This window comes from Armigeres subalbatus, chromosome 3 (assembly GCF_024139115.2).
Source record: "Armigeres subalbatus isolate Guangzhou_Male chromosome 3, GZ_Asu_2, whole genome shotgun sequence".
Classification (NCBI taxonomy): domain Eukaryota; kingdom Metazoa; phylum Arthropoda; class Insecta; order Diptera; family Culicidae; genus Armigeres; species Armigeres subalbatus.
Genome location: NC_085141.1, coordinates 207,979,895 through 209,060,565, shown reverse-complemented (window position 1 = coordinate 209,060,565; position 1,080,671 = coordinate 207,979,895). Strand labels below are relative to the sequence as shown.

General features: G+C 40.8%; 3 protein-coding genes and 4 long non-coding RNA genes across 10 annotated transcripts; 5 read left to right on the top strand and 2 right to left on the bottom strand.

Moving 5' to 3' along the window:
- Positions 1 to 106,162: 106,162 nt before the first annotated feature.
- Positions 106,163 to 812,163, bottom strand: LOC134227861 (zwei Ig domain protein zig-8-like). Of its 4 annotated transcripts, none has more exons than XM_062709548.1 (11): positions 811,827 to 812,163; positions 810,895 to 811,178; positions 635,651 to 636,754; positions 546,361 to 546,587; positions 222,510 to 222,655; positions 214,355 to 214,425; positions 175,892 to 176,055; positions 148,652 to 148,863; positions 130,376 to 130,481; positions 129,781 to 129,831; positions 106,163 to 107,575 (listed from the first exon to the last, which is right to left on the bottom strand). In XM_062709548.1, the coding sequence occupies exons 4-11, from the start codon at positions 546,431 to 546,433 to the stop codon at positions 107,463 to 107,465; spliced, it is 936 nt and encodes a 311-aa protein (XP_062565532.1). In that variant the 5' UTR covers positions 546,434 to 546,587; positions 635,651 to 636,754; positions 810,895 to 811,178; positions 811,827 to 812,163; the 3' UTR covers positions 106,163 to 107,462. The 4 variants fall into 4 exon arrangements, with proteins under 4 accessions (XP_062565532.1, XP_062565533.1, XP_062565531.1 ...); XM_062709549.1 differs by lacking the exon at positions 811,827 to 812,163 and having other exon boundaries at positions 810,895 to 811,017; positions 811,080 to 811,134; XM_062709547.1 differs by having other exon boundaries at positions 810,895 to 812,163.
- On the bottom strand, positions 598,700 to 599,092 carry LOC134223762 (uncharacterized). Its single transcript, XR_009982713.1, has 3 exons — positions 598,957 to 599,092; positions 598,828 to 598,892; positions 598,700 to 598,765 (listed from the first exon to the last, which is right to left on the bottom strand). It is a non-coding gene; the product is annotated as an uncharacterized LOC134223762 (long non-coding RNA).
- On the top strand, positions 651,542 to 654,469 carry LOC134222264 (uncharacterized). The gene has a single exon (XM_062701407.1). It carries the CDS (start codon positions 651,542 to 651,544, stop codon positions 654,467 to 654,469), a length of 2,928 nt encoding a protein of 975 aa, XP_062557391.1.
- LOC134225467 (uncharacterized) lies at positions 654,570 to 655,445 on the top strand. The gene is made up of 2 exons (XR_009983250.1): positions 654,570 to 655,054; positions 655,113 to 655,445. It is a non-coding gene; the product is annotated as an uncharacterized LOC134225467 (long non-coding RNA).
- Positions 812,164 to 887,314: 75,151 nt separating the features above from the next.
- On the top strand, positions 887,315 to 890,104 carry LOC134222263 (uncharacterized). Its single transcript, XM_062701406.1, has one exon. It carries the CDS (start codon positions 887,315 to 887,317, stop codon positions 890,102 to 890,104), a length of 2,790 nt encoding a protein of 929 aa, XP_062557390.1.
- Positions 890,105 to 975,096: 84,992 nt separating this feature from the next.
- Positions 975,097 to 976,431, top strand: LOC134227327 (uncharacterized). The gene is made up of 3 exons (XR_009983654.1): positions 975,097 to 975,281; positions 975,408 to 975,900; positions 976,322 to 976,431. It is a non-coding gene; the product is annotated as an uncharacterized LOC134227327 (long non-coding RNA).
- Positions 976,432 to 1,078,648: 102,217 nt separating this feature from the next.
- LOC134224540 (uncharacterized) lies at positions 1,078,649 to 1,079,096 on the top strand. The gene is made up of 3 exons (XR_009982972.1): positions 1,078,649 to 1,078,760; positions 1,078,827 to 1,078,897; positions 1,079,006 to 1,079,096. It is a non-coding gene; the product is annotated as an uncharacterized LOC134224540 (long non-coding RNA).
- Positions 1,079,097 to 1,080,671: the final 1,575 nt, after the last annotated feature.

Here is a 1,080,671-nt window from a genome sequence, read left to right as displayed (position 1 = left end):
GTAGTTACGTATTGCTAGTAGAAGAAAATATCTCAATAATCAAATGTTGATAAGAATAGTTCAGATATGGATGATTGATATAAGAGAAAAGATCGACGACAATATCAAATTTTGCACAAAATATCATGAGGAGATGAGTTATGCTATTTGCACAAGGATCAATATCATACATTGATTTGTTCTTATCTCATAACATATCTTGATATTTAAATGATATTTGAAAATTTTGATATTCGTTCGTTCTTTATCTCTTATATAAATCAAGTATCATGTTTGTTATTCTGTTCATGGCTTCTCCTGGATACAGCTGACATTCTTTTTGGTATTTCACTAAATAATTTGATTCAGTCGACTGGGAAAGTGGTGTCCAGATATTACGAATAAACGATGCAATAGTTGAGCGGATGTCATTGGAGCTTTTGAATCTCGGCTGATATGCGGTCGACCCTGGGGCTTTATTCTGATTTCATGCTTTGATGGCTGTTTGAATTCTAGCAGTGATGGAGCTTTGGTATTGAGCGGGTTATACGTCGGATCTAGGTAGATCATGCCGAGGTGGTGATGGTACTGGTACTTCAGTTGTTGTTAAGTGCTCGAATCAGCGTTTCAGATGATCAGTTCAGTCGGTCTAATAACTGATCATTCGCGCTCTTCAAATCGTTGCATTCCATCTTCGCCCCTGTTTAAGGCGTCAAGATATCGTAGAGGAGGCGAATTTCACCGGTTGCTGCGGCTCTCTCTCCTTCGTCGGCCAGAGAGTCTGCCACGCTCGCTTGTCCCGTCGACATGAGCGTTTTACTTCCATCTCAAGAGCCGAGTTTCAATGACCGGCTAAGGCTTCGGCTCCTCTGGTTTTTATCGCTCTATCGCGGTTATTGGGCTTCTTCGCTCACTCTATCTTTCTCCAGGTCTCATCGGATCCATTGTTTCTCTGTGCGCAGTTCGCCCAGATGAAGGCATTCCTAATGACGGTCCAGTAGTCTTCCAGCGCCACCTTCCGGAATATCTTCAGCCTCGTCTCCAGTTCTTCGAAAGGACCGTCCTATCGTGGCATCTTCCAGTTGACGTGTTGATCGTCGTTCAACCTCTCCTCTGCAACGAATCCGCGCAATCGCAGGCGTATTTCGCCGATGATGGTGATGACTGACGATATCAGCACTAAGGTTATTCCGACATCAAGAAGGCTTGCTCATTCCGGCTGATGCAGATGTGGTCGATTGATTTTCCGTAAAGCCGTCACGGAGACCCACGGACCTGTGAACCGGTCGATGAGGGAAGAGCGATCCCCCGATCACCATGTCGTTATTACCACAAAGTTCTGCGAACATTTTCGCTCATTTCTCCGAGACCATGGAACCCCATAATGCGCTCATGGTTCGAATTGTCGGATCCGATATTCGCATTTGAGTCGCCCAAACAGATCTTGATATCATTTTCGGGATTCTACTACGACGGCATTGAGTTGATGAAGTTCTTTGTCTTCCAGACATGCAGCATCGGTGGCAGTACAACATTATATAGAATGTTTGGACCGTGTTCAAAATCTGGCAACGATTATTCTTTACTTATAGGTTCGCATAAGCGCATAAGTATAAGCGCAGACTGTGTTTGAGCGCTCGGTAGAAGCCAACCCGCAGATGCGGGAGCGTGTTCACCTCGAAAGCCGGGGTATAGCAGAACTTGTCTCGACGGCTTCTGTGTTCTCCAAAGTTTGGCCAACGGACTTCATCCAGTCCCAGGATTCAAGCTTCATGCGGCGTGCCTCATTGGCAAGTTGTGCAATTTACCCGCATGGACTAGGGTTAAACGTTTCTATGTTCCTATTCGTGTCCATTTCGGCTATGAGTAAAATCAGTCCTATTCTTTCATTGTGGAGTCTCGAACAAATTGAAGAAGCTATGATTTGTTGCTCCCACCATCACCATTTTCTGATAAGCACTATCCAATTTTTCTCAACATGGACTCTAATGGTTCGTAGTGATTTCACGATTGTAAAAATTCTGTCTGAAGCTGAAAGTAACTTTGATGCCTCTAGCAGACCTGGCCAATACACTTCCTGACACGCCAACCGACAAATCGAGTGAAAACCAACAACACTGCGCGTCAGCATTATAATGCTGTCAGTAAAATGGTTAATTGAAAATGGGTTGATTTATGTAGAAAAATTTTCCAAACGAAATTTTATTTATGGCTCGAATTGCGAGTACAAACAAAAATTCCATGAATTTTCATATTCACCCGCGCGAAGCCAAGAGATGACAGAAATGCAAAAACACCAGACAAAGCTAACCAACGCAACAGCGACACAAGCCCACGCGAATGCCGAAATGAACAACGAAAGCGTATCGACGACGGACGTGGTGAAAGTGCGTACAGCTCCACGCTATAAGAGTGTTCAGGGCAGGAAAAAAATCGACCGACAGGAAAAAAGTACAAGTGAAATAATTTTCATGCTTCATTTTCGTCGAAAAACGCGTAAGTTGAAACTAGCTATACTCAGCCTAGTAAAGGGTCATTGAAAATTCTGTGTCTTGTTTTGATAATGAATTTCACAACTAGTACAAAGCTTCAAACTGTCATAATACTTTTAGATATTTTTCTCCAGCTTGATTGTAATGATGCAATTATATAATAATATTATACTTTTACAATTTATCATTCATGTTCTCTTTCCGATGTGGGTTCCAGCTTCATTGAAGCAAAATACAGTCATTGTCATTCAATCACGAGTAAAAGGAGCGCAAAAAATGATGCATCACATATATAGAGAGAGAAGACAGTGCGACACGAGTGGTATCCATGATGAATATGCAGCATTCAACTACATGCTTGTTTCAGATAATGGAGAGGGTCTGTAACATTTTCTGATAAAATTATTAGCTTTCCTTCACACAACTCTTCCATTCATAAAAAAAATGTGCATAGCAGCATATATGAAATATGTTCCTATCTGATACTTAGGCTAGAGTGGGTAGTTATGGAAAAACTCAAACTTCGTCCGATCAAGGAGACTGGTTTTTCTGAATGTTTTGGGACCCTAACCACTGTGCAAAATATGGGCTCGATTGGTTGTAACCTCGCATGCGCATCGCGTTTTAAATTTACATGGAGATTAGTATGGAAACATACTTTTTTACATTTTGCTATTAGTCTAATTTATCATCAATCACGTGACTCAACATGTTAGTATATAGTCCAGATGCTAAAGACTTTGCTGAGAAGGTACGTAGCTGAAGGTCTACAAAATGTTATTACGTTTTGAAAATTATTGTTCAAACCATATGCAAGAAATCAATGTTTCAGCACTACCGGACGACTATGGATACGAAGGAAAACCCATCTCCTTCTTATCGGATTTTTTCTTTGTGAAATGATTCTAGGTTCATTAGCTCTAAAGTTCTATAAGATCTTATTTTGAAATAACACTCAGTTAAATTATTGGTCATGTAGTTCGCAGTGCTGGCAATGTCGATATTTTTGCATATGGTTTGAGCACTCAACTTCGAAGCGTTATAACTTTTCGTGGACGTTCACAACTGCCTTCTTCAGCGTGTTTTCGGCATCCTTTGTATACTTTAACGCAATGCCACTTGGTTTACGATGAACTGAAACCTCTAGTAGTAAAATGCAAAACATACTTCTCCCATACTAATTTCCATATCAAACTTAAACGCGATGGAAAGGAGGAAAAACCAATCGGTCCCAAATTCTGCACAGTTGTTCAGGACCAGAATGGTCGAAAACATTGATTTGAAAAAATGGCGCCCCACTTAATGAAATACATTTTTACTATTTCAGATCAATTATGGTTAAACAGCTCGTGTTTGATTGATAAACGGCCCTACTTTTCCATAACCTTAGCAATGGGGATATGCAGAGTGTAAAATAATCAAAATTTTGGTGAAGTCTACCACTTCGTCAATCTTGTCAGTTCACTTCAGACAATTCATAGTCGGTTCTGGACAGTCAATATTCAGTTGAATATTAGTCACGAATATTTATGCACATTTTACAATTGATAAATATCTGAAATCTAAACACGTTTCACATGAGTAAAGTGATTATGACACAGGACTGAATCCGATTTTCATTCAGGCACTTTCGACGGTAAACATCAACATAAACAATGTAATTATGTTTTTTTTCTACATAGTAAACACATTCAGTGACAGTGAATGAATGAGTTCATGAGAGTCTGACTAAGGTCATGCTCATGTTTTGAATATTCATGCTGATGTTTTATCAAATTGACTAGTTGTTTCATGAAGATGAATATTGTAGGCTCTGGTGAATGCACATAGTTCTAGTAACACCATTTGGATGCTATAATGAAATCCGACAATGGAATATCATCTATTTCATTCATTTGGCCTATAGTTGAGTGATCGAAGTACTGTTCATACGTCGATTAAGTAACATATAGTATTCTGGTTACATTTAAAGGCTAAACGCTATAACATGGTTCAGTTGAGCTTGCAATCTGGCACAATCTTGAAACTATTACCAGTTCTATTGATCTTGATACAGTTTATTTTTGCCTTTCTAAGTAAAGTACACTTTCCGCGAACTGATGTATTGTCTGTATATATGTAAGAATGTTGTACGAAACGGTTGAAAACCATCATTGCTCTCGCATCTGCGGATACTCGGAGACGGAGACGAAACAGCCCATTCGGATTGACCCAGGATAAGAAATTTAACGTGATTATAGAATGAGCCCGTGGTGAATTTCAAATTCACCACATTTATCTACATACATTTCAAAACCCCAAATCTGGCGTAATAGTTTCGACAGTGCGAAAACTCAAATTATGATTGTTCAAGCATACTACAAATGATCTCCATTATTTCAGCCTCCCCATACGCGTTATGGTTCTTTCATCTCGTGCTCTTGAAAAAATATTGAAAAGTACGTTTAAAATGGCTGATTTCTGGTTCATTCTATAATCACCTTAACATCGCACCACATCAGCACTGGCGGACATCGATCTCATCGGCGATCGATCCTGAGAAGCGCCAAGTCTTGCGCATCGTCATCGTTTAGGTTGCGTAATTTTGTAGTAAAGGGAAAATACTTGGCGAAATGGGACCGGCACTAACTGGGATTAACCTATCGGGCAGTTACATTGACCGAAAAGGTGGAGTGAACAGTACCGTAAGATAGATAGAAGTCCTTCGCTGCTTCTTCGAAATTTCTTCTCAGAGCAGATTAGTGTCTAATGTCCAGTATAGGGTAGTGCCCAACATGGACCCCCACCAATAGTCGACCCTTCAGCCATTTTGCATTATTACTGCACAATGTCAACATTTTCCTATGAAATAAACTCTATCGGGAGGACCTACCTTACAGTCCTATGATTTGATGATACTATTGAAATGCATGAAGTAAAATTGATGATTTTCACCATTCCATAAAAAATAAACACGAGAGTGTCCATTATAGGAATATTTTGGAGGGTCCATTAGGAAGAAGAACGCCCTGAACGGGACATGAAAATCAAATGAAGTGTCGACTATCCAGCTTCCACGTGCACCATAATGGCGGTGCTCAATACAAATCTGACAGTAACTGCTTCGATGAATCGTTCCGACGCATCCGACGTCGTATCTTAAACTATTTTCACATTGTTTATTTATTGTTACGTGAGCTGATGAAACTGGAGGACATTCAATTCGCAACATGCATGCATAATTGAACTATATTTCATTTCTTTCTATTCTAGGTGGAGAAGTAGAATTTGGCATTCAAATGTAAGAATTGGTATACCATCAATTATAGAAAGTACTTGTCTAGCTTGCAAAAAAATAAGCTTCATTAAGTTCTAGCACTAAGATTCAAGTATTTCCGATGGTATCCAATGGAAGAGACGGCTAATGCACCCAACTTAATATTCTAGCTTCTTCGAAAGAAATTTTCTAGCAATCCAACCTCTATGCAACCTTACCAAATACCTTTATCAAGCTGGAGAAATTAGAATATTCAGTTAAGCGCGCTTGTTTGCTGGATAAATTGAATCTTGAGAAGAACTGGCAATCGAGTAGAAACTGAAATAAAGAATTTCGGCATTCGTGAGCTGCGTATAACGGAATGAGTTATACATGGAAATATATCAATTCAAGAAAATATTATACGCAATAAAATTGCGCACATTTTTATCATCTGCAAAGATAACTGCCAACAGCGTTCCACAGGTCAATAATTGAATTATACTGTGTGCAGGATTGTTAGAAAAGATATTATCTGCGACGAAGGGCAAGGTAACAGTAATTTTCTATTTAAATATCTTTCAATTTGTTTGATTTAGTTCATTTCGATTCTTTTGGCTGGTTAAGTTTGGAACCATATAAAATTAGGAAATAAATGAATACTATCAGCTCAATTTCAATACATTATAAAATAAAATTAAAATTAACGTGAAAAAGCTTTGATTGTTTAGAATTTATTTATCTATTTTGAGTTTTATTCTTGCTTGACCAAATAAAATAGGTTTATACTGTGAATTAGATGACGAAATATGATCAAATATCCATAGCCCAAGACTGATCGCTCAACTGCATGTTTTGGCTTCTCTGAGTACGAGTAGTATAAAAATAACTTCGTTTTAATTTTAACTCAGTGCCAAGAAGCTGCAGGAGAAGAGATTGTCCGGAATTTGCTTCGAAGAAGTAGTTCTCCTCCTTCCATCGGATCCCCGGAAGTTCTTGAATCCTGAGTGAAATACAACAAACTGGTTTGTCTCAGACTAGACAAGAAGAATGGTACTTTGATAATTAATAATATGCCACGGTGTATCAATTGAATTCAAATTGTCCTTCTTCTACCTAAAACATAAAAATGATGAATATATATTTGTTAAAATAATTATTATTTTCTAATTATTCCAAGCATTTTACGACAATGGATTCCTCCAGTTTTTCAAGTGGTGCCTGCTCACGTAACAAAAAAAACAATGTGAAACATTGCTAAGATACGACCACCGTCGAAGCGTCGGAATAAGTTCAGCGTCGAGCTAGTTATTGTTATATAGCAGCCGCCATTATGGGAAAATGAAAGCTGGATAGGGAAGCATTTATTATGGATCTCAGGGGTCTACTATAGGGCGAATTCGTTGACTTTTAAATGTTAATTTTAACGAATAACGTCGTGTATTTGGGTGTTTTTGTATGTGTCAAAGAGGAGATGAGAGCTTGTTTTTAGATATCAAGAGACTTAATATGTTGAAAATTTCTATATTTAGTGACAGTGCCAAAATTCGCTACTAGGGGTCCACTATTGCATTTACATTCTATTTACGACAACGATAAAACAAGTTGTGTTGTTTGGGAATAGACATAAATGTGTGCGCTGCATCTAAAGTGACACACAATTAAATTTTGGTTGTTCTCAAATTGTCTGTGAAAATGAAAACAACGTTCTTTTTCTCTTGACGAGTATATTTGAACACTATGAAGCTTTATGATTACTTTCTACTTTTAGTAGCAAGCAATTTAGCCTTTCAAAATCTGCAGTCCGCGGCCCAAATAACATCGCATTGATCAGGTGTTGTATAAGTGTTTCTTACATCCACTAGCTCAATCTGACGACAAGTCGACTATTTTTTTCAAATCGCTAATCGTTTTTCGCAATGTTACGACAGTCGGAATGCTCTTTTATATATCAACACTAGGCAGAAGCATTCCTCAGTTAGAAGGTGGGCGGTTTCACGACTGTCTCTGTGCTCTGTCGTTGACAGTTTCATTTGTTCCGATTTCATCCGCTCTCCAGAAATTGCCGAAGCGGCTCTGATTGTGATTGGACTGTCCTGTGGGAAATTTGTTGCATCGAGCTCGCCTGCCGTATGTATACGTATGTTATCGCATCATGTGGTACTGTGCGAATATAAAGATTGTTCGTGGAAGCAAAGGAGCGACGCGCGTACGTGCTGCTGACAGATGGGCGAAAGTTTTGAATCAATCGAAAAAAAATTCGATGGATGGTTAGAAGAATTGCGAATACATCTATAGATAGGTATGTTCTATTCAAGAAGTTGATTAGTTTTGCAACACCGCTTGTCGACTAGCGAAATTTTCAATCATACTTACGAATTTATCAATAAGCAAAAGGAATCTTTTGATTAAATTTTGATCTTCACAGCATTTTGAATCGAATAATCATTGAATATGTTTCATTTATCGATAATAACTTTCCCAGCACCCGAGCTTCTAAAAAATTCTAAATTATCTGATGAATAAAATTGCGTCAACCTGACAACTTCTTCTTCTTCATTGGCATTACATCCCCACTGACATTGCTGCCCTCGCAGCTTAGTGTTCATTTAGACTTCCACAGTTATTAATGCGAGGTTTCTAAGCCAAGTTACTATTTGCATTCGTCCATCATGAGGTAACACGATGATACTTTTATGCCCAAGTCGGACATTTCCAATCCGAAATTGTCTCAGACCGGCACCGGGAATCGAACCCAGCCACCCTCTCAGATGGTCTTTGCTTTGTAGCCGTCTACCGCACGGCTAAGGAGGGCCCAAGATGTAAGAAATTTTGAGCTTTTAGTGAATGTATTCTACTTGTCATAAGACGAGTTTGTACAATTCCATTTAATCACCACTAATTGTCCTTGACGATACGTATTTCTGACCTCAAAGAAAGTCGTCTTCCGTGTCTCGTACTTGACTCGAGTCTGAAAATAAGGAAGGATTCCGTCGAATGCAACCTGTGCGCAAATAGAAGGCTAAACAAAAAGTGTGTCTCACATTTTTTGTACACTCACACATACATACATACATTACATACAGACATCACCATCAATTCGTCGAGCTGAGTCGATTGGTATATAACACTATGGGTCCTCGAGTTTCGATCAAAAGTCTGTTGGAGTGATCCTATAGCCTTTGCGTATACTTAGTATACACCGATTCTTTTTTACACGGTTGGGTTTTACCTGATTATGACCATCAGCATTGATGAAAACTATTAGTTCACCCCACGAAAAATTCACAAAAATCAAAGAAAATTCAGGTGGTATTCCAAAAGCGTAAAAGTTTAGGTTAACCGACAAATTAATAAAAACAACCGTAAAAAATATTGAGTGTACGCGAAAGGCAAAACATTCTTCATGCGCCGTATCCTCAACGGAACTATCAATTCTATACTTTCGCCTCTAATTCTATCATGAACATGTACGTCAAAGTTTGAAGATGACATTAGCATTTCCATATCCGTAAATTTAGGGTTACTCAGACGAATGGAGTTTGCTGCGAAATACCCAAATATCGACTACATGAATAGTACATCTGTTTGTTTGTTGAGTAGTTTGTTGCCACTGGTGTCAAAATATTTCCTTCGCAATACTCACATTCACGCAATGGTTTTGCGAAATTCAATTGGCCGGCGCCAAGATCAAACGACGAAAACTTCCCTCATCGCCTCGACCTGCCACGGTGACGTCACTATCACCACAGAGAACAGACATGGATGCTCGAACAAAATTTCGTTCAAAACGTGTGTAAAGATTTGAATCGCACCTCAGCGCCGCCAACGCAGGCTGCCCGACATAAAAACTCAATCTCACTAAGCGATGGCGTTGGCATACACTACATAAACAATGTAGTGCTGCCACCTAGGAGCGAGCATAGGAGCAATTCGGAATAAACACTAGCGCTAAAAAGCAAAACACGGCAAATTTTAAACATAAAGCCTGTCCACGTTAAATTTCGGACACTGAGACAATGTCCAACTGATTTGTAGCCATTTTATCTCTTTGGACAAGAAGGAAAACCCGCTGAAAGAATAACATAAAGCGGAGAGATTCAACTGTCGTGTAAATTGATCTCCTCAGTGCTTTGTGAAAATTTTAAAAAATCGCATGGAATGATGGGTGGCCGAAATTTAACGTGGACAGCAGCCTTGGTCGACAACTAAGAAGCTTTGCCCAAATCCAAAAATTTCTATTGGTCTCTTTAGGCTATATGTGTGCATGTGAGCGTGTATGTGTGTACAAAAAATACTGTGCCGGACGGCCGAGCACCTTTACCTTTACCTGCTACCGCCCACATGGGTCTCAATTATGCACTGTTGGTTACTATAAACTTCCCTCAAAGCGAACATTTTGCGCTCTCGCAGGTGCGGATTCACACATGGGTCTCAATTATGCACTGTTGGTTACTATCAACTCCCCTCAAAGCCAAAAAATCGATTTAGCTCCACAGTGCTCATCTGATTCTTTACCAAGTTCTGATTGTCCTCTGAAAATTTGAGCGCAATTGGATTGAAACTGATTTAGCACAAGCCGTTTCAAGTTTGCATGCAAATTAGTATGGGGAAATTTATTTTTTCATTGTAAGGTACACTGGGGGAAGTGGAAAAGGAAAAATCGATAGTGCATGTTTGAATTAGTGTAAAGCCAGTTTAAATGATCTAAATGCGTTCAATCAAAATGGACTATCAAAACAATTTTGCATCAACTGTGCGGTAATTCATACCATTTTGGTCGCTTGAAGTTTATGGAAATAGATTTTAAAATTAGGAGTTGTTTTTCCACTTTCCCTAGTTGGATGGGGTAAGTGGAAAACCCATGTTACCTTGACCTTCACTAGTGATGAGATGTTACATATAACTAAAATCAATACGATAATTGCTCTGAGTATCTTTGCTGGAATAATTTCATTACTTTAACGGAATAGATCCTCAAGGAATTCTCGTAATAGCTAGGGGAGGGCTGGTTTTGCCTTTTCGAACACTAAGTGTACGTAAAATCTATATGTTCGCCCCAAAGATGAACTTTTTAAAGGAAAAATGGGACTTACATGGTTATAGACTAATCAACTTGGTTTAACGAATTGAGATGATGTCTGTATGTGCGTATTTGTATGTATGTGTGTGCGCAAAGCACGTAGAAAATTATCAGTTATTCTTAAGCACTTGTCCTTAACCAATTTGTTCGCAAAAAAAATTCATTCAACGGCGAAACTTGTTATGAATTAAAATTAATGTGAATTATAGAATATATTTACCTATCAGTGCTATTTTTAACTTTCTTATACATTTTTTTCATATGTAAAACATTTGAAAGGCATCAATACCGATAGGTGGATTTATCAGGCTTTTTCTCATTTATATTAGTCCAATTACCACTGGAATCACAATGATATCAAAGAAGAAACATATTATGATTCACAGCTATCGAAATAAACCCTGGAGGGAAGAAAAAATTCCGTAATTAGAACATTATCCACTTCCCCCGCAGTGTTTGATACCTGGGGTAAGTGTAAAATCTTTTAATTATTTGCTTTCTTGGTACAAACCACTACCAATTGAATGGGGTTAGTGTAATTGTATTATAAGGGTCACCTGTGAAATAAATTCACTGGAAAAAGGGACAATTGGTGCAAATAGGAATTGATTTTATGAATGCAAAAATCAACTTTTCGCGAAACCTAAAATTACAGTTCAAGCGTTAACCGTGTTAGTGTATGTATTATACAAATTTCAACATAGTATTAGTGTGAGCATCAAAGTTTATTCTTGCATAATGTTATGATGTTGTAAAAACTGTAAAGTATGTACAATTCCAATTTTTCTAGTCGATTTTTACACTTACCCCCTTTTTCCACTTCCCCCAGTGTACCTGGTAATGACGCTTCCCCATTAGGCGCAAGTTAAAAGAAAACCTACATAGCTAAACGGAATACTCAACAGCTTTCACCCAACGAAAACCGCATGTACCTCCACATGCTCCGTTACCGACCTGGCTAATTGTTTCACCCCCAGGTCATTCACCCTTCGGCACGGGTCGCCTGACACCTTATAATTCGGGGTTAGGGAGGCCATATTGTCAGATTCAGTGTTGTACTGAGCCTGGCGATATATCCCAACGTAACGGGGAACCTCTTGCAAACGCAAGGCCTTGTAGTGGATAAACGCTTGCTGGCCATATTTCGACATTTCGTTTGATCAGCATATGAGCCGACCAGATACCGAGTGGAATCCCATAGAACTCGAACCTATCACCCCACGTTAATTCGCGGAGCGCAGATTACTTCCCCGAACGCACTGAGGAACTCGACGATCTTCTCTTCGGAAACGTTTTCCGGCACATCGTGCTTCACTTCAACACTTCCATCTTCCATCGTTATTCGCAACTTGTGATTTTCCCCGCAATTTCCACTTCATGTTTTTCATCGTGAGCGTCCACGAGTTTTTGTGCGAGCGTTAGATCAATGACGAAAGCACATTGTTCACCGCGGTGGAACTGGAGTCTCACAACATCTTTCTTCTTGAGCCCCAGAACTGTGCGGCAAAAGCAATGCATTTTTTCCGACGATAGCTATTTGGAGAGGATTGAACTCAAGGTTTCCGGATGGATATGACTTCCGCTGACTTCCAGGTCAACGGTAAGTAGCTAAGACCAGGCTTGTCAAAAACTCCTCGCCGAGTAAAAAATAAGCAAGAGCAAGAGTTTTTTTGAGGAGCAGAAATTAGCAGCAAAACTCACAACATTGTGCATCATTAAACCTGAGCTTGTGCGTCGCAAAACAAGAGCGTACGTCACTCTCTCACACTCAAAACAGCCTCAAATATTTTTTTCACATACAAAGCGTCGCTCCGGAGGCTCGATGAGTGCTCTTTTGCCCGACACCTAACTCATATGTGTTTTTATTTTGCTTTTCCTCACTCTGTTTTTTTTTTGTACCTTTGCTTTTTTACGCTTCCACTCAATTGTGAGGAAGCGAAGGCAGCATTTTGTCAAGCCTGGCTAAGACAGAGACACTTATTAAAGATACTCGTTTATTATTTATTGTTTATTGTTTATTGTTTATTGTTTATTGTTTATTGTTTATTGTTTATTGTTTATTGTTTATTGTTTATTGTTTATTGTTTATTGTTTATTGTTTATTGTTTATTGTTTATTGTTTATTGTCTATTGTTTATTGTTTATTGTTTATTGTTTATTGTTTATTGTTTATTGTTTATTGTTTATTGTTTATTGTTTATTGTTTATTGTTTATTGTTTATTGTTTATTGTTTATTGTTTATTGTTTATTGTTTATTGTTTATTGTTTATTGTTTATTGTTTATTGTTTATTGTTTATTGTTTATTGTTTATTGTTTATTGTTTATTGTTTATTGTTTATTGTTTTTTGTTTATTGTTTATTGTTTATTGTTTATTGTTTATTGTTTATTGTTTATTGTTTATTGTTTATTGTTTATTGTTTATTGTTTATTGTTTATTGTTTATTGTTTATTGTTTATTGTTTATTGTTTATTGTTTATTGTTTATTGTTTATTGTTTTATTGTTTATTGTTTTTTGTTTTTTGTTTTTTGTTTATTGTTTATTGTTTATTGTTTATTGTTTATTGTTTATTGTTTATTGTTTTATTGTTTATTGTTTATTGTTTATTGTTTATTGTTTTATTGTTTATTGTTTATTGTTTATTGTTTATTGTTTATTGTTTATTGTTTTATTGTTTATTGTTTATTATTTATTGTTTATTGTTTATTGTTTATTGTTTATTGTTTATTGTTTATTGTTTATTGTTTATTGTTTATTGTTTATTGTTTATTGTTTTATTGTTTATTGTTTATTGTTTATTGTTTGTATTTATTGTTTATTGTTTTATTGTTTATTGTTTATTGTTTATTGTTTATTGTTTATTGTTTATTGTTTATTGTTTATAGTTTTATTGTTTTATTGTTTTATTGTTTTATTGTTTTATTGCTTATTGTTTATTGTTTATTGTTTATTGTTTATTGTTTATTGTTTATTGTTTATTATTTATTGTTTATTGTTTATTGTTTATTGTTTATTGTTTATTGTTTATTGTTTATTGTTTTATTGTTTATTGTTTATTGTTTATTGTTTATTGTTTATTGTTTATTGTTTATTGTTTATTGTTTATTGTTTATTATTTTATTGTTTATTGTTTATTGTTTATTGTTTATTGTTTATTGTTTATTGTTTATTGTTTATTGTTTATTGTTTATTGTTTATTGTTTATTGTTTATTGTTTATTGTTTATTGTTTATTGTTTATTGTTTATTGTTTATTGTTTATTGTTTATTGTTTATTGAAACCCAGTCACTAAACATTAGTCAAATAGCATAGCCGAAGTCAATTGCTGCATTTTTTTTTAAATATTGCGTTCATTCGACAAGCTCAGGCTTGTATAACACTTAACGGAGCCGAGACTTTATGATATTTACAATCGATATAATCTTATCATTAAGGGAAAGAGGACATAGACCAAGATACTCGTGGCGACTCAAGGTTAGATTGCGTAATTTCAGGACGGAAGAGATTGGGATTTAGGTTTTAGGTATTACAGCTGCTCATCCGGGTATTTGACGTCATTAACGGTATGGCGTAGCGTCGTGCTCGAGTTGTGGTTCGTCAGGGAGCATCTTCTGGATGGTCATAGATTCGTGTTACACGGAACAATAAGATAAGAACAAGAAGAAAAAACTGAGAATTGCTGCATGTTTATGAGAAAACGAAATGTTCCGTAAAGAACGGTAAGTTTTTTTCCGTTGTCTATTGAACAGTCGTTTTTGTCCATAATCGTTTGTATGGAAGTGCTTAGATTTTTCATTAATTTAAGCGAGCGAGAAATGTTTTGGCGCCACCTGCCCTCTGTCAACACAAAAGGAAAACGTTGCTCCAGCAAACTCCACAACATTCAGCTGAAAGCACAACCCTTGCATGCTGTCTGCTAGTAAATAATGAGATCCATTCTTATCCGCTTACACCAGTTGGGTGTTGGGAATTATGATACTGAGAATGCGAGTTTCAGCCTCCATTCAGATGAAAATGCGGTAGGTACAGCGGCACACAAACAGCCTTGTGTCATTAGTCTAATGAAATGTGGCAACCCTTTGGGATCTTTGTGTATGCGTGTGTGGTAACGAATCTAAATTGTTGTAACACTTGTTTTAAATGCCATTTCTGATGTCTGTTTTCCACTTTGCAGCTTAATAAAACTAATGCTCTCAAGTTGCGTGAACAACCGAGGCCCACGAGGAATGACAATTCCGTCTAGCTACCAAGTTGACCTTTCACGCAGTTTGTTCCAAAGTGTCGGGACTTGGAAAATAACTTTTGACCGCCCGGAGCACTTTCTTCCTTGTTTCCTAATCGATTCGTTTCTCTATAATCCCACGTGCTGGATGGGGTTCGCACAAAGAAAAGTGTTTCCTCATGCTTTGGCAGTGACTTTTGCTGCTGTTGTTCGGCGGTGGTGGTTGCCTTCTGGCTCTGCTCGGCATGGCTGAGTGCTTTGCAGCAAGAAAGGATATATCGGAGGCAAGTAGCAAAAGGACAAGTGTTTGCTCTATTAAAAAGGCATTATGCGATTTATTTCTTTTCTTGCGCATAAAACCAAACACTGTGTGCTTCACAGTTTTCTCATGCATTCGCTTGGAACCTTGAGCACAATATGGAAAAAAGTAAGCAAAAGCTGGGGCGCGAGTTATTTCCTTTTAGGGTCAGATCAATGTTAACGAGAGCGGAATCCAAGGGTTCCAACGTTTCATCGTTAAATTGTGGTACAATGAAATCGGCTTTCTGGGTCCATTTTACAATGCGATTTACAAGGATTTTAGTTTTTTTGTCTTAAAAATTTCGCACTTTTGATAGAAGGGCATAAGGGCCACTAAGGTCTGTTGTGACTGATTTGTAGGCCAAACTATGGATGAAAAATTGGCAACTTCAGATGATTTACCATATAACAGTCGTAGTTACAGTATAAAAATCGTGAAAAGTAACGAGGGAGAAATAGGATTAAGGCAGGCATTTTCGTCTTTTCTTCATTTTGAAAAAAAAAGCTTATTCTAACAAATCCGTATACCAAAGAAGAAGCGATTCAATGATAAAAGGATACAATCAAAGAACGAGGTCAAGCGTGACAAACCTTTCAGTGAAAAGTGTAATAAATTTCTTGGATATTTTTCATTTCGATTTTTACTGGACTTTGTTTTAGATCAGTCATCTGTCTATGACATGACCATTTGTTCATTTTCGCGAAGACTTGGACGTCCCACGATAGTGCTCTCACAACCGAATAGATATGGCTTGGTTATGAGAAGAATGGATGAAAATGTTTTCAATGCTGACAACAACTACGCGTAGTTCGATGTAGTCCATGCTGCCGGATGGAATTATTTCACTTTGTTCTGTTAAATGAAATTGCACATAATACATTTAAATAGCGATATTGTATCCACATTCCGCCTGTAAAATATTCTTCCACTATCAAAGAGAAAAAAAACAAATTAGAAAGTAAATTAGTGACCATTCAAATAAACTTCACTCGTCCATATTTAAGAAACTTTCGTCCACATCTGGGTGCATTTTAATGAACTCGAAGCCGGATCCAACTGCAGCGGGTTGCTCGAACGCTGCACTACTGTTCGGTGCGGCGGGCAGTCCCCGGAAAATGCATTTGATGAGACAACCAGAAGCACAGTTTTCGGTCGGTTCCGGGGCGGTAGTAGTCGAAGCAAAATTAGCAAACTTTTATTTCGCATTGTACAATGTTGTGGGGATGATGCTGGTATGCCGGGGTCCATCTGTCTATCGCTCGGTCGGGTCGGTTCGTGAAGAGGACGTGAGTTTACAGCACGGGAAAACAATATTATCTTCGTTCTACCACTATCTAAAACCGACCAGTGAGTGACTGTTCCCAACGTTCATATATTTTTCGAGTTTTCTAGGAATCGAATTCGTTTTAAGTACAAATAATTATTTTATTCAAATGGCAAGAAAAACCAAAAAAAAAAACTCGAGACATTGGCTGTACTTTTCTTGTATTTTTGTGGAAAGGCAATAAAATGTATTATGGCAAAATGCCATTTTCCGCGTACTTATTAAAAGAACAGACGAAAACAGGCGATGGCATCCGTCTCTGCGATACAAAATGGAAGAAACATCAAACATCCGAAATGCTGGCGAATTATAATTTTGCTATTCTGTCAGTGCAATTGATACCGAAAAAGTCAACAGTTAGTCGCGTTTGTTGAAAGACGAATTCATCCACTATTCACGTTGTGGGGAGAATATTATATGTTGTACGACAGATCATTTTGAGGAGGTCATTGCCTTCTTGAAGGAGAAGAGCCTCGAGTGTTGCTCCCTTGTTACGATACCCCGGGTAACAAAAATCTAAAGGTAACTGATGCTAACCAAGCTTTTGTCGTTACAGTCCACATCTTGTGAAATGAACATCGAGAATTTCAAGCAACTTAGATCCAGCACAGAGTGAAGTTATACCTCTGTAGTTATTCACGTTACGTTTATCTCCTTTTCTGAATACAGGAAACATATAGGACTCCTTCCATTTTGTCGGAAATTTCGATTCAACGATTGACCTGTTACATATGATGGTGAGTGGAGTACAAAGTGCCATCGCGCATTTTTTCAACACTATTGATGGTATACCGTCAGGACCATCGCTATGCTTCTATGGATCTGCGTAGTTTCAAATTGCGCAGATGGCTATTCGACCATGGTGACTTCCTTCGAGGCAGAGGATTGGGAACATGAGAGTAAAACAACTGATTCAGCGTACCAGTGAAGAAATTCACTGTGCTGTCGACGTCAGGTGCAGCCGATAATAATGTCCAATCCATTAGTGCGATAGAGTTATTCAGCGATTCAAAATTAGTCCTACGGAAGTCAAATTCATTATGACTTTTGACCTCTTCGAGTTGGACAAGGAGGTTGCAGGTGAGCGACATAACGAGGACTGGGTGAAACGGATCTAGTTCCAGAAGAGGATCTAGTGCAGAAACGACCGAGCAATTCGATACTATCTCCGAATTCACGAAGACTAGGTCCAACATTCGGTTGCAATGGTTCATTACGTTGTTCATCTGTTTCATGTTTAGAAAGGCGAAGCAGTCCAGAAGACAACAGCTTGCTTGGTTCAATATTGAACTTGATGGATCAGCATAATAGTAGCCAGACGAAGAGTGTACCCAGTGGATGGTTAAAGTCTTAAAGTTAAAGACCTGGTTAAAGTCTGCTAGGAGAATATGGCTATCAGCAGACTTCAGGCAGTTAGATATGCTCGTGGCAGATTCGACATGTTTCTCAATGGAGGATACGTCGTTAGAAATCTCTGGTGATAAGTAGGCGACACCGATTGATTTCACATTACCGCCGATGAAAATATTCACCCATAAATGCTCAAGGGAATTGTCGATTTGTACTGAGGGTAAAGCTGAACTCAGCCGATTATTAACGGCGATCAAAACACCACCACCCCTTTTTCTAATCGAAGTTGCAGGGCTTCGATCACGACGGTAGACGGTAAAACGATCGCCAAAAAGCTGTGTCGAGTAAATCTGGTCATTGAGCCACGTTACAGTGATAACGATAACGTTATAATTAGATTCCGAAGCAGGCAGAAAAAAATTATCAACCTGACTGCGTAGTCCTCTGATGTTTTGATAGTAAACAGTAATTAGGTTGTCTTCTGAAGTCATCAGTTCAGGCTGGGGCTCAGGAAGTTGTTCAGACGCAGGCTGAATCACCCCACATGGTTCTTGTGTGCGTGTTTGAAATGTTTCATATCCACTTAGGGCAGATGCGGTATCTGATATTGCTTCGGAAGGACATATACTATTCAAAGCAATACCTGGACCCACCAGTTCGTTTGGTAGGCTGACAGAAGACAAATCCAACGCTGGCTCAGCTTCCACGCTCGGTTCGTGTGTGCTAGTCAGTTCAATCGGCCGGCAGACGAAAGAGTTATCTGGACCAGTCAGTCGGTTGAGCTGGTGTTCTAAATCCAGTAGGTTTGGAGAGTCCGGTGAGGTGAAGTGTCCTTCGTCGGAAAGCGTGGGCAGGCGAAGCGGAGCCGAAGATGTGTCGGAAACAGTTGTTTCGAGCAGCGAAGAGTCATTTTGGAACGTGTTTACTCGATTGAGGGCAGATGCAGTAGCTTCGGGCGGACATATACTACAGTGAGCTTCACCTGGACCAGTCAGTCGGTTGAGCTGGTATTCAAAGACCGTTGGTTGCTACTTTGAGTAGTCGACGAAAATTCTACGCTTCACCAGTTGTCTCTGGTATACCGGGCATGCTTCGCTCCATGCAGCATGGTTTGTCTCGATTCGTAGTTTTCACTCCTATAGTATGGTACAGTGTTCCTATAGTTGTGGTATTTTTTATTTTGTGTTTGTGTCCTATAGTGGCGAATCCCATTGTTTTCATATGGGACTCACAAGTAGAGGAACACTACCGGAACTATTGGTACAAAGCAGAGAAAGAGATATGGTATTTTAGTGATACTTTACTGATTTTGATGCAAATCTCGACCTGTTTTCTTTTATTTCGTGTAATGACAGGTTAGCAAATTGATAGACTAAATGGGTTGCTGCGTTGAATACATAGATTGTGTAAAAACAACACTACCGCAACTATAGGAACACCCACGACTATCGGAACCCCATATTGCTCTTCAAAGTGCGTGCAAATATGTAGTTCCTCAAACAAGGGAAAAAAATCATATAATCTGGATCATTTTTTTTCTTATTTTTTTTCGTTTGGACATTCAAACAGATATTGTAGTTTCCCGTGCACCATTTAGAAGTGTCAAGGTTAGCACTACATACTGTTCTTCTATTAAAACACACCACATGTGAATGCCCAGCCCCTTAGCATTCCTTCGGCAAATAGGGTAAATTACTACTTGGGCCTATCGACCCGGTTCCCGGCTCACTGCACAGAAAACTAATGATTTATACTGTTTGGAAGCGATTGATAATTTTTAAAAAGTCTCCCATTTATTTTTCACAATACTCAATATTTTTCAATAACTTGTTTTACTCCTAATTGACCCAATTGTAGGAAATAAAAATGTAGATTTCAATATTTCGCTCTCCGATGCCACACCACTGAGCCGGAGTGATTCTTTCCATTTTTACAAAACGGTATCATCGAATAAACTCCCACCTGAAAATCGTCACAGTGCTCGATACGACCATTGCTAGTAGCTGTTAATCATCACACCATAATTCTTCACTTCGCTTCAATTATTCTTATTTGTTCGTTTCACTAGAACTTATTTAAACATATTAAAATACATTTTAAAATGTATTCTCAAACCGAACAAAAATTCACCTCGGTCCAAGAACTTCTGGCCGCACCGTGCTGCCAAAAGGCCAGGATTATGAATATGATTCTACATCGATAATAGGAAAATTGTCTTATACGTTGATGCTATCATGTAATTTATAATTCTCTCGATTTCAAAAGGTGAAAAAATATTGTTTTTAAGTATTTGGAAGAAATTTGCATGAGTAAATATATCTTCTCAACCAAATAGAAATGATTATGAATTGTACCATCTGGCATCTTGTCGTCGTGGAACGTGCATATTTTTGTTTACGTCGCATTTTCTACCGTCCCGAGAGAGAATGAGAGTAAAATGTTGAGAGATTGAGTGAGATTTTGCTTAGGCCGGGAACTGATTTTTTGTATGCCGGAATGGGAATCGCTATGACTGAAATGAGTGCTGTTTTGAACGATATTTAGCACGAATAGCTATTTTTTAAGCAGAAGTGAACCCAAAGGCAGTATTATACAGCCCACAAAATCCAGGAAAAGTTGCTTCCTGTTATAAATATCAATTAAATAATGCAGTAGTACGCATGTTAGGCCAGGAATGGGATAAGAAACTCTACACAGGGCGCTGGTAAGAAAACCGAGTTCCCCGATGAATTTGATACTCAATCATGGCTCATTTCATCTGGATTACCACTCGCCGATCCAAGCTTCTATACTCCCGGGGATATAGACATCTTAATAGGTATTTGAGGTTATGGCTGAAAGTCTTCTCATGCTCAAAAACGGTTTTTATGTTTACATCCGACGTTTCGGTTACATATGTTTTACCTTTATCAAGGAGTTAACTAAGCCCCGTTTCTTGTAACATTTGTTCTTAGCATAGAACGTTTTGAAGTCCGCAGACACCAACCGAGCACTAGACGCTCATCTTGTACATAAAGTTGTTACAAAACGTTCTACGCTAAGAACAGATGTAATAGGAAAACGTTAAGCTCAAAACTTCCGATGACCCTCCCATTCTCCAGGAAACTCACCTGTAGGTTATCGCTGGTTCTGTTGATGACGAAACCCCATCCAATAAAAAACAAAATGAAATATCTCAAACCCCAATCCTGTCCGTCCTTGAAAATTGTAAAATCTCTCCTCTAGTCACCACAAGTAGGTTGGTCGATGTCCCTTTCTTCTTACTAATTGTGAATAATAATGATATCGGTTGTGAATATCATAGAGATTATCGGGTGCACTAAGTGTTATACACGCCTGAGACTGTCAAATAAATTCAACAGTGTTGTCCTTGAAGCATTAGTCGAATCAATGTGCCCAATGTGCTTTGGTCTCTAGACACTGTTGTGTAGCACTCCAGTGCTAACTAACGAAGAGCAGCGGTGTGAACTCCTCTTCTTTTACATTACAGCGATAAACACCAGATGAATGAACTTGACGCCATTTCAGACGAGAAATTCCCAGAATGGAAATCGGCTTTGATCGCAACACCCGTTGTTTTTCCAGATACAGGTTTACCTCGATTATATGGACCCTCGATTATATGGACTTTTCGGTCGGGAAAAAATCGAGTTCGGTGGACACAATGTGGACTGTATAACTTCGAGACTTCTGAGCACGGTTCTTTGCGGGTGCACATTTATTAGAAATCACGGAATAATTAGAAATCACGGTCGAAATTGAATTTAATAAACTATTTTATTCTCAGCGCATTGAAAAACACTAAACTTGGGGCGCGATGTTGCTTCGTCGGTAGTCGGACTGAGAGTGATGCATAAAATGGAGGCAAACACGATTCAAATTTTTCTTCTCCTTCCGTTGCGCGCGCTTTCTTGCCGTTTTTAATGTCGAATTCGTTTTTAAAAAGTTCCAACCTAGGTTGGAACCAGTTCCAACCTAAGTGCTGTCAAAGTGTTTTTTTATTCGCTCAGGTTGGAACTAGGTTCGCACTAGTTCCAACCCCAAAGCTGTCGGGTTCGCACTGTGTTGTTTCACGGTTTCGCACCGGGTTCACCAATACAACTGTCAGAACCACGCAGGTGGGTGGGACTGGGCGGAATAAACAAGCAGAAGGGAGAAACGAAACTGTCTGTTTATTAAAATAAAATGCGCGTTGAAAATCTTTTTTTCCGGGAATTTTGTGATATTTGTTATTGTAGTTTAAAATGAAATTAATCCGGTAATGTTGTGTAGATTCAGTTTTAAAAATAATTGTTAGGGAATTTATGTATTCATAAGTTCATTCAGGTTTTCCTCACAGATAGTGTCCTAAATTAGGCCGGTTGATGGAATTATGTAGTTTGGGAATTCCCCTTGAAACCCGCTCACAAAATCCGCTAAGAATTGTCAGAAAATATATTTGAGGAATACCGAATAGAATTATTCTTTTGAAATTCTTCCAAAAACTCTTTCGTGCGTTTCAGATTTTTCTTCGGGAATTCTGCTAGAAATTACTTCAGAAATTCTTTCAGTAATTCTTTCTTGAATTTTTGGCGATATCTTTCAGGCATTCCTCCATATTTTTTTCCAAGGGATCGTTTCGAGATGAATTCCTTTGGAAATTCTTCTAGGCATATCTTTGAATACTGTTCCAGGATTTTCTTTGGAAGTTGCTCCAGGAATTAATTTGGAAATTCCTACAATATAATTCCTTCAAGAAATCCTTCTAGAATACAGGAACTTACTCGAAGTATCCTTCAGGAATTGCTCCGCAAGTTTCGTACATAAATTCCCCCGGAAGTACCTTGAATTCCTCCGGGAGATTCTTGAAAATTGAAAATGCACGGGGCCCAAAATCCGGCGGAAAATTTTTCCGAGGTTTGAGGCTACCTTTATCAGGAGAGGTAGCGAGGTAAAAAAATAAGCGAATCCTGAAGAATTTTTATTACATGCTTCTGAGTGTTCTCCGAAAAAAAACTTTTACAGAAATAGATGATTTTTTGTAGAATAGAAAATCTCTTTTATTTGAATTCTATACGGAATTCTTGATATAAAAATGTGCACGGGATTATTGAATATAATTAAACAGGGAAACTGTTCCGATCTCCATCTCACTGAACATAAATTCATCTCATCGGGAAACAAAGAAATGCAGCACCAATTTCGTCGCCTCTTTTTGTTAACATGCGTGCTCACTGCTGAGAAAAAATTACAAAAATAATAAACAATCCAAATTCCTTTCCATTGCTTTGTTTTTGATGGGATGATATCGGAGCCATGAGATGAATTCCAGGAGCAGTTTCCCTGTTTATATCCACCCAAAAGTAAATTCCACCATCCGCAAAAATCAGTTCACGCACTTTAACATATTTATTTATCATGATCTGATTAGTCAACGCCAACGCACTGCCAGTGAACTGGATGTCCTGGATCATACACGGTTAGAAAAAAGTACCTAATATGAGGTACTTTTAATTCAAATCGGAGGTTCAGTGTGGGAACCCAAAATTAAGTAATTTTTTCTCGAAATTAAGTAAAATTCGCTTAATACTAAGTAAAATATACTTAATTTTAAATAAAAACTAACCAAAAGTTAGGTAAATTTCACTCAACTTTTGAAAACATGAACATACCCACACTTAATGCCCTTGTTGAGAAGTTTTGCTCTTCATTTTATGACAACAAAGGGAAGAGAGAGGGAGATGCAAGAGAAAAAAAAGTACCAAAAATTAGGTACCTTTTTCTAACCGTGTATGTTTCGAATCAAAACAAACACGATGCTACGCACACCAACATATCCAATGACAGATGGAACTGAAAATGTTTTTTATGCAGGGTTCGGGTTGGCACTGACCCAGGTTTAAAAACGAATTCGACATAAATTTCCTCTTTCGTCCTTCTCGCTTCCTGTTGAAACGCATATACATAGCGCTTGCGTTTGCTGATTTAACTGTGGCGTACACGGTAAAGTAATTCCGTACGGAACATGGACTTTTTACCTCGATTATATGGACATTTTTTTTAGCTCAATTTTTTTTGTGTTTTGGGGTTTTAAAAAGATGTTGAATATTGTAAGTCATATTTTACATTGGGGCAAATAAAGGCTCGTAAGGCATGTTGTGATGTTATATATGGAGATGCACTCTGAGTCATATGTGCGATTGACTTGATTGATTTACCATTTTCGCGTTGGAAAATTTCATTGTATATAATGATAAATATACAATTCTTTGATCTGCAACAGCCACGGCCTCGTCCTTACAAATAGGTGGTGAAAAATAATGCGTATTTTTGGTGATCTCTGCCATACGAAAACGTGAAGTGAATTGTCAGACTGACAGTATGCGGAGCAAGTGATAAGATGAGATTGTCATATTTAGCTGTTAGATCTTTGCTTCCAACCTTTTTCTGCTTTTGGTGCATAGAATTAAGTATAGAAGGACGGATGATGCATTAACATCCAGCAAATCGGACCCACTGAGACTGATTTTTTAGGTATATCCACGAAAGTGGAAGAGTTTATTTCAATATGTGATACATAAAGTTCCAAATGGTTTTCAAACCTGGCATTATTTCTTCTGGACGAACTTGATAATTATTTGAATGTAAAAAACTGAAAACTCTTCGAGCAGTCTTCATGTTTAAATAAATGTTGTCGAATATCCTGGTATTCACATTTGTTCAGCACAAGGCTTAAGGATTATACTGACGCTCAACGGTAGGAAAAGAAATTGAATATCTTTAGAATGTTCTTGTTAGCAGTTCTTAAATCAATTGCTGCTAAACCGTTCAGCAAAGCGTGATCTTGAAACGCTCATGCAAACTCGTTCATGCTGTGTAATGTGAGCGATGAGTTTTTCGTAAGTGTTGTACAAAATACAACAGCGCGCGGTGGTGAAATTTTGAATGCAATCTCAAGTTTTGTCCGGGATTTTTATGAGGGCCCGTCGTTTTGAATTTTAAAACCCGTTGCAAAATACAGCCCTGCTTTAATATACAAACATAGTCCAAAATAGCAATAACAATTTATCCTTTAATATTCCACTTAGCAGGTGTAGGTGCACTGTGCAATTGACCTTTCCCGTCAACAATTTTTATCCGCTCAATCGATTCTTCAATTTTTTTAGGACAACTTTCCCAATGAATCCATACTTTTTGACGAATAGTGCTGGTTTCCAAGCTTGGCCTAACATTCGCCCGATTTTGAATTAAAATAAGGCCAATTCCAATTCTTCAAACGTGCGGCACTTTTCCAATTTTTTTTTGATTCTAAAATATGAGTTCTGTGAAAAAGTTGAACTTAAATAAGTCAAAGAATTGACTGAAACAATAAAACGAGATACATTTTTTGGCGGGAAATGTCAATTGGTTCTTGTAAAAATGACACTGATACGTGGATAGAGCCTCTTATTTACATTGATTTAAATTCTTTTTAAGAATATCAATCAAACGCAACTTGTTGCAAGGAGATCTTTTAAAGATAAGTGTCAGAAAAATGAGACTGTTTCTACGCGATTTTTGCATAAACAAATGCATTTTGACCATATCTTTTGAGCCCATAGTCCAATCCGGCCAATTTTCAATAGGAGACAATTGGAAAAAATTTCCGTCGGTTTCAATTTGTTGCGATCAAATCAAAAGGACAAGTGTCAGTCCTTCTATATAAAGCCATTTACACATAAATCAAATTATTGCTTATTCGTGACCACACATAAAGTTTATTTATATATTTATATTTTATAAGTGGTTTACGTGAAGAATGGTTATGTGTGCGCTGTTATACATAATAACTTAAATCTATGGATTTTTGCCAATAAAAATGTGTGGATTTTTGGTAGTAATGAAGGGCTATGAAACGTCTTTGGTTAAGGTGGGGCGTATTGCCCAGGCACATTTTGAAATCCGTTTTTCACGACTTTAAAAAAAAGCTTTATTACGTTTTATCTGTAATATTTTTATATGACTACTCACGGGCAATGCATTTGCGACTTCCTGGACTACCAAATAACATAAAATTTGTATTAATTGCGTTGAAAAGTAAAAAGTTATCAAGGATTTGCCTAAGGAGGGCATATTTTACCGTCTTACCCTATCTTGAAATTAAAATTTAATCGACTGTAAACAATAGGACCAGTTTTTGACATGGAGTAGACCATTGTAGCTTGTGTCACGAACACCACACTATCGCTGAAGGTTGACCGTATGCGCATCACTTCGACACTCTTAGGGACCGGCCAGAGTAGACGCGAAGTGCGAAGCGAAGCTCCTTGTTATTGACTGTTTTTCCTTTGCGTGCAGTTTTCGCGTGGCGTCGCGTAGATACGTCTACTCTGGCAGGCGTACACACGCTCAACACGTTGACTCCACTTCCAAGAAAATGCTTCTGTTGCTGCTTTATTTGACCGTGTGTGAACTTGTTCGAACAACCATTTGACAGTTGGTTCGCCGAACATGTTTGAGCGTTTGTAGTGAAATTGCACAAACCCCCATATATTTTATTGGTGGTTGGTGTTCAAGTTTGCTCGTCGGTCTTTCGTGTCTATTGTTGGTCGAGTGGATTGAGTGGTCGTGTCGCGGTTTATAGGACATGCTCGATGTTTGACTAAACGAGGGGTGGATTCAATGTTTGTCAAACTGCTTTACCGTGTGTGCGCTGCATTAGGGACCTAATAGGTCAAAAAAGACCTTGCAATATGAATTTCTCCTTGCTTTATCGTGTGTTCTCTTCGATGTTCTCGGTAGGAAAGGTATCAGATCCTAGTCTCCGTTTAAATATCTTTTAGCCTATCAATTCTTGCCATGTAGTTTTTTAACACCGCTTTTCGTCAAAAATTGCTCAACTCGCGACAACATTTCGACTGATACCCAAGCAGCAATTTTATGCGTGTTTTAATTTTATTCACACAGCTGTACGTACAATATAATATAGGTACATACATTCAATACTCTGTACAACAAAGCCACAAGCGTTATCAGATAGGTTACCTGGCGACCACTTGGATTACTTTTCATGATGGTTCGCTTAAATTGTGCGGTTGCAAATTCGATGTTGGTTTCGTCATAAATGCACATTAATGAACGATCTGTCACTCATAAAATCTTTGATGGAATAAAGTTGGGGCATGGTGAAAAGTAGAATCTCAAATCTAGACCATGCAGTTTGAACAAGACCTTTTTTCATTCTATTCTTTAGTAGAGATTGCAGCTAGGTTGCATGCATGAATAAAAAAGGGAGGGATGGGAAACTATTACATTATTATAATGTGGGCTTTTTATAAATTTATGTACAGGTTAGACGGGAAGGTTAAGATATAAAAATATTGACGAAATTCAAATCAGCATAATTTTGGTTAATTAAAAAAAACCGAGGCCATCGGACGCCGAAACTATAAAACCAAAATATATGTACCAAGATAGACTCAAAATACACGACGTTGTTAAGGCGCTTATATTGATTTATTTATTTAAGATATATATGTATGATAAAGATATATGAAAATCGGATCTGGAAACTAAGTGGCTTTCCATAAGCCATTATTCCGGGAAAATTTTCAAATTAAATTAAGTTTATACATCAAGTTTTTATGACTATAAGTGGTTTCCGAGCCTTTTGAGAGGAGGCTTTCAAAGGACGCTTCAGAGCCTTTTGAAGGGAAGCTTCCGAGCCTCTCCAAAGGAGCCTTCCGGGCCTCTTGAAAAGAAGCTCCGGGTCTCTTGAAAGAAGTTTTTTTAAAGGAAATTTTATATTTATTCATTGTTTCTACTGTGATTTTCTTTATTGACAATTTTCTGCCAATTACAGTTATGGAGATTGAATACTATAATTTTATATACTACACAGACCAAAGAATCCCATATTCCCGTCGTGTATTGTAGATAGGGAGTTGGAACTGTTCTATATTGGCTACAGAAATACCTTCCTGTAGGATAGAATACATTCTGTTCCTTCTCTACTGTTATTTCTTCGTTGTAGTTCTGTTTCAGACACTGCTGCTGGGAAAAGTTGTTTTGTTTCATCTATAAGAAGGAGTAGACTTGACGAGTCTCCCACACTAAATAGACTTCCAACCTGCCAATACGTAATTACCAATCATTAACTAACGTGTTCGATTGCATTCCCTTTTCAAAAGAAAAAAATACTGCAAATTGATTCGGATCGTTATCACATTAAAATGGAATGAACAGTTGCTCGCTTTATATTTAGAAGCATGAAAACACACTCAAGAGCAGCAAGTGATGTCGCCGAAACGGAGCTATATTTCATCTCGTTGGTGTTGTTACACAACAGATTGAACGGAAGGGATTTCCTGTACAATGCCATTTGATCATATTTACGGTTTTATTGTTCATCCTTATTTCCACCATCCGGCAGGCTGATACAGCTTCCATCTCCATTCTCGGATCCTTGTCTCATTTCGGATCCGGTAAACAAACAGCATGATGACCCATTTGTTTGTTCCTATCCAATAGAATTCCTGCTGACAATGCTGAGACAATTTACCCACACCTGGTGCCATCCGAGCAGGAGGTACCCCCATTGAATCGAAATGAAATTTGAAGGTTTGATTTCTTCCATCCTCCGCCCGAATGTTCGATAATATAAATAAAACATCGGTACGGAACAGCATCGTCGCATGCGATGGCGACCGGATGCAGAGTGACATTTATATGTCCTAGTCAAGGGAACTGTTCCGTGTGTGTAAGAACCAAACGAGCAGCATGTTCGGATCACGTAAGTGACGTAAACTGCAGTTTTTGGTTCAATAACGGTTGACATTTTGGAGACACGAAGCAAGATGTACGTTGCCAAAATTATTGCAAAACAACAAAATACTTAATCATAATGAATTAAATTTGTATGCTATTTGTAGTGTTAAATATTTATTGTACTTTCAATAATCGTTGATAACACCTAACACTCACTAAAAATCCTTATGTGAATTTCATAAGACTTCGCGAATCTAGCATAGAAACATAATGCGTCTCCATTGTTTTAAGCACTTTGGTGACGGAAGTCCGAGAGTATTTGCAAGTGATAGGAGATTGGCCGCATAAGGCTAGTTGAATGAGTCCTTTGTGATTGGAAGTGACAAATGATTGCATCATCATCATTGATTTATTGACATTTATCGCTTTATCGCAACATCTATTGCTTAAAGTAGATACGGAGCACAGCGCTTCGTCTTGACGAAGCCGCGATGCTACTACAGGCTTAAAGTGATTAATGCAATTTTTATGTCGAATTCGTTTTTAAAAAGTTCCAACCTAGGTTGGAACCAGTTCTAGTTCCAACCCCAAAGCTGTCGGGTTCGCACTGTGTTGTTTCACGGTTTCGCACCGGTTTCACCAATACAACTTGTAACACTTTGTGATAGAAAAAGATGCTGGCAGCAAAACTCACAGCATCATCGAAAAATATAAAGCCAGGAGTTACGCGTGTTACTCTGTGGCTCATCTGGTACGAATCTTGGCTAAATACCAGATTCGCGCAACGTTTGTTTATTTTTGATTCTAATTAGAAACTCTCATCACCTCATTACCATAAAGTCAACTGATTCGCCTTATCAGTGACTGACAATAGGCCACAAAAGGCCGCCTTCTCGACAGAAGGTTTCTTAAAAAGTAAAGATAGAAAGACCAAGCCATTTGCAAGTTAGTTGTTGAACAGTTTTGATAGAAAACCTTTTGTACAAGAAAAAGCGTTGTGCCAAATAGAAGAATCTGCCGTAGAGTATCTACGCCGTCACTCAGCCGCCGACGAGGTTTCAGCCTCAGGATACGCCAGCCGGCAAAAGCCGGTAAGATTTTTTAGTGCTAAAACCCGTCACCAGCACCATGTTAAAAGATTATTTTGCCAGGTCTTACCGTCGGGGCGCAGCAGATTCGGGTTCGCCGGTCATCGTAAAGCCAAGTGAAGCGTGTGTTAGCCATCGGTCAAGTGAAGTGCCCGGTAATCGTCGGCAACGACATTTCCGCCAACAATCGGCCACCGCCGAGAGACGACCACGCCTGCCAGTCGTCGGCAACCGCCGAGAAACCGCCAAGCACAGTCACGCCCGCCAGTCGTCGGCAACCGCCGAAATACCGCTTAACACGTGCCACGCCCGCCAGTCGTCGGCAAACGCCGAGATACCGTTAACACGTTCCACGCTCGCCAGTCGTCGGCAACCGCCGAAATAGTGCTTAACACGTGTCTGCCCGCCAGTCGTTGGCAATCGCCGAGATACCATTAATCACGTGTAGTGCCAGCCAATCGTCGGCAATCGTCGATACACCGCCAAGTAGTGTTAGTGTCCGCCGGCCGTTGCCTATCGCCGAGACCTGCGAAACCGTGGCGGCGTAGCCAGTTACTGCTATCGTCTGCTTTCCGTCCACCATCGGCACCAGCCGATCCGTCTGCCAACTCAAGCAAGAAGCGCCGGTCCGCAAGTAATCGGTATCCGCCGAGTTCAAGCCGAGCACAACCACGTCGGCGTTGGTCAGACCCGTGAAACGGTCCGCAGTTTCCGTCACCAGGGGCGCAGTCCGTCAGCCCAGTACCACCGCATCAGGAGTACTCCGGCATCGACGATCCAGCGAGCTACAGCGAACGCATCAGCCAGCCAGCAGTAAGGTGACCTAGGTCGCCATCAAGGTTAGAGATCTCGTATTATATCATTCACTAGTACTAGTAGAGAAGTGTGCGCACACGAGTAGTTCCTAAAAATAGCAAAAAGTAGAAAGTTCCCAACAAACATTCACTAGTTGAACTAACATCAGTGTGATGATTTAATTCAGCGCTATGTTGAATAATGTCTGTACTATTTCTTATCACAACTTCTGTTCAAGCTTTGTTCACACAATTTTGGCGAAGTTATACAACTACAACATCTCATTTTGGAAAACAACTTTATTAACTAATTCGTTAAACCTTTAATAAGCATTTTACTAAGCCTCAATTCAGCTACATGTGAATTCTTCGAAAATAATAACGCATAGAAGGTAACATCAGTAAGATCTCCATTGAACGTATTTTGAAGCAATTGCTATTTTCATATATGTAATCATTTTAAAATTTTCCTAAATCGGGTCTCGAACTGCTGTCATTTGATCATCCGCCGGTAACGTTGTCATCCGCGCCATCCTTGATTTGTTAGATATGGCTCACTCAGTGCATAACATAAATAATCTTATTGCTGAATATGAATCATAATTGGACTCTTATTCAATAAGTCGATCTGTCAAACTAAAGTTTGTTAATACCTGTACAAGATTTTTATTTCAACCATTGTTCAGCCAGTCATAACCATCGCACACTAGGAAAAATACGTAAAAATAATATCGATAAACGATAAAATAAAATCCGTCCCTAATGCTATTTATGGATTTATGAAAATAAAATCAATGTATATTCGGCCTTCCTCAGAATCTCTTGATAATTGGTTGCGATATGATTGTCAAATGCTAAGATTATTCCAATTTCGCAGCAATAAAGATCAAAATCCATGCGATAATATTGGGATTCCACACATCAAAGATTCAATAATTTTTCGATGTTATTCAACGGCGTTATGTCCGGCTTTTAGTAAATTTAGTTTCGCATGAATGCATGATTTTTTTTTATTGCTCCAGCAGTTTCGTTCGTTATAATCTCCGATAGTTTAATAAATCACGAAAATAAAAAGCATGTCTTGAAAATAAATCATTATTTTTCTATAAATTAAAAGATCTAGAATCCAGATTTTCTCTCAAACTGAAAAAGCATTATTCCCAAGCGTTCCAGTGAAGGATGCTCTGAACCTTTTGGAGGATTGGCTAATAGAACAACGGACGGATACAGCATGGCGAAGAAAAGTAAAGATGTATCTCAAGCTTGCAAGATTATGCATGAATGAGAACTACTTTACATTCCGTGGAAGCTTCTACAAACAAACGAAGGGTGCACCTATGGGAAATCCGCTATCACCGTTTTTGTGCGAATTATTCATGGCAAATTTGGAGGACAACCTAGAGGAACAAGGAGTACTACCCGAGAAATGGTGGAGATACGTGGACGACATTTTCAGCATTATCAACCGGAAAGATCTACCCAGGATTTTGGAAGCGATAAACAACGTGCATAAAGACATCAAATTCACCCACGAGGAGGAAAAGGAAGGTAAATTACCTTTCTTGGATCTACTGGTTATCAAGGGAACAAATGCAACATTAGACTTCGAAATCTACAGGAAGCCCACCAACACCATGAGAGTCATCCCATACACATCAAATCATTCGTATCAGCAAAAAATGGCAGCTTTTTCATCACATGATCCACAGGATGCAGACGATTCCCCTGAGCGAAGAAGGAAAAACGAAGGAGCTACAACACATCTTGGAAACAGCGAGGATCAACGGATACAAGGGAAGAACAATACAAGCAATCATCAACAAGAAGCAGAGGAACCTACGAAGAAACGAGCTGATAACACCGATCGATGACCCGCTGAAGAGGGTATCGGTCCCATATGATCAACACATCACCCACCAGCTACGCCATCGACTAAGAAAATTCAGCATCGATTTAGTATTCACCAGCAGAAGCAATCAACTGAAGACGTTGTTGGGCTCCACAAAGGATAGAGTAGAAATGTTAAATAAGGCAGGGGTTTATCAAATTAATTATTCACAGTGTGATAAAGTATATGTAGGTGAAACAAAAAGATCGTTAGATATAAGGTTCAAAGAACATATTGCAGAAGTAAGTAAGGCTAAGAGGAAAACTGATAAGGGGTTAAATTATGAGTTTAGGTCTAAGGTAGCTGAACATGTATATCAGGAAAATCATTCAATTACGACATCAAACATTAAAATTTTAAGAAATGTCTCTTCTCCGTGGAAACTTGATGTTGCTGAGAGCTTGGAAATCTACCGACAGGTACAAACGCGGTTGTTGAATAAAGATCAAGGAAATGGTAGCTCCTGGCTCTTCAAGTTTATACCTAAGCATTAAGCGAAACAAGCGAGTAGAAGTAAACACCGTAGTAAATGTAACTAGATAAGTACCTAGATAAATTATTATACCTACGCATAGTATAAATAGTGTAAGCTGCGATCATTTTTGCGATTTTTTTCTTCGAGTCAAGTACGAGACACTGAAGACGGCCTTACATTTGAGGTCGAAATACGTATCTGTCAAGATACAATTAAGTGGTGGAATTCAATGGGATTGTACTAACTCGTCTTATGACAAGTGAAGACATTCCACTAAAAAGCTCAAAATAATTTTCTTATGAAAAAGCATGTTTTTTCCCACTGTGCGATAGATCAGATAAATGTGAAATCCAATGGTTAAGAAGGACAAAGGTAAAGAAGGATGTCTAATGCCTGCTTATTAACTTACTATTCAAACTCAATTCGACCACCCTTTCAGAGCATCACATCATAGTCGAACAGAGAACTTTAAAAATCATTAGTTCAGTACATTGTTAAACTTCCCCAATGTGCTGAAATGTGATTAAACGAAAACGTAAGTTCGACTTCAAATAAAGGTAGTAAACAAATAAATAGGCCATGTCGAATATTAGTTAGATTAAATACTGAAATGAAATCTGTCTAGCAAATTATTCAGCATCCATTTTATTCAGCTACAAAGATCACAAATAAACAATAATTCAACCTAGATGCTTGTTTGAAGCTTGTCGTTGTTTGTTGGGTTGTTAGTACCATGCTCGAGATTAAATCCCACTGTAAAGCAATTTGCCTGGTTTAGTCTTTCTGATTCTCATTCGAAGTTCCTAGTAGAGTCCTTGGTAGAGTTCTTGAGAGTGAATCGCGTTCGTCAGACCTGCCCTGAGCGAGCTAACCGGGAAGGCTTCAACAGACATTTTCGCATCACACTTTACAGTGTGTTGGCGCTTAAGCGAATTTGTTATTTATTTACCATTCAGTTTAGGGTTCTGGTCGAAGCCGATTCGCAACGGAAGAAAAGCAGGTAAGCCGTACAGTCTGGTTGAGTACGCTTTGGTCTGGTGTGGGTGATTACCTGCCTTCCTCTGTTGCAATACCGTAACAAGTTTGACCCCGGATATTTCAGTTTGGACGTTATTGTTCCGCTCTAGCTGAAGGATTGCAGTTGGTAAAGGTTTCAGTATCTTTTATCGTATCGTACCGTTCCGTTATTGAGAACTGGGCTATCCGAGGCCAAAATACCGTTACAAACTGTACTTCAACTGTCAAAACCATATGAGTGGGTGGGACTGGGCGGAATAAACAAGCAGAAGGGAAAACGAAACTGTCTGTTATTCAAATAAAATGCGCGTTGAAATTTTTTTTTCAGGAATTTCGTTATATTTGTTATTGTAGTTTTAAATTAAATTAATCCGGTACTGTTGTCTAGATTCAGTTTTAAAAATAATTGTTAGGGAAGTTATTCTTTCGTTCATTCAGAGTTTTCCTCACAGATTGTGTCCTAAATTAGGTCGGTGGATGGAATTAGTTTGGGAATTCCCCTTGAAACCCGTTCACAAAATCCGCTAAGAATTGTCCGACAAATATATTTGAGGAATATAATAAAATTCTTTCTTAAATAATATGCAGAATTTCTTTTGAAATTATTCCAAAAACTCTTTCGTGCGTTTCAGAATTTAATTCCAGTAATTCTTTCTTGAATTCTTGTATGCATTCATTGGCGATATCTTTCAGGCATTCCTCCATATTTTTTCCAAGAGATCGCTTCGAGATGAATTCCTTTGAAAATCTTCTAGGAATATCTTTGAATACTGTTCCAGGATTTTCTTTGAAAGTTGCTCCAGGAATTAATTTGGAGGAATTCCTCTGAAAGTTCTTTGAGGAATTCCTCCGGAAGTTTCTTGAAGGATTCCTCAGGAAGATCCTTTAGGAACTCCTCTGGAAGTTTATTGAGGAATTCCTCCGGAAGGTCTTTAAGGAATTTCTCTGGAAGTTCCTTGAAGAATTCCTCCGGAAGTTCATTGAGGAATTCCTCCGGAAGTTCCTTGAGGAATTCCTCTGGAAGGGAATGTTGCTCTTCTGGAAGTTCTTGGAGGAGTTCTGTCGGAAGTTCTTCCAAGAAATCTTCCGCAAAATCCTCCAGGAATTCCCCCGGAAGTCCTTCACGAGTTTCACCGGAAGCTAAAACAGAACTTCTTACGGAAGCTCCTCCAGGAAGCAGGAAGTTTTTCGAAAAAAATCTGGGGGAATTCCTGAAGGAACTTCCGGAGCAAAACATTGTTATGTTTTCTATGTTGGACTATTAAAAGATAAGGGATTTCAGAAGGAAATCCTAGCATTAAGGTAGCTTCACACCTCGGGAATTCGGTCCACGGATTTTCCCCCTGTATTTTTACATATGTTTTCAGGATTTAGGCACGGAAAATCAAAATCCCTGCCCCATTGAAAATTCGGCGGAAAATATTCCCGAGGTGTGAGGATACCTTTATCAGGAGAGGTGGCATGGAAAAAAAAAATATTGTGTCCTGTAGAATTTTTATTACATGCTTCTGAGTGTTTAAAAAAAAACTGTTGCAGAAATAGTGATTGTAATATCAATATGATTTATTAGATGAATTTTTGTAGAATAGAAAATCTCTTTACATGAATTCTATTCGGATTTTTTTGTATAAAAATGTGCACGGCATTATAGAATATAAATAATTAAATACATATATTCGCCGCCCAAAAGTAAATTCCATTATCCGCAAAAACAGTTCACGCACTTGAACATTTTTATTTATCATGATCTGATTAGTCAAGGCCAACGCACTGCTAGTGCACTGGATGTCCTGGATCATATGTTTCAAATCAAAACAAACACGATGCTACGCACACCAACATATCCAATGACAGATGGACCTGAAAATGTTTTTTTATTCAGGGTTCGGGTTGGCACTGACCCAGGTTTAAAAACGAATTCGACATTAGTTCCATTCACACAAAACGGGGCTCTTCTGCAACAAACGCATATGATGAGTAACTGCCATGTTACTCATTTTAGATGAGTTCATTTCACACAGTGAGCGAGGAGTCGGAAATCAAACCCAGCCTCAATTGTATGTTTTCAAGTTGATGTTGCAGGAGGCCAACTTTTCAATACTTATTCGGAGGCTTCTGCAATTGTTTCGATGAACAAATTTGTTAATTTGTATTCGCGATGTTCATGTGTTGCTTTTGCTCTCGACCTCTTAAGTTGACTGGTTACTGCCTTTTTTGATTTGATTGGGAAAATTCTGAGATTATTTGGTCACAACGTAAAAGGTAGGTACATCGCTTTAACGGCGTTGAAACCACTTGCATACTAAGTTATTACGATAATCTAAGTTATTAAGACTGTTTTCAGGCAAAAATGAGCCTCCCATGAATACTGCGGTCAATATGCGGTCAAATGATCAGCTGGAGTACGGATACTGTCTATTAGAATGTAGAGAATTTTGATTTTCCAAATTCAATATGAGTAAAATTTATCAATTCAGATGACCAGCTGGTCCATGCAAGCGCCTAAAACTAGACCTGTGTGCCAAAGTATTTGTGAACGACGGTGGCGTAAAGCCATTTTCAACACCGGTAAAGAATTTTGAGGTGAGAGAAAAAAATCACGCAGCGAAGCATATCATGCTTTTTATGAATTTTAGGGTTTTTGGTACAATTGCTAGCTACAGTCAGACTGATGGGGTGAACATCCTGGTCGTTCAAAAATGATGTCACAGGTTTCAGGGGGGAGGGGTCTAAGATTTTGTGACAGTGCATATACTATGTATACAAAAAAACGTGACATAGGGGGGGAGTATACAAATTTCAAAAAGTAGTGGACGTCATATTTGAATCGCCCCTAATAGCTGTAGGTTATATCTCCACAGCAAAAGTTTACATTACATCCTCCACTAGGACATTGCCGCATCACAGCACACAAGTTCATAGGAAAACCAGAAATCGTTTGGAAATTCTTCAAGATATTTCTCAGAAAATTCGAAAAAGGAATTTTATGATTTAATTTAGAATTTCCCTAATGATTTCCTCAGAACTTCCTCCAAGAATCTCCTTGGAAATTACTTTAGGGATTACTTCGGAAATTCCTTTACGGAGTGTTTTTGGAATTTCTTCAGAAATTCATTCGAAAGCTTTTCTAGGAATTCCTTTGAAAATCCTTTAAGAATTCCTTGGAAAATACCCATGGAAAATCCTTCAAAAATTTCTACAGGAATACCTACGGACACTATTTTAGGTATACATTCGGAAATCCCTTTAATGGAAATATTTCGGGATTTGATCTAGGATTTTTTTTAGAAATTCCTTATCGTAATTATATATCGTGTAATTTCATTCAATTTTTTTAAACCGTTGTTTAAGCGTTTTATTTAATTCAAAATAAGTTTAGCACTCTAATACTTTTGAAAATTTCTTCGAAAATTCTTGGTCAAGACTCTAAGATTTTTCTTCAGGTTTTCCTTTAGAACTTCCTCCTGGACTTCCTTCGGAAATTATTTCAAGAAAACCAAGAAATTTCTTTGAGAATTGTATATTAAAATAAATTTAAATCAGTTTTTTTAGAACGAGTTAAGTGCAAGGAGGAGTGAAGGAAATGTTCACTTTGGTGGGTTACGTGCCCTATCGTGCTACAGGCAGCTCCAGAAGCCAAGTTACCATTTCTGTAATTGCTTATCACGAGGTTATCACAATGATACTCCATACCCAGGGAGGTTAAAAAAAATCCTACAGACTGGGAATCCAAATCCAATATTTATTATAGGGTTGACTTGTAGTCGCGTATATAAGCACTAGACCAACTAAGATATGTAACATTCAAACCTTTAAAAATACGATGAACCAATCAATGCGACCAGAATAAGGATATTCCACATGAAGTTACATAATATATATAAGTTACATATATATTATGAGATTAGAAGTTGATCGCTACGCTTGTTGATTTGTAGAGCTGTAGTCAAGAAGTTCTTAGATAACTTTACATTGAACAGTCCAATGCGGGTAAAAATGAAAAAGATAAAACAAAAAAACAAATCTGGTATAATAGCTAGGGTAACAGTTCCGATAGTCGTGGGTGTTCCTATAGTTGCGGTAGTACGGTTTGCAGGGAATTTAAAAATTTAACGCAGTAACCCACATCACCGATCAATTAGTCGACCTGTCATAACACGATGGAAACAAAAATAACATTGAAATTTCATTTGAACTGGTAAGGTTTCTTTAAATTACTTTTTTTTTTCCCTTGCACCAATAGTTGCGGTAGTGTTCCAATAGTAGCGAATCCCGTATAAATCCTATGGGATTCGCAACTATAGGAACAAGAATAACAAAATACCGCAACTATTGGAACACTGTACCAATAATTGGACGATTGATTTTAGGTAACAATAAAGGATTTTGATGACATTATGGAACGCTGCAGATAAAATAGAGAGAATGAGCTTTCGGATGCACTCTCAAGGTAAGGAAAATGAAGTATGGATTAGGTGTTATAGATAAATTAGTGTTGGAACGTGCTTAGTTCCTCCACTATTGGATCTTTTGCCCTATTTAGTTAATGCCTGATAGGTTGCTTTGGTTCGGCAGATGCAAACGCACTACAAAATGTGTTTTTTTTTTGTTTTGGCCTATCATCGGCATGAAATACAAAATTCGGCAGCGTGGAGCTAACCGGCGTACCGTGTTGGCAGCAGCGCACAGTGGTGCAAAGCCGGACAAAACCTCAAACAATTTTTCGTGATTTTCGTGAAGCCCATATTTTTTTAATTTAACATATATATTGAATGAGCTAGTTTTTGATTGTAGCTTGTAAATTTAATTTTTGGTGTCTTGTTGAAGTTCATTCCGTAAAGTGTCTCCCGAACAAATATGTATGGGAAAATGAAATTTGGCTAAAAAAAAAGATTCGAAAATATCTGGTATTATGTATTAAAATCTATTTTTTTGTCTACTTTCCGGTGGTTAGTGTGGTGAGAGTAGTGAGGAAGCTGTCTTTGTTCTAAATCCTAGGGCTTGGGCTTGCGGAAGCCCTTGGATGACATAAAGTATGTCGGATAACCATTTTAACCTCAAAATGAATTCAACGTTCCAAAATTATTCTGTGGTGAAGTTTTGAACGCAATCTCAGGTTTTGTCCGGGATTTGTATGAGGGCCCGCCACTGTGCGTCGGCAAGGCACGGCGGCGCACAGGTGTGTGTGTGTACAAACTAACCCCCACTGTCTGGCAGTGATGTTATGGAAGAAAGCTGTCTGTTAAAACAGTCAGATTTAATCCGGGAGTTAGAAAGTGCTAGCTCTACTGCAGCTCCAGCGACGCATTTCAGAATGCCTGGTATTTCATGTCCACTCCGAGGTCACTATCACTAACAGTAAGCCCCGCCTGGTTATGCCACCGTTAATCAAATGGATAAAAGTGTCATAATCAAACTTCCGGATTCAAAATAAATTATCTTGAATCTGGCACGCATATAGTTCATTGCATTATATTTTTTGTTGAATAGATGTTTCTTACCGTTTTCATGTTCCTCACTTTTTTAATTTTAAATCTTCATGCTTCATCTTATCCATCGTTCCGGTTTTTTTTTCACCCACTGGTAAATTTTCACTGAAATAGTTTTCTTTAAAATATTATTTCATACAGTCAAAGCTATCGATAATCTTTTTATCTTTGATTAAGTTTGTTGAAAAAGCAGGAAATAATAAAACGGAGTATTGGTTTACTCTAAAAAGAGCTATAAATCACAATAAATTCATCGCTATTTGAGAATTTTTTGGAAAACGAGAGTCTATTAGTTTTGGCGTGTCCGGTTCTAGTCACAACACAAACCAAATGCATTGCAAAAGCGTTTTATTGAGCTCCTTTAAAAAAGCTGTCATCAAGGCACGGCGGCGCACAGGTCTACCAAAAACCCTTGTGTAATATGGGCAGTAGAGTGATTCAAATTTTGACTTTTTCGCTCCCCTATGCTTAAACGTTGACATTTGCTGTTTTATTAATCCTCCTAAATTTTTTGTTAATTTGGATGTAACTAGATTGAGCACGCGCAGTTTGAAGTTTGTATGAAAATTACTATAAAAATCGCCACTTAAGTTAAAGACCGTTCCGTATTGCGACCCATTAACTATTCAAATGTAATCGACCCGATGATTTCAAAGAATACTTCCTAAGCTAGAGAACAGTTTGTTATTGTCGCGAAGTGATCTTACTTTTGTAAGCAGAGTTACGAAGAAAACAAAAATGCTCATTATTGATATTGATGTTATTCTTTTACGTGTTGAATTGAATGTACCCCGATTCAGTATTTCCCTAATAACTTATCTTACAAGCATAAAATCGTTTCGCAACAATGACGACCTGTTTTATTGCAACATTTTCTATGTGGCCAACGTAGTCTTATATTTTTAGAGCTTAATGAGCAACGTTGCGAAACGGTTTTCCACAAAAGTGACTGTTTTCATTGTAATTTTCATACAAACTTCAAACTGCTCATGCTCAGTCTAGTTACATCCAAATCAGCTAAAATTTGGGAGGATTAATAAAACAGCAAATGTCATCGTTTAAGCATGAGGAGTGAAAAAGAATCAACCAACATGTCTGTACCATTCCCTAGAGCTTTGGCAAGATATATATGCACTTCAAATTAGATATTCAGATATTCTGTTCTGCAATTCAGATGAATTAGTCTACCAGACCATCTCCACCTGGTATCAAACCAAAACCACCCAACGTGTTCATACAAAACCCTAGTGCCCTTGCGTGTTATGTGCAGTCCAAATTAGTTTATACGGATGCTCTAATTTCTCCAAATTGATTTGAAATTAAAATCAATTGGTCTACAAAGTCAACTACGCCTGATATCGATTCGTAGGCAACCCATCATGTTCATACAAGTCTTTATAACCTTTGCCTAATATATGCAAATCAAATTAGTTTAATTCAGGTGTTCTAGATTCTCAAAATTGTTCTGATTCAATTGTTTTCTGTTCTTGTTCTGAGATCAATTGGTCTACTAGCTCAACTAAGCCTGGTTTGAAATCAAAATCAAACCCCTCTTATCAAACCCAAAATCAGCGCTGCACGTGATCTGGAGAAATAAAGTTCATGCAAATGCTGTGTGCATGAACGGCGCGAGACTCTCATGCTGCAACAAACAAACAGTTTGCGGATGAAGCAAAATTGTGGCACAATGCACGATGGGCCACGCCGGGAAATTAGGAGGAAACAATATATTTTAACCTTGAATATGATATTTTAGGAACAAAGTGTCTTCTGCAAAGTCAAAGATAATGTACGCCTAAAGTGTACGCCTCCTGATTACTGTAGGAGATTGCGACTGGTAGAATGGATATTTTGACGTTGGCTTTCTCAAGTCTAATTTTAATTTTAAGACGGCTAGTTTGGCATAGCCGACGTTTCGGTCCCCAAGTGTATTGGACCTTTTTCAAGGGATAATCTAGAAGTCCATTTAACATTTTATAACATGGAAACGCATTAACATGAACATTTGTTTAACAAACGCCGCTGTCGAAGCCGAGCTCTCGTTACATACGGAATGAATGTCTTAACTGGGTAGTTGGAGCTTCTTGTAGTAGCCTAATATTACAGCCCAAAGATCGATTTCTTCACTCTATAACTGGTGTGCAAATCAGCGTTTCCCATATTTGGCCTACCTACGACTTTAAACGTAGATGCGCCTATGGGCCAAACGAATCACTTCATTAAACGGATCAGATCCGGTTCATTCACTCTAATGAATCGGATCTTTCAACCAGATCGGATCTTTTCAACTGAACGTTAGGATAATGATAAATGGTGAAACAGCTTGCATCAGGGTTCACACTTTTGACCCGACCATATAATAATTTAATCCTCGCTTGTTCACAAATATTTAGAGCATATAGGGGAACTGTTCCGTTTTCCATCTCACTGAACATATATTCATCTAATCGCTAAACAAAGAAATACAGCATCAATCTAGTAGCTTCTTTTTGCTAACACGCGTGCTCACTGGTGAAAAAATCACAAAAATAAGAAACAAACCAAATTCTTTTTATTGCTTTGTTTTTGATGGAATGGAAATAGGAACTATGGAATGAAGTGCCAAACCGTTCCGCTATAATATGTACTTACAATTAACATTTAATTTTGTCGTTTCCTCAAAACTGTCTGATAATTCGCTGTACTGAATCCTGCAAAAATGAGCAACTGATCATTCACTCACATAAACGATCCTGATCCTTATAACGGTTTCGGATCTGAACGCTCATCTCTTTTATATACCAATGCTCGATGAATATTGAGGATGATAATAATAATACTGAGTAAGTATTAATCTAAAACTGTTTTTATGCTTAACGTAATATAGTTTACGATTTTTTTCTACGATAGTTCTCTACCCATAAAATTTGGTTGCTGATAAAGAGGGGCCCTCCTAGCCTGTGCGGAAAACACGCGGATACAAAGCAAGACCATGCTGAGGTGGCTGGGTTCGATTCGCCGGTTCAGGAAATTTTCGGATTGGAAAATGACTCGACTTCCTGGGTATAAAAGTAAAAGATATTTTAGTTACTAGATAAAGATTTCTGTTGTCCGTGTCCGGAACATCTTTTGCTGGCGAGGATAGGGGAGCTAAATGTCAAAGAAGGAAAATCCAACGATTTGACAGCTTTCAAATGTTCCGGACAAGAACAAAGGAACCGAAGGACAATCTTTATTGTAACTAAATCTTTTTAAAATACTATCGTGTTAGCCTCTGATATACGAAACAAAATTAACCAAAATTAAAAATGGCTTAGAAACCTCGCAGTTAATAATCGTAAGGCTTAATGAACACTCGTGAGGCGGCCTTTCTAGGGGGAAAGCCAATAAGAAGAGATAAAAGAGGAATTGAGGATACTTGATACACTTTTCTTCTTTCATTAATGTGTTTTTAATCTACAGATTAGCAAGATTAAGTTCAAACCGTAATACAAATTTATTAATTACAGAATAATGCTATTTGATTTACTGTTCAGCTTAGCATAAAATGTTTAATTGAAATAAGCAAATAATAGTATTCAAATAATCAGCAGAATAATCATGTTCACTTTTTTAGTTATCAGTTTGTAGAATCGATTCCACTTCAGATCGTATTTCTCGATTGGCTTCCGCCTTAAACTCATAACTTATATAGTTCAACCTCTGATATACAACTTCCCAGCATCCAACATCGTCAACGCTGAAGAAAAGGTTGAGGATCTCTCCGTCTCCGCATTCCGAAACCGACTGGAAGACTTTTATTTGTGCATTATTTATCTTAGTATCATTATTTAGAGCGTGAAGACAGTACATCGAACGAAATCAAACCGAATATTTTGGGAAAGTGCGCTGCGCTGATGGAGAAACTGCGGTTGCTTTCACTGTTTTCATTTTTAATCTGTTCGGAACAGTTTTTCGCTGGCGAATATTCACAAACTTATACAATGAGATCAACATTCATTCTGGAAAGGAAACAACCGCATAAAGTGGCAAAGAGTGGGATGGGTACTAACTCGTCATCCAATGTCTCCGTCAATCGCTGTATGACAGGATATGGAAAAGGATATCTCTCCCTAAAGAAAATCCTTTGGGTCTGTTTCTTTCCTTTTTTTTCGCGCCATACTGCCAAGGAAAAAGTTTTCTATTATTAATAATAAGGGGCACTTTGAATTTTGCACAATGTGAATGCCGCAAGTAATACACTAAACAGTGGAGTGTGGATGTGACGACAACAAGTACAGCTTATTGTCTCAATAGCGTAAATGCGTCGAATGCTAATCAGTTTCGAAGACTTGATGGATGCGATTGTTGACATATGACGAAAAAACCCTCTTATTACGACAGATTCATCATAGGCTCGCGATTCTCATTATTTTCCACGAGTTGATCCATTTCAAATGAGCCTGAGCGACATTGACATTGCAGCAAGTTGTTAACCTATGACAGTTGTTTCTTTGACTTCAGTAAAGTTTATAGCAGCCCTAGAAGGGGAAGAAGGCCAGACAGAGAAGATTCAAATCTTTAAACATAGAGGAGAGGCCATGAACAAACCTTAACTCAGTATCCTTCTATATATTTAAAAGCTCAGTCTTTCTCGATGGATTTTCAATTTCTTTTGAGCAGTCGTTGGCAATATTATATATTGGGATATTGATTGTTAATTATAATATTTTGATAAGAACATTATTTTAAGCTTTTAGTGGAATGTATTATATTACTTGTCATGGAGAAATGTATAATTCCATTTATTCCATAAGTACTGATCGATATTGAGTGACTCAACAGTAAGACCTGCTTAGTGCCTCGCACTCTGACTTCGATCTTCTTGACTCAGATACACACTGAAGACGATCTTACTGTTGAGGTCGAAATGATACTCTGTCAAAGGTACAAAGTAGTTGAATAAGAATTAAAAACTCGTTTTATGACAAGTAAGGAGGGGCATTTCGTCTCTTCGTCATAGTCTCGAAAACGAATGAAAGATACACTTTTTTGCCAAACTCATCGGTATCAAATCGTATGCTTAGGTGAAACGTTCGACTATAGTGTAGTGTAATGCAAATGAACGTTGCTTTAGTTGCTTGTAGCCTCTACGACGATGGACGGAAATACCTGCCGTGTCTCTATTCAATATCGCCTACCGTAAAACATTCATTGGGGACGGAAAAATAAGGTAAAAATTTTCTCATTGATTGAACTTTGGACAATTTTAAATACGACAAAAATCGTAGCAATCCAGCAACAAATTGAATATGTTATTATTACATGTTTTTGTCCAAGAACTCCTGGAGTTTGAGCTTTCAGGCCTCCACGCACAAATAACATCTATAAGTGCTTTTGATATGGTACTAACAACAACATTCCAAGCGATTGGACATGATATCAACTTGTGTTTCATTCCAGACCATCCAAAAATTTCAAGAACTGGAGTACAGGCCTGAATCTCAAAACGCGTAACCAAAGATCTGTTTGTCTTTCAGAAAAAAAGCTCTTAGTAACAGAACCAATTAACTGTGAAATTGTCAATGAGTCCTGTATTAGGTGATAAAACTCATCTAGCTAGTTGAGCTGTTTTTTTAAATTCATTACAGATGATTGAGGAATCAGTACTTGGAAGAAAGAGGCGAAATAAGACGTTATAATTATATGAATTCTGGAATTTAAAATATTGATCTATTCAAAAAAATATGAAAATTTGCGGATTTAACTCGACAGTTTGAATAGAAACGCAACATTCTATCAATTTCTCCATCCACTCCAAAAAGTAGCCAGATCGAGAACACCCATCTTTGTTTCCACATCGAACGACAAAGGTTAATGCTTATGTGAATGTATGAGAAAGTCAGTAATGTATGGAAGTTTCGAACCGAACAACTAGATCTTTTTCCAATGCTGAACTGATGGTGGAACGTTCGAACTTTTCGTCGACTTTCTGACGAAGGCGTACGAAAAGAAGTGTATTAGCTCATTCTTTTCATGAATTATTTGGGATGAAGGTACATACTTTATTGTCTCTATGTGATAATGTGGGCGTAAAATATGCATGTTTTATACGATAAATGCAACTGAAGTTGTTCGGATTCGATGCTTGCCCCATGAATTGTCTTATTTGACCGCAAAGAAGATAGACAGGATTAAGCTGATAGCTATGAGGTTGAGTTTATCATTCGACACATCTACCAGAAATGAGAAATTATTACTTTGTTATACTTTGAATCGATTATCGAATCAACTTCTATATGCTGTTTTACTCCGGAGGCGGAAAATATTGATGATGCATGATGATATCTAATTGTACAGAAGAAAAGTTTGATATAAATATAGGTACTGATATTTCCTAATGTTAGGTATATTGTGTCTGACGTTTGCAAGTTTTTCGCTGATGTTGTGGAGTTTTGTATATTGGCCAAAAACAACATATGTTATGTTTAAAATTCTGCAAGTCAAAGACTGAATTCGAAATAAAGAAACTGACTTCCACTTTGGGTGTTGAGCCTCAATTAAATCTGGTTTTGATACCTAGATAAACTCTGTGGATTTTTTTCAACTGTATTTAATACTGACCAATTTTCAAGCTGTTCTCATGAAAAAATCTTAAGAGCGCTACTTTTGTGGCAATATACGAAACCATAAAATTCAAGTTGATTTTTCATGGCTTATTTGCAGAACAATTTCATTCTAGCAGTTTCTAAGTGAGGATCTCCAATGACTACATGTTAAATTTCTTTGATTGATCTTTAAATTTCACTAATATATAAAAAAAACAAGAGATCTTCTACAACCTGCTCTAATGATACATTTTTTTAAATGTAAGTTAAAGTCTTCGAAGCACTATACAACCCGATGGTGAATAATCATGTGATTCCAAGAATAGATAGGTCCAGTAGTTTATTAGGTTTAAAAAATCAAAATGATTTTTTTGACCACCCTGGATGAAATTAGATTGTCGGACAAAATAAACATGTAATTTTACTTATTTTCGAAATGATGTTTCACGAATATTGCAAAATCAGAAATATAGTATATGTGTTTCCAGAAGGATAGCACAAAAATTAATATGATTATCAAACAAAAGTGGAAATGAAATATCATGAATTTCAAGGCCTGAATGTACTTTCAGAATAAGATTGAAATTTCTTTTTATATTATATAGCTATATATGTGACAAAATACGAAACAAATTTTGGCTGATCCAGGGTTCTGATCTACATTGCATCATCTTTCGCAGATGCTCAGTTATGAATACCAAGCTTTTGTTCGTGTGTTCGTCAGCGTGAGAACACGATACTCAATGAACCAAACCAACATTTGGCTTCCTTTTCATCCGTGCTTTTGCCAATCACTGAGTTACCAGCAGGGTTGCCATTATGCCAGATATATCTGGCACTGCCAGACTTTTGGCAGGAGAAGAGAGCCAACAAAATGCCAGACTTTTCAAATTTCAGACAGATTTAAAGACCTGCATGAACAAACATGTTCAAACATTCCTAATGGGTCTTCTTCTTTTTCTTCTTCTTCTTATTGGCATTTCTAATGAGTGATTCAGTTATTATTTTCATATTCATTCAATAACTGAAATCTGACCACAGAACTCATTTTTGAATCACTTAAAAAACACCTAAATAAAGATTAAAAACCCAGATTAATCCACCTAGCAGTGATGATGCCTTTCTCGTGCATTATAAAACATATTAAAAAATCACATTAGAAAGGTCAAAAAGCTTAGGAGAATAGATCAATTTTTCGATAATTTGTATGTCATTAGTTAAATGATTGCCACCAGCTGTTAAAGAAAAGGGATATTTCATGGATGAAGTAGTGAAAGTAGGTCGAGGCTGTTTTCTGATAAAATTAGATTGATGTTAGACATTTTCCGGAAGAACGAAATAACAAAACGGCAGAATTACTTCCGAGAGAGGATTACATCCATCAATGACTTATTCCGCCATAAGTCTTTTTAAAGTAGGGATCGCTTCAATCGAGATGCGCCGTAAGACCGGATCAAATCCACCATTGCCTTAATGCAGGTAAGCGCCTAACTTTAAAAACTAAGGAACACACTTGTCGTAGACGAGTTATAAACCAATCAAGTCATAATGAATGACAAATCAAATCTGAAATGCTTTCGGGAAGAGATCACATCCAACATTGATTTATTCTGACAAGCGCCTACTTATAAAGAAGGAGTCCACCATTATTGCCATAATCGGCAGGGCCTACTTTTTAGAAGGGATCACATCCTCCATTGCATTGCCACAATTCAGGCCACAACCACTTTGAAAGAAGGATTACATCCACCATTGCCAATCCGGAAGCGCCTTTTTTAAAGAACAAATCAAACCTCCATTGCCATAATCCGTGCAACGCCTATTTTTAAAGAAGGATCATCCATCATTGCTCTCATCCGCGCTACTTTTAAAGAAGGATCACTTCCACCATTGCCCTCATGGGGTCTTTAAAGAAGGAATCACATCCAACATTGTCATAATCCGCAAGCGCTCACCTCAACGGCGATTGTTAGATTTTCTAACAATTTGATAGAATCCCAAAATCTGTAAAGAACTGGGCGATATTGTTAGATTTTATGAAAGCTTTCAAACAAATATTGTTAGAAAAGCTTACAAAATTGTAGATGCTTATACAAACTTGTATAAGAATCTAACATTTTCAATGCCCTGTTCTATAAAGATTTTGGTAGATTCTTATACAGAATTGTTAATCTAAAGCTGCTTTGTGTACTTTTAAAAAGGATCACTTCAACATTGCATCAATCCCAAACGTCTCTTAAAGAAGGCATCACATCCACCATTTCCATAATCCAGACAAACACCCACTTTTAAGAAGGGACACATCATCCATGCTCATAATTCATGCAAGTTACCTAAAGAAGGGATCGCATCCACCATGACCTTAATTCGGGCAATCGCCAGTTTTAAAGAAGAGATCATATCTTCCATTGCCATAACCTGGGCAAGCACCTACTTTTAAGAGGACACATCCTTCCTGCATAATCCGCAACACGCCTTCTTTTAAAGAGGGGATTAATCCACCACTGCTCTAATCCGGGCATGTACTTTTTATTGCATTGCAAATGCATTCTTTCCACGAGAGGACAATGCTCTTAATATTAATGATTTAAGGTGTTATATTTACTATTCCGGGTTTCTGCAATTAGTCACATTTAGCGAACGCAAAAATTCAAAATGTCCGTTATGCAAAAGACCCTCACTTTTGACGTGTTGGTAATAGCCAAATGTCCGTTATGCCAAATGGCCTTTATGCCAAATGACCTTATGCCGTTTATGCTAAATGGCCTGCTCCGCCTTTCGGTACAACTTTGTTGTGAGAAAGGCAAAATGATAAAGACGGCTTTCTTCGCAGATTTTGCCAGATTTTTAATTTGTAGTGCCAGACTTTTCCAAAAGTAGGCAACCTGCTTACCAGATCGAATTAGCCGGCACTCACCAGTTATCGTATCTGCAAGATTCTTTTTGCGATAAGGTTCTTCGATTCCTGTTGATTGCATCACGGGCGATGGATCGCCAAAAGCATCGCGAGTGATGATGAAGATGATTGGAAGTTGGGAGCATTACACTTTCTATGGATATAAACCCAGAGGTTCTGCTTTAGCCTTTCGGAACATTTAGCGCGAGCCCACGAGCTTTTGTATAGCTAAACTTAAAAGATAGACGCCTAGTCTTCATTGTTATTTGGGAGATCTAGGGCTTTAGTTGAAGATGAGTTCAGGGATGATCGCTTGAGCGATAGGTATGCGACGACGTAATGGGGTCGAAACTTATACAATTTTACTTGAAAGGCAGACGAATCTACAATAAATTAAAACAACAATAAGAGCAATGTTAGGTATTAACCCTATGGCAAAAAACAACATGGATGGTTAGGTACCGTGTTCCACTAAATTGATATTCTCAACTTAACAATTTTCAACCGATTTAATTGACAGTTTGGAAACCATATACTTTTTTGCCCATTGTCAAGGTTTCAGCTTATGCCTGTTATCAAGAAATTTTAGAGGCATTAAGAGTTCACACGCGAACAAAGGCCATTCAACAGCTTTCAAATATGCTACAAGCTCTTTGCGCTTCTTAGAATTGAAGGTGTTCGTAGTATGCTTCGTAATGCAAAAATCCTGAAATGAGGTCTTAGTCATCGAGAAATCTTCTGATAGCCTAAAGATCTCAGTAACCAAAGGCCTATTATGCAAATTCAAACAGGTACATGCTCTTTGTGGTATGGCATAGAATGCGTTCTGTATATGTTCCGAGTCATCCAAAAATCTCTGGAGTAAGTCCTTATACTACACTATAACCATGGGTCTATGGACTTGTCTCAAAAGTGGTACACGCTTTTTGCGCATCTTGAAATCAAATGACTACATATGTTTTGCCATCTGAAGAAATCTCTCGGATAAGTCCTCTGACGTCTTGCTATATGTTCATGGTCGTCTCAAGAAAACCCTGAAAAGGCCATCAGGTCTAGCGACCAGAGATCTTTTAGATTTCAAAACTGGTACATGCCCTTTGTGGTAATAGAATAGAACGCCTCTATTGTGTAGTTCATGGTCCTCCAAGAAAACCCTGGAAAAGACCTTAAGATCTACACGCAAACAAAGATCTATCGATTTTTTCAAAAGTGTTATATGCCTGTGGTATAGAATAGATTGCATCATTGCATAGGTTCATGGTCATCCAAGAAAACCCTGAATAGGCTCTTAAATCTGCATGGGTACCCAGAGATCTTTTGGCTTGTTTCAAAAGTGGTACATACCCTTTGTGGTATAGAATAGAATACGTCCATTGCATATGTTTATATTCTTCCAAGAAAATGTTAGAATAGGCTTCAGGATCTTCACATAACCAGATACCTTTCGGATTGTTTCAAAAGTGGCATATGCCCTTTGTGGCTATAGAATATACCGTTTCATTGCACTTGAACAATCCTCAGGAACTTCACGCGTAACCAGAGCTCTTCGGCCTATTTGAATAGTTATACATGCCTTTTATGGTACGTAGAATAGAATGCACCCATTTCAAATGTTCATGGTCATCCAAGAAAACCCTGGAGTAAGGATTAGGATCTACCAGAGCCTGTTTTAAATTTGGCATGCCTTTGGGTTCAGATAAAGTTCAGGCAGCAATGCATCCTAGGAATTATGGAGTAGACTCTTGGCTTACAGAATATCTAGAGGGTCTTTAAAGTCTCCTCACGGAATCCAAGTTTCAAAGTGCCTGCGTTTTCGGGAAGACCTGATATGGAGGTACGCAAACCGTCATTTTATTATTTCACGCATGCTGCGAAGCAGCAAAGCTAAATCAACAAAATGACAGTTGTGCGCCGCCCGTATCGTATTGGTTCAGAGGTGAGTTATTGAAGGCATTCGATAACGTGAAACATTTTGTTATCACGAACTACTGTACTAGGAATGCGTACATTCACTCAGATGAGGTTGACCTGATTTTGTCACTCCCAGATTTTGTCTACCCTGATTTTGCCTAAACCTTCACTGCCTGTAGCTATTATGAATCATTTATAAGTCTGTTAATTAGTTTGTAAGTCTTTTCGACAAAAAATACTGATTCCATTCACGTATTTTGCCTGTCTACGGAGCCCACGACAATGAAAATAACTACTTAAAATTCAAACATATACCAAGAAGGGTCTCACAACTTGTTTATTTTCAAATAACTGCCTCCATTAAGGAGGTTGATCCATCGACCTTGATTCTATTTCATAGACTATCTAGAGCTCAAGACAACAACAAGAATACTTGGAATACAAACATATACCAAGAGGGGTCACAAAACTTGTTTATTCTTCGATAACTGCCTCCATTACGGAGATTGATTTACAGGACTTGGTGGGGTTTGATCCCACGAAACCAGTATGTAGACAGTGTTCCTACGAAGCTACGAAGGACCTCCGTCGTCCTCACAGCTTAGCGGGTACTGATGAAACCAAATTCACAGCACCGGGCATGTAGCCGAACTCTCTGCAATACATTCTCAGAACTAACTCTAATATATGTTTTTGTACAATGCCAACCAAGTAGGAAGATTTAGATTATCTGGCTCCTATTCTGTTCATCACCAACGGCGCTTGATGAAGTAGGGTTGGTGATTAGCTGCGTTCGATACCAACCGACCACATAAGCGAGAGGATCTTCGAGTTCAGTACATTACAGTTAATGCTCATGTTCCGGGTATTGAGCCACCCGAGTGGAAATTATACTATGTCTGAAACTCGATTATGCATATGTACAACATGTGATAGATTAAGTTCGGAAAAGGTATTGAGGAAAACCACCTCCGTCCGTCCTTCTCAATTGTTCTTCAATAACTGCATCCGTTACGGAGGTTGATACACCGACCTTGACTCTATGGAGTTCGTAGACTTCCTGGAACCCACGATAACAACAAGAACTACTTGGAATACAAACATATACCAAGAAAGGGTAAGCCACTTGTTTCTTCGATAATCTCCATTACGGAGATTGATCCGAAGATCTTGATCGTAGGAGTTCGTAGACTACCTGGAGCCCACGACAACAAGAACTGCACAAACATATACCAAGAAGGGGTCACAAAACTTGTTTATTCTCTTAAAACTGCCTCCATTACGAAGATTGATCCACAGACCTTGACTCATGAAGTCGTAGACTTTCTGGAATCAATAATAACAAGAATCCAGAATACAAACAAATACCATGAAGGCGTCAAAACCTGTTTATTCTTCTTTAACTGCCTCCGTTAAGAGGTCGATCCCCGCCTTGACTCTATGGAGTTCTGTAGACTACCTGAGTCCTCGAAACAACAAGAACTACTTGGAATACAAACATATACCAAGAAGGGCCGCCTTGTTTATTATTCGATAACCTCCATTACAGATAGATCCGAAGATCTTGACCATATGGAGTTCGTAGACTACCTGGAACTCACGACAACAACAAGAACTACATGAAATACAAACATATACCAAGAAGGGTCCCACAATTGTTTATTCTTCCATAACTGCCTCCATTACGAAGATTGATCCACAGACCTTGACTCTATGGAGCTTCAGACTACCTGGAGTCCTCGAAACAACAAGAACTACTTGGAATACAAACACACCAAGAAGGGTCACGCTACTTGTTTATTATTCGATAACTGCCTCCATTACGGAGATAGATCTCAGATCTTGACTATATGGAGTTCGAGACTACCTGGAACCTACGACAACAACAAGAACCATGAAATACAAACATATCCAAGAAGGGTCACACAACTTGTTTATTCTTCAATAACTGCCTCGATTACGGAGATTGATCCACGACCTTGACTCTATGGAGTTCGTAGACTACCTGGAGCCAACGACAACAACAAGAACTACTGAAATACAAACATATATCAAGAAGGGTCCAAAACTTGTTTATCTTCAAACGTTCTGTTCGAGGTCGTCCGCCTTGACTCTATGGAGTTCGTAGACTACCTGGAGTCCTCGAAACAACAAGAACTACTTGGAATACAATACATACCAAGAAGGGTCACGCAACTTGTTTATTCTTCGATAAGCCTCCATTACGGAGATTGATCCGAAGATCTTAATTGATGGAGTTGTAGACAACCTGAACCCACGAAACAACAATAACTACAAGAAACACAAACATATACCAAGAAGGGTAAGCAACTTGTTTTTGATAAACGCCTCCAGTACGGAGATTTTTCCGAAGACCTTGACATGGAGTTCGTAGACTACCTGGAACACAAAAACAAAAGGTCATTGGATGATTCGGAACATATACTGTGAAAGCATTATATGCTAAGCACCAAGAATGTACCGTTTTTAATTTGCTCGATAGACCTTTGTAACGATAGCAGACCATGAATCTTCATTCCAGGGACTTTTTGGATGACTGAGGTCTCACTCCAGGGTTTTGGAGAACCAGAATATATACTGTGAACACCGACTATTCTAAGAAGCGCAATGAGCATGTAATATATTTGAAACTGGTTGATAGTCCTTCGGTTACGTGTGTAGACTCTTAAGCCTTTACTTCAAAGATTTCTTGGATAACCATGGACAAAACTGTAAACCTTGACAATGGGCAAAAAGTATATGAGTTTCTGTTTCTAAAACTGTCAAAATTATCAAAATCGGTTGAAAATTGTTAAAGTTATGAAAATATCAATTTAGTGGAACACGGGTACCCTGTCGGCCATCCACGTGGTAAAAAAATCAGATGCCTCCCACGTCCCTCCTCACTGTATCAACGTGATTTTCTCACAGATGCTACATTTATGGAGTTCTTAGATGTCACCGAGTTTCAACTTTCAGCTATAAAATTCATTGAAATATCACCACTTGAATTTGAAAAAGGAACACGGGTACCCGTCGGCCGCATAAGGGTTAAACTCGAATGAATGTTATGAATGTTATACATTATACAGTTCAGAAACATTTGAAAATGTGTGGCAATATATTTGCCACTGCCTTGCAAGCGCAATTTCAGCAACAACAAAAATAAATAAAATATAACAAAATAAACAAAATTATTGTGCAGTTACTTGGTTGTTAAACATTTCTCGCTCTTAGAATTTCGCTTTCCATGCAGCATGAAAGCGCACAAATGCGCTAGACTCCACAAGACTTAACGGTTGTTTACATACATTCTTGCTCCATTTAGCTGCTGAATCTCGTGAAATTTCGTAACGAGTGCTTTTAGTTGCCTTCCTACTAATTTTCCACTCGAAATATAATGTGAAAATATTTGTCACAAAGAATACAAAACTAAAAAAAAACGCAATTTCGTCGAAAATCCAAAAATTAAATATATGTACAAGAAAAGCAACGCATTTTTCACGCTAAACACTTTATAATCTAACACAGGAGATACAAAATAATTATTACCAATGGGAAAAAGTATATCTTTGTCGTTTTTTTTAACGAATTACAACTGAAAACCCTTATTTCACTCGAATCTTACGACCTAATTGTAAAAAAAAATGATATTGACATTTCAATTTTATGGCTTAAATTCATCTGGAGTGTTACTAGGTATGAAATATAGCTACTAGATTTTATTTATTCTTTATTCAAGTGATTTTTAAGTAATTATAAAGTTCATCACTGATAGTACACGTGTGAATTTTTGTTCCGAATTTCATATTTGTGATTTTTTATTTTTAAACTTACTCACTCGACTCCGAGGATAAGCATCATGGAAAAATTGGGTTGTGCATACCGTCGTTGGGGTGACAATGGGTCTGGGGTGAGAATGAGCCAGCGTCCTCGCCGACAGTCTGGAGGTCGGAAAAAACCGTTCAAAAAGGTCTCTTATAATTCAGTTTTCTTGTTCTCAGATACACTAAATCTAATCTTCAATTTCATGTAGCTGAAACAGTGACCCATTCTCATCTCCATTTGAACCACTGTTTCCCTCGAAGACAGTACCTTATAACAAAGAGAACAGACATGGAGGCTCGAACAAAATTTCTGGATTGCTAATGATACTATTGATTGATTGTACATCATTTGCTCTATACATCATTCACCCCATTTACCCTATACACATTGGCGGAGCCAGAGTTCTGGTAATGGTAATAGTGGGGCACCAGTAACTTCAAAACACATCAAGTCTCACTGGCGTATAAAAACACAGATTTCACTTTAGATTCGGAAATATTTGAAATTTAGTGCGTTGTCTAATCTGATTGGATCTTTATATGTTCCGTAAACTCGCTATAAACTATGTTCCGTAAAAAAGCCCTAGCCTTCTTGATCCGTGCTCTTATGTCATGCTTAGTTCCGCCGTCCGAAACTAAGTGGCTGCCAAATATTGAATGTATTCGACGAAGGATTTCTCGACATTTTTAATTTTCTCCAAGAATTCTATAAAAACTCCTACAGGGAAAGCCCTCCGTGATGTCTACGATAACTTTGGAAATTCCGGAATTTACTTTAGAAATTTCTTTACGAATTTCTTTGGAACTTCTTTTGGGAATTTCTTTGAAAAATCCTTCAAAAAATTCTGAAATATCTTTGTAAAATATTGCAATTCGATAATAAATTCCTATGAAATTAATATACTTCCCCCATTCGCGTATATGCCATATATTGTCGCATACAGATATAATAGCCATTGATGTTTCAAATCGCATGTTTCATATAAAGTTTCAAAAAATCTAATAATGATGTTTTACATTTGATGTCATTAAAATTTTGCTGAGTAGTTCATCATTCGATATATTACCGTGAAACAATTTAATTAGGGTTAAACAGTGTTTGGTTCTGTGCAGTCAGGTTGTGCAAATTCTTAATGGAACTATTATGCGAGTACTTTCAATATTGAACGCACATGACTTTGTATTTTTGGACATACAAGATCATCCATTCCCGAGTAGACGATAATAGTTTAATAATATCAAATGTTGATAGGATAGCACAAAAAGATATGGACATGATTGATATAAGAGATAAAAGATCAGACGATAATATCAATATTTTGCACTAAAATATCATGAGAAGACCAAGTTATGCTATTTGTAATAAGTGATCAATATCATGTGCCATTAGTTCTTCTAGGTTCTTATTCATAGCATATCTTGATATTTTAATGATATTTCGGTGTATTTTTTTTATATATTTGCCTGTTCTTTTATCTCTTCATTGGCGTAAATAAGGGGGGGGCAGTGAGTCCTGACCCCCTCCAGACCTACTTGTGGCCCTTCCCAGAAATTTTTGAAAAGTAATTCCAACTTAGTCAGTTTTTATTTCATTTACATATTTCCTACATATTTCTTAATTTTGATTATGAATTCTATAAACATATTTTTTGTTGCGTTATCACATCTATGACCATTTGTTCAGCAAAGCATCGAAATATTTAAGTTGGACCCCCGGGAATATTTTCTCGATTTTTAAGCTAAAATCAATGCCGCTTCTAATTCAGTTGCTAGCAGTGGTGGAAATACTCGCTTCACGAGTAAGAAAATAGTGTAATTGGGCCTACAAAAAAATGCCACACTCGCGCGAACCTACTGCCTGCATTTTTCTGGTGCTTGCTTTGTTCGCGAGTACGGGCAGAGCAAAGTAATCAAGCAGGGCAGTACCTTGTTCGGGAGTAAAAGTCACGGTTGCGGGTCTTTGTGGTTATTTCGAATACAATGGGTAAATTTCACTTCTGATAAACACAATAACTATAAACAAAGGTATTCTTGCTCGAACACCTCGAACATCCGTGATAAACATGTTCCGAAGTTGTTTTATGACATTTTGCAAATTAACCCGAATGACTCGCGAAGCTTCACGAACATTTTACGGGGTTCGTTTTTCTGTTTTCTCTGCGAGCAGTAGGTAGGCAAGAAAAAGGCAAAACAAGTGTTCGCGAGTATTTTGCATTGCCTACTTCTCTTTTTGTGAGCAATGTTCACAGATTTCCACCACTGGTTGCTAGCTTAAAATAATAAAATTTGTTCTGCATTTATTTGAATAGTATCCTGGTCGCAGAAACGTAAAAACATAATTTAATTAAGATATAAATATTTCTGTTCTATTAAACTACCATCCGCTTCAAAAAAGACTGAAAAACTACAGACTGAAAGACTGAAAGACTACATCAAAATGAGCACATGTACACAAAACCGGTCAATGAAATTTCCAACGACCCTTTCGAAAATCTTCGAGTTAATCGCAAGGTATGCCGCAAAACAGTTGAACAAATTCCTATGGAGCTTTTTGCTCTCGCTTACTTAACTTAAAGATTACTAAACTTAAGAATCTTTGTTATAATGACAGAAAAATCAACAACGCATTCCATTGAAAGTATTAGGACAAAACTTAGGCAACCTTCGCACTCACAACAGAGATTGCATTAAAGAAATATTTTTATTATTCTCAAAAGATCTTGTTCCATTTAATTTTTTGGCGATTTCATATGGATCATCGGAAAACTCTTTTGTGCCTGCTTTAGTTAGAATTTGTTTTTTAGGATAAAAAAAATTAGATTTAGAAACCAGTTCGTATCAGAAAACATTTCTTTTGCAGCACAATTCAGATCGATTTGGTTGCTTCTCAAGTCTCTTTGATTTTTGCAGAGAAATCTCTCACCTATTCAGAAAACCATAATAAAGCCTCTTCCTAACGTCAGTAACTACAAAAACCCTATGTTATTCTGTAATTTGATTTTTGACTCATAATTTTATGACTCATGTAATTTATGACTCATAAAAACACTTTAGGATTCCAAATTTGTGTTCATCGGAACTTAACTATTTCAGCACATAGCATACATTTTGGAATTGCATGAATACTTATATTGATTACGACAAAATTTCGTGGAATTTATTCCACATCTAAAGAGTTTCAAAAAATTCAAGTTTCAAAAAAATCTAGATCTTTATGCATTAAGTAATCATGGAAATGCTTGAAAACTTTCAGAAATATACTCATATCGAATTTCATTTATAGATAATTCGAAGAAGATTCTTGAATCTTAGATTACACACTTATCCACATTTAGTAACATGGAGAAGACAAGTTGAGACAGACACAGCGTTTTGAAGCAATCACAGCATCATTGGAAATCAATAATTGTATTATTCGCGATTTTTTTATGTTAGTTCTAGGACGAATGAGCGATAAACTTAGTCAAACAATTTCTATTGCAATCCATGCGCACAGTGCTTTAAATAGCCTTTGAAAATTACATCCCACCAGCTGGTGCCATGGCCCCCCCTAGACCGAGACTCTAGTTACGCCTATGCTCTTATATCAATTAAGTCCACATCATGTTTTATTATTCTGTTCATGGCTTCTGCCCGGGTTGGGTTAACTCAAAAGTGATGAAAAGTGAAATTTTACTATTATGTGAGTGGGGCAGTATAGGAGTTTCGATGAAAATGTATTTAGGAATCCTTTCTGAAATTTCTTTATAAATGCTTTTTGGATTCTTTCAATTAATTTATTATTTGTATTTGGTGAAACTCAAGAAAACTTCTTGATGATTTGTTTTAGAAATTTCTTGGAAATTACAAGAATTTCTTCAGAAAATAATTTGGAGATTTTTTTTATAAATTTTTTAAGACATTCCTTCGGAAATATAATCAAAATTGGCGTATACACAGGATTTTGTTTTTACACGTTTTTTTTTTCGCTCGTATTTTTGATCGTGTGACTTCAATTTGCCACCAAACTCTTCGCAACATCTCTCAAAAAATCCAGAATAAATCAAAGAAAAATCACATGATAATTAGTATACATTAAACATTTGGGATGAGTGAAAAATTGAGAAAATGTAAATCGTGTAAAAACAGAATCCAGTGTATAATCAAATTTCAGAATAAACATTCAATTTGGTGGGTCACGTGCCCCATCACGCCCTAGCTCCATCAGTGCCTATACACTAGCGCCGTTAAATTATTGAATTGCAGACTAAACATACTTCCATAAATAATAATGGTTTTTATCTGTTCTTACAAACCGAATAGATTTTTGGTTTTGTGAAGGCTGCCTCAAAAAATGAGCGGAAATCATTTTGTTAAATGCAGGTTAAGTTATTTGAGGAAGACATGTTGGTTCGCTACCGATATTTGACTTGAGTAAAAAAGTCTTTGAGGTCTTTGAATGTCTCATAAGACTGTCACTATAGAACGTCGTCAGTTGCATTCTAGTAAAAATTCTGGTGAGGCCAAGGGTGAGGCCTACTACACATGATGGTATAACTGCAAATATACATTACCAGGTGACAGATGGTGTTATGTTGTTGCGTATTTGTATCAATGTGGTTCAGCTTCAGCATAAACACTAGCTGTATCTGCTGTTCAATATAGTAGATTTTCTATGTTCCTTCCACACACACGAGGTGGAGAACAGCCTTGAAGAAATTTAAAGTAAATAACTAGAGTTTAGTATGGAGACATAATGAAAGCTCTTTTATTGTTTTGAACTGAAACCTATTAAATATTCCAAGCATTTTTTATCCGTATTTTATATCGATGAGATGCGTAGTTGGTGAGAACTACGCATGGTGAGAATGGGTGATTTGTCCAAACAAGGAAATTAATTATACTTTAAATGTTGTGGCGCCATCTCTTTCAAACAGCACCACCGTTTTAGTACAGGTTCCCTGAAGACAAATTGGAAGAAGCACTACGCGCCCTATTTTAGAAATCTAAGACTTCCGTTTGATGCCAACATATCCAAAATCTATTGGAAAATGAATTTTTGCTATCACGTTGAAATCTTGGGTAATGTTTTACCCCAATTCATAACTTCTTCAATGCATTATAATGAATAAATTCTTTGAACAGTGCTAATCACATAAACCAATGTGGTAGGATGATGCATAGCACACTCTGTTTTTGTTTTTAATAAGAAATGCTAAGCCATGTTTACCAGTACTAAATATATCCGCATAACAATATCAATAGAAACTTACATAAACACGTAGACATATAGCAATAATTAAATAATGCTCAATTTGTCATGCTATCAGTAATCTATGGTAAACTACGACGAGCAGCGATATCATTTGAACCTCGCTTCATACCTCCCATACCTAGGTAGGTATATTATTCTCCACCGGTATCGCTTGCTGTCCGTTGCAATGTTTGCCGGCGGACTGCGATGATTCAATTTTTCTATCATCATCACCACTCATCGCCATTCATCATCGCATCCGATCGCAAATCTCCAAATTCTGCTGGAGATAAATCGAGGCCGATGCAAAAGCAGTACGAACAGTACAACACTTTTGCACACACCGGAGTCACTCACCACATGGTGATGAATCAAACCCGAAGCTAATGCAGTACGAATAAATACGAAACATATTCATGCAGGATTCACTCGTCAGCTTTGGGAAGATATATTTTGTGCGGTTCATTCGGGATGCATCATTTATCGTTCTTTTCCAATTCCGTTCGCAAAGTATGAGTAAATGCGAGATACTTGATGCGATTTCCAGTAACCCTGGCTGTTACGCCCTTTTCAAATGTTGGTCTAAATTTGTTACTAGCTGCAGTAGAATGCTCAGAAAAATATCACTTATTGATGAAAAAATGCTTATAATATGCTTGGAAATGAAGTTATCAACCATCTTATGTAACCAAAAGATGCGCGATACAAAGACCGTGAAGCGATGCTAAGAGAGTTTTTGAAAATATTTTGAATTGATGAAAGTGTGAGGTAAAAACTACTTTTTTCGGGACCACCCTATCTAAATTTAGTAATTTTGTCATAAAACATTACCTATATGAGATAAAATAAATGTTCATTGAGCAAAAATGCTTAGAATTATTTTTTTTACAACTTCGTAGAATAATATGAGCTCCTAATTTAAAAGATTCAAAATATAAATTTTCTAAAACATTTCACAAAGGGGCCACCCTAATGGCAGCTTACACCAAAAATAGATCTTTTTTTGTAGATCATTTCTTTCGAAGACGTCAAAACTCTAGCACTGATAGTTTCCGAGTTACAGATTTATGTCGTGAAATTTGACGAATCCGACCATTGTGCAATGGTACGCTATATCCAGCATTTGCCTGCCAAAAATAAGCAATGATTTGCAATAAATTCAAGAATTTTGTAGAAGAACGGTTTTTAAGGGAAACAGTGTTTTTATGCACTTAAAAGCTTGAAAATCAATTTAACGTGGTCAAAACGTGAACGGAACGAATCGCAATGTTCACAATACTTGTAGAGCACACCAAAAGCTTTCGTTTAGAGGTTGTTACGATAATTTTTGGCGTTTATAGCTCTTGTTAGGTATTTTTCCAAATTGAAAATAGCTGAAAACACTAAATCGACTTGAGCCACCTCGGAATTTTATCCGAAATAGCCTAAAATTTGATAATTGGCTTATTTCAGCATAAAAATTGTGATTCTGTTCTTTTCATTATGTAGCGTCATATTGCAGTGGACTGTAACTGTGGTTGGGTGCTCCGGGGTGGAGCGTGAATCCATAGCTGCCTTCATGCAGCGTATCCGCCAACGAGTGCTGGTTCCCCAATGGAACCAGCCTGATGGGAACTGCCTTACTGCAGCGACCGGCGGACCAGCGACGAATGCCAAACAATTGCCTCGAAAATTACCATTAACTCTTCTTGGCCCTGAGAAGGACCGAAAATTAACTCTTTGCGGCAGCTGGTGGACCGAGGGAGCTCCTGGCAAGAATCCAAAACACACACACGAGAACTTTTCTAGAACATTCTTTTACTCTTCTTCTTCTTATTTAAAAAATACACATTTCTTCAGCCTGCTGCGGCTCCACGCTGATGCCGGCCGGCTTCGGCTAGGCTCTGATGCTGTTGCCGGTGTCGGTTCGACTCTGCTGCGGCTGACTCGGCTAGGCTGCTTCTCGTTCTTCTTCTCCTTCTGCTGCTGTTGGTCGTTGCGAAAAAACTGATCAATGGTGCTAGGTGGCACCATGGTTTTATTCAAAAACTGTTCTGCGTTGAGCGCAGACGATGGCGATGGTTGCGCAAGGAGGCGTGGCTTGTTTCTTCAGTTCGCTGGGTTACGGACTGAACACATTATTTCATTGCATTTTCTGTTGAAAAATTGAGCAAAATAAATTACGTTAGGTAAATAAATAAATAGAAACAGGAAACAAAATAATAAAATGATCATTTTTTACTTTATCTTGCAACTTGAGTAGCCCGAACAATTGTACCGTCTCATCTCAAGCGATGAAGGAAAGAAATGGAACGTGAACAGCTGTATTTATACCGAGGTCCGAGATACTCAGCTTGAGAACTATAAATAAAAGTTCGTTTCTCTCTTCCACGAGATATGATCATCACAATCACTAAATTTTTAGTCACCAGCAGCTTTCGATGTTTCATTTTACTTTTTCGACGCTCATGATATGGTTATTTTTTTCCCGAAGCATTCCAATTAACCGCTAACGGAATAAAAGCACGAGATCCTGACGATGGACTTCTGCGTATTGAAAATCCGAGTTTTCCCACAAAGTTGGATTCCACCTGCAGGCGTTCTTCGGTTGTTTAGTATGTTCGGCTATCCCCTATAGCTTTTCGGCGGACTTGAATCCGGCTCTTGTCTATTAATTAATCAAACGCTGCACCTATTATTTAATCGTTCATCACCATTGTTTATATCAAAACCACTTACCAATTCAGCATAAAACATCGCCAATCGCCAGAGCAATTCGAGCAAAAAACATCACCATCGAAATTATAGCTGTCACTTGTCATAAGACGAGTTAATACAATCCCATTGAATTCCACCACTTAATTGTATCTTGACAGATACAATGGGTGGAATTCAATGGGATTGTATTAACTCGTCTTATGACAAGTGAAGACATTCCACTAAAAAGCTCAAAATAATTTTCTTATCATTATAGCTGTCGCCATTTTGTCACATTGTGGCCTCTTTGATTTGATGAACAAATCAGTTGGTGGATAAATTCTTGGAAAAACCTTCGAGGACATTTATTCCAAGCCATGGTCAAATACAATACGTTGTCGAAAAAATAATGATCATGACCATGAGAATCACATAGAATTGATATTTCAGAAAAGCTTGAGTATACTTGCACTTATTGGAATGTAGACTTGACATTCTCGAAATTTGAACTCGAAATTTTTCTAAATTCTGTAAATTCACGATTTTCACAATTGTGAACCGGCGTTGAGAATTATAGGTCAGATGCGTGCCAGATTTTATCAGTGGCGCGCCGATGCATAAATGTCGGCGATGGTGGTGCACACTTCTAGGAGGAGTTGAATTCAACAGTAATTAAATTAATTGGGTTTTAGATTTGATTTCAGGATATAGGGACAGAGGATTAAATTTGATTTCGTTTCAATTTGATTTTTGTTTTGTTGGATTTTGCTCAGTGTGATTTTGTTAAGTTTGAAATTCGAATTTGGTTGAAATGTTTACATGGAAATGTAAATTGAATAGCTGAATTGCTTAAAACGTGGTTGATTTCCATATTATTCCAATCACATGTGATGTGATCGTTCAGAGCGAAAGATGTTCCTACTATTAGGGGGTGCACAGTATCGATTTAACAAAAACTCTCTAATTGTCCAAATTATGTTTACTTTTATACCATATACACAAACTATGATCATTGATGATTTATACAATGTATATTTGATCATTTGAACTCGTTTTTCGACGTTGTATTTTGGTGATGAATTTTGGTGAAAATTGTCATGGTTCAGAAAAGTGTCCCTGACTTCGGTGCAGGATAAACTACGGTTGGTTATCGGATTTGCATCGGACATCTGATTAGTAGGTAACTTTTGGTAATTCCTCAAGAGAAGAGTAACAGTCAGTCACAGCTATATTAAAAAAAATATTAAGGCATTTGCTGTACGCTGCTATTGTTGATCTGCTGCAGAAGATTTGTAATACAACCTGAAGCTACTCTATTTTCAATAACGTATGTGATAAATGTGATTCATTTAATATAATCAGCATTATATTAACCATATCCTTGCGCAATCAAGAAATAGGGATTGTCAATCTGGAGATAATCAGTTTGATTATCAGTGTCCACGATGTTTAGTTTAACAAAGATCAAATATAATATATATTTTAATTGTTATTTGTAAATAAAAACAACTTCACTTACTTACATATGATTTTAAGGAATAAATTATTAGAATAAATATAATCAACGTGTTGGACCATCTTTCTGCATGTTGAAAATGAAATAAAATTAGTATAAAGATCTATCCATTTGGAGAATTTCGAGTAAGAAAGATTCAATTTTAAAATGAATATGATATATTGTATAAAATACATATAGAAAATAATGAAAAATTTAATTTTCCGCGCTTAGGATTAAAGGGGATGTACCTGCATTAATCGATCCCTTTTCAACGATGGTTTCTTCTCATCAATTGCAGCTTACACCACAAGCAGCGATCATGATTGTAACTTTTAATTCAGTTGAGTTAACGAAAGAAAAAATCGGTGAAGAGAAATCGACCAACCATTCACGCCCCCATGATCCTAAGCGCGACTTTTGATCTTAAAATACATAAAAAATCATAATAAAAAGATGAATACAATGAATCTCTATAATAAAGACAGAAAACTTTTCTATGTGTGTTCTATGTGTTAGTGCCAACCAACCAGTGCCAACCAACCACGTATTTGCTCTAATGTTTACCCATATTTATTCTTGCAAATTGATTTTAATTGTACTGTTTATAATTGAGAAATTTTAGTAGTGTAGTGTTATATATCATACTGAAGGTAAAAAAACGTCTAAAGAACAGAAATGTGATTGCAATTATGATAAAATTTGAGATGTGCAAACTTGGAATAAAATTCTAGTTACAAACAGTGTTTCACGGTGCCCCGAAAGACTGTTATTATAAAAAAAATGTCCATTAAAACTAAATACAGGGCTCGATTTTTGTGCTAATTCTGCACCTTTGGACCAATTTTTAACAAAATCCCTAGGAAGAATTTCGAGAAATCTTGATTTGAAGTTTTTAGGTAAGAAATTCAAAAATAATCTATATTTGAATTAAACAATATCACTAGGGTACGTTTTTTATGGTTTATTAATTCTAATTTAGTTCTAATTCTATGTGTAATGGAATAAAAGGTAGAAATGAATTTCATTTCAGTGTTTATGGTAAACGAGTAAAACGAGAGTGAATGTAACATAATAGGAATTGGAAGCTAAAACATGTGATTGCTGTTATAGTCGATCACAGCACTTAATAACCGATCATTGTAAATGTGGGATGATTTTGGTGCTTTGTACCGCTGCCAAATCACATCGAAATCCGAATGAACGGACTCGGAAGCTTGTTCGTTATGTAAGCCAAAACCTTTACCGGTTTCGCTGCAGCAATCTGGAACATGATACTTCAAAATATGGTTCTTCCACGTGAATGGAAGCTGCAGCTTTTCCCAGCTATTGGCGAAACCACCAATTGCTTCTTCAAAACCATGCTCGAGTTTGAAAGAAAAGCATTTAGCGTACACGTTTTTGAAATCATTCAGAACCTGATAATTGTTATATTCATTAGAAATTTGTTACAGTTTAAGTAGAATTACTTACCGTGACATAATCCATAAGATCGGGATTGTCTGCCAAACATTTGGCAGTGTCCAACAGCGCGTGACAGGCTCTTCCAGTGAACCCGTAAGCTCTTTGTTGATGCCTCACCTGTGCTTGATTTACCCATAAGTCAACCCAATCTGGCGCCTTCTTCTCCAGGAACTTGAAAATTGTATTGACGATCCCAAGTGTGATGTGCAGTCGCGGGCAAAGGTTTAAAATTTTGTTTTCGTCGTTACCGGAAACCAGAGGGGCATGCACACAGCTTGCGAAATTCTTCCCCTTTTTTGTACAATTTTGCTTGATGTTACCTTTGGTTCTCGATACACCATTCGATATGCCGAGCTCACACTTGTAGGCTCCGCAATATGGACAAGGGTTCTTCGAGGAGTGCGCCATTATGCCAATTATAATGTTTTTAATTTTAAGGTCCCCGGCGACCATGTATTCGAGGTCGTGCAATTTAAGTAGCACTGTCCAAATTGGAGAAATATTTTCGTACTTTTCCGCAAGGTTTGGTGAAAGTGTTATGATAAAGAGTTTTTTTACACCGCCATCCTTGAGCTCATTGCTCACCCGATTTCCAATTTGCGAGTCAATCACCGATAAAGTGATCTTGAAAAAGCTCCTACCTCCATCAATTCCAATTTTCAAAAGGAAATCATTTCCATCTGTTGGTCTTGAACACTTTATTTTGCGTATGAGCTCAGGTACATCAGAGCAATATACAACAACCTCATCCGATGAAGATCCAACCTTTCCTGTGATGCTGGACAACTTTACTACTTCAAATAAATCCTTAAGCTGTCGGTTCCTTTCCACCAATTTCTCCCGCACTCCTGGTTCGATCTTTACTCCCGATGCTCGAATACTTTTTATCACACCTAAATATTGAATAAATTACATAACACACAATTTGTTTCAAATGAAATACTAATTACCCAAGGTTTTCCTCATGCTCAGGTTATTCTCGCCTTTAACCTTAAACAAAGAATCTGCATGAAGATTCTTGAAAGTTTCTGGAAGAGAGGTGTCCTTCTTGAAGACAGACGGTTTCCCACGAAGATTTCGAAGAATGACTTTGCCATCTTGATGGATGAGATATCAATTCTTAAATGTTAGGTGATAATTAAAAAAAAAAAACAAAACAAAAATTACCGGGCGTATCCGACTTTGAACGCATATAGTCAGCTACTGCCGCATCCGCAGAACTCGACGAGGATTCTTCGACATATTTTTTCAAAATTTGACGTTCGGGTGAATTGTGTGCAACGGTGCCTTTTTCCTCTTCCGTATTCGCTGTAACATTGCACATACCCTGTGATCGTGTGACGATTGAATTTGTAAGATTGTAACTGTGAACCTTCGGAACCTTTGTGCCTCCCTTGCTGTATTCCACACACGCCACGCGACATGTTCCACAGATGACCGACGGATACAAGTTTTCTTTGATTTCAAAATCTTGCAGAAATGCTCGAACAACAACCCTTCCTTGTACTGTTACTTATTGGTCGAAGCGACGATCCCTTCGATAGACAGAGTATGCAAACGAGATTTCTGTTTTTTTCGTGAAGATTCATTTTTAAAGCAACAATCCGCACACAATATTCTCACAGAAAAAAACAGATGATTGAATCTGCACAAGCAATTTTTTCACTTCTCTACCTTCTTTTCATTTTGAAAGCCTACTTTGATGCTCGTCTGTGAGGATTAAAAGAATGAATTAATGAAATTCCAAAAAACCTTGATTATTTATAATTAATAAAAATCATATAGTATGTATGCCATACAAAAAAAAACATACTTAAGTCAGTTTGCCGGTCAAATCAATTGTAAACACAATTGTAATAATGGCAACAAATACAAGCTGGTTGATAATGATTTGTAGAACTTGTTGGACGATTTTCTAAAGTTATTTTGATGATACAGGCATACCTCGATAGTACGTACACCTCCGTAATTTTAGTGTACGTACTATCGAAGCAAAAAAAAAATACCGAACAAAAAAAATTTTTTTTTTGTCTTTCTATTTATTTGGGAGTGGTGTAATGTTTATAAAACCGTTCGGAAGCCAACATTTTGATAGAAGGCTCTGTATTCTAAGCAAATTTATATTTGATATAGTACACAACGGACCAGCATGACTCAGATTTTTCTTGAAATGGTGCCTACATATAGCATTGCGCAAACTTATCGTCCTTGTAAATGTAAGGCTATTGTTTTTATGAAATATTGTATGTTAATCAGTGTTGGGAAAAACTCAAAATCTCAAAACTCATAGACTGTTTCGGATTGGAACGAAGAAACCCGTTCTTACAGCAGTAATGACAGCTTCAAGCTAGAAGTATATTGTTTAGAATCCCGTACTGACAAATGTATTTATAAATGCTTACATATTCGTGTCCTTCTGTATCGTCTACCCGAAACAAACCTCCTCAGCGAATTTAATTGGAAACACTCTATTTGCAAATGATCATCGTTAGTTCATTAATTTAGCAAAGCATTGAATTACTTACTTCGGTATTTATCTACTAAATTTTAAGTGTTTTTCTTTAAGGCTCAGTTCCGTACTATTAGTAATAAGTGTAAATCTATAATTAAATATAAGTATTGCATGAATTCAACGTAATAGATAATATTAGCTAACAATTTACTTATTCAAGAGTTCGTAACTTTCACTTTGCAGCACAATACTATGGCAATTCAAAGATGTACAAAGCATACCAGATCATCATTCCTATCGTGATTTGCAATTCTCCTTGTTCTGCTTCGTCGTCGTTCGCTGACGTTTATCGTTCAATGTCATGTAGACAGCAGCGGGTGATACGGAACTCACATGAGCCTAACTGCCCTGTTGTTCCTTTACATTCCCCCACCCGTGTAGTTCCGAAAACCGTTCATACTATTCTACTTTCGCTGGAAGAATATCCAACAGTGCAAGCTTGACAGCAGGTCTAGTCAATACTCCGTCACTAGTCCGTACGATTGCACTTCTCACCTGCCCATCCTTTCCTGGGAACACTTCCTCAATACGTCCCCGCAGCCATCCGTTTCGTTTATTTGTTTCAATAATGAAGACTAAGTCCCCTGGTTCCAAGGCTTTAGTTGGCTGAAACCACTTCGTGCGTCTAGTCAATGTTGGCAAATATTCATGTACCCACCTTCTCCAGAATTGATCCGTTAAGAACTGAGTAAGTTTCCAGCTGTCGCGTAACGCTGATCCCTCCACCACAAACGCCATTCTTGGTTGAACAATTCCCTGTGTGCCATGAAGAAGAAAGTGGTTCGGTGTGAGAGCTTCTTGCTCTGCGTTGTGTATTGGGATGTACGTCAGAGGACGTGAATTGACCACCGCTTCCGCTTCTAACACTATGGTCTCCAAGGCTTCATCATTTGGATGTCGTGGGTGTTCGGCTATTACCGCTATTGCTGCTTTGACCGAACGGACCATTCGCTCCCAGCACCCTCCCATGTGTGGAGCAGATGGTGGGTTGAAATGCCAAGTCGTTCTTGCATTTGTGAACGTTACTGCACAATTTTCATGAATATCCTGAATCTGCGCAGTCAAGATATTGTTGGCACCCTTGAATTTATTTTTTATTTATAATCAGACTAAGGCCGGAGTGGCCTGTGCTGCACATAAAAGACTTCTCCATTCAGCTCGGTCCATGGCTGCACTTCGCCAGCCACGCAGTCTGCGGAGGGTCCGCAAGTCGTCCTCCACCTGATCGATCCACCTTGCCCGCTGTGCACCTCGCCTTCTTGTTCCCGTCGGATCGTTGTCGAGAACCATTTTCACCGGATTACTGTCCGACATTCTGGCTACGTGCCCGGCCCACCGCAGTCTTCCGATTTTCGCGGTGTGAACGATGGATGGTTCTCCCAACAGCTGATGCAACTCGTGGTTCATTCGCCTCCTCCACGTACCGTCCGCCATCTGCACCCCACCATAGATGGTACGCAACACTTTCCTTTCGAAAACTCCCAGTGCGCGTTGGTCCTCCACGAGCATCGTCCAGGTCTCGTGTCCGTAGAGAACTACCGGTCTTATAAGCGTTTTGTAGATAGTCAGTTTGGTACGGCGGCGAACTCTATTCGATCGGAGCGTCTTGCGGAGTCCAAAGTACGTACGATTTCCAGCCACTATGCGTCTCCGAATTTCTCTGCTGGTATCGTTATCGGCGGTCACCAGTGAGCCCAAGTACACGAATTCTTCAACCACCTCGATTTCGTCACCACCGATAGAAACTCGTGGTGGGTGGCTCATTGACCTCTCTTGAGCCTCTTCCTATCATGTACTTCGTCTTCGACGTGTTGATGACTAGTCCAATCCGTTTAGCTTCGCTTTTCAGTCTGATGTAGGCTTCCTCCATCCTCTCAAAGTTACGTGCCATGATATCAATGTCGTCGGCGAAACCAAATAACTGGACGGACTTCGTGAAAATCGTACCACTCGTGTCAATCCCTGCCCTTCGTATTACTCCTCCAAAGCGATGTTGAATAGCAGACACGAAAGACCATCACCTTGCCGTAACCCTCTACGGGTTTCGAAGGGACTCGAGAATGCCCCTGAAACTCGAACTACGCACATCACCCGATCCATCGTCGCCTTGATCAACCGTATCAGTTTATCCGGAAATCCGTTTTCGTGCATTAGCTGCCATAGCTGGTCCCGATCGATTGTATCATATGCGGCTTTGAAGTCGATAAATAGATGATGTGTGGGCACGTTGTATTCGCGGCATTTCTGCAATACCTGACGTATGGCGAACACCTGGTCTGTGGTAGAGCGTTCACTCATAAATCCCGCCTGGTACTGCCCCACGAACTCTCTTGCAATTGGTGTTAGTCGACGGCATAAAATTTGGGAGAGTACCTTGTAGGCGGCGTTCAGCAATGTGATTGCGCGGTAGTTGCTACAATCCAGCTTATCGCCCTTTTGTAGATGGGACACACGACACCTTCCATCCACTCCTGCGGCAGAACCTCATCCTCCCAAACCTTGGTAATCACCCAGTGCAGCGCTCTAGCCAGTGCTTCACCACCGTGTTTAAACAGCTCTCCTGGTAGTTGGTCAACTCCAGGGCTTTGTTGTTTTCAGCCGGCCGATCTCCTCCTGGATTTCCTGGAGATTCGGAGCCGGAAGTCGCATGTCCTGCGCGCGTGCTCCTGGGTTCATTACCATACCGCCACCGTCGTCTGCCATATCGCCATTCAGGTGCTCTTCGTAGTGCTGCCGCCACCTTTGGATCACCTCACGCTCGTTCGTAAGAAGGTTCCCGTTTATGTCCTTACACATATCGGGCTGTGGCACGTGGCCCTTACGTGAACGGTTCAACTTCTCATAGAACTTTCGTGCGTTATTAGCGCGGTACAGTTCCTCCGTCTCTTCACGGTCTCGATCTTCCTGCTGGCGCTTTTTCCTCCGGAAAATCGAGTTTTGTCTGTTCCGCGCCCGTTTGTATCGTGCCTCGTTCGCCCTCGTGCGGTGTTGCAGCAATCTCGCCCATGCTGCATTCTTCTCCTCAACTAACTGCTCACATTCGCCGTCATACCAGTCGTTTCTCTGATCCGGAGCCACCGTGCCTAGTGCAGCGGTTGCGGTGCTTCCAATGGCGGATCGAATATCTCTCCAGCCATCTTCAAGAGATGCTGCGCCTAGCTGCTCTTCCGTTGGGAGTGCCACTTCCAGCTGCTGCGCGTAGTCTTGGGCTAGTCTACTGTCTTGCAGCCGCCCAATGTTTAGCCGCGGCGGACGACTCCGACGCGTGTTGATCACCGTCGAGTTTTGAGCGCAGACATACTGCGACGAGGTAGTGGTCGGATTCAATATTCGCACTGCGGTAAGTGCGTACGTTCATGATGTCGGAGAAGAATTTACCGTCGATTAAAACGTGGTCGATTTGGTTTTCCGTTACTTGATTAGGTGATTTCCATGTGGCCTTGTGGATATTCTTGCGGGGAAGAAAGTGCTTCGGACTACCATTCCGCGGGAGGCTGCAAAGTTTATGCATCGTTGGCCGTTGTCGTTCGATACGGTATGCAGACTATCCGGTCCGATGACCGGTCTATACATTTCCTCCCTTCCTACCTGAGCGTTCATGTCACCGATGACGATTTTGACGTCTCGCAGTGGGCATCCATCGTATGTCTGCTCCAGCTGCGCATAGAACGCTTCTTTCTCGTCGTCGGATCTCCCTTCGTGTGGGCAGTGCACGTTGATGACGCTATAGTTGAAGAAACGGCCTTTTATCCTCAGCTTGCACATCCTTGCGTTGATTGGCTGCCACCCAATCACGCGTTGGCGCATCTTTCCCAGCACTATGAAGCCGGTTCCCAGCTCGTTGGTGGTGCCACAGCTTTGGTAGAAGGTAGCCGCTCGATGCCCGCTTTTCCACACTTTCTGTCCTGTCCAGCAGATTTCCTGCAGCGCTACGACATCGAAGTTGCGGGGATGTAATTCATCGTAGATTATCCTGTCGCAACCTGCGAAGCCTAGCGACTTGCAGTTCCATGTTCCAAGCTTCCAATCGTGATCCTTTATTCGTCGCCTAGGTCGTTGCCGATTGTATCGAGTCGTATTATCTTCTATGTTGTTCGTAATGCTTGCTTTAAAAGGCGACTTATTGGGCCTGCGCAAACCTCCTGTCTCGTCGAAGGCCGTCGTGTCAGGGCTGTTTAGCGTCCCACCTAACACCAGGACTTGTGCGCTTTGAGCGGCACACGGTCGCTTTGGCGGAGCCTACTTGCGGATACATGCAGCTTTTTATAGAAGTTTAACAGGGCCCACTGTCAAACCCCACCACATCCTAGGCAGGCGCCACAACTCGCAGATGGCCTGGGGAGGGATCGTCAAGCCCTTGGACATAGTCCCTGCTGCCCCAAGGCACCCTTGAAACAGGTTCCATTATCGGAATAAAACGCAGCGGGAGATCCTCTACGATTTACAAATCTTCGAATCGCCATAACGCAAGAGTGTGTCGAGAGGCTGTGGACGATCTCCAGATGCACTGCTCTTATGGTGAGGCATGTGAATAGCGCCACCCAGCGCTTCACCAAGCTCCGACCTTGTTTCACCATGATTGGTCCAAAATAATCTAATCCGGTGTAGTTAAATGGACGAATGTGTGGTGTGAGGCGGACCGCCGGAAGAGGCGCCATCATTGGCAAATGTGGAACGGCTTTCTTAATTTTACAACGTTGACAATCTTTGGAGATTCGCTTGATGACTTGACGCAATTGCGGAATTCTGAAGCGTTGACGAATTTCGTTGAAAACTGTGTCGTTGTACATGTGTAGGAACCGTCTGTGGTAGCTGTCCACAACGAGGCGTGTCAGGAGGTGCTCTTTCGGTAGAATTACTGGGTATTTGGTTTCAAATGGAATGGAAGGTGCTAGAGAAATTCTGCTATTCATCCTTATTACTCCAGCATCATCCATGAAAGGTAACTCCTGAATTATCTTACTGGTCTTTTCCAGGAGCTCTGGCGTTTTATTTGGGTGTGTCAAGTTACACTTCAAAACATTATATTCATCTGGGTATGTGTCAGATTGTGCTTGACTCCACAAGCTGTGTTTAGCTTGCAGAAGCTCGTCGATAAATGTCCGATGATCCTACGGCCACGAACGATGAACAAACGCTGCCGTGCGTAATAGACGATTCAAGTGAGAGAATCTAGTCACATTGAAGATTGGTTATGGTAAACTTCGATGAAGGTGGAAAGCGGCTCGTAATTCTTCTTTCGTATTCCATTGTTGTTTGATCTGCTTCGGCCATTTGGATTGTGGTTGGTATAGGAAGGGCTCTCCAGTATACCAACGCACACTGGGGATTTTCAAAAGCAAAAGGCTCGAAATTCAATTACTCCAGCTGACGCTGCAAAATTTCCAGAAAGTACATGTTTCCTGAAGGGAAAAAGTGCGATGAATCGATTGCGCGGGGTTTCGTGCTGGGCAGACTACTTTAAAGTGCCCATTTTGCCCAAATTCCCCTAAAAATCACAATATTTCTACTATGCCTCAGGCTGACGCTGATGTTTGTTCAATAAATATATGTTTCCTGAAGGGAAAAAGTGCGATGAATCGTTTGCGCGTTGTTTCGTGCTGGTCAGACCACTTTGAAGTGCTCATTTTGCCCCAATTCTCCTCATATTATAATATTTCTGTAATGCCTCGAGCTTACGCTGATATTTCTTCAATAAATATATGTTTCCTGAAGGGAAAAAGTGCGATGAATCGTTTGCGTGGGGTTTCGTGATGGACAGACCCCTTTCAAGTGACCATTTTGCCCCAATTCACCTGAAATCATATTTTTTTTGCTATGCCTCGAGCTGACGCTGATATTTCTTCAATAATTATAAGTTTCCTGAAGAGAAAAATTGCGATGAATCGATTGCGTGGGGTTTCGTGCTGGGCAGACTACTTTAAAGTGCCCATTTTGCCCCAATTCCCCTAAAAATCACAATATTTCTACTATGCCTCAGGCTGACGCTGATGTTTGTTCAATAAATATATGTTTCCTGAAGGGAAAAAGTGCGATGAATCGTTTGCGTAGGGTTGCGTGATGGGCAGACCCTTTTAAAGTGACCATTCTGCCCCAATTGCCTTGAAACAACAAAATTTTTGCTACGCCTCGAGCTGACGCTGATATTTCTTCAATTATTAAAGGTTACATGAAGATAAAAGTGCGATGAATCGATTGCGCGTGGTTTCGTGCTGGTCAGACCACTTTGAAGTGCTCATTTTGCCCCAATTCCCCTGATATCACAATATTTCTGTAATGCCTCGAGCTTACGCTGATATTTCTTCAATAATTATAAGTTTCCTGAAAGGAAAAAGTGCGACGAATCGATTGCGCGGGGTTTCGTGCTGGGCAGTCTACTTTAAAGTTACCATTTTGCCCCAATTCCCCTAAAATCACAATATTTCTGTAATGCCTCGAGTTGACGCTGATATTTCTTCAATTAAAATATGTTTTCCGAAGGAAAAAAGTGCGATGAATCGTTTGCGTGGGGTTTCGTGATGAACAGACCCTTTTAAAATGACCATTTTGCCCCAATTCCTCTGAAATCACAAATTTTTTGCTATGCCTCGAGCTGACGCTGATATTTCTTCAATAATTATAAGTTTCCTGAAGGGAAAAAGTGCGACGAATCGATTCCGCGGGGTTTCGTGCTGGACAGACTACTTTAAAGTTACCATTTTGACCCAATTCCCCTTAAATTACAATATTTCTGTAATGCCTCGAGCTGACGCTGATATTTCTTCAATAATTTGAAGTTTGCTGAAAGGAAAAAGTACGATTAATCGATTGCGCGGGGTTTCATGCTGGGCAGATCACTTCAAAGTTACCATTTTGCCTCAATTCCCCTAAAATCACAATATTTCTGTAATGCCTCGAGTTGACGCTGATATTTCTTCAATTAAAATATGTTTGCCGAAAGAAAAAAGTGCGATGAATCGTTTGCGTGGGGTTTCGTGCTGGGCAGACCATTTTGAAATGACCATTTTGCCCCGATTCCCCTTAAATCACAATATTTCTGTAATGCTTCGAGCTGACGCTGATATTTCTTCAATAAATATATGTTTCCTGAAAGGAAAAAGTGCGATGAATCGTTTGCGTGGGATGTCGTGCTGGATAGACCACTTTAAAGTGCCCATTTTGCCCCAATTTCCCAAAAAATCACAATATTTCTACTACTACTACTACTCGAGGTGACGCTGATATTTCATTAATAAATATATAAATATATAAATGCATGTTTCATATCCTACCTTACCGTCATGACGCATCAGCCGGGCAAATGCATTCTTTGGAAGAAGAGATCATATCTCCTCTTGTCTTAAATCGAGAAAATGTGAATTGAAAAAAATAATCATATCCTCTTTTGCCTTCCCCTAGGTAAATGCATCTCTCAAAGAAGGGATCATATATTCCCTTGGCTTAAACCGAGCGAATGACTAAATTGAATAAAAAAATCATATCCTCTCTTGTCTTCTGCCGGGCAAAGGCATTCCTTGAAAAAAGGAATCATATCTTCCCTTGTCATAAACCAAGAAAATTTATCAATTGAAAGAAGGAATCAAAGTGATTAACTTTAATTCTAGTTTAAAATAAATACTTTAATGAAGTGTTTGATAAAAAGGGATTCATATCTTCCTTTTCCATATCGCACTTTTTCCCTTCAGGAAACATATATTTATTGAAGGAATATCAGCGTCAGTTCGAGGTTTAGCAGAAATATTGTGAATTGGGGCAAAATGAGCACTCTAAAGTGGTCTGCACAGCACGAAACCCCGCGCAATCGGTTCATCACCATTTTTCCCTTCAGGAAACATATACTTATTGAAGAAAAATCAGCGTCAGCTCGAGGCATTACAGAAATATTGTGATTTAAGGGGAATTGGGGCGAAATGGTCACTTTAAAGTGGTCTGCCCAGCATGAATTCCCGCGCAATCGATTAATCGTACTTTTTCCTTTCAGCAAGCATATATTTATTGAAGAAATATCAGCGTCAACTCGAGGCATTACAGAAATATTGTGATTTTAGGGGAATTGGGGCAAAATGGTAACTTTAAGGCCCGATGCCGACGTAGCGCATTTTCAACGCTGCGTGCACACGGCGTTAAAAGGACGCATGTGTGCATCGGGAAAAAGCGGTAACGCAGCGTCGCCGCACCGATGCACACCTGCGTTTTTTCAACGCCACGTGCACTCAGCGTTGAAAATACGCTACGTGGGCATCGGCCCTAAAGTAGACTGCCCAGCACGAAACCCCGCGCAATCGATTCGTCGCACTTTTTCCTTTCAGGAAACTTATAATAATTGAAGAAATATCAGCGTCAGCTCAAGGCATAGCAAAAATTTTGTGATATCAGAGGAATTGAGGCAAAATGGTCATTTTAAAAGGGTCTGTCATCACGAAACTCCACGCAAACGATTCATCGCACTTTTTTCTTTCGGCAAACATATTTTAATTGAAGAAATATCAGCGTCAACTCGAGGCATTACAGAAATATTGTGATTTTAGGGGAATTGGGGCAAAATGGTAACTTTAAAGTAGACTGCCCAGCACGAAACCCCGCGCAATCGATTCGTCGCACTTTTTCCTTTCAGGAAACTTATAATTATTGAAGAAATATCAGCGTCAGCTCGAGGCATAGCAAAAAATTTGTGATTTCAGGGGAATTGGGGCAAAATGGTCACTTTAAAAGGGTCTGCTCATAACGAAACCCCACGCAAACGATTCATCGCACTTTTCCCCTTCAGGAAATATATATTTATTGAAGAAATATCAGCGTAAGCTCGAGGCATTACAGAAATATTGTGATATGAGGGGAATTGGGGCAAAATGAACACTTCAAAGTGGTCTGACCAGCACGAAACCACGCGCAATCGATTCATCGCACTTTTATCTTCATGTAACCTATAATTATTGAAGAAATATCAGCGTCAGCTCGAGGCATAGCAAAAAACTTGTGATTTCAGGGGAATTGGGGCAAAATGGGCACTTTAAAGTAGTCTGCCCAGCACGAAACCCCGCGCAATCGATTCATCGCACTTTTTTCCTTCAGGAAACATGTACTTTCTGGAAATTTTGCAGCGTCAGCTGGAGTAATTGAATTTCGAGCCTTTTGCTTTTGAAAATCCCCAGTGTGCAGCGATTGGTTGGGGTGAATTCAATTCCATTTCTCCACTTTATGGCCTCATCAGCTACATTCTGCTTTGACGGAACATAATACCATTCGTCCACGTTGGAAGTATTAAGGATTTCGCCTACCCGGAACGCTGCATAGGGATGGTACCTTCTTCTATCGGACTTGATCCAGGTTAGAACGGTTGTTGCGTCTGTCCAAAAGTATCGTGCCTCTACAGTTAGATTAAGAGCCGAGCAAATTGTTTCTATCAAGCGGCATCCAATAATACTAGCTGGAAGTTCGAGCCGTGGAATAGCTAGCGGTTTCAATGGAGCCACCCTTGATTTGGCCGCAACAAGTACACATCGCACTTCTCCAGCTTGCACAATTCGAGAGTAGACTGCGCACGCGTACGCTAGTTCACTTGCGTCAACAAATATGTGCAGCTGGATGGAGGTGGTGGGCATTTCTCTGCTTGCAACGCCCGAGAGACAACGTGGAACTTCAACTTCTTGCAAGTGCACCAACAGCCGTGTCCAGTCACATCCTATACAGCTTCGTCATCGCAATCTGTACCAGACCTCCAAATATGCTGCATCAGAATTTTAGCGTGGACAAGAAAATGAGCTATGAAACCATACGGATCGAACAGCGACATCACCAGTCTCAGCACTTGTCGCTTAGTTGGTACAGCTTGCTGTGTCAAGAGTTTCTTCATATCATCTTTCACATTTACTTCGAAGATAAACACATCTTTGTAGGGTTTCCACATCATTCCTAGGACACGCTCGAAGTCAGCTGAACTTTCTAGATCGAGCGATTTATCTTGGGAACTCTCTGTTTCTCCCAGCTGTAGTAGAACATCGGGAACGTTCGACGTGAAGTTCCGAATTTCGAAGCCACCCAAGGCGTGAACGTGCTTGACTTCATTTACCAGCTGTACTGCTTCATCCACTGTGTCCACGCTATCAAGGTAGTCATCCACGTAGTGCGCATTGATAATTGCTTCTGCTGCTTTCGGAAACAGTGACTCGAACTCTCGGGCATTTTTATTCTTGATGAATTGAGCGATGCTAGGGGAGCATGTCGCACCAAAAGTTGCTACGTCCATTACGTAGATTTGTACTGGTTCTTCTTGACGTTCGCGGAATAAAAATCGTTGCGACTGCCTATCTTCCGAAGCAATACGAATCTGGTGGAACATTTCGCGGATGTCTCCACATATCGCGACCGATCTCTGCCGGAACCTCAGCAGAACAGCAAATAATGACGTCAACATATCTGGTCCTTTAAGAAGCAGGTCATTGAGAGACAACCCATTTACCCTTGCAGCAGCGTCCCAAATAAGGCGGACTTTTGAAGGTTTCTTTGGGTTTCTTACAACTCCTAGTGGTAAATACCACACCCTGTTCGAATCCGCCAATAACTCGTATTCTGTAATTTTGTGCGCATATCCTTTTGTTTCGTACTCTCGAATTAGTTGTATTACCCTCGCTTTCAGCTCTTGGTCTTTTTCCAGCCGTTTCTCCAATGATTCCAGCCTACGCATGGCGAGTGGATAGCTATCAGGGAGAATTGGTTGATCATATTTCCAAAGCAACCCACTTTCGAACCCACATTGTGTCCTACGTGTTGTTTTCTCCATGATGCTACGTGCTCTGCTGTCATCTACGGACTCAATTGGGTTTGCTACCGCTGCTTCCTCAACTGCGAAGTATTGCCTCATCAAGTCATGTAACTCTCGGTTCCCCATTTTCTCCTCCACCATATGCACATAGAGCTGTTTGATCGGAACGGACTCCCCAGCCTGCTTGCCATAGACGCACCAGCCTAATCGTGTCTTCACTGCCACTGGCTCATTAGCCCTTCCTTCACGAACTTTGAGTGGAGTTAACAGTTGCGCATGTTCGATACCTATGATGATCCTTGGAGTCGCATTAGTATAACTTATCAGTGGAAGACCTCGCATATGACTATATATTTTTTGCAGCTCTTCATACTGCAACGTCTGTCCTTGCAACTGCAGCTCTTCCACGGTGCGCACATTATTGACTTGAAACTTTGTCTTCATACCACGGCCGGATATGTTTACCGTTATTCGTTGTGATCCTCTTTCTTCACGTGAGATGTTGCCCGTCCAACCGAGCAAGAGAGGTTGTACTGGACCCGAGATGTTCAAATCCGCTGCTAGCCCTGCTTCCATCAATGTCGTTTGGCAGCCATCGTCCAAGAAGGCATATGTTTCAATCCTTTTCCCCTTCGCCTCGAGTGTTACCGGCAAATAACGAAATAGACAGTAGCTCATTGTAGAATGGTGATTCTGTTGTACAACATGTTCATCAATGGATATTCTCCTCGTGTCTATCCTAGATTGATTTGCGATAGCCTCTGTAGCAGCCCGCGAATGTAGTAACGCATGATGGCGTAGTCGACAACCATCAATTGCACACGCCTTTTCGGAACGACATGGCCATTTTCGATGCGGAATTAAACACGTTCTGCACAGACCTCTGGTTCGAATTGCCTTCCACCGTCCATCTATGTCCAGAGCTTTGAATTGTGCGCATTCCACAATTTCATGGTTTTCGTCGGAGCAGTAGCAACAGCGTCTTCTTCCATCGGTTTTTGTTGGAGCTACATCGTTGATTCCTGTCTCGGAGTGTACATAAAGTCTTTGTTTCTCTTTTCCTAAATGTCCTGGTCTAGATGATTGACCCGAAGCGTCCATTGGGAGGGTCACGTCTGAAGCAGTATCTACCAACTCGGCCATGAATTCACCAAATGTTGACAAGTTGACATCGCCTTTCGCTCGCTTATACCAAGACCACTGCATCTTTATTTGTGACGGAAGTTTTTCCACCAACTCATGAAGCAACATTGGATTGCGGAGATGATCTGTCAGTTGTGCCACGAACATATGGTCAACCAAATTTTGCACGGCCATGCCGAATGTGATCACCGACTGTAGATTGTCGGTTTTTGGTGAAGGAACATTTCGCAGTCCGCGTAGGAGGGTATGGATCAGTACTTCCGGTCTTCCATACAGCTTCCTAAGAGTTTCCATTACATGCGGTACAGAATCGGGCATTAACAGGCGACTTTTTACTGACTCCAGGGCGTGACCTTTTAGACACCGTTGAAGCCGTGCCAGATTCTCAGCATTTGTATAACCACAGGCCGTAGTAGTATTGTAAAACGAGCTTGAAAATAACGGCCAATCTTGTGGATCTCCAGCGAAGCTTGGTAGTTCGCGAGGCATAACCTGTCTTGCCGCCAATTGAGCTCCGCTAGGTGCTAACTGATGCAATCCTCCTAATTGCGGTATGCTTCCAAACGACTGTCTATCACTACACTGTTGTACATTCTGTTGTGGTACCATTCCACTCATATACGGATACTGCGCTGCAACTCTTATTGATGATCCTCGCGGATTGTCAGCTAGACGTGTACTAGTTAGGGAGGGTAACGAAGCCGATACCCCCGCGAATGGTACAGTGTTTGAAGACGGTGGTGCCAAAGCAGCTTGCCCGGCTACCATACTATCGAACGGTTGATCAAACATAACCGATCGTTTGATTGGTACAGCCTGTGACATATGGCCCGAGAATGTTACTCGCGTCTCCGCGATTGACGATGTGTTATTATTTTCGAATCTTGCACTTTCTGGGATAATATTGGATGACGGATATTGCAGTTTTCCCAGCCACGTATATGCGGGACCAGACGGTGGTTCGGTGCTCATTGATAGGTTTTTTATCGTAGTATTTACTACGGAAGAAGTAGCACCTTGTTGATGAGATGGACTAGCGCGAGGTTCGTTAGTCTGTCCGATCTTCGCCGCTGTTCCCGTCTGTGGTGTCGCCGGCGAGGTCGGAGCTCCTTTGGGTAACCCACCAGCTGGAGGCGCTGGGCTCTGCTTTTGAGCAGCTTGTGATGGATTGGCCTGGATAGACTGCTGAGACGATTCTTGATGCAGATTGACCCCTGAGCTACATAAGATCGGCGTAACTGTTTGGACAACTTGATCGCTGCTGAGCCAGGCCGCAACTTTCTCTCTACTTGCCTGACCACTCAGTTTACTTTTTATACTTGCGTTGTCATCTGCCAGGATAATATCCATTTTTTGCATAAGGAAGGCCTCGTCCTCCTCGGCTCTCTTTTTGCGGATTTCGTCTTCTTCCGCCCGTTGTTTGAGTTTGAGCATCCGTTGTTCCTCTAGCTGTTGTAAAAGCAATTCCTTTCGCGTTCTGCTACTCACCGAACTTTGCTTGGATTTATCGGTCCGTTGACTGGTAACGTCATTGGTATCATCCACAGCACAATGGTTGCATTTCCAAGTCCCATCAGGATTGAGACTCGTCTCGGTGACCCCAACGCATCCCGGGTGGAACCAGGTATCACACATGTCACAGCCAACCATATGATCTGTTTGGCCGCCGTCCGAACATTTACCACATACTTTTGTGGATTGCATGGCTTACTACACCAAGTAATGCTGTTCACTAAACAGCTAACTGGGAATATCTTGAAGATTTTGTTTCGGATTGGAACGAAGAAACCCGTTCTTACAGCAGTAATGACAGCTTCAAGCTAGAAGTATATTGTTTAGAATCCCGTACTGACAAATGTATTTATAAATGCTTACATATTCGTGTCCTTCTGTATCGTCTACCCGAAACAAACCTCCTCAGCGAATTTAATTGGAAACACTCTATGTGCAAATGATCATCGTTAGTTCATTAATTTAGCAAAGCATTGAATTACTTACTTCGGTATTTATCTACTAAATTTTAAGTGTTTTTCTTTAAGGCTCAGTTCCGTACTATTAGTAATAAGTGTAAATCTATAATTAAATATAAGTATTGCATGAATTCAACGTAATAGATAATATTAGCTAACAATTTACTTATTCAAGAGTTCGTAACTTTCACTTTGCAGCACAATATTATGGCAATTCAAAGATGTACAAAGCATACCAGATCATCATTCCTATCGTGATTTGCAATTCTCCTTGTTCTGCTTCGTCGTCGTTCGCTGACGTTTATCGTTCAATGTCATGTAGACAGCAGCGGGTGATACGGAACTCACATGAGCCTAACTGCCCTGTTGTTCCTTTACATAGACGATTCAAATCACTCATGAGTTGAAACGCACCCAACTCAGCACCTAAAAAATCATGGCTGAGTTGAATCATCCATTTGAATTATCGTAGTAGACCTGTGCGCCGAAGTATTTTTGAGCGGCGGCGGCGTAAGGCCTTTTTTTCACCGGCGGCGGCGGCGTCGGCGGCGTCACGCCGTAAGCAATGTTCGGCGGCGGCGGCGGCGGCGTGAATCGGCGTGAAGAATTTAAAGCTGAGAAAAAAAATCTTGCTTTTTATGAATTTTAGGGGTTTTTGTACAATTGCTTTTTCCTTTATTTATGGAAATGACGGGTTTGGCAGGTTTTGTTCTATTATTGTCAGGGGATTTTTGTTGATCAAATTGTATGAAATTTGGCCACAATATTCTTTGATATGCAAAGAATGTTTAGTCCAAATTTGAGCATTACTGCCGCTAACCGCAAGTCAGACTTATCTGGATATGGTGTCCATATACAGATAAGTCTGACTTACTGATTAGCGGCAGATTACTAGTTATAGAAACCCCTGACAATAATAGAACAAAACTGCCAAAGCCGTCATTTCTATGTGAATTTCTAAATCTTTAGTTCTTCACTCTTCGAGAGTACCAAGGTCCCTCAGGTCCAACCGTAAGATCTTCCAATGGCAAATTTTAAATCAAATAAACTTAATAATCACATTTTTAAACTAAATACTAACACTTTAAAATTTGAGTAGAAGTGGTTAATGACTAAAAAGTGATCGATAAGAGGAAACTATGCCGTAACATAACAGACATTAAAGTTAAAATAATACAACTACAGGAAAGGAAGTACGGAGAATCCAGGTAAATCTTGGTAGTAATAAAAAAAGGGTCCAGGTGACGTTGCTCTCCGGAGATAATTTAAATGGCTTCAGGCAGGAGATCGCCCCTAATGTCGCGGTCAAGCTTCGTATTCCCTCGTAATGGAATTGAGGGAGTGCGATGCCCCCCAGCTGACCTTGTTGAAATCGGAGGTTAACGTTGCGAGGGACTCAGAACCCGGGTTGGGGTTCTCGGGCTGCCCGGTCACTGGAGGGTCGGGGACTTATAGCCTTGGGGTAACCATGGAATGACCGAAAGTCTCGAATTGTGGGAACTTGCTCCCAAGATTGATCTCGGGGTCCCAGTGAAGCCGTTAAATTAGATTGTATAGGCCCCCATCTTTTAAGAAAGAGATGAGAGCGGCGGTGCTAGCAGCGTTGTCGGATAGTGCATCCCTGATGCAGATATCCGACAACGATGCACCCTGATGCAGATATCCGATTTTTATGTTTGTAAAATAATTATATTGTAATATTTTTTCTTTTCTTTTTTTTTCTTACAAACATGCAAAATAGATAATTATCACATTCAACAAATTAAGATAACTAACGTTCTCTCTGTGCCCCGAGAGAAACGTCCAATGTGTTGTCCATTGCGAGATATGACGAGGTTTCCTTATAAGATTTTGGTTCATCAGTCAAATCCCGCAAATGTGCTTTTATTGCGTTTTTGCATTTTATCTACAACAGCCAAGTAGTTGTACACATAGCTCTATTTGGTGTAGGATTCAGATCCTATTTGGGCACCCTCAATTAATTTGTGCCATGTGGCACCAGCAATATAAAGTCTGTGTCTGGGAATTTCACTATTTATTATTTGTATTGCATATCTTCAGGCCCAAACACAGAACATTAAGAAATGGTACGAACAGAATTCCATTCAAACATTTGTCACTTACTGGTAAGATAAAATAAACCGTAACAACAGCTTTCCTTATTCAGGTTTTTACGTCACCAAACGGGACGGATGACCTAAAACGCTGGCCCTGATATCCGTCTCCGGCAAGGAGATCTGCCGTGATGTTTCCAGGCACTCCGCAGTGCCCCGGAACCCAAGCGAGGGTCGTGTTCGGGAGCATGGTCGCCAAGATACTTTGGATCCAGTGGTACTTATGCTCGTCGTTCTGGAGTGCGGAAATGACGCTGGCAGAGACGTACAGGACGATAGGATTGCTACCTACAGTCAGACTTATGGGGGCAACATCCTAATAGCTAAAGCTTGTATCTCCACGGCAAAAGTGTACATTACATCATCCACTAGGACATTTCCGCATCACAGCACATGAGTTCATTGGAAAGTACTTCGGATATAAATCCAGAAATTCGTGTGGAAATTCCTCAAGATATTCCTCAGAAAATTCGAGAAAAGAATTCTAAGAATCAATTTAGAATTTCCTTAATGAATTCTTTCAGAATTTCCACTAAGAATTGCCTTGAAAATTCTTTCCGAAATTTCTTCAAAAGTTCCTTCATGAATTTCCTTCTACTTTAGGGATTGCTTCGGAAATTCCTTCACGGACTCTTTTGGGAAGTAATTCATTCGAAACTATTTTTAAGGATTCTTTTGAAAATTCCTTTAATAATTCCTTAGAAAATCCTTCAAGAAGTTCTATAAGAACACCTACGGACACTGTTTTAGGAATACATTCGGAGCTCCATTAAGGAGAAATCCCTCGGAATTTGATTTAGGATTTTTTTAGAAATTTCTTCAGGAATTTTTAATAGAAAATCTTCCAGTAATTTGAGGAATTCTTCGGAAACTCTAGGAAGATATTTTTGGTATTCTTTCGAAATTTCACTTTAGAATTTATTTAGAACTTTCTTCAGGACTTCTTTCCGAATTTCTTATAGAAATCCCTTCGGACATTCCTCCGGATATTCCTTTAGCAACTCTTCCAGAAATTCCTGTAGACCTTCGAAAATTTCCTTATTTATTACTTTAAGTATTCTTTCGGGAATCTCTTCAGAAATTCTTTTGGAAAATTTTCGAAAACTTTGTTTGTGAATTCCTTCATTTTTTAACCGTTGTTCAAGTGTTTTTTCAATTCAAAATAAGCTTAATATACTCAAATACCTTTAGACATTCCTTCAAAAATTACATTAGAAATTTCTCCAAATTCGAATTCTTTCCGGAATAGTTTCGGTAAGTAGTAATTTTGTATGGTTTACTGAAGGAATTTTCTGAAGACTCCCTGGAGGAAGTTCCAGAAGAATTTCTAAAAATATTACAAATCATTACCTTTTCGGAGAAATTTCTGAAGAAATTCCTGGATGAATGTCCAAATTAATTCCTGGTGGCTTTTCTGAAGTGATTTTCGAAGAAATTCTTTGAGGAATTGCCGACTCATGTTGAAGGAAAAACCGAAAAAAAAAACTGAATAGATTTTCGTACAGCAAAAGAGTTTCTGAAGGAATATTCGAAAGAATTCTTAAAGTAATTTACGAAGGAATTTTGGATTGGATGGATTTTCCAAACAGCGTTTGGAATTTACATAGAAATTTTTATTTTCTCCAGGAATTTCTTTGAAAAAATCCGGACAGTAGTAAAACAAACTCAGTTTTGACTCTAGAAGCAAAACTACATGCCAAGAAAAACTCCCAAAATATCGTGATTGCGGATATTCGAATATTTTGAAGCATTCCTTGGGAACTTACTGCCGGAGTTCCTTCGAAAATTTCTACAGATTTTTTTTTTGTAAATACCCTCAATAATTCTTTAGGAAATACATTCAGGAATTTATTCGGTAAGTCATCAAGAAACTCATTCTAGTATACCTTTAAAAATTCCGTCAGGAATTCGATCGAATTTTTCCAGGAATTCGACTAAAAAACCTCCACAAATGAAACCAATTTTTTGTAGATTCTTCAAAAACTCTCCTAATATTAATTCTGACTATTTCATCACAAATTCCTTCAGAAATTCTTTTTGGAATATTTTTAAAAATTTCTACCTTTATAGATGGGTACACTTTCCTACAGTTGTAATGGAATTGACGCGCCCTTCCTAAAAAGCCTCTTGAAAAGCTCAAAAAAGATTGCGAATCTATTTATTGATCTGTTGGATTACACTGTTGAAAGGAGATTCTCTCTATTCCGCGGGCTTCCCGCAAGTGGCTCTGCTTACGGGCCCACCACTTCCGTTTTTTACCCTTCACACAGCAGTGCATTGAAAGCAGATTGGTAAATAAATTCGACTGTAATATTGGATGGAGCCGTATGTAGAGCAAGACTCAAGTCAGGATGGTGGATAAATACATGCATACATACATACCAACTTAGAATTTTTCCAGGTAGGACATTCCATTCCCTCGGAAATTCATCTAGTAGTTCTTTAGGAATTCCCTCCGCCATTTCCTTCCAAAATTCTAGGACGAATTTTCAAATATCTCCGTACGAATTCCTAGAGAGATTCTCAAAAGAACTCCTAAAGAATTATCTATATGCTTAAATTTCTTAAAGAATTTCTTTGCACTTTTCTCTAAGAAATCCTTCGGAATTTTCTCCATGAATTCCTTCAGAAAATTTTCCAGACGGAGTTAAATTCAGATTCCTCGAGATTCTAAGAATTTTCTTTAGGTATCAGAACTTCCTCAAGGACTTCCTTCGGATATTATTTCAGGAAAACCAAGAAATTTCTTTGGGAACCATTATTTTTGGAACAATTCTAGGCCAACATTTGAAAAGGGCGTAACAGCCAAAATTTATTCCTTCTGATTCTTTGTCCACATACAAAGCTATATATGTGGGCTAAGAATCAGAAGGAATAAATTTCGGCTGTTACGCCCTTTTCAAATGTTGGTCTAGAATTTTGCATATATTAAGTACAAGGAGAGTGAAGAAAATGTCCAAATTGGTTGGTCACGTACCCCATCGTGCTCCAGCTTCAGAAGCCAAGTTACCATTATTGCATTCTGTAGCCAAGAAGATCTTGGATGATCTAACATTTAACACGCCAATGCGGGTAAAAGTGACAGAAATAAAAGCAAACAAATCTGCTAAAGGTATACCGTGGGGCATCAAAATCCGTACACTTAAGCACCTTAGTATATGAAAAGTCATTAGAAAATAGGAATCGAATGTAAATAAAACGTTTGTCATTGACACAGGCGCATGAAGGCTTCTACTTTTGAAGTGTTTCACATTTACTCATTAAAAACTACGAAAAACATGATGAAATTATGAATCAAATCAACTACTCCTAACTCGAAATCCGTTCACCGTGGACGGATTTCGAATCAAAGAATCAAAATCCGTACAGCTATTTCTTAACTAAATATTTTAATTGAAATAGTCTGATTGACTAAACTACCACTGTAAATAGTTCGATACGCACCTAGAGAAGCGATCCCTTCGATTTGTATTCCGCTTATCTTATGTAATGATATGTAATTAGAAATTAAAACACAGTTACTTTTGGTGCAATTATACTATACCCGAAAACAAAATGGCGGCACAAACTCCGCGTTTGGTGGGTGGAGATTTGTTTTTGATTTTTGTTGTTTTAATTAAAAAGCCTTCTTTTCAATTCTATGCCCTAAAAGCTTACTGTCAAGTATCTGAACAGGATAAGATTAATTATTCTTACATAAATTACCTTTAACCTCCTTTAATTTGTTGATATCTCATGAGGTGGACGGAATTCGGTCCAGCACAATAGCAATTTAATTGATGCCTGATGCCTTGGTTCGGCAGATGCAAACGCATTGCATACTTTGATTTTTGTGTTGGCCAATCATCGGCGTGAAGTACGAAGTTCGGCGGCGTGGAGCCACCCGGCGTATGGCGCGCCGCCGACACCTTGACCGGCGTCGGCGTACGTCAATAAGTGTCGGCGGCGGCGGCGTGGCGCGGCGGCGCACAGGTCTATATCGTAGGTTTTCTTTTGTTCTCCTCCGTAAAATAACAGTGAATTGACGTTCAACACAAAGAACAATGGATACTCTTGCGTGTGTGAACAATAAATTGCCCCTAAATTGATTATAAACACTTTTAAGAGCAAAATGATTTTTTGGGAAATGAGTGAAATGATCCGTTTTAGCATGAAAAACTCAGACGTGATGCATTATTTTAAAATCGCAAACGAGTAAGTTCGCGAGGGAACGCTCAATGATTGAATTTTATGAATGATTTTACCAACACTGATGTTAATGCTTCGGAACATCCATAAATTACGTGATATTCGTGACGTTTTAAAGATATGTTACACATCATGCATAATTATGCATGTTACTACAAAAAGTAGTCGATCACAACATTTTTACGTGACGTATTTTATGGATTCCACCTATAGATTTTATGTAAATGAAAAGGTTTAAGGTTGTCCTGCGCTGTCACTGTCATTGCGATTTTATTGGCTCTATTGACGTTTCCTTACCAAAGCGACAAACTGTCAGCTATAGCAACAAACGCATCGCGTTGATTTGAAGGAACCTGCATTATGAATTCGTAATTATATACACAGAATTTTTTTCGTGTTTTAGTTTGAAATTATTTCAAAATTTTATTTGAAATTTGTTTTGACATTCATACATATTTTCCTCTGAAAATTCCTTAGGGAATTCATTCAAAAACTTCTTATTTTCAAATTTCTCCTAGATTTGTTTCCGATATTCTTCTAGGTTTTTTTTCGAGAATATCTCCAGGAAATCCATAGGTGAATCCATCAAGATTTTTCGAAACTCAAACTCAAACCAAGAAATACATCGCGATTTTTTTTTTCAAAAATTACTTTAAGAAATTCTTTAGGAAATCTTTTCGGATACTCCTATTCATTCTGAAAAAGGAACTTCCCGGAGCAGTTATTAAAGGAATTTTCTGCAGAATAATTTGAGAAAATTTTGTGGTAATTCCGAAACGAATTCCCGGATAATTTTTGAAGAACTTTTCGGGGGAACTTTAAAATCGATTTCTGAAGAAGTTCTTGAAGTAATTTCCGGGTAAATTATTGACGGATTTTTGGTAGAATACATGGGGGAATTTCTGGAATAAAAAGTGGGAAAGTTTCTCGAAGAATTTTCGGGGTTATTGTTTTAAGATATTGCTGCAAATTCTCGAACATAATCTCGGAAAATACTGAAGGGCATTTTGGAAGATTTTTTTAAGAAATTTTAAGCGAAGTACCGTAGAAATTTCGAGAATGACTGCAGGATCTTCCGGGAGAATCCCTTAAATAATTGCCAGAGGAATTTCAAGGGAAATTTTCGTAGGTAATTCCGAAAGAGTTTTGACCAGTGGTGGATATCTGTGAACCTTGTTCACAAAACCCATGCCATGCAAAATACTCGCGAACACTTGTTTTGCCTTTTCTTGCCTACCTACTACTCGCAGAGAAAACAGAAAAGCGAACCCCGAAAAATGTTCGTGGAGCTTAGCGGGTCATTCGGGTTAATTTACAAAATGTCATAAACCAACATCGGAACATAATTCTCATGGATGTTCGAGCAAGAACACATTTCTCGCTTAACTTTTCAAAAGGACGTAAGTAACATTTTTTGCATGAATTAATTTAAATACAGCAATCAATAGCTTTCGTGTTGTTCTGTTGATTGCGCTATTCAAATTAATTCATGAAAAAAATGTTACTTAGGTCCTTTTGAAAAGTTAAGCGAGATTTGTTCATTGTTACTGTGTTTATGTTAACTGAATTTTGTTTGAAGTAACCACAAATACTCGCGATCGTGATTTTTACTCGCGAAAAAAATACTGCCCTGCTTTTTGTCTTTGCTCTGCCCGTACTCGCAAACAAAGCAAGCAATGTAGGCAGTAGGTTCGAGCGAGTGTGGCATTTCTGGTAGGCCCAATTACACTCTTTTCTTACTCATGAAGCGAATATTTCCATATTTCCGAATATCCGGAAAGACCTCGAAGTAATTGATGGAGAGATCTTGATGGAATCTCTGGAGTAACTCCAGAGAGAATTCCCGGAGGAGTTTACATGGGAATTTCTGAATGATTTTCTGGTGGAAGTTCTGGGAAAGGGGATATGGAATTTCTAAGAGAATTCCTAAATGAATCGCTGAAGAAATTACCGCGAAAATAATGGAGGGTATATTTGGAAGGATTAACGGAGAAATATTTGGCTATAATTCAAGATGGATGTCGGAAGGAATTTCGTAAAAATTTGCGGAGAAATTCCTAGAGGAACTTCCGGAGGAATTCCTGTAGGAACTTTCAGGAGAAACTTCCGGAGGAATTCCTGGAGGAACATCCAAATAAATTCCGGAAAACTTGTAATACACGAAATTGATTCACGCTGACTCAGGCCAATCACCACTACGCCACTAGCACTGGCTAAAAATGATCCATCACACCTCACGGTCGATAAATTTTCAATCGGCGCGCAGGTCTAGGTAGAATATCAAGTTAAATCATGTATGGAATTTTCGACCAAACTACCAAGGTATCCCAGGGAGAACCCTAGGGAGCAACTACTGTTCCATGATAAACTTCTTCGGAATTCTAAGTAAGACGTCTCAGAGGAAATTTTCCTCATTTTAGTAACGCTGCTAATTTGTTTCTCAAGAAAAAAAAATGTTACTGACAAGTGGATAGAATGGAACTAAACTTAATTAAACAGTAAAATATCTTGCCGAAAATTCTATTTTATAAATCACCATTCCCATGATGAAATTAATTTACTCTTCGGGGAAATATTTTCTGGTCTATCAGGTGAACTAATGCATGGGGAAGGGTTCTAGAACTGAAACTAATTTCCTTGATAGATAAAATAATTCATAAACTTAATAATTGTTCAATTAAGTGGATAGCTAATCTGCTTTCTAAGACAATCATACCCATAAAATTTCATTTATTGCTGCTAACACTCTTATGCCGATGACATACTCACACGAGTGCGTGTGCGAACGCGTCCAAGACAAAAGAATTCCTCTTGCTGATATTCTGCTTTATGAGGGCTTGGACGCGCTCCGCATCGCTCAGCTGTTTCAGATGTTCCTTCAATTGTTTAAAATGATAGTATAATATGTGTTACGTAAGACTGGCAAACATTTATGACACGCTGCTTTTTCAAAGTTTTGCTACACCACGATGGTGTTTAAATCAGTTGTGAAATTATTACGTAACATATGAAGGACCCCCGTATGTGCTATGATCAAAACATATTCAAATTTTTACTAAAATCGTAAAGAAAATTGAACGAAAAAAAAAATTTTTTTTTGTGTACGTACTATCGAGGTAAAATGTACGTACAATCGAGGGTACGTACTATCGAGGGTACGCACTATCGAGGGTACGTACTATCGAGGTATGCCTGTATTAATCAATTCAAATATGGATTATTCCGGAATTTCCTACCTAAAAACTTAAAATTAAGATTTTTCGAAATTCCTCCTAGGGATTTTTTTAAAAATTGGCCGAGAGGTGCAGAATTAGTACAAGAATCGAGCCCTGTATTTGGTTTTGATGGACAATTTTTTTTTTATAATAACGGTCTTTCGGGGCACCGTGTGTTTATTATTAGATTACCATTAAAGACTTCCAATCGACTGGCAAAAAAAATAATGAAAATCAATTGAATAACGGTAATTTTAAAATCTATAACGTTCCGTGACGCATTAATTCATCTATTTTTTAATGAAATGTATCCCCGTGTCTGTGTCAAAATCAAAGACACAAGTTACAAATAAATTATTCTAGTTGACATATAACCGAAGACCGAATTGAATTATAAATCACTCGCGATTACCAAATGAATCGTATGTGTTGTCATAGAAGTACCGATCATAAGGTCATAAGCATAAGGTCATTGGGTTGATCTCACCAGAAAATTCCTAGACTAGCCATTCATCTTCCTGAGGTCCGTGTTCCGAAAAACTATCATAGCCGTCATCAGATGCAACATAATCAGTCCGTAGCTGTACAAGTTAGGCCATCCGTCCAGAAGATTCACTTCACAAACACTTAATTTCTTCGATCTTCGATTACAACAATAGCTTCCAATTTGCAAGCACCAAGAATTAAAGTTTTATTTTTGATCAGCCGAAACAGGATAAAACTACAAATACGACGGGAACTGCACCGTTGGAAAAACAGTCGCATCCGCTCTTCAGCGCGCCATACTTCGATCCTTCTCACACTGACTGACTGTTTTCATTCTGAAGCCACCAACGCTAGATGAGGTGAGAAAAACTGAAGAACGGCAAGGCCGCTGGGAAAGGCGGAATCTCGGCCTAGCTTCTAAAAGTTGGGAGTGGCCCGCTGAACAAAAAACCCAGATTAATCCACCTAGCAGTGATGATGCCTTTCTCGAGTATTATCTGTTTTTCCACTTAGCATACGCAATGCTAGATTAAGTTTTGTTATATTCCATTTAAATACAAAAAAGGTGAAGCTTTATTGAAACATCTTTCGGATATCTTTCGTATCTTTGGATGTCTTGTGTCATCTTACATCTAATATGCTTTAAAAAAACCATAACTAAACTGTGTATAATGTTTAAAACTTACAAAGAAGAATTACTTCATTGCATAATATGATTAATAATAGCAATATTTTGTATTATTAAAAGCAGTTCAGTCATATTTAGTGGTTGTTGTAACTTAATGAAGTTCTTTCAAGTAAAATAAAACCCGCGGAGCTTAACTTTTATTAAAAAAAATATGTTTGTTTTATTCAACTAAAAGTTAAAATATAAAAATATGTACAATATAATTTTCATGAATTACCTAACTAATATATTACTACACTAGTCATTTTGTCCATATCTTTTCCATTACCAATTATTACTTATTTTTTATTTTTTTTTTCTGTGTACGAGTTTGATTCACGACCAGTTTAATAACTTCCGTTTTTATGGTATCATTAAAATTGAATTTGCTTGGTTTCTTCTGTCATGGTTGTTTTTTTTTTATTTATGTTGTGTTTGAGTTGTATAACAGTATTCATCGATATTTCGCACCCACTCGCATACCTCGTTCACACAGATTTTTTCCCCCCATCTCGACTTTGCATCAGTTTCAATCGTCAAGTGCTATTCTGGTCTATTTCACATCCATCGTGCACTCTGGTATTATTCGCGGGCATACAAACACTCCCCACCCTACTAGAGAATATGTTTTTTTTTTCGCTCGCTCAGTATTTAATCCTCCAATTTATTACTTGCTCTATTTGTTTTACTCTCCAGCTCTGCTTGCATTGTTGCGTATGGAAATCGTTTTCATTGTATATCATTCGTACTGTGGCCAGTTCACTGAAATTGCGTTTTTTTATTTCATGTACTCATACGTTTTCCAGGTTCTCATTTTGTTTCAAAATGAAGTGGACGTACACTTTGCTCTGTATCGGTATTGTGTTTTATGTCGCGGTACTTTGACATTGCTTGTGTAGGTTTTTTGCCTCTTGCCTTTTGGATATTTTTTTGTTATTCAAATAATTACGGACAAGCATTTTTACTGTTCAATAAATTACAAACGCGTTGAGCGGCTTTTCTCGCTCGCTTTCAAGGGAATACAAACAGAAAGAAATCGGCGTATAACTTTTCACCAGTATATTTTTCACTTTTTTTCTACTGAAGGCGTTTATGTGTTTTTGATTGGAAACCCCAGAGGACCCGGGCATGAATGACATTGGCTTTCACTTTCCGGTGCTGTTTTGTGATGATACATTTTTTTGAATGTTGGATGTTTGGCTTCATTTGTGCGCAAACAAAGTAATCTCCTGCTGGGAGTGGCGTGTTTTGTCGTGGCATTCCAAGTATTGTGTTGCTTTTGAGTTGGTTTATTTGTTAGGTTCCAACGATAACTGCCAGGAACGATGTGGGCCATCATGATCATAAATTTACGTTGCCTGATCTGGTGTGAACTTAATGTGCAATCCATTTAGCTACGTGATTTAGAAAACTAATTGCTTGGAACAGAGTTTGAATTAAATCAAATAGCAAATTGTATGAAGTCCGTGTGGATTAAGAAGGTTATAAAAAACCATCAGAATTAGAAACAAACTGACAGATGAACGAAGTCAGTCTTCAGTTTTGGCAAGAAGAGAAAGCCGGAGAGCTACTCCCACAACCCGGTCGTGGAAGGTCGCCCACTTCGACGGTGGCACCTTCAGTGAAGCTATGTGTCTGGAAGAAAACACGGGAAGTTTAAGCGGCGACGAACTGGTTGCGGTCCTGTCTCGAGCTTGTGACGCGACCATGCCGAGGAAGGTGCGACCACGGAACTGCAGGCCACAGGTATACTGGTGGAGCGATGAAATTGCAGCCCTTCGAGCAGCCTGTCTCCGGGCTAGAAGAAAAACGCAAAGGACACGCTTGGCGGAAGTGAGGGAGGAACGCATCGAGCAATTCAAAGCAGCGAGACTGGCTCTAAACAAGGCCATCAAAGAAAGCAAGAAAGCCTGCTTCGACAGACTGTGCCAGAGCGCCAACTCGAACCCATGGGGAGACGCCTATCGGGTGGTGATGGCCAAAACAAGAGGAGCACTGGCTCCTCCCGAGCGATGTCCAACGAGGCTGAAGACTATAATCGAGGCACTATTCCCGCACCACGGCCCAACCCACTGGCCGCCAGCAGCGAGGGTAGCAAATGATGAAGCGGTGGAGAGGGTGACGGTAGAAGAGATATTGACGGTGGCAAAGTTCCTCGACCCGAGTAAAGCACCTGTCCATACAGGATCCCGAATATGGCGCTAAAGGCAGCCATGACGACTAACCCGAACATGTTTAGGTTGGCCATGCAGAAGTGTCTGGACGAGAGGACATTCCCGTATATATGGAAGAGACAGCGTTTGGTCCTGTTACCGAAACCTGGCAAGCCACCAGGAGACCCCTCAGCGTACAGACCAATCTGTCTTATAGACACGGTAGGGAAGCTACTGGAGAAGTTGATCCTGAACAGACTGTCGCCGTACGTCGAAGAGGTAGAAGGATTATCGAGCGAGCAATTCGGCTTTCGAAGAAGGTCTACTCTGGGTGCCATCGAATCGGTGGTTGACACTGCAGAGGTCACCATTGAATGCAAGCGACGCGGTTACGTTACTGTGCAATAATAACACTCGACGGGCGGAATACATTCAACAGTGCGTGCTGGTTGGAGATCGCGAACTCGTTGCTTCGGCTGGGAGTACCGGTAGGGCTGTATAAGATTCTGGGAAGCTACTTTCAGAATCGATTATTGATCTACGAGACAGACGAAGGCTTGGCTACCGCCCCCATCACGGCTGGTGTCCCACAGGGATCAATTTTGGGTCCATTGCTGTGGAACGTGATGTACGATGGCGTGCTGCGGTTGAAGCTCCCGCCAGGAGTCAAGTTAGTGGGATTCGCCGATGACGTAACCATGACCGTGTACGGAGAATCCGTCGAAGAGGTCGAATTGACTGCAGCCTATTCGATCAGCCTAGTGGAGGAATGGTTGCGCAGCAAGAAGCTACAGTTGGCGCATCATAAAACGGAGATGATAGTCGTTAACAATCGGAAATCGGTTCAGGAGGCGACAATTAGAGTCGGCGGCTGCGACATCACCTCCAAGAGATCTCTGAAACAATTGGGGTGATGCTCGACGATAAGTTGAGCTTTAAAAGTCATGTCGACTACGCCTGCCAGCGCGCGTCGACGGCGATAGCGGCACTATCGAGGATGATGGCGAACAACTCTAGGGTGTGCTCCAGCAAGCGCAAGCTGCTGGCAAGCGTGGCGGTTTCAATACTACGATACGGAGGACCAGCTTGGGTGTCAGCGTTGAGCGTAAACTGCAACGCGCGAAAGCTGGAGAGTACTCATAGGCTAATGTGCCTGAGAGTTATCAGCGCATATCGCACCGTATCTCGCGAAGCGGCATGTGTACTCGCGGGCATGATGCCTATCAAACTGGTGGTAGAGGAAGACGAGGAGTGCTACGCCCTCAGGGGCACCGATAACGCTCGAAGGAATATAAAGGCAGCAACGGTAGCCAAATGGCAGAGAGTGGGACAACTCGCCTAAGGGAAGGTGGACCCATCGCTTAGTCCCAAGTGTGTCGGCATGGATTAGCAGACCTCATGGGGAGCTAAACTTTGGCTTGACCCAGTTCTTAACAGGCCATGGATGCTTCAAGTGGTACCTACACAGGTTTGGTCACGCGGCTTCTCCCACCTGTCCGCAATGCCCAGACGTGACAGAAACGGCTGAACACATCCTGTTCACATGTCCTCGGTTCGAAACGGAGAGGAGTGCGATGTTGGGGGCATGCGGAACGGACACCAACACCGATAACATCGTCATAAAATGTGCCAGAACCCAGAACAGTGGAGAGCGGTTGCAAGAGCGACGTCCAGGATAGCCGACATCCTGCAACGAAGTTGGCGCATAGAGCAGCAGCAGGCAGCCGTTACGGATAGCGGACCATGAGTCGTGGAAGTCGTGAATATATATGTCGATAATGGATGGGAACGACAGCGTCGCAACTGTATTCAGCTTGCGGCGAGCGCGTAGCCGCAGAACGTGGCGAAACGGCCGGGTTCGGAGGAGCTCCCGCTTTCGGGGAACTTCTCGTCGGAGTAGGTTAGATCCGCCGTCGGGGACTATCCGAGTCGTTCGCGATCGCGACCGAGGCGGGAGCTAAATGGCTCAATGAATAAGGTGAGAGCTGAATGGCTCAAGGCAAATGAAACTCGGTTATCGGAGTAGGCTAGGTCCACCGCCGGGGATCAGCTGAGTAGACCGTGGCGTGCGAATGTACCGGCTTCGGGTCGTCAGGGCACCATTGAACTGGAAGTTATCTCCGCCCGGAATCTGTTGATTGACCTCGGCACCCGCCCGGTCACCCGTTGAGACAGGTCGGCGGTTACGGGGGAGCTTCCGACGTCGGGGAACTCCCTGTCGGAGTAGGATTGATCCACCGCCGGGGACTATCCGAGTAGTCCGCGACCAAGGTGAGAGCTGAATGGCTCATCGGTTAAGCAAGAAGCTGAAAGGCGCAGTTCATGGGAAATCGGTTAATCGGAGTAGGCTAGGTCCACCGCCGGGGACCAGTTGAGTAGATCGTGCCGCGTGAATGCACCTGCTTCGGGTCGTCGGGGCACCACTGAACCGGAAGCTATCTCCACCCGGAATCTTTGGCCTGACCTCGGCACTCGTCCGGTCACCCGTTGAAGTGAGAATGTGCGTAGGACTTGAGCGGATCTATGAACATGCATACCAGGTGAATGTGTAGTGTTGGTAATGTAACAGCCATCCACGAATGCGGGTCGTCGGTATCAGGGAGCTTCCGCCTCCAGGGGACTCCCCGTCGGAGTAAGGGTAGATCCGCCGCCGGGGGACTATCTGAGTAGCTTGCGAGCACGTTGAGAGCTAAATGGCTCTAAAAATAAAAAGGAAAGTAGATGCGTTGCTGAATGGCACAAGGAAAAAAAAAGTAAAGGGCTTAAGGGCCCACGCTTTTGTTTGCTTGCTGGCACCAATAAGGGAGCCAAAGGGCTCAGACGTATGACAAAACATCGAAGAGAGGCACTGTGAAAGGTGTTGTTTTGGGAGGAGTACTTTTAGTACTGCTTTTCCCCACAGAAGTAATACTGAAAGGTAGTCCCGGGGGGAATTGTGCATTAGAAGAGAGGGTAACTCAAGTAACCTTCTGTTGCTTGGGTGGGTTTAGTGGGTCCGGCGGTCTTCAGTTTTGAGAAGTATTATGTAGGTAGGTAGAAATTGAGCTGCCGAGCTGTTGTGGATCAATCAGCATTAGGATACGGTCGATTCGAGTTAAACCATCTCCTCCGGACACGATAGGGTTTTCATTGCTTATCAATATAATGCATGGCTGTGAAGCAAAGGATTTGAATTCCTATGCTGTAAATCTAGCATGGCCAATCTAAACATGAAATCTTTGTTAGTGTAGCTTAATTAAAGCTTTATAAAAATATTGAACAAATGATTTTTTGCTCGCATATTTATAAATTTAATATTAATTTGTCCAAATAAAGGCATGAGGGGCTTTCCTTAGCGTGTGCTATTTGTACTGCGGACAACTTTTACACAACTCAACTTTGCAATACCGATCGACGTAATTTTTTTTTCTATATTGATAATTGTTCTCTTTGTTCGTTTGCCAGAAGCAAGGTGTAGCAAAGCCTTGCATACAAGTTGTTCGCCAGCACTTTTCATATCGCTTTGAAGCATGAGCGCACAGATTTCCGTCATTGCCTACTGGGCAGTATTTTGATCATCTCGGGCATCGAAAATTCAAACCAAACATAGATTACCAAATGTCAAATCCCCGACTTTTGCCGTACCGTCATCCATCACCAGATCGCGTTTCCGATTTGTTCCGCCGGCAGCACCATTAGGCAACACACATTCCGATTTCATCCACCCGTAAAATCGTTCATAACTCAAACCTTTGACTTTTTTTTTGTTCCACTTCAACCGACTCCGGCTCACTTGGTCGATATGTTTCTATCGCTTGCTCTCGTACAACACACACGCCACATATCGATACAAGTGGGTACCGCCACCGCGCGCCGTCCGACCGGTGTGGTACCGTACCGAACTAAACGATGCATTCAATTGATGGCCAACATTTTCCACGCTTGGATAGTACGATCACAGTTTTTTTTTCGCTGAATTTCTCGAGTCACTATCTCAGATTGGATAGCGCCGGTTCCTACGTTCCTACACGGAGATTCATTTCATGTGCGTTTCGGTTTTGGGATGCTCTCGGGTTCTCTGGGACGATGTACGAAATTTGGGGACTAGCTGAAATGTGGAACCGATAGGAACAAAAAAAATAAACCATCGTCATAGTTGGTGTGTTATAGGCCGCTGGTACTTTTGATGGGAAAAGATAGAGGGACACACGATTTCCTCTATCCAAAAACCGTAGAAGCAAGACTTACAATTTATTGTCCACGACGTAAAATTCAGTGTTGGTAATAATCGATAAATATTCCAGTATACGCATTTTTTATTGGGATTGCCACGCTTTGCTGGATCACTGCACAGTGGGTTGGAAATTTGGCTACAAAAAGGTACTAAATGTGCTGCAGCTTGACTGAGCTTGTTATTCTTTTTAAATTGTGGGAGAACATGTTGCGAATTAAACGAACAAGCTACGAACACGTTTTCCATCATATAACCGGTGTCCCTGTTTTGAATCTTGATAGATATGCATACACTGGATTCTGTTTTTACACGATTTATATTCTCTCAATTTTGCACTCATCCTAAATGTTTAATCCATATTAATTACCTACCATGTGATTTTTCTTCGATTTTTGGATTTTTTGAAATATGTTGCGAAGATTTTGGTGGCAAAATGAAGTCACACGATCAAAATTACGAGCGAAAAAAATCGTGTAGAAACAGAATCCTGTGTATACTGTTATCGACTCAAGACAATCTTATATTTGAAGTCAAACTTCGCTTCCCTATCGTAGTAATGAAACTAAAAGGAATATGATGAGTTCCTCTTCTAGACCCTTAGAAACATTTTATTGGACAAGATCAGAAAAGATTTCATCAAAAGTAAAATGGAATCTACTTTGCTTCGATCAAATCAACGACTATACAACTGTATTATTCTGCAGTAGTCACTATCCACCTAACCAAGCCTTGGGGTGGGCGACTTTAATCAATCCTACATAAGCGTCTGTTCCCCATGTCAGAGATGCCCCAAAACAGCGTCTGACCCGCAGCGGGTGGCTGGACAAGAAATGCGGTGTCACGTCAGCAATTCCTAAGATGGCAGTCCCATCACGTGGCAACAAACAACCCCGAAAATGTAATCGAAAACACAGGATTGAAGAATCGGCAAAGTACACTGCAATGTGAAACGGAAACTGATTGGAAGCTCGGTACTTGGGACCCTGTTGGAACCTGCACGAGTTGCCATCCCTGCTTGAGAGCTGCAAGACGTGAAGGTGGAGTTTGCAACACTTCAGGAGGTCCGATTGCGAGGAACAAGAGAACGTGAATTCTGCGCAGTTGACCCGATTGCGGGTACTTCATTCAAATGTCATATTTACTACAGTAGCGGCAAGAAGTTGGAGCATTTTGTTTCGTAGTTCTTGATAAGCAGCAGTGTCGAACCATTAGATGAAGGCCCTAAATGATCGTATGTGCGTGTTATGAATTAAGGGCAAGTTCTTAAACCACAGCTTGATCAATGCGTACGCACTAACCAACGACTAACCCGATGATGTGAAGTACGAGTTCTATGGACGTCTAGACCTTCGGAGAATGCCCAAAACACGACGTGAAATTCATCATCGGTGACGCAAACGCATAGGTCAGAAGGGAAGAGTTCTTTCGCCCAGTCATTGGAAAGGAGAGCCTCCACGCAACTACCAATGACAACGGCCTGAGGCTAGTCAATTTCGCCGCAGCCAGGGGAATGATTATTTGTAACACCTATTTTACACACAAGAATATTCGAAAACACACTTGACGACACCCAAATGGCGATACGTCTTCTCAAATCGACCTATCTGGTAGTATGTAAGATTCGCGCAAGACTGTCCAGCATCACCGGTTCAAGGAGTGAGAGAACCAAGCAGCTATACATACAGCGACTCTCGGGCGAGGGCGTTGCGGAGCAATTCGCTCATAAGCTCGACGAACGAATCGAAGGACACCAAACAGGAAAAATTTGATCGCATTGTGGCAACAAGATGGTACCACACAAGGAAACCATCGAAAAGGCTGGTTTGATGTGGAGTGCCAAAGACTGACAGATTAGAAAACCCTGGCTAGTGGCGACTACATGCCAAAAATAGAGAACGATATAAAGAACTAAGGACAACTGAGAAAAAACACCACCGGCATAAGAAACGGGGGTACGACGAAAAAATACTCTCGAGGGCAGAGGAAGCTTTGCCAGAAACGACGCACTGAAGTTCTACAAAACGCTCAATCACATGCATAAGAAAAACGCACCGGTGCCACTCATGATCAATGACAGCTCCGGAAATCTGTTGACCGTCCGGGCAGGGGTGGCTGCTAAATGGAATCTGACAGAGATGGCACAAATAGAATCAGGATTGAAGGACAAGCAGTGGAGCCACCAACGCTAGACGAAGTGAGAAAAGCTGTTCCAGATCTGAAGAAGGACGGAATCCCGGCCGAGTTTCTGAAAGTTGGTAGTGACCAGCTGAACGATCTCATCCTTTTCAATGAACCCCTTCGAACTTTTGCATTAATTGAGGAACCCCCTATGTTTTTCTGTAAATGAAAATATGCGTAACTGAAAATGGACCTGAAAACTAACGGAGGCTTCCGAGCCCCTTGAAATGAGGTTTCCGAGCCTCTTAAAAGGAACCTCCCGAGCCTCTTGAAAGAAAGCGGGTAGGCCACTTAAAACCAGGCTTTCGCGCCTCTTGAAAAACAGATTTCCGGGCTTCTGAAAGGAGGCTTCCATGCCACTTGAAGAAGGCTTCCGAACCTCTTGAAGGGAGGGTTCCAAGTCCTTGAAGAAAGCCTTCCGTAGGCTTCTTCCGAGTCTCTTGAAAGGCGGCTTCCAAGCTTCTTGATAGGAGGCTTCCAAGCCTCTTGATAGAAGGCGTCCGGGCCTCTTAATACGAGGCTTCCGGGCCTCTTGAAAGTAGGCTTTAAAGCCTCTTAAAAATAGGTTTTTGGGCCCCCTGAAAGGAGGTTTCCGGGCCTCTTGAAAGGAGACTTCCGGGCCTCTTGAAAGGACGATTCCGGGCCTCTTGAAAGGAGGCTTCCGGGCCTCTTGAAAGGAAGCTTCCGGGCCTCTTGAAAGGAGGCTTCCCGGCCTCTTGAAAGGAGGCTTCCGGGCCTCTTGAAAGGGGGCTACTTGGCCTCTTAATATGAGGCTTCTGGGCCTCTTGAAAGAGTGCTTCTGGGCCTCTTGAAAGAAGGCTTCGAAGCCTCTTGAAAGGAGGCTTCCGGGCCTCTTGAAAGGAGACTTCCGGGCCTCTTGAAAGGAGGCTTCCGGGCCTCTTGAAAGGAGGCTTCCGGGCCTCTTGAAAGGAGGCTTCCGGGCCTCTTGAAAGGAGGCTTCCGGGCCTCTTGAAAGGAGGCTTCCGGGCCTCTTGAAAGGAGGCTTCCAGGCCTCTTGAAAGGAGGCTTCCGGGCCTCTTGAAAGGAGGCTTCCAGGCCTCTTGAAAGGAGGCTTCCGGGCCTCTTGAAAGGAGGCTTCCGGGCCTCTTAAAGGAGGCTTTCGGGCCTCTTGAAAGGAGGCTTCCGGGCCTCTTGAAAGGAGGCTTCCGGGCCTCTTGAAAGGAGGCTTCCGGGCCTCTTGAAAGGAGGCTTCCGGGCCTCTTGAAAGGAGGCTTCCGGGCCTCTTGAAAGGAGGCTTCCGGGCCTCTTGAAAGGAGGCTTCCGGGCCTCTTGAAAGGAGGCTTCCGGGCCTCTTGAAAGGAGGCTTCCGGGCTTCTCGAAAGGAGTCGTCCAAGCCTCTTGAAAGGCGACCTTCGAGCAGCTTGGAAGAACGCTTCCGAGAAGCGTAGAAATATGCCCCTTGCAACGAAATAACCGAGCTTTTCGAAAAACTTCAAAACCCTTCAAACGAAGGCTTCCAAACCTTTAAACCTCGTCCGTTTGCGGATACCTTTGTCGGTGAATATCAAAGCGTTTCACGAAAGGCCGATCAACAACAGACCAGATGTTCACTCTACAATAAATCATTGATATATTTCGGGAATACAACTTGCGGTCGCATCATATGTTTGTAGATTTCAAGGCAGCGTACGACTCAGTGAAACGGAACGAACTGTGTCTCACAGCTTTCAGACATGGACAAAACTAAGGCTTGTTCGCGACAAAATCTGGACACACAACATTGAGAATAAAAAAAAAACGATATAGTCAATTTATTCGGCACAGTTTTCACTTCAAATGACTTCATTCCTTGTCGATGCTTCGATGATTGCACTAAAGTTGGTGGCATTTTATTTCCCGAGAAACAGTTTTTGTCGAAAGATTTATCCTCCTCTGTAGTACTTGTTTCACCTGCACATCCTTCTGGTGATTCCTAAATCCGTTCTTGTTCCACTACTTGGCATTCTCGTTGTTATCAAAGAAGCCGAAGAAGATTTCGATTCGGAAGACCTAGATTTTAATGGCGACTGCACACATTTGATATTTGAACCTGCTCTTCCTTCGACACCATTATCCATTATGTACTTCTAATACTTATTAATTTAATAATTTCTGATAGTACAGATGAACGTTCATCACACTACGAAATATTTCACTCGTTGATGAGGTATTTCAAAAGTTTCACGTGTTTCGGGGTGTCCAGATTTTGCGCGAACAAGCCTTAGGTATGCACTCATCGTTGATTCGTTCAGACGCCCTGTTTGGCCATGAACATGAACGTTAAAAGATGCAGACTATCGAATTCTCGAAGTGGTTGAGCGGAAAATACTGCGCTCAATACTTGGCAGCGTGAGGGAAGATGGTGAATGGCGCAGACGCATGAATCACGAGTTGTACCAAGTGTACATATATGCAGACATTATTGGTAGGCTGATAAAATACAGCAGATTACAGTGGGCTGGACATATAGTGCGTATGCTGGAAGAGAGACCATCAACATTCATGTTTAGCAGAGAACCTGGAAGAAGACTTCGATTCTGAGGTTTTCCAAGGACCAAAGTTTCTAACAGTAAAGTTACGCAAAGAGGATCTGCTTACACTAATTCTTCCCAAATTAGGCGCATTTATTATCCCGTAACCATTTATGATATGCCACCAGCCGAGCTGGTTTAGTACTTTGTATGGGACACATTGAAATCAGCAGAAATGGGGGCACTATTACCCTTACCAAACAAACCCCCGTTTCACCCGGAACATTTTGATGATCTAATTCGTGATATATTGGTTTTTTATATGACATTTATCAAAAGTAAAACCATCTTGGCAAAACTCTAACGATTGAACTCTTGAAATACAGTACAAAGCGAACCTTTCGTCAGGGAAATCCATTTTCACTATGCAAAGCAAAATTTTCAATCTTTGAACATTTACAACTTCGAGCTGGAAATCTTGCTAATTTCCATATCTCCGTCATGGAAAACCTCAAGCGTCGTCTTTCTAGACATTTCCAAAGCTATTCAACAGGTATTGCGGCAACTCACCGACTGGGGTATCTTTGTAAGACCCATCTCTTTCGTACGGGATTTCCTTAGCCTCGAATCTTCATGGTGCTCATTGGCCACATCGCATTATAGACGTTTGGAGAGGACGCTGGCGTTCTCCAGGATTTAGTAACAGTATTGATGCTGCTCCTCGTGGCTTCGAACGACGTGTTTCAAGTGATATTTGTTTGGTACTTATTGGGAATACTCCAAGTAGAACGAATATCCGTCTACAGGTGGTACATAGATAAATCTCCGTAGTCCAGTCTTGCGATAACTAGCCCGAGCCTCTTCCCAGTGACTAATCTGCACTGCGTCAAAGGTAAGCCGAGGTAGCAGGAAACGATAAAACTGTACTACCGTAACTCAGACGATGTGATAATTTGATGGCATTGCGAGCCTTGACTCTTGACCTGCTGAGAATGCGCTTTATCGGATAGGTCACTTTACATGAGAGACGTATAGGAGGGTGTTTCTCGACCAGGAGAAAATACCTTGATAACAAGAGTTGGTATCGACACATTAGTACAGGGTCAGGACATTGAACAGCTACATCACTTCAACAGTCATTATTACGTATCACATGAAACTGTACTTGACGACCCTTCGTCGCTTTGATCACAATATGTGTTACTTTTATAATCAAGTATTATCAGAAAAATAAATTTTGGTAGCCTTCTTCCGAGCTGGAAAATTATCTGTCTGATTTACGTTTGATCAGAAGCTTTGTACACATTACAGATGAAATATAACTGAATACCGGAAGTACCCAAAAACAGTATGGTGTTAATAGCAAGGTACTGTATTGCCTTGGTGAAGCTCGTCAAGAGGCACCTGAAAGAAATATTCGACAAGATGCGAAAGGTTAATGATCTTCCGGTGAGGCATAACAAGAACAATTAAAGACGTTGCTGAAGAAAGCCGTAGACGGAAGGTTGGAAGAATGTCGTCGAACCGTCATTTTAATTACAGGGATTGAGTTTTCCAACGGGACTCGTCGCAGGCTCACGAAGCGAAGAAATTCAACTCTGAATTGCAGAACCACGAACTTTGCTGTCTGGAGTATGTTGGAAACCGCAGTCTACTTCAAAAAATATGAACATGTGCTTGTCCATGTCCGAGCCTGCGGGCCTCGTACGATGCGTTCCTCGAGTGGTTAAACTCTAGTGCGAACAAGTTGAGCTTGACTAGTGAATTTTAAAAAAGTTTCAAAAAGACTGAATGAATGTGTGGAATATTATGATTGATGAATGGGAAGTAGGAGGTGAGACGTCTCACTTTTCACTCCTCGTTTTTTCACTGTGAAAAGTGCGGAAGTAAGACGTCTCACTTCTCACTTCCTACAGTGGAAAGTGAGAAGTGTGATGTGAGGAGAAATGAGAAAATACAAATGAAGAATGAGAAGAAAGAAGTGAGGCATCATATTTGCCAAATCTTATTAATTACTTCATACTTCTCACTCCTCATTTCTCACTTCTAATTGTTCCTCACTTGTCACTTGTCTTGACGTAACTACATTCACTTCGACCAAACGACATTTTCGGTTAAACGGCCAAACGACCTATTCGGCCACATTACATTTTCGGCCGTATTTCCATTTCGGCCAAGAGACTTTCAGCCAAACGACTTTTGGTCAGTTGGATTTCAGGCTGATAGTTTGTTCATCCAAATGGCATATTTGACCAAACAACTTTCGGATGAGATGATTGCTCCAGCTCAGGTTCCGGCCTATTCAGATAAGTTACGTTTGGCGCACGCAAACTAATGTTCGCTTCATCAAAAGTAAAGCCCGCTGTCCACTGCTCGTCATAATAACAAATATTTGTCAAGTTTATCCAGATATCTATCAGATTGATTAGAAATCGACAAGGATATCAGGCTGACTTTTGACTTTTTTCATTATGACAAATAGTGCAATGATAGCTTTAATAGACTTCTGTTTTTTTTGGCTCATAACGATAACCTCAAAATTGTAGAGGAATAAAAGTTCCCCCGAACACACGCAACGCTATAATCGCAACACGATTCTATCGCTTGGCGACTGCGATTCTGTCGCCGTTGGTATGGAAGCGTAAATGGAACATTGCCTGTGGCGACCCAACGATATAACCGCGGCGATGAAATCGCTTAGGTCCGGGGGAGCCTTAAAAATGTATATGAAAATTTACTCATTTGCACCCCAGCTTCGTGGAGTTTCCCCGCCAACGTGTATTTGTTTTCCTTTTATCGGTCACTCACACATTCGGATGTGAGAATCTCCATTATACAATCTTCCAATCATGCGGAGTCTTACACCGGAGTTTTTGTTTTGTTTTTGACGTTGGACAACTTCTCACCCATAGGTACTAAGTGCCAAATCAGAATCTAAAATTAGAGGCTGCCAAGAAAATATGCAAGATTTTTAACGTTAATAGAGCCTTTTCTTTTCATGGATTTTTGAGATTTTTATATCAATCCGCCCGGAAACTCTCCACCAATTTCCCAATTTCGTTGACAGTTTTAATTATTTACGATAAACTATTAATAATATCTAATCTTGCCAAACTCAGTTAAAATTTCAGAACCAACCAATCTCAATTTTTCTATCGCAGCAATGGCGATGGCAGCAGAAGGCGATGGTGGGTGCTGCGAAAATTTTTCGAAAAACGAAAAATTCGAAAAACGAAATGCGACGAATGCATTTTTGACACCATTCCTATTTGGAGACACTCTTGAAGTCTCTACACACTCTTGAGGGATAGTTTCCAACATCTCTGCTGTTTACCTTTTTGTACCTTTACCTACCCACTGTGCACTGCGATCCTGTAATAGAAGCAGGCTAACGCATGCAGCTGGAAGCGTTGCCACCGGGCCTACTTCGATAACATGAATTACCAGCTGGCTTGCGTCGTTTGATTTCGTTTTTTTTTACATTTTTTCTAGAATTTGGGATGCATCTAAACTCTAGGTGTGTTTCATTTTTTTTACATATCGGCATGTTTCTTACTCAAATGTGATTCATTTGTTCTGTTTTTCGCTGCCAAAAAACCGCGATGGATGATGACGATGCGCGAAGGGAACAGTTTTTTTTTCTCACGCTTCATTCGTTTTTTTTTCTACAGTAGTTTGAAATATCTCAGTCGATGTACGTTTGTGAGCAAATGTCCAGGTTCGTACCGAATCTCACCTCTGTACACGTGCCGGGTGGTGGCTGAACGCGTGTCTCGTCCCGTGTCTGCGACTCTTTTGCTGCTTGGTATGTTGTTGTATATGATTTTCAAATTTATTAACTTAGATAAATTCTCTTAACTAGTACATGCGACAGCTTAGCTGAGCGTAGATAACCAAAACGAGTAACATAACAAATGACCTATGCTGCAGTAAAATATGGATATTCCTCTGCTTAACCATTGATATACTGTCTGAAAGTAAAGGGACAAAGAGCAATACACGGAGGGAGAAAAAGAGAAAAAAGAGTATAAAAGTGTAGTTTAGTAGTGATGGCAACACATTCATTTCGGGAAGCAAAATGTGCACATAAATTTGTGCACCCGGAGCATCGGAGCATCAAGCAAGTCCAAATCGCACTATCTCGCAGAACCCAATCCCGTCGTAGATGAACCGTTTATGGAACCACAATGAAGGAGGAAGCGAGCGTGCACAGAAGTTGTCAGTGTTCTGAATTCTCCCGGGTGGTCACGTTTCAGGAAAAGTTCGATACATAGTCAGGTTATTGTCGATACATTGTCGATTGGTCGCTCCAAGTATCACAGAAGCATGACTTGATAAAAGTCACAGTTGCACAATTCTCTTGCTAATATGAAATGGCGGAGAGCGCGGTCGCCTTGTACCGCATTTGGCCAAACCGCTATCGAATTGAACCATGTACACGTCATTTATTTTAGCTCTACTCAAACGATGGACGTCTGATTTGCTGGCAAACTATTGCGTACAAGAAATAACAAATTGCTACCGTTTTGACACGGAGGAGGAAGTGATAACTTCGGTGGTTTGTGCTTTTATTATTGACAAAATGTTCAGCGTTCAATTTGGACATCAGCGTCGTTAGTTACCGTAGTTCAAATGCCATTTTCAGACTCTTTTGGTATTTTATACATATTCAGTCGTATTAGGCAATTAAATCCGACGCTATCCTCAAAATACATGGTCAAGCTTTATTAGAAAATTATTTTGAATCAGCAGATAAAAGTTAAAATAAATATATCGTTATTTTTTTATTAATAGTTTTACTTCAAATAATATACCAACTTACATCCAGTCTTCCCTCACTTGACCTTTTTCGGAGCAAGTTTTTTCTTCTTTATAGCCAGGATATCCGCTGTCAAACTTTGATTGAACAAAGGTATAAGGTCAAACCAGCAAGACAATCCTAAGTTCGAAGAAAATCAACTATAAATGGTTGGGTTTTTTCCCTCAGATAGCTTTTGCAGTCTTTCCCGACTCACCTCTCAATAAAACAGACGGCCTCCAAAAAATGAACTAGTTTGAAGTTCGCTGACTACTCGTTTTCTTTTTCTTCTTCTATGGCTCTACATTCCAACTGGAACTTGACCTGCTTTTCAACTTGTTATGAATGGGAGTTCATTTTTAAATGTAACTTGTTTTTGTAAATTTTGCATCCACACGCTGAAATGGATCGGTATTAGGGTGTCCCAAAAAAATCGATGTTCGAAAAGTCATGGTGCTCAACCCTGAAATGAAAGATATACCTGTCTGGATAATTTTTGTAGAACAAACCGAATTTCTAAAAAATCGTTTAGAGGTCGCGCCAGATCGATTTTTGAAAAATGAGCTTTTTTTAGGTTCAAAATCAAATATTGGGTCCTTTCACAATTTTTTTTCAGAGTCACCCATTCGTTTTATATTTTTTTATTTTTCCGTGGATCTTTGCCCATATTCTCCATAAATTAGTTTTTGGTATTATACGTGTTTACAGTCTGCAGAACTGTTTAAATATCGAAATAAGCATATTTTTTTGACTAACTTTCGAAGTTATTTCATCCTCAAACAAAAAATATTTTTTTCTCGTTCAGAAAAACTTACATACTAAAAAGAGCTATTTATAGGGAGTATTTTCATAAAATAAGATCCAAGAAATGTTGTTCTGGGGCTGAGATATTGCAGTTTTAGTAAATAGTCAAAAAGTGTCCAAATTCGGTTCTTTTTCTTTGCATGTTATAATTTCATCAAGTTGCACAAATAATTTAATTTAAATTAACAACAATTCAAAAGCAAATAAATGGGAATATTTTCCAGGTAACATAGCTTTTATTTCCGATGGAGTTGGTTACCTGAATTACAGGATTTGGTCGGAGTATATGGATGGAGCCAGTTATAAAATGATATCACATCCAACAGTTAATATATAGCAATAAACAACTAATCAGGTTTACTATGATCTCTTTATTAGTTTTGATTTAATCATAGGATGCTTTTCACGGTATACAAAAAACAAAGCAGGCTCAGCACGTATGTAAACATTCAGTTTGAATGTAAACATGTGTACTATCTTCGCACAAGCTGAACTGAGACGATGCTCTACGGTCTCAGCATGCTTACTTTTGTACTCTAACATGTGGCGTTAAAATATGCGTCACTCTTGACGTGTCACTTTTCTTACGAGCCTACCTTGTTGTCTGTATACCTGTTTTTGATATGTCATATGAGTTTCAAACAATTTTTTTCGTCGTATCAGTTCGACAGCTTTTCAGTTCACTTGAGATATTGGAAAAGTAAAAACGGAATAAACGTAAAGTAAAAACGGAAAAATTACACTTCAAGTGAGACGCATATTTTAACGCCACATGTTAGAGTACAAAAGTAAGCATGCTGAGACCGTAGAGCATCGTCTCAGTTCAGCTTGTGCGAAGATAGTACACATGTTTACATTCAAACTGAATGTTTACATACGTGCTGAGCCTGCTTTGTTTTTTGTATACCGTGAAAAGCATCCTATGATTAAATCAAAACTAATAAAGAGATCTTCGTTGACAGCCGCTCGACAACGGACCAGATCTTTACTGTACGGCAAATCCTTCAAAAATGCCGTGAATACCAGGTCCCAACGCACCATCTGTTCGTTGATTTCAAGGCGGCATACGACAGTATAGACCGCGTAGAGCTATGTAAAATTATGGACGAGAACAGCTTCCCTGGGAAGCTTACCAGACTGATCAAAGCAACGGTGGATGGTGTGCAAAACTGTGTGAAGATTTCGGGCGAACACTCCAGTTCGTTCGAATCGCGCCGGGGACTAAGACAAGGTGACGGACTTTCGTGTCTGTTGTTCAACATTGCGCTAGAAGGTGTCATGCGGAGAGCCGGGTGTAACAGCCGGGGTACGATTTTCAACAGATCCAGTCAATTTATTTGCTTCGCGGATGACATGGACATTGTCGGCCGAACATTTGCAAAGGTGGCAGAACTGTACACCCGCCTGAAACGTGAAGCAACAAAAGTTGGACTGGTGGTGAATGCGTCAAAGACAAAGTACATGCTTGTGGGCGGAACCGAGCGCGACAGGGCCCGCCTGGGAAGCAGTGTTACGATAGACGGGGATACCTTCGAGGTGGTCGAGGAATTCGTCTACCTCGGATCCTTGCTAACGGCTGACAACAACGTTAGTCGTGAAATACGAAGGCGCATCATCTGTGGAAGTCGGGCCTACTACGGGCTCCAGAAGAAACTGCGGTCGAAAAAGATTCGCCACCGCACCAAATGTGTCATGTACAAGACGTTAATAAGACCGGTAGTCCTCTACGGACATGAAACATGGACAATGCTCGAGGAGGACTTGCAAGCACTCGGAGTATTCGAGAGACGGGTGCTTAGGACCATCTTTGGCGGTGTGCAAGAAGACGGTGTGTGGCGGCGAAGAATGAACCATGAGCTCGCCCAACTCTACGGCGAACCCAGTATCCAGAAGGTAGCTAAAGCCGGAAGGGTACGATGGGCAGGACATGTTGCAAGAATGCTGGACAGCAACCCTGCAAAGATGGTGTTCGCTTCCGATCCGGCAGGTACGAGACGGCGTGGAGCGCAGCGAGCGAGATGGGCAGACCAGGTGCAGAACGACTTGGCGAGCGTGGGGCGTATCCGAGGATGGAGAGATGCGGCCTCGAACCGTGTATTGTGGCGTCAAATTGTTGATTCAGTGTTATCTGTTTAGATGTTAACTAAATAAATGAAATGAATAATAAAGAGATCATAGTAAACCTGATTAGTTGTTTATTGCTATATATTAACTGTTGGATGTGATATCATTTTATAACTGGCTCCATCCATATACTCCGACCAAATCCTGTAATTCAGGTAACCCACTCCATCGGAAATAAAAGCTATGTTACCTGGAAAATATTCCCATTAATTTGCTTTTGAATTGTTTTTAATTTAAATTAAATTATTGGTGCAACTTGATTAAATTATAACATGTAAAGAAAAAGTACCGAATTTGTACACTTTTTGACTATTTACTAAAACTGCAATATCTCAGCCCCAGAACAACATTTCTTGGATCTTATTTTATGAAAATACTCTCTATAAATAGCTCTTCGTAGCATGTAAGTTTTTCTGAACGAGAAAAAAATATTTTTTGTTTGAGGATGAACCTTAACTTCGAAAATTAGTCAAAAAAATGTGCTTTTTTCGATTTTTAAACAGTTCTGCAGATTGTAAACACGTATAATACCAAAAACTAATTCATGGAGAATATGAGCAAAGATCCACAGAAAAATAAAAAAATATAAAACGAATGGGTGATCCTGAAAAAAAATTGTGAAAGGACCCAATATTTGATTTTGGACCTAAAAAAAGCTCCTTTTTCAAAAATCGATCTGGCGCGACCTCTAAACGATTTTTTAGAAATTCAGTTTGTTCTACAAAAATTATCCAGACAGGTATATCTTTCATTTCAGGGTTGAGCACCATGACTTTTCGAACATCGATTTTTTTGAGACACCCTAATCGGTATTCTTGTTCATATTGGTAAAAACATCGAAAAAGCTTAAGGAGTGCATTTTGGATTTTTCTCCCCTACATCGTTCGTCACTAGCCAAATGAAGAAAGGTTACCAAGTTGATGTTATCTACACCGACATGTCTGTAGCTTTCGACAAAATGAACCACGATATTGCACTCGCTAAATTTAAAAAAAAACTAGGTTCAAGATCCATTTTACTCAACTGGCTTCGATTTTATTTTACCGATCGCAACATGGCTGTCAAAATCGGGAATCATGTTTCGTCGCCGTTGACAGTTAGCTCAGACGTCCCACAAAGTAGCCATCATGGACCGTTTTGCCTTTCTCGTATTTATTTGTACTTCATATGAACGATGTTAATTTTATTCTAATTAATCGTGCGCTGACGACTTAAAACATTTCATGTCATAAGACAACCGAGTGATGCTACGTTTTTACAGCGGCAACTCGAGATTTTTGCAGTATGGTGTCAGCTTAATCGGAGATTATTCATCAGAATCGAAGCGTCTTTGTTTTTTGAAAATAGAAGTTCAATTTAAGGGAAACAAATAAAACAGACATGTCTTTTGTCGACTGGCTGCAGAAAATGATGATATCATCATTGTCATCATGGGGTCTATTTTGTTTTAACGTTTCTACATATAGTAAATGGTAGTAAACTGTAGTAAAGGCTAAGTTCGAATGTAGCATTTGCCATAAGTACGATTTTTTAATTCATATCAAGCATGTAGTTTTCTCTGTGGACTTTATTTTTGAGTAGATGTTACAAGCAGGGTTGTAAATATTCGGCAGCACTGGATGAAGGTGATGTTTTTTTTATATCATTTTTTTATTTTCTTCCTGCTTTGAAATCAACCTCACATTCCCGGAGAGGCAGAAAAGTAAACAACAGAACTCACATCACTCACAGCGCCGCGAAGATGAAATTTACCACAGCAAAATGTACACATTCACCCAGCAAATTGAAAAAATTCACCACGCGTTTAAATGGGCCACTCATGGAACGTACACACGGTCAAGCAGTTCGACCAACATTGACTCCACCTCTCGTTTATTCAAACATCCATAAAGTTTTATCAACAGCGGCACGAACAATCAATTTATTCGACCAACAATATCACACACGAACGACCGATGCGCCAACTTGAGCACCAACCATCAAAAATATATGGAGTTTGTGCAACTTCACTACAAATGCTCAAACGTGTTCGGCGAACCTTGACTCCACCCCGACAACTCAAACCAAAATCAAACCATTTTAATTTTTTCCAACCGAGCCGCCAACTGTCAAATGGTTGTTCGAACAACTTCACACACGTTCAAACAAAGCAGCAACTTAAGCGTTTTCTTGGGGGCGGAGTCAATGTTCGTCAAACTGCTTGACTGGTGTGTACGTTGCATCACAGTCATACGGTATGGCGCGAACTGAGCAGCTTGTCAGAGCGCCTTGTGAGTGGCTGAATGCGAAACTGAATGGTCGGTGGTGGAACTGATTTTTCGGCTGCACCCAGTCGCACTCACCACGGCGGCGATGAAGGCGACAGCAGATTTTACTGAGATCCATGTTTTTCACTGCATGATCCATGTTTTGATCCATGTTTTTGACTGTGAAATATTTCCACCCTGGTTACAAGCGTTAAGTTTTGCTACTTTTTATTAATCAAATTTGCTCTCCGATTCTTCAATTGGCGAGATTCCTATAATTGGATATGAGAGCCGATACGAAATGTTGGAAAAGTCTGTTTTATTAGATATTTGCTTCAAGGCCATATTGATTGTTCTGATTTGCTAGAAAATATTGAAGTAAACACACGCAATCGTAGTCTTCGCTCGCAATCATTTTTGTATATTCGTGCTTCTAGAACTAACTACGGTATCGATGAGTCCATCAAAAGCATGTGTCGCGTGTTTAATAGGTGTTACGATGTGTTTGATTTTCATGTTCCTCGTATAAATAAATAATAAGAAAGGATTCAAGAGTATTGTGTGTTAGATATGGTGCATTCTTTTTTTTTTTTTTTGTATACCGTATTGTATGTCATATGGATACGTATGTTACACCTGTCAACAGTGAAAAATTAATAAACTGGCACGAATTCTAAACCATTTGTGTTTTGTTTCGCGTTTGCTGTAGAGTGATTCAAATGTTGACTTTTTTGACCCCCGATGCTTAAACGATTGCATTAGCTATTTTAATATTCCTTCTAAATTTTAACCTAATTTGGATCCGATTTGAGTGAGCACGCGTTGTTTGAACCCGGGTGGACGATAGTAGCTCATTAACAATAAAAACCCTGAATAATCCGGTTATCGGTTTTGGTGGCTCTTCCGTGAAAAAAATACTGAAAAATATGAGTGATTGTTTTTTAGCATGTTTTGCGCATAAAAAATAGTATTTTGACCATAAATTGTGGTCCCATAGTTCAATCTGGCTAATTTTCAATAGCAAACAATGGGACAGGATTCTCAGTCGAATGGAACTTGTTGCGAGTAATTCAGCCAATGCTAAGTTCCAAAAAGTGTGTCTACAAAATTTTGTGCACATACACAAATACACACACATACATACATACATACACACAAACAGACATCAGACATTGACACAAACAGACACAAACAGACATTGGGGGCAGCAGGGACTTTGTCCAAGGGCTTGACGACCCCTCCCCATGGCCACTGCGAGTTAGACCGGGACCATCGTCCCTAACCCCTAATCCCAAGGCGTCAAGCGACCCGTGCCGAGGGGATGCATGGCCAGGGGGTGAAATAATAAGCTAGGCCTTTAACGGAGCCTGTGGGGTACCTGGGCACCCCTCCACAGTAATTGTCCCTTACCGCGTCATGCTGGGCTCTGGCGTGTTGAACCTCTATTCCCGAGCAACTCGTCCGACCAACATGGAAAACCAAGTCAATTCTTCAATTAGTGGTAGTAGTGTAGGCGACAACTCCTTCGCAAGAGGTGGGTTGTTCAGGGCTCCGCCTAGGAGGCCAGAGGCAATAGTCGGCAGCTCAGTGCGCAGCGCCAGCATGGGTCACTCAACCTTCCTCTCGGCTAGAAAAACGCCGGTAGGGGTTATTGACGGCTCATGGCTTGTGGAGGCGATGAACCGCAAACGCGATGGGCTTTCGGCCTTCGAGGTGGCGACGGAACAGCTGGACGCCATCATCGACTTTGCGTCATCGAAGCATAATATCAGCAAGGACCTCAAGAGGAGCTTGCAGAAACTTCGAAAGTCGATGTTGGACGCCAAGCTGGAGAGGGCGGTCGGGACGGCCAAGTGTAAACCCGTGAAATCGGCGGAGTCGAGGTCTACCCAGACTGAGGCCCAAGGATTCGCGGACTCGGGCAAGGTCGAATCGACCGAAGGCGTGCCAGCGAAGACGGTGGTGCCAAAGTCTACCCAGACTGAGGCTCAAGTATTTGCGGGTACGTCGGGGGTGACTGCTCCAACGGAGCAGACACAAAAAGCGGGGGAGACAGTCTCCAGGGGATGAGCTCCCTGGGAGCCGCTCCAAAACGCGGAGGGTTACTACCCCGAACAAGGGTAGTGGGGCTGGGAAGCTGAACCCCGGTCAGGTACCTCCAAAACCGGGGGAGGAAGGACCTGGAAAGGTCCGTCCACTCAGGAAAGACGGTGGTAAGGGGTTACGGCAGGCTGAAAGTTCTCAGCCGCACCAGACCAGGGAAATAGAGGGGGATGACGCCTCCTGGACCCTGGTCAAGAACAAGAGGAAACCGAAGACGTCAAGGGCCGAAAAGAAGGCCCAGGCGAATGAGGGTAGCAAGAAGTCTAGGGTAGGCGCCAATCGCTCCAGGGGCGATGCCCTAGTCATCACGGCGGACGAGGCTAAGTACTCGGATGTTTTGAAGGCGATGAGGAGTGACGTCAAGCTCGTTGAACTCGGCGCCGACGTACGTCGAATAAGACGTACCCGGATGGGCGAGATGATACTCGAGCTGAAGCGGGGCGTCTCGCAAAAGGGCGCCGCCTACAAGAAGTTGGCGGAGGAGGTCCTAGGCAAGATGGTCAACTCACGACGGAGCTGAATCTAAGGGTTAAAGACCTGGACGAGATCACCGAAGTCGAAGAGCTCGTCACGGCACTGCGGCGACAGTGTGAAGTGGAGACGCCCACCGCAGCCGTTCGGCTACGGATAGGTCCGGCAGGGACGCAGGTAGCATTGGTTCGGCTATCTGCAGCGGACGCCTCCAAGGTAGTCAAGTTAGGGAGCGTCAAAGTGGGATGGTCGGTATGCCCTGTGCGCATATACGAGCAACCCGAAGTTTGCTTCAAGTGCCTGGAACCGGGGCACAAGCAATGGGACTGCAGAGGCCCTGACAGAAGCAATCTCTGCCGACGCTGCGGATTGGAGGGACATAAGGCACAATGCTGCACGAACCCTCCCAATTGTTTGATTTGTTCCAGCAAAGCTGTGAAAAGCAGGCACCCCATGGGGGATTCGATGTGCCCGGCGTTTAAGCGTGCTGCAAAATCAAAGTGCAGGTAACGCAGCTGGCTTGCTCGGCCTCGCCCGAGTGTTTGGTGTGCGCAGGTTTAGAGGAAACGGCGGAACACGTGTTGTTCGTGTGCTCACGTTTTCGCGCAATGCGTGACCACATGCTTGCCACATGTGGTCTGGACACTACCCCGGACAACCTAGTTTGGAGGATGTGTAAAGGATGTGTTGGCTGGAACGCCGTTTTATCGGCTATCGCCCAAATCGTCTCGGAGCTACACAGAAGGTGGCGCGTGGACTCAAGGATGGCTAGTTCAGGCGCAAATAAGAGGTGGTCCAAGGGATCGGAGTCGGCTTCATGGGTCATACCGGTGGTCATGCTTTGTGGTTGAACTCGATCCTTTTATCGAACAAGTGGCCGCGCGAAGAACAACATGGTATCGTCGCTTTCGCGGCGTCGATCAACCGGGCGGGTTCCGAGCCCGAGGACGGAAAGGGGTCCTCGTCAAGGCTGGGGCAGGCGTAGGCCTCGCGTCGGCAAGTCCCTTTGTGTGCTGGCGAATAGGCCCTATCGCAGAAAGGTCAAATTGGGGTGCACGCGGCATCATCATTCTTGATACTTGTCGTTCAGAGGGAAGCAGGCGCGAAGTCGACCCTTCCCACCTTCCGAGGACATAGGGCATGGTAAGGCCACCTGGAAAGCCGGCAACGCGCTGGCACGATACCATGGTATTCTTCTAAAAAAGCGAGTTACGATGTTCAGTGCTGCAAGGACACGCAGCTAACCTCGAGGGTGCGTTGTGCACTGGCCCCCCTTTGAAGCATTACTTTCTGGTTGTACCGAAGGGATTATGGGCTTGGCGGCAATGGAAACGGTTTAGCGGGTCGGGGATGTAGTCCTGCCTCCCTCGGTGATCCCTAACCCCGCACTTCCTGGTCAACCCAGGATGTCTGTTGAGCAGATTCCCCCTCCATTGTTTAGGAAGAAAAAAAAACACAAACAGACATCACCTCAATTCGTCGAGCTGAGTCGATTGGTATATAACACTATGGGTCTCCAAGCCTTCTATCAAAAGTTTGGTTTTGGAGTGATCATAGAGCCTTTACGTATACTTAGTATACGAGAAAGGCAAAACGTGATATTTAAAAGGTCTTGCCATTAACAAGAAGTTATCAATATCTTGAGCTATTAGTTTGTTCTTGTTAATAGCAAAACCTGATATTCTTATGATATTTTGGTGCAAATGTTTGTTATTTTCGCTTGTTATTTTTACTCTTATTTCAAACAAGTTCATATCATGTTCTGCTATCAATACCACGGCTTCTACCCGGGAAGTTTATATGAAAATTACCATGAAAACAGTAACTTTGATACAAAACCGTTCCCCAACGCTTCCCATCAAGTTCTAAATAGTTCATGGGCTAGCCCACGGAACGGTATTTCACATAAGGGTCGATTGTCACAGTAATTTCCATCTTCTTCTTTTTCTTATTGGCATTACATCCCCACACTGGGATAGAGCCGCCTCGCAGCTTAGTGTTCATTAAGCACTTCCACAGTTATTAAGTGCGAGGTTTCTAAGCCAAGTTACCATTTTTGCATTCGTATATACTGAGGCTAACACGATGATACTTTTATGCCCAAGGAAGTCGAGACAATTTCCAATCCGAAAATTGCCTAGACTGGCACCGGGAATCGAACCCAGCCACCCTCAGCATGGTCTTGCTTTGTAGCCGCGCGTCTTACCGCACGGCTAAGGAGGGCCCCACCACAGTAATTTCCATACAAACTTTAAATGTGCAGGCGGGATTTATGGGTGAACGCTCTACCACAGACCAGGTGTTCGCCATACGTCAGGTATTGCAGAAATGCCGCGAATACAACGTGCCCACACATCATCTATTTATCGACTTCAAAGCCGCATATGATACAATCGATCGGGACCAGCTATGGCAGCTAATGCACGAAAACGGATTTCCGGATAAACTGATACGGTTGATCAAGGCGACGATGGATCGGGTGATGTGCGTAGTTCGAGTTTCAGGGGCATTCTCGAGTCCCTTCGAAACGCATAGAGGGTTACGGCAAGGTGATGGTCTTTCGTGTCTGCTATTCAACATCGCTTTGGATTGAATAATACGAAGGACAGGGATTGACACGAGTGGTACGATTTTCACGAAGTCCGTCCAGTTATTTGGTTTCGCCGACGACATTGATATCATGGCACGTAACTTTGAGAGGATGGAGGAAGCCTACATCAGACTGAAAAGCGAAGCTAAACAGATTGGACTAGTCATCAATACGTCGAAGACGAAGTACATGATAGGAAGAGGCTCAAGAGAGGTCAATGTAAGCCACCCACCACGAGTTTCTATCGGTGGTGACGAAATCGAGGTGGTAGAAGAATTTGTGTACTTGGGCTCACTGGTGACTGCCGAAAATGATACCAGCAGAGAAATTCGGAGACGCATAGTGGCTGGAAATAGTACGTACATTGGACTCCGCAAAACGCTTGGATCGAATAGAGTTCGCCGCCGTTCCAAACTGACAATCTACAAAACGCTCATTAGACCGGTAGTCCTCTACGGACACGAGACCTGGACGATGCTCGTGGAGGATCAACGTGCACTTGGAGTTTTCGAAAGGAAAGTGTTGCGTACCATGTATGGTGGGGTGCAGATGGCGGACGGTACGTGGGGGAGGCGAATTAACCACAAGTTGCATCAGCTGCTGGGAGAACCATCCATCGTTCGCACCCCGAAAATCGGACGACTGCGGTGGGCCGGGTACGTAGCCAGAATGTCGGACAGTAATCCGGTGAAAATGGTTCTCGACAACGATCCGACGGGAACAAGAAGGCGAGGTGCGCAGCGGGCAAGGTGGATCGATCAGGTGCACAGGCCACTCCGGCCTTAGTCTGATAATAAATAATTAAATTAAATGTGCACAATCAAATTACATTCAAATTTGTTAAAAATTTAGGAGGATTATTAAAATGCCAAATGCAAACGTTTGTGCATCGGGGGTCAAAAAAGTCAAAATTTGAATTAGCGAGTGAGGTTACCCGAGTAGACGAAAATAGCTCAATAATATCAAATGTTGATAACATAGCAAAATGAGATATGGACATGATTGATATGAGAGATAAAAGATCAGACGATACTTTTTGCACTAAAATATCATTAGAAGATCAAGTTTTGCTATTTGTAATAAGTGATCAATATCATGTGCCATTAGTTTGTTCTTATCCATAGCATATCTTGATATTTAAATGTTCTTTTCCTGTTCTTTTATCTCTTATATCAATCAAGTCCATATCATGTTTTGTTATTCTGTTCATGGCTTCTGCACGGGTAGCGGTGCAGGTTGTTATGCTTTTCCTTTTGCTGATTGATGTCAACGCAATGCATTTTTGCTGCTTCATTGATGCTAGAATACAACGGGAAGGTTTGCACAACCTAGCCCCACTTCCGTTGCAATCAGCCTTTGCTTAGAGCGACGATGAAGCTCGGTGTTTGACATCTAGTTATAAGGTTATACATAAATTATGTACCGCAGGCATCTGTCGATGACCTCCAGCAGCCTTTATGCAGCACAGATTTCACTATTGAATTGAAAATTTGTTTTACGGTGTATTTACTTATCTGTCGGTTTCTACAGATATTTGATAAATTCGTAAAGGCGACTTTTTCCTTCCTGATCAGCGCATCTATGTCGATCTTTTAACCACCGTCAGGCGCTATTTGGCTATAAAAATATTGGCAGCTTTCAATATTCTGCTCTCATTCCTCAGCTAATGTGAAGCTAAAAGGAGTCGCCGTGTTCACTTCTACGATTTGGGTTTGTTGAAGCTGATGACTAGCTACTCTGCATAATAGAGCGCTGTTAAGCTATCAGATCCATTCCAGCCCGCGTTTTAGTTCACGATCAATCGCACCTATCAAATTTAATTGTTTATTTACTCAGACTAAAGCTTCAGTGACCTTCACAGTACCGTCGTTGGGTGGGAAAATGCTTCAAATGGGGGTGAGAATGGGTCACTGTTTCAACTACCTGGAACGCTTGTAGAATAGATTGAATGTATCTGAACGATTTTGTTGTCCGACCTCCAGACTGTCGCTGAGAGCGATGACCCATTCCCTAGACCCATTGTCACCCCGATCTCAGCTCGATTCAAGACTGCACGTCGCCAATAACGCAGTCTACGAAGGATCTGCAAATTGTCTTCCTCCTGATCGATCCACCTTGCTCGCTGCGCACCTCGCCTTCTTGTGACCGTCGGATCGTCCAATGAGCGTTTTATAGATAGTCACCTTGATACGGCGACGAACTCTATTCGATCAGATCGTCCAATCGTCAGGAGTCCAAAGTATGTACGCTTTTTGGCCACGATGCGTCTCTGTTATTCTCTGCAGGTGTCGTTTTCACAATCACCAGTGAGCCCAAGTGCACTTATTCTTCAACCACTCCGATTTGGTCACCACACAGATGCAAACTCCTGGTGGATGGTTTACTTTGTCTTCTCTTGGGCCTCTTCCTAACATGTACTTCTTCTTCGACGTGCTGATGACTAGTCCGATACGCTTAGCTTCCCATTTCAGTCTGATATAGGCTTCCTCCATCGCTGTCGTCACTGAAACCGAAACCAAACAGGAACTTCGTGAAAATCGCACCACACGTGTCAATCCTTGCCCATCGTATCGGAAGACCATTACATTGACGTGTCCTGCTCCCGGATCGTTACCATACCGTTATCTGTAACAACGGCGTCCAGATGCTCTTTGTTGTGCCACTGCTACACCTCTGCCGTTGTGCTATAGATCACCGGGATCGTCCCTTACATGAACAGTAGAGTGATTCAAATTTTGACTCCCCCCCCCCGATGCTTAAACGATTACATTTGCCTTTTATTAACTCACCCAAATTTTTAGCTAATGTGGATGTAAATTGAGTGAGCACACGCGGTTTGTAAGAAAATTACTATGAAAACAGTAACTTTCATGGAAAACCGTTCCCCAACGCTTCCCTTTAAGCTCTAAAAATATATGAGTATATCGGCAACATAAGAAATTTTACAAGGAAAGAGGCCGTCTTTGTTGCGAAACGATTTGATGCTCGCAATAAAAGTTATTGAGGAAATACTGAATCGTGGGAAATTTAATTTAACACGTAAAAGAATAACATCAATATCAATAATGAACGTTTTTGTTTTCTTCATAACTTTGCTTCCAAACGAGAAATCGCTTCGCAACAACAACTGCCTTTCAGCTTGAGAAGTATTCTGTGTAGGCAATGTGTTGATTATATTTAAATAGTTCATGGGCCACCACACGGAACGGCCTTCCACATAAGGGTCAGTTTTCACAGTAATTTCCATACAAACTTCAAATGACGTGTGCACAGTCAAATTACATCCAAAATTGCTCAAAATTTAGGGGGATTATTGAAATGGCAAATGCAATCGCTTAAGCATCGGGGGCCAAAAAAGTCAAAATTTGAATCACTCTGAACAGTTCAACTTCTCGTAGAACTTTCGTATGCTATAAGTGCGGTACAGCTGCTTCGTCTCTTAACGGTCTCAATCTTTCACGTGCCTCGATAATCCACGTGCGATGTTGCAGCAATCTCGCCCATGCTTAATTATTACTCTCCACTAATCATGGCAATGAATCATGTCGATTACAATGAATCAGTGGTGTTAGAATACATCTCTGTCTTGAGAAGGTTATCCTCTATTGACAGACGTACTATTTCCGATCCACCTGAAAAAGCCTGTGGCCAAGGGATATAAGCAAATAACTACTACCAGGTTCAGATAGACGATCGCTCTTTAGACTGTAACAACCTCCTTTGACGTCCGTACGCCTGCGGAGTGGACGTCCTTACGTCTCCCTCACTAGCTCTCTTTGCTCTCAATTTCTCAGGGTCGGCACGACACCTGTTTGGGGGAACACACGACACATAAATCTTGCAGAAGCGGACTCGACAAGAAAGTCAACGGACTGGCATGCTATCTAGGGCTGAGTGGTTAATATAAAAGATTTTTTTTTTAAACATTTTACTTTGTTTATTGTAGGTTTATTTTGTTAGGGTTAGTTTTGGGGAGGATTAGAATTCGGTGCGGCCGTTTACTGAAGTTGGGTACCTGATGGTGTATTCATGCGACTAAGGAGATGCGCTGATGACATACCATGTGTGGCGTTCCACGGGTTTATACGCCCGGAACGATGGAATGGGTTCGATCGACGGGTTCGTTGGCCCGTTCCTCGAAGTGGGGTTTGGACTCCAAGATTTTCGTTGGACTTGTTTGGCGTCCGACGGGTTCGCTGGCCCGTTTCCCGGAGCGGGAGGGGGGGGCGGTTGTGACAACTTATACGTAGCTTGGAGGACGGGTTCGTAGGCCCGTTTCTCGAAGAAAAGGTTGAACACGCAGATGAAAGGTGACTTGCTTGGCGTCCTACGTTCGGCCCGTTTCTCTAAGGAAAGGTTGGACACTCAGTCGTATGGTGGCTTGATTGGCGTCCGACGGGTTCGCTGGCCCGTTTCCCGGAGCGGATGTTGGACTCGCAGACTTGGTATAGGCTTGGTTGTCGTCCGACGGGTTTGCAAGCACGTTTCACCACGGAGCTGAGGTTGGATATCGAGAACTTACACGTTTACAACCGCTCGCGTCAACTCTCTGACACTGACTCCTCGATCAAACCTTTTTTCCGTCTTTCTTCGCTGCCCCTTTCGTTCAGTTCTCGGGTTGTCGCTTTTTCGCTCCAAAAAATGTGGGTTGCCCGATTTTATTTCGCCGGTTGTGGAAAATGTCCAGGGGTGTGTTTTTTTTTGGATGGGATGGGTTTTTTGTTTGGATTGAATCAGTATGGTTGACTATATTGTTACCTCATTCGGTAAAAAGACGTAAGACCGGTCTCCCCAAACCGTCGTCTGCGCTAAAAGTAAGAAGACGACGAAAGATTCGGTTTCCGGTAACATGCATTCCGTCCAAGATACAACATCCGTCCAGCCTAGAGTATGTCCTCTTAAAACGCCTTTGACCAGGAGAAACCTTGTCTCCTTGGACATTTTGATGACGTTGGGGCTCCTCCGGAAATATTCTAGCCTTAATGTGTAATTTTCTCTATCGCCGGTTCTTTCGAGTATTAATCGACAATTCAGTGTCCAGTACGTATCAGGAAGGGACTGGCGTCCCACAGGTGTTCATTCCGGCAGTAAACCTGTTCTTCGTCACCAGGAATGAAGTTTTTCGTGAGCTCCCCAAGAACATCTTCATCTTCGTCTACGTGAATGCTATTCTGTTTACAATTGTCGGAAACAATTCGGCCTCATTGGTGAGGCTTACAACGTCACCAAGGAAAAGTGCCCACTTTTGTAAAGGACGTCACCGCCTTTCGAGTCACATCCTGAACTAAACGACCAGCCGGAAGCTTATAAAGTTTCTTGGGGTCTCCGTTGACAGAGGGTTAGCTTTCTTCACCATTTTAGAGCGGCTAAAGCTAGCAGCAGCTATAAGAACATTGTTTATTAAAATTTACTCCGGTGAACAGCAAAGCCCACGTTCCCTTCATCAAATTAGTCGTGCGCAGCATTTATGTTATCAATATGGTATCTGTGGGATATCAAAAAAATCTAGGGATAGCATCTGAAAAAATCAAACATTCACCTCCCCCATCCTAATCCTTCTTGCAGTAGCCCAATGTTTGGTCACAGCGTTGAATACCGTCGAGAGCCCAATAATGTAATGGTCGGATTCATTGATTTTCGAATTAATTTCCTCTTTCTTGGTTATGGGTTGTATGGATTACCATCCTTCAGTGGATATACACTCTAACTTTCACTTACTCAGAGACTGAGTAAAATTGTATTGCTATCTCTTTTTTCTCATGGAAATTTTACTCAGTTTCCGTCAGAAGCGGGACTACTCATAGCTATGAGTTGATTAATAATATTGCAGAATATTGCAGAAAATCTCCCATACGAATTGAAGCGTCCGAAGTTTGAGTATGTCCGAATTTTGATTATCCACGGTATTGGATGCTTTACATAAAAATAATATAAGAAATCATGAACTAAATTCATGAAATTACGAAATAAGTTCATGGTGTGTTTTCATACCATGAAAATGTTCCGGATTCCTGAAATCATTAACTATGTTCCCATTTCTGGGAACAGATTTTTACCCACGTATACAACAAATGCAAATCAAAATTTGTTGAAACTCACGTTCAATTTATAATACGTAATAAATTCAAATATACAACCCCTACCTCCGTTCCAAGTACTGAATCAGCGTATAATCCAATAATTTTGAGGTGATATGCCATTTTACGCATATTTACACAATTAACTTGAATAACGTGAACTTGGTAATAAAAAAATAATCCCTCGATAATGAGACCGCATCGTGCTTTCGTGCTGTGCGGTTCTTTCTCTCTTTGCGGAAGGAAGTTTTTAATACTACCCGAAGCTATTTTAATTTCAACGGTGCTTCTTAGCGCTATTTGTACCCACTGATCCCGTTACGATCTTTGCAAGGACCCGTGCCTTCGTTTTACGTTGGACCCGTTTGCGGAAGTAAAATTCCGACAAGCGGTGGTAATCCTGCAGGGACACCGTTCTGGGAAAAAACCTCTTAGAAGGTCACGTCTCCACGCTCAGCAATGAGTATTAACAAAAACAAGAGGAAGAGGGAGTCTCTGAATTCTCCACTTCCTTCAAAGAAACAAGGTTTCAAGACCGTCCTGCCCAAGCGCGAAAAAAAATAGAAGGAAGCTGGAGAATTCAGATATTCTTTCTAACTCTAATATCGGAAATAATTCTTCTCCAATCGAACTGAGCAATCAGTTCGATTTGATTAATGATGAAATTGAGCAAATCGAATCTACCTCTAGCCCAGGTGATTCGATTCATGCGAAAAAGCAAAGGATTCCGCGAATCGGGGTGTCTGTTGCCGAGTTTTCTGGCTTCCGGAATGAGATTTTGAGTAACCTTCAGGGGATCAAGGTTTCATTTCAGATTGCTAGGAAGGGTGACTGCCGCGTTTTGCCGGGATCCTTTGACGATCGCAAACGTCTTCTTCACTATTTAACTGAAAAGCGCCATAAATTCTTCACATACGACGACAAAACTGAGCGATTGTTCAAAGTCGTCTTGAAAGGTCTCCCCAGTGATGACAAATCACTGGATGAGATTAAATGTGAATTTTCTCTATTATTTGGATTTTCACCAGTCCAAGTAATTAAGATATAAAAGAAATCCCATTCTGGAACTTCCCAGAGGGCATTTCTCAAGAATTTTATTTAGTTCATTTTAACAAAAGTGAACTAAATAATATGAAAAGTTTGGAAAAGGCCTGTATTATGTCTCATGTCCGTGTTACATGGGAACATTTCCGCAGGCCTGGGGAAACTTCCAAAACCCTACCCAGTGCCGTAAGTGCCAAAAGTGGGGTCATGGAACCAAACATTGTCACATGGATGCTAAATGCATGATTTGTGGTGGAACCTCTCACGCCAAGGACGCATGTCCTGTGAGAGAAGATTCCAATAAATTTAAGTGCGCAAACTGTGGGGGCAATCATAAATCCAATTTCTGGGAATGCCCTTCACGCAAAAAAGTTTTGAATTCCCGCGCAAAATTGATGACGGGAAATTCCAATCGGATCCCAGATTCGACGGGTAGAAATTTTTCAAACGCTCAAATTTCGAAACCGGTTACCGGTCGAGCAATTCGTACCCACCACAATTCACAAACAAATTTTGCCGCTCGTCAACGGGTAGCAAGCACTTCAGTAAATTCCAATTTTTCCAATGTACCTACGTATGCAAACATCGCTGCTGGTAGACAAAATTTCTCTTTTCAAAATGAGGTTTATACCCATGTCCCAACGGAAAATAACGGTCATGTTGCCGATTCAGGTAGCATGACTGCTTCCGATTTTGATTTTTTAACTGAACAATTGCATCACATGATTGATGCAATGTTCAAAGCAAATACCATTCCTGAAGCTGTTCAGGTTGGTATAAAGTACACACACAAAATTGTTATCGGACTCCGTTTCAATGGATCCAAATAATTGTGTGAAAGTTCTAAATTGGAATGCCCGCTCTCTAAAGGGTAAGGAAGATGAATTATTCAACTTCCTTTCAGTTCGTAATGTGCATATTGCCATTATAACTGAAACGTATTTAAAACCAGGACTCTCCATTAAAAGAGATCCAAACTATTTTATCTACAGAAATGATCGTCTTGACAGCGCCTGTGGTGGGGTCGCCATTGTCATTAATAGACGTATCAAACATAAATTATTTTCTTCGTTTGAAACCAAAGTTTTGAAACCTTGGGAGTTTCTGTTGAAACAAATTTTGGACAATTTTCCTTCATTGCAGCCTACTTGCCTTTTCAATGCAATGGGCAGCAAAAGAATTTGTTGAAAGCTGATCTTCAAATTCTGACTCGCAACAAATCAAAATTCTTCGTAATTGGTGACTTCAATGCCAAACACCGTTCATGGAATAATGCTCAAAGCAATTCCAATGGTAAAATTTTATTTGAAGATTGTTCTGCGGGATATTATACTATTCAATATCCCAATGGACCAACTTGTTTTTCTTCCAGTCGAAATCCTTCTACAATTGATTTAGTTTTAACGGATTCAAGTCAGCTGTGTGGCCAATTGGTAACTCATGCTGACTTTGACTCTGATCACCTTCCTGTGACATTTGAAATCTCACAAGAAGCCATTTATAATCCAATCAGCTCTACTTTTAATTATCATAGAGCTGATTGGGATTTATATAAAACGTATATCGATAGGAATTTTGATGTTGATATTCCTCTCGATACCAAAAGTGATATTGATAATGCTCTCGTATCTTTGACAAATTTAATTGTCGAAGCCAGAGGCATTGCAATTCCTAAATGTGAAATTAAATTCAACTCCATTATTATTGACGACGATCTTCAGCTACTGATCCGTCTTAAAAATGTGAGAAGAAGGCAATACCAAAGAACTCGCGATCCCGCGTTGAAAGTTATTTGGCGAGATTTGCAAAACGAAATTAAAAAACGTTTCGCTATTCTGAGAAATACCAACTTTGAGAATAATGTCTCGAAGTTGGATCCCAGTTCGAAACCCTTTTGGAAATTAACAAAAATTCTTAAAAACCTCAAAAGCCAATTCCAGCGCTTAAAGAGGGAAATAAAATTTTATTAACAAATGGCGAAAAGGCTCAAAACTTGCTCAGCAGTTCGAGAGTGCCCATAATTTTAGTCTAGGTCTCACTAGTCCAATTGAGGATCAGGTTACACGGAGCTTCGAAGACATTCTCAATCAAGAGAATGTTTTTGACCCTTCGTTGGGAACCAATTTGGATGAAGTGAGATCTATCACTAGAAAATTTGAAAATATGAAAGCCCCGGGTGACGATGGTATTTTTTACATACTTATCAAAAAAAAAAACTTCCTGAGAGCTCTTTATCCTTTTGGTTAATTTATTTAACAAATGTTTTCAATTGGCATACTTTCCAGATAAATGGAAAAACGCCAAAGTTGTTCCAATTTTGAAGCCGGGCAAAAATCCAACTGTGACTTCTAGTTATCGCTTAATCAGTTTGCTTTCTTCAATAAGCAAACTGTTTGAAAAGATTATTTTAAATAGAATGATGGTTCATATTAATGACAATTCTATTTTTGCTGATGAGCAATTTGGTTTCCGCCATGGGCACTCAACCACTCATCAGTTATTAAGAGTTACGAACTTAATTCGGCTCAACAAATCTGAAGGATATTCGACTGGAGTTGCTCTTCTTGATATAGAGAAAGCATTTGACAGTGTTTGGCATGAAGGTTTGATTGTAAAATTGATGAATTTTAATTTTCCTCTGTACATCATTAAACTGATCCAAAATTATTTATCAGATCGCTCGCTACAGGTAAACTATCAGAATACTAAATCTGATAGATTACCTGTAAGGGCTGGTGTTCCCAAGGCAGCATACTGGGGCCCATATTGTATAACATTTTTACTTCTGACTTACCTGATTTACCACCAGGGTGTCAAAAATCTTTGTTTGCAGATGACACGGGCCTTTCCGCCAAAGGGCGAAGCCTTCGTGTCATTTGTAGTAGATTGCAAAAAAGTTTGGATATTTTCTCCACTTACTTGCGAAAATGGAAAATTTCCCCGAATGCTTCCAAAACTCAGCTTATAATTTTCCCACATAAGCCGAGAGCTTCTTATTTGAAACCTTCTTGCAGACATATTGTCACTATGAATGGGGTTCCAATTAATTGGTCTAGCGAAGCTAAATATTTAGGACTTCTGCTAGATCAAAAATTAACTTTTAAAAATCACATTGAAGGCCTTCAAGCCAAATGTAACAAATATATTAAGTGCCTATATCCACTTATAAACAGAAAATCAAAACTTTGTCTTAAGAACAAACTTTTGATTTACAAACAAATTTCTAGACCTGCCATGTTGTATGCTGTGCCAATATGGGCTAGTTGCTGCAATACCAGAAAGAAGGCACTCCAGAGGATTCAAAATAAAATTTTGAAAATGATTCTGAAGTTGCCTCCGTGGTATAGTACCAACGAACTTCATAGAATTTCTAATATTGAGACATTGCAACAAATGTCCAACAAAATAATTTCCAATTTTAGACAAAAATCGTTGCAATCTTCTATTGCAACGATTAACTCCTTGTACCCTTAGTATAAAATAGGTTAAGTTTAGTTTAAGTTGAAAACATTGTAATTCCTACATGGTTCAATTCAACCAGAGGAAAAATTCTAACTGCCAGAAGCAATTGAAATGTATTAATAATAACTAAAAGCGTAACATAGCAAATAAGGATGATAGTGTTAAGAAAACACGGAACACCTAGTCTAAGAGATGAATGCATGTATTAGATAATTAGCAAATAAAATTAGTTAAAAAAAAAAAAAAAAATCCCTCGATAATAATGCTCGAAAGTTCAGCTTTACAAAACAATATACAAAAACAAACAAATTTTAAAGGATCAGCTAAATAATTAAAACACAGTAGTTACCTCGTCTTTACTTTCCACAACCCACACTGACAACCACTTGATGCTCCAATGCGCCATGAAATATCGATTTCACCCAAATAGTAGTTAGTTAATTATACTCATACTCACCATCGAACAGCGATCCGGCCGACGACGTTACTGCAGATGCGGAGGATTCACCTGTTAATTACAGACAAAATGGTTAGTGGGATATTCGGATTACAAATTCGTGGAAAATCATTACAACAGTGCGGGGTATTTCATAATAATTTCAATTAAAGTTTGATTAACGTGCATTATCTAATGGAAAGTCATGAAAATATAAGCTACAGTTGCTGGCAAAAGTCAGTTGTAATCAATTTTTTTTTGTCAGAAAATTTTAAATAAATCTGTAGAAGTTCAAATTTCAAACAAAAAAGCTGCACTTCCGCAAGTTATGAATTACCGTAATCTGGCAAAGTGATATATGCGCCAAATTACAACACACATGTTTTTCATTTTTCTGTTAAAGACCTCTTTGAATACTACTCGTTAACACCATTTTTGGAAAATGGCGTATACGTCCCTTTTTCACATTTAGGATTTTTCATAACTAATATGCAGCATTTCTACAGGATTATCTCAATGCTTACAAAACAAGACCATCATAAAACATGCATCGTAAAACGAACAACATGGCAAACTGAACACCAATTTTCCATCGCTTCCAATAACTCCGACTTACCATTGATGACATGCAGCGAAACGGTGATCGGTGGACTGTTCGACGGGCTGCACGAGTAGTTTCCGGAATCTTTTTTCCTTGTCGACTCGATGATCAATGAGCCAATCTGTGGAATTGCGAGAAGAGAAAAAAAGGCGAAATGAATCGGACCGGCAAGGAGATAAGAGCGCAGAAATCATAAATTGACAAACAGAATGAAACAAATTTGCATAAATTGTGCTCGAAGCGTACAAGTGTGAGCCGTCAGTTGTTCTCAACTTTGATGTATCGTGTTTAATCTTTCTGCGAATACAGATTCACAAATTTAAATTAATATTGATGAGTAAACAGTCATATTAAATACAACAATTACACTGACATATGGGTCACTTTGTAGCAATATTTAGTCACTCCATTTTGTATGTTGGTCAAATGGAAATTACTCTTATCAGTGCGTGACCCATAATTGTAGGGTCACTGAACTTGCGTTTCCGCTTGAATTCTAGTAGTGGATGATTACCTAATATTAGCAAATAATGTGTATTGGAAACTAGAGAGTAAGCTATTTATGTAACATATTTTTTATGCAATATTTTGGATCACATTCAATTTTTTAATCGAAAATTATTTGCAGCTTTTTAGTGGAATGTCTTCACTTGTCATTACCTGTTATTAATATGCCGTTTAATTCCACCAGTTGGTTGAACCTTTATAGATACTTATTTCGAGCTCAACAATAAGGCAGTCTTCGGCCAACAGTGGGCCGTAAATTTTCGCTTTACTTTTCAAAAGGACCTTAGTAAATTTTTGGTCATGAATTAATTTGAATAGCGCAATCAACAGAACAACATGGAATATTGATTGCAGTATTCAAATTAATTCATGAAAAAAATGTTACTTAGGTTCTTTTGAAAAGTTAAGCGAGAATTCTTTTAATTCTTTTTGTTTTCATGACTATAGTGAGCTATAGTATTACTAGTAGACCCAGCAGACGTTGTCCTGAACAGTAGGCGAAAATGCGTGTCATGAACTGCCCATGCATTCATAAGATTCTTAATGTTCGTTTTTCATGATTTACTCAACCTTACTCGTGATTTTTCTATAAGGAAATATCATATAAACCCGTCGGAAACAAAAACGGACATCTTCAAAAGAAAAAAATCCGTCGAGTAGTTTTCGAGTTATGCAGATACGAACACAGACCATTTCATTTTTATAGAGCAGATTAAGTTTGTGTAATCTTTATAATAAGTTCTTTAAATGCCGGTTGGAAATGTCTGCAATGCACTCGATAACAACTTGCTTGTCGTAAGGTACGTTATATTGTTAGGTGGGTCACGTTCGACAGTCATGGCAAAATGCCAATGGATTTGAATATTGTTTCTTCGCTGAATTAGATGAGTTTAGCTCAGAAGTAAAATGGTTTCCATTTCCATGCCCTATATTTTACAATGCATATGCATCAATGGTTTAAAGGAAGGCGAGTAAACCGCTGTCTAACCGAGCACAAAGTGGTTCTATTTTAGCTAAGAGCCCTAGCCTAAGACAATAGTTCATTATAATTCAGCTAATTTCCTGGATTGGGAGCCGTAGTGATTTACAGGGCAGTTCGTGTGTTTAAAATGGGAAGAGACAGCCCGCGATTAGGGTCTCATGATTCGTAGACTGACGAATGTGTCGTTCTCTGTTAAAATGCATGTTGTGCATACCAAGTGTAAGCGTACGCTTTAACTGATGGCCGTGGCATAAAGGGAGTTGGTTTTTATTAGCAAGGAGTAGTCGATCCAACCTCTCACTACCTGAATGGAACCACCTTTGCCAAAAAACACCTCTTTATTATGATATTGAAATGCTAATATCATCTTCCAAATCATAGTAAATCGTTTAACTTCACGTAGAAGTAAGACACTCAAATCATGAATTAGTGTACTACCTCTTTATTGTTTGGTTTTCCCGTAGCCATCTGTACTGATGCTGCACATTAGGGCTGGTTAAATTCCAAAAAAGTTTTAAAATTCCATTGCCCAATTTTAACAGAATTTTAGGCAAATGGGTGGCTATTTAGGGTGGCGCAAAGGCAATCTATAATTATCTGGAAATTTGTATGAGAAAACATGTTTGAGTTTGAGTCCTCCTAGAACCAGTCCTGTAGTAGTGTGGGGTCGGTTAGTTAACGGCTAACAAGCTTTTCCGGGATGATTTTCTTGTTCAAGACACTACATTTTTACAAACATACTTTTCTATTTATTTCCCTTGAAGAGAAGAAAAGAAAAGAAGGGAAGAATATGCTGAGTCCACCTTCGTGCCCTTAGACGAGGGCTCAATCTACGATGAACGCCTCAGATTAGCCATATTGTTTTTGTTTTTGATACTGCGTCCGTACTCGTCTGAGGCCACGGAGTGCTCAATCTGCTATGAACGCATTAGATTAGCCATATTGTATTTAATTTGCTACTTTCTCCGCCTTCATAATCACAGGCGAGCGTTCAACGCACTTCTCACACCTTTAAACCAAAAAACTTCCGGAGGAATTCCCCCTGGAGGAACTTCCGGAGCGATTTTCCAGAAAGCTTCTTGGAGGAATGTTTTGGAAAATACCTTGGGGGATTTCCGGATTACCTTTAGATAAAATTCATGGATTACTCACCCAACCAGCGGATGGCAGATTTTAATACAGTTCTGCATAAGAACCTTACAGAAACTGTATAATAATTGGGCATATACAATTTCGGAAGATTTTAATACAATTATTGTATTGAAATAATACAGATTTGTATTATTTTAATACAATATTTGTATAAAAAGCTTACAGAATTGTATATGCCCAGATTTTATACAATAATTGTCAGATTTGTTTTTTGGATGTACAATTTTCTGGAGGAATTCGCAATTGAATTGTAAAAGAAATGTAGAAGAAATCCTGGAAATATTTCTGGAAGAAACTCCGAGGGTAGGGTAAAAATTTTATGTGAGGTTTGAAAGGAGTTCAGTGAAAATTTCTGAAGAGTTTTCGAAGTCATTTCTAGAGGGATTCGCGGAAAAATTCCATAATAACTCCTACGGAATTTCTGGACTCCAGAGAAATTTTCAAAGGGAATTTGGAGGAAATGCTTCAGGAACTTCGGAAAGAATTCATGTAGGAATCTCCGGAAGAACTATCTGAGGGAGTCCGAACGCACTCCCTGAGGAGCTTTGAAAGGAATTTCTGAATCAACTTCCCAAAAAAATATTGAAAATATTTCCTAAGGAATTCCTGGAAGAAATTTGATGGAACTTTTGAAGGAATTCCGGGAAGAATTCTTTAAGGACCTTTCCGAAGAATTTCTGGAGAAGCTTCCTGAAGAATCATCCCAACTAATTTCTGGTGGAACCTTCGGGAAAAAACTTGTGGAAGAACTTCCGGTGGACTTCCTGGAGCACCTTCTAAAGGAAATGATGGCGGAATTTCCGGATGATTTTATGGAGGAACTTCGGGAGGATTCTGAGATTTTTTTTTATTTCTTTATTTATAAAAAAAGGGGTTTCTTGGAGGAAATTCAGAAGAAATTCCTGGAGGAACGTCAATAGGAATTCTTGAAGGAATTCCTGGAGATGCGTCCGGAGCAATTCCTGACAGAAATTTCGGAGGAATTCCTGGGAGAACTTCCAAAGGGATTTATAGTGAAGCTTCCGAAGAAATAGTTTTAGAAACGTCCTGAATAATTCCTGAAGGAATTTTGATAGAACATTTGTAGGAACTCCCGGAAAAAATCTTGGATGAACCTGGTGAAAATCATCAACAATTATCTGTCGGCAAGGACATTCCGGGTCTCAGTCAGCGGAACGAGTTTCAATGCCCACAACATCGTCGAAGGCGTCCCCCAGGGCAGTATCCTCGGGCCCCTGCTTTTCAATTTGTTCACCTCCGACATGCCAGAACCTCTATAAGGCGGCATTCTGTCTCTGTTCGCAGATGACACCTCCATCGTCTACAACGGTAGAGTGATCAGAGCGCTAGTGGCACAACTCAAACGAGGCCTGGATGCCCTGACAGAGTACCTCACCAGCTGGAAGATCTGTATCAACGCGGCGAAGACCCAGGTCATCATTTTCCCCCACTCCAAATCCCCTAAACATGTTCCGCCTGGGGACTGTAAAATCATCCTCAATGGCACGACTGTGGAATGGGCCAATGAGGCCGACTACCTTGGCTTGACCCTCGACAGCAAGCTTATTTTCAGGCAACAGGTTGACAAAACGGTGACAAAGTGTAACGTTTTGTTGAAACTTCTGTACCCTTTGATCAACCGCCGGTCGTCATTGTCCCTGAAAAATAAGCTTGCTGTCTACAAGCAAATCATCCTCCCTGTGATCGAATATGGCATGCCGGTCTGGGAGAGCTGCGCAAAAACTCATCATCTGAAACTCCAACGAGCTCAAAACAAGTTCCTGAGGATGATCATGAACACCCCTCCCAGGACACGAACTTCTGAGGTTCACCGTCTGGCCGGCATTAAAACTCTACACGAGCGCTTTGGTGAGTGTAAGGAAAGGTTAAGGATCCGTTGCTTACTATCGGACCAGGCGACCATTAGGGCGCTAGTTCCAATTTAGGTTATCAAAGTATTATTGTAAATATTATTGTACATAGTAGTTAGGTTATCAAATTTTATAAAATAATCAATGCCTCCTTAAGGCTATGCTAATACATTAGATAAACTTTATTTATTTTTTTAAATCCTTACCATTGCTATTGAACGGAATCAAAGATGAACGGCCAAATGGCCAAACACTTGTAATGTCAAAAATAATGTAAGAAGCAAAACTCAAAATAAATGAATTTAAGTAAAAAACCCTGATCAATCCACCTAGCGTTGGTGGTGTCTTTCTCGCGCATTAAAAAAATAAGAAAAACACATAAGAAAGGTCGAAATAGCACTTTAGGGGGATAGATTTTACTTTTTCCATCAATTCATATGCATTTGAATGCATTGCTGCAATCTTCGTAAAAAAATTTTTTTGGCAGAAAAACAATCACCTGTCATAAGACGAGTTTATACCATCCCATTGAATTCCACCACTTAATTGTATCTTGACAGATACGTATTTCGACCTCAACAGTAAGGCCGTCTTCAGTGCCTCGTACTTGACTCGACTTACGAGTCGAGTCAAGTACGAGACACTGAAGACGGCCTTACTGTTGAGGTCGAAATACGTATCTGTCAAGATACAATTAAGTGGTGGAATTCAATGGGATTGTATAAACTCGTCTTATGACAGGTGAAAACATTCCACTAAAAAGCTCAAAATAATTTTCTTATAGAAAAACAATGTTTTTTCAATAACTGGAACGCAATGACCGATCGGGCCAATTTTCAATAGGAAACAACTAGACCGCAATCCGCGTCGACTGCAACTTGTTGCGAGCAATAATGCTAAGTACCAAAAAGTGTATCTCACATTTTTGTACACACACATACAGACATCACCTCAATTCGTCGAACTGGATTGATTGGTATATTACACTATGGGTCCCGAGCCTTCTATCATAAGTTCGGTTTTGGAGTGATCCTATAGCCTTTACGTATACTTTGTATACGAGAAAGGCAAAAAGGGGAACATTCATAAAAATGTAAATAATACGCAGATAGATTTTTAGAGGAATTCACGAAACAATTCCGTAATAATTCCTATGGAATTTCTGGACACCAGTGAAAATTTTCAAAGGGAATTTGTAGGAAATGCTTCAGAAACCTCGGAAAGAATTCCTGCAGGAATCTCCGGAAGAATTATCTGAGGGAGTCCGAATGCACTCCCTCAGGAGCTTCAAATGGAATTTCTGAAGAAACTTAAACAAAATATTGAAGATATTTCATGAGGGATTCCTGGAAGAAATTTGATGAAACTTTTGAATGAATCCCGGGAAGAATTTTTCAAGAACCTTTCCGAAGGATTCCTGGAGAAGCTTCCTGAAAAACTTTCAGAGAGATTTCTGGTGAAACTTCCAGACAAATTGTTCAAGAAACGTCCTGAAGAATCCCTGAAATAGTTTTGATAGAATTTTTGTAGGAACTCCCGGAAAAATTCTTGGATGAACTTTTCGAATTCCTGGAAGAACTTCACAGTTAACTCCTGATGGAAATTTGGAGGAATTCGTGGAGAAAATTCCGGTGGATTTTCTGGAGGAACTTCCGGAGGAATTCCTGGAGAAAGTTCCGGAGGAGCATAACGCAGCATTCGCCTTCTTACTAAGGAGAAGTAGTTGGCGGTGAGTAAAATGGCAAAATTCAGCAAAGCAGCCGAATTAAATATTAATCTGCTCACTAAACATACACAACTAGCAGAAAATCAGACTGCAGAGCTCCATAAATGCATGGCTGACACAATCCATAAGCATAGTAAAGTCGGGCTGGTGGCTAACTAGTGCCAAAACGGTACCTTCGAAAAGGAAGGCCACTGAAATATGCCGAGAGATGGTCGAGCAGATTGCCGACACCAAAGAACGGCGAAAACCAGTGTTTTCGTCATAAAGGATTGCTGCAGTTTGACGGGATGAAGCCTGCCTTGGGTGGAGGTCGTGAAATCCACAGAGTGCACCTTTCAAGGCCGAGGCAGAAAAGACAGAGGCGAAGCGATTATCGCCAAGACTGAAGGTTATGAGGGGTGATGAAATTCTGGCCTGGGACCGGATGTCAGCTGTATCCGTAGAATGCAAAAGGGCGGGATGATCCTCGTCTGGAACCGGGATGCTACGCTGACGAGTTCTATAAAAAGTTGACTGAAGAGAGGATGAGGTTATACCCAGTGGAAGTAGTTCAGCACTGATAGATAAGTGTGGCGTAGAAATCCAGGATACCGCCAATCGGTTAAGAAAGGGATACGTGGGAAAGCAGGTTGCTTCATTCCAGGTAACCCCGGTTGATACCAAGAAGGTGCTTGATAAAACCAAGCAGAATGTGGGTTGGTCAGTGTTTTCAGTGAGCATAAACCAACAACCTTAGGCCTGTTTGAAAAGCTTCGAATTCGGATGACTGTAAAGGTCCCGATCAAAGTAAGCTATGCCGGATGTGTGAAACAGAAGGACACAAAGCTCACACCTGCCGAGCCGCACGAGGTATTTGATCTGCGCTCCTGACGTAGACAACAAACACCCATCTGGTTTGCAGGCCTATCTGGCCTCCAGACAAGTTCGAGTCCCAGACAGGCCAAGTACGAGTCCTATCACCGGTATTCGGCTCCCGGGAAAGCAGTTAAATGCTGATGTAGAAGGGACAAGCGAGCGTGTGTGGACTCCCTGGCTGACAAAGGGGAGAAACCAGCAACAACTAGCGATATTCGCCTCCTCTTTACATTCAATATCGTGTAGCCAGTTTGCGTCGAAAGGCTGAAGCAAGATCACATAGGAGGGCGTATCAAGAAGTTTACGCAAATTCACGGAAATATGAAGAGCCAATCAGATTAGTCAACGCACCAAATTTTGAATATTTAACTCTAACGTGAAATCTGTGTTGTTATACGCCAGTTAGACTTGGTGTGTATCACGCCGAAACTGCAAGTATTCATCAACCGATGTCGAATGTTGAGCTCCAACAATGAAGCCTTCAACACATTACGAAAGATCCTCGGATAGCCCTGGACAATCTCACTCAGAGGATGTGGATATTTGGATATTTGGAATGCGGTGAACACAGTAGCTCAACCGATTATATCGAAGCTCCAGTGATGGTGACGTCTCGAGCAACGGCTGCAGTATCTACAGACTACTGCGATTCTGTGAACATTATGTTCACTCAGGAACAAACACGTCCCGGCCGTGCTGCCTGTGGGGTATGTTTTCAAAGAGGTCATTACGGTTTATGTGTTATATTATAAACGCATTAGTAAATAAGAAGGAACGTCACAGCCTAAAATGATTTATTTCAATAAATGATTGTTATGTGCATGCATGTTCACTGAAAAGCCACCACTTTTATATTCAGCTCCACACAAGTGAAGTGGGTGTATAATTATTTCCAATTAAAACGTGCCTTTTTAATAAACATACATACAAATTAATCTTTAATTGGAAATTTAGGCCATTTTAGGCTGGCAAAATATGTCATTGATCAAATCGTTAGAAATCGAGTTATTGATAGATGGTAATCAAGGAAATGTCCGTCGGGACAATCTTCCTAAAGTGAATGATCCTTAGAACAATTTTATGGTAGTTCATGGAATATAAAAAATATTAAAAATCACGTTTCATAAAATGTGCGTGAATAATATTTTGTTATTTGAAGCCGTTACCCACGCCCCTCTTAAAATACAAATTGGTTGGATTTATTAGCCATGCCAAATTCTTGTCATAGCGAATGAAAACGGAAGGTTGGAAAAATGTAACTCCCTTAAGCAAGATTAAAGCTGTGAGGATGCGATTCGATCCGGAGCTGCTTCAGATAGTGGGCTCAAAGACTATTGCCACCACTCACTGACACAAGAAACTGTTTACTATCTGTTGACGCTGCTGCGACCACCCTGCTGGGATTTGGCTCATCCTGAAAAACGAAAGAAAAAACTACTGGCAGGCAAATGTAAAAGCATCCAAACGGTCCTCCAAAGAACGGAAGAAAATGGATAAAAATTTATTTCGCACAAAAGAAGGACGGATGGCGAAGACATGCTTGTCGTTCGTCGTCGGTGGGATAAAATAAATCTTCGATGCTTTATAACGGGACAGCTGAGGAAAACTGCTCTGATTGAGTTTGAGAAATGCTCTACCGGGGAGAAAAGATCTATTTCTTTTGGTTGCAATTTTTATGGTTGCTGGACTGGTGCAAAACTAGTCCAAGAACTTGAGAAGTCTATTTTAACAAGCAACAAAATGTGCGCTTGTTTTTAATTGGATCTTTTTGAAGATTTACTGTCGAATAAACTACCACTAATAAATCTATAGAATGATATTACTTTCATTTTGCAGTGCAAGCGTGAAAGTCTATTGTTATTCAATTATATTTGTAATTTACCAATAAGTGCAGTGTGCACTAATGTAATGGTTTCTACATAAGTATTCTGTGAATTTAAATTTCCCATCATCATCATCTCTAAATTGGGGTAAAGCTCGCAGGTGGTGCTTGAGAAGTAATTTCAACAATCCAGTGTCAATTTATTACTCGTTTTTGATAAATATTTCACGATCACACGGGCGTAGCTGCATTGATCAATTTCTCTTCGTCGATGCTTTCTTCTTATCAATCCATCGAAACTCGGAACTTTTCCATAGATTTTATGTTTGGGGGTCAAAGGATGGTTGAATCTGCAATCATCAATCATGGTTGTAACTTTCTACCCAGTTAAGTTATTAACAAAAGAAAAAATCGATTACGAGAAGTCGATCAATACAGTTACGCCCTTATGATCCTCAGCACGAGATACGTCTGTTTCTAAGTTTTCATGTTGTTTGAACATGTGTCATGATAAGAAAAGTTTGTATTCACAACCAAAAAAGGTGCTGAGAGGATTTTGTCTTAGCTCCCTTAAGCCTTTGATCTTGCATCCAATAAACAAATCTCACAATTATTGTACAACATCTTGGCATATACAGGGGTTAGACAAAAATGTTTAGATAGGTAAAATTATGTCGAAATTCAAATCAGCATTACTTTGTGTAGAATAATCCGATAAAACCAGGACCATCAGAAGCGGACACTCTTCTAGTATACTGTCCCCTTGCAAAAGATGGGATTGGTTCTTGGTCATCGGAGATGTTCCGGGTTTTTCGAGGGTATGTTCAAAATGCATTTTTCTACTGCAGTTCAACAGTTCCGGGAACATGGGGGAATTACATTTATTTATTTATTTATTTCGTCAACCGACTTAGACTAGTACAACTATAGACTAGATAACAGATAGGAATAATGCAAATATGAGTATCTAAATATCTTCATGGTTTTGCGAGACGATGATTACAGAAACATTTCCAGAATGATAATCCACTGCCACCCTTGTAGCAGGTTCCAAGCGCAGGTTGTAGCAGGTTGTAGCGCCTTCCAGGAGGGGCCGGTTCTGGCGCCATCTGGAACCATGCTTCATGTTTTTTCAAGACAATGAATATAGGATCTTTCTGGCCAATTTGTAATAGGTTTCGGGTGTTCTGCGAAAGTGACATTTGTTCAGCGTGTATGGCCGTACCGTTTTCACGAAAAACGAATTTTCGTTCTGCAGCCATTGGTCAGCATATTAGTTTTACTTTTTGCGGAAAGCAAGAAACATGATGGCAGTAAACGTCACATAAAATGACAAGCAGAAGAAAAAAAATGCATTTTTACCATACCCTCGATAAACCCGAAATATTTCCGATGATCAAGAGATAATCTAAGTTTTTTTAGGGACTGTATACTGGAAGAGCTTCCGCGTCCGATGGTTCCGACGGATCATTCTATGCAAAGTTATGCTGATTCGAACTTCGACAAAATTTTGCCTATCTCAACATTTTTGTTCAAACCCATGTACACATCTGCAAGATTTTAATACAAGAAATGTAATCTTTTTATACAGATACTGTAACAAAATAATACACAATTGACAGATTTCTTACAATGCACAATGGTCGGATTCGTCAAATTTCACGACATAAATCGATAACTCAAAAACCATCAGTGCTAGAGTTTTGACATCTTCAGAAGAAATGATCTACAAGAAGAGATCTATTTTTGGTGTATGTTGTCATTAGGGTGGCCCTTCGGTGAAATTTTTTTGTAAATGTATTTTTTACCCTTTTGAGTTAGGAGTTTATATAATTCTACAAAGTTGTAGAGAATTTAATTCTGAGCATTTTTGCTAAATAAACATTTATTTTATCTCATATGGGTGATGTTTTATGACAAAATTACTAAATTTAGATAGGGTGGTCCCGAAAAAAATAGTTCTTAGCTTCCACTTTCATCAATTCATAATATTTTCAAAAACTGTCTTAGCATCGCTTCACGGTCTTTGGATGGCGCATCTTTTGGTTACATAAGATGATTGATAGCTTCATTTTCAAGCACATTATAAGCGTTTTTTCATGAAAAAGTGATATTTTTCTGAGCCTTCTACTGCAGCTAGTAGCAAATATTAGCAAAAATTTCAATCGTTATCTTAAAGTATACATGCAGGCCCATCAAATCCATGGAATTTTATTTGTCCATGTTTGTCCACTTTTGTTTGATAATCATATTAGTTTTTGTATGAAAAATCAGCTATTCGATGGGAAACACATATATCATATCTCTGATTTTTGCAATATTTGGTAGAATCATTCTTTTTCGAAAATAAATAAACTCACTTTTTAATTTTGTCCGATTTCGATCCAGGGTGGTCGAAAAAATCAACTTTTTGAAAAAATATTTTTTTAAAACATAATTTTTGAACTACTGGACCAAATATTAATGTTCATGGAATCTCATGTAGTCATTGGCGACCCTCACTTAGAAACTGTGAAAATGAAATTATTCTGCGAATTAGCCATGAAAAACCAACTAGAATTTTATGATTTTGTATTTCGCCACAAAAATAGCGCTCTTAAGCATTTATTTCATGAGAACACCTTGAAAATCGTGCCAGTAGTTTTTTTTAATGTCAAAATGATTTTTTCTACTTCCTTTCCACACGAGTTGATTTAAATATTTTAGATAAAGAAAGATTCATTGTGGGCTGTGTGGCCGTGCGGTTAGCGACATCAATAGTCAAGAAGCATGGACTATGGAGCGTGGGCTCGATTTCCGCCTCGGTAAGAAGGAAACTTTTCGTGATCGAAAAATTCTCCACCGGTCCACTGGGTATTATGTGTCCTGTCAGTTGTCTAGGTGTAAGGTGTTCAGTCTGTACGACCCCTGGTCGAAGACGGTATGCCTGTCTTTTATTCTACCAAATATTGCGAAAATCCAAAAGATGATATATGTGTTTCACCCTAATTTTTCGTACAAAAATAATACTATCATCAAACAAAAGTGGACAAAGATGGACAAATGAAATACCATGGATTTGATGGTCCTGCTTGTATATTTTCAGACAACGATTGAAATTTTTGCTAATATTTGCTACTAGCTGCAGTAGAATGCTCAGAAAAATATCACTTTTTCATGAGAAAACGCTTATAATATGCTTGAAAATAAAGCTATCAACCATCTTATGTAACCAAAAGATGCGCCATCCAAAGACCGTGAAGCGATGCTAAGACAGTTTTTGAAAATATTCTGAATTGATGAAAGTGGACGCTAAAAACTATTTTTTCGGGACCACCCTATCTAAATTTAGCAATTTTGTCATGAAACATTACCTATATGAGATAAAATAAATTTTTATTAAACAAAAATGCTTAGAATTAAATTCTCTATAACTTTGTAGAACTATATGAACTCCTAACTCAAAAGGGTAAAAAAATACATTTCCAAAAAAAAATACTGGAGAGCCACCCTAATGACAACTTACACCAAAAAGAGATATCTTGTTGTAGATCATTTCTTCTGAAGACGTCAAAACGCTAACACTGATGGTTTTCGAGTTATTGATTTATGTCGTGAAATTTGACGAATCCGACCATTGTGCAATGGTTGTATTAAAATCTTCCGAAATTGAAAATGCCAAAATTTTCTACAGTTTCTGTAAGGTTCTTATGCAGAACTGTATTGCGATTTGCAACGAAAATTATCATTACAGACAACCTGCAAGCAACTTGCACCTTAGCTGTCAAAATGCTTGCTGATGTGTCTATTTTAGGCGTGCTATTCATTGTTAGTTTTGGTTTGATGGGCACTGCCCCGCAGTAGTGCTAAAATATTAAACTTATTTTTAGAGAAGTTATGTCAAATATTGCCACTTGGTTTATTAGTTTCATCATGATTCTCTTCAAACAAAATGAACTTTTTATACCAATATCCTAAATACCGAGTAAGAGCTCGTTGTGTTTTGCTGAAAAACATGACAAATTATTACAACTTCGATTACAACATAATTTCCTTGAAAGATAAAATAACTAGCAACAGTGTATGCAAGATCCTTCCATTTTCTTCCAGCGTTTTGCGAAATCATCGCAAACTGCAATAATCTGCTGGTTTGGTAATAATGTATATGCAAAAAATAAGAACTGATGTTTTCCTTCGGAAGTTGACCTTATAATACTGCATTTTTGTCAAATAGAGAGACCTTCTGGGTATCATTTATTGGTATTGATGATGCAGTACTAGACATATAGAACAATAACCTTTGAGAACCAGAGAACTGCCAGAGTTTATTATATCCTAGAAGCGCAACCCGAACCGTTTTGATTGCAGCAACTCAAATGTGACTAAATGTATACAATACAAATGTGACTCTGTTGTATAAGGGTCACATACAATTTTTCTGCAACATGTGTGCTACTCGGGTATATAGATGCGCAAAGAGGGAAGCCAAATCTACTCAACTGTCAAATTGACTACCTATTGAGCAAAGTGAACAAATGCTTGTGAGTAGTGCGGAACTATTGTTTTCGTCTGATCACTGGATGACAAAATCAGAAATAAAGTTTGTATTCGCGATGCTCATGTGTTACGTTTGTAGTTCTCGGATGGCTACTGGCGTATGTTGTTTGATTGGGAAATTTCGGATTGGGAATTGTCTCGACTTCCCTGGGCATAAAAGTATCATCGTGTTAGCCTCATGATATACTTGCAACAATGGTAACGTGGCTTAGAAACCTCGCAGTTAATAACTGTGGAAGTGCTTAATGAACACTAAGCTGCGAGGCGGCTCTGTCCCTGTGTAGGGATGTAATGCCAATAAGAAGAGGAAGACTCGATCCATCTCAAGTAGACGAAGCCCTCCGAGATACTCCGTCGGATCGTTTCGATTTTGGAATTTTTGAAATTTTTGAAGAACAAGTACTACAGGCACTCCGGAAGCTCAAGTACTCCACAACACCCGGACCGGATGGCATTCCATCGTCTCTGCTTAAAAAGTGATCTGCTGCTTTACTGGTACCATTGGCGAAAATATTCAACCGTTCCTTGCAGAGGGCGACCTTTCTCATCACGTGGAAAACGTCATTTCTATCTCTAATCGACAAGAAGGGAAACAGATGTGACATTGCGAACTACACAGGTATAACATCGTTAAGCGCATGTTCGAAAGTTTTCGAAATAATCATGAACAAAGCTCTCTTCGATACCTGCAAGGCTTACATCTCTACTGCTCAACATGGGTTCTTTCCAAAACGGTTAGTGACTACTAACCTTGTCGTCTTTGTGCATCCGCTCAATGGATGCAGGTAAAAAAATTGACTTGGTATATACAGACTTTAAGTCAGCGTTTGATCGCGTGAATTATTGCATTCTCCTTCCTAAACTTGGAAAACTCGAAGTGTCGCCTGGACTTGTGTGCTGGTTTAAATCATACCTATCAGACCGGTGTATGAAAGTGCGAATTGGTTCGGAGTATTCAGATTCCTTTCGTATTGCTTCAGGAGTGCCACAGGGGAGTAATTTAGGACCATTGCTTTTTTCGTTATTCATCAACGATGCATCGTTTGTATTGTCTCGCGGTATGCGAGTGTTTTTTTGCGGATAATGTTAAAATGTACATGGTTGTTATAAGCAAAGATGATTGTCTGGAATTGCAGGCTACCTTGAATTCTTTAGAGAGCTGGAGCAAACGTAATAGTTTGAAGCTCTGCGTGGGAAAATGCAACACCATTACTTTCTGTAAAATGCGGCGCCCGATTATATTCGACTACTCTCTGTCTGGCGAAGTACTTCAGCGTAAAACCTAAGGTAAAGATCTCGGTGTAATAATGGATAAGGAGCTGACATTTCGGTCTCACTATGAAGATGTTATTTCGAGGGCGCACAAGCAGCTTGGTTTTATCTAGAGCCCTTGCGTTCAATATGCAATCCAAATAAGTTTGATGATGACACAAAAAAAATTCTCCAAATTAATTCAGCATATCCATACAAATCCCTAGAGTCCTTGCATATTATGTGGAGTCCAAATTAGTTTGATACAGATGTTCTAGGTTCTCCAACTTGTTCTGGAATTCAGATCATTTGGTGTGCAAGTCAACTAACTAAATTAAACAACATATAATATGCAAGGGCTCTAGGAATTTATATGGATATGCTGAATTAATTTCCAAAGTTAGCTTAACAGGCGAACCATTTGATAAGAATTCCAGTACAATTAGGAGAACCTATAGCTTCTGCATGAATCTAATTTAGTTTGCATATAATTGGCAAGGGCTGTAGGGACTTATATGGCCATACTGGTTTGATTTTGATTGGATATCAGTCGTAGTTGACCGACTAGACCAATTGATCTGAACTCCAGATCAATTTGGAGAGGCTAGAACATCTATTTGGACTAGACATAATACGCAAGAACTCGAGGGGATTGTATGGACATGCTGGGTTGATATCGGTTTGATACCAGGAGTAGTGGACCTTGTAGACCAATTAAGCTGAATTCTAGTACAATTTGGATAACTTAGAACATTTGCATCAAACTAATTTCAACTGTATATAATAGGCAACGTCTCTAGGGACTCAGATGGACATGCTGGGTTGATATAGCAGGCGTAGTTGACTTGCTGGACCTGGACGCCAGAACAATTTGGAAAACCTTTAACATCCGGATCAAAGTTATTTGAACTGCACATTGAACGCAAGGTTTCTAGGACTTGTGTGGACATGTTGGGTTGATTTTGATTGGATACCAGGCGTAGTTGACATTGTGGACCAATTTATCTGAGCTCCAGGACAATTTTAAGAACCTAGAACATCTGCATCAAACTAATTTGGACTACACATATTACACAAGGGCTATATGGACTTGTATGGACATGCTTCATTGTTTCCGATTGGATACCAGGCGTAGAGCAAACGATCTGGACTCCTGAACAATTTAGAGAACCTAGAACATCCGCATCAAACCAATATAATACGCAAGGGCTTTAGCGGCTTGCAGGGACAAGCTGGGTTGATTTTCGTTTTGAAGTTCTTCGTAATCGGTAAATTTTACTCATATTGAATTTGGTAAATCGAAGTTTTCTACATTCTAAATGACAGCATCTGTACTCCAGCTGATCTCGTGTAAGAAAATCTAGATCCCTAGAAACGTAACAAACATATATAACAGCAATATACAGGAAGCTACATGAGGTGGATAAGAGAACCGTAAAAGAGTGGTGAAAATCGCTTAGAAGACGCCCAGGAATCCGCTGTTTGAAAAAAATGCGATTGTTATGATCTCTTGATCGCAGTATTCGACGTGTTAATCAAGAACATGTACTTCCCAACATGCAATTAGGTTCAGGTTTCCCATAATACAACTTCCATGCGAATGCTTGCACACTTGTTCATTTATTTAATAAAACGGAGGAGATGAAGTTTGCCTAAAAAGTTTAGTCATAAGAAGAATCATCACCCAAATGTACCATGCGTCTCCATATGCTTTTATGCTTATATGCTGCTGAACAGTTTTCACAATCCGTACCTATCATTTCCTCTGGGATGCCCATTTTTGCCTGAAAACACTCTTGGGGGCATTCAGATATATTAATACCGCCATCGGGGGTGACAATGGGTCTTGGGGTGAGAATGGGTCATCGCTCTCACCGGCAGCCTGGAGGTCGGATAGCAAAATCGTTCAAAAAGGTCTCTTATATTTTAGTCTTCTTGCCCTCAGATATATTCAATCTATTCTACAAGCATTACAAGTACTTGAAACAGTGACCCGTTCTCACCCCCATTTGACCCATTGTCACCCCCGACGACGGTAACTTAGATTATCTTAATTACTTAGTATTTTAACTGAACTGAACATGCAAGTAACTTCAACGCCATTAAAGCGATGATACCCTTCCTTCTTTGTGATTAAATAATCTCGGAATATTTCTAATCAAACAGCAAACGCCAGTAGCCAGTCAATTTTAGAGATCGAGAGCTACAAATGCAACACATGAGCATCGCGAATACAAATTTACTGTAGATAGTTATTATGGCAAATAAAAACACAAGAACTAAATTGTATGAGCTAAGAAAAAAAAATCAATACACCTCCCAATAAACTAGCAAGACGAGACTTATTTGAGGGAGTTTGAAGCAGAGGAGTGTAAGTGATATTTTGTTCAAAATTGAGTTGCCTACAGCAAAAAATGCTTTGGTTCTAGAGCTTTGCGGCAATGTATTGATATAGTTTATACGATGTTTACAAAAAATCGCAAAAGTCACAGAAAAATAGTGATTTTTTTAAACTTAAAAATTGTATGAATCGGAAAAAATATTGAAAAACTTTGCACCCATTATTCTCAAAACCAATTTTTGTTGATCAAAAATGAAAGTTGTTAGAATAACAACATGAACATCGTTCAGAATCAATGTTAGCAGATCCTCTTTGGGCAAATTTAGTACCAAAAACTTTGTTCTTTGCTATTGTCAACAACTTACATGAGTACATCATCCAAAATTTACCGATACTAACAATGTACAGGAAGCTAAGTTATTCGGTTGAGCATTGCGTGTAGGAAACAAAAAAAAAGGATGCTTCCTAAATAATAGTTCATCCTTATTTTATATTCATATTTCGAACAATACGTTGTGCAAAATAACGTTGATTGTATATAACTTCTATTCGAATTCGGGTAAAAACTGTCTTGAGTATAAGGTTAGTACAGATTGAACTGTTTTGGCATCATACATCTAGTGTTTTGGGCAAACACTAAAATCTAAATTGACGTTTATTTGCCAAAAACGTCCAAATTAGCACATCTAACGCTGATGCGGTGGTGGCTTCCTGACAATTTCCACACCTTAACCTGACGTGTGTACCAATGTCATGGAAGGAATGAACATTCGTTTCGCAGAACAACCAACAGAACGGTGTAAATACATAAAGCCTCGTAAATTCCTCTCTCCCGCAGTCTCCCAGGTTGCAAGCCATAATTCGCAATGCTTGACACACAATGCATCGGACTGGTTAGTGCTGCCGTGCCTGTAATGCAGTGGCAGTACGCTCCACTTAAATCCAGCGGTGATGGCAGTGAAGCTTTTTGAATATTTATAGGTTTTTGCTATTCATCTCTTTTCAATTCAGCTTTTACATGCGAACCGATTCTACTGTGAGTGCCTCGGCTCGGCGGATCGGAAGAAATAAAATCGAACAAGGGAGAGGAAAAAAAAGTAGCGCCCGCGTCGAATTCTGTGTGCAATAAAGCGTGGCTTATAAACTTTTTAAAGGGATTTCGACGTTGAACGGAGAATTTCGCCTAAGAAGTAAAGTCGAGAACGATGATGGCAATAACTCTAGAAGAATAGAAGGGCTCTCTCTTACAGTGCTGTGAATGTCACCATCGAGGTCCGGTGCACCACGCTCCAGCTGCGTTTTCCAGCCTCGTCTGTTTTCGGTGAAAATCTGCTGGGTGCCGTGATACCAAATAATGTAGGATGGCGGCTCCAGGGCACCGCGGACGACGCAGCGCAATATGACGGCACTCCCTGCCTTCACGTACCGGTCGGAATCTCCAATAAGCTCGGTTCTTGGCACTGCGGAAGAGAAAAAACGCAAGGAGAAGAGCAGACAGGAAGCAAAAAATGTAGTGTCAGATGGGAAATGAAAGAATGGCAAGAATTTCCTACAACCAAGGCAACCAACGAACCGGTGCTCCCGAGGCATGATCGGAGTTGGTTTAATAGTCGGGAGCTTACCAGGTTCGGTGTTAGTGTGGGACTTTGTTACAATTGATGTTTTGAATTGAAGGTGTTTGCTGTGATATTTCTAAATAAAACAAAACATTCATATAATGAAATTGATAAAGAGTCTACGGATAACAATATTCGTTTTTAATATTTGTCAGGATATAAAAAGATTATAAAAATTGTATGGATACACTGCCGTTATCTGAAAAAGTAACGTAATAGCCAAATGATAACGACAAGTTTTCCATTTTCGAGCTCGATTAGGCAGTACAGAGGTAGAATACTTGAAGAATATCTTCAATTGCTAAGTTTAGAAGATCTGATGCGGTTTGCAATTAAGGAGCACTGCTACTGCATAGACTTAAAAAATAGGATATTTTTTCAATAGACTCAAGGTTAAATAGGTTTAGCAAAACTCCTATCAAATGTGTTTTTGCTCTTGGTCTGTTCTTATGTTTTGACGGAAAGCACAAATAAGTTAATTTGTACATTATTTTAAACGCCGTTATTTGTTTTGATATTTGTTAAATCTGTTGAATCTATGGACAGTTGAAATGCAATAACTATACGTAGGCTGACCACAGCTGTGGAAATTTCAGAATGTATGGGCCTAATTTTCATTTACCGTGAAAAAATTAGAAACAATTTGAGAGTGAATCACTCACCACCATAACCATCTATTGTATTAAGTTAGTTGATGAAAGATACTTAACTAGAAATATTTCACTCTTTAAAGGGACGCGGACAAAAACACGAAGGAACAGAAACTCAGATATTGTTGGTATTAAGTATGGCAAGTAATTTGGTTCTCGAGTAGAGTAACAGTGACACATATAATGCCTGCTTTATCAAGTTAAAATGCTAACCATGTTCACTCTATTGAAAGTGTTGGCACGGCAGAAAACGTAGGGAAAACACGTCACGGTCTCAATAGCAATTCCGTTTATTGGCAATAGCTTTTAAGCTAAAATATTGTTTAAGTTCAATTAGTTTAAGTTTGTTTACAAATATTTAGCTTCAGATCAGAACGTCGGCTCAGGAGGCACGTTCCCCTCAATTTGGGAGATTTGTGCCATTAAAATATTTAGCTTACTTACAAGTCTGTGACTCTTAGTTTCTGGTCACTACGTATGTCTAACCGTCCTGTGATAGCTCTTCTAGTCACTCTACCTGTGTTAACATATTAACTAATCTTAGTCATTAAGTCCTTTAGTATAGTTCAGGTTTACTTACAGTCCGTACTAGATAGTTTAGGATAGTTTTAGGATTCTAATTCATTCATTCGAGCTCTGCATGAAAAATAACCTATGTTGTATAATATCATAATTAATTTCAGTTAATCGTAACAAACGCTAGTATAACTCACTTAAATTTATAGCGCGTTAATTAGAATTCACGCTGAGTCTTATTGACGTTTTATTATTTAGTTTTACCCACACCATCGAACCCATCGCCACTTGACGGATCTGTCATACCAGATGCACCATCCCTATGGAGTATTTCGTTGAGAGCGTCAACGCTTGTAACGCCTGCCGCTACATTCCTCTCTCCGTAATGCTGCTCTAGTCCAGCACGATTACCTGTAGGAATTATGTTGAGAGCTGCAAGTTTGGCCACAGGACGTCGTAGAACCCCAGTAACGGTTCGAGCATCCACTTGTCGTATTCGCCCATCTTTCCCGGGGATAACCTTTAGGACCTTCCCACGAGGCCATTGATTCCGTTTCTGCTCCCCTAATACGAAGACTAAATCTCCTTCTTGAATTGGCTGGGTTTCGTCGTGCCATTTCGTGCTTCCGTCAGCACCGGAAGGTATTCTCGGATACATTTGTACCAAAACTGATCCAGAACATAACGACACAAATTCCAACCATTCCGCAGCGCATCTTCTTCTGTAGTTGGAACTTTCTCTGGCTGTTTGACCCCATTCGAACTTAGAAGAATGAAATGATTAGGAGTCAATGCCTCCTGATCCGATGTCTCCAAGGCAGTGTTGTAAAATGTCATTTGCATTCGTTTGTATAATTTTCCCAGAACTTTTTCCAGTAGTTAGCTATCAACTACCTAATATGACGAACTTATAGTGCTTGAATGTGGCTACAACTTTGTTTAATAAGACATTGCTGTAAATATGTAATCTGGGGCGTGGGAGGCAAAATGTCATTCAAATAACATTATGTCAAATGAACGAAATTTGGCTTCTGAAGAAAGTTATGAACAAATTAGTCAAATGACATGCAGATGACATTTTACAAGACTGCTCCAAGGGCACGTACACCAACGGTCGCGAGTTGACCATTGACTCCGCATCACATAAAATCGTGTGAAAAACTTCTTCAGATGGCGCGCGAGAATGATTGACCGAATCCATTGCAATTTTTACCGCACTGACCATCTTTTCCCTCGCACCACCCATGTGCGGAGAGGACGGCGGAATAAAGTTCCATCTCGTATTTGCATCCGTGAAGGAATCCGCCAGTTCACGATTCATTGCCGCTGTTTGTTGTGTCAGCTCTCGACTTGCACCGACGAAATTTGTTCCATGATCAGTGTAGATTTGTGTTGGGGCACCTCGACGAGAAATGAATCGACGCAACACCAGTTTACACGATTCTGTAGATAGGAAAGCTGTTGCTACCAAATGCACCGCCCTTATGACCAAGCAAGTGAAGAGTGCCACCCAGCGCTCCACTTGACTTCGGCCAATCTTGATCATATATAGCCCGAAGTAGTTGATACCGACCAACGAAAATGGACGAATAAACGGAGTTACTCGCACTTCGGGTAATGGAGCCATGCTGGGTACGACAGGTTGAGCTTTATATGCTGTGCACCACTGACACTTTTTTGTCACTTTGCGTACTAGCGTCCGGAGAGTAGAAATGTGGTACCGCCGACGTACTTCATTGACCACAGTTTCACTGTTATGATGCCCGAGCCGCCGGTGGTAATAGTCCACAATGAGCTCAGACACGCGATAGTTTTTCGGCAGGATAACGGTGTATTTCGCGTCGTATGTGGATAGTGGAGATGCTTCTGTGCGGCCTTCCATGCGAACCACCCCGTACTCATCTAGAAATGGTGATAGCTGTCGAATAGGACTATCTCGGTTCAATTCCTTCGCATTCTCTTTGTTGGTTGTATTTGTTTTTCTTAGAATTAGTATTTCTTCGGCATATTCATCCGCTTGTGCAATCCGCCACAACGCCCTCTCCACTCGAACAAAATCTTCTGACTTTAACTGGTGCCCTGCCTGCATGGCTCCTCTTTTGCCGAGTCCGCATTTTTGAATCATTTGTGTGTATGTGTGTATCTTCAATCTAACCCCCACTGTCCGGCAGTGGTATTATGGAAGAAAGCTGTCTTTAATAAAGTCAGCTTTAGCCCGGGAGTTAGAAGGTGTTAGCTCTACTGCAGCTCCAGTAACCCATTTCAGACTGCCTGGTAACTCACGTCCAGTCCGAGGTTACTTTCAATTGCAATAACCCCGCCTGTTTATGCTACCATTGTCAATTAGATAATGGATCCATAAACAAACTTCCGGATTTTTAAATCCAGCGCGTATTTAGTTTTGGAATCATATAAAAACAAATTGAAACAATCTCACCAAATTGATCAAATTCCGTGTAAATGAACTGAGGAAGAAAAAACCACAACTAGTCTCCACGAAAAAATCACTACTCTTCCAGCGCTAATCCGAGCAATTCGTTAATGATCCATATTTTCCTGGTATTATTACACATTCAAACATATTTTCACCAAACACATCCGCGTATACAAACTACACAAACGATTTCGCGCGCTCTAATAAGAATACACTTGAGTAAATGTCACCAAACTCGTAAATCTCTAACTTCAGATAACTTAAACTTTTTTCTTCTAGTACATATGCAAAAAATATGCATCAGCCGAATCTATTTCTTGCGGAAACGAACAAAAACGTGACAGCAAATTTAACAGCAACCATCCGCGCGCATGGCTTGCTGCGATCTTTGAGTCATGCTCGTCCGCATTTTTGAATCATTTGGCATCAAAAACAAAAATTCGATTTTCGACTTTTCCTTTGGTCCCCCCTTGGGAAAATTTTCATGGGTACAAATTTCATATTTTGGGGTAATGAAACTTGTGAGCAATGTCGTTTTTTGAAATTCGATGTCAAATTTTTTTCCCATACATTCCATTGGCACCCTAATCAACAACTTGTTGATCTGGTACAGCGATAATGGCATGCGCGTGAACAACAATAAGTGCAAGATCGATTGTACGACAATTCCCCGAAAACCAATTCCCCGAATGCAATTTTCCCGAATGAAATTTCCCCGAATAACAATTCCCCGAACGTAACATTTCCCCGAATGTAACAATTCCCCGAATGCAACATTTCCCCGAATTGTTTCCATAGTGCAGATAAAACTAAAACTGAAAAAGAAATCTGCGTCGTTTTACATAAAGTCGCATAATTGGCTTTTTACATAATTTTGAGCTGCAACAAAAGTGAGGATCGCGGGACAATTTGCTTAAAAATTAAGATTGTTGGTCATTAGGCCGAATGAGAAGTAAGAAGTGAGAAATGAATAGTGAGTAGTGAAAAGTGAGAAGTGAGAAGAACGTAATGAAAAGTGAGAAATGAGAAGTGAGTAATGAGAAGTGAGAAATGAGAAGTGAAATGTGAAATGTGAGATGTGAGAAGTGAGAAGTGAGAAGTGAAAAGCGAGAAGTGAGAAGTGAGAAGTGAGCAGTGAGTTGTGAGTAATGAGTAGTTGGAAGTGAGAAGTTAGACATGAGAAGTGATAAGTGAAAAGTAAGAAATGAGACGGAAGTACATAGTAAGAAGTGAAAAGTGTGGAGTAAGAAGTTAGAAGTGAAAAATATGATGCGAGAAGTGTGAGTGAGGAGCGAGAGAGAACGAAATACGAAGTGAGATGTAGGAAGAGAGAATGGAAAAATGAGGAAGAAGGATAGAGATAAAGGAAGAAAATTAATGCGTTTTCCGGTATAAGGGGAAGGAAAGGGATAATGTTTTTTATATTGATAATCGCTTCGCTCGGTTTTAGGGGAAGACGAGTTATAATGCCTTCTTAAAATGAACACGTTTGCCCGATATGAGACAATGAGGGTAGATGGAACCTTCTTCAATTGAACACGTCTGCCTGGAGTAAAGCGAAGAAAGGAGATAATGCCTTTCTTAAAGGATCGCGTCTACGCAGTATAAGGACAATGGAGGGGATATTGCCTTCTTTAAATGAACACGTCGATTAATTCGATATTTTTTCCGGTTTATATAATAGATATTTATTGCTAGATGCGATCTCATATATCATATCTATTCCAGCCAAACTCGTCTACATCAAAAGAAGAGACTACGTTTACCATTACCGTATTGCAGGCAAATTCCTTCTTCTGGAAAAGTAATTTCATTCTATTTTGGCTTATTTCAAGCTAACGCCCAACTCTAATGAATAGATCACAACTACCGTTTCCTTATACCAGGTAGATACAAGTTTTCAAAGAAGGAATAACATTCACTTCTTCATTATTCTTGGGAAACACCTACTTCCAAAGTAGAGATCAAATTAATCCATTGCGTTATTCCGAGTAGATGCATTATTTTTAAAGAAGGGATCACATTTACCATTGCCTTATTCCGGGCATACGCATTATTATTTTTTAAGGATTTATATCCACGATTACACGCAGTATTTATATCCACGATTACTGTTAGGGGCCATACACTTATTACGTAAGCAATTTTTCTGGGTTTTTCGACACCCCCTCCCCCCATGTAAGATTTTTTCCATGCAAAAGATTTTTTATTTATATGGCCCCCCTCTCCCCATAAGTGCTTCCGTTATATGTGTACGGCCCCTTACTGCAGTTACTCAAGAAGGGATGGACCTTACATATGACAGGAGTTTTATTTCACAAATTTTCACCATGATGCTTTCGATCGGAATTTCTGTTCGCGATTCTACTCCATCAAAGAAATTCAGCCTTTGTTCGACTATTCTAGAAAAAAAAATAGGAAAACACTTTATTCTAATGTCTTTATAATTTAACAATAAGGAAGATCAAGGGCATACAAACTATCGAAAGATTTGATCATGTTCGGTATTTCCAAAGAGACACTCTACACTGAGGAAATTGGACGTATGATTTTCAATCAAACGCCTTATGAAAATTTGCCACAAGGAATCAGTATGATTTTCAATATGTCGCCTTATGAATGATGATTTTAATTTAAAAAAAGAAAAGTGCGGCAGACTGGGTTTGAACCATGGACGTCGGGGTTGAGAGGCCGGTAAGTAGACCACACACTCATCGACGCTTGTATACTCAGGAAGGTAACTGCGTATAAGAAGCACGGTTGGTGGAATAATCGGTCTAATATACATATTAAGGCGCCAGTTATGAATTTCGCTATTCCAGTTCTCTGAGTGAGAACAAATCTGTGAACGCTGCTCTGTTCGGGCGCTTATAGTCGATGACAATTATGTGTTTGCAAAAAATACTTTATTTTCGGGGATTTGTTACATTCGGGGAAATTGCATTCGGGGAATTGTTACATTCGGGGAAATTGCATTCGGGAAAATTGTATTCGGGGAATTGTCGTACAATCGCAAGATCATATCGATCACTCGTTCTAACAACCCAAAACAACATACAGGGGGCCCTCCTTAGCCGTGCGGTAAGACGCGCGGCTACAAAGCAAGACCATGCTGAGGGTGGCTGGGTTCGATTCCCGGCGCCGGTCTAGGCAATTTTCGGATTGGAAATTGTCTCGACTTCCCTGGGCATAAAAGTATCATCGTGCTAGCCTCATGATATACGAATGCAAAAATGGTAACTTGGCTTAGAAACCTCGCAGTTAATAACTATGGAAGTGCTTAATGAACACTAAACTGCGAGGCGGCTCTGTCCCAGTGTGGGGATGTAATGCCAATAAGAAGAAGAAGAAGGGTGTTCAATAAGCTCAAATTCAAATGTTTGATAATTGTGTTTGTAAGCCCAATGTACATATTCTGTATTAGTATTGGTGTCAGGTTTAGCGGTATATATACGCTATCGGTTGTGTGTGGTGTTGACATTCTGTCACTTGTTGTTTGTTTATTAAGCTTGTTGAAAATGGATTGGGGCATCATAAATAGCCGTTTTTGAAGGTCAAAATCATTGCGGCGTACTACAAAACTGAGATTTTGGGGACGATTGATGCCCCCAGTGGCCCGGTGCTAAGACGGAGATGAGCCCTACGTGTTCCAATAGGACGATAACCCTTTATACACGGAAATTGCGATTTTAGCCTAATATGGGGACAATTTCATCGACTTTTTGGACAAAACTTTGCGACCTCCCAGCTTCCCGGATTTGAACCCTCTTAACTTTTTTGTTCTGTCCTTTATTATGTTAAAGTTGTACGAATACAAGGTCAGTAACTTGGACCAGTTCAAGACGTAATTCTCAAAATCTGGAACAAAATGCCCATGCAGATCGTGCGTGCCGCTTGCGATGGGTTTTAGAAACGTTTAAAGCTCGTGAAGAAGTACAAAATAGAGGTCATTCCAAAAGAAATGTTACAAGCGTTCCTTATAAACAATACTTCCAATGAAATGCAACTGGGAAAAGAAATAATTTAAACTAAATTTTTAAACATTTTTTGAAAGTGTATTCGAACTTATTGAACACCCTGTACATAGTTACATCTATTTGCGATACTGGAGTCATCAACGACAGTAAGCTTCAATTCAAGTACCATGCGGGATAAACGACTGCCAGAGCTTTGTCAACTTTAGGGTTCATTTGCTGTCACGCCTCCGAATTCACTGACGTATACGCACGGAAAACGCTTTTTTGAACGTAGGAAGCTAGCGTTCTAGAGTACGCTGCTCCAGCGTGGACTCCGTACCATATCAAACGCATGCTTGCCATCGAACGCGTCAAGTTGCGTCGAATAGATAACTTCTCACGAACTCATTCACTATTGGTGACAGACGGCCGAAGATAATGTGGGATATCATTTCGTAGACGGCATTTAGGATAGTAAACGCTCGAAAGTTTTCACACTCCAGGTTGTCATCTTTCTTGTAGATGGGGCATATGAACTCCTTTTGCCACTTCTCTGGTAGCTGCTTTGTTTCTCAGATTGTTACTATCAGCTTGTGCAGACAATTGGCCTGCTTCTCTGGGCCCATCTTGATTGGTTCATTCTTGAGCTGTTGGATGATATCCTTAATTTCTCCTTGAGAGGGGCCAGTTTGGTTTCTATCGCTCGCTAAACTGGTGTAGTCGTCTCCCCCGCTGCTTTGACCTTCACTGCCTGTGCTCTCAGCGCCATTTAGATGTTCCTCGAAGTGTCCAGAAAGTCCTTCTGAAATTCATTTGAAAATTCCTACAGGGTTTTTCTTCGAAAATTGTTCTGCAAAATCCTGCCGAAATTAGTTCTAATTTGAAAAGTTCCAATAGAAATACCCTTGGACAATCCTCCAGGGATTCCTTTCGAAAATCCATCGGAAATTCCTTTGTAAATTTCCCCAGAAATTCACTCTGGAAGTTCCACCAAGGGATCCTTCGAAAATGTAGTAAATCCATTCAAAATTCATAACGAATTCTTCTTGAAATTGAAAGAATTATTTCATAAATTGTTTTGAAACGATTCTTCAGAAAATTTCAGAATGGAATTTTCAGATGCGTTTTAACTCTCGAAGGAAATCCCAAAGGAATTTCCAAATTAAATTCCTGAAGTCTTATGAGTATTTCCGAATGCTTTCTAAAAGAATTACTGAATGAATTTCTGAAGAGACTCCTGAAAGATTTCAGAAATGAATTTTCTGTACAAATTTCAAAGTAATTTCCAAAGGAAGAGTTGCTGAAGAAATTTCCGAAGAAATGTTCGATGAATTCAAGAGATTTTCTGTAGGAATATTTGAAAGTTAAAATGTTAAATGGATATGATAGTTAGAATGTTAAAAGAAATTTGTGGACGAAGTTCTGAAGAAGTTCCTTTACAAATTCGTTCGAAATTTCCAAAAACATTTTCTGAAATTTTGTCCTAGAATATTGGAAGGAATGGAGAAAATTCTAGGGGAATAAAATGCAAAATTTCCGAAGAAATGGAATTTTTAATGAAATACCTGGAGGAGTCATGTTATATTTTCCGAATGAATTCCTGCCTGAAATTCTGAAAGAATGCTTAAAAGAATTCCTTTAGTAATTTCCTAAGATTTTACGAAAGAACTCACGCAGTAAGTTCCTAAGAAATAGCTCAGGGAATTTTAGAATGGACCCATAGAGAAATTTTCGATGCTATTCCTGAAGGAATTTCTTTATGATTTACCGAATTAATTTCTGGAGGTATTTCCTAAGTTGTTATATAGGATATTAATGAATTTTATTAAAAGTGTTTCCGAAAATATTACTAGATTTTTTTTTACGAAATAACACCTGGATGAGTATTCTAAGAAATTTCTGAATTCCTGGAAACATCTGAATAAGTATGATGGATCGACTGCATTCCGGATATTCTGGGTTTTTTCTTGGCGTGCAGTCTTAATTTCAGAATCAAAACTGGATTTTGTTTCACTACTGCCCTGGACAGTAGTAAAATCCTAATTTGTATCCGCAATTAGAACAGCATGACAAGATAACCTCCCAAGGTATCGATAATACTGTCGATTCATTATCATACCTCTTTGTATATCCTCAGGAATACTAGGAATTGGGAGTTTCAAATAATTCCTGGAGGCTTTTTCAATAAATTATTATACTATTTCCGGACGATGAAATAAAATTATAATTTTGACGTCGAATTATCAAGGACCAATTACGCCATAATTGCTGATGCATTACCAAAACTGTGGTCCATGCAGTACCGACAATATTATCGCTCAAAGCACAACCCGTTGCGCTTCATGTAGGTTTTCTAAGTACTTGGTAAACATGACTATTCATGAAAAAGAACATAGTTCATGTTTTCTAGCCGGAACAAGGAATCGTACCTGACCATCTTCAGCATGGTGTTGCTTTGTAGCATCACTTACTGTGTTCAATTTACACTTAAACATTTCAGAAATATTCAAAAATTCCAACTTCCATACTCATGTGCATGTTTTTTTTATGATTTATATATTAGGGTGGTTCAAAAAATCATACATATATATTGTGAGTAGTGAAAAGTGAGTAATGAAAAGTGAGTAGTAAGAATTACATTTTGCACATCTCATAAGAAATAAGACGTGAGAAATAAGTAGTGAGTAGAGACTTAAAAGTGAGAAGTGATAAGTGAGACCTGAGAAGTGAAAAGTGAGAAGTAAAAAGTGGGAAGTAAGAAGTGAGGAGTGAGAAGTAAGAACTGAGAAGTGAAAGTCAGAAGAGAGAATTTAGAGAAATGAGATCTGTGACGTGAGAAGTGAGAAGTAGAAAGAGAAAAATGAGAAGTGAAAAGTAAGAAATGAGAAGTAAGAAGTGAGAAGTAACAAGTGTGAAATGAGGAGTGAGAAATTCGAAGTGAATAGTGCGAAGTGCAAAGTGAAAAGTGGGAAGTAAAAAGTGAAAAGTAAAAAGTGCAAAGTAAATTGTTAGAAGTGAGAAGTCAGAATTGAAAAAAGTAATGAAGAGCGAGAGGTGAGAAGTTAAAAGTGAAAGATTTGAGAAGTGATAAGTTAGAAATGAAAAGTGAATAGTGAATAGTGAAAGGTAAAAAGTGAGAAGTATGAAGCGAGAAGTGAAAAGTATTTAACGAGGAATTTAAAATGAGAAGTGAAGAGTGAGATGTGAGTAGCGAAAAGTGAGAAGGTTTAAGTAAGGAATGAAAAGTCAGAAGTGAGGACCAAGGAATGAGAAGAGAAGAGTGAAGTGGAAATTGAAATTTTTAAGACTTATATTCAAATCTTCCTACTTCCTTTTCCCCTTCTTTCTTCTGTATACTTCCTTCTTCTTATTTGTTTCATCCTTATTTTTTCTCTTCCTTTCTTCCTTCATCATTGTTCTTCCCTTCCTTCTTCTTACTTCATGCTTGGGAGTTATGTTTAAGCCCAATATTTAATCCTTCCAACTTCCTTCTTCCTTTTATCCCTTCTTTCTTCTATTTTCCTTCTTTCTTCTTCTTATTTCTTTCATGATTATTTTTTCTCTCCCTTCCTTCCTTCATCATTGTTCTTCTCTTCCTTCTTCTCCATTTTTCGCCTTTCTTCGTAATTTCTTCTTTTTTCTTATTCTTTCTCTTTTCTTTTCCTTTTTTCTTATTCTTTCTCTTCCATTCTTTTTCAATTTTTCCTCTTTCTTCTTCCTTATTTTGTTTTTTTTTCTTCTGTCTTATATCTCACTATTCATTTCTCACTTCTTAACATCTTACTTCTCACCACTAACTTGTCACTACACATTTCATATTCCCACTACTCACTACTGACTATTCAATACTCACTTCGAACATCTCATTTCTCACTTCTTACTACTCTGTAATCAATCCAAACATCCCATTCCTCACTTTTCATTTTGAACATCTCACTCTTCACTACACTTAATAAGGAAACTAATTTTAACTATTTGGTAAAACGGCGTTCGACCAAATTACTTTTTCGTTCAAATAGCATTCTGCCAAATGAACTTAAATCATATTTCTACATGTTTTGAAAAGTTTTCAATATTTTGAAATAAAAATATAAATGTGTTCTTTATTTTCTATCTTCCTTAACTCGATGGTCCCTTCAACATCAAGTAAGGGAGGGTTCACTGTAGTTGCATTGAGTGTGTTTAAAATACCATAATTTATTGAAATAGTTGAAGAAAGAAAACGTAATATGTCAGCGATAAGTATACAAAGTGAAATTATAGACACTTCCATGCAAGTTTGGTACGGAATATCAACACCACGCTCAAAAGATTATGCATCACTTCGTTTAATTATGGCGATGGACAGTCAGCGTTTACATGACGCAGCGCTAAACGGACATGTGCATTAGGCAAAAGTAGCAACTAACTAAGACATTTGTGGAGCTTTATGATTAACAAAACATGAATTTAGCAAATCTGCTTCAATAAGCTAAATTTGGTTTTTGTTATGCATCAAGTTGATTTCAATAATTTGTTTTTTCCCCAGCATCGGGTTGTATCTTGTATTTCCATTTATTATTTTTACCAACACCGATATGTCAACTTGAAAAATAAATGTTCTGCACGCTCGATTTTATTAAATTTGATTCGGTCTTCAACCATCGCTTAAGGCACATGTTGTTTTTGAAAGACAATTGGGATACGCTTATATAATATCTTAACTTAACATAGCTTTTCTTTTCTACTCTTGAAGGAAAATAACCAGAAAAGTATTTTTTGTAAAAATGTAAAGTTTTGAAAAATAAAGTCATTCCGAGACAGCTTGTTAGTCAACGACTAACTGCGACCCCCCACGACCACAGGACTGTCCCGATTGTATGTTTGTTTCGGAAAATAGACCGCGGTCCCAGTAATTATATCTGAGGAATGGTTTTTAGGAAGTTTCATTATATCGAAAAAAATAACGCGCGAGTTTTTGTGATTGCACCTCAAGCTTAAGGGCGTTTTGGCTCCAATATATGTTAGAGCTAGTTCCGTTCCGAACGTAGCAAACACAATATAAAACCATCTCCGGAATACGCTACTGGCTTCTTGTTCTGTTCCAAAGTTCCAAAAATGAATGCGCTTCGTTTTAATTCGCTTATGCATATTCCACACTATATTCGTTCGGTCTTTTTTTATTTCGTTATCTGCTTTTGATGGCATATTTTATTATCTCAAGCCCGTGCTCGAGTCTTGGTCCGAAATTTAAATTAAAACATCTTGGTTAAATAGGACAGAAAATGAAATGTAAATTTTGCGGCTAGCACAAAAACGGAAATCATTAGCTGCAATCTTAAACCCACCCTGCTAGTGGAGAAAAAAGATAACTTTCCGGTTGACTGTGCGGTCGTGGTTTTTCTCGGTTCGCCATGAAGGCACATTAATGAAGTGGACCCGGCGCAAGAAGTTGCAAAACTTATTTCTCGGTGGATGAATGAGTGGATGTTTACTAATTAATGGTCATTATACTGAAGTGCGGCGAACATTATCCATTTCGCACATCGACATATCTAGCGAAACTATACATACATTTCTGTTATTCTAATGCATTACTAAACGATTGTATAAAACAGTTGAAGTGCCCATAGTATATATTTTTTATGGTTTTATACAGAATATGAAGCCGAATGTCATCTCATTTATAATACAGTTCTAAGCATTTGATTTTTACATTTTGCTATTAACAGTAACGAGAGTCTCTCGGTAGGTATACCCGAGCAAAGTCTGATATCATAAAAAGAGCAAATTGAAAACATATTTTTAAGTCAACATCAAATTGAAATCATGATTTGTTTTCAAATTCTAATGAACGACCAAAATGATGTCAACCTGAGTTATTAAAATTAGGCGATTTCACAACAACAAAATTGATTATCGATTTTTTCTCAAGCTTTGCTCGGGTAGTTAGTGTCGTTAGTGCCTACAAGACATTCAAAACATATGATGTGAAAGATTTGATTTGTCCATACCTTCCTTACCTGTTGTTGCAATACATTCATCTAACCTGTGTGATTTTTTATCTAATTATGTCACAGCTGCTTTAAGCATTACTAGCTTGCAAATTCAAATTTAGTACTAATCTGCTCTGAGCTGAAATATTTCTATCAATTATTTAGAAATTGAAAGTGAGTTTTATAAATTAAATTTGTTCTTCGGACATACCAATATTCCCAACAGTCCTAACAAAAAAACATAAATTTTCCAATACCTATTTTTGCCGAAGATTATAATAATAAAATTATGAAGAGAGAAACAATATTGAGATGCAATTTTGAATAACAAAACCCTATCGTTACACTCCAAACGCCTTTATTAGTTCCATAATATTATCATATTTCAGAACCCCAATTGAAAGCAGCTGTTCACCAGTTGAATCGTCGCCCAAATCCATTCATTTCACCCTTCATGTGCTGTTGAATTTTCTCAAAAATATCCTCATAAATATCGCCTAATTCTGCTCCTCCAGTAGATTTATTTAAGCAGATTACACATGGTACACAAAATCACACCGTTCCCGTCGTCGTGGCCCACAGACACGCTCACTCAACATCGCATCCTTCGCCGGCCTCTGCCGGGACCGAACGAGGTTGGGGAAGCTCGACTTATCCTAGACCGAGAGAGCGTAGAACACGGTGAAAGGACGCTACTTCAATAAATAAACGCAAAAACGGGCTGCGGATTAGCTGCCATTTTAGAGCTGTTTTCAGAGGGAAGATTAGGCTTCAAGGTAATAGTCCTCCTTTTGAAGCTATTTTGCAGCATTTTCCAGTAAATTTGAACGCGCAAATACCGCCACATATCTTCTCTCGGAAGCATTCGGTAACGCATCGTTGGCCAATGGTGATGGCTCTTCACTTTCAAAAGAATATAAACTCTGGTAAGTAGCTTGTTAAACCGCTTCGTTCAACTTTTTTTCCCGCTTTTCTCCGTTCCAACCATGTGTGTGAGAGAAAATGTTTGAGCAAACTGAAAATGTACGCTACGGAATGTATGGCACAGTGCTCTGGATCCGTAGATCCTGTGTAACTGAGGAATGATTCAACAGAAGTGATAATATGTGGCTTCCTTTCAATCCATATAAATACATTTAAAGCTTTTGATTGTGACTAATAAGATGAAATTGTTCAATTCTTGGAATCATGATATTTTATCACATCGGTAGCAGAACTCTCACTGGATTCCAAGATTTTATTTGCGTTAATCAAGGTATGAGTTGTTGCTTCATTTGAGCAAATGTTATACAGAAAACGCAAATTATTCATGAAGGCTGCCAAAAAGATGATACGTTCGAAATAATAATTGAATAGAAGTATATGCGACATCACTGTCAAATGATACTTTGCATCTCTCACTTTGCTATACATAAGTAAAAATTGATAAGTTTTCCGGGTTGCGTTTTATTAAAAATTTCCGCGTTTTTAACAAGTCTCCCAATAATTGAGTTTCCAGGATCTGATGGTTCCATTGGCTTTGTACCACGTTCAACCAAATCAAATGCTACAAAACCCAGCAACTACCGTTCCATAATTAATAAGCGTGTTCCTATACTTGTATTCTCAAGCTCTCTTCCCGCTTCGTCGATTTATGAGCCACCGGTTCAATGCAGTCACCTTGTCGCGTATAACAATAACAATTTTCATTAAGCTTGATCCCAGCTGATACCACATTACCAGTACGCATAACTCTTCTGCCCATATTAATCCCCGACTATGTTAATGATGATGGTAATCGCCATTAAGGAAGATTAATTTCGCGCAACATCAACCGATTCTGCAACTACGGAATACCTTCACATAATAGAAATAACCATGAACAGTAACTATGATGAGCACATGAGCGCCCCTGCCGTATGTTTCGTCGACTTCCGACGAAACTCTATCGGAATCGCTGGTGTTTGTGCTTTGTGCAAAAGTATTTCGTGAAGGAAATCACTGTGTATGTGTGCTGTCGGGAGGTGGCATCACCGCAGGATACTGAGAGGAAACGCCAACCAGAAACATAGACAGGCTCTCGTTTTCCCATGGGAAATAAGAAGACAGAGCGTCATTGCTGCAGGAGCAGCGGAGTCTGAGATGCGAAACTGCTAATGAGAAGTGAATAATGAAAGACAATGTTAATTAAGCCGTATTTATAATCTTCTCCTTGCGGTGTGTTGAATCCACTGCGAGCGAAAAAGTGAATTTAGCGTTTTTTTTTTCGTTTTATCCAGCGTACTGATGGTAAACGATAACAGCGGCAGCCAGCCATGTAATGGAAAGCAGTAACGCGGAATAAATTCTACAAAACAAGCTTGTTTGAAGCTCAATAGAATTTCAAAGAAAAACTGTGCGGTTTCCCGTGTGTAAAAGGTGGATGTTGCTTTTAAGAACAGCATTCTTATTGATTTGGAGAAAAAAAAACATTCACATAAATAATTTTACATATTTTCGGTATTTTGACAGTGTTGAATAATAAAAAATCTCACACATCTGGGAAATGAGCTGAAGAAGCATGAAAGCTACTGTCGACGGCCACGCCAGACGTTGAAGTAACCATGCTGAGAATTTCATAACTCTTCCCTTATGGGCAATGATTCTTTGGATTGCACAGTGGCTAAAATCGCGTTTTTAGCACGTTTATTCAATAGCACCTTTATTATGCAATGTAGCATGCTTTTTCAGCTCACTGATCAATACCCCTAAAAGTGAGACGAAAATTTTATTTTTTCCACTTCACAACAAGATTTTATTCTTCATAAAAGTTATAGCAAAAATTCTCCTGAAAAGCTTTGTCGAAGACACCAAGTTCGTAATTTATTTATTTATCAGTACACCATGTCACAGATTGCTTCCTTAATAGCTAAATTATTCTAATTCTCTAATCCTAGCACTAAACACATTTTTGTTACAAATCGAACTTGTTACAAACATCGTTAAAAGAACGCAAACAGAAATAAAAACAATTATTGTAGCCAAAGTTTGTTCTGTGAAAAGGGATCACAAATAAAAACGAGAACATTCCAACTAGGGTAGTCGATATTGGCCATTTTTTTTTAATAATACCGGTATTCGGTATTTGATGGAATCAATACCGGTAATATTGGTAGAATACCGGTTTTTTGAAAATTTTAGGTATTAATAGAAAAACTTTTGATTTGGACTTTTGAAATCATTGCTTGTTTAGCTGGACAAAGCGAAACTTAAGTAAACATAACATACTGAGCGACTCATACCCCAATCCAAATTGAACTACTAAGTATGCCCTCTCTGGTTCAACCTAGTTGGACGAATGGTTTCAAGACCGCCGAAAATCAGTGACAAGTACTTGCTCTTAATCCCTTCAGTTTCACAGTATGAGAATTCCAAGTGTTTTGCGCTGCTACAGTCTCTTCACAAGTTGATCTTTAACCGATAAACCAGAAAAATAATACATAAAGGCATCTCCTTCGTAACGATCGTCAGGTATGGTCGTTGTCTCAGTTTCAACGATTGCATCAGGAATCACATCCGCTTGCTTAATAAAAGTAGCACTAGGTGTCTTGAAGAAAATGCGAAAATCGTTTCTGATCAATTACTTTAAGGCAGAACTATTCAAAAAAGCAAACAGATCGGCGCATTCCGGCTGTCTCTCTTGGGTTGGGGTTTTTTCCTCAAAATAATCGAATAAGTTGGCGGAAGTTTCTGTCGATTGATTTGAAAATTGTTCGACGTCGGCTTTAGAGTGCAGAACTCACGGCAGAGTAGTTTCACAGCAGCTTGAACAGGTTAGAGGGCTTGAATTATTTCACCAACCGTCAAACAATCATCACTAAAGTTGCATTTGGATTAAAGCTTCTACTCATAGATTCGCTTGAGCATTAATTACATGCTATTCCAGCGTGCCTTGGTATCAGCCACTAATTCAGAACAAACATATTTTTGCAGAAAAATTCATATACACGTATACTATATATAATAGCCTTGTTTGTCTGTCCGGTGACTAGCAATCCAGACGAAGCACGCGGGAAAATTCTAACAAAAAATAAAATATTTGACACTTTAATTCTTTTTTACTGATGTGATGCAGAAAAGATGCAGAAAACAAAACCAGTGGCAACCTTAGACAATCAGACACAGCATTTGATGAAAAAATTTGATTTTTTTTATTGCATGGATCAATGAACCTTTTATATAAAGGAAAAAAACACTTGCCACGGGCGCTACTGCGTCCACAAATAAACTAGTGATTGATAACGATGATGCTCAATTTTTGTGCAAAGTTACTCATACGCGTATTCAATTGTTGTATCTTTTGCACGATGAGTCTTACTGCTTTTTACCGAATATTTGGGACAGATATGCGATTATAGACAGTTCAGCTGATATATGTTGGTGAAATCTATTCGAGATTATCCATACTGACATACTGAAATACCGGTATTCTCCGTCCCTAATACCGGTAATCTCGGTACCCTAAATTGGCCGCTAATACCGGTATTACCGGTCTCGGAACTACCGATTAAACCACCCTAATTCCAACGTACGAGCTCCAATAGCTCGGGACAATCCAGATTACCAGTTAGGAGGTCGAAGATAAACAATCTCTGCATTTTTAGGCGCCTAATGGAAAGCGTTTTCAAGTCGATCAGCTTGCAACGACTTGGATAGCACGCAATGCTGGGTATAGACCCCAATAGACCCCATCTCCTGGTCCTTAGCCTCTTACCCAGCAACTCCAATTCCTACCTCCCCGTGGTGCTGGCCGGGATACGAGCAACCTTAGGGAAGATCGGGTAACCAACCCCGGTGGGAACTATGGTCGTATGCTGATAGGGAGGGGGGCGAGGTGGGTGGTTGCTCCTCTCTGGAGGTGCAAATTTTACTGAGCGTCTGTTCTCCATGTCAGGATCGGCTCACAACAGCGTCTGTTCTCCATGTTAGGGGCGGCTGATCATCGTCCGAGTGCCAGCGAGGGACTCTAAGTGAAACTGTGCACCATGATCCACCGGGAATAAGGAGGAATGGTCCTCCGGAAATTTGAGGGGTTTGGTGTTAGGCCCTGCAAGCCAGCCTTTAAAAAACATAAGCAACGAACAATCAACAAGAGAGTACGGACCGGAACCATCGGCGAAGACCACTGCGACGAAAAGGGACTAGCGATTGGAAACTCGGTTCGTGAAACTGCAAATCTCTCAACTTCAACGGGAGCACACGCATACTCGCCGATGTGCTCAAGGACCGTGGATTCGGCATCGTATCATTGTAGGAGGTTTGTTGGAAGGGATCGATAGTGCGAACATTTAGAGGTAATCATATCATCTACCAGAGCTGCGGCAACACACACGAGCTGGGAACAGCTTTCGTAGTGATGGGCGATATGCAAAGTCGCGTGATCGTGTGGAGGCCGATCAAAGAAATAATGTGCAGGGTGAGGATCAAAGACCGGTTCTTCAACTTCAGCATAATAAACTTCCATAGCCCACACTCCGGAAGCACTGATGATGATAAGGACGCATTCTACGCGCAGCTGGAACGTAAGTACGACAGCTGCCCAAGCCACGACGTTAGTATCATCATAGGAGATTTGAACGCTCAGGTTGGCCAAGAGGAAGAGCTTAGACCGACTATTGGGAAGCTCAGCGCTCACCAGCTGACGAACGAAAACGGCCTGCGACTAATTGAGTTTGCCGCCTCCAAGAGTATGACGATTTGCAGCACTTACTTCTGTCGGACACAGCTTTCCGTACCGGTACACCTGGAGATTACCACTGCAGACAAAATCACAAATCAACCACGTTCTGATTGATGGACGGCACTTCTCTGACATAATCGGCGTCAGGACATATCGTGGCGCTAACATCGACTCTGACCACTATCTGGTGATGGTTAAACTCCGCCCAAAACTACCCGTCCTCAACAATGTTCGGTAACGACGACCGCCGTGTTACGACCTAGAGCGACTGAAGCAACTTGATGTCGCCACTGCATACGCGCAGTCTCTCGAGGCATCGTTGCCGGGAGAGGGTGAGCTCGATGGGGCCCCTCTTGAGGACTGCTGGAATACAGTCAAAGCAGCCAACAACGTCGGGTATATGAGATGAAGTTGACGGAACGATTGGTTCGACGAAGAGTGCAGACAGATTCTGGAGGAGAAAGGACGCAGCGCGGGCGGTCGCGCTGCAGCAAGGTACCCGGCAGAAAGTAGAACGTTATAAACGGAAGCGGAAACAGCAGACCCGTCTTTTTCAGGAGAAGAAATGCCACCTGGAAGAAGCGGAGTGCGAGAAGATGGAACAGCTGTGCCGTTCTCAAGAAACACGCAAGTTCTATCAGAAGCTCAACGCATCCCGCAAAGGCTTCGTGCCGCGAGCCGAAATGTACCAGGATAAGGATGGAAGCATCTTGACGGACGAACGTGTGGTGATCAAAAGGTGGAAGCAGCACTACGAGGAACATTTGAATGGCGCTGAGAGTACAGGCAGTGAAAGTCAAGGCAGTGGAGGAGATGACTACGCCAGTTCAGTGGACGATGGAAGCCAACCAGCCCCATCTTGAGGGAAGTTAAGGATGCCATCCAAAAGCTGAAGACCAATAAAGCAGCTGGTAAGGATGGTATCGGAGATGAGCTCATCAGAATGGGCCCGGAAAAGCTAGTCACTTGCCTGCACAAACTGATAGTCAGAATCTGGGAAACTGAACAGCTACCGGAGGAGTGGAAGGAAAAGGTTATATGCCCCATCTACAAGAAAGGCGACAAGCTGGAGTGTGAGAACTTTCGAGCGATCACCATCCTTAATGCCGCCTACAAAGTGATATCCCAGATCATCTTCCGTCGTCTGTCACCATTAGTGGATGAGTTCGTGGGAAGTTATCAAGCCGGCTTCGTTGACGGCCGCTCGACAACGGACCAGATCTTTACTGTACGACAAATCTTTCAAAAATGCCGTGAATACCACGTCCAGCTTCCCTGGGAAGCTTACCAGACTGATCAAAGCAACGGTGGATGGTGTGCAAAACTTTGTGAAGATTTCGGGGGAACACTCCAGTTCGTTCCATTCGCGCCGGGGACTAAGACAAGGTGATGGACTTTCGTGCCTGTTGTTCAACATTGCGCTAGAAGGTGTCATGCGGAGAGCCGGGTGTAACAGCCGGGGTACGATTTTCAACAGATCCACACACTCAGTTTTTATTTCTGCAGCTCGGCAAAAATCCGCACAGCCGTGTGCCAGCAAAATAAATAACTGATACTCCGGAAAAAAATAGCGTTTGTTAGCGTTCGGCAAATTATTTGCTGATTATCAGCAATTTTGACAGAAATCTAGGCAAAAAACATGTTTGCTGGGGCACGGCTGTGTGATTCTCGGTAAAAGTTCAATATTTTGCTGAGATCCCGGCAAAAAAAAAATAAGTGTGCAGTCAATTTATTTGTTTCGCGGATGAGATGGGCATTGTCGGCCGAACATTTACAAAGGTGGCAGAACTGTACACCCGCCTGAAGCAACAAAAGTTGGACTGGTGGTGAATGCTTGTGGGCGGAACCGAGCGCGGCAGGGCCCGCCTAGGAAGCAATGTTACGATAGACGGGGATACCTTCGAGGTGGTCGAGGAATTCGTCTACTTCGGATCCTTGCTAACGGCTGATAACAATGTTAGTCGTGAAATACAAAGGCGCATCATTTGTGGAAGTCGGGCCTACTACGGTCTCCAGAAGAATCTGCGGTCAAAAAAGATTCGCCACCGCACCAAATTCGTCTTGTACAAGAAGCTAATAAGACCGGTAGTCCTCTTCGGACATGAAACATGGACAATGCTCCAGAAGGACTTACAAGCACTCGGAGTATTCAAGAGACGGGTGCTTAGGACCATCTTTGGCGGTGTGCAAGAAGATTGTGTGTGGCGGCGAAGAATGAACCATGAGCTCGCCCAACTCTACGGCGAACCCAGTATCCAAAAGGTAGCTAAAGCTGGAAGGGTACGATGGGCAGGACATGTTGCAAGAATGCCTTACAGCAACCCTGCAAAGATGGTGTTCGCCTCCGATCTGGCAGGTACGAGACGGCGTGGAGCGCAGCGAGGTGGGCAGACCAGGTGCAAAACGACTTGGCGAGCGTGGGACGTATTCGTAAATGAATGAAAAATGAATGACTTGGATAGATCGGGAGGTTGAATGAGTCGTTCCAAGGTAGCTGTCTTGAAGCAAACCTAATGAAAAATTTCCTGAATTCTTTCGAGTGCCAGCGTATGGACCAGGTAACATGGAGACCAGACTGTTGAAGTGTATTCTAAAATGCTCCTGACCAATGTGCAGAACAGTGTTTTTATACAGTAAACATCGCTGAAGTCGGAAGCATGACGACGGATAAAACTCAGCACCGTGTATGCCTTAGATGATATGATGTTGATGTGTTCGTTAAATCTCAACTTCGCATCGATGGTAACTCCTAGGTCGCAAATAGAGCTGACGCGTTCCAAGCCACCCGGTCCAATGGAATAATGCTGCAGAATAGCGTTGGCGGTTAACGCGCATGCCGTTGTTGCCACATCAAACAAGCAAACGATTAATGTCGTCCTGAAGATCATCACAATCAGCACAAGATGCAATATCGCGGAAAAACTTCAGGTCGTCAGCATATGAAATCTTGCTTGATGAAATCACTAAACCAAGGACGTTAACGTAGATGACAAATATTAAAGGAGATAAGGCTTTTGCAAAATCGACATATATGGAATCAACTTGTTGCTTGGCTTCAAGCTCTCGAGATATGGTTGACACGTTACACATCAAATTTATTGTTGTTGAGCGGCTTTTCTTAAACTATGCTGGCAGCTCGAGATAATCGGTGCAGCGGCTCTATACAATCGTGCGTGGATCAGCTTTTCGAAAACCTTGCTTAAACAGCAGAGGATGGATATTCCCCGATAGTTGGTGACGTAATTTCGGATTTATGGACCGGTACTATGGACGCGGTTTTCCAAGCAAATGGAAACACTCTGTCTTGGAGCGAGCGGTTGAACACTGCAGCAAATCTTAAAAAATGTAGGAGGACGATGGTCTGTTCCTGGGCCTTTGGATGTGTCAAGATCATCCAGAGCTGTTCGAATCTCATCAGGAGAAAACTGAAACTATGGCAAGCTGATATTGTAGGAAGGTATTTGACCAAAACAATTCTGGCGACGGACAGAAGATGCTCTACGGAAAGCACTTTCGAAGTAGGTAGCAAAAAGGTTAGCTGCTTCATTGCTTGTTCTTGAAGTAGTTCCATTAAATTTCACCAAACTGGGGATGCCGTTGTCATTTTTCCTCTTTTTGATTTGATATCCGCTCGTAGCCACGTTTCCGTGAAAACGAGCACGTCATAGGCACAGCTGGATAACGCCAAACGAAGCTGATTATTTTTTGTGCGCAACCCTCTCACGTTCTGGTAGTAATCAGATATCATGTGGTTTGAGAAATGCCGAGCGCTGGTAGGCGTAACTGACAGAGGCGGTGAATCATGGTTTGGTGGCCTGCTGGCTGAGACAGATATAAGGAGCGGCCTTAAGTTCACCAATCACACTGCGGCTGGAATCACGTGAGATGTCAGGTTCTTCTTCTTCTTCTTGGCATTACATCCCCACACTGGGACAGAGCCGCCTCGCAGCTTAGTGTTCAAAGCACTTCCACAGTTATTAACCGCGAGGTTTCTAAGCCAGGTTACCATTTTTGCATTCGTATATCATGAGGCTAGCACGATGATACTTTTATGCCCAGGGAAGTCGAGACAATTTCCAATCCGAAAATTGCCTAGACCGGCACCGGGAATCGAACCCAGCCACCCTCAGCATGGTCTTGCTTTGTAGCCGCGCGTCTTACCGCACGGCTAAGGAGGGCCCGAGAGATGTCAGGTAGTGAGCCGATCCTACTAGAAGTGTACTTGCCTGAAGATGGTTGCCGGAAGACCCTCTCTCCTGATTAATACACAGGACCGGGACGACTGTTGAATGTAGACTGGAATGGGTCGACTGTGATGAGCGGATAAGGGTCTTCCTCACGGCCAGCGGCAAGTATGCGTTCCGGTGTCCGATTGCGGGCAGATATGCATCTCGGTGATATGTTTGTCAGTTCGTGATCGGTGTAATGCGTGGCGAAGTCAGACGTCAAGTTAACAGTTTCAACTGATTGCTATGTTGAAAAATCTATGCGTTGGCGAGCGGATTTGAGGCGCTTGACAAAGATGGGGCAGGCGATACTCCAGGAAGAGTGACACACGTCGATTAGTTCATCGTATAGTGAGGTGTGACTAGTTTTCAGCAGATGACAATTGATACATTTTACGAAATCAGAATCACATTTACTAACTTGATGAGCCTCTGCACATTTCGGACAGCATGCGGCTTTCTTGAACAGCTTTGTGTCCGTACTCGGAACAACTGAAGCAACGCGTGACATCAGTTGCTTCGATCACTCTACAGCGTTCCCAACCAATTTTCACTCGTTGTCTGTTGATGAGATCTTCAAATCCACGGGCATCGGTCTCCAATGTAGCTGACATGGTTATCCATTCCGTGGTTTTGTTATTTAAGTTTCTGGATTAGCTCGTCCGCATTCATATCCTTACAAAAACCGGTTAACCTGATTCTTGGTCTTAACGGCTTTTGAATTTCAACGTCATTCTTTGTCTTGAAAACTACAGAGGCAGTGCTGGCTAGCTTCAACGGATGTTCCCACGACTCACACCTCACAGAAATTTCACCATGATCCCTCCAACGTACGTCCTTCACTGAATGTTCCACTGGATCGAGTTTCGAGCAGATATCAGCCTTTGTAGATACTGCGGGCTGTTCTTTTTTTGGCTTGAAAATAACCATTTGTTCTATTTTCATGACTGTGTTAGACTTGCGTTGCGGTATGACAGCAGCCGGAGGTTCAGCAGGCGACCGCAGGTCCACTGGAATCCTGTCTGGATTTTTTTCAATTTTGCGTCGCTTACCTGAACGAAGCAGACCGCCCAGATCTAAAGTGACTGAATCATGATTGAAACACTACCCGAATTATCTTGCGCTTTGCGTTTGCTTCTAATCTGCAAAACCTTAGCTGAACGAACCACACTTGCAGATGTTGGGGTATTTACACAGAGTGATTCACAGGACTTACTATTATTACTGTCAACTAACTCGGTAGACACTACTTCCCGCAATATTTTTTCAAAGTGTGTTTGCCATTTCTGAAATATCCGTGAGACTTTCTAATTTATTGGAAATTTCGCCCAATCGTTTTTTACTGTGCCCATCGTTTCGATCCTTGATTGGCAAAGCACGGCCGGAAACAGAAGCAATCACCGCTCATTTCTCCATCCATTCCCGCGGGCATCATGCCCAAGCAAGAGCAGCTAATGCACAACAAAAACAGAGGCGAATGATGATTGAAACAAACAAAAATTCTTCTGAACTGCGCTACGGAATCACTCCATTTTTATTGTGTTAAACGCGGATAACGTTCACATGACACTAAAACGGGGTTTGGTGAAAACACGAACTGATGTACACACGTTAAACATTAAATTTATAAAATTGATTAAATTTATGCGAAGTAATGGAGTTATAACCTAATCACACACCATCAACACAACCGAAAAAAAAAATTTTTAGTAATTTCTTAACTTTTGGAGATATTTTACGTTTTGTGCTGACAATCTCTTAAAAATATTTTTTCAACGTATCTTTTTATTTTCATTCCTACATTTTTTGCATGTTTTACAAAGTTTTAGATAATATAAAAATGCGCTGTTTGGTGGCTATTGCGTCAAAAAAAAAAACTTGAAAAAAAAGGAAAGACAGTTTTATTGGACGGGCAAATTGTGGCAGTTAATCTCATACGCATAACAAAATACAAGTAATGAACTTTAAATTAACACCTGAAATGTAGAGTTGTTAGCGAATGAAAAGAATGTTTTATCAAAAACCATTTCCTACTATGCAATGCAGAAATCAATCTCCCATCACAAGTAAATGAACCAATGTACCATGCGTCTCCATATGCTTGCATGCTAATTACAATAGATTTAAGCGTCGTTGCTCGCTAGATTTTTTATGTTACAGGTTATTCGACTTCTTCAATAGATGGGAATAGCAAGTGCGGGGGGAACATTAAGTTTCAGTGCAAAACGTAAACAAACGAGCATAAATTCCATACAAAAATGCAAGATGGCTAAGTTGGGGATATTGACAAGTCAGAACACCCCCCAATAAATGCATCCTGGTTGCTCCCTCTCTGGAACGAGAAAGAAAGAAAAATAGCCTTCCTCATATTATGCTTTTCAAATAAAATGTGGGTCCATTGGTAAAAACATCCACGCGAATCTATGCTCTTCGCCGATCGTCGAGCCCAACACGAAACTATCGGGCCACATCACTAATTGTTTCACAACTTCCAGTCTGAGCAGTCTTTCCTAGTAGGGAGAACTACACCAGCCAAAATAAGAAAAAATCGGCATCAGGAGTCGTTTAATGTTTAAGACAAATTATTCGGCTTCATTATAATTTCACACGCGAAAATAGAAGAAAGATGGAAGCTGGAAAAGAGCATTTTTCCAATTTCAGCAAAAACTGCACAAAAACCGCCAAATGGTCCGAACGAAGGAAAACATCACGGGAGCAAACATTTAAACGACATTAATCGCGTGCGGCACACTGCTCGATCCTCGACGAGATGAATTCGTTACAGTGGGATTGTAAAATGGAGCAGTTCCCATGTACAATACACATACTGTTACTGATCCTTTAAGCTCGTTATTAAAACAACACTGGAGTTTCATTCCAGTGACAAATTCCGGCGAAATCGAGATTACAACTTATCCATGTAGATTGATGTGTATCGAGTTCACCCCGATCCTAGCGTAAAATTTCAAAATTGCTTCTGGGTTATAATCAACATCAATACCGAACTTCCCTATCAGTTTTGGATAAACAATCGAAACATAATTTCCAACTTTAATGAGAATTCCAAACACTATTCAGAGTGTCGTGCGAGTAGTTTCGGTTCACCATCATCGTTCGCTCATGGATCCATCGGATCGTCCTGGTTTGAGCTGAACAGCAGGAGCCCAATGACGGTGGCTTGGATATCGGTTGTTTGCTTTTGTTTGCACGTTGCATACTCACACATTTAGCTCCAAGAGAAGCACAGTAGAACGGAGTGGACAATTTGCTCCGCATACCCTAGAAAATCAGGAATTCACCAGAATACTTATATTTGCCAGTTGTCCTTGGTTGTATGAAATTCAGTTTTGTTCAATGGACCTACCGGTTTGCCCCACTGTTTGGAGTGGTCAGCAGCAAAAGCAGCACAATACTTACCAACAACGTGCAGATGTACTCTGGCACTTATTTTTGGCTCTGTCGACACCTGGCACTCGTATATTCCGGCATCACGTGCCTGAACGTACTTGATCTGCAGCGTCCAAACGCCGCTGTTCTCCACGTAGAATGATTGAAAACGTTCGTCGGCTATAAATGTCATTCTGCATAAATCAGCGTTCGGTCCAACGCAGAGAGGCACAGGTGAGAGGTTTCAGATTTCAAGCCCAACGTCCGAGTTCGGATATTTTGCACATCGGCAACGGTCACACGACACCACGCGGATGACGGCAAATGTGTAGTGAGCACGCCATATGCAGACACCAAGAGGTCATTTGGGAATAAAAAGAGTATAGAGGCAGAGGTTGATTTCGCATTAATAATAATCGATTGCCATCATCCGTCCATCCGTCGGTCCATCCATTCGGTTAGGTTGTCATTTGTTGACCGTACGGTTTCATCGGTGAATGAGGGGGATAAACCAGACCGGTCCCGTTGACGTCAACATCAAGAGCGGCACCGTTCGAATCACAGTAACCCATTCCGGCGTTCGTTCGGTTGTCCAGCGACGTCAACGTCAGATGGAAAAACATCGCAGCAGCCCGCGCGCAGTCGAAGGTGCGAATCAGCATCGTCCCACGGCGCCATATTGAATGACAAAAAAAAAAGAGGAAGAGACAGAAAAAAACGAAAAGTGTGAAATATTAATAAGAGATTGATAGCAGCAGCACCAGTACAATAAATGAAATATGGCGAAAATTCAGCAGATTAAGAGTCACGAGCTATTAAATCTCCGTCGAAAATTGAATCGGGCAGAATCAAGTTGCCGCCACTTGCTTCGATAGGCGACAATAAATCTCAGAACGATTCTGGGTTCATTCAGCAGATTTAATGACAAATATTTATTGACTTGTTGGATGATGCTCGGCGCTTCGTGTGAAAGCAAACGTTTATCAGTGGCACTTAATTTTATCGAAATATATTGTGATAGAGCCAGCTATACAAAAATAGTTTTGCCATTCTTATTTGTAAATAGCAGTCTCAATTTACAATGAGTTTACCATAGGATAATCCCACAAAAACTGAACAAAAGTAAGATGATTGAGGTAGAGGCTTCCCTTAGAGGAAACGTTTTTGAACTGGACCTAACATTATTAACATATTTTTTCGATACAGATCAAAAATTTTAGGCAAAACTCAACGCTCTGGGGCACTTTCATTCCGGAAATTCAATACGGACATAAATACTCTTCAAAGTGCATGTACATTTGTTCGAACATCGGAAACATCCATAAATTACGTAACGCTTAGAGGGTTACCTGAAGTGTTACTATTCATACAAAATATTCAGATGATCCATACAAGAAGTGTGATATAGAAGGGATATTTTATGCGTTACGTAATTAATGGATCTTCCCTAGCTTCTTAAAACAAAAGAAAAAAAAACACTAATTCCGAAGAAAAAACTTTTTCAAGGATTCTTTTTTGAATAAGTATTTTTGAACGAGGATTCATAATATATAAAAATCTCGTTTTGGACAAAAATGCCATATTTTAATTAATGTTACATAATGTTTAATTATTAATTTTTATAAAATTTTCAAAACGTTCAATGATTTTACGAGCGCCCTGGGTTGAACTTTTGTGGTATAGAGTAGAGTGGGGCAAGAGTACGCACTTAGTTTTCAATCGATCATGTGGCCCTTATGAAGCAAGCTTCTGCATATCAAATCAGTGTCGATGATTCATATACTCTTCCTTTATGTTACCCAGTGGAGAAAATATTGAAATTATTGAGATTCGTTTTAGTAGAACTCTTATTGCAAGACAAGTGAAAAACGCACTCTTACCTTACCGGTGGGGTAAAAGTGCGCATCGGGTGGGGTAAGAGTACGCATTTATCCTATCATGTGCTTTAAGTATATATTAACACAAATAAGAGTTAATAACATTTAATTGATGTTTAAGGAGAATGTTTAAAGATTACGTAACTCTTAAAGGGGGACGGGGTCCTAAAAATGTGCACTTTCATACGAAAAACCATTGTTTTTTATATATACAAAAAACTACAGAGGTATAAATATATATCAGGCTTAGCGTGGAATATACAAAGGCATTTTCCTTAAAGAAAGTCCACCAATCACGTAACATAAAATTTGGCTATTTCATCACCCCTCCCCCCCTATCTTACACTATTTGTATGAATCCTCTAAAAATGATATGGATCGTCACACAACTCACAACCCCTACCAGCTAAAAGTTGCGTAATTTATGAATGTTTCTTTTGATTAAATGAAATTATCATTTAGATGAAATTGTGTTTCGTACTATGTTTAGGTGTACAACAAGTCCTAGTACTGTTTCATTATTTTGCTTCAGTGCTTTGTTCGCTAATGCCTTTCTAACACCGAATTACTTCAACTTATCCTAAAAACTTGTGATAATTTCGAATTCTGTCCCTTTTTTCTTAGTTGTGGATCTTTACGCTTTGGAAGAAGTCTTATTTCGGCCGGAGATACGGGTTTGACATCATAACTTGAAGATTCATATGCGTACTCTTGCCCCACGGGATCCTGCGTACTTTTACCCCACAGTCCTAAAAATTATTCAAGTAATGGTTTTGACTTCTTGGAAAACCAACCGGATTGGTGTTCTGTACCATAAAGTACTCTATACAAAAGGTTATCGAAATGGTATAATGTTCACCTGATTGAACGTATATATGGTAATGAAATACTAGTTGCGGAAACCCAATTATTTTTAGCAAAATGACCAAAAAGTTATCTAACTCCATATCTCCCTTGTTGTTTATTCAAATCGTTTACAATTACACATGATAATAGTTGGCCAGAATACCTGTCAAACTGATGCTGTGCTGCTAGTTTACCTTTTTTTATTATTTGAAAAAATCAAAAACGTACTCTTACCCCACGCGCACTCTTGCCCCACTCTAGTCTACCCCTGATTACTATTAACTACAGGGTGCGGCAGAAAATAATGCGAAAATGATTATATCTAAATATTGGGTTAATTCGAGTAGCTAGTGACTAATTTCTGTTGAAAGTACACACTTAGTTTTCATTTCTGCAGCTCAGCAAAAATCCGCTCAGCCGTGCGCCAGCTAAGTAAAAAACTGATATTCCAGCAGACGTTTGTTAGCTTATTTTCGGCAAAATATTTGCTGATTTTCAGCAATTTTGACAGAAATTTCGGCAAAAAACATGTTTGCTGGGGCACGGCTGTGCGAATCTCGGTTAAAGTTCAAGATTTTGCTGAGATCCCGGTAAAAAAAAATTAAGTGTGTATATTTGTTTATGTTTACACCCGATTCTTTTTTACACGGGGGATGCGTTCCGTGTAAAAAAAGTTTTCTGTTCAAAATTCGAAAATCCGTGTAAAAACAAAATCGGATGTACTTTCAAATGTTGCATCGAGATATTGTAATTGTTTTACTGCAAATTTCTAAAAATGTGCGCAAAAGAAGTGGCTACTAGTTTGTTGCTCACCCAGAAGACGCCGAATTAGATTGCTATGGTGGTAGGATGTCTTTTGGCCACAGTTTATCGCCGTAAAACGTCTCTGCAGGATGGGTCTAAGCAGCGGAAGCCGGGAAGTGGACGTCCATGCTTTGCACGTGTGCCAAACGTGATCAAATCGGCTCATGGAAAGATTGCTCGCAACCTGGTGTGTTCCATCAAAAAACTGGCCAAGGAAGTCCAAATTTCTGAGAAATCCATGCGAGAATCATCAAAGAAGACTTGCATGTACCTTCCAGCGCTTGAAAGAAAAGCCATTTGATTACGGACCGGGTGTAGGAACTACGAGTGACTCGTTCAAAAAGATTGCTTTCTTTGTTGAAGAAGGAAAAACATATGGTCCTGTTCTCCGACGCGAGAATCTTTTCAGCATCGATGCTGACGCCAACGGCCGCACGGACTGGCTCATTTCACCGAAGAAAATTGTGGATGTTCTGCAGAAAATGAAGCTTAAATTCCAAACCAATCCGGCTGATGTCATGATGTTTGGCTTGGTGGCGTTTGAAACTGCCGCTTGTTTTCATTTATCTCGGGTTTAAAACCAATACCGAAGAATTTATCGGTATTTTAAAGGACTAAGTGCTTCCCTTGGTGAAGGCCAAATTCTCCCATAATCGTAACGTTGTCGTACAGTATGATGGAGCGCCGTTTCACACGTCCAATCGACCCAAAAATGACTAAAGGTCAACATGAAATTTTGCTCGAAAGATTTGTGCCCCCTTAGCACTCCGAATCTTAATCCGTTGGATTATACGATTGGGGCATATGTTGAAGCACGAGCCTGCAAACCATCGCGCCCTTGTGTGAAGACCCTAACATGTACATGGCAGTCGATGTCGGAGGACTGGGTTCGGAAGGCGTGTTGTAGCTCCAGCGTCGGTTTGAGGATATTATTAATAAAAATAGAGCACACAATCAGTAAATTTGTTTGAAAGGACTTTATAATGATAACTGAACTCGAAAATGTTGATATTATTGCTTTGAGTAGTTCAAATGGGATTTGAAAGAAATGGAAACAATTTTCGCATTATTTTCTGCCGCACCCTGTATGTGTTCGCATCTTGTAGGTTGATCACCATTTGTCAAATAAACAACCCAAAACGCGTAATTTCCCAGTCCGGTATAATTGAGGTCATAAAACCCACTACCTTTCCAGGATTTGCAGTCCGAATATCTCCTGGTTGCATAAAGCCACTATTTAGAAATTTAGATCTACCCTTGTACAATGCATTACAACTGCAAAGCAGATGTTCCGAGGTTTTACGTTCCATGTTACAGAAACGACAGATATCATTCTGAATCTGGCCAATATCTTCAAGTGATATCATCTGCTCGGGCAGTGTCCGGTTATTAGGCCAGTAAAGGTGCAAAGAGTTCTCTTGCTGAGCTCCAACAGCTTTTCGGTTACTCTAACGTTAGGAATTAAAAATCTCTTTGATTGAGCACACTTTTCGGCAACTAACCAGTTGGTCATCAACCTTTGTGCTTCCCAGGATTTCAATTCCATTTTTATGGTACAGTATGATATACCGCAGAAAGGTGCTGGGCCAATAAACTGTGTGTTTGAACCTCGTTTCGCGAGCTCGTCTGCCTTCTCATTACCTCCAATGCCACAGTGTCCTGGAACCCAGTACAGATTTACGGAGTTCTTTTGGCACACCTTTCGCAATGAAAGAATGCAGTCCCAGACAAGTTTTGAAGTACATTTAAGCTACTCAATGCTTTGAGTGCCGCTTGACTGAAAATACAAATATTTGCATATCTATATTTCCTCTCTACACAGATATCAGCACATTTCATTATAGCAAAAATCTCCGCTTGGAACACCGTTGGATAGTTTCCCATTGCCACTGAGTTTGCTATCCCAGGGCCGAAGATTCCTGCTCCCGTTTTTCTTCCTATTTTTGAGCCAGCTGTGTAGAATTTTATAGAACCGTCCCGAACAGTGGGACCTCCGACATCCCAAACCATACGTGATGGTTCATATATGTTGTAAGGAATGTCAAAGTTCTCCACAGGTTTCATCCAGTCTCCATTCATATTCATTTATTGTATAGTATTTGAAATAATGTTAAAATTCAAAATTAAATTCAGTGCGCAATAACGAGAAAACAAGCCTTCGTCGTGGTTTAATTCTCGACTAAATGTTTGAGTACTATGACGACAGCCATACTCAATATGGCAACAATATTTTGTGGTGTTCTATATAGTAAAGTTAGCTTGATGTCTCCGAAGGCGCGAACTCTATATCGCCATTCGAAAGTTAAATTGGTGCAACTGCTAAATGATGTTTAAATATAAATAAATGTTGGTTTCGCGCTGGGCGTCCAGGGCGCTTTTATTGGTGCGGCTGGAATTTTTTTAGTCGACCGGAGTCGAGGAAAACGGTTTTGCGCCGCGTGAGTATAGTGAAGCGAAAAGTGAAACCGTCTATCGACCATAAATCGACGGTACGTCTTAAACCCTACGGATCATCTGAAGAGAACTCGGCGCGTTGAGTACATTCTCAATAGCGTACCTCAGAGCCGGATTGGAACCGAAGAAAAATGATCATTCCATCACGGGCGGTCATAGCCGTAGTTGGCGAAACCACACGGTTGGCCCTTGTCCTTGTCCCTTCCGTCCAGCTTCCAACCACTTCACAATTTTAGTTCGGACATAATTGCACGGGCTCGTCAGCTGCGCACCGTCCTGCAGCTAGGCGATTCTTCAGTCTCCGCCATCGTTACTGTACAGCTTCACCGCCTTTGGCCCCGAACCGGTTCGTCGCCTTCGCGCCGGCGAAAACCAGCAAGTCGAAGAAAGAGAAAACCTGCGCAGGCATGTGTGTAGACATATGTTCTGAAAACATTTCCATTGCCGTACCAACCCAAAACTGTGTTCAACCCGAAGCAAATAAATCTAATAGAATGATGGGAAAGAATATCGAGTAGGGGGAAAGACGGCTTTGGCAGGTTTTGTTCTATTATTGGCAGGGGGATTTTTGTCGACCAAATTTTATGAAATTTGGACACAATATTCTTTGGCATGCAAAGAACGTTTAAGCCAAATTTGAGCCTAGTCAGTCATAAAAAACCCTGCCAAAACCGTCATCCCCCTACCTAGATCCGTAAAATTATTTTTTAGTTGGAGCAATCGCTGTTTGCCTTTTTGTTTCGTTCCGTTTCGTCGTTCATTCGCTTCGCAGAGTTTCTGCCGAGATTTGTAAGCGGATTGAAAGCGTTTGAGAGTTCAAAGGGAAGTGAAATCAACCGGGGGTTGGCCAAGATGGTGACTTTTTTCAAATGCGTAAAATGCAAAAAATACCCAAGAAAATTGTTATAGCCAGAACGTATCACCCCCTTTCCCCTGTTTGTAAAATGTTAATGTTCATACTGGTTAAAACAATTCAACTGCGTAAAAGCATCTTTGATGTGATCTAAAAACGATTTAATTATGACATGATTATAGATCTTACTTTGTCGTAAGACAAAGGATACAGGATGCAGGATATGTTTTTGCTTTTGTTACATTTGTCTTTACAACAAATTTGCCATGAATACAGACCTCATACAAATTACATACAGTATAAAGATCTCAACTTCGGATCATATGACAATGTATGAACTTGGCAGACCTTGTATACTATACACTTGAAGACAAATTAAAATAAACATCAAACACAAATATTAAAAAGGAGACGAGCCAGCCTCGGGCTGAAAGTCTCCTTAATAAAGACACAAAAAAAAATATATATATATTAAAAACTACGTAAATAATTCTTGGAAGTCGCGAATGTCGGAATGTTAGCATTAGCATTCGCATTGAGCAGCTCGCACCAATTCGTAGGTGGTACAAGCCTGGACTATTGTATGAGAGTAGCGTCACTTTCATCCGTTACCACAGATATTGATTCGGGTCTAATCACTATCTCTTAGATGGAAACAATGCACTTTCCAATAGTCGAGAATTGTCCTGAGCACGTCCTTGCGAATGCTGAGGAAGGGGAAGGATGGTTAGTTGGACACCTACTTAAGAAAGATGCAGACAACTCTACGACCTCTCATAGGTGTCACGGGAGGTTATGGAATTCTTAGTGTAGGATGTATCGATATTGAATCCGACCACTACCTCGTTGCAGTATGCTTGCGCTCAAAACTCTCGACGGTGTCTCGAAGGCTTAACATTGGGCGGCTACAAGACGGTAGACTAGCCCAAGAATACGCGCAGCAGCTGGAAGTGGCACTCCCAACGGAAGAGCAGCTAGGGGCAGCATGTCTTGAAGATGGATGGAGAGATATTCGATCCGCCATTGGTAGCACCGCAACCGCTGAACTTGGCACGGTGCCCCCAGATCAGAGAAACGACTGGTATGACGGCGAATGCGAGCAGGCAGTTAGTAGAAGAGAAGAATGCAGCATTGGCGAGATTGCTGCAACATCGCACGAGGGCGAACAAGGCACGATACAGACGGGCGCGGAACAGATAAGACTCGATTTGCCGGAGGAAAAAGCGTCAGCAGGAAGATCGAGACCGTGAAGAGACGGAACAACTGTACCGCGCTAATAATACACGAAAGTTCTATGAGAAGTTAAACCGTTCACGTAAGGACCACGTGCCACAGCTTGATATGTGAAAGGACATAAACGGGAACCTTCTTACGAACGAGCGTGAGATAATCCAAAGGTGGCGGCAGCACTACGAAGAACACCTGAATGGCGATGTGGCAGACGAAGATGGCGGTATGGTGATGGACCTGGGAGAACGCGCGCAGGACATAATTCTACCGGTTCCGGATCTCCAGGAAATCCAGGAGGAGATTGGCCGGCTGAAGAACAACAAAGCCCCTGGGGTTGACCAACTACCAGGAGAGCTATTTAAACACGGTGGTGAGGCACTGGCTAAAGCGCTGCACTGGGTCATTACCAAGATGTGGGAGGAGGAAGTTTTGCCGCAGGAGTGGATGGAAGGTGTCGTGTGTCACATCTACAAAACTCAAAGGTGCAGCCCAATCGGGTTGTACGCAAAGGTGACGTTGAACTACGTAGCTGTATGTAATGTACAGGTTTTCGACTATTCTTTGCGATGTGACCAAACCAAGCGTTTTTCAATCTGCTTTTGTTGTTTACCCTTTGCTCCTGAGGTTGAGTGAGCATTACGGAAACTGGCGATGTATATAATTTTTGGACCAACATTTGAAAAGGAAGATAAAAATAAAATTTTCAAATAATCGAGGATGAACAACACGTTCACGATGAAACCGTTCACATATTCAAATTATCAATTGATAAGAACTCGTTAGAGAGTAAGAATCGTTCGATAATTGTATCTCGATTCGAAGCACTGGTAAATGCTACTTTTGAACTTATTTTCCTACATAACACCAAAACACAATGCCAAACATCCGAACTTCATTGTTGACATTAAATTGGTATTACATTTGGTTTAAAATTTGAAAAGCACAACACTGGCTGATAGTGTACAGTTGCAACTTTCGCCGACGCAAATTGGAACAGAGACTAAGCACCCGTCACTAAGTCTGTCTAAGCCCCTGGTGGCTCATTACAAAAAAAGCCCTTCGCGAAAGCTGGGCTGTCAACGGCGTTTGGTGGTCATTCTATGCAGGAAGTCGGAGTAGACGCGACAAAGAAGTTTGACAGTTTATTGATAATAATTATTATTCCTTCACGTGAGTTGCGTCGGACTTAGCGTTTATTACTCCGGCAGAAACCTACGAATCAGCAAAAGAAAGTTTACCAGAACGCATTCACTGCAGCAGCGAAGAAGATTCTGGTCCGCGACGTTAGGTATAATGGACGTTAGGCATAATGTATGTTAAGCCTAACGTTCATCATGCCTAACATACTTATGCCTGACGTATTTATTCCTAACGTACTTATGCCTAACGGGGTATATCCGAAGATATCCGAGCTCCTCTATTGGCATCAATAGACGTAAGCAAGAAGCTGGCGTCAAACGCCCCAAGCTTTCGAGAGAAAACGCACGTTTAAGTTAGCAGAAACGAACTGCACCAGCTAAAAGCCCTGCAATGGCGGACATAAGAAGCTTTCAGTTAATAACTAAAGAAATGCTAATAGATTGCTAATAGAATAGTTGAAAAGCAGGCCAAGTTCCAGTTGGAATGTAGTGCTATGGAAGAAGAAGTTTGCGATGCACTTACGAGATTGACTGATTCACCGAAACCGAGTGCTAAACTGTTAGCAAGTTTTTAATAGTAAACATTATCATATATAGATATTATAACACACTAGAGTCAGTTTTTACGCGGAGAAAATGGGCCGCGTAAATTAAAACAACGTAAAAGAACGCGTAAATCCCAAAATATGTCTGAATGAACCGCGGAAATCCAGAAATTCGAATGAAAAAAATCGCATAAAAAGCGATGCCTGTAAAAATAACCGCGTAAAAAACGACTTCAGTGTGCATCGGGTATGAAGCGTTGACTCATCCTTGATCGAATGGTCGAAGAAAATTGAAAATCCATGGAGAAACGGCTGAGATATTAACGATCAAAGTCTATCATATTTTCGTGACGTTTTTCAATTTTTTGCAATCGTAAAGTGTACCCCAATATTGAAAAGACAGACGTAGTTCTACGTCAAAAGGGCGATAAGCTGGATTGTAGCAACTACCGCGCAATCACATTGCTGAACGTCGCCTACAAGGTACTCTCCCAAATTTTATGCCGTCGACTAGCACCAACTGCAAGGGAGTTCGTGGGGCAGTACCAGGCGGGTTTTATGGGCGAACGCTCCACCACGGACCAGGTGTTCGCCATTCGCCAAGTACTGCAGAAATGCCGCGAATACAACGTGCCCACACATCATCTATTCATCGACTTCAAAGCCGCATATGATACAATCGATCGGGACCAGCTATGGCAGCTAATGCACGAACACGGTTTTCCGGATAAACTGACACGGTTGATCAAAGCGACGATGGATCGGGTGATGTGCGTAGTTCGAGTTTCAGGGGCATTCTCGAGTCCCTTCGAAACCCGCAGAGGGTTACGGCAAGGTGATGGTCTTTCAGTGTTTGCTATTCAACATCGCTTTGGAAGGGGTAATAAGAAGATTAACACGAGTGGTACAATTTTCAATAAGTCCGTCCAGCTATTTGGTTTCGCCGACGACATAGATATTATGGCACGTAACTTTGAGAAGATGGAGGAAGCCTACATCAGACTGAAGAGGGAAGCTAAGCGGATCGGACTAGTCATCAACACGTCGAAGACGAAGTACATGATAGGAAGAGGTTCAAGAGAAGACAATGTGAGCCACCCACCGCGAGTTTGCATCGGTGGTGACGAAATCGAGGTGGTAGAAGAATTTGTGTACTTGGGCTCACTGGTGACTGCCGAAAATGACACCAGCAGAGAAATTCGGAGACGCATAGTGGCTGGAAATCGTACGTACTTTGGACTCCGCAAGACGCTCCGATCGAATAGAGTTCGCCGCCGTACCAAACTGACAATCTACAAAACGCTAATTAGACCGGTAGTCCTCTACGGACACGAGACCTGGACGATGCTCGTGGAGGACCAACGCGCACTTGGAGTTTTCGAAAGGAAAGTGCTGCGTACCATCTATGGTGGGGTGCAGATGGCGGACGGTACGTGGAGGAGGCGAATGAACCACGAATTGCATCAGCTACTGGGAAAACCATTCTTCGATCATACTGCAAAAATCAGACGACAGCGGTGCGATGGGCCGGCCATGTAACCAAAATGTTGGACAGTAACCCCATGAAATGGTTCTTGACAATGATCCGTCAGGCACAATAAGGCGAGGTGCGCAGTGAGCAAGGTAGATCGCTTGAGTGGCAATTTACGGACACTCCGTAGACTGCGTGGTTGGCGACATGCAGTCATGGACCGAGCCGAATGGAGAAGACTCTTATATACCGCACAGGCCACTTCGGCCTTAGTCTGATTAAATAATAATAATAATAATTGGAAGGGGTAATACGAAGAGCAGGGATTAACACGAGTGGAACAATTTTCAATAAGTCCGTCCAGCTATTTGGCTTTGCCGACGACATAGATATTATGGCACGTAACTTTGAGAAGATGGAGGAAGCCTACATCAGACTGAAGAGGGAAGCCAAGCGGATCGGACTAGTCATTAACACGTCGAAGACGAAGTACATGATAAGAAGAGGCAAGGATGTTAACGATCATTCAGTAATTTGCGTTCGGTCATTTAGTGGTTTGACAATAACTCATTCCAAAAGCTGAAATTCAAAATCTGTTGTACAGTGGACTTCTAGTGGGAAGGTTTTTCTATAACTCTGCCTAATGATTCGTTGTTAGAATGCAACTAGTAACGGAGTTATGGCTATAGTTTCAGTAACTTAGACCGAATGATAACAAAATTCCAATAATTTAGTTTTAATTACTGCAACTAGCGCTTTAACTCCGTTATTAGTTGAATTCTAACAACGATTCATCAGGCAGAGTTGAAGAAAAACCTTTGCACTAGAAGTCCACCATACAACATGATTTGAAATTCAGCTTCTGGAATGTGTTATTGACAAACTACTAAATGATCGAACGCAAATTACTGAATGATCGTTAACATCCTTGGGAAGAGGTTTAAGAGAAGACAATGTGAGCCACCTACCGCGAGTTTGCATCGGTGGTGACGAAATCGAGGTGGTAGAAGAATTTGTGTACTTGGGCTCACTGGTGACTGCCGAAAATGATACCAGCAGAGAAATTCGGAGACGCATAGTGGCTGGAAATTGTACGTACTTTGGACTCCGCACGCCGATCCTATCGAATAGAGTTCGCCGCCGTATTAAACTGACTATCTACAGAACGCTTATTTGACCGGTAGTTCTCAACGGACACGAGACTTGGGCGATGCTCATGGAGGACCAACGAAAGTTTTCGAAAGGAAAATACTGCGTACCATCTATGGTGGGGTGCAGATTGCGGACGATACGTGGAGGAGGCGAATGAACCACGAGTTGCATCAGCTATTGGGAGAACCATCCATCCTTCACACCGCGAAAATCGGAAGACTGCGGTGGGCCATGCACGTACCTAGAATGTCGGACAGTAATCCGGTGAAAATGGTTCTGGACAACGATCCGACGGGCACAAGAAGGCGAGGTCCGCAGCGGGCAGGGTGGATTCATCAGGTGGAAGATGACTTGCGGACCCTCCGTAGACTGCGTGGTTGGCGACGTGTTGCCATGGACCGAGCCGAATGGAAAATACTCTTATATACCGCACAGGCCACTTCTGCCTTAGTATGAATAAATAATAAATATTAACAGCAAGCTGATCAACCAAGACTTCCGAGCATTTTTTATGAATAATCCGAGTGCTAAGTCCCATCACTGCACAGTGGCTAAAATTGTGTTTTGAGCGCGTTTATTTAATAGTACCTTTATTATGAAATTTAGCGTAATGGTGTCTTCGAGACATTTAATCAGTAAGGTAATGCGCTTTTTTGGAGGTATTTAGCTTACTGATCAATCCCCCTAAAAGTGAGACAAAAAAATATTTTTTCCACTTCACAAAAATAAGGTTTGATTCTTCATAAAAGTTCCAGCAGAAGCTCTCCTGAAAAACTTCGTGGAAGACACCAAGTTCGTAATTCCGTTACTTTTGGAGATTTTTACGTTTTATGCTGACAACCCCTTAAAAATGGGTTTTTCATCGTATTTTTTTCATTTTCATTTCTACATTTTTTGCATGTTTAAGAAAGTTTTAGATAATATTGAAATACGTCGTTGTGTGGAATAAAAACTTAAAAAATAAAAAAAATATAACAGTGTTATTTGATTTTTTAGTGATATTTGATTTAACTGCTACTTAACACCGGGCAAATTGTGGCAGTTAATCTCATTCACATAACAAAGTACAAGTAATGAACTTAAATTTAATACCTGAATTGTAGAGTTGTAAGCGAATGTAAGTAATGTTTTATCAAACATCATTTTCTACTTTGAAGGTAGAAATCAATCGCCCACCCCAAGGAGTTGATAAACAAATGCACCATGCGTCACCATATGATTGTATGCTTATACATCGAACATGTTCAAAACTTGTTGGCATAAAATGCAATAAATCTCCGAAAGTAATGAAATTACGAACTTGGTGTCTTCGACAAAGTTTTTCAGGAGAACTTTTGCTACAACTCTCGCGAAGACATATATCATCCATGTCGTAAAGTGAAAAAAGAAATTCATCTCACTTTTAGGGGAATTGATCATAAGGCTGAATACCTTCAAAGAAGCGCGTCGACTTACTAGTCTAAGTGGTCACGGCTGCTTTCAGCCCTTTCCCCCGTCAACTAGCAATGAGCTTTCCATAACAAAATATTGAATAATTGAATTAATTTTCCCAAATAACAAAGGCATGAATGTAATAAATGCAGGAGCTCCATCTCTTCGGATAGATCTAAACATGATAAAACCGTTTTTCCCAAAAGAAAAAAACAATTTCAAAAATAATGATTAGAGCGGGGTAGGTCATTTAGCACAATTAGAAAATAAAGATTCTTCTTTGTCTTTTTATTTATCAGCTTACCATTTCTCTTTTTGAAACATTTTTTCCTTGTAAGACGCATAGCAGTGTTAAGGTGACACGGGAAGCACGAACATTCATCAAATCGTCATCATTTTCATCATTGAATGCTTAATTTTTTTTCTACAACAAATATGATTTTGAAAATGTATCACCGGCGCGTGCTTACTCGTGATCTACAAGCTGATACATTTACAGTTACATCAAACAACTGAAAACCGAAATACGCCGCCCCAAAGTTACGAGGTGAAAATGCTAGAAAGAGACAAAAGATAGGAAAAATAACACGGTGTTTAGTGCCTCCCCTTGTCACCTTAATGAAGTACAAAAAAGTGATTTTGCTTATGCAAAGATAGTGTTTGTGATACATTCTTTATCATTTTCGGTTTATTTTCAGGCGTTTGCTCTATTCAGGAATTTATTATCCATTACGGTTCATTGGAAATGCTTCAATTAAATGAGTTTCCGGCAAGCATGGATTAATTTAGCAATTTCAAGAACCATGTACTCAACATGGGTTATTTTTCTCGACAAAATTAAATCAAATCTGGCTCCGTCACCCATGTTTGTTCAAAGCTCTCCATGCAAAAACACCTTGCGGCTTAGTATGAATTTAATATTCATTCCACAGTCGAATAAATAACGTCGGCGGTTTTGTGTGAATGTTGGCATTTATAATAGGAGGGCATATTAGGAAACGTATCTGATGAACGGGATGTTCGTTTTCTGTCATTCGTTGTTTGTCGTTCGTCTGTTCCCAACAGCACCACCGCCTTTGCGAGCAGCGTGGTTGGTTGTTTGACTGTTTTTAAAAGAGAAAGAACTTTCTTCCACTCCGTTAGGTTTCCACGGTAAAACCCCAAATGCAGCTAGGATCATTTCCACGGGTAAAAGGTACGTCTTCCTTACAACTCTGTTAGATACCCCTCTACCGTATCTCTACTTCCCTGTCATGTACGAGAGGGCACGGCATCCCCATCACACATAAAGACAGAACCATACACTCCCACAATAATGTCTTGGCGTTGTTGGAGCCGGCAGAAATTCCCTTCCGAATTAAACCGCTGAGCTCTGGTGTTGGGTATGAAAATAGGTGGTTTAAGACTGCAACTGCAACATATTTCATCTCGATGCTGAACGGTTTCTGTAGTTGCGAACATTCCTTTGCACCTTGGGATATCACATGGGCGTGAACAGATTTTTGGTTGCATTTTCAATGTGGATCCACAAATGCCATGCGTTAAAGCCTTTTACGTTCAGTTCAGAAATCGAGAGAACTGGATTTACGCAACTGGTTGGGCACATATCTGTTCTAACAGGTTTCGATTGTTCAAGGTTTCGGTCAACAAATTCAGAAATATTCAATATTTTTATGGTCGAAAGGAAGAAAAGAATTTAAACTGTACAAAACATGAATGTGCCGTTAGACGCCTTTGCCGATGTTCAACTTTATGCATAAAGCAATCTTTGCAGCTTTCCAGTTCCAGTTTCAGAGGAAAAATTTAACTTAATAAGTAACAAAGCTTATTCCAAGTGAAATGATTCTTATTTGGAAGAGATTAGTGTTTCCCGCGTGTACAGCATTGTTTATAGAGCATAGAACCTAGAAATTATGTAGACTCCCCCTTCCACCAGATCAATTTACGTAGGAACTCTCATACAAAGGGAGAAAGAACTTCTGGTGCCAGTGCTTCTTCTGACAAAGAAGATTTATGTGCATCGTTTGCTTCTATCTCAGACCACTAAGAATGAACCGAAATGAAGAGCGCACCGCACAGTGCACATTCTCGGCATCGAACGTCGTTCAACATATTTCTCGAATTAAATCGAAAGAAAGAAGCAAATACTACTTTGTATCGCATGATCCGTTTATAACTCCTCTAACGACATTCTGCAGCAATCAAAAAGAATGAGCGCCTCCCCGGCACTCGGGCAAACTAAATTTGATAAATGATTGCTCAGTGTTCGGCTCTAAATTATATTGTTTTCAAGTCCTGGTCCATCCCGGCTCGCATGGAAAGTTATCTTAGACCAGAATGTGTACACAATTTAGGATCGCCCGGGGAGATGCGGAATTTAATGCTGTTCGACATAGTTGTTGGTTGGACATGGTTGGCCAAGATGTGCACTTTGTAACAAGAAATGAACGAATGCGAGCGGAAGCTTGGGCTTATCTTCCTGCAGTTTGAGCAATGTGCTCAGCATAGCTGCCGCCACGCGGAATGATTCAAATTTTCGCTAGAGTGCACAAAGAAAGAAAGCACTTGTACAAGAAGTGGTTGTCGGATTTTCTTGTCACAGTCGCAACTGGTTCCTAAACGGGTAGTCTTCATTCACAGTTTTCTCCTCTTTTTCCGCTAGACTAGTCTGACGGAACCCATCAATTCCGTTCGTTCATGGTGCCGAATATTGGATAAGGAGCTTGGTTGTTACATTCCATACTTTTTTTGAAGTGAGACACATTTGGAGAATGTTTAACGTTCAAGATACAATTTAAAGCTTGCAGGAACAACACTTTTAAAATTATTTTTGATTCTCTTTTGATTCCAGGCATGTATGTGACTTGGTAATTAACATTTTTGCGCGAATTTTGTGTGCAGAATGAAAAGAGGGTGAAGATGCTTCATTACGCTTTCAGTTGTTCATTTTTGTGCATATTTTTACCCCAAACCACAGTAATCCGATACAATTTCGAAATTGCAAAAATCTTAGTTAAATTTTCAATGATGGTTACTGCTCCTTTGTATTCATATCATGCACCTTTATCAATAACGATCGATAGCAAAGAAAGGCAAGGTAAATTGTTTTGTTTCTCATTTGTTTTTATATCTAGTTAGTCGGCTTGAAATCAATAAAAAAAATCGGAAGCGTTGTGACCCGACCGCCCGACGTAAACTACGCAAATTGTATTTCTAGCATCATGAAAATATTAGGTTTTAAACGTTTAAACATCCATGCGAATACATTTAATGCATCGTCTCCCTCCGACGCACGCTTGTGATTCCGTTACTGACGCCAATTTTCTAACGTCGCCAAGTGTTTTGTTTTGTTATTTGACAAAAGAAAAACGTCTCGGATCAACTTTCTCCTGCATAAAATTGTGGTCCTGAAAATCACCATGCGAGTAAATTTATTGTAGCGTTTCGCTCCGACGCGCGCCAAGTGATTATGGTTTGCACTTTGAAAAAGTTCGCTCGGATTAAGAAAAGGTTCGAATTATTCTCAAACCACATTTTAAATCGCTAACAACACCAACCAAACTCAGAATCATGCGAGAAAATTTGACTGGCCGTTAAGGCCGATACCAATAATAAAAAACAATTTTGACTCCCTCTCTCGGGTTTTTTGCCCAAAAATAATATTTTGAGGGGCCAACGGAAAAATGTGGGCAATTTTGAGGATTTTCAAAACATTCTTAAACTAATCCAAGGAGTTTTATTATGTTTTTTATCATTTTAATTTTTATTTTGATTATTATCCCTCCTCCCTGACCTTTCGAAGACCAGTAGGACATAAATTCAATTTAATATTTTTAACGGCCTAATCTGCCACAGGCTATCTCTCGACTAATTTTTCACTTTTGCCCGCATATTATAGACGAGTTTGTACAATCCCATGTAATTCCACCACTTAATTGTGCCTTGACAGATACGTATTTCGACCTCAACAGTAAGGTCGTCTTCAGTGTCTCGTACAAAGTCGAGTCAAGTACGAGACACTGAAAACGACCTTACTGTTCAGGTCGAAATACGTATCTGTCAAGGTAAAATTAAGTGGTGGAATTATATGAGATTGTACAAACTCGTCTATAATGTGCGGGCAGCAGGGACTATGTCCAAGGGCTTGACGATCGCTCCCCAGGCCATCTGCGAGTTGTGGTGCCTGCCTGGGATGTCGTGGGGTTTGACAGTGGGCCCTCACAGATAAAAATATGTTGTGATTTTAAATGTATTTTCATGCACATATTTGAAGCATGCAAATAAACGTAACATTCAATCGATCTCACTACTCTTTTAACTTGAAATAAGTTTAAACTGTGCTGGCTTGTAAAATTCAGTCAAATTTAATTGAATATCGAATGTCAATCCATTTGATGGGATGAGCTGCAATTTTACACGTCGTTGAATTTTCAAAATTATTTGCTGTGCTGTTAAACTTCTACAAAAAGCTGCATGTATCAGCAAGAAGGCTCCGCCAAAGCGACAGTGTGCCGCTCAAAGCGCGCAAGCCCAAGTCCTGGTGTTAAGTGGGACGCTAAATAGCCTTGACACGCAGCCCTCCGACTAGACAGGAGGTTCACGCAGGCCCAATAAGCCGCCTTAAAAATCAACCATTACGAACGACATAGAAGATAATACGTTTCGATACAACCGGCAACGACCTAGGCGACGAATAAAGGATCACGATTGGAAGCTTGGAACATGGAACCGCAAGTCGATGGACGTCATCGGTGACATGAACGCTCAAGTAGGAAGGGAGGAAATGTATAGACCGGTCTTCGGACCGGATAATCTGCATACCGTATCGAACGACAACGGCCAACGATGCATAAAGTTTGCAGCCTCCCGCAGAATGGTAGTCTAAAGCACTTTCTTCCCCTGCAAGAATATCCACAAATCACCTAATCAAGTAATGGAATACCAAATCGACCACGTTCTAATCGACGGTAAATTCTTTTCCGACATCACGAACGTACGCACTTACCGCAGTGCGAATATTGAATCTGACCACTACCTCGTTGCACTATGTCTGCGCTCAAATCTCTCGACGGTGTACAGCACGCGTCGGAGTCGTCCGCCGCGGCTATACATTGGGCGCCTACAAGACGGTAGACTAGCCCAAGACTACGCTCAGCAGCTGCAAGTGGCAACCCCAATGAAAGAGCAAGCTCTTGAAGATGGCTGGAGAGATATTCGATCCGTCATTGGAAGCAACGCAACTGCTGCACTTGGCACGGTGCCCCCGGATCAGAGAAACGACTGGTATGATGGTGAATGTGAGCAGTTAGTTGAGGAGAAGAATGGCATGGGCGAGATTGCTGCAACACCGCACGAGAGCAAACGAGACACGATACAAACGGACGCGGAACAGACAAAACTGAAAAATCGAGAAAAAGCGCCAGAAGGAAGATCGAGACCGTGAAGAGACGGAGAAAGTGTACCGCGCTAAAAACGCACGAAAGTTCTATAAGAAGTTAAACCGTTCACGTAAGGGCCACGTGCCACAGTCCGATATGTGTAAGGACATAAACGGGAACCTTCTTACAAACGAGCGTGAGGTGAACCAGGAGGCGACAGCACTACGAAGAGCACCTGAATGGCGATGTGGCAGACAACGGTGGCGGTATGGTAATGAACCTAGGAGCACGCGCAGGACATTCAACTTCCGGCTCCGAATCTACAGGAAATCCAGGAGGAGATTGGCCGGCTGCAGAGGAATAACAAAGCCCCTGGGTTTGAACAACCAGGAGAGCTATTTAAACACGGTGGTGTGGCACTGGCTATAGCGCTGTACTGGGTGATTAGCAAGGATTGGGAGGATGAGGTTCTGCCGCAGGAGTCGATGTAAGGTGTCGTGTGTCCCATCTACAAAAAGGGCGATAAGCTGGATTGTAGCAACTACCGCACAATCACATTGCTGAACGCCGCCTACAAGGTACTCTCCCAAATCTTATGCCGTCGACTAGCACCAACTGCAATAGAGTTCGTGGGGCAGTTCCAGGCGGGATTTATGGGTGTACGCTCTACCACAGACCAGGTCGCCGTACGTCAGGTATTGCAGAAATGACGCGAATTCAACGCGCCTACACATCATCTATTTATCGACTTCAAAGCCGCATATGATACAATCGATCGGGACCAGCTATGGCAGCTAATACACGAAAACGGATTTCCAGATAAACTGATACGGTTTGAACAACCGACAACGGATCTGGTGATGTGCGTAGTTCGAGTTTCAGGGGCTTTCTCGAGTCCCTTTGAAACGCGCAGAGGGTTACTGCAAGGTGATGGCCGTTCGTGTCTGCTATTCAACATCGCTTTGGAGGGAGTAATACGAAGGGCAGGGATTGACACGAGTGGTACGATCTTCACGAAGTCCTTCCAGTTATTTGGTTTCGCCAACGACATCGAAATCATGGCATGTAACTTTGAGAAGATGGAGGAAGCCTACATCAGACTGGAAATCGAAGCTAAACGCATTGGACTAGTCATCAACACGTCGAAGACGAAGTACATGATAGGAAGAGGCTCAATGTAAGCCACCCACCACAAGTTTACATCGGTGTTGACGAAATCGAAGTGGTTGAAGAATTCGTGTACTTGGGCTCACTGATGACCGCTGATAACGATACCAGTAGAGAAATTCGGAGACGCATCATGGCAGGAAATCGTACGTACTTTGGACTCCGCAAAACGCTTCGATCGAATAGAGTTCGCCGCCGCTATACCAAACTGACTATCTACAAAACGTTCATTAGACCGGTAGTTCTTTACGGATACGAGACCTGGACGATGCTCGTGGAGGACCAACGCGCACTGGGAGTTTTTGAAAGGAAAGTGCTGCGTGCCATCTATGGTGGGGTGCAGATGGCGGACGTTACGTGGAGGAGGCGAATGAACCACGAGTTGCATCAGCTGTTGGGAGAACCATCCATCGTTCACACCGCGAAAATCGGAAGACTGCGGTGGTCCGGGCACGTAGTCAGAATGTCGGACAATAATCCTGTGAAAATGGTTCTCGACAACGAAACGTCGGGAACAAGAAGGCGAAGTGCACAGCGGGCAAGGTGAATCAAACCGGTTGTGGACGATTTGCGGGCCCTCCGCAGACTGTATGGTTGGCGAAGTGCATCCATGGACCGAGCTGAATGGAGAAGACTTTTATGTATTGCACAGGCCACTCCGGCCTTAGTCTGGTAATGAATAAAAAACAAACTCGTCTTATGACAAGTGAGGGAAAACATGTTTCCGGAACAATTCCAAGAATTTTTATACCCATATTGCCAGTGTTTCTTCTAAATGATTTTGTGGCTACTATAGGGCCCACGGGAACCTATTCCGGGATGTCCGTTCCGGGTGCAAATGATCAGGTGGTCATTTTACGTTCTGAAGTCATAATCCTCGAATTTTCTACGAAACTGATAACTCGGGATACAAGACATCATCATTTGGTTTATATAAAATCAGCATATCCATTTATAAGACATGGTCTCCAAATCTGGAATTCCGGTAACTAAGTTATCCGAATCGGTCCTATGTGACATGGATCGGATAGAGGACGAATTTCTGAATCCATGGCTAACGGAATCGTCCAAATCGGTTGAAAACTGACGAAGTTATGGTCATACCAAGAATGTGGGTACCCGAGTACCCTGTCGGTAAGTCACGGGGTAAAAATATTCAGAAGCAACTCCCCAAGCCCCCCGTACTGGATTTTCACTTTGATATCACGCAAACCTAAATTTTGTCGAGTTTGAAGATTTCACGGAGTTTCAAGTTCCTGCGATGCGGCTAAAAGATTTCACTTGAAAACGAAAAAGGTACCCGGGTACCCTGTCGGTAACATAAGGGTTAATCACTATCATCAACTTTTCAAAAGTCTGAATCTAGCGAGAAAAATTTGACTCAAGAGCTATTTACATTAAGGAGTACTAGTACGACCACCATCTGATGATTCGCCGCTCTACCATCGATGACTGCTAGTAATGTCGCTGTTACCTGTTACGGATAGAGTCGCTACCGAACGCCGTCGACTTATCTCCTTGAAATCTCGAACGAAAAAGACGCGCGTGCGAAACAAGTCTCTTTTTGTGCACAAAGGAATCAAAATGTGCACCCATATCGTTTTCCAAAGGGGCGGAGCTAATGGTGTTACTTGATGGAATACAAGAAAGCTACTATCTCGCACGCGCACGCCATTTTGTCATTGGTTTCATCTGAGAACGCTCTTGCATTCTTACTGTTCAACGGTAAATCATCGAGAGGTTGGCTAGCAGCATCAAAAGAGATTTTCTGGCCGGCGCAGTTGCTACAGAAATTCCGGCTTGGCAATGGCGTCAGTAGCGGCATCAATGGCAATCATTGATGATGGAGCTGCGAATCATCAGCGGTCGGGCAGGTATCAGCAATCTTGAATTTTATCGATTTTTGGTTTAAAATGCGCAGTATTGAGATGAATAATAGCGTTGGGGAGTATTGGTAACGTGTTTGACCATAAGAGCGGTTCATTTAGAAATCGCATATTCATTAACTGCGGATTCATGCATCATGGCGTTACGAAACTTCATGGCAAGACGAGGAGTACCAATACAAATTGTCAGCGATAGAGGAACAAACTTCACCGCCGCCAACAAGGAACTAGCAAAAGCGCTCCAGGAGGTGGATCAGGATAAGATCATACGAACAATTATTAGCCAGGACACAGAGTGGAAATTCCTTCCTCCAGCTTTCCCACACATGGGAGGAGCCTGGGAGAGGCTTGTGCAGACGGTTAAGCGCAATCTGCAGCAGATGAAGCCAGGACGTTATCCAACTGAAGAAGTATTGCGGAATTGTTTGGTGGAAATAGAAAACGTTATAAATTCACGACCATTGACGCATGTTCCGGTGGATGATCCAGGGGCCCCTGTTCTGACTCCAAATCATTTCATCCTCGGGTCTTCAAGCGGTTTGAAACCTGCAACTTGTCTAAGTGATAGTGGAGTTGTTTTGCGACGATCTTGGCGAGCTTCACAAGTAGAGGCGAATATATTCTGGCAACGCTGGGTACGAGATTATTTGCCCGAATTAACGAGACGGACCAAATGGTTTAGCGATGTGAAAGGTATTCAAGAAGATGACATCGTGGTGATAGTGGATCCAGCACTTCCGCGAAATTGTTGGCCCAAGGGCCGGGTCATTGGAGTCAACCGAGGGAAAGACAACCAGGTGCGATCAGCAACCATCCAGACATCTACAGGCATCTACGAGCGTCCAGCAACGAAGATCGCTGTGTTGGATGTTCGTAACGAAGGACCTGTACACCAGAACCTTGGCGTACCCGGGGGGGAGTGTTGCGACCCCCTGGTCGACGCAACTCACCAAGACGACCTTCGTTAGAAGCTGTATGGATCAATTTCGTTTTCTTGTTTGTCTCAAACGGCTGACAGATGACAGTAATTAATTTGTGCATCATCAAATGAACTAATTTAATAGAATTGGTACTACCTACATTAAATTATATTCCTATTGAATTTGATACCCTTAATCGTCGGACCTGCAATGATTCGGCAAAACCGCTGTCTGAAAAGTGAGTAATTTTAAAGTCATGAAACAGTAAAAAACATTACATAATACTTGTTACACTAGGCATTAAAACATGAATTGCTAATTAATAAAACGCGGACGATATCAAAGAGATACAACAAAAACTAAACGTAAGTGCCTATGCAAAATTGTAATAGAAACTAAAAAGAACTAATGCAAACGAATAACTTGTAGGTATTTTTAACTGAACCATTAAACGCTGTTAAAAAATTGGAAATTTGTTGTAGTTCACTCCTTTGCTGACTGGTCAACAAAACGGGTGACAGAAATTCATTAGTCATAGTCTTCATCGATTTGGTTGTCGTCAGCAAAAAATAACATTATCTTTCAAGATTTTAACTTTGGTTTCATTGCTCAGGGCCATGGTTTGTTAAAGAGAAAGTTGATCTGAGACGAATATGCATCACAATACAAAACACAATCGCTTGGCGACGCTAGACAGTTCGTTGGATGCTAAAATAAATTTATTCTTTACTATGGTAGCGCATTCATCGGTTAAAACTGGAATTTTTCTCGCATGTTTCTGAGTTTGGTTTTGTTACGATTAGTGATTGAAAATGAGCGTTATTGAAAATAAATCGATTTTTCAGGAGCACCATTTGTTAATCTGAGTCAATATTTCAAAGCACAATCGCTTGACGACAGTTCGATCGTAGCGATACCGTCGGTAGCGGAAACATAAGCGTGTCGGAGAGAAGCGCTGCAAAAAGTTCATTCGCATGGTGACTGATCAAATATTGGATGTCGTCTGAAAACAGCTGCAGCCGGCCACAAATACTGTCGTCATCAAGTTTGCTTAAATCACCGTACGAATAAATTCATTTAAGCGTCTCTCTCCCGCACGTACTTGAGATTCTTTTATCGACGGAAACATTCTGCCAGGCAATTATGTTTTGTACTTTGAAGAAAATAATCTCGGATCAACTTTCTCTTATGAATACATTTTCGGCGGCATTCTTCATAGTGAACACATTTTCGAGGGCAAACACCCGACGACAGCCGTCGGCAATGCAGCAACTGCTTTTCTTTATTTTTATTTTTTTTGGGAAAACATTTTCACGAAGGAATTCGTCTGTGTTTTCTATATTGGGGTACACTTTGCGATTGCGGAAATCAGAGATCGTCACAAAAATATGATAGACCTCGAACGTTAATAGCTCAGCCGTTTCTCGATGGATTTTCAAATTTATTTTAGACCATTCGATCGAGGAAGAGTCAATGCTTCATTGTATTGTTAAAAAAAACTCAGGTTTTCAGCTATTTAGTATTAAAAATTGGCAAACAATTTAGAAAAGAAAACAACCAATCCCGTACACGCAACGCAAGCACAGACTTCAAAATCAACATCAATGGTACCGTGCGGGACCGAAATCCGTACAGCACCGAAATCCGTCCACCTAATGAGATATCAATAAATTAAAGGGGGTTAGAGGTAATTAATGTAGAAATAATTTATCTTGTCCTGTTCAGATACTTGGCAGTAAGCTTTTAGGGCATTGAAATGGAAAGAAGGCTTTGAAATTAAAACAACAAAAATCAGAAACAAATCGCCACCCACCAAACGCGGAGTTTTGGCCGCCATTTTGTTTTCGGGTAGAGCATTATTGCACCAAAAGTAACTGTGTTTCTTTGCTAATTGCGAATCATTACATAAGATAAGCAGAATACAAATCGAAGGGATCGCTTCTCAAGGTGCGTATCGAACTATTAACAGTGGTAGTTTAGTCAATCAGACTGTTTCAATTTAAATATTTAGTTAAAAAATAGCTGTACGGATTTTGATCCTTTGATTCGAAATCCGTTCACGGTGGACGGATTGCGAGTCAGGAGTAGTTGATTTTATTCATTATTTTATTATGTTTTTTTGTAGTTTTTAATGAGTAAATGTGAAATACTTCAAAAGTAGAAACCTTTATGCTCCTGTGTCAATGAAAAACGTTTTATTCACATTCGATTCCTATTTTCTAATGACTTTTTCATATACTAAGGTGCTTAAGTGTACGGAATTCGATGTCCCACGGTAGTCGTCGATATGGTTGCTGCAGATCATCCAGCCTCAACGATGGCAGCTATAGCTTTCTGGTGAGCTGCGTCGTGGTCGACCAGCAGCAGTGGCTAGTATCCGTCGCCGAGCAGCACTTATCTTTCGCAACAATGACGCCGGTAAATCACCGAGTGGCCAACAGCAGCAAATCAAATTTATATGTTGTTAAATCAATGCAGAATTCTAACAAACGTTTGCTGTTAGTGCTGTGAAACAAAGACCGGACCAGCATTCACCTATATGTGAAGAAAGGGTGGATTACAAAAAATTACGCCTGTTGCGGTCTCACTCCTCCAGTGGCGATGCTTAAAATCTATTTTAAATGGAGGCATTACTTATTCATAAAACGCATTTGGTGAACAAAATTGCACATTGAATAAAATTCCTCTCGCACTAAAACTCACTTATCAGTCCGGACCTGCAAAGAAAATGTCACGAGTTGACGACGGTTTACAGACGCTATCAAATTTTCAGTACTTCATGTGGATTGTCTCTTGCACATTTTGATAATTCCTTCACAAAACAAATTGTGATCCCGAAAACGACAAATCTTTTATTTTATTCATTTATTTATTTATTAGATTTATAATATTCGTCATCTGACACCTATTGTCTCAATGACTATAAGGTTAAAAATTATCGTTGAATCTTTTTGCGATCATCGGTTTTTCGATCTATCGTTTTTACTAGGCGGCGAGGCGGCTCTGTCCCAGTGTGGGGATGTAATGCCAAGAAGAAGAAGAAGAAGAAGAAGAAGAAGAAGAAGAAGAAGAAGAAGAAGGAGAAGAAGAAGAAGTATAAATACGTACGATTCATAACATTTGGCAAAGGACAGCTGTTTTATTCATTCAACTGATAAGCTTTTATGAGCTTTAAAATAAATTGCAATCTAAATCATTTTGGCGCAAAGCAATATTGTTTTATGAGTGTAGAACAAGATTGCTTTTTCGTCTTTCACATTGCACTTTCGCAATAGTGATTGATCGATGATCTTCAAAACATTTATGTATTTGTCCATTACGGTTTAATACTCAAGAGCAGAATATAAATAAGTTTAGTGTAGTACGTTATCGGGCAAGTTTTGTGTCATATCATCATAATTACTTCCATAATTTGCATGTATCAAAATTGGTTGATAATGCCTCAATTTTCTTAGCATGAAAATCTAACTAATATACTACAGCAAACTGAAAAAATAATAAATAAACAAAAATAGTAACATCTAATTGAAAAATCCGCCTTTTAAATAAACATTCTGTGCACCATCGTGAATTCGAAATTAGTTCATTTTACAATTATTTTCCCAATGTAGGCAAAATACATAGAAGCAGCCATGTCTAATGAAAAGCATTCATATTACCACCCAGATCAAGTTCCAAACCACCATTACAAAGCGTTCGTTGGACTCTACGGATGGATCCCACTTCACGCTCACATTGGACCGATTATTGGTCGCAAACTTTGTTAATTTGAAACGCGCTCTAAATTGAATCTGAACGAGTGCTTATCCCGTTTTTTCGGCTGCCTTGGCCGTACTTTTACGATCGATAATTAATTTCAAATCTGCCATTAATCACTGGCTGTAAATTTTCGATGGGTCTCCCGTTTCGCAGCAGCAGCACCATTTCATTAGCTGACAACGTTTTCCCGTTTTCCCGAACGAATGAAGGTGTCGTATTCCTCCCTGTGCTTCATATCCCACAGAGCGGATCGCATTTTGGAGTGTGGGTCATTAGAGTGGGTTTGTGCTTTGAAATTTTTCCTTCATGGCCGATTCTTATTTTAGGAAAAAATCGGCTGCTTGAAACAAATATTGTCCTTGAGTTGTCCAACCTCAATGCATACTTCGAGGTACTTAAAGAAAAATCTAAATACAAAGTGGAATAATTCTGTTTTTTATTGTTATCATTATTGAGAGTTATGCGACCGTTTCGGTGTTGGTATTGATTTGGGATAAATCTCGGGTGCAATGAAATTCGAAAAGTTTCAGTACTCTTCCGATTTGAGTTATGCGCCCACAGCAAATATCTTCAGGGTTTATAGTCTTCTTCCTTGTTGCCCAACAGTTTGATACGATGGTAAGCAACAGTGAAAACTGATTCACTGGTAAATTCCGCTGTCTCGCACTCGCTGTCAGAACTCGTTTCCAGGGCCAAATGAATCCTCCTCAGCCTGTCGTTGCTGCTGGCGCGCTTGTTTCCATGGGAAACTTTTGATCACAAGCCGTGCCAGCGAATGTGATTTTTCAGTTGGATTCCAAGGCACGCCATTTCAGGGGAGCGTGATAAGTTGAATTGCGGAATTAGGGCCTCCAAGATGCTCGGGCGTCGAACATTTACGGAAAAAGCACTTTCATTATTAGTTTTCCGCAAGCAGTTCCCAAGGCAGACTACACTTTTCCATGGACGGTCGACGCGGCTCGTTTCAAATTGCCTTCAACTTAGACAGGCAAAGCAAAATTGAATAATACCACATAAAAAAATAAATCTATTTAATTAATAGCTTCCCACTCGCTCGGCGAGCTCGATGAAGACGTTGCAGGGCTGATGTGAAGCTGAATTTACATTGCGGGAAATTTACCGTAAAATATTGACTAATTTTGGAGCGACACAGTTTTGAAGGTGAGTGCTTTGTCTTGCGGTTTACATTCTCTTGCTTGGCTGGAGGCAATATTCAAATTTTGCGAAACAGGCATTCAAAAGTATGACAACAATGTCAATTATCATCTAAGCTATGAAAAATGGCTCTTGTTCAAGTTAAGACATTGTTGAAATACCATATTTTGCATTATTTTGTAGTAGCAAGCAGAGGATTGTTTGCTCTAGAAATTTAAGACTGAAAATAAAAGATACCTTGACAAAAGAATATAAGGAAAGTTGAATTAGGGCTTCAGAGAGATGGATCTAATTAGCGTAAGACGGTATAATATGCCCCTCCTAAGACAATACTCGAATAACTTATTACTTATCAACGCAATTTATGCAAACCTTGTGTTATTTGGTAGTCCAGAAAGTCATAAATGCATTGCCTGTTTTCATTTGAAAATATTACAGAGAACACGTTATAAAGATTTTTTTGAAAGTCATGAAAAAATGGGTTTCAACAAGTTGTAACTCTTCGTGACGTCCACACGTCTGTAGAGTGGACGTCCAAACGTCCCTTACTAGCTCACCAGGACATCTCACGCAGGGTCGACAACAACCTGCTTAAAGGAACACACGAAACCAAAAATTGGAAGGGGACGGTACAAGAACCAACGTACGGACATGCAAGGAATTATATAGCTAATTAAAGAAGCATTGAAAGGTTAATTCATTTTAGCTTTATGTTTATTTTTTTATTTGTTCAGGGTTGGATACGTTGCAGCCGATTGAGGAGTTGGAGCCCATATGGGTGGCATGCTTACAAAACCTAGTTTCGCACTTGTCACGGGGTTGTTCTGGAAGGTTCTGCAGACGGGTGGCGTGGCTGTGGCCACCGTATCGGGCCGGATTCGGTCGGGTTCTTGAGAAGGGCGTTGAATGGTATGCTGGCTTGACCTGAAGTCGATTACTGGCTGGTACCGACGGGACGTCAGCGATGGCAGAGGCCAGCAGGGATCCTGAGATGGTCGTCGCGTGGGGTTCAGTATCGACCTGATGTCAGTCACCGGCAGGTACCGACGGGACGCCGGCGACGGCAGAGGCTTGCAGGGTTCTTGAAATGGTGCAAGCGTGAAATGGTGCAAGCGGCAAGCGTGCGAGGTCGTTGCAGATGGTCAGACGGAAGGCCGGCTTGACTTGATGCTGAACCGGCTTGTATCGACTCCGAGCGCTTGTTTCTTCGTGTTTCTCAGATGATCGCAACCTAGACACAACCTTCTAAGAGCGTGGACTTTGGCCAAACCTGGCGGTAAAGATGACGACTTTTTGCACTTGATTGTCGGAGTTGTCACCCTCTCATCCTTCTTCTTTTTTTTCGATTTCGCCTTCGCTGTTGGGGTTACCCGAGACAACTTCGCTCGGATTTGGGGTTCCACAGTAGTAATTACACTATTAAAGGAGGAATAGTCATTTTACTAATTAATTAGATGCCTATTCCCACTTGTTGGCACTACATGCGGAGTTTCACATCTTTTTGGTAGTTTTTATATTTGTTATTTTTGGATGAAAGTACGTTAATTCTCAACGAAAGTATTGTTACCGTTTTTGGTAACGAAGTGCCTAGGAAAAACGCCTCACCTTAAAGTGTACCCCTACAAAGACGTTTTATACCCCTTCATAAAAACTTTATCTATCGTATAATAAAAAGGTTACAAGCCCCTATGTGCTTGTCATTGAAAAACCAGCATAAGTCCGTTTAAAGTTTAAACAGGTTTGAATTACATTTCGATAGTTTCTATATCACTTGGAAGCAACTGCTGCTGGGTATGCCGCGCTTGTGTCTAGTAGTTAAGAGCATAACAGCTACATTGGTGCAATTTACCAGTGAAATAAATTCAAAATAAAACCCGATTAATCCACCAAGCGGTGATGGTGTTTTCCTCGTGCAAATAAAAAAGTCAGGATAAATGCCTTTGAGTGTCACTTTTTTAATCGATTTTTTTTATAAAAAAGCCCATAGTCCGATGTGGCCAATTTTCAAAAGGAAACAGGATGGGACAGGATTCTGCAAGCTTGCAAGCCAGTCGTTTAAGAATAAGTGCCTGAAAATGACGGTCTTCCAACATGTACTCAAAAACGGTAAATATAAAGAAATTCCAAAAAGGCGCTTTGCCTCTGTGGTTTAGAAGACAGGGAGGGGGAGGTGTTCTGGTGCCTCTTTCCCTACAATATTTTGTTCCTCATTTCTATGTTATCGATTGTAATTAATATCGGTACACGACCTTAAACCCAGAAGCAAAATCCCTTACTTAAGTTTTCTCATCTTATTAGTTAGCTTGTCCCTCTCTCCTTTCCACTACATCTATATTCCACTGGTGTTGTATAACTCTATCACTGTCGATCGATTAACCTCAGAAATATGTCCCTATGTGGAAATGTTGAAAAATCGCCCGAAACCAATTTTGTTCCCGCTCCCTGGACTATGGGGCTTTGATGAATTCGAGTTGTCCTACATTAGGTAGGACAAACTTCAAATAGGAACTTTTCTTTCACCACGTGCTCAGTGAATGGAGAGTCTTTTTCACTCTTCTGTTCGAGCGAAAAAAAAGTTGTAGGGGAAAGCAAGCCGAAATTCGCCTGCCCGGAAAAGCTTTGTATTTTGAAAGTATTTATTTATTTTACTTCCCAAGAAGACACTATTTCTCCAAGGATAATAATCTTTTATTCGTATGGGAATCCTAAAGCATATTTGATCAACAATTAGTCGTATTTTCTAGCAAATTTCCTTCCAAACCAGAGTGGCTCGTTTCACCAGACTGGTGCATTTCGAACCGATTGCTCCTACTTCGGTGTGGAATGAAAACAGTAGACCACATGGCAGTAGGGTCGATTTAGTGGAAAGAAACAACAAAGACGGATGAATGCCCAGGCAATCGCTCTCATGCATGGCGATATTTATCGGTTTCCTCTTCAGAATTGGCTACCAGCATAAGGAAAATCGAACAGATCCTACTTCTAGGAACACTCCACCATCGGTGCAGCAAATTGACTGATATGGCACGAAGATCCGCTTCTGTGGCTTTTTTCTCGTGTAAGAGTGGAAATGGTATGGGAGTAGCGTCTCCGACAGCCTATGGACAATCTGGTGCCCTCCATCTTTTTGATCACAGACGGCGTGCAGTGGCCGAGGGCCAGGAAATATTTTTCCAACTAAGCATTCCACTGACGTCACATGGTTACAGGTGGGTGCTCGAAGTTTTTCTTAAAAATCATTGATCTGAAACCATGGACTAAGAAATTTAATTATCTCACATTTGATTTGTTAAATCTGATTGGAGTGTTCCATGCAAGGCTCGATGGGTTGTAGATTGGCGAAGGTATAGCCATCGTTCGTGTCATTAAATGAGAGGAGATGCTTTTCAACATAGCATGAAGCTGAGAAGTCTTTTTCATAGCTTTATTAGTTGGCTTATCTCTTAAAGCTGGAATGTAGATATTCATTGTTAGAGAGTATGACCATGAACAAACTAATCAAACATACTCATTGGTTTGATAAATAACATTTTCAATTTGAAAATTCATAAATTTTATAAATTAAAAAAAAAAACTTCAAAATTTCGTTAAATCTGTAAAAATGTAAAAAATGTCGTTAAAAAATAATCGACTACTACCCTTGGCCGTTGTGAGTAAAGGGGCCTAGGACGTGGTGGGGTTTGATAGTGGGCTCTGATAAATCAACAAAAAATTGCATGTATCCGTAAGCAAGCCCTATCAAAGCGGCCGTGTGCCGATCAAGCCCAGCAGGAGTGTCATATTAGGATCAATACCAGTGAGATTCCGATTATGGTATACTGGTGAAACATGCTAATGGTTTGACTGCCTCCATCCCGGTGAACAGCCTTGCAAGCCTCCAGTAAAACTCAAAACCTGTCATCTATTCCGTTGGATAGTAGGTTCGAATCCTGGTAATAATAATTAAAAAAAAATATTAACATTCGGCATTTGATGGATGAACAAGAACATACCAGTATTGGTAGAATCATGCTCAAATCTCACTCACCGAAGCCTCATGCGCAAGCTGACTAGCTTGCAATTCTGCTGGGAGATCATCGTGCATGAGTTTTTTCACGCAGAATTTTGTCGCAAATAAATATAGGGGAACTGTTCCATTTTCCATCTCACTGAACATATATTCATCTCATCGCAAAACAGAGAAATACAGCACCAATCTTGTCGCTTCTTTTTGTTAACACGCGTGCTCACCGGTGAAAAAAAAATCACAAAAATAAGAAACCAACCAAATTCCTTTTCATTGCTTTGTTCTGGATGCGAAGGAAATAGGAGCTATGGGATAAAGTGCCGAACCGCTCCCCTATGTGGTAATGAATGAAAGTGATGCTACTCTCATACAATACTGCCGCTAACCGCAAAACGAACACATCTGTATATGGGCGTCCATATACAGATGTGCTCGACTTGCGGTTAGCGGCAGAATAGTCTTGGCTTGTACCACCTACGAATTTGTGCGAATTGCTAAATGATAATGCAAATGCTAAAACAGTTTTTTTTTTCAATCTTTATTAAGGAGTCTTTCAGCCCTAGGCTGGCTCGTCTCCGGATACTAAAAAATGTCAAAACCTAATCGAAGCGTATTTTATGATAACGTATGGATTTATTATCCATTGTTTTTAGTAAAGAAAGTTATTCCTATGAATTTAACGAAGAAGAACACGCAAAAGTCATGCAATGATGCAAATCGTGGGTCGAATCATGGACGATTCTCTGGGTCATGAGTCGGGTGGGGTTTGCCTCGCGCTTGATTTGAATCGTGGATGAGATTTGAGAATTTGGAGTTTTTTTTTTTACCAACACTGGGTATCATACCGGCATTTATAAACTTTTGATTTGGACTTTTGGGTGAAAAATAATATTTATGTTTTAACAAATTTCAAATGTTAAAATCATTGATTGTTGAGCTGAGCAAAGTGAAACTTATGGACAAGGCTCCCGGAATCCAAAACTAAATGACTTGCGTTTTCAAGTGTACCGCATTCAATACGGGAGCAACGCACAACTGTCATTTTTATTATTCCAGCGTTGCTGCGTCGTAGCATGTGTGGAAAAATAAAAATGATAGTTGTGCGTTGCTTCCGTATTGAGTGCGGTGCCCTTGAAAACGCGAGTCAATTTAGTTTTGGATCACGGGAGCCTTGTCCTTAAGTAGACATAACAAATTGAGCGAATCGTCTCCAAATTCGCATCGGATTGTTCTGGCAATGTTGCTAGCTGCTGAGAATGCCCTCTTTGGTTCAACCGAAGTTAAACTAATGCAGTCAATGCTGCAGTCTCTTTACGAGTTGTTCTTTAACTGATAAACCAGAAAAATCATCCATTAGAAGCATCTCTTCGTACTGATAGTAAGGTGTGGTCGTTGTCTCAACTTCAGGGTCGCTCGCTTCTCGCTTTAACTTCCATAACACGAGAACTCGCATGTTGTAAAAAAAAACAGTCTGACAATCTGAAATCCCTTTATATTGAAACCAATTAAAATGATATCAACGTGATTTTTTCGGTAAATAAGTAAAGGGGAAATAATAAAATAATAATAATAATAATAAATAATAAAATATACTATTACTCTCATTGAGAACAATAAGCAATAAACATCGCGTTTCTTATCAGATTTTTAAAAATCGTAGCATAGTGAAAAAAAATTCTTAATCCATCTATGATCCCATTCGGCCCTATGAGTCAAGACAAACATTGATTTGGAATTCTTCCACTTGATGGTGCTAGCCACCAGTTTGGTTGGATATCTCGGGATCTATGGAATTTAGGAAGTTGCCGTCTTTCACAAAAATCTTCGGGAGCTGGAAACCAATATGTTGAAAAACTTTTTTGTTTAAAGTTCATCCGAAAGGCAGCGCTAGTGTATTGAAAGATTGGTTTGATTCGATATCTCCGTATCTGTTGTTTTAGTGTTGAACTTAATTTTAAAATTAAAAAAAACACTTTAATAAAGAATTAAAAAAAAAAAAAAAAATCCGTGTCTGTTGGATAGTTTCTGTCTTCTACAAAGTTGTTCGAGAATTGGAAACCAATATGTTGAGAAACTGTTATGCTCAGAATTCATCCGCAAGGCGACACAACAGTACATGAGAGATCAATTTGGTTCGATATTTGGGGGTCTGTGGGATTTAATAAGTTACAATCATTTACAGTTCTTTGGAAATTGAAAACCAATGTGTTGAGGAAAGTGAGCTTGGTGGTCATATGGCTATCGTTTCAGCCCTTTACACAGGAGGCCGTGGGTTCAATTTCAGGCCTGTTACATTCTCCTACTTTGTAACGTTCTCTATATTTCTCATGTTCTAGCAATCGCTAGAACAGGAAATGGACTTCCATGCCATTTCCATTTCTATCATGTATCCTCAACTTGACTATTCTAGCAGTAACTATTAGAAAAATTCGTTTCCTACATCAGAAAATCCGTCTTTTGCTTTCATATCACATTGGCCATTCATTATTATTATCGAAATAAGCATCAAGAAACTGTTCATAGTAGCCATGATTCACATCGAGTTTCAGTACATCTAGTAAAGCGAAGCTCACTGTTAGAAGTGAAAAGTGCTAAGTGAGAAATAAGAAGTCAGAAGTGAAGTATAAGAAGTTATAGGTGAGAAGTGAGAAGGGAAAAAATTAAAAATGAGAAGTAAGAAGTAAGAAGTGAGAAGGAAGATGTGCGAAGTGAGAAGTGATAAATGAATAATGAGAAGTGAGAATCGCGAAAGTAAGAACTGCGTAATGGGAAGAAGGAAGTGCGAAAAAAGAAGTAAGAAGTAAAAAGTGAGAAGTGAGAAATGAGGAGTGAGAAGTGAGTTGTGAGAAGGGAGTAGTAAGAAGTGAGAAGTGAGGACCACGGAACGAGAAGTAAGAAACGAACTGACTTCCTTCTTTTTTCTGTCTTTTATCTCTCCACTCACTTCTCACTACTCAACATCTCACCTCTTACTTCCCTCTCTTCCCACTTCTTGCTTATGTTTTCTCACTACTAACATCTTACTTCTCCCTTCGCAAATATCACATCTCACTTTTCACATCTCTTTTGTCACTTCTTATTTCTCACTTTCCACTACTCACATGCTACTGTATACATCTACACTACTCAAAACTCACTGCCGTTTTATAGTTCTCTCTTTTTACTGATCTGTACTCATTTCAAACATCCCATTTCTCACTTCTCAATTCTCGCTGTTCACTATTTATTTTGAACATCTCATTTCTCACTTCACTTAAAAGGAAACAAATTTTACCTATTCGATCAAGTATTAATGTTTTCCCCCGGGATACGTCCCTAATTCTATGGTCCCTTCAATATCGAGTAAGGGAAAGTTCCGTGCAGTACATCATCCGTGCATACATCAGTATATTCTTGGGTTATTATTATATCTACGGTGACCACTCCACTCAAATATTGTATGGTAAAAAGCATTAACCAACTACTATCCCTAGTAACATATTGGTTATATGATTGTTCCATAACACTCTTGAAGAGCAAATTATGGTCTTCAACAGCGTTATAAAACTTAAAATGTTACTTGGGAGGTCATTATCAGGAATGGTTTAGAAAAAAAATGCTGGTTTTTGTCGAACTGTACAGAATGACCATTTATACAGGTGTTCCGGATTCTCGGAAAGGCTGTCTGGTGGCTACTCACGGTCATAGAATTAAAATATGTCTATTAACTCGAAGATCACCGTCAGAAGCGGTTTAGAAAATAAATGCGCTTCTCCATCTTTCCGCAATGACCATTTTTATGGACGTTTTGGATTATCCGGAAGGCCATCTCTGCCGTAATCTGAAAAAGTGACGTATACGCCATTTTCCAAAAATGGTGTTAACGAGTACTACTCATCGAGCTCTTTAACACAATTTACACGAAAAATGGAAAACATGCATGTTGTAAAATGGCTGTTACGTCACTTTTCCAGGTTACGGCAGATCTGATGGCCACCTACGGTCATAGAGGAGTGAGAACTGCGAATTAACTGCGAGGTCAATTTATTTAGTTATATTTACTCAAGCCATTTATCCGTCTATTGAATCGCAATCGATATTTTCTCAATTGATAAAGAATTAATTATGTGAGAAATACATGGTGGTTTGGGCCAATTCGGTCAGTCAGTTGACCTCACTCAATTTTACTCAATGTGTTGTACTTTTTACAACAGTGCAAGTCCCGCAAGTTTAATCAAAGAAGCTATGAATGTCCTGAAGAAAATGCCAAAATCGTTTCTGATCGATTGCTTTTCGGCAAGATTAGTCAAAAAAGCAAGATTATCAACGTATTCTGATCGTCTCTCTAAGATTCGTTGTTTGAGAGTATCGAATAAGTTGGCGGCAATTTCTGTGATTTGATTTGATAATTGCTCCAACTTAAATTGGAGCACCACGTCGGCTTTACATAGATTACAGAACTCACGGCAGAGTTGTTCCATAGTAGCTTGAATAGGTTCGGCGGGCTTGAATTATTTCACCTACCTTAAAAAAAATCACCATCATGACTTAAGTTAAATTTGGATTGGAGCTTCAAATAGATCAGTTTTTTTAACGGAACTCTTCAACTCTCCAAAACTCCAATTGCAACGCTTCAAGAAAAATTGGCAAAAGTCTTAAACAATGCAGATTTCTTCAACACTTTGAAAGGTTCAATAAAAAGTTTGAAAAAATATAAAAAACGATGCAAAATTTTACAATATCGTTCCAAATTTCAAAATTTTATTTGAATCATTCTAAAAATTCCGACGAAATTTAAAAAAAAATCACAAAAAAAATTAAGAAATGTCGTCGCAAAATGTTCGTTGGACATTTTGAAAGGTTTTTTGTTTAACATATTCAAAAATTCAAAGGAATGTTCCTTTTACAGTACTATCCATCCAACACTTAGTTGGGTCCACTGTTTGTCCATGGTTCTGGCACTGTACCGTAGTAATGTCATAATAGTGAACAAACTCTACAGATTTGCCGTCATTGCCTTCGTCGGCGCACATCAAATGAAGTAGAAAATCGATGTCAAAGTTGTTTTTATTGTTCCCATTCGGAGGGTGAAAATGCGCTTTGTGGTGCGCTGGCTATTTGATAATTAATCACTATCACAAGAATCACCAAAATCGTGGGGATGAATGACTCCATGGAATGCTATTGTGATGGGGATTTCATAGATTGATGACTTTTTGCAAAGTTATCAGCTGGCTGTACCGAGTGGACTGTAATTAGCCGGAAATGATTAGTGAACGCCTTTAACGATTTTCTGTAAACAAAACTTCAATTTGTTTCGCTAAAACTTTAGTTTAGTAGAAGCTTTATATTTGAGTAAAATTAATGATTGCGCTTTATTAGAAACTAAAAACAAATCTTTGCATAGTCAGAGCGTGCAAAACAGCTTCATTCAGCTTTTATTTCTTTCTTAATCCCTAACAAAAGTAAGTTCGATGTTACAAGATTACGAGAATAACCTACACCCGAAACAAGCCCCTGCATTTTCTTTCAGATACGTTTACAATATCACACACGGAAAACCGATTTACCAATCTGAGCTCATATTTGGAAGTTTATGCAACTTCTCTCAAAGCTCAAGTATGTTTGGCCAACATTGGACCCGCTTCCGTTAGCTCAAACTTAGATCAGACTGATTTGCTTGGTTCCATTCAAAAGCGGCCATCAACCGAAGCATTTTCTTGGGATGGAATCAATATAGTTTCCACGTGTTTGAATGGCTGTCCACCATATTCAATACAAATGTGTTTGTTGACGAAGCGAAGAGACTAAACACTAGTTTTGAAAAAAAAAAACAAAAAGATCGTTGCATAATCGTAATTTATCCTAGACTGTCAAACTTTGACTTCATTAGCAATGAAAAATAATTTAAAAGAAACCAACATCAGTTTTCGATAAAAAAAAGGTTACACGACATCATCTCATTTCGCCGCACAGATTTCAGCACGGAAACAACCCCAATCATGCCCCCCGTGCTTCGTAGATATTTTCATAGGTAGGTATTTATCTGGTTTGCCTCAATCCAACTGCGAAATGGCCCACGGATTGGCCATTTCCCTTCCAATGCCGCACGTTTTTTCGATGGCCATTACAATGCAATCAACCTAAACTGTGATGGACTAAAAGCGCTCTCGATATCATAGCGGCAGTGAACCCCACAGGCATCCAACGAATCGGTCGACCACCGCACCGGACCGATGAAGGGCAGGGGGATGCCACCGCAGTTGGAGTGAGCAACAGAGCATTGGCAAGTGCCAGTGATCTCAATTAGGGCGGCTTTTCGACGGAGAATTAGGCTGAATTGAAAGCGCCCCGGTGACGATGGAGGATGGAAAAATAGCTAATGACAGTGTGGTATTATGGAATTTGCAGAATTACAACAGCGCTAGGGAAATTGCGTACCTGTCTACGGTTAGGATGTGGTCGTCTCTCACTCGTACCCATGATACCGACTTGTTCCCCAGCTGTTTCACCTGTGGAAATAGAATATGGTGAGAAAATCAGAGCAGGTGTCGAGCAAAAAAGATGCCGGGTGGTGCACCGTGTTCCGGGGTAACCGGATTTTCGGCCATGCGCAGTCGGGCTCTCATCTCGGATTGGCGACAACGTCACCAAGAAGAGGCGCGTTCCAAGTGAAAACGACAACGTGACTTACCAGACTCATTGTAATACAACTAAAGTTACAGCATTGCGTAAAATGTGGAAATTTTAGACAGTTTGATCATTATTTATTTTGGGATTAGATGAAAAACGATTTAATTATAAGAATCGAGTTTATAGATGCCCTTGAATTGAAAGCGTTGTGCAGTAAACTTAATATGTTTGAAAGAATAAAAAGCAGATTGGATGTCTCACTTTTAGGGTGGAAAATGTATTAATACGCAATACGAAAATGTAGATGATATTAGTAATGGAATGAATCACTTTGAATTCTTTCCTCCCCTAAGGCCCCTCCCCTAAATTCCTCCCTTAGCATCAACAACCGTGATCTTCAATACACTTTTTTAAATACCGGGGGTTTTAAATGTCGGGGGTGACAGTGAGTCAAATGGAGTGAGAATGGGTCACTATTCAATGTACTTTTAGAATGCTTGTAGAATAGCCGGAATGTATCTGAGCGCAAGAAAACTAAATTACAAGAGACCTTTTTGAACGATCTCAAGACTGTCGGCGAGAGCGATGACCAATTTTCAGCCAGGGAGGGATCTGACGATTTGGTCTTACTGACGATGATGGTGATACCCGTTGCGTTGAAGAGGAATAAACGTTCGGTCAAACGATCCTTTCGGCCAAATGACCCATTCGGCCTAATGGTCTGTTCGGCCAAATGATATATTCGGCCAAACAACTTTCGGCCTAGTGGCATTCGACCAAATGGCTTTCGGCTTTATGGGTTTCAGCCAAATGACCCTTCCCCCTCAGCGACACTCGCGCTAGTAGATAAACATCATCAGCTAAATTGAAGGCATTGAGGTGCTTCTGACCAGGCTTGTAAAATGTCATCTGCATGTCATTTGACTAATTTGTTCATAACTTTCTTTAGAAACCAAATTTCATCCATAATTTTAGATGTACTCATAACGATTGAGTAGGGCCATATTTTTGTCCAAGGGTACATTGCTCTAAATATAACTTCTGAGGCTGGAGAGTGAAAACTCTCCAAAATGTCACGTGTCATTTGACATAATGTCATTTGAATGACATTTTGCCTCCCACGCCCCAGATAACATATTTACAGCAATGTCTTGTTAGACAAAGTTGTAGGCACATTTAAGCGCTATAAGTTCGTCATGTATCATGAATTGATAGTTACCTTCTGGAAAAAGTTCTGGGAAAATTATACAAACGAATGCAAATGACATTTTACAACACTGCTTCTGACTAATCAGGTGCCAGAGCCGCTCACGGTTTCGTACACATTGAACAATCGCATACACCATATGATATCGTCGATTACGACAAGGAACAGTAGCGGAATAGAATTCATCCTTGCCTCATTCCAGCCACTACCGTGATGGGACCAGGCAATAATCCGTTATGCATGACTCTACGAATAAAAGCTTTGTACTGCGGTGTCCCATATATTGCGGGATAGTTGATGCAATATTTACGTAACTCGGGATAAGCTGGTGTTCCGAATCGGACGATTTGTATTCCGCGTACAACTGATGCCCCTACTTCACAGAGAAGTTGTTCCAACGAAACGGCAGCTCCTCCAAGTGGCCATGAGCATTTTTGATCCACTTGGTCTGGTATCGCTGGTCGTGGTTCACGGAAAAATCCTCGTTCAGAAGACGTGGCGAGCTAAAATCGGGTAGGACGGCAAAATCAAAGAAGATCTGCTTAAAATATGCCGGCGGCGGATTAATCTATTAGGACAGCTTGACACAATTCGCATACCACGGTGCTACTTCCCAGAATATCTACCGGAAAGCCACGAATCTTTGCAGCTACACGTTTTTGTAGATGCGGGCGAAGATGCGTACGTAGCAACCGCCTTCTTTAGGATCGTAGACCACTAAAATTACTGTCAGTTCCCTGTCTTGAGCTTCAGGCTGCGTTGCTCGGAGCCAGATGAGCGAAGTCTGTAGCGGAAAACCACACACTGCAAATGAAACAACAATTCTTCTGGGGTGATTCCTCCACTGTTCATGGATACGCTCGGACCACCGGAGATATCACCAGTTTGTGGCGTACCGCGTATCTGAGATCTTGAACACTTCAAAGGTCGACGAATGGCACTACGTTCCCTCGCATCTGAATGTGGCGGATGACGCCACGAAGTGGAAAGAATGGCTCCAGATCAGCAACAGTCATCGCTGGTTCTGTGGACCAGACTTCCTGTACAATCCTCCAAACCTGTGGCCAAAACAGGACGCGCCATCTACTCCAACTACGGAGGAACTACGAAGGAAACCACGTACATCAAGAACTCCGAAAAGAACTAGTGGTGCAGTTCTGCCGCTTTTCGCTGTCTGTGTGCCGTTGCCTATGTTTACCGATTCATCGATCAGGTGAGGTGATCACGATGCAGAACAACCAGTCTCTAGGACTAGCGTCAGCGACTCGAAAGTGAAAGCAAGCTGTACAAATGTCTCCTTTCTTGGACAATGGAGGTGTAGTTAGAATGGAGGGACGGATCGACGGTTTTGCGGATGCGCCCTACGACTTCAAGTATCCTTCTGTGCTACCGAAGAACCATTAAGTTACCCAGCTCATCGTCGATTCGTACCATCGGGGCGGTACAAGCATTCCAACGGAAAGACAGCTGTGAATGAAATGCGGCAAAAATATCACCTGTCGGAGATGAGAGTTTTAGTCATTACCATAGCACATAGCGGGACAGTTATGCGAAAAAAAAACACCAAGAAAATATTGTATATCTCGACAGAACAGTCCCGCTAAACTAAAATATGAATAGCCATATGGTCGCAACATCTATTTCCGTTTTTACTAGCTGCATACTTAATATCCTTGGTTTGTGCCGTTCATTTTCTAACATTGTTCTTCTGCTACTTTTTGTTACGAGGGGAAGAGAGGGTTCAAAAACTTGGATTTTTGCGTTACGTAATTTGTGAACAGACCCTTGAGGTCGTTGGTTCATTATATTATTCCGAATAGCTACTCTGTCATTCTGTGGGTTCTGTCAAGCGCTAAGACGTTCGGTATCGCGGTATGGTTGCAACTTTTGTGAAGTGCTAGCAGTGAAATAGTGAGCAAAATGATGATACCCGATTTGAGAAACCTAACGAAGAAGGAGAGGCAGTTGCGAGACATGGTGGAGTCCATTGGAGAGTTTGTACAAGGGTACAATGAAGCACGCGATAAAGGTTCCGTATCTGCAAGGCTATTAAGTTGGATGAAGTGTATGACTCTTTTTGTGATGTTCGGGCTGAAATTGAAATAAGTTTCGAGCAGTACGACGAACAAGAAGAGGATTCGAAGGAGCTTTCCGAAGAAGCCCGCAAGCAGAAAGCGGCCAAAGAGAAGGAGCAAGGTGAACAAAACTCCAAAGTTCTGAAGGCATTCATCAACCAGTACTTCAGTTTGAAACAGTCGTTAGAAGCATTCATGCAAGGTCCTGGTTCAAGTATTCAGCAGTTTCCTGTGCAGCACGTCAACGGCCAGACTCCAATGCCAGCCATGCGTGTCAAGCTACCCCGACGTTTCGAGGATCGCTGATGGAGTGGGTCACTTTCAGGGACACTTTCAAAAACCTGATTGTCGACAATCCACACTTGAACGATATCGAACTAAATCGCTTCGATTGACATCACTGCGGCCAACTACTCCGTAGCGTGGAGACCACTTGGATCACGTTACGAAAACAAAAAGTTGCTGGTCAAATCCCACCTCGACGCTTTGTTCGCGATCAATCCAATGAAGAAGGAGTCGTTCGAACTTCGAAGCGCTAAACCATGTTATCGGTGAATTTCAAAAACATCTTCAAATGCTGGAGAAACTCGGGGAGCCCACCAAAGACTGGAGCACACTTTTGGCTCATATGCTCACATAAGCAAACTCTATTTAATCCTCAGAAATCCACCAACCAGTCTTCCAAATCCCCCATTCCTATTGCCAATCCAAGCATGCGATGTTAATCGTCACCCTCACAAGACACTCCCAATATTGAACTATCCCTTTAAGATTCCGTCTTCAGTTCTTCTCGCAACTACGATCGTGATCCTTGAAGATCAGTTTGGAGACACCATGCAAGCTAGAGCACTACTTGACAGCGGCTCTCAGCTCTGCTTTATATCGGAACGAGCATCACAGTGTCTGAAATTCAAGAGATCTCATGAGGCACTTTCAGTTGGTAGTATCGGTCAAGGCGCTAAGAAGTGTATTCAGTCAATATTCGCTCTCGTCTTTCGCCGTTCACTGGGAAAAAGAATTTCTACGTTCTACCTCAAGTTACACTGAATCTTCCCATCCAGAGGATTGATTCCACCAAATTACAGCTTCCGGTAGATATCGCCCTCGCTGATCCGATGTTTACGGAGCCTGGCTGCGTGGATGTGATCATTGGAGCAAGCCTGTTCTTCGACCTGCTTCACAAGGAGAAGATCAGATTAGGATATGACGGGCCTATCGTACAAAATACATCACTCGGCTGGATTGTATGCGGTAACCTTCCTACCGAGACAGAAGTGTGCAGATCGCACATTGTCAACACGTGTACGGAGAAGCTCGGCGATCTACTTACACGATTCTGGGAGCTGGAGTCGTATAAAACGAACAGTGTGCTATCGCTAGAGAAATTCTCCTATGAGAAGCTGTTCGATCGCACAACAGTTCGTGGTGCAAGTGACCGTTTCATTGTCACGCTTCCGAAGAAGAATCCATCAATCCATCAGCTCGGAGATTCACGATCTACGGTGATGTGACGATTCCTCTCCCTGAAGCGTCGTCTGGATACAAATCCTGAAGCTGCAAGTGAATTTATTCACGAATACCTCCACATGGCTGAAACAAGAAAGGGTATACTGGCCAGAAACCCAAGAAGTTGTATTGTAAGAACTGGATCGATCGCAGCTCGAGGAAAGTTCTGCTGTAGTAGAACTTCAAGACGTTCGTACGTCGTTTGAGATTGATGACTCAAGTGCTATCACCAAAATTCTTGGGCTGATTTGGGAGCCTAGGATCGACGTTTTTCGCTTCAAGGTGCCGGAGTGGAACTCATCGGTCATCTGCAAGCGATCAGGTATCTCCGATTTTGCTCGTTTTTTTATCCTCTCGGGCTAATTGGAACTGTGACCGTTTCTGCCAAAATATTCGTCCAAAGTCTCTGTAAACCGAAGGTCTCTTGGGACGAACCCCTGCAAAACAAACTTCGGGAGCAATGGAGTTTAGAATGAGTCTGTCCATGCTTGAATTACTGGAAATCCCAAGGTGGATCGCTTATAGGAAAATCTGTCTTTCTGTGGAGCTTGATGGTTTATGTGATGCTTCGACGAAGGCCTACGGGGCGTGCATATATATTCGGTGTACGCATTCAGATGGGACAATCACCACTAATCTGCTGGTAGCAAAGTCACGAGTCTCCCCGCTAGCAGAGCTGGGAAAGAAAAGGGAGCAGCTCACAATTCCTCGGCTAGAGTTGTCCTCCGCTGTGCTGTTAGCTTATCTCTACGAGAAAACAGTTGCAAGCATTCCAGTTTCCGCCCAGTCATATTTCCACACCGACTCCATGATTGTGCGTTACTGGATCTCATCAAATCCATCACGGTACTAAATGTTCGTGGCGAACAGGATCTCGGAAGTGCAAAACCTTAAAAAATGGTACTTGGGGACACGTAGCAGGAACGGAGAATCCAGTGGATGCACTTTCGCACGGCATTACACCCGGAAATTATAAACAATTTGCTGTAGTGGTAAGGTCCACCCTGGTTGAAACAAGAAAGAGAATACTTGCCAGAAACCTAAGAAGTTGTATTGGAAGAACTGGATCGATCGCACCTCGAAAAAAGTTCTGCTGTAGTATCCGTAGCTACAATCTCACCACCAAGTGACATCTTCAGCCTACGTTCCACGTTGCACCGGCTGGAAAAACTTGTTGCACTACTGCTGCGTTTTAAATACAACACTCTCCATGCACGCGGGTCAATCTCCAAAAGGCTCGGTGCGGCTACACTCTCGGTTCTGAAGGACGCGATACTGAAACTAGGGAAAATTGTCCCAGCATGAATGTTTCTCCCAAGAAATCGTCGACCTTGAAAGAAAGGGGGAAGTTCGCCCAACGTCTCGAATCAGGACATTACACCCACGATTGATTGAAGGTGTACTCCGAGTCGGCGGCCGGCTGGAAAATGCCGCAATCTCCATGAATCGGAAGCATCCCATACTGTTTGACAAAAATCATCCGCTGACATTCATGACCTCAACTGTTGGTAGCCAGTGTACGCGAACAATATTGGCCTCTCAGCGCTCGTAGTCTTGCTCGTACGATTGTGCACAGATGTCTCACCTGTTTCCGTAATAAGTCAGTCGTGCAGGATCAATTGATGGCCGATCTCCCAGTGGAACGTCACTCCAGTCACTCCAGCTCCACCATTGCTCCGGGTTGGCGTTGATTATTGTGGTCTTTTCCTGATATGCTACCCCAACAGAAGGCGAACTACAGTGAAGCATTACGCTGCAATCTTCGTATGCCTGGTCACCAAAGCGGTTCATATTGAGATGGTTGCAGATTTAACGATTTCAGGATTCCTGGTCGCTCTGAAGAGGTTCGTAGCCAGGTGGGAGAAACCGGTTCTCATAATGTGCGACAACGGGTCCAACTTTGTTGGAGCAAGGCGGCAGCTAGACGAATTAGCTACACTTTTCAAGGATCAGTAGTCCCAGTGTTCAATCGCAGCTAGCCCTGTGAACATAGGGATGAATTTAAATTCATTCCAGCCAAATCCACAAACTTCGGCGGTTTGTGGGAGGCGGCAGTCAAGTCAATGAAGCAGTATTTGAAGAAGACGATTGGCCTCAGAACGGTTACTCCCGAGAGCTCAACACGGTCTTGACACAAATCGAAGCGTGTCTGAACTCCAGGCCGCTCACGCAAATCAGCAACGATCCTAACGGCTTGAGCTTACTGACACCCGGCCATTTTCTTGTGCAGCGACCGCTGACTGCAGTGGCAGGGCCGTGGCTGATATTCCAGAGGGTCAACTCTCCAGGTGGAAACAGGCGGAAAACATTGTCCAGTGAGTGTGGTCCAGTTGGTCCACGCAATACTTGTCCGACCTGCATAACTGGACCAAGTGGTCCTGGCAGAAGAAGAATTTTTGTTCCAGTACAGATCTTCAAAGTTCATCTGTGTTATCATCTCTTTTGAACCGGGCGGCAAGTGATCAACCTGATTTTAACATCCTGGCCTAAGCAACTATCGTACTCACGTTCGAGTTACGCGTAGAGTGTGTTGAAGAACCAGCCATTGATCTTCAACCTGCAGATTTTCTCACTGGCCACCACCCAATCATGTGCCTTTGCATATCGCCCATCATCGCCTGTTCTCAGCTTGTGTTCTCAGCAGTTCTAAAGCACATCAGCGAGTATGCGTATGCTCCCGATGAAGTTGAGAGATTTGCAGCTCTACGATCCGAGCTTCCCTTCGCTAATCTTTTCTCGTCCCTGTGTTCTTCGCCGAATGTCTCGTGTTCTCTTGTTGATTGGTTGTTGCCTAGATTTTTAGCTAGAAAAATGTATTGGAAGAAAACCATTTTCTTCGGTGGGCTTTGATCCCATGAAACCAGTACGCTAGACAGGCGCTTCCCTGCTAAGCTACGAAGGAAGTTATTTCCCGAAAATCAGCTAATAAACGACATTTTTGCCAGGATATCAGTTTTTGTTTTGCTGAGTACAAGTCTGTGCGAATTTCGCTGAGCTGCAGAAATACAAAATGAGTCCCCGCTGTCCCCTTTCAAATCGAATGTATGTATTATTATCATATCTATCCTAAAAGGTCGTCTCCGGGAAATGTTGTTATTGGTTTCACTTGGAACGCCCGTCATACAAGAAATGAGATAAGTAAAAACGAAACATGCATTTGACACGATTTGCCTACCTTGCACGGCAGATATGCATGTGTTCCTATCTGTGTGGTCACGTTACTGACTCCGCTCCCGTCCAGGTATGGTCCGGCGAAAAACGTTCCACCGGAGTTGAGCTTGTTTAACGCTAAGGACGTACTGATGTCTCCTGTGACGTAATCTGCAATTAAACAAGGAACAGGGAAATCGATTCAGTAAAAAAAGATAAAAGAAACATTACAGATTTTGTTAATGAGTTCCTGGAAAGTTTAATGACTTTATTTAAGCTCGTGGAAAACAGTGTTGGAATGTTGTTTTTGCATGAAGACGGTCGAATTTTATTCCATTTCAGAATCGAACAATACCTACATAAGATTTAAAAATTTATCTAAGCTAGCAATAAATTATGTTGCTGAGACTACGCCACTACAATGCATGAGGAATTTAGTTTAGTCGCCTGCTTCCAACAACGGGCCAGCACTTCCGGTAAAGTGGAGACAGCCAGGCAATAAATGTTGTGAAAATTTCACTGCAATTGCGGGAGATTACTTGCTTGCTTCCTTTCGCCGGCGCTCCTAAGCTTTAATGCGGAGTAAACATCTCGAGGAAATAATGGAGTCAATAAAACAGATTTACGACCTTTGATAATAGGATGCGCTGTTGGAGTAGTGAAATCTAAACACTTGGTTATTGTGTTTCGCAACATACTGAGCATGTTTTGAGATTAGTATCAGTAGAATTCAATATCTTAATTCAGAGGTTTGAAGTGTTGAGGGGAATTGTTTAGTATTCGAGGCTGTGTTATTATTGTTTCTCTTTCAATAATAAATTATCAAAATAGCTTAGAATAAGTCGAATAATGATGGGGGGGTCCCGTAGCGTAGTTGGCTACACGTTCGCCGTACAAGCGAATGGTCATGGGTTCGATTCCCAGCCCCTCCACCAAAACCCTCGTCAGTCGTCGGATGCGCAGCCTATGCGGTGGCGTATTAGGGTGCGAGCCTTACCGACACGGCTGCCTGATGACGACTGACAACTTGTTCTTCTCGGAGGCATTCCTCCAACGTTACCCAGATAAATGGCAACCGAACAAGGCAACGATCATTGGATACACGACATGGACAAAACGGACACAATGGATTCACGATGAGATGGACCAGCAACGATAACAACAATGAATAATGGAAAAATCTAAAAATAGATTCTGTGTGGATTCTGGCTGCAGAATACCACAGTAGATCTCGGCACAGTAGCGGTTAACTAACACAGAGTGCCTACCAAATAAAGAAATGAATAAAAAAAAAAAAGTCGAATAATGGAGGATTTTTTTTAATGGTCAACCAAGATTATTGCCATTGTGGTTACTCTTAGGTTTTGTATGGCGATAGCACTTAGATGCAGAGAAGCCGAGCTCAACTGGGCAGAGCGTTACGATCGATAATCATTATCAATGGCAGTAAAAAAAATTGCGTGACAATCGGTGTTGCTAAAATTCTTCTCAAATATCAATCTTTGTTATCTGCTTTTCTACGGAAAATGTGACTAATTCCCCAAAAATTTTAAACCTTGAGTTCTGTGAAATCCTAAACCGATTTTTAGTTAGTTAGATAAGATGCAATGCCACGTGCCACAAAGTACTGGGGTAGGGAGGATAGGACGTTGATTGGTGACAATCGATGGTCTAGTAAATGGAGAAAGGGGTCGTACACTAATTACGTAAGCACTTAAGGGGGAGGGGGGTTCTGCATAAGAACCTTACATAAACTGTTTAAAATTTTGGCATATACAATTTTGGAAGACCATTGTGTTGAAATCTTACAATTTTGTATTATATTAGTACATGTGTATGCCAAGGTTTTATATAATGATTGTAAGATTGGTTTTTTTGGGTGCACTGCACACCCAACAAACATTAAAGTCTGATAAAGCGCCTTTATAGCCAAAAATAGGCTCTTTCTGCCAACAGCTAGTGACGATCCCCGGAACCGATTCAGTATAACCGACAAACAAACAAATTGCATCCTTCTCTGCCCTCCGAGTGCCAAAGTAGGTGATGTTGTAAGTAATTTTTAATTCCAAAGTGACTAGGCCGTCACGTATGTAGTTTGAAATTTCCAAAGAGATCATGAAAGCTGTTGACTTTTGGCATCCTCACCTCTCTCATGCCAATACAACGCCAAAATAAGCGCCTCGGGGGTTTCATCGAAAATTGAATGCCACATGTCGCCACATTTCAAAGACTAGTTGTTTGGTCTGCCCGTTATAAGCTCTGTCAATTATGCTTATCAACTTGATAAACTATATTCTTTGGTAATCCTCTTTTCAATCTTGCTGACAGTCGCATCGCATACCATCAAGGTTGGTACCGGAGCCTCACGGCACGGCTCAGTCGTTGCGACGAGGGAGAAAGGGAGAACACGAGATCCTCGAGAACATGCCAGGTCTTCACTTTTGACTATCTGATGATATGATATAAGCTCGGTGAAACTCCTTGAGGCAATAAAATCATCCGACATGAGCCGGAATGCTTCCACACGGAGCCGGGTTGAAATATTCCTCCCAGCGCGTTCGAAAAGTTTACCTTAGTAAGGGGAGGTGATTTTCATGGGGTTTTATTCGTCAATTTCATATCGGCCAATAGGATGGGAAGTTGATGGAGTGGAACATCATGACACGGCGTAAAGATACAATACGAGCTGGTGTGGCAAGCGCAACTGGTTTATGTTTGAAGATTGATGACTTTGTAAATCAGTTGTTTTCGAGGCCGTTCACAAAACGATATTATTGATGTATTCATGATTGATAACATTTATGAATATTTTCGAAATTACATAAGTTTTGTGGTTTTTAATGCTGCATGATATTGAAGGTTGCGTTAGAATTTGCATGTGAAACTTGACGAACTAGGGTAAATGATAGGGATCATGTGTCTGTTTAGCATCTTTCGGAATCATATTTCTAATTACATTTATGTAACAAAATAACCAAAATAAAGCCAAAAGTCCAAAATATATTCAGATGTCCAAAACACCATTACCTAGATTTTTTTACAATTCTCTAAAACGACTGTACCTTACAGCCAGTTAAACAATATAGCTAGCTGATGCCATTTAGAAATTGTAGAAAATCCTAATCATATTGATAATATTCGCATTTCAAAAAAGTGGTTATATTTCGTTGTCGGAAAACTCATGAGGCAAAACGCCTTCAAGCTGGCAGCTCTTTGGGAACAACGCATTCTAGTATGGATAGTGCGTGGAGACGCGTAGTACCGTCTCATCGAAAAATTAGATGTTTCATCAAAATGTGGAAAATTTCGGTTTTTCCAACTTTCTTATCTTTTATTATGACACTTTTTTTGCCTAACCTACATCACTTTAGGTTTAGTTTCGTTACGGCCGTACCAAATAAGGTAAATATGATGGAATACCCAAAAGGCGCTTTGCCCCGGGGGCATGTGAGTAGTGGGATGTGAGAATTTAAAAGTGAATATTGAGAAGTGAGAGGTGAGAAGTGAGAAATTAGTGAAAAAAGTGAAAAGTGCGAAATAGTAAGTGAGAAGTAGTATCACCGACGAGCCGACGTGTCACTGGCGCTCTCTGATTGTCCCACAGTTTTTAACGGTCATTCGCTTTTCCGGGCGATCGCTCCTGTCAAATAAGCCAAGACACAACTCCGGTGCAATGTTAATAAACGTAGGTAGGTGGTTATGCTATGAAAACTTCGCGAGCCTAGTAGTAGTAAGTGTAGTAAGTAACTGTAGTAAGAAGTAGTGTAGTAAAAAGTGAAAATTGAGAAGGGAGAAGTGATAAGTGAGAACTAAGAACTTAGAACTAAGAATTAAGAAGTTAACAGTGAGAAATAAGAACTGAGAAAGGAATGTGAAGAGAAGTGAGTTGTAAAATAAAGTATGCTAACAATGAGAAATGAGTATTGAGAAATGAGAAATTATTATTTTTACCATCTTTCTTCGTGTATCTTATTGTTCATTCCTCCTCTTCTTTCTTTCTTCATGTCCCTTCTTCTTTATTCCTTCGTTCCTCTCACTCTTCCCTTCTTCCTACTTCCACCTTCCTTTTTTATTTCTTTCTCTTTCTTCCTTGTTCTTTGTTCCGTTTACCACTTTATTTCCTTCTTCTTCCTTTATATATCTTCCTTCTTTCTTCTTCCTCTTCCTTTTTCCTGCTTTGTTCTTCATTTCTTCTTCCTTCTTTCTTTGTCCTCCGTTCATTTTTCTACCTCCTTTTCCTTCTATTTTCTTCTTCTGTCTTTCATCTTTCTTCTTGGTTCTTCTTTCTTCCTTCTTCCTTTCTCCTCTTTTCAAACCTCCTACTAATTTCTTCCTCTTGTTTCCATCTTTTTTATTGCTTCTTCCTTCTTCCTTTTTGCTTATTCTCTCCAGCCTTTTCCTTCTTTTTTATTTTATTTTTCTATCTTTATTCTTCCTTCTTCCTTTTTCCTGCTTTTTCCATCTTATGTCGTTTTTATTTCTCCTGTTCCCATCCTTCATATTCCTTCTTCCATTTATGGAGTTCGTTTTTGGAGAGAAATGATAGTTTTTCGGTTTACTCGTGTAAATCCCTGTCCTTCATATTACCCTCAAAGCTTCAAAGGGTTTTGAAAATGCTCCTGGCTTCTTTTTCTTATTCTTATTCAATGGCTGTACATTCTAACTAGATCTTGGCCTGCTTTTCAAATTTAAATCTTTTCTATGGCCGCCATTGCATGAGTATGTATCTTGTGTGGCAAGTACAATGGATACACTATGCCCAGGGTTTCGGGAAAGTGTCCAACCCGAAAACATCCTAGACCAGACCGAGAATCGAACTCGCCATCTCCGGAATAGCAATCCTAAACCTTTGTTGGTAGGGCTACTGTAGATCCTTTAGTGGCGTTAATGGCTGCTTCAACTGTATTCCAGCAGTCGTCAAGAGGGGCCCATCGAGCTCATTCTCTTTCGGCAACGGGGTCTTCCTTAGCCGTGCGGTAAGATGCGCGGCTACAAAGCAAAGCCATGCTAAAGGTGACTGGGTTCGATTTCCAGTCCCTGGGCATTAACGTATCATCGTGTTAGCCTCATGATATACATATGCAAAAATGGTAGCTTGGCAAAGAAACTTCGCAGTTAGCACCTGTGGAAGTGTCTAATAACCACTAAGCTGCGAAGCGGCAATGTTCCAGTGGAGGATGTGATGCCAATAAGAAGAAGAACGCTACATTGAGATTCTTCGCGTATACAGTGGCGACATCAGATTGCTTTAGTCGCTTCAGATCATACCGCTGCGTTCGTCGGTACCGACCATTGTTCATGACTGGCGCAGTTTAACCATCACCAGATACCCGAGCAACCAAAGAACATCTACGTCTCCTATACGCGGACGACACCCTGAATGTTGTGACTGTGTTGTGAAAATTGTGACTAAATCGGGTCACACATAAGCTACTGTGATCTATGTACAACATGTGTGCTGCTCGGGTTCCGGCACGAACGCGTATCCGAACCAAAGCAGCGGTTAGTGCAGTCCATCGGCATGTATGCAACGGGCAACATCATCTCTCCGGCTCCAGTCTCAAGATTAATGGGCAGCCGATCCCACACCGGAAACTCGTCAAGGTCCTCGGACTTTCCATCGACTGAGAACTGTCTTTTGTCCCTCGTTTCCAACCAGCCAAAACCGGCTGCAAATCGACGATTATCCTTGTTAAAACCTTATCAAAACCGCATAGGACAAACAACAGGGCCTCTCGGTATCGTATCGGACAATCGTTGATTTACAGCAGCACGTCGGGAGCTTGTCAGCATATTCTTCTCAATTTTCAATCATTGCCTCCGGACTTCCTCCCCCTACACCTGCTGAGGCTGCCTGTGCCGAAGCGGGTGTCCTCCCATTTCGCTACCATGTGCAAGCGGCTATTTGCCAAAAAGCTGCAGCATACGACTCCGCCACATCCGGAGCCCACAGGGTTCCTTTATAGTTCAAGGGGATCGATGGCCAGCGTCAGCCTCTCCCTAGTGGCTAGACATGGGCAGTTCCCTTTCGAGACAAGGAGACGGCTTAGGCGTTACTGTTAACAACCTGACGGCGTCGGATAGCCTTCCTGAACCGCTACTCTGTTTATGACCGTTACCTTTCCCTCCGACAAACCGGTCCTAGTCCTGACTGATTCGGCCAGAGCCATCGCTGCGCTGCAAAGTGACCATCCGAAACGCCTGGATCCCGGACCACTGTGGGGTGCCAGGGAGCGTAACTGCGGACACTCTTGCTGGAGTCGGGCATCAATGCCGGTGTTTCATGACATCGGTTCCCCATGCTGACGTTAAAGCCTGGATCAAACAGATCGTTAGCCGGGATTGGAAGAACTAATGGGCAGCTTCCAGGACCTCGCAGCTTCGGAAGTTCAAAGGATCCACGGCATCATCATCTCCCGCCATAGTTTTGGTGGAAGGCCCTTTGGTATTGTTTGTGAAATCTGCGAAATAGAAAACTCAGTAGGTTCACATGTGATTTGCCGTTGTTCAAAGTTTGACATTCCTCGATCCAGCTACGGAATATCGACGAATATACGAGATGCCTTGGCTGACAATAGCGCAAGCCCATCAGCCCTAATCTGCTTCCTCAAAGATGTAGGGCTGTAGTACCAGATCTAGATTAAGCTTGAGCCTACCGGGCACTCCCTAAGACCCACCCACAGAGGTATGCGGGCCTCCCTGGTTATTCCAGGGTGTAAGTCCCTCCCACCAGTGACCAGGCTACATGAGTCCTCCGCTCCTAAATTATTATATCATTCCAGTTCGAGACAGCAGCTCGATCGGTCGTCCTTTCCGCTCGCGCATTTTTTCCAAGTGTTTTTTGCGAAGAAACGCATTTCGACCAGGACTTCAGTCTTGGCATGTTCATCATTGAAAATGGCTGCTAGTGTGGAACTCGTCAACTGGAACGCTTGCTCGCTCAAAAGCAAAACAATCGAACTGACGTATTTCCTCCAAGAGAGAGAGATCGACGTGGCGTTCATCACCAAGACGCACTTAAAACTGGAGGTGAACTTCTACATCCCGGGATTTCGTATCGTGCGACTCGACCGGCCCACCAGGAGAGGTGGTGTGGCCATCGCTCTTCGCTACAACGTCAATTGTCGCCTGCTGCCAAGCTTCCGACTGAACATCATCGATGCCATCGCTGTCGAAGTGACCACTTCCGTCGGCACAATCACGCTCATCGCGGCGTACTGCCCAACTCAAGTTGAAGCCGGCGATGGTTCATAGGCCGCCGTTCGGAGGGACATCGTCAAGTTAACGCGGAGACAAGTCCAGTTTATCATTGCCAGCGACCTGAATTCCAAGCACCAAGCCTGGGGCAACGGTCGCGGCATCCAAAACGGTACCATCTGGAGCAACGACATAGAGGAAGGCCACTACACGATCCTGAGCCCAGATGACGCCACTCGACTGAGTCGATCGACAATCGACTTGTACATCACCAACATAAACGACCACGTCTCGCAGCCGGTCTTCTACCAGGAGCTCAGTTCGGTGGTGGCGGAAGTGGGCTCCTCGGTCAATCGGCATGAGCAGTTCCGGCGAAACTACTTCAAGTCGACTAGGGCCGGTTCCAAAGGTGCGTGGACTACGAGGCCAAGTCTCGGCCCATTCCACCTTTGATCCCACTAGACAATAATGGCTCTAAGGATCGCTCGATAACTCCTGCAGAGAAAGTCGCTGAAATAGATCGTCACTTCGTCAGCTCACACAATCTTGGGCAGAACATCGTCAGTCCACACGAAGCTTGACGGCTGCTTCGTGCATGTTAACAACATCCATTTGATTCCCAACAACTTTTCGGAGGAGTTGGAGATCTCAGCTGGCGAATTGACGACCTTTATCAAATCATCGAAGAACATCCTTCATATGCAGGCTTCGACAGCATCCTGAATCTCGAGCTCGAGCAAACACATGAGAGCTCCGTTTTTTGAGCACCTCTCCGGCTCAGAAACATCCCATAGTCCTTAAAGTTAGCGAAAGTCATACCATCCGGAAGCCTGGGAAGGATCCTTCCTCACCCGAAAGTTATCGTCCCATCAGCCTTCTCTCAGGATTATCCAAGCTATTCGAAAAAGCTATTCATCACCGGTTACTTGAGTCTGCCGAAAATCTCAACATCTTGCTCGAGGAACAGTTTGGTTTCCGTCGCGATCGGTCAACCGTACACCAATTGACTCGAGTTACCAACGTCCTCAGACTGAACAAGTTTGTCTCAAAAACATCCGCCATGGGCTTACTCGATGTTGAGAAGGCATTCGACAATGTATGGCATGATGGGATGGTATACAAACTACAACGCTACATTCTTCCAAACTATCTGGTCAACAATTACCTGTCGGCAAGGACATTTCGGGTCTCAATCAGCGGAGCGAGTTTCAATGCGCACAACATCGTCGCAGGCATCCCCCAGGGCAGTATCCTCGGGTCCCTGCTGGTTAACCTGGTCTCCTCCGACATGCCAGAACCTCCAGAAGGCAGCATTCTGCCTCTATTCGCAGATGACACCTCCATTGTCTGCAATGGTAGAGTGATCAGAGCACTAGTGGCAAAACTCCCACTAGTGAAAAGTACGGGGGGGGATAAAAAAAAGGAAACGAAAAAAAGCTCAAAATGCAAATAATCCATTGAAAATTTAAAATTTTAATGGAAAATAATAGCAAAGAATCTTTAGAGAAAGCAAAGGATATGAATATTTGTAGCATATTTATCCAGTAGTGAATTTAGCATAAACTTTATAAAATAAAAAAAAAAATACTGGAACTTATTTCTGTAGAAATTTTTCTTTTTCTTTTTGGAAAAGTGCCGAGCAAAAACTTTTAAAGTACTTTTAGAATTAGAGGGTTTTGTTTTTAAAATTTGTAATTTAAAAATCAAGTCTGAAACTCAAACTGGTTGAATCAATAAGGGCAATGGTCAGATGTACTTTTGAAATCACAGATGTGTTGTCTGAACCTGGCTGTTTTATAAACTTCTTGCATATGTTTGGAATTGCAGGATTCCCAGACTATACGGAATACATGTGAAGTCTGAAGCAGAATCGGTGGAGCACGTCATATCAGCCCATGTTCCTCAAATTATTGGAATGCCATGCTACTTGTTGGTGGCATAGATACAACCTCGGGTCAACCCGTAAAGAGGATGCAATGGACGCTAAACTCACCCATGCAAGAGTCGTAAGGAAGTCATTTCGGCTCATGCACAGCGGTTGCTGCCTGGGCGCTTCCAAACCCCCGCATGATCTGCGATGTCTTCTCAGGTATCCAGTTGCAGCTTTTCGTTTACCTTACTCCATGCAAAGGTACGAAACACTGAAAACAACCTAGATTTTTGAGAGCTACAGTTCCACTTGTTTTATAAAAAATAAAACATTCTTCCAAACAAGTTCTAAAATAAATCTCCATACTTTGTACAAATGGCAAATCAAATACACAATACATTGGCTATACGCCACTTAGATTGGTTTTCTTCTCAGTAGTCAGCACCCATGTACATGTGGCATTCATCAAGTGGGATCCAATTTTCACACACTCACTGAGCTTTAGGCCCAATGCCCTAAGATACCCAGCATCAAATGTAGTCGTGCACACGACACACGTATATGTGTGCATTACTCTATTTGATACTGGGTACCTTGCGTGGACGCGGTGTGCACGCAGCCTAAAAAACCGGCCCTTAGGGGTACATAGGGCCAACGTACGTAGATCTCCATACTTGACTTGAGCCCAAGTCTGATTTCTATCTACTGCGTTCATTTTTCTGTCAGGGGTTCAGAGCAAGGAGATCCTTGCTCTGCCTCTTCTGCGATGGCCTGCCGAATTCCTGTGTAGCGCTTGCTTGGAGATCTCGTCACCGTTGTTATGTGGTGCGTGGCCGGCCTACGTTCGTTCATACTGTGGAGTTGATGTTGATATCGAGTTCGGTGGCATGGGCTCAGCATTCGGGATCCAGTAGTAAGGCCACCAGGTCCGAACTGTAAAACGTAGACATCGGTTGATGAATACTTGCAAATCTATGTGATCTCTGCTAATACGCACAAAGTCTCACTGGTCTATAACATCACAGATTTCACGTATTCGAGGTTTGGGGCACTGCCTGGACCGATTGGATCTCCATGTTCTATGTTGATCTTGTGCCGCCACCCGACGTTGGCTGGCTTTGGTTTTCGACCTTCTTTCCACTGTTTGCCCGTCTACCGTGGAGTTGGAGTTGTTCACATCCAATGATTTGGTCTTATTGACGTTGATGAGTGGGAGCGTACGACCAGGTCATTTTACTCTACATGGTAGAGCGATGTTGCACTGGTAGAGCATTATCATCATCTAGGCCGAAGTCATTCTATTATTCTATGGCGGTGGGCTGGTAGAGTGGCCAATGATTTCCTCGATTACGATGGGCAATAGCAACATAGATATAATTCATCCATCCTTGCCTTACGCTAGCGATTCCATTGTGCAGGAGTCTGGATTTTGTCTAGACCTCCCTTGCTTCTAGGGACGTCCTGCAGTTTTTTTGTGATTTAGATGATTGAAGGCTTGTCCATGGTCAATCAGTAACAAATAGAGGGACTCGTGAAATCCATTGTCCTGCTCCAGGATGACGCAAAGCTTGGCAGTATGGTTCTCACATGGTCACCCGGAATCCTGCCTGCTGTCGTCGGAGACTTGTCAACCTTTCCCTATATCCGAATTAGAATAAAAAAAAAGAGTCGTCAAAACATGAAGAATTTGTGCTAAGGTCGAGCAACGTATCAGCTGATCAGTTAGATCGGTGAGTGACTAACATGTCGCGCCTTTCCCTGGCATCCACGGACTTGTCCTTGTTCCAATCAGGCGTCGTGAAATATCGAACAGTAGGCGATGATTGCCGGTTGTTTCGACTTTCTTCCCATCGTCGGCCGGGGCGTTCGTCTGCAGCCAACAACTTACTTTTTTAGAACCGCTTCTAGTTGACATCGCGTTTGACTATCATCGTCTAATTCGTGAGATCCGGCAACGCATTGCTCGATTTCAGCGGTGGGAGGAGATTGTCGGGTAACGAATCAACATAGACCAACTATGTTATGAAAACTCATATGTGAATATGTACATACGTTATGTGGAAGATATTGATTTGGAAAATGTATTGGAGGTAACCACTTTCCCATCGAAGGGAATAAAATACTACGAGTGCTGAAAAAAACGAGTTTTGCAACGAGCCGCACACGCTATTTTTTGCAATGACGAAAAATGGACTTTAATTTGATAAATCTGTAGGGGAAGTGCACCGGTTTTGGCCAACTTAGTGCCTATTTTGGCCAACCCTGAAAACACATATTTTTCCAAAATAATCGATCAGTTGAAAGCAGCGTTGAAGCGTGAGGGATATATCTCTTGTTGGAACTAATAAAACCCTTGCGAATTGCTTTATTTTTGGAGTTATTTGCAAAATTTGCCAAATTAGGAACATGGCCAAAACCGGTACAGTTCCCCTACCAAAATTGTACAGTCTAATTTACTGCACATGATCATTCTTGCCAATAAATCATGTTGTTGCAATAGATGAAGCGTGAAGCGATAGATGTACTTGCCTTTGAAAATTTTGATTTCATGTTCACCAAACTATTTCATTTTTTACGCGTTACAGAGAATTCACTATTTGAACACTTAACCAAACTTATTCAGCAAAATGTAGTCATGTAACTACTGTTCTGATGTTGGTTTTTCATTATAGCACCCAAATGAGTGTTATAATGAATATTATGCAACCCATTTGAGTTACATAATGTTCATTAAAGCACCCATTTCGTTGGTATGGAAAAGTAGGCCGTTTTATCACTCAAAGACGAACTGTAAACCAGATATTATGATCAGGAATCGCAAAAAAAAAAAAAATTCCACAAAAAAAAATTTTTTTTTCCGCCCCCTCAACTGGAAAACTGAAGAGGGGGGGTGACATAAAATAAATTTAATATTTGTATCGGCCTAAATATGTGAAGAAATCGGTGTCTCACCAAAATTGGCACACTTGAACAAAAATAAGTTTTCATCGTGAACTTTTAATCAAGTTCTTCAAGCTTATATCAAAAACAAAATAGTTAATAATTCAACGGGCCATTACACAGTTCGGTTTTATTCACCATTTTCATTCGTTTTGCAATATTAAGATTTGCGTAATATTAAGATTTTCGACACTTCACGCCACGATGTTGATGCGTTTGCATCAACAAAATAACGACAGTAGGGCTTGAAATGTTTTTAAGTACAACCTGAAAGTTGTTTCCTCTCTTCGTTTTATGATAATCGAGGACACACTACCTGGGTTCGCCATCCCAGGTGCCTGGTTGCAGATTTCCTTCACCTTCGTTAAAAAAGACTGTGGACAGTGCGTGGAGGCGCGTAGTACATTGTAGTTAGTCCCAACAAGGTGTTTTGCCTCACCAAAATGTTAGCTTTCTATTCATTATTTTACCACTTCTTTCATCTAATCTACACAGTTTAAAGCAAGGACGGAAATCTTCGTTTTACTATCAGTTGCATCGATGCTCAGTAGGCAGCTTCGTCATAGATTCGTGTTTGTTTTGATCAGACGCTCGGCGATGCAGGCACGAACATCTCGCAGCATGCTGTCAAACTTCCATACCAAATTTACCGCCCGATCTTCAATAGCCGATTGATAATCGAGCGCAAAAAATGAATATCTACCGGGGCTGAAATGAATATTTTGAATTGTGGTTAATTTGCACCGATAAATGATGATTATTTTACTTTATATACTAAACAAATGCATATATTTTAAGAATCTGACTTCAAAATTTTGAATCCATGCCCCGCAGTATGAAATGATATTCATATTTTGAGATTTCAAATTGAATATCAATGTTCCAAACTGAAGATTCATTTTGACACCGCACAAAACAACGCTGACACCGAGAGTCGACGCTTGCTGCCAGGGACGGGAACGGTTGACATTTCTTTTTATCATTCGTTCTGCCACGCAGTCAAAGAAAAACAAAACCACGGCAGCCGCAGCAGCAGCCACGACCAAGCAGACGAGAGTCAGCACAGGATTTTATTATTTTCTCTCCCCACAATTAATGTTTCTGTACGCTCATTTCACGACGTATGACCGTTTTTGGTGGTAAGTGATTATTTTATTACTCCTTGCTCATTTTAGAGGCTAGAACTGATGAATTAGTACTATCGGCTAGCATTCTTTCTAGGCTTTGCGCCACAGGCAATTTGACTCGATTCTGTTCTGTTTGCGCTGCGCACGAACCGAAACAAGAAATCTCATGCAAATGCTGACCGCACCGACGGCTCGACTTTCACGCAGCAGCAGGCAGCAGCAAACAAACAGTTTGCCTCATCAACAAAAAAATGTCACAATGAGGCGTACATTTTTTTTTAAAACTGTTTCGGTTTGTGCGGTGCGTGAAATTTGACCGGATAAAATGTAAACATTCGCATAATCACAGTGTTTTACTGTAAATTTCCCAACACTGCTTGCTGCTGTTCGTGCACATGCCGTCCTATTCATTCGCACATTCAAATTCGGGAAGGACTAGCAACTTGATTGTGTGTTGGATGTCAGCTGTTTGAGTGTAGTTGAACTGACTTTTTCTGTCCCTGGTTTAAAGTTCACTTTTGTTATGCCTATTTTAACCATTTTGATTACTGCTCTTAGATGATGTATCAAAGGTCACCTTTATTTTCATCATGAGCAAACCGGTGCAGCGTGGTGAGGCTGTAAATGCAAAGGCAGCGCGACACGAGTCATCACGTTCCGCCTTACCAACGATGAAAACGAAATTTCAAGTATGTCGCAACATGGCATAGATAAAACAAATGCTTATTTCGTCGTCTGTTTCTGAATTAATGGGATTTAAACTTCTGAAATCGTGAGGTCGAAATTAAATAACGACGCGTTTCAGTTGTCAAGCGCGGCATTGGTCTGCAAAAGGACGATTGTTTAGAATTGAGTAGGATCACATTATTCTGTAAGTCTATCATGTTCCTTCGACATTTTAATCGACGGTTTTATTTTATTGTCCCAGATAAAGTGCAAATCAAACATAGAGAAAGAAAACGGGAATTTTTCTGAAAACTTACAGCTTCATGGGAAGCCAATTACATCCAGTACCTATCGTTAGTTGGTCGAAAATATATCGCCGTTCGAGTATTTTCAACGATGCTTGCCTTACTGCTCCATCCTCGGAACGATTTAGCTATGGAAATTTATTCTCCTGCATCCATGAATAGAAACAGTCGCTTTCGGCACTTCAACCACAAATTTGTATATTTTTTAACCCCCCTCCACAATCAGTGAAACCCGTTGAAAATTTGAACCCGAACCAGCAAAAGATTCCTCATGCATGGCGGAGCAACGCAGTAGGAGAGCAAGAGGCCCACTCTCAATCGGTTTTCGTACATCATCCTTGGTCCTTCCATGAACTGTCGTAACTTCCGTCATTTATCGTTGTTGGTTCGATGAATGGAAGATTACCCCGTTCGCTCCCAATGACTTGGGCAAATGCTGCCTTAACGAACGAGTTGCTTGCTCGTAGGAAGGGATTTCCGCGTTGTTGGTTCATTGCTGTTGTGCCATATTTCGTCGGTACAAGCCAAGCCTGGTTGAGTGGAGTTTTCGTTTGAACCACAACCCTGGGAGAATCAGCGTCGGTTTAGTCAGTTACCCTGTACAACCTTTTGTGTGTGTATGGTGACTTTGGGGTGGGGTTCGTGTGCATCTACGAAATATGCGGTACAAAATCTTCGAAAGCGGATTGCGATTTCGATTGTGCATATCGTGTATGGAGGCTTGCAAACGATTCGTATTTCTAAAAGCACATAAACGAAAATAAATTGCAGAAACTTAAACCATAGTCGGGATGTGAAGTTTTTTTTAACGCTAAAGGCGGTGGTGTAGATGAGAGTAGACGTTCTAAATCTCAGGGGTTCTTTTCATTCATCATCATTGATACATTTGAATCCTCTTTCGGACTTGATGAAGTGGGTTATTAGAGACGATCAGAAGTTCATTTCTCTCGGGATCTTCAGAGTTAAGCATTTGTTTTTTTTTCGTTTTTTCTGCATCGAAAAGCAACGAAAAATCTAAATGCTTTTTTGTTCAACTAGATAACAGAAAAAGCTATAAATATCTTACTGCTAGCGATACCACATCGGTGTCAGCGAAATGGAAATGTTTGAATAAAACTAATTTCGATGAGTTGATCTCATACGTTCGAACCAGATTGGAGGTACTTTAATCACCACTCAAGACGATAACCAACGATAAAAATAGTCGGCTCAATCGACGGAAAACTGGTCAGCGTACCACCTGGGCAGAACTGTTGTGCAACATTAATGATATTAGGGCTAATACTTCCCTATTGGGATAGTAATCTGACAACAAAGAGCGCTATGCCGTTGCAAAAAAAAAGAGAATCCGTTTATTTCTTTCGGTTATTCGAGCCTGCCCAAGGCGATTACGTCCATTATTACTATCCACCAACAGTAGGAGTAGATCCTCTAATCGGATGCATTGGAAGTGACAAATGAGTTTCCTGTTGTTTCCCATTTTCTCCCATAGCCAGCTGGATAGCAGTAGGCTCCATACTGGGAACGAATCAACGTTCAGAACCGTAGCAATAAGTGCGGAAATTAGATAAGTGCCTAAGGTTCACACCTCTGACACACCAATCACCTTTATGTGAGAATACAAACGATCTACTTGCTTTCGTGCTGCTGCTACTTCTTCCGTTGCACCCGTCACTACAATATCGGTTGATGGCTGTCAAGCGACCCCAAGCTCTTCCTCGTCTATTCATCGTCGCCGTTATGTCGAATCAAGAACCATTCGAGGTGGTAATGTGTGTAGTTTGTGCGAGGGTTATCTACATCGAACGTCCACACAATAGCAGGGAGCTTGGGCGAACGGAGACAGACTCACTTCAAACGTCCCACAGGAGAAGCACGCAACCATTCCGACACGTTGGCAGACACGATTTTTATTATCGCAGTTGGAAATGTTGATGACAGCGTTTTTTTTATTATGAAATTCATTTCATTTTTTACGCTACCATCCTATCTCTCAATGCTTCCATACTAATTCTCCTATTATTCTATCGTTCTAAATTTCACCTATCTTTCGGTTGAACTACGAACTTTTTCACCAAATGATCACATCGCAACAAGAAGGAGAGGAAAAGATAGTTTTTCTTCCAGGAATGTTTTTTTACGGAACAAGTATCACTCAAAACACTCCACTACAAAAGCATGGGGAAATGCAAAAAAAAGCTTTCCCCACTCTTTTTCTTCGCCGACCGCCATACATTCGACGAGTGCTCCACCCGAGATCGGGGTGGACCCTCGGTGTGGTTTATGAATTTGGCTTCCAAACATGTATTTATCCTTCGTTCCAGTTTGTGAGTACCGAACGAACGAACGAACGAACAAGGTGTTTAATTTAGCTCTCTGGAAATTGGTTTTCCTTTGAAGATGTCGTGAACGCTATCAGTACAATATCAGTGAATGTTGTCACCAGCAGCACACAGCCAGAGGTGCTGAAGTGAAGTGAAAAGTTGAAAATGAGGTGACGTCGCAGTTTAGGTGTCGGTCGGTGACTCGTTCTCTTGCTACAAAGGTGGGCTTCTTACGGCGGACCTGTCAAGTTTGGTTTGCCATCGTGTGGGAAGAAGAGAAAATTAGTTACTCGGTGTAGATGGAGTTATTTCCCTGGTGGTTAAACCTTGATGTTTAATACGTTTTCGTGTTAATAATAGCCCAGAGTAGGCATTAGCAAGTTAATTGAAATAGTACGTGTGTGTGCTTTGTACTTTCAATGTCTACAAATGAAATGAAATTTTTCATTCCTAGCCATGTGGAAAAATGTCATTTACAATAATATGCTTGGGAAACTTTTTCAATAAAACTCTTTTTTTGAAACGGGATCTATTATTTAAATATGAATTATGTTTTCCATAGCTTTCATTGAGTATTTATCCCCTCCCTCTTAACCCTCTTAAGTGGAGAACGGCCGCATGAAACAAAGGCAAAAAATGTAAAGAGGAGGTTCTTATATTTGAAACTAATCACTATAAAGTTTAACCAACCGGGAGCTACCAAAGTTTTCAATCAAGTTCATCTATGGCAAAATCATAGCATAATTTTATATAATAAATCAGCAAAGGTTTATTACTCACTTTTAGGGTGAGAGCTTAAATCTAGGTGCAATGAGCTGTATGTTGGAGAACTGGACGTCCGAAGGGAAGGGGGTTTATTCAACAAACAACCCTCAGCCACAACAAAACCTCAATTCTTCAGCTGGAAGCACCAAAAACTGTCACAAAATAATGACATTATCCATCATCGGTTTTAGTGTTAATTGAAAGGTCTGAATATAGGAGAAATTTAAAGGGTACATACGCCACAGTCCAAATGGACTCTTTCAGGACTTGTTTTTAATCAACATGCATATAAAACTGTTCGATCTCAGTTGCTTTCGCATGCGATGATCCAGGAAACCATCATTGGAAAAGATAATCAATTTAAAAATGATTTGCATGTACGCAATTACCGTACGACTTGTATTCAATCTGCTGCTGCCAATCAAACTGGTTTCTATAGCCACAAAATGAACCTTTCATGAGGAATTAGAAATTTTCTACAAAACATTGAGAAAATGCAATTAAAGAAATCTAGGTGGAAGCAAATATTGAATACAAGATTTCTATAATAAGGCCGATACACATATTTAAAAAAAATTCTCCCACTCTCGGACTTTTACCATTACCTTTGAGAAATTCGCACAAATTCGTATGTTGTATGAGAGTAGCATCATTTTCATCCGTCACCACAGATATTGATTTGGGACTAATTGCTATAATACTTGGATGGGAAACAATGCGCTTTGCAAAGGCGATATCTGTCGTGGCCACGTCTTTGTGAATGCTGTGGAAGGGGAAGGATGGCTAGTGGCACACCTACTTGAGAAAGATGCAGATATGTGATCACAACATGTGTTCTGCGCTATTCAAGAAATCTCTCGGCTAAGGCCTCAGTCAAACAAGAAATCCCTGGAGAAAGGCCAAAGGGTCTATACGCGTAACCAAAGGTGTATCGACTAGTTTCAAAAGTGTCACATGCTCTTTGTGGTCCTTACAATAAAATGTGATCGGGTCTGGGTCATTTAGCATAAAGTCATTTGACATAAGGTCATTTGGCATAACGGACATTTGGCATAATTTTGAGCTACAACAAAAAAGTGGGTCATTTGGCATAACGGACATTTGGCATAATTCAGAACTGTTAAAGGGAAAGGGTTATTTGATGTGTTTTTTCACATAGTTAGAGTAGATCGAGGATATGTTCTGATAGATTTAGACTGACGATACACATTTTTCGGGAGAACGGACAAACGAAGCGGCAGAACTACTTCCGAGGAAGGGATCACATCCGTCATTGTTTAAATCCCGGAAGACGCCTACACTAAAAAAAAGAATCTTGATTCCCTTTGCTTGATTCCGGACAAACGCCTAGGCCTATATTTGAAGAATGGATCAAATCCAAGATTGTCTAAATCCAATCAAACTCCTACTTTCAAAGAAGGGATCACATCCTCCATTGTCTTACCCCGGGTCAACGCCCACCATCTTATCACCAGGAAAACGCCTGTGGGGTTTGAATAAGTCACGATCAGCGTGCGATTATACATTAACACCGCAGAGTGCCGATCAGTGCGCAGCAAGCCATGACTTGGCCTCTTCTGGTCAGATCTCCGTGGCGTACACACGCACCCACGGAGAGCTGCTGTCATAACAGTTCGCTCCGGCCATTTGGGGCCACACATTTTGGCGATCCTGCCAGGTTATTTGTTGGATCCTGACGCTTATTTCAAAAGGTGAGTTGAATTCAATTTGTTTATGTGCTAATGTGCTAAAACATTTGATGATTAAAAAAAAAAACAAAATGCAATGCTACAATGCGCGTCTGGAAGGGCGCTGCAAAATGGATTGTGGTTTGGAAAATCACAAAGCGCGTTTAGAAGACCGCTGAAAAATGGATTGTGGTTTGGAAAATCACAAAGCGTGTCTGGAACAGTGTTGGTAAAAACTCAAAATCTCAAAACTCATGGATGATTCAAATCAAGCGTGAGTTGAAACGCACCCAACTCAGCACCTAAAAACTCATGTATGAGTTGAATCATCCATTTGAATCATCGTAGGTTTTCTTTTGTTCTCCTTCGTTAAAAACAGTGGATTGACGTTTGTCGTATATAATATTAGACACTCTTTTATGTATAAGCAATAAATTGCCCCCAAATCAATTTCAAATGCGCTTTTAAACCAAAATGATTTTTTAGCAAATGAGTGAAATGATGCGTTCTAGCATGAAAAATTCATGCGTGATGCATTCCTTTAAAATCGCAGACGATTTCGTTCGCACGGGAGCGCTCGTTGATTGAGATTTATGAGTGATTTTACCAACACTGGTCTGGAAGACCACTGGAAAATGAATTGTGGTTTGGAAAATCACAAAGCGCGTCTGGAAGACCGCTGAAAAATGGATTGTGGTTTACAAAATCACAAAGCGTGTCTGGTTGACCGCAGGAAAATGGATTGTGGTTTGGAAAATCACAAAGCGCGTTTAGAAGACCGCTGAAATCACAAAGCGCGGGAGATCACTGGAAAATGGTTTGTGGTTTGCAATACCACAAGGCGCGTCTAGGAGACTGCCGAGAAAAGGGTTGAAAATCTAGAAAATCCCAAGGTGGGTCATGGAAGCATTGATTTTGTTTGAAATGTACAACTTGGCGACTTTAGTGTACATGAGACTACCAGTTAAGCTAGTTCTAACGAAATCGGAGAGATATGGAGATCTATCGTATGCTACAAAGTTGTTTGGAAGGGTTAATATATTATCTCGAAGTTTATTTTGGAGTTTACTGGCTTAGTAGTCGTAGCGGGATTACCCGTTGGATGAGATATCCAACATTCACGAAGCTCAAAAACGTTGCCAGCATTCACAAAATCATAAGTTTGGAGTGGCTAATAGTACGTTAGCATAAGTCTAAATTTAAGGTATATACAGGAGTTGGACAGAATGATCGGGACAGGCAAAATTTTATTGAAGTTCAAATGACGATATCTCTGCGAAAAATCAACCGATTTCTTTGGTTCTTGCAGTGTTCGACTGTATATAAATAAGAATGAGTTGCGGTTTCTGTTGTCTCGATTTAGCTAGCGAAAGGATTCTCCAAATAGCAAGTTTTTTTTATTGTTTAATTCTTCCAGGGATCAGAAAACGTTTCACTGCGAAAGACAAGGTTGTGGTATTGTTTGAATAAAACCTAGCACCGAAATCGATTTGCAGTGTGGCACTGCTAGCAACCTAATGATTGACAGTTTGTGAGAAAACCTTACCTGAGCAAGGCCGGGAACGATTGCCTAATATTTATATATTTATTTGATTGGTCACAACTGAAAAAAAGTATTCAATAAAAGGACGATGCACTGTATTTATCCACATAGATTGCCGATTCGCTATTTTCAATTAAATTTCGTCCTCTTTTTTGTTATGTTGACTGGTTAACAACCAAGATAATAACAACTCTAGTTATCAATATAACTGGATAATAAAGTTTGTGATTAATAAGTTATTCTACTTTCCTCTCTGTCCAGCCGACTGTTATTTACATAAAATGGTCATGGCATCATGATTTAACTAAAAATAGTCTTCAGTAAAAGCAAGATTGTAGAAAGCGTTTTGCTCTTCTCTTCTACTCCTCAAGAAAGTGCAATTGGATGAGTGTCTAGGGACGACGCCGTACAATCACTCGATTCGAGTTCGAATCCCCGTGCACGTCAACATTTTTTGCAATGCGTAATGATGTCGGCAAAGAAGATTTAACTATTTTGGTCGATAAAACAGTGATAGCTGATAACTAAATGGTAACTAAATTAGTTATTTGAGTTAATAATATGTATAACAAAATGTGTTATCAACTTGGTATCAGTGATAACTTAATTTGTTATCATTTAGTTATTGCAGGAACAAAATTCTGGTATCATTTTTGTTATGTTGGCTGTAAATTCAGCCAAAATGATAACAAATTCAGTTATCACAATGTTAGATAACCGAATAATAGAATTTGTTATCAATTAGTTATTCATCTTTGCTCGGGATGTCAGTCTTAAAGCTCGGTGCCTCATCACAGAAAAGCCCATCGTAAAAGCTGGGCTGTCAACGGCGTTTGTTGGTCAGGTCATCCTATGGAGGAAGTCAGAGTTGACGCGATGCAACATGACGCGACAAAAAAAGTTTGACAGTTTATTGATAACAATTATAATAATTATTATTCCTTCAAGTGAGTTGCGTCGGACTTTGCGTTTACTCCGGCAGACACCCAGGAATCAGCAAAAACGAGCCGAAGAAAGTTTACCAGAACTGGCAACAATAGACGTAAGCGAGAAGCTGTCGTTAAACGCCCCCAAGCTTTCGAGAGAAAACGCGCGTGTAACTTAGCAGAAATGAACTGCATCAGCTAAAAGCCCTCTAAGTTGCAATAACTTGACGTCTATGCTGGCTAGAGGTTTCCAGTCAGCCTTACGAACAATGGCGCAGAATACAGAGATGACGAGATCGATTCTTGATCCGATCTAGGATGTTTTCGGGTGGGAAACATTCTCGACACAAGATGGTAAAGATGCAAAGGCAGGCATAGAAAGCTTTCAATTAATATCTAAAGAAATGCTAATAGATTGTTAAGTTGAAAAGCAGGCCAAGTTTCAGTTGGAATGTAGTGCTATGGAAGAAGAAGCTTGCGATTCGCTTTCGATATTGACTGATTCGCCGGAGCCGATTGCTAAACTGTTAGCATGTTCAAAAGTAAAGAATCATACATGTAAATATTATAACACTGGAGTTGGTGTTCACGCGGAGGATATAAGCCGCGTAAATTAAAACAACGTAAAAAAAACTGCGTAAATCCCAAAACTCAAGTGAAACAAAATAGCATAAAAAAGGGATTCGTGTATAAAAAACCGCGTAAAAACGACTTCAGTGTACATCGGGTATGAAGCGTTGACTCTTCCTTGATCGAATGGTCCAAGAAAATTGAAAATCCATCGGAAAAGGCTAAGATATTAACGATCAAAGTCTATCATATTTTCATGACGTTTTTCGAGTTTTTACAATCGTAAAGAGTACCACAATATAGAAAAGTCAGACGTAGCTCTACGTCAAAAAAAAAATCATTGCGTTCTATGCTAGAGGATTTTTTTTTTAATGAGAGAAGAAGGGAAATGTGGGGTTTGAGTAAGTCACGATCAGCGTGCGATTATACATTAACACCGCAGAGTGCCGATCAGTGCGCAGCAAGCCATGACTTGGCCTCTTCTGGTCAGATCTCCGTGGCGTACACACGCACCCACGGAGAACTGCTGTCATAACAGTTCGCTCCGGCCATTTGGGGCCACACAACGCCTACATCCAAAAGACGAATCACATCTACCATTGTAGACAAACTTCTATTTCCTTAAAGGGAATCACTTTTACTTTTGAAGAAAGGATCAAATCCACCATTGCCTTATTGCGGGCAAACGCCTACTGTCAAAAAAGGGATCACATCCACCATCGCCTTATGCCAGGCAAACGCCTTCTTTTGAAGAAAAGATCACATCCACCATAGCCTTAATTCGAGCAAGCGCCTACTTAAAAAAAGATTGCATCCACTATTTCCTTAATCCTGCCAAGCGCTTATTTTAAAGAAGAAATCCCTTCTAAAGAAGGGATCACATCCATCATCGCCTTATGCCGAGCAAAAGTCTTCATTTTAAGAAGAGATCACATCCACAATTGTCGTATATGGCTACTTTTAAAGAAGGGATCACATCCATCATCGCCTTAATCCGGTCAAACGTCTACTTTTAGAAGGTTCATATACACCGTTGCCCTAATCCGGACAAGCGTCTACTTTTGAATAAGTGATCACATCCATCATTGCCCTAAGCCGGACGAGTACCTACTTGGGGTACCTTTTTTCAAAAGGTTCGGAGGCTTGGAAACCTTCTTTCAAGATGCCTGGAAGCCTCCTTCCAAGAGGCTTGGAAGCCTCCTTCCAAGAGGCTTGGAAGCCTCCTTCAGAGAGGCTTGGAAGCCTCCTTCCAAGAGGCTCGGAAGCCTCCTTTCAAGAGGCTCGGAAGCCTCCTTTCAAGAGGCTCGGAAGCCTCCTTTCAAGAGGCTCGGAAGCCTCCTTTCAAGAGGCTTGGAAGCAGGCTTGTAAAATGTCATCTGCATGTCATTTGACTAATTTATTTATAACTTTCTTTAGAAGCCAAATTTATTCCATAATTTTAGATGTACTCATAACGCTTGAGTAGGGCTATATTTTTGTCCAAGGGTACATTGCTCTAAAAATAACATCTGAGGCTGGAGAGTGAAAACTCTCCAAAATGTCACGTGTCATTTGACATAATGTCATTTGAATGACATTTTGTCTCCCGCGTCCAAGTTTACATATTTACACCAATGTCTTGTTTGATAAAGTTGTAGGCACATTTAAGCGCTATAAGTTCGTCATACATCATGAATTGACCATCTGGAAAAAGTTCTGGTAAAATTATACAAACGAATGCAAATGACATTTTACAACACTGCTTGGAAGCCACAAGAGGCTTGGAAGCCTCCTTTCAAGAGGCTTAGAAGCCTCCTTTCAAGAGGCTTAGAAGCCTCCTTTCAAGAGGCTTAGAAGCCTCCTTTCAAGAGGCTTAGAAGCCTCCTTTCAAGAGGCTTGGAAGCCTCCTTTCAAGAGGCTTGGAAGCCTCCTTTCAAGAGGCTTGGAAGCCTCCTTTCAAGAGGCTTGGAAGCCTCCTTTCAAGAGGCTTGGAAGCCTCCTTTCAAGAGGCTTGGAAGCCTCCTTTCAAGATGCTTGGAAGCCTTCTTTCAAGAGGCTTGGAAGCCTCCTTTCAAGAGGCTTGGAAGTCTCCTTTCAAGAGGCCTGGAAGCCTCCTTTCAAGAGGCCTGGAAGCCTCCTTTCAAGAGGCTTGGAAGTCTCCTTTCAAGAGGCTTGGAAGTCTCCTTTCAAGAGGCTTGGAAGTCTCCTTTCAAGAGGCTTGGAAGTCTCCTTTCAAGAGGCTTGGAAGTCTCCTTTCAAGAGGCTTGGAAGTCTCCTTTCAAGAGGCTTGGAAGTCTCCTTTCAAGAGGCCTGGAAGCCTCCTTTCAAGAGGCCTGGAAGCCTCCTTTCAAGAGGCTTGGAAGTCTCCTTTCAAGAGGCTTGGAAGTCTCCTTTCAAGAGGCTTGGGAGCCTCCTTTCAAGAGGCTTGGGAGCCTCCTTTCAAGAGGCTTGGGAGCCTCCTTTCAAGAGGCTTGGGAGCCTCCTTTCAAGAGGCTTGGGAGCCTCCTTTCAAGAGGCTTGGGAGCCTCCTTTCAAGAGGCTTGGGAGCCTCCTTTCAAGAGGCTTGGGAACCTCCTTTCAAGAGGCTTGGGAGCCTCCTTTCAAGAGGCTTGGGAGCCTCCTTTCAAGAGGCTTGGGAGCCTCCTTTCAAGAGGCTTGGAAACCTCCTTTCAAGAGGCTTGGAAGCCTCCTTTCAAGAGGCTTGGAAGCCTCCTTTCAAGAGGCTTGGAAGCCTCCTTTCAAGAGGCTTGGAAGCCTCCTTTCAAGAGGCTTGGAAGCCTCCTTTCAAGGGGCATGGAAGCCTCCTTTCAAGGGGCTTGGAAGCCTCCTTTCAAGAGGCCTGGAAGCCTCCTTTCAAGCGGCTTGGAAGCCTCCTTTCAAGAGGCTTGGAAGTTTCCTTTCAAGAGGCTTGGAAGTCTCCTTTCAAGAGGCTTGGAAGTCTCCTTTCAAGAGGCTTGGAAGCCTCCTTTCAAGAGGCTTGGAAGCCTCCTTTCAAGAGGCTTGGAAGCCTCCTTTCAAGAGGCTTGGAAGCCTCCTTTCAAGAGGCTTGGGTGCCTCCTTTCAAGAGGCTTGGGTGCCTCCTTTCAAGAGGCTTGGGAGCCTCCTTTCAAGAGGCTTGGGAGCCTCCTTTCAAGAGGCTTGGGAGCCTCCTTTCAAGAGGCTTGGGAGCCTCCTTTCAAGAGGCTTGGGAGCCTCCTTTCAAGAGGCTTGGGAGCCTCCTTTCAAGAGGCTTGGGAGCCTCCTTTCAAGAGGCTTGGGAGCCTCCTTTCAAGAGGGGAGCCTCCTTTCAAGAGGCTTGGGAGCCTCCTTTCAAGAGGCTTGGGAGCCTCCTTTCAAGAGGCTTGGGAGCCTCCTTTCAAGAGGCTTGAGAGCCTCCTTTCAAGAGGCTTGGGAGCCTCCTTTCAAGAGGCTTGGAAGCCTCCTTTCAAGAGGCTTGGAAGCCTCCTTTCAAGAGGCTTGAAGCCTCCTTTCAAGAGGCTTGGAAGCCTCCTTTCAAGAGGCTTGGAAGCCTCCTTTCAAGAGGCTTGGAAGCCTCCTTTCAAGAGGCTTGGAAGCCTCCTTTCAAGAGGCTTGGAAGCCTCCTTTCAAGAGGCTTGGAAGCCTCCTTTCAAGAGGCTTGGGAGCCTCCTTTCAAGAGGCTTGGGAGCCTCCTTTCAAGAGGCTTGGGAGCCTCCTTTCAAGAGGCTTGGGAGCCTCCTTTCAAGAGGCTTGGAAGCCTCCTTTCAAGAGGCTTGGAAGCCTCCTTTCAAGAGGCTTGGAAGCCTCCTTTCAAGAGGCTTGGAAGTCTCCTTTCAAGAGGCTTGGAAGCCTCCTTTCAAGAGGCCTGGAAGCCTCCTTTTAAGAGTGTAGGAAGCTTCTGTACAAGAGGTTCTGAAGCCTTTTATCAAGACGTTCGCCTCCTTTAAAGAGGCCGGAAGCCTACACCCAGGTTTTTTTTTACACGGTTTGGTTTTAGTCGTTTAAGACCTTCAGCATCAATGAAACAATGAGTTAACCCCACGAAAAAATTCACAAAAAATCAAAGAAAATTCAGGGGGTATTTAGAAAGCTGTGAAAAATCAAGTTACCCGAGAAATTAATGAATTCCAACCGTGTAAAAAAAAAACCTGGGTGTACTTTCAGGAGACAGGGACGCCTACTTTTAAGAGGATCGGAAGCCTCCTTTCAAAAAACTCGGAAGACTCCTTTCAAGCGGCTCGAAATGTTCCTTTCAAAAGGCTCGGAAAGCTCTTTTCAAGAGGATCGAAATTCTACCTTCAAGAGACTCGGAAGCGTACTTTCAAGAGGCTTTGAAGTGTCCTTTCAATATGCAAAGCCTCTCAACAAGATGCGTGGAAGCCTACTTTCAAGAAATTCAGAAGGTCCTTACAAGAGGCTCGGAAGTCTACCTTCAAATGGCTCGGAATTATTTCAAGAGGCTTGAAAGCCCATTTTCAAGAGGGGGTACCTCAATTAATGCAAAAGTTCGAAGGATACCTCTCATTAAAAAGGTTGAGAACAGCTAGACTAGTGTATTGTCCATAAGAATTCTTGGGAAATTCCATTGGCTGAAAGCAAAATACGGCCGAACTGGTAATTTGACCAAAAAGGTCGTTTTCCCTAACAGGTCGTTTGGTCGAAATGGTAATTTGACCGAATAGGTCATCACCCCGAAATACCTTTTCGCCGAAATGGTCGTTTGACAGGATGAGTAAATAAGCCAAAAATATTGTTTGGCCCAACGAGTCATATGGCCAAATGTCAATCACTGAACGGATAATATGTTCAAAAATGTCCACCCATTTGGCCAAATGACATTTACGGCGAAATGGCGTTATTGTCAAAAGATCATTGAACAAAATTTTTCGGCCGAACGACATTTTTAGTCGAATGCTCCTTTCAGCTGTATGTTGCTTTCGGCCAAACTACATTTTCGGTCAAACAATTTCCGACCTGATATAAGTTTAGATAAACCGATAAACGTTCAGTTCGGCTTGGCTAAATGGAAATTGGTTAGAAGACTTTTGGCTTAACGGCCAGTATCGACTTAAAAAATAGAAAGGTTACGGAATTGTGTTCAATTGTCATTTGACAATTTCACCAAACGAGTGGCCATTCTTTTACCATATCTAGTAACTTTTCCAAATGGACTAAATTGATTCTGACCTTGATTTTCGGAATAATGATCAAACTATTTTGGTCAACTTATGCACCCAACAGAAAGAATAAATTGCGACCTATCTGGTAGTAACGTCAGTTGAACGAAATATGCTGCATGGAGAAAGTATGAATCGTTTCAAATTTCAAGGTCAAGTACAGTTACGCCTATTTGAAAAAATATCCTAGATGTTATCCATTCAGTAATTGACATTATGCCAAATGCCGTATGCCAAATAACATTTTCGGCCAAAAGACCAAAAGGCATTTTTGTCTAATGACTTCTGTGACCAAACGATCATTTCGGTTAGACGACTTGTTAGGGCAAACTGCTTCTTCAGGCAAATTACCAGTTCGTCCGTTTATTGCTTTCGGCCAATCGAAATTCCCAAAAATTTCTTATGAACAATGCAAAGATTTTTTTGTAGAAGTCCAGAGAAAATCCTTAAACAAGTTCGAGCAATTTTTCGTTGAGTTTCTTAACGTTTTTTTTAAATTTTCATTTTGAATAGTCTTCCGCGGAAGCTTTGAAGAATTTTTGAAAATTCCGGGTAGTCTCCCGCGGATATTCCGAAAAAAAATTCTGTTTTAACGTTGGCTATGCCAAACTAATCATCTAAATTAATCTAGATTGAGAAAATCAACGTTGAAGCATCTTCCAATCACAAGATTGTACAATTATGAAGGGTATTCTGTATAAATTTTGAAAAGTACTCAATAGAAACTTTCCGCGGATATTCGGAATAATTTTCTTTAGAAATTTGCAACAACTTCTGATGACTTCAACAACAATATTCTGATGAGATTCCTTTGTAAAATCAGAAGAATTTTGTGCTGAAATTTCAAACAATTTCCGTTGAGAAATCCAAAGAGCTCCACTTGGTAATTCCAAAGAATTTTCAGAACATCAAAAAAAATCCCGAAACTATACGCGAGTTTTTTTAGTTTTTACGGAGAGTTTTTAGAAATTTTATTAAAAAATTGTATTAAACTTTCAAAATTATCATTGGTATTTTTACGAAAAATTCTCTGGTGTTTCAATGAGAAATTTTACGGACTTCTTCAAATTTGAATCGGCGTGGAAAATTATAGATTAGCGGCGTGACAAATTTCAAACGGCGGCGCGCCGGTGCAAAAATGTCGGCGGCGACGGCGTGCCAAAAACTGTCCGCGGCGGCGGCGTGGCGTGGCGGCGCACACCTCTAGTCATATCCACCATCGCCTTTTGCCGGGTAAGCGCCTTCTTTTGAAGGAAAAATCACATCCACCATTGCCTTAATACGAGCAAGCGCCTACTTTATAAAAAGAGGTGGCATCCACCATTTCCTTATTCCGGGTAAGTGCTTATTTTTAAAGAAGGGATCACATCCACCAGTGCCTTAATTCGAACAATCGCCTACTTTTAAAGAAGGGATTATATCCTCCATTGCATTAACCGGGCAATCGCTTACTAAAAAAAGGGATCACATCCACCATTGCCTTAACCCGGGAAAATGCATCCCGATAATCATTGCTTCATACTTGGCTAATACATGCTTTCTTCGAAAAGATTATGTCTTTATAATATTATTATCAAGCTGTGTTATATTCACCATTCCAGGTTTTTTCAGCACCCTATAGTCTAGTAACTAATTTTATGAAAACAAAAAAAAATTATGCCATATGTCCGTTATGCCAAATGACCCTCACTTTTGTCGCTGTTCTCAATTATGCCAAATGTCCGTTATGCCAAATGGTCTTTATGCCAAATGACCTTATCCAAGTAATACCTGGAGTGAAGCCTCAAGGTCTGCATGCGTAACCAAGGGGAAGGGTAATTTTGCCGAAACTCATTCGGCCGAGAGTCATTTGATCGAATGCCACTAGGATGAATTCCATCTGGCTAAACGAGTTATCTGGTCGAATTGGTCATATGGCCGTATAGGTCATTTCGCCGAAGAGGACGTTTGGCCAAATAGGACATTTGGCCGAATATGACGTTTGGCCGAAAAGGACATTTGGCCGAACAGGACATTTGACTGAATAGGACATTTGGCCGAACAGATCATTTACTATTACTTTCGACTGTAATTTAATGCTTTACAGGTGGCTTTTCAGTCTTGACAAAATCAAAACACTGTTATTTAATCTTGTACGACGTTCCGGTCCGTTTGGAACCTTCCTCAGGGACTAATTTCTTACAGGTTTATCCCCAAGCAATAGTGATCGATCTTGTTCCAGGTAATAAATTCGAAGCAACGATAAGCGGAAAGGGTTTCTCGTTTATATGGAAAAATACTATCCTCGTGACAATCGATGGTTCAGCAGAACCACAGTTGAGAATAAACCTGTAAGAATTGACTCCCAAAACGGACCGAAATGTCAGACAAGATCAAATAAGTGTTTTGATTTTGTCAAAACTGAAAAGCCATCTGTAAAGAACAAATAATTTGGCTGAATAGATAATTTGACCGGATAGATCATTTGGCTGAACAGGTTAAGTAGCCGAATAGGTCATTTGGGCGAATTGGTCATTGGGCCGAAGCGGTGTTGAACTTAATCTGTAGATTAAAAAACACTTAAATAAAGTAAAAAAAAGTCATTGGGCCGAACAGGTATGAAAAGTAGGCGTCTCACTTCTCACTACTTGTTTCTCATTTCTCACTGTAAAAAGTAAGTAATGCGAAGTGAGACGTTTCACTACTCACTTCTCACTGATCACTTTTCACAGTGAGAAGTGAGAAATGAAAAGTTAGTAGTGAGACTCACTTCTTACTTCTATTTTCTCGTTTTTCACTGTAAAAAGTGAGAAGTATGAAATGAGGGGTGAGAAGTAAGAAGTCTCATTACTCTCTTCCCTTTTCTCACTTTAAGTGAGTAGTGAGACGTCTGACTTCACACTACCCACTTTTTACAGTGAGAAGTGAGACGCCTCACTTAACAGTCCTCATTTCTCACTTCTCACTATGAAAAGTGAGTAGTGCGAAGTGGGTGTTGGGTCGTCTCACTACTCATTTCGCGCTTTTCACTTTTTACTGACCTATGACCTATTCGGCTAAATGACCTATTCAGCCAAATGACTTATTCGCCAAAAGAACTATTCGTCCTAATAGCTGCTCGGCCATATGACCTTTTCGGCCAAATGACTTTTTCGGCCAAATGACTTTTTCGCCAAATGACTTTTTCGACCAAAGGACTTTTTCGGCAAAATGGCTTTTCGCTCAAATGTCCTTTTCGACCAAATGGCCTATTCGGCCAAATGACTTATTCGGTGAAAAGGCCTATTCATCCAAATCGCCGATTCGCATATATGACCATTTCGGCTAAATTCTTTTCGGCCTAATGGTCTGTTCAGCCAAATGGTATAGTCTGCCAAACAACTTTCGGCCTAGTGGCCAGCGGCCAAATGGAATTCGGCCGAACGGTATTCGGCCAATCGACCCATCCCCGTTCTGCAACATGCACGAAATCTCTCAAGTGAGACCTTAGAATCCACTCACGTTAGAACAGAATGTGATATTGCCATTTCTTGGATGAATTAGAAAATATTCTCTAAGCACATTCTATTCCAAGTACAACAAGAAACATGTGCCATATAAGTTACGAGTGTAAATATCAAAGTCGTACTCCAGGGTTTTTTTAACAGTCTTGAACATAGGAAGAGAACAGGTTCTATTTTAACCCAAGCAGCATGCACAACATCTTTTAAATAGCAGCTTGTTTCTAATTGAATACTTTGAAAGTAGCATTGCATAGCATATGGGATTGTACAAATCGTGGATGGCTATACAATGCCTAATTAGGGAATCTACTATATATTGTCGTAAATTGATACTTGGGTTTTGTTCCATTTTCTATACAGAGGTTCAAGAAAAGACAATGTGAACCAATCAAGAATATGTGTACTTGGGCTCACTGGTGACTGCCGAAAATGATACCAGCAGAGAAATTCGGAGACGCATCGTGGCTGGAAATCGTACGTCCTTAGGACTCCGCAAAACGCTCCGATCGAATAGAGTTCGCCGCCGTACTAAACTGACTATCTACAAAACGCTCGTTAGACTGGTAGTTCTCTACGGACACGCGACCTGGACGATGCTCGTGGAGGACCAGCGCGCACTAGTTTTCGAAAGGAAAGTGCTGCGTACTATCTATGGTGGGGTGCAAATGGCGGACGAGGAGAAATGAAGTGTTTCACACGGCAATCGAATACTCTTTGTTTTTACACGATGTTTCCCCACCTAATGACTATCAAATTGAGGAAGTTCTGGATTATCAAGCAGCTAATTACGAGAACATTAGAAATAAATTAAACATTATTGATTGGCAAACAACTTTGAGGAATCAAGATAATATCGAAAATGCTGCTAATTTATTCTACAGTAAATTGTTCAAAATAATAAAAGAAGAAGTTCCAGTTAAAAGACGTAGACGCTCTTTTTCTACAAAAGAACCAATTTGGTTCAATAGGCAAATAAAGAACTTGAAAAATCAAAAGCAAAAAGCGCATATAAATCACAAAAATTTAATAATTCAAGTAGTATGGAAAATTATTTGAACATTTGCGATCAACTTAATACGGCTATGCACACAGCATTTGATGAGTATAATGCAAAAACTGAAGCGGAAATTAAATCTTGTCCCAAAATATTTTTCCAATATGTAAACACCAAACTAAAGACTGACAATTTTCCCTCAATAATGTACATAGACAGCAAAGTGGGTACTAATTCTGATGAGATTTGCAATTTGTTTGCTGAGTATTTCCGTGAAATTTACTCTGAACACTCAGAGGAGGACCGTGATCGCGCGTTTTTTGATTTCTATCCTGAGTTCTCAAACGATATAAGCGTCGACCAAATTAATGTTCTTGACATCTTGGACGCGTTAAAACAATTGGACGTAACCAAGAGTACCGGTCCAGATGGTGTTCCCCTGTATTTTTGAAAACTATGGCAGCTGAGCTCACTGCTCCTTTGTTTTGGCTTTTCAATATGTCACTAAAATCTGGAGAATTTCCTAAACCGTGGAAAACTTCCTTTCTGGTGCCGATTTTCAAGTCTGGCAAAATCCGACATCCGCAATTACCGCGGAATCGCTCTTCTCTCCACCATTCCAAAATTACTCGAAGCAATTGTCAATGAGAAAATATTCAACCAAATAAAAAATAGGATCACTACAAGCCAGCACGGATTCTTTAAAGGTCGGTCGACAGCTACGAACTTACTGGAATTTGTGAATTATTCTCTTGAAACCATGGACAGAGGAAATCACGTTGAAGTTTTATATACGGATTTTAGTAAAGCGTTCGATAGAGTTGATATACCAATGCTCCTCTTTAAACTGCAAAAATGGGAATCCAGCCTGGACTCCTTAAATGGCTTGAAGCATATCTGACCAGTCGCAATCAAATAGTTAGGTTCAAAGGAAAGCAATCTGTAGCTATTCATTCCACATCAGGAGTCCCGCAAGGCTCTCATTTAGGTCCGCTATTGTTTATTTTGTTTGTAAACGACTTGTCCTTCATTCTAAAGCATCTAAAAGTATTGATTTACGCTGACGATATGAAACTTTTATTGAGATCAAAGACGCTGAAGACATGAACACATTCAAACACGAGATCCAGATATTTCATAACTGGTGTATAAAAAGTTTGTTACAGCTCAATATAAAGAAATGCAACTTAATTACTATAAGCAGAAAACGAAGTATTCCAAATATGACAATCACTTTAGGTAGCCAAAAGGTGACAAGATGTGATAGAGTTAGGGATCTTGGCATAATTATAGACTCTAAGCTTACGTTCATTGACCATTATAATACTATTATAAACAAAGCTAATAATATGTTAGGATTCATAAAAAGGTTTGGCTACAACTTCCACGATCCATACACTATAAAAACATTATATATTGCTTATGTCAGATCGATACTTGAATATTGCAGCATAGTTTGGTCACCTTACACAGTCACGCATGACACAAGAATTGAGTCGGTACAAAAGCAATTTTATTATATGCACTACGCAAGTTGGGGTGGACTCAACTTCCACTCCCGTCTTATAAAGCACGATGCATGCTTATTAGTATACAAACATTGAAGGAACGACGGGAATATGCGATGCTATCTTTCATTAATGATGTTATCTCGAACAAGGTCGACTCAGAGGCAATATTATCTAAATTAAATTTTTATATCCCACAAAGACCTTTGCGAAATCGAACTTTATTTGCCTGTAGTAGTCATCGTACAAACTATGCGAAATTCGGACCCATAAATCAAATGATGGCTGCTTATAATAAACATTGGAATGCTATTGATTTCAATACATCTAAGACTAAATTGAAACAATACTTGCGTACTCAGTAAATGCTTGGTGTGTATAATTTTCATATCGGATAAAAGTGTTTAGTAATTTTAAGTAACGGAGAACTATATTATAAGACTAAATCTGTATCAAACGGTCTACAAACATGATTGACGACAATAAATAAATAAATAGATACGTGGAGGAGGTGAATGAACCACGAATTGCATGAGCTGCTGGGAGAACCATCCGTCATTCGCACCGCGAAAATCGGACGATTGCGGTGGGCCGGGCACGTAGCCAGAATGTCGGACAGTAACCCCAGTGAAAATGGTTCTCGACAACGATCCGGATGGGGACAAGAAGGCTTAGCAGTTGTATACCTGGCCATGTCCCTACAATCACGGAAGGAAGAAAATAATGTAATTTCAACATCTACTAGTGAAGATGCAGGGAACCCATACTACCTTCATAGATGTCACGGGAAGGAAACTTTGTGGTAGTGGGTAAAGTGAATAAAAGGAAGTTTTATTCGACAATAAAGAGCGTTTGTTTATTATAGTATATGCTAAAAAATTATTAAAATATATTCATTAATTTACTTACGAACCGTCCAACGCAGAACAAAGTAACCCGGATCTTGTAAATGTTTCGCGTCATATACGAAACACGTTTATTCGCACACTTATTCACCGACTGCTAGACCGACAGAACCACAAACTTGGATTTCGCGAATGTTCTGTTTCTGTGTCCTACCTAAAACACGTCCGAGCGCGCACCAATTAATTTACTAACTCGACCGCACGAACCAAGATGAATACACAGCTAGGTGTTTCAATGTGCTCAATTTATGGACGAGAAGAAGGCGGGGGTGAAAAATTCATTTTCTGTGCAAAACAAACAAACCGGCTGGCTCTCCCATACTAAAATCCAAGATGGCTGAATCGTGAATTTGGCAGATTGGAACACCTAGTGGTATATTCATCTTGGCGCGAACTACGAGGACGTGCATCGGATGAACACAATGATCTTTGAGCGGTGCGCTGTTTACTAAAAATGAACACTCTTTCATACATTGAGTTCATTCAAAATTAATTTCGGCATCGCTCAAATGTCAAATAATAAACCTATACACTGCCCCATCTGCGATTTGGCTCGATTCCCAGTTGGTTTTTGTGCTTTCATTTTCATTGCAGACGTAAGATGTTGCAAATAGACTCCACCTCTTGTGCTTTTTGTGTTACAAAACTGTTCCACATATGACGCAATGTGCCAAAATTAGACTTGTAGTTAGACACACCACAGTTTCTGTGATTTACTGAGAAACAAGTGGTGTGGCTTGGGAAGTACTACAACATGCCGATAGCATTTTGGCTATGCATATGGACTATCACGCTGTACTCCATAGATTACTTGGATACTGCAGTGCATACGTTGTGATCACTTTCTATTTCAAGGACCAAATGAGTTAGTTAGGCCTTTCTCCGAGGATTTGTTGTATGACTAAAACCCTTTTTGGATAACGCAGAACATATATGTACCTAGTTAATATGTAGACCAACATTTGAAAAGGGCGTAACAGCCAACATTTATTCATTCTGATTCTTCATCTACATATAAACACGCAAAAAAACTACATTAAAAATAAACATATTCTAGGTAAATCCAAACATAAATTCAGTTTGTTCTGGCATCAAAAATAAATATGTTTGGATCAAACATATTGTTGCATTTGAAGCGAACGAAAACTTTTTTTGAATCAAATGTGCATTTCAAGTTGTTTCAACCAGCTAAATGTTTGAAGCAAACATGAATATTATTGTTTTGGTTTGACCATTCATGATATTTTCTTATCAATTCTACCAATTTTCATACTCTGGTAGCATTTGACTACCAGATTTAACAATTCCAAACGTTCATATTTCATTTACTTACCTTCCTGTACCTGAAAAACATCCTTATCATCAATTTGGAAGCAAGAAAACATATGCTTCTATTCTTGCTCCTGCTCCTCTGCTGACTTACGATCGGATCCGATCCGAACTCGAGGTTTTGTTTACTTTTGCAAGAGCGAGCGAGGGGCTGCCCACTAGTGTATGGATAAAACAAACAGGGATTTAATTTGGTTTTAAAAATAAATATGTTTGATTCTAACATATTACCATTTTTGAAATAAACATGTATATTTTTGAAGCAAATGGATGAAATTTCTATCCGTGAAGCACTATATGTGGACGAAGAATCATAAAGAATAAATTTTGGCTGTTACGCCCTTTTCAAATGTTGTTCTAGATATATTCTATTTTAAGGACCACAAAAAGCATGTGTCACTTTTGAAACTAGTCGATACACTTTTGGTTACGCGTGTAGACCCATAGGCCTTACTTCTTAGACTTCTTGGATAACACATAAGAGCATCATATAAGAGCACCATAACATAGCTATTTTTCTAGCCGACAAGGGGGTTATCCAATTGACATACCAGAACTCCAATGATTCGCATTCCCTCTCAACACTCTGCATAGTGTTACCATGCGATATTTCCACGAAAATTCAATCAATCATAATATGCCTATGATCATGAAATCGAAATAACTCTAAATCTGTTCTCAAGCACGTGCTACACTTAGGCTTTTGATACCAAAGTACAAATCAATGCTTTCCCCTCTGGGATAATGCCCACACTTCATCAAACATCATTCTAATTGAGTTATCGGCACAATTTCCTCTCACTTCAAAGCGAATCAAAAGTGTCTACCTTTGTCACATCGTACACTTTCGAAGCAGTCATCTGACAAGAGTCAAGAGTTGCAACTTGAAGTCCACTGCTGCACCACCAGTTGCCTTTTAGTTGGTCGAAACCTTATTTGAGCGCTCTCCATTATCTGTCCTATCGACATTCTTTCGTGGCTTCTCCGGTTTTCGCACAACGGTCGGAATCCCCATAAAAGAGCGATAAAACTCATACAGGCTGGCAAGTGAAATTGTTTTGGTCGGATTTTGTTATTTCCTATCCTTTGTGCTAGGGTCGCATTTGGGTCCAGCTATTTCTAACACAGAGTGCGCTTATCGGCGGATGCAGGATAGCTTGAGGCCGCAATTGGACAAGGTACGAGAAGCACCTGCATCGCCGAGGAGCATAATAAAATTATTAGAGGAAATTCGATACTGGGAGTTGGCCAATAGAATTACCACAGACGATCGTTTGCAACGTTGCTCGTGGTAGAGGCTCAAGCATTCATGGTGAAATACCTACTTCGAAGGCATTGTATCGCAGCACTGTAGCTGGATTCATGTACCTATGTGGATTCTACAAACGCGAGGGCTAGTAGTAGAAAAGCATTATTATGACGTTTAAATAGATTAGAGAGAAATTAGGTTTCTGCTAATAAGTGTGAGCCCAAGACAGTCGTTTAGAATATAATGAATTTTTATTCTGCTTCTACTATATCAACCTTAATAATATCACATGTGTATGTATGTCCATTGCAACCGTCTGTAATGATTCCCAATGCATAAAAAAATCTATTAAAAATGTGGTTCCACCGTCAAATAAACGCTCATTCCTTGTGAATGCATTCGAATCTCATTAAAAGCGATACACTTTTTGTTGCATTTCACTAACCGTCAAGATCCGTGACCATGCGGTACTAAATCAAGCACCATAAACCGCAACGGGAAATGTGGCCAAAGGTCAAACAGAAGGAGAGTGGGGAGAAGATATTCATTTGCATAGAAAAGGAATGTCTGGAATTGCTTTCACGTAGCGATGTATAGAAAATAATTTATGGAATTTCTTCGGCATCCGTAATGACTATGCGCCTTACTATCGGAGCCATATAGGGAGGTTAGATTTGTTCGTAAAGGTATGACTGCAGACGACAGATTCGAACGACACTGACTGGAGGGAGGAAGAATTTCCGCTTTTGGACAGTGTAAGTCGGAATCGGAATGCAATGCACTAGCACCATGATACGACGGCACTAATGATATCTCCTGTGATGGCCATCTGAGGAATTTGCATTGACCGACGGTAGGAAGCGATATGAAAGAGGAAAATGCTGCAATTGATTTTTGTTCCTGATTCCATCATGCATGCAGCAAGGTATTGAGTTTTATTCTACAAAAAATAAATTACTTTTTCTTGAATTTCAAACGATAATTTCCATCATGTCATAGGATTTGTTCATGTACGTACAGTCAGTATTGAACAGTCAGTTGAGAAGTCATAATCTTCTGTATACATAAAAATGAATTTCTGTCTGTCTGAACCTTATAGACTTGGAAACTACTGAACCGATCGGCATAAAAATTTGTATGCAGAGGTTTTCGGGGCCGAGGAAGGTTATTGAGATAGTTCGAGACCCCTCCCCTCTTTGGAAAGGGGGAATTTCATACAAATGAAGCATAAAATTCTGCATAACTCGAGAACTAATCAGAGAATAAATCAATTTGAGGCGAAACAAAGTTCGTCGGGTCTGCTAGTGATTAATAACCGAAGAAGATTAAGAATAACCGAAGCATTTGAGTATATGTATGCATTCTGCAGATTTTTCCCGATTCCCGATTTAGACCAAGTACGTCGTACAAAAGGGCCCTCCTTAGCCGTGCGGTAGGTGCCGGTCTAGGAATTTTTCGGATTGGAAATTGTCTCGACTTCCTTGGGCATAAAAGTATCATCGTGTTAGCCTCATGATATACGAATGCAAAAATGGTAACTTGGCTTAGAAACCTCGTAGTAAATAGATGTGGATGTGCTTAAAGAACACTAAGCTGCGAGGCGGCTCTATCCCAGTGTGGGGATGTAATGCCAATAAGAAGTAAGACGTCGTACAAAGGTACAAAAACCTCAAGAACTATTTGCCAGGTAGCTAAGCTGCCTGTTCTGGACATTTTGGAAGACGGCAAGCAGACGGATGTTGTAGATCCTGGTTGTAGATCACTGGGTACAGTGTTTTGAGCAATCGCTGGATGCGGGGTGTGGTTAGTAGAGGGGAAAGTAAAAAACAAAGCTGGCGAATTGATTATAGGGGAGATATGTATAAAATGCGCCGGTTGGGTAAAATGCGCCACCACCTTTTCTTGGTTTATAACCCAAATTTTGTCTCAAAATCGTAAGCAGCTGAAGCCAAAAAACATTTGTATGCCGTCAAACGAAAAAACTCAGTCAAAAACTCTGTATTAAAAATTTTAAAAATAAAATATTATTTTGACTCATTCCAACGTAATTTCGGCGTTAACGCCTGAGACATTAACTAACTTAAAGGATAGAATTGACACAATTCTTGTGCAAACATTTTGGTGAAAAATATTGGAATATTTTGATTATCATTTTCGGGTGGCGCATATTGTCCAGCATCGTTCATTTTGGATTGAAATACTCAATTTTAGAATAAAATAGTTTTGTTGCAATATTGCTGGCATTACATGGACATTTTTGTACCATATAATGACTGATATGTTGAATTATTGATAAACACTTCGAAAATACATGTTTTCGTAGGAAATCACCATTAAATTATATGATTAGCTTAGAGGGCGCATATTGACCGCATCTCCCCTAACCCGTTTGGCATAATGGTCGTTTGGTATAGTAGTCATTTGACATAATTGTTATTAGAGCTGTGCGATTGATAAATAAAATTTCTCAAGGCATTTCGCATCATGACAATCTTTGTTTACCTGGACTAAGTCATCCCTCTTCTTGCAGTGTACGCTCAGTGGCGACTCCCCATTCATCTATCCAGGGAACAGTGAAAGCTCCGCTAATCGTTTATTATCAGAACGCCAGTGGAGTAAAATGATATCAAGATCTGTTTGGGCGACTTCAATGCGAAGATCGGACCCAACTACAATTCGAATCATGAGCGCATTATGGGACACCATGGTCTCGGAGAAATGAGCGAAAACGGAGAGCTGTTCGCAGAATTTTGTGGTAATAACGACATGGTGATCAGGGGATCGCTCTTCCCTCATCGACCGGTTCACAAGGTCATGTGGGTCTCCCGTGACGGCTTTACAGAAAATCAAATTGACCACATCTGCATCAGCCGAAAATGGAAACGGAGCCTTCTTGATGTACGGAATAAACGTAGTGCCGATATCGCGTCTGATTATCACCTCCTCATCGGCGAAATACGCCTGCGCATTGCGCGGATTCATCGGCAGGAGGAAACAGTTGGACGACGATTCAACACACACCGACTGGAAGATGCCACGGTGAAACGGTCCTTCATTGAAGAACTGGAGACGCGTGCTGCAGATATTCCGGAAGGTGGCAGCGTGGAAGATCACTGGACCGCCATCAAGAATGCCTTCATCGCCACCAGCGGGAACAATCTGGGCGAACTGCGTACCCAGAGAACAAAATGGTTCACCGATGAGACCTGGAGGAAGATAGAGGAGCGAAGAGAAGCCAAAGCCGCGATAGAGCGATCAAAACCAAAGGAGCCAAAGTCTTAGCCCGTCAAAGATACGCGGCTCTTGAGAAGGAAGTAAAACGCTCATTTCGACGGGACAAGCAAGTGTGGGCAGACTCTCTGGCCGACGAAGGAGAGAGAGCCGCCGCAACCGGGGACATTCGCCTCCTCTACGATATCTCACGACGCTTAAGCGGGGCGAAGATGAATGCAACGATGCTTGTGAAAGATGCGAATGATCAGTTATTGACCGACCCAACTGACCAGCTGAAACGCTGGTTCGAGCACTTCGAACAACTTTTTCAAGTGCCATCACCATCTCGGCATGATCTGCCTAGGATCCGACGTATAATACGCGTCAATACCGAAGCTCCATCACTGCTAGAGATTCAAACAGTCATCCAAAGCATGAAATCGAATAAAGCCCCAGGGGTCGATCGCATATCAGCTGAGATGCTCAAAGCTGACCCCATGACATCCGCTCAACTGCTGCATCGCTTATTTCGTAATATCTGGGACACCGCAACTTTCCCGGTCGACTGGATGCAAGGTATCTTAGTGAAGGTGCCCAAAAAGGGTGACCTGACTGTATGCGATAACTGGCGAGGCATTATGTTGCTGTGTACCGTTCTAGCCCGTATTCAGGAGAAGTTCGATGCGACTCTCCGGTGGCAGCAGGCCAGATTCCGTGTCGGTAGATCCTGTGTGGATCATATTGTCACGCTCCGCATCATACTGGAGCAGGTCAACGAATTCCAAAAGTCCCAAAAGTATTCATTGACTACGAAAAAGCTTTCGACCGTCTCAATCACGAGAATATGTGGGACGCCCTGAGACGCAAGGGGGTTCCTGAGAAAATCATCGACCTCATCGAAGCACAGTACGAGGCCTTTTCGTGTAGAGTGCTGCACAATGAGGTCCTGTCCGACCCTACCCGGGTCGTAGCTGGTGTGAGGCAAGGATGTTTTTTATCGCCGTTATTGTTCCTCATCGTAATCGATGAGATTCTGGTAGATGCGATTAACCGTGAACCAAACCGCGGGCTGTTATGGCAGCCTATAATCATGGAGCATCTAAACGAGTTCGAATTGGCTGATGACGTTGCACTCCTAGCTCAACGGCGCTCTGATATGCAGAGTAAGCTCAACGACCTTGCCGAGCGCTCCTCTTCGGCAGGTTTAGTCATCAACGTCAACAAAACCAAATCGTTGGATGTAAACACGGTGACTCCTTCCAGTTTCACAGTAGCTGGGCAACAAGTGGAGAATGTTGAAAGCTTCCAATATCTTGATAGCCAAATGGCGTCAGACGGCGGTACCAAGATCGACATAGGCGCACGGATCAAGAAAGCAAGGGCTGCCTTTGCAAGTTTAAGAAATATCTGGAAAAACAGGCAGATAAGTGAACGCACCAAAATACGAATTTTCAACTCTCACGTGAAATCTGTGCTGTTATACGCTAGCGAAACGTGGTGTGTATCAGTGGAGAACACTCAACGGCTGCAGGTGTTCATTAACAGATGCTTGCGGTATATAACTCGGGCCTGGTGGCCTACAACGAACTCCATCGTCGTTGTCACCAGAGGCCGATAGCAACAGAAATTCGGGATCGGAAGTGGGGCTGGATCGGCTACACTCAACGTAGGGGCGGAAACGAAATCTGTAAACAAGCATTAGACTGAAACCCAGCGGGTCATCGCAGCAGAGGCAGACCTCAATAAAGAAATAAAAGAAGTCGATCAAAATCCAACCTGGCAACAGGTTAAAGCGATAGCCGGGCAACGCTCGGGATGGAGATCTTTCAAGTCGGCCCTTTGCACAACCGGAGGTGTACAGGATCCATAAGTAAGTAAGTAAACGTGGAATAAGATCCAAGACTAATCAGTTTTTCCTAGCGACCGCTTCTAGTGACTACGATGTAATCGTCTTTACTGAAACGTGACTTCGAGATGACGTCAGCAATACAGAATTATCGTCAAACTATGATATTTATCGTTGCGACCGTAGCAGAACCACTGGTCAATTCCAGACAGGTGGTGGCACACTAATTGCCGTTAAAAATTCAATTTCCAGCGCTTCCGTTGAGCTTGATAGATGCGATTCGCTTGAACAAGTTGTCGTCTCGAAACGTCTACATTTGTTGAATTTATTAGCGTCCCAGCAGTGAGCCTGATAAATACATCGCCCACTCCAACTGCGTTCAACAAATCATGAACATGACAGTCAACATCGGCTCCGTCATGGATGTCGGTGTCTATAATCTACCCAAGCTACTATGGTCATACGATGTAGATACTGATTCTTACCTGCCAACTAACGCATCCACCGAGCAAGATTCACTGAAACATGATTGCCAGCGGACTGCATCAAATTTGTGACGTTCGTGATTCCAACATCAGAGCTATTGACTTGGCTTTTGTGAGCAATAGTAACAAAAGTGAGCTGATCGAAGCCCCAGTTACGATCTTACCGTCTGACCGACACCACAAACCGTTCATTCTACGTTCTACGTTACTAAGTGCCTCGCGGAGCCCGGAGTCGATCACAGAAAACCAGGATCTTGACTTCAAACGCTGCAACTACTACTGCTTGATAAACTGGGAGGAGCTTTCCGCGATGCTGATACCAATATCGCCGTATCCTTATTCTACGATGTACTCTTCGGCATAATTGGTAGACACACTCCACTCCGAAGAAACTGTCCTCGTAATTCGTACAACTATCCACAGTGGAACGCTGAGCTTCAACACCGGTGTAACGTTCTTCGTAAAGTTCGCCGACGTTTTCTACGACACCGTTCTGATGAAAACAAAACAGTTCTACGAATGCTTGAAGCAAAATATGTCGATTGTTTGTCCTCCTCTTTTCGTGTTGAAGATGCGGTCAAATCAGATCCTTCTTGTTTTTGGCGTCACATCCATAGTAGACAAAAACCAAACAACATATGCCGTTGGATACGTCTTTCGGTCGACTCTGCCTAACTCTTCGTAAAATTCTTCAAGACTGTCTACAACACTGACTCTCCGGGGGACGGGAACGGTTGACATTTCTTTTTATCATTCAATCTGCCACGAAGTAAAAGAAAAACAAAAACACGGCAGCCGCAGCAGCAGCCACGACCAAGCAGACGACAGTCAGCACATGATTTTATTATTTTCTCTCCCCACAATTAATGTTTCTGTACGCTAATTTCACGACGTATGACTGTTTTTGGTGTTAAATGATTATTTCTTTACTTCTTGCTCATTCTAGAGACTAGAACTAATGAATTAGTACCAACGGCTAGCATTCTTTCTAGGCTTTGCGCCACAGGCAATCAAACTCGATTCTGTTCTGTTTGCGCTGCGCACGAACCGAAACAAGAAATCTGCTGACCGCACCGACGCACAGTGATGCCAAGGCGGTAAAAAGTGAAAAAATTGAGTTGAACGTACAGCAGTTACGAAAGTATTTTTATAATTTTTCATAATGTTTGAAATGTCTTTCCTCAAAATTTCACGAAGATTGGATAAAAATTGCACGGGGTGCATCATGTCGATACAATGGCAAATCAAAGATCAGAAAAATATATTAAGCTCGTTTAGTGGAATGTATTAAACCGTCTAAGACGAATTAAGTACTGTCCATTTAATTCCACCAGTTAATTTTCGTTATCTTTGCAGATACGTATTTCGACCACAACTGTGTGGTCGTCTTCAGTGTCTTGTACTTGACTCGACTGAAGACGACCACACAGTTGTGGTCGAAATACGTATCTGCAAAGATAACGAAAATTAACTGGTGGAATTAAATGGACAGTACTTAATTCGTCTTAGACGAAATCAAAGATGTTTTTTTAATTTGCTTGTAACATGTATGGCGAAGACTTGATGTTGTTCAACCTGATTTTCAACTATGAGCACGCAATCGCACGCATGCCGAATCGGGCTTATTTCAAAGCTTTTTTATTCAGCTTTTTGGGGATATGATGATTGTTTTGCGCAAATCTGCGCAAATAGATTTTGAGTCAACTGAGCTCGGTACAAATCTGACAGCAATAAGATGTCCATACAAGTCAGTAGAGCCCATGCATACGTTTTTTTTAACTCAGTTATACTTATCAGATGTTCGAAGTATTCCATACTGCTCTGGAGTCTATCAAGTCAACTGCGTTCAATATAACTTTGACATCAATCACTCATGTCCATACAAGTTCGTAGAGCCTATATGTGTGATTTGCAACTCAATTATATCCAAACCAGATGTTATGAATTACCCAAAATGTTCTGGAATCAAACGGTCTACACGGTCAACTTCGCTCGATACAAACATGGTATCAATCATTTATGTTAATACATGTCCGTAGACATCACGCTTATAAATTTCGTTTCAGTTATACCCAAACCAGATGTTCTAGGTTGTCCAAACTATTGTGAAGTTTGGAACAATTGGTTTAACAGATCAACTACGCTCGATAAAAATCTGTAATACACGTCCGTAGAGCTCGCGTATATGATTCGCACCTCATCTAAACCAGAAGTTCAAAAATTTCCAAACTGTGTTGGAGTTCGTATCAATTGGTCTACCAGGAATTCCTAGAGGAACTTCCAGAGGGATTCCTGGAAGAACTTCGGATTTTCCGATGCAACTTCCGCAGGAATTCCGAAAAAAAAACTTCCGGAGGAGTTCTAGAAAGAACTTTCGGAGGAGTTTCAAAAGGAACTTCCGGGAAAATTCCAGAAGGAACTTTCAAAAATATTTCAGAAGTAATTTGCAAAGGTATTCAAAAAGGAGCTTCCGGAGGAATTTCAGAAGGAACTTCCGCAGGAATTTCAAAAGAAACTCTCGGATGCATTCCCGAAATGTACTTCCGCAAGAATTTCAAAATAAACTTCCGGAGAAATTCTGGAAAAAAATTCCAGCGGAATTACAAAAGGAACTTCCGGAGAAATTCCAGAAGGAACTTCCGGAGGAATTCCAGAAGGAACTTCCGGAGAAATTCCAGAAGGAAATTCAGAAGGAATCTCCGGAAGAACTCCGGAAGGAACCTGGAGAATTCCTGGAGGAACTCCCGGAGGAATTCCTGGAAGAGTTTTCGGAGGAATTCCTGGAGGAATTCCTTCGAATATTCTTTCAAGAATTCCTTCAGATATTCCTCTAAGAATTTTTCCGGATATTCCTCCAAACCTTCCTCCGGTGTTCTTCCAGAACTCCTACAGGAACTCCTCCGGATATTCCTCCAGGAATTCCTCTGGATATTCCTCCAGGAATTCCTCCGGATATTCCTCCAGGAATTCCTCCGGATATTCCTCCAAGAATTCCTTCGGATATTCATCAAGGAATTCCTCCGGATATTCCTCAAGGAATTCCTCCGGATATTCCTCCAGGAATTCCTCCAGATATTCCTCCAGGAATTACTGCGGATATTCCTCCAGAAGTTCCTCCGGATATTCCTTCGAAAACTCCTCCAGGACTTCTTGCAGAAGTTCCTCCAGGCTGTTCTCTGGAAATTCCTTCAGAAATTCCTCCGGAAGTTCCTCCAGGAAATTCTCCGGAAGTTCCTCCAGGAATTCCTCCAGAAGTTCCTCCAGGAATTCCTCCGGAAGTTCCTCCAGCAATTTCTCCGGAAGTTCCTCCAAAAATTCTCCCGAAATTTCCTCTAGAAATTACTCCGGAAGTTCCCCCGGAAATTCCTCGAAAAGTTCCTCCAGGAATTCCTCCAGAAGTTCCTCCAGCAATTCCTCCGAAAGTTTCTCCAGGAATTCCTCCGGAAGTTCCTCCGGATATTCCTCCAGGAATTTCTCCGGAAGTTCCTCCAAAAATTCTACCGAAATTTACTCTAGAAATTAATCCGGAAGTTCTCCCGGAAATTCCTCGGAAAGTTCCACCAGGAGGAACTTTCGGAAGAATTCCTGAAGGAACTTTCGTAAGAATTCCTGGAGGAATTTCCGGAGAAATTCCTGGAGGAACTTCCGGAGGAATTTTTGGAGGAACACCCGGAGCGATTCCTGGAGGAACTTCCGGAGGAATTCCTGGGGTAACTTCCGGAAGATTTCCTGGATGAACTTTCGGAGTAATTCCTGGAGGAATATCCGGTGTAATTCCTGGAGGAATATCCGGAGGAATTCCTGGAGGAATATCCGGAGGAATTCCTGGAGGAATATTCGGAGGAATAATTGGAGGAATGGAGCAGTTCCTGGGGAATTATTGGAAGGAATTTCTTGAGGAATATCCGGAGAAATTTCTTTAGAAATTTCCGGAGAAATCCGAGGAACAATAATCAAAGCAATTCCTGGAGCAATATCCGGAGATATTTCTGGAGTACTATTCGGAGGAATTTCCGGAGGATTATCCGGAGAAGTTTCTCAAGAGTTTCAGAGGAGTTCCTGTAGAAATATTCAAAAGAGTGCATGGAGGAATATTCGAAGGAATTCCTGGAGGAATATCCGGAGGATTTCCTGTAGGAGTTCCGGAAGAATCCTTTGAGGAAGATTTGTAGGAATATCCGGAAAAATTCCTAGAGGAATATCCGGAGGGATTCTTGGAGGAATAGCCTGAGGAATTCCTGTAGAAATACTCGGATGAATTCTGGCGGAGTTTTTGGTGTTATATTTGGAGAAATTGTTTTATTTGTCTCATTTGTGTTATTTGTCTTGTTTGTCATTTATCTTATTTGTCAAATACGACAATTTGTCTTATTAGTCATATATGTGTTATTTGTCTTATTTGTCTTATTTATCTTATTTGTCTTATTTGTGTTATTCCATTTATTTATCTTGTTTTTGTCTTCCACATATTTGTTCTATTTTTTTATAGTGTCACGCTACATTCAAAAATTCACCGCTCTCTGTGCTCATTTCTTGCTGTTCGCAAGGGACAATATGCTGTTAGCCGCTCTCCCAAAGTCCCAAAATGGTAATTTTTGTATGGAATTTGGAAAACTTGATTGAAGTAATAAGACATTCCTGTAAAATTTCATGCGGTTACATATACTTATTATTACATCAAAATGATCGTTGAAAAATTTAGAAACTTTTGTCAGTTGGGTTTTGCAAAATTCGGTTCTTTTATATTTGAAATCAATCATTGGAGAGAGTTGTTGAGAAGCAGTTGTACAATAGTTCAGTCAGTATTGAGACATTCTTTCAAATTTGGGAATAAGTAGGTCCGAAATTCAGCTGGGAAACGCGAAATCCCTGCCCAATTCCAAGTTATACACATTTTAGTTCGAAAAAAGCGCTCTACCACGAGGGAGCTTATCTCAGTTATATATCACTGTCTTAAAAAAGCTACGTAGCCATCTCAAGCACAAAACCTCTAATTAATCCACCTATCGGTGATGGTGCCTTTCTCGTTCGTTCAAAAGGGTTAAGAAATATGTCAGAAAAGTTTAAAATAATACAAATATGTGAATAGGTCTCATTTTTCATTTTTTTTTACATGCATTACACAGTTTCTCGCCGAACCCAGCTTATTGCAAGCAACTCGGATGGACATAAGTGACAAAAAAATGATTTTGTATTGTAATAATGAAATTAGTATTTTGGCCATAACTTCTGATCCCATTGTCCGATCTGACCAATTTTCAATAAGAAACAATGGAACAGGATTCTGCTTCGAATGCAGTTTGTTGCGAGCGAGTCGGTTGAGGATAAGTGCCAAAAAATGAGTGATGGGTTTTTACGCGTTTTTTGTATGAAAAAAATGTATTTTGGCCATAGCTTCTGAGCCCATAGTCCTATCCGGCCAATTTTCAATAGGAAGCAATGGGACAATATTCCGCATCGAATGCAACCTGTTGCGAGAAAATCGGTTGACAAAAAGTGATTGAAAAGACTTTTTTCCGAGTTTTGTATGGAGTGGCATCACTGTGCGACGACTTGACTCTCACGCAGCAGCAGGTAGGAGCATACAAACAGTTTGCCTCATCGGTAAAAAAAATGTCACAATGAGGCGTACACTTTTTTTGGAAAACTGTTTCGGTTTGTGCGGTGCGTGAAATTTGACCGGATAAAATGTAAACATTCGCATAATCACAGTGTTTTACTGTACATTTCCCAACACTGCTCTCCACGAGTATCAAGTATCAAGAAAGGATGAGCTTCTGTATGGCGCTCTGCATACTTTTGAATCTATGACAAAAGGTCGAAAGACAAAAGGTCTAAAGGACAAAAATTCGAAAGACAAAACGTTGGAAGGGACAGAGAGTCGAAAGGACAAAAGCTCGAAAGGGACAAAAGGTCGAAAAGGACAAACGGTCGAAAAGAACATAAAGTAGAACGAGGCAAAAGGTCCATCAAGAAAAAGTTGATAACAAGATCACTTTGAAACAATATTATGAATACGGTCGTCGGGGTGACAATGTGTCAAATGGGGGTGAGATTGGGTTACTGTTTCAACTACTTAAAATGCTTGAAGTATTGATTTAATGTATTTGAGGGCAAGAAGACTAAAATATAAGAGACCTTTTTGAACTATTTTGCTCTATGACCTCAAGACTGCCGGTGAGAGCGATGACCCATTTTCACCCCCCCAGACCCAGACACCATCGGGGGGATGGCGGTATCTAGATAGTTCTGTTAGAGATAAAAGATGGTTGATTAAGGAAATGAATTAAACTTGTATTGTGCGAGATTGATTCTCTCCGTTTCAGTTTCTTGTCTATTTCGACCTTTTGTTCCTTTCGACTTTTTTTCTTTTGGATCTTTTATCTATTTCGACCTTTTGTCCCGTTCAACGTTTTGTCCTTCCGACCTTTTGTCTTTTTCGACCATTTGTCCCTTCGACCTTTTGTCTTTCGACCATTTGTATTTTCGACCTTTTGTCCCTAACCCCATACTTTCAGCTCTAATTCCTACTTGTTGCTTGCTTGCGATTATTTTTTTCTTCATTTCTTTCGATTACTCCCTTGAAAAATTCAAACTAGATCTACAGAAAAGTTGTAAATTTAATAACTTTAGTTGAAATAATTAATACTAAATTTTGTTTGATTAGTTTAGTTCTATTATATAGTCTGGGTTTAGTCAAACCGCACCAAGCGGGTTCCTGACTGACTTGTGGTTCGTAAAAGTAAAACAGAAAATAATTCATATCTATTAATGCAACATTTGCTGTAGGATATCCTCAGTTATAAGGCTAAGGAATATCCGATACGATTTGTGATTAATTGAATCTGCTTCATGTAAACTTGGGCAAAAAAAATGGTTAATTTTTCAATAGCGTTTGGTGCGATGTGGCAGAACCCCGGCCATACATGATCCATAGCTTCTGTTTCAATTGGCATGCAACCTAAGGCGGAAAACCTAGAAATACTGGAAATGTTGTTTTTGTAAATTGTTATTTCTTTTTCGATACTGATCTGGATCCGGATTCCTGACTATCAGAAAAATGTTACTCATTAGCAGAAGTTCCTGGGACACGTTACACTTCGATTCGAACCCAATCGATGCTCAGAACAACATGACTGGTTATGGACAAGTTCCAGTGATGGAAGAATAATATGTTGCACCGGTAGAAAATTTAGAGGTAACAATCGATGTGTTCTTTCTCCTGAGACATGAGACACATGAGATTAGGTAGCTACTAATTATATTAAAAAAAATTTCAATGACACACGTAATATTACTCGTCATGTGTGTCTCAAATATTTTATTTCATTCCAACAAATATCAGCGGACATGTATGCGTGCTTGCTGACAAGGTATTTACTTTTTGATCTCGAAATTTATTTCAACGAACTTACATGCTTCAGGAATCTCTTACCTGTAATGAAAAAAGAAAACAAGAGTTAGTTAGCATCGAAAAAGTTAGAATTTTGCTTGCAATCGACATATACATTATCAAGCTTGTTTTCCAATAGAATGTGGGGAAACAGGTACCCCATATCAGTAACAAAAACTCTGAAGATTATTTATGCTTCTTAGAACCAGTCATTATATGTATTGAATTAAAACCCATTGCTTCATTCTGATTCTTATCAGCTGGTCTCACAGCTTTAATTCCTACGTTCAAACTCCGGTTTCATGGCAGCGGAAATGCAGGGAAATAAATTCATATTTATGTGCCTTCTGCCGGAACTTGAAACACTCAGCATTTTTTTTTTGCATTTCCTTGTTCAGCCTGCACCCACTACGGGCACCACCACGCCACGGTCGGACGGAGTACGGTTTTTCTTTCCTTCTGGCCGTCATCATCATCATCATCAACAACGCCGCTTCCAAGTAGCCGTTCGCTCTCAAGTGGTTTATAACAACCTGGAGAGCTGAGAAAGGGAGTGGTCATTGCGTACACACCAACGGCAAACGGATCTTCGCAATATCTGGCCGCCCAGACCATGTTCCTTTTCCGCCTCGTCAAGTGGGGGTTTATCAAATAGAGCGATCCAGCTGGACATTATTCATTGGAGCTGAAAATTCACACACGAATATTTGAAAATGGATTCAATATCACATGGCGAAAAAAAAAAATGTAAAGGTGAAATCAAATCAATACCAAATTTCAAAATCTGCTTTTGTAAACCAACATCATCAATACGTGAAGGCTTCTGCTACTTTTTGATGGCATTGGATCACGTGAAAGTGCTGTATGATTCATCAAATCGACGCACGATCAAATCTTTGTTCACAAAAACAGATAAGACGTTTTGCAACGACGTTTTGTTGATGTTTTTTTTTGGTAAGATAATTCACGCACTCGAAGCCACCAGTTTCTTTTTTCGGGTTAATTATTTTTGGTTCGTGAGAAAAAATTTTCGCATTCTGATCGGAACCGACAACAAACCTCAATGGCGCATCTTCTAATACTCGCCCCCGACTTTGTTTGGATGGATGAACAATGCGTTGCCTTCGGAGCCGACGGGAATTTTCTCTGCGTTGTTTCTTGCTCGAAGCTGGCTGGCTGGTTGTTTTCAACAAAAGATTTGTAATTAATGCATTCCTGGCATTCATAGCAGAACATTTTCAAAGCATCGAACAAACAACTGGGAAAATGTTTGACGTAGTCAGTTAGCAACTCAAAACAAAACCCATCCTATAGTGATCTGAATTGAAAACTTGTCTTTACAATTGAAGCACAAAACGGTTGAATGCTTCGGCCCTTTGACAAGGCTTTGTGTGTCATTTCTCAATTTTACCAGGATACCATATTTCGCATATTTTGGAAAAAGTCAAGTGTTCATATTTGGGAATATTAGGCCCGGTGGAACCAGTTCGGTCTTCCATTAGCCTTGGCATGTGATTTCCAATCCCGAGATGGCGAGTTTGAATCTTGGTCCGGCCTAACAACGGGTTAAAAACTTTCTCAACTATCTGTGCAGAGTGCACCCAGTGGGTTAGTCACTCAAAAAAACAGATTTATTATTCATACAATGGAAAGCATATAGAAGCTTTCAATAAACCCTGTTTAAACCACCTAGCGGTGTTGGAACCTTTCTCGTGCTATAGAAAATGTGAAATGCATAAAAGAAAAGTATCCACTTTTAGTTATAATAATTTTAATCCCCGCCGAACGCAACTTGTTGCGCAGAAATAAAATGAATAGAATTTTTGTCGGATCGAATAATGGGTTCAAAAGTTATTGCCAAAATACTAACTTTGAAATGGGTTAAAAGTTAGTATTTTGGCCATACATTTTGAATCCATTGTTCGATATGACTAAAGTTTAATTGGATATAACCCCTCATGACATTGCACATCACTATAATATGGCTAGAAATATGTGTTGAAAGTGTCAAACTGTGAGAATTTTTTTTGATCTTCGGGAAAAAGTATAAGTAATGTTTCTATGAATTTTTGGGTTATAATCGCACTAAGAAGCAATCTGTCAGTGTTTTTAGTTAGGAAAACTACTGTATTGGAAACATATTCTCCAACAATTCTGGTTTAATCACTCTGGATATTCTTCAAAGAGATTCTCCACGATAAGAAACCTTATAGTGTTACTGGGACTGGATAACTGATTCGCCTTGTCAATTCAGCGAATCGTGAATGAAAAACGCCTATATCTGGTCCCCGGGCAATATTAGTTTCCGTTGAAATTATTTCATCCATATCGACTTCCAATTTTGGCATGTTTCCACCGGCCTGTTCTGGATGTTCGATACCTACCGTAAGCTTGTTCTCAGGCACACGACTATTGGATTTGCCACTTTTTCCTGTCACACTATCCTTCTGGGAGAGATATTTATATCACCCAAAAGCACAGTACGGAGAGAGAAATGCCGTGCTTAGCACTTCGTGTGACGACGAGCCAAGCCAGCGCTGTAATGGCTAGACGTGCCGGGAACTCCGGACTTCTGGTTCGGTTTCCGCAGCACTTTGCTTACACCGATATATCGGAGGAGAAACAGATTCACGGCGTTGAATAAAACATTTTAATATATCTTCCACTGCCACTGGGAAAAAGATATTTCACTTTTTCCCTTTTTTTCCGACGGTGCCGGCGGTGGTGCTTGGCTGGACCAGATACATTTTATTGCTATTCGATAAAATTGCCAGACCCCCGAAGGTGGGCGGTGCCAACGTCGTCGAGTGGATAGTGGATCCGCCGATATCCGGTATGAGAGCGCGCCGGGAAACTGTTCCTGCTGCGATAGGGCTCTGTCTATGAATGAATGATGGAGGTCAGTTCCGAAATGGATGAGGATACAGATTCGATTGAACTGTTTGTAATTCTGGGAGCGATTTAGGTGAAGCAGAAGAAAAATCAATTTCACTATTTTGACAGAATGAAACGAACTTGCACGTTTGAAGAATGTCTTTTTATCCGAACACTGATGACAGTAAGCAAGGTCATTGCGAAGACCAATATGTTTTTGTGCTTCTGAAGGACATACCAATTAGGGCTAAATATTGTAAATTAACAGAAATACTACACATGATACAGATAAGATTTTGTTTATCACGTTAACATGTGAGGATGTTGTATATTGGCTTGTGGAGGATGTTGTATATTGGCTTAGGATGTGGGATTTGACAAAAAACGTATTTATTTGATCCAGGGTTTTCTTACTACTGTAGCTAAAATTAAACTCAAAAAGTCATAATTCAAAACCAAGATTTACTTGCACAGCTAGGATATTTAACAAAAAAATGGTTTTCGGACGAGTTGCCGAATAATATGCAATTAATTGTAATCAAGTGTCGGTCTTCCACCGTCATTAGTCGTCTGAGTACACGCGACCGCATGCGTAGGGCAATCAAACTCATCAAATGCTTTAGCCAAGCAAGCCTTTGGCACAGCAGAGTGTGATTGATTCGCACTTTATACAAAATCGCCCAGTCCGTTGTTGGGGGCATAGAGTGTGATCCTCTCGTTTAATAAACAATGTGCACTCGCTTGGCTGTGGATATACAACAGTAAAGCACATGTGAAGATTGGACAAATCAAGCATCCGAAAGATATTCAATTTGCAAAAAAGAGCTAACCGCGGTGGAGGTTGGTACTCGGATTCTGATGGCTGATACAGTTGATTCTCTACATCACGATTATTTTTATCTCGATATCTTTCCCTATGTCGATGTTTTTTCAGTTCCTTCAATCAAGACCATATTTGAACAACAACAGGCACATTAAAAACATGGGATGACATTTGTTTTGTTGTCGTTTTTCATATCAAAGAGCTTCTCTTGATCTAGTAGTATCCAAAGTGGATTTATTTATTTATTTATTTATTTATTGTTGCTACATAAGCAGACTAATTTGTCCCAAACAACAAAACTAAAAGTAATACATTTAAAACAATTTACAAAAACATATCAGTCTTCACTTAGTCTACTGTGCTGAAAATAACTGGTAGAAACGGCGGCGCAGCGTCTGTCGGGGAATGTTAAAGTCGAACAAGGCTGAGACACGAAATGTATCAACTGACATCGCGATTCATAGCTTGGAAGACGTTGTGGATGCCTCCATGGAAGTTTACGTAGTGCGAAACGTCGGAATCGGTGTTGCACCGACTCGATTCTGTCGGAACCGTTGTTGTACTTCGGGTTCCAAACTGCGGAGCCGTATTCCAGTATAGAACGTACCAGTGAGGAGTACAAGAACTTCAGACAATAAATATCGGAAAAGTCCTTTGTAGTGCGAAAGATAAATCCTAACGCTCTGGAAGCCTTGTCCACGACATATGAGATGTGCAGCTTGTACGTAAGTTGGGAGTCGAGGATCCCCAAATCTTTAACCTGCGTCCTCCGTTCGATCGTGGAGTCAAGTAGCTTATAATCTAAATTATTTGGTTCTTTTTTCCGGGAGAACGTTATCACAGAGCATTTTATCGGGTTGACCACCATTCGGTTGATTAGTAGTTGATTCTGCAAAAAGCAATAATCGTTTATCGAGTTGATCCGGAACATCTTCAAATCATCAGCGTATGAAAGCCTTGGACATTTAATTATGAAGCCGGGAAATCGTCGGATGTGCATTCGCCAACGGACAGTCAGCGTCCAGTCATGTATGTACGGAGCCATTCTATAGCGATAGAGTGGTTCAGCTTGTCGAAGGCGGCGGATAAGTCGGTATATATTACGTCTGTTTGCGCCCTGTCATTCATGCATTCCGTAATATATGAAGTGAGGCACAACAAGTGAGAGGTGGTGGGTTAAATGAAAGCTTGAGTCGTGAAGCTGCAGTCGAGATCATTTCGGCGTCGATGTCGATATTGCTCAGTGCTTGGCCGAACAGTTGAACGTTATTCGCTGCGAGAGTAACTTCGGCGTCGGACAGCTGCTCGTCGATGAAAACGTCAGAGAACTTTAACGAAAAAAGACGGCAAATGTCCTTAGGAGTTGAAGCGGCCTCACCGTGTAACGTCATTGTCCAAGGAAGACCAGAATCATTCCGTTGTTTTAATTGGTCGGGGGTCAACGAAACCGCACCAAGCGCTTTCTTGACTGCCTTGTGATCAGGCAATGCAAACCATCCCATCATTCGATCTTTTGAGCAAAGATGCTGATGAAATAATGGGATTTCGATCTTAGCTATCTATCCGCTCAGTAAACAAAGTTCAATTTTCGTCATGGAGAAACATTTTTTTACAGCTTTTTTACAGCTTCGCAACGCGAACAAACCCCGAACTGCGCTGGCTATCCGGATCATCATCGAACGCTCAAATGATAATATCTTTCCAGAGCGCTCTTTGATTAGAGATAATATCTTTGCACAAGCAAAGATAATATCCTGTGCTCAGATGATATTGCAATGCCTGCATGTGATATTTTGCCCATAGAATAAAGACGAAAATAAATTCATATCAATTCATTCATACATTTGCTGTTGAATATCCTCAGGTATAGGGTGGAAAGATATCCAATAAGATATGTGATCGGTTAGATTTGTTACACGAAAACTGCAAGAAAATAAGTAATTTTTGATTGATGCTTGATGTGATGTGGCAGAACCCCGACCATTTATCCTTCCGTTCCTCGATCTCTATCTCGAAGACCTATGTCGACAAATACCAAAGCGGTTTTGAAAAAGACGATCAACCACGGACCAGGTGTTTACTCTGCTAAAAACCTTTGATAAATTCCTGGAATACATTTTGCGGATTCATCATCTGTTTATGGACTTCAGGGTAGCGTACGACTCAGTGAAACGTAACGAACTGTGGCAGATAATGCTAGTAGATGGCTTTCCGCAAAACTTATTAGACTGATTCGAGCAACGCTGGATGGGTCCAAATCCAGCGTCAGAATATCTGGTGAGATATCCGATTCGTTCGTGATACCGTGGCACCCGCGGTAATTTGACCGATTTTCAAAATGAACACTTTTTAATTTGAAACTTTTTGGTTTGAACATCGTTTATATTAAAAATTGTTTAAAAATGTCATTTGGTACGTAGTTTGAAGAAAAGAAAAGTGAAGGACCGTGAAATGGAACGCAGAATCAAAACACAACAGCAAAGAGAGCAACCAGAAACCAGTTTTCTGATGCTAATAGAGTAACCAAAAGTTCAAATGAAAAATAAACTCCGTCAATATGAATAAGGTATCGCTCAAATTATCGAAGGTCCACGATATTAATAGATGGATTAAAGCAGGGCGAAGAGCTCCCTTATATACTCTTCAACAAAGCTCTGGAATGTGCTTTTCGAAGATTTGACGCTCAAAGAATCAGAACCATGATCAACCAAGTTTACATGCTGTTTGGTTTTGAGGAATATATGCATCATTATTACGATAATGCATCATTAGTGTAGGTCGCAGAACAGTGGATGAGACCTTCATACCTTTCAAGCGGGAGACTCAAAGATTAAAACTGATCAAACGCTCTGTTAAAACTAAGTATCTGGTGGATGGTAGAGAACGGGGCAGTCCGTTCTCTGGCAGAGAACGGGACAGTCCGTTCTCTCGCAGAGAACGTTGGCGATCCCGAGGTGATGAATGAAATGCGATTTTTAATAATTGTAGGCCGCGAGGTGAAAAGCCATGTTGTGGTTTACTATTACAAAGATATCCCTAGTAATGAAAATAGCGAGCAATATCATTAGTGTGGAAGCATTCTATTAAGAGAAAGTAAGAAACCTAAATTGCGAGATATTTTTTTTTATGAAAATGTTTTATTGTAATAAATATATGTATATCTGTATATCTGTATCAACAGATATTTAATACAAAATAATAATAAATCTGACGTCTAAGGTTTACACACCATGCTTTAAACTTTGTACAATATGGAATGTGGAACATCTACATTGTCACAATCCATTATAACAAAGCATAAATGCTTTGCATCCAGCTTCAGAACAACACTTTCATTAAAAACATAATTCATCATGACTCACATTAGTGCACAACAGGAATATAAATTCATAAAAGGAAAATCAGTCCCTCGAGTGCATAAACTGCAAGCATCTGGCCACTACCGACCGCTGCCCAGAATGCATCACCATAATCCTTGCATAGCAAAACACAGGAGAGCTCCGTTTGCACTTAGGTTCCGAACAGCCTTATTTATATCCCGTTTCACAACAACGTGCCGGCGAATGAACAGACTCAAGACTAGCCCCTGCCCGGAGCGGGAAACAGTGCGGTGGGTATATGCTTTTAAAATCGTATTCTGCTGAAACAATCAATCATCCCCGATGATGGTACATTTCCTCAATCAATCAAAATGAATACTACTTCCCTCTCAACATCGTAAACATCCGTCTGGTGGAACGTGGGGGTAAAAAACGACCAGCTCAGGCACGAGAGGCAAGGAAGAAAAAATACGATAAGACCAGGAAGTGGCCTGTTATACTTTTTCGCCATTTTCTACCTTGCCGAGCATCCGTCTTGGACACCGTTGATCAGAAGTATCGGCTTGTTTACGGTCGGCATCCGAACGGTTCAGCGTTGCTGTTTTAAATCAGGATGTTCCCTTTTTGTTGTTTCACAAAATGAACTTGCTTACGGAATAAACATAATTTACTGCGTATTTTTTAGAGAGCCAGGTGGTAAAATGAGGCTCAATAAATAATAAAATAGATTCAGAAATGTTACAGTTGCGCAGCTGAGAGAAACATAATGGTTTCCATGCGTAGCGTTATTTTTCTTAAATGTTGAACCTTTGCCTCTTATACTAATGACACACTGCACTGGTGGTATTCGTACCATGGTAGAAGTTGAACAACAGGTGGGCCATCTTGAACCATACCATACAACGTAGAAAACCACGATACAATATATACCACGGTCCTTGTACCACAAGTGTGTCTTTAGTGTCAAATTATCTATCTATTATCTACTACCATCAAGTTTATTAGTGGTATGAAGCAAAAATTTCATCGGAAATTACTCTTCTTAAATTTTTATTCGATTTAGTGTTTGGTTTACTTGAAGCCAGATGTAAATTCCGAAGAATTGTGTACAGTAAAAGCTGCGTTGTTCCGGATAAATGCGTGCTTGAAAGGAGTAATATTTCATTGTTATTGCCAAACTACCAAATGTCCTACCACTGTCGAGTTCATTGATAATTGAAAAGGATAATAATTTCAATGGAACCTTTCTTTAACCGTAATACCTTTTATTCACAAAATCGGAAAAGTCGTATTGGGAATCTGTCATTGAACTATGGATTCACATGTTCCTTCATGAAGCCAACCAGTAGGGGAAGGGGGGGCAAAATGCCCTAGCTAAGCAAACACTGATTTATTGTCTTATTTGTAACGCTATTCATGGGTATTTTTACATTATGCAACAGTTAAACAAGATAGCTAGTTGATGTAATTCAAAAATTGTCAAAAATCTCAATCATATTGATAATATTCACATTTCAAAAAAGTGGTGATATTCTGTTGCCGGAAAACTCATGAGGCAAAACGCCTTTTAGCTGGCAACTACTAGGGAACAAAGTACCATGGGTCGGCGAATCAGCATTCTGGTATGGATAGTGCGTGGAGACGCAAGTACATTGTAGGTTAGCGCCACTAGGGCGTTTTGCCTCGCCAAAATGTTAGATGTTTCTTCAAAATGTGGAAATTTTCGGTTTTTCCGACCTTCCCATCCACTATTTTGAAACTTTCTGTAGGACATTAATTTTAGATCTAGTTTTGTTACGGCCATCTTAATGACGGTAAATATGACGGAAACCACAAAAGGCGTTTTGCATCGGGGGGGCGTTTTGGGGCCTCTTCCCCTACGACGGATTAATACTCAACATTTTCGTATCGAAATCGGAATGGTTTGTTAATTAATGCAAGATCATGGAAAAACCAACCACAAATGACACATAAATACCTGTCCAATTGGTCATACTCAAATTTCAATGAAGCGAAAATATATGGCTGTAAATCGCTTTACCCCGTTTATCAGCTGAGCAATTTGCACGTCATGTCATCCGTAAACCGCATCCGTATTCGTAATAAAAAAAGCTCCAAATTCCCGGTAACAAATATGGCGAAAATGGTTGGGAAGGTACACGAAGCAATTAACAACTTTTCGCATATGTATTTATTAAAAGTTTATTTTTCCACATCGTTGTGCTTTCCGAAATTCGAATGAGAGCGAATAGGGCACTAAAATGCATGCGGGACCAAGCAAATACGAGAACCGCATCATGCAACAACGAGTGCTATGCATGCCGGAGATGAAAATCGATTTCCAGTTTCCCTCAACTATTTAAGTTCCAGCATATTTGCTTGCCTCCTTCCACCCGAACCGGGAGTCTCGGAGATTCGTTCTCGTTTGCTTGCGGTTGTGAGCAGCCAATCCTTTTCGCTGGGTTTGGTTTTTTTTCACACATCCTTTCGAATTTTGTTTTCCACGCAGCAGACAACTTCACACTAACCAGCACAAATACATGCCAACTGGCTGCTGATGCTATTCCCTCGAGTGCTTTTATAGACTCGGATCCTGAGAATAAGTTCCAATCCAGTTAATGCAGTTCAGCGGTGGCTTACATTAAATTGCTATTTATTCAGTTGAGGGTTGAAATAAAACTGGGATCCAACATTGCTTTCGCCACGAGTATCTATTACAAGAGTCATAGAATGTAGCGAAAAAAAAAAATATTGTCCGGGAATCCAAGCTGCACCATTCATGTCATCGGGGTTGGAATTGGCAGTGGTGGTTATTTTTTCGATCCTATCCGGAGACAGCTCCACCGGAAGAGTCATGTGGACGGCGCGAAGGAAACAGCGAATGCCACCAGGGCAACCTCACCGCAGAATGGTGGAAATGAGAATGTATGAATTTCTATCCGCAACTGTGGGATCGTGTTCCTTTTGACTTTGTTCCAGGCCGGACGTTCGATGGCAGAGTTCTGGGGATTTTCACTTGAATTGGAAGCCCACCGCATTGCAATGTCAGATGGCCAGATGTTTCTGATTGCGGTGGCTGGAAAACGGAGCACTGTGCGGTTGTATGCAAACGAGATGACTCATTAGTGTTTATCAATTATCAAGGTTGTTGCTACAGATTTTTTTTATATATGATACGATAACACAACTGTGGCTAGTTTGTAGATAACTATTATTCAATAATTCTATTGATAATAATTTTTTGATTTTTGTTTTCACATTCATATCTTATATACTTTCAAGGACTCATCTGAAGTTCCGAAACAAGAACAAAGTTTGAGAAAATTATTTTTAAAGGTGAGAGCTGCTTTTCGTTATTGGCAGTATTGTGCTGATAGAATAATGAAATTTATTGAATAGTTTTTTTTCAGGGACAATTTTAAAATAACAACAAAATGAAAAAAACAAAAGCACTACTCCATTCAGTAAGTTCTAAAAGCGACCGCCACATCAAACGCGCTAGGGTTGGTACACCTTGTGCTGAAGAAAAAAACTTGGTTTGAGATGAGAGACCAGCATCATCAAAAAGGCGGAGCTTGGAATTCAAAGTATTGGCAATGCGTGATTGATCCTGTTCGTCTGCAAGCTGATTTCATATCCAAAAACTGGGAACGTTTCTACCATTGAAACAACATGAATGAAAAGTTTCAACTTCTGTCATACAAATTTCAATCACTTCTTGAACAACATGCTCCCGAAGAAGTAATTAATGTCAGAGACAAGTGAACACCGCCGAAATCGAAGAAGAAATTGAGGTGAGGAATCTTTCATATTTTCTATACTTACGCAACCCCTATAGACGCACAGGCGGGTCCAGTGGATTACATATAGCAGGCAACGCAAGGGAGCATCCATAAATTACGTAACGCTTAGAGATGGGGATGGACCCCTTGCTTGAAGTGTGACGATCCATACAAAAAAATTAAATGATTCATACAAAAGTGTGACATGAAGAGGAGGTCGGGTTGAAAATTGCCAATTTTTGCGTTACGTTATTAATGGATCTTCCCCAATAGGGTGAAACCTCTAGCCTTTTTAGTCAAGAAACATTACACTGAAAGGAATTTACATGTGAACTCCCTGCCAAACAGCTGTGAAGCAACTTGAAATAAGGAAGAATTCATAATCTGATCAACAGCATAATCGACACAGAACCATTCTCCTCATGTTAAAAAAACGATTTTGACCCCTATTCCAAAATAAGAAAATCTAATTGAACATAAGGATTGCCGGCCAATCAGCGTGCACTTCGCAGTATCTGTGCTGAAAAGTGCTAAAAAATATTTTCCTATCGCAAATCTCCAGCTATCTTGAATAATCTAATCCAGCTCTCCTTGCTAAACATCCAGTCTGCATGCAGGAAGAAACATGGCACGAAAAATTTACAGGTTGTGCAATGGGGTCCATTTCGACCCAAGATTTCATAACGATGCCAATTCCAATCTTAAGAGGTGAGCCAGCTAAGGGCTGAAAAATTCTCAAATAAAAAAAAAAAAAAAATTCCAATCAATTTTCAATTTCTTAGAACCAAACGAAAGCTGTTGGTTTCAAGAATGAGACCATTTGATGATTTATCGAAATGGCCCTCCCTATTCCCTAGGAACCTGTACAAAAAAGATACTGTACGAGATTCTCAATTAAGCACCTAAATTTGGATTTTCGTTCTATGGAATATAAAATTACTTACGAATGTGTGCTCTAATGATTCCAGTTCTATTTGCTATCATCTATTGAGTCATCAACGGCCATCGGAAATCTTCTGGAAGATCCGGAACATCCGTGAAAGTGGTCAATTTCAAAAATCTATCCTAGAGCTTCGTGTTTTTTTTCGTAAACATACAAACCGGCGTAATGTATGTGCAAGCAATAGTAAGATTATTCTGTGATCCCTAAATGCTCCTGAAACGGTCCTCTGAGGGAAGGGTCGTTTGACCGAAACCCATTCGCATGAAAACCATTTGGCCGAATGCCATTAGGCCGAAAGTTGTTTGGCCGAACAGACCATTAGGCCGAAAGTCATTTGGCCGTAAGGGTCATTTGGCCGAAAGGGTCATCTGGCCGAAAAGATCATTTGACCGAAAAGGTCATTTGACCGAAAGGGTCGTTTGACTCACTTCTCACTTTTGACAGCGAGAAGTGACCCTTTCGGCCAACGACTATTTTGCCCAAATGGCCCTTTCAGCCAAATGACCCTTCTGGCCTAATGATCCTTTCGGCCTAATGACCCTTTCGGCCAAATGACTCTTGAATCGCAACTTACACTATTTATACTACGCTAGGTACCTAATCTAATCTTATATGCCTACTTTATTTACCTATACCTTCTGTCTGTGCTCAAAAAAACTTACGTTGTCTGTGCTCTGGGATCAAATTGACCACAAATTGAAACTGTTATAACTTCTTTATTTTTTTGCCGATTTTGAATTTTTGGGGCTGTTTCGAAAGATAATTCAATCATCTTTCAGGTCGTTACCAAAGATTGACTATTGGTGGGCGGGTACATCGGCGGGGAGGTGTACAAGGGTGCACAAACAGTAATTTTTCATGAATATTTTAGTTATATCCGAAAATCCTACCCATTTTGAACAGCACCTTTTTAAAAAAAGGTTATGCAGGAAGGCGTGTGCTTTGGCATGAGGCGTTGATAAGTTTAGAACTTGGCCGCCAGGTGGTGGTATATTTGAATTCATTATTTTAGACTACTCAAGTAATTCCGATATATAGAATTCTCCTCAGTGCAAATATTCTTATCGCACAAATTTAAAATTTGTTAAAATGGCGTCTTGATCAAAGGTCGTCTAGTGGGAATGTGACGGAAGTTATAATTGAGAATTTTACTAATAGGCGGAAAATTGGCTGATCTTTGGTTACGCATGTAGACCCAAAGGCCTTAATTCCAGGGTTTTCTTGGATGACCTAAAACATATTCTGTGAACACATTTTATTATTTGCAGCACCGCTGGAGCAGGTTGAATACAAAGAAAACTTTTGATTAACTGTACCACAACATTCATGTTTGTCAAAAATGCTACAAACCAAAATACATCAGATCTCACATGGAACAATATACTCAAATATAACAGGTCACTAGCGCCGCATCTTGGAAGAAGTGCTCATTATATTGAACACCACTTGGTAGTCCTGGATATCCTGAACAATGTTGCCGAATACAACTTGGGTGTAGGTATGAGGTATCTCAAGCTAAAGCAATATTTCAAACATTGCAAGTACACTAGCGCCGCCCATTTGTAAATTTCCTAATTATTTATTCTGTCCCATGACAGTCTATTCCTATCAGACGAACTTTTTTAAAGACGTCATCTTTAAAAATTTCAAAATTGTGCGATAAGAATATTTACAATGAGGAAAATTCCATATATCGGAATTACTTGAGTAGTCTAAAATAATGAATTCAAATATACCACCACCTAGCGATCAAGCTCTAAACTAATCAATGCCTCATGTCAAAGCACACGCCTTCCTGCATAACCTTTTTGAAAAGGTGCAGTTCAAAATGGGTAGGATATTCAGATATAAGTAAAATAAGCATGAAAAATCACTGTTTTTGTACCCTTTTTTACGAAAACCCCTCCCCGCGATGTACCCGCCCACCTATAGTCAATCTTTGGTAACGACCTGAAAGATGATTAAATTATCTTTCGAAACAGCCCCAAAAATTCAAAGTTGGCCAAACATTAAGAAAGTTATAGCAATTTTAATTTGGGGTCAATTTGATCCCAGAGCACAGACAACGTAAGTTTTTTGAAAAAAGTACACTGTAGTGCATATTTTCAAAATTTTTCAAGCGAATTTGCACCTAGGAGACAGATCTCGGCGAGTTTTATCAAACTACCAAAGATTAGGAGAATCGGTTGAAAACTAAAAAAATGGCAGCCACTCAAAGTGGCCTGGGGTCATATTGACCCCAGAGCACAGACAAAATGTTAATTACCTTATTGCTTAGTTCAGTGGTGCTCAGCACTTTGGGCGTTTTTTTCCTCAATTTGGTTCTCACACAACACACATATATATATATATGAGGGTAATAAAACGAATATTGGTGTTGAATTCACTCCATACGAAACGATTAAGGCAAATCAAAGGTGCGGCCCGCGGGCCACAGTGTAATTTAACTTCGATCAAGCCCTTCAATACCTTCAGCTGTAAGATATATTTGAAAGCTTTGGACCAAGTGCCAACTTAATAGAAGAAAGATCTTTTTTCATTGTGTGACAAGCAAATCAATGGGAAAAACGCCCAAAATGCTGAGCACCACTGGCTTAGGTAGAAACTTGAAGAGCCAGCTACATCAAGTTTCCATGGGGAAGAGACATTTATTTTTTCCATGGGAGGTTTCCATGGAGAAGATTTTAATATTTTATGCCGTAATTGGGTGATTTTCCTTATACACGTGCTCTGCTACCTTAGATCTAAATTTGCAATGTAATCCCTTATCTTTTTCTCTTTTCGCCTTACTCACTTCCGCCAAATGTTCCTTGCACCTTATATTTAATGATCTTTTTGTTTGGCCTACATAGATTTTTTCACATTGGGAACAACTTATTTTATAAACGCCTGACTTATTTAACATGTCTACTTTATCCTTCGTTGAACCCAATAGAGACTTGAGTTGGTTGCTTCTACTGGAGAATACTAGATCGATGCCGAATTTCTTTAGTCGAAGGCGTAGCTGGTTGGTGATGTGTTTATCATATGGGACCGAAACTCTTTTTAGCGGCTCATCGATCGGTGTCATCGTGTTACGGTTGGTTTTATATTGTTCGAATACTTGTAAGTATTCGATTGAGTCTGTGTCATTTTTGTTAGATTTCGTCGGTTTTGTTAGTTGAGTCAGTGTCTGGACTGAAGAGGAAAGCCTGAAAGTAGGCAATAAAATATTTAGTTGTGATTTGTCCCTAGTTTGTTCCAGACACAGACATCGAATCGTTGATGCCAAATGGCATTAATTGATTCGAGGTGCCCAAATAGGATAAAAATCCTACACAAAGGCTCAGCTATGAATACAGCAAACTAATTGCTGTAGACAAAAAGCGCGATGCGCATTAAAAATATATCTGCGGGATTTGGCTGATGGACCAAAATCTCATATGAAACCTCGTCATTTCCCGTAGTGGGCACCACCTAGCCGTCTCTCTCAGGGCACCAGGAGAGAACGTGCATTATTTTAATTTGTTAATTGTTACATGTTGATAGTTAATCTTTATGTTGTTATAAAATAATTGTAACGTAGGGCCTGTTACAAGCGTTTTAAGTCCATTTCGTCGTAGGGTCCTTTCCTACTTGTTGATGATCGCTCGTATAGTCCTCTCCTGGTATCCGTTGATCAACGCTGTTTCCAAGATGTATTATAGTTCCTTCGTTTTTTCTTCTTCGCTCAGAAGTATCGTCTGCATCCTGCGGATCATGTTATGAAATGCTGCCATTTTATGTTGGTACGAATGGTTCGATGTATATGGGATGACTCTCATTGTGTTCGTGGGCTTCCTGTAGATTTCGAGGCTCAATGTTGTATTTGCTTCCCTGATGACCAGTAGATCCAAGAAAGGTAGTTTACCTTATTTTTCCTCCTCGAAGGTGAATTTGATGTCCTTATGCACGTTGTTTATCGCTTCCAAAATCCTGGGTAAATCCTTTCGGTTGATGATGCTGAAAATGTTGTCAACGTATCTCCACCACTTCTCGGGTAGTATTCATTGTTCTTGTAGGTTGTTCTCCAGATTTGCCATGAACAGTTCGCAAAAAAACGGTGATAGGGGATTTCCCATCGGTGCTCCTTTCGTTTGTTTGTAGTAGTTGCCACGAAATGTGAACTAGTTCTCGTCATGCATAGCCTTGCCAGATTTAGACACATTTTCACCATTCCTCGCCATGTTGCTTCCGTCCTTTGTGTTAGCAGTCAATCCTCTAGAAGATTCAGAGCATCTTTCACTGGAACGCTAGGGAACAATGCCGCTACGTCGAATGATACCATTATGTCCTCTTCTTCGATGTGTCATGATTCCAACAGCATCTGGGCGAACTCCTGGGTGTTGATGACAGACCTGCTGGGGAATGCTTTCGGCATACTTTGAAACTCCTTTACCAACCATTTATTTCTATTTTTTATTTTTTATTTTGGGAGGAGGGAAAAGCCCTTTTGAGTTGAGCATACAAGAACTCTCTCTCAAATGGGCGCAAAACCTTCTCATCTTTTCTATCAACAGATTAGAGTTTCCTAATGACAGAACTTTCTTAAAACTATGTATACAATTGAATTTTTTTTAAGCAACAAACCTACACTAATTAACTAATCACAATTCCGCGACAATAAACATAAAAAATATGTCTTAATACTAGCTCTGGTCAAATTAAAATCAAAAACACTGTAGAAACACTAACACCGATTAAAAACGCGACACATACTATTAATAGGTGAGTTAAATCCGTAGTTTGTTCTCATGATAGGTAAGCGAAGGAATTCAGCATTTCTCGTAATTCGCCTTCTAATATTGATGCTAAGCTGTCCTAGTATAGCAGCACAGTCGATTCGATGCGTCAGGAGATCAGCGATGAAAGTTGCTTTCGAAGCGTTTCGACGCACATGAAGAACATCTAAATTTATTAATTTGCATCGATCTTCATATCGAGGGAGGTTTCCTGGATCGCTCCACGGCAAAAATCTAAGCGCAAACCTAATAAACTTTTTCTGCACTGTTTCAACTCTTTGAATGGCATTCTGGTGGAATGGAGACCACACAATCTAAGCAACAGTACAGAGCTTTCAGGCAATATACGTATCTAAACCCTTTAGTCACACGGAAGATAAAGCCTAGTTGAGCCGATGCTTTCGATGTTACGTATGAAATGTGGTCCTTGAACGTTAATTTCGAATCCAATAGAATACCCAAGTCTTTAATAACGGACTCTCGCTTCAATATTGAACCTTTCAGATGATAGTCGTAAAGAACAGGTTGATGCTTTCGATGTTAAAGTGATTACCGAACATATTGAAAGATTGAGCACCATTCTGTTCGTTTCGCACCAGCCAACAAAAATGTTTAGTTGGTCTTGTAGGTACATTGCATCGGCATTTTATGGTAAAATACAATTTAAAATCATCTGCGAATGACAGCTTGCAACAGCTTAGAAGAAAATTTACGTCGTTGAGGTACAGTATGAATATAAACGGCCCAAAATGACTTCCTTGTGGAACCCCTGATGTGACTTCAAATGTAGACGAGCAGTGATTACCGATTTTTACAGACATACAGCGTTTGGTCAAATATGATTCAATCCACTTGAGAAAATCTCCCTCAAAACCAAGACGTGCCAGCTTTGCTACTACAATCTGGTGATTGATTTTATCAAAAGCTGCAGAGAAATCAGTATAGATGGCATCTGTTTGATAACCGTTTTCCATCTCGCGAACAATCGAGGAAGTATAATATATCAGGTTCGTAACCGTTGATCTGTTGGAAGTAAAACCATGTTGATGCTCAGAAATGTAGCTACTGCAATTGAATGTCATGTAAACCAGAATTAACTTCTCAAATAATTTCGATGCCGCGCTTAAAGCTGCGATTCCACGGTAGTTTGAAACTACTCTTCTGTTCCCTTTCTTGAAGATTGGAAAAACATAGGATTCCTTCCAGATGTCAGGGAAAATACCATTGCGAAGTGATAGGTTAAATATTGCTACAAGTGGTAATGAAACGGAGGATATACAGTTGCGAAGTACGATTGAAGGAATTCCATCGGGGCCAGGATTCGTTGAGATTTTTAAGTTTCTGCCAGTCGATTCAACCTCCTGAATTGTAACCGTTGTTAACCTTCCGAATGCTGGATACTGAAAAATGTTGGAAGCTGCTTCAAGAATGTCATACTGGATAGGCGTTCATCAGTGAAGTGAAGACACTACAAAAGTGCGAGCGGAATAATTCTGCCATAGCTTCAACCGTAGAAGCATTCGAAACACTATTGGTCATAGTTGATGGAAGTCCCTTCTCGTTTCGCTGTTCGTTCACATGCCGTCAGAAGTGCTTCGGATTAGACTTCAGCTTATTCTGGATATCTGTTTGGTACGCACAGTAAAGCCGTTTATTTAGTCGTTTGTATCTGTTGTTGGCTACAGTATAACGTCGTTTGTTGTTGACATTTCTATGCTTAGAAAATACCCGCAGTGCCCGTCGTTTTCTCGATTTTAGTCTTTTCAGCAACGTGTTCGACCATGCAGGATTTGGTTCATTCACTCTTTTTGGCTATGTTCAGTTTTGGTTCATTCACTATTGGTCAAGCAAGGGTTAACACGAGAGAGCGCAGAGGCAGAAATCTATTGATCCCTGTCTATCACGCGGTGTCAGTTAGCCTGTTTCGTTTTAAGATGCACATAGCAGGAGATAAGAGATAAGGGCAATTTGAGTTTTATCTGATATCTCAGTAGACAGCTGATCCCAATAAATAAATTGTAGTTAATTACAACCAGACCGCTGGGAAATACACGTCGCTCGTATCCGAATAAAATTTTAAGTTTTTGCACGGAATAAAGTGTCGCGATTCAGTTAAGCGAGTGTTTAATTACAGTTTTTAGAAGTGTCCGAAACCGTATCCGTTTCCCGCGCGCCAACAACTATTTTTGACTATATTTTGGGTAGGGGAACTCACTGATGAAACTGTCTCTCGTATCTCCTTGCCGGGTTTAGGCATTTTTGGTAGTCCTTTAATCCTAGGTAAAACCGGGTTTACTGTCTTCACTCGAGCTTCTCCAATGATCGCCTTACACTCCTTTATTGTTTTGTCCGTGAGTCTTATTAATCCTGGTAGTGGATCCACTTTCAAATGTCTATAAGGTCATCCGTTGATATTCGTCGTCATCTGTTCGTCGTAGTCCTCTTTATCATTACCACTACTGCATTTCCCTTATCGGCTTTTACGTAGTATACTGGTATTTCCTTAAGCTCCTTTAGAATCTTCTTCTCGTCATGGTTCGTTGTCCCGCGCCGTCCTTCTTTGATGGCGTCTGCCACGATGTTCCTCGCTGTATTTTGATCCTGTTGCTCGATGATTTGGGAAATCGCTGTCTCCATGACCACGATGATCTGTTCCACGTCTGATTTCTTTGTGATCGCATACCCCAGTCCCTTGTTGAGGTGGGCTAGTTGTTCCTCCGTAAACTGCTGTGTCGAACGGTTCACGACGAATCCTTCGATGATCCGTACGGTGGGTTTGTCAGTATGGACTTCCTCTGCTGATTTCGCTCGCAAGTTGTTCAGTTTTTCCTGTGCAGTCTCCTTTTCCGGTCTGATTCACATTCTTCTGTCCTCTTTACCTTCTTCAAGATCATCGTGGTACATGGAGACAGCGATTTCCCGTCACGGCTGCCTGATGACGACAGACAACTTGTTCTTATCGGAGGCATTCCTCCAACGTTACCCGGATTAGATGGATATCTAAAATTAGATTCTGTGTGGATTCTGTACAGCAGAATACCACAGTAGATCACGTCACAGTAGAGGTAAAGAACACAGAGTGCCTACCAAATAAATATATGGATAAAATAGGAACACAAAGCGGAAGAACCCTCGCGTTAACGGATGTTAGCACGGTAAGCCGGTTGGATCTTCCAATTCAGTCTCTACGGTATGCAGAGTTGTCATCACAGTTTCCATATTTGACTGGACTACCGATCGAAAGTTACGCAGAAGCGATTCCACGAATCCTGATTGGTCTAGACAACATTAAATTGTCCTTGCCTCTCGAGACACGGGAAGGAGGATCGGATGGACCTGTTGCAGCGAAAACGAGATTGGGATGGTCATTGTTCGGTAATACCGGTGAATCGAAGCTGGGTAAAATGTTTCCAATTTTGCACATCTGCAAAATCGCTGAGGAAAACGACATACACGACCTTGTGAAAAGATATTTCGCGATGGAGAACCTTGGAGTTTGCCAAAGAATCATCGTCTGAATGAACTTTTGATAAACTGGTACCACAGGCGGTTTGGGTACATTAACAGCGAAACAGTGGTCAACGAAATTCGTCAGCGTTTTCGCATCTCTCGCGCGTCGTGGTGCACCTACACAGATTTACACTGACAACGGTACAAATTTTGTTGGTGCTAGCCGAGGGATGTCCGCACAACTAGCGGCATCGAATAAAGAACTAGCAGAGACATTCACGAACACCAATATATAATGGTTCTTCATCCCACCATCCTCCCCGCACATGGGCGGAACATGGGAAAGGATGGTCAGGGCAGTGAAAGCAGCTGTGGAGTCGTTAAACCAATGCTGTGTCCCATCAGAAGAAGTGTTCCATACGGTTTTATACGACGCAGCGTCAATGGTCAATTCCAGACTGTTGACATACGTGCCTCTGGAAACGTCAGATCAAGAAGCGTTGACGCCAAATCATTTCAGTCTGCTCAGTACAAACGGAGTCAAACAGCCAGAGAAGATACCGGTTAACGATGGTCAAGCCCTACGAAATGGATGGAATCTGTGTCGCTATGTACTTGATCAATTTTGGAAACGGTGGATGCAAGAATATCTACCGGAATTAACGTACTAAGTGGCAGGACGAGGTAAAGCCCATTCAAGTCGGAGATATCGTGTTCATCTCAGGTGATGCCACTCGGAACCGATGGCCCAGGGGTAAGGTCGTGCATGCTATCCCAGGACGAGGTGGTCGCATTCGACAGGTAGACGCTCAGACAACTGCGGGAATTGTACGCCGTCCAGTGGCAAAACTTGCCATACTTGATCTTCTTCCAGCTAGTAATCCTGCTGGACTGTCGCAGCATTACGTGGAGGGGAATGTTGCGGGAGGCGTTACGAACGTCAGTGCTGCATCCGAAAACTTCCACGGGGATGCTGAGCAGATCTGACAGAGCGCTTGTCATCCGACAGCTCTGACGGTGTCATCGAAATCAACAATTACATCAACGAAACCTATTCTAAACATAAGTTAGCAGTGTAAATCTACAACTATTATTTTAGGTTACTTACATGAAGAAATTTTCCTAATCTATATTGAGTTCACTTTAGTTGACTAGATTAGAATCTGTCTTATACGAATATGAAATCGTAAGTAAAACTATGAACTAATAATTGTCTTGAAGACTAAGACCTTAAAATTAATTCAAAAATAGAAAAACTGACTGGAGTGATTGCTGGACGGTAGCTAGGACGTGGAAACTATAGACTAGAGTCACTAAATTGTGAAGAACTATGAACTTTATAACATTCAAGCGAATTCATTTTAGCTTTGAAGCATCTTGCCAATAAATCGGGAAATTGCTACGAAGACATTGACTTCTCTTTTTTCTGCGTCGCGTGCCGCGCCAATAAGATACTGAAAGCCATTAATTATTTTTTTGTAGGTACTTGATTTTTCAAATCATTCTCCTGCAAAAAAAAAAAAAATCTTTGGTGAGTAGAACGAGTTGACAGAACTTCCAAACGCTTAGTCACTGCTACCATCATTCAGCCGAAAAAACGATATCATTTTTTTCCATGATCGTTAAAAGACTAAATTTTGTTCTGTGTGATATTCTTGTTATGCAGAAATTTTGTTTTCTTTTTTATATTGAGAAGGGAGTTCAAACACTGAGTGTAAGCTAAATGGTGTTCAAATTATCAGCTAATTAAAGTACAATCGTCTGGCACGGCGGTCTTCTGCTCGAGTTTCAATGTTTAACACTTCCAGTTTTATCGGTAAGCATCATCACAACTATCTGTCAGCTAGGACATCCCATTTATTACTCAGTATATCGATGTCTTATACGCACGCATACGACTCCTTTGGTTACTAACACGTAAATCTGTTCACCTCTGATATCCAGGGTGTGGCAGAAAACAATGCGAAAATTGGTTTTATTTCTTTCAAATCCCATTTGAACTGCTCCAAGGAATACTATCAACATTTTCTAGTCCTTTCAAACAAATTCACTGAATGTGTGCTCTATTTTTTTTTAATTATATCTTCAAGGCGACGCCGGAGCTAAAACGCATTTCGCACCTAGCAGGACTTCAAATGGCTGCCAATCTGTACTTTCTTACAGCTAAAAATATCGGGACTTCCGCACAAGGAGACTTGGATGTCCTTATTCCCCCCAGCTACAAGCTGGCTGACTTTTTGTTTGACTTTAGTTAGAAAGTTTATTTTCAAACAGTAGGATAACACAACGGTCACCAAATGTAACGCACTTTGAACAATCTTTTACATCTTAGGGGAAAACGAGTCAAAACAATATAATTCTTTAAACAATTCCGGTCGTCCATAAAAAAAGAAGATTCAGGTATGCCTTTTCAATGATAAACTTGTCCTATCAATCATAAAAAAACTGCAGTCGTCCTAAAATTCACTTCAAACACAAAACATAGAAGAAACGTGGATAAAGCATTTTTTTTCTTATTTGCAATTGGAATTCTGATTATTATTTATTGCAGGTGAATCTGATTCATCTTCCAGCATTGATTGAACATTCGAAACCATTTTTTCTCCTGGCTCGTTCGGGGTGCGAAGTGCCACTGGTATCCATACCATCGTCTCATACCATAGCGATGGCAAAGTGCCACCGTTCATCAGCTTTTACAAGAGACTTCCTGTGCAATACCAAATAGGTTCCAAGGGATGTGTGAACGTTCTTGTTCCGTGCCCTACGCCCCTTCTTGTTAATTGGATGCTTTCTATGCCTGCCACATATGATTTCGAGATTGTTACACAATGGAGAAGATCCTACACCGGACCAGAATAAATCTCAGAATTGGCGACGCCTCTGTTTGTGATGCTAACTGGAGGCCGACCCATATGCATGTCTGCTACATTTATAAAAACCCAGATTGATCCACCTAGCAGTGATTATGCCTTTCTCGTGCATTATTTTACAACCCAATCAAACAATCAAATGCATTATCGGGAAATTCGTTGAAATGCTAAATAATTTGTGATAATAATTTTAAAATCACTATATAAAGTATTATTAGCGTGCGCGTCTTATGCGAGCTTTTTTATTACACCAGAAAGCTGCATAAACGTTATGGCGTTATTTGTAGATTTGTAGAATTGTTATACTAAAGTCGTGTACTAAACCGCACGTGCACCCTCAATAAGCATGTGCAGGATGAGCTGCATGTAGGGAATTCGCTTCGTTTCTTGACCCACATATATGGGTCGAATAAAAAGAATAACCACAACAGATACCCTGCGTTAGTTTGTTTTTAGAGACTAAAATTTGTTGGAGATGCTGAGGTGAGCCAGCCTGGGGTTAAAAAAAAAGCAATAATAAAGAAAATAAAAAAATATAAGGGAGATGCTATTGGTTAACCCCGAAAGAAAAAAAATAGGATTTGGCATTACACATTTTACTATCTTGTAAAAGACGTATGTCGCTGACATGTTTCCAATTTCATCTCGTAGAGTCCAATAGTTTAGCCACACTTATTCCTTCGGGCCGTATCTTCATGTACGAGGAAGATAAAAACTATGTCACTATCGTTTTTTGACAAAAAAAAAACACGTCAACCCATATGATGACATATTTTCGCTCATGAAATTTATATTCAACTGCCACATGCATAATGTACCAACATATTAAGAAACTCTCTGGTTGTTGCACAATAGTCTCACTCGCTGCTACGATCAAAATACGTCAACATATATTTTCTCGTTTCGCATTCCCCAATGTTAATTTTCCATACCAATCATTGATGTGGCGCAATTATGTGACAGTGCTTTCGCTTCTTCGAACCCGTCGATCCGAAATTCTTAATCACAATGATTAATATCTGACAAGGCAGACGAAGTTGCTGAGCAATGAAAGGAGCCTCCTTTTCGGTCCGTGGGAAAACCACCCTGCCATGGCACGGCACGTACTCTGGGGGGAAATCCTCTGCGTGCCAGTCAATGCCGAGCCGTTCCCGCGGCTGACTTTTATTATTCCGCACATGTGTGATACGAACGAAGCCAACCAATCTTCGCTTTCTGCTTCGGTGGGCATGATCTGGGGAATTCGGCGGTAGAGGTGCTGGAGGCAAAGCAACTTATTGAGATTTATTCACTTCTCGCCATGTATGTAGGTATCGAGCATATCCATCGCAGCTGTACGGAAGCAGGTTGATGATCTCCTCCTACTCTTGCTACGGGGCCCCTTGGGTTTCCGAACGGGGCCGAGGAAGGGCCCGGAACAACTTGTACCACGTCTTGTAGCTGATGTTTTTGTGCAAATCATTCATATCAACTTCCATTCTATGCCGGTGGGTGCGACTATGGAGGTCGGCCTGGTGTTTAGATGGAAGGAGTGGCGCGCACGACCGACGACGAGGGCAAGATGAATAGATGGAAAAATCTCTCGACAACAAGCAATTCTTTTGTTGGAGAAAATTGTACACAAGGTATTCCTGCGCTATCATATTTCAATGAGGCTCTGGAATTGAAGCACACATCATTGACAAACGTGTTCCGTTTGGGTATATGTGTGGCGCTGTATAGTGATTCATATTACAAATTGAATTCCATTTGACACTCATCATGAGGACACGACAGGCAAAGGCTCGTTAGGCAATAAACGAGAAACCTATTTTCATGCAAAACTTTGTTTAATAGCTAAGGGCTTGGAAGTGCTACAACCATCAACATAAATAAAAAAAGAAGAACACAACCTGGGCAGAAGCCATGATCAGAATAACAAAACATGATATGGATTTGATTGATATAAGAGATAAAATAACAGACAATAAAATTAAAAATTTGCACCAAAATATCATTTAAATATCAAGATATGCTATGGATAAGAACAAACTAATGGCACATGATATTGATCACTTCTTACAAATAGCATAACTTGATCTCCTCATGATATTTCAGTGCAAAATATTGATATCGTCGTCTGATATTTTATCTCTTATATCAATCAAGTCCATATCACATTTTGCTATTTAATCAACATTTGATATTATTGAGCTATTTTCGTCTACTCGGGAAGTGAAGTCAACACAATCTGTTAATCTTGAATGACAGAAAAAAAAAACAATTCAAATTTTCGGTCTGGTGTCGGCACCCGACATAACTTTTGACAGAAAATTAATATGAACATTTTGACATATAGCTCCTGGACTTCATCTCATAGCTCCGATATTCATCCCACGAAAACAAAGCAATAAAAAAATATTTGATTGGTTTCTTATTTTTGTGATTTTTTTTAGCATTGAGCACGCATGTTAGCAAAAAGAAGCGACGAAATTGGTGCCGTATTTCTTTGTTTCGCAATTAAAAGATGAATATATGTTTTGTGAGATGGAAAACGGAGCAGTTCCCCTAGTTATGATACAATATGCACATCCAGAGGCGTATCCACGTTCCGACTCGTGGGTAGGACAAATAGAGTATATGCCGATTTGGACAACAGTTGTGGTGTTGAGTAATCGATGCACATTCTACCTATACTGCCACTCCAAGCATAACCGTTCCATACTTATATGAAACCCATATCAATATGCGACAGTTGTACTTGCGGTGGCAATATAATCAATTCTAAAAATAATCAGGACTTGGAAAAATCTTTGCGGACAGAATCCACACATAATTCAAGAAATTTTCATCGATTTTCAGGAACGAAAAAATTGTTGAAAATACTCAGAGATGGCATTTCACCACAGTGTTTGCACTGTAGCGCATGAGAAATGCAAAAAAATGAGCCTACAAACAATACTCACCACACTTTATGCGACCCACTCTTTCTTTCGCTGGTGAGTTTACCGAACGCGCGCCGGTGAGTGTAGGGGCCTGCATGCTACAGTGCATGTGTACCAAACTTGTGCTTAAAAAAACGCTCGCACGCGCTCGGCTGCGTATTCACTGCCGTGTACACGCCAGTGAGCGCTCTTTCAGGATCGCAGCAGTAAATTGGTGCGATGTGGTAGAGATCGAATGATTTATTTTAACCGTTAAGACGTTCTCGATCCTGAAACGCTCATGCAGGCTCGCTCTTGCTGTGTACCACGAGCGATGATTTTTTCATAAATGTTGTACAAAATACAACATCACGCGTGCTCGAGTGTTAATTTCATTATAATGAATATTTAAGCTTTACTCCATAGATGGTCAGACGCTGGATGAATAGGAGAATAATGTTAAAATTGATACACTCAGTAAAACTATCGTTTTCATCAAATAAATGTAGCTGTTACTTATCTTATTCTTATTCAATGGTTCTACATTTCAACCAGAACTTGGTATGCTTTTCAACTTAGTGTTTTATTAGCATTTCCACAGTTATTAATTAAATGCTTTTCTTTGCCCGCCAACTGCATAAATATTGTGTGGCAAGTACAATGGAAACACTGTGCCCAAGGAGCCGAGAATGTTTCACGCTATCCAGTGACGAGTCAGCCTGAAAACATCCTAGGCCGGACCGAGAATCGGCCTTGTCATTTCAAGATTGGCAATTCTACGCCTTTTCTCGCAAAGCTAACTGGATACCCCAAAAAATGAAATGTAGATATTATTCAATTCATCAGAGATTACAAGTTAATTGAACCAATGCATTATAAAGATAAGAACACTCTCCATCATCATGCGGATACAGTGGACAACGTTAACTTTACTATTGGTTATCCTCTTATGGCATGTTCAATGCATACACTAGGCCCAGGGAGTCGTGAATGTTTCCCACCCGAAAACATCCTAGACCGGACCGAGAATCGAGCTCGTTATCTCTGGATTGGCAATCCTATGCCTTTGCTCGCGGCTAACCCTCACTCCATTCCTATTGACAAGAAATGAAGCACTCCTTTTATGCAGATACAGTAATATCCCGATTTTATCACCCCCCTGGTGAATTTTGGGGTGATAAAACAGGGTATGTGACAAAATTGGAAAAAAATATTTTCATTCTTTTTAATTCATTCCACAAATATGAATCATTTTATGCCTTGGAAAGGCCAAATGTGTGAACGGTACCCGTTATTTGTCGTCGAAATTGCTTACAGAATATTTCCCAGGTACTCAGAAGTCGTTCGTAATAAACTACAGGCGGTGGAAGTTATTTCATGAAAATCAATGTTATTTTTGGTATTATTTACGAAAATAAAAAGAATGACAAATTTTTTTGGGGTGACAAAATCGGGTTGAAAACGTGACAAAATCGGGACGTGATAAAATCGGGTCGAAAACGTGATAAAATCGGGGGTAGACAAAATCGGGGAGTGACAAAATCGGGTCAACACTGTACATATTTCTTATATTCGAGGCTACTTTAGATTAAAGTTTCGCTATGTATATTCCTGGTTTACGCCATCTCCCAAAGGCACACGCCTTTTATTCAGTATCGGCTTCAATAAAATTTCTCGGGTTACAGCAATTCCTACAACTTTTTAATACCACCTAATTTTTCTTCGAATTGTGTATTGTTTCGTGTGGTCAACAAAAAGTATTATTAAATACAAAGTGTTCGTAATTTTTATTACCTGAGAGATTATCAGGAACCTTCTTCTTCTTCTTCTTCTTCAATGGCTCTTCATTCCAACTGGAACTTGGCCTACTTTTCAAATTAGTATTTTATTAGCATTTCCTCAGTTATTAATTGAAAGCTTTCTATGCCCGCCATTGCATGAGTATGTATCTTGTGTGGTAAGTATAAGGATACACTATGCCCAGGGTGTCCAACCTGAAAACATCCTAGACCGGACCGAGAATCGAACTTGTCATCTCCGGATTGCCAATCCTACGCCTTTGCTCGGAATGCTACTGGAGACCCTGAACCCTAGAAAATTACTGTTATACCAAGAAGTAGCGAAAAGCCAATATCATCTTCTTCTTATTGGCATTAGGGCCGTACACTTATTACATAAGCACTTAAAGGGGAGGGGGATCTGTCATTTTCTTACGCTCCGTATGAACGAAAAATAGTTTAAGTGTGAAAAATCTTATATGTAACAAGTGGTGTGTCTGTCGTTTCGAGGTGTGTGAGATTTTCGCGTTTTTATTCCGTGTAATAAATATATGTATTGACAAACCAAGAACATGTTTGAATATGCGCTAAGCATCACAACCACCCATCACCCACCGGAAAGGATGCAGCCACACCACACACAGTTCCGCTATTCACCACTAGTTGAACGATCACGGAAAAATGGGCGGCCATTGGGGGTGGCGTAGAAGACGCCATGATGGGCGAAAAGCTTGGAGGGGAAATGAGCTAGGTCGAGGGTATGAAAAGGAGATGCGCCATTGGTAGGGATCATTATCCAAACGATAGCCTGGTTCTACAGACGTGAGCGATAAAGCAATAAAGTAAAAAAAAACAAATTGAAAATTATAAGCAAAGTTTGTGAGACAGTGGAAGCGACAAAGTGGAAAAACCATCCAGGTAAAAAAACCCTCGATCAGAACTCAAACCCCTCCCTAATTGAAACGGTGCTTATTACCATCCTTCCCCAATGTGCTCGCAGGACCCCTCTTTTACTTTGTGGTAATTCTTACCGTGGATAATACCTGTGATCTCCTTCCGATCGGGTCAGAACTGACAGTGATCACGTTTCCGGCCAGAAGTGCGAGGATTCGGAAGCAACGCTCGAGCCATCATTTCCGATCGAGTAGATCCACAGAAGCCTTGTTCGTGGGAGCCGCCATTTTGGCCATCAGTTTCGGGACGCTGTTAAACCTGTCCGCGATCAGCTCGAGCGTGATAGAGCCGTGACGGCACGAGGAGGAGTCGAGAACACCACAAAAGTGTCCATGAAAGTGTTCGCGGCAATAACGGGGAGAAAGCAGGCGAAGAAACGGAACGGAGAAGGGGCCCCTTATGGTGCAACGCGAAAAGTGTGGAGGTAGGAGATAGACGGTTAAGGAAGTGGGAGAAGTGAAGGTACCTGTGTGCTTAATAAAGTGGGAAGGTTGCTAAATAGTATTCAGGCGTTTTCTTGGTCGCGAGAGAATCAAGCGCGTATGCCGACCCTGAGGTTTTGAGGAGGGAGTCTCATGTGTGCCGAAGTGAGGGCTGCCCCACTAGTTACATATATGAAGGGAGGAGGGGTTCGAAAAACCCAGAAAAAATGTTTATGTAATTGGTCAGCATGGTCTTGCTTTGTACCCGCGCATCTCAGTGCACGGCTAAGGAAGCCCTGAAAAACCAATACAGACCCCATTCGATTTTGGCAACAACCATTCGATTTTGGCAAGACAATTTTTATTTTTTTTATTTTCGATATTGCTTATAAACCACGTAAATATCGTAACCCTCTTAAAACAAAATGGTTAGACCCAAAAACCGACGTAAAAAAAGGCGAAAAAACGCTTAAGTTTTTTTAAGATAATCGCCTAAATGTCGAAAATTTCGTAGAAGAAATTGATTTGGCCCCGAAACCGACAAAAAACAATTTAAGAAAAAAAAACGTGAATTTTTTTTTGTTTAAACGTTAAGATTTCTAAATTAGCGTTAAGAAGGGTCACAATGTGTGTAGCGTCACAAAAAGTGAAGAAATGTTGAAGTATCATGAGAAAACAAAAATCATTCGATTTTGGCAACATAAATTTTCCGAACGTGTTGCCAAAATCGAATGGGGTCTGTTTATTCAATCCAAATACAGACTATGGGTTCAAAAGCTATGGCCGAAATACTATTATTATAATATACGAGAAAGACACCATTACCCCTAGGTGGATTTTTCAGGGTTTTAAATTTAATTTCACCCATTTGTTTTTGGAATAAAAACGCAGTCGGTACTTAAATGGTCGGGATTGGTGGTCATATGGCTACCACTTAGCCATTTTCTTACGTTCCATATAAATAAAAAAAATATTTGTGTGGGAAAAATCTTACATGGGGAGAGGGGGTTGAAAAACCCAGAAAAATGCTTACGTAATTTGTGTACGGCCCCCTCTGTGCGTAAATGGAACCTTACCTTAAAAATGCCTTTAAAAATATCACTAGAAGTAATGAATCCTATGTTGTGATTATCAAACACAATTCCACCCTGTAGGTATTCGAGGCCACTGTACTTAGACTGGCCCAGGAAACAAAAAGTTGTTTAATTCCACGGGGCACCCCCCAGGATTGTGTCTTTGGGTGAGAAAATCAATCTCTGAAAATTTCAGCTCAATCGCTTGTTGCATAAGCTGGCGCATTTGATTTGAAGTTTGTATGGGGATTTCAGCAAAAATGTATAGGAAAATACACCTCTGTCACTCATTCGATCTGGAAATTGGTTCTGATTGCTCGATTGACCTCAGAATTGCAAAAACGGCAGTTGGTATGCTACAGAACAATTTCACAGAACATTGTATGATGATTAAATGAACTTTTATATGGATTTCGGCTGATGCGATTCGATCAAAAAACCCAAAAATACACAAATCAGCTCCTAATAATTCAGCCGAAAATTAAATAAAAGTTCATTTAATCATCATGCAATGTTCTGTGAAATTGTTCTGTAGCATACCAACTGCCGTTTTTGCAATTCTGAGGTCAATCGAGCAATCAGAACCAATTTCCAGATCGAATGAGTGACGGAGGTGTATTTTCCTATACATTTTTGCTGAAATCCCCATACAAACTTCAAATCAAATGCGCCAGCTTATGCAACAAGCGATTGAGCTGAAATTTTCAGAGATTGTTTTTCTCACCCAAAGACGCAATTCTGGGGGGTGCCCCGTGGAATTCGACAACATTTTTTTCTCCCCATAGTAATCTGGGCCAGTCTACTGTACATATATGGAATTTCCGTAGGCTTCGAAGAGATTTGATAAAAATTATGGGATTGCGGGTGGTATTCCCGGCACCGGCTGAAAAACTAAAACTAGCAACATTTTTTTGCCAAAATTCCTCTGTAGTCTGTACTCCTTCGTTGTGCCCACTCGAGAATTTATGTTACAGTTACTTGCATTGGAACTTAAATATGTAGCGCAATACCATGTTGGGAATACCGGCTGATACCCTACATTGCCATTTTTGGCTTTTTTATTGGGTGACTTGATGTGATTTCTCAAGCGAGTTTTTAGTTTCCAAATTTAATATCATAAATTACAGAAGGATTGTTATTCAAATGCAGTGAAGTTTGTTGCATACATAATTTAACATGGACAATGATTTTTTTTGGAAGTATTCCAAAATTAAAATAATTTACCCAAAATGTAACACCTAACCAATTTACCCCATATTTATTAGCTAAATTCGAGAAAACTTGGTCGTGATACGAAAGGCACTATGACCCTTGCTCAGATGCTTTGGATTCAACAAAAATGTTGTGCGTGGTCTGAAAACTGTAAAAATCGAGTATGGAGTCGCAGTATGTCAGTCGAAAGAATCGTAAAATAGAATAATTTTCTATGTGGTTGGTGATACTAGTGAAATTTACGTGAATTTTACTATTCATTGTAATTTCCAAATTCTTAATATGTATGTGGGAAAATGATTAATATTCTCGGCAGGCCTTTGCGCTTTAGTACACTCCTCTAAGGTTTGATGTCCACTAATTGTCCAGTCAACATAGCGTGCATGCTCTCTGCAGTACCCTGCATCGAAGGGGATCATGAATACATTTGTTTAAACTCGGTTTTTATTCCACGAAGCTCCGCGATGCTTTTCGTTCAAGTGAGTTGAATGGAGGTGTTTAGACGTTTAATTCGAGTTCAATTCAAGCGTCTTGCCCAACCCACTTGCCTTGCATTATACGGCAGTTATAGAATTTGTAAATTTTCAGTAAAATTAGATTTTTCGTATGACCGAAAAAGTGCCGTGTGAGAAAATAATTCATTAGGGCAATCATAATGCTTTACATGCAAATGGATGAAGCTGAAAAACATAAGACTTAAGAACATTCAATATTTGTTCCTAAAAAAATTCGCTACGAACTGCTCGGTTAATTCCATTAGCTCGGCAGTAATATTCACGCAGAAAAGCCACCGGCGCGTATACACGGCCGTGCGCGCGGCTGCGTATTTATCAGCGCTCACTGCAGTGCGTTTTAGAGCCCTTTTTCCACACTGCACTTTTCTGTTGTTGATTGTGCGCTCGGTTCATTTTGTTCGATCTTCTTTTATCACACACTTCTCCAAAGCTGTGGTGAATTCAAACGTAAGAGGCGCGCTCCCGTTCAAATGCAACGGTGCGTGTGAGTGTATTAAAATTTCTTTTCACCACACTGAGGAGATGGACATCTCTGGAAAATTGAACTGTTGAAAATTACGTTAGATCCTATTTTTACGACCTCGTGGTCGTGCAATTACCCGGCGCCGTCTGAGCGTATTTTGAATCTGTGTAGGTTAGGATTGATTCCGGCTCAGATATTTTTGATTCCGTATAACATACAAATCCTCTAAATTCCCGCACTATCCCTGCAGGTTTTTAAATGCTTCAGATTTTTCAGATATCTGCGTTGTCCATACTCAATTTTTGAGGATCCTTCTAAACGTTCAAATTTTGTAATACCTATGTAAATGGTCTAGATTCTCAAAATCATTCAAATCTTCATTCTCATTCGAGGTTAATAGACTCTCTAGAGTACCCAAGACCTTCTTCTGCTTATTCGAATTTCTTTCCCATTTCCTACGGATTCCATAGATTCACCAGACTTTCCAGATTCATCATGAAATGTGGGATGTTTTTCGGGAGGCCTGTGATTGCGGGACAAGAAGGCTGTATCCGGTACTGTCTCCCGTACAATCCGGGACGTCTGGTCACTTTGGATTGGAACTAATGAATCAGCAACTGAGGCTAGCACACTTGTGTGCCTCAGGTAATTAAACTCGATTTTGCTCTGTTTGCGTTGCGCGCAAGCCGTAAAAAGAAAATTATTGCAAATGATGTGTGGTCGGACGGCACCAGACTATCACGCAGCAGCACACAAATAGTCTGCCGGTGAAGTAAAAACGTCAAAACGTCGCCGACCATTTTTTTGGTAAAGTGTTGTGGATTGTTTGGTACACGAAATTTGACCGGATAAAATGTAAATATTCACGGAATCACAATGTTTTTTGGTGCTCTCACCACAATTATGGGTAGGACAATACTTTGACTGTCCTACCCAGGGACATTCATTTACTTGTGCCACCACTTCCGGCGCCATTGTGCACATCAACAGTAATAACACCGAGAGAGCCCTGCCAAAAGTGAAGCAGAACCTCTAGACTTCGAAACCAACCAGCCGTTGTCACCTAGTAGTTAATCATGCACCATCAGCAGAATACCCGATTGGTTGATCACTGATGTACGAAATAGGCAGGCAGAGGAAGTTAGCGCAAGCATGTACAAGCTAAGGATATAAGGCCGTTTCTTCATAGCATCATCAACGTACACTGCCCAATGCCCACACGAAAGACAATCCGACGACGAGAAAGAAGCGTGCACAGCTTGAGCAGACATATTATGGATGCCCATAGCGGAACGTAAAAATCGTCATCGGCGACATGAACGCTCAGGTAGGAAGGGAAGAAATGTACAGACCAGTGATCGGACCGGACAATCTGCATACAGTGTCGAATGACAACGGCCGACGTGGCATAAACTTTGCAGCTTCCCGAGGCATGGTGGTCCGAAGCACTATCTGCCCCCGCAAAAATATCCACAAGACCACATGGGTGATCACCTTAACAAGAAACGGAAAACCAAATCGACCACACTCTAATCAACGGTAAATTCTTCTCCGACATCACGAACGTCCGCACCTATCACCGTAGTGAAAATATTGCACCCGACCACTACCTCGTTGCAGTATGCCTGCACTCAAAACACTCGACGATATAAACACGCGTCGAAGTTGAACGCCGCGGCTTAACATTGGGCGACTACGAGACGGTAGACTTGCCCAAGACTACGCGCAGCAGCTGAAAGTGGCACTCCGAACGGAAGAGCAGCTATGTGCAGTTTATTTTAAAGATGGCTAGAGAGATATTCTATCCGTCATCCGCCTATCCGCCCGGATCAGAGAAACGACTGGTTGCTGCAACACCGTACGAGAGTGAATGAGACACGATACAAACGGGCGCGGATCAGGCAAAACTCAATTTTCTGAAGGAAAAAGCGCCAGCAGGAAGATCAAGACCGTGAAGAAACCGAGCAACTGTACCACCCTAGTAACACATAGAGAAGTTAAACCGTCCACGTAAGGGCGACGTACCGCAGCCTTACATATGCAAGGATATAAACGAAAATCTTCTTACGGACGAACGTGAGGTGATCCAAAGTTGGCGGCAGCACTACGAAGAGCACAGGGAGGAAACGAGGGCGGCATGCTGGTGAACTTGAGAACACGCGCGTAAGACATACGTTTTACGGCTCCAGATCTCCAGGAAATCCAAGAGGCGATTGGACGACTGAAAAACAACAATGCCCCTGACCAACTATCAGGAGAGCTATTTCAACGCGGTGGTGAGACATTGGGTTGGGCCCTCCTTAGCCTAGCGGTAAGACGCGCGGCTACGAAACAAGATCATGCTGAGGGCAGGGGTGCGAATTCTCAATCTCAGTGACTGAAATTTGTTGGATATTGATACCATTCCCTCTTCACACTCACTTCCTAGCAGTGAAAACTGAAAATGGTTAGCAACAACAATCAAAGATAAAGTAAACAAAAGACCTCTCTTCTCATTGCACACGCAGCCCGCACTGACAGTCTATTCAGATCACTCGCTGCTGTGTGAATGCGACGACCCTATATAAGTGCATGGGTGAATACTATCACTTGAAAGACAATGACAGGAAATTTGTGCCGAATGATCATCAGCTTCAGCCCGCTGTTGGCAAACCGAGTTTGCTAAGCTACTCCTGCTTTGTCGTTCTGACTGAAAGGCACCGTCATAGGCAAAGAGGAGCAGAGAAAAATACAAAACAAAAGAATCACACTCAGCAGACATTGTTGATAAATTGCACCACTGGCTGAGGGTGGCTGGGTTCGATTCCCGGTGCCGGTCTAGACAATTTTCGGATTGGAAGTTGGCTCAATTTCCCTGGACATAAAAGTATCATCGTGTTAGCCTCATGATATACGAATGCAAAAATGGTAAGTTGGCTTAGAAACCTGGCAGTTAATAACTGTGGAATTGCTGAATGAACACTGCTGCGAGGCGGCTATGTCCCGGTGGAGGATGTAATGCCAATAAGAAAATGAATAAAGTGAAATATCGGCTAGAGCTTTGCACTGGGTAATTACCAATGTTTTTGAGGATGAGGCTCTGCCACAGTAGTGGGTGGAAGATGTCGTATGCCCCATTTACAAAAAGGGCGATAAGCTGGATTGCAGCAGCTACCACCAGTTGCAAGAGAGTTCGTGGGGCAGGCGGGATTCATGAGTGAACGCTATACCACAAACCAGATGCTCGCTATACGCCAGATATTGCAATGCCGCGAATACAATGAGCCCACATATCATTCATTCTTCGAGACCAGCTATGGCAGCTAATGCACGAACACGAGTTTCCAGATAAACTAATACGGTTGATCAAGGCAACGATGGGTCGGGTGATGTGTGTGGTTCGAGTTTCAGAAGCATTCTCGAATCCATTCAAAAAACGCAAAGGTTTACGGCAAGGCGATGGTATTTCGTGTCTGCTATTCAACGTCGCTTTGGAGGGGGTGATATGATGGTCAGGGATCGACACGAATGGTACGATTTTTACGAAGCCTGTTCAGTTATTTGATTTCACCGACTACATTGATATTATGGCACGTAACTTTGAGAAGATGGAGGAAGCCTACATCAGACTGAAAAAGGAAGCTAAACGGATTGTACTAGTCATCAATACGTCGAAGACGAAGTACATGATGGGAAGAGGCTCAAGAGTGGACAAAGTAAGCTAAAGTAAGCAAGCCACGAGTTTGTATCGGTGGTGACGAAGTCGAGGTGGTTGAAGAATTCGTGTACTTGGTGACTGCTGAAAATGATACCAGCAGAGAAATTCAGAAACGACAACGAATAGAGTTCGCCACCGTACCAAACTGACTATCTACAAAACACTCATTAGACCGGTAGTTCACTTAGAGATTTCGAAGTGGAAAGTGCTCTGTACCATCTCACACCGCAAAAATCGGACGACTGCGGTGGGCTGGGCACGTAGCCTAAATGTCGGACAGTGACCCGGTTAAAACGACGATCCAACGGGAACAAGAAGGCAAGGCGGGCAAGGTGGATCGATCAGATGGACGACGATTTGCGAACCCTCCGTAGACATCGTGGTTGGCGACGTTCAGCCATGGACCGAGCTAAATGGAGCAGACTGTTATGTACTGCACAGGTGACTTCGTCCTTAGTCTGAGAAAATAAATAATAAGTTGCATCCAACGCTATATCAGAAAATGGGCTCGGAAGCTATGGTCAATACATTATTTTTTATATGCACGAGAAAGGCACCATTACCGCTTGGTGAATTATTCGTGTTGTTTTTCACCTGATATTAATAACTATCATCTTACCATCCAAAAAATCCCATTATTATTGAAAGCATTTTTTTTTTTTGATATTTAGATGTTTTAATGATAATAATTACCATTGGTGGGGAATGATCCATTAGGAAAATTATTAACATTATATGAAATAGCAATCAAGTGCCAATAAGTTTCCATTTTATCAAGTTTTACAATCATTACACGTTGACAAAAATCTAGTTATTACAAATATTTGTGTCCATAAACTTTTCCTTTCGTTATTCCAATGTGCGACGCGACACACAACAGCGGATATAAAATTGTCAGACTGTTTAATGGTCTTGTTGAGTTTCTTCTTTCACGGGATCAACAACGACCGGATGCAATCTATTTGTCCGCCGTTAGTGCAGTTCCTTATTACGAAGTCATGGGACGCAAGCGATAATGGAAACAAATGGCGAGGAAAATAGTATAGTAAGTCATCAATTAAAGCAATAAATGCGACTGCGGGGCCAAGTGAAATGGAGTGAAAATGTGCTTCCGGAAACCTTCGAGGTACACACACGCACCCTCTTCGACAAATGGCCGGATTCGGTAAAGTTTCACCACCATCAGTAGTATGACTAGTGGAAGCCGTACACCTTGACCGTCATTTGGCTTCCGATGTGCAGACCCACGAGCAATCGCCAGCAACACAAGAAAATGCTTTTGCTGATGAAGGATGTGTCACACGTCAAGGTGGCGGCGGGTCTTCTTGCGGGTGACGATGTGAGGGGACCTGGCCATAAACCTCACCGGTTCCCCGAAGCCGGGTACATAAAACACAGGGCGAACAATCATTTCGATGTCAACTGTGACGTACGGAAGCGGCAATAAAGAGTGGGCGAATGGGTGCTGCCGGTGGAACGAATGTGTCGGATGATGATACGCAAGTACATATGTTGGGGAGTCTATCAACCTTGGGGAGCAATGCCGAGCTTACCTATTGTGATGTTTAGATTTCCCCAGTGCCCAACGGACAGGGACCTTGTCAGGAAGATGTTGGAAAACTTCACAGCGACGCAACATGTAGTGTGGGGATCCGTTCACATTTATTAACAATGTTTGTTTCTTCTTCGTGTTGTGGCTCTGGTGAAAGTTATTTATATTGTATCTATTACCGTGAATGTCAGTTTTTTTTATTACGGAAAATCAGCTACATGTTAGCATTAGTATTATTGCATACAAATGCCACCATTTAGTATGCAAAACTGAAACTCCAAGCTCTATCTGGTAAAAGGGCGAATGTCCCAAAAGAGTACTCTCTTCGTCGACTTTCCCTCTTTTTAATAAAAAGTGACAAGCAGGGGATTTCTTCTTGGTTTATCACATCAGAATGCTGTTTACATTGCATTCTTTCGTTCTGAGGAATGAATCGTGAAGAAAACATCTGCTTGTCACTTTTATTCAAAAGAGGGAAAGTCGGCGAAACTCTCTTTGCGACATTTACCCTTATTCCAGATAGAGCTTGACTTTAGCTTTTTTGGTCTCTTTGGTATGAACAGGCATTATGAACAATATTGGAAGTATATAAACTGTTATGCTACATTACATTGAAGATATTTCTTTTGTCAAAATTCATATGAATGAGTTATTGAATTTTTAGTAAGAAATTATTTTGTTGAATACACAATTCTTATAGTGAAGATCTATTTTTTTTAAAATTTCTTCGATGTACGAGACGAATCAGCCTAGGGCTGAAAATCTCGGTTATAAATAAATTTAAAAAAAAGTACGATATGAGCATCACTCAGTCTTGAAATATATTTTTGTGGAGGTTTAAATATAAAAGACGTTCCGTTGCTAAGCTCTGGTTATGTTGTACTAAGAATTAGCAAACAGACGTTTTTATTGATAAAGCTCTGTTTTGAAAGTGAATTTCACTGCATTTCCGTATTTTGCCGAGCTCAAAAAAGGAAAACTTAGTCTCCGAAGTTAACGTACGAACATCAAAGTGCAAAGTGGATATGATGCTTTTATTAAGAAAAACTGTTAGCTGAGTATCTGCTTTTCAAATGTGTAGGGTAACCGTGCCCTTAGTGGAGGTAGCATCAATAGTGGAGGTAGTGGGGTTTTAATGAGATTTATCATATTTATACATTTGACGATGGTTTCAGTTCATGCGCCGTGCTTTAAATAACCTGTTAAATGCAACTTATCTTAAGATTGCGCTTGAAAAACTATTGAAAACAACGATTTTCCATAATAAAATTGGGTCACTGGGCTAATGAGCGATCTGTTGATGGATAACACTTACAGGAGGAGAAACTTCAGCTCCGGATAATTAAACATTTTCTGATAGAGACGGAATCACGTCTTACGATATCTCGACCATCATGACTTCACAACAAAAGTTTTTAAGAATGTGTACTAAGGATATTCAGTCCATCTGATTACGACGTTTCATATTTTATAATTTTGCAAACCAACATATTCATATTGGAATGTGTTCTTAAAGAATATGGTTCAACTAATCACATTCATAAACATCCTGAATTCAAGTTCTTTGGGAGAATGTGGTTGCTATCTAACCAAGCCGGAAATATGGCTGAACCTTCATGATTATGCAAAAAAAAAACATTGGAATGTTCTGCGCGAACTTGGTTAATCCATTCCGAAACATCCCAGAATGCTGGCCTTCACACTTTTGTGTAGCTCCGCTAACTTTTGACGTAAACTACGACTAAGAGCACCTCCACCGGAGTCCTCAGCGCTATTCTTATTGTATGTAGCACCAGTGGGAACCATTTATAGGAAAGCTAATTATGTAGACTCACACGCATTCAGCTAGGGACTAAAGAGAGGTGTCACGAAAACACAGAGGACGTAACAATGGACGAACGTCAAAGACGAAACACAGAGTGCACTGTGAAAAACGCATAATGCGAATCCATATAGGTGGCAATTTGTTGAAAACTAAGTAAAACACATATTCATAACCCCACTCTTATTTAACCTTACGTTGAGATTGAACAAGATTAGCCGAAGCCAAACGTCAAGGACGAGACACAGAGTACACTGTGAAAAGAACGCATAATGCGAATCCATATAGGTAACATACACAAAGCACATTGTAAAGACGCATAATGCGAAACCATATAGGTGACAATTTGTTGAAAACTAATTAAAACACATATTCATAACCCTACTCATATTTAACCTCACGATGAGGTTGAATAAGAGTAGCCGATTATCTCGGATAAGTAAAAAGTCAACTACGCCAGAGCTCCAGTTAGCGCAGCGAGGGTTAAATACTGTGAAAGGGGCCCTGGTGCTTCACAGGCTCCATTTGCGGTAAGGTTCTTATTAGACCCCCCCCCCTAACCATTCATTCGTAGGCACGGTAAGCATAAAGCCGCATCACACCGAAAATTAGGGGTCACCTGTATGGGGGACTTTTACCACTGGAACATGCAATCCGTAATGTTATTCTTAGCCAGAAAACCAGCTGCCGACACCACACCGCTATCTAGGCTGTTCGTGGAGAGAAGTTGACATTGACTTTACGTTAACTCTCAATGTGGCTGAACAGCCGAAAATGTCCAAAACCACCCTCGTGTAGCACCCCTTCTCTAATGCTATTTAAGGTGAAGGTTGGTTGAGTACCCAAAACAAAACTTCGAAAGTATTGGTGGAATAAAAACCTTCATATGCTGTTGTAGTATTAGTGTTGTATTTATTACAAGAAAGATTATTAGTAGGCTGGTCCGAAAATCGACCCTGCTCCATCACCCCCATTCGATTTGTCTCATGCTCCGATGATCTTCTGAAAATCTGAGCCAATTTGCACAAAAAATGACTAAGCACAAGCCGTTTTACGTTTGTATGGAAGCTTGTACGAAAAAATAAACCTTCCATTAAACTTACAACAGCGCCTCCCCATCAAGCGCCAACGAAAATAGAGCCCATATAGTTAAAAGCAACACTCCTGAGCCCCTCAACAAAAATGCACCGATTCTTGCCGATCTTTTTACCTAAGTATTAGGTACTTAGTATTAGGTACCTAAGTAACAATTACAAAAAAAAACAGAGTTTTATACTGCAATTAACAACTTTCATAATGATCTGTTAATTGTAGTACATAACTCGATTAAAAAAAAAACATTTGTTAGTTAGTTGAAAAGTTAAAGTGAGAATTATTCTCTTTTTTACTCAATATAGTGTTGACCCGATTGTGTCACTCCCCGGTTCTGTCTATCCCCGATTTTATCACGTTTTCGATTCGATTTTGTCACCCAAAAAAAAATTAAAGTTTTTTTCGTTCTTTTTATTTTTGTAAATAATACCACAAGCAACAATGATTTTTATGAAACAACTTTCAGCACCCGCAGCTTATAATGAATCATCTCTGAGTGCCTGTCAAGGATTTTGTAAACCTTTTTGGTAAGCAATAACGGGTAACGGTCATGAAATGAAGTAAGGCCGTTACAAATATTTAATTGACTTTTTGTCCTACTAGTCTCCGAAAGGTCAAGGGGGGGGATAATGAAAAATAAATATTAAAATGAAAAAAATAAAAAAACTCCTCGGATTTGTTAAAGAATGTTTTGAAAATTCTCAAAATTATCCGAATTTCATTTTGTTGCCCCCTCAAAATATCATTTTTTGGCAAAAAAAAATCCGAGGGGGGGGGAGACAAAATGGATTTTAAATATTTGTATCGGCCTAATGAATTGAAAATATTTTTTTCCGATTTTATCACTCTCAATTTGACTCCAATCTATGCCGTAGTTTTGAAATGCCGTAGTAACTACTCAACATGCAACTACAGTCAACATGTCTGTGATGCAACATAGCTGCTCTGAGTGCGAAAAATTGCCAGGCTACTATGTTGCATTGCACTTTTTAGTGATGCCTCCCTCCTGAGAAGTTCATTAATCATGCCCAAAAATTCGCAATCTAAATTAAAATCGATTGCCATCTATTGAAACAACCAGTAATGTGTTTTGAGTGAAAACTCTTGATTTCTCTATGCCATATGGGCTCTCTCTTCGTATTTAGTATCTAAATGTATCCATTCCCATTGGGGCAACAGTGCAACACAATGATAAATGATGAATTCAACTTCAATAAAACATTTCTTAAACAAACTTGAAACGTCAGCCCCGATACAAACCAACCTTCAGAGGACACCCTATACCTGAGACTTCTATGAACCCAATACCTGAATCTACTGAACGTGACGTTGGAAACTTTTCTGAACCACCCTATATGCATAAATCGAGTTTCAGACATAGTAATTAATTTCCACTCTGGGTGGCTTAATACTCGGAACATAGCCAATTAACTTTGAATGAACCCTACCCTAATAGTTTGACACCACCAAAGTGCGCCGGTGTTTGCATTCGCATCACGATAATTTTTTAGTCTTTTTGTCGGGCAAAGACCGTGATTAATATTGAGTTTCTGTTTCAAACAAGTGATTAATTCGAAAAAGCGAAGTTTCAAAACTCGCCTTTAGCTGTGTCGTGAAAAGAAGTGTAGTGCAATGACCAACCCACCAAATCGTGAAGGGTTATTAAATTAACACTGAACTGCTGTTATATACCAAAATTTGAGCAGAAGTACTTGGGAATCCATGAAGAAATATGTTCATTATCACGGGAATTAATTTCATGTGCTATCAACATGCTATTAGTGAGTTGAATATTTAACTTTTGTTCGACGCTATTCGTAGCTTTTAAATGCTGGTGGAGGAGGGGTGACGGAGGAGTGTGGCTCTGTAGCGAACGGTTGCCATTTTTAACTGCCATCGTTGTTTTTCCCCCAACTATGTCCTTAAGGATAGCGTCTTATCTTTTCACTGGTGGTTTCTAGTTTAGGTATAGCGACTGCATATACATATTGAGCTTTCATCGGTCATTGCTAAAAGTAGCCTTCTTCTTCTTCTTTAATGACTCTACATTCATACTGGAACTTTGCCTGCGTTCCAACTTTTTAAAATTTTCTATTAGCATTTCCTCAGTAAATAATTGAAAACTTGTTTATGGCCGCTATTGCATGAGAATGCATTTTATGCGGCAAGTACAATGGATACACTATGTCCAGGGAGTAAAGATCGCGAAAAGAACTCGGATGGCAATCCCACGCTTTTGCTCGCAAGGCTGGAGGCCCAAAGTAGAACTAAAATATATTTCAATAAACATTCCTAGATATATAGTTATTCATTCTAAAATTCCTTTCTGTTAGGATTTTTTCTCGATGATTTCTTTTTTTGCAAACGAAACAAAAAATCCTCCTAAAATTCCCACCAACTTTCCTGCAGGAATCCTTTAACAAATTCATTCTGAAGCGTCTTTCGGAAACATTTTTGTAAGAATATAAAGAATCTAAAAAAACTGTTTTCCGCGAAATTTGGTCAATACCAAAGCGACGTTTCACAGAAAGAAAACCAATGTTGAAATTTGGAGGGGCACTAAATTTGGAAACTCGCGACTACTTCTAATTTACGTTCATATTTTGCATTCCCGTTTGGATACCAACGATGTAAAAGTGGGTCCCTATATAGGGCCCGGAAATAACGATAGGGACCCAGATGGGAGCTCCTGTAGAGGTGCTCTAAAATGAAAATTTCAAAATTGGGATCCGTTACGAAATTATGTAAGATTTTGAACGTTAGTAGCACCTTAATATTTCGATGAATTTTCGAGAATTATATAACAATTATAAAACAATTAGGGGGTCTCCAGTAGCCTTGCGAACAAAGGCGTAGGATTACCAATCCGGAGATGGCGAGTTCGGTTCTCGGTCCGATCTAGGATGTTTTCGGGTTGGATACATTCTCGACGTCCTGGGCCTAGTGTACCCATAGTGTATGGCAAGTAGCCAAACAAAATACATACACATGCAATGGTGGGCATAGAAAAGCTTTCAAACAATGACTGAGGAAATGGTAATAGAATACTAAGTTGAAAAGCAGTTCTAGTTGGAATGTAGAGCCATCGGGGAAGAAGAAGAAGATATAAAAATCGGCACAGAAACTCTCTACTAATTTGCCACCAATTTTTATTGAGACATTCGATTATCAACGATAAACTACGGAAATTTCAACTCCTTTCCAACCCACTGGGGTGAGAGTTAATTTTCCTTCTGTCTTTTAATTGACGATTTGGCGTTGCAAAAAAAAAAATTTTGAAAAAATAGCACGATAAAGGAAATGAAGAAAATTTTAAAACACTTCTCAAAATTTCTTGACGTAATTGACCGAAACACGTGGTTGAACTTTTGTTGTACTGTGTGATAATAATATAATTTAGATTTTAAAAATTTATTTATGATATAATGCTTTTTTTAAAATACCGTCAACTGGGGGGAAGATGATCATTTTTAAGACAAAACATGCAATAACAATGTGTGTTTACATTTTAAATCGAAACAAATATTTTCAAAACATGTACTGCTATACGTTGCAATAATCAACAACTTTAGTTTTCTGAAATGCATTTGCATTTATTAAAATAAATTAAATTATCACACATTTTTTGAGTTATCTGGTTTGGGGTGAAGTTGATCAAGACAGCTCTACTAAAATCTTTATGACCTAGTAGTCAAAATACACTATGTTATTTGTATGAATGTTGAATTTACTACGTAAAGAAGTCTACGAAGTCAATATTTGAAACGAAAATAGCGTCATTTATGACTATCTCTCTCTTTCTTCCACAAAATACATTTTCATGATTATAATCGAAAAACTCGGATTTCTACCTAGCGGTAACATTACTTGAACGGAGAATATTGCTGACTACCGTTTCATAAAAAAATTTGGCACTTTTGACTGACTTATCAAATGATCATCTTCACCTCAATGATCATCTTCCCCCCAGTTGACGGTACTAAAAAAATCCGAATCCGTGCTGAAACCCGTTTTTATTTAGAATCTTTGAGTAGCGCTTTATAATTATCTTCCTTTTCCCGTGCTATATTTTCGAATGAGCTTCATTCTGTTTCTTCTTTTTCTTGCCAACAAATCCAACAAATCAATTGTTCAAACTCAGTAATAAGTTGTATTTAGTGTATGTGGGGCCCTCCTTAGCCGTGCGGTAAGATGCGCGGCTACAAAGCAAGACCATGCTGAGGGTGGCGGGAAATTGTCTCGACTTCCCTGGGCATAAAAGTATCATCGTGTTAGCAGTGATCCTGCAGCTACGTGGGAATTGGTATGGCTACGGTCAAAGAAATAAGAGTGCAGACTTTTGAAATGGTGCTATTTTTTGTAACTGCGCGTAAGTTATGAAGAACATTAGGTAAGTCGAAATTCCCGCTTAAGCCGTTTTTTTCCTGAAGATTTAATGAAGATTTAAGTATGAGTGAGATTGTGTAATTTGTTTTTGAATTTAGATTGATTTTCTATTGATAAAGTTTTTAGGACATCTGAATATTATTGGACTATTATTTGTTTATTTTGTTGAAATTCATTAAAATAATGATTGTGAAAAATTACAAATACCTACCAAAACACTGCAAAGTATGGTTTTGTTTTCATTTCTTTCTTTGAGACGATGATTTACTCATCGTTTCCATATCGACAATTCAAGTTCAGACATGTTTCATTTAAGATATCACATTCACATTCACATATAAGATATCTTCTTCTCAAATTGCATTGCTTGAAAAGGAAAATTACCCATCAAACATTTAGATCTTTGTTTTGATAATTAATCACACCTGAGAATGACCCAGCTACACTTTTATTGCCCAATCATGTATCAATTACACACAAATAATACAAGCTTCATCGGTTTCTCGAACTCAAGTAATCCGCCCACGGGCATATGTCAGATACACGTGCTTCAAATGTGTTACTTCGACAACAAAACACCACTAAGCCTCCGATCGGCATCGACAGTATTCCTATCGTTTGCGTCGAGCTGCACTAATTATGTAGATTGCAGGAGCCAATCGATGAGCCATCCCCAGGATCATACTCGTGTGCTCAACTCTGCCGTTTAGCCATCCGGTGGCGAGGCCCGAGATATAGATACCTTTGTTGCCAATTTCACCTTCAATCCTGCCTCGGACCCGGGATAACAACGTCATTGGAGCCAGCACAGAGAGAAACCACACCATTCATCATGAAATTAATTAGACAATCGGTTAGGCCGTGGTTTTCATCTCATCACTGTGGGGGGAAGGAAAATCCTCGCTATATTCTGGGCGGTGGTTGCGCTGCGTTCGTCCTTTGTGCCTTCATATAAATAGACACATACACGCACATAAGTACATGTGTTCGCATATGGGCCTTGTGGCAGCAAACCGAGATGTCTCGTGCCGGTGAAGGATGTGGTTTAATCCTACGAACTGAGTGACGGATTCTCAGACTGATGCTCAGTGGAAGCTTTGTTTACCACGTATCAGCCACACACGTGGTGGGTCGCACAGTGAGAAATGCTTGATGTTTCGTCTCTGGGATTGTTGGATGTGGTTGGTATTTTTATTCATATACGGCATTCCTGAGGTCGTAGTGGATGATAAGAATTAGCTCAACAGTGAAATTAAACAGCGATTATATGGATCGTTGCCAGAAATGTAGACTGATAACATGCGATTAAAATGGTTTTTATTATTTCGTCATATGGTCGTACAACCTTTAAGCTAGTAGCACGCGCATTACTTATATTATGGTGCTGGTCGTTATAAAACAACTGGTTTTAAAAACAGTTTAGTTTAGCCTAAACAAATAAAAGTCAAAGAAACATGTCCAAATTATCATCGTAATCCTAATCTATCTGTAGGACATCGTCCAAACGCATTGGCATCGGATAAAAATTTAATAGGTCTTGAAGCTTGTTCGCCAATTCAGTTTTAATTGCACCACTGCAATAGCTTATCGTAGCAGAAATGCAGGCTTCTGTTTCAGCTTGGTTAGTTTTACATCGTAAAACATGTTACATGTAAAGTAAGCTGATGATATTTGTGCAATATATAGAAACAGTTAGCCGCAATCGATTCCAAGTTGTAGCTGCTATAGAAGAAAAATATTCCAAAACAATCAGACTCCGCCATTTCTCACGAACGAAAATTGTGATTAGTTATTTATCGTGGATATGGCCCTTCGGGAAGAGTATTATTTTAGCGTAACATTAAGCCGCAATACTTCCAAACGGCCATTCAAAGCATGATATCGACAAAGCGATTGCATATCAGCCAAGATGCTCTAAACTGAAGGGGAAGGGTCGTTTGGTCGAATTCCATCTGGCCGAAAGGGTCGTTTGGCCGAAAGGGTCATTTGGCCGAAATGGTCATTAGGTCGAAATGGTCATTTGGCCGAAAGGGTCGTTTGGCCGAAAGGGCCATTTGGCCGAATAGAACATTTGACCGAAGAGGTCATTTGAAAAGTGAGAAATTAGGAGTGAAAAGAGAGACGTCTCAACTCTCATTCCTCATTTCTCACTTCTCCTTGTAAAAAGTGAGAAGCACGAAGTGAGTAGTGAAACGTCTCACTACCCACTTCGCACTACTCACTGTTCACAACGGACGGATTCTTGGCGGCGCTTTATCAGATTACACCAGTCAAATAATTGAAAATTGATATTAAATGTGCCCGGTCAAGATTCTTATAAAAAATCCCAATAAATCTCTTACTCCCAACATTTCCTAACACTTGACGATTGGTGTCAGAGACTTCTTTCGCAAAAATCATTTTTAACTGAATCTCTAGACACATTTTGCGTCAACTCGAACAAATGTTAACAGCACCCTCTCAGGCCCCTTAAATCCAGTTTTGTGCCAATAACCACAAAAACACTAGAGTTGCGACGGATCGAAAGATACTGGCCCAGAATGATAACACGAGCTTTCAAAGCATCCCAAATTCGTCAATACGGCCGGGATACGAGCAACTTTAGGGAAGATCGGGAAACCAACCCCGGCGGGAATTATGGTCGTATGCTGACAGGGAAGGGGAATTTGCTCCTCTCCGGAAGTGCAAATCTGATCGAGCGTCTGTTCTCCATGTTAGGAGTGGCTCACAACAGAGTCTGTTTCCCATGTCAGGGGCGACTGTTCATCGTCCGAGTGCCAGCGAGGGACTCTAAACTAAACTGTGCACATCATGCTGCATCGTGTCAGCATCGAGAAGGCAGCGATGTAGGTAGCGCAACCCTGGTAAGGTAGCCTACCGAAGATTCTACAATTACCAAGAAAGGCAAAAGTAGAGCAAACGGATTGATTCAACGGCAACAGACCCGGCAACGATTAAAGGACAAGTCGGATCTTGGAACGTGAGAACTTTGAATGAACCGCACGTGTTGGGCTCCGGGCTCGTTAGCTGCAGAACGTCGGCGTGTAAGTGGCAACAATCCAGGAAATACGGTGGTTCAGAACTGGAGAACGTGAATTCCGGGCGGTGGATCCCATAGCGAACACTTCATTCAAGAACCACATCTACTATAGCGGCGGTTACAGAGCAGAACGAGGAGTTGGCTTCATGGTGATCGGGAAGCAGATGAAGCGTGTTATCCAGTGGAAGCCGATAAGCGACCAAATTTGCGTGTTGAGAATGAAGGGCAAATTCTTCAACTATAACCTGATCTGCATCTATGCCTCAACGAACGATAAGCATGATGACGTGAAGGATGAGTTCTATGAGAGTTCTATGAGCCTACGGAGAGTGCCCAACACACGATGTAGAGATTGTCATCGGGGATGCAAATGCGTAGATCGGAAGAGAAAGTTTCTTTTGCCCTGTCATTGGTACGGAAAGCCTTCATTCCCCTACTAACGATACTGGTCTGCGACTTGTAACCTTTGCTGCTGCTAGAGGGATGGCACACCTGCAACATCCGAGTGGAGACACTTGTTCACAGACAAACCACGTGCTTGTCGACGGACGACATTTCTCGGATGTTATAGATGTAAGGTCCTTCAGGGGTCCGAATATCGACTAGGATCCAGCTATGGGAAAATTCACTCACTCACACGAACCACACCGATTTAAAATACCAATTCATCAGCGAACACACAATGGAAAAAGAAAATTACCCAGCCCAACAGCGAACCAACGAACGATTCATACCTACTGAGTGCCCCCCAGCTGGAATAGGCTAAACCACAGAAAGAGCGAAAAGAAATCGAGAAATGAGAATGAACCTATGCGTATTGTGTGCAGCAGAAAACACTGAGTTGGACTCAGAAGATTGATTCAATTTAGACTCAATGATTCGTTTTGCGGCCTGATTCTTTCTGCCGAATGCTCACTCACCACTCAATTGCAATTTCATTCGCACGCGAACCGAATGTAAACAAATATTCGGCTATGCATCATTTGCTATCTTTAGGAAAGATTCGGTGATGAATTTTGTCTGTTTGTTTTTGGCATGATTCGTTACTAACTGAAGCCAAACGACGGACAATCGAAATTGAAAATATTGGAAGGACTCGTGTACAGTTGCATAATTCAAGCTCTATCTGGAATAAGGCCGAATGTCGCAAGAGAGGATTCACTTCGTCGACTTCCCCTCTTTTTAATAAAAGTGACAAGCAGCTGATTTCTTTGTGGTTTATCACCTCAGCACGATAGAAAACAATGCGAACTTGCATTCTGAGGTGATAAACTGCAAAGAAAACCTCTGCTTGTCGCTTGTATTTAAAAGAGGGGAAGTCGACGAAGAGAATTCTCTCTTGCGACATTCGCCCTTCTACCAGATAGAGCTGGAATTTGTGATTGTATGTAGAGGGAAGAGAAAGAATAGCGCTAATCGAACGGATTTTTTTCCATACCTGCTCGGATCACTATCTTGTAGTTGCAAAAAATCGGTCACGAATTCACGAAACAACAGAACAATGCGTTTCAATATCCAACGCTTGTCAGTTGAAGGAGTTGCTGAACAGTACCACAAGAAGCGATAGGAGATGCCAATGGATCTGACGGCGTCAACAGATTGTGGGAAAATATCCACGAAGCTGTGACTACAACAGCGCAGGAAGTGTTAGGCACTGCTGAGCGACGCTAACAAAATGGTTGGTTTGATTAGGAGTGCCAGCGAGTGACGGACGAGAAAAATGTTGCTAGGGGCCGGATGCTAGTGGCTCGTTCCCGTTCCAACAGAGAGCGGTGCAGTGTAGCAAGGGCAGAAGAGAAGCGAATTCACCGCAGAAAAAAAGGCAACACGCAGAGAGTGTGATAGCTTAAGCGCAGTAGAACATGGATAGAAACGATATGTGAAGGATTTACGCAACTATCAATGGTGCGCGGCATAAGACTGCGCCAGTGCCCGCCATGTGCAATGACCGAGAGGGGAATTTGCAGACAGACAAGACTATGGTGACAGCCAGGTGAAAGGAGCACTTCGAAGATTTGTTGAACGGTGAAAATGAAGGTGTATTAAGGAGCAGGATGGACATAGTCGGCGACGGCCAAGCTGCGCAACCACCAACGCTGGACGAGGTTAAGAAGGCTCTAAACGAGCTGAAAAACAGTAAAGCTGCTGGGAAGGACGAGATCCCAGTCGAGCTTCTCAAACAAGGAAGTGAGCAGCTGCATCAATCAATCTATCATATTACCCAGAAAATATGGGAGGATGATGAACTGCCTACCGGCTGGTGCCAATTACAGAGGAATCACCCTTCTGAACTCGGCGTACAAAATCCTGTCGCGTATCCTGTTTAACAGAATGAGACCACTTGAGGAGTCCTTCGTCGGCGAATACCAGGCAGGTTTTCGTAAGGGCTGATCAACGACGAATCAGATGTTTAGCCTGCGGATGATCTTTGATAAATTCCGGGAGTACAACTTGCAGACCATCTGTTCATTGATTTCAAAGCAGCGCACGATTCAGTGAAAAGAAATGAGCTGTGGCAGATAATGTCCGAACTTGGTTTTCCGGCGAAACTGATAAGACTGATACGTGCACCCAACAAACAACGACAAGCTACAAATAAGCATCTAGGTTGAATTATTGTTTATTTGTGATCTTCGTAGCTGAATAAAATGGATGCTGAATAATTCGCTAGACAGATTTCATTTCAGCATTTAATCTAACTAATATTCGACATGGCCTATTTATTTGTTTACTACCTTTATTTGAAGTCGAACTAACGTTTTCGTTTTATCACATTTCAGCATATTGGGGAAGTTTAACAATATGCTGAACTAATGATTTTTAAAGTTCTCTGTTCGACTATGATGTGATGCTCTGAAAGGGTGGTCGAATTGAGTTTGAATAGTAAGTTAATAAGCAAGCATTAGACATCCTTCTTAACCGTTGTCCTTCTTAACCATTGGATTTCACATTTATCTGATCTATCGCACAGTGGTAAAAAACATTATGCTTTTCAGTTTGAAAGAAAATCTGGATTCTAGATCTGGAAAATATGATTTATAGGAAAATAATGAATTATTTTCAAGACATGCTTTTTATATTCGTGATTTATTAAGCTGTCGGAACGAACAAAACTGCTGGAGCAATGAAAAAACCATGCATTCATGCGCAACTAAATTTACTAAAAGCCGGACATAACGCCGTTGAATAACGTCGAAAAATTATTGAATCTTTGATGTGTGGAATCCCAATATTATCGCATGGATGTTGATGAAATTGGAATAATCTTAGCATTTGACAATCATATCGCAACCGTTTTTCAAGAGGTTCTGAGGAAGGGCGAATATACATTGATTTTATTTTCATAAATTCATAAATCGCATTGGGGACGGATTTTATTTTATCGTTTATCGACATTATTTTTACGTATTTTTCCTAGTGTGCGATGGTTATGACTGGCTGAACAATGGTTGAAATAAAATCTTGTACAGTTATTAACAAACTGTAGTTTGACAGATAGACTTATTGAATAAGAGTCCAATTATGATTCATATTCAGCAATAAGTTTATTCATGTTATGCATTGAGTGAGCCATATCTAACAAATCAAGGATGGCGCGGATGACAACGTTACCGGCAGATGATCAAATGACAGCAGTTCGATACCCGATTTAGGAAAATTTTAAAATGATCATATGAAAATAGCAATTACTTTAAAATACGTTCATTGGAGATCTTAATGATGTTACCTTCTATGTGTTATTATTTTCGAAGAATTCACATGTAGCTGAATTGAGGCTTAGTAAAATGCTTATTAAAGGTTTAACGAATCAGTTAATAAAGTTGTTTTTCAAAATGAGATATTGTAGTTGTATAACTTCGCCAAAATTGTGTGAACAAAGCTTGAACAGAAGTTGTGATAAGAAATAGTACAGACATAATTCAACACAGCGCTGAATTAAATCATCACACTGATGTTAGTTCAACTAGTGAATGTTTGTTGGGCAACGCTGGATGGCTCGAAATCAAGTATTCGGATTGCAGACGAAGTGTTAACCTCGTTTGTGACCTTAGACGGATTGAAGCAGGGTGATGAGCTTTCGAATTTATTGTTCAACATTGCACTCGAAGGCGCCATTAGAAGATTTGGCGTGCAGAGGAACGCACTATCATAACACGGTCGCATATGCTCCTGGGCTTTGCGGACGACATGGACCTTATTGGAGTCGATCGCAGAGCAGTAGTGGAGGCTTTTGTCCCACTGAAGAGGGAGACTTAATAGAGGATAGGCTTAACCATTAACTCTATCAAGACAAAGTACATGGTGACAGGTAGTGATAGAGGAAGACCTAGTGGTGGTGCTGAGGTAGTGCGTGATGGGGATGTGTTTGAAGTTGTTGAAGAATTTGTTTACCTTGGAAGGCTTGTGACATGTGACAATAACGTTTCCCGTGAAGTGAAGCGAATAGGGCCTTTTACGGATTAAGTAACCAGCTTTATTTATTTATCATCAGACTAAGGCCGGAGTGGCCTGTGCTGCACATAAAAGACTTCTCCATTCAGCTCGGTTCATGGCTGCACTTCGCCAACCACGCAGTCTGCGGAGGGTCCGCAAGTCGTCCTCCACCTGATCGATCCACCTTGCCCGCTGTGCACCTCGCCTTCTTGTTCCCGTCGGATCGTTGTCGAGAACCATTTTCACTGGATTACTGTCCGACATTCTGGCTACGTGCCCGGCCCACCGCAGTCTTCCGATTTTCGCGGTGTGAACGATGGATGGTTCTCCCAACAGCTGATGCAACTCGTGGTTCATTCGCCTCCTCCACGTACCGTCCGCCATCTGCAACCCACCATAGATGGTACGCAACACTTTCCTTTCGAAAACTCCAAGTGCGCGTTGGTCCTCCACGAGCATCGTCCAGGTCTCGTGTCCGTAGAGAACTACCGGTCTTATAAGCGTTTTGTAGATAGTCAGTTTGGTACGGCGGCGAACTCTATTCGATCGGAGCGTCTTGCGGAGTCCAAAGTACGTACGATTTCCAGCCACTATGCGTCTCCGAATTTCTCTGCTGGTATCGTTATCGGCGGTCACCAGTGAGCCCAAGTACACGAATTCTTCAACCACCTCGATTTCGTCACCACCGATAGAAACTCGTGGTGAGTGGCTCACATTGACCTCTCTTGAGCCTCTTCCTATCATGTACTTCGTCTTCGACGTGTTGATGACTAGTCCAATCCGTTTAGCTTCGCTTTTCAGTCTGATGTAGGCTTCCTCCATCCTCTCAAAGTTACGTGCCATGATATCAATGTCGTCGGCGAAACCAAATAACTGGACGGACTTCGTGAAAATCGTACCACTCGTGTCAATCCCTGCCCTTCGTATTACTCCCTCCAAAGCGATGTTGAATAGCAGACACGAAAGACCATCACCTTGCCGTAATCCTCTACGCGTTTCGATGGAACTCGAGAATGCCCCTGAAACTCGAGCTATGCACATCACCCGCTCCATCATCGCCTTGATCAGCCGTATCAATCCGTTTTCGTGCATTAGCTGCCATAGCTGGTCCCGATCGATTGTATCATATGCGGCTTTGAAGTCAATAAATAGATGATGTGTGGGCACGTTGTATTCGCGGCATTTCTGCAATACCTGACGTATGGCGAACACCTGGTCTGTGGTAGAGCGTTCACCCATAAATCCCGCCTGGTACTGCCCCACGAACTCTCTTGCAATTGGTGTTAGTCGACGTAACCAGCTTAGGTCCCGCAAAACCAAAACCCTGATTCAACCAGTGGCCCTTTATGGACATGAAGCATTGACGTCAAAAGAGGCGGACCGGAGAGCTTTCGGGGTTTTCGAGCGAAAAGTGCTGGGTACAATACTCGGAGAGAAACTAGAAAATGGTGTGTGGCGCAGACGCATGAATCATGAGCTGTATTAAGAATACAAAGAATAAAATATTGTGAATCGTATAAAATACGGCAGACTTCAGTGGGCTGGTCACTTAGTGCGAATGTCGGAAGAAAGAATAGCGAAAACAATATTCAACAGAGAACCAGATAGAGGCCGGTGACTTCGTGGAAGGCCACGAACACGCTGGCTGCACGCGGTGGAATCAGACATGGGGACCCTGAACGTTCGGGGAAACTGGAGGAACATCGCCCAAGACCGACGATTATGAAGCTCTACAATACGCCAGGCAAATGTGTACCGACGCTGTAGCTAACCAGGTATCCATGTAGGTACTTCAATTGAGTTAAATAATCGACTAAGACATGAATCGACTGATTTTTTTATTGGGCAAGGGAAAGCAGAAAACGCTGGTTCAGTTGTTGTACAAAATCTTATGAGTTCATTTATGGAAAAGTTCGGAATTCGAGAGTGCTCAAGAATTAAAGAGAACTAGTTATATAGTACCTGTGATAGTCCCTGAAAATTTTATGACATTCGGTTTAGAGAATTATTTTTGGTAAGTAATTGTGGACAGCCTTTACTAGCCTAGACTAATATCACTTCCATATGTTGCCAAAGGAAAGTGCTGCGTACCATCTATGGTGGGGTGCAGATGGCGGACTGTACGTGGAGGAGGCGAATGAACCACGAATTGCATCAGCTGTTGGGAGAACCATCCATCGTTCACACCGCGAAAATCGGACGACTGCGATGGGCCGGGCACGTAGCCAGAATGTCGGACAGTAACCCGGTGAAAATGGTTCTCGACAACGATCCGACGAGCACAAGAAGGCGAGGTGCGCAGCGGGCAAGGTGGATCGATCAGGTGGAAGATGGCTTGTGGACCCTCCGTAGACTGCGTGGTTGGCGACGTGTACCCGGGCAGAAGCCATGAACAGAATAACAAAACATGATATGGACTTGATTGATATAAGAGATAAAAGAACAGGCAACAATATCAAAAATTTGCACCGAAATATCATTTAAATATCAAGATATGCTATGGATAAGAACAAACTAATGGCACATGATATTGATTACTTCTTACAAATAGCATAACTTGATCTTCTTATGATATTTTAGTGCAAAATATTGATATTATCGTCTGATCTTTTATCTCTTATATCAATCATATCAATATCTCATTTTGCTATCTTTTCAACATTTGATATTATTGAGCTATTTCCGACTACTCGGGTAGCCATGGGCCGAGCCGAATGGAGAAGACTCTTATATACCGCACAGGCCACATCGGCCTTAGTCTGAAAAAAAAATGTTGCCACAGCTATTGTTTTGGGACTACACGCTGTCTTTCAATAGTCGAGATCTACATGAATGGTATGAAATTTCATCTGACAAAGACCCAGGTCAAAATTAGTAATCAATAGAAAATAATTCCAATTTTAAATTAAAAACATTGTGACTGAAAGTTTTCAGATTTATGTCAGTATTGCACGAAACAATCGATATAGTCTTTTAGTTCTACCTAATGAAAAATAAGAATAATATTTGTACTACTTTGTACGCATTGTCCCTCGATATGATGATGACTAGCTACCGATCTCGGGCGAAAACAATCAAATGCACATCACTTATGGCACAAGCACACATCCTCAAACATCACGAGGCAACGAACAACAGCAATGCCCACAAGCAATTTAGGGCTAGCGTGCGCTTTACCATGTCAAGAATGAAGCTTACGGATAATGCCGTCTGATTCCGAGCCAATTATTATTAAATTCGCCCGTGCTGGAAGGGGATCTCCATGGGCACCGGGCGGGCAGAGCGAACGGAACGACAGGAACTACGGCGCACACTCCGGGAAGTAACTTAATTGAATTAACTAATCCATTGTTTCCGGCTGTCTGTGGTTCGCATTTGCTGATTGGAGAGCGGTCCTTTGATTCGGGATATTTCCAGCAGCTTTGCTGATAAATTGTGGTAACTCCAATTAACAGTGTTCGCACACTGGGCTCCAACGCATCTTCGCATCGATGTTCGGTAGGCTTTAATCCTTCGACATAAATAGAAGCTTAGCGGCGTTCAATTGGTTGCTCGTGATTGTGTGATTTTGGGGGATATAAATATTTGATCTCGCACACATGGTTTATGCCGAAACTGAGTCGATTTTCTCCTACATTTGGTAGTTAGTAGTTAGTAACAGGGTAGGTGCTATGAAATAGGAACAAAACAATAAAAGGATGCGTTAGGGGGAAAATATGTATGAGGAATTATTTTATACCGCTTTGTAGCGCGGCGTGCAATTATTTTACCTTTATGTCAGGGGTTCAAAAATAGTCATGATGTTGTCCCACCCTAGTGCATACAACTTATCTCATAAATTGTACACATAGTATATAGATTCCGTCGAACAAAGTAATTAAGACTTTTTATGCACCACGTGCTTTCATAATCTATTGATAACGAACGAAGTAATACACTTTTATTTTTTTTTGTGCACCGGTGATGAAAATGTAAAAGTTGCATCCCAAATTTTCATTCGGGAACCTTCGAATTCAGTCCAACATTCCATGTAATGCAGAGAAATTTGATTATATTGACTCACTAACTGCGGTCTGAAGTCTGATTGACACCGAGAATGTTTGAGTATTTCGGGGCCTGCTGTACTGGGGGGAAATATCGAACTATCGCTTAAAATATAATTTAGAAGTATTATTCTGATTGGATTTGGAATTTAACTAAATGTTGATGAAAACTGTTTAAAGTAATGTGGTCTCTACCAAAATCGCCATAAGTTATTATATAGATATTAAATGGCGGTTCTATTCTCGTTGTGAAGCCATTCGAAACGTTTTGAAATGGCGAGTCATTATGAGGACTAGTTTGTTTGAAACACTTCAAGACAAAGCAGCATTAATTTGCAAGTGAAAACAAAGCTCATATCGAGACTAACGTAAGAACAGGATTACATATAGTGTGGTTTGAAGGTTTGTAACTTGGCTTCTGTAACTTTTGCGTCATAGTTTTCCAAAGCACGCTTCCAAATTCGGGGAAATTGGAGGTTGTTCTTCTTTTGCGAGTATACGAGCAAACATGAACTGAACATTCATTGCCACTTACGCTTCAAACAATTTCCCATCGTAATGGTAATCTCTGCAGGAAACTTTTGTCAGCAAATGCTGTTCAGATATTGCGACACACAAGTGTATCCATATTTATAATTTTGAAAGGGTTTCATTATGTTCTGGGAAAGACAAAATTTGTGTTATTTTATGGCTTCTTGGAGTTGGTGGCTTAACATCCCAGCTGTGTCAGTGCCTGTTCACTACATTGGTATTCTTATTACCTTTGAATCATCTACTGACCAGAAGGTGGCACGAAAAAAAGAAAATCAACAGTCTGAAACTCAACTGGACCAACCGAGTCTTAACCAGCAGCATTAAATTCCATCACCGACTTTGCCATTAGAGGCCTTCCATGAGTGGGTGCTTATTATATGAAAAGCGCGATTGTGTTTCGACGAGTTGCTCCCGCACGGGATCGGAACACAACTCCCCGCGCGTTAAGCCAGCAGGAAAAAGCATTATCTCCTAACGAGCAGGTTGCGGACCGATTGCTGCCCAACTGGCTGCTGGTGGTGGAAGTTCAGGGAGAAAAGGTGAAAGCAATTACGTTAAGTAGAATTAGCATTCAGGAGTGCACGTAAGGCCGCAAATTGGAGTCGTTCACCATACGCTCTCGAACGGTTTATTACTGGTGTTACTGCTGCTGCCGCCCCTCTGACACTCGTAGGTTATTGTTTGATGCAGATAGGATTTTTTCGCGCCAATAATTACGCCATGTTTATATTTATATGTCGAGGTCAGAAAAAAAGCTGATGCGGATAAACTGCTTTTTCGCGTACTTTTCCAATGTGTTGACCTGTTGGAGTTCGTTCGGCAAAAGATGTAAGAGCCGGGCAGCAAAATTTAATTGTGTCAGCAAGTGAATATAAATTTAAATTTTAGTTCATTTTTAACTAAATTTGATATTCCAGTACGTTTTGTTATCTCTACAGATACATATTTCGACCTCAACTGTGAGTCCGTCTTCAGTGTCTTGTACCTGACTCGACTTCGAGACTTTAGCGTCACTTTTCGTATTCGGAAGGCCACCGGTCGAGTTCCAGTTGTCCTGCATCAAGCAGGCCCTATCAAAGCGACCGTGTGCCGCTTAACCCTTTCAGGCCCACGGGGTCATATATAATAGAAAAATGGATGTATAAAATCGCACGATGGATAAAAGTGAACACTCTCTTTAGCTAAATTGCTTGAAATTAACTACCCAATCAGGGAAAATATCAGGCATGGGAGATCAAGGCCCCACGACAACCTAGAACGTCATGAACACGGTGAAGTTATGAAAGAGTAAATTTTAGGTGTATTGGCAGCGGATTGTATTGTTTCAAAAAAACATTTTTATTCAAACGTATCCGTAGAGCTACTGTGATGTACAAAAAAATATTTTTTAAGTTCCTTGGACGTCATAGGGCATCCAAACATTCCTTGAGTTTAGGACTTGAAATCTACAGCTGCAAGAATATCGTTTTTCAGTACTGAAAGTTTCAATATGCATTCAATTATATTCGTTACACCTCCCGGGGGGCAACGGATATGGTGAGATAGTTACGAGATATTCTGGGCAATCCAAATTGTCCTTGACTGACAAATTGTTCGGGACATAAGATCTACAGCTGCTTTGAAGCTCTCTTTTCGGTACTCACAGCTTCAATATCCGTTCAATTATATCCATTACACCTCTCGGGAGGTCAACGGATACGATAAGATAGTTTTGAGATTTTCTGGGCATTCCGAACGAGTATGGTAAGATAGTCATGAGATATTCTGGGCAATCCAAACTGTCATTGAATTCGGGACTTGAGTTCTACAGCTGCTTGGAAGCTCTTTTCGATACTCAAAGCTTCAATATTCGTTCAATTATACCCATTACACCTCCCGGGAGGTCTGCGCATATGGTAAGATAGTTTTGAGATATTCTGGGCAATCCAAACTGTTCTTGAGTTCGTGACTTGAGATCTACAGCTGTTTAAAAGTTTTTTGCGTTATTCAAAGCTACAATATGAATTCCATTATATCCATTACACTTCCCGGGAGGTCAACCGATATCGTAAAATAGTTTTGAGATATTATGGACAATCCAAACTGTCTTTTAGATCGGGATTTGAGATCAACAGCTGCAGAAAAATCTTTTGAAATGTTGTTGCTGATATATTCAACTGTAATAATCGCATACATATAGTAACTTTGAGAAAATTTTAAATGTTGATGGCGATATACTGGAGCTTTGAGTGGCGAAGACCCAGAGTAACCATTAGCACTATATTTTGCGTTTTCGGCAATATAAAGATTTATATGGCAGGCTCTATAAGCCAGTATGAAGCAGGTTTGCGCTGTGACAGCGTTATAGTCACACTTACGGATTTTTGAAATGCTGGCTGCAAAATGTACTGCTGTGCCTGTAGATCGCATGTTCTGAACTCAAAGACGGTTCTGATGTCCCAGGATATCCCAAAATCATCTAAGCATGTCCCTTGATTTTCAGGAATGTAGGCTGTAGATCGCATGTTCTGAATTCAAAAACGGTTCGGATAACCCAGCATGTCCCAAAACCAACTTACTATGCTTCCTGGTTTCCTGGAATATGTTATGGACATGCTTTAATATATATATATATATATATATATATATATATATATATATATATATATATATATATATATATATATATATATATATATATATATATATATATATATATATATATATATATCCCAATTTCTAGTGACGAGGAAAGCTAGTGACGTAGCTGTAGATCGCAAATTTGGAACTCAAGGACAGTTTGGATGACCCAGAATATCCCAAAACCATCTAAACATGTCTCCTGATCTTCATGAATATATTATGAATGATTTTTTCCATACTGGTTATGGCAAACGTTATCGGACGAGCATTGGTTTATGGATAGGATAAAGCGTCTATGGGCTGACAGTCGAGCTATTCTGTTTCCTGAGTAAAATAGGATGACATCTTCTTGGAATGGCAAACAGACTTATGGTTCGACAGCCTCCGTCACGGTACACAACCTGGCAGGCCTCCGGTTACGCTCAAACACGGCTCTGAACACGGTGCCATAAGGCATCGGAGTCTACCCTAGCATAGACCTGACTTTTTGAAAAGGCACCCATAAAATCACTAGAAGGGCCCTCCTTAGCCGTGCGGTAAGATGCTCGGCTACAAAGCAAGACCATGCTGAGAGTGGCTGCGTTCGATTCCGGTCTAGACAATTTTTGGATTGGAAATTGTCTCAACTTCCTTGGGCATAAAAGTATCATCATGTTAGCCTCATGATATACGAATGCAGAAACCTCGCAGTTAATAACTGTAGAAGTGCTAATTGAACACTAAGCTGCGAGGCGGCAATGTCCCAATGGGAGTTGTAATGCCAATGAAGAAGAAGAAGAAAAAGATCACTAGAAGCGAGTCTCTACAACAGGTAGAGATAACGACCCGGAGGGGGACCTTTTTAACACGTAAGCAAATTTTACAAACAACGAAGGATGTTTTCGCAAAAAATGGGAAGCTGTAGCGACCACCAGTGATGTCGCAGGCAGCAGTAGCGAGTACCTGCAGTATGGCCAAGACTTCTGAGAACCAGGCAGGTCAACAGGAGCTAAGATCCGAGAACAGGGTATCCAAACCAAAATTGGAAAGTAGTTCTACTCAAGAGGCGCTACAACTTGTGACGTGCCACCTGATGAAGGTAGACCTGTGCGCCGGTCATATCATCGGCGGCGGCGGCGTGGTGGTCACTTTTGCCCCGGCGGCGGCGGCGTCACGGCGGCGCGCCGTTGACTTTTATCGGCGGCGGCGGCGGCGGCGTGAACCGGCGTGGATGAAAAAATCAATGGCTGAAAAAATCAATTTTACCGTGGATTTTTGGATTAACGCAGTTTGATTCACACGGTAGGAATCGCCCGTATAAAAACCGACTTCAGTGGATTAAAATTGCAATATTCTGCTTTTGCCGATCATCAAACAGCACATTCAAAATAGTCGGCGATACTAATCAATACCTGATTTCAAAATGGTATTTGAATTACCCCTATTTTGTTACTCTTTGATTTTGATTAATCAAATTTTAACAATAAATCCTGCTTCATTTTTTCGTGCCCCAAAGTGTTAAGATTTAGATTTCGGTGTCATAGAACAAATTGGTAATAACTTTTTCAAAAGTTATTTCCAATTTAGGATTTAGATACATTTCAGTTGCTTTGATCTCAAAATAACTAAGTTTCAGAAAAATCTAAAATTTTCCTGAAGTTTACCTAAATATGCCAACCTCTTGGTGAAGTTTCTGAAAGAATTTCTGGAGGAACCTATGATTTTTTTAATTCCTACAGGCATTTCTCAGTAAATTTCATTGGGAATTCCTTCGTAAAATCCTATGATAATGTCTGCAGATTTTTCTATTTCAGAAAGAATAATCCATTCAGGTTCTTTTTGGGAAATTCCTTTAGTAAAACATAAAATATTCCTGCAGGAATTCATTCGGAAATTTATTAAAGAATGAACTATTTTCTGATGGAATTCTCAAGAGAATTTTCTAAAGGACTTTTCGAGAACCTTTTAAGAAAATTTTGAGCAAATCCCCACAGACATTTCGAAGGAATTCCTAACAGTATTTCCAAAATGCATCAGCGGCTGCTTCCGCATCTTCCTCGATTGCACACCCCAGAGCCAACGTCCTGTTCCAGGTTCTCTGCAAGTTTTTTTGCTGGTCTTTCTTCTTGCATGCGCACTACATGTCCCCACTGTCTGCCTTATTTTATGAACCTGCCTATGTCTGCATTTTTGTATACTTGGTTTAACTCGTGGTTCATTCATTCGTCTGCTCCATTTACCATTTTCCACCACGCTGCCAAGTATTGAGCACAGTATTTTCAACTCAAACACTTTGAGAATTTGATAATCTGCATCTTTTAACATCCATGATTCATGGCCGTACAGGTCGACTGGACGAATCAACGATGTGTACAGAGCTAGTTTTGTCAGTGTCTGTAAGTAGCGTCATGAAGCTACAAAATAATTTTCTGGAGGAATTTTCAAAGGATTACCCTGAGAAATTCTATATTAAATTGCTTTAGGAAGAGCTGGAAGAATTCAGGAACAATTATTTCAGGAACAATTATTGTCAAGGAACTTGCTAAGGAACTCCTAGAGGAATTACAAAAAAAAAATTCCGAAGGAATATCAAATTGATTTTCAAACAAATTCCAAAGCAAAATTCCGAAGCTGACAATAAATTTCCGAAGTAATCCGTTAATAAATTTCTGAAGGAGTTTTGAGAGATTTGGAATAACTTTCTCCGAACTAATTCCTGAGAGAAATTTCCGAATATGGCTGAGAGAATTTTCGAAAGACTTTCTGGAATTCGTTTCCGGAGGAGTTTTTGTGGAAAAATCCTGGAGAATTTTAGGAATGACTTCAGAAATACCAGGAGGCATTTCCTCTGAAATTCTATTATAAATTTCTTCATAAATTCCTTTCAGAATTCCTCCAGAAATTCCTTCAGAAATTCCTTTAGGGGTTGTCCATAAACCACGTAGACTCTTGAAGAAGAGGGGGTTCGAAAAAGTCCACGTCAGTCTACGAAGGGGGCGGGGGTATACGAAAAGTCTACGTAGACTTTTTTTATTTTATTTTTTTTACGGAAAACATTTCATACAGCAGCTTTGTGCGAAGTTCACCTGTTTGATTTTTTTTTCGATTTTTCCGTTTTTTTTGCAAGACTTTACCGAAATAATCTCTCGAATCTCTTATGGATTTCACTGAAGTAATAGTCTGAACTACGGCTTAAAAATATCATGATTTTAACAGCAAATTCTCCAAAGTATTCTATAAAAAATTTCGAAAAAAAAATCAAAATTTCCACTTGGAAAACCTACATTGATTACATTGTAGATTCTACTAAAATATCTTTTGATTTTCGGCAGGAACTTCTTTAGAAACTACAAGTGATTCTTTAGAATTTCCACGGGGAATTATATCGTACTTCGACGAAATTATTTTGAATTTACAAAGGAAGCATCTTGGAATATCCAAGAAGAAGTCTTTGGAATTTCCAAAAGACATTCTTTGGAAATTTTAAGGGGAATTCTCCAGAATTTCCACTGAAGATTTTCTGGGAAGTCCCCGGTAAATTTTTATTAATTTCTGAAATTCTTGGAATTAGCGCTAGGAATTGTTTGGACATACATATAAGCGAAATTCTTCGAAATTTAACGGAAATTTCTTCGGCAGTTCTAATGAAAATTCTTTGGAATTATCGATGGAAAAATAAATTTTTGGAAACTTTCACGAGAAATTATTTAATTTCCCACAAAAAAATATTGCAATTTTTGTAAGAAAGCATTAGTAATTTTCATGAAAATTTATTCTATTTTTTTACGATAAATTCACCACAAATTCAACTGAAATCCTCCATAATTTTCACCGAAAATTATCTGGAAAACTCTTTGGAATGTCCATAGGATTTTTTTAAATTTCTTCAGGAAATCGCTTCTACTTTTCAAAATTTTTGACGGGAAAACTTTTGGAATTTAGAAAAAAATCTTGAGATTTCAACGAACGAGAATTTCACGAAGAGTTCTTTGGAGTATTACCTGGAAACTTTGAAGGTTATCAATCGGGAAATTCTACGGAATTTCTACGACAAACTTTTTGGAATGTAGACTTGACGTTCTCGGAATTTCAACTCAAAATCCTGAAAATTCTTGGGTTTTCTACAAATTAGAACCGGCATGAAGAGTTCAGTGCGAGTTGGCTCTTGTTTCGGACGGTAGAACGATCGCGCGATTTGCCGAAATTTTGTGTTCTGTTTTGTTTTTCCTTAGGACGGTTCGTAAGTTAATTGATGAATATATTTTATTATTTTTACAGCATATACTGTTATTGACAAACGCTCTATATTGTCGAATAGAGCTCCCTATTATTCACCTTTCCCACTAACACAAATTTTCCTTCCCGAGACATCTATGAAAGTAGTATGGGTTCCCTGCATCTTCACTAGTAGATGTTGAACTAACATTCCTTCCCTTCCTTCCGTGATTGTAAGGACGTGGCCAGGTATACAACTGCTACTGTATAGGAAAAGGTACTAATCCCAAGTACCAATTTGCGACAATATACAGTAGATTGCTCAATTGAGCATTGTATAGCCACCCACGATTTGTACAATCACATATGCTATGCTATGCTTTCTACAAATTTGAACCGGCATGAAGAATTATAATTCAGATGCGTGACAGATTTAAAGCAGTGCCTATGCAAGTGCTGGTGGCGGTGGCGCACAATGCCTTCGGAAATATATTTAGAAATTCCTGCACAAAACTCTCCAGGAATTTCTTCAAAAACTTCTCCAAAAATTCATTTAAGAGCTCCTCAAAAAAAATTCCTTGAATAATCTAAAAAAACTCCACCAAGAATTCTTTTGGATATTTCACCAGGGGTTTCTTTGAAAATTTCTTCGAAAAGCCTCCCGGATTCCTTCTTAGATTTCTTCCAGGAAATCCATTGAAAATTAAATAGATAATGAAATAGTTTTCGGTGGAGTTGCTAATTGAATTTTTGAAAAAATAAAACAGATAAATTAAACAACTAACACTGAAAAAATCCGACGGTATTACTGAAAGAATTTCGTAAAGAACCCATGGAGGCATTTTCGATGGAAATCCTGCAGGAAGTTCTGGAAGAATTCTCGAAGAATGTTTTAAAGGAATTGCTGGAAGAAGCTCTGAAGGAATTCATTAGGAAAATTTGGAAGTAATCCCTTATGCAATCTCTGTAAGAATTTATTTGAAGAATTCGTAGAATAATTGCGGAAGAAATTCATGGGGAGGTATTCCTTAAAAAAATTGAAGAGTTGCTAAACTGTTTTTGAAGAAACTTCAAATGGAATTTCTTGAGAAATTTATTAAGAAATATCCGGAGGAATCGCTAAAGAAACTTCCGAAGGAATTCCTCAACGATTCTCCTAAGGAATTCTTAACAGCATTTTCGTAGAAATTACTGAAACAGTTTTTTTGTATGCATTCCATAAGGAATTTCCTGAAGAAATTCTTGAAGGATTTTTTGAAGAAATCCGTAATGGAATTTCTGAAAGAAATTTCGGAGAAATTTTGTAAGACATTTCCGGAAGAATACATGAAGTAATTTTCCAAGGTTTTTTATTGAAACTTTTCGGAGGAATATCTGGAGGAATTTACTAGGAAATATACCAAGTGGTTTGGCGCTTTGGGGATGTATTCAAACCTTCACAAAAGCTTATGTCCCACAGCAAACATAATTTGCGAGTCACCTAAAGGCAGTGTTGTCTTACACTCTGTGCAAGAAATTCTGCTCTTTGATTTTACTACATCTAAACGATGGACATTTAGAAAATTCAAATAGCCTTCTATTAGTTGCACTTACTTAGTTAAGATTGTAAAATCGTTTGGATGGAGTAAACTCATAGAGCAGATTTTTTGCACAGAGTGTAGTACAACACTGCCTACAGATTTAGGTACCCGACTGAATGAGGTTTTGGCTTGGACGAATTCCAAAGACCATTTCAACATTTTTTGTATTATTCTACTTAATAGATTAAATCTACTAGATACAGCCTAATTCAAATTCACAAACTAATCAACCAACCAATTCATTAACCATAACCATAACCAATGTTTGTCACCGCACAGTCTTAGAGGCACCATCACTTGAGGTAGATATGAAATTGAATTCTGACGAGTTCCACCTCAACAACATTCTAACAACTAACTAACAACAACAATCATCACACGAGTTTAGTACTATTCCAATCAATTCCACCACGTTGTATTGTCTTACAAATACGTATTTCGTCTCTGTAAGGCCATCTTCAGTGCCTCTTATTTTACTCGACTCGACTCAAGTTAATTGATTTTTTTATTGCGATTAGTCATCGGCGTGGCAAAATTATGATCGGCGGCGCGCCGACCCAAAATCGCCGGCGGCGGCGGCGTGAGTAAAACCACCGGCGGCGGCGGCGCGGCGGCGCACAGGTCTAGATGAAGGTGCGCGGATGTGAGTCAACGAGCTTTATAACTTCGTGAAGGACAAGCACAATGCCAATACTAAGATCAAGCTTCTAGTGACAAGCATCGAATCCTCCGTTAAAGCTGCCGAGCACGAACAGAACGTGCACAAAAGAAGAGCGGAAGCAGCTAAAAAGCACTGAAAGATGCGGCGAAGCATACAGCTTTCGACGCACTACAGACATCAACGAACCACCAAAATACTCGCACGGAGAAGCAAAGCAGGGACTCGCCAGGAGACCAGAAAGTCCTGAAGAAGCAACGAAACGTGCCGGATTGTGCTAGCGTACTGAAGGAGGGCGTCAAGAACGGTGATTGGCAAACCGTGGAAATCCAACGGGAAAAGAGAAAGGAGCAGATGGAGAACGTGAAAAAGAAGAAGGGGCAGAAGAAGAAAGAAAAACGTCGCTCTTCTCGTGAGAGGGTCAAGGAGGACGCTTTGACAATCGAAGTGATCAGTTGACGTACGCAGCAATCTTACGGTAGGTGAGAGATTACCCGGAGCTCAAGGACTTGGGTGGAAAAGTGGTGAGAACTAGGCGTACCCAGAAGAGTTTAACACAGGTGGCAGTGGTCGAGTGTAGAAATCTGGACGAGATCACGGCGGTAGACGAACTGAGGGATGCAGTCAAATCTCAATCATTGCGACACCACAAAGCCACTGTTGTGGTAGTCGACAACCGAAGCAATGTGTGATGCGGAAATTATTGCTGAGCCGTATCGGATCCGTTCTGACAACGGCAACTGGGTGGCGGATGCTACGGGGATTACGGCTATTCAAGTGATGGGTAGAATCCCTATCCAAGAGGTGGTAGACAGTTCAAGCAAGGGTTTCGTAATCGCCAAAATTAACGCGATCTTTGTGTGTAGCTGTGACGCACCTTCTAGGCGGACTCTGGAGCAGTATAACCGGATGCTGAACTCACTCACGGAGAAGGTGATCCACCGAAAATAGGTGACCATCAGAGGCGATTTCAATGCTTAAGCAGTGGATTGGGGAAGCAGACTTACTAACGCCAGAGGTTACAGTTTGCTGGAGGCTCTGGCAAAGCTGGAAAGGCACCGTCAGTACATTCCGCAGATATGTCAAGAAGTTAATAATCGTTGCCACGTTTTGCAGTCCGTCGCTGGCGAGGAACATAAACTAGAAAGTTTGTGAAGATTATGCCCATAGCGATCACCAGGCGATCTGGTATAGTGTTGGAACATGAACGCCGACGGTACGATGAAAGACAAGGGCTGATGGGTGAAAATGTAAAATGAAGGACTTCAATAAGGTTTATTTTTTATCGAAGCGAGGGCTTGCGATGCGACGATGCCGAGGAAATTAGAGCCAGCGAACAAGCGGCGGCCAAATTACTGGTGGAACGAAACTCTTGCCAACCTTCGCGCTGTCTGTCTTAGAGCCAGGAGACACTTTCAGAGGGCAGGGTTTGAAATGGTAGGAGAGGACCGAAAGTTAGTTTTCCGTGAAGCTAAAGCGGCTTTTAAACGGGAGATCGAAACCAGCAAGTCCAACTGCTCCAATGAGTTGTGTCTAGAAGCTGACGCTGATCCTTGACGTTGGGGCAACGCTAATCGGGTCGTAACAGCGATATTTAGGGGTCAAGTGACGCCAGCGGAAATTTTTCCGGTTAAGCTGAAGATCATCGTGGAGCGTCTTTTCCCGAAACTTGGTTCTACGACGGGGCCGCATATCTTATATATAAAAATGAAATGGTCTGTGTTCGTATCCGCATAACTCGAAAACGGCTGGATGGATTTTTTTCATTTCTTCAGCAGAAACATTCGTTATAGCTTCCGACGGGTTTATATGATATTTCCTAATGCGAAAATTACGAGTAAAGTTGTGAAAATCGTGAAAAACTAAAATTGTGATTTTTATGCGAACTTTGCATGGGCAGTTTCCGAACGCACATTCTCGCCTACTATGCAGGACAACGTCTGCCGGGTCGACTAGTACCGTACGAAGATGAAGACCGATTTACCACTGCAGGTATGCAAGTCTCCAATGACGAGCTGTCATCAGGTATGTCGAAAGGTTTGAAGATAAAGAAAGCTCCGGGTCCGGATGGAATTCCAAATGTGACTTTTAAAACCGCAATTTTGGCGTTTCCGGACTTGTTCAGGTTGGTGCTGCAGAAGTGTTTATTGGATAGGTGGAAGATCCAGATATTGGTACTGCTGCCGAATCCAGGGAAACCGTCTTGGAATCCAGCGTAGTATAAGCCCATGTGCCTGCTGGACACACTGGGGAAGCTTCTGCAAAAGATTATCCTTAATCGGCTGACACAGTTCATGGAGGGCGAGACTGGCTTATAGGAAGAGCAGTTCGGATTCCGAAAAGGCAGATGGACGGTGGATGCAATCAGGACGGTCATTGAAGTTGCAGAGAGAGCGTCCAAGAAAAAGAGGTGCGGCAATCGATTCTGCGCTGTAGTAACGATTGACGTCAAAAACGCCTTTAACAATGCCAGCTGGGAGGCCATCACCACAGCGCTGCATGGAATGCGGATCCCCATCTTCCTGTGTAAGATCTTTAGGAGCTACTTCCAGGACCGGATTCTGGTCTACGATACGAATTCGGGGCAGAAGTCGATCAGGGTTACGGCGGGCGTTCCACATAGGTCCATACTAGGCCTAACGCTGTTGAACGTTATCTACAACGGGGTGCCAACGCTGAAGTTGCCCAATGACATGAAGATTTTCGGATTCATGGATGACGTCGTCCTAACGATAATCCGTCAGTCGCTGGAAGAGGTGGAAATGCTGGTGACGGAAACAACCGAAGCAGTTGAAAGCTGGATGAATGGAGTCAAGTTGCAGCTCGCTCACCACAAAACGGAAGTGGCGATGGCCAGCAACTGCAGCGGATGCAGATTACCATCGGAGGGTACAACATACCATCGGTGTTGACTCGGCGAAATCTATGAGTGATGATTGATGATTGGTTGAATTTCAACATCCATGTCGACTATTTCTGTTAATAGACGGTGCTAGCAAAATCATGCCGAACGTCGACGGTCCGAAAGGCAGCAGTTATAGGCGTCTTCTGGAGGCAGTATCATCCTCGACACTAAGGTACGGAGTTCCAGCCTCGGGAGCTGCGCTAAAGGAGAAGCGTAACCATGAGAAGTTAAATAGCGTTTTTCGTCTAATGGCCATCCGAGTCACGAGTGCGTACCGAAACATTTCGTCGGAAGCAGTTTGGGTTATCACCAGAATGATTCCAATCTGCAGAATCCTAGCTGAGGATATTGAGTGCTACCAAGCGAGAAATGTGAGGAAGGTGGTGAGACTGGACTCTATGGTGAAGTGACAGCAGGAGTGGGACAATGCGGATAATGGAAAGTAGACCCATCGGCTTATCCGCAATGTGTCGACGTGGATTTGTAAATTGTCCGTATCCTACGATACTAATGCTAAGTTCAGATAAGGCAAGTGAATTGAACAAGTCGCTTCAATTGAACGCGAATTGAACGTCTAAGCGCCTTCATTCAGTTGTTAAATTCACTTGCCCTGTCAAAACGTAGCATAATGGTGTCGGGGTGAGTAATCGTCTTCGTCCTTGCTATGAAGCGTTCACTGTGCGAGCTTTATACATTTTCATATGAAGGTATTTTTAACACAGTAGTGATAGAAAGCCTCTAATTAGACACTGTGGAAATGATAATCATAAAGATAAAAATTTCTGATGCTCACCAGTTCAAGTATAGAATATTTTTGGACGGAGAAGAAGAAGTAAACAACGCACAATTCGAGCCAAGTTTGTCAGCATATTTCAAACTGGATTATGCCAAAACCGCGGAGAAAACAGCGGCATCGAAACTTCCAAAACCGCAAAATGGCACCCAAGGGACGCACCCGGCTTGGCAACGATGGCGTTAAATCTTGCAGGAAAACCGCACAAGATCTGCCGCCTTCTGTTCGCACTTTTCCTCTGGAAATCAACCCGCGATTTCATCCTTCCTTCTATTCAGGAGCGGCAGTCATTTTTCCGACACCTCTCACACACAAGCAACGAACGAGCGCAAGAGTGTTGAGCAAATTTATTATCGTCACGGTTTTTTGGATTAATTTGCTGGTTTTATCCCAGGATGCAGTTTTACACTAGGCAAACGATTTCTATGGGGAGATATTCTGCGCACCTTCATTTGATGGTACATTTAACTTATTGCGAACTTTTTTTTTTCAAATCTTGGAATTCATTAATTTAGAATGTTTCTTTCATTTGAGTTTAAATTATCTCGTGTTTGTCTTATAATGACGTTGAAGATATCATAAACTCAACAGTCAGTAGTCTAAAATTAAGACAAGCCTTGATTGCTTTATTCAATCAACCAAATCATTTAGATTGCATTCGTTTAAGTGATGTGCAACAAATTATTCCCAATAACTTCCGAAAAAGTAACAAATTGCGCTAAAAAGAGAACCAAACCACATAACAAAATTTGGTGATTGCAACTCTAATGAGAAAACTTTTTCCGAAAACGAGACATAATTAACTACAAACGGATCAAACGAGCAGCAACAAACTCACGTTCGTTTTGTGCAGCAGCAAACGAAGGAACAAAAACCGATCGACACTGGAGCGGAGCTGCCGTTGATGACGACTGGAACAACAGTGACAACAAACAATCGAAACTATTCACTCCACCGTGGAAAGCGACGGGAATTGTCAGGATTAATCATCCTAGAGACGGGATGGCACTTTTCTTGTTCCCAAACCAATGTAGTTGAGGGAACTAATCCACGTTTAATTCAAATTCTCCCAGGAATTCTTTTTAGGAATCCCAAGTAAATTCTTATCAGACTTCTCAAAAATTCATAAAAAATTACCCCACAGACCTAAGAATTCATTCAAATTCTCTATTCTTATGATTACTTAATATAGATATAGATTTGCATCTGAGCTTCAGCGACATTTTCCCAGAATTTCTCCCGGGGAAAATAAATACTTCGGTTACCAGTGGGATTTCAACCAGATTCTATAAAGATTCTAATTCCAGCAAAACCCCACTGAAACATACGCATATTTCAAAAAAGTTAAATATTTATGCAGCAGGGTTGCAAAATTATGCTTACTGTTCCAACAATGTGTTATGTAAGCAGCAGAACTGCATAAAATATTGATTGATAAGGATGCTATATGCAGGAACATTCAAACTTTTACATTGTTAATTACCTGAATACGTCGAATAGTTTCGATTGTCATGTTGAACGAACTTCCTGAAAATTGCACCGCGGAGCAATTCTACAGCCTTTCAGTACAATCCAATTGAACGATAAGAACAAAAATGAGATATTGCACCGGATGAACCTCAGAGACGGGTTGAGCAAGCTGAAGATAAAACAAGGACTGAACCTTGGACTGAACCGAGAAAGAGAATGCAACTCGAACAAAAAGTTTATTCTCGGAAGCCAACAGCTATTTCGTTTTGACGTGACAATTAAAAACTTTCGTTTAGTTTTTACGTGACAAAACGGCAATAATGTTTCCCGCTGGGTGGAGCGAATTGCACATACGTAGATCCTGTGTTTCTGTGTACGATGCACCGGAGACTGGCACACAATTCCGAGTACATACGTGAATTATGGTGGATCAAATGGAACGAATTGCAACAACTGTTTGGGTTGGGCAAAAACCGCTGACCCATTCGAACAACCGTTCTCGGAAAGTTTTGTTCTTCAAATGTGACAGCGTGGCCACCCTGCGGTTACCCGTCATTATTTTTTTCAGTTTTCACCTTTTAGTTTCAATGAACAGTGAATTCCAATTATTTTGTTCATATAATGTAACGGGAAAATAATGTAATTTGGAATTTGCCTTGTTTTGAAAATTTTCTCGTTTCCTACCGTTTTGAAAATTTCGTCGTTTCCTATCATCGAATTTTACGGTACCTATATCGTCACGCTCATTGAGTTCTCATGTTTGCACAATCATCAATATTTTAATTGAGACAATTCCATCATTACGCACAGTATGGTCACAAACAAACAGACGTAACAGCTCGAATAATTTCCATAAAACTCAGTCGATCAGTTACTTTATCACCACCACGTGCATGTCGCACAAAATAAAGTTGAGTACAACAATTTCAACAGAATGCGCTAGTGTGAGATGTCAAATAAGAAGATACACGAAGTCCGCGCTTCAGTTGAATTTTAAAAAATCGTGGAGTTCTTGGACCATAGAAATATTATCAGTATTACGTATTTTTGTCTGTGGTATAGGTTTGCAAAATCTATTAATAATCACCTGCTGACGAACGAAAAAGTCCTACGATTGATGGATTCCACCCCTTTTATAATATGGTCATTCGCAGCAGCTCCCTAAGACACAGCTTTCCGGGAGATCGCCCCTGCATACAGAAACACAAAACGATCACGCTATGCTTGATGGACAGCACGGCAATAACATCGATACTGACCACTATCTGGCGATGGTTAAACTGCGTCCAAAACCAACCGTCACCAACAATGTTCCGGCGGTCGCCGCGGTACGACCTAAAGCAATCGAAGCAACCTGATTCAGCCAATGCATACGCGCAGCATTCCGAGGCCGCGTTGTTGGAAGATGGGGTACAGTTAAATCAGAAAAGCATGTCTGAGGAAGTCGGGTATGTGGGACTAAGTCGACGGTACGATTGGTTCAACGAAGAGTGCAGACGGATTCTGTAGGAGAAGGTCGCAGCGCAGGCGGTCGTGCTGAAGCAAGGGACCCGTCAGAACGTAGAACGCCATAGACCAAAACGGGACAACATACTCGCCTTTTTCAGAAGAAGAAATGCCGCCTGGAAGAGGCAAAGTGCGAGGAGATGAAACAGCTGGCACGTTCTCAAGAAACAAGCATGTTCCATCAGAAGCTCTATGTCGCGAGCCGAGATGTGCAGGAATAAGGATGAGAGCATCTTAACGGACGAACGTGTTGTGGTCGCAATATTTTTATGGCTTTATGATTGGGAATTTGATTTCACTACCAGCTCCTCACTCGTTAGGAAAGCAGTTATCCAGAGGGGCTCTAGCGAAAAGATAGGGGGCCAAACTAACCCCAGGTTCAACCAACAAAAAAATAGAACTTATCTTATGTACTGTTGAGCTTAAATAACGATTATTAATCAAATCGGAACCTTAGAAAAAAAAACGCTATAAAAATTGCAATTTTATTCGGGAATTATAAAATGCTAGCGGGACAGCTTGTAGTGATGAAACTATTGACTCTGGATCTGACGACCATTCGTGCGCTGTTGTCCGGAGGCGGAGTTGAATCAGGACAAATTGTCCTATCACTAGAGGAGTGGGTATTAAAACTTCTGGTGGAGATCAGAGGATGAATGTTCACCTCCGGGGGGTGGGACACACACACTCGAGTTGGAGTGACCAGGAAACTCGTGATGGTGACTAAATTTGGTGACACAGTCCTAGGTCGTTAAGTAAGCAGCCGAGATATGCGAGGCCGGGCGACTTAGAAGCTGGAAGAAATTCCACAGTCTGATCAAGCTACATCGTATTTCGGACAGCGTTAGATCACGTGTTCAATGGACTTTAAAGCCCTGTAGATTTCACAAATGATCCAGAATGGATAACTACCGAAATACGATACGGAAACGGAGAATGATCTGTTGATTGCTGTGATTGGGCACTGCAGGAAGACGGACGCTGGCCACCGTGCGCAAGATCCGGACTGCTTCAAAAAGGAGAGGGATCCTGTATCCTCTGGATGTGGTTGTGGCAAAAGTGTCTCGGCAAAAAAAGACTCGGCTGAAGTGGACGGAAGGAGACCGGGGGCGATCAATCGTAGCTATTGAAACTTGGTAACAGAACGTTGACTACGTTACGGCAAGCAAGACTGGTACGCTCAAGATCGTATAGTAACCTTCTGTCGATGATTGCTTGGCTGACATGAATACGGAGACCCCTGTTGCTAGTTCTGTGAGGCTTTGAGGGTGTCTGGATTAGTTTGACTCTGGTACGACTCTTTGTTTTCACCGACTGGAAGTTCTGGTCCCTGTCTCTTTCGATTGGAAGAGAGAAGTCAAATAGTTCAAAATTATGACTCTACAACTGATGCCTGCCTCTAAAGACGCGACCACGAGCACACTCAATGGTTCCCATCGTAAGCTCAATTGACGTGAGCTACGCCAGAGAACCTCTCAGAACAAATGCGCTTTCTCAATCTCCTTTCGTCTCAATTTCCAAATTCCGACGAGTGTCAGCATCCACCGAAAGCAACAGAGGCAGTTCACCGAAAGACGGTCTCGCAGACGCACCAAATCGCTCTCCATCACTGACACCATCTAGCTCTTCAGTTATTAGGACTCCGGGGCGTGCTCTTATCACAAGCTTCATGGAAGACTCTATCCATCTCGACTCAGTCGTGCCCATCCCGCCAACGTTCATCAGCCGTCCTGGCCCTGAGGTTCAAACGTACCTTCGAACAGTTTTTTTTTTTTTTTCTTCCTAAACAATGGAGGGGGAATCTGCTCAACAGACATCCTGGGTTGACCAGGAAGTGCGGGGTTAGGGATCACCGAGGGAGGCAGGACTACATCCCCGACCCGCTAAACCGCTTCCATTGCCGCCAAGCCCATAGTCCCTTCGGTACAACCAGAAAGTAATGCTTCAAAGGGGGGCCAGTGCACAACGCACCCTCGAGGTTAGCTGCGTGTCCTTGCAGCACCGAACATCGTAACTCGCTTTTTTAGAAGAGCACCATGGTATCGTGCCAGCGCGTTGCCGGCTTTCCAGGTGGTCTTACCACGCCCTATGTCCTCGGAAGGTGGGAAGGGTCGACTTCGCGCCTGCTTCCCTCTGCACGACTGGTATCAAGAATGATGATGCCGCGTGCACCCCAAATTGACCTTTCTGCGATAGGGCCTATTCTCCAGCACACAGAGGGACTTGCCGACGCGAGGCCTACGCCTGCCCCAGCCTTGACGAGGACCCCTTTCCGTCCTCGGGCTCGGAACCCGCCCCGTTGACCGACGCCGCGAAAGCGACGATACCATGTTGTTCTTCGCGCGGCCACTTGTTCGATAAAAGGATCGAGTTCGACCACAGAGCATGACCACCGGTATGACCCCTGAAGCCGACTCCGATCCCTTGGACCACCTCTTATTTGCGCCTGAACTAGCCATCCTTGAGTCCACGCGCCACCTTCTGTGTAGCTCCGAGACGATTTGGGCGATAGCCGATAAACGCCGTTGGGCGATAGCCGATAAACCAGCCAACTTCATCTTTACACATCCTCCGAACTAGGTTGTCCGGGGTAGTCTCCAGATCACATGTGGCAAGCATGTGGTCATGCATTGCGCGAAAACGTGAGCACACGAACAACACGTGTTCCGCCGTTTCCTCTAAACCTGCGCAAACCAAACACTCGGGCGAGGCCGAGCAAGCCAGCTGCGTTACCTGCACTTTGATTTTGCAGCACGCTTAAACGCCGGGCACATCGAACTCCCCAGGGGGTGCTTGCTGTTCACAGCTTTGCTGGAACAAATCAAACAATTGGGAGGGTTCGTGCAGCATTGTGCCTTATGTCCCTCCAATCCGCAGCGTCGACAGAGATTGCTTCTGTCTATCTGGGCCTTTGCAGTCCCATTGATTGTGCCTCGGTTCCAGGCACTTGAAGCAAACTTCGGGTTGCTCGAATATGCGCACAGGGCATACCGACTACCCCACCTTGACGCTCCCTAACTTGACTACCTTGGAGGCGTCCGCTGCAGATAGCCGAACCAATGCTACCTGCGTCCCTGCCGGACCTTTCCGTAGCCGAACGGCTGCGGTGGGCGTCTCCACTTCACACTGTCGCCGCAGTGCCGTGACGAGCTCTTCGACTTCAGTGATCTCGTCCAGGTCTTTAACCCTTAGATTCACCTCCGTCGTGAGTGCCCTCACCTTGACCGTCTCGCCTAGAACTTCCTCCGCCAACTTCTTGTAGGCGGCGCCCTTTTGCGAGACGCCCCGCTTCAGCTCGAGTATCATCTCGCCCATCCGGATACGTCTTATTTGACGTACGTTGGCGCCGAGTTCACCGAGCTTGACGGCACTCCTCATCGCCTTCAAAACATCCGAGTACTTAGCCTCGTCCGCCGTGATGACTAGGGCATCGCCCCTGGAGCGATTGGCGCCTACCCTAGACTTCTTGCTACCCTCATTCGCCTGGGCCTTCTTTTCGGCCCTTGACGTCTTCGGTTTCTTCTTGTTCTTGACATGGGTCAAGGAGGCGTTATCCCCCTCTATTTTCCTGGTCTGGTGCGGCTGAGAACTTTCAGCCTGCCGTAACCCCTTACCACCGTCTTTCCTGAGTGGATGGACCTTTCCAGGTCCTTCCTCCCCCGGTTTTGGAGGTACCTGACCGGGGTTCAGCTTCCCAGCCCTACTACCCTTGTTCGGGGTAGTAACCCTCCGCATTTTGGAGCGGCCCCCAGGGAGCTCATCCCCTGGAGCCTGTCTCCCCCGTTTTTGTGTCTGCTCCGTTGAAGCAGTCACCCCCGACGTACCCGCAAATACTTGAGCCTCAGTCTGGGTAGACTTTGGCACCACCGTCTTCGCTGGCACGCCTTCGGTCGATTCGACCTTGCCCGAGTCCGCGAATCCTTGGGGCTCAGTCTGGGTAGACCTCGACTCCACCGATTTCACGGGTTTACACTTGGCCGTCCCGACCGCCCTCTCCAGCTTGGCGTCCAGCATCGACTTTCGAAGTTTCTGCAAGCTCCTCTTGAGGTCCTTGCTGATATTATTCTTCGATGACGCAAAGTCGATGATGGCGTCCAGCTGTTCCGTCGCCACCTCGAAGGCCGAAAGCCCATCGCGTTTGCGGTTCATCGCCTCCACAAGCCATGGGCCGTCAATAACCCCTACCGGCGTTTTTCTAGCCGAGATGAAGGTTGAGTGACCCACGCTGGCGCTGCGCACTGAGCTGCCGACTATTGCCTCTGGCCTCCTAGGCGGAGACCTGAACAACCCACCTCTTGCGAAGGGGTTGTCGCCTACACTACTACCACTAGTTGAAGAATTGACTTGGTTTTCCATTTTGGTCCCACGAGTTGCTCGGGAAAAGAGGTCCACCACGCCAGAGCCCAGCATGACGCGGTAATGGACAATTACTGTGGAGGGTGCCCAGGTACCCCACAGGCTCCGTTAAAGGCCTAGCTTATTATTTCACCCCCTGGCCATGCATCCCCTCGGCACGGGTCGCTTGACGCCTTGGGATTAGGGGTTAGGGACGATGGTCCCGGTCTAACTCGCAGTGGCCATGGGGAGGGGTCGTCAAGCCCTTGGACAAAGTCCCTGCTGCCCCACCTTCGAACAGTTCGATTCCTCAATCAAACGCCCTTTCCAGTGCATTGTTCAATGGCTCTCAGTCATCGGTCTGCGTGAACAGGATCGTCGCAGCAGAGGACGCCGCTGCAAGTGATTCCCGCTACCTGAGCGTCTACTACCAAAACGTCAGGGGTCTGCGTACTAAGACAACCGTTTTGAAGTTACGACTCTCATCCTGCGATTACGATGTTGTTGTGCTATCAGAAACTTGGCTCAAATCCGATATTTGTAATTCGGAGCTTTCATCGGACTACTCCATTTTTCGTTGCGACCGTAGCGAGTTTACCAGTGGTCTTTCTAGAGGCGGTGGCGTATTGGTTGCAGTCAAACGTGAATTGCAATGTACCGAAGTGTCCCTATCTGATTGCTGTGCGCTTGAACAAGTCGCAGTCACATTGAAACTCCCTCATAACTCTCTGCATATTTTCGGTATCTATCTTCGCCCAAATTCCGATTGCGAGCTTTATGCTACCCACTGTACCACTGTACGGCAGTGCAAAGCTTAATTGATAAATCATCCGTTAATGACGTTTTCCTGCTGCTTGGGGATTATAATCTCCCTCATCTTCAATGGATCTTCGATGACGACATCAACGGTTATCTGGCAACAAACGCATTTAGCGAGCAAGAAATTTCCCTTAGCGAAGCCATCTCGACATGTAGTTTGGTGCAAATCAACCCCTTCGTGAACCGTAACAATAGGCTGCTCGACTTGGTTTTCACAAATGCTTCAACATTGACATCTCTCAGTCCGTTCTGCCGCTCATACCAATCGACGAGCACCATCCACCGGTAGTGTTACATATCGACACCTGCTGCCTCATACCACGTTATTCTAACCAGGAACCGGATCCCATGGATTACGTCTTTCGGCGGTGCGATTTTAGTTCACTTAATACATAGATTTCTGCGGTTGACTGGAGTCATCATTTCCATGGGCACTCAGTAGATGCTAACGTACTGCTGTTTCACGACAAGCTGTATGAAATATTGCAATTAATAGCTCCTCGCCGTCGTCGCATTAATCGAGGTGTTAATAACAAGCCTTGGTGGAATGCTCAACTAAGAAACCTGCGTAACAGATTGAGGAAGCTACGCAAACAGTACATCGCTAATAAAACTGACGGGAACAGAGTTTCTCTCCATCAGGTAGAAACCTCTTATAACGACCTCCTCGATGCCAGTTACCGAAGATATATGAACCTCTAATCAAATCTTAAAAATAATCCGTCCAGGTTTTGGAGATTTATCAAATCGCAAAAGACGGCTAATCAAGTTCCGAACAATTTTGTTTATGGCGACACTACAGCTACCACATCTGATGAAGCTGCGAACCTCTACAAATTGATATTGACGTACTCCGCCGTTGGTGCGATGAAAACGGAATGAGCGTGAATGTGGCGAAATGTAAAGTCATCACCTTCTGCCGAATCATATCCCCAATAATGTATAGCTATACTTTTGCCGATGCTGCACTAGAGCGTGTTTCGTCGATTCGTGACTTGGGCGTTACAATGGACTCGAAATTGCGGTTCAACGAACATATTTCTACAATAACGGCGAAGGCATTCGCATTTTTTGGATTTATTCGTAGGAATGCAGCTCATTTCACCGATGTTTACACCTTGAACTGGATTGGATACATACTGACGAAGAGGACATTGCAAAAGTCATGATTGATCTGGTAGATACTTTGAACTGAACTCGAGAACGTTTTGTAGTACCATGAACACCTCGTATCTTGTCTTGTCTTGTCCTAGCACATGCACAGCCAGTATGTAGTACCATGAACACCTCGTATTCAAGAAAATGGGATTTACAATATGCGCATAAGCCAGTTGGACCGGATTGGATATATGCTGAAGATAAGAACATTGCAAAAGCCTTGACTGATCTGGTAGATACTTTGAGCTGAACTTAAGAATGTGTAGGAGTACCTTGAACATCTCGTTTTCAATAAAAATGGGTTTGTATGATGGGTATGTGCCTATTGGACCGGATTGGGTACACATCGACGATGAAAACATTGCAAAAGCCTTGGTTGATCTACTTTGGGTTGAACTTGAAAACGTTTTGGCGTACCTTAAACATCTCGTATTCAAGAAAATTGGGTTTGCATGATGGGCATATGCCTAGTGGACCGAATTGGTTATGTGCCGACGAGGAGAACATTGCAAAAGCCTTGGTTGGTCTGTTAGATAACTTGGGTTGAACTCGAGAACGTTTTGGAGTGATCTAAACATCTTGTTTTCAAAAAAAAATTGGGTTTGCGTGCTGTGCATATGCGTATGGAATCAGTTTGGGTACATATCAATGTTGAGGACATAGTAAAAAGTTTTGGTTGATCCGGTAGATACTTTGGGTTGAGCTTGAGAACGTTTTGGAGGACTTTGAACATCTCGTTTTCAAGAAAATTGGGTTTACATGATGCGCATGGTCCTATTGAACCAGATTTGGTATATGCCAATGATGAGAACATTGCAAAATGCCTTGGTTGATCCGGTAGATACCGCGGGGTGAACTCGAGAACGTTTTGGGAAGCCATAAGCATCTCGTATTCCGGAAAATTGATAACTGTCCTGTCTCAACGATCAAGATGACCAAACTTGATTTAGTGTATATAATTATCAAACATTGTGGTACAGGATTCAAACATTTCAGATTTATTTGCATGCTCTTAGAAGCGATCCCAAGGTTTTGGATATCTGGGAGGAGTCAAAGTTGTACAACATGTCGGAGCGTGTATGGGGCCCCTTAGAAACAAAACAGATATGTTTCACAAATAGTAATATTTCTTTCCATTCCTGACGCCATAATGTTTCTCATGTGTTGCAAAACACTTTGTGCCTAGCTGAGCAGCATTTTATTTTTAACAGTCCCCTGCATGTTCCTTAAAAGGTACATGAAAGTTCCAATTGATTTTTTTTTGTTATTGTAGAACACTTGTAGGCTGAAGCTTCAAAAAGAATTGACGGCGTGATGGTTGTAGTAGAAGGTTGCAAATCTCCATAGGTTTTCATTGAAGTCGCAAGATGTTCCAAAAAGACTCCACCTTTTTGTGTTTACACCACAGTTGTTGTTACTCACTGTGAAACGAGTGCTGTTGCTTGCGGACTCCGTGACGACCAAGAAAAGTGTGACCACAAAGATAGCCCCTTGGGGTAAGCCTATTTCTTCTTGAAAGGACCTTGAGATATCATTACCGATGAGAAGTCCGTAGGAACGTCCTGTGAGGAAATTGCAAATAAAAGCGAGGGTATTACCTAAAAACCCATTCGGATAGTTGATTGAGTCTAGGTGCGATTGAACGCCTTCATGATGTCTAGGGATACCAGCTCGGTATCCTTACCCTGCTTTAAATCGAACATATCAAGGTGTCCAAGGTAAGCTTTCTGGTGTGGATGACTGCAACTTCGGGAGCCGTTCGGACCTGTTCCGTTTTCCATCTCAATGAACATAGGGTAAATGATGTATCTTGGACAAGCGCAGGACATTCATTAGAAAATACATCGAGATTGAATAGTATAAAACAATTGAAAACCACTAGGTTCATCCAAATACATAACCTATGATTAGTCTTGTGTCTCCATTGCCCAATTTTTGAGTAAATTACGTTTACTAGGTGTAAACTGTGATATACTGCGAGCTGAAATATTTTCTTTTTGGACATCAAATATATAATTTCGACATGGAAAATGCATATATTTTGGACAGAGTCATTTTCTCCTAATTTAAAAATGGCCACCTACAGATATCAATGGTATAACTTACCTACACGTATCCACATTCATTTAAGTGCATTTATTTGCTTAACTGACATAGATTAAACCAGAAATAACCATTATTTCGCAATCTTATCGATATCATTGAAAACAGCCTGAAAGTTGGCAATTAATGGTTCATCCGTGTACTGTACATGGGGTGACCAATAAATGTCTGATGCATAAAAACATAACTTCATTTTGGTCACTCCTTTTTCACCCGTCTCAAGTTCATGTTAAGCGATTGGAATATGTTAGTATCTCAATTACTATCAAACTTTGGCCGCAGGACCTCAAGATTGCCGTTTGAACCAATTTAAACGTGTTTCAGGTGCATGTTACGAAGAGTCCTATAATGCATGTTCTCCTGCATACTGGCGTCCAGCAGGAACTTTGGTAGAAAGCTTTAATTTTTAGATAATATTAAAGATAAATAATAGTTGCTTTGTGAATTCTCATCAGGAGCCGTTAGAGTTGAGGTAAAAGTATGCAATGATCATACTTTCGATAAAAATGTTCCTACACATTATCTAAAATTAATCGAAGAAGCTCAGGCTTGTCCAAAATATGTACATGTCCAAAATATATCATTTACCCTAGTTTCATCTCATCGCAAAATAAAGAAATACAGCACCAATCTCATTGGTGAAAAAAATCATAAAAATAATAAACAAACAATTTCTTTTAATTGATTTGTTTTTGATGGAATAAAAATAGGAGCTATGGGATGAAGTGCCGAACCGTTACCCTAATTGAAATGTATGTAGTCCACTTGCACTTGCAAGTCACAGCAAGTCCACTTGCGATCGAAATGGTAATGCTTTGAAAGCTCTTTCAATTCAATTCAATAGGTGTACATTTTCACTATACTTTTGATCAGAAATAGTGCTACTCTATGCTTATTATATTATCAATTTGGATGCTGGATTCTCCAATTTCAAACGTTTAATACGGTACGCCTATGTGTAACGAAACAAAAAAGCTCACTGGAATAACAAACAGTGGGTACAACAAGCCTTGCCTTGTTTTAACGAGCAAGAAATAATCCCAACGCATAGGCATTCAAACGGAAATGGAAATTCGAACATGCCTCTTTGGAGATGTATTTTCTTACAAGCTAAACAGGTGGGTAGCGTGTCGTCATTAGAACAATGGAGTGAATAAGAGGAAAAAATAAGCAAGAGTAGAAAAGGCCATGTTTGAAGGAACAAGACAGGGATGCTCATTATTTGAAAATGAAGCCAATGAGAGGCTGCTCGGGGGCTTTGAGAGGGGAAAAAATGAATATACCTTGAAAGCGATTGTTTCTAGGGGAAAATTCCTTATCGTTGAGGTACGTTCGTTGTTGCGGTGGGGCGGAAATATTATATCATATACATCAATCAAACAGCAGCAATTAAGACAATTGGCGCATTGAAGCAAAGAGTGGAGGGTTGATCCTTGGCTCTGAGATTATTTGTTTGGATTTCGAAGAATTTTCGCAATCCATCTGACAATGCTCAACTTTTCTATAATAGGTCGTGTTACCCTGATAACAGATGAATGACAAGCGTATTGTACAGGTTTTTTACTGGACTGCCTTATACAAAGATATTCAGTTTGTGTGGTAGTGGATAAACATGGTTTATTTTTATTTGCTGAATATCACGTTAACGATGGTGGGTGTAGCTTACGTTTGCTTCAGATTAAATAACCTCCACTCTAATGCACAATCGATGTTATTGTTGTGGACTGTTTTGTTTATTCTGTTGGTGTTGTATATCCAATTTATTTTGCTGGTACGCCTGGGGGTGTTTCCTTGTTGAACTCCCAGTCCAGCTATTTACATATCTCATTCGGATGCAAAATGGTCCAGCTTATAAAATCTCTCATTAAGTCTTTTATAGTACCGCAACGATTGGAAAGATTCCTTAGATTTTCACCGAAAAATTAACAATGTGTGATTCCTTCAATTTCCCCGTAAAAACTTTCTGAGTTGTTGTAAGGAATTTCCTGAATTTCATCTAAAAATCCGTTTCCTCAGGAAAACTGAAGAATTTCAGGAAAATTTCTTCGAAATTCTATGTAAAAATATTCAGACTTCAATCAGAAATTCCAAAAAGATCAATATTTGTTACCTACTAAGATATGAGTAACATCCATCTGACTCACCTGAAATAGAAACAAAATAAATCAATTAGGAATAGCGAAACAATTTAGATTGGGTGGTTAGAAACTGCTCCTATTAATAAATCAATATAGGCTGTTATTCATTACGATTCACATAGTGTGGGTGTTTCTTCGTAACCTTGCTTATTTTCCGGTCAAACAGTTTATGTAATTTGCTGGAGAGCATCTGGCAAGAGGCTTCGAATAAGATTTCAAAAAAGAAACTATGTATCTTGAGTGCTTTCTATATATTGAAGATATCTTTGGGTTTCACATCAGGCAATATGCCCACTACGCTTTTTGCATTTCATGACGAAAATTCGTCCCCAACGTGCAGTTCGAAGGAGCATCGTAAACAGCCATCACCATCCACCATCGTCAAAGCTGCTGCAGGATTCTGAATGTGTTCTACTCCACATCGAGGCAGGAGATGCTCGCTCCGGTTCCGAGGCTAAAGTCTTTCTTCGTACCATTAGATAAGACAGCGCGCGGTGCCTCACAAAAATAACACTTCCCAAAACTGGAACCACGGGAGAAGAAAATAATGGAGCATTCCAAAACGCAAAACTCCCTTATTCGTGCCGGAAGTTGGAACGTTTCTTACTCAGTTATTGCTATATAGGACCCGACTAAAAATAAACCTTGGACTGTCAAAAGGAAACTTAACCCAATCTCAAAATAAATATCCTAATCGATCAAAGCACGACGCTACCAAACAGAAGGATCATTAGTAGAATGCTTTCGACTACTGCTTTTTAAACTTTCCTGTTATTCCGATAGTATATGCATTATGGAGATGTGAGCGAGCTCATGTTACTGATAATGATAATAAAGAAGACGACAAATCGACGAAACTTTGGTGCGCTGCTTCCGATTTAAGTTATCAGTGTTATTTATTTATTATATATATAGTTACGGTATGACCCATTCGTATCCATTACAACGTGGCGCGCAACGTCTTCAACTGGCAACCACGCCACAGGTCAACAACCTCATCAACTTCTACCCCGATCACCGGAAATTGCAAGCTCAACAGTTCGAACCAATATAACCAAACCACAAACCACGCCCGCGTAGTTTACCATCGAATAGCTACGTTGATTCTACATTGACAAGCATAGCATTGGAGCAGTTATAGATTAGAGTTTCTACAACAAATCGATTGGTTAGCATAGACGTATTACGTCTACCTCCAGACCGGCGTAGCGACATGAATTGCATTCGGGATCACATGAACTCTTTTAGCTCCATTTGTTTCAACCTGGACTTGAAAGACTTCGTCTTGCAACTAGGAGACTATAATTACCCAAACTTGGAATAGGTTACATCGAAAGACGGGTTTATGCATGTGAACCCTCAATCTGTTTTGTCCACCATTAACTTCGCATTGGTCGATGGTTTTTCGTTTAATGGCTTGACTCAGCTCAAAGTAGTTCCCAGCAGAAATTATCAGTTTCTGGATCTCGTCCTCGCCAACGATGCAGCTAAATCTTGCACTGTTTCCGAAGCCATCGAAGCCCTCATTTTCATGGATGCTGACCATCCCGTTCTGGACATAGTCTTCAACCTTCTGGGCCTGTTTACGTTCGACGATGCTTCTGACGTTCACCAAATGTACGATAACCGCCGAGCTGTTTATTATAGTTTTTGTGATGCCATCTTATGTATTGACTGTTCACCCATCGAACTTGACGTCTGTGTAGATGATGCTGTTAATTATTTCACTCACCAAATTCGTAGCATAATTGCGGAGCACGTGCCCTGTGTCGTCCGAAGCCTATGACTCACTGGTCGAACAGTCGTCTGGGTCGGCTAAAGCAAAGTAGGGCATAAGCATTGCGACACTACTGCAAGAATCGCACGCTAATCACGAAGCAGGAGTTCCTAAACTTTATTTCCTAGGTACCTTCAATGCCATCAGGGCCACCGCCGATCAAATAGCTGTTGCAAATCAGTTCACGCCTAGAAATGCTTCAGATTTACGGTTCTGTCAGCCATCAGAAAATTGAAAAGCTTGTACAAGCTTGAGAACATAAACATAAGCCCGGATGGTATTCCGTCTTCTGTGCTCAAGAATTGTTCGAACTCGCTGGCTCACACTGTTGCTCCAGGAGGGAAAGTCGTACATTTCCCGTTTATAAAAAAAGCGAAAAAAGGTATGTACAAAATTACCGATGCATCACATTCCTATGTTCTTGCTCCAAGGTATTCGAGATAATCATGAATGACGTCCTATTCAGTGCCAATAAAGCGTACATCTCTACTGCACAGCATGGCCTCTATCCATAGCGATCTGTAGAAACGAATTCAATAGAGTTTGTTTCGCTGTGTGTTCGTACCATGAACTCCGGTGGTCAAGTTGCTTACACAGTTAGAATAACTTGGAGTTTCTCGCCATATGGCGTGCTGGTTTAAATTATAAGAGAGTGAATAAGATTAAGGATTTAGGAGTAACACTGGATCAAAACATGACATTCATGCCGCACTATCACGAGCTCATTGCAAAAGGTAATCGGCAACTTAGATTCACTTTCAAACTATATGAAGGGGGACCCTCATTGCCCAAAATCTATGTACGGTTTTCTAGTTCGTTTTATCCTTAAATTTTGTGATGTAGTCTGGAGTCCTTTGTATAGCGTCTGGATCTCAAGGCTAGAAACCTTGCAGAGTAGATTCGTGCGTTATGCACTTTGGCACCTACCATGAAGGGATCTTCTCACATATGAGCACCGATGTAGACTACTTGGTGTAATTGACACTCTTCAAATGAGATGGAATAGATCGCAAGTTGCCGTCGTGACCAAAATCGTAACAGGTGAAATTGATTCCCCGGAACTTCTCATGAGGTTAAATCTTTATGCTCCGGAACGAACAATACGACAACGAGATTTCTTGCACCTTTCTCCACGTAATCGACTGTATGGCATGAATGAACCTTTCCATGCTGCTGTGGCTGCTTTTTTATCAGCAATTATAGTTCAATCATAGTTAATTTCCTATTTTCCTGGTATTAGACCACCCGGCTTGAACATTTATTTACAATGTTCTGAAAACTTAGATGTGAATATGTACATTATGTGGAGCTTTTATGATTTGAAAAATGTATTGGATGTAACTACTTTCCTTCGTTGGGACTCGAACCCTCGGTAGCTACCTCCAATAAATTTTTGAAATCATAAAAGTTCCACATGATGTACATATTCACATCTGAGTTTTCAAAACATTGTAAAAAAAAAGCATTTATATGCTATTTGATTTGAACTTACCATTGACCACCTTAAGAAGATTGTAATCGTTTAATGTAAACTTGTTTAAATATTTACTATATTCATTAAGGCCACTAAACGTCAGATGATTCTATGCAATAAATATAAACATAAACATTAAGTGTCTGTGTCAGTTGTTTAATGCAGATCATTGTAAACCAATTGAGTAAATTTAAATACAATAAAAGTAAGGCCCTCCTTAGCCGCGCGGTAAGACGCGCGGCTTCAAAGCAAGACCATGCTGAGGGTGGCTGGGTTCGATTCCCGGTGCCGGTCTAGACAATTTTCGGATTCGGAAATTGTCTCGACTTCCCTGGGCATAAAAGTATCATCGTGCTAGCCTCACGATATAGGAATGCAAAAATGGTAACCTGGCTTAGAAACCTCGCAGTTAATAACTGTGGAAGTGCTTAATGAACACTAAGCTCTGTCCCAGTAATGCCAATAAAAAGAAGAAGAAGAAAAGTAAGTGAAAGTTCTAATGATAGTTAGATTTTTTTAAAACCGAGAGCTTTCTAAAAAGATAACAGAACTAATACATATGAAATAGAGTTATTCGTAACGAGGTGACCAGGTGTGCAGAAAGAATCGATTATGTTAGATATTGACGAAATCTTTGATAATAATGGATATGTTTAATTCTGCAACTTCATCTACGATTTGTGAGGGTGTTTATGCTACAAAACACTGCCTTTAATCGCATATTAGTCTTATATGAATTAAATTTCTCGAGTTGTGTAACGATCTGTAAAGGTCATATTCATCATCGTATTATCTAATGTAACTGTTAAATAGGAATGCTTGTTCAGGAAAAGTCGAAAAAATATCAAGTCGACTTGTCCCAGGTGGAAAATGATCGCAAATAAGGTTTTTTGCTTGATAATGGGACTAATATGCGGTCATTTTCTAGATGGGATAAGTAGGCTTGATGTTTGTTCCTCATTTTCCCCTTTTTTTGGTATTTTTCATATGGGACTAATATTTGTCTATTGTAAACATAAACATAAACATAAAGGACCTCCGTCGTCCACCGCAGCTTAGCGGGTACTGATGAAACCAAATTCCCAGCACCAGGTACCAGCCGATCTCTCGCAATACATTTTCAGAACTAACTCTCTCAAATGTATTTTTGTACACATCATGTCAACCAAGTAGGATGAGTATTTAGTATTGTCCGGGGGATCAAACCCCACCGAAGGGGCGGTTACCCTCCAATACCTTTTCCGAACTAAATCTATCAAATGTTGTACATATGCATAATCAAGTTTCAGACATAGTAATTAATTTCCACTCCGGGTGGCTTAATACCCGGCATATAGGCAATTAACTTTGAATGTACTGATCTCGAGTGGCGATCTCTCTTCGCTTGTGTGGTCGTGTTGGGATCTGACGACCAAACTGGCACAACCTCACACAACCCTACTTCATTGAGCGCCGTTGCTGATGAAGCAAGTGTGTAGGAGCCGGACAATACTAAATACTCATCCTACTTGGTTGACATGATGTGTACAAAAATACATTTGAGAGAGTTAGTTCTGAAAATGTATTGCGAGAGATCGGCTGGTACCTGGTGCTGGGAATTTGGTTTCATCAGTACCCGCTAGCACACGAAGAAAGATTAGAATCAGTACAAAAACAATTCCTATTATTTGCTCTTCGTAAATTAGGTTGGACAACATTCCCACTTCCATCATATGAGGCACGCTGCAAGCTTATAAACATTCAATCTTTGAAAGAGCGTCGTGAAACTGCAATGGTTTCATTTATTAACGATATAGTTTCGCAGCGTATTGATTCAACAAACATTTGATCTAAATTAAATTTCTACATACCATCTCGACAACTGCGTCATCGACATACATTTTTAATTAATCACTGCCGTACAAATTATTCAAAATTCGGACCTCTCAATCAGATGATGGCTATCTATAATCAACACTTCGAAACTATTGACTTTACAATGTCTCGGCAGAACCTAAAAAAATATTTTGTCACAATTCGAAACCTACACATCTAAATTTACATTAAATCGCAAAATTAAACACTACTTAACCAAACTATTTTTATTTTTATACACTATAATACCGTATTTATAGCATTAAGAAAATAAAGAAAAACATGTATATTGTATATGTACTAGTCTACGTCGGTTGACGAAATAAATAAATAAATAAATAAGCTGCGGTGGACGACGGAGGTCCTTCGTAGCTTAGTAGGGAAAGCACCTGTCATGCGAACTGGGGTCGTGGGATCAAACCCCACCGAAGGGGCGGTTACCCTCCAATACCTTTTCCGAACTAAATCTATCAAATGTTGTACATATGCATAATCAAGTTTCAGACATAGTAATAAACATAAACATAAACATAAACATAAACATAAACATAAACATAAACATAAACATAAACATAAACATAAACATAAACATAAACATAAACATAAACATAAACATAAACATAAACATAAACATAAACATAAACATAAACATAAACATAAACATAAACATAAACATAAACATAAACATAAACATAAACATAAACATAAACATAAACATAAACATAAACATAAACATAAACATAAACATAAACATAAACATAAACATAAACATAAACATAAACATAAACATAAACATAAACATAAACATAAACATAAACATAAACATAAACATAAACATAAACATAAACATAAACATAAACATAAACATAAACATAAACATAAACATAAACATAAACATAAACATAAACATAAACATAAACATAAACATAAACATAAACATAAACATAAACATAAACATAAACATAAACATAAACATAAACATAAACATAAACATAAACATAAACATAAACATAAACATAAACATTAATGCAACATTTGTGCATCTTTTGCCTTTCTCGTATACGTAAAAGCTATATGATCACTCCAACATCAAACTTTTGATAGAAGGCTCGAAGACCCATATTGTTATATACCAATCGACTCAGCTCGACGAACTGAGGTGATGTCTGTATGTATGTGTGTATGTGTACAAAATTTTGTAGACACACTTTATGGAGCTTGGCATTGGCCGAATTACTCACAACAAGTTCCATTCGACTGAAAATCCTGTCCCATTGTTTGCAATTAAAAATTGGCCAGAATTGGACTATGGGATCAGAAGCTATGGCCAAAATATTATTTTCTTTGCGCAAAACACGCTAAAAAGCACTCACTCATATTTATCAGTATTTACATGAGAAAAGCACCAACACCGCTAGGTGGATTAATCAGGGTTTTTTAAATTATTTTTGCTTTTACATAATAAAGGATATGCTGTTTTTAAATGATTTTTGAATTAAATAATGTATGAGAAAATCACTTTTCAAAGACGCTGGTAGTCTCCATTAAATTTCTATCACATCTGCTTTTTGCACTTAACAACGTTTTGCCTCTGGGTCAGTCATGAGATCGCTCTTGACGTGTCATAAAAGACAACAAAAGAGCAACAAAATTGTAAGTGATCAGCATTTTTGGATCACCTCCTCCGGACGATCTCATAGTAGAAAAGGCACTTAAATCAGCTACAGCAGCAGCAGTGGAGGTGATGGAAACAAGAACAATTTCAATGGGCCTTATTCCACAACTAATAAATGACCTCAGAAGCGACCTTTTGCCATCTTCCCTAGTCCTCACTGAATCAAAAAAATTGGATGAATTATTGGATGAAGTGAAACATGTTTCTGCTGCTGTTTCCAACTTAAGTAACAGTGCAGAAATAAATTCACCTCCCTTACACAACACTTTGGCAGACGAGCTATATGACCCTTCAACTACTGAGCTGTCTCCACAACAACAAGAACTGCATCAACACCAACAACATCAACAACAAGAACTGCAACAACAATCTTTCCAAGACTCCAATGAACGGCAAAAGGCATCAGAACATCTACAACAACCACAAAATCAACAGTCCCAGCAAGACGTGACCAATAATGCAATCATGAACCTGTTTGCTGAGCGTCGAGCCAATTCTCTAAGTTGAGCAACAAAGCTCAATCGAAAAATACCTTTCCTCCGCTGGTTGGCGGATGCTGGGAAATAAATGGTATTGGAGGCCAGACTGGTCGACATACGACAAGAAGCTGAATAGGCAAAAGCTCCAAGAAAAAGCCGTTGATAAGGCTAGACAACGAAGGAAACGAAGAAAACAACAATCCGTTCGTATTAGCAACAAACCACCTGCAACTGTCAAAGATCATACTCAAGGACACATGGGTAAAGACAAGGAACTACTTGCTATTGCTCTAAAGTTAAATTTGCCGGTCCACCCTCTATCACCAACCATCCAATCCCTGGTCTATCGGTCCCAAAACTAATTAATTTTAGAAAGGGTGAAACTATCAACCCATATCGAGCAGAACCACCTATTCAAAAAGAACAATATCAACCAGAAAACTATCAACAGTCACAAAGCCAACAACAACAGCAACAGCCAGCACAACTTTCTTGCAGCAGCCGACTTCAAATGGATATCGAGCACCCTCCTCTGCTGGACCCAATGCGACCACCTATAGTAAGACTCACAGAGCAATCTGCGTCTGGTGATCGACGTTTTTTAAAAGCACGACTACGGGACCCAAAAATTATGGACATTGTGCGGATGTTCCTGCCATACTTGCACGACCAGCCACCTACAGTATGCATTCGTGGAATCTTCAAAACCAGCGCCACTTTTCAAATGATATTGGAGTGAATCAACTTCATCTCCATGACATTTTGCAGGCCCTACGTAGTTTAGATGCTTCGAAAGGTCCTGGTCCTGATGGAATCCCTCCTATATTTATGAAAACCCTAGCAGTGGAACTAACCACTCCATTATTTTGGCTATTTAATATGTCACTAGAATCAGGAAAATTCCCAAATATATGGAAAAACTCATTTTTGATACCCATTTTCAAATCTGGAAAAAAATCAGACATACGTAATTATCGTGGAATAGCCATTATCTCTTGCATTCCAAAACTAGTAAACAAGAAATTATTCAAACAAGTAAAAAACCGAATAACAGACGCACAGCATGGCTTTTTTAAAGGGTGCTCAAGTTCAACTAATCTTCTTGAATTTGTTGACTATACCCTGAATGCAATGGATAAAGGAAACCACGTAGAAGCTCTTTATACTGACTTCAGTAAAGCATTTGATCGCATAGATATACCCATGCTTCTATTCAAATTGAAAAAAAAAACTGGAATTGAGCCGGGACTACTCAAATGGCTTGAATCCTACTTAACTGATCGCCAATTAATTATAAAATTTAACAACAATAGATCAAAACCCATTCAAGCCACTTCCGGTGTCCCCCAGGGCACTCATTTGGGGCCTCTATTATTCATAACATATGTAAATGACATTTCCTTCATTTTTGACAAACTTAAAGTGTTAATCTATGCAGATGACATGAAGCTCTTTTTGGAAATAGGGAATAAAAATGACCTCAACAGAACGAAATATGCACATTCTACGAATGGTGCAATAAAAGCCTATTGCAACTGAATGTAAAATAAATGTAACCTTATATCATTCAGCAGAAAAAGAACAGCATCAAATCTCTCAATTACATTACCCAGCCAACACAAAGTCGCATATCCTAGCGAATAAGTGTACAAGGTGGAGGCGATATAGGCGCATTCCTCCATTTGACTGCATGCAAAGTGCACGTATATGGCCTCCACTTTGTACACTTATTCGCTATGATATACGATCTTGTGTTTGCTGGGAAGGAAACCAGGTTGTAGAGAAGTGCGATAGAGTTAGGGATTTAGGAATTATCTTGGACTCCAAACTAACGTTCATCGACCATTACAACACCATTATTCATAAAGCAAATATTATGATGGGTTTTATAAAACGTTTCTGCTATAACTTTAATGACCCATACAGAATTAAAACATTATATATTGCTTATGTAAGATCGATACTGGAATATTGCAGCATTGTATGGTCTCCATTTTCAATAACACACGAAGAAAGATTAGAATCAGTACAAAAACAATTCCTATTATTTGCTCTTCGTAAATTAGGTTGGACAACATTCCCACTTCCATCATATGAGGCACGCTGCAAGCTTACAAACATTCAATCTTTGAAAGAGCGTCGTGAAACTGCAATGGTTTCGTTTATTAACGATATAGTTTCGCAGCGTATTGATTCAACAAACATTTTATTGAAATTAAATTTCTACATACCATCTCGACAACTGCTTCATCGACATACATTTTTAATTAATCACTGCCGTACAAATTATGCAAAATTCGGACCTCTCAATCAGATGATGGCCATCTATAATCAACACTGCGAAACTATTGACTTTACAATGTCTCGGCAGAACCTAAAAAAATATTTTGTCACAATTCGAAACCTACACATCTAAATTTACATTAAATCGCAAAATTAAACACTACTTAACCATACTATTTTTATTTTTATACATTATAATACCGTATTTATAGCATTAAGAAAATAAAGAAAAACATGTATATTGTATATGTAATAGTCTACGTCGGTTGACGAAATAAATGAATAAATAAATAAATAAGTAGATTAAGAACATTTTTTACGCGAGAAAAGCAATGAAAATTATTCTACAGGAGATTAATCATCTGTTTGAAAGCACACTTTGTCCTGTAAAAGTCAAAGAAGTATATGCTTCCTTCTTTAATATGATTCCAGATATGATTAAGAAATTATTTCTTATTCAGTTAGTGCATTTGTTCGGTTTAAAACAAGAGAAGGTATGATTGCTTTTTTCAATGAATGAATTTCCCCAGAAGACAAGATAGGATATGATTCCATTTTTCATTTTAAACATTTGCTAGCTTTGAGGCAAGCAAATGATACCTTCTTTGAAAGAATGCATTTCCTCAGCAGAAGGCAAAAAAGGATATGATTCCTTCTTCCATTTTGGGCATTGGCTCTGTTTAAGGCAAGGGAAGATATGATTCATCCAGAAGCATTTCTGTATTTCTGTTTGATTGTTTTAGAAGAGTACGACAATATGATTCTTCTTTAAACATACTTTTCATAACGCATGTGAGAATAGGAGTTCTTTTCCTAATAAAAGAGAGAAACGCACAATGGGCAGGTTTTCATGCATACTCTTACATGACAAGTATAAAAATAATTCAATGCAGATTCATCTTGCTAAAAAATGTGTCAACATTTGAAATGTTCCCGTTCTGACAGGAACCTTCTCTATTTTTATTTTGCTGCGTCGTACAATCATGCATCCAATTATCAATTGCCAATATGATGGGAACAACGTAGCTGAATGGCTCGACAGATCTCATTAATTAATCAAACAGCTCTAATATGAATTATGCTAAATGACCAATATGCCAAACGACGATCATGCCGTACGCTGTGTCGAACCTCTCGCCGATCTAGCCAAATCACCAAAAAGCAAACCCGTCCACTGATCTTCTCTTCGCAAGAACACCTTACGGCGGCAGCAGTCTCTACGCCATTGATGAATCTTACCCTAAGACTTCTACTACCTGAAGAAGTTAGCGCAGCTCATCCTGAGCCTGTTCCATAGGCTCCGAAGCTACCAATCCTAGGAATGCAGATCAACGCTGCTCCCTCAGTGGTAATGATCTTTCTTTCTTAGTACGGATAATCAAAAATGTTTCCCAGAAAAGTCGGTATTACGAAGCTATAATTTTTAGGCCGGAATGCATATGCGAAAATCGTAATACTTGGTTTAGATTACGAAATTATGACATGCCATTCTTGCCATTGCTAAGCCAAATAACCCAATAACATGTCTAAAACAAGTAATCCAAACATAGCCTAAACGAAGACCAAGTTCTGTTAACACAAGTAAACAAACTGATTCTCAATGTTTTCCTGCTCGGGCAGCGGACCCACGCCAGGGAATTATGTATAATCGCAAATTGTTTTCATTAACTGAATTGTACACATAAAAGTTGTGCATAATGTTGCAGCTGCAATTTCGCTTGATTTGTGAGCTACAGCCAGCCGGTATTGCCGGTGGTTGAGAATTGGGACACGGAGCATTTGGACGCTGTGCCAAAGTCGGTCGGGTGGGTGGTATCGCTGGGCAAACAGACCAAGTTCAGTACATCTGAGTGCGCGGGCGACTGTCCGTACGGCACCAGCCGTGAAGGGAAAACTCGTTGCTCCGGATGGTCGTTGCTTAGCGAAAACTAGATCCAACAGTCGTTTGTATGTTTTTTTTCGCTGCTGGAAAATTGTTTATTCCAACAAAGGTTGCCAGCTTCGGAGGATGAGTTTTGGGAAACGCGCAATTTAATATTTGATTGAGTTTTTCTCCATTAGTTTCATGAATGCGGAATTTACGGCAAATGAATTCTGCATCCGGGAACAAATTCATGGCGTATGGGTTCGAGAGAAATCGTACTGTAATGTGTTCTGGGGTATGTCAATGGTTACTATCAGAACTGGGCAAAAAAACTGTTATATGATGTAGATATGGGTAAAATAAATAAATCCAGTTGCACAGGTGGATATTTGCTCTGATTATTACTGTTAGCGAATACCAATATTATCAAACCGTGATAAATCTGGTTTAGTCTATAACCGTACAATAGCGGACAACAAAAATGCAAAAAATTGTCTTTCAAAACCAAATTGCTGCCACTTTTATTATCTCTACAAAAATAACAAGACATCATTGTCATTTCGTCAAAGGGGTCGTACAAGTAGTACGTAGGCATTTTTTGAGGTTTTTCGACCCCCATGTAAGATTTAATTCATACAAACGATTTTTATTTTTTTGGTGGGTGGGTTTAATGGTGCATAAGAAAACTACTAACCCACTCCCCCCATAAGTACTTACGTAATATGTGTACGCCCCCAAAGCTGACTATACTTGATAGAAATGAGTGCTACAGTTTGATTGGACGATACGGTGATTAAGCGATGTGGAACATCCCACATAAAATCAATACAATAACTGCAAAACGCAATGGCATTTCTCGAATGTATCGTTTACAGACTCACCCACATAGGCAAGCTAAAACCCATGAGACATGAGTTATTTATTCCAAGCCAAAGCGATACGATTCAAGTTAACTCGATGCTTTGAAAGTTGCTTACGTGAAATATCTGGGAAACATAAGGATGATTAGATTTGTGGCATTATCTCATTTTAAAATAGAGGAAAATACCTAATTTTGGCATTCTAAGCCTTCTACCAAATAGAAATATAAGAAAAGCGATTAATTACCTTCAAACGCAGATAAAGATCAACTGGTATACATTTGTATGCTCTTCTTTTGATAATTGCTGTTCACTAAATATAACAGCTCTTAGCACAAACTCAGTAGTTGAATATTCTAATAACAGCTCATCCTACTTGGTTGACATTGTGTACAAAAATACATTTGAGAGAGTTAGTTCTGAAAATGTATTGCGAGAGATCGGCTGGTACCTGGTGCTGGGAATTTGGTTTCATCAGTACCCGCTAAGCTGCGGTGGACGACGGAGGTCCTTCGTAGCTTAGTAGGGAAAGCACCTGTCATGCGAACTGGGGTCGTGGGATCAAACCCCACCGAAGGGGCGGTTACCCTCCAATACCTTTTCCAAACTAAATCTATCACATGTTGTACATATGCATAATCAAGTTTCAGACATAGTAATTAATTTCCACTCCGGGTGGCTTAATACCCGGCATATAGGCAATTAACTTTGAATGTACTGAGGTCCATCTTTCTTTTATAAGCATGGCAAGTTCTATTATTAGCTAGAATTTGTTATTTGGCAACTAGACATGGAAGTAGGCAACTGGTTATGATTTGGTGCCAAATTCTGTTTGTCTGTGGGCCGCAGGCTCATCTGCCTTCACTCAAAATTAGATCAGTTTTATGAATAATAAAAACTGACTTAAGACAAAAAATGAGTTTTTAGTCTCGACATCCATTTTATGTCATGTAGGCAGATAGGCAAAAGTATTTATACCAATTTAACCCTTATGCGGTCAACAAAAAACACACGTGAATGTGTACCCGAGTACACAGAAGTTGATAACGATTTTCTACCGACTTAAATAATTTTGGCTATTTTGAAAACGGGAACTGATTTTTTTTGTCCACTTTCAAGATTTACAGCTTTTGTCTATGGTTATTCAAGAAATCATTGAAGTAATGCCTTATATTCTACACGCGTAGACAAAGGTCTGTCAACTAGTTTTAAATATGCTATATGCGGTCCTTAGAATAAAAGGTGTTCGTCCTTCATCCTCTAGCTTTAGTCATCCAAGAAATCCCTGGAGCAAGGTCCTAAGGTCTACCCGCGTAGCCAAAGGTTCATGGTCCAAATTTAGATACGGTACATAATAGCATGTTCGTACTTGTGGTAATTAGCATGGAATTCGTTCGCAGTATTTGTTTCGGGTCATCCAACAAATCTCTGAGTCATTGAATCTACACGTATAGCCAAAGGTGTATCGATTAGTTTCGAAAGCGGTACATGCTCTTGAACAAAATCTACACATAAGTGTTATTAGGTATAAGGCTACTACGGTGTCACTTTTGATATGATTAATAGTCTGCGTAAAAATCTGGATAGAAGCTACTGTATTTTATTAACACAATTTAGAATAAGTGCCATCGCCAGATATCTTATTCGTAGTTTCGCTAAAACCAAATAATATGTTTTTCTTTCTCACAAACACATTCTCACGCTATATTCCGAAGTGTGCTGCTGTCAAAGGAAACGAATATTATTTTTTAGTCCCAGTTATTATTATTTTATTTATTTATTCAGGCTAAGGCCAAAGTGGCCTGTGCGGTATATAAGAGTCTTTTTCATTCGGCTTGGTCAATGGCTACGCATCGCCAACCACGCAGTCTACGGAGGGTCCGCATGTCATCTTCCTCCTGATCGATCCACCTTGCCCGCTGCGCACCTCCTCTTCTTGTGCCCGTCGGATTGTTGCCGAGAACCATTTTCACCGGTTTACTATCCGACATTCTGGCTACGTGCCCGCCCCACCGAAGTATTCCGATTTTTGCGATGTGCACGATGGATGGTTCTCCCAGCAGCTCATGCAACTCGTGGTTTATTCGCCTCCTTTCGAAAACTCCAAGTGCGCGTTGGTCCTCCACGAGCATCGTCCAGGTCTCGTGTCCGTAGAGGACTACCAGTCTAATGATCGTTTTCAAAATTGTCAGTTTGGTACGGCGGCGAACTCTATTCGATCGGAGCGTCTTACGGAGTCCAAAGTACGTACGATTTCCAGCCACTATGCGTCTCCGAATTTCTCTACTGGTATCATTTTCGGCAGTCACTAGTGAGCCCAAGTACAGAAATTCTTCTACCACCTCGATTTCGTCACCACCGATGCAAACTCGCGGTGGGTGGCTCAGTGGCTCACATTGTCTTCTCTTGAACCTCTTCCTATCATGTACTTCGTCTTCGACGTGTTGCTGACTAGTCCGACCCGCTTAGCTTCGATGTTAAATAGCAGACACGAAAGACCATCACCTTCCCGTAACCCTCTGCGGGTTTCGAAGGGACTCGAGAATGCCCCTGAAACTCCAACTACGCACATCACCCGATCCATCGTCGCTTTGATCAACCGTGTCAGTTTATCCGGAAATCTGTGTTCATGCATTAGCTGCCATAGCTGGTCCCGATTGATTGTACCAATTGTATCATCATTTTCCATATCAACGAAATGGGTACTTTAATGAACATTATGCAACTCAAATGGATTGCATAATATTCATTATAACACTCATTTGGGTGCTATAATGAAAAACCAACATCAAAACAGTAGTTACATGACTATATTTTGCTGAATTAGCTTGGGTAAGTGTTCAAATAGTGTATTCTCTGCGTCGCGTAATAAATTAAACAGTCCATCAACATGACATCCAAAATGTCCAAAGGCAAGTACATCTTTCGTTTCGCGGCTTATCGAACTATGCAATGTGGCAGGTAACATGGAATCTGATTGTTCTCTGCGGCAACATGATTTATTGGCAAGAATGATCATGTGGAGATAATTAGACTGTACAATTTTGGTACAGATTTATGATATTAAAGTCCATTTTTCGTCATTGCAAAAAATAGCGTGTGCAACTCGTTGCAAAACTCGATTTTTTCAGCACTCTTAGTATTTATCCAACTCGGCAAGCCTCGTTGGATAAACGTACAACTCGTGCTGAAAAAACCATCTTTTTCCAACTTGTTGCACAAACTACTATTTCTATCTTTAATCATCATATAAATATGAAACACGATATGATGGAAAAAATGAGATCTATCCTAATTAATTGCTGTTCTGACTTCTCTAACTGTTGAAGGCTAGGTGGACTGTATGCTGCGCTGCTGGTCGGATGGATTGCCCGTTCCCCTCGTGGGACCGAGCCACGGATGGACAACACCGGTGGTTGCCGTCGCAATGGAGGCAGGTCTGGGACTGGCTGCCTGTTGACGATGGATCGTCCCTCTGGATAGGCCGAAACGGCCGTCGAAAATTATTTAACTCTTTCAGTTGGAAAATTATTACTAACTCTGAATTGGCTCTGAAAAGAGCCGGTTGGAGTGGTGTTGAAAAGGGAGCGAACGTTGGAGCAAAACACAGAGCTACACAGTTTAGTTCTTCATTCTATGTATTAATTTTCTTCAGGATACACAAAATTTCTTCGTAGCCTCGCTGCTACCACTACCACTACGCAACGCTTGCGATATCGGGCGACGTCGGTGACGATGCATCAGCAAAAATCAGCTGCACCACCCCTCGCACTCCTACGGCTGTAGCTCGACGCACAACTGCTGATCGCCGCACGGCTGCGGGTGTCGGGTCGGTCTCGTTCTCGCTCGTTGCTGTATTCCTTTTTGGGTCTGCTGCTTCGGCTTCCTTCGTCCGTGGCCTTTGAACAACTGAATGACGCTTGCAGAACAGCGCGCTGTTTTATAGTTGAATCGAGATGACTACTGCGCTCTGATTGGTTGATTGTATCTGACCAATCACCGTACTTCAGCCCGTCTTGCGGACTGAACACTAACTTTTCGCGATATGTTTTATGACGATCGAGAAAGGCATCATCACCGCTAGGTGGATTAATCTGGGTTTTTTGGTATCGTTCCGTTTGGCCTAAACCAGGGTGAAATTCCGTTACAATCTTATGCTGACATTTGTATACCAGTGGAAAGCTAGACCAATAACTCTACTACTAGCGAAGAAATGATATTGATTTCGTCCATTTTGGAAATTTTATTGACAATTTCGCAAATTTGACATTTCAATTTTGTAGTTCGGTTGTGGGCACCATTGAAAACTCGGCTAAACATAAAGAAGAAAGAATAAAAACCACTTAAATTTATAGAAATGGAATAGGGGAACAGACGGCTTCGGCAGGTTTTGTTCTATTATTGGCAGGGGGTTTTTGTCGACCGAATTTTATGAAATTAGGTCACAATATTCTTTGATATGCAAAGAATGTTTGGGCCAAATTTGAGCATAATCAGTCATAAAAACCCCCCCTGCCAACAATAGAACAAAACCAAAACCATAGTTAGTCATTCCATTTTGCACGTTGATCAAATGGAAATGACTCATATTAGTGTGTGACCCATGATTGTAGGGTCAATAGAGGTGGGGCCAATAGAGTAGGGTGCCCACAATCGATTTTGCAGCCTTTTTGGAATGTGAGGGAAAAAATCCGCGCTGAAAAGTTGATGACAATCGTTGAACCTGTAGATTAAATTTACTGTATAAATACGCAATGGAACTATTTTTTCAATTAAATCACTTTAACTTATGACAGGAATAAAAAAGGTCAGAAAAGGCTTTCGTGTTTTTTTTCTTGTAAAAAAATTAGTTCTTAGTTCAAGGTAGAGATGACTATTTGGTTTGATACGTAGGGGTGCTCATATCCGAACCTCTTCCCCTACGATGGTCTATTTCTCAGCATTTGGATCCGAGTATACTGATCCCACAAATATTTGTCATCTAGCCATAATCATTGCAAAATCCTTTATGGAGGCTGTTGACCCATGACTGTCGGCTCACTGTGCTACTGATTCCGATTCCGCTTCGGTTTCTCCGAAACTGATTGACGGTAAAACAAGAAGGTATTTGTTTTCACTCGTAGGCCCGGTGGGGTCTCCGATGATTGAATTACCTGGAAATCAGAGAAGACCAGAGGAACATGAATTCGATTCCAGATGCTCATGCTATTGAATTGAATTATGTGAAATGAATGCCATCGGTTTGAAAATTGAAAACTGGTAATCGAATCGGTGCAGTGTGTTGGACATTTGTACAACCCGCAATACAAAGTATTATGATCGAACATAACTGTTAGAAAAAGAATATTCTGATTTTGACTCTATATGGAAATTATAAATAATAATAATCATCATGATTTTTCATATTTTTCATGAAAACTGAATAAATTGAATTGAATTGAAATTATGAAAGCTAAACAAAGTTACCAGAAAATAAAAATATATCCATGTACGTTCTCCAATAAATATAATTCCTAAAAATAGAATTCCTAAAAATAAAATAATACGAAAACGGGTAAAGCAAATCCTTGATAAAATGTAAAACGCCGCGGAGAATATTTCACCATTTCAATTTGCACAGCATTTCCCTAGACTGGTTTCGTTTGCCCGATTACCACAGATTTTTCATCAGATATGAACGAACCAGTACACGTGTTTCATAATGCCTTTTTGACCCTCGCCAACATCTTGCACGACAGCACGGGAAGCTCGGCTAATGAATTTATAACAAATTAAGAAATTAAATTATTTCTCCCGCAAGTCTCGCACCAGATGAGATTTCATTCCGTGCATTAAACATGAACACAACGAGCATGCAAACGTCCTTCCTTTGCCGAGCGGAGTACTCCACTTCTTTCACGACTTGCTTCAAGTACATTTTTTGTGCTCTTTCACCTTCAGCTTGATTACCACTCGTGCCCGTCCGGCGTCGTCGCAGTTCCGTGAGAGCGAGCGGTAGTAGTAGAAAGCTACCAAAATCATTTGCCTCGGTATCCTTGCACTTCTAAGAACGTGGATATCTTTAACCCTCTCCGGCCCCAATTATGGATTAATTATGTAATGTATTTGTTTTTGTTCAGCTGGTTCGATGAAAGCATTAAGAATCAAGGTTGCGAGACCCTCCCACGCTCAAGATCATTTTCGCTCACGCTCAGCACATCATCATTTAATCATTCCAAGGTTCAGATTCGTATTTCTCTACCAAAAATCCAAATGCACTGCCGTGGAAGAGTTTAAATTTTTCCAGGTCATGAAGCAAGAAACGCTCTAGCGGAGGTCAGGCAGGTGACATAAAAACTGCACTTTTAAAACAAAGAGGTGGCACATGATTCTCATCTTCAAATAAATGGAACGAATGGAAAGCACCTACGTATGTATGCGTTCTCCAACCCCACATTTGCCTCCCTGCAGGTGAATACTAGCAACGAAGCATTGTGATAGAAATATCTTCTTTCCGTATGCAGCCAGTTGGCCACCACGAAACACTAACTGTTTCGTATAATGGGCTGCACTCGGTCCATAAATCGGACCTCCATTCTGGAATTAATAATGTAACTCAAAAATTCAGACCCAAAGACCGTCTTCTACATTCCAGTCGCTGCATTGTGTGTGGTATTTCTGGGTCAGGAACGTGTTTGTTTATACTGCCAGGATAAACGTGGACAAAGGCTGCACTTGTGTTGGCTAGACTGGTTCAACTGGACTAACTTCTGTAGCTTATCCTTATCCTGGACATACTCATTATTCAGCATACGTCGAAATTCATGATTGTGTATTTAACAATTGGCAGATGCAGTACATTGCAATTTCCACTCTTCCGTACATCATTGTGCTCTGTTATATTTCGTTAATTAGTAATTCTGCAGTGTTTCAGTTCAGGACGTCCAGTAATACTGAGTCTTGATATTCAAGCTTACCCTACAGCAACTTCAAGGATCCTAGAGAAACAACAAACATAGTGGCATATGGAGGCGCATGGTTCATCGTAGATTTAATATAGGAAATCTAAGTTTTTCATAACATTGTTACTTTTACATGTTTTGTCCCCTAATCCACATCATTTAAGGCTTAGTTTTATGACATCTATTTCAACCACAATAATTATGAGAAAAAGTACATATTTCACCCTTGGGGGCACTCCAATGTCGAGCTTCCTTCTTCTCGACTTAAAAATGCAAAAGAAAGAAACTTTTATTTTTTAAATTACCTATGTCATAGAATATTATATGTTGGATATACGAAAACAAGAATGGTAATTCACATTAACATTAGCATCAAGCATAAGACAATATTCCAATCAAGTGGTGTAATGCCTATAAGAAGGAGAAACCGAATGCCGAACACTGTAATATTTTCCATAGAAGGAGTACTTTTATGGCGCTAAAACGCCTTTATTCCGATATGAGTCATGTTAGCTGAGATATGAACCAAAACGGTATTTAAACTTGCCAATCGCACGTTCAGAATTCTAAACCAGGCTAATGTGCTTTTTTCCACGAGGCAATTCACTCGCATCGTCGGACTAGTGGACGTTTCTTATGACTCTACCCTCTAACATGCTTGCTGTCGGTTCCGGTCAGCATCTTTCCCATTCACTCCAGTATTTTTTTTCACATTTTTTGCTCACTTCCCTCAAACAAGAAACATACGCGCGCACCCTGAAAGCGGTAGTGCGATGAATATATTTTTCAACTTTTTTAATTACAAGTTAGTTTTTCTCTCACCCCGCCTTGAACCACTTGTCACCTCTATCGCCCTTTCCCTTCTGTACAACCCTTTTCAGCTGCAAACTACATAAGCTGTTTCCATTAACATGCACATACAGGCGCCTTGCATATGGGGCGATGCAGATATTTTCAGTAACAACGCTGCTGGATCCTATCATTCGGTCGTTGCGGATAAAAATTCCGGCCCCATTTCAACTGTCTCCTCGGCGGAATCCGGACCCGGTACGTTTTCGCTGTGCGGACCCAGATGAGTGCCACGGTGTGAGGGTGTCAGATGCAAATGAATTACAAACTCAGAAATGTTCCCGCCGGAAACGTTTCGGATAAGATTACGGCAGAAGATTTCTGATGTTTGAGTTTTGCTACCAAATGGGGAAGCATAAATATAGTTTAGCCCATCAAAATTGGGAATGTTGAAATTAGATTGAAATCAGTACATCACATATCAGATGTGATATGCTCGTTACATTGATAACACGATTGTTATACCATAAAAATATGTAACTGTAAATGATCTGTCTATCTTACATCCTGGAACTCACGAAAACGTGCCAAACCAATGTGGGAAGTCAATATTGACGCGAATACAATGAACCGTCAAAACGAGTAACCTTGGGACGGCGGAAGTTTTCATCAAGTTCCTCGGCTAATGACAGATGAAGAAAACTGTGAGCAAGAAAAAATAAGGAGGGGAAATTGGTCTTTTTCTTTGCACAATCAATATCGTTTGGACAATATAATGATGATGATGGCGGCGTGAGCATAGACAAGCAGATGTTAGTTTGAAAAATGTTTTTTTTTGTAAAATTTTGGATTTTATGGATATATTTGACTTTACAGTTCGTGTTTGAGTGATGAAACTATTTATTTATTTTTATTTCTTATCAGACTAAGGCCGGAGTGGCCTGTGCTGCACATAAAAGTCTTCTTCATTCAGCTCGATCCATGGCTGCACTTCGCCAACCACGCAGTCTGCGGAGGGTCCGCAAATCGTCCTCCACCTGATCGATCCACCTTGCCCGCTGTGCACCTCGCCTTCTTGTTCCCGTCGGATCGTTGTCGAGAACCATTTTCACCGGATTACTGTCCGACATTCTGGCTACGTGCCCGGCCCACCGCAGTCTTCCGATTTTCGCGGTGTGAACGATGGATGGTTCTCCCAACAGCTGATGCAACTCGTGGTTCATTCGCCTCCTCCACGTACCGTCCGCCATGTGCACCCCACCATAGATGGTACGCAACACATTCCTTTCAAAAACTCCCAGTGCGAGTTGGTCCTCCACGAGCATCGTCCAGGTCTCGTGTCCGTAGAGAACTACCGGTCTTATAAGCGTTTTGTAGATAGTCAGTTTGGTACGGCGGCGAACTCTATTCGATCGGAGCGTCTTACGGAATCCAAAGTACGTACGATTTCCAGCCACTATGCGCCTCCGAATTTCTCTGCTGGTATCGTTATCGGCGGGCACCAGTGAGCCCAAGTACACTAATTCTTCAACCACCTCGATTTCGTCACCACCGATAGAAACTCGTGGTGGGTGGCTTACATTGACCTCTCTTGAGCCTCTTCCTATCATGTACTTCGTCTTCGACGTATTGATGACTAGTCCAATCCGTTTAGCTTCGCTTTTCAGTCTGATGTAGGCTTCTTCCATCCTCTCAAAGTTACGTGCCATGATATGAATGTCGTCGGCGAAACCAAATAACTGGACGGACTTCGTGAAAATCGTATCACTCGTGTCAATCCCTGCCCTTCGTATTACTCCCTTCAAAGCGATGTTGAATAGCAGACACGAAAGACCATCACCTTGCCGTAACCCTCTACGCGTTTCGAAGGGACTCGAGAATGCCCCTGAAACTCGAACTACGCACATGACCCGATCCATCGTCGCCTGGATCAACTGTACCAGTTTATCCGGAAATCCGTTTTCGTGCATTAGCTGCCATAGCTGGTCCCGATCGATTGTATCATTTCTGTAATACCTGACGTATGGCAAACACCTGGTCTGTGGTAGAGCGTTCGCCCATAAATCCCGCCTGGTACTGCCCCACGAACTCTATGGCAATTGGTGTTAGTCGGCGGCATAAAATTTGGGAGAGTACCTTGTAGGCGGCGTTCAGCAATGTGATTGCGCGGTAGTTGCTGCGATCCAGCTTATCGCCCTTTTTGTAGATGGGACACACGACACCTTCCATCCACTCCTGTGGCAGAACCTCATCCTCCCAAACCTTGGTAATCACCCAGTGTAGCGCTCTAGCCAGTGCCTCACCACCGTGTTTAAACAGCTTTCCTTGTAGTTGGTCAACTCCAGGGGCTCTGTTGTTTTTTAGCCGGCCGATCTCCTCCTGGATTTCCTGGAGATTCGGAGCCGGAAGTCGCATGTCCTGCGCGCGTGCTCCTAGGTTCATTACCATACCGCCACCGTTGTCTGCCATATCGCCATTCAGGTGCTCTTCGTAGTGCTGCCGCCACCTTTGGATCACCTCACGCTCGGTTACCGTTTATGTCCTTACACATATCGGGCTGTGGCACGTGGCCCTTAAGTGAACAGTTCAACTTCTCTTAGAACTTTCGTGCGTTATTAGCGCGGTACAGTTCCTCCGTCTCTTCACGGTCTCGATCTTCCTGCTGGCGCTTTTTCCTCCGGAAAATCGAGTTTTGTCTGTTCCGCGCCCGTTTGTATCGTGCCTCGTTCGCCCTCGTGCGGTGTTGCAGCAATCTTGCCCATGCTGCATTCTTCTCCTCAACTAACTGCTCACATTCGCCGTCATACCAGTCGTTTCTCTGATCCGGAGCCACCGTGCCTAGTGCAGCGGTTGCGGTGCTTCCAATGGCGGATCGAATATCTCTCCAGCCATCTTCAAGAGATGCTGCGCCTAGCTGCTCTTCCGTTGGGAGTGCCACTTCCAGCTGCTGCGCGTAGTCTTGGGCTAGTCTACCGTCGTGTAGCCGCCCAATGTTTAGCCGCGGCGGACGACTCCGACGCGTGTTGATCACCGTCGAGAGTTTTGAGCGTAGACATACTGCAACTAGGTAGTGGTCGGATTCAATATTCGCACTGCGGTAAGTACGTACGTTCGTGATGTCGAAGAAGAATTTGTCGTCGATTAGAACGTGGTCGATTTGGTTTTCCGTTACTTGATTAGGTGATTTCCATGTGGCCTTGTTATGGCCGGTTTTCTTCTTGCGGGGGAAGAAAGTGCTTCGGACTACCATTCCGCGGGAGGCTGCAAAGTTTATGCATCGTTGGCCGTTGTCGTTCGATACGGTATGCAGACTATCCGGTCCGATGACCGGTCTATACATTTCCTCCTTCCTCGGATGTCCCTTCGTGTGGGCAGTGCAGTGCAGTGCAAAATGTCTCCATAGATATTTTTGGAAATTTCTTCTCTAGGGAGATGCGGTTCCAAGAATTCCAATGAACTTTGTTACAACTCACGTCTGACGGCGGTTAAGGTATTTGGATTGTGTAGGAAGTTTCTCAAGAAACACGAAACTTCGTATAAATCTCAACAATATGGTTCCCATCCCATTGACTAATATATGGGTCATTCCGCGCCAAGTGACCGAGAAAAAGTGAAAACTTGCAGGTGAATACTATGAATTCCAACCAAAATAGGTGTATCTACTTACTTTGAGCCTACATTTCGAAAAAGCATTTGATCCGACCGTTTGAGCCGCCCCTCCGGCCAAACACTCCTCCCCGTTTTTGAAGATTTTTAAAAACATGCCATTTTAAATAATCGATATCTCCGCCCCTGATAAAGCTACAAAAAACGTTAGTACCAGTTTTCCGCTTGAAATTTTGTGAAGATTTTACAAAAAATATTTCAGATGCAAAGCAGTGTTGCCAACTACACTATTTTTATAAAAAAAAAATAAAAAATAGCATTTTTCTCAAAATACGTATAATTTTTTTTTTGATTTCTCAGCGGATTTGAGTTTATCAGGCAATTTCCTGTCAGAAACACTTATCGTTACAAAGTAAAATGAGCAGTTGCTGAGTTATGACGGTTTTAGTTAGGGAAACCTTCGATTTTCATTCAGCATATCGCTCAATTCGTTCTGTGAAGGTAAACAAGTATGATAATGTATTTTTTTAGTATTATTCTAATATTTTACAAAAAAACATATTTTTGCAGCACATAATGCTTTTGAGGCCAGTGATGCCAGATTTCAACTGAATATGTTTTAATGGTTTAAAGTTATTTTAGCAATTCCTGATCATAATACCTGGTTTACAGTTCGTCTTTGATTTATAAAACAGCCTACTTTTCCATACCAACGAAATGGGTGATTTAATGACCATAATACAACTCAAATGGGTTGCATAAATTTTATTATAGCACTCATTTGGGTGCTGTAATGAAAAACCAACATTAGGACGGTAGTTACATGACTGCATTTTGCTCAACTAGCTCTGCTGGTCTTTAAACGAGGGACATGCTTTGATTCCATTAACTTCAATGAGATCAAGTTTTGCTCCCGTAAACATCAGTTTGAAGCACTCGTGGATTACACATACACATGCTGTATGAGTGCCTGCTGCTCCTGCTAAAACGCATTCGGGCGGCCGATGTTCGGCGAATTTGATAAATCCAATTTCGTAAAAAACCATTTTTTCCTTGAAGAGGGCATATATTTCAGACAGATTCGCTATAACCAAACGCTTCGGCTTCTGCACCTGTTTTCCTTCTTCACGCACACTTTTGTTCTATTTTTTCTCTGACAATTTCTTGCTTACGTCGGCCTCGCGATAGAAATCCTGAACTTTTTGTATGATTTCTTGTTGGAGGGGATTACACCTCTTATGCAACATACACACCAGTCAAGCAGTTTGACGAACATTGACTCCGCCCCTTAGAAAACGCTTCGATTGCTGCTTTGTTTGAACGTGTGTGAAGTTGTTCGAACAACTATTTGACAGTTGGCGGCTCGGTTGGAAAAAATTGAAACGGTTTGATTTTGGTTTGAGTTGTCGGGAGTGGAGTCAAAGTTCGCCGAACATGTTTGAGCATTTGTAGTGAAGTTGCACAAACCCCCATATATTTTTGATGGTTGGTGCTCGAGTTGGTGCTTCGATCGTTCGTGTGTGATATTGTTGGTCGAATAAATTGATTGTTCGTGCCGCTGTTGGTAAAACTTGATGAATGTTTGAATAAACGAGAGGTGGAGTCAATGTTAGTCAAACTGCTTGACCGTGTGTACGTTCCATTAAGATTGGGGCAGCACAAAATACCTTTTGTGTCAACGCATTTTTTCATGTTCCTTTCTAAGCGTTCTGAACACTGAAATTCGTCTGAAGATAATAAAATTTATGGTCTGACATAATTTGATAATTATGTCAGAACATAAATTTATAATCAATAAGGGGTGGTTAATAAACCACGATACATTTTCAAACACCATCATCTTTAATTCCTTAGTACTTTGGATTGTATTTTGATTGGTTTTAGATTGAATTTGGATTGAATTTCAAACGATTTGGATTAGTTTTGTATTGGATTGAATTTGGATAGAATTTGGAACCGCTTTGGATTGGAATAGATTTGGATCTGAATTGGATCAGATTTTGATTGGATTTAGATTGGATTAGATTTATATTGAATTTGGATCTGATTTGAATTGGATTTGTATATGATTTGACTGGATTCTGATTCCCTTTGGTTTGAATTTGGTCTTGATACGGATTGGATTTCGAATAGATTTTTCAATTGAATTTATATTGTTTTTGGATTGGACATGGGTTTTGACGACCAGCACAGTTCAGCATTCATATTTTCATTTGTTTTGGATACCTAAAGAAGGCTATTTGCTTCTTAAAATTTGTTGTTCTTTAGTAATTCGTTTATTAGTATTCCAAATCTAATCATTACTTATAAGATTCAAATCTGGGGCCCTCCTTAGCCGTGCGGTAAGACGCGCGGCTACAAAGCAAGACCATGCTGAGGATGGCTGGGTTCGATTCCCGGTGCCGGTCTAGACACTTTTCGGATTGGAAATTGTCTCGACGTCCCTGGGCATAAAAATATCATCGTGTTAGCCTCATGATATACGAATGCAAAAATGGTAACTTAGCTTAGAAACCTCGCTGTTAATAACTGTGGAAGTGCTTAATGAACACTAAGCTGTGAGGCGGCTCTGTCCCAGTGTGGGGGTGTAATGCCAATAAGAAGAAGAAGAAGATTCAAATCTAAAAGCTGGTATAGATTTTAGGACAAAAAAGGGACCCGAGTATGAATCAAGAGTTGTCTTTCGCGGCACATCAATGATTATCCCGCGACTGCCCTGGGGGTCGATAAGTGTTTTTGACAAGAAATTGCCTGATAAACTCAAATCCGCTGAGAAATTAAAAAAAATTATACGTATTTTGAGAAAAATGCTTTTTTTTATTTTTTAAGAAACATAATGTAGTTGGTAACACTGCTTTGCATCTGAAATATTTTTTGTAAAATCTTCATAAAATTTCAAGCGGAAAACAAGTACTGACGTTTTTTGAAGCCTTATCAGGGGCGGAGATATCGATTATTGAAAATGGCATGTTTTTAAAAATCTTCAAAAACGGAGAGGAATGTTTGGCCGGAGGGGCGGCTCAAACGGTCGGATCAAATGCTTTTTCGAAATGTGGGCCCAAAGTAAGTAGATACACCTATTTTGGTTGGAATTCATAGTATTCACCTGCAAGTTTTCACTTTTTCTCGGTCACTTGGCGCGGAATGACCCAAATAAGATTTACTAAAGCTGCCATATCTCAGCAACGGCGCATTTTACTTTGTATCGATAAGTGTTTCGGACTGGAAAAAGTCTGTTAAGCTCGAATCCGTTGAGAAATCAAAGAAAAAAATATACGTATTTTGAGAAAAATGCTTTTTTATTATTTTGTGAGAAAAATAATATAGTTGGCAACACTGCTCAGCATTCAAAGTATTTTTTCTAAAAACTTCATCAAATTTCAAGCGGAAAACTGGTATTAAACTTTCTTGTAGCTTTATCGGGGGCTGAGATATCGATATTTGAAAATAGCATGTTTTTAAAAATCTCCAAAAACAGGGAGGGGTTTCTGGTCGAAGGGGCGGTTCAATCACCATGATCATATGGTTATTCAAAATAATGGATCAAAACTAATATGTGCTAGGTATTTTCGGTTATTTTTAAATAGGCTGATTGCACGTGCTCGGTCACTTGGCGCGGAATGACCCGTATATGGCAATGAGAAGGCGGAATCGCCTGCAAAGGTGGGTGCACAGGAAGGTGAAATTTTTGATAGACAAATCTCGAACAACGAGTTTTTCCCATTAGTCCGTCCGAGTACTCTTCCAAATTGGCAAATGAATGGTCACACAACGAACTTGGGCGGTGGATATTTTCTATAGTTCCTAAAGTTTCTGCGCGAGCGTGGTTCAGAGGTGATGACTCAAGTCGAGGCTTCATTCAGCGCGGTGTCGAAGCTTATGTCCAATCACTATTAACTAAACGCACATCTTTACAGCATAAACCTTGTCGATAGCAACTTATGTAGGTGTGAAGCCGGCTACGATGACATCGATCACAGAGTTTGGTATTGCTCGAAAAACAGCGCCTGCAGAGAACAACTATTGGAGGACCCTTGTGGACCGAGGTAAACAACCATACAGGAAAGTAAGAGATTTTTTGGGGGATCGCGATGTGGTTTATATGCAGGCCATCTTTGCTCATCTGACATCAAAATTTAATTCTGCTTTTTATTTTCCTTTCTCATTTTTTTTTATTGTCTATTGTCTCTGTCTTGTTGTTTGTGTACCATGAAGCTCTGGCCATCCGGAAGATGCTCCCTGACGAACCATAACTCGAGCACGACGCTACGCCAAACCAGACATGACGTCAAATACCCGGATGAGCAGCTGAAATACCCCAAACCTAAATCCCAACCCACCCGTCCTGAAATTACGTAATCTAACCATGAATTGCCACGAGTATCTTGGTCTATGTCCTTTCCCTTACTAATTGTTGATGATAATGATATAGTTTGTAAATATAATAAAGAGTCTCGGCTCTGTTAAGCGTTATACACACCTTAGCCTATTTAATAAACGCAATAGTTAAAAAAATCTCAACCAGTTTATGGAAAGAATGGGTGTCAATTGAAATCAAACACCTTCAACTGCTACGAAAGAGATCAACACATATGTCAGGCATCTTAATCGACAGCTTCCGCGCCGAATGAAACAGAACATTTTTCTTTCCGATGAGACCAAAGCAAGCGTTTTGGGACCAAGGGAAAATCTATTTTCGTTGTTTTTGATGAGGAGCATCTTTCACCCATCAATCTTGCTCTCGAATTAGCTTTGGAAGATAAACAAAAAGCGACCCACTCACTTTTTGCGAGAATTATCGCAAAATAATTTTAAAAAGTACATGGCTGTGGCGGAATTCGAACCCAAAACATAATAGCCCTGGGGATGCGCCCACACTAGCCACAGCTCAACACCAAGATTACATTGGTAATGACACGAAAAAGCCTGGATATGAAGAGAACACGAGTAAATCAACTTTCCAAGCAGTACTGCAAAAGGTTGTGATCAGTGGGCAAAGCGCCTTTTTCTATCTCAGGTGACCAGATGGAAGAACCGTGGGTTCTTTGATCAATTTCGCAAAGAATTAGTCACTATTCGATTCTTAGTCACATAACATATAAACACAAAAATAAAGCAGATATTGCACACTTTCATGCCTTGTAACGGAACACATATTTTTTGAGATTTCTGTAGCATGCCTCATCCTTCGCGTTTCTATAGATATTGAAAGGGGCAGATATGTAAACATCGCGTGATATCACTCATCAAAAATGAGAAAAGTACTGTTTCCAAGGCAATCGAAATGAGCGAAAAATGGTTATCTCTCTCCAGACTGTTTTTCCTTCCCGAAAGCGATTTCTCCCCGAAAATTTTCGTAAGGGAGCATCCTGTACTCCTAAAATTGAGTGAGCACTACGAACCATCTCAAGCTCTTAAGGCTCTATAAACCGTAATCAATAAACTTACCTCTGTCAACGTATATTCATGATATTTTTATATAAATTTTTCACTCACCTAGCCAATTAATTATTAATTATTTGACTGAAAAGTGCTTAAAAGTGCTTTTTTCCTAAACAAACTTTCGTATACTAATTGTACACACACCAACTCCGAACGATCGAAACACACCCATACACTTATTTTGAACATGCACTCAGTTTTTCACTTGTTCTTTTCTCGCCGTTTTCTTGATTTTATCACAACTAAACATAATTCACTACCTAACTTTCACTTTTGTCTTTGATATCGAACACCAATTTCTTCACTTCATGTCGAAAAACCAACGAAAACTGCTTTAAAAAATTTGAAGTGAGAGACAAATTTGACGGCCGTATTGTGAATCTAATCTAATCTAATCTCATACTTGCGCAGCCAATACTTGAAAGCATCCTGGAAAATAACGGTTTTCTAAATTCCGTCATTTTTCTTTTCATACGGCCAGGCCAACTACGCAGTATGTACCGCAGAGATGATTTCTAAATACTGAGCGACTCTAGTATTTGTAAAACCTTAAAGTCGATCCATATCATAAAATCGAGGGGAAAGGAAGAAAGCGTGGACCAAACGCTTCCTGTTAGTATACATAGTAATGAAATATAATATTAATGAATTTTTCGTTGGGAGCGAAGCTATTTAAAAGTTATGAAATGCTCCATTCGGCAAATGATGGTTGACGTCGTGTTCAGAATAACTACGATCACTATAAATTAGAAAAGAAGGATATCATCATTAGTAGACGGTAAGCTTCTTTCCTCGGTAACAGATGTGATGACAATTCTGAAAATAAAAGAAGTACTAGCACAACATTAGAAGATTGGTCACTTTTATTATACTCATGTTATTTTTAAAATGCTTTTCCAGACTGCTATCAGAAATCGAGGAAGGTTTAATCCTTGATTCCATTTTGACGGCCGTATTGTGAATGTTGCAAAATTCGGAACACCCAAATTCACTACCGCATTAGGTGAAATAGTGCGCTCAAAATCTCGGCAAAGCAACTTAGAAATATCAAAACAATACATCGAATATGCTAGTCGACACGCAAACAACTTTATGCATATACAAGAAAAGAATCATCATTTCATCGTTGCCAGATTTATTTAATCAATAATTATTGCGGTTTGTCGAATTAATCAAATCAACCAGAAAAAAAGAAAAGATTATGCAAGCTTCTGTTGGCAGGGTGGAGAATGGTTGACATTTAATTTAACTGTACCATTCATCCTACCAGTCAAAAAAAAAACAAAACCACGGCAGCCGCAGTAGCAGCCTCGACCAAGCAGACGACAGCGCATACTTTTACTATTTTCTCCCCCCGCAATCAATCAATAATTTCTCAACGTATAATCGGTTTTGGTGGCAAATATACATTTCATTATTCCTTACTCATTTTACAGATTAGAACTAATAAATCAGTATCAGTGGCTAGCACTCTTTCAAGACTGTGTGGCACAGCCTAATTCAACTCGATTCTGTTCTATTTGCACTGCACAAAAAAGTGTGGATGGATGGCACGAGACTCACGCAGCAGCAAACAAACAGTCTGCGGATGAAGAATAAAAAAGACTTAATTTCGTCATACATTAGTTTGGGAAACTGTCTCAGTGTGCTCGGTGCACGAAATTTTACCGGATAAAATGTAAATATTCGAGTGTTTTACTGTACTTCCCCCAGAGTGTATGTAATTAAGAGTGGCGACACTGTCAGAATTGGAACAAAATTCATCTGTCATTCCCATACAAAATCATGTTCCAAACGAGCAGGAGACCTGTCAAATGCGGCACATGTCGGCACTCTTAATTACATACACTCTGCTTTCCCCAACACTGTATGTTGAAAGCCCAGTGGTGTATGAAGAATTTTAAAATAAGTTTCCATATAAGAAATATTTCATAAATGCTCAAAAGTAAACATTTTGTTGCATCTGGCAACATTATGTAGCAGCTGACAAGCTTTTACCACCCCATTTCCACCCACCTCAAATTTTCGTCACTTTTTCGTACTAGTTGCCTCACCAATACTAACAAGCAATAACGTCATTAATTTTCAAAACAGAGTTATGGAGCCTTGAGCCTTAAACAGAATGCTCTTCCGTGTCGTTCCGGTTATTGTATACCCCTATAGGAAAACTGTTGAAATACATGCTTTCTTGATCGACGGAACTTCGTATAGAGGAAGGAGATGCAATATGCCCTAGCTAAGCAAAAATTGGTTTTATGTCTTAGCTGTAATCATTTTCATGGATATTTTTACCTCATGCAACAGTTTAACAACATAACCAAATTGTAGAAAATCTCAATCATATTGTTAATATTCACATTTGAAAAAGATGATGGTATTTCGCTGCTGGAAAACTCATGAGGCATTAGATGTTTCATCAACATGTGGAAAATCTCGGTTTTCCATCCTCCCTGTCTTTTATTTTGACACTTTTTTCGCCTTCTTCTTCTTCTTATTGGCATTGCATCCCCAGACTGGGACAGAGTCGCCTCGCAGCTTAGTGTTCATTAAGCACTTCCACAGTTATTAACTGCGAGGTTTCTTAGCCAGGTTACCATTTTTGCATTCCTATATCATAAGGCTAACACGATGATACTTTTATGCCCAGGGAAGTCTAGACAATTTCCAATCCGAAAATTGCCTAGACCGGCACCGGGAATCGAACCCAGCCACCCTCAGCATGGTCTTGCTTTGTAGCCGCACGGCTAAGGAGGGCCCCGATTTTTTTCGCCTAACCTACCTAATTTTAGGGCTAGTTTTGTTACGTCCATGCCAAATACGGTAAATATGAGGGAGTACCGTTTTGGGGCCTCTTCCCCTACGTTGATGAATGCTTGCAAGAGAGGTACCGTCTTCAGGAGGTACATACCGTATCCAATCTCAACTGCTAATCTGGTATCGCAAATGAACTATCAGACCAATTCCCGAGCAGGAGCGACGACTTCGAGAACAGAAATTGGTACGAACTAGCCTTGCATAAAAGGTAAAATACCAAAAAATAATAACAAAAAATAACATGCAGAATACTTTAGGGCTAGCATGCTTAGGATTGAAATACCTAACAAATAATATTTTGTTATGCGTTTGGTATTGTAATAACAGAGTATGTTATGCCTGAAATATTGTGCATATTAATTGTTGGTATTATTTTTTGGTATTTTACCTCTTGCATAAGAGGCTAGTTCATAACATAGTATGGTATCAATATCAGAATGCGATATTATTGAGTTATTTTCTCCTGCTCCAGTATGAACATCTGCGAGGTATCCCAGTTAAATCCTATCACGATGCTAAACCCCGCTTTTTGAATCGGAAACTTGACACTACCGTTGAAAGGAAAAGAAGGAAGCTGGGCTCAACCAATAGCTGGTGTTGAACCGGTCACCGATCCTGTCGGTTATCATAGCCTTCAAAAGTGTTCTTGAGATGTAACGAATGATGCTGTACTACAGACTGCGGCAAGCGACTATTTTTTCTATAGAAAACTTAGGAATTTTCATGCCCAAACACAATTCGGCGTCAATCGTGGATTAGCGTGCTGTAGATCCTCAAGACGATCAAACAAGATAAAAACGGACATTATGTTCCCAATTTGCTCTGGAAGTATGACGATTTCCATTTTAAGAAGAGTAAACGCATTGCTTTAGAGCAAATTCGATGTTTGGAGTCTCGATTCGAAAAAGATCCTGAGTTACTTGAAGTGCTTCTAACAAAAGTTCATGAATATCTCGAGAAAAGATACGTACGGAAGCTATTGAAGGAATGTTCGGAAGAAACACGGTAACGAGTTTAGTATCTCCCGATTTTCCCTGTTTTCAATCTTAACAAGCTGGGGCAGGTTCGCATCATTTGGAACGCGGCAGCGAAAGCCAGCGGTGTGTCGCTGAATTCGATGCAGCTGGATCAGCTAACGTCTTTGGTAACGCTGCTTATCCAATTTCGAGAAAAAAAGGTGGCAACATGTGCTGGTTTGCGAGAAAGTTCCTCCAAGTGCGGATTTCAGACGAAGATCAAAGCTGCCAACTGTTTCTTTGCAAGGAGCACCCAGCGGACGTAGCACCAAGCATCTACGTAATGCAGGGGATGACAGTTGGCGGATGTTGGTCGCCCAGTATTGCCCAATATGTAAAAACCTAAATGTGGAGGAGTATGCAGGAAAGATTCCGGCTGTAGCGAAAAGCTAGCCTGCACGGAGAAGCAAACGAACTAGCATAAGAAGTTAAGCCAGACCGGATTCGGCAGGCTTAAAGCTGGGTCGGCTTCTGTTTTAACACCACACTGACACGTGCTCCCCCAGTACACCAGAGATGACCGTTTAAAACCACTAGGTGCACGAAACAATTGGTCAATCTTTCTGAGACATCGTTAAACTTTCTGTCTAACATCTACTAACACTTCACCGAACACCGCCTTTCATCCAATGCTCCCGTGCTCCCCGTCTTTCTATGTTTGTTTTTTCCTTCGTTCTTCGCCCAGGATGTAGTGGGGCCTTGATGGAGTTTTTGCCCTTGATAGTGCCCGGAGCCGAGCTCGCTTTTTAGTAGGTTTAGTTAGAAAATACAGTGAACTCTCCCTAACTCGATATTCTGTAACTCGATATTTTCTCAAACTCGATGAAATTCAAAGTCCCTTGAATCTATCATACTACGCTCCCTCCGTAAGTCGATATCTCCCTTACCCAATATTCCCTAAGTCGAAGTAATTTTTCAAAGCATTTTCACCTCTCTAACTCGATGTTGTCAGAAACAGTACATGCACGACGTAGTTAGAAGTGAAAAGTGATAAGCGAGAAGTGAGAAATGAGAAGTGAGAGAGGAAAAGTTAGAAGTGAGAAGTGAGAAATGAGAAGTGGGAAATGAGAAGTGAGAAGTTTGAAGTAAGAAGTAAGAAATAAGTAGTGGGAAGTGAAAAATACAAAGTGAGAAGTGAGAAATTTGGAGTGCGAGAAGTGAGAAATAAAAAGTTAGAAGTTAGAAGTGAAATATGATAAGTGAGAAATGGAAAGTCAGAAGTAAGATATAAGAAGTTGCATGTGAGAAGTGAAAAGTAAAAAAATGAGTAGTTATATGTGCGAAGTCAAAAGTGAGTTGTGCGAAGTGAGAAGTGAGAAATGAAAAGTAAAAAGTGAGAAGTGAAGAAGTGTAAAGTAAGAAATGAGAAGTAAGAAGTGAGAGGTGACTAGTGGGAAGAGAGAGGTGAGAAGTGAGAAGTGAGAAGTTAAAAGTACGAAGATCGAAGCGAATAGTGAGAAATGAAAAGCAAGAAGAATAAAGTGAGACGTGAAAAGTTAGAAGTGAAAAGTGATGAGTGAGAAATGAGAACTCAGAAGTGAGATATAAGAAGTTACAAGTGAGAAGTAAGAAGTGAAAAATGAGTTGAGAGAAATTAGATGTGCGAAGTGAGAGGCAAGAAATTAATAGTGAGACGTGAGTAGTGGGTGAAGGGAGATGAGAAGCAAAATGTGCGAAGAGAGAAGTCAGAAGTAAGTAGTGAGAAGTGAAAAGTGAGAAATTAGGAGTCAGAAGTGAGGACCGAGGAACAAGAAGTGAAAAATGATATTATTTCTGTTTCCTTCTTTCTTTTCTCCTCCTCTTCCTTTCTTTCCTTCTTCTGTCTTATATCTCTCCACTCACTTCTCACTACCTAACATCTCGCTTCTCATCTCATATATCCTCTCTCCTTCTCACCCACCTCTTCTGTTTTTCTCACTACTCACATTCGTCTTGTCACTTCGCAACTATCACAACTCACTTCTCACCACTCGCTTCTCATTTCTCATTTCTCACTTTCCACTACTCACATGTTACTGCACACATCTCACTTCTCAATACTCACTTCCGTTTCTCAGTACCCACTTCTCACTACTCTGTACTCATTTAAAAAATCTCATTTCTCACTTCTCAGTTCTCGCTGTTCAACATTCACTTCGAACATCTCTCTTCTCACTTCACTTAATAAAAAACACATTTTAACTGTTCGGCTTAACGGCATTCGGCCAATTATAAATGTGTTCCCTATCTCGATACCTCCCTAACTCGATGGTCCCTTCAATATCGAGTAAGGGAGAGTTCACTGTATTGTTCATATAAGCGTTCATATTGGAGTCTACACGGAGAAAAAAATGTGGTAGTATTATCCAGATTCTGCTTCAAAGCATCAATATTTGTGCATTGATTTATGAATAACAATGTTTTTGGTTGATACAACCACAAATAGGGTTGAATCAATCATACGCGATAGTTGATTCAACTCTCGTAAATTTTTGTTTCAACTATGCTTTCCAGCTGTCACTGTCAAATAATGCATTAGAAAACAACAATATTCATGGTTGTTTTTACTTTCGAAAATGCTGCGAAACTACTTTATCGACTATACGTTGATATCAACAAAAAAGGAAAAAGTGACAGTAACAGAATCTAACTATTTACATGGGGAGTGAGAATCATCCACTTTACCTCTGCTCCATGCTTACTTCATGAAGACAGGACAATTTATGTTGACCAGATTATGCAGTTTTTCCATATTATGAAATGGTTGCCGAAAAACGGTTTTAGTATTGTTTCAATCATGCGATACAGGTTTCAATCATAACAGTGGGTCAGCGTTGAAACAACAACTTTGAAGATTGAAACAACAATGCCCGTGTTGTTTGACGCAACATTCGAAATAGTTATTTCAATCGTACAAGATTCTCCTGCGTGTAGTGAAATCACAAACTGGAGATGAATAGGCACAGAAGAGAACGTTGCTTGTAGTCAGGGTTACTGTGCACGTGCTTCAGTTGGTGGTGCATGAGACGCGTATTTAGCTGTCTCGTATGAGCAAAGTAGGTGATGCGCTTCTAAATCGTGCGCCTCCTGCTAGTTGCTATGTACCTCATGGGCAGCACATGCGATCCGTCTCATGCGCTCGTCGCATGAGCTGATATCCTAGGAGCTGATTACCTAGTGACCCTAGTGACGAAGCGCTAAGAAAAATAAACAAAGGCAAGAAAAAATGCACTGATGCGTTTTGACAACCACACAGGCATGGGATGGGATAAAGCTCCTAATAAATTAAAGGATGATTGCAGCTGATTTAATGGCGAAATATTTTAAGCTGGCGAGGACAGACTAGACGCTGAATGTCAACGAAAAACTAATTCGTTTTGACCGCAGCGAAATTTTTTCATTGATGAAATAGTCGAACTAAGCATATGCATGTGAAATAAGTGCACATATAAATACTGTGAAGGTTTCATAGATAGAGTTGTGGGAATTTGTTTATCATTCTTGATGGAGGCAACCGTAAAATTGCAAGATACAGCCCTCAATTGTAAAAGTATTTTCTTTAGAAGTAGTTGTTTTAATCCTGATAATCCTTTAGCTGAATTGATATGTGACGTTAATACATGCTTTCCAACGTTAAATTATTTGAATCTCATGCTAATTTTCTTGATCGCATTCCGTCTACTGTCAAACAAATGGTTGACTCCGAAATTATCGCGATTAAAAGATGCAACACCTGGAGCCTGAATATGCATGGATCACACCACAAATTCGCTTTGTTCCTGTTCCGCTTGCGTTCAGTCAAGCTCATTATATTTGTCGATTTGAGGATCCACGATATGGCCATCTAGAGAGCATGTGATTCTTCGTAAAAACTATTTTTCAGAAACTTATTAAATACTGTTTTTGGGGTTGGCGTTCAAGCTATTAAAATTTGTTAGCTTGAACCTCACTTGAAACAAGCATCATGCACTTTTTGTTGGTGGATGCATAAATAAACCATGGATACGAACTAGCATTATCATCCAAAAGCATTTAGTTATTTCGAGGGGGCGCATGGGACAGCGCCCGGCGACGAGCGCGGGGCACGCGCACATGATTTTTTTAAGGTGTCACATTTCCTGCTCGCTCAAAATTTTTATTCATGCGTCCCTTTACTGCTCAGCACACTTTGATTCTAATGTTCTATGAGCTCAATTGGTAAGAGTCTCAGTAGCACATATTTGTACGCATGAGAAAAAAGTAACTCTGCTTGTAGTACCGGACCTGGGAAATGATAGCCATTGGTTGAATGGACCACAATATCTGTGGCAGGTAGAGATGGGCATTGATAAGATCCGAAACCGTTAAAATGATCCTGACCTTTGTTGTGAGTGAATGATCCGGATATCCAGATCAGCAAATTATCTGACCATTTGTAAAGGTCGAAAGCATGGTCCTGAATGTCAACTATTTCTTCATTTTGCAATATTCTTACGTATTGTTCTAAATAACCGATCGATATCAAAGATCCGGATCATTAGACTGAATTATCCAGATCTGATCCGTTTTGCCCATCTCTAGGCAGGAGCGTGACTCTTTCGACTAAGGTTAAAATGCGTTCCCATGTATTCCACAAACATAAGTGCAACTACAATACTTACCTGTAATTAACGTCGAGGACTTCTCCAGCTGGAGACAATTGGTTAATTCGGTAGGCTTCGGGCTCGGATTCATAAGAAGTGTCGGATAAAAATTATGGGCATCAAATCGGCACCCCGCCCTCTTCAGTACAGAGCTGCCGCAAGCATCGACCTATCTCCTCGGAGAGGCAGTGATAATTCTGTTCAAAAGAAAGTCTATAATAAAAACAATCCCTACGCATAGTACAATCTACGTCATGAACCCATTTTTGAATGAGCAGCGAGTGTTGCGGAGGCGTGGAAGAATCAGCAGGTGCGATTATGCTACGTTACCATCATTGCAACCACGAGACTGTGATTAATGAGCTATGGCAGGCATTAAGAATACCGAAGATACGAATTTAGTTCCGAAATGTTGAAACAAAATGCCAGAAGTCCAAGAATGATACGCCAGCTCCACATCCTCCTCGAATGGGCGATCTTCCAAAGGCTGGACTATCCGGGCAGAAGCTATGAACAGAATAACAAAACATGACATGGACTTGATTGATATAAGAGATAAAAGAACAGGCCACAATACCAAAAATTTGCACCGAAATATCATTTAAATATCAAGATATGCTATGGATAAGAACAAACTAATGGCACTTGATATCGATCACTTATTACAAATAACATATCTTGATATCCTCATGATATTTTAGTACAAAATATTGATATTGTCGCCTGATCTTTTATCTCTTATATCAATCATGTCCATATCTCATTTTGCTATCTTATCAACATTTGATATTATTGAGCTATTTTCGTCTACTCGGGTAGCGGAATTTAGTAGACCAAGATGTATTTCGAAGTTAAAACGAATAGTTACCAGGTTAAGAGTTGAAGAAGAGAGCTTATGGTAGAGGAAAAGACGTATAGAATGTCATGTAACTGAAAGTGGCCGCTCCCGGAGACAGATTCTGATCCCAGCTTTTCTACTCCTCAGAACCCCGCCGTTTTTGGTTAAAAACCCCATTAAGAAGCGCATTGTTCCGCCGGTAACTGTTCGACCATCTTATTGGTCGTGTTGGAACGCAGCGAGAAGCGAGGAATATTTCCAAGTTACCCCAGCGTTACCAATGGTAAGCCCACATCAAGCAGAATTATTCGGAAGAGAGATAGGGAGGAGAAGGTCGCGAGGAGACGAGTCAAGGAAGTGGAAGATTGAGGAAGAATAAAGTGTCGCAAAGTAAAGTTCTGTGGTTTATTCTGTATATGATTGCGAGACATCCCTGTTCGCGAATAGCTCGATAATTACACAGTTTGGGATCTGCCTCGGGTTCCCGTCCGATAAGAAGTGTGCTAGCAAAAATTATTATTAATTGCATTTAATCGTTAGAATATTAAATGTGCATGTTTTCGATTCCGTAGAGCTTTATAGTAAACAAATGAGCCTAGTGAATAAACAGTTAGAAAAAAGATTCATACTCATGCATTGGCGGGTACATGAAAGCTTTCAATTAATAAATGTGAAACACTTAGTTGAAAACCAGGCCAAATTCCATTTGGAATGTAGAGTCATTGAAGAAGAAGATTTGGAATGGAATGTAAAACGGAATTGCATACTTTCTAACGATGTATTTTATTATTATTTCAAATACGATTTAAAATAATAAATAATCACCTGAATTGTGATAATTTGATTCACATGAAGTTTAGTCAATAGTTTAAGTCAACTCCAAGCAAAGATTAATTTCATACGATAGTTTTCATCTAAATCTGTAGTATGAAAGGTAGTGGGTATTATTAACTCATTAATGCCGGACTGGGAAAAGACGCGCCTTAGGTTGTTTACTTGACAAATGGGATCAATCTACTAGATGCGAATAATGAATAGTAATCAGGGGTATACCACAAAAGTTCAATTCTACGCCCCAACAAAAAATCTAAATCTGTGTATCATCTACCATAATCAATAATATCTTGGCTTTAACACTTCTGAGCACGATCTGGCCAGATTTCAAAAGGAAGCAATTGGGCAGGATCCCCGTCGAATGCAACTTGTTACGAATAAATCGATTCAAGATAATTGCCTTAAAAGTGAGTGAGTTATTTTTCGCAATATATATACACAGACGAACATCACCTCAATTCGTCTAGCTAAATTGATTGGTATATAAAAATCCTATCAAAAATTCATTTTCGGAGTGAACATATAGTCTGATATATAGTATGAGAAAAGAAACATTGAAATCAATCATCGAGCATTTACGGTTGAGCTGACAGACTCGCTTGCGATTTTATCTCCTCGTCCAGATTTCGGTGAATTTCATTGGATTATCTTCAGCAGAACTGTTTGGTAATTATGTTACTGGTTTCTGATAGTTGCCTTTGTTCAACTGTCAAAATTCACAGAAATTACGCATTTTGTTTTACCAAACTGTTCCACTGTTGAGAAATCTATGACATTTCACCGAAATCTGTGAACTATGTTCAGTGCGTATATTGTTTTGGCTGACATGTTCTCGATTAAATTAGCGATAACGGTTAAACTGATAATCAAATTGACCACATCCGTATCAGCAGCCAGAAATTTAAGCGGAAATAAACGGTTATACGAGGTAAACGTAGTGGCGATGTTACACTCGGTCACCATGTTTCAGTCGAATGTCCATCAGCAGAGCATATTGTCACGTGCCGCATCAGTAACTAAAGGGGTGGATGGAATGTCAGGCGTTCATTGGCTATTAAAAAGCTATAAACCGACTAAAACACGAGAATATGTGGCCTGCTCTGAGGCACAGAGTGTCTGAATTAAAATATCGTCCTCATTCGAGTCTTATCTGATGCCATCCAGGTCATGATGCCAAGTGATGGAAGAAACTAAATTAACACATTTGCTCTTCATCGTAATCGATAGCACCATAACATATGACGAGAAACTAAACTCACAGGAACCGTTTATTTCAACATCTCAATGTAAAATAAAGAACGAATTTCGTCCTTTTTGCCAATCGTCGGCATATTGCTGTTTTAAAGAATTTTGGCGTTTAGAAAACACCTGAGGCTTCCATTTTATTTTTGCATCTTCTATGTCAAGGCCGAACAAGAAAAAATGTTTTCATTTTTAATTGATGCTTAGACTTCAATTACATCTAATAAGGCACCCTAAACGAAAGAAAAGCAACCAACAACCCAAACATTTTGCATGGATTTCACGAAGAATATTTCAGTTCCTCGCTCTCGGCAACCGCAACCTTTAGATAAAATTTCCACATCTATTGTTTAATTTAAGATTAAAAGATTAAATTTCATACCAAAATAAATTATGTATTAAAGTGTTACGCGGTTTGCCTGTGGTGTGGGTGTCGGAGGAGAACTTTTTCATCAACGACCCTTTTCCGTGTCCGGGAAAAATAAATAACGGTCAGAGAACGGTGACAACATGGCTATTCGAGTCACACTGTCTACAGTGTTTTTTTGTGTCTCTTCCTTTTCGAATTATTGTTTGCAAAGCTTCTTCCTTAAAACATTATCATCGCGGAATTAAAAATTGGTGAAATCATGGTTGAAAGTTTGAAATAGGACAAAAACGAATTCTTCCTTAGCTAATTATTCAAACGCGTTAGCTGATTTCAATACTTTATTAAATAGTGCAAACACGTTCGATGGCCTTCGGTGCGTCTGAAAAAGGTACCTTCGCTCAAAGATGCAATAAAACTTGGGCACTCAGCCAAGTTTAGATATGATGACTCATTTCAACCCTGCATGAGTAATCAAAAAGCGCCGCAGAGATGATTTCCCAAACAGCGTGCAAGTAAAAGTATTGCAATCGAGCAAGTTCTAAAAAGTTTACACTTCCGCCTACGAAACTTCCATATACGGGCCCTGTTGGCATCCACGGTGCGGACAAGTTTTGCAATAAAAGGAACTTTAAGGATTAGCCCAGGGGCAATAAAAGATCGGATGTCCTTCAAAAAGTCAAAATTGCGTTGCCATCGTTCTCCGACGCCGCCGTGTCGCAATCTCTAACGAGCCGTGAGATTGTTGTCAGTGCGGCGTGTATTCCGCTGGTCTGTCTGTTTCGACTGTGTGACCCCGCTCGTGATATAAATACAGCTCACCGACCACAGCAGACGGTTCCGGATGTTCCACGTGGAGGTGCACGTTTCGTTTCAGCCAGAGTCTATAAACTGTGTTTCGTAACGGCTTTTGTTTGCGCGAACTCAAAGCCAACATAACACCGCCATGCTTATCATGGCGAATTTGTAAAATTTTATTCAACTTGTCTTGTTCCACCTTTTCACGTGGACCGGTGACCAACCTGCCGGCAGTCGTCCCCAGTGGATTGTGCAATGATTCGCTATTTTACATTTTATGCTCCGAATGGAAGGTATATTTGGCTGGGATCAAAGTATGGCATGGGGAATTAAAAACGAAAGTATTCAGAACGATTTACGCGGGTCACGCACGGATTCATTGCGTTTATGGTGAGCCAGTCGTTTGCCATGGCTGGCAGTCACGTGCACCGAGTGCGTCTTTCAATCATAAGTGGTATTTTAAATGGGATTTATTCGCTTTCTGCCATTTCCGTTTACCAAGGTGAGATTACTTCTAAAATGAAACATTTATTGCTGATTGGCCCAGCTCAACGAATTGAAGTTAAGTCAGTGATGCAAAAGAGAGTTTCACTTTTTGCAAACTGATTTGATTGAAGGCATTGAAGCATTAGGCGGAGGGTTTGGTTCCTTTGATAGCTAATAAAAGTTCAGATGCAGGATTTTATGATAAAGAAAAAACAACCTAATTGCTTAATGGGCCCTTAATGGATTAACATGTTACATGTTTAGAGTCGAAAATAAACAAAGCCCTCGACATAATCAATCGCACATCACACATCGGCTCCAAATCAAATAATTGGCAACGATTGGTGATTCTAAAGATGCATCCAAGAGATTTAGAAGGTCACAACATGTGATACATGCTGTTTAAATGTGAGTCAAAAAATCCAGGATCACTCTCAAATCTTTAATATGGTATACGCGTTCAATAAATAAACAATAACTAACAAGAATCGGATTTTTCTTCCGCGAAAACAAATTTCTGTACATTTTTTTGGATGAACCATCAACCGGTTGAGCTTGCACCAATCTGCGAACACTTCAAGCTGCTCCTGGAGCAAGCAACAATCTTCAGTTGAGCGTATGAATCAAAACATCTCGAGGTCGTCTGCGAATGATAATCGTGGTGCCTTAAGTGCCTGATGCACGTCATTGAAGTGATGTTGAAATAAAGCTGGGTGTCTGTCACAGTCTCCCGGTCTGTGAGGTATGAACGAAATCATTGTAGGAAGCAACCGTAAATGCCGAGTTTGACTGTAGATCTCCTAGATAAAGACAAACAGACGTAACAGCTTGACCAATTTTCTGAAAAATTCATCGCCCAACTTCTCTAACACCATCTTGTAAGCATGTTACACGAAACAATATTTCGTATGACATTGCCACTAGAAGGTGCTGGAGTCAATGTCAATGTCAAACTCGATGTGTTGTCCCGCATAATCATGGACCATATGCAGACCGCATCTGTTATGATTGAAAAGATTAAGTGTTATTGTAGCGATGGTCTCACTAATAGTAGTTAACTATAAATGGACAGTCTCATATACTGTTTCAACAGTTGCTCAGATGGTAAACGGCCAAACTACCATATGAGTAATGGGCGGTTAAGTATAATTAACATTTAAATCCGGTCATTTTTTCGAACAAAATTTTCGATGTACCATACATCAGTTGGTAGATGTACAATTGAAGAACTATATAATTACACAGCGACAGCATGTTATGTATTAACAGCAAGTGTTGATGTAGGGTTGGTATGGTAAATCAAGGTTAAAATTGTATGATACCAATGAAGTGAATAGTGACAATATATCTTATAACGCATATGTAATTTTGCCTGCATGGTATGTCGTTTTTCATTATGCGGGGTGAAACGCGCAACCAATCAAATTCAAATTGATCGTTGAAGTCGTGGTCGATGGTATTTTTTCTAGTGTTACGTCTGTTTGTCTGTGTCGTAGACGTAAAGTTACTGAGAAATGGTTTGTGGTAAACGAGGGAAATCCGTCGAGTCTCTGAAAAAAGCTACATTATAACCAACGTTGCGTCAATGTCAACTGCGCCAACAGTTTGGTTGACAGTCGGAGCGGTGTTCATAGCCTTCTCAATTTTGTAGCCGGCACGGATCGATCTGTCTTCAAAAGCACGTGGCTTACGCGCCACTCCATTAAGGAGGCCACGGCCCAATTGAATTTTCCGGATGAGACTCTCCCAAGGCGAATCCATTAAAAATTTCCCGATAAGGAATTATGGATCGGTCCAGCAAGCAACAACGAGACGTGACAAATTAGGTTCACCCTATCTTCACATCAATGGGAGTAAAGGCAAACTACTTCGACCCCATTTACTCAATTTTGGCTTCCCGTACGGATGTTCGAGGTTGGGTGAATTAAACACACTATTGGGTAGTTTGTTATATCCGTGTACAGTCACCTCATACACTCAAATAGTCCGTGAGAATCCACCAGAACCTAATACACTTTATCTAAGTAGGAGTGTGCCTCTCACCATTGGCAGACTCTCTCCTCTCACCAACAACCATCAATGAGCTGGAAGCAACATAAACAACCCATAGTCAAACTCAACACGCATGGAGGACTGGACTCGATAAACAAAACGAGCAATGGGTAATGTTTTGAACATAACCACGGGTATACGTAGGACCAGTGGCGTAGCCACGGGAGTGGTTTTGGACATAAAACCCCCCCCAGAGACAACATTTTTAGAAGAAATTTTTTTTTCGAAATAAAAAAATTGTTCAGAAAACCCCCCCCAGACAATTTTTCTGGCTACGCCACTGCGTAGGACTCATATAAACGTAATGTATTTACATTCAACTTTGAATTTCTGGGGTTAGATAAAAGGTATTGATTTTGGAAACAACAAGCTGTGTAGAATTATTAGCAATTTGTGTATTCAAAACTTCAGAAATAAAACTAATAAATAAAAACATAATCAGATATCAGAATAGCTGTGAACTCCGAGCGATGCGATGGGCGATCGCATCAATCGCAACCGATCATCATCAAGCATAGAATGACACAAAAAGTATGTCCACTTCTTTCATGCATATTCTCCTGCTGGCGACTGCATGCTGTGTATGTAAACACAGCGTACGAATGAGAAAAAATAATACTGGCAGACCTCCCGACCGGCAGGGCAGCTCTCTCGCTGTCGACTGTACGCAAACACAGCGAACGAACGAAAAAAAAAATACACGAGCAAGAAGCACGTCATTACGTGTTGCTGTCACAAACTGAAATAACTCAAACACGGCAGGCACTGCTTCTTTTATACTCAAAAAAATATTGCGGTGGACCTGAAGGCCCGTGGGATACTGCATTCTGATGTCCGTGTTAGGAATGCACGGGATTGGCTATATATGAAATTTTTATTGGCTTTGACAAGAATTGAAAATTTCAATAGCTAATAGTTAATAATCTAAAGTTTCAATAAATTTGACAAATTGCTGGAGAGTTTCCGAGTCGATTGATATAAAAATCTTCAAAATCCACCGAAAGATAAAGGTGCTAGTAACGTTCGAAATCTTCCCTTCCAGCGTAACGATTTCCAATTTCCAAAAATCTAAATGACACCTAGTATAGTAAAGAAAGACGGACAAGCAGAGGATTTATTTGCAGTTTATCACCTCAGAATGCAAGTTCGCATTGTTCTCTATCGTGCTGAGGTGATAAACCACATAGAGATCTGCTGCTTGTCACTTTTATTAAAAAGAGGGGAAGTCGATGAAGAGAATCCTCTTTTGCGACATTCGCCCTTATTCCAGATAGAGCTTGATTTTATAAACTTTATTACTAACAGGGACACAGGTTTAGTTTAGAGTATATTGTCTGTCATTCGTTTTTGTGTTTGTGTTCATTCATCATCTATCTCCTATTTTTTGTTGAAGTTTCTCTTCCCTAGCTCTCTCTCGTTTTTCATGTGGTCTGTGCTTTATGTCCAATCTCTGCGACGTCACTGCTCTTTGCAGCTTTGCTGCTCAAGGGCCTGCGCTCCTAGTAGCCGACGGCAATTTTCAGTGGATCGCATCGAGGAATTCACCTGTGATTAAAGTTATTTTTTTCAACCTTCTTTTCTTTTGACCTTTCGTCATTTCGACCTTTTGCCCTTCGACCTTTATTCTTTCGACTTTTTGTCTTTTCGATCGTTTGTTCTGTAGACCTTTTGTCCTTCGACCTTTTGACCTTCGACTTTTTGACACAGATTCAAAGAGCCATCGAATGTGCCTGTTGAGCCGCCAAATATTATTTCGCGAGTCGGCCATTCTAACGACGATCGCACGCATTTTCACGGATCCATGGTGGCGAACCCACACGATCGTCGTTAGAATGGCCGACTCGCGAAATAATATTTGGCGGCTCAACAGGCACATTCGATGGCTCTTTGAATCTGTGTCAAAAGTCGAAGGTCAAAAGGTCGAAGGACAAAAGGTCTACAGAACAAACGATCGAAAAGACAAAAAGTCGAAAGAATAAAGGTCGAAGGGCAAAAGGTCGAAATGACGAAAGGTCAAAAGAAAAGAAGGTTGAAAAAAATAACTTTAATCACAGGCTGTTTTTACGAGTTATGTCTGATATTCTGAACAGATGCCATTCTTTAAAGTTTACTTAACCCTCTAATACCGAAATTTGTGCTCTCGCTCAAAATCACTATTTTGCTTTCTAAAACCGATCTGAACACATTCTAGGCAAAAAATTAAAACTAATGATTTAATCAATTCACCTTTTTAGAATTTTGATTGTCTAGTATCGAATATATTCTCTATCCAGATTTGAACAAGTATTGCAGTTTATTATTAATCGACTTAAAAAACTGTTTTTGAAATCCAAACAACCTGCTCCAAGCAGGTGACGCTGCAGGTCGTTTATGCGGTACATTAGAGTGCAACCACGACACGATTTCTGCAAAAAAACGTCTCTACCATTTCGTCCACATTATTCGATGAGAGACTTTGCGTCCAGTTAATAGTCAGCAGCTAGTTTTGCAACGCCGTGAAATCAATTTTACGGAAGTTTAGTGAGACATCCGGCGGTACATGTGACGAATCATTGTTATTTGTTAAGCCCATGTCAATTAACTCCTGAACGGAAGCCAAATGCTTGTTGATTGTATCAACATCTTTGCTTCTATCTGGCGGAATATATACTGCACACATACGCACAATCCTGCCTTTAAGGGAAGCGGAAACAGGGACCTGTTTCAATCCGCTACCATTGACTGTTACGATTTGAGTGCTGGTATAACGATGAGAAACAGCAATCAACACGCCACCGAAACGAGATTTTCTGCTATTGCGGGGGGATCGATCACATCGATACACATTGAATGCTGTTCCAAATAATTGAAGATCGTTGATGATGTCGTCTAATCCAGTCTCTGTTAGCATAACCACGTCGTAGTTACATTCCGTTACCGCCAAAAACAAGTCGTCAATCTTAGTTTTCAGCCCGCGTACATTTGGATAATACTACCATATCTTACTCTTGTCCAGCAGTGATTGATAATGGCTGGAAGGCAAGTAATTATCAGGTATCGAACGCTCATCAATTTGAATATACTCACCTGGGTAAGCATGTCGGAAGTCACCTCTGCCTACACCGACCACAGGACCGGGACAATGGAGATGGTGGATATCAGCAAAAAGCGCGACTGGGTCGGGGGGCATTGTGACTTCCTCAATGCTTGTGTCATGCTGTCCCGGTTCCAATGCAGCAACGTGATAGAGAACAGCTGGGCAAGGGTGAGGCTTCAGTTTTTTTGGATCTGCACAAATTCGCGAAAACGCATTCCAGATGGCCACGATGCTGGATCCAGTGCTGTTTCTTTCAGAGACGGGTCCAATCCAATCTTGTAGGAGACGAATGACATGTTGGAAACATCTTTTCCTTTGGGAACTAAACGAGTCACAACAGCAGGGTCCGCAGTGCTTAAGCAGCGAGATACGACCAACTGAACGTCATTATCGGTAATGAGAGGATTCAGTCCGGACAGGTACAACCAGAACTTTTCCGGTGGCGGTGCTTGTATGATGGACGGTATAGAAAGATCGCTCAGATCAATAAGCTTAGTTCCACTGGCAACGGGTGCATCAATTTCCATTCGTCGATCTTCTCGACGGCGCTTCACTCCAAGTCGTGGCCAATCCTGAGGCACCGAGACCATTTTTGCTTGTTGCGACTTACCGGTGAAAACATCGATTTTTTTGCTCAAGTCAGCAACAACATCAAAAAGCTGCTGAACACGTTCAGGTAAATCAACGAGCGCTTGATCGTGTGGATTCATAACCGATGGTTGGCTACTGTTATTGTCGGCAAAATAGGAGCCAATTTAACGACCATTCAGCTCGATCCTACACGGAGGGCAAATAAACAGCGCCTTGCCTGACACGAGTGAATCTTTTATCGCCCTAATATTGATTCCACAGCACTGCTGGCTGATGTGATAAAACGATTCACAGATGCCGCAGTACAACGGTTCGAGATCGCAAATGTCATATTTACATTCTCCACACTTTTTCTTCTCCATTGTGCACTTGTTCAACGTTTGATACAGGCAACAAAAATAGTTCAGAAACACACAAAAACTCCACGGTTCCTCCGAGTACTCAGATATCTTTATAATTCAACAACACGAGTTATAAACATATCAGAGTACAGTGTTTTCTAAGGTATTTTTTTCCCAAAATAGTATCCAACTGCAATTCCGGTTGAAAGCTTTTTGGTAAATATTTTTCCTATCTTCGGAATCAAACTCCTGTCACGTATATACCTTCTTCAAATATATAAGGCAATGAATGGTAGATGTGAATCCTTGTAAACAAAAATAATGCGTTTACCAGGAAAGAGGCAATGGTGAATGTGATTCCTTCTTTAAAAAGAATGCATCTGCTCGGAATAATGCAACGGTAAATGTGTCCCTTCTTTAGTGGGTGTTTCACTAGATAATGAATGTTATTGTTCGTTCTTTAATAACATGTATCTGCCCTGAATATAATATGATAATGAAGGTACTATCTCCTCCATTCTCATCACACCGGACATACGCCGACATTTAAAGAAGGCATTAATTCATTCTTTTACTTTTTGCAGACAAACGAGTTCATTTGAAGAAGGGGCTATCTATCCTCTTTGCCTTATACCGGGCAAATGTGTTCATTTGAGGAATACATTATCACTTCCTTTCCCCTAATACCGGGCAATGCAATCATCTAAAGAAGGAATTATCTCCTACCGTCTTCTTATACCAGACAGGCGCGTTCATTTTAAGAAGACATTCCCTTGGCTTTAAACCGGGCAGATGCGTTCATCATACCGAGCAAACTTATTAATTTAAAGAAAGCAATATCTCATCACTTCGTCTTATACAGATCAAATGCATTAATTCAAAGAAAGCATTGCCTTCTTTCAGCGCATTGTCTTCATCTTCAATGGCTTTACATTCTAGCTGAAACTTGGGCTGTTTTTCAACTTAGTGTTCTATTATTATATCCACAGTTATCGAAAGCTTTCCGGTACCTGCCAGTTGCATGAATGTCTTGTGTAGCAAGTACAATGGATATACTGTGCACAAGGAGCCAAAAATGCTTCCCATCCTGAAGCATCTTAGGCCGCACTCAAAAAGAAGGGAGATGCGTTCGGGGAAATGTTACAGTCGGGGATTTGTTACATTCGGGGAAATGTTACATTCGGGGAATTGTTACATTCGGAGAATTGTCGTACAATCAAATTAAACAACTAATCGGACGAAATCCAACTGCTCGCGTCGCGTTTGTTATTGTTGTATAATGGCACATTATCGCTAGAAGATGGTATGTTAAAAAGTGATATATTTCGAATGATCATTTTGATCAAAATGAGTGAAGAACTAGTTTCAGGAATTAAAATTTAAGTAATAAAGTCTAGCAACACTTTGATGAAAATATTGATTTGACAACATACCTCTGAAAAATATCCTAAGTTTGAACAAAGGAAAAATTGTAGAATGAAATATTATCAGGTGAAATACCAATAAACATAAATTTGCGAAACTCGAAAGAAAAGCTTATGATTAAAAGAAGGAAAAATTCAACAATCAAATATAATCCAAATGAATATAAATAAACCAGAAGTAACAGTCTATGACTAAAAGATGGAACATTTTATCAATGAAATATAATCATGTGAAACACAAATAAACATAAATGTGCAGAAGAATAGTTGATTGACACTCGACGTTTAGTCTCATTTTTTGTAATTTCGACTTTTTAACCAACCTCACCACTTGACTGTTCAACTTTTTACCTTTCGACCTTTTAACCTTCAACCTATTGACCTTCGACCGACCGAAATTTCTATCTTTTGTTTTTCCGACCTTTTTACTTTCGACCTTTTGTCCCTTCAACCTTGACTCTTCGACCTTCTGTCCTTTCAACCTTTTTACCCAGATTTTCGGTTTCGACCTTTTGTCCTTTCGACCTTTTGGCCTACAACCGGCTATTCAGTCTAAGACTGGCACAAAAAACTTTCCTCCGTGGCGGCCTCCTCGGACGCCGCACTCCAATCAAAAAGGGTTTAGTGTTTCATTGGTTTGTTGTTGCTTACTTGACCCTGTCGATGACCTGCCGGTGGGGTCGACGCTCCCAGCTTGTTTACGGCCGGTGATTGCTTCTCAATGAAGCCGACGCGGCGCGTTAACGATTGCACGCTGCTTCACCGGTAGTTGGATGAACCGACTGGCGGACTTCGTCCACGTGGAGGTCCACTGAGGCCCCTCGGACCAGTTTGTTGATGGACCAATTTGCTTCTGACCAGTTGACGGTTGTCGTGGATTTTCCGTCCGTTGGGGAGAAGCGTCGCGCTTGAGTGCGGAAAGAAATCTGCGGGTGGGAGGATCAAACCAACCTGGCTACACAAAATACATAAGCATAATCACGTACAGAACATTTTAAGGCGACAAACTTCACCTTCGCAAGGTACACTTTCTGCCTAATTGCTAAATTACGAACAATAATTAATTAAATAATTACATTTAAAGTCATAGTAGCACATACTTTTGAACAATCGCACAATTCCAATGTATTGGCTGATCACGGACGAAATGATTAAGCCCGTGAATCTTCAGATCAAGATAGGTGGGCTCGGACACAACCGGAGACACGTCATTTGTCGATCCCCATCGTGTACGATCGTGACCTTATTGGCACGATGGATAATTGACACGAAAGTTGTGCTGCTTTCCCTCTCCCACCATATCCGAAAAACAAATGGCCTCGACCTTGGATAGCAGGGCTAATTGGTTGAATGCCCGCTTGCCAATTTCAAGGAATTTCTATTCTAAACTATTGGTGATCTGTAGTTTATGCCACCGATTTATTTACAACTATTTCTAATATTTACAAAATTTAGTAAGTAACTAAATTAATAGCAATCTCCACGGCTGCTGTGAGAGAAGGAGAAAACACTCGAGAACTTCTCGGAGAAGAACGAACAAATGTCCTGGGTCTTGTGATGTCATTGAGCGTCATGGATGAAGATAACCATGATTCCTTGCGTTGACATATTGCCAAAAGCGTTTAGGGTGTGGTCACGACAGAGTTTCTTTGGAACGTGTTGATCAATGACATACGTCTAGACGTTGGGAAAAGTTTGCGTTGTGATTTACATCTTCTAGGTCAATAATGCTAAGCTCGACTTTGCGACAGTAAAGTGTAAGAATAGTTAAGATAAGTAGGGAAAGGTGGGTAGACTTGATCCCCGGGGGAGACTTGATTACCCCTTGTTTTATCGAGGACTAAAGTAGTTTTGTTCTAGCGTATGTTTTAGTATAGATTCTCTAGACAAATGACTTTTATGTGGTAAGCTATTTTTTGAATTGACAACCTTAGGGGCTGTCCATATACCACGTGGACATGTTCTGGCCAGTTTAAGATAACCCCCTCCTCCAGCGTGGACATTTGTTCATATAACTTTTCAAAAAAAAAACGTATGGACCGTGGACATTTGCCGTATCCCCCCTCCCCCCTAAACTGTCCTAAAGTCAAGGTATATTGACAGCCCCTTATTTATTTATTTGTATGTTTTGAACTTCCTAAAGATTTTTTATTGGTTAATCAAAATTTGAACAACTTTTCATAACAATGACCAAATGCTTTCGTTTTTTCATAGCACAAAGCCATAAATAAGGCTAATGATCTGTACTGATGAAAATGTGTTAGGATATTTTTTAGGAAGTTTTAGGAAGTTTTAGGAAGTTTTAGGATATTTGGATTTGAAGTTATTGCCTCAATATGGGGACATTTGATCCTTGATTACCCACACAAAAATTTGTTGGAAAAATTCAAAAAAATAAAAAATCTATTCTCAGGCTTCTATTTTTTTTTGTAGATTTGACAGATTTGATGAAGGGTTGACAGGAAAAAATATTTTTTGCGTAGATATCATAAAAAGGGATCAAGTCTCCCCAAATTTTAAAATTGCATGTGCTGCCGAATTCAATATCAAAAATCGTTCACGTATACGCATAGCAATTCGAAAATTCCGCGTATTTTGAAGTAACAATATCTAAAAAATCTTGAGGCACCTTTCAAATTTTATGAAAGCAAGTTCCTAAAGAGGGATCAATTTTCTCCCGAGTATTTAAAAAGTCGATTTTTGACAGCACTCCAAAAAACCGATTGTGTATCAGTAACAACAATAATTTAGGGACTGTCATACGGAGAATAATATTCCTTAGAAAGTCTGTGTGAAAATCGCGTATGTTTATTTATTTTTGGCTGTGATACAACGGAAATCAGAAAAGGGGTTCAAGTCTCCCCAGTCTCCCCTAATTGATGCGTAGTGGATTGTGCGTTCGTATGGCACGATGCAGGAGAAACACGAACCTCAACAGATTACAAAAGCCATCCAGCAAAGTAAAATGTGATTTTTGGAGGCTGATAGTACACCAGAATAGTAACCAGGCAGATTTTAATACAGTTCTGTATAAGACCCTTACAGAAATTGTATAAAAATTTGGCATTACATTTCGGAAAATTTTTATACAATTATTGTATGAAAATCTTACAGATTTGTTTTATTTTAATACAATATCTGTATAAAAAGCTTGCATAATTGCATATATCAAGATTTTATACAATAATTGTCAGATTTGTTTTTTTTTGGGTGTAGTTAGTTAGTTAGTTGCTGAGTTGCAGATTAATAAGATAATGGGCATATTACAACCATATAAATCAAACGGGCTGAGGAAGTTAGTTAAAATTATTGTAAAGGAAAAAACAACACACCCGTGTCATAATACGAGTTAGACAATCCACCACTTAACTTTACAGATACGCATTTCAACCTCAACAGTAAGGCCGTCTTTAGTGTGTCGTACTTGACTCAAGTTGACATACACCTCAATTCGTCGAACTGAGTAAGTAGAATGGTATATAATATTTTGGGTCATTTAAAGTTTGTTTCTGGAGCGAACAAATGGCAATTATGTAGGGAAGAACGGTCCAAAATGCACCCCTGGGGCAAAATGGCCTCACTCATAAAATCACTGTTGTAGTACATTTAAGAATGAATATTACCATTACAATTCATAATTAATTATCCATCATTGAGCTCTATTGAAAAAAAATAGCTTTCATATTCACTCAGATTTACCGATTTGCTATTCTTCAATCACATCCGTAAGATTGTAGTTCAATCCATAAAGAAAAAACAAACAACCATGCGTTCACCATCATTTTACATGCAATTGAGTCATTTTAGACATTTTTTAAATGCGTTAGAAAGTAATGAAAAACTTATTGTCTTGAATAGGAGATCATTGTGAAATGTAGCTGGGTTTGTAAATTTATCACTTGTACGTTGAAATGGTTGGGTATTTTTGTTTATATGAAGGAAAACACCGAAAAAGCACCCCTTAAGCATTAGGGTGGCTCAAAAAACACTTTTTCAAATTTTTTGATGGGCCCTCTTATTTGGTTCTATTTGGTGTTCTGATGCTCTGGACAAATTTTCAGCCAAATCGGTCAACGTTTGGGCGGTGCTAAACTCGTTGGAAGTTTATATGGAAAAATGTATGTAGAAACGTCCTAAAACAGTGATTTGCAGTTGGACGACACAATTTACGATCAAGTACCATGATACTCATTCAGTTCTTGAAGAATTAAATACAGAATGTTATGCTGAAAACCGCGAGAAGATTAGAGTTTATTAGGCAAAGATAATAGCATTTTACTGGAGTGTTGTAGGGGTGAATTTATTTCTTTTCAAAGGTAAAAGAAACGTAATTTGCTCAAACCCCACTTCAGAGAAATGCTAATAACTTAGCCGGGCAAACTCTAATCTTCTCGCGGTTTTCTGCATAACATTCTGTATTAAATTCTTCAAGATCTGCATGAGTCTCATAGTTCTTTATCGTAAGTTGTGCCGTCCAACTGCAAATCACTGTTTTTGGATGGTTCTGCATACATTTTTGCATATAAACTTCCAACGAGTTTAGCACCACCCAAACGTTGACCGATTTGGCTGAAATTTTGTCCAGAGCATCAGGGCATCAAATAGAACCGAATAAGAGAGTAGCCCATGAAAAAATGAAAAAAGTTTTTCCCATACTAATTTGAGCCACCCTAGGGTGCATTTTGGACCATTCTCCCCTATAGTTTGTATACGAGAAAGGCAAAAATGTTACTTGCAGAAATATACACCATAAAATTTTATCGTAGCCATCTCAGTAATTTTTTTTCCAAATTAATAAATTTGTAATCTATTTTCATCAATTTCGGTTTTAAAACACAAAGACTAAAGTATCCTTATTGATGGTACTTCGGAGTTATAATTCACTAAATGGGCCAACAGGCTTGACCGAAATAAGGAATTCCGTTTCAACACACACATGGCAGACTGAACAAATGAAGTTGAAGACGTATTGTGAAGAATTGTAAATGAAATGTTTAGAATTTCGACAAAAAAGTGTTTAGGCCGCGACACATCTAGCGAAAATCCAAAAGAAAAGCGGATTATGCATTAAAATTTTAACCGGTCAGTCAAAATTCTAGTCCATTCAAAAGGTAAGAGGTTGTAAAAATCTCGGGGAATTCGGTTTGACGAAGCCGCGCTGCTGCCATCTAGTGGAGACGGACGTGTGCGTGAAATCACTGTATTTCAACATGGTGAAGATAGGAAATATATTTTAAAATGCTTATAAAATGTTTTAAAAACTGATTTACTAAAAGATTTTAAATACGTAGCATTAGAATTTGGGAAAACTACATGTTTGGCTACTTATCAATATGTACATGTTTTTTTAATCAAAATAATTCAGCTTTAGTATTGCTAATCTGAAAGTAAATGAAATTTCTAACTCGAAAAATCTAACTATTTCCGGCTAAAACGCGTTTTTAACGGTTTAACAAGAATTTTAAAATTCACGTCCTATATGCCTTGACGGGTGAAATAAAAAAGCATCACCCAACCCCCATTTTGTTTTCTCACTGCCGTCAAGGCGAATTCTAATAGGTCAAAACACAAAACATTGCGCAGGTCAAAAACGTTGCACAATCCATCAATAATGCAACAGTTGTGTTAAAATTGGCGTTTTGCTCTGTGGGGGAAGTATGTATAAAATGCGGCGGTTGAGTAAATTGCACCACCCCTTTTTCTTGGTTTTCAAGCCAAATTTTGTCTCAAAATCGCAAATGGGTGAAGCCAAAAAAACATTTGAAAAAAAAGGGATTTGCTTATGAAGCGCATATTGACCATATTTCCCCTACCCGGAACATACCGCACAGAATGCAATGGAAGTATAGGATGGGAGATGAAAACAGGGGGCTTACAACAAAGAACTTTAAAACGTGGCTTCAAAATCCTTTTTTGAATATATCAACAATATATGAACATTTCTTTGACTGAAAGGCACAACATGATGAACAACGAAGTGCATCACCATAAGGCTAAATAAATACCTCCACATTAGTATCTCATGCCGTGCGACATGCACCATCCTTGTAATGTAGTTCCGAAACCCGCTCTCGCTCTCTTGCCAACACTGATATTTTGATAGTGATAGTGCAAACCAAATTAGGCTCGGTAGTGGTTTACCGACCCTGGAAGGACTCGGGAAGGGGGTGGCTCGCCCAGTGTGATAGCAATGGACGGATGTAATGCATGTGCTCGTGGCATAATCAGCTATGAAAATTAACGCGCGCTGATATAGTGCAGAGGCGGCAACACCACCATCGCCACCGCACCGGCCGTTATCTATTGTTGTAATGGAGGTAATTTCTGCCCATGACAACCGGGTCACAGCTAATGAAATTCCTGCAGCAGCACACGAAACTTCCGTGCAGATACACGACGTTGTTACACGGTGGATGGTGTGCATATGTCATGCCTGACATTGAGGATCAACCTCCGAATCTGTCTGCAGTGTCATCCAGTGCGACAAATGACAGATGAAGGAAGCTCCACCGAGAAGGTTTTAGATTGGACTGGTTGAGTCATTTATTATTTAAAGCACGCAGAAAATACGAAATTGCAATGACAGGAGCATATTCCAGAACATTCCGATGATGATTGCGTGCCTTGTAACAATCATTTTGTACTTTGTGCTATCTGAATAATGACTTGAGCTCATTAAACGACACTTCAATGAACGGCTCCATATTTTCAAAGCAATTAATCAGCACTACTGTCCACAATCTACGTTCACTGGAAGGGCGCGTTCATTCACATGAAATACAATAAAACTTCATTAGATTTTGAGCTAAAAATGAAACTACCTTACGTGATGGAGTTATTGAATGACAATTTCCAATTGTGGAGGAGAGAACAGTCTCAAAGTGGAGGGTCCCAAAAAATGCAGCTATTGCTCTAAAAAACTTTTCCACGAACTGTCTAAGACGAGTTTAGTACTTTCCATTTAATTACACTACGTTTTGTTTTGTTTACAGGTACGTATTTCGACCCCAAATGTGAGGCCGTTTTCAATGTCAAGTTCTGGACTCGACATGTCGAGCTGGCCGGGATACGAGCAACCTTAGGGAAGATCGGGTAACCAACCCCGGTGGGAACTATGGTCGTATGCTGACAGGGAAGGGGGGGTTTGCTCCTCTCCGGAGGTGCAAATCTTATTGAGCGTCTGTTCTCCATGTCAGGATCGGCTCACAACAGCGTCTGTTCTCCATGTTAGGGGCGGCTAATCATCGTCCGAGTGCCAGCGAGGGACTCTAAGTGAAACTGTGCACCATGGTCCACCGGAAATAAGGAGGAATGGTCCTCAGAAAATTTAGGGGGTTTGGTGTCAGGCCCTGCAAGCCAGCCTTTAAAAAATCATAAGCAACGAACAATCAACAAGAGAGTACGAACCGGAACCATCGGCGAAGACCACTGCGACGAAAAGGGACTAGCGATTGGAAACTCGGTTCGTGGAACTGCAAATCTCTCAACTTCATCGGGAGCACACGCATACTCGCCGATGTGCTCAAGGACCGTGGATTCGGCATCGTAGCGTTGCAGGAGGTTTGTTGGAAGGGATCAATGGTGCGAACGTTAAGAGGTAATCATACCATCTACCAGAGCTGCGGCAACACACATGAGCTGGGAACAGCTTTCATAGTGATGGGCGATATGCAAAGGCGCGTGATCGGGTGGTGGCCGATCAATGAAAGAATGTGCAGGTTGAGGATCAAAGGCCGGTTCTTCAACTTCAGCATAATCAACGTCCATAGCCCACACTCCGGAAGCACTGATGATGATAAGGACGCATTCTACGCGCAGCTGGAACGTGAGTACGACAGCTGCCCAAGCCACGACGTCAAAATCATCATAGGAGATTTGAACGCTCAGGTTGGCCAAGAGGAGGAGTTTAGACCGACTATTGGAAAGTTCAGCGCTCACCGGCTGACGAACGAAAACGGCCTACGACTAATTGATTTCGCCGCCTCCAAGAATATGGCCATTCGTAGCACCTACTTCCAACACAGCCTCCCGTATCGGTACACCTGGAGATCACCACTGCAGACAGAATCACAAATCGACCACGTTCTGATTGATGGACGGCACTTCTCCGACATTATCGACGTCAGGACATATCGTGGCGCTAACATCGACTCTGAGCACTATCTGGTGATGGTTAAACTGCGCCCAAAACTATCCGTCATCAACAATGTTCGGTACCGACGACCGCCGCGGCACGACCTAGAGCGACTGAAGCAACCTGATGTCGCCACTGCATACGCGCAGCATCTCGAGGCAGCGTTGCCGGAAGAGGGTGAGCTCGATGGGGCTGGAGTACAGTTAAAGCAGCCATTAACGACGCAGCGGAGAACAACGTCGGGTATATGGGTCGAAGTCGACGGAACGATTGGTTCGACGAAGAGTGCAGACAGATTTTGGAGGAGAAGGACGCAGCGCGGGCGGTCGCGCTGCAGCAAGGTACCCGGCAGAACGTGGAACGTTATAGACGGAAGCGGAGACAGCAGACCCGCCTTTTTCAGGAGAAGAAACGCCGCCTGGAAGAAGCGGAGTGCGAGGAGATGGAACAGCTGTGCCGTTCTCAAGATACACGCAAGTTCTATCAGAAGCTCAACGCATCCCGCAAAGGCTTCGTGCCGCGAGCCGAAATGTGCCGGGATAAGGATGGGAGCATCTTGACGGACGAACGTGTGGTGATCGTGATGGTGATCGAAAGGTGGAAGTAGCACTACGAGGAACATCTGAATGGCGCTGAGAGTACAGGCAGTGAAAGTCAAGGCAGCGGAGGAGATGACTACGTCAGTTCAGCGGACGATGGAAGCCAACCAGCCCTCACCTTGAGGGAAGTTAAGGATGCCATTCAACAGCTAAAGACCAATAAAGCAGCTGGTAAGGATGGTATCGGAGCTGAGCTCATCAAGATGGGCCCGGGAAAGCTGGCCACTTGCCTGCACAAACTGATAGTTAGAATCTGGGAAACCGAACAGCTACCGGAGGAGTGGAAGGAAGGGGTTATATGCCCCATCTACAAGAAAGGCGACAAACTGGAGTGTGAGAACTTTCGAGCGATCACCATCCTTAATGCCGCCTACAAAGTGATATCCCAGATCATCTTCCGTCGTCTGTCACCATTAGCGAACGAGTTCGTGGGAAGTTATCAAGCCGGCTTCGTCGACGGCCGCTCGACAACGGACCAGATCTTTACTGTACGGCCTTAAAAAATGCCGTGAATACCAGGTCCCAACGCACCATCTGTTCGTTGATTTCAACAGTGATTACGACAGTATAGACCGCGTAGAGCTATGGAAAATTATGAACGAGATCAGCTTCCCTGGGAAGCTTACCAGACTGATCAAAGCTACGGTGGATGGTGTGCAAAACTGTGTGAAGATTTCGGGCGAACACTCCAGTTCGTTCGAATCGCGCCGGGGACTAAGACAAGGTGATGGACTTTCGTGCCTGTTGTTCAACATTGCGCTAGAAGGTGTCATGCGGAGAGCCGGGTGTAACAGCCGGGGTACGATTTTCAACAGATCCAGTCAATTTATTTGCTTCGCGGATGACATGGACATTGTCGGCCGAACATTTGCAAAGGTGGCAGAACTGTACACCCGCCTGAAACGTGAAGCAACAAAAGTTGGACTGGTGGTGAATGCGTCAAAGACAAAGTACATGCTTGTGGGCGGAACCGAGCGCGACAGGGCCCGCCTGGGAAGCAGTGTTACGATAGACGGGGATACCTTCGAGGTGGTCGAGGAATTCGTCTACCTCGGATCCTTGCTAACGGCTGACAACAACGTTAGTCGTGAAATACGAAGGCGCATCATCTGTGGAAGTCGGGCCTACTACGGGCTTCAGAAGAAACTGCGGTCGAAAAAGATTCGCCACCGCACCAAATGTGTCATGTACAAGACGTTAATAAGACCGGTTGTCCTCTACGGACATGAAACATGGACAATGCTCGAGGAGGACTTGCAAGCACTCGGGGTATTCGAGAGACGGGTGCTTAGGACCATCTTTGGCGGTGTGCAAGAAGACGGTGTGTGGCGGCGAAGAATGAACCATGAGCTCGCCCAACTCTACGGCGAACCCAGTATCCAGAAGGTAGCTAAAGCCGGAAGGGTACGATAGGCAGGATATGTTGCAAGAATGCCGGACAGCAATCCTGCAAAGATGGTGTTCGCTTCCGATCCGGCAGGTACGAGACGGCGTGGAGCGCAGCGAGCGAGATGGGCAGACCAGGTGCAGAACGACTTGGCGAGCGTGGGGCGTATCCGAGGATGGAGAGATGCGGCCTCGAACCGTGCATTGTGGCGTCAAATTGTTGATTCAGTGTTATCTGTTTAGATGTTATCTAAATAAATGAATGAATGAAATAACGAGACGAAATTAGACGCAATTTCAATCTAAATTCTTCAGGATAGGTTTTCTCTAATCTGTCCATGCTCGTTAGATGGTATAGACGGTATGACGGTATAATATGCCCCCCTAAGGCAATACCTTGATAACTTTTTACTTTTCATCGCAATTAATGCAAACTTTGTATTATTTGGTAGTCCACAATGTCGCAAATGCATTGGCTGTGAGTAGTCATATAAAAATATTACAGAAAACACGTAAGAAAGCTTTTCTGAAAAGTCGTGAAAAAATGGATTTCAACAAGTGCCTGGGCAATACGCCCCACCACAGATAACAGATATTAAGGCTGGTATCCAATACGCGTGTAAACATCCGCAACCGTTAATTAAAATGTGTTTTAAATTGGGTACGCGTTTGGAAATGGCGCAAGGATCATTGTTATGAAACACGCAGCCCGAATGCGGCTGTCAAACGCATTGGCTGCGCTCGACGGTTGCTAATCAGCTGCGTTCGTATGTACCTCCGCAATCAGCTGAGTAGATGGCAGTAGTGGGCCAACGTATATCAGTTCAAAAGTTTACACAGGATCAATAAAATTTGTTCTAGCCTAAATATCTGTTATCTGTGGTCCCGCCTCAATCAAAAACGTTTCAAAGCCCTTGATTAGTATTTTATCCATCCCACAATAAAAAGGTTACAAATCCTTATGTGCTTAACATTAAAAAACCAACATAAGTCCATTTAAGTAGGTTTGAATTACATCTCAATAGTTTCCATATCATTTGGAAGTAACTGTTGCAGGCTCACCGAACTTGTGTCCAGTTGGTAAGGGCATATCGTCTTGCATACACTGGGACGTTTGACTAGTGAAACATATTTTCGAAAAACGTTTCATTTTTGAAGATGCAATTTTATATCACATTGACCACAGAGAAAAGTTATTTTGTTGCCTAATTGAGTGTTCTAGTGCAAGTTTTGCGGACAGTATGTTAGCAACGCTCCAGAATGTTGAGCAAACAAACATTGAAAGTTACATCAAAACTGTAACTTTTTGTATTTTGCTATGATTTTAATTATGTAATACAAAAATACTTCCACGTTCACATAGTGTGATGGTTTTACACATATTTAAAGGTACCACCTTATTTTTCCTCTTAGTTAGTTATAGTTTCCTAGAAATCAAATGGGAGCGCTTTGGTCAGGTGGGGCGCATTATACCTTCTTACCATATCTTCTTATCTTTCTTAAAATATCTTCCGAAGGTTTTTTTTGTAGATTCCTCTGAGGTTCTCTCCGAAGCATGCACCAGGAAACTTCCAGAGCTCTTGAATTTATTGAACAAAATTGTTTTAAAATAAAGACGAACCATAGAATAGAATAGAATCCACTTAAATTCCAATAAAATTCCGCATGAACTCATGGCAAGTGCAGAGGTGTTCTCGGTTTGCAGTGGGCGAGTGACTGTATATATTCCATCAACTGGAAGGGTTTATTTTTGGCTTTCAGTCTTTTTGATGACCTGAATGATTTTTTATGTAATCATCGCCAACGTTTCGGTGTTTGGTTCACACCTTCTTCAGGGCCTATTTATTTAGAGGAAATGCATAGGCTACGTAGTTTAAATTGAAGTCTAACTACAGACTCATTTGACTAAAATCTTCGTTGTCGGAAATCGTCGATCTGACGGTAATTGTCGATCTGACGGTAATTGTCGATAAATGATATATGCACTAGTGTAACACGTACTATAAATTAAATGGGTGATACATTAACACAAGTTAAACAAGATGCTAATCATGTATGTCTTACGGTTTAACGTAAGGTATGTGAGAATAACGTTGAGAAAATTCTGAGCATGAGCATGAGCATGAGCATTATGACCGCACAATTCGTAGTTGCTACTCCGTGATTGACTGAATTTGCGAAATTGTACAGAGAACACAATGAATGGAGCTTGGGATTAGCTAACCATTCTCAATGAACACGTTTCGGGAGCTCAAATATTTAAAGTCAATAACGGCGCCGGCCACGTCATATAGAAATGGAAGGATTGTTAGTCCGACTCTCGTTGCTACTAGAGACCGAGTAAACCTCTGCATCTCCACGATTGGGATAGGATATCGTTTTAGTTTAGTTTTAGTCACTTTGGTAAGCGATGCGAAATATCGGATGGGATATAACACTAATACGAGTTAAAAGTTTTCATTTCATTTCATTTATTTATCAAGTTTGTTTAAAGAACGAATGCTTAAGATCCCTACTGAACTTATGTTCTTTCAAAGGGTCGTGAAGTTCGACTTAACTTACTATGGTATCCTAACCACTAACGTACTATATAGCTATTTATGTTACACTTTATATGAATTCGCAGACTTTTCTTAAAGCTATGAATTGAATTCCAAGTTCTTATGTTTTCGGGGAACAGATTGAACATTCTTGGGCCTAGATTTACAAATCTTCTTCTTCCGATCTCCGTGCGGAACCCAGTTTGTTGTAAGAGGTGAGCGTATCTCGTGCGATGTTCATGGGGGGCAGCGTTGAAGGTCCAGTTATGATGAAGATTTATTAAGATTTAATATTCACTACTTTATACATCGTAACTCCTGTTTGGAACGCATGCAGTCCTAATATGGGTAGAATATTATTCTCCAGGGTGGTGTACAGCGTATTTGTTGGTTGTAGGAATGGAAGTTTATAAATAGCCTTAATGCACCGATTTTGTTGAATGTGTATTTCCTTGAGGTACGTATTATAGTTAAAACATGCACGCCCGGCGGTATATGAAAGCTGAGGAGATTCGCGTTTTGGACGACCGCACGAAAGCGCAGCACTCTGTACTCACTTGCTCGATGACTAAAGTAAACTATTGAAGTACGTGCTTTTTTCGACAGCGCGTGAGATGCGCTAAGCCACCGAACACAAGATAGATATTTTATTTCTTTCCCGACGACCAAAACACGCGCTTGTTCGATGGCTACTCTTATTACCGACCGCGCAATGCAGAACACAATATTTCGGCCGATCCCGCGATCGTTTTGCTATCCGAAACAAGAGAAATGACGCACTGAACTCAGAATAACGTTGAGAAAATCCTCCCTTAAAATGTTAAACCAGGTGGATTTTTGTATGGCACAGGTCACTATTGAGTGTGTTCACTACAGTTGGGTTAATTGCTAATAGGTTGACGATCATGGTGGCGGGTTCAGCTGGTCGAGGGGAGATCTTGATGTTGGGTGGGGTGGGGAGTCCCCCAGGAACTACCTCCCAGTACTACTTCTGGGGATGGCAGTACTAAACGTACTCGCTCATTCTCGCTCACACAGGCACCCGTCCCATGCGAGACTGACTTGGGTGCTCGCTCTATCGCACCCTCAAACACACCCTACATACTCTGTTGCACCTCTGTCATGACGTGTGGGTCTAACTTGTGTGCCCACCCTTCTCATGCCATGTGGGTCTAACTTGTATGCCCACCCAAACCCTTGATTCATGCTCATACACTCCATGCTTGCACACACGCTAACGCTCCTATGGGTCTGACTTGTGTGCCCACCCTTCTCATGCCGTGCGGGTCTAACTTTTGTGCCCACCCTTCTCATGCCATGTGGGACTAACTTGTATGCCCACCTTTATCGTACCATGTGAGACTGCTCACCTCTTTCATTCAGTTCGCGCTAACACATACTACTCGAGTCATTCGACCTAACACTTCTTCTGGCATCCCTTGTGGGACGTTTCGCTTAGGTTCCCACTTCTGACATACCATGTGAGTCTGACTCACCTCGTTCATGCCATATGAGACTAGCTCAACTCGACTCAACTCATTCCTTTCGTACCACGTGAGACTGACTTGGATGCTCACCCACACTCCTCTGCCACGCCGCGGGGTATCAGTAGTCGTAGGAACCAACATTCCTGCGCTACTCCCAGCGCGGCGTGTGCAGTCCATGCATACACCTATTCATTCACACTTCTGCCATGCTTCGAGGTGATGATCTCGGTTGCCACCCGCTGCGCCATTACCTCTGTATGGGCAGACCATTCACACACTTCTTCCACACCAATCCACACTCTGCACTTTCGCTCTAACTAACCAATCACAAGTTAGTTATGCTTGTCAATTGTTGCTCGGCGCGCCAGATTCTCTGCAAGCTGCAGGCAATCTGAGTGGTTGCAGTCGAGACTGCGTTCCACTTATCCACCGCTTGACACATCCTCTGGATAAGATTATCCGGAGTTGTGTCCCGGCCGCAAACGTCTAGCATTGCTAGACAGCAGTCAGGGCAGTCAGGGCAGACGGGGACCTCCGCGTGCCCAAACCTGTGGTGGTACTGTCGGAAACAGCCATGGCCGGACAGGAATTGTGTCAGATGGAAGTGAACCTCTCCATGGGGTCTCCCCACCCAGCTTGATATGTTAGGAATCAGCCGGTGGGTCCACCTACCTTTCGAGGAGTTATCCCACTCGCGCTGCCATCTGGTAACCGAAGTCACCCTGGTACGCTCGCGGGCTCCTCTGGTGCCACGTAGGTCAAAACACTCCTCGTCTTCCCGGATGACCAGCCCGACTGGCATCATACTCGCTATCACGCAGGATGCGTCGCGCGATATCGTGCGGTAGGTCGATATCACCCTGAGACACATCAAGCGGTAGGTGCTCTCCAGTTTCTACAGGTAACTGGTTACCTCCAGTGCTTTTGCCCAGGACGGGCCGCCGTACCTAAGAATAGATGCGGCAACGCCTGCCAGTAGCCTACGTCTACTGGCGCACACCTTGGAGCTGTTGGACATCATCCTCGATAATGCCGCCACAGCAGTCAAAGCCTTCTTGCACGCATATTCGACATGGCTACCGAAGGTAAGCTTGTCGTCTATGATGACCCCAAGAATCTTCAGACTCCTCTTTGAAGTGATCGCGACGTCTCCCACGTGTACAACTGCATGTTGTGCCGACTTACGGTTGCTGACGATAACCACCTCCGTCTTATGTTGAGCGAGCTTAAGGCCTCTCGCACTCATCCAGTCCGCCACAGTGCTGATCGCGTGTTCTGCGGTTAGCTCTACTTCGGGGATAGGCTCCCCGTGGACCTATAGGGTTACATCGTCAGCAAAGCCGACAATCTTCACACCAGGAGGGAACTTTAGCTTCAGAACCCCGTCATACATCAGGTTCCACAGTACCGGGCCCAGGATTGACCCTTGCGGGACTCCTGCGGTAATAGGAACACTTTTCTGACCGGCATAGGTCTTGTATAGCAGCACACGGTTCTGCAAGTAGCTTTCCAATATCTGGTACAGTCCCACCGGCAGGCTAAGCCGGTGTAACGAGAGCGCGATGGCATCCCAGCTTGCGCTGTTGAATGCGTTCTTCACGTCCAGTGTCACCAACGCACAGTATCGAATTCCTCGCCTTTTCCGTTGGATCGCTACCTCTGTTGTCTTGAGGACTGAATTGATAGCGTACACCGTGGACTTACCCTTCCGAAAATCAAACTGGTTACTCAACAGGCCATCCGTACCCTCTGCGTACGGGGCGAGCCTGTTGAGGATGATCCTCTCGAGCAGTTTACCCGTCGTGTCGATCAGGCAAATTGGTCTGTACGCCGATGGGTCAGGGCCCGGCCTTCGGCAGCAGTACCAACTTCTGCCTTTTCCATCTCTCAGAGAAACAACACTCATCCAGGCATCTCTGCATAGCTAGCCTGAACATGTTCGGGTTCGCTATGATCGCTGCCTTGAGTGCACTGTTTGGAACTCCATCGGGGCCTGGAGCTTTGTTCATCGCAAGGGTGTTAGCCACTGCGAGTAACTCTTCGTTCGTCACCGGAGCCACCATTTCGGCCACACTCCCAGCGCCTTGCAGCACAGGAGGAGGCCAGGGACTTGTGGCTCGGGACGGGAAGAGTACTTCGATAATCCTCGCCAACCGGTCCGGTGACCATTCGGGGGGTAAAGAGCCCCCTTTGGTCTTGGCCATCACGATCCTATAGGCGTCACCCCACGGATTCGCATTGGCACCCTCGCACAGGTTGTCGAAGCACGCTCTCTTGCTGCTCTTGATGTCCTTGTTACGGGCCAGTCTCGCAGCTTGAAACACTTCCCGGCGGACCGCTCTTTCCTCCCCGGTGCGGGCTCGTTGCGTCCTACGTCTAGCCTTGAGGCAGGCTGATCGTAGGGCTGCAATTTCGGCACTCCACCAGTATACCGGGCGTCTGCCATTTCTTGGCAGGGCTTTCCTCGGCATAGTAGCGTCGCACGCGCGTGATAGGACAGCTATCAGCGCATCCCCGCTTAGACTGTCGGTGTTGGCCTCCAGTCCCAGGGCCGCGGTGAAAACTTCGCTGTCGAAGTGATTGGTCTTCCACCCACGGACCTGACAGGGATCACCATCCCTCGGACGCTGCACACCATAGTTGATCTTGAAGCGAATTGCTAGGTGATCACTATGGGTGTAGCCCTCGTCTACCCTCCAGTCCAGGTCCGAGACCAGACTGGGGCTGACAAACGTTACATCTATCCATGACTCGGCCCCATTCCTACGGAATGTGCTACTGGCTCCGTCATTGACAAGCACTGCGTCGAGTTTTGCAAGTGCCTCGAGTAACGCTTGTCCCCTCTGATTGGTGCAGCGGCTGCCCCATTCCACTGCCCAAGCATTAAAGTCTCCCGCTATAACGAACGGGCTCCGACCTACTAGGTCGGCCGATAGCCTGTCGATCATCTGGTTGAACTGTTCCATTGGCCACCTTGGTAGGGCGTAGCAGCTACAATAGAACACCCCATTGATCTTGGCTATCGCGACACCCTCCGCGGAGGAGTGTACAACCTCTTGAACGGGGTAGCTTCCCGTTGTGCAGATTGCCGCCGACCTAGACCCGTCCGCCACCCAGTTGCCATTGTCCGCAGGGACGTTGTACGGGTCGGACAGAAGGGTGACATCGATCCTCGACTCCGAGACCGCCTGCCACAGCAGTTGCTGGGCAGGTGCACAGTGATTCAGATTCAGCTGTGTTACTTGCACGGCTTTTTCCGATTGGCTTCTCCGAAGGGACACGCAGGCCCGCCCATAGCATGGTTCCGGGCCTGCTTCTTACTGGCGCAGATAAGGCACCTAGGTGCCTTGTCGCATTCCTGCGCCTTGTGTCCCTCCTTGCCGCAGCGACGACACATCTTGCTTCGGTCTGGGCCCTTGCAGTCATAAGACTTGTGCCCGGACTCAAGGCACCGGTAGCACCTGTCCACTGAAGGTGGCTGGAGCACGCTTACTGGGCATACTGACCAGCCGATCTTCAGCTTCCCTTTCTCAATGACCTTTTTGGCGTCAGCCACCGGTAGTCTGAGATAGGCTACCTGCGTACCAAAGAATCCCTCTCTTAGACGTACAGAGGACCGCTCAACCTCTGTGCCGCACTGCTCTTTGACGGCAGAGACGACGTCTTCCGCGGTCGTGACCTCATCCAGCTGCTTACACTGGAGGGTCACTTCCGCACCCAACGACCTGACCTGAGCGCCGTCACCCAAGACCTCCTGGGCAAGCTTTTTGTAAGCCACCCCGCTGGATTGCGCGCCACGCTTCAGTACCAAGATCATTTCACCGTTCTTGGTACGTCTAACGCTGCGCACATCCTGGCCCAGGGCCGATAGGCTATCGGCCGCTCGCAGCGATTTCAGGACATCGGCGTATTTGTCCTTGTCGGTTTTCACCAACAAGGCCTCGCCTCTGTCTCTCACCTTCTTCGTAGGTCGAGGGGTGTTTGACTTCCGCACCCTACTGACCAGTTGCCAAGGATTCGCATCCCCTTCGGCGGGTACCGATGGCTGGCTGGGGCCAGCTTGTGCCTGTCTAGTGCCTTTTGCCTTCTTGGGCACACGCCCTTCAGGCTCCGGTGCACCATCCAGGCGACGCTTCGCCTTAATGGTAGCGCGTTTGGGTCGCTTCGTACTTGGCGTTTTCTTGCCCTCACTGGCCGTAAGGGCGGTCGCCTCTTTCACCGCAGTAACACCGCTAGGGGAGGAGAGGGCCTTGGTCTGCGTACCTTTGGCTACCTTCTCTGCTGCCGCTACACGCCTGATATAAGCGTCCTGTTCTTGTCTTGCGACACGAACAGCTTGCCGGAGCACCAACAGGCTCTGCTTAAGCTCCTTGTTGGTGTTCTGCCTGCCGCTTACGAACTCGATGATCTCGTCGAGTTGCTCGGCCACCACCCGTATCCCTGGTAGTGGCTCGTCAGGCGTGCAGGCAGGGCTACTCCCCACCACCACTGGAGACTCTTCGGTACTGCCAATAGCAGCAGCCGTCACTCCACTCGCCCCCTCTTTAATAGGGGACCTCGCTAGACCCCTTTTGGCAAAGGGGTCCGTCACCTCCAACTCCAAAGACTGATTGCGTTCAATGCTCATTGCTGTATGGGTCCCCCTTGCGGCTGCCGCCGAATCCTACTGGAGTAGTCGCCTTTAGTGATCCCATGGTTATCTATGCCTGCCTTCCGGCAAGCAGGGAGGCCATGCAAGGGTTGACATATGCGTGTTCAGAGCCAGATCAGCGCAAGTCAGGAAAGGGAATCTGAGCCTACTCCCACCCAGTAGGCAAAACTGGATGGCAGGATTGGGCAGCATGCTACAAGGCCCGCCACGGTTTTATGGGACGGAAGGCAGCCTAGCCATTAGCCCACTCGCCGTTTCGAGTCGGTGTCACCCGGCCCTACTAAGAGAGTAGAATGTCAGACTGCCAGCCCTCGCTTCACAATATAACAATATCCAAATACAAGACCAATACACGCAACCAGTATGCCATAATCAGGGTCTTACTGGTATCAACCCTGGTGTGCCAGTAGCACTCCCTGGGCTTGTGCTTTTGAAGCGGCACACAGTCGCTTTGATAGAGTCTGATTACGGGCACTTGTGGTTTTTTGCGAGGGATTTTAGCAGAGCCCACTGCTAAATCCCACCACGCCCTAGGCAGTTCTCCCTGACTCACAGACAGCTTGGGAGGGGTCGTCAAGCCCTTGGACATGGTCCCTGCTGCCCCCACCTTTGCATCGCTGTATTGATATCCTATTTGAAGTTGATGATCTAGGGTGTTGATGTGAGTCTGGCGACCGAACATTCTCTCTCGTAGATGGTTTGTTGTCATTCCGACATATCAGCTTCGGTAATTTAGGCATCTGATTTTATACACAACATTACTTTTGTGCATGTCTGGAATAGGGTCGTAGGTGGTGTTGTACAGCTGCTTGACAGTGTTTCGGTTGCTGGTCGCAATATTGATTTGTGGATTGCTGTGGCAGATAATGCGTTTGATACCTGGTGTATGATGTCCTGGTATATGTGGGATGGATATTTACGTAGTTGAAGGGTTACGGGGGGTAGAAGTCAAATTATCGTATGATTGGTGCAGCATTCTGTTTATCAATTCTTTAAAATGCAACAAAATGAGTAGAATTTACCAAAAGAACGTGCAACTGGAAACGGAATCATCTAACGATATGGCCGGATTTACACCGTTACGCACTACTTCCAAGTATCCATATCCCAACGTAACGGGAAAGGTGAGACCCTTGTAGTACTCCAGATATAACCTTAACTTGTTTTGACAAACATCCATCAAATCTTACTCTTTGGGTTCTGCCAGTCAAACATGAATCAATCCATTTTATTAACCATTGACTGCAACACTGTGCGGTCAACCCTGAAAAACTGGGTCGCGTGAGTCTCAACAAACACGGAGGCCAGTGAAAGTTGAAAACCCGTTGTAACATGGGTAACGGCAGAGAATTCCACAATCCGCTGATGTACCCAGTTGGACTGCACACTGCACAGTCATGATCCGCAATTCCAGTACAACTTTCTATAGTAAAAAATCTACTTTTGTGTTGGCGTTCCTGAATGAACGGAAACCTGTTACGGACAACAACAATCGTCATTTATCTAGCCATATTCGAGAAGCACCATTCAGACATAGGTCTCAGTAACTAATCTATGATAAGGGTGCTGCTTGAAATAATCTCCATAATCGACGATTAGTCTACCAGAAAGCAAGTATCGAGATCCAGAACTGGTTAACCAACTCGCTACAGATTCTACGGATTCTGGGTGTGGAAAAGCCTGTAGCGCCGGTACACTTCTGGCGGGACAAGCAAACGTCAAAGGAGCGAGTTTTTGGGAGTGATTTGGGAACCGAATGCGGATGAGTTCTCGTTCTCGATGATGCATTGTAGCCTGTGAGCTGTGTGATAGGACTTTCTGATTTTCTAGGGTTGCTGTCGCCGTTAATCATCCATGGAAGAATCATCATCCGGCATCTCTGGCGTTCCAACTGTTGATAGGAGCAAAAAGTGACACAATTTCCTGGGCGTTATGGCCATCCATCTCGGTGGAGTCAAGTTCGCCGAAGTCGACTTCGCTGGAAGTTCACATCTGCACAGCATCCAGCAATCATGGCAGTTACTCCACAGGCAACGGCAAAGCAGCAGCAGCTGATGAATACGATGGCATCTTCGGCGAAAAGAGCTCCCTAAAGTGACAGGCTGAGTGGAACCATTTATCGCCGACCAACAGAGATGGCGTGGTATTCGTCGTCCACGAAAAGAACCGGAAGTCATGAAAGCGAGACATTGTGTTGGCTGTGATGAAGAGTTCCGTCGGAAAGGGCTGAATGGCAAACGTGAGGCCCAATGAAGGTCAGGTTTAGAGACGTGAGGGTGCTGGATATTGGGTAGCTTCGAGAAACCGGATATTCTAATTTATCCAAATTATGGGTTCATCTGGTCTACCAGGGCAACTGGGCTAGATACATACCCAATAGCAATCCAAGATGTTCATAAAGCCAAAATGATTAACGATTCAGATATGTCCAAATCGGACATTCTAAGTTCTTCAAATCATTCTAGAATTCTGACCAATTGGTCTATCATATCAATTGTGATCGGTACAAAAATAAAAGCAACTCATGGTGCAGATGTTCAAATGTTCTAAAAATTTCAAATCACCCAAGAGTTCAGATGAATTGGTCTACAAAGTCACCTTGGTACACAACCGATAGCAACTCATCATATTCAGGTTACTATAGGCTATACTTACGATTTACAATCTATGTTCATCCAAATATGATGTTGTGAGTTCTCAGACTATCGTATGAGAACATATCTAAATTTTTGTTCATATGCATGGTCTTCAGGGACCTATAGAAACCATGGGTTGCTATATATTTTGTACCTAGCCCAGATGACTTAAAAGATCAATTAAGAGCTTGGATCATCCGACTTCCACATATCTAAATCGTGAAACCTGGCATGGGTGGAGTAAATAAGTGCTAATAGTTTTGTACCGACCTCAGTTGACTTGGAAGACCAATTTGTGGGATCTCCAGAATGATTTGGAGAACTTATCAATCCGATTTGGACATATCTAAATCGTAAATCATGAACATGGCCTCTAAGGATCTGTATGGATACCATAGGTTGCTGTTGACTTTGTTTCAAGGCCAATTGCCTTGAAAGAGCAATTTTTCTGAACCCCAGAATAATTTGGAGAACTTAGAACCTACGGTTTGGACATATCCAAATCGTAATTCATGCGCATGACTTCTAAGCACCTGTATAGGAACCATGGGATGCCATTGGCTTTGTATCGAGCCCAGTTATCATGGTAGATCAATTTGTCTGAACTTCAGAATGATTTGGAGAACTTAGAACATGCGGTTTGGACATGGCTAGATCGTTATTCATGCACATGGCCTCTAAGGGCCTGTACGTGTTGTTATTGGCTTGATATCGAGCCCAGTTATCATGATAGATCAATTTGTCTGAACTTCAGAATTATTTGGAGAACCTAAAACACCCTGTTTGGACATATCAAGATCGTGAATTATGCGCATGGCCTCTAAGGGCCTGTATGGGAACCATGGTTTGCTACTGTCTTTGAATTGAGCCCAGTTGACATGGTAGATCAATAGGTCTGAACTCCAAAATGATTTGGAGAACTTAGAACATTCAATTTGGACAAATCTAGATCGTAAATGGGCACCATTGGTTGCTATTGGTTCCGTACCAAGCTTAATTGACCTGATAGAGCAAGGCTCTTAAATCCAGAATGGATTGGAGAACCTAGAACATCTGTATAAATATTGTCTGCATCCATAATTTGTCATCTCTGAAATAGTATTGGGTACATTGCTGAGAAAATGCGCGATATTCGTGTGCAATTTTCGTCGATATAAAAGTGGCCAACTGACGATCCCTTCTTCGAAGATTCCTGGATGTAGGTGTGGCCCATCAACAATCTGAGGTCAGTTTCGGAAGAATTTTGAGCTGGTGATTATACGGAACACATAAATTACTCTTATACTGCTTTTATGAATTATAGTGTGATTATATCCACTATTTATTTCATACTTGAAAATGTAAATAAAAGGTTCACAAATAAAATAAAAAGTATGTTGCTGCTCTATCTGTTAAAACATAAAAAACTTTTTCTTGACTAAACAACCCAATTCGTGAAACAGCATCTGAGTGCGACTGTATATTAATTTAAACAGCAGATTCAGAACATTCACTAATTCATTTACTGTAGCGGAGTTGAAAAAATATTTACTTTCCTCTTTTAAATCGTTAAGCACCGAAACCAACGAAAATAATCCGAAATCCCATTGCGGATGACAATCTAGCAATGAATTCAGCCCCGCTTTCGCATGGGATCGGAAAATAATCAACCTTCCCCAAGTTGGCCATAATTCCATCATCAATTAGTAATTCCACCTCGTCACGAGTCACAATTCGCAGTATGAAGACAGGATAATCCAAAATGCGTTCTTTTTTCAGCTCAGCCGCTCTGGGCCTTTGGAAGCCCCACCAGCTTATGATCGTTTTATTTCTGCCTCAAATGGTAACTGCTCCAGAGCGATGACATTTACTTAGCTTGTGAGAACACACACACGGAGGGAAATGTTAAACCAGCAAATACCCATCCCCGCATGTGGCCGAGATCGTTTATCATGCTATAAGTTCCTACGACCTGAGAAGATTTGTTTGATGCACAATTGAAAGCTTCATCGGAACTTGAGATCCCACCATCCCGAGAATGGCAGAGGCTTAACAAGCCTTCTCCGGGTACCAAAACCCGTCGACGTGGCTCGGACCAAAGGATTATCGCCGCTTTCCATTCGCTCTGTGCTGCTGAGGCTGGCTTACGTAAGCCTTTCCAAGCACTTGTGCAAACGTCTTGAAGTTACACAGACATGGGGCAAGTGGCACTTTTTTGATTTGCCGATTCAGGGCGTGTTCCATGTTTCTCCTTCTCCCGACTCTAGTCGGTCTGGTTTAGAGAGTGAAGTACAAGCAAGGGTGAGTTTTGTAGGCGGTTATTTGTGTCACCGCCTGGGTAATCGTTCGCCAGCTAGGCATAACAAAGAGCTGGATGGGCAGCATGGTCCGTTGCCCGGCCGGCAGATGCTTTGTATATTTAATCAGAGCGTCCTGGTCCTGGTTGCCACAGTCAGCCACATGTAGCCGAGTCCACTTAAATCAAATTATATACTACATGTGAGCCAAGCAGCCAGCCAAGTCTAAACCTCAATGAGGAAAATCAATGTCATACGGTGAGAGGGCTGGGGAGAAACTGAATGAAGGGTTGATTCGGAATTAATGTGCAACAGTTTGTAATTAATGTCCAATGTGTATCTGTAAGCCTTGTTCATCCTTAGAGTATATTGAACAATATACTGTTTCATTTGCGGAGGAAGGTGTTTAATCATAACTCCTAATAGAAAATTGCTACATGCTCAGAATATGTAAGGATGGGAAAATCAATTTTGTGTCACGATTAACTCGCTTGAATTCACATTTATGAAACAAGGGACATGATTAACTTGCAGATATAGACTAGCGGTAATTTTGTTGGGAAACAACAGTTCAACATATAAGGTTTATGTGAAGAGTCTTTAATTAGTCTGGATTCTCAGATTGAAAGTCTCCTCAATTAAAGGAAATATGGGTTCTAAGAAAAATAGCTTCCTACTTGGAAGCTTTCGAAATGTTGTCAGATCACAAAACAATTCTGATTTTAATAAAATTCAATTAGATCTAATAAGTCTTACCAAAGCGACCCTTTGCCGCTCGAAGCACACAAGCCCAGTCCTATTGTCAAATGAGATTCCGACAGGATGATTCACAATTGAAAACAAATTTGCGCAGGCTCAAAAAGCTTACATAACGGTTAAAAGCTTCTAGCACGAAACTGAAAGTTACGACGGAAGAGTCTACGTCGGATTACAATCCCGCCCCTTTAAATTTGTTGCACCACTGCAGGCAATTTGCAAGACGGGACCCAAAGTATGAAAAAGCGGGCCTGGTTTACCTTCTACCAATGGTTTTGCACTTGATCTTGCTTTATTGGCTGCCACTCTCCACCAGGTGTTGACGCATCTTGCCTAACTTTAACCCTTATGCGGCCGACGGGGTACCCGTGTTCCTTTTTCAAATTCAAGTGGTGATATTTCAATGAATTTTCATAGCTGAAAGCTGAAACTCGGTGACATCTAAGAACTCCATAAAATGTAGCATCTGTGAGAAAATCACGTTGATACAGTGAGGAGGGACGTGGGGAGGGGCATCTGATTTTTTTTACCACGTGGATGGCCGACAGGGTACCCGTGTTCATTGCGCTTCTTAGAATAGTCGGTGTTCACAGTATATATTCTGGGTCTCTAAAACCCCTTGGAGTAAGGCCTAAGTCATCCAAAAAATCCCTGGAATAAGATCTTATGGTCTGCTAACGTAACCAAAGGTATATCGTGCAAATTCAAAAACGGTACATGCTCTTTATGGTGCTTAGCATATAATGCTTTCACAGTATATGTTCCGGGTCATCCAATGACCTTTTCTTAAAACATGTTTGCATTCCAAATAGTTCTTGTTGCTGTCATTGATTCCAGGTAGTCTACGAACTCCATACAGTCAAGGTCTTCGGATCAATCTCCGTAATGGAGGCAGTTAACGAAGAATAAACAAGTTGCGTGACCCCTTCTTGGTATATGTTTGTATTCTAAGTAGTTCTTGTTGTTGTCGTGGGCTCCAGGTAGTCTACGAACTCCATAAATTCAAGGTCTGTGGATCAACCTCCGTAATGGAGGCAGTTAATGAAGAATAAACAAGTTGTGTGACCCCTTCTTGATATATATCTGTTTTTCATGTAGTTCTTGTTGTTGTCGTGAGTTCCAGGTAGTCTACGAACTCCATACAGTCAAGGTCTTCGGATCAATCTCCGTGATGGAGGCAGTTATCCGAGAATAAACAAGGTGCATGACCCCTTCTTGGTATATGTTTGTATTCCAAGTAGTTCCTGTTGTTGTCGTGAGTTCCAGGTAGTCTACGAACTCCACACAGTCAAGGTCTTCGAATCAATCTCCGTAATGGAGGCAGTTATCCGAGAATAAACAAGTTGTGTGACCCCTTCTTGTGTGTATTCCAAGTAGGTTTTTTTGTTGTCGAGGGCTCCAGGTAGTCTACGAACTCCATAGAGTCAAGGTCGGTGGATCAACCTCCGTAACGGATGCAATTATTGAAGAATAACTGGGAAGGACGGAAGGTAGATGTTTTCTTCCAATACCTTTTCCGAACTTAATCTATCACATGTTGTGCATACGCATAATCGAGTTTTAGACATAGTAATCAATTTTCACTCCAGGTGGCTCAATACCCGGAACATAGGCAATTAACTTTGAATGTACTGAACTCGAAAGGCGATCTCTCTTCGCTAATGTGGTCGGGTTGGGATCTGACGCCCAGTGGCACAATCTCACACAACCCTACTTCATCGAGCGTCGTTGGTGATGAAGCAAGTGTGTAGGAGCCAGATAATACTAAATACTCATCCTTCGTGGTTGACATTGTACAAAAATATATATGAGAGAGTTAGTTCTGAGAATGTATTGCGAGAGTTCGGTTACATGCCCGGTGCTGTGAATTAGGCGGAGGACGACGGAGGTCCTCCGTAGCTTAGTAGGGAAAACATCTGTCTAGTGTACTGGATCAAACCCCACCGAAGTTCTGTAGATCAATCTCCGTAATGGAGGCAGTTATCGAAGAATAAACAAGTTTTGTGACCCCATCTTGGTATATGTTTGTATTTTAAGTAGTTATTTTCATTGTCGTGGGCTCCGTAATGAAGGCAAGGCAAAATACGTGAATGGAATCCGTAATTTTGTCGAAATTGGGTCGAAAACGTGATAAAATCAGGTTAGGCAAAATCAGGGGTAGACAAAATCTGGGAGTGACAAAATCAGGTCAACCTAATCTGAGTGAATGTACGCATTCCTAGTACAGTATCCGTTTGATAACTTCAAAATATTCACTTTTCTGTTATCGAATGCCGTTCGATAACTGCAACGCACTCTAGACGTCAAACGGTTGTCAATCGACGTCAGATGCAATAAAAGTGCATTTAAATGTGCAGCGCAATGCAACTGTCATTGAGTCTGACATCAATTTGAAGTTTAGCGGTCCGATAACTGTAAAACTGTTGCAACTATCAAATTGCAGTTAAAAAGCATTGCAGTTAAATGACTTGCAGTTATCGAACGTCTGCTGTAGTTTTTGTTTTTGCCATGGTACTAGGTAGTCTGTGAACTCCATATAGGAATGATCTGCAGATGAACCCACGAACGGAAGGTTATTTGTATATGTTTGCATTTCAAGTAGTTCAAGTTGCTGTCATTAGCTGTGGGCAGTTATTGAAGAATAAACAAGATGTGAAACCTCATCTTGATATATTAGCATTCCAAGTAGTTATTGTTGTCTTGTTGTTGTTGGTTCCAGGTAGTATAAAAACTTCATTCATATCACTAATATGAAGTTGTCTATTCTTTGGAAATGCAAAATGTAAATAAATTGGAACGATACAACTTCACGCCGAGAACGTGAGGGAAAAAACGGACTAATATCGCAAAGATCATGTACCATCTTTAAATTAGATTAAGGACACTCCTCACGGAATCCAAGTTTCAAAATGCTCGCGTTTTCGGGGGCACACCAATCGATACGGAGGCGGCGCACAATTGTCATTTTTGTTGATTTAGCTTTGCTGCGTTGCAGCATGTGTGATATAATAAAAATAACAGTTGTGCGTTGCTTCTGTATCGAGTGGTGTGCCACCGAAAACTTAGAAGTCTTACTCCATAAATTTATAGGATGACCATTAGTATATGCCATGAACGCATTTTATTCATGGGCCCCAAAGGCATGTACCAAATTTAAAACAGGCTGATATATCTCTGGTGTAGATCCTAATGCCTTACTTCAGGGTTTTCTTGGATGACCATGAACATTTGAAATGGGTGCATTATATTCTACGTACCATAAAAGGCATGTATAACTATTCAAATAGGCCGAAAAAACTCTGGTTATGCGTGAAGTTCTTGAGAATTGTTCAAGTGTTCTCTTGGATACCCATGAACATATGCAATGAAAGCGGTATATTCTATGTACCACAAAGGGCATATGTCACTTTTGAAACAATCCGAAAGGTATCTGGTTACGTGTGAAGATCCTGAGGCCTATTCCAGCATTTTCTTGGAACATCATAAACATACGCAATGGACGTATTCTATTCTGAAACAAGCCAAAAGATCTCTGGTTACCCATGCAGATTTAAACGCCTATTCCAGGGTTTTCTTGGATGACCATGAACCTATGCAATGGACGCAATCTATTCTATGTACCACAAAGGGCATGTAACACTTTTGAAAAAATCTGAAAGATGTTTGGTTACGCGTGTAGATCTTAAGGCCTTTTCCAGGGTTTTCTTGGATGACCATCAACATATGCAATAAAGACGTTCTATTCTATGTACCACAAAGGGCATGTACCAGTTTTGAAACAATCTTAAAGATCTTTGGTTACGCGTGTAGATCTTAAGGCCTTTTCCAGGATTTTCTTGGATGACCATCAACATATGCAATGAAAGCGCTCTTTTCTATGTACCACAAAGGGCATGCACCACTTTTGAAACAATCTAAAAGATCTCTGGTTACGCGTGTAGACCTGAAGGCCTTTTCCAGGGTTTTCTTGGATGACCATGAACATATGCAATGAAGGCGCCAGAAGACTTATCCGAGAGATTTCTTCGATAGCGCAGAACATATGTAGTGATCACATTTGATTTCAAGATGCGCAAAGAGCATGTACCACTTTTGGGACAAGTCCATAGACCCATGGTTACGAGTGTAGACCTTAAGGACTTACTCCAGAGATTTCTTGGATGACTCGGAACATATAATGTGAACGCATTCTATGCTAAGTACCACAAAGAGCATGTACCGTATTTGAATATGCATAATAGGCCTTTGGTTACGCGAGTAGATCTTTAGGCTTTACTCCAGAGATTTCTCGGATGACTAAGACCTCATTTCAGGAATTTTTGCGTAACCCGAAGCATATACTGTGAACACCTTCAATTCTAAGAAGCGCAATGAGCTTGTAGCATATTTGAAACTGGTTGAATGGCTTTTGGTTACGCGTGTAGACTCTTAAGCCTTACTTCAAAGATTTCTTGTATAACCATGGGCATAAGCTGTAAACCTTGACAATGAGCAAAAAGTATATGAGTTTCTGTTTCCAAAACTGTCAAAATTATCCAAATCGGTTGAAAATTGTTGAAGTTATGATAATATCAATTTATGGGAACACGGGTACCCTGTCGGCCATCCACGTGTGTTTTTTTGTTGGCCGCATAAGGGTTAAAAAGTTGGTGATCATGCCAAACAGTCTCTATAGTCTAAACCGTAGATAATGATTACGAAACAATCGTTTGGCATAAGAAGTCGATCAGAAAAATAAACTTTTGCCCATTACAAATCTAATATCCCCTAAGTTGAGTGAATCACTTCACACTCCACCCACATTCACATTCACTTCACGGTGCAAATTTAGAATTAACAAGTGACAAGTTTGGAATAAATGTGAAAAAAGAAGGAAGAAGGACCAAATCCTCTATCTATTTTATTCTAGTCTTATATTGGGTCTCGAGCTAGCTTTGCTTGCAAAGGCGTTGGACGGCCAATCTGGAGATGGGGAGTTAGATTCTCAGTCTTTAAACACTTTAAGAAAATAGACATATTTTTGCTTTATTTTCTTCAGAATTTTACAAGTTTTCCCATCACTATCCATAGATTTTAAAACAAAAAATCTCGCTTAACTTTTCGAAAGGTCCTAAGTAACATTTTTTTATGAATTAATTTGAATAGCGCAATCAACAGAACAATATGGAAGCTTTTGATTGCAGTACTCAAATTAATTCATGAAAAAAATGTTACTTAGGTCCTTTTGAAAAGTTAAGCGAGAAATCAATACTTCACACATCTACTCGTTGTTGTGTAACAAATATATATTCAGCTATATATTGCAATTAGGTGATCCGGCAGGCAAAGGAACGGCACAGTCAATGCGTTTTAAATTGAAAATTCATGATAAATAAACAAAAAATATTCTAAAAGACGTGGAACTTCAAGATATATAAGATGCTGATTTTTTAAGGAAGGGAGGCATACTTTAACATTTTTGAATAACACTGACAGTTTAGATCAAAGCTATTCTTGCTCTTTTAGAATTTAAAAGCCTGAAGTTGCACTGCAAACGTGGCTACAATACATGTGATAACAAGCTACTAGAAACTCTGCATGTTTTCCAGATACATCGGAATGCGTTCGAACGATGTTTTACAGCTGAAAACATTTTCTAACAAAGGAAAAAAAAATCAATAACGAATGGAATAACACAATACAATAATTTGGTCATCGGTATACCAGTTTGTGTTTCGATTCGATGATCACCATTCTGTCCAGCCACAACTCAACCATGAGACCAATTGAAACCACAGATAACAGAGCCAACACTTCCGCCCGGATGCAGTATATAAATAATGAATCCAATAATTTCCCATATTTATGATACGACATGCCATAACCAAATCAGAAAATATTCTGCCACTAGGAATTGAAATTAGGTTGTCGTTCGGGGGGAGAGTCATGATATTAATTTAATTTATTTGTCACATTTTTCGCCGCAAGACCGCACACGTATTAGATTTTGACACCGCAAATGGAATTTTTGTCTCGTTGGCAAACTCGCCTCTCGTCATCATGGTGGGCTGGCCGAGCACACGCGCCCGCTCGTTGGGCTGGTCCTGCTGATGACGACGGTCGGTGTGGTCGTCAAGGCACGAAGCACGGACACATCATTCCAAACGCCACAGTCAGCAGTTGGTTCGGCAACATCGGCGGGAAAATGGCAGAATTTGCTCAACTAATATGCAGCACGGGGAACGTGGAAATGATGGGTGCTACACTTTTTGAGGATTGAGTTGAGATTGCATGTTGAGTTGTGAAGCGCCTTATGGAAGGTAAATATGGGCCGAAATTCATAAACCGCTCATACTATGCAATGACCTGAGCTGGACTCGGGAGAGTGGAACTTGGTGTCTGGTTCCATTAGTCACTAGTGATGATACCCGCTAATGCTAAGTGGGAATTAGGTGATGGTTTCCACAACGTAACAGACTTTTATTTATTGTTGTTGTTTCAAGTATTTTCGTTTGTGACTATGAAGATAGCATGGGAGAATTGTTTGTATTGAAGAAAATCGAGATGCCAACTACTTTTGTTGTTAACTACTTTTAGTATCTTACTTAGTTTATTCTACTTGCCACCACAGGATTACGTTTGTTGTAGGATTCCACTTACCTGAAAAAAGAAAAAAAAAAGACGCATTATTATGTGTAATAATTATAACAATAACCACATCTGCAACAATAACCACATCTACTAAGAAAAAATCCTCCACTTGGAATTTACGAACTGTTTAGCCACATATATCAATTGAAGATTATGCTTAAAAAAGATTTACAAACAAATTTCAGGACCAGCCATGTTGTATGCTGTACCGATTTGGTAATAAAATATTGATAATTATTCTCAATTTGCATCACTGGTATAGTACCAATGAACTTCATAGATTTTCTTATATTCAGATAATTATTACAATAAATGTCAAATACAATAATTTGCAATTTCAGTCAAAAATTTGTTGTAATCGTCTTTTGTCATTCCACGTCGAGCATCCGAGCGAGACGGTTGTAAGTCCGCGTACGGTCTGCTTCTCTTTTGGTTTTTTTTCCTGAAGTACAGGTAGAGGTATTTTTTTCCGAAAGTGTTTTGAAGCATAGTGCTTGAGTGGAAATGGTGCTTGGCTGAAGCAGTTAAGTAGCCATTTCGTTGCTTTTGCAAGACAACGCAAAGTTTTGCAGTTTCTTCGGCGTCCATCGCAGGCGCAGGCATCATCGCCCCACGCCGACAGTCATCATCCATCGTGCGTCTCCACCAACACAGACGCTGCCGTCCTGCCACCATCCATCCACCCAGTTGCAGTGTTGTCTGCGGCAAGAACACCAACAACAGCGTGGTTCGCATCGACCGCACCACCGCCCCGGCGATTGTCCATCCAGTCAGTGTGTGCTGCCAGAACCGTTGGCCGGCGACACAGCAGACACTCTTCTCCATCTCCATCGACTCTCTTCTCCATCTTATTGGAATAGTTTTTTTTTCCTTTTTCTTTAACTCGTCTTCCCCTCTCATTAATTTGTGTGTGTGTGTTTTTTTCTGTCCTTGTGATAATTGTTTAGTTTTAAAATAGATTGTGCCTCGCTGCGGCGCATTCCGTGTCCGCAATGCGCGAAGGTGAAGTTGGCCGGGGTACTTCGTATTCCATGTCAGATGTTTCGTTGCATTCGGGTGTTCCAAACCAAAACGAAATGGACACCAGCAACGCTAAAATTTCCTCTACGAGCCCCCGTCCCAAGGTCTACCCTCACGACTCTAGTGGGCCGTATGTTGTTTTCTTTCGACCCAAAGGCAAACGTTTGAATATCAGCCAGATCAGCAAAGATCTGGAAAAGCGATTTTCGTCTGTCACGACCATTGACATGGTTGGGTCCAGTAAGCTTCGCGTCACGGTCAGTGATCGCAAACAGGCCAACGAAATTGCCACCTGCGAGCTTTTCGCTCTCGAATATAAGGTGTATTTACCGTCAGCAGTGTGTGAGATCGCGGGGGTGGTGACGGAGGGAAGTATGACATGCGACGATTTGAAACAAGGTTTCGGTCGTTTCAAGAACGTTTCTTTACCTCCTGTTGCGATACTGGATTGCAAACAAATGTATTCGGTGTCGCAGGAGGGAGAGAAGCGTATTTATTCCCCGTCCGACTCTTTCTGCGTCACATTTTCCGAGTCAGCACTGCCTGACTACGTAGTGATTGGCAAACTTCGTCTACCTCTTCGGCTGTATGTACCGAAGGTGATGAACTGTGTTAATTGCAAGCAGCTGGGCCACACCGCTCAGTACTGCTGCAATAAACCTCGCTGTGCATCATGCGGAGAGAAGCATATGGAGGGGGCGTGCAAGACGGCACCGAAATGTGTCTATTGTAACGAAAGCCCTCCACATGCTCTTGAAGCTTGCCCAACGTACATTCAGCAGCGAATCCACCAGAAACGGTCTCTTCAGCAGCGTTCTCGGCGAAGTTACGCCGAAATGTTGAGGAAGGCCGCTTCTCCAGTCGTTTCTGACACCATCTACTCGTCTCTTCCTTTGGACGATCAAGGTAGCTCCGACTCCGAGGTTGGAAATGGGGTTCCCTTTGTTTTCAATAGCTCAACGAGGAAGAGAATAAAACAGAGCCAGCGACCCTCGAAAAAGCCTAGAAAACAGCCTCAAAGTGAGCCCCAATCTAACATGGTCAAATTCAAAGCGGGTGGAAATACTCAAAAACGTTCAACTTCTGTGGTTTCACATCGGGATGATCGAGAGTTTCCACCGCTTCCGGGAACATCTAAAATCCCAGATGCCCCAATTTTTGCGATTTCGCAGCCAGAAAGAGAGCAAATGCTTTTGCTTTATGTGAAACATGGCTAACACCAGATGTGAACCTTCAATTTCCTGATTTCAACATAATCCGCCGCGATCGGGCAAATCGATATGGAAGGGTGCTTTTAGGGATCAAAAAACAGCACTCTTTCTATACAGTCGACCTTGGGCCGATGTCTGGCACCGAAGCTGTCGCATGTCAAGTGACTATTCGAGGAAAAGACCTCAGTATCGCCTCGCATATCTTCCTACAAACACCGCGATATCTCGTAGAGATCTCTCGCACATCTGCTCGGTTATGCCCGAGCCACGGTTGCTCTTGGGAGATTTTAACTCCTACGGAACAGGCTGGGGGGAACTGTACGACGACAACCGTTCAACAATGATATACGACCTCTGCGACGACTTTAATATGTCAATTTTGAATACAGGAGAAGCTACACGAGTGGCTCCTCCAGCAAGAGATAGCCGTCTAGATCTTTCCATTTGTTCGAGCTCATTATCGTTGGACTGTACTTGGAAGGTGGTCCAGGATCCCCATGGTAGTGATCATTTGCCGATGGAAGTCTCGATTTCCAATGGACGTAATCAATCTGTTTCTGTCGACCTCTCATATGACCTCTCGAAGCACATCGATTGGGGCACATATGCGGAGGCCATCATTGATGGCGTAATGCCGATAGAAGCACTTCCACCGCGAGAAGAGTACGAGTTTCTATCCCAGTTGATCCTTGACAGTGCTCATCAGGCACACAGCCGGCCAGTGCCAGGAGCTTCGGTTCGTAGGAAACCACCCAGTCTGTGGTGGGATGTCGAGTGTACACAACTTTATCGCAAAAAATCCGCCGCTTTCAAAAAATTTCGGAAACACGGTTCGATCGTTCTTCACAAACGGTACATCGCGACCGAGATCCAGTTCAAGAAACTGGCCAAAGTGATGAAACGTGGATATTGGCGCACTTTTGTTGAAGGTCTATCGCGCGAGACTTCAATGAAAACTCTGTGGACCGTCGGGAGAAGAATGCGCAACGCGTCGTCCGTAAATGAAGATCGTGAAAGCTCGTCGCGGTGGATACTTGACTTCGCAAAGAAAGTATGTCCGGATTCGGTGCCAGTGAAACAAGAGCTACGTGATGCTTTTGCTGACAGGGATGACATGGATCGCCCCTTTTCGATGATTGAATTCTCACTTGCTCTCCTTTCATGTAACTTTCCTTTCCGCTCCAGGGATGGATAGAATCAGGTTCAATTTGCTTAAAACCTCCCAGACGTCGCGAAGAGGCGCTTTTGAGCCTGTTCAACCAGTTTCTGGAGTGCAACATTGTTCCGGATGATTGGAGGCAAGTGAGGGTGATAGCCATCCAGAAGCCCGGAAAACCCGCGTCGGATTATAACGCGTATCGCCCCATCGCGCTGCTGTCATGTCTTCGGAAGTTGTTGGAGAAGATGATTCTCTTCCGGCTAGACAAATGGGTTGAATCGAATAGTTTTTTGTCATATACACAATTTGGTTTCCGCAGGGGTAAGGGAACGAACGACTGTATTGCGTTGCTTTCTTCAGAAATTCAGCTTACTTTCGCTAAAAAGAGCAAATAAGCTCAGTGTTTTTGGACATTAAGGGGGCTTTTGATTCAGTTTGCGTTGATGTCTTATCTGACAAACTCCACTCGTGTGGACTTTCACCAATTTTAAACAATTATTTGTACAATTTGTTGTCAGAGAAGCGTATAAGCTTTTCTCATGGTGACTCGGCAACTTCACGAATTAGCTACATGGGTCTCCCCCAGGGCTCATGTTTGAGCCCCCTTCTTTACAATTTTTACGTCAGAGACATTGATGAATGTCTCATGCCAAATTGCTCGTTAAGGCAGCTTGCAGATGATTGTGTTGTATCCGTTTCGGGGCCAACATCGGTTGATCTGCAAGGACCATTGCAAGATACTCTGGACAATTTGTCCACTTGGGCTACGAATCTGGGTATCGAATTCTCTCCGGATAAAACTGAGATGGTTGTCTTTTCAAAAAAACATAAGCCGGCAAAGTTCCCGCTCCAACTGATGGGTAAGACAATCACTGATAGCATGTCTTCTAAATACCTCGGGGTCTGGTTCGACTCGAAATGTACCTTCGGGAAGCACATTGTGTATCTGACACAAAAATGCCAGAAACGGATCAACTTCATGCGATCAATAACCGGAACATGGTGGGGAGCGCATCCCGAAGATCTTATGACGTTGTATAGAACAACCATTTTGTCGGTCCTCGAGTACGGTAGTTTCTGCTTCCAATCCGCGGCTAAAACACACATGCTGAAGCTTCAACGGATTCAGTAACGCTGTCTTCGTATCGCGTTAGGATGTATGAATTCGACACATACGATAAGCTTGGAAGTACTTGCGGGAGTACGGCCTTAGTGGCCGTTAGATCGTTTCGCGGAATTATCGCTCCGGTTCCTCATCCGCTGTGAGATTCTCAATCCATTGGTCATTGACAACTTCGAGAAGCTGCTTGAACAAAACCCTCAATCTCGTTTCATGAGTATTTACCACTGGTATATGACGCTGGAGGTAAGCCCATCTTCGGTTGACACCAATCGTGCTAACTTATTAGACTCTTACAGTTCCTCTGTTACTTTTGATCTGTCCATGAAGCAAGAGGAGAGACTTTCTGTGTGGGAAGGTCATACCTCCATTATTTTCAAGCAACTACGGGCACGCCGGTGAGGAGAGAAGCTTTTTTACTGACGGGTCAAAAAATGGATGACTCCTCTGGTTTCGGTGTTTTCAACGTTTTTCATAGCACCTACTTTAAGCTCAAAGAGCCTTGTTCCGTGTATACTGCTGAGCTAGCAGCTATACACTTTTCACTCGAGCAAATCGCATCCCTACCTCCTGACCACTTTTTCATCTTCACCGACAGTCTAAGTTCCTTGGAGGCTGTTCGGTCAATGAAACCGGTTAAGCACTCAGCGTATCTTCTGAATGGGATACGGAAAGCTTTGAGTGCCTTATCATAACGGTCTTACACAATCACCATGGCTTGGGTCCCTTCTTATTGCTCGATCCAGGGAAATGAGAAAGCGGACTCTTTGGCTAAGGTGGGCGCTATGGAAGGTGATATTTACGATTGGAACATCCCCTTCGATGAATTTTTCACATTAGTTCGTCAAGAAACCTTGAACAGCTGGCAACAGAAATGGACAAATGGGGAGTTGGGTAGATGGCTGTATTCAATTCGCCCGCAGGTGTCGAAGCGTCCATGGCTCAAAAAAAATGAATACGGGACGAGACTTCATTCGAACCATGTGTCGTCTAATGTCCAATCACTACACTCTAAATGCACATCTTTTCAGAGTGGGACTCTCGGAAGGAAATCTCTGTGTTTGCGGCGAGGATTATCAGGACATCGATCATGTCGTGTGGGCGTGCGAGGAGCATCGTGCCCCCAGATCTGCGCTAACTGAACATCTCCGGGTCCAAGGAAAACAACCAAAGCCTATTAGGGAAGTGTTGTCGGGCCTTGATCTCGAGTACATGTCCCTGGTCCACCAATTTTTGAAAGTTTCTGATGTAAAACTGTAATCATTGTCTGCCCATTCCCTTGTCTGTCGTACTTCATATCGAATGTCTTCCTCTTGTTGTACATTTCCATGTCTGTCGTTATTCTCATCCGTATGTCTTCCTCTTGTCGTTGTCTCCCAAAAAAAGTGTGTTTGTCCCGTTACAGATGTAAAAATGCGAGGAATGTCAACTTTGTGAACATCAGCATCGTAATTACTTAAGCACCCTAAAATCCTTTCCTTTCCTACTGTATTATTGTAGTCTCTAACCTCGACTAAACCGCGAGTCTTTCGGTTCCCCAAAACTAACTCCATGTATAAGAATCAAGAAATGTATTGTTAAACTTGATTTCGGCTCCGTAACGCTTCACGGCAAATGAGCCTTCCAAATAAACGAAAGATTAAAAAAAAAAATGACAATCCAATCAGCTCTACTTTTAATTATCATAGAGCTGATTGGGATTTAAATAAAACGTATATCGATAGGAATTTTGATGTTGATTTTTCCTCTCGATACCAAAAGTGATATTGATAATGCGCTCGTATCTTTGACAAATTTAATTGTCGAAGCCAGAGGCATTGCAATTCCTTGAAGTTAAATTCAACTCCATTATTATTGACGACGATCTTCAGCTACTGATTCGTCTTAAAAATGTGAAGCGAAGGCAACACCAAAGAACTCGCGATCTCGGGTTGAAAGTTATTTGGCGAGATTTGCAAAATTAAATTAAAGAATGTTTCGCTATTCTGAGAAGTACTAACTTTGAAAATAATGTCTCAACGTTGGATCCCAGTTCGAAACCCTTTTGGAAATTGACGAAAATTCTTTAAAAAATACCTCAAAAGCTTGAGGAACGCACCGTACGAGGCTTGCAGGTGCTCTTGTGTTATTTTGCCAGATCCCACCAGATGTTGCTTCAGGACTTGCACAAAAAAACATGATACTTTAGAGCAACCAAAATAACAACGTGCTCACAGTTCGACCACGGTTTGTAGAACAAGTTTCCAATACGTATTTTGTATTATATTATTTTTACTAACTAATGTAGCAGTTCATTAGCAGGACCCTCTGAAATCCTTACGTTCTAGAGTTCGTGGATTTGATCCGACTTGAAACCTGAAGAATATAATTTAAATACAAATGTATTTTTGAGCTAACAAGTAAAATAAACCAATTATTTCAAAGAAATTGAAGCCTTCCAATTAAGGAATTTGACGCTCTCGAGAAATGGAATTATTGTTAAGAATCTTAGCTCGTCTGGGAAAGCCTCTACTTGCAGAAAGCTGACTAATTGCCATGTCACAACTCAGCATCTCTCAACCATTTCCACATTTATTGGAAATGGTTTAGAGATACTGAGTTGTGACACATGGCAATGGTTTAGTTTAGATGTGGAACGCGATGTCGGTAGACGCGGAGAGACAAAATGCAAAATAACTGTAAAAGCTATGCTGGAATTAAATTTATATATTTTTCTATTATCCGCGGAAAATATTTTTTCACAGAAATATTTTATACTATTGAAATGTGAACATAGCCAGCGATTCAATAAATTTATTCCGAACTGTCAAACAATGGTCTTGCATATGAGTTTTAACGAGAGCGAATATTCCCCTCATTATGCAAGAAATTTTTCACTCAATACGCACAAAGCCAAAATAACACACCGGAATGCAATGGCGTTGCCTTGGTTCAGATTATCATCATCAGTGATTTCCGGTTCTCGATTGTATCGAGCTCGTCAGAGCATGCCAACCACCGGAGACAGTAATACACAGCGGGACCGAAACTCGTACCCGGAGCCAGCGTCGAACACATCGAGCAACTTTTAAATGGCAGTGGTTGGCCATTTTTCAAAAAGTTAAATGAGGATTTTCATTGCATTCGATAAAACTGCCCCCGGATAACGAAGTGTCATTAAAGTTGGGGTTCCAATCGTGGATTGCCGAGTGGAATTGGATGGGCCCTCCGCCGTCCTACCCACCGATGAATGCACGGCGTTCGCCACAGCTCCGGAGCCCAACTCGCAGAAGTGTGTCACACGATAACGAACAGAATGGAGAGCGCTTCGCCGTGCGAACGTCCGAGAGGTGACCCTTGTTTGGATTCGGTCACTATCTCATCAGGTTATGTGTTTCTGTTTACGTTTCATATCAAACTTTGACATTAATAATATTTTATAGGTTTGTTTTCATGTCGCAACGGGGTGAGATTTCTGATACAGGGCATTCGTGTTTCAGCATTACTAGTGCCGGAACTATGCCGGGTCAGGTTTTCGAAAAAGACGCAGCAAGAGCGGACGAGATTAACGAGATAAAACTCATGAGGTCAGACCTATCGCAGATGTGCGCACACATAAAGGCACAGGGTATGCGGTAATTTTGAGTCCGATTTCTGTTGAACAGTTCAGCTTATTTAATTGAGCTGAAATAAAGAGCACTACGTGCAATTTAGTCAAGTATTCTCAATTGAACACAATACGATTTTGATTTGATATTAGATGCAAAAGAGGTAATGCAAACCCAACCACTTCAAGCTTCCTTCGTAAAATCACATATCGCACACCCTCCATACAGACGGGCTCCATGCATGCAAGCCAACAACGTTACAGGCTCATTCCGCAGAGAGAATGCGTTCATTAATTTGGAAATGTTGCACTCGGCCTGGGGCCTGGTGATCCTTCACGTGCCATTTACTCAAATGGATTGGAACGCAGCTTGGAGCACACAAGCGGCACGCTGTTATCAGCGTTTGCAAGTGCGGCGAAGCCAACGATGCGCAGTTTAGCACAACACGCAACTATCACACATCATATTAAACTCTTTGACTAATGATAAGTGACTTTAAACAGCGAAGTAATCCGCGGAACTGGAATGGAAAGCAAGTTTAATATCAAGTTAGTCGACGAACATTTAGGTTAGTTATGCATCCATGAGGAGCAGCTCATATACAATCTATTTCATCCTGTCCTCTCCCCGTGAAGTGCAATGAGTAATGGCGCCTAGTTTATCGCTTGAATGGCGATGCATAAAGTTTCTCATGTAGACAATCTATCATGATTAAAACGAACCCGCATTTCGATGTCTGCTTAAACGGTTTTCAATAAATCAGAATTCCATTCCACCCACAACACAGCTCACCACTACTGCCTGCGCCTGCACGGAAGCGGAAACGAAACGTGATCCATCGAAACGTGTGACGGCGGCAACAGATATCGCTTTGGAGTTCAATTTACTCGAAACACATACACCCATATTCGCTCGCAATACTCGCAATAGGGGATGGGAAGGTTGGGTTTTACTGCAAACCGCTGGGGTTAGCCGCACTATCGATACGGTTTATTCATCAGTCAATACTTGCCATGTAGTCATTAAGTTTATGATAAACCAGAGGAACAAGTTTAATTACAACTCCGGTGAGGCGAGGAAAGTTTTATCTCTACCGGTGATCGGCATTCGCATTCGTAAATAATGTTGACATTGGATCAGTGACGACAGTTTGTATTGAGTGTTAAAGTTCTTAAAGCAGGAAATTGACACACTTTTTGACAGGAATGGCAAGGCTAATTGCCAACACAGCACGTAGAACTATTGAATTGCCTGAAAAATTGCAGAACAAACAGCGATTTCAGAGGATCAGGTTTTGGGTTTTCAAACCCATCAGCAAACGCAAGCTGCAAGTATATATTTATATATTTATAGTTCATACTAGATTTATCTAATTCCAAAGATGCAAAAAATATTGAATGACGCCCTACAACCGTGAAATGAAACGCAGCTTCCCGGACTAAACTAAAATTAAATTTGAAAGTTGAATATTTTTTAATAACGCTGATCATACAACATGATTGCTTTTGGCAGACATCGAGTTGTTTTTTACCAATGTCTCATCGGTCTTTTCGGAAAGCATCTGCGATTCTTGTGACTGGGTGATTTTCAATTTTCAAACAATCACTTTCAAATTTAATTTGATTTCAAAGTAGGAAATGAAACGCATCCTAAAAAATTCATTGTTTTCCAGAAATTCAAGAAATTGCTCCTAAAAAACTTATGAAACTTCTATTAAAATTACCTACTGTGACGTTTTGAACTGAAATTATTTTAGAACGTTATTTAAAGGCTAAATTATGTTACCATTTTTTTAAATTCTAATAAACTCTCTATGAAAATACTTTACCTCGACTTTATCTTGAAATTTCTTCAGAAATTATTTTAGCAATTCCTTCGAGAATACCTCTGGAAGACCATCGGGAAATCCACTCGAAATTATCTCAAGAATTCATCAAACATTGTCTACAGTGACTTAAACCAGGAATTTCTTTTTGTGTTTCTCCTGGAACTACTTCAACAACTTCTTTCCTTATTGAGAAATGAATCATAAATTAAATCGAACATTCCCCACTTTTTTATTCTAAAATTCTTATATGAATTTTAACCAGAAATTCCTATGCCAATTACTTCAGGAACTTCTCTAAAATTTTTTTTCAAAACTTGTTTCATGAAATGAACTTCTTCGAATATTGCCACAAAGAATTTATAGTAAATTCTGTATGAAGGAATATGTCGAAGATGTTCCTGGGGGATATGTTTTGGAGTACAGGGCGGACTCGATTATCCGGAGTCATATTTTCACCCATCATACAAAGATAAAAATTTGTGCCGTGTTTGGCACAACACACCAAAGAATCAAGGCAGACGCAACCGTAACCTATCTGATGTGTGCCAGACTTATATTAAAAATCCAGATTAATCCAGCTAGTGGTGATAGTGCCTTTATCGCTTTTCTAAGGGATTCAATATCAAACATTCATTAAAATGTCGAATTCATGAGCATCATTTCAAAGCACCGAGATTTTTCAAAAACATTTGTAAGTTCCTTCTGAGTACGGCATTAATATTGTGACTCATGCCACCAAATGGTCCTCCGGAATATTTATATGAAGAAAATGAGACGTCTCACTTTTAGAGTTTCCATTTCCCGGCCATTTTCGTTGTCCCGGGATTCGGGATGAACTCGTTCGTATATCCCGGGAAATCCCGGGATCCCGGGATATTTCGATGTTTCCTTAGAAAACTTATTTTTTTATTTAAAAACGATTTTATTAAATGTTCAGGGGTAAAGTTCATCTTTTAGAAAGGCCAGATAATGCAGATTTAAAATTGGAACTCAATTCAATTCGAATTTGAATCGATTCTTTCGAAAAAAACAAACGACTTCAAGAAGCAAATAATATTCACGTTTTTCTCGGAAGGTAGAGCCTATGATCGCCGAGTCCGAGAAGAAGGGTTCGCTAGCGGTTGAAGTCGGCTTGACTGTTTGCATTGTTTTGAATATGCATTGGGTTTAGACAGTTGCTAGGATTGCATTCAATACCCTAGTGATGAAAGATGGAAGATACGCAGTAGAATCGTACTGGGCCCATAACCTATTGGGTATATAGGAACCCCCTCACAAAGAAAACACAATACTAGAGTATCCTCCAACCCATGGCAGGCTACTAATGTCGAATTCGTTTTTAAAAAGTTCCAACCTAGGTTGGAACCAGTTCCAACCTAAGTGCTGTCAAAGTGTTTTTTATTCGCTCAGGTTGGAACTAGGTTCGCACTAGAAATACTACAATAAGAGATCGGCGAAGACGCCATCTTGTTTCCAATCGAACCGTCAAAAGCGGTTCCAATTCGACTTGTTTACTTTTTGCTTCCATAAGAAGCAAGCAAAAAGTTCAAGTGATGCCGGTATTATTTTCACTATTTCATGCATTTTCATACGTTGCCATTTCGACAGTTTTTCACTCCGTCGGTCTCTGGTTATAGGGTGGCTAGTTCGCATTAGTTCCAACCCCAAAGCTGTCGGGTTCGCACTGTGTTGTTTCACGGTTTCGCACCGAGTTCACCAATACAACTGTACTTCAACTGTCAAAACCACGTGGGTGGGTGGGACTGGGCGGAATAAACAAGCAGAAGGGAGAAACGAAACTGTCTGTTTATTAAAATAAAATGCGCTTTAAAAATCTTTTTTTCCGGGAATTTTGTGATATTTGTTATTGTAGTTTTAAATGAAATTAATCCGGTACTGTTGTCTTCATTCAGTTTTAAAAATAGTTGTTAGGCAAGTTATGTATTCATAAGTTCATTCAGGTTTTCCTCACAGATGGTGTCCTAAATTAAGTCGGTGTATGGAATTATTTACAAAATCCGCTAAGAATTGTCAGAAAAATATATTTGAGGAATACCGAACAGAATTATTTCTTATGCAGAATTTCTTTTGAAATTCTTCCAAAAACTCTTTCGTGCGTTTCAGAATTTTCTTCGGGAATTCTGCCAGATATTGCTTCAGAAATTCTTTCAGTAATTCTTTCTTGAATGTTTGGCGATATCTTTCAGACATTCCTCCATATTTTTTCCCAGGGATCCTTTCGAAATGAATTCCTTTGGAAATTCTTCTAGGAATATCTTTGAATACTGTTCCAGGATTTTCTCTGGAAGTTGCTCCAGGAATTAATTTGGAAATTCCTACAATATAATTCCTTCAGGAAATCCTTCTGGAATACAGGAACTTACTCGAAGTTTCCTTCAGGAATTGCTCCGCAAGTTTCGTACATAAATTTCCCCGGAAGTACCTTGAGCAATTCCTCCGGGAGATTGAAAATGCACGGGGCCCAAAATCCTGCGGAAAATTTTCTCGAGGTTTTATCAGCAGAGGTAGCGAGGAAAAAAATTTGCGAATCCTGGAGAATTTTCATTACATGCTTCTGAGTGTTCTCCGAAAAAAACTTTTGCAGAAATAGATGATTTTTTGTAGAATATAAAATCTCTTTTACATGAATTCTATACGGAATTCTTGGTATAAAAATGTGCACGGGATTATTGAATATAATTAAATAAGGGAACTGTTCCGATCTCCATCTCACTGAACATTTCATCGCGAAACAAAGAAATGCAGCACCAATTTCGTCGCTTCTTTTTATCAACATGCATACTCACTGCTGAGAAAAATCACAAAAATAATAAACAATCCAAATTCTTTTCCATTGCTTTGTTTTTGATGGGATGAATATCGGAGCCATGAGATTAAGTCCAGGAGCAGTTTCCCTATTCATATCCACCCAAAAGTAAATTCCACTATCCGCAAAAATCAGTTCACGCACTTAACCATATTTATTTATCATGATCTGTTTAGTCAAGGCCAACGCACTGCCAGTGCACTGGATGCCCTGGATCATATGTTTCGAATCAAAACAAACACGATGCTACGCACACCAACATACCGTGCAAACTCAAACTTCGGACGCTTAAGCACTTTCTGATATAAAATCATCCTGTTTACTCACATATCAAATCACAACGTTCAAATCACCATTGCAATCACTAAGTATATTATTCATCTTTGAACTATGTATTTAATATGAGCAATATATTGCGAATAACGTTTGCAATTTATGAAAATGTCCGGCTTGTGTTCGATTCAAACCTCGGACACCGACGGGGTTGGATTCATATTTCGGACACGAGGATTCAAACTTCGGACACCTGATTACTCAGTACCGGGAAGAATAATTGAAAACAATTCTCACTGACAGCTCAGACTGTCTTTTGATCATTTCATCGCATTGTTTTAACATTGTCTTATTATAATGTTACTATACTAAAATAAGCTAAAGCTATTAGTCCTTCCGATCCAGCTTGACGAAACATTTCGATGAAATATTTCAGAAAATTTCCCATACGAATTGAAGCGTCCGAAGTTTGAGTGTGTCCGAAATTTGATTATCCACGGTATCCAATGACAGATGGAACTGAAAATGTTTTTTTATTCAGAGTTCGGGTTGGCACTGACCCAGGTTTAAAAACGAATTCGACATAATTGATTCTTTTGCCAAGAGCCGCAGCTCTTCCTAATCTTGAACAGATCGCTTCCTAATCTTGATGTTAATCGTTACTTTATCCTTATCGTCGATACAGTTAATTATGTTCAACGTAATCGTTTGCTGCGATAAAGATGAATCAACTCAATTATTATAGGAGTTCGATAATTTAACGATAGTAAACTCGATAATTTAACGATAATGGGGTTAATAGATTACGCGATTAAAGTTGGTAGACAGTTTTGATAGAAGCCGAGAATTGGACAAATTGATTGCAGCCTGTTGACCAGAGCTGATTTTGATCGAAGCGATACACCAAAAAAATAGACAGAGCATCGCGGTCGGACCACTTGCACTTGCGCATGTGCTGGAAAGTTTGTTGTACGAACATCGATTGGAAGGACATGAATTGGATCAAGAATTGTTTTGAAGACAAGAAGCTCAGGAAGACTGAGTCAATGTTGGGCGGCGCGAGAAGATTAGCAAGGCGAAGATCAGCTAGTGTACACAACCTCGCTGTAGACGGGAGCTGGGTAGGAAGCGGGCGCCAGATAGATGAGGCTGATTTTGTACTGTAGATACTTCAGGGTTAATTAATAGAGAGCTGTAGCCAATATTTCCATTTTTGTTCCTCTCTTACTAATTTAATAATAAGATGATATCGATTGTGCATCACAAAGAACCTTGGCTCCGTATACATGCCTGAGCCTACCAAATAAACGAACAAAAAAAATCATGTCTGATGGGAGGTATAAAAATATGATATGAGTTTATCATGAGTTGGGTTTCGCGTTCAAAACAATTAACTTTTGTAAGAAGAAAAATTACACTGTTTACGAATCGGAAATGACACAGTAACTGGAAACTCTACTCACTTTTCCCTCTTTTTTTTTTCTTAAACTAATTTTATTTGCTAATTATCTAATACATGCATTCATCTCTTAGACTAGGTGTTCCGTGTTTTCTTAACACTATCATCCTTATTTGCTATGTTATATTTTTAGTGATAATTAATACATTTCAATTTCCTCTGGTTGAATTGAACCATGTAGGAATAACAATGTTTTCTACTTAAACTACACTTAACTTAATTTATTAAGGGTACAAGGAGCTAATCGTTGCAATAGAAGATTGCAACGATTTTTGTCTAAAATTGGAAAGTATTTTGTTGGACATTTGTTGCAATGTCTCAATATTAGAAATTCTATGAAGTTCATTGGTACTATACCACGGAGGCAACTTCAGAATCATTTTCAGAATTTTATTTTGAATCCTCTGAAGTGCCTTCTTTCTGGTATTGCAGCAACTAGTCCATATTGGCACAGCATACAACATGGCAGGTCTAAAAATTTGTTTGTAAATCAAAAGTTTGTTCTTAAGACAATGTTTTGATTTTATGTTTATAAGTGGATATAGACACTTAATATATTTGTTACATTTGGCTTGAAGGCCTTCAATGTGATTTTTAAAAGTTAATTTTTGATCTAGCAGAAGTCCTAAATATTTAGCTTCGCTAGACCAATTAATTGGAACCCCATTCATAGTGACAATATGTCTGCTAGAAGGTTTCAAATAAAAAGCTCTCGGCTTATGTGGGAAAATTATAAGCTGAGTTTTGGAAGCATTCGGGACATTTTTCATTTATGAGAAAAAAGAAAAATCCAAAGAAGAAAAATATCCAAACTTTTTTGCAATCTACTACAAATGACACGAAGGCTACGCCCTTTGGCTGAGAGACCTGTGTCATCTGCAAACAAAGATTTTTGACACCCTGGTGGTAAATCAGGTAAGTCAGAAGTAAAAATGTTATACAGAATGGGCCCCAGTATGCTGCCTTGGGGAACACCAGCTCTTACAGGTAATCTATCAGATTTAGAATTCTGATAGTTTACCTGCAGTGAGCGATCTGATAAATAATTTTGGATCAGTTTAATAATGTACAGAGGAAAATTAAAATTCATCAATTTTACAATCAAACCTTCATGCCAAACACTGTCAAATGCTTTCTCTATATCAAGAAGAGCAACTCCAGTCGAATATCCTTCAGATTTGTTGAGCCGAATTAAGTTTGTAACTCTTAATAACTGATGAGTGGTTGAATGCCCATGGCGAAAACCAAATTGCTCATCAGCAAAAATAGAATTGTCATTAATATGAACCATCATTCTATTTAAAATAATCTTTTCAAACAGTTTGCTTATTGAAGAAAGCAAACTGATTGGGCGATGACTAGAAGCCTCAGCTGGATTTTTGTCCGGCTTCAAAATTGGAACAACTTTGGCGTTTTTCCATTTATCTGGGAAGTATGCCAATTGAAAACATTTGTTAAATAAATTAACCAAAAAGGATAAAGAGCTCTCAGGAAGTTTTTTGATAAGTATGTAGAAAATACCATCATCACCCGGGGCTTTCATATTTTTTAATTTTCTAGTAATAGATCTCACTTCATCCAAATTAGTTCCCAACGAAGGGTCAAAAACATTCTCTTGATTGAGAATGTCTTCGAAGCTCCGTGTAACCTGATCCTCAATTGGACTAGTGAGACCTAGACTAAAATTATGGGCACTCTCGAACTGCTGAGCAAGTTTTTGAGCTTTTTCGCCATTTGGTAATAAAATTTTATTTCCCTCTTTAAGCGCTGGAATGGGCTTTTGAGGTTTTTTAAGAATTTTTGTTAATTTCAAAAAGGGTTTGAACTGCGATCCAACTTCGAGACATTATTTTCAAAGTTGGTATTTCTCAGAATAGCGAAACGTTTTGCCTTTCTCGTATACTAAGTATACGGTAAAGGCTATATGATCGCTCCAAAACAAACTTTTATAGAAGGCCCGGAGACCCATAGTGTTATATACCAATCGACTCAGTTCGACGAATTGAGGTGATGTCTGTGTAATAATGTGTGTGTGTGTGTGTGTGTGTGTGTGTATGTGTGTGTGTATGTGTGTGTGTGTGTGCGCAAAACTACTCAAAAAATGTCACTCATTTTTCGGGCACTTATCCTCAACCGATTTGCTCGCAACAAGTTGCATTCGACGCAGAATCCTGTCCCATTGTTTCCTATTTGAAATTGGCTAGATCGGACTATGGGATCAAAAGTTATGGCCAAAATACAAATTCATACAAAAAAATCGCGTAAGAAATGTCACTCATTTTTCGGGCACTTATCCTTAACCGATTTGCTCGCAACAAGTTGCATTCGACGCAGAATCCTGTCCCATTGTTTCCTATTTGAAATTGGCTAGATCGGACTATGGGATCAAAAGTTATGGCCCAAATACAAATTCATACAAAAAAATTGCGTAAGAAATGTCACTCATTTTTCGGGCACTTATCTTCAACCGATTTGCTCGCAACAAGTTGCATTCGACGCAGAATCCTGTCCCATTGTTTCCTATTTGAAATTGGCTAGATCGGACAATGGGATCAAAAGTTATGGCCAAAATACAAATTCATACAAAAAAATCGCGTAAAAAATGTCACTCATTTTTCGGGCACTTGTCCTTAACCGATTTGCTCGCAACAAGTTGCATTCGACGCAGAATCCTGTCCCATTGTTTCCTATTTGAAATTGGCCAGATCGAACTATGGGATCGAGAATTATGGCCAAACTACAAATTCATACAAAAAAATCGCGTAAAAAATGTCACTCATTTTTCAGGCACTTTTCCTCAACCGATTTACTCGCATTAAATTACAATCGACGCGGAGTGTCTCATATTTTCTTATTAAAAATTGGCCAGATCTATGGGCTTAGATGTTATGGTCAAATTACTATTTATTGCGAAAAAGAGTTCAAAAAAGTCTAGCTCACTTTTTTAGCACTTAGACTTCATATATTCCCCAAGCAACACAAGTTTAACAAATCTGGTTGCAGTAACCATATTGTGATTGAATCCGCTTCTGTGCTTCTCAGGTCGCTCGCAACAGATTGCATTCGACGCAATTGTTTCCTATAGAAACTTGGCCGGATCGTACAATTGGGTCAAAAGTTATGGCGAAAATACTAATTTTAAAACTACAAAATAAAATGCCATTTTTTGCTCTTATGCTCATCCGATTTGTTTGCAACAAATTGCGTTTGGCGAGAATTTTTTTTATGCATATAAACAAATATGAAAAAAAAACATTGTCTTGTGTGACATTTTGTCTTGTTCAAATTTTGAAAATTTTTGTTGTACAAATATTAACTTCCGCGGGTAAGAATGGTCGACTTAACCCAACTTAACCTGAAGGCGTCCGTTAGCCGATCGTGTTTTCTTCGGATCAATGAGATAGATCGTAATAGCTGACAATAGTGCTGAAGTGAAAATGGTAGCAGCTCACTGGTCGGTGGGAAACTGGTAACCAGTGCCGCCGGCATCGCTGGAGATCTTTCAGGATTACCACCTCTCGGAAGCGAAGAGCTGCCAAGTCTTTAAATTGTGGGTAAAGTAGTCAGCCTGAGAAAATTATTTTGAGCTTTTTAGTGGAATATTTTCACTTGTCATAAGACGATTTTGTACGGTCCCATTTGGTTCCAACACTTGATTGTGCCTTGACAGATGCGTGTTTCGACCTCAGCGGTAGGGTCGTCTTCGGCGTCTCGAAGTCGAGTCAAGTACGAGACACTGAAGACGGCTTTACTGTTAGGGTCGAGGTACGTATCTGTCGGGGTACAGTTGAGTGGTGGAATTGAGTGGGATTGTGCAGGCTCGTCTTATGATAAGTGAAGTTTTTATTGTTAATTCTTTACCTTATTATAATTAATATTTTCAGAATATTTATTGATTTTATTATTCTTATCATTTTCTTTGCATTTGTTTCATTCCTATTTTTTAACACATAATGTCCATCACCTCTAATTTAGTCATTTCAATTTTATTAAATTTCTTTCAAGTGTATATGAATTAAACTCTTTGAGCTCAAATAGCAAATTATATGGAATATTTTCATCATATGGCAGTGTATTCAACAGTATTTTCATAAAATAAACTGTATATTGTGTACAACAGCTAAAGGGTTATTTTTTACCAACGGAAATATCCAAACTCATTGTCTCCGTTTTGGTTATCATATATTACATACATCGTAACGTTTTATTCAATTATTTTACTTTTTATGATCGTTTTACTCCTTCTAAACATGTTTATAATATTCGTAATACTTATTACGAGACTCCCTATGAATAAATATTCTGTTGTTATAGGAATACATTTAATTTGTGATTATCAAATTACTTTTATGAAATCGAATCCTACCATACAAAATAACTTGTTTTTTGGGTTTCCGTTTTGACTAATGGAGGTTCGACTACTTTGTCGGGCCGGTTGACACCAATAACAATATTCAATGATTACGATACCAGAGCCACCATTTTTCAGAACCTACTTTTTTCTAGTGATCCCATAGTAGAATTACCTTTTTTCAGAACCAGGTGAACAAAATGTTCGATCAGATGACAGCAAGCTTCGGTATCAATCGGTTGTGCTTCATTCATTGTTTTCAATAATTTACTACGTTCATCAAATTTCTTGCAATTATACTCAATAAATGTTTATATTTCATCATATAATATTATATCATGTTATATTATATATCATGATATTAATTTCATTAATCTAAACAACCTGGATCGAACCAAAATCAAATTCATCTTCTTCGGATTGGTATTTCTGAACCATTTCTCTCAAGTTCGACTAATGCTTAACAAAGCAAACCCTGCCGTACAAAACATGTAAAGTAAATAATATATGGTATGGGTTCTTTGACACTGTAGCAAAGGGTTTGTAGTATGTAGTAAACGTAGTATGATTCACCTGTGATTTTTAGCTCGTAATTTATTGATATTTTTTTAATGTATTAATCTATTACAGATTAAATGTCTTCTGTTATAGCCTATTCAGAGCACGATCATTTCATATGAAATTTATCACTCTAAATGCCTCGTAAATGCTTGTAATATGAATATGCCATTATTGAGTTGAAAAACATTTGTGATCAATAAGAATCACTACATGAAAACTTTCGTTGCATTTCATCAATACTTAATAAAACTTAGCAAAACTCCGACCATATTACCTCGATTTAATTGATCATTTCTTGACTTTCAAATACATTTCTGACATAAAAAAGACAGGAAGAAAACAAACAAATAAAAACAAATAATGTCATAATGTTTCATCATATACATATTTATTTTGCTTCATCAAATGATTTGTAACATTCATATTTTTTTTTCATGACATATATTTTATTGTGAAATCAAATATATGGCCAACAATCAAACTCATTCGAATGGCTATATGATATTTTGCTCGCAAATCTATTGAGAACATTATATTGTAAATATGTATTATCATTATTTTATACTCATTACATTGGTTATTATCATGCATATATTTCATTTTAGTTATAATACATATGCTATATTATTTTTATGCCATCAGGGATATTTTTTTCAGTTCAGGTCAAAGGTCCAGGGATAACGGTATTCATCAGCCGAAACACCACCTTATTTCCTCTACAATATTACTGATTTGACTGTAAATATATGAAATGGGTCTGGGAGGGCATCAATGAAGTTACAATTGGACAATGCAGTGGTAGCCAATCGGAGTCAAGGAAGGAAAGTATCAGTCGTTCGCGTCTATTACTTTTATCTCCAACAGTTGTTAACCAGTTGACGCGCCCTTCTTCAAACAAACCATCCCGTGGAAAGCTTAACAAGAATTGCAAATTTCATTATTATTTTTGTTGGATCATTTTGCTGGAGATTCTTATTTTCCCGTGGGTTTAGTGTAAATGTCTCTGCTTACAGGTCCACCACCCCCATTTTGGCCTTTCATACAGCAATATGTTGAATTCAAAATTATATTGAAATTTGACCTTACTGTTAAGTGGAACCGCATGCAGAGCAGGACTCCAGCCAGGATGGTGGCTAACTACATACATACATACATACATACATAAACAAATATGAAAAATAAGACCAATCCACATATTTCCAAATTTTTCCAAACCTTTTGAACGAACGAGAAAGGCACCATCACCGCTAGGTGGATTAATCTTGGTTTTTTAATTTCATTTTGCAAATCTCGCCAAATAACTTTCAACGCGAGATCGCGAGTTGTTCGGTATTGCCTTCTTCTCACATTTTTAAGACGGATCAGCAGCTCAAGATCGTCGTCAATAACAATGGAGTTGAATTTAACTTCAAATTTCGGAATTGCAATGCCTCTGGCTTCGACAATTAAATTTGTCAAAGATACGAGAGCATTATCAATATTACTTTTGGTATCGAGAGGAATATCAACATCAAAATTCCTATCGATATATGTTTATATAAATCCCAATCAGCTCTATGATAATTAAAAGTAGAGCTGATTGGATTATAAATGGCTTCTTGTGAGATTTCAAACGTCACTGGAAGGTGATCAGAGTCAAAGTCAGCATGAGTTACCAATTGGCCACACAGCTGACTTGAATCCGTTAAAACTAAATCAATTGTAGAAGGATTTCGACTGGAAGAAAAACAAGTTGGTCCATTGGGATATTGAATAGTATAATATCCCGCAGAACAATCTTCAAATAAAATTTTACCATTGGAATTGCTTTGAGCATTATTCCATGAACGGTGTTTGGCATTGAAGTCACCAATTACGAAGAATTTTGATTTGTTGCGAGTCAGAATTTGAAGATCAGCTTTCAACAAATTCTTTTGCTGCCCATTGCATTGAAAAGGCAAGTAGGCTGCAATGAAGGAAAATTGTCCAAAATTTGTTTCAACAGAAACTCCCAAGGTTTCAAAAACTTTGGTATCGAACGAAGAAAATAATGTATGTTTGATACGTCTATTGATGACAATGGCGACCCCACCACAGGCGCTGTCAAGATGATCATTTCTGTAGATAAATTGTCTTTTGTCTACCAGCAGCGATGTTTGCATACGTAGGTACATTGGAAAAATTGGAATTTACAGAAGTGCTTGCTACCCTTTGACGAGCGGCAAAATTTGTTTGTGAATTGTGGTGGGTATGAATTGCTCCACCGGTAACTGGTTTCGAAATTTGAGCGTTTGAAAAATTTCTACCCGTCGAATCTGGGATCCGATTGGAATTCACCGTCATCAATTTTGCACGGGAATTCAAAACATTTTTGCGTGAAGGGCATTCCCAGAAATTGGATTTATGATTGCCCCCACAATTTGCGTACTTAAGTTTATTGGAATCTTCTCTCACAGGACAGGCGTTCCACCACAAATCATGCATTTAGCATCCAAGTGACAATGTTTGGTTCCATGACCCCACTTTTGGCACTTACGGCACTGGGTGGGGTTTTGGAAATTTCCCCCAGGCCTGCGGAAATGTTCCCATGTAACACGGACATGGGACATAATACAAACCTTTTCCAAACTTTTCATATTATTTAGTTCACTTTTGTTAAAATGAACTAAATAAAATTCTTGAGAAATGCCCCTCTGGGAAGTACCAGAGTGGGATTTCTTTTTCATCTTAATTACTTGGACTGGTGAAAATTCAAGTAATTGAGAAATTTCAACTTTAATCTCATCCAGTGATTTGTCATCACTGGGGAGACCTTTTAAGACGACTTTGAACAGTCGCTCAGTTTTGTCGTCGTATGTGAAGAATTTATGGCGCTTCTCAGTTAAATACTGAAGAAGACGCTTGCGATCGTCAAAGGATCCCGGCAAAATGCGGCAGTCACCCTTCCTAGCAATCTGAAATGAAACCTTGATCCCCTGAAGGTTACTCAAGATTTCATTTCAAAAGCCAGAAAACTCGGCAACAGATACCACAATTGGCGGAATCCTTTGTTTCTTCGCATGAATCGAAACACCTGGGTTAAAGGTAGATTCGATTTGCTCAATTTCATCATTAATCAAATCGAACTGATTGCTCAGTTCGATAGGAGAAGAAACAATGTCAACATTAGATTGAGAAGGAATATCTGAAGTCTCCAGCTTCCTTCTATTTTTTCCGCGCTTGGGCAGGACGGTCTTGAAACCTTGTTTCTTTGAAGGAAATGGAGAATTCAGAGACTCCCCCTTCCTCTTGTTTTTGTTTAATACTCATTGCTCAGCGTGGAGACGTGACCTTCTAAGAGGTTTTTTCCCAGAACGGTGTCCCTGTAGGATTACCACCGCTTGTCGGAATTTTACTTCCGCAAACGGGTCCAACGTAAAACGAAGGCACGGGTCCTTGCAAAGATCGTAACGGGATAAGTGGGTACAAATAGCGCTGAGAAGCACTGTTGAAATTAAAATAGCCTCGGATAGTATAAAAAACTTCCTTCCGCAAAGAGAGAAAGAACCGCACAGCACGAAAGCACGATGCAGTCAATCCAATAATAAATTGGTTTCGTTCATATTTACACAATCGAGCAGTGTCAGTCAAATTAGGATCCACTACTTCCGACCCATTTGTCGTAACATCAGGTGTTCCTCAAGGTAGTCATTTGGCGCATTTTATGTTCTTCTTCTTCTTCTTATTGGCATTACATCCCCACACTGTGACAGAGCCGCCTCGCAGCTTAGTGGTCACTAAGCACTTCCACAGTTATTAACTGCGAGGTTTCTAAGCCAGGTTACCATTTTTGCATTCGCATATCATGAGGCTAGCACGATGATACTTTTATGCCCAGGGAAGTCGAGAAAATTTCCAATCCGAAAATTGCCTAGACCGGCTCTGGAAATCGAACCCAGCCACCCTCAGAATGGTCTTGCTTTATAGCCGCGCGTCTTACCGCACGGCTAAGGAGGGCCGTGCGGTAATTATACCTGAATGATGTCAACCGAATCCTGAAATGTTTCAAACTCTCCTACGCTGACGACTTTAAACTTTATTATATATTGTCTTGTCATGAGGATGCTGCTTTTCTTCAGCAGAAGCTAGATAGTTTTGTCAATTGGTGCTCACTGAACAGAATGAGTTCAAATGCAAGCAAATGCTCCGTGATTTTTTTTGCCAGAAAACGCTCAATAACGTCATTCAACTACTGTAGTTCCTCCACTCCAATCAAACGAGAAAGCACCATTAAAGATCTTGGTGTTCTGTTAGATTCGAAACTAACATTTAAGGAGCATGTACGCTACATTACGGCCAAAGCATCCAAGTGCTTGGGCATGATTTTCCGTGCTGCAAAACACTTCGATGATATCCATTGCATAAAAACTCTCTATTGCTCTTTGATACGTTCTACGCTGTCGTTGTTTGGGCTCCTTACTATCAAAATGGAATTCAACTATTAGAAAAAGTCCAACGCAAGTTTATTCGCTTCGTTCTTCGAAGACTTCCATGGAGCGATCCGCTGAACCGCCGTATGAAGATCGATGTATGTTAATTGATCTGGAGTTTTTGAAACACGTCGGAATATTTTTAAAGCCTCGTTCATTTCTGATGTTCTTCAGTCCCACAGTGATTGTCCTCGTGTACTAGATATGCTGAATATTGACATCCGTCGTCGTCATCTCCGTTCTCATGAATTTCTTCGTCTTCCTGCTTCTCGTACAAACTACGGATATAGGTAATGATCCTATAAATAGTATGTGTCGTGTGTTCAATCACTGTTATCCTGTTTTTGACTTCCACTTGTCCCGTGTCACCAATAAGAATCGTTATCGTGAGGTGTTGGCTAGATAGTTAGTTAGTTAGATAATTTATTAAGCAAATTTTGTATGTATCATTTGGAAATTTGTATTCTGTTGATATGAAAAGAAGAGCTTTTATTAATAGCTCTACTCAAATGGGCTTTTCCCTGCTCCAGAAAATAAATAAATAAATAAATATAAAAAAAGGCAAATTCATGAACTTTATTTCAAAGCACCGAGATTTTTTTTAAACATTTGTAAGTTCCTTCTGAGTACGGCATTAATATTGTGACTCATGCCACCAAATGGTCCTCCGGAATATTTATATGAAGAAAATGGCTAACCACCACTGTGAAAAGTGAGTAGTGCGAAGTGGGTAGAGAGACGACTCACTACTCATATCACGCTTCTCACTTTTTACAGTAAGAAGAGAGAAACCTATCGGCCAAATAACGATTGGGCGACTAGCGAAGTTGGGTTTTTCTCACTATCCGTACGGTAAAGCAAACTTCGGAAGTTTCCATTTGCTGATGCGCTATACAGCGCACCACTTCAGAAGTTAGGTTTAACGTATGGATTGTGAGAAAAATCCAACTTCGCTAGTCGCCCATTTCAGTTTTCTACTGCATTGATAATAGCTACGTTGAACAAAGGCAGCATGCAAACGAAAGCAGAAAATCAAAATATCTGCTCTCGTGGAGCGATGCTAGGTGGGAATGCCGCATAAACGCACAAATGGAGAATTTGAATTGTAAACCTTATCTTCTATATATATAAAACAAAGTTGTACGTCCGCGCATCACTCAAGAATAGACAACCCAATTTTTGCTAACTTATATCCCTTTTCTTCTTCTATTTACGAGGAAAAATGTTAAGATGAAATGGAATACTTTAAAGATCAATGCCCAATCTTTTCGCTGAAATGGGGTTTCGTACAATTTGCATGATTTTTTGAAACTTTGATCATCTATATATATAAAACAAAGTTGGCATTTGTACGACCGCGCATGACTCAAGAATAGACAGCACAATTTTTGCTAATTTATATCCCTTTCTTATTGAAAAAAAATGACAATCAAAATAAAATCTCTCCGATGACATGGTTTGTCGTGCATTTTGTATGATAATTTCAAAAGATGTCACCTAAGTTGGCATTATCATCAGATCGATTTTTGTAAATTTTTGTTTGGCTACTAAATTAATTCGAAAAGTGTCATGATAAAATAATGTCAAAAAAATGAAAAATTATTTTGAAAAACCGGTTTGTTCTTTAAATAAATTGTGTACGTAAAAAAATATAGGGGAACTGTTCCGATTTCCATCTCACTGAACATATATTCATCTCATCGCGAAACAAAGAAAAACGGCACCAATTTCATCGCTTCTTTTTGTTAACATGCGTGCTCACTGCTGAAAAAAATCACAAAAATAATAAACAAACCAAATACCTTTTCATTGCTTTGTTTTTCGTGAGACCAATATCGGAGCTATGAGATGAAGTCCAGGAGCAGTAACCCTATCAGCAAATGGATCAGTTTTGGGCGAGACAAAGTTCGCCGGGTCAGCTAGTTTTAGACAATTACTTGCTTATTATCTGCATGAACAGCTAGAATTCTGTCTCCTCTGATATTATTACGTCAAGATACATAATTACAATGATTAAAGGCTTATTTTCGAAGCGGTATACATGGATGTTTTAGTTTAGTAAGCGCGTCTGATACCACTCCTCTCTGTATCGATCAGCGTTGCAACTTCCCGAGTAAAAAAAACGCTTATCCCATACCTACCATATTTCAGATGAAATACATTTTGCAATCGAATTGTCTGAATTATGATGTAAGAATTAAACTAAAAATTAGAAAGGTTGAGTACAAGACACGACCGCTCAACGTAAGCTACGTAAAACCTCTTAGTGAAATGAGAATAGTAATATCATATGGAAATTAGGTTGTATACATAACACAATTGCGAGTTTCAACCAAAACACGGGACGACAAAATCGGGAAAAAAGTTTGTATTCGTGATGCTTATGTGCTGCATTTGTAGGGATTGTAAAACTGTTTATAAAAGCATATGGAGACGCATGGTTCATTTGTGACATAATTCATATTGTGACTATTATACTTTTTCGCAAATTTCATCTCATCCGTTTTATTAAATAAACGAACAAGTGTGCAAGCATTCGCATGAAAATTGTATTATGGGGAACTTGAACCTAATTGCATGTCGGGACCTACATGTTCTTGGTTAACATGTCTAATACTGCGATGAAGAAATCATTAGAATCATCTTTTCAAACAGCAGGTTCCCTGACGTCTTTGAAGCGATTTTCAAAAATTCTTTTACGGTTGTCTTTTCTTCACGGTTGTGCCATCTCCTCTAGTTTCCTGTAGTTTTCTAGTTTGTTATGTCTGTTGGGATCCTAATTTTTTTTTTGCTAGATCAGCTAGAGTACAGATGCTGTCATTTAAAATGTAGAAGATTTCGATTGACCAAATGCAATGTGAGTAAAATTTACCGATTAAGAAGAACTTCAAAACGGAAATCAACTCAGCTTGTCCCTGTAAGACCCTCAAGCCCTTTCGTATTATGTGGAGTCCAAATAGGTTTGATACAGATATTCTAGGTTCTCCAAATTGTCCTGGAATTCAGATCATGGGATGGATTTAAGACAACCGTATCGCGTAGAAGACGCCCGGGATCCTGCTGTTTGAAAACATGATTCTAATGATTTCTTGATCGCAGTATTCAACATGTTAATTAACAACATGCAATTAGGTTCAAGTTTCCCATAATACAATTTTCATGCGAATGCTTGCACACTTGTTTGTTTATTTAATAAAACGGATGAGGTGAAAATTGCAAAAAAATATTAGGTATTATATTATTAGTCTTAAGGTGAATTATGACACAAATGTATCATGCGTCTCCATATGCTTTTATGCTGCTGAACAGTTTTTACAATCCCTACCTATCGTTTCCCCTAAGAGGCTAATTATTGCCTGACAAAAACTCATGGGGACATTCAGATATCGTAATAACTTAGATAACTAGGGGCCCTCCTTAGCCGTGCGGTTAAACGCGCGGCTACAAAGCAAGACCATGCTGAGGGTGGCTGAGTTCGATTCTCGATGCCGGTCTAGGCAATTTTCGGATTGGAAATTGTCTCGACTTCCCTGGGCATAAAAGTATCATCGTGCTAGCCTCATGATATACGAATGCAAAAATGGTAACCTGGCTTAGAAACCTCGCAGTTAATAACTGTGGAAGTGCTAAATGAACACTAAGCTGCGAGGCGGCTCTGTCCCAGTGTGGGGATGTAATGCCAATAAGAAGAAGAATAACTTAGATTATTGTAATAATTCAGTATTTTAACTTATCTGAACATGCAATCTTGCAAACATTCAAGTGACCTCAACGCCGTTAAAGCGATGATCCCATTCATACTTTGTGACCAAATGATCTCGGAATTTTCCCCTAGGAAGCAACATACGCCAGTAATCAGTCGATTTCAGAGGTCGAGAACTACAAATGCAATACATGAGCTTAGCGAATACAAATTTACTGTTGACCAGTGATCATAATCTGTTCTCAGCAGAGACATTTTTCTCAATCACCACCGACGACCATCACAGATATTGCTTGGACCGCTACCGGCACAGACATCGTCTCAAGTCAATTCAAAAAGCTGCTCTCCCGCGCGCTTTTGCGGTTTTGCTTGAAATTATCGTGCGGTGGTCATCAGCATCGGCAGAGTTCTTCTTAATCTTCTTTGAAGACTCTACATTTCAACTGGAGCTTAGGCTGCTTATCAATTTAGTATTGTATTAGCATTTCATCAGTTATTGATTGAAAGCTTTTCCGTGCCCGCCATTTCACTAGTATGTATTTTGTGTGGCAAGTACAATGGATACACTATGCCCAGGGAGTCGAGATGGTTTCCAACCCGAAAATATCCTAGACCGGACCGATAATCGCCATCTCCGGATTGACAATCCTACGCCTTTGCTCGCAAGGCTATTGGAGACCCCATGTAGCGTTAAAAAGAATTTAAAAATTTTTTAGTTGAGCAGATCTGTCGGCAGCGAGTGAAAATGAGAAAGAAAATTGCACTTGCACAGTTTTGCTGTCACTGACGACAGCCTTCTAATGATTTACCGCTGATTTGCTACAGACATTATCTTTGTAAATAAGTTTCGGAAGCAACTACCCGTCGACGGCCGCCACTGACAAAAATTCATCTTAATGCCCTTTCTCTGTCACTAACAGCAGCAAAACGAAAGTAAAAATTAAGCCACACAGTAATGGACCGATTTTTTAAATTGCGCCTCTTTGCAATAACTAACAGCATGCGAGCAACGATTTCACTTGAGTGATGTTCCTACCGACGACGAGTTTTCTGCAGCATCGAGTTTTCTGTGTATAATGGTGGTCCTGACAAAGGACCGATTGATTTTAATTGTACCACGACCGCCATTTGATGATTCGTTGCTACGGACGCCGGCTGGCACACGCTCCGAGTGCGAGTTGATGGATATATGTATAAATCTTAAAAATCCATCAGAAGATAAAGTCGCTATTAGCGTTTGAAATCTTATATGATTTCGTGACGGTCCCCAATTTGGAAAATTTCCATTATATCATCGGATTATTATATGAGCAAATGTCAATATAATCGAGTTATTTCGTCGGGTTTTCGTTAGGAATGTTTTCTCCTGCTGATATGAATCAATATCGCATACCGCTATTCGGCTACAGGCGCCCCTAATCGCGTCGCTACACTAATGGAAATTGTGAAATAAATATGTTAGCTAGCATAGTGTGATTATTATCCGTTCATCTGATGTGCGAAAATAGGTAAGTTCATTCTGGAAATTCCTTTATTGGGCAGAAGAAAAAAAATCTTGAACAGCTGCTTAAAGTAGCCTGACACCTCGGGAATTTGGTCCACCGATTTGTTTCCCCATGCATTTTTACATATGCGATGTTTTCGAGGTTTAAGCACGGAAAATCAAAATCCCGGACCCATTTAAAATGCACGGGGACCTAAATCCGGCGGAATTTTTTTCCCGAGGTGTAAAATAGCCTTTAAGTCGATCAAACATGGCTGCTAAAACATGTCAAAGTGATTTTTCTCGAAAGTTTATTGGGTTTATCATTTGAAAAAGTGCAGAAATATAATACTGTGGTGTAACTAAAATGTACTCGCTACACTTCTCTGGAGCAGCGGTGATACACTGACCCCACAATCATGGGTCACACACTAATATGGGTCATTTCCATTTGATCAACATGCAAAATGGAGTAACTAATAATTGTTACAAAGTGACCCATATATGTGAGATCAGTGTAAATATTTGCCTGCAAAACGATGTGTTATCGCTGAATGATTGATTCATGTGCGTGATGAGCCAACATTTTATCCTATGCCTATCCTATCCCTATTTTAGGATTTTTTTTCCTTCACACGTTTTCGAGGTGTTTGCACAACACAGTTTCTTCAAATTTCTCATCAATATCTACACTAAATACATTGAATATGATCATTATACTTATTTATTAAGCATTAACAGGTGTCAAAGCTTGAAAAATTGTAACCGAAGGATAATTAGAGACATTTGAAATTCACAGGGAGCCGCTCCAAAAATCGTCCTATAAATGTCGAGCCCTTTTTTAATCAGTGTTGGCTTAAGGACATAGTTGGAAGAGTACCACGATGGCAGTCAATATGGCACCGGACCTTCTACGGGTCAACCCCACACCTCCCGCACTCCTCTCCCACCAACATTCGAATTCATCGAACAGCTTCGAACAAAAGTTTAATATTCAAATTACTAACCTGTTCACAACATATTTATTCACTTCCCGTGATAATGCACATGTTTGTCCAAAGAATCTTATGTATTTCGGCTCGAATAATATTCTAAATCAGCAGTTTCGTGCCAATTTATTAGCCGTTCGCGATTTGGTGGGTTTATCACTGCACTTCACTTCTTCTCAAAGGGCACTGAAAAAATCAAGTTTTTACTCACTTCTCCGCACATGAGCAGCCAGAAATGTTGATGGAATGCAAATTAAACATCACTTTTCAAAATCAGTCACTTGTTTAAACCGAAAACTTATTTTTTTATTTATCATCAGACTAAGGCCGGAGTGGCCTGTGCTGCACATAAAAGACTTCTCCATTCAGCTCGGTTCATGGCTGCACTTCGCCAACCACGCAGTCTGCGGTCCGCAAGTCGTCCTCCACCTGATCGATCCACCTTGCCCGCTGTGCACCTCGCCTTCTTGTTCCCGTCGGATCGTTGTCGAGAACCATTTTCACCGGATTACTGTCCGACATTCTGGCTACGTGCCCGGCCCACCGCAGTCTTCCGATTTTCGCGGTGTGAACGATGGATGGTTCTCCCAACAGCTGATGCAACTCGTGGTTCATTCGCCTCCTCCACGTACCGTCCGCCATCTGCATCCCACCATAGATGGTACGCAACACTTTCCTTTCGAAAACTCCCAGTGCGCGTTGGTCCTCCACGAGCATCGTCCAGGTCTCGTGTCCGTAGAGAACTACCGGTCTTATAAGCGTTTTGTAGATAGTCAGTTTGGTACGGCGGCGAACTCTATTCGATCGGAGCGTCTTGCGGAGTCCAAAGTACGTACGATTTCCAGCCACTATGCGTCTCCGAATTTCTCTGCTGGTATCGTTATCGGCGGTCACCAGTGAGCCCAGGTACACGAATTCTTCAACCACCTCGATTTCGTCACCACCGATAGGAACTCGTGGTGGGTGGCTCACATTGACCTCTCTTGAGCCTCTTCCTATCATGTACTTCGTCTTCGACGTGTTGATGACTAGTCCAATCCGTTTAGCTTCGCTTTTCAGTCTGATGTAGGCTTCCTCCATCCTCTCAAAGTTACGTGCCATGATATCAATGTCGTCGGCGAAACCAAATAACTGGACGGACTTCGTGAAAATCGTACCACTCGTGTCAATCCTTTCGTATTACTCCCTCCAAAGCGATGTTGAATAGCAGACACGAAAGACCATCACCTTGCCGTAACCCTCTACGGGTTTCGAAGGGACTCGAGAATGCCCCTGAAACTCGAACTACGCACATCACCCGATCCATCGTCGCCTTGATCAACCGTATCAGTTTATTCGGAAATCCGTTTTCGTGCATTAGCTGCCATAGCTGGTCCCGAAAACTTAATATAAACTGCAATTTTTGCCCGAAAAAAATGATTAAAAACTGATCGCGGAGCGAATGTCAACAACGGCACCGGCAGCAGCGAACTAATAACTAGGGTGGTTCAAAAAATAATTTTGCTCCTCCACGCTCAGTCGAATATGATTTATAATTTGGGTGTCATCCGATGGTTTGGGCTGGTTTGAATAGAAGCTTACCGTGCACAGATCGTTTCAGGTTTGTATGACAGTTGATATGGCGAGCTTGAATTTAACATTATTCTGATTCTGGCACTCCGTCATTGGGCGATGGCGAGGGGGGAGACCATATGACTGGAAGAAATATTCAAGAGCTTTAACTCCATAGACAATCCATATTGAATGGTCGTTCCAACAGTTGGGAGTCGATTTTAATTGAGGTTGCGAATCTTTAGTATGATAATTGGGCTTCTCAGAAGGCATCAGTGAAACGTGCAATTCAACAAAATATGTACCCAGAATTTGTCAGTGCACCAGGGGCAGATACCTCTAGTCTAGTCTACACTCAAAATAATCCACACGTTAATGGCACGTGGAAAATCACGTAGATTGTGGTAGAAATGAACTTCTTGAAGGTCTCATCTGATGAAGGTATCTTTCATTGAACGTCAGATAGCATCTAAACAAGCACCCCGTCGCTGTTACTCTGATTGCTTCATCATTTCTACGTGACAATCACGTACACGTCTGAAGTTCATTTTGACAGCATATGCCGTCATTCACTCTAAATACTGAGCCAGACAGAGTTGTTGCTCTGTAGTTTTAGAATTTATTATATTGTTATACATTATAATTTGATTGCTAAAAGCTTACTATTGTTATTGATGAAGGTACTTTGATGTTTAAAAGCATGTTGAGCGTTAATGGAAATTGATACTTTTGTTCTTGCTATATGTAATATTTAGTATTGATTGTGAAAACTCCCGGAACCCGAAATGGTGACGCAAAACAAAATTAGGAAGCAAGTAAAAGATGATTGTTTCTACTGTATTTAAATGGAATAAATATAATGCCTTATGAATTTGCTGGAACTTGAATCGTGAAGATCGTTAAGAAAATTACCGGGCTACAACCTTTTTCAATTGCGCTGCATCAACTATCCATTGCGCAAGGAAATCTACTGATATTGTGAATAAATAACTTTCTGTACAAATAGGCTTAACATAGCTCAGTAGCTTGTTATATTTTAGTTTATTTTAAGTTGTATATTTTTCACTAAAAAGAAAATTTGGGTTAATAATGGCGAGAATAAAAGTCAACGAAAAAACACATTCCTTTTGCTCAAAATATATATAAAATCCACTAAAATATTGTTTGAAGCCTACCGCATCATATCGTGGATGCCACCCAAAAATCACGTAGCTATCACGTGGCCCTAGAGTGAAGAGGGTGTTCATGAGTTCATTTTTTGTTTACTTGCGTTTCACGTAGCTGCTACGTGAAAAAGGTGATGAAAAAAAAACCACATATCTTTTCACGTAATATTGACGTTTGGATTATTTTGAGTGATACACTATCGCACCAGGGGCAGATGCTTCAAACACAAAGTGTGACATAGGGGTGAGTAAAATGCTATTTTTGCGTTACGAAATCAATGGATCTTTCCTGCGATGCGGTTTTCGTTCAGTGAAGTCTCTGGAATGTTGCTTTCAGCTATGCGGGTTCTCTTTTCGCCAGCGTTTGGAGGGGAGGCACTTTAGCCAGCGTAATAAAAGGTTCAGTTTCCCATACTAGCTTTCATATAAACTTGAACCGGCTTGCGCTCAACCAGTTTTTGTTCAAATCGGGTTTTGGAGGACACTCGGAGCATGGAACGGAATCGAGTGAGCGTGGTGGTGCTGGGTCGTTTTTGAACCACCCTACTAATATTCTTTGTTTTTTTTTTTTTCATGCGACACCAATACTACTACAGTATATGACAGTTTTTATTGTACCAATACTTTCAAAGCTTTGTTTTGGTACTCAACCCACCTTCACCTTAAAACTATAGGATTCTTAATAAACCTCAACATATTCCAAACGCCAAAGTAATTTGATTTTTATGCCACGCTGGAATATTTTTTTAACTAGATAAAGTTTTGATAAATAAGTTTTGCACTTTTCAAAGGTTTTCTAACCTTTGCAACATATTTGCAACCACTTCTAGAAGACAAGACTAACATTCCTTTACACTTCCAGTAAACATTCAACTGATCTAATAGCTCTAAGTTTTCAGTAGGTGATTTTTTTAAAAAGGCACCTTAAAAATGGTCATTTTGAGCAAAGCAACTTTTCTATTAAACGTATTTTATCTAGGGGAAATGTTCCGATCTCCATCTCACTGTACATATATCCATCTCATCGCTAAACAAAGAAATACGGCACCAAATTTGTTGCTTCTTTTTGTCAACATGCGTGCTCACTGCTGAAAAAAAATCACAAAAATAATAAACAAACAAAATTCATTTCCATTGCTTTGTTTTTGATGGGATGGAAATAGGAGCTATGAGATGAAGTGGCGAACCGTTCCCCTATAGGATAGGATTTTCATTGAAATTTTCATGAGATATAACATTCATTTCAATTCGCCGACTATTTTTAGTGTGCTTATAATTTATGGAACAATCTATACATAGATCAAGCAGAAGTTGTGCGAATTTCTTGTCAGCTAATCGTCGACCTTTGACCAAACCACATTGCGAATGTAAGATCATGCTCGCCACTCAAGTTCTTATAAACTTAACTTCGAAAAATCTATCCGATAGTGGCGACGGCGACAATTGAAATCTTGGGCTGAGGGCTTGCGTGATTATTCGTAATAGATGGTTGAATCGGTAGTGAGAGTGATTGAAACTTGTGACATTATTGAGAATTGACAAATAATGTGAAAAGAGACCGATTTCCATTTCAAACGTTTTAAGTTTCCCCCCAAACACACGCGACGCGACAATCGCTACGCCATTCTATCGCTAAGCGACTGCGATTTTGTCACTGTTGGTATGGAAGCGTGAATGGAGCATTACCGGCAGCGACACAACAATAGAACCGCGGCAACTGAAATCGCATAGGTCTGTGGGAGTCTTTATGCACCAACAAATACTATTTGATCGCAGGAAGAACAATCTGTTCAGAAATATTGACCTCCCTCAGGGGCAGGGTTAGTCACCGGCCGGGTAGCACGTATATTAATTTTGCTCCGCTTAACTGAACCGCGCGCGTTTTAAGTTGTGTCGATTTGTTATTGCTACGTAAGTGAATCATGCCGTGCGATATCAATAACTGTACCGTGAGTGACGATAAACACGTATGGTGTTGTTTCGGGTCGTGTGGTAGAAAGTTTCACGCTGCATGCGTAGGTACCCAGAGGAATTATGAGCAACACATTCTTGCTTATATGCTGCCATTGTGCTACGAATGCCAAAAGCGCTTCGTATTGGAAGTTAATTTTTAAAAACTTCTGAGTCAGCAGCAAGATTAAGCACAATAAGTCCCTTATGGATGCTAATCACAAGTTAGCATCCGTTCTCAACCAGCTAAACATTACTGGATGCTTTGAGAACATTGAAATGGACATTAATGAGTTAAAGAAGGAAATACAATCTTCTACTCAATATCAAAGCAATATGGGCAAAAAAACTCCTGATGTTGATGAGCTAAAAAATCACATCACGTCACTGTTCGATTCGTCATTGCAGTCGACGAAGGAAAATATGGCCGACTATGCAAAAACACTGTCAACCGACTTCACCAAAGAATTGAACCGAATATGTAATGAATTCGATAAAGTGAGTTCGCTAACAATTGGAATGGCCAACCATTGCGAGGAACACAATTCAAGCCAGAGTGAATCTACCTCAACCGACGCCATCATGAATGAATTGAAGTTGCTATCCAGCACAGTCAACGCTCTGAAAAGTGACTTGACTCCTACGGTATCAACTCCAAATTTAATGGACGAACTGAGTTCAGAGCCAGTGATACCTCCCAAACAAAGTGTTGTGCTCTGAGTCTGAATACGTAGAACTCAAAAGAGCACAGGAGCAAAAAGCGATGTGGCGTAAAAATAAGAATAGCAACAATACAAACAATAACAAATACAAAAACAAAAACAACAATAATTTCAACAACAAAAACAATAATACCAGCAACAATAACTTCATCAACAAAAGACACAACAACAACGACATAAGCAGAAAAATGGTCAACAGAAGCAGAAACAACAATGTCAATGGAAACAACGACAATAATCACAACCATAATCGCATGAACCACAATGATCGGAACAGCTTTATGAACCGGAATAAATGCGGAAATAATAGCAACAAGAATGTCAACCATAACGCGCACAGCCATAATCACAATCGTAATGGATTTCTCCCCCCGGATAAGGATTTGCTTACAGCAGCAAAAGCCATGTTTTCGGGACCAGTTAAAACCGCGGCATAAATTTTCAACGAGGAGAAACACTGAACCCTAGTCATGACAGTTCATCATCTCCCAATTGGGCATTTGGACCGGCGCTAAGGAGCTCATTCACAAATCACTGTTCTTCGTGCTCCTGCCAACAGACGGGTTTTTAAAGGAATTGACGCAGTCGGGAGATGCAGAATGTGACCAACAAATAGTACTTCCGATCAACTTAACGCACTCATTGGAGGAAGTCGTAGAAAATTGTAATGGTATTGACGAACTACCAAAAACTTCATCAAACGCACAGGCAACAGAACTTCAATCGTATGAAAAGTGCTATCAAAATGAACGAAATACATAAACAAATTTTGAGTTCCTCTTTCTCGGTTATTTTAGGAACTGAAACAAGTTGGTCAGAAAGCGTTAAAAGCGAGGAAGTTTTTGGTAGTGATTATAATGTTTTAGAGATGACCGAGATCTCGTCTTAGCGCAAAGAATGTCTGGCGGAGGTGTTCTCATAGCAATTTCCTCAAAACATAATTCGAGCTCATTGATTCTACCAAATTTAATGAATTTGAGCATGTGTGGGTAAAAACGCATATTGATGGTGAAACTCACATTTTTGCAACAGTGTACTTTCCTCCAGATCAAGCTTGTAAATCCTCATATGAAAAGTTCTTCCATAATGCCGATGAAATTATTTCCCATTTCCCTCCTGAATTCAAAGTTCACATTTACGGCGATTTCAACCAACGTAATGCAGACTTCATTCCAGATTCTGAGAATGAAAGTATTTTGCTGCCAGTTGTCGGTGAAAATGAGACTTTACAATTTATTTTTGAAAAAACTGCATGTTTAGGCTTGAATCAAATCAATCATGTGAAAATCGACAAACTTGCTATTTGGACTTTTTATTCACAAACACTCTCGATGATTTCTGTGTAAATGAGTCTCTATCGCCGTTATGGAAAAATGAAGCATTTCACACAGCAATAGAATACTCTGTATTTGTGCATCGGAACCATGATCCTTATGGCTATGATTTCGAAAATATTCTCGATTATAAAAATGCAAATTTTGACAACATTAAACAAAAATTGAACAGAGCTAATTGGCAACAAATTTTACAAAATCAAACTGACATTGAATGTGCTGTTACAGACTTTTATGCAATTTTATTAGACATTGTTCGGAATGAAGTACCACTCGTGAGGAAACGTCGCAATTATAACTCAAAAAACCCAATATGGTTTAACAAACAAAATTTGAAAAACCGAAAGCAAAAGGCTCATAAACTTTATAAACAATGCACAAGTCAAGAAAATTTAGAAAACTATTTGAATATTTGCGATCAACTTAGTTTAGCCATGTCTTCGGCTCTTACGGAGTATAATGCTAAAACCGAAAATGAAATCAAATCATGTCCAAAAAACTTTTTCAAGTATGCCAAAACCAAGCTAAAATCCAGCAATTTTCCATCGAAAATGACTTTAGATGAAAAATTAGGAGATAATGCTGATGAAATTTGTACTCTTTTGCCACCTTTTTTTCAAGAGACATATACCGAATTTTCCGAAAGTGATCGTGATTATGAATATTTTTCACATTTTCCTGACTATTTAAGCAGTGTTGGTGTAAATCATATTGATGCAACGGAGATTTTGGCAGCTCTACAGAATTTGGATGCCTCGAAAGGATCCGGGCCAGATGGAATTCCACCTATGTTTTTGAAAAAGTTGGCAAGCGAATTTACGACACCTTTATTTTGGTTATTCAAGTTATCTTTAGAAACCAGTAGCTTTCCAAAAGAATGGAAGAAGTCTTTTCTAATACCAATTTTTAAGCAGGGAAAAAATCTGATATTAGAAATTATCGTGGAGTGGCCATTATTTCATGTATTCTTAAACTTTTGAATCAATCATCAATAGAAGGATGTTCAACCAAATAAAACATATAATAACAGATGCACAACACGGGTTCTTTAAAGGACGTTCGACTACTACCAATCTTTTAGAATTTGTAAATTACTCATTGAATGCTATGGACAAAGGTAGTCATGTTGAGGCGCTTTACACAGACTTTAGCAAAGCATTTGATAGACTCGATATTCCTATGATGATTTTCAAGCTTGAGAAATTGGGAATTGAGATGAGACTCCTTAAATGGATTAAATCATATTTAACTGACCGCCAACAAATAGTACGACTTGAAGGGAAACAGTCGCTTCCAGTCAATGTAACATCTGCAGTTCCCCAAGGCTCGCAAATAGGACCTCTTCCATTCATATTGTTTGTAAACGATATATCACTCATTCTTAAGCATCTTAAAATCCTTATTTATGCGGACGATATGAAACTATTTATGGAAAATACTGTTGACAATGACATCTACTTGAACGAAATACGCATATTTGATAACTGGTGTAACAAAAGCTTACTACAACTTAATGTCAAGAAATGTAATTTGATCACTTTCAGTAGAAAACGGAGCACACCATCGATAACTGTAACTCTAGGAAATCAACCAGTACAAAAATGTGAAAGGGTTAGAGATTTGGGTGTAATCTTAGATGCTAAGCTAACCTTTACTGACCACTACAACACCATTATCCATAGAGCAACAAATATGCTCAGTTTTATTAAAAGATTTAGTTATAACTTTCAAGATCCTTATACAATTAAAACTTTGTACGTTGCGTATGTCAGATCAATTATAGAATATTGTAGCATTGTATGGTCTCCGTATATGAAATCACATGATGATCGAATAGAATCAATTCAAAAGCAATTCCTTTTATATGCCTTATGTAAATTAGGGTGGACAACATTCCCACTTCCGTCGTACGAGGCGCGATGTATGCTTATAGATATCCAATCATTGAAAAAGCGTCGTGAGTTTGCTATGATCTCATTTGTGAATGATATTGTCTCGCACCGCATTGATTCCACCAAATTATTGTCTTGTTTAAATTTTTACACTCCTACTCGGCAATTGAGAAATCGAAACTTGTTTGCCACCTGTCATCATCGAACAAATTATGCAAAATTTAGTCCAATGAATCAAATGATGTCTGTTTCAGAGCATTAGTGATTAATCATAGATTTAATCATGATTAATGAATAATGGGTTATTTAATCATTATTCATTAATCATAATCATACAAAAAATACGATTCAATCATTAATCACTTATCATTAATCATAGATTTTTGCATTTAATCATTAATCGCTAATCATATTCATGATTGTTTTGAGTTTATTCATTAATCATCAATTTTAATCATTGCATACATCGCTTTTATTCATTAATCTTTAATCATAATCATACAATTTCAAAGGTAAAAAAACATAATTTGATCGAATGGTTACTTGATTATTGATCACTATGCAAATCATTTAATTTGATTATTCATAATCATTAATCATTAATCATATCGATCGTTAATCATTAATCATACACATATTGTGTCAAACTTTAATCACGATCGGTAATCATTAATCATACTTCAAACGTTTTATTCATTAATCATAATCGTTAATCATTGTCAAAAATAAATTTAATCTTTAATCATAATCATTATTCATTCTCAAAAATAAATAAATCATTCATCATAATCTTTAATCATAGAGTTGAATGATTTAATCATAACAAATTTAATCATTCATTGGAAGCTTTATTCATTAACGCTCTGGTCTGTTTACAATCAGTATTGTGAAGCAATTGATTTAGCCATGCCTCGTATGAGCCTAAGAAAATATTTTAGGAACATTAGTTACAATAGAACATAGTTATAAGTTTTTTAATGTAGTCTACATTATGTTTGACGAAATAAATAAATAAATAAGTTTAAAAAAAATTGTTGGTAATTAGTTGCTATAAGGTCTTTGTTTTCGATGTGGGTATACATTTAAAAAAAATGAGGCCTACACGAAAAAATGATAGGCCGGTCATTTCTCAACGGATTTTCATGATTTTGTCATTAATCGATTGTAAATTTATTCCAACCAGCGGATGTTAGATTTTCTAAGAATTCTGTATAAGAACCTACCAAAACCTGTATAAGAACTGGGCATATGCGAAAATGTTAAATTCTTATACAAGTATTGTATAAGAATCTAACAATTTTGTAAGCTTTTCTAACAATATTTGTTTGATAGCTTACATTTTTCGCATAAGAATCTAACAATTTCGCATATGCCCAGTTCTTATACAGGTTTTGTTAGGTTCTTATACAGAATTGTTAGAAAATCTAACAACCGCCGGTTGGGTGTAAGATTCAAAATTCTCATTAATAATAATAAATATGTAATAAATATGGTAAACTATTGATTTGTGTTTTATTTTCAAATACATTTTTTTTACCACAATCAGAGCAAAATTGCTTAACACAAAAATCGGGCATAAAATCGACATGCAAGATATGTCATCTACTGTTCACTTATAGTGTTTCAACCTTGGTTTCAACCTTAATCAAAATAATTTGTATCATATTATCGCTGCATTATGCAGTTGAAAATAGCAGCAAACGAGTATTGAAACTTTGCAGAATAAAAAAACAACATCGCATTAAATATTGGATGAGTCTCAAACTTTGAAATACAATGTAGTTGAATTCATTTTCTAACCGATATATTGAAAACCTAAAGACATCATATCTGTTACCGGTATTTCCGCAAGTTCTACCAGGACATGTTTACCTGTGTTTCCGATTCTTATAACGCTCAGTATTTTTTTTCCAGCGAACGGCTTAACACAACATTGGAACCGCCCGGCCCTTTCAATGTCTCTATTGAAGCACATTTCCCTTTACACAGCGTACCCACCACGACTGGAAAATCATAATCTCGTAATATAATCAGGGGTTGTGAAATGCAATTTGTTTAGAAAATAAGCACACCTCCCACACACGCGAGCTGCCCTGGCCTCCACTTCACAAACATTCAACATCGAACAGACGACGAGGACGACAACCGCTGAGAGAAATTGTTGAGCTCCACCATTTCCATGACCAAGGACGACAAGAAAACGCAAAAGCGGCGAGGATTCGACGAACGCGCGCACTGGAAATGGGCTTCGTTCGGCTTTCTATTTCTGGTCTGCTGGATACGCATCGCTCCACCTTCGTTCCATGTAGGCTATAAATTAAATATTAATTTCGTGTCAAACGGTGTAAATGTAAACATGCAAAACAGATATCCGAAAGCAGAGCGTGTGTGCGGCTTGGTTAACGTTACCCACGGACGCAAAGGAAGCAAAGCCACAGCGTCGGTGGATAGAAATGTCAGTCCACCGCTGCTGCTGCCTGGCCCCGTGGAGAAAATCCAGGAGAGAAAGGGGCCACTATAATTGGATATAAATTACATCGTATCGATAGCCCCCAGTCACGCACGGGGGATTCGACCCGTGATGGCGGATTATCGGATGCGGCCCGGGAGGACTTGTTTCTTGCTTCCGATCGGTTGCGTCCGACGACGACGGTGGCACTTAGTTGTGCAACTTCGCCCGCCCCATTGTGTTGCGGTGTTTCGGAAAGGTGGGCCATGACGCAATAGGCCGATAATTGCAGCTATCACAGAGAATCACATGGAGTGTATGTTGATGATTGATTATTGCTAATAGGTGAGAAGCTCAAATCTTGACACTAGGATAGTGTTGACAGTAAGCTGTTACAGCGAAATGAAGCAGTGTGTAAATTTTGGGTAGAAATTTCGTATTCTGTCACCTCCCAAGGCTTTAGCTTCATGCGGGAACTAAAAACTTAAATATTCACTTGTTTGTGTTTTTTTTTCGTAAAAGTAGATTAAAGCAATGGTCTGTGTTTTATTTTCTGTTTTAGTTGTAAGTACAACTACCTGAGACTATTCTCCTAACAAAATATTAGAAAATTATGTTAATGCGATGTTTGAAATCATTGCTGCTTACACATTTCAATCTAGATTAAAAGGGCAGACGCTTTCGTTAGTAACCTAATTTGGATGAAGGGTAAGCACGTTCAATTACTCATGTGTATATTAAATGTTTTTTTTTTTAATTAAATATATTGATATAAGTCATGATTGATGATCAAAAAGTGTCGTTCATTTTAAGTGTTGGCGATTCAGATCAATTCAAGCTCATGTATCTTGAATGATATAGATTGAAAACAATTAATCAAACTACAAAGTTGAAATGGTATCCATGCTCGAAACCATTCAATAAATCGTTCATCAATCAACTCACAAGGGACTACGCATTCTCAATTTTATAATTCGTCACCCACCTCCCGTATCATCATTCCCTTTGTTCGTATTCCTTAGACCACATCCAATTTATGAGTCTGGAATACTGGTTAGGATTCCGTTTGAAGCCCCACAGAGACGCGTGCACAGAACCCATTTCTCCCAGTCACCAGCAGCCGTCGGGTGTTGGTCCTGCGCTGCCAACAATCATCAACGTCGTTGCCTATTGATTGTCTAAAGCCCCGGCTAAAATGAATGACTTTTCTTGTACAATTTCCATTTCCATTTCGACTTCTAGCCCACACCTTTGCTTCCAGTCTGGGCTTCAGTTTCGGTTGAGCGCTGTTTTTGTTTCGTTTCCATTTTAATCAGGCGCCTAGGCACTGGGCACAAACCACACCGACACGACGAAGAAGACGACGACAACGACGCCGTGGCAGCCGACAGGCAACGAAATTGGATTTCTCTTCCGTAGAACTCCGTAGAGCCAGCGGCCCAACGTGTAGGTTCTCAAACCGTGTCTTACAAAAGGTAAACTTCCAAGGAGGCAAACTATAATCCATGTCTAAATGAAAACCCAAGTCTTGAGTCAAAAATCGAATTAAATCTTAATTTTAGATTTGAACATAAAATTAGCTACAAAACATGTGTATGATTCAATCCATCTATATAATCTATTTTATATTAAAATCCGATTTGAAATGCACGTCCCACCGTTTTTAAATGCAAATCCAGTTTGAATCTAGTATTTTTTTTTTTCTGTACACACCAAAAAATAATGAATCTTACATGTGACTTAAAACGGAAACATGTTTGGAATTTACGTCTTAATTCATGCATCTTCTTCTTCTAATTGTCATCACATCCCCACACTGGGACACAGTCGCCTCGCAGCTTAGTATTTCGAGGTTTCTAAGCCAGGTTACCATTTTTGCATTCGTATATCATGAGGCTAACACGATGATACTTTTATGCCCAGGGAAGTCGAGACAATTTCCCAATCCGAAAATTGCCTAGACTGGCACCGGGAATCGAACCCAGCCACCCTCAGCTTTGGTCTTGCTTTGTAGCCGCGCGTCTTACCGCACGGGTAAGGAGGGCCCCTTACCCAAATCAGAGCGTTAATGAATAAAGCTTCCAATGAATGATTAAATTTGTTATGATTAAATCATTCAACTCTATGATTAAAGATTATGAATAATGATTTATACGTTTTTCACAATGATTAATGATTATGATTAAAGATTAAATTAATTTTTGACAATGATTAACGATTATGATTAATGAATAAAACGTTTGGAGTGTGATTAACGATTACCAATCATGATTAAATGTTGACACAATATGTGTATGATTAATGATTAACGATCGATATGATTAATGATTAATGATTATGAATAATCAAATTGAATGATTTGCATAGTGATCAAAAAGCAAGTAACCTTTCTTCCAAATTGGGTATAAAAATTATATGATTATGACTAAAGATTAATGAATAAAAGCGATGTATGCAATGATTAAAATTGATGATTGATGAATAAATTCAAAACAATTATGAATATGATTAGTGATTAATGATTAAATGTAAAATTCTATGATTAACGATTAGTGATTAATGATTAAATCATATTTTTTGTATGATTATGATTAGTGAATAATGATTAAATAACCCATTATTCATTAATCATGATTAAATCTATGATTAATCACTAATGCTCTGCTTTTTATTCAATTATCGACATGCTCTGAGCTACCGACAATTTAACTTCTTGTCTCGATAGGCGTAAGCTTACATGATGTGTTGAATCCAAACATAAATGAATAGATCAATTACCAGTCTAGCTTTGAATGTTTTCGGTAGCTCACGTCGGTCCCGGTTTGTTTTTTCCAAAATTGACTACAGTACGATAGATTTTAACAGGAAAATGTTTTTATGGAAGTGATATCGACGAAATGTGCAAATTGACAATAAAGTACATTTTTTACCGAATATTTGTGATCAAAACTGTCTCCTTGATTTGGTGGGAAATCATGCCGTGGCTAACCAGTGCAGTGCAAAAAAAAGACATTTTTGAGTTGAATACAAATGAAGGCTAACTGGCTTTAACATTTAGGAAACTTTTATTGGTGATCCGAGTGTGAAAATTTGTGCCTTGAAACTGTTGAAGCTTGTGGATTTATTCAGCTTGTAGTCAGTCGAAGACGGGCGAGTGTCCTGCCATTCACATGCAAATGCAACGCAGACAACACATTCAGATATACGGAGTAAGGTAAGTGAATATAATTTCGAGTGTGGAAAAAACATTCCTCAAAAAACTCGTTTTATTTTTCGTTAATAAAATGACAACCATTCAACGGAACAAATTATATAAGTATATGCGTGTCGTGATGTAACAACAAGCATAGCTTATTTATACATCACGGCACGCGTTTTTTTGGGTTTGTCATGTCATGTAATTTTAAAACCAGACATACATTTATGTTTAAAGGGCCGCTCCTTTTATGTGCATCAAAGGAGACAGAAATTCACATGAATTTTTCTAAGTGTGTAGAGTTAAATCCTTTTTCTCAAATCTATGGAAGTTCATTCACTGTAAGAAATATGGGTGGTGCCATCCATTGCCGGATAGTTGAATTTGTTTCCTTATAAGTGTGCGAGAATCAATAAATGCGAAGTGAGAAGTAAGAAACGAGGACAGAGTACTGAGAAATTAGACGTGAGAAGTGATCATTGAAATGTGAGAAATGAGATGGTCGAACTAAGCAGTGAGAAGTGAAATGTGAGTAGGAAGAAATAAGAAAAGAATGGTGAAAAATGAGATGTGATATGTGAAAAGTAGACCTGCGCCCCGATCCACTTTAAACCGGCGGCGGCGTGAACGCAATTTTCTAACGACGGCGGCTCGGATCGGCGCGATTCAAAATTATCATTTCTTCTGTGTTGACGAACAATACTTTTTTGGAATATTATTTGCATGTCAAGTGCATTATTGGCAATACTCATAATTTATATTGTACGCTGTTAAAATATCCTTCAGGAATAAAATGAGAGAATGCATTTCTTTGAACAATTCTTTACGAATTTCTTTACATTCTCTCCAGGAATTCTTTTTAAAATTATGAATTTATTTGATGTAATGTCAACAGAAAAGATCAGACGAGAGGTCAGAAAATCCTACAGAAATTTACACGAACTGATGATGGAAGTTTTCCAGGAGTTTCCCATACAGATAATCTGGGTCATTCCTCAGAACTACTGGACAAGCAATCCCTAGAACTCATAGATAAGGAATTCTTGGAGTGAATTAAAAAAACTGGGAGTATAAACCTTCTTCGCTCAACTATTTCTAATTCCTATAAAAAGTCCTATCGAAGAAATTCTTCATAATACATGGAGAAAAATTTCCTATAATTCATAGGAGAAGATTTCCTCATAATTTGTGAGGGAGAAATTCTCCAGAGTTATTAGAGAGAGAGAATAATCTAGAATTGCTAGGATGAGGTGAATAATTCACATTTCTGGTGGAGGGATTCCATAAAATTCATGCGAGAGGAATTGACCTGAGCTTTGGAGGGGCGGAATTCCTGAATGAGTATTTAGGAGAATTTCTGTAGAAGGAATTCTTGAATGAGAAATATTTATTTATTTCTATTTATTCCTTCTTTTTTATTTATGATAACTCAATTACTAAAAGGATAAAAATCTCTCTTAAATCTAATTATAATACAAACATGGATAAAATATGCTCATAATACAGCAATCAGAATACGTAAGAAACACATCAATACCATTAAAAAGAACATCTTCAGTTTTTGTGTTAATTTGTGCCTTGAAAATATGTTGCGAAAAGTCGTAGAACAGTTGGCGATGGAATAAAAACAAGGAAAGAGAGGAGGAGAAATTCTCCCAAAAATACTAATGTTAGAGTATTCCACAATTCTTGTATAACGAGTTCCTAAACTTCACGAAGAAGAATTCCTACAAAATATCTGGGGAGATTTACCCAGAAAAAAGAAATCTCGGGTTAACGGGGGGCGGCTGTGCTGTAGATCTTTGGATTTTTTGGTGGAATGTTCTCAAACCTCCCGAGGAAGGAAATTTCCAGAATTCCTCGAGATGGAAGAATCAAGAATGATTGGAATGTCAGTCTCCCAGAATACATGAAGCAGGAACTCACAAGAGTCATAGAGAAATTGTTCAAAAATAAAGAAAACTGTCTGCAAGGGGCCAATTTTTCCTGAAATACTTGAAGGAAGAATTCCCCATAATTTCTGAAGCGATAAATGATCAGAGCTCCTGGGTAGGAATTCTCAAGAACTCTTAGAGAAAGTATAGCCCTGTATTCTTGAAATATGAGTTTCCCAGAATTCCTGAAGAAAGAATTTCACAGAATTTCTGGAAGATTTTCTCAGAACTAAAGAATCCAAAATTCTTAACGGAGCAATTCCTCAAAATTCTTAGTGTGGCAATTCTTCCGAATACTTTGAATCTTCCGGAGACTTGAATCTTCTGCAGAAAAAATCGCTAGTGGCGGTGTTTAAAAAAATTAGAATCGCAGAAATTCCGTGAGAAGAAATTTTCCAGGAAAGGTTAGCTAAAAATGTACCTGAAGGATTTCCTGGTTTGTTACCAGTTATGTAAAAAGGCGCGATTCAAACATATTTATAGTTTTCCTATGTGTGAAATGGTCATTGCCAGAAATGCCATGTTGTTCACCGTATCAAACCATTTGATGGAACATTACATCATGTCTGTCATCAGTTACAAAACAGATTTCTTTTCTGGATATACAACAAAGCCACAGATCGGCCATCATGGAAGCCACGTGCTTTTTTCAGTCGATTTTCAAGAGCACGAATTGGGAGAACCATAACACACATAGTGGTGATACAATCGTAGAATCATTTGCTTACTTATGCTACACAATCGATTTAAGTTTCAGCACTGTACGAACAGTAGTATGTTGAATTTTACCTTTTGAAGATGGGAGTGGAAAAACATATGGTGAATTTTAAATTCACCACGGGAATGATTGAATAATCACCTTAAAAACGATAGCACATCTGGCAAGTTAGTGGAGTAGCGAGACAATTTCGTTGTTGGAGAGAGGAGGGACTTCTGTATTGAGTTCGATCAAGCGACTAAGAATTATGTTTCTGCCCGACTTTGTGTCCCACATCGTTCAAATACAATGATACAGAATATTTTCATTTTCTAAGCTTCTCATGAGCAAGTAAAATATTAAGGTGGTTATACAACAAAGCCACAAATCGGCCATCTTGGAAACCACGTGCTTTTTCTTGTGATTTTTTAAGAGCACGAATTGAGAGAACCACAATGCCCATGAGGATGAAACATCCGTAGATCGTTTTCTTACTTGTGCTAAACAATCGACTTTAATTTCAGCATTGTACGAAAACTATTACGCTAGATTTGAACTTTTGATAATAGGAGTACAAAACCGTGTGGTGAATTTAAAATTCACCACATGGCTTGATTGTATAATCACCTTAAGCGCAATCGTTTTCCAATTGTTCCAAAACATCACTAACAGTATGTTCATTTCAAAAAGGAGCTCAGAGATCTTTCATTAGGGGAGACTGGGTAGACTTGATCCCCTTTTCTGATTTCCGATGTATCACAGCTAAATATAAATAAACATACTCGACAACCCTTCATCAAATCTGTCGAATCTACAAAAAATTAGAAGTCTGCTAAAGAAAGAGAAGCTAAAACTCCAGGAAATTATTAGAAGACCTGAAACATGTGACGATAACATATTTGAAAAATGAATTTAATTTGATTCCTTGGATTGCTATGTACCATATTTAAAAGAATTCGAAGATTAAAAGTAGTAAAAACAAGTAGGGGAGAATGGTCCAAAATGCACCCCTGGGGCAAAATGGCCTCACTCATAAAATCACTCATATAATCTGTTGTGCTACATTTCTGAACGAATATTACCATTACAATTCATAATTGGTTATCCATCATTGAGCTCCATTGAAAATTTTAGCAAAATCTCTTCATATTAACTCAAATTTAACGATTTGTTATTTTTCCACCACATCCGTAAAATTGTAGTTCAATCCATTAAGAAAAAACAAACAACCATGCGTTCACCATCATTTTACATGCAATTGAGTCATTTTAGACCACCATTCGGGCGTTTTGCCCCACGCCCATTTTTAAAACATTTTTTAAATGCGTTAGAAAGTCATGAAAACCTTATTTTTTTGAATATGAGATCATTGTGGAATGTAGCTGGGTTTGTAAATTTTGCACCTATACGTTGAAATGGTTTGATATTTTTGTTTATATGGGCGAAAACATCTAAAAAGCTTAAGGGGTGCATTTTGGACCGTTCTCCCCTAATCTGAACAAAAATTATTTTTGGATCCTTTCAACAAAATGACATTAAAAGAAGTTTGAGTGTAAATGTTCTTTTCAGCGGCGCAGCCAAAAATTTTCAAATGTGTAAGGGTTAGAATGGAATTTTTCTTCCAACAAAATGAGGGAGGAGAATGAACTCTCAAAACCACCTCCAGACTACGGCCCTTAAAATATTTCAACGGTGCGGCAGCGCAGAGCTTTAGTGAGAAGTGACTAATGAGAAGTAACCCTACTAGCATACATGTGCAACATAGGTTACCGCAACTCATAAGTGACCAGATTTAGTCACAATAAAGTTGATGCAACCATTTTTGTTTGACTTGTGCTGCTCGGGAAGCAGTGAATAGTGAGAAATAAAACGCGAAAGGTAAGAAGTGAGAGCTGACAATTTGGAAGGGTGAAGACAGATGTGAGAAGTGAGCCTTGAGAGGTAGAAGTGAGTGCTGAGAAGTTATAAGAAATAATAAAGAAGGAAGAAAGAAGAACTAATATGAAGGAACAATGAAGAAGAAGGAGGTAAAATAGAAGCAGAAGAAAGAAATGAGATAGAAGGAAGAAAGACAAGCAATAAGGAATAAAGAAGAAGATAGAAGAAAGACAGTAGAAAAGATAAAGTAGGAATACGGAACTAGAATAGAGAATAAAGCGAACATAAGAATGCACGAAAAGAAGAATAAAAGAAAATAGAAAAATAAAGGAAGGAAAAAGAAGGAAAAGGGAAAAGGATGGAAAAAGCAAAATGGAAATAAATAGTAGAAGGTTAAAAAAATGAATATAAACAATGGAGAAATTAGGAGGAAATAATAGTAAATAAATACATAGTAAGAAAAATAAATGTATATGAAGGAACATGGAAGGAAAACAGAAATAAGGGAGGATCAATTCTTATCTCCAGTACTCATGCCTTCCTTTTACTTTTGACTATTCATATCTCATTACTAGCTTTAAACTTGTCTCTTAGCACTTCTCATTTTAAATTCAAAAAAATGTCTTATGCCTTACATCTCACTTCACACTCCGCAATTCTTACCACTTACATGTCATTTTCCACTTTTTACTCCCAATTTTAGGAAACCTTTTTCAACTATTTGGCCAAAAAACCTGTTCCGTCAAACGGCCTAATCGTTTCGAAAGACGATTTTGTACAGGAGTGACAGATAAATTCTTGATAATTCTGAGTGACTCCTATTGTTAAAACGTCCTACTTTTATTGGAGCCATTTTAGCTCAGGTATTAATTTAAATTGTCATAGCTATTTCGCTCCTTCAACAATTCCAAAATACCGTATTTTTCTTCTACCTTCAACAATCCTTAAATCTCGAAACCATTTTGCTCCTGTATCAATTTAAATTTCTTGGCGTCTTTCTGCTCTTTTAAAAATACTATAACTTCGGAGAGCTAATCCCTTAATTTGGGTATATTCGAGACCTCAGAGCTTCAAACTTCAATGTGTCTTCATTAGTTCTAGAAAAAACTTCGGAGCCATCTTAATCCGTCATCAAGTTCAGTTACAGGTCCTTTTGCTACTCCTTTTGCAACTTTAACAATCATCAAACTCCTTTTTTCTTTGTCAATTATAGAAACACGAATCACCCTCTTTCTCCGACAACAAATCTGAACGATTGGAACCCTATCGCTCCGGTATCGAACTAAATTTCTTGGAGTATTTTTGTTTCTTCACATGGGCAGAAGTCAATTAACAGAATAACAAAACATGATATGGACTTGATAGATATAAGAGATAAAAGAACAGGCAACAATATCACAAATTTGCACCGAAATATCATTTTAATATCAAGATATGCTATGGATAAGAACAAGCCAATATCGCATGATATGATTATTTATTACAAATAGCATAACTTGTTCTCCTCATGATATTTTAGTGTAAAATGTAAAATATTGATATTGTCGTGTCATGTCCATTGTCCATATCTCATTTTTCTATCTCATCAAGGTTTGATATTATTCAGCTATTTTCGTCTGCTCGGGTAACAATCCCATAACTTTGGGGTTTGCTTGTCGCTTCATCTATTCTAAAACCTTTTAGCCCTCTATCAACGGCATCATTTCCATCTGCATGAAGTCCTTTTTCCCGCCAATAATTTCAGCCCAATCAACATACATATTTCAAATAGATCGCAGAAATTTGTATATCATTAGCCTCCGGCCAGGCATCAGTCTCAATATTTTTGAAAAGTTTTGCTCTTACAATAATATTGTGAGGTATTTTATTTGTTCTTTCATTTATTGTAAAACGTTAAAACTTTCTCACTCTGGCATTAATTCCAATTGCCTGAAGACAAAAGTCAAAGACAACAATTCCAAAAATTCCGAGGCCTCATGTTTTGCCTTTCTTAAACATCAAAGTTGTACCGAAAGTCTATCATTTCACTCCAAAATGAACTTTTTAAGAAGCCTTGGCGACCCATGGTGTTATATACCAATCTATTCAGCTTGATGAGCTGCCTGTCCGTATATATGTATGTGTGTGTATGGGTGTGTATGTGTGTGCACAAAGGCTAAGAAAAACATTAGACAACTTTATTCGATTTATTTCATTCGAAAGGGGGCATAGCCGAGAAAGGCAGTATCACTAATCAGTAAATTAAGTTGGGGTTATTCAAGTACTATTGGATATTCGACAAGTTTTTAAATTTAGAGTTCTTCGAGAATACTTGAATCTCCCACTTCGACATTTATTTGTATACATCGAAATAAAAAATAAACAAGTAACCCCCCCTTTCACACGTTGTAACCTTTCGATCCTTTTCACATCACAGTTTCGAAAAACTAATCGAATAAAAATTTGACAGCATTATTTGTCCATTGTTTTTTTTTTCACCAATATACTAAAAGCATCCAGATCAAATACAAAAGAACGGAACCAAGTTTAAAGTCCCAATCCAATGTAAAAGCGGTGTATTAGGCAACTCATTTCTAGTTGTGAATCACTGGTCGAAACCTTTACTCCCGTCACCTTAAGTCCCCCTTTTCCATCCTCCGGTAGCAGTTGATCAGGGCTTGTCTCTCATACTGCGGTCGTAAATTTTCCTTCATCTACTGTTTTTCCTGCCGCAAGTTAAGTTGCTTTTTTTTCGACGCTTCTCGCGCTCGGGAGACCACGCTCCATTGAGATGTCCGTGTAATGAGCAAAACTCAGCAGCGCTATGACTGTCGGACACAAAAACGGTGAAATACGGACATTTTTCTTCCCGTTCAGTTTTCACCGATGAACAATTCTCGGCTTGAATGTGAAATCTAAAGCGTAATGTGCCTTCTGCCAGGAAAGCTCGGCGAAAGACCCCGCTCGCCGTGGGTTGGATTCGTAATTGAAGGTCAGCTCAGTAATTGTTGTACAAATATCCGCCGTGAATGAGTGCCAACCAGCCATTACTGCCGAACAGAACGAACGATAGAACGAGCCGTTGTAGGGTTGCACCTCATTGAGTCGTTCTGTCGCTTGCATGGCTGTTAGTAATTAATTTTACAGCTCACGGGCGGTCTCCATAATTATCTGGCGCGTGTAGGCCGCTTGAGTGTTGTAGTGTTCTTCCTTTTATTGCTTGATGAATGACGATTGATGAAGAGCCCAAGTGTTCAGCGTATTCAAAGAGGTGTAGCCCGCAATTAGGGAACAAAGTTATGAGACTCGTTAATCAGACCGTATTTGTCTGGGGAATGGCGATCCAGGATTAGTGTAATACAAAAATAGACAATTAGAGCACTTGGTTTTGTGCTGTTATTGTCTCTGCTCATATTTAACTTCTTGGCATTAAATTTGGACTGGGGCAGAGTTGGGCAGACTGTAATATTAGCACCAAGTATTGAGTAGATTATCAAAGAAGAGTGGTTCTGTTACAAGCTTTCTCATGTGGCAGTTATATAAAAAGGCCAAAGTTGTTTGCCATTTTCAACCCTTTTCTACTCCTTCTTTTAAATTAATATTTTTCGGAATACATTTGGCAGTTCTTCCAAAGTTTTTCTCGAGAATTGTTTCCCATATCTTCTGGAGTTTCACATAAAAGGTATCTGCAATCAAATGGCATTACTTAGAGCTACTTGCCAATCAACCGATTGGCATGCAATTTTGAGGAACTGAAATTAAATATGTAAGCTTGATTTACATATTACTATTTCGCTTTTATTATTAACTATAGACAAACGCTAGAGCTATTTTTTTAATGAACTTATAAGATTTTTCTTAACCAACACTTCCTGCTTTCAATCTTTTCCAGCAAGGAAATAAACTCATTTAATTTATTTCATTTCATTTTTTAATTCGAAACATGTAGAGTAAGAGTTGCCTCTTTCAAGGTCACTCCTCACGGAATCCAAGTTTAAAGTGCTCGCGTTTTCAGGGGCTCGATACGGAAGCAGCGCACAACTGTCATTTTTATATTTTCACGCTTGCTGCGACGCAGCAAAGCTAAATCAACAAAAATGACAGTTGTGCGCCGCCTCCGTATCGAATGGTGTGCCCCCGAAAACGCGAGCGCTTTGAAACTTGGATTCCGTGAGGAGTGACCCAATTTACCACAGTAGTTGCACCCCCTTAAATTCTTCTAGCTCAGCCGTTGTTAGTACGATTTGAGCTCTCCGAGAAGCATATGAAGGTGTCCAGATATAAGATTTGTAGTTATTTCGCCAATTATATTAAATATTCCACCTTATCGTGAAATTTTCCTCCAAATATATGAAAAAATAACAAAAGAGTTACGACTGGAAGATTTGATGCTATTTGTGTGGCTTTCTCAGTCTGATTGAACGATTAGTTTTGTTTGGCCCGACGTTTCGGCCTGTAAATTTGGCCTTTTTCAAGGATGAAACTTTCTTTTCGACAATTTCGACCACAGTCTTTACGATTGCTCGTATCAATCGGTAAACCATTAAAGTACATTAAATCAATTTTTGACGTTGGAACAAAACAGAATCTAAAATTGGAAACCGTCACGAAATCATGCGAAATCCAGATTTATATATGAATCGATTCCGAAACCAATTTGTTAATTACTTCGAAACTTTTTATTATTCACGGTAAACTATTGAACATTTCAATTCTTGCCCTATCCAGTGAAAAATATCAGAACCAACCAATCCCGTTCATGCATTCCCATCACGGATATCAGAATGACCTTGTGACCTACCGTTTCATTTTCTCCGGGTATAAAAAGGCCCACTGTGAGTGGTCACGGAGAGCGCACAGAACGATGGCGTTGGTAGCGGTCTTAGCATCGATGGCGAGGGTGATTAGGCCGAAAGGGTCATTTGGTCGAAAGGGTCGTTTGGCACTAAGGGTCATTTGTCCGAAAAGGTCATTTGGCATAAAGGGTTATTTGGCCATTCCAATGGGCCGAAAGGGTCATTTGGTCGAAAGTGTCGTTTAGCCGAAAGGCTCATATGGCCGAATAGGACATTTGGCCGAATAGGTCATTTGGCCGAATGGGTCATTTGAAAAGTGAGAAATTAGGAATGAGACGAGAGAAATCTCACTTTTCAGTCTTCATTTATCACTTCTCGCTGTAAAAAGTGAGGAGCGCAAAGTCTCACTACTCACTTCGCGCTCCTTTTTTTTTACAGTGTGAAGTGAGAAATGAAGAGTGAGAAGTGAGTTGTCTCACTTCTCACTCCTCATTCATCACTTCTCGCTGTAAAAAGTGAGAAGCGTGAAGTGAGTTGTGAGACGTCTTACTTCGCGCTCCTCATTTTTTACAGTGAGATGTGAGAAATGAGGAATGAGAATTGGAATGTCTTCTTGCTCCTAATTTCTCACTTTTGAAATGACCTATTCGGCCAAATGACCTTTTCGGCCGAATGACCATTTTGGTTAAACGATCCTTTCGGCCAAATGGCCCTTCCGGCCAAATGACCATTTCATCCAAATGACCTTTTCGGCCAAATGACCCTTTCGGCAAAACGACCCTTTCGGACAAATGGTATATTCGACCAAACAACTTTCGGCCTAGTAGCATTCGGCCAAATGACTCAACCATCAGAGCACCCGATTGAAGCGATTTGGATAGGGAGAGTGGAATCGCCAACTTCCTATTGCTAACATCTCGTGGATAAAGGGCGGGCTCTTCTCCCCATCTATTGGGTCAATCTGAGAAACGAGGGCTAGATTATATTATTATTTGTACTAACTTTCTTCTGGAAGGAGATTCTCTATTCATCCCGTGGATTCGCATAAGTGTATCTGCTTATGGAACCACCCCACCCATTTTTGGCCCTTCATACAGGAGTTTGATGAAATACAAACAATAGTTTAATCATGATCAAATCGTTTGTCAGATATGGCCAGTGCTATCGGCAGGTGCCTTGCTACAATAGATGGTAGTATCATCATCATCATCATCAGTAGCATTCGGCCAAATGACTTTCGGTCGAATGGGTTTCGGCCAAACAACCCTTCCCCTTCGCAAAAATTTAACATAAGTGGCAATTTGTGTGCCTGATAGAAAACTTTAAGTGGCTTCGGTCCTCAAAAGATCTAAAGAACTGATTGTGATTCGAGTGATGATGATCGACAATAATTCTTTTTAGTTAAATAGGTGCTTAAATAAGTGTTGCCACTTATTTTTCGAACCTCACCTTCATTTTCAGGCCTAAAAATCTTTTTCACCTTTATTTGTGAGCAAAAAATCTTGAAAAAAATCTTTATGTACTTAAGGCTGAAGCGCATAACATCGTTCGTCATTTCGCCCGTCAAATTTGACATTTTCCCGTGGATAAACTGTCAAATTCGACGAGTTGATTGGCGTACTTGTCTTTGTGCTCCAAGCTTAAACTTGAATAGGTGCTTAATAGCTGAAATATTCACTTTTTTTTTAATATACAAATGTTTTTAAATCTGTTGGGTTTTTTAGAAGCAGGTAGATATTTGTAATGAGAGTATATTTTGAAACGAGTTTCGAGGTATTTTTGTACCATCCCATTTATTGCAAATCAAGGTGATCAAAAGTTATAAACCTTTCAGGTTTGTAGTGTGAATATTTTGACTTTTTGCATTTTGAATTGAATTGCAACGTTAAAGCCATCTTGGCAACTCCTTTCTTTTTAACATAACATTTTTTAACGCAAAATATCATTAATCGTGCTGGCATACCGTATACATATTCAGTCGGTAACTAACCAAAGTTTTGATAAAGTTTTTCGGCCAAAACAGCCTTTTGACAGCTGCTGCCGAATGAGGGATGAGATAGAAATGTTGATGAACTTTCTTTATAATGGAAATACCAGCTTTCCTTCACGCCGTTTACCGTCCAGCGATGTCTCGCAACTTTTCATCATATCGGCTTGCTCTTCGATCTGATTAGTTTTGCAAAGATTTGCACCCCTGAACTCCCGCAAAAGTTTGGAATCTTCTTCAGGATCGAACTGAGACTGGTAATGTTCTCCAAATTCTTTGGATCGATGAGTCAAGCTGTCTTAAGAACGGGATCATTCAAGAGTTTAATTGTTTGCTTCACCAGCTCCACATATAAATTACATGCGAGAGAATAGAAAGTTACCTTCAGCGGTTAATCAAGAGGTCCTGCCAGATTATCTGCTGCTAGCCCTACGTAGGTCTTCATTTTCTCGTGAAGATGTGTTCAAAGTTTTGTAAACCATTTGTCTATGATATTTTTAAGAAATTTATAGATGTTGGAAAGGATAATCAGATAAAGCGATTTAATTTCACTGTACATGTTCGTATACTCAGGGCTTTCCGATTGGAAAATACGATTGACTTTATTAACAAGCAGTAGGTCATCCCGAGTAGAAGAAAATAGCTGAATAATATCAAATGTTGATAAGATAGTAAAATGAGATATGAACATGATTGATATAAGAGATAAAAGATCAAACGACAATATCAATATTTTGCATGAAAATATCATGAGGAGATCAATTTATGCTATTTATAATAAGAGATCAGTATCATGTGCCATTAGTTTGTTCTTATCCATAGCATATCTTGATATTTAAATGACATTTCGGTGCAAATTTTTGATATTGTTGCCTGTTCTTTCTTCTCTTATATCAATCAAGTCTATATAATGTTTTTTATTCTGTTCATGACTTCTACCAGGGATGGAATTGTAGAGGTGACGACGGTGGCGCTGGTCAGTTCAATAATTGTCACAGTTCGAATAGAACGTAAAGTACATGATAAGCTTTGAAAAACGATCAACATTCCGTTTGACTACTGAGTCAAGCGATAGCCATCTGGTAGCTGACGGATTTTACTGAGTGAAAACTGCCTTATCGGTCATGATATCGGATTAAAGTATCGGCCAAAAATGAGAAAAAAACAGAACCCTAAATTTCAAAATGCACAAAAATCTTGAAAAATCTTATTTCTTCAAAAAAATCTTAAATCTTTATATAAAGATATCTTTATCAAAAAATATTAAAAAATCTTTATAAATAAGATAAATCTTTATATGTGGCAACACTATGTGAGGAAATCGATCTATATAGGTAGATATACTTTGATTTCCTCCGCCAGCGCTTCCATTTGCTGTTCTCTACAACTGCAGCTAGCTTCTTCCCCTGTTTCTGCTTACGATCAGCCATTTCGCGTCTGATCGCTTCGAAATGTTCAACAAATCAACACGCGAGCAGGAGAACGCTTTGTTAGTATCCAATAAAATTACGGCGGGATTCCGGCAATGGACGATGAGAAAGTCATGCTTCCTTAAACCATTTGATATTGAAGCGCTTCCCTAACACAAACATCAAAATTGAGGAACAAAATGTTGATAGAGAGACAATTTCCCTTTAGATCCCCAATAGTGCGTATGTGTTTTCGAGCGTTTAACGAATTTCGGTCTACTGAGTAGAAAATAAGTGAGAAATAACTTTAAAATGTGTGCCAAATCATGGATTCACACATTTTGTGAACTACTCTGCTCAATTAAATCAAGATTGATAATCTGCGTATTTGATTGTACTTGGTTGCTTCTTCTTCTTCTTATTGGCATTACATCCCCACACTGGGACAGAGCCGCCTCGCAGCTTAGTGTTCATTAAGCATTACCACAGTTATTAACTGCGAAGTTTCTAAGCCAATTTACCATTTTTGCATTCGTATATCATGAGGCTAACACGATGATACTTTTATGCCCAGGGAAGTCGAGACAATTTCCAATCCGAAAATTGCCTAGACCTGAACCGGGAATCGAACCCAGCCACCCTCAGCATGGTCTTGCTTTGTATCACATTGATCTTTCTGATTCCAGTGTTACGGTAGTTATTGTATTATTGTGCAACAACGTCGGAGCAGTTATCCTAATGCGATATCGAGGAAGTGCCTTCCTATCAAGGTAAGGCTTTTCAAGATGGAAAGGATTTGCAGTACAACACCAATCGAAACAAATTTCACCGAAGAAAAAGAATTTCTGAAGGAAGATAAAGATGTGTCTCAGATACTCATACTTTAACTTCTATTTAACTTCTAGTCGAAAAGGCTTACAAAATTATTAACAGGTACTCAGAAATAAATCATAATAAACAACATGGTATAACTTCTTTTTCTTATTCTATCACATCCTCCACTGGGATAAAACCGCCTCTCAGCTTATTGTATTCAACACTTCCGCAGTTATTAACTGCGAGGTTCCTTAGCATATTTATCATGATTTCATTTCAAACACATTGATACTTTACTTTTATGCCCAGGGAACTCGAGACATTTTCCAACTCGAAAAATGTTTATAGACCAAACCGGAAATTGAACGCAGCATGGTCAGCCTCACCGCACAGCTAAGGAGGGCCCAATAAAGTATTAACTATTACCAGTTTCTATTTTTCGGCACTGATAATTGGTGCGGTTAATTAAAGAACACATCCATTTGGAAATGAAGATATCACATAACGTGACTTCAACAACCAATGAAATTTAAATCTTTCTACCAAAACAAACCAACAGCAATTACACTTTACCACAGATCTTATTATAGCTATGCGTAATTAGACATGGATATTGCATAATCTTGCAAATCAGTAATGCATAGTGCAAACTGCTAACAGCGAATGGATGCAATGGAGACCATCCGAAACCACTCCAATGCAGTGGTAAAGAGGTTTATCATTCGTCCCACTTTCATTCAATATGCAGCGAACGAGCAAAGGATGAGTAAATATTTTAAATTCATTTGAAATGTGAACAAGCTGGCGGGTTCTTCGTTCTATGGCCCTGCTGCTGATGCTGACCCGAATTGCGTGACATTAATGCTGTGACCCGGCTGCACCGACAGTGGGAGTAATTATCTGCGCCATAAGCCGTTATTTCAGTGGTGGGATTCCCAATGAGCCCATCGGATTTATATTCGCTGAAGGACTCCATCAAGCGCGGAATGCAGTGATCCGAACTCCCGTTCTAGGCTCGAATCCGTTGCTATCCGAGTGCGACCCACCCCCCACCAAGCAGAAGTAGAAGTACATTACGAACCGCAGCTAGCGTTCCGCGAATGGCTCTTCCTGGTGGAGCCCATTCGTGTGTGGTTCCAAGCTGGATGAAAAATGAGGGGCATCGCGACCCAACGAGTGAATGTCAGAGAAAGAGAGCGAGTAAACATAGCGCCCTGATGGATATGAACATGGAAATTATCATTCATCGCAATATGATGTGAACAAGCGGTTGCACACAGCAAATGAGCGTAAACAAGAAGTGCCAGTGCATTTATCGCACAAACACGCGCTCCAGTCTCGAGTGCTTGCTTGTCTACGCGACGAACTGGCAGTCAAGGCATTTTCATCCGAAGCATTCGTGGATGCACAATGCTCGGGACATTCTGGTTCCACTGCGAAACGCTGCATCATATTACAACGGGCTGAGAGCTACTTTATATGTCGCCTCAAAATGAAAAAGCATCTTTAAAACCCGAGACTGATCCACCAAGCAATGAAGATGACTTTCCCGGTATTATGACAGATAATCAGAAAAATGGTTACGTAATTGTAATTTCACTATATGTATATGGCAATGAGTTAGATTTCCGCATAATTACTGTTGCTTTAGACACGACGACGGCATCACTTGGTGTTATCCAAAAATGATGTCTGATGAGGAGAGGTTTAAGATTTCGTGGAGGTACATCTTCTTCTTTTTTCTATATATAAAAATGAGTTTCCATTTCCTTTTAAGGCAATATAACTCACGAACGGATGTACATATTTGCAAGATTTTCTCACTAATTGATTCGTCTTGCAATGAGCTGTGTTTATAATGTAGAGAAAGATAAAAAAAACTTCGACGGGATAGTTTCAAAACCATGAAAATTTATACATTTTGTGAGTTGTTAGTTGTGAAGAAATCTAATCAATCGAGTTGAAGTAGATCTGGAGTGTGGCACTGCTAAGAATCTTGCATTTGACATTTGGAAATCAACTGACCAAGCGGGGTAAGGCAGGGTCCTGATCAACTAGCATAGAATAAAATATGAAAAATGCAACATATGGGTGGGAAGATGTTGGAAAACCCTTTTTTGCCTTTCTCGTATACAAAGTATACGTAAAGGCTATATGTTCGCTCCAAAAACGAACTTTTTATAGGAGGCCCGGAGACCCTTAGTGTTATATACCGATCAACTCAGCTCGACGAATTGAAGTGATGCCTGTGTGAGCGCAAAAAAAATCTCACTCATTTTTTAGGCACTTATTCTCAACCAACGCAACATGTTGCATTCGAGGCGGAATCCTGTCCCATTGTTTCGTATTGAAAATTGGCCCAATCGGACTATAGGCTTCGGAGTTATGGCCAAAATATATTGTTTACGAGAAAAATTCTCACTCACTTTTTAGGCACTTACTTTCAGTTGATTTGCCCGCAACAAGTTTCATTCGACGCAGAATATTGTCCCATTGTTTCCTATTGAAAATTGGACAGATCGGACTATTTGTTTCGAAGTTATGGCCAGAATTCATTTTTTTAAATAAGAAACCCGTACAAAATTCTCATTCATTTTTCAGGCACTTATCCTTAACCGTTGCATTCGACGCGGAATTCTGTCTCATTGTTTCGGAGTTTATGGCCAAAATACATTTTTTTTATAAGAAAAATTCTCACTCTTTTTGCAGGCATTTATCCTTAACCGATTTGCTCGCAACAAGTTTCATTCGACACAGAATACTGTTCCATTGCTTCCTATTTGAAATTGGCCAGATCGGATTATGAGCTTAGAAGTTATAACCAAAATACTATTTTTATAACACACGAGAAAGGCTCCATCATTGTTAGGTGGATTATTTGGGGTTTTGTTCTTGTTCTTGCGAACCCTGCGTCTGTTTCATTGAAATTTTGTATAGTAAAAAAATCTTTTGAAAAAAAAAGGATGTCTTATTTGAGTCATTCCTTGCTGGTTTTCCTCTGCATTGGCGACACCACTATCGCTGCTGCTGCCACCACTTCCCCAACATAACAACACACCACGGGGACATGTTTTGGTCAGTTTTAGGTACGTCTTCTTAGGAGAACTGCAAATTTCAAAACAGTTTTATGAACCATGAACCAAATCGCTTTAGAAATTCCTCCATGAATACGTTCAAAAGGTAACCTGGGAATTCCTTTAGAATTTTTCCTGGATTCTGGATTCCAGGAAACAGTTTCCACCAATGCCATCGTTGCGCTAACAATCGATCATTCGAAGTATCCATGGCATCAGCACCTGTACATCACATTCGTCTGGATCCCAAGGCACTGTGAGGTGTCAGAAAACGTCACTGCGGACAAGTTAGTTGTGGTCGGTTATCAAGGCCGGCTTTACACTGCCTCGGTTCTCCCTCCCGGTCGATATATAACCAGGGTAAAAAAGATCGTCAATCAGTACCGGCAGGCCAACTAGTAGAGAGGCAGTGGGCTGCGCCCAACACCACTCAACTTCGTAAGATATGAAACCACGACTCCTTAACGATCTACCCAGCTTTGACGACCACCAAATTATTTACCGCGTCCGTACCGGGGACATGTAATTTGCTCGTGCCCTCAATTCGAATTAAATTCTTCGGTTTAACCATCCAGCATTCGTGACGCCCTAACCAAGGATACTGCTAGCATAGCTGCCCTAATCTGTTTCCTAAGATGAAGAGCTGTACAACAAGAAAGCCCAAGCTGGCTTCACACCTGGCCCAAACACCTCAACCCGAATGTTCACTGATGTTTGGTTCACTGACTGACTTCATGATACTTTTTCAAGTCAGCGAAAGTTTCGTCTCTTTTTATATTTTATCTTTTGTTGTCTTTTATGATCCCATTGAATTTCTGCCATTTAATATTCTGACAGATACGTATTTCGACCTCTGTTGAGGTCGAAATACGTATCTGTCAAGATACAATTACCTCTGTTGAGGTCGAAATACGTATCTGTCAAGATACAATTAAGTGGCGGAATTCAATGGGATTGCATAAACTCGTCTTATGACAAGCAAAAGTTTTTGTTGGGGGATAAAAGTTAGATATTAAAAAAAGGACGAAAAACCCTGAAAGAACCATGAAGTTTTCGGTTCGGAATTGGAGCGGAAGCCTAAACCCTTCCCCCGTTGCTGTAGATACGGTTAAGAAGAGGAGGTATCATAGCTCGGGTTGAGGCGCATGGATAGCCGGAGCAGTGGGGATGGGAGGAAACAACCCTGAAAATTCAGGGAGGCCTGCGAACCTCGGTGGATTCGAGTCAAGTACGAGACACTGAAGACGGCCTTACTGTTGAGGTCGAAATACGTATCTGTCAAGATACAATTAAGTGGTGGAATTCAATGGGATTGTATAAACTCGTCTTATGACAAGTGAAGACATTCCACTAAAAAGCTCAAAATAATTTTCTTATCAAAAACTTTTGACTTTATTTTCCTTTTATTTACCCGGCTTTGATTTTACAATATTTATGCATATTAAGAGTTTTAGATTGGAACAAGCGCCCTAATCGCTTCCTGGTCTGAGTGCAAGCAACGGACCCTAAACTTCTCTTTACACTCACCAAAGCGCTCGTGCAGGGTTTTCATCCCGGCCAGAAGGTGGACCTCAGATATTCTTGTTCTGGGTGGGGTGTGGGTGTGGGGTGTTTATGATTATCCGCTGGAATTTATTTTGTACCCATTGCAGTTTGAAATAGTGGGTTTTGGCGCAACTCAGCAGGGGCCCGAGAATACTGCCCTAGGGGACGCCTGCGACAATTGTGCGCTATGGAGCTCGCTCCGCTGATTTAGACCCGAAATGTTCAGCAGGTGACTGGGAAGATTGTAGCGTTGTAGTTTGTATACCAGGCCATCATGCCATATATTGTCGAATGCCTTCTCGACATCGAGTAAGGCTATGGCGGATGTTTTAGAGACAGACTTGTTCCATCTGAGGACGTTGGTAGCTCGGACCGCGTCAAAAACCAACTGTTCCTCGGGCAAGATGTTGAGATTTTCGGCAGACTCAAGTAACCGGTGATGAATAGCTTTTTCGAATAGCTTGGATAACCCTGAGAAAAGACTGATGGGACGATAACTTTTGGGGGAGGAAGGAGCATTCCCAGGCTTACGGATGGGGACGACTCTCGTTGACTTCCAGGACGATGAAAAGTAGCTGAGCCGGAGACACTGATTATAGATCAGCGAAAGGTGTTCGAAAAACAGAGCATTCATATGTTTGAGTTCGAGATTCAGGATGCTGACGAAGCCTGGGGCATTCATGTTTTCGATGATTTGATATAGGCCGTCAATTCTCAAGCTGAGATCTTCAACTCCTCCGAGAAGTCGTTGAGAATGAAATGGATATTGCTAGCATGCTCGTTAACAGCTGCTTCATGTGGACTGACTGTACGCTGAGACTCCCTGCGAGTGACATTCCGCAATCGAATCAAATCTTTGGTAAGTGTATCGACCGTCGGTACATGTTGTTCACGGGCCACCGAGATCGCCTCCTCGATGGAACGCAGCTGCCGATCAATTGCTTAAGGCGTTACCGGCCGCGCCTCGTAGTCGACGTTGTCATCAACGCACCTTAGGAACCAGCCACCGTCGGTCGTTCTTGTTGGTAATGTACAAGTCGATTGTCGAATGGACGCCGGACCGACTCAGCCGAGTGGGGGAATCCGGGCTCATGATCGTGCAGAGGGCCTTCTAGCACGTGCTTTGCGTTTAGGTCTCCGGCGATGATGAACTGCCCCTGCCGTCGAGTGAGCTTGACTATATCCCTCCGTAGTTCGGCCGACGTGCCGTTGTCGACATTGACTAGTGTGGGACAGTATGCCACGATGAACGTGATGACTCCGACGGAGGTGGTGACTTCCACTCCAACGGCTTTGATGATTTCGAGCTTGAAGTCCGGCAGCAGGTGGCAGGCGATGTTGCTCTGCACGGCGATAGCCACTCCTCCCCCTCTAGAGCTTGTTCGATCGAACCTAGTTCTCGCTCAGCTTTTGAGATGATCAGACGTTTTTTTTGCGATTACGTTAATCGTTTTGAAGTCAAGCAATCGAAATCAACAGAGCTATCAAATTTATCATCGGTCTGCCGCGTCGCGTGTGTTTTGATTCGCGATGAGGCGTGAAAATACATTCAAAATCGACTATTCGAACTTCCCCTTGAAGCCGTCGTACGAGAAATTGCACGCATTTTGTCGCACAGTGCTCGGTTTAAGGAAGGAAGAAGTGCAAAGACTACAATGCCATAGAGGTGGAGCATGTGCATTTGTGAAGGTCAGCGATCCAGCCATCGCACAGAAAGTGGTCGAAGAGCACGACGAAAAACACGAAGTGGAGAATGAAGGGAAGAAGTACAAGCTACGAATAACGTTAGAAGATGGAAGTGTGGAAGTAAAAATACACGATTTGCCCGAGGATGTCTCGGAGGCGACTATCGTCGAATACTTGAGTGACTATGGAACTGTTCTCTCAATTCGCGAGCTGACGTGGGGCGAAGGGTATGAGTATGGAGGTGTGCCGCTCGGTATCTGGTTGGCCCGGATGGTGTTGAGGAAAAACATTGATTCGTGGATAACAATCGACGGAGAACAGGCCTATATTGTCTACAAGGGTCAAATTCAGTCGTGTAAACACTGTCACGAACAAGCACATGCAGGGATCTCATGCGTCCAAAATAAAAAGTTGCTGTTACAGAAAAGTTATGCAAACGTAACCAAACAAGTGCCCCGAAAAAGACACAAAAAAAGCCGTCTGGTACAAAACCGTCCGGCACTAAACCAGCCTAACTACGCCGGCTGCGCCTTCGCTTGCTTCATCAGAAGACTTTCCAGCAATGCAACCATCTCCGAATCTAGACGACACCTCTAGATCGACAACAAACACCATCACGCAAATTCCAGCTGCTACTTCCGATGCAGATACGCATCAAGCGTCAACGTCATCGTCGCTGACCTACACAGCGACGAGAGCTTTCGTTATTCCGAATACCAACACCCCGACTGATTACTTCAGAAAACCCGGTGCTCATTTAGCAATACCAAGTAAGAATAATGGTACCGAAACCGACGAATCTTCAACATCTTCGAGCAACAGGCGAACCCACCGGTCAAAGAAAATTCGCATCGATGGCGTGGAGCATGAAGAGTATACACAGTAAAATGTCTCTCTCGTCCTACTACGTCGCTACTATAAACATCAACACTATCACAAGTCCAACGAAAATAAACGCTCTTCAAAACTTCGTAAACAGTCAATGGCTTGACATCGTATGCTTGCAAGAGGTAGAGAATGAGCAACTTTCGCTACCCGGCTACAACGTTATCGCCAACGTGAATAACTCGAGACGAGGGACAGCAATTGCCTCAAAAGAACATATTCCATACTCACACGTCGAAAAAAGCCTGGATGGCCGTTTAACTGCGCTACGAGTTCAAGATACCACTGTCTGCAGCATCTACGCTCCCTCCGGCACGGCGCATCGGGCCGCGCGAGAACGATTCTTCAGTTCCACTCTTCCCTACTACCTCCGTCATCGTACGCAGCACACCATCCTAGCAGGCGACTTCAACTGCGTGCTTCGGCCATGCGACTCATCAAGCCCGAACGCAAGTCCGACTCTCAAAATGGCCGTACAACAAATAGGGCTGCACGATGTATGGGAAAAACTGCATCCACGAGAACCTGGCTACACCTTCGTGAACCGAAACGCTCAATCCCGTCTCGATCGAATTTACGTGAGCAGCGGTCTCCGTGATCAATTACGGGTGGCCGATACACATGTCTGTTCATTCACCGACCATAAAGCGTTGACACTCCGACTGTGTCTACCCCACCTTGGACGGGAGCATGGTCGCGGCTTCTGGTCCCTGCGCCCCCACCTACTAACTGATGAGAACATGGAAGACTTTCAACATCAATGGCAATATTGGACACGGCAACGGAGGAACTAGTCTTCTTGGATGGAATGGTGGCTAACGTACGCGAAGCCGAAAATAAAATCGTTTTTCAAATGGAAGTCACAAGCTGCATTTAATGACTTCCACAATGAACACCAGCGATTATATGCTGAATTGAGGCTTGCGTACGATAGCTACTACCAGAACCCAGCAATGGTTACCACAATAAACCGACTGAAAGCTGAAATGCTGTCCCACCAGCGTAATTTCACCCACATGTTTATGAGGAGCAACGAGACCTACGTAGCGGGCGAGCCAATCTCAATTTTCCAACTAGGGGAGAGACGGAAAAAATACTGTTATCACTCAGTTGAAAACCGAAGAAGATGACATCATAGTTGCACCGAACGAAATAGAAGCCCATCTTGTGAACTACTTTCCCCATCTGTATGCCGAGCCAACGGAATCCGTGCGGGGTGATGGAATACTCAACTTTGGCTCCGAAAACAACATTCCTCCGAACGACGAAGCAAACGAAGCTTGTACAAGTGAAATCACCACGGCGGAGATACTGTCTGCCATCAAAGCGAGCTCACCCAGAAAATCAGCTGGCTGCGATGGGATTCCTCTGGAGTTTTATAGCCGAACTTTCGACATCATTCACAGGGAGCTCAATCTATTACTAAATGAAGCCCTCAACGGCAACATTCCTGCATCTTTCCTTGACGGTATTATCGTACTGGTCGAAAAGCGTGGTGGAGACAACACAGCACGATCATACCGACCAATCTCGCTACTAAACTCGGACTACAAGCTCCTTTCCCCCATACTTAAATCAGGTTGGAGAGAGTGATGAAGGCACATCACATACTGAGTGACGGGCAGAAATGCTCGAATTCGGAACGGAACATCTTCCAGGCGACACTTGCACTGAAGGACCGAATAGCAAGTCTTCGCCATCGTCGTTCTGCTGGAAAACTGGTGAGTTTCGATATTGATCACGCGTTTGACCGAGTACGGCACTCGTTTCTCTTCGAGACCATGCGTGCACTTGGCTTCAACCAACATCTGATTACTCTTCTCTCCCAAATTGCGGACCGCTCCACATCTCGATTGATGATAAACGGGCATCTGTCTCAACCGATCGACATCCAACGTTCGGTGAGGCAAGGAGATCCTCTATCCATGCACCTATTTGTATTGTACCTTCATCCCCTGGTGTACAGACTCGAGCGTGTATGTGGAGATGATGATCTGATTGTAGCTTACGCTGACGATATCAGTGTGGTTACAATCAGCTAGATGCATCGAAGACATAAAAGAATTATTCGCGCATTTTGAGATAGCCGCAGGCTGACGCTACACCAAAAAGTAGCGATGTTGAATACATTTGGTACGTCGAGGATATGGTATCTTTCTTCGATTCTGCCGCCGCTGGCGGTGCACACAGCAAAAATCACCTCCACAATGGCAATGGCAGTGGAATGGGATCGCCGCTCGAATACCCATCCTGCAGTTAGCACGTAGCAAAGAGGAGGGAGGGCTTAATTTACATGTGGATGCCTTGAAAAGTCCGTCCCTAGCAACCAACAGACACCTGAAGGAACTAGAATCGATACCTTTCTACAGCTCTCTGATCGTCCAAACAAACCCTCGACAGCCAATTCCACTGGATCTTCCCGATATCAGACAAATTGTAGCAAGCATATCACAATTACCAGACCTTGTTCGAGAGAATACTTCGGCCTATGAAATTCATCGATGTACGGAGCAGCCAAAAATCGAGAAAAATCACCCCAACACCAACTGGCTCCGCATGTGGCGCAACATTGTAGACAAGAAGATCACATCGTCGAGACGAAGTCAACTGTATTTAGCGATTAATGAAAAGATAAAACACAGGAGGTTGTGGTCCGTGATGCGAAGAGTAGATGATGAGAATTGAGTCCATTGCAACAACCAACAAATAGAAACAATCAAACACAAGTTCCATTCATGTCCTCGAGTGGAGCTCGCTTGGTCAATCCTACAGCGTAAGATAGGTAGTATCCTGAATGGATGGAGACATCTTTCATTCGATGAGCTTATAAGACCTGTCCTAAACGGTATAAATAGAAGAAAACGAATTCTAGTTTTAAATGTATTTTGCGAATACATCTCTCATGTTAACGAAAGTAACGATATAATTGATGTAGGAGACTTGAGTTTTAAATTAAATTTAATTTGCTAAGAAGACTTTGTAAATACAATTAATTACTAAACTATGACCAATAAAACAATAAAAAAAAGCTTGAAGTCCGGCAGCAGGTGGCAGGCGATGTTGCTCTGCACGGCGATAGCCACTCCTCCCCCTCTAGAGCTTGTTCGATCGAACCTCTTCAGCCTAAAACCCGGAATTGTTGCACTTACCTCGAGCTTCAGGTGAGCTCGATGATTTAGCTCTTGAGCGTTCCAGTTTGCCAGACAAGCGTTCCAGTTTGCCAGACCCAACCCTGAAGCCATTTTCAAATACGAAAAGGCCCAATATTTGAGCTAGACGGTCCAGGGTGCAGAGCGGAGCGGATCCTCAGGGGGTAGAGGATGCTCGCCTTGCTGCCGGCGGAATCCAGGAGGAGGGAGTAGGGGCCATTCGCTGGAGGCTGGAGCCAACGGTGCTAGAACTTGAACCGACGCAGCTGCTGCTGCCAATTGCTTGTGCGGTTGAAATGGTGGGATGATTGGAATCGCTCGACGGGGAGCTGCGATGGCCGGATAGTTCACCTCGTTGAGTACAGGAACACGGTTCTTCTTCGGTAGGGTCCTGGTGGAAGCCTTCTTCCGGATTTACAAGAACTAGGCTCGCTTTGGGTAGCCCTTCATGATGGCTCGATGTTTGTCGCCATTTATTCCCCAACAAAATTTGAAAGCTTATTTTAATGTTTTTAAAACTAAGTTGCTTTGCATTTTTTAACTCAATCTTGTATTTTGTCTGCGGAAGTCCCTTGGTTGGACCCGAGAAATGGTATCAGCTCATTCCTTAGCTAGTGAATAGTGAGGCATTATCACTGCTAAGTGAACACAGATACTTCAAAATCCACGAAAATAAAGTAAAAGTGAAAATTTCTTTAGGAATCCTCCCAGAAATTCTTCTGCATATCATTCAAGAAGTTCTCCTGGTATTTTTTATTAGTCAAAGAAATCACCGTGCAAATTCTTCCGTTCTTTCTTCCACAATTTACTCCAGAATTTTTTACTCCATCTTTCCAGAAATTTGTGCGGAAATTATGCCAAGAGATCTTCCAGAAGTTTCTCTAGAAATCCCTTCATAAACTCTCCCGGATACATCTTCAAAAATTCGATTCGGACTCCCCGGAGATATTTTCAAAGTTTTTCCCTAAAGAGCTTCTAAATAAATTATAAAAGAAATTCAAAATTATTCAGCGGTGTGATCCATTTTCTTACGGCGCGTGCGGCGTAGGAAGCGACGGAGGCGTAAGAAAATCATCGGGGACAATGGCGCATAGACCTTAAGAACTGAACGTTGTTGTATTACGCCAAATCTAGAATATCACTTTGAGGCGCTTCGAAAAATGGATGTGCAAAGTAAGAATTTGAATTAAGGATGTTTCAGTAAGGTTTTTCTTCCAATCCCTGCTTTGACAGAACGAATCGAGCAATATTGCTTGATTCGATCAAAAGTTAATGTAAGTGAATCATTTGGTTGTAATGCAGCTTTTGAATCATTAATGAATTACGTGATTTATAAAACGCTTGATTTTGTAACGTTTCACTATGGTCCAGGATACAGATTTACGCGGAAAGATGCATTTTACGCCAAAACTATATTTTTCAGAAAAAACTGTTGTTCTACAAAATTGTTCAAAATAGTAAGGCCATCATTATGGTTCTACCAAAAAATAGGGTGGCCCATCATATAAAAAAAATAGAAAATATTTTTTTTATTTCTCGGAATATTGACATGTTATGTTCTACAAAGTTGTAGCGTAGCTTATTCCAATCAATTTTGCTAAAAAACTTTTTCTGTAGCTCTTAAGTTGGCTGATTTAGAGCAATTTTACCTAATTGGATTAGGGTGTACCCCAAAAAAACAGTATTTTTTATCTACTTTTTTGTTTCAGATTTCTCGAAAAAGTCATCTTCAGGTGACTTTTAGAGCTCAAAAAAATGCAACTTTTGATGGGTAAATATGCTCAATATCTTTTTCCGATCAAAAGTTATAATCGTTTTTCTGTCAAAATTACATTTTTTTCATAAGTTGATATCTCCGGTTAGGGCAGACCAAAAAAATATATTCACACGGCATTTGGAAGAAAAATTAATATTCTTTATTATGTCAAAAAATTGGAGATATGTTATTTTTTTATCTCAAGTTTTATCAATTTTACTAAAATCATATTTTTTCAAATAAATTGATATAACTCGACAACGGAAGAAGATACAGACGATATTCTTATAGCAAATCACGCGTTTTGAAAAGCTCCAAAAGTCTTTAAAAGGTGACATCCGTGAAAAATAAAAAATGAAATGAGCAGATTATAAATATTGTTTTTTGAGGGACACCCTAATCCTGGTAAGTAAAATTACTCTAAACAAGTGAGCTTAAGAGCTACATAAAAAGTTTATATAGCAAAATTGATTGGAAAAAGCTGCGCTACAACTTTGTAGAACATTTTATGTCAATATTCCGCAAAATAAAAAAAATAAAAATTTCACATTTTTATAAAATGGCTCACCCTATTTTTAGGTAACTCTATAATGAAGGCCCAAGTATCCAGAACAACTTTGTAGAACAAATTTTGTTTCTTAAAAGTATGCTTCAGACCGAAAATGCATCTTTTCTCGTAAATCTTGCAAAACGATGATAATGATAAAACTTATAAAAAGTGTTAAAGCTGTGGATTTTTTATTTTTCATTTCTCACGAATGTCTTCTTCTGAAGACTTTTGGGGCTTTTCAAAACGCGTGATTTGCTATAAGAATATCGTATCTTCTTCCGTTGTCGAGTTATATCAATTTATTTGAAAAAACATGATTTTAGTAAAATTGATAAAACTTGAGATAAAAAAATAACATATCTCCAATTTTTTGACATAATAAAGAATATTAATTTTTCTTTCAAATGCCGTGTAAATATATTTTTTGGTCTGCCCTAACCGGAGATATCAACTTATGAAAAAAATGTAATTTTGACAGAAAAACGACTATAACTTTTGATCGGAAAAAGATATTGAGCATATTTACCCATCAAAAGTTGCATTTTTTTGAGCTCTAAAAGTCACCTGAAGACGACTTTTTCGAGAAATCTGAAACAAAAAAATTAGATAAAAAATACTGTTTTTTTGAGGTACACCCTAATCCAATTAGGTAAAATTGCTCTAAATCAGCCAACTTAAGAGCTACAGAAAAAGTTTTTTAGTTAAATTGATTGGAATAAGCTACGCTACAACTTTGTAGAACATAACATGTCAATATTCCGAGAAATGAAAAAAATATTTTCTAATTTTTTTTATATGATGGGCCACCCTATTTTTTGGTAGAACCATAATGATGGCCTTACTATTTTGAACAATTTTGTAGAACAACAGTTTTTTCTGAAAAATATAGTTTTGGCGTAAAATGCATCTTTCCGCGTAAATCTGTATCCTGGACCATAGTGCGTTTATGTAATGGATGATTTCGAAAAAAAATCGTTTTGAGTTGAAATCAAAAATCATCTTCTAAAGTCTTAAGAAATTTAATCAAGCTGTCTTAGCATGTTGCATTATTTTTCAATCTCTCAATAGCATTCAACCCACTGTGCCCGCGAAAAGCAACCCGGAAATTGGGACCCCACGTCCCATGTGAGGTCGTCATTTACTTGATTCACATATGGCGCTGCAGCCTCTCAGGCAAAGATGAGAAACACTGTTCCACGTCTGTAGGCGTCTGTAGGCACTGGTTTTCTCGTTTAATAACCGTTCCTTTTCAAACATTGCTTTGGGCGCATCTATGCGAGAGCCACAGCACTTCCTCTTGACAGTGACGTTGCTTGTCATTGAATGCAATGTTTTTAATGGCTCAATTGAGCGCAGCTGGGAGATGCGGAGCTGATCCCGCAAAAAGCATTTCCCAGTAGGTGACGAACGGCGCTTTGTGTCGTTCTAGTCAATGCCCATAATTATTACGGCTCGTTGCATATGCGAAGGCGCCAGGACGCAGAGCATTCAACGCAACAATACTTCGAAAGTAGGAAGTTTTGTGCGTGCCGGCTTTTATGATGCTATCAAATTATCCTAAAATTGATATTCGCCGTTGCTGGAAAAACATGGAATACAGCTCAAAGCGTTCGGTCGGGTCGGGCGCCTGCGGACGTTGCCAGTGCATTCCATGCACTTAGTCGGACGACTGATTTGTATTCAATCTGATGGCCACACAAAAACTGTCCCCGGGTGGCCATTTCGAAATGATTTAACTCTGGTATTTTACTGCTTTTATCATGGGCTCCGAATAGGACGAACAATGGGAAATATTAGGCATTATTTATTCAAATTAGATCCCACCGGTGGAACATAGCCAACAGCGGCAGTCAGAATCGGAAATTAGTTTCCGAAACATGCCAGGCGCAAAAACATGGCTGATGTACAAGTATTGGGCAATTAATGGTTTTGAAGTTTAAGGTGAAATGCGTTAGAATAGCGTTTTAGTTTTACTTCACGTTTTCAGAGTCACATATCTTGAATAAACAAACACACACAAATACAACTTCGAACAGTCTTTTTTTATTTTGATCGAACCATGCATAGAAATCCAGCTGTGTAGACAAATGAGATTTGTGTCATTAGAAAGTGGAGTCCAGCAAACCATTTTTGAACTCTGTTTCGCTTGTCCTTAAATACTTGAAAATATTTGACGCTGATGGCATAATAAGGCTTTTTTGATGTTCCAGGAAACCATTGGCGCCAAGAAGATTAGTTTTAATTTTCGTATTTTTGATTTAATTTATTTCAACATATGTGGACAATTTAAATTCAACACGAGTATGCAAATGTGGCGATTTGGCCTGAAATTGTGGCAAACTCCTAAAATATCAAACAGGTGCAAATAGAGATATGCAAGCAAGGATCTCCGAATATTTTTAGCTTAGCATAGCTTGATTGACTGTACGCATCGTAGTTGCTAGTCGTGATTGGCCTAGGAACAACAAATATGCACAGCTCACCGATTGAATAGTATTCTTGGGACTAGAAAGCTGTATATGCTATGGAGTTTCTTTAATTCAAGACCAATAACGATGCCGGCCACGTAGGGGAAACTGGACACACATGATCCCCACTTTTTGTTCAGGATATTTCTCGATGTAACATGCACAGATTTGCACGCTTCTTGATGGACTTGATAAAGAATTTAATTAGCTTTTCAAAAATGTCATTGGAAGCAATTATTTGTTCATGAAAGTTACCAAAAACTCGATTTTGCCGAAAGATAGAAAATTTGGCACTGTCAAAACTTGCGGGAGACTTGATCCCCATATAGGGGGAAATTGTTCCCTTTATGAGCTGAACATGTTTAGGTTCTTACAAGTCTAATGAAAGGTTGAATTGGTCTAGGCCCAATCCTAACTATTCTTCATAGTCTGTCGTAATATCAGTCGTGCGAAAATTATAAAATATTTTTGGTATTATGCAAGGCAAGTATTTTGGCTCTCAAATAGAGTAATAGTGACAGATAGAATGTCTGCTATAGCAAACCATTCACTCCACTAAAAGACAGTGATCATATCACGACAACCATGATGATCCCAAGAGGATCTCTCTTTGTGATTGATACAGTTATGATACCAAAAATGGTTGACTGCAAATGCCATGGCCCATGGTAAATATCCCTGAGCACCTGTTTTGGGACCAATAAAAAAAACTGTGACCGCCACCAGGGGTGATAATGGGTCTGGGGGTAAGAATGGGTTATCGTTCTCACCGGCAGTCTAGAGGTAGTAGAGCAAAATCGTTCAAAAATGGATGGATGGACATCAATATGGTACTATCAAGTATCATCATTTTTGTAGTGCGTGTTATTATTACACAAATGCGATTTCTCTTAAACGACTGACCAAAAGTTGTTGAATGAGCCTATTATTAAAAAAATTTTAAGAAGATTTACAAACAAATTGTGATTGTAAGCAAACTTCTCCTAGTTTAAACAGAAAAAAATAATATCAGATTGAACAATACTGATTTTAAGTCCTGTAATTTGTTGAGTATTTTCAAAGCCTAACTTATGCATTAAAAAAACTAATCAAAACTAAGTAGGGGGTTCTATTATTGTTCTATTATTGTCAGGGGGGTTTTTATGACTGATTATGCTTAAATTTGGCCTAAACATTCTTTGCATACCAAAGTATATTGTTGCCAAATTTCATAAAGTTTGGTCGACAAAAACCCCCCTGCCAATAATAGAACAAAACCTGCCAAGGTCGTCTTTCCCCCTATGTTCAACTACACTTTGTTCTGGTTGATGAAATAAGGCTATTGAGAAATTCAAATTGCGCGTGTATCGTCTGATTGACAAAATTAAAGAGAAATTAAATTAATTTATACTTTTTAACTTGAAAACTTCGAACAGATTAATTAGTTACATACAATACAATAATATGCGACGGTATACAACAAACGCCTTAATATATGCAATATCGGGATCAAGTGTGTCCAAACTGTGGGGGATCATGTGTGTCCATGTTGAGTATTTATCTTGTTGCCTTTCTCGTACAACAAAGTTGTACCAGAAGGCTATAATTTCACTCCAAAAGCCAAATTTTGATAGAAGGCTCGGAGACCCATAGTGTTATATACCAATCGACTCAGCTCGAAAAACTGAGCACATGTCTGACTGTGTGTGTGTGTGTGTGTGTAGCCCCGGGATTTTTTTATTGTTAAACACGTTTCATATAGAAGGACTTGACCGATTCGAGTGCAACTAGTTTCATTCGACGGAGAAACTTTCCTAGTTGGACACTATTGTTTTTGTTTGCTAATATCTCATGCGGTTTGAATAATATTTCTATTTTTCTTTTATCAAATACGCTGTGTACATGCACATTTTAAATTATTAATCAATTTAGCCGTGACGCAATCCATTACTCTCATAGTTGAGTTATTTTTAAGCAGCGTGATATAATCGCATCAAAGCTATTAACCGCCTAAATGTAGGCAATTTACGTTGCATTTACCATACTAATTCGAATTCAACACATTGAATCGAGAAAGGCATAATCACCACTGGGGGATAAATTTGGGTTTTTTGTTTTTGTATTCAATGGAAAATAAACAATAGTTAATTGAATGAATTTATTCAATTCTACAATAATAAAACTTTGTCCAGTAGAAATTTGGTACGTTTTGGTTGGACATATTCAAAGTTATTAAACTTTTCTCCTTTGAAGAAAAAAAGGATTGAGAATGCTTAAACAATAAAACCTCTCTAAAACCCATATACATAAAGTAACTAATATCAAATGTTACTCAGATTTAAGGTCTGAAGGAAGCTCTCTCGCGGTAGAGCGCAATTTTCGTACTAAAATGTCTATAACTCGGAACTGGGAACGAATTTCGCTTATCCCAACTGACAATCTCTTTGAAATTTATCTAGGAATGTTCCTACAAAATTTCATGGACCTACTGTTCCCCAAATTTGAATTAAGCTCTAAATACTGAACTATTGTAGAACTGAAATTTTCGCTTCTCAGTACCTCTCTCCGATGATTTGAGGCACAAAGGAACCGAATTTCGCAAAACCCAACTGACAAAAGTTTTGAATTTTTCCAACGATCATTTTGATGTAATAAAAAGTATATGTCACCGCAATAAATTTAGCAGGAAGCTCTTTTTACTTCAACCAAGTTTTTTAAATTTCATACAAAAGGTGCCATTTCGGGAGAGCAGCCAACAGCATATTTTCTTGTGGCGCACGGCAGAAAGGAGCGATGAGAGCGGTAGAAAGTCCGTCAACTTTGTATCTAGCGTGACACAAGAAAAAAGCGTATTCCTATTTGTGAACACGAGGATACCAAATATTATATATTATATATTGTAATCAAATAGGGGAACGGTTAGGCACTTCATCCCATAGCTCCTATTTCCATCCCATCAAAAACAAAGCAATGAAAAGGAATTTGGTTTGTTTCTTATTTATGTGATTTTTTCCACCAGTGAGCACGCGTGTTAGCAAAAAGAAGCGACGAGATTGGTGCTTTATTTCTTTGTTTTGCGATGAGATGAATATATGTTCAGTGAGATGAAAAACGGAACAGTTCCCCTATATGAATAAGATCAGATAAACAGTTGAAAATAAATAAGACAAATAAAACAAATAAGACAAATTCCTACGGACGTTCCTCCAGGTATTCCTACAGAAGTTCCTGCAGAAGTTCCTCCAGAAGTTCCTCCGAGAATTCCTACGGAAATTCCTCCCGGAATTCCTCTGAAAGTTTCCCCGGGAATCCCTCCGGAAGTTCCCCCGGGAATTCCTCCGGAAGTTCCCCCGGGAATTCCTCCGGAAGTTCCCCCGGGAATTCCTCCGGAAGTTCCCCTGAATTCCACCGGAAGTTCCCAGGAATTCCTCCGAAGTTCCCCAGGAATTCCTCCGAAGTTCCCCAGGAATTCCTCCGAAGTTCCCAGAATTCCTCCGAAGTTCCCAGGAATTCCTCCGAAGTTCCCCAGGAATTCCTCCGGAAGTTCCCAGGAATTCCTCCGAAGTTCCCAGAATTCCTCCGAAGTTCCCAGGAATTCCTCCGAAATTCCCCTGAATTCCTCCGGAAGTTCCCCGAATTCCTCCGGAAGTTCCCCTGGAATTCCACTGAAGTTCCCCAGAATTCCTACGGAAGTTCCCTGAATTCCTCCGGAAGTTCCCAGGAATTCCTCCGGAAGTTCCCCGAATTCATCCGGAAGTTCCCCAGGAATTCATCCGAAGTTCCCCAGGAATTCCTCCGGAAGTTCCCCAGGAATTCCTCCGAAGTTCCCCGAATTCCTCCGGAAGTTCCCCAGGAATTCCTCCGGAAGTTCCCCAGGAATTCCTCCGAAGTTCCCCAGGAATTCCTCCGAAGTTCCCTGAATTCCTCCGAAGTTCCCTGAATTCCTCCGGAAGTTCCACTGGAATTCCTCCGGAAGTTCCACCGGAATTCCTCCGGAAGTTCCCCGTGAATTCCTCCGGAAGTTCCCCGTGAATTCCTCCGAAGTTCCCCGAATTCCTCCGAAGTTCCCCGAATTCCTCCGAAGTTCCCAGAATTCCTCCGAAGTTCCCCAGGAATTCCTCCGAAGTTCCCTGAATTCCTCCGAAGTTCCCTGAATTCCTCCGAAGTTCCCAGGAATTCCTCCGAAGTTCCCCAGGAATTCCTCCGTAAGTTCCCCGAATTCCTCCGTAAGTTCCCAGGAATTCCTCCGAAGTTCCCCAGGAATTCTTCCGGAAGTTCCCCGAATTCCTCCGAAGTTCCCAGAATTCCTCCGAAGTTCCCCAGGAATTCCTCCGAAGTTCCCAGGAATTCCTCCGAAGTTCCCTGAATTCCTCCGAAGTTCCCCAGAATTCCTCCGAAGTTCCCCAGGAATTCCTCCGTAAGTTCCCAGAATTCCTCCGAAGTTCCCCAGGAATTCCTCCGGAAGTTCCCCAGGAATTCCTCCGAAGTTCCCAGAATTCCTCCGAAGTTCCCCAGGAATTCCTCCGGAAGTTCCCCAGAATTCCTCCGAAGTTCCCCTGAATTCCTCCGAAGTTCCCCAGGAATTCCTCCGAAGTTCCCCAGGAATTCCTCCGGAAGTTCCCCAGGAATCCTCCGAAAATCTCCCGGGAATTCCTCTTGAAGTTCCCCCGGGAATTCCTCCGAAAGTTCCCCCGGGAATTCCTCCGGAAAAGTCCCGAAAGTTTCCAGGGAATTCCTCTGGAAGTTCCGCTGGGAATTCCTCCGGAAGTGTCCCTGGGAATTCCTCCGGAAGTGTCCCTGGGAATTCCTCCGGAAGTGTCCCTGGGAATTCCTCCGGGAATTCCTTCAAAAGTTTCTTTGAAAACTTCCAGAGGAATTCCCGAGGGAACTTCCAGAGGAATTTCAGGAGGAACTTCTAGAGGAATTTCCGGAGGAACTTCGGGAGGAATTCACGGAGGAAATTCCCGAGTAATTCCCGGAGGAACTTCCTAAGGAATTCCTGAGGGAACTTCGGAAGGAATTCCTGGAGAATCTTCCGAAGGAATTTCTGGAGGAACTTCTGAACAAATTACTGGAGGTACTTCCGAAGAAATTCCTGGAGAAACTTACTTTATTTTCCTTCTTAGTCTTATCTATCTTATTTGTCTTATTTGTCTAATTTGGCTTATTTGTTTTATTTGTCTTATTTGTCTTACTTACACCAGCACCATTGTTATCACCTAAATCTTTTTCAAAGCTTGTGTGGAAACCTTGTACAGAAATCCTCTCACGATATTTTTTAATGTTGTTCTAGAAACGGCTCATGTTTTCATTTTACAAAACCAGCTGGTGTTTCTTTATTTTGATTTCCTCATTGCGTGATTGGTCGGCGCTGCTGCTGTTCTCTCGCCGAACCACTGCATGAGTGATAAATTTCTTCCCCATTGTTGCCAGTTGCTTTTGTTTTCCTTTTACGGCAAATTCTCAAGCAATTGTAAACTTCATAATGATGAAATAATTTTGGCGACACTGACAGCATCATTCTGGCGCGCTGAATTGGGCAATTTTCTTTCTCAGAGAGTGCTACCACGTGCTTTTTTAACGGAAAACCCTTCTCTCAGACCTTAATAGTCTATCTAACGGATCCGTTTGCATATATCACTGGTATGAAAATGTGATTAGTTTTCAAGAAAACAGGGGGGGATCATGTGTCCCCGGGGATCATGTGTGTCCAGTTTTCCCTACTCACAGTCAATTAGGATAAGGGGAGGAAAATTAGTTCAACACTCATTGCTACAATAGACCGAGGAATCCTCTGCATCTCCATGAGCACACTAGAAAGGAATAGTATGTTAGTTAGGAAGGAAAGGTATTAGAACTCGCCTTGGTAAAGTACTTATTATTTCTTTCGAATGACGCCGTATTCATGATGATACTTTGTACTGACTTGCTCGATGGCTAGTGCAAACTATGGAAGATCGCGCTTGTCTCGACCGGAACAAAGCGCAATACAAGGGCATATTGCTCCTCCGAACACCAGTGTATCTAGATAAGACAGTAATTAATATGATTGCGTTAACTATTTCCTGTCTGTACGCTAAATCGATTACCATCAGGCAACCCTATATTAACTGTATATATACCCATACCCTGTCAAACCAATGTACTCTCTCTTCTATCGATAGCTCTCGAACAATATAGACGTAAGTATAACAAAAGTGTGTGCAAATCAATTCAGCCTCCGACGTCCCCAAATACAAATGTAATACATATTTTTCGGAAAAAATATTTTAAGGTCTTTTTAGTGGAATGTATTCAACCGTCTAAGACGAGTTAAGTAACCTCCATTTAAGTCGAGTCAAGTACGAGACACTGAAGACGACCACACAACCTCCATTTAAATCGAGTCAAGTACGAGACACTGAAGACGACCACACAGTTGTGGTCGAAATACGTATCTGCAAAGATATCGAAATAATTGGTGGAATTAAATGGAGGTTACTTAACTCGTCTTAGACGGTTGACATATTTTTCATTTTCGCGATGACTGAAACACGCACTGTACGTATAAGGATCTTTGAACATTTTTGAATTTTTTTTGTTAAATATCTTGACTGTGCATATGCACAGCACATGTTTCGAAATGGACAAATTGATATGAAATTTGCAAAAAAGAATCCACGTGTCTTGGAGGGACTCGAACCCTCAACCTCCTACTCTCTAGATAGGCGTGATAACCCCTACACAACAAGACCACTTAAAGGTCATGTTTGCGAAAAAGCCATCAGAATCCGAGTACCAACCTCCACAGCGGTTAGCTCTTTCTTCATATTTTCATTTCATATCAATTTGTCCATTTCGAAACATGTGCACAGATATTTAACAAAAAATGATTTTCGTACGGTCGAGTTGCCGAATAATATGCAATTATTTGTCATTTTTGAAAATTAAACTGTCCAATCAATACTATAGTTTTGTATTGACCTCTACTAAATATCATATATGGTTCTAACGATTTCAAATAACCATCTGTTATGTATTTAGGTCCCCCAAACACAAGCGACGCGACTATTGCTGTCGCTAGGCGACTGTCACCAGGATTCTATCGTTGGGTTGCATGCAAGGTTCCAATGATGATTCCATCTCAATGCGTCAGCCAATCACAGTCGCTCAGCGGCAACGACGGTCGTCGCCCATCTCTCCAATAGGCCTTTTCACGAGATGTTTTGAATCATCAGTTGATTTTACCGTCAATTGACAGTTCTGCTATGAAAGTGACAGCTTCGAATTTTCGGTTTGTTCAGCGGTTCTTAACAAGTTCAGTCTCGGCAGTGTCACATGAAAAGGCCTATGCTAAATAATGCTGACTAACTTTCTGAGGTTAGCGTGGCGGGGCCCCATGCCATACTGAATACTCAAAATTAGTAAACAAAAACATCATTTGGGGACTAATTTTCTAGGATTGTTGTTGAGTGTTTTAAATGAATTTATCATTCTTATCGTTACGTACAACGTAATCCGTTATTTAATAGTGTGCCATCCGACTGGGAAAAAACTTTAAAATACATATCGCAGTCATGGAAATGCATTGTATGAAATATGCTTCCAGAGATGAGTACTTTCTATTCTTCTCTCTTTGGAGAATCACTGCATTGCCTTATTTACGATTATCACAATTTGATTTTTGCAGATCTCCTTTAAATATCTCAAAGCTAGCAACAATTCTTTTCATGATGCTGATTTTCATTATGCAATTTTGAGCTTTACACAAACGTCTATTTCGCTAATCCTACAAGTGGTATCTACTACAGGCATGCCTGGCTACTCAAAAAGCTATAGCTTTTTGCCTTTCTCGTACACTAAGTGTACGTAAAGGCTATAATATTGCTTCAAAAACAAAATTTTGATAGGAGGCCCGGAGGGCCGATTTTTATATACCGATCGACTCAGCTCGACGAATTGAGGTGATGTCTGTATGTGTGTATGTATGTATGTGTGTGTGTATGTGTGTATGTGTACAAATTTTGTAGACACACTTTTTAGAACTTAGCATTATCCGATTTACTCGCAACAAGTTGCATTCGACGGGGAATGCGGTCCCATTGTTTGCTATTGAAAATTGGCTCGATTGGACATTGCATTTCGGAATTATTGAAAAATCATTGTTTTTTCCCAAGGGTCCCCCCTTGGAAAAAAAAATTCAAAACCGAAAAAATTTTTTTTTACGAAAATGGTGGCAATACATTTTAACTAATGCAAAAACATGCAAAATGATCGAAAAAATGTGATCTATTCTCCTAAAGAGCTTTTTTGACCTTTCTAATGTGATTCTTTCAATATATTTTATAATGCACGAGAAAGGCATCATCACTGCTAGGTGGATTAAACTGGTTTTTTTTTTCTTAATACTGCAGAAATAAAAAAAATCACAAAAATTAGAAACAAAGCAATTTGCACTCCAAATCTTCGAGTGTTATTGATGTTATGAATTCAAGAAACTGGTGCCCTATGTTCATTTTTTTTTTCTAACATGCAGAAGAACTTCCTTTTTTGCCTTTCTCGTATACAAAGTATACGTAAAGGATATAGGATCACTCCAAAACCGAACTTTTGATAGAAGGCTCGGAGACCCATAGTGATATATACCAATCAACTCAGCTCGACGAATTCAGGTGATGTCTGTATTTGTGTGTGTACAAAATGTGAGACACACTTTTCGGTACTTAGCATTTTCGATTTGCTCGCAACAAGTTGCAGTCGACGCGGATTGCGGTCTAGTTGTTTCCTATTGAAAATTGGCCCAATCGGTCATTGCGTTCCAAAGTTATTGAAAAAACATTGTTTTTCTACCAAGAGTCCCCCCTTGGGAAAAAAAAAATCAAAAACCCAGATTAATCCACCTAGCGGTGATGATGCCTTTCTCGCTCGTTCAAAATGGTAGATAAACATATATGAAAAGTCTAAAATAACAATTGGTGAATAACACTTATTTTTCACATTTTCACATTCTCGTAAATAAAGATAGATAAATAAAGATAGATTGAATTGAAAATTCACATTTGTTTATACACATTGTAATAATTGCTGCCGAATGCAATTTGTTGCTAGCAAATCGGATGAGGTTAAGTGCCCTGAAAATGTGATGAGGTTGAGCAATTGCACAAATCGAGTTTCAGACATAGTATAAAAATTTGTATTTTGGCCATAACTTTTGAGCCCATTCCCCAGTTCGACCTGATTTTTAATGTGAAACAATGGGACAGGATTCCCCGTTTAAATAATCGGTTCAGGATAAGATTTCGAGCTAGATTTTTTTTTTGCACACACACGCACACACATGCACATACACACACTTCTTCTGAAAATTCCGTTTTGAAGCCAGAATCCAGCTGAAATTGTTGTTTTGAATAATATGATTCTTCATATAGATAAAAATTCAGTTGACCATCCCCGTCAAAAATTGTATTTCGTTTCATTGTTTCAGTCGATTCTTTGGCTTATTCAAGGTCAACTTTCCCAAAGAAAATATGGGTTCTTTGAAGCCTCTAACTATTAAATCGAAAACAAAAACCAGCCGCTGCAAACTTATAGGCCTGGAGACACTTGCGCTTCGTCGGACTAATCTGCAAAGGCTGTTTGTTTTGATATTTTAAAAAATGTCGTGCAGTGTCCATATTTATTGCAAAACGTTACGATTTACGCTCCTTCTCGGCATCTGCGTGTACGCGATCTTATCATGATTCAGCGTCACAGGACGTCATATGGTTTTAACAACCCTCTGGGAAACTGTTTTCGGTCGTTTAATAGTGCAAGTGCTGTTTTTGATTTTAATGTGTCTAAACTAGGTTCGATAATTTAGTAGTTTGTCAATAACTCATTCCAGAGGTTAAATTTCAAACGTGATATGTGGAGGACTTCTAGAGCGAAGGTTTTTACAACTCTGCCTAATTGTTGTTTCTATTGCACTAATAACAGAGTTATAGCGCTAGTTGCAGTAACTTATTATACAGACTGATCGAAATTTTGTTATCATTTAGTATTAGTAACTTATGCTTTAACTCTATTATTAGTTGAATCAAAACAACAAACTATTAGGCAGAGCTGTAGAAAAATATTCGCACTAGAACTCCGCTGTAACACGTTTTGACATTTAACCTCTGGAATGAGTCATTGTAGTTTGTCAATGGTCGAACTAAGACTATTAAATGATCTAAGAAAAGTTTGGATACTTTTTCTACTGACTTCCTAAAATAGAAAATTTTCTCCGTATCCTTCCAAAACTCAGTTTCTCCTACATAATCCGAGTGCTTTACAAACGAAATTAATATGCTATGGAAAGAACCACGCGAATAAGGTTGATATAGCCATTTAAATGCTAGTGTTCGGAATATGAGTCATTTTCGGGACTTGAGTCAAAACGGTTTATATTTTTCAACATCCGATTAAATGCCACCGAACCAAAGCACAGCACCCGGTGCGTTACCGCACGTATGCACAAGCAGCCGATGTCTTGATGCAGTGAAATAGTTATTTATTGCAAATCGCGTAGCCTCTTGTTCTTCGAACACTGCCCTCTCAAGAAACAAAGATAGTTCAGGGGTAACGTTATAGGCTCTCAACCAGAGGATTTATGTTCGGTCCTCTTGTTAGCCATCTTATTTTTTTCAAAACTCATATTTTCTAGGAGTGTGGTATAATATTACGCATTTCAAGAAAAGTTTTGAATACTAGAAAATTCAAACAAAATTTTTGTATTTAACATTTTCCATGCTAATAATCAATGGAACCATGACATTTCTATAATTGAATCCATCTGATTATTTGGGATATTTGAAAGAATTCAGGTCTGAACTTCAGATGATGGAGGAGGTAGGAAATGAAACATAAATGCATAAATTGAGAATCGATATGTACTCAACAGTTTTCTTTAATGATTGTTAGCAGAAACAAAATAGCTTTTGATTTACCTTGGTAGTAATCAAACTTGCCCACCGAGTTTCAATAGAGAGTAAACATAAGTGGAAAATTAAATTCGATTGCTTCAATGCACAAAGAAAAGATGCCTTACTGAATAGAAAAGACATAATTTTCCATAAAATTAGAAGCTTGCGAGTTTATGGGGCAGCAGTAGCTATATCCAAGGAATTAAGACTGATTTCCCTCTGCGCGTTATTTCCGCGCAGACATCTAAATTATTCTTTTATTCCGTGATACTCATGAACCAGTTTCCCAAATCTCATTTGCTCGGATCAACATTCAACCCAGCTGAGCTAAAAATAGAACATTGCCGCACGCAATGCGATGTGTGTTGGTGATGCTTCATACGGCAATATTCATCCGACGGCAAGAGACTGAAGCGAATGCGCATGCGTCCCACGTCTTCCCGCACACCAGCTGCGCTCCCATATGCTGATTGAACGCCACAAAGAATGATGCATATGCGTAAAAATAGAACAGAAGCAGGCAGGCTTGCCGCTGATGCTACGATGGTTAAGCCGACCGATCCACAGTGGCGGAAATCCAGACAAATCCTAAAACAAAAATCGTTCTTTCGTGAAGCTGATATTATTTTAATTTTGCACATTTAGTCAAGGATAATTCCTCAATTTGTTAATTGTAGTTGGTAAATTTAATTTTTGGTGACTTGGCTCAAGTTGATGCTGTAAAGTATCTCCTAAACATATATGTATGGGAAAATTAAATTTGACTAAATTTTTTATCGGGAAAGATTCGAAAAGAACTGATATCACGCATTGAAATATATATTTTGTCTACTTAACAGTGGTTAGTTTGGCGAATTGCGCTTTGCTGCACCAAAGCGGAAAATTTACTGTTTCAAGGTTAGAATTAAGACGCTACTGTGACTGCAGATCCTAAGTCATGGGCTTCCGTAAGTCTTTGGATAGCATAGCATATGTCGGAACTATTTATATTTCAAAATGAATTCAGCGTTACAAGATTACTGTTGCTAAATTTTAAGCGCAATCGTAGGTTTAGTCGAGCATTTGTATGGGGGACCACCACTGCGCGACGGCACATTGCCATTCCTTCTTTTAGGCGCATTCGTACGGGAGAGCGTTGAACGTGTTGAACAAAGCACGATGCTTTTGAAATTGCTACATGATTATTTACAGACTGTTATATAGGGTATTTGTGCTTTTCTTAGCGCTTGATAGCAAAAGGCATGAGAAAAGTTATGTCTAACGTTTAGCAGAGAAGATGATTTTTAATTAATGAACGGATATCCTATCCAAAAAGTTTTGCATTGATTTCCTCGCATCATAGTGAATCTACTTTTATCTCCAATAAATGAACAGCGTATCCAAGCGGTTTTAATAGTTTATATATTAGAGCATCATTACTAGGTGCGAGTGTTTTGATCACCCTCGCTGCTCTGTCATTTTAGTTTAGTCACTCTTTTTCGCACCGGTCGCTATTTTCGGTTATCATTTTGGTGGCTGCATTCCGTACCGGTGACGTTTAATAGTTCATCAAATAGCAGAGCTGTTTATCGCGCTACCAAATTTGATCACCTGTCAGCTGCGCTACTGTTTTAGCAACGCGTTTAGTAGCGACCGGTAAAGTGTCAAGTAATGATACTGCGCTGCCAAACGGCTTATACTCACCACTGGCAATCTTGCTCTAAGTTAATGTATTGAAACTGTATATGTTAATAACCAACGAGAAAAATTAATATTTTCTTTTCTCAATCCATTAATACTTCCAGAATAGGAAACGATACCCTAGCAGGATGAATTCTGTTGCTTATAGAGGCAATGAATATATGCCCATTTCGATGATTTTTTTTGTACGTATCTTCTTACATCTTATGTGTATCGATGGTACAGTGGTGTAGTAACCGCTTCCCGTTCCAGAGGTCACGAGTTCGAATCCAGAGTAGAGCCTTTTGCTTTTTTTGCACGTTAAAACAGTTTTTGGCTATAACTCCGAAACGCAAAGTTCGATCGATCTAATTTTAAATAGGAACCAATGGGACTGTATTCCGCGTCGAGTGCAACTTGTTGCAAGCAAACCGGATGATGTTAAGTGCCCAAAAACGTGTCTCACATTTTTGTACACATACACACACACACACACATACATACACACATACAGACATCACCTCAATTCGTCGAGCTGAGTCGATTGGTATATAACACTATGGGTCTCGAGCCTTCTATAAAAAGTTCGGTTTTGGAGCAGTTCTATAGCCTTTCCGTATACTTAGTATACGAGAAAGGCAAAAAGAAATTTTTTTTTTCAAAGATTGCAGCAATGCATTCAAATAACCGCAAATGCATATGAATTGATGGAAATAGTAAAATCTATCCCCCTTAAGTGCTATTTTGACCTCTGACCTATTTTGACCTGACCCTTATGTGTTTTTCTTATTTTTTTTAATGCACGAGAAAGGCACCACCAACGCTAGGTGGATTGATCTGGGTTTTTTATTGTATGGGACGGTAATTGTTCACAGATAACCTGGAATGTGGGAAGCCTATTCAGTTTTCCCAGACAATACAATACAATCCTCAGAAGAGTTTCCCAGACAATACGAGAGTTTTTTTTTTCTACCCAATCAGACTTCTCTTCTACGTTTTCTGTAGAGCAAAATAACATCCAATCCGTTACACAGATCTTGCTTGAAAAGCGTCGGCTTACAAAAAATCCCAAAAAATAGAAAAAAAGCAATTTACAATCCAAATCTTCGAGTGTTATTGATGTTATGAATTCAAGAAACTGGTGCCCTATGTTCATTTTTTTTTTCTAACATGCAGAAGAACTTCCTTTTTTGCCTTTCTCGTATACAAAGTATACGTAAAGGCTATAGGATCACTCCAAAACCGAACTTTTGATAGAAGGCTCGGAGACCCATAGTGATATATACCAATCGACTCAGCTCGACGAATTGAGGTGATGTCTGTATGTGTGTGTGTACAAAATGTGAGACACACTTTTCGGTACTTAGCATTTTTCGATTAGCTCGCAACAAGTTGCAGTCGACGCGGATTGCGGTCTAGTTGTTTCCTATTGAAAATTGGCCCAATCGGTCATTGCGTTCCAAAGTTATTGAAAAAACATTGTTTTTCTACCAAGAGTCCCCCCTTGGGAAAAAAAAAATCAAAAAAGAAATTTTTTTTTTCAAAGATTGCAGCAATGCATTCAAATAACCGCAAATGCATATGAATTGATGGAAATAGTAAAATCTATCCCCCTTAAGTGCTATTTTGACCTCTGACCTATTTTGACCTGACCCTTATGTGTTTTTCTTATTTTAATAATGCACGAGAAAGGCACCACCAACGCTAGGTGGATTGATCTGGGTTTTTTATTGTATGGGACGGTAATTGTTCACAGATAACCTGGAATGTGGGAAGCCTATTCAGTTTTCCCAGACAATACAATCCTCAGAAGAGTTTCCCAGACAATACGAGAGTTTTTTTCCTATCCAATCAGACTTCTCTTCTACGTTTTCTGTAGAGCAAAATAACATCCAATCCGTTACACAGATCTTGCTGGAAGAGCGTCGGCTTACGCCTATTCCATTGATTCTGGTTAATCATCCTCGTCAACACCAATTCTTCGTAATTCTCATTTCAAAAGATATTATTTTCCCGTTTGTTCCCAATATCACTTTCCGTCAAATCTCGTTTTGTTCTTCGGTTTTGTTTGAAACGTTGAAAAGTGAAGTTTAACCCCGAAGTGATCCGATAAGCACCCTTCTCAGATGATTTTTCTATAATTACATCATGGTCAACACGTATTGCTAAGGGAAATAAAATCCGCTTTACTGTGAAATGATAATGCCTCGTAACGATGCTTCTTGTCGTGATGGAATAAATCGAAAAACTCCATCTTGTAAAAAAAATCTCAGACAGCTTTGGGCGCTTACGATGTTGGATTCCCAGGGAAACGGCCCCGGCCATCTTCGATATTGCCGTTTTCGTGGCCCACATTCGCCGACCGCCTCCTTCTCGATAGCATCTATTCAATTATTTTTCGACGCTGCCATAAAAATCAAACATAAACGCATTTTCATCATAAAAACACAGAAAACACTTCGGAAACCAAATCCACTGCCTGTCGCTTGGCCGGAACTGCGGCTGCTGCTACCAGGGTGAAGAAACACAAATAAATGGTAACAGTTTACAGCGTCATAAATCGGTTTTTCCTCTTCTTCTTATATTGTACGGAGGGGGGGGGGTTATTACCTCTACGCGTGGTGGGTTCATAACTAAGCACTTGGGCACTTGGATGGGTCTTTTCTTGGCCAGCCCTAGCGTTTCGATGATTGGGAAAATGACTGCCGCTCTCGCATACATGTACAACCAATTTCGGTGGATTCATGGCCTTATTCGAAACTAAGCGATGGTTTACACTCTCTTCAGTGGCACAACCACCGCCGGGAGGCTGATTGGAAAATCCGACCGCATAGAAATTTCGATTTAATTTTATGTTATGTTATCAACAGCGGTTTGGAGTTCAATTCCGGTTAATTTCAGAGCATTAGGCGTGCACGTCGGTTTGCGTATGCAACGCCACAACATATAGGCACAGACAAACAGACATAACACATTGAACATTTACTCATCAAATTCATCGTCGTTCAAACACTAACGACATCTGTTGATTTCAGTTAGTTGGGCAAATCACGAACCAGATGGCGGTAGTGAGCAAACGTCAAGCTCGAGCAAAAACGATGCGAGCGCCACGAGTGATCGATTGGTCAACTAATGATTATTTGAATTGACCAGTAAATCAGTGAACGATGGAAATTTGACTAGTGTTATGTCTGTTTGTCTGTGATGTAGGGTATATTAAAAAGATGGCCGAACAATTTGTAACTGGCAACAAATAATGAAATTATCAAACCGAAAAATTTAGATTTCACGGCAAGCATAGTTAGAAACATTTATTTAAATACAGTGGTAAGGCATTGGCTAGAGCGCTGTACTAGGAATTTACCAATATTTGAGAGGAGTAGGTTCTGCCGGTGCCGTGTGTCCCATCTATAAAAAGGGCAATAATCTGGATTGTAGGTCAGTGTCAGTTGGCACACCCGACAGGACAGCCTGCCGATGAGACGTAAATTTTGCACAAGTACAAAAAACTGATTATCAGGAGCAACACAGTAACATTTTGAGTTTTATGATTTGCTACAAGAGTATTTGAATCCTATGACAATAAAACCATGGCCAAGGTATTTGTTTCTTGATCGCTTACACCAAAACCTCTTGAAGAGTAGTATCTGCCTAGTTGGCCTACTCTTGCAATGGTTTCTAAGTGTAAATGTAAGACGGAATTCAAGATCAGAATCTGACAAAACATGAACAAAAACACGGCACCCTAAACCCTTAGAAATCCATTTGCAAACTGTTATAAAAGATAGTTGGCATTATTTAAAATCTTTTCTAAGCTAATTAATCTCGATGCCTGCGGAATTCTCTAGATCTAGCTTTATTCAAACAATCACATGAAATAATAAAATAAGTTCAGTCTCAACAAAATAAATGAAAATTTATTTTACATGAAACCATAAAATGTCATAATCACATATACAAATGAAATATTCAAATCAAAATAATTGACTAGTTGCTGTATGGTGCATAATTTTTAGGTGCCGAATCAGATTTATTGTGTCATATAGCAAAAAACATTGATATAACTGATGCGCTCTCAGTAAACTCCGATTTTACAATTATTTCTCAAAAAAAAAAATTTTGGAAAAACAAAAAAAAAACCTTTTTCTGCTACATTATTATTATTTATGTATTTCTTATTGTTCATAGCTAATTCCTTCATATAATACGAGGATTGTAATGCAGTATAAATGCATATTTGGATGTAAAGTCTCTGCTGATGCTAAGTGAAAAAAAATATGGCGATTGCATCCGAGATGATTTTTCGATATCCATTTGTTCAAATGGTTTCGCTTCGATGAAATTAACTATAAAATCATAATGTTTAAATGTGACATAAAAAAAGCTTTTTTCTATGCGTAATTGCTTATGTACTATATTGACTAGCTGTTACAAATGCTGATTAGTCATTTTTCAACATATATGATGACCATAATAAGAGAAAATTTGACAGTTCAAAAGTTGCAAACAAAAATAAACAAACGGCATGATTGGAAGTTTTCGGCACGGATTAAGACGCCGAATTAATTAATTTATACACGTAAGTAAAAAAATAAAATACTATACTAGTTGTCGCTTGTGACGGCACTTTATCGGAAACAGTAATGCATAGTGCCATGCTACCGTCAAAGAAAATGTGAAACATTTAAGGTAACTGTTAACGCTTTAGTAGTGCCTGGTACACAGGCTACAGGATTAAGGAATCCGAACCCGGCCAACTGGCCGGGGTATAAGGAAAAACGATCCGATCCACTTGATGATTTATTACGAACTAACTTTTTCTACATAGTACGGTGTCTTATTTATAGTAGCTCTACCCTATGGAATGTTGCAGAATTGTATACAACTATTATCTATCTAACCTATTGTATGAAAGCTCTATTATTGTACTAAAGATATTGTGTCTAGTGTTTGCTTGCCTGACTGTTCTGGAAGTGTCAATAACAATGCATTATACACAAACAAATGTTGTTGATCTTCAGAAAGATTGTAAGGTAAGTAATTCACGTTGATTATTGCGTTATATTTGTTAATGTTATGGATTTTGTCTCGTTTCAGGTATGTTATGCAATGCTCCAAAGCTGGAGTAAGGTATGCGAAAAAGGGTAAGTATTCAATGAAATTTAAAGTGGCAAATAAGTGATGTGTTGGGGCCTCAGCATGAGGCATGTCGTCCACCGGCGCGGTGTGATGAAAACACCCCGGTGGCTTGCTGATGGCCTTAACATTCCGCCCACCAAATTGTTAGCAATTTCCGATAACTAGGTTTAGAAGGGGAACGAATATGTTGCTTTCGATGTTTGCGACTTATGATGAACTTCGATGTGGCACGGGTTGATGCGATTTTGATTCAGATGATGACAAAGTATTTTATGGTTGCGATGACGTCATAGAATCCCTTTAGCAATCGGGTTGGATGGAATTGATGAATGATCTTTCGATGGCGACGATGTTCACTTGGATGTTAGTTACAGATGAGCTTATCACCGCTACGTTGAACAATTGGGTTGAATAGATGACTTCTATGCTTGACTGATCTTTCCTTGCTGATGATGCTAACTTGGATGGGGTTGTTGGCGAGCTTCACACCGCTCACCCTGAGCGATCGGGTTTGGTATATGACTTGTATGGAAGATGATATGTTGAAATACGATTTCAGCCGATGTTTGATTGATGACAATATGCTTGCTGATGCGATGACGTCAGATTATCGCTGCGTTGATTAAAGATGATGAATTCATGCTTTCGGGACGCTGACTCGTTCCACGCCGTCTACTGTTGAACTTGCCGACCACTTTGAGCGACCAGGCTGGATTGATGACTTGACTAGATGATTCTTTTCTTGATGTTGATGTTTCGGTGGATGTAGGATACGGACGAGCTCCGTGCCGCCCACCTTGAGCGATTAAATTGAACTTGAATCGATGATCTCTTGTTGGTGATGTTTTGTTGCTGATGAACTTCATACCGCCCACCTTGAGCGATCGGGTTGGAACAATAACTTGACGGGATGAATGGATTTTCCAGGTGTTGATGGTTGCTTGACACTCCAAATTGATTTATCTCGATGCCATGATGGTTTTACGATGATAATTATCCTGCTTGTGTGCTTCGCCATTTGTAATCGTCTGTTGGCTTGAAATGGAGTCAATCTTATGGTGTATTCTCGGATGAACTACACGCAAATATGGACTCCTCCAGTCCGGCCACGCTTTAGATACCGAGGAACAGAATCCAAAAAAGAAGATGCATCTTGTGGTATACTCAACACGACTTTGGGATGATTACCACGGAAATATGGATTCCTCCGGTCCGGTCACGCTGGAGGTGCCGAGGAACAGAATCCAAAACGAAAGATGCATCTTGCGGTATACTCAACACGACGTTGGGATGAGCACCACGGAAATATGGATTCCTCCGGTCCGGTTTGCTAGTCTAAAGGTGTCGAGGAACAGAATCCATGACGGGAGATTGACTTCTGCTTTCTGTCTGTGGCTAATCCTGTGGTACAGTCTGATGCAGGCTACACGCAAATGGATTTCCCAGCCCAACCACATGGAGTGCGTTGCGGGAAATATCCTACGATCGGAGGATACACAGCAAATAATTTTGAAAATTCAACGACGTGTAAAATTGCAGCTTATCCCATCAAACGAATTAACATTGGTTATTCTATTAAATTTGATTGAATTTCACAAGCAAGCACCGTTTACATTTATTTCGATTTAGAAGAATAGTGAGATCGATTGAATGTTACGTTTATTTTCATGCTCCAAATATGTGCATGAAAATACATTTAAAATCACAACATATTTTTATCTGTGTAGTCACAGAAGAGACGGAGGTTGATGACTTGACGTACGGGAGATTGACACACACTCACACACGCACTTCAGGATTCACTTTTGTTGGTGTCCAATGATGTTGCACAGTTTCACTTGATGGTAACGATTCCACTCTACTCACATCACAGATGACGATGGCGTTGGCAAGGAAATCGTGATGGCGTTGGTGCAGAATTCAGCTAGACTTCTATTGTACTCTTGAAACGGCCGCCAGACCTTGGCGTCTATCCGCAGCTCGAAGGACCAATGTTAACGCTTTAGTAGTGCCTGGTACACAGACTACATGATTAAGGAATCCGAACCCGGCCAACTGGCCGGGGTGTAAGGAAAACGATCCGATCCACTTGATGATTTATTACGAACTAACTTTTCTTCATAGTACGGTGTCTTATTTATAGTAGCTCTACCCTATGGAATGTTGCAGAATTGTATACAACTATTATTCTCTATCCTATTGTATGCAAGCTCTATTATAGTACTAAATATATTGTGCGCAGTGTGTGCCTGGCTGAATGATCTGAAAGTGTCAATAGCAATACTTTGTATACATAAACAAATTGTTGTTGTTGAAGACAAATATAGATTGGTAAGTTATTATACATCATTTTCGTGTTTTCTATGTGATTATAATAATGTTTTGTATCGTTCTAGGTATGCTATGTAATGCTCCATGTATGGAGCAAGGTATGACAAAAAAGGGGTAAGTATATAATGCAATATAAGTGGTGATATGATGACTTGTTGGGGCCTCGGCATGAGGCATGTCATCCACTGGTGTGGTGTGCTTGAAACCCTCCGGTGGCTTGTCGATGGCTTCAACATTCCGCCAACCAAATTGTTTACAATTTTCAATAACTGGGTTTAGATGGGAAACGATTATGTTGCTTTTCGATGTATGCAATTTATGATGAACTTCGATGTGGCACGGGTTGATGTGATCTTTATCTTGATGATGACCTCAGACTGCACTTGTGTTGGTATTTATGATGATTTCCCTTGAGTTGGTTCACGCTACTACGTTGAGCAATTGGGTTGAATCGATGTCTTGAATGCTTGACTGGTGTTTCTTCGTTGATGCTACTAACTTGGATGGGGTTGTTGGCAAGCTTCACACCGCTCACCCTGAGCGATGTTGCTATACGATTTCAGCCGATGTTCAAATGATGACACTGCTTGCTGATGCGATGACGTCATAGAATCCCTTGAACGGTCGGGTTGGATCGAATCGACGATGAGTTTTCGTTGATGCCGAGGATGCAAATTGTTGACTAGCTTCACACCGCCCACCTTGAGCGACCAGGTTGGATTAATGACTTGACTAGATGATTCTTTTCTTGATGTTGATGTTTCGGTGGATGTAGGATACGGACGAGCTCCGTGCCGCCCACCTTGAGCGATTAAATTGAACTTGAATCGATGATCTCTTGTTGATGATGTTTTGTTTCTGATGAACTTCGGCGGTATCACCTTGAGCGATCGGGTTGGATAAACGTTGACTAGATGAATGATTTCCTTCTGATGATGATGTTCATTGTGATGCAGGTAGCTGATGAGCTCCGCACCGCCCACCTTGAGCGATGGGATTCGTTGGATGACTTTGGATGAATGAATTTTCCAGGTGTTGATGGACGCTTGATACTCCAAATTGCTTTAATACGATGCCATGATGGTTTTACGATGATTATTATCCTGCTTGTGTGCGTTGCCATTTGTAATCGTCTGTTGGCTTGAAATGGAGTCAATCTTATGGTGTATTCTCGGATGAACTACACGCAAATATGGAATCCTCCGGTCCGGCCACGCTTTAGATACCGAGGAACAGAATCCAAAACAGAAGATGCATCTTGTGGTATACTCAACACGACGTTGGGATGAGCACCACGGAAATATGGATTCCTCCGGTCCGGTTTGCTAGTCTAAAGGTGCCGAGGAACAGAATCCATGACGGGAGATTGACTTCTGCTTTCTGTCTGTGGCTAATCCTGTGGTATAGTCTGAAGCAGGCTACACGCAAATGGATTTCCCAGCCCAACCACAGGGAGTGCGTTGCGGGAAATACCCAACGATCGGAGGATAGTCACAGAAGATACGGAGATTGACGACGAAACTTGATTCGAGACGAAAAACACACACTTCAGGATCCACTTTTGTTGGTGTCCGATGATGTTGCACAGTTTCACTTGATGGTAACGATTCCACTCTACTCACAGATGATGATGGCGTTGGCAAGGGAATCGTGATGGCGTTGATTATGAATTCAGTAGGGCTTCTGTTGTACTCTTGAAACGGCCGCCAGGCCTTGGCGTCTATCCGCAGCTCGAAGGACCAATGTTAACGCTTTAGTAGTGCCTGGTACACAGGCTACAGGATTAAGGAATCCGAACCCGGCCAACTGGCCGGGGTATAAGGAAAACGATCCGATCCACTTGATGATTTATTACGAACTAACTTTTTCTACATAGTACGGTGTCTTATTTATAGTAGCTCTACCCTATGGAATGTTGCAGAATTGTATACAACTATTATCTATCTAACCTATTGTATGAAAGCTCTATTATTGTACTAAAGATATTGTGTCTAGTGTTTGCTTGCCTGACTGTTCTGGAAGTGTCAATAACAATGCATTGTACACAAACAAATGTTGTTGATCTTCAGAAAGATTGTAAGGTAAGTAATTCACATTGATTATTGCGTTATATTTGTTAATGTTATGGATTTTGTCTCGTTTCAGGTATGTTATGCAATGCTCCAAAGCTGGAGTAAGGTATGCGAAAAAGGGTAAGTATTCAATGAAATTTAAAGTGGCAAATAAGTGATGTGTTGGGGCCTCAGCATGAGGCATGTCGTCCACCGGCGCGGTGTGATGAAAACATCCCGGTGGCTTGCTGATGGCCTTAACAGTAGCTGTGACGCGCACCATGTTATTTCCTCTATCGTTAGAGTCTATCCAATTACATAGCCACCTCGCGATTTCTGAAACAAAAATATCGACATCGAGATGATTGATGTAGCTGAAAATGTGTCAGCATGCATATTGTGAGTAAGCACGCAGCATAGTAACATTAAAAAGGCTATATTTGTTGTAAGAATGAAGTTTTTAGCTCTTACTACTCGTTTTCACTGTCATTTTTTTTTTCAATCAATCAGAAATGCAAAGCATGTAGCATTCATAAATGCCAATAGATCTCGTGTGAAGCCAATTGTTTTGAAAGTAACATTTGTAGTTACAAAACAGCTTTAAGAAGCATTTCATAATGACAAATAAAACAAAAATCAAAGAGCTTTATTATTAGTTTTCTGATTGGTTTAATGAAGGCATGGAGTGCCTCAAAAAATTCATATTAAAAATTTCATGGTATTCGGAATTTATCACCTGCTTCAAAAAATGGTTGTTAAAATTGTTAAAAATGTCGAAAATGCGGACGAGTGATTACATTTTATTAAAGAAGTGGTACCACCAACAAGCTGTAAACCGGATTCATAGTGCTGAATTGTATGTGCCAAGGCGTCATTGTGTGGCAGCAAATAAACGCAAGGATAATAAGCTGCAGAACTGCACTGCCCATGATTGTATAGTTGACGTAACAATTATTGCACTTTCTGATGAAGTTGGGATGATTTACGGTTACACATTTCAAATTTAACACATTTCAACATTGTATCATTTGTATCATGCAACGTATCGATGGTACAGCGGTTGAAATATCCAAGTAAATATGTAGTAAGCCAAATTTGCTGGAACTGGAAGGATCACGATTGGAAGCTAGGAACATGGAACTGTAAGTCGCTAGGCTTCGCAGGTTGCGACAGGATAATCTACGATGAGCTACATCCCCGACCTCGTAGCGCTGCAGGAAATCTGCTAGGCAGGACAGAGAATGTGGAAAAACGGGTATCGAACGGCTCCCTTCTAACAAAGCTGTGGCACTACCAACGAGCTGTGAACCGATTTCATAGTTTTGGGCAAGATGCACCAACGCGGAATACGTCGCGATTACGCGGATTGGTGCAAACACTATCGTTTGAAGAGTCACTGGTATATCATTCACTCCTTCCTTGCCGCCACCAAGGATAACGCAATGAGATTGCGACCGAAATTTTAATTTGTGTCTCACTTCACTGAATTCGACCAGGCTAAAACAGCACACTTTGTTTCTACTGCCTATACCCAAGACCCTCAGCTACAAAGCTGCTTCAGTGTCGATTTTCACACTATTCTTCCCCACGGGGACCGTACAATGCCTAGATACAAATGGCACGGTGACTATTCACTGGTCGCACAATTGGAATCTAGCGCGCTTCAGATATCCACACTTTGTAGTCACTCTACTATGGCGTACTTTCACGGTCTCTGTGCCGACTTTCAGTGGTCACTCGGACCCGGAATTTGGTTCACAAACTCACTTAATTCCTTCTGACCGGGGTATCTTTCGATCTGGATCGAAGGACCAATGTTAGCGCCACAGGGTTGTTCGCTGGTATGCTTGTTTCCAAATCTAGTCCGTTGAAGTGGTTGAAGGCCTACATAGATGAGTTCGAGCTGATCCGCGTCGGTGGACGCCTCCATAATGCCGATTTATCGGAACAAACAAAACACCCTATTGTCCTTTGTGCCAAACATCCGCTGGCACGTCTCCTTGCTGTTCAGTACCATAATACGCTACTCCACGCTGGGCCACAATTAATGTTGGCGCCCACAGGGTTGTTCGCTGGACCGAAGGTTTTTCTTCACCGCAATAAACGGCAATCAGTTGACTAAATGAGTGTGAACTTCTCGGAAAACACTACTTTATTTGTTCTTTAACCAGAACGGAGTTTAGTAGCACATTTCCACTCCTTGTGTGTCTCACACTTCGAACCGAATATTGCTTTCCCACTTTTCGGATTTAAAGTCGCGGATAAGCACTTGCTTTCGGAATTGTTAGAGACGATTCGAATTTAGGGTGGAATTTGTCGCGCACGATCGTTTATTCTCAACCGTATAGATCGACGAGTTGGAATGTACTGTCTCTTAACGAGATGATCAACGGACTCATCGGCTATCTTAATGTATATGGATAGTGGTCAGATAGGAACATTATCTCTTCTCTCGTATTTCAGGCAATACATTGGCTTATAGAGAGAAGTATATAACATGGCAAGTTACATATGTATAGAAGTAGTATAAATTCACAGCATTAGGGTGATAACAAGAATATTAGATCGAACTTATCTAGCAGATTCAAATCATAGGCTTATACATTCCGGCCACCTTTGAAATAGCTTATTTCAAATCATCTTAAACACTAACACTTCTGTATCTGGCAGAATGAAGCTGAGAGACTCTCATCGCTTCTCTGTTGACAATGATCGAGTTCGGCGATGAGTCGATGTGATCGAAGACTGGATGATGTACATAGCAGTCGTGATGTGGAGCCGTGGCCTCGGTGTTGTCGTCCGAAAACAAAAAAAGACCAGGTAGATCATTCGGGTGGATTTAAAATAATGGAACGATAATTACCTGGTTCAAAATGATATGCACCTCGAGCTAGTTTAGCACTGCTCTACTGTTGGTTTTCGGATGCACCGGATGGCTGATGAGTTTCGGTTGGTATTGGCAGCAGGGCAATCCGCGCGACAGGCCGCACGACGTTTTCTGAGGAAGCAGTCTTCAACGTGACCACTCTGACGATGCCGTCCTTCCCTGGGTGGACCTTAACTATTCTTCCGAGGGGCCACTGGGCAGGCGGAAGGCAGTCATCTTTGACCACGACGAGTTGTCCAGGTTTCACGCGATTTGAGGTTTGGCAGCCTTGCATAGCCCTGGACTGCAACTGCTGGAGGTATTCCGGGTACCATCGTGCCCATATTCGTTGCAGATGGCGCTGGGTTTGTTCGTAATGGTCAAGTCGGTTTTCAGGAATGTTGCTTGAACTAAATTCAGGAACAGCTTGGAGATTGGAGCCAACTATGAAATGTCCAGGTGTCAGGGCTTCCAGATCGGTTGGTTCCGACGACAGGGTGTCACCGGACGGGAATTGAGGCACATTTCCACCTGTGCTAAAAGGGTGAGCAGGTCCTCATACGACAAACTGGTTTTGCCGATTTCCTTCAGGAGGTGGGTCTTTGCGGATTTCACCGCAGCTTCCCAGAGACCTCCGAAATGGGGCGCTCTTGGAGGGATGAACTTCCAGCGGATTTCGTTGTTGGCGCACCACGAGAAAATTTGGTTTCGGTCTTCATTGTCCTGCTTCAGCATTCTGTACACCTGGTGTAGAGCATGAGATGCTCCCTTGAATGTAGTCGCATTATCGGAATGGAGTTCACAAATATTCCCTCTCCGAGCTACCAGACGGCGCAGCGCCGCAAGGAATGCCGCTGTTGTTAGGTCGCTCACGAGCTCTATGTGGATGGCTCGTGTCGAGAAGCAGATAAAATAGCGACATATACCTTCGTTGGACCACGTTTACGAATCGGTGACTTGACGTAAAAGGGTCCACAATAATCTACGCCACAGACAGAGAAAGGTCGCGTTGGAGTAACGCGCGAAACTGGAAGATCGGCGACGGTTTGCTGGATCAAATTTGATTTGCTGCGAAAGCAAGTAATGCACTGATGGTAGACGCCTCTGACGAGATTTCTTGGGCCCAGTATCCAGAATTTTTGACGTAGACTAGCCAACATTAATTGTGGCCCAGCGTGGAGTAGCGTATTATGGTACTGAACAGCAAGGAGACGTGCCAGCGGATGTTTGGCACAAAGGACAATAGGGTGTTTTGTTTGTTCCGATAAATCGGCATTATGGAGGCGTCCACCGACGCGGATCAGCTCGAACTCATCTATGTAGGCCTTCAACCACTTCAACGGACTAGATTTGGAAACAAGCATACCAGCGAACAACCCTGTGGGCGCCAACATTGGTCCTTCGAGCCAGATCGGAGGATACCCCGGTCAGAAGGAATTAAGTGAGTGTGTGAACCAAATTCCGGGTCCGAGTGACCACTGAAAGTCGGCACAGAGGCCGTGAAAGTACGCCATAGTAGAGTGACTACAAAGTGTGGATATCTGAAGCGCGCCAGATTCCAATTGTGCGATCAGTGAATAGTCACCGTGCCATTTGTATCTAGGCATTGTACGGTCCCGTGGGGAAGAATAGTGTGAAAATCGACACTGAAGCAGCTTTGTAGCTGAGCGTGGCTTGGGTATAGGCAGTAGAAACAAAGTGTGCTGTTTTTAGCCTGGTCGAATTCAGTGAAGTGAGACACAAATTAAAATTTCGGTCGCAATCTCATTGCGTTATCCTTGGTGGCGGCAAGGAAGGAGTGAATGATATACCAGTGACTCTTCAAACGATAGTGTTTGCACCAATCCGCGTAATCGCGACGTATTCCGCGCAATTCGTCCGCGTCGGGAAGGAGCAAAATCGTACCGTCCACGTCGGGAAGGAGAAAATCGATTTCGTTCGCGATCGTTCCGTCTTAGATCGATGAAAAATGCCGGACGAAAAGCGTGAGACAAAGTTTACCGATTTGAGCGTAGTGAGGAAAGGACTGATAGCCCATTGTACTGGAGTAGAACATTTTGTTAAACACTACGAAGAAAACCGTGATAATTGTCAGATTTCTGTTAGACTTGAAGGACTGGACAGAGTGTACCGAGACTTCCTCAAGGTGCAAGCGGAAATCGAAAAATGCGATGATGCGGAGAATTTGGACACGCATCTAGCGGAGCGAGTTGGGTTTGAGGCCAGATATTGTGTAGCTAAAGGTTTTCTGTTGTCCAAACGTGCAGAGGATCACAACCAAAGTGTGCTCAATACAAAACCAGCTGTTCCGGGCAACTTCCATCTTCGACTGCCACAAATTGATCTTCCCAAATTCGCTGGGGATTTCTCGAAGTGGCTGTCCTTTCGGGACACCTTCACATCGATGGTGCACTCGAACGCCGACATTCCAACTGTAGCCAAATTGCAGTACCTGTTCCAGTCCCTCGAAGGAGAGGCACGTAAACCGTTCGAGACCGTAGACATCGAAGCCGATAATTACGGTGCCGTCTGGGAGGCTTTACTCAAAAGGTATGACAATCGTCGTTTTCTCAAGAAACAGCTTTTCCGTAGCATCTATGACCTACCGGCGGTCAAAAAAGAATCCGCCAACGATCTGTATGAGTTGGTGGATGAGTTTCAGCGCCAAGTGAAGGCCCTCGCCAAGCTAAATGAACCCATCGACCACTGGGACACCCCCCTGGTGAATATCCTCTCCTACAAACTTGATCCAGCTTCTCTCCGTGCGTGGGAGGAGAAAACCAGCCAGGATGATGACGTCAAATACAACGATTTAGTTGAGTTTTTGTACCAGCGTGTGCGCATCCTGAAGTCCGTAGCATCTGATATGTCCCATCGTTCCCAACCCAGTCAAGCAAAGGTGGCCGGCAATATTTTGCCTCCAAAAAAGCAGCTTTCGTCGAAGTTCGCCGCCAGTGTGGTATCATCCGATAGTAAATCAAACGTTCCATCATGTTTCGCTTGCTCCGAACGGCACTTTCTATTCCAGTGCCAAACATTCGCCAAGATGCCCGTCAGCCAAAGAAGAGAGCTGATATCCCAAAGGAAGCTTTGCTGGAATTGTTTCCGAACCGGTCACCATGCTAGAAGCTGCTCGTCTAAGTTTTCCTGTCGAACGTGTCGCGATCGCCACCATACGTTGCTGCATGATCCCATCCAGACTGTTAAGTCTTCTGCTGCTCCTGCCGTGATGTCGAAACACCATGACGTGATGGCCAATTCTGCCCTGCTGGCCATTCCGGGACCGTCTTCCTCCTCCCAACAAGTTAGCATGTCGGTTCAATCCCAAGCCAGCATGGTTCTTTTACAGACGGTCGCGCTCAAAGTTGTCGACGATCACGGGAAGTCTTTCGAAGCAAGAGCTCTGTTGGATTCCGGTTCAATGTCGAACTTCATGTCATCAGAGCTTGCCAATCTCCTTGCCATCTCTCAATCCAAAGTCGATGTATCCGTTGAAGGAATTGGCCAATCCCATCGCAAGTTGCATCGTGCCATCGCCGCCACAGTCTGTTCCAGAGTAGGAACTTTCTCCACGAAACTTCATTTCTTCGTCATCGACCACCCCACCGCCAATTTGCCTACTATCGAAGTCAAGCTTTCCTCCTGCAAACTTCCCAAGGTCGAATTAGCCGATCCGTTATTCTATGCCCCGAACAAAATCGACCTCGTCATTGGCGGCGAAGTATATTGGGATCTCCACACGGGCAAGAAAGTTTCCCTGGGTCTTGGCTTGCCCTACCTCATCGAAACCCATTTCGGTTGGACCTTATGTGGCTCGACATCACCAGAATCTGTCGGGCCAGTAGCGTGTCAGCTATCCAGTTCTGACGCCCAACTGGATGCCACTCTCCAAAGGTTTTGGGAGATCGAGACGATTCCCAAACAATCCGTACACTCCGCTTCCGAAAAGATTTGTGAAGCATTCTACGCTACAACCACGTCCAGAGATCCAAGTGGGCGATACATCGTTCGCCTACCTAGAACCGAAAATCCCCAAATCGAATTGGGAGAGTCAGAGTCGATCGCAGAGCGTCGATTCCTCGCTTTAGAACGCCGTCTAGAGCGAGACCCCAACGTCAAGTTTGCCTACCATCAGTTTATGGATGATTACGAACGTCTTGGGCACATGAGACGGCTCGATGAACCGGTTGACAATACCAAGCTGCACTGTTACCTTCCCCATCATCCGGTATTTAAGCTCTCAAGTACCACCACGAAGACTAGGGTAGTGTTTGATGCTTCGTGTCAAACAACATCAGGCAGCACACTCAATGACATTCTCCTTGTCGGACCGGTCGTTCAAGACGATCTCTTGTCACTCGTTATTCGATTCTGCTTCCACCGCATCGCCCTAAATGGGGACATCGAAAAGATGTACCGGCAAGTACTCCTTCACGAAGAAGACCAACCGCTGCAGCGCATCAAATGGCGTAGTAATTCATCCGACCCGATAAGCACATACCAGCTACAGACCGTAACCTACGGTACAGCCTCTGCCCCCTATCTCGCCACGAAAACTCTCCAGCAATTGTCACTTGATTCCGGCAACCAATTTCCATCCGCCGCTGATCCTGTTGCTAATGATTTTTACGTCGATGACTTTCTTTCCGGAGCCGACGATGTCGTAGCCGCTATCCAAACACGACGTGAAGTGTCAGCAATGCTCGAATCTGCCGGATTCTCGATGAAAAAGTGGGCTTCCAACTCAATCGAAGTTCTTGAAGATATTCCTCCAGAAGACCGTTCTATCCAGCCATGGCATGACCTCCAAGATCCGCAGTTTGTTAGCACGCTTGGGCTTATTTGGGAACCGGGAACAGACACTTTCTGCTTCAAGGTACAGCTACCTTTGCCAGCCCCCATTCTCACCAAGCGAAGAATCATGTCCTACGTAGCTCAAATTTTTGACCCACTAGGGCTAGTAGGACCCACTGTTGCAAAAGCGAAGCTGTTCATGCAATGTTTATGGGCGTTAAAGACACCGAACAACGAACGGTACGAATGGGATCAACCTTTGCCTCCGAAACTGCAGCAACAATGGAAAGAATTCCACACAACTATCGATCTTCTTCGCGAAGTTCGAGTACCCCGATTCATACTATAGACGCTGTAAGCATTGAGCTTCACTTTTTCGACGATGCCTCTAATAAAGCCTACGGAACATGCTGCTATGTCCGCTCCCAATCCACCAGTGAGGTGGGTGTGAAACTCCTCCCGTCGAAATCGATACTTTCGCCTCTCGCTGCTCGACATACTATAGCCAGGCTGGAGTGCAGCTCATCTATCGACGCAGCTGTACAAAAAGGTTGCCTCATCTCTCAAGACCGTTCCACCGGCTTTTTTCTGGTCCGACTCTACCACAGTGATCCAGTGGCTCCGTTCATCCCCAGGACGTTGGAAAACGTTCGTAGCAAATCGCGTAAGCCAAATCCAAGCAACGACTACTATTGAAAGGTGGAATCACGTAGTGGGTTCTGATAACCCCGCGGACGACATTTCCAGGACTAGATCCAGCCGATCTTCTCAACAAAACGCGGTGGTGGAATGGCCCATCGTGGCTGAAGCTATCTCCGGATCAATGGCCTGCCGGGATAATTTCTGCAGCTGAATCATCGGAAGTCACCCACGAAACCCGTAAAATTCCCATCGTTGCCATGACCTCCGTTCAACTATCGTTCAACGATGAACTGTTCTCCAGGTACTCAAGTTTTTCGGCACTCCGCCGTACTGTTGCATGGTCGCTGCGCTATCTCCAAGCCCTGCGTGACCGTGCAATCGCTCGTCGCTGTTCTCCTGAAAAAATAAACAAACCAGCACTGTCTAAATCTGCTACTACACCACTCAACTCTGAAGAACTCCAATCCGCCGATCGAATGCTGTGTCGCTTGGCGCAGCGCGAAAGCTTTCCTGAAGAGCACAGCGATCTGTCCGCTGGTATGCTTGTTTCCAAATCTAGTCCGTTGAAGTGGTTGAAGGCCTACATAGATGAGTTCGAGCTGATCCGCGTCGGTGGACGCCTCCATAATGCCGATTTATCGGAACAAACAAAACACCCTATTGTCCTTTGTGCCAAACATCCGCTGGCACGTCTCCTTGCTGTTCAGTACCATAATACGCTACTCCACGCTGGGCCACAATTAATGTTGGCTAGTCTACGTCAAAAATTCTGGATACTGGGCGCAAGAAATCTCGTCAGAGGCGTCTACCATCAGTGCATTACTTGCTTTCGCAGCAAATCAAATTTGATCCAGCAAACCGTCGCCGATCTTCCAGTTTCGCGCGTTACTCCAACGCGACCTTTCTCTGTCTGTGGCGTAGATTATTGTGGACCCTTTTACGTCAAGTCACCGATTCGTAAACGTGGTCCAACGAAGGTATATGTCGCTATTTTTATCTGCTTCTCGACACGAGCCATCCACATAGAGCTCGTGAGCGACCTAACAACAGCGGCATTCCTTGCGGCGCTGCGCCGTCTGGTAGCTCGGAGAGGGAATATTTGTGAACTCCATTCCGATAATGCGACTACATTCAAGGGAGCATCTCATGCTCTACACCAGGTGTACAGAATGCTGAAGCAGGACAATGAAGACCGAAACCAAATTTTCTCGTGGTGCGCCAACAACGAAATCCGCTGGAAGTTCATCCCTCCAAGAGCGCCCCATTTCGGAGGTCTCTGGGAAGCTGCGGTGAAATCCGCAAAGACCCACCTCCTGAAGGAAATCGGCAAAACCAGTTTGTCGTATGAGGACCTGCTCACCCTTTTAGCACAGGTGGAAATGTGCCTCAATTCCCGTCCGGTGACACCCCTGTCGTCGGAACCAACCGATCTGGAAGCCCTGACACCTGGACATTTCCTAGTGGGCTCCAATCTCCAAGCTGTTCCTGAATTTAGTTCAAGCAACATTCCTGAAAACCGACTTGACCATTACGAACAAACCCAGCGCCATCTGCAACGAATATGGGCACGATGGTACCCGGAATACCTCCAGCAGTTGCAGTCCAGGGCTATGCAAGGCTGCCAAACCTCAAATCGCGTGAAACCTGGACAACTCGTCGTGGTCAAAGATGACTGCCTTCCGCCTGCCCAGTGGCCCCTCGGAAGAATAGTTAAGGTCCACCCAGGGAAGGACGGCATCGTCAGAGTGGTCACGTTGAAGACTGCTTCCTCAGAAAACGTCGTGCGGCCTGTCGCGCGGATTGCCCTGCTGCCAATACCAACCGAAACTCATCAGCCATCCGGTGCATCCGAAAACCAACAGTAGAGCAGTGCTAAACTAGCTCGAGGCGCATATCATTTTGAACCAGGTAATTATCGTTCCATTATTTTAAATCCACCCGAATGATCTACCTGGTCTTTTTTTGTTTTCTGACGACAACACCGAGGCCACGGCTCCACATCACGACTGCTATGTACATCATCCAGTCTTCGATCACATCGACTCATCGCCGAACTCGATCATTGTCAACAGAGAAGCGATGAGAGTCTCACAGCTTCATGCAGCCAGATACAGAAGTGTTAGTGTTTAAGATGATTTGAAATAAGCTATTTCAAAGGTGGCCGGAATGTATAAGCCTATGATTTGAATCTGCTAGATAAGTTCGATCTAATATTCTTGTTATCACCCTAATGCTGTGAATTTATACTACTTCTATACATATGTAACTTGCCATGTTATATACTTCTCTCTATAAGCCAATGTATTGCCTGAAATACGAGAGAAGAGATAATGTTCCTATCTGACCACTATCCATATACATTAAGATAGCCGATGAGTCCGTTGATCATCTCGTTAAGAGACAGTACATTCCAACTCGTCGATCTATACGGTTGAGAATAAACGATCGTGCGCGACAAATTCCACCCTAAATTCGAATCGTCTCTAACAATTCCGAAAGCAAGTGCTTATCCGCGACTTTAAATCCGAAAAGTGGGAAAGCAATATTCGGTTCGAAGTGTGAGACACACAAGGAGTGGAAATGTGCTACTAAACTCCGTTCTGGTTAAAGAACAAAGAAAGTAGTGTTTTCCGAGAAGTTCACACTCATTTAGTCAACTGATTGCCGTTTATTGCGGTGAAGAAAAACCTTCGGTCCAGCGAACAACCCTGTGGGCGCCAACAGCGTGATTGGGTAGCAGCCAATCAACGCACGGATGTGCAAGCTTAGGATAAAAGGCCGTTTCTTCAACTATAGCATCATCAACGTGCACTGCCCACACGAAGGGAGACCCGAAGACGAGAAAGAAGCGTTCTATGTACAGCTGGAGGAGACATACTGCGGGATGTCAAAATCGTCATTGGTGGCATGAACGCTCAGGTAGGACGGGAGGAAATGTATAGACCGGTCATCGGACCGGATAGTCTGCACACCGCATCGAATGACAACGGCCAACGAACGATGCATAAACTTTGCAGCCTCCCGCGGAATGGTAGTCCGAAATCACTTAATCAAGTAACGGAAAACCAAATCGACCACGTTCTAATCGACGGTAAATTCTTTTCCGACATCACGAACGTACGCACTTACCGCAGTGCGAATATTGAATCCGACCGCTACCTCGATGCAGTATGTCTGCGCTCAAAACACTCGACGGTGTACAACACGCGTCGGAGTCGTCCGCCGCGGCTTAACATTGACGACTACCAGACGGTATACTAGCCCAAAGCTACTCGCATTAGCTAGAAGTGGCACACCCAATGGAAGAGCAGCTAGGCGCAGCTTCTCTTGAAAATGGCTGGAGAGATATTCGATCCGCCAGTGGTAGCACCGCAATCGCTGCACCGTGTCTAGCCCCCGGTTCAGACTGGTATGACTGGTGGCGAATGTGAGCAGTTAGTGGAAGAGAAGAATGCAGCATGGACGAGACGACCGTACGAAGGCGAACGAGGCACGATACAAACGGGCGCGGAACAGACAAAATTCGATTTTTCGGAGAAAAAAAGGCCAGCAGGAAAATCGAGACCGTGAAGATACGGAGCAACTGTACAGTTCACGTAAGAGCCACAGCCCGATATGTCTTCTTCTTCTTCTTCTTCTTCTTATTGGCATTACATCCCCACACTGGGACAAAGCCGCCTCGCAGCTTAGTGTTCATTAAGCACTTCCACAGTTATTAACTGCGAGGTTTCTTAGCCAGGTTACCATTTTTGCATTCGTATATCATGAGGCTAACACGATGATACTTTTATGCCCAGGGAAGTCGAGACAATTTCCAATCCGAAAATTGCCTAGACCGGCACCGGGAATCGAACCCAGCCACTCTCAGCATGGTCTTGCTTTGTAGCCGCGCGTCTTACCGCACGGCTAAGGAGGGCCCCACAGCCCGATATGTGTAAGGATATAAACGGGAACCTTCTTACAAACGAGCGTGAGGTGAGCCAAATGTGGCTGCAGCAATACGAAGAACACCTGAATGGCGATGTGGCAAACAACGGTGGCGGTATGGTAACGAACCTGGGAGCAAGCGCGCAGGATTTACGACTTCCGGCTTCGAATCTCCCGGAAATCCAGGAGGAGATCGCCCGGCTGAAACACAACAAAAGCTCCTGGAGTTGATCAACTACCAGGAGAGCTGTTTAACTACGGTGTTTAGGCATTGGATAGAGCGCTGCACTGAGTAATTACCAAGGTTTGGGAGGATAAGGTTCTGCCGCAGGAGTGGATGGAAGGTGACGTGTGTCCCATCTACAGAAAGGGTGATAAGCTGGATTGTAGCAACTACCGCGCAATCACATTGCTGAACGCCGCCTGTAGGCGTACCATGTAAGGTACTCTCCCAAATTGTATGCCGCCGACTAACACCAATTGCAAGGGAGTTCGTGGGGCAGTACCAGGCGGAATTTATGGGTGAACGCTCTACCACAGATCAGGTGTTCGCTGTACGTCAGGTATTGCAGAAATGCCGCGAATACAACGTGCCCACACATCATCTATTTATCAACTTCAAAGCCGCATATGATACAATCGATCGGGATCAGCTAGGGCAGCTAATGCACGAACACGGATTCCCGGAAAAACTGATACGGCTGATCACGGCGACGATGGATCGGGTGATGTGCGTAGTTCGAGTTTCAGGGGCATCCTCGAGTCCCTTCGAAACGCGCAGAGGGTTATGGCAAGGTGATGGTCTTTCGTGTCTGTTATTCAACATCGCTTTGGAGGGAGTAATACGAAGGGCAGGGATTGACACGAGTGGTACGATTTTCACGGAGTCCGTCCAGTTATTTGGTTTCGCCGACGACATTGATATCATGGCACATAACTTTGAAAGGATGAAGGAAGCCTACATCAGACTGAAAAGCGAAGCTAAACGGATTGGACTAGTCATCAACACGTCGAAGACAAAGTACCTACATGATAAGAAGAGGCTCAAGAGAGGACGAAGTTGCAGTTGGGCCTACTATGGGTTCCAGAAGACACTTAGATTAAGAAAGAGATTCACACCCGCACCAAATGTATCATGTGCAAAACGCTCATAAGGACGGTAGTACTCTACGGGCATGATCAGGCTTGTAAAATGTCATCTGCATGTCATTTGACTAATTTGTTCATAACTTTCTTTAGAAGCAAAATTTCTTCCATAATTTGGAATGTACTCATAACGCTTGAGTAGGGTTATATTTTTGTCCAAGGGTACATTGCTCTAAGTATAACATCAAAGGCTGGAGAGTGAAAACTCTCCAAAATGTCACGTGTCATTTGACATAATGTCATTTGAATGACATTTTGCCTCCCACGCCCCAGATTACATATTTACAGCAAAGTCTCGTTAGACAAAGTTGTAGGCCCATTTAACCGCTATAAGTTCGTCATACAACATGAATTGATAGCTACCTTCTGAAAAAAGTTCTGGGAAAATTATACAAACGAATGCAAATGACATTTTACAACACTGGGCATGATACTTGGGCCATACAAGCATGCAAGGACTTGCAAGCACTTGGAGTTATTGAGCGACGCGTGCTTATGACCATTTGGCTGGGGTTCTGCCAAATCGCACCAAGCGCCACCAAAAAATTACCCATTTTTCTGTCCAAGCTGTAGTTTAGTAGTGTTAATTAATAGCAAATCGTATGGAATACCCCTCAAGCTCATAGCGGAGAACCTCCTACAATAAATGTACGTATGAATTGATATGAAATGAGTCAGAAGGTGACGAAAGCTGGAAGGATACGATGGGCAGGACATGTTACAAGAATGCCGGACAGCACTTCTGCAAAGATGGTGTTTGATTCCGACCCGGAAGGAACAAGAATATGAGGAGCGCAGCGAGCGAAGTGGGCAAACCAAGTACAAAACGATTTGTCGAGCGTGGGGCGCAACCGAGGATGAAGAGATGTATTGTGGCGTCAAATTGTTGATTCAGTGTTATCGGTTTAGATGTAAGCTAAATAAATAAAAGTGATATTTTCTATATTGCGTAAATTTTGTTAGTCAAATGCAATGAATCCAACATTTATATTAAAGTTAGTCCGTCAATTTCTCTTTAAAAGTAACGATTGATTCAAACATACGGCCCAAATAAATCATCCGTAGCTACTGCTTCATTACGATTCATTCCATTTCCTGCACAATCGGTACTTAAATTCATCAGCACCGTTATTCATCTGAATGCATCTATCGATTGATCCTTGATTGGTGGCCGACAGTTTAAAATGTATCGAAGGGTGGGTGGGTGATGCCAGAGCGAACAAATGTAAACGCATGTTCTGCAACACACTCTGCCCAACCATCGCTCTAATTGCACTCACACCACAATCACAAAGAGCAGCGGGCATGGTACCAATGATGCCCGAGCTCTTCCACTTTTCCATAGCCCGCACTGTACAATTGGCTCATTAAAATAATACCTACTTGTGGAAATCGGTACATTTACATAAAACACGAGTAAAGTCGTTATCACTAATGAAACACGAGCTCATTTGAATAAAATCACATTTTTAACACAACACTTCATTGAACATTGAGTATCTCTTCTGTAGTGGGTCTGGCTGTGCTGCGTCTATCTACAGCTCGAAACAAAACCATTCTGCCCTTTTGGATTATAGGCTCTTCGACTGGGCTTACACGTTCTGTTGCTTGACCTTTTCCTGGTCAGTGTTCGAGCGAGCAGTGCGGCCACCGCTCCATTTATTGAACCAGACGGCCAGATCAGGTCGGTAAACGATACTCACCAGGGAAAATAATTGAATTCGAATCGCTTCTTTGATATTCAAAAGGTGGCGAGGACTTACAGTTCTGTCGAAGTTTCCAAGTTTACCTTTCGAAGGAAGTCCCCGCAGACAATTCCAATAAAAGTAGGCACAAGACTGCCTCACCGGGCTTTAGGACCGATCCGGACTATATCACGGGACAACCCAAAAGAAGATTAAATCCAATTCAGCCTAATGTTCTGCACTAATGGGCGGGTGACGTAAAATAAGAAATGGAACACGAGCACCCTATGCTGGAGGGAAAGCAAACGACATTGTGGATTAATTTCCTGGGATCATCATAACTTGAAAGTGGAAGTTCTAATTTAGAGGTGAATAATTTATCAAGATTATAGATCATTTGGGTAGAGATTTTAAGGGCATCCGTTGCGTCATAGTTTACTGATGTCATATGTTCAGGAGCGAAACCATATTCGTTTAGTTACTACACCAGGAAAGGTAATTTCTGCTGGAAAATAAAATACGACGCCAGCGATATCTGACAGCTATCAAACTGGCTCCGATAAACATTTCGCATAAAATGCTTGGCCTCGAGCCTTAAACGAAAATAATTACACATCATGTTGAGCGCGCAATATAAACAAAACATCCGAAATGTTGCAGCTTGTAACGCTCGTGCAATACAACCCAATTTACCAAAGAGTTGATTTTTTTTTGCCCAGTGTCTCCCGTAGATACAAGTGAAACATTAAAAAATGGATCTACTCACCGTTAAAAATAAAAAGTATGATGAATATTAAATTGGAGTGGCACATATTGTTGTGCTGATTCAACGTGGACATTGCTCGCTATTTTGAGGACCGACGTCCTGATGTATCTCCCGTTGTGGTGGTGGGTCCTCGTGTGGGTGGTCCGCCTGGTCTCCCTGCTGGTAGACGCGACACCGGAAGGATGCAGCGGCCCGTCAATTTTTCATAAAAGCCAGGCCAAGCACTCCTGCAATTAAAATGAGATAAAAAAGTATCAATAATTTTCCAAACCGCCGGCCGCCATTCTGTCGGCATCGTTTTCGTTATCGCCGTCGTCGTCATCATCATTATCATCATGGTCGTCGGAACCGCATGCCACCAGCAATGGTTTTTGCATTAAAACATGGTTCGGGCAAAGAGGATTTAAAACGAAAGCAACGACAAACCCTCCCTTTGGCTAAATATGAGTCCATTTTATTCTTGAAAGCAAAAACATCTGTCGTATCGTATCGAAATGGGGCAGAGATAAGCAAGGAAAGGCTATAAAAGAGTTAGTTGACAAAGGCTTTTCGTTAATTAGTGACACAATAATAGCTTAGCTTGTAGTTTCTACTTCATCATGACTGTATAAAGCGTAGAGAATCAACTGATGATTGGAAAGATTGGATTGGATTGATCACATTTTAATTATTAGGCTACGTTTTGATACAAATCCCGAAAGCTACTTATATTCCTAACACTGGCGTATTATTGCCTTAAAGCAAAAGCTTTCAAATGTTTTCATACAAAAGACAGGATCACCGTTTTCGACCAGAGATCGCACAGAATAAATACTCAACACCTAGCATTATAAGACAGGACATGCACACAACACCCATTGGACCAGTGGGGAATTTTCCGTATATACAACAAGTTTTCTTCTTACCATAGCGGGAATCGAACCCACACTCTATAGCACGATGATGCGCTTAGACGGCTGACGTCACTTACCGCACGGCTACGAAGCCCACATACAGAGGATCTAGATTTCACAAGAGGTCGATCGTGGGGCATCGCAGATACAATTATGAATTGCACATTTTAATGGCAATTGGTATTTTACAGGAGTATTAATTCTAATATTCCTCGAGAAATCACCTAACATGTTGTGTAGAGCTGGGTGATGTTTCCTTTGATGTGAGGCTTCGTCTTTGTTTTCTATATTGGGAGTGCCAAAATATGAGACCGTTACGAAAATATAATAGACTTTGAACATTATTAGCTCAGCCGTTTCTTAATGCATTTTCAATTTATTAGACCAGTTGATCGAAGAAAAGTCAACGATTTTCAACTACTTATTATTGAAAATTGGCAAACAGTTTAGAAATAGTAAAACAACCAATCCCGTACATGTATTACAAGCACAGACTTCAAAATCAAGGGTTTGGATCTAATCCTCAGTTTGTACAGTATTACGGACGTGCTTTTTGCTCGCGCATTTTTTCCAAGTGTTTTTTCTCGTTTATTCGCTGTGTTTACGTTTTCGCTTCGTCGGATGGCCTTATTTTCTCCTGGACCCATCATGGGAGAGTCGGTGGCCGACTCGGTCACGGATAAGGTACTGAAGCATACTGCACTTGGAGGCGCGGGTAACCCCGCCAAGCAGCTTTTGCAGAGCAACGTATATTCATCGTTGCCAATCGACGATGCCTGCAATCCGCCGAAAAAGAGGAAGAAGCAGCAATCGCAGCTGCCGCAGGTGCAACCGGAGCGGAAGGAGAAGTGCCCGCCCGTGTTTGTGAAGGGCGATCCGCCGGATTTACGCCCAAAAATTCGCCAGCTGATCGCTAAGGGGCTGAAATGTACTTTTCGGCTCTGCAGCGAGGGCGTGAAAGTGATGCCGGCCAACAGGGATCATCATCAATCCGTCGTGGAGTTCCTCGAGGTCCACAAGTATGAGTACTACACTCATGACCACCCCGGCACGAAGCCGTTCAAGGCTTTGCTGCGAGGGCTACACGACATGAAGGAAGAGGAGCTCCAAGCTAAGCTCGAAAGCTGTGGCCTGAAGCCAGTGGCCGTTCACAAGATCGCTCGTCACGACAAGGCGAGGAGATATCGCCACCAGCTTTACCTGATCCATCTGGAGCATGGCTCCACCACCTGGAAGGACCTGAAGCTGGTTGGCGTTATAAATTACACCGTCGTTGACTGATAGAGACATCGGCCAGTGCACCGCGACGTCACGCAGTGCACCAACTGATTCAATTTTGGGCACGACACCAGGAACTGCCCCATGAAGCCACGCTACAACAAGTGTGGCGAACCCCATCCGACTCACGTTGCGTGGAGGAAATCGATCCCAAGTGCGTCAACTGTGGTGACAAACATCGGGTCACCCTAAATCGCTGCCCAATGTGAGCCAAGTTCCTGAAAATCCGGAAGAAGGCTTCCACCAGGACCCTACCGGAGAAGAACTGTGCTCTTGTCTTCAACGTGGTGAACGATCTGGCCATCGCGGCTCCTCGTCGAGCGATTTCAATCCTCCCACCGTTAGAACCACACAAGCGACTGGCAGCAGCAGCCGGTTCAACCAGATCTACACTCTGGGTCTTTTCGTCATTGAAAATGGCTTCTAGGTTTAGTCGATAAACTGGAACGCTTGCTCGCTCAAGAGCAAAATCGACGAGCTCAGCGATTTCCTTCAGCAGAATGAGATTGACGCGGCTTTCATCGCTGAAACCCACCTGAAGTACGTCATGAGGTGAATGCCACAGGCTGGTTCGATCGAACAAGATCCAGAGGTGGATGAGTGGCAATCGCCTTGCGGAGCAACATCGCCTTCCGCCTGCTGCCGAACTTTAAATTCAAAGTCACCACCTCCGTCGGAGTCGTCACGTTCATCGTGGCTTATTGTCTCACACAAGTTAAAGTTGACGACGGCACGTCGACTGAACTACAAAGGGATATAGTCAAGCTCACTCGGCGGCAGGGGTAGTTCATCATTGCCGAAGATCTGAAGGCAAAGCACCAATCGTGGGGCAACACCGTCTCAAACCGGAACGGAGTCGTCTGGTCCAACGGCGAGCTGGAGGGCCACAACACCACCCGGTTGACACGGTCCGGGGCCCATGCAACGCTTGACATCTTCAACATGAGCGATCGCGCCCCCTAGCCAGTCGTCTCCTAGGAGCTGCATCACTTGGAATAAACTTCGAAAGTTATAGAATCAACTTTTTCTACCATTTTTGTCCTTATTAATGCTTGCAGTTGTACATCAATGATGTGTACGCTCATGAAACAATTAACATCATTTTTGAACGGTTTCCATGCCCTGGCATGTACGCCTAGGTTCAAGCGCTATTGTTTGCCTACTGAAACGAGAGAATTTGAAAACATAGCATTGAAGACTACTATTTTTTGTCTCTTGTCCGCTAACCGAGCATTGTAGATTCAAACTATTAAAGGTACGGATTTCTGGTTTGCTAAAAAGACTGAAAACCCATGCAATATGGGTATTGCCTCGATGAGCTCGATGAGTGGAAGCCGGAAATCAGTGTTTGGCACCATTTTAGAATTCAAGACGGCCCACTTCCGGTTAGACCTGTGGCCGCCGACTATTTTCTTTGCCGTTGGCATCGGAAGAACTTCCCACGGAATTTCTGGAAGAACTTCCGACGGAATTTCTGGAAGAACTTCCGGAGGAATTCCTGGAGGAATATCCGGAGGAATTCTTGGAGGAGCTTCCGGAGGAATTCCTGGAGGAACTTCCGGAGGAATTCCCGGAGGAACTTCCGGAGGAATTCCCGGAGGAACTTCCGGAGGAATTCCCGGAGGAACTTCCGGAGGAATTCCTGGAGGAACTTCCGAAGGAATTCCTGGAGGAACTTCCGGAGGAATTCCTGGAGGAACTTCCGGAGGAATTCCTGGAGGAACTTCCGGAGGAATTCCTGGAGGAACTTCCGGAGGAATTCCTGGAGGAACTTCCGGAGGAATTCCTGGAGGAACTTCCGGAGGAATTCCTGGAGGAACTTCCGGAGGAATTCCTGGAGGAACTTCCGGAGGAATTCCTGGAGGAACTTCCGGAGGAATTCCTGGAGGAACTTCCGGAGGAATTCCTGGAGGAACTTCCGAGGAATTCCTGGAGGAACTTCCGGAGGAATTCCTGGAGGAACTTCCGGAGGAATTCCTGGAGGAACTTCCGGAGGAATTCCTGGAGGAACTTCCGGAGGAATTCCTGGAGGAACTTCCGGAGGAATTCCTGGAGGAACTTCCGGAGGAATTCCTGGAGGAACTTCCGGAGGAATTCCTGGAGGAACTTCCGGAGGAATTCCTGGAGGAACTTCCGGAGGAATTCCTGGAGGAACTTCCGGAGGAATTCCTGGAGGAACTTCCGGAGGAATTCCTGGAGGAACTTCCGGAGGAATTCCTGGAGGAACTTCCGGAGGAATTCCTGGAGGAACTTCCGGAGGAATTCCTGGAGGAACTTCCGGAGGAATTCCTGGAGAAATATCCGGAGGAATTCTTGGAGGAGCTTCCGGAGGAATTCCTGGAGGAACTTCCGGAGGAATTCCTGGAGGAACTTCCGGAGGAATTCCTGGAGGAACTTCCGGAGGAATTCCTGGAGGAACTTCCGGAGGAATTCCTGGAGGAACTTCCGGAGGAATTCCTGGAGGAGGAATTCCTGGAGGAACTTCCGGAGGAATTCCTGGAGGAACTTCCGGAGGAATTCCTGGAGGAACTTCCGGAGGAATTCCTGGAGGAACTTCCGGAGGAATTCCTGGAGGAACTTCCGGAGGAACTCCTGGAGGAACTTCCGGAGGAACTCCTGGAGGAACTTCCGGAGGAACTCCTGGAGGAACTTCCGGAGGAATTCCTGGAAGAACTTCCGGAGGAATTCCTGGAGGAACTGCCGGAGGAATTCCTGGAGGAACTTCCGGAGGAATTCCTGGAGGAACTTCCGGAGGAATTCCTGGAGGAACTTCCGGAGGAATTACTGGAGGAACTTCCGGAGGAATTCCTGGAGGAACTTCCGGAGGAATTCCTGGAGGAACTTCCGGAGGAATTCCTGGAAGAACTTCCGGAGAAATTCCTGGAGGAACTTCCGGAGAAATTCCTGGAGGAACTTCCGGAGAAATTCCTGGAGGAACTTCCGGAGGAATTACTGGAGGAACTTCCGTAGGAATTACTGGAGGAACTTCCGGAGGAATTCCTGGAGGAACTTCCGGAGGAATTCCTGGAGGAACTTCCTGAGGAATTCCTGGAGGAACTTCCGGAGGAACTCCTGGAGGAACTTCCGGAGGAACTCCTGGAGGAACTTCCGGAGGAACTCCTGGAGGAACTTCCGGAGGAACTCCTGGAGGAACTTCCGGATGAACTCCTGGAGGAACTTCCGGAGGAACTCCTGGAGGAACTTCCGGAGGAACTCCTGGAACTTCCGGAGGAATTCCTGGAGGAACTTCCGGAGGAATTCCTGGAGGAACTTCCGGAGGAAATCCTGGAGCAATTTCCGGAGGAATTCCTGGAGGAAGGATACCACAGCACGTGAAGTTTCAATAATTCTACTTTTTCTCTCGATGACAGCTGGTGGTCCTCTCCTCCCCTATGGTAAAAAATCAGGTTTTGACCAGTAATCTCAAAGCAAATATCAGAAAACGTTTTTGAAGATACAGGATTAGTTACGGAAACTAAATTTACGGTCCTAAAAAGACGGATTTGAAAAATGAATTAAAACGCACTAAGAGGAGCGGTCCATGTGTTTTTTATTCTGATTGTTTCTCACGATCACTTCAATAAACAGATCATGTAGGGGCCTTTTCAAAAGAGGAATTCCTGGAGGAACTTCCGGAGGAATTCCTGGAGGAACTTCCGGAGGAATTCCTGGAAGAACTTCCGGAGAAATTCCTGGAGGAACTTCCGGAGAAATTCCTGGAGGAACTTCCGGAGAAATTCCTGGAGGAACTTCCGGAGGAATTACTGGAGGAACTTCCGTAGGAATTACTGGAGGAACTTCCGGAGGAATTCCTGGAGGAACTTCCGGAGGAATTCCTGGAGGAACTTCCTGAGGAATTCCTGGAGGAACTTCCGGAGGAACTCCTGGAGGAACTTCCGGAGGAACTCCTGGAGGAACTTCCGGAGGAACTCCTGGAGGAACTTCCGGAGGAACTCCTGGAGGAACTTCCGGATGAACTCCTGGAGGAACTTCCGGAGGAACTCCTGGAGGAACTTCCGGAGGAACTCCTGGAGGAACTTCCGGAGGAACTCCTGGAGGAACTTCCGGAGGAATTCCTGGAAGAACTTCCGGAGGAATTCCTGGAGGAACTGCCGGAGGAATTCCGGAGGAATTCCTGGAGGATACCACACCGCGTGAAGTTTCAATAATTATACTTTTTCTCTCGATGACAGCTGGCGGTCCTCTCCTCCCCTATAGTAAAAATTCAGGCTCTGACCAGTAATCTCAAAGCAATTATCAGAAAACGTTTTTAAAGATACAGGATTAGTTATGGAAACAAATTTTACGGTCCTAAAATGACGGATATAAAAAATGAATTAAAACGCACTATGGGGAGCGGCCCATGTGTTTTTTTTATTCTGATTGTTTCTCACGATCACTTCAATAAACAGATCATGTTGGGGCCTTTTCAAAAAAATAGTCCAGATTAATTTCGAAAAAAAAACTAAGTGCAAAATGGTAAGTATTTTGTGACAAAGCTCAAGTAACATTTTAAGTTTTATAACACTCTTGAAGACTGATTCCCAGCCCCTCCACCAAACCCCCGTCAGTCGCCGAATACGGTGGCGTTTGGAGTACGCGTACGCGCCTTACCGTCACGGTTGCCTGATGACGACTGACAACTTTTTCTTCTCGGAGGCATTCCTCCAACGTTACCCGGACAAATGGGATTCTGTACAGCAGAATGCGTGAAATAATAAAAATGACAGTTGTGCGTTGCTTCCGTATCGAGTGGTGTGCCCCCGGAAACACGAACACTTTGGACTTGGTTTCCGTCAGGAGTGACCTTAGAAGAGGCGGACCGGAGAGCTTTCGGGGTTTTCGACCGAAAAGTGCTGCGTACAATACTTGGAGGAAAACTAGAAAATGGTGTGTGGTGGACGCATGAATCATGAGCTGTATCAAGTATACAAAGAAGAAAATATTGTGAATTGTATAGAATATGGCAGACTTCAGTGGGCCGGTCACTTAGTGCGAATGTCGGAAGAAAGAATAGCGAAAGCAATATTCAACAGAGAACCGGATAGAGGCCGGTGACTTCGTGGAAGGCCACGAACACGCTGGCTAGAATCGGACCTGGAGACCCTAAACGTTCGGGGAAACTGGAGGAACATCGCCCAAGACCGACGATTACAATACGCAAGGCAAAACGCCGCTGTAGCCAACCAGGTATCCAGGTAGGTAGGTACTTTTGAGGTCAACACTAGGCGAAAAAAAATGTCTCCGTATTTTTATGCCAATTTTTTCGGATACTTTACATATTAATGTAAAGTTGCGTTTTCTATTTTTGAGCCGACGAATTCAACTGTACGCATCTGGGCGTCAAACGTGCCACTGTACGCCAGTACTTGAATGTTCCTCCGTTGAAGTGGCGGTCAAGATCAAAAGCTCTAGGAGAAAAGTGATGACGACTATTGAAAAAGTCAAAATAAATGCCTGAAAACTGTTTCCAGACGAAAGATATTTTAGTCGCTGTCGTCGCTGTCCGGAACATCTTTTGCTTTCGAGGATAGGGGAGCTAAATGTCAAAGAAGGAAAATCCATACGATTTGACAGCTTGGTACCCAACATGTTCCGGACAGCAGAACAAAGGGAACCGAAGCGACAATCTTTATCTAGTAACTAAAATATCTTTCTTTCCAGACTCCTTTAATACCAAAATAAAGATAATTTGTTTACTTTTCCTACTTGCACCACCCATCTCTCCGCTGAGTTCAGAGAGAACAAATTGCGTCGTTTAATGTCCACATCGCTACGGTACATTTAAATTTGGATCGGAAGCTCTCAAAGGGTTTTCTAATGTAAAACTTTATTAGAGTGGAATGCGTTCATTTTCGTTCAAGTTTTCATTTATGATGCTGCTTTTGATCATTATTGCGCTTTCCCCTGTACACAGCCATCGCTCACTTGAGACGTGATTTGATTAAATGTTTGATTTTTATTAAAGATGAAATATTATTTCCTGTTCCACCACGCGACGACGCCCCAAGCAAAGGGATCGCCGGATCCAACGCCTTGCGGAAGGATCCACCGGATCGGTTATCTTCTTTCGGGCTCCGTTCCGGGATACTGAGAAAGGCGTGGGCAATATGCTCCTTGCTGGTAGACATTATTTTTTTACAACCATGCAGAAGCGAATCGCGATGATTTTTCTCACTTCCGCTCATTTCCCTCCGTCCGGCATTCGCGTTGAAGTTCTGAAGTATAAATTTTCGTTCTTTTTTATAATCGCCATATATTTGGGAACATGACTTAACTGGCAGTTCGCTGCAATAAAGTTTCTTTGTTTTGGTATTTATGGCATTTACGATGATGAAGAATATACGACATGCGGAAAGCACTCGACGATTCAGTTATTCTGAAGGGCGACACTGTGGGTGAAACGATTCCACGTGGTGGTGAGAAATGTCCAAAATTTGGTTTGGAAGATACGCGATTTCCTTGACTTTCTAGAGCAAGGAAGTAGAGTGACGAATAATCCTTGCCGATAATAACAGTGGAAGTGCATAAAGAATTCAACATCGAAACTTATTCCAGTTATGCTGTGCGATGTCCATAAAAACAAAGAACGTTGTAACGTAATTTTACAGATTTCTCATTATCTGGTTTAAATGAAGTGGTTGTCTTCAATTTGCGCCTAACTTAGAGATCGATTTGGTCAATAGACAATATTTGAGAGCAAAACGAAACCCGAAGTTCGATGTAAGTAACAAGATTATCACAAAAACTCACAAACATCTTGCATTGGTCGGTAGTGTGAGTTTGGGCTTCCGATCGAAAAGCTTCTTTACTTTTCCACCCTACATATTTGCCCATTGTTCGAAAGCATCGGATAGGATATGGGAACGTAGAAATGCTGAAGCTGGAAATGTGTAGCTTTTCTGAACCATTTTTGTGTGATTATTATGACTGGTAGGGCGCGCGCGGTGGGTGGCACCGAGAAAATGAAAAACAAACGGCAAAGCTTTTAGCTTAATTTTTTTGCCCCTACTGTGCACCAGTGTGTTATTTGCTGCGATAACATTACTCTTGTTTCCTTTCGCTTAGCTTGTTTTTAATTTATCAATTTTTTCCCGTTGCCACAAAACATAAATTACAAATGAGAACAAATATTGATGTACATTTTCCGCTGTTTAGTTTCACTCCCGGCCGGGCCGGGCCAGGCCAAGCCGGTTTTCCGCGTCATAAAGAAATAAAGATTGCTTTCAATAAAAGTGAAAATGAAACGAGAGAGAAAAAAAAGTGGAGTGTCGTTCGGTGGTGTTTATGATGCGAAGAGCCTGCGATATGCTGGATTTTGGGCCCACACCTTGGGCGACAGGGAAATTATCACGAGAATTTATTAGCCTCCTCATAAATACTGCCACGGGAAGAGCATCATGTGTGCCACATTCTGACTACATTTTGGGTAGGCTGCTTATCATTACAAAACATTACATTCAGTGTGGCAGAATAATGATGTATTGTAATTCCAAAAATCTTGTCTTGAACGAAAGGAAATTATAAATCATGTAGGGCGTTAAATTAACCATGAATAATGGATTTTATGAACCATAATTATTGCTGTCGAAATTCTATGCCGATAATCCTACTCTTGAACATATTATTCAACCTTGCATATAAAATACGAATCACCAACGTGCTTGAATATCCTCGACAGATAATATTAGTTACAGATTATTTAATATTTGATCCCCATATAAAAACTTTATGATTTTAGAATTATAGCACTGCTGGGAATTCGGTAGCATTCCGATGGAATGAAAATGGGTCTGTTCTGCGAATCTTCACCGGTCGACTTAATATCATTCACGTCGAATGTTTTAGGTATTGTTGATTGAGAGCTGTCTCGCGATGTTCACAATTCTGAGAAACGCTGCCCTCTGGATATTGAGATAATTGTGGTACAGTTCCATCTCTGCTAGGAATCTCATAAGCAAAATTTCTGAACAAATACACACGTCCTTGATGCCATATCAGCTTCATCCTTTTCGCCAAGTTATGAGACTTATCCATTTGCCATAGACCACAATATCGAGTTGATTGGTAAAAATAAGATTATGAAATCGAATGCAAATGCATTCAGGCTTTTTGTATGTAGGGTACGTATGTCCTTTAAAAAACACACAAAAATATGTACTCAAAGCAGCAGGGACTATGACCAAGTGCTTGACGATCCCTCTCCAGGCCATCTACGAGTTGTGGTGCCTGCCTAGGATGTGGTGGGGTTTGACATTGGGCTCTGTTAAACTTCTATAAAAAGCTGCATGTTTGAACAAATGGAAAATTAGCGACTGTTTTTTTTCCAGCTCTGCCAAGAGTGGAAACCGTCTATGTTGAACGAGCATATTAACCGGATTGTACAGGAAGGTCTGCACCTGTTTGCTTTATTGAGAAGGTTTGGAAGGGATCTAGACGATCCGCATGCAATACTGGCTGTGTACGTTGGACTCGTTAGGTCGAAACTGGAATATGCCAGTGTTGTCTGGAGACTACAATACGCTGTCCAAATTAACGACTGGAACGTGTCCAAAAAAATTTTGTAAGGTTCGCTCTTCGGAATCTTCCGTGGACAGGATAAGAAATGCCATGCTTTCAAGACCTCTGTGGCTTGGTCAATCTGGATACGATATTTACGCATCACAAGATAGCAGATATTGTGTTCTTCACTAATATCATGACAGATCGTACCGAGAGTCGACACCTCCGAGGGAAAATTCAGCTGAACCAGAACGAAACTAATCTACGACAACAGAGAGTATTTAACCCCCCACTACGCAATCGTAACTAACTGATGCACGAGCCTGCGATTAGATTTATGAGGGAGTTTGACCGTTTAAAAAATGTCATTTCTTTAGATATGAGATATGAGGATATGAGATGATAAAGAGTAGGTTAAGACTATATTACCGTGGTCAACTGCAATGATTCATGTTATGTTGATATTATACATTTCAAGATAGACTTGGTTAAGGGTGGGCAAACCTACATTCCAATAAATAAATAAAAGACTCGAAACACAAATAAACATAAATGTGCAAAAGAATGGTTGATACCACTCGACGTTTTGCCTCTTTTTTTAAATTTCGACCTTTTATCCCATTTCACTTTTTGACTTTCGACCTTTTAACCCAGTTTTTTTGTTTCGACCTTTTGTCCCTTCAACCTTTCGACCCTTCAACCTATCGACCCTTCGACCTTTTGTCCTTCGACCGTTTGACTCAGATTTTTTGTTTCGACCTTTTGTCTCTTCGACCTTTTTACCCTTCGACCTTTTGTCTTTTGTACATTTTGATCTCACTTCTTACTGCAAAAGTGAGAAATAAGAAGTAATAAATGAGGAGTGAGAAGAGAGGCATCTTCCTTCTAACTTCGCTCTTCCCACTTTTCACAGTAAGAAGTGACAAGTGGGAGGTAAGACGTATCATTTCACACTTCTCACCAATCATTTTTCACTTCTCACTTCTTGCTGTGAAAAGTGAGAAGTACGAAGTAAGAAGAGGGAGTGATGAGTGAGACGTCTCTTTTTTCACTTCGCACCTATAATTTCTCACTTCTCACTGCTCGCTGTGAAAAGTGAGACATCTCACTTTTTATTTCGCACTACTAATTTATCACAGTAAGAAGCAAGAAATTATAGTGAGAAGTAAGAAATAAGATATCTCACCTTTCACTCTTAATTTCTTTCTTCTTACTGAGAAAAGTGAGAAGCGCGAAGTGAGTAGTGAGACGTCTCACTTCTTACTTCGCACTATTCACTTTTCCCAGTAAGAAGTGAGAAGTGAGAAGTGAAACGTCTTATTTCTCACTTCTCACTCATAATTTCTAACTTCTTATTTCTCACTTTTGCAGTGGGAAGTGAGAAATGATGATTGAGAAATGAGATGTCAAATAACCCATTTGGATAAATAACATATTCGAATGACTTATTTTGCCAAATAGCATATTCGGCCGATTGACTTGTTCGGCCAAATAACCTATTCGGCCAAATGACCTGTCCGGCCGAATTACTTACTCGGCCAAATGATCTATTCGGCCAAATGACCCATTCTGCCGAAGGACCTTTTCGGCCATATGACATTTTCGGCCAAATGACCATTCGGTCGAATGACCCTTTCGGCAAAATGATTTCGGCCTATTGGCATTCGACCTAATGGCTTTCAACCGAATGAGTTTCTGCCAAACAATCCTTCGCATTTGGGCGAATAAGTCATTAATTATTTTAGAGCGTCTTAGGGGAAATGCTACAAGGTCAAGAATAATAGTCTTTTAACCTCGAATAAGTCAGTTGGCCGAACAGGTAATTTGGCCGAATAGATCATTTAGCCGAACGGTCCTCTACACAATTCTACGGAAACGGGAAGATTTGACAAAAATCATATAGGTAAATTGTCAATTCTGTCATTTCCGTCGACGTTCTGCTGCTTTGCGTAGATCGCTTTTTTGGTGATTGTGATAGTGCCTCATTGAAAATAAATCCATTCTTTTCAAGACTAGGGGAAGGGGGGGCAATATGCCCTAGCTAAGCAAACACTGCTTTATTGTCTTATTTGTAACGCTATTCATGGGTATTTTTACATTATGCATCAGTTAAACAAGATAGCTAGTTGATGCCATTCAAAAATTGTCAAAAATCTCAATCATATTGATAATATTCACATTTCAAAAAAGTGGTGATATTCTGTTGCCGGAAAACTCATGAGGCAAAACGCCTTTTAGCTGGCAGCTCCTAGGGAACAAAGCACCATGCGTCGGCGAATCAGCATTCTGGTATGGATAGTGCGTGGAGACGCAAGTACATTGTAGGTTAGTGCCACTAGGGCGTTTTGCCTCGCCAAAATGTTAGATGTTTCTTCAAAATGTGGAAATTTTCGGTTTTTCCGACCTTCCCATACACTATTTTGAAACTTTTTTCGCCTAACCTACATAATTTTAGATCTAGTTTTGTTACGGACATCTTAATGACGGTAAATATGAGAGAAACCACAAAAGGCGTTTTGCCTCGGGGGGGCGTTTTGGGGCCTCTTCCCCTATCATTTTATACAACATATAGCTGTGTCGGGAAGAAATTTCCGCTAAGAACAAAACACAATTGCTTGGCGACAGCGAACAGAACAATCAGAACGATATTCGTACGGTGTTCAACGTCCACCATGCGGTAGTGTCTTGTACAAACACCTTCCAATCTTATACAGGAGAAAGTTGATCCGAGAAGAATTTTCTTTAAAGTGTAAAACATAATCACTTGGAGACGGCAGAAAGTTGCCGTCGGTAGTAAAAGAACAATCACGCGTCGCACGCAAAAAAGGGTTCCTGAATTCGTGAACCAGCCAAAATACACCGTGATTTAATTCATGGATTCGGGAACACCAGTCACGTTTTCCAGAACGTTCCAGAAAACGTGATTGTGTTCCCGAATCCGTGACTGTTGTTCACGAAAAAATACACCGTGAACTTGTTAGTTCACGAATTCGTGAACGCTTTTTTTTGCGTGCGGAGAGAGACGCTGTGATAAATGTAACCGCATGGTGAAAATTCTATGACGTCATTATCAGTATCAGAGCTTTACTGCAGGTGTAAGCCAAACCCTAAAGTAGCATTTGTTTAAAGAAAATTCGCTCCTTTGAGAGAGAAACTCTCAGCTGGGTTGCCGAGATGGCCAAAGGCGACCGAATGTGCCGTCACGTCTGGCATACACAGTACAATTTTTTAACAGACGTGACGTTCACTCCGCCCGCCCGCTGGGGGTGGCAATGTTTACATTATTTGTTCGACTAATACAGACATAGAGGACTTTGGCGATTCCTACGGTCATCACTGATCCATTATATGTCATTTTGATAAATTCCCTTTCAAATCCTAATTTATATATATACCATTAATAGTAATTAAGCGATTGTCCGATTCGTACCAGCAAATTTTACTCGCTGTTGACAATGACCACTCGATGATCTACCACAAAAGAATAGACTACATCATTGCGTTAATGATAATTCTCATTTCAATGAAAAATTTGGAGTCTACAATAATACTTTCTCGCTCTATCGCTTATGTGAATTTTTGGCCCTGAAAAGGAGCGATTTTTGCATTTTTATGTTCCTTTCCAATCCCTAACTCCATATTAGCCAATCGATAGTCCGAACCATGCGAGAAAATATCACTATAGTGCTTCTGCTGCTGGTCGGTGATTTACCTTCTTTTACTTCTTCTAATGAATTAGGTCTGGAGTTAGCTTTTCACTTCCAACGTTCACGTTTCGGAAGCTCATATATCGTCATTACGGTGAGGGAGGGATTGTTAGTCCTACTTCCAAGACTGGCTACTGAAGACCAAGATCACCTCTGCATCTCCACGATTGTCTTAGGATAGGGTATTGTGTCAGCTGGTATCAGCTGACATTACATCCTCTACTGGGACATTGCCGCCTCGCAACTTAGTGTTCATTAAGCACTTCCACAGTAATTAACTGCGAGGTTTATGAGCCAACTTAGCTTTTGTTGCATTCGTATATCATGATGCTGATACTTCTACGCCCAGGGACGTTGAGAAAATTTCCAAACCGAAAATTTCCTAGAACGGACCAGGAACCCTGCCACCTTCAGCATGATCTTGCTTTGTAGCCGCGCATCTTACCGCATGAATTACCGGTAAACAGTAAAAAAATATTTGTAGCAAATGCGCCGATGACCACCTTGTAGACAATTTCACTTGCTGCTAACCGAATACTCGAAGATTTATCGCTAAACGGCAAAACTGTCGTTGGAACCATTCTATGTAAAATATCGAAGAAAATCACGGCATACAAAAACAAGGCACTATCGACACGTACGTAAACATCAATTTTCACTGTAAACAATTGACGTCATTGCTATCGCTGCTAGGGACGAAGTAAGCCAACGCTCTACGATTGAGTTTGGCTTTCTTTTGCACTCGTTTATTCTGCGATAGCAATCACGTCACTTTTGAACTGTTAATTTCTTTACGAGCCTACCTTGATTCTGTATACCGTAGAACAAAATGACACTTGCTCGCGAGATACCAAACTTTCTTGTACCCAAAAAGTAAAACCATTAGCACCGTCTCTTTACTAAACATCATGGAAGCACATCTCTATTATTCTTTTCCACATCATTATTAAGGCGAGGCTAATTGTTTTACTTTATGGATACAAGAAAGCAGCTATCTCGTCTACGGCATTTTGTACAAGATTTTGCGGAGACAGGTTCCATCGGTGTGCGGTAGTTGCTACAATTTGGCGTTTCGATAGCGTTGGTAGCGGTCCGACAGTCTTTTACCATTAAATTTTCGGTTAATCATCGAGAGGTCGGCCAGCAGCAACAGCACTCGACTGAATTTTTTTCGCATGATTCGAACTGTCGTTTGTTTTTGTTGCTGTTAGTGTTTGGGAAGGCGCATCATGGAAAGGTTTTGCCTTTCTCGTACACCAAGGTGTAACGAAAAGGCTATATATTCACTTCCAAGACGATTTTGTGAAGGAAGAAGGTCATGAGACCCATAGTGTTATATACCAATCGACCCGGCTCGACGAATTTAGATGATGAATGTCTGTGTGTATTAGAGTGGGGCGTCATGGTCATTTTTTCAAATCAATGGTATTTCGAAGCCATTCTGGGTCCTGAACAACTGTGCAGAATTTGGGACCGATTGGTTGCTTCCTCGCTTTCCGCATCGCGTTTGAAGTTTGTATGGAAATTAGTATGGGAGAACGTATATTTCTACATTTCTACTACTAGAGGTTTTAGTTCATCGTAAACCAAGTGGCACATTGCGTTAAAGTATAACCCAAAGGATGCCGAAAAACTTTGCTGAAGAAGGCACGTTGCTGGAACGTCCACGAAAAAAGTTATAACGTTTAGAGCATTGAGTGTTCAAACCATATGCAAAAAATCGTTTATTCTGCCAGCACTGCCGTACTACGTAGACCAATAATTTAATTGAGTGTTATTTCAAAATAATTGATCTTATAGGGCTTTGGAGCAAATGGGAGCTATCCGGAATCATTTCACAAAGAAAAAAATCCGACGAGAAGGAAGATGGGTTTTGCCCTTCGAGAACCATAGGTTGTCCGGTAGTGCTGGCAGAAACATTGATTTCTTGCATATGGTTTACACAATCAATTTTCGAAACGTAATAGCATTTTTTGTAGACCTTCCAGCTACGTACCTTCTTCGGCAAAGTCTTTCAGCATCTTCCAGACTAGATGCTAACGAGTCACGTGATTGATGATAAATTGAAGCCGCTAAGAGCAAAAATGTAAAAAAGTACGTTTTCCCATACTAATCTCCATGTAAATTTAAAACGCGATGCGGCATGCGAGGTTGCAACCAATGGAGCCCATATTTTGCACAGTTGATTGGGGTCCCAAAACGATTCAGAAAAACCTTGATCTCACTTGATCGGGCAAAGTTTGCGTTTTTCCATACAACTGCGCCCCACTCTAGTGTGTATGTATGTGCGTGTGTGTATGTGCGCAAAATGAAACTCACTCATCTTTTAGGCACTTATATTGATCCGATTTATTTGCATTTATTTATAAGTTGCATTCGACGGAGAATCCTGTCCCATTGTTTCCTATTGAAAATTGAACGGATCGGATTATGGGATCAAAAGTTATAGCCAAAATACGATTTATATACAAAAAAACACGCTAAGAAATTTTCACTCAATTATTTTTAGTATAACTAATGTACGAGAAAGGCACAGACACCGCTAGGTGGATCAATCAGGGTTTTTATTTTTCAGAACCACAAAATATTATAGAAGAGAAAGTTGAGCCAAGACAGATTGTCTTCAAAGTGCAAATCATAACCGCTTGACGACAAAAGAAGTTGACTTGCAATTTAGCGAATTAAATCGATTAGTGATCCGTAAAGGGCGTTATTGAAAATAAAGCCGTTCTTTTCAGGACCACCATTTGTACAAGAGAAAGTTGATTCGTGACTTATTTTCTTCATAATGCAAAACACAATCGCTTGGCGACGGCAGATAGTTAAATCGTAACGATGCCGTCGGCGGTCGGTAGCGAAATCACAAGTGCGCGTCTCAGGGAGACGCTGCTATAAATTTTCGATTGGCATGGAAGGCGTCCGTAGCATTTCAGCGGAAAATTATCGATTTGGCTGTCGTTGGTAAAAAGTGATCATTTTCGCAGGATTCTGACTTTCGCTTTATTGCTACTATATTGATTAAAAATGCGCATTATTCAAAATGGATCCGAGAAGGTATAAGTAACTTTGTTGAGTGGAAATTTTAGGTTGACGTAAAACAATCTTCTTCTAATATAAAAATGAATTGATCTGCGTTCGTATCCATATAAGATGAAAACCGCTGGATGATTTTTTTTTTCATTCCTTCAGCCAATATGATCGTTTTATAATATCCGACGGGCTTTTAAAATGTTTTCTCAAGTGAAAATCGCAAGTAAAGTAGCTTACTATGTAGAACAACGTCTGCCGGGTCAACATCTACCTATTTATCATTTAATATTCATGCTTGATGGCACTACATTCCTCAGTACACCAAACTGTTTTACATAATTTACGTCGGACGGTCGTGTCTTGTACATAACCCTTCTGATTTTTTTTACTGAAAGCACGTTTCAAATGACCTTGGTTTGTATGAAATCCGTGAATACATTGCACTCAAAACTTTCCTCAGCGCACGTGTGTTAAACACATTTTTGGCCTGGTGAGTTCATAAAGTACGATGACGATGTTGGAAAAAAAAAATACACGTTTTAAGCTTTTCAACCCAAAGCATAATCATTCTACGACCACGCACATGAAGGGAAGCTAACCGCTTGTAAACATATTTTTCAATTTGCTCTGTTGACATCTCACCGGTGGGTGCAAAGTTGCAATTCAATGTGGTACGACGGTGGAATAACCACAAAAGCTGCACAGCCATGGCAAATGTACATTTCCAAGAAAACTTATTTGTAAAAGTGCATTTAGCCGGAATGGAATGTGCAATCATTATATTTACCACAAAACTCGAAAGAGATGTAAGTTGTAGGAAGTTAGTAAAGGGTTGCGATGCTACAGAAGAAGTAATTCAAGAATTATTTTCTAGTGTTTTCTATCTTTTGATATTTAAACAACAAAAATCCAGATAAATAAACATAGCGCTGATGGCGCCTTGCTCGTATAAATGTATGGGCATAGTGTATCCACACATAATGCATATTCATGCAATGGAGGACATAGAAAAGCTTTCAATTAATAACTGTGAAAATGCTAATGGAGATGCTAAAGTTAAAAGCAGGACAAATTCCAGTTGAAAAATAAAACCTTTGACGAAGTAGATGTTTTTGTTTCAATTCGCCTAGAGGAAGTGGGAGAGTAAACAAACACATTATCTGTTTTGGATTTTAAAATCAAAAACGTATATACATTATTACGACTTTGAGCCATAATATCACTGACTTAGAGAAACTTGATACCAAGGATCATCCAACTAAAATACACAAAAAATCAAATGAGTTGGTTTCTAATTGCATACTTACAAAAAAAAAGTTTTAATAATGCAATAAAGCATATAGAATAAACTATTGTCCTGATACGGGCTGTAGAATGGAACGGAACGTGAGATGTAGAATGGAACGGTTCCCCAAAATCGGCGTGTGCAGTAGAACATTAAAAAATGATAATCCAAACAACCAAGAAGGACTGGGCAAAGATAATCGCTACTAAGATCATCTCCATTCGTTTGAAATTGGAAGCAAACAACGGCGCACTCCCGATACCAGAAAGACGCCGACCAAGCGAAATCATTTTCCAAAGCCAAAGTTTATGATCGATTCAATTTTTATCCAGCTCATTTCGGAGTGATGGAGGAGAAATCATTTTTTTTTTCAATTTTTCCATCAATATTTACACACGAAAAGTGTCATCTTATATGATGGTGGGGGTGGCGGCGCAACGGACGAGTAAGTGAAGAAGGCGCGGCTAAGATGGAAAAGTTTTAATCTCTAGTCTCACTGGAAAATTCTTTCTTTATTTAGCCTACAGCCCGGCTCAAGCAGTGAGGAATCAAAAAGAGATGAGTAGAAAAGTGGAAGGTAGGGGGAAAATTGAAAGTACGGCTAACTTAATTGGATTCCATTTTTGACATCCAACATTTGAAGATACGGATCACTCGGCCTTCGGCATCAAGACCTTCAGAAGACGGACGAATGGAGACGTTCCATCAACGGGGATGTGTTTGCTGACTGCTCTTCGAGTAGCAACGTGATGGTGAATCTGTGAAATTGCTGATAAAATGAAGGTCTGAGTTAAATGCTACATGACAGGTTGAAAACTTCTCGAGGAAATTGCAGAAGTTCTGCTGCGTAGTGGGTGTGGGCGGATGGTGGTGAATGCTGAATGATGGTCACTTGGGAGTTTTGCTGGCAGCAGAAATTTCTTTCCTAATAGTGCTTCTCGTTGTTTACCAAAGGCACATCGGTAAATATAGAGAGGAACTTTCGTTAGGAGCAATCTGAAAGAGGATTCCGGTGATAAGCTTAAGCGAAATGATGTCTAATAAAACTTATCGGTATCATCGAATAATTGATTGCCTGCTGATTGAAACTTATTGAATAAAATGTCCTCGGCGGAATCTGGAAAATTCAACAATACTCAGGCTGTACTATTGAACTTAAGAAGAATCTAAAACACCAATAGCGTTTGATAATTATTTTCAAAAATATAAACTTGCAAATGCAGTTGTTACCATAGTTAACATAGGACCCTTAAACATTTTTAGATTTCATCAACTGTGACAAACCACAAAGCCATCATCAATGAAAGACAACGTTTTTCAAGGCAAAACACAAATGAGCGACAGACACATTTGAAACCGCACCGTCTACCGCCATGGGAACCCAGACTGTCTTCCAAAGTTATACATAGCTTCGGAACCATTCAAACAACAACAAATAGCCATATCTAGACAGTGTGTCGGCATTTCTCAAATCATGCGACTGCTGTTCAGGGAAACCTAGTGTGAACTAACATGGGGATAGAGAGCAGAAAAAGTTGACAAAGTCACACAACGCTTCGGTTGGACGAATTGACTGTTAGCTGACCACATAGACTAGCCAAGCGCTATACGTATTCAGTAAATACTATATTCAACGAATTACCTCATCTCAATCGCATACTAGACTAGAAACTTTTTATTTAGGGATTTAATGTTTTGTAGTACACGCTTTGCATGATGCATGTTATTCTTATTTAAATGACGTTAAACATTAATTAAACACACTTATTTTTTGCGTCGGTCCACTACTGGGAAAACCGCTTGATTTAAATAAAAATTCGAAAAATGTTGCCACTTTGTCTACAAAACCGATGTTAAAATGCTTGTTGCATACTCTTGAGGTTTTGATAAGTTAATGATTATGATGCACGGGGTAGGGTCTCTCATTAGCTAATCCGGAGATAGCGAGTTTGATTATCTAGGATGTTTTCGAGTGGTTCCCTGGATACAGTGTATCCAATCTACTGTACTTGCCACGCAAGATACATATTCATCCAACTGACGAGCGTAGAAATTTCAGTTAATAACTATTAAAATGTCAATAGAACACTCAGATAAAGAGCAGACCAAGTGCCAGTTGGGATATAGAGCAAGAATATTTTCGCAAAGTGATGCTCATAGGCCATAGTATGCTATTTATGGGCTATTGCTCCAGACATTCAATAATGTTTTGAAGTGTATACCTTAAAATCTACACGTGTAACTAGAAAGGTCTACAAAATGGTGAGTCATCCGGGAACAACATAGCTCAGTTGTAATACTCAACCCGAGCATAGCTTGAGAGTAAATCGATAATTAACTTTGTTGTTGTAAAATCGTGTAATTTTGATAACTCAGGTTGACATCCTTTTGGTCGTTTTAACGTTTTAACGGCTGTGAGGCGGCTCTGTCCCAGTGTGGGGATGTAATGCCAACAAGAAGAAGAAGAAGACCGTCTACGGTGCCAATGGGAGAAAAAATGTATGGGAAAAAAATGTCATCGAATTTCAAAAAACGACATTGCGTACAAGTTTCATTACCCCAAAATATGACCCCATGCAAAATTTGAGCTCAATCGGACATGATTTAGGTGTGCCTAAAATTCATCAAAGTTTTGAAATTTTTACCCATGAAAATTTTTCCAAAAGAAAAGTCGAAAATCGAATTTTTGTTTTTGATGCCAAATGACTTAAAAATGCATGAAACGTCGAGATCTGATGTTACTTAAAACAATTTTTTGCCTTTCTCGTATACAAAGTATTCGTAAAGGCTATATGTTCGCTCCAAAACGAACTTTTGATAGGAGGCCCGGAGACTCATAGCGTTATATACCGATCAACTCAGCTCAACGAATTGAAGTGATGTCTGTGTGTATGTGTGTGTGTATGTGTGTGTGTGTGTGTGCGCAAAACTACTAAAAAAATGTCACTCATTTTTCAGGCACTTATCATTAACCGATTTGCTCGCAACAAATTGCATTCGACGCGGAATCTTGTCCCATTGTTTCGTATTGAAAATTGGTCGAATCGGACTATGGGCTTCGGAGTTATGGCCAAAATATATTTTTCACAACAAAATTCTCACTCACTTTTTAGACACTTACTCTTAGCTGATTTACTCGCAACAAGTTTCATTCAACGCAGAATCTTGTCCCATTGTTTCGTATTGAAAATTGGACAGATCGGACTGTGGGTTTCGAAGCTATGGCCAAAATCCACTTTTTCACATGATAAACACGTACAAAATTCTCACTCATTTTTCAGGCACTTATCCTTAACCGATTTGCTCGCAACAAGTTTCGTTCGACGCGAAATTCTGTCCCATTGTTTCGTATTGAAAATTGGTCGAATCGAACTATGGGATTCGAAGTAATGGCCAAAATACATTTGTTGACAAGAAAAATTCTCACTCATTTTTTAGGCACTTACTTTTAGCCGATTTGCCTGCAACAAGTTGCATTCGACGCAGAATCTTGTTCCATTGTTTCGTATCGAAAATTAAACAGATCGGTATTAAACAGATATGGCCAAAGTTTATTTTTTTGCCTTTTTGCCTTTCTCGTATACTAAGTATACGGTAAAGGCTATATGATCGCTCCAAAAACAAACTTTTTATAGAAGGCCCGGAGACCCATAGTGTTATATACCAATCGACTCAGTTCGACGAATTGAGGTAGACCTGTGCGCCGCCGCGCCACGCCGCCGCCGCCGCCGACACTTATTGACGTACGCCGACGCCGGTCAAGGTGTCGGCGGCGCGCCATACGCCGGTTGGCTCCACGCCGCCGAATTTCGTATTTCACGCCGATGTTTGGCCAATACAGAAGTTACATTATGCAGTGCGTTTACATCTGCCGAACCAAGGCAACCTATCAAGCATTAATTAAATAGCTATTATACCTTTAGCAGATTTGTTTAACTTTATTCCTGTCACTTTAACACGCTTTGGCGTGTTAAATGTTAGGTCATCCAAAAACTTTTTGGCTACAGATCTACAAATCAATGGGCGTGGCGATTAACTTCTAATCTCATGTTACATATAGAATGTGGAATAACCTCAAATTCATGTGGAATAACCTCATTCTGGTCGCATTGGGTAGTTCATCATCTTTTTAATGGTTGGAATGTTACATATCTCAACTGGTCCAGTGCTTACACACTTTATTATATATTAGTTTTTATTCAAATTCCACACAGCCGTTAGCCCAGCAAAATAAAAACTGATATCCCGGCAAAAATAACGTTTGTTAGCTGGTTTTCGGCAAATAATTTGATGATTTTCAGCAATTTTGACAGAAATCTTGGCAAAAAACACGTTTGTTGGAGCTCGGCTGTGCGAATCTCGGTAAAAGTTTAACAAATTGCTGAGATCTCTGAAAAAAATACAGCTACAAATCAACACCATAATGAATGTTGGATTTGGATTCCCAGTCTGGTATGATTTTTTTAGCTTCCCTGGACATGGAGTATCATTGTGTTAGACTCATGATATGCGAATACAAAACTGATCTTTTGGCTTCTGGAGCTGGAGCATGATTGGGCACGTGACCCAACAAATTGAACATTTCATTCACCTTCCTTGTAATTGCTAGAATTGTTTTAAAAAAATGGTTTCGATTTATTTCGATAAACAATTTCTTGATTTTCTTGAAATAATTTCCATGAAGTCCTGGAGGAAGTTCTGAAGGAATATATGGAGAAAATCCTTAAAGCCTTGAAGAATTTCTGAATTTATCTCCGTTGTAATTTCTGGAGGATTTTCTAAAGGAATCTCTGAAGAAAGTCATGAAGGAATTCTACGAGGAATGTCCAAAGAAATTGTTTAAGAAATTTAAGTATGTCAGTAATTCCTTTAGGAGGTCCTTTGGAAATTGCTCTAGGAATTCGTACGGGGATAGCTATCTTAAAATTCGTCCTACAGTTTTGGAAGGAAATGGTGTTGAAAATTCCGAAAGAATTACTAGATTAATGTCCGAGGGAATGGAATGTCTTATGAAATACCTGGAAAAATTCCAGTGGAATTGTTAAAATAATTTCCGAAGGAATTTTGTAGAAATTTTTAAAAGTATGTATGTATGTCTATGGTTATCCATCCAGGCCTGGTAGCGGGTCACTTTTTAGTGACTTGGTCACTTTTTTCGGGCTAGTCACTAAAAAGTCTCTTTTTTCGATTTTAAGTCACTAAAGTCACTTTTTCTCGCCAAAATGTCACTGTTTTCAATTATTTTGTAACTATTGACTAAGATTTTTTATAAAGTTTTATGTATCCATCGGATGATGCTTTGTTCATGCCGAAATGAAATTACGGATCTTGGAAAAATTATCGCTCGGAAACTTCGCGAGCCATTTAACTCGCTGCTCTTATTGGCATTTCGCCATTTAATTGAAAGTGTTTTACGTCACAATTTATAAATTGGTATACAGTCATGCAAGCAAAATACCTGTCGATTTCAAGTTTTCTTCAAACTCAATACAGTAGAGGAAGGTGGGGAGACAAATGATCGTTATGTGGCGAGTTATTTTTTTGATAGACAACCTTATTAACTCCATTATTTACTGTGTTTTGTTCCTCCTAAAGTTGTTTTATTAGCACGCAAATTTGAACAACTTCTCCCGATAATGACCAAATGCTATCATTTTTTCACAGCAAAAATCCATAAATATGCTTAATGAAGAGATAAAAATGCCAACACTCCACCACAATTTCAGGATTTTTGGATTTTGAGTTGTTGCCTCAATTTGAGGAGACTTGATCCCTCATTAGTCATCCATATATAATATAATATAAAAATTTTGTCTAAAAAATTCGAGAAAATATAATTTGTTCTCAATTTTTATGTAATTGGACAGATGTAATTAAGGGTTTTGCTGTAAAAAATATTTATTGAGTAGATATCATAGAAAGGAGATCAAGTCTCCCCAATTTCGAAGATTGCATGCGCTGTCGAATTCCATAGTGAAAATCGTTCATGAATACCATCCCATCCCAATACAATCCCAGTCTCGTTGTACATGAATCTTTATATTTTTTTTTGTTTCGTTGTCTACCAAAACGATCCGTACTTTTGTTCCTGTCGCACTAAAAATTACAAAAACTTCCGTGGCACCAGTGACAAATCGTATATTTCTCTGCATCTTTCTAAAGTAGGTGTTCAGCTAATCCAATTATCGTAATTTTCACTCATTCTCAAGAGAATGCAGAGAAATCATTTTCGGGAAAGAAAAACAGGTGTTATGAATGATAACCATATTTCGCTCACTTCCAATGGAGTAAAACTGATTTACTTGCAAGACTGCTCATAGTTTTGAGTAGTCCTGCTTTTGACTGATATTGAGTAAAATTTTCGTGGGGTTAAAATTGAGGGCAATACAATTTTATCTAGCCACTGAGTAGACAAAAGTTAGCGTGTACGATTTTCGTTTCTCTTCTGAGTTTGTTCTAAGAGAAAAGAGTGGTAAGTGAAACATGTTTTTCGCCACAAATTATTCTCATTCGACCCAAAAACGCTTGATTTCGTCCCATTTAACTTGCAACTGGAATTGGCAGTCTCTATTTGATCACTTTTTCTGCAACTGAAAGTCACTATTTGGTCCCTTTTTTCGTCAGCTTTGGTCACTAAAGTCACTATTTTGAGTGGCTTCGGTCGCTACCAGCCCTGCATCACCCTGGCTTGAATCTTGCTCTGCATGCGGCTCCACCCAATAGTACAATCGAATTTAATTACCATTCTGCTTTCAATGCACTTCTGTGTGAAGGGCAAACAACGGAGGTGGCGGACCCGTGACCAGAGACACTTACATGAATCCCGCGGGATAGAGAGAATCTACTTTCAGCAATGTAATCCAACAGACTAATAAATAGATCCGCAATCCTTATTGAGTTTTCCGAGGGATGGCTTCTTTGAAGAAGAGCACGTCGAGTCCATTACAACTGTGGGGAAGTGTACCCATCTACATGAGTAGAAATTATTAAAAGTAGTACTAAACAAAAATCTGAAGGAATTCTTTATGGAATGGTCAGTGTGAATCTTATATGAATTTTTGAAGCAATTTCCAACAGAATTCCTTAAGGTCCCAAAAAGTTCCGAAGCAATTCCTATGGGGAATTTAAAAGAAAAGCCTGGTTTCATTTGTGAAACTGAGTTTTTGAAGAAATTCTTGATCGGATTGCTGACGGAGTTTTAGAAGGTATTTTAGGATGAGTTTCCTGATGACTTACCGAATTAATTCCTGAATATTTTTCCTATGGAATTACTTAAGGTATTTATAAAAAAAAATCTGTAGAAATTTTCGAAGGAACTTGTGCAAGAAATTCCCAAAGAATTCTTGAGAATATCCGAATATCTGCAATCTCGATATTTTGGGAGTTTTTCTTGGCATGCAGTCTTGATTCTAAAGCCAAAACTGAGTTTGTTCTACTACTGTCCGGACTTTCGAAGAAATTCCTGGAGAACTATAGGAATTTCTGTGTACATACCAATAGCTATTTGTTCAGTAAATCCATTAAACATTTCTTCGTAAATTACTTTCAGAATTCTTTCGGATATTCCTTCAGAAATTCATTTATTTTTTTATTCTTTATTATAGAGTTGATGTGATACTTTCGTGATACTTATATGACTGAAAGAGCCGATAATAGTCAAACAAAATTTATTATAGAGGTTTTCAGCCCTGATTCACCTCTTTGAAATTCATTTGAAAATTCTGTTAGAAAATCTTTTAAGGTTCTCTTTCGGTTATTCCTTCAAGAATTGAGTCGGAAATTCCTCCAGGAGGTATTTAGGAAATTCCTTCAATAAACTATACAAAATTCATACAAGAATAATTCCAGAAAGAATTCTTATTTGGAGGAATTTATAAAGGAATTTTCGAAGAAATTTCCAAAGATATTTGAGCGTTAAACTTATTTTCAATTAAAAAAACACTTAAACAAAGGTTCAAAAAAATTAAAGGAATTTACAAACGAAATTTTAGAAGATTTCCCAAAAGAATGTCTGAAGGTATTCTCGAAAGAATTCTTAAAGGAATTTTAAAAGAAATTTTCGAAGTGCTACAGGAATTTCTGGAATTTCTGCTAAAGGAATTTCCGGAGGAATGTTCGAAGGAATTCCTATAGGAAATTCAGAAAGAATTCCTGGAAAAAGTTCTAAATAAATTCCAGAGGAAAATTTCGAAAGAATACCAAAAATATCTTCTTAGAGTTTCCGAAGAAATTTTTAAGGAATTACTGGAAGAATTTCTATTAGAAATCCCTAAAAGAAATTCTTGAAGGAATTAAAAAAAACTAAATCGAATTCCGAAGGCGTTCTCCTAAAGGGATTTCCGGATGTATTCCTCAAACAGTGTCCGTAGGTATTCCGATGGAAATTCATGAAGGAGTTTCCATGGGTATTTTCTAAAGAATTTCTAAAGGAATTTCCGAAGAAAATAATCCCAAAAGACTCCGTAAAGGAATTTCCGAAGCAATCAAGTAATTTCCAAGGAATTTCCTGAAGGAACTTTTGAAGAAATTTTGGAAAGAATTTCCGAAGCAATAGTCAAATAAATTTTCAAGGGAGTTCTTGGAGTAAGTTCTGAAGGAATTCATAGGGAAATTATAAATTAGTTCACCGAATTCCTTTTTCGAATTTTCTGAGGAATATCTTGAGGAATTTCCAAACGAATTTCTGGATTTATATCTGAAGTACTTTCCACTGAATTTATGTGCTGTGATGCGGCAATATCCTAATGGAAGATGTTATGTAAACTTTTGCTGTGGAGATACAAGCTATAGCTATTAGCATGTTTACCCTATCAGTCTATCTGTAGCTAGCAATTGTACAAAAACCTAAAATACAATAAAAGCATGATAGGCCTTATAGCGTGATTTTTTTTCTCATCTTAAAATCATTCACGCCGATTCACGCCGCCGCCGCCGCCGCCGCCGCCGAACATTGCTTACGGCGTGACGCCGCCGACGCCGCCGCCGCCGGTGTAAAAATGGCCTTACGCCGCCGCCGTTCACAAATACTTCGGCGCACAGGTCTAAATTGAGGTGATGTCTGTGTGTGTGTGTGTGCGCACAAAACGACGCAAAAAATGTCACTCATTTTTTAGGCACTTATCCTCAACCGATTTGCTCGCAACACATTGAATTACGCAGAATCCTTTCCTATTGTTTCTTATTGAAAATTGGCCAGGTCGTACTATGGAATTGGAAGTTATGGCCAAAATACAAATTTATTCGTAAAAATCACGTAAAAAATGTCACTCATTTTTCTGGCACTTATCCTCAACCGATTTGCTCGCAACAAATTGCATTCGACGCAGAATCCTTTCCCATTGTTTCCTATTGAAAATTGGCCAGGTCGAACTATGGAATTGGAAGTTATGGCCAAAATACAAATTTATTCGTAAAAATCACGTAAAAAATGTCACTCATTTTTCGGGCACTTATCCTCAACCGATTTGCTCGCAACAAATTGCATTCCACGCAGAATCCTTTCCCATTATTTCCTATTGAAAATTGGCCAGGTCGGACTATGGGATTGGAAGTTATGGCCAAAATACAAATTTATACGTAAAAATCACGTAAAAAATGTCACTCATTTTTCGGGCACTTATCCTCAACCGATTTGCTCACAACAAATTACATTCATACCTAGTCCGTCCTGAAATTACGCAATCTAACCTTGAGTCGCCACGAGTATCTTGGTCTATACCCTTTCCCCTTACTAACTGTTGATAATAAGATGATATCGATTGTAAATATCATAAAGTCTCGGCTCCGTTAAGTGTTATACACGCCTGAGCCTGTCAAATAAACGCAATAGATAAAAAAAAAAAACAAATTACATTCGACGCAGAATCCTTTCCCTTTGTTTCCTATTGAAAATTGACCAGGTCGGACTATGGGATCGGAAGTTATGGCCAAACCACCCTTTTTTAATAGAAAAATCAGAAAAGAAAAATGTCACCTATTTTTCGAACACCTAACCTTGATCGATTTACACGCACCAATTTGCATTCGACGCAGATTCCTGTCCCATTGTTCGAATCGAACAATCCCATCGAAATATGGGATCGGAAGTTATGGCCGAAACACCATTTTTGCCTTTTGTTTACAAAGTGTACAACAAGGCTATATGTTCGCTCCAAAACCAAACTTTTACAGAAGACCTGGAGTCCCATAGTGTTATATACCAATCGACTCAGTTCGATGAACTGAGATGATGTCTCTGTGTGTGTATGTATGTGTGTGCGCGCACCAAAAGTGCGAAAAGTTTAGCTCACTTTTTTGGTACTTATCCTCAACCGATTTACTTGCAACAAATTCCATTCGACGCGGGATCCTGTCGTTTTGTTGAAATTGAAAATTTGAAAGATCGGACTATGGGCACAAAAATTATGGCCAAAATACTTTATGTTATAAAAAAGCGCGTAAAAAAGTCTAGCTCATTTTTAATGCACTTACCCTCAATCGATTTACTCACAACAAATTGCATTGGACGCGGAATCCTATTCTATTATTTTCTATAGAAAATTGGCCAGCTTGGACTATTACCTTAGAAAATATGGCCAAAATACTTTTTGCCTTTCTTGTGCTACAAATTTGTACCGAAATGCTATAATTTCTCTCCGAAAACGAACTATCGGATGCTTCCACACTGATACACTTCCCTCCCTCTTCATACGGGAGTTTGGCAGACGGACGGTCATGAGATTTATATCTTAACAAATATTGCCCTCCGCTCGCTTGATGGGAATGACATTTTCGTTTTCTTTTTGTGTAGTCAGAGCTTCAGTTTAACAAACATCCAAATGTAATATCCTTAAAATATATAACTGGGTAAAATAAAACAGGGGTATATACATCAAAAAGATTGGAAAAGGAAAAAAAAATGTCGAAATTCTTATTAGCATATTGTAGATCAAGTTGAAAACCGAACCGAGATCTCGCGTTTTCAACTGGATCCACAATATCTTTGCTTTAAATAATCCGATTTTCAAGTTTTTCTGGCCTAGAAGTTTTTCTTTTTTACCCTTAGCTACTAGCTCATCTACTTTCAAGCAAACACATTTTACGAAGGTCGAGAAAGGCTCCATCATCGCTAGGTGGATTAATCTGGGTTTTGAAAAAAAAACGAAAATCGAACGTTTTTGGGATTTTTTACAAATGATGATTTTTTTTTCATCGAATTTTAACACCAGACGATACGCAAACGTTTCCTTGACAAAAATATTCCTCAATGCAAAATTTGAGTTAAATCGCACATGATTTAGGGGTGCTCAAAATTTTATTTTATTTTTTCTCGCAGGGGGGAAATATTTTTTTTATGCCGAAGGACTTGTTCTTCGGTTTACACTTCTTGCATTTTCGTGGGTAAAAATTTCAAAACTTTGACGAATTTTAGGCACCCCTGAATCATGTCCGATTGAGCTTAAATTTTGCATAGGGGATATTTTTGGCAACGAAAACGTTTGCGGTCCGGTGTTAAAATTCGATGAAAAAAGTCTCAAAAATGTTCTAAGATGAGATCTGGAGGAGCTTTTGCAGAAATTCCTGGAGGAGCTTCCAGAGGAGTTCCTGGAGGAGCTTCCGGAGGAACTTCCGAAAGAATATCAGGAATGTCCAGAGGAATTTCTTGATGAACTTCTCGACAAGCTCATTCAAGAACATCCGAAGAAACTCCGGAGAATTTTTGTCGCTTGAAATCAGTTTTAGGAACTTTTTTCAAATAGGCTTAATTATATTTGACCTTGAAATTTAAAACATCTCATACTCTCTTTATTCTGCATATTTTATTCAACTTACGTTACGTTGATCGCAATCTATTCTTTCTGTTCTGTACGTTAATTGACTAAAATAGTTTAAATTAAGAGCACAATCACCATTCCAAATATCAAGGTCAAAATCAATTGGGCCCATTTGAAAAAAGTTCCTAGAGTTCACGCCGATCCACGCCGCCACCCTGATCACCCAACAGCGTGACGCCGGAAAATGATCTATCACGCCGCTGGTAAATTTTCAATCGGCGTACAGGACTTATACTAATGTTTTATGTTTTATGTTTTATGTTTTATGTTTTATGTTTTATGTTTTATGTTTTATGTTTTATGTTTTATGTTTTATGTTTTATGTTTTATGTTTTATGTTTTATGTTTTATGTTTTATGTTTTATGTTTTATGTTTTATGTTTTATGTTTTATGTTTTATGTTTTATGTTTTATGTTTTATGTTTTATGTTTTATGTTTTATGTTTTATGTTTTATGTTTCATGTTTTATGTTTTATGTTTTATGTTTTATGTTTTATGTTTTATGTTTTATGTTTTATGTTTTATGTTTTATGTTTTATGTTTTAGGCATGAAATGAAATACGCATTGCGGAAAAGTCATTTTGAATGTACAACAATGAAGAATCGAAAAACTTTAGAAAAAAGCAAGTTTTGATTGTTTTGTCCGTGAAAATCATCTCATAGAAGAACATTCAACTCAATTATAATTTATGAATAATTATTCTTTTCTGTATGGAAAATTTTCGAAAGGGTTAAGGTTCCCCCCAAACACACGTGACGCGACAATACACTAAGTTTTTTTTACGTCGACGTGAAAAAACGGCGTTGAAAACCTATTCCGGGACTATAGAAAATTTTACATGTTGGTGTCTACACTGTCTAAAATCGTGGCCAATTGATAAATTTCTTCTTTCGTTTCATCACTTTTACGCCTTACTCACTTTTAGCAATTACAAAAATTAAGCAATTACAAAAATGTTATGGGGTGCTACGGGGTTACAACCTAGGACATTAACAAAAATGGCGGTGGGATGCGGTCACTTTACCCATACCACCACATCGACTGCATGTAGGTATTAGGTTGTTTAGCCTAGCATAGCATACTTACGCATAGTTCGTATATTGGACACTAGTGATACTCATGTTTTTCTTTTGAAGGATTTCAATTCAGATTGCTATCAGAAATCAAGGTGGCTGTGGTCCTTGATTTCAATCTAGGATAAAAATCACAAAAGCGTGAGTATTACTACTCCTTTCCACGCCCACCTTCACCGTAACTTGTGAGGGGAAGGAATTGTTGGTGTAGTACTTACTTAACGAGAGGCCCCCGACTCAGCGACACCCTCATAAGTACTACGGAGTTGTATATTGGGGAAGGAATTCGTTGGGTCAGGATTTGCCTGTAGCTGACAATGTAGCCGTGGTAGATCTTACACCGTAACACACCACGCAAAGGTGTCTACCCAGTGTTACGGGGGCGTCGACTGCATGTAGGTATTAGGTTGTTTGTTCAATAAAACTACTATTTTTTCTATTTGTAATGGCACGACAATTTCTGTTCGTTAGAAACGTTTACATTCTCTGTCGCGAGGATGAGTGAGAATTAAGATTCATGGTATGAATAATGGACAGAGCTTCTACTTATTTGTTCGCTAGGTGTTGTTCCTAAGTCACAGTACGCTAGTATGGATTGTGATACGGCACATGGTCTTTGTGATATGAAACCAGGAATGTGTTCCGATCTATGATCAAACTGATTCAAGAATTTCCTGAAGTAAAGCCTTGAGAGTACCCGGTTGAATAGAGATTGGTACAAGCTTGAGCAGTTAAAAAACGACCCCACCACAGGAAGAAGAAACAGTGGGAAGTACAAGTGATTACTGAGGAGCAGGAAAGAATGGAGCAGAACGATATGCGGAGGTTTTATTAGATTTATTGGAATGCGGAAAAAGACAGCACACTCTCCCGTCATGTACAAGGTGCCAAGCTGTCAGATGGAAGCGACACTTCGAGACTTCGTTGAACGGTGGATGTGACGAAGCATCAGTGAAAAAAATAAACATTAGCGGCGATGGACAAGCTGTGGAGCCGCGTATATTAGATAAAGTTAGAAAAAGTAATTAAAGAGCTGAAAAACTGTAAGGCTGCGGTGAAGGATCAGCTTTCGATTGAACTTCTCAAACATGGCCGTGAACAGTTTTATGGAGTTCTGTATCATATTAGGACAGTCGAGAAATTGCATGGTAGAGTAATTCGTCGGCGAATACCAGACAGGTTTTCGTGAGGGCCGATCAACGACAGATCAAATGTTTACCCTGAGACAAAACTTGATAATTTTTTTTGTTTATTTATTTCAAAGCAGCGTAGAATTTAGTGAAATGATATTATTTATGGCAAATTATGCTAGAACATGGCTTTCCATCGAGACTGATACGGCTGGTATGTGTTAGTTGGGCGGATCGACACCGTTTGTAACTGTCTGCAGTCTGTTAGAAGTTTGCGTACGTTCCGTTGCGCTAAGGAGCTTTACAAACGTTTTCAATAAAATTTTATATGAGTCTCCATGTCTGTTTTCAGTGTTTTTACAGTGTTATATACCAATTGACCAAATGTCTGTCTGTCCGTGTGCATGTGGCATAAGGCAACTTTTCATAAAGTAATCCTTAACAGATTTTCTTGCAACAAGTGTTATTCGACAGGGGGTAAAGCCTAGTTAATCACTATTGTATTTGATGGAGCCATTTAAGGTTAGTACCATTTTATCACACCAAATGTCTTTGGATCTTGGCTGTTGATAGCTGGATTTTGCTGAAAATTTGACTACTATTTAAATATGTTTTAAATTTTATCATATTTATTCACAACGTAAAACAAATATTGCAGTGAAACTACATGGGAAATTTATGGCAAAAGTTCTAGATATACTCAACTTATGTTTTAAATAAAATATATCTGAAAAGTGGTCAAACTTTCCGCAAAATCGAACCACTGAGTTAAATCTGCAAACTTATTCAATTTGTACAGAAAACAACACAGCCAGAAACAGTATTTAAATTTACGTTTATTTTAATGCACATATTTGGATCATGAAAATAAACGAACAAGCTGTAATTTCAAATCTAAATCAATCCGAAATTACACGATCGTGTAAAAATAAAGCAAATTTAATTGAATTTTGAATCAATATCAATTAAAATTTACATGAAGTTTGCAATTACATCAAAAATATTTTTACGTAAGATACTGTTTTACATGCTGTTTATTTTTTTCTGTGAGCTGCAGGGTCTATTTCTCTACCTATATGCCTATGTATAGGCGTAGCAGCATTCGTGTTTTATTTTCTTTCAAGGAAAATTTAATCTCTCTTACCGTTAAAATGCGATCTAATTCCAGAAATAATAAGATCTCTTGAATTGTTTTTCGACGTTTATCACGTATGTACTTTATAAACGTCACATCACTTCCTTTAACGGTCTATAAAAATGTGTTTAGCTCAACTTGAACTTGAGAACCTTAAAGAACTGGTAAAACTTGAACCAAATTATTTTCATTTCATATGTGACAACACTCAATTTAGACTCAAATACGATATACATTGTTATTTGGAAAGACCCATTAATTACGTAACGCAAAAATTGAGTTTTTTCAACCCTCCCTCCCCCTATGTCACACTTTTTGTATGAAACATCTGAAATTTTTGTATGGATCGTCACACTTCGCTCTACCCCCTCCCCCTCTAAGCGTTACGTAATTTGCATAATTTCATAATAATCAGCTTGATTGAAGGCTTACCTACTGATAGATTATTGTTCACTAAGGAAAGATGCCATAATTCATTAAAGCCATTTTTAACTCGTCAGTTGCTGTATGTAAACACTTTATGTATGAATCACTTGTAAATTTTATATGGATCGTCACACTTCTCGCCACTCCTATCCAAATTTTCTAGTGTTATTTGATTTATCAATCATATATCACCATTTTACATTTTCAAAGTACACAGAAGTAGAAATGCCGCAGTGTTCTGGAGATATGAACAAAAGAGGTAGCTATCGTAAGCCAGCCCATCACTTTAACGTTTCTATCATGGCGACTGTGTGATGTGATTTTACTACAGCTCCGACCCTTGCCATGTGTTAACTGTTATCATGAGCTGGGCAGAAAACGGATTGAGAGTTTATGCGTTTTCTGATCGTTATGGAAGACTATTATTTAATTTAGAACAATAAATCCCTTTTGGCCGTAGGTCTTTATCGCAACGGTTTTATTGTACCGAAACGAATCAACCATGTTTTACGAAAGACGCATAAACCTTCCATCGATTTTCTTCCCATTTCGTCGTTACATCACATAACACATAACAACTTTTACCCCTTTGTTGTGAAGACACATCAGAAAGTGTCTGCAGCACGCAAAAGTAATGATTTATGCCATCACCAAGTTCTTTCTCCCTTATAAATATAGCCCTTAATCGTGATTCATGCGGTGGAGCTGTGTTCCTTTCCCGGGTGGTGCCGCTTTCTTACTGCAGTCGCTGGACTGGCTTTTCCACACAATATGTACGAAGCTAACTACTGCTACTGCAATTCCCATTATCAGACGTCAGTTTTATGACCTCTCCGCCACGCTACCGGGATGGAGCCCCCTACTAAGTTGTTTGCCTGTTTGCCTGCTCGCCAAATGTACACACTGCCGTGCCGGTCGTCCTCGGTTGAATGTCTTGATGGTCTTAATGTGAACCCCGAATGGATATGTTGTCGCGCTTTTCCCCGTATGACCGACCGACCGGTACAGGGATTGGGGCTCAATACACAACGGTCTGTTTGTTTACCCGACTGCTAAATTCAGGGTTTAATGTTTCAGGGGAATTCAATTTGCTACGGAATGTTTGGATTTGTTTTCACGTGAAATGTTATTTTTTTACATAATACAGTAGCGGCAAATATTAAGAATATATACATTGGCCGATTTCCAGTATTTTTCTGATTGAACATCGTTCGTGGAAGCCGTTGCTTGCAAACAACATCACAAGTTTGAACAGAATAAAAGATAAACAGTTTACATTATTTCTGTTGACGTTGGCTTACTGGAGGCGTCTTCCTAGAACGCTTTTCCATTCCTGGTATTTTTATAGTTATTAGGCAGAATTGTAATGAAACCGCTCGGAACTAATATTGAATTAATGTTAGAAGCTTATTGGTGCTTGTACCAGGTGAATAAATTGGATCTTGAAGGCCTACTCAAGACGCAGAATTATTGTTGTTATACGACGATCATGATGTTATGAATTCAGTTGAATCAACAGCATTTGATATTTTTATACTACTCTCGATTTCTTTTAACATACTTCTTTAAGAAGGAATGGCGTAGAATTTCCAATCCGGAGATTGCGAATTCGATTCTCGATCTGGTATAGGATGTTTTCGTGTGGGAAACATTCTCGACACCCTGGGTATAGTGTATCCATTGTACTTGCCAATCAAGATACACACTCATGCAATGGTGGGCATAGAAAAGCTTTCAATTCATAACTGAGGAAATGCTAATATGTACTGGAATACTAAGTCGAAAAACAGGCCAAGTTCCAGTGGTTATGTAGAGCCATAGTAAAATAAGATATATCCTGTTGGAAAAGAAGAAACGTGTTGGAAGAAGGCTTCAGACAGATAGAAGATAGAAAAAAATAAAAATAAATTAAAGACGAATAATAATGAAGGAAAAAAAGATGAAGGTAAATATGTACTTTTGTGAGACTCAAAAGCGTGCCCAAACATTTCAAAAAGCTAAGAAAGAAAATGAAACAATAAAGAAAGGTAGGTGAAATGAAGGAAGATCCTATAAAATATGCACTCAAGAATTGATTTCATTCGGCCATATCGCTTAACACTAAGTAGGAAAAAAATCCAAAACCGGTACAGCTACCATATTCAAAAATCGATCAACGTGGGCACATCGAATTGAATCTATGTATTGATCTGTCTTTTAATCAATCTACCTACCTATGTATGTGAATTCCATGCTATTACAAGCTTCAACATTAGTCATTTTATTTTAAATTTGTTTGTTATATGAACCGCAATGTTGTAGACTGTTGGTACAAGGAGCTGCTGAAAAAATCGCATATTACATTCTGTTTCTAAATACCAAATAAAGTCGAATCTGATCTACAACCCTGTGCCACCTCTCGTGAATGGTGTACCCATAATGATGAAAGGCATAAGACAGTGAACGCCAGTTTATACCAAGACAAAGAAGCAAATGACTTTGCATTTCGCCCAAGTGCGACGGTATCGTACGGCTGCTATCCTCCCTCGCTCGCCAGACCAAGTTCAAAGTACTATATCACTCAACTTTAGTGTTTTATTGCCGCTTTTAATGCACCAAATTAGAATATAAAATTTAATTTCTTACTATGCTAACCGCGGCACACCGTGGCACCATACCGGGACGTCAATCGTTGGCTCAACACACCGTCCTAGCAAGAAATAAAGAACTTTGCCCAAGATTGAACGCAAAAATTCCAACCTGTTCTGCTTGTTAAGAAGCCATTGTTGTATATCCAAACGATAATTATGCATTTCCAGATGAATAATAAATTCATCCGTCAACTGCCACGCCGGCCGGCGCTATGGTGGCGTTCTGGAAAGTAAACACTGGCTCTTTAGCGGAAGGCCATTGGAACCCGGATGAAATATGGAGCCCCTGCTCTGTCGAACAAGTTTGTGGTTCAGTTTCGTGACATTGCCGGTGTACAGCGCGAGCAATTAGTTCAGGCGGGAAATGGAAAAGAAGGGAAAACACGATTTTGTCGTGCAGATTCGGAACGATACAATAAACGATATTCTGTGGAACGAAAAACAATTACCTGCTCGTTCTGGAAAGTAATGATGTTGTTGGGTGTTGCAGGAGTACATTTTGTTACATTTCTTCAAACATCGTTAATTTGCATGCAGGGTTGCCTGGTTTAAGGTCAACCAAGATGACATTTTCGACTATAGGCAGCACTATTTTGTATATGAGAGGTTAGTTTATTGATCCGGGCATACCAAATTGAATGTTTACTTTTTGTAGGTACTCCCACTGTGGCTGTCTCACTTAAGCAAGAATTACGAGAATGAGCAGTTGAAAGCCGATGAAGTAGACAAGGCACTCTTTGAAGATTGAAAAAGAGATTCAAACCTCTTCCTACCTAAAAGTATATCTTAGTATTCTAAACAAACATCTAAATAAATAATCAATCTAAATAAGAAATCAATGGATAGCACCACGATGGGATCAAACATTCATTTTTACTGCCACTAAAGGACAGTGTACCTGGGTTAGGGACAAAAGGTCGAAAGACAGAAGGTCGAAAGGGCAAATGGTTGAAAAGGACAAAATGTCGAAAGGGACAAAAGGTCGAAAGGACAAAACGTCGAACGGGAAAAAAGGTCGAAAAGGACAGAACGTCGAACGGGACAAAAGATCGAAAACAACTAAAGATCAATAAGATCAAAATGTCGAAAGGGACAAAAGGTCGAAATGGACAAGGAACTGAAACGGAAAGAGTCAATCTAGCACCAGACTTGCCCTATACAGTTAGCAAAAACTCTGTTCTTTTATTTTTCATAGCTTTTAACAATTAAATAAAATTCATTCAGTGAGTACAACTAATAGATTGACGTTGAGTTTTCTAAATGTCACTTCGATATGTCAAAATGGTGCACGCAGCACATGAAATACACCGGCGAATATAACACGCCGGTGTATTTTCAATGCGTGCGCTTGCGTGGCTGCGGAGTGCACTATTTTGACAGATCGAAGTGACATTCAGAAAACCTAGATATTCATCCATTATTTGCACACATTGAATGAATTTTATTTAATTGCTAAAAATAGTTTAAAATGAAAGAGCAACTTTATTGCCAACTGTATAGGACAACTCTGTCTCGCGCAATACAAGTTTTATTCATCTCCTAAATCAACAAGCTTTTTTATCTCTAACAAAACTATCTATAGATATAATATAATATAAATATAATGAATATCTATAGATATTCATTATATTGTTTCATAGTATTTACTCCTTCTTTGAAAATTGCTCATTCTTCAACTTTGATTGATGTGATGAGTGTGATATTTCTGCTTGAAGTTTAACTTCAACTTTAACATTTCATAAATTCTTTTGGAATACACCCAACTTGTTATTAACTTGTTCCTGATTGGCCTTTTGTCCCGTTCGACCTTCTGTGCCTTTCGATCTTTTGTCCTTTCGATCTTCTGTCCCTTTCGACGTTTTGTCTTTTCAACCTTTTGTCCTTTCGATCTTCTGTCCCTTTCGAAATTTTGTCCTTTCGACCTTTTGTCATAGATTCGTGTACCCATTAGTAGTGCAATCCATTTTTGATAGTTGTTGATGTCAATCTCAATTTTGTTAGCAAATTTATTAGTTCATCTATTGACTAAGATATTGAAGCTGTAAATTTCTCATAGTTAACAACTTTTTAAAAATATTTTCCTTCATGGATGAGATGAGGAGAACATACAACTTCTATCGATGTTTTGATGTAATTAATCTTGTGCGAAGTACTTACAGTCACTCTCAAAATTGAGCGTACAGCATGGATTAGATGAATATATTCGAAAATTCCAAAGGAAATTTATTTGTTGGCTCGGTTGTTTTTAAGGCATTTCCATATTCATCCCTTCCTTCAATGTATGCGTACATAAAATGGTTGATTTTTTTTCTCTAAAGTTCATTTATTTGAAAATAATCTCAAAATACGCCTATTAGATGTGCCAAAATTGAGCGTACAGCGAATGTTTTTCTATAAAATTTCCTATTATAAAAGCGATTAATGTAATTTAATGTTATTTTTTCATGGTTATATTTATAATAATAAATATCCGCTACTTAAACATTCAATGTTTTGAAATTAAACCATGTTTTGGTCAAAATGGCGAACAAGTGAGAGGTAAGAACATTGATATTTAACAATTCAGTGCTGCTGGGCAAAATAGATGCTTTAAGATTTGAATTTCGCCGGCATCGTGTCTTATATATGATAGATAATCGAAATCGAGCGAGACATACGATAAATTTGGGAAAATTCAGTCGGTAAATGATGAAAACAGATGTAAACATACAGAGAAAACGACAAATGTTGGGAATGGCATATTTCATATTAAGTATAACTTTATTTAAAAGTCGATGTATAGGTAGCTTATAAGCTCAGGACACTCATTAATAATAATATTAATAAAAGAGCAGCACACGGATACATTATAAGATGTCATTTTATATTTGAAGACTCAGTCACCGTAGGAACAAATTTGGTTGAATCATTTGAATTCACCAAGATATCATTAAATAAGCTGCCGAACTCTTAAAAAAGTTTATTTTAACTCGCCACATGGAAATCATCCAATTGTATCCCTTATGGTAACAGATCGTGGAGTTTAATCCAAATTTAATTATGAAATTACGATTTTAAGCTATCTTTTCAATATTCAATCAGAAGTGCTCTACGGGGTTGAAAAGCTGTTTTTTTGTTCGGTACCTTAAGATGCACCTTGTACTTTTATAATTTGACTGTGAATGATTGGATTCAATAATATTGCTCTTAATGATAGACCTGAGACAAAAATCGAGCTTTAAAACAAATTTAAGTTAAAGACATACTAAATTTGAATTATGTCATTCCTAACATTTGTCGTTTTTTCTGTATGTTTACATCTGTTTTCATCATTTACCGACAGAATTTTCCCAATTTAATCGTATGTTTCGCTCGATTTCGATTATCTATCATATATAAGATACGGTGCCGGTGAAACATACAAATTAAAGCATCTATTTTGCCCAGCAGCATTGAATTGTTAAATATCAATGTTCTTACCTCTCACTTGTTCGCCATTTTGATTAAAACATGGTTTAATTTCAAAACATTGAATGTTTAAGTAGCGGATGTTTATTATTATAAATATAATCATGAAAAAACAATATTAAAATACATTAATCGTGTTTATAATAAGAAATTTTATAGAAAAAAAATCGCTGTACGCTCAATTTTGTCACATCTAATAGGCGTATTTTGAGATTATTTTCAAATAAATGAACTTTAGAGAAAAAATTTCAACCATTTTATGTACGCATACATTGAAGGAAGGGATGAATATTGAAATGCATTAAAAACAACCGAGCCAACAATTAAATTTCCTTTGGAATTTTCGAATATATTCATCTAATCCATGCTGTACGCTCAATTTTGAGAGTGACTGTATATTGACAAATGCTGAACCAAATCCTCACTCAACCACGTACACCGATGCGATGGTTCAAAGATCAAATATTTGCATAATATTTGACAATCAAACAGCACTGAATGCTTTGAAATCAAGCACGTCTAAACTAGTTTGGGAATGTATCCAGTCACTCAAAACCTTAGAGTCAACCTGTATTGAGTTCCTGATCAAAGTGGTATTGATGGCAACGAACAAGCTGATATGTCCTGATATGAAGGATTGGATGAGCGCTAGAGGCCTGGAGCTCGCTAAACATAAGACGGAGGTGACCTTCGCCAGCCATGTCGACTATGCGTGCAAGAGGGCGTCGTCTGCTGTTGCAACATTATCGAGGATGATGTCCATTAGTTCCAAGGTGTGTGCCTGTAGACGTAGGCTACTAGCAGACGTTGACGTATCTATTCTTAGGTACGGCCGGCGGCCCGTCCTGGGCGAGAGCTCTGGGAGTAACCAGTTACCTGCGGAAGGTGGGGAGCACGCAGCCTGCGTGATTGCGAGCATGATCCCAGTCGGGCTGGTTAGTGGTCATCCGGGAAGACGAGGAGTGTTTCGAGCTACGTGTCACCAGAGGAGCCCACGAACGCATCAGGGTGACTTCGGTTATCAGAGTGCGATAACCCTTCTAAAGGTAGGTGGACCCAGCGGCTGATACCTAACATATCGAGCTGGGTGGGGAGACCCCATGGGGAAGTTCACTTCCATCTGACACAATTCCTGTCAGGCCATGGCCGCTTCCGGCAGTACGTTCACAGGTTTGGGCACGCGGAGAGCCCCGTCTGCCCTGACTGCCCAGGTGTTGATGAAACTGCAGAGCACATACTGTTCGAATGTCCTCGTTTCGACGTCGAAAGAAGAGCTATGCTAGACGTTTGCGGTCGGGGCACAACCCCGGATACCCTTCTCCATAGGATGTGGAGAAGTGAAACACAGTTTCGACTGCAACCACTCAGGTTGCCTGCAGCTTGCAGAGAATCTGGCGCGCCGAGCACCAGTCGACAAGCATGACTAACTTGTGATGGGTTAGTTATAGCGAAAAAGGCTGACCGCGGGGAAGTGAATGAGAGGTTTGCACATGTCGAGGTAAGAGTGTCGCAGCGGGTGGCAACCGCAGTCGCCACCACGAGGGATGGCAGAAGAGTGACCGCATACATAGGTTTTAGTATGGGCTGCACATGCCGCGGTAGGAGGGTCGTAGCGTAGAACTGTTGGTACCTATCGCAACACCTCGGGGCATGAAAGAGGAGAGTAGAGTGACCATCCAAGTCAGTCTCACGTGATATGTTAAGGACATGCACCCAAGTCAGCCTGGCATGTCAGAAGTGAGAACCTAAGTAAGTCCCGCATTGTTGTGTCAGTGTGTGTGTCAGAAATAGAGGCAGGGTGTGCTAGAGTGAGCACCCTAAAAAGTCTCAGATTGTTGTGCTAGAGCGTGAATTAGGTGGTACGGTGAGCGAGCATCCAAGTTAGTCTCACATGGTGCGTAAAGGGTGAGCACCTAAGTAAGCCTCACACGGGATGAGTGCCTGTGTGAGCGTGAATGAGCGAGTACTTAAAGTACTGCCTATCCCCCAGAAGTAATGCTGGGTGACTCAAGTAACCTTCCGTTGCTTGGGAGGGTTTAGTGGGTCCGGCGTTCCGTCAACCCCACTCTCTGAGTGATAATTTCAGGTGTCTGTTTGCCTTTGCCTTCATCTCTCTGTAAAAAAAGCTGATTATGCTGGCAAGACTTGGTTCATCTCGACAATTCATAGGTCCCGTATTCTCTTAGAATGGAACTCAAATCTTGGGAACATTCAGACATTTAGAAAAACAATTGCACGCGTCGATATCACTTGAAGCTGTTAGGAAAGCTTCAGGTTGATGTATGTCGTTTCTGTGGCATAGATGTAGAGCACTCGGAACATATGTTATGCCATTGCCTGACAATTATTGAAAAGAGATCACCGTTCTTCAAAAGGGGCTGATAGTTCGATTCAACAGATACCAGGTCAGGCAAATTGATTCTGGTGATGAAGCGTGGATCATAAGCGAGCGGTACAGCCTACAAAAGGCTAGCCAAGGAGGTCCTGGGTGATGGCGTGGAAGCGGGCACCGAAGTAACTTTCCGATGTAAACAGCTAACGGGCTTCTGCACCACTTAGAGGGTTTTTTTAGGTACGCTGGTAGGTTGGCACAAATTAGCAGTTCCGGACGCCAAAAATGTCCAAACAGTCGCAAAACTGAAGGTTGTTTCAAACTCAACCTTTGTCGACGTTGTGGAGAGGAAGGGTATTTCGCGCAGGCCTGTGATAATCTATCTAAGTGTTATATCTGCGCTGGTAGGAAGCAAGCCTATAACCATGTTGTGAGAAGACTTACTTGTTCTTCAGCTGATGGCAATAAGAAGACAACAATACTGTGGCAGTTGGTCTCGGAGTTAGAGATCGACGTCGCTATTCTTGCAGATCTGTACTGTGTCCTCGTCAATAACGACAACTGGCAGAACAACGGAACGGTTTCCAGTCCAAGAGGTTGGACACACACACACCTACCGAAGGTGTTGTCATATCTAAGATCAACAAGGTGTTCTATTGTAGCTGCTATACCCCACCAGGGAAGCCAATAGAACTATCGTCCGACCTCATGGGTCAGACACCGGTTGTCATCGCAGTTGACTTCAATACTTGGGCAGCCACTGAACCAACCAGAGAGGTCAGACTTTGATATTGGCCCTGGCAAAGGTGTAAGTGATGGTAGATAATGGCGACTCAGCCTCCACATTTTATCAAGATGGATTGGGGATTGTCCAGGGGACTGAGCCGGAGCATCAACAAGAGCGACTATTTAGCAATCTGTTACGTGGTCAGCTGTGGTGTGCGACAATCGAGGTTGAGGAATCCCTGTCAGTTTCGAGGGTTGAGGGCCTCAGGCTTCGACAGCGAAGCTTTCACCGTGGCTGTGGGACTGGAAACTAACACTGAAAGTCTTACCAAGGTAAACGTTGACATCTGTTCATGCTGTTTCATGAATTTGTCAGAATGCAGAGGAGGGCCCCACCGAAAACGGTAGATCTTCGGCGTGTTGGTGGAGTGCGGCGATTGCAAACCTTTGATCAACCTGATTTAGGACTAAGAGAAGGATAGATTGTTGGGCCCCTCCTTAGCCGTGCGGTAAGATGCGCGGCTACAAAGCAAGACCATGCTGAAGTTGGCTGGGTTCGATTCCCGGTACCGGTCTAGACAATTTTCGGATTGGAAATTGTCTTGACTTCCCTGGGCATAAAAGTGGCATCGTGTTAGCCTCATGATTTACGAATGTAGAAATGGTAACTTGGCTTAGAAACCTCGCAGTTGATAACTGTGGAAGTGCTTAATGAACACTAAGCTACGATGCGGCAATGTCCCAGTGAGGAATGTAATGCCAATAAAGAAGAAGAAGAAGAAGGATACAAAGCGCTCGCTCTGAGCAATATAGCTATGAAGGCCGCTTAACCTTGTAACGACTCTGTGTTAAACTGCAATGAGATTCCTTAGGAATCTCATTAAACAACTGGCAGTATGTGGCTGTGCCGTCTCTCAAGAAAAAGAGAAATTGTTACTCTCGCGTTTCGTGTTCATGGCACCACCAAGGTCTCTCTCACCATCCAGAAACCAGGAAATTAACCGACCATGAGAAATCTGAGTGTCTGCGCAGTGAGGTGGCTCGCACCCACAGCAATGAGGATTGCATACGGGATTGTGGTACACACAGAGAAAGAATCTAGAAAGAAGATCCTCGGATCGCGTAATGGATGGCAGATGAGGATTAGCCTTGAAGGAAATTCCCATCTGTATTTGTAGATGACCTAATCCAACAATAGCTCCGAAAATTTTGCCCTGCTATGAAGCAGATTAATTTGGAAGCCGCCGATCACTTTCGTGAAACCCAGCAATTGAGTCATACGACAAAAATTAAAAGGGAAAATTAGCCTAAAAACTTTGGTATTATATAAGCGAACTATTAGAGTGAGGTGAGATAAGACTGAGTACATCAAAGATATATGTTAATGAAATCCAATTTATAGAACTATCGAATTGTCGGAAATTTTTCTTAAAAGTTAATCTAAAGTGCGAGGAGTGAAACACGTATAGGTAAGCCTTTTGATGCCTACTTGATCCAATGGCAATAAAACTAATATCGTTGCGGGATAGCTTCCCTTCAACGAAGGGTTTTTTTCTTGGGTTTAGGCCCCTAGGACTTGAGGCTCGGACTGGTATCTTGTCCGTCATCACCGATCTCACCAATATCCGGTGAGTAGATGAGAAGTCCTTCACCGATGAGCAGTGCTGCAGTAGACTCGAGGCTCATCGGTCGAAAGATCTAGCCCATAACTTTGGCAGCATCAATGTCTCTCGGTCATCTCTCGGTACCCGCCACCACTATCGTGAGAGACCTCACCATAGCAGTTCGCCTTACGCTCACCGGAGCAGAGTATAAACCTCGACGATTACCTCTACGCTCCCGCTCTCTAAGTGGTACTCTATCTCGACAAACCATCTACCCTTCGGTCGACGCCGACTCAACCAAGGCGCGGTGGGTATCTCTCGTCGTTTCGACCTCAGTGCACGAGAACTCACTACTCTACGGACCGTTCCAACCGGCTCCCATAAGGCATCGTTAGAGAGCGTCACACATCGTGAGAGAGAGTCGCACTTGCTGAAGCCTCAGGATAGATTCTGAACCAAGAGTCTCGCCCTCTCGATTTTCCGCTAACCTGGCGCACCATCATCCATTTATATCTCGGTGAGCCACCGGGGTGCCCATCTCAAGACACAGAGAGAGGAACTCACACTAGTTGTCGCCGCTGGACAGTTCCACAGCAGGGTACACCTCCATCACGACGCTTCGTCACCGATTCTGGGTTGCCGTGAGAGATCGCGTCACAGAGGCCCGTGACAGCGAGACCAACCAATTTGTTGCATGCGGTGCATCACATTTGCAGTTCGATCTGTCGCAACGACGTCCAACGTAAAAACAAAGCTTGCAAGTAAGTGATTAGGAACTTTGAGCTCAAAATAGGATCCCCCCAAAGATTGTAAACCTCCTTAGACCTAAAATACAATTGTGTCTTCGCGAAAAAAAAAGGCTCAGAATCTATCCTGAGGCTTCAGCAAGTGCGACTCTCTCTCACGATGTGTGACGCTCTCTAACGATGCCTTATGGGAGCCGGTTGGAACGGTCCGTAGAGTAGTGAGTTCTCGTGCACTGAGGTCGAAACGACGAGAGATACCCACCGCGCCTTGGCTGAGTGGGCGTCGACCGAAGGGTAGAGGGTTTGTCGAGATAGAGTACCACTTAGAGAGCGGGAGCGTAGAGGTAATCGTGGAGGTTTATACTCTGCTCCGGTGAGCGTAAGGCGAACTGCTATGGTGAGGTCTCTCACGATAGTGGTGGCGGGTACCGAGAGATGACCGAGAGACATTGATGCTGCCAAAGTTATGGGCTAGATCTTTCGACCGATGAGCCTCGAGTCTACTGCAGCACTGCTCATCGGTGAAGGACTTCTCATCTACTCACCGGATATTGGTGAGATCGGTGATTCCGGACAAGATACCAGTCCGAGCCTCAAGCCCTAGGGGTCTAAACCCAAGAAAAAAGGGAAGCTATCCCGCAACGATATTAGTTTTATTGCCATTGGATCAAGTAGGCATCAAAAAGGCTTACCTATACGTGTTTCACTCCTCGCACTTTAGATTAACTTTTAAGAAAAATTTCCGACAATTCGATAGTTCTATAAATTGGATTTCATTAACATATATCTTTGATGTACTCAGTCTTATCTCACCTCACTCTAATAGTTCGCTTATATAATACCAAAGTTTTTAGGCTAACTTTCCCTTTTAATTTTTGTCGTATGACTCAATTGCTGGGTTTCACGAAAGTGATCGGCGGCTTCCAAATTAATCTGCTTCATAGCAGGGCATAATTTTCGGAGCTATTGTTGGATTAGGTCATCTACAAATACAGATGGGAATTTCCTTCAAGGCTAATCCTCATCTGCCATCCATTACGCGATCTGAGGATCTTCTTTCTAGATTCTTTCTCTGTGTGTACCACCACCCCGTTTGCAATCCTCATTGATGTGGGATGCGAGCCATCTCACTTCGTAGACACTCAGACTTCTCATGATCGGTTGGTAAGAGCGACCTAAGAGTGGTGCCAGAACAACGTATCGCGAGAGTAACTATTTCTCTTATTCTTGTGAGGCGACACCGCCACATACTGTCAGTTGATTAATGAAATTCTTAGGGAATCTTATTGCAGTTTAACACAGATTCGTTACAACCTTCAAAGCTGCGAAACTGCTCCTTAACAAGATCATTGGTAGCAGTAAATAAGAGTGTTTCACCTTACCTGAGCAACACATTTGGTTATGGGTTTCTGTAACTTATATAGAATCGAATCTAGTCATACGGAAGTTGCTGCAACTAAATCAGTATGAATTGTGCTGCTTGGGTAGCTAGAACACCAATACCTACAGGACAGTAATGGCGATGACCAGAGATCCTGAGTAGAAGAAAATAGCTCAATGATATCAAATATTGATTAGATAGCAAAATGAGATATGGACATGATTGATATAAGAGATAAAAGATCAGACGACAATATCAATATTTTGCACTAAAGTATATTGAGGAGAACAAGTTATGCTATTTGTAAGAAGTGATCAATATTATGTGCCATTAGTTTGCTCTTATCCATAGCATATCTTGATATTAAAATGATATTTCGGTGCAAATTTAAGATATTACTAGTCGACCCGGCAGACGTTGTCCTGCATAGCAGGCGAGAGTGCGCGTTGTGAACAGCTAATGCGAAATTTCCGTACGAATCTTAACTTTGGTTTTTCAAGATTTACTCAGCTTTACTCGTGATTTTTACATGAGGAAATATCATATAAACCCGTCGGAAGCTATAACGAATGTAACTGCTGAAGGAATGAATAAAATCCATCCAGACGTTTCCAAGTTATGCGGATACGAACACAGACCATTTCATTTTTATTATATAGATTGCCTGTTCTTTTATCTATTATATCAATCAAGTCCATATCATGTTTTGTTATTCTGTTCATTGCTTCTGTCCGGGATGGGTTCCCCGTACGGTCGCCGGCAAGGATAAAGCGCATTATCGAGGTACATTTTCCGTCCCATGCCAAGTCCCTGACTTTCAGCACCGCAAAAAGCGAATGCGACCAAGGGGGCATTGCTAGGGAACAAAAAGATGCTTGCGGTGGTCAAATTCCTAGATACGAACAAAGTTCAGGCCCGACGGAGTGACAAACTTCGCTCTAAAGGCAGCGATGCTCAGGACATCCATGGAGAGATGCCTGGACGGCTGTTGTTTTCGTGATAGGTGGACGAGACCAAGATGAATACATAGCTAGGTGTTTCAATCTGCCCAATTTATGGACGAGAAGAAGGCGGGGTGAAAAATTCATTTTCGGTGCAAAACATAAACAAACCGGCTGGCTCTCCCATACTAAAATCCAAGATGGCTGAATCGTGAATTTGGCAGATTGGAACACCTAGTGGTGTATTCATCTTCGACGAGACAGAAACTGTTGCTATTACCGCAGCCTGGGAAGACACCCGGTAACCCTTCGGTGTATAGACCAATTTGCCTACTTGATACCACGGGGTTGCTTGAGGATCATCCTCAACAGGCTAACCCCGTAAACCGAAAATACGGACAACCTATCAAGCAACCAGTTTGAGTTTCGTAAGGCTAGGTTCACGGTGAAGGCTATCAAATTTGTGGTGATAATTTCGGAAGTAGCGATTCCAGGCCTGGTAGCGGGTCACTTTTTAGTGACTTGGTCACTTTTTTCGGGAAAGTCACTAAAAAGTCTCTTTTTTCGACCTCAAGTCACTAAAGTCACTTTTTCTTGCAAAAAGTCACTATTTTCAACTATTTTGAAACTATTGACTATTTTTGTATAAAGCTTTATATATAAGTCGGATGATGCTTTGTTCATGGCGGAAATGAAATAACAGATTTTGGAAAAATGATCGCTCTGAAACTTCGCCAGCCATTTTACTCGCTGCTCTTATTGGCATTTCACCAGTAGCTAATTGACCTTTCCCGTCGAAAGATTGCTCAATCGATTCTTTATTTTATCTAAAGTCAACTTTCCCAACGAACCCATATTTTTGATGCCTCTAAATATGTTCTTAAAATTTAAAGCAACATATTTTGAATGTTGTTGTTGTTGTTTTTTAAGATTGGGTTAAAATTCGCCCGATTTTGAACGAACAGCGGTTGAATTTTTCAGACCGGTTTGCACGTGCAGCATTTTTTCAATTTTTGTTTTGGATTTTTAAAATAGTTAGAAGCTTGAGAGAGAGTTGAAAGAAAAAGAAAGTTGACCTTAAATAACCCAAAGAATCGATTGAGACAATAAAACGAGATGCAATTTTTGACGGGAAAGGATATAGATATTATATCAAGGGGATAAAGTCTCCCTAATTTTGAAGATTGCTGAGAAACATCGAATCATTGTAACGAATTGCGGTAGTTTGCCGAAGATTGAATGGTTTGGTGTGAAAAAGAATGATTGTATCTTGCACCACCAGACGCAACAATCACGGTTGTAACTATTGAGTTATTAACAAAGTTATGATTCTCAGCGCGTGGTATTTTGGTAAAATAAAAATATTTATTTTCAAATCGAAATAATGATAATTGCATTATAAGCAGGAGGACAAGCGTTCAATCTCAGGTTCGTTGTAACTGAATTTTCATATTTTTTGTTTCGTTTTCTACCAAAATGATCCGTACTGATGTTCCTTTCGCACTAAAAATTCCAAAAACTTTCTAAACCTATAGCAAATCTGCATCTTTCTTAAGTAGGTGTTCAGCTAATTCAGTGATTGTAACTCACGAGAAGAGAATGTTCATTCACGCAGATTTTTGCCCACAAATCATTTTAGGGGAAGAAAAACAGGTCTTATGATTGATAGAAAACCATATTTCGCTCACTTCCAGTAGCGCAAACGTTTGATTTGGTTTCGCAGGACTACTCATAGTTTTTAGTAGTCCTATTTTGACTGATATTTAGTAAAATTTTCTTTGGGTACGATTTCCATTTCTTTTCTGAGTTTATTATGAGAGAGTGGTGATTGAAAAATGATTTCCGCCACAAATTACGAAAACAATTTTCCTCGACCCAAAAACGCCTAATTTTGTCTCATCGAAAGTGCAACTGAAACTGAGAGTCACTTTTGGTCACTTTTTCTGCAACTGGAAGTCACTATTTGGTCCCTTTTTTCGTCAGCTTTGGTCACTAAAGTCACTATTTTCAGCGGCATTGGTCGCTACCAGCCCTGCGATCCAACCCAAGCGGAGGGGTACTTGGTTCTGTGCGGTCGTGACGCTTGACGTTAACAACGATTTGTGCATACCGGTTGGCCTGTACAACCTTCTTTCCAAAATCGCGTACTATTATTCGAAACCGATGATGATCAGAGAGTAAGACGTCTACTCAGAAGAATAAAACAAATAATAACAAATAAATAAATCCCGCTTAAACCAATCCTGGATCCGGTGATTTGGCACACTGTATGACGGTGTTTTAAGACTGAAGATTGGCTTTGGCTTTGCCGTTGTTATAATGTTGGAGGTTTACAGAGGGTCGAATGTTGAAGTGAAATTGACGGCGTTGGGTTGGAAACTAATGACTCGAATCTTCTCGTCATCTACTCGCCACCCTTGTTAATTTATTAGGTATCTGATGTGATTTATGCTATTTCTGCAGAACATTCACTTCTGCGGTGATATCGTGAGGTTGGCTTGTCGTAGCCGGCGGGCAACTTCCTCCAGCAGTGCGATGTGTTCCTCGAAGGGGTCAGAGCATATCTTTCAAGTAATGGAACTGACTGTACTTAGGGGCCGTACACTTATTACGTAAGCATTTTTTCTGGGTTTTTCACACCTCCCTTCCCCCCATGTAAGATTTTTTTCATACAAATGATTTTTTATTTATATGGTGCGTAAGATATTGACCGACCCCCCCCCCCATAAGTGCTTACGTAATATGTGTACGGCCCCTTACTGCTAACTTTGAATATTCCTAACATTATCAATCACATTTATGGTAGAATTGAGATGCCGAGGACCAAGACAGACGTGATACTGTGTCGCCTTTTTTTTTATTGTAACCAGCGGGCCGTTCTACGGGGAGAACTGCTCCGCTGTCAAACAGCACAGTTACGTTATTGCCTAGCACTGACATGACTAGATGTGGACGTTTATCGTTTATGAGGTTCATGCTGATTGGTTCTAGGTTCCTAAGCTTTGGGATCTCGAAGGGGTGTCCCCCTGGATAATTTTCTGCATCCGACCGATACGTGGAGCACTTTCGAGTCGAGTAGCCCTTTTGCCTACATCAGAATGAAATTGCTTATGGCTTTGGGTAGTTAATGAACCTTCTTTGTCGCAGTTCCAACGAATCATGACTGGTCGTTCGTTATGCTCCTGCTCGCAATGATTCTCCACCTGTCTTGCCAACTCTGGCTTCGCTGAGGAAAGTCGTCTTCAGTGTTTGAAAACTACCGGCGCGGCTCGATTGCCAGTTCTGCTATCCTTGTGAGTGATGTAAGTAGCTGTAGTGACTGGCTGTGTTGCTGCTTTTGCGGCTCGTTTGTATTACTCTTGGATCCTGCCTAGAGGAGCGCGATCATCCATAGTTTGCAGTAGTCATCGCTCAAGAACAATGCGTGTTTTATTCGTTGCGGAAACGAGAAGATATCTATATGATGCTCGGTGGTTCGCGCGCTTGTATTGCGCTTTGTTTTGGTCAAGACGATTGCGATACTCCACAGTTTACAGTACCCATCGAGAAGGCTATATGAAATAAATTTATTACATAGTATGCAACAGCTCGTATTTTTGCTTGTCCAGTGAAATACGTTACGTGCGCGTGAGCGTCGTTCAGAATAATTTGTCACTTACCAAGGCGCGTTCCATTAGATTTCCTTCCCAACTAACACACTATTCCCTTCCAGTGCGCTCATGGAGATGCAGACGATTCCTCGATCTCTAGTAGCAATGAATATCGAACTAATTTTCCTCTTATTATTATTATTATTTATTGGCATTACATCCTCACACTGGGGCAGAGCCGCCTCGCAGCTTAGTGTTCTTTAAGCATTTCCACAGTTATTAACTGCGAGGTTTCTAAGCCAAGTAACCATTTTTTCATTCGTATGAGGCTAACACGATGATACTTTTTATCCCCAGTGAAGTCGAGGCAATTTCCAATCCGAAAATTGTCTAGACCGGCACTGGGAATCGAACCCAGCCACCCTCAGCATGGTCTTGCTTTGTAGCCGCGCGTCTTACCGCACGGCTAAGGAGGGCCCCTTCCTCCCCTAGTTTCAATTTACTGTGAGAACGTGGCCGGTATCGTTATTGGTCGCTGTTGCGTACGCAACGTAGGAAGATCTATTCCGTGTTTTTAATCCCGTTTATTATTCTACGGAGATTAAAATTCTCCTGTAAAATAGTTTTCGATTACAATTTAGTAATAATTGATAGATTCTAGATAACTTACGTTTGTAAACTTCCTTATAATTCACACGGGTCACTTCGAGTTTTGGTAGTGTGTGGTGCAAAATCTATAGTACAACTTTTCAGATTATGTAGAACATATTAAGTTAAACAAAGCCAATGAAAGTACCTTATGTTGTTCATTAAACGTTCCGATATACGAATTAAACGAGCAGTTATTGATTCTATGCTAACCTAAAATATCAAGGAACGAATGTTCGAGTTCATTTTAATTTAGAGATAGTTTCGATGGACATACCTATAAATTCGATTCAAGGCTTTTAGGCGGAACCAATACTATTTTAGAATACAATTAACTAATAACTAATAATTTATAGCAATAGCTAAATTAAACAATTAGATAGAGATCTCGTGGCCGGTTGCTCAACAACAATAAGTATTTCTCCTTGCTATCTGTTGTCATCAATCATCCCAATCACCTTTACTTCAACTGGCTCACGGTAGACGTCCGGCAGGTCTGCGAACGACGCGTTGTACGTATAGGTGTATCTGCCTCGGATGGGCGTAGGCAACAGTCGCAATAGCAATAATGACGAACCGAGAACCAACGTATAAATCGAGAGGTATCAAGTGAAACATCAGTTACAACTATTATGCATTTGATCTGACTTGTTTAGCTTTTACCATTAGCAACTGACATTGTAATTTTTTTTCCTAGCAAAATGATAAATAAAATGGAAATGTAAGTCAAAAGTTTCACTTGTAACTATAAACTGAATCAAAATATAAACGTAATTTGGTTTGTTCCAATTTACAAAGACTGTTGACCCCAACGAGGTAATTCAATTTTGCAACCCTTCTGCTGACCTTGCTTGCTAACCATATCCCAAGTGCTATTATTTTCCCCAATCTATAGTCACGACCCCACAGCACACGATGCGATGTTCGAAAGCGGCGAACACATCCTCCTAGGTAGCGGGCCCTGCCAGTTTTTGTTTGGTTTGCTAATTTCAGACGAAATTTTACTGTCCGCTCGTTCCCGAGACCTTCCATACTCGGTATCCGGCGACCACGACGACAACGACAACGACGGCCCACTAAGCGAAGGTTCGAAAAGAAAACCATTTCCACCTAAAACCCGAACAAGGGACCGGGAACAACCTTCATCACGCCCGGAGTATCAGATGGTGGGCAGGAAAGGTCTCTCGATACCGAACCGTTGTTTAGTGTTTGTCATTTTTTGGCCTTCCGCTTGAATTCCCCTGCAAAATGAGCCGTGCCGCTACGCTGGGACGAGAAGATGGGATGAATTTCCGTGTAGACTGCTTTTTCTGTATTTTTGGCTTAGTTGAAACACTTTCGGAACGGACAATAACCCTTTTCCGCTCCTACTTGTCGTTGCCGATGCTGTCGTAGAGTAATATTCGGAAAAAGTTTTGTTCGGTTTAATTTGCTTGTCTAATGAAATTTCACCATTTTTTCCTGCTGGCTGTGCTATAATTTATGAGGGCAAAATTACTAAATAGCTTTTCCTCATAAATCAACCAAATTACTCCAAAGTTGGAGCTACTTGTTTTTCGGCACCGCTTTCACGACGAACAAGGTACACTTCCAGCCAATACAAGATTATGGGTTTGTGCAGGGTTGGCTCTGCCATTGGAAAACACCTTAACGGATAAGTGATAAGTAACCAGCATTGTTTTGCGTAGGGTACAATACGATTGCAAGATTGTAATGACAATCAAAGTGATCATAATTATTGACTTCGTCAGGTAAACGAGCTGAAATCAATCTAGACATTAGAAGAGTACAAAACAAAACACATCTATGCAAAAAAATAAACATAACCGTACCATAACCGGCCCTGTCCTTTTTGCAAGCCAAAAACACATCGCTTTCGAGAAGGGGGAAGGCATTGTCGTCAAACGCCGGCCCAGTAGTATGTGGATGCCTCCGTTCCATTTTATTTCCTCGGTGATGAATCTCCCATGCATAACGAAATCACAAGAATCCACTGGAAATGACAAATGAGGGTTACAACAACTTTGATCGTTTTTCTCCCACTTGGAGCGACCCGTCAACGTGTGAAGATTCGACCATAAAAAATACGCGTTTCCCACAAACATGGGGGAGGGGATGCTAGCAAAAGACTTGGATTGATATGGGTTTAATCCAATATAGCCATGTTCGACAATCGTTTTCCTAACTTCGTTCGTGGAGCCGTTGTTTATATTTACATTAGGCACGGTCTGGGGTAGGGGAAGTTCAAGTGTAAAGCAACTGAGCGGCGAAAAAAGAAAAAGGAAGAAAAACCCAGCATTTGTTGTTCAGCAATAGACAATGATGAACAGAATCTGATATCATGAATTTATAACGAAAATTCGCACGTGGACACTGTGAATGTGGAAACGGAAAATTGGGGTTGGAAATAGTATTTCAATTATCTAGAAACTATAATTTGAATTTCATTATAAGTAATCCACAATTACATAAACGTAACACGCTACCGCAATAAATACGTTAAGGCATTTCATGATTAATTCCTGATTTACGAACAGTTTTCCATCTGCAGCACGTTTTAAGAATGTCTAGTACGTATTGGTCCTCAACAAGCATGATAAGAATTCGCTCCCGCCGACGACTGCCGGTCCAGAAATCACGATGCGTCTTTGAATTTATCTGCCAGTGATAATTTATCAGTTCAGCGTTAGTTCGAGGCATAGCAGAAGCATTGCGATTTTTGGGGGATTGGGTCAAATTGAGCACTTCAAAGTTGTCTGATGAATTTGCAAATTAATTTCTACTTTTTTGCTTTTGAAAATCCCCAGTGTGCAACGACGCTCTGTCTAACAGAGCTTTCGTTAGTCATTATGAGACATAGCACTCAGTTGGACAATCCCATAGACGCTCACTCGAATGCCATTGTGATCAACCATCGACCAGCACAGGTCAGCGCCATCCGGTGCACCACTGTCCGATGATGTCGCCAGTTGTGCCGACTAAGGCTGCAGGTCCCACACATTTACCATTGGGCTGCGAGAAAACTAAAAAGCATGTTTGTTCACGTTTTCAATCAGATAATGTTCTATTCGTGATTCCAGGTAAAACGGTACCTGAAGTATCGAAGCTCTTGTATGGCAAATCAGGAAAACCAAATCAAAAACCAACAAGCATGTAAAAAGGAAATCATATTAGTATAAGACCAATAGACTTCATAGAAGTACCACACTGATGAAAATGCTTATTTTATTAATACCAACGAAAGCCCCAATAATATCACTTACAATCTCCAACAACTTGCCTTTTTACTCTGCAACTGACACCATCGGCAAACACAGATAGGAGGAAATCTTTTCACAGATTGGATTCAATCGCATTGGAAATGGGTTCGATCCATTTCGTTAACTGTCCAAAGTCGGTAAAATGTAAATCGCTCCGAGGCTGCGAATTTTCCCTCGCCATGGTGGCTCTCGAGCCCGCAACAACAACAACAACAAACATTCACAGTATAATGCGATTCATTCTCTTCCTTCAGCGACTGGAAAAATAGAGTCAAAGTTACACCGTTTTTGTTATTTGCTGGATGCTGTGAAAAGGCCCTTTTCCGATGAATCCCCAAGAATAAACCAGTCCCACCAGCCGGCACCCCCGCCATCGTATGGGGATAGGAAGTGAAGTCGAGAAACAGAAACGTTTCCCGACCGCACAATGCCGTTTCGCAACGCCCGCTGAGGAAATATTGGACATAATCTTAAAAGGCTTCCTTTACATTTCCACTTTCACCGGATAAACACTTCAATGATAAAACTCCTCACGGAAGCGGAATGGTGTATTAGCAAATGGTCTTGCGATATATTTTTCCATCAGAATGGAGGCAGTCTCGTGGAAGATTTTTCCACTTTTGCTATCTGATAAGATTGGATACGTGATTTCCAAGGTGAAACGAAGGTTGTCCTTCTATTTCTGCCACCAGCCGGGGACCGATGCGTGCGTAAACAGAATCGGAAAGGACAGGGCCCTGGCAAATCACATGACCTGGGCCTTTGGTAGCTTCATATTCCTAAATTCAATGCGGCCCGGCCGTGAGGGACACGAACTCAGCCGGAAAGATCTCCATTGGGGCGGGAAAATGGATGTTTTCGTGTCTGATTAGAGCTCGCAATAAAAATGAAGATACGTACGATTGGCCGGGAACCACCTGGAATAGTAATGAATGGTGACATCTCTCGGGTGAGCGCAACTCACCTTCGGTAAAGCTTGGATCAGCGTCGCCACCGTCGCCGCGCTGTCATAGGAGGAAAAAAAGGTGGGGGCGCAATCAAAAGGTGGCAATCTGCTTACCGAGAACGAAAAGTTGTTGGAACGAATCGTTACTGCCGCAATCAAAATTTGTCGCTTCCGTGACATAAACCTATTATGGTAATGCAGCGTGTGAAGACACTATGTATGACCTTTCACGTTCGGAACCGTGGAAGAAGCGTTTCCTGACAACCTGGATTAGAGGTGATAATTATCCGGGGGCTTTGCTGCTCCCACACACGTTGTGTGAGCTGGAGCATTGGATTACCGTAGAATAAGGTAGACACAATTTTGTTTCGATAATAATTCAATTGAAAGACCGTCTTATGACAAACAAGCATATTCTAATCTCAACTTAAACCTAAGATTAAACGTTCCGGATATTTAGAAGACCCAAAAAAGGCAGTCGGTAATTCCTCTTCCAGAATACCAAAAACTAAAGAACGAAAAATTATCTTTTCGAAACAAGAAAAATATGTGAGGCGGCAAATAATCGACAAATGTTATGAAAACTCATATGTGAATATGTACATTATGTAGAGAATGATGTCTTGAAAAATGTATTGGAGGTAACCACTTTCCCTTCGGTGGGACTCGAACCCACGACCCTACAGTACGCTAGACTGGTGCTTTAACCAACTAGGCTACGAAGGACCTCCGTCGGCCTTCGCAACCTAGCGGCTACTGAATATATAGCAATATTTCTACACATGTTCTAGGTTCCAAACAATTCTGGATTTCAGTGCCGTGGGTCGTAATTGACCCATGGCTCTGAAATCCAGAATGGTTTGGAACCTAGAACTCAGGATTTCTCGAGTTCAAACAAATTGATCTACCATGTCAACTGGCCTCAATACAAAGCCAATAGCAACCCATGGGGTCCATACAGACCCTTGGAGCCCATGTGCATGATTCTCGATTTGTATATGTCCAAACTGGACTTAATTCAAAATCATTAGCAAGCCATGGTGTTCACACAGACCCTTTGAAGCCATTTTTGTGATTTACGATTTAGATATGTCCAAACCGTATTTTCTAAGTTCTTCGAATAGTTCTGAGGCTCAGGCCAACTCTACCAACCAATAGTTTCCTATGGCCCTTAGAGGCCATTCGCATGATTAAGGCTTTGGTAATGTCAAAATCAAATATTCTAAGTTCTCCAAATTAGCTTCAAGAATCCAGACTAATTGGTCTATTATATTAACTGTTCTCGGTACAAAACCAATAGCTACTCATAGTGTAGAAATGACAAAAACGAATATGCTAAATATTTCAAAGAGTTCAAGAGTTTCAAGAGTTCAGATAGAAACCCATCATATTCAGGCGACTATCGGCCATGCTTACAATTTACGACCTATGTTAGTCCATTATCATATGCGAACACATCTAAATTTTTGTTCATATGCATGGTCTTCAGGGACATAATAACTTGCCATCGCTTCCATGCCTAGCGTTATTGGCATGGTGGATTAATTGGTCCTAACTGCAATCTGCATTTTTTTTTATGTTTTCTAAACCATAAACCATAAACATGATAATTAGGGGCCTGATTAATAAGAGAAAGTCGCTATCGATTTCGTACCGTTTTTGCAAAATAAATGGTCTGAGCTCTGGAATGATTCTGTGAACTAAAATCACAGTTTTTGCGCATATTCAAATCGTAAATCGCATGGCTGCCATTTTCCTATATGAATACCATGCACCGTTTTTGATTTTGTACTGAACCCACCCAAACAGCACACTTGTCATATACGAGTTACCAAAACTTATATACGACTAATTCAAGTAATACATGAGTTTCTGAAATCACATAATCCTAAATGGTGCTACTCGGGCAAATGACTTAGTAGACCGCGTGGTCTAATTTCCAGACTGATTTAGAAAACTTAGAACATATGGTTTGGACGTATCCAACTCGTGAATCATGCACTTGGGCTCTAAGGCCAGGTACGTACCCCATGGGTTTGCTATTGACTTTATATTGAGCCCAGTTGACTTGGTAGACCAATTCGTCTGAACTCCTGAATAATTTAGAGAACTTAGAACATCCGGTTTGGACATATCTAGATCGTAAATAATGCATATGGCCTCTCAGGGCTTGTATGAGCACCATGAGTTGCTATTGATTTCGTACCAAGGCAAGATCCTTTAATTACGTAACGCAAAAATTGGGCATTTTCAACCCCTTCCCTATATGTCACACTTTTTGTATGAAACATCTTAAAATTTTGTATGGATAGTCACAATTCCCTCAATCCCATTTCCCCATCTAAAGCTCGATACACTTAGTATTTGGCCGTTTCTTTCCAATTACTGCAGCGCCTCTGGTGGACGTACCGAGAAGTAAAATACATCACATCGTTGCGGAAGGATTGTTTAATTTATGGCGAAAGTTTCATCAGTATTGATGCTCACGTTCAAAAGTTATCGAAAATGGAACGCGAGAGATGGGAACAAATTTTGCACACTAACGTTGGAAATCCAACATGGTCAGGAGGAATGATTTCAAAGTATCTAAAATTAGCGAAATTGACTGTAAAAACTGTCAAACGTTATCGGGAAACACTATTGCTGGATCGCGTAGCACAAAACAATCGTAGAAATGGAACATACGACCAGAAACTACAAGTGAAAGTCTGCAGAGCAGTTCGGAACCATTTTAGGATTTCCTTGCGTGATTTAGCGAAAAGGTTCACTACGCCGTACAGCACAGCTCAAATAATCTGTCGGCGCGAAGGTTTCAAGTCGTATGATGTCAGTAAGCGTCCCAACAGGACCCTGAAACAGAACCTGGTTGCCAAACATCGCGCAAGAATGCTGGTCGAGCAAGTTCTGACGAAATACAATTGATGTATTTTTATGGGCAATGCAATTAATATTAAAATTGACTTTCAATTCCCGGGATACAAGTTTTACTTTGCCAAACGGAAGGGTAATGCCCAGGAAAATTGAAATATGTATATACAGGCAAGATTGCCCACAAATTGGTTGTATGTCAAAGCATCTGCAGTTGTGGAAAGAAAACTAAAGTTTTCATCACTGGAGAGACCATAAATGGACAAATATACAAGGAGGAGTGTCTTCAGAAGCGATTTTTGCCATCCATTCAATCACACGACTGACCGATGTTGCTTTGGCCTGACTTAACAAGCTGCCATTACAGACGGGATGTAATGGAATGGTATGAACTGAATGATAATGACGTTATTGAAAAAACTATCAACCCACCAAAATGCCCAAATTTTCGTCCCAACGAAAAATATTAGGCAATTATCATAGGGAAACTTGAGAAATGGTACAAAACAATCAGAAAACCATCTTATATGGAGAAGTGGTGTGAAAAAATGGCAGATTAAGTTGATCGTTCTACTGTGCAAAAAATAACGAGTGGTATTAAGAGAAAAGTCCGAGAATTAATCCGAAATGCTAATGAATCATTTTTCGATATTTTTTCCTCCAAAGTTTATTAAATTCCCTGTATAATAAAACCTGAACCACCTTTTTATGTACTTATTCGGCAAAGAAATGTCTAAGAACATGTGAAAAACTATTGTCTGCATTAATTATTCGTCATCTCTGAAATAGTATTAAGAACATTTTTAGAAAAAAAACAGCAATAAAATCATTCATGCGCGATATTCATGTGCAATTTGCGTCCATATAAAAGTGGCAAACTGACGATCCTTCCTCCGACGATTACAGGATTTAGGTCTAGCCGATCAACAATCTGTGGTCAAAAAAATTATGAGCTGACGATTATTTCGGATATATAAACATGTGGATTTGGCGGAGAAATTCCTGAGGTATTGCTAAGTCAAATCCGGGTCAATATGACCCGAACACCGTAAGTGTGAGTTTTGTGGAGCCCTTCAGGAACGTCGTAAGAAGTAGTTCAGGAACATAGTTTTCCACGAAATAGGAAAGTCAAGAAGTTTAAGACCTCCATATTATTGCGTTAAAAAGTTATTACAACATGAAAGTCCGATTCGGGTCATATTTTCCCGAACATGTTTGGAAGGTTATTGGAAGCCTAATGCTGCTTCGTGTTCCAACCTCGTTGTAGTATGTCGTCTATCCTGGTCATCACTCTTGTGCCAGCTCTCCACTGGCTTGTGTTGTGGCACACTCTTCCGACGATATTCTTGGTGTAGTGTCCATTCCGCACCCCTCCAATATCGCACTCCTCTCCGCTTCGAACCGGGGACATTTAAGCAGAATGTGCTCACCCGTTTCTTTCACGCCTGGACCGTATGTCCGAACCTGTGCAGGTACCTCCTGAATCTTTCGCGGCTTGTTAAGAACAGGGTCATGCCAAAGTCCAGTCCTCCATGGGGTCTGTTAATCCAGACCGACACACTAAGCAATAGTGATAAGCAATAGTTGTCTTTTACTCTAGTAAGTTACTCATTTGCTCGAACTGTCCCAGTCCCTCTGCCAGTTGGCTACCGTTCCCGCGCGATAACGACTCTGTGTGGAAGGAAGGCTAATTACCGAGGGGAAGTTCTCACTATAAGAAGGTTCGGCAGTGCCTGAACACCAAATAATTCCAGTTCTACACCCACTATGTCCTCAGTAACAAGTCTCTCATAGCATTTCCACAATTTGAAAATACGCCGGCTTGACACAACTCGAACCGATCGTGATCAGCTGTACCTGGTGCACCTGCAGCACAGTACAATCACTTCGAAAGATCTCAAGCTTATAAAGACCATCAACAGCACAGTAATTTATTTATGTTTTATTTATTCGTATATTTGTTTGGTAGGTACTCTGTGTTCTATACCGCTACTATGCCGTGATCAACTGTGGTACTCTATTGTACCGAATCCTCGCAAGACAAAGCCGGCGATGGAGCATCAGATGATCTACAAAAGGACATTGTCATGCTTACACGGCAGCAACGCTAAACATCAAGCATAGGGCTTCAATTGAAAAGGCATGATCTGGTGCAACATATGCAGCTGCAGAGCTACTGTACCATCCTGAAAGCCATGTCAGTCTCTCCCGGTGGATACGGTCTGGAACCTAGGCTTCGCTCAGCATCTTCATCACCAAAAACAAACGAACACATCCCCCAGCTGGTCATCTACCATGAGCTGAGCTCGAATCACTACCCGAAGGTGGTTGCAGTTGAACTTCAGTCAGCCATCTACCCCGGCCAAACGACAACATCGACTACCAGCAACACCCGGTCACTGCTAAAGACGTTAACTAGCAGCTCCATATCATCCAAGAGACGTTTGAACAGCACGTACCAACGGTAGGTAATCAACATCATGACCCTAACACTCACTGAAGATTTGATTCATCTATGCTTAAGACTCGTTGCAATCTTAGAACTATCATGCCAAGAATAGTGATTTCTCCAATAAAAGCCGCGTTTGCTCAGAATGTGCTGAGCCGTTCTGGAAATTGACCAAAACTCAGCATCCTGCACCTCGCAATTAAACACATCATAGTGGTACGTTCTTTGACCACCTGTCACTGATCTTGCCTCCGACGCAGCTACTTTCCATCTCCTGGTGGTCAGCAAAAGTCATTCCGGGAAAGGTCTTCCTTTGCCAAAAGTTATAGACCCTTCAGTCTTTTAACAGTGCTATCAAATCTGTTTGAAATGGCAATCTATCGCCAGCTACTCGAGTCTGTCTAACATCAGAACATTTTGCACGATGCACAATTTGGTTTTTGACGCGGTTGATCAACTGTGCATTCACTGATCTGAGCCACCAACTATTATTGTTATCTTTATTACTTTAATCCGTCCGTGGCTGCTTCATCTGATAAGCCACCAACTACTTAGACAGAACAATTTTGTCTCAATAACCTTCGTTTTGATGTGACCCTACTTGATATTGAAAAGGTGTCCAGCCATGTTTGGCATGGTGGCCTGATGTACGAACTAGATCACTGAAATCTTCATAGTTACCTGGAGCAAATCGTCCACAACTTGTCGGGTAGGAAATGTCCGGGTCTCAATCAGCGAAACATGCTTCAATGTGCACGACATCATCGCCAGCATGCCCTAAATCTATCATCGGGGCCCTGCTGTATAATCTGTTCATCTCTGACATTCCAGAAACTACTTCCGTCTACAGAGCAAGATTGATCAGAGCGCTAGTGGTAAAGCTCTAACTAGGCCTGGATGTCCTCACAGATTATCTCATTAGCTAGACCAGGCCATTATTTTTCACATTACAAATGCATGTTCTGCCTGAGAATTGTAAAATCTCCTCAATGTTCTGACAGTGGAATGGGTCAATGAGGTTGTTAGGGTGGACTCTAGTGAGCAAGCTTATTTTGATGTAACAGGTTGACAAAACAGATACTTAGTGTAGCGTTTTGTTTAAACAAATGTTCCTACTGATCAACCGTCGGGCGTTATTGTCAATGAAAAATAAGCTATAAATAAGTTATGATCGTTATGTCTCTCTTGAATATACGTTTAAGAGACTCATAAATGCTAAGAAACGCGGTTATTGGCGTCATTTCGTTGATGGTCTTTCGCGTGAAACGTCGATGACAACACTTTGGACCGTCGGGAGAAGAATGCGAAACGCGTCATCGATTAACGAAGATAGGGAAAGTTCTTCCCGATGGATCTTCGCTTTCGCCAAAAAGTGTGTCCGGATTCAATAGCTCGCGCGCGACGAAACCCCCGGTCGGCACGATATGGACGCCATCTTTTCGATGGTTGATTTCTGGCTTGCCCTTCTTTCATGTAACAATACCGTCCCAGGAATGGACAGAATTAAATTCAACTTGCTGAAAAACCTCCCAGACGTTGCGAAAAGGCGCATGTTGAATTTATTCAATTAATTCGTGGACAGCAACATTGTTCCGGATGAATGGATACAGGTGAAGGTAATTGCTACCAAAAAAACGGATAAACCTGCTTGTATACGGAAGCTTCTAGATAAGATGATTCTCAATCGGCTCGACAGATGGGTTGAATCAAATGGCTTTCCATCACATAATCAATTCGGATTCCGCAGAGGCAAGGGAACGAATGACTGTCTTGCGCTGCTTACTAAAGAAATCCAACTGGCCTATTCTCAAAAAGAACAAATGGGTTCAGTTTCCTTGGACATTAAGGTCTGAGGGAAGGGTTTTCCGTTAAAAAAGCACGTGGTAGCACTCTCTGAGAAAGAAAATTGCCCAATTCAGCCCACCAGAATGACGCTGTCAGTGTCGCCAAATTTATTTCACCATTATGCAGTTTACAATTGCTTGAGAATTTGCCGTAAACGGAGAACAAAAGGAATTGGCAACAATGTGGAAGAAATTTATTACTCATGCAGTGGTTCGGTGAGAGAACAGCAGCAGCGCCGACCAATCACGCAAAGAGGAAATCAAAATAAACAAACTCCAGCTGGTTTTGGAAAATGAAAACATGAGCCGTTTCTAGAACAACATTAGAAAATATCGTGAGAGCATTTCTGTACAAGATTTCCACACGAGCTTTGAAAAGTATTTGGGTGATAACAGTGGTGCTGGAGTAAGTAAGACAAATAAGACAAATAAGACAAATAAGACGAATAAGACAAATGAGACAAATAAGATTGATAAGACTAAGACTAATGTAACTAAAACATATGGTTAATCCGATCAATTTTGAAGATGGACAATTTCAACTGATTCAAAATCAAACTAAACCTAGCATGGAAATTATGAAATTTCATGAATTCGAAAATTTTGATGATGTTATCATGTTGTAATGTGTATCAGGTATTAGGATATCTAGAACTCGCACACCTTCGATGCATCAGGAGGATACAAAAAAAACAGATAAATCCACCTACAGTGAGATTTTGACCCTTCCTTAGTCGTTAGGAAATATTTCCAGACTCCAGTATTTAAAACGAGATAAAACTGCTCAGATTCCCACTGCGATTGACCGTGTTAAGTGACAAAATAATTGCCTACCCAAAGGCGGATGCTATGGGTTGAGTGACATCAAAACGATTTGATAACGCGCTGTACGTCCTGCTGCATATCTATCAGGCGCTCGTCGGATTGAATGACTATTATAACATGATTAGTAACTATCGTAACGCCGGTAGCATATATTGTACTCGTGATTTCCAGAGACCTTGATATTAATTAATCCAGAACTAATTAAATCAGTCATTGATCGGAACGAAACTCAATAGTGTTAAAAAATAACATGTATTCTGCCTTATGGATGCCTCATTTTGTAAAACTAATCTTGTTTAAAAACGAGTGAGATTTATATGGTAGTAAATTTCAGAATTTTCACACATACATGCATAAAAGTGGTCTATTAGTGTCTCAAAATATGCTCACATTTGCTATCTAGCTTCCACTTAAGAAATTTTTGAAATTCCTTTAAATTTTTACGTTTTTGCTTTTCTGAGAAAATTCTTTGGTACATGCTTCTATCTGTTCCTCAATTAAAATCAATTGTTTCTTTGAAACAATTCAAAATAATAAGCATATTTTCATATCAAACCATTTTTTATAATTATATTTTCAATACTAAAGTGAATTTAACATTCCCAGTGCGGCATTGGACTGAGTCAGACGCAAAAAGTTAAAGTTTGTATCTCTTCACGCGAATCACTCGAAAAGTGCGCTTTTGTTATTCGGCGCGGTGTGTTTTATTGCCGAGTTTCGCAAGGTGAAATCCTGCCGGCTAGAGGAAGCGGGCTGCATTTGGTAAATCACCAACCGGTGATCAGTGCAGTGCCGTGAATATTATTGATTGGCTTCTATCACCATACGAGGACGGTCGTAGGTAGCAGCGAAGCAGCGACGAAAAGGCTAAGTACCTAAACGCTTTTCATTGTTCGCACATCATACCACGCTTCTGTTCACGCGGCGTGGAGTTGGCGACACTTTTTTGTGGAGCAGAAATAACCGGGCAGTGCAGAAAGAGTGGGCATTAGCCTGGTTCAAAAAATGGTTTTTTTTTTCCTTGAATAAATTTAGTTAAGTTTTTTTGCGCATACGTGGACGAAGCGAGTGGAGGCGATTCGCCTTCAACAGACAATGTTGTTCGCACGCGATTTTACCAGGCCACATCACCTGGTCCCTGGGTTGTTTATTTCCGGCAGAAAACGAAAGCCTTGATTTTCTAGGCATCAAGCGTGATTTGACGCGTCGTTTTCCGAAAACTGATTTTCATCAGATTAATCGGAACAAACTACGTGTAACCGCACCTACATATCAGGATGCAAATGCAATCGCAAAAGACCAACTGTATAATGTAGAATATTTAGTTTATGTGCCCTCGCGAGAAGTCGAAATTGAAGGTGTCATAAACGCAGCGAGCCTGACTTGCAAGGATGTACTTGCAGGAAAAGGTCGTTTAAAGAATGCCCTGCTATCTACTGTGGATATTCTGGATTGCAAGGAGTTGCATTCAGCTACCATGGTAGATGGTAAAAGTATTTTCTAAGTCTGGTTCGCTTCGGGTGACGTTCGCCGGTTCGATTCTCCCAAAATATGTAGATATTGAAAATATGTTATTTCCGGTGCGGCTTTTTGTGCCAAGGGTGTTTAATTGTACCAACTGCAAACAGTTGGGGCACACTGCCGAGTTTTGCGACAACAAGCCCCGTTGTGGCATATGTTTTGAGAAGCATAGGAGGAGGCCTGCCAACAACAAGCAACAAAATGTGCTTATTGTGGTTCGGTTCCTCAATATGATTTGCAAGAATGCCCGGTGTACAGAAAGCTCACCCAAAAAGTAAAGCCCTCGTTAGTACAGCGCTCCAAGCAGTCGTATGCGTCGCAGTCGTATGTTTAAGTCAGAAGACACATCCGCAACTGCCAACGCAACGGCTGCTATTTCAGCCGCGGTTCATGTCAATGATTTTTAAGATGTCATTTCCATTGACGATTCGAACACTGACGTAGCCGAATGAATGATTCAGCAGAGGTAAACGTACCCGAAAAGAGGAAGAAACTGTCGACCCCTGGATTGCGCCGTAAGAAAACAAAATCATCCCTAGAAGCTTTCCGAAATCTGATGGTAATGGGGATTATTTAAAATTCCGAAGCAGCCTGTCTATACTGCTTCTTTGACCCATGTTGCAGTAAGACATTCCCGCATTGCCTAAAACTGATGTTACAAAAAACATCAGTCAAGGAATATCTCTGAGCAGAAAACTGCTACTCGCACTTCCAAGAAAAGAATCTCGTCCAAGCGAGGATTGATATCCTTTAAGGACCTTGTGGATCGTATTTTGAACTTATTCAATATTCCGAATTCATTGAGGCCAATCATTGACCTCTTTATTCCAACAGTTGAAAGTTATCTGAAGCAATTGACTGTTTCATGGCCCCTTCTTGCAGGACTTGTATCTTTCGATGGATAATACGACCATACAAGATACAATCACTGTGCTGCAGTGGAACTGTCATAGTCTGAAACATAAATTAGACGTGTTTAAGTTTTTAATTCGCAACTCCGATTGCGATATATTTGCACTCTGTGAAACATGGCTTTCTTCTGAAGATGAAATCAACTTCCACGATTTTAACATTATTCGCCAAGATCGGAATGATCATTATGGTGGCGTTCTTTTGGGAATCAAAAAATGTCACACTTTCTACAGAATTCCCATTCCGACTGTTAATGGTTTAGAAATCGTCGCTTGCCAAGTAAATGTAAAGAATAAAGACCTTTGCATAGCTTCAGTGTATATTCCCCCAAATGCCTCAATTAATCGTCGGCATCTGTGGAGCACAGTCTCTCTTTTATCATCCCCAGTTTTGATACTGGGGGATATGAATGCACATGGTATTGCATGGGGCGAAACTAGAGACGATAATAGAGCGCCTATTTTCTATGATTTGTGCGACGATTTCAACTTGAATATTTTGAACACAGGCGAAGTAACTCGAATAGGACCTCAAGGTCAGGAAAGTCGAATAGATCTGTCTTTATGCTCTAATTCACTATCATTAGATTGCACGTGGAAGGTAATCCAAGATCCCCATGGTAGTGACCACATGCCGATAGTCACCACAATCAAAAGTGGCTATCAACGATCAGTGCCAGTTAATGTTCCTTTCGACCTCACGAAGAACATTGACTGGCAAAAATTTGCATCGGCGGTAAAAATTGGTATTGAATCAACTGATATTCTTCCTCCACTGGATGAGTATCGATTCCTTACCGAATTGATTCATAAAAGCGCACTAGAAGCTCAGAAACGACGCGTTCCAAGTACATCTGTCATAAGAAGACCAGCCACTCCTGGATGGGATGATGAATGTACTAAGCTGTATTCCGAGAAATCTGATGCCTTCAAGGCTTTCCGTAAACACGGAAGGTCTGAGCTTTTCGAAGAGTATTTGAGGCTTGAAAGAAAGCTCAAAAATCTCCTCAAGGCTAAAAACGTAGCTACTGGCGACGTTTTGTCGAGGGACTATCACGAGAAACCTCAATGACAACACTTTGGAAAACGGCCCGCAACATGCGGAACCGCATTTCCACCAACGAGAGTGAAGAATACTCCAATCGATGGATATTCAACTTCGCAAAAAGGTCTGTCCAGATGCCGTACCAGCAGAAGCGCTAGTTCGAGAATCAGTAGCTGATCCCGGTTCTTTGGGTGGGCCATTTTCAATGCTGGAACTATCTATGTCTCTTCTTTCATCGAATAATTCTTCCCCGGGATGCGATAACATTAAATTCAACCTTCTGAAAAACCTCTCTGATATCGCTAAAAGACGATTACTTGACCTGTACAACTGTTTCATGGAGTACAACATTGTACCCCCAGAATGGCGACAGGTGAAAGTAATAGCTATTCAAAAGCCTGGGAAACCAGCGTCTGATCACGATTCGTACCGACCAATTGCCATGCTATCATGCATGAGAAAATTATTGGAGAAAATGATTCTTTCAAGAATCGACCATTGGGTCGGAAAAAATGCATTGCTTTCAAATACTCAGTTTGGTTTTCGAAAAGGTAAAGGAACAAATGATTGCCTAGCGTTGCTCTCTTCAGATATACAGCTGGCCTATGCGCACAAGGAACAACTGGCTTCAGTATTCTTGGATATTAAGGGCGCTTTTGATTCAGTTTCCATAGAAGTACTGTCGGAAAACCTGCACAGTAGTGGAATACCAGTCATTTTAAATAATTTTTGTACAATTTGTTGTCAGTTAAACATATGAATTTTACTCTCGGCACCCTGACAACTTCCAGAAATAGCTACATGGGCCTTCCCCAAGGATCATGTTTAAGTCCCTTGCTTTATAATTTTTATGTTAAAGATATTGACAATTGTTTGGAAGGACAATGCACGCTCAGACAACTTGCAGATGATGCCGTGATCTCTCTACGAGGTCCATGTGCAGCTGTCTTGCAAGGACCATTGCAAAGTACCCTAGATAATCTGACTGTTTGGGCCAGACATTTAGGGATCGAGTTTTCACCGCAAAAAACTCAATTGGTTGTGTTTACTAGAAAGCGGAACCCAGCTCAACTGAAACTAAAGCTGTTGAATGATGACATCAACCAATCTTTATCTTCTAAATACCTTGGGGTCTGGTTTGATTCCAAATGTACCTGGAAAACCCATATTGATTATTTGATAGATAAATGCCGGAAAAGAATACATTTTCTACGTTCTATATCCGGAACGTGGTGGGGTGCTCACCCGGAAGACCTCATCAAACTCTATAGAACGACTATTCTCTCTGTTTTAGAGTACGGCTCTTTCTGCTTCCTCTCAGCAGCTGATTGCCACTTAATTAAATTGGAACGTATTCAATATCGTTGTTTGCGTATTGCTCTCGGCTGTATGCATTCAACGCATAACATGAGCCTGGAGGTGCTTGCTGGAGTCACTCCTTTAAAGCACCGTTACTGGGAACTCTCACTTAGAATACTGATCAAATGTGGGACAAGTAACACACTTGTCTTAGAAAATTTCGATAATATGCTTGAACTGATTCGTCAGTCAAGATTCCTGAGGGTCTACCTCAACTACATATCGTCAGATCTTTGTCTTCCATGTTATAATCCACCTCGAGTTAACTTCATCAACGACAGTTCCTCCATTGAATACGATCTGTCCATGAAACACGCTATTCAAGGAATACCAGATCATCTTCGACAAATATCTATTCCTTCCATTTTTTCTGAAAATATGAACATGTCAATTGCAACAACAGATATTTCACTGATGGTTCTCGCATCAACGGATCCACTGGCTTCGGTGTCTTCAATGTAAATTCAACCACCTTCCGAAAACTTCAGGAACCGTGTTCGGTTTATGTTGCTGAGCTGGCAGCAATTAACTTCGCTTTGGGGATTATTTCCGATCAGCCCGTAGACCATTATTTCATCTTCTCGGATAGTCTTAGTTCTATCGAGGCACTCCGGTCGATGAAACCAGTTAAGCACGCATCTTACTTTCTTACCAAATAAGAGAGCAGATGCGTAATTTGGTCGAAAGATCATTCAAGATTACCTTTGTATGGGTCCCATCCCATTGCCTAATCTATGGCAATGAGAAAGCGGACACGCTAGCAAAGGTGGGCGCACAGGAAGGTGAAGTTTATGATAGACAAATCTCGAATAACGAGTTTTTCCCATTAGTCCGTCAGAGTACTCTTCAAAATTGGCAAATGAATTGGTCACACAACGAACTTGGACGGTGGCTATTTTCTATAGTTCCTAAAGTTTCTGCGCGAGCGTGGCTCAGAGGTGAGGACTTGAGTCGAGGCTTCATTCGCGTGATGTCAAGGCTTATGTCCAATCACTATTCACTAAACGCACATCTCTACAGAATAAACCTTGTCGATAGCAACTTATGTACGCGCAGATGACATCGATCACGTAGTTTGGTTCTCCTCGGAGAACGACGCCTCCAGAGAGCAACTATTGGATACCCTTGTGGCCTGAGGTAAACAACCCTACAGGAAATAAGAGGTGTTTTGAGAGATCGCGATGTGGATTATATGCAGTCCATCTATGCCTTTCTTTGCTCGGCCGATATCAAAGTCTAATGCCCGTGTTTATCTCCTTCTCAGTTTTTTTTATTTGTTCCGTGTGCCACTAAGCCTTGGCCATCCGGAAGATGCTCCCTGCTGAATCAAAATCAAGCACGACGCCATGCAAAACCGTTTCCAACGCAAACGCCCGGATGAGCAGCTGGAATAACCTAAACCCAAATCCCTACCCCGTCCATCCTGAATTAAGTAAATTATAACCTTGAGTCACCACGAGTATTATGGTCTATGTCCCTTCCCTACTAACTGTTAATGATAAGATGATACAAATTATGAGGATATCATATTTAAGAATTGCGGCTCCGCAAAGTCTCGCACACGACTGAGCCTACCAAATAAATGAAATGGCTAAAAAAAAAAAAAAAACTAAAGTGAATTTGTTTCAAATACGATGCATTTTATTTCATAATTTAAGAGATTTATTGATAGATTAATACGTAACACGCCTGCGTAACGCATACAAAGTGAAATTATAGACACAGTGGTGCTGGAGTAAGTAAGACAAATAAGACAAATAAGACAAATAAGACAAATAAGACAAATAAGATTGATAAGACAAATAAGACAAATAAGACAAATAAGACAAATAAGACAAATAAGATTGATAAGACTAAGAAGAAAAATAAAGTAAGTTCCTCCAAGAATTCCTTCGGAAGTTCCTCCAGGGATTCGTTCGGAAGTTCCTCAAGCAATTCCTTCGGAAGTTGCTCCAGGAATTGTCTTCGAGAGTTCCTCAAGGAATTCCTTCGGAAGTTCCTCCAGCAATTCCTTCGGAAGTTCCTCCAGCAACTCCTTCGGAAGTTCCTCCAGCAATTCCTTCTGAAGTTCCTCCAGGAATTCCTTCGGAAGTTCCTCCAGGAATTCCTTCGAAGTTCCTCCAGGAATTCTTTCGGAAGTTCCTCCAGGATTTCCTTCGAAGTTCCTCCAGGAATTCCTCCGGAAGTTCCTCCAGGAATTCCTTCGGAAGTTCCTCCATGTATTCCTCGGAAGTTCCTCCATGTATTCTTCCGGAAGTTCCTCCAGGAACTCCTCCAGAAGTTCCTCCAGGAATTCCTTCGGAAGTTCCTCCAGGAATTCCTTCGGAAGTTCCTCCGGAAGTTCCTCTAGGAATTCCTCCGGGAATTCCTCCAGAAAATTCTTCGGCAGTTCCCCAGGAATTCCTCCGGAAGTTCCTCCAGTTATTCTTTCAGAAGTTCCTCCGGAAGTTCTTCCGGGAATTCCTCCGGAGGTTCCTCCGGGAATTCCTCCGGAAGTTCCTCCGGGAATTCCTCCGGAAGTTCCTCCGGGAATTCCTCCGGAAGTTCCTCCGGGAATTCCTCCGGAAGTTCCTCCGGGAATTCCTCTGGAAGTTCCTCCGGAAGTTCCTCCGGGAATTCCTCCGGAAGTTCCTCCGGGAATTCCTCCGGAAGTTCTTCCGGAAATTCCTCCGGAAGTTCCTCCGAAAGTTCCTCCGGGAATTCCTCCGGAAGTTCCTCCGAATTCCTCCGAAGTTCCTCCAAATTCCTCCGGAAGTTCCTCCGGGAATTCCTCCGGAGTTCCTACGGGAATTTCTCCGGAAGTTCCTTCGGGAATTCCTCCGGAAGTTCCTCCGAATTCCTCCGAAGTTCCTCCGGGACTTCCTCCGGAAGTTCCTCCGGGAATTCCTCCGGAAGTTCCTCCGAATTCCTCCGAAGTTCCTCCGAATTCCTCCGAAGTTCCTCCGGAATTCCTCCGGGAATTCCTCCGGAAGTTCCTCCGGGAATTCCTCCGGAAGTTCCTCCGAATTCCTCCGGATGTTCCTCCGAATTCCTCCGGATGTTCCTCCGGGAATTCCTCCGGAAGTTCCTCCGGGAATTCCTCCGGAAGTTCCTCCGAATTCCTCCGAAGTTCCTCCGAATTCCTCCGGAAGTTCCTCCGGGAATTCCTCCGAAGTTCCTCCGGAATTCCTCCGGAAGTTCCTCCGGGAATTCCTCCGGAAGTTCCTCCGAATTCCTCCGAAGTTCCTCCGGGAATTCCTCCGGAAGTTCCTCCGGAATTCCTCCGGAAGTTCCTCCGGAATTCCTCCGGAAGTTCCTCCGGAATTCCTCCGAAGTTCCTCCGGGAATTCCTCCGAAGTTCCTCCGGGAATTCCTCCGAAGTTCCTCCGGGAATTCCTCCGGAAGTTCCTCCGAATTCCTCCGAAGTTCCTCCGAATTCCTCCGAAGTTCCTCCGAATTCCTCCGAAGTTCCTCCGAATTCCTCCGAAGTTCCTCCGGAATTCCTCCGGAAGTTCCTCCGGGAATTCCTCCGGAAGTTCCTCCGGGAATTCCTCCGGAAGTTCCTCCGGGAATTCCTCCAGAAGTTCCTCCGGGAATCCCTCCGGAAGTTCCTCCGGGAATCCCTCCGGTAGTTCCTCCGGAAGTTCCTCCGAAAGTTCCTCCGGAAGTTCCTCCGAAAGTTCCTCCGGAAGTTCCTCCGGGAATTCCTCAGTTCCTCCGGGAATTCCTGCGGAAGTTCTTTCGGGAATTCCTCTGGAAGTTCCTTCGGAGAAACTTCCTAAGGAACTCCTGGAGGAACTTCCTAAGGAACTCCTGGAGGAACTTCCGGTGGAATTCCTGAAGGATCTTCAGGAGGAATTCCTGGAAGAACTTCGGGAGGAACTTCTGGAGCAATACCTGGAGGGACTTCCGTAGGAATTTGTCTTGTTTATCTTATTTGTCCTATTAGTCTTATCGTATTTGCTTTATTTGTCTTATTTGTCTTATTCCTTTTATTTTGCTTATTTGTTCTATTTGTCTTATTTGTTTTATTTATATTCGATTGTTTATTTCATCAAATTCCTATATTTGATTTCAATTTATATATTTGGTATCCATGTTCACAAATAGGAATACGCTTTTTTCTAGTGTCACGCTAGATACAAAGTTGACGGACTTTCTACCGCTCTCATCGCTCCTTTCCTGCCGTGCGTCACAAGAAAATATTATGTTGGCTGCTCTCCCGAAATGGTAACTTTTGTATGAAATTTAAAAAACTTGGTTGAAGCAAAAAGAGCTTCCTGCAAAATTTATTGCGGTGACATATACTTTTTATTACATCAAAATGATCGTTGGAAAAATTTAAAACTTTTGTCAGTTGGGTTTCGCGAAATTCGGTTCCTTTGTGCCACGAATCATCGGAGAGAGGTACTGAGAAGCGAAAATTTCAGTTCTACAATAGTTCAGTATTTAGAGCTTAATTCAAATTTGGGAAATAGTAGGTCCATGAAATTTTGTAGGAACATTCCTTGATAAATTTCAAAGAGATTGTCAGTTGGGATAAGCGAAATTCGTTCCCAATTCCGAGTTATAGACATTTTAGCACGAAAATAGCGCTCTACCGCGAGAGAGCTTCCCTCAGACCTTAAGGGGGCTTTTGACTCAGTTTGCGTTGACGTCCTTTCAGACAAACTCCTCGAGTGTGGGCTTTCACCAATATTAAACAACTAGTTGTACAACTTGTTATTTGAGGAACATATGAGCTTTGCTCATGGAAATTCAACAACTTCAAGAACTAGTGCCATGGGTTTCCCCCAGGACCCTCCTTTTTTATAATGTCTATGTTAGAAGCATCGATGGATGCCTTGTGGGAAATTGCTCGTTAAGACAACTTGTGGATGACGCCGCTGTATCCTTTATAGGAATAAAGGCGGGCGATCTGCAAGGACCATTGCAAGGTATTTTAGACAATTTGTCTACTTGGGCTATTCAGCTGGGTACCGAATTCTCTACGCCCCGGAGAAAATTGAGCTGATTGTCTTTTCTAGGAAGCACAAGCCAGCAATTAAAGCTTCATCGTAAGGGTAAGAAAATTGTCAAGACATTTCGCATAAATATTTGGGGGTCTGGTTCGACTCCAAAGGCACCTGGGGAAATGAACATTAAACATCTTTATCAGAAATGCAGCAAATCAACTTCAACGGACAGTAACGGGAACATGGTGGGGAACCCACTTGTTGAAGCTTAGGCTGAGTGAACTCGACTCATACAATGAGTTTGGAGCTACTTGCGGGAGTGCTCCCTTTATCAGATCGCTTCGCGGAATTGTCGTTTAGATTCCTCTTTCGGTGTGAGGTTTTAAACCCATTTGCAATTCAGAATTTTGAGAAGCTAATCGAACGAAACTTCCAATTAAAATTTATGACACTGTACTACTGGTATATGAGCCTGGAGATTGGCCTTTTTTCGAATGTTCTCAATCGCTGGCTCGTCTCGTAAAGGAAAAAGATCCGTGGAATACCAAATCTTCTCCGAATGGAGTGCATATCACCAATTTTTGCAAGTAAATACAGCCGCGGCAGTTGCGACAAAAGGTTTTACACTGACAAACAAATGGTCAAAACAAATGAATCCACTAGATTTGGTGTTTTAAACGAATTTCATAGCGCCACTTCAAAATCCTTGTTCTGTATATGTTGCAGAATTAGCAGCTATACACTAGAGCGAATTGCCTCTCTTCCATCTGACCAATACTTCATTTTTACAGATAGCCTCAGCTCTATTGAGGCTATTCGTTCAATGAGGCCGGTACAGCACTCACCGTATTTCCTGATCGAAATACGATCAGCATTGAGTGCTCTATCGAATTGCTTTTACACTATCACCATGGTATGAGTCCCTTCACATTGCTCGATCCCAGGTAATGAGAAAGCGGACTCACTCGCCAAGGTAGGCGCTATAGAAGGCGGTAATTGTCTTTAACGATTTTTTAACCCCCTTTCCTCCCTTTAAAGGGTCATGTCCTCTTTGTTTTCACCCACTCCGCTCGGTAGAAACGTTTTTCTTGTATCATTACAGTTTGTCCCTTGTCTGCATCACACCAATCATCTTAAGAAGACTGCATCAACGCTACCCTCGGACAAGTCATAACCCCCAGGCCCTATCGCATCATTTTTTTGCAGTACTTCTTAACCTCGACCTTACCGCGAGTCATATAAACCTAAGAAGCACATTATGAAATTGTAAATTTCTATTGAATTTCGGCTCCGTCATGCCTTCTGGCGCTTGGGCTTAAAAATAAACGCTAAGTAAAAAAAAGTCAAAAGGCGACAGTTATCTCATCAAATTAATACACAAAGGCATAAAAAATATAAAACAAATTTTGTTATGCACGCGCACTGGTTATGTGGAATGGTGGATTCAAGTGCAAATAGCCCAAATCGATATTTCTTGCGTCTACTCTATTCGTAGAAAAAGCCCAATAACCGAGTCGGTCATGTTTGACCTTCGTTGACGCAAAGATGCCAATCAAGTTGTAATTAAAAATGCCCCCAATTCATAGCGCACAGATTCACTCGAATACCAAGAAGCTAACCGCACATTCCTCTTTGACCTTTGTAGTAGATTTCCCACACAAAAACAATTTTGCAGTTCACGGTGAAGTGAACCATTATTTGTGGGTTTTCTCGCGTGGCAATGTGATATAAATATAGTTGTTCATTTCGTGTTGATTGGTTTGACAAATAATTTCCTATTAGAGTAATCGAATGATTTCAGAACTAATTAGAATTTGATTCCTGCTGGGCAAACCCCTAATACCTCCTTCGGGTTATCTTCCCAACAATTTGTAGTCTGTTTCAAGCTAATTAAGTTGCTAATTGGTACGAGGACTTGATAGGTAGAGCACTTCACTTCCCAGAGAGGATCAAAAATTCAAACAGGCTCATTGAATGTGAAAACCTGTTTCCTTTTGTGCTGAACAATAATGGATAATACAGAGTGTTGCTATTATGACCAATTTACTTTCCGTTGGTAATTATTGAAAGACTTTCCGCCAAAGCTGTGTCAACAAAGGAATCGCAATTGTAATTGTATCGTTGCGTGGGCGGCTTGAAAAGAGCACCCGAGGAACAGCCTTCACCGCAGCATTTTTCTTCATTCAATTTCACGGAACAACCACTCACCTGAGCCGTCCATCGTGCCGCACCATTTCCAACGGCCATAAATCACAAGTAGGGGTATTCATCTCTATTCAGCACCCATCAGGCGGCTTTTCTCATCAGTGGGGCGTGATTGCTGTCTCTGCTGGTGCCGCTGTTCCGAAAATAGCTACCTAGCAAAGTGTTAATGCAGACCGTCCCACCAATTTCCACCAACCGAACCGTGAGCAGTTTACCGCCGCGTGGGGAATGGGAAAAATCCGGCATTTTGTTGTGATAAAACGTGACCTGTTTTGAGTGCTGTCTAAACGAAGGTCAAATGGCTTAAATTACTGGCTTCGGAAGTCGAACACTGATGCCATTGGAGCTCCAGCCATCAAAGGATCTTCTGTTTTTCCTCCGCCTTCCCACGATTCCCTCGTCACTATCAATGCTCATAAAACGAAGGAGGAAGGGAAAGCTGTCAGCTATTTTGATATCTTTTCAGTAAGGTCTTTAGAAGATTCTTTCCGATCGGAAAGATGGGATTTGAAAACGATAGAAATCCCCGAACGAGATTTAAACCATTCATTTTTGGGAACATAAAACTGATGGGAAATAGTTAAGAATCTTGACGCTCAATGGTGTGCTCGGATGCGGAAGATATAAACTGAGATCCTCGATATGTTATCGTAGATAGTGGTTTAGGTAGTGTTTAGTATCTGATATGATGCAATACATGTTTAATTAGCTCATGGTAATTATTAGAATAACGCAATTTGATTTCTATTTTCACTAGAATTACATCGTAATGCTCATTAAGTGCAACCATAATTAATCAATTCAATGATTTCCTTATATACGCTATGCCCAGCCAATTTCCATCCCGTAAATTTTCTGTACCCGTAACAGCAGGATTTACAGTTGAATAAAATAAATCTACACTGTGTGCCCCCTATCGAAGCATCTGCAAACGTGTATGCTCTGTATGCGGTAAAGATTCCCGGCTTGATGTGGCTGGTTATTGGGCCGACTGATGCGTGCCACAAATAAATACGATTTAGTCCTTTCTCGAAATCGGTAGTCTATCCCCTTTTCCGAATGACGGGACGCGAGACCGGAATCGGGGTCCGACCGAACGAAGATGAAGAGTAGCGTAGGTGTAGCGTAAGTTCCGATCGTTAAGCCACACGACGGGGGGATTAGGTGCTCCATTCGTGTGCCATTAGTACCCGGGGATGGGAAGCCGGGAGGAACAGCTTTTGTATAATGTTGCTTTTTGGCTTTTATTTTCAGCTTTACTGCCTCGGCTTTCCCGCTGTTATGCCGGTATGTGTTATGTGCATCTTGTAATTTTATGAAATGACTTTCACATTTTTTTCCTGGCTAAAGCCGGGCTCCTCCGGGTGAACCCTATTCGGCGAATACTTAACTGGGCGGTCGAAGTTTATTTACATGGCGATGGTAGTAGTTGCTAGTGAAGGGACGTAAAAACGAAACAAAATTACGTACATAAAATTTTACTGCACAACCCCTCACCGAAATGAAGATTCGCTTGGGATAGGCTCGTCAAAATAAAAAAAGAGATTTACTGGAAAGGGCTTTGTTTTAGCAGGCAAGACATTTCGGAGACTGCTGCACGATTCGTACTGAGGCAATTTAGGCAATAAAAAAGGAATATTATTAAGACAGATTGCGTCTGAATCGAAGTGAATGGATTGCGGTAATGTTGTTAGCGATAGACGGAGGAGTATATCAATTATTGGGATTTATATGCGATTCCATAGCAATCTGAACCCGATCTAGAGTTTCCCTTGCAACATAAAGCGGGCCGACCTGGTTGCGGTAACCCAAGATCATATGACTTGAATGAAATAACGCATAATAAAATGACTTGAATAAAATAACTCGTCTTAAGTGAGCTGCTTGTTTGTTTCATTACGCATGTTTTGCCTTTCTCGTACAACAAAGTTGTAACGAAAGGCTATATGCTCACTCCAAAAACTAATTTTTGATAGGAGGTCCGGAGACACATAGTGTTATATACACGGAAGAAATAAACTACCCAATAGTGAGTTTAATTCACCCAACCTCGAACATCCGTACGGGAAGCCAAAATTGAGTAAGTAGGGTCGAAGTAGTTTGCCTTTAATCCCATGTTAAAAAAGTACCCAACGGAAAATTTATTTACCCAAATGTAAGTTTAATTCACTCAATTTTGACCTCAGGTAATAAAACTCAAAAATGGCTTCCCGTATTGAACTGGCGTCGTTGGATTGTTTGGCTCTTTTGTTTTTGATAACAAAGAAAGAGTGGATGAAAGAGAAGAGAAAAAATAACTCAAAAGTAAGTTTAAAAATACTCAATTTCGGGTACTTTTTTTCTTCCGTGTATCAATCGACTCAGCTCGACGAACTAAGGTTATGTCTGTATACGTGTGTATGTGTACAAATTTTGTAGACACATTTTTTGGAACTTAGCATTTTCGAATCACTCGTTCCATTCGTTTGCTATTGGAAATTGGTCAGATCGGATTATGGGATCAAAATGTATGGTCAAATACTATTGTTCATGTCCAAAAATACGCTGCAAAATGCTCATTCATATTTTTTAGTATTTTTGCACGAGAAAGGCACCAGCACCGCTTGGTGGATTAATCAGGGTTTTTATTTACCTTTACTCCAGATCTGGCAATTGAAGTTCATTTAAACTCATTACAGCAAGGACTATGTCCAAGGTTTTGCCTACTATTTACAAAATTTGATAACCTAGCGTGGGAACAAATCCCGAATCATGGGTTGCTCCAAAGTTTGGCAACGGACCCTGTACTTCTCTTTCTACACCTCAAAGCGTTCGTCGAGTATTTTCATCTCTGTCAGACGATGGACCTAAGAATTTGGAGTCCTAGGAGGGGTGCTCAAAACCATCCGCAGGAATTTGTCCTGTACTCGCTGGAGTTTCAGATACGACCAAATTTAGTTATATATGAGTTACCTCAACCAAATCGACATGAATTGTGTTGCTAGGGTTGTTTTAATTGGCAAAATCAAGTAGCCGGCAAAATTTTGCCTTTTAAGGTCACTCCTGAAGGAATCCAAGTTTCAAAGTGCTCGCGTTTTCGGGGGCACACCACTCGATACGGAGGCGGCGCACAACTGTCATTTTTGTTGTTTTAGTTTTGCTGCATCGCAGCATGCGCGAAAAAATAAAAATGACAGTTATGCGTTGCTTCCGTATCGAGTGGTGTGCCCCCGAAAACGTGAGCACTTTGAAGCTTGGATTCCGTCAGGAGTGACCTTAAACCGCTTGGATTACGCTGAGAGAAGGCTAATGGGACGATATATTTTGGGCGAGGAAGGGTCTTTCCCAGGTTTCCGGATGGGGATCCCTTTTGCTGACTTCCAGGACGTTGGAAAGTAACTAAGTCGAAGGTACTGGTGGAAGATTAACGCGAGTTGATTGAAAAACTGGACACTCAAATGCCTAAGCTCCAAGTTGAAGATGTTGTCGAAACCTGGGGCCTTCATATTTTTGGATGATTTGATATAGGTGGACAATTCATTAGCTGTTATCTCCAACTCCTCCGAGAAGTCGTTGGAAATAAGATGAATGTTGTTTGCATGCTCACTAACAGCAGCTTCATGTGGACTTACGATGTCTAGCCCAAGATTATGAGAGCTGACGAAATGCCGACCTATCTCAGCAGTAGTTTTCAAGCGATCCTTAGAGCCATTATTGTCTAGCGGGATCAAGGGTGGAATAGACCGAGGCTTTGTTTTCAATTTTTTTGTCAACTTCCAAAACGGCTTAGCACAATTTGGGAGAGCGCGGATTTTATTAGAAAAATCATTATTTCTAAGATCCACCATTCTGGCTTTGATGATTTTGATCATGCCCAGTACATTGATACTGTCTGCGAACTACGTTGCGAAGATGAATAAGATCTTTGGTGAGAGTGCCGACGGTTAGAGTGTTGCTTACCTTACATGCATGGGACATGCTGCTCTCTGGCCACCGAAATTGCCTCTTCGGTGGCGCACAGCTGGCGGTCGATACTTTCCGGCGTCTCCGAACGCACCTTGTAACCGATGGTGTTGTCGACGCACTGCTGGAACCGCTACCATTTCACTCGATAATAGTTCCTTCTGGAGAGTTGTTGTCGGTTGATCGAAGAGCCTATTTCGACCACCACCGGATAGTGATCGGAGCTCAGTTCCTGAGACGACCGGGTGCGATATTTGGTTATCCATGTTCAGGATGGTGTAATGGCCTTCTTCTAGATCGCTACTCCAGATCATGCCGTTCCCATTGCTCCTTGAGTTTCCCCAGGCTTGATGTCTTGCATTCAGATTGCCGGCGATGATGTACTGCCCTTGGAATCGCGTTAGTTTGGCGATGTCTTTCCGGAGGGCGCCAACGGAAGTAGTAACTTCTACCCCAATGGCCTCGATGAACTTGAGTTGGAGACTTGGTAACATCACTTGGTAGTGATGTTGCTTTTCAGTGCGATGGCCACACCTCCTCCCTGGGGTGGAACTGCTCGACGCATAGGCTGATTTTTGGTGAAAGCCCTCTTCCAGATCTCCACGTACTCGACGCGCTTGAGACAGTCCTTCGTTGTGATACGATGTTTTGTCCCACAGTTGGCACACTTGAGGTCCAACTCCTCCATTCGGTCACACTCCTCCGTGCTGTGGTTTTTGCCACACTCATTGCAACGGGTAGCCATGAAGCAGTTGCGGGTACCGTTGTATTTTGTCCACTCGATAATGGTACTGTTGACCATCTCAATCGCCTTCAGGTCCTTGAGCGAGGTGGATCGATGCTCGAGATGGACGAGGTACAGTTGGTCACGATACCTGCGGCTTTTATCATGCCACGCGATTATGTGAACCGCTATTGGTTGCAGTCCGTAACGCTTCAACTGCTCAACGAGCTTCTTCTCATCCATATCATCGAGACCACGTAGCACTACCTTTAGAGGTTTAGTACCGGGGATGTCGTGGGTGTAGTACTCCCATTCCTTCCTCTTTATATACTGCACCACGAAATCTAAAGAGGCCGTTCCTTACGGTCGGGAAGCTGGTCGTGTTGCTGCTGGGCAATCGTCTTCTTCCGGTTCTTCTTCTTTGCCAGCGGGTCACCGGCATCGCCAGCCTTTAAGCCGTAGTAGGCGTTATTCGATAGTAGATCTTTGCTGCATTGCAGACCGCTTCCTCATCGTCACTCGCGGTACGCTTCGATGCGCTGATCGCGACCGAGTTGGTCGCCGTGTCACCCATACCGGGGCCGAAAACCGCACGCGACAATGTGCGCCACAATCCAATACGACCGAATAAAGAAAACTTGCGAGAGCACGAGCCAAAAACGTATCCGATCACGTCGCTCGATCAAACTGGAATGGCTCGCGCGCGCTGTAGAGAAGCTTTCTTGTAATCAATAAAGAAGGCGTATTAATCCCGCCTTTTTTGTTAATCGGTATGAGTATCAATATTATATGCTAGAGCGGAGGGCGGAGCTAGAGGCTTTACATTTCTGACTATAATAAAGTTGCTTATCCGCACGCGAGCCAATTCGTTCGAAACATTCGGACTACTGACTAATTTTTTACAGTCTACCCCTCTAACGCACGCTTACGATTCTACTACCGTCATCTGTCATCACAAATGAATTGTAATTAGCACTGTGAAGACAAATTTTCTCGGCTCAACCTTGTCTTCCATAACATTTTAGTTCTGAAAAGAACCGAATCATTTTCCACAAAGCGCCTTTCCAAACACTAGCAGTAGCAAAACCAAATCAAAATCTGGAAATAAAATTTCACATTACCGACACTAATGTCATTCATGTGAATACACTTTTGTAGCATCTCCCTCCGAAGAATGAACCATGAGCTCGCCCAGCTCTACGGCGAACCCAGTATCCAGAAGGTAGCTAAAGCCGGAAGGGTACGATGGGCAGGGCATGTTGCAAGAATGCCGGACAGCAACCCTGCAAAGATGGTGTTCGCTTCCGATCCGGCAGGTACGAGACGACGTGGAGCGCAGCGAGCGAGATGGGCAGACCAGGTGCAGAACGACTTGGCGAGCGTGGGGCGTATTCGAGGATGGAGAGATGCGGCCTCGAACCGTGTATTGTGGCGTCAAATTGTTGATTCAGTGTTATCTGTATAGATGTAGACTAAATAAATGAATGAGCATCTCCCTCCGACGTGCGCTTTTGATTCTGCTACGGACGGCAACTTTCTGCTGTCGCCAATCGATTAGTTTTCACTTTGAACTAAATTCGTCCTGGCTTAACCTTTCCTAGTATAGAATGTTGGTCCTGAGAAGAATCGATAAATTTCCAATAATGCGAAGAACCGATTTATTTCCAATGACAGCAATCACTCAATAGTCCGATGAGCGCTTGTGATTTTGCAGCCGAAATCAAATTTCTTTTTTGTGTCTTTATTTTAGAGGTTTTCAGCCCTGGGCTAGTTCGCCTCTTTATTAACAAATTTCTGCTGTAATTATGATTTGCACTTTGATGAAAAATCGTCTCGGCTCCATCATTTCTTCTATAAAATTGAGGTACTGAGAAGAACCGATTTATTTTCAATAAACTCGCACCCAACTTACTACAGCACAACCATTTGAGAAAACTTCACTGGAGTGACGCTGTTTAAGGTGAAGGTGGGTTGAGTACCATTCTATATGGATTGTCTATGGAGTTGAAGCTCTTGAATATTTCATTCAGTCATATGGTCTCCCCCCTCGCAATCGCCCAATGACGGAGTGCCAGAATCAGAATAATGTTAAATTCAACCTCGCCATATCAACTGTCATACAAACCTGGACCTGTGCACGGTAAGCCTCTAATCAAACCAGCCCAAACCATCGAATAACACCCAAATTTTAAGTCATAATCGACTGAGCGTGACGGAGCAAAATTATTTTTTTAACCACCCTGTTTATTAGTTTGCTGCAGCCGGTGCTGTTGTTTACATTCGCTCCGCGATCAGTTTTTAATCGTTTTTTTCGGGCAAAAATAGCAGTTCATATTAATTTTTCGGTTTAAACAAGTGACTGATTTCGAAAATTGATGTTTAATTTGCATTCCATCAACATTTCAGGGTGTTCATGTGCGGAGAAGTGAGTGAAAACTTGATATTTTCAGAACCCTTTGAGAAGAAGTGAAGTGCAGTGATAAACCCACCAAATCGCGAACGGCTAATAAATTGGCACGAAACTGCTAATTTATGATATTATTCGAGCCGAAATACATAGGACTCTTTGGATAAACATGTTCATTATCACGGGAAGTGAACAAATATGCTGTGAACAGGTTAGTAATTTGAATATTAAACTTTTGTTCGATGCTGTTCGAAGCATTCGAATGCTGATGGGAGAGGGGTGCGGGAAGTGTGGAGTTGATCCGTGGAAGGTCCGGTGCCATCTTGACTGCCATCGTGGTACTCAAAAACTTCCAAATCCGTCCACCAGGAGCGCCACAATATGAGCAAAAGTACTCACTGATCCCGTTACGATCTTTGCAAGGACCCGTGCCTTCGTTTTACGTTGGACCCGTTTGCGGAAGTAAAATTCCGACAAGCGGTGGTAATCCTGCAGGGACACCGTTCTGGGAAAAAACCTCTTAGAAGGTCACGTCTCCACGCTCAGCAATGAGTATTAATAAAAACAAGAGGAAGGGGGAGTCTTTGAATTCTCCACTTCCTTCTAAGAAACAAGGTTTCAAGACCGTCCTGCCAAAGCGCGGAAAAAATAGAAGGAAGCTGGAGAATTCAGATATTCCTTCTAACTCTAATGTCGGAAATATTTTTTCTCCTATCGAACTGAGCAATCAGTTCGATTTGATTAATGATGATATTGAGCAAATCGAATCTACCTCTAGCCCAGGTGATTCGATTCATGCGAAAAAGCAAAGGATTCCGCCAATTGTGGTATCTGTTGCCGAGTTTTCTGGCTTTAGGAATGAGATTTTGAGTAACCTTCAGGGGATCAAGGTTTCATTTCAGATTGCTAGGAAGGGTGACTGCCGCGTTTTGCCGGGATCCTTTGACGATCGCAAACGTCTTCTTCAGTATTTAACTGAGAAGCACCATAAATTCTTCACATACGACGACAAAACTGAGCGATTGTTCAAAGTCGTTTTGAAAGGTCTCCCTAGTGACGACAAATCACTGGATGAGATTAAAATTGAAATTTCTGAATTACTTGGATTTTCACCAGTCCAAGTAATTAAGATGAAAAAGAAATTTCGCTCTGGTACTTCCCAGAAGGGTATTTCTCAAGAATTTTATTTAGTTCACTTTAATAAAAATGAACTAAATAATATGTCTGAAACTTGATTATGCATATGTACAACATGTGATAGATTTAGTTCGGAAAAGGTATTGGAGGGTAACCGCCCCTTCGGTGGGGTCCCACGACCCCAGTTCGCATGACAGGTGCTTTCCCTACTAAGCTACGAAGGACCTCCGTCGTCCACCGCAGCTTAGCGGGTACTGATGAAACCAAATTCCCAGCACCAGGTACCAGCCGATCTCTCGCAATACATTTTCAGAACTAACTCTCTCAAATGTATTTTTGTACACAATGTCAACCAAGTAGGATGAGTATTTAATATTGTCCGGCTCCTACACACTTGCTTCATCAGCCATTGTCGCCATTGTCATTAATAGACGTATCAAACATAAATTATATTCTTCGTTTGAAACCAAAGTTTTCGAAACCTTGGGAGTTTCTGTTGAAACAAATTTTGGACAATTCTCTTTTATTGCAGCCTACTTGCCTTTTCAATGCAATGGGCAGCAAAAGAATTTGTTGAAAGCTGATCTTCAAATTCTGACTCGCAACAAATCAAAATTCTTCGTAATTGGTGACTTCAATGCCAAACACCGTTCATGGAATAATGCTCAAAGCAATTCCAACGGCAAAATTTTATTTGAATATTGTTCTGCGGGATATTATACTATTCAATATCCCAATGGCCCAACTTGTTTTTCATCCACTCGAAATCCTTCGACAATTGATTTGGTTTTAACGGATTCAAGTCAGCTGTGTGGCCAATTGGTAACTCATGCTGACTTTGACTCTGATCACCTTCCTGTGACATTTGAAATCTCACAAGAAGCCATTTATAATCCAATCAGCTCTACTTTTAATTATCATAGAGCTGATTGGGATTTATATAAAACGTATGTCGATAGGAATTCTGATGTTGATATTCCTCTTGATACCAAAAGTGATATTGATAATGCTCTCGTATCTTTGACAAATTTAATTGAGGCATTGCAATTCCTAAATGTGAAATTAAATTCAACTCCATTATTATTGACGACGATCTTCAGCTACTGATCCGTTTTAAAAATGTGAGGCGAAGGCAATACCAAAGAACTCGCGATCCCGCGTTGAAAGTTATTTGGCGAGATTTGCAAAATGAAATTAAAAAACGTTTAGCTATTCTGAGAAATACCAACTTTGAGAATAATGTCTCGAAGTTGGATCCCAGTTCGAAACCCTTTTGGAAATTAACGAAAATTCTTAAGAAACCTCAAAAGCCAATTCCAGCGCTTGAAGAGGGAAATAAAATTTTATTAACAAATGGCGAAAAGGCTCAAAAACTTGCTCAGCAGTTTGAGAGTGCCCATAATTTTAGTCTAGGTCTTACTAGTCCAATTGAGGATCAGGTTACACAGAGCTTCGAAGACATTCTCAATCAAGAGATTGTTTTTGACCCTTCGTTGGGAACTAATTTGGATGAAGTGAGATCTATTACTAGAAAATTTAAAAATATGAAAGCCCCGGGTGATGATGGTATTTTCTACATACTTATCAAAAAACTTCCTGAGAGCTCTTTATCCTTTTTGGTTAATTTATTTAACAAATGTTTTCAATTGGCATACTTCCCAGATAAATGGAAAAACGCCAAAGTTGTTCCTATTTTGAAGCCGGACAAAAATCCAGCCGAGGCTTCTAGTTATCGCCCAATCAGTTTGCTTTCTTCAATAAGCAAACTGTTTGAAAAGATTATTTTAAATAGAATGATGGTTCATATTAATGACAATTCTATTTTTGCTGATGAGCAATTTGGTTTTCGCCATGGGCATTCAACCACCCATCAGTTATTAAGAGTTACGAACTTAATTCGGCTCAACAAATCTGAAGGATATTCGACTGGAGTTGCTCTTCTTGATATAGAAAAAGCATTTGACAGTGTTTGGCATGAAGGTTTGATTGTAAAATTGATGAATTTTAATTTTCCTCTGTACATCATTAAACTGATCCAAAATTATTTATCAGATCGCTCACTGCAGGTAAACTATCAGAATACTAAATCTGATAGATTACCTGTAAGGGCTAGTGTCCCCAAGGCAGCATACTGGGGCCCATATTGTATATCATTTTACTTCTGACTTACCTGATTTACCACCAGGGTGTCAAAATCTTTGTTTGCAGATGACACAGGTCTCTCAGCCAAAGGGCGTAGCCTTCGTGTCATTTGTAGTAGATTGCAAAAAGTTTGGATATTTTCTCCACTTACTTGCAAAAATGGAAAATTTCCCCGAATGCTTCCAAAACTCAGCTTATAATTTTCCCACATAAGCCGAGAGCTTCTTATTTGAAACCTTCTAGCAGACATATTGTCACTATGAATGGGGTTCCAATTAATTGGTCTAGCGAAGCTAAATATTTAGGACTTCTGCTAGATCAAAAATTAACTTTTAAAAATCACATTGAAGGCCTTCAAGCCAAATGTAACAAATATATTAAGTGCCTATATCCACTTATAAACAGAAAATCAAAACTTTGTCTTAAGAACAAACTTTTGATTTACAAACAAATTTTTAGACCTGCCATGTTGTATGCTGTGCCAATATAGGCTAGTTGCTGCAATACCAGAAAGAAAGGCACTCCAGAGGATTCAAAATAAAATTTTGAAAATGATTCTGAAGTTGCCTCCGTGGTATAGTACCAATGAACTTCATAGAATTTCTAATATTGAGACATTGCAACAAATGTCCAACAAAATAATTTCCAATTTTAGACAAAAATCGTTGCAATCTTCTATTGCAACGATTAACTCCTTGTACCCTTAGTATAAAATAGGTTAAGTTTAGTTTAAGTTGAAAACATTGTAATTCCTACATGGTTCAATTCAACCAGAGGAAAAATTCTAACTGCCAGAGGCAATTGGAATGTATTAATAATAACTAAAAAGTAACATAGCAAATAAGGATGATAGTGTTAAGAAAACACGGAACACCTAGTCTAAGAGATGAATGCATGTATTCGATAATTAGCAAATAAAATTAGTAAAAAAAAAAAAAAAAAAAAAGATATGACCTTCTAGTCGGGTAACATTTTAATACATGCTAGCCCTTAAAAATACCAACAAAGACCAGAACATATATGTTGCTCTTCCGACACATTTCTCCAGATTTTTCCCAAATTTAAAACTATTGGGAACACTCAAGTTGGTTTTGACGTAGGACCACGTCTGTGTTTTCTGTTCAAAGTCATCTATGCGAAATCAAAGGGCATCACGAAAATATGAATGCCTTGGAACATCAATATCTCAGCCATTTCTTGATATATTTTCAGTTCGTTAGGACCATTCGATCAAGGAAGAGTCAACGCTTCTATAAATATTGATTTTTAATTATGTATTTATCAACGATAATTGTAAAAGAAATTTTCGAAAGCGTGGAAAATTTATGTAAATTTTTTTATTCCTTTATTTATTTGATAGGCACTCTGTGTACAGAATCCACACAAATTCTATTTTTAGATTTTTCCAATACTCATTTATTGTTGTCGTTGCCAGTCCATCTCACCGTGAGTCCATTGTGTCCGTTTGTGCATGTCGTGTATCAAATGATCGTTGCATTGTTCGGTTGCCATTTATCCAGGTAACGTTGGAAGAATGCCTCCGAGAATAACAAGTTGCCAGTCGTCATCAGACAGCCATGACGGTAAGGCGCGTACCCCAAAACGCCACCGTATGGGCTGCGGATCTGGCGACTGACGAGGGTTTGGTGGAGGGGCTGGGAATCGAACCCATGACCATCCTCTTGTAAGGCGAACGTGTAGCCAACTACGCGCTACCCGTGACCCTAATGTGTTTCAAATGCAAGGCACACCTGTAGACAAACACAGGTCAAATTTGAAAAGAAATACTTCACAAACTCACGGACAGCAAAAAACACACAAAAGAGAATTCTCGTTGATCTGTGAGCCTCCTTCCCGGAAAAGCTCGCAAAGCTATTTTCCCAACTGTGCAATGTTCGCCATACTGCGTCCACAATTTGCAGAACAAATTGTGAAACGCCTTCTGATAGCATTATCAGGGAAAACCGTCGTCGCTCCGCTGCGCACACAGCCCCCAACTAGCGCGTGGCGAAAACAATGTATGAAAATGAAAACCTCAGAAATTCTTGCTGACTATAGTCTTAAGCACACAGCAATTTGCTGCTGGCATTCTTCATCGGCAGGGGTTTTCAGATTGGAAATGTCTTCGAACGGTTCGTGTATCCAGTTTTCATTCAAACAAACTCAAAATTTTCTAACAAAACATTCTCAAAATTTCCGTCTTAAATAGAGTATGCATTCTAAATTCAACATATAAAGCCATCCACGAGACTCTGAGGTTTGACTCGTAAGCCAGCATAAAAATAGCAGTGCCGTTTTTGCATTTTTAGTTGTCAAACTGCACTGAAAAGCTAAAATTTCTTAATAAAAACAATTTTTGTGATCAATTATCATTTGCTTAATTCTCTTTAGGTATTTTTTTTTGCAAAATGTGACATAAAACCCGAAAACCCCTGCATTTATGGGAACTTACCTTTCCGTTATATGGCCAGTAATTTCCACTACGTATGCGATCCTGGCGCGCGCGTTGACTTGATGCCCTTCTCCGGGTAGAGCAAGACCGTTCAATTTTATTTTATTGGCTCATTTTTTGGATGCCTTGGCGTCTTTCGCGGCCGACGACCTGTGCTCGTATTGTGCGACTTCTTTTGTCTTTATTTCTGCCGATAGGTGACCCAGGTTTCTTTGCACTGTAACGGCGTTGAGGTGAAATTCTGCGGCAACAATGGCCCGACGAACGGAAACATTTATTTACACGACGAGGAACGCCGACTCACCCTTGGAGAAGCCCGGCGATAGCGACGGAGACGACGACAACAATTTAGCAATTACGATGGAAAGCCTTTTATTGTTACATTCCTTTACAAGTCACACCGGTGGCACGTTTTCTCGCACCTTCTGCAGATTCGTAAGAGCCAAAGACGTTAAATTTCTAGCACTTTTATTTTTATTCCTTCAAATTGAGCTTCTGGAAGCACTCGGTTGATGGCGGGGGCAATGTTCGAATACCACTGCACTGCAACGTTCCTCACTTTCTCACTTGGACATCGCTGACTAGCCTCCGCTGTTCGCCAGCGGACGTGGCGCAGCTGGTTTGCATAGAAATTGTAATGGCCGGAAGAGACGGTTTCCCCCTCGGGAACGACCGAAGCGGTGCCTATTCGAAGCGAAAGGGTTGGAACGGTTTCATTTCGCCGCCAGATGATGGCACAGAAAGGACTCGTTGCCGGAGTTATTGTTTTATTGCATTCAATCTGGTTGATTTGATGGCCTGTTGACAAATTCGTTTTTTTTACGGTCTGGTTTTTAGATTATTCACCACGGCTGTTTTTGCTTGTGTATATTTTTTTAACGATCTGACGGAATGAATTTGTTCGTTTGTTAAACTTTTTTTCAGCTTGGGGAAGCAATGTGGTTTGTATTTTTTGCAAACTTATTTACAGTTGCTTTGATTTTGCTGTAATTAAAAACGACATTGGCCGTGTTGTTGATTTTACAGAGCAGTAGACGAGTTTTTGTAGATTTACGATTCACTAAGCATGAGTCAAGTTGAATAATGCGACAGGTCAATGGAAATCTGAAATAGAGGAAAAATAAAAATATATATTTAGAATGATTTTCATAAGCTAGAAAAGCAAAATGCAAACTTTACTATTCACATATTCTAATATTCGTTCTATTTTTGGATAAATATTAGTGCGATTTAATCAATTGTGATTGATCAATGAAAATAGTTAATAAAAAAAATAGTGTTCATCAATATGATGAGCCTGGGTCGCCAATTAAGGTTAACAAGCAAGATCTGATCTTTGGGCATAGTATATTAAATATAGCTCTTCACACATTCATACATTCATTTATTCAAACTGGAGGTGAGCTTTTTCGTGAGCGGTTTACCTTAATTCTCATAAAAGTTGTTCTACACAAGTTGCACTAAATGAAGAATTTGGTGTGTCGGACGAATGAACTCCCTCAGACCCTCTCTGTTCAATTTTGACTTCCGTACCGGAGATCCCAGCAGCTCCGGAGCCTGCAAAATTGCGTAGAGAACCAAATGAATGGGGCTTGGTGTTAGCTATCAATTCTCAATGTACACGTTTCGGAAGCTTATATATTCCTTCCATTTCCACAGATTCTGGCAACATTGTTCATAGGAAAAAAAGTTTCCTTTCTTAACCACTGGGCTGCATGTTACAGACCCGTAGGCCATCTGTTGCAGAGATTTGTAATCATGACAAAGTTTTATAACAACTCTAAAACGGTAAAGCAATAGTCTTGAAAAATTATTGACGTTGTTACGAAAGCTTTTGAGCTATTTACCGCCAGATTTTTTGTTGGTAAAATGATGAACATCAATAAACGTAATTGAAAAAAATACGTTAATTACGATAAAAGATGATATATTATTTAGTGAAATTTAGTTATTTTCCATATTATTTGAATTTGAACTATTTTGAACAGCTTGAAAAATTGTTTAATTTTTAATTTTTATGTAAGTATTCGACATATAATGGCGCTTTGATCTTAAGCTTCTACAAACTCAATATTCACGATAAATTCGGTTGCGCATGAAATTATGTTAGGGGCCCTCCGGGACCAGCCGGGATGGACTAAAAGGATTTCGCTGCTGTAAATCTTATTACAATTAAAAAACTAAAAATTTCATTTTGTTAAGCCGGGTTGATTGGTTCCATTAGAGATGCTTATTTCGTTGCGTTTTCCGGTTTCGTCGATTGTAAATCAGTGTCCAAGGATTTAATAGTTTTGAGTAGCCAGGTCGATAGATGTCCTTCGCTCGTCCAGCGTGATGCTCCGCAGGGTGCTTATCGAGTTTTGTATGTCGTTGGCAGTTCCGGCAGCTTGAAAATAAGGCAATTGTTAAAAATATGGATCACCGAAAGCTCACAATTGCATGCTTCACAGGTGGAGTAGGACTGACCACCTCCGAGATTGTGTGTGGTGTTAGTGTACTCCATGATGAGTCTCGAAAAAACAACCTGCTCACGTCAGTTCGTCAGGTCGTTTCTCAGGAGGGTGGTGTTTTTAACCATCCGACAGAACAACTTCAGTCCTCAAGCTGTTGATACCTCCTTCTTCACACAATGCTTCGCGTCAACTGCCGGGTTCTCTCATTTCAGGAACTGGCTATTCCGTCCATTGTTTGCCTGTGCAGTCGTGTACTCGTTTCCCTGAATACCGCATTGGCCGATGGTCCACATGGTGGTAATGTATGTAGGGATGTTTGCTGGTAGGAGTGGTCAGGGCCGTCTTCGATGGTATCAGAGGCGATACCGACGCCGGATTCGGATTTTGACCGTGTTAGTGTGTTTTTACAATTTAAGTCCCACTGTCTGGCAGTGGCATTATGGATAGAATATTCGTGCAACTATTTTCTTAATATAACTGCAAGATTCTTAGATCCGGGAGCTAGAAGGTGATATCTCTATTGCTACTCCTATAGTCCATGTCAAGAACGCATGCATTCCGAAGCTATATTCGTGTACAGTAGACCCCGCATGATTACATCCACATAGCATAATAATATCTGAGGTGGGGACCCGTAGCGTAGTTGGCTACACGTTCGCCTCACAAGCGGATGGTCATGGGTTCGATTCCCAGCCTCTCCACCAAACCCTCGTCAGTCGCCGGATCCGAAGCCCATACGGTAGCGTTTGGGGTACGCGCCTTACCGTCAGGCTGCCTGATGACGACTGACAACATGTTCTTCTCGGAGGCATTCCTCCAACGTTACCCGGATAAATGGCAACCGAACAAAGCAACGATCATTGGAAGCACAACATGGACAAATGCGACACAATGGACTCACGATGAGGTGGATTAGCAACGACAAACAATGATGAATAATGGAAATCTAAAAACAGACTGTGTGTGGATTCTGTACAGCAGAATACCACAGTAGATCTCGTTAGATTAGCGGTTAAGAGACACAGAATGCCTACCAAATAAAGGAAGAAATAAAAAAATGATATCTGAAGTGTATTCAAACTTCCTGAATCAAAATTTAATCCTTTTGATTCTGGCGTGTATTTAGTGATAAAAAGCATTATTTTTAATTCACAGTTTTACTATAAAAGCTTATCATGTTTTCCAAACCATCATTACGCTAACCTGTTGGTTTCACTTTATTATTATTATTTTTCTCCCGCACAGCAGAACCGGACATATCGATGACCGCGCGATCGTTCTACGTCTAACACAAAACACGAACAAACCTGCACTCATTTGCTCGGCCACATATGCTGCAGTTAACGACGCAGCGGATAACAACGATTGGTTCGACGAAAAGTGCAGACAGATTCTGGAGGAGAAGGACGCAGCGCGGGCGGTCGCGCTGCAGCAAGGTAACCGGCAGAGCGTGGAACGTTATAGACGAAGCGAAGACAGCAGACCCACCTTTTCCAGGAGAAGAAACGCTGCCTAAAAGAAGCGGAGTGCGAACAGATGGAACAGTTGTGCCGATCTCAAGAAACACGCAAGTTCTATCAGAAGCTCAACGCATCCCGTAAAGGCTTCGTGCCGTGAGCCGAGATGTGCAGAGATAAGGATGGAAATATCTTGATGGACAAACGTGTGGTGATCGAAAGGCAGCACTACGAAAAACATTTAAATGGCGCTGAGAGTACTGTCAATGAAAGTCAAGGCAGCGGAGGAGATGAATACGTCAGTTCAGCGGACGATGGAAGTCAACAATTTTCCATCTTGAGGGAAGTTAAGGATGCCATCCAACAGCTAAAAACCAATAAAGCAGCTGGTAAGGATGGTATCAATGCTGAGCTTATCAAGATGGGCCTGGAAAAGCTTGCCTGCACAAACTGATATTCAGAATCTGGAAAACTGAACAGCTACCGGAGTAGTGGAAGGAAGGGATCATATGCCCCATCTACAAGAAAGGCAACAAGCTGGAGTGTGAGATCTTTCGAGCGATCACCATCCTTAATGCCACCTACACGGTGATATCCCAGATCATCTTTCGTCGTCTGTCACCATTAGTGAATAAGTTCGTGAGAAGTTATCAAGCCGGGTCATACCAGGTCCCAATGCACCACCTGTACATTGATTTCAATGAGGAATACGACAGTATAGACCGCGTATGTCTATGGAAAATTATGGACGAGTACAGTTTCCCTAGTAAGCTTACGAGCAACGGTGGATGGTGTGATCAAAGCATCGGTGGATGGTGTGCAAAACTGTGTGAAGATTTCGGGTGAACACTCCAGTTCGTTTGAATCGCGTCGAAGACTACGACAGGGTGATGGACTTTCGCGCCTGTTGTTCAACATTGCGCTAGAATGTGTCATGCGGAGAGCCGGGTGTAGCAGCCGGGGTACGATTTTCAATAGATCCAGTCAATTTATTTGTTTCGCGGATGACATGAACATTGTCGGCCGAACATTTTTGAAAGGTGGCAGACCTGTACACCCGCCAGAAACGTGAAGCAACAAAAGTTGGACTGGTAGTGAATGCGTCGAAGACAAAGTACCTGCGCGACAGGGCCCGCCTGGGAAGCAGTGTTACGATAGACGGGGATACCTTCGAGGTGGTCGAGAAATTCGTCTACCTTGGACATTTGCTTAAGACTGATGATAATGTTAGTTGTAAAATACAAAGGCCATCGTCTGTGGAAGTCGGGCCTACTACCCGAGCAAAGGCAGATAACTGAAATGATATCAAACTGATAACATGCTAAGTTATCCTTATTATCATTTTGATATTCAGTTATCAATCATGTGATTAACTGATAACTGAATAATAACAAATTTTATTATCAATACAAATTTGTCATTTTCTTTAAATTTTCTCATCGTTCAAATATCGTACTAAACATTCTATTCTTTCAAACAAACTAACTTGTGGGAGCAACTTCCCTATGGACATATTTTATGGTGAATGGTCATCCCAACTTGTTTAACACGAGGCTACCATATTAAACTGCGAATCTTTCTTTAATCAGATTTACCATACAGATTAGGATTAAGGTTTATCCAGCTTTCCGTTCTCACCATAATGGCGGACGCTAAAAAAGTGTGACAAGAACTGTTTCTTAACACTGAGCTGAAATGTTCGTCTAAGCAGACGATGATATTTCCTGTTACCAACGATATCTATAGATTCGTTTATTTTCTGGAATTTGCGCAAGAGTTCAAGTTTTCTTATTTGTTTTCTACTATGCTTATTGACTTTACTTTCATTTCAGGTGTCGTTGAATAATGAAGTATATATGTATCTGAGAACCATACGATGTAGGAGTTGAATTAAAACTTAACGTGGACTTGCAACTCCCGAAACATATGATCCAAGGGCATGTGCTCATTCAGGAATGGTGAATACTCTTGAGTAGGCGGTTATACTTTGCAGGACAACGTCCATATATAAAATGAGTTTGCATTTGTTTGAGGCAATAAATTTCTCTAACGGCAATATAATTCATCTTGAAATCCGCAGTGTTCAGATATATGGGGAAGCGAAGAATTTAACTGTCGGATAATCAAGAAATTGCAACGATCTGGTGTGATTTGAAGAAAACAATCATGATCGCACTGACGTCGATCTAAGTGCAGCGCTGCAATATGCTCAACTATTGACAGTTTTGAACTTAGGTTTGAACGTAAAATACGAATCCAAGCAAAATCGTCATATGCAGTCAAACCTCCACGATAGTTAAGGGTCGGTCGACTCATGGAAATATCGAGATGTAGAATGGAAGATTATTAAGAAGGTGTACTGACATCATAGTAACCCATAAAACAATTTTTAGTGTTGAAAAATTTGCTTTTATGAGTCGATATTGAGTCATAGAACATCGACTCCTGATCCTTCACTGCATATAAATAAGAATGAGTTGAGATTTCTGTTGTCTACAAATAACAACATTTTTCATGGATTAATTCTTTTTGGGATCAGCAGAGTTTTAACATGCATATGAAAACACAAACTTTCGACAGTATGCATAAATACTTAAAAATATTAGCGAAAAACTACGTCGTATCTATGATGAAATGATCAAAGAGTCCTGATTGGGAAAGCATGAAATACAGTCAATACAGTCCACCCCATTTTAGGCAACACATGATTTCTGTCTTATTTAAATTCTTAAAAAAAATGATTGTTCAGTTTTTCTATTATTAATAGTTTTGGGCCCCCGTTTTGGTTTGTTGGCATTAGAAATATGTTATACGGTTTGAAAGTTTTCTAGAATCTGTAAAAAGTACAAATCAGATGTTCCCAAAACTGAGCACTGTGTTTCAAAAGCTAACAGACAAATGCCTTAACAACCAAACTTGCAACCGTATCTTTGTTTGATGAATATCATGGATACTAGAAATACCACGAATACTATTGCTGGACAATGATTAATACTATCGCAAAGTTTGGAGTTAGCTGCCTCTTGAGAAAACATGTAACTCACTGCGACATACAAGATTTTGGTTTTGTTTGAATAAATCCTAGCACTGAAATCGATTTACAGTGTTGCACTGCTAGCAACCTAATGATTGACAATAAGTGAAAAAACTAACCTGAGGAAGATCGGCAACGATTGCCTAGTATTTATATATTTATTTAATTAGTCACAACTGAAAAAAGTGTTCAATAAAGGACGATGAACTGTATTTATCCTAATTGATTGTCGACTTGCTATTTTGAATTAAATTCGGTTTTCATTTTTGTTATGTTAAAAGGTAATTCAACCAAAATGATAACAATTCTAGGTATCAATATAATTTTATAATAAAGTTTGTTATTAATAAGTTATTCTACTTTGCACTATGTCCAGCCAACTGTTATGGTCATGGCACCATGATTTGATTATAAATAGTCTTCAGTAAATACAAGATTGTAGGTAGCGTAGTGCTCTTCTCTTTTGCTCCACAAGAAAGCGTAATTGGGTGAGTGCCCAGAGACGTCGCCATAAATACAATCACGTGATTCGAGTTCGAACCCCAGTGAATGCCAACATTTTTTCAATGCGTAACGAAGTCGGCAAAGAAGATTTAACTATTTTGGTCGATAAAACAGTGATGAGTGATAACTAATTGATAACTAAATTAGTTATTTGAGTCAATAATATGTATAACAAAATGTGTTATCAACTTGGTATCAGTGATAACTTAAATTGTTTTCATTTAGTTATTTCAGGAGCAAAATTCTGTTATCATTTTTGTTATGTTGGCTATTAATTCAGCCAAAATGATAACAAATTCAGTTATCAGATGTCCGATAACCGGATAATAGAATTTGTTATCAATAAGCTATTCATTTTTGCTCGGGTACTGGCTCCATAAGAAACTGCGGTCAAAAATGATTCACCACCGCACCAAATGTGTCATGTACAAGACGCTGATAAGACTGGTAGTCCACTATGGACACAAAACATGGACATTGCTCGAGTAGGACTTTCAAGCACTCGTAGTTTTGGAGAGACCGGTGCTTAGGACCATCTTTGGCGGTGTGCAAGAAGACGGTGTGTGGCGGCGAAGAATGAATTATGAGCTAGCACAACTCTACGGCGAACCCAGTAGCTAAAGCCGGAAGGATACGACGGGCACGGCATGTTGCACTAATGCCGGACAACAACCCTGCAAAGATGAACATAGGCTGCTGTAGTTATCGCTACCCGTAGTTCTCTCCAGATAAGAAATGAATTTGCTGCATAGGGTGGCGGTATGGCCAATGGATTGTGGGAGATGGATTCGAGCATATTGATCATGGTCGAACAATCGCTCTGAAAGCGATTAAGGCCAAAATTAAGGCCCTATTTAGTAGGATGCCCAGGATTCTGGGGGGTATGATGGTACCATTGATGATACTGGGCTAAGAAGGGAGGTGTTTGAATCGCAGACTTGTGTTCCGACGCATTTTTCTGCCGATATTTAATGGCCGACAGACTTAGCCTATTTGGCCACATCGTTGACAGCAGATTGGATCGTTCTCCAGGTCGATTTGGGAAGCTTCCCAGTTGGTATTAGGAGTACGTCATCCGCGTAAATCAGGATATACAGGGGTTAGACAAAAAGGTTGAGATAGGTAAAAATAAGTCGAAATTCAAATCAGCATAACTTTGCGTATAATAATCCGATTTTGATAAAACTAGGCCCATCTGAAGCGGACACTTTTCACTACTACTGTCCCCCTGCAAAACCTGAGATTAGTCCTTGGCCCCCGGAAATGTTCCGGGTATTTCAAGGGTATGTTCAAGATGCATTTTTTCCACTGCTTGTCATTTTATGTGACGTTAACTTTCATCATGTTTTATGCTTTCTCCGAAAACTACACAGCAAATAATTTTGAAAATTCAACGACGTGTAAAATTGCAACTAGCTCTATCGAACGAATATACATTCGATATTCAATTTAATTTGATTGACTTTTACAAGCAAGCACAGTTTAAATTTATTTCAATATAAAATAACAGTGAGATCGATTGAATGTTACGTTTATTTGCATGCTCCAAATATGTGCATGAAAATACATTTAAAATCACAACATATTTTTATCCGTGTAGAACTAATATGCCGGCCAATGGTGGCTGTAGATCGAGAATCCATCTAAACTACACAGAGATACGGCCATTTCCGTAAAAACGGTACCGGGAGCAAGATGAAATGATAACAGATCAGAATAATGCAAATATGAGTATCTGACTTCATGGATTTGCGAGACGATGATTACAGAAACATTTCCAGAATGATAGTGTCCACTGTCCCTTATAGCAGGTTCCACGGGCTTTCCAGGAGGGGCCGGTTTTGGCGCCATCTGGACCATGCATATATGGGTATCAAAAATCATGTTTTCCCAAGACGATGAATATAGGATCTTCATTACAGATATATTTTGAGGACTGTAAGACTCTTTGGCCAATTTGTAACAGGTTCCGGAAGTTCTGCGAAAGTGACATTTGTTCAGGGCGTATGGCCAATTCCGTATCGTTTTCACGAAAATGGCCATATCTCTACGTATACCTTACGGATTTTCGATCTGCAGCCAGCATTGGTCAGCATATTAGTTCTAGTTTCTGGGGAAAACATAAAACATTATGGTAGCAAACGTCATATAAAATTACAAGCAGCAGAAAAAATGCATTTTTAACACACCCTCAGAAAACCCGTAACACCACCGGTGGCCAATGGCCAATCAGAGGTTTCGCATAGGGCCAGTATACTAGAAGAGTTTCCGCGTCCGATGGTTCCAGTTTGATCAAAATCGGATCATTCTACGCAAAGTTATGCTGATTTGAACTTCGACAATTTTTTGCCTATCTCAACCTTGTTGTCGAACCCCTGTAGGTACCTTTTGAATGCTTGATGACCGTGACCGCGACTACGAAACTCCGGTTTCCTCCTTCACTGATTTGGATTTTCAGTTACCGAGTAGAACTTGGATCAAGTGATTAGAAAGGAAGTTCTTGGCGTACTATAGTAGATCTTCGGTGATCTCTCAAGGCTTTGTTTCCACAAAAATTCCAGGCATCCCGGTGGAAAGGTCCAAGGAAGCAAACTCGATATGGTGACCGGAACGTTGGCATACTCGAGAATCTACCCAAACGATGCAAAATACAAACTGAGTCCGTGGCCCGAACAGAAGGCGTGCGCCGCAAATTTATGCAGTCAGTACTTTTTAATTATTATTATTAAAAAAAACAAAAAAGCTCTACCAACACCTGTTAACATATACAACTTGAAGCAAGTGAAAAATATCACAATTCTAAATGATGTCTTCACTCATGTAATAGGAACTTGGTCATATTTTAACATGATGCAATTGTGTCCGGTACTCGGGGACACTTTTCTGAACCGTGAAAAATTTCACCAAACTTCATCATCAAAATACATCGTTCAAAAACGTGTTCAAATTATCAAATATAGTTTGTATCAATCATCAATGATCATATTTTGTGTATATGATATACAAGTAAACATAATCTGGACAATTAGAGAGTTTTTCTTCAAATGGCTTATGTGTCCGGCACTGGGGGATCTCCGCCTGTACCTTGTATTATTCACGCGTTTTTTGAACAGCGACAATTTGATCCTGATCATGATCGTCTCGCAAAGTTATTGAATACATTATATTCTAAATATTTATTACTATTATTTTAAACTCTTCACGGTGTCCGAGGTCCAGTGATTTTTCAACCGAAACACGTCTATTACGCGTCTATTACTTTTAGCTGCAATAGTTGTAATCAGTTGACGCGCCCTTCTTCTAACTCGCTTGCGATTCTCCAAGAAGAGCAACGCGCTTGAGTTTTTCCGACAGAATCGGATCATTTTGCTCATTCATCGAAAAATTATTTCGCTCCAAAAGGTGTCAAAACACAATTGAAGCGTGTACGTAAAGGCTATAAGATTACTCCAAAACCGAACTTTTGATGAAGGCTTATTATATACCAATCGACTCAGCTCGGCGAATTGAGGTGATGTCTGTATGTGTGTATTTATTTATGTGTGTGTGTACAAAAAAATGTTAGACACGCTTTTTTGTACTTAGCCTTATCCGATTTGCTTGCAACAGGCTGCATTCAACGCGAAATTCTTTCTAATTTTTCGCTATTGAAAAAAGACCCAATCGGCCATTGCGGCGTTATAAAAAAAAATGTTTTTTCACCAATTTTTCCAGGTCCCAGGAAAAAAAAATCAAAATTGAGATTTTTTCCCAAATGAAAGCAAATAAATGTGAAATGATGGAAATCATTGAATCTATCTTCCAAAAGTGCAATTTTGACGTTTCTTATGTGCTTTTTTCGTTTCACTTTATAATACGGTGAATTATTCTGGGTTTTGTATGTTTACGTATAGATATATTATCTACTGTTTAAGCGAAGAAATTTAATTCAATGCATTCAACTAAGAAGATCTCGTAAAAATCATGCAATGATGCAAATCGCGAGATCCTCTGGGCCATGAGTCTGGTGGGATTAGACTCGCGCATGACTTGAATCGCGACTTAAATAAATGAATGACTTGAATCGCGCTTGAGGTTTTGGATTTAAAGTATTTTTCAATACTGGGTGAGTAGATGAATGTTATCATGTAAAATAGGTCGGTAGGGCGCCCCACACCAAATTTGGGCCTTCATTTCACAATGGCAAATTTCATAATCGATTATTGACAGCGAATTCATTGTACAAATCGTAAATTCAATCTTCAGATTAATCGAGCTCAAATTAGTTACTCGTTTGCAGTCAATTTTACAATTACATTTGACATTAATCAATCAAGGAAAAAAGTAGTACTAGAGTTGGTGAGATGAAAATGTCTCTATGACCCTTTTTAAGTGACCCTTTTTGCTCCACTAAACTAATTTGAATAGTGATTAGAAATGGTTGAACTGAAATTTTTCAGTCACCCGGTAGCCAAGATATGTTCCAGACCAGGAAAGGGTCGTTAGGCCGAAAGAATCCGTTTAGTAGAATCCCATTTTATCAAATTGAACGTTTGGCTAAAATGGTTAGACCAAAAACTAGTTGATCGAATTTTTCGATCGGAAGAATAAAACGTATGGCCGAGTATGACATTTTGCTGAACAAGCTTTAAGGCCGACCGAGTCATTCGGGCGAAAATGTCTTTATGCCAAACGGGTCATATGGTCCCAAAAGTCATTTGGCAGAAAGGGGACACGGAAAATATCGTTAGGTCGACCTGGTCATTCGGCCGAACAAATCATTTTGCTAAAACGGCCATTTGGCAGAATTGGGCATTTGGAGGACAACGCCATTCGACCGAACGGGTCACAGGACTGAAAATATTGTTTGGCTGAACTCATACGACCATGAATGTCGTTTGCCAAACGGTGCTGGGTCATTAGGGCGAATGGTTATTAGAAGAGTAATTAGCATTAGTGTTGCTACGACTGCCATACCGGCAACCCGGCGCGCCACGCTTGCACCGAAGTATATTGATACTCGTTGATGCTGTGTTGATCAGTACTATAGTAGGTACAATACATGTACATGAACTCATATTATACAGGCTATAAATGAAATCGATTGTTGACATAAGGATAAACCACACTATATTTTGATTTCTATTAATTAGTTAGTTCATGCTTGAAATCGTAAGTAATTCCTATAAAACATTACAAAACATAGCCGTTAATCATGTATATTATTTAGGAATATTCAAAGTTTTCCGTTAAAACCTCAAAAGAGACCATAGCAGTGGGAAAACTATTCGCATTATCTGGTAGGTTACAATTGATATTCCACAAAGTGCTAGAGCCTAATTATGTTTCCATAGCTATCTCAGCAACCGTAGAAATATCTTAAGCAGCATAAAAACTCAGTGTTTAATTGCTCAAACTAAGTTATGCACTGTTAAATGTAAGTAATACCATACAGAGTTGCCCTCCTCAAATACTTAAATGAATTAATTTGTATTTTAGCTTGAAGCTGTAATAAATTTGCTCTCAAGACAGTGCTCGGTTTTGTTTCTCACAACAAAACTTCAAGACTTAACAACATGTCCAACAAGGGTTCCAATGCCTCCTCGGCGGATCCGTCTGAGATCTGCGTCGCTTGCGGCAATGTGGCAATGTGATCATCGGTGGCATGCGACAAATGTGACAATTGGTGGCATTTCACCTGTGCTTGCGTGAATGAGTCCATTTCGAGCCGGGATTGGATCTGCCCGAGATGCCGTTCACCATCGATTTCAGCTTCAGTTAGGTCGACAACTTCCAGCCAACGAGCAGATTTGCAGCGCAAACGCTTAGCCGACCAGCAGGAGCTTGAAAAGAAGGAGTTGGAATTGGAAAAAAGGCAGCTTGAGATGCAGAAGAAGCATTCGCAAGAAATGTACGAGTTGGAGGAGTTATTCGTAGGAGACGAAGGCGACAACCGGAGCGTGAGAAGCCGTGTGAACGAGATTGAGGCTCGTGGAAAACAGGTTGAGGCTTGGGTTGAAGAGCACGTCCCCACCGAGCTAGCTTTCCCTGTACAACCAATCGGATCTACACACCTGCATCGCCAATTTCCTCACAGTAGCTGCATAGATATTCCGGGAATAAAGGAAGCTGATGTCCCTGATCCGTCACACCAGGCGCCCACCGTGACAGTAGGCGACGTCAACAAAAAATCGTTCGCGGTCAATCCCATATTACAGTCTCTCCGATCCCAGCTAGCAACGCTAGAACAACAGCCCATATCAGCAGAACAAATGATAAGCCTGGAGGCTCAGTTACGAAAGTGCAGGATACAGATGCTGCAACAAGAAGAGGGAGCGGTGGGGGGTGTTCCTATTATTGAACGCCGAGACCGTAACGAAACCAGTAAAGGCGCTATCCCGAAGACCAAAGCTAAAGCGAGTGACGTCATAGTAACACCTAGAAATCTGACATCATTAGTAGCACGAAGCCAGGTGCAACTAGAAAGAAGAGCAACCACGGAACAGAGATATCGTAAAACAATAGTCGCTCAGGAAAATGTTTCTTCAGGTAACCTTATACCAGGTCCACGAATTCGTTTCGCTTCTAAACATATATCTCTGGAGCCGCCGTTGGTGGAATCAACGATAAACGAGCAGACGCGAATCAAGTACGCGCACTCGAATCCCCCAGCACAACTAAATTTCCCGTTGGACAACTCTGCAACTCGTTCTACCGCAACCCAACCGGTAAATCGTCGTTCGAGCACACACGCCAACCTAACAATTCCTGGAGCATCTGGAAACGTTAGTGGAGGAAATTTTGGGCTCGGCGATAGATTTCTTGGAGGATCTGTAATGAATCCCAACCTACATCGACCTTCGCCGGAGCAGTTGGCAGCTAGGCAAGTAATGCCCCGAGATCTGCCGGAGTTTTCTGGCGATCCAGAGGGATGGCCTATTTTTTATAGCAGTTTCCACAATTCTACGGCGGCATGTGGGTTTAACCATATTGAAAACCTTGCACGGTTACAGCGGTGCTTGAAAGGCAACGCGCTGAAGTCAGTTCGGTACTACCTGCTTTCGCCGGAGTCAGTACCAAACGTAATGGAGACTCTCCGTACCCTGTATGGTCGCCCGGAAATCATCATCAACAAGTTGATCCAAAATGTACGTGAAACGCCGGCGCCTAAACCAGAAAAGTTGGATTCGTTGATCGATTTTGGGATTTCGATTAGAAATCTGGCTCAACATCTCATCGCGGCAGGTCAACAAGCACACCTGTCGGACCCGGCGCTTCTCTAAGAGGTGATAGAAAAGCTACCAGCTAACGTCAAGCTGCAATGGGCACAACATTTGATTTTTCAGCCAGAAGCCAGTTTGCGTACCTTCAGCGATTTCATGGGAACGGTGGTAGAATCTGTTAGCAAGGTAGTGATATACACCCCTAACCAGCACGCTAGAAGCGAGAAATCCCACAACAGGGATAAAAGCTTTGTACACACGCACTCCGAGAATAAAACGACGTACCCAGTAAAGGGGAGGTTTGAAGATGAGAAGCCATGCCTGTTCTGTAGGAAAGTTGGCCACCGCTTGAAAAATTGTACGAAATTCCAGCAACTCTCGGTCGACGATCGTTGGAAAAACATACAAATGTTGAAAGTGTGCCGCAGCTGTCTCAACCCCCATGGTCGCCGTACTTGCAGAGTCTCGAGCCGATGTGGAATCAACGGTTGCGAATTCCGTCATCATCCATTACTCCATGGTAAGCCTGAAGTAGCGCTTAAACCGCTTGTTTCGGCAACTGAAAATCACGTTTACCACCACTGCGGACAATCAATTCTATTCCGAATCGTCCCGGTAACACTGCACGGAAAGTCCAAGTCTGTTACCGTGTTCGCCTTCTTGGATGAAGGTTCTTCTTCGACATTGATCGAACGAAGTCTGGTTCAAGAACTGGAAGTTGAAGGACCGACAGTCCCACTATGCCTGCGATGGACCGCTAATATGACGAGGACAGAGGATGAGTCGCAGATCGTTTCAATGGAAGTGTCCGAAATGGGTCGGAATAAACGGTTTCAGCTCAAGAACGTGCGCACTGTAGACTGCCTGAATTTACCTTCCCAAACCTTGCGCTTTGCCGAACTGCAAGAAGATCATCATCATTTGAAGGGCCTGCCTGTTCGAAGTTACGAGGACGTCACACCAAAGCTGTTAGTTGGCCTACGAAATCTGCAACTAGCTGTTCCGCATAAGATCAAAGAGGAAATAGCGGCGTTGTAGCTGCGAAAACTCGCTTAGGATGGTGCGTTTACGGAAGCCTGGACAAATCAAGGGACGCAGATGAGTTCAGTTACCATGTGTGCGAGTGCGAAGCCGATGAGAGGCTGGATTATATGATGAAAGATTATTTTAACGCCGAAGAATTTCCAGCTGGATCCCTGGGAATGTTAGAGTCTAGGGAAGAAGCGAGGGCTAGACGAATAATGGAGGAAACAACGCGTAGGATTGATAATCGCTTCGAGACTGGTCTGCTGTGGAGATCCGACTTCGTAGAACTACCCGACAGTTATCCCATGGCTCTTCGACGTTTAGAGTGTCTTGAGAGGCGAATGGCACGAGACCCGCTCCTCAAGGAAAACATCCACCGTCAAATTAGCGAATACCAGGAGAAAGGGTATGCCCATCGAGCGACCAAAAGTGAGCTGTTGAAAGCTGATCCTAGACGGATATGGTATTTGCCACTAGGTGCTGTTTGTAATCCAAAAAAGCCGGGAAAGACTCGATTAATATGGGATGCAGCAGCAAAGGTCGATGGTGTATGTTTGAACTCCGCTCTTTTACCTGGGCCCGACCTACTTGTTCCACTTCCTTCCGTGCAGTTTCGCTTCCGACAGTATCCGGTGGCGGTGAGCGGTGACATCAGAGAGATGTTTCACCAAGCGAGAGTTATAGAACGAGATCGTCCGGCACAGAGTTTTCTTTTCCGTGATAATCCTAAAGATGAGCCCACCGTTTTCATTATGGACGTCCTCACCTTTGGAGCCACAAGTTCCCCGTCATCCGCTCAATTTGTAAAAAACCGCAATGCGGATGAATTCGCCGATCGGTATCCACGAGCATCAGAGGCGATTCGTAAGTGCCACTATGTTGACGATTACCTGGATAGCTTTGAGTCGATCGACGAGGCGAAAGCGGTAGCAGGCGAAGTTAGGTGGATCCACTCAAAGGGCGGATTTGAATTGAGAAATTGGGCGTCGAACCAACAAGGCGTCCTGGAGTATCTAGGAGAAACACCAAAGCAAGGCGTCAAGGACCTCGCCTTGAAAACTGATACTGAACGCGTTTTGGGAATGCTATGGCATACGGAAGAAGATGTTTTGAAATTTTCTATGACGTTCCGAGAGGAAATCGCAACGCTTATCAACACCGGTGCAAGGCCAACGAAGCGTCAAGTATTAAAGTGCATAATGAGCCTCTTCGACCCTTTAGGCCTGCTGGCTGGTGTACTCGTTCATGGGAAGATAATGATGCAGGACATCTGGAGGAGTGCGATTAAGTGGGATGAATGCATTGATGACCAAATCTACGAGAAATGGGCGAAGTGGGTTGAGTTGCTGGTACTAGTTAACGAAGTCCGAGTTCCACGGTGCTACTTCGATAAAGCGAGCGCCGATATCTACGATACTTTGGATGCCCACGTTTTCGTGGATGCAAGCGAAGCAGCATATTCCGCTTTGATATACTTTCGTGTTATTGGATCAGAAGGGGTAGCTGAATGCGCTTTGGTATCGGCCAAAACAAAAGTTGCTCCGTTGAAATACGTATCGATCCCTCGATTGGAGTTGATGGCTGCAGTTCTAGGAGTACGACTTCTTGCATTCGTGCGTGAAAATCATACCGTCAAGATCAATCGTTGCATCTACTGGTCTGACTCTGAAGTAACGTTGGCGTGGATTCGGTCGGAACATCGGAAATACCGTCCATTTGTAGCATGCCGCGTGGGAGAGATCTTATCAGCGACCAGCGTCAAAGAATGGAGATACGTCCCGAGCAAACTCAACGTCGCCGACGATGCTACGAAGTGGAGTGTTGAATCATGCCCTAAACTATCGGGCCGCTGGTTTAATGGACCACCGTTTTTACGACAGTCCGAGATAATGTGGCCTAAACAGAAAAACATCGATACTACGAATGAGGAGCTTCGAGCGTGTTTCCTGCACCAAGATGTATCAACACTGCGCAGTCCTATAAAGTTTGAACGGTTTTCCAAATGGGGTCGACTCTTGCGAACAACTGCCTACGTTATACGATTCATCTCAAAATTAAGGCGCAAAGAAATAACCGAAAACTGCTCTAATTCGAACCTGAAGACTGAAGAACTACAAGCAGCAGAGGTGATGATCTGGAAGCTGGTTCAAGCGGAGTCCTATGGTGACGAAGTGATAGTCCTTTCCAAGAATAAGAAGCTCCCGAGAGATAAACAACTGGGACTTGAGAAAACAAGCCAACTATGGAATCTAACGCCAATAATGGATGACAAAGGCGTACTAAGAGTGGACGGGCGCATTGCCGCGGCAAGAGTATTGGCTGTCGACGTTAAGTTTCCTATAATACTACCGAGGAAGCATCACGTTTCCCTTCTGCTTCTCGACGATTACCATAGGAGATTGCTACATGGAAATTATGAAACTGTAGTCAACGAAGTGCGCCAACGTTTTCACATTCCCAGACTACGAACAACGGCGCGAAGTGTGGCAGGTCGCTGTCAGTGGTGCAAAGTGTACAAAGCTCGTCCGGTGGTTCCAATGATGGGTCCACTTCCAGCCGCTCGTCTGTCACCAGGTGTGCGCCCGTTTAGCTATGTTGGCATCGACTATTTCGGGCCAATCTTAGTGAAAGTTGGTCGTGCCGCAGTAAAAAGATGGATTTGTTTGATAACGTGTTTAACAATACGTGCTGTACACGTTGAAGTAGCTTTCGACCTTTCGACCAAATCCTGCATCGCATGTATCCGCCGTTTTGTTTGCCGACGAGGAGCGCCAGTTGAAATATATTCCGACAATGGTCGGAACTTTACCGGAGCGGATCGCGTGTTACGGGACCAAATCGAGAACATCGAGCTAAATGCAGCGACGACCTTCACGAATACGACGACGAAGTGGTTGTTCATACCGCCATCTGCTCCCCACATGGGAGGATCGTGGGAACGCATGGTGCGCTCCATCAAGAATGCTATGACTACCATGCCTCAGAACGAAAAGCTAGACGATGAAGGATTACAGACCCTTATAGTGGAGGCAGAAGCGGTAGTTAACTCTCGTCCACTGACTTACTTACCGCTGGATTCAGCAGAACAAGAGGCGCTAACGCCCAACCACTTCATCCTAGGCAGTTCAACTGGAGTGAATTAACCCTAGCGAAAATGGAAGATGGCGTTAAACTGGCCCGAGGATTCTGGAGCTTGATTCAACTCCGAATTGAACACTTTTGGAGGCGTTTTGTACTGGAGTATTTGCCGACACTTACAAGGCGTGTGAAGTGGATGCAAGAAACGAAGCCGGTACAGCCTGGAGATCTGGTGATCGTAATCGATGAGTCAAAAAGAAATGGCTGGGTACGTGGACGTATCCTGGATGTAATCGCAGGCAGGGACGGACGGATTCGGCAGGTATCAGTACAAACCTCTTCGGGAGTATTCAGGAGGCCGGTGTCCAAAGTAGCAGTACTCGATGTAGCTGACCTTGCAGTGGAGGATCCTACCGGTCCTCACGGGGAGGGGGATGTTGCTACGACTGCCATACCGGCAACCCGGCGCGCCACGCTTGCACCGAAGTATATTGATACTCGTTGATGCTGTGTTGATCAGTACTATAGTAGGTACAATACATGTACATGAACTCATATTATACAGGCTATAAATGAAATCGATTGTTGACATAAGGATAAACCACACTATATTTTGATTTCTATTAATTAGTTAGTTCATGCTTGAAATCGTAAGTAATTCCTATAAAACATTACAAAACATAGCCGTTAATCATGTATATTATTTAGGAATATTCAAAGTTTTCCGTTAAAACCTCAAAAGAGACCATAGCAGTGGGAAAACTATTCGCATTATCTGGTAGGTTACAATTGATATTCCACAAAGTGCTAGAGCCTAATTATGTTTCCATAGCTATCTCAGCAACCGTAGAAATATCTTAAGCAGCATAAAAACTCAGTGTTTAATTGCTCAAACTAAGTTATGCACTGTTAAATGTAAGTAATACCATACAGAGTTGCCCTCCTCAAATACTTAAATGAATTAATTTGTATTTTAGCTTGAAGCTGTAATAAATTTGCTCTCAAGACAGTGCTCGGTTTTGTTTCTCACAACAATTAGCATTGAGCAATTCGCACAAATTCGTAGGTGGTACAAGCCAAGACTATTGTATGAGAGTAGCATCACTTTCATCCGTTACCACAGATATTGATTTGGGACTAATCACTATCTCTTAGATGGAAGCAATGCACTCTCCAATAGTCGAGATCTGTCTTGGCCACGTCCTTGCGAATGCTGAGGAAGGGGAAGGATGGTTAGTTGGACACCTACTTAAGAAAGATACAGAGAACCCTACGACCTCTCATAGGTGCCACGGGAGGTTTTGGAATTGTGTGGGAGGTTATAACAGTAGGAATCGTTTTGGTAGAACGTGAAACACAGAAAGAATTAAAATAGGAATACAAAGTAGGAAAGGGACGAGCCTGGAATTGAACCCACGACCTCCTGCTTATAAGGCAGAAGCGGTAGCCACTAGACGGTTATTAGAAGAGTAATTAGAGAAAAAAAATAGAAATGGGAAGTGAGAAGTAAGTAGACAAACCATCAGGGAGGCGGAAGTTAAGATTTGGACCGACTTTATCGATGGCATTAATAGCGACCAATCCACAACCGAATTGTGAAGACGAATCGCCTCCATAAAAAAAATAAAAATATATTCATATTCAGTGACATCTTCAATTTTTGTTTCTGCTTATTTCTTTGGCTTTCTGATACCTTATAAAAACCTGATACCTGATAAAAAAAATTAATTGAAGTAGGTTTAGCAAAACAGGTGCAAATAACAAAAAACTCACTGTCCGAACCCGGGGGATAGCTACCGGATACAGAAATTGATTTTACACCATTGATACATTATATATCTAACAAATCATGATCGCTATTTAAAATATGACTAATATTGACCATCTCAACATAATCAGAATGCATTCGATTGATTTAAATATTTTTGATTCAAACCTTCTAAAATAAGGCGAAACAAGAAAAATTTTGACATTTTTGCTCAAATTCAAATTTTTTACAAAGTTTACAACATGACGATCTGATATTCCATGCAGTTCAAGGACTTTTCAATAGCTTTCTTTTGTACCACATAAGCCGATGGAGCGATCTCTGCAAGTGCCGTTTTTAGAAGTCTCCGGTATTGGGAGGTATCCGGCGCTGGGGGGTCTCCCCCTACAATGTATAAAGTTAATATAATAAAATATTGTCTCCAATTTCCAAGTTCATTCAGACAAATCAAAATGTGGCATACGAAAATGAAATTTGAAATAATTTATACCTGTATTCCGCTCGTGAGGCTCAAACTCTCGTAGACTACTTAAAGAAAAGTTAAATTAATAATTACGTCAAGAAAGTATACAATCCATCATCATCATCAGGTCCTGGCGTTGAAGAATCAATATGTTGAGTATTCATTGGTTTACGGAATGTTCATCAACCATTTCTATCTCGCAGTTTCATAGCCATGTTATTATTTCAGAATTTGCATATTTGTCTGGGAAGTTGAGACAAATGTTTGGCGTCTCACCGGATGTCAACTATTACTAGGAGACCATCGCTCAGTGTGCTTCCATACACCCTACACAGTCTGGAAAACATTGCACATAATACGTTCTGAAGTTTTACAAACACTTTATAGTTCGAAACAGTCAAACACCCAGGATAAAATATTAACGTAAACATTAAATAAAATTACTTTGTCAGTTTGTTTTCCAATCTGAGGCTTGGGTGGGGAAACATGGTGTTCGTCACGCAAAAGTTTAATTCTTTTTCCTGACATGTGATCCAACAAACACCACTGCATGTGGCGCCCATCGCTCAAAGCTCTTCACACGCAGCCCCAGACAATCGTCCTCTGTCCTTAATCATCTTTCCGGGGCCCAAAATGAAGGCGAAACAACCATTATAACGCTGAAAACACGGCACCCAAAATGTGATTAATCATGTCTGCCGGAGATGAGACAGAATAGAGGAAGACCAAGATATGGGGTGGGAGGCCACCGACGAACAACCGCGGGATCCCAACCCCGTCTAGAACCCACTGATTGTTAGGTAAGTCAGTGATGACGAATGGTGTAAAGGAAAGCCGAAAACTCCATCCGCATCAAAACAGTGGGGAACCGAGCTGAAAAAGATCCCCCAAGCATAAAATGGGCAAACATACGGTGCGTGCTGTGGAAAAACTACAAACGCCAGGCTAATCGGCGATGAGAGCCCGCTGAGTTTTTTCTCTTTTTCTGGCCTTGACTGGAAAAGTTTTGTTCCGTTCCCTTTAGGTGATACTAAATTATCTGTGGTGAAATTGCGTGAACGGAATACTTGACAACGGTGGGTTCGTATTATTTTATATGGGGGAACTTTTCTACTTTACCTTCTGTCTGTTATTTAAAAATTATGCATTTTTTATTTCACCATAATTAGACTATAATTTAGATCATATTAAAGCAAGTAATTTGAATGCGGAAATCCCGGGTTTGATGTCAACTGTTTTGACCTTGAGCTTCCAAATGTTCATTGCATGGTCTGAACTGGTTCGGACACATATTTTCGCAAACGTTACATTGAAATATTGAACAGATCTATATTTCATATTTAAAGGGAAACACCTTCTTTTAGATAAATCACCAAAAAAATATCCTACGTGAATTTCTGCAAACCTTCAAATTCCAATTTGACGTATTTCCTTGTAAAAACATAAACGTCAGCAATAAATTCATCAAGTTTCCTAATCTACTCGCTCGACAAGAAGCAAACAAGTGTAAACGAGAAATTTTTCCAAAGAATGTACACATGGGACACGGGCTTCCGAAAAGACAAACGCTCTATCCCTCGGTTTGACCTTCGATGAATTCCTCTACCGTAACGCATCGGAAGGCCATGCCTGAGCACATTTCCAGCAAGCGCTTTTCCCTCTGTTTATTTTGGATCCGTAGAGCGCCAAGTTCAAATCATTCGTCTGCTTGATTTATTATTCACCGTTCACTGACTAAATCTTTCGCCGCCACCGCAGGCAGCGCAGTGCCAGCTCGTAATCATCGACGATTTTTGGTGAGCTACCCTCAACGGAGGTAATGGCGGAGCAGGACCGCAAACCAAATGGCCATTCAATGTTCCAGGAAAATTGATGAGAAATTGCTGACGATTGGGTGATTGCCTACTGTGGGTTAACTAAGGATGTAAAATTTGGAAACGGTAAAAATGTGATCCATGATGTTCCACGCAGTCTACAGATGGACCGCAAATGATTTTCTACCTAATCAATCTATCTCGCTTGCCGCACGCCTTTCATTATTGCACCTGACGCATCAATATTGAAAACCATTTTCAGCAGGTTATTGTTCGACATTCTGAATGTACGTCCCGCCCACCACGGTCATCCGATGTTTACGGTATTATTTTTTCAATGTTTGCTCTATTCGCCCCTATCGTAGAACGCTGTACTCTTGTTTGAAGACTTTAATTGTGCGCTGTCTTCCACGAGCTTTGTACAAGTATCGTGTGTGTAGAGGCGATTGAAGTATCCATGGTGTCCAAAGTAGATATGTATAATTGCCAGCCACTAATAAAACTTTGATCGGATTTACTTTCCATAATATAATCAACCATACCCAGTAAGACTAATAAAGAAAATTTAAGTCTAACTACATTTGGAAAATGTTAGGCGACAGTTATTGTGTCTGTGTGCTTTAAAAGCTCATCCCTTTGATTGTTTATTAACCACCTTTGATTATTTATTACCAGACTAAGGCCAGAGTGGCCTATGCAATACATAAAAATATTCTTCATTCGTCTCAGTCCATGGCTGCACTTCACCAACCACGCAGTCTGCGGAGGGTCCTCCACTTGATCGATCCACCTAGCCCGCTGTGCACCTCGCCTTCTTGTTCCCATCGGATCGTTGTCGTCGACATTCTGGCAACGTGCCCGGCCCTCCACAGTCTTCCGATTTTCGCGGTGTGAACGATGGATGGTTCTCCCAACAGCTGATGCAACTCGTGGTTCAATCGCCTCCTCCACGTACCGTCCGCCATCTGCACCCCATCATAGATGGTACGCAGCACTTTCCATTCGAAAACTTCCAGTGCGCGTTGGTCCTCTACGAGCATGTCCGTAGAGAACTACCGGTCTTATAAGCGTTTTGTAGATAGTCAGTTTGGTACGGCGGCGAACTCTATTCAATCGAAGCGTCTTGCGGAGTCCAAAGTACGTACGATTTCCAGCCACTATGCGTCTCCGAATTTCTCTGCTGGTATCGTTATCGGCGGTCACCAGTGAGCCCAAGTACACGAATTCTTCAACCACCTCGATTTCGTCACCACCGATAGAAACTCGTGGTGGGTGGCTCACATTGACCTCTCTTGAGCCTCTTCCCATCATGTACTTCGTCTTCGAGGTGTTGATGACTAGTCCAATCCGTTTAGCTTCGCTATTCAATATGATGTAGGCTTCCTCCATCCTCTCACAGTTACATGCCATGATATCAATGTCGTCGGCGGAACCAAATAACTGGACGGACTTCGTGAAAATCGTACCACACGTGTCAATCCTTGCCCTTCGTATTACTCCCTCCAAAGCGATGTTGAATAGCAGACACGAAAGACCATCATCTTGCCGTAACCCTCTGCGCGTTTCGAAGGGACTGGATAATGACCCTGAACCTCGAACTACGCACATCACCTGATCCATCGTCGCCTTGATCAACCGTATCAGTTTATCCGGAAATCTGTTCTCGTGCATTAACTGTCATAGCTGGTTCCGATCGTATTGTATCATATGCTGCTTTGAAGTCGATGAATAGATGATGTGTGGGCACGTTGTATTCGCGGCAGTTCTGCAATACCTGACGTACGGCGGTCTGTGGTAGAGCGTTCACCCATAAATCCCGCCTGTACTGCCCCACGAACTCTCTTGCAATTGGTGTTAGTCGGCGGCATACAATTTGGGATAGTACCTTGTAGGCGGCGTTCAGCAATGTGATTGCGCGATAGTTCCCAAAGCACACGCAACATCTTCCTAAAAGCACTTTGATTCTATTCAGTTTCATTAAAGGCATTGGGAAAACATCAAAGCACGAAAAAGTTGCATCGAGATGTCAAAAACGATCGAATTCTGGTCGATGTTTCATTAACATTGCAATGCAGTATGTATTTGACATTTGGAAACAAACAACCAAAGAATACTGCACTTCATGTTGCAAACACGGAACAAAATCATTAAGTTGCATATTTTTTACCATGTAAATTCAATGCGTCTTTCAAAATTTAATTGTTTGATTAATTTGAGTTGCAGATAAGTTGAGTGTGTCTTCATGTTTAATTTAGCATCGTTCAACGTTTTGACAACTCACAATTTTTCCTGTGATGGTGCAATCAAGTAACAGGAAACCCGAGTACAAAACTTCAATTGTATGGTTTTTATGGTGCGTCAACATGCAGTCCCTTCGAAGTGTTGAATGGTGCTGTGGTAGAGTGAAGGACTATCAATCACAAGATCCATTAATCGAATCTCGTTTTATATTTTTACTTTATTTTATTTTATTTTGTAGTATTTTGCAAAATTATTGCAATTTTACTGCATTCGAAGGATGCTTCCGTAGGCTCCACTTCGCGCTTTTTAGATTGCAAGAGAGTTATATTTGAAGGCACATACGCAAAGATTGTTTCTTTCCGAATAGTTGCAACACAGTGAAATGTTCTGTACTGAAACAAGTTGTGCTGCTTGGATTGCGACAATCCAGCTTATCGCCCTTTTTGTAGATGGGACACACGACACCTCCTGCGGCAGAACCTTCTCCCATATCTTGGTAATTACCTAGTGCAGCGCTCTAGCCAGTGCCTCACCACCGTGTTTTAATAGCTCAGTTGACCATCCTCCAAGGGCTTTGTTGTTTTTCAGCTGGCCGATCCCCTCCTGGATTTCCTGGAGATTCGGAGCTGGAAGTCGCATGTCCTGCGCGCGTGCGCCTAGGTTCATTATCATACTGCCACCGTTGTCTGCCACATCGTCATTCCACGAATATACTCGCGGTATTTTCCATAGTAGGCCCGGAGCTCTTTTATTTCCCGATGGTAGTTGGCTGGGAGCAGTCCTTATAATTAAGGACTTTGCGAAAAAAGTAATTGTTTACGTTTGCGATTTCCGCCCTTATAAAGCAACAATCATGAATTATTAAAAAAAAAACCTGAATAATCCACCTAGCGGTGTTGGTGTCTTTCTCGTGCAAAAAAAATAGTAAATAAAATATAAATTAGTATTTTTAGCGTGTTTTGGGCATAAACAATAGTACTTTGGCCATAGCTTCTGATCCCATAGTCCGATCTGGCCAATTTTCAATAGCAATGGGACAGGATTCCCCGTTGAATGGAACCTGTTGCGAGTAATTCGGATAATGCTAAGTTCCAAAAAGATGTGTATACAAAATTTGTTCACAAACTCACATACAGACATCACCTTAGTTCGTCAAGCTAAGTCGATTGGTATATAACACTATTTTTGGAGTGATCATATAGCCTTTCGGTACAACTTTGTTGTACGAGAACGGCAAAAAGAAAATAAATGAATACTCAAATAAGTTGAAAACTGTTTATAGTCAAATCATGATGTCATGACCGTTGTCATGTAAATAACAGTCGGCTGGACAGAGAGCAAAGTAAAATATCTTATTGGTAACAAACTTTGTTATCCAGTTATATTTGTAACTAGAATAGTTATCATTTTGGTTGAATTACCAGTCAACATAACAAAAATAATAACAGAATTTAATTCAACATAGCGAATCGGAAATCAATTAGGATTTATACAGTTCATCGTCCTTTCATTGAATACTTTTTTAATTGATGACCAAATGAATAAGGCCGATACAAATAATTAAGAACTATTTTGTCTCCCCCCTCGGATTTTTTTGCCAAAAAATAATATTTTGAGGGGGCAACAAAATAAAATTCGGATGATTTTGAAGATTCCCGAAACATTCTTCAACAAATCCTAGGAGTTTTTTCATTTGAAGATTTCCGAAACATTATTCAACAAATCCTAAGAGTTTTTTCATTTTAATATTTGTTTGTTTTTTATTATCCCCCCCCCTTGACCTTTCGGAGACCAGTAGGACAAAAAGTGAATTAAATATTTGTAACGGCCTAAATATATAAATACTAGGCAATCGTTCCCGATCTTGCTCAGGTTAATTTTTCTTTCTAATTGTCAATCATTAGGTTGCTAGCAACGCCATACTGTAAATTTATTTTGATGTTATTAAGTTTTATTCAAACTAAATTTATTCGGGATTTCAACGAAAATATTTTCGGAATTTTTACTGTCTATATTAAAATTTTAGAGCTCGATATGTGATTTGATGTGGATATTGTATTTAAAATTTTAATTGACAGGTTTTAATATGCAAGGCATGATTTGGACACAATTGAAACACATTTTTTTTTTCATTTCATAGAGAACTTTAAAACTTTATTGTAGGACAAATAGTGAAAATCAAATACAGCTAAGTGGACTACATATATTGAAGAGTCATTTAGTTGAAGCTCTAAAGTGCTTTGAACTGATTAACTTTTTTCTTCTCAACAACTCATATTTGAGCTATAAAATACAACACCGAATCGTAATTTACGATTCAACACGAAAAGATATTAACTCATAATGACCACAGTTATCATGATAGCTACTTCCTGACTGATGGTACTTAACGAAATTGATGATCAATAATGAAACTCTCGAATATTTTGCCTTGCTCCTGAAATTTATTTCTCAAAGGCAATCGAATACAGCCATTCTGGTGGAACCAATTACATGTACCCAAAAGGGAAAAAACTCTACGAACAGAACTAATTGGACAGGCTCCACTTTGATGTTATCGCTAGTCAAACACCACTTGACAAAAACTTTCATCCTGCTTCGGATCAATACAATTTGAAAGCGTATTTGATTTGGGATCATTGGAACTTTTTAGAACTTACAAGAACTAGACAAAGCCGTCGAACGTTACTGCTCCAGCTTTATCAGCCCACTGTTAGATAACATACATTTTCCCCCATTCCGTGTGTAAAAGTTCCAATGTTTATGTCCCGATCTTGGGGAAACTTTGGTTCCATCGGATAGATTGAGCATACGAGGATGGCGAATCCCATCAACGATGCCCAAGAAAACGCGCGTCATTCCTGTAGGAGAAGCATCCGTATGTTGGAGGGAGAGAAGAAAAAAACCGTGGAAAGAAAAAAAGGGAAGGAAAAAAACTTTTACGTAAATTGTTTTCCCGTTAAAAGAAGGGCTAAGAAAAATAACAACTAGTTAATATTCTCACGGTACATAAATTTGCCGTCGAGCTCAGAAGCGCTTCGGAAGTTCCGACACCAAATGTTCGTAGTGTTTTTTTTTTTTTCGTTTCTATAGCTGCTAGTAAGTCAGTCCAGTGTGTTGAAATAGAATTTGTTCTTTTATCAAGACATTTTGCGTACTAATCAGTCTTGATTGGATTAGCATAGTTTATTTTGAACCAGTATGATGTTGAAGTATTTTAAATTGGGTTACCCACATAATTAGATTGCGTCACCCACATAGTTAGAAAAAAAGTTTCAATTAATCTACTGATTGCTCTGGGTCTGGGATGAATACTAGCGTATACGCGCGTACCCAGAAATTATGGGGCACGTTGAATTAACTTTTATTGCGCTGAAACAATAATTGTTAGCAAGCTGATTAACTCTAAATATTGAACTGGCCAGTAACGGCAGATAAAGCACGAATACAGATTTCTGGACGATCTGACATAATTACTCAAAAGTCGATTAGGCAACAATGATCAGGTTACGCGAATTGTTTTTCATATATGAAATCTATAGATGCTCTTGAGTACCTAGATGCAAAAATATAATGTCGCGAGTGTCACTACGGTTACCAACATAATAAATAAATGGAGTATCGAGTGGATCTGCACAATTGGAACACTTGCTTTGTTAAGAGCACAGCTAGACAAAGTGCAATCTCATGTTACAACAATTTTACCTACTTATCAACCGCTGATCAACAAGATCCCCAGATCAAATTTATGTATATATTTTTGTATTTCTCGGATACGTAGGGGAACGGTTCGGCACTTCATACCATAGCTCCTATTTCCATCCTATTAAAAACAAAGCAATGAAAAGGAATTTGGTTTGCTTCTTATTTTTGTGATTTTTTTCACCAGTGAGCACGCTTATTAGCAAAAAGAAGCGACGAGATTGGTGCTGTATTTCTTTGTTTTGCGATGAGATGAATATATGTACAGTGAGATGGAAAACGGAACAGTTTCCCTATGTGATTTTGTAAACAAAGATTCAAACGTCGATTTGTCCAATGACACTCACGCAAACCAACACCACCAACGAAGGCCGAAGGCTTCCCCAGCCTGTCTGTGGTGATGGTTTTTTATTAAGCTTTAAAGAAATCTCGTCTAAAACCAACTCTTTTCCGTTTGAAATGAAGGTTCAGAGACGAACCGATCTACGCTTCTTGAAACCTTGTTGAGAATTTAAAACATTTCGAGAAACTTTCACTTTCAATCAATAACTTAGTGATTCGCACTCGGAAAATCAGCTTTCTTATATCCAATGAAGTAGATTCATCAGAAAATGATTGTTTTATTTTCAGTTATGCATCTTTATAATTAATAAAAGTTTAGCTTTCTACCACAGACAAACAGACGTAACACAAGGGAAATGTTTAATGTTTAATGTTTATTTTTCGTCAACCAACGTAGACTAGTACATATACATATACATGTTTGTTTTTGTAATGCTATAGTATAATTAAATAATAGGTTTTTTTAGTAAAGTGATATATAATTTTGATTTTGAATTTATATTGCTGAATTTGTAATGTTTGTTCTTTGGAAATACTGTCTAATGTTATGCCGAGACATTGTTAAGTCAATAGTTTCGCAGTGTTGATTGTAAACAGCCATCATTCGGTTGAGAGGCCCAAATTTGGCGTAATTTGTTCGGCAGTGGTTGGTTAAAAATAATGTTCTATGTCGAAGTAGCCGAGAAGGTATGTAAAATTTAATTTCGATAAAATTTCAGTTGAATCAACACGTTGAGAAACTATATCGTTAACAAATGAAACCGTTGCACATTCTCGACGTTCTTTCAAAGTTTGTATATTTATAAGCATGCAACGTGCTTCATAAGATGGAAGAGGAAATGACGTCCAACCTAATTTACGAAGAGCGTATAATAGAAATTGTTTTTGTACTGACTCTATTCTTTCTTCATGTGTGGTTGTATAAGGCGACCATACAATGCTACAATATTCCAGTATAGATCGTACATATGAAATATATAGTGTTTTGATTGTGTAGGGATCCTGAAAGTTGAAGCAAAAACGCTTGATAAAGCCTAGCATATTATTAGCTTTGTGGATGATTGTGTTATAGTGATCAACAAGAGTTAGTTTCGAATCTAAAATCACTCCTAAATCCCTAACTCTTTCGTGTCTTTCTACAGTATTGTTCCCTAATACAATTTGTGCATTTGGTGTTATTCTTTTTCTGCTAAATGATATTATGTTGCATTTCTTAACATTCAGTTGCAATAGGCTTTTTCTGCACCATGTATAGAACATGTGTATTTCATTCTGGAATATGATTATGTCGTCTTCATTTTTTATTTCCATAAATAGCTTTATGTCATCGGCATAAATTAAAATCTTTATATTTTTGAGAATGAAGGTAATGTCATTTACATATAATATAAATAAAAGAGGGCCAAGATGAGAACCTTGTGGAACTCCTGAAGTGACGGTCTGTGAGATAAGATTCAAGCCATCTAAGGAGTCCTGGCTCAATTCCAATTTTGCAATTTGAAGAGTAACATTTGAATGTCAATGCGATCAAACGCCTTGCTAAAGTCAGTGTATAGAGCTTCCACGTAGTTACCATTATCCATTGCATTAAGAGAATAGTCAATGAATTCTATTAAATTTGTAGCGGTAGAGCGACCTTTGAAAAATCCATGCTGCTTATTTGTAATTCTGTTTTTACCATCGACCATAACATCAACGATCAATTTGAATTTGATTGATTGCTTGTTTAACAACTAGAGTGGCTAGCCTCGTAAGAAAATACAGTTCAAATCAACTCTTCCGTTTCAATTGGGGGTTCTGAGAAGAACCGATTTATGCTTCTTGAGACCTTGTTGAGCATTTACAACTACTAACAGCAAACAACCGGTTGTCCGGATCTTGCAAGAATATTTCACTTCTCATATCAGATTTTTCCTAATCCACTATTATATACAAGAGCAAGTTTGATATTGAGAGAAGTTTTCACCACATTACTAAGCACATTCTCATGTTGACTGTCGAAAATTGGATGACGTCGTTCTTGAACTCTGTGGCGACAGTCAGGAGCACAATCTAGCAATTGAATTTTACTTTTTTATTGCAAAATGGTGACATACGCCACCACAGCGCGATTTAATTTACTGCAGCAACCATCATTTTCTGTACCTGTAAAGCATATTCGTCACATATCCAGTGTCTTCCATTTCAAATATTGATCCTGAAAAGGACAGGTTTAAGCGCCTTGATACATATCCACTGACGATTGTGCGGATGGCCACTCAATGCTTCACCACGGTTTGCTGTACTGCTGAACACTTGAGTACTGCTGATGTAGGCCACGCGATGATGATTTTGCAGCAACACGAGCACCGCGGATATCGATGCTGGGACGCAACAGACTCCGACGACTGCCACTGATGCCAATGTAGGGACCACTTTCTATGGAATCTAGAACAAAAGGGCTCGCGCACGCGGGAAAGCTGCTTTATTGTATTCAATATAGTGAGCCCATGCCCAGCCCTTTGCTATCTTCATGGGTGCAAATTTTATGTGTACCCATTACGAATAACGAAGAGGCGGAGCTTATGAGCTTACTTCGTTAGATACTAGAAAGCAGCTTTCCCACGCGCGCGAGCCAGTTAGTTCGAGGTTCTTCGGAGAGCGGTCCCAGTATCGGCATCAGTGGTGTTCTCTCGCGTAATTGGCGGATGCTGCAGATCCATTTTGATGTAAATAATCGTGTGGCCGGTGTCAAAAACATCATCAAGAATTCTAAATTCATCCAACAATGATGGCCGTCGGCAGTGGTTGCTGCAGAAATCTCGTCGTGGGTGGGAGCAGTACTAAAGCTAAATTTTCTCGCATACTGATAGTTAATGGCGCACTTTATCGGTCATTTTTCAGGACCATCATTTTATAAAAAAAGAAGGTTTTGTTTGCTGTATTGGAAATTGTCACACAAGTGAAATTTCCTCGCAAAATTCTTACTTTTGTTCTGCTGCTGTTAGTGACTGAAAAGGGTGATTAAGAGGAATTTTTGCCAGTGGGTAATTGCTGCAGAGAATTATTCACAAAAATAAAGTCTGTAGCAAATAAACGGTAAATCATTGAGTGGCTGTCGTCGGTGACAGCAGAATTGTGCAAATGCAGTTTTTGCTCTTATTTTTACTCGCTGCCGACAAACCTGCTCTACTAATTTTTCTTAAAAACTCTATTGAACGCTGCCGATGCTAATGACCATCGCACGATAATTTCAAGCAAAACTTCAAAAACCCGCGGGAAAGCAGCGTTTTGAAATGATTTGAGGCGATTTTTTCGCCGGTACCGGTCCAAATAACATCTGTGATGTTCAGCGGTGGTGAATGAGAAAAAAAATTATGCTGAGAACAAATATGACAATTTTTGGTTGAAATTCACGATTGTGTCTTGTATACAACCTAATATTATTATAATATTATGATTCTCATTGCACTAGGAGTTTTACGTAGTTTACGTCGAGCGGTCATGTCTTGACCACAACCCTTCTTATTTTTCTAACACAATCGCGGTTACCCTGGAAACCGTTTCGCCGTTTTGTAGGATTTTGAATACCCTTACCACCTTTTTAGATATTGGATGTGAATTGAATCGTGCTGTAAATTACTTTACTTTATTACTTTACAATAACATACATTTATTCAAAAAAAAACTCTAAAATATCGGCCGATCACTTGAAAACGTGGCTGATTTGTACACCTGCCTGAAACGTGAGGCAACAAAAGTTGAACTGTTGGCGAATGCGTCGAAGCCAAATACATGCTATTGAGCGGAACCGACAGCGACAGGGCGTGCCAGTAAAGCAGTGTTAAGGCTCTCCCAGACCTAAGCGATTTCATCGCCGCGACGGCGCCAACTGGTCGCCGCGATTCTATCGTTGAGTCGCTGCAGGCAACGTTCTATTTACGCTTCCAGACCAACGGCGACAGAATCGCTGTCGCCAAGCGATAGAATCGCGTCGCGACTGTCGCGTCGCGTGTGTTTGGGGGAACCTTTACGAAGAGGTCGATGATTTCGTCTACTTTGAAATACAAAGGCGCATCGTTCGTAGAACCCGGGTCTGCGGTCAAAAAATGTTTACACCCGCACAAAATGTATCATAGGACCATGGAGGTCCTCTACGGTCATGAAACTGCTCGAGGCGGAATTGTAAGCGCTTGAGATTTTCGAGAAAATCGTGACTATTTTTGACGGTATGCAATAAAACGGACTGTTGTGGGGAAGGATAAACCACAAGCTTTTCAGTTCTACAGCGAACACAATACTCAGCATGCTGCAAGAATACCAGCAGTTACTATTATAAGTGAAGACGGGCCAGATACTATACGACTTGGCAAGCGTGGACGCTTCCGAGGATACAGAGATGCAGAGTATTAGTGATTAATAGGGGGCCAATGAAAATCGAATTTTTGAATTTCAAAAACGGGTAGTGCTAAAAAGTATGTCTTAGAAATGCATGAAACGTCGAGATCTGATGTCATCTTGAAAAAAAAAGACAAAAAAAAGACTTTTTGGGACTTAGAACAGACGGGATAGAATTTTTTTTTGTTATGTCAAATGTCTTAGAAATGCATAAAACGTCGAGATCTAGTGTTATCCAAAAAAAAGTTTAAATAATAACTTTTTTCTGGGACCTGATTTTTTTTGACTTAGATTCATTTATTTTTGTTTGTTACATTATTTTCAACATTACAAGTGTTTGGCCAATTGGCCTTTCTTCTTTGATTCGGTTCAATAGCAATGGTTAGGACTTAAATATAATTTATAAAGTTTATCTTTTGTATCAGAATAGCCTTAAGGAAGCATTGATTAATCTAGAAAATTTGATATCCTAACTACTATGTACACTAATATGTACTATAAAAATTTGATAACCTAGATTGGAACTAGCGCCCTAAGCGCTTCTTGGTCCAAGTGCAGGTAACGGACCCTAAACTTTTCTTTACACTCACCAAGCGTTCATGTAAGGTTTTTATCCCGGTCAGACGGTGGACCTCGGATGTTCTTGTCCTGGGAGGGGTGTTGAGGATCATCCTCAGGAATTTGTTTTGGACCCGTTGAAGTTTGAGGTGGTGGGTTTTAGCGCAGTTCTCCCAGACCGGCATGCCGTATTCGATCACAGGGAGGATGATTTGCTTGTAGACAGCAAGACAGGATCAGGGACAATGACGACCGACGGTTGATCAAAGGATACAGTAGTTTTAACAAAACGTTACACAGTGGGGGGAAATGTGGACCTGGGTCTTCGCCGCGTTGATACAGATCTTCCAGCTGGTGAGGTACTCTGTCAGGGCATCCAGGCCTCGTTGGAGTTTTGCCACGAGCGCTCTGATCACTCTACCGTTGTAGACGAGGGACGCGTCATCTGCGAACAGAGACAGAATGCCGCCTTCTGAAGGTTCTTGCATGTCGAAGGTGAACAGGTTGAAAAGCAGGGGCCCGAGGATACTGCCCTGGGGGACGCCTGCGACGATGTTGTGCGCATTGGAACTCGCTCCGCTGATTGAGACCCGGAATGTCCTTGCCGACAGATAATTGTTGATGATTTTCACCAGGTAGCGAAAACATTGTAGCGTTGTTGTTTGTACACCAGGCCATCATGCCTCGATTTTTTTTTTAAATCGACTTTATTATACAGTAATATTCCGATTTTATCACCCCCTGGTGAACTTTGGGGTGATAAAATAGGGAATGTAACAAAAACGGAAAAAAAAATATTTCCAATTTTGTTCATTCATTCCTCAAACATGAATCAGTTTATGCCTTAGAAAGGTAAAATACGCCAAAGGTACCCGCTATTTCTTGTCAGAAAGGCTTACGAAATCCTTAACAAATACACTGACCCCACAATCATGGGTCACACACTAATATGAGTCATTTCCATTTAACGAATGTACAAAATGGAGTGACTTATTATTGTTACAAAGTGACCCATATATGTGGGGTCAGTGTACTCTGAAATTATTTATAATAAACCACAGGCGGTAAAAGTTTTTTTTATCTTAGTAAGGAGACTTTCAACCCGAGGCTGGCTCGTCTCCGGTAAAAGTTATTTCATGAAAATCATTTTTGTTTGCGGTATTATTTGCGAAAATAAAAAGACCGACTAAAATTTTCAAAATTTTTTGGGGTGACAAAATTGGGACGTGATAAAATCGGGTCAAAAACGTGATAAAATCGGGGGTAGACAAAATCGGGGAGTGACAAAATCGGGTCAATACTGTATTCCAAATGTCTCAGAAATGCAGGAAACGTCGAGATCTGGTGTTATCTCTAAAGTCCCAAAAAGTCAATTAGGCTGATACAAATATTTTAAAAATAATTATGCCCTTCCCTCGAATTTTTTTTTTGTCGAAAAATAATTATTTGACGGGGCAACTGAATAAAATTTGGATAATTTTGAGCAATTTCGAAACATTCTTTGAAAAATCCGAGGAGTTTCTTGATTTTATTCATTTTAATATTTTTTTTTATTATCCCCCTCCCTTGACCTTTCGTAGACCAGTTAGACAAAGTTTTAATTAAATATTTGTAACGGACTATCTAAAAAAAGTTGTGGATCACCAGATCTCAACATTTCATGCTTTTCTACACGGACATCTTCAAGTACCCATTTATGGGTATTTTTGTACCCATTTCGAAGAAAAGCGGCATAACTTTTTCAATGAGTAAACTCGATTTACTACTCATTAATGAGTACGCTTACGAAACTTCAAAAAAAGGGTAGTTTTCACTCTTAGTTTTCATTGATAAAATGGGTAAAAAGTCCCAATAAATTATTTTTTTGTTTGTCCAATGAAAGAAAAATAGTAAACACATTAAAAAAAAACCATTAAATTAACATTTATTTTCTCTAATGCCGTGAATTTGCACGGTGCATTTCCACTATAACATTAGGCGTTTTCCTCAGAGGATTTATCCGTACACAGCAAAATCCATTCATCTGGCGATGCAACAAGTATCAGGAAAGGAGTAGCACACGATGTCTCATCCTGCAGCCAGACCTTAATGATTGGAGCGGCACAGAAGTTGTTCTGAATAAGATCACCATCATCCGAAGTCCCCCAGCTGTGCACTGGTTTCTAGAACAAGATAAACGATTGCAAGTCAGTGGAGATGTGAATTTCGGTAAAATCCTAATTGAATTGAAATTCAAAGAAGCGTATTACACTGACCCCACAATCATGGGTCACACACTAATATGGGTCATTTCCATTTGATCAACATGCAAAATGAGTGACTAATTATTGTTACAAAGTGACCCATATATGTGGGATCAGTGTACTTCAAATAAACTTACCTTCTTTGTTTTTCTTAGAATAAAATGGAAATCCAATATTTTATCACGAAAAATATCCAACGCGTCGAAGCGGAGCAAAAAATGGCGTTAAGATTTCATTCTAAAATAAAGCGTACAATTTATCCATTATTGTTAGGAAACAATGAACTTCAACAAGAAGTTATTTGTATTTGAAAAAATACCCATTGTTTGACATTTCAGTACTGAGACGAATAATGAGTACATGAAACCCAATTGAGTCCCATAAATTTTTTTTTTTTTCAAAAGATATTTACGAGGTAACACCAGATCTCGACGTTTCATGAATTTCTTACACTTGGCATCAAAACAAAAAAATCGATTTCGAAATTTTCCCGTACCAGCCCCCCCTTGAGAAATGTTGCGAGTTTCAAAGCAGTCAAGCTTTGACAGCTTTGATCAGACACTTAACGAAGTCCGATTGAGCTGAAATTTTGAATAGGGACTATTTTCGAGGAGATGGAGGACCCGTTTATGAAATTCGATGGTCAAATTATTCCTTTACATTCAATTGGCACTCTAGTGATTAATCATAGATTTGATTGTGATTAATGAATAATTGGTTATTTATTCATTATTCATTAATCATAACCAAACAAAGAAATATGATTTGATTATTATTCACTAATCTTTAATGATAGATTTTTACATTTAATCATTTATCACTAATCCTATTCATTACTTTGAGTTCATTCATTGATTTTTATAATATTTTATAACCCAATTTAGTAGAAACGATATACTTGATTATTGATCACTATGCAAATCATTCAATTTGTTTATACGAACGTTAATCATTATTCATACACATACACTGGATTCTGTTTTTACACGATTTATATTTTCTCAATTTTCCACTCATCCTAGATGTTTAACGCATATCAATTATCATGTGATTTTTCTTTGATTTATCCTGGATTTTTTTAAACATTTTGCGAAGAGTTTGGTGGTAAATTGAAGTCACACGATCGAAAACACGAGCGAAAAAAAATCGTATAAAAACAAAATCCTGTGTATTATGTCAATATTCAATCACGACCAGTAATCGTTAATTACTTACTCCCAACGTTTTATTCATTTTATTCACAATCGTTAATTATCGTAAAAAAAATATTTAATCGTTAAACATAATCATTAATTATTGTCGAAAATAAATAAATCATTATTCATAATCTTTTGATCATGGAGTTGAATGATTTAATCATAACAAATTAAATAATTCATTGGAATCTTTATTCATTAACGCTCTGGAGAGATGTGGCTTTGCATCTTGTATTGTGCCGTCAAATTGTTAGTTCAATGTTATCTGTTTAGAAGTAATATAAATAAATTTAAAAATGAATGAGCCCTGCCCATTATCCCTCACTTAGGACTGCGAAAATAATTATATCTGGATTAGAGCAAAGAGTTTCTTTATTATTAGAAATTCTTTATCGTATTATTAGAAGTATTGTTTTGATTGATTTTTCAAAACTATAATACTCCTGCCGGGGAACTAATACAGAGCAGTCGCTTTCAAAATCTTTGTCTTCGCGAAAATAAATAAGTTGGAAATACACATTTACATAATGCTCTTTGAAATTAGGAAATCATCATTCCAACAGGAAGCGACAAGCGAGGAAGTAGTTATCAAACAATTAATGGCCTTTATGCAATCTTCTTCTTCTGTTTCGCTCGTTCCTGATGCCACCTGGCGGAATATTCCAGTTCGATGCTCCGGTATTATATACGGGCGGGTACCATCCAGCAGCAGATGCCATTATTTTCGACAAAGTTTTTCTGCGAAAACGACAACAGACTGGAAGTGAGGGCAAGGAAATTCCGTGGTAGCTTTATCGTCGCACGCGCGTGTGCTTTATGACCAACGGAACTGCGGACCTGTTTTTTCATCTCAGAACTTGCGAAGTTATTGGATTATTTTGCATCTTCAAATACTGATCAAAAGCACTTTGATGTTGGACGAGAAACTTTTTTTTTGATTATATGACATTCATAATTGAATTACTTTTCGCCAAGTCACTGAACCTCGAAAAAAATAAGAGTGTTTGAAAACAACTGCCCTTATATACAGGGGAAGAAGCAACTGTCAAAATGTACGTGTTACTAACCACATAAAGGATAAGTCCAACTGAGGAGAAAATAATGCAAAACCCGATGTCTCGGCAAAAAAGTGCTTTATAAAGAACGTTTTCCTGCTCAATGGCCTGTGAGGTTTTCTAAGCATCCCATTAGTTCAAGTGACAATGGCTTTTCAATAGAGCGAAGCTGATGGAGTGTGGATTCTCTTTTGTAGGTTTTCCGTGGGCACGTGGTCTTTCCTTTTCCCTTTTGTTATGTGTGCTTAAATTGGCGGAAAATAGTCATTTCGATAACTAAAAAAGTTTTCCTTTCTGCTCGTTAGTTGCAACGTTCCCGGAAATTATTATATTATTATAAATTTATGTTGTTATATTTTCCCGCACCTACAACTACTACAGCTACTGTTTTTGCTGACGTAGATAAAAACGATTTCGGTGCAAAAATTGGATTCTCGGCAAGTTGCTCAAAAAGTGATTTATTTTTTTCAAAATATCTTGATACTAGAAAAATAGACTCCCTTTCTAAAGCTTCGTTCTCTATTCAAATCAAACTGCGAATAATGCAAGCAAATTTCATTAGGCAGACAGGATAAATATCGCTTTCCAATTGGCCAATATATCTGAAGTATCGATTGGATTGCTCCATCCTCAAGCCATCCCAGGTTATCCCGCGCTACTGTGTCTGGGTCTAGACGACAAACACGGGCCCACTTATTGGAGCTCCATCTCTATTCGTCGGTTGTGTAAGAAACCGATTATCTCGACCTGGAAGCGTTGTCAAAAATTGATTGACACCTCCCACTCAGCCATCGTCGTTCAACCCACGCTTGTTGTGGGATCGATTTGTATACAAACCACCCAAAATCCATTTCAGTGGCTTTTCCGGAACCCACACCGCAGACGCACCATCTTGTGATGTACTGATGGAAGTCGAGTCTGCTGTGATCAATAACAGCAACAGAACTCTGACAGCAACGTGATTTGCCTCTTTTATCCACGCGAACTCTGCGTTTCCCTTCTAATTCCGCACTGACTGTCGCAGACTGCGGGATGATGGTACCACTGTCAGTCGCTGTTGAACCACATTCGTAAGCTTCGATTGCGTTGTTGTTCATTTTAATTGATTCTCGAGTAGTCAACAATGCGGTATCGACAGTGCTGTCTGTATCAAAACGAGTTTGAATTTATTTCATTCTATCAAAACGACATTATACAATAGATGTATTATGTGAAATAGAGACATATTCGGACGTTCCACATCAATGAAATTATGTTTTTTTATAGTGAATAAACTTCCCGGTGAAAATTTCCGAGTCCAGTGAGACAAAATTTGAGTCATTCTGAAGGCGATTTTTTGTTGGAATATTCGTAATGTCAACTAAAGTTTATTTCAGTACTAAACACGGAAAAAAAACTAACTTCATCTATAAATCTCGAACATTTTTCTTATCTACAAAAAAATATTTCAGTAAGTTATGTTTCATTTCAGAGCATCGCAAGAATCACATACTTAACCAATTATTCGAATTACTGCCAGGTCCTATCGGTTGCTTGTATTCACGACTTTTCCCACAAGTCCAACTTTTTCCAAAAACATTTCCAGATGACGCCGGAAGAATGTTAGACAAGCTTTCGATCGGTGAAGTTATTTATGTGCTTCCGTTTTACCCCCTTCCAGCCGAGCAGTTTCCAGGATCAACGGAAGCCAACGCTGCCAAGTGGGTCGAAATGCGTTATTTATATTTATTTCATCTGTTTGCTCAACAGTAAATGGAGATAATAGTTTCCATCTTCAATGCAAACACACTAAAGCAACGACGGCCTCGGCAATGGGCAAATCCATTTACCAAACATAACTAGATAAACGTTTGAAAAGACGATGCTGCTGGCAGAATATCCTCGACCTCGGCCTGCCATCTTCGGTGAGTTTGCAATCAAACGCCACTTGGATCCGGGGGAAAACAGTCCAGCCAGCATCGGCTCTTATCTTAAACACATTTAGGCGGATTTATTGGCAAGCGCCTGTTGTGTGCTTGATTCCGATAACGATCAAGCTGTGCCACTGGTGCTGTACCGACGTTTAAACGCACAATGGTGCGCTGTCGTTAAGCTCGGATTGGGTAATTAATGGCGTTTCATTGCTCAGCAGTTAGTGCCTGGCGGGTGTTTTACGAGCATGAGAACCTCTTTGAGCAAACACTTTGCGCTGAATGACGACCGCTTATTAGGTGGCTGACAATGTTTCCCCGACCGACCAGCACGTAAACATCTCTCGTCAATTGACAGGTGACAGCGCAGACCGCGAACAGGCTCATAAAATTTTCCATCGACGACGGCAATAAATAATAGCGAACAAGATCACGTAAGGAAGTAATTTTGCACTGCATTGAACTGGGCGTCAACTGCTGTGGCAGATATATTTTATTTTGCCCTACAAGTAGCGGCAGTAAAACTTTATTCATTTCTTGAAGATTTTTGGGAAATAAAAAAAATCAGATATATAGTTCCAATGTGTTTAATGGTTTGAGGTCATGAACTAGTTCGATTTTCTAGCATTGGAGAAGTGATGACTCCGACTCGAAATGGAAATTGTGGAGCAAAAGCTGAACGCTTAAGAATCGATACCCACGCAGCGTGCATACAACAGTTCGTGAAGGCGGCGTAAAAAAGACGCAGATGTGCATTGGCAAGAAACGTCGCGGTGACGCTGCAGGGTAACTACTGCCGCATTTGCGTGGACACGGTGTGAAGAAGTTCGCAACCGCTACGTGGGAATCGGGCCCAAAGGCGAAGTCTTGAAATAAATAGAGTCAAGAAATTCATTTTGTTGGCAAGCTTAAATATTCGTTCTTCTAATCCATAAAACATGTTTCTGCCGTATCTTTTCACTAGAGCAGGGGTTTTCAACCTGGGGTATATTTAGATTTAGGGTGATTTAAACAGCATAAAGTCGCTCTAGGGTGAACTTTACAAATTTATCATTTTTACGGACGTTCCGGATTTCTCGGACGAAAGTCGGGTGGCCACCTGTGGTCATAGAAGAGCAAGAGTTGACAATTAACTCCAAAGTCATTGTCAGATTTAATTTAGAAAGAAATCGCATGACTCTAAGACGAACTTTATGAACAGATCGTTTATGCGGACATTCCTGATTTTCCGAAAGCCCGTATAGTCGTCACTTGCTCTAGGACGAACTTTATGAACTTTCCGGAAAGCCGTCTGATGGCCACAGAACTGACAATTGATTGACCGTAGGCAAGAATTATTTAGATAAAACCACGCTACCTTAGAATGAATTGTTCATTTCATTTTCATTTATTTAGTTAACATCTAAACAGATAACACTGGTTGGCCAAGAGGAGGAGTTTAGACCGACTATTGGAAAGTTCAGCGCTCACCGACTGACGAACGAAAACGGCCTACGACTAATTGATTTCGCCGCCTCCAAGAATATGGCCATTCGTAGCACCTACTTCCAACACAGCCTCCCGTATCGGTACACCTGGAGATCACCACTGCAGACAGAATCACAAATCGACCACGTTCTGATTGATGGACGGCACTTCTCCGACATTATCGACGTCAGGACATATCGTGGCGCTAACATCGATTCTGACCACTATCTGGTGATGGTTAAACTGCGCCCAAAACTATCCGTCATCAACAATGTTCGGTACCGACGACCGCCGCGGTACGACCTAGAGCGACTGAAGCAACCTGATGTCGCCACTGCATACGCGCAGCATCTCGAGGCATCGTTGCCGGAAGAGGGTGAGCTCGATGGGGCCCCTCTTGAGGACTGCTGGAATACAGTCAAAGCAGCCATTAACGACGCAGCGGAGAACAACGTCGGAGACAGCAGACCCGCCTTTTTCAGGAGAAGAAACGCCGCCTGGAAGAAGCGGAGTGCGAGGAGATGGAACAGCTGTGCCGTTCTCAAGATACACGCAAGTTCTATCAGAAGCTCAACGCATCCCGCAAAGGCTTCGTGCCGCGAGCCGAAATGTGCCGGGATAAGGATGGGAGCATCTTGACGGACGAACGTGTGGTGATCGAAAGGTGGAAGCAGCACTACGAGGAACATCTGAATGGCGCTGAGAGTACAGGCAGTGAAAGTCAAGGCAGTGGAGGAGATGACTACGTCAGTTCAGCGGACGATGGAAGCCAACCAGCCCCACCTTGAGGAAAGTTAAGGATGCCTTTCAACAGCTAAAGACCAATAAAGCAGCTGGTAAGGATGGTATCGGAGCTGAGCTCATCAAGATGGGCCCGGAAAAGCTAGCCACTTGCCTGCACAAACTGATAGTCAGAATCTGGGAAACCGAACAGCTACCGGAGGAGTGGAAGGAAGGGGTTATATGCCCCATCTACAAGAAAGGCGACAAACTGGAGTGTGAGAACTTTCGAGCGATCACCATCCTTAATGCCGCCTACAAAGTGATATCCCAGATCATCTTCCGTCGTCTGTCACCATTAGTGAACGAGTTCGTGGGAAGTTATCAAGCCGGCTTCGTTGATGGCCGCTCGACAACGGACCAGATCTTTACTGTACGGCAAATCCTTCAAAAATGCCGTGAATACCAGGTCCCAACGCACCATCTGTTCGTTGATTTCAAGGCGGCATACGACAGTATAGACCGCGTAGAGCTATGGAAAATTATGGACGAGAACAGCTTCCCTGGGAAGCTTACCAGACTGATCAAAGCAACGGTGGATGGTGTGCAAAACTGTGTGAAGATTTCGGGCGAACACTCCAGTTCGTTCGAATCGCGCCGGGGACTAAGACAAGGTGATGGACTTTCGTGCCTGTTGTTCAACATTGCGCTAGAAGGTGTCATGCGGAGAGCCGGGTGTAACAGCCGGGGTACACTCATGTAAGTTGGTATATGATGACAGCCAGCTTTCTCCTAGAGCGGCTATTTTATTACATAACAACTGTAAATACTTTCCAATCTCAGAATTCATAAAAAGGGACATCGTAGCGGTCAGGATGGAGGTACCTTCCGCCAGAGGGAGTAGAGAGATCTTGGTGGTCTCGGCATATTTCCCAGGTGACGTGGACGAAATCCCTCCTCCAGAAATAGCTGCGCTCGTAGCCTACAGCCACCGACACAACATCCCCTTCGTCATAGGGTGCGACGCAAATGCACATCACACCGTATGGGGAAGTACCAATATAAACACCAGAGGTGAGTACCTGTTACAGTTTCTCTCTTCCAAGAACATTGACATTTGTAATGTTGGTGACAAGCCCACGTTTGAAAACTCCATTCGTCAGGAAGTTTTGGACTTGACTCTATGTAGTCGGTCTATCTCTGATAAAATAAAAACTGGCATGTTTCTGAAGAAATATCAATGTCAGACCATAAACACATCATCTTCGAATGGGAAGGGGTCTAACGATGGAAAAACGTTTAAAGATCCTAAGAAAACTGATTGGGAATCCTACTCAGCTATCCTACGATCCGAAGAGTACATCATAGAAAGTCACATCAAGTCCATAACACAATTGGAAGATGCGTCCAAATCCATTAAAAACAAAATCCTTAACGCCTACCAAGAGAGCTGTCCAACTAAATCAACTAGTTCGAGTAGAGACGTTCCATGGTGGAATAAAACTCTTGAGAAGCTTAGGAAAAAACTGCGCGTAGGGAGTTCAATCGTGCTAAGCGAACCGGCGATTGGAGCCTATACAGAAAGGCCCTGACGAACTACAACAAAGAAATAAGGTCAGCCAAACGGAAATCGTGGATTCTAATGTGTGAAAGCATAGAGAATACACCCGTAGTGGCCAGACTGCAAAAACTCTTTCAAAAGACCACTCCAATGGTGTGGGTAGCCTCCGAAAGACGGATGGTTCGCTCACTGTAGAGCCTAGCGATACACTGAGCGAATTGTTAAAGATCCACTTCCCTGATTCAATCCCTGAGTCGAGCATCGGCGACCAAGGCACTGGAATTGCTGTCTCACATCCACAAGAGATCCAATCATGGGTTTCTGGATCTAAAAAGACGCAATAAAGGTTGCAAAGGAAGCTTTCACTCGGGCCAGGGTTGATAGGGCTGTGAGATCTTTCGAGCCATTTAAGTCTCCTGGCATGGATGGAATATTTCCAGCGTTGATCCAAAGAGGAGAAAACACTGGTTCCACCCTTGGTTGAGATTTTTAAGGCAAGTCTGATTTTGGGGCACATACCTAACGATTGGCGTCAAATCCGGGCTGTCTTCATTCCGAAGGCAGGCAAGAGAGATAAAACCAACCCCAAAGCATTCAGGCCGATAAGTTTATCCTCTGTAATGCTCAAAATTATGGAAAAGGTACTATGCGAGTACATAAATCACAAATTTATGAAAGCAATGCCTTTGTCAAAAAACCAATTCGCTTATCAAAGTGGAAAATCTACGATCTCGGCACTACATACGGTAGTTCAAAAAATCGAAAAAACACTTAATGCATTGTAGCATTGTAGCATTTCTTGATATTGAGGGCGCATTCGAGAACGCTTCTTATTCGTCTATAGGGTCAGCAATGTTGAGGAGAAAATTCGACCCATGCATTGTTACCTGGGTACATGCTATGCTAGCTAATCGGAAAATCTCCTCTGAGCTTAGCGGTTCATACATCACTGTTAAAGCAACAAGGGGGTGTCCGCAAGGCGGAGTGCTTTCTCCTTTGTTGTGGTCACTGGTGGTGGATGAGCTTCTAGACAGCTTAGAGAGAAGAGGCTTCGAAGTGGTTGGATATGCTGATGACGTTGTCATTATTGTACGAGGCAAATTCGAAAGTGTTATCGTGGAAAGAATGCAATCTGCCCTAAATCACACTTTTCCTGGTGTCAAAAGTATCAACTAGGCATAAATCCTACAAAAACTTCCATTATCCCTTTCACCAAACGGAGAAAGGTACAACTGAAACCCCTTTTCTTGAATCAAACACAATTAGTTTATTCAAGTGAAGTAAAATATCTAGGTGTCATACTCGACGCAAAGCTTAATTGGAACTCTCATCTCCAATCAGTTGTGCAGAAAGGTCTCAATACACTTTGGGTTTGTTCAAAAACCCTTGGTAAAAGATGGGGCCTAAAACCAAGTATGATCATGTGGATATATAAAACCATTGTCCGTCCCAGGACAACTTACGCTTCCCTTGTCTGGTGGCCTAAAACTAATGAGGCTGCTGCAAGGGCTAAGCTCAACAAAATCCAACGCACCGCTTGCATAGCCATCACTGGTGCAGTTCGTAGTACACCCACTTTGGCCCTAGACGCAATGCTTCACCTGCCCCAGTTAGATCAATTCATAAAGCTGGAAGCGGAAAAAAGTGCTCTAAGGTTAAAGAGAACAAAAACACTGCTGTCAGGAGACCTTACGGGTCACCTCAGCATATTAAATGAATTTGCCATAAATCCCGCAATAGGAATTTGTAGTGACTGGATGGAAACGGTAGTCAATTATGACTTACCTTACGATGTGTTCATTCCTTCCCGCCAGGAGTGGGAAGGAGGTGGACCAACGTTCCAACAGGCTCTATAAATTTCTTCACAGATGGTTCGAAAATGAATAATCTGACAGGATCCGGAATCTATGGCCCTACAACAAAAATTTCTGTCCACTTAGGACAGTGGCCCTGATATTTCAGGCGGAAATATATGCAATATTAGAATGCGTGTTATTATGCCTGAGGAGAAAGTATAGATTTGCAAAAATATGTATTTTCTCTGACAGCCAAGCAACATAAGTCGCTTAATAACTACACTTGTAACTCAAAGCTAGTGTGGGAATGCATTCTGGCTTTGAAAAACTTATCCATACGCAATCGAGTCTACCTATATTGGATCCCAGGACATACGGGTCTAGGGGAAACGAGATTGCTGATGAGCTATCCAGGAATGGATCTAATGAAAGGTTCATTGGCCCTGAGCCCTTCTGCGGGATCTCAGACTGCTCTGTAAAAATGGAACTGAACAAATATATGGTCAGTCAAATCACATCAAACTGGAATGCACTTCCCCATACGAGCCAATCCAAAAGGCTCGTAACGATTAACCCCAAGAAAACCCAACAACTATTAGGTCTCAACAAAAGGGATCTCAACATCTACACCGGTCTAATAACTGGACACTCGCCCTGCAGATACCATCTACAAAAGATCGGAGCAATCCAAACCTCAAATTGCCGCTTCTGTGACGAGGAGAGAGAAACATCAGAACACATCCTCTGCTATTGCAGTGCACTCACCCAACGTAGGTTCAAAGTTCTCAGCAAGCCCTTTTTAGGGCCTGCTGACATATGGATCTTATCCCCCAAGGACGTGGTTGGCTTCATAAAGCTAGTCTCGCCAGAATGGCATACTGTAACTCAGGATCTCTATTCATCAATAATAGATGGTCTTGAGTTCAGTTGATACCAAGGTATCTCAGTGACAAACATGTTACTGAGATAACTTGCGTATTTCTGATAAAAGGGTATATCACAATAGTCCTAAAATCTGGACGCAGTGATCTTCACCCGACAAACGAGGAAAAAAAAACAGCCGGGGTACGATTTTCAACAGATCCAGTCAATTTATTTGCTTCGCGGATGACATGGACATTGTCGGCCGAACATTTGCAAAGGTGGCCGAACTGTACACCCGCCTGAAACGTGAAGCAACAAAAGTTGGACTGGTGGTGAATGCGTCAAAGACAAAGTACATGCTTGTGGGTGGAACCGAGCGCGACAGGGTCCGCCTGGGAAGCAGTGTTACGATAGACAGGGATACCTTCGAGGTGGTCGAGGAATTCGTCTACCTCGGATCCTTGCTAACGGCTGACAACAACGTTAGTCGTGAAATACGAAGGCGCATCATCTGTGGAAGTCGGGCCTACTACGGGCTCCAGAAGAAACTGCGGTCGAAAAAGATTCGCCACCGCACCAAATGTGTCATGTACAAGACGTTAATAAGACCGGTAGTCCTCTACGGACATGAAACATGGACAATGCTCGAGGAGGACTTGCAAGCACTCGGAGTATTCGAGAGACGGGTGCTTAGGACCATCTTTGGCGGTTGTGCAAAGCAACGGTGTGTGGCGACGAAGGATGAATCACGAGCTCATCGAACTCCATGGCGAACTCAGTATCCATAAGGAAGTTAAAGCTGGAAGGGTACGATTGACGGGACATGTTTCAAGAATGCCGGACAGCAACCCTGCAAAGATGGTGTTCGCTTCCGATCCGGCAGGTACGAGACGGCGTGGAGCGCAGCGAGCGAGATGGGCAGACCAGGTGCAGAACGACTTGGCGAGCGTGAGGCGTATCCGAGGATGGAGAGATGCGGCCTCGAACCGTGCATTGTGGCGTCAAATTGTTGATTCAGTGTTATCTGTTTAGAATGAATTGTAAAAACCCTGTTTAATCCACCTAGCGATGATGAAGCCTTTCTCGTGCATTATAAAAATAGTATTTTGGACATAACTAACGAGCCCAGTCCGATCTGGTCAATTTTCAATAGGAAACAATGGTAGAGTATCCTGCGTCGAATGCAACTTGTTGCGAGTGAATTGGTTAAGGATAAGTACCTGAAAAATGAGTGACATTTTTTTTTGGTTGGGTGCGCACAGACACAAACACATACACACAGACATCATCTCAATTCGTCGAGCTGAGTCGATCGGTATAAAAAGGAGGCTTCCGGGCCTCTTGAAAGGAGGCTTCCGGGCCTCTTGAAAGGAGGCTTCCGGGCCTCTTGAAAGGAGGCTTCCGAGCCTCTTGAAAGGAGGCTTCCGGGCCTCTTGAAAGGAGGCTTCGGGCCTCTTGAAAGGAGGCTTCCGGGCCTCTTGAAAGGAGGCTTCCGGGCCTCTTGAAAGGAGGCTTCCGGGCCTCTTGAAAGGAGGCTTCCGGGCCTCTTGAAAGGAGGCTTCCGGGCCTCTTGAAAGGAGGCTTCCGGGCCTCTTGAAAGGAGGCTTCCGGGCCTGTTGAAAGGAGGCTTCCAGGCCTCTTGAAAGGAGGCTTCCGGGCCTCTTGAAAGGAGGCTTCGGGCCTCTTGACAGGAGGCTTCCGGGCCTCTTGAAAGGAGGCTTCCGGGCCTCTTGAAAGGAGGCTTCCGGGCCTCTTGAAAGGAGGCTTCCAGGCCTCTTGAAAGGAGGCTTCAGGGCCTGTTGAAAGGAGGCTTCGGGCCTCTTGAAAGGAGGCTTCCGGGCCTCTTGAAAGGAGGCTTCCGGGCCTCTTGAAAGGAGGCTTCCAGGCCTCTTGAAAGGAGGCTTCGGGCCTCTTGAAAGGAGGCTTCGGGCCTCTTGAAAGGAGGCTTCCGGGCCTCTTGAAAGGAGGCTTCCGGGCCTCTTGAAAGGATGCTTCCGGGCCTCTTCAAAGAAGGCTTCCGGGCCTCTTGAAAGGAGACTTCCGGGCCTCTTGAAAGGAGGCTTCGGGCCTCTTGAAAGGAGGCTTCGGGCCTCTTGAAAGGAGGCTTCCGGGCCTCTTGAAAGGAGGCTTCCGGGCCTCTTGAAAGGAGGCTTCAGGCCTCTTGAAAGGAGGCTTCCGGGCCTCTTGAAAGGAGGCTTCCGGGCCTCTTGAAAGGAGGCTCTCTTGAAAGGAGGCTTCCGGGCCTCTTGCAAGGGGGCTTCCAGGCCTCTTGAAAGGAGGCTTCCGGGCCTCTTGACAGGAGGATTCCGGGCCTCTTTAAAGGAGGCTTCCCGGCCTTTCGAAAGGAGGCTTCGGGCCTCTTGAAAGGAGGCTTCCGGGCCTCTTGAAAGGAGGCTTCAGGCCTCTTGAAAGGAGGCTTCCAGGCCTCTTGAGAGGAGGCTTCCGGGCTTCTTGAAAGGAGGCTTCCGGGCCTCTTGAAAGGAAGTTTCCGGGCGAATTGAGAGGAGGCTTCCGGGCCTCTTGAAGAAGGCTTCCGGCTTCTTGAAAGGAGGCTTCCAGGCCTCTTGAAAGGAGGTTTCCGGGCCTCTTGAAAGGAGGCTTCCAGGCCTATTGAAATGAGGCTACTGGGCATCTTGTAAGGGAGCTTCCGGGCCTCTTGAAAGGAGGGTTCCGGGCCTCCTGAAAGGAGGCTTCCGGGCCTCTTGAAAGGAGGGTTACGGGCCTCTTGAAAGGTGGCTTCCAGGCCTCTTGAAAGGAGGCTTCCGGGCCTCTTGAAAGGAGGCTTCCAGGCCTCTTGAAAGGAGGCTTCCGAGCCTCTTGAAAGGAGGCTTCGAGCCTCTTGAAAGGAGGCTTCCAGGCCTCTTGAAAGGAGGCTTCTGAGCCTCTTGAAAGGAGGCTTCCGAGCCTCTTGAAAGGAGGCTTCGAGCCTCTTGAAAGGAGGCCTCCGAGCCTCTTGAAAGGAGGCTTCCAGGCCTCATGAAACATGGCTTCCAGGTCTCTTGAAAGGTGGCTTCCGGGTCTCTTGAAAGGAGGCTTCCAGGCCTCTTGAAAGGAGGCTTCCGAGCCTCTTGAAAGGAGGCTTCCGGGCCTCTTGAAAGGAGGCTTCCGGGCCTCTTGAAAGGAGGCTTCCGGGCCTCTTGAAAGGAGGCTTCCGGGCCTCTTGAAAGGAGGCTTCCGGGCCTCTTGAAAGGAGGCTTCCGGGCCTCTTGAAAGGAGGCTTCCGGGCCTCTTGAAAGGAGGCTTCCGGGCCTCTTGAAAGGAGGCTTCCGGGCCTCTTGAAAGGAGGCTTCCGGGCCTCTTGAAAGGAGGCTTCCGGGCCTCTTGAAAGGAGGCTTCCGGGCCTCTTGAAAGGAGGCTTTGGGCGTCTTGAAAGGAGGCTTCCGGGCCTCTTGAAAGGAGGCTTCCGGGCCTCTTGAAAGGAGGCTTCCGGGCCTCTTGAAAGGAGGCTTCCGGGCCTCTTGAAAGGAGGCTTCCGGGCCTCTTGAAAGGAGGCTTCCAGGGCCTCTTGAAAGGAGGCTTCCGGGCCTCTTGAAAGGAGGCTTCCGGGCCTCTTGAAAGGAGGCTTCCGGGCCTCTTGAAAGGAGGCTTCCGGGCCTCTTGAAAGGAGGCTTCCGGGCCTCTTGAAAGGAGGCTTCCGGGCCTCTTGAAAGGAGGCTTCCGGGCCTCTTGAAAGGAGGCTTCCGGGCCTCTTGAAAGGAGACTTCCGGGCCTCTTGAAAGGAGACTTCCGGGCCTCTTGAAAGGAGGCTTCCGGGCCTCTTGAAAGGAGGCTTCCGGGCCTCTTGAAAGGAGGCTTCCGGGCCTCTTGAAAGGAGGCTTCCGGGCCTCTTGAAAGGAGGCTTCCGGGCCTCTTGAAAGGAGGCTTCCGGGCCTCTTGAAAGGAGGCTTCCGGGCCTCTTGAAAGGAGGCTTCCGGGCCTCTTGAAAGGAGGCTTCCGGGCCTCTTGAAAGGAGGCTTCCGGGTCTCTTGAAAAGAGGCTTCCGGGCCTCTTGAATGGAGCCATTTGATCGAAAATGTCATTTGGTCCAACGGCCAAATGATGATGATGAGTATGGCAGAAAGGTAGGGGCCCTCCTTAGCCGTGCGGTAAGACGCGCGGATACAAAGCAAGACCATGCTGAGGGTGGCTGAGTTCGATTCCCGGTGCCGGTCTAGGCAATTTTCGGATTGGAAATTGTCTCGACTTCCCTGGACATAAAAGTATCATCGTGCTAGCCTCATGATAATACGAATGCAAAAATGGTAACCTGGCTTAGAAACCTCGCAGTTAATAACTGTGGAAGTGCTTAATGAACACTAAGCTGCGAGGCGGCTCTGTCCCAGTGTGGGGATGTAATGCCAATAAGAAGAAGAAGAAGAAGAAGTACGGCCAAAAATATTCACCCGTTTGGCTAAATGGCCTTTCTGACAAACGACCATTTCAGCAAATATTCGGCAAACGACCATTTCGGCATTTCTGACAAACGACCATTTCGGTTGACAAACTGACATTTGCGGCCAAATAAACGTTTGTCCGAAACTGCATGAAGTCGAAAAAGGTTTGACCGAAAATAACATTTGGCAGAGAGCGACAATCAGCCGAAAGGCTCATTTGACCAAATTGGTAATTTGGTCGAAACAGGTGTTTGCCCTAACAGTTTATTTGGCAGAAAAAGTTATTTGGCCCGAAAATGCCCTTTCTGCAAAACAAACATTTCAGCCAAACGGCATTTTATGCCAAATAGCCTATTCAGCTAATCGGCTGTTTGGCAAAATGATCAATTCAGCCGAACGACAATTGCCAAATAACCAAATAGACAAATGAGGGGCATGGCCCTCCCAAGAAAAGTTAGTTAGCAGTGATATAAATTTTCAACATATAGCATAATAAATTACTGAAAAAGTTTGAAAACAAAAGAGTTATCTCCCATATTCAGCCTATCATAATGAAATGAGTGGAAGACAAATGAGCTTCTATTTCATTTCTGAGAAAGATTCCTGTGTGGCAGGGAAATTGCACTTGTTGTTAATTATGAAAAGGCAATATCTAAATGAGTTGAAAGCATAAAAGTAAACTTGATATGAACAACAACGGAGAGCCACCAAAATATCAATGTGATACCAGCAGTCAAAGAAATGTGGTCAACCATCACAGACTAGAGTGACAGTTTTCCAGCAGACTTCCGCTTGCCTAGCAGCATGATAATTTCCACAGATCCTATCAGCATCCGAGAAGAATTCTCATTTGAATCTCTAAGAAATTCATTTCAGAATCATCGAAGTATCCCAACCGGAATCTACAAGATTTCACATTGGATTCCTTTTACCCTTGGGGAATACCCTTCATAATCCATGGAGGATTTGCTTCAGAATCTCTCGTTAATTTGCTTCGGAATTCCTCCGGAGTCATTCGAAGATTTGTTTCGAAATCGTTCGGAGAGTTGCTTTAGAATTCCTTGGTCTGATATATTTATTTCTGAGTCTCTCGAAGTTTTGTCTCGGAATCCTTCGATGATTTGCTTAAACATACCTGGAGGATTCCTTTCGGAATCGCTGGAGAATTCTTTACGGAATCTCTGGAGGATTGATTCGGAGTCCGATTTGCTCGTCGAAGATTTGCTTCAACATCCCTGGAACATTGCCTATGAAATCCCTGAACATTCAAGTTGGAATACCTGGAGGATTAATGACGGAATCTCTGTAACATTCCCGTTGGAACTCCTGTCGAAATTCCTGGAATATTCTCGTCTGAATCTCTGGAGGATTCCATTCGAAATCTCTAGAAGATTTTCATTGGAATCCCTGAAACATTTACGTCGGATTCACTGGAACATTCCCGTTCAAATTTCTAGAATATTCCTTGAAGTCGAAATTCCTAGAAGGATGGAGTATATTCACAAGGTTCTCATTGGAATCCCTAGAACTTTCCTGTCGGAATCACTAGTGGATTGCCTTCAGAATCCCTGAAGGCTCCCTTGCTTCGATATGCTTGGAAGATTCTCGTCAAAATCTCTGGAGGAATGTTGCATTTTTCTTTTTCGTTCGAGATAGATAGAATATTTATAAATATGCAAAAATCCGTCACATATTGTCCTTTCAGTGTGCGGGACAAAGCCGAGCGCTACTACACTTAGACGCAAAGCCATACGCTATCAATTTGAGTCGTGCAATTATCGGCTGTACAAACATACTTCGAAAGCACATGCATGAGCATGAGCATGAGCATGATGACCGTGCATTTCGTAGTTGCTACTCCGTGATCGACCAGAACAATCGCAATTGCACAGGGAACCAATGGATGGAAGCATGGGATTTGCTCTCCAACCTCAATGTGCACAGTCCGAGAGCTCTAGTATTTTGGATAGTCGATAACGGCGCTGGCCACGTCCTCACGGTCATCGGGGATGGGAAGGAAGTGATGATGCAGTCACTCGCCCACTGCAAGCCGAGAACACCTCTGCACTCGCCACGAGTTCCTGCGGAATTTTATTGGAATCTTGGGGTTAAAGTTTTATGGCAGAGGTTCGTCTTGGTTAACGGGTTGCCAATGTGATAGTTATGAAAGGGTGGTGTAGTATTCTAATTGGATGCCGAAACAAACTTTTTCGCTCATTTCGAATTCTAACAGTAACCTGCTAGAACTAATCAAGTTGTAGGTATAGGGATAGAAGATGGAAACGGTATGAAAGCCCCATTTCCAGTTCTAGCGATTGCTAGAACATGAGAAATATATGAAAAGATACAAAGTAGGAAGAATGGAACGGGCCTGGGATTGAACCCACGAACTCCTGCGTATGAGGCAGAAGCGTCAGCCATATGACCACCAAGCCCGTTAAACATACTTCGAAAGCACATGCTTGAGAAAAAGTGTTATGAGTGTGATTGATCCGCAATTGCCATAAGTGATTCTTTGAGCTTCCTAAATTTTGAATCAGCGTGGAAATTACAGACAATCGGCTTGACAAATTTTAAACAGCGGCGCGCCGATGCAAAAATGCCGGCGGCGGTGCACACCTCTACCTACAATATATCCAAAAAATTAGACAACACATACAAGAACAAATACTTCCAGAAGATATTATGGAAATGGATTAACACGTATCGAAATTTTAAGTAGCGAAAAACACTACAATCCCAACTGTTGATCGCAAATCTCCAACTCAAGAAAGTTTTGAACAATCCAGAATATTTAAAAGCTATCTAACAATGTCTTTCAGTCTTACAAGAGATATAATGCATATTGACGGATACATATCGAAACTTTGAGCAACGAAATAAGCCTTCAAAGCTGCTTAGTCTTAAAAAGTTTAAAATTACGTGCAACTGTAGATCTGAAGTCCTGAACTCAAGGATAGTTTGTATGGCCCAGAATATCTCAAAACTATCTTACGATATCTGTTGACTACCCATGAGAGGTAATAGGACGAATTTCGCGCCAACTCGACCAGCGGTTGGCAGCACCATCTCAGAATCGAATGAAACTTGGTGGGCATAAAGATATGGTATTTCTAAGCCACTCTGCGTACTTAGTTTTTCAAAAATTGTCAAGAGTAACATTTGATGAGGGCCTAATTTTTTTTCATAGATTTTTTAAAAATCGATTTGGCTCCAAAATTACAAGACTTGCAAAATAGTGTTGTATGGCGGACTGTCGTGAAATTCCCAGAAGTTTTTTGGAAAAATATCCAAAAAATTTAAAACCAATTTCTACACTGAAAAAAAATTAGTTTTAGAAATTAAAATCGATATTACAAAAAAACCTCATCTTTGAAATCGATGAAATTTCTTCTGCAGATAGGTGTTTTAATTATCTAACTTTTCTGGGAATAATGTTCCTGTGACATATTTAAGGAAAAAAAGTTTTTCTAACAAAAACTTTTTTCATGTCCATATTGAGAGAAAATTTATTAGCGTGTTTTATGCCTACAGCGCCAAATATAGGCTCAGCAGCCTATTATTAATCAACGACACATTATGGACGTATACAAATTTGTTTAGGAAGCAATTCAGCATAATCTAACATTAATGTGACCGACGTTTGAAAAGGGCGTATATTTTCCTAAATTTCTGTATCAACGTTACATACAAATGACCAAATCTACAAAATTGTTATGTTTGGTGGACTATTATAAATTTGTCTAAACTGTAAAATCCTAAACCGAGAAAATAAATCGATGAATGTAAAGATTAAAATTGGTATAGCTTTATCGCATTTTTTCATATTAATAATATTTTCTCATTTAAAAAAAAAATTCTTCAATTTTATTTGTTACTACATTTAATTCTTATTTCTATTTGAATGCTCATTAATTTGTTAATTTACTCGAACAATTTGAAAACTTTTGGGTCTTCATCAGCGTTGGAATGTTTTTAGCCAGGATTATGAGCGATTTGTATAAAAGAATGAAACTTTTGTGTGCCAGTTATAGTTTTTGCTTTTTTGAAAAGTTAATCAAACTCTTCTGCCATTGTTGAGTATTGCAGAATATAACAGAAATGTAATTTAGTGATATTTTTGTCTGTTTGTGTGACTGCCCATTCGTACAACTCCCGAAGAGTCTTAATAGTATTTCCATAATCTTTGGCAAGACTTGCTCGTTTTGCCATTCGTTTGAGAGTGCCACCAATAGCATCGCAAGGGCCTTTTCCGTGCAATGTTGCAAAAAAGTGCCATTCTTCTTCTAAGTCATGTGTTAAACTGAAACTTCACAGACTTGCAAAGTTCTTTTTATTTGTATAATGTGCTGCATCTCCACCAGACACAAAAGTAATTTTTGTAAAATCGATCGACTGTTTCAAAAAATCAATTAATTTTGAAATGAATAAGTGAACAGCTTTTGTGTCATGGGTCATTACTTCTGATATTATAATAAAGCTTTCGTTTTCGTTTTCTAATTTACTGTTTTTTTTTAAATTAAACTTCAAAAGGATGTACTGTTGCCTGGAAATTATTCCAATGATGAGCAGCATTTTGGATAATGAATGAATAATTTTCAGATAAATCCAACAGTACAAGTATTTCTCTTTGACAAAAGTACTCTTTTTTATCAATGCAACTATTTGTTTTTTTTTGTGAACCCAATTGTTTTTTTAAGTTACTTCGAAAGTCAAAGAAAATACAAACCCTTTTCAAATGTTGGTCCACATTAATGTTAGATTATGCTGAATTGCTTCCTAAACAAATTTGTATACGTCCAAAATGTGTCGTTGGTTAATGATAGGCTGCTGAACCTATATTTGGCGCTGTAGGCATAAAACACGCTAATAAATTTTCTCTCAATATGGACATGGAAAAAGTTTTTGTTAGAAAAACTTTTTTTCCTTAAATATGTCACAGGAACATTATTCCCAGAAAAGTTAGATAATTAAAATACCTATCTGCAGAAGAAATTTCATCGATTTCTAAGATGAGTTTTTTTTTGTAATATCGATTTTAATTTCTAAAACTATTTTTTTTCAGTGTAGAAATCGGTTTACAATTTTTTGGATATTTTTCCAAAAAACTTCTGGGAATTTCACGACAGTCCGCCATACAACACTTTTTTGTAAGTCTTGTCATTAGAGTTATATCGATTTCGAAAAAATCAAAAAAAAATTAGGTCCTCATCAAATGTTACTCTTGACATTTTTTGAAAAACTAATTATGCAGAGTGGCTTAGAAATACCATATCTTTATGCCCACCAAGTGTCATTCGGTTATGAGATGGTGTTGCCAGTCCCATAGAAGAGTTGGCGCGAAATTCGTAATAGATAAAATGAAATGCATATTAATGCTTTGAGTACTGAAAAAAGATTTTCAGGTGGCTTTAGATCTTAAGTCCAGAACTCAAGCACAGTTTGGATGACTCAAAATGTCCCGAGAAGAATATAATTGAATGCATATTGAAGCCTTGAGAACTGCCAAATTTCAAGTTCCCAATTCAAGGACAGTCATGATATCCCAAAACGATTATTTGATATATGTTGACCTCTTAGGAGATGTAATGGATAAAATTAAATGCATATTTAAGCTTTCAGTACTGAAAAAAGTGTTTTGCAGCTCTAGATCTCATGTCCTGAACTCAAGGACAGTTTGCATTACCCAGAACATCTCAAAACTATCTTACGATATCCATTGGCCTCCCAGGAGGTGTAATGGATATAACTGAATGCATATTGAAGCTTTGAGTACCAAAAAAAGTTTCTAAACAGCTGAAGTCTCGAACTCAAGAATAGTTTGGATAACCCATAGTATCCTAGAACTACCTGGAGGCGTTTTTCTTGCCTTGTATATGATGTAATAAACACGGTTGAATACTCATGCCATTCCCCAAATTTCATCTGAAATTTCTTAGTTTTAACCACTAATTACGGATGACTAATATTTTTCATGTTGTTTTAATGTCTAAGAATCAACCTTGTACCAATATTCTTATCAAACTTATGCAGGTGTTCGGTTTGGCTCTGCGATACTATCATTAACACCGACGCACTATAAATGCCACCAAGACAGGCAATGGTCACTGCTTTTCCATCTCACCGGTTGAATCCTTCGCCCTGCTGTACTCACCGGCATCGCAAAAAGAGAAATAATAACGAAAGTGTCCGTCTTTCGAAGCGTTCGGGAATTCGATGAAAAACGGTGTTCCAGCAAAATACTACATACTTAAGTATACAAATTATAAGCATACTGTTAAACAAACACATTATAAAGCATATGCTTAATTACAGAACCAGAGGTTGGCATTTGTGTAAATGTAAATTTGAAGCCTCAAAACGTTTGGAAATAATACTAATAACTATCACACTATAAAACTAAATAAACTTCATCCCCTGGTCTGAAGAAATTGTCATCATAATGGATGAGATGTAATAAAACGGATGGAACTAGAGTAGCTCAGATGTCCTTTCTCAGTCGTCAACTCTTTCTCGGAATGGCAGCATTATTTGCTCTTCGGCTTTCCCGCCAATCAATGTAGAGGCAATTGGCAGCCATGTCGTTCTGAGACAGAGTAGAGTTGATGACAGAAAGGAAGAAAAATGGACATCTTTGAGACTCGCCTGCCCAGCAGCGTGTCCCACAAAAAAAGCATAACTCCGGTTATTATATTATATAAGACCGAGTTCATCAGCACTACTTATTGAACGAGCGAAAATCAATACCACGTTCCATTACCCCGAATACAGAGCTACTCCCTTTGTACGACACAAGTGCCATGGTAAAGTGGATGCTGGAATTTGCTTTTGTTTTCGTCGATGGATGCGACATCAATGAGCTGCTGTATAAACAAGCTTCATTTCCTGCCACAGCTGGCACTTGACAAGCCACCGCCGCCATGCTCTATCGCACCGGGGTCGGGAAGACAGAGCGGCGCACACCCAGCAGGGAAATAGCGAAGTTGACTGATGGACAGGGTTGGGACTGGGGCTGGGTTTGAGGCAACCAATGAAACGATATCTTTTGATGGGGTCGCATTATTTATCGCTTGAGTGCCTTAGGTTTTATAAATCCTGACGGATTTCTAGCTTCGTTTGTGGTGTAGAATGGCTTACATTTTTAGGCAGTTTTTACGAAGGTGTTAGCTCTGTTGAAAAATGAATTTCCAACTAGAAGAAATGGTAATTTCGACGGAATTCATTTGTGAATTTTGAATGGTGAGGTCCGTCAAATGCTATCCCTATTAGGCAAGGCTTCATAAAGGCCAATCAGATCAGATGTTTTAGCCTGCGGATCATTTTAAATGAATTTCTCACCGTTTAAATTTAGCCCACCCAAGAAATAAGATTGATTTGATCAGTAATTGATCATCATCAGCTTATGGCTTAGTTATCAAAGTTTGGAAAACTAATTTAAACAAATAATACAAATATCAATATGATGCTCCTAGTAAGCACCTCTCCTTCCGAAGCTCCAAATGAATTTATCAATACAGCACTGTATCTAATAATTTGATTTGCACAATGCCGCTAATGGAGTAAAACAGTTTAAGCTGAACGAGGAAAAGTTTCGATATTTTTCGGGATCCAATTCACTTCTAGTCAGAAGCTGAAGTAGCATCAATGTATCTACGTTTTTCTCTTTTCGCAACAGACACAGAAGCATCCGAAGGGACCTGTGATAACGAAACAATATGAAACAAATGAAAAAGTTAAAATTTTATAATGAAGAAAAATCTTGTTTCTGATAATGCGAATACTTGCTCCCGGGGCACTTTTCGTATGCCATTAGCACTTTGGTATTGAATCAGTCGAAAAGTGCAAAGTGTTGTGGATTGGCACCCTCTCACCCTACAACTCTTCTCTGTCGGTAGCACGAATGCTACGAAATCAAGTTCTAAGTCGGTCACAGGGTCGGACTTATTTCGAACTCCATCGAAGAGATACCTACATATACTGCAGACATTTGATATTGAATGGTGGAAGACAAAGAAACAAAAATATTTGTTTTCATTAAACACCTCACAATTAACACAAAAGAGCCTTTAATTTACGTCCATTTTTGTTTCAACTTTTCGCTAAATAACCCTGCCCTGATAATCGCCAAACGAAACAAGGAGAAACAAACTTAGCAAAAAAGATTTTAGCTAACTGCTAAATACAAACAGCAGCGAATTCCACGGCAGGCATGACAGTACCAGCAACGCAACGGTTGGACGAGAGCAAAACTCTCCTAAAACCGTTTATTTCTTCGTTACCACATTTTCACTTGCGCGCTACATTACGCAAATAGGATAAAATTCGCGATGGCAGCCGTAAAAAACACGAACAACTCTGAGGGACTGTGTACCGTGCTCGTTGGTCCCGAAAAAAGAACGGAAATTTATACATCTGCAAGCATCAGCTTCAAATTGAATAAACTGGCGAAATCCAGCCCCATTAGCATTTTCCGTCGATGGGTTTAATTTAATGTGCGAGAAATTTAATTTACCCTGGCCATTATTGCGGGGCCGGCTGGTTGGTGGCGAGTCTGAAGCAGAAAGGCATTGTAAGCCAATCAGGCCTGACCGTGTTACAAAGCGATGTTCGTGTTATGTTATTTGAGGCACTGACTGCTGAGAATTGTGATTGCTTTGAGAGCTGGATGCTGGTTAGGAAAAGTCACAAAACATGTTAAAGAAGAGAAACACACATGAAAAATCCTGATTGATCCACCCAGCGGTAAAGGTACTTTTTCGTGAATCTTTGACATAACTTTTGAACTCATAGTACGAGCCAGTCAATTTCCAATAGACAACAATAGGATAGGAAACTTGTAAGAGTAAATCAGTTGAAGAAAAGTGCTTAAGATATGTGTGAGTTTATTTTTGCGCACATACGCACATAGACAGACATCACCTCAACTCCTCGAGCTGAATCGATTAGAATGCAACACTGGAAACTGGTCGAATGAGTGTCATAATCTTTGATTTTAAAATTCTGAAATAAGAAAATGTGAAAATGTATTGATTTTCATAAGTTTTTTTTCATAGAATGCATTTCATAAGATGATCTAATGAAAGGGGGGTCCCGTAGCGTAGTTGGCTACACGTTCGCCTTACAAGCGAATGGTCATGGGTTCGATTCCCAGCCCCTCCACCAAACCCTCGTCAGTCGCCGGATCCGCAGCCCATACGGTGGCGTTTGGGGTACGCGCCTTACCGTCACGGCTGCCTGATGACGACTGACACTTTGACACTCTTCTCGGAGGCATTCCTCCAACGTTACCCGGATAAATGGCAACCGAACAATACAACGATCAATGGATACACGACATGGACAAACAGACACAATGGACTCACGACGAGATGGACTGGCACCGACAACAATAATGGTAATGGAAATCTAAAAATAGATTCTGTGTGGATTCTGTACAGCAGAATACCACAGTAGATCTCGGCACAGTAGCGGTTAAGTAACACAGAGTGCCTAACAAATAAAGAAAGGAAAAAAAAAAAATGATCTAATGAAATATGTTGGGTACATTTAAAAAATGCAACCCGGATTCAAACCATGGACGTCGAGATTAGGTTGGGCCTTCAATCAAAAATTCATTTTGGAAGTGAACATATAGCCTTCTCGATACACCTTGATGTACAAGCAGGGATTGAACTTATCATTTCATTATCATTTAGTATTCAGCCAATAACTCATTCCAGAGGCGGAATTTCGAAAACTGTTGTATGACGGACTTCTAGCGCTGATTCCTCTCTACAAGTTTGTCTAAGGGTATATTGCTCTATGTCTAATATTAACAGCGTGAAACGCTAGAAACACTCAATATACTAAATGATAATAAGTGTTATTATCATTTAGTCTATAAAATGATACTAGCGTTTCCCGCGGTGAATATTAGACATAGAGCAATATACCCTTAGACAAAGTTATAGAGGGGAATCAGCACTAGAAGTCCGTCATACAACAGTTTTCGGAATTCCGCCTCTGGAATGAGTTATTGGCTGAATCCTAAATGATAATGAAATGATAAGTTCAATCCCTGTGTACAAGAAAGGCAAAAAAACAGAAAATATCTACTAGAGCCATGTCTTCAATGTGTGCCAATTGAAAGAAAACAACCTAAGTATCAAGAAGAAGCTTTCTTCATTCATTCTTCATTCTTCATTCTTCATTCATTTGCTTGAAGCAGTCGGTTGAGATTTGTGAACGACCGTGTCTCATTGCAGTTATCGTAATCCACCGTGCCTTAGGCGATTCTGAAAATACTCTGAACATCGAACACAACGAAACGAGCGTAGTGGAGCACAGTCGATATCGTAGATATAGTAAAAAATTCCCGCCATTATCTAAAATAAAACCGATGTTTCCAAGAAACATCAGTCTACACAGCAAATAATTTTGAAAATTCAATGACGTGTAACATTGCAGCTTATCCCATCAAACTAATTAACATTCGATATTCAATTAAATTTGACTGAACTTTACATGCAAGCACAGTTTAAATTTATTTCGATTTAATAGAACAGTGAGATCGATTGAATGTTAGGTTTATTTGCATGCTCCAAATATGTGCATGAAAATACATTTAAAATCACAACATATTTTTATCTGTGTAGGAATATCAATGAGCATAAAACTGCTACTCGGACTTCCAAGAAAAGAATCTCATCCAAGCGAGGATACATATCCTTTATGGACCTTGTGGACCTTATTTTGAAATTATTCGAATCTTTTTCTTCTTCTTATTGGCATAACATCCCCATTCTAGGACAGAGCCCCCTCGCAGCTTAGTGTTCATTAAGCACTTCCACAGTTTTTAACTGCGAGGTTTCTAAGCCAAGTTACCATTTTTGCATTCATGCCCAGGGACGTCGAGAAAATGTCCAATCCGAAAATTGCATAGACTGGCACCGGGAATCGACCTCAACCACCCTCAGCATGGTTCTGCTTTGTAGCCGCGCGTCTTACCGCTGAAATTGAAATTTTTACTGAAACTAGCTAAGAGTGTAATATTCACATGAACAGTTAATCACAATCTGTCGTGTGGTTATTAAGATGACATCGGAACAAACCCACCTAAAAAAATCGTTAGCCATCGTGGAAAGCCCGATTTGGGAAACACAAGGGAATCTATCATTTGATGATGTCGCGAGAGGTGAAATCATTTAAGGAGAATCAAGTGACCTAGCGACGGTCAGGCAGCGCAAAATAAACCGAAGACAGCTCTGGAGAAGTCAAGGAATGTATTGAATCATCTGTTCAAGCGTCGACCGAATCTTCCGATCCGCGATGTGGCAAAGAAAGCGGAGGTTTGTCCATATGGTTCCCACGTCTAACAAGGTTAAGAACGCTTGATTTCATTACGCCAAAAGCGAAACACAGAGTAGACTGTAAAAAAACCGCGATTAATTTTTGTTCGTGACTAAGAAATCTAAGCCGTTTTCAAATAATAGATACACGGAAGTAGTGAGAGGAAGTTTGTTTGAATATAAGAAAAATTCTCTCATTTTATGCAGGCAAACCATTTGAGGTTAAAAAACGGACCATAACGATCGCATTTGATCCTGTGACATTTTCGATTCTGTAAACCCCCTGGTCTCAGTCAGGTCCGTGGGTGGAAGTCCAATCTCTTCGACAGCGAAGTTTTCACCGCGGCCCTGGGACTGGAGGCCAACACCGACATTCTAAGCGGGGATGCGCTGGTAGCTGTCCTACAACGCGCGTGCGACGCTACTATGCCGAGGAAAGCCCTGCCAAGAAATGGCGGACGCCCGGCATACTGGTGGAGTGCCGATCAGCCTGCCTCAAGGTTATACGTAGGACGCAACGAGCCCGCATCGAAGTACTCTTCCCGTCCCGAGCCACAAGTCCCTGGCCTCCTCCTGTGTTGCAAGGCGCTGGGAGTGTGGCCGAAATGGTGGCTCCGGTGACGAACGAAGAGTTACTCACAGTGGCTAATTCCCTTGCGATGAACAAAGCTCCAGGGCCTGATGGAGTCCCAAACAGTGCACTCAAGGCAGCGATCATAGCGAACCCGAACATGTTCAGGCTAGCTATGCAGAGATGCCTAGATGAGTGTCGTTTCCCTGAGAGATGGAAAAGGCAGAAGTTGGTACTGCTGCCGAAGGCCGGGAAGCCTCCGGGCGACCCATCGGCGTACAGACCAATTTGCCTGATCGACACGACGGGTAAACTGCTCGAGAGGATCATCCTCAACAGGCTCACCCCGTACGCAGAGGGTACGGATGGCCTGTCGAGCAACCAGTTTGGTTTTCGGAAGGGTAAGTCCACGGTGGACGCTATCAACTCAGTGCTAAAGACTGCAGAGGTAGCGATCCAACGGAAAAGGCGAGGAATTCGATACTGTGCGTTGGTGACACTGGACGTGAAGAACGCATTCAATAGCGCAAGCTGGGATGCCATCGCGCTCTCGTTACACCGGCTTAGCCTGCCGGTGGGACTGTACCGGATCTTGGAAAGCTACTTCCAGAACCGTGTGCTGCTATACGAGACCGATGCCGGTCAGAAAAGTGTTCCCATCACCGCAGGAGTCCCGCAAGGGTCAATCCTGGGCCCGGTACTATGGAACCTGATGTATGACGGGGTTCTGAAGCTAAAGTTCCCCTCTGGTGTGAAGATCGTCGGCTTTGCTGACGATGTAACCCTAGAGGTCTACGGGGAGCCAATCCCCGAAGTAGAACTAACCGCAGGACACGCGATCAGCACTGTGGCGGACTGGATGAGTGCGAGAGGCCTTGAGGTTATCGTCAGTAACCGTAAGTCGGTTCAACATGCAGTTGTTCACGTGGGAGACGTCGCGATCACTTCAAAGCGGAGTCTTAAGATTCTTGGGGTCATCATAGACGACAAGCTTACCTTTGGTAGCCATGTCGAATATGCGTGCAAGAAGGCTTCGACTGCTGTGGCGGCATTATCGAGGATGATGTCCAACATCTCCAAGGTGTGCGCCAGTAGACGTAGGCTACTGGCAGGCGTTGCCGCATCTATCCTTAGGTACGGCGGCCCGTCGTGGGCGAAAGCACTGGGGATAACCAGTTACCTACAGAAACTCGGCCTACCGCACGGTATCGCACGACGCATCCTGCGGGATAGCAAGTATGATGCCAGTCGGGTTGGTCATCCGGGAAGACAAGGAGTGTTTTCAGCTACGTGGCACCAGAGGAGCCCGCGAGCGTACCAGGGTGACTTCGGTTGCCAGATGGCAGCGCGAGTGCGATAACTCCTCGAAAGATAGGTGGATTCCTAGCATATCAAGCTGGGTGGGGAGACCCCATGGGTTTGGGCACGCGGAGGTCCCCGTCTGCCCTGACTGCCCAGGTGTTGACGAAACTGCAGAGCACATACTGTTCGTATCTACCCTACTCCCCATTTTTTCCATTTCTGCTGCCAGCTGATCGAGGTTTCCTGACTTCAAGTCGAGTCGAGTAAAGTACGAGACACTGAAGACGTCCTTATTGTTGAGGTCGAAATACGTATCTGTCAAGGTACAATCAAGTGGTGGATTTGAATGGACTTTTACGAACTCGTCTTATGACAAGTAGCTTGTTTTCGTTACTCAATGTTTATTTGAGTATGCAGTATGTAACGAATACGTTACATCTTATAAAAGGCGAAAAATCACCACAAGGTAGTTCTGGGATATTCGGGGTCATCCGAACTATTCTTGAGTTTGGAACTTTAGATCTACAGCTGCAAGAAAATCTTATTTCACTACTCAAAGCGGACCCAAATTGCCTTTAATGACAATCCTCACGGAATCCAAAACTGAAAGCACTCGCGTTTTCAAAGGCAAAGGCTGTACAGACGCACATAGATTGTACACAAAAATCTTGGGGTTGTATACAAGACACGACCGCTCGACTTAAACTACGTAAAACCAAATACAGTATACTGAACAAATCTAGACTAACATTTAAAAAGGGCGTAACAGCCAAAATTTATTCCTTCTGATTCCTCGTCTACATTTATAGCTATGTAGGTAGACAAGGAATCAGAAGGAATAAATTTTGGCTGTTACGCCCTTTTTAAATGTTGGACTAGAAATCATTCCGCTCTATATAGAAAAGATGGAACCATCTCACCGACACTACTACCTAGTTACAGCAGCCCCTCCTACTCTTCGAGGGAGTAAGGACTCCACTGTCTAGCAGCTGGAACACCCCATTCATACACATACACATACACACTTAAATTATTTTGTAGACCTCGGCAAAATTTTTGCCGAAATTCCAACAGCCGAGATCTTGGTAATATTTTTTACTGAAATTCGGTAATTTCTTTGCCGAAATTTCGTCAATATTTTGCCGAAACTCGGCAAAGTTGATTTTTTGCCGAGATCTCGGTAACGATTGCCGATCACTCGGTAAAGTTTACCGAAATCTCGGTAAAAATTTTACCGAAATTCGTCGAAATTATTACCAATATCTCGGCTGTTGGATTCTCGGCAATCGGTAAACTTAGAATTTTAAGTGTGTACATTCAATAATTGATAATATCCTAAAAGTAGGCAATTAACAAGGATTGGAACACGCTGTATAGGAGATGCATGATGCATGAAAGAACCAAAATTTTCCAATAGTTCAGCGTTGATTATCGGAAGTTTCAATACCACTGCCAAGTGATGGAGAGTTTGCAAATCGATTGATATTTAAATCTTTAAAATCCATTAAAAGATGAAGGAACTATTAATGTTACAAATCTTACATGATTTCGTGACGGTCCTTAATTTAGATTTTTTTATTTTACACCCTGTTTTCGAGTCTTCCCTTTAGACATAGTTTACGTCAAAATCAAAAGTATAGCGGTTCCATTATGCCTGAAGGCAATTGATCCTTTGAATATACGCAAAATAACACTATACAAAATATTCGCCGATAAACAAATTTTATTTATTTCAATGTATTTCTATGCATATATTTAGAAAATTCAAATAAACAAAACATTCATTCGAAATTTTTATAAATTTGAATTGAAATAAATAAGTGATGAACTTTGTATTTAATCTAAAAATCACTCTAACAAAGTTTTAAAAAAAATTGAAATAAATTCAAGTTGTGATAGTTTGCTGTTGCATATGGAGGCGCGTGGTACATCACAAGTGAGAAGCTGCCTCGCGAATTCGTTAGTTTTCTGCTGCTCGCTATTTCGATACTTTTTTGACGTAACCTATATAACCACAACCAATAAAACTCGACATGCTTAAACATTAGTGGGAAAACCGATGACTGAACTGTAACCAAACAAACACCCATGCACCAAATGGATGTATGTTTTCCAAATATTTTCATTTCCTATACTTCGCCGGATCTGAACCTAGCCAAACCTAATCATAGGATGCCTGCTGGCACTGCTGAGTCACGAATTCTTCATGAGAGTCCAAAACGAAAACAATGAAACTACAATGAAGCAGCAGCACTTGAGCCTACCACACAAATTAAAAAGAAATGTGTAAAAGATATCAAATTCCAATTAGAGAAAATTTGCTTCTTCAGCAACAAGTCTTCTGTTATCTTCAAAATAGTAATATGATTTGTTTAATCCAAATCAGAACAACTCACAATAGCATGGAGAACTTTTCCATTTCTTTTTCGCTATATCTGCAATCTATACTTCCTCCCAATTATAACAAAGTACTGATCCCCACTCTGACGCTTTCACCTTTCAACGCATTATTTTATGAATTGCTCATCTTGTTTCTTCAATTTAGTTCAGCATACCATTTCTCCTCATTTCGCCATTCAAGGTTCCCAAATTAGGGCAAAGAAATCATTGCCAAGCAAAAAACTTCCTCTCAGTTGGCTGACAATGGCGTTAACGATTATATAATCTTTATAAATTTTGATTTATCATCAAAAATTCAATGTCGTACGGAAGCGTCACCCAACAGTGTACGATGTAGGGCAAAGAATAGCTAACTGTAGCGAGGCTGACTGAACTTACTTCGGTGGCAAAATGACGGAAATGCGAGGGGATGCGAAGTTACTGTTAGTAGGTGGCGTAGCATGCTCCTCAAAAGCAGGATTGAATTCCAGGAGTCTAACGAAGAGATAAGCATAAAATCCGACGAGAGAGAGCAAAAGCAGAAGACGGAACTGAGGCCGATAGTGCCAGCAGAGGGTAAGTGTAAGACAGAGAGAGCAGGAGAAGGCAACGAAAGATTTCCCGTCACTGATAAAATGGAATATAAACTAGGATACTGGAAGCTACTTACGCTTCAACTGACACAGCTGTGGCATGGTGATGGCACCGATCCGAACAAGCGTAGCTCTAAGCAGATGAGACGAGGAATGAATTTTTCATTAAAAAGCTCAGTGTATAGGCTAGAGGGGAATAATTTATATTCCAAAGCCTCAATCTCAGATAACAAACTATGCTCTTAATGCCTGGAACTTAGCTGGCATCATTTCAAGAAGGGAATGTTCGACATTTTTCCCATAGATGGCACATCCCATCTTCCATCGTGTCCGCCCAGTTCACTCTCACCGAAGGTGCTAATCTAGATTGTGTGTCCTAGACCCACATCGGCCAGCGTCTATCCACTTGGATCACGTCGAACGACGAAACTTGATTGCAGCTGAGAAGAGTCATAGAAATGATTTTCCATCTAACCTCCTGCTGGTGCATATTCGTTTTCGTCCATCCACGCCTTTTCTGCATCCAATTTCCACAATCTCAGTCACATAACGCTCTATACAGTCATATGTAGAGGAGGTAGTGCGAAGCGATCCGGTCGATCCATGTTGAAAACTCTGCTTCGGATGCAACCAGCTGCATGAAAATATACTCATTGGTAAACCACTTCATTCCATCATTACATATTCAAATGGCATCTTATTTTGCATCGAAGCGTTGCGTTGTTGCTTCGCTTAACGGTTGAGTGGAGAAGCTGTTTCGAGGTGGATTTCGTTTGACTTGCCTAATTCCAGCATCGATGAATTTCTTCGAAATTTATTCACTACCAAACATGTGCATAGTGGCGAAATAGTTTCTACTGAATCAAAATGTGTAACATTCAACAGTTCACTTCGAAACTGCCATGTTAATATATTGGACAGCATCCATTTATTCTGTTAACGAATGCTACCCAAAATCCGAATTCTACACTTATCTGTCAGGCTTTTAGTCTAAAATTTTCGAATCGAAATACCTACCAGTGAACTCTCCCATACCCAATTTTGAAGTTAGGGAGTGAAAGAGTTATCGGCTTACTTTCTGCTTGATGGGGGCGAAACCCAATTAAAAAGCAACTTAACGTCAAAATGTGATATCAAACCTATGTTTTATTTATTCGGCAGGCTCAGTCATTAACATACTTAACGGAACTGAATTCAATATTATTTAAAAAAAAATCCAACAAACAACATTCAATTTACGTCGTTTACAAATAAACCTGGCTGAGATTTAAAATTGGTTTTGAAGAGAAATAGTGAGTATGAAGATGCTTGTTATTGTAAAGGTAGTACATGTAAAACAGGTTCCATACATCAGTGCACATTGAGTTACTGGAAATGTTTCAACATAAACTATCCAAAATCCACGTTATACTATTTTATAATATGGATACAGATTATATTATTTATTTATTCAGACTAAGGCCGAAGTGGCCTGTGCAGTATGTAAGAGTCTTCTCCATTCGGCTCGGTCCATGGCAACACGTCGCCAGCCACGCAGTCTACGGAGGGTCCGCAAGTCATCTTCCACCTGATCGATCCACCTTGCCCGCTGCGCACCTCGCCTTCTTGTGCCCGTCGGATCGTTGTCGAGAACCATTTTCACCGGGTTATTGTCCGACATTCTGGCTACGTGCCCGGCCCACCGCAGTCGTCCGATTTTCGCGGTACAGATGGATACAGATAGCTCTTATGTAAATGCTGAATATTCAAATATATTCTATCGCAGAACATAAATCGTGGACAAAACATGTTTTCAATCTCTTGAATTTGACCACGACAAAAAAACATAATATTTGTTCATTTTTTACCATCGTTATTTACTAGCTAAGTCGCTGATGATCGTAGCTGAAACCTTATTAAGACGGCAGCCAAAAGCATGAATCTACTTAGAAGATATTTTAGAAAGAATCGAAATCGGAGACTTTTCGGGCTTTTCAAAACGCCTATTTTGCTATAAAAACATTGTCTGTATCTTCTTCCGTTGTCGAGTTATATCAATTTACTTGAAAAAACATGATTTTAGTTAAATTTGGTAAAACTTGAGATAAAAAAATAAAATATCTCCAATTTCTATCAACTTATGTAATTTTGACAGAAAAACGATTATAACTTTTGATCGGAAAAATATATTGAGCATATTTACCCATCAAAAGTTGCATTTTTCTAGCTCTAAAAGTCACCCGAAGACGACTTTTTCACGAAATCTAAAACATAAAATAGATCAAAAATGCTGTTTATTTAGGTACACCCTAATCCAATTAGGTAAAATTGCTCTAAATCAACCAACTTAAGAGCTACAGAGGAAGCTCTTTTGACACAATCCACGCACTTCTACACCATGGGACCAAAATTTCAAACTAAAAATTAGGATCCAATATCTGTAGGGTAAGGGAGGTATTTTGGACCACTTTAGGAGATAGCCGAACAATTTTTCGAATAAAAGTTAGATTTTGTAATAATGCTTGATCAATTGCCTAAGCAACTGAAAAGTGATGAATTCTAGGTGGGATTTGTAGGTAAAAATGTTGTAAATCCCACCGAAAGAGCCAAACTATCATAAATTCTGAAGATATGCTAGATTTAATTTTGGACCACCTGTTTTTATTTTGGACCACCTAATGAACATATTTTGGACCACTCGGATAGTTTTGTATTGCTAGCAAAATTATGTTACTATTAGATTAAATGAGTGATCTCCAGCATTTTCGGCGTTTTCATCCTTAAAGTCCTTGTTAAACAATACATTTTTATAAGCACTCAAAAGCTTAGAACAATATCTATCAGCTAAGGGTATTGAAACTAATATGAATGTCTGTACCACTCGGTACAGCATCATCAAAGCAAAACAAACGTAGGCCCATGGCCGTGATCCATGCACGTGGTCACTCCTATCCTGCCATATTTGTTATGTAGTGTGCCTGAGCTGTTCCATTTGCGACATTGATATTAGTGGGTTGCCCGGTTCTTCCTTACTTGCTGGAGACGAGCAAGCCTAGGGCTGAAAGTCTCCTTAATAAAGATACTAAAAAAATCTTTCTTACTCTTTACACATTCTTTTACCAAACGAAACATAATCGTAGAACGCGGAACTCTGTTGCATTGGCAAGCACCACGGACGGAGAGCTCTAGCAAAGATTGGTTCTTGTCATGTAGTTTTCTTAACTATTTTCGTATGGAAATTATGAAAACAGTTACATGTTGGTTTATTAGACATTTTACTAGGGCTTACATCAATGAACGGTCATTCATTAATGCAGTATGAACAGTAATTTATAAATGGTTTCATACTAGAGAAACAAATGGTTGATAAAAGCAAAAGTTTAAGAGATTTAGAACTTAAAAAGAAGATATGTCGAAAATATGTTCGGTTCAATGAAAAGTGAACCTATTTTAGACATGCCTCAGAATACTGTTTTTAAACTTACAATGTTTTGCTCGAAATATGAAACTGCTTCAATTAGGTTTTAATAAGCCAACAACATCATTTACATGTTTTAAATCTATGTACAAATAAACTTACAGCTTTTGAAAGTTGACTTCAACTTTACAATGTCTTCTTGGTTTTGGTCTAATCCAGCCGGAATGGGTAAATGCGTGAAAATATTCTTGAAAATTGTAATATTTTTTAAGAAACAAATGTAGGAGATACCTTATGGATAGTTTCTTTTTGCAATAAAATTTAAATGTTGCATGTTTTATTTAGTTTTGTGTGATATAAATGCAAAATTCAGCTAGGTGGTCCAAAATATGAGCCCGGTCCAAAATACAGCCGTTACCCTACGACAGGAAAACATACATATTGAATTACAAGAAAAACATTTCTTCCACTGAAAAATGTTTTCGGAACGAACATTGTTTAATAGCCAATCAAAGTAGCAGGCTTTCAGTATAAAAAAGACTCCCTAATCATTTTTTTTATAAATGTGCTCTATCGCACCTATTTGGGTGAAAATGTATTGATAAATACGTAATTAAATACAGTTTTTAATGATCTTTTTGGGAGCACATTGTATTGCTTCGAAAATTTTAGTTTACATGAAATATTTGTACTTTTAAAACAGTGACATTGAAATGGTGTCGCGTTACGAAAATAGTCGTATAATTGATACTAGACAAAAGGTACAAACATTGGAAAAGTAATATTTCGGATTCTCTTAGTACTCGTCAAGAGCTTTCTTTTCGTGTATTAAGATCCAAAATCGGACCATTTTCCATGAAGTTACACTAGGTACAAAAATATGGTGTCGCGTTACGCGAATTGAATGTGCTTCTGTAATAAGGGATAAAATGCTTTCGGTTTATTGATACAGTATCACAATGGTTTTTTCAAGTAATTGTGTAACGGGGTGTGTCATTTGGTAACTCTCCATACTACAAAAAATAAGTTACGATACAAAAATGTTACGGAGTGGTGGGAAATTACAAATGTTTGGTGTTTGGTGACCACTTTGGGGTCGTCCGTTAATAAGTCACGTGAAACTGAGTTTTTTTTTCGAATAAATTGTGAGGCTTTTTTAATCCTCTCTCTTTTCCACGCAATATCACCATGCCACTCATATGAGTAAACGTAACTAACAGTTTGCTGACGAACACGGTTTCCTTCTACCATGTCACGAACCGTCAAACTTGTTTGTGGATGCCAAGTATGATTATATTTTTTCAATGGTTCGTTTATTTGAAAGGCTCATCTGACGTGAAGCATTACGGAGCCGCAGTTATGTTTTTTAATACAGGTTTTATCTTGATTTTTAAACATATTTTCAGCTTTGAGGGACCGAAAGACTCGTGTTTTCTTTTCTCCATTTAATTTGATGATTTTTAATATTTTAGTTAATTTTCCTTTCGTTCGCTCTCACTAGCTCGGCATTTTTTATTCTTTGACCAAGATTGTCACAGCCGAGTACGTCAGCGCTCAAAGAAGATGCCGTGAACAAACGTCAATTTAGTCGATATTTCATCTTAAGAACTTTAGCAGAGATTTTCACAGTCAATATCGGTGAAATAATTTAAGAGTGTTGGTCACCGGTAGTCGAAAATATAATGAATAGCGTAAGGCAAAAAACTTCACCAAACCAATGCAAGAATAAGGGCCTATCGAAAAAGGTTAACAGAGAGTTGCTGAGTGATAAATTGAAAAAAAAAATTCCATTTTATGTTAATCAAGATGAACCAGCATTGGGCTGGTTCGTTAACAAAGACATTATATCAGGCATCCTAATGAACTTCGCTTTGACCTGAATGAATATACAATAATAAGACAATTATTTTACACCAGGATATAAACACTAGTTTCAAAATTGAGTATTTATTTTCTGAGTAGTGTTGATGATAGCGTAAAGATTGAAAATGTAGTTAAAAGTAGTGCACTCAGGGCACGACGCAAACATTGGTTGAGACATGAGACGTATTCCAATCTTTTCGGAAATAAATAAAAAGTTGAAAACAGACAACGTTCCAGTAGAAACGTAGAATAAAAAACGACAGAAATATTCCTCTTCAACATTGCTGAGCTTCTTGGGCCATCATCAGCTTTCAAAATGATTAACATAGAAAAAAGGCAATATAGAACTTTTCAGCGTAAAAAAACTCACTTCTAGGGGGATCGATCTTCTGACCACGTACTTAAAAACCGATCCGGGTCATACTTGGGTGTGAGTAATATAAAAAACCCGACTTAATCCACCTACAGTGAACGCAACCCTTCTTACACTTCTGAATGGTTGTGTGTGCCCAGTGCATATTACAATTTCTATGCATATGACCTTCAATTGAATATAAAATAACTGATATTATCATGCTTTTATCGATTCCAAAATAAAAAACCCGACTTAATCCACCTACAGTGAACGCAACCCTTCTTACACTTTTGAATGGTTGTGTGTGCCCAGTGCATATTACAATTTCTATGCATATGACCTTCAATTGAATATAAAATAACTGATATTATCATGCTTTTATCGATTTCAAAATAAAAAAGGATATTTCTGGAAATTTAACAATTTTTAAAAATACAAAAGACTGCAGATTTGATTTGCCGCCTTAAATGGCAATATTACAGCTTCTGTTTAAGCCCGAAAGAGTTCAAATCAGGTCATAGACGGCTGAGATATTGGTGTGACAATTCTTCATTAGTAGTCTGAAAATATGTCTCATATTCGTATTTCACAGATATCTCTGAAACCGAATTTCCGATTGCAGAAAAAATGAATGGGTCCAATGACAAAAACATAGCTTTCGTTTAAAGATAAAATCGCACAAATTGGTCCAAGGACGACTGAGATCTTGATGGGACATATTTTACCAATGTGTGAAGTTGATGCGTCTAATGCTTTATGTTCGTATTTCAGAGATATCTCCGGAACCCAATGTCTAATTGCAAAAACAAAATACAATGGGTTCAATGGCAAAGTCATAGCTTTCGTTTAAAAGATAAAATCATGCAAATTGGTTTACAGACGGCTGAGATATTCATGTGACATTATTATGTTAGTTTTCTGAAAATGCACTTCATGTTCGTATTTCTCACATATCTCTGGAACCAAATGTCCGATTGCAAAAAATTAAACTCGTACAATGACAAAGTCATAGCTTTCGTTTAGTGTTAAAATCGTGCAAATCGGTCCACGGACGGCTGAGAGCTTTATGTGAGATTTTTGTAACGCACACACATACGCACACACGCACACACGCACACACACACACACATACATACATGTGCTCAGTTCGTCGAGCTGAGTTGATTGGTATATACGACTTGGGTCTCCGAGCCTCGGATAAAAAGTCGGTTTTTCAAGCGATCTTAATACCCTTCTTAGGGTGTAAGAAGGGTAAAAGGATATTTCTGGAAATTTAACAATTTTGAAAAAATACAAAAAGACTGCAGATTTGATTTGCCGCCTTAAATGGCAATATTACAGCTTCTGTTTAAGCCCAAAAGAGTTCAAATCGGGTCATAGACGGCTGAGATATTGGTGTGACAATTCTTCATTAGTAGTCTGAAAATATGTCTCATATTCGTATTTCACAGATATCTCTGAAACCGAATTTCCGATTGCAGAAAAAAATGAATGGGTCCAATGACAAAAACATAGCTTTCGTTTAAAGATAAAATCGCACAAATCGGTCCAAGGACGACTGAGATCTTGATGGGACATATTTTACCAATGTGTGAAGTTGATGCGTCTAATGCTTTATGTTCGTATTTCAGAGATATCTCCGGAACCCAATGTCTAATTGCAAAAACAAAATACAATGGGTTCAATAGCAAAGTCATAGCTTTCGTTTAAAGATAAAATCATGCAAATTGGTTTACAGACGGCTGAGATATTCATGTGACATTATTATGTTAGTTTTTTAAAAATGCACTTCATGTTCGTATTTCTCACGTATCTCTGGAACCAAATGTCCGATTGCAAAAAAAATTGAACTCGTACAATGACAAAGTCATAGCTTTCGTTTAGTGTTAAAATCGTGCAAATCGGTCCACGGACGGCTGAGATCTTGATGTGAGATTTTTGTAACGCACACACATACGCACACACGCACACACGCACACACACACACACATACATACATGTGCTCAGTTCGTCGAGCTGAGTTGATTGGTATATACGACTTGGGTCTCCGAGCCTCGGACTAAAAGTCGGTTTTTCAAGCGATCTTTATACCCTTCTTAGGGTGTAAGAAGGGTAAAAAGAGATATTTCTGGAAATTTAACAATTTTTAAAAATACAAAAAGACTGCAGATTTGATTTGCCGCCTTAAATGGCAATATTACAGCTTCTGTTTAAGCCCAAAAGAGTTCAAATCGGGTCATAGACGGCTGAGATATTGGTGTGACAATTCTTCATTAGTAGTCTGAAAATATGTCTCATATTCGTATTTCACAGATATCTCTGAAACCGAATTTCCGATTGCAGAAAAATGAATGGGTCCAATGACAAAACATAGCTTTCGTTTAAAGATAAAATCGCACAAATCGGTCCAAGGACGACTGAGATCTTGATGGGACATATTTTACCAATGTGTGAAGTTGATGCGTCTAATGCTTTATGTTCGTATTTCAGAGATATCTCCGGAACCCAATGTCTAATTGCAAAAACAAAATACAATGGGTTCAATGGCAAAGTCATAGCTTTCGTTTAAAGATAAAATCATGCAAATTGGTTTACAGACGGCTGAGATATTCATGTGACATTATTATGTTAGTTTTCTGAAAATGCACTTCATGTTCGTATTTCTCACATATCTCTGGAACCAAATGTCCGATTGCAAAAAATTGAACTCGTACAATGACAAAGTCATAGCTTTCGTTTAGTGTTAAAATCGTGCAAATTGGTCCACGGACGGCTGAGATCTTGATGTGAGATTTTTGTAACGCACACACATACGCACACACGCACACACGCACACACACACACACATACATACATGTGCTCAGTTCGTCGAGCTGAGTTGATTGGTATATACGACTTGGGTCTCCGAGCCTCGGATAAAAAGTCGGTTTTTCAAGCGATCTTTATACCCTTCTTAGGGTGTAAGAAGGGTAAAAAGGATATTTCTGAAAATTTAACAATTTTTAAAAAATACAAAAAGACTGCAGATTTGATTTGCCGCCTTAAATGGCAATATTACAGCTTCTGTTTAAGCCCAAAAGAGTTCAAATCGGGTCATAGACGGCTGAGATATTGGTGTGACAATTCTTCATTAGTAGTCTGAAAATATGTCTCATATTCGTATTTCACAGATATCTCTGAAACCGAATTTCCGATTGCAGAAAAAATGAATGGGTCCAATGACAAAAACATAGCTTTCGTTTAAAGATAAAATCGCACAAATCGGTCCAAGGACGACTGAGATCTTGATGGGACATATTTTACCAATGTGTGAAGTTGATGCGTCTAATGCTTTATGTTCGTATTTCAGAGATATCTCCGGAACCCAATGTCTAATTGCAAAAACAAAATACAATGGGTTCAATGGCAAAGTCATAGCTTTCGTTTAAAGATAAAATCATGCAAATTGGTTTACAGACGGCTGAGATATTCATGTGACATTATTATGTTAGTTTTCTGAAAATGCACTTCATGTTCGTATTTCTCACATATCTCTGGAACCAAATGTCCGATTGCAAAAAATTAAACTCGTACAATGACAAAGTCATAGCTTTCGTTTAGTGTTAAAATCGTGCAAATCGGTCCACGGACGGCTGAGATCTTGATGTGAGATTTTGTAACGCACACACATACGCACACACGCACACACGCACACACACACACATACATACATGTGCTCAGTTCGTCGAGCTGAGTTGATTGGTATATACGACTTGGGTCTCCGAGCCTCGGATAAAAAGTCGGTTTTTCAAGCGATCTTTATACCCTTCTTAGGGTGTAAGAAGGGTAAAAAGGAATATTTCTGGAAATTTAACAATTTTTAAAAAATACAAAAAGACTGCAGATTTGATTTGCCGCCTTAAATGGCAATATTACAGCTTCTGTTTAAGCCCAAAAGAGTTCAAATCGGGTCATAGACGGCTGAGATATTGGTGTGACAATTCTTCATTAGTAGTCTGAAAATATGTCTCATATTCGTATTTCACAGATATCTCTGAAACCGAATTTCCGATTGCAGAAAAAAATGAATGGGTCCAATGACAAAAACATAGCTTTCGTTTAAAGATAAAATCGCACAAATCGGTCCAAGGACGACTGAGATCTTGATGGGACATATTTTACCAATGTGTGAAGTTGATGCGTCTAATGCTTTATGTTCGTATTTCAGAGATATCTCCGGAACCCAATGTCTAATTGCAAAAACAAAATACAATGGGTTCAATGGCAAAGTCATAGCTTTCGTTTAAAGATAAAATCATGCAAATTGGTTTACAGACGGCTGAGATATTCATGTGACATTATTATGTTAGTTTTCTGAAAATGCACTTCATGTTCGTATTTCTCACATATTTCTGGAACCAAATGTCCGATTGCAAACAAAAATAAACTCGTACAACGACAAAGTCATAGCTTTCGTTTAGTGTTAAAATCGTGCAAATCGGTCCACGGACGGCTGAGATCTTGATGTGAGATTTTTGTAACGCACACACATACGCACACACACACACACATACATACATGTGCTCAGTTCGTCGAGCTGAGTTGATTGGTATATACAACTTGGGCCTCCGAGCCTCGGATGAAAAGTCGGGTTTTCAAGCGATCTTTATACCCTTCTTAGGGTGTAAGAAGGGTAAAAAGGATATTTCTGGAAATTTAACAATTTTTAAAAATACAAAAGACTGCAGATTTGATTTGCCGCCTTAAATGGCAATATTACAGCTTCTGTTTAAGCCCAAAAGAGTTCAAATCGGGTCATAGACGGCTGAGATATTGGTGTGACAATTCTTCATTAGTAGTCTGAAAATATGTCTCATATTCGTATTTCACAGATATCTCTGAAACCGAATTTCCGATTGCAGAAAAAATGAATGGGTCCAATGACAAAACATAGCTTTCGTGTAAAGATAAAATCGCACAAATAGGTCTAAGGACGACTGAGATCTTGATGCGACACGGATTTCCAATGTGTGAAGTTGATGCGTCTAATGCTTTATGTTCGTATTTCAGAGATATCTCCGGAACCCAATGTCTAATTGCAAAAACAAAATACAATGGGTTCAATGGCAAAGTCATAGCTTTCGTTTAAAGATAAAATCATGCAAATTGGTTTACAGACGGCTGAGATATTCATGTGACATTATTATGTTAGTTTTCTGAAAATGCACTTCATGTTCGTATTTCTCACATATCTCTGGAACCAAATGTCCGATTGCAAAAAATTAAACTCGTACAATGACAAAGTCATAGCTTTCGTTTAGTGTTAAAATCGTGCAAATCGGTCCACGGACGGCTGAGATCTTGATGTGAGATTTTGTAACGCACACACATACGCACACACGCACACACGCACACACACACACATACATACATGTGCTCAGTTCGTCGAGCTGAGTTGATTGGTATATACGACTTGGGTCTCCGAGCCTCGGATAAAAGTCGGTTTTCAAGCGATCTTTATACCCTTCTTAGGGTGTAAGAAGGGTAAAAAGGATATTTCTGGAAATTTAACAATTTTAAAAATACAAAAGACTGCAGATTTGATTTGCCGCCTTAAATGGCAATATTACAGCTTCTGTTTAAGCCCAAAAGAGTTCAAATCGGGTCATAGACGGCTGAGATATTGGTGTGACAATTCTTCATTAGTAGTCTGAAAATATGTCTCATATTCGTATTTCACAGATATCTCTGAAACCGAATTTCCGATTGCAGAAAAAATGAATGGGTCCAATGACAAAAACATAGCTTTCGTTTAAAGATAAAATCGCACAAATTGGTCCAAGGACGACTGAGATCTTGATGGGACATATTTTACCAATGTGTGAAGTTGATGCGTCTAATGCTTTATGTTCGTATTTCAGAGATATCTCCGGAACCCAATGTCTAATTGCAAAAACAAAATACAATGGGTTCAATGGCAAAGTCATAGCTTTCGTTTAAAGATAAAATCATGCAAATTGGTTTACAGACGGCTGAGATATTCATGTAACATTATTTTGTTAGTTTTCTGAAAATGCACTTCATGTTCGTATTTCTCACATATCTCTGGAACCAAATGTCCGATTGCAAAAAAATTAAACTTGTACAATGACAAAGTCATAGCTTTCGTTTAGTGTTAAAATCGTGCAAATCGGTCCACGGACGGCTGAGATCTTGATGTGAGATTTTGTAACGCACACACATACGCACACACGCACACACGCACACACACACACACACATACATACATGTGCTCAGTTCGTCGAGCTGAGTTGATTGGTATATACGACTTGGGTCTCCGAGCCTCGGATAAAAAGTCGGTTTTTCAAGCGATCTTTATACCCTTCTTAGGGTGTAAGAAGGGTAAAAAGGGATATTTCTGGAAATTTAACAATTTTTAAAAATACAAAAAGACTGCAGATTTGATTTGCCGCCTTAAATGGCAATATTACAGCTTCTGTTTAAGCCCAAAAGAGTTCAAATCGGGTCATAGACGGCTGAGATATTGGTGTGACAATTCTTCATTAGTAGTCTGAAAATATGTCTCATATTCGTATTTCACAGATATCTCTGAAACCGAATTTCCGATTGCAGAAAAAATGAATGGGTCCAATGACAAAAACATAGCTTTCGTTTAAAGATAAAATCGCACAAATCGGTCCAAGGACGACTGAGATCTTGATGGGACATATTTTACCAATGTGTGAAGTTGATGCGTCTAATGCTTTATGTTCGTATTTCAGAGATATCTCCGGAACCCAATGTCTAATTGCAAAACAAAATACAATGGGTTCAATGGCAAAGTCATAGCTTTCGTTTAAAGATAAAATCATGCAAATTGGTTTACAGACGGCTGAGATATTCATGTGACATTATTATGTTAGTTTTCTGAAAATGCACTTCATGTTCGTATTTCTCACATATCTCTGGAACCAAATGTCCGATTGCAAAAAATTAAACTCGTACAATGACAAAGTCATAGCTTTCGTTTAGTGTTAAAATCGTGCAAATCGGTCCACGGACGGCTGAGATCTTGATGTGAGATTTTGTAACGCACACACATACGCACACACGCACACACGCACACACACACACACATACATACATGTGCTCAGTTCGTCGAGCTGAGTTGATTGGTATATACGACTTGGGTCTCCGAGCCTCGGATAAAAAGTCGGTTTTCAAGCGATCTTTATACCCTTCTTAGGGTGTAAGAAGGGTAAAAAGGATATTTCTGGAAATTTAACAATTTTAAAAATACAAAAGACTGCAGATTTGATTTGCCGCCTTAAATGGCAATATTACAGCTTCTGTTTAAGCCCAAAAGAGTTCAAATCGGGTCATAGACGGCTGAGATATTGGTGTGACAATTCTTCATTAGTAGTCTGAAAATATGTCTCATATTGGTATTTCACAGATATCTCTGAAACCGAATTTCCGATTGCAGAAAAAATGAATGGGTCCAATGACAAAAACATAGCTTTCGTTTAAAGATAAAATCGCACAAATCGGTCCAAGGACGACTGAGATCTTGATGGGACATATTTTACCAATGTGTGAAGTTGATGCGTCTAATGCTTTATGTTCGTATTTCAGAGATATCTCCGGAACCCAATGTCTAATTGCAAAAACAAAATACAATGGGTTCAATAGCAAAGTCATAGCTTTCGTTTAAAGATAAAATCATGCAAATTGGTTTACAGACGGCTGAGATATTCATGTGACATTATTATGTTAGTTTTCTGAAAATGCACTTCATGTTCGTATTTCTCACATATCTCTGGAACCAAATGTCCGATTGCAAAAAATGAACTCGTACAATGACAAAGTCATAGCTTTCGTTTAGTGTTAAAATCGTGCAAATCGGTCCACGGACGGCTGAGATCTTGATGTGAGATTTTTGTAACGCACACACATACGCACACACGCACACACGCACACACACACACACACATACATACATGTGCTCAGTTCGTCGAGCTGAGTTGATTGGTATATACGACTTGGGTCTCCGAGCCTCGGACTAAAAGTCGGTTTTTCAAGCGATCTTTATACCCTTCTTAGGGTGTAAGAAGGGTAAAAAGAGATATTTCTGGAAATTTAACAATTTTAAAAATACAAAAGACTGCAGATTTGATTTGCCGCCTTAAATGGCAATATTACAGCTTCTGTTTAAGCCCAAAAGAGTTCAAATCGGGTCATAGACGGCTGAGATATTGGTGTGACAATTCTTCATTAGTAGTCTGAAAATATGTCTCATATTCGTATTTCACAGATATCTCTGAAACCGAATTTCCGATTGCAGAAAAAATGAATGGGTCCAATGACAAAACATAGCTTTCGTTTAAAGATAAAATCGCACAAATCGGTCCAAGGACGACTGAGATCTTGATGGGACATATTTTACCAATGTGTGAAGTTGATGCGTCTAATGCTTTATGTTCGTATTTCAGAGATATCTCCGGAACCCAATGTCTAATTGCAAAAACAAAATACAATGGGTTCAATGGCAAAGTCATAGCTTTCGTTTAAAGATAAAATCATGCAAATTGGTTTACAGACGGCTGAGATATTCATGTGACATTATTATGTTAGTTTTCTGAAAATGCACTTCATGTTCGTATTTCTCACATATCTCTGGAACCAAATGTCCGATTGCAAAAAATTGAACTCGTACAATGACAAAGTCATAGCTTTCGTTTAGTGTTAAAATCGTGCAAATCGGTCCACGGACGGCTGAGATCTTGATGTGAGATTTTGTAACGCACACACATACGCATGCACCCACACACGCACACACACACACACACATACATACATGTGCTCAGTTCGTCGAGCTGAGTTGATTGGTATATACGACTTGGGTCTCCGAGCCTCGGATAAAAGTCGGTTTTCAAGCGATCTTTATACCCTTCTTAGGGTGTAAGAAGGGTAAAAGGATATTTCTGGAAATTTAACAATTTTTAAAAATACAAAAGACTGCAGATTTGATTTGCCGCCTTAAATGGCAATATTACAGCTTCTGTTTAAGCCCAAAAGAGTTCAAATCGGGTCATAGACGGCTGAGATATTGGTGTGACAATTCTTCATTAGTATTCTGAAAATATGTCTCATATTCGTATTTCACAGATATCTCTGAAACCGAATTTCCAATTGCAGAAAAAATGAATGGGTCCAATGACAAAACATAGCTTTCGTTTAAAGATAAAATCGCACAAATCGGTCCAAGGACGACTGAGATCTTGATGGGACATATTTTACCAATGTGTGAAGTTGATGCGTCTAATGCTTTATGTTCGTATTTCAGAGATATCTCCGGAACCCAATGTCTAATTGCAAAAACAAAATACAATGGGTTCAATGGCAAAGTCATAGCTTTCGTTTAAAGATAAAATCATGCAAATTGGTTTACAGACGGCTGAGATATTCATGTGACATTATTATGTTAGTTTTCTGAAAATGCACTTCATGTTCGTATTTCTCACATATCTCTGGAACCAAATGTCCGATTGCAAAAAAAATTAAACTCGTACAATGACAAAGTCATAGCTTTCGTTTAGTGTTAAAATCGTGCAAATCGGTCCACGGACGGCTGAGATCTTGATGTGAGATTTTTGTAACGCACACACATACGCACACACGCACACACGCACACACACACACACATACATACATGTGCTCAGTTCGTCGAGCTGAGTTGATTGGTATATACGACTTGGGTCTCCGAGCCTCGGATAAAAAGTCGGTTTTTCAAGCGATCTTTATACCCTTCTTAGGGTGTAAGAAGGGTAAAAGGATATTTCTGGAAATTTAACAATTTTTAAAAATACAAAAGACTGCAGATTTGATTTGCCGCCTTAAATGGCAATATTACAGCTTCTGTTTAAGCCCAAAAGAGTTCAAATCGGGTCATAGACGGCTGAGATATTGGTGTGACAATTCTTCATTAGTAGTCTGAAAATATGTCTCATATTCGTATTTCACAGATATCTCTGAAACCGAATTTCCGATTGCAGAAAAAATGAATGGGTCCAATGACAAAAACATAGCTTTCGTTTAAAGATAAAATCGCACAAATCGGTCCAAGGACGACTGAGATCTTGATGGGACATATTTTACCAATGTGTGAAGTTGATGCGTCTAATGCTTTATGTTCGTATTTCAGAGATATCTCCGGAACCCAATGTCTAATTGCAAAAACAAAATACAATGGGTTCAATGGCAAAGTCATAGCTTTCGTTTAAAGATAAAATCATGCAAATTGGTTTACAGACGGCTGAGATATTCATGTGACATTATTATGTTAGTTTTCTGAAAATGCACTTCATGTTCGTATTTCTCACATATCTCTGGAACCAAATGTCCGATTGCAAAAAAATTAAACTCGTACAATGACAAAGTCATAGCTTTCGTTTAGTGTTAAAATCGTGCAAATCGGTCCACGGACGGCTGAGATCTTGATGTGAGATTTTGTAACGCACACACATACGCACACACACACACATACATGCATGTGCTCAGTTCGTCGAGCTGAGTTGATTGGTATATACGACTTGGGTCTCCGAGCCTCGGATAAAAAGTCGGTTTTCAAGCGATCTTTATCCCCTTCTTAGGGTATAAGAAGGGTAAAAAGGTCATTTCTGGAAATTTAACAATTTTTGTAAAAATACAAAAAGACTGCAGATTTGATTTGCCGCCTTAAATGGCAATATTACAGCTTCTGTTTAAGCCCAAAAGAGTTCAAATCGGGTCATAGACGGCTGAGATATTGGTGTGACAATTCTTCATTAGTAGTCAGAAAATATGTCTCATATTCGTATTTCATGGGTCCAATGACAAAAACATAGCTTTCGTTTAAAGATAAAATCGCACAAATCGGTCCAAGGCCGACTGAGATCTTGATGGGCCATATTTTACCAATGTGTGAAGTTGATACGTCTAATGCTTTATGTTCGTATTTCAGAGATATCTCCGGAACCCAATGTCTAATTGCAAAAACAAAATACAATGGGTTCAATGGCAAAGTCATAGCTTTCGTTTAAAGATAAAATCATGCAAATTGGTTTACAGACGGCTGAGATATTCATGTGACATTATTATGTTAGTTTTCTGAAAATGCACTTCATGTTCGTATTTCTCACATATCTCTGGAACCAAATGTCCGATTGCAAAAAATTAAACTCGTACAATGACAAAGTCATAGCTTTCGTTTAGTGTTAAAATCGTGCAAATCGGTCCACGGACGGCTGAGATCTTGATGTGAGAATTTTGTAACGCACACACATACGCACACACGCACACACGCACACACACACACACATACATACATGTGCTCAGTTCGTCGAGCTGAGTTGATTGGTATATACGACTTGGGTCTCCGAGCCTCGGATAAAAAGTCGGTTTTTCAAGCGATCTTTATACCCTTCTTAGGGTGTAAGAAGGGTAAAAAGGATATTTCTGGAAATTTAACAATTTGTGTAAAAATACAAAAGACTTCAGATTTGATTTGCCGCCTTAAATGGCAATATTACAGCTTCTGTTTAAGCCCAAAAGAGTTCAAATCGGGTCATAGACGGCTGAGATATTGGTGTGACAATTCTTCATTAGTAGTCTGAAAATATGTCTCATATTCGTATTTCACAGATATCTCTGAAACCGAATTTCCGATTGCAGAAAAAAATGAATGGGTCCAATGACAAAAACATAGCTTTCGTTTAAAGATAAAATCGCACAAATCGGTCCAAGGACGACTGAGATCTTGATGGGACATATTTTACCAATGTGTGAAGTTGATGCGTCTAATGCTTTATGTTCGTATTTCAGAGATATCTCCGGAACCCAATGTCTAATTGCAAAAACAAAATACAATGGGTTCAATAGCAAAGTCATAGCTTTCGTTTAAAGATAAAATCATGCAAATTGGTTTACAGACGGCTGAGATATTCATGTGACATTATTATGTTAGTTTTCTGAAAATGCACTTCATGTTCGTATTTCTCACATATCTCTGGAACCAAATGTCCGATTGCAAAAAATTGAACTCGTACAATGAGAGAGTCATAGCTTTCGTTTTGTGTTAGAATCGTGCAGATCGGTTCGCGTACTGCTGAGATCTTGATGTGAGATTTTGTAACGCACACACATACGCACACACGCACACACGCACACACACACACACATACATACATGTGCTCAGTTCGTCGAGCTGAGTTGATTGGTATATACGACTTGGGTCTCCGAGCCTCGGATAAAAGTCGGTTTTTCAAGCGATCTTTATACCCTTCTTAGGGTGTAAGAAGGGTAAAAGGATATTTCTGGGAATTTAACAATGTTTTAAAAATACAAAAAGACTGCAGATTTGATTTGCCGCCTTAAATGGCAATATTACAGCTTCTGTTTAAGCCCAAAAGAGTTCAAATCGGGTCATAGACGGCTGAGATATTGGTGTGACAATTCTTCATTAGTAGTCTGAAAATATGTCTCATATTCGTATTTCACAGATATCTCTGAAACCGAATTTCCGATTGCAGAAAAAATGAATGGGTCCAATGACAAAAACATAGCTTTCGTTTAAAGATAAAATCGCACAAATTGGTCCAAGGACGACTGAGATCTTGATGGGACATATTTTACCAATGTGTGAAGTTGATACGTCTAATGCTTTATGTTCGTATTTCAGAGATATCTCCGGAACCCAATGTCTAATTGCAAAAACAAAATACAATGGGTTCAATAGCAAAGTCATAGCTTTCGTTTAAAGATAAAATCATGCAAATTGGTTTACAGACGGCTGAGATATTCATGTGACATTATTATGTTAGTTTTCTGAAAATGCACTTCATGTTCGTATTTCTCACATATCTCTGGAACCAAATGTCCGATTGCAAAAAAATTGAACTCGTACAATGACAAAGTCATAGCTTTCGTTTAGTGTTAAAATCGTGCAAATCGGTCCACGGACGGCTGAGATCTTGATGTGAGATTTTTGTAACGCACACACATACGCACACACGCACACACGCACACACACACACACACATACATACATGTGCTCAGTTCGTCGAGCTGAGTTGATTGGTATATACGACTTGGGTCTCCGAGCCTCGGATAAAAAGTCGGTTTTTCAAGCGATCTTTATACCCTTCTTAGGGTGTAAGAAGGGTAAAAAGATATTTCTGGAAATTTAACAATTTTTAAAAATACAAAAAGACTGCAGATTTAATTTGCCGCCTTAAATGGCAATATTACAGCTTCTGTTTAAGCCCAAAAGAGTTCAAATCGGGTCATAGACGGCTGAGATATTGGTGTGACAATTCTTCATTAGTAGTCTGAAAATATGTCTCATATTCGTATTTCACAGATATCTCTGAAACCGAATTTCCGATTGCAAAAAAATTTCAATGCGTTCAATGGCAAAGGCATAGCTTTCGTTTAAAGATAAAATCGCACAAATCGGTCCAAGGACGACTGAGATCTTGATGGGACATATTTTACCAATGTGTGAAGTTGATGCGTCTAATGCTTTATGTTCGTATTTCAGAGATATCTCCGGAACCCAATGTCTAATTGCAAAAACAAAATACAATGGGTTCAATGGCAAAGTCATAGCTTTCGTTTAAAGATAAAATCATGCAAATTGGTTTACAGACGGCTGAGATATTCATGTGACATTATTATGTTAGTTTTCTGAAAATGCACTTCATGTTCGTATTTCTCACATATCTCTGGAACCAAATGTCCGATTGCAAAAAATTGAACTCGTACAATGACAAAGTCATAGCTTTCGTTTAGTGTTAAAATCGTGCAAATCGGTCCACGGACGGCTGAGATCTTGATGTGAGATTTTGTAACGCACACATACGCACACACGCACACACGCACACACACACACACATACATACATGTGCTCAGTTCGTCGAGCTGAGTTGATTGGTATATACGACTTGGGTCTCCGAGCCTCGGATAAAAAGTCGGTTTTTCAAGCGATCTTTATACCCTTCTTAGGGTGTAAGAAGGGTAAAAAGGATATTTCTGGAAATTTAACAATTTTTAAAAATACAAAAGACTGCAGATTTGATTTGCCGCCTTAAATGGCAATATTACAGCTTCTGTTTAAGCCCAAAAGAGTTCAAATCAGGTCATAGACGGCTGAGATATTGGTGTGACAATTCTTCATTAGTAGTCTGAAAATATGTCTCATATTCGTATTTCACAGATATCTCTGAAACCGAATTTCCGATTGCAGAAAAAATGAATGGGTCCAATGACAAAAACATAGCTTTCGTTTAAAGATAAAATCGCACAAATCGGTCCAAGGACGACTGAGATCTTGATGGGACATATTTTACCAATGTGTGAAGTTGATGCGTCTAATGCTTTATGTTCGTATTTCAGAGATATCTCCGGAACCCAATGTCTAATTGCAAAAACAAAATACAATGGGTTCAATGGCAAAGTCATAGCTTTCGTTTAAAGATAAAATCATGCAAATTGGTTTACAGACGGCTGAGATATTCATGTGACATTATTATGTTAGTTTTCTGAAAATGCACTTCATGTTCGTATTTCTCACATATCTCTGGAACCAAATGTCCGATTGCAAAAAAATTGAACTCATACAATGACAAAGTCATAGCTTTCGTTTAGTGTTAAAATCGTGCAAATCGGTCCACGGACGGCTGAGATCTTGATGTGAGATTTTTGTAACGCACACACATACGCACACACGCACACACGCACACACACACACACATACATACATGTGCTCAGTTCGTCGAGCTGAGTTGATTGGTATATACGACTTGGGTCTCCGAGCCTCGGATAAAAAGTCGGTTTTTCAAGCGATCTTTATACCCTTCTTAGGGTGTAAGAAGGGTAAAAGGATATTTCTGGTAATTTAACAATTTTTAAAAATACAAAAAGACTGCAGATTTGATTTGCCGCCTTAAATGGCAATATTACAGCTTCTGTTTAAGCCCAAAAGAGTTCAAATCGGGTCATAGACGGCTGAGATATTGGTGTGACAATTCTTCATTAGTAGTCTGAAAATATGTCTCATATTCGTATTTCACAGATATCTCTGAAACCGAATTTCCGATTGCAGAAAAAAATGAATGGGTCCAATGACAAAACATAGCTTTCGTTTAAAGATAAAATCGCACAAATCGGTCCAAGGACGACTGAGATCTTGATGGGACATATTTTACCAATGTGTGAAGTTGATGCGTCTAATGCTTTATGTTCGTATTTCAGAGATATCTCCGGAACCCAATGTCTAATTGCAAAAACAAAATACAATGGGTTCAATGGCAAAGTCATAGCTTTCGTTTAAAGATAAAATCATGCAAATTGGTTTACAGACGGCTGAGATATTCATGTGACATTATTATGTTAGTTTTCTGAAAATGCACTTCATGTTCGTATTTCTCACATATCTCTGGAACCAAATGTCCGATTGCAAAAAATTAAACTCGTACAATGACAAAGTCATAGCTTTCGTTTAGTGTTAAAAACGTGCAAATCGGACCAAGGACGGCTGAGATCTTCATGAGAGAATTTTGTAACGCACACACATACGCACACACGCACACACGCACACACACACACATACATACATGTGCTCAGTTCGTCGAGCTGAGTTGATTGGTATATACGACTTGGGTCTCCGAGCCTCGGATAAAAAGTCGGTTTTTCAAGCGATCTTTATACCCTTCTTAGGGTGTAAGAAGGGTAAAAAGGATATTTCTGGAAATTTAACAATTTAAAAAAAAATACAAAAGGATTTGATTTGCCGCCTTAAATGGCAATATTACAGCTTCTGTTTAAGCCCAAAAGAGTTCAAATCGGGTCATAGACGGCTGAGATATTGGTGTGACAATTCTTCATTAGTAGTCTGAAAATATGTCTCATATTTGTATTTCACAGATATCTCTGAAACCGAATTTCCGATTGCAGAAAAAATGAATGGGTCCAATGACAAAAACATAGCTTTCGTTTAAAGATAAAATCGCACAAATCGGTCCAAGGACGACTGAGATCTTGATGGGACATATTTTACCAATGTGTGAAGTTGATGCGTCTAATGCTTTATGTTCGTATTTCAGAGATATCTCCGGAACCCAATGTCTAATTGCAAAAACAAAATACAATGGGTTCAATGGCAAAGTCATAGCTTTCGTTTAAAGATAAAATCATGCAAATTGGTTTACAGACGGCTGAGATATTCATGTGACATTATTATGTTAGTTTTCTGAAAATGCACTTCATGTTCGTATTTCTCACATATCTCTGGAACCAAATGTCCGATTGCAAAAAAAATTAAACTCGTACAATGACAAAGTCATAGCTTTCGTTTAGTGTTAAAATCGTGCAAATCGGTCCACGGACGGCTGAGATCTTGATGTGAGATTTTTGTAACGCACACACATACGCACACACACACACACACATACATACATGTGCTCAGTTCGTCGAGCTGAGTTGATTGGTATATACGACTTGGGTCTCCGAGCCTCGGATAAAAAGTCGGTTTTTCAAGCGATCTTTATACCCTTCTTAGGGTGTAAGAAGGGTAAAAAGGGATATTTCTGGAAATTTAACAATTTTAAAAAAATACAAAAAGACTGCAGATTTGATTTGCCGCCTTAAATGGCAATATTACAGCTTCTGTTTAAGCCCAAAAGAGTTCAAATCGGGTCATAGACGGCTGAGATATTGGTGTGACAATTCTTCATTAGTAGTCTGAAAATATGTCTCATATTCGTATTTCACAGATATCTCTGAAACCGAATTTCCGATTGCAGAAAAAAATGAATGGGTCCAATGACAAAAACATAGCTTTCGTTTAAAGATAAAATCGCACAAATCGGTCTAAGGACGACTGAGATCTTGATGGGACATATTTTACCAATGTGTGAAGTTGATGCGTCTAATGCTTTATGTTCGTATTTCAGAGATATCTCCGGAACCCAATGTCTAATTGCAAAAACAAAATACAATGGGTTCAATGGCAAAGTCATAGCTTTCGTTTAAAGATAAAATCATGCAAATTGGTTTACAGACGGCTGAGATATTCATGTGACATTATTATGTTAGTTTTCTGAAAATGCACTTCATGTTCGTATTTCTCACATATCTCTGGAACCAAATGTCCGATTGCAAAAAAAATTAAACTCGTACAATGACAAAGTCATAGCTTTCGTTTAGTGTTAAAATCGTGCAAATCGGTCCACGGACGGCTGAGATCTTGATGTGAGATTTTTGTAACGCACACACATACGCACACACGCACACACGCACACACACACACATACATACATGTGCTCAGTTCGTCGAGCTGAGTTGATTGGTATATACGACTTGGGTCTCCGAGCCTCGGATAAAAAGTCGGTTTTTCAAGCGATCTTTATACCCTTCTTAGGGTGTAAGAAGGGTAAAAAGGATATTTCTGGAAATTTAACAATTTTGAAAAAATACAAAAAGACTGCAGATTTGATTTGCCGCCTTAAGGGGCAATATCACAGCTTCTGTTTAAGCCCAAAAGAGTTCAAATCGGGTCATAGACGGCTGAGATATTGGTGTGACAATTCTTCATTAGTAGTCTAAAATATGTCTCATATTCGTATTTCACAGATATCTCTGAAACCGAATTTCCGATTGCAGAAAAAATGAATGGGTCCAATGACAAAACATAGCTTTCGTTTAAAGATAAAATCGCACAAATCGGTCCAAGGACGACTGAGATCTTGATGGGACATATTTTACCAATGTGTGAAGTTGATGCGTCTAATGCTTTATGTTCGTATTTCAGAGATATCTCCGGAACCCAATGTCTAATTGCAAAAACAAAATACAATGGGTTCAATGGCAAAGTCATAGCTTTCGTTTAAAGATAAAATCATGCAAATTGGTTTACAGACGGCTGAGATATTCATGTGACATTATTATGTTAGTTTTCTGAAAATGCACTTCATGTTCGTATTTCTCACATATCTCTGGAACCAAATGTCCGATTGCAAAAAAATTGAACTCGTACAATGACAAAGTCATAGCTTTCGTTTAGTGTTAAAATCGTGCAAATCGGTCCACGGACGGCTGAGATCTTGATGTGAGATTTTTGTAACGCACACACATACGCACACACGCACACACGCACACACACACACACATACATACATGTGCTCAGTTCGTCGAGCTGAGTTGATTGGTATATACGACTTGGGTCTCCGAGCCTCGGATAAAAAGTCGGTTTTTCAAGCGATCTTTATACCCTTCTTAGGGTGTAAGAAGGGTAACAAAGGGATATTTCTCTAAATTTAACAATTTTTAACAAATACAACACGGCTGTAGATTTCATTTGCCGCCTTAAATGGCAATATTCCAGCTTCTGTTTAAGCCCGAAAGAGTTCAAATCGGGTCATAGACGGCTGAGATATTGGTGTGACAATTCTTCATTAGTAGTCTGAAAATATGTCTCATATTCGTATTTCACAGATATCTCTGAAACCGAATTTCCGATTGCAGAAAAAATTAATGAGTCCAATGACAAAAACATAGCTTTCGTTTAAAGATAAAATCGCACAAATCGGTCCAAGGACGATTGAGATCTTGATGGGACATATTTTACCAATGTGTGAAGTTGATGCGTCTAATGCTTTATGTTCGTATTTCAGAGATATCTCCGGAACCCAATGTCTAATTGCAAAAACAAAATACAATGGGTTCAATGGCAAAGTCATAGCTTTCGTTTAAAGATAAAATCATGCAAATTGGTTTACAGACGGCTGAGATATTCATGTGACATTATTATGTTAGTTTTCTGAAAATGCACTTCATGTTCGTATTTCTCACATATCTCTGGAACCAAATGTCCGATTGCAAAAAAATTGAACTCGTACAATGACAAAGTCATAGCTTTCGTTTAGTGTTAAAATCGTGCAAATCGGTCCACGGACGGCTGAGATCTTGATGTGAGATTTTGTAACGCACACACATACGCACACACGCACACACGCACACACACACACATACATACATGTGCTCAGTTCGTCGAGCTGAGTTGATTGGTATATACGACTTGGGTCTCCGAGCCTCGGATAAAAGTCGGTTTTTCAAGCGATCTTTATACCCTTCTTAGGGTGTAAGAAGGGTAAAAAGGATATTTCTGGAAATTCAACAATTTTAAAAATACAAAAGACTGCAGATTTGATTTGCCGCCTTAAATGGCAATATTACAGCTTCTGTTTAAGCCCAAAAGAGTTCAAATCGGGTCATAGACGGCTGAGATATTGGTGTGACAATTCTTCATTAGTAGTCTGAAAATATGTCTCATATTCGTATTTCACAGATATCTCTGAAACCGAATTTCCGATTGCAGAAAAAATGAATGGGTCCAATGACAAAAACATAGCTTTCGTTTAAAGATAAAATCGCACAAATTGGTCCAAGGACGACTGAGATCTTGATGGGACATATTTTACCAATGTGTGAAGTTGATGCGTCTAATGCTTTATGTTCGTATTTCAGAGATATCTCCGGAACCCAATGTCTAATTGCAAAAACAAAATACAATGGGTTCAATGGCAAAGTCATAGCTTTCGTTTAAAGGACGCAGTTGACGATCAGATCTCGTTAGAAATAGACGTGTTTTGTTAGATCGGAAGCTATACAAAAAGGCTGTGGTTGAGAAATTTAGTGCTTTTGTGCTGTAAAGCAGAATAGGACAAAGACCGGGACAATGATGGAAGGTTTGGTCAAGAACACACTAATGTTCAGGTTCCCTGATGGCGCATCAGGGCCAAGTGTTGTTGAAATTGCGCGGTTTGTCAAATCTTTCGATGCCGACAAGTTCACTATGGAGAGTGTGTACAAAATCTCGGAAGAACGCTGCATATGCATAAAGTTCATGAATGAACAAACGATGAAGGACGCATTGATGCAGAACCAAGAAAGTCACGTGTTTGAATACTCGAATGGTGATAAAGTGGAAGTAAAGATGGCCATCGCGGGTGGTTGCAGTAAGTACATCAGGATTTTCGATCTACCACCAGAAGTACCAGATCAGGAGATTTCGACTGTACTGTCGAAATACGGAGTAGTTCGCCGGATGGTACGGGAGAAGTTCCCGGCCCAATTGGAACTGGACTTGACGACCGGAGTTCGTGGAGTTCATATTGAAATAAAAAAGGATATCCCAGCCACTCTTTTCTTCCTCAACCGACGAGGAAGAGTGTATTACGAAGGAGTTAAACACAAATGTTTCCTATGCAAAGAGGAAGGGCATCTCAAGGCGGAGTGTCCGCGGAATACGTCCAACCAGAAGAAGAACCAAACGGCTACTGATAGTGCGTCGCCAATAGCTTCCACAGTGGCTGCGTCAACTTCAGGGCGGAATAGCTACTCATCAATGCTGAAAAGCAAAATGCCAGACCCAAATGCAAATGGTTGTAAAATGACAGTGCTAGTACCCGCTGCAAAACTGTCGACAGAGTGTGACAGGGATAAGGAGGCAGTAAACACTACAGGAACGCTCGACTTGAATAGAGGTAACGCAGACGAGCCAGCAGATGAAAGCGTCGGAGAGAACGACGGCGATCACGCTACGAGTTGTACAAGTAAACCGGAGTCTCTCGCTGGTTTGGGTATGGCAGTTGACGAAACCGGTAACGCGACGAAACGACATCATGACAGTTCTTCGACTGAGGATGAAGGATTCAGTCGGGTCACAAGAAGTCGGAAGCAAAAAAAAGATGATGATCCACTGGAAATAATAGCAACTGTGCCAGTTTCTGCTAAGAGCAGTGGTAGTAAGTCCAAAAATTAACTCCTTTGGGTGCGTGAAACGTGTTCATTGGATGCTTTTTCGATGTTCAATAGTCCGAACTAGTTGGATAAAGATAATGGCTGTGAATGGGTTATGTGATTGGAAATTCTATGGTTATATGAAGTGCGAATTGGACGTTTTATGATGACAATGGCTGGGATTTTGTGGATATGATTTAGAATGCGTTATAATTTTTTTGTGTTTTCCTTTGGATCTAAATTTTGATGATGAACAGGGCTATGAGTATTGGATGTGCTTTCGGATTCTCGAGATTATGAACAATGAACGTTATAAGGAAAATTGCTTCGATTAATATCAATGCAATTAAGATTAACGTTAAGAAGGCTTTGTTAAAAGAGTTCATCCTAAACAATGATTTGGACGTAGTGTTGTTGCAGGAAGTAGCGTTTGATGACTTCTCATTCATACCGTCTCACAAAGCGTTTGTGAATAGGGATGGTGTTAGCTCAGGCACAGCGATATTGATAAGGCAATCAATTGGTACACGTGACTGCTTGAAGTGTCCTTCCGGTAGAATAACATCGATCGTAGCAGACAACATAAATGTCATGAATGTGTATGGACACGCCGGGTCTCAATACAAGGCAGATCGCGATGAATTGTTTGAACTTAAGACCATTAACCATATGGGTAAACCAGCAGTCTTGGATACCGTGATAGGGGGTGATTTTAATTGTATACTTGAAGATGACGACAGTCGAGGGAGCTTCAAAAACATCTGCCGAGGGTTGAAAACCTTTACCAGCTTGTTTGAATTGAAAGATGTTGAGCTCAAACTCAAAGGGCAAAAGAAACAGTATACTTTTTTCAGAAACGATTCGGCATCTCGAATTGATCGCTTCTATGCGTCAAGAAATGCTCTAGGTCAAATATTCAATTTCGAAACAAAAGCCATACCGTTCTCAGATCACCATGCAATATGTTTTAGTTATAAAGTAAATTCTGATCAACGGCTGCCTGCTTATGGCCGGGGTTATTGGAAAATAAAAAACCATCTACTTCAAAATGTTGAGATTTCTCAAGAATTTTCAGAAGTTTATAGAAGTTTACGGACTAGGAAAAAATATGTGAAAAATTTCGCAGAGTGGTGGAGTTTTGACGTTAAAAACAAGATTAAACAGTTTTACAACTCGAAACACTATGATTGCTGTCAACGCAACCGTGTACAAAAAGAGAGTTGGTATGCAAAACTCAAAGATTTAGAAACGCGACAGGCTAATAACGAAAACGTACAAGATGAAATGTTAGAAGTTAAATCGAATATAGTCGAAGCTGAGAACCAGCGGCTTAAATCTATTTGTTCAAATTTGCAACCAAATACTATGCTTGAAGCTGAGAAAATGGGTATTTACCAAGTCTCTAGAGTTATCAAAATGCATAACGGCTATAACCGTGTGCAATTGAAAAACAGTAATGGTTTATTATGTGATCCAACAGAAACCAAACAAAAAGTGTTTGATTATTACAAAAAGTTTTTTGCTGAACATGGAACTGGTGATAATACCTTTTCAATGCTATCTTCTATTCAAAAATCACTATGTGACGAATATAAGGCAGCTCTAATAACTCCGATAAATGAGAAGGAACTTTTCGACATTATCAAAAATAGTGCAACAAAAAATGGCGTCACCTATGAGTTCTATCATGCCCATTTTCTTCTGCTTAAAGCAGATTTGCTTAAATTGTTCAACGGTATTCTTTCCGGTACTTTTATTTCAATTGGAAATTTTTCTAGTGGAAGTGTTACATTGAGGTTGGGGCGAACATGACCTGAATAATTACAGACCTATCAGTCTTTTAAACACTGACTACAAACTGTTCAGTAAAATTATTGCGAATCGTATTAAAACATATCTAGGAGACATAATTGAAGAAGGACAAACAGCCGGTATTAAAAATAAGAGTTGCACTGATAACCTCGATGTTATTCGAACTCTTGTAACTAAAGCACAGCAGTCAAAGAAGTTTAAGTTTGCTCTGCTAACTCTAGATCTCGAGAAAGCTTTTGACACAGTCTGTCATAAACGTTTATGGGAAACCTTAAGGAAGTTTCAATTACCTGAACAATTGATTGAGTGTATTAAACAACTATATAGTAAGGCATTTTCACGAATACTCGTTAACGGCTCTTTAACACCGTCGTTGAAAATTGGAAGATCGGTACGACAAGGATGTCCTTTGTCTATGTTACTGTTTACTCTATACATTGAGCCACTTATCAGACATTTAAGCAGAAAAATTTCAGGAATTTTAATCTCTAATCGTTTTGCCAGAGTTTTGGCTTTTGCAGACGATCTGACTCTTATAATACGCTCTGATAGTGAGTTTGATGCCATAATGGAAGTTATTCAGAATTTTTCAATATTTGCGGACATTAAGCTTAATTTAAAAAATCTGGCTATCTAAGATTCAACAATTGCAAGTTAGGACCTCAGCTCATCACCGAGAAAAAGGAGTTGAAAATACTTGGCGTTTTGATAAGTGTAAATTACAAAGAGATGGTTGAAAATAATTACAAAAAGGTAGTTCAGAATTTAATTGCTAGCATACATGCACATCAAGCGAGACGACTGAATTTGTTTGAAAAGGTAATAGTTCTTAATACATACATACTATCAAAGTTATGGTATCTTGCACAAATTTTCCCACCAAGCAATATACATCTTGCTCAAATAAGGAAAAATACGGGATTTTTTTTGTGGGGAAGCAACAGAATTTTTAAAATTGAACGAACCCAACTTTATTTGCACAACCTCAAGGGAGGATTGAACTTGATTGATCCAGACACTCAATGTAAATCACTTTTTATAAGGAGTTTACTATTCAAAGGCATAGAATCTGTTGACCATTATTTAGTAACTACTAGTAATATAAAAGGACTGAGTTTGAATACTTTCAGATTGATACACAAAGCAAAAGAAATTAGAAAAATATCTCATTTAGTAACAAACAAACAAATATATAGTTACCTAATCGACAATATGCACATTGATGTTAAAATAGAAAATAAGTATCCACAGATTCTTTGGAGTAATATTTGGGAGAATATCAATCATAATTTTTTAACTATGGCAACTAGGTCTTCATTATATGAGATTTTCAACGATATAGTTCCTAATAATATAAAAATGTATAACAACATTGCCAATGTAGATCAATTTAAATGTGATGTTTGTGGAAAACCGGATAATAACATACATCGAATCAAAGATTGCTCGAAAACTATAGAAATTTGGGTATGGGTATACAACATCTTGAAGAATAGAATGAAAATGGTAGTGATTTCGCCACAAATGTTATTATACCGAGGGATAGCAAAAAGTGATACTAGACTTAAAGCGGCATTGTTCTTAGTATGTGAAGTAATAGCCTATAATGTTTATAACCATAAGAATCCAAGTTTATATCAATTCCAGAAAATACTTAGGGACAGCAGATGGAACAACTATAAATTATATCGTAAGCACTTTGGAAATTATCTTAACATCTGTTGAAAAACAGATTGAATTAATGATAGGTACTTATTTTTAAAAAACTCTTTGTATGTAAAATAATACATTGCTATGTTTTGTGAATGTTTTAAAAAAGGTAATAAACAGTCGAAAAGGAAAAAAAAAAAAAAAAAAAAAAAAAAAATGGCAAAGTCATAGCTTTCGTTTAAAGATAAAATCATGCAAATTGGTTTACAGACGGCTGAGATATTCATGTGACATTATTATGTTAGTTTTCTGAAAATGCACTTCATGTTCGTATTTCTCACATATCTCTGGAACCAAATGTCCGATTGCAAAAAAAATTGAACTCGTACAATGACAAAGTCATAGCTTTCGTTTAGTGTTAAAATCGTGCAAATCGGTCCACGGACGGCTGAGATCTTGATGTGAGATTTTGTAACGCACACACATACGCACACACGCACACACACACACACACACACATACATACATGTGCTCAGTTCGTCGAGCTGAGTTGATTGGTATATACGACTTGGGTCTCCGAGCCTCGGATAAAAAGTCGGTTTTTCAAGCGATCTTTATACCCTTCTTAGGGTGTAAGAAGGGTAAAAAGGAAAACCCATTACCATTTAATTTGTTTCTAAAACTGAATATGTGATACGAATGGAATTGGTTCAGTTCTAAATTTGTGCCGGTTAGTCCCTCAAACTTTAATAACTGAAACTCCAGATCGTAACCACTAACTCGAACTACATTCAACGATAGATAATGTGATAATATTCTGTGTCGAATATAACATGTCGCATCGAAATCGGCTGAAATTACGTATTCTATCAACGATAAACACGTTTGCGTAACGCGACACCATTTGCAGGAGACTGTTTGTCGATCAGCGTAACGCGGCGGTGTTCATATCAATTCAGTTATTTTCATTATAATTTCTGTTTTTTCCTGCGATTTCAATTCACAGCCTCATTTCTGTTGATATATGCGAGAAATGCTTAGAATAAATCGAGACTCCAAACCGTATACCAGAGCTGAAAAACGCACTTGCATTTCAAAATGCGAAAAAGTGCAATTCAGCGATGGTGTCGCGTTACGAAATGCAGCGCGCTATATTTATCATATTCAAAGCGAAAAATCTCAAAATGAATATACTATCAGAAAGGAAATTTAGTGAGGATAATTTTACACCTGTTTAATCATATGTCCCCGAGGCTAATTTTTGAATGCAGACCTAATTTCTCGCTGAAAGTCGGCTCCTCATGGTGTCGCGTTACGCTGGAATGTGTCTTTTACAAAATTTATTGGAATAAGCTGCGCTACAACTATCAATATCAGATTTAGAGAAATGACCTATCAGACAAAGATATAGGGTCCTTTGAGGGGTACATGTTTATATAAAGAACATAAGGACCCCGGGGCAAGTGAAAATACGGGGTAAGTGGGTACTATGGCTGTCGATGAATCGATGAACATTTTTAGTGGTAACAATGTTTCAGAAAGATGAAGCAGGACTATCAACGAATTCAACCGACACAAAAATATTTGGAATTAAAACCATTTGAGGCACCATGCTAATGTTGTTGCTTGATCATGACTTTAAACTACCGGGAAAAGCCATTACTTTTATTTTAATTTAATGGATTTCCAACAGAATAGTAGTTTCTAAATTTTTCATTGATGTGGTATTCGCCTTCCACATTTGAGCAATTAAATAATTTTGTGACATCAAAAACTATTTAAAATTTTTAATTAAGGTCAAAATTTGCAACTTGCCCTTGAGTTTCAACATACATGGGGCAAGTGGGACATATTTGAACAACATTTTTAATAGAACAATTTTAATTGTTTTTAGATCTTTGTCTAGAGAAAATAACTTTGACATTCATATATAACTTTTGCATGGAGCTTCACAATTTTGTTTTCGTTTTTTAGGGGTATCAATGATTTCAATTCGATACTTACACATATCAAACGTGCAACGACATTAGCACAATTCAAGAGACTTTGTGTTTCACACGTAAGAACTGTATTTTAAGCAGCTACTTAGTTGACTTTTTAAAAATCATTATTTATTGTATCTTGACGAAGTTTGACCTACGGATATTTTGCTTGGACAATTGTGTTTTTCAATTACTGAGGCACTAATAAACTATTTTGTTCGCCTCGATGATGATGATGGATTTTATATTTATTGACGTAATTGTAATTTGACCTTTTTCTTGTGTAGTCTACAAATGTTTGAGTCCCGCGCGCGTAAAGCAGATATGAATGATTTTTAAATTTATGTACAGCCTTGTGCTTTTTCGGCTGTTTCAATGATTCTGCGGATTAGGAATAGGCTATCCAGTAGAGTTTGATTTCCGCGGTTTAAGCGAAACATTTGATATCGACGAAGCAGTAACACAAGTTTTGGTTTTGTTGACAACGACATAGTTTATTAGATTATTATTGATGCTTTCGAGTGGCTAACAACATGAAACGCGATTCTTGGTGGAACTTTTGAAATCTGTGCGAGAGGTATCACAAGTTTTGCATTTTTGTGAACTCGAAGCATCACTACTGATACCTATGAGAATCTGTAGATGAAATAAACATTTCTTTTACATTTATCATTTTTGCTAGATAGTAATGCAAAGTTATTAAATTTATATCTGTGGTGGTAATCAGATCGTTTTTGTTTTGTTTTGCAAATCTGATTAAATTGTTAAAAATGAAAAAGAACTAGGGTAACGGTACCAATAGTGGAGGTATGCTTTAATATATTAGTCAACAGATAAACTAATAAATTTGCTAACAACAATGAGATAGATGTCATTTAACATCAACAATTACCGAATATTGCTTGCACCACTATAAGTACACTGTTCCTTTAGTGGCAGTAAAAATTAATTTTGGTTCCCATAGTGGTGCTATCCATTGGTTTCTTATGAGACTCACCGCTATTGGTACAGTTGCACCACTATAGGTGCAAGGGAGTCAATTTTGTTAAAGAAAATCATTGTTTTCAATAGTTTTTAAGGCGAAATCTTATAATAAGTTGCATTTAACCGGATATTTAAAGCCTGACGCATCATGTGAAACCATCGTATAGTGTACAAATATGATAATTTTCATTAAAACCCCACTACCTCCACTAAGGGTACAGTTATCCTATTGGTTACTAAACGATATTTTTCCGTTTACAGTGTAAATAATTAATTTATTCTAAAATAGGTCAGCAGGTTTTGTTTTGTGTTTTGTTATTTTCAAACCTTGCATCAGATTTACAGATTTTCAGATAAATAAAGTGCTTAACACATAAATTGGCAATTTCGTTCTATTATGTATTTGTTCATTATATATTCCTTTAATTAGTTTCGTTTGATAATATAAACAGAATAGGTTATTAGCAAATTAGTCCCATGACATCGAAATGGCATTTTCCGTCACAGTGTGACTGGAAAGAGCGCTAGCCACAGGTACTAATGTATTAGTTAGTTATCTCTAAAATGAGCAAGAAGTAATGAAATGAATATTTGCCACCAAAAAAACGATCATACGTTGTGAAATTATTTTACGAAAACATTAATTGTTTCAGTCAAATCCACTTCTAAAAAACATTCTTCATCTGTACTTTCGCCTCTTATTCTATTATGAACATGTTTGTTTACAATTTGCATGATCGCGGACGGTCGTAGCTGAAATAGTTTTTAAGTGACAGAGAAAAGTCAAATCTTCACTCAGGGATTTTTTCTGGAGAAATGTAACGGGAAAACATATTTTTTTGGCGGATGAAGATAATATATTTTAGTAGAAAATTGTTTTTTTTTATTTATTTATTTATTTTATTGTTACCTCCATCTGACTTACAGTCTTAATGAAGTTTACTAACAGCTATTAACACATGTCTACAAAATAGTCACAGAAACTTACAAAACAGTCAATTACTATAAAAAATCTACATTTATATTCTACAGCATCTGTTGTTTTCCACGCGACTTCACATTCGCAGCCTTAACTGGTTAGCAAATATAGAAGCTCCCTCATCAAACTCGAAAAACCTAAATGCATCGTTGAAACGCGAAGCCATAAACCTTATTGGATCATGCTGACCATAACGGCTATTACGAGGAGCGAGATACAGGAAATTTCTGCGTCGTAGAGGTCGTTCTGGAACATAAATATACAATTCAGCTAGAATAGCAGGGGCATCGATCCCGCCGGTCAGTATTTTTGCAACGAAGACTGCTTGTATCGTGGTCCTTCTTTTCTCCAATGTTTCGATTCCGAGCAGCATGCAGCGATGTTCGTATGGCGGTAGAATGGGTGCATCACGCCACGGCAGATTTCTCAGAGCTATGCGAACGAATTTTCGTTGAACCGCCTCGATTCGTTCGATCCAGCTCCTAGCATGAGGACACCAGACCACCACTGCTGATTCCAAAATTGATCGTACCAATGCGCAGTACAAAGCTTTGAGGCAGAGGGGATCAGTGAATCCATCGGCCATCTTTAGAATAAAGCCAAGCTGTTTGTTAGCTTTAGAGATAACGTTTTCGTAATGAGGTCGAAACGTTAGTTCACTATCGAGCATCACGCCAAGGTCTCTAACTTGATCGAGTCGTTCCAACGGTTGTCCAGATAAAGTGTACACATGGTGCAACGGATATCGTTTTTTTGTGAAGGAAATCGTACTGCATTTATCGATACACAGTTCCAGGCAATTACGTTTGCTCCATTATTCGAAAGAATCCAGCATGTTTTGTAGCTCCAGGCAATCATCAATATCCGCAATAATCATATAGATTTTCATGTCATCTGCGTAGAAAACTCGATTGCCAGCAGGCAATACATATGTGACGTCGTTGATGTACAGGGAAAATAATAATGGGCCAAGGTTACTCCCCTGGGGCACACCAGATGTGACAAAGAAAGCGTCGGATTCTATCGAGCCAAGTCTCACTTTCATTGACCTTTATCCTTTCAACAAGCATAGCTATTTGTTTACTATTAGCAGACAGTCGCAAATGTTATAGACGCTGAAAGACATCGAAAGACGTTGGAAATGTAAATAATTACTCAGGGGAAGTTTCAAGAGAGATTTGGGAGAGGAAACATAAGTTTTATGCGGTATGCAAAATTTTCACGTAATTTGTTCAACTCAATTATCTCAAATTCAAAGCCTTATACAGAGCGTATTAGCTCAAATTCGATAAAAAAAAACGACGATTGCATCTCATATGGTATACCATAAAGGCAGTAGTTAAGGTATAACATATTGAATTTCGATAAATTCATAATTTTGGATTTATGGCCTATGAGGGAACCACTGTGGCGCCGCCTCACCCGTCTAAAACGACTCCCGGCGTGACAAAGCCACGACAAACGCCGCATTCGACGATTTCGGGATCGGCGTTTTATCACCAGTCGGCGGGCGGAAGAGCGCGTCGCATTGTGCTTTTCCTTTATGGATGGTTCGAAACGAGCAAACACTGCTGCCGTCGTGGTGGTTTCACATTTATCGTGTTGGTGTTCTGAAGTTGATGCAAGGAGTTAACTAGTAATGACATAAAGTCTCAGGACGTGTGTAAATTAGTCGGCAGCTCTGTACCATGGCCCTTCGATCCAGATAGTTGGTTTAACACTGGAGGCTAGAGGGTGTAACCGATAATCGTGTCAGTGGGAGAAGAAGAATTTTCCGTGGAAATTCCAAAGAGTTTTTCATGAAAACTCCGAAGCATTATCAGTGTAAATTCGAAACAATTTGCCATGAACAATTTTCATGGGCATTAACGGTTTGATTCTGCATTTTCTGATACAACTTTAAAAAACATTAAAACCGAAAAACTCCGAAGCTATTGAACAAAATATGTCGTACTCGGTTGAAGTAGCATTTCTCGAAGATGCCATAACATACAGGCTAGCAAACATGAAGGTTTCGCCTCCAAAGTGAATGATTCTCTGGTCAACAGTAAATTTGTATTCACGATGCTAGTTTTTGACCTCTAAAATCGACAAGTTACTGTTTGATTGAGAAAATTCCGAGATTATTTGGTCACAAAGTGGGAAGGGCATCATCGCTTTAACGGCGTGGAAGTCACTTGCATGTTTGCATGATTGCATGTTTAGATAAATTAAAATACTAAGTTATTACGATATCTGAATGCCTCCATGAGTGTTTTTCAGGCAAACATGGGACACGATAGATAAGGATTTTTAAAAATGTTCAGCAGCATATAAGCATAAAAATATATGGAGACGCATGGTACATTTATAGGATGATTCATCTTGCGACTAAGCTTTTTACGCAAATTTCATCCCATCCGTTGTATTAATTGTAATTTTTTTGTAATTTTTATTGGGAACGATAACCGGTTAGTTTACATTTATTATCGGGTCAAGAAAACGTTAAAAAAACTACTAAAACATTGGAAACAATAAATAAATTACGAAACAATCAAAACTAAAAAAGCTACATCAAAAATTAACAAATAGGTGGAATTAACAAGAAAAAAATGAAATTTGGTATGTACTCTAAACTAATCTTTTGACAGCGGCCTTGAAAGACGTCAAAGTTGGTTTCGTTTTGGCTTCAACCGTTAAGCCATTCCAGCAGGAAACACAGCAGACTTTTCCCACTTGATGTTGTGTGCCCAACGACGATGAAGGAGCGGGTACGTTCTTGGCAACCTTGTTGCATATGTTCTACGATGTAATTGGGAAGCTGATCGAAGTAGGCCAGCAGCATTATGCAACAGACCCGTAGTTCGTAATTAGACGGCAGATCATGTCCCAGAATCGATCTTCGAAAAATTTCGGTTGAGTCTCCTCGACGAAGGCCATGCACAAATCGCAGCGTAGATTTGAAGCATCGATGTAATCGATTCTTTAGGGTGACTGTGAGACCTGAATAATACCCAGTAAGTAAAGATGGGCATTATCACCGATTGTGCAAGTTTAAGTCTGGTCGGCAAGGAGAGTACAGAGGAGCAAAAGGACGAAAAGCTCGCAAGGTATTGTAGGTTTTCTGTATTACACCGTTCACTTAATTGTTCCACGACAGAAAGTAATCAAGCTCCAGTCCCAAATTCGTTACTTTGTTCGAAACTGGTATGATTTCTCCACAGAAAACGATGATGGCTTATGGAATTACGACGCCAGTTCTGCTGAAGATGATTGCCTTCGTTTTACTAAGATTTGGCGACAAATAGTTCGCCTCTGCCCAGGTAATGATTGATCGAAGATGAACGTTAATGGAGGTCACAAGTTGTTCGACGTCTGAAGATGGACCGGATACATAAACTTATAAATCATTTGCATATAAGTGGTACCTGCATTTCAATGATAACGCTAGGCTGAAAAGCAACGTTCTTAGTGATGACCCTTGGGGGGTCACTGTAATCATCGGCTTTTTCCAGTTTTCAGGAAATGTTTTAGCATCAATTATTGCATTGAAAAGATGGCTAAGGACTGGTAGGATAAAGGGACAAAGGGGCTTTATGTAAGAGATCGGAATATCGTCGACTCCTGTAACATTCGTGTGGATTTCATATATCTTGCGGCAAACTTCTTCGGTGTTGGTGTGGCGAAAGTTGAAATTTACAACTCCGCGCTGTACAGCTGTACGGTGGCTCAGCAAAAGATCAGGGCTGGCTTGTGCTAAGTAGCAGACGATGACCATCACTTAAGAATTGGTTAAGATCGTCAAAGATGGTTTCCTCGGTATATGAGTTTCTTGCATTGTTATGCACTCCTTCACGTCTCAAATTTCTCCATAGCTTTTTTGCAGGTAGAATGTGGTCAAAGTGTTGCTAGGCGTAGCTTTTTTTGGCCTCAAAGATGAGTGACTTAGCTCTATCACGTTTCTATATCACTATCACGTATTAAATATATAAACAATTGTGCAAGCATTTCTGTGGAACTTTTACTATGGGAAACCTGAACCTAATTGCATGTTGAGAATTTCATGTAGCCCTTGCGTATTATATGCAGTCCGAATTAGTTTGATGCAGATGTTCTAGGTTCTCCAAATCGTTCTGGAATTCAGATCACTCTGTCTACAAGGTCAACTACACCTGGAACCCAATCGGAATCAACCTAGCATGTCCCCTGTGTTTTATGTGCAGTCCATATTAGTTTGATACAGATGTTCTAGGATCTCCAAATAATTCTGGATATCGGATCAATTGCTTTGGCACGTCAACTACCAAGTCAACACAAGATCGTATATTATGTCACATAAGCATGAACAGTAGCATTATAACCGCACAATTCGTAGTTGCAACTCCGTGATTGACTGAACTTGCGAAATTGTACAGAGAACACAATGAATGGGGCTTGGGATTAGCAACCCATTCTCAATGTACACGTTCCGGGAGCTCAAATATTTAAAGTCAATAACGGCTCCGGTCACGTCCTTACGGTCATATAGGAAGGGAAGGATTGTTAGTCCAACTCACGTTGCTACTACACCCAACCAGGGGATGGCAGATTTTAATACAGTTCTGCATAAGAACCTTATAGAAACTGTATTATAATTGGGCATATACAATTCTGTAAGCTTTTTATACAAATATTGTATTAAACTAATACAGATTTGTACTATTTGAATACAATATTTGTATAAAAAGCTTCAGATTTTATACAATAATTGTCAGATTTGTTTTTTGGGTGTAGAGACCGAGTATACCTCTGCATCTCCACGATTGTCTTGGGATAGGATATCGATCGTTTTAGTTACAAAGGATAATTTATCTGGATGCACTTCGGTAAGCGATGCGATCAATGGGATGGGAAATAATACTAATACGCTATTGCGCGACGAGTTAAAAGCTAAAACATGGCTTATGAAAACTGGGGAGATTCGCATTTTGGACGACCGAACGGAAGCGCAGCACTCTGTACTCACTTGTTCGATGGCTACAGCAAACTATTGAAGATCGCGCTTGTTTCGACTGGAGCAAAGCGCAATACATGCGCAGAAGCCACCGAACACAAGATAGATATTTTATATCTTTCCCGACGACTAAAACACGCACTGCACTTACTTTTTCGATACTGCAAACTATTCAAACTACTGAAGATCGCGCTTCTACTGCAGAAACACGACTGGACAAGAGACATTTACTTACCGGCGAAAAGCAGAATAAAATTACGGCGACTGGCCGATCGTTTTGCTGACCGCACAAAGCAAAACCAAATTTCGACGACCGGCCGATCCGCTTACTGAAGATTGCAGAAACACGACTGGACAAGAGACAAACTTTCACTTTCTCAAGATCGTATATTATGTCACATAAGATGCTAAAGCGAAAGCCGTATAAGCCATACTATACGATATGTGCGTACCTCGCATTAAATTTAGCATCTTATATTGCATCATATAGGATTTTGTGTTGACCGGGGACGCCTGGTACCAAATCAGAATCAACTCAGCATATCAGTACAAGTTCCTTGAGCCCTTGGTATTAAACCAAAATCAACCCAGCATGTCCTTTCTACTACCTTCCCGAATAAAAAATATTACAGAAAAACAATACAATTTATTGTAACATTACTATCCAAAACAATAAATTGACCATAGATTATACTGTAGATGAAATAATAGAAATACATTAGGATGTATTGTTATGAACCATTCAATTAATTGTAAATGAAGTTTTCGCATTAGAATGTACGGGTTGTTAAGTATCGTAACTATACAAAATCTGAGATTTTTTCATACACTTTTTTTTTGTCAAACAATAGAGTGTATCGTAAATATATTGTTGAAATATCCGAAGAAAACCGTTCAAGTTACATTAGATTCAATTTTTCTTGATTGATGACTTGTGAGGGAAGCCAGATTTTTTTTTTTTTTTTTTGAAGAATGTTTAATTTTGATACACATAGTTAAGTTTGCCATTTTAGGGTGTTTTTTATGAGATATTGCGAAAAAAGATTCGGCTGCCGCTGGTACTTGAACCCTATTCTTGAACACTATTCCATCTAGTACACGAACGTATTACCAATCATTCAACAGCTGCCCTTGCGAGAAGTTGTTCCATAACCAGCTTATAACGATGGGATATCAGTCAATTCCCCGTATCTATCGAATCTGAGAACAGGGTGTGAAATGTCGCTAAAGCAGATTCGATAAATACGGGGAATTCACTGATATCCCTTCGATATTGGCTGGTTATGGAACAACTTCTCGCAAGGGCAGCTGTTGTATAATTGGTAATACGTTCGTGTACTAAATGGAATAGTATGGGTTCAAGTACCACCGGCAGCCGAATCTTTTTTCGCAATATCTCATAAAAACACCCCAAAATGGCAAACTTAACTATGTGTATCAAAATTAAACATGTTTTCCAAAAAAAATTAGATTCAATTGTAATTTTCAATTAAACAATACGATATTGGATTTCTTAATTATGACTGCTTTACCGTTCAACAATGAAATTTAGAGAAAAATAATGCGTATCTTTCGCAATGGAGTAAATATTGTTTAGCAATTTGAACAAAGTTTTTATAAGTTATCAATGTTTAAAACTCATGTACTGAAATGTTCCAAAAACAATTGCAAGTATTGTTACATTAGAGAACTATGTTGATGTATTATATCCACGGTGTTGATACAATATGTGCAACCATCATGAAACAATATATCCTATTGTATATCGTAGAGCATATGGTAATTAGATTGTTTACACTATTGAGCCCATGGCACTGTTTTATCCGGGTTGCGTATTATGTGCAGTCCAAATTAGTATAGCTGGGGCCCTCCTTAGCCGTGCGGTAAGACGCGCGGCTACGAAGCAAGACCATGCTGAGGGTGGCTGGGTTCGATTCCCTGTGCCGGTCTAGACCATTTTCGGATGGAAATTGGGCATAAAAGTATCATCGTGTTAGCCTCATGATATACGAATGCAAAAATGGTAACTTGGCTTAGAAACCTCGCAGTTAATAACTGTGGAAGTGCTTAATGAACACTAAGCTGTGAGGTGGTTCTGTCCCAGTGTGGGGATGTAATGCCAATAAGAAGAAAGTAGAAGAAATTAGTTTAATATAGATGTTTATATCATTATGTATATTGTGAAACAATCACTTTTGTACACGGCTTTGCAAAGTGCTTAGATTGAGTGAGAAAAAAATCAATAAAGAAAAAAATCAATAAAGTCCGACTTCGAGGTCCATTTCAAGATTGATTGAAATCAGTTGAAGAGGTCCAAGAGTTATATTGCATTACTCGCTGTCGTAATTAAACCCCTTGACTCGACATTTGACTTCGGCTCTTCACATTTCAAAATACGTGTTCCTAATATTGTTAAAAAACTGACTCACCCGATCTGAAGTTTAATTAATTAGTTGTATTCCCAACATTATTATCACATTTGTTTGGTATATGTTTACGATGTGCAAAGCAAATGTCAATCCAAACTCAGAACGAATCATAGAAGTTTGTGTTAATTCAACACCAAACTATGAACCAATTGTAAATATCCTGGGTTCCCCTTGAAATTTGCTTTAAGAAAAACATTATTTATCTTTGTAACTCGCGTCAAAAGTAGATCAGTGCCCTAGAGCGCATACTTCCATATTTCATTTTATCCACTTACATATGGCTGCCCCCTCCAATCAGAGGCCCACTACCAGTGGCGAGACATTTGGTGCGTTTTATGGACCAGATAATTTATGTAAATAGCCATTCTTCGCTCATCACAGATTTGCCTTTTTCCGAGAACTGTTGGCTTCCCTGGAACTTCATTGCATGTACCGTGCCGTCTCGTTTAAGCGCTGGACTCGGTGTTTCAATCTAACGCCATCACCCACCGCATTGGGAACAGCCTTCAGAACCGGAGCCACACCCCAATGGTTCGGTTGGCCTGAGACCAAGAGCTGCACGAACGAACGAACGGATGCGCTATGAGTTTGAATGACGAGCGTGGTGTGCTCTCAACGCGAAGGTTCTTCGTGGAACGGATGGATGCGAGGTAAGAAAAAGCACTTAGCACACGGTACTTGATTTGCATTTGCAAAAAGAGCTTTCCGCTGCTCCCAATTCGCGAGGGCTGCTGCCAAGCAAGCGCGCGAGGGTTGAGTGTTGCGGACATATAAAGGTGGCTAGCTATACAACATCCATCACCATCAACGACGGGGAGTGATGACGTTGGCAACGACGAAGATGATGACGACGACGACGATGATGATGATGATGGGCTCATCATATCGCGAATCGTAAAAATCAGAACAAAGCAAAAAGCAAATTTGCGGGTCGGCAAATAATAATAAAATGGTTCCGAGACACTTCGAAGTTTAGTTCAATTGTTGCCGTCCCAGTGGGAATAAGGATTGTGTCGGTCAAAACAAGTGAGTGTTGTATCTGCGAAATGATTATTTAGACGCACGACTATTATATGAATGGAACATATAGCATTGACTTAGTATACGAGAAAGGCAAAAAGGCATACACAAACATACTATCATATTTTTGTTAAATATCTTGGCTGTGCATATGCACAGCACATGTTTCGAAATGGACAAATTGATATGAAATTTGCGAAAAAGAATCCACGTGTCTTGAAGGGACTCGAACCCTCAACCTCCTACCCTCTAGATAGCCGTGATAACCCCTACCCAACAAGACCACTTAAAGGTCAGATTTGTCGTAAAGCCATCAGAATCCGAGTACCAACCTCCACCGCGGTTAGCTCTTTTTTGCAAATGGATATATTTCGGATGCTTGATTTGTCCAATCTTCACAGTAAAGCAGTAAAGCGAATGTAATAGAATGTATTAAATATGTATACCAGTGAGCTAAATTTTCCAGTTTTCTTTTTGCTAAGAAACGTGACGCTGCATCACTCTACCTGGTGGATGACGCACAAAGCAAGTCAATTTCTAGCTATTTTTTACTTTCACCTGGCGGGATGTTTATCGGGTAGGGTGTTTCATAAATGGATTAAAAATTTTTGAATCTTTTGAATGATCCCCCTATCTTACCGAAAAACGTAATTCTACGTCAAAAAGACGATTTTAAAAAGACTGTTAGAAATGAGCTAATCCAGCCCACTGAAATGATAGTCAATGTACATAGTTATATTTTATGAACCACTAAGGGTCAGTCTCATTTGGAGAATTAAACTGAAATTAAACTTAAAAGTGACATTTCAATAATTATCGAATAACCCTGATGGCAGAGCAAGAGTACTTTTGACAGATATCGAATCATTTTCCATAGATGTCTTATTGGAATTGCTGGGTAGCACCAGCCATTCTTTTGACCGGGTGATTTTCTAATTTTTGAACTGTCACTTTTAAGTTTAATTATCCAAATGAGACAGACCCTAAGATAAAGCAAGATAGGTAGTTTGACGGATTTCCCATTTTCTACTGGCATGCATGTCACATTTCAAGACAACGGTTTTGCCGAAAATCATATAATTTGATTGCCATATCTAAGAACACAATTGAACTTCCCGTCAAAAATTGTATCTCGATTTATTTTCTCAGTCGATTTTGTTGGCTTATTTAGGATCAACTTTTCCAAAGAACACATATTTTTTAAATCCTCTAACTATTTTAAAAATTAAAAACAAAAACCGAAAAAGTGCTGCACGTGTGAGCCGGTCTGAAAAATTTACCCGAAGTTAGGCCAATCCTAAAAAACAGCACTTTTTGATTTTTTGATTTGATAAAAAATATGGGTTCTTTGGGAAAGCTGACCTTAAATAAAATAAAGAATCAATTGAGCGAATAAAAAATTTACGGTAAAGGTCAATTGAAACACAACAATATGTGAAAAATCTTTTTTTTTTTTGGAATCATCCTATTATCCACCGTCTCAAAGGATGCTAAATTTTTCGCCTCGTTGCTCAACCACACGTAAAAAAGGAAACTCATCGGTATCAGAAATTGTTTGAGCTTTCCTTGGTAGCCGCTGCCGCCACCGCCCGCCGCCACCGGCAGAACGCAAAACAAAGAAAGAAAACCAAAACTGCGTGGCTGAGAAAAAAAAACATAACGAAGGTTCTTGCGCATTTGTTGGCAACTATATTTTTATAACGAAGTGCAATGAAAAATTTATGTTGGAGAAATGGAAAAGGCTGGTCATCGTTCCGGTGTGGATGGTTTCTGGTGGTGGTGGTGATTTCAAACGTTATCTTTGCTTTACGGCATTTTGACAAGAATATGCTTTTCTCGGGAGGATCGCATTATTTTTCATTCTGCGCAAAAAGAAAGTGATATCGAAATGTTAACCTAATGATAAAGGTCTGCAATGTTCAAATATAGAATTTGCAGAACCCATCATTGTTGCTCGATGTCGAAACCTGCTGAGAGTATCAAATGATTTCTTTCGAAGTGTACTATAGTTGATTTAGGTTCAGATATCGTCAATATCGATATCTACATCATTAACTATTTAAGGTACCTACAAACCGTATCATTCTCCATATCTCGCGTCTCTTTATCATCTCGCAATTCCAGAAATGCAAAACACTTGTCATTTTTCTTCTTATTATTAACATTACATCCCTCACTGGGACGTTGCCGCCTTGCTTGTGTTTGTGTTTGTGTTTCAAAATGGACAAATTGATATGAAATTTGTGAAGAAGAATCCTCGAGTCTGAGAGCAAGGTTATTCTATAATTTTTCAATTGTCACTTCTTAGTTTAATTTGAGTTAATTTCGGGAAATGAGACAAATTCTCAAAGCTGTTATTTGCACGTGACTCATTCAAATATGCTCACTATATTAATGATTGCCAAAATAATAACTAAAAACATTGCTATTCTGACATTAATAAAATAAATTGCTTTTGAATGCTGATGATGCTTCAATACTCAACTAGTTTATGGCAGTCATTTTCATCTGTTGCATGGAAGTAATATATTTGTTCAAGCATCTTTTGTGCCTAGAAATACTCTTCGTAGGGAAATACAAACTTATTACCTTAACAACTTAACAAAACATAGAACCATCTCACCACTGCAATAATAAAATCGGATGAAGTTGGTTCTGTATGCTGCAATACTTGGAATTTGTAACAAAATCGTGCCGGTAATTTGAAGCTTGTGTACTCAGAAAAGACCATTGCTTCAAAACGATAATACACAAGTATTGAAAAAAACACGAGAAAATACCGAAAATCTTGTTCAACAAAATTGTGCCGAAAGGTTACCATTTCACTCGAAAACGAACTTTTTATAGAAAGCCCCTAGACCAATGTTGTTATTATCAATCGGCTCAACTTGTCAAACGGAGCAAATATCTGTTTGGCCGTGTGTTTGTGTGCGCAAACTACTTTACTACTTTTACGTTATCCTAATATTCGACCAATATAATTGCAACAATTTACATTCGACAGGGGATTAGAAACATAAGTACTAGAACTGCACTGTAAATCAAATGAAACTTGGAATTCCCTGCCGTTCCGCGTGCAATTGAGAAGCGTTATTTGTCAGTTGAAAGGTTTAATTCTATCAAAACGGTTTACTAGTGGTGATTCACATTCGCGTCAAAAAGCTCACAAGACTTCACGACACTGAACAAGTGAACCTTACGGTATACGGGGCAATTTGTTTTCTTAACACAACCGGAACTTGTCCTACTTTTATCATTATTATTATTATTATTATTTGTTTTCTTCATCTGACTTTACGACTTGAGTAAGTATGTATCTTGTTTGGCAAGTCCAATGGATACACTATGCCCATCCGAAAACATCCTAGACCGGACCGAAAATCGAACTCGTCATCTTCGGATTGGCAATCCCTCGCTGGTGGCTTGTCCAGTTTGGCTTCCGAGAGGGTCGATTAACCATTGATCCTGGCTGTAATGGAAATGGTATTATCTTGTCCTATCTAAAGACGGGGACCAAAAAGCGAAATTCGTCCCGAGATCCTACCCGGAATTCAACCGGGAATCCTTCCTGGAATTCCTCCTGGATTCCTTCCACGAAATTGTCCGGGAATCTTACCTGGAATTCCTCCAAATTCATCCGGGAATCCTTCCCGGAGTTCGTCGGGGATACCTTTTTTTTTATCTATTGCATTTATTTGACAGGCTCAGGCGTGTATAACACTTAACGGAGCCGAGATTCTTTTTGATATTTACAATTGATATCATTATTATTTGCAGTTAGTACGAGGAAGGGATATAGACCAAGATACTCGTGGCGACTGAAGGTTAGATTACGTAATTTAAGGATGGACGGGGTGGGGTTTAGGTTTGAGGTATTTCAGCTGCTCATCCGGGTATTTGACATGACTGGTGTAACGTAGCGTCGTGCAACAATAAGACAGAGACAAGAAAAAAAAACAGGGAAAGAAAAAAATGAGGTATTAGACTTTGATGTCAGACGAGCAAATAAAGGCATAGATGGCCTGCATACAGGGTAGAAATTTTTCACAGTCAATGCAGTGAAAAATATGGATCTCAGTATAATCTGCAGTCACCTTCAACGCCGCCGTGGTGACTGCGACTGGGTGCAGCCGAAAAATCATTTCCAACACCGACCATTCAATTTCGCATTCAGCCACTCACAAGTCGCTCTGACAGGCTGCTCAGTTCGCGCCTTACCGTATGACCGTGAGTGGCCCATTTAAACGCGTGGTGAATTTTTTCTATTTGCTGGGTGAATGTGTACATTTTGCTGTGGTAAATTTCATCTTCGCGGTGCAGTGGGTGATGTGAGTTCTGTTGTTTACTTTTCTCCCTCTTCGGGAATGTGAGGTTGATTTCAAAGCAGGAAGAAAATAAAAAAACGATATAAAAAAACATCAACTTCATCAAGTGCTGCCGAATATTTACAACCCTGCCTACATATAAACCACATCGCGATCTCCCAAAACACCTCGAACTTCCTTGAAGGGTTGTTCACTTCGGGCCACAAGGGTATCCAATAGTTGCATTCTTGACGCGTCATTTTCCGTGCAAAACCAAACTACGTGATCGATGTCATCGTAACCGGCTCCGCATCTACATAGATTGCTATCAACCAGTTTAATCCTGTGGAGATGTGCGTTTAGTGAATAGTGATTAGACATAAGCCTCGACATCGCGCGAATGAAGCCTCGACTTAAGTCCTCACCTCTGAACCACGCTCGCCCAGAAACTTTTGGAACTATGGAAAATAGCCACCGTCCAAGTTCATTATGTGACCAATTCATTTGCCAGTTTTGAAGAGTACTCTGACGGACTAATGGGAAAAACTCGTTATTCGAGATTTGTCTATCATAAACATCACCTTCCTGTGCACCCACCTTTGCCAGCGAGTCCGCCTTCTTATTGCCATATATTAGACTATGGGATGGGACCCATACAAATGTAATCTTGAATGATCTTTCGACCAAATCACGCATCTGCTCTCTTATGTTTGTAAGAAAGTAAGATGCGTGCTTAACAGGTTTCATCGACCGGAGTGCCTCGATAGAACTAAGACTATCCGAGAAGATGAAATAATGGTCTACGGGCTGATCGTAAATTATCCCCAAAGCGAAATTAATTGCTGCCAGCTCAGCAACATACAACGAACACGGTTCTTGAAGTTTTCGGAAGGTGGTAGAATTTTCATTGAAAACACCGAAGCCAGTGGATCAGTTGATGTGAGAACCATCAGTGAAGTATCTGTTATTGCAATTGACATATTCATATTTTTCAGAAAAAAATAGGGGGAATAGAAAGACGTCGAAGATGATCTGGTATTCCTTGAATAGCATGTTTCATGGACAGATCGTATTCAATTGAGGAACTGTCGTTGGTGTAGTGAACTCGAGGTGGGTTATAACATGGAAGACAAAGATCAGACGATATGTAGTTGAGATAGACTCTCAGAAATCTTGAATGTCGAATCAGTTCAAGCATATTATCGAAGTTTTCTAAGACAAGTGTGTTACTTGTTCCACATTTGATCAGTATTCTTAGTGAGAGCTCCCAGTAACGGTGCTTTAAAGGAGTGACTCCAGCAAGCACCTCCAGGCTCATGTTATGCGTTCAATGCATACAGCCAAGGGCAATACGCAAACAACGATATGGAATTCGTTCCAACTTAATAAGGTGGCAATCAGCTGCTGAGAGGAAGCAGAAAGAGCCGTACTCTAAAACAGAGAGAATAGTCGTTCTATATAGTTTGATGAGATCTTCCGGGTGAGCGCCCCACCATGTTCCGGAGATAGAACGTAGAAAATGGATCCTTTTTCGGCATTTCTCTATCAAATACTCAATATGGAGTTTCCAGGTACACTTGGAATCAAACCAGACCCCAAGGTATTTAGAAGATAATGATTGGTTTATGTCATCTTTCAACAGCTTTAGTTTCAGTTGAGCTGGGTACCGCTTCTTAGTAAACACTACCAATTGAGTTTTTTGCGGAGAGAACTCGATCCCTAAATGTCTGGCCCAAACAGTCAGGTTATTCAGGGAATTTTGCAATGGTCTTTGCAGGACATTTGCACATGAACCTCTTAGGGAGATCACGGCATCATCTGCAAGTTGTCTAAGCGTGCATTGTCCTTCCAAACAATTGTCAATATCTTTAACATAGAAATTGTAAAGCAAGGGACTTAAACATGAACCTTGGGGAAGGCCCATGTAGCTATTTCTGGAAGTTGTCAGAGTGCCGAGAGTAAAGTTCATATGTTTTACTGACAACAAATTGTACAAGAAATTATTCAAAATAACGGGTAATCCACTACTGTGCAAATTTTCCGACAGTACTTCTATGGAAACTGAATCAAAAGCGCCCTTAATGTCCAAGAATACTGAAGCCAATTGCTCCTTGTGCGCAAAGGCTAGTTGTATATCTGAAGAAAGCAACGCTAGACAATCGTTTGTTCCTTTCCTTTTTCGAAATCCAAACTGAGTATTTGAAAGCAATGCATTTTCTTCGACCCAATGGTCGACTCTTGAAAGGATCATTTTCTCCAATAATTTTCTCATGCATGATAGCATGGCAATCGGTCGGTATGAATTGTGATTAGACGCTGGTTTCCCAGGCTTTTGAATAGCTATTACTTTGACCTGTCGCCATTCTGGAGGTACGATGTTGTACTCCATGAAGCAGTTGTACAGGTCAAGTAATCGTCTTTTTGCGATATCTGGAAGATTTTTAAGAAGATTGAATTTGATGTTATCGCGTCCCGGAGCAGAGTTGTTCGATGAAAGAAGAGACATAGATAGTTCCAGCATTGAGAATGGTCCACCCAGAGAACCGGGATCAAGGGTTGATTCTCGAAATAGCGGCTCAGCTGGTACGGAATCTGGACAGACCTTTTTCGTGAAGTTGAATATCCATCGATTGGAGTATTCGTCACTCTCGTTGGTGGGAACGCGGTTACGCATGTTGCGAGCTGTTTTCCAAAGCGTTGATATTGAGGTTTCTCGTGATAGTCCCTCGACAAAACTTCGCCGGTAGCTACGTTTTTTAGCCTTGAGAATATTTTTGAGCTTTCTTTCCAGTCTCAAGTACTCCCCAAACAGCTCAGACCTTCCGTGTTTACGGAAAGCCTTGAAGGCATCAGATTTCTCAGAATACAACTTAATACATTCATCATCCCATCCTGGAGTGGCTGGTCTTCTTATGATAGACGTACTTGGAACCCGTCGTTGCTGAGCTTCTAGTGCGCTTTTATGAATTAATTCGGTAAGAAATCGATACTCATCCAGTGGTGGAAGAACATCGGTTGATTCAATACCAATTTTTACCGCCGATGTAAATTTTTGCCAGTCAATGTTTCTCGTGAGGTCGAAAGGGACATTAACTGGAGCTGATCTTTGATAGCCACTTTTGATTGTAGTGACTATCGGAATATGGTCACTACCATGGGGATCTTGAATTACCTTCCACGTGCAATCTAATGATAGTGAATTTGAACATAAAGACAGATCAATACGGCTTTGTTGACCATTTGGTCCTATTCGAGTTACTTCACCAGTGTTCAAAATATTCAAATTGAAATCGTCGCACAAATCATAGAAAACATGCGCTCTGTTGTCGTCTATGGTTTCGCCCCATGCAGTACCATGTGCATTCATATCACCCAGTATTAAAACTGGATATGATAAAGAGAGACTGCGCTCAAAGTTGTCGACGATTAAGAGATGCGTTTGGTGGAATATAAACTGAAGCTATGCAAAGGTCTTTATTCTTTACAGTTACTTGGCAAGCGACGATTTCTAAGCCATTAACAACCGGAATGGGGATTCTGTAGAAGGGTAACATTTCTTGATTCCCAAAAGAACGCCACCATAGTTATCACCCCGATCTTGGCGAATAATGTTAAACTCGTGGAAGTTGATTTCATCTTCAGAAGAAAGCCATGTTTCACAGAGTGCAAATATATCGCAATCGCAGTTGCGAATCAAAAATTTGAACACGTCTAATTTATTTCTTAAACTATGAAAGTTCCACTGCAGCACAGTGATCGTATCTTGCATGGCCGTATTATCCATCGAAAGATACGATTTCTGCAAGAAGGGGCCATGAGACAGTCAATTGCTTCAGATAAGTTTCTACTGTTGGCATAAAGAGGTCAATAATTGCCCTCATAGAATTTGGTATATTGAAAAGTTTCAAAATACGGTCCACAAGGTCCTTAATCGATATCAATCCTCGCTTGGACGAGATTCTATCATTGGAAGTGCGAGTTGCAGTTTCCTGCTTAGTGATATTCTTAGACTGATGTTTTTTGGGAACATCAGTTTTAGGTAATGGCGGGAACGTCTTACTGCAACATGGATCAAACGGAGCAGTATAGACAAGCAGTATACCAACAGATTTTGACAAGCCTTTGTGAATGATTTTTGTTTTCTTACGGCGCAATCCCGGGGAAGACGGTTTCTTCCTCTTTTCGGGCACGTGTACCTCCGCAGAATCATCCAAATCGGCTACATCAGAGTCCGATTCATCAATGGAAATGGAACCATAGTAGTCACTAACTGGAACGGTAGCTGAAATAGCAGCCGTTGCGTTGAAAGTTGCGGGGATGTCTTGCGACTTTAGCATTTCTGCATATGACTGCTTGGAGCGCTGTACCAACGAGCGCTTCACTTTTTGGGTGCGCTTTTTGTACACCGGGTAATATTGCAAACCATGGGAAGGATCCAGTCCACAATAAGCACATTTTGTAGCTTGTTTTTGGCAGGACTCCTCCCTATGCTTCTCAAAACATTTGCCACAACGGGGCTTGTTATCGCAAAACTCGGCAGTGTGCCCCAACTGTTTGCAGTTGGTACAATTGAATACCCTTGGCACAAAAAGACGCACCGGCAATAACAAATTCTCTATATCTACATACTTTGGGAGAATCGAGCCGGCGAATGTCACCCGTAGAGAACCTGATTTGGAATACACTTTTTTACCATCTACTATAGTTGCTGAATGCAATTCCTTGCAATCCAGAATATCCACAGTAGACTGCAGGGCATTCTTCAAACGACCTTTTCCTGCAAGTACATCCTTGCAAGTCAGGCTCGCTGCGGTAATTACGCCTTCGATCTCGACCTCCCGCGAGGGCACATAAACCAAATATTCCACATTATAGTTCTGGTCTTTTGCGATATCATTTGCGACCTGATACGTGGGTGCGGTTACACGTAGTTTGTTCCGATTAATCTGATGGAAATCAGTTTTCGGAAAACGACGCGCCAAATCCCGCTTAATTCCTAGGAAATCTATGCTTTTTACTTTCTGCCGAAAGTAAACAACCCAAGGCCCAGGAGAAGTTGCTTGATAGAAACGCGTGCGGACAACATTATCTTTTGGGGGCGTTTCGCCCCGTTTTCTTCGTCCATTAAACTTAGATTGAATCAATAAAAAAAAAAAAAAATCGAGACTTAATACTAAACTAATTCAATTCTTTATAAAATGTAACAACGAAAGAAAAAAAAAATTGAGTTTGAAAAAAAATAAATCTTGGTGAAAAAAAATATAGAGAAAAAACGGTCACCCTATTTTGGCCACACTCTAAGCCAGCCGACGGTAACTGCCGGCAGGCGAACAACAGCTCAGTCACTGCTGTGTGACGAGCACAAAGAGGATAGAGAAACAAAGTGATTTGATTCTGGTATACTTATACGGTCCCGTTCGGTAAGTAGCCGTCGATGTTGTTGATCCTCTTCTTGAAGGGAAATGATGTAATTGAACGGATTTCAGGTGGTGATAACTCGTTGGTTTATCACTGATTTTTATGTACGCACGACCTTTATTGCACGCACAGCTTCTTCGCGATCGCGAATCGCCTACGGCAACAACAATATTTCCACAGTGGGATAGCGCGGGATATAAAAACAACTCACTTATTTGAGAAAAAAAAACTCACTTGGAATAGAGCAATTGGGTCCTAAAGCCCTACCTCGTTTATGGTTGCAAACGATAGTGCATCGGTCAAGAATACTTGTATCGTTGTTATAAAAATTCTGGTAAAATTCTAAATCAGTAAAAATAATATTTTTGTGTTTAAGACATTTTAAGGCAAATTTTGGGCTGTGCAACATTTCAGAACGAATGAACCCAAAACGTCAGCCCCATATATTAACTGTCAAAGGTTGAGTCAAGTGCCCTGCGGTGTTTTGCTAGTGCGTTTGAATCCGTACGTCAAACAAGACCGAAAATGTCGAGGAAGCATTTTTTATCTATTTTTCAATTTCAAATTAAACAATGTTCTTTTCGATTTTTGAGTCTAAAGAAAAACTGACACGTTTAGAATGACTACCTTCATCGTTCCCTGAAAGAAAATCGAATATCGATTCTTCATTTTAGGATCCAATTGCCTGCGATGAGACACGGTCCTTCGCAACCGGCTGCTTCAAGCGACCGGCAAAGAATGTCGGGGATACCTTCCTGGAATTCCTCCGAGAATTTTTTCCGGAATTTCTCCTCGAATCTTTCCTGGAATTCGTCAGAGAATCCTTCCTACAATTCCTCCTCGATTTTTTTCCGGAGTTTCTCCAGCAATCCTTCCCAGAATTTCTCCGGAAATTCTCCTGAGAAATTTTCCGGAAATCCTTCAAGAAATTCCTCAGAAATCCTTCAGAATTTCTCCAAGATTGCTTCCTAGAATTCATCCGGGAATCCTTCCTGGAATTCGTCCGAGAATCCTTTCCGGAATTTATCCGGGAATCCTTCCCAGAATCGTTCGGGAATCCATCTTAGAATCGTTCGAGAATCCTTCCCGGAATCCTCTTACAAAAATTCCTCCCCGAATCATTACCGGAATTCGTCCGGGAATCCTTTCCGGAATTCATCCGGGAATCCTTCCCGGAATTTGTAGGAAAATCCTTCTTGGAATTCGTCAGGGAATCCTTCCCAGTACTCGTCCGTGAATCCTTCCTGGAATTCCTCTGGAAATCATTTCGAGAACTTCTAGGGGAATCGTTCCCCGAAATCTTCCAGGTATCCTTTCTAGAATTCCTTCGGAAACCCTTCCCGGAGTTCCTCCGGAAATTCTTCCCGGGATTCCTCTAGGAATCCTTTCCAGAACTCTTCTGCGGATTCTTTGCGGAATTCGTCCTTGAATCCTTTCCGGAATTCCTCCATGAATCTTTCCTGGAATTCCTCCGGGAATCTTTCTTCCTGGAATTGCTCTGGGAATTATTCCGGAATTACTGCGAATTCTTTCCGGAATCGTCTCAGAATCCTTCCCGGTATTCCTCCCGGAATCTTTCCTGGAATTCCGTCGGAAATCTTCCTCGGAATTCCTCTGAGAATCTTCTCCGGAACTCCTCCGGAAACCTTTCCCGGAATTTCTACGGGAATAAGGAATCACAGATTTAGCCATCAGCTTCCAGATGAATTCCGGAAAAAACTCCCGGATGATTTTTTTCCTTTATTTAAGAGATTTTTTAATTTTAATTTTAAAAATTAAGTTCATCACTGACTCCTGGATGATATTTTGGAAGAATTTCCGGAGCAATTGTTGGGAAGAATGTTCAGATGAATTTATACACACTTAAATTATTTCACAGAAAATCTGCTATTTATTTTACGTGTGTTGGGTAATTTCTCAATGAGCTATTGGAGCAATTCCTGGAGGAATTCTTTGGAGAATTCCCGGAGAATTTTCTGAGTATTTTCAGATAAGGGATTTCCTGATGAATTCCCGAAAGACTTCCTTAAGGTCACTCCTGACGGAATCCAAGTTCCAAAGTGCTCGCGTTTTCGGGGGCACACCACTCGATTCAGAGGCGGCGCACAACTGTCATTTTTGTTGATTTAGCTTTGCTGCGTCGCAGCATGCGTGAAATAATAAAAATGACAGTTGTGCGTTGCTTCCGTATCGAGTGGTGTGCCCCCGAAAACTCGAGGACTTTTAAACAAGGATTCCGTCAGGAGTTACCTTAAGAAATTCTCGAACGAATTTCTGGAAAGACTTAGATTTTCTGGAAAATTTCCGAAGAAATTTGTGGAGAATTTCCAAAGAACTTTCAGGCGGAATTTTCAGAAGAATTATATTTGGGATGTCTGGAGAATTTTCGAAGGTATTTTTGTGGTGTGCCTCAGTTGATTCCTGAGAGATTTTGTGGTAAAATTATTGAATAAATTCCCGGCGAAATTTTATGAAGAAGGTGGATTTGGATCGCTCAACTCCTCTTCCACCATATTGCGCGCATGTTACACAAAAAACTGTTTTGTTTGACATTGTCACCAGAAGGTGCTGGAGTGAAATATCAAACTCGGAGCATTACGACACTAGCGCCTCTAGTTGTGCGCAATCAATCAAATGTAAATTGATCGTTGAAGTCATGATGAAATTTCTTTAGTGTTAAGTCTGTTTGTCTGTGGTTAATAATTGAATTACCTTTTGAGTGTGGAACAACATACTATGATATGTTAAAAATAAAATTGGAGCTAATCAAAACGGAATGGAAAGTTAGGGTCAAAGACAGAATGGTAAAGTATTTTATAAGATATGTTTTAGTTAATCAAAACAGTGTACTATAGTTATGACCTGGGACAGTACTTGCAAAGAGGAAAAATGTAACTGACAAACTGTCAGTTGCAGCCAGCAGCTTTTTGTGTGAAAGTATTGGTGTCCCAAATAAATATTCCGCGTGATTTTGTTTGTTGAAGACTTTTCTAGTTTAACGAGTATTTCAAATCATCCGGTTAGTTTATTATTGATTTATTTTGAACGTGTGTTTTGTTCCCGGAATAAAAGTCCTCATAAAAATGAATTTACCAATTCGCGAATTAAATACACTCATTGTACTCAGAAGGGTCCACCCTGGGCTTAGGTCAGACAAGGAAGCAGTTGAAATTCGATCAGCTGTGATGAAAAGGAGAACAAGTGTCAAAACAAGATAAAATAAGCAGCGTCTTTGAAAGTCTCGTCTCCGGGTTATGACTAATTTAAGGCAGTTATGTTCGAAAACAGTAAACATACGATAACTCAATTTTCAGTATTCTTCGAGAGCATATGCATAGAACAATTCTCGCTTAACTTTTCAAAAGGACCTAAGTAACATTTTTTCATGAATTAATTTGAGTACTGCAAACAAAAGCTTTCATGTTTTTCTGTTGATTGTTGTTGCGCAATTCAAATTAAGTTACTTAGGTCTAGGGCTTCCATTTTTCCCGGGAATCAACTTCCCGGGAAACGGGAAATTAAATAATTATTTCCCGGGATTTCCCTGGATCCCGGGAAATAAAAAAAAATCTCGAAACTTAATTCAAAATCGTAGTTTAAATTTTGTCGTAAAATATGATTTTGAAAATATACATTCTACATCAGTGATTCTTGCTATTTTCTCCTCAAATGATGAAAAAGTTGTTGAAAGCCTGATAAAGATTTGTTTCAGTTTGAAAAGCGTTAACTCCTTCTACAAAACGTTCGCCATGTCATAGGTATCAGCATCTGCTCTGGCTCAAAAGTAAGATCTGCAGTGTCTTCGAATGTATTTAAAGCAGATGAATGAAATATTTGAAATGAGAATTCTTCCTTTGCTTGAAATGCCGAACAGCACCTGAAACGCATCAATTGCAAAAGTTTTGCGAGTATTTGTTGTAAGACAGTTGTAATGATCGCATACTAAAAACCTTAAATCTGTTTTTCCATCAAGATCTGTTAGCCCACCAATATTATAAAATATTCAAATGAATTTTTTCAGAAATATCCCAAAATTCAAACGAGTCTTCAGAATATCAGTCTGTTCGGGAATTGACTCAAAAAGGATTGAAGGTCTTAAAATACCATTGACAATAATAGGACAAACCTGCCAAAGCGGTCACTGCTATTGCCTGAATATCTGCGAAAATTAGTAGCTCTGCTGTTTCACCACAAACACTAAATTTTAAATTCGACTTCACAACGCTTACCGACGTTTGGACCTACTGAATTAACGAACGATATATATAAACTGGTTCTTTGTCTCTCTTCAACACGTGTTGGAATGCACCGTATGATTCTGTAGCATTTTCAGTATGACTTAAATTCATAAACTTCAAAAGGAAAACAAATAGTGAGATGATGCTAGTAAAAAAATGTAATTGATACCCCAAAAACCGTTATCATCAAATTTTAAAAAATAAGACTATTATTACAAAATATTTTAGTATGTTCATTTCCCGGGAAATTCGGGAAACTGATACACAAATCCCGGGAATCGGGAATCCCGGGAAATATGATTTCCCGGGAAATCGTTTCGGGGAATGGAAGCCCTACTTAGGTCCTTTTGAAAAGTTAAGCAAAAATTCTTTCATCAAATCTCAAAAAAAATCATAAAAAAATCTACCCCTACGCTTCTTTTAATCTTTTACTTTTTTTTATTATTGAAAAATTCAGCCGCCACGTGCTAGGATAGGATGTGACAATAAGCTATTTTACGAAACGGGTGAAATGACAGGAAACCTAACACTAATATTTACTTTTTATACGGAACTCTTGCGAAAATGAAACGAAATGATGATGATAATGACGAAATGATGATGGTTGTCATGCAAACTTACCAAAACAAAACGCCGAGCCGTCCAATCAATTAACGGTAGAGTCTTAGTATATGAAAACATCAGTATATGAAAACTGTCTCATAAAATGGCTTATTCGATTTTGACTGCTTTGTTGTTTCCTCTATCGGTTGCTTCAACGAGGTGGTGGCTAGTTTCTATAATTGATGTTTTCTCGTTCATTTCCTCCATCATTCAACGTAAAAATGTTACGTTCCGACAGAAACAAATGTTTGCGTGGAATTAGATGGGTTTTAGAGTAAAAATGGTTAAAATGAGATCAATGACCCGTAACGCAGGGTAGACACTTTTACGTGGTGTGTTACGGGATAAGATCTACCACGGTTACATTGCCAGCTACAGACAAATCCTGACCCAACGAATACCTTCCTCATTATCCAACTCCGTGATACTTATGAGGGTGTCGCTAAGTTATGGTGAAGATGGGTGTGGCCAGGAGTAGTAATCCTCATGCTTTTATTATTTTTGTTCAATACTGGAATCAAGGACTTCTCCCCTTCTTGATTTCTGATAGCATTCTAGATAAGGATCTCAAAAGTAGAACATGAGTATCACTAGTGTCCAATCTACGAATTACACCGTAACAATGCTAATGCTAATGGTTAAAATGAGATCAACGATGCTTCAAATCGAGTGTTTAGCATAACCTTTGAGAATCATGTATATATCATTTATAGTCTAGCATAAATTCATTTTACACAAAAAATCAATTAAAAAAACTTTTGCATATCTTTTTGTGAATATCAATTGTATGCACCAGCAACATGGCCAAGATAACAATAAGCTACCCTTTTGAAAATGTGCCACCGCCGATCGAAGCAATCGATTGACATCACTCAATCAGCAACCGGAAAGATAATGACAAAAAATCGGTTAGATTTTTTACGACTTATTGGCACATCCTATCCTAGTCCTCGTGGTGATTATGTTGATGAATGCTTTGATAACACGTCCAATTTGTACTGCGGATTAATTTTTGCGTATCTATGAGAGCCTTGGAAAATGATTCGGTAAGTTGTCATTTTGTTGCACCGTAACCGGGCACCCTTTACACTCCCGGCCAAAAGTTTGGGTTCACCCTCGAAAAATATAGGCAAAAGTTTTTGGCCGTATATTTGCCGTCTTACATACAATTTCGAGTATAGTTAGCTCAGTACATACATTATTAGCGGATCTAGCATCGTGGGTGTTTGAAATGAACTTTTTTTTTTAAATTTTTATCTACTTAAATATTACCTTAAAATACACATTTTTCTTAAATTTTTGTAGATTTTTTTCAAAATTGAGCTCACATAATTTGGAAATAAATATTGGAATGGTATCCAATTTTAATCATCTTTGACAGGCATTGATGAAATTTCAGCGGAAAATCTTGTTTCATTAAAAAAAAACACAATGTTTACTCAACTGCATGGTATGCATCGGCCAAGAGTTTGGGTACACCCACTATATGGTGAATCGGTCATAAGTTTGTAGTCACTCTCCTGATGTGAGTTTGAATTCAATTTTGGCCGAATTTTGTCTGAGGTGTACAGTTTTCGACGTTCTATTTGGAAAATCATTTTCTCCACTATGTATTTTGTCTGAATTTGATCGTAATCGACGGTGGATAGATCGACAGTTTGCCAGTTTTATATGGACAAAAATGGAATAATAACCGCGCAGCAACAATTATATTTCTACAATGCAAGATCTACTTACAATCTACGTACTGAGTAAAAATACTTGAAATGGGACGTAAGACGGCAAAAATATGGCCCAAAACTTTTGCCTATATTTTTCAAGAGTGAACCCAAACTTTCATGATTTTTTGCAGAAACTGCTTTAATTATTTCTGCAGACATAATTTAGTGAATTTTGATTGAGCTTCAGAGCGAAGTCCCGCAAAATTCTTTCTGAGCTGTGGAAACTTATTTAATCAACTTATCATAGCATACTTGTCGAAACATTTGTTTCTAGGATTTCATCGTAATTTTTCAGCGGAAGCTCCTTTAAAAATGCCTCACGAAATTTCTGCTGATTTTTTTTTTTTTACCTGGATTTACAAAAATGATGACACCGTTTTGACGCAAACTCCGAACATGACTCATATTAACATTTTCATCGATTTTCCCCACTCAGGAACAAGATTACAAACGACTTCAAGATTCTATGTGAAGAATTATATGTGAAAATCCAAAATGGCCATTCCAAAGCAAATGTACAGAATATGAGTCAAAACGGTAAGTATGATTTGAACATTGGAATATGCAATTTACCTGTGCTGCTGGTTTGACGTGTTAGTTTTTCAAATATTACCTGAAAAGATAAAACATCATGGATTATAGAGATTAATGTTTTCAATCATATTTGCAGGATAAAATTAATTTTCAAAGTAGAATAAGTACCTAGTTTTGTAAGTTTGTTGCAAAATTGATGCATCCCATTCATTGATTAACCATTTCACATATATACTATAACTGCTGTTTTGACCAAATAAAAGTCCAAGTTATATATCAAATGAACGTGTCACTTCTATTCATCTCGCCTGCACTTCAACTCAAAGTTGAACGTTTATCAAATCAGTTGAAATAAACTAATTTTTCGTATTCAATCCAAACTTATCACGTTATCTGCATATTAATTCTTCGGTCTATATCAAATCTTACAACTTTTTAATACGATCTAATTTTCCATAGGTGTAGTATTACACTCAATGTTTCCTAAAAACCAAAAGCGCAAATCAACGAAAAACAAATATTGTAAAATGCGCTACCTTCACACAGAAACAATATTTTCATTATAATAATTTAATTTTTTAGTATTGTCTAACACATAAAAGTTCCACTGCTAATATTAACTAATTATGTTCAACCAAGCAAGTAGTACATTTTGAAATCACAAACGAAATGACTGTTTATTTGTGTCTGATTCATTTAACTTCCATCAATTTTCGCCTGAATTATTTTATTCAAAACTCTCAAAACAGCATCCGAGGACTTCAGTTTAACTTTCCTTTCCCCGCTCTAGTCACTATGATTCCGATACCGATGGCGCTCGGTGGCTGTTTGCTTTCAACTTTCAAGTTTGATGATCAAATTTACCCTAATTGGACTAATTATAGAGAATAGGCGATACAGTAATCCGGCTCATTGTTGGCATAAGGGTTATTTACGTTGTATCTTGCTCGCGCTAATGAGTTTAATTCAACCCACGATCTTTGTGCGCTCGCTTGTTTGGCTGGTGCGCCATATTTTGGTTGCTCTGGTTAGTATTATTTTACTCTAACCAGGTAGGTGCAATTTTATAGCCCTGGTGAACGTAAAATTATTTTAGGGGATTGAAGGAAAATAGGCCGAAAACAAAACGCATTCCAACTCTGTTGTATTGATATTGACAAATGATTGATTGCCATAATTTGTGGAATAAGCATTTTGTTTCCGCTTCTATTCATAGTTTTAGTTTGAATTATAAACAATTTCATGTTGATGTGCACGACGGTAGGTTGCAGTAGGGGTTAGGAGAAGTTCATTTTTTCATGAAAAATGTGATTTGCTTTGCACGATTGATGGTCGTGTGATAATTACTAAAAACTCATAAAAATCCTCCTTAAATTACGCTATTAAAAACCATTTATTCCAATGTACCTTGGTATGTCATACTTATTCTTTAGATGACGCTTTGATTTATGGTTTGATGTTTTATATTAAAAATGGAAGGCATACTGATGGAACCAAGCCGGATTGTTGCTTTGGATTTCGCCACACATAAAATCATAAATTAGATAAACAGAGGATAACACCCTCGCAAGAATCATTCCCATCCGGTCTTCATTTTTGTTTCGCATGAGTGATTGTTGGGAAGGTTGTAGGGAAAAATCCGTACGCCAATCACGGCGAATTAGTCTCCGTGGAAACTGTTTAACTAATCTGAATATGTATATTCGAAACGAGCATCCGGGCCACGTGGTATGAATTTCAAAATGGCAGTGTGTGTCACACAAAAGCGACAGACGTGACATGAATAAGTAAGCGCCACATTCAACCCCGTTGGAAATTATTTTTCACATTTGTTCCGATTTTGCGAAACAAAACCGCCCCCTGCTGGGCCAACAAGTATGTATCGTATCTAGTGGGTAAACAAATGCTCCCTGCTCCCTGCGGGCTAGATGAAGGTTCATGGCTGCAAGGATTAAATTTCGTTATGGAAGGGTTGCTACAACGGATGCTCTTTGGGACATTTTGAATGATATTCGTGTAAAAGGCGAACGAACTGTCATGTCATGCCAAACTATTATTCAAGGTGTGACACAATAGACAGAATCAGATTCGGGTGCTCAATAGCATAAATCTTCTTCTTATTGGCATTACATCCCCACACTGGGACAGAGCCGCCTCGCAGCTTAGTGTTCATTAAGCACTTCCGCAGTTATTAACTGCGAGGTTTCTAAGCCAAGTTACCATTTTTGCATTCGTATATCATGAGGCTAACACGATGATACTTTTATGCCCAAGGAAGTCGAGACAATTTCCAATCCGAAAATTGCCTAGACCGGCACCGGGAATCGAACCCAGCCACCCTCAGCATGGTCTTGCTTTGTAGCCGCGCGTCTTACCGCACGGCTAAGGAGGGCCCATAGCATAAATCTGCCTAAATCCAATTCTGTTGATCTAAGACCTCAATGAGATACATTCAGTGTAGGTCAGTTTTTCCTACAAAACGAATAATTTAACTAAAATTAGTGAGTAAAAACTGACCTTACAATTTTGCAAGCTTCTTCTGCAATACCAGTATAAGAAATTAACACTTTTACACACTATTGCAATCTAACAATGTTGGGCATAAAGTTTTCATGCATATCCTGCAGAATCCTACATCCGCTCTTTGGGTGCACTTATCAATTCTTTATGTTTATTAGTTTAGCTATTGTCTAGAGCTATGAAGTACCCATGCATAGATTTTTTAAAATTTTCTTGGGTTGAAGAAATTTTTTTTTACTACCACTGCTTCTCGACGCAAACACACTACTAAACTAAAAACTACTAATCTACTAAAAATGAACATATTTACAAACACGAACGTTCATTAAATGTTTGGATGCGTATCGGTAGGAGATTTTCCAATCTCGTCATTGTCGAGAACGTCGCCATCGTTACAAAAACGCTTTGAGAAATTGGTAAACCTGTACTTTTTTTGCAAGTTGCAACATTATAAAGATTATTGGTTCTCGGATATAAAAGACAATTATTCCGAAGAAGGGTAAGAATTGTGCCGTATGCATGTATAAGAGCTGTGGAGTTGTCAGTTAGACATAAATACGATAGGCATAAGGCACGTTAGCCATGAAATGCCCCAAAGAACAGCCCATGACATAAAGAAAGCAGAATTATGCCTAACGTTCTTATCCTAACGTACTTATGCCTAACGTCGCGGACGCCATAAAGGCATCGTGAGAGAGTAGACTGGATGTATAAATCGACCGGTGTAATGCAGGCGGCTTAATCTGTGCAGACCCCTCCGCCAGTACCAGCACGAAATGGAGCAGTTAGAACACAATCGGGGGAATTAATTTCTAGGAAAGCAATGGTCCAAACCTATGATTGACAAGAACTTAGTGTACGATACAAACATCATTTATACGAATTGAATGCCTTGAAAATGTGGCTTCAATCGTATGCAGGGTTTGAATCCAAAGGAGAATGAGAAAATATCTCACATATCACGTCTGTATGCACTCTCGATAGGTAGCATACCATGATAGAAGTTTTCGGTAGCTGTTACGATAATAAAACCGATAGGGGGGCTACAACCCATGATAAATTTCTTTTAAAAATCCCCAATTACGGAGGGCACTTGTTCTGATGACGCATTTCACAGCTGTGCGAAAAAATTATGGTCCCCAACATAAAATGAGCGAGAACAACGTGTTTTATCGCACCCCCGCGGTGGGGGCCGCCTATCCGAATCCGTTTTTTTTTTTTTCAATATGTATACAAGTGCGATAGTTTTGTTTTCATGGCTTGTTATGATTCTAAGAGGTTTTTCCCTCTCTTTTATCGTTGTTCGTTATCTATTGTGAGCAATTTCTGCAAACCCTGATCGTATATGATAACAGCTTATGATTATGCTGATAATTAGGGCTTCCAATTTTCCCGGGAATCAACTTCCCGGGAAACGGGAAATAAAATCGAAATTTATTAATTTGAGCGCTTTGATTGACAAAAATGTATTCAGAATTATTATCATAAATAAGTTTTGGAGCTCAGATTTTTTCGCCTTAGAACTGTTTGAAAATCGATTTTGCTGCTCCGTGTACAATGATGAAATACATTACAATAGTAAGAAACTAGTCAATTGATTTTTCATGTAACTTTATCTTTCCTTTATTCTTAATAATTTGAATAAAAAAATAAATTAGCATAAAATTTAAATATTCATATCCTTCGATAGATTCTTTTAGAAGTCTGAGAAGACACAAAAAATGCAAAAATCGATTTTAGACACCTCCAAATTTTATCTAAATCGTACAAAATTGAACTGAAAATTTTAAGAAAAGCATATCTCATCATGCGAAAGCGATTATGAGCTGACTCGTTGAATCGCAGATATTTTTCGAAAACGTGAATACGTCTAATGAAATTGAAATCTTTAAAATAAAATACCGACGAATTAACCCTCTGCCTACAGAAAAATACGAAACATAGACTTGAACTTACTTTCACTGGATATGGCATTATTCTAAATAGAATTGTTGAAGTTTCTGAGCAAGTTTGCCATCGATGTCCAAAAGCTTTATCTCCTTTGTACCAGAGAATTTAGAGATTTCATCTTTATTTTGCACATTCTAGCTCTTGTTCAAGCATTAAGTCTGCAGTGTCCTCTTAGGCCTATTGTCGCCTTCTGAAATATGATGTATTCCTAATCGATATATGTAGTACTCAAAGATCCGCGATATTTGAAACATGTCGCTCTGCACAAGCATCTGCGTTCTCAAAAACACTATTGCTTTATTCCGGCTCTAGGGGCAGCAGGGACTATGTCCAAGGGCTTGACGATCCCTCCCCAGGCCATCTGCGAGTTGTGGGGCTTGCCTAGGATGTGGTGGGGTTTGACAGTGGGCCCTGTTAAACCTCTATAAAAAGCTGCATGTATCCGCAAGTAGGCCCCACCAAAGCGACCGTGTGCCGCTCAAAGCGCACAAGCCCAAGTCCTGGTGTTAGGTGGGACGCTAAACAGCCCTGACACGACGGCCCTCCGACGAGACAGGAGGTTTGCGCTGGCCCAATAAGCCGCCTAGAAAACCAATCATTAAAAACAATATAAGAGATAATGCGACTCGATATAATCGGCAAAGACCTAGGCGACGAATACAGGATCACGATTGGAAGCTTGGAACATGGAATTGCAAGTCGCTAGGTTTCGCAGGTTGCGACAGGATGATCTACGATGAATTACATCCCCGCAACTTCGACGCCGTGGCGCTGCAGGAGATTTGCTGGACAGGACAGAAAGTGTGGAAAAGCGGGCATCGAGCGGCTACCTTCTACCAAAGCTGTGGCACCACCAACGAGCTGGGAACCGGCTTCATAGTGCTGGGTAAGATGCGCCAACGCGTGATTGGGTGGCAGCCAATCAACGCAAGGATGTGCAAGCTGAGGATTAAAGGCCGTTTCTTCAACTATAGCATCATCAACGTGCACTGCCCCCACGAAGGAGACCCGACGACGAGAAAGAAGCGTTCTACGCACAGCTGGAGCAGACATACGATGGATGCCCACTGCGGGACGTTAAAATCGTCATCGGTGACATGAACGCACAGGTAGGAAGGGAGGAAATGTATAGACCGGTCATCGGACCGGATAGTCTGCACACCGTATCGAATGACAACGGCCAACGATGCATAAACTTCGCAGCCTCCCGCGGAATGGTAGTCCGAAGCACCTTCTTTCCCCGCAAAAATATCCACAAGGCCACATGGAGATCACCTAACCAAGAAACGGAAAACCAAATCGACCACGTTCTAATCGACGATAAATTCTTCTCCGACATCACGAACGTCCGCACTTACCGCAGTGCGAATATTGAATCCGACCACTACCTCGTTGCAGTATGCCTGCGCTCAAAACTCTCGACGGTGTACAACACGCGTCGAAGTCGGACGCCGCGGCTTAACATTGGGCGGCTACAAGATGGTAGACTAGCCCAAGAATACGCGCAACAGCTGGAAGTGGCACTTCCAACGGAAGAGCAGCTAGGCGCAGCGTCTCTTGAAGATGGCTGGAGAGATATTCGATCCGCCATTGGTAGCACCGCAACCGCTGCACTTGGCACGGTGCCCCCGGATCAGAGAAACGACTGGTATGACGGCGAATGTGAGCAGTTAGTGGAAGAGAAGAATGCAGCATGGGCGAGATTGCTGCAACACCGCACGAGGGCGAACGAGGCACGATATAAACAGGCGCGGAACAGACAAAACTCGATTTTCCGGAGGAAAAAGCGCCAGCAGGAAGATCGAGACCGTGAAGAGACGGAGCAACTGTACCGCGCTAATAACACACGAAAGTTCTATGAGAAGTTAAACCGTTCACGTAAGGGCCACGTGCCACAGCCTGATATGTGTAAGGACATTAACGGGAACCTTCTTACGAACGAGCGTGAGGTGATCCGAAGGTGGCGGCAGCACTACGAAGAACACCTGAATGGCGATGTGGCAGACGAAGATGGCGGTATGGTGATGGACCTGGGAGAACGCACGCAGGACATAATTCTACCGGCTCCGGATCTCCAGGAAATCCAGGAGGAGATTGGCCGGCTCAAGAACAACAAAGCCCCTGGGGTTGACCAACTACCAGGAGAGCTATTTAAACACGGTGGTGTGGCACTGGCTAGAGCGCTGCACTGGGTCATTACCAAGATTTAGGAGGAGGAAGTTTTGCCGCAGGAGTGGATGGAAGGTGTCGTGTGTCCCATCTACAAAAAGGGCGATAAGCTGGATTGTAGCAACTACCGCGCAATCACATTGCTGAACGCCGCCTACAAAGTACTCTCCCAAATTTTATGCCGTCGACTAGCACCAACTGCAAGGGAGTTCGTGGGGCAGTACCAGGCGGGTTTTATGGGCGAACGCTCCACCACGGACCAGGTGTTCGCCATTCGCCAAGTACTGCAGAAATGTCGCGAATACAACGTGCCCACACATCATCTATTCATCGACTTCAAAGCCGCATATGATACAATCGATCGGGACCAGCTATGGCAGCTAATGCACGAACACGGTTTTCCGGATAAACTGATACGGTTGATCAAAGCGACGATGGATCGGGTGATGTGCGTAGTTCGAGTTTCAGGGCATTCTCGAGTCCCTTCGAAACCCGCAGAGGGTTACGGCAAGGTGATGGTCTTTCGTGTTTGCTATTCAACATCGCTTTGGAAGGGGTAATACGAAGAGCAGGGATTGACACGAGTGGTACGATTTTCAATAAGTCCGTCCAGCTATTTGGTTTCGCCGACGACATAGATATTATGGCACGTAACTTTGAGAAGATGGAGGAAGCCTACATCAGACTGAAGAGGGAAGCTAAGCGGATCGGACTAGTCATCAACACGTCGAAGACGAAGTACATGATAGGAAGAGGTTCAAGAGAAGACAATGTGAGCCACCCACCGCGAGTTTGCATCGGTGGTGACGAAATCGAGGTGGTAGAAGAATTTGTGTACTTGGGCTCACTGGTGACTGCCGAAAATGACACCAGCAGAGAAATTCGGAGACGCATAGTGGCTGGAAATCGTACGTACTTTGACTCCGCAAGACGCTCCGATCGAATAGAGTTCGCCGCCGTACCAAACTGACAATCTACAAAACGCTAATTAGACCGGTAGTCCTCTACGGACACGAGACCTGGACGATGCTCGTGGAGGACCAACGCGCACTTGGAGTTTTCGAAAGGAAAGTGCTGCGTACCATCTATGGTGGGGTGCAGATGGCGGACGGTACGTGGAGGAGGCGAATGAACCACGAATTGCATCAGCTGTTGGGAGAACCATCCATCGTTCACACCGCGAAAATCGGACGACTGCGATGGGCCGGGCACGTAGCCAGAATGTCGGACAGTAACCCGGTGAAAATGGTTCTCGACAACGATCCGACGGGCACAAGAAGGCGAGGTGCGCAGCGGGCAAGGTGGATCGATCAGGTGGAAGATGACTTGCGGACCCTCCGTAGACTGCGTGGTTGGCGACGTGTAGCCATGGACCGAGCCGAATGGAGAAGACTCTTATATACCGCACAGGCCACTTCGGCCTTAGTCTGATTATAAAATAAAAAATTATTCCGGCTCTATATAAACGGTTTAGAATTGCTTTGCACAATTCAGTAACAACTCTACTTATGCATAACTTTATTTATTATCATTATGTGAAAAGATTCTAGTTTGTTTATTGGACATTTCCTCCATAAATTAAAAAAACAAAGTTTTATTAAGTGAACGAAGAGCATATATTAGTAAAAGTTTAATTTTTTAGTACCTTAGATTTAGTTAATAAGACTCAAAACCTGTAAAAACACTTCCCGGGAAATTCGGGAAACTAATGTTCATATCCCGGGAATCGGGAATCCCGGGAAATTTCATTTCCCGGGAAATCCTTCCCGAGAATGGAAGCCCTACTGATAATGTTCATACATAACAACGATTGCGCATCATTCCAAAGGATTCTACTCACATATAAACGATTAAGAAATGTCAATACCAGAAATGTTTCATTTCATCATGTTCGAACTAGGTTCACTCAATTACAGTTTGGTTATTTGAATAATTGTTGGTCCTAGGCGATGAATAAAGGATCACGATTGGAAGCTTGGAACATGGAACTGCAAGTCGCTAGGCTTCGCAGGTTGCGACAGGATAATCTACGATGAATTACATCCCCTCAACTTCGACGTCGTAGCGTTGCAGGAAATCTGCTGGACACGACAGAAAGTGTGGAAAAGGCAGCACTACGAAGAGCACCTGAATGGCGATACGGCAGACAACGGTGGCGGTATGGTAATTAACCTAGGAGCACGCACGCAGGACATGCGACTTCCAGCTCCGAATATCCAGGAAATCCAGGAGGAGATCGGCCGGCTGAAAAACAACAAAGCCCCTGGAGTTGACCAACTACCATGAGAGCTGTTTAAACACGGTGGTGAGGCACTGGCTAGAGCGCTGCACTGGGTGATTACCAAGGTTTGGGAGGATGAGGTTCTGCCGCAGGAGTGGATGGAAGGTGTCATGTGTCCCATCTACAAAAAGGGCGAAAAGCTGGAATGTAGCAACTACCGCACAATCACATTGCTGATCGCCGCCTACAAGGTACTCTCCCAAATTTTATCCCGCCGACTAACACCAATTGCAAGAAAGTTTGTGGGGCAGTACCAGGCGGGATTTATGGGTGAATGCTCTACCACAGATCAGGTGTTCGTCGTATGTCAGGTATTACCCACACATCATCTATTTACCGACTTCAAAGCCGCATATGAAACAATCTATCGGAACCAGCTATGGCAGCTAATGCACGAAAACTGATTTCCGGATAAACTGATACGGTTGATCAAGGCGACGATGGATCGGGTGATGTGCGTAGTTCGAGTTTAAGCGGCATTTTCGAGTCCCTTCGAAACGCGCAGAGGGTTACGGCAAGGTGATGGTCTTTCGTGTCTGCTATTCAACATCGCTTTGGAGGGAGTAATACGAAGGGCAGGGATTGACACGAGTGGTACGATTTTCACGGAGTCCGTCCAGTTATTTGGTTTCGCCGACGACATTGATATCATGGCACGCAACTGTGAGAGGATGGAGGAAGCCTACATCAGACTCAAAAGCGAATTTAAACGGATTGGACTAGTCATCAACACGTCGAAGACAAAGTACATGATAGGAAGAGGCTCAAAAGAGGTCTATGTAAGCCACCCACCACGAGTTTCTATCTTGAGCTCACTGGTGACCGCTGATAACGATACCAGCAGAGAAATTCGGAGACGCATCATGGCAGGAAATCGTATGAACTTTGGACTCCGCAAAACGCTCCGATCGAATAGAGTTCGCCGCCGTACCAAACTGTAGATAGTCAGAAACGCTTATTGGACCGGTAGTTCTCTATGGATACGAGACCTGGACAATGCTCGTGGAGGACCAACGCGCACTGGGAGTTTTCGAAAGAAAAGTGCTGCTTACCATCTATGGTGGGGTGCAGATGGCGGACAATACGTGGAGGAGGCAAATGAACCACGAGTTGCATCAGCTGTTGGGAGAATCATCCATCGTTCACATCGCGTAAATCGGAAAACTGCGGTGGGTCGGGCACGTAGCCAGAATGTCGGACAGTAATCCGGTGAAAATGGTTCTCGACAACGATCCAACGGGAACAAGAAGGCGCACAGCGGGCAAGGTGGATCGATCAGGTGGAGGACGATTTGCGGACCCTCCGCAGACTGCGTGGTTGGCGAAGTGCAGCCATGGACCGAGCTGAATGGAGCCCTAGCAGCACGCATGTTCCACATATGTTACTGCAACTCATATGTGACCAGATTCAGTCACAATCGGGGAAGACTTTCATGTATGTATTAGTCTAGTAATAAAGAAAAAAATGATGAGCTTTTTCATACGCTTTTGTTACAATTTCAAGGATCCGTACACATTGAAAACATTGTACATTACCTTATTAGATCAATATTAGAACATTGCAGCATTGTTTGGGAATCTTTTTTATTATTACACATGAAGACTTAATTGAATCAGTACAAAAACAGATTCTGTTATATGCACTTCGTAAATAAGGTTGGTCTGTTTTTTCTTTACCGGCCTACAAAGCTCGTTGCATGCTGATTAGTATTGAAACTTGAAAGAACGTCGTGAATTTGCAATGGTCTCATTCATAAACAATATTTTTTCGCATAAACTTGATACAATTGAGCTCCTATCGAAATTTGACTTTTATGTACCATCGAGACACTTATGCCAACGTGAATTGTTCGCAATCAGCTTTCACCGTACTTACTACGCAAAATTCGGGCCCATTGAACGAGTACTGCTTATTTACAATAAACTTTACTTTTTTTTTTGGCTGCACATTTTCTAAGACGAAGCTAAAACAATATTTTCGCACATAACGATAGGCAACAGATTACCATCTGATGAAGGACAATGTTACAATATGACTCAATGAACATTATAGTATCAACGAACTAGAATTTAAGATTAAGCGGAAATCGACTTAGAGTTTCGGATTACTTGTAAACGGTCTACAAACATGATTGACGACAATAAATAAATAAAGAAGAAATTTCTAAAAGAATCTAAGAAGATTTCTTGGAAGAACTTCCGAAGGAACTTTTTGAGGAACTTCCGGGAAAATTGCTGGAGGAACTTCTGGAGAAATTCCAGGAGAAACTTCCGGAGAAATTCCTGGTAGAATTTTCGGAGGAATTCGTAGAGGAGCGTCTGGAGAAACAAAAGTAGCGTGCAAAAAAAATCAAGGGGGCGAAATGTCCTCTTGAAATCAATCATATAATCTTTTGTAGGACATTTGAATCATTTGTTTGAGAAACTGCATAAGCCACACACAATTTCAAGAAAACAACATGCCCTGTTTTTGGGCAAATTGGCATCGAACCTTTCGATTTCTTCGATACAGATCAATAGTTTTTAGCAAAACCTAACACCCTGAGGCACTTCCAGTGCAAAAACTGTAAACAGTGCTCCATAATTGCTCTTCAAAGTGCGTGGAATTATGTAGTTTCTCAAACAAACGAAAAAAAAATCATACATTCCTGAACAAAAAAATTGTTTTCGTGTTTTTTGCCAGAATACGTATTTTTGGAAGAGGATTCAGAATATATAAAAATATCATTTTGGCCAAAAATGTTACATATGCAGTTTCTCAAACAAACGGTTCATTTATGAACGCATATCACTACTACAATTCGATATTAGCTATTCACGAAGACCACTTTATCAAGAAGACTGGCAGCTCTGGCATTTTTTCATATAAGCGGCCAACTTCATTGCCGGCAGAGCCTCTTCTGAGTTGAAGTGGTAGCTTTTTATCTGTGTGGTAGTGATCTTAGCTAGCTGAAGTAAATTAAATCGAATAAAGGTGCGGAAGAAGTCGATGTCTGCTAGTGTTAGTTAACTGTCAAATACCTTTTAGGGTAAATTTTTTGCACAGTAGGGAAGAGTAGAATTCTACTTTAAAAAAATGCTTCGACATCGCGAATACAATACTTGCGATATCTCTCGCAACATGAAAAAAAAATTGTCATGAAGCGTGTATAAAAACTATTTTCGGAAATCGCCAGAACCAATCAATTTATATTGGCCATCTACGATTATGCCCTTTAGTTAATTGCCTAGCTTCTAGCTATTAGTCAACCGGCACCACGAACCCTCGCCGCTTGGCTCGCCGGGTTACAAAATTTCTCTTTAATGTTTATTTTGCTGAAGGACTACTAACACAAACAAACGTCGATAATCTCCATACCTTTATTATTACAATGGAATATAGCTGTCAATTCACAAAACCAACTACACGGAATCACAAATCAGTCAGAAAAATTTCTTGTGAAAATGAGTTTGAAACAAAAAGAGTTTTTCGTGAAAATTCAGAAAAAAAAACACAAGGAACCAATTCGGTATTATTATTTGTATGAAAATCTCGCATAGGCAGTTCCTTAGTACTTGACACCAATCAAGAGAGAAATAGAGTCAGAATACTGAGTGTAAATTAAAAAGTGAGGCTGTTTACTTAATTGTATATGCTTTAAACTTATTTCTTTGGGGTCTTCTCTGTGTTTTTATCCGATTATTTACAAAACAAAGTGTTGTAATTAAAAAACGAATTTGAATCTATTGGAACGGTTGAGATATTAAAAACTAAAAAGCGATAAAATGAGTTTTTTTGCTTCGGAAAATTATTAATTTGTCATAATTCTGGTTTGCTCCAAGATAACATAAACACGGCTAGTGAACAAACATTCTCAATATTCGCCGTTCTTTTTATATATAAACATCAATTTTTGTTCTATCATCTGAATTTTCTCAATGAATTTTTAGCAATGGCTGGTTTCCTACTCGCCGCTGCCACAACCTCGACCCAACTAAAGAAATTGTATTAACGTCTTCTCTTTTCTGACGGAAATCTTACTTATTTTTCGTTAAAAGTCGCGATTCGCTGGTTGGGCCACAACCTCGACCCAACTAACGAATTCGATTTTTTAGTTGGATCAACTGACAGCCATTTTATCACGTTTATTTCGACTTGAACATCTCAAATGATATCCAGTGACGCCCATTCCCGCTTTTAGTTGAGCCATGACCCAACCAGCGGAGGACCCTACTAAAAAGCGAGCTAAAAAGTGACCCTAGTGGCAACATCCCATTCAGCGAATCACGACTCTACTCAAAATTTGAGTAGTTCCACTTTTACGAAAAATTAGCAAGATCCTCGTGTGATAAAAAGAGACGCCAATACAATTTCTCTCAGCCTCTGAGTGATTTGAAACGGACTTGTAGGAAGGTGTCCGCTACTAAGCCTACCACATATTTTTCCGTATATGCCTTTCGCCATACTAATTTCAGAAAGCTAGCTTCTAGTGTGCCGCTGTAAGCATGCACAAAGTGAGTGATTCATTTTCTATTATGTCTAGAATAAAAAGATATTTTAGTTACAAGATAAACATTGTCGCTGTCGTCGCTGTCCGAGGATATGGGATCTAAACATCTTTTGCTGGCGAGGATATGGGATCTAATGTCAATGAAGGAAAAATACATACGGTTTGACAGTTAGGTACCACACATGTTTCGGACAGCAGAACAAAGGGAAACGAAGCGATAATCTTTATCTGGTAACTAAAATATCTTTTCTAGGATAGCATAACCCATTCGAACTTTACCGTTTTTAGGCAAGGTAATAATAAAAGATTAAGAAAAATCTGGAGAGCAAATTGTTTAAATCAAATCATGAAAATAGCCTTCAGTCGAGATGTGAAGGAAATTAACCTTTCCGTACGTAAATTAATATAGAGTGCGGCACTTTAATCATCAACTCAAGACCAAATTCTGAATATTATTCGACTTAAAGTAATGCTGATCTCATAAAATTGAAATACGTTTAATCTCAGTGTACTTTTCGAGAGTTTTTTCGAAGCATAATTTAAATGTGGTTTTAATGTATTTTGATTGAACGTGTAACTGAGTATACAGTGTCAATTAACTCACACCATCAAACATAGTACCACCTCGGCTCACCGACAGCGCTGCTAACAGTGTCGCCCGATTTCAGGCTGTGTTGCCAGTCTTCTTGATAATGTGGTCTTCGCTATTTATTACTGAGCTTCAATGAAAAAATGAGCAAAATCCTTTCATTTTCACGAAACTTTTACCTCACCTGTAAGATTGTCACTCAATCCACTTACACAAGACAAGCAACTATGCGTTAACCATAATTTTACATGCAATTGAGTCATTTTACACCACCATTCAGGCGTTTTCCCCCAGACTCATTTGTTAAAATGCATTAGAAAATCATAAACACCTTGTTGTTTTGAAGAGGAGAGCATTGTAAAATGTAGCTAGTTGAAATAGTTCGATATTCTTGTTTATATTGGTGAAAAGATTGAAAAGCCTTAAGTGGTGTATTCTGTTCTGTTCTCACCTGACAATTTTTCGTCGGTAATTCGGTCAAATTTTCCCTAAGAGATGAGTCAGCCTAGGGCTGAAAACCTCTCAAATAAAGACAAAAAAATACAAAATTCCCTAACCTTCTTTATGAGCAACTAGACTTGGTGCTTTAAGCGCAATGTAATTTTTAGTTTCGGAATATTGAAATATTTTTCCGGGCATGCAAAATGATAGCTTTGCTAACCATCCTTCCCCTTCCTCAGCATGCGCAAGGACGTGGGCAGGACATATCTCGACTATTGGAGAGTGCATTGCTTCCATCTAAGAGATGGTGATTAGTCCCAAATCAATATCTGTGGTAACGGATGAAAGTGATGCTACTCTCGTACAATAGTCTTGGCTTGTAACACCTACGAAATTGTGCGAATTGCTCAATGCTAACGAAAAATAGTAGCTTCACTTAGTTTCTACTGCAGGCGTTATCAGCGTTACGAAGCTGCTGATGGAATTTCAGAAGCGGAATCGTTGCTTGTCCTATCACAGTAGAGCTCTATTCCACCAAAGCATTCCACCTAATAAGTATTTGAGGAGTTAGGAGACGCAATCTGTTTACCACCTTCAGTTGACAACCATGTGTTACTTCGTTTGATGTTATTTACGCCTATTTAATGGGTGATCGAAATGTAATTAGCCGAAACACGGTTTGAAGCGACGACAACAGTTCCTAAGATTGTAGGGTAACGGTACCAATAGTGGAGGTATTAGAAAATCCACAAAAGAAAATATTTTTTTTAAATTGATAATTATGGGAAATTTACAGCTTTAATATCTCAGCCAATAGATAAACTAATAAATTTGCTAACAAAAATGAGAATGATGTCATTTACATGACATGGGTGCACTGTTCCTTTAGTGGCGGTAAAAATTAAGTTTGGTTCCCATGAAAGTGCTATCCATTGATTTCTTATGAGACTCGCCACTATTGGTATAGTTGCACCACTACAAGTGCAAGGGTGTCAATTTTATTAAGGAAAATTACTCTTTTTTTAATAGTATTTCGAGCGAAATCTTAGGATAAGTTGCAATTAACAGAATATTTAAAGCACGACGCATCAACTGAAACCATCGTAAAGTGTATAATTATAATAAATTTTATTAAAAGCCCACCTCCACTATTGATGCTACTTCCGCTAAGGGTACGGTTACCCTGGTGGTGTAAATGGTAGCATAGTCAGCGAAGAGCAAAGAGGCGGAGGTTTAGTGATGACAGCAGGATAGAGTTGGAGAGCAATGAAGGAAGCAGTATAAAAAAATCGTGGTAATTGCATCAGCATTTGTTTCGCAACTCGTTACGACAGACAAGATTATCATAGTAAGATTCAGCTTTGCATTAATTTCACCATTGTTTAATCATCTTTCTGAAAGAGACAACCAAATCTGCTACATCTGCAATCGTTCTAATAACGATACACGAACATCATTAATGATCGAGATAGATAAATGCGCAACCGAGGAGCAACATTATTCAATACCGAGTTCCTGGTTTAATTACAATTCCAATAACGACTTATTTTTTATATTTTATAATTTTGAATCACGGATAGATCACGTGACTCTAAGCATGACATTGAAATTTCATGATTTTTATATCCAGTCAAATATCTAAAAAAAATCCCATGGATAATTCTGAAGAATTTCCAACGTTCTGGAGCATGCAAAGAATGCATTATCAAAAATAGATGAGATATGATGAAAATACTGCCTTAAAAAGGATGTCGGCATAAAGCGTATTACAATACGAAAATAATGACATTTGGAACATATGCTACAACTTTTGCATGCTGTGAAACGGTAAAAATATTATTGTCATGTCACTTTTGGGAAGATTGATTGGCTGGGTGGCTGGATATATCCAAAGAAGCGCATTAACTTACTGATTAGCTTACTGATATTAAATGCAACGTACCCATGATAACAAATAACTTCTGCATAAGAAACTTCTGTCCTAATGCATCCATGATTTGAAATTATCTCATACTCAGCAGAAAGTAAATCAACACAATTTTTTTTTGCTTTATGGCAACAATTACATTATTGCTATCATGCAAGTACATATGTTGTCTGTGGTTTGATTTTCTATCGTTTTGAACATAAAACGATCTTCCAAATTATTGTTTGTTCAATTTAACACAAAATTTCAACAAAAAACACTCCGAATGATATGGTTGTTGAGGTTATAAGATGGTTCCCTTTTATTTTCTACTCGTGACTCAAAATCTTCATACATATATTTAACATCCATACTTTTATTTGCTCTACGTTCCCTTTGTAATGTCTTTTTTAGCGTTCACATCATTGTCGCAGAAATTTCACAATTCAAACCTTTTGGCTCACTGGTCCCATGTCAAGCTACGACGCTGCAATTCCCTCGTTAGATGGCGTAAATCACATCATGTAATGCAAATAAATATGAGTAGCAGAACACATTTGAAGCATCATCTCTTCATTAGCATTCTTCCCCTGTTGTGACTGTGCAACGCGCACTCGGTATCGTTTTAAATTTTTAACTATATTGTCGTACAGCAAGTCGAACTTTTTCGGGCACAATCCTCTTCTTCATAGCGAAACAGCACGAAAGCTGCAAGTTAAACGGATTCCCGAGATCTGCTCTCTCGGCGTGGAAATTTTCATCATTTATTCAACATTCAATACTGGCCAAGGCAGTCACCCACATTTCCGGCATCATGCATGAGCGAATATCACATCCTCTGCCGCCAACGAAGGTTAGTTAGAAAGGTTGGAAGGCACATACATGGATGGTTAGCATTTCCTTTCAAAGCTCACTAATAACAGTCCGTGATGGTTCTCCGTCGCCGTCATCGTTGCTAGTAGCAAGAGAGCGGTTCTGGGCTTGGCTGGTTTTGTCCCACATCATCCCACCCACCAAAGCCCGCACACTGGAATTATGATTTTACATTTCGTTGGATATGATAATATCCCGAGCGCTGGATGAAATCTTCGAATCAGTCTATGTGTATGCTCGTTCGAGCTTAGCGCTTATTCTGAGTTACATATCTACTTTGCCATGGCCAATAATCCAATGGAGCAGATTGGTTGGGGCTTTGGTTTTCTTTTTCGTAGTCGTAATTTTCCCGGGTTGTCGTTTGATTTTTCTGCACGAATGGAACCATATTTCGGAGCATGTTCCTTCACCATCGATAGGGATCTTAATTTCCTATTCACAAACGGAGACGATTTGGCCTTTTTTGCTCGCTGTTCGTCTCTCTTGTGGAGCAGAAAAGCCAATGAAACATACGGTCGAATAGGTACAAGCGGAGGTACGCTTCTATCTGTGCCAGCCGTAATACGTACAAGGAGAGCTGTCAGTTCCACTTTTTCACTTACAGGCACTGCCTGCTTTAAATACACGATGGGAGGGTGGATCGATAACAAGTAGGACCTATTGCTGCGTATTTCGGGGGGAGGTATTTGAAGTTCCGGCGAATTTTTCCAATCGGAATAAATTGATACCGAATTGGTATCCTGTGTATGCCCCGAAAAGGGGAAAATGCTCTCGTACCAGAACACCTACTTTTTTGCAATTTGTTTGAGCGACATTGCGGTCTACTTGAGAAACCGTATTATTTATGATCAATTTATTACTACCGTTCACAACTTTTCCAGCTTTTCCAATTTTTCTATATAAGCACGCTGAATTCGTCTTCGGCTCAAGAAACTATTCTGTTTGATTCTTCCGTTCAAATTAAAGACTAGGGACACTGTAGGTATTTACGTCCATCGTCTTAGGGGCCAATTTGCTAGCTCCTAAAGAACTCCACTCCTCCTAAAACTCCACTAAAGCAGCACATTTCTCGTGAGCTTACAATTTGGTACGGGTGAGTTTGGCTGTGTTTTAAACTTTATTGAAGAGTTTGTTTAATTCTAGATTAACACAAACAATCAGACGTAACAGCTTGATCATTTTTTTTCTGAAAAATCCATCGCCAAACTCCTCTACCACCATTTTGCGAGCATGTTACACGAAAGAATGTTTCGTATGACATTATCACCAGAAGGCGATGGAATGAAATGCCAAACTCGAAGGATTACGACGCAAACGCATCTAGTTGTGAAACGCGTAATCAATCAAATTCAAATTGATCGTTGAAGTCATGGTCGATGGCATTTTCTCTAGTATTGCGTCTGTTTGACTGTGTGATTAGGTTCAACACTAGGGTGGGTTTGTCAAAAAAGAATTTCATTTATTGGCTTCCGATACCAAGTATGACGAAAAGACGAAAATGCCTGCCTTAACCCTACCTTCAACGTTGCCTTTGACATTACTGTTCATTTTATTTACGCTTTTGTGCATTTTTTAGAATTGTTTGGAATGTAACTTTGGCAGAAGAAGAAGAAATAGAAAAGTCGCACCCGCCACGCCCTTACGGTTATATAGGAACGCAAGGATCATTAATCCCGCTAACGATGCTACTAGTGATTAAGAATACCTCTGCATGTCTTGGGGTACTTTTAAAAATAAAAATTGCAATTATAAAAGAAGAATTTTCCATAAATAAACTTTTTTTTTGGAAAGGATGTTGAATTTTGATAAAAAATTTTGATAAAAAGATTGCCATTTTAAGGGTTTTTGAGAGATGTTGCCAGAAAAAGTTCGGTTGCCGGCGGTACTTGAACCCACACTATTCCATTAAATACACGGACGTATTGCCAATTGCTGCCTTTGCGAGAAGTTGTTCCATAACCAGCTTATAACGATGGGATATCTGTCCATTCCCCATATCTATCGAATCTGCTTTGGCAACATTTCACACCTTTCTTACTACCCAACTATGTGTATCAAAATTGAACAAAAGTTCGTATGTTTTTTCGCAATATCTCATTAAAACACCTTAAAATGGCAAACTTAACTATGTGTATCAAAGTTAAACATCTTTTCCAAAAAAAAATCTGATTTTCCTCACAAGTCATTATTCAAGATAAATAATAATTTTCCATTGAACAATACAAAATTTCCCTATATAAATTCATATTAGCACAAAATTTTGCGCGAAATAAATATTTTTTCTAATTGCAGTTTCTTTACTTTCTTTTCTTTTATTTTTCTTTCTAATTTTAGTTTTCAAACAGACTTTCAAAAATCTAAAAATCTTTCATATTTTTGTTTCGTGATTTTATTTTAATTGTGTATAGAATTTTCGTATTACAGTGAACTCTCTTCTACTCGATATTGAAGGGTCCATCGAGCTAGGGAGGTATCGAGATAGGGAACACAATAATATTTGACCGAATGCCGTTTGTTTGAAGAGCTCAACTTTATTTTATTAAGTCAATTCTTTCTTAAGTCAAGTGAGAAGTGAGATGTTCGAAATGAGTACATAGTAGTGAGAAGAGAGTACACTGGATTCTGTTTTTACACGATTTTCATTTTTTTCAAATTTGCACTCAGCCTGAATGTTTACGCATATTAATTATCATGTGATTTTTCTTTGATTAATTCAGGATTTTTTGAAACATGTTTCAAAGATTTTGGTGGTGATGTCACACGATCAAAAATACGAACGGAAAAAAATCGTGTAAAAACGGAATCATGTGTACTGGGAAACCGGAGTGAGTATTGTGTAGTGATGCAGTAACATGCGAGTAATGGAAAGTGAAAAATAAGAGGTGAGTAGTGAGAAATTTGCACTGAGAAGTGAGATGTGATAGTTGCGAAGTGAGAAGTACGATGTTAGTAGTGAGATAAACAGGCAAGGAAGGCAGATGCAGAGAAGTGCAAGATGATAATTGGGAAGTCAGAAGTGCATGGAGAGATATAAGACCGAAAGAAGAAGGAAAGAGAAAGAATCCCGTTTCTTATTTATCATTCCTCGGTCATCACTTCTCTTGCTACTTCTTTCTCACAACTAGCTTCTGACTCCTTATATCTCCCTTCTCTCATTATTATTTTTCTCATTTCTCACTTCGCATATCTTACTTCACACTTCGCCTTTCTCGCTTCTCATGTTTAAATTTCCACTTTTTACTTCTCACTTATATCTTCTTATATCTCACTTTTGTCTTATCATTTAGCATTTATCACTTTTTACTTCTCACTACTACCTCGAATTTAGAAATTATCAATTCTTACTTCTCACTTCTCATTTCTCACTCTCTTCTACTTACTTCTCACTTCTTACATCGCACTTCTCATTTCTAACTTCTCAGTTCGAATTTCGCACTTCTTACTTTAAACTTTTCATTTCTCACTGTTTATTCCTCACTTCGCACATCTCACTTCTCACATCTCATTTTTCAATTTTCATTTCTCACTTTTCACTTTTTTTTTCACTTTCACATAACTTCTTCTATCTCACTGACTCTCATTTCTCGCTTAATACTTTTCACTTCTCACTTTTCATTGTTTACTTTTTACTTTTCACTTGTTACTTTTCACTACTCACTTCGAATTTCTTACTTCTCATTTCTCATTACTCACTTCTTACTTCGCACTTCTTAGTTCAAATGTTTCATTTCTCACTTTTCACTTCTCACTTCTCACTTTTAACCTTTTATTTCTCCCTTCTCGCTCATCGCTTATATAACGTGCATATGAACTGATTCTAACAACATCGAGTAAGCGAGGTAAAAATCCATTGAGAAATTACTATCGAATATCGTGTAAGGGAGATATCGACTTACGGAGGTGACGCAGTATGCAAGATTCAAGACTTTGAATTTCATCGAACAGTGAAAATGTCGATTTACATAACATCGAGTTAGGATGAGTTTACTGTATTCAGGGTAATTCCATAATTATTTATCGCTTCTAACTTAATTTCTTCATTGGCAATTTCTTATTTTTCATGGAAAATTTCCAATACTTTATGGAAATTTGTTTTTGCTGCCGAAGTCGATACATCGCGCACCGATTTATTATCTTCTTTTTGAAGCAGATTTTTTCACTTCGCGGATAACCCGGTGTTCCGAACGATAATACGTTCCATCATGTACTGAATGATTATCTGCACTTCACAGGACAACTCCGCGTACCGAACTATAAGAAAATCCATCGCGCACTTATTAGCTATACAGTATTGACCCGACATTGCCACGCCCCGATTTCGTCTACTCTGTTTTCGACCGGATTTTATCACGATTTTGAACATAAACATAAACATAAACATAGACATAAACATAAACATAAACATAAACATAAACATAAACATAAACATAAACATAAACATAAACATAAACATAAACATAAACATAAACATAAACATAAACATAAACATAAACATAAACATAAACATAAACATAAACATAAACATAAACATAAACATAAACATAAACATAAACATAAACATAAACATAAACATAAACATAAACATAAACATAAACATAAACAAACATAAACATAAACATAAACATAAACATAAACATAAACATAAACATAAACATAAACATAAACATAAACATAAACATAAACATAAACATAAACATAAACATAAACATAAACATAAACATAAACATAAACATAAACATAAACATAAACATAAACATAAACATAAACATAAACATAAACATAAACATAAACATAAACATAAACATAAACATAAACATAAACATAAACTTAGATTTCTTCGATATAAATCAGTTTGGCTAAACTCAACATCCTGAGGCACTTTCAGTATGAAAACTGTAAGTACAGGGCGGACTCGATTTTCCGGAGTGTTGAAAAAAATTTCACTCCGGATAATCGAGCCACTTTTTTTGTTGATAAAAATATAACTTTTGTTCAAATAATCTTTATTCCAGTAAAATAAAAGCTTAGGAAATACCCCATTTGTTCGTGTACGGGCCATGACGGTTGTGACTACCATCAGAGGTGTGCGCCGATCCGCAAATCGTCGGCGGCAGCGATTGTCATTACTTTTGTCAGCGGCATTTTCGGCGTCAAGCTGAATACCATTTAGCCACCGGCGTCTTTAAACAGCGTGGCGATTTTTTCTATTGCGTTTGTTACCAAAAAAATTTAGAATATTTTTAAAACATTAACAGGAGATTTTTCAATTTTCGCCGACTAAATCTAATACTTACGAAATTATTCCAAATTTTTCGGATTTTTTACGGATAATACTCTGAAGTTTCTACGAGGATTTCTATGGAATTTTCACAGAAAATTCTTTAGAGTTTTTTTTCAGAGTGGATTTTATAGAATCTCTACATAAAAAAATTGGATTTTCTAAGGGATTTTAAATTTCCACGGGAAAGTGTTCTAAATTTTGAGGGAAATGGTTCAAATATTCTCCAGAATTTCCACAGACATGTTCTCGACATATCTGCGGAAAAGGGGTGTTCACAAGTAATTCTTTAAAACTATTACAAGAAATTCCTTAGAATTTCAAAAAAAATATGTATGAGAATTCCTCAGAAATTAAGTCTCCGCGGAAAATTGTTCAATGTGTAGAGTTCATCAAGAAATTCTTTCGATTTCATCGGAAAATTGTACAGAATTTCCTTCATACCATAGGAAATTCGGAATTTCCAGTATGAATGTTCTGGAAATTCCACTATTTTTTATCAGAATGTTTTCGTGAATTTTTTAGATTTCACGAAAACTGCCTTTCACCTGGATTTTTGTTTCGAAATTTTTAAGGATTTTTGAATTTCTATGGAAAATTCTTTTTAGTCCATAAGTCATTCACCGGAAATTTCAATATTTTTTTAAACGTCGTTTGTAACTTGTCGAAAGGCAACTTGGCCGAGTAACTCGTTTAGCCGAAAGCTATCTAGCCGGACTATATTTGGCCCGGTATTTTTTTCTAGCTTGGCTGGTTTTTCTGGTTTGGCAGTTCAACTGAACTGGAAATTTGCCTGAAAAAGTCATATGCCACAACAGACTGTTTTTTTTCCAAAATAATCGTTTGACCGATAGGTCGTAGTTGAAAATTTCATTTGAACGAAATGGCAGTTTGGCAGGAAGGGATATTTGGTCGAAGATGTCATTTGCTGAACAAGTAATACGGCCAAAAATGTCGGCCAGATGGGTTTGTGGCCCTTCGGCCCTTTTCGTTGATGGACGAAAGTCAATCGGTGGAAATCCTTTTTCAAATGCCACTTGGATGAATCACAGTTTTTCGATTTGGGCGAAACGGTTATAAGGTCGAAAACGGTTTGGCCGAAAATGTTATTTAGCGACTGATGATTAAGACGAAATAGTTGTTTCCCCAACAGATCATTTGGTCGAAAACGTCGTTAGGCTGAAAATGTCATTTGCCATATGATCATATGGACAAAAATGTCACCATGTTCGGCTAAATGATCCTTTCTGCTAAATGACCATTTCGACCAAGCGGCCTTTTGGGCTAGATGAACTATTCTACCGAACGACTTGTTCGGCCAAATGACATGTTCGGCAAAACAGCTTTGGGCTTTGTGGCCTTTGGCCAAACGGACTTTCCCTGTCAAAAAATTGATTTCAAAGTGAAATTATTTGGATTTCATTGGGAAATCCATAAGAATTTCCACAGAAAATTCAATAAAATGTCTAAAAGAAATTTTCGACAAGAAGTTGTTCGAAATTCGCACTGATATTTTTAAAAATGTTCATGGGAAATGGTTCGGAAAGGTCTTCCAAATTATTATCGGAAATTCACTCAGGATTTTAACTGAAGCACTCTTGGAATTTCGAAAGAAATTCTTTTGATTTCGACGAAAAATTCTTCGGAGTTCCAACTGAAAGTTCTTCTTAGTTTTTGATGGAAAGCTTTTTCGAAATTTCAACGGAAAATTGTATGGAATTTTCAAAACAAGTCCTCTGAAATTTCAATATTGTTTTGGGAATATAAATCGGGAAATTATACGGAAATTTCACTGGTTCTTTGGAATTTCCACGGTAAATTCTGCGGATTTCTGCGTCAAATTGTAATCAGCGTGGAAACTTGTAGATAAGCGGCGTGATACTTTTTAAACGGCGGCCCATCGCAAAAATGTCGGTGGCGGCATGATGCCATAAACTGTTGGCGATGGCGCACAGTTCTAACCACCCTGTGCTACTCCGGAAGATCTGGAGGATCCATCAAAAAGCAAATAAGCGATTTTTTTTTCATATTTTGAGTATGGACTAGATGTTGTGCCTTAAACATGTTTTCTGGAACCCTCTGGAAGATCTAGAACATCCGGAAAATGCCAAATTATTAAATACCCTCGCACTACTTGCGATGGCATTATTAGAATGAAAATTATCACATTTCATCTATTTAAACTAAGGCCAGTGTGGCCTCTGCAGTACCATAACATTCGTCTCCATTCATCTCCACAAATCGTCTTCCATGGATTCAATTCACCTTGCTCGCTGTGCACTTCGTTTTCTTGTTCCCGTCGGATTACTATCGAGATGCATTTTCACCAGGTAATTGACCGACATTCTGAGTATGGACATTGTGGTTTGTACATGGATCACCTTCACCACTGAGTCATTTATTTTATCGTGAGCACAAGCACAAATTTTCTTACTATGAGTATGCAGCTGGTGTTGTAATTCATACATGGCCCACCTTTAATAGTTAGCTATTTTTTTTTCATACACTTATTCCGGAGTTCCATTTGGTGGCATGAGTCACAATACCAATGCCGTACTCAGAATGAACTTACAAATGTTGCTAAAAAATCTCAGTGCTTTGAAATGAAGTTCATGAATTTGCCATTTTCCTGAATTTTTGATTTTGGGTCCCTTAGAAAAGCGAGAAAGGCACTATTACCACTAAGTGGATTAATCTGGCTTTTTAATATAAGTCTGGCACATATTGGGTACGTTACGGCTGCAGATTGGCCACCGGAGATGTTCCGGATTTTTCAAGGCTATGTTAAAATGCATTTTTTCTTCTGCTTGTCATTTTATGTCACGTTTTCTTCCATAATGTTTTATGTTTTCCTCAAAAATTAGAACTAATACACTGACCAATGCTGAAACGGTCCGGTATTGGGCACACACCCTGAACAGATTCCACTTTAGCAGATCACACAGAACCTGTTACAAATTGGCCAGTGAATCTTACAGTCCTCAAAATGTATCATTAATAGAGATTCTATATTCGTCGTCATGGAAAGACATGAAATTGACAACCAATATGCATGGTTCCAGATGCTTCCAAATACGGCCCCTTCTCGAAAGCCCCTGGAACCTGCTATAGGGATGACAGTGGACATTTTCATCCTGGAAATGTTTCTGTATTCATCGTCTCGTAAAGCCATGAAGTTAGATACCCATTTGCGCATTATTCCGATCTGTAATCATTTCATCATGTTCCCGGAATCATTTTCACGGAAATTGCCATATCACTGTGTGTTTTTTATGGATTCTCGTTCTGGATTAGTTCTAGTTTCTAGAGAAATAATAAAATGTGATCAAAGTGAACATCATATAAAATGGCAAGCAGATGAAAAATGCACTTCGAATATAGCCACGGAAAACCCGGAATATCTCCAGTGCCTAAGGATCGATCTGTAATTTGGAAAGGAACAGAATACTAGAAGAGTATCCATTTTCGTAGGTCCCGGTTTGACTATATCCCGGTGAAAATGATTCTCGGTAGCTATTCGACGGACACTGAAAGCCAATGAGCTCTGCGAGCAAGGTGTATTGATCAGGTGGAAACGACCTACGAACCCTCAGATATCAGAATATTGGCTCAGAGGGCACGTTCTCTTCAATTTGGGAGTTTGTACAAAAATGAATAGCATCATTCTGATAGTGTTCGACTATTGCAATTGTAACCCTCTCCATACGATTTAAATTAAAAGGGCGCCTAACCACAACGGTTTTATTTGAAATACAAACTTGGATATTTGTGTTCTGGAAGTCAACCAACTTAATAAAACCTTGCCGCGTTAAAGATATCAATTTAGAATCAACAAGATTCGAGAACCCTTTCGCAAACAAACTCATACCGAGAAATTTCATCACAGGGATATTTTTGGTTCACAAATTTGCTGACACCGAATATTAAACATGTCTAGCATTTTCCCAGCTATAGTAATCGCGCCAGAGAAATCATCGCCCTCTAATGCCCACACTCCAGCCAGCTACGGCGCTTTTTGCAAGCGATTCGAGGGATGTGGTTCGCGTGTTCTCTCCTGTTACACGCGTTCCGTTCTTGGCCGAAGGTTACATTACATACATATATAAATGAACGGTATGCAAAACTCAATTTACACTTTTGCTCCAACACACACCGCACCGGCGCGGCGGAAATATCGGGCGCAAGAAGGGAACCATAAACGTTTGCCCGCAAGGAAATCATGAATTTTATATTAACCTGGGAGATTCTTTGCGACTGATGATCGCAGTGGGACCGCTCGAAGGTATGTGCCATAATATAGATATATGAATGGTAAGGGTATGTGATATGGGAATACTTTTCATTCAAACGGACTAGCTGACAATTATCTTTTTTCGTTTTCCAGTGAAAATCTGTTTATACTCGATTCGTTTTTATACGTTCCATGTAAAAAAGTTCAAAATTCAAAAATCCAAAGTTTTTTTAATTTCTCGCCTAATCTTGCGAAATGGAGCAACTGTGAAAACATTTTGTTAGGTATTTTTTTAACAAGGCCGTGTAAAAACAGAATGGGATATATCCCATAATTTTTCGTTAAAATGCATCCTTGTTTCGTGGAATACTGATTTGAAAAAAATACTCTGGACATTTTCCACGATCTGATGAATCTAATTGTAATAAATAAGCATTTTATTAGTAACGAAAATAATAAATATGTTGCATACCCTTATCCGACAATGCAGCAATGCTCGATCGTAATATATGTTTAATATTTTAACAATTTTAAATTTTCGAAAGTCAGGGCGAACACAAAGCGTTAAATAATGAACAAAGCGTGGAAGCTGTGCAAACATTTAACAAAAACGAAAAGTCATTTTTATTAGAATTTCAAACCCGGTCCCACTGAGAAACGCTGTTGTTATGGGGATGAAAATGGCGCTTCCTCTCCCAGGCATCCTCATGTAGCGGAATGGTCGGTCACAGAGCAGCACTAGAAAAAGCGAATGAGTGTCAGGGCGTGTTACTGCATAAAGGCACAACTCTACTCACGACGCGGCTCCGCTAGCAACGATAATGATATAACTTTTTGATGTGACGTCATGGTGATGATAGCGGGATATCCATAACAACACACAACAAGGATAGCCGCCAAGTATCTCTGTTGGGTGTTTGGTGTCTGTCAACAGCGGAATCTGCCAACCCCACTTCCGCCGCAATTTCGCACACAAACAGACAGCAGAAATTGGCAAACTAAGCGAACGAGCGGTGCGTCGATACGTTTCGACACGATGGCTCTCGAAACGAAACGGCGTCGACGACACCATGGTGTAAAACATGTAAAATGAATTTCTCCTAACGTGATCAAAACTGACAGTCATCACTGGGTAATTTGATAAGTTTTCGTCGGAAGAAACCCGACGAATTGAATTGGGAAGTCACATCCCAGTAGCGCTTGTCAAAACGTCCGATAAAGTTTTGCCCCAGGCCAGGCGTGAAGAGAAAAACTTCCATTCCAATCTGAAATTTGATAAGGTGGCTGGCAGGGATCTACCATTAATGCGAAAGCGACTGAAACGGAGGTATCATAATATACCCCAAATCATGGAATAATTCCATTTCATTCGAGATATATTACAGTCGTTGTTTATTTGTTTGTGTAACATTGAAACGGTTAAACAGAAACTGTAGGGTATAAGGTATATATTGTTACAACTTATTTCTAAAATAAGCTTTTAGAGCTTTACTAACAGACAATTGTTTAGTTTTCAGTAATGCTTCAGGTCTGGCGAACGTCTCTGTAGAACTACGAAACTCAACTCCTACAAAGTATCTATCACATGTTGTTGAAATTGAAGTAATCGATTGGCTTAGACAAAAAGTGTCAGAACAACTATTAATGAACGAGTTCGTCGTCGCACTTGTGTGACTAACGCAAAGCAAAAGGCATTTAAGCTAAGAGTAGCCTAGAAATGATAATAAAAGGCTTAAAAAAAGATTTTCTCCACGGCAAAACCATGCAGTGACCGCATAGAAAGTCTTCAATTAATAACTACTGAATAGAATACCTAGAAGTGTTTGATCAGTACCATATGATAAGGATGATTAGGAAGACATTATCCCTTTGTAGCATGATGGCTATTGTAAATATGTAAATAGAACTATAATAGATGATTACGGTAAATGAATGAAATAGATATTAATTAATTTATATTGTTTTGGTTCTTCTTATGTAAATCTTGTATTCACGTTATGGTTCAATGTTCATTAGATCGTTTTGTGTATAAATTATTCAATATAGATACCAATTCACCACCTCACAAGTTCATATATGTTAAATTTTCCACGTAAACGTTCATTCAAAGAATGGACGTTCAAGTTTATCTAAGATGAACACCGCCAAAGCTTCACAGGTCGCTTCGTGAACTTCCACGACCGTCTGAGCCAAGGGGAGGGACTTAAGAGGGTTCAGAAGGATGAGAACCCTTTCAGATTCGATACGTTATGAGGGAATGAGATGGCAGTTTCATTCGTAGGTTTATAATGGCTAAAGATTTAGATCGGGAAGGTTGATGGCCTTTGGGAAGGTTCAACAACCCCGGACACGATTCGAACAACCTCACGACCTATCTGAGGCAATTTGGGACCACACTGGATCATTTTAACCGAGACCGTGGAGTGCGAGTTTTTTAGTCTCTAGTATCGTGAATCTGTTGTGGTATGTTAAAACGACATTAGAAGTCTTTGGTGTTTTAGATTTTACGTTTATTCCTTTCCGTTAGGCTAAAGTCTAGTTAAAGAGTGTTGTGCGGTTCGTTAGTATTTTTGTCGAGTATCCTAGAAATAGAAAGTAATTTGTAAAATATGTGTGTTCCAAAATGTGTGTGCTTATACGCGTCAAACAGCCGTTTGACGGCTTCTTATTGCCAGTTTTTGAGAACGAGATTCGAACCAACGCCTCTACCGACCTCTGGATATCGACCGCATCGCTCAACCCTCTCGGCCACCGTTTTCGTCGATCCACCCGCTCTCGTTAAAAACTCTCCGAGTTACGGCTTTTGGTCCGTGAACCGGAACGGGACCGCAACGTCACCATTGCGTCCGTCTTGACCACGCCGGCCACCTTCAAACCGAATTATTTCGTCAGTAGCCGAGCAGTCATTCCGGCCGCCCGCGGAATCCATTTTGTTTCCATCTTCGGTGGCGCGTTCCACGAGACGCCGTATTGTCCGACCATCGTTATTGTCCGAACCCCGCCATCCGTCCGCTATTGTGTAGCAGCCATCGATCGCCATTGCGATCCGCAGCGTCCTCCGCAGCGTTCCTCAGCAAAACCAACCATCATCGAACAGTCCGTTCGCCGGGTCGCGAACCTCGCGGTCACTTGGTGGAGTTGCCGCAATACCACTTCGTCAGTGAGCCATATCAGGAAAGGTCGGCAAAGCAGAGCACCAGAAAACATCCACGGTACCGTGAGTAGAAATGCGCATGTAAATGAATTGACACACACACATAAAAGCTAGCTAAAATTATAAATACCGCACACATGAAGTAGACAGACAAGATAAAGTAGAGAGAAAGGAAAGGAAAAGAGGAAGTGAAATGATCCTAGGATAAGTTTGTAAATTCAAATAAAAGCATGCTTGTTAATCGTTGCCGTTTTGCCCTACAAAAATAAATGTTTTTTCCATTCAAATGCAACGAGTTTGTAATGTCTAGGTACTAAAGATTTTTGACATCGTTCGGTTAGTGTTTTTTTTATCGTATTTTGTGATTTTTACTCCTAGTTGGACTGCTAGGGAAACTCAGTCCCTCCATTTCCGTTCTTAAAACGAGAAGGAAGAATTGTGAAGGTTGGTTCTGCCAATGATGATAATTTGAGGTACAGTGACTAACCGGCGATCTCTAGCCATCGTAAATTTACGCGTGGGACGGTCATCGTGCCGAAAAAGAACGGAAGTACTTCATAACCGTTAGGGGTTGCTAGTGCGTTTCTCATCCACTGAATTCTACAAGAAACCTGCCCTGAGGTTTGGATTCTTGCCGGGCACACAAACAGACGGGCGGCCCTCAATGTTGATTGAGGTGGCGCTTAAGCCGCTCGTTTACGGATTCAAGGTCGAGAGACTCCATAGCCGCTAAGGCGTGCTATACCTTCTTTTAAACGATGCATTTTTTCGGCAGAAGACAAGAAAGGATATTGTTTCTTTTTTTCCAATTCATGCATATTAGGTTTTAGGGCAAGGGATAATATCGACGGTTTCATGCAATACAGAAAGACACATAATGTGAATTTTTCTACTTCTACTTTCTGAAATTATTTTCGGTGCTTTGCCATCAAAATGTCAAAAGCGATAATTTTTAAGTTGTGCCAGTATTGCACGAAACCGTCTTTTATGTCTTATATCAATCAAGTCCATATTACGTTTTGTATTTCTGCTCATGACTTTTGCTCGAAAAGCTGCGATGCGGTAATATCCCGATTCAGGATGAGTTGCTTGTAAAAATAATACAAACAATTAGCCATGACTCTCAAGAATGAACCTGTAAATTAGTAACTAATGTGAAAATGCTCACTTATCTTATTTTGAAAGAGATAGAAGATTATTCAAAATGCTGCTAAGAGAACCATGTAAAACTACCATTCGACATGGTGTCGACCAATCAAAAACAGCAGCCAATCGAGCAAGAGACCTGTCAAGCAACCAAAATTTCGGGTCAAATCCTGGAAACGGCTAAATTAAATTTAATGTCATTTGTGAAAACATTATTTGAATGCATTTTACATTTGTTTATTGGATTTTATATATATATAGAATATGTGAACTAATCAATGGTCGGTATGAGAAATTTTACTCAGATAAACCACATCTTTCTTTTCATGTGTTGTTCCTTAATGAAGATAAACTGTAGTGTTGGTAGAATCATACGTCCAGCGATGCGGAGCGCGTCCAAGCACTCGTAAAGCAGAATTTCAGCAAGAGGAATGCACACGCGTCAGTATGTCATCGGCCTCTTGCGCGAGCTCACTCGCTTGCGATTCTGCAGAGAAAGCATCGCGCTTCATTTTTTAACGCAGAATCGCATCTTTCCGCTGATTCGTTGAAAAAGGATTGTCCCTGGAAGCGCGTTCTTTTATAGTGATTTTTAGTTATTCACCTGGTGGAAACTCCAATGCGGTCATGTTCGGCGTTTTGACCGGGAAAATTCCCTTCATTTTATTCGTCGAACCGTTGGTGACTCTTTGTCGATGCGGTCAGAATTAGGATCTGGAACCGTAACGCGAAAACCGGAGCGTTGATTTTCGAGTGAAAAATTAAGTAGGGGAAGAGGCCCCAAAGCTCGGACCGGTGAAAAAAACTGGACAGTGCGGGAAGGGCCAGGATCGCGGACCGAATACCAAGAAGCGTCGTGATCCAGCCACAGGCGCCGGGGAGTAGTGCGTATAAACCCGAGCAGACGGAAATAGCTCAATAACATTAAATTTTGATTAGATAGCAAAATGAGATATGAACTTGATTGATGTAAGAGATGAAAGATAAGACGACAATATCGATATTTTGCACTGATATATCATGAGGAGATCATGTTATGCTATGTGTATAAAGCAATCAATATCATGTGCCATTAGTCTGTTCTTATGCATAGCATATCTTGATATTTCAATGCAAATTTTTGATATTGTTGCATGTTCTTTTATTTTTTATATCGATCAAATTCATATAATGTTTTGTTATTCTGTTCATGGCTTCTACCTGGGAGAGGTATCAAGCACTTCTGGCCGTCGCAGTAACAGCATAAGAGTTTTTCGTTTTCGTTGCGCTCTCGCAGTGGACATCTTAACGTGGCGTGTTATAGTAAGATTTACCATGATCACATTTCCAGATTCAGGCAAACCCTGATGCCCCAATATCAAACTCCGTGGTACTTATGAGGGAGTCGCTAAGTCGGTGGCCTCTCAAAAGTAAGTACCACATCAACATTTCCTTCCTCTCCCTAGTTACGGTGAAGATGGGCGTGACCAGAAGTAATAATCGTCATGCTATCGTAGTTTTTATCTAAGACTGAAATCAAAGAAACCTCTCTTTCTTGATAGCATTCTAGAAAGGGATTTCAGAAGATAAATATGTGTACAAGCAAAAAAGTGTGTAATACAACAATTATCCGACAATTGAATTGCTAACAGATAAATTGATCAAAACAAAAAAAATCAATGATATGGAAATGCTAATATCATCTTCCAAACTTGGACGTACATGTTCATGATAGCATTAGAGGCGAAAGTATAGAATTGATAGTTCCGTTAGGATACGGCAGGCATGAAGAATGTTTTTATAGAAGTCGATTTGAAAGCGAGCGGAGGGCAATATTTGTGATGGCACATATCGCACCACCTTCCTTCTGCTAAGCTCCCGTATGAAGGGGGAGGGAAGAATATCAGTGTGGAAGCTGATATATCTCCACTGGCCTCATTCAATTTTAACTACAACTCGAATGCTGAGCTCCATCGACAATTCCATAAAAACCGATATCTGATAGCGTATGGGTCAGCCACAAATTTAGAAATAACGGAGACGAAATCCACAAGCAAGCGCTAGTCTGGAATTCGGCAGGACTTTGCAACAGAGGCAGACCCGGAAGCTCGAGAGGACGAATAAATAAATAAAATGAAGGAAGTCCAAAAGAGTCTGACCTGTTCAAGACTAAAGCGAGAAGCCACCCATGATGGAAAATTTTTATGTTAATTCTTTGTTCCCCTTAAAGTGCGTAGGACACATGAGTGAGAGAGCATGAACTTTCAAAAACGTGTCCTGGGAAAATTGTCATGAAAACTCGCTGCTGCATTAATAACATAAATCCCGATATAATCAGTCCCCGGGATATACACGAATGAGTGTCGATTGTGAAAGGTAAACATCAAATTCCTATTAACAACGGTTGAAAGTCCTACAGCAAATCGAGAAAATTGAAATAAAAGTGGACTCGTGGAAATATTAAGATCCATTTCCCACAAGTTCTATTTTAACTTCTTGTATTTTCCTCATGGCAATCATGACACACACGAGAGAGGCATCATCACCGCTAGGAGAATTAGTTAGGGTTTTTGTTAAAAATAAGTCGGATTTCATTGAATTCATGACCATAAAAGTTCGCAACGTAATTTGTGGTTTTCCAAAAATTGAGACAGCAAAGTTCCCACTTTTTTCTCATTACCAAGTACATAGAGCAAAGCACCAACCATAGGAATTAGGAGCAGAAGATATTTCCACTCTCCAGGGCAAGGAAAGGCGATCCGCAACTGGAAAAACAGGAACACAGGGAAAAATCATTACGGTCTCAGTGCCTAATGGCGCCTGGAGTCATTTTCGTCCACACTTCCTAACAAATAAATGATTTCTTTATTTCCATAAGTCGCAGCTCAAATGTGGAGTCAATGCCTAGCATTAATCTCCTTATGCGAGTCACATGGCCAATGGGTACGCAAAGTGTGAATTCAAGCCGTCAATCATCGCTAAGCCGCGAAGGCACCGAATGGTCAACCGATGATTGATTGATTAAGTGACTAGGAGTACGCGTCAGCCATTCAGCCCAGCCAAGCTCAATCACCAAACTCAACACACCATTCGGAACGTTGCTGGCCGCATTGTAGGCTGCCTAATGCGAAGGGCTAGCGCGTTCTAATTAGCGAACGCGTGACAATTAATACAATATAAATAATTTATTGGCCCGGTTTTATTATCCGCGAACGAACATCTAACACCGGAAATCAAAGCCCACATCAAACAGTCATTCACTCACTCACTCACTCACGGGCCGGCCTTGTACAATATAATGGAAATTTAATTTCCCAAATCAAAATCCTTTTCAAACCGTTCTTCACATAGCGACCGACCTCAAAATGAGGATAGATACCATCTAGCTGTGTAGTGAATGTGACTGTGCATAATCCACCCCGATTGGGCGCTAAATTGCCTCTGTTGTTTTAATTTCAAAGCCTGGTGGCCTTCTCCCAAGGGAAACCGAAACCGCTGACTGTTGTGTGTAGGGGACTGCATGGGAGCAATACAAATAAATTGAATTTATTTGAAAACTTGCGCACCAGCTATCCCTGTTTTGAAAAAGGTCAAAATGTCGACGTGAAACAGGTGATTTAACAAAGAAGGAGTTAGAAGACAAGAATAAATCTATTTCCACCAAATGTAAAATCAGATCTTGCGTACGACAGTAATGGTTATCAATCTCCGATTGCTTTTTAAAAGGCGTTACGCAAATAGATTTATTGCGGGTAATCCTAAGTATGCTCTATATTTACTGTATCGAAGCCGCTTTTTTTGTTACACATCCGCTAATCTTAATGTGACCCCCACCACCCTTCTTCTCCGTCGCTTCTTCGGAGCCCCAGCCTTGCTCTTCTGCATTCCCTTGGGCTGTAATCAATCAATCAGTTTTTATGTGAGAATTTAATCGAGGAGAATTTATCAACATCCGGGGAGCGCTCGATTAGTCTCACACCATTAGCTGAACAACATCGGGTCCCGATTGGTGGGAAATGCGTCCCGGGGTCGGTTCGAAGTCTTCGGCGAATGAAATCCAAATGGTGTATTGACTTCGTTGCTCCATTTGAAAAAAATAAGTTTTTCAACAAGGAAGAAGTTACCAAAAGCATTATTACTTCCGAACAAGGTATAACGGGTTAGGCTGTACTCTATTCAAATTGCCATATGTCGAAGGCATATACCTTTATTCAATGAACAGGATGAAATTTGAACAAAAGGTTTAATCATTGGGTTTTAAAATTTGAGGATCTCAATCTGTATGATAACGACCATTTTTGAAAACCTACACCCCCTTTCACCACAATTATCCGGACATAATTATCAGCTTATATCATTGATATGGAAATGTTTTTTTTTTTTTTAACTAATTTTATTTGCTAATTATCTAATACATGCATTCATCTCTTAGACTAGGTGTTCCGTGTTTTCTTAACACTATCATCCTTATTTGCTATGTTACGCTTTTAGTTATTATTAATACATTTCAATTGCCTCTGGCAGTTAGAATTTTTTCCTCTGGTTGAATTGAACCATGTAGGAATTACAATGTTTTCAACTTAAACTAAACTTAACCTATTTTATACTAAGGGTACAAGGAGTTAATCGTTGCAATAGAAGATTGCAACGATTTTTGTCTAAAATTGGAAATTATTTTGTTGGACATTTGTTGCAATGTCTCAATATTAGAAATTCTATGAAGTTCATTGGTACTATACCACGGAGGCAACTTCAGAATCATTTTCAAAATTTTCTTTTTAATCCTCTGGAGTGCCTTCTTTCTGGTATTGCAGTAATTAGTCCATATTGGCACAGCATACAACATGGCAGGTCTAAAAATTTGTTTGTAAATAAAAAGTTTGTTCTTAAGACAATGTTTTGATTTTCTGTTTATAAGTGGATATAGACACTTAATATATTTGTTACATTTGGCTTGTAGGCCTTCAATGTGATTTTTAAAAGTTAACTTTTGATCTAGCAGAAGTCCTAAATATTTAGCTTCGCTAGACCAATTAATTGGAACCCCATTCATAGTGACAATATGTCTGCTAGAAGGTTTCAAATAAGAAGCTCTCGGCTTATGTGGGAAAATTATAAGCTGAGTTTTGGAAGCATTCAGAAATTTTCCATTTTGCAAGTAAGGGAGAAAATATCCAAACTTTTTGCAATCTACTACAAATGACACGAAGGCTTCGCCCTTTGGCTGAAAGGCCCGTGTCATCTGCAAACAAAGATTTTTGACACCCTGGTGGTAAATCAGGTAAGTCAGAAGTAAAAATGTTATACAATATGGGCCCCAGTATGCTGCCTTGGGGGCACCAGCCCTTACAGGTAATCTATCAGATTTAGAATTCTGATAGTTTACCTGCAGTGAGCGATCTGATAAATAATTTTGGATCAGTTTAATGATGTACAGAGGAAAATTAAAATTCATCAATTTTACAATCAAACCTTCATGCCAAACACTGTCAAATGCTTTTTCTATATCAAGAAGAGCAACTCCAGTCGAATATCCTTCAGATTTGTAGAGCCGAATTAAGTTCGTAACTCTTAATAACTGATGAGTGGTTGAATGCCCATGGCGAAAACCAAATTGCTCATCAGCAAAAATAGAATTGTCATTAATATGAACCATCATTCTATTTAAAATAATCTTTTCAATCAGTTTGCTTATTGAAGGAAGAAAACTGATTGGGCGATAACTAAAAGCCTCAGCTGGATTTTTGTCCGGCTTCAAAATTGGAACAACTTTGGCGTTTTTCCATTTATCTGGAAAGTATGCCAATTGAAAACATTTGTTAAATAAATTAACCAAAAAGGATAAAGAGCTCTCAGGAAGTTTTTGACAATTATGTAGAAAATACCATCAACCGGGGCTTTCATATTTTTAAATTTTCTAGTAATAGGTTTCACTTTATCCAAGTTCCCAACGAAGGGTCAAAACATTCTCTTGATTGGGAATGTCTTCGAAGCTCCGTGTAACCTGATCCTCAATTGGACTAGTGAGACCTAGACTAAAATTATGGGCACTCTCAAACTGCTGAGCAAGTTTTTGAGCCTTTTCGCCATTTGTTAATAAAATTTTATTTCCCTCTTTAAGCGCTGGAATTGGCTTTTGAGGGTTTTTAAGAATTTTTGTTAATTTCCAAAAGGGTTTCGAACTGGGATCCAACTTCGAGACATTATTCTCAAAGTTGGTATTTCTCAGAATAGCGAAACGTTTTTTAATTTCATTTTGCAAATCTCGCCAAATAACTTTCAACGCGGGATCGCGAGTTCTTTGGTAGTGCCTTCTTCTCACATTTGTAAGACGGATCAGTAGCTGAAGATCGTCGTCAATAATAATGGAGTTGAATTTAACTTCACATTTCGGAATTGCAATGCCTCTGGCTTCGACAATTAAATTTGTCAAAGATACGAGAGCATTATCAATATCACTTTTGGTATCGAGAGGAATATCAACATCAAAATTCCTATCGATATACGTTTTATATAAATCCCAATCAGCCCTATGATAATTGAAATTAGAGCTGATTGGATTATAAATGGCTTCTTGTGAGATTTCAAATGTCACAGGAAGCTGATCAGAGTCAAAGTCAGCATGAGTTACCAATTGGCCACACAGCTGACTTGAATCCGTTAAAACCAAATCAATTGTCGAAGGATTTCGAGTGGATGAAAAACAAGTAGGGCCATTGGGATATTGAATAGTATAATATCCCGCAGAACAATCTTCAAATAAAATGTTGCTGTTGGAATTGCTTTGAGCATTATTCCATGAACGGTGTTTGGCATTGAAGTCACCAATTACGAAGAATTTTGATTTGATGCGAGTCAGAATTTAAAGATCAGCTTTCAACAAATTCTTTTGCTGCCCATTGCATTGAAAAGGCAAGTAGGCTGCAATGAAGGAAAATTGTGTGGATTTATGATTGCCCCCACAGTTTGCGCACTTAAATTTATTGGAATCTTCTCTCACAGGACATGCGTCCTTGACGTGAGAGGTTCCACCACAAATCATGCATTTAGCATCCATGTGACAATGTTTGGTTCCATGACCCCACTTTTGGCACTTACGGCACTGGATAGGGTTTTGGAAATTTCCCCCAGGCCTGCGGAAATGTTCCCATGTAACACGGACATGAGACATAATACAGGCCTTTTCCAAACTTTTCATATTATTTAGTTCACTTTTGTTAAAATGAACTAAATAAAATTCATGAGAAATGCCCCTCTGGGAAGTACCAGAATGGGATTTCTTTTTCATCTTAATTACTTGGACTGGTGAAAATCCAAGTAATTGAGAAATTTCAATTTTAATCTCATCCAGTGATTTGTCATCACTGGGGAGACTTTGAACAATCGCTCAGTTTTGTCGTCGTATGTGAAGAATTTATGGCGCTTCTCAGTTAAATAGTGAAGAAGACGTTTGCGATCGTCAAAGGATCCCGGCAAAACGCGGCAGTCACCCTTCCTAGCAATCTGAAATGAAACCTTGATCCCCTGAAGGTTACTCAAGATTTCATTCCGAAAGCCAGAAAACTCGGCAACAGATACCACAATTGGCGGAATCCTTTGTTTCTTCGCATGAATCGAATCGCCTGGGCTAAAGGTAGATTCGATTTGCTCAATTTCATCATTAATCAAATCGAACTGATTGCTCACTTCGATAGGAGAAGAAACAATGTCAATATTAGATTTAGAAGGAATATCTGAAGTCTCCAGCTTCCTTCTATTTTTTCCGCGCTTGGGCAGGACGGTGTTGAAACCTTGTTTCTTTGAAGGAAGTGGAGAATTCAGAGACTCACCCTTCCTCTTGTTTTTGTTAATACTCATTGCTGAGCGTGGAGACGTGACCTTCTAAGAGGTTTTTTCCCAGAACGGTGTCTATGCAGGATTACCACCGCTTGTAGGAATTTTACTTCCGCAAACGGGTCCAACGTAAAACGAAGGCACGGGTCCTTGCAAAGATCGTAACGGGATCAGTGGGTACAAATAGCGCTGAGAAGCACTGTTGAAATTAAAATAGCTTCGGGTAGTATTAAAAACTTCCTTCCGCAAAGAGAGAAAGAACCGCACAGCACGAAAGCACGATGCGGTCTGATATGGAAATGTTAATATCACCTTCCAAAAGACGTACATGTTCATGTGGAATTAGAGGCGAAAGTATAGTTATTGATAGTTCCCGTTAGGATACGGCAGGCATGAATAATGTTTATATAGAAGAATGTTGTTATAAAGCAAGCGGAGGGAAATATTTGTGGACCTAAGGATCATTTTTTCATGAATTAATTTGAATAACGCAATCAACAGAACAACATGAAAGCTTTTTATTGCAGTACTCAAATTAATTCATTAAAAAAAAAATACTTAGACCTTTTGAAAAGTTAAGCGAGATATCAGTGTGGAAGCTGATATATCTCCACTGGCAAAAGAAAGTGGTTTGATTTCCTCATATGCCATCGCGTGCGAAAGGGTTTTCTATCGACGAGTACTGTCTCTAAGTATAATAAAATGACGAAATGGCAGCTATTTGATTTTTTTTTCTTTACTCAGGTCGACACGGGTTAACTTCACATGAACGAGATGTAGAAGTGTTATGATAAAATAAACAGATGACAACTAATTCCGTCACGTTTAGATGGCTGGGATCTTACCAAACGTGTGACAGATTCCTAAGACATCCATCTAGTAAATATGTTTCTTGCATCCTGATATACTCCAGTATCCAGAGAGAAGTATACCATTCTCAAATCATATCGTCTTTAGAATTCTCGAGAAACTTTGCGTCTGGAACAATGCATCTTCGTATTCGTATTTGCGATTAACGGCTCTTTTCACAAATATAGAAACTCGAAAATTCTAACAAATGATACAGCGAAATGAAAAAATTGTACGTCTAAGTTTGAAAGATGATATTAGCATTTCCATATCATTACAAGATTTGTTTTCATCGGGAAACGTTTCCCTGGGTGAGCAAATCCTATTTTCAATATTCGCCCTCAGAGAAAGATGATTATATGTCAACAAGTCCAATTCAGAAGATGCAGAGTGTATTAGCTTTATTCTCACTAATTTTTTTAGTATATCTAATGTACAAGAAAGGCACAAACACCGCTAGGTGGATCAATCAGGGTTTTTATAATATGGTGGTATAATATGAGTAGGGGAACGGTTCGGTACTTCATCCCATAGCTCCTATTTCCATCCCATCAAAAACAGAGCAATGAAAAGGAATTTGGTTTGTTTCTTATTTTTGTGATTTTTTTCAGCAGTGAGCACGCGTGTTGGCAAAAAGAAGCGACGATATTAATGCTGTATTTCTTTGTTTTGCGATGAGATGAATATATGTTCAGTGAGATGGAAAACGGAACAGTTCCCCTATATCTTCAGCTATGTTAGCATATTCGTTATAATTGGTTGATTTCAATAAATCACAAAACATATTGATAAAGTGGGCCAAAACAAATTACTTTAATTAATCTTTAATCTTCTTCTTCTTCTATATACCGTCTACGGGGGTGTCATTGGGCCAAAATGTGGTATGCTCCAAGTAAATGTTACAAAGCTCTAGTAGTTAATATTGGAATCAAGTTGTAATTAGTTAGGTACAAGCTTGAACAATAAATTTACCACTGTGTAGGGAAAAAATAATAAATGAGGGAAATTCTTCAAAGTTATATGTTGTTTAAAATTGGCCCATTCTCACCCCTCACAGGGGGTGACATTGGGCCACATACAAAACGTTCACCGGTGACGATGCAACGATTCAATCGTTCATTAAAAATAATTGCCTACATTACGGCTTTTACCAACTATGTATGGCAAATCAACCAAAGGCTTGGCCCAATCTCACCCCTTTTTAGCATGCATTGCTCGTTGCTACGAAAAAACAAGACCGCTAAATAAATATTCATAAAATTCGATAAAACAACAAACAGATTATCGTAACATGATCACCAGGTATCCATCGATCTGAAATTTAGTTATGTAATAGATTTGTGGGGCATTACTGACACTATTTTAATACGGGTTCATTCGATCAATAGTTTTACATTCAAATTTCAAGCATCATTGTTCGAACACAATTAATCCTTGGAATTTGTTTTGTGATTTCCTAGACGTGAATTTTAATATAATTTCGAACCGTTTGAAGTTTTTATCGAAATTCGTAACAGTTTCTGAGATATTAGAAGTTGAAACATTTTTCGTTTTTGCCCCAATTTTACCCCCTAGGCCCAATGTCACCCCGTACGACGGTACATAAAAATGAATTTCTGTCTGTCTGAACCTTATAGACTTTGAAACTACTGAACCGATCGGCGTGAAAATTTGTATACAGAGGTTTTTGGGGTCGGGGAAGGTTCTTGAGATGGTTCGGGAACCCTCCCTCCTTTGGAAAGGGGGGCTCCCATACAAATTAAACAGAAATTTCTGCATAACTCGAGAACTAAGAAGAGAATAAATCAATTTTAGGCGAAACGAAGTTCGTCGGGTCTGCTAGTAATATCTTCTTCTTCTTCTTCTTCTTATTGGCATTACATCCCCACACTGGGACAGAGCCGCCTCGCAGTTTAGTGTTCATTAAGCACTTCCACAGTTATTAACTGCGAGGTTTCTAAGCCAAGGTTACCATTTCTGCATTCGTATATCATGAGGCTAACACGATGATACTTTTATGCCCAGGGAAGTCGAGACAATTTCCAATCCGAAAATTGCCTAGACTGGCACCGGGAATCGAACCCAGCCACCCTCAGCATGGTCTTGCTTTGTAGCCGCGCGTCTTACCGCACGGCTAAGGAGGGCCCCTGCTAGTAATATATAAAATACTAAAGTCGCTGTTCATGTGGGGGATACAGACTGCGTAAATTCCAAAATACACGTTAATTACGAAATTTATGTAAAAAACGATTTCAACGAAAACAGTTTTTCGTGATTTTTAAGAATTTCCTGGCGATTTCGAAAAACCACGTAAAAACATCTGGGGAAATTTTGCATAAGGGGGAAAAACGATTCCAATAAATTTAGGTAGAACACATCATAAAATCGTCAAAATAATTTATGATGGAGCCTAGTGTTAGCTTTGAATTTTTTATTTAAAATTAAACATGATCGGTGCAATAAACTCGATTAAAAATAAAATTTATATTTTTTGTCATAGCAGTATCATAATTGAAAAGAAGTATGCATATTGTTGAAAATTGGCCGCAACTGCTAAAAATCATTGCTTTTTTAGCCATTGAACATGAATTTTCTTGAGCATCAATTAATAGCCAATCTATGCGCTGAAGGATATCTTTCAAACGGGCAGCATTCTTCACGCAGATAAAATTATCTCTCATTCTCTCTGTTTGCTTGTGGTCTTTGCTTTTAAGGCTCCCCCAGACCCAAGCGATTTCATCGCCGCGATGGCGACAACTAGTCGCCGCGATTCTATCGTTGGGTCGCTGCAGGCAATGTTCTATTTACGCTTCCATACCAACGGCGACAGAATCGCTGTCGCCAAGCGATAGAATCGCGTCACGACTGTCGCGTCGCGTATGTTCGTATTTGTGTTCGAAATATTGTACTGCGATGGATGAAGACGAACGAAATACATAATGCCGCCGTTTTCGTGAATCGAGAGATTCGATTCGAGATCGTAATGCCACCCCAGATTTACTTTCAAAACGAAACGAAATCGAGGTCCATTTGATTCGAAATTTCACGAATTTTTTTTCAAATTATTTTTTTTCCGCGTAATTTTTATTCAATAGTACGAATAAAAAAAATCCGCTGAGAAATAATAATATTTTTAGATTCAAATATTATTACCCAAATGCCATAGGGAGAATCTAGCCTAAATTTACAAAAGGACATAAGAAACAGTTTTGAACATGTTCACCCTTTTCAAAAGTATGCCCCCATAAACAACGTAAAAAATATTCATCGCCTAATATTTCCAACAGACCTCAGTAAAAATTGAAAAAGCCATTTTTTATCTGCAATCAACAGATATCATATTGATTAGATCAGTTCAGAATTTAGAAAAGTATTACAGATTCAAAGTGCTACCCCTCCATTTCAATTAATATCTTGAATAAAGTCTTTAGGCAAATTTTCAACCAAATTCATGATGATTTATTGAATCTGTAAAACTTCCCAAAATATCACTCTTAAAATAAATCGCCGAATTCGGTAAAATTTTACCGAAATCTCAACAGCAGAACTGTTCGGTAAATAATTTAACTGATTTTCGCTGATTTTGACAGTTGAACAATGGAACAAATTACAAAAAATCTGTAAAATAAATTACCGAACAGTTCTGTTGTTGAGATTTCGGTAAAATTTACCGAATACGGTGAAATGAGACTATAGTCTTTTCAACAGATCTAAGCAGTATGAAAGCTGTTGATTGTAGTAGAAAACTCAACTATTTTTTCCAAATTTTTACTGAGGTCTGTTGGAAATATTAGGCGAACATTTTTTTTTCCGTTGGTTATGGTGAGGGGCATTTTTCATTTAATCCTTATTTCTATGGAGTTAGCTTCGGAAGATAAACGAAAATCGTGACTGCTAGATGAAAACCTTTATTTCGTTTCAACACTTCACCTCTCACTTACTTTTTTTCAAGAACAATTGGAAAAAAATCTGTGGTGCACTGCGGTGGGAGTCAAACCTCAACAATAATAACCGTGGGATGCGCTTACTGTAGCAACACCATCACACTATCTGCATGTTGGCATTAGGTTACAGTGGCCAAAGGACGGAACAGTCCCGGGTTCAGCCTGATTGTCTCGCATTGCCTGGCGCCCCGGAAAACGTTCCGCATTCTATGGTGAATCTGCAAAGCCAGGAAATTCATTCAATTGGAAATGGAATGTACACCCAGGTATTTTTTACACGGTTTCGTTTTAGTCGTTTAAGACCTTCAGAGTCAATGAAACAATAAATTAACCCCACGAAAAAAAACGCAAAAAATCAAAGAAAATTCAGACGGTATTTAAAAAGCTGTGAAAGTTCACAGATCTAAATGATTAAGAGAAAAGAGGGAACTTGAACCTACTGAAGTAGAGGGTCTTGCGGGTCTACTGAAGCTATAGGGTGAAGGTTATTTTTAGTATCTCAATCATTTTCGCAATATTAAAGAAGTTTTTTATTTCTGCAGCTCAGCAAAATAAATAACAGATTTCCTAAAAAAAAGTACGGTTATTTGCTTATTTCCAGTAAACTATTTGCTGTGTTTTAGCAATCAAACGTCACAATTCTCGGCAAAACACGCGTTCGCTAAAAGCAAGTACATGATGTGGCAATTCAATCGAGACTGCCTTGTTACTATTCAGTCGGTAGCTCTGACAAGGTGGACGCCAGTGTAACCGAATTCATTTGGTACAGAAAAAAGATATAATGCTTAAAATCAACAGTTATAAATCTTTGCAGACATTAAGAATAACGTATAAGCCTTTGGCTATTCAATATAAATTAATTTTATGCCAACAAACTCGAACGCAGACATTTACGTTCTTAGCTTAATATCAACTTTTAAAACAAACAGCACGTCAAAACTAACAACGAACTACCACACGGAAAACGTGCCGCAACGGCACGATTGTGACTGAAAATCGATTCAGTTATGATATAATACGAAAATTAGAATTATTAAACATTCATCTGGAAATTCCGCGAAATTCCGTTTAATTTTGTTAAAAGTATGACTTTTCCAATCGAAATTCGAAATTTTTGAAATTTAACGATACGAAATGAAATGAGAAAATCAGATTTCGTCATACTTCGGCAATTCGTTTCGAATTCCCTAAAACAATTTTTTTTTTTTCGAAATACCGCATATGCTTACAAATCAGACAATAACTGGTTAACAGTGATTATTATTATTCAGATATTCTTCTTTGTTCGGGTTTAGCACCCTAAAGATAGAACTACAGGCCCTACGAAAATAATTTGGCGAATAGAGTTGAAAAGACCATGGAAAAGCGAGTGTTTGAAATATGAATCATATTCGGGATTTTAGTCAATACCATTTAGTCCCCAACATGAAATGAGCAAACACAAAGCGTTAAACACACTTTGCGGTTTTTTCTTTGTATCATCATGAATTCGGGGTCGTTCAAAAGAAATAATTAGTCGCTTACCAAGGCGATTACCAATAAATTACTTTCCCAACTAACATACTATTTCTTTCCAGTGCGCTCATAAAGATGCAAAAAATTCCTCGGTCACTTGTAGTCACTTGAGTGCCGAACAAATTTTCCTTCCTTTATCTTAGTTGCCGGTGAGGACGTGCCCGGCATCGTCTTGAATTAAAGAAATTCCGAAGCATGTACGTACAATGAGAGTTGCTTTCTAGTCCCAAAAAGATTTTTCAATTGGTGAGCTGTGCGTATTTGTTGTTTCTTGGCCAATCAAGCAGCCAACATTGGTCGACATATAAGTTCTAGTTTTTGGAGAAAACATAAAACATGATAAAAGTAAACGTCACATAAAATGACAAGCAGCATCAAAAATGCATTTTGAGCATACACCCAGGTTTTTTTTACACGGTTTGGTTTTGGTTGCTTAAGACCTTCAGTGTCAATGAAGCAATGAGTTAACCCCACCAAAAAATTCACAAAAAATCAAAAAAAAAATCAAGGGGTTTTTGAAAAGTTGTAAAAGTTCAGGTTAACCGAGAAATTAATGAATTCCAACCGCGTAAAAAAAAACCTGGGTGTACCCTCGAAAAAACCGGGACATCTTTGGTGGCCAACGGCCAATCTGAAGTTTTGCATGGAAACAGTGTACTAGAAGAGTTTCCGCGTCCGATGGCCCCGGTTTTATCAAAATCGGATTGTTCTACGCAAAGCTATGCTGAATGGAATTTCAACAAAGTTTGACCTATCTCAACCTTTTTGTCTAACCCCTGTAGATCAAACCTTATCCTGTGGTTGAGCACATTTGTTGTTGTAAATCTTCATATATTGAAGCTCTTACCGAAATTATGCCACCAGACGGCCTGCTTACTTTAGGTTATTACGCCAAGTAGTCAAAAACAATAATAATTGTGTGCAAAATCAATAATAATTGTACCTAGCGTAGTATAAATAGTGTAAGTTGCGATTGTTTTCTTCAAGTCGAGTCAAGTACGGGACACTGAAGACGACCACACAGTTGTGGTCGAAATACGTATCTGCAAAGATAACGAAAATTAACTGGTCCAATTAAATGGAGAGTACTTAATTCATCTTAGACGGTTGAGGTTTTAGTTGATTATGTCGCTATACTAATGAAAATTATGAATTTGATATGAATGCCACAATAGTGTGAATGTTATCCATTCATCACTCTTTAAAACGATGTATTATAGCTGAATTTATTATTATTTTTTTTATTTGCATAATGAGCCAACGTTACATTCAGGGCTAACATTACTTCCAGTTACTCTATGTTAACATGTTTTTGTCGAATGTTTTTGTCACCATTAAAACAGGTCAAACATTTGGAAACGATGGTAAAACATCTGACAACAAATCTTCTTATTGCAATTATTTTTTTAACTAGTACCACACGAAAATGATAAATTGGTATTTTTAGTGCTTTACCTAAACTTCCTCCATAGTACATAATAATACTGTCAAATTTGAATTCAATTAATAAATTCGTTTCTCATATAATTTTATTATCATAAATGTTACCCGTAACAGAACTAAACAAACCCACCCACCTCCTAGACAAACCGTAACATTTTGTAACGCAATATTGTGTACCCACTCACCCCTTGATGCGTTATGTAATTTGTGAATGAGCCCTAAGGCTACCACTCCTGCATTATAAACATGGGGTCGTGAGTTCAATCCCATGCTTGTCCCTTCCCTACTTTGCATTTCTTGCTCAGTTCTTTCTATGTTTCGCAAGGGCGTAGCCAGGGCAGATCTCTGCTGTTGGAGAGTGCCCTGCTTTCATCTGAGAAACAGTGATAACAGATTAGTCGTAAATTATAATTTGTGTTTACAAATAAAGCGATGCTAAAAACTCGCATACAATAGTCTAGGCTTGCACCACAGGTGAATATGTGCGAATGGCTTAATGCTTATGCTGATGTATGGTGCGCACCACGTTTTCTTTGTTATCACCCCAAGTTTTGTCTCAAAATTGTGAGCGGTTGAAGCCAATAATTTATAAGCCGTTATGTGAAAAAAAAAGAAAAGCTTATTCAAAAACATGTAAATTGCATTTAAAAAAATAAAATGTCTTTTGGCCCGATCCGGTGCAATTTCGGTGTTTACATCAATTTTTTTTCTTCAGATACAAAAACAAATCATTTTCTCCTTATTACAATCAGCTTATAAAACCTTAAAGTATAAGACTGGCACTAATTTTTTACATAAGAGTGACTACGTATTTCAGTGAAAAATATTGGAATACTTTGATTAATGATATGGAAATGCTAATATCATAGCCAGTGGAGATATATCAGCTTCCACACTGATATTCTTCCCTCTTCCTTCATACGGGAGTTTGGCAGAAGGAAGGTCGTGCGATATGTGCCATCACAAATATTGCCCTCCGCTCGCTTTCAAATCGACTTCTATAAAAACATTCTTCATGCCTGCCGTATCCTAACGGAACTATCATTTCTATAGTTTCGCCTCTAATTCTATCATGAACATATACGTCCAAGTTTGAAAGATGATATTAGCATTTCCATATCATTGTAAATCGTTTAACTTCACGTAGAAGTAATACACTCAAATCATTAATTAGCATACTTTGATTATCATTTTTGGGTGGCGCATATTGTCCAGCGTCGTTCATTTTAAATGGAAATACATCATACTGAAGTAAAATCGTTTTCATGTAATATTGTTAGATTTTCTTGAAAATTCTTGGACCATATAATGATTGATATGTTGCATGATTGATTGACACTTCGTAAATACATTGTTTCGGATAAAATCACCATTTAATTAAGAGATTTGCCTAGGGGGCGCACATTAGATTAGATTTTTATAAAAATAAGTGTTGTAGCATTTATTTACCTAACATATTTTCAATTGACTATAACTCGTAGCTAACACGTCAGGGAAAGTTGGACGCTTGAAGGAGAAGCAGCGAAATTTTCAAATGCTTCATGCAAAAACTGTGACATACGGGAGAGGGCAATTGAAAATGGTAAATGTTTGCGTTATGTAGTTAGGGTGAATCACATTGGAATCCAATTTCAAAACTACATAGCGCTTTCAGGTGCACATAACTCCAAAAGCAAACGACAGGCAAAAGCGAAAAGCAGTTTTTAACCTTTGCTCACTTGCAGCATACACGAAAAATGGTTTTCAAATGTGCTTATCGCTCATAAATTTACATTTGTGCGAGGAAAAACGCGAGGTGAGGACTAGTACGGCCATTGTGTTAGCCATTTTGGAGTCTGCCTTAATTCATCTCAATTGTTCTTCACTATGTTTTCGTTTTCGAAAATATTGATTGATATCTATAAGTGTTTGTTACGCGGCATGTCTATTAAAGTGAACAAAAACATCAAATTGTTTCTACATCTAAATTAGACATCAAATAATTATGCCATTTATTTCGTTGAATTCTTAATAGCCGTTGTGGAAGCAACACCGACGGAGAATGGAAAAGTTCAATTAATCCCTCGTGCTACCGCATCGCAGTCGAGTATTTTCCCAGAACGTCTGAGTGGCATTCAAATTGAAACACCGATGCTTATATCACGAAAATAATTACAGATGCGCACATACATATGAATAAATGAAAGAACATTATAATTACCTAGTATCTAATTAACTATTGCTCGATCAGCAGCACAAACATCCAACACTGAAGAGTAGCTAAGCTTCGTAGATTTAACTATACGTAGATATATTGATGCGTATATGTATGTAGCTATTATTCCTGTTACAATAGGGGTTATGATTAATTTGAATTTTATAGGACGCCGCTTGGTGTCTTTTTACTCGACTGAACTTCTTCTATTGTATGCACTTCGTTCCGCTCGCTAGCAGTGGATCCTTCCGTCGTACTCGTCACTCACTGATGCACTGATGATGACGATGCTAGGTGATACGGATTATGTAACAAAGTGAACTGTAATCCTTGCCCTGGTGTTGATCCAATTAAAATATTCATTCAAACTTTGTCTTCACCGCCGATAATCCTTCATTCGCTTGCACTTGTACGTTGCACACGTTTACTAATCGACTTGATGGCACTGATTTGTATCATCACTTTTCTTGGAATTTAGCACAATTCCCGCTGCAGAATTATGTTTTCAATGGACAATTTCGTCGGAACGTATTTAAATTAAAACTTCCATATGATAACTTTCTCTTATTTCCAATCCAACTGCTTCCATTTAGGCCTCTCTCAAGGACATTTTGCACATTCGTTTTAAATTCTCTGTTGTTCCTCCCAAACTCCCAAGCACTTTATTCATGAATCATCATAATCATCACCACCACAAAACAGAGCGCACGTGAAAACCATCATCTATTCAGCATCCAACAATGCCCACAAACAAAACAGCCAACGAGATGCACTTTCGGCTCTGTGATTTATCCTTTTCCGTTTGCTGCAGTGTGCGGTCCTTCTGCTATGGTGCACCAATCATTCATCTTCCTTCTTCCCCCGCCAAAGCCCACCAGCTGTGGAATTCGCACCGCAATCTGCAGAACTCTAAACGGTGGCTGTCAACAAACACTTACACCCCAACACACATTCCCCCTCGGTTTCACGGTCGCCGCTAGAGTATTTCGAACCCTGGCGAACTGTCAAAAGTGGTACCAAAAATTTCTCCACGCCAATCAATCATTGAGCCGCTTTGTTCCGGCCTACTGGGACCACTTGATTCACACCGCACATGGATGACTAGATCTGCGAGATAGCCCAATAGTTTCACACCTGACAACCCGACACTAGTAGGCTGCTGCAAAGCTCGGAATTGTTTTCTTTTCACACCGCAAAGCACCCCTATGTGTTGTTTGGGGACAGTCCCACTCGCCTTCAAGAACGTGGCTACGGAAAACTCGACCCGGATGACGCACTACCGCCGAATGCAAACTCTAATCTGACAGAACCTAGAAATTCCTGGTGCTCCCGCACGGCACTTTGACTGTGGAAAGCTTCCAACTTTTCCCACGGCCAAAGGCATGCGCTCATGACCGAGTTCCCCTCAGATTTATTTTCCCTTGCTCTCACTTCTGGAGCAAAATTATGACTGCGCCTGCCCAAGAGAATCCTTTGGGTTCACTTTCTCTGGGAAGGAACTTCTTCTATCCCAGTGCAACACGGAAGCTACCGCTGTGTTGTGGTTGCTCAATATTTATGTTTTCTTTCGTGTTTTCTCTCTTTCTTTGATGATGATAAACAAATGATATATCATTAGAGATGATTTATCTCAGTTTAGTTTTTGCTTCCTGGGATATCATTCCCCGCATTCGAGACTGCTTGTGCCTGGCAGCAGTCCAGTTTGGCACAGTGGTTCGCTGGAATGGTGTTTAAATTATGTATACAATATGTTCAGGACCAATTATCGCTTTCAACGCTCCAACTGCAATGGAGAATAAATGCCCCCCAGCGATACAAAAAGCTTTCGGAGAGTGGAAGCACACGCCAATAGCCAAGCTCTCTTACATAATGCAACAAACTTGATGCTGCCACCGGGTCCACCTCTCCAGGACCAATCTCATCCTCTGCTTGCGCCAATGTAAGCAGTCTTGCCTTGCCGATCTCATCAGCATCCCGGACCCACCATACCCGTCTGTCAGTTGTTACCTGCACGTATGGGTGCTAGTCTCCATTCAAAAAAGTCTCCAAATTGCTCACTCTCCGTCGCGTTGTCGCTAAACGAACTTCTCTGTTTCTCCAAGCATACTCCACACTCTCTGCAGCACATCAACTAACTGGAGCATTTCCAAATGAATCGTTCACCTGCTTCGAGATAGGAAAAAAAAAGATCCTAGCAGCAAGCAAGCTGATCCAACCTTACAAACAACTTAATCATTGTGAAGCTTTCCCACGCCCCATCCTCTCCATGCATTCGGAGGGAGTCAGTCCGCCGATGTACTGGCCACTGTCTAAACACAGCACGGTCGGATAAACTGCTGTTGGCTTCTGGCTGCCACCTTCCAATCACTCGACGCGTCATCGAAAACCAATCCTCTATCGCCTTTATGTTCTCATATTTCCAGCATCACCACTGTGCTCAGTCTCTTCTGGTAAATTGCACTTTGCCGCTTTCGACTACTATTTTCGACCATCTACTTCTTATGGTTCTGACAGCTGTGAAGAGTATGGTTTTCACGAGCATATACATATTTGAGTGGAATACAAAGAACCCATATATTCCGACCAACTTCAAACGGCTTTTCCTTTTTGTACATTAGTAATATAACTACAAAACGATTTCTCGTTTATGAGATCTAAACAATGATCTTTTAATTATTTCATTATTTGAAAGTAAAAGAACTTTGTAGATATATTTTTTTCCTGATAAGGCCTTAGATACCAATCAACTTAACTCGCGCAAGTCAGTTGATGCTTAAACATGTGTACAATTTAGCCTTCACATGTACATGTATGTATCTGTAAATATCAATTCTAAACATGATTCCAATTCCATGCCATAGAATGGAGACATCTTGTACCATTCGCTCCGTTTACAGCATTAGAGCTGTGTGCCGCTACCGCCGACTAAACCATTGTTAACCGTCTCGTCACTACATTTTTTATAAACATTCCGTGCCGATAGTTTGAACGAGCCAGGCGTGCGTGCTGTTATCCGTTACGCCGAAAATATAGATATTTCATATTTCGTAGCGGAGCGTAGCGGTGTTAATTTTGGCATATTATCAGACACATTTAAGTTCAGCTAATAATATTACGTCCATTAACTCGTAATCCTACAATTTCAGTTCGTTACTACAGATTCAGTTCGTTACTGAGGAAAATCAGCTGACAAAATGTCAGACTGCGGAACTCCACAAACGCATGGCTGTCACTAGGGCAACTCCAAAGTTTACTAAGGTCGGTGTGGCTACCGACCCGAAGGGAGCTAGTTTCAAGACAGTACCACAGAAGAAGAAGGTGACTGAGATACGCCGGGAGAAGGTCGAGTAGGTTGTCGACCCTAAGGAACAGCGGATTCTAGTACCTCCATCAGTACGGAATACCAAAGTTTGCCGGGAGGAAGGTCGATTAGAACGTGGTCGATTTGGTTTTCTGTTTCTTGATTAGGTGATCTCCAAGTGGCCTTGTGAAAATTTTTGCGGGGAAAGAATCTGCAGTTTATGCATCGTTGGCCGTTATCATTCGATACGGTGTGCAGACTATCCGGTCCGATGACCGGTCTATACATTTCTTCCCTTCCTACCTGTGCGTTCATGTCGCCGATGACGATTTTGACGTCCCGCAGTGGGCATCCATCGTATGTCTGCACCAGCTGTGCGTAGAACGCTTCTTTCTCGTCTTCGGGTCTCCCTTCGTATTGGCAGTGCACGTTGATGATGCTATAGTTGAAGAAACGGCCTTTTATCCTCAGCTTGCACATCCTTGCATTGATTGGCTGCCACCCAATCACACGTTGGCGCATCTTATCCAGCACTATGAAGCCGGTTCCCAGCTCGTTGGTGGTGCCACAGCTTTGTCCGAAGCCGCTCGATGCCCGCTTTTCCACACTTTCTGTCCTGTCCAGCAAATCTCCTGCAGCGCCACGACGTCGAAGTTGCGGGGATGTAACTCATCGTAGATCATCCTGTCGCAACCTGTGAAATTTAGCGACTTGCAGTTCCATGTTCCAAGCTTCCAATCGTGATCCTTTATTCGTCGCCTAGGTCTTTGCCGATTATATCGAGTCGTATTATCTCTTATATTGTTGGAGATCTTCTATGTCGTTCGTAATGGTTGTTTTTGAAGGCGGCTTATTGGGCCTGCACAAACCTCCTGTCTCGTCGGAGGGCCGTCGCACAGTGCTTTGTCCCTTGGACAAAAATGGAAAAATCGACTCTCGTATTTAGTCGAATCAAGTAGACCATGATATTAACATATGTTTCAATTATGCTGTATGCGCATTAGTATCTTTGTGAGGTCACTGGGACGATCAAAACTATTCGTGATTGTAAAACCTTCCATCGCTGAAAGTGGATCATTTATCACCTGTTAGTGAAAAGCATCTTTTGCATTGCCTAAGTTTTCGAAAGGTACCTTTTACTGTGAAAATCGATATGGAAAGCGTAAAATCAAATAAGTAAGATCCAATTTAATGTGTTTCAGTTGGACATATTTCGATCATTGTGATAAGTAAAGCGTCCAAGTCATGGGCATGAAGTTATATAGGAGGAGATAATCAGCAACTTCAAACAGCTTTTTAAAAAAAGTACATCAAAACACATCTCTGAAAATCGCACCAGAGCTCACTTATAGTATTCTTAAGAGAATGGAAGTGATTCCAGTTGCTCTTGTTTGCTCTATTAACAGCTGTTAACGATTTTCTAGGTGATACTCTTGCGCTCAATTACATAGATATATACAAACAATAGCTTCCATTGAGCTCATGTGTTGAAGTTTCTGTCGGATTTATATAACCCAGATAATTTCTTGGAGGAACTTTAAAAAGAACTAAAGCAGTTTTTCAAATTATTTTGTTTGAGAATCGATCAAAAATGGTCACACAGCTTTCGATCATCCGAGAAATTCGAGAAGCAAAACTCTCGCTGGTTGTCTTCGTTGGTAAATCTTCCTCGCTATCCGAATACAATTATTGAAGGAATTGCCGAGTCTTCATTCAACATCGCGAAGGGAAGACCTCAAAAACCATTTCAGGAATGTTCAAATATAACAAAGAAACAACGTTTTGAAGACCTCATCAATAATAATGAACCTGAGGATTTGCGGCTAATATATCAAGTAGCTCAAGCGCAAATCAGGATAAGGTTATGGCAGTGGCACAAGCCTTGGCGTTGTACATTGACTTGGATTTATCCGAGAGAAAGAACAATCTGCTTCGAAGTACTTCAAACGAGGTACATGCAAATCTGCTTCTTAGTATTTACGCTTTGAAATATCCGCTTAGGTTGATTTGCAAGACCTAATGCCTTGCACCTCGCTAAGCATTATGCAGCAACTTTTGGTAGAGAGCTCAAGGACAGTAAAACTTGTATGCAAATGGGCTTTTGATGGAAACTACGGAAGCTACGCGTACACACAAAAATTTCCGAAGGCTGAGAGCTCAAATGAGAGCCTGCTTGTCGTGGCCCTAGTTCCATCAACAATTATCGACGCTAAAAACAACACTATCCTCTGGTCAAATCCGCGGCCATGTCCGACATCCTTCATTTTCTGGCCATCCGGAAGATGCTCCCAGTCGAACCATTCCTCGAGAACGACGACACGCCACATCGTCCCTGATGCCAAATGACCGAATGAGCAGCTGAAATTCCTTGATTATGATGATTTCACGATTCTCGAATCCTTATCTCCGCCCGCCCATCCTTAAACATTGTAAACTTAACTCGAATCACCACGAATACGCTTGCTTCTACCCCTCTGTTACTAACTTTATAAGATGATATTGATTATCTATGACCATGGCTCCGTCTGAGCATACAAAATAAACGAACTTGGATTTTTTTTTAAAAGATTCCAATGATTTTTGATACCGTCGTTATAAGGATATCCTGATTCTATAGTATAAAACATTAGAGCTGGCGTTTACGTCACTTATGATATGATCAATTGGAAATTGGTCAATTGTTGTAATAGAAACTGTTATCATACCTCATATTTTTCGTAAAAAGATCCTGATTCTTTGTGGCATATCGTAAAATCTGGCGTTTACGGCATTTATGCAATTATCCATTCAACATAGGTCAATTACGCAAATATTAGTTTTTATTATAAGTGACAATTTTCCCAAATGGATCTCGATTATACGAAGCATATTATATGTTATGAAAATTGGCGTTTACGCCACTTATACAATTATCAATTTAACATAGGTCAGTAATGCAACTAGTAGAAAAACTAGTTTACAACCATTTTCCCAAAGACACCATTGAGTTAGAACGTGTAGAATGTAAGTTATGATTTTTGTCCCGTAGCTCCATACGTTCGAAGCACTGTGGCGTCGTGTCAGGGCTGTTTAGCGTCCCATCTAACACCAGGACTTGGGCCTTTGATGCTTTGAGCGGCACACGGTCGCTTTGGTGTGGCCGACCTGCGGATAAGGCCTGTACTCGAAAAAAATGCACCATTTTTATCCGTCTGTAACTTTTTTGTCCGTGGGTAAAAATTGATGAAAATCTGGGTATAACTAGTTTGGAGTGTATTGTTTACATGTGCAAAATATCATAACAATCGGTGCAGTGAGTATTAAGATGTCATCGAAACAAGAAGAAAATCGCCGGAGAATTGTGCGCGCCGTCATGGAAAATCCGACTGCGACCATGAGGTGGATCGGAAGACAACTGGGAATCACCCATACAACTGTATCTCGGGTGGTTGCCAAATCACGGTTTGATGTTCCGGAAGACATAAGGAAGAAGAAAGTGGACAAATTCGCCAAAAAATACTTGCTTTGGCAGGCCATATGCCAATGCGGTAAGCTGAGCAAACCGTACATCACAACGGGAACCATCAACAGCGAAATTTACCGCACCGAGTGCCTCCAGAAGCGTCTGTTGCCCTTCCTGCGGTCCCACGGAGGCGAGACATTATTTTGGCCGGACCTGGCATCATGCCATTACGCGCGATCGACGTTGGATTGGTACAGAGACAAAACGTTGTTTTTGTACCAAAACCGCCAACCCCCAAATTCACCAGAGATTCGTCCGGTGGAAAGATTTTGGGCTATTATGAAGGCCAAAGTTCGAAAATCGTCCAAGGTGTTCAAGAACGAGCTGGAGTTGAAGAAAGAATGGATGAAAGTGACCAAAAGGTTGGCTCCACCATTGCACAAAATGTTATGAGGGGTCTTAAGGGAAAGGTGCGGGCTTTCAGCGATGGAAAGGAAATTGAATAAAATAAATATGCCGAAACATAATCCATATGTATTAGTTCATTCCCTGAAAGTTTCAAGAAAATCCGACTTAAAATAAATTTTTGGCGAACACTTTTGTCTGGTGCGTTTTTTTCGAGTACAAGCCTTACATGCACCTTTTTATAGGAATTTAACAGGGCCCACTGTCAAACCCCACCACATCCTAGGCAAGCCCCACAACTCGCAGATGGCCTGGGGAGGGATCGCCAAACCCTTGGACATAGTCCCTGCTGCCCACGTGCTAGCTTGTTAGACTAAAAATTATAAGATTTTATATTTCATCAGCTTTCATTTTGGCAGAACCGAAAATAGAACTTATTCTAAATTGATTATTGATCCGTCTGTTATTTTCAGTGCCTCGCATGTGGCAAAATTAAGGCTTGCGTTAAATAAATTTCTTTTACACCTCATCCAGATTCCATGCCAAACGAAGTTGTTTTATTGATTGATCCCACCACATTCTATTAGGGGTAGAGGCCCGAAAACGCCCCCCGTAGGTTAGGCAAAAAAATGTCTTAATAATCGATAAAAAGGTAAAAAAAAACACATTTTGATGAAACATCTAACATTTTGGCGAGGCAAAACTCCTTTGTGTGGATAACCTACAATGTACAACGCGTCTCCATGCACTTTCGCCGACGCGTGGCTGCCAGCGAAAAGGCGTTTTGCCTCATGAGTTTTCCGGAAACAAAATATCACCACTTTTTGGAAATGTTATAATTATCAATATGGTTGAGATTTTTTACAATTTTAAGATGACATCAGCTAGCTATATTCTTTAACTATTGCATGAGGCAAAAATACACGTGAAAATCGTTACAGCTAAGACATTAAAGCAGTCTATGCTATAGTTAGGACATATTGCCCAATTTGGTGTATCGTTGAAACGTGAGGTTCGCAGTAGCAAGATATCGACTGAAGGGCTTGAGCTGCATTCTAGTACTACCAGAAAATATTTTCTATTCATTTTATGATGAATAATGAAAAGTTTGGTGTGGTATCTAGGATGGTCGCTGATCGATGGTCCGAGGATGGTCCGAGGTCACTGAAATTTCTTGAAGAGATGTTTCATATTGATGAAATGACGAGCGTTTTCAATATGGCTAACAAGGTTGTTAGAAAGAAATGTTGTTTAATGAGAAAACCCTTATAAATTGGATATTTGTTTCTCAGCAGAACAAATCAAATTCAACCGAGTTTTTTAATGTTTTTTGTGCAATAAAAGCATTTCCTTAACATTTTGTCTAGGACGCCTACATCCCGAGCAGCACACATGTTGTACATAGATCACAGTAGCTTATGTGTGACCCGATTTAGTCACAATTAGGTTGCTGTAACCAGTTTCATTAAACTTGTGCTGCTTGTGATGTTTATGAAAGATTATCAGAAAAATGTCAAAAATGACAATAAATATGCCCAAACACTGCTCTAGTTCAAATCCTAAACATCATCTTCTTTTCTTCTTCTTCTTCTTCTTCTTATTGGCATTATATTCCCACACTGGGACAGAGCCGTCTCGCAGCTTAGTGTTCACTTAAGCACTTCCACAGTTATTAACAGCGAGGTTTCTAAGCCAAGTTACCATTTTTGCATCCGTATATCGTGAGGCTAACACAATGATACTTTTATGCCCAGAGAAGTAGAGACAATTTCCAATCCAACAATTGCCTAGACCGGCACCGGGAATCGAACTCAGCCTCCCTCAGCATGGTCTGGTTTTGTGGCCGTGTGTCATACCGCACGGCTAAGGAGGGCCTAAACATCATATAAACCTCAATAAGTGACGTTCAAGCGACCTTATTCTAATGTTTTATACGGTTTCCAGTTTTGTTTGTTGTTTTGTTGTTTCCAGTTTTGATAGCAAGTGCCTGTAATATCAATCATAACGAGCTCGGTGGTCTAGTAGCTACCACTTCTGTCTTATAAGCAGGAGGTCGTGTGTTCAATTCCAGGTTCGTCTCTCTCCTACTTTGTAGTTCTATCTTAGTTCTTTATGTGTTTCACTTTCTACCAAAACGATTCCTACTTTTATAACCTTCCACACTAGCTATTCCAAAAACCTCCCGTGGCACCTATGAGAGGTCGTAGAGTTCTCTGTCCAGTTAACCATCTTTCCTCTTCGTCAGCATTCACAAGGACGTCGCCAGGACAGGTCTCGACTATTGGAGAGTGCATTGCTTCCATCTAAGAGATGGTGATTAGTCCCAAATCAATATCTGTAGTAACGGAAAAAAGTGATGCTATTCTCATACAATAGTCTTGGCTTGTACCACCTACGAATTCGTGCGAATTGCTCAATGCTAATGCTAAGTGCCTGTAATATCAATCAAAATGTGTCAAAATACTTCTTAGCATAAGAGTAAATTACATTTAAACACGTTATGTGATTATAGAAACGATGATTATTCATTTTTCAATAGTTTAGTTGCTTCATTTCAATACTTTTATTGAAAACAAGAAAAAACGCATTTTTTAAATGTACCCATTAATGTGGGACACCATTTTTCACATATTTGTTTTTAAATAATTGAATGAATGAAGTATACTGGCCTAATTATTTTGTCCATCCTACTTTATTCAATATCTTCTTCTTCTTCTTCAATGACTCTACATTCCAACTGGAACTTGGCCTGCTTATCAACTTAGTATTCTATTAGCATTTCCTCAGTTATTAATTGAAAGCTTTCTATGCCCGTCATTACATGAGTATGTATCTTGTGTGGCAAGTACAATGGGTACACTATGCCCAGGGTGTCGAGAAAGTTTCCAACCCGAAAACATTCTAGATCGGACCGAGAATTGAACTCGTCATCTCCGGATTGGCAATCCTACGCCTTGCCCGCAAGGCTATTAGAGACCCCATTCAATATAATAATTATTGTTAATTCAATCCCTAAATCCACATAAAATATTTGGTGAAGTTCGGTGCAACAGAAAAAAGTTATCCTAAAAAAATGGGGTGTATCTATTGCTGTGAGACCGAGAGACTTATAATTAATTACAAAATGCGAAATTACATTATATGGTCAAGTATCATTATCAACTATTCCTAAAAAAAGATCTGAACCTTTGGCGAATTAGTTTACGGGACAAGTTAAAATCAAAAAGAGATGCAACTCTGTTGAATAGTCTTCGAAGACCGCCAAGAGCACCGAACATACCGTAATTCGTTCGGTGCATAGGAGCCCTGAACATCGAACTATTCCTAAGGGTTGCACGTGGTAGTTAATTTGTTCCAGAAGAGAAGGGCAGTTGAGTCGTCGAATGTAAGCACATTCTGTTTCACAAGTTTTCAGTAGATTACATTGACATCGATACGGACCATTTACATTCAAGCTGAAAAAATCATAAAAAAGGCGCAAAATAAAAAAACCAAAACTTTAGAAAAAATTATAATATACCAGTCGTTTCCAATACCATTTATAATATACCTATGTAATAATTTTGGCTGATATATATTTCAAATTAGAGTCAGTTGCGAACAATTAACATGAAAAGTAAAGTTTAGCACACAACTGATGAAACAGAGCTTTATTTTCGGTAATTTATCAGAAATGGGTCGAGTGCAGCATGCTTCTTAGAAAAAGATGGTACGGGTAGAGGACCCAAAATGCCCTCCCGTTGTAAAACTTTTTAGTATTTACTTATATTTACAATGTTTGAGATAGCTTTAACAAAACTAGTCGTGAAATTATGCAGGTTAAGCGAAAAAAAACTGTCAGAATAATAGATAGGAATGTAAGGAAAACCATTTCGGCGAGGCAAAACGCCCTCATGAAACTAACCTACAATGTACTACGCGTCTCCACGCACTGCCCATACCAGAACTCTGACTCGCCGACGCGTGGTGCATTGTTCCCTTAGAGCTGCCGACTAGAAGGCGTTTTGCCTGATGAGTTTACAGGCAACGAAATATCACCACTGTTTTTAAATGTGAATACATATTATCAATATGATTGAGATTTTTCTAATTCTAATATGGAATCAACTAGCTTTATTTTTTAACTGTTGCATGAGGTAAAAACACCCATGAAAATCGTTATAGCTAAGGCAAAAAAGCTGTCTTTGCATAGCTAGGGAATATTGCCCCTTCTTCCCCTAAAACTGAAATCCTACAATGATGCATGTCTCTTTTTCAGAGACATCGATCCTAAAGGCTTCCGATCACATACGGTAGTCAAACTATTTTGAGAAAATACCAATTATGGTCATCCCAAAGACAAACGATAGGCCAGCTTACGGCAAATTATGAGTGAAGGAGTTTTAAGGAAAATGTGAACTAAAAGATAAAATCATTCCAAAACCGTGGAGAATTGCAATATTGAATGACAACAAGATATGTGAGCCTAATTATGCCAAGTAACAAGGACTTGAAGTGGCACAAATGGTTGCCCTGATTTATCTGGCGTCAGAAACATACCCGACTAGAAGGTCATATCAAAATTATATCATACTATGTTATTATGTTATACTAAAATTTGATAACAAAATATGTTAGAAACATGGTGCAGGATGTTGTTAAAATATCTAAATTTCTATCAAAAACTGCACTACTGGAAACAAAAGACTATCAAATTATGTTACAATTTTATCATAAAAATAACATATTCTGTTAGAAATTTATAACAGAATCAGATACAAAATATGTTTCTGTGCAGTTTGAATTTTTACAGGTCGTGATAGGTCTACAGATTGTGATCAACAATCATATTTTTTTGTTTTTGTCTGAACAAGAATATTTTTCGAGAACATGAAATTAACAACATTACAAATAAGGCAACCTTCTCAAATTATATCAGCGTTGTGATACCTATATGGCTGCGAGACTTTGCTACATCTATTTTAATTGCCTACTGTTGGGCAATTCGGTGTTAAGCATTTTTCAAATCATATTATGATATAATCCTGTTACAACATTTGAAAGGTAATGGTTACTGAGAACAAAATTGTATCAAAATAAGTTATAAATATCACAATATGTTAAAATTGTGTTCAATTTTTGTTATGCTCTTCTAGTCGGGTAACAATCTTAATTTTGATGAAATGTACATAACCTTGCAAAACAAATTAATGAATGTACTTGCTTAGGTTGAAAAGTTCAACCTTGGTAGTTGACAGTACTATTTGTGCGATCTGCATCATGAACTGGATGTCAAAATTGTCCGAAACCTTGGTGATGAAGAGATGATGATTATGAGGGCTTTTCAATTTCGGATGAATCTTTTAGCAATGTGAATATCAACGAGGATTAAGTCGGAGGATCACGTCGAAATGCTGGAGATAAGCTTAATCAAACACGGCGATTCATTCGTAGGCCCATAACTATCTTCCCTTGCGCTTGTTTCACACATTTTGTTATTTCTTTGAACACTTTCTTATCAGTTCTACAGCAACAAAGATGTAGTACTTCAGATGGTACAGGTCTCTTGAAGACAATGATATATCCCAAAAAGTATATTTCTATGCAGGGTTCGTACTTTTCGTTTGATGAGACAAAATCATGAAATTTTCTAGTCGATGGAGAATGTTTCGTAGTTTGTAGTGAAAACATCTTTGACTCATTCCTCTTTTCTCTTGAATGAACCTGGGAGATAAACAAAAATCGGCTTTGATTTTTTCTTTCGTTTCTTCATTTTCACTCCTCATTCACTTGCGAAAATTTGTGGTAAGCAATTTCTATAAATTGTGTTTTGACGGGAGTAATTAAAAAAACGATTCCAAGCACGGAAAATATGGAGATGTTGTAAGTAAAAATTTGGTATAACTTTAACCTCTTGAGTTTTCGCTTGTTTTTCGTCGCTTTTGTTTCTTTTTCTCGTTCCAAAGAACGAGCAATGGCGCTTAAACCTAGGCCTATATGTACACTGATGGACATAAGTACTCGTCATGTTTTCATAGTAATCTATCTAAATTTAAGCGAATACTTTTGCCCATCAGTGTATAAGTCAGGGCACTAGACTAAAAACTGTGTCCCAAGACGTCGAGGACTCCCAACGATTCGTCAATCATCTTTCCCCCTGAACGTGAAACGGTTGGTACGGTTGTCCCCGTTTCTTCCTTTCGTAGATTGAAAACTCTACGTTGATCATGTTATTTATTACTAAATAATCTGATTGCCGGTGAGTTCTGAATTTTCTCCCAAATTCAAGCCTGCACTGTGGGCCTGGCCGTTTTAATACTTGTGTCAAATTTATGATATGCTGCAAATATTAATGCAGACAAGAAAATGCTCGGGAATACAACCGACATTTCTAGGATGCTTTTCAATACTGGCTGTGCATGTGCCAAGACAAGACAAGTTCTTCAGCAACAAAGATGTTCCACAAAAATGTTTGAGTCTTTTAAGATAAGGTTTTTGTTTCCCTCTACTAAGGTAGAGGTTGAACCTTTTCACCTTTGAGATGCCTTCCTAAAATTTGCTTCCGTTTAATTTGAACAAACCACGTGCTCTTTAATAGGTACAGAGTAAGATAATAATAAGAGCAGAGATACCTTGCCTACGTGCAGAACTTTGCCTAATATACACAATACTGAGTGAAGCTGAAGCCAAAAATACACAGATGAACGTCGTCTCTCCAAGAAACTTTCCCTCGGTGCGATTAATGAAGTGCTAAGAAAGGTGATGTGCTGCCATATGTGTTGAACAGCGTGTCGTTATTGCTAAGCTTCTTTCTTTGTGCTCGGATTGTGGGAGTGCTTTTCACCTCAAATGCCTTGAATAACATGCGGAACAGTATGAGCACAAAAACCATCAAATGGAATAAGAAAAAAAGAAAATACCGAATCGTATCCATTGGTAAGACGAAATCGAGAGCCGCACTTTCATGGTCGGTAGTGGTGGGGATGAATGAAATCGCATGCTAGCAGGAAGACATTAAGATTATCAGGTAATGTCGAGGGAAAATAATGCTAAGCTACTTTTGTCCAATAACATGAGTCAAAGCGATGAGAGCCGGCAGTCGTCGGACTGGTGCCTCAAACACCTATTTCCCAAACTAGCGCTGCGGAGGAACTGTGCAAAATGGATTCGACAACACCGCCAGATCGGGCGGAAATCAAGAAATGAGCGAGAAGCATTAGCAAAATGTAAATACTGTTTTAGGATTGCGATTTCAACTGGCTTTATTTGAATGCTTTCGTCGAATTTTGCTTGTCAGTGCTATCTTTATGCGATCTAAATCCCCCAAGCAACTGAGCAAGTTTTGATGACGGTCGAGTTTAGTTAAACCATTTTGGAGTTGAACTTGGCAGAAAACGGCGGTATGTACCAAGTGGAAATTTGTTTCTGTACTAACAATAAAGGCCTGGAAAAGGCATTTTGGTGTTGGAGATATATTTGTTCATGATTTGTTGAGCAGTTTATGAGTGACGTTCACACCTTTCTCGCACCTACAAATTAATTTTAGCTTTCAGATTTTGGGATAATGTCTGCATATTGTAAATTTATCATTTTCTTCTCTAATAATATTTACAGAAGATATTAGCGATATTGTGTTTATGAATGGTGACAAAGAAAACAAAAAAGACATAGGATACCTGCACTAGAAGGTGATTTAAGCCACTTCCCACACTCCATGCGAAAATGTTTACATCCGAACGAGAAAAAGAACATTTCTTGTGCTGATATCTCTTATGCCTCAAAATAGCTATACTGGTCGACAAAATCGAAAAAAAAATTTCAGGATTCCCATGTGCGTAGGGGAAGAGGCCCCAAAACGCCCCTCCGATGCAAAACGCCCTTTGTGGTTTCCCTCATATTTACCGTCATTAATATGTCCGTAACAAAACTAGATCTAAAATTATGTAGGATAGGCGAAGAAAGTTTCAAAATAGTGCATGGGAAGGTCGGAAAAACCGAAAATTTCCACATTTTGAAGAAACATCTAACATTTTGGCGAAGCAAAACGCCCTAGTGGCAATAACCTACAAAGTACTTGCGTCTCCACGGACTATCCATACTAGAATGCTGATTCGCCGACGCGTGGTACTTTGTTCCCTAGGAGCTGCCAGCTAAAAGGCGTTTTGCCTCATGAGTTTTCCGGCAACAAAATATTACCACTTTTTTGAAATGTGAATATTATCAATATGATTGAGATTTTTGACAATTTTTGAATGGCATCAACTAGCTATCTTGTTTAACTGATGCATAATGTAAAAATACCCATAAATAGCGTTACAAATAAGACAATAGAGCAGTGTTTGCTTAGCTAGGGCATATTGCCTCCCCTTCCCCTATGGCACGATCCTATAAATCGACTGAACATTGCAGTCGAATGAATAAAATTGAGATTTTCCCTCCCGGAGGTTCGTCGCTTGATAAATTCCCTTAACTATTAACGTTATCTTTTGAGATTGATTTCTGCAATTCTGTGGAATTCGATGATTCATTAAGACAAACATACAATATCGGATGATCATTATACAGTCGACTCTCCACATCTTGATGTTCTATATCTCGATATCTCTCCCTATGTCGTTGGTTTCCTCGGTCCCTTCAATATGCATACCAGTGGTGCGAATTATCAATCTCAGTGACTGAAATTTGTTGAAATTGATACCATATCCTCTTCACACTCACTTCCTAAAAGTGAAAACTGAAAATGGTTAGCAGCAACAATCAAAGAAAGAGTAAACAAAAGACCTCTCTTCTCATTGCACACGCAGCCCGCAGTGACAGTCCATTCAGTTCACTCGCTGCTGCGTGAATGCGACGGCCCTATATAAATGCATGGGTGAATACTATCACTTGAAAGACAGTGACAGGAAATCTGTGCCAATTGATCATCAGCTTCAGCCCGCTGTTGGCAAACCGAGTAAGCTAATCTACTCCTGCTCTGTCTTACTGACTGAAAGACACCGTCATAGGCGAAGAGGAGCAGAGAAAAATACAAAACAAAAGAATCACACTCAGCAGGCATTGTTGATAAATTGCACCACTGATGCATACATTTGGGCATTCTACATCTCAATAACCTCCTTATCTCGATATCTCTTTATCTCGATGTGTTCTGATCATATTTTGTTCTGGATTCACTCTCCTTATGTTGATATGATCAAATTTTTAGGCTACTAGACCGTCTTTGAACAATAACAAACACATCAACAACAGGAAGCGACATTTGTTTTGTTGTCGTTTTTCATAGCAACGAGCTTTTTTGGATCAAGTACCCATTTCAATTTTCCTTCCATTCCTCGATCTCTCCCTATCTCGATGGTCCCTTCAATATCGAGATGTGGAGAGGCGACTGTAACAACAATAAACAATAAACGCTGATTATGATACGAGCAGTCGTGCATATGGAGACGCATGGTGCATTAGTGCACCATCTTCGTCGAACGGGCGCAATGAAAAGAAGTTACCTTTAAGGCTCCCCCAGACCGACGCGATTCTGTCGTTCGGTCACTGCCGGAAATGTTCTATTTACGCTTTCATACCAACGGCGACAGAATCGCTGTCGCCAAGCGATAGAATCGCGTCGCGACTGTCGCATCGCGTGTGTTTGGAGGAACCTTTAAACCACAGAGAAAGATTGTGACTGCGGTTCCCATTCCTCTTTCTCCCACATAAGTTGGGAACGTAATTATCAAATCCCTATGGATTTATTTATTTATTATCAGACTAAGGCCGGAGTGGCCTGTGCTGCACATAAAAGTCTTCTCTATTCAGCTCGGTCCATGGCTGCACTTCGCCAACCACGCAGTCTGCGGAGGGTCCGCAAATCGTCCTCCACCTTGCCCGCTGTGCACCTCGCCTTCTTGTTCCCGTCGGATCGTTGTCGAGAACCATTTTCATCGGATTACTGTCCGACATTCTGACTATGTGCCCGGCCCACCGCTGTCATCCAATTTTCGCGATGTGAACGATGGATGGTTCTCCCAACAGCTGATGCAACGTGTGATTCATTCGCCTCCTCCACGTACCGTCCGCCATCTGCACCCCACCATAGATGGTACGCAACACTTTCCTTTCGAAAACTCCCAGTGCGCGTTGGTCCTCCACGAGCATCGTCCAGTTTTCGTGTCCGTAGAGAACTACAGGTCTTATAAGCGTTTTGTAGATAGTCAGTTTGGTATGGCGGCGAACTCTATTCGATAGGAGGAGCGTCTTACGGAGTCCAAAGTACGAACGATTTCCAGTCACTATGCGCCTCCGAATTTCTCTGCTGGTATCGTTATCGGCGGTCACCACGAATTCTTCAACCACCTTGATTTCGTCACCACCGATAGAAACTTGTGTTGGGTGGCTTACATTGACCTCTCTTGAGCCTCTTCCTATCATGTACTTCGTCTTCGACGTGTTGATGACTAGTCCAATCCGTTTAGCTTCGCTTTTCAGTCTGATGTAGGCTTCCTCCATCCTCTCAAAGTTACGTGCCATGATATCAATGTCGTCGGCTAAACCAAATAACTGGACGGACTTCGTGAAAATCGTACCACTCGTGTCCATCCCTGCCCTTCGTATGACTCCCTCCAAAGCGATGTTGAATAGCAGACACGATCATCACCTTGCCGTAACCCTCTACGCGTTTCGAAGGGTCTCGAGAATGCCCCTGAAACTCGAACTACGCACATCACCCGATCCATCGTCGCCGTATCAGTTTATCCGGAAATCCGTTTTCGTTCATTAGCTGCCATAGCTGGTCCCGATCGATTGTATCATATGCGGCTTTGAGGTCGATAATTAGATGATATGTGGGCACGTTGTATTCGCGGCATTTCTGCGATACCAGACGTATGGCGAACACCTGGTCTGTGGTAGAGCGTTCACCCATAAATCCCGCCTGGTACTGCCCCACGAACTCTCTTGCAATTGGTGTTAGTCGGCGGCATAAAATTTGGGAGAGTACCTTGTAGGCGGCGTTCAGCAATGTGATTGCGCGGTAGTTGCTACAATCCAGCTTATCGCCCTTTTGTAGATGGGACACACGACACCTTCCATCCACTCCTGCGGCAGAACCTCATCCTCCCAAACCTTGGTAATCACCCAGTGCAGCGCTCTAGCCAGTGCCTCACCACCGTGTTTAAACAGCTCTCCTGGTAGTTGGTCAACTCCAGGGGCTTTGTTGTTTTTCAGCCGGCCGATCTCCTCCTGGATTTCCTGGAGATTCGGAGTCGGAAGTCGCATGTCCTGCGCGCGTGCTCCTAGATTCATTACCATACCGCCACCGTTGTCTGCCATATCGCCATTCAGGTGCTCTTCGTAGTGCTGCCGCCACCTTTGGATCACCTCACGCTCGTTTGTAAGAAGGTTCCCGTTTATGTCCTTACACATATCGGGCTGTGGCTCGTGGCCCTTACGTGAACGGTTCAACTTCTCTTAAAACTTTCGTGCGTTATTAGCGCGGTACAGTTCCTCCGTCTCTTCACGGTCTCGATCTTCCTGCTGGCGCTTTTTCCTCCGGAAAATCGAGTTTTGTCTGTTCCGCGCCCGTTTGTATCGTGCCTCGTTCGCCCTCGAGCGGTGTTGCAGCAATCTCGCCCATGCTGCATTCTTCTCCTCAACTAACTGCTCACATTCGCCGTCATACCAGTCGTTTCTCTGATCCGGAGCCACCGTGCCTAGTGCAGCGGTTGCGGTGCTTCCAATGGCGGATCGAATATCTCTCCAGCCATCTTCAAGAGATGCTGCGCCTAGCTGCTCTTCCAGTGGGAGTGCCACTTCCAGCTGCTGCGCGTAGTCTTGGGCTAGTCTACCGTCTTGTAGCCGACCAGTGTTTAGCTGCGGCGGACGACTCCGACGCGTGCTGATCACCGTCGAGAATTTTGAGCGCAGACATACTGCAACAAGGTAGTGGTCGGATTCAATATTCGCACTGCGGTAAGTGCGTACGTTCGTGATGTCTGAGAAGAATTTACCGTGGATTAGAACGTGGTCGATTTGGTTTTCCGTTACTTGATTAGGTGATTTCCATGTGGCCTTGTGGATATTCTTGCGGGGGAAGAAAGTGCTTCGGACTACCATTCCGCGGGAGGCTGCAAAGTTTATGCATCGTAGGCCGTTGTCGTTCGATACGGTATGCAGACTATCCGGTCCGATGACCGGTCTATACATTTCCTCCCTTCCTACCTGAGCGTTCATGTCACCGATAACGATATTGACATCCCGCAGTGGGCATCCATCGTATGTCTGCTCCAGCTGCGCATAGAACGCTTCTTTCTCGTCGTCGGATCTCCCTTCGTGTGGGCAGTGCACGTTGATGATGCTATAGTTGAAGAAACGGCCTTTTATCCTCAGCTTGCACATCCTTGCGTTGATTGTCTGCCACCCAATCACGCGTTGGCGCATCTTTCCCAGCACCTCTAGCTTTTTCACATTTTAACAAATCATTTACCATTTTCTTGTTGGTATTTCTGTTTTGTTTGCAAAATGCAATTTGTGGTAGAGCACAAGTAGGATTTGTAACCGACGGTTACACAGTTGATTCAAACTCCAGGACAATTTGGAGATCTTATAAAACCGCACATGCCTGGTTTTGAGATGCAAATGAAAAGCAAATGCTCGGTTGACATGATTGAGCTGATATCGCAGCTAGGGACATCATGGAAGTCGTGGTTACCAGGATTTGAGAAGCAAATGAAATACAAATACTCGGAGGGCATGATTTGGATGACACCGCGGCTGGGGACATCGTGGCAGTTGTGGTTGATTCGGTATCGGTAAACCATTTGATTAACATTCCAGTACAATATCTCATATGCCAGGATCTGAAACGCAAATGAAAGACAAATGATCGAAGGACATGATTGGGTTTTGGATTGGTACCGCGGTTGGGACATCATGGAAGTCATGGTTGATTTGATAGAACATTTGATAAGATCTGCAGGACAATTTGGAGATCCTACATCATCTCACATGCCTGGATTTGAGACGAAAATAAAAGACAAATACACAGGATTCTGTTTTTGACACGATTTTTTTCCGCTCGTATTTTTGATCGTGTGACTTCAACTTAACCTTTACAACATGTTTCCAAAAATCCTGAATAAATCAAAGAAAAATCACATGATAATTAATATGCGTTAAATCTTCAGGATGCGTGAAAAGTTGAGAAAATGTAAATCGTATAAAATCAGAATCCAGTGTATTCGGAAGACATGATTTGGTTGTTAATGCGGCTGAGGACATCATGGAAGTCGTGTTAGATTGGGTAGAACATTTTATAAGACCTCGGGGTACTAGAAGGTCATATCAAAATTATATCAACATATGTTATTATGTTATACTAAAATTTTCTAACAAAATTTGTTAAAAACATGGTGCAGGATGTTGTTTAAATATCTAAATTTCTATAAAAAATTACACTACTAGAAACAAAAAACCATCAAATTGTGTTACAATTTATCATAACATATTTTGTTAGAAATTTATAACAGAATCAGATACAAAATATAATGTTTACTGTGCAGTTGGAATTTTTTACAGGTCGTGTCAGGTCTTTAGATTGTGATCAACAATCAGAAATTTTTGTTTTTATTTTTATTGAAAGATAATGGCTACTAAGAACAAAATTTTATCAAAATAAGTTATAAATATCACAATACGTTAAAATTGTGTTAAATTTTTGTTATGCTTTTCTAGTTGGGACTCCTAAACAATTGAAAGATTTTACAACATCTCACACGCCAGAATTTGAGACGCAAATGGAAATACTCGGAGGACATAATATGGTTGATACCGCGGCTTGAGACATCATGTAGGTCGTGATTCTAGAACATAATAGTTTATTATCATACATGTTTCCTTTATAGTTTACATTCAATTTAACAAGTTCATAGAAGATAACATGGTTTTGAATATTTTTTGTAGTTTCATACACCCTGTAGTATGAGGCAGTTTCATCAGACACCGAATTATCACCGTATGCATAATAGGGATGCTCAATATGCTCTTATGTTCTAGAGGATGTCTTTCATATGTTGGGTAAGAAAATAAGAGGATACCACGAAAAATTCATTTTTCTAAATTCGTAGCTTAGCTACCACAGCTCTAGCAAAAGATTGAACACCCCTAGATACAAATACCCAGAAACTAACCAGAAAAGCCAGAAACGTGGTTGACAATGGATTGAGATATAGCCATTTGAACATTTAGTTACTACGATTTTCTGGTACGAATGAATCCTAGTGCTACTTATGTTTCATTTCTGAGACTGAGCTGTTGAAACATGTTTGTAGCGAGGACTAAATACGATGAATCCATCATTCCCACAAATTATTGTTTTGTAGATCTTACACCGTAACACACTTCGTCAAAGTGATCTACCGTGTTACGGGAAATAAAACGAATTAGTACTATCCCATTTATTTTCACCACTTGATTGTTACTCTCCAGATATGCATAAGTAAACGGTTACACGGCAGTAAATTTAAAATAATCACAAAATCGAATGGTGACTTTCATTATATTCTTGACTTCTTGTAAAACTTTTGCTTTGAGGTTAAATATCCCACTCCTCAACACACCATCGACGAACATTTTATCTTTATTCGCAATAAAAATAGGACCAAGCATACATTCTTGTTTGGCCAGTTATAATGTCGCAAACTTTGTTGAACCAGCAACAGCTATTTTGAAGCGATGGAGACGCATGGCCATTCAATTCATATACATATAAGCAAAAACTTCAAATTTTCAAAATAGAATGTAGCTAACGGACAGCACGCGCCCTTTGAAAATGTCCAGTAATGTCTATTTGATAGCACCTGAATTGTTTGTTATCTAAGCGACGAAAACGGACAAAACCTAATATGTTGCTCGAGTTTCTCACCAAAGAGTAATTTTGGAACGCTAAATTAATTTTGGGGTTAGAATTCTTATCCAACATCTACTATGCTACTCAAGTACTTTCGGAAGCCCATGCCTTAAGCTCTGAAGCAGTAACAGCTTCCTCATTCTAACATTGAAACAGTCAATTTCTAGCTTTAGAGCAGCTAGGAGCAAATCACCACACTAACCATACATGATACCAGATCTGATTTCAATGCGTTTGGCATTTAAAAATCTCATCTTTACATAAAGCTTTTATCAGTCAGAGTGGTCAGCAAATCCTCCAAATTCGTATCACCTTCTTTCCTAATTGATGAGCGCTTTGGAGCTTGGAAGTTCATTTCGTCAGCTTCGAAACCAGCCTAAAGTTGATTGAATTGTATTCTTACAATTTACTTCATTGACTTTTGCATACTTTTTTGACCATATTACTCATAAGTATTAATAAGAATAGTAAGAACTAGAACACAGCATTGAAGAAACCGGTCGGCCTTCCTAATAATGCTTTAAAGGAAACCTCATATGAAGAAGGTGGCCCTTCATAACCTATTAAAACCACAGACGTAGAATGGTGTTTTAATTTTATGATAAATCTGTAGCTGACTAATGAAAGTAAGTCTGATTATAAATATACATTATTTGTACAATCACAAAAGATATTTAAGCAGAACAGAGAACGGAATAGATATCAGATGCAAAACAAAACTCCGATAGTGAACTTAGCAGCAAGCAGCTGTAGTAGATCCATTATTTTGATACTCACAAGCGCTCACAACCTTCGAATATTGCATTCGTTTACATTGGTTCCTAACTATATGGCTGGGTGGGTGTGGTTTTCTCTTGACATTTGGTCTGGCAGGTGCTCAACTGCATCGAATAATTTGTCCGTCTCTAATCTGAAGCGGTAAATGAATCCCCTGCAACAGCAGCCGGACGATTTGTTTGGACTATCCAAGCCATCCAAGCAGAGCATGGTGCGATGGGTTTGATGAGGTTTTCATTCGTGCAAACACTCATTCGTCCTGTTTACTTATTAATAATTGAATTAGTGTTACGGATCTGTTTGGGATAATCACATGCTCTGCGTCGTGCAAATTTACGTTACATGTGCTCGTATTTTACTTCGGTTTCATATTTATCTACCGTCAGACAAAACCAGTTGGATATAATTGGGAGCCGTGGAGAGATAAATTTCGCAGGAAGCAACTTATTGGTAACATTTTGGAGGCGGGAGTTCTTCAGTGTATACATGTGGAAGTAATTAGAGGTTTTTGTATGTTACGGATCGTATATATTGTTAATTGTAATACTTACGTTATGGATGTATAGATATATGTTCATAAATTACAGGTGACTGAAGGCATTTTTTAACAGAATTACTCTTGATGTAATAATTTTGGAAACTATTAGGATCCAAAAATGAAATATCTATATCTTAGATGTTGGATTTCATGTTGGATTATTAGGCCGAAGGCCGCTAGCTGAAGGTAATTATTAGAGTGGGGCATCATGGTCATTTTTTCAAATTAATGGTTTTTAGATACCATTAGGAGTCCTATGCAACTGTGCAGAATTTGGGCCCGATTGGTTGCTTCTTCACTTTCCGCATCGCGTTTGAAGTTTGTATGCAAATTAGTATGGGAAAACGTATGTTTTTGCAGTTTTTCTTCTAGAGGTATTATTTGGCACATTGTATTAAAGTATAACCCGAACGATACCGAAAAACTTTGCTGAAAAAGGTACGTTGCTGGAATGTCCACAAAAAAAGTTATAACCTTTCGAAGATTGTTTGTTCAAACCATATTCGAAAAATCGATTATTCTGCCAGCACTGCCGAACTACATGGACCAATAATCTAATTGAGTGTTATTTCAAAATTATAGATCTTATAGGGCTGGGATGCTAATTGGAATTAAATTCGTTAAAAAAAATGTTTCTAGCAGAAACATAGATTTTTTTTTCATATGGTTCAAACAATTAATCTTCGAAGCGTTATAACGTTTTTCGTAGACATTCCAGCAAAGTACCTTCTGCAGCAAAGTGTTTCGGCATCTTTCAGGCTATATGCTAACGTTATGAGTCACATGATTTAGACCTGTGCGCCGATTGAAATTTTACCGGTGGCGGCGTGATGGATCATTTTCAGCCAGCAGCGGCGGCGTCATGCCGTTAGTGATCGGCGGCGTGGGTCGGCGTGAATCAGTTTCAAGCGCTAATTTTTCTCAGGAGTTTCTTCAAAAGTTCTTCAATGAAATCCTCAGTAAGCTACTTCACAAGTTCGTTAGGAAGCTCATCAAGGAATTCCTCTTGACATTCCTCCAGATATTCCTCCGAAAGTACCACTGGGAAGTTCCTCTGAAAATTTCTCCGGAAGTTCCTTCAAGAATCCTTCTGGAAGTCCCTCCAGGGATTCCTCTGAAAGTTCCTCCAGGAATTCATTCAGAAGTTCCTCCAGAAACTTCTTCGAAAGCTCCTCCAGGGATTCCTCCAAACTTTAAAGTTCCCACAGGGAATCCTCCGAAAGCTCCTCCAGAAAATCCTCCAAAAATTTCTCCGGAGGTTCCTTCAGGAATTCCACTGGAAATTCCACCAGAAATTCCTACGGAAGTTCCTCCAGGAATTCCTCCGAAAGTTCCTCCAAGAATTCCTCCAGAAGATCCTCCAGGAACTCCTCCTGAAGATTCTCCAGGAACTCCTTCGGAAGTACCTCCAGCTGGAGGAATATAGCGGAGCAGTTCCTGGAGGATTTTTTGGAGTATACCTTAAGTAATTCCTGAAATTAGGAATAAATTTCCGAAACAATTTTCAGAGAAATTTCTTAGCAAATCTATAGATGGATTTATCTCGGGATTCATATTAGTATTCTTGATGTATTTCCGTGGAAACTCCTGGATGAACTCGAAGAAGAGAACGCAAGAGAATTTAAGTAAGAATTTTTCGGGCGGAATTTAGATGCAGTACCAGGAAAAAAATTGGGAACTTTTGAAAGGAATTTATGTTAGAGCTTCTGTGGGAATTGTCGGGAAAATATCAAATATACACACTTAAACAGGGTTTCGAAATTCGGTCATTCATTTATTGAACAGAACAGTGATCTGAAAATTTATGGTAGTTTCGTTAATATTTCGCAAGTTAATTTGAAACTGTGAAAAAAATTACTGAATTTCGGTATTTTTTTTTTTTAATTTACAGATAACGGGAACAAATTTTAATATCTTCTTCTATCAACACCCCCTCCAAATCTCGTGGTCAAATTTATTTATTTGAAGGAGGATTTCAAAATTTTACAGGAAATAATAAAATGTTAAACTTTCGAAAAATAATCTTTAAGAAAACTAATGAGTTTTTCGATTTTATCAATTTATTCATTTTTTTTTATTTCCCAACTTTTTTATTATCGTCAGTAGGACAAAAGAAGAAAATCATATTTGTTCCGGTTGAGATTGAATGAGTAAGTATTTCCTAATGAATTTCGAAATCCATTGACATTCAATGACATTGTCTGCTCGAAATTACCTAAATTAACCGAAGGACTTCCGGAAGAACTACCTGAGGAACTTTCGGAGGAATTCCTGGAGAAATTCTTGAATAAATTTCCGGAAGAATTTTAACAGAACTTTTGTAAGATTTCCTAAAAAAAATATCAATGAAATCGCGGGGGAACATCACAACTAATTTTTGGTGGAACCTTCGGAAGAACTCCTGGAAGAAATTCAGAATGAACTCTTGCAAGAACTTTCCAAGAACTTCTGAAGGAAAACATGGAGGAACTTCAGGAGGAATTCCTTGAGAAACTTCCGAAGAAATTCTTTACGAAGCTTCCTGAGGAATTGCTTGAACGAAGCTTCCTGAGGAATTTAAATGGAATTTGTTAGGAGTTCCGGGAAGAAAACTTCCGAGCAATTCCTTGAGAAGTATCCCGAATTATTCGTGGAAGAACTTCCAAATTAATTCTTGGAGGAGCTTCCAGCAGAGTTCCTGGAGGAACAATAAAAGAATTTTTAACCGTTCGGTTCCAATGTGAACTTGTTGGTTCCACCACAAGTGAATTTCCGTCACCAATCCCTTCCGGTTACGACCTTTCCAAAGATTACACCTTGGAACTGCCACACTCACTGGTAGAGGATGATCTCACGTCATACCAAATGTGACAAGATGCGATTGACGTTCGAGCAGTTCGGGCAAAAGACGCACAGCCCTGTTTCATTCTAGAGCTTCCCCATAGGGGGTAACAGGATGGGCAAACCAAAAACATGAAACATAATGTATGCTATGAAGGGTATAAAAGTGGCGATCTCTTTTGCATAGTGATCCTAGAAAGAAGTAGTAGTGCGCCCGTGTTTAATTTGTAAAAGGTTCATTGTTTGAATAATTGTTGGTGAAGTTTCTTTTAATTTGGTGTTGTATCTTCTCTTATAATATGATCTGTTAATTGTTTGTCGGAAAATTAATCATGTTACTTGTAAAATAGTACGGATAATGTTATAATTAAAATCAATTAGTATGGTTAGTAGAAAAGATATTTTAGTTACCAGATAAAGATTGTCGCTTCGGTTCCCTTTGTTCTGCTCGCCAGCAAAAGATGTTCCGGACAGCGACAATGTTTATCTGCTAACTAAAATATCTTTTGTTAGTAGTGTCTAATCTAATCTAATCTAATCTAATCTAATCTTTTGTTAGTAGTGTCAAAGTGTAAAACTTAGTCCTAAATTAATGTAATGTTAAAATTATAGTTAAAATCCCATTCGACTCCACACGAACAAATAACGACAGTGACAAACGAATTAAAAATCAAATAGAAAAAGGTAAACGTTAATTGGAACAGATGAGAAATTAGAGGTTAGAAAGTGATGCCGCAGTGTGCTAATCCGCTGTGTCCAGGCCCATGCCAAAGGGACCTTTTTCTTTTGTGCTTTTCCAAGTTCTCGACAGTGCAGTGCATTGGTGGAAACTTCAGTGGAGGATAAGCTAGTTCCGGTTAGATCCCGCTATTTTGGACGCGAGAAACTTTCGGTCCCAATTCGTGCTGCATTGTTCTCAGGCACGCGGGATCATCGTTCGCCGAATGTTAGCCGCCATCTTCCAACCACATTGAATGTACATCTCCGATAAATCGAGCCAGCACTGCGACGAACGCCAAGACGTGACGTCACAAATATATTGTTAAAATTGTTAACCTCAGGTGTAGCCATTGAAGAGAAAGAGCAGCTCTGAATTATAAAGGTCTTTCACCATTTTCTCTTGTGTCGTCTTCCCGGGTCCACAAAGGGACCACCAAGTCTCGTCATTCTTGGATCACTGCATGTATAGATATCACCACCCCCCAACCACCCTTCTACATCAAATAGGTTTGCCCATTCTACAGCATTATCCCCTTCCATCGACAGCTCTGTTTATAGTTCCCTCCTGCGAAGAACAGAATCATCCTCACCTTGAGTAGAGGGGTAGTTGAAATAGCGTAACGACCCGGTTAAATACCCTCCCGTGAGCTAGCAAGTTTCAAATTTATTGAAGAACTTCTGAAGAATTGCTGGATTTTCTTAGGAATCTCGAGAAGAACTTTTGGAGAAACTTTCCGAGGAATTACCGGAGAAACTTCCCCCAGAGGAACTTCCGGAGGAGTTTCTGGAGGAACTTCTGGATAAATTCCCTAAGGAACTTCCGGAGCAATTCCTGAAGGAACTTCTAGAGGAACTTCTTCCTGGAAAAACTTCTGGGGGAATTCCTGGCGGAACTTTTGGAGGAGTTCCTGGAAGAACTATTGGGGGAATTCCTGACGGATCTTTCGGAGGAGTTCCTGGAAGAACTTCCGGAGGACTTCCTAGAGGAATTTCCGGATGACTTCTTGAAGGAACTTCCACAAAAATTCCTGGAAGAACTTCGGCAGGAATTCCTGGAGGAACCTCCGCAGGAATTCCTGGAGGAACCTCCGGAAGTTCCTCCAGGAACTCCTCCTTACAGAAAATAGATTTATGTGTGCCGAGCATGATACTTGTATATCAAAATCAGCTCAAGACTAGTTAAGAGTAGCCATCCAATAATTTCGGAGTCGTCCGCCGCGGCTAAACATTGGGCGGCTACAAGACGGTAGACTATCCCAAGACTACGCGCAGCAGCTGGAAGTGGCACTCCCAACGGAAGTGCAGCTAGGCGCAGCATCTCTTGAAGATGGCTGGAGAGATATTCGATCCGCCATTGGAAGCACCGCAACCGCTGCACTAAGCACGGTGGCTCCGGATCAGAGAAACGACTGGTATGACGGTGAATGTGAGCAGCTAGTGGAAGAGAAGAATACAGCATGGGCGAGATTGCTGCAACACCGCAAGAGGGCGAACGAGGCACGATATAAACGGGCGCGGAACAGACAAAACTCGATTTTCCGGAGGAAAAAGCGCCAGCAGGAAGATCGAGACCGTGAAGAGACGGAGCAACTGTAACGCGCTAATAACACACGAAAGTTCTATGAGAAGTTAAACCGTTCACGTAAGGGCCACGTGCCACAGCCTGATATGTGCAAGGACATAAACGGAAACCTTCTTACGAACGAGCGTGAGGTGATCCAAAGGTAGCGGCAGAACTACGAAGAGCACCTGAATGGCGATATGGCAGACAACGGCGGCGGTATGGTAATGAACCTTGGAGCACGCGCGCAAGACATGCGACTTCCGGCTCCGAATCTCCAGGAAATCCAGGAGGAGATCGGCCGGCTGAAAAACAGCAGTTGACCAACTACCAGGAGAGCTGTTTAAACATGGTGGTGAGACTCTGGCTAGAGTGCTGTACTGGGTGATTACCAAGGTTTGGGAGGATGAGGTTCTGCCGCAGGAGTGGATGGAAGGTGTCGTGTGTCCCATCTACAAAAAGGGCGATAAGCTGGATTGTAGCAACTACCGCGCAATCACATTTCTGAACGCCGCCTACAAGGTACTCTCCCAAATTTTATGCCGCCGACTAACACCAATTGCAAGAGAGTTCGTGGGGCAATACCAGGCGGGTTTAATGGGCGAACGCTTCACCACAGACCAGGTGTTCGCCATTCGCCAAGTACTGCAGAAATGCCGCGAATACAACGTGTCCACACATCATCTATTCATCGACGTCAAAGCCGCATATGAAACAATCGATCGGGACCAGCTATGGCAGCTAATGCACGAAAACGGATTTCCGGATAAACTGATACGGTTGATCAAGGCGACGATGGATCGGGTGATGTGCGTAGTTCGAGTTTCAGGGGCATTCTCGAGTCCCTTCGAAACGCGTAAAGGGTTACGGCAAGGTGATGGTCTTTCGTGTCTGCTATTCAACATCGCTTTGGAGGGAGTAATACGAAGGGGAGGGATTGACACGAGTGGTACGATTTTCACGAAGTCCGTCCAGTTATTTGGTTTCGCCGACGACATTGATATCATGGCATGTAACTTTGAGAGGATGGAGGAAGCCTACATCAGACTGAAAAGCGAAGCTAAACGGATTGGACTAGTCATCAACACGTCGAAGTACATGATAGGAAGAGGCTCAAGAGAGGTCAATGTAAACCACCCACCACGAGTTTCTATCGGTGGTGACGAAATCGAGGTGGTTGAAGAATTCGTGTACTTGGGCTCACTGGTGACCGCCGATAACGATACCAGCAGAGAAATTCGGAGGCGCATAGTGGCTGGAAATCGTACGTACTTTGGACTCCGCAAGACGCTCCGATCGAATAGAGTTCGCCGCCGTACCAAACTGACTATCTACAAAACGTTTATAAGATCGGTAGTTCTCTACGGACACGTGGAGGACCAACGCGCACTGGGAGTTTTTGAAAGGAAAGTGTTGCGTACCATCTATGGTGGGGTGCAGATGGCGGACGGTACGTGGAGGAGGCGAATGAACCACGAGTTGCATCAGCTGTTGGGAGAACCATCCATCGTTCATACCGCGAAAATCGGAAGACTGCGATGGGCCGGGACGTAGCCAGAATGTCGGACAGTAATCCGGTGAAAAAGGTTCTCGACAACGATCTGACGGGAACAAGAAGGCGAGGTGCACAGTGAGCAAGGTGGATCGATCAGGTGGAGGACGATTTGCGGACCCTCCGCAGACTGCGTGGTTGGCGAAGCGCAGCCATTTATGTTATGACTTTTATGTGCAGCACAGGCCACTCCGGCCTTAGTCTGATAATATATAAATAAAATACAATAAGCGAAAATATGCGTTCGGAACCCGTAATTTCTTATCTAAAACTCTTACAAGAATTTTGACAGGTATTCAGAAATGATTTATAATAAATTACAAGCGCTGAAGTTATGTCATGAAATCTAATGTTGTTTGCGGTATTAATATTATTTACAAGAATAAAAAGAACGACTAAAATTTTCAATTGGATTGGCAAAATCGGGTTGAAAACGTGATAAAATCGGGGGTAGACAATATCGGGGAGTGACAAATTCGGGTAATGTATTTCCGAAAAATAAACTTACCAGTAAAAATGCTTTTTAGGGAAATGTATGAAACCCATGAAACTACTGGTTTAATAGTCCTTCAATAGCCATAGGCGTGGTACAAAAAATATTTGGCGGCGTGGGAAATTTCAATGCGGCGACGCGCTGACTCATTTTTGACGGCGTGAGAAAATCAGCGGCGGGACGCGGCGGCGCACAGGTCTAACGTGATTGACGGTCAATTTAAGCCGCTTCTAGCAGAAATGCAAAAAAAAGTTCGTTCTCCCATACAAATTTTAAACGCGATGTGGAAAGAAGAGACCGAATGAGAAGTGGGAAGGGAGAAATGAGAAATAAGAAGTGAAAATTGAGAAGTGAGATGTGATAAATGACAAGTGATAAATAGGAAATGAGAAGTGAGAAGTGACAAATAAGAAGTGTAAAGTGAGAAAGGGAGTACTGATAATGAGAAGAAGGAAAAATAAGACGAAAAAATAACAAAAGAATGAAGGAAAAAAGAAGGAAAAAGGAAGAACCGAAGTAACACATTTCAGACAAACTTGGTTGCAGCTACTTGATTGTAAACGAAACCAGTTACATGTAGGTTGCGGCAACCTACTTAGCATCTCTGTGCTATTCGGAGAGGAAGATGGTAGAAAGGCGAAAAAAGAAGAATGACATATTTTGCCATATTTTCAATATGAAAAGATGAAACACGATTCCCCGTCGAATACAACTTTCTGCGAACAAATCGGCCAAGTCGGAGTGTCATTACATACACACATACGCACATACTTACATACACACAGACATCGCTTAAATTATTCAAACTAGATCAATTAGTATACGACATGGGTCTTTAAAAAAGCAAAAAGTAGGAAATGAAAGAACTGATTTCTCACTTCTAATTCGATCAAATGACCTAATTACATGAGTTTGGCAAGTTGCATGTTGCAAATGACATGGCAGTCATGATGGCCAATTGACAGCTCATAAACATCAGATAAATATCTAGTTGATTGCCGATACCTGTTTATCGCAACCAGGTTCATCTTGCATTAAGTTCGTCATTTACAGTATATTCAGACTACAAGCTATATCACTTGATATGGTGTAGCTTGGAATAATAAAAACGATTTAAATTAACGTGATATCGTTCATAGTATGAATACTCTATAACGTGTGAAGCAGATCAGATAACTGTTATCGTTCTCCTACCTACCAGCAGGAGCTCCTGGCGTTTATCACGCGAGTGTGCGGCGGGTCGTGTGATTACTTGGCTTTCTGCTGCAGCCAAGATGGTCAACCGAACTCTGTGGTAATCGAACTTCGAATGGGTTGATGGTTTCCTATTGACAAAGTCCGCCACACACAATTAGTTACCCTGATTAATATGCAATTATGCAGTGCGCTTGGCTAACACCCAGTTTCTGCTGCGTTACTGAGCTTTAATGTGGTTTTCACAGTTCCGCTGAGCTTATTTCAGATCAATAATTCACAGATAGGAAAAAAAAACCTTGAAACTGACGCAGAGAATCATGCATATAAAAAGAACGGCGCCACTCAAGTGTTCAAAATTAATCAACACAGACAACTGCACCAATGATTTTGAAGTACAGTTAAAATGATTATGTAGGTATATTATTTGTCTTCACTCAGAAGCATGCTCTATCGTTTATGAAATATCAATGGACAAAGATGGTTTCGATCGCTTAGAGTTATGGGTTCAATCACATAGTAGTTTGTCATCCCAGAGGCTGAACTTCAAAATCTGTTGTATTTATTTATTTATTCATTTATTCCACTGAAATTTGGTTATAGTTTAGTATAATAAAAGATAGGGTTACTGCTTCTGACATGCATAGTAATCGAAAACAAAGAATTGGAGCGCAAATTATTTGGTTTCTCTTTCTTGTGATTTTTTTCAGCAGTAAGCACGCAGGATAGCAAAAATTCAAAAATTCATAGTTGTAGAAAAAACATCGCGCTGAAAATCCACTATAATAAAACATTTCGAAATTCACTCTCTGACAAATTATAAATCTTAGCTAAATTACAAAATAATCGAAACTATCCAGTCATCCACCCAGTAGTGGTAGCGAATAACGAATTGGTTACATCAACATTCACGACGGAGAAGCCAGAACTGTTTGATCTCTCGTAACATAAATTCAAAAGAAACAAATCATTTTTAGATCACAGTTTCTAAACATTATGCTAATACCACGGAGATAAGATCAAACGATCCAGCCATCCATTAGTGGGTACTGGGTAGTGGACATTGAGGAAAACTGATAACATCTACCAAACTGCAGCGCAAACGGATGAACGTGATGCTTCCAGCGAGGATGCATAAAATTGAATACGGCGGGATAGATCGATACAAAGTCTTTGGTCAGTCTTTACCAGTCTTTATTGAACCGTTTCTGAGTATGGAAGAACATCTTAACTTACATCCAGCATCAAGTCGTAAATTTCAAACTTTCCAATCCATTGCCCTGGGCATTGGCGTCGATGACGAGCAGTATGAGTGGAGCAGGCAACAACACAATGGGAGAAGGAAGTTTTGTGTTCGGATGAACTTCGCAGAAAAAAAAAGTATGGCTTACAATTCGGCCGGAAGGTTTTCCCAAGTTGTGTCTTCTGGTAGCATTCAGCAGCAGGAACCGTCACAATGTTGAAAGTTCTGCTTAATGTATTTATGGTCGACAGCAACACCCGACCACGAAGCAATGTGTCTCGTTCGATATATCACCCGAGATGGGAAATACAACGTTGCCAAGCATAGAAAAAAAATCTGCCAAGCTCTGAATAAACAAGCTGTGTGATCTTCGGGCGAATGGGAGATGCGAAGTAATGGGAGGAATATTTTACATATATGACATGTTTCTACCATTATCCATTGACAGTGGCCAGGACAGTGCAGTTGGTTGGTTGGGAGGAATCGTTTCTCACCAAACGGTAAACTTGGAATGCAAGGAATGTGCACACATATCGATCCAATAGGACGAGATAAACCACTCGCACACACATCACAAGTAAACATTTGCAAAAACGTGAATATAATAAACATCTCTTCCCAGGGCGGAAACTAACTCGCACTTGCCGAACAGGAAATGAGGCATTCTCACTGTTGGAGGCGCTGGCTAGCATCAACATACATTCGACAAATGGACACAGACCGCACATCCATGTTCCCTTGGTTTTGTTTGCCTTAATTAAACGTATATAACCATTATCAAATTAGCAAGAGTAAACCATCCGTACCAAATTTCGTGCTCGGCTAGCCTCATCAACCACAAGTAAGGTCCTGTGAGGTTAGCGTTTTGGTGAGCAGCGGATGATTCATCTTCTGCCAGGGTGACAGTTACTTATGTGCGAAATACGAAGTGATATAAATGATGCGGTATGAACAAGTCCCGTTCGATGGAGCAGCAGGCTGAACTTACTTGAAAGTGGGATTAACTTACTTGTTTGGGTTCGTTGTCAACATAAAGGTGTAAGGTTAGTTCTTGATAGGTTTTTCACTTAACGGCATAGGTTACAGCGTATCTGTTTATAAAAATGTTTCATAGGTGATTTTAAATACGTCCGAGTGTTATGCGAGTGTTATTCTAATTACTGGATAGAATTCCAGAAGCAACTAGAAGGCTGAAGGACCTAGGATTGAAGAAGACCGAGTGCATGCAACAAACTATCCCGTTGGTCTGGTTTCAAAGCATCATCGTCAATGTTGGGGTGGAAGATTTATTGAAATCCACTGTTCAATTTTTTCACCATCGAGCACCACATCACTATCGTGAAACTTGCCAGCTCAGGGACCTTGGGTTTGGAATCTACAGGGTCGTTATTGCTATGATTTTGAGCATAAACATCGCCACTTGTCGGCAGGGGGTACACATACTAGGCAGGAACAGTACTTACATTTGACTTTGGATGGAACACTGGTTGATTATGAATAGGGCTATGAAACAACGATGAAACCTAGAAGGGGGGGGAGGTCTAAATACAAAGTCTGATTCACTTGCGAATCACAAGGACGTCGAGGCTTGACGGTTCCTTTCGAACCCGGGAAGAACGGACAAAAGTGGAACTAGTGGAAATATTATTAACCGGGGTTTCCTCTGATTAAATCTACGAGGCTAATATTCACATTTACAACACCGGTTTATTTTACGCTTTATAGTCACATGAGAGGGGGGGGGGGTTACTCTCACTTAGCCTCGAACTTTTTCACATTTTAACAAATCATTTACCTTTTTCTTGATGGTATTTCTGTTTGTTTTGTTTGTTCACTTGCTTTTTCTTGGGTTTTAACTCGTGTTCTACAATAATTTACTAACATTAGTTTTAAGTAATTATTAACTTTAAAAATAACTAACCGTACTAATAATCACCGTTTTAGACTGTGGTGATTTTAATCCGTACTAACTTGCATGTTTGTACTAAACAACTAACAATCTAGAGAAACAATAAACAATTAATAACACTTCCACTAAAACGAGGTACTAACAAACTAACCTCAAAATTAAATAACATTCACACACGCGCGCACTACTATTACGTACAAGAATCCACAGCAAAAAGAGGACATTCACATTCGACATACCATTTTTTATACTTTTCTAGGTATAAACATTGAACAATTACAATGTTCAATTTTTAGGTTTAATTTTATTGTTCCACACCCTATTGCATGATTTCACCCGCGCTCCATCTGCATGTCATTCAAAATGAGCGGGGTAATGTTTTGCTCCGTTGCTCAAACTGCTCGATTATGCGTGGCCACTCACAACTGACAGTATTGACATTTATACGCTCTATCACATCACCCATGTCATTGATGAAGCGATGCTCATAGTTGAATAACTTTCCAAAAGGGTGTATTGGCCATTGGGTCGAAATTGGGATAATGAATTCGGGAGAATGGAACTTGTGGTGGAGCTACAAGTAGGATTTGTAACCGACGGTTACAATCGCTAGTCTAATGGACCCACGTTGATTGTCGCCGACCATGTATTTCATTATGCTGGTATTGATCTTAAGTCCAATCTTCGCTGTTCCCTCTCACAAGGCACGGCACGGCGATCAAAAGCCTAGTCCACTGTACGGCAATAATATCGTTTTCATCCGCAAAGCCCAGAAGCATATGAGATCTTGTGATAATGGTACCTCTGTTTTGCCCACCAGCATTCCAAGTAGCACACGCAACATCTTCCAAGAAGCACCTTGTTTCTATTCAGTTTCATTAAAGGCATTGTAAAAACATCAAAGCACGAAAAAGTTGCATCAAGATGCCAAAAACGTTCGAGCTGTGATCAATGTTTCTTTAACATTGCAATCCAGTACGTGTTAGACATTTGGAAACAAGCAACTAAAGAATACTGCACTTCATGTTGCAAGCACGAAACAAAATCATCAAGTTGCATATTTTTACCATGTAACTTCAATGCGTCTTTCAAAATTTATTTGTTTGTTTAAATTAAATTGCAGATAAGTTGAGTGCGTTTTCATGTTTAATTTAGCATTGTTCAACGTTTTGACAACTCACATTTTTTTTCCGGTGATGGTGCAATCAAGTAACAAAAAACCCGAGTACAAAACTTCATGATCGTATGGTTTTTATGGTGAGTCAACATGCAGTCTCTCGAAGTGTTGAATGGTGCTGTGGTAGAGTGAAGGACTATCAATCACAAGATCCATAAATCGAATCGAAATTGAAATTTTTATTTTATTTTTCCGCTGTAGTATTTTGCAACATTATTGCAATTTTACTGCAATCGAAGGATGTTTTCGTAGGCTCCACCTCTTGCGCTTTTTAGATTGCAAGAGAGTTATATTTGATGGCACATACGCAAATATTGTCTCTTTCCGAATAGTTGCAACACAGTGAAATGCTCAGTAGTGAAACAAGTTGTGCTGCTTGGGACTTCTAATCGCTTCTTCGAACGCTATATTGAACAGTAAATTCGAGAGTGCTCCTTAAATCGAGCTAAGGTTATAATTGATGCCGAAATTTCATTCGCAACCCTCACACTTGATTTCGATCCATTTTACGTAACACGAATCAGCCGTATCAGTTTTGCCGGAAAACCATGCCCTAGCATAATTTGCCAAAATTCATTTTGTTTCACTGAGCCGTACGCTGCTTTGAAGTTAATATGTAGATAGATGATGTGCCGGCAAGCTGTACTCCCGGAATTTATCAAGGATTTGTCTCAAGGTAAACAATTGATCCGTCGTTGATCTGTTCTCGAAAAAAAAAAACTTCCTGCAGTGTTGTCCTACACTCTGTGCGAAAAAATATGCTCTATGATTGTTGCCGTGGGTAATTCCGACGGGCCTGAAAGGGTTAATAGCGCGAACGCACGCGATGAGCGATGCAGCGAACGCGTTCCATTTTGTTGTTTGCTTACCGTCGACACACAAACATTAGCGAATTAATTGAAGCAGAAGCGAGAGAAAACAGAACGGCCATCACAGATGTTGATGAGATTTGCCACAAAGTTGGATCCTTCATGTTAAATGATAATGTCCGTTATTGTATGATTGTGAATTGTTAGAATTTTGCTATACAGTAAGTGTTTGTTTGTGAGTAAGCGAAAGTGATGTAGTTATTATGAATTTGTCGTTTGTAGATTATTACGGTACGGTTCATCGTCTTGTTTGTCTCTCAATTGAGTCATCGTCTTTGAGAATTGTGCTACCGTTGTTTACCGTAAGTTTGATCCTCGATAGTTTCTTCGTATTTAGATTTGTTTGTAACTAAATTAATTGTTTGTTTAGAATCGTCCGCTAGTCTGAAGACAAATAGCAGGAAAAGGTTTGTTGAGGAAGAAAACTAGATTGTATGTTTATTGTATTTTATTTTTTATGTTATTATTCAAGAAAATATATTTTTAGTTGAGTTCGTTCACCAACCCACTTGAGATCGTTTTCTTGCACCCGGAGGGTGTAACAATGATTTTACTTCATCTGAACGATTTAATACTCTTAGTTAAGTAAGTGTAACTAATAGAGGGATATTTGAAATTTCTAAATGTTATGTCAAACTGTCAAAAAGGGCACGCCAGAGCCACAGGAGCACGCGCGCTGAAAATACACTTCAGTGAAAACACTGCAGTATATTTTCAGCGCGCGCCCTCCTGTGGGTCGGGTGTGCATTTTTTTAATAGTCTGCCCTTTCTTAAAGGTTGGGTCCAACCAGCTAGCAAGAAATTCCTCGTCTTCCCATTTTTTACGATATAATATGTACACCTGCAATCGCGCATTGAAGATGCGAGTTAAACCTCTTTGGCGTATAACCGCTCGGAAAAGATCAGAGACTGGAGACTAAAATTAGCTACTGGAGAAAGTTGTATGCAAGTTAGGTTATATTTTTAATTTTTTTATATTTATTTCTTCGTTTTTGACATAAGACTACGTCTGTCTTTTTTATATTGGCGATTGCAAAAATCGGAGACAGCCGTTTCTCGACAGATTTCCAATATTTTTGGACCATTCGATCGAGGATGAGTCAACGCTTCATCGTTAAATACAGATGTCCAACTATTTATTATTTAAAATTGACAAACAGTTTAGAAATAGTAAAACAACCAATCCCGTGCATGCATCGCAAGCACTGACATCAAAATCAAGCAACTTGCGGGTTTGGATCTACAATCAGTGAACTGGACTATCGAAATTCATAACCGGCGCCTTATGAATATTCGACTGATTATTCCACCATCAAAGCTTCTTATACGCAGTTACCTCTCCGAATACCCAAGCGTCGATGGGCGTGTGGTCTACATACCGGCCTCCCGACCCCGACGTCCATGGTTCGAATCCAGTCTGCCGCACTTCACTTTTTTTAAAATGAAAATCATCATTCATAAGGCAACATATTGAAATTCATATTGATTCCTTGTGGCAAATTTCCATAAGGCGTTTTATTGAAAATCGTAGGTCCATTTTCCTCAGTGTAATCCTCACACTGATAATATTGTACACGTTTGTGTTAAGTTCTTTTTCACGTGGAATGAACGTGTTTCGTCATACGTCATTTCCATGTACTATCCACGTTAGATTCTATAGAAATGGTATTGAATTTAAACCACTTGAAAACACTTTGCAATATAACGTGTTTTCAACATCGTTTGGCCAATTCATCCATTAGCGAGAGCAGAAATATGACGCCCAGATTAAATGCGTACTCGGGGAAATCAAAACAGTTTTATAACATCGTGAGAAAATAAAATTGTTGTTTAATATTTATTTGTTCTGTTGTTCTAGAGGAGTGTGAAAATCTACGAAAGGTGAGTTCAGACCAGTATTGTATATACAAATTATCAATTCAACACAATTTCAATTTCAGGGTAATTAGATCATGAAATTACGAAACCTTCGTGTCAACAATATTTTTTTGATCCGCCGTTCAACAACAAAACTAAAAAGCGTAATAATTACGAGCTTTGGAAATACTACTGGCTTCAAACATTGGTTTGAAAAAAATGCATGCTATTCGTCGGTGAATCAGTTTAGGAATAGCCAAATGGGACTGACAACAACTTAGACAGCATTCTGGAAAATGTCTAATCCCGGATAATATTACCAGAACTTATTCAATCTTGTTCACAAAATGAAATGCGATGATAATTAATAAATATTGGTATTTTGTGTGAAAGTGTGCGCAATTATTGTTTTATTTGTGTGTTTGAATCTTGTTTCTATTTAAAGAAAAAAATAATTCCCGGGGAACGATTTTTGAAGATTTCCACGAAAGAATTCCATGATAATCTAACGTGTTTGTCATTATCATTCCTTTAGTAGTTCAATTGAATCTAATGATCCCCTCTATGATATTTGTAACTAGAGATACATTATTTTCAGTGCAGTTCGAACAAGATTTCACGCAAAGCGGACACAGCAGTAGGTCGTCGGCGTCCAACATTTTATAAACTACTTGTTTATACACCACGATGTTAGACCATAAATACATTACTAGACCTCAGGGGCTTTCTCTAAAGGCATGCGATGGCCATACTGGTGTCCACCAGTTGGGTCGCAAGAGAAAACAGTTTCTTTGAGTTGTCGAATGGCTTAAGGGTTGGACCCAGAAGCGTCGAGCTCAAAAGTCAGAATTGGTCTGACCTTCTTTATTGAATTACTGATATTTATATGTTTACAATGATAGGAGGTAACTTGTTGCGTCGTGTGAGACAACGGGAGTGACAAATAAACCCAAAGTGCTCATCCTTGCGCCCTCAGCAATATCGGTTATTGCCGTATGCTCGATGATTGATTCGGTGCTAGGATGGCTTGGTATGTGATTGTTCTGTTTATGGTTATGGGGTTTATTAAAATAATGGTAATATGGTATGCTACAATTTTATGTAAAGAAAGAGTTGATAACAAAAGAGTGTTTCGAACCCGCGCGATGTAGTAGCAATGCTGAAAATTCATTACCAATGGTGGCGTTTTACCGAAAAGTCATCGACAGTCCATCGGACAATAACATATTGTGAGAAAAATTTATAGGATGCTTTGAATTTCAAGTGTCTCTCATGCTTCGAGACCGCTGTTTGTATAATCCGGATCTAAATAGCTCGCGCGCGCCTGAAAGCAGCTGCCTTGCATCTAATAAAGTAATCACATTAGTCCCGCCCCTTTGTTAATCGTTATGAGTGCTCATGATATTTACACCTATATCAGATCACAAAGGAGCAGGGCTAACGAACTTGCTTTCTGAAATACAAGAAAGCTACTTTCCGTCGCATGCGAGCCTTTTTTATCGGAATTCCACGCAGAGCGGACTTAACAGCACGAAGGCGCTAGTAGCAGTTTCAACGGAAAACCATCACATTGGCGGTGGCGTCTAGAGCAATTCCACGCGACCAGTAACCGCTATCTTCGTCGTCCTCCGCAGCGATGCTGGGTCATTAGGCCGAAGGCCATTAGGCCGAATGGTCATTAGGCCGAACGGTCATTAGGCCGAATGGCCATTAGGCCGAATGGCCATTAGGCCGAATGAGAACTGGGGAGTGAGAAGTGAGTAGTGCGCAATGAGGAAGAAGTAGAAAGGAAGAAGGAAAAAGAAGGAAGAAGTAAGAAGGAAGAGGAAGAAGGAAGAAGGAAAATGGAAGAATGAAGAACGAAAACGGAAGAAGGAAGAAGAATAAAGGAAGAAGGAAGAAGATATAAGAAAGAAGAAAGAAGAAAGTAGGAAAAAGGAAGAAGAAAGAAGGAAGAAGGGAGAAGAAAAAAGGAAGAAGGAAGAAGCAAGAAGCAAGAAGGAAGAAGGAAGAAGGAAAACGGAAGAAGAAAGAAAGAAGAAGGAAGAAGAAAGAAGAAAAAAGGAAGAAAGAAGACGGAAGAAGAAAGAAGGAAGAAGGAAGAAGGAAAAAAGAAGAAGAAAGAAGAAAGAAGGAAGAAGGAAGAAGGAAGAAGAGAGAAGGAAGAAGGAAGCAGGAAGAAGGAAGAAGGGAGAAGAGAGAAGAAAGAGGGAAGAAGGAAGAAGGAAGAAGGAAAAAGGAAGAAGGAAAACGGAAGAAGGAAAACGGAAGAAGGAAAAAGAAAGAAGGAAGAAGAAAAAAGAAAGACGAAAGAAGAAAGAAGAAAAAAGGAAAAAGAAAGAAGGAAGAAGAAATAAAAAAGAAGAAGGAAGGAAGAAGGAAGAAGAAAGAAGGAAGAAAGAAGAAGCAAGAAGGAAGAAGCAAGAAGGAATAAGGAAGAAGGAAGAAGGAAGAAGGAAAAAGGAAGAAGGAAGAAGGAAAACGGAAGAAGGAAGAAGAAAGAAGGCAGAAGAAAGAAGGAAGAAGAACGAACAAAGAAGAAAGAAGGAAGAAGGAAGAAGAAAGAAGGAAGAAGGAAGAAGGAAGAAGAAAGAAGGAATAAGGAAGAAGGAAGAAGAAAGAAGGGAGAAGGGAGAAGGGAGAAGGAAGAAGGAAGAGGGAAGAGGGAAGAAGGAAGAAGGAAGAAGGAAGAAGGAAGAAGGGAGAAGGAAGAAGGAAGAAGGAAGAGGGAAGAAGGAAGAAGGAAGAAGGAAGACAGAAGGATGACGGAAGGAGGAAGAAGGAAGAAGAAACAAGGAAAAAGGAAGAAGGCAGAAGTAAGAAGAAAGAAGGAACAAGAAGGAAGGCAGAAGGAAGAAGGAAGAAAGGAGGAAGAAGGAAGAAAGAAGGATGATGAAACGAGGAAGAAGGGAGAATAAACAAGGAAAAAGGAAGAAGGCAGAAGTAAGAAGAAAGAAGAAAGAAGGCAGAAGGAAGAAAAAATAAAGGAGGAAGAAAGAAGGAAGAAGGATGCAACAAGGGAGAAGGAAGAGGGGTGAGGGGAAAAAAGAACTTCTCATTTTTCACTTCTTGCTTCTTTTTGCTAATTCGGCCTAATGGCCATTCGGCCTAATGACCATTCAACCTAATGACCATTCGGCCTAATGACCTTCGGCCTAATGGCCTGACACCCTCCGCAGCTTAGCGGGAACTGATGAAACAAAATTCCCAGCACCGGGAACCAGCCGAACTCTCGCAATACATATTCAGAACTAACTCGCTCATATGTATTTTTGTACAAAATGCCAACCAAGTAGGATGAGACAATATTGACAATATTGTATTATACTAAAGTAGAGTCAAGTACGAGACACTGAAGACGGCCTTACTATTGAGTTCGAAATACGTATCTGTCAAAGGTACAATAAAGTAGTGGAATTTAATGGAATTGTACAAACTCGTCTTATGGCAAGTAAATACATTTCTTTGCTCCATGATAATAAAGGAGACACAACACCATCCATTTCGCATAGCAACGTAGTCCTACATTAGCGTAGAACCCGATTGTGCTGCATCCTTGATCCTCGTTAAAACTGGGCGAAGCCAATTTCCCCGATGGAAATCCAAATATTGACAAATACTGTCTGTTATGTCACTTGGGGCCCTCCTTAGCCGTGCGGTAAGACGCGCGGCTACAAAGCAAGACCATGCTGAGGGTGGCTGGGTTCAATTCCCGGTGCCGGTCTAGGCAGTTTTCGAATTGGAAATTGTCTCGACTTCCCTGGGCATGAAAGTATCATCGTGTTAGCCTCATGATATACGAATGCAAAAATGGTAACTTGGCTTAGAAACCTCGCAGTTAATAACTGTGGAAGTGCTTAATGAACACTAAGCTGCGAGGCGGCGGGATGCGAGTGTGGGGATGTAATGCCAATATGAAGAAGAAGAAAAAGAAGATGTCACTCGATAATCAAAAGCCCAGTGATCTTTTGTCAGAGCGCATCGTCATCGAGGAAAAAGATATGTTTTGAGAATTCAGGCTTTAGGATATTAGCGGTTTAGAATTTTAGGATTTTGTAATTTAAGGATTTTAGGAATTTGAGATTTGGTATTATGGAACCGTCATCAGGGGTGATAATGGGTCAAATGGGTGTGAGAATGGGTCGCTGTTTCAACTACTTAGAATGCTTGTAGAATGGATTAAATGTATCTGAGAGCAAGAAGACTAAAATACAAGAGACCTTTTTGAACGATTTAGCTCTACGACCTCCAGGATGCCGGTGGTGAGAGCGATGACCCATTCTCACCCCCAGACCCATTGTCACCCCCGATGGCGGAATTATAGGATTCTAGGATTTTGATACTTTGGATTTTAGGATTCCAGGACTCTAAAATTTCAGTATCTCATATTTTTAGAATTTTAGGATTTTAGGATTTAATGATTTCACGATTTAAAAATTTAAGATTTAAAAATATTAGGATTTCAGAATGACTGAATCGCTAGGAGTGCTAAAAAAACAGTATTGCTAAAATCTGAAAAAGTGACGTATATGCCTTTTTCAAAAAATGGTGTTAACGAGTAGTACTCATCGAGCTCTTTAACAGAAAAATGGAAAACATGCATGCTGTAATGTGGCGCTTTCGTCACTTTCTCAGAATACGGCAGCGTAGTGTTCGTTGCAGAGCAGGACTTGAGCCCAGCCAACTCCAATGTGGTCTACTTTGTAGCGTATCGCTGATCTACGGAAGTTCCCTAGGTTATTGCCAATGGTGAAGTAAAACAAATTGTACCCCATCTAAAATGAAACTTTCAGCACGCAACAGCATACAAGTACAAAATGTCTCAGGGCTAGTTCAGCAGAATAATAAATACAGATAAAAGGAATGTTCACCCAACTCGCCGTTATATTACCTGTGATGGGAAAGACTTTGATGATTAATTAAAACGACTTACATCGTGTGAACTGTAGCCGTTTGTTGTTGAATTGTTTCCTGAGGATGTAACCGTCCATCCGACTCACCCCTTCTTCCGATTTAAGTACGTACATTCTCGGTTCAAATAAAACTTCCAGCAACGCTGCAAAGTCGGACAGATAATTGATTGATGACAGTCTGCTGCTCATTACAGGACTAATTTTAATTACGGCCACAATCGTTTATGAGGATGTCGTTGAAAGTCGTGGAGCAAGTTTGAAGAGCCATTCACGTTTCAAGTGTTGTAACACCATCGTTAAGTTGCTGGGGAATCCAATCAGCATTAAAATTGCCCTTTCGGGTATGCAGGGTCAAAATTAAGTGGGAATAAAGCAGCGTTGCCTCATATCTATGTCATATAGTGATTATGATGTTACTTGGCTAAGGTTCAGGGCAACCTACTGATCACTCTATCATAAAAGTAGAATACAGAGATAAATTAAATAAAAAATCATTCTTTTTCTCATTGTCATTGTACCTACCACAATCTTGCATTTATTTCACGCATGAATGTCCATGATCCACGACAAATGCAGTAAAAAATAAGTGCTGGGCATGTGTTAATTAATTAATTGATGTATTCATTAGCAGCAAGAGATCCTAATTTTAACACATTTTTGTCCTGGAACTCGGAACACAAAACTACGCATTTCTCGGGAAACCCCGGTAAAAATCAGATAACTGATAAGAAAATTATTTTGAGCTTTTTAGTGGAATGTTTTCACCTGTCATAAGACGAGTTTATACCATCCCATTGAATTCCACCACTTAATTGTATCTTGACAGATACGTATTTCGACCTCAAAGGTAAGGCCGTCTTCAGTGTCTCGTACTTGACTCGACTTCGTCGAGACACTGAAGACGGCCTTACCTTTGAGGTCGAAATACGTATCTGTCAAGATACAATTAAGTGGTGGAATTCAATGGGATGGTATAAACTCGTCTTATGACAGGTGAATCAGATAACTATTAATTTAATAGTGAACATATGAAGCTTCTTTTTTTTCATCAATTGCTTACTGTTCGGCCCGATCAGTAAGCGTTAATATCCCCTTCTCAAAAATTGGTATCCGTTACACATGCTAACTCTCATCTACTCAGGGACTGGGTAAAATTGTATGGCTGTTTCTTTTTTTTTTCAAAATCTCAATACAATTTTTTTAGGAATTTCGACTGGATTAGTTGCTAATAATTATGATAATATTGATAATTTCAAATCATTGCCAACGTTTCGATCCGGGAGTTTGGATCATCAGCAGAGCTCAAGATTAATCAGCCTGTCTATTGAAGTGTTGACCAACATTTCAATAGACAGGTTGATTAATCTCGAGCCCTGATGATGATCCAAACCCCCGGTCCGGTCCAAAATGTTCTCGGGTGGAAACATTCTTGACTCCTTGGGGATAGTGTAGGTATCCATTGTACTTGTCACACAAGGTACATAATGGTGCAATGGCGGCCATGGGAAAACTTCATACGGACAAGTGGGGAAATGCTAATAGAATACTAAGTTGAAAGCAGACCAAGTTCCAGTTGAAATGTTGGCAATTTTAAGAAGAAGAAAAAGAAACAATAAATATTTAATCTTCAAAAGATGTTCCCAACACCAGAAATAAGCCGGCCTAGGGCTGTAAATCTCTTTGATAAAGACAATAATTATAATATTTCCAGAATATGATCAACATTAAATGATTAAATAAAACAGAATTAGTAAATAATAAATTTTGATAAACATCTAACACTTTCATTTTCAATAATATTTGCCTACTTATATATGCATTATACCCAAGCAGAGACGCACGTGTATTGATTAGACATAAAAAACATTAACAACTCCTCGGAGATTTTGTCCTGTCAAATGCCGCTAAAGTTAAACGTTTTATTGAAAGCATTCTGCTTTTTTCCTCTCTAGCTTGGCACCGCACGGCGGGATATGCATAAACTTTATTTCTATCGGCAGTCTTTTACAGCTTCTTGGGCCAGGTACAACCCGGGAAGATTACTTTATCAACGTAAAACTTGTTTCCCGCTCCTGTGTGCCGGGTGTGCATCCATAAATTCCCATTTTCATTCAAAACAGTTTACAGCGTTGAGCCTTGTCGGAGCGCGTGGGGGAGATCTCCCTCACTCGGAGATGGGTTTTCTGCTGTGACGTTATTCCAACTAGATGCGATTTGATACTTTCCGAACAACGTTCTGCGGGTTGACGAAAGGCAACGTTTCTGCCTTGAATCGAGTGGCGCTATATTGGGGGAAGACTTTTGAATCGATATCTTAGGTAGAATAGAAACAGACACTGGTGGCAGAATAGTGTTGAAAAACAAAGACGCCTACATTCTCTGGAAGATTATAGAAACCAGGGTTAGTAAACGCTCCATTAGCTTGTGTAAAAGCTTTCGTCGGTGGTATTATGGTTAGCGATCTCCGAGTAAGCCATTCCCCACAGATGTTTCAGCACGTGATAGAGAAGTTTAGTTGTTTGGTAAAATCTGTCGATTTTATTAGGAATTTGTGATTTAATGATGTTATCCACCCAGTTGAGTAGAGAATCCTTAATGGCCACATTTTTTAAATCTATTTTTATTTACTGAAATTGTTCAGAATACTTTACTTTATATTAAAAGGCTTTTTGAACGTTTTTATTTTTAATTGCTTCTTCTTCTTCTTCAATGGCTGTACATTCCAACTGGAACTTGGCCTGCAATGGATACACTATGCACAGGGTGTCGAGAAAGTTTCCAACCCGAAAATATCCTAGACCGGACCGAGAATCAAATTCGCCATCCCCAGATTGGCAATCCTATTCTTACGCCTTTGCTCGCAAGGCTACTGGAGACCCTTATAATTGCTTAATCATCGATTCTTTTATTTTATTTTTTTTTATTTTTTCACCCAATTTTCTTTTCTCATTATCGGAAAAAGAAGAAATCTTTGGTTAAATCAAATGATTATTAATGCAATTGTTGATCGAGATTTGCCGTATAAAAAATGGAAATATTTCAAAAATCCTTCAGACCTTGTTGGATTTGAAAAAGCTAGAAACATTGTATTTTTCTTGTAAGCTGGATTCTAGTCTTCCGACTAAGGATTTGTGCAAGAACATTAGGAAGTGATGAATAACGACAAACGAAAGACATACGATTATCAATTATTCGGCTAATGAAATCAACACACATTTCTGCAATTGATTCACAAATTATATTAGAACTAACCATCATATTACTGAATCAATTGTTGTAGAACGTGATCTTTTCTACTTCAATAGAATTTATCAAGAGAAGTGATTTTTGCAATGAATTCCATCAAATCAAACGCCATCGGACTTGACATGTTACCGATAAAGTTTTTGAAAGCTATTTGTCCAATATTGATTGAACCCTTCACTTTCCTCTTCAATTCCATTGTTACTACCAGTGTTTTTCCGGAAAAAGTCGAAAATATTACCAATAAGGAAAAAAACAAATTTATCCTCTATGGAAATCCTCAGACCGATCAGTATCCTTTGTGCAATATCGAAGGTGTTTGAAAAAAAATATTAAAACTGGCATTTCATAGCCAGACATAACCTCCTGAATCAATTTTAATCGGGATACCGTTCAAAACATAGCACAAAAAGGGCGATGATTAAAATACGCGACGGTATTGGTTTTGTGATCGACAACGGACGTCCAGTTGTTCTTTTAGATTTCTCCAAAGCATTCGATACCGTCTCTCACAGTATATTATGTCGCAAATTGAAAACACAATTCGCTTTTTCGGAGCATGTTGTTGCCCTACTTAAATCTTATTTAAGTGCATGATCCCAGGCTGCCTTCAATGATGGTATTTTGTCAAGTTATTGTCCTATAATATCAGGAGTTCCTCAAGGATCCATTTTAGGGCCAATTTTGTTCTCACCGTAAGGGGCTCAAAAGTTACACTTAGTTGATCGATAACTAAGCAATATCCCTCCCCTCACACCCTCTCCCTTTTTCAAAGAGCATCAAATCCCTATCGTCACCTCCTTAAGATAAAGAATGTGTGTTCCATATTTGGTTGAAATCGACCAAGGGGTTCAGAAGTTATACTGAGTTGTCCGATAACCTAACAATATCCCAACCCCCCACACCATCCTTCTTTTCTAAAGAATATCCTCGTCGTCTCCTTAAGATAAATAATGTGTATTCCGAATTTGATTAAAATCGGCCAAGGGGTTCAGAAGGTACACTGTGTTGATCGATAACTTAACAATACTCCTCCCCCCACACCATCCCCCTTTTCCAATGCACATCCCTAAACCCTCTTTCATCGTCTCCTTAAGATAAAGAATGTGTGTTCCAAATTTGGTTAAAATCAAAGCATGATAATGTCATTCACGCTTTCATATGCGATTCTTACATGTTAGTGAGACGTTAGATTGGGATGCAATGATGATACTATTTTATACCTTTCGCTGATAAACATACCTGTTTTTTCATCTTTCTCAGGATCAACTAAATTACTGATGAAAAGTGTCAAAAAAATGACAACCATGATTCAAAACACTTTTACAGTTCCATTGAATTGACTATGTCCAATTGATAATATTCCTTTAAATCTAAGGTTAACTAAATAATGGTTACTTAATGTACTTAATGTTTGATTGGAACAGCACTTCAATAAAGATTAATTAAACATTGCAGATTCTACTCTGATATTGCACGACACACAATCATCCAATGACATTTCTCGGAAACTGTTATACTCGACTTGTTTGTCCAATATTAAGGCTATTGAGCACACACCGTATATTCAAAAGCTTAAAACATGCGTATTGTATTCTTATGCTAATGGGTGTTTACTTAAGTAGCATATTGAACGAAAATTAAAAACACAAAACACTCAAAACAGTCATCACACAGTTCCACCTCATACACAAATGTGCCGGACTACGACGGTTGATAACGAAACGTGTAGGCAACGCATTACACCTCGATGCTGAATTGATTCGCACAGCTGCACTATGGGGAATCAGGTGGCCGAAAATCAAAAATCAACTTTCTCCGATTCGTACTAAAAGCTAACGTTTCGGAGCATTAAACCCCAGAATATCAGCACCCTAAGCCATATGGTTATTGAGATAAAGATATTAGAACCAAGCGCTTTTCAGATTTTGGAAAACCAACTGCCAATATCTTCGGCTACAGTAATTCTTTTCCAACTCTATAAAAAGCTTCTGAAAGATTGTTTCATGTACTTTCGAACATGCGGAGTGGATAACATGTGGAAAAATAAGTAGTATTACATCCTAAGATGGACCGATGAAAAAATTGAAACTGTTTTATACAAAATGTTCCATACAAAAAAAGTTTCTCAAAGTTTCGCCTAAGGACTACCACTACGACTTTGCACTTCCCAGAATGCATTAAAACTAAATCCAGCTGCTTTTGGCTGCAGTTCGGCGATTCCGATCACTTTTTCAAAAATAAATAAATAATTTTAAAACACTAAATATGGGTATTCATATAATATACTGCAGACTACGATGGGCTGGATACCTTTTTCATACATATGTTAAAAGAGCATCAAAAGAGGCTTAAATAGAGAGAAAAGATATCTTGGAAGCTGCCGTAGGCTTTGTGATAGGCTAGGATAGGATGTGCCAAGTAGTCAGTAAAAACCGTACCGATTTGTTGTCACAATCGTACCGTTTTTTCGTAGGACAGCACTGGCTGCTGCGGATAGAGCCGCTTTTGTGCTCTCAAGCGAGTAGCGGGATATTTTGAAATCAATCCCATAAGCAAAATTATTTTGCAGTTACTTGACTGTCAAACATTTCCCGCTCTTCGAATTTTCTTTTTCCATGCTGCATGAAGGCGCACAAATGCGCAAGACTCTACATGACTTTACGATGGTTTACATACATTCATGCCCCAATCAGCTGTTGAACAATCAATAAAATTGTTTTAATGAGAGAGTACGAATGCTCTCAGAGATAGCAGAATGTCGCATGAGAGTTATTGTAGATAGCATGCAACATTCTTCATTCGAGTACGCCACATTGTTGGACACGAGAGACAAATTGTAAACAATATCATTAATTATAAATAGCGTTTTTGTAAATAAAGAGGCGAGTAGTATTTTGAACTTGGAGTTACCAAGTCGAAAGTGAATTGTTCGTGCGTTTTATTCTCCAACAGTGATGACTATTTCCATAATTAACCGCTCGGTACAGTGCAGTCCATTAGGTGTAGGCTCACCAAGAAGTGGCAGCCCATTGTCTATCATGTAATCATGTAAATGAATATGAAAAACAATGGACTTATGAAGGTAAATATTCTAAGAGTATATATCCTTTTTCGAACTCCTAGAATATTCACTCTCAGATAGGGCCAGCTATGGAATACCTACATTACTCGCATGGATGCGATTTTTCGAGTGTCTTCTGCACATATCTTAACAAATAGATTTTAAAAAAGTGGCAGGTATGAAAGATATTAAAGAAAGTGTACCTAAAAGAAAACAGCTTATAAAGAAAAGGCTGTATGATAGTTTCGTACCCAAGGCAAGGTGAAGCAAGATCAAGTTCAACTGCGAAAGACGAGCGTTTTCTAATCTGTTGAGTAAACATTATATGTCAACGAAGAGCTAATTAATTTACCGGTTCTAGACACACTGATTGTGACTAACAAGCCAAAAAATAGTTAGACAGTAATTGCAAAGCAAGCTACCAGATTTACATATTTGAAGCTGTATAAATCATAAATATATGTATAAAATTCCTTGGCCATGCCGGAGATAAAATAATTCATTCACCAGCATCACCTGGAATGTTGACTGAAGAGTGCCAACACAAGCACCTAATAAAACAAGTCGGACTCATCATGCCAGAAAAGGATCAAGAGAGAGAATTTCACATGACATTTTCATTCTTGCTATGAACTCGCGGATCCTTTGATATGTCCGCTCAACTTATTTAACCGACTTCAAAATTAATCTAATCTGGAACATTCAGAAGATGTTCAAAGTTTTTAGTGACTAAAAGTTTCTGCAGTTCAATAGATCCGAATAGAAATAAAAAAAATAGCTCTAGCAGATATTTTAATCGATCTCGAAGAGATAATGATGATTTAATTGGAGATGTTCATGTACATGGAGCATTATATTGTATTTCCTTCACTTGTTTTAAGGGTTAAAAGTCTAAACAAATTTTAAAAAATCTATCGAAGAGAACCAGTTACGCTTGTAGATGCAATAGCCTCTATTCCATGAAGTCCTTGGGCGACTTAGAAAATCTGCACAACTCAGAACACAATTTTCTAGATTGAATTATTTGTACCTATCTGTGCCATAATAAAATACACATCAATATACTGCTGCAACATTACGATCGTAGTTCAAAGGGATGTATATAATGGATATCAAAGGGCTATATTCCAGAGAGTTTGGACATCTTGAAAATAATAATGACCTGTAAACATGTATTTCACATATTTTGGCCATTGATCTTCGAAATAAGTGTAAAATATGCCGTAAAAATATGTTGACCATATAACTGTATAAAGGCGCCCCATAATGACCTGGTCTGCTGTTGATCTGCTCGGACGTGTTCCGTAATCATCCCAATACACATTGGAAGCTGAAAATAGAAGCAGTGTCGTTTAAGCTTGTTTTGATTTGATTTTTTGAACACTTACAGGCAAGCCAGAGTAAATGCGACAAGCGATAAGACGCGACGCGACTCACGTAAAAGAATAACAATCATTATCAACAGGCTGTTAAATTGCACTACGCGTCGCCTCGCATCGCACGTTGCGTTTACTCTGGCTTGCCCCTTACTGTTATGTCTCTCTAAAAAAGTCGTATGTTAGTTTCTAAATGTCTTGAGTATATTTTGCGAGGATACTAATACTCATCGAAGTTAATTCCCTTGGTTATGGCAAGAGCTCCGTTTGAGGTGATTAGAAAAGCTCAATATGATGGTCAAGAAAGCAAGAAATGCAAAAATACAGTCCATGCCATCATCAGTAACTTATTGTTGTTGTTCCCAGTGCTGGTAGCAATCGAATTATGCGGAACTATCTCAATGCACGAAAAAATAAATTAAAAAGTGAGTACGAGCTACTACTCATTGAGCAGAACATTTGATAATCACTGACATTATTATCAATGGTTATAGTGGTGAAAGTAGACCCCATTTGCAGCCAAGAATTGTATGACAATGTATATCGAAATTATGACAAGGTCGAAAAATCATACCATACCGAGAAACCGAACTTCTATGTGTGATTCATACATCCTACTTGTGAACATATTTTTACCACTTTAGGGTGTTGTTTTTTGGCATCAGTGTCTTCGGGAATACATTTTACAAAAATATGGCGCGTCGAATTACGAAAAGTTGTAGTTCCAATTTTTGTCACAGGTGACGCTGCAAAATGTAACTGCTTGTTACACAGAAAAAATAAAGAACCTAAAAAAAGTTTGAAGAACTCAACTTTGAGTCCAAAGTTCAAATTTTTAACTCAATATTAGGTAGTTTTCTCACTCCCTCTCATGAATGATATTATGAACAAAAAGAGCTGCATCGACCCAATGTGTGATGTTCCGTGGAAGAAGCCAAATTTGAGTTGTTTTCACCATAGTCTCGGTGAGTGAAAATAACATAAATTTGAGTTGGTGAAACTTCATACTGGGTGAAAATTCAACACGGGAGTAATGGCAAAGTACTCACCGGATTTTTTTCGCATTTTACTTATTTTTGACTTCATCCACGCAAGGGTGTATTTGAGTGAAAGGAGCCGTAAAGTGAGTTGTTTTGCGGTTCCGTGTACTGCCTACGTTTCATTGCTAAGTGTATTATGTTAGGATGTTAACTTATCCATTCCCCCGAGCAGCGAATGACGGGAGATTTGCATTGGGTTAAATTATTGTATGACAAAAAAAAAGAATAGCTTCACGCTGCACTTCTTTTGACATTAACATTAACAGCTTAATTATTATATAAATATCAGTTGAAAATGTCGATTTATGAAAGTAAGAAATAATTGTTTGGATAGACGTGGAAACAGACAAAATTATACGCATATGAAACTACAAACCAGATATAACAAATCCTGTGGAAGTTTCCTTGCCCCAATTTGCCCCTCTATTGCATATTTTAAATCGCCGATAACAAGTCATGTTTGCGAAAAAAAATCCCTGGTATCTTCCAGTAGTAATCTATTTTGATTATATATACATTTTTGTAGAACATTATATTGACCTGAAACTGTTAGTTTCAAAAATATCTTAAATACTGTTTTTAGGGTCTTTCACAAAAAAATACGCATTTGAAAAACGATGATAGATCGATACTCGATGTCTTCAGCAATAAAATTTATAATAATTTACAGTACAACTTTGCCAAAGACACCATATTTAAAAATCGTTTATTAAAAAAATTACATTTTGCAACGCTTCCTGTGACAAAAATTGGAATTACAACTTTTCGCCATTCGATGCGCCATATTTTGTAAAATTTATTCCCCAAGACACTGAGGTCAAAAAATAAAACCCTAAAGTGGTAAAAAAAAGTTCACGATTTTCGCTAAACACACCAGATTTGTCAGATTTTCTTACAGTTCTATATAAGAACCTACCAAAAGCTTCCTTTATTTATGTGTTTTTTTAATTATAAGTTCTTCACTCGTCGAGAGTGCCAAGGCCAAAGGGAGGGGGCAGAATGGCCACCCACAGGTCCAACTGTGGGACTTTCCATTGGCAAAATTTTGATTTAAATCATCCTAATACTAACATTTTAAAACTAATCACTAATACTTAAAAATTTGAGTACAAAAAGTGGTGACGTAACATAACAAATAATAAATTTAAAATAACTCCAACTCTATGAAACTTTGGTAGTATTGATTTCAGGCCAGGTGTTGTTCGGTGCATTGCTTTACGGAAATAATTGAAACGGCTTATGACAGGAAACTTACCCCAATTGTCGCGATCAAACCTCTTATTCCCTCTGGTCATGAAAGTTCAAAGCGGAAATGAAATTCCGAAAATGTTCAAATGTATCCGATCGTAGATCCAGACATAAAGATCGTTGAAAAATAATGTTATTATAAAATCAGAAACAGTGTTGGTAAAATCATTCATAAAACTCAATCGTTGAGCGCTCCCGCGCGAGCTAACTCGTTTGCGATTTAAAAATAATGCATCACGCCTGAGTTGTTCATGCTAAAACGGATCATTTCACTCATTTCCCAAAAAATCATTTCGCTCTAAAAAGTGTTTATAATCAATTTGGGGGAAATTTATTGTTTACACACGTAAGATTATCCATTGTTCTATGTGTTGAACGTTAATTTAGTGTTATTTTACAAAGGAGAACAAAAGAAAACCTACGATGATTCAAAAGGATGATTCAACTCATCCATGATTTTTTGTGTGTTGAGTTGGGTGCGTTTCAACTCACGCGTGATTTGAATCGTTTTTGAGTTTTGAGATTTTGAGTTTTTTCCAACACTGGTAAAGGGACTCTTGGAATTCGTTGACCTGCTCCAGAATGATGCGGATCGTGACAATATGGGTTGGGTTTTTGCCTTTCTCGTACAACTAAGTTGTACCGAAAGGCTATCATTTCACTCCGAAAACGAACTTTTTATAGAAGCCTCTGAGACCCATAGTATTATATACCAATCGACTCAGCTTGACGAGCTGAGCACATGTCTGTCTGTCCGTGTGTATGTATGTGTGTATGTGTGTGTATGTGTGTGCTCAAAAACTATAAAAAACATTAGACAACTTTTCGCACAGTAATCCTTAACCGATTTTCTCGCAACAAGTTTCATTCGATAGGGAACAAAGCCTTGTTGATCACTATTGAATTTTATAACGATCGGTCATTGCGTTTAAAAGTTATGAAGAAAATGGTACATCGGACCATATAAACCCCATATAAGGTTGGTGTCTTAACTAAATGCGAGAAAGGCACCATCAACGCTAGGTGGATTAATCTGGGTTTTATTATAATATAACGGTTTGGGATTTATAAGGAATCCATTGGCCATTGGTATAAACAATCAACCCTCTAAAACTATGATAATTTTTGGTTTCTGTATGTCTGAAAATTGCAAACAAATTTGGCAAATATTGAGTAGTTAGAACAAAAGCATTATCAAAATTCGAAAGCGCAAAAAAGGTTGAGGATGCAACGTAAAAATCGTACACTGAGATGGATGCCACTAACTTTTAAAATCTGTCAAAATCTGTAATGTAATTGAATGAGGCTTGATGCCATAATTGAGGTTGAATTGGTCTTGTTGTACGATAAAATATTGAATTAACTCAATAGACGGAACTATAGTTTATAAACGAATTTCATTTAATTCTGTGGAAGTGGATAACAATTTGAAAATGTTTCTTCGTTACTTCTCTGAATGCATTTGCGGACCCTATAATATAGAGTCCCATTGAATGCAGAAGCGGGGTGAAATGTTCTTACATATAAAACTACTTGCTACACATTTTAAGTAAGTATGTCTCTATTACAGCAATTATTCTTTTTCAGCAATAACAGCAGATTTTAAAAAAGAACTTTAACATTCTCTGATATTTGTATCCATACTTGGACATTTACTGCATTTGGTTTTATTTTGGTGTCTGACAATAATGCGAGTGAAATCCAAATATGAATATGTCCGTAAGCAGAGTCCTGTTTAACTCTCTATGAAGGCAATTGTTGTTATTAGCTAATTTTGTTTTACTACATAACACTAGCAGCCTCATGTGGGTGATTCAATTACAGTTTTTTTTTAATTCTTCCGATGAAAGCTTTCCCATATTCTTCCCATCTTTAAACGGAAACTGAATAGGAACCCTTTTTTCAATAACAGTAAATCCTGATGTAGCTATTACAATGTATCTTTGCATATTCAAATTTCAAATATCTTCGAATATCTCATACACTCAAGTGACAAAAGAACCAAACTTTTTTTCCAGCACCACGTTGTTTGCTCTTGACACCTTTGGGGACAAAAGCTATCACATATTTCACCTTATTGAGTGGAGTTTTTTTTCTCCTTTCTCGTCGTCGCACCTTATTTCAATTGGCTTGCAGGAAAATTAAGGAGAAGCCAAAGTTCGTGTCCCCTGATAGGAAAGAAGGACAAAAGTGCCAACATTGTCACGTGGCCCGAGAACGAACGAGGGCTGCGAACGCTGTGGGGATAGTTATGTAAAGAAAGCTGCTGCGGTCTTTCGTCCCTATACCTGGATAAACACGATATATCTGCGCTTATTGGAGCAACGAAGCCGACCGACGCTTGCACAGCAGCTTCTTCATGTCCACACACAAGTAACGTAGGCAAATCTTGCGGCAGTCGCTGCCACCTTCCGGATGCCGCCCTACGGTTCGGTTTATTTATGCCTTCTATTATTATTTGACACATGAATCACTCATATTTATGGCTAGGTGGTAAAAAATGAAGGCAGCGCCGCCGCCGTAGGCAAATGAAAGAAAAATGATACATTACTTCATTTCGGGTACCACACACACAATCTGGGGCTCCGGGCGTGCACAATAGATGATTGACCGTGTAGATCATTACCTGGGGGTTAAACGTCATCATCTTTCTCCAATAATGCTGAATGAACATCATAAGTGATGTCGAGAGCAAATAGATTTCTGTGCAGATAAAGGAGAAAACAAGACTTTGAAAAATGTGAATAGCGATAAACTTCAATCACTATAATCTGTCAATACTTACTTATACAAAAACGGAGAAATCAACAGCTTTCCAAAATACTTATAGGTTTTATCGTACATCGAAAGTTGTACGTTCACTCCAAACACGAATCGCCAAAAAGGTGATTGGCTCTACATTTGAAAGTTTTGCCTTGTGCCAACAAAATTGTACCAAAAGGATATCATTTCACTCCAAAACAAACTTTTATAGAAGGCTCAGATACCCATCGACTGAGCTCGACGAACTGAGCAAATGTCGGTATGTCCGTGTAAGTGTGTGTGTGTGCATACTAGATAAGGAAAACATTCGTCAATTTTTCATATAGCGTATCTGTTCTATTATTAATAACATGCTCCTATATCAATAACAATCGCAAAACAGGCAATTTAGGCTCAATTTGTGTCGTGTTTTGTTGTTTTCCGACGTGCTCACTGCTGAAAAAATCACAAAAATGAGAAATAAAACAATTAGCGCACCAATTCTTTGTTTTCGAATGGTAATGATTTGGGTACATGGTATGAATTCAAGGAGCAGTTCCCCTAGTTATCCCTAACCGATTTTCTCGCAGCAAGTTGCATTCGATAGGGGCCTAGTTGATCACTATTGAACTTCATAAAACCAGGCTACAATTTCAAAAGTTTTGAAGGAAATGGTGGGTTATCCGCATAGAGCCCTTGTAATCGCCATAAGGTAGGCAGCTTTTGTTGGTATCACACTTCTGAGGCGAATTATAACGATTTTATCAAGAAAGGCATCATCACTGCTAGGTTACCCTGTTTTTTTTTAAGACGCTCGAATAGAAACAAGGTGCTTTTCGGATGATTTTGCGTGTGCTACATGGGGTGAAATCTTGTTCAAACTGAGGATAGGTCCAAACCCGCAAGTTTCTTGATTTTGATGTCTGTGCTTGCGATGCATGCACAGGATTGGCTGTTTAACTATTTCTAAACTGTTAGCCAATTTTCTATAATAAATAGTTGAAAATCTGTATCTTTGGATTTACAATGAAGCGTTGACTCATCCTCAGGAAAACAAGTAACATGCCAACTTAAACACATTTTTTAATACTAAATGTCGGAGCTACTAAATTAAGTTTCAGAATTGTCATTTATTGTCTTAAGGCTCCCCCAGACCTAAGCGATTTCATCGCCGTGACGGCGACAACTAGTCGCCGCGATTTCATCGTTTGGTCGCTGCAGGCAATGTTCTATTTACGCTTCCATACCAACGGCGTCAGAATCGCTGTCGCCAAGCGATAGAATCGCGTCGCGACTGTCGCATCGCGTGTGTTTAGGGGAACCTTTATCCGTCGTTTGAAGGATGAAGGTGTACTCCGATATTTTCCGAATATCAAGTTCTAGACAATCTTATTTCATAGCCACATGGAATGCATATACAACTAACCAACCAACACATAGATTTCTTGGTATAAGGAACAAATAATGTGTTTATCCTATATCGCAGATATTTGAAAGCTTAAAGATAATGATACAGTCCCATCCCGATTTTGGCAACACCCGTTTTTGTCTACCCCCGATTTTGGCAACACCCGTTTTTGGCAACATTTTCTTCCCGATTTTGGCAACAACTTCAAAAATATTTTTTTATTACTTTTTAGAGATAAACCCTTTTTATTAATATCTAATAGGATAAACAAAACCGAAAGTGAATGTCATTAGGGTTTATATGCGTATTATGGGCACTGTACGAATAGTGGGCACTTCCACTGAATTAATGAACCACCACTCGTATTACCGCTCATTGCAAAGAATGTCTATTAAAACTTGACTGCTCTTTTTATTCACGTTTTCCATGTCCTATTCACACTATTCTATTCCCTATTCACACTACCCTAATTTAACCAGCCCACCGTAGAATGTCGTATTTTTTGGCATCTCACTGATTTTGTCATCGATAAGCTGACTCACACCGTTGTACATAGTACAACAGCTATTAAGCGAAGCCCGCTGTTTACATCACAATGCAACCGATACTGCATGAGTGATCCAGGAACAAGCAATCCCAGTAGGTTTAATTGCTAGTGATCGGCACATTCGATTTTTTAAATGCGCTGTTTAGCCATCAAGTCGTTTTGCTCATTATGCGCCGAGAAAATGTCATTTTATCATTTTATCCGTCTTTCTGCTGAATTTCCATATATAAAATAAGCAACAATTTTATTTCAAAGAATCTTATTGTTTAAAATTTACACAGATTTATCTAGCGATTAATATCAGAACACTGTTGGTTTTTCCATTTTCCTGATGTGTCAATTGCACAACGAGCCTTTTGATTCCAGCATGCTTGCTAACAGTTCAACAGTAATGGTAAGAGTTTGGTAACATGTAATCGTAAGGCTATCAAGCAGGCATTGAAAAAAAATCAGATCATGAGAAAAATCGGGTTAATCTAAGCCAACTTGATGCTCTTCCGCGGGGCAAGTTATGAGCTTCCTAAGATCTTTGAAATTGGACGTTAGATGATTTACCGTTTATTTCGAGACGAGCCAGCCCAGGACTGGAAGTCTCGCTAATAAAAACAAAATACCGTTTAATGGTATTTAACACTCACCAATGGAAGCCTATTCAGTAAAGCAAATCACTTGGTAACTTAACAATGAGCGTCGTTCCGGTGCGCTGATAGCAGAAGCCATTCACGCATTCTAAAAATGAAGACCTCTATGAGTCTGGAACTCTAGTACACTGAATGGGAGGCGTTGATACTTTCTCTCGACTATCTTATCGTTGCTTACATGGATACCTCACCACCCTAGCAGCACACATGTTTCACTTAGATTACTGCAACTCGTATGTGACCAGATATAGTCACAAACAAGTTGCTGCAACCGATTTTACCTAAGTTGTGCTGCTCGGGCACGGCTTGGCTTGTTAGACGGTGTTGCTCATTGTTTATCACAGCAACGATCGCTCCTACTCGTTGTTTGGCATCCATCTGAGTTAGTTCACTCATTGGCTATGGATGTAGCATAGATTGCAATAGATCAATGCTCACAATGCTCACTCACACTTCCAATTTCTGCTCTCGAGATTTGTGATGGCGAAGTATCAGAAGTGGCTCCTGTGAAGTTCCCATTAAATCGCTGGTGTAATTCTAGCTGCTTCGATAGGCGAGTGATTCGTCACATGTTGTTTTATTATTATTTATTCAGCCTAAGACCGGAGTGGCCTCTACGGTACATAACAGTCGTCTCCGTCCACTGCTGTACGTTACAAGTCAAGCAGTCTACGGATGGTCCGTAAATCGTCTTCCACTTGATCGATCCATCTTGATCGCTGCACACCTCGCCTTCTTGTGCCTGTCAAATCGTTGTAGAAAACCATTTTTACTCCAAGTGCGCGTTGGTCCTCCACAAGCATAGTCCAGATCTCGTACTTACGCTTTCCTGCCACGTTTCGTCTCCAAATTAGTCTGCTGATATCGTTATCGGAGGTCAAGTGAGCCCAAGTACATGAATTCTTCAACCACCTTGATTTTGTCGAATAGCCGTTGTCTTCTCTTGAGCCTACTTCGTCTTCAACGTATTAATCACTAGTCCGATCTGCTTTGCTTCCCTCTTCAGTCTGATGTAGGATTCTTCCAACTTTTCAAAGTTATAATAATGAAAGTAGTGCATGGAGAACTGGAGTGCGATGACCTGCAGCGAGCACCAGTAGGTTGACTGCTATCGAGTGTCAGAGGTGGCATTCTGCAAATGGTCCTCCAGCTTCCACTTGGCCACACTATCACTGGTAGTGCACATAGTGCTCATGGATCAATCATTGCCGCCTGAAATATTGCTGGGTTGAGTGCTAGGAGACCGACTAGTGCAAAGAGGTTTGGTTTTAGTGAGTCGAGTGTAGTTAACCCATACTCACACTACGCTTGACCAATGTGCAGAACGCAGTTTTCCGTTTTTTCTAAAACAATGGAACGTTTTATGCCTTGCGTTCTTTTTCACATAATGTCAGCAAAAATTGTGCACCGAACTTTACTCTCAATCGCACCGTCCACAAGAAAGTTTGCCTCTATCAAAATCCATTATATAAGAACCCGAAATTTGTAGCACATTTAGTCATCTTGTATCCGTAGGATGGCTATTTGATTTATATAGTGAATTATGATAAAAACAAGCATTTCGGTGGACTAAAATTTGAGATGTCAGCTTGAAGTCAGCACTTCAATGGACTACTATATAAACGTTTTTTATCACTACATTTTTTTGTAAGGACATGGCCGACGCTATTGTTAATTTCGAATATTATTCATTAGTAAATTTGTATTATGAAATTGGCTAGCTAGTTACATTATCGTTTGATTACCATTCTTGAGTTTGTTTCAATTTTGTTTGAGCTACAATCTTCGAGTTATGAATAATATCGCAAAAATGACAATTATGATACACGTGCATCACTAAAACACACTCCGCATACTTTGTAGTACATATTCTAAATATTTAGCTTCAATCATGCAAACAAAAAAAATTGAAATTTTGTATGAAATTTTTTTCCCGTTTTTGGCAACATCCCCATTTTGGCAACATTAAAATCCGGTCGTGTTGCCAAAATCGGGAAGGGACTGTACTATCTTTTTACACACCATCTGAGATACATACTAATGTCACTAATTTCTCGCTTTTCACACTTGAACAGTGGAAACGGATGCGCCAAACTGCTATCAACACGTCCACAAAACTCAAGGCGTAAACAATTGCCACATCATATTTGCAACAATTATTTTAATTGCATGATTCGTACTACGAGCGTATTGCAAGATGAACATTCGACGCCGACACCCGTATGCTCCCTGTTTTCCAGGAGATTGCGTTTCCTCTCCACATTGGATCATTGCATTGGGGGAGTTTTCTCATTTTCTGGCTGTTGTTCTACGCCCGTCGAACGTACCTGCCAGGTGATGACAATGCTGATTGCTCTGCCGTTCACCACTAGAGCCCTCTCCATTATACACAGTCCCAGAAGCAATCAAGCGTGTTGGGGAAATGTTCAATCAGCTCAGGCATCGAGTTGTTCGCAATTAGGATGAATAACGATTAAGTGATTCACTGTGTTTATTAGCATTCTGATCGACAGCGTGCTCAATAAATGCATGTCAAAATCATTGGTCATGATTTCATGCGTAAAGTGCGATTCCGAATTCCTGGCACAGCTTTTAATGGAAAATGAAGCAATATCATTTTGCGTATTATTCGTTACCAAAAATTCTGGAATGATCAAATTTGCCAGTGAAATAACTTTTTCTCATAGACAAGTAGTTTGATGCCGACATATGCCTCTACCCTACTAAGGTTGTAATTATGTAACACAAAGTCGATGAGATACAATCGAATCGTGTAACAATGTATTTGCTTTTAATGGGAACCTGTATTCCGCTCATCATTTAACGTCATTCGAGTGCTAGACTAGTTCATCAAACTGGCCAGCTTCAATGTACACTTTAATGAATGTATTTGGTTTCAGCTTTTCATTTCAAATATAGCTAGGAATTTGGCTTCCCTTTCCATATTTCCAAGTATTGAGCATTAGATATGGAGATTTTGTGCTCATTATACTCTATCTAAGATTGAAGGATAATTTTGATACTGAGCATATTGCAATATTCAGACAACAAACTGTTTCGGAAATCTTAAGGTACTCTGCAAAATCTAAAAAGAAAAATCACAAACTGGCTAATTATTTAACGTAACATTAGACACGAAACGTTCTGTGACAGACATTAACTATATCTGTATTTATTAAAAACAACAAAGCTTGTCTAGTAACCTGCTGCATAAGCTGTGAGAAACTAACCGACTACATAGCGATGTACAAGATGCGCCATCATGTGTGTTGCCTACACATCTGCAGCAGACAGGACATACGATTCGATCAAGTTCAACTAAGAAAAAAGCAGGTGACAAACAAGTGATCTAGCCGGATAATCTGCAAATCTTAACGTATGACAACAGCTAACGATGTGGCACGGCAAATGCTGGGTAAAGCGTACCATTGGTACTTCGCGTACCTGAGGGAATAAAATAGACCCCATCTTGCGGTCCTTAGCCTCTTACCCAGCAACTCCTATCCCTACCTCCCCGTGGTGCTGGCTGGGATACGAGCAACCTTAGGGAAGATCGGGTAACCAACCCCGGTGGGAACTATGGTCGTATGCTGACAGGGAAGGGGGGGTTTGCTCCTCTCCGGAGGTGCAAATCTTACTGAGCGTCTGTTCTCCATGTCAGGATCGACTCACAACAGCGTCTGTTCTCCATGTTAGGGGCGGCTGATCATCGTCCGAGTGCCAGCGAGTGCCTAAGTGAAACTGTGCACGATGGTCCTCCGGAAATTAGGGGGTTTGGTATCAGGCCCTGCAAGCCAGCCAAAAAAAAACATACGCAACGAACAATCAACAAGAGAGTACGGACCGGAACCATCGGCGAAGACCACTGCGACGAAAAGGGACTAGCGATTGGAAATTCGGTTCGTGGAACTGCAAATCTCTCAACTTCATCGGGAGCACACGCATACTCGCCGATGTGCTCAAGGATCGTGGATTCGGCATCGTAGCGCTGCAGGAGGTTTGTTGGAAGGGATCAATGGTGCGAACGTTTAGAGGTAATCATAACATCTACCAGAGCTGCGGCAACACACACGAGCTGGGAACAGCTTTCATAGTGATGGGCGATATGCAAAGGCGCGTGATCGGGTGGTGGCCGATCAATGAAAGAATGTGCAGGTTGAGGATCAAAGGCCGGTTCTTCATCTTCAGCATAATCAACGTGCATAGCCCACACTCCGGAAGCACTGATGATGATAAAGACGCATTTTACGCGCAGCTTGAACGTGAGTACGACAGCTGCCCAAGCCACGACGTCCAAATCATGATAGGAGATGTGAACGCTCAGGTTGGCCAAGAGGAGGAGTTTAGACCGACTATTGGAAAGTTCAGCGCTCACTGGCTGCGAACGAAAACGGCCTACGACTAATTGATTTCGCTGCCTCCAAGAATATGGCCATTCGCAGCACCTACTTCCAACATAGCCTTCCGTATCGGTACACCTGGAGATCACCACTGCAGACAGAATCACAAATCAACCACGTTCTGATTGGCAGCGTTCAAGGCAGCGGAGGAGATGACTACGTCAGTTCAGCGGACGATGGAAGCCAACCAGCCCCCACCTTGAGGGAAGTTAAGGATGCCATCCAACAGCTAAAGACCAATAAAGCAGCTGGTAAGGATGGTACCGAAGCTGAGCTCATCAAGATGGGCCCGGAAAAGCTAGCCACTTGCCTGCACAAATTGATAGTCAGAATCTGGGAAACTGAACAGCTACCGGAGGAGTGGAAGGAAGGGGTTATATGCCCCATCTACAAGTAAGGCGACAAGCTGAAGTGTAAGAACTTTCGAGCGATCACCATCCTTAATGCCGTCTACAAAGTGATATCCCAGATTATCTTCCGTCGTCTGTCACCATTAGTGAATGAGTTCGTGGGAAGTTATCGGGCCGGTTTCGTTGTCGGCCGCTCGACAACGGACCAGATCTTTATTGTACGGCAAATCCTTCAAAAATGCCGTGAATACCAGGTCTCAACGCATCATCTGTTCGTTGATTTCAAGGCGGTATACGACAGTATAGACCGCGTAGAGCTATGGAAAATTATAGAAGCAACGGTGGATGGTGTGCAAAACTGTGTGAAGATTTCGGGCGAACACTCCAGTTCGTTCGGATCGCGCCGTGGACTAAGACAAGGTGACTTTCGTGCCTGTTGTTCAACATTGCGCTAGAAGGTGTCATGTGGAGAGCCGGGTGTAACAGCCCGGGGTACGATTTTCAACAGATCCAGTCAATTTATTTGTTTAGCGGATGGCATGGACATTGTCGGCCGAACATTTGCAAAGGTGGCAGAACTGTACACCCGCCTGAAACTTAAAGCAACAAAAGTTGGACTGGTGGTGAATGCGTCAAAGACAAAGTACATGCTTGTGGAAGGAACCGAGCGCGACAGGGCCCACATGGGAAGCAGTGTTACGATAGACGGGGATACCTTCGAGGTGGTCGAGGAATTCGTCTACCTCGGATCCTTGCTAACGGCTGATAACAATGTTAGTCATGAAATACGAAGGCGCATCATCTGTGGAAGTCGGGCCTACTACGGACTCCAGAAGAAACTGCGGTCAAAAAAGATTCACCACCGCACCAAATGTGTCATGTACAAGACGCTAATAAGACCGGTTGTCCTCTATGGACATGAAACATGGACAATGCTCGAGGAGGACTTGCAAGCACTCGGAGTATTCGAGAGACGGGTGCTTAGGACCATCTTTGGCAGTGTGCAAGAAGACGGTGTGTGGCGGCGAAGAATGAACCACGAGCTCGTCCAGCTCTACGACGAACCCAGTATCCAGAAGGTAGCTAAAGCCGGAAGGGTACGATGGGCAGGACATGTTGCAAGAATGTCGGACAGCAACCCTGCAAAGATGGTGTTCGCTTCCGATCCGGCAGGTACGAGACGGCGTGGAGCACAGCGAGCGAGATGGGCAGACCAGGTGCAAAATGACTTGGCGAGCGTGGGGTGTATTCGAGGCCGAACCGTGTATTGTGTCTAGTGTCTCAAGGTATGCTTCATATCGTAAACGTATACAGAGATGGTAAGTGAATGTTTTTTTTTTTTGGATTCAATCCCTGCCCCCAATCTTACCCAACTTTCAATTAGCATAAAAATAATTCAGAGCGGCGGGAGCATTTTATTGGCGGGAGGTATAGAAAATATAAAAGTTATCAAATGGCTGAAATAACAGCAACAGAAGTGTGAAGTGTTCCAAGAGCGGCATTTTTTTTTGTCTTTATTTAGGAGACTTGCAGCCCAAGGCTGGCTCGTCTCCGGAGAGCAGCATTTGTAATTTCTGTTAACCGGCAAGATGTGGTTGGTAAAACTTGTCAAATTGGAATTGGATGGATTGTCGGATTTTGTGATAGTATGTTTGGATCTGAAGACTCAGCTGATCTTGTCGAGAGTTTAGCGAGTCAGGATTTAAAGAAGGGGCTTATAGCCCCATCACTGGGAGGACTTACATCTATGGTTACACAAGAAAGAACCGTTCGCCTCCGATTGTAGGACATACAGCCCCGTTTTGCAAGGTTTTCTAAGAAGGCAGGCGTTTGCTTAATAAGGCAGAAGGCAGGCTCCCATCTAGCTAGAAGAATGAATGTACAATAACATTTGCGCATGTGACAACTCAGATTTAGGAAGAAAGCTCCCGAAAGATCCAATTTATGGAAAACAGAAAAAGGGTTACTGTCAGAATAAATCCCTGGGGTTCCCCGGATTCCTCAGGAGAGTGGAGGAAGAGTTTCCAGTTAATACTCGAAATGAGAGTGCATCCCAATTCAACCAACCGGTTTAGTACCAAGGATACCCATATACGATTGAATGCCTTCGAGATATCGAAGGGGTCAAGATCGGCGTGCTCTTCGTCCTAGACTACGACTTCGCTCTTCGAAATCGGAGTGATGTTATTCTGAGTGAGAAGTGAGAAACAATATGTAAGAAGTGACAAGTGAGGCACGAAAAAAAAACAATATATAATTAAGAAGTGATATGGAGTGAGTCTTTATTTAAGAGACTTGTAGTTGTACACTGACTTATTTCTAAGCATGAAATGTGAGCAGTGAATAAATGTGTGAATGTGAATTAAAGCTGTGAAAAAGGAGAAATGTGAAGTGACAACGCATAAGTAAAACGTGAGATGGACATATGAAGCATCCGTACGCAAGCTTCAATAATTTTCTTTTCAACAGACAACTGTCAAATTCTTATTGGAGCTTTCCTGTAACTAGCAAGAACTACTCACGTGTGGTGCATTTGAAAAGGCAAGGAGTGACCGACAGCGCCCACGTTTGGATTCTGAGAAGTGTATCCTTAAAGCTATGAGATCCATAAGCAGAACTGTTCTGTGTGTAACATTTCAAGGGTACAGATTTTGTCATACTTTTATCGGCAAGGTAATACCGTTCTCAGGTTCCCACAATATGTTTTGGTTTTATTCAAGGTAGTTTACGAACTTCATTTTAAAAAGAGCATGAAACATGGCTAAGAAAGAGTTGAAAAATGAAACGGGGGTATGTAAAATCAAAACCAAATTCTGACATCCTGGTGATGTGAAACATCCCCATTAAATGAATTTTGTTTTCCCCAAGATTGTAGATGATGAAGCACATCCATAAATTATGCATTCATATTACCACAGAGCAAAAGCCTTACGCATACATTTTTTTCCAGATGCATTTTATCATCCAGAGATAAAAATTAAAAGGCCTTACGTGGCGCAATCTACGGATCTGCTCATAAACCACCGTGGAAACCCTCATAGCAACGTATTGAGTTAGTTAGCGGTGCCAACGAATGGGCCAAAGATTGTTGCTCCAACTATGCACTATAAATATATCTCCATCGGGCACACGTGATGCTGCTCTCTGGTGGCTGCTGTGGCAACCGGTTTCGTGTTGCATAGTTACAGGCATCCGCCACATGTTTCTCGCCAAATTTGCCACCTTCGTTCCGACCTCAGCATAAAGCTGCCTACACCAGCCAGTACAGGTTCTAACACTTTATTCATACCCGTATTGCCTGAAACGATGCCATTACCGACGACCGTCAGCCAGCGTCAGTTGCATGTTTTCGCCGAGATAAAAGTTGCCTTCATATTTAGCAAAATTAATGTTCATTGTCATTTTAACATATAAAACTGTAATTTAAATGTAATTATCATCAATAAACATGCGAAAACAGACGGAGGAATTGGAGTTGTCGAAATTTCGCCTACCTCAGGAACCTGTCCTGACGACCTTTGTGTGTAGTTGCTGGTTTTTCTCAGGCTTGGGGCAGACAGCAGCAGCAAAATTCCCACATGCGACATTAAAACTATGGCGCATGTTCGTAGGGCACTGCTCCCAATTTTTACCATAACTCAGGATTTGTTCCCGAATAGTAATCAAGACAAAATTTAAATAATTAATAGTTATTTGCATACATTGTTTTGCTTTTGCTATAACGAAAATGTGGTGTCAAACCGAAAAATAAACTTGTGAAAAATATCTGTCGATATGAAGCAATACCCGAACTTACCATTTGAAAAATATTTTTTTCACATTATCGTTTGATCGATTTAAATAAACAAGGCTCCGCATTCGCTTGATATTTTCACTTATTTACGTCTACCCCATATGATTCCGTTGGTTATAGACCAATCCTGCGTGCAACTCAAATAACTACTCCAATCTGCCAATCACTCGTGATATGACTCCGGACCAAATGACGTGTGTTGCTTGCGCCAAACTTCACCACGCAATGGGTCATCAGGATAACGCCTCGGCAGCGCCGTCATGCTCGTGGTCAATTCTCACCTCACAGTGGTGAACCATCCTAAACCTCAGACTACAGAAGGGGAACTATCCTAAACCTCAGAACACTGGTCTATAGCCAACGGTAGTCAACGGGCTGGGCACGCAAGGTTTTTTTAATCCTCGTGTCCCAGAGAAGATGGAGGCAATGGTGAAGTTTTCGTGCTGAAGTTTCGACGTGCTAAAAATCGGAGCCTTGGAGGTTAGGTTAAAAACAATTTACTTACGGTAAGTATGGGACAATAGCAGACTGCCTACATATCCAAAATTCTGCTCGACGGCGTGTACGAATCGGGGATAGCGGTCTCGGCTCGATGGATTAGCCGGCGGGTGGCTTGGATTGACGGTTCGGTCAACTGATGACAGGACAGCACGTGCTGGCGGATGACGATAGTCGCAGGATTCTCCACCGTAAGCGTCAATAGGTTTGATAGCTTGGTTTGGCTTGCTGGTTCGGCCACCGGACGGTGTGGCCGTCGGAATGGCTGACGGCTGACGTTGTCCTCGAATTGTTGTCGGATGCCCAAAATGGGTCGACGGATAATAGAACTCGCTAGATTGGCCGCCGGGTAACGGATTGCGTTGTACTCGGCAGTAATGACCGACGGGTAACACTCACATGATTTGTCGACGGAGGCCCAAAAAGGGGTCGACGGATGGCGGAACTCGCCGAATTTCCGACGGATGGCGTGACTCGTCGGGATGGCCGACAGATGAAGCGATGCGGAACTCGCAGGTTTGCCGTTGAATAGTTCGGCCGACGGATGGCATGGCCGGTTGGAGTAGCTGACGGATGATGTTTTCCTTACACGACTTGTGGATTGATGTTCAAAATAGGTCGACGGATGGCGGAGCTCTTCCAATTGCCGATGGATGTTTCCGAGCCTCTTGACAGGAGGCTTCCGAGCCTCTTGAAAGGAGGCTTCCGAGCCTCTTGAAAGGAGGCTTCCGAGCCTCTTGAAAGGAGGCTTCCGAGCCTCTTGAAAGGAGGCTTCCGAGCCTCTTGAAAGGAGGCTTGAGAAGCTCTTGGAAGGAGGCTTCCGAGCCTCTTGAAAGGAGGCTTCTGAGCCTCTTGAAAGGAGGCTTCCGAGCCTCTTGAAAGGAGGCTTCCGAGCCTCTTGAAAGGAGGCTTCCGAGCCTCTTGAAAGGAGGCTTCCGAGCCTCTTGAAAGGAGGCTTCCGAGCCTCTTGAAAGGAGGCTTCCGAGCCTCTTGAAAGGCGGCTTTCGAGCCTCTTGAAAGGAGGCTTCCGAGCCTCTTGAAAGGAGGCTTCCGAGCCTCTTGAAAGGAGGCTTCCGAGCCTCTTGAAAGGAGGCTTCCGAGCCTCTTGAAAGGAGGCTTCCGAGCCTCTTGAAAGGAGGCTTCCTGAGCCTCTGGAAAGGAGTCTTCCTGAGCCTCTGGAAAGGAGGCTTCCGAGCCTCTTGAAAGGAGCCTTCCGAGCCTCTTGAAAGGAGGCTTCCGAGTCTTTTGAAAGTAGGCTTCCGTGCCTCTTGAAAGAAGCCCTCCGAGCCTCTTGAAAGGAGGCTTCCGAGCCTCTTGAAAGGAGGCTTCCGAACCTCTAGAAGGGAGGCTTCCGTGCCTCTTGAAAGTAGGCTTCTGAGCCTCTTGAAAGCAGGCTTCGAGCCTCTTGAAAGGAGGCTTCCGAGCCTCTTGAAAGGAGGCTTCCGAGCCTCTTGAAAGGAGGCTTCCGAGCCTCTTGAAAGGAGGCTTCCGAGCCTCTTGAAAGGAGGCTTCCGAGCCTCTTGAAAGGAGGCTTCCGAGCCTCTTGCAAAAAGCCTGAGCAGCACAAGTTACTCAACAAGGATCACGCAACTTGATTGTGACTGAATCTGGTCACAGTTGCAGTAACTAATGTGAAACATGCGTGCTGCGAGGGAGGCTTCCGAGCCTCTTGAAAGGAATCTTCGAAGTCTCTCGAAAGGAAGCTTTGGAGTCTCTGTAAAGGTAGCTTACGAGCTGCTTGGAATGAGACTTCCAATCCTCTTGCAACGGAGCTATTTATCTTTTTTGAAAAAAGGCGTTATGCCTCTCAAATAGAATCCTGTGAGCCCTTAGGATCTAGATTCTAATCTCTCTACGTTTTGACCCACAGCCCTTCATACACTGCGCTGTTTGTAGTGGCAGGATTTAATAGGTATTGATTTACTGATCACCATGCTTATTATTTATGTACAATACAAAGTCTTCGAATAAAAAATTACACAATTTTAAAAACATTATCAATAAGTGTTCATTGGAATAGCAATAAATCCGCCATTACGGTTTTTTGTCCAAGGTACCCCCTGAGACCAGCGAAAGTACCCCAGAGGTACATGTACCCCAGGTGGAGAACTACTGGTTTAAGAGATAGTGATTAATCCCAAATCAATATCTGTGATGACGGATAGAAGCGATGTTACTCGCATACAACAGGCAAGACTTGTACCACCTACGAATTTGTGCGAAATGCTTAAGGCTATGCATATACTAATTATGTGGCATCTCGGCAAATGAAATTGAATGAGAAGAACTTTTTGGTAGCGAAAGAACAACATGTACTGATCGTTCGTGCATTTAGTAACATTCTGATCATTGATGGGTAATTATTAAACCTAGAAAGACTTGTGACTAGCTTGCCAGACATAATAGCGATTTATTATGGACTTACACATAAGTGTAATATTGACAAGGAGTGTTATTAGTTCTATTATTTAAATCCTACTATAAATAAAAGAACTGAATCTCGTCATCGCTTTCAACTCGGGATGTGTCATTGTACAACGTTCAAAGCGCCACACGGCCTGAATGGTACAACCATTTGTACGAGCGCGTATTATTCTACGCTGGTATGACAATTAGCACAATATAGTTTCTCTCACGAGTGCCTTTACCAGATGTACTGACTGAATATCACGTCAAGTGCTTGTTCCCATGCACAGGCGGTCAGGCCACGTGTGTTCGCGCTTTTATTGGAAAGTGAACACACTTGGCCGCTTGTGTGCTCCCCCAATGGAAAGCTAGGCAGGAAGCGCCTATTATTACACCGAGAGTGCATCAGGCAATGTGAATTCAATGATTTTAGGTCCACAATATGCTGCCTTCCATCCCGTTAGGCACAGTCCACGCTCAAAGGGGGTCGTTAATTATTTTCTAACGCTTAGTCTGGTGTGAAATTTTGGATAATTGCTATCGAGAGTGCTTGTAGCGGACCTTGTAATGCGGGGGCATTTGTGAGGGTCGTAAATTTCAAGCACGAACAAAATTTACTTTATGACAATTTGAGACTAATCGCCCAATAATGTATTTAATCTGCTACTGTTGCAGTTGTAATGCGACATGCAAAGCTGTGATAAGACAAAATTAATCTATTGCACACGTAGAGAATCGTTTTTACGAGGACGAATGGTAAGGTGCATGTGGCAAAAGCATAGGACACTTGAATCTTGAATCTGGGTGTTTGTGTTACTATAATTTGCATTTAATAGCCCAGCGCTTCTCTTTCATATTAATCTGTGTTCAAGCTCAGTTCATAGCTCTGTCAAATCAAGTCAAGAAGAATGACACAATAAAACCAGGACTATTATGTACATTGCCGGCAGATAATGAAACGTTGGCTGTTGACATATAATCATGCCATTTACTCTACGATCTTCTGTGCAACCAAGTGCCGTCTTCATTGAGGGTTTATTAAAATTCAACCTATGTGCATTACTTAGGGATGTAAATTTTTGTCAATATTTATTTACACTTTTTGCGAGATTAAAATTCAAAAGTTGATCAATATGAACAATTTCATAAAAATGAAAGTCTAATGGAAAAATATCTGTTTTGTTAATTTAAGCTAATCCACTCTCCATCATATTGAGATTTATCGAATTATAAGAAACGACTGCTTCGGTAGATTTTGTTTTGTTAAGTACTTCTTGTTGTTTTTTTAAGTTCAATTATTTTGAAACTCAGGCACAAAAAAATCATGGGGCCATATTTGAGCGAAACCAACTCATGAAAGGTGGAAACCTGCGAAAGCCATCATTTCCCCTAAATTTAAAAAGTGCTTTCTGCATTGTAAAATGTAATCGTTACATTTGATAATCTCAAGTGAAATAAAACATCGTATTTATTTATTTATTTATTTATGATTTATTGGTACATTCATCTGACATCATTGTCTACGGTCGTATGACATCGTATTCATATTTTATACAGAACTCTGTAAATCTATTTGATAATGTCGTAAACAAAAGTAAAATGTTAGTATGAGTATTCGGGACTGAAATCTCTTTTCAACTACAGTCCCAGAGATCGTAGTTCATTCACCTCCTCTCTCTTGCATGGCGAATGCAAACACAAAACACACATCCTAAGTAACATTTTTAGTTTTATAACGGTCATGAAAACTATGATATGCCCTACATGACTTCGATAAAACCAGCATAAAACTAAATGCCTAATGCTACTAGGGACTAGACTACTGGTCATCATAGACAGCGCTTTGCAACGACTGTCCCTCCTCTGGTGGGCATTAATGCCTGGATCAAGAAAATCTGGGAAGATTGGAACAGCAGTTTTAGGACCTTTACTACCCTTCAGCTATGGAAAATTAAGGGAATTACGAGGCATGAGATGATCTGTAAATCCTGTAGTTCCAGCAGAATATCCGCAGCTTATATGTAACTGTCATTCATATTTATTTGTTTATTTATTTATTTACACCATCTTCGACATTTGCGTACAGACTGAAGTTTTAACCTTAGCTTATTTTATTTCCCTAATTCTAATTCTAAAAACCTATTTCGACACGTTAAAATCAAATAAGTCTGCTCGTAGACACGAATCAAATGGGTTGTTGAAGCCGTAATTAGTTCTCTGATAAGGAATAGCCATAAAACGGGGAGTTGCTGCTACCAAATTTGTACAGAATGGGCTACTGGGGCATACTCAGAACTCACACCATTTTGGTGGGAACCCTTCCAGAACATCGTGCGAAATCTGCAGGGTCCTCAACACTGCCGAACACTTCTTGTGCTACTGCCCGAAATATCATGTCCTCAGAGAAACCTACGAGATCCCAACCAGCTTTCGGGATGTATTCGCGAATGATCCAGGCAGCCTTGTGCGCCTCATTTCTTTTCGGAAAGATGGGGGCTTGCATCATTGAATCTAATTATTTAGTAACAACTGCATTCTTGGGAACCCGGAGCATCCTTAGTTTTTCTAGGGTTTTAGGTCCCTAGCCCCCTTTCTTCCTCCTCCCAGTGACCAGGCAACCGGGATGTAAGTACAAACCATTTTTGGATTCTAGACTGATAAATCAAGGTCAGCTGGGGGATCTTTATCTTCAATCCTCACATAGTACTACCTACAGGAATTTCCCAAAAAAAACGATAATGAAGAATAAATTTTATTTTTCTTTATACTGCTCTCTGAATTTTAAGAACGAGATGTTGTTGCCAACTCAATCTGAGTAATTTCTTTCTATATGCTATATATATACTCGCCGAACCAGCCGGTGTACTGATCGCATCGTTGTAAAGCCAAAAACCTTTTTTTTTTTGCTTTCGTAGATAAAAATGTTAACACGATGATACATAAATCACAGAGAACAGACGTCCATCTTATGTCGCAAAGTTGTGCATATCTTTATACCCCCGTTTGGGCACTGAGAAGCTTTAAGCCACTCCTCATGGAATCCAAAACCCTTTCAGGCCCACGGGGTCATATATGACCCCAACAGAAAAATTGATGTATATAATCACACGATGGATTTGTGAACACTACCTTCAGCAAAATTGCTTGAAATTAACTCCCCTATCGGGGAAAAATATCAGGCATATGTGATCAAGGCCCTACGACAACGTAGAACGTCATGAACGCGGTGAAGCTAGGAAAGAGAGAATGATGTACAATAAACTATTTTTTATCTTCCTTGGACGTTCTAGGTCATCCAAACTATCCTTAAGTTCAGGACTTGAAATATACAGCTACAAAAAAACCTGTTGAAGTAAGACAGAAACATTTGATCGAAAGTCTTTTTTTGCTTGAGCATCCCTCTGTTATTATGATTTTCTCTTCTCTCTTTGCTCACTTATGTATCTCCGATCATCTGAGTTTTGTAGGCATATATTGTATGTAAATAGTATATAGAAAGTAGGATAAATAAACAAAAATAGTTAGTTGGAAAAAACCGTCGCGGAGTAAACATCATCGCTCTTTCGTGTCTTAATAAAATTAAGTAGTGTTCGCGAATAAAAGTGTTTCTGTTCTACTGGAAACGAATAGTTTTTTGAAGTGTCCGAAAGAAATCCGCGACGGCGCGAACATTTGGTCCTCCACGAACCGGATCTGTGTATCTGCATCGGACACTTAGGATCCATAAGAAGGCCCTGCAGAAGAAAGTTCTGTGTAATGCTAGACTGAAAAATTAGACAATAAGTGCGCGAAAGCCATCGGTGAATAATTCGCACGGCTCGGAAGACGAAAAAAAAGTGAAGTGAACTCGATTCTGTTCCACGCCGTCGAAAGGAGATATCGTCGCCATCGCAGACTACGACGCAATTCTTCAGCAGCAGTACAACGGTCATTTTGTTCGACGAACCCAAGAACCATCCAGCGCCATTATACGGGATCGCCCCACAAAGGACATTTTGGATTGATTGAAGGGAAGTAGTGCATGTATGAATGGTGTCATCGGCTTGTGGCTAATAAATTGATGATAAAGTGCATGCGAGTTGTGTCCTCATTTGGTGCATTGCCCTGTGGTGTCCTCCCACTAGTATAAGTTGGTCTCGGTAATTCGCTGGATTGTTGGCTGGTTTCTCTTCTCTGGTTGCTTTCCCTTCGCTGCAGTCTTGTTTTGAGCTGTCATTCTGTCTCATAAGATCGCGATTTGTGAAACGTCGAGTCGATCGGGAGTGTTTTTGTTAAAAAGTGTGCAGTGTACAGTGATTGAAATAATTAATTACGATACCGTAGTTAATCCAGTGCTGTGATCAGTTTGGTAGGTGTTTACGCAATGCCAGATTTGCGGGAGTTGTCCAAACGCGAACGACGTTTGCTTTCAACATTGAGCGGTGTAGAGAAATTCGTCACCAATTATGAAACTCCCCGAGACGAAGCGCAAATCGTCGTTCGTTTGCAGATGTTGGAATCAGCATGCAAAGAATTCTACGAAGTGAGGGAGAAAATTGAGCTGCTTCTTGAAACGACGAGTAGTAAATCGGACGATGACGAATCCGCCAAGGTGAAGCAAGAAGAAGAGAACAATCAAGCGTTGACCAGTTTTGAGGATAGGTATTGCTTAGCAAAAGCTAGTCTGTTATCAGTACAATCTGCAACCATTTCTACCACGTCGAAAATGGATCAACTTGGCGATCATTCCGGCGTATCCCACTCAAAAGTGAAGCTGCCAGAGATTCGTCTTCCATCATTCGATGGGAAGATCAAGGAGTGGGTTACATTCCGCGACAGTTTTCGTAGCCTAATTCACGAGAACAAGCAGCTCACCGACGTGGATCGATTTAGCTACTTGAAGTCAGCTTTGTCGGGAGAAGCTATACAGGAAATAGAGTCTGTGGAGTTATCTGCTGTTAATTATAGCGTAGCATGGGAAGCGCTGGAGTCCCGCTACGAAAACAAAAAGTTAATTGTGAAGGCACACTTGGATTCCCTCTTCGCGGTTGAAGGTTTGAAACAAGAAAGCTACCAAGGGCTGAACAATCTAGTTGGAGTATACGAAAAAATCTGCAAATGCTTCAGAAGATCAGTGAGCAAACAAGTGGATGGAGTACGATTTTTGCCTCACTGGTGTATTCCCGACTTGGTCCTGTCACACTACAGCAGTTGGAAACGCACCACAACTCTAGAAAGGTACTTACCTATACAACAGTCTTATCAGCTACTTGCGCAGCTACTGTTCAGTCCTGCAATCCGTTGCTCCAACGAAATCTAACTATTCTGATCAACGTGCACTGAAGCCGTCTGTATGTCACACTGTTGTCAAATCATCGCACAAGTGCCCATTCTGCAACGAAGCGTGGCATTCTGCTTTTGTGTGTAGCACATTTCAACGTTTGATGGTTCCAGAACGTAATGAGGCGGTTTTCAAAGCAAAATTGTGCCGAAATTGCCTGAGCCCTGGCCACTTTGCCAGGAACTGTGAAAGAGGTGTTTGCCGTCACTGTGAACAAAAGCACCACACCCTGCTACATAGCGCTCCTACCAGATCCTCCGTTTCACAATCGCAAACAAATCCTCCGATTCAAAACAGTCGACAGCCACAATCCAATTCACCAAACCCTGAACCAACCGACACAAATCGAAAGCACCTCTATGCACACCAATTTGCAAGAACAAAGCACTTTAGACCCAGCCACAAATACAGCCACAAGTCAGACACACGTTGCACTCCCAATCACACCCACACACAACATCCTACTTTCAACCGCCCTCGTCAATGTTAAAGATCGGTATGGTAATACCATGCTGGCACGAGCTCTGCTGGATTCATGTTCTCAGCACTGCTTGATGACGAAGGAATTTTCTAGCCGACTAAGATTCCACGAAGTTCCATCATATCTATCCGTTCAAGGTATCGGACTATCTGCAAGTACTTCTACCAGATTAGTCAGTGCGGTAGTTAGTTCAAGAAATGATCGCATTTCATCATTCGCACAAGAGATGCATTTTCATGTCCTTCCACGATTAACGGTTTCACTACCGACGGCAAGGTGCGATCCTGGGGAATGGAAGCTTCCAGAGTCATCACTCTGGGCTGATCCTCGGTTTTATGAGCCAGGTCCGGTAGATATCATTATCGGTGCGGAATTCTACATGGATCTCTTGGTGAACGAGCAACGCAAGGCAACTGTAGGGGGTCCCACGCTTCAAAACACTGAACTGGGATGGATCGTCTCCGGAAAGGTTCCGGATAGTACTCTCAGTGAATCACAATCGCTTATCGTCGTCTGTTCCACTTCCGACCTTCAAGATCAACTTGCCAAGTTCTGGGAGCTGGAAACATGTCGTAGCCAGAGTACACTCTCTGTTGAGGAGTCAACCTGTGAGGAGCATTTTGATCGGACAACGATCAGAGACGAGACGGGGAGATTCATCGTTACGCTGCCAAAGAAAAACATGATACTTGGCCAGCTGGGCCATTCAGAAACCACTGCGATTAAACGACTGATAGGCATGGAACGTCGTTTCTGCGGAAATCCAGAGCTAAAGAAGATGTATACCGAGTTTATCCAAGAGTATCTTGAGCTTGGACATATGAAGGAAGCTGCGGAGGAAGCAAAAGACGCTGTCACAAGATATTACCTTCCGCATCATGCTGTTTTCAAACCAGAAAGCACAACCACGAAGCTACGTGTAGTCTTCGATGCTTCTTGTCCAACTTCAACAGGAATTTCATTGAATGATGCTCTTCTGGTGGGTCCTGTCTTGCAGGATGATCTGACTAGTATTACTCTTCGCTTTCGCACCCATCGTATTGCTGTGAATGCTGATATCGCCAAGATGTACAGAATGATCGGAGTTCAAAGAGAAGATCATCCATTGCAGAGTATTAAATGGCGAAACGATATTTCTGAACCAATTCGTACGTTTGAGCTGTCAACTGTTACTTACGGAACATCATCAGCTCCGTACTTAGCCACAAAATGCTTGCAACGCCTTGCAGATGATGGGGAATCCACACACCCAATAGCATCCAGAGTGATCAGGAAAGACTTTTATGTCGACGACATGCTTTCCGGCGTAGATACGTTAGCATTAGGTCAGAAGATGGTTCGTGATATCATTGAACTTTCTGAATCAGCAGGATTCTTGCTTCGAAAGTGGAACTCTAACAGTAAAGAACTTCTTGAAGTCGTACCGAAAAACTTGAGAGACGATCGCTCGGTGCTGGAGTTAAAAGGGTCCGAAACAACCGTCAAAACTTTAGGATTAGCATGGGAGCCCAGCTCAGATGTCTTTCGTTTCACATATCCGTCATTCAATTGGGCAACGTCAATCACGAAGCGCGTGGTCGTCTCGGATGTGTCTCGTCTCTTCGACCCACTTGGTCTAGTTGGTCCTGTCATCATTCAAGCCAAGATTTTTATTCAGGATCTGTGGAAGGATAACAGCGACTGGGATGAACCACTCAACCCTGAGCATCAAGCACAATGGCAGGAGTTTCGGAGAAATCTTACAGGACTAGAAAACCTTACAGTTCCTCGGTGGGTGGGAACCGGTGGTAATACCAAGACGGAGCTCCATGGATTCTGCGATGCTTCAAACAAAGCATATGGAGCCTGCTTCTACATTCGAACGATCTCCGAAACGGGGGAGGTGTGTGTGAGGTTATTGACAGCGAAGTCACGTGTTGCTCCTCTGGACAATCCGAAAAAAGGAAACAAGCTTTCATCTGCTGTGTTGCTGGCCCATCTATTCGAGAAAATCACAAACAGTATTGGCATAGAAACGAAGTGCTTCTTTTGGACGGACTCCACGATCGTAAAATGTTGGTTGGCATCATCGCCATCAAGATGGAAGCAATTCATCGCAAATAGAGTTTCGGAGATCCAACACATTACCAAGTGTGGTGTCTGGAATCATGTAGCTGGTCTAGAAAATCCTGCGGATATTATTTCTCGTGGTATGATTCCAGCACAATTACAATATGAATCACTATGGTTCAACGGTCCGCACTGGTTAAGTTCAGATGAACATAACTGGCCTTCAGCTCCACAGATTGACGAAGAAGACTTTGATCCTTCAGTTCTTGAAACCAAGAGCATAACAGCTGCTTTACCAACACTTCCTCCCAATGAAATCTTCAGTTTAAAATCGTCGTATACGGAGCTTCTACGAATCACCGCTTGGATTCAAAGGTTTTGCTACAACTCTAAAACGTCGAATCGTAACAACCGTCGTAAAGGTCAACTTACCGTGCATGAATTAGATGAAGCACTGGATTCTCTAGTACGCGTCTCCCAGCTTGAATGTTTCCAACAAGAGGTAGCCGACCTATCAATGGGTAAAGAAATTCGAGAATCATCGAAACTGTCGCCCTTGCACCCGGAGCTTAGGAAAGGCATAATTTGCGTTGGCGGCCGGCTTCGTCACGCTCAAATTGCAACTCGTCGTAAGCACCCGTACATCCTTGATCACCAGCATCCGTTTACGCTCCTCATTATTGCACACTACCACCGGAAGCTATTACATGGTGGACAACAGCTGATGATTTCGGCCATTCGAGAACGTTTCTGGCCTACTAGTATCCGGAATCTGGTACGGAAAGTCATTCACAGATGTATACCTTGCTTCAGGGCGAAACCAAAAGTTCAAGATCAGCTAATGGCAGACCTGCCTCCCGAGAGAGTGAACCCCTGTTCTCCATTTCAAAGGGTAGGCGTTGATTATTGCGGCCCATTCCAGATCGCCTATCCACAACGTCGTAGTCGTCCTGTAAAATCTTTATAGCCGTTTACGTATGTCTAGTGACCAAAGCAGTGCACCTAGAACTAGCGTCTGACCTTTCCGCACAAGCTTTTATTGCCACCTTGAAACGCTTCTCTTCTCGGCGCGGCAAGCCGGAGATTATCATGTGTGACAATGGAACTAACTTTGTCGGTGCAAGACGACAGTTAGAACATTTGCGTCACTTGTTCAACAACCAGCAGTTTCAACAATACGTAATCAGGCATTCTGCAGATGAAGAGATCCAGTTTAGATTTATCCCAGCTCGTTCGCCAAATTTCGGTGGACTTTGGGAATCTGCAGTCAAGTCGTTTAAACTACTTTTCAAGAGAACGATTGGCTCGCACACCCTACTATACGATGAGATGCTAACAGTCCTAACGCAAATGGAAGCAGTAATGAATTCTCGGCCCCTTACACCGCTTAGTAATGACCCGGACGATTATGAAGCTTTGACCCCCGGACATTTTTTAATTCAGCGACCTCTGACAGCAATTCCAGAGCCTGATTTGGATGGAATCCCAGAGAATAGATTAGCGGCCTACCAAAAGGCTCAACGATATACGCAATTATTATGGAAAAAATGGTCGCAGCTCTACTTGTCAGATTTGCATAATAGGACGAAGTGGACAGTGCGACGAGAGAATATAGCTGTAGGGACGATGGTAGTTTTGAAGGATGAAAAACTTCCACCTCTATCATGGCTGCTTGGGCGGGTAACCGAGACTTATGCTGGTAAAGACGGAAACATTCGTGTCGTAACCGTCAAAACACGTGATGGTACCTATCGTAGAGCTATCTCGAAGGTCTGCGTGCTACCAATCCGAGATAATGTTATTCTATCTAACGGGGAGAACTAGGACTCCTCCAACGGCGGAGGTTGAAAGGCCTCCGCACGCCAGTTAAGTCATTTTCATTTTATGTTTTTTGTAAAAAGTAACCCGTTCATCTTTCCCCCAGCAACTGTGTCCAAATGTCCCGGAGTTGTCTAAATTGTTGGCTGGCTAGCCATTCCCTTTAATGTCATTCGAGGTCTGTACGGTTACGGTGGTTATTCGAGGTTGCATGAAGTGTCAAACCATTCGATAATGAACGTTCTGCGGCATTTTATGCCAACATTCCCGCACCTTTTGATTAATATGGACTCGTTTGAGGACAATGCTACATCATCGAGTAAGAGCGAACTTCTTCCGTACTGCGCTGCAACTTTGTAGAGAAGCCAAGGTCCTTAAATTCATCGCAGCATCGCCAAAGCAACTATGAGAGGGTCAACGATGCTATCCGGCATCCTCGCAGGCCAAGCAGGCCTGCGATCCAGGCAAGTCATTTCATTATATGGTTAAAAAGGTAAAAAAGCACCCTCTCATATTTTCCAGCGACATAATCGGCATCCTATTGTCGGTCCAGCATATATTACGGAGAAGGTATATCGGAGACTCGAAACATGCGATATTATCAACTGCAAGAAGATGATGTGTCTTGTGATGACCTATACCAGGAACAGATGCCAACCGGCATCCGCGCAGGCCATGGAGGCCTGCGATTCAGGCAAGTCGTTTGTTTTTATGATTATTAAGGTAAAAAAGCACCTGCTCATCTGTTTCAGCATATCATTCTGTACCAGCATCGTTTTCGGGAGTAATTAACTCAGCAGGAGTCAATCGTGAAATTTGTGGTTTTATGGAAGTCGCAAAGTCCACTGCTATCGAGGGCTATCATGAGCATCGTTGTTACCTGAATACCAGCAGCTGTAAAGTCCATTTTCAACCAACTCTAAATAGCAGCATCACAGAAAACCCTATCGCCGCAACCGACCAACGACATGTCAACACAGCATCCGGATATGTAGTATGGAACAAGATTTACCGATCAAAACAAACACAGTTTGCATTCGTAGGTAATAAGAAGAAGCAGGAGGACTAGAGTGAGACAATTGTTGAAACCAAATTTCAAGGTGGCCGGCATATGTTGAAGTAAGACAGAAACATTTGATCGAAAGTCTTTTTTTGCTTGAGCATCCCTCTGTTATTATGATTTTCTCTTCTCTCTTTGCTCACTTATGTATCTCCGATCATCTGAGTTTTGTAGGCATATATTGTATGTAAATAGTATATAGAAAGTAGGATAAATAAACAAAAATAGTTAGTTGGAAAAAACCGTCGCGGAGTAAACATCATCGCTCTTTCGTGTCTTAATAAAATTAAGAAGTGTTCGCGAATTAAAGTGTTTCTGTTCTACTGGAAACGAATAGTTTTTTGAAGTGTCCGAAAGAAATCCGCGACGGCGCGAACAAAACCTTTTTCTCGATACTTGAAGTTTATTTGAGTATTCAACCGTGTTCATTACATCTTATAAAAGGCGATGAAAGCACCGCATGGTAGTTCCGGGATATTCTGGGCTCTCCAAACTATTCTTGATTTCGGGACTTGAGATGTACAGCTGCCTACAGATTTGTCGGTACTCAAAGCTTCAATATACATTCAATTATATCCATTACACCTTCTGGGAGGCCTACGGATATCGTAAGATATTTATGAGATATTCTGTGTCATCCAAACTATCCTTGAGTTTGAAACTCGAAATCTACAGCTGCGAAAGTAGCTCTTTTATCACTCAAAGTTTCTAAATGTATTTCACCTGGTTGGTCAATATACATCGTATGATAGTTTTTTTATAGTTAGATAGCTTTTAAGATTTCTTCTGCTGCTCAAAGTATCGATATGTATCCAATAACGTGCGTTACATCTCCTGTAAGATCTCTTGCAAATTTCTATCCTTATATATATCGGCTGATTGTTTGGGTATACTGTGGGTCACCAAAACTGTCCTTGAGTTTAGGATTTCAGATCTACTGCAACTAAAAAGCCTTTTCGTTACATAAATATTTTGTATATATTCAACCGTGAGAATCAATATAAATAATAAATAATATGGGTCCCTCCTTAGCCTAGCGGTAAAATGCGCGGCTATGAAGTAAGGCCATGCTGGGGGTGGGTGGGTTCCATTCCCGGTGTCGGTCTAGGCAATTCTCGGTTTGGAAATTGTCTCGAATTCCCTGAGCATAAAAGTATCAGCTTGTCCGGATTAAGAAAAGTGTCTGAGCGAAACTATAACATCCTTGTAGATGGGTCGTTTTCACCACAGTTGTAATGGATCTGACGCGCCCTTCTTCTTACACACCATCCCATGGAAAGCCATTCAAGTATTGCGATTTGTATTGTTAGTCTGTAGGATTATAACGTTGGAAGGAGATTCTTTATGTTCCTTGGATTTCGCGTAGGTGTCTTTACCTACGGGTCCGCAACCCCCTTTTGGCACTTCATACATTGAATTCAGAATAGAAATAAAATACGATCGTGCTGTTGGGTGGAACCGCATGCAGAGCAAGACTTAAGCTAGGATGGTGACTATCTACATACATTCAACCGTGAGTATAACATTTCCTGGAATATTCTAGATCATTCAAAATGCCTTTTAGCATAAAATCAACTAACTTAAGCTTTCAAAGTAGCGTTTCTTGTCTCTCAATGTCTCGAAATATGGTCAAACTTGTTCATCGTTGGAAGGTAAAAATACTCCTAGATTGTTCCGGGATATTCTGAGCAATACAAACTGTAACACAAAATTTTGAAACGTGTTCAACCACACCCATTACACCTCCTGGAAGTATAATATATATCGCCAAATAGTTCAGATGTTCTGGGTCATCCAAACTATTTTTGAGGTGCAATCAACAGTTGTAGCAGTGTTTTTTCATTACTCAAACTTTAGGTACGTATTCAACTACGTTCATTGCGTCTCTTGGAAATCTGCAGGCATCCTAAGATAGTTTTGGATATTATGGCTCATCAAAATTATTCTTTTATTCGGGACTACAAATCTACACTTTATAGGGTCTGTTCAAATATTACGTAACGCGAAAAACGTTGTTTCTAAGAACCCCCCACCCCCTCGTAACAATCTGTAACAAAATTTAGAACTACCCCCACCCCTATGCGTAACGCGTAACAAATACATTTTTTTTTTGAAAATATCTTGTTTTTGGTAGAATTTGAACCACGATAGAATAAATTATTATTTTTTGTATATTTTATGTTATTTTGAAGACAATAACTATTTTTTGAAAAATTTAAATATTTTTCTCAATTGTTACGCGTAACAATTTCTCGAAGGACCCCCACCCCCTATATTTTGCGTAACAAATCGTAACAAAAATATAACAACCCCCCACCCCCTATTGCGTTACGTAATATTTGAACAGACCCTATAAAGCATAGCATAGCATATGATATGTGATTGTACAAATCGTGGGTGGCTATACAATACTCAATTGAGCAATCTACTGTATATTGTCGTAAATTGGTACTTGGGATTAGTACCTTTTCCTATACAGTAGCAGTTGTATACCTGGCCACGTCCTTACAATTACGGAAAGAAGGGAAGGAATGTTAGCTCAACATCTACTATTGAAGATGCAGGGAACCCATACTACCTTCATAGATGTTTCGGGAAGGAAAATTTAGTGGGTCTTTATTTCAGTTAAATGTGAAAGAGATGAAGCGGTTATCTATTATCTTCCGATTGTATCATTTTGGGCACTGAACATTGCAAAATGTTCTATTAAAATCTTTGTTCATTTAGGTGCATGTAGTGTATTCAAAGCGTTAAGTATACTACCAATTATTAGTTTCAGATTTCATTAATTTTAATGTCGGCACATTTTTTTTGCAAAAAAAAAACTTGTGAATGTGTACAGCAAGCAAGAAGTTAAACACTGAATAGCTACATTTAAATGTATGCAATGCAATGATAAAGCACCAAATCATAATACTAAAAAGGACTCTTTCTCGAATTAAAAAATGTTTATAAAATGTTATGTTTAATTTTATGTTTAATTCGTGAAGTTATGAAGTATTTAGCTAGTGAAATAGCATAATGTTGACCCTTATTAGGACAATTGAGTGGATGTGGCAATATGAAAACGTTACATGAGCTTGACCTTTAGTATTCAAGAACGCTTCATTATCGGGTACTTGTACCGAAGTAAAAAGTGTAACCCCATTAGGATAAGTACACTTGATATACACACAACTGCGTACGGAACCCTGGATAATATGCTAGTCCTGGAACATTATACTTTCATTCTCGTATGACTCTCAAATGTAACATGATTGAGATTAGCTATATCGGATGTCTACCTATCGGTAGGGAATCCCTGCGGAAGAACCAGTTTACAGTTTAATATATATAGAATATATTCAAAAGCAGCCAAACTCGGAATTACAGATGTCTTGAATGCGCAAAAAATCTAATGAAGCAGAAGAAGATAACTATCTATTCTTCGAGATTTGCCTAGCTCATGGCAGGGCTGTTTGTAGAACAATAATATTCAAATATTTCTGTACTGAAAAAGTTGGAAAAAATGTATTTAAAGAGATATTCAAAAATAACAAAAAAAAACAAATAGTTGTCCCAAATTAAGGGCACTCTTCACGGAATCCAACTTTAAAAGTACTCGCGTTTTCAAGGGCACATCATTCGATACGGAAGCAACGCACAGTTACTGTCATTCTTATTTTTCACGCATGCATTCACGACGCAGCAAACTGAAATAATAAAAATTACAGTTGTGCGTTGCTTCCGTATCGAATGGTGTGCCCTTGAAAACTTGAGTACTTTGATCATTGGATTCCGTGAGGAGTGTCTTTAACGGAGTCTTTCTTCGACGGTAATAAATAAACAATATGAAAATGGTTGCTGGGATACGAACAGCGTCTACAGCAGTTAAGCGTCGACTAGCGTTGGAAGCAGTTACTGTCAAAAAGATTATACTGCGGTAATCTGTAAAAGTTACGTAACATCCATTTTACAACATGCATGTTTTCCATTTTTCTGTTAAAGAGCTCGATGAGTAGTACTCATTTCATTTCATTTATTTAGTTAACATTTAAACAGATAACACTGAATCAACAATATGACGCCACAATACACGGTTCGAGGCCGCATCTCTCCATCCTCGGATACGCCCCACGCTCGCCAAGTCGTTTTGCACCTGGTCTGCCCATCTCGCTCGCTGCGCTCCACGCCGTCTCGTACCTGCCGGATCGGAAGCGAACACCATCTTTGCAGGGTTGCTGTCCGGCACTCTTGCAACATGTCCTGCCCATCGTACCCTTCCGGCTTTAGCTACCTTCTGGATACTGGGTTCGCCGTAGAGTTGGGCGAGCTCATGGTTCATTCCTCGCCGCCACACACCGTCTTCTTGCACACCGCCAAAGATGGTCCTAAGCACCCGTCTCTCGAATACTCCGAGTGCTTGCAAGTCCTCCTCGAGCATTGTCCATGTTTCATGTCCGTAGAGGACAACCGGTCTTATAAGCGTCTTGTACATGACACATTTGGTGCGGTGGCGACCGCAGTTTCTTCTGGAGCCCGTAAGAGGCCCGACTTCCACAGATGATGCGCCTTCGTATTTCACGACTAACGTTGTTGTCAGCCGTTAGCAAGGATCCGAGGTAGACGAATTCCTCGACCACCTCGAAGGTATCCCCGTCTATCGTAACACTGCTTCCCAGACGGGCCCTGTCGCGCTCGGTTCCGCCCACAAGCATGTACTTTGTCTTTGACGCATTCACCACTAGTCCAACTTTTGTTGCTTCACGTTTCAGGCGGGTGTACAGTTCTGCCACCTTTGCAAATGTTCGGCCGACAATGTCCATGTCATCCGCGAAGCAAATAAATTGACTGGATCTGTTGAAAATCGTACCCCGGCTGTTACACCCGGCTCTCCGCATGACACCTTCTAGCGCAATGTTGAGCAACAGGCACGAAAGTCCATCACCTTGTCTTAGTCCCCGGCGCGATTCGAACGAACTGGAGTGTTCGCCCGAAATCTTCACACAGTTTTGCACACCATCCACCGTTGCTGTGATCAGTCTGGTAAGCTTCCCAGGGAAGCTGTTCTCATCCATAGTTTTCCATAGCTCTACGCGGTCTATACTGTCGTATGCCGCCTTGAAATCAACGAACAGATGGTGCTTTGGGACCAGGTATTCACGGCATTTTTGAAGGATTTGCCGTACAGTAAAGATCTGGTCCGTTGTCGAGCGGCCGTCAACGAAGCCGGCTTGATAACTTCCCACGAACTCGTTCACTAATGGTGACAGACGACGGAAGATGATCTGGGATATCACTTTGTAGGCGGCATTAAGGATGGTGATCGCTCGAAAGTTCTCACACTCCAGTTTGTCGCCTTTCTTGTAGATGGGGCATATAACCCCTTCCTTCCACTCCTCCGGTAGCTGTTCGGTTTCCCAGATTCTGACTATCAGTTTGTGCAGGCAAGTGGCCAGCTTTTCCGGGCCCATCTTGATGAGCTCAGCTCCGATGCCATCCTTACCAGCTGCTTTATTGGTCTTTAGCTGTTGAATGGCATCCTTAACTTCCCTCAAGGTGGGAGCTGGTTGGCTTCCATCGTCCGCTGAACTGACATAGTCATCTCCTCCGCTGCCTTGACTTTCACTGCCTGTACTCTCAGCGCCATTCAGATGTTCCTCGTAGTGCTGCTTCCACCTTTCGATCACCACACGTTCGTCCGTCAAGATGCTCCCATCCTTATCGCGGCACGAAGCCTTTGCGGGATGCGTTGAGCTTCTGATAGAACTTGCGTGTATCTTGAGAACGGCACAGCTGTTCCATCTCCTCGCACTCCGCTTCTTCCAGGCGGCGTTTCTTCTCCTGAAAAAGGCGGGTCTGCTGTCTCCGCTTCCGGGTACCTTGCTGCAGCGCGACCGCCCGCGCTGCATCCTTCTCCTCCAGAATCTGTCTGCACTCTTCGTCGAACCAATCGTTCCGTCGACTTCGACCCATATACCCGACGTTGTTCTCCGCTGCGTCGTTAATGGCTGCTTTGACTGTATTCCAGCAGTCCTCAAGAGGGGCCCCATCGAGCTCACCCTCTTCCGGCAACGCTGCATCAAGATGCTGTGCGTATGCAGTGGCGACATCAGGTTGCTTCAGTCGCTCTAGGTCGTGCCGCGGCGGTCGTCGGTACCGAACATTGTTGATAACGGATAGTTTTGAGCGCAGTTTAACCATCACCAGATAGTGGTCAGAGTCGATGTTAGCGCCACGATATGTCCTGAAGTCGATAATGTCGGAGAAGTGCCGTCCATCAATCAGAACGTGGTTGATTTGTGATTCTGTCTGCAGTGGTGATCTCCAGGTGTACCGATACGGGAGGCTGTGTTGGAAGGTGGTGCTGCGAATGGTCATATTCTTGGAGGCGGCGAAATCAATTAGTCGTAGGCCGTTTTCGTTCGTCAGCCGGTGAGCGCTGAACTTTCTAATAGTCGGTCTAAACTCCTCCTCTTGGCCAACCTGAGCGTTCAAATCTCCTATGATGATTTTGACGTCGTGGCTTGGACAGCTGTCGTACTCACGTTCCAGCTGCGCGTAGAATGCGTCCTTATCATCATCAGTGCTTCCGGAGTGTGGGCTATGGACGTTGATTATGCTGAAGTTGAAGAACCGGCCTTTGATCCTCAACCTGCACATTCTTTCATTGATCGGCCACCACCCGATCACGCGCCTTTGCATATCGCCCATCACTATGAAAGCTGTTCCCAGCTCGTGTGTGTTGCCGCAGCTCTGGTAGATGGTATGATTACCTCTAAACGTTCTCACCATTGATCCCTTCCAACAAACCTCCTGCAGCGCTACTATGCCGAATCCACGGTCCTTGAGCACATCGGCGAGTATGCGTGTGCTCCCGATGAAGTTGAGAGATTTGCAGTTCCACGAACCGAGTTTCCAATCGCTAGTCCCTTTTCGTCGCAGTGGTCTTCGCCGATGGTTCCGGTCCGTACTCTGTTGTTGATTATTCGATGCTTATGATTTTTTAAAGGCTGGCTTGCAGGGCCTGACACCAAACCCCTAAATTTCCGGAGGACCATTCCTCCTTATTTCCGGTGGACCATGGTGCATAGTTTCACTTAGAGTCCCTCGCTGGCACTCGGACGATGATCAGCCGCCCCTAACATGGAGAACAGACGCTGTTGTGAGCCGATCCTGACATGGAGAACAGACGCTCAATAAGATTTGCACCCCCCCTTCCCTGTCAGCATACGACCATAGTTCCCACCGGGGTTGGTTACCCGATCTTCCCTAAGGTTGCTCGTATCCCGGCCAGCACCGCGGGGAGGTAAGGATAGGAGTTGCTGGGTAAGAGGCTAAGGACCGCGAGATGGGGTCTATTTTATTCCTTCAGGTACGCGAAGTACCAATGGTGCGCTTTACCCAGCATTTGCCGTGCCGATGAGTAGTACTCGTTAACATCAATTTTGGAAAATGGCGTATACGTCACTTTTTCAGATTACGGCAGTATAGCAACCGCCATTTTGGCGAGCGTGGAAAGCTGAATATGCTGAAAAATTATTAAAATATATTCATTAATTCACTTACGAACCGTCCACAGCAGAACAAAGTAAGCCGGATCTTGCAAATGATTCGCATCATATACAAAACACGTTCATCCCATATTTATTCACCGAACGTTAAAAACAGAACCATAAACGAGGATTTCACAAATGTTCAGCGTCCTACCTAAAAGATGTCCGATCGCGCACCAAATGCTTACTCACTCGACCGCGCGAACTATCAGCTTACTGAGCACAAACACGACAAAACAGGCACTGATTGGTTTTTATTTCGACCACACAGAACAAACAAAATCGGCCCGGGCGGACTATCTGCTTACTGAGTAGAAACACGACAAAACAGGAACTACCTACACTTTATATAAAGTATATGAGCAAAAAACTGAGATTAAAAAAAAAATTGTTCAAAGACGGCTTGGTGGACCTTCCCAATTTTGTACTGCATGGGTAAAAACGTCGTTGTGGTCCAAAAGGTTGAAAATAAGAAATATATGGGTAGATGTTTTGATTATTTTAACATCTTCAGGCTTACTATTTTCCTTAAACGATATTTTTTCTAAAATCTATATAATTGAAACCTTTTCGTTCTTGCCAAAAGATTGCAAATCGGTTCAAAAGTTATGAAGGTTTGTTTTTTTTGGAAAACGCCGTTTTTATTAAACCACCCTATTCTAAAAATGGCCACTCTAAGAGCGAAACAAAAAAATATGTTTCAAATTATTTTCGGTAGAGGTCATTCATTCACATTTTGAGCAAAAATGGAGAACTTTTTTTTCGACTCTATTCTTTTTTCATGGAATCGCTAGCGTAACATTTAAAGATTTATTATGCTCTCTAAGAGGTTTCCCTGACCAATTGCAAAACAAAAATTTAAAAAAGCTCAAAATTACAAAATAAAATGGTTAAATACTTATCCGAGCTTGAAGCGACGAAAAAAGCTGTAGATCGCATGTTCTTAACTCAAGGACAGTTTGGATGACTCAGGATATTCCAAAACCATCTTGTCATGTCTCTTGGTCTTCAAGAATATGTTCTGAACATATTTGAAAACATATTCAAGCTTGAAACAAAAATAGTAACGCACAACTGTCATTTTTATTATTTCACGCATGCTGCGACGTCTACATATAAAGCTATGCATGTAGACGAGGAATCAGAAGAAATAAATTTTGGCTGCCCTTTTCAAATGTTGGTCTAGAAATAATAAAAAAGACAGTTGAACGTTGCTTCCGTCTTGAGTGGTGTGCCCACGAAAACTCGAGTACATTTAAATTTGGATTCCGTGAGGAGTATGAGCCTCCATGTCTGTTTTCTGTGCTTAAATGTCTAATTTGGCCAACCCTGAAAAATTTATATTTTCCAAAAACTTATCGATAATTTTCCACAGCAAATAGTCGTAAGGAGTTATGCGAAAAACTAGCCAAAAGTGGTACAGTTACCCTAATTAATATTCGATATAATTGAATAGGAAATCCATACATGAATATGAAAAATGACAAAATCGAATGTTTCCCACCATCCCTAGTTCAATTGTGCTGCACAAAATGAAGTCAACCGATGTAAAACATTTTGGATTGGGATGGGCCTCAACACCGAGTAAGTTGGATGGCGTCCACTATCCTTCTTGTAACATATTGCTGTGAGCTTAGCGAGAACTGGTTTAATTATAACAAAATAATTGTAGTTTAATTAAAATCTCCTTCACCGGAACCCAGTTCCGCTTACTGACGTGTAGTATAGTAACTGATCCACAATTGGAAACACCTGTGAAGTTCCGTTTTCGGTATGATATTCATAAATTATTTAATTTTGCGCTTCAAGCTTTTCGAAACATCTAGAGAAGGAATTCCTCTCTAGATGTTTCGGCACACAAGCCACGACACAGAGAACGTCTGCGATGACAATGGAAGTAGGTAGTGGAGGTGCGTCATGCTGTTGGCCTAAATGTTCGTTGAAAGTTGGCCCATAAATGGCACTCATTCGCAGCGCCAGTGCCGGCTCAAACAAGTTGACTATCGAACATGAAGCTCTGTCCAGTGTGAAATAAATAATCTTGACCCAGTGCAGAGCGACTTCCCCTTGGAATTCGCATGTCTAGATTATGTAAACTTCATCGTTCAGATTTGAATGTTGGGTGGCTCCCTGGTGTTGATATATCAAGTACTCAGACGGAATAGGGACGCGAATTTCTAGGCAATTTGGGATAACTTTTTCCTTCTCGATCATGACTAGCTGAAGCTTTTTCACTAGGGTGTGTAAGATTCCTGTAGTCAAACAATTGATGAGTTTTACCCTTGTAATGTTGGATTGCCTTTCCGGTACTTTATCTCATAGCTCCAATGTTCGTTGTATTAGAAACAAAGAAATTTCAAGTAAATGAACATAACTCTTATTTTTGTGTTTATTTAGCATGTTTCAGAACAAAATTTCATTATTTAAAATCTTGATCGGGATTATTTTTTTTAAGTGAGATGGACAATGGAACAATTCCCCTATATACTGTCTGATAACATTTTGTGTTTTATCGGAGTTTCTGATCTATAAATTATTGATGTGTAGTTTCCTTTTCATTTCCGAGTTAAATCATTGTAAGCAATTTCGTATGGATGAAATTTCCATTCGAATCTTCGGTTGCCCATAAAAATTAGTATGTTAAATTCAATTTTTATAAAGAAAGTAAATCGATTCACACGCAAACTTTGTCCTGTGTTCCGAAACACCCTATTTTGCGCTTCGCACTGTCAGCATCTTTTATTTTTTCTTCCACTCGAGCAACCTTTGTCATAATCTTCTTTACTACTTTGCTCGATAAGATTCATCCTACCTTCGCTGTCGCTGGCAGCGACCGGTACGTGTGTGCATAAATCAAGATTTAATGAGACAATATATAAATTAATTAGAGGAACTGCACCACTTGTACCACGCCTCGAGGGCGATAAATTACTGCCGAAATTACAAAACTTAATTTATTGTGCGTCTGGCGACCAGTTTTATCTGCTGGCAAGACGCTTGCCGTATGGCACAAGGAATGTAAGGAAACGAATGACTTGATTTCTCAAATTATTCGTTTGGTGCTACGTAAATGCTTCGTGGAAAGTTGAAAGCGATCCATTTCAAATGGCTGACCCCTTTTTGCCTTTCTCGTATTTCAAGGCTGTACTGAAGTGCTTCGTTTTGGATCTGTTTTAGAATGATCGAAAGAAATGCAGAATTTGACTGTCTTACATGGTGTTAAAAACTTGTATAACTCATTCAAAGATTAGATAGATAGATATTTTCGAACTTGATATGCAAGATTGTAAATATTAAAGCTGGATTGTCGTGGGGACTACTCAAAATTTTATTGCATGTCTGCGGCTACTGACATGCTATCGAGTCCCTCTCTAATCATTGGTGCCTCAAAAAGCAGCATGTGACGAAAGTGCTGGTAGGATGGCCACATCACAGAGGTTAAATCTGTCACTAAGCACTGGAACGCAATTATGTGACGCAAAAATTGGGCATTTAAACCCATCCAATGTCACACTTTTTAAACGAAGCATCTGAAAATTTGGTATGTACAAAATGCACACCTCATTCATCTCCCTCTTCTGAGTCTAAGCGTTACGTTATTTGTGAACGTTCCCTCATCAGATCTACAAAATATCGTGGTTCAAAGCAAAAGCTTTCCAAATACAAATGCCTTTTAAGAATAATATATCACAAATAAGTTGCTATACTTATCATCGTTATTCAAGTTTCATAATTTTATATGTGAGCGTAGCGGTCAACATAATATCATAATTTTTCCACTTTTTCGGAAAACCTTCACCTGACGTGTTATTTCATTGCACTTTTCAGCGCACAAAAAGCGACTGCACACCTAATCTCCCAGAACGATGCTGCTGCTGCTGACAGACTGGTGGCTTTTCATCACCGCGAAACGGAAACGGAAACAAAAGAAGAAAATAATTAGTGTTTCACCGAAGCATCTGACTGATGGTCTGGAGTGTGCTGATTTACATTTCAGGAACGCTTTCATTCATCACTCACTCACTCACTCACGCCGAGCCATCCGAGGGCCGGGCCACAGACAAATGCTCAGGAACCATTTCTATCCAGGCAACACGGCTAAACGCTTCACCCGGCTAGGGCAAGTGTGACTCCTGCCCCTAGTACATACCGCTGCATACCACAAATAATCTGCTGCCGTCAACAAACTTTTTCGAAGAATAGACAACTTCCGTATTCCACCGGTCGGTCGTCGGCGTCGTCGGTGGAAGATCTGAAAAAGACTCTCCCTCTACCCGTTAGTATGTTGCGTGCAGGCTGGGCGGTAAGAGGGCCAAAAATTCAAAATAGCTGTATTCACCTATGAGTATTCTGGCATTGCTTAACCTAATGGTAAGATGTGCGTCTATGATGCCAGACTTAGCTGAGGCTGGCCGAGTTCGATTTCCGGATCATTTTAGAATTCTCGATTATTCTGGGCTTAGAAGTATCATCATGTTAGTCGAAATTTAAAAAAAATCCCCCTCTCATCACCTCTGCATACATTCACGGTATTTAGATATTTTAATAGAGGTGAGCCAGCCTAGGGCTGCATGCCTCTTTAATAAAGAAATTAAAAAAAAGATATTCTAACAATTCTGTATAGGAACCTACCAAAACCTGTAAAGAACTGGGCATATGCGAAAATTCTAGATTCTTATACAAATATTGTATGAGACCTTACAATTTGGCAAGCTTTTCTAGTAATATTTGCTTGTGAGCCTAAATTGCTAGGACTACGTCAAGACAACGCCATCGAATTGCTTTCAGCCAATATGTGAATGAATTATGCCACCTTTCCCTCCGAAGCACGCTTGTGATTCTACTATCGACGCCAACTTTCCGCCGTCGCCAAACGATTATGTTTTGTACATTGAATAATATTCGTCTAGGATCACATACGCCGAATAACTTCGATCGTTTATTTCATTTTAATTTTTTTGCATCAGCGAGTGAGACCAGTGATTTTTCCCCGCGTTTTTGTCGCGATCGAGCGCAAATGACTGCGATCAAACGCCGCGAAAACACATTTCGGATGGATTATGTGAATGTGCGAAGAATCTCCGAAGAGGCTCACCACTTCCTTGGTGTAACCTTGGAGTTGACACGAGACCAGGTGCTGCGCATACAATACAGTCGCAACACCGGTGTTGCCTTCGTGAAAGCAATTAGTGGCGCAAACAATCTTCGAAGAGCACGACGACAAACACGAGCTGACGGTGGATGGAAAACCGTACAAACTACGTCTAGCAATGGAGGTGGGCTGCGAAATGGTGAGTTGACATCTGGGAAGGAGCGACCTACACAGCTCTGGTCCTCACAGTTCCAATCTCACGCTTCCACGGGTCTTCCGATGACAATCGACCGCCAGCTAAGGGTTTTGTACTTAGCTGGTAGTGCAGCCTGGGCACTGTTGTCCTTCTGACATCAGCTAGAGTGAGTGGGTGCGACCAAAGAGACTATCGACCCCTAATCCCAAGATGTTAAGCAACCCGTGCCGAGGGGATGCATGGCCAGGGGGGTGAAATAATGAGCTAGGCCTTTAACGGAGCCTGTGGGGTACCTGGGCACACTCCACAGTAATTGTACCTTACCGCGTCATGCTGGGCTCTGACATGGTGGACCTCTTTTCCCGAGCAACTCGTGGGACAAAAATGGAAAACCAAGTCAATTCTTCAATTAGTGGTAGTAGTGTAGGCGACAACGAGGTGGGTTGTTCAGGTCTCCGCCTATGAGGCCAGAAGCAATAGTCGGCAGCTCGGTGCGCAGCGTGGGTCACTTAACCATCTCCCAGGCTACGCCGGTAGAGGTTATAGACGGCCCATGGCTTGTGAAGGCGATGAACCACAAACGCGATGGGCTTTCATCGACTTTGCGTCATCGAAGCATAATATCAGTTAAGACCAGGGATGAGCTCCCTGGGAGCCGCTCCAAAACGCGGAGGGTTACTACCCCAATCAAGGATAGTGGGGCTGGGAAGCAGAACCCCGGTCAGGTACCTCCCAAACCGGGGGAGGAAGGATCTGGAAAGGTCCGTCCACCCAGGAAAGACGCTGGTAAGGGGTTACGGCAGGCTGAGAACTCTTAGCCGCCCCAGACCGGGATAATAGAGGGGGATGACGCCTCCTGGACCCTGGTCAAGAACAAGAGGAAACCGTAGACGTCAAGGGCCGAAAAAAAGGCCTAGGTGAATGAGGGTAGCAAGAAGTCTAGGGTAGGAAGCCAATCGCTCTAGGGGCGATGCCCTAGTCATCAAAACGGACGAGGCTAAGTACTCGGACGTCTTGAAGACGATGAGAAGTGACGTCAAGCTCGGTGAACTCGGCGCCGGACAACCTAGTTCGGAGGATGTGTAAAGATGAAGTTGGCTGGAACGCCGTTTTATCGGCTATCGCCCAAATCGTCTCGGAGCTACACAGAAGGTGGCGCGTGGACTCGAGGATGGCTAGTTCAGGCGCAAATAAGAGGTGGTCCAAGGGATCGGAGTCGGCTTCATGGGTCATACCGGTGGTCATGCTCTGTGGTCGAACTCGATCCTTTTATCGAACAAGTGGCCGCGCGAAGAACAACATGGTATCGTCGCTTTCGCGGCATCGGTCAACCGGGCGGGTTCCGAGCCCGAGGACGGAAAGGGGTCCTCGTCAAGGCTGGGGCAGACGTACGCCTCCCGTCGGCAAGTCCCTCTGTGTGCTGGCGAATAGGCCCTATCGCAAAAAGGTCAATTTGGGGTGCACGCGGCATCATCATTCTTGATACCAGTCGTGCAGAGGGAAGCAGGTGCGAAGTCGACCCTTCCCACCTTCCGAGGACATAGCACCGACGAACCGACGTGTCACCCCATAGAAAATAATTCAAATTTGCTGCCCACGACGCCATGATGAAAAATCATCGAACACTACCGCCACTCCTATAATGGCTCGCGAAGTTTTCGTAGCTCAGCCACCAACCTACGTGTATTAATATTGCAGCGGAGTTGTGTCTTAGCTCACTTGACAGGAACGATCGCCCGCTAAAGCGAATGACCGTTAAAAAGCGTGGGACAATCAGAGAGCGCCAGTGATACGTCGGTTCGTCGGTGGACATAGGGCGTGGTAAGGCCACCTGGAAAGCCGGCAACGCGCTGGCACGATACCATGGTGTTCTTCTAAAAAAGCGAGTTACGATGTTCGGTGCTGCAAGGACACGCAGCTAACCTCGAGGGTGCGTTGTGCACTGGCCCCCCTTTGAAGCATTACTTTCTGGTTGTACCGAAGGGGCTATGGGCTTGGCGGCAATGGAAACGGTTTAGCGGGTCGGGGATGTAGTCCTGCCTCCCTCGGTGATCCCTAACCCCGCACTTCCTGGTCAACCCAGGATGTCTGTTGAGCAGATTCCCCCTCCATTGTTTAGGAAAAAAAATATGTATATATATATATATAAGTTACGGGTAGGGACTTCGGGAGACGTTTTTTAAAAAACTAACTCCGATGTGTACGCGGTTAATATCTAGAACAGACTGATTTATTGCAAATCAAATGAATTGTACAAAGGCCTCACGTCCCTAGCTAATGTTCCCTAACTTGAGTTAAAGACGCTAACGTAGCGAAATAAGACCTCGCCGTCCGGTGAAGTGTGGTTTGTGCTGTGTTGGCGACACATGGGTCGTCAACATGATGACTGCAGGGTTATGGTTTCAGGTCTGATGGCTCAATGCAGCTAAAGAGGATGATAATTGTTGTTGTTGCTGTTGAATGATTTTTATCCGTTCTTTGATGTCTTCTATACTGGGGATAGATGGTTGCTGATCGATTCCGTTTTTAACTTCGTCCCCCGCAAGTGAGGAACGTCCCGTTCCGGAATCTATGGCATTAGAGCTAACTGGTCCAAGAATCTTTTTACGTAGAAAAAGGATGACTGCAACTATACCGAGAATTTGTATTGTAGTGTAACCTCCTAGGATACTCCAAAATTTAAGGTTGAGATGATTTTGCTTCAGGTATACGTGTTCCAGTTTCTTCCTGTTGTTGATAGTTTCGCTGTTGATTTTTTCCAAGTCGTAAGTTTTATGTCCTTTCCAATTGATTTCGAGATTATGGAAAGCTCTCTGGATAATTTCTACTTCGCTCACCAGCTCTCCGTTTTTAAAGTGTTGGTTATTGAACAGCATTGTACAGTTTGCAAATGAAATTAAGAAATTTCTGTTTAAAGTTCTGTTATCCGGTCCGCAGTTAGAATGAAGAGTTTGATTTCGGGCGTTAGAAATCAATATGGAATTCTCCGTTATGAGATCCTGTGTTGTGTTGTTCTGTGTGGTATAACTGCATGTTGCCTTCTTTCCATGAATCAGCGATCTTAAACATTCGTCACGTAGTTCGTTTAGGAATGCTGATTTTTGAACGAAGTCTTCAGGTTTTTTAGTTGTATAAAGATTAAAGTTCCTTTTGACTATGTGGGTTGGATATTGATGTAAGGTCCGATTGCCGATCACCAGAGGGTAGATCCTTAAGATACTTGATGTGGTATCTTCCAATTGTGGAACATTGAGCAAGTATAGTAAGATATCATCTTTCCATGCTAGCTTCGGGATAACAAACTGGAGCGCTTCATCCGGGTAGTTTATCTCTACTCCTTGGTCTTGTAGAAGTGTTTTTATGGTGTTCAACTCCCGTAGAGATAAAATTTTACTGTTTACAAGTGAACTTTTTGTAAGGGTTACTGCGTCTTGGATGCTTTCCATTAGATGGTTGATACTTTCGATGTTAAACAATGTTGCCATTGTCTCAATTTCATCTAAGATTACTTTGTTGATATAAGAGTTTTCGATGATCTTGTTGATACTGTTGGTGAGATGCGTAATTCTCTCGTTAAGTTGCATATTTGTTTTCAGTTGCTCATTATTTTGACTTATCAGCTCATTCATTGTTAAATTGATTAGCCTGAGGTCATGCGCGTCAGGAGCTCCGGCGATGAATTTGAGACCAGTGCCAATAACGTCCCATCTTTTGCTGCGGTGATTTTTCGGTCTCAATCCGTAGAACGTGGCGTATAGCTGCTGTACTTTAGTTTTCACTAGGTGTGTTAGAGGGTTGGTGGTTGAAACTTTCATGTGGGAAAAACTAGCTAGCTTTTCGATTGCTTCTTCTATTAGGGTCATATTTATGGGATGAACTATTTTTATTGTTCCTATTTGAACTTTGCATGATCTTTCTTTAATAAGCAGTAGCGGGTTTTCATATAGGTTCTCTATTGTTAGAAGATGAGCGGTGGTGAATTGGACAAGCATTACAACAAAGCAAACGATCATTTTCTGAAATTAAAATTATTCGTATATGAGTAAGTAAAAGTTAAAAGAGTTTCAGACGACATTCAGTAAATTCTTAGGTTTTCCTTTTCCTTTTTAGCTTCGTTTTATGTAACTTGATGTTCCTACGATCGATGAGTGTTTTTCTCCTATTTTCTTTAACTACCTGTTTTTTGAATTTTTGCCTTCTTTTATCGGGGATGCCTGAGGTTTTTATATATACGGGGTCGCCTACTGAGAAAGTTGGTTCCTTTTCCCTGTTCTTATTATGTTTATCGGTAAGTTTTTTCTGACGGTTTTCCAAATTTAGCACAATTTCATCGAAGATCTCATTCCTATTTTCTAGTATTCTCTGGAGATTTAGGGGTCTTTCATCTCCCTCTTTAATTCCAAAAAATACGTCTATAGGTTTCATTTTAGTTGCAGAATGGATGGTTGTGTTGTATAATGTATTAGCAATTTTATATATTTCTTTGTTTGATAAATCGGGATACTTTGGTTTGATACATCTGAAAATTTCGCTTAGAGTTGAGTGAAATCGCTCTACGATTCCATTCACCTCACTATGATCTGATGGCGTGTAGTAGGTTTCGACGTTAAGTCTTTGAAGAAGACCACGTATTTCTATAGATTTTAGGGCAACTTCATTATCGCACACGATCATCTTTGGTGTGCCATAACTTGTGAGTAGTTTAGTGATACCCTTTTCTGGGATAGACCGAGATTTTAGCGGAATAAGTATAGCGTAGAGCGACAATTTATCTATACCAGAAATAAAGAAAATTGGGCTGGATATGAGTATATCCACATGAAAAATATCTAGAGGTTTAGTTGGGGTAGGTGTATATGCGAATTTGACCCTATAGGGGTTCCTCTCGTATTTGTTTTCCAAACAAATATGACACATATTTACAAAAGATGTTACCTTCGATTTCATTTTAGGGAAGTAGAAACCTTTCTTGATGGCTCTTAGGTTATCGTCTATTCCACGGTGGGCTCTGTCGTGCGTTTCCTCTATTATCGAATTCTGGTCTTCTATTGTCACTATATCCTGCAATAATTTTTGTGTTAGTAAGATTTTAAAGCATTTTGAAGGGGAAAATGATTTTTGAAAGTAATTTGAAGGATATTTAGCCATTCTTCTGGGCAGAGAATAGCATTTACTCGCGAAAGGTTCATGTAATCCTTAAATATCTTCACTGCTGTAGGGACTCCAAAAGTTACCCTCGTTATCGTCCTTCTTTGGATTCCTGGAAATATAGTCTCAAGTTCTTCGTTATTTACATCTCCCCTTTTTATAAAAATTTGGTTACTGAAATAATTTAAAGGTTTTTCCGTCATTTGTATGTAACCTGTATTGTCGGATGTTGCCGAATGGACTGTTTCATTATCGCTCTCGTCATTTTCATCATCAGAGGATGATGAGGTTTCTTGCTGTTGTTGTTCATTTGCATTTATCTCAGGTTTAATTCGAGATAAACCATCGGCGACGACATTTTGCTTGCCAGGCCGATATTTAATCTCATAGTTAAACTGCTCTAAACGTAGCTTCATTCTTATGAGTCTATCGTTCGAGGTTTTAAGGTTTAATGCGTATGTTAGAGGCTTATGATCGGTGTAAAGGGTAAACTTACTACCGAACAAATAAGGCCTGAAATATTTACACGCCCAATCTATGGCCAAAAGTTCCTTCTCGATAGCCGAGTAGTTCTCTTCGGTCTTAGTTAAGGTGCGTGAAGCGAAGGCTACAGGCTTGTCTTGCCCAATGGGGCCTTGCGACAATACCGCTCCTAACGCGTAGTTCGAAGCATCTGTAGTTAATACAAATGGCTTCGATAAATCTGCATATTGTAGTACATGACTACTAGACAATATTCTTTTGCAACGCTCGAAGGTTGAAACAAATTCGGGGGTATGCCTGATTGTTTCCCTTTGCGAAGTTGCTGAGTTAGGGTTTCGCAATTTTCGCGAAATCCTTGATGAATTTTCTATAGTATCCTATTATTCCAAGGAACCCCTTGAGTTCCTTTTCGTTTCTAGGTATAGGCCATTCTTGGATAATCTTAATTTTGTCTGGGTTGGGTCTAACTCCTTCAGGGGTTACGACGTGTCCCAAGAAAGCGACTTCTTTTTGTAAGAATTCACATTTATCAATCTGAATTTTCATGTTGAATTCTCTAAGAGTTTCCAATATCATTTTCAAATTTTGTAAGTGTTCTTGGAGGCTAGTTGAAAAGATGATAATATCATCCATATATACTAGACAGCGAACGCCAACGTGTTTTCTGAGGATGTTATCCATCACTCTCTGGAACGTTGCAGGGGCGTTCTTCAAGCCGAAAGGCATTCGGACAAACTCATAGTGTCCACCATCGACACTGAAGGCTGTTTTCCGTATGTCTTTCTGATCAATCTGGATCTGGTGGAACCCGGAGGCCAGATCTAAAGTAGAAAAGTACTGGCATTTCCCAAGTTTATCCAAGATCTCCGTGATGTTTGGGATTGGGTATTTATCATCTATCGTCTTGCTGTTCAGCTTACGATAGTCGATAACCAATCTCCACTTTTGTTTGCCAGAAGCATCAAGCTTCTTTGGCACGACCCATATGGGCGAGTTGTAGGGACTATCCGAATGTTGGATAATTCCTTGAGTCAACATTTTGTCTACCTGTCGCTGGACCTCCTCTCTATGGCAGAAAGGGTAGCGATATGTTTTAGAATAGACAGGAAGTTCATCCTGTGTGTTTATATGGTGACGAATCGCACTGGTGAAAGTTAGTTCTTCGTCCTCGTTGAAGAAGATATCGGAAAAGTCATTTAGAAGTTTGAGGAGCTTAGGTTTCTCCTCACTATTCAAATGATGGTGTCGTATCTTTTCGATATGAGATTTATTCGCCTGAATGTTTGGTTTTGATTTTGAAGTGATAGCTTCGAAATTGTTTACCTCTACATTGAGAGCGTCTCCAAGACTAATCTCTTTGGTTTCGCTATCAAAATTATGGATTAGTATCTTAGCTTTGCGATTCTTACTGGTATAAACTCCAGCTAAGATATATACTTTAGGTAGTAATTCGACCTCTTCCTCTAGGAGGAAATCGCCATCCGAACTGGATGTTGGTATAAAGATAGCCTTGGTCTCGTTTGCATTAAGGTTTATCACCTCTGGATATTTTTTGTGAAGAGGTATCGACGTGAAGCCGATTTTCAGCACATCTTTTGCTGTGTCTATAACAGCCCCTAATGACCTCAAGGATTCGTATCCTATCAGTCCATGGAAGAAGTTGTGAAACTCAAACAGGAAAAATCGTTGAAGTGGAAGGTTGTCATCATGGACCATGAACGGGTTTAAATATGTAAATTTGTCAACAATACACGTACCACTTATGTTGGTGATTTTGTGTTTTGCACCAATCTCAACACTATTTGATGAGACCAATTTCGGTGAGATGTAATTTTTATTGGCACCTGTGTCAATAAGAAATTTAATCAAACCAAATTTGGATGATTTAACTATTATGTATGGCAGAAAATTGTTAGTCATTCCTCCTGGGGAATGTCCAGAGCTGTATGAAAATTTAGGTTTTCACCTTCGGTGTGTGGTTCAAGATTTTCAATCGGAATATTACTTGAATATTCCTCATGAGTCAATTGTTCGTGTGCAGGCTCATACCCAGGGAATTGGTTTTCATAGTATTCGTTGTTTGGTTGCTCGTATGGATTGTAAGAAGATTCGTGGTGATGAATAGCACTGACATGCTGAGGATTCTGATTCTGATGAGGATTTTGTCTCGTTTGTTGAGATATAGCTTCTGCTTTAATTGGGAGTCTACCTTGTTGTGGATTGAAGCGATTATTTTGCTGTGGGAAAAAGTTACTTCGGTTATTTTGCGGAAGAGCAAAATTACCCCTATATTGCATATTTTGGTTATACCCTCTGTTTTGATTATTGTTATAGCTCTGATATGGAGGTCTACCGAAATTATGATCAAATCTTTGATGTGGATTTTGGAGTTTATTAGAATACCCTCCTTGGAATGGTGGTTTATTAGAAGTATGAGTCGGAAGTTTGGGAGATTGCCTCGAAAATTTTTCTTTCTTCCGTTGAGCAGCATTATATTGCGCAGACGCGTTTTGGAAAGCTGCTAGTAGGGTATTAGGACAGGTTGCTCGTGTGAGCATGGAATATGGTTCATTTAAACCATCTATGAAAGAACTCATAATCATATGTTCGTAACTCTGGGAGAGAGTTGGAACACAGTGTTTTGTAGCACTATCAAGTGCTAACTTATCAATTATGTCGGATAATAGTTCCTGACATTCATTATAGAAGTCTGTAATGGTTCTTGCATTTTGTTGTAAGTAGGCAATTTGTGAAACGAGACCACATAGGTCTCTTTTGTCGCCGAAATATTCGGTGAGCACCTTTTTTATTGCATCCCACTCACAAGCGGTATGCCTCGATACGAGCGCTTGACTTGCTTCATCAATAATTTTATCTCTTATTACGCTCGCCCATAGTGGCATCACAGAATCAATCTCCGCTTGGGTTGAGCATAAACCTTTTGCGTATTCGAGCTTCTTTTCTACAGAAGCGATCCATGCAGATAAAGTTTTCTTATCACCTTTATAGGGAACGATTAACTTAATCGACTCCGGGACACGAGATGTGTCAAAGAAGAAACCCTGTTTGTCACTACTGCCGTTCCAGATGGTCCGGCTTCTATGGCATCATGCCTGTCTCGTATCAGCGAGGCTATTTGCAGCCTTTGCTGTTCGAGTTGCGCAGCTAGCTGCTCAATCGTATTGCGTGGGCCATCGTCTTCGTCGATGTCACGCCCTTGCGAGAGTGAGGCGATTTGCGACCTCTGTTCTGCAAGTTGGACTGTGAGCTGCTCTATTTGGCGTGATAGCTCTTCAGTCATATTTCTAGTTATCATACACTGGTTTGCAATTAAAATTTCCTTATCAAAAATTGTCTCCTGCACCACGGGTCAAAATATTTTCAAAAGTTTATACTCTCACACACGAGTACGCACACAATTTCTCTTACACACTCTTTAAGAATTTTATTTAATGATTCGACAATGCCTTTGTTCTATTAAAATTGTCGCACACTTAATTACACAATTATTAAATAATTCGATTTCGATTTTAATTTCATTAAATTTGTCACACACTTGGTTATACAATTGTTTAATTATTCGACTGCGCCTTTTCACTTATTAAATGTAGGAAAACTTAACTTACGGTTTTTTCGCGATAAGCCGTCGCGGGTGGATGAATTGTGCTATTCCGGCACTAAGGATGGGATGATGGAAGCGGGCCTCTCTAGTCGTTGTCTCCGGTGCTCCAGATGGAAATCGTCGCAATTCCTCAATAATCCGTTGGGGATGTGTCCTTCCAGAGACGATATGCTGTCGTTCTTTCAGTTCACGGGCGAAATCACTTCACTTTTGCACAAGACGCGACTAGAGAAATCCTACCGACTGCGCCAGTTACGGGTAGGGACTTCGGGAGACGTTTTTTAAAAAACTAACTCCGATGTGTACGCGGTTAATATCTAGAACAGACTGATTTATTGCAAATCAAATGAATTGTACAAAGGCCTCACGTCCCTAGCTAATGTTCCCTAACTTGAGTTAAAGACGCTAACGTAGCGAAATAAGACCTCGCCGTCCGGTGAAGTGTGGTTTGTGCTGTGTTGGCGACACATGGGTCGTCAACATGATGACTGCAGGGTTATGGTTTCAGGTCTGATGGCTCAATGCAGCTAAAGAGGATGATAATTGTTGTTGTTGCTGTTGAATGATTTTTATCCGTTCTTTGATGTCTTCTATACTGGGGATAGATGGTTGCTGATCGATTCCGTTTGTAACTTATATATATATATATATATTTATATTAGTGTGGCTCAAATTAGTATGGGAAAAACTTTTTTCAATTTTTTTGATGGGCCGCCCTGATGCTCTGGACAAAATTTCAGCCAAATCGGTCAACGTTTGGGCGGTGCTAAACTCGTTGGAAGTTTATATGCAAAAATGTATGCAGAAACATCCAAAAATAGTGAATTGCAGTTGGACGGCACAACTTACGATGAAGAACTATGATACTCATTCAGATCCTGAAGAATTTAATACATAATGTTATGCAGAAAACCGCGAGAAGATTAGAGTTTTCCCGGCTAAGTTATTAGCATTTCTCTGAAGTAAGGTTTGAGCAAATTTCGTTTCTTTTACCTTTGAAAAGAAATAAATTCACCCCTACAACACTCCAGTAAAATACTAATATATTTGTCTAATAAACTCTAATCATCTCGCGGTTTTCAGCATAACATTCTGTAATTAATTCTACAAAAACTAAATGAGTATCATGCTTCTTGATCGTAAATTGTGCCGTCCAACTGCAAATCACTGTTTTTGGATGTTTCTGCATACATTTTTCCATATAAACTTCCAACGAGTTTAGCACCGCCCAAACGTTGACCGATTTGGCTGAAATTTTGTCCAGAGCATCAGGGCATCAAATAGAATCGAATAAGAGGGCGGCCTATCAAAAAATTTGAAAAAGTGTTTTTTGAGCCACCTTAATATATATATATATATATATATATATATATATATATATATATATATATATATATATACCGCGACGTCACGTAGTGCACTAACTGCTTCAATGGCGGGCATGGCATGGCATTCCACCTTTAATCCCATTACACAGTAATGGCTCTAGGGATTGCTTGATAACTCCTGCAGAGAAGGTTACCGAAACAGGTCGTTGCTTCGTCAGCTCGTCCAATCTTGGACAGAACATCGTCAGTCCGCATGAAGCAGACGTTAACGAGCATGCTAACAACATCCATCTTATTCCTAAAGACTTCTCGGAGGAGTTGGAGATCTCAGCTGGCGAATTGGCGGCCTATATCAAATCATCGAAAAACATGAAGGCCCCAGGCTTCGACAGCATCCTGAATCTCGAACTCAAACACATGAGTGCTCCATTCTTCGAGCACCTTTCGCTGATCTTTAATCAGTGTCTCCGTCTCAGCTACTTCCCATCGTCCTGGAAGCCAGCCAAAGTCATCCCCATCCGGAAACCTGGGAAGGGTCCTCCGAAAAGTTATCGCCTCATCACCCTTCTCTCAGGATTATCGAAGCTGTATGAAAAGGCGATTCTCAGCCGGTTACTTGGGTCTGCCAAATACCACAACATCTTGCTCGAGGAACAGTTTGGATTCCGATGCAATCGGTCAACCGTACACCAACTGACCCGAGTTTCCAACGTCCTCAGACGGAACAAGTTTGTCTCAAAAACATCCGCCATGGCCTCACTCAATGTTCAGAAGGCGTTCTACAATGTATGTCATGATGGCCTGATGTACACACTACAACGCTACAATCTTCCTAGCTAGCTGGTGACAATCATCAACAATTACCTGTCGGCAAGGGCGTTCCGGATCTCAATCAGCGGAGCGAGCTCCGATTCGTACAACATCGTCGTCCGATTCGTACAACATTCGTACAACATCGAACCCGGAAGGGTACGATGGGCAGGACATGTTGCAAGAATGCCGGACAGCAACCCTGCAAAGATGGTGTTCGCTTCCGATTCGGCAGGTACGAGACGGCGTGGAGCGCAGCGAGCGAGATGGGCAGACCAGGTGCTGAACGACTTGGCGAGCGTGGGGCGTATCCGAGGATGGAGAGATGCGGCCTCGAACCGTGCATTGTGGCGTCAAATTGTTGATTCAGTGTTATCTGTTTAGATGTTAACTAAATAAATGAATGAATGTTCCGCCTGGGGACTGTAGAATCGTCCTCAATGGCACGACTGTGGAATGGGCCAATGAGGCCGACTACCTTGGCTTAACTCTCGACAACAAGCTTATTTTTCACCAACAGGTTGACAAACCGGCGACAAAGTGTAACGTTTTGTTGAAACTACTGTAGCCTTTGATCTTGTCCCTGAAGAATAAGCTCGCTGTCTACAAGCAAATCATCCTCCCTGGGATCGAATACGGCATGCTGGTCTGGGAGAGCTGCGCTAAAACTCATCATCTGAAACTCTAACGAGTGCAAAACAAGTTCCTGAGGATGATCCTCAACACTCCTCCCATAACAAGAACATCCGAGGTTCACCGTCTGACCGGGATCAAATCATTACATGAGTGAAAGGAGAAGTTAGGGTTCATTGCTTGGCTTCAGACCAGCCAGTGATCCGGGAGTTAGTCCCAAACTAGGATATCAAAGGTTTTTTGAAATGTAATGTAAATAGAAGTTAGGTTATCCAATTTTCAGTTCATTTCAAGGATGTTATGTACGATTGTTTTCACGAAATTCTATAAACCTAGTTCAAGTCTTTTGACGTAGAACTACGTATGTCTTTCCTATTTAATACTATAATTTTTCAAAGATGAAGGGCCAAAAGTCTAAACACTAATGATGGAAAACAAATGAAAAACATAAAATACAGAAATAAACAAATGTAAACGTTAAAAAAAGCCGGAGCCATTTGTTCCGTGCCTTGCGGGATGATTGCTGCAAGAGAATTAACCCTCAACGTGGGCGTCTGCTGCGATTTGCATGCAAATCATCGTGTGGACGTCATCAGCAGCACTTGAATGAAATTTATCTGAAAATTGTGGTAAATCATCGCGTGGCCATCGTTGGCTGCAAGAGACATATTCTACTTTGGTTGCTGTTAGTAGCTGTAAAAGCGCAAAAAGAAGCGTAAATCGTTCCTTGCCACCATATTTAATAGAAAAGAGTTGGTTCAAGATGAATTTTCTTCAAAGTGGCAGAAAATTCAATAACAATGATAGCTATCAGCGATGGTTGCAACCAAAAAGTTATTCCCTGTGATAGCTTATGCAGCTATTTATGAGTAGGAAGTGAAATTTACTTATTACAAGATTTAGTAATTTTGTTGTTTAATGTTATTGAGTTTGCCGTTGCGATCATACTAAACTATATTCATTATCTGACCTTGTTTTTTAGGATCGCAACGACAAACTCGGTAAAGGCGTAAAAAATTTTAATTTAACAATTTTCAAACTTTTGGTATTCTGAATTATTTTTTTAATAAATTTCACGCGAGACCATGGGTGAACGCTCTACCTCGGACCCAATATGTCATATTGCCTCGGACCAGGAGTTCGCTGCACTCCAGATATTGAAGAAATGCTGCAAACACAACGTGCTCACACATCATCTTTTCATTGACTTCAAAGCCGTAAATGATGCAATCGATCGAAACCAACTTTGTCAACTAATGCACGATCACGGATTTCCGGATATACTAATACGGTTGGTCAAGGCGACGATTAATCGTGTGATATGCGTAGTTCGAGTTTCAGGGGCATTATCGAGTCAATTTTTCCATTACAGCTCGATAATGAATAACTAATATTGATTTGTAATGGTAACATTCGTCCAGAAATGTCGTCAACCTCTGGTCGAAGACAATGATCTTGTCTTGCTTGCACATGATTCACACTGAGAGATGTGCGTATAACAATATTTGGTGTGTTCCGGAGACGAGCCAGCCTCGGGCTGAAAATCTCCTTAATAAAGACACAAAAAAAATAAAAATAAAAAAATATTTGGTGTCGAGAAATCATGCAATCACATTCCTGAACAGTAAAAGCATTCTACTAAAAATTCTTAAACGAGATTTCAAAAATATTGGTCTATTAAACGTTATAACGATGAAAAAAAGGGATTCTAATTTTCACTAAGCTTTCAATACCCTGCCGAGCAGAAAAAATACAAACCTAGTGCTCATCCTGCCATTCATTTCCACAAGCATTCCATCAGCAAACGCATTGTTAAGTGACTGCTGCATAGGGTTCGGTTTGCATAGACGCTATGGGAAATGCAACCATTGCTCCAGCTGCAAAAGGGGTCTCGGCAAGTGTTTCTGATGAGCAGGTCCCCGGTACACAACACACCACTGCACCCGCCACCCCTCCCACAGAGTGTGGCTGGAGTGATCTTTCTCATGTGTGGCAACGAACCGTGACAGACGCGGATACACACGAACGACTTGTGGAGACGTCACTCCCTGCGCTTTCATCATTTCCGAGAACCATCCGAATTAATTAAAATTAATTGTCAAACATTCCCACATTTTGCAATTGGGTTTGCAACTGACGAACAAACTTGGCCCTTGGCATAGTTTCAGTAAACAGTGTTGTCGAAAGTGGTTGGAATGTTCTCCGTCGATGACGTTGTATCACAATAAGGATTTATGGCGTATCGGTTGGTCTGAAATATGTTGAAAGCTATTCGTATCACATACGTGAATAATTGAAGAATTATTGAGAATTTAATAGAAATACAAAATATGAAGATACGAGCACATAATGCAGCTGCCAGCTTAGACAGCCTTGTCGCATTTGAACACACTAAACATTGAAAATCTTCTGGAAAATAATATTGGCCAGATCGGACTATGGAATCAGAAGTTATGGCCAAAATACGACTTTGTTAAACCAAAAACGAATGAATGAGCCCACCTTTCAAGCACTTATCCTTGACCGTTTCGACGGTATTTGACGGGGAATTTAGTTTCATCGTTTCCTATTGAAAATTAGCTAGTTCGGACTATGAAATCATAAGCTATGGGTAGAATACATTTTTTTTTACCAAAAACACGTAGAAGAGTTTAGCTCACTTTTCAAGCGCTTATTTTTAACCGAAGGCCGGTGGATTTTTCAGGTTTTTTTTATAATGTTGTCAAGCCATATTTACTGAACACTAAACTGTATTCGCTGATCTAAACGGTTCATGACAAGGGCAAAACGCTTTGCTAAGAGGTTTGATATAATTATATATCGTGCTACCGTGCGAGACAGACGTTAGTCATGTGCCTCTTAGTCCTATTCGTTTTTTTTACTTCGTGTTGGGTTGTTTTTCCGTGAGAAAATGTCAAGTGAAGGATCTCTAGCTGGACAAGAAGCGGAAGTATCCGTGTTGCCATATTTTTCTTTAAAAAAATCACGTGTGCGCAAAGTACATCAGCGTCCTTACGCGCGATCAGTTGAGCGGAATAAAGGCCGATGCCCACGTAACGTTTTTTCAAGCTGCTTGCACAATCAAATGTAGTCGTGCACACGTATACGTGTGTTTTACTCCATTTGATGACGGGTACCTCGCGTGGACGCGGCGTGCACGCAGCCTAGAAAAAACGCTACGTGTGCATCGGCCCTAATCACTACTCGCCACCCCTACCTATCGTTTGGATCACCAGAACGAGCATAAAGCAGCAGTCGCGGATCATCACCGCCAGCGCAGCCCAGGCCGGACGTTTGCTGCATCTGGTGAGAAGCAGTGGGACGAAACTCTTATTCCTTAGTCGTGATTAAAAAAACACTCACTATTTACTCATTTTGTGAGAAATACTCAGGCCGTGAGCTACTCACTAAATACTCGTACTCACACAGTAAGTTATAGCACGCCTTGGCGGCTATGGGGTCTCTCGACCTTGAATTTGTTAACGAATGGCTTAAGCGCCACCTAAATTAATATTGAGAATCAGACGTCTGTTCTTATGCCCGGCAAGAATCCTAACCTCAGAACAGGTTTCTTGTAAGAATTCAGAGAATGAGAAACGCACTAGCAGACCCGAACGGTTATGAAGTACTTCCGTTATTTATGGCGAGAAGACCGCACCACGCTTAAATGTATAATGGCTAAAGATCGTCGATCGGTTAGTCACTGTAGCTCAAATTATCATCATTGGCAAAACCAACCTTCCCAAATCTCCCTTCTCGCTTTAAGAGCATCATTATATCGGTCGCGAGCATTTTAATCACCCGCGGAGCGCTTTCATTTTAGTTTCGTCACTCGTTTCCGTATCGGTAATTATTTTCGGCTCTCAATTTGGTTGCTGTATTCCGTACCGGTGACGTTTGACAGTTGACAGTTAATCAAATAGCAGCGCTCTTATCGCGCTACCAAATTTGGTCACCTGTCAGTCGCGCTACTGTTATAGCAGCGCGTTTAGTAGCGACCGGTAGAGTGTCAAGTAATGATACTGCGCTGCCAAACGGCTTAAACTCATCACTGCTAATCTTGCTTTAAGAACGAAAGAGGAGGGACTGAGTTTCCCCAGCAGTCCAACTAGGAATAAAAAATCACAAAATACGACAAAAAACAGTAACCGAACGACATAAAAAAACCTTTAGTATCTGGACATTACGAAACTCGTTGCACTGGTATGAAAACATATTTATTTTTGTAGGGCAAAACGGCAACGATTAACAGGCATGCTATTTTATTTGAATTGATAAATCTTATCCTAGGATCATTTCACTTCCTCTTCCCTTTCCTCTTTATCTACTTTATCTTCTATACTTATGTGTGCGGTATTTTTAATTTTAGCTAGCTTTCATGTGTGAGTGTCTCAATAATTTACGCATGCATTATGCATTATGATTCTCTGCTTTACCGACCTTTCATGATGCGTCACTCAAAGCTGTATTGCGGCAACTCCACCAAGTGGCCGCGATGTTCGTAACTCGGTGAACGGACTTGATTGTTCGACAATTAAACTCGTTGAATGCTGGTGGTTTCGACGAATAACGACCAACGCGTATGGTTCAGCGATGCAAAATCGCAATGGCGATCGATGGCCGCTACACAACAATGGACGAATGACGGTGTTCGGATACGGCGTCTCATGGGACGCGACGCCAACGAAGATGGCGAGAAAATGGATTCCGCAGGTGGCCGGGATGACTGCTCGGCTGCGGATGAAAGAACTCGATCTAGCCAAGACGGACGCAATGGTGACGTTGCGGTCCCTTTCCGGATCAAAAGCCGCAACTCGAATAATTACACCGAGAGCGCGTGGAACGACGAAAACGGTGGAAGAGAAGGTTGGGTGATTCGGTCAATGTCCAGAGGTCAGTAGAGGCGTCGTTTCGAACCCCTTTCACACAAACTGGCAATAAGAAGCCGTCAAACAACTGTTTGTTGCGTATAAGCACACCCATTTTGAACAAACATATTCAACAAATTACCTTCTTTTTCTACGATACTCGTATAACAATTACTGTGGAACCACACAACTCTCTCTAACTAGATCTTAACCTAACGGAAAGGAATAAACGTAAAATCTTAAACACTAAAGACGTCTAACGTCGTTTAAACATACCACATCAGATTCACGATACTAAGAGACTTAAAACGTGCACTCGGTCTCGGTTAAAATGATCCAGTGTGGTCCCAAATTGCGTCAGATAGGTCGTGATGTTGTTCGATTCGTGTTCGGGGTTGTTGAACCTTCCCAAAGCCATCAACCTTCCCTATCTAAGTCTTTTGCCATCATAAACCTACGAATGAAACTGACATCTCATTCCCTCATAACCTATCGGATCTGAAAGGGTTCTCATCCTTCTAAACCCTCTAAAGTCCCACCCCTTGGATTGAACGGTCGTGAAAGTTTATGAAGCGACCTTTGAAGCTTTGGTGGTGTTCATCTTAGATAAACTTTAACGTGGATGATGGGACATACGTTGTTTTCTTTCGACCAAAAGGAAAACGATTGAATATTAATGAGATCAGCAAAGATCTGGAAAAGCGCTTCTCGTCGGTATCTACCATCGACATGATCGGTTCCAACAAGTTGAAGGTCACAGATGGTGACCGTAAGCAGGCTAACGAGATTGTTTCCTGTCAGCTGTTGAAGTTCGAATATAGAGTGTATTTGCCGAGTCAGGCGATTGAGATCGCGAGCGTGGTCACCGAGGGTTGCGGCCAATTCAAAACCCGTTTTCTTCCTCCTGTCTCGATACTGGATTGCAGGCAAATGCATTCAATGTTGCAAGAGGGAGAAATAAGCAAGCTTCTGGGCAACACCGCTCAGTACTGCTTCACAAATTATAATGAGATGTTTTTGCTTTATGTGAAACATGGCTAACACCCGATGTAAACCTCCACTTTCCAGAATTCAACATCATTCCCCAAGATCGTGCATACAGACATGGAGGAGTGCTGTTAGGGATATGAAAACAGCATTCCTTTTATAGAGTCGATGTTGCATCTATGTCAGGCACCGAAGCCGTCGCATGTCAGGGGAATATTCAAGGAAAAGACCTCAGTATAGCCTCGATATATTTTCCTCCGGGATCTGCGACATCTCGCAGGCATCTCCCACACATCGGCTCGGCTATGTCCGATCCACGGTTGCTCTTGGGAGATTTTAACTCTCATGTTTGAGCCCCCTTCTTTACATTTTTTATGTCAGAGACATTGAAGAATGCATCATGGCAAATTGGACGTTAACACAGCATGCAGATGACTGTGTTGTATCTGTTATAGAGCCAACTGCAGTTGATCTGCAAGGACCATTGCAAGATACTCTGGACAATTTGTCTACTTGGGCCTTAATGATAATTGTCTTTAAAAAAACATAAGCCGCTTCAACTCATGGGTAAGACAATCACTCACAGCATGTCTTCTAAATACCTCGGGGTCTGGTTCGATTCCAAATGAATCTATTGCTGAAAAAAATCACAACAATAAGAAACAAGTCAAGAAGCAGTAACCCTACTAAAATAGAGGAGGTATTGCTAATTATTTAATGTTTTGATACCAAACTCCGAGTCTACGTCAAGTTTAATATTACAATTTCTCAGAAAATGAAAAACAAAGAATAAGATAAAATTTATTTAAATATTCATCAGGAAATTATTTTTTGCGGACTTTTTTTTTTAAACATTTACATGTAATACAGCGAAATTTTCTAATCTAAAATGGATATTAACACTATTGCTGATTGTACATCTTTAATTGCTTATGCCTTTTGCAAATGAATGAAAGTAATTATTTTAATCAATTTTTTATTTTCATCTTTGTAGTTGATTCTTTTTGCTGGGGAATCAGAACTGTTATAGTATAACCATGTTTTAATGTACGTGTCAAGCACAACTTAACATTTGTTCAGTCATATGACATGACTCACCTGGATGAGCAGACCAAATCTCTCATTTGATTCTTATTCATCCACCACCGCTGCCCTCGCTCAGCTCAGCCATCATCGGCCTCTAGCCGTTGCATCCATCGTAACCGACAACACTGCATCCGACAATCATCAAGCACAAAATGACAAAAAAATGGGCCCACTTCTTTCATGCATATTCGCAGACCCACCGGCAGTTCCACCGCTGGTGACTGCATGCTGTCGCTGTGTAGCACAGCGAACGATCGAACGAAACGAAAAATGCGCGAGCAAAAAGTACGTCAGTGCGCGCTGCTGTCACAAATTGTAATGACTCGCACACGGCACGCACTGCTCTTTTATACACAAACAAAATCTTGCGGTAGACCCGGAGGCCGGAAGCATACCGCATTCTGATGTCCGTGTTAGTAATGCACGGGATTGGTTACATATGAAATTTTTACTGGCTTTAACACGTATTGAAATTTTCAATAGCTTATCGTTAATAATCTTAAGTTTCAATGAAATAGGCAAAATGGTGGAGAGTGTCCAAGTCGATTGAGATATAAATCTTAAAAATCCATCAAAAGATAAAGGCGCTAGTAACATTCAAAATCTTCCCTTCCCTTTCTCTATTTCCAAAAATCTAAATGACACCCAGTATAGTAAAGAAAGACGTAAGTCCTACGTCAAAAAACAAAATTATTTTTTATTGTTATATGGAAACTTCTCCTGGACTCATGGCTCCGTATTTCTTTCTTTAGCGATGAGATAAATTTATTATGTTTTGTGAGATGGAGATCGGAACAGTTCCCCTATATTTATTTATTTATGTAATATCTGTAGCGGGGGTAACAGGAAGTGATGTTCGCGGAGGTTTTAAAAAAATATGTTTACTGCAAACGCCATGTGTTCTTCACAGTTTTGGGATTTATCATCCCTTATTGTTGCAAAGCAAAAAAGTCCAAACTCAGTGACAGATGTTGAACACAATGATCATGACAGGAACAATTTTATCAAAATTCAAATGACCATAACTCTGTGCATTAACAACCGATTTCTTTAGTTCTGCACTGATCGACAAGAAATTCATCTGGTTTTAGAAAATATGTTTAAAATAGGGTCATTCATGCTCAGAGTTCCAAATACCGGAGATATTCCGGATTGTTTGAGGGGATGTCAAAAGTTCAATTTTTTGGCCTTTTTCTGGTTGTTTTTTTACATAAGTGGAATATTGGCCATTTTTATATTTCGTACAGAAACTAGAGCTTTTTTAGTTGATTGCTATCAGGGTTTGCAGAAATCGCTCTTAATAGATAACGAACAACGATAAAAGAGAGGCAAAAACTGTTCCGAATCATAACAAGCCATGATAACAAATTTATCAAACCTGTATACAAGTGCGAAAAAACAGAATCGGATAGGCAGCCCCACAGAAAAATGGTGATTTTCGCTTTGTTTTCGCTCATTTCGTGTTGGTTACTGCAGAGCTGTGTAGAACAAGTTGAAATGCATCATCAGAGCCAGTGCTCCCCACATTTGGAGCTTTCTAAAAGAAATTTATCATGGGGTATAACATCCCGAATCAGTTCTCTATCATGACAGCTTGCGAAAAAAGTTTCTCGCGGTCAGGGCTGTCAGATGATTTTTTAGTAAATCTGTATTGGCCTAAAATAAAAATCTGTATTGTCTGTATTTGAGGAAAAACGGCATTTTTAAATTTTTAATGAATTTTCAAAATAGTTCTGATGGTTATAATTAAATTTGCATCAGAACTGGAAAAATAACATGATCTGACATTATTCCAGAATTATTCCATTATTCTTGAAATATTGTTAGGAGTATTTATTTGAGGTTCCTTATTTAATTTATTTGTTGTTTTAATAGTTAATAGAAAGGGTTAAATTTTTCTTGCAATGAGCGTCCAAAAAAAGCAAGGAATTCAAATTAGGAGTTCCAGATAACCTTTAGAATTTCTCAAGAAGCTAAGTGCAATAATGTAGCAGTATCAGAATAATAATACTTCTTGGTATTTTAAGATTTATGTTTAAAATTTATTAATTTCTGGAATTAAATTCATATCGGCTCAATTGATTACACACATGAATAACTAATTGAGTTCAACAACCTTTTTGTCTACTTCCATCAAGAACTTTGTTAGCTATCCAGGCTCTAGTTCCAACATGTAATCTTTTTCTTCTATTAGTATTATTAGTATTACAGCCCCACTGGGACATTGCCGCCGCGCAGCTTAATATTCATTAAGCACTTCCACAGTTGTTAACCGCGAGGTTTCTAACCAAGTTACTATTTTTGCATTTGTGTATCATGAGGCTAACACGATGATACGTTTATGCCCAGGGAAGTCTACGAACGGGCACAACCACCTTCAGTATGGTTTTGCTTTGAAGCCGCGCATCTTACCGCACGGCTAAAGAAGGCACCGACATGTTATATATCACCTTAATTTTGGAACAATGATTTCTTTTCATAATCTGGATAACTATTACTGAACTCTTGGTGAACTTTGCCAAAGTCTCAGCAAAAATGTTTGAAAAGATTCATGATCAGATAAGATCAAAATTTACAACCTTTTCTGTGTTTCAAGACGTCTTTCAATTTTATTGGAAATCACAGTTGTAAAACTACAGGAAGTTCGCCAAAACAGCATAAATTAATCACAACCCAAATCCTTTGGTTATTATTATTTTAAAAATACAAATTTTTAAGTTTTCACCGTTTTCACAGTTTAAGCACAGACAAACAGACATAACACATTAAACATTTACTCATCAAATTCATCGTCGTTCAAACACTAACGACATCTTTTGATTCCAGTTACTTGGGCAAATCTCGAACCAGATGGCGGTAGCTAGCAAACGTCAAACGTCAAAATCCGATGCGCGCGCCACGAGTGATCGATTGGCCTACCAATGATTATTTGAATTGACTAGTAAATCAGTGAACGATCAAAATTTGACGAGTGTTATGTCTGTTTGTCTGTGGTTTAAGTTTTTTTTATTAAATTTAAGTTTCACATGGAAAATGTATTTTTTTATTGATAACTGATTTTTGAGATTTCAGCCCAATTCGGTAGAAGTTAATCTTCAGGTTGATTGAATGCAAGGATCTTTCTAAGTTTAAGACAGATCAAGATTTTATGTACAACATTTAAATAGAAAAATCTGTGTAAATCTGTATGGGATTAGAAAAATCTGTAGAAAATCTGTAATCTGTATCAAGTCTGTATTGATGTTCAAAAATCTGTATAATACAGATAAATCTGTATATATGGCAGCCCTGCTCGCGGTATGCTACATATCGTATATGTATACAGAGATGATAAGTGAGCGACTTTCTCTTTATCTTTAGGATTCAATCGCTGATTGCTATATTGAAGTCACAGATCGGTCGCCACACACCTGAGTGCTGTCTGTTTAAGCGAAATCCGAGGAACCGGTTCTAAGCAATGTGGCCATAGTTATACTTACCTGGTTGGCTACAGCGTCGATACACCTATGCCTGGCGTATTGCAGAGCTCCATAATCGTCGGTCTTGGGCGATGGTCTTCCAGTTTCTACGAACGTTTAGGGTTCCCAGGTCCGATTCCAACGCGTGCAGCCAGCGTGTTCGTGGCCTTCCACGAAGTCGCTGACCTCTATCTGGTTCTCTGTTGAATATTGTTTTCGCTATTCTTTCTTCCAACATTCGCACTAAGTGACCAGCCCACTGAAGTCTGCCGTATTTTATACGATTCACAATATTTTATTCTTTGTATACTTGATACAGCTCATGATGCATGAGGTGAACCGGTCTAGGGCCGAAAACCTCATTAATAAAGACAATTAAAAAAAAAAAAAAAAAAAGGCTCACCATTCCGTGCCGATAGTCCGAACGAGCCAGACGTGTGTGCTGTGTCTCATCGCGGGTGTTGTTCGGTAGTGCGAGTCTATTGTGTGGTGCCTACCTACGGATCCAAGGCGATCACTGTCGGCGAGCGAAGTAGCTGCTTCTGGCGACGCCAGTAAAGCAGGCTATTGTTTCTGCTGCTACCTACAGCAGCAGCACAGATAAGTGGCAGTTTTTGTTTTATTGTTCTCCCTTTTGGAGCGGGACTGATTGAAATCAATTGAATTAGTTTTTTTTCTTATTATTTTTTTTCTGATTTGCTAATAGTTTTAAGTTAGTATAAGACAGAATTGTCCTTCCACCTCTCGGGGTGAGAATGGAAGCAGAGACTGTGGGAGGTGATGTGCCACCAAAAGAGGTTCGCACACGGTTTTACCAGGCATCTTCGCCTGGCCCTTGGGTTGTTTACTTTCGGCAGAAAGCGAAAAGCCTAGATTTTCTCGGCATCAAACGAGACTTGACGCGTCGTTTTACGAAGCTTGAATTCAATCAAATCAACAGAAACAAGCTACGCATCACCGCACCTACATACCAGGTGGCGAATGAAATTGCTGGTGACAGGGCGTACAATATTGAATATTTAGTTTATGTCCCCTCGCGGGAGGTCGAAATAGAAGGTGTGATCAACGCAGCGAGCTTAACTTGCAAGGATGTGCTTGCAGGAAAGGTCGCTTAAAGAATGCTTCTGCAATCTACCGTGGATATCCTGGACTGCAAGGAATTGCATTCAGCAACCACAGTAGATGGTAAAAAGGTATATGCTAAGTCAGGCTCGCTTCGGGTGACGTTCGCCGGTTCGATGCTCCCAAAATATGTAGATATCGAGAATATGTTGTTTCCGGTGCGTTTGTTTGTACCAAGGGTATTTAATTGTACCAACTGCAAACAATTAGGTCACACTGCCGAGTTTGTGACAACAAACCACTTTGTGGTAAATGTTTCCAAAGACATCGGAGGATACCTGCCAGCAACAAGCCACAAAATGTGCTTATTGTGGTTTGGACCCTGCCCATGGTTTGCAAGATTGCCCGGTGTACAAACGACGCACCCAAAAGTGAAGCGCTCGTTGGTACAGCGCTCCAAGCAGTCTTATGCGGAAATGGTTAAAGCGCAAGACACATCCGCCACTGCCACCGCAAAGACTGCTTTTCAGCTGCCGTTCAAGTAAGTGACTATTATGATTCCATCTCCATTGATGAATCGGACTCTGACGCAGCCGACATGGATGATTCTTCGGAGGTACACGCGCCCGAAAAGAGGAAGCAACCGTCTTCCCCTGATCGCGCCGAAAGAAAACAAAAGTCATCCATAAAGGCTTGGCAAAATCTGAAGGTAATGGGGATTATTTAAAATCCCGAAGCAACCAGTCTTCACTGCAGATCCCTGCTGCTCTAAGACATTCCCGCCATTGCCTAAAACCGATGTTCCTAAGAAACATCCGGCTAGGATTATCAATGAAAAGGAAAATGCTACTCGCACTTCCGAAAATAGAATCTCATCCAAGCGAGGATTGATATCCTTTAAGGACCTCGTGGACCGCTTTTTGAATCTTTTCAATATTCCGGATTCATTGAGGCCAATCATTGACCTCTTTATTCCAACAGTAGAAAGTAATCTGAAGCAATTGACTGTTTCATGGCCCCTTCTTGCAGAAATTGTATCTTTCGATGGATAATACGGCCATACAAGATACAATCACTGTGCTGCAGTGGAACTGTCATAGTCTAAAAAATAAATTGGACGTGTTCAAGTTTTTGATTCGCAATTCCGATTGTGATGTATTTGCTCTCTGTGAAACATGGCTTTCTTCTGAAGATGAAATCAACTTCCACGATTTTAACATTATTCGCCAAGATCGGGATGATCATTATGGTGGCGTTCTTTTGGGTATCAAAAAATGCTACTCCTTCTACAGAATTCCCATTCCGACTGTTCCCGGCTTAGAAATCGTCGCATGCCAAGTAAATGTGAAGAATAAAGATCTTTGCATAGCTTCAGTGTACATTCCTCCAAATGCCTCTATTAATCGTCGATATTTTTGGAGCGCAGTCTCCCTCCTATCATCTCCAGTATTGATATTGGGTGATATGAACGCACATGGTATTGGATGGGGCGAAACGTATGACGATTATAGAGCGCCTATTTTCTATGATTTGTGTGACGATTTCAATTTGAATATTTTGAACACTGGTGAAGTAACTCGAATAGGACCAAATGGTCAACAAAGCCGTATTGATCTGTCTTTATGTTCTAATTCACTATCGTTAGATTGCACGTGGAAGGTTATCCAAGATCCCCACGGTAGTGACCATATGCCGATAGTCACCACCATTAAAAGTGGCTATCAAGAATCTGAGCCAGTTAATGTTCCTTTCGATCTCACGAAGAACATTGACTGGCAAAAATTTGCATCGGCGGTATTGAATCAACTGATATTCTTCCGCCACTGGATGAGTATCGATTCCTTACCGAATTGATTCATAAAAGCGCACTGGAAGCTCAGAAACGACGCGTTCCAAGTACATCTGTCATAAGAAGACCAGCCACTCCTGGATGGGATGATGAATGTACTAAGTTGTATTCTGAGAAATCTGATGCCTTCAAGGCCTTTCGTAAACACGGAAGGTCCGAGCTTTTGAAGAGTATTTGAGGCTTGAAAGAAAGCTCAAAAATCTTCTCAAGGCAAAAAACGTAGCTACTGGCGACGTTTTGTCGAGGACTATCACGAGAAACCTCAATGACAACACTTTGGAAAACGGCCCGCAACATGCGGAACCGCATTTCCACCAATGAGAGTGAAGAATACTCCAATCGATGGATATTCAACTTCGCAAAAAAGGTCTGCCCAGATTCCGTACCAGCAGAACCGCTATTTCGAGAATCAGTCAATGATCCCGGTTCTTTGGGTGGACTATTCACAATGCTGGAACTTTCTATGTCTCTTCTTTCATCGAATAACTCTGCTCCGGGATGCGATAACATCAAATTCAATCTTCTTAAAATCTCCCAGATATCGCAAAAAGACGGTTACTTGACCTGTACAACTGTTTCATGGAGTACAACATTGTGCCACCTGAATGGCGACAGGTCAAAGTAATAGCTATTCAAAAGCCTGGGAAACCAGCGTCTAATCACAATTCATACCGACCGATTGCCATGCTATCATGCATGAGAAAGTTATTGGAAAAATGATCCTTTCAAGAGTCGACCATTGGGTCGAGCAAAATGCATTACTGTCAAATACTCAGTTTGGTTTTCGAAAAGGTAAAGGAACAAACGATTGTCTAGCGTTGCTCTCTTCAGATATTCAGCTGGCCTTTGCGCACAAGGAGCAATTGGCTTCAGTATTCTTGGATATTAAGGGCGCTTTTGATTCAGTTTCCATAGAAGTACTGTCAGACAATCTGCACAGTAGTGGATTACCCGTTATTTTGAACAATTTCTTGTACAATTTGTTGTCAGAAAAACAAATGAACTTCACACTCGGCACTCTGACAACTTCCAGAACTAGTTACATGGGCCTTCCCCAAGGATCATGTTTAAGTCCCTTGCTTTATAATTTCTATGTTAAAGATATTGACAATTGTTTGGAAGGACAATGCACGCTCAGACAACTTGCAGATGATGCCGTGGTCTCTCTAAGAGGTTCAAGTGCAGCTGTCTTGCAAGGACCATTGCAAAGTACCCTAGATAATCTGACTGTTTGGGCCAGACATTTAGGGATTGATTTTTCACCGCAAAAAACTCAGTTGGTTGTGTTTACTAAGAAGCGGTATCCTGCTCAACTGAAAATCAAGCTGCTGAATGATGACATCAACCAATCTTTATCTTCTAAATACCTTGGGGTCGTGTTTGATTCCTAATGCACCTGGAAACTCCACTTTGAGTATTTGATACAGAAATGCCGGAAAAGGATCCATTTTCTACGATCTATCTCCGGAACATGGTGGGGTGTTCACCCGGAAGACCTCATCAAACTCTATAGAACGACTATTCTCTCTGTTTTAGAGTACGGCTCCTTCTGCTTCCTCTCAGCAGCTGATTGCCACCTTATCAAATTGGAACGAATTCAATATCGTTGTTTGCGTATTGCCCTTGGCTGTATGCATTCAACGCATAACATGAGCCTGGAGGTGCTTGCTGGAGTCACTCCTTTAAAGCACCGTTACTGGGAGCTCTCATTAAGAATACTAATCAAATGTGGAACAAGTAACACACTTGTCTTACACAACTTCGATAATATGCTTGAACTGGTTCATCGGTCAAGATTCTTAAGAGTTTATCTCAACTACATATCGTCAGATCTTTGTCTTCCATGTTATACTCCCCTCGAGTTGACTTCACCAATGACAGTTTCTCAATTGAATACGATCTGTCCATGAAACACGCTATTCAAGGAATACCAGATCATCTTCGAAATCTTTCAATTCCTCCATTTTTCTGAAAATATGAACATGTCAATTGCAACAACAGATATTTCACTGATGGTTCTCGCATTAACGGATCCACTGGCTTTGGTGTTTTCAACGTAACTTCAACCACCTTCCGAAAACTTCAGGAACCGTGTTCGGTTTATGTTGCTGAGCTGGCAGCAATTAACTTCGCTTTGGGGATAATTTCCAATCAGCCCGTAGACCATTATTTCATCTTCTCGGATAGTCTTAGTTCTATCGAGGCACTCCGGTCGATGAAACCCGTTAAGCACGCATCTTACTTTCTTACAAACATAAGAGAGCAGATGCGTGTTTTGGTCGAAAGATCATTCAAGATTACCTTTGTTTGGGTCCCTTCTCACTGCTCAATCTACGGCAATGAGAAGGCAGACTCGCTGGCAAAGGTGGGCGCACAGGAAGGTGAGGTTTATGATAGACAATTCTCGAGCAACGAGTTTTTCCCATTAGTCCGTCAGAGTACTCTTCAAAGTTGGCAAAGAAATTGGACACACAACGAACTTGGACGGTGGCTATTTTCAATAGTTCCAAAAGTTTCTGGGCGAGCGTGGTTCAGAGGTGAGGACTTAAGTCGAGGCTTCATTCGCGTGATGTCGAGACTTATGTCTAATCACTATTCACTAAACGCACATCTGTACAGAATAAACCTTGTCGATAGCAACTTATGTAGGTGCGGAGCCGGTTATGATGACATCGATCACGTAGTTTGGTTCTGCTCGGAAAACGACGTCTCCAGAGAGCAATTATTGGATACCCTAGTGGCCCGAGGTAAACAACCCTTCCAGGAGATAAGAGGTGTTTTGGGGGATCGTGATGTGGTCTATATGCAAGCCATTTATAGTTTTCTTTGTTCCTCTGACATAAAAGTCTAATACTTTTGTTTTTTTTTTCTTTTCTCCAAAGTTTTTTTTTTGTTTTGTCTCTGTCTGTCTGTCCCGTAGAGCGCCGTAGCGCTGGCCGTCCGGAAGATGCTCCCATTCGAACCATTCTTCGAGCACGACGACACACCACATCGTCCCCGACGCCAAATGACCGGATGAGCTGCTGAAATTCCTTGATTATGATGATTCCCTGATTCCCGAATCCTAATCCCCGTCCATCCTTAAACATTGTAAACCTAACCTCGAGTCACCACGAGTACGTTGGCTTATTTCCCTCTCTTACTAATTTAATAATAAGATTATGTCGATCGTACATATCTCAAAGAAACGTGGCTCCGTAAAGTGTTATACACGCCTGAGCCTACCAAATAAACGAAATTGGAAAAAAAAGGCTCATGATGCATGCGTCTGCGCCACACACCATTTTCTAGTTTCCCTTCGAGTATTGTATGCAGCACTTTTCACTCGAAACCCCGAAAGCTCTCCGGTCCGCCTCTTTTAACGTCCATGCTTCATGTCCATAAAGAGCCACTTTTTGAATAGAGCAAATTTCGTTTCCGTCTGCATGTTGCGGAACCTAAGCTGGTTGCGTTATCCGTGAAATGCCCAGTTCGCAGCAGCAATACTTCTTTTCACTTCACGGGAAACGTCATTGTCACATGTCACAAGCGTTCCTAGGTAAACAAATTCTTCAACAATTTCAAACACATCCCTATCAAGCACTACCTCAGAACCAACACCAATAGGTCTTCCCCTATCTCTACCTACCACGTACTTTGTGTTAATGGTTAAGGCCATGAAATGCGGCAACTATTCCGACACGGCATTTAACCCGGATTTACCCTACATTTTTCTTTATTACTCCAAACAGTAATTTTCATATAAAAAAAACAGACAAATAGCACCAACATTTCAACAGGGCGGAACTGCTATTGTAAACAAGAGCTTCTCACGTCACTGATGGGCTAATTTATGCCTACCCACTGCAATCCAGCGCCGTTTAATGAAAGAAGTAGTTCGTACCTCACCAGCGACGTGAGAAGCTTTTACTTACAAAAGTAATTTCGCCCTTTTAAAAAGTTTGTGCCGAAATAGTAGCCGCAATGCTCGTTTTAGCTTATCTGATCCCAAAAACGCTCATCAAAAAATGTTACCATGTGATTTGATCTTGTTTTGCCTTAAATCTCGGGTATGCAATGCTTACGAACTTCATTGACGCCTCAGTATGTTCTCTAAGCCAAACCAACGAGCACCACATTTTTGTATTCTATTCTCTGCTATTCAATAAGCAGATAACAAAAAAGACCCAACATGAAGACAATAACAAATGTATAAAGAAAGAAAGCAATGTTCTATTCACAATTTAATAGCGTAGCACAGAATTCGTCTACATATGTTCAACTTACCTTGAAAGATTTTAATTTCTCATGGAGTTTTTTTTATCCTGAACCGAGGCTGTAGATTGTTCGGATAAATAATTGCATATCCATCTTACCAATCAAAGACGTATACTCTTCAATTTACCATCTTCCCTTAATTTTTTTCGAAATGTCTTCATACCTCTGGAATGTCAGTTCATCGTGTGCTCTGCGATGATAAACGAATCAGCTAAAATAGAGGATAAACTTGCTCGCACTCAACCTCAATTCCCTGGGATCATCAGATTTGTCTAACACGCACTCCATCATTCGTCTTACAAATAAGCCGAGAAACCGAAACAACCTGCCACACGCCCACTCCTTTGCCACTGGGTTAGCCATCCAAAGTTCGCTCAATTTTCCATATCAAAGCCAACAACCATTTGTTGTGGAGTCCGGAAGAGTGATGAGCGGAAAAAGGTAAACCACACGGAGCTCAGTCATTCCGTCAGTCAGTGCTTGTTTCGTTTCGAGTCCGTAATCCTGCCATCGTCCCCTATCTAACCAAACCGAGCGCAGCCAAAGGCGTTGCTGCGATGTCAACCAAACGCGCGGTTCCATCCGAAACTCATCGCGTCAGGCTCCAGTCCTACACATCGCTCACAAATTGCGTGATCGAGTATGAGGGCACACCGTCGACGTCGCCTCCAGTTCAAATAAAAATGGGGTTGGGATTTTGTTCTAACATTATTTATTTCCCCGGGATAACGACGTGTACACTTCTGGCAACGTGCAGACGTTGCCGAGGGGAGCTTGTACAGCGGTGCATTTTTGGTTTCGTTGCTAAGTTAATTGATACAGTTTTTAACAGAGTTGGGAAGATTTTGACTTTTATTTAGTTGAATTGTATTTCTCTTCGTGATTTTGAATGAATAATCCAAAATGTGCTTTAGAAAATTGACGACCAGACAACGTTAGAATATTCTAACTATTAAAAATTATATTCTATTACCATTAATGAACTAACTGCGGTGACGGTTAGTTTTCGGATCACGCCTAGGTTGTGGGTTAGAATCTCACAAATACACGTGGATTCTTTTTCGCAAATGAGGATTCGCCTGAGGATTGTAAAATCACTCTCAATGGCACGACAGTGGAATGGGCTAATGAGGTCGACTACCTTGACTTGACCCTCGACAGCAAGCTTATTTTCCAGCAACAGCTTGACAAGGCGGTGACAAAATGTAACGTTTTGTTGAAACTACTGTACCCTTTGATCGGTCATCCTGGGCCTGGTTGGCTACAGCATCGATACACCTTCATTCATTTATTTAGTTAACATCTAAACAGATAACACTGAATCAACAATTTGACGCCACAATGCACGGTTCGAGGCCGCATCTCTCCATCCTCGGATACGCCCCACGATCGCCAAGTCGTTCTGCACCTGGTCTGCCCATCTCGCTCGCTGCGCTCCACGCCGTCTCGTACCTGCCGGATCGGAAGCGAACACCATCTTTGCAGGGTTGCTGTCCGGCATTCTTGCAACATGTCCTGCCCATCGTACCCTTCCGGCTTTAGCTACCTTCTGGATACTGGGTTCGCCGTAGAGTTGGGCGAGCTCATGGTTCATTCTTCGCCGCCACACACCGTCTTCTTGCACACCGCCAAAGATGGTCCTAAGCACCCGTCTCTCGAATACTCCGAGTGCTTGCAAGTCCTCCTCGAGCATTGTCCATGTTTCATGTCCGTAGAGGACTACCGGTCTTATTAACGTCTTGTACATGACACATTTGGTGCGGTGGCGAATCTTTTCGACCGCAGTTTCTTCTGGAGCCCGTAGTAGGCCCGACTTCCACAGATGATGCGCCTTCGTATTTCACGACTAACGTTGTTGTCAGCCGTTAGCAAGGATCCGAGGTAGACGAATTCCTCGACCACCTCGAAGGTATCCCCGTCTATCGTAACACTGCTTCCCAGGCGGGCCCTGTCGCGCTCGGTTCCGCCCACAAGCATGTACTTTGTCTTTGACGCATTCACCACCAGTCCAACTTTTGTTGCTTCACGTTTCAGGCGGGTGTACAGTTCTGCCACCTTTGCAAATGTTCGGCCGACAATGTCCATGTCATCCGCGAAGCAAATAAATTGACTGGATCTGTTGAAAATCGTACCCCGGCTGTTACACCCGGCTCTCCGCATGACACCTTCTAGGGCAATGTTGAACAACAGGCACGAAAGTCCGTCACCTTGTCTTAGTCCCCGGCGCGATTCGAACGAACTGGAGTGTTCGCCCGAAATCTTCACACAGTTTTGCACACCATCCACAGTTGCTTTGATCAGTCTGGTAAGCTTCCCAGGGAAGCTGTTCTCGTTCAAAATTTTCCATAGCTCTACGCGGTCTATACTGTCGTATGCCGCCTTGAAATCAACGAACAGATGGTGCGTTGGGACCTGGTATTCACGGCATTTTTGAAGGATTTGCCGTACAGTAAAGATCTGGTCCGTTGTCGAGCGGCCGTCAACGAAGCCGGCTTGATAACTTCCCACGAACTCGTTCACTAATGGTGACAGACGACGGAAGATGATCTGGGATATCACTTTGTAGGCGGCATTAAGGATGGTGATCGCTCGAAAGTTCTCACACTCCAGTTTGTCGCCTTTCTTGTAGATGGGGCATATAACCCCTTCCTTCCACTCCTCCGGTAGCTGTTCGGTTTCCCAGATTCTGACTATCAGTTTGTGCAGGCAAGTGGCCAGCTTTTCCGGGCCCATCTTGATGAGCTCAGCTCCGATACCATCCTTACCAGCTGCTTTATTGGTCTTTAGCTGTTGAATGGCATCCTTAACTTCCCTCAAGGTGGGGCTGGTTGGCTTCCATCGTCCGCTGAACTGACGTAGTCATCTCCTCCGCTGCTTTGACTTTCACTGCCTGTACTCTCAGCGCCATTCAGATGTTCCTCGTAGTGCTGCTTCCACCTTTCGATCACCACACGTTCGTCCGTCAAGATGCTCCCATCCTTATCCCGGCACATTTCGGCTCGCGGCACGAAGCCTTTGCGGGATGCGTTGAGCTTCTGGTAGAACTTGCGTGTTTCTTGAGAACGGCACAGCTGTTCCATCTCCTCGCACTCCGCTTCTTCCAGGCGGCGTTTCTTCTCCTGAAAAAGGCGGGTCTGCTGTCTCCGCTTCCGTCTATAACGTTCCACGTTCTGCCGGGTACCTTGCTGCAGCGCGACCGCCCGCGCTGCGTCCTTCTCCTCCAGAATCTGTCTGCACTCTTCGTCGAACCAATCGTTCCGTCGACTTCGACCCATATACCCGACGTTGTTCTCCGCTGCGTCGTTAATGGCTGCTTTAACTGTACTCCAGCAGTCCTCAAGAGGGCCCCATCGAGCTCACCCTCTTCCGGCAACGCTGCCTCGAGATGCTGCGCGTATGCAGTGGCGACATCAGGTTGCTTCAGTCGCTCTAGGTCGTACCGCGGCGGTCGTCGGTACCGAACATTGTTGATGACGGATAGTTTTGGGCGCAGTTTAACCATCACCAGATAGTGGTCAGAGTCGATGTTAGCGCCACGATATGTCCTGACGTCGATAATGTCGGAGAAGTGCCGTCCATCAATCAGAACGATACACCTATGCCTGGCGTATTGTAGAGTCGTCGGTCTTGGACGATGTTCCTCCAGTTTTCCCAAGCGTTTAGGGTCCCTAGGTCCGATTCCACCGCGTGCAGCCAGCGTATTCGTGGCCTTCCACGAAGTCGCCGGCCTCTATCTGGTTCTCTGTTCATATTGTTTTTGCTATTCTTTCTTCAAACATTTGCCCTAAGTGACCAGCCCGCTGAAGTCTGCCGTACTTTATACGATTCACAATATTTTCTTATTTGTAGCAGTGATGAACTCTGATTCGAACAAGAAAAATCACTTTGATAAAGATAAAAAGCCCCGTAAGTGTCAGGTCTCATCGCACCATACGTTTCTCGATTTCATGGTGACACACGATAATGTAGACAGCTTTCCGGGGAAGCTCACAATACTGATAAAAGCAACGATGGATGGTGTGCAAAAATATGTGAAGATTTCAGGCAAACAACTAAGTTCGTTCGAATCTTGCCGGGGACTAGGACAAGGTGATTGAGCTTCAGTTCTCTAAACGCTGTAAGGGGTCATAGATTTCGAATAAATTATATAAATTGGTGGCTTCATACAATCTAATTTCTACTACATTACAACACAAATTCTGGCCTTCCCGAAATGATTCCAGTCATCTAGCCATTGCACAGTTACTTCCAAAATTACCTAAACCAAATTAAGAAACGCAGTACGGTTGAGTTCATTTTTCTTCTGCTTTCCACGCACGATGCAATCCTGTTGTGTGGCGTGCTGCAGCGAAGACCTACGTGTGCCAGGCGACAAACTTGTTGTCGATGTCTTTTCAACAGCAGCAACCATACTCTACGTATTCCACCAAATGAACGGAGCGCAGCACGACTGAATTGACCATCCAACACCTACAGCTTAACCAGAAGCATGCTTGTGCAAGACTAACAAGAAATAGAAGAAAAACGATAAATATTCATAACATCGCTTATTTTTCCGTGCTATACTCACTCTTCGACATCCTTCGGTGCATGGAGGGTTGTTTCGCTTCCGTTCTCAGATCCAGACTTTGCCAACTTTGAGGTAAATTTCATTAGTGTAGGCAGGGTTCACTGCAAACGGACAAAAACTCACGAAGCTAGGGCCCAAAAGACCATTTATGACAGTTATACCACAGACAAACTCAAGTAACAATTTCCATGCTTCTTGGACTAGTTTAATTCTTATTGGGAACTTATGACAGGGTTAAAATAGTCAATTCATAAAACCATATCGTATGTGAGGTGCACGCCCATGTCTTATAGGTACCGACCGAAGATTCATTGTGTACCAGCAGAATGACGACGGCAGGATTTCTATTATCTAACCTCCCGGTTGCATCCCGGAAGCTTTTCTATAAGAAGCGGAAGCCATCCTGCAATGTTTCGGACATGCAGACGGGGAAAAACTTTCGATACAGCCACCAGCATTTATATGGAAATGGAAATTTTGTTTATACTGACAGACCAAAAAAGTTCACCTTTTTTGTTGTTTTGGTTCAAATAAGTTTTTATTTTATCAACTAACGATGGAATGCGAAGCCACAGAACTACGAAACGAAAGTAGAGCCATGAATAGTGACAAAATGAAGGACACCACACGGGCAATAGTGGAGTGAACAAAATCAATGAGTAATGTACGGAACTTTTATCAATGTTCAACTATGAAAGTGCAAAAAGGAAGGATAGAGTCTGTCGATTTGTTTGCAAGCATTGCGGATGCTGGTCTGTTCCATAGCAAAAGTGTCTCGAGGGAAATCGGAGAGACGATGGTGATTTTTTATTTATTGCTCTGGTGTAGACGCTGCCGTTCGATCATGAATAATAAGTATATTGATAAATACCAAACATTCTAGAGTGTCAGTTATTTCCTCTCGATAGTTGGGGGGATTGAAAGCAGAAGCGTGTTTCCGACGAAGAAAAGCTGTTGCAAGCCACAGTAAATGCTGACGGAGAAAAGGAATGCGAACAATTTAAAGTAATGCCAAGGGATCACTTACCTTGCGCAATCGATCAATTATGAGTTTATTTTCTTAGATATGTTCTCTTACAATATGTTGAATCGGATGCAGGAGATTATTTATTGAAATTCAATAAGAAATACTTATTACGAAGAAATCATCCAGAAAATGTTGTTTCGTTAGCACAGGATCCATATATTTAATTGTGCTTTGCTTGGTTTGGATTAAGTATATAAATATGAGATTGATATCTAGATCTACTCCTTGATTGATTACAGGGATACAAAATCAATTTCAGGTAGCTTGTCATAAGACGAGTTATTAATCAAATTTCACTACTCCAGAGGTTTGATGTGCCTTCAGACTTCAAATCTACCGAAAAAAAAGGAAGATTTAAAATTTGATGTAGGAACATGCAACATGAAATTGAAGCTCTTATCTCGCGCTTAGTTACCTCCATTGTTGTTCTATTCATATCTTCTTCTTCATCTCATTTCATTTACTCAGACTAAGGCCGAAGTGGCGTGTGCGGTATATAAGAGTGTTTTCCATTCGGCTCGGTCCATGGCTACACGTCGTTGGGAGTGCCACTTCCAGCTGCTGCACGTATTCTTGGCAAAGTCTACCGTCTTGTAGCCGCCCAATGTTAAGCCGCGGCGTCCGACTTCGACGCGTGTTGTACACCGTCGAGAGTTTTGAGCGCAGGCATACTGCAACGAGGTAGTGGTCGGATTCAATATCAGTGCGCTGCGGTAAGTGCGGATGTTCGTGATGTCGGAGAAGAATTTACCGTCGATTAGAACGTGGTCGATTTGGTTTTCCGTTTCTTGGTTAGGTGATCTCCATGTGGCCTTGTGGATATTTTTGCGGGGAAAGAAGGTGCTTCGGACTACCATTCCGCGGGAGGCTGCGAAGTTTATGCATCGTTGGCCGTTGTTGATTGGCTGCCACCCAATCACGCGTTGGCGCATCTTACCCAGCACTATGAAGCCGGTTCTCAGCTCGTTGGTGGTGCCACAGCTTTGGTAGAAGGTAACCGCTCGATGCCCGCTTTTCCACACTTTCTGCCCTGTCCAGCAAATCTCCTGCAGCGCCACGACGTCGAAGTTGCGGGGATGTAATTCATCGTAGATCATCCTGTCGCAACCTACGAAACCTAGCGACTTGCAGTTCCATGTTCCATGCTTCCAATAATCGTGATCCTGTATTCGTCGCCTAGGTCTTTGCCGATTATATCGAATCACATTATCTCTTATATTGTTCGTAATTATTGGTTTTCCAGGCCGCTTATTGGGCCTGCGCAAACCTCCTGTCTCGTCGGAGGGCCGTCGTATCAGGGCTGTTTAGCGTCCCACCTAACACCAGGACTTGGGCCTGTGCGCTTTGAGCGGTACACGGTCGCTTTTGTGGGGCCTACTTTCGGATACATGCAGCTTTTTATAAGAATTTAACAGGGCCCACTGTCAAAATCCACCACATCCTAGGCAAGCCCCACAATTCCCAGATGGCCTGGGAGGGATCGTCAAGCCCTTGGACATGGTCCCTGCTTCTTCTTCAGCGGCTCTATATTTCAACTAGAACTTGGTATGCTTTTCAACTTGCCTTCAATGTGATCTATGAAAGTTTATTTTTGATCTAGCACAATTCCTAAATATCGGCCGTTTTGCGAGTTTAAGAAATATCTGAAGAAAAACAGGCAGAAGGCAGCCCTCATTTTGCACCGTTCAATGTGCAAAAAAATCCATAAACACGAATCGAAAAAATATTCATTATGGAACCTCCTGAACTATTTTATGGATTTATGGTTGCGTTTTGAGAAACATTCAGATGTTACTTATGGATCGTTTTTCAGTTTTTATGGATCCGTCTTTATTTTTTATATGCAAAAGTATGTCGCCGATAAGTGAACGCACCAAAATCCGAATTTTCACATCTAATGTAAAATTTTTACTGTTATGCGCTAGCGAAACATGGTGTGTATCAGTGGAGAACACTCAACGGCTGCAGGTGTTTATTAGGAGTATCATTCGTGTTCATGGGAGTATCATTCGGAGTGCGCGTGGCAAGAATGATAGTGAAACGAAGCATTTCATCTTCCATCACTTTTGATGGTGAAACCACGTGCTTGTCTTTCAATGGCCAGACTACCACATGTCGTCACTGCAGTGAGTCCACCCACAATGGCATATCCTGCAAATCCTTCTTATTCAGAAACTGACAGCTGACCAAGCAAACCCGTCTTACGCGAACGTTGCGAATCAGTCAGCACCTTCAAGAAAACACACACCCAATCTTCCAAAAAGCTTCATTACCTTCAATATCAGCAATATCATCTTCTGCAACTAACACATCGGCATTACCACTTGAAAATGACAGAACCGAAAGCTTTCCTAAAGCCCCCGCCGGCATTCCCATCATCAAGCAAGATGCCTTCCACAACACTCCTACCTGAATCAACAAATCAACATCGTCTCCACAAACACGGCCTGAAGACTCTCAGCGCGGCGACGGTCACGACGGACGGACGATTCGATGACATCCAGCAGGCGTAAACATGGGCAACCTCACGCAAAAAAAAAAAAAATACGGCATCAACCCGTAGACGGTTGCACTGACTCAATATAAACAATGGAGAACACTAGCTATAACATTGCAACTATAAACATCAATACAATATCAAACGAGTCTACAATAAATGCACTTCGCTCTTTTGCGCATACCATGGACTTGAATATAATCTTCATCGAGGATGTTGAAAACGAAAAACTCAGTATCCCAGGCTACAACATCGTCGGCAACGTAGATCAAGCACGTAGAGGCAGTGAAAATCCCTGACGGTCGAATAGTAGCCGTTTCCATTGCCGCCAAGCCCATCGTCTCCTCGGTACAACTAGAAAGTAATGCTTCAATGGGGGGCCAAGAAGTCGAATAGTAGCGGTACGAATCAATAACACCACACTTGTGAGCATCTACGCACACAGCGGAACACAACTGCGCAGCGAGAGAGAAAGACTGTACAACAACACAGTCGCATATTGCCTCCGACATGACACCCAGAACACGATCCTTGCTGGTGAGTTCAACTGTGTCATACACTCAGGTAACTGGACTAGTGAAATTCAATAATTTCGCCTTATGAAACTACTTTTGTCACTACAAGTGTCAGAGAAACAAACTACTTACTAAACACGAAACTGATGATGCGGCAGGTGTCACGGTTTTGATGTTAGGGATAGGGGCTGTTCACAAATTACGTTACGCTGCAGGGGGAAGGAGACGGACAGGCCTATAGCCAAGGCGTTATGCTACGTTTAGACAAGGTAAGTGAATTGAGCAAGTTGCTTGAATCGAACGCGAATGGAACGAGTATACACCTTAATTCAATTCACTTGAACGAAAAGAAAGTTAAACATGTTCAACTTTTGACAAGTCAATTGAATTCAACTGAGTTGTTCAATTCACTTACCCTGTCATTACGTAGCATTACGATTCATACAAAAAATAAACCTTACATACAAAAAGTGCCCCGAGGGGGAGGGTGTTGGTCCAAAATCACCATTTTTAGCGTTACGTTATTTGCGAACAACACAATTTATTAAATCGAAGAACACCAAGAAAAAATGAATGCCTTTCCTCTTTGAATAAGGAGATCTTTAGTTCTGTCAAAATTCATGGTGAAAAACAACTCAAATTGAGCTTTAAATGATAATATTTTTAAAATATTCATTGCATTATTTCTGTTTTTTATTTATTTATTTTAGAGTAATTCTAGTTTATTTAGAATTATTCTTTTCTAAACTTTAAAATGTATTTTCACTTACTAAAGTTTTGAAATTATTTCTAACAGTGTATTCCTATACTGTCAGAACAGAACAGAATGATCAAAACATTGAGTCAGTGGTTAGGTCTTCCATCGATTTTTTACTGTTTTTAGCGTTTTTAGCGTTAATACTAATTTTAAACTAAAATACTAAATAAACAGGTTTGTTTAATTGATATACATTTTATACATAACATGATGTAATATATTGCGTGTTAACAACCAGTATATTTTTTGCCTTTCTCGTACAACAAAGTTGTGCCAGAAGGCTATAATTTCACTCCAAAAGCCAAATTTTGATAGAAGGCTCGGAGACCCATAGTGTTATATACCAATCGACTCAGCTCGAAAAACTGAACACATGTCTGACTGTGTGTGTGTGTGTGTGTGTGTGTGTAGCCACGGGAATTTTTTATTGTTAAACACGTTTCATATAGAAGGACTTGACCGATTCGAGTGCAACTAGTTTCATTCGACGGAGAAACTTTCCTAGTTGGACACTATTGTTTTTGTTTGCTAATATCTCATGCGGTTTGAATAATATTTCTATTTTTCTTTTATCAAATACGCTGTGTACATGCACATTTTAAATCATTAATCAATTTAGCCGTGACGCAATCCATTACTCTCATAGTTGAGTTATTTTTAAGCAGCGTGATAAAATCGCATCAAAGCTATTAACCGCCTAAATGTAGGCAATTTACGTTGCATTTACCATACTAATGAATCGCCTGCTTTGAGCGTGCTTACAGCGGCACACTAGGAGTTAACTTTCTGAAATCAGTATGGCGAATAGCATCTAAGGCTCGATTTCTCAAAAATAAGCACTTTCATCAAAAAAAATAATGTAATTACGCTCAAAGCAGGCGATTCATTCATTAAAAACCCAAATTTATCCCCCTGTGGTGATTATGCCTTTCTCGATTCAATGTGTTGAATTCGAATGAATTATTGGCAGTGGCTGATTTTCTACTCGCCGCCGTCACATCCAGGCGCTATAGTATATGCGCAAAACAGCCAGCAAGAGAAATTTGTATGGCGAAAGTCATCTAACGCGGGTTTTCTCAAAATAAGAAACTTTTCATGAAAAACTATTTGGTACCGATTATGTAGGAAGGTGTCCGCTACCGTGCCTACCAAATATTTTTTTGATGAAAGTGCTCAATTTTGAGAAATCGAACCTTAGATGCCTTTCGCCATACTGATTTCAGAAAGTTAACTCCTAGTGTGCCGCTGTAAGCACGCTCAAAGCAGACGATTTATTACAACATTGTTTTGATTTCATAGACAGCGATTTCAAATTTTTTAAACATCTTGATAACATTGGTATTTTCAAAGCACCAGTAACAGTCACATTAAATCAGCATCCAAATCATAACCAAGGGGCCATCCACAAAGTACGTCACGCTCCTAGGGGGGAGGGGGGGTTCCGAGCAGCGTGACGACCCATACAAAAATTTTAGAGCTTTAATACAAAAAGTGTGACAAAGGGAAGAGGGGGGGTCGAAAATGGCCAATTTTTGCGTGACGTACTTTATGGATCTTCCCCAATCAATACCTGCGGAATGTAGACAATCGTGTTTTGTTTTGAATCAAATTGAGTTTCAAATTCGAACTTTTATCGAAATTGACAATGTTTTAGATAAAACGATTGAACACATGGCAGCATTGGAACAATCTTCCGATATACTCCATTTTATTAATGGAAGCGTATGGAAACAAATAAAAGCAAAATACGAGCAAGATGACTACATTATACCCATTTGGATGTATACCGATGAGTATGAAGTGAATGATCCACAAAGCTCACACAGCAAAGTAGACTCGGTCTGTGGCATCTATTACACGTTTCCCACTCTACCAGAAGAGTACAAATCGAAGTTGGTCAATATGTTTGTAGCAGGTATAATTAGAAAATTGGTGATAGATAAGGTTGGCGTGAATACTCTTGTTGAGTTATTGATTGTACCGTTTAAAAAAAATCGAAAGAGAAGGAATTTTGTTAAAACTGGGAGAAAGGCAGATTAGGGTACGTTTTGTACTGTCTTTGTTTCAAGGTGATAATCTTGGAGTGCATACTTTATTATTGCTATCAGGAGGATTTAATGCAAATTTTTATTGTCGATTTTGCCGCAGACACAGGCTGCAGCTACAGACTGATTGCAAGGAACATGAAGAATGTTTAAGGAATAGACATAATTATGATGAAGATGTCGCTGCTGGTCGTCATTCGGAGACAAGAATCGCAGGAAATTCTGCATTCAATCAGTTAGACTCGTTTCATGTGATTGAAAATCCAAGTGTAGACGCAATGCATGATTTATTTAGCAATGGAGTTTGCAAGTATGGCCTTCTGTCTGCTCTCAATCACTTTATCTACAAGGAACATTTTTTTAACGTAACAGTTTTGAACACCAGATTAAATTTTATTAGTCGAACATCTCAGGATGTAGCTTTGAAACGAATGCCAGACTTTGAGGAGACGCATAATAGAAAAACTAGAGCAAAAGTTGTTGCTATAAGAATGACTGCTGCAGAAATGAAAGCTTTCTACTTTCTACTTTCTACCTACTATAAGGTCCGCTTGTACCACAAAATGATCCTGTATGGAACTTTTGCATAGTTTTGGTAAAAATGGTAGACTTAATTCTGGCAAAATCGTTCAATGAAAAGTTGTTGCTTGAAATGAGTGACTTGATTCAGTTGCATAATAGATTGTATCAGGATCTCTTCAAGGATACATTGAAGCCGAAGTAGCATTTTCTTATTCACTATCCAAAGATCATTAGACAAAGTGGACCTGTACATTTGATGATGTGTTTTCGGAATGAGGCAAAACACCAACACTTTAAGGAATATGCGCATGTAATATCATCGCGTATCAATATCGCATATACTTTATGCATGAAAGCTAGCTTACAGTTCAGTTATAATGTATACCACAAGACATTTTTCGATTCTAGCGTGAGATTTTTATGAGCAAACTTTAAAATCAAGGCCTTATTATTCACAAATAGTTACAGAGTGCCCGTTCCACGAAAATGAAAAAACCTATTTCGCCCGTGTCATCCAGTTGAAAGGCACTAAATTTGAAACTGGTCAATTTTTATCAACAATTGGAGACTCGGTAGTTTCGCTGTTAGAAATTGAAGAATTTATAAGGTACCAGAATCACTTACACGCTATATGTAGAAATTGGAAAGTTGGCAGATTCGAAGACCACTTATTGGCATATGAGGCAGAAGAACGAACTGATTTGTACAGCGTAATTGACTTACAAAGAAACGACGAGTTGCCATTTAGTATACATGAGGCGAATAAGTATTTTTTTAGATATTGTTAGGTTATTTTGTATTTATAAGTACATTATTAAATGTAATTAAATATATTTCGAATAAAATGTTAAGCTAAGATAAAACCATACCTTGTGTTTTCTGCAAATTCGATAAATAGCTTCGATAGCTTGTGGTACGGCATAGAAAATAATAATAAAAAATTACAAATTCAATGGGCAGGAGAGAAGCGGGTGATGGGTGATGAAGTCGATTGATCTCAGATCGTTTCATAAGGCAAATTTTTGAAAATCTTTCTGATTTCTTGTGGCAAAAAAACATAAGGCATTTGATTGAATTTCCCTAGTCCAGTTTCCTCAGTGTACGGCAAGTCGATGTTAATGGTACTCAGTGTTGGTAAAAACTCAAAATCTCAAAACTCATGGATGATTCAAATCAAGCATGAGTTGAAACGCACCCAACTCAGCACCTAAAAACTCATGGATGAGTTGAATCATCCATTTGAATCATCGTAGGTTTTCTTTTGTTCTCCTTCGTTAAAAACAGTGAATTGACGTTTGTCGCATAAAATATTAGACACTCTTTTATGTATAAGCAATAAATTGCCCCCAAATTGATTTCAAATGCGTTTTTAAACCAAAATGATTTTTTAGCAAATGAGTGAAATGATGCGTTTTAGCATGAAAAATTCAAGCGTGATGCATTCCTTTAAAATCGCAGATGATTTCATTCGCACGGGAGCGCTCGTTGATTGAGAATTATCAGTGATTTTACCAACACTGGGTACTAACACTAGTCCTGCCGTTCGGGCGGTTGTACAACCGTTGCAACTTTGCGATGTATGGGAGAAACTACATCCACGGACGCCAGGTCATACATACATCACCAAATTCAATGTCAAGAATCGACCTATCTACGTCAACGCAGATTCAATCGGCTAACACGCATGTATGTTCTTTTACAGACCACAAATCTGCAACAGCACGATTGTTTCTACCAAACCTTGGAAGAGAGCGCGGCCGTGAATATTGTAGTCTACGTCCTCACTTGCTAACAGCTGATCACATCAATGAGTATCAACAACACTGGCAAAGATGGACTCTACAACGGCAATACTTTCCGTCATAGATTTCATGGTGGATAACATTTGTAAAGGGCACGGCAAATGCTGGGTAAATCGTACCATTGGTACTTCGCGTACCTGAAGTAATAAAATAGACCCCATTTCACGCTCCTTAGCCTCTTACCCAGCAACTCCTAACCCCAACCAGAGATTGCAACATTTTATTGCAATCTCGCATTAGTTTAGCGTACAGTTTGCCATAATTTGCGACATATGCACAGATTGCATTAAGTAAACGACAGGGCCTTGTATTAGGTCACCGCTCTCGAGAAAATAAGAACTGATTATATGTTTGTGTCTACATAGAATTTAGATTAATTTTAATTATTAATTTTTTTTAATCTAATTTATTTTAATTTAGAGTGGAATCGCCAACTTCCTATTGTTAACATCTCTTGGATAAAGGGCGGGCTCTTCTCCCAATCTATTGGGTCAATCTGGGAAACGAGGGCTAGATTATATTATTGTATGTACAAACTTTCTTCTGGAAGGAGATTCTCTATTCATCCCGTGGATTCGCATAAGTGTCTCTGTTTATGGAACCACCCCACCCAGTTTTGATCCTTCATACAGGAGTTTGATGAAATACAAACAGTAATATTCCGTGTATAGTAGAAAATCGAAAATTTGTTTTCAATAAAATGAAATATCTACAGTTATCAGACGTCGCAACTCATTTCTGATTAGTGCGCATGATAGTACATCCATGCGTGCATGATGCGCACTTCTAATGAAATATTTCAAATTGTCGCGACTCGAGTGCTCAATCGCGCGGTCCGGTTTGGTGGCGGCCCGACAATATAATCATGATCAAATCGTTTATCAGATTTGTAATCTACTGGCAGGTGCCTTGCTGCAATAGATGGTAGTATCATCATCATCTTCATCATCCTCACATAGAATCTAATTTTACATTCCCATTCCCATCCCATGAAATGCTCTATACTTCAACAACCTCGGCAACCTTACAAAAAAATTCGGCCAAAGACGGGTGTTGAACCTGGACCCTCCACATTTAGCGCATCTCGACTGACGGGCCAACCATCGATGGTTTTTTCTCATCTGTTATATACCAGATCTGGACTATACAGAAGATGAGGAAAAACGCGACTAAAGGCTATCATAATCCACGTTTCATGCTATGTGGATATAATCTCAAGTGGAAGAGTAACAGGGATAGCAATGAGTGATACGAGTGGAATAAGCACCGTGCAAATCTGTGTTCTTTTACCGTCATCAAGCTCAATGGAACCGGGAAGACTGTGTTGGTCAAAGCAAGGATGTTATCGATCATTTAGTAATCTGCCTTTGATCATTTAGTAGTTTTCCAATAACTCATTCCAGAGGCTAAATTTTAAAATGTGTTGTATGGTGGACCTCTAGTGCAAAGGTTTATCTACAACTCTGCCAAACAGTCCGTTGTTTGAATTTCACTAATAACGGAGCTATAGCGCTAGTAGCAGTAACTTAGACTAAATGATTGCATATTTTGTTATCATTTAGTATAAGTATAGCAACTAGTATCGTAACTCCTTTGGTAGTGGAATTCGAACAACGACATGTTCAGGAGAGTTCTAGACCAACATTTGAAAAGGGCGGAACAGCCAAAATGTAAACATTGCAGTTTTTCGTTTGAATGCATAGAATATGATGCAAACTAGCCCATAGTAATCAAAAAATAATATTTTCTATCATTAAAAGTTATTTTGAGATACTTGGAAAAATGGCGGATTTCCATCCTGGTTATATTCACCAAACATGGTTCTTACGCTATTCTTTCAAAAGCATAGGAACTTAGCGAAACTTGTGTGAATAAGGTAGGGTTTACTCTATCCTTCATATTGAGTCAATATTTATTGCATTTTCACTTATATTTGCTGTAATAATGAATATTTTAATGAGAAATACGAAACAAGGATTTCCTACCTTTTGCTGGAGCTGTTGCTGTTACGGCGCGTACATCAGCCTGTTGAAAAGTTTATAGTGGAAATACGCCTTTCGAAAATAATCAGATGTAGGCTCCCGCGAGAGCTCTGTACCTTTAAATTTTTGTTCAATGTGTACACTGGACTAGCATAGAAGTGATTAGATACCACGTTTGTTTCTATTAAACCCTAATAATGCATAAAAATCATAATTAAATATATTTTATTAATTTCTTTTTTGGTTCCTTACTGGAAACCTAACAAAAGCGCATTTTCGTTATGAAACCTAAAAAATGTATATTAATAGCAGTTTTGCGCATATGTAACATGAAACTATTTGGAAGCAAATCTACTTCAGTCAGGTCATGTAAAATGAAACATTAGCATCATTACTAATGCCTTTCAGTGAGAGGATCAGTACCTATACCGAGTTGAGGCAAGCTTTAAGACCAATTATTTGAGAGACGTTCTTTAAGAATCAGTCACCCCCAGAAGTGATTCATCATATGCTGTTTATATTATTTTAATTTGAATTAGTAAAATCGATTTAAAACGATATAAAAACTTAAAGGTGCAGCCCAATGGGGTTGTACGCTAAGGTGATGCAGAACCATGTATGTAATAAGTATTATCTGTTTGTGTGTCTTTAGTACAATGATATTTTACTCTTCTCAAAGTCTCAGCATTAACGCTCGGTATCGTTGCGTTTGAATTTTCTACAGCAACCACTTCCAACAACCGTAATCAATGCTGAAGGTTTACGGCTGCAAACTGAGGATTAGAACTAAACTTATTGTTGCATTAATATGACTTCAAGGCGATGCACTTATAGGTTTGGTTGATTCAGCGAAACCCATTGCGAAACTGTTAGAAAATTATCAATAGTAAATAATTATCAATATATTTTATTTGATACATTTGATATGAAGAATTGACTCTTCCTTGATCGAATGGTCCAAGAAAATAGAGAATCCATCGAGAAACGGCTGAGATATTAACGTTCAAGTCTATCATATTTTTGTGAAGTTTTTCAATTTTTCGCAATCGTTTAATGTACCCCAATATAGAAAATACAGACGTGGCCCCAAATCAAACCTGTTTTTCTCCTAATCTATGATGAAAAGCTTAAAAATTAATGTTTTAATTGGTTTATTTCTTGAGAATAACGTGCTACGCAATTCAAGCTGTACAGAAATAACCTAAAAGTAGGCAATTTATCGGTGAAACGTTGGGCGGAACAACACAGGCAGTTGGTAACAGGACTAATTTCCATGGCGTATTTCCAGTGAGACTTTGATTTTGGGCGTAGTGCATGTAATTTCCATTTCTGAAGCTAATATACACTTAGCTGCATATTTTGGCATAGCACATCGAAGAGAAAGGTAGTTTTCATCTATAATATGCAAAAAGTTCAATTTTTATTGAATATTCACTAAATAGGAATTGATTTACAAGCTCGAAACTTGGAGAGCAATTTTCTCAGTTTCATGTTAATGGAATTCCGCCCTTTTCAAATGTTGGTCTAGAGTTGTAGAAAAACCTTCGTACTAAAAGTCCACCATACAACACATTTTGAAATTTAGCCTCTGGAATGAGTTATTGACAAACTACTAAATGATCGAATGCAGATTACTAAATTCGTTTAGACGTATTGATCGAAACCAAATAAACCAACTTAATAACCATTAAGGTACCCCGGGGCAAGTGGGACCTAAAAAAACGCTAGTTCAGCAAAATCGCTAACGCATACTTAGAAAACAGGGTATTTCAGGACTTTAACCACGGATACATCATTATATGCTTCCGTTGTTGAAGTGTAGACGTGTTGTAAGCCATTTATTCAGTTACAAAAATATTGGTAGTGACATAAGTAAATTTACCTGTGGCACCTGTCGTAAACTCGGCTGTAACAATGTCCCAGCCGAACTCATGTAAAGTGAGCGACCGAAACCACGCTCCGCTCATCAACACTTCTATTACAAGACTGACTGACAAACACCCAGGCACGCACGACCACTCAACTTAAATTTTGACTGTTGATACACGCTCTAAGCAATTTAATAAGATTTAAATATAATACATACTCAAGTTTTTTTTCTTTTCTAACCGGTGCTAATTACTGTACAGCACCCACTTACCCCTTCAAACGGGGCAAGTAGGACCTATTCTGCTCCATACTGTCGGACAAAACTAATCTGAAGAATGTAGATATAATGTTAATGTAATTTCCGTGTCGTAGTATTTCAGATCATGGATGGGGGTTTATTGATTGTCAGACTTTTGTTTTTGGCAAAAGAAAGGGATTACAATGTTAGCAGATTTAAAAACAAGACAACAGCCGCTTTACTTTTTAATTGTCTGTTGTCTGGCTTTACATTAGCTTACTTTCTTACCAAATGTGTACGATGGAAGAGATAAGCAAATCTTTGTTCACTTTTCGAATGAATGTTCCTCTGTTTAGCAGTTTTAGCACAAATTATTACATAAATTAAAACTTCAAAAGGAACGTTTTTATTCAGGCGGTGTTGTAAATTTGTAATAGAACGAAATGGCCAATTTATGTCTTAAGCACTTTATTTATCTGAAGATCGGTTAATCTGATGCAAAGCTTAAAAATAACAAACAACAAGACAAAACCTGTCGATCTATTGTAGAATAAATACTCCTCCGGAAGTTCCTCCAGGAACTCCTCCAGAAGTTCCTCCAGGAATTCCTCCGGAAGTTCCTCCAGGAATTCCTCCGGAAGTTCCTCCAGGAATTTCTACAGAAGTTCCTCCAGGAACTTCTCCGGAAGTTCCTCCAGGAATTTCTCCGGAAGTTTCTCCAGGAATTTCTCCGGAAGTTCCTACAGGAATTTCTCCCGAAGTTCCTCCAAGAATTTCTCCGGAAGTTCCTCCAGGAATTTCTCTGGAAGGTCCTCCAGGAATTTCTCCGGAAGTTCCTCCAGGAATTTCTCCGGAAGTTCCTCCAGGAATTTCTCCAGAATTCCTCCGAAAGTTCTTCCAGAAATTCCTCTGGAAGTTCCTCAAGGAATTCCTCTGGATGTTTCATATGAACATGACTAAAAATATGTATTTCCGACAGTAGCTATATAAATCTAGACTTAACGGTAAAAATACCATCGGCGTGGTCAAACATATTCGGCGGCGTGGTCAATTTTCATACGGCGGTGCGGGTGGTGCGGTGCGGCGGGCGATTCATTTTTTACGGCCGCGGTGGCGTGAGAAAATCGTCGGAAATCGTTTGAAGTTTTTAAAAAATATGTGAATAGCTTTTATCCACTTATCAATAAATCTTTGGTTCGCAACATTTTGCATTCGGTGTACAAACTTGTCCCATTGTTTCCAATTTAAATATAGCCAGACCCATTTTTTTTACACAGGCAATCCTTATAAACCACGCCTGAGTGGCGTGTTCATAGGCAATTGTTTTTTTTTTTTTTTTAATTTTTTTCATTATCAATTCAGAAAAAAATATCCAGGTTATAAAGTATAATACAATAGAGAATAATAAAGAATAATATATTATAATAGAGTTTTTTTTCGTTAAGTTTTCTACATTTCATCAATATTACTTGTCTTAAAACAAGTTCGTATTACCTCATTTATTTCCACCACTTGATTGTGACGGAGGTGTAAGGACGTCTTTAGTATCTCGTATGAGATAATCGAGTCAAGTCAAATACGAAACACTGAAGACGGCATTACTGTTGAGGTAGAAATACATATCTGTTAAAGTTGCAATCAAATGGGATAGAACGAACTCGTCTTATGACAAGCGAAGACATTCCATTATAAGCTCAAAATAATTTTCTTATCATCAATATTACTTTATAATCTGTTCCAATCTTGGAGCACAATATAAATTGCTACACTGTTATATATTTAATCGAACCTAATTGAAGCATATACCTTGGGAGCATATGCTGATGATCAATTACCCATACTATAATGGAAAGGAGCTTTATTCGTCTCCGAACACTTAACTCAATTAAGCTGAAAATTAAACTATATTTCCATTTTAAACTGAGTTACTTCAATACCCACCGGGAGTTGCCCGGTGTATGATTCGTTTCCATTACTGGAGGAAACGGCCGCATGGCAGACCGGACGGGCAACAATGTAGCAATTAAGTCCCATTGCGACTGCTGTATGGCATTCACAAACTTTGCAAAAGCCTGGGAAAAAAACTTTCAAACCATCCAAGACAGGTTCATTTTCTCCGTGCAAAGTTAGTCCATTTTTATATTCTGACAGCGTCACGCTGCCAGTTCACTTGTCGAAAAAGTAGCTGGAGCACATAAAATGAAGTCCAGTAGGTTCCCCTGGAAGTGGAACGGCATTTTAGCAGAAAGTAAAACAATATGTTTGGCATTTCTTTGCCACGTTCCCGTCAGTTGACCAGTACTTAGATACAACTTTTGTGCAGGAATTATTATTTTTACAACATTCTCAACATGTTTCATGAAACTTTCCATGTCTCCATCAGCTGTCTGACCGTACCGTCCCAGGTTGGCTGCCTGTCTGAGAATGGAAGACAGTGCATGGTTTAACTCAGTACAGTATCTCCAAAACGATTAAGTCGAGGTTATTATGCAGCTTCTTTCAAACACAGAGGTTTCTAGAGTTTTAGCCACGTAGCATTTCTTCGAGGTTGTCGACAAAAACTCTGTGTTTACGATAAACGATACACATTAGTCAGTTTCAACCATAACTAAATTTGTTGAATTAAAAAATCTTTTGTTGTAAAATATGGGTAAAATTATTATTTTAAGACTTTATTTTTCTCTTAAATTAGCTTAACCTTTGTGAGCATACGCTCATATTTGATTAGTTTTATGATTAAGGGTGTCATTTTCATACGCTCCATATGAAAAAAAATAATTTGTATGTAATCTTACCTGAGGGAAGAAGATTAAAAGACAAAAATCATTGAACGGGAAACCCCTGCCAAAACACTCAACACGAATAGAAAGTGTAGTCCCACCCAAGGTAGCTTTGCAAGAACCGGCCAACTTTGCAAAGTGTGCTCCTCGTAAAGCAGGACGACAAAATCTCAAGAAAACACCCCTCAGGGAAAACATCCAACTCCGGTATAAGTATCGTAAAAAAGACCTAGCACTATAGTGGAACCGTTAAGTTTGTCCTACAAACTCGACTCACATATATTTTAGATCGTTTTGTGCATAAAAGTTGCTGCTACTTCCCCAAGGAAATGGGCATAATCGAGTTTGTGTAAGTGCGTATCTAATGATTTCTTTAATTAAGTGCCACTCGTTTGAGTGGTCGGCAGCGTTAGACATATACAGGAAGGGAATGGTTACTGCTGTAAGCGATAGCTTTGTATCTTCCCCTCCCCCGCCCGGAAGAGATCAAGCACCTCATGCATAGGTGTGTTCAAGAGAATTTTCGTGCCAAAAGTTTATCCTCGTTATGAACGACTTTGCTCTAGCAAGTGCCGCTAAAATTGTTGAAGGTGAGGTACTCGTCAAACTGAAGATGAGCTGCCACAACACTGACTGTGCTGGCTTTCCATCTTTAAGATATGCAGGTGATTATGCGATAACGTTTTGTCACATCCAGCACGAAAAACGATGTACAATGCGAGGTGGTGTTGTTTATATAAACCTGACTTGTCTAGAAATCTTCGTGAAAACATGTTGGTATAAGAAAACTTTGATTGCTATGCAATACACATGACCACTTATATGCAAAAACATTTGCTCATTTTGAATCTTTAAAAGTTGAAACAATGCCAATTTCCCTAATGATCTGTCTGTTCGTAATAATTTTGTCATAGATGGGAACTGGCTTTAATAACTGAACAGGTGCAAATTGAAATAGAATGAACAGAGAGAATAGAATCATATTGATCTTGGCTAACGAACAAGGACAATCACGAAAAAATATACTGGCTGCCACCATTTCCATCCTAGCCCTTACCTTTCATGTCGATTAATAGGCGGACAGCACATCTGAAAATTATTTGTTCGTGCATGCTGCAGCGGAGCAAATATTATGATTTGCGATAAATAAGTAACTTTGGATTTGAACAACCTATCTATCCAATTTTATTATGGGCAGACTACTAATTTATGCGGATACGATAGTGAAACTCATATTGTTGAAAATAGCAGACAGAAATTTTGAATGTCTAGTCAGCCATTGAAAACTAACATCAAGAGAAGTAAAAAACATAAAAACGAGCATCCCTAGTTTTTAACACTAAAATACTGTCAAACTATTCGACAATTTGATGTTTTGATGCTACCTATCAAGACCTATTGTTTCATATTATAAATATATAAAACCAATGATAATTGTAAACGGTTAACATAAATCATGTAGTTAATCGGTGGAAAACAACATAGCATGTTTGTTTAATACATGTGAGTTTATCATTAGATTCAAATAAGCCTCTGTAAGAAAGTCTTCAACCTTGAGCCAGGCAAAAGGCTTAACAGTAATTATTTATAATCTGAGAAATTATTTTCTGCGAAGCATAAGCCATCTGAAGCGTTCCTTCATTTCGCAAATTCCCTTTTTTCCACCAAGTTAATATTTCGCTCCTGCCGTCACGCGATACTTCTATGCTAGCGTTGTACATACCTACAGCTAAGCTTCTTCCATAAGCGAGCAAGAAAGAGTAGTAACTTAATTTTCATTTTTTGCGTGACATGAGAAAAGTGTGGAATCAAGAAAAACCTCAAATCAGGCCTGTGTTTGAGCTGATTCACCTGAATTGTCAACGTTTCCGACGCGTTGTCAGTTACCTTGGCGGAGTAGAATAACCTTCCTCAAGATCGGAAATGATAAAAAGAAATCCCGTTTCGTCAAGTGTGAGAATGCACAACACTGTGTACGTAAATCTGATGGGATTGATTATTTCTTTTTATTATCATTTGGTGAGTCATTTCCCTACGACTTGATTGGTTTTAATATACCTGAATACCAGTTAGCCCAGCACCCGAGTTGAGGAAAATTGCTCAATAATATCAAATGTTGATTAAATAACAAAATGAGATATGGACATGAATGATATAAGAGATAAATGATCAGACGACAATGTAAATATTTTTCACTGAAATATCATGAGGATATCAAGTTATGCTATTTGTAAGAAGTGATCAATATCATGTGACATTAGCTTGCTCTTATCCATAGCATATCTTGATATTTCGATATGATATTACGTTGCAATTTTTTGATATTGTTGCCTGTTCTTTTATCTCTTTTATCAATCAGGTCCATATCATGTTTTGTTGTTCTGTTCATGGCTTCTGCCTGGGAAGCGTCACTACACCTGACACATCGTGGAGCGGCGATGTTTTACCAGTTTCCCCAAACTTTCGGTGTCCCACAATCCAATTCCACTGCATGCAGTCAATGTGTTTGTGACTTTATCCGAAGTCGCTAGCCTCTATTCGGTTCGGTTCGGTGTGCCATAGGTGCCCCCTAGAGTGCCGTTCATTTTTCTTTTACACGCTCGCCAAGTCGTTCTATACCTGGTCAGCCCATATCGCTCGATGCGCTCCACCCCATCACGTTCCTTCCGAATCGGAAGCGAACACCATTTTTGCTCGGTTGCTGTCCGGCATTCTTGTAACATGCCCTACCCATAGTACCCTTCCGGATGCTGAGTTCGCCATAAAGCTGGGCATCCATCTGGTTCATCCTTCACCGCCACACACCGTCTTCTTGCACACAACCAAAGATGATCCTAAGCACCCTTCTCTCGAACACTCCGTATGCTTGCAAGTCCTCCTCGAGCATTGTCCAAGTTTCGTGTCAGTAGAGGACTACCGGTCTTATCAGCAATACTTGGTGTTGCAGCGCCTGGCAACACTGGGAAAGTGGGTAGTAAGGACGTCGCCGGTCCGGCCCTTTGAAGAACAAACCTTAAACGTCAGTCTAAGTTGTCATCGTGACAAATCACATTTCCTAAAATCGATTGTGAGTAGCAGATTTATTTAAAGTAATTATAGTCCTAAATCCCATGATTAAGTTGAAATACTACGAATTAAGGTAATATTGTGTTGAATTTTCAGTATGATTAGCTAGCAGATGTGAATTTGAACTGTATAGTTAGAGTGGCACTGGGAACAATAAATATGTAACCTCAATCGTTTATCTTCAGGACCCCACTCTGAATTTAACTGTGTGCAGTAAATTGGCATTGTCTAGTTGCTCAGGATAATTGTAAGGTAAATATGTAGAAGACGAGATAAATGATAAAATAATTTACCTACTTGTCTGGGGAATACTTACCGATTCAACACCTACCTGTAGATACTGTGTATTGCATAACTGACACGTCGCTGAAGATAGTTCGGGTAAATCGTTACCAGGAAAACTAAATGTAAGATGAATGATTTCTATAATGCCATTGAAACTAATAAAATAAATTTTCAGCTTTCAGCTGCGTACACTGAAGAGGTGACCGCTGCAGAGAATTTTCAAATCGTATCCGAACAAATCTCAAAGATTTACCTCAGCATCTGAAGTTGGTTACACAGGACTTCTTTTTCCGCGAAACATGCCAGAATCAGATCGTCACGATTGTAAGGTTTGCCGCAGGTCAAACAACGACATGGTGTTCTGCGCCGCTTGCGAGGAGTGGTTTCATTACCAATGCGTGGGAGTGACTTCGGCTGTGGCCAACGAAAGTTGGATGTGCGCATTATGTTCTGCACTACCGTCAGCAACAAGGATCGGCGAAGTGAGTGCACACGATGTTCCAGCAGTCGTAACATCCAACAACGAAGTCGTTACATCAACCGTAGGCGTATCAAATCCAGCACAGGCTACAGCTTCCACATCTACAATGAAGTCATTCTCGATGGGCACTGGTTTACCACTGTCTACAGCAGAAGTACGTCCAGCCACGACATCGACGGTATTCCAGAGACTGTTGCCGACGGTAACTACAACCAATCAAGGTCAGTCAATCCTAACAGAGCAAGCGTGAGCAAGTCTCATGTGGGTTCAAGAGCAAAGTGTAATGTTAGAACAACAGATAGAAGACGTGAATAGAAGAGAAATGGATAAGAAGAAGGCCATGCTAGGGCACATAACAGATAAAGCCATCCATGAGATCGTTTATGGTTCATCGTCAAGTAGTTTTAACGAGCATTCCTCTGTGGTTGGGGTCGATAAGGGAGGAGACTGGTTAGGGAAGATGGTCGCGCGGATGAGCAGCATTTCTCTGACCCCTGCATTCTCGGGGGCAAGCACAATACCGTCAGTCCTTCCTGTGCCTAACAATATATCCACTCCGACGTCCGGGTTTGTAAATCATAATGTATCTGATCCGCCTTTGTCCTCAATGACTCATGGAGGATTGGCTACTTCGACAAATAGTTTTTCAAGTCCGATTCAACCACCACAGGCGATGTCGTCCCCTCTTACGTCAGTGAACACGCAGTTTCGAGGGGTTTTTCCACAACCATTTTCGACATCTTCATTCGGCATTCCAGTTCCTTCGATGGTGGGTAATGTGACTAACGTTGTTACCGCGTGTTCCACAATCCCAACAGCGTCGGTCCCGCAGGCATCATTCTACACCGGGTTGCCAATGATCCCGAATGCTCCAAGAATGGAATCAGCTCCGAACTTTTTCCAACTACATTCGCCAGCAAATCTCGCTTCGGTGGCGCAATTACCGTATGTTATGAGTCCGACGCAACATCAGCTGATGGCGAGACAGGTCATGCCAAGAGACCTTCCAATATTCCGTGGAGATCCAGAGGATTGGCCGCTATTTTACCGTGCTTATGTAAACTCATCAAATGCATGCGGTTACTCTGATGTAGAGAACTTGGCTCGGTTGCAGCGGTCATTGCAAGGGAAAGCGTTTGAAGCTGTAAAGAGCCGCTTACTTCTACCGGCATGCGTTCCCCAAGTCATATCTACTCTCTATATGCTATACGGAAGACCGGATTATTCAAACGCTGCTAGACAAAGTTCGCGACTCTCCAGCTCCAAGGGCGAATAGGTTGGAGACGCTTATCACTTTCGGGATTGTGGTGCAGAATTTGTGTGACCACATTGAAGCAACGGGACAAGTGGCGCACCTATGCAATCCAGTTCTATTACGGGATCTGGTTGAGAAGATTCCGACTCAGCAGCGTTTGAATTGGGCGCTGTATAAAGAACAGTTTGCGGCAGTTGCTCTGCGAACATTTGCGGGGTACATTTCTATGTTGTTAGCAGCAGCCTCGGAAGTTACAATCAGTATAGACAATAAGGAGTCAGCCAAGCCAGGCCGAGGAGAACGGAGCAAAGATAGAAACTTTCTCAACACTCACGCTGTGTGTGAATCACACAAGGAGGGCAAGCAGGAAGAAGACACAAAAAAGGAATCGAAGGAGATGCTGTGCTTGGCATGCAATGGGCTTTACTTAACCACAAAGTGAAGGATTGTGCATCATTTAAGAAGTGGGATTCCAACAGACGCTGGAAGACAGTTCAGGATCATCATCTCTGCCGTACGTGTCTAGGAAAACATGGCCGGCGACCATGCAAGTCGCAAACGCATTGCGGCATACAAGGCTGTCAGCAACGACACCATCAGTTGCTGCATTCCGGTGTGCAAAAATATGTGCAACAACCCAAGGAGGGACATACTTCAACAAAGCAAGGCGACAACTCGCGAGAAGGGTTGAGCGCACATCATGCTACCAAGAAATCTACGCTGTTCAGGATTCTACCCGTAAACCTTTTTTGGAAAGGGAATTCAGTGAAGACTTTTGCGTTTTTGGACGATGGCTCGGACATGACTTTAGTCGATCAATCGGTTGCAGAGCGTTTAGGCATTGATGATGGCGAACCCCTCCCCCTTTGTCTAACTTGGACTAGCAACGTGACTCGGCAGGAACCAAAATCACAGCGGATCTGTCTGGAGATTTCTGGGCAGGCAAAAACAAATTGTTCACCTTGAACGACGCGAGGACGGTTGCCAATCTCAATCTTCCGAAGCAATCCTTGGGGTACGAAGATTTGTCACGACGATATGCTTACCTTCGTGGTTTACCGATCAGCAGCTAAGAAGCAGCCACACCCGGGATATTAATCGAATCAAATAATGCCAGCTTGATAGCAACACTGAATCTACGGGAGGGTCACCTAGGTGACCCTTTAGCCAGCAAAACTCGGCTTGGATGGTCTATCTATGGATACACCACTGACGGTAAACAAACAGCGAACTTCACTTTGCACGCTTGTGAATGCCAAGGTGACTGCCAAGCGCTTCACGAGCTCGTCCAAAAACATTTTACGATGGAAAACGTAGGAGTCTCGGCGGACAAGGGACCAGAGTCAGAGGAGGACAAGCGCGCCCGTCGGATATTGGAAGAGACAACGAGGCGTGTAGCAAATAGATTTGAGACGGGACTTCTGTGGCGACACGATCAAGTGAAACTTCCCAACAGTTTACCTATGGCAATGCGTCGTCTAGAATGTTTTGAACGAAGAATGAACAGGGATCCCGAATTACAGGCCAGCGTGCGTCAACAGATTAATGAATATCTTGAAAATAGCTATATACACGAAGCAACACTTCAAGAAATGCAATCAGTAGATCCTCACAGAGTGTGGCATCCCGAAGGGTAAAATTAGGTTAGTCTGGGATGCAGCGGCGAGAGTGGGAGATATATCGTTGAACGCTATGCTGCTCAAGGGACCCGATCTGTTGTCTCCTCTTGCTTTGGTATTGTGCAGATTCCGTGAGCGGCCAGTGGCGATTTGTGGAGACCTGAAGCAAATGTTCCACCAATTCAAAATTCGCAAAGAAGACGTACACAGTCAGCGTTTTCTGTATCGAGAACACCCGTCACAGCCGGTGAAGACATTTGTCATTGATGTTGGTAGTTTCGGAGCCACCTGCTCCCCGTGCCAAGCCCAATACATAAAGAATATGAACGCGAGAGAACACGAAGCGGAGTTTCCAGAGGCAGCGAAAGCAATTCTGGAGAAGCATTATGTGGACGATTACCTCGACAGTTTCGATACGGAAGCAGAAGCAGTCAAAGTAGCGTTGGAGGTTAAGAAGATACATTCTTGCGGGGATTCGAGATCAAAACTGGCATTCTAACTCCAATACAGTTCTGCAGCGGATCGGGGAGGCACAAAAGTCCAGTTGAAGGTCATCAACATTGGTTCAGCGAGTGAAGAAGAACGAGTTCTAGGACTCTTTTGGTTGCCGAGTGAAGACGCACTGGCTTTCGCTGCCGAGTTGCAACTGGATGGGATTACACCGACGAAGCGCAATATTCTTCGGTGTGTGATGAGTTTGTTCGACTCTCAAGGTGTTCTTTCGCACATCACAATCCAAGGAAGAATGATTGTTCAAGACACCTGGCGCAGTCGAATGGAATGGGATGATGAAATCTCGGACATTATCCGTACCCGCTGGTCCAGGTGGACGAAGTTGTTTAAGGAAGTCGGTCAGATGAGGCTTAACAGAGTCTATTTCCCAGGCGTTTCTGCCTCTGAGATCGGTTCAGTGGATTTACACATTTTTATTGACGCGAGCGAAGAAGCTTATGCTTGTACGGCCTATTTCCGAATTATGGTCAATGGTAAGGTGTATATCACACTCGTAATGGCGAAAGCAAAGGTTGCACCATTGAAAGCTCTATCTGTGCCTCGGTTGGAGCTGATGGGTGCAATTCTTGGTGCTAGACTTGCGAAAGCGGTGGTGGAGTACCACACCCTTCCAATTAATCGGCGAATATTCTGGACCGATTCAAGAACAACGCTGGCCTGGATTCAATCAAATCATCGGCGTTACCGCCAGTTCGTAGCATTTAGGGTTGGGGAGATTTTGAGTAAGACAGATGCTAATGCGTGGAGATATGTACCTACACAACACAACCCTGCTGACGAAGCAACCAAGTGGGGGAAAGGTCCCAGTACTGACGGTACGTCATGTTGGTTCCGGGGACCAGATTTCCTTTACCTCCCAGTCACAATGGCCAGAACAGAAAGAGACTGCTTCACTAGACACGGATGAAGAAATACGACCCTGTTTCGTACATCATGAATTACGAATCGAAAGTTTGTACCAGTTTGACAATTTTTCCAAGTGGGAACGTCTATTGCGAACGGCTGCCTATGTTTGTCGCTATATTGGTAACTGTTACCGGAAGAGTAAGAAGCAAACACCCACGAAGGGTCACCTGAAGCAGGAGGAATTAAGGAATGCAGAGAACGATCTGTTTCGCACAGCACAAGCGTTGGCGTATCCAGAAGAAGTAGCAGTATTGAAATGACGAAAGAATGTGAAGAAATAAGTAGAGAAAACTAGCCCTATCTACAAATTTTCACCATTCCTGGACGAGATCGGGGTGTTGCGAGTTGACAGCCGTATTGGTGCTATCCCATACGTCACGTACGACTTCAAGTATCCAATTATCTTGCCACGTCATTACTCCCTCACTAAACTGATCGCTGACTGGTACCACCGGAGATATTTGCACGCCAACAATGCGACAGTACACAACGAAGTGCGTCAACGGTTCCATATTTCAAACCTGCGCACAGTAATCCACCAAGTAACGAAAAGATGGTAAACATGCAGGGTCCGCAAGGCAAAGCCAGCAACCCCAAGAATGGCTCCCCTACCAATGTCGCGCATGGCTGCTATGACGCGGCCATTTTCGTACGTAGGCTTGGATTATTTCGGGCCTATTCAGGTTCGAGTCGGACGCAGCTGTGTTAAACGTTGGGTCGCTTTGTTTACGTGCCTCACTGTTAGGGCAATACATCTAGAGGTAGTGCATTCTTTGTCTACTGAGTCATGCAAGATGGCTGTTCGTCGATTCGTGGCACGTCGTGGTTCGCCCATTGAAGTTTATTCGGCCAACGGAACGAATTTTCAGGGGGCCAGTCGAGAATTACCAGACGAAATTAAAGCAATCGAACTTGATCTGGCGTAGACCTTCACCAACTCGATCACCAAATGGGTTTTTAATCCACCGTCGGCACCACACTTCGGTGGCTCATGAGAGCGTCTCGTAAGGTCCGTTAAAGTAGCACTTGGATCACTGTGCAGCAGTCGTAACCCGGATGATGAAACCCTGTTGACAGTCATCGCGGAAGCCGAATCCATAGTGAACTCTAGGCCCTTAACAACCATCCCGATGGATAACATCGATCAAGAAGCGCTCACTCCAAACCACTTCATTCTTCTGAGCTCCAGTGGTGTCAACCAACCCCCCGTGAATCTATCAGAGTCAATGCAAGTCACTCGAACGAACTGGAAAATGGCCTAACAACTGGTAGATCAATTCTGGCGGCGTTGGATAAGGGAATACCTCCCCATAATCGCTAACAGGACTAAGTGGTTTGAGGAGGCGGAAAACGTGAAGGAGAACGATTTAGTACTAATTGTAAATGAAGGGCAACGCAACGGTTGGACAAGAGGACGGATATTGTCAGTGATTCCGGGAAGAGACGGTCGGGTTCGTCAAGCAATGGTACAAACTAAGGGCGGATTAATGCGACGACCGGTATCCAAGTTGGCAGTACTGCAAGTACAGGAAAATGGTAACGCAGAGCTACCTGCAGAGACGGAAATGCGTTACGAGTCGGAGAATGTTGCAGCGCCTGGCAACACTGGGAAAGTGGGTAGTAAGGACGTCGCCGGTCCGGCCCTTTGAAGAACAAACCTTAATCGTCAGTCTAAGTTGTCATCGTGACAAATCACATTTCCTAAAATCGATTGTGAGTAGCAGATTTATTTAAAGTAATTATAGTCCTAAATCCCATGATTAAGTTGAAATACTACGAATTAAGGTAATATTGTGTTGAATTTTCAGTATGATTAGCTAGCAGATGTGAATTTGAACTGTATAGTTAGAGTGGCACTGGGAACAATAAATATGTAACCTCAATCGTTTATCTTCAGGACCCCACTCTGAATTTAACTGTGTGCAGTAAATTGGCATTGTCTAGTTGCTCAGGATAATTGTAAGGTAAATATGTGTAGAAGACGAGATAAATGATAAAATAATTTACCTACTTGTCTGGGGAATACTTACCGATTTAACACCTACCTGTAGATACTGTGTATTGCATAACTGACACGTCGCTGAAGATAGTTCGGGTAGATCGTTACGAGGAAAACTAAATGTAAGATGAATGATTTCTATAATGCCATTGAAACTAATAAAATAATTTTTTCAGCTTTGAGCTGCGTACACTGAAGAGGTGACCGCTGCAGAGAATTTTCAAATCGTATCCGAACACTTGGTTTTGAGTCACCAAGCATTGCAAGTTGCATTGCCTAATCACTATCACCAGAAAATCATGTAAAGACACTATCTGCCACAATTAATTTCTTTCATACGCTTCTTCATGTACGAATATACGAAATTCTCACGGTATCTCGGGGTGGTCTTCCATAGGAATTCCTGGTTCTAAAAATAATCAATTTTCTTTTCACAATGCGTCTTTCAAATCATAAACAGCAACCAAACGTTTGCTCGAAACCTACGTTGAAATTTCACTTTGTGTTGCTGCTGTCGGCGACGGCCACTCGCCACTGCTGCTGTCTATCGCAGCTATCGCAGCCATTGTCGAGGTTGCGATGGTTTTATCCCATATGGATTAGATCCAAACGAACAAGTTGCTCGATTTTGATGTCTGTGCTTGCGATGCACGTACAGGTTATTTGGTTTACCTATTTCTAAACTTGTTCTAATCTATCTCTAATAAATAGTTGAAAATCTGTATTTCCAGAACAGTACTAAGAAGCGTTGACTCTTTCTTGATCTAATTGTCTATAAAAATTGAAAATCTATCGATAAACGGCTGAGCTATCATCGTTCCAAGTCTATCATATTTTCGTGACGGTCTCGATTTTTTGGCAAACGCAACAAAAACAGCCATGGTCCTACTTTAAAACCTTCCAAGTCTATTAAGGAAAGCCTCCCAGAGTCCAACACCAGAGTCCAATTCATTCGCGTTTTGAAGGGCACACCACAGAATACAGAAGCACTTTTATTATCAAGCTTTGTTGCATGCGTGAAATAATAAAAATGTCAGTTTTGCGTTACTTCGGTTTTGAATGGTGAATGGTGAAAACACGAGTGCATTTAGTTTCGAATTCCGGGAAGCTTGGCCTTAATTTTATCATTATCTGTACGACCTCTCATTTTTGTATTACAATCTTGTAACCATCTGTATGTGCCAAGATTTTATACAGAATTGTATCAATCGACCCTGGATTAATTTTCGAATTCGAATTCGTGTACTAACAAGATAACGGTGTATTTTGAATCACGGTTTCGGGAATAACAGTCACATCTTCTGGAACGTTCTGGAAAACGTGACAGATGTTCCCGTATCCGTGACTTAAATCTCGATGTATTTGCAAATAAAGGATCAACGATTTCTTGAACTACTCAGGAAAAAAAACCGTGATTCATATCACGGCCTCGGGAGCATCAATGAAGTTTAAAAAGCGTGAATGGTGTTCCCGAATCCGTAATATAAATCACGATGTTTTCTGATTCACGATATCGGAAACGCTTTTTTGCATGTAGGGTTAGACGGTATACTATGTCCCCCCTCCCATAAGGCTGTAACCAGTGGTGTGTTGATCTGTCCAAGATTATTGAGATTTTCGTGGTTCTTTTATTTGGTTTTTGTTGTATATGCCTTGAAAATTATTGATCCATTGAAACTTGACCCAATCAACACCCACTTTGCCGACATCAGCAGCATAGTATAGTTCCACTACTCAACACCAGGTGTACGCAACGACATGAGAGGCCATGGTTGGTGGTATAATGGGGACATCAATAGGGCGAAAATGTGATGAGGGGAAAATGTAACGGTCAAGCCTTTTCGCGTGAACGACCTCCATCGCTAAATGGCAATTAGCTTGCAACTTTTGCTAGAGAAAGACGTGAGTCGATTAGCTATCCGGAATACTTAAACCAAGAAGTTAAAGTCGAAGATCTGTGAAAAGTGAATTATGCGACATAGGAGGAAATATCCAGGTATGGTTTAAACCTGACCATCGATCGTCACGCTCTACCACAGACCAGGTGTTCGCCATACGTCAGGTATTGCAGAAATGCCGCGAATACAACGTGCCCACACATCATCTATTTATCGACTTCAAAGCCGCATATGATACAATCGATCGGGACCAGCTATGGCAGCTAATGCACGAAACGGATTTCCGGATAAACTGATAGGTTGATCAAGGCGACGATGGATCGGGTGATGTGCGTAGTTCGAGTTTCAGGGACATGCTCGAGTCCCTTCGAAACGCACAGAGGGTTACGGCAAGGTGATGGTCTTTCGTGTCTGCTATTCAACATCGCTTTGGAGGGAGTAATACGAAAGGTAGGGATTGACACGAGTGGTCCTCCAGGTGGTATTTGGTTTCGCCGACGACATTGATATCATGGCACGTAACTTTGAGAGGATGGAGGAAGCCTACATCAGACTGAAAAGCGAAGCTAAACGGATTGGACTAGTCATCAACACGTCGAAGACGAAGTACATGATAGGAAGAGGCTCAAGAGAGGTCAATGTAAGCCACCCACCACGAGTTTCTATCGGTGGTGACGAAATCGAGGTGGTTGAAGAATTCGTGTACTTAGGCTCACTGGTGACCGCCGATAACGATACCAGCAGAGAAATTCGGAGGCGCATAGTGGCTGGAAATCGTACGTACTTTGGACTCCGTAAGACGCTCCGATCGAATAGAGTTTGCCGCCGTACCAAACTGACTGTCTACAAAACGCTTATAAGACCGGTAGTTCTCTACAAACACGAGTTCTGGATAATGTTCGTGGAGGACCAACGCGCACTGGGAGTTTTTGAAAGGAAAGTGTTGCGTACCATCTATGATGGGGTGCAGATGGCGGACGGTACGTGGAGGAGGAGATTGAATCACGAGTTGCATCAGCTGTTGGAAGAACCATCCATCGTTCACACCGCGAAAATCGAAAGACTGTGGTGGGCCGGGCACGTAGCCAGACTGTCGGACAGTAATCCGGTGAAAATGGTTCTCGACAACGATTCGACGGGAACAAGAAGGCGAGGTGCACAGCGGGCAAGGTGGATCGATCAGGTTGAGGACGATTTGCGGACCCTCCGCAGACGGCGTGGTTGGCGAAGTGCAGCCATGGACCGAGCTGAATGGAGAAAACTTTTTTCTGCAGCACATGCTACTCCGGCCTTAGTCTGATAATAAATAAAAAAATACTGTAAATCACTGTTTTTGGATGTTTCTGCATACAGTTACTTTTACTTATGGATCCTGTACACCTCCGGTGGTGCAAAGGGCCGACTTGAAAGATCTCCATCCTGAGCGTTGCCCGGCTATCGCTTTAACCTGTTGCCAGGTTAGATTTCGGTCGACTTCTTTTATTTCTTTACTAGCTTTATGTACCCGGCCTTGCTCGGAGTTGCCAGTTTAATTCGCAGTTTTTTTCACCATCGGAATTGGAATAGGTCAAAAGGATAATTGTGTTTTCTTATTGATATTTCATCATTTGATTAAAAGAAGGTAGATTACATTTGAAAACATTGACTGATTTTGAAAATGGGATCAAACCCAAAATCGCTTTATTCCGGGCAAACGTCTATTTCTAAAGAAGGAAAAACATACACCGATGCCTTATTCCGGAAAAACGTCTATTTTAAAGAAATGATCACATTTACCGTCCAGAAGGAAACACTTTAATCATTGCTTTTCTCTGGGCAAACCATGATTTCGATGAAGTGTTGAGTTGATCGATCCCTGTCATCTTCGCCTTCTTAAGAAAAAGAATGTTTGTTCCAAATTTGGTTGAAATCGGGCAAGGGTACAGAAGTTATGCTGGAACATTGGATCATTGCATACCTTGCTTTTATTTATTAATCTTGAATCATTATCATATAATTATCATACCTTTTAAAATTTGGAATAAAGGTTACTCGATTATGGATCACTATGCAATTTGATCATTCATAATCATCAATCATTAATCATATCGATCGTTAATCATTAACCATACACATAGTGTGTCAACATTTAATCACGATCGGTAATCGTTAATCATAATCCAACGGTTTTTTTCATCTATTATTCATAATCGTTAATTATTGTCAAAAATGAATTTAATCATTAATCATTATCAGTCATCATTTTCAAAAATTATAATTCATTAATCATAATCTTTAATCATAGAGTTGAATGATTTAATCATTTAATCTGCTTAGAATTGGTCCTGGGGGTCAGGAGTTACACTGAATTGCCCGTTTTCTAAAGACAACCGCTTTCCCTTTACCCTTCCTCTTTTCTCAACGGCCATTTCACCCCTTTGTTATCTTCTCCTAGGGATAGAAAATGTGTGTACCAAATTTGGTTGAAATCGGTACAGGGGTTCAGAAGTTACACTAAATTGCCCGTTTTCTGAACAATACCCCTCCTTCAGACCCCTACCCCCTTATCCAAATTTCCTCCCGTACGATCGGCTCCTCATAGTGAATATGTGTACAAAATTTGATTGAAATCGGTCCTGGGGTTGGGAGTTACACTGAGTTGCTCGTTTTCCAAAGACAACACCTCCCCTATACCCTCCCTTTTTCCAATGACCATCCCATCCCCTTTGTTATCTTTTCCTTATGATGTAGAATGTGTGTACCAAATTTGGTTGAAATCGGTACAGGGGTTCATGATTTACTTTGAATTGCCCGTTTTCTAAACAAAACCCTCCCTCCAGACCCCTCCCCTTTCCCAAATCCCTCCCATATGATTACCTCCTCGTAGTGAATATGTGTACAAAATTTGGTTGAAATCGGTCCTGGGAGTTGAAAGTTACACAGAATTGTTCGTTTTCTGAACAAAACCCCTCCCACCACCCCCCCCCTTTTCTACATGACCATCCCACCCCTTTGTTAACTTCCTCTGAGGATAGAGAATGTCTGTACCAAATTTGGTTGAAATCGGTCCTGGGAGTTGAAAGTTACACAGAATTGTTCGTTTTCTGAACAAAACCCCTCCCACCACCCCTCCCCCTTTTCTACATGACCATCCCACCCCTTTGTTAACTTCCTCTGAGGATAGAGAATGTCTGTACCAAATTTGGTTGAAATCGGTCCTGGGAGTTGAAAGTTACACAGAATTGTTCGTTTTCTGAACAAAACCCTCCCACCACCCTCCCCTTTTCTACATGACCATCCCACCCCTTTGTTAACTTCCTCTGAGGATAGAGAATGTCTGTACCAAATTTGGTTGAAATCGGCCAAGTGGTTCAGAAGTAGTTAGCGAACATACATACATAGATTGGTTTTTATATATATAGAAGAAAGAAGAAGATTGAGGCTTCGCCGCCATGAGCCTCTGGGTCTGCCTCTGCTGCGATGTCCCGCTGGGTTCCAGTCTAATGCTTGCTTACAGATTTCGTTTCCGCCCCTACGTAGAGTGTGAGAATGGTTGTTTGAAATCCAGTTGTGAGGCCACCAGGCCCGAATTATATACCGCAGGCATCTGTTAATGAACACCTGCAGCCGTTGAATGTTCTCCACTGATACACACCATGTTTCGCTAGCGTATAACAGCACAGATTTCACGTTAGAGTTGAAAATTCGTATTTTGGTGCGTTCACTTATCTGCCTGTTTTTCCAGATAATTCTTAAACTCGCAAAGGCAGCCCTTGCTTTCTTGATCCGTGCGCCTATGTCGATCTTGGTACCGCCGTCTGACGCCATTTGGCTACCAAGATATTGGAAGCTTTCAACATTCTCCACTGGTTGCCCGGCTACTGTGAAACTGGAAGGAGTCACCGTGTTTACATCCAACGATTTGGTTTTGTTGCCGTTGATGACTAAACCTGCCGAAGAGGAGCGATCGGCAAGGTCGTTGAGCTTACTCTGCATATCAGAGCGCCGTTGCGCGAGTAGTGCAACGTCATCCGCCAATTCGAAGTTGTTTAGGTGCTCCATGGTTATAGGCTGCCATAACAGCCCGCGGTTTGGTTCACGGTCAATCGCATCTACCAGAATCTCATCGATTACGATGAGGAACAGTAACGGTGATAGAATACATCCTTGCCTCACACCAGCTACGACCCGGATAGGGTCGGACAGGACCCCATTGTGCAGCACTCTACACGAAAAGGCCTCGTACTGTGCTTCGATGAGGCCGATGATTTTCTCAGGAACCCCTTGCGTCTCAGAGCGCCACACATATTCTCGTGATTGAGACGGTCGAAAGCTTTTCGTAGGCAATGAATACCAAGTAAAGCGACTCTTGGAATTCGTTGACCTGCTCCAAAATGATGCGGAGCGTGACAATATGGTCCACACAGGATCTTCTGGCACGGAATCCGGCTTGCTGCCGCCGGAGAGTCGCATCGATCTTCTCCTGAATCCGGGCTAGGATAATTTTGCACAGAACTTTGAGAACGGTACACAGCAACATAATGCCTCGCCAGTTATCGCATACAGTCAGGTCACCCTTTTTGGGCACCTTCACTAAGATACCTTGCATCCAGTCGACCGGGAAAGTTGCGGTGTCCCAGATATTACGAAATAAACGATGCAGTAGTTGAGCGGATGTCATGGGGTCAGCTTTGAGTATCTCGGCTGATATGCGGTCGACCCCTGGGGCTTTATTCGATTTCATGCTTTGGATGGCTGTTTGAATCTCTAGCAGTGATGGAGCTTCGGTATTGACACGTGTTATACGTCGGATCCTAGGCAGATCATGCCGAGGTGGTGATGGCCTGGTTGGCACTTGAAAAAGTTGTTCGAAGTGCTCGAACCAGCGTTTCAGCTGGTCAGTTGGGTCGGTCAATAACTGATCATTCGCGTCTTTCTCAGGCATCGTTGCATTCATCTTCGCCCCGCTTAAGCGTCGTGAGATATCGTAGAGGAGGCGAATGTCCCCGGTTGCGGCGGCTCTCTCTCCTTCGTCGGCCAGAGAGTCTGCCCACGCTTGCTTGTCCCGTCGACATGAGCGTTTTACTTCCTTCTCAAGAGCCGTGTATCGTTGACGGGCTAAGACTTTGGCTCCTCTGGTTTTTGATTTCTCTATCGCGGCTTTGGCTTCTCTTCGCTCCTCTATCTCCCCGAAGGTCTCATCGGTGATCCATTGTTTTCTCTGGGTGCGCAGTTCGCCCAGATTGTTCTCGTTGGTGGCGATGAAGGCATTCTTGATGGCGGTATATTGGTCTTCCACGGTGCCACCTTCCGGAATATCTGCAGCACGCGTCTCCAGTTCTTCAACGAAGGACCGTTTCACCGTGGCATCTTCCAGTCGGCGTGTGTTGAACTGAATCCGCGCAATGTGCAGGCGTATTTCGCCAATGAGGAGGTGATGATCAGACGCGATATCGGCACTACGTTTATTCCGTACATCAAGAAGGCTCCGTTTCCATTTTCGGCTGATGCAGATGTGGTCGATTTGATTTTCTGTAAAGCCGTCACGGGAGACCCACGTGACCTTGTGAACCGGTCGATGAGGGAAGAGCGATCCCCCGATCACCATGTCGTTATTACCACAAAATTCTGCGAACAGCTCTCCGTTTTCGCTCATTTCTCCGAGACCATGGCGTCCCATAATGCGCTCATGGTTCGAGTTGTCGGATCCGATCTTCGCATTGAAGTCGCCCAAACAGATCTTGATATCACCCTTCGGAATTCTATCTACGACGGCATTGAGTTGACTGTAGAAGTTCTCTTTGTCTTGCAGATCGGCAGCATCGGTTGGCGCATAACATTGGATTATAGTAAGGTTTCGGACCCGTGTTCTAAATCTGGCAACGATTATCCTTTCACTTATAGGTTCCCACTTCATAAGCGCAGAGTGTGCCTGAGCGCTTAGTAGGAAGCCAACTCCGCGATGCCGGGGAGCGTGTTCACCTCGTAAACCAGAGTATAGCAGAACTTGTCCCGACGGCGTTCTGTGTTCTCCAAAGTTTGGCCAACGGACTTCACTCAGTCCCAGGATCTCAAGCTTCATGCGGCGTGCCTCATTGGCAAGTTGTGCCAATTTACCCTGCTGGGCTAGGGTTAAAACGTTCCATGTTCCTATTCGTGTCCCTTGTTTCGCGCTAAGAGTCGTCGCCGTAAAATCAGTCCGTATTCTTTCATTATCGGATTCTCGAACAAATTGATGTTTTGGGAACAGTAGGTTGTTGGCCCAAGGTTCCCTATCCACCGGGATGGGGCTGCCATCTTAGGTATAGCTTCCGGGAATAGCATTTCATACTCAGCCGCTGGATGCCAGAACAGACGCTGTTGGAGCCGCACCTCCTTGGTGGACAGACGCTCGATCAGTCGGGTCAAATTTGTTTAAAGTCCCACCCAACACCAGGACTAGGCTAGTGCGCTTTGAGCGGCACACGGTCGCTTTGATAGGGCCTGCTTGGGGACACATGCAGCTTTTTATAGAAGTTCAACAGAGCCCACTGTCGAACCCCACCACATCCTAGGCAGACCCCATAGTACGCACCCTCTCACTCTAGCTGATGTCAGAAGGCTGCACTACCAGCTAAGTACGCAACCCTTAGCTGGCGGTCAATTGTCATCGGAAGACCCGTGGAAGCGTGAGTATTGGAACTTGTGAGGACCAGAGCTATGTTAGGCGCCCCTTCCCGGATGTCAACTCACCATTTCGCAGCCCTTTCTGCATACAGTTTTACATATATACTTTTAACGAGTTTAGCACCGGCCAAACGTTGACTGATTTGGCTGAACTTTTGTCCAGAGCATCAGGGCATCAAATAGAACCAAATAAGAGGGCAGCCCGGATAAAAATTTACAGTACCTTGTATGGCTTAACCCATTAAAATACCATAGGTTGTATGTCAAACAATACAATCTATAGTGCCTTTAATGTAGAATTCCCACGGTTGTAGAGAACCTTTATTGTACTTACTTAAAAATCACAATAATTTTAAACGTTAACAATACATTTTATAATATATTTATTGTTTCTTGTGTTTTGTTTTGCGCATCAAAAAACGAAACAAACGATGCATTTTTCCTGACTTGTTAATAATATAATCTTGCCTTAAGTTCAAAAATATACAATTTAAGAATATTCTATTGATTTATTATAATGATAAAATAACAATTGAAAACAATAAAACAACAATAGTTGACATTTTTTTATAAATTGATTTTAAATATTACAAGTCTTGAAATGATCACCCACTTTTACAGCACATTGCCACCCTTCAACACATTTCAACATTTCGTTCAAATTAATTTAAATTATTCTGGCAACACTATCGTTTTGAACGGTGTTTTTATTTTTCTTTCTTGTTTATATTTATTTCTTGATTAAATGTTTATTACAAGGTATTTAAAATCCACTAAATATTAAGATCTAAAATCAATAAAATAGAGGTGTATTGTCGCATGTGATTGTCCCGTAATAATAAAACCCCGTTTTGTTCACTTTTGTTAGATAAAAGAAAGAAAAGTTGTGCTTGATGTTTAGACATTTAGCTGTGCGTCTATCTGGTGTCCGACAAATACATATGAGCAGCTATGCTTGGAAGGAGGCAGATATTACTGCTGTACAAGAAACTGGTAAGTTTTGCGAGAAGAACTAGTTTAACCCTTGTAAAGGCTCCTCCAAACCTATAGACGATTTCATCGCTGCGACGTTTCATTTAAGCTTCCATACCAACGGCGATAGAATTGCAGTCGCCAAGTGAAGAACTGTTGCGTCGGTTGCGTCGCGTGCGTTTGGGGGAACCTTAATAACAATCGCAATACGGGATGGCGTATGCCGTAGACGGCGTGCGCTGGTCGCAAATCATAGGAATTTTCAAGCTCTAATTTTTAACTTAATTCATTTTCAGTTGCCAACATAACAAGTCACTGTTCAAAGCTCAATCACCTTGCTGTTTGAAAACAACAACAAATCATCTTCCGGGGCAGCAAAGTTCGCTGGATTTGGCCAACCAGTGGCTCAGGCTTCCCTGTTCGGCCAGGCAAGTCCGGTGGTGGAATCGACACACCTAGAAGGTCCGAGCAACAACAGAAGTGAATTGGTTACCAGTCTGCCACAAGGAATGACCAGCAAAAGCCAATTTCGCCGCTGTTAAATAGTAGGACTATCTTCAGAAGCAGCGGTAATCTACATTCGAATGGATTCTGGCGGATTGATCCTCAGTAAGTCTTTTATTTACAATGGTTTACGAATCAAATTATTTCGCAATTTAATTCGCTATAAACATTTTTTTTAAATCAGTTTGTTGTATATGCAATTTACTTAATAAATTATTCTTGGCGTTTCAGAGATGCTCAGATGCTCAGAGCCGGTGGATGGTCTATCGATTGGCAAAGTATCATGACAAGATACTTCAGACACACTAGCGTATACAACCGATCGGGCCAATTCCTTGTAGTTCACTTGCAGATAACCGAAATCAAGTCTTCGTGATTCGGATTCGGATGGTTCGGATCGCTCCGCCAAAAAATCCTCCCTTAAGGCTCGATCCAACATCTTGAGAGCTGGGTGTTGATTCCAGCGACCCTCATTTCAAATTGCCCAAAGGTTCCAAACCGGAGGATGAAATCTTCGCACAGAATCGAGTTTAGTTATGACGGCTGAACTGGATGCCCAGAACTAAATTTAACATCAGAGAACCAGTCTAGCACCGATATTTGATGCCCCAAGCCCACCTGCGTTCGGTGCATCCGTTTCCGGCGCGATATCGTCTGCTAGTGCCTTCGGAGCATAATCAATTTTGGTGCCGATCCTGGATCCGATCGTTGCCGCTATTTCAAGGTAAATTTTCCATATTGACACATTTTTTTATTGGACACAAGCAGTGGCTGGTCTGCCATTGCCAGCGACCAGGCGCTAACGTTTATGCATAAACCGCAGCATGAAGTTACCCACCAGAAATTGGTATGACGAAATGTAAGTTTTCTCAGAAGCAAGAACTTGTCACGAAACATTATTTGGTACCAGTTATGTAGGAAGGTGTTCGCTGCTATACCTTCTAAATATTGTTTCGATAAAGGTGTTTAGTTTCGAGAAATCCAACCTTAGATGCCTTTCGCCATTCTGTTTTCAGAAAATTGATTCTTAGTGTGCCGCTGTAAGCACGATCAAAGTGAATGGATTCATTAATATACCATTCATTTAGATTTGCTTTCCACATGTTCATACGTTTTAATTTTTAAATTTTTCTTCTCTATTCCAGCGCCGTATTTATTAGATCTTCCATGGTTACATAGCCTTTTCGGTGGGGCCAATGTAACACCGGCAGCATAAGTACATGAGAATTAAAGATGCATCATAGCAGGAAATCGCACACACTTTGGACCGCTCCGATTAAATATAATTTGCGCCATAACAAACAACTATCTACAAAACGCTGATTAGATTATTTTTATTTTTCATTTAAATTTATATTTAATTTACAATATATTTTGTTTCGCAATTTATTTCATTAACAAGAAAAAAACTACATTTCTTGTGATATACAAAAAAAGATTTTTATCATTACAAAATATCATCACACTTTGTAATATCAATTCAATATTACAAATTATAATGGTGTTTTGTAAAGAAGAAAACTTTTTTTTTGCATCCCACAAGAAATGTGATTTTTTTCTATGTTAATGAAATAAATTGTAAAACACTAAATTTTATTGTGTTTGTATTGTATTTTTGGAGTGAAAGTTATCCTAAACCCTATTGCAATTGAATTGTGAAACAATAAAAAAAATAAGGAAAAACATTTAAAACACAATGTTTTCTATTGTTTCAGCCCTAGAAATCGTCCCATTGAAGAACCGTAAAATCAATTGTTTTGCTCTAAATTTTGTATGAACATTTTTCAAATTTTTTATTGTAAAGATACATAACAACCCCTATTTTTTATTGTAAAAGTCCCATTTACCATTCGTTTTATCGTGCAAAACCATAAATTCTTATGCAATTGTATTGTCACATTTCCATTACGTTCAATGGTAACTAATATGTACTAAATGGTGATGTAACAGTAAAATTTATGATTTTTCATTGATATTTTTTATCCGGGAGCCCATCAAAAAATTTGAAAAAGTGTTTTTTAAGCCACCCTAGTGACTATTGGTATTTTATCAGGCATCCAACAGGCTTATTATACGAGCCAAAAAGTTAGCAAACTCCAGTTTTGTAGAATATGACAAAACTAGTACTATTTCGAAAATAGGTCCTATATTCCATTGAAGCCTCTGAAAAAATATGTGTCTTTTCTATTAATGTTTTTATGATGAATATCACCATTTATTGCTGGATTCATAATTTTAGCCAAAAATACCTCCTTTTTTGGAGCGATTTGACCAGTGAAACATATTTTCGAAAAACGTGACATATTTGATTGACTATTGGAAAGTTCAGCGCTCACCGGCTGACGAACGAAAACGGCCTACGACTAATTGATTTCGCCGCCTCCAAGAATATGGCCATTCGTAGCACCTACTTCCAACACAGCCTCCCGTATCGGTACACCTGGAGATCACCACTGCAGACAGAATCACAAATCGACCACGTTCTGATTGATGGACGGCACTTCTCCGACATTATCGACGTCAGGACATATCGTGGCGCTAACATCGACTCTTACCACTATCTGGTGATGGTTAAACTGCGGCCAAAACTATCCGTCATCAACAATGTTCGGTACCGACGACCGCCGCGGTACGACCTAGAGCGACTGAAGCAACCTGATGTCGCCACTGCATACGCGCAGCATCTCGAGGCAGCGTTGCCGGAAGAGGGTGAGCTCGATGGGGCCCCTCTTGAGGACTGCTGGAGTACAGTTAAAGCAGCCATTAACGACGCAGCGGAGAACAACGTCGGGTATATGGGTCGAAGTCGACGGAACGATTGGTTTGACGAAGAGTGCAGACAGATTCTGGACGAGAAGGACGCAGCGCGGGCGGTTGCGCTGCAGCAAGGTACCCGGCAGAACGTGGAACGTTATAGACGGAAGCGGAGACAGCAGACCCGCCTTTTCAGGAGAAGAAACGCCGCCTGGAAGAAGCGAAGTGCTAGGAGATGGAACAGCTGTGCTGTTCTCAAGATACACGCAAGTTCTATCAGAAGCTCAACGCATCCCGCAAAGGCTTCGTGCCGCGAGCCGAAATGTGCCGGGATAAGGATGGAAGCATCTTGACGGACGAACGTGTGGTGATCGAAAGGTGGAAGCAGCACTACGAGGAACATCTGAATGGCGCTGAGAGTACAGGCAGTGAAAGTCAAGGCAGCGGAGGAGATGACTACGTCAGTTCAGCGGACGATGGAAGCCAACCAGCCCCCACCTTGAGGGAAGTTAAGGATGCCATTCAACAGCTAAAGACCAATAAAGCTGCTGGTAAGGATGGTATCGGAGCTGAGCTCATCAAGATGGGCCCGGAAAAGCTGGCCACTTGCCTGCACAAACTGATAGTCAGAATCTGGGAAACCGAACAGCTACCGGAGGAGTGGAAGGAAGGGGTTATATGCCCCATCTACAAGAAAGGCGACAAACTGGAGTGTGAGAACTTTCGAGCGATCACCATCCTTAATGCCGCCTACAAAGTGATATCCCAGATCATCTTCCGTCGTCTGTCACCATTAGTGAACGAGTTCGTGGGAAGTTATCAAGCCGGCTTCGTTGACGGCCGCTCGACAACGGACCAGATCTTTACTGTACGGCAAATCCTTCAAAATGCCGTGAATACCAGGTCCCAACGCACCATCTGTTCGTTGATTTCAAGGCGGCATACGACAGTATAGACCGCGTAGAGCTATGGAAAATTATGGACGAGAACAGCTTCCCTGGGAAGCTTACCAGACTGATCAAAGCAACGGTGGATGGTGTGCAAAACTGTGTGAAGATTTCGGGCGAACACTCCAGTTCGTTCGAATCGCGCCGGGGACTAAGACAAGGTGATGGACTTTCGTGCCTGTTGTTCAACATTGCGCTAGAAGGTGTCATGCGGAGAGCCGGGTGTAACAGCCGGGGTACGATTTTCAACAGATCCAGTCAATTTATTTGCTTCGCGGATGACATGGACATTGTCGGCCGAACATTTGCAAAGGTGGCAGAACTGTACACCCGCCTGAAACGTGAAGCAACAAAAGTTGGACTGGTGGTGAATGCGTCAAAGACAAAGTACATGCTTGTGGGCGGAACCGAGCGCGACAGGGCCCGCCTGGGAAGCAGTGTTACGATAGACGGGGATACCTTCGAGGTGGTCGAGGAATTCGTCTACCTCGGATCCTTGCTAACGGCTGACAACAACGTTAGTCGTGAAATACGAAGGCGCATCATCTGTGGAAGTCGGGCCTACTACGGGCTCCAGAAGAAACTGCGGTCGAAAAAGATTCGCCACCGCACCAAATGTGTCATGTACAAGACGTTAATAAGACCGGTAGTCCTCTACGGACATGAAACATGGACAATGCTCGAGGAGGACTTGCAAGCACTCGGAGTATTCGAGAGACGGGTGCTTAGGACCATCTTTGGCGGTGTGCAAGAAGACGGTGTGTGGCGGCGAAGAATGAACCATGAGCTCGCCCAACTCTACGGCGAACCCAGTATCCAGAAGGTGGCTAAAGCCGGAAGGGTACGATGGGCAGGACATGTTGCAAGAATGCCGGACAGCAACCCTGCAAAGATGGTGTTCGCTTCCGATCCGGCAGGTACGAGACGGCGTGGAGCGCAGCGAGCGAGATGGGCAGACCAGGTGCAGAACGACTTGGCGAGCGTGGGGCGTATCCGAGGATGGAGAGATGCGGCCTCGAACCGTGCATTGTGGCGTCAAATTGTTGATTCAGTGTTATCTGTTTAGATGTTAACTAAATAAATGAAATGAATGACATATTTGAAGATGGAAGCAATTGTATATCATATTAACCACTGAGGATAGTTGTTTTGTTGCTCAACTGAGTGCTCCAGTGCAAGTTTTGCGGACAGTATAGCAGCGTTGAGCAATGTTGAGCAATCAAACATTAAAATCACCATCAAATCTAAATTTTGCATTTATTTCCATTATGTAATACAAAAATACTCCCACATTCGCATAGGTCTTACAAATATTTGAAGGTGCCAACCGATTTTAAACCTTAGTCATAGTTTTCGCTTTGGCACGGGGGGGTCACATTATATCGTCTTAAACTTAGTCAACTGCGAGATAGACCACGAATCTAGCACGACGGCACACTCATGGCCAGGAATATCAATAACATTTTCTTCAGTCAATTTTCCTATGCCGGACGGACCGAAATTTGCATCTAGCCACCATAAACATGGACTGCTTAATAGTTTCACGTATTAACGCTGAGCTACGAAAGACTCAAAAATTTCAGAAAAATATATTAAGCTCTTTTTAGTGGAATGTATTAAACCGTCTAAGACGAATTAAGTACTGTCCATTTAATTCCACCAGTTAATTTTCGTTATCTTTGCAGATACGTATTTCGACCACAACTGTGTGGTCGTCTTCAGTGTCTTGTACTTGACTCGACTTCGACTAGTCGAGTCAAGTACAAGACACTGAAGACGACCACACAGTTGTGGTCGAAATACGTATCTGCAAAGATAACGAAAATTAACTGGTGGAATTAAATGGACAGTACTTAATTCGTCTTAGACGGCTCAAAAATTGGTTCATGCAATTATCACCCTCCTACGGATTCTCCTGTTTGGAATTCACTAATCTCCAACTCTTACTGTAAGCCACCGATCTGGAATTAAATAAAAATAGCACTGTACGAACATTTTTGGAGGAAACGTACCACGCGAAGTTTATTTGTCTTGTCCCATGACAAAATCAACCCTGATCGAATCAGATGTTGTTTTCTCGTGTATTCCGTTTCAAATCTCAGGACGAATAAGTACCCAAACAAAGCTGAAAAAAGCTAACGGGTAGAATCCAAGGGAATCAAAATTTCCCATGTGAATTGAATTATAATCTTATTATTATGCGCGTAGAGAACTTTTACTCGTTCACTCTAATTCTCATCTTATTGCTGATGTTTTGCTCATGTCTTTTTATGCATCCGTGAATATCCCTCCTATTTTCAACCAATGGAAAGGAATGAGACTATTCATAGCATTCTGTTCGCTTTTTCTCTGAGCTTTTCCCGCTTTCACTGAGAGCAGGTTTGAAGTTTATTTCAGCTTTGATTTCTGTATTTATTAAAAAGAAAATGCTCCAAATTACGTTTGAAGATTTATTATACCTTCTGCTTTTATCTGGTGGCCCTTTCAAAATTGAAAATGGAAAATTAATTATTATTTCGAGGCACAACTTTCCACAAGGTCTTGCATCTACTTTTCAGATTAATCAGAAAAGTTTTCCCTCAACGCGATTGACGGGCACAGTTCAACTCTTTCAAGCTTTCTTTGCAAGAATCAAAGCATGTTTTGTGTTCAACAAGCATGGCTGGCTCCCAAATAGATTATATATTTTATGCCAAGCTACTAAATGTTGATCCAGAAGATTTATGAACTTCCCGGGTACGAATAAAATTCTCTGAAAAATGGCGGTTTTGTCACGCTGACTATCAAAAACTTTATTTTGAACTTATCAATAAAGTTTGGATGTTGAGATCCATCAATTTGGCTAATATGATACTCAATACCATTTATTCCGTAGCGCAATTATTTCGCTCATTATATGTATTCATCATTCCGAATTTCATTACCAATGCAAATAATGTCAATTGTCGATCGCTGTACAATATCTAGATTTCGGTAGCTGATCGAACTGATACTCATTACTAGGCCGATAACCTCCTTCCAACCCAAAACAATCCATCATCAATGACTTTAGAACGAATCCAAACGCCATCCAGGGAACATGCTGCTAAAATCAAATTCATTTACCCGTAATTGAAAATGAAATAAACGTTAATAATAGCAACTCGACAGCGTCAATCCAGAAAATATATGCCACGACTAATTTGAGTCGAAAATTTCCCTCCCGAGTTTTCGCTGTGCTTTGCCTTTTTACCAGCAGCACCGCGATTGAAAAACGGCACCGTGTCAAAAGGAAGAAAAAGCGCTGCTTCGTGATTGGCCCGGGATTTATTGTTCATTCATCGTTTATTTGGCGTCTTGATTCAAGTCACAAACCATTGTGTATCCGAAGGAAGGGAAAAGAAACTGTGACTATCATCAGCATGTACACAAGGCTGCGCTGGGCGAATCAACCGCAAAATAAGTTCGCAATTATGGGGAACTTATTGTAAGTAGTTTCTGCTGTACGGTAATATACGACGAAGTCGCATATAATCAAACATTATTAAATAACATGAGTTGAAACTAACGATAATTTGATATCTTTAGAAATAATGACTCGAGTTCAATTTCGTTATTCAGATGTTATTAGGTACTGACCTTGAAACTGCATTTTGAACTAATAACTAATTAGGTATATAGAATATTGCATTATTTACACTTTTCTTACATTTAGGTGATCTGTGCTAATGGTCCTGAACGTCAAAACATTATTTCTAGATTATTTTTATATTTATATATATATTATATATATATATATATATATATATATATATATATATATATATATATATATATATATATATATATACATATATATATATATACATTTTTGCCTTTCTCGTATACTAAGTATACGGTAAAGGCTATATGATCGCTCCAAAAACAAACTTTTTATAGAAGGCCCGGAGACCCATAGTGTTATATACCAATCGACTCAGTTCGACGAATCGAGGTGATGTCTGTGTGTGTGTGTGTGTGTGTGTGTGTGTATGTGTGTGTGTATGTGTGTGTGTGTGTGTGTGCGCAAAACTACTCAAAAAATGTCACTCATTTTTCGGGCACTTATCCTCAACCGATTTGCTCGCAACAAGCATTCGACGCAGAATCCTGTCCCATTGTTTCCTATTTGAAATTGGCCAGATCGGACTATGGGATCGAAAGTTATGGCCAAAATACAAATTCATACGAAAAAATCGCGTAAAAAATGTCACTCATTTTTCGGGCACTTATCCTCAACCGATTTGCTCGCAACACATTGCATTCGTCGCAGAATCCTGTCTTATTGTTTCCTATTTGCAATTGGTCAGATCGGACTATGGGATCAGAAGTTATGGCCAAAATACAAATTCATACGAAAAAATCGCGTAAAAAATGTCACTCATTTTTCGGGCACTTATCCTCAACCGATTTGCTCGCAACAAGTTGCATTCGATGCAGAATCCTGTCCCATTGTTTCCTATTTGAAATTGGCCAGATCGAACTATGGGATCAGAAGTTATGGCCAAAATACAAATTCATGCGAAAAAATAGCGTAAAAAATGTCACTCATTTTTCAGGCACTTATCCTCAACCGATTTGCTCGCAACAAATTGCATTCGACGCAGAGTCCTGTCCCATTGTTTCCTATTTGCAATTGGTCGTATCGGACTATGGGATCAGAAGTTATGGCAAATACAAACAAATACAAATTCATACGAAAAAATCGCGTAAAAAATGTCACTCATTTTTCGGGCACTTATCCTCAACCGATTTGCTCGCAACAAGTTGCATTCGACGCAGAATCCTGTCCCATTATTTCCTTTATGAAATTGGTCAGATCGGACTATGGGATCAGAAGTTATGGCCAAAATACAAAATCCTACAAAAAAATCGCGTAAAAAATGTCACTCATTTTCCGGGAACTTATTCTCAACCGATTTGCTCGCAACAAGTTGCATTCGATGCAGAATCCTGTCTTATTGTTTCCTATTTGAAATTGGCCAGATCGAACTATGGGATCAGAAGTTATGGCCAAAATACAAATTCATACGAAAAAAACGCTTAAAAATGTCACTCATTTTTCGGGCACTTATCCTCAACCGATTTGCTCGCAACACATTGCATTCGCCGCAGAATCCTTTCCCATTGTTTCCTATTGAAAATTGGCCAGGTCGGACTATGGGATCGGAAGTTATGGCCAAAATACAAATTTATACGTAAAAATCGCGTAAAAAATGTCACTCATTTTTCAGGCACTTATCCTCAACCGATTTGCTCGCAACAAATTTCATTCGACGCAGAATCCTATCCCATTGTTTCCTATTGAAAATTGGCTAGATCGGACTATGGTATCGGAAGTTATGGCCGAAACATCATTTTTGCCTTTTTATACGATAAGGTTGTAAGGTACACCGGGGCAAGTTGAAATGCGGGGTAAGTTGAAACGGAAGCTGTAATTCAGATAAGAAACGACCGAATGCTCTGATATTTTTTTCAACAAACTACTCGCCTAAACGCTCCTTCTGACTGCCATTCCCGAAAGATTGCAGCTTTCAAAAGCAATCACTGTCATTGTTTATTTTTCGCCCTTTGCAAAATACAAACCAACTATTTGACGTGTCAATGAAACAGGTCTCAAAACGATGTTTGGAAGAGTTTTTTCATCAAATTTTCACGGTAGGTAATCATTCAATGTTGAATAAGCATAATGATTATGAAAAATCGATGAAAGACCCGTTTTCATTTTTGTATTTTGGTTGTTTGATATTGCTCTGCATGTTCAACTCATCGGGGCAAATCGAAATGCGTGGTGTGGGGCAAGTTGAAACAAACGATTCATAACGTCACCCTCGCAATTAACCTTCTTCGGATATTAGAAAAAACTTACGAATAAGATGTTGGGGTCATATTGACCCAGAAATGTAAATGCTTATAAAACAGTCAAATTTTAACCGAATTGCAAAGTTTATATACCGTTCGAAAGATAAACTCATCAATTTTGTGGCTATGTGGTGATATGCTGGTTCTGGAGACAATGGCCACCGGGAAACGACTTCCACGGGGACCTTGTCGGTCATATAAGGGGAACACAAAATCGCTCAATATATGCCATTCGATCGCTAATTCTTCATAGATTCTCTTAAAACGGTAATGTATGGTCCATGAGAGGGCTTCCGATGAAAGTGGCCACTCCTGGTACATGCAAGGTGCCCCCGGGGAACCCGCAGGAGGGGACATTTCCGTTTTAGCACCAAAATATGCCGTGCGGCGGCTCTTTCGTCATGATTTTCCACCAAACAGATGGTTATGCGTTTGAAATCGATAAGTGACCACATTGGCCACTCCTGGTACATGCAAGGTTCCCCCGGGGAACCCGCAGGAAGGGACATTTCCGTTTTAGCACCAAAATATGCCGTGCGGCGGCTCTGTCGTCATGATTTTCCACAAAATATATGATAATGCGCTTGAAATCGATAAGTGACCACATTGGCCACTCTTGGAGCCTATGAGGTGCCCCCGTGGAACCCGTAAAAGGGGACATTTCCGTTTTAACACCAAAATATGTCGTGCGATAGCTCTTTCGTCATGATTTTCCACAAAATAGATGATTATGTGCTCGAAATCGATAATTGACCACATTGGCCGCTCTTGGAACCTATGAGGTGCCCTTGGGGGACCCGTAGAAAGGAATATTTCCGTTTAAACTACAAAATATGCCATGCGGTTGCTCATTCGTCATGATTTTCCACAAAATAGATGATTATGCGCTCGAAATTGATAATTGGCCACATTGGCCACTCTTGGAGCCTATGAGGTGCCCTCGGGAAACCCGTAAAAGGGGACATTTCCGTTTTAACACCAAAATATGTCGTGTGGCGGCTCTTTTGTCATGATTTTCCACCAAATAGATGGTCATGCTTTTGAAATCGATAAATGATCACATTGGCCACTCCCTGTATATGCAAGGGAAACCGGGGAACCCGTAGGAGAGGACATTTCCGTTCTGGCACCAAAATGTGCGGTGCTGCGGCTCTTTCATCATGATTTTCCACAAAGTAGATGATTATGCGCTCGAAATCGATAAGTGACCTTATTGGAGCCTATGAGGTACCCTCGGGGAATCCGTAAAAGAGGACATTTCCTTTTTAACCCTAAAATATGCCGTGCGGCAGCTCTTTCGTCATGATTTTCCACAAAATAGATGATTATGAGCTTGAAATCGATAATTGACCACATTGGCCGCTCTTGGAGTCTACCAGGGGCCCCCAGGGAACCCGTAGAATGGGATATTTCCGTTTTAACACCGAAATATGCCGAGCGGCGACTCTTTCGGTGTGTTTTCCCACCAAAGAGATGGTTATTCGCTCGAAATCAATAAGTGATCACATTGGTCACTCTTGAACCACATTGGCTACATTTGAAACCTATGAGGCTCCCTCAGAGAACACGTAGTAGATGACATTTCCATTTAACACCGAAATATGTCGTGCGGTGGCTCTTTCGTCATGATTTTCCACAAAATAGTTGATTATGCGCTTGAAATCGATAAGTGACCACATTGGCCACTCTTGGAACCAATGAGATGCCCACGGGGAACCCGTAGATGATGACATTTCCGTTTTTATACTGAAATGAATAAGTGGCCACATTTTCCATTTTGGAACCTATGAAGTACCGCTGTGGAGCTCATAGGAGGGGACATTTCCGTTCTTACTCTTACTCTTACTTAGGGCCGATGCCCACTAGAGTGGTGCGCAGTTGTATGGAAAAACGCAAACTTCGTCCGATCAAGTGAGATCAAGGTTTTTCTGAATCGTTTTGGGACCCCAATCTACTGTGCAAAATATGGGCTCGATTGGTTGCAACCTCGCATGCCGCATCGCGTTTTAAATTTACATGGAGATTAGTATGGGAAAACGTAATTTTTTGCATTTTTGCTCTTAGTGGCTTCAATTTATCATCAATCACGTGACTCAATACGTTAGCATATAGTCTGGAAGATGCCGAGGGACTTTGCCGAAGAGGGTACGTAGCTGGAAGGTCTACAAAAAATGTTATCACGTTTCGAATTTTTTTTTTAAACCATATGCAAGAAATCAATGTTTCTGCCAGCACTACCGGAAAACATATGGTTATCGAAGGATAAAACCCATCTTCCTACTTGTCGGATTTTTTTTCTTTGTGAAATAATTCCGGATAGCTGCCATTAGCTCTGAAGCCCTATAAGATTAATTAATTAATTATTTTGAAGAAAACACTCAGTTAAATTATTGGTCTACGTAGTACGGCAGTGCTGGCAGAATAAACGATTTTTTGCATATGGTTTGAACACTCAATGTTCAAAGCGTTATAACTTTTTTCGTGAACGTTCCAGCAACGTGCCTTCTTCAGCAAAGTTTTTCGGCATCCTTTGGGTTATACTTTAACGCAACGTGCCACTTGGTTTACGATGAACTGAAACCTCTAGTAGTAGAATTGCAAAATATACGTTCTCCCAAACTTATTTCCATACAAACTTCACACGCGATGCGGAAAGCGAGGAAGCAACCAATCGGTCCCAAATTCTGCACAGTTGTTCAGGACCCAGAAAGGCTTCGAAAACCATTGATTTGAAAAAATGACCGTGACGCCCCACTCTAATGCCCACGTAGCGTGTTTTCAAGCTGCGTGCACGCCGCGTCCACGTAAGGTATCCGGGATCAAATGTAGTCGTGTACACCTTTACGTGTGCATTACTCCATTTGATGCTGGATACCTTGCGTGAACGCGGCGTGCAAGCAGCGTGAAAAAACTTTACGTGGACATCGGCCCTTAAAGACATGCCGTGCAGCGGCTCTTTCACTATAATTTTCCATCAAATAGTTGGTAATGCTCTTGAAATCTAATATCAACCCGGGGGAACCCCAGGCCCAATTTCGGTAATTGTGGAGTGCCTTGAAGAATTCATTGAAAGTGTCTGTGCACACAAAATCTAACTCACTTTTGAGGAACTTTTCCTCAACCGAATTGCTCGCAGTAAATAGCATTCGACGAAAATCATGCCCTATTGTTTCCTATTGAAAATTGGCCAGATCGGACTATGGGCTCCGAAGTTATGGCCAAAATACTAATTTCAGCAGCTACATGGGAAAATCACTTTTCTGGCACTTATGCTCATCCGATTGGCTTGCAATAAGTTGCGTTCAGCAGAAAGTTTTAGAATGCAAATAAACAAATATGAAAAATAAGAGCTATCTACCTATTAGTGTTATATAAGACTTTTCTTATATATTTCTCAACCCTTTTGAACGAACTATAAAGGCACCATCACCACTAGGTAGATTAATCTTGTTTTTTTTCTATCGAATAGGTCATTCATTCTGAACTTAATATCTCCAACCTACAAGGTACCCGCAGGAGTCTCACAGAAAGAGAGATTTTTTTTATATCAAAATGTTGGGTTTTCATATCATTGTCCACGGCGATCAGTGAAAACCTCAAACTTCTATGAGTCGATATTGTAGGGACCATCGACTAATGGTAATATCGAGATGCGGAATATAAAATCCTTGGAGAGCTGTTCGAAGGAATCATCACAGTAGCCCAGAAACTTTTTTTTTAATTTGACTCAGTATACTCAATTTCAAATGAAGAACGCATAACCAACCTTTTGAAGACTTGTGGCCAGGGTAGACAATGATAGACGAAGATAGAGCTGCCACAAGCGGCACAGTACATTTGATATAACCATGAAAATGTCCTCTCCTATGGGTTCGCAGGGCATCTCAAAGGTTCCAAGAGTAGACAATATCACTAATCAACTCCAAGCACATGACCATCTGTTTGGTAGAAAATAACAAAAAAAGAGCCACCGCACGGCATATTTTGGTGTTAAAATGGAAATGTACTTTTCTACGGGCTCCCGGGGGCACTTCATAGGTTCTAAGGGTGGATAATATGTCAATAATCGATTTCGAGGGCACCTATTTGGAGGAAAATCACGACTAAAGAGCCGCCGCATGACATATGTTGGTGTAAAAATGGAAATGCCATCTTCTACGTGTTCTCCGAAGGAGCCTCATAGGTTTCAAATGTAGCCAATGTGGTCACTTATTGATTTCGAGCGCACGGGAAAACACCAAAAGAGCCGCCGCACGGCTTATATTGGTGTAAAAATGGAAATGTCCCCTTCTACGGGTTCCCTGGGGCCCCCTCATAGGCTCCAGGCGTTGCCAATGTGGTCACTTATCGATTTCAAGCGCATAATCATCTATTTTGTGGAAAATCATGACGAAAGAGACGCCGCACGGCATATTTTGGTGCTAAAACGGAAATGTCCTCTCATACGGAATACCCGGGGGCACCTTGCTTGTACCAAGAGTGACAAATGTGGTAATTTATCGATTTCAAGCGCATAACCATCTGTTCAATGGAAAATCATGGCAAAAGAGCCGCCGCACGGCATATTTGGTGCTAAAACGGAAATGTCCTCTCGTGCGGGTTCCCCGGGGGCACCTTGTATGTACCAGGAGTGGCCAATGTGGTCTTTTATCGATTTCAAGCGCATTATCATCTATTTTGTGGAAAATCATGACGACAGAGCCGCCGCACGGCATATTTTGGTGCTAAAACGGAAATGTCCCCTCCTGCGGGTTCCCCGGGGCGCCTTGCATGTACCAGGAGTGGCCAATGTGGTCAATTATCGATTTCAAGCGCATAATCATCTGTTTGGGGGAAAATCATGACAAAAGAGCCGCCGCACGGCGTATTTTGGTGCTAAAACGGAAATATCCCCTCCTGCGGGTTCCCCGGGGGCACCTTGCATGTACCAGGAGTGGCCAATGTGGTCTTTTATCGATTTCAAGCGCAATATCATCTATTTGGTGGAAAATCATGACAAAAGAGCCGCCGCACGGCATATTTTGGTGCTAAAACGGAAATGTCCCCTCCTGCGGGTTCCCCGGGGGCACCTTGTATGTACCAGGAGTGGCCAATGTGGTCATTTATCGATTTCAAGCGCATAACCATCTGTTTGGTGGAGAATCATGACAAAAGAGCCGCCGCACGGCATATTTTGGTGCTAAAACGGAAATGTCCCCTCCTGCGGGTTTCCCGGGGGCACCTTGCATGTACCAGAAGTGGCCAATGTGGTCTTTTATCGATTTCAAGCGCATTATCATCTATTTTGTGGAAAATCATGACGACAGAGCCGCCGCACGGTATATTTTGGTGCTAAAACGGAAATGTCTCCTCCTGCGGGTTCCCCGGGGGCACTTTGCATGTACCAGGAGTGGCCACTTTCGTCGGAAGCCCTCTCATGGACCATACATTACCGTTTTAAGAGAATATATGAAGAATTAGCGATCGAATGGCATATATGGAGCGATTTTTATGCTCCCCTTATATGACCGACAAGGTCCCCGTGGAAGTCGTTTCCCGGTGGCCATTGTCTCCAGAACCAGCATATCACCACATAGCCACAAAATTGATGAGTTTATCTTTCGAACGGTATATAAACTTTGTAATTCGGTTATAATTTGACTGTTTTATAAGCATTTACATTTCTGGGTCAATATGACCCTAACATCTTATTCGTAACTTTTTTTGTGGGGTCGTTCCTGTTGCACCTTAAAATACTTTTTCATGTCAGATGCTTCATTTCCACAAAATATTAAAAGTCAAGAAATTTCAGAACGATCGGATTATCAGGTAAAAAGTTATTCTACTTTAAAGTTTCGTTTTGGGTCATATTGACCCCAACATCTTACTAAGGTTAAAAGAATTTTCTCCAGAATTCAACATGGTCCGTAAATACATACATTCGAATAACATAAATATATGAAAACATGCAAACTTCTGAACATAAATTTAAAATTTCCGCCCATTCCGTCCTGAATGCAACCCTCCTACAATCTCCACTAGAATGTTTAAACTGCAGCTTTGAGATTCTTAATCTACTGAGCACTGACTCTCAGAAAAATAAAACATAGAATATGTGAACATTTCGTTAACTACATCTTTCATTACCCCAGCTGTTTATTTCTCTAATTGAAGAGTTTATGAGAGATGTGATGGCTGGTTAATTAATGTAGTTATGAAGAATAGCAAGAATATGTAGTTATGAAGCCATAGCCGAATTAATCAACTGCGCAATATACAAGTGAACCAAATAATGAAGCATCCTGAATAGTAATCCGAGTGGTCACAGTAGGAGGAAATAAATTTGATAGATTTTCAACGCAGTGCGTTCTTCAGAATTCGGTCTCTGAAAATACGCTTGTGACTTTGTTGTATACTGCTCTTATTCGCATAAGAGTCCCATGTCAGTTTCGCTGACTTGAGTAATTTACTGTTGAATTTATCAAACACTTGTTTTACATGGAGAAATACAAAAAAATCTAATAAATTGAAAAAAAAAATTGGTATCTTTCCAAAAAATTGACATAATTTTCTTTATCCGTATTTATCCGTGTTAATTGTCCCATAATTAAATAGACCATACTCAAGTTTATTTCTTGTGTAAAAGAGTACCTATCAAAATTTGGAATCTGATTTTTTTGAGAGTAAATATCAAGATGAGACAAAAAAATGGAATTTGTTTTCAAATTTCTAGAACAAAGCCTACTATTTGATCAGTTTTTCTTAACCAGAAGACAATTTTAAGCTAATTATTGAAAGAAAATCAAAATCGTCAAAAACTTACATGGGACTCTTATGCGAATCCAAGCAGAATTATAGTCACCTTTACAACGTCGTGCTTTTTGAGTCTCACTGAGTACATACATGTTGTTATTAATACGGCAAAATTAGCTTACGTCTGAATATAACGCAGTGTTTCAACTTGCCCCGATTCGCGGGGCAAGTTGAAACGATGCATATAAAAAAATAATTTAAATATAAAAAATATTTATAAAAAAGTTTGTTAAGGTTGCTTATTTTTTATGTATAATATTTTGCCCGAACTAGCAAACACCGCAAACGGATTCAAAATTTATCAAAGGGTGATTTTTTTACAGCACTTCGAACTACAACTTTGAAAAAACCGTTTCAACTTGCCCCGGTGTACCTTATGTTCGCTCCAAAACCAAACTTTTACAGAAGGCCTGGAGACCCATAGTGTTGTATACAAATCGATTCAGCTCGACGAACTGAGATGATGTTTCTGTGTGTGTGTGCGCGCACCAAAAGTGCGAAAAGTTTAGCTCACTTTTTTGGAACTCAACCGATTTAATTCCAACAAGTTTCATTCGACGCGGAATCCTGTCGTATTGTTTTCTATTGAAAATTTGGAAGATCGGAACATGGGCACAGCAATTATGGCCAAAATATACTATGTGTTATAAAAGCGAGTAAAAAGTCTAGCTGACTTTTAATGGACTTACCCTCAACCGCTTTACTCTCAACAATTTGCATTAGACGCGGAATCCTATTCTATTATTTTCTATTGAAAGTTGGCCAGATTGGACTATTACCTTAGAAATTATGGCCAAAATTCTTTTGGCTTTCTTGTGCAACAAAGTTGTACCGAAAGGCTATAATTTCTTTCCGAAAACGAACTATCGGATGCTTCCACACTGATGCACTTCCCTCCCTCTTCATACGGGAGTTTGGCAGAAAGACGGTCATGAGATTTATATCATAACAAATATCAAATATCAAATATCCCTCCGCTCACTTGATGGGAATGACATTTTCGTTTTCTTTTTGTGCAGTCGGAGCTTCAGTTCAACTAACATCCAAAAGTGATATCCTTAAAATATATGACTGGGTAAAATAAAACAGGGTATGAACGTCAAAACATTGGAAAAGGAAATAAAATGTCGAAATTCTTATTAATATTAGCATATTGTAGATCAAGCTGAAAACCGAACCGAGGTCTCGCGACAATCGCATTTTCTCGCATTTCCGGAGAAAAGTGCGAGTAGTATAGTGCAGTAGTAGGAGTAGTAGTAGGAGTAGCGCATCGCGAGTAGTGCGCAACTGTGCCATAGTCGGGCACCACTCGCGATGCAGTTGCGACATCCGGGAATGGGACAAAATATGATTTTCGGTTTTCAACTGGATCTACAATATTTTTGCCGTAATCTGATTTTCATAGAACGGACAAAGAAATTTGTCTTTTTACTCCTAGCTACTAGCTCATCTATTTTCAAGCACACACATTTTACGAAGGTCGAGAAAGGCACCATCACCGCTAGGTGGATTAATCTGGGTTTTTTATGGAAAAATCGCTAAAAAAATGTCACTCATTTTTCAGGCACTTTTCCTCAACCGATTTGCTTGCATTGAATTGCATTCGACGCAGAATGTCTCATTGCTTCTTATTGAAAATTCGCCAGATTGGACTATGGGCTTAGAAGTTATGGTAAAATTACTATTTATTGTGAAAAAGAGTTCAAAAAAGTCTAGCTCACTTTTTTAGCGCTTAGACTTCATCTATTCCCCAAGCAACACAAGTTCAACAAATCTGGTTGCAGTAACCGGGTTAGGGACAAAAGGTCGAAAGACAAAAGGCCGAAAGCACAAAAGGTCGGAAGACAAAACGTCGAAAGACAAAATGTCGAAGGGACAAATGGTCGAAAAGGACAAAAGGCCGAAAAGGACAAAAGGTCGAAAGGACAAAACGTCGAATGGGACAAAAGGTCGAAAGGGACAAAACGTCGAATGGGACAAAAGGCCGAAAAGAATAAAAGATCAATAAGATCTAAAGGTCAAAAGTCACAAAAGGTCGAAATAGACAAGAAACTGAAACGGAGAGAATCAATTCCGCACCAGAGTTGCCTTACACAATTGGTAAAACTCTGCTTTTATATTTTTCACAATTTTAACAAATACATAAAACTCATTCAATATGTACAGATGGATGTTTGAGTTTTCTTAATATCACTTCGTTCTCTCAAAATGGCGCACGCCGCACATCAAACACATCGGCGTGTATTAAGGTTCTATTGCTTGGCGACTGCGATTCTGTTGGTATGGATGCGTAAATCGAGCATTGCCAGCATTCACCCAACGATATAATCGCCGCAACAAGCTGTCGCCGTCTTGGGGATGAAATCGCTTAGACTTTGAGGAGCCTTTACACACCGGTGTATTTTTAATGCGCGCACTTCCGTGGCTACGGCGTACACTATTTAGACAGTTTGAAGTGACATTTAGAAAATCTAGATCTCCATCTATTATTTGCACTCATTCAACGATTTTTATTCAATTGTTAAAAATAGTGAAAAATAAAAGGGAATTTTTTTTTGCCAACTGTATAGGACAACTCTGTCTCGCGCAATACAAGTTTTATTCATTTCTAACAGAACTATCTAGCTATTCATAATATTGGTTCATAGTAATTACTCCTTCTTTGAAAATTGCTCATTCTTCAACTTTGATTGATGAGATAAGTGTGGTATTTCTGCATGAAAATAAATGCATTTAACAAATTCCTTTAGAATACACTCAACTCGTTTTTTATCGACCTTTTGTCCCTTTAGACATTTAGTTCTTTTCGACATTGGTCCTTTTCGACCTTTTGTCCTTTCGACATTCTGTCCCTTTCGCCGTTTTGTCTTTTCGACCTTTTGTCCTTTCGAACTTTTGTCATAGATTCGCAGTAACCATATTGTGACTGAATCCGGTCATATATAAGTTACTGTGATTGATGTGCAATATGTGTGCTTCTCAGTTCACTCGCAACATATTGCATTCGACGCAGAATCTTGTCCCATTGTTTCCTATAGAAACTTGGCCGGATCGTACAATTGGGTCAAAAGTTATGGCGAAAATACTAATTTTAAAACTACAAAATAAAATGCCATTTTTTGCTCTTATGCTCATCCGATTTGTTTGCAACAAATTGCGTTTGGCGAGCATTTTTTTTTTATGCACATAAACAAATATGAAAAATAAGACCAATCCACATATTGGTGTTAATTTAGATTTTTCCAAACCTTTTGAACGAACGAGAAAGGCACCATCACCGCTAGGTGGATTAATCTGGGTTTTTTTTTTAATCTTTCATTTATTTGGAAGGCTCATTTACCGTGAAGCGTTACGGAGCCGGAATTAGGTTCAACAATACATTTCTTGATTCTTATACATAGTGTTAGTTTTGGGGAACCGAAAGACTCGCGGTTTAGTCGAGGTTAGAGAATACAATAGTTCAGTAGGAAAGGAAGGGATTTTAGGGTACTTAAGTAATTACAATGCTGATGTTCACAAAGTTGACATTCGTCGCGATGTTTCACATCTGTAACGGGACAAACAAACTATTTTTGGGAGACAACGACGAGAAGAAGACATACGGAAGGGATTAACGACAGACGTTGAAATGTACAATAAGAGGAAGGCATTCGTAATGGGGTTCGACAGACAAGGGAATGGGCAGACAATGATTACAGTACTACATCAGCAACTTTCAAATATTGGTGGACCAGGGACATGTACTCAAGATCAAGGCCCGACAACACTTCCCTAATAGGCTTTGGTTGTTTTCCTCGGACCCGGAGATGTTCAGTTAGCGCAGATCTGGAGCCACGATGCTCCTCGCACGCCCACACGACATAATCGATGTCCTGATAATCCTCTCCGCAAACACAGATATTGCTTTCCGAGAGTCCCACTCTGAAAAGGTGTGCGTTTAAAGTGTAGTGATTGGACATTAGACGACACATGGTTCGAATGAAGTCTCGTCCCATATTAAATTTTTTGCACCATGGACGCTTCGATACCTGCGGGCGAACTGAATACAGCCATCTACCCAACTCCCCATTTGTCCATTTACGTCTGTCTGTCTGTCAGTCTGTCAGTCTGTACGATGTAGTGTCGAAGACGGTGAAACCCAAATAACCCAACTCCCCATTTGTCCATTTATGTTGCCAGCTGATCAAGGTTTCCTGACGAACTAATGTGAAAAATTCATCGAAGGTGATTTTCCGATCGTAAATATCACCTTCCATAGCGCCAAAGCCAGAGAGTCCGCTTTCTCATTTCTCGGGATCGAGCAATGAGAAGGGACCCAAACCATGGTGATTGTGTAAGACCGTTGTGATAAGGCACTCAAAGCTTTTCGTATCCCATTCAGAAGATACGCTGAGTGCTTAACCGGTTTCATTGACCGAACAGCCTCCAAGGAACTTAGACTGTCGGTGAAGATGAAGAAGTGGTCAGGAGGTAGGGATGCGATTTGTTCGAGTGAATAGTATACAGCTGCTAGCACAGCAGTATACACGGAACTAGGCTCTTTGAGCTTAAAGTAGGCGCGTTGAAAACACCGAAACCAGTGGAGTCATCCATTTTTTACCCATCTGTGTAAAAGCTTCTCTCCTCGCTGGCGTGCTCGTATTTGCTTGCAAACAATGGAGGTATGACCTCCGCACGAAGGAAGTCTGGTATTCCACGAGCCTCCTGCTTCATGGACAGATCAAAAGTAACAGAGGAACTGTAAGAGTCTAAGAAGTTAGCACCAAGGGTGTTAACGATCATTCAGTAATTTGCATTCGATCATTTAGTAGTTTGTCAATAACACATTCCATAAGATGAATTTTAAAATATGTTGTATGGTGGACTTCTAGTGCGAAGGTTTTTCCACAACTTTGCCTAATGGTTCGTTGTTTGAATTCCACTAGTAACGGAGCTATAGCTATAGTTTCAGTAACTTAAACTAAATGATAACAAAAATCCAATCATTTAGTTTAAGTTACTGCAACTAGCTCTCTAACTCCGTTATTAGTTGAATTCCAATAACGCAAAATTAGGCAAAGTTGTAGAAAAACTTTCGCACTAGAATTCCACCAAACAACATATTTTGAAATTCAGCTTCTTGAATGTGTTATTGACAAACTACTAAATGATCGAACGCAAATTACTGAATGATCGTTAACACCCTTGGTTAGCACAATTGGTGTCAACCGAAGATGGGCTTACCTCCAGCGTCATATACCAGTGGTAAATACTCATGAATCGAGATTGAGGGTTTTTTTCGAGCAGCTTCTCGAAGTTGTCAATGACCAATGAATTGAGAACCTCACAGCGGATGAGGAACTGGAGCGATAATTCCGCGGAACGATCTGTCAACGGCAGTACTCCCGCAAGTACTTCCAGGCTCATCGTATGAGTCGAATTCATACAACCTAACGCGATACGGAGACAACGGTACTGAATCCGTTGAAGCTTCAGCATGTGTGTTTTAGCCGCGGACTGAAAACAGAAACTACCGTATTCGAGGACCGACAGAATGGTTGTTCGGTACAACGTGATAAGATCTTCGGGGTGCGCACCCCACCATGTTCCGGTTATTGATCGCATGAAGTTGACCCGTTTCTGGCATTTTGTGTCAGATACACAATGTGCTTCCCGAAGGTGCATTTTGAGTCGAACCAGACCCCGAGGTATTTAGAAGACATGATATGAGTGATTGTCTTACCCATCAGTTGAAGCGAGAACTTAGCCGGCTTATGTTTTTTTGAAAAGCCAACCATCTCAGTTTTCTCCGGAGAGAATACGATACCCAGCTTTAAAGCCCAAGCAGACAAATTGTCCAAAGTATCTTGTACCGTTGCTGATGAAGAATGTGTATAGCCGCCAGACATTCTAAATACTCACGCTCCTCTAATGTGGACGTGTACAATACACATGTGGAAGTATTGGCTTGATAAATGGATTGCGAGTGATTTGACTATGCGTCCAATTTGGGAATCTCGAGCTCGTTCAGTAGCCGCTAGGTTGCGAAGGCCGACGGAGGTCCTTCGTAGCTTAGTTGGTTAAAGCACCAGTCTAGCGTACTGTAGGGTCATGGGTTCGAGTCCCATCGTAAAAGTGGTTACCTCCAATACATTTTCCAAATCAATATCTTCCACATAACGTACATATTCACATATGAGTTTTCATAACATTGTAAATTAACGTCCAAGTCGGGTGGTTTAATCCCCGGAAATAGGCAATTACCTTTGATTGAACCAAAGTATCTTGCAATGGTCCTTGCAGATCAACCGCTGTTGGCCCCGAAATGGATACAACACAATCATCTGCAACGAGCAATTTGGCATGAGACATTCATCAATGTCTCTGACGTAAAAATTGTAAAGTAGGGGGCTCAAACATGAGCCCTGGGGGAGACCCAAGTAGCTAATTCGTGCAGTTGTCGAGTCACCATGAGAAAAACTCATACGCGTCTCTGACAACAAATTGTACAAATAATTGTTTAACACGAGTGGAGTTTGTCGGATAAGACATCAACGCAAACTGAATCAAAAGCCGACTTAATGTCCAAAAACACTGAGCCCATTTGCTCTTTTTTAGCGAAAGTAAGCTGAATTTCTGAAGAAAGCAACGCAAGACAGTCGTTCGTTCCCTTACCCCTGCGGAAACCAAATTGTGTATCTGACAAAAAACTATTCGATTCAACCCATTTGTCTAGCCGGAAGAGAATCATCTTCTCCAACAACTTCCGAAGACATGACAGCATCGCGATTGGGTGATACGAATTATAATCCGACGCAGGTTTTCCGGGCTTCTGGATGGCTATCACCCTCACTTGCCTCCAATCATCCGGAACAATGTTGCACTCCAGTAACTGGTTGAACAAGCTCAATAAGCGCCTCTTCGCGACGTCTGGGAGGTATTTTAGCAAAATGAACCTAATTCGATCAATCCCTGGAGCGGAATTGTTACATGAAAGGAGAGCAAGTGAGAATTCAATCATCGAAAAGGGACGATCCATATCATCCCTGTCAGCAAAAGCATCACGTAGCTCTTGCCTCACCGGTACCGAATCTGGACAAACTTTCTTTGCGAAGTCGAGTATCCACCGCGACGAGCTTTCACGATCTTCGTTTACGGACGACGCGTTGCGCATTCTTCTCCCGACGGTCCACAGAGTTTTCATTGAAGTCTCGCGCGATAAACCTTCAACAAAAGTGCGCCAATATCCGCGCTTTTTCACTTTAACCAGTTTCTTGAACTGGATCTCGAGCGCAATGTACCGTTTGTGAAGTACGATCGAGCCGTGTTTCCGCAATTCTTTGAACGCGGCGGATTTCTTGCGATAAAGTTGTGTACACTCGACATCCCACCACGGACTGTGTGGTTTCCTACGAACAGAAGCTCCTAGCACTGGCCGACGTTGAGCCTGAAGAGCGCTGTCAAGAATCAACTGGGATAGAAACTCGTACTCTTCTCGCGGGGGAAGTGTTTATATCGACATTACGCCATCAATGATGGCCTCCGCATATGATCCCCAATCGATGTGTTGGCTAGGTTGGCCCCCGCCAAGGGCGCCAGGCCTTGGGGGGCGCCAAAATGAAGGATTTCGGGATTAGAGGATTTCTTCGGTAATTAACAATTCCGTAATCAATCGTTTGACTAGTATCCAGTGAGCCCTTTTCCGTTAATAAATGATACTGGGATCATAATGTCAGCTCATGGGGCACGTTTCCCCAATTTAGGGAATTTGTGCCATCGCCTTAACTGTCTTTTTCATCATTTATTGACAGATAAGGAAATAAGAACAACTAAAACATTGCCTACGCAGTCTTTAAATTTTGAAACAAGATTTTTATTTGTCCGAAGAAGGAGTCTTGTATGGCTGCCGTTATGTTGCCAATAAACAGTCGATCAATAGTACAAAACATAATGGCAGCCATACAAGACTCCTTCTTTGGACAAAAAAAATCTTGTTTCAATCAGTTTAAGCTCCACTTGTCATAAGACGAGTTAATACCATCCCATTGAATTCCACCACTTAATTGTATCTTGACAGATACGTATTTCGACCTCAAAGGTAAGGCCGTCTTCAGTGTCTCGTACTTGACTCGACTTAAGCTGAGTTTAAGCTGAATTAACAATAAACAGTCGCTCCTTCAATAGTGGAAGTAAGAACAAAATGATAAGAACAGGAAATGCAAATGGCAAAGAGCAAAAAAACCGGCTTTTAGGGAGGGAGCCCTAGAAGAGGACTTCTCAATACGCTAAAGGCGAAACACAGAGTAGACTTATACGGAAGAAGTGATGGGGAGTTTGCGGGATTTGAGATAAATTTAATCATTATACGTAGACAAACTATTTGAGGTCTGAAAACGATCACATTTGATCTAATGATATTTCTGTTTCCATTGAACCAGAAACTTGTATGAGCTCAATGGTAAAAAAGCGAAGATTCTGAATATTCGATGAGCATTGATAATGTGAGTTAGAGTTTAGGATACTGCATACTGCACACAAGAATCTGCATCAAGGGATTTCAATAATGATGGCGACTGGCCTACTTCAAAGTTGAATTGAGATCGTTCAACCAATTCCACCAGTGGCACCAAACTACTACCAGGTCCGATTGCCTTTCTTACCATTTATCCACCCACTCCAGAATTGGATTTTTCTTGATACAACTTGGTCCAGTCGTTATTCCGACCATCTACCACTACAGAGCTGAATTTTATTGAAAGTCCTGTAGTTCATTGAAACCACCAAGCCACTCTAGAGTTGAATGTTTCATAATCAATATGGAGTTTCTGAACGTCATGCAATCCACTTCAGAGTAGGTTTGTTTTATTCGTCTAGGACCGATAGAACTCCAAGCACAAGCACACATTTTATTGACCACTAGTGCATGAATTCACAACAAAGAAGTTCTGATTTTTTTGTCGAAAATCTGCGCACTACTGGTTGAAGTTATTTTTATTTGCGTAGGTTTATGGAATCCAAAAATTTCTTACTTCCTGCCTCTAAATTGGAACATATAAAAAGGTTATAGCAGCTTAAAGAATTGATAAATAAATTTTACACCACGCAATTAGTTGATTTTTAATCACCCTGATTTCAACGCGCTCTATGTTTAGAACATCTGCAAGATATTAAGGGGCGCCCAATAAAGTTTTGCCAAGGGCGCTGGGAGGCCACGCTACGGCTCTGGTGAGGTCACATGAGAGGTCGACAGAAACAGATTGATTACGTCCATTGGAAATCGAGACTTCGATCGGCAAATGATCACTACCATGGGGATATTGGACCACCTTCCAAGTACAGTCCAACGATAATGAGCTCGAACAAATGGAAAGATCTAGACGGCTATCTCTTGCTGGAGGAGCCACTCGTGTAACTTCTCCTGTATTCATATTGACATATTGAAGTCGTCGCAGAGGTCGTATATCATCGTTGAACGGTTGTCGTCGTACAGTTCCCCCCAGCCTGTTCCGTGGGAGTTAAAATCTCCCAGGAGCAACCGTGGCTCGGGCATAACCGAGCAGATGTGCGAGAGATCGCGGTGTTTGGAGGAAGATATATCGAGGCGATACTGAGGTCTTTTCCTCAAATAGTCACCTGACATGCGACAGCTTCGGTGCCAGACATTGGCGCAAGATCGACTCTATAGAAGGAGTGCTGTTTTTTTATCCCTAAAAGCACCCCTCCATATCGATTTGCCCGATGTTGAAATCAGGAAAATGAAGGTTCACATCTGGTGTTAGCTATGTTTCACATGAAGCAAAAGCATCGCATTGTAATTTGTTAACTAAAAATTTTAAAATATCTAATTTTGGAAGAATACTTCAACAGTTCCACTGTAGAATTGAAATCATGTTACCCTTATTGACTAAGTTAGCCATCGAAGGATATAAATGACTCGAGGAGGGGCATTTTTGAAACCAGCTGCTTCAGGAGATGAGTCAGAATAGGAAGAACAGTTTTGACCATGTTCTTCACGGGGTCGGAAGCATCAAAGAAGTTGAGAATGAGCTCCACGATGCCAGCAAGTGTGAACATTGGAGCGCTCGGGAGTTCTCCTACTCGCTCTGTATGCTCTCTTTCTGGCTGAGAAATCGCAAAAAATGTGGCATCTGGGATTTTAGATGTTCCCGGAAGCGGTGGAAACTCTCGATCATCCCGATGTGAAACCACAAAAGTTGAACGTTTTTGAGTATTTCCACCCGCTTTGAATTTGACCATGTTGGATTGGGGCTCACTTTGAGGCTGTTTTCTAGGATTTTTTTAGGGTCGCTGGCTCTGTTTTATTCTCTTCCTCGTTGAGCCATTGAAAACAAAGGGAACCCCATTTCCAACCTCGGAGTCAGAGCTACCTTGATCGTCCAAAGGAAGAGACGAGTAGATGGTGTCAGAAACGAGTGGAGGAGCGGCCTTCCTCAACATTTCGGCATAACTTCGCCGAGAACGCTGCTGAAGAGACCGCTTCTGGTGGATTCGCTGCTGTTTGTACGTTGGGCAAGCTTCAAGAGCATGTGGAGGGCTTTCGTTACAATAGGCACATTTCGGTGCCCTCCACATGCTTCTCTCCGCAGTTTCTCAACGTGGTCGATTTAGTTTTCCGTTTATTGATTAGGCGATTTCCGTGTGGCCTTGTGGATATTTTTGAAGGAAAATATTTATGAAAATGTAACGCTTAAAAGATCCATAAACTTTGTCTAATAAGTCATTGCTCTAAATCTTAAACCGACAGCATGAGAGCTAATTAGTGCCAATTGACATTAAACTCTTGACATTTTATGACATTTTGGTAATTTCTCTCTCATGTCTTACACTTTGTATTTAAAACAATTGGTTGGATACTTCAAGCATTTCAGGATTATCAGAAATCCCCGATTGTTAATTACTTTCGAAAAAAAAATATTGACAAATTAGCCATATCAATACTGAGAATTTACTATTGAACATGCCCTATACATATTTTTAGATGGCCCGTCGGGTTTGGGTTAGGAAAATTAGAACAATGTCGGGTTCGGGTCGGGTAAGGGGTTGTGAGATGATAAAATGTCGGGTCTGGGTCGGGTACGAGTTTTAAAAATAAAGTATTGAATATTTTTTATTTGTTTCTGGTAATTTTAAGGCTTGTTCGTTATTTAAGGCTATACCCTTTTGGGTGTAAAGAGAAATATAAAATATCTAATTTGAATTTTCCGCCAAAAAATTTGTTCGGGTTCAGCTCGGGTTAAAGACTGCAAAAATTGTCGGGTACGGTCGGGTTCGGGTTTGATAAGATTTTTCATTCCGGGTTCGGGTCAGGTCCGGGTTTGAAAGGAATTTCTAAATCGGGTTCGGGTTTACAAAATGTGAAACCCGACCATCTCTATTTTCAATACATGATTTGGTAGTCATCATGTAAATTTGTGAATAAATGCGACAGAAAAAAGTATTTCACATTACCATTTTATGTGAGGCTGAAAATTTTACGCTTTGTTGACACTCATTGACTTTAATTGGTCTCCATCTCATCCCCTTTCTTAATTATTGGCATTACATCCCCCACTGCAGTACTGGGACAACGCCGCCTCGCTGCTTAGTGTTCATTAAGCACTTCCACAGTTATTAAGTGCAAGGTTTCTAAGCCAAGTTACCATTTTTGCAATCGTATATCATTTGGAACACAATGATACTTTTGTGCCCAGGGAAGTCGAGACAATTTCCAACCCGAAAATATCCTAGATTGGGACTCTAACCATCAGTCATCAGCATGGTCTTGCTTTGTAGCCACGCATCTTACTGTACTGCTTCATGCAAAAGCAAAAAAATCCCTGTTTACATCTCGGGTTCAATATGTCCAACAGCGATATGATTAAGAAATTGAACTTGATTAAACCAGAATGTTCGTGTTGCACAACTAGCATGACATGACTAAGTCTCAGCCGGTATTCAAACGCCTAAGACTCTCGTACTCAACTATTGTTTTCGTATGATTATACGCCACTATCTAACGTCGTTTAACTACTACCGTAACTGCTCAAAGTCAGTTTAAAACTATTTCAGATGTTTCGACTCCTTTTCCGCTCTCGAACACGGTACTCCACCAATTGAGGTGATAAAAAAGGCATATCGTTTTCGTGCCACTCAGGGCAACCATATAACATGTGTAAACTGGCAGTTTATTTGCTTCAAATGTGTTTAAAGTTTGCGTTTGGAAATGAAATTTGGGAAAATCAATATCAATCATTATGTCGCCCGGGTGGAACTACCATGCGAACGTTCAACTCGTCGTCGGTCGTTTCCCACCTGACGGTCGGTACTATGGTCTGATGGGCCCCAACAATGAATCTAGGCAGGTACATAGTTAGACATGTACCCTATCCCCAGTAAGAGAAAACAACGGTTTCGTGATCAACTATTCCGTTCACAGACCGTGTCCTACAGCAGAGCCGCATTGCCTTGCTTGTAGTGCAGGGGCTTTTGCCGCATGTTCGGAGCCGTGAAGCGTGTTCCTGTCCAGACTGGTGCTATTATTGGTCGGCCGTTAGCTGGTGCAAATAGGTGGGCGAAGGTTTTATTTGGATTCGTAGCACTGCTATTCGAAGCCTTTTTATGTTCCACTGCTATCAGTAGATGGATACAAATGCGCCTGTTTTTTCATTTTCTATTGAATTTCCTGATTTTTATTAGACTTATCTTTTCATATGAACATTATTTAGAGTAAACACAACACGAACATTAGATCTTTTATATAATGGTATCGATAACCCACCTAGCGGTGATGGTGCCTTTTTCGTGTACATATTATAAAACAAGAAAACACATAAGAATTTCAAGAAAATCACCTAAGAGAGGTCAAAATAGCACTTTAGAGAGATAGATTCAGCGATTTCCAACAATTCACATTTATTTGCGTTCATTTGAATGCATTGCAACAGATTTTGAAAAAAAAATCGATTTTCAGGGGACCCTTGGAAAAAATGGGGAACAAATCAATGTTTTTTTAATAACTCCGAAACGCAATGGTCGATTGGGCCAATTTTCAGTAGCGAAAAATTAGGCAAGATTCTGCGTCGAATGAAACCTGCAAGCAAATCGGATAAGGGTAAGTACAAAAAAGTGTGTCTCATATTTTTTGTACACACACACACACACACATACATACATACACACATACAGACATCTGGGGCAGCAGGGACTTTGTCCAAGGGCTTGACGACTCCTCCCCATGGCCACTGCGAGTTAGACCGGGACCATCGTCCCTAACCCCTAATCCCAAGGCGTCAAGCGACCCGTGCCGAGGGGATGCATGGCCGGGGGGGTGAAATAATAAGCTAGGCCTTTAACGGAGCCTGTAGGGTACCTGGGCACCCTCCACAGTAATTGTCCCTTACCGCGTCATGCTGGGCTCTGGCGTGGTGGACCTCTTTTCCCGAGCAACTCGTGGGACCAAAATGGAAAACCAAGTCAATTCTTCAATTAGTGGTAGTAGTGTAGGCGACAACTCCTTCGCAAGAGGTGGGTTGTTCAGGTCTCCGCCTAGGAGGCCAGAGGCAATAGTCGGCAGCTCAGTGCGCAGCGCCAGCGTGGGTCACTCAACCTTCCTCTCGGCTAGAAAAACGCCGGTAGGGGATATTGACGGCCCATGGCTTGTGGAGGCGATGAACCGCAAACGCGATGGGCTTTCGGCCTTCGAGGTGGCGACGGAACAGCTGGACGCCATCATCGACTTTGCGTCATCAAAGCATAATATCAGTAAGGACCTCAAGAAGAGCTTGCAGAAACTTCGAAAGTCGATGCTGGACGCCAAGCTGGAGAGGGCGGTCGGGAAACGGGGGAGACAGTCTCCAGGGGATGAGCTCCCTGGGGGCCGCTCCAAAACGCGGAGGGTTACTACCCCGAACAAGGGTAGCGGGGCTGGGAAGCTGAACCCCGGTCAGGTACCTCCAAAACCGGGGGAGACGTACCCGGATGGGCGAGATGATACTCGAGCTGAAGCGGGGCGTCTCGCAAAAGGGCGCCGCCTACAAGAAGTTGGCGGAGGAGGTCCTAGGCGAGACGGTCAAGGTGAGGGCACTCACGATGGAGGTGAATCTAAGGGTTAAAGACCTGGACGAGATCACTGAAGTCGAAGAGCTCGTCACGGCACTGCGGCGACAGTGTGAAGTGGAGACGCCCACCGCAGCCGTTCGGCTACGGAAAGGTCCGGCAGGGACGCAGGTAGCATTGGTTCGGTTCGGCTATCTGCAGCGGACGCCTCCAAGGTAGTCAAGTTAGGGAGCGTCAAGGTGGGATGGTCGGTATGCCCTGTGCGCATATACGAGCAACCCGAAGTTTGCTGCAAGTGCCTGGAACCGGGGCACAAGCAATGGGACTGCAAAGGCCCTGACAGAAGCAATCTCTGCCGACGCTGCGGATTGGAGGTACATAAGGCACAATGCTGCACGAACCCTCCCAATTGTTTGATTTGTTCCAGCAAAGCTGTGAACAGCAAGCACCCCGTGGGGGGTTCGATGTGCCCGGCGTATAAGCGTGCTGCAAAATCAAAGTGCAGGTAACGCAGCTGGCTTGCTCAGCCTCGCCCGAGTGTTTGGTGTGCGCAGGTTTAGAGGAAACGGCGGAACACGTGTTGTTCGTGTGCTCACGTTTTCGCGCAATGCGTGACCACATGCTTGCCACATGTGGTCTGGACACTACCCCGGACAACCTAGTTCGGAGGATGTGTAAAGATGAAGTTGGCTGGAACGCCGTTTTATCGGCTATCGCCCAAATCGTATCGGAGCTACACAGAAGGTGGCGCGTGGACTCAAGGATTGCTAGTTCAGGCGCAAATAACAGGTGGTCCAAGGGATCGGAGTCGGCTTCATGGGTCATACCGGTGGTCATTAGCCTGGGACATGGATATATGAAAAAAATAAATTTTCGTTCCCTCATATTTTTCAGAAGCCTTTTGGGTCTTAGAATGCTTGTGCGAAATTTCAGATCAATTGGTGAAACTATATTTTAGCGCCGGCGATTTTAATTTTCCATAGGATTTACTATGGGGGAATTTATCTTTGCAAAGAAAAATCCCCAAGGTGTCCCATTATTCTCTAACGATAAATCGATCCAACTACATCATAGGAAATTTTACCAGCAAACTTTCATTGGAAGACCGCAAATTGATCCGACGCTCGTGAAAAATGTTACCTATTTACATAAAACTAATTGCTGTATGAACGCAAGGCTCATTGTACTTTTTGTTCCAGCATCACTGCCGTCTGCTGCTTGCTGTTGTTTGTACGAGGCACCACTTTGCGTGGAGGATTCGCTTAGCATGAATAAAAAGCGGGTTGCTAGGGATACGTTTATTGGCCTTGCTGTTTGAGTCTTCGTCCTTCTAGGTAGAAGAAATTTAACCAAATTTCAATGAGGATGTGATTAACAAAAAGAGGCATGTAACGCACACTTTCAACGCACAATGCAACGAAGCGACTATAGATGCAAGGTATAGGTTGGGACCTTTTATTCTCGACGTCAATAGTTCGAAGCTGGTATGAGCGGAAATATTTTTTTCGATACTGGTATTCTTTAGGAAATTCTTTATATTTCCATATTCTTACTTTCGAGAAGCTTTCTGGTATTTCTAAAAGACTGAGATATGATTCTTGTAATACTGATTTCAGAAGAGAATAATTTAATGAAGTTGCTTTGCTTCTTTGATATTTGATTGATATGCCAATAATTCAAATCAAAGACTTGAATTATAACTAATTTTCTATTTTCATACAAACTATTCTGTCAGCCATGTATTTTTTATAATAATGAAGTGATGATTTATTTATTTAGTTTACATCTAAACAGTAATGATGTTGATAGTTAATAGTTATATCTTAAAATCATGAACTACGTACAAACAGTTCTTAATATCACCGTAGATGTTGTACACGAATATTTTGAGTTCATATGTAGGAATGTGACATAAAATAGATTTAATAAATATGCTTTAAACCAAAATTTAAAAAAATCACTTATTTATTAATATACTTGAGCCAAAAGAGCCATATCAAAACAACCTTCCAAAAAGATTCATTTTAAGTGCTTTCAAATTATTTTCTATAAGATCGTTATAATTTAATTTTATAGTTTATTTATTTATTTATTCTTTTCCATTAACAGGCTTAAAATAGCCCCAATGATGTTGGTAATAGTTGCAGAATTATATAATTGATTTCTTTGCTAAATTTGTTTGATTAAATATCCATGATGTGACGTTGATTTAAAATGGGATATGATGTAAATTTTACATACAATCTAGATTTTTTCTATAATCTGTACTAGCTTTATGTACCCGGCCTTGCTCGGAATTGCCAGTTTGATTCGCAGTTTTTTTTTTCACAATCGGAAAATGAATAAACCAATTGGTCAACAGGATAATTGCGTTTTCTTATCGATACTTCATCATTTGATCAGAAGAAGGCAGATTTCATTTGAAAACATTGACTGGTTTTGAAGAAGGGAGCAAACCCATAATCGCCATATTCCGGGCAAACGTTTATTTCTAAAGAAGGAAAAACATCCACCGATGCCTTATTCCGGGCAAACGTCTATTTTTAAAGAAGGGATCACATTCACCATCCAGAAGGAAACACATTAATCATTGCTTGTCACTGGGCAACCATAATTTCGATAAATGGTTAAATTGATCGATAACTAAACAATACAATAATGGGTTCAGAAGTTAGGCTGGAGCATACACACAAACATACAAACATTGAGTTTTATATATCTCGGGTACTTATTCAAAAGGACGTATGTGATTTTGTAAACAAAGATGCATACGTCGATTTGTCAAATATGATGGCACTCCTACGCAAACCAACACAACGAACATGTAGCCGAAACCTCCCCTACCTGTATGTGGCGATGGTTTGCGGGAGTGCTATCAGATTGCAGAAATCAACGTTTAAATTTTTGTTTACAAAATCACATACGTCACATACGTTGAATAAGTATCCGAGATATATAGATAGCTAATAGCTATATGTATTCGGCTTTGCTAGGGACTGAAAAGTAAATTATTCAATTAAAATGTCCAATGCTGTAGCACAAAACCCACAGAGGTAGATCTACCGCTCATAGAATTGTTCCTTTGTATCAATCTATTTTTATATATTTGTTTGGCCCTTCTACCTTTTCAATAAACATCTTCCAAAAATAGAGAATAAGTGTACCAAATCTGGTTGTAATTTATCCTGGGAGTTACACTGAATTGCTCATTTTTTTAAAGACAACCCCTTCCCCATAACTTCCCTTTTTCCCCAATGACCCTCCCACCTCCTTTGTTATCTTCTCCTTGGGATAGAAAATGTGTACACCAATTTTGGTTGAAATCGGTCCTGGGAGTTAGGTGTTACACTGAATTGCTCTTTTTCTAAATACAACCCTTCCCCCTTACCCTCCCTTTTTCCCAATGATCATACCACCCTTTGTTATTTTCTCCTTAGGATAGAGAATGTGTGTACCAAATTTGGATGAAATCGGTCCAGGGGTTCAAAAGATACACTGAATTGCTTGTTTTCTGAACAATACCCTCCCCCAGGCCCCCTCCCCTCTTTCCCAAATTACACTTCCATATGATCGACTACTCTTAGTGAATATGTGTACAAAATTTGGTTGATATGGGTACTGGGGTTGGGAGTTACACTGAATTGCTCGTTTTATAAAGACAACCCCTCCCCCATACCCTCCTTTTTTACAATGACCGCCCCACCCGCTTTGTTATCTTTTGTTTAGGGTAGAGAATGTTTGTATCAAATTTGGTTGAAATCGGTGCAGGGGTTCAGAATTTACTCTGAATTACCCGTTTTCTGAACCATACCCTCCCTCCAGACCCTCCCCCTTTCAAAGATTACACTCTCATATGGTTGTCTCCTTATATTGAATATGTGTACAAAATTTGATTGAAATCGGCCCTAGGAGATGCAAGTTACACATAATTGTTCGTTTTCTAAACAAAACCCCTCCCCTTTTCTAAATGACCCTCCCACCCCTTTGTCAACTTCCCCTGAGGATAGAGAACGTGTACCAAATTTGGTTGAATTCGGCCAAGTGGTTCAGAAGTAGTTAGCGAACATACATACATAGATTGATTTTTATATATATGGATTAAAGAGATTTCCAACTCGAGGCAAAACAAATCTAGGAATCTCCTAAACTATTTCACAATTTAGAAAATACACAACTTTACAAAAAGTGTATCTATCCCGGTAGTCTTTGATTTGAATAATCGGCATGTCAATCAAGTATCAACGCAGCATAGCAAGTTCATTAAATTATTCTCTTCGGAAATCAGTATCACAAGTACACAGAAAATAGTTCTGAAAATTCAACGACTTGTAAAATTGCTGCTAATTCCACCAAACGAATTAACATTTGATATTCAATTAAATTTGACTGTGTTTCACAAGCAGGCACAGTTTGAATTTAATTCGATTTAAAGGAAAAATAAGATCGATTAGATATTGCGTCTATTTGCATGCTCCAAATATTTGCATGAAAATACATTTAAAATCCCAACATATTTTTAACTATTTTTTATTATTTATTCAGACTAAGGCCGAAGTGGCCTGTGCGGTATATAAGAGTCTTCTCCATTCGGCTCGGTCCATGGCTACACGTCGCCAACCACGCAGTCTACGGAGGGTCCGCAAGTCATCTTCCACCTGATCGATCCACCTTGCCCGCTGCGCACCTCGCCTTCTTGTGCCCGTCGGATCGGAAGCTATACCTAAGATAACAGCCCCATCCCGGTGGATAGGGAACCTTGGGCCAACAACCTACTGTTCCCGAAACATCAATTTGTTCGAGAATCCGATAATGAAAGAATACGAACTGATTTTACGGCGACGACTCATAGCGCGAAACAACGGGCACAAATAGGAACATGGAACGTTTTAACCCTAGCCCAGCAGGGTAAATTGGCACAACTTGCCAATGAGGCACGCCGCATGAAGCTTGAGATCCTGGGACTGAGTGAAGTCCGTTGACCAAACTTTGGAGAACACAGAACGCCATTGGGACAAGTTCTGCTATACTCTGGTTTACGAGGTGAACACGCTCCCCGGCATCGCGGAGTTGGCTTCCTACTAAGCGCTCAGGCATACTCTGCGCTTATGAAGTGGGAACCTATAAGTGAAAGGATAATCGTTGCCAGATTTAGAACACGGGTCCGAAACCTTACTATAATCCAATGTTATGCGCCAACCGATGCTGCCGATCTGCAAGACAAAGAGAACTTCTACATTCAACTCAATGCCGTCGTAGATAGAATTCCGAAGGGTGATATCAAGATCTGTTTGGGCTACTTCAATGCGAAGATCGGATCCGACAACTCGAACCATGAGCGCATTATGGGACGCCATGGTCTCGGAGAAATGAGCGAAAACGGAGAGCTGTTCGCAGAATTTTGTGGTAATAACGACATGGTGATCGGGGGATCGCTCTTCCCTCATCGACCGGTTCACAAGGTCACGTGGGTCTCCCGTGACGGCTTTACAGAAAATCAAATCGACCACATCTGCATCAGCCGAAAATGGAAACGGAGCCTTCTTGATGTACGGAATAAACGTAGTGCCGGTATCGCGTCTGATCATCACCTCCTCATCGGTGAAATACGCCTGCGCATTGCGCGGATTCGTCGGCAGGAGGAAAGAGTTGGACGACGATTCAACACACGCCGACTGGAAGATGCCACGGTGAAACGGTCCTTCGTTGAAGAACTGGAGACGCGTGCTGCAGATATTCCGGAAGGTGGCAGCGTGGAAGACCAATGGACCGCCATCAAGAATGCCTTCATCGCCACCAGCGCAGCGAGAACAATCTAGGCGAGCTACGCACCCAGAGAAAACAATGGATCACCGATGAGACCTGGAGGAAGATAGAGGAGCGAAGAGAAGCCAAAGCCGCGATAGAGCGATTGAAAACCAGAGGAGCCAAAGTCTTAGCCCGTCAACGATACGCGGCTCTTGAGAAGGAAGTAAAACGCTCATGTCGACGGGACAAGCGAGCGTGGGCAGACTCTCTGGCCGACGAAGGAGAGAGATCCGCTGCAACCGGGGACATTCGCCTCCTCTACGATATCTCACGACGCTTAAGCGGGGCGAAGATGAATGCAACGATGCCTGTGAAAGACGCGAATGATCAGTTATTGACCGACCCAACTGACCAGCTGAAACGCTGGTTCGAGCACTTCGAACAACTTTTTCAAGTGCCAGCCAGGCCATCACCACCTCGGCATGATCTGCCTAGGATCCGACGTATAACACGCGTCAATACCGAAGTCCCATCACTGCTAGAGATTACAACAGCCATCCAAAGCATGAAATCGAATAAAGCCCCAGGAGTCGACCGCATATCAGCCGAGATGCTCAAAGATGACCCCATGACATCCACTCAACTACTGCATCGTTTATTTCGTAATATCTGAGACACCGCAACTTTTCCGGTCGACTGGATGCAAGGTATCTTAGTGAAGGTGCCCAAAAAGGGTGACCTGACTGTATGCAATAACTGGCGAGGCATTATGTTGCTGTGTACCGTTCTCAAAGTTCTGTGCAAAATTATCCTAGCCCGGATTCAAGAGAAGATCGATGCGACTCTCCGGCGGCAGCAAGCCGGATTCCGTGCCGGAAGATCCTGTGTGGACCATATTGTCACGCTCCGCATAATTCTGGAGCAGGTCAACGAATTTCAAGAGTCCCTTGGTATTCAATGACTACGAAAAAGCTTTCGACCGTCTCAATCACGAGAATATGTGGGGCGCCCTGAGACGCAAGGGGGTTCCTGAGAAAACCATCGGCCTCATTGAAGACAGTACGAGGAATTTTCGTGTAAAGTGCTGCACAATGGGGTCCTGTCCGACCCTATCCGGGTCGTAGCTGGTGTGAGGCAAGGATGTATTCTATCACCGTTACTGTTCCTCATAGTAATCGATGAGATTCTGGTAGATGCGATTGATCGTGAACCAAACCGCGGGCTGTTATGGCAGCCTATAACCATGGAGCACCTAAACGACTTCAAATTGGCTGATGACGTTGCACTCCTCGCGCAACGGCGCTCTGATATGCAGAGTAAGCTCAACGACCTTGCCGAGCGCTCCTCCTAGGCAGGCTTAGTCATCAACGTCAACAAAACCAAATCGTTGGATGTAAACACGGTCACTGCTTCCAGTTTCACAGTAGCCGGGCAACCAGTGGAGAATGTTGAAAGCTTCCAATATCTTGGTAGCCAAATGGCGTCAGACGGCGGTACCCAGATCGACATAGGCGCACGGATCAAGAAAGCAAGGGCTGCCTTTGCGAGTTTAAGAAATATCTGGAAAAACAGGCAGATAAGTGAACGCACCGAAATACGAATTTTCAACTCTAACGTGAAATCTGTGCTGTTATACGCTAGCGAAACATGGTGTGTATCAGTGGAGAACACTCAACGGCTGCAGGTGTTCATCAACAGATGCCTGCGGTATATAATTCGGGCCTGGTGGCCTCACAACTGGATCTCAAACAACGAACTCCATCGTCGTTGTCACCAGAGGCCGATAGCAACAGAAATTCGGGATCGGAAGTGGGGCTGGGTCGGCCACACTCTACGTAGGGGCGGAAACGAAATCTGTAAACAAGCATTAGACTGGAACCCAGCGGGACATCGCAGCAGAGGCAGACCCAGAGGCTCATGGCGGCGAAGCCTCAATAAAGAAATAAAAGAAGTCGACCGAAATCTAACCTGGCAACAGGTTAAAGCGATAGCCGGGCAACGCTCAGGATGGAGATCTTTCAAGTCGGCCCTTTGCACCACCGGGGGTGTACAGGATCCATAAGTAAGTCTGTTTCAACAGCCGGAATCTTTACTAATATTCTACAGATTTAGTTCTGCATATCTTATTTTTTGTATCAAACACCTAGGGAGTTTTCAAGTAGAAAACGGATTACGTATCTGTTTATACATATTTTAATATTCGATAGGCGATGAAAAAAAGAAGAATTCGTAAAATGAATTTTTGTTTTACTTTCAGCTAAAGTAGCTTATTGAAACAATTTCTTTAGTTTAATATATTTAGCTTGCGGTTGCTTGTTTAAATAATATGATTGTAAGTATGACAGAAAACTTATTATTTATTTATTTATTCAGACTAAGGCCGAAGTGGCCTGTGCGGTATATAAGAGTCTCCTCCATTCGGCTCGGTCCATGGCTACACGTCGCCAACCACGCAGTCTACGGAGGGTCCGCAAGTCATCTTCCACCTGATCGATCCACCTTGCCCGCTGCGCACCTCGCCTTCTTGTGCCCGTCGGATCGTTGTCGAGAACCATTTTCACCGGGTTACTGTCCGACATTCTGGCTACGTGCCCGGCCCATCGCAGTCGTCCGATTTTCGCGGTGTGAACGATGGATGGTTCTCCCAACAGCTGATGCAATTCGTGGTTCATTCGCCTCCTCCACGTACCGTCCGCCATCTGCACCCCACCATAGATGGTACGCAGCACTTTCCTTTCGAAAACTCAAAGTGCGCGTTGGTCCTCCACGAGCATCGTCCAGGTCTCGTGTCCGTAGAGGACTACCGGTCTAATGAGCGTTTTGTAGATTGTCAGTTTGGTACGGCGGCGAACTCTATTCGATCGGAGCGTCTTGCGGAGTCCAAAGTACGTACGATTTCCAGCCACTATGCGTCTCCGAATTTCTCTGCTGGTGTCATTTTCGGTAGTCACCAGTGAGCCCAAGTACACAAATTCTTCTACCACCTCGATTTCGTCACCACCGATGCAAACACGCGGTGGGTGGCTCACATTGTCTTCTCTTGAACATCTTCCTATCATGTACTTCGTCTTCGACGTGTTGATGACTAGTCCGATCCGCTTAGCTTCCCTCTTCAGTCTGATGTAGGCTTCCTCCATCTTCTCAAAGTTACGTGCCATAATATCTATGTCGTCGGCGAAACCAAATAGCTGGACGGACTTATTGAAAATTGTACCACTCGTGTTAATCCCTGCTCTTCGTATTACTTCCAAAGCGATGTTGAATAGCAAACACGAAAGACCATCACCTTGCCGTAACCCTCTGCGGGTTTCGAAGGGACTCGAGAATGCCCCTGAAACTCGAACTACGCACATCACCCGATCCATCGTCGCCTTGTTCAACCGTATCAGTTTATCCGGAAAACCGTGTTCGTGCATTAGCTGCCATAGCTGGTCCCGATCGATTGTATCATATGCGGCTTTGAAGTCGATGAATAGATGATGTGTGGGCACGTTGTATTCGCGGCATTTCTGCAGTACTTGGCGAATGGCGAACACCTGGTCCGTGGTGGAGCGTTCGCCCATAAACCCGCCTGGTACTGCCCCACGACCTCCCTTGCAGTTGGCGCTAGTCGACGGCATAAAATTGGGGAGAGTACCTTGAAGGCGGCGTTCTGCAATGTGATTGCGCGGTAGTTGCTACAATCCAGCTTATCGCCCTTTTGTAGATGGGACACACGACACCTTCCATCCACTCCTGCGGCAAAACTTCCTCCTCCCAAATCTTGGTAATGACCCAGTGCAGCGCTCTAGCCAGTGCCTCACCACCGTGTTTGAGTGGCTCTTCTGGTAGTTCATCAACCTCAGGGGCTTTGTTTGGTTTTCAACCAGCCAATCTCGTCCTGGATTTCCTGGAGATCCGGAGCCGGGAAGATAATGTCCTGCGCGCGTTCTCCCAGGTCCATCACCATACCGCCATCTTCGTCTGCCACATCGCCATTCAGGTGTTCTTCGTAGTGCTGCCGCCACCTTTGGATCACCTCACGCTCGTTCGTAAGAAGGTTCCCGTTTATGTCCTTACACATATCAGGCTGTGGCACGTGGCCCTTACGTGAACGGTTTAACTTCTCATAGAACTTTCGTGTGTTATTAGCGCGGTACAGTTGCTCCGTTTCGTCACGGTCTCGATCTTCCTGCTGGCGCTTTTTTCTCCGGAAAATCGAGTTTTGTCTGTTCCGCGCCTTTTTATATCGTGCCTCGTTCGCCCTCGTGCGGTGTTGCAGCAATCTCGCCCATGCTGCATTCTTCTCTTCCACTAACTGCTCACATTCGCCGTCATACCAGTCGTTTCTCTGATCCGGGGGCACCGTGTCTAGTGCAGCGATTGCGGTGCTTCCAATGGCGGATCGAATATCTCTCCAGCCATCTCCAAGAGATGCTGCGCCTAGCTGCTGTTCCGTTGGGAGTGCCACTTCCAGCTGCTGCGCGTAGTCTTGGGCTAGTCTACCGTCTTGTAGCCGCCCAATGTTAAGCCGCGGCGGACGACTCCGACGCGTGTTGATCACCGTCGAGAGTTTTGAGCGCAGACATACTGCGACGAGGTAGTGGTCGGATTCAATATTCGGATAGCGCAAACATAAATCACATTTTTCCCCTCATTTTAAAGAGTAAATCATAAAGTACATTATATCAAAAAACAAGAGAGTTGTTTTTCTTGTATCTTAAGTAACACCGGTTTGAATTTGTTTGTTGGCTATAGACCAGTAGTCTGGGGCCTAGGACGTTTCCTCTTCTAGGACTTGTCGACGGTTCCTCGAGGGCAAAAGGCCGTACCAGAAACGGCATCAATTTTCACGTAGTGAGAGTTTTGGTGAGGGTCATTTTTTGTCATAAAGGTCCCCCATACACACACCGTGTCCGCATATCGTTCTATTAGAAATACTAGAATAAGAGATCGGCGAAGACGCCATCTTGTTTCCAATCGAACCTCCAAAAGCGGTTCAAATTCGCATTATTTACTTTTTGCATCCTTAAGGTGATTATGCAATCAAGCCATGTAGTGAATTTCAAATTCACCAAACGGTTTTCTATTCCTATTATCAAAAGTTCAAATCTAGCGTAATAATTTTCCTACAATGCTGAAATTAAAGTCGATTGTTTAGCATAAGTAAGCTAACGATCTACAGATGTTTCATCCCCATGGGCGTTGTGGTTCTTTCGATTCGTGCTCTTAAAAAGCACGTGGTTTCCAAGATGGCCGATTTGTGGCTTTGTTGTATAACAATATTAAGAAGCAAGCAAAAAGTTCAATTGATGCCATTATTTTTTTCACAATTTCATACCGGTTTAACTCCGCCGGTCTCTGGTTATATAGGGTTGCTAGTTTCTATCCATGTTCTCCTGCATTTTAGCTATCACACTCTTTTCATGCTTCCTTGTGGTTCTAGATAATAATCGCGCAATACGTCACATAAAAAGCAGAATAGGGTACATATCTGCATGTGGTTGCGCATTTGCATAGTTGAAATTATTCGAAACATTCGAACCTGAAAAGCATATCAAGATCCAAACAACGGTCATTGTAACACTCAACGCTCAATATATTTTTCAGTGCCCTTTGTGACTGCTGTCCGATCCCATCATATTCCCCTACCATGTACGAAAACCGCTTTACTTTCGTTGTACCTGTCACAAGATACGGATGTCTTTGAAAGTTAAGGCTAAGCATGATTACCTCAATCAATTATTTTTATGTGTTTTCGGGAGAAATTACACAATTATTCTTCTTCCATTTACTTCCACTATTTTACATGACATGAATGCACTTTAGAGTGTAAAATGTCAAAAATAAACAAACAAAACTATTTTAAATTGTGTTTGTATCAACCGATACGTATTTCCATTTTTACTTGAAAACTTCTTCAGTATTTAGTTATCGACAATTGTTTGTTATCGTATCAATACCAATATTACACATTCATCATGAAGTCGCTGTTTTATCGCACCAGAACAGAATATGCAAACAGCTACGAAATTATTGCAATCCACTGCCAAACATTACCCTAAGAATGTATCGCTGTTTAATAAAAAAAATCAGGAAATCATGACTCATAGCTAACACAAAATAACTGTTAACGTGGCTATAAAGCTTGAGCTTAATTGACTGCTCGTAGTTGCTACTCCATTATAACCAGACCAGCTGTTCTTGCACAGGGAACCAACAGATGTTTGCTTGGGACTAGCACATATCTTCAAATAAATAAATAAATAAATACTCAAGTTGAAGGTGTAGGATAGAAATGGAAACGGTATACAAAGTCCATTTCCAGTTCTAGCGATTTCTAGAACATGAGAAATATAGAGAAAGGTACAAAGTAGGAGAATGGAACGGACCTGGGATTAAACCCACGACCTCCTGCGTATGAGGCAGAAGCAGTAGCCATATGACTACCAAGCCCGTACAATACCTGTTAACGTGGCCACAAAACCTAAAAAGTTGTTCTCCATCCATGGCTCTACATTCCTGTTGGAGCATAGATTTCATTTCTATCTGTTATTCTCATTAGAATTCATATTTCTTGTTCGTCCATCATTGTATTTAAATCTTGTATGATTTATGTTCTTAGAGTTAAAAGTCTTTTTCGTCAGAAAAAAATAGGCAAAATTATTCATCTCCGGATTGTTGATCCATCGCCTTTGTTCGTAAATCTAACTGGAAATCCTAAAAGCTGAGTACAATGTTTATTTTCACGAATCAATTAAATACAACCAGCGAGATTTGAATCCTTCCTTGAGCATTGAAATTGGAAATGGTTCTTCCTTTATGGACATGAATGGAACATGACAGCGCATTGCACCGTCTCTCACCTCAATACTGTTATTAATTTAAAACACGTTTTCTTCACACCAACCACTTTCCGGAATCGTGCCACGTCTACTTGCCAGTTATAATACGTTTGCATTGAAAACAGAGGCGTCCCTAGTGTGTTTCAATAGCGTTGGTCTTATCAAATTGATCTGATTTTTTGAAAATACTGCATAAGATAAGTCAATCCTGTTTTTGTATTTAATAAAACTATAAATAACGTGTCTTTGAAAAAATGAAGTAAGAAACCAAACGCCCTTCTCACATATTCCTCAGAACCTACTAATGACCATGAGCTCCCAATACGTCTGGTTCGGTTGATTTTCCATTTGTGTAACCATCTCTGACGTTAATAGTGCCAGGAATACAAGTACAGTGTAGCGAGGATAGAGAAAAACATGAGTACCAAGCTTTTGTACAGTATCCGTCCGTCTCGTATGTTTACACGAGTTTGATTGCACGAACGGCTACCCACCATAAATCCTCGATCCAGCGGTAAAACAAATTGTACATAAAAGGTAAATGAATGTTCACGTTGGAAGTCCATCACTTTTCTACTATCCAGCCCCTCCGCCGCCATTATCCCGTTCGGAAATCAATAAGAACTTCTATAAAATTTGAACCGTATCCATGCTGTGCATGAGCTGGGTTCGTGCAATAACTACACGAAGAGGATAACAGTAGGTTACGGTATGGAACAGATTGCGGTACATAGTGCTATACAAATCGGTGGGTTCGTTTCGAAAGTGTTTCCGTGATGGATTTCTTGCAATGCAGAACATGTCAATTCTTTCATCGCTTAGTCCATCGTTTAATTCCATGAAGCATGCAAATGTCTACAAAATGCTCATAATAGAAGATGCGTTGAGATGAAAATGGAAAGGTTTACAGTTGACACGAGCCTTTTATGCCTATAGAGAAAACTTTTGTATCATTTATAGCAGATTGCCTGAACATTTTGACATTTCAACTTGGCATCCAGACTAGGTATATGGTATCGTTTAATTTGCTGAGAAAGCCAATGTCAGTTGATGAATCTGCGCCACTCCATCAAATATCGAACTCCCTGTATAGGTATACATCAAATTAAAAAAAAAATCGAATTTTTGTGTTTGGTCCCAAATGTCCTTTAGATGCATGAAACTTCAATATTTGATGATGATGTTTTGGAATAATTGGATGTACAAAATGTCATGGAAAATTTTAAATAAAATTGAGATTGTCAGGATTTTGGTGTTCTGGGGGATGCAAAACTCACTGTATAGGGACACATCAAATTAAAAAAAAATCGAAATTCTGTTTTACAGGCCGGACTCGATTATCCGGAGGCTCGATTATCCGGGGCTCGATTATCCGGAGAAAATGGCTCGATTATCCGGAGTAATATTTTTACATATCTTACAAAACTGGAAAAATGTATTATCAGTGTGTATCCGTAACGTATCCAATATGTGCGAGACACCTATTAATGATAGTGCCTTTCTTGGTTTCCTAAGGGACTGTTCACAAATTACGTAACGCTTTAGGGGGAGGGAGGAAGTCAGACCAAGCATTACGGTTCGAACTACAAAATTAAACCTTCGATTAGAAAGGGTTGCGAGAGAGAGAGTGGGGTAACAAAATTATCAAATACAGCGTTACGAATTTTGAGAAAGAACCCTAAGGGAGCGGAAATCAAGTACATTCATAAAAATGGCCAATTTATGAATTTTAATTCAAAGCACCGATATTTTTTTAAGCATTCGTATGTACATTCTGAGTACAGCATTGACATTGTAACTCATGCTACCAAATGGTCCTCCGGAATATCCGGAATGGGTTCGTTCACAAATTACGTAACGCTAAATTTAACGATTTTGAACCTCCATCCTCCCGCTTTTTGTATGGAAGGTTTAATTGGTTTGTATGAATCGTAACGCACGGTCTGACCGGCTGCCTCTCCTTCCAGCGTTTCGTAATTTATGAACAGCCTCAATATTTATATGAAAAATGGTTATATCGCCAACGGTGGTCCATGTATAGATTCAAATACTGGAACTGGTGTACGCATAGTTACAACAAAAAATCATTGTGTTTAATTGTGAAATGAATATTTTAATTTTCTAAAGAATCACTCGGTGGTCAAGGTTATCCAAACACAATATCATGCTCAGAATGTCGGACAATAACCCTGTGAAAATGGTTCCTGATATGGATCCGCAGGGGACAAGAAGGCGAGATGCACAGAGAGCAATGTGGTTCAATTTGAGGTCCCTCCGTGGACTACAAAGCTGGCGACGTGCAAATACTGACCGAGCTGAATGTAGACAAATTTTATGTACTGTAGAGGCCTTAGTTGGAATAAATGAAATGAAATAAATTCGTTGTCAAATGGTGCTATGCAATGAAATTCATTATTTTTTGTTTTATTTTACGGATGTTCCGGAATTTTTGGAAGGCCACAGCATGTATAAGATATAACATTAAGTGCATACTCATAATATTTACAAAAACAAATGCATCAGAAAAATCTTGGTGCTGAACGATAAAATTTAGAAGTTTTCATTTTTCAGGATCCTCCAGATTTCCCGGAGGACCACACGGTGGTTAGAGGTGTGCGCCGTCGCCGCCAACAGTTTATGACAATCCCGTTGAAACTCCAGAGGATTTCTCGTGAAAAGACTATTTCTTTGTATTTCTTGCTTCTTCGAAAAAGTTTCTCGTAAAAACTAAGAACTTTTAATGAAAATTCTGAAGAATATCCTTCGAAATCTCGAAATCACTACTGTTGAAAATCTGAGTAAAATTCCTTAAAAATTAGGAAGATATTTTTGAAGAATTTAAAAGAAAGAAAGACAGGATCATCATCTTTGACCAGAGCTCGCACAGACTGGATACCTAACACTAAGCATTAGTCAACGGACAGGACATTCACACAGCACCTAGTGAACAAATGGAGCGTTTCCGCTTCACGAAATGATTTCTCCTTACTAGGGCGGGAATCAAACTCACACTCCATGGCTTGCAAATACGCTTAGACGCCTGACGCTCGTTAGTCGTTAGAAATTTTCCGGGAAAATTTATTATGAATTTCCTTTGGGGTTCTTGAAAAATTACCTGCGTAAATTTTCAAGGGTTTCCTGTTGAAATCCATCAAATTTCACGTTGAAATCAAATGTTTTGACGAGGAAGGTCCGTTTGTTGTTTGGAATGTTATTAATATGATTTAATTTATTGAACGGCTACTCAGTCTTGCACTCATTATAACGAGTAGCTAAGGAAAAAAATGAAAATTGATAACAGTGCTTCCGAAGTCATGTACGGACAATTAGACAAACAGACGGTGCAAGTTAGACTAAACATATGACGACAAACAACAAAAATGTTTTCCCCTTGAAAAAGACACAATCCCCGTGTCGAAACGTCGGGTAAATAAAAAACTCGTTGTAATAAGTGCAAGACTGAGTAGCCGTTCAATAAATTAAATTAAAACGTACAGTCGATCCATAATCAGTAAGTTGTTAATATGTTATTAATCCGAAACTCGACTGGCATAAAACCATTTGGCTGAAATAGACAAATGGCCGATAATGTCGTTCGGCCAAACAGGTCATTTAACTGAAAAGTCAAAAAGGTCATTTAGTCAAAAAGGCCTAGATGGTCGTTTGGTAGAAAAGGACCATTTGGCCGAAATGAACATATTATGTTGTTTGCCCGAGCTGCCGAAAAAAATCGTTTGACCGAAAATGCTGATTGGCCGGGCTAGGTGACGTAAGGTCTGAAATGGTTTGTGACGTACGGGTGAAGATCATAGGTCCTAACTGATAATTTGGCCGAAAAAGTCGTTTGCTCCGATAGCTTATTTGTTCGAAAATGGCGTTTGGCGGAACGGATCGACGTTTTTAACCGGATTATACGGCCGAATCACATTTTCCCCCAAAATCCCCTTCTTGCTAAACTACACGCAAAAAAATGTTGCGGTTGAAACTACCATTCCGAGGGTTAATTTAAGAATACGCACCGACGATTTTCAGCAGACAACAAACCCGTTTGATTTTACCATGCGCGCAGTAAAAATCAACTGTGGTCGTGGTGGAATGTTGTTACATGAACTGAATCAGTGGTGAATTTGTCCGAATGCATGGTTAATTTAAGGTGATTATAGAATGAAGCCCGTGGTGAATTTCAAATTCACCACACGTTTATCTACATACATTTCCAAAAGCCCAAATCGGGCGTAATAGGTTTCGTACAGTTCCGAAACTCAAATTATAATTGTTCAGCATAACTAAGCAAACTTTCCACCATTATTTCAGCCCCATACGCGTTATGGTTCTTTCATCTCGTGCTCTTGAAAAAAATATTGGAAAAGCACGTGGTTTACAAAATGGCCGATTTCTGGCTTCATTCTATAATCACCTTAACTGAAAATTTGTGGTTGTTTTAAAAACATGGCGTAGTCTACAAAATAGTAATTGTTACCATGGATTTTTTTTTCTGTGTACCGTTTTAATTAAATGGAATTTTCGATGACAAGGCCTATTCGACCAAACGACCTGTTAGGGTATACGGCTTTTTCGGCCAAATGACTAGTTTGGTCGTACCGCCAAATCATTTTCCGTATAGGACAAATAGCTTTCGACTTAACGTATTATTCGGCTATGTGGTATTCGGTCAAATGACTTTCAACCAAACGACCCTTCGTCTTTTGAAAATTTTCTCGTAGAATTTCCGAAAAATTACTAATAAACAACATAAGGAATTTCACGTAGAAATCCAAAGAATTTCCGTAAAAAATCCAGTTGAAATTCTGTTGGAAGCAGTTTTTGTGAGACTTTAAAAAAATCACAAGGAAATTCTTCTAAATTCGAAGCATACATGCCCGGTGGCATAGGAAAACTCCCAAACAATTTCCCGTGAAAATTTTAAAGAAATTCCCGTGAAAACTTTAGAGCAACTCCTGTTGAAAAATCGAAAAACTTGGGAGAATCTCCTGGGACAGCTCATTAGATTTTTCCGGGGAAATTAAAAGGATTCTCCCGTTGATGTCTTGAAATATGAACCGCCAGCAAAGTGGTACATAAACCATTTTTGTCAATTTTGAGTTTTTTATACCAACGGCTTCTATTTGCAAAGATCTAGTAAGGGAGTAACGAAAAAGTGATTTTTGGCAACTAAATCTGGAGATATGCACATTTTATTTTCTGGTATATATCACAATGGTCATTTCGTTGCCAGAACGGTACATGTACAGTTCCACCCACTAAAATTAGCTTATTTAAAAGAAAATTCGGCAACATGACTGTTTTCACAACAGATTTTAATCTTATTTTGAATTTCAAGGTAGTTTACTGCCGTTTAGAATGATTTTAAAAATGTACATGTACCACATTTACTGTCAACGTTTTTCGGTTTCTGTTTCCTTTTGTTCCCATTAATAGTGGTACATGTGCAATTTGTTTCAATAAACTTGAAATTTGTCATAAACTTCGCTTTTTTTATCACCACTATCTTTAGGCACATCAGTCATAGCATGTTGATACAGTTTAGTTGCAAAAAACTACAAATATGAATTTATTATTCGATGTTCTTGGAAAAATGTGTCATCACTCCGGATAATCGAGTCCGGCCTGTATAACGTATTATTACGTCTCTTCGGTAAAGTCTTGATGATCGCCGATACTTTGCAGGGACGACACGACTTTAGATCTATGCTGTAACAAAAAGACTTAACGTTCGCTTCGGAACCGTTGAGAATAAAAGCGAAAAGGTAATCATTGGATTTTGATATTCTGGAGAGAATCATTATGAAGATGAGAATACTTTTAATAAGACTATATGTACATTAAGGTGGCTCAAAAAACACTTTTTCAATTTTTTTGATGGGCCGCCCTCTTATTCGGTTCTATTTGATGCCCTGATGCTCTGGACAAAATTTCAGCCAAATCGGTCAACGTTTGGGCGGTGCTAAACTCGTTGGAAGTTTATATGGTAAAATGTTTGCAGAAATCCAGAGCATCAGGGCATCAGGGCATCAGGGCATCAAATAGAACCGAATAAGAGGGCGGCCCATAAAAAAAAATGAAAAAAGTTTTTTTCACACTAATTTGAGCCACCCTAATGTACATGTAGAGGTAATTACTCATTGCTACATAGCATAACTATTATGAAAATGGACTGTCCTCTTCATAAAAATCCCCTTTTAATGATATTTCAAACACGGGAATTTATATTGTTCTGAATTGTACATTGAGCCGGATGAATCGGATGCCTCTGATAATGGCTTAAGCAATTCTGCTGGTTTGAATGATTCCCGATAACGCAATTCTATTCAAATTTACGATTTACGAACGACCTGGCGAAACTACGATTATTCTAGTTACGTTTTGTTCAACTTCTATCGTCGATCGGTGAAACCACCTCTTGCTCCTATGCCGCAATGAACCAGTTTTCGTTGGTATGAAACTTCTTCCACTCGAAAATTGAGGAAGACTTGAGCCATTACAATAGCTAAGGATGGGATAGCCACTTGCTATGGTGAGTCAGAAGACGCGCCCGTCGACGTAAACATTGACGGGCCACTCTGATGAAGGTCATCATAGCTGTGCCAAGAGAGTGAATCAGAGAACGGATATGATGATGGATATTAAGGACGTGGAAGGACACAATCTTCCTCGAACTACAGCAGGGACTTCAACCAGCCTGTACTGACACTCTGCGATTTGGTCGTAAGGGCGAAGCAAGATGGAAGAAGAAGAAAACATCGCCTTCTTACTGAGGAGAAAGAGTTGGCGGTAAACCAGGTTGTAGAGTTATGACGATGCATAGCCGTCACAAGAAGGCAAAGACTCACTCGACAAAACGGCAAAAAAACGGCCGAGGAAGCTACCCCGCAAACAAGGAAGATGTCCGTAGAGCTAATGGCGCATCGTCCAGGGAATGCGGCGAACCAAGCAATAGATGTGAGGCAATTATCGGCGGAGCTGACGGTAAAAACTATGCCGAAGTCTTGAGAGCCATGAGAGATTAGAAGAAGCTTTCTGGTTTAGGTAAAGATCTCAACTGCATCCGCAGAACGCAGAAAAGCGAGATGATTCTTGTCATTAAGCAGGATAGTACGCGGAACAATTCCGAGTTGAAAACGCCATATGCTCAGGCTGAACGTAATTTCCGAAACCTTTGACCTATGGTCGACGTATTGAAAGATGAAGTCGAGCTCGAGGCCCAAAACACTGCGATTCGGTTACGAATGCCAACTTCTCACTTCATTTATTTCTTTATTGAGGTTTCGCCAACATGAGCCTCTGGGTCTGCCTCTGCTGCGATGTCCCGCTGGGTTCCAGTCTAATGCTTGTTTACAGATTTCGTTTCCGCTCCTTCGTAGCCGCTCCGACCCAGCCGCACTTCCGATCCCAAATTTCTGTTGCTATCGGCCTCTGGTGACAGCGACGATGGAGCTTGTTGTTTGAGATCCAGTTGTGGGGCCACCAGGCCCGCATTGTATACCGCAGGCATCTGTTGATGAACACCTGCAGCCGTTGAGTGTTCTCCACTGATACACATCATGTTTCGCTATATATATTTCGTATAACAGCACAGATTTTACGTTAGAGTTGAAAATTCGTATTTTGGTGCGTTCACTTATCTGCTTATTTTTCCAGATATTTCTTAAACTCGCAAAGGCAGCCCTTACTTTCTTGATCCGTGCGCCTATGTCGATCTTGGTACCGCCGTCTGACGCTATTTGGCTACCAAGATATTGGAAACTTTCAACATTCTCCACTGGTTGCCCGGCTACTGTGAAACTGGAAGGGGACACCATGTTTACATCCAACGATTTGGTTTTGTTGACGTTGATGACTAAACCTGCCGTAGAGGAGCGCTCGGCAAGGTCGTTGAGCTCACCCTACATATCAGAGCGCCGTTCGAAGTCGTTTAGGTGCTCCATGGTTATAGGTTACAGACAGCCCGCGGTTTGGCTCACAATCAATCGCATCTACCAGAATCTCGTCGATTGCGATGAGGAACAGTAACGGCGATAGAATACATCCTTGCCTCACACCAGGTACGACCCGGATAGGGTCGGACAAGACCCCATTGTGCAGCACTCTACACGAAAAGGCCTCGTACTGTGCCTTGATGAGGCCGATGATTTTTTCAGAAACTCCCTTGCGTCTCAGCGCGTCCCACATATTCTCGTGATTGAAACGGTCGAAAGCTTTTTCGTAGTCAATGAATACCAAGTAAAGGAACTCTTGGAGTTCGTTGACCTGCTCCAGAATGATGCGGAGCGTGACAATATGGTCCACACAGGATCTTCCGGCATGGCATCCGGTCTGCTGCCACAGGAAAGTCGCATCGATCTTCTCCTGAATCCGGGCTAAGATAATTTTGCTTAGAACTTTGAGAACGGTACACAGCGACATAATGCCTCGCCAGTCATCGCATACACTCAGGTCACCCTTTTTGGGTACCTTCACTAAGATACCTTGCATCCAGTCGACCGGGAAAGTTGCGGTGTCCCAGATATTACGAAATAAACGATGCAGCAGTTGGGCGGATGTCATGGGGTTAGCTTTGAGCATCTCGGATGATATGCGATAGACTCCTGGATGGGGCTTTATTCGACTTCATGCTTTGGATGGCTGTTTGAATCCCTAGCAGTGATGGAGCTTCGGTATTGACGCATGCTATACGTCGGATCCTAGGCAGATCATGCCTAGGTGGTGATGGCCTTGCTGGCACTTGAAAAAGTTGTTCGAAGTGCTCGAACCAGCGTTTCAGCTGGTCAGTTGGGTCGGTCAATAACTGATCATTCGCGTCTTTCACAGGCATCGTTGCATTCATCTTCGCCCCGCTGAAGCGTCGTGAGATATCGTAGAGGAGGCGAATGTCCCCGGTTGCTGCGGCTCTCTCTCCTTCGTTGGCCAGAGAGTTTGCCCACGCTCAGTAAAATCAGTTCGTATTCTTTCATTATCGGATTCTCGAACAAATTGATGTTTCGGGAACAGTAGGTTGTTGGCCCTTGGTGAACAGACGCTCGATCAGTCGGGTCAAATTTGTTTAAAGTCCCACCCAAAACCAGGACTAGGCTAGTGCGCTTTGAGCGGCACACGATCGCTTCGATATGGACTGCTTGTGGACACATGCAGCTTTTTATAGAAGTTCAACATAGCCCACTGTCGAACCTCACCACATCCTAGGCAGATCCCACTGGACGCACCCTCTCACTCTAGTTGATGTCAGAAGGACAACAGTGCCCAGGCCACACTACCAGCTAAGTACGCAATCCTGGCGATCAATTGTCATCGGAAGACCCGTGAAAGCGTGACTATTGGAACTTGTGAGCTATGTTAGGCGCTCCTTCCCGGATGTAAACTTACCATTTCGTAGCCCCCTATTCAAAGAATGAACAATCAAATTCATCTAAAATAAACACAGCCAAAGCTTCAAAAGTCACTTCACGAGCTTCAACGACCGTTCAAACCAAGAGAGTTTAGAAGAATGGGAACCCTTTCAGATCCGTTAGGTTATGAGAGAATGAGATGGCAGTTTCATTCGTAGGTTTATGATGGCAAAAGATTTAGATCGGGAAGGTTGGTGGCCTTTGGGAAGGTTCAACAATCCCGGACACGATTCGAACACCCTCATGACCTATCTGAGGCAATTTAGGACCACACTGTATCATTTCAACCGAGACCGTGGAAAAATTCGGGAGTGCGAGATTTAGGTCTATTAGTATAGTGAATCTGCTGTGGCTAAGGTCTAGTTAGAGAGTGTTGTGCGGTTCCACAGTAATTGTTGTCCGAGTATCCTAGAAAAATAAGCCGTTTGACTGCCAGTTTTGTGAACGGGATTCGAACCGATGCCTCTACCGACCTCTGGATATCGACCGCATCGCCCAATCCTTTCGGCCACCATTTTCGTCAATCCACGCGCTTGCGCTGGAAATTCTCCGAGTTACGGCTTTTGATCCGTGAACAGGAAAGGGATCGCACCGTCACCAATGCGTCCGTCTTGGCCACGCCGGCCACCACTAGATCGAATTCTTTCATACGCCGCCAAGCAGTCATCCCGGCCTCTTGCGGAATCCCTTTTCTAGACATCTTCGTTGACGTCGCGTCCCATGGGACGCCGTATTGTTCGACCATCACCGTTGCCCGAACACCGCCATCCATCCACTATTGTGTAGCAGCCATTGATCACGATTGCGATCCGCATCGCCAAACCACACGCCTTGGTCGTTATTCGTCGAAACCACCAGCATTCAGTGAGTTTAATCGTCGAAGCACCAAGTTACGAACTTGGTGGAGTTGCCACAATACAGCTTCGAGCGACTAGCCGCATCATAAAAGGTCGGTAAAGCAGAGCATCAGAATCCATCCACGGTACCGTGAGTAAAAATGCGCATGCGTAGATAATTGACACACACACATGAAAGCTATCTAAAATTAAAAATACCGCACACATGATTAGTCAGAGAAGATAAAGTAGAGAGAAAGAAAAGGAAAAGAGAAGGAAGTGAAATGATCCTAGGATAAGATTTGTAAGTTCGAATAAAAGCATGCTTGTTAATCGTTGCCGTTTTATGAAAATTCAACCACCTTCCGAAAACTTTAGGAACCTTGTTCGGTTTATGTTGCTGAGCTGGCAGCAATTAACTTCGTTCATTTTTCATTTATTTAGTTAACATCTAAACAGATAACACTGAATCAACAATTTGACGCCACAATACACGGCTCGAGGCCGCATCTCTCCATTCTCGGATACGCCCCACGCTCGCCAAGTCGTTCTGCACCTGGTCTGCCCATCTCGCTCGCTGCGCTCCACGCCGTCTCGTACCTGCCGGATCGGAAGCGAACACCATCTTTGCAGGGTTGCTGTCCGGCATTCTTGCAACATGTCCTGCCCATCGTACCCTTCCGGCTTTAGCTACCTTCTGGATACTGGGTTCGCCGTAGAGTTGGGCGAGCTCATGGTTCATTCTTCGCCGCCACACACCGTCTTCTTGCACACCGCCAAAGATGGTCCTAAGCACCCGTCTCTCGAATACTCCGAGTGCTTGCAAGTCCTCCTCGAGCATTGTCCATGTTTCATGTCCGTAGAGGACAACCGGTCTTATAAGCGTCTTGTACATGACACATTTGGTGCGGTGGCGAATCTTTTTCGACCGCAGTTTCTTCTGGAGCCCGTAGTAGGCCCGACTTCCACAGATGATGCGCCTTCGTATTTCACGACTAACGTTGTTGTCAGCCGTTAGCAAGGATCCGAGGTAGACGAATTCCTCGACCACCTCGAAGGTATCCCCGTCTATCGTAACACTGCTTACCAGGCGGGCCCTGTCCCGCTCGGTTCCGCCCACAAGCATATACTTTGTCTTTGACGCATTCACCACCAGTCCAACTTTTGTTGCTTCACGTTTCAGGCGGGTGTACAGTTCTGCCACCTTTGCAAATGTTCGGCCGACAATGTCCATGTCATCCGCGAAACAAATAAATTGACTGGATCTGTTGAAAATCGTACCCCGGCTGTTACACCCGGCTCTCCGCATAACACCTTCTAGCGCAATGTTGAACAACAGGCACGAAAGTCCATCACCTTGTCTTAGTCCCCGGCGCGATTCGAACGAACTGGAGTGTTCGCCCGAAATCTTCACACAGTTTTGCACACCATCCACCGTTGCTTTGATCAGTCTGGTAAGCTTCCCAGGGAAGCTGTTCTCGTCCATAATTTTCCATAGCTCTACGCGGTCTATACTGTCGTATGCCGCCTTGAAATCAACGAACAGATGGTGCGTTGGGACCTGGTATTCTCGGCATTTTTGAAGGATTTGCCGTACAGTAAAGATCTGGTCCGTTGTCGAGCGGCCGTCAACGAAGCTGGCTTGATAACTTCCCACAAACTCGTTCACTAATGGTGACAGACGACGGAAGATGATCTGGGATATCACTTTGTAGGCGGCATTAAGGATGGTGATCGCTCGAAAGTTCTCACCCTCCAGTTTGTCGCCTTTCTTGTAGATGGGGCATATAACCCCTTCCTTCCACTCCTCCGGTAGCTGTTCGGTTTCCCAGATTCTGACTATCAGTTTGTGCAGGCAAGTGGCCAGCTTTTCCGGGCCCATCTTGATGAGCTCAGCTCCGATACCATCCTTACCAGCGGCTTTGTTGGTCTTTAGCTGTTGAATGGCATCCTTAACTTCCCTCAAGGTGGGGGCTGGTTGGCTTCCATCGTCCGCTGAACTGACGTAGTCATCTCCTCCGCTGCCTTGACTTTCACTGCCTGTACTCTCAGCGCCATTCAGATGTTCCTCGTAGTGCTGCTTCCACCTTTCGATCACCACACGTTCGTCCGTCAAGATGCTCCCATCCTTATCCCGGCACATTTCGGCTCGCGGCACGAAGCATTTGCGGGATGTGTGGTAGACACCTTTACGTGGTGTGTTACGGGGAAAGATCTACCACGGTTACATTGCCAGCTACAGGCAAATCCTGACCCAACGAATACCTTCCTCATTATCCAACTCCGTGGTACTTATGAGAGTGTCGCTAAGTCGGTGGCCTTTCGTTAAGTAAGTACTACATCAACACTTCCTTCCTCTCCCTAGTTACGGTGAAGATGGGCGTGGCCAGGAGTAGTAATCCTCATGCTTTTGTTATTTTTGTTTAAGACTGGAATCAAGGACCACTCCCCTTCTTGATTTCTGATAGCATTCTAGATAAAGATCTCAAAAGTAAAACATGAGTATCACTAGTGTCCAATCTACGAATTACACCGTAACAATGCTAATGCTAATGCTATGCTAATGCGGCACGAAGCCTTTGCGGGATGCGTTGAGCTTCTGGTAGAACTTGCGTGTTTCTTGAGAACGGCACAGCTGTTCCATCTCCTCGCACTCCGCTTCTTCCAGGCGGCGTTTCTTCTCCTGAAAAAGGCGGGTCTGCTGTCTCCGCTTCCGTCTATAACGTTCTACGTTCTGCCGGGTACCTTGCTGCAGCGCGACCGCCCGCGCTGCGTCCTTCTCCTCCAGAATCTGTCTGCACTCTTCGTCGAACCAATCGTTCCGTCGACTTCGTCCCATATACCCGACGTTGTTCTCCGCTGCGTCGTTAATGGCTGCTTTGACTGCATTCCAGCAGTCCTCAATAGGGGGGCAATTAACTTCGCTTTGGGGATAATTTCCGATCAGCCCGTAGACCATTATTTTCTCTTCTCGGATAGTCTTAGTTCTATCCAGGCACTCCGGTCGATGAAACCTGTTAAGCACGCATCTTACTTTCTTGCAAACATAAGATAGCAGATGCGTGATTTGGTCGAAAGTTCATTCAAGATTACCTTTGTATGAGTCCCGTCCCATTGCCTAATCTATGGCAATGTGAAGGCGGACTCGCTAGCAAAGGTGGGCGCACAGGAAGGTGAAGTTTATGATAGACAGATCTCTAACATCGAGTTTTTTTTCCATTAGTCCGTCAGAGTACTCTTCAAAATTGGCAAATGAATTGGTCACACAATGAACTTGGACGGTGGCTATTTTCCATAGTTCCTAAAGTTTCTGCGCGAGCGTGGTTCAGAGGTGAGGACTAAAGCCGAGGCTTCATTCGCACGATGTCGAGGCTTATGTCCAAACACTATTCAATAAACGCACATCTCTATAGAATTAACCTGGTCGATAGCAATCTATGTAGGTGTGGAGCCGGTTACGATGACATCGATCACGTAGTTTGGTATTGCACGGAAAATGGCGCCTCAAGAGAGCAACTATTGGATACCCTTGTGACCCGAGGTAAACAACCCTTCCGGGAAGTAAGAGGTATTTTGGGAGATCGCGATGTGGTTTATTTGCAAGCCATCTATGCCTTTCTTTGCTCGTCTGACATCAAAGTCTAATACTTCAATTTTTTTCTTTCACAGTTTTTGTTTTTGTCTCTGTCTTATTGTTCCGTGTACCATGAAGCTCTGGCCATCCGGAAGATGCTTCCTGAAGAACCAAAACCCGAGCACGACGCTACGCCAAACCAGACATGACGTCAAATACCCGGATGAGCAGCTGAAATACCTCAAACCTAAATCCCAACGCTGTCCATCACCAAATTACGCAATTTAACCTTGAGTCGCCACGAGTATCTTGGTCTTTGTCCCTTTCCCTTACTAACTGTTGATAATAAGATGATATCGATTGTAAATATCATTAAGAGTCTAGGCTCCGTTAAGTGTTATACACGCCTGAGCCTGTCAAATAAATATAATAGATAAAAAAAATCGTTGCCGTTTTGCCCTACAAAAATAAATGTTGTCTAGGTACTAAAGATTTTTGATGTCGTTCGGTTAGTGTTTTTTGTCGTATTTTGTGATTTTTTACTCTTGGTTGGACTGCTAGCGAAACTAAGTTCCATCCTCTTTCGTTCTTAAAGCGAGAAAGGAGATTTGTGGAGGTAAGTTCTGCCAATGATGATAATTTGATTAAAATAACAGTGACTAACCGAAAGACGATCTTTAGCCATTATACATTTACGCGTGGTGCTGTCTTCACGCCATAAATAACGGGAGTTCTTCATAACCGTGCGGGTCTGCTAGTGCGTTTCTCATTCGCTGAATTCTTTTAGAAAAACCTGGTCAACTTTGGGTAATGCGTACTATTAATTCTTCGTGAACCTGAATAGAATTGACCCCATTTCAAGGTCCTTAGTCTCTTATCCAGTAACTCCTATCCCTACCCCCTTGGTACCGACCGGGGAACGAGCAACCTTAGGCATGATAGGGTAACCAATCCTAGTGGAAACCATGTGCTATGATGGGCGTATGTTGACGGAGGAAGGGAAGTTTTCTCCTCTTTGGAGGGCAATTCTGATCGAGCGTCTATTCTCCATGATAAAAACGGCTCACAAGACCATCTGTTCCCCATGTTACGAGCGGCTGATCATCGCCCGAATGCCAGTGAGAGACTCTAAGCATAACTGTGCACACTTTGCTGCATCGAGAAGGCAGTCCATTCAACGCGATGTAAGCAACTCAATCATGGTAAGGTAGCATACCGAAGTTTCTATAGTTACCAAGAATCTGTTCCCCATGTTACGAGCGGCTGATCATCGCCCGAATGCCAGTGAGAGACCCTAAGCATAACTGTGCACACTTTGCTGCATCGAGAAGGCAGTCCATTCAACGCGATGTAAGCAACTCAATCATGGTAAGGTAGCATACCGAAGTTTCTATAGTTACCAAGAATCGCAAAAGTAGAGCAAACGGATAGATTTAACGGCAACGGATCCGGCAACGAATAAAGTACAATGATAGGAAAGTCGGATTATGTAACGTGTGAATTTTGCATTCCTCGGAAGTTATAAATGTAAGGACCTTCAGGGACACGGATCACAGCCTTGTAGTTACGAAAATTCGGGCGTGACTATCCAGCGTCACGAATTTACGAAATAACAGAACGATGGGTTCCAACGCTTGGTGCTGTTTATGGGTTCTATTAGATTTGTGTGTGGAGCCGTGGGTTTCAGAATAAAAATCTACGCGAAGTGTATCTTTCTTCAAATTCATGGAAAGAAATTTAGCAAGGCCATGTAACGTCTGTCATTGCTTTGGGTTAGGGCATGCAACAAAATGATTAGATTCAGCTTTGCTTGATAATTGTTAGAATAATACTTACTTCCCAGTTCATTACCCCAATTCATCTTCCTTCCCCGAAACATCTTTATTAATAGTGGCAGATCGTTGTGGGTATCGAGACAAAGGATTCAACACCTCCACCAAACATCTTCTTATTTTATTGGCATTGCTTTCCACAACTGGGATATTGTCGCCTCAACTTCCATCAACAGCTATTGCAACGTTTATAAACCAAGTCGTCATTGATGAATTTGTTCCTTTGTTGGCCTGCATGTCGTACAGGAAACACGAAAATAATGAAAGTCTTAAATGACCATGACCTGATCGGGAATCGTACCCGGGCACTTTCTACTTGATCTGTTATGATGTCCCGTATCTCACCGCCAAGCTATAGCAGACCCCTACATGACGTAAATAATTTATTTTACAAACGTGTTTTCATTAAAACTATGGCATCTAATTTCAACTTGCTCTTGCACATCCACCCTAGAAGGCGATCAACCTGCATCAGATTTCTGAGAATAATGGAAAGATTGCCTTTCGGTAATTCGCATACAATCCCCTCCCGCTCTTACATAATGTCTGCAGGAGCTTTTTCTCTTTCCTATCAGGGTACTAAATTGGGATACTCCCAATGCATACGAATTCCATAATACCGTTTCCCTTTCACTCATTTCATAAAACACACCGTAAAGTAATCGATGCAAGCCATAGCTGAAGCCACATACCATTATCAATGAACGGAAAACCAGTTCGAGGAGGGTGGAAATAGGAAAATAGCTCAAAAGTTTGTGCTGGAAAGCAATTATTTCTTTGGTGCATCTTGTGCTCGAGAATGTCTGGACTGGCTGCCTGCAGAAACGACCCTATATGTGCGAGTAAGTCATCGAGAAGTACACTTCAGAACAGTGGTTACTGAACTTGTTGAATATAACGCTCAACAAAAATGAATTTATTTTAAGTGAGCACAAATGTGGCGTAGCTGACTTTATGAAAACTTGAAATGTTGACATATAGTGACTCCGTTAGTATTGTTTATTTCTGGCTCGAATCGGGTCCCAAATAATCGGATTATTGAAACCAAATGAAAATTTGCTATATCTGAAAGTCATAATCGGACGGTTGGGAACCTGTGCTTTGGGAGTTATATCTTTTAGTGTGCACGCCATTCGCCAGCTGCGGTTAAATGAGGAGGAAAATTCTCTACAAATTTTCACGCTGCCAATTTTTACCACACTTTAGCGCTCGGTCTGTGTGGAATCAGTAATTCGTGAGAAGACTATCTATTTCGCAAACCATTCCCAAATGGCAACGAGGTGCTGAACGGACGTAATGAGCGAGATGATTTTTTATTAGAATTAATTACCGGTCACGATTTTTTTAGCTGTTGCAAGAGGAATTTTATTGGAATTCTTACCAATGACGAACGTCAATTTCTCGGATACGGAAAAGATTGAAACGGGTATCTGATGCATTCCAGTCTAGTTGCTTGCTCTGAGTAAACTTTCTCACATTTTTCAGACTATTTTTTTTTCAGACCTGCCTTTGAAGTCTTAAAGTTGTTGAGTTGATCACTTTTCATGATATTCACTGAACAATGCAAAGAATTCACTCTCTAAAATCAGTATGTTCAGTAGAGAAAACGATAGACAGGGTAAATGACTTTAGTTGAAGTTCAACTGGTTTGAACTACGCCAAGCCCTTTGTGTATATGATGTCGGAGGATGTTAGTGGGAGCTGGTAATAGTAGCGCAATAGACGAATCCAAGTAAAATAAGAAGAATACAATCGACGGTGTTGACTTTTACAGATCCCACGGCTCAGCATTGGCACGTTAAAATCTATATAACTAAAAAATAATTTCTGTCTGACTCTTAAACTCGGAAACTACTGAACCGATCAGCGTGAAAATGTGTATGCATGGTATGAAGGTTCTTAAGATGGTTCGAGACCCGACCCCGAGAATGTAACACCAATTTTATCATAGCTTGAGAATTAATCAAGCAAATGGAGCAAAATCTTGTATGAGGAGGTTTTGGAAGGGAAGCGATGGTTCTGTGGTTGTTTGAAACCCCTCCCTCTTCTGAGAAGGAGGGCTCCCATACAAATGAAAAAAAAATTTCTGCAGAACTCGAAAACTAATAAGAGAATAAATTAATTTTAGGCGAAACGAAGTTCGTGTTTAATACATTCTAGAATAAATTTAATAAAGTAATGAATAGAACAACAAAATTCAAAAAATGTAATAAACTCTCCTGATTACCGCTATGGGGTAACTTGCAACTTGTGATTACTTTACCATAGAAAATTGCTTACTTTCCGGTGATTGTTGACGCAGAATGCTAATTATTTGCAATGTTTTAAAATACTTCTTTTGTCAAGCATATTTTTGCAGTTATGTTATGTATTAAAATGTCGCCGCATGTGGGGTAACTTGCAACAAGCATGTTCTTCGTTCTGGAAGTGGTGAATGAGTTTTTTAGCCCCTTACAAAGACGTCACAGGTTTATTCACCAGAAACCGTAAAGAATACGCTATCGCATGACATGTTTTGTTACCTCCTATGTTACGTAAGGTTCCGCGACTGGCCAATGAAGCCTTTTGCACTTTACAGACTCTTTAGACGATTATTTGAGGGAAATCATGAAAAATTAGCTTTCGAATGTCATGTTTTTGGCTAATGAATGTCATCTCCAACATTTTCCCCGGAAAAATCTGGCAACATACTTGGATATGTATTCAGCTTGTCCATAACATATTCCTGAAGATTAAGATACATGGTCAAATGGTTTTTGGATATCATGGGTTTTCCAAACCGTTCTTGAGTTCAGAACTTGCTATCTACATCGTTGCTCCTAGCTTGGATATGTATTAAACCATGTCCATAACATATTCATGAAGATCAAGAAACATGGTCAGATGGTTTTGGGATATCCTGGGTCATCCAAATCTTCGTTGAGCTCAAAATTTGCGATCTACAACCACATCAGCAAATTTCCCTGGTAACCGTAACCCTTTAAACATGCTGTACATCGCGACTGTAGCGCTGTCACAGTGCAAACATGCTTCATATTAGCTCTCTAATAGCTTTATATTTGCCGAAAAAGCGAAATATATTGCTAATGGTTACTTGGGTTTTCCGTCACTCAAAGCTCTATATATATTTAACTGTAATAATCACATGCATACAGCAACTTCGAGAAAATATTGTTTAGCAACTGTAGATAAGCCAGAATATCCCAAATCATCTTACGGTGTCTGTAGATTTCCAAGAAAAGCAATGGATATTGTTGAATACGTATTAAAATTTTGAGTTGTGAAAAAAACCACTGCTACAACTGTTGATTGCACCTCAAGGATAGGTTGGATGGCTCAGAACATCTAAACTATCTGGCGATGTATGTTATACTTTCAGGAGATGTAATGGGTGTGGTTGATCACGTATCAAAATGATGTGTAAGGAAAAAAGCTACTTACAGCTGTTGATCGCAAGTCAAGAATGCACGGACAGTTTGGACTATTCAGGTTATCCCAAAACAACCTTGCGGTATTTTTAACCTTCCAATTAGGGCTTCCATTTTTCCCGGGAATCAACTTCCCGGGAAACGGGAAATGAAATAATAATATCCCGGGATTTCCCGGGATCCCGGGAAATAAAAAAACTCTCGAAACTAATTCAAAATCGTAGTTTAAATTTTGCCGTAAAATATGATTTTGAAAATATACATTCGACATCAGGGATGCTTGCTATTTTGTCCTCAAATGTTGAAAGAGTTGTTGAAAGCTGAGAAAGTTTTTGTTATGTTCGAAAAGCGTTAACTCCTTCTACAAAACGTTCGCCATGTCATAAGTATCAGCATCTGCTCTGGCTCTAGAGTAAGATATGCAGTGTCCTGATGAGCTCCGCTTTGTGCTACTTTTCCATATTTTTTTCAAAACTTTTTCAGGTTGTATTTACATTTTTTTTTCATTTTTGGACAACGACGGCTTCGAGAGATTCTCTTCTATTATCGCCAGAATATTCCTAACATGAACTATTCTTATACTTGACGACTTGTTTAGTGCATAGAATCTTCTGGTCAACTTTGAAGTATAAACCATTTTTATTCATGTACGTCCACTTGAACACATTTTCGACTTTGAATGTATTTAAAGCAGATGAATGAAATATATGAAATGAGAATTCTTCCATTCGAAATAAAAAAGAGCTTTCAGGCGTGTGCTTGTTTGTCGTACTTTAATGATCCTAACTATAACATTTTTTTTATAACATCAAGATCTGTTAGCCCACCAATATTATAAAATATTCAAATAAAATATTTCTGAAATATCTCAAAATACAAACGAGTCTTCGGAATATGTCTGAGTCTGTTCTGTTCGGGAATTGAATCAAAAAGGATTCAAGGTCTTAAAAAACCTTTGACAATAATAGGACAAACCTGCCAAAGTGGTCACTGCTATTGCCTGAATATCTGCGAACATTGATAGCTCAGCTGTTTTAGCACAGACACTAAATTTTTAATTCGACTTCACAACGCTTACTGACGTTTGGTTCTTTGTCTCGCCTCTCTTCAACACGTGTTGAAATGCACCGTATGATTCTGTAGCATTTTCAGTTCTTAAACTTCAAAAGTGAAATAAATAGTGAGATGATGCTAGTAAAAAATGTAATTGATACCCCAAAATCCGTTATCATCAAATTAAAAAAAATAAGACAATTATTACAAAATATTTTAGTATGTTCATTTCCCGGGAAATTCGGGAAACTGAAACATAAATCCCGGGAATCGGGAATCCCGGGTAATATGATTTCCCGGGAAATCGTTTCCGGGAATGGAAGCCGTACTTCCAATAGATGTGATGAACAAGTTTGAACATATTTCGAGATATTGTGTGACAAGAAACGCTACTTTGAAAGGTTCAGTGCTAGAAAAAGCAGTTTAGATGACCTAGAAAATTCCAAAACTGTCATCCGATGTCTGATGACCTTCCAGGAGATGTTATATTCATGGTTGAATATATCTAGAAAATTTATGTGACGAAAAAAAGCTTTTTAGTAGCAATAGATATAAAGTCCCGAACTCAAGGTGGTCAGTTTTAATGGTCAACAGTATATCTAAACAATCAACATGTATATACAAGGACAATAACTTCCAGGAAATGTATTGCAAAAAGTTTATCACGTATCGAAACTTTGAGTAGCGAAAAATGCTACAATCACAACTGTTTATCACAAGTCCCACAAGTTTGCACAATCAAAAATATTTAAAAGCTATCTTACAATGTCTTTTGGTCTTAAAGGAGATGTAATACACATTGTCAGATACATAACGAAACTTTAAGCAATTGAAGAAGCCTTCAAAGCTACTGTAGTCCTGAAAAGTTTAGTACATAGAATGATGTAGAATATGTTAAAACTACCTTACGATGTATAACGACCTTCCAGGAGATGTAAATAATCCATTAGCATAATACAATTAGTGATCTACTTTCACTGCTGTAGATTTCAAGTCTTGAAATAATGGACAATTTGGATTACCCAGAATATCTCAAAACGATACGATATCCGTTGGCCTCCCAGGAGATGTAATTGATATGATTGAATGCATATTGAAGCTGTGAGTACTGAAAAAAGATTTTCTTGCAGCTGTAGATCTCAAGGACAGTTTGGATGACCCAGAATATCCCATAATGATTTTACTATATCTGTTGACCTCTTAGGAGGTGAAAAGAATATAATTGAATGTATATTGAAGCTTTGAGCACTGAAAAAAATAATCTTGCAGCTGTATATCTCAAGAACTCAACTCAAGGACAGTCTGGATGACCCAGAATATCTCAAAATTATCCTACGATAATCGTTGACTTCCCAGGAGATGTAATGAATACAAATGAATGCATATTGAAGCTTTGAGAACCAAAAATAGCTTCTAACTAGCTGTAGATCTCAAGTCCCGAACTCAATGACAGTTTGGATGACCCAGAATATCTCAAAAATGTCTTACGATATTCGTTGACCTCCCTAGGTGGTGTAATGGATATAATAGAATGCATATTGAAGCTTTTCTAGTACTGAAAAATAAAATTTCAAGCAACTTTACTGAAGACAGTGTTCACTTTTATCCATTGTGTGATTTTATACATCCATTTTTTATTTTGATGGGGTCATATATGGTCCCGCGAGCCTGAAAGGGTTAAGAGCAGTAGGTGCAAATTAAACTAATGTGAAAAACTTTCAAAAAAGTAATGAAAAATGTCGCGTAAATCATGTTTTCATAGACCAAGATGAATATATACCACTAGGTGTTCCAATCTGCCAAATTCACGATTCAGCCATCATGAATTTTAGTATGGAGGAGCCAGCGGCCCCCGCCTTCTTCTGTTCCATCAACTTGGCAGAATGGAGCACCTAGTAGTATATTCATCTTGGTATCCAGTTTTCCGCCCAAGTCCTGGTGTTAAGTGGGACGCTAAACAGCCCTGACACGACGGCCCTCCGACGAGACAGGAGGTTTGCGCAGGCCCAATGAGCCGCCTTTAAAAACAACTATTACGAACGACATAGAAGATAATACGACTCGATTATCCAGGAGGAGATCGGCCGGCTGAAGAACAACAAAGCCCCTGGAGTTGACCAACTACCAGGAGAGCTGTTTAAACGCGGTGGTGAGGCACTGGCTAGAGCGCTGCACTGGGTGATTACCAAGGTTTGGGAGGATGAGGTTCTGCCGCAGGAGTGGATGGAAGGTGTCGTGTGTCCCATCTACAAAAGGGCGATAAGCTGGATTATAACACATTGCTGAACGCCGCCTACAAGGTACTCTCCCAAATTTTATGCCGCCGACTAACACCAATTGCAAGAGAGTTCGTGGGGCAGTACCAGGCGGGTTTTATGGGTGAACGCTCTACCACAGACCAGGTGTTCGCCATACGTCAGGTATTGCAGAAATGCCGCGAATACAACGTGCCCACACATCATCTATTTATCGACTTCAAATCCGCATATGATACAATTGATCGGGACCAGCTATGGCAGCTAATGCACGAAAACGGATTTCCGGATAAACTGATACGGTTGAACAAGGCGACGATGGATCGGGTGATGTGCGTAGTTCGAGTTTCAGGGGCATTCTCGAGTCCCTTCGAAACGCGTAGAGGGTTACGGCAAGGTGATGGTCTTTCGTGTCTGCTATTCAACATCGCTTTGGAGGGAGTAATACGAAGGGCAGGGATTGACACGAGTGGTACGATTCTCACGAAGTCCGTCCAGTTATTTGGTTTCGCCGACGACATTGATATCATGGCACGTAACTTTGAGAGGATGGAGGAAGCCTACATCAGACTGAAAAGCGAAGCTAAACGGATTGGACTAGTCATCAATACGTCGAAGACGAAGTACATGATAGGAAGAGGCTCAAGAGAGGTCAATGTAAGCCACCCACCACGAGTTTCTATCTGTGGTGACGAAATCGAGGTGGTTGAAGAATTTGTGTACTTGGGCTCACTGGTGACCGCCGATAACGATACCAGCAGAGAAATTCGGAGGCGCATAGTGGTTGGAAATCGTACGTACTTTGGACTCCGTAAGACGCTCCGATCGAATAGAGTTCGCCGCCGTACCAAACTGACTATCTACAAAACGCTTATAAGACCGGTAGTTCTCTACGGGCACGAGACCTGGACGATGCTCGTGGAGGACCAACGCGCACTGGGAGTTTTCGAAAAGAAAGTGTTGCGTACCATCTATGGTGGGGTGCAGATGGCGGACGGTACGTGGAGAAGGCGAATGAACCACGAGTTGCATCAGCTGTTGGGAGAACCATTCATCGTTCACACCGTGAAAATCGGAAAACTACGGTGGGCCGGGCACATAGCCAGAATGTCGGAAAGTAATCCGGTGAAAATGGTTCTCGACAACGATCCGACGGGAACAAGAAGGCGAGGTGCACTGCGGGCAAGGTGGATCGATCAGGTGGAGGACGATTTGCGGACCCTCCGCAGACTGCAGTCGACTGCGTGGTTGGCGAAGTGCAGCCATGGACCGAGCTGAATGGAGAAGACTTTTATGTGCAGCACAGGCCACTCTGGCCTTAGTCTGATAATAAATTTAAAAAATCTAGTTTTCCGCGAGCGGTAATGGCCACCAGCTTGCCTGCGGGCTAGTCTCTGATTTGACGTTTGTGGAGATCAACTACATCCACTGTTCCGAGCATTCTGACCAATGAGGCATATAAGAAGATGCTGATGAAGTGCATTCAAGCCTTCTTATATACCACATTGATCAAAATGCTCGGAACGGTGGGTGCAGTTGGCCTCCACAAACGTGAAATCAGAGACTAGCCCGCAGGTAAGCTGGCGGCCATTACCGCTCGCGGAAAACTGGATAGACCGCGTAGAGCTATGAAAAATTATGGACGAAGACAGCTTCCCTAGGAAGCTTACCAGACTGATCAAAGCAAGTCAGTCAAAAAGCCGCTTGGTGCGGTTTGCAGAACCTCGACAAAATGGTGGTGTCTTGGTTGAATGTTAAGAAGAAAGACTATATACCTACTACTTGAATTGTTTTGATTTTTAGGATATCTTGAAAAAAAAATATAAAATTGTGGCGACAATAATCAATAATTTAACTCCCGAATGACGCATTGAACCAATTCTCTGTTGGCTACCATAACCCATTGACGCCCGAAGATGAGGCAATGCTCCCTGAACGTTCACAAGGGTTGTCCTATTTGAAGAACGCTTATATAAAACGGGTTCAATGAGAAAATCAAACATTCCAGAATACTTCTCATATTCCTTCGTTGAGATTTGATTACAAAAGAAAGAAACATTCACATTATCAGATTCACACGATACTATTATAAGTACATCGTTAACAGAGACAGCGGTGGAATACCTCCATGAAGTATTTTAATAAAGCCACCCTGTCGGGCTAGTAGAACTCATAGTAAACTGAATACCCTCCCCCAACACTGTTGGCAAAGATCCCGGCTAACTGAAATTCACCCGTGTGGTAAACATTTGACAGAGCAAACGGCGGAAAAATTCTGCTTCACACTTTCCCAAAGAACGGCGATCAATCACGGAAACGTGTAGTGATGAAGGGTGCTGAGCGGAAAAGTAGGTATCGCATCTCATTTCGCTGTCAATTATGCATGCAAGCGTTGCCGACTCGCCGTGCATACACCCACAATCGACATTGTAGCAGCTAAGTGATAAATTGTAAATGCTTTTTTCTTATTCGGCATACATACATTCAATCAATCACTATGGCGTCGTAATCGCTGCAAAAAGTAAATACATTGTATATATTCGTGAGCAGTTGGACTAGTTGAGTCGTTTTTGCCTTTCTGGTACTCTAAGTGTACGTAAAAGGCTTTAGGATCACTCCAATACTGAACTTTTGATAGAAGGTCTAGATATCATTATCCGCTTTTCTCGAAAAAGGTTACATTTGACTGGGTTTGCGGTATAGTTTATTCCTTTTTGAGAATGGTCCCCCTCCTAACACGAAAATAAAAATAAAATCCACAAAAAAAAATTTGTTTCGGCCCGATTACGGTTAGGTGAATTATTTTGGGCGATACTCAAATGTTCGTGAATTAAAGTTTATATGTATTAGAAAGCAATCAAACTTGGAAAAAATCGTTTTGACATTGTAATACCCTCTTATTAGGATAACAATCATCGAATAAAGCAGATGAAATGATGAATATTCCATTCCTTGTAAGCATACACATCTTCACATATTCACATCTTTAACAAGTCAGTACGGTCAGCTGATAGTTGTAAAGAAGGAAATTAACTTTGTGAAGGTTTTTCCTACATGACACCTTCTCCTTCGTACTTGTCATTGAAAACATGTCTTTATCCTCTAGCTATATTTGTTAAATTTCTTACAATATATGCTCCAGATGGCACAAATCATTCTCATAACGTCCCACTCAAATTGTATCACTTGACAATCAATTTTATTCGATGATCTATGTCCGAGCTATGCGACCGCTGTCAAATGCAGCTTGGAATGGAACTTGTTCGCCACAAGAAGCAACCGGAATGGCTGCCAATGCATGTCATCGTGGCATACCCATCTGCCACTCCGAGCTTTGAGCTATGCAAATGCTAACCAGGCAACACAGACTGCTGGTATTGCCGTTAACCGCAAAAACAATTATAATCAACAAAACTCAAGATGTTACTGTTTGTGATTCTCTCTTCTTGGCTTCGATTTGTGTGTGACATCTACTTACACCAAAGCTTCTGAGCTATGTTATGACTATGTGGGTGTAGATTGGTGCATGTTGTTTGTTGCACAGAAGTTGATCTATGTCGGGCAAACTATGTGAGAGACCAAAGTTTTCAAGTATTAACATCCTTTGGCTCTGTCCTGACATCTTTCACAGAAAGTTGAATGTGTGCAACCCTTCATCGAGCTTCTGTGGAACTACTTGTGCATAAAGTCGATGTAAAGTGACCAGGATGCTTTGTGGGTTCAGTTTTCGAACAATATTTTCTTTCATTCTTCTATTTTATTTATATTATTTGATCAAAAATACGCACGTTGTTATCACAGTGGAATTTGGGAGACCGTACTGATTTATAATATATGAAAATTCAGTGTAATGGGTATGTATGTAATAGAGATCGAGATCATTTTCTTCTCGCTAGTAGATAGTGCACTATGTCAAAACGAGACAAATAGTAGTAATAAATCAATCACGAAATTGACACCTTATACAGCTATTTTATTTTATAGTATACTACTGAGCAGTCAAAAAAGCACATTCGACGAGGACCGAATTAATTTGTGACGTCATGCTCCAGTCCCTAATTACCCGTACTTAGAAATCGTTTAACTTAGAAATCACACATTCACATTTATTGAGATTACTGACTCGTGGTTGACTGCGTGGTGCATGCAGCCAATAATCAAGTTGAATGGAGACGACTTCTATGTACTGCAGAGGCCACTATGAATGGGAGACGAAATCGGTGGTCTAGTGGCTACCGCTTCTGCCTTATAAGCAAGAGTGGGTTCAAATCCGGGCTTGTCCCTGTCCTACTTATTTTTGTATTTTTGTCTTAGTTCTTTCTGTGTTTCTCGTTCTATCAAAACGTTTATAACCTTCCACACTAACAATTTCAAAACCTCCCGTGGCACTTCGCTTCAATCCATCTACGGTAACAAATGATGTCGATATTTCATCCGCAACCCTTACACTTGATTTCGATCCGTCCAACGTTACACGAATCAGCCATATCAGTTTCGCCGGGAAACCATGTTCTAGCATAATTTTCCATAATTCATTCCGTTTCACTGAATCCTACGCCGCCTTGAAATCAGTAAACAGAAGATCTGTCTGCAAGTTGTACTCCCGGTATGTATCAAAAATTTGTCTCAGGCTAAACATTTGATCCGTCGTTGATCGGCCCTCACAAAAACCTGCCTGGTATTCGCCGACGAAGGACTCTTCAAGCAGTCTCAATCTGTTGAACAGAATACAGGACATAATTTTGTACGCCGAATTAAAAAGGGATATTCTTCGGTAATTGGTGCACTGCAGTCTGCGTCCTTTCTTAAAGAGAGGGCAAATGAGGCCATCCAACGAGCTAGTAGGCAATTCCTCGTCTTCCCATATTTTCAACACAATATGGTGCAGAACTTATAAGGCTACTGACTGCCATGTTTGAGAAGTTCAGTCGGGGGCTGGTTATTCCCCGCAGACTTATTGTTTTACAGCTCTTGATTTTTTTTTTGGCTGCTCTTGCTTTCTTGTACCGATCTCTATTCGATCGGGTACCCGACACCAAGATGCGGCTTCTGGCAACGTTCTTCTCATCTGTAACTCTTTGACACTCCACATCGAACCCACCCGTCCTGGGTTGCCTCTTCGGTATAGTTGACAGGCGTGATTGAATTTTACTTACAACGAGGTAGTGGTTAGAGTCAATGTTCGGACCTCTGAATGTCCGCACATCGATATCATCCGAAAAATGACGCCCATCCACCAGGACTAGATCAATCTGTTTGCAAGTTTCACCATTTTGGTGTCTCCAGGTGTGTTTTCGTGCAAAGCAGGTGCTACTGATGGCCATCCCTCTGACACCAGCGAAATTTACTAGCCGTCAGCCGTTGTCATTGGTAGTGGAGTGAAGGCTCTCCCTACCGATTATGGGACGGAAAAAGTCCTCTTTACCGACCTGAGCGTTAGCGTCTCCGATAACAATTTTAACGTCATGCGTTGGGCACTCTCCATAGGCTTTAACAAGACATTCATAAAACGTGTACACATTCTCCAGCAAGATTACGAAGTACCACGACTTAACGGCGGAGTTGAAACAGATGTCTCACCTGGAGGACGTGCGTATAGTTTCGGTAGCTATCTCGGCAACTCGGAATCATCCCGAAATCTCTTCTGAAATCGTTAAGAGCTAAAACTATTTCAAAACCTCCATAGCATACATAGCAAGACAGTGGCTCTCAGAACTTGCAGCATTGTAAGAATGTTTCTGAACCGCCACAATTAATACATTCGGTGCAAACGCTTATTATAGGATTTAAGTCAACCGGCGAATGAAATCCACCGAGCCTAATCCTTATGTTTGGCAATTAGATTGCCCGGGGTAGGTGAACATTCCCAGCACGTTTGCTGAGGATATGACATTACTCTATAATAATAATAATGAGAATGCTGGTAGCTCATTTACCACCACCAGTAGCTCGTTTGATGTCATCGGGAAACAAAAATTCATGGGTACGAACTCATTTACTTAAAAAACAGCGTGTAGAACTTTAGTTGCGCAAATTTACGCTATTCTACGCTAAAACCAAGTTTTCTTACTATTTGCATGACATATTGACGATTAACGTCAAATATTGCGTACATTAAGCTTATATCTCGTTAAAAATTACGCTGATTATGGCGTTCTATGTAAGTATGTGCAAAAGTACAAACAAAGGCGTTTGATATAGAGGCGTTTCATTTCTACTCCGTTTATGATAAGTTTTTTCGAGTGAAACTTGTGAGAATAATATTAAATTATAGCTCATTCTATTGCTATTTTCCCTATCTAACCGCGGATAGTGCTCAAATTTAATTTGAAGTCGCACAGTGAACATTTTTGCAAATAATATCCCGCTCGGTTGGTTTGCCATCGTCTGGCTCTTTCGTTTGTTTTGCTTTTTCTGCTTTGTTCGACGCGCGGGTGCAACATGACCAGATACAGCAAGTGTGATGCGGACCATTGTTTTGGTTCCTCCGACTCTCGCAGTCAAAAAATAAACTGCGAACTCTGTGCTAAGAGCTTCCACTGCAAATGTGCTAATGTGAATAACTCGATAGCAAAAACAATTCGCGACTGTCCCGGTGCTTGTTGGTTCTGTCGTTTGCCTGAGAATCGCTCGCAATCAGCCTCGGATTCTATGGATCTACTTCTACAGCGATCGACTTCCAACCTAAAACTTACCGGTGCTGTTATGGATACGTTGCAAAGTTTCTGTCGAATGTATTCGCATTCGCTATCTAGGCCAAGCTGCTGCCACCAGCCCCAATTCGAATCTCGTGACCGGAATATCAGTAAAAACCCGTTTTCGGATCATACACTCGACGAGCAACCCCTCAATCTAACAAACCTGTTCGACTCCATCATTGCCGATAATAATTGCAAACGACCCCGCACGAGTAGTGTTTCCAGATCATCTTTCCAGCAACCGGATAAATTAACGAAAGTTGATGTTCCAGTAACCAAAACTATTGCACCAAACACTATAGTTTCCACAATTTCAGACGACATCGATAACAATCTGCCACCGCCTTCATCAACTGCATCGTTAATCAACTCCCAAGTCAACTGTTCGATAAATCAACGTCCACACGCTGCCGTTGTCGACACCGTAGCTGCTTGTTGCTGATGCTGTTGCTGTTAATACTATTGACTCTGCTACTGCTGCCAATAATCAAGCCATGCTAATCGAGAATCAACGTCATAATATTCCTGCTGCTCACACCAATACGCTTCCTCACCACGCCACTGCTGCTTCCAATGAACCCACTGCCAATGCCACTGCTTTTGTTGCCACCTTGCCACTCACTCAAGCCAACATAACCAATGCACCCTACGCTCAACGTGTTCGAGAACCTGCTGTTTCCAAGTTTCCAAGCAATCAACCTTCCGCTGCTCATCATTATCAAACAACCGCTCACCGCCTTGCCAACAACGCAACCAACTATACCATTGCTTCGAATAACACCAACATCGCTGGCCTCGTCGATGGGTCACAATATTTCAACTCGTACTATCAGCAACGCTCGAATATTTCTCAACCGCCATCCAACATTGAATCCACCGCAAACCGAGCACCTTCAAACAAGTTCGACCAGAGTATCAAACCACTTCGTTTCCCTCTCCGGCTGCGACCCATGGCATCCGTTCACGTGGCCCTCCTCGATTAATGTACCCTCGATATCGACAACCAACCCCATCAGCCCAAACACCTGTCTTGCAGTTAGCACCAAACATGTATCAGCACACACCAACGCAAACACAACCTCCCTAGTTTAAACAATGAACTTTCACTTTATTATCAAAATGTTGGTGGTATTAATTCGCGAGTAAGTGATTATGCCCTTGCTTGTTCCTGTGAAACCTACGACCTCTACATATTCACAGAAAGCTGGCTTAATGATAATACTAATTCAAAGCAAATATTTGGCAATTCCTACACCGTTTTCCGACAAGATCGCTCGTTTAACAATAGCAGTAAACAATCTGGTGGCGGCGTTCTCTTAGCTGCGCGATCTAAATACAAGGCACATCTTCATTCTCCACCTAACTGTTCTGGCGTTGAGCAATTGTGGGTTTCACTTGCTCTCTGCTATTATACACTGTTCATCTGTGTCATTTATATTTCACCTGACCGGCTGAACGATACATCCCTCTTTAATAAACACATCGACTCGCTTGATTGGATAACTGCAAAAATGGGGCATCGTGACAAGATTTTAATCATCGGTGACTTCAACTTCAGCGGCATCAACTGGATTCCTAGCAACGCATTGTTTCTCTATGCTGATCCATCACATTTATCGATGAATTCTTCTGTCACCAGGCTGCTTGACTGCTATAGTACTGCTGGTTTAGTTCAACTGTGTGGTATTTGTAATGAAAACCGTCGTATGTTGGATCTCTGCTTTGTCAGCGAAGAAATAGGCGGACGCAGCCAAGCTCTTCGTGCTCCTGTTCCTCTTGTTAAGATAAGTCGTCATTATCCAGCGCTTCATATTCTGCTCAGCGAATGTCAACCATACATACATCAGATTTCGCTGAAACTCTGATCTACGTCTATCGGAAGACTGATTTTGACGGGATGAACCGCTTCTTGTCTCGTGTCCAATGGAACGAAATACTCGACGACTTTGATGCTAATGCTGCTGCTATGACTTTGTCAAATGTATTGGCCTATGCCATCGATCAGTTCACTTCCAAAAGAGAGCATCGTACCCCGACATTTCCCTTATGCTCTAATCGACACCTCAAACGTTTGAAAGCGGCTAAGCGATCGGCATTCAAGAAATACTCGAAGTTTCAGACAAATCTGCTAAAATCGCATTACATCTCTCTAAATAATCGCTACATACAGTTGAATGAATCCTTTTTTAGTTCTTACCGTCAACACATCCAGTGCAGCCTTGAAAACAATCCTAAACAATTCTGGTATTACGCGAACGAGCAAAAAAGTGAATCTGATCTGCCCTCGTCTATGACGCTCCGTGATGCTGGGGCTTCTTCTATAAAGGACATCTATGAACTTTTCCGCATGCAATTCAGCAGTGTTTTCACCAACGAAACTCTTAATGAGCAACAAGTATCTGTTGCAACACTAAATGTGCCCATCTTATCTACAGTTGGAAGTCATCCTCCCATTTTTTCTGAGACTGTATTGAATGCTTGTAAGAAACTAAAACGCTCATCAAATCCCAGATCAGATGGAATTCCGTCCTTAATTTTATAGAAGTGCTCAACTGCTCTATCTCTACCTTTTTCCGCCATTTTCAACACATCTTTACGCTCCGGAGTTTTTCCAGATGTTTGGAAGTGCTCCTACTCGTTTCCAGTGTACAAAAAAGGCGATAAACGCGAAGTTTCAAATTACCGTGGAATTGCTTCTCTCTGCGCAATGGCGAAACTACTCGAGATTATTGTCCTCGCATTTTTAACACACAGCTGCAGTAATTATATAACTGAAACTCAACATGGATTCATCCCTAAAAGGTCTACCACCACAAACCTCGTGTCGTACGTTTCTCTCATTCAAGGGCCAAATAGCATATGTTTCTTCAAAAGCGTCTAAAAATCTTGGATTTCTATTTCGAGTTACTAAAAACTTCACAAATGTGCACTGTTTGAAAGCTCTATATTGCTCTATAGTTAGACCAATATTGGAATTCGCAGCCGTAGTGTGGTCCCCATACTATCAAAACGGCATCCAACGCATTGAGTCTATCCAGCGTAAGTTTGTTCGTTTTGCTCTTCGTCTCTTGCCTTGGAACGATCCTCAGAACCTCCCAAGATACGAGGATCGTTGCAAACTCATAGGACTTGAACCGCTGTATCTGCGGCGTGATGTCGCAAAGGCTTCATTTGTATCTGACCTTTTGCTCTCAAACGTTGACTGTTGTAGTTTACTCCGTCTTATAAATATTGATATTCGTCGTCGTGATCTTCGTTCCCACAATTTTATTCGTCTCCCCATGTCCCGTACAAATTATGGCCAAAATGAACCAATCAGTAGTATGTGTAGAACTTTCAATCGTTGTTATAGTGTATTCGATTTTAATTTGTCTCGTTCCACACTGAAGAAAAGCTATAGTAGATATTTGTCCAATTCTATGTAAGTTGAGCCTTTTGTTATGTTAGACGTAGTAATAATGTATTAAGATTGTATTGTAAAATCTAGTGTTTGTCATCAATTGTTAGTTTTAAGGTTATCATGTATGTATCATTTGGTTGTGAACTGTTGATATAAAATAGAGACGTAACATATTTTAGAGACGTAACATGACTTTTAGCATACATTTGAATGGATTTTTCTATATATGTGGTATTAGCCATATTTAAAATAAGAGTGATTAAAATAGAATTGATCTTGCAGCAGCCAATCCCTGAACAGAACAAAATAAAACAATCTATCATATATAGAAGTCGGGTCATATTCATTTAAATACAATCAAAACTTTTGAAATTTGTAAAAACAAATCACAAAATCAAGATTGTAGATCCAAGACAGTATCAAAAACAATTATATAACACAGTTCTCAACTACACGCATACGAATCCAGCAACAAATCTGGTCACTTTATATTACATAGTAAAGGACTACAACCGCAACATCATGGTTGATAACGGTGCTGATGATGATGTGCACTAATAGTTTATGTGCTTCTCGGGTACTGCCGTTTCACTTCTGCTAGTGATCTCACTGTAAGTACGTACAAACATACATACGCAGAGTCACGAGAAACTTTTCACTTTTATTGAATTTCTGCATGATTTGAATGTAAGATAAAGTTTTTGTATTACACTCGTCAGTGCTTGATGTTGTGCTTCCGCTTCCGTGAGGACGTTCTTGATGGTGCTTTCTACGGAACTTAGGTGCCTACGGTGAATGGTGGTGTTTTTCTTCCAGCTTGGTGGCAGTGAAAGTGGCAAGGATCTCTCCGGTTCAAGTATTTCAGCAAGGCGGTGGAAGAGTGCCCTAGCTGATTGCATCAGTCAAGTTTTTAAAAGTTATTACTTAGAAATAAGTTTTACACCCCCTTCTGCTTGTCATGTCAGACAACAAGCCATACTATTCGGTTGACGATGGAACAATGGTTCATACCAGAGGTGACTGGAAACCGCATACAATATTTCCATCATCACGAATTGAACTATGAATAATTTCAGCTTATTTATATCCAAAATAATTTCAATTCTAAGGTTCCTATCGAAGAGTACTAATACTAAGTTGTCTAATTGCTTTAATAAATCTAATAACTGGTCGCAGTGACACAACCTAACAGGAAACAATATTGTCTAATGACCTCAGCACCTAGAATTTAGTTAATTTTTGCCAGTGAAGAGAGATCAATTTCAACGCTACGAATACTATTTCCTATCTCTCACTCATCAGTTGGTAATCAATTTCTAAATCTCATAGATTACCGGCAGTAGCTGGTGTTCCCCAAGGCAGCATATACTGGGGCCCATATTGTATAACATGTTTACTTCTGACTTACCTGATTTACCACCAGGGTGTCAAAAACCTTAGTTTGCAGATGACACGGGCCTTTCCGCCAAAAGGCGAAGCCTTCGTGTTATTTTAGTAGATTGCAAAGGGGATATTTTTTCACTTACTTGCAAAAATGGAAAATTTCCCGGAACGATTCCAAACCTCAGCTTAAAATTTCCTCACATGAGCCGAGAGCTTCTTATTTGAAACCTTGTCGCTATGAATGGGGTTCCAATTAATTGGTCTTCTTCTACTTATTGGCATAAGATACCCCAGTGGGACATTGCCGCCTCGAAGCTTAGTGTTCATTCTGTACTTCCACAGTTATTAACTGCAAGGTGCCTGAGCCACGTTACCAATTTTGCATTTCTATATCATGAGGCATACATGATGATACTTTTATGCATATGAAAGTCGAGAATACTTCCAACCCGATAATTTGCTAGACCGGACAGGGAATCGAACCCAGCCACCCTCAGCATGGTCTTGCTTTGTAGCCACGCATCTTATCACACGGCTAAGACCAATTAATATAACAGGATAACAGCGATGCTAAATATTTAGGACTTAGGACTGCTAGCGTTAGCGTTGTTACGGTATACTTCGTAGATTGGACACTAGTGATACTCATGTTTCTTATAAAATCCTTATCCTTAAGGAAATGTTGATGTTGAACTTACTTAGCGAGAGGCCCCCGACTTGGCGACGCCCTCATGAGTTCCACGGAGTTGGTTGTTGGGTAGGGTAAAGTAGGTCATGGAGGTTTGCCGCAAGCTAGCAATTCGACCCATAGTATATGTTGTTTATACAGGGGATGGACAAAATAATTAGGATAGGCAAAATTTGGGTAAAATTAGATGTGTTGTAACTACCTTAGTTATCATCCGATCTTGACAATTCAGGCATGTCTGAACTATAAAATTAATGCAGTTTGACGGTATGTCCATGGAACCGACTATGGCTATGGATTCCGGAGATATTCCGGGTTTTTCGGAGGTAGGTTCAAAACCGTAACTTTGAGGTGGATATTAGGAGAAGTTGTGGTTAAAAAATTAATAATATTAGTAACCACAAATGAAGTAGGGCTTTTGCTGATTGGAACCATATATTAAGATTTGGAATCGGACCAGAATCATTTCTTTATAATCGGTTTCGATCGATACTTATCAAAGGGGTCAGGCCACAACTTCATTTGAATCTCGCTTTTTGATAGATGGTCCACTATGATTTTATTCTAGAAGGCCTCTAATGTGTCAAGAATGAAAAACCAATTAAATAAACGGATCCTGGAGTCGCTGGGATGTCCCCGTGGAACCTGTGAATGGGGACATTCAAGTTTTAGCACCAAAACCAGTCATTCGACGACTCTTTTTTCATGATTTTCGATCAGGAAGCAAAGTATGAATATGAAATGGTCCATGGATGGCTCTGACCGCTTCCAGGATCTACGGATTGGAAGAATGAAAAACCAAATAAATAAACGGATCCTGGAGTCGCTGGGATGTCCCCGTGGAACCTGGAAGGGGACATTTTAGTTTTACCACCAAAACCAGTCGTTCGAAGGTTTTTTTTCATGGTTTTCGATCAGGAAGCGAAGTATGAATATAAAATGGTCCATTGATGGCTCTGACCGCTTCCAGGATCTACGGATTGGACCCGGGGAACCTATGGAAGGGAACATTTTAGTTTTACCACCAAAACCAGTCGTTCGACGGCTCTTTTTTCATGACTTTCGATCAGGAAGCGAAGTATGAATATAAAATGGTCAATTGACGGTTCTGACCGCTTCCAGGACCTACGGATTGGCCCGGGGAACCTGTGGAAGGGGACATTTAAGTTTTAGCACCAAAACCAGCCGTTCGACGGCTCTTTTTTCATGGTTTTCGATCAGGAAGCGAAGTATGAATATAAAATGGTCAATTGACGGTTCTGACCGCTTCCAGGACCTACGGATTGGCCCGGGGGAACCTGTGGAAGGGGACATTTTAGTTTTAGCACCAAAACCAGTCATTCGAAGGTTTTTTTTCATGGTTTTCGATCAGGAAGCGAAGTATGAAAATAAAATGGACCATTGACGGCTCTGACCGCTTCAAAGACCATTTTATTTTAAGCATCATAACCAGTCATTCGACGGCTCTTTTCTAGTGGTTTGGATTAGGAATCGAGAAATGAATATTAAAGGGACCATTGAGGGCTCTGACCGCTTTCTGAACCTACAGATTGGCCCAGGAAACCTGTGGAAGGGGACATTTTGGTTTTAGCACCAAAACTAGTCATACAACGACTCTGGTTTCATGGCTTTGGATCAGGAAGCGAAGTATGAAGTAGGCAGGTTCCCTGTGAGCTATCCGTAGGTCCAGAAAACGGTCAGAGCCGTCAATGAACCATTCCTTGTTCATACTTCACATTCTGATTGAAATCCATGAAAAAAGAGCCGTCCAATGATTGGTTTTTGTGCTAGAACTAAAATGCCCCTTCCACAGTTCACCGGGGACCATCCGTAAGTCCTGGAAGCGGTCAGATCCATTAATGGTCCAATTTATACTCATACTTCGGTTTCTGAAAAAAAATCACGAAAAAAAAGCCGTCGAGTTATTAGTTTTGGTGCTGCAACTTAAATGTTCCTTTCCACTGGTTTTTCGGGGGGAACCTGTAAGTACTTTGCTTATATAAAAGAAGAGCTGTCGAATGATTGATTTAGGTGTAAAAACTAAAATGTCCCCTTATACAGGTTCCTCGGGGGCAATCCGTAGATCCTGGAAGCGGTCAGAGCCGACAATGGACCATTTTATATTCATACTTCGCCTCCTGATCGAAAACCATGAAAAATGAGCCGTCGAACGACTGATTTTGGTGGTAAAACTAAAATATCCCCTTCAACAGGTTCCCCGGGGCCAATCCGTAGATCCTGGAAGCGGTTAGAGCCGTCAATGGACCATTTTATATTCATACTTCGCTTCCTGATCGGAAACCATGAAAAAAGAGCCTTCGAATGACTGATTTTGGTGCTAAAACTTAAATGTCCCCTTCCACAGGTTCCCCCGGGCTAGCGATCAAAGCTGTCAATGCTCCTTTTATATTTATACTTTGCTTCCTGATCGAAAACCTATAAAAAGAGCCGTCGAAAAACTGATTTTAGTGTTAAACCTTATATGTTCCCTTCCACAGGTTCCCCGGGGGCAATCCTTGGGTCCTGGAAGCGGTCGGAGCCGTCAATGATCCATTTTATTTTCGTACTTCGCTTTCTGATCGATGAGGAGCTGTCGAATGGCTGGTTTTGATGCTAAAACTAAAATGTCCCCTTCCACAGGTTCCTCGGGGCCAATCCGTAGATCCTGGAATCGGTCAGAGCCGTCAATGAACCATTTTATATTCATACTTCGCTTCCTGATCGAAAACCATGAAAAAAAGAGCTGTCGAATGACTGATTTTGGTGCTAAAACATAAATGTCCCCTTCCACAGGTTCCCCCGGGCCAATCCGTAGGTCCTGGAAGCGGTCAGAACCGTCAATGGACCATTTTATATTCATACTTCGCTTCCTGATCGAAAGTCATGAAAAAAAAGCCGTCGAACGACTGGTTTTGGTGGTAAAACTAAAATGTCCCCTTCCAAAGGTTCCCCGGGGCCAATCCGTAGATCCTGGAAGCGGTCAGAGCCGTCAATGAACCATTTTATATTCATACTTCGCTTCCTGATCGGAAACCATTGAAAAAGTGCCTTCGAACGACTGGTTTTGGTGCTAAAACTTAAATGTCCCCTTCCACAGGTTCCCCCGGGCCAATCCGTAGGTCCTGGAAGCGGTCGGAACCGTCAATTGACCATTTTATGTTCATACTTCGCTTCCTGATCGAAAACCACGAAAAAAGAGCCATCGAACGACTGGTTTTGGTGGTTAAACTAAAATGTCCCCTTCAACAGGTTCCCCGGGGCCAATCCGTAGATCCTGGAAGCGGTCAGAACCGTCAATGGACCATTTTATATTCATACTTCGCTTCCTGATCGAAAACCATGAAAAATGAGCCGTCGAACGACTGGTTTTGGTGGTAAAACTAGAATGTCCCCTTCCACAGGTTCTCTGGGCCCAATCCGTAGATCCTTGAAGCAGTCAGAGCCGTCAATGGACCATTTTATATTCATACTTCGCTTCCTGATCGAAAACCATGGAAAAAGAGCCGTCGAACGACTGGTTTTGGTGGTAAAACTAAAATGTTCCCTTCCATAGGTTCCCCGGGTCCAATCCGTAGATACTGGAAGCGGTCAGGGCCATCAATGGACCATTTTATATTCATACTTCGCTTCCTGATCGAAAACCATGAAAAAAAAACCTTCGAACGACTGGTTTTGGTGGTAAAACTAAAATGTCCCCTTCCAGGTTCCACGGGGACATCCCAGCGACTCCAGGATCCGTTTATTTAATTGGTTTTTCATTCTTCCAATCCGTAGATCCTGGAAGCGGTCAGAGCCATCCATGGACCATTTCATATTCATACTTTGCTTCCTGATCGAAAATCATGAAAAAAGAGTCGTCGAATGACTGGTTTTGGTGCTAAAACTTGAATGTCCCCATTCACAGGTTCCACGGGGACATCCCAGCGACTCCAGGATCCGTTTGTTCAATTGGTTTTTCATTCTTGACACATTAGAGGCCTTCTAGAATAAAATCATAGTGGACCATCTATCAAAAAGCGAGATTCAAATGGAGTTGTGGCCTGACCCCTTTGATAATTATCGATCGGAACCGATTATAAAGAAATGGCCATATCTCACTTGATTCTGGTCCGATTCCAAATCTTAATATATGGTTCCAATCAGCAAGAGCCCTACTTCATTTGTGGTTACTAATATTATTAAATTTTAACCACAACTTCTCCTAATATCCACCTCAAAGTTACGGTTTTGAACTTACCTCCGAAAAACCCGGAATATCTCCGGAATCCGGTGGCCATAGTCGGTTCCATGGACATACCGTCAAACTGCATTAATTTTATAGTTCAGACATGTCTGAATTGTCAAAATCGGATGATAACAAAAGTAGTTACAACACATCTAATTTTACCCAAAATTTGCCTATCCTAATTATTTTGTCCATCCCCTGTATGTTTCTAGTTTAAACTCTTGCCAGCCGGCTGTCGAAAGAGTATATACTATTTGATTTATTTAGTGATTTATCAAGGTAATATAAGAAGTGATATTTAGTTTTGGACGATGGATTCACTCCCAGTAAAAAGAGGGATGGCCATTAGTAGACCTACTTTGCACGAAAGAACATCCGAAAACACACCTGGAGACACCCAAATGGTGAAACTTGCAACCAGATAGACCATGTTCTGGTAGATGGGCGCCATTTCTCGGATGTTATCGATGTGCGGACATTCAGAGGTCCGAACATTGACTCTGATCACTACCTCGTTGTCAGTAAAATTCGATCATGGTTGTCAACTGTATCAAACGAAAGATCACAGCGAACGATCCTTTACAATATCTAGCGATTGACGGCGGAAGGAGTATCGGCTGAGTACCGCCAGAAGCTCGACGAACGGATAAGTGCAATCAACTTTAGCGACATCAACGATCTATGGGAGTCGATCCATGGAGTGGTGAGCACAATTATGTCGAAAATATAGACGAGGAATTGCCTGATAACTGGTTGGACGGCCTCATTTGCCCTCTCTTTAAGGAAAGACACAGAATGGAGTTTCCCAATTACCGAGGAATAACCCTCCTTAATTCGGCGTACGACGGATCAAATGTTCACCCAACGACGGATCAAATGTTTGCCCTAAGACAAACCCTTGATAAATTCCGGCAATACAACTTGCAGACACATCATCTGTTTATTGATTTCAAAGGTAGCGTACGATTCAGTGAAACGAAATCAAGTGTAAGGGTTGGGGATGAAATATCGACATCATTTGTTACCTTAGACGGATTAAAGCAGGGTGATGCACACTCGAATCTACTGCTCAATATAGCGCTCGAGGGAGCGATTAGTAGAAGATTATCACAAGATCGCATATGCTCCAGGGATTTGCGGACGATATCGATATTATCGGGATTGATCGCCGCGTCGTGGAAGAAGCTTTTGCGCCTTTTAAGAGGGATACAGCGAGGATTGGACTCACGATCAATACCAGCAAAACGCAGTACATGGTCGCTGGCAATCAACGTGGGCTCATTATTGGTGGTGGTAGTGAAATGGTGCTGGATAATGAAAAATTTGAAGTGGTAGAAGAATTTGTGTACCTTGGAATATTAGTGACGTGAAATAATGATTCTACCCGCGAGGTGAAAAGGCGTATTGCAGCTGCAAATAGGGCTTATTACGGACTTCATAACCAGCTTAAGTCCCGTAGTCTGCAAACGAAGACAAAATTCGCGCTGTATACTACTCTGTTTCTCCCGGTGGATTTATACGGCCATGAAACATGGACGTTAAAGGAGGCTGATCGGGGAGCTTTCGGAGTGTTTGAGCGTAAGGTACTGCGGACAATACTCGGCGGTAAACAGGAGAACTGTATCTGGCGGCGTCAAATGTATAAAGGGCTGGATATTATTAAGCTTATACAACACGGCAGACTACGGTGGGCTGGACACGTTAGTATACCGGAAGAACGTCAAGTGAAGATAATATTTAGTAGAGAACCCGAAAGAAGCCGCAGGCTTCGTGGAAGGCCGCGTACACAATGGCTTTTTGCAGTTGAAGAGGACCATAGGGCGCTCAATGATCCTGAACGATTGACCCAGGACCGAGTCCAGTGGAATAGGATACTCCAAGTATCAAGTAAGTATTAACTTGTCTTCGAACTAATCGACCAGACATATACTACTACCTAATTATACTACTTTAAAACACACACTTGGTCATATTATAATCAATTATCATCCATTACGTACAGCTACGTAGTCCTACGTCACCTTTACGTGCAACCTGATTGGGCTGCACCTTGGATGTGAAATTTATGTAGGGATGCGATTGAATATAGATGCTTCAGGAAAGCAGCATCGGTAGACGATATTCAGCTCACGAAGAAAGTGGAAGTACAAAGTTTAAAAACGGGGATTATAAACCTAACCAAGCAAGTATCCAACATTACTTTGAAATCTCCATCCAACCAGCGACTGTTAGATTTTCTAACAATTCTTTATAGAAACATCATAAAACCTGTACAAGAACTGTGCGAAATTGATTTTTTTCACTAAATGTGAGCTCACAAACAAATATTGTAAGAAAAGCATGCGAAACTGTAAGGTCTCATAGAATATTTGTATAATAATGTAGCATTTTCGCATATGCCCAATTCTTACACAGGTTTCGATAGGTTCTCATATAGAATTGTTTAGAAAATCTAGCAATCACCGATTGGGTGTACCGAATCAACGTTTAATCAGAATGCTGTGTAATTAGTTATTTTATTGATTCACGATCGATTTTTTGGAGTATTTTTTCGTTAAATTTTTGTGTGTAGTTCGTTAAATTTAGGGGGGTCCCGTAGCGTAGTTGGCTACACGTTCGCCTTACAAGCGAATGGTCATGGGTTCGATTCCCAGCCCCTCCACCAAACCCTCGTCAGTCGCCAGATCCGCAGCCCATACGGTGGCGTTTGGGGTACGCGCCTTACCGTCACGGCTGCCTGATGACGACTGACAACTTGTTCTTCTCGGAGGCATTCCTCCAACGTTACCCGGATTAACGGCAACCGAACAATGCAACGATCATTGAATACACGACATGGACAAACGGACACAATGGACTCACGATGAGATGGACTGGCAACGACAATAATAATGGTAATGGAAATCTAAAAATAGATTCTGTGTGGATTCTGTAGAGCAGAATACCACAGTAGTTCTCGGCACAGTAGCGGTCAAGTAACACAGAGTGCCTAACAAATAAATAAAGGAATAAAAAAAAAAAGTTCGTTAAATTTTTGATTAATGAGGAATCAAATTTTCCCATATTGAGATAACAAATTTAAATCTAAATACTTAAAAATTGTGAGGAAAGGTTGACAACGTTGTCAGTTCAGATAATCATATATATATATAATAGCCCTGTTTGTCTGTCCGGTGACTAGCCAACGAGACGCAGCACGCGAGGAAATTCTCACAAAAAAAATAAAATATTTGCAACTTCAATTCTTTTTCACTATCAGATGCAGAAAACTGAACCAGTGACAACCTTAGACAACCAGACACAGCATTTGATGAAAAAAAATCACAGACAACAGACATTGAAATTTTTAAGTTTTTTGAAAAAAAAAAATTGAAAAAAAAACACTTGCCATGGGCGCTACTGCGTCCACAAATAAACTAGTTTTGTATATTTATGGCTTTGTGCTTTGAAAAAGTAATAGCATTTGATCAATGTTAGGAGAAGTTATTTAAAATTTGCGTAGCCAGTAAAATAAATCTCTAGGCCCAAACACACAAACGCTCCTGTAAATTTAGTACGGGTGCAAATTCAAGAATGTGGCATTGCATAATAATCATTTGTCTAGAGGATCGTTACTAAAAAAATATCTGGAACAATACTACTTTGGCTCTCGGTAAAACAGGGGGATTAATTCTCCTCACCATTGTAATTATTTCATGAAAAAACAGTTGTTGGTCAGTATTTCATATAAAACCATTAAAAAAGATTAAGGTGAAATACTACGTCTGATTCAAGCATAACCATTGCTTCTATTTTGCGGTACAACTCCGATTGCTGAGCATTATTGTTTGTGCTGTAGATTCCCCATCGCTGTGGCAACAGTCTCACAAGCTATTGCAGGTATGTAGGTAAATAGAATTGGCATTAGAATCACGTAATTCCGTCTACACTTTTCCGCTGTTCGCAGAAGAATCCTTCAACAAAGGAACTACACTTCGTTGGTAGATCTCGCGCTATTTTTCTTCCTGAGTAAATCCCCCGAGAAATTGCACTTTGCGATAAAATAATGGAATTCGTATTCCACATAAATACAAGACATACATAATCAGTGTCTGCGAAATTGGCCGCCCAAAGACGTGGAAACCATTGACGGAAGCGCGGAAATGACGTCTGGAAGGAAAACGAAAAATGCATCGCTGTTCGTTCGCTTTCCGCGCATGCATTCGTACATCGTTGATCTCATAAATTGATATCAGTATGCATTATACGCTCGATGCGCTTTTCATTCACTTCCTTTCCAAGTGGAAATGGAACCATTTGGTGCTTTCACGTCCAGAGCAGCGAGAATGCTACCGTGTGAGATACATATGGCACCTTTTGGTGGATATTTCGTGTTAAAAGGTATAATTGCCAATTCTACATTCGCCACTCAGTGCCGATGTGTTGCACCAGGAAGAAGCGCACTTGTGTCCCACATGGTTGGTAACGAATCACTATTTTCATTTTCTTCCTACCTGGTTGGCACAGCGTCGATAAACCTATGCCTGTCTACTCCATTTTTTTGTTTCCAACCGAGTATAGCACGCAGCACTTTTCTTCTTAATTACGCTCAATTCTCTTTTTACGGCAGTTTTTTATACGTCACTTCGTTTTACGGCCTCCTTTTTACGGCACGTGACGTAAAAAGAATTTGAAACACTATTGTCGTCCAGAAGTAAGCTTATAAGAAGGCACTCTTAGAAACCCAAAGAACAGAGTAGATGCTTGGATATTCAACATTTGCCTTCAACAATTGTTCCATTCCTGGTCATCCAAGAATTTTCTGGAGTCTACACGCGTAACCAAGGACCTAAGGTCTACTAGCGTAACGAAAGAGCTGTTATCTCTTTTGAAAATGGTTGATGCCTTATATGATCTATTAAACCAAACTCAATATGCTTTAAGCAGCCATTCCTTTCCAGGTCATCCAAGAATTCCCTAGAGTCCTTAGATGTTGTTGTTAGATGTTGTAAGGTCTCCAAATTCTGCTGGAGTTTGAATCAAATGGTCTACCGAATCAACCAAGGCTTCCATGGTGTCCCAGCCGCGGTATCAACCCAATTATGTCCTCAGATTATTTATCTTTCACTTACGTCTCAATTCCAGGCATATGAGATGTTGTAAGACCTCCAAATTGCCCTCGAGTTTGAATCAAATGATCTACCGAATCAATCAACACTTCTATGATGTCAGCGGTCGTGGTATCAACCCAATTATGTTCTTTCGGTATTTGACTTTCACTTGCGTCTCTAATCCAGGCATATGATGTGTTGTAAGATCTCCAAATTTTCCTGGAAATTGAATCAATTGGTCTGCCGAATTAACCAATGCCTTCATGATGTCCCCAGCCGCGGTAAAAACCCGAGCAGCACAAGTCAGACAATATGGTTGTAGCAATATGATTGTGACTAAATCCGGTGATATATGAATTGGGCCATGCCTTTTTTGATCCATAGAACCAAAGTTAATACGGCTTCAACTATTGATCCATTGCAGATCATCCATGAATATCGTCCACCCTTGAAATATAAGCCTTACGGTCAACACGCGTAGCCAAAAAAGCTGTCTCTTTAAATAAAACTAGCTCATACCCGTTTTGATCCATAAGACTAAATTGGATGTCTCTTCAACTATTATTCCATTCCAGGTAATTTAAGAAAGTCATGGAGTACAGATCTTAAGGTCTACAGGATTTTTATTTTCAAATGGTTCATGCCCTTTTGATCCATAGATCCATATTAGATACGCATTCAACAATTATTCCATTCCAGGTCATCGAAGAATTCTCTGGAGTGTAGGCTCCAATATCTACACGCATAACCAAAGGGTTGTTATCTTTTTTCAAAAACGGGTTCTTGCCAAGGTTCATGCTCTTTTTGATCCATAGAACTTTTGGGAACACACCTTCATTGGGGACATAGTTCCAGGCGAGTTTGATTTGGTAGACTATTTTGTTCTATTTTAGAGCAATTTGAAGGATCGCAAGTAAACTATAAATACTATGAGAACACAATTGGGGTGATACCGTTGCTAAGGACATCATACAAGTCGTTGTTCATTTGGTAAGTAATCTATATACACTTAGTTGACATAATGGCGTTGTAGCTGGGGACATAATGGAAGCTTTGGTTGATTCGGAAGACCATTTGATTCAATCTATAGAACGATTTGGAGACCTTAAAACATCTCATATGCCTGGATTTGAGACGTAAGTCGTAAGACAAATACTCGGAGAACATAATTGAGTTGATACCACGGCTTGGGACATCATGAAGGCTTTGGTTGAATTGGTTTACCATTTGATTCAAACTCCAGGACAATTTGGAGATCTTACAACATCTCATATGCCTGTATTTGAGACGTTAGTGAAAGACTAATACTCAGAAGACAAAATTGGGTTAACATCGCGGCTTGTTACATCGTGCAAGCCTTGGTTGATTCGGTAGACCATTTGATTCAAACTCCAGGACGATTTGGAGATCTTGAAACATCTCATATGCCTGGGTTTGAGACGTTAGTGAAAGACAAATAATCGGAGGACATGATTGGGTTGACACCGCGGCTGGGGCAGCATGGAAGTCTTGGTTGTTTCGGTAGACCATTTGATTCAAATTCCAGGACAGTTTGGAGATCTTACAACACCTCATATGTGTTGTTTTAAGACGCAAGTGAAAAAAAAATCCTCGGAGTACATAATTGCGTTGATACCACGGCTTGGGACATCATGAAGGCTTTGGTTGATTCGATAGACCATTTGATTCAAACTTCAGGAAAATTTGAAGACAAATGACATTTATGTGGTGAGTTATTTTATGGATTGACAACCTTATTTATTCTGCACGGCGATTTGTATGTTTTTACCTCCCTAAAGATTTTTTTATTGGTCACTCAAAATTTGAACAACTTTTCATAACGATGACCAAATGCTTTCGTTTTTTCACAGCACAAAGCGATAAATATGCTTAATGATCTGTACTGATAAAAATGTCAACATTCCATCAAAGTTTTAGGATATTTGGATTTAAAGTTATTGTCTCAATATGGGGATACTTGATTCCCCATTAGTCACCCATACAAAAATTTGGCGAAAAAATTCAAAAAAATATAAAACTGTTCTCAGGTTTCTATTTTTTTGTAGATTTGACAGATTTGATGAAGGGTTGGCAGGAAAAATTATTTATTGCGTAGATATCGTAGAAAGGGGATCAAGTCTCCCCAAATATTAAAATTACATGTGCTGTCGAACTCAATAACAAAAATCGTTCATTAAACTGTAACCGTTTGGTTACAAATTGTAGATTTTTGTTTTGTAATTATGTTGTTTTGTCGGAGCCTTCACGTTTCTCGTGTAATACCAGCAGAGCTACTACAGAAGCGTTAGGGTTTGGTACCGCTGTAATTATATGAGAGTGCTATAAAATATCCAACATGGCATCAGGCTTGGATAAATGCCATGTTGGATGAAAATGACATGCAAAATAGCGGGAAATATGGAGGGAATTTCTTTTAAAAGAGGAGCCATTGCCCAAATTCGGCCTCTTTAATATCAGGCGTCCGTGTGCTGAAGAAGTGTTTTTTTAATAAGTGCAGTTGAAACAGTGTGTGAGAACACCCCCCCCCCCCTTCCTAGCAGGAGCTAGACTTTATAATTGGGGAAACCTGTTCAGGTAATTCGACGCTGTGCACTAGAAAACCCGGTTTTAATACCAATCGGTCCTTTAGGACCTCTTTTGTCTCTTCCTCTACCTTTTGTGGTAGATTCTCAGCACACGGTTCGGCCCGCGAAGTCATTTGGCTTCCGCGCCTAATCCGTCAAGGATTGTAACGTCCTTCACCGGACGATTCCTCGGGCCGTAGGCCCTAATCGTCAAGGAGGAGTTCCCCTCTCGGCCGTCCAAGGTGGCTAAGCCACGGCCGGCCGATCGCGCCTACGAGGGAAGACGCCTGCCCACCATCGTCCAGCAACGCCCGCTGGCCCCGTCGGACGAGAATCGTCCGTATCGACGCTCGCCTCGCTATTCCGGCGAGATTCCTGGCCGCACAGTTGGACTGGAGTCGCTGTGCCGGCTATTCCGGCCTCAACATCGAGAGTACCAGCGGTATGTACCGGTACCAACGTTTAAAATAGGTCACACTTAACAAATTAACACACAATTTGATTACACAGAACAACACGCACACGCCACAAATAGGAAAAATAAAATTATACAAGGAAAGTGAAAGTTCTGTGTTGTTAGTTTTTGTTTACCGCGAAAAACCCTTGATTACCCAGTAGTTAGCCGACCCTGGGATTGCCGGAGAGTCTCTTGTGTCCTGGTCTGGCCTGGCTATTGTGCTAGTTGTCGATTAGAAAAAGGGGGAGTTACAAAACGCACAGCTATTCGACAGTTCTGCGTATTTTGAAGGAGAAATATTTAAAATATCTGAGGGCACTTTTCTAATTTTATCAAAGCAAGTTCTTGGAGAGGGATCATTCATTTATTTAGTTAACATCTAAACAGATAACACTGAATCAACAATTTGACGCCACAATGCACGGTTCGAGGCCGCATCTCTCCATCCTCGAATACGCCCCTCGCTCGCCAAGTCGTTCTGCACCTGGTCTGACCATCTCGCTCGCTGCGCTCCACGTCGTCTCGTACCTGCCGGATCGGAAGCGAACACCATCTTTGTAGGGTTGCTGTCCGGCATTCTTGCAACATGTCCTGCCCATCGTACCCTTCCGGCTTTAGCTACCTTCTGGATACTGGGTTCGCCGTAGAGTTGGGCGAGCTCATGGTTCATTCTTCGCCGCCACACACCGTCTCTTGCACACCGCCAAAGATGGTCCTAAGCACCCGTCTCTCGAATACTCCGAGTGCTTGCAAGTCCTCCTCGAGCATTGTCCATGTTTCATGTCCGTAGAGGACAACCGGTCTTATAAGCGTCTTGTACATGACACATTTGGTGCGGTGGCGAATCTTTTTCGACCGCAGTTTCTTCTGGAGCCCGTAGTAGGCCCGACTTCCACAGATGATGCGCCTTCGTATTTCACGACTAACGTTGTTGTCAGCCGCTAGCAAGGATCCGAGGTAGACGAATTCCTCGACCACCTCGAAGGTATCCCTGTCTATCATAACACTGCTTCCCAGGCGGACCCTGTCGCGCTCGGTTCCGCCCACAAGCATGTACTTTGTCTTTGACGCATTCACCACCAGTCCAACTTTTGTTGCTTCACGTTTCAGGCGGTTGTACAGTTCTGTCACCTTTGCAAATGTTCGGCCGACAATGTCCATGTCATCCGCGAAGCAAATAAATTGACTGGATCTGTTGAAAATCGTACCCCGGCTGTTACACCCGGCTCTCCGCATGACACCTTCTAGCGCAATGTTGAACAACAGGCACGAAAGTCCATCACCTTGTCTTAGTCCCCGGCGCGATTCGAACGCACTGGAGTGTTCGCCCGAAATCTTCACATAGTTTTGCACGCCATCCACCGTTGCTTTGATCAGTCTGGTAAGCTTCCCAGGGAAGCTGTTCTCGTCCATAATTTTCCATAGCTCTACGCGGTCTATATTGTCGTATGCCGCTATGAAATCAACGAACAGATGGTGCGTTGGGACCTGATATTCACGGCATTTTTGAAGGATTTGCCGTACAGTAAAGATCTGGTCCGCTTCCACCTTTCGATCACCACACGTTCGTCCGTCAAGATGCTCCCATCCTTATCCGGACACATTTCGGCTCGCGGCACGAAGCCTTTGCAGGATGCGTTGAGCTTCTGATAGAACTTGCGTGTATCTTGAGATCGGCACAGCTGTTCCATCTCCTCGCACTCCGCTTCTTCCAGGCGGCGTTTCTTCTACTGAAAAAGGTGGGTCTGCTGTCTCCGCTTCCGTTCCACGTTCTGCCGGGTGCCTTGCTGCAGCGCGACCGCCCGCGCTGCGTCCTTCTCCACCAGAATCTGTCTGCACTCTTCGTCGAACAAATCGTTCCGTCGACTTCGACCCATATACCCGACATTGTTCTCCGCTGCGTCGTTAATGGCTGCTTTGACTGTATTCCAGCAGTCCTCAAGAGGGGCCCCATCGAGCTCACCCTCTTCCGGCAACGCTGCCTCGAGATGCTGCGCGTATGCAGTGGCGACATCAGGTTGCTTCAGTCGCTCTAGGTCGTACCGCGGCGGTCGTCGGTACCAAACATTGTTGATGACGGATAGTTTTGGGCGCAGTTTAACCATCACCAGATAGTGGTCAGAGTCGATGTTAGCGCCACGATATGTCCTGACGTCGATAATGTCGGAGAAGTGCCGTCCATCAATCAGAACGTGGTCGATTTGTGATTCTGTCTGCAGTGGTGATCTCCAGGTGTACCGATACGGGAGGCTGTGTTGGAAGTAGGTGCTGCGAATGGCCATATTCTTGGAGGCGGCGAAATCAATTAGTCGTAGGCCGTTTTCGTTCGTCAGCCGGTGAGCGCTGAACTTTCCAATAGTCGGTCTAAACTCCTCCTCTTGGCAAACCTGAGCGTTCAAATCTCCTATGATGATTTTGACGTCGTGGCTTGGGCAGCTGTCGTACTCACGTTCCAGCTGCGCGTAGAATGCGTCCTTATCATCATCAGTGCTTCCGGAGTGTGGGCTATGGACGTTGATTATGCTGAAGTTGAAGAACCGGCCTTTGATCCTCAACCTGCACATTCTTTCATTGATCGGCCACCACCCGATCACGCGCCTTTGCATATCGCCCATCACTATGAAAGCTGTTCCCAGCTCGTGTGTGTTGCCGCAGCTCTGGTAGATGGTATGATTACCTCTAAACGTTCGCACCATTGATCCCTTCCAACAAACCTCCTGCAGCGCTACGATGCCGAATCCACGGTCCTTGAGCACATCGGCGAGTATGCGTGTGCTCCAGATGAAGTTGAGAGATTTGCAGTTCCACGAACCGAGTTTCCAATCGCTAGTCCCTTTTCGTCGCAGTGGTCTTCGCCGATGGTTCCGGTCCGTACTCTCTTGTTGATTGTTCGTTGCTTATGATTTTTAAAGGCTGACTTGCGGGGCCTGACACCAAAGCCCCTAAATTTCCGGAGGACCATTCCTCCTTATTTCCGGTGGACCATGGTGCACAGTTTCATTTAGAGTCCCTCGCTGGCACTCGGACGATGATCAGCCGTCCCTAACATTGAGAACAGTCGCTGTTGTGAGCCGATCCTGACATGGAGAACAGACGCTCAATAAGATTTGCACCTCCGGAGAGGAGCAAACCCCCCTTCCCTGTCAGCATACGACCATAGTTCCCACCGGGGTTGGATAGCCGATCTTCCCTAAGGTTGCTCGTATCCCGGCCAGCACCGCGGGGAGGTAGGGATAGGAGTTGCTGGGTAAGAGGCTAAGGACCGCGAGATGGGGTCTATTTTATTCCTTCAGGTACGCGAAGTACCAATGGTACGCTTTACCCAGCATTTCCCCGTGCCTGGAGAGGGATCAAATTCCCCCGAATATTTGAAAAGTCGATTTTTGACAGCACTCCAAAAAATAGATTTTGTATCAATAACAACAATAATTTAAGGACTGTCATACATCAGTAAAGTTAAATACTATATTTCTTAGAGAGTCTGTGTGGAAGTCACGTAAGTTTATTTGTTTTTGGCTGTGAAACATCAGAAATCAGAAAAGGGGATCAAGTCTCCCCAGTTTCCCCTACTGTCGAGAACGATTCCAAGGTCTATGGTAGATGTTATCCTCTGAAGCGAAGTGTGACTCAGACTATAGTCATAGGTTACAGAAGATCAGGAACGAGCGAACGATATGGCTTTATATTTAGTCAAGTTCCTTTGACCTTAATCATGGAGCATATTCAATATCACTTTGCGAAAGACAGCAATCTACCAGGGATTTTATGGGATGGGAAATTTTCAGATCGTCCACTTAAAGCAGTTTTGCGAAGTTCAGGTTATTACACAGATCATTAACAATAAGGAATAAAGATAAGCGGACCTGGATGACTATCCTGCGGTACTTCAAAGGGAATGCCATAGTGGGCTCCATGTACTTTGACGAAAGCCTTACGAGAGAATAAGTACGATTCTAACCACCGAATGATCCAAGTAGGTAAGCCAAGTCGGTCAAGTTGTTCTATCGCTAGTGCATGAGGCAGCTTGTCAAACGCTTTTGAAAAGTCGAAATAATTTGCATCGACCTGGCTATGGTTCCCCAATTCGTCTAGCACTGTCTGAGTTACCGCCATTAGATATGATGTCGTCGAGTGCTTTTTCATGAACCAATTTTTATGTTCTGAGATGATGGACTGCACTGTTGGGTATAACACGCCGTGCAGAAAACTCTCAAAAACTTTAGCGAAGCAGTTCAGGATTGATATCGGATGGTAGTTCTCTACACAACGTATGTTGCCGGATTTGTAGATGGGAACAATTGAGCAAGCATAAGCATCCAGGAGAACACAATTTGATTGATTGATTGAAAATTGAAGCAATGGGCAATCCCAGTGATGAAGCACATTGTTTGATGAAAACGGGCGGTAAGCGATCGGGTCTCGGTCCTTTTGATGTGTCGACCGAGCTGTGAGCTTCAAAGATATCCGCATTGCTGAAACTTTCAATTTGGCTTTCATCCAATGGATGAGGATTGTCATCATGTACTGAGCGGAAGAAGGCAAACACATTTAATCAATGGAGGAAGCAACGGAATATTGAAAACGAATTTATCGGTTCTTTGTGGCCACAGCAGGCCCAAGATTTTCGCTAGCAATCACTGGTTGGGTGTACTTATTTGCTACTCCTGCTAGACAAATCATCCATGTAAGACCCTATAACAATAATCTTCGCCCTAAGTGACAATGATCTTCCACCAGTTGATAAAGCACACGGGTTGCGAATGATCCGCAAAAAGTTCGTTTCGTAATGGAAGTTAACTGATACCGCTGAAACTGATTTAATGTTCGAACCCATAGAACCTGGAACAACTTTCAGTCAAGGGGGTGACCTAGCAGTGACGTTAATACTAGGGAGAGAGGTTTGATGTTAAAACCCACCCACGACCCTCACTGAGAGTTTTTCAAATTCAAATCAAAATCTTCCACATAATGCACCTACATATTCACATCTGAGTTTTCGGAACATTGTAAACTAATGCCCAAGTCGGGTGGTTTAATACCCGGAACATATAGGCAATTAACTTCGATTGAGCCGAAAGATAATCATTTTGTAAAAAAGAGCTAACCGCGGTGGAGGTTCGTATCTGGGATCACCCACACTTTGAGTCCATTAAAATGCCACAGCAGTCCTTAGATTATCGAACATTCATTTATTTGTCACGACATATTTTTTTTATTCACAGGACTATTAATTACAAAATGATAAAAATACGATACAACACTCTGATAGTGGTTTTAGTCCTGATAATTCTTCCTTCGATTGTTAACGAAATTTGCCAAAACCTAATCAAACACAACACCAACATAACCGGAAAGACTCCCCTGGTGATGGCAATATAGTTCGTCGAGACGTTGGCCGGCCGAGCAAGATGATACGGGTGCTTCGTGACAATCGTGAAGATGCAGAGTAGTATAACACATATGTACTGAAAATTCATACACAAATTTTAACCAGAGGTTGACGGGCGGAAGCGTGGATTTCATCTCATATGGTGCTGATTAGCACCGAAAACAATGCAGGCTCCGAGCTGCCACCCATTCCTGCCAAAGCGCTGAATCGATTCATCGGAAAGTATCGTGTGCTTCTCGCAACAGATATTGACTGACATTAATTGTTCATTCGCTAAGCTCGTTAGTTCACAGTAACTGAAAGTGAATTAGTTGCATTCAACAGAGAATCATATTTCATTATTTTCTATTGAAAATTGGCCAGATCGGACTATGGGCTTAGAAGTTATTGCCAAAATACTAATTTTGATATAAAAAACAGTGCGTAAAAAGTGTAGCCCACTTTTATTATACTTGTCCTCAATCGATTTACTCGCAAACAAATTCTTTTGACGGAGTGTCCCATCTCATTGGTTCATATTGAAAATTTGCCGGATTGGTCTATGGCAGAGGTTCCCAAACTGTGGGTCGCGACCCCCAGGGGGGTCGTGGGCTGTTCAGTGGTGGGTCGCGAAAGACAAATCTTAATTCGCATTCTTGTTACTATTTTGTCTCACAAATCTATTCCATATTTTGAATTAGGATCTAAGTAATGATTTGATGATTAAAGAACATCAAACCTGACGAGGTTTTTTTGTTATACGATATTTGGGCAAGTAGAAAAAAGTCCTATACAATCTAAATCTAAACTCCGAACCCAATTCAAAACCAATCCTAATCCAATTCGAATCCAATTCGAATCCAATCTAAATCAAATCCAAATCTTTTTAAAATCCAATCCAAATCTAATTCAAATCCAATCCAAATCCAATCCTAATCAAATCGAAATCAAATTCAAATCCAATCTGAATAAATTTCAAATCCAATCCAAATCCAAACCAAATTCAATTAAAATCCCATCCAAATCCAAACCACATCCAATCCAAAAAATTGACGAATCTAACGCGAACTCATTTTTATCTAATTTTACAAAGTGTATGCATTTGGTACCTGGTGGGTCGCAAGCAATATGTGATTCTGCTAGGTGGGTCGTATGTCTAAAAGTTTGGGAAGCTCTGGTCTATGGGATTAGAAGTTATGTTCAAAATACTATTTTCATTGGAAAGCGCGTAAAAAGTCTAGCTCACTTTTGTTACACTTATCCTCAATCGATTTACTCGCAACAGGTTGCATAGTTGCATTCAATGTGTAATTCTGTCCCATTGTTTTCTATTGGAAATTGGCTGGATAGGGTCGTGTGCAGGCTTGTAAAATGTCATCTGCATGTCATTTGACTAATTTGTTCATAAATTTCTTTAGAAGCCAAATTTAATCTATAATTTTAGATGTACTCATAACGCTTGAGTAGGGCCATGTTTTTGTCCAAGGGTACATTGCTCTAAATATAACATATGAAGCTGGAGAGTGAAAACTCTCTAAAATGTCACGTGTCATTTGACATAATGTCATTTGAATGACATTTTGCCTCCCGCGCCCCAGATTACATACTTACAGCAATGTCTTGTTAGACAAAGTTGTAGGCACATTTAAGCGCTATAAGTTCGTCATACATCATGAATTGATAGCTACCTTCTGGAAAAAGTTCTGGGAAAATTATACAAACGAATGCAAATGACATTTTACAACACTGGTCGTGTGATAAAAATTCATGGTAAAAATACGATTTGCACGAGAAAGGCAAAATTACCGCTATTTGGATTGATCAGAGTTTTCCAGATAAAAAATAAATCTTTATTAATTTGGGTTTTAGGTTTTGCAGTATTTTAGAATGCTTTTAATTCAGCAAAATAAACACTACAATTACATTATTTATTGAAAATTACAATTACCAGCCCTGGTCCTTCTACATGCATCCAACAGTCGAAATTGAGCACCATATGTGACCGATGCAGCGCGCACAATGGAACTCCTATAGGACCACACACAAAAGTACGCTCAGCACCGTCTACCATACCTACCCATCTACAGCGGACGATACTGTTGGACCGAGCCAAGACTATTGGAATGGAAAATTAGTGTGCTCAAACAGTTGATGTGTAGAATTGCAATCCATTCACGTTCACTGACCGAACCGATGTGCTTCACCACCCGATTATGGGCTATTCGGTAGTTGTCAGTCATTAAATCAAGGAAATGCTGTTCAACCGAACAGCCGGATCTGGGGAAGGCACTGCAACACCATTTGTTGACATTGATTTGTTCGCTCAATGAGTATATATCAACAACATGCAGTTTCCGATATATAATTAATGCAATAATTGATACTCCACTTCTAAACTAAACTATCATCAGCAGTTGGATTGGTTGGGATGACGACAAATTAAAATTGGAATCACAAGTCTTCAAGACGACCCCATTCTACCGTGAAGCACTAACATACACGTTGGCACTTAACCAGCTAGATAGGGTTACTGCTCCTGGACTTCATCTCATAGCTCCGACATTGGTCTCTCAAAAAACAAAGCTATGAAAAGGTATTTGGTTTGTTTATTATTTTTATGATTTTTTTTTTAGCAGTGAGCACGCATGTTAGCAAAAAGAAGCGACGAAATTAGTGCCGTATTTCTTTGTTTCGCGATGAGATGAATACATGTTCAGTAGACCTCTTCATGTTTTCAAAAAGTATCAAAAATTCAACCGGTCAGCCCAGCATCACAATTCTTATGCTAAAATAAGTCTCCTGTCAAATTTTCAGCTAATTCGGATAAAATTTCGAGGTGGCTCAAGTCGATTTAGTGTTTTTGGGCTATTTTCAATGTTGGGAAAAACCTAACAAGAGATATAAACGTCGAAAACTATCGCAACAACCTCTATACGGAAGCTTTTTGTGTGTTCTACAAGTCTTGTGAACATTGCGATTCGTTCCGTTCACGTTTTGTCCATGTTAAAGTGATTTTCAAGCTTTAAAGTGCATAAAAATACTGTTTCCCCCAAAAGTCGTTGTTCTACAAAATTCTTGAGTTTATGACAAATGATTGTTAATTTATTATATTATTATCCCTCTTTTTACCCTGGAAATTTTAATAATATAATTGCCTATGTGCGATTTACCGTTAAATTCTTAAAAATCAGAAGCTGAACATTTGTAATAAATTTGCACGTTAGTATTTCTTCAAGCAAGTTGTGCGAACAAAACATAAATTAAATCATATGATAATTGATGCTTACAACAAACGACTTCCAAATTTTGTTAAATTCATCATATGTCTGCATGATTTTAACATTGAGTGCATTGTAGTAACAAGTGAAATCGAAGCTTCTTTGTTTAAACAACTTGTTTGAAGAAATCTCAGCGTGCAAATTTATGACAAATGTTCAGCTTCTGATTTTTAAGAATTTAACGGTAAATCGCACATGGGCAATTATATTACTCAAATTTCCAGGGAAAAAAGAGGAACTATAATATAATAAATTAACAATCATTTGTCATAAACTCAAGAATTTTGTAGAACAACGACTTTTGGGGGAAATAGTATTTTTATGCACTTTAAAGCTTGAAAATCACTTTAACATGGACAAAACGTGAACGGAACGAATCGCAATGTTCACAAGACTTGTAGAGCACACCAAAAGCTTCCGTATAGAGGTTGTTGCGATAGTTTTCGACGTTTATATCTCTTGTTAGATTTTTTCCAAAATTTAAAAAAGCCCAAAAACACTAAATCGACTTGAGCCACCTCGAAATTTTATCCGAATTAGCTGGAAATTTAACAGGAGACTTATTTTAGCATAAGAATTGTGATTCTTGGCTGACCGGTTGAATTTTTGATACTTTTTGAAAACATGAAGAGGTCTATTGTTCAGTGAGATGGAAAACGGAACAGTTCCCCTATATAAGTTTTTAAGGATGAGAACTATTTATGAAGGAGCACATGCTGACTGGTGTAGACGATGAGGTAGTAAGAAATTAACTTTTCGCGCAGCTTCATTTACCTACGTCAGTTTCATTATAAACTGAAGATCATTGGATTGGATTGTTTCTTTATTTCTTTATTTGGAACAGGGCAAATATCATTTCAGTAGAAATAGTCTTGAATATGCTTTCTCAAATGGGGGCAAAACATCCTCATCTTTTAATATCAACAGAAACAAATAGTCCCACACTGGGAAAGAGCCGCCTCGCAGCTTAGTGTTCATTAAGCACTTCCACAGTTATTAACTTCGAAGTTTCTAAGCCAGGTTACCATTTTTGCATTCGTATATCATGAGGCTAGCACGATGATACTTTTATGCCCAGGGAAGTCAAGACAATTTCCAATCCGAAAATTGCCTAGACCCGCACCGGGAATCGAACCCAACCACCCTCAGCATGGTCTTGCTTTGTAGCCGCGCGTCTTACCGCACGGCTAAAGAGGAGGAGAGTTTAAGGTGATTATAGAATGAAGCCAGAAATCGGCCATTTTGTAAACCACGTGCTTTTCCAATATTTTTTTCAAGAGCACGAGATGAAAGAACCATAACGCGTATGGGCTGCAATAATGGAAGATCGTTTGCTTCTTAGTTATGCTGAACAATCATAATTTGAGTTTCGGCATTGTACGAAAACTATTACGCTTGACTTGGGCTTTTGGAAATGTATGTAGAAAAACGTGTGGTGAATTTGAATCACCTTAAGGGCTTATTTTGTGCACAAAGGCTCCCCCAGACCTGAGCGATTTCATCGCCGCGACGGCGACAGGTAGTCGCCGCGATTCTATCGTTGGGTCGCCGCAGGCAAAAGTAAATGAATAGATAGAAGATTTCAAAAGGGGATATTAAAGTTCAACTGACCGAGATGAAAAGTGCTTCCAAAATGTTATTGAGTGACTATGCAGATCTAAACCAATAAGTTGACAACGTAGTTCATAACTAGGTCAATCATTTAGGTAAAAAGGACGAATTTCCACTGTATTGCTTCAATTCTGCTATTTCGGTAGAAGGGAGCCCAGACAACTAATGAATATTCCAATAATGTTGATGTTGTTATATGAAAAATAAATCCAAAGTGTTTTCGACGCTCTTGATGAAATGAAGTCGATGTGATCCTTGAAGGTTAATTTATAGTCAAATATCACACCCATGTGGGTGACCAAACTCACTTGGAAGTACTCAGCATTAATTCCAATCGCTTATCTGAGTAAAATCCCGAATTTTATGCCGTCGAACGGCACCAATATGATCAAATCCGTAAATGTTCTCATTGGGTTCCCATCGGAACCGGCTCCAGGTTGGCCACCTGAAAGTAACCAAACTCACTTGGAATTACTCAGCATGAGTTCCAAACGCTTATTCGAGGAAAATCCCTAATTTTAAGCCGTCGAACGGCACTCGCACTAATATGTTCAATTCCGTAAATGTCCTCATTGGGCTCCCACCGGAACCGGCTCCAGGTTGGCCACCTTAAACACACTTAAAAGTATACGGCATGAGCTCCTTTTGCTTTTGTGAGTGAATTCAAGACATTTGGGCATTCAAACGGGTAGAATATATTCATTTTGGAAGTGTCCACTTTAGGTCCCTACCGATATCAAGCGATACCAAGCAGCCGTGTACCTCGAACCAACTGCTGGGTCGTAGAAATCTCAAATATAACCTATGCTTGCGTTTAGATTCACCATTCATAGATTTTCCATGAACAAAATCATTTTTTCGTGAGTTTCTTGGAAAAATGACATTCTGGGTTACTATAGGTACCCCACGGGGTTTTGGCCTCAATCCGCGGCCAATCGCACCTACCCTGATCTCGTCGATTACGATGAGGTATAGTAGCGGGGGTAGAATGCATATTTTCCTTACTCCAGCGACTACCCGTAAATGGTTAGACAAAGCTCCGTTATATAGGACTCCCTTCTCTAGAGCCAAAGACCGTTGGTTGACGGGACTCTTATTTGGCTGCTCTGGTTACCGCGGCCTTTGCTTCTCTACGCTCCTCAATCTTCGGTCAGGATGCATCAATAATCCACTTTTTCCGCTGAGTGCGCAGCTCAACCCGGTTGTTCTAACATGTCTCGATGAAAGCATGCATGATGGTGAAATAGATACCGGGATGTGTGATATCAAAATAATGCTGAACACTTGTCTGCTAACGGTATTTCAAAAATTTATTTCACCACCCAGATACTTTAACTCGACACTACAATATTAAATCTACACAAATGGGAGGAGTTTGGATAATCTTGAAGAAAAGTGAAAGCAGCCAATCGGCTTCAAATGTATAGTTCGTAAAGCAGATGTTTACGTTTAACTAAAATATAACGAATGTATTACAAATTCTTTTCTGCTCGGTTTGCTTATTGCTGACTTTCCATAACATACCATGGCAGGTCCGGTCAGTAACAAACTACCTCGAGTGTATTGGGTTGTAATTTGAGCCTTTGTTTTAAAGTAAGGAAACCCGGTCTCGAATCGAGGGGACTGCGGATAGCTGGAAGCGGTACCAACTTTCCCCAACCCATAAGGCGGCATGTAGGCTTCTGACTTCTGAGATGCCGATCCTACCATTATATACTTTGCTTTACCACTGGAGGCCGGGTGACTTCCATTTCTGTGCGAACCAATGCTTGTTTGGCAATCGCGTCCTTACCTTTGACAACTTCAAGGACTTGTCTTCGAACCCATGTATTTCGCATTTTTGTGTCTCGAAACCATTTGGTGCGCTTGTAATTGTTGGCAAGTACACACGTAGCCAGTCGGCGATGGTGGAAATCTACGAACAGAAAGGTTACTGGATGGTTCTTAGCTAATATAACAGGATACTTAGCTTCAATCGGCAAGTTGGGAGCTGTGCCGATACGACCATCCAGAAGAATCAATCCTTCTTCATTAACTACGGCTGACAGTTTATATAACGGGCTCGATACCAGCACCGCTCCCGAAGACTTTGTGTATTGCAACGCTGATGCTGCTGTCTCTCCAGGAAATGGTTGACCAGTGTTCATGAAACGAAAATACACGACACATGCATATGCCGTACTGCTTGCATCCACGAACGCATGATAGGCTGCTGGAAAGGCTGCCAGTGCTCAGGAATAGCATTCGCAAAATACGGTCTCAGGACTCGTTCATTCTTGGGAGAAGATTCACCCATCGCTTCCAGTCGTTGAACAATACGTCATTTATTTGGTCACCCCAACCACAATTAGTTCTCCAAAGATCTTGGATGATTGCTTTTCCTTGGATCACGGAAGGAGCAAGAAAGCCATACGCACCAGGAATGTATGCAGAGAAGGTTAATTCACCAGATTGCGGCAACTAGCGAATGCCCAGCACGGCTACATTGGGCTCGGAGCTCCATTCCTTTACAAATGTCTCATTCCGTTCTCCAAGAGCAGCAATTACTTTTGGATGATTAGATATGAAGTTTTTAATTTCAAACCCTCCTTGATGATGTACGTATCGAACTTCCTTAGCTAAGCGCGTAACTTCTTCAACAGAGTTCCTGCTAACCAAAAAATCAGCTACATCCTATGATGATTGCTTCTGTTGCATTCGTCACGAAAACGATAGGTTTATCCGTCGGATTTTTGCGGTAAAGAAACATTTGTGACTTCTGGTCTCCTTCAATTATTTTAAACTGATGATACATTTCGTTTATATCACCAGCTATTGCCACACGACGCAGCCAGAATCAAAACTGTACACTTGTTAAGTGCGTCAGTAAATCCGGTCCAGGAAGAATTATGGAATTAAATAGATTGATTTTGTGTGTTCTTGGAACTAATGACCAACCCCAATATGTAACCGATGGTTTCAACATTATGAGCTTGTTACTTTATCACAAGCAAACAGTATAACAGTATGTGACCGCATCCTGAATTCCACCCTGTATTTGTCTCATTTCCCGTACCCTTCCACGATTCCAAAGCACCACTCACTCAAACCGGTTACCAAGCTCCACTCACCCAAGAGGGGTAATTCGTGAGCGGGGCCAGGGGACCGACAACGATGGTAAAAAAATAATTAAATACGGGATCATCGGATTTACTCGTATTGCCTTATGATTTTCGGGCTTTGGCTTGGCTTGCTAGCAGGAGTTAGAATTAATTCGTTTCAGACCGCCTTAGTGAGCAGCCTCAGTGCGCGTCGCGTTAGATCTCTAGCTGTAAGTTACACATCAAGTGGAAAAAAAACGTGTAGTAGTTTTTCTTATACTGTGTTTAGTCTCCTTAGGTACAAAAAGAAACGATTCGGTGTATAGTAGTGCTAAATATAGGGTCCAAAAAGTGCAATAAGTGGTTAGTTAGTAGATAAACTGTTAAATATTGCAATAATAGTTAAAAACAATGTCCTTTTACTACTAGGGTAGCTCCAAATATAGTCAAACCGCTCCCAACGGTCACTACTACCGAATAATATAATCTAGAAGAAAAAGGTAAATTTTCATAATGTATATCATAAGATTGTGAAATTTGTGGTTTAAAGGTGGTTATGGGAGGGATTTACTAGACAGGAGGCCAGAAATATTAACAATGGTGGATAGGTCCACGAACGGGCCTTTTTCTTTGTCTTCGACAGCCATCTTGACGGGGCGCAACCTATTGTGTTTGTGAATCAAAAGGAACACAGGAAACGTGGAAGCACGTCGTTATAGCGGGCACGATCGTCGGTCATTAGTCGGCTCCAATGGCCTGTCCACTCTTCTAGAGGCTATCACCAATCAACAGAGGACTTCCGTAGTGTGTAGCCGGACCCCCACCGGGACAAGATCCACTCCCGTGGTCCATAGTCAGACTCCTGTGGCGAGGTTTCGTTCCCGTGGTCCACTGCCAGATCCCCGTGACCAAGTTGCGTCCCCTTGACCAGAAAGCTAGCTCGACTTCCGCGGCCGGTCATAAACCAACGCTTGCGAACCAAGGTCATCCGTTCGGCCCACAGCCGTCCCCTTGGCCAGAAAATCAGCTCGACTTCCGTGGCCCACGTCGGCTCCACAACGCTTGTGAACCAACGTCACTCGTCCGGCCCTCCGCCGTCATCTTACCAACCAAAACCCAGGTCGACACTCGTGGCCCACGCCGCGTGACAACGTTCGCGCACCATCTCCCTGCGGTAGGCCAAGAGCGTCACCGGCCGATAGCCGCTGGATTATTTGACCCATCATCGACATCAGCACCACCCACAATGACCCATAACCACCATCATAACAAACCGCAAGTAGCATGTGACGTCACAATAGGTTAAGCAAAAATGTACCAAAATTATGTCTCGTACCCTATAATTGTATAATATAATACTAGTTAATATGCAATTCAACTCTGGCATGGAAACTTTTCATAGTGTTTGAAAGCTTACTACTGTTTATAAATTTGGTAACGTATTTCGGACCCAAGTGTGGTCTCCATACCTCCCTCCCTTAGCGATTCGTTTTGAACTAGGTTTAACCCTGTGGCTTTTGAGCGGATTCAACCATTTGGCAAATACCGATAGTTTTCGGTCACCTAGCTTTGTTCATGTGATCACCCTAATTGTCGTGAGTTCTGTTGGCAGCCTTCCAGGAGTGGAAGTGGTGACTCGATTACGTTTAGTTCCGACCCTGTAGAATAACCTTCCACTGAGCAAATCAAGGGTTTTACAAATAGTAAGTACCATTTGCTATTTTGTTCAGCGGAAAAATTGTCTTCCTTGCCGCCAAAGTAGCCCAGTTTCGAAACCTTGAATTACTCGTCGAGTAGTCGTTTCTAGAACTTGCCTTTCCCTTTCATTATCTTCGGACTCAAGCTCAGTGCTCAACGGCAATACTCCCAGGTTATCCATCATAGAGTGCTGCTTAACCAATTGATGTAACTGATGATTATCAAAGCAGTGACATACATGGAACACTCCTCTCGGATATTCTGGTTTGTTAGATATTCCCCCATAGATGCATCAGCCCACAGTGGCGGGTCCCCATACAAATGCCGGACAAAACCTAATATGTTCTCGAATCTTCCACCAAAGAGTAATTTTGGGACGCTAAATTCATTTTGAGGTTAGAATTGTTATCCAACATATACTATGCTACTCGAGTACTTCTGGAGGCGCAAGCCTTAAGGTCTGAAGCATTAACAGCGTCCTCATTCTACATTGAAGCAGTCAATTTCCAGCTTTGGAGCAACTAGGAGCAAATCACCACACTAACCACCGGAAAGTAGACCAAAAATAGGTTTCAA

Bases quoted from the DNA above. Each gene is read 5' to 3' on its own strand.
- LOC134227861 (XM_062709547.1), bottom strand. From the start codon at position 546,433: ATGTCCACGTTGAATCAGCACAACAATATGTGCCACTCCAATTTAATA. The intron at 176,056-214,354 runs GTACGCAATTTC...TGATTTATGCAG, and splicing joins CACATCCTAACCGTAGACAG to AATGACATTTATAGCCGACG. The intron at 107,576-129,780 runs GTGAGTATGAGT...CTTTACTTTCAG, and splicing joins GGCCGGATCGCTGTTCGATG to ACAGTATATCAATGGTTAAG.
- LOC134222264 (XM_062701407.1), top strand. From the start codon at position 651,542: ATGGAGGAAACAACGCGTAGGATTGATAATCGCTTCGAGACTGGTCTG.
- LOC134222263 (XM_062701406.1), top strand. From the start codon at position 887,315: ATGCATTTTCATGTCCTTCCACGATTAACGGTTTCACTACCGACGGCA.